This window comes from Bos grunniens, chromosome 6 (assembly GCF_055505025.1).
Source record: "Bos grunniens cultivar Pamir isolate PY7600 chromosome 6, Bosgru_T2T1.0, whole genome shotgun sequence".
NCBI lineage: Eukaryota > Metazoa > Chordata > Mammalia > Artiodactyla > Bovidae > Bos > Bos grunniens.
In genome coordinates, this window is record NC_141170.1 from 101,698,898 (window position 1) to 102,823,618 (window position 1,124,721).

General features: G+C 39.7%; 8 protein-coding genes, 2 long non-coding RNA genes, 3 other non-coding genes and 2 pseudogenes across 24 annotated transcripts; 7 read left to right on the forward strand and 8 right to left on the reverse strand.

Annotated features, from left to right (window-relative positions):
* Positions 1-22,346: 22,346 nt before the first annotated feature.
* Positions 22,347-43,367, forward strand: LOC147371106 (uncharacterized). The gene is made up of 2 exons (XR_015165827.1): positions 22,347-22,552; positions 42,853-43,367. It is a non-coding gene; the product is annotated as an uncharacterized LOC147371106 (long non-coding RNA).
* A 74,546-nt stretch (positions 43,368-117,913) lies between these two features.
* Positions 117,914-122,513, forward strand: RPL34 (ribosomal protein L34). Of its 3 annotated transcripts, none has more exons than XM_086407011.1 (5): positions 117,914-117,944; positions 118,886-118,959; positions 119,042-119,141; positions 119,425-119,528; positions 122,397-122,513. In XM_086407011.1, exons 2-5 carry the CDS (start codon positions 118,895-118,897, stop codon positions 122,479-122,481), a joined length of 354 nt encoding a protein of 117 aa, XP_086263137.1. In that variant the 5' UTR covers positions 117,914-117,944; positions 118,886-118,894; the 3' UTR covers positions 122,482-122,513. The 3 variants fall into 3 exon arrangements, with proteins under 3 accessions (XP_086263137.1, XP_086263139.1, XP_086263138.1); XM_086407013.1 differs by having other exon boundaries at positions 117,921-118,144; XM_086407012.1 differs by having other exon boundaries at positions 117,921-118,075.
* Positions 122,514-149,507: 26,994 nt separating this feature from the next.
* On the forward strand, positions 149,508-161,219 carry OSTC (oligosaccharyltransferase complex non-catalytic subunit). Its single transcript, XM_086407014.1, has 4 exons — positions 149,508-149,707; positions 154,181-154,274; positions 157,189-157,386; positions 160,645-161,219. The coding sequence occupies exons 1-4, from the start codon at positions 149,569-149,571 to the stop codon at positions 160,661-160,663; spliced, it is 450 nt and encodes a 149-aa protein (XP_086263140.1). The 5' UTR covers positions 149,508-149,568; the 3' UTR covers positions 160,664-161,219.
* Positions 161,220-220,078: 58,859 nt separating this feature from the next.
* On the reverse strand, positions 220,079-240,840 carry ETNPPL (ethanolamine-phosphate phospho-lyase). Of its 4 annotated transcripts, XM_086407015.1 has the most exons (13): positions 240,491-240,840; positions 237,716-237,834; positions 237,290-237,449; positions 234,936-235,010; positions 230,672-230,762; positions 229,508-229,624; positions 227,688-227,770; positions 226,658-226,883; positions 225,583-225,737; positions 224,879-224,968; positions 224,525-224,655; positions 222,889-222,956; positions 220,079-221,464 (listed from the first exon to the last, which is right to left on the reverse strand). In XM_086407015.1, exons 1-13 carry the CDS (start codon positions 240,544-240,546, stop codon positions 221,342-221,344), a joined length of 1,494 nt encoding a protein of 497 aa, XP_086263141.1. In that variant the 5' UTR covers positions 240,547-240,840; the 3' UTR covers positions 220,079-221,341. The 4 variants fall into 4 exon arrangements, with proteins under 4 accessions (XP_086263141.1, XP_086263143.1, XP_086263144.1 ...); XM_086407017.1 differs by lacking the exon at positions 237,716-237,834 and having other exon boundaries at positions 240,491-240,720; XM_086407018.1 differs by lacking the exons at positions 237,290-237,449; positions 237,716-237,834 and having other exon boundaries at positions 240,491-240,690.
* Positions 240,841-250,617: 9,777 nt separating this feature from the next.
* On the reverse strand, positions 250,618-250,723 carry LOC147371110 (U6 spliceosomal RNA). The gene has a single exon (XR_015166327.1). It is a non-coding gene; the product is annotated as a U6 spliceosomal RNA (small nuclear RNA).
* Positions 250,724-253,971: 3,248 nt separating this feature from the next.
* On the forward strand, positions 253,972-258,645 carry LOC147371111 (uncharacterized). Its single transcript, XR_015165828.1, has 3 exons — positions 253,972-254,094; positions 255,079-255,176; positions 257,628-258,645. It is a non-coding gene; the product is annotated as an uncharacterized LOC147371111 (long non-coding RNA).
* Positions 258,646-268,441: 9,796 nt separating this feature from the next.
* Positions 268,442-268,575, reverse strand: LOC147371112 (small nucleolar RNA SNORA70). Its single transcript, XR_015166299.1, has one exon. It is a non-coding gene; the product is annotated as a small nucleolar RNA SNORA70 (small nucleolar RNA).
* Positions 268,576-275,814: 7,239 nt separating this feature from the next.
* COL25A1 (collagen type XXV alpha 1 chain) lies at positions 275,815-779,579 on the reverse strand. Its single transcript, XM_086407020.1, has 37 exons — positions 778,693-779,579; positions 777,540-777,609; positions 519,078-519,122; positions 517,086-517,093; positions 484,782-484,799; positions 448,980-449,006; positions 448,804-448,830; positions 407,586-407,657; positions 406,738-406,845; positions 405,216-405,251; positions 387,820-387,846; positions 385,373-385,417; positions 362,683-362,736; positions 360,622-360,648; positions 357,934-357,978; positions 350,088-350,120; positions 349,646-349,681; positions 344,831-344,875; positions 330,682-330,744; positions 326,505-326,573; positions 325,492-325,536; positions 323,907-323,951; positions 322,871-322,948; positions 316,456-316,479; positions 315,785-315,829; positions 311,533-311,577; positions 309,268-309,348; positions 308,351-308,413; positions 307,670-307,720; positions 305,083-305,109; positions 295,564-295,617; positions 290,875-290,928; positions 289,438-289,464; positions 288,430-288,483; positions 283,965-284,042; positions 282,124-282,162; positions 275,815-275,986 (listed from the first exon to the last, which is right to left on the reverse strand). Exons 1-37 carry the CDS (start codon positions 778,987-778,989, stop codon positions 275,954-275,956), a joined length of 1,995 nt encoding a protein of 664 aa, XP_086263146.1. The 5' UTR covers positions 778,990-779,579; the 3' UTR covers positions 275,815-275,953.
* Positions 753,857-753,928, reverse strand: TRNAS-GGA (transfer RNA serine (anticodon GGA)). The gene has a single exon. It is a non-coding gene; the product is annotated as a tRNA-Ser (tRNA).
* Positions 754,587-755,052, forward strand: LOC147371115 (small ribosomal subunit protein eS1 pseudogene; annotated as a pseudogene).
* Positions 779,580-876,334: 96,755 nt separating the features above from the next.
* Positions 876,335-876,814, reverse strand: LOC147371116 (elongin-C pseudogene; annotated as a pseudogene).
* Positions 876,815-880,853: 4,039 nt separating this feature from the next.
* Positions 880,854-962,844, forward strand: SEC24B (SEC24 homolog B, COPII component). Of its 2 annotated transcripts, XM_086407021.1 has the most exons (24): positions 880,854-882,692; positions 897,422-898,165; positions 907,925-908,098; positions 916,634-916,738; positions 929,734-929,814; positions 932,621-932,838; positions 939,519-939,700; positions 943,264-943,366; positions 944,982-945,108; positions 946,495-946,604; positions 947,446-947,558; positions 950,327-950,445; positions 950,798-950,853; positions 951,083-951,289; positions 953,373-953,496; positions 953,927-954,085; positions 954,583-954,756; positions 955,360-955,470; positions 956,110-956,285; positions 956,884-957,021; positions 957,711-957,815; positions 958,569-958,661; positions 961,601-961,704; positions 961,945-962,844. In XM_086407021.1, the coding sequence occupies exons 1-24, from the start codon at positions 881,951-881,953 to the stop codon at positions 962,057-962,059; spliced, it is 4,380 nt and encodes a 1,459-aa protein (XP_086263147.1). In that variant the 5' UTR covers positions 880,854-881,950; the 3' UTR covers positions 962,060-962,844. The 2 variants fall into 2 exon arrangements, with proteins under 2 accessions (XP_086263147.1, XP_086263148.1); XM_086407022.1 differs by lacking the exon at positions 916,634-916,738.
* Positions 962,845-974,888: 12,044 nt separating this feature from the next.
* MCUB (mitochondrial calcium uniporter dominant negative subunit beta) lies at positions 974,889-1,070,148 on the forward strand. 5 transcript variants are annotated; one of them, XM_086407026.1, is made up of 9 exons: positions 974,889-975,091; positions 975,440-975,653; positions 1,049,874-1,049,949; positions 1,050,467-1,050,637; positions 1,054,491-1,054,595; positions 1,062,539-1,062,699; positions 1,067,625-1,067,828; positions 1,068,425-1,068,541; positions 1,069,923-1,070,148. In XM_086407026.1, the coding sequence occupies exons 4-9, from the start codon at positions 1,050,556-1,050,558 to the stop codon at positions 1,069,998-1,070,000; spliced, it is 747 nt and encodes a 248-aa protein (XP_086263152.1). In that variant the 5' UTR covers positions 974,889-975,091; positions 975,440-975,653; positions 1,049,874-1,049,949; positions 1,050,467-1,050,555; the 3' UTR covers positions 1,070,001-1,070,148. The 5 variants fall into 5 exon arrangements, with proteins under 5 accessions (XP_086263152.1, XP_086263150.1, XP_086263151.1 ...); XM_086407024.1 differs by lacking the exon at positions 975,440-975,653; XM_086407027.1 differs by lacking the exon at positions 974,889-975,091 and having other exon boundaries at positions 975,641-975,866.
* A 2,852-nt stretch (positions 1,070,149-1,073,000) lies between these two features.
* CASP6 (caspase 6) lies at positions 1,073,001-1,096,043 on the reverse strand. Of its 2 annotated transcripts, none has more exons than XM_086407030.1 (7): positions 1,096,025-1,096,043; positions 1,080,860-1,080,902; positions 1,080,190-1,080,336; positions 1,079,691-1,079,767; positions 1,077,477-1,077,652; positions 1,074,333-1,074,492; positions 1,073,001-1,073,626 (listed from the first exon to the last, which is right to left on the reverse strand). In XM_086407030.1, the coding sequence occupies exons 1-7, from the start codon at positions 1,096,026-1,096,028 to the stop codon at positions 1,073,388-1,073,390; spliced, it is 846 nt and encodes a 281-aa protein (XP_086263156.1). In that variant the 5' UTR covers positions 1,096,029-1,096,043; the 3' UTR covers positions 1,073,001-1,073,387. The 2 variants fall into 2 exon arrangements, with proteins under 2 accessions (XP_086263156.1, XP_086263155.1); XM_086407029.1 differs by lacking the exon at positions 1,096,025-1,096,043 and adding an exon at positions 1,093,806-1,094,204.
* Positions 1,096,044-1,097,949: 1,906 nt separating this feature from the next.
* PLA2G12A (phospholipase A2 group XIIA) lies at positions 1,097,950-1,112,346 on the reverse strand. The gene is made up of 4 exons (XM_086407031.1): positions 1,112,030-1,112,346; positions 1,105,108-1,105,184; positions 1,103,783-1,103,948; positions 1,097,950-1,101,223 (listed from the first exon to the last, which is right to left on the reverse strand). The coding sequence occupies exons 1-4, from the start codon at positions 1,112,223-1,112,225 to the stop codon at positions 1,101,105-1,101,107; spliced, it is 558 nt and encodes a 185-aa protein (XP_086263157.1). The 5' UTR covers positions 1,112,226-1,112,346; the 3' UTR covers positions 1,097,950-1,101,104.
* Positions 1,112,347-1,124,721: the final 12,375 nt, after the last annotated feature.

Consider the following 1,124,721-nt stretch of genomic DNA (forward strand, 5'->3'; position numbering starts at 1 on the left):
AAAAGATCACAGGGCAGGAAAGTGAAAGTGTGAGTCGCTCAGTCGTGTCCAAATCTTTTTGACCCCATGGACTGTAGCCTGCCAGGTTCTTCTGTCCATGGGATTCTCCAGGCAAGAATACTGGAGTGGGTAGCCGTCCCCTTCTCCAGGGGATCTTCTCCGACCCAGGGATGGAACTCAGGTCTCTTGCATTCAGATTCTTTACCATCTGAGCCACCTGGGAAGGCTTCACAGGACTTGGGCACAATTCCTTCCTGCAACCTATTCCTTCATAATTTATTTTTCTGCTTAGACTAGCTTTACTGTGTCCTCTTTACATCTGGATAGATTGACTGATACAATGTTGTTTCAACAACAGTATTCCACTGTGGACTTGCTTTGATTCCACTAATGTTCAATGAACTTTTCCTTCTGTTGAAACTCCTACCAGACTCTTCAAAAATACCACAGCCATGTCCCTGTGGAGACAAACCCATGAGATCTGGGCATTGAAATGGTCCTTTTAAGAACTATAAATAATTCTCTCTGATATATTGCTTTCTGGATTTGAAGAATTAACACAACAGAGAAAAGATCCCCCCAAAAAGTTCAGGTTTTGAACACTAAGTTAGTGTGACCTAAATAACAGACCGGGTTCCCGTAAGTTTTCCACAAGTGTAAGAGAGAGAGAAGTCTGGTAACAACAGAGTGTGGGGCAGGACAGCTGGTGCTTCCAGAGGTTTTGCTAAAACTGTGGCTTTCAACCTCAGCTGCACATTAGAATCATCTGGAAAAATTTTTTAAATCCCAGTGCTTGGGACCCACCCTTAGGGATTATGTTCCAATTGGTCTGGAGTGGGGCCTGGGCATCTGTATCTTTTAAAAGCTTGTCAAACTAATTCTAAGACCATGGTTGAGACCTCTACATTAATGCAAATTCAGGCCATATATATAAGCTGGTATTCTTTGGTGATCATTACCATGACTACTTGCCATGACCTGATATAGATGTGTCTCAGTTTATACAATCGAAACGTTCATACATAAGAATATACAGCCAATGATATGTTAATTGCCACTGGGAGTGACAAAGCCTCAGGTTTCCAAGGTGGCACTAGTGGTAAAGAACCCGCCTGTCAATGTAGGAGACACAAGAGATGCTAGTTCAATCCCTGCGTTGGGAAGATCCCCTGGAGAAGGAAATGGCCACCCACTCCAGCAGGTTTGCCTGGAGAATCTCGTGGACCGAAGAACCTAGCGGGCTACTGTCCATGGGGTTGCAAAGAGTTGGACATGACTGAAGCAACTTAGCACGCACACTCACATGTGTCAAAGCCAATGACAATAATCCATTCTGCAGCATCCACCATAGCCTAAGGAGCACTGCTCACCTGAGCTGCCCAGTATACTTGCTAGGAGAGTGAAGCCATATGCTGACTGGATACACTTGGTTCAGAAAAGCCTCTTCAGTAATACCTGTAGCACTTCATTTAACATAGGACTTTATAAAATAAACAGGAGGGTTAGTAAGAAGTGACCCTACCCTGTGGTATGCATTTGGTATCTCTTAGTACATAGTTGGAGAAGGCAATGGCACCCCACTCCAATACTCTTGCCTGGAAAATCCCATGGATATGGGATTTCCCATATCCATGGGATATCCCAAAAACCCAACAGGAGGGTGCTGCAGTCCCTGCCCCAGGGGCACTTTCTGACCCCTCTCCAGGGGCTGCTGACAACACCAAGCACAGCTCAGACCATCTTGCTTCTGGCCTGAGCCCAGGTGCTTGATAAAATTGCCTGGCTCTCTGTTCTCTTCTTCCCAGCCCTGCCCACCCTGTCTTCTTGTTTGGCTACACACCTGTCAATCATTCCACATACCAAGGAGGATGGGGAAATGATAGAACACTCTCAGACTCTTGTCTGCAATTGCTTACAGCTTAGTCCTTCATGCTTTCACTACACAGGCTCCAGCCACTGATATTCCTGTTTGCTATGTTAGAAATCAGTGACATGTAGCTTGTTTTTAAAAACCATTACGAAAATGTACAAGACCTAGGAAGAAAACTATATGTTTTTATTAAAAGATATAAAAGAAAATCTGGACAAAGACTTTCCTAGTGGAGAAGGCAATGGCAACCCACTCCAGTACTCTTGCCTGGAAAATCCCATGGGCGGAGGAGCCTGGTAGGCTGCAGTCCATGGGGTCGCTAAGAGTCGGACACGACTGAGCGACTTCACTTTCACTTTTCACTTTCATGCATTGGAGAAGGAAATGGCAACCCACTCCAGTGTTCTTGCCTGGAGAATCCCAGGGACGGGGGAGCCTGGTGGGCTGCCGTCTATGGGGTCGCATTGAGTCGGACACAACTGAAGCAACTTAGCAGCAGCAGTAGCAGTGGAGAAGATACAGTATTGCAAAGATTCATGGAGAAACAGACAAATAGGTTAATGAAACAGAAGTGAAAATCTACAGACTAACTCATGGGCATATGGAAAGTTCATATATGATAAATGTGACACTTCTGCCCAGTGCCAAAAAGACTGTTTACCTAAAGTGTTAGGACAATTATTTATCCAGTTGCAGAAGCGGTTGTAATTTCCATGCCTTAAGCTCAGACCAGCCATGGCAGACAAACAGAGGCCTGTCTAGGACACCTGCAAGATCACTGCGCTGGCACCAGCTTACATTGCAGAGACACCTGCTACTGAAACAGGGAGAAAGGGGTGAGATTAACCCAAGACTGGGGCTTCTGACACTGTTGTGCAAGGACTGGGCTCAGTGCGGAGAGCCTCAGAAAATTTAGAAGAGTGCTCAGAAAAAATACACACCTGACCTAGGGAACTGGTCAATTTTCCCATAGAAACATCCTTATGACATCTAGAAATGTTGGTTTAGGTTAAAGATTCCTTAATAATTATGGAAAAAAATTATAGAGACCACGGTCAGCAAATTATCACAGACAGTCAAATCTGGCCCTTCAATTTGTAAACAAGTTCATTGAATTCAGGCATGCTCACTTGTTTAAGTATTCTCTATGAGTCCCTTGGACTGCAAGGAAATCCAACCAGTCCATTCTAAAGGAGATCAGTCCTGGGTGTTCTTTGAAAGGAATGATGCTAAAGCTGAAACTCCAATATTTTGGCCACCTCATGCGAAGAGTTGACTCACTGGAAAAGACTCTGATGCTGGGAGGGATTGGGGGCAGGAGGAGAAGGGGACGACAGAGGATGAGATGGCTGGATGGCATCACTGATTTGATGGACATGAGTTTGAGTGAACTCCGGGAGTTGGTGATGGACAGGGAGGCCTGGCGTGCTGCAATTCATGGGGTCGCAAAGAGTCGGACACGACTGAGCGACTGAACTGAACTGAACTGAATGGCTGCTTTTGAACTACAACCATGGACATTGAGTAGCTGCAAGAAAGACGTTAAGGCCTGAAAGACCAAAAATATTTACTATCTGTCCCTCTGCAAGAAAAGTGTGCTGATCTCTGATATAGACCAAATCTTTCAAGGACTAACCTCATAGCAAAAAAGCAAGGAAGCTCAGTGGAAAGAGTTCTGAGCTGGAAGAAGAGAAGTGATCTGGTCTCTAGAATCAGATCTGCTTTCATTAACTAGGCCACTAGCCAAGTGAAAACCTCACTTCACCCCCTCAGGACTCAGTTTCTTCATTTCTAATAATGGCATTGCTGCTGCTGCTAAGTCACTTCAGTCGTGTCCAACTCTGTGTGACCCCATAGACGGCAGCCTACCAGGCTCCCCCATCCCTGGGATTCTCCATGCAAGAACACTGGAGTGGGTTGCCATTTCCTTCTCCAATGCATGAAAGTGAAAAATGAAAGGGAAGTTGCTCAGTCGTGTCTGACTCTTCGAGACCCCACGGACTGCAGCCCACCAGGCTCCTCCGTCCATGGGATTTGCCAGGCAAGAGTACTGGAGTGGGGTCCATCACCTTCTCCAAATAATGGCATTAGAATAAGATTATTTGGGGACTTCCCTGGTTGTCCAGTGGTTAAGACTCTGCACCCTCAATACAGGGTGTCTGGGTTCAGTCCCTGGTTGGGGAACTAGATCCCACATGCCATGCAGCCCAAAAAAAAAAGGATAAGATTCTTTTGAGATCTGAAGACTATAAAATGGTCACAATGAGTTAAAAGTGGAAATCTTTGTGAAATTTGTTGCATGCTCTTACTTGTCATTTAAAAAAATGTATCTTCTTATTGTCAAAGAACAAAACTGTTTTGTAAGATTACTGTGAAGGAAAGAAAAGAATTTAGAAGACAGAAATCCTCAAATCAGAGCACAGATGAGAAAGAAAATCGCACTTCACATTTTTCAAGGCTTTGATTTTAACTCTTCACCCACATCAGTAATCTGACTCTTTGCCATAGAGAGACAATTGCATGTATTTGCATTTTTTCCTGTGTGTGAGAATTTAATTTTTTACAACCCGCTGTGTTTTTCAGGCCCTTTAACTAATAGGCTTTTATCACCTTATGATTGCCTGATTTTCTCTTAATTGCTTTATGACAATACAATTTATTTTGATGGCTCCCACCCTGCGGTTTTACTTTCTAATGAGGACTTTATGAATGTATGTGTACAACTATGCATCTGCTTCATTTTTCAATCCTTCTTCCCTGTCTGTGGAGAGTGGAACTGGGATATGACACAGAGCCTGAAAAGCCCTTCCTGCTTCCCAAGTGGGGAGATGCCCACACATGGAGCTTCCTCTCTCCCAACAAGCCTCACCCCTGTGCACAGGTGTGGGGAGGGATTTTCAGTCACCTGCACATGGCTCTTAGAGGCGTTTACACACACACACACACTCACTCATACACACATACACGTTGTGTATGAAGGAGACAACCTGGCTTGAGGCCATTTGGAGACAATACCACCCCCCACCCCGGTCCGTAATTTGGACTTTATCTTCCCATACACAGTGTTTATTAGATTTTTAATTTGGGTAAGTGGAAGAGTTCATTGTTTTGAAACCAACCTGAATACGTTCAGAACTGATTTTCAAAACAGCCATTTTTTCCCCCTTCATAAATTCTGCAGTTAAGGTTTCTTTAACAAGCCATTTGATAAGCATAAACACATTCGGGTTCACTCAGTTGAACTCCCCATGAATAGCATCCCGCTCCTCTAGCTATTGACTGTGACCAGTTTCTGGAGTTGAAGACACACAAGGATCACTGAAATCCACGAAGCTGGGGGAGTGATGGGACAGCACGAGGGCCCACATCCCTAGTAATGCAAAGCAGGTTACCATCCACTGTTTTTGTAAAGCATCTTAATGATCTGATAATAGCTAGCATTTATTGTTGAAGGCAAAAGGAGTAGAGGGCAGCAGAGGATAGATGGTCGGATGGGATCACTGATTCAATGGACATGAACTTGAGCAAACTCCGGGACATAGTGAAGGACAGGGAGGTCTGGCGTGCTCCAGTCCATGGGATTGCAAAGAGTTGGACATAACTTAGTGACTGAAAAACAACGACAACCATATCTTGAGAGTCCACCTTGTATCTAGTACTTTATATACTGTTTCCTTACATCTTTGAGCAGATTTAATAAAATGATAGGCTTTATTCCCACTTATGAACTGCATTGACCAAGGGTCAACATATGGCAGAGCTGGTGTTGGTGACAAGTATGTTTTGATCCCCAAGCCCAGCTCTTACAAAGGTCTGTTTGGTCTTTCTTTCAAAGTAGTTTCTTTTTTATTGGCTCATCTGATTCTGTAGCAACCCTGCTGAGACAACAGGGTGGACATTCTGGTCTCCCTTTTACAGACAAAGATGGGGGAATAAGTATTATTCCCAAGCCTGTAAGGAATAGAATCAGAAAACCTAGGCTTCCAGATCCCTCATCTGGTGCTCATTCCATAAACACATTTTAAAAAATAAAAACCTGTAATCAAAGTAGAAAGTTTAGTGGGAAATGTACTTACAGACAAGTCAGAGGACTGAGCTCTCCCAAATCTTAACTCAGAAACCAACAGGTGCTGGGAGCCCCACGACCGGTAATCAGCTCTGTGGTCTCAGACAAGTGGCCTAACTTCCTTAGGTCTCCTCGTCCTCACCTGGAAAAATGATGGGGCTGAACTAGGTGGTCCCTGAGGCTCCTTCCAAATCTGGGGGCCTGTGAGTCTATGACCCACCATGGTGGAATGACCATGACCAACATGACCTGGGGATAAAAACTATCCTCTCAGATCATACCACAATGCAGAGGGAACACAAGGAATAGTTTTACCTAAATTTATAGTCAGAGTGGTGGTTGGAACCATTGGGACACACTTGGAATTCCTAATGAATTTGAGCTGTACAAATAGCTCATAGAACTCACTGAAGAAGTTTAATGTGAGGATAAAATGAGATAGCAGATGCCCTTTAGACAATGCTGCTTGAAGAGCTGAAGAATTACATCTAGTCTCAATGTGAGAAAACGGAATGGATATTTCAACTCTCTGCTTTGTCCTATTTGTATTGTCACAACATGACACTGAAGATTCCTATTCCTTTCAACTCCTTTCTGTGGATCATGTTAGAGTGTCATGCAACCTTTTCCACCACCTCTACCACAGAGGCTGGCGGAGGTTCCCGGGTGAAGATTATGGACAACTTTGGCAGCTCAGCCACAATGATAACTTTCTCAGCTTAGCCACAGTGATAACAACTACCAACTTTTAATTGAGCACTTAGTATATCCGAGTCCTTCTGCTTAGCTAACTATCTAATCCTCACAATCCTGGGAAGTCAGCAAGTTTCTTTCTTTCTTTTCTTTTAATGAGGTCACTAAGGTTTTTAACTGGAGAGTTTGAGTAACCTTCTCACCATCATACAGACCAGCAAAACCAGAATTTGAACCCTTGGAAGTTGGCCCCTGGAGCACATGCTTGTAAGTGGAGTAGGCAGCTATGGCCATCTCTAGGGAACACTGTTCACCAACCTCCAGGGAAGAGCATGAGACAAGACAGGCGTGGGGCCCCTGGTCTCAGGAACTTACCAGCTAGTGGGGAAAAAGACTGACTTGGGTCATTATAAGCAGGATGACTATGATCAAAGGGAAGCATGGGTGGGAGATTAGTGGTTTAACTGGCTTGGATTGTGTGGGAGGGGAGCAGTGAGAGCAGAAATCAGAGCAAGCTGTGTGGGAGAAGACAAAGAACACCCCACCTTCTCCAACAGGCCCACAAAGTAATGGGCAGGCGATGGGGCGATGGCGGGCAGAAGGGAGATATCTGCTAAAGGCTCGAGGCAACAGCAGTGCCCCCTGGAGGGCAGGTGGTTAGCTTGCTTGGGGCCCAGAGCGCATCACTTTGCCATCACTGAAGTCCCCAGTGATGACCCAGAGTCTGAAGGAAAACGCCAAGTAATATTTAATGGGTACAATTTCAAAAGCACTAACATTTTTGGGAAATATTAATCATCGTCATTGGCATTTATTAAGTCACCACCAGGTGCCCGGCACTGTTCTAAGCACCAGTATGTGTTAAAAACCGCCAAGTCCCAGACACCATTAAAACCCTCAGGTGGCACAGGACAGATCGAAGCACAGAGAAATGTCCCAGCCAAGTTTCCTGGCGGGTGAGTGACAGAACTGGGATTTGAATCCAAGCAGTCTGACCCACAGCCTTCCCTGTTAACTCCACTTTGGGTCAAGTTTTCATTCAGCAAGGATACCTATGTGCCTTATAGAGTAAACCTTTCTGGATAACTAAGCAATTCCTTTATTGATACTTTGAATTATGATTCTGAAACCCTATTTACAAAGCCATCGGGGCACACATGGATGAAATTGTTTCTGACTTCATTGAATGCATACATGTTCTCAGAAGCCAATAAAGTCACTCCAACTTTCACCACTCCAGTTTAGTCAGATTTAAAGGAAGCAATCATATAGTAATAGTAGGAGTCCGTTGGTGTAGAAGCAATAATATCATATCATTGCTGAAAAGAAGTGAAATGTCTGTTTCCTGTGAAAAGCAGATCCTTTAACATATCCTCAGTTTGTACATCTGCGGTTGAAGAACAGTGAAATACAATACACGATACCACATTAAAACAAAACCATAATGACCAGTGTTTGGTTCCTAGAAGAAAGTGGTGCTGTTATCAGTCAGAAATGATAAATAATGCAAAGAGAAAGCTTTGAGATTCTAACCCTTCCAGTCAAAGGCCCAGATCTGAAGCAGGAAAATGGGCCCCCTGGTTGGCCCCTCCCAGGCCGGGGGATAATGAGGCTGGCTTGCAGCCACCACTGTGGGTTCCCCCAGTCCCCAAACCCACAAGTCACCACCACAGCTTTTCTCCTGCCTCGAGGCAACCTTCAATTTCAGAAGGGCACAGAATCAAACAGAAAGCAATTAGTGTGGCAAAACCTTGAAAAGAAACCAATAGTCAGGATCTAGAGTTGTTTTTTTTTTTTTACAGAAAGCCAGGATTTCCTTATTTGCAGAGAGAAACAACAAGAACAATTAAAAGTTTCAAATCATATACAATTACTTTCAAGTTGGGTTTGGTGAAACATAAATAAATTTCATATCAGAGCTTTAGCCCCAGTCCGACGCTGTTTGTTTGTTTTAGGGAACACTGCTTTCATCTTGGAGAAGGATGTCATAAAAGCACATTTCAAAAAATTACCATTGGCACCCAGTTTCCTATTTGATTACATCTTGGCACACAGCCCTGCCAGTATTATAAAGCCCCTATCTTGGTCCCTCTGATTGGAAGATAATCAGAAGTACTACCTACCTTTCACCACTCCCACCCGCTCCGCTGGAACAATCGTAAGCTGCAGAAGCTACAAGAAATAACTGAAATTATTTAAGAGAGTCGGTACTTTCCGTTTTAGTTTACCTCAGGCAAATTCAACAGGCCCCCCTTGAAACAGCGACACTAAGAGCTCTAGCGAGTTCGAAACACCAGATAGCAATTACAAGCTGAGAACTAAATGCCGTAATTAACGAGACATACACTTTAATCTAAAACAAGTCAAAAATGTTGCTGGATAAAGAAAAAAGTAAAGTAAAACTCCATAATTATAATAAATTGGTGTACAGTGCATAGATTTCTCCACCTATCAAACAACAAAGAATATTGTGTCTTTGGGAGACTAGTCAAGTGTTTTACAATTAACATTTAACTCTGATATAGATCTCACACTTTAATAAATACACAAGTCAGTTTTACACTTGAACCTCAGAGATTTATGCATATCAATGCTGCCTACCCCATACCCATTTCAGATGGATTCTTACACGAGTTATATATCCTTTTCATAATCACCATTGGGATTAAATATCTTATGCATATTTTTTCTGGTTTCCTCTGTTCTTTGCAGATGAATTGATGGCTAAATACATTTGACATTTTTCTTATATATTCTTTTGTGCTTTCCCTGGAAATCTTTTAATTTCAACAAATTTATTTCTGAAAATCAATCCTACATGCACTGACTTTTCATCGAAAGCAACATGTATTTTTCGTCTGTGTAGAAAATACTGTCACACACCCTTGAGGGTTTGTTTTTCTTTGTCTTACTAAAATTGGTGAATACATCGAGGGGAAGATGTGAAGGAGGAGGAGAGAGAGAGAAATATAGAACCATTCTCTGATCATTTTAAGAGCTTCTGCGAGGATCAGGGCACTATGAAAAGGGGAAAATAGACTGATAGGCGAAAGGCTTTGTGATGATAAAATGAATGTGTCAAGGTTAAAGTATTCCTCTAATCCCAGGCTGCAGGAGGAAAGCCACTGCTAATAAAGTCCTTCCACGCAGTTTTATTCACCAGCTTGCTCTTTACAGATGGAGACAGGAGTGCAGTCCGGAGGCCAATTACAAATCACTCTTCTGATTCCTTTAATCCCTTTGTTTCCATTTCTGATCAAAATAACTTTTTTTAGACAGTAAAAGGAAAGAACTTATAAATAGTCTAAATCTTCAGCTTAATAGAAAGGTCTCAGCTAGAGTTGTTTCTCCCCCTCAACCTTTCCCGACTCCTGCTGACCCCTCCCACAGCTCCTTCATGATGCTGGGAAGTCAAGTCAAGTCAGTGCTGTGAACACAGTAAAGCCTGCGTTTTCCTTGTGACCGAGGAGGTGACCAAGTGACCGAAAACCTAAAAATAAGCCCTTGCTCAAATACCTCTTCAAACCTGAACAAAATTGTAGGAAACCAGCCATGACTGTTACTATCAATATCTCCAAGGATAATGGTGACAATCACTCACAACCACTCAGTTCTTATGTACCAGGCAGTGTGCTAAGCACAGTGTACTCACTCTCATAGCAGCCCTATGGGGTAAGTACTAAACAGTATTTTTCAGGGAGAACTTGCTTGAAGCTAGCTAGTTGAAGGCCATACAACCAGAACATAAGAACACAGTGGAGCACAGACTTGAGATCTTGGGCAATGCATCATAAAGCCCTAAGGTTTCAAGAGCTTGCCTTAATACCTTTCAGTTTTTCAGGGTTCCAAAGGCCTAAGCAGGATATCCCCCTGTTCTCACCAGATATACTTACCCAGACCTAGTAGGAAAGGCTCCCCACCTGATTAGCTTTTTATTAGCTGCACCAGCTTACACCTGACCTGGTGGTCTTCAACCCAGTAGTATTTACCACCCTATCAACTTACTAAATTAGTCCAAAAAGCCAATCACATCCTCCTGCGGGAATCGGGAAACATCACACCCTCTTGTTATTACAAAGCCTTCTGCATACTGCAGGCTTCCCCCGTGACTCAATGGCAAAGAATCCGCCTGCCAATGGTGGAGACGCAGGAGACGTGGGTTCAATCCCTGGATCTGGAAGATCCCCTGGAGGAGGAAACGGCAACCTGCTCCAGTATTCTTGCCTGGAAAATCCCCTGGATGTAGGGGCCTGGCAGGCTACAGTCCCTGGGGTTGCATAAGAGTCGGACACGCGTGAGCAGCTGAGCACACACGCACACCTTCATGGCCCCTTCTAGTTCACTCTGCTCCCAAGTGCAACTACAACGTGGCCCTGGTTAGCATCCGATGTCGTCCTGCCCCAGACCTGGAGAATAAGTGACTAAGGAACTGCTGTCAGTGTCGTGTGTCCAGACATCTTACACTATTTAGGCCAGAGGATCCCTCTGTCACCAACAAAGTGACCAGGAGGTGATTAGAACAGGCAAGTGACTCAAGTCCCTGAGGCAGATTCTTTACCGCCTGGGCCATCAGGGAAGCAGGTGGAACATGAAGTGGAGGCAAAAATAGTCAGGAGTGGTCCCTCCCCTTGCTGTAGCCACACTTTATGGTGCCCGCTCCCCTTACTTAGTCTTCCTAGCAGCCTTGAAAAGTACCTCATCTACTTTACAGATGAAGTTACTGAGGCTCAGAGCCATGAGGTAACTGAGTAACTGAGTTCACTCAGCGAGTGAACGCTCGAGCTGAGACTTGAACCTGGATCACGTTCTTTTCACCATGTAACTCTCCGAGTCCTGGCTCTGCTCACAACCACGTCGTCTGAGATGCACTCGAGATTCCACTCAGTTGTGAAGTCTTCAGTCACCCCTGTGGGTGAAAACGTAAGGCCCACCTGGGAGAATCATTCTCTATATTGTAGTGGTTTCTTTCTCCTGAGAAGAGCCAGGGAGGGTATCCCTCACTGTGGATCCCCCAGCATGGTGGTAGATCTCCCCAAGAGAAATGACTGTGTTTATTTGAAAACAGCATCAGGCCTCGTGGCACAGTCAGTTCAGAGCTGTTGGCTTCCGTTCAGTAGCCCCAGCTCTCATCCCATCAGGACTGGTCAGCTCTCCTGGTGGGCTTCCTCGCCTTGTGGGCACAGACCCCATCCCTGAGCAGTACCACCCGGTGGCAGGACAGGGAAGACTGCCCCTCGCTGAGTGGACACTAGGCAGCAATTCAATGTTAAAATGTGGAAGGGGTCAAGTTCTAAGATTCAGATGGGTTCAGTCTGGACAGGCAAATTCTCTCCCTCTCATAAGTTTTGGCCAATGTCTATATAACAATACTCCTTTTAATAAAATTAAATTTGGGGCTAGAGGAATTGTTTTTTTTGATGTTATATTTTTGGTGGTTGCTGTTTTATTTGTTTTAATGGGTTTTATGTATATATATATATATGTTTTTTTTTTTTTTTTTGCCTCACAGGGCCCAGCAGTTTAAGTGTCAGAATCCTAACCACTAAAGTGCCAGGGAATTCCCTAATAGGTTCTATTTTTGTTTGTTAGTTTGAAAGAGGGATTATTTGTTTCCAGTACAGGGCTGTCTTTGGGTTGAAAGGCAGCTCCAACTTTCTGAAGGTCCCAGAGCAGCATACTGATGAGTCCTTTGCATATCTTCACGTGTTGAGCCATTTTGATAAAAATGGTGTGACCTTGAGTCCATCGCCATTTTCTTAGCCCTCAATTTGCTCAGTTATTGGGTCAGATATGCTATAAGTTCAATGCCAGGGCTTCCCAGGTGGAGTTAGTAGTAAAGAACCTGCCTGCCAATGTAGGATACATAAGAGACATGGGTTCAATCCCTGGGTTGGGAAGATCCCTTGGAGGAGGGCATGGCAACCCACTCCAGTATTCTTTCCTGGAGAATTCCATGGACAGAAGAGCCTGGTGGGCTATAGTCCATGGGGTCACAAAGAGTTGGACATGACTGAAGTGACTTAAGCATGCACTCACGCAAGTTCAATGCCTGCTCCCATTGATAGTATTATTGTAATTATCTCAGGTTTATAAGGAATGCTTCTCTATAGTGTTACAATGTGGATTTACAGTATCTGATTTCTAAGTATTGGGCTTTCTGATGGTGAACTTTCGGCTTTCAGTAACTTGTCTGTTCCCTCAGGCAGAAGTTCCTCCACCCACTCCCGTTCCCCATTTCCATGGGGTAATCGACCTGCCTTACTAAATCTGAACTGACAATGCATTTACTTAATCTCTCATCTCACCCAGATTCCTGATGAAGGCAGGAATCCCTCTGGAAGGACATTCCAGTTGGCTGCCTTCTCTTGATAGCGTTAGGGAAGTTCTAAGTGTTTGGAGACCATCCAAAGCTTCATGGTGGTAGCAGGACTCACTCAACCTTTCTTGCTGCTGCTTTGGAATAACATAGGCACTGCTGGTGACTCAGCCCAGTGGCTCTGAGAAGCCAAGTCTGTGTAGCCAAAGCAAGGTCAGGTCATTTCCTCAGAACAGAGTATGCCCCAACAAGCAGAGCAGGTGAGGTAAGCGCCTCTGAAACTCCCAGACAAGAGGCACGGCCTTCTGGTTCCCTCTATCGTTTCTCTGAGTGCTTCCCTTAGTATCACTGGGAGAAACCCGGACTGTTTTATTTACACAGAATACTCCCTGGTGTTCTGAACTCTCTTTGCAGCAACCAACCCCCTCTCCCGCCCCCACACCTTTTAGACATATCCCTTCCACACTGTAGCCATTGAACTCGAACATATCATCAGTTCAGGTGAACAGTTTATACTACAAGTCCAGAGAAGCTCAAAGTCCAGGTAACATAGAGATTAGGTAAATTCCAGGCACAAAGCTGCACATTACTCAATTAGCTTGGCACCAGTTTAAAGCCTTGGGTTCCACTCAACAAACATTAACAGCCCCTTGCTGTTTCCCTCTCCCAGGGGTCCCTCCCCTCATCTCAAACCCTAGTCCTTTGTATTCACTATCCTGTCTTTATTCTTGCTGAGGTTTTTAGCCTTTCATCCAAAGTTATGTTTTGTTTCCCGGGAAAACAAGGGTACATTCTGTCTGGTCAACACATCAGTCCGCTGAGCTTCAGAGCAAACCCTTTTCTTCCTCTGGAAGACCTCATGGACCCTGACTCTGCCTTCTGAAATTGCTCACGGGCCTCTCATGTGTTGGAACAAACCTGGTTATGGAACCAGGTTCATTTGCCCGACACGCATCAAGTCAGATGCTAACATGAAGAGCAGGAATGTATTCATGAGGCAGTCAAGCAAGTCTCAGATCTGCCTCCTCAAAGGAGAGGGGCTTGGGATAGTTACAGATAGAGAAGCAGGGTGCTTTGAGGTTTGGAAAAATGGGATTGGAAGTAAGGAAAAGGTGAAGTCATCAGTGCTCTGTGGAGGCATATCTGAGTTACATGTTTCTTCATGGGACTCATATTCCAAAACTGACGGTGCTGCTATGATCCGAGGGTGGAGTTTTAGCCCTCTGACATCAAAAGGTCATCCACTGGACATTTTCACAGACCCAGACGGAGGGTCAGTGTCCTAACCAGTCTTAACTGGCTGGAACCTGACCTGGACCAGAGCTGACTCCAAGTTCCTGAAAAACAGCGTAAGCAACGGTTACTAAATTGACCCATACGTCAGAGGTATTTTCTATTCAGGGTGGTTAAAGGAGTCTTGTGACATATTGTCTAAGCTACGTGAAGCTTGGAGGGTATGCGATTGGCCAGAACAATTAAAGAGAGCTTAGTCAGTGAAGGCTGGTTACAGGATATTATTTATTAAACAAGTTACAGTTTAAGGGATCCAAATGATGACTACCCCATTTCAGGATTCAGAGCAGCCTCTTTATCTCTACTGAGCTCTGTCTCAGTCTTGATTATCCTGGATCTTCCCAGCCCACTCTGTTTACTATTTTTCTTAGCCTGTGGTCCTATGAAAAGCCCCCGGTTTCCAGCCTTATCCCCTGCATTAGCAGATAGCCCTCTGTTTCCACAGGCACGAGTTTCTGACTGCATCCAGTGGCCATATCCTGCCCTGGCATGTCCTAACAAGGCTGTGTATCTCGCAGCCTCACAGACTGAGGCCTCTGCACATCTTGGCTTCCCATCAATCTGGGTCCTCTAAGACTTTTGAAGAAGAATTAAGAATTTTACTACAGAATTCAGAGGAGAGAGACATGAAAATACGTAACTTTAACACAAAACTTAAAGAACAAGCAAACAATCCATCCATTTATTTATTCACCCCTTCGCTTACCCCTGCAAGAATCATTCATTCATTTGGTTCTATGCCAGATCCATGCCAGGCCCTGAGGAAGCAAAGGGGCCCAGTAACTCAAGTCCCGCAAAGCACACAGATGGGCTTTGGGTTCAACCATGCGGTAAGTGATCCTTTAGAGGGAAAAGCAGCATGTTTCCAGTGGGGAGAATAAGGAATTCTGTCTAAAGGGAATATTTGAAGACACATTTTAAAAAAGAAAAAAAAAAAAAAAAGCATGTTGCAACTGAATGATGGGAAAGGGAGGGGTGAAATTATACATACAATCTTTCAAAAATTTTCCTAAATGTCCACATGCATTACTCTGTAAGTTAAGAAAAAAGGCATTGTTTACAAATTAAGATTAAAGTCAACCCTTAATCAACCATTAATGTCATGGGGAGAGGCTGGGTTTTAGCCTCCTGCTCTATTATGTCTTTACATTCCTCAATAGTCTAATTCCTTTATTCATCCTCTCCTTTATCACCCATTTTCTGTCATTTCCTTTCATGTGTTTGGCTAAGTCAGTTAATATTTGCTGAGTATTCATGTGCTCCACTTTACTCCCCAGATTCTCTGAATTGGACTGGAGCAACACGACGGTGAGCAGAAGTAACATGTCCCGTCCAGGGTGAGTCACTTAAAAGCCAGGGCGCCTTTCCCTTCTGTCTCTTACCAGGTAGCCTCGGGAGCCATGTGTACGCAGAACATACCATGAGGTGATGAGAGCCTGTTTTCCTGAATTTCTGGGAAGAGGTGATTCCCCTCCAGCGGACTTTGGACTTGGTGTCTGTGAGCAACAAGTTTTCACTCTGTGGAGCCCTGTGGCTTGGGAGCGCATTCACTACCACAGCACGGTCTAGCCTAACCTGAGCAACATGAGTGACTCTATCTCCATCCACTGCCTTCTGAATATGAAGATTATTTCTGTAGACACGTTGTATGGCTTAGTGTCGTGACCAGATATAAAATTCGTCTTCCACTCTTTCCTTCTGGCTGCATTTCTTTTGCTTCTTTTCTCTGTAAATGGGTTTGAGTTGGCTGCTCCCCCAAGTCAGTCAGTCAGTCAACCAAGATGTGGATTTTAATTCACTTGTGCAAATACATGCACCCTACCCTGAAGTGCTGCTCCAGGTAAAACTGAACAAAGATATTTTAGGTCAGTTCGCTCTGCCTGTGTGAACCCAGGGTCCTTGTCTGCTGTGGACTATCACTCCTCAGCCCCAGCCCAGTGAGAAGTCTCCTGGGAAGACAACGGAATGCAGTTCAGCCTCAGGAGGAGTGCCCAAGTACGACAGCTCAAAGACGGCAGGTGACGCGGGTTAGCTCTCACACCTGTCCCCTGCCTGCTCCTGCCCATCCTGGTCCACACACCAGCTTCACACTGAAATTCCCTGGAGCTAATTGAAATGCCCTGAAGAACCTCTGTTGGAAGTGATTCCAATGCTGCATGGTTTCTCTACCGATGGTTTCTTCGTCCACATTTTTCAGTTGTATGTATGCATACATGTATGTATGCACGCATGCTAAGTCACTTCAGTCATATCTACCTCTTTGTGACCCCATGGACTGCAGTCTGCCAGGCTCCTCTGTCCATGGGATTCTCCAGATGAGAATACTGGAGGAGGTTTCCATGTCCACCTCCAGGGCATCTTCCTGATCTGGGTATCAAACCCGCATCTCTTATATCTCTGCATTGGCAGGTGGGTTCTTTACTACTGGTGCCACCTGGGAAGCCCGTAGGTATGTATGAATATATATAAACACTTTTTACAGTAAGTTTCTTTGTCATGAAAGGATAGGTTAAATCACCTCATTGACCTTGCTAAATATTTGCTGCAATGTACAGAATTTTACCAGATAATACCTATCATAACATCAGGACTAACCCTCTGAGTTTATATTAAATAAATGCTTTATTTGCCTTTGAGTAGTCATAATAAATCATATCATACAATGAAATGTGTATCACTGCTTAATAAATGAGTCATTTTTCCCATTTCACTTGTTCTTGCCCAGTTTCCAGCATGATCTGGTGCTTAAAATTCAAGTGGAGGGGAGAGAGACCTAAATTGGGAGATTGGGATTGACATATACACACTATCCTATATAAAATAGATAACTATTAATAATAAGGACCTACTGTACAGCAACAGGGAACTCTACTCCGTAATGCCTTATATGAGAATTTTTTAAAGTGGATAGATGTATATGTATAAGTGATTCACTTTGCTGTACACCTGAAGCTAACTCAAAATGTCAATCAACTATATGCCAATAAATTAATAACAAAAAAAAAACCCCTCAAGGTGAAAGTAATTCATGACTGTAAATGCATGGCCAACTATTCATGAGCTACTTCTTAAAGATATTTTCCTCCAATCAAAAATTATTTAAATCAAGGGAACTTCCCTGGTGGTGCAATGGCTAAGAATCTACCTGTCAGTGCTGGGGACACAGGTTTGATTCTTGGTCGGGGAAGATTCCACATGCCATGGAGCAACTAAGCCCATGGGCCACAACCACTGAGCCCAAGTGCCCTAGGGCCGTGCTCTGCAACGAGAAGCTACTGCAGTGAGAAGCCCTTGTGCTGCAAGGAAGAGTAACCCCTGCTCGCTGCAACTAGAGAAAGCAGGCATAACGCAGCAAAGAACCGGCACAGCCAAAATAATAAATAAGCATTAAAATTTTTTTAAATTATTTAAGTCAAGGGAAAACCCTTTGACAAGTTCTTCCCTCGTATAGTTAACTTTTGTCACAGGGCTTCTTTTTTATTCTCTTTTGGCCATTAAGTTTTCCCTTTAAAGTGCATTAGTTTCTATAGAAACAAGAATGTCACTAACGTGGGAAAAGCTTAGATATGTCCAGACAAATGTAATATACAGTAAATTCCTGCAGTGTTTCAAAATGTAGCTCCTGGTTTGGTTTGGTTTGGTTGATCAAAGGATTTCTAGAAGGTCATTGTCACTACATCTCTGATGTAAAAAAATTTATTTGACAGACTACACACTCACCTTTGGGTCTATCCCTAACCTATTTTACAGGTTGATGAAATATTTCCTGAGACCTAAAACTTTTTCTTAAATTTTGCTGCATTGCTTATTTTGAAAAACGGCAGCTGAATTAGAGGATTGTTTATTCCTAGAGCAAAATGCAATTGCAGGTATTCTAGCCTCACCTGTGTTTGTTTTATTAGCCTCCAAACATTGTTTTTAAATAGTCACTGAGATTATCTCTAAAGAGTCCCAACTCAGGGCCTGTCAGAGGTGAGTGACAAGAATACAGATGAGAGAATGCAGAGATAACTTGACCTACTATCTTTCTCTATGGCTTCTGAACAAATGAAATCGATACCGCCCATCCAATCTTCAGAGGAATTAGACTTCCCCGAAGCTTAGATCTAGGATGGCTCTGGGTCCTAAGTAAGCTCCCTTAGCTGACCTGAAGCAGAAGACCCTGTGCCATTCTAAATGATAACTTATACACAATCTGCCTTTATTGCTATTTGCTAAGCAAGATTATAATTTATTCATTTGTTTGTCAAGTATTTACCAAGTGTTTACTACTTATTAGGAACTGTTCTAGGTGTTGGCAATACAACAATGATTAAAAGAGGTTAAAATCCATAAGCCCATAGAGTTTACAATACTGCATATATATCCCTGGATAAAATAAGTAAAATGAAATATGTTGGTGACAGCTGTGGATGAGAATTAAAGAATGGACATTGTTAGAGAACGTAGCAAAGGATGTTGTAACTTTAGATAGGATGGTTAGAGTGTGCCTGTGCGTGCTCAGTCACTTCAGTTGTATCCTACTCTTTGCAACCCTGTGAACTATAGCCAGGCTCCTCTGTGCATGGGATTCTCCAGGCAAGAATACTAGAGTGGGTTGCTGTGCCCTCCTCCAGGGGATCTTCCCAACACAGGGATTGAACCTGGGTCTCCTGAACTGCAGGAAGATTCTTTACCACTGGGGAGGCCCCATGGTTAGGGTACTTATCTTTATTATGTAACATCCTTCAGGGTGAAAAGGATACCAGGGTTTGTATCCAGAAGAACTTCTGTATACGCATTTCACTGGGTTTCACAAATTCTACTACCAAGATACTTCATTATAAATTGATGGCTTTCTCTAGTTTTGATTTTTCTAATTTTTCTGTTTTTAATTCTTGTGAAGTATAGATAAAACAAAGATATTTTCAGTCTGTATGAAACTTTCAATGTGGTATAACCAATCAATTGCTCACTCATTTTACAAACTTACTGAATACCTGCTATGTGGCAGACATCATTACAACATATTGATGATGATACTTTCAGTTGCATGGAAAAATAAACGTGACTCAAAACAGCAATGTCAAACAAGGAACCTATTCTCTTGCCATCTATTTTTCTACTCTAATTTCTGTCATTTCTTCATCATCCACTACTGGTCCAATGATGGCTGCCCAGAGAAAATTTCATTGCCTCATAATGCCCAGCAAAAATTTGAAAGAATCATTGTGATTGAGCCAACTTGGGTCACATGTTCACTTGTGAGCCAGTACCGTGACCAGAGGAAGGAGCACAGTGGCTGGCTTAGCCCAGGTCACATGTGTCTCCCCTCGAACCACAGTTCGTAGTTAGCCTCTCTGGTACACATGATCTATAAATGGTAAATAGACCATACTGAGAAGAAAGGACTTGGGAATAAATGCCAAGGCCATAGTATTCACTACATCCAAATTAAAGATTTAAAGATGAATGAAACTGGCATAGTTCCTGCTTTCAAATAATTAAAAAAAAATTTTCCAAACCATTTATTCATGTTGCTCTTTTCATTCTTCTAATTCATTTTTGAATTCAATATGAGTATAGTTTGAGATAGGTAATAAGTATTTAATAAACACATAAATAAGAACATATGCACATGGTGTGTCTTCCCGTCCAGAATCCAAGGCATACGTGCAGCTAGCTCTGTGTGACCTGGCTCCCTGAAGCCTGCCTACGGGGATGTAAGAAAGCACTGGACCATCATCAGGGAAATGCACATCAAAACCACAATGAGATTATTACCTCCTGCCTGACAGAATGGCTCTGATCAAAAAAAATAACAAGTGTTGGCCAGGATGTGGAAAAAAAGGGAATTCCTGTGCTTTATGGGTGGACATGCAAATTGGTGCAGTCACTCTGGAAAACAGTGTGACGCTTCCTCAACAAATTAAAAATAGAACTACCATACCATCCATCAATTTCATTTCTGGGTATTTATTCAAAGAAAACAAAAACACTAATCAAAAAGATGTATGTACCCCCATATCCACTGCAGCATTATTTGCTATAGCCAATATATGGAAACAGCGTAGTGTCTATTAATAGATGAATGGATAAGGGTATGTATGCACTTTGTGTATTTATACACACAGACACACATTCTGAGATAGACATAGAGATATGTCTAGATATATCTCTATATAACAGAATATTATTTGGCCATAAAAAAGTGAAATCCTGCCATTTATGACAACATAAGTGAACCTCAACGGCATCATGCTCAGTGAAATCAGAGAAAGACAAAACTGTAAAATCTCACTTATATGTGGAATCTAAAAAAAAATAATAAATAACCAAACTCATAGATACAGAGAACAGATTGGTGGTTGTCAGGCAGAGTGGGGTGGGAAAAATAAGTGAAGGGGGGTCAAAAGGCAAAGCTTCTCTTTATAAAATAAATATGTCCTAGAAATGTAATGAACAGCATAGTGACTACAGGAAATAATACTGTACTGCATATTTGAAAATTGCTAGGAGAGTAGACCCTAAAATTCTCACCACAAAACAACAAAGACCTTCTGTATAACACAGGGAACTATATTCAATATCTTGTAATGACCTATAATGGAAAAGAATCTGAAAATGAATAGATAAATATTGGGACTTCTCTGGTGGTCTACTGATTAAGAATCTGTCTGCCACTGCAAGGGACGCGGGTTCAATCCCTGATCTGAAAAGATCCCACGTGCCACGGGACCACTGAGCCAATGTGCCACAGCTACTGAAACTACATGCCAGAGCTACTGAAGCACGCACGCCCTGGAGCCTGTGCTCTGCACCAAGAGAAGCCACTGACGTGAGAAGCCCGTGCACTGCAAAGAGGAGTAGACCCCGCCTGCCACAGCTAGAGAAAGCCCGCCATGCAACAGTGAAGACCCAGGGAAGCCAAAAAATAAATTAATTAATTACAAAAGAATAGATAAATATATAGAGAACATATATATGTATGTGTGTGTATAACTGAATCACTTTGCTGTATACTGAGACATTGTAAATCAACTATACCTTGATCAAGAAAACTTCACATCACAAGGAAATGAAGTTTGTAACCGTGTAAGTCCACAGACATGAACTAGACTTATTATGGTGGTCATTTCACAATGTGTACAAATATCAAATCATTATGTTGTATACATGAGGCTAATCTAAGGTTATATGTCAATTACAGCTCAATTTAAAAATAAATTAAATCTCTCCCCCCACCACCTCAAAAAAAAGCAATGCCACTTTTAAGATACCAGCTCTTCTCATCTTCTACTAAAGAAGGAAGACTCTTCTCTGGCTGGGAACATTCAATTGGGAGTTGACTCTAGAAACTACTGGATTGGTCAAAAACATTTTATGGAAAAACCCAACAGAACGTTTTGGCCAACCCAACACATAGGAGATTCTACCGGAGTCCTGAAAACTTTTTTAGAAAAATAGGAATTGGAGCTGGCCCATGAACCACATCATCACTCTGATGGTAAAGAATCTGCCTGCAACGCAGGAGAGCTGGGTTTGATCCCTGGTTGACAATATTCCCTGGAGAAGGAAATGGCTACCTACTCCAGTATTCTTGCCTGGAAAATTCTGGACAGAGGAGCCTGGGGCTACAGTCCATGGAGTCACAAAGAGTCAGACACGACTGAGCAACTAACACCCACATGAACCACCCCAGACCAGGAATAACTGAGAATTCTGTTTTGTATAGCCTTAAGTTAGCTGCCTTGGCCTTGCTGAGAAAAGGCTGATCCTCAGGGGTTGTAGTACAAACGGAGCTAGGAAAACTGAGCAGATGATGGGACCTGGGGAGTGGTGCCAAGCCAGAAACAAGCCAGCAATCACGGGCAATCACTTAAGGCAAAGAGCTAGAGACACTGTGGGAAATGGCTGCAAGCAGTGGAACTGGGGACATCAGACAGAATCCTACGGACAGTCCCAGGACAGCACGGGGGGGCTGTGTTTGTGACAGCTGCCCATTGCCAAGTGCAATGACATTGCTCTCAGTGGCCACACAGCAGATGTGGACGGAATAACTTGGATTAACCAAATTATTTGTTTTATTGTTATTTAGGGACTGGACTTCAAAACCCACGATTGGTTGCTCAACCTAGAAAAAAAAAAATTGACCTCCTGCCACTCCATAAATAATCAGCACCCGTGTGATACTAAACAGGAAATGAAAAAGCTTGGCTCATCCCTGGAGGGATGCCATGGATGTGTACTGTCAGGGCTGCTGTTACAACATGGATCGTTGACTCGTGGCCAGATGCTCTGGTTGGTTACCGTGCCCTCGGGGATAGGAAATAAGGTACAGTACCGACAGAGAGTCGACTTTTAGCACTTAACCAGCTGAACGGAATCCGCGTGGGAGGTAAACTATTGTCTCTGAGCGCTTTCAGCACTCGATCTGATACCTGCTTTATTTTTGTATCATGTTTTCCAAGTCGAACATTGTTTTAGTGTGGATCTGGTGGGAATATGTTCCCACTAAACCATGGGCCAGTTTTTCCTCCTACAGGTACATTCTTTGACTTTGATATATCAGTCAATATATTTGTCTTATACAGAACACTATTTCCATGTAACCAGCTCTTCCTTTTTAGCTCCCTTTCAAATAATAGCAGCAGTTGCTAGGTATTTAGTGTTTTCTATGTGTCAGAGCCTGTCCTAAGGTCTTTATGTGGATTATCTTATTTTAGTCTTACTAAAGCTTGAATAACCAAGTGCTCTGATCCTCATTTTTCAAATGAGGCAACTAAGTGATTTGCCCAATGACATGTCATTAAAAGATATTTGCCTTGAGATATTTGTTAACTTAAAATCTACAAATGTGGGAGTATGGAGTACTTCCTAAAAGGCTGCGTGCGTAGAATTGTTGTTTCTTTACTACTGACACCTGGAGTTTGCTTGTTTTTTTCTGAGGCAAGGAGGAGCTGTGTTGACTCACCTCCCGCATCCGCCATTCCATCACTTAACAGGTGTCATTGGTGCTCCCAAATTGTCCCATCTGAACTCTGGGCCCAGATATCCAGTGCAGAAGCTGTGCTCACACTTGATTGCAACTCTGTTCAGAATCAGTCAGCATAAAACTTGGCTGATGATTTTGACCCAGAACTTTGAGTGCCTTTGCTAATCCAGCTTTTGGCAGAGTATTCTAACTGCCCACCTGTGGAATTCCTGGCTCCTAGAAATAGTTTGGAATGTCTAGAAAGTGTAGGTTCCACAATGGATAGCGTCACGTTGTCGTATTAGAGACTCTCGTCTGTGGAACATTAAAATTCGTGAACTTTGGCTCAAATTCTCTTTACGTACTCAGGGCTAGTAACCACTGAGACCAGGCTATCCACACCCCCTTATTATTGTCCAAACATGTTTAATGTAACATTTATAATGATAAACGGACATCGATAAGGCTACACATTTACATGAAATTTTATAAAGTAAATTATTGTGTGAAATCAGGAGAATACAATCACAATATGTAGTTAAGGGGGAAAAAGTTCATATAAAGCAGTAAGTTCCAATTTTTCAAAATATGTTTATATATATATATGTGACTATGGGAGCTTAACAGGAAGTATTTGGAATACTGACTTGTATGTGCTTCTCTGCATAAACCTCCATGCGTGCACGTGCTCAGTTGCATCTGACTCTGCGACCCCACAGACTGTAGCCCGAGAGGCTCCTCTGTCCATGGGATTTCCCAGAAAGAATACTGGAGTGGGTTGCCATTCCCTTCTCGAGGGGATCTTCAGACCTAGAGATGCAATGCACTGGCTCCTGAGGCTCACGCATTGCAGACAGATTCTTTATCGCTGAGCCACCAGGGGCATACTTTTCTAAAGTATAGTGTGCATATTGTTTTCTTTTAAGCATTGCATTTATAATTTGGAACCAAAACAGCTACGAAATTCATAATTTAGAACTACCAGCCCTCCACCTTCCGGATGTTATCTTTAACATGTATGATTTGTCATCCATGACTTTTACTCTATTTTGTTTGTTGTCGCTGTGTTGTCGTAGGTATCATCAATGTTTTTAGATGTTTTGCAATTCTAAGAAACTCTTTCAATTCTAAAGAGTAAAAAAAAAACCAAAGTATAAGCCAAGAGCTTCTTTCAATGTGTTGAAACTGTTCCTGAAACAGATGAATGCTTTAGAAGCTAAGCAAGGGATTTGGCCTCTGGCCACATAACTGACTGGGAGATCCAAAAACTCTCCTGCTACAGATCGCCTAAGCCTGGGAAGAGATGGACCTGGAGTGACCAGGGGCTGTGGGGTATGGATAGGGCTGGGAAAGGATGGGTCTAGGCCATGTTTTGAATGTTAAAATGTGCTTCTCAAGCGGTGCAGTGGTAAAGAATCCGTCTGCCAATGCAGGAGACTCAAGAGATGTGGGTCCGATCCCTGCGTTGAGAAGATCCCCTGGAATAGGAAATGGCAACCCACTCCAACATTCTTGCCTGGAAAATCCATGTATAGAGGAGCCTGACAGGCTACAGTCCATAGGGTCACAAAGAGTTGGACGCGATTGAGTGACTGAGCATGCAGATCACATACACAGACAATAAAATGACTTTTATTTCTTCACATTAAATACCAGACCAGCAAGGCAGGAAGCTCCAAAAGGGTTTCCTATAAAGAGTTTCAGAACTGAAATCTTTTTAGAAAAACTATATAAGAAGTCATTGTATATTTTATAATATACTTTAAATTTCATATCAGCACATTATTAGTCTATTTGACAAATATGTTTTGAACACACACCATATGCCAGGCTCTGTGCAAAGGAGTGAACAAAACAGACAAGGTCCCTGCCCTCAAGGGGCTTATAGTTTAGGCCTATGCTGGTTAATAAATATGGTTGTTACTTGGCATGTATGGCTACTGATCACTTAATACGTGGCCAGTCCAAACAGAAATGTGCTATAAGTGTAAAACGCATACTAACATTTTATACAACAGGTATTTTAAACAACTGGTATAAAAAAAGTTATATACTCAACTTTTTATATAGACTACATGTTGAAATGATAGGAGCTTGGATATACTGGGGGAAAGAAAACATCAATATATTAACATTTACTTCATCTGTTTCTCTTTACTTTTTTTATGTGACAACTAGAAAAATGTTAATTACACATTCAACTTACGTTATATTTCTGTTGGACAACACTGACCTAGACCAAGGGTTCTCAAAATTCTCTGTGCTCATAATTATATGAGAAGCTTTAAAAATACAGATTCCCAGATTCCACCCCCCTAGAGATTCTTACTCTGTCTGGGCTGGGGCTCCTGAGCTAGCATTTCTTTTAAAAGCTCCCAGCTGAGATAATGTGCAGTTGTTCTAGGGGCTATAAGGGACAGAGGGCCTACTGGGGCTTTGCCCCAGCCATCTGGGAGATAACCACCTTGCCACCCTCTGATGGCCATCTTCCTTGCCTGTGATGGTTTTAAAATATGTCCGTAAACTGGTACCCCTCTCTTCAAGAGGTGGAACCTAATTTCCCTCTACTCTGTGAATAGAACTTAATGACAAATAGAATGTGGCCAAAGTGACCATATGTGACTTGCAACCAGGTCATAAAATGTGTTGTGGCTTCCCCCTCCCTCTTTCTCTCTCTGGCTTTCTCTCTCATCACTTATCCCAGGAGAAGCCTGCTGCCATGCTGTGAGGGCACTCAAGCAGTCCCACAGAGGCATCCACAGGGTGAAGAACAAAGGCCTTCTGCCAACAGCCAGTAGAAACTTGCCAGGTACACATGTGAGCCACCTTCAGATGACTGCAGCCCTGGCTGACATCTGGACTGTAGCCTCATGAGATGCTCTGAGCCAAAACTACCCTGCTAAGTCACTCCCCAGTTTTTGACCCACAAAGGCTGGATGAGATAATATCTCTTGCTTTAAGCGACTAAGTTTTAGAGTGATTTTAGCACAGTGATAAATACCTAACAAGTTGGGGCACTGGGCCTCTCTGCTCCTCACCACTGCCTCCCCAGGGCCATCTGCCACTGGTGAGCGGCCCCAGCAGCTCAGAGCCTATCTGTGGGAGTGTGGCAGGGCACTCCCTTCCAAGGTGAGAGCCCAGTGACCACAGACACCCTTGCTTGAGGACCTCAGCACTGGCATCAGCGATCGCACAGCAGCTTTGATGCCTCACTGGTGGTTACCCAGCAAAGCACTTGGTGAAAGTGTACCCGGACAATTTTCTGGGTCCTTGGATGTTTGCTATGGGCGTGAAATTTGGTGTGTCTCTACCCTCCTCCCGAACCTGTTTTCACTTTCTTCAGTCTCCATCCCAAAACAAAATGTACCTTTGAGAACAGGGCTGTTTAGAAACACACACACGGTGCCCATGTCTACTCCTGACCACAGTCTCCTCTCCTCCAGCTCCTTCTCACTCCCACCTGTGTTTTCAGACCCACGGTCACACTTGACCACAATAAGGACCTCTCCCCTTTCTCCACTCCCCCTTTACTGCCCCCAATAATCCCACCATCCACATCCCCTACATTTCCTGGCACAAAGACAGTCCTCAACAGGAAATAGTACACTACACACGTCTACACAGGCTTTTCTCCCTGGAGGAAGCAATAAAGAAAGAGTCTCGGTCAACTGTAGAAAGAACTATTGTAGATTCGTGGTCTTGGTCAAGAAATTCTGCTCTAGTTGGTTTGGCAATAATAACAACAGTAAAGTAATAATGCTTAGCTTCCTTTTTTGACACGATTATTTTATATTAAAATTCTTTCAACTTGAAGTTCTTTAAGATTTATAAGGTAAGAAGTTAGTTTCAACTCACTAGATCCCCCAAGTTGCTCTAAAATGAACACCTAAGTATCAACATTAATCAAATGCCTCCTGCTTTTTCGCAGTGCAAAAGTGAGACAAAGATTACTTTATTCTTAAACTTTTTTTTCTCCATGTTTTTGCCTGGCTTGAAATCAGACTCATGTTCTATAAAGGAGCGATTAAGTACAGGCTTCTATTTTAACAGGATGTATTTAAGGCAGCCACGAGTATTCTCCCTGCAAAAGTTAAAGGTCTTAATCAGAAAGAAAAATGTATTTCCCATATTGACATAGGCGTCACTTATTGTTACTGTCCATGAAAGTGTAGGATATTTCAGCTTTGCATGAATAGGCAGGTTCCAACACAAGGGCATCTGACTCCAGGCTCCTCGTGTCTGAGTCTTCCACTTTGCTGTCAGAGAGAAATTCACATTTCTGTCCCTGAACACACGCAGTTTTCAAGTGTTCTTCTATCTGGCGCCTCTCTCCTACTGTCTTCCACCCCAAACAGATAATCAGTGTATTTCAAAAGGTGCCTTGTTATAGACAGGGTAACTGCAAGCCCACCAGCTTGCATGAGGTGCTGCTAGGTGTCATTCCCTGTAATATCAGACAAAGGAGAAGTCTGCTTAATGATGTTTACCCACCTCGGCTTGTGTTTTTCTAATGTTTAAAAAGGGTTCTGTTATCATTAGACATTCCTGAACAATTGCTCTCTCGGAACATCAAGCACACTGAACGAGAGGTGAGGGTCAGTACAGAGGACGGGGACCAGAAAGCGAGGCTTCCTGGTCCAGTCCTCCCTGCTAGTTCAGCGCCATCTAGTGGGCGCTTTTAAAGCGACTTCAGTTCAGTTCAGTCGACTTCCTGCTACTGCTAAGTCACTTCAGTCGTGTCCAACTCTGTGCGACCCCATAGACGGCAGCCCACCAGGCTCCGCCGTCCCTGGGACTCTCCAGGCAAGAACACTGGAGTGGGTTGCCATCTCCTTCTCCAATGCATGAAAGTGAAAAGCGAAAGGGAAGTCGCTCAGTTGTGTCCGACTCTTAGCGACCCCATGGACTGCAGCCTATTAGGCTCCTCCATCCATGGGATTTTCCAGGCAAAAGTACTGGAGTGGGATGCCATTGCCTTATGAGATGAGAAAGCCCAGTTCAGTTCAGTTCAGTAGCTCAGGCGTGTCTGACTCTTTGCGACCCCGGGACTGCAGCAGTCAGGCTTCGCTGTCCATCACCAACTCCGGAGCTTCCTCAAACTCGTGTCCATCCAGTCGGTGATGCCATCCAGCCATCTCATCCTGTCGTCCCCTTGTCCTCCCACCTTCCATCTTTCCCAGCGTCAGGGTCTTTTCCAATGAATCAGTTCTTTGCATCAGGTGGCCAAAGTATTGGAGTATCAGCTTCAACATCAGTCCTTCCAATGAATATTCAGGTCTGATTTCCTTTAGGATGGACTGGTTGGATCTCCTTTCAGTCCAAGGGACTCTCAAGAGTCTTCTTCAACACCACAGTTCAAAAGCATCAATTCTTCAGCACTCAGCTTTCTTTATAGTCCAACTCTCACATCCATGCATGACTACTGGAAAAACCATAGCCTTGACTAGATGAACCTTTGTTGGCAAAGTAATGTCTCTGCTTTTTAATATGCTGTCTAGGTTGATCATAGAGAAAGCCCAGCGTGGTCCTAAATACTAGGAAGAAGACCTTGTACCCATCTTCACACATAACATGAAGTCACTGTTCATCTTGTGTGGTGTGCATGCGTGCGTGCTAAGTTGCTTCAGTCATGTCCAATTCTTTATGACCCCATGGACTGTAGCCCATCAGGCTCCTCTGTCCTGGGGATTCTCCAGGCAAGAATACTGGAGTGGGTTGCCATGCCCTTCTGGAGCTTCCTGACCCAAGGATCGAACCCGTGTCTCATGTCTCCTGCATTGGCAGACAGGTTCTTTACCACCAGCACCACCTGCAAAGCTGCACAATATTTAAGTGTACTATTTAACCTTACATTGTCTCTAACCTGAGATTTGGACTCCTTAATTCTCTCTTGAGTGTGGGAGGAAATGCAAATAATGCTAAGATTATAGCAAGCATTGGGCTTCCCAGGTGGCACTAGCGGTAGAGTGCCCGCCTGCCTAGTGCAGAGGCTGCAGGAGACACAGGTTCGGTCCCTGGGTCGGAAAGATCCCCTGGAGGAGGGCATGGCAACCCACTCCAGTATTCTTGCCTGGAGAATCCTGTGGACAGAGGAGCCAGGTGGGGTACAGTCTATAGGGTTGCAAAGAGTCAGACACAACTGAAGCACCCTCGCAAAGCAAGCATTGTCTGGGAAAAAAACATCCCAGAGAGCATTCCAAAGTTGAAGAAGGCTGAGCACCGAAGAATTGATGCTTTTGAACTGTGGTGTTGGAGAACACTCTTGAGAGTCCCTCGGACTGCAAGGAGATCCAACCAGTCCATTCTGAAGGAGATCAGCCCTGGGATTTCTTTGGAAGGAATGATGCTAAAGCTGAAACTCCAGTACTTTGGCCACCTCATGTGAAGAGTTGACTCATTGGAAAAGACTCTGATGCTGGGAGGGATTGGGGGCAAGAGGAGAAGGGGACGACAGAGGATGAGATGGCTGGATGGTATCACTGACTCGATGGACATGAGTCTGAGTGAACTCCAGGAGTTGGTGATGGACAGGGAGGCCTGGCGTGCTGCGATTTATGGGGTTGCAAAGAGTTGGCCACGACTGAGCGACTGATCTGATCTGATAGTTTTATTATCTTTAAAACATTATTGTAAAATAAACTTGTAAATTTCCTATATAATTGACATTTTAAACACCATGATGCTTAATAATATTATTTTCAGGGGAATATTGTAGAAAATTAAATGTTTTTTTCATGGCCCAGAGTTGTTTATTATGAACATCATTTACTATACAAAGTCCTCAGGAACAATTGTATTACATGGGACTGGTTGGCCCACACGAAATGGCCTCTATTCCTATTAAGATCCGCGTCCTCTTTCCATAGCTTTTCTTCTTTCTTACTTACATCCACAGCAATTGTTCTTGTATTGTAGCACCCTGAAAGTGAAAGAATGAAAGTTTTAGTCGTGTCCGACTCTTTGCAACCCCATGCACTGTAGTCTGCCAGGCTCCTCTGTCCATGGAATTCTCCAGGGAATAATCCTGGAGTGGGTTCCCATGCCCTTCTCCATGGGATCCTTCCAACCCAGGGATTGAACTGGAGTCTCCTGCATTGACAGGTGGATTCTTTACCCTGCTGCTCCACAGTTCTTAATTGCTTACTACTTTTAAGCTTAAAAGTAAGTATGATTACTTACTTAAGAAGTAAGTAATTATACTTAAAAAGTATAAATACTTTTTTAGGTATAAAAAGTACATAGAAGAGGTGATAAAGTCTATAAACATCACACATCTAAAAGGACAGAATGTTTTTATTAATTAACTACCTGACATTTCCACAATATTTTTTCTATTCTCTTAACTGCATGCTCTTTGACTGCCTCTTTAAATGACAATTCTGTGGGAATTCCCTGATGGTCCAGTGGTTTGGACTTGGCCCTTTCACTGATGAGGCTCAGGTTCAATCCCTGGTCTGGGAACTATGATCCCACAAACCACTGGGCATTGCCAAAGAGAAAAAGAATAAACAGCAATTTTGTTGTACAGTCAGTTCAGTCGCTCAGCCGTGTCCAGCTCTTTGCAACCCCACGAATCGCAGCACGCCAGGCCTCCCTGTCCATCACCAACTCCCAGAGTTCACTCAGACTCACGTCCATCAAGTCAGTGATGCCATCCTGCCATCTCATCCTCTGTCGTCCTCTTCTCCTGCCCCCAATCCCTCCCAGCATCAGAGTCTTTTCCAATGAGTCAACTCTTCGCATCAGGTGGCCAAAGAACTGGATTTTCAACTTTAGCATCATTCCTTCCAAAGAAATCCCAGGGCTGATCTCCTTCAGAATGGACTGGTTGGATCTCCTTGAAGTCCAAGGGACTCTCAAGAGTCTTCTCCAACACCACAGTTCAAAAGCATCAATTCTTCGGCACTCAGCTTTCTTTACAGTCCAACTCTCGAATCCATACATGACCACTGGAAAAACCATAGCCTTAACTAGACGGACCTTTGTTGGCAAAGTAATATCTCTGCTTTTTAATGTGCTATCTAGGTCGGTCATAACTTTCCTTCCAAGGAGTAAGCGTCTTTTAATTTCATGGCTGCAATCACCATCTGCAGTGATTTTGGAACCCAAAAAAATAAAGTCAGCCACTGTTTCTACTGTTTCCCCATCTATTTCCCATGAAGGGATGGGACCGGATGCCATGATCTTCGTTTTCTGAATGTTGAGCTTTAAGCCAACTTGTTCACTCTCCACTTTCACTTTCATCAAGAGACTTTTTAGTCCCTCTTCACTTTCTGCCAAAAGGATGGTGTCATCTGCATATCTGAGGTTATTGATATTTCTCCCAGAAATCTTGGTTCCAGCTTGTCCTTCTTCCAGCCCAGCATTTCTCATGATGTACTCTGCATATAAGTTAAATAAGCAGGGTAACAATATACAGCCTTGACGTACTCCTTTTCCTATTTGGAACCAGTCTGTTGTTCCATGTCCAGTTCCATGTCCATTTTGTTGTACAGTTTTTTATAAAAACAATGACGTATACGTCAGTCTTACCTGCTAGCATAGGAGCTTTTGGCATGGCAGAAATTTAGAAACAATGGAGATAAGGACGCTCCCTATGAATGAGAATGTGAAGTCTCTTCTGATGGATGAGCTTTACCATTTGAAGTGAGTAAACCGAGGAGAATATAATTTACTGTGGGAGGATCCGATTGGAGTTATTTTGGAAATGGATTTGGTCCCTTCAGTAAGCAGAAGTTACATAGCCCAATGTTAAAGAACTTGGCCACTTACAAGTGTGTGACATTGACAACAATCTCTCTGCACTTCAGTTTACTAACATCTAACTCATGAAGTTGTTGGGAGGATTAAAGGAGAAAGTAAATATAACAAATTTAACACGGGGCTTGTTTTGATGTGGTTTAGCTTTGCTTCTGAATTGTTTTGCCTTGAATATTAGCAGTACAAAAAAAACAAAACAAACAAAAAACCCAAGTGATGCGGACCCACAGTCAAGACTGGAAACTGCCAGACTGCATGTGTACCAAGAATTTAGTTACTTTCACGGGAAATGAGATTAGAGATGAGATGGGAGGAAAAAAACAGTAAAATAGTCCTTTATACAGTGAAGAAGAAATGTATTCATTTTAAACCAGACTTTACTGCCACAGAAATGATAGATTTAAAGACTTGTTCAGTCATGCTTCCGAATCTTAAAAAAAAAAAAAAAGTTTTAAAACATGATTTAGATCAACCATATTAAAAACAAGGCAAATGTATCTGGAAATTGCCAAATTTCTAGTGCCCCGAGGCTAAAGCTTTTCACTGTAAAATGTGCTTTTAAAGGGCCTTGAATGTGATCCAGCCCCAGTGTTCTGTTCTGTCTGTAGGACAGGCTTGGGTGTCAGACAGGCCCATGTCTGGGTCTGAGTTTTGCCACTCACTCTCCATGTGACTTTGGGGAAATGATTAAGCACTTCCAAAGTGGTTTACTTTTCTATAAAATAAAAATATTAATTGGCTCTGCTATATATCTTTGTTCCAGGCCTTGCATGAGAGTGAACTGCATGCTTTTAGCATGGTTCTGATACACTCTGGTACTGAGTAAAAGTTAGCTGTTGTTATCATTATTTAGTATTCTTATTCAGTCGGGACTGTGAAGATTTTATTTTGCATATTGTTTTTTCAGTTTATGGTAGTTTTATTTCCCCAAGAGCTATATTGTGTTTTTGTATTATCTTTGGGGGCCTTCTCACTTATAACTCAACAATCTGAGGTATTGATAGAGATCTAAATACTCAGAGTGCTGAGCAAAAAGTAGAATGCATGGGCTGGTGTGTATGTGTGTGTGTTCTGATTTCATGCATTCAATATAGCTTTAAAACTGTACTTCCATATGTATCATGATATATATCACTCAACACACAGCCTACTTCATAGTAGGCACTTAGTCAAAAGTAAGGCACTCTTCCATAAGCCTCATGTATTCACACCCATTACCTTTGCTCTTGGGGCTTCCCAGGTGATGCAGTGGTACGAATCTGCCTGCCAATGGAGGAGATGCAAGACTTTTCTTCAATCCCTGGGTTGAGAAGATCCCCTGGAGTAGGAAATGGCAATCCACTCCAGTAAGGTTGCCTGGAGAATCCCACAAACAGAGGAGCCTGGCAGGCTACAGTCCATGGAGTTGTAGAGTCAGACATGACTAAGCACGCGCACACACACACACACACACACACCCCTGACATGACCTTTGCTCTCATCAAGTCTTATCTGGGCTATTCCAGCAACATTCCCCTGCTTAGCCCGTCTGCTGCACAGCCATCAAAGTTATTATCCAAAAACACTTACCATTTAATGCTCTATAGGTCTATGTCTGATTTTGGAGCATTTATTGAAGGAAATTTCATCCAGCTGTTCCACAGAACCCTAAAAACAAGGTCTGCCCCTTTGTGGATTAGTTACCGTTGACCACACTACACCCTGTATCTGGAACACCCACTATGAGAAGGATAGAGGTTTTCTGAGCTTTGGGGTTTGGTCTTATAACAGGAACATGAAATATATCCTAGCCCTGTCGGGAATGAAAATACATTTCGAACTTGAAACGTCTGGACTGAAGATTTGATAAGCGTCTATGAGGTCAATAGGTTTCCATATAGTGTGCCAAATGATTGCAACAGATAACCCAGGATCAGGCGGAATCAGTGGGGGCAGCAATAAACAAATGTATGCAAGACCTTGACGGCAGAGGGAGCTTACCATAGCAGTAGTGAGTGCCAGAGTATTTCCTTCAATCCCTTGATCATCTTCAGTCTACTTCAGAACAGTTTTATAACCTAGAGACCATTACTTAATGTGTAATTTTATTTGTTACTTCCAGTGTTAAGTTGCTGTTTTAATGCATAGAAAGTGGATTTTAAAGTCAAGTTGCTTCAAACTTGAATATATTGTCAGAGAAGCATCACCTTGTACATGGTTTGATTCCTCATTTGGCTTCCCATCAAATCACTGTTATACAAAATTTTCCTGTGCAACTGAAGCTGTGTGTGTGTTTTTTAAAAATTCCCCTCATACCCACTTGAAAATCATATCCACTTAAATTTGTTGTTGCTTAGTCACTAAGTTGCGTCTGACTCTTTTGTGGCCCCGTGGACTGTAGCCCATCAGGTCCTCTTGTCAATGGGATTTTTCCAGGCAAGAATAGCGGGATGGGTTGCTGTTTCCTCCTCCAGGGACCTTCCCAAACCAGGGATCGAACCCACGTCTCCTGCATTGGCAGGACGATTCTTTACCACTGAGCCACCAGGGAAGCCCATCCAATATTATTTCCACGCTAAAGCACCTCATAAATATTAGTCCCTTTATGAAATGTGTCCTCTTTGACAATGAGCCACTTCTCAATTTTTGAGTCTTAGAATATTGTATTTATGCCACTGTTACAACACACATTATGTGCTACAACACAGTACATTATGTGGAAAATGAGTTATTAGGGGATGGGAGTCTCTCTTCCTGTCAGACTCTGGTCTCTCCGATAACCCCAGCATCTAACACATGACTGGCCGTCGGTTTATACCTATTGAACAACCTGAGAACTGACATTATGCCTCATTCTTATTTGTACTTCCAACACCAAATCAAGACCAAAAGAGGTGCTCAAACACATTTCTTGGTTGTCCAGTCACTAAGTTGTCTCTGACTCTCCACAGTCCCCTGAACTACAGTGTGCCAGGCTTCCCTGTCCTTCCCTGTCTTCACATATACTGAATGAATTCATACCAAATGTCAAGATTTCCAGCATTTAATACCAGATCCCAGAGATGCTTTAAACTTCTTTCCTGAAATTAAGGGAACAAGGAGAGACATAGATCAGAGAAAAATGAGTAGTAATTGCAGGGGACCAAGGTCTGGGGCAAAATCAGGGTCCACTGGCCACCACTTGCTGGGCCCTTTTCTCTGTGAAACCCAAGTAATGGGTCAATTCCTAGTGGAGAGAGGACAGCTCCGGGCAGTGGCTCAGTATTACTACAGGTGTCATTTTTCTGCCCACCCCAGCATCTTGGCTTTGTCTTCAGCTAGCTCTCCTCCTTGTTGCAAGATGATTCCAGAGTTTTCTGTTATGTAGGCATGACAATCTGGAAGAAGAGGACCATCTCTCCTTCATGACTCTTGGACTATAATGAAAAACTGTTCCCACGTTTCTCCTCACATCTCACTGAGTAGAATGATTATACCCAGAGGAATGAACCACCAGGACTAGCTAAACCCAGTCGCTTTTTAGTTAGGAATGGATGCCAGTAAAGAATATGTGGACATCCGAACAATAATTAGGTTTGGATTGCAAAGAGAAAAAAGAAAATTTACTGTAGGGCAGATGATTAACAGGGTCATCTTATAGCCTCTTTTGTCATTTGCTGATGGAGGATAACTGCTGGAGCAATGGGAGAGCTGCAGCCCAGAGAACTCCCCTGGCAGTCCAGTGCTTAAGAATCCACCTTCCAATGCAGGGGAGTTAGGGAACTTAAAATGGAGAAAGTCTTGTTAGGGCTTCAGAAGAAGGAGAGCAGGACTCTGACCTACTACTGCCTTGCCTGGAACCCTGCCCAGATTCTGTGCCTGCCTGCAAGCACATCAAGTCAGGTGGCACTTCAGATAAGAAAGGGAGTGGGTCTTGGAATTCTTGAGCCCCTGGAGCTCTGGCCAACCCCCCAAGGTTTAAGAAGCCTTGTGACTCACAAGGTGAAACAAATAACATTGTCATTGTAAAAAGTTTAAAAGGGAAAAAAAAAAGCTGCCTTTTTACATGCAAACTGATGATAATAACAGTTTTGGAGTTACAAGAGCTGCTGCTGCTAAGTCGCTTCAGTAGTGTCCGACTCTGTGTGACCCCATACACGGCAGCCCACTAGGTTCCGCTGTCCCCAGGATTCTCCAGGCAAGAACACTGGAGTGGGTTGCCATTTCCTTCTCCAATGCATGAAAGTGAAAAGTGAAAGTGAAAAGTGAAAGTGAAGTCGCTCAGTCGTGTCCGACTCTTAGCGACCCCATGGACTGCAGCCCACCAGGCTCCTCCATCCATGGATTGTCCAGGCAAGAGTACTGGAGTGAGGTGCCATTGCCTTCTCAGAGTTACAAGAGAGAGCCCCCCAAACTGCAATTTGAGGTCTCACCTGTCAGGTGGACAAACCACCCAGGACCCTCTCCCAGCTGGGACTCCAAGTTGCTGTAAACAAGGGTCTTTCCAGCACTGTTCAAGTCTGAGTGTAAGTTGTCCTAATTCGGTGCTGTATATGCTATTGCTTCTGTTGTTTCTACTTCTTTTCTTTTAATGACTGTATGTTGAAATCAAGTCAAATAACCTATAAAAAATGAAACCGTTTATTTTTGAATAATGAGTGGGTTCTTTTGTTAATGAATCCTTTGAAACTAAAACAAAAATAAAACTTTCAGCAAAGCAAGGGGACATGGGTTCTATCACTGATTGGAAACTAAGATCCCACACTCCCAGGGGCAACTAAGCCCACACGCCACAACTTAAGAGACTGCATGCCACAACTCTTGAGCCCACAAAGACCCGGTGCAGCCAAAAAAAAAAAAAAGAGTCTCAGCCCAAAGGGGTAGATAAGATCCTGCTGTAAAGAAATTCCAGTTTAGAAAGGCAGTATCCACATTTTAAAAATCCTATCTTAATACTCTATGGAGAAAGTAAGATGTTTTTATATTTTTATGTTTTTATATTTTATAACTATACCTGCATAGATTTTGAAATTTGCTTAGGAAAAAGATTGAAAATAGTCCAAAATGGTGGCGTGTTGGGTGGTTTGATATAGGGTGATTTTTTTTCATTTGTTTCAAAGTTTTGTTGCATGATTATATTACTTTATACTAGTAAATATAGTATTAGTATACTGATATCTTATTTTATATTTATACATATTATATCATCATCAGTTCAGTAGCTCAGTCGTGGCCGACTCTTTGCGACCCCAAGGACTGCAGCACACCAGGCTTCCTTGTCCATCACCAACTCCTGGAGCATACTCAAATGCATGCCCATCAAGTCAGTGATGCCATCCAACCATCTCATCCTCTGTCACCCCCTTCTCCTCCTGCCTTCAATCTTTTCCCAGCATCAGGGTCTTTTCCAATAAGTCAGTTCTTCACATCAGGTAGCCAAAGTATGGAGTTTCAGCTTCAGCATCAGTCCTTCCAATGAATATTCAGGACTGATTTTCTTTAGGACAGACTGGTTGGATCTCCTTGCAGTCCAAGGGACTCTCAAGAGTCTTCAACACCATAGTTCAAAAGCATCAATTCTTTGGCACTCAGCTTTCTTTATAGTCCAACTCTCATATCCATACAAGACTACTGGAAAAACAAACCATAGCTTTGACTGTATGGACCTTTGTTGGCAAAGTAATATCTCTGCTTTTTAATATGCTTCTAGGTTGATAATAGCTTTTCTTCCAAGGGCAAGCATCTTTTAAGTTCATGGCTGCAGTCACCATCTGCAGTGATTTTGGAGCCCCCAAAATTAAAATCTCTCACTGTTTTCATTGTTTCCCCATCTATTTTCCATGAAGTGATGGGACCAGATGCCATGATCTTAGTTTTCTGAATGTTGAGTCTTAACTCAACTTTTTCACTCTCCTATTTTACCTTCATCAAGAGGCTCTTTAGTTCTTCTTCGCTTTCTGCCATAAGGGTGGTGTCATCTGCATATCTGAGGTTATTGATATTTCTCCTGGCAATCTTGATTCCAGCTTGTACTTCATCCAGCCCAGCATTTCTCATGATGTACTCTGCATATAAGTTAAATAAGCAGGGTGACAATATACAGCCTTGACGTACTCCTGTCCCAATTTGGAACCAGTCTGTTGTTCCATATACAGTTCTAACTGTTGCCTCTTGACCTGCATACAGATTCATAGAGACAAAGAAATTAAAAGATTGATATAAATTTACCATAATCTCAGTCTCTCTTTGTCTCTTTATGATCTAATCCTATTGAAGAGAATACAATTGTATAATCTAGTGTCAGAATGTATTCTCAGAAGGAGGAGAAATAAAATATTTTAAAAGATTTTATTTCTAAATTACTCAAAGACTTCATACATTGCCTCTCACCACCCCCCACTAATAACAATTTGTTTCCTTCTTATGCACTTAAAAAAAAAATTAAAGCAATATCCCAATATAGAATGTGAACCAGGACTTTAAAAATGTACTTATGGCTTATTCTTGTTATGTATGACAAAAAACCCACAAAATTCTGTAAAGCAAATATCCTTCAATTAAAAAAATGAAGTGGAAAAGAATATTCTGAAACCCTATAACAGCCTTGGGTGGTGGTGCTGACTTATGGTCAATGTTTGACTAAATCTGTGACAACTGTATTTAAATGTAGCTTTTAATTGTTTGTGGAAGGCTTTATCTGGAGCAAAGAAGATGCTTCTTTCCTTTTATTTTTTCTGATTGCATTTTGTTTTCTTCTCTTTTAGTTCCAAGCCATGCATTTTCCTTTTTCTGAGCTCCTTCTCCATCGTGTCTATGTGTCAACCAAGTCAACGTCTATGGTAGGCTTCACTGTCGGATTCCTTACACTGCCATTTGTACACATTTCTCATCATTTCCTCCAAAATGCCTCTTCAAAAGTGACCAAAAGAGGTCATCTGTCAATTAAAAGGACTCTCACATCAGGAGAAAAGACCCTGACCTCCAAGACTTATTTTACCCTCTCGGGAGTAGTTACATCTTAACTGAACCAGAAAGAGATTATTTAAATCACTTTATTTGTGGCAGGTCATACCGGTAGTGGGTGAATTGCTGTTAGGTTGATTTTCCATCACATTTTTGGCAGGGGCACTTGGTTTCCTCCTGTATTAAGGAAGGAAGCTTGTGGAACTACCCTCATTTCATGCGGTGCTGGGCACACAGAGGCTGTCGGAGTTTGAAAGCAGCTGCTCGCACAGACCTAGGTGCCTCTTCGCTTGGTCTCCAGGGCACTGTTCTCTCAAAACTCTTCCTACTCTACTAGCCGCTCCTACAAAGTCTCATTTGTTGGTTCCTCTTCATGGGCCCAAGCTCTAAGCATCAGAGCACCTGAGATTTCAGTCTTGGGTTGCTTCTCTATGTATCTGCATAACATTCCCTCTCTGATTTCATCCTCTCCTGGCTTTAAACACCACCTGAAAGTAGATGCTCCCAGACTTTTTTTTTTTTTTTGGCTGCACCACTCCTGGCATATAGGATCTTAGTTTCCCAACCAGGGATCGAACCCATGGCCCCTGCAGTGGAAGCACAGAATCTAAACCACTGGACCACCAGAAAAGTCCCAAGAGCAACCAAAATTTCTATCCCTGGTCTGGACTGCTTTCTAAATTCCAGACGCCACCCCCCAACCGCCTTGGATGTCTAATAAACATCTAAAACTTCTGCTGCTGCTGCTAAGTCTCTTTAGTCATGTCCGACTCTGTGCAACCCCATAGACGGCAGCCCATGAGGCTCCCCTGTCCCCGGGATTCTCCAGGCAAGAACACTGGAGTGGGTTGCCATTTCCTTCTCCAATGCATGAAAGTGAAAAGTGAAAGTGAAGTCGCTCAGTCGTGTCTGACTCCTAGTGACCCCATGGACTGTAGCCTACCAGGCTCCTCCATCCATGGGATTTTCCAGGCAAGAGTACTGGAGTAGGGTGCCATTGCCTTCTCCATGTCTAAAACTAGACATGTCCAAACAGAACTCTTGATATTTTCCTCCCTAAATGTGCTTTACCTACAACTTTAGCCAGCTTAATAAGTGACAAATTCACAATTTCAGTTGTTCAAGCAAAAGCTTTGAGTCATCCTGAATCTTCTCTATCACAATTCAACATTCAGTCTATCATCAAATCCTATTCATCTATCTTTAATATCTACTCATAATTTGATCACTTCTTACCACCTCCACCACTGCCTTAAGTGCAAGCCACGTCATCTCTTTCCTAGATTGTCAGAATAGTTGCTTGACACTCTCTGATTTTCTTCCTTACCTTCTATAGTATTTTCTCCACAAAAGAAACCATCTCCTTAAAATGTGGATCAGATTATGCTACCTCTCTATTCATAACCCTTGAAACATCCCATCTCATTCATGAAAATAAATTCCAACATCCTTACCGTGATACCATGGTCTAGAAAGCTTTATGTGACTCATCTCTTGCTACTATTCCTTTTTTTAAAAAATTATTTTTTTTTTACAATAGGTACTTGACAGTTATCTATTTTAAATATATCAGTGTGTGCATGTCAATCCCAAACTCCCACTCTATCCCTTACTACTGTCCTTCTTCTGCTAGTCCTCTCCTCACACACCGCCTTCCGGTCAGGGTTAACTTTTCCACTAGGCAATAGGCACAGTGCTGAAGGCCCCCAGTGCATTTAGGGCAAAAACTGTTCATTTCTTTTAAAACAGAAGAAAAAAACTTAGGTTAAAGACAGTATTTTATATATAATATTAATATATTTGTCTTTATACCAACAGAGTCATAGAATATAGTTTTTAGGTGTTTTGTTTTATGAAAGAAGGAACCCACAAAGGCTAAAGTGCCTGGAAACCATGGCAACCCTAATGCGACCTGGGGGCAAGTCTAGGCTGAATCCAGGCTGAGCTAGGAAAAGTCTCACTATTTCATGCAGTGGGAAAGCTAAGGAATTTTCCCTCCTTTTTGCGTCTCCCATTGGATTCCATGTGTCACTGATCAGCGATTGTCTTCTTTCCTTGTGCGAAGCACTTTCCCAAATGAGTTCAGAACTCCACATAAACGAAGACCTGTTATCAACTAAATGGATTCCTACCTTTAGGTCTTAAGACAGGGCCACGTACACCTTCCTTCAGTACCTCCACTCACCCTCTGGGTGCGGTGAAAAACAAAAAAGGAAATGACCCTAAAGGAACTAAAGAGTGGAGATCATCAGACTTAAAGCTCAGCCTATTGATTACCTATTTAGCTATTAAAAGAAAGTATTTCTTACTATTATACATGTCCAAATTTCTTTAATTAAGAAAACAGACCTTATATATTTGACCTCAACATTTAAATGACTGCTTTTTGTCTTTTCTTTCATAAAGGTTTTTCATCCTTTTGTATCTCAATGAAGATGGAAGTTTTACCTTTAATTTTTTTCCTCCAATAATTATAGCTGTTAAATATGAGTAAGTTATAGGTTATTGCTACTGCAACTGGAAATTACCTGTAAATCTAGCCAGACCAATACTTTTACAGCGATCAGAGAAATGGCTAAAACACCTTCTCTGGCATTAACCAAGAAGAAAAATTTTGGTAGAGAGTTCTAAGAGCATTCATAAATTGGTTTTGTGAAAGTCAGTTTTATTTGTAATATGCACACATGAAAATTTACCCATGGTGCACAGTTTCAAAGCAATCCTAACTTCACCTTTAATTCCCTTTTTATTTTCTATAAAAATAAGCTCTTTCTAGAATGCATTTTACTACAGGTCTGCTGCTTCTGCTAAGTCGCTTCAGTCGTGTCCGACTCTGTGTGACCCCATAGCAGCCCACCAGGCTCCGAAATCCCTGGGATTCTCCAGGCAAGAACACTGGAGTGGGTTGCCATTTCCTTCTCCAATGCATGAAAGTGAAACGTGAAAGTGAAGTCGCTCAGTCGTGTCCAACTCTTAGCGACCCCATGGATTGCAGCCTACCAGGCTCCTCTGTCCATGGGATTTTCCATGCAAGAGTACTGGAGTGGGGTGCCATTGGTCTACTTACTTGCTTTTCCATCCATTGCAATGTTTTGAAATGAATTACAAAATATTTGAAATCTATATGGGAAAAGAATCTTTTAAAAATGGACCTGTGTGTATACATATCACTTATTCACTTTGCTGTATAGCAGAAACTGACACACATCATAAGTCAACCATGTTGTTGTTGTTGTTTAGTCGCTGTCATGTCTGACTCTTCTGCCACTCCATGAACTGCAGCCCGCCAGGCTCCTCTGTCCATGCGATTCTGCAGATAAGAATACTGGAGTGGGTTGCTATTTCCTCCTCCAGGGGATCCTCCTGACCCAGGATCTAACCAGAGTTTCCTGTGTTTGCAGGCAGATTCTTTACCATCTGAGCCACTAGGGAAGCCCCCAAATCAATTAGACTCTTACAAAAATTAAAAAAAAAAAAAAAAGATACTTGGATACCTAGCACTGAAATCTGTAGAAAACAGAATATCCATTCCTGGAGTATGCTCCTATCCAGATGCACATGAACGAGACAATCAGACCCTCAAAGCTCTTTTCACACCCTTAGGTCGATGCAGCAGTTGATAAAGTAACAGTACTGTTTCGTAGCAGCTTTACCTGTGTCCTGTTTCTAGTTCCTCCTAACTAATACCAGTTCAAAGTGGTGAAACCAGACAAGCAGTTTCTCAACTTAACCGCACAACAGAATCTTCTGAGGCGCTTTAGAAAAATGTTGAGGATCTGGCCCCGCCCTAAAGACTGATTCAGTGTATTTTGAGTATAGATGCACAGCTTGGTTATTAGGTTACCTTGTCATCAAAGCAGATTAAAAAGGAGGGGAAAAGCTTTTTCCTCTGTTTGGCTGTCTTGACAGCTAACAAATTTTTACCCCAGAAAGAAAACTGGTACCAAATTTTTTTTCTTTTTCTTTTTTCTTATTTTTAGTAAATAAAGCATGTTAACTCTCAAGAGGTGATTGGCCCCTTCTGGCGGCACAGTGGATAAGAATCTGCCTACCAGTGCTGGGGACACAGGTTTGATTCCTGGTCCGGGAAGATGCCATGTGCCATGGAGCAACTAAGCTTGTGCACCACAACCACCAAGCCTGAGCCCAACTGAGCTGCAACTACCAAGCCCAGGTGCTGCCTCTACTGAAGCCTGCATGCTCTAGAGCCTGAGGTCCACACCAAGAAAAGCCATCACCGTGAGAAGCCCGCATACCACAATGCAACGTAGCCACTGCTCACCGCAACTAGCGAAAGCCTGCATAGTAATGAAGACCCAGCGCAGCCAAAATAAATAAATAAATGAATGAAATCAATTAAAAAAAAAAAAAAGAGGCGGTTGGCCCTTTAAACAGTATAGTAATGCACAGAAAGACAGTTGGGCGGGTCTGCGTGGCCTTCGTATAAATGTCAACACCTTTAGGTCCCCAAATAAATATTTTTAACATTGTCTCATTCTGTGCTGTTTAAACATGCACTATATCGGCTTGTCTGCATTTCCCAGTGTACTAGCACGAAAGTTTCCAGCAGTTCATTCGTCATTTTTTACTAGACGTTAATTCTTCATTCTATGTATTTCCCCTCTGAAAAATTACATCCATAAACATTTACAAGCGATATTGATGAGCACAGTATTCTTGGAGGGGTGAAGACCCACGTCTTTGTTAAAGAAAACACTTCTGTTTTCACACAGATATTAGCTGAACCTGAGCTTGTGTCCCTGATTTCTTCCTAGTCCCCAACAATATAGGTTGCTGCCATTTTCCAGGAATTATCAGAATCAGTAATAGATGTGATTGTCCTGTTCATCTTGGTTCTCAGGAAGTAAATGGGGCAGAGGAAGGAAGATAGAGCTCTTTTTTGCCTCCAGCATATTCTTCTAGTCCTGCTAATGGGAAGGAGGAAAGCAGTCCCATAAGAAACTTTTCCCCCACGCCCTTTTAGGAGCCAAGGCTGGGAGTCCAGTGGGCCAACATCACCAACCCCTATCTGTGCCACCTCTGGGCAAAGCCTTAGTTCTTGAGTCTCAACAGACTGTGATAGCATAGGAAGCCTTCTTACTCTAATAAGATGGTTTTTAAGGATGGTTTAGGTTGGATGGAGAGGAAAGAGGGGAAAAATGGAGTTTAAAAAAAAAAAGAAAAACCTCTGTAAAATTTTTTTCTTATGAATCTGGATTTAAAAAATTCTACCACAGCATTTTTCTCTTTTTGGCCCTCTCTTCTCCCAAATGGTATAAAATAAGCAACAACACCCTCCTTTGTAGTCTACCTCCTCTGTGTGCAGCCCTTGGTTTGTGAGAGGAAGTTTTAACCCTCTGTGAGGTGAATGCCAGGAACCGTTCTAGGATCATTTACCAGAAGTCAGTCAGGAAGCTGACATGTGGGGCCTGTTTGTAAAGGAAGAAATACAGAGCCAGGCCATTTTCTGTCCCTGTGAGAACCCACACTGACCTTTGCTATAGAAACAGGTAGCGCTATTACTCCAATATCACACTTTCAAATGAGCAACTGAACCTCACATCTGACCACTCCCACAGCCCTCATGGCACCATAAAGAGTCCACACTGGTTTAATATAGAACCACCAACTCTTAAAAATGCTAAAGGAGCTCTCCCAATACCCCCTCTCCTTTGGGTTCCCTTGGGAGCATAGATAAGCTCAGTTGCTTTCTTATGGTCGGCCAGCGACACAGGCTTAGAACCAAGTATCTTCTTTGGTTGTCTCAGTGCTAATTCATTCCCCAAACTACTCCTTTTTCTGGGAAATAGACGTTTTAAAGTGTAAGCTACTAGAAGACAGAGACTGTGTTTTAATCTGAGTAGTAAAATGCCCAACTCAAAGCAATGGAAAATACCAACCTGGGAGACAAGAGCCCTGGAATCTTGGCTTCACTGTGATTCTTGCCCTAGCAAATTATTTGGTAAAATGAGGGCATTGGTTTATATGAAATCAAAGGTCTTTTGAGCTTATGGTTGTACACTGAAGAAATATTCATCAATGGATGTGGTCTGCCAAACACCATTCACAAGCCTTTCCATCATGGCGCCAGCTGCCTCCCCACTTTTCCTCGCCCCTGCCCAGTCACCCTGCCCTGGTTGGACAGACCCCACCCAGCCCAGAAACTGCAACTGGCCCTATTTTCATTGCCTCTTTTCAAGGCTATGTGACTTAATCACTACTGTGTGTTTGGGTTATGTTTTCTCACACTAGCGTGATCAAACACTTGTCATCTTCTACATTTACATTCAGAAATCACAGAGAGGGTGGACAGATGTAGAGAAATGGGTGTTCTTCTTGAGGGAAGGGATAAAATGGGGCTGTTGTATTTCTCCATCCGTGTGTTTGGAGCCCTTGAGAGAGCAGCGTGCTTGTTATTCAAAAGGTTACGATATTCTGAGAGAAAAAAATATCGTCAGGGTACAGTAGCTGCACTGGTTTTTGCTCCAAAGGCAGGAAATAGCTTGGCCAACCTGAAAATAAAATATGCTTCTCCTAAGCGGCTAAGCTTGTTAGACGCCCAGCCTGGTGGCAGGAACAGCGTTGCATACATAATGTGGACGCGCCAATGCTTGTTCTTTTTCCAGAGATTAAAAAAATAAAGAGGTCTTTCTCCTATTTTTTAATTTCACAAAAAGATTCCAAACTACAGAAAAAGATTTTGCGTCTATGTTTCAACCATCTTTGTTCCTCAGATTTATTGTTGTTTTTTTGTTTTTCCCAGCAGACATTACCCAACACACCCTCAAGGGAAGGAAAGCTCTCAGTCCATCAACTTTCTGATGCCTCAGGAACCTACTTTTTCCAGAGAAGAGTCTAAATGGGTCACTTCCCTCTTCTGGCCTCGCTACAAGTGCTACCCACGCTTGCCCCCCGATCCTATTTTCAGAATTGAATGGCCAACTCCATTCTGTGAGGCCTTGACTACATCCCGTCAAGGTCACGGTTGGTACTTAAAAGCAGTGGTCTTTTTTTATTTCCCCCAAAGGCTAGTTTTCATCCCTGCCTCCGCCCTTCCTCCTTTTTCCTTTACCCTCCTTCAATAGAGCTGTGTTATGAAGGGTCTGGCCACACACAGAGAATATTACAGGAATAAAACCTGGGAAAGAGCACACGGTTATGAAATATTAAACTTAAACTTCTCTTTATTTTGCTCCCCCAATTCTCCCCCCCCTCCAAGAAAACACGAACCCCGACAGATTTGCGGTCCGTGTTATCTTCAGCTGTAAAAGCCAGCTGAACCAACAGAGCAGGCTTCTCTGTTTCCTGGTGCCTAGAGCTTTCAAAAGGCGCTGCTGTGAAGGAAGAGCTGCCTCTTTGGCCCTCTGGACAGCTTTCTGAGAGGGAAGAGATTACACGAGAATCAGCCAGATAAGAACTCTGTAGCCAGAGAGCTGGATGCAAACGAAATCTATGGACCTCAGAGTTATTTCACGCCAGTCAAAGAGACGACAGGCAAGGACAGGAAATAAGAATGTTAGTGCCGGAATTCAGCACTCTGCTTTGTCAGTAGATTAAAAAAAAAAAAAAAGAAAAGAAAAAGATGAAGGAGAAAGAAAGTTCAAGGATCCCTCCATTTCTTCAGTCAGCTCCAACCTAGGAACTTTAGTGGGAGTTTGGCCTGAGGGAAGATTGCCATATCAGACATTGATTAGGCTAAAGTCAACCCATTTCAAAGTGTCACCCATTAATTTATTGACTGCTAACAGGAATTTTGCCCAAGGCCAGAACTCACAATCGATCCCATTGCCCTGAGATAGATTTCCACAAGTGGCTGGGGAAAGGGAATCTGTCTTCAGGATGTCTCTCCGAGGTTCCCTCTTTCTTTCTTTATTCCCTCTCCTGCTCTATCGCGTTGATAACAGGGCATTCAAAGGGCTTCATTAGTCCGATGATGTGCAAACAGCTGCTCATCGGATTTGTGACTGGATTGATCCTGATGCTGCCAATACAGATAGCACAGGGCAGAAATAACTATGCTTTGTTCCCTTGACATCATTCCCTTTTCTTTCTTTCTCATCTCATGTATTCATTAAATGTTCATTTAATAAAAGACAATATTCTTACACAGCATTATGATGAAAGTCTTGGTTTATGCGTGTTTCATATAAATTCAAAACGTTTTCTTTCTGAAATACGTATTTAATGTGCAGGCTACAAAAGGGAGAAAGAATATTTAATTAGTATTTTGAGGGGATGATGCCAGGTGTAGCATTCTTAACCAATAGTTAATCACTGAGACTGAAAAACTAATAGTCATTTTATGTAGCTGGGAAATGGACTAATGTTTTGCTAAGATTAAAGAGTAAGTCTTCCCTTCCCTCCAATTTTGAGGCAATTTTTAAGACCCTCTGATGCACGTAACTGAATTCAAGCTGCCCTTATAAGACCTGGAGACCCAGAGGCTAGAAACCAAATTATTTCTACCTTAGAAAAACGAACAATCAGATTGGTGAGCAAGGAAGCTTGTATAGGACAGTCTTTGCAGCATTTATTTACAGAAGCTAAAAACAATTTGAAAGCCACATAATCGCAAATCATAAAGGAGTGACCAAATAAACTATGACTTATCACACAGACACCTACACAGAACACTATAAAGCAGTGAAAAAGAATGAGGTGGAATTCATGTACTAAAAAGGACCCATCTCTAAGACATAACCATAAAAACAAAAACCATACAGAACACTTATACACTGTTGGTCAGACTATAAATTGGTCCTACCACTGTGGAAGACAGTATGGAGGTTCCTCAAAAAGTTAAAAGTAGACCTATCATTTAACTCAGCAATTCCACTTCTGGGTACATCCCTCAAAAAAATGAAAACAGGATTTTGACAAGATGTATGCACGCCCATGTTGATCACAGCACTATTCACAATAGCCAAGATACAGAAACAACCTAAATGCCCATCATCAGATAAGTGGATAGAAAAGATTTGGGATATATACACACTGACACAATGGAATAGCATTCAGCCATGAGGAAGCAGGGTATCCTTCCATCTGTGACAGCATGAATGGACCTTGAGCACATTATGCTAAGCTAAAGAAGAAAAAGACAAGTAGTGCATGATATCACTTATATACGGAATCTAGAGAAGTTAAAATTAAAAAAAAAACACAGTAAAATGCTGGATTCTAGGGGATGATGGCAAGAGGATTAGAGTGACGGAGTTTAAGGGTACAACTTGTAATGAGTAGTAGACAAATCATAGAGATCTAATGTGAGTAAAACGAATATAGTCAATAACATAACAGCTACAATTATGTCATGTGATAAATAGCCCTACATGGCAATCATATTCAACATATAAATATATCCAAGTAACGTGCTGCATACCTTATACAATGTTACATGTTAAATTTATTCAATAATAAAGACGTTTATTAAAACAACCCATTCTACTTAAAGTAAAAAACACGCTTATAAAACAATACTTCAGAGTTTCTAGGTAGAAGAAGGTCTGTAAAATGGGTAGACTGATGAAAGACCCCCTTGGGAGAGACTGGGGTAGAATTGCAACTAAGAAAGGCTAGGAAAGGGGGCTGTAGCCTTCTATGTAATATTTTCATTTTTTTTTTTTTACAAATAAATCGTATCTGTATTTATACAGTTCAAATTTAAGTCCTTTTAAACAATCACAGTATTATGAGGTTAAAACATTTATTTCTTGGGATGCTCTATTTAGCTAACCATTAATATTGCCCTGAAAACCAGCTAGTCTTCTTCCTGAGGCTTATTTACTCCTGAGGTTCTTTTCTCGCAAAGCAATGGAAGAGGGAGGGTAAACAGAGCAGAATTTGAACTAAATCTCAACATGGAACAACACACCAATTATCTCTCCTCCACCCTTTCTTGGCCCTGAGCCTGCTACTTCTCAGTGGCCACCCATCTACCCCGAAAGAAACAGAGCCCTTTGCTGTGACCCCCTTGTTCTAAGGTGAGGAGACTGGTTTGCTCAAGTTAGAATCCATTACTCTCAACGATTAATCTTGTTCTCTACAAGCTCACTTTTAGCCCTACCTTGGGAGTGAGGTGGGGGCAGAGGGTGGTCTTCTCTGCAAACCCCTCCTACCAATTTCAACAGAGAAATAGCTATTACTTTTTCAGAGCTGTTAATTTCCATTCTCTGGAGGATTGGTCTCTTTAACTGTGTTTTCAGTATTTCAGTTCTACACAAGCCAGTTTCTTCAGCTTCTCTCCTATCATTGTCTCTCCATCTTTCTCTCTACCTCTCTGTATTTCTGTCCTCTTCCAATCTCATTCCCTCTCTCACTGTTCTCTTTATCTTCTGCAAAGATGTTCTAGGAAGGAAATTTGGGGGATGATAAATTTCAGTAATAATACTAATTCTTGTAAAAAAAAATTACGACCAGAAGGTAGATTCAGTTTTAATGAAGTGCTCTTCTTTTACCTTGCTTTTATGTTGCTTCCTTTATCTCTTCATCAAGGAAACTATATTCCATCAAGCCTCAGGGTATGATAAATAACTTACAAGGATGCTCGATTGTACATTATTCTCTTGACAGGGTGGCTCACAACACTGATAGGTATTATCTACATTCTTTAAACGGTTTCCTGCAGGGGTAAACCCATGTACACCCAGAAATACAAAAGCACACGTGAGGATTAACTGTCTAGAGGTGGCTTGTTTGGCCCCGTCCTTATTTCCTTGCAAAAGGTTGCTTAAAAAATGCAACTACATTCAGAAAGGAATAATTAACTGAGAAACAGATGCCAGTGGTCTGCCTGGCTCTGGAGCCTTCCTGGATGGCCCATCTCTCGGGGTGTGCAGCCCTTCACGGGCTCCAAGAAGAAAGGCAACGTGCTGGCTCGGAGTGACATGAATGCACGTCTCCTGGCCATACTTAAAGAAACCTTTTTGCCAAAATGCTTTTCCAAAAGAGTGGGAGTTCCATAAAGTGACACTTTTCCCTTTGACCTCGAGCCTTTTGGCATTTTTGTTTACATCTGCTCAGACAGACATAGGACCAGGGCTTATCAGTCCAGCACTTGCTGACACTGCTAAACCATGAAACGAGGCTCTGGTAAAATTATGACTTTTTATACCTGACAGGCGGTGACCTGTAGAAAGCTCTGCATTCTGGCAGAAACACAAAATCAATTGAGTTTCATCTAAACCATTCTTTGGCTTTCAAGACCCTTTGATAAATCTCAGATGGAAATTCTTCAGTCCCACAGAAGCTCAGAAGGGCAACCGTACACTTTGATTCTTGATTTTATCATGTAATTGAGGTGGCATTTTTATTGATCAGTTGCTCAGTGGATCAGTGGGTTTATCAACCTGAATTTCTAGTCAAATAACTTGATAGGACTTCATTTAAAAACAATTTTACTGTCTGCAACCAGGCTCCCCCTGGGCAGTGACCATAAATTACTGAAGTCAGCATTTTACTACAAAGCCTGCACAGGAGCAGGACAAAGATCCAATCAAGTTGGGGAAGTTGGAAACCTTAACATCTACTTCCTGCACCAATTGGCTTCTTTGCTTGAGGGAAGAAGGAGGGAGTAAATTAATCCACTCTCCACACTCCAGCAAGAGATCTTTCTAAAATACAAATCTTTCTAAAGATATTTCTAAAATACAAATCCTATCACATCTATATCACACGTGCTGCTGCTCCTGCTAACTTGCTTCAGTCATGTCCAACTCTGTGCGACCCCATAGACGGCCGTCCACCAGGCTCCTCTGTCCCTGGAATTCTCCAGGCAAGAATACTGGAGTGGGTTGCCGTTTCCTTCTCCGATGCATGAAAGTGAAAAGTGAAAGTGAAGTTGCTCAGTCGTGCCCGACCCTTAGCGACCCCATGGACTGCAGCCCTCCAGGCTCCTCCGTCCATGCGATGTTCCAGGCAAGAGTACTGGAGTGAGGTGCCATTGTCTTCTCCCATATCCTGCATAAAACCCACTCTTGGTATAAAAAACAAAAGACTCATCCTAGCCTACCCCATCCTCCCAGCTCTGCCTACCTTTCTAGGCTCATCTGTTGCCCCTCACGGTGAAAGCTCTGCCACCTGAACTCTACAGCTGAAGGAAGTCACCAGCCTCCCTCTTACTTCTCGGCCCTTAAACATGACAGTCCTTCTGCTTGGAATATTCTCCCTTTACTCTTCACCTGGTTAATCCTTACTTTCCCTTCAGGACATTTTGTCACTTCCTCCAGACTCTTTGGGACTTTATGGTGTTTAACACACAATTTTGAAATTTCCTTCTGTCTTTGACATTGGATTGTAAATTGTTTGAAAATAAGGATGGTGTCTTAAACACCAGTGTTTAGCTCTATTGCAATATCTTTCATGATACTTACACATTTCTGCCCCACCAGAGTACGTATGTTGTATGGTGTCTGTCTTCCCAATCAGGGAAACTTCTGTGAGATCTTATCCAGCTCATTCATAGCATGTAGCAGGTTTGGGACACATAGGAGGCATTTTACCAATATTTGCTTAATTAATTGTGTCTTCAAAGCCTAGCACAGAGCCTGATAGGTACCCAGAATTCACTGAATCTAAGATGGCATCAACGACTTGAGTAAACTCCGGGAGTTGGTGATAGACAGGGAGGCCTGGCGTGCTGCGGTCCATGGGATCACAAAGAGTTGGACACGACTGAGCGACTGAACTGAAGGCACCCCTGATGGTGAGATGCATCATTAGGAAATGGGAAAAAAGCCTCTGAAAAAGATAACATAATGCTTGTTGCTTTCCTAATACTTAGACATTTTTCTATTTAGTACAAGAGAGTTATTTAGTCATAGATATTTATCATATCTCTCTTACATGTGTGAAAAGCAAAACATAAGCAAAAGAGATTGGTTCAGTTTTCTAAACTTGTTCATCTCCAGAGTCTAACTCTGCCAAATTACCTTTAAAATTCAGTGGTCAGTGTCCGTGACTTTTTCCAAGGTACCATCTGTGCCATCCCAAGTCTTGGCATGGCACCATTCCCTAAAAAAGCGCTCCACTGTCTTCTCTGGGGTTTTCTTTCAAGCCATAGACACCATTCTGCAAGTTTAGGGGCTAGTGCCTCATTGATCTCAGCATGTGTTAGATTTCAAATGAGCACAATTCATGCGCCTTCCTTAAACGGCCCCTGAAACACCAACTGACAAACTTAAGAAGGGACTCAGTTATTCAACTGTGCTACTAGGAATGGTAGTTAAGTGGGAATTCCCTGGCAGTCCAGTGGTAAGGACTCTGAGCTTTCACTGCTAAGGATTCCAGTTCAATCCCTGGTCAAGGAACTAATATCCCACAAGCCTCAGCATGGCAAAAAAAAAAAATTGTAGCCAAGTAGTATACTATGATGGAGAAGGCAATGGCACCCCACTACAGTACTCTTGCCTGGAAAATCCCATGGATGGAGGAGCCTGGTAGGCTGCAGTCCATGGGGTCACTAAGAGTCGGACACAACTGAACGACTTCACTTTCACTTTTCACTTTCATGCATTGGAGAAGGAAATGGCAACCCACTCCAGTGTTCTTGCCTGGAGAATCCCAGGGACGGGGGAGCCTGATGGGCTGCCATCTATGGGGTCGCACAGTCGGACACGACTGAAGCGACTTAGCAGCAGCGGCAGCAGTATACTATGATTGCTCTGACTGATGGTAATGCAATCCAACATTAATGTTGAAACATCACAATTTTAGAGTTAATAAAATATGAATAGGGACTTCCCTGGTGGTTCAGTGGTTAAGACTCTGCAGTTTCCTCTGCAGGAGGCATAGGTTTGATCCCTGGTTGGGGAACTAAGATCCCATATGCTGTGCAACACAGCCACAAAAAAAAAAAAAAAAAAGTGAATAAATATCTGGCTTAGAATTGATGCAATGTAATAGTAGATGTTTAATAAATACTGTTGAATAAGTGAGATTCATATTCAAATTCTACTCTTATTCATTGAACATATACTATGTTCAACCCCGGTGCTTGGTTCATTTGTATACATTATGTCCTTTAATTTAACAGTATATATATAATTTCCAGGTGTTATAGTCAGTTCCCACAGTGAAATATTTTATCATTCTGTCTCCAGAACACTTCATTGACCTGGAAATTACTCACATCAATATCACAATGAAAACTGATTTTCAGAGTTTTGCGATCAGAAAAGATCTTCATAATCATTAATGAAATATTGAGTTCAGTATAGTTTAATTTTCAAAGATACTCTATAATAATTCCTGAGGACTAGTGATCTATGTCATGCATATTCTTTTTAATTAAAATATTTAATTAACTTAAAGTTCCCATATGGTTTTAAAAATCAACTGTTAAATTGTAATACAAAAATTAATGTGGTTAACTCAAAGAGGGAACAAATAGTTTAAAAAGTAAAGCCTTGGTTTTGAAAAAGTCTGAAATGCTGCAAATAGTTTCAAAGGATATCTTGAAACTGTCACCAAAAAAAAAAAAAAAATCACTGAGGAAAAAAATCAAATCTCTTTAATTTAAAAATACAGGAATGCTATATGGGGTAGGAATCAGCAGACTGAGTACTGTACTCCAAAGGCTATGAAAACCTCCACCCACATCAATTTGAGAGCAAGTCTCATAAAACCAGGGGTCTATGTATGTGTGTGGGTGTGTGTTTCAACAAAAATAACCAATTAATGGATCAGTTATTCAAAGCTCATCTGATGATGAATCATTGAGCAGAGGTGTTGTCCCAAGTTATCTATTAATCCCCATTTCCTTCTAACCACAAAGCCTTGGCCCCCAAAGCTACCCAGACACAGCTATACAGTCAAATCATCCCAGCCACACCATTCTCCAGTATTATTTGAAATTTGGGTGGTTGACATCTGGGGGAGAAGTGGAGAAAAGTTCCATGGTGGGCCTGACAGTAGAGAGGCTAATTTCTAAAGGGCAGAGTAATAAAATGTCATTCACCCATACAAGCCCCTGTGGTTTTCAAAGCAGGAGCCAGGGTGTTTTCTGCCACCATCTCAGAAGGGCAATTAGTGGAGGGGGAAGGGGATGGGGAGGTCTGAAACCTTGCCAATGCTTAACTGTTCCTGCTACAAAGATCAGTTGTGAGCTCCCTTCCCTGGTCACTGGGGATAATATGGATGGTGGTCATAGTCCATATGGTGGGGGTAATGTTTTGAGGTTTCTTTGTTTGTTTGTTTTTAATATTATAGTGAGTAGCTCTCAAGCTGAGAGCCAGGCTAATTTACATAGCTGCACAAAGCCCTGCCTTTGCAATTAGTTCCCAGTTGAAATGGAAATATCCCTACTAATTATATGAGCAGGACTTTCTGACCGGCCTTGGAGATTAGAGGGATTTATTCACCTGTGGAAAGGCCAAGGTGGGAGAAGCCCACGCCTCTGGAGAAGGGAGGGATTGACGTAAGCAGGGAGAGAAAAGGGAGAGTGGAGTCCAGGCTGGGTAGGGGCTGGGAGGGGTTCCCAGGGCACCGCTGCAGGCCCTGCAGGCCTGCGTCGACGGGACACTGTCCTCGGAGTGGACATCCCAGCAGGCAGAGTAGGCACAGTGCCAAGGGCACACTATGCTTTTAGGAGCCTGTGAGATGTTTGTGTTTTTTTAATAAAGCAGAAGAAGAAATGAACTTTTATTTATTTTGTTTAATATATTGTATAAATTTATTTGGCTGTACCAGGTCTCAGCTGTGGCATGTGGGATCCAGTTCCCCGACCAGGGATCGAACCCAGGCCCCCTGCATTGGGAGCACTGGAATCTTAGCCAGTGAGCCACCAGGGACATCCCCAAAATGAACTTTTAGATTGAAGATGTTTTCATTTACAATATTCATGTATTTGTCTTTGTCCCAACATAATCATAAAATGCAATTTTTAGTTTCTTTAAAGGAAAAAGTGCCTGATGCCCACAAAAGTTGTAATGTGGTCCTGCCTGTCGCAATAGGTTAAATGATATGAAGTTGTTGCTAACACCTACATTTACACCTACAAGATGGAGAGTGGCTGGCCAATGGGTAGAAAGTTCAGTTATGCAAGGTGAGTAAGTTCTGGAGATCTGCTGTACGGTCTCCCCGAAGAGAGCAATAGTTGTACGCTTAACCACCTGTTAAGAGGGCCCGTCTCACATTCAGTGTTCTTCCCATCATAAAATTTAAAAACAAAAACCAGATTTGACCTAATACCTATCTCTCAAGGGACCTTGCTAGCGTGTAGAAAATCTCAACTCAAGCTTGGCAGGCAGAGAGGCTAGAGAAGGCAGCCCTTCCTTTCCATCCCTCCTGTCTCTTCCCTGTCCTCTCTCTGTTCCCCCAGCCCCTCTATTCTCTCTCCCTTCCTCTCTCCCCTCCAGTTTTCCTCTACTCTCTCCCCCTAATTCTAGAAATGTTCTTAAGTAACAAAAGGAAGGCTAGTCCAAAGGAAAGGCTAGTCTCTAGTCCTCGGATTCAGAGGGCAGATTCTGAGCTCCCCTGGGAGCTCAGAGCAGGGAGCCCCTGAAGCTCTCTGGGTGCTGGGGCAGGAGGCAAGGCCCAGAAAAGCATCCACACCCAAAGCTCTCTTATTCTTCCTGTACTGTTCCCCCAGGCTTTGTTCCTTGGATCTTTATATGGTGAGGAGGCTGGGGCAGAGGAGGAAAACTGATTCTGACTAGCAGCTTTTCCTTTACAATGTTTCCTACCATGAATTTGCCTTTTCCCCCTTCTAATTCCATCACTGACAACTCCTTAAAGAAACGGATGCCTGCTGGTCTAGCTCCCAAAGAGGAAGTCACCAGGTATTAAGGTACATAAGGACATGGCATAGAGAAGGAGTTCCCAACTCCTCAATTCCTGATGATCTGAGGTGGAGCTGATGTGATCATAATAAAAAATAAAGTGCACAATAAATGTAATACGTGCGAATCACCCCCAAACCATCCTCCCCCATCCCTTTCTTTCCCATCCATGGATAAATTGTCTTCCACGAAACCAGTCCCTGATGCCAAAAAGGTTGGGGACTGCTGGCACAGAGTACATTGGTTATAGCTTCCCCTGTCACCCACTGCAAATACTAATTAAACTCATTAGGGTCAAACTGAAGAGTTGGCTATCGTTGAGGATGAGGCAGTACATTATAAAATATAATAATACAAATATAAAAAAGATAGGGCCTTATTCTTAAGGAACTACTGTTTCGTGCAGAAAAGTCAGGCACAAAAATAATACAAGGAAATGAACATAAATGAGGGAAGTGCTAAGTGGAGGTTGATGGAGAAGCAGCTAGTATCCAGATGCCCCTTTGGGGCTTCCCTGGTGGCTCAGATGGTAAAGAACCTGCCTGCAATGCAGGAGACACTGGTTTGATCCCTGGGTGGGGAAGATCCCCTGGAGGAAGGCATGGCAACCCACTCCAGTATTCTTGCCTAGAGAATCCCCATGGACAGAGGAATCTGGCGGGCTACAGTCCATGGGGTCACAAAGAGTGGAACACAACTGAGCGACTAAGACTGCCACTTCCCAGATGCTCCTTGGTGCCGAAAGGAGCTTTCAGTCTACACCATGGTCTCAGATGATGGCAGGTTACCCGCTTTGGTCTGTGCCCCATTGAGAAGACTGGGTGACTTCTGTGGAAACCCAGCCCCAGGGTGGGTTGAACATTCCGACTTAGAGAAGTCCTGCGGGCCTGGAGGAAGAGGCCACCTGCAGGCCAGGTGGGACAAGGAAGGTCTGGCTGCACTCCCATCCCACACAGCTGTGAAAGGGGGAGCAGCTGGGCACCAGGATTCGGTCCAAGCTTCTCATGTATCTGGAGATGTCAAAGAACCTATAGGATGGTACTGCCATTCAGAAATTTGAGAAGAAAATAGAGGGTCATTATCTGGCCCCCTATAGAGGAGTAACCAAAACAAGAACGGCTAACTTCTTAAAATATCACATCACATGTATCTTCAGTGGAATAAGGGCTGCAGAGAAGAAAGCAGAGTCCATTTTATACCAACTGTAGTTTGGGCTTAAATGGTGAAATTTGAAGACAGAGGTGGAGCTTGGGAGTGGTAAAGCGTTAAATAACCAACCATGACTAATCGCTGAGTTTAACTTGGTGTATTTACTCTGCAAACATAACTGTCATCAGAGCATAGCCTAAAGAAGGCTCCTGAATAGGCTGCATGTCACAGCATATGACTAGAAATCCATGCTTTGTCTGCAGGTCATAATCAACTGTGTCTGTGGTGTAGCATTGGGTATGGTCAGATGACATAGGATGGTTGCTCCAAGTGAGTTCAGTTTTGATCAAAGTAGATGAAGGTGGAGCATTTTTTTTTTTTAAACTGTATTGTTGAAAGTGAATCTGTGTAGTCAAAGGCTTTTTATTTGGAAGTGGGGAGGTGTTGTTATTTTTAATTCAAAGAACCTGCTACAACAGAATACCTCTTAGGAAAGACCTGTATTCTTATTCTGGTTCTCTACTCAGCCAGCTAGATGAGGCACAATTACCCTATCTTAAAATGAGGTGCCTTCTAGACCTCTAGAGGGCTGTGATTACATTATTTGGTTACTGCGAAGAGCCTGGTAGGCATTCTCCTCTGAGAAGGTGGAAGAGCAGCTGAGAAAAAAAAAAGTAAGACACCATTAAATCTACTTATCTTTGCATGTTGGAAAGAAAAATAATGAATTAAGTAGGGATTCTGTCGATTTCTTCCCTACTCCATTTGTTACACTAATCCCAGCTTTCAAAAAAATGTGTATATATCATGTAAAAGATGACCATATAGGGGTGAGCCATGGAACACTCAAGCTTAGTGCTTCTCCACTGAGCCCACTCACTGAAGAGGGCACACAGTAGGGAGTTTTAACCCATGCGTGTGGAATTTTGAAAATGGGCTCCATATTCAAGAGAGACTTCTGTGTATAATACCTCTATTTGAGCTTGATCTGTACCAGGGTCTCTTGGCCTCGGCACAGCTGGCCTCTGGGACTGGGTGATTCTTGGTTGTAGGGGCTGTGCTGTGCATTGCAGGGCGTTTAGCAGCACCCCTGGCCGCTGCGCACCAGACGCTGGGATCAGACTGCTGCCCCTGCAGGCGCTGCCAGGTGTCCCCTGGGAGACGAACTCTCCTCCCTCAGTTAAAAATCAGGGGTCTGTACAAAATGCTGAGGGAGACTCTGACGTTTGCTTGTGATGGGTCTACACGTGCCGCTTTTCCTGTCCCCTGCCCTCAGCCATATGTTTATTCATCCATTCACACTGTTCACTAAATGACAGCTACGTGCCAGGCGCTGTATGAGGATGGTAATTATCAGTGAACAAGAAGATAAGCAGTGAACAAGAAGGAGTGGTCCTGACTGTCACAGCATTCACAATTTTGTAGGGGGACAGTGTGAAAAAAATCATAAATAATGCAAGAATACTGGAGTGGGTTGCCATGCCCTTCTGCAAGGATTGAGCCTGCATCTACTACATCTCTTGCATTGGGAGGCAGGTTCTTTACCACTAGCCCCACCTGGGAAGCCCTAAATAAAATAATACATAGTGCAAAATAGAAGTTCAAGGAGGCTATACACACAATTACAGCTGGTGCTTCTCCAACTCCTGTTACTATTACAGTGAATGGTTTAGAAAGACATAAACCAGGACTTTCCTGGGTCCAGAGGGTAAGAATCTACCTTGCAATGCAGGGGACACAGGTTGGATCCCTGGTCAGTGAACCAAGATCCCACACGCCACAGCTAGAGAGACTGTGCACCGCAGTGAAGGACCCCATGTGCTGCAACCAAGACCCAATGCAGAAAACTAAATAAGTAAATAAATATTCGTTTTTAATAAAGAAAGACATAAACTTGCAAGAGAATGGTAGAGGAGAACAATAAAACTTGTGAAAACAATGAGTTGGTTGCATGAGATGAACTTAGTGAGCTTAGAGAAAGTGGAAACTTAAGACCCACAACAAAACACACCCTTCTGACGTTTAAAAACACTGGATTTCCCTGGTGGCTCAGTGGTAAAGAATCCACCTGTCAGTGCAGGAGACATGGTTTGATCCCTGCTCTGGAAAGATCCCACGTGCCTCAGAGTAGCTGAGCCCACGTGCCACAGCTACTGAAGCCAGAGCACCCTAGTGCCCACGCTCCACAACACGAGACACCATTGCAACGAGAAGCCTGCACCTCACAGTTAGAGAACAGCCCCTTCGCCCTGAAGCTAGAGAAAAAGCCCACGCAGAAACAAAGACCCAACACAGCAAAAAAATAAGTAAAAATTTTTAAAAAGTTTATGAACTTCTTAAAACAAAACAAAGCAAAAAACACTGGGCTCAGAGAGCAAAACCCAAACTTCCATAGAGGGAAAGAAAAAGTAAAACAGATCACATGCAATGGTGTGTGAATCTGAAGGGCATCAGACTTCTCAATAGCAGCACTCAAAGCTGGAAGACAGCAGAGCAATACCTTCAAAGTTCTGAGGGAAAATTCTTCCAACCGAACACTCTATACCCAACTGAATTATTAAATAAACAATAAATAGAAGTGAGGTGTTCAAGCTATTTGAGGACTCAAATTACTTCTCATATTTTCCAGCTTTATATCACTGCATACCTATCTCAATACTCAGTGGCCTAAAACACCTCTGTCCTGTGTTTCCAAGAATTTGAACAGACCAGAGAGGGAACATTTCCTCTGCTCCTCAGTGTGAGTGATTCAGAGGGAAGGGGGAGCTAGCCAGGCATTTCTGTCTCTTTCTACACAGCCTCTCATTACAAATCCTGGTGAAAGTGGATGCTATAGTAGAGAGGATTAAGGAGGAATAGGATGTGAGGAATTAGAAAAAATATGATTTAAAGAAGTCAGGAGATAGAGATAGAACAAGGAACCAAGGTCCCTTAGGAAAAGAGGATCTAATAACTCTCATTTTTCCTCAGAGAGATACAGAACTAGGACAATACATCAAGGTGACTTGATCCAAAAGTTACTGTAGTTGGGAGTGAGATAGGAACAGTGGCTAGTCCTGGCCTGAGACAGAGATAAGAGTGATGGTACTTCTGGGCATGAAGAGGGGCACTGAATAAGTCTTGATCTACCCAACCTGAATTTACTTTGTACCCTTATCAATAGTGTGGGCATGAAGCAAAAAGATCTAGTTGCTAAGAACTGGAACAATAAGGGCTTGGCCAGAGTCTGGCTGAAATTCTCTGTGATGGGACATAATCCAAGAAAAATATCACTCTCCCTTGTGATTTCACAGACATTTAAAATATGGAAATGTGGAAAATATCATTTCCCACAAGGAAATGTCTGTGAATGAGAAAGGCTTGTCTCTACCCTCTTAGTCCAAGTCATAAGTCAGGATTTAGTCCTGCCTGTCCTGGTCATGACTTAACTTCCAGAAAGACCTAACCATGGAGATTTAGCAATTCCATACCACCCAGATCTCTGCTACCACCAGCCCAGTGGTAATTAACAAAATCAAACCCATTAGCTTCAACTTGAGATTTCTAAGCAGCCAGGGTAAGAGTTTTAACCCAGAGAGCCCTGGACTCTTGAGCTAGGAAACTTCATTGAACTTGGCAACAGGGAGTAAATCAACCTGTTCTCAAATATCACTGAACCACTTTGGGGAGAAGAAACATATCCCAGCTTTTGCTCTTCGGGGACAATCCCCAAGGCCAACAGCCCTCCACTGCAGTCAGCACACAGAACAACCAGACTGACTCCTCAAGTCACTCACATGAACTCAGGAAAACCTGATGGACAAGGAAGCAGAGGCTAGGGCGGTGAAGGGATATATGTTGGCGTTCCAGATGTTGTTACCACTGATTCACCATTTGAACATAAATAGGGCAAGAAATTATGGCAGTTACACTTGGTTTAACATGGCTTGGTTCATTTTTCTCTATTCCCTTTACATCTCTTTCTCTTCTTTTTCCCTGATCTACATTAAATTCTAAGACAGATCGTATTATCTAAAATGAGACTCTGGGGACTTGGCTGGTGGCTCAGTGTAAAGAATCTACCATTGCAGGAGACACAGTTTCAGTCCCTGATCCATGAAGATCCCACATGGCTCAGAGCAACGAAGCTCGTGCACCACAACCATTGAGCCTGTGCTCTAGAGCCCAGAAGCCACAACTACTGAAGCCAAAGCACCTTAAAGCCCACGTTCTGCAACAAGAGGAGCCCCCGAAATGAGAGGTCCACACCACGACTAAAGAGTATTCCCTGCTCTCGGAAACTAGAGAAAAAGCCTGCACAGCAATGAAGACCCAGCACCGTCAACACAAATAAATAAGCAAATAAAACGAGTCCCTGTTCCTACTCCATTTCAAGTGAAATGCATTTTTGCAATAATTATGTCAAGGGATCTATCTGAACGTGATTAGTGGCACATACTCGGGGCCCACTAGATGTTGGTTTCTAGAATCTAGTTAGATTGGTGAAATGGCTTATCGTATACAGTCCATGAGTGCTAATGGAGTTAGAGTCACGGCTAGTTGATGTCACAGCGGATGTCATATAGCATGCTTTTTTCTTTCTCAAACATCTTCTTTGAGGTATAACTTACAAACCATAAACCTCACCCATTTTAAGTGTACGATTCAATGACATCTTAGCAAATATACAGTTATGTAACCATCACCGCAATCCAGTATTAGAACATTTCTATCACTCTGTAAATAGCCCTCCTACCCATGTACATTCCCATCCAAGCCCAGACAACTGCTAATTGTGCTCAGTGGTGACCTAAATGGGAAGGAAATCCAGAAAAAGAGGGAATATAAGTACACATATAGCTGATTCATTTTGCTGTACAGCAGAAACACAACAGTGTAAGGCAACTATACTCCAATAAAAATAAATTTAAGCAAAAGATTCAAAGCTCCTAAACAACAAAGGAAGAAAAGGTTTTGCCTGACCTGGAAGGGTAGGCATGCTGAAGGAAAGCAGTTTTTCACTGAGTTAGCGATCGCCAAAGGCTCAGGCCTGGTCTCAAGGCACCAGCTGGTCTTTTGTGGGAAGGAAGAAAAACACTGTGGTGTTATTCAACGGTACCTCCAGACCAGTCCCTGGGGGAGTTGCTCCAAGTTCCTTAAACGGTGGGACCAGTAAAGCTGAAGGAGTAAGACTACCTCTTGGGGGACTAAAATATCTGTGGCCACTCAACTAAAATATCAGGTTAGACCACCCAAGATTTCCAAAGAGTGGTATTCACTCTGATTGAGAGGATGGCTCCCTCCGGCTGGGAGCAGGCCACAGGCTAGGATGGTGGTGGCAGAGAGCAGAGAGCTGACCCCCAGGCAGACAGCAGCAGTGGGAGGAGATCGCATGGTGAGCAGCCGCAGAGGGGCAGGACACGTCACAAGAGCAGGAAAGCTCTAACCACCAGCGAGGGCCGTGTGGAGAGGGAGGTGCCTAGACGATTTAGAATTCTATAACGCAATTCAGTGGAGGCTTGGGGAAAACCCAGGGCAATTTTTTATCAGTTATTGGTATAATTATTGGTATACTCTGGGCACCTCAAACATGCTTTGTGCTGTCCTGCCTCCATGTCCTGCTTTCTGGAATATTCTTTTTTGGGCTATAGTAGTACCAACTTTTCCTATTCTTCAGGTCTAATCCAGAATCTAACTCATCAGTAAGTCAATACCCATTTAAAGATCTCCAGTGGAACCCTTTTTGCACTGTTGGTGGGAATGCAAATTGATATAGCCACTATGGAGAGCAGTATGGAGATTCCTTAAAAAGCTAGGAATAAAACCACCATATGACCTAGCCTCCCACTACTAGGCATATACTCTGTGGAAACCAAAGTTGAAAAAGGCACATTAGCCCAATGTTCATTTCAGCTCTGTTTACAATAGGACGTGGAAGCAACCGAGATGTCCATCAACAGATAAATGGATGAAGAAGCTGTGGTACATATATACAATGGACTGTTACTCAGTCATAAAAAGGAACACATTTGAGTCAGTCACAATGAAGTGGATGAACCTAGAGCCTAGTATACAGAATGAAGTAAGTCAGAAAGAGAAAATTATTGTATACTAAATGTATATATATGGACTTCCCTGGTAGCTCAGATGGTAAAGTGTCTGTCTACAGTGCAGGAGACCCGGGTTCGATCCCTGGGTTGGGAAGATCCCCTGGAGAAAGAAATGGCAACCCACTCCAGTATTCATGGCTGGAAAATCCCATGGACCGAGGAGCCTGGTGGGCTACAGTCCATGGGGTCGCAAAGAGTCAGACACGACTGAGTGACATCATTAACTAATGCATGTGTGTATATATATATATATATATATATATGAAATCTAGATAGATGGTACTGATGAATCTATTTGCAAAGCAGCAATGGAGATACAGACATTGAGAACAGACTTATGGTCACACCTGGTGGTGGAGGGAGGGGAAGAAGGAAAGGGTAGCAGGTATGGAGAGAGTAACATGGAAACATACACTGCCGCGTGCAAAATTGATCGCCAACAGGAATTTGCTGTATGACTCAGGGAACTCAAACCCGGGCTTGACAATAACCTAGAGGGGTGGAATGGAGGAGGTGGAAGGGATTTCAAGTGGGAGGGGACATGGGTAAACCTATGGCTGATTCATGTTGATGTTTGGTAGAAACCAATGCAATACTGTAAAGCAATTATCCTTCAATTAAAAATAAATAAATAAATAAAATAAAGATCCTTAGTGATAGTCTATCATAATCCTCTTTTTCCTTGAGAGTACTGCACTGCACTGGTTCTAAGATATACACCCCCTCCATCCTCCCCCTTCCCCACCCACCTTTTAACACCTCTGAAATTGGGATAAATCATGAATCATGGTCTTTTCTTTCCAAGCAATTTTAGAAAATAATGGTGTATCTTATAACCAGAAGTATCTCTGTTCAATAAAATACAGTATTCTTCACACTCCCTGAGTGTTGATTTACTTATATGTTTATCGCTGCTGCTGCTAAGTCGCTTCAGTCATGTCCAACTCTGTGCGACCCCATAGACGACAGCCCATCACGCTCCTCCGTCCATGGGATTTTCCGGGCAAGAGTCTACCCTATAAAACCGCAAGCTCTTTTGGAGCAAGGATTACATCTGACTTGCTTATCCAGCATGTAGGCCAATTCTTGGCTCATCATATGTGCTTAATAATGATCAGTCAAGTGAATGAATTAACCTTAGAACAGAGTTGTATGGCTCTCAGCCAAAAAAAAAACTATTGTACACAATACTATGTATAACTGACATAATAAGCTTTTTAGACAAAATCAGCATATATTCTCACTGTAAAATTCACATGTACCCAAGGTCTTATCCGGAAACTTGAGCTGTAAATACTGGTTTTAAGTAGAACCTTCCACACAAGCAGATTCTTGAAAACAAAGTGCACTTAATATTGCACTTAATATCTGTCCAACCAGAACTGTCTAATTTTTTGCATTATACATTTCTTGGAAAATCACCTTTGAAGGGGAGATATTATTAGAAAGTATTTACGAAGCCACTCTCAGTGTAATACCTAGGCGCTTTGACAAGTACTCTATTTTTGCATATGAAAAAAAAACCAACTCATTGTCATACATTATGGCCAGCTTCTCTTGCTTAATACCATAGTTAACGCTAATCCTATGTTTATAACCTCTTAATCTATTTCCATGGAGATAATAGACATGGCCTTATCTATTCATTTGATCCTGACTTAAATAAGCAGAAAAATCAGGGGATTCACTCTATGCTAAAATAATTTAATAAAAAGCAAATATTTCAGGAAACATCATTTAGAAACATAGGAAACATAAATGGATTTCAATGCATGGTTGATCTATTTGAAAATTTTCCTCTAAATGAAAGTCCTTCTTTAAGACTGATTCAAGGCTCTGGATAAATCTCATTAAAGTCCCCAGTAGTGAGAATTTGAATACAAAATTATGCAAAATGAGAAAAATGGGTCATTTCTGCCACTGCCTCATTCTGAGGTTTTTGAACAAAATAGAATTGAGAACAAAATCATCTCAACTTCACAGTACACCATGTCTCCCTGTGGTGATCAGATGGTGGCTTTGACGCAGTTAAGATTGATGGCTGTAGAGCTGATTCTGATCTCGGACAAATCACACTGCTCTGGACCTCATCATTCCTCCTGAGAATCTGACTTGTGAAGGTTCATTTCGATTGTCATCTCCTCTGCGGATCTTTCCATACTTCCCTGGTCAAAATCAATGTCACTCTGCTTCCTCCTCTGGACCTCCCAACATTTTGTTTCTTCTTCTCTTGCAGGATGACACAGCCTTGTGATATAGATGGGTGTCCAGGCACACCACATTGCTGCACTTCAATTCATTACACTTTGAAGATACTGCATATTCCACAAAGTGAAGGTTTGTGGCAACCCTGCATCAAGCAAGTCTATTGGCTCCATTTTTCCAACAGTACTTACTTACTGTGGGTTTCTAGGTCACATTTTGGTGATTCTCAAAGTAATTCAAACTTATTAATTATAATTATATTTGTTATGGTGATCTATGGTCAATGATCTTTGATGTTACTATTGTACTTGTTTGTGGTCACCAGGAGCCAGGCCCATACAGGACAGTGAACCAATAAATGTTGTGTGTATTCTGCCTGCTACACCAACCAGCTGTTCCTCTATCTCTCTCCCTTTTCTCAGGCCTCCCTATTCCCTGAGACACAACAATTTTAAATTAGATCAATTAATATCCCTACAATGGCCTCTAAATGTTCAAATGAAAGGACCCATCTCTCACTTTAAATCAAGAGCTACAAACTTCATGAGGACGAGCAAGCAAAACAGCCTTATTGGTGATACAGAGAAAGATTTAGAGGTCTGAATAGAAGACCAAACATTACATTAAGCCAAAGCCTAACCCAGAGCAAGCTGCTAACTCTATTCAATCCTATAAAGACGGAAAGAGGTGAGAAAACTGCAGAAGAGAAGTCTGAAGCTGGCAGGGGTTGACTCATGAGGTTGAAGGAAAGAACATAAAACTGCAAGGTGAAGCAGCAAGTGACGCTGTAGAAGCTGCAGCAAGTTATCCAGAATATCTAGCTGCAGTCATTAATGAAGGTGGCTGCACGAAACAGATTGTACAACATAGACAAAACAACTTTCTGCTGAAAGAAGATGTCATCTAGGACTTTCTTAGCTAGAGAGGAGAAATCAGTGCCTGGCTTCAAAGCTTCAAAAGTCAGGCTCACCCTCTTGTTAGAGGTTAGTGCAACTGGTGACTTTAAGTTGAAGCCACTGCTCATGTACCATTCCAAAAATCATCGGGCCTTTAAGAATGATGGTAAATCTGCTCTGCCTGTGCTCTATGAATGGAACAATGAGGCCCGGATGACAGTACATCTGTTTATATCATGATTTGCTGAATATTTTAAACCCACTGTAGAGATCCACTATGCAGAAAACAATTTATATTTCTTTCAAAATATTTCAGTGACAAGGTCACCCAAGGGCTCTGATGGAGTTGTAGGTTAATGTTGTTTTCATGTCTGCTAACACAACGTCCATTCTGTATCCCATAGATCAAGGAGCAATTTTGAATTTCAAGTCTTATTTTAAAAATACATTTCATAAGGCTATAGCTGCCAAAGACAGTGATTCCTCTGAAGGACATGGGTGAAGTAAATTGAAAACCTTCTAAAAAGGATTCACCAGTCTAAATGCCATTAAGAACATTAGTGATTCATAGGAAAAAGTCAAAATAGCAATATTAACTGTTTGGAAGAAGCTGATTCCAGTCTTCATGGATGACTTGGAGGGGTACAAGATTTCAGTGAAAGAATGAACTACAGATATGGTGGAAATAGGAAGAACTCGATTTATAAGCGGAGCCTGAAGATGTGACTGAACTCCTGCAATCTCATGATAAAACGTGGATGAATGAAGAGTTGCTTCTTATAGATGAACAAAGGAAGTCGTTTCTTAAAGTGGAATCTACTCTTGGTGAAGATGCTGTGAGGATTGTTGAAATCACAACAAAGGATTTAGAATATTACATAAACTTACATAAAGCAGTGACAGGATTTGAGAGGACTGACTCCAATTTTTGAAGAAGTTCTGCTATGGGTAAAATTACATTACATGCTACAGAGAAATCATTCATGGGAGGAAGAATCAATCAATGTGGCAAACTTCATTGTTGTCCTACTTTAAGAAATTGCCACAGCCCAACCTTCAGCCACTATGACCTTGATCAGGCAGCAGCCATCAACATTGAGGCAATCCACCATCAAACATATAAGGACTCACTGAAGGCTCAGATAATGGTTGGCATTTTTTAGCAGTAAAGTATTTTTAAATTAAGACATGTACATTGCTTTCTTAGGCATATGCTATTGCATACTTAATATATTACAGTAGAGTGTAAACATAAATTTTATATACATTTGTGTGACTCACTTTCTAGAGATATTCACTTTACTGCAGCGGTCTATAACTGAACCTGCAGTATCTCTGAGGTCTGCCTGTGTATCTGTCTGCTGCAGAAAGCTGAACTCCTGGAGATTCAGGACTAATTTTATCCATCCCGGGTCTTGCTCACGGAGGCTGTTTCATAATTTTGCCGTGTCAAATTAAATGACCTTATACGATCAGCCTTTGATTATTGCTCAGTTTTATGTTCCCTAAGGTACTTTGGTTTTATTTTTATGTACTAATATTCCAGATTAGGAAAAAAAAAAAAATCCTACTCATCTCAAAGCTTCATGGGACTTTGTGTGTGACCTAGAACAAAGTTCACTCAGCTCAGAAAAATACCTCTAGCAGTTCATACCAAGTTCACATCCTGAGGTATGGTTTGCTGCGGTTTCCCTGGGCCCTGGGAGGGACAGAGCTTCCTTCAGGGTCCTGGAGGTGAAAATCGATTCTCTTTGGTTCTGAGCACAGAGGCCAATGCTCTCTATAGACAATGCAGTCGTTAGAGTGTCAGGCAGTGAGGTCTGATCCTGCCTCTAATGCTCACTTTCTGGGTAATGATGTGCAGGTCCCTTAAGTCTTTTGATCATCAGCTCATTGGTCTCTAAAACTCTATTAATAAAGTTGCCCTGTGCAATGGACTGGTATGAAAACTAATACAAAGCATTCCAAAGCATTCACAATGTTCAGTGCTAAGCGTAGTGAAAGCAGTGTGGCCAGAGAGCTCGGCCTGCGCCCGATGGACCTGGCTTTGGCCGCTCTTTCCCATACTGTTCCCAGATGACTAAGGTCTGGCTGCACATTCTACCGGGGCTCACACAGCAGTGCTCCCAGAGGGAGCTGCAGGGTCCAGCCTGGCGTGTGTGAGAGGTGAGAAAGCCCCTGAGAAAGACAGAACCCATCCACAGGGACGGTGCCCATGCCTTCCTAGAAAATGAGTTCGTGACAGTTCCCAGCTATAAGCACTGCTTTGTGTTCATCAGTGCTTCTGAGCAGCAGCTATTCATGTGATATGGAACTCTTAAAATAAAGTTCTTTTTATTTTAGCAAATTTTTGACTTCAGGCTTTCGGTCTTCCACCTACATAATGCCCAAACTGTGGGCCAATGGAAGCATTTCCTTGGAAAACCAAGGCAACCGGTGTTTGTTTGATGTTGCTGAGCCACACCAGTCGATGGCATTTTCACTTCCCAGCCAGTTGCTCTGGCATTGCTTAGATGAAGCCCAAATTAATTTCATTCTTGGTCACTTTTCATAAAATTGAAAATCTGAAAGTTCAGCCCTGCCTGACCACCTCACAAAATGGGCAGTCTTGTTCTTGACCTCATTAACAAAGGGCTGGCCTTCCAACCCACACCAACCTGGGGGAGGAAATAAACCAGACAGCCTGAGTGACGATGGAGGGGGATGAAATGACCCCTCCTCAGGACAATGCCTTTTCCTGTTTCTGGAGGCTCCTCCTATTCCCACACTGGTTTCTGTATCCGTTACTCTACCCGGATCCTCTTTCACATCAAAGTGTCTCTCCTTGGGCTTCACAAGTAGGGGCATAACCTTAGTTTTGACAGGAAGGAATTTTCATCCCAAAGGAAAAGAGAAAACCATGTGTTTGGTTGCTATAAAATTACACTTTCTTAGTTTTTCATATTATAATCATGCACACAAGAAGCATAGGCAGGCCTCTAGCAACTACAGGCCAGACATTCAGTTCCTAGAATCCTATAGTTCAGGTTGAAAGGATTAAAAAAAAAAAAAAATTAAAACTCCAGCCTTTCAGTCTTAATTAGCAATATTAAATGCCCGAGTCAGGGAAAGTTTTAGTGAAGGATATGATTTTTTTCTACTTCAAAAGGACGTTAAAGGGCATAAGCAGGACAAATTTTAAGGAAGAGAGGTTGAAGAATACCATGCATTCCATCTCAGACTTGACTACTGGGACCTTCTTGGGAGTTCTGCATTTAAATCCAGTTGTGAACTGCTACATATTAATGGTGATGGTAGAGCACTACAGCTTCTTGAAGGCTGTCGTTTGTATCATTATCAAAAGCACCTATTTACTGAATTTACTTGAGGCTTCCCACATGGCTCAGTGGTAAAGAACCTGCCTGCCAATGCAGGAGACATAGGAGACACGGGTTCGATTCCCAGGTGGGGAAGAGCCTCTGGAGGAGGGCATGGCAACCCACTTTAGTATTCTTGCCTGGAGAAGCCCATGGACAGAGGAGACTGGCAAGCTACAGTCCATAGGGTCACAAAGAGTTGGACATGACTTAGCAAGCAACTTCGCATGCACGCTGAACTTATTTACAAAACAGAAACAACCTCAGAGACTTTGAGAATGAACTTATGATTGCCTAGGGGAGAAATGGGGGAAAGGGATAGTTAGGGAGTTTGGGATCAACATGTACACACTGCTATATGTAAAATGGGTAACCAACAGGGACCTACTGTATGGCACACGGAACTCCACTCAATGTTATGTGGCAGCCTGGATGCGAGGGGAGTTTAGGGGAGAATGGATACATAAATATGTATGACTGAGTCCCTTGACTGTCCAACTGAAACTATCACAACAATGCTGATCAGCTATACTTCAATTTAAAATAAAAAGCTTACAAAAACAAAAAACCCAGGCTTAATTAAAAATGAAAAAACAAAAAGCACTTATGTAGGAACTAGCATACCTTCTGCATGGCAGATATCTGAATAAGTATATCCCTGCCTTTCTGGAGCCTCTGGTACAAAATGATGCAGATATCCTTGGGGACCCAGGGTAAAATATCAAAACCTTGGGCAGGAGAGAGCAAGTTCTATAATATATTTTTTTAATGTATTATTAATGCTCAGGGGGCAGGGTGGTTAGGAAACGTGATGCTCAACAAAGTTTTACCTGGTGGGATATGCAGAAAACAGTTCCTTGACTGTGGGGTAGGACCCTTTTAAACAGTATCCACATTTGGGGGATGGGAGGTACTGATGAAAAGACACCATAGGTTTCAAAAATATTCACTCACCAGCTCATTCAGAACTTATCAACTACTTCCTGCACGCCCAGACATGTAGCTGGCCCTGTGAAAGGTATAAAACAAGTAGACTCATCCTTGCCAAGAAGGACTTGACCACACTCAGGAGTCTATGATGGCACAATGTTAAGCCAATGTGGAAGGAACGGCATTATCCCAATGCAGATATATACAACTGGTAGTTTGAGGCAGAGTTAGAATGACTTGCAATCATTTGGAGATAGACCAGGACCTAGGCTTAGAGATGTGTGTGCAGGCTAAGTCCCTTCAGTGGTGTACGACTCTTTGTGACCCCGCAGACTGTAGCCCACTGGGCTCCTCTGTCCATGGGATTCTCCAGGCAAGGATACTGGAGTGTGTTGCCATGCCCTCCTCCAGGGAATCTTCCCAACCCAGGGATCGAACCCGTGTCTCATGTCTCCTGCCTTTGCAGGTGGGTTCTTTATCACTAGCATCAATTGGGAAGCCCAGGCTGAGAGACAGAGAAGCACAATTCCTAAAGGACTTTAAATAACCTCAAGGCAAGCTTCCTTACTGTTCTTTTCTCTTTCATACTCAAATGGAGAGGGAAAAATCAAGCCCTGTGGCTTATGAATTTCTTCTAACAATTATGAAAATGTTTTCTTTTACCAAAGGTGTGTATACTTTAGGCATTACTGTTAGGCTAGGAAAAAGGAACATTGAAAATGAATCAGCTCTTCCATGAGGACTATGCATTAATCATACTATCATCAGAAGAAAAAAGAGAGAGCGAGAAAAGAGAAGAAAAAGAGTACAAAGCAAAACAGAGGAGATTTCATTCATCAAAGCCATGGTTGTCTCTGAGAAACCCATGAATAACACTGACCCCTACACCAACAAGGAAAGGAGGGAAGATGAAAAAACTTTGGCACAGCATCTGCCAGGCCCCATGTGCTTTAATATCATTATCTTATTATACCACAGTCGCTTGCCAAGGGGTGTTAACAGCTCTCATTTCATAGAAGAGGAAACTAACGCTCAGTGAGTTTAAGTGACTCAACTAAAGTTACACGGTAAGTAGCAGGGCCCTGGATTGGAGGGCTGCGAATGCCAGAGCTCATGAATTACCCCCCAATCCCAGGCTCCCTCCACTCTATGCTCCAAGCTTCGGAGAGAAGTACATACTTGTAAGCCCCCAGCTGCGTGTGTGTTTGCTAAGTCACTTCAGTCACCATAGCCTGCCAGGCTCCTCTGTTCATGGGATTCCCCAGGCAAGAATGCTGGAGTGGGTGCCATTTCCTTCTCCGGGGGATCTTCCTGACCCAGGGACTGAACCCATGTCTCCTGTGTCTCCTGCATTGACAGACAGGCTCTTTACCATTAGCACCACTTGGGAAGCCCAAGCCCCCAGCTTGACTGCAGGACAAATACTCCTTTAACAATGGCTGCCTGTTCAGCCCCTCCAAGGATACATACATCAGAGTATTTTTCAAATACAGTTTCCCCATTTCCTTCACTCATCCAGTTTCTTTATTTCTATAATATTCTTATGAAAGCAGCCATGGTTTATATTTGAAATGCACTGTATATTGATAGCTGAAACACTTAAGAGGGACAATATTCTGTAAATCCTAATACAGTTATGAATTAGACTTGAGATACTTATGCAATATTTTGCAAAGTAAAATAATATTTAAAGAGATATGCTTTTATTTTTAACATTCTGATGCAAACCTATACTATATTCTATTTATACAGTGGTTTCCTTAAATGTTTTCTATTTTTTCCCCCATCCTGTCATTCTTATTCCCTCGGTAATCTCTATATATCTAAGGAAGAGGAAGCAAGAAGTTGTACCACCTGTGTACACTAATTTTAGTGTTAGTCCTGACGACTTTGTTACAATTCTGGTTATCTCTCAAGCAGTTACCCCTACCCCTTCCTTAGAACTGGCAACAATTTAAATTCAAATATCTTCACAACAGGCAATTTTATTTTATGTGGCACACCAGAGATGGGAGTTGGTTTGGGTGTGTTTGGTTTGGGGCTTTTTTTTTTTTTTTTTTTTAATTCCTTTCCATTTTTGGTGAGAGGTTGTGCTTCAGAAAAGTATGCTCAGTTGGCCTATATCATTGGAAAACTTTCCTGAGTTGCTCTAGCCATATGCCACAAGCCAGAACCCAGCAGATACCAGCTCCAAGAAAAAGCAGGGCGTTCTATCTCTGCGACTGATTTCATTTTTTGGATTCTCTTTCGACTCTGCCAATCAGTTCCAGATGTGATGTGCTGGTTTTTCAGATGTGAGTTACCTGTCTGTTGGGAGCCAAGGAGACCACTGGGTGTGGGCCACCCACCGCTGACAGATGGCAGTGACTTAGGTCGCTGAGGATGTTGGCTGGATCCAACTCAACTCAGAAGAGAAAGAAACCATAATACTTCTTAACAATTTCCTTTGCTCCACCCAGACGTTCTACTGAAGAAAAGAAGATTTAAGTCAAGGCTCTGCACCGTATGTGCCACATTAACATCTGGACAAGGGCTTGAGAGACTCTCCCTGGAAACTAAGAAAAGGGAAAAAATCCTCTGGGTTACAGTTGCTCCCAACTCTGCAAGGCAGAGTCCTTGAGAGGGGGTAGAGTGGACTGGGGGTAGAACTCCTGACTTGTGCGGACAGCCAGCAGCGGTTTGGCTGGTTGGTTATACAAATTAAAACTAATTTGCATTGCATCTAAAAAAAAAAGGTAAATACAAGGTACCTATTATATACACAAAGTATCACTGAAGGTCTGTAAATATATAATAAAATGTTAATATACATGACATTTTTCATGAAAAAAAAGCTAGGAAAAAGTGTCTGTATTCTGAATTTAGGTTTCTTTGAGGAAAAAAAATAAATCGAGGTATTCAAAAGTATCAGACCATGACCAATCAGACTATGTGAAGACTGATTCAGACCAGCCAAAGTGCAAAAGCACACTTAAAATTGGATTTTCTTTAAGGTTTTGTCTTTTAATTTAAAAAAGTATATGTACAGACTGAAAGGTGGGATGGGGAGGGAGATGGGGGGAGGGACATGGGTGTACCTATGGCTGATTCTTGTTGATGTATGACAGCAAACAAGAAAATTCTGTAAAGCAATTATCCTTAAATTTAAAAAATTTAAAAAAAAAAGGAAATACACACCTTTATATCTTATAGTGCCTTTTTTCCCACTGAATTACCTGTTTTTTTTTTTTTTGGTTTAGAAAATACTTTAATAGTAATATAGTGAAATTAATTAATTCCACAGGTTTTGGAGTCTTAAAGACCCAGATTCAAATGCAATTGAAATTTGGCCAGTGATTCACCATCTTGAAGCCCCAGTTTCCTTACTTGTGGAACAGAATGCCCGTCTTCCACAGCTGTGAGAACTCAGTGAGGTCACATATAACTAGCACAGAACACAGTTCCCATTAGACAGGAAGCACTCGGCAATGTCAGATACGAATACAATCATAGCTATCCCCCTCTATTCCAGCTGCTTCCACTCCGGCCAGTGTTTACATACTATCTTCTAACTCCTGACCTCTGGGTTTTTTGAGCAGCAGGCTGCCTGGGCTCCACTCCTGTCTCCTCTATTCACTGGCCCTTTGACTCAGGCCAAGGTTATTTCTCTCTTGGTACTATTTCCCTATTTTAAAGGTTTCCTCACCTTTAAAATAGGGATGTGATGTGAAAGTCGCTCAGTCGTGTCCGACTCTTTACGACCCCATGGTCTATACAGTCCACGGAATTTTCCAGGCCAGAATACTGGAGAAGGTAGCCATTCCCTTCTCCAGGGGATCTTCCCAACTCAGGGATCGAACCGAGGTGTCCCACATTGCAGGCAGATTCTTTACCAGCTGAGCCACCAGGGAAGCCCTAAAATAAGGATGCTGCTGCTAAGTTGCTAAGTTGCTTTAGTCGTGTCTGACTCTGTGCGACCCCAGAGACAGCAGCCCACCAGGCTCCCCTGTCCCTGGGATTCTCCAGGCAAGAACACTGGAGTGGGTTGCCATTTCCTTCTCCAATGCATGAAAGTGAAAAGTGAAAGTGAAGTCATTCAGTCGTGTCCAACTCTTAGCGACCCCATGGACTGCAGCCTACCAGGCTCCTCCATCCATGGGATTTTCCAGGCAAGAGTACTGGAGTGGGGTGCCATTGCCTTCTCCAAAATAGGGATAATAGTATCTAATTCCTGAGGTTATTGTGAAATAACTCAACTCTTTCCTAACTGGCAACCCAGCTCTATCCCAGTCTTGTCCTACCTGCCTATTCCATCTGGTCTCCCACTGTTCTCCTACGCACACCCAATCTCCAGGAGACTGCCGGGAGCTGGGCCTCATCCCCAGCAGCCTCTGTCCCTTTAGACGGTGTACTGGTTCCTCTTGCCATTGACTAGGGTGGGGACGTACCAATTAGATGTGAGAGCAAGCCTTTGGGGAAGAGGGAAGTATGTAAGAAAGATTTTCTTCAGTGATAAATGAAGGAAAGTTACAGGGCTCAAAATAGCCTGGAGTTAAAACTCCTCTCCAGGTCCTCCCCACCATTCTATGCAAAACAAAGAACTCTCTCACCCGAAGGGAAAAAATGGACATTAAGTTCGATGACGCCCAGCTCCCAGCTGGTCCAGCCTCTGGCCGATCTTCAGAATTCCTTGCCCCAGCCGTCTAAGAGATAACTACTCCAAACAACCTTGGAGAAGAACAGGCCCCCTTAAGACAGTAGCTTTCCACATACATGCCTGTATATACTTACTCTTTTCTTGGGTTAGTGCAGCAGCTCACTAATCTGACTGCTGCCCCTTCTCACCTCATTAAAGGTGATCTGTTCCTGTAAGATGCCGGTCTCCTTTTTCCAAACCTCGCCTTCTCTAACTCCCTTACCCTACAATAAAGACAGATAGGATGAAACAGTCTCTCTGCTCCCACGGGATAGTGTGGTATCTGCATGTGAGGCCTGGAGTTGCTGCAGCCATCTTACATTTATGAGGGGAACTAAGCCAAAGCTCTGAGGGTGACTGAGATGCACTGATACACTGAATTAGTCAACCTGTACCATGCTAGTGTGGAGAAGGAAACAGCAACCCACTCCAGTATTCTCGCCTGGGAAATTCCATGGACAGAGGAGCCTGGCAGGCTACAGTCCATGGAATTACAAGAGTCAATTTAACAACAAATAACAGCACCATGCTGGCTATAGAATTCTTGTTGTATAAGAGATTATACACATATTTAATTAAAGTATTTAATTAAATACATATTTGATTTTCTGCTACTTGAAGCCTAATAGAGACACAAGAAATCCATCCTGCAAAAAAAGCCAAGATATAATACTTAATCCCCAGAAGTGCACATACACAAATACACTGCTCATTGAATTTTCATAAACTACATCCAGGTAACCAGCACGGAAATAAAAACTCAACTTCATTCATATTTTAATAAAGAAATGAAATTAAAACTTTTTAACCTAACAAATTAACAAAGATGAAAGACTGATATTCTTTCTCTTGATCTGGATGCAAGAATGTGTATTCTCATTTTAGTTTTGGTGAGTGTATAACTGGGCAATATGTGTCACGATTTTAAACATGTTTACCTTTGGACCCAGCAATTCAACTTCCAGGAATCTATCCTAAGGAAATAATCAAACAGATGTGCAAAGAGACATATGAATCTTCATTTGCCAGTGTTTCACTGAAAATATTTGTAAGTAATCCGGGTAGCCATCAGTAGAGAATTGGTGGAATAAATTTTTGTCTATCTTTAAAAAGATGAGATCTTTATGAATGGGCATGGGAAGCTCCCCATGATGCACTATTTGATAAAGTCAGCATGTTTTTCAGATACAAAGTACAGTATGAGCCCATTTATAGTATGTAAGGAAAACAGTAGTCATCTCTGGAGGAGGAGAGCATGGCAGCATCACTTTGTACACCATTGTACTGTTTCACTTTGTGAATCAATAGGCACGTGTTACCATTTTCATCAGAAGTCACACTGGACTTGCTGAGAACAGATACTCTGCAGGGCACTGGAAAGAGCACCCCAGGATCAGGGATCGAACCCACGTCCCCTGCATTGGCAGGTGGATTCTTACCCACTGTACTCTACTTATTTTTTAATCAAAAATTTTTTTTGCTGTTGAGTTATATGAGTACTTTATCCCTTCTAACGGAGAAGGCAATGGCACCCTACTCCAGTACTCTTGCCTGGAAAATCCCATGGACGGAGGAGCCTGGTGGGCTGCAGTCCATGGGGTCGCTAAGAGTCGGACACGACTGAGCGACTTCACTTTCACTTTCTACTTTCCTGCATTGGAGAAGGAAATGGCAACCCACTCCAGTGTTCTTGCCTGGAGAATCCCAGGGACGGGGGAGCCTTGGTGGGCTGCCGTCTATGGGGTTGAACAGAGTCGGACACGACTGAAGCGACTTAGCAGCAGCAGCATCCCTTCTAAAGTTAATTTTTTAAAAATCCTATTAGCATAGAAATGTTCTTAGGAAATGGGGTTATTTATTTTTCACATTGTGAGAAAAATCAACTGGTATGAGCCAAAATTGGAAAAGTTCAAAACCTTCGGCTTACTAGAGCCTGATTCTAAGTGCCCACTGACCAAAGCAGTCTAAACAATTTACTCTTGTCACACCTAGAACAGTTATCTGCCCAACGGTGTCTCATGTTAAGAGGTAAGTTTTTACCCAAAGCATTGCAGGCATAGATGAAGTCAAATAGAGATGGGTTTCAATCACTTGCAGTGCTAAAATATTTATAATCCTTTCTATAGCCAACAGCAGCAGGCTAATTATTTACCAAGCAAGTGGAAGTGATGTCCTCAGGGATATGGCAAAATGGATACAACAATTGGGAGAAAGGCGGGTAGGTAGTTGTAGTTCAGGGAATCTCAAAAGCATCTTGGAGTGGCTCTGTTAGCCTCACATAAGAACTGGACCAATTGTACTACAAATGACATATTTGCTACTGAAAAGATCAAATGGTGCTGAGAGGGCTTCTACAGCCAGTCCTTATGTTGATTTTCTGAGCATCTCTAATGAGCCGCAGCGAGAGGAATCTATGCTCTCTGGGGTTAGAAGGTCCCCAGATGGAAAGGCTCTCTAGATTCTAGGACAGAGATCTAATGGAGGTAGGAGATTATTGGGGCTCCACAAAAGGCTTTCAATTTCCCCGCCAAAAAAAGCTTTTTATTGGTAATGATGGTGTATTTCATGGATTCTACTAATTAGAAGACCAATTAAGGCTTACTTTAAAATTTTTCAGACAACACAGTAACATCTAGACTTGAAAATGATGCTCCCTCTAATCTCACCCCTCCAAAATTAACCACAGTAGCAACATGCTTATATTCTTCCAGAACCTTTTCTATGTATGCATATATGCACATATTGCTATTGGTTATGTATCGTGATATTACATTACAATATTGTTGGTCATGCCCAGATCTTCTTGAAATGTTCATTTCATAACACAGAGGCTTTGACATGTGATGGGAAGACCAACAGCCTGGACTGAGTTTGCCCAGTATTGGAAGTTTTGATTTCCACCTCACATCAGCAATGATAATACTTTCTAAACTCTGCCAGCTGTGCTTTCTAAGTTTGTAAAACCTAACCTGTGAAACCTAGAAGTTACCCTTAACCACTTTTCAAGCCTGAAACCTAGAAGTTATCCTTAACAATATCCTCTCCCTCACCACCGTGCTCCATCCACAACTATGTCCAGCCAGTTTGATCTTCCCTGCTCACATCTCTCCATTTTCAACATCGGTACCTTGGTCCATGATGGGCTTCCCAGGTGATGCTAGTGGTAAAGACCTGTCTGCCAATACAGGAGACATAAGAGACGTGGGTTCGATCCCTGGGTCAGAAAGATCCCCTGGAGGAGGGCAAGCAACCAGTATTCTTGCCTGGAGGATCCCACGGACAGAGGAGCCTGATGGGCTACAGTCCATGGGGTTGCAAAAGAGTCGGACACAACTTATTCATAGTAACAACAACAACCTTGGTTCAAGTCATCAAAATCTCCCATCTGAACTGCTGCAATAGCTTCCTTGTTATCTTGCCCTCTTCTAATCCGTTTTCCACAAAACAGCTTGGGTAATCTTTTTAAATACATAAGCCTAATCCTAACATCCACTTATCAAGGGCTTTGCATTGCACATACAACAAAATCCTTGCACAGTGTTGCCACCAAGTCTTAGTATCAATGATCTCTGCCTCCCTGTCCAGCCTCAGCCACTCTCCTCTTATCTCCGGGGCTCCACACTCTGACTTTCAATTCCTGGAGTGTCTGTGTTCCTTCCTGGCTCAGATACATGGACCCAGTTGTTCTCTCTGCCTGGAATCTTCTGCCTCAACCCTCCCTACTTCACCTAATTAACTCTTACTCAGTCTTCAGATCCCCACTAAAACACTGCTTTGTCAAGATAAGTTTTTACTGTAACTCTGTGGGTTGTTTGGTTACAGTCGCTGTTGCTCACTGGACTATAGGTTGCATGCAGGCAGGTCTGTTTTAGTGCCTGGTTTCTGCAGAAACTAACAAAGTGCCTGCTGTGTGGCAGGAACTGAAATACTTGGCGAATCAATTTACTTCCCTATGAAGGATCTTAATTTGCTAATAATTAAAGGACTAGTTGCAAGCAAAGCTACTGGACAGGGTCCAGCTGGGGAAACGTTGACCATGTCCTCTGGTGAAAGAGCCAGAAAGTAGGTGTTATCTCTCCACCAAGGACACTAGCCAGATAACAAAGACGTGCGTCAGGGTGGGCTGGTCAGCTTGGCCATGGCTGGATGGGAAACATGAGATTACACATATCAAAAGCACTGCTGATTCCTCCTTTTTAAAGATGAAAAGATGATTTTTCAAAGGTTTTTTAAATTAACTAATTAATTTTTAATAACTAATTGACTTGGAGAAATAAACCAGACTCATCAATAATTACTTTTCCATCCTTTGGCGCCCTCTATTGACGATAAACTCAACTGCAGTGAAATTATACCAAGTTGTTTCCTAGGCGGCGGGAGAACTGTGAGGAGTGTATCTGCAGGTCTTTCTACCAATTCAGGACTTCCCTGGTGGCTCAGTGGTAAAGAATCCACCTACAGTGCAGGAGACACGGTTTCGATCCCTGGGTTGGGAAGACTCCTGGAAAAGGAAATGGCAACCTACTCCAGAATTCTTGTCTGGGAAATCCCAGGGACAGAGAAGCCTGGCTACACCGCCATGGGGTCGCAAAAGAGTTGGACACGATTTAGCGACTAAACAACTACAAATTCTGGGTGAATTTACAGTCTTTGGGAAAATCAGACTAGTCTTTCATCAAAAGTGGTGTCATGAACCTGAACTTTTTGGACACATCTTTGGGCATCTTTGGGCAACTCTGAGCAAAACTGTGATAGAATTTCCAAGTCTCAAGTAGCAGTAAAAAAAGAATCATTTTTACCTATGGAGAAAATATGCTCTACACAGAGCTGGTGGATTATCCTTTTGTTTTCTCTGCGTGGGCAAAAATCAGACTTATATTGGAAACAATGACAAATATTAAATATGACATTTATTTTACTTCTCTCAGATCTCAGCTCAAACATTATACCTGCTGCTGCTGCTAAGTCACTTCAGTCGTGTCCGACTCTGTGCGACCCCATAGACGGCAGCCCACCAGTCTCCCCTGTCCCTGGGATTCTCCAGGCAAGAACACTGGAGTGGGTTGCCATTTCCTTCTCCAATGCATGAAAGGGAAAAGTGAAAAGTTTTCAGTGGTCAGCCAAGAGAGCTCTCCTATTTTTTCCTATGAAGTGGTTAGTGAAAATAAATAGCAGAATGATGATGAATCTGTATGTTAGGATCTACAGTTCGGTTTTGAATATCTGAAGTACTGCTGAAGCAGTTTCAGAAAGCTGGGTCCAGAACAACCCCTAGAAAGAGCATGCGTCAGCCACACCGGGCATCATCTTGAGTCTGCCGTTTCCTTGTGGCTTGACTTTCTGCAGATTCTTTAACTCCTCTCACTCTCAGTCTCTTCATCTACCTACTGGAGTTAAGAGTAACATGGAAATAGTTGTCGTAAGGATTAAATAGAATAATGTATGTTGAAGGTGAAAGTGAAGTCGCTCAGTCGTGTCCGACTCTGTAAGACCCCATGGACTGTAGCCTACCAGGCTCCTCCATCTGTGGGGTTCTCCAGGCAAGAATACTGAAGTGGGTTGCCATTTCCTTCTCCAGGAGATCTTCCCGACCCAGGGATCGAACCCAGGTCTCCCGCATTGCAGGCAGACGCTAGCAAAAGCTATTCAATAGAAATATAATGCAAGCTACATGTACCATTTTAAATTTTCCAGTAGCCATGCTAAAGACAATAAAAAGAAATGAATGAGGGTCATTTTAATTTTATATTTTATTTAACCCAATATAACCCAGTTGAAATATTGCCATTTCAAATGTAATCAACATAAAAAATTGTAAACAATTTTCACTCTGTTTTTCACTATGAGGTCTTCAAAATCCAGTGTTTATCATATACCAACAGCATGTCTCAATTCCAAACACTAAATTTTCAATGATGGTTGTGAAATGTGGTTCTACCAAAGCAATAAAGTTGTCTTTAATGGAAGAATATTTTACACAGTTTGTGTTTAAATTGAAGTTTAAAAAAGTTAAGTGAAGTCTGAAATTCAGTGCCTCCACCTCTCTTGCCACATTTCCAGCTCTCACTGTCCAGGTGACTCTAACAGCTAAGGTGATGGATGACTTTATGTCAACTCGACCAGCCAGTGGATTACCCAGATTAAATACTATCATTTCTGGGTGTGTCTATGGGAGTGATTCTGGATGAGATTAGCATTTGAATCAGCTCACACCCTAAAGCAGATTGCTCTCTCCAGTGTGGGTGGACATCCTCCCATCTGTTGAGGGCCTGGATAGAACAAAAAGCCAGAAGAAGAAGAAATCCACCTCTGTCCTCCTGCCTTCCTGCTGAGCTGGGATAGCTAATATCTTTTCTTGCCTTGGGAGTGGGATTTATACCTTTGTTTCCCCCATTTCTCAGGCCTTTGTACTCGGACCGAATGACACCACCAGCTTTCCTGGGTCTCCAGCTTGCAGACGGCAGATAGTAGCACTTCTTAATCTCCATCATGGTGTGAGCCAATGCCTCATAATTTCATAATTAATAAATGAATGACAGTATAGGTTCTGTTTGTCTGGAGAACCTTGGCTAACACACTACAATACTGGACCACGCACATCTAGCACATTCTCATCGCAAGTTCTGGTGAATGCGAACTCATCTCTATTCTGGCTCTGCCACCAACTAAGTGAACTTTGTCAGATCACTGACCTCTCTGGACCTCACTTGCCTCATCTATAAAATAAGTGTGTTGAACTACATGATCTTTGAGGCCCTGTCTAACCTATGATTTTATATTTCTAAATCCTCCCCCCACATCCCTTGGGCTCACCCAGTTTCCAGAAAGGAAAGAAGAAACTTTCTGGTTCTACATTACTCAATTCTGGCACTTCCCTGGTGGCTCAGTGGTAATGAATCTGCCTTACCAATGTAGGAGATGCGGGATCTATCCCTGGCTCGGAAGATTCCCCTGCAGAAGGAGATGGGTAACGCACTCCAGTATTCTTGGCTGGGAAATCCCATGGACAGAGGAACCTGGTGGGCTACAGTCCATGGGGTTGCAAAAGAGTCGGACGTGACTTAGCGACTAAATAACAACAGAAAATTCAATTCTGTTCTACAATCTTTTATGGAGCGTCAACTATGTGCAAAGACCTAAAGACACTGACATATGGTACTAGCCCTGCCCTCTAGAAACTCACACTTGAATAGTGTAATCCACTATAACACACCTGCTGCTAAGTCGCTTCAGTCGTGTCCGACTCTGTGCGACCCCATAGACGGCAGCCCACCAGGCTCCCCCGTCCCTGGGATTCTCCAGGCAAGAACACTGGAGTGGGTTGCCATTTCCTTCTCCAATGCATGAAAGGGAAAAGTGAAAGTGAAGTCGTTCAGTTGTGTCCGACTCTTTGCGACCCCATGGACTGCAGCCCACCAGGCTCCTCCGTCCTTGGGATTTTCCAGGCAAGAGTACTGGAGTGGGGTGCCATTGCCTTCTCCAATAACACACCTAGAACAAGCTATAAACAGTTGCTGTGGTAACACATCAGACAGTGCAATAATCCCACAGAGCTCAGAAATTGATTGGTTTTTTTTTTTAATTTATTTTTTAATTGAAGGATAATTGCTTTACAGAATTGTGTTGTTTTCTGTCAAACTTCAACATAATGATTGTTTTAACTTAAAAAACTAAGTGAAAAATCTGTCAAGCCATGTGTTGGCATCATCCAAACAAAATAATTAATGCATTGGATTTTCTTCTCTTTTTTGAACCTATGTTCTAGATATGACTTGGCTGTAACCTAAATATCTGAGGAGAATACAAATGGAGCTTTCATGGCATTTGTATGTGTATGTAGTATCCTGAAATAAGCTTGATAACATCTATCTAGTTGAGGGGACATGTCCTGATCTGCTCACTATGGACGCTCCTGTGAACAGCAAGTCTCTTGCCAAGCAGACACCAACTCTGCCAAGGAGACACCGACTCAAAAGTTCACACTGACCTGCAAGTTGAAAGTCTGCATAGAGCAATTTCAGGTTAAGGCAAAACATTCAGAGCCCCCCAGTACTGGCTTAGCTGGCAGTATCTCTTTCAGCTCACCTGGTCTAAATTCTGCCCATGGGCCATAACATCATAATCCGTTTTGACCTCAGCTACTGAAACCTATCTTTGCTACTTTGACTTTTTGCAAACTGAGACCCTCGCGGGTTCCATTTGCTAATAGTGACTACAACCTTGTCCCTCCAAATTCCTGCACTGAAGGACAAAGACATGGCTATAAATTGCCCTGAACCCTGATGGACAAAGTTATTTAGTGTTCCTTGGGAATCTAAGGCATTTATTTCTGCCCCACATAGAAGCCATTCTCTGCAATGAAATGGGAAGACCTCAAAAGAAAGCATTTGATGATCTAGCTGGTAGAAACATAGAAATGATTAAAACAGAGGTAATGAATCCCTGCGTGGCTACTACCTTAATGATTAAAACATGCAGCTCATTAATTTAATCTGACAGTGAGCCCTTTTGTGGGTAGACAACTCATATGTAGCGTCTTGCTCCAGCTGGAGAGACTTGTCCCATGCCAAGACTGACTCCCCATTTCTTTTATTACTGAGAAGCCATTGGTACAATCCAAAATGATTAAAGCTGCAGAGATTGAATTGCAGACAAAGAACTTCAGATTGGATCAGGGATGGGAAAATAAAACTCCAACCAAGCATAGGACTCAAGGGACTTACGATCAAAACATTTGAGATTTTTTTTTTTTACAAGCTGGAAAATTCAACTGTCTAGTTTATAAAATGTGAGAAAAAATAACTGGCATAATCTATTAATACACTAATATTTTTTCTATGAAAGGAGTTTCTCCAGGGTGCCTAAAAAAGGACCCTCAAAATCATAAAAGTATTATACACAAAATGTCAGAAATATAAGAACACTCATGAAACAAAGATTTCTGGGTCCAGTTCTCCTTGTCCATGGATGCTTACTGTATGAGCCTAAAGAAATTTCTGAACTTGATTCTTGGGATAGTGATTAGTGGAATAACACCTGAAAGGCACACGTGCGTTCGTGCTAAGTTGCTTCAGTAGTGTCTGACTCTGCGATCCCTATGGACTGTAGCCTGCCAGGCTCCTCTGTCCATGGAATTCTTCAGGCAAGAATACTGTTGTGGGTGGCCATAAACTTCTCCAGGGATCTTCCCAACCCAGGAATAGAACCCATGTCTCTTATGTCTCCTGCATTGGCAGGCGGGTTCTTTACCACTAGCACCATCTGGGAAGCCCAGCACCTAAAACATTTAACTGTAAAGCAAAACAGACCAGAAAAATTAACGTCCCACAAAAATTACCGAAAAATAAATGAAAAAAAATCTTCAAGTCACCTCCATATAACTAACCCCAAGGAATAAAATTTTCTTATTATAACTATTCCTTTGCACAAAATAAAAACAGATAATTCAAACCTCTGCTATCATTCAAAAAAAAAAAAAAGCAAAGAAAGTCTTTTTCTATTGTTAACACTGCATCAGATTTTAAAAATCAATCATATCCACTTCTCGGTCAGCAGACCTGAGTCTTGTTCTTTTTCTTCTGAAGTTATGACTAACATGTTAAAGCAAAGTGTATCCTTAGGTGATGTTAGATTAGCCTACAAAGAACATTCCTGTCCCCTCTGTTATCCAGCTTCTTTCACTCTCCACCCGTTTCCTTGGGACCCTCTTGATCTAGCTCATGAAACAGATCAGTTGAGTGAGGGACACAAGTCTCAGGATATTTTTTGGTGCTTCTTAAAAACAAAACTGCTTTATGTTGAGATAGATCCTATTTTAACCAAATGGGAGATTCTATTTTGACATTCTGCTGTTGGACAGCCAGTTCTTTCAATGGAAAGACAATCATGACAAGTGCTATGTGAATTCTCTCATTTGATTATAGACAGGCTTTCCTTAAGTCAAAATAAGTGTATCTTCAGCAATACAAATACTCAAAGAAAAATTCATAAATGGTCTGTGTTGGAAGCAACCCACTCTGGCTGTGTGTTGACACGAGAGCTGCATTGCCTATGAAGACAAAGAGAGTGACTGAACAGTGATGCCACAAAGGTCCATCTGGTCAAAGCTATGGTTTTTCCAGTAGTCATGTACGAATGTGAGAGCTGGACCATGAAGAACTGATGGTCTTCAGCTGAGGGCTGAAGAACTGATGCTTTCCAAGTGTGGTGTTAGAGAAGACTCTTGAGAATCCCTTGAACTGCAAGATCAAGCCAGTCGATTCTCAAGGAAATCAACCCTGAATATTCATTGGAAGGACTGATGCTGTAGCTGAAGCTCCAATACTTTGGCCACCTAATGAGAAGAGCTGACTCACTGGAAAAGACTCTGATGCTGGGAAAAATTGAAGGTAGGAGGAGAAGGGAATGACAGAGGATGAGATGGTTGGATGGCATCACCAACTCAATGGACATAAATTTGAGCGCACTCCAAGAGATGGTGAAGGACAGGGAAGCCTGGCATGCTGTAGTCCATGGGGTTGCAGTCAGACTGAGTGACTGAACAGTAACAAAATACATGGGGTCTATTTCTGGTTGATAGTTCCTCTGGCTTGGCAGAATTGGCAGTAAGATATTGATGCCCAAGAGTAATGTTTAAGGCAAAATCTTGATTTTTTAAAAAAATTTATCTGAATTTATTTATTTATTGGCTATGCTGGGTCTTGGTTGCTACTCTCGGCCGTTTGCTGGTTACTCTGAGCTGGGGCTACTCTCTGGTTGCAGTGTGCAGGCGTCTCCTTGTGGAGGCTTCTCTTGTGGAGCACAGGCTTGAGGGTGTGTGGGCTCAGCTGCTGCAGCTCCCAGGCTCTGGAGCATGTGTTCCGTGGCTGTGGTGCATGGCTTAGTTGCTCCAGGACATGTGGAATCTTCCTGGACCACGGATCGAACCCACGTCCACTGCATTAGCAGGCAGATTCTTATCTACCACGCCATGAGGAAAGTCCAAAGTTTTGATATTTTAGATGAATTCTTTCATTTAAATTCCTCTTTGTGACCTGCCATTCAACAGGTTTTACAATGCATTATATCATGCTCCAACGTTAGGACTTCTAGTTTGGGGCTAGCAGAAATAGTTCAACTAATGAAAAATAATATTTTTTTCATGCTGTACTACATGGTAGTTTAAAGTATTTCAATTAAGCAAACTGTCTCATTAGAGCTCCTTGATGATGCTTTGATATGGTCAGAAATCCCAAGGATGCTACTCGGATGCAGTCTAACTATATTACAGATATGCTAAAGAAGGTTGCCATATGCCAAACATTTTAGAGCAGTCAAATGACCTACTTTAAAGGCATTTGAAGTCATCTTGTGGTGTAGACCCAGAACAAATTACCCTTGTTTAATAAGTAGCTTCCAATTTGTGTTCCAAAACGCATCTGAGTTCTCCTACTGAGGTTTATTTTAAAAATTCCATTTCTTTCTCCTATCAGAGCTTAAGATTATTTGAAAGCACATTTGTTCATAAAGTACTAGTCCTGTTGCTACTTTGCTTTTCCCTGGTTAGTCTAATGTTATAATAAGCAGTTGATGGTTTTATATCATGTTCACTACCATTTTCCCCCCAAAGATTTTAAACTCACTTGGACAGTTCTCTAGGAAACAAAAGGTTAAGTACAAAAATAAACTAAATTGGTTAAAGTATCATTGAGATACTCAAGATAAATTAAATGTTGTTACTTTAAGTTGACTATTCAAATGCTTTCAGGTAAACTGAGCATTTAAAAGGGTTTTGCTGCTGCTGCTGCTGCTAAGTCGCCTCAGTCGTGTCCGACTCTGTGCAACCCCATAGACGGCAGCCCACCAGGCTCCCCCGTCCCTGGGATTCTCCAGGTAAGAACACTGGAGTGGGTTGCCATTTCCTTCTCCAATGCATGAAAGTGAAAAGTGAAAGTGAAGTCGCTCAGTCAGATGGACTGCAGCCCACCAGGCTCCTCCGTCCTTGGGATTTTCCAGGCAAGAGTACTGGAGTGGGGTACCATTGCCTTCTTCAAAAGGGATTTTAAGACTGCTAATTTTACTGTTGAAAACAGATAAGAAATATAAAATCTTCATCTTCTTCACATAAGCAAGGAGCTCACTTGTAAACTCTTTATGTCATGTAAACAACTAACTTATTGAGTTTAAATACCTGTTAATTTTAATTTAAATATCAGACAAACCATTTGCTGGACATGATAACAAATAACACAATGATCGATATACTGAATTTTCAATTAGTTATTTTGGTTCTGTATACTAGAGCAACAGGAAAAGCATAGATTTTGAGATCTCAATTCAAATCCAATTTAATTTGCAAAAGCAATGCAATTTTACTTACTCAGGGCTGCTAATAAGCACTATGTTTATCTAGTTTGCATAAACTATTTCTTTATTACTTAGGGTAAATAGTATTAGCTGCTATAACAGGCTCCAGGATCTTATCACAAAAAAAAAGGTTCTCTTTCACACACAATGTTCAATGTCAAGTCATTTCATCATTTCATCAATGTGGCTTCAAAAGAATGGTCTCAGAGTCCTCTCTTGGATCACATAGTCAGAGGGTGGAAGTCAGAGAGACTCTGAAGAGTATTACAGCAGTTTGAGGGGAGGAGAGTCTAGCTAGAAGTAGTGTACCTCACTTCCACCCACATTTCACTGGTCAGAACCCAGTTATATGGTCATAGCTAAGTACGGGGGAGGCTGGCAGATGTAGGCTGTCTGTCTGCAAAGTAGGTAAGAAATGGATTTTGGTGAACATATAGCAAACAGCACAGTCTGTATAACTTCAGCAAGAACTTGCTAATGGGAATATAATCTCATCATTGCTCTTAAAACAAGAGTCTAAGTTGTTGCTGTTGTTGCTGTTGAGTCGCTCAGTTGAGTCCTACTCTTCGTGACCCCATGGACTCATGGAAGCAGCATATCAGGCTTTCCTGTCCTTCACCTCTCCCAGAGTCTGCTCAAACTCATGTCCATTGAGTCAGTGATTCCAACCAACCATCTCGTCTTCTGTCATCCCCCTCTCCTCCTGCCTTCAATCTTTCCCAACCTCAGGTCCTTTTCCAATGAGTCAGCTCTTCTCGTCAGGTGGCCAAAGTATTGGAGCTTCAGCATCAGTCCTTCTAATGAATATTCAGGGTTTATTTCCTTTAGGATTGACTGGTTTGATCTCCTTGCTGTCCAAGGGACTCTCAAGAGTCTTCTCAAGCACCGCAAAAGTCTAGGTAGTATACTTATAATACTATTCTAATTAAAAGGCATTAAGTAACCAGTAGCCATTTATATAACATGATGTTTGATCATCGCTGTCTCAGGTACCTGAATTCAGTTTTCCATGCAATTTTCTGAAAGTACTTTTCTGAAAGTTCTGAAAGTACTTTTCTACTCACCTGTCTGTTAAAAAAAAAAAAAAAAAAAGGTAGACATGGTAACTTTCACTTAACTTTAACCCTCAAAACTGGAGTGAGTCAAAATAATATCACCCAAATATTTTTTCCTGGCCTGTGTGACCCAGATCAGCACACCTCATGAACCAACTTGAAGCATGGGTGGATGTTTTTAAGCTGTATATTTTTGAAAGCCTGAACCTAGACAAGGCCTCAACAGAACATCCAAACAGTCTCTCAACTGATATTTCATTTGGTTTAAGTTCCTGCCAGAGATTGGATTTCATGAGCCCTTGTTAATTACTAAGCTTTCCAAACTTTCTGCCCTGACCCCCGATGCAAAAGGAAACCCCTCATTATATAACTTGTCTCTAAAGCAAAAATTAAGCAGAAAATTGAGGCAAGAACCCAGGAATTCAGGCAAAACCTCACAGCTTGATATGCATCTTTTTTAGATATCACAACCCCAGAGCAAGACAGCAAAAAATTGATAGGCGATGCAGAGAAGAGCAACTGACAGCATTGAAGCCCTGCAGGGACTGACCTAGAAAGGGAGATAAAAGGCACGGAGAGGGACTGGTTGCTCCATCTTAACACAGTCCTGAGAGGCAGGCATCGCTGAGGTCTGGCCCTGTCTAATCCCTCGATGGCTTCAAACACACAGCTCAATATTTCTACTCTGGTAACTTGCGCTTTTTCAAATAGGGAGAGCAAGAAGTGGGTTCAATTTCATCTGTGGGCTGAGGTGCATTGGAAAGGCATCCCTCTGATTATTTGTTTTTTTGCTCTGAGAGGCAATCCTCCATGAAAGCCTTCTGGGGAGATTCCTCTGGAAACAAATGAAAGTTACTTAACCTCATTGGCCTGAATTTTCTCTTCTGCAAAATGGGAGTCAGAAATACCAATGTGTAGGTTTGGATGAGGATAAAATAAGTTAACTGTATAAATTCACTGAGCAAAGGACCTCACCGATTAAAAAAACTCAAGAAATGATAACTATTGTTATAAAAAGAAAGTGTATAAAAGTGAAAGTGAAGTCACTCAGTCATGTCTGACTCTGCGACCCCATGGACTGTAGCCTACCAGGATCCTCTATCCACGGAATTTTCCAGGCAAGAGTACTGGAGTGGGTTGCCATTTCCTTCTCCAGAAGAAAGTATATACCAGCTGTCAATGACTTTCTAATAACCCTTCAAGTTGGTAAAATATTATTTGAAGCCTAAAACACTCTGTACTTAATTTAATATTATCTCCATTCGTTTTAGGCTATATTTTAGAGAATTATACAATATGAGGTTTACGGTAGTTTCAAGTTTTTTGAAAGCTCTGGGGATTCAGGAAGATGGGAAGGTTGTAACAGATGGTACCACCTAGACCCAAGTTCATCCACACAGAAGTTCAGTAGGAATTTTTGGTGAAACAGTTCTGGACTCAGGCCAGCAGGCATGGCCAAATATGTGGCAGTTGTAAGACTAGCTCACCTCCAACATATGCATCTACATCTGCTAATGAAACCTAGATCACTGAGCTCTTCTAAAAGAGTCCAGACTATTCCATAAACTCCTTTTCAAAAATACTTCAGACAGTCTCTGCTGATTTATCAGCCACTACTAATCCCTTTCCATTTATGGACAATCTGAGTGAGGCATATTTAAAATGGGAAGGAAGCCTTGAAGAACAAGGCTCATTTTGGCTTTCTATGTCTAGAGACCAAAACAAAACACAAAGCAAAACATGATTAAAGCTAATTCCTGATCATCTGTGATAACGGAGAACATGGCATAGCATGAACAAATCAAATTAACAACTCTCAGAAGCCTACATTAAAATGAAGATTTAAAAGAAAAGTATGTCTAAATGTAAGACATCATAGGAACACAAGAAGCTTAAGTTTCCTTTTACAAAAAAGCAGAAAAAAGAGAAAATCCATGGTAGGCAATGATGGGTGAACCTCCTGCTTTGTCAAGATAACTGTTGATGAGTATCTAAGTCGGCAGATTTTATTTGCACCTCCTCTGCCCTTCACTGCAAGTAGACTAGTCAGTGGGGTAAGGAATCTGAAGAGGGCAAGAGGCAAAAAGGAAAAGAAACAATTGAGCTGGGAAACCAGACATATTGATCAGTTCTTGAATAACCCATATCTGCAAGGCTATAACATTTTTGGTAATCAACATAAAAACAGTCTCAGTGCTAAGAAGAGAAGAAAGGCTGAGTAACAGTATGGAAAGCCTATAGGAAAAAGCTAAAAATATTTTGAAGGAAATCTATGAACTAGAAAACAACGTATTACCGTAAGCAATTTTGTTCAGTTCCTGTGTAAAAGACAAGATGTGTTGACTCTGGGTAAGGATGCCAGCTGTTGAGCCACTACCACTGAGAGAAGCAGAATGGCCCAGCAGTAGACCGGCTCAAGTCTGGGTTCGGTTCCAGTTCTGCAGCTTTCCAGCTGTGTAACCATGGACAAGTTAGGTACATGACTTCTCTGTGCTCTGTTCTCTGTAAAGTAGGGGTGATAATAGAACCACCTCACAGTGTTCTGAAAATGTTTAAATGAGTTAACATATCTACCATCTAGAACACTTTTTTTTCCTGCTGTGCTGGGTCTTTGCTGCTGCATGGGGTTTTCTCCAGTGGTGGAGAGAGGGGGCTTCTCTCCAATAGTTGTGGTGTGCAGGCTTCTCACTGCAGTGGCTTCTCTTGTTGCAGAGCATGGGATCTAGGGTTCATAGGCTTCAGTAGCTGCCACACATTGGCTAAGTAATCGTGACGCAGGGGCTTAGCTGCTCCATGGCATGCGGGATACTCTTAGACCAGGAGTCAAACCCATGTCTACTGCATTGGCCAGCAGACTCTTTACCACTGTGCCACCAGGGAAGCCCTAGAACAGTTCTTGACATGAATAATAGGTACCATATTGAGTATGTGCTGCTGTTCTTAATTGTTGTTGTTTAGTCTCTAAGCTGTGTCTGACTCTTTTGCAACCCCATGGACTGTAGCCCACCAGGCTCCTCTGTCTATGGGATTTCCCAGGCAAGAGTACTGGAGTGGGTTGCCATTTCCTTCTCCAGGGGAGCTTTCTGGTACAAGGATCATACCTGCGTCTTCTGCATTGCAGGTGGATTCTTTACCAATGAGCCATCAGCGAAGGCTTTCTTAATTGTTACAACTTGTTAAACATCAAACCTCTGAGAAATAATAGTTACTTTTTAAAAAATAGTAAGGTGTACTGTTGAGTTTTGTTAGCATGTGTTTATTTTTAGAGACTTTAGAGAGTGTGTTGGAAAAGACCCTGATGCTGAGAAAGATTGAAGGCAGAAGAAGGAATGAGCAACAGAGGATGAATTGGTTGGATGGCGTCCCTGACTCACTTGTCATGACCTTGAGCAAACTCTGGGGGACGGTGAGGGATAGAGAAACCTGGTGTGCTGCCGTCCATGGGGTCCCGAAGAATCGTACAGACTTGGTCACTGAACGACAACAACAGAGACTGTATGAGTTTTCTCTTGTTGCTGTAACCAATTTCCACAAATTTAAGTGACACAAATGTATTCTTTTAGAGAGCTGGAGGTCAGAAATCCAAAATGAGTCTCACTGGGCTGAAATTAGGAAATTGGCTGGACACCACCTTTCTGAGGGTTTTAAGGGAAAATCTGTTTTTCTGACTTTTCAGTTTCTAGAGGCTGCCCACATTCCTTGGCTGGTGACCCCTTCTACTGTCAAAGCTGGCAATGCCCAGTCAAGACTTTCTCAAGTTATATCACCCTAACACCGACTCTTTTACCTCTTTCTTCCACATGTCAAGACCTTTGTCATTACACTGGACTCACCTTGATAATCCAGGATAATAATCTCCCTATTTTAAACTCGGTTGATTAGCAACCTTAATTCCATCTGCAACCCTAATTCTCTTCATGTGCATACTAAGCTTCAGCCTTATCCAGCTCTTTGCAATCCAATGAACCAGAGCCCAGGAGGCTCCTCTGTCCATGGGATTCTCCAGGCAAGAATACTGGAGTGGATTGCCATACCCTCTTCCAGGAGATCTTCCCAACCTAGGGATTGAATCTTTGCCATGTAACAAAACACATTGGTAGCTTCCAAGGTTTAGGATGTAGACATTAAGAGGGGGGCGGGGCATTGCTCCACCCATCACATTGAGGGATAGCAATCTATCTTAAACACTGGGATGACTTAGATCATCAGCATGGTCAAGGGAGATGATAAAAGACCTGAGCTCAAGCTTGCATTTGATGATTAACTAGTTTTATGACCTCCATTGATTTTAAGCCACTTGAACTCTTTGGGCACGTGCAGTAAGAGTGGTGTTGCACTACCAAAGCCTGTACCCCTACCTAGCTGTTCACTTAAACCTGTAATTTGCTAACAAGGAGCACAGAGCAGTGTTTCTCTAGTGGGAAAGCAACTCGAAGATGCCTTAGTGACAGACAATGGTCATAAACTCTCTCTTTTTCTTGTGGAAAGTAGCTCATCTGCAAGCTTTGGCTGACTGCTGACCTTGAGACCAAACTCCAGTTCCAACTGGGAAACAACAAAGATCTCGCTGGCTTTCTGATCCAGTCTTTTTTGAGTTCTAATATACTTACCCAGATGGTTTTAGCCAGGGGTATGCTTCAGAAGCTCATCATTTACAGAATCTTGGAAAGCAATTCAAGTGTACCCTGCTCTTCTTCCCAGGCAAGAACAGCTGTGTAATAGCAAATCCATCAGGCTTTGGGTGGACCTCCAGGGTTGACCTATCTTTCCAAGCAAATTTGAGCCATCTCTCTCCTCTTTGTTCCTTGTGGCTATCAATGACTAAGGGCTGGGTCTCAGAGCTGTGTGGTCCACTAGGGATATATGGGGCTAATAATGCCCATTGTGCTTGGAAACTTACATTTGTATGCACCACAATAAAGGTCCTGGGTTGAATTTGCTTGTCTGTGTTAAAAGCATCAGCAGAGAGAGAGAGACTGTCTAACAGATGGTGTGGAGCAGGAAGGCAACAAAGAGTCTAAGATGAGTCACTCACCTTTACTGTTGAAGGTCTGACCTTAAAAATGTCATCAAGACAGAAACCAAGAGATGAATCACATAGTTGGTCTTTATTCCCAAGGAAGTTAAGTCTGCTCCTCCACCTTTCCTTTATCAGAATGGTTTATTAACAAAAACTCTGCAATAAAAAAAAAAAAAATGTGTTCTCTGTCATGTGAAATCATTTACTGTATTATTTAGCTTTGATTTCCTGGGACGGACATATTTGGCTGTGCTAACAATGTGTCAAGCATATACATACTTGGGCCAGTGGTGGGTCTCTGTGTTTAAATGCTTTTAATAGATGTGAATTTTGGCCTCCAGAAGCGTGAAATCTGCTTTTGTTTGGTTTGTATATTAATAACCAGAAAATCCTTCTTGTTTCTCCTTGCATTTAGAAACTGTTGACTGAATTTGACATGATGGCTGGGGCTTTCAGTGTGGAATATATCTTTACTTAGTGATGGAAAATGTTGATTGATTAATCAGACTACTTGAATATTAGGCTGAATAACTATTTCCATTTTTAATGATTAAGGTTCACTTGTCCAGAGAATACTTTTTGCTTCAACCCATGTTAAGAGAATCATTTTTAAAGTATATTGGTTGATCTTGGTTTGTTTCCTTAGAAAGGGAATCTTTTCAGTGTGTTATGGCTATATTAAGGATATTGTAGGGTATGGGAATCAGATTCTAAGCCTATTTGGACATTGCACAGCGTGGACTGAAGATTGGAATGGATATGTACTAACCTTAGAACTTGCCACTGTGGCTGTTACTTTTTATTAAAGGACTGACACTGCAATATTTTTCCTGAAAGTCATATGAAGAGGCTGATTCCAGTTAATTTATGGTTTCACTTCATTGAGGTTCACTTAAATGAGATATTATTAGAATATGGTCAATTACTACAAATAATGAGCAAAGTTAACACTGGTAAGCAGGAAGAAAACTAATGTCTTCAAAACTTGAAAGAAAAGGCTTCTTAGAACTCATTTTCTGCGTGCCACACAGGTCTGCCTGTTTCCTTCAAAACCTAATTTCAAGAGCCTCTTTACATCTCTAAGAACTCTGGCTCTGACTGTGCCTTTGCTTTGGTGACACCCTGGCAGCTTCTTTCTTTTGCTCAGAACTTGTCCCCGCAAAATGCGGAAACTCCTGATGCGTCAGTCTCTCACTCATCTCTCCGTCAGGTCTCCCTCTCTGAAGAGTTCTTCTGATCCTTAGGCCTGCTGACCAAGCTGGGGGGCTTGGCTTTGGAGCAGGACGTAATTTTGCCTCATTTTCAATCCTGTGCTCAACTTCTTTCCTTTTCTCATACAGTGGAAAGCCACCAAAGAACAGCTTAATGCATAAGGAAAAACAAATGTAGGGGGGAGGGGTTGCAGGAGAGATGGAGTGGGATGCTGGGGTTAGCAGGTGTCAGCTTTCAGGTACAGGATGCATGAACAACAAGGTCCTGCTGTACAGCACAGAGAACTATATTCAATGATAAACCATAGTAGAAAAGAATATTTAAAAAAATATATATATGTAACGGACTCACTTTAATTATAGCAGTAATTAACACAACATTATAAATCAACTATACTTCAATTAAAAAAACTAATTTAGGGAAATAATCTGCTTATAAATAACAGGTTCTCGTACATGAGGTAGCTAATTCTACACAATGTCAGGCACTCCTTCAATAAAAGCAAGAGAAATGAAAAGATCCTAGGATTTCTTTGTTATGCTTAAAAGTCTCCCAGGCTCCAATCGCCTGGTTTTTTAGAAAGGATATTTGTTCTCTCTTATAATCTAGAAATGCATGTGCCTAATTGAAATAAGATGTACTCTTTAAATGATGAAAATAAAAAGTGATCAAAATAGATTTTTGTTATCCGTTGGGCATTGGGAGTTTAAATGCAAACTGCATGGCTTGCAGTGTAGGGAATTAATTATTGGTAATTGAAGTTGTAAGCTTAATTCCCTGCTTGCTTCAATGAAAATGAATCCTTTTATTTAATATTGAAATAAGCACCACTAACCTCTTGATCTAGGACAGCACATGCATTCAGCTAGTGAGCAATAGTGAATGTTTATTGAAAAAAAAAAAAGCTTTATCTTTTAAACACTGAATTGTGATTAAAACAAAACAGAACAAAAACACTGGGGGGTAGACACATTAGCAGACAACATAATAGATGGTGCTGGGCAGACTTAATAGACACTGTTCTTATTTACCTGTTAGAAAACCCACTTTGTAGTCTAATAAATATATATATTAATACATATGTACTTTCTGACATGTCCTCAGTAAAATACTTTCATTGAAATGTATTGTCATGTTGAAGCTGAATGGCCATTTAAAATATTGAGCAAGGAAACCTCCCTGCACTATGTTTCTGCTCCAAAGGGTTCCTTTTTTCCTGAGGGAATATTATAGCCGAACATGATGTAGGCTCGGCTTTATGCCCAGTTTTTTTTTCGCTTGTTTTTTGAGGGTTTTCTGTCCATGCAGCATGTGGGATCTTAGTTCCTCAACCAGGGATCAGATCCACGTTCCCTGCATTGGAAGTGCAGAGTTCCAACCGCTGGACCACCAGGAGAGTCCTGCCCAACCTCATCTCTGATCTCTCTCTTTCTCTGGGTTCTGGCCATCCAGGAGTGCCTCTAGGCATTTATTTACATGTACTGTTACTTAGGTCTGGTACTGCTTCCCACCACCCCACCACCCCCTCACCACCTCTGTCGTCCGCTTTATCTGCTCTTTGCCTAAGGTCAAGTCTTTTCCTCCTCTCAGATCTCAGCTCAAACATTATACCTGCTGCTGCTGCTAAGTCACTTCAGTCATGTCCGACTCTGTGCGACCCCCACAGATGGCAGCCCACCAGGCTCCCCCATCCCTGGGATTCTCCAGGCAAGAATACTGTCCTCCTCTTTTCTCTTCTTATGGCAGTAAGTCGGGCTGTGTTTTGTCCCTTCTGCCAGAGGAGAGTTTCGAGAAGGCAGGGACAGTATCTGCCCTGTTCACAGTTAGAGCTCCAGAAACTAGTTCAGAGCCCTGCACACATTGAGAATCAAGAAACACGTTTGAGGGAAGGAAGGAGGGTGGGGAGAAAAAAAAACAGGAAGAAGGCTAAATGTTACTCAAGGTCAGCTGAAGAGATCCTAGGCAAAGTTTCCGTTTTATAGTCCTGAAGTATCAACAGCAGTTATAATACAATGAATGACTTTTTTTCTCATTTCTATGGGAAATGAATGGAATTAATATTTTCCAACTTTTTATTTACTATTGTATTTCATATTAAGCCCCAAGTACACCTTCCCAGAAGACAATTTATCCATATTTCAATAATTAACACACGTAACTGTGTAATAAGTAACACAAGATATTTTCTTGTTCAGAAATTAAACTTTCATGCTGTTTGACATCTTTGTTAGAGAAAAACTGGACACTGTAATTCCCTCAAATGAGATAATGTAGTTTGAATTTGCTCTCAGAGGAATCAATCGCTACCAACCTGGAGAGGTAACATGGTGAATGCCTCTGTTCTTTAAGTAACCAGCTACCCTGTGCATCAAGATTAATCATGGGTGGTGGAAAATCCCTCTGAGTCAGCTTCAAGGGCCAAAATGTGTTCGTTCAGACTGTTCAAATTTTCAAAACTAGTTTTCTCAATAGCAGAGAGTGTAAACACTTGTTCTATCTAAATATTGCTTCACGTTGTCATGGAAAGAGGATAAAGGAAACAGGAAAACCCCTAGATTGGTCTTTATCTCAATAACCTGCAACGTCTGCTTCACTGATCATTTTAAAAGAAGAAAAAGGGACCTAAATGGTTTTCTGGGTTCAGATGGTAGAATAAATTGCACATCTCATTTTTCTGCAAAATTCCACTAAAACTTGAATAAAAAAATTCTTTAAAAGGCATGAACCCACATGACAGTGAACATAAGAGAACACAAGAACAGTAAAATTTTGGAAGCTAGAAAGCAGATTGACAACAGGCAGCACTTAACACCTCTGCTTTGTGCAGAAGCTGTAAAGGGGAGGCTGAAATAGCTAGGGGGCTAAAATGAGGACTGGGTGAAAGCTGTTCCCCCAGGCTAGCTCTCTATATCTGCTCACATTGCACACGGCTATATTTTAATATGGGCTTCCCTGGTGGCTCAGACTGTAAAGAATCTGCCTGCAATGAGGAAGACCTGGGTTTGATCCCTGGGTCGGGAAGATCCCCTGGAGAAGAGAATGGCAACCCACTCCAGTACTCCTGCCTGGAGAATCCCATGGACTGAAGAGCCTGGATATAGCATTTACATTAAATTAGGTACACATAAACTACGTAGCATAATAGTGTATTCTCAGAAGTAAATGCAGAAGGCCCCTGACTGAGAGATGTTAGACATAATTGAAGGGATATTACTATCATACCAAACACAGAGAGATGTCATGACTGAATGCGGAGTGCCGGCAACTTCTATCTCTTCCCTAAGCCCGCTGCTAGGATGCCAGCAGCCTGACTATTTCCCTCTAGGCAAGAGATTGGAAGATTATTTTCCGATAAACATAACCAACCTAAGAGGAAAGACTTGAAAATATTGACATCAAGAGTTAACCGACAGACCACCCATATCGTCTGACAGTGTCATTCAAAGGAAACAAGCCTTTTGAAAGTAATCAGAGTAATCAACTATATTTCAGCCCCTCATTCTTAATCCTGAGCGTATAAGAGAGGATGACCAGATATTTGAGGAAGACCTCTACCACAGAAGACAGGGGCCGAAACCGAAGATCAAAAGCAAGTAACTTGGAGAAAATAGAGACTGTAGAAAGAGAAGAACACTTAAAACTATTAGTATCTTCTGAGAAATCAGAAGAAAAAGATTACCCCTGTGAAAACTTTTTTAAAAGGTGCTTTTACTATTTATAAGGAAAATTCAGGGTGTAAAAAGAGCTCTTGAAAATTAAAAAATAGCTGAAATGAAAAAAAATCAGTAGAAGAAATGGAAGATAAATTTGAAGATCTGAGAAAGTAGAGTAAAAAAGACGAAAGAGAAAGGAAAATAGGAGAAAAGACAAAAAAATAAAAGGAGCCAACCTGAGGGTTCAACGTTTTAATAATGGATATTTTTTCCTAGAAAAGAGCATAGAAGAAACAAAATGGAAAAATCATCAATAAAATAAATCAATAAAAATTTCTCAGAACTAAAGACATGAATTACCAGGTGGAAAGTGTCCACTGAGTGCCCCCACCAAAAAAAAAAGTACACTGGAGTAGATCTGTATTAAGGAACATCACTGAAATTTCAGAGCACTGGGAACCAAGAGAAGATCCTATAAGCTTTCAGAGAGAAAAACAGGTTATATACAAAGAATCAGGAATCACTATGACTTCAGACTTCTCGGTTGCAGTAAGACAAGGGAGAAAGACCTTCAAACTTCCCGAGTTAAAGTATTCCTAGTGTAATTCTAGATTCAGCTAAACTATCAAATACATATGAGGGAAACAAAGATGTTTTCAGATATGTGCTTAGTCACTTCAGTTGTGTCCGACTCTCTGAGACCCCATGGACCATGGCCCACCAGGCTCCTCTGTCCATGGGATTCTCCAGGCAAGAATACTGGAGTGGGTTGCCATTTCCTTCTCCAGTAATAAAGTATGAAGTGAGTGAAGTGAAGTCACTCAGTTGTGTCCGACTGTTTTGCGACCCCATGGACTGTAGCCTACCAGGCTCCTCCTTCCATGGGATTTTTCAGGCAAGAGTACTGGAGTGGGTTGCCATTTCCTTCTCCATTTCAGGTATACAAGGTCTCAAAAACTTAATTCCTACATACTATTTCTTGAGAAGATAGTGAGGATATGCTCCCTCCAAAATGAAAAAGTCAGGAAAGGGGAAGACCTATGGCACTGAAGAGTTTGTTTCTGCACCCTAATCCATCATCGAGGCTGACCTTTATGCCCTAAGGCTGTGTTTGCCAAAAAGTCACCAGCACGAAACCGGGAGGAGGAAGGCAAAGATAGCTTAGGGTCCTGCTGGGATTAGACACCCGCAAGGTAACCACAGCACCCATTCTACCCCTTGTGTCTCATGGCTTGAAAATTAAATTTGTGGTGCAGATAATTTCTACTCTTTGACAGCCATCAGAGAATTTGATTGTAAAAAGAAAAAAGCACAAGGAAAATTTGAAGAATGTCTTGTAACATTGCTAAGTTTAGAGTTGCTTTTTAAATTATACAATACCCGTTTGAATTCAACATTTAACACTAAGTAATACAAAAGTTAGTTAATTTACTTGCTTTGAATTAATGTAGTTTTAAAACTGATATGCTTTTGCTTTAAGGTCAGATCAATTCTCCTAAAAAAGATGAACCAGTTTTGTCAACATGGATAAATATTAACAGAAAATATTTTGGAGGGTTTACTATATTTATTGGAAAATTTTTAAGTATGTTGGAACAACTGGGTCTATATTTTATGAAATATAATATTTCCAATGAAAATTTAGTGTCTAAATTGAGATGTGTTATAAGTGTAAGATATATACCAGATTTCAAGTACTTAGTATAAAATTTTTTTTAACATTTCATTAATAATTTTCTTTTTGGAATACATGTTAAAATGCTAATATTCAGGGTATATTGGGTAAAATATATTATTAAAACTAATTTTACTTTTTAATTTTTTAATGTAATTACTAGAACATAAGATACATATATGGCTCATATTATATTTTCAATGGACAGCATTGATCTAGATATTAATCTTTGTTAGTTTTCAATGCTGAAATTATTTTATCTCTGCTAACTTTGTTTTTGGTATCCTTCATTGAACAGAAACACCTTAATATTGATGCAGTTAAATCATCCATTTTTCTTTTATGATTAGTAATTTTACAGTTTGATAAACTTCATATTCTTTTTCTACTAGCTCTGCCTTTTTACTTTTCTCACTTAGGTTTGTAATCCATCTAGAGTTCATCTTTATAAGGTGTTAAGTCATAAATTCTGCTTTTTCTCCCAGTGAGGACCCAGTTCTCTTAATATCATATATCAAACAAGGCATCCTTTTCCATTTTTTATGGTATATTTATCATATATCAAATTCCCATAAACACAGATTTCTGAACTCTCCATTCTGTTCATTGGTTTGCTCCTACCCCATAACCACACTGCAATATTTCCTAACAACTAATAATTTGAATCACTCCTCATTCCTATGCTGATGTCAGTTATAAACATCCCACCAAATGAGTTCCTATATTATCCCTTTGTTTGTCTTGTCAAGGATTCTGACCTTTCAAATAGTATTAACCTACACTGCCATTAGAACTCCCTTTGACCACCTTTTCTTTAAGGAGGTTGTTTTTAGTGAGTGTTTTTAGAACTGCTAATGAGTAAAAATCTGCCTATTCATTTTAGACAGAGTTATCTGGTCTCATGAGCTGAATAGACTGGATAATACATGAACCACATAACCCAGAACTCAGTAAAATAACCCTCTCAATATAAGACTTGTATGGGACTTGATCAGTAATGAATGGCCAAGAATCCTTAGGAGTATCTTCTAGACTTCCCTATTCCATGTGGTGCGGCTACCAGCTATTTGAAACTGTGGTTCCAAAGTTCAGTGGAAACAGTCTACAAAAAATGAGTATATTCAAAAATATTTCTTTCACTGATAGATCATTCTGAGGGTTGGAGCAGCTAGGGCTCATAATTCCTTATAAAGAATCTTTCACATGCTGAACATGGGAGTTTCAAATATAAATGAAATGCATTTTATTTTTACATTTATACTTTGCTTCTTTCCTGCAAAAGAATGTGAAGAAAATAAAATTAATAAAATATCAGTCTTCCCCCTAACGATTTTACCATCTAGCAAGGAAAACATATGTCAAAATTATGACCATAGGGCTTCCCTGGGAGCTCAGAGGTAAAGAGTCTGCCTGCCAATGCAGGAGACATAGGTTTGATCCCTGATCTGGGAGGATCCCACATGCCATGGAGCAACTAAATCCTCTTGTCACAATTACTGAGCTTGGAGCCACAGCTGCTGAAGCCCGAGCACCCTCGAGCCCGAGCTCCACAAGGGAAGCTGTTGCAATGAGAAGCCCGCACACCACAACCAGAGAGTTGCCCCTGCTCACCACAACTCAAGAAAGGCCCTTGCAGCAACGAAGACCCAGCACAGCCAAAAACAAATAGAAATAAACAAAAATTACTTTAAAAACTTATTGCCATAATACAGAGTAGAAGTATTATGATATAGATACATGGTGAACAAAGTAAGGGATAATTACTACATAAGGGGAAGAGATTACAACATCACATTTGAGCTGAAGATTTTTAAAATGGTGCAAATTTTAGCTTTAAAATGGAATGATCTTGGGGCCATATCTTGGTCAATGATCAAACACAGCATCACTGATAGTAGGACAAGCAGATATAATATGCCTCCTGATATGATGAGAAATACACGTCATTACCTGAGAAACAGTCTTGCTAAAAATATTTAGCATGAATCTAATCAAACCGCTAGACCTAACTTTCAGTTTACCAAAAGTATAGGAGATAGAGGAGCAACATGACTCTCAAAGAGTCAACACCATCATAAAAAAGATAATGCCCTGTTCTATATGAAAAGTGACTAAGGAAACCTAACAATCACTGCAGATGGTGACTGCAGCCATGAAATTAAAAGACGCTTACTCCTTGGAAGGAAAGTTATGACCAACCTAGATAGCATAGTCAAAAGCAGAGACATTACTCTGCCAACAAAGGTCTGTCCAGTCAAGACTGTGGTTTTTCCAGTGGTCATGTATGGATGTGAGAGTTGGACTGTGAAGAAGGCTGAGCACCAAAGAATTGATGCTTTTGAACTATGGTGTTAGAGAAGACTCTTGAGAGTCCCTTGGACTGCAAGGAGGTCCAACCAGTCCATTCTGAAGGAGATCAGCCCTGGGATTTCTTTGGAAGGACTGATGCTAAAGCTGAAACTCCAGTACTTTGGCCACCTCATGCGAAGAGTTGACTCATTGGAAAAGACTCTGATGCTGGGAGGGATTGGGGGCAGGAGGAGAAGGGGACAACAGAGGATGAGATGGCTGGATGGCATCACTGACTCGATGGACGTGAGTCTGAGTGAACTCCAGGAGTTGGAGATGGACAGGGAGGCCTGGCGTGCTGCGATTCATAGCGTTGCAAAGAGTCGGACACGACTGAGCGACTGAACTGAACTGAACTGAACTGACTGAACAATCAAATACGAGTGAACAACTTGATTTGATCTTATTAAAAAAAAAAAAACATATAAAAGATATTCCTGAAACAACTGGATTAATATGGAATTACTACTAATTTTCTGAGGCATAATAAAGGAATTGTGTTATATAGAAGTATACCCTTATTCTTAGGAGTTGTATGGTGAGTCTTAGGCAGGGAAAGTAATAATGTCAAATTTACTCTGAAAAAATATAACACAGCAAAATGTTAACAATTATTGACGCCAGGCAGGGGATATGTGAGTTTCATCTTATGGTTCTTTTAACTTTGATGTATGTGGAATTTTTTTCATAATAAAACTTAGAATAACGACCCCTTTGTGTGTTTAGTCTGCGACCCTTTGGATTGTAGCCCACCAGGCTTCTCTATCCATGGGATTTTTCAGGCAGAAATACTGGAGTGGGTTGTCATTTCCTTCTCCATGGAATCTTCCCAACCCAGGGACTGAACCTGTGTCTCCTGCACTGGCAGATGGATTCTTTATCACTGAGCTACCAGGGAAGCCTGATTCTCACCTTTGGGTGATATTAATGTTAAAAAAAATAAAGAAAGAGTAGGCGTTGAGCAAGTAGAGAAGGGAGCAGGGAGCATGACATTCTGGGTGCAAGGAAAAATTTGTGGAAAAGCACAAAGGCAATATACCTGTGTACAAAGAGACTAGAGACTTGTCCCTGAGAATGTATAAAATTCATATCTGAATCACCATGTGGATGATGAGCAAATCTCTATTGAACACCTACTGCTGTGACTGTCTTTCATATCACTTAGAGTTCTCTAGCTGCCAGTGTTAAAAATCAGTTGAAGTAAAAGATGAACAGCCAGAACTCAAGAGCAAGAATGAACACAGTTCTGGGATATAGGATTAATAAGCAATCTTCCCAAGGGGAATGGCCTGGCTCCAATCCTTTTCCTTTTTTGGGGCGACTGTACTTATGAGTCAATCCCTAGGAGAAAGAGTAAGATCTAGACCTAAGTAAATCCTCTTAACATGGGCACTAAGAGATCAGTCTCTTATTGGGTGGTATTCTTGCTCACCTAAACTCAATTCTAATGAAATCTATCTTCTATTCTCTGGACAATCCTCGACTCCTTCTCTGTTTGCTTATTAGCCAGAGTTAGCTTACAAAGAACCACAGTATAATTTTGTCTTTTTAAATTTTTAGTTAGACTCCTGGACATTTCCCCATCATATATGCATGACACAATTTCTTATGGTTCATTTTTGTCTGAATCTTTATGGTATATGTGAAATTAGGAGGCTTTTAAAAAATGTTTTTTCCTCTACATTTGGAAAGGTATAGGGGTTAAGTACCATAGGGAAAAATAAGTATATTAATGGCAATAATGCAAGATTGGAAATCGCATGGCAAGCAAGAGATAAAGCTAAAATATGAGAGAAGAACTTAGTGGTGAACTCATGGCTTGTTGAGTGAGAGAGAAGGTTAGAATAGCCAACACTGGGGATGTGATATTTGAGATACACCTTGAGGCACTGGTAGAATTCTCAAAGACAGAGGCATTTCAGGAATAAGAAAGAGCATAAACAAGAGCACGGAGCTGGGGAATGTAGGATATGACCAGGAGGGCAGGTTGTGATCGTATTAGGAAGATCTTGAATGCCACACTAAGGAATCCAAATTTAAATGTTGGTATTTGGAAATCAACTCATGGGTCTGAATGAGAGTTACATGGTTAAAAGCAATGTTTTTTTTTCTTTTTTCAAATGAGTTTTGTAGGACCTTGCAGCTCAAAGACTGGTCAAGGACAAGCAGCATGAGCTTTACCTGGGAACCCCAGCAGACTCTCAGTCCCTCTTTCCTGACCCATCGAATCTAAACCTGCAGAGTAGCAAGAGCCCCCCACGTGATCTACTTGCACATTAAACTTTGAGAAATGCAATGGAAGAGGAAAATCTGACTTGAGACCAGTTGCAGGGTTAGGCCAGAGAGAGATGGACAAAGATGAGATCAGAAGATGAACCGAAGCTAACAAGGTTGGCCAAAAAGGAGATGCCATGATGCCGTGAGCTTTTAGACTGGTGGGTGATGGCTTATTTCTGCCTCACTCACTTTCCTAATAGATTAATCCTCTTACCTTATTCATTAATGTCATTGTTTCCTTTGAATACACTTTTCTTCTATTTGTTCTTTCTATTCATTAGCAAGCACTGCTTCTAATTGTCTCATAGGCTATAAATGAAAAATTTTCCAGAGCTTAGTGTTTAAAAGATACAGATTGCAACTGCTGCTGTGCAAGATGCTGGAGTTAAAAAAAAAAGAAAGGAAAAAAATCATATAAAGAGATTAGAAGAAATGAGAAGAGTGAAAATATCTCCTTTTGTATTTCTGGGTTTTCTTCCCTTCTGTGTTTAATACGAATCAAACAGGTGTGCATTCAAAGCGTTCAAGTGTGTCTTCATCAGCTTTTAATCATCAGCTTCAAGAAAACTCGGATCTCTCTGAGAGAGGGAAAAATAAACAGCTGAGCAGTGTGACTCATTTACACTTCAAATATACTTTGAATTGGTTATTCCTCAATTAATCAAATAGCTGGTGTATCCCTAAAGTAGTATAAAGTGACACGCTGTGTGAAATCAATTTTTCTTTCCAAAATCATTAAATCCAGTAGCCTGTGAACACATCCCTGCTAATTCTGGTACCAGTCCTTTCATCCTCCATTAACTTTGGCACGCCTAACAGGCTGTCAAGAATAATTTCCCAGGATGTAAATAATTCAGAAATTAAAAATTAATAAATAATAACAGAGAACTACTGGGAAATAGGCTGGGTCAATTAGTGCGCTCTGCGTTCTGTTTCTTCACAGCAGGAGCGGGCCAGCCACATTCGTTACTTGAATCTTTCCTTCGATTCTGAGGTCTGATTTACAGCTCTTCATTACTGGATCCAGTCAGACACAATTACCTCCATCACTATCTCAGTTCCTAACTTCAAAGAAATGAACGTTTTCTTGTCTGCTTTTTTTCTCCTTGCAGCAGGCTCAGCTTGACATCCCTGGAATTTCTTCCACGCAGACTAATTAATAAGTCTTTGACTTATCATATTCGCTTCTCTTCTTTGATGTGCTACCTTAGTCAATCATCCCATTTAATTAGAATTTCAATGATAACTTTACTTATCTTGTGGCGAGATGTAAATTAAAATAATAGGATTTTAATTCTCTTCCATATGGGGTTATGACATTTCAGGAGAAAAAGTTTCAACACAAACATGATATTATGTACTCTCGATCAGGGGCAGAGAAGCAGTCTGCAAAACTGTTTTCCTCTCACTATTAATACAGAGTAAGCATAGCTGTTGAGCAAGCAATAATGGAAACGCATTGGATTTTTCAATAGAATCATTTCGAGTCCTTCACAGAGAAAAAAAAATTACTTTGATTTGCATAAATAATTGGAACAAGATACAGGTCACGTTACCAGCAAAGGCAGTGGCTATGTTTTGAAGAAAAAAGTATCTTCAGAAAGTCAAGGCTTTGATATTCCAACCCTTTTAACTCTTTTTGCCCTTGCCTGTCAATCCATGCTAATTTCCATTCTGATAAATTCTGTACTAGTTTCTTTAGACTTCTTCCCCAATATACCCAAGGAAATGAAAAGATTCTCCCAAGAACACAGCAAACAGTAGCCAAGCACAAGATATAACACTGATATGCAGAAGTGGTTAATAAGGGATGGCAGAAAGCAGCATTTCACTTCTAGAAAACAAAGTAAGACCAATACTTAGTTTCCAGTGTGTGCCAGCCTCAATGATATGTGTTATATCTGGTAATTCTCCCAGCATACCCATAATATAGGATTGCTATGCTATGCTATGCTAAGTCACTTCAGTCGTGTCCGACTCTGTGTGACCCCATAGACGGCAGCCCACCAGGCTTCCCCGCCCCTAGGATTCTCCAGGCAAGAACACTGGAGTGGGTTGCCACTATTCCTATATACAGAGCTTCCCAGGTGGTGCACTGGTAAAGAAGCCACCTGCCAATGCAGGAGATGCAAGAGATGCAGGTTCAATCCCGGGTCGGAAAGATTCCTTGGAGTAAGAAATGGCAACCACTCCAGTATTCTTGCTTGGAAAATCTCATAGAGAGAAAAGCCTGGCACGCTACAGTCCATGCAATTGCAAAGAGTTGGACATGACCAAGCACGCGTGCACACACACACACGTTCCCATATACAGATAAGGAGATGGTCTCAGTGAGGTTAACCTGGCCTTCCTAAGGTCACAAAGGTAGCATTTAAGTCTCTGAGCGTAGTATTTAAACCCCCCCATGATCTGACTTCAAACTATCTGTCTGCCAAACTCATATTCTTTCTATTCTATTACATAAACTCATCCAAAATACATCTCCAGGCATTAACCTAGTGCTGATTCTAGCATTTTACCTTATTAATATACTGTTGATGGTTGCCTTAATGTTTATAGACATTCTCTGAAGTTCAGTCATTATAGTTATAGTGATCTGAATCATCATAAATCATTTTATATATATATATATATATGCAAGTTTCAGAATAAAAAAATAAGCTGCTCTCCCATTTTATTGTGCTATTTTTCCCAGGAGTGAAATGATTAGTTTTTTGTTTGTGGCTTTAAAAAAGTTACTAACAATAGGAACATTAGTGGGAATTATTTTGTCCTTGATCTCTCAATCTTTCCCCTCCACATGCTCAATAACAATGCCTAGTAAAACAAACAGAGGTTACAATGTCCATAGAAACTTATTTCATTAGTTAGACATGAAACCACTGCATTAATGCCATTTTGAAGCTAACCTTTCAGGGATTTAATACAGTTGTTCTTTAACAATAGAACTTGGTTCATTTACTACTTAAGACATGATTATTTAAATTAAAGTTAATTGGTTTCCTTACTCTCCTTTAGGGCTTTAGGCTCAGAACATTTCTATTAGAAAAATCTAATTTGGCTCAAGTTCCTATTTCTAAATTTTAGAGTGGTTAAAATGCTCTCATATTTTAACTGTTTGTAGCAAAAATTATGTCTAAATCACAGCTCAAACTGGCAAAGCAGTTAAAGATGCAGGTGGCACAATTAACCAAAGGACTCAATAGTAGCTTGGAAGACTCAGAGCTCAGTGTAAAATGAGCGGTCGTCTCCATCAGGGCCTCTCAGAGGTGAAGAAAAGCTTGAGGCCACCTTGCCTGAGGTTCCCAAGTATCAGTTTAAAAATGAAGACATGCCAAAACAAGATAACCAAAACCATGACACATTTTAAGTGTTTACATTGGACCAACTAATGTTTTTAATACACAAAATACGGTGTAACATATTTGAGCTATTCACAAATAATCACAATGCTAAGAAAATGCATTATTCATAAAGCACTATAAGCTGTGACATCCAGTAATAGGACAAAGTACACAAGATCTACAATGAAAGTCTTTCAATCCCTTTTCTGTATCTCAATGGCTGCAAATATAACCTCATTTATAGAAAAAAAAAAAAAGTTAAGTTTTTAACTTCAAGCTCTCTGTAACAGAAAACTCAAGTTCAAATGCTCCCTCTCAGCATTCCTTGATAAGCTTCAATCTCATACATTCACTCAAAAATTATTTTGAGTTCTTGCTATGTGCCAGGCACCACTCTGGGCATTAAAAATATATCAGTCAAAAGAAAAAATAAAAAAGAAAATAAATAATGTATAAACAAACAAAACAAAAAAAAGAAAGAAACTATATCAGTCAAAAAAATTCTTTTTAGAAGGATAAAACTCCCTACTTCTTGGAGCATGCTTCTGATGGAGAAAGAAAACATATAATAAACATAATAAATAGATATATAGAATCTAGAAAATGATAAGTGCAGGAAAAAACAGAACAGGGTTGAGGGCATCTATAAGCACCAATGAGGGATAGAAATGTATGATTTCTGTGGAATAGTTAGGATAGGCCTCACTGAAAAGTGACGCAAAGAAGTAAAGGAAGTAAGAGGAAGTCATGTCCCCAGCCCCCAGTAAGACATCTGGGGGAAGAACGTTCCAAGAGAGGAATGGCCAGGGAAACAGGAACACCACGGTGACTTTGTGCAAATTAGAAAAGATGCTGCTTCCCCCACACCCCATATTACTGACTACAAGAATTGACCCGAGGAGAAAATTTGAATTATCATCTTAGCAGATACAGGGAAGAAAATCAACAAATTCAACACTCATTCCTGACATAGCAAAAAATATAATTCACTAAGAAACAATGATCAATGGCTATCTCTTTAGCACACTTAGCAGAGAAACACTAGATGCTTTTCTGCTAAAGTCAGGAATATGCAAAAAAAAAAAAAAAAAAAAACATTATCTACACTGCTATTTAATATTGTGTTTGAAGCATCAGGTAATGGAATTGGACAAAAGGCATAAGAATTAGAAAGGAAGAGGTAATATACCTTGATAATATGCCTGGCTGCTACTAAGTCGATTCAGTCGTGTCCGACTTTGTGCGACCACATAGACGGCAGCCCACCAGGCTCCCACATCCCTGGGATTCTCCAGGCAAGAACACTGGAGTCGGTTGCTATTTCCTTCTCCAATGCATGAAAGTGAAAAGTGAAAGTGAAGTCGCTCAGTCGTGTCCGACTCTTCTCGACCCCATGGACGGCAGCCTACCAGGCTCCTCCGCCCATGGGATTTTCCAGGCAAGAGTACTGGAGTGGGGTGCCATTGCCTTCTCCAGGACACCCCTCCAAAACAAGGGGTAAAATAAACAATAAAAAATGCAGAAAATCTATATCAGTAAAGCTTTAAAAATAAAGACGAATAAATGGAAAGACATTCCATGCTGTTGGATAGGATGACTGAACACCACAAAGAGGTCAATTCTCCCCAAGTTAACATGTTAATCTAATGTAATAAAAATGTCAACAAGTTTTTATCTGGACCTAAACAAGTTGATTCTAAAATCTGTATATAAGTAGATACTCAAGGCCTAAAATTATTTTAATTTTTCATATAAAATATCCTGAACTCAACAAAAAGCAACCAGTCACATGAGGTAACAAGACAACAAAACCAAGAGAAATATCAGACAATAGAAGGTTGGGAGTTTCAGATAATGGAGCTGTCAGTCACAAAACATTAAAACTAATTCTGCTAAATATACTCAAGTATTCAAGGAAAGAGAAACCAAAGATAAAAATGTCTGCATAGAATAGGAAGTATAAAAAGAGAAAAGGAAAGCTTAGAACTGAAATTAAAAGGCCATTGGAGTTATACTGAAAAGAGAGTCAATGAACTGGAAGACAGGTCAAAAGAAAACAGAACAGAGCATGGAAAAAGAAAAGGATAATAAATATTAAAGAGTGTAGGAAACTGTGGTAGCTTTAAAATAGAATCCCAAAATTGCTATCCATCAGGGCTCCCCAGGTGGTAAAGAACCCACCTGCCAATGCAGGAGACATGAGTTATGGGTTCAACCCCTGGGTCAGGAAGATCCCCGGGAGGAGGGCATGGTAACCTACTCCAGTATTCTTGCCTGGAGAATCTCATGGACAGAGGAGCCTGGAGGGCTACAGTCCATGGGGTTGCAAAGAGTTGAACACAGCTGAGTGACTAACACTTTCACTTTTTCTATCCATCAAGAGGTAAGAATATATGTCCACCCTCTTTGGATCTGGGGGCTCATAACAGCTTTGGTCAATAGAATACGGTGGAAATGATGCTATGTTGCTCTGAAGGCTAGATTATAAAAGGCCATGCAGCTTCTACAGGTTCTCTTAGACTGCTTGCTTTCTATACGCTCCCTCTAAAGACGCTCTCTCTCAGCTGCCACGTATGTGAGAATCCAAGCCCCAGAGATGTTGTGTAGAGGTGCTCTGATTGGTGGTCTCAGGCTGAGCTGGGTTTTTGAGGTATCCCGACCCAGGAATTAACTTAAAAAGTCTTCAGATGACTCTAGTCTGCAACTGTTCAAGTCACCCCCAACTGAAGCACCCCTGTCATCTTGTAGCAAAGACAAATAATTCCCACTATGCCATGCAGAAATGTTTGACCCATGGACTCCGTAAGTGTAATACAGTGATGTTATTTTATGCCACTAAGTTTGAGATGGCTTGTTATGCAGCAAACAATAACCAGAAGAAGGGCCTAGAGATACAGTGATAAGAATACACTGCAGGGACATCCCTGGTGGTCCAGTGGCTAAGACCGAGCACCCATTGCAGGGGGCCCAGGTTCAACCCTTGGTCAGGGAACTAGATCCCACAGGCCACAACTAAAAGAGATCCCACATACCCCAATGAAGACTGACAATCTCGAGTGCTGCAACTAAGACTGGATACAGCCAAATAAATAAATAGATGTTTTTTTTAAAAAAAAGTACAGGACTTGCCTGGTGGCTCAGTGGTGAGAAACCACATGTCAATGCAGGAAACATGGGTTTGATCCCTGGTCCTGGAAGATCCCACATGCCTCAGAGCAAAAAAGCCTGTGGGCCACAGCTACTGAACCTGTGCTCTAGAGCCCAGGAGCCACAACTACTGAAGCCCGCAAGCCCTAGAGCCCACGATCTGAAAGAGGCAAGGCCACTGCAGTGAAAAGCCTGCACACCTCAACTAGAGAGGGGCCCCACTTGCTGCAACTAGAGAAAAGCCCGTGCAACAACGAAGACTCAGCACAGCCAAAAATAAATACATAAATAAAACTATTTAAAAAAAAAAAAAACAGTACAATATGTAACTGGAGATATTTAGTAAGTGTACACAGAAATTAATGGACAAAAACCTAAAAGATTAATAAAAGCAAATGAGGTTCTTTGAAGTGTTTAATAACAGTGCCATGTCTCTGGCAAGTCTGATAGAGAAAAAAACGCAAATACAGATTGAAAGAGGAGAAAAGTCATGTTATAGAACTAGGTGAAGTACGATAAGGGAAAACTGTGACAGTGAGACCACTGTTCTTATCTACTGGAGTGGAGGTGGGCATGGAAAGATAGGTGAAGTCCACCAAGTTCACTGCAGTGCACTAACGGCCCCCACCTTCTGTTACGCTCAACTGCTGGGAAAGTCTTTCCAGAAATGGAATATATTCCAAGTAAATGCATTCAGTTGTTCATTCATTCAAAGACCACATTTGACTCTCTGCCCCAGACTTCATCTCAAGGACTGGTACAGAGATGAAAGGCTTTCCAAGGGATGAAAAGGGAAGGACTGGGAAGGAGAGAAGGAACTATGACAAGGTCAGGGGAGAAGCAGCTATGTGAGAGTCAGCAAAGGGAGGGGTAAAACCAGAGCCTCCCATTTGGCGTGGTGACAAATGTGAACAGGATGGAATTACAGGTCTCACAGTCTGACATAGGTCTGCATGGACAGGGAATCTGCCCTTGGTCACTCACCTGCTTTCTCACCTCAATAACTGGACTGGAAAAACTGGAAGGGAACTTGAGTGGACACTGAGATGCTCTATGCAAATCCTCTCTTCTGGACTAAGGATATTAGCTGGGTCATTGGACATTGCTCTCAGCTTCAAGAGACTGCCTCGCTCGCGGTCAGGGAGCCACCAGACCAAAGACTGGCTGATGTGGGGGTGCAGAGGCCCAGCTTCCTGCCAGTTTAGGGCAGCCACGAAGAGCCACAAAAGAGTCTGAAATGCAGTATTTGGATGCAACCTCAAAAACTACAAAATGATCTCTGTTTGTTTCCAAGGCAAACCATTCAATATCACAATAATCCAAATCTATGTCCCAACCACTAGTGCCCAAAAAGCTGAAGATGATTGGTTCTATGAAGACCTTCTAAAACTAACACCAGAAAAAAGATGTCTTTTCATCATAGGGGACTGGGATTCAAAAGTAGGAAGCCAAGCAATATCTGGAGTAACAGGCAAGTTTGGCCTTGGAGTACAAAATGAAGCAGGGCAAAGGCTAACAGAGTTTTGCCAAGAGAACACACTGGTCATAGCAAACACCCTCTTCCAACAACACAAGAGATGACTCTATACATGGACATCACCAGATGATCAATACCGAAACCAGATTGATTACATTCTTTGCAGCCAAAGACAGAGAAGCTCTATACAGTCAGCAAAAACAAAACCCAGAGCTGACTGTGGATCAGATCATGAATTTCCTATTGCAAAATTCAGACTTAAATGGAAGAAAGTAGAGAAAACCACTAGACCGTTCAGGTATGACCTAAATCAAATCCCTAACAATTATGCAGTGGAAGTGACAAGTATTTTCAAGGGATTAGATTCTATAGAGTGCCCGGAGTACTATGGATGAAGGTTTGTAACACTGCACAGGAGGCAGTGAGCAAGACCATCCCCAAGAAAAAGAAATGCAAAAATGCATAATAGTTGTCTGAGGTGGCTTTACAAATAGCTGAGAAAAGAAGAGAAGCAGAAAGCAAAAGAGAAAAGGAAAGCTATATCCATCTGAATGCCAAGTTCCGAAGAATAGCAAGGAGAGATAAGAAAATCTTCCTAGTGGTCAATGCAATGAAATAGAGGAAAACAATAGGATGGGAAAGATTAGAGATCCCTTCAGGAAAAGTAGAGATCCCAAGGTAACATTTCATGCAAAGATGGGCACAATAAAGGACAGAAATGGTATGACCCTAACAGAAGCAGAAGATATTAGGTGGCCAAAACACACAGAAGAGCTATACAAAAGAGATCTTTGTGACCCAGATAACCACAAAGGTGTGATCACTCACCTAGAGCCAGACATCCTGGAGTGTGAAGTCAAATGGGCCTTAAGAAGCACCAGTATGAACAAAGCTAGTGGAGGTGATGGAATTCCAGCTTAGCTATTTCAAATCCTAAAAGATGATGCTGTGAAAATGCTGCACTCAATATCCCAGCAAATTTGAAAAACTCAACAGTAGCCACAGGACTAGAAAAAATCAGTTTTCATTCCAATCCCAAAGAAAGGCAATGCCAAAGAATGCTCAAACTACCACACAGTTGCACTCATCCCACACACTAACAAAGTAATGCTCAAAATTCTCCAAGTGAGGCTTCAACAGTACATGAACAGAGACATTCTAGATGTTCAAGCTGGATTCAGAAAAGGCAGAGGAACCAGGGATCAAATTGCTAACATTCGTTGGCAAGAGAATTCCAGAAAAACATGTACTTCTGCTTCATTGACAAGCCTTTGACTGTGTGGGTCAAAAAACTGTGGAAAATTCTTAAAGAGATGGGAATACCAGACCACCTTACTCCCCTCCTGAGAAACCCGAATGTAGGTCAAGAAGCACCAGTTAGAACCAGACATGGAACAATGGACTGGTTCCAAATTGGCAAAGGAGTATGTCAAGGCTGTATATTGTCACCCTGCTTATTTAACTTCTGTGCATCATGTGAAATGCCAGGCTGGATGACGCACGAGCTGAAAATCAAGATTGCCTGGAGAAGTATCAATAATCTCAGATATACAGATGGCACCACCCTTACGGCAGAAAACAAAGAGGAACTAAAGAGCCTCTTGATGAAGGTGAGAGAGTGAAAAGCTGGTTTAAGACTCAACATTCAAAAAACTAAGATCATGGCATCTGGTCCTATCACTTCATGGCAAATAGATGGAGAAACAACAGAAATAGTTATAGACTTTTATTTTCTTGGGCTCCCAAATCACTGCAGATGGTGTCTGAAGCCATGAAATTAAAAGATGCTGGCTCCTTAGAAGAAAAACTATGACCAACCTAGACAGCATATTAAAAAGCAGAGACATTACTCAGCCAACAAAGGTCCATCTAGTCAAAGCTATGGTTTTTCCAGTAGTCATGTATGGATGTGAGAGTTGGACTGTGAAGAAAGCTGAGCGCTGAAGAATTGATGCTTTTGAACTGTGGTGTTGGAGAAGACTCTTGAGAGTCCCTTGGACTGCAAGCCTGTCAATCCTAAAGGAAATCAATATTGACTATTCATTCTTTCCCTGGAGAAAGAAATGGCAATCCACTCCAGCATTCTTGCCTGGAGAATCCCATGGACAGAGCAGCCTGGTAGGTTCCCAGTCCATGGGATCACAAGAGTCAGACATGACTCTGTGACTAAAACACCACCACCACCATTCATTGAAAGGACTGATGCTGAAGCTCCAATAATTTGGCCACCTGACTTGAAGAACTAACTCATATGGAAAGACCTTGATGCTGGGAAAGATTAAGGCAGGAGGAGAAGGGGACTATAGAGGATGAGATGGTTGCATGGCATCACTGACTCAGTAGACATGAGTTTGAGGAAGCTCTGGGAGTTGGTGATTGACTGGGAAACCTGGTGTACTGCAGTCCATGGGGTCGCAAAGAGTTGGACACGACTGAGGGACTGAACTGAACTGAGGAAGAGCCACACCAATTTCAGAGCTTCCTGTTCGAACAGACAAGGCCTCCATGAAGGAAAGTTACACGGCTCAAAATAGCCTTGAGTTAAAACTCCCCTCCAAGTCCTCCCCATCATTCTATGCAAAACAAAGAACTCTCTCACCCAAAGAAAAAATGGACATTAAGGTTGATTACACCCAGCTCCCAGCTGGTCCAGCCTCTGGCCGATCTCCAGAATTTCTTGCCCCAGCCGTTTAAGAGATAACTACTCCAAACAACCTTGGAGAAGAACAGGCCCCCTTAAGACAGTAACTTTCCACATACATGCCTATATATACTTTACTCTTTTCTTGGGTTAGTGCAGCAGCTCACTAATCTGACTGCTGCCCCTTCTTGCCTCATTAAAGGCGTTCTGTTTCTGTAAAGTGCCAGTCTTGTTCTTTTTCCAAACCTTGCCTTCTCTAACTCCCTTACCCTACACTCAGTAGTAACCACATTGTGGGTCCCCTGATTTTACCTTTATTTCCTTAAAGATGTATTTTTTAAAAGCATTCCCCAATACACCAGCATACAACTCTCTCTCAGTATATAAAGACCCTTTTCAGCCATCTTCCTTAGAGCCCAAGGTGCTCTTCATTTTTTTGGACGTTCTGAGCCCCTTTGACAATATAACGAAAGCAAAGGACTCTCTTCTTGGAAAAATAAACAGAGGCACTTAATGTAAACATTTTTTTTTCTTCCTCCTCATCTTTAAGGCCCAGCTCAAACTTTACAACCCATATGAAGCCTCAAGAAACTTTTTGCACATAATCCTAAAGTGAGCCACCATCTATTGAGTACTCTCTATAAGAAACTGTACTGAGTGCTTTAACTTCATAATGACTCTGATCACGAACATAATTCTTCAGGGTAGTTACTATCTTCCTTTTGGAGATTAAAGGACTCAACCAACATAACACAACTAATAATCGGCAGATATTGGATTAGAACCCTAATTTGTAAAATTTGTGCTTTGAACGAATGACAAGAAAAAAGGAACAGTTAAGGATACTAACTTCTCAAAGGTGACCTAGTGCCAAGTGTCAGAACTGGGATTTAAACTGAGGCCTAACCCCAAAATTGATGCTCTGTAAGTCCAATGTGCTCTAGCACCCGTGAGAATGGAAAAAGGTAGATCTTGTCCCACCTAGAGTAAAGTAATGCTTAAAATTCTCCAAGCCAGGCTTCAACAATATGCGAATCGTGAACTTCCAGATGTTCAAGCTGGGTTTAGAAAAGGCAGAGGAACCAGAGATCAAATGGCCAACATCTGCTGGATCAAAAAAGCAAGAGTTCCAGAAAAACATCTATTTCTGCTTTATTGACTATAACAAAGCCTTTGACTGTGTGGATCACAACAAACTGTGGAAAATCCTGCAAGAGATGGGAATACCAGACCACCTGACCTGCCTCTTGAGAAACCTATATGCAGGTCAGGAAGCAACAGTTAGAACTGGACATGGAACAACAGACTGGTTCCAAATAGGAAAAGGAGTACATCAAGGCTGCATATTGTAACCCTGCTTATTTAACTTATATGCAAAGTACATCATGAGAGACACTGGGCTGGAAGAAGCACAAGCTGGAATTAAGATGGCTGGGAGAAATATCAATAACCTCAGATATGCAGGTTCTGTGCCTCTATAGGAGGTTTTCTGAGAGACTGTGTTCTCGTATTTAAGGGCTTCCCTGGTGGCACAGAGGTTAAAGCATCTGCCTGCAAAGTGGGAGACCTGGGTTCAATCCCTGGGTTGGGAAGATCCCCTGGAGAAGGAAATGGCAACCCACTCCAGTATTATTGCCTGGAGAATCCCATGGCCATAGGAGTTTGATGGGCTACAGTCCACTGGTCGCAAAGAGTCGGAAACAACTGAGCGACTTCACTTTCTTTCACTTTCACTTTCAGATATGCAGATGACACCACCCTTATGGCAGAAAGTGAAGAACTAAAGAGACCCTTGATGAAAGTGAAAGAGGAGAGTGAAAAAGTTGGCCTAAATCTCAACATTCAGAAAACTAAGATCATGGCATCTCGTCCCATCACTTCATGGGAAACAGATGGGGAAACTGGAAACAGTGTCAGACTTTATTTTGGGGGGCTCCAAAATCACTGCAGATGGTGACTGCAGCCATGAAAAAAGTCGCTTACTCCTTGGAAGAAAAGCTATGACCAACCTAGACAGCATATTTAAAAGCAGAGACATTACTTTGCCAACAAAGGTCCATCTAGTCAAGAGTTGGACTATAAAGAAGCTGAGCACCGAAGAATTGCTGTTTTTGAACTGTGGTGTTGGAGAAGACTCTTTAGAGTCCCTTGGACTGCAAGGAGATCCAAACAGTCCATCCTAAAAGAGATCAGTCCTGGGTGTTCATTGGAAGGATTGATGTTGAAGCTGAAATTCCAAAACTTTGGCCACCTGATGCGAAGAACTGAACTCATTTGAAAAGACCCTGATGCTGGGAAAGACTGAAGGCAGGAGGAGACAGGGACGATAGAGGATGAGATGGTTGGATGGCATCACCGACTCAATGCACATGGGTTTGGGTGGACTCCGGGATTTGGTGATAGACAGGGAGGCCTGGCGTGCTGCGGTTCATGGGGTCGCAAAGAGTCGGACACAACTGAGCGACTGAACTGAACTGTCCTACCTCTGCCTTTTGCAGCTAGCTCCTTTATCATTTGTTTCTACACCGATCCCCAAATGACCTCTGTGTGTCGCTGTTGCGGTAGGCGGTAGGCTGAAACACAACCCGGCCTACGGAGGGGAGACGCGTCGCTTGACGCAAAACGTGGCGGTGTTATGAATCCCCGCGACCGAGGGGCGCTACAAGACTTCCGTACAAGATGGCGGCGTCCTTGTCACCACGCCTCTTCCAATGACTTATTTCCTGTCATGCGCGATCGTATTTGACCCTTGAACCCGCAAGGACTTCCTTCTTCCTCTTCCCAGGACGGCATCTAGAGGTATGGTTGCTTGTTTCTTCGCTTTATCGCTACTGCATTTACAATCGGCCGCCATCCGGGGAGTTGCAGGGGCCAGGATCTCTCAGGCACAGTTTGTTTACTTAGCATAGGTGTAAGAGCTTCGGAGGAAGGTTGGTGGTGAGCTGTTCCTCGGAATTTAGCTTTAGACATCCTTTGATCCCGACCTTTGCTTTGGATCAGTGAGTGGCCGGAGCTCAGCACCCCTGGCTTTGCCGCCTTCGCAGTCCAGCGTTCGGAAACAAATGAGTTGTGTTTCGGCTGCTTGAAACTGCGATATCGCGGAACGTTTTCATATGTTAGGGCCGCGTTTTAACGCCGCGCCTGTAGCTGTGCTCTGGGAGGGCCGACAAGCGGCATGTCAGGGTCATTTCAAAATGCATTAAAGTGTTTTGATTTGGAGTTTTCTGTCTTGGTTTTGGAAAGGCAGACGGCCGGTTCCGTGTCGGCTGACAGTTCCAGTGTAATGTGTGTTTTATTAATATATTATTTTGGGTAGTTACCTGGGAAATGAGAAGTACAGCTGTCCATCGGTGTTCTGAGGGATTATTGCAGTAACCCGGAGGATTCCAAAATCGCTGGTACTCGAGTCCTTCATATAAAATCCTCCCGTATACTATAAATCATCTCTAGATTGCTTATAAAACATAATACAATGTAGACGGCTATGTAAATAGCTATAAGCACACAGCGGATTCAACGTTTGCTCTTTGGAACTTGCTGAAAATTTTTTTTCCTTGAATATTTTTGCTCTGCAGTTTGTTGAATCTGCGGATACAGAATTTGCGCCTACAGAGGGCCAGCCAGTTTTAAAACATGGAATCCTTCTCATAAGATACCTTAGTGCAAGGATATCCTGTGTAAAAATATACATGGGTAATGTGTAAACTCTGTGATTGCATTTTTATTTCTTAACTATTTAGGCCTTCAGGATGGTGCAGCGTCTGACGTACCGTCGTAGGCTGTCCTACAATACAGCCTCTAACAAAACCAGGCTGTAAGTATTTCCAAAATTTAATACAGGTATTGTCATTTATTCTGCGGAATGCTGAGCTGTTGTCTACTCTCTCACTTCGTAGGTCCCGGACCCCTGGTAACAGAATTGTTTACCTTTATACCAAGAAGGTTGGGAAAGCACCAAAATCTGCATGTGGTGTGTGCCCAGGCCGACTGAGAGGCGTAAGTGAACCTTTTGCTATGAGTAACAAGGGTTGAACGTCTGAACATTAATTCCTCCATAAGGGAGTGAGGGAAGGAGAGGTCACCGGTAGGAGGCTGGGGAATTACTAAGGGTTTATGATCCAAATATGAAGAACATAGGCTTTCTTTTAAAGCCTGTAAGACAAGTAGAGTGAAATGCTCTTCGGGTAGATCGTTAATGTTTACGCTTCACACTCATCGAATATCAAGGAAAATTTCTGTTAACGCTTCACAAAATAATGTCAACATTTTCTTTATGCAGGTTCGTGCTGTGAGACCAAAAGTTCTCATGAGGTTGTCTAAAACGAAGAAACACGTCAGCCGAGCCTATGGGGGTTCCATGTGTGCTAAATGTGTCCGCGACAGGTAAGTAGCTGAAACCAGAGGGGCTGTCTTAAACAAGTGTGTGTGTTTGTGTGGCACTGCATGCTAATCGTTAGAATAGTGGAAAAATAACAAAAGTCGCATATTCTAGAATCCTTCCTTGATTGGAGATAATTGGTGCTGTACAAATTTAAAAATTATATTAATTATATAGTCCCACTTAATTTAGGTATGATGTTTGGACATCTTTATATTATGTAGAAATTAAAAAGCTGAGTCTGGTAAGGTTTGGTTGATGATGGGGAGTGGAAGGTCTTAAAGATTGTAGAAACGAAACAGCTGGGTATGGTTCTAATGTGGTTGGAGCAGAGCATTGTGGGAGATGTTAGGAAAGGTAGAAATGTCACAAGTCAGGAAGGGCCCTATAGGACAGGTTTTTGGCTTGATTCTTACAAATGGGGGGATTGGTGAGGTTTGAACAGGGCTGGGAAAACTTTGGGGTCCCAGAGACTGAATGTGCCCCAGTGTGGATAGTAAAGGCATTCAACAAAGGATGCGTGCTTGGAATGGTTTCTCTACTTTGTTAAGGCTAAGGAAATGGCACCTGCATGAACCCGAAGGTTGGACTGAGGGTAAAGGGGGTTATTGGGAGATTGTTGGGTCTTGTGGATATGCACAAGGATTGGTAGTGGCATGTGTGTGCGCTCAGTTGTGTCTGACTATTTGCAGCCCTGTAAACTGTAGCCCGTCAGGCTCCTCTTTACATGGAATTTTCCAGACAAGAATACTGGAGTGGATTGCTGTTGCTGTTGATTTCTCCAGGTAGTGGCATAGGCAGGAGTAGGGTGTATAAGGATAATACTTGCTCAGCGGTTTTATGATAAACACTGTCAGGGGACTTGGTCCAGTGGGTAAGACTCGGAGCTCCCAGTGCAGGGGCCCCAGATTCCATCCCTGGTTGGGGAGCTGAGATCCTGCTTGCCCAGCTGTGCAGCCTTTCCTGTTTTAAAAAGAAAAGCTGTCAAAAGTCCATCAGGGAGGTATCAATTTATTTACTTATTTTTTGTGGAAAATCCAAGGCTTGTTGCTTAAAGTTTCATAGCTGGTAAGAGGATTCATCCCAGGTTTTATTGACGCTCTTGCTCTTAATTAATCCCACTGGCTACATTAAATTGTCTCCAAAGACTTAAGTGGAAAGATTTGAGAGGTGTTGGTCTTTATAAGATAAATTGGTTCAGAGACATGGTTTGCTTCCAGTTTATTCAACTTGTTCTGTGAAATAATCTGGCTCAGTCCCTGTACCGAATCTAACGACACTTTGCCTTTCAGGAGTTAATTTGTAAGGGGAGGTTAGGTATGTTACATCGAAACAAATACAAGCAAAATATATATAACTTATACAGAAAAACTTAACTATGGTTGAAGTTTGGAGAAGAAATGACATTAAAGTAGCTGAGAATCTGGGGGTAGTGTTTGAGGTGGAACCTGAATGATGGGTAAGTTTCCACAAGAGGTGAAGAGGGCATTGCTGACAGGGATTGAGCATGGTTCAGTCTGACACATTGAGATTCCAGAGGGAATGAGAAATGAAACTGGAAAGGTACATTGGATGAATGGGTTGTGAATTTCAAGGTACAGGAGCTTATTACCAGTCTCTCTGGTTCTCAGGCTCTGCTGAATGTAACCCCATGAGCATATTTATTAAAAATGAAGCCCTAGCTTCTGGAGGTTTGGGTGTAGATCTGTAGCATAGCTTAAAGCATAGCATTTGCTGTGACACTGAGGGAGTCTGTTTTGCTCTGAGTAAGAAGGATATCAACTATTTCTGTAGTGTGATTTCATCTGGGACATCTGAAGGAGTCAGAAACCCCAGGGTTTTGAGGATAGCCAGGGGTACCAATGGGGCGCATGGAGGGGTGAGTTTCTGTGGGAGTTTATCTGTGGAAGTAGCTTTAACAAATGGTAATAAGGACTTGGCTATTTTGGCACCCCACTCTAGTACTCTTGCCTGGAAAATCCCGTGGATAGTGGAGCCTGGTAGGCTGCAGTCCATGGGGTCGCTAAGAGTTGGACATGACTGAGCGACTTCACTTTCACTTTTCATTTTGATACATTGGAGAAGGAAATAGCAACCCACTCCAGTGTTCTTGCCTGGAGAATCCCAGGGACGGGGGAGCCTGGTGGGCTGCCATCTATGGGGTCGCACAGAGTCGGACACAACTGAAGTGACTTAGCAGCAATAATAGTGATAAATAAAATGCTTTCCTCTCTCAACCTAGACCCTAGGCAGTGAAAGCTCAGAGTCCTAACCACTGGAACACCAGGAGATTCCCATGTGTTTCCTCTCTAAATGGAAGTTCTAAGATATGCTGACGAATGTAGTAGTTTCATTAGTCTTGAATCCCAGTGATAAAATGAGGTTGTATAAAAGCTGTCATAAGTGACAGAGTCTCCTGTGGGATGAATTTATAGTGTATCATGGCTCAGAAGGGGTGCTGCTGGCATAAAATTGAATTAACCTGTTTTAAGTTCCAATGTAGGAAGGACACGTTAGGCTGAAAAGGTCTATCCATAAAATCTCAGCTTTTAAAGTTTTAAATCTACCTGTGTAGGTTTCCTTTACCCTTCTGAGCATCTTAGCTGATATGATCAACTCAGTTCTTTCTCTCTCTCTCTCTTTTTTTTTTTTCCCCCATTTATGGAAGTTAAATTAATTTACAGTGTTTAAAAGATTGTGATTTTTTAAAATTTATTTTTAATCGAAGGATAATTGCTTTACAATGTTGTGTTGGTTTCTGCCATACAACCATGTGAATCAGCCATGAGTATACATACATCGCCTCCCTCTTGAACCCCCCACGCTATGCAGTTTTTTATGAAACTTTTTTAAACTGATATTTTCTCTTCTAGGATCAAGCGCGCTTTCCTTATTGAAGAGCAGAAGATCGTTGTGAAAGTATTGAAAGCACAAGCACAGAGTCAGAAAGCTAAATAAAAAATGAACCGTTTTTGAGTAATAAATCAAAACGCCTCGTTCTGTTCACTTCTATTGTGGTTTGTTAGTGTACAGGTTTGGTTTCTGTGGTAACTGGAGATTCCCCACACATACACTACAGTTTTTAGTTGATCACTTTTTGTGAAAATAATTGGAAGTCAGTGATTGCTGGAATTTTAGACACATTAAAATACGGACTGTAACGTATTTTCTCCTAGAGGCTATGTTATATTGTTCCTGTTAATAAACACTGTGAGTGTTAGTCACCCAGTTGTGTTGGACTCTTTGTGACCCCATGGACTGTAGCCCACAAGGCTCCTCTGGAACTCTCCAGGCAAGAATACTGGAGTGGGTAGCCATTCCCATCTCCAGGGCTGGAACCCAGGTCTCTTGCATTAATTGCGGGTTCTTTAACCCTCTAAAGATTTTAATCATAGCTCATTCTTGCGGTATTTAGACTATCAGTGGACTTCGCTGGTGACTCAGCTGGTAGAGTCTACCTGCAATGCAGGAGGCCCAGGTTCAATCCCTGGTCAGGAAGATCCCATGGAGAAGGGAATGGCAACCAACTCCAGTGTTCTTAACTGTCCACAGGGTTGCAGGGTCTGACATGACATGACTGAGCAGCTGACACTTTTAAGACTGTATCAAGTATTCTTGAAAGTGGTCTACATAAGCTCTTCCGAATTGTCTTCCAAGATCAGTTCTTACAAGGTCATTCCTTAGGACATGTCAAGCTTATTTCCCATCTCGAGAGTAGAAAGCAAGTGCTGTTTTCACAAGCCGAGAATCTAGAAGCTGGAAAAGTAAGTTCTGTAAAATTTGACCTTTTTCCATTTAGGTGTTTACTGTTACTAGCATTATGAGACTCAAGTGTCATGAGTGTTTTCTCTTGATTAAAATCAAGACCATGCCCTTTAACATTTTTGCAGAAGAGGCAAGGCAAAACTAAGGGGCCAGGTGGCACTTGAACTCAGGGCCATTATAAATTTATTAATGATACTTAATGGCATGTCCACAGCACTTAACATCTTAATTTAGTGTGGAACCCAACTATCATGTGATGGTTTCTGGCTTGAATGAGGTAAATTGAGGTGTAGGTTATATATATTACCCAGAGCCGCTTGTGTTGCTAGAATACTTGGAAGTAGCGTGGTGTGATCAGTGATGTAGGTACCCCCAATAAACACTAGCATAAGGAACGATAGCTGAAGCCCTTTATTGTCAAAGTTCAGTCTTGGGACAGTTCATCAGCCTTCCCTAAACACCCTCCAATCCCAAGAATTGTTAAACAACCAGGATAATAAAATTATGTTTAATCACTGAAATTTTTATTGGGGATATAATTGAAAAACATTGGATTCTGAAGTAGATTAAACCCTTCTCTGCCCTAGGCTGATGTGTACTGCATGGACATGTGATCCTGTAGTACTGTGTTTGATAAAAATTTAATTAAAAGATGGTGCTTTTAAAATAAATTCAATTACTTGATTGGCTTATAGAGTAAATAGGTGTTAAAAGTCTTGAGTAGCTCAGCATGAGTTCTTGTCTGTCAGGACTCTTCCCTCCCTACGAAAGACAGTTCCACTGAAGAATTTAACAGAACACAAGACATGAGGACTAGTAAGTTTCTGCAAAATAAATGGATTAACTTAGAAATTTGAGAAAGTCAAAGCATTGAAGTTTCATACTTGAGGTGACTTTTTTTGTTGTTCAGTGGCTCAGTTGTGTCCAACTCTGCGATCCCATGGACTACAGGATGCCAGGCTTCCCCATCCATTTCCTGGAGCTTGCTCAAACTCATGTCCATTGAGTCGGTGATGCCATCAAACCATCTCATCCTATGTTGTCCCCTTCTGCCTTCAATCTTTCACAGCGTCAGGGTCTTTTCCAATGAGTTGCCTCTTCACATCAGGTGCCAAAGTAGTGGAGCTTCAGCTTCAGCATCAGTCCTTCCAGTGAATATTCAGGTTTGATTTCCTTTAGGATTGACTGCTCTGGTCTTGCTGTCCAAGGGTCTACTGCAGCACCACAGTTCGAAGGCATCAGTTCTTCAGCACACAGCCTTTTTTATCCAGCTCTCACATCTGTTCGTGACTACTGGAAAAACCGTAGCTTTGACTATATGGACCTTTGTAGGCAAAGTAATACCTGGTTTTTAATACTCTGTCTAAATTTGAAATAGCTTTTCTTCCAAGGAGCAGTTGTCTCTTAATTTCATGACTGCAGTCACTGTTCACAGTGATTTTGGAGCCCAGGAAAATAAAGTCTGTCACTGTTTCCATTGTTCCCCATCTAACTTGTCATGAAGTGATGAGACCAAATGCCATGATATTTGTTTTTTGAATTGAGTTTTAAGCCAGCTTTTTCATGCTCCTTTTTCACCTTCATCAAGAAGCTCTTTAATTGCACTTTGCTTTAAGGGTGTTCAGATAGTTCAACCTTTTCTAAGTTTGAAATGTCCACTAGTCTTAAAAAAACAACTTTATAGATAATTTGGAAAGTATGGAAAAATAGAATGAAATCACCTTCAGTTTCAGTATCAGTTCAGTCACTCCGTCGTGTCTAACGTTTTGCAACCCCATGGACCTCAGCACGCCAGGCTTCCCTGTCTATCACCAACTGCTGGAGCTTGCTCAGACTCACGTCCATTGAGTCGGTGATGCCATCCAACCATCTCATCCTGTCCTCTCCTCTCGCCTTCAATCTTTCCCAGCATCAGGGTCTTTTCCCAGGGTCAGTTTCAGTATACAGATGATCATTTTTAACAGTTTGATATCTCTCCTCCCATTTTGTTTTCTAGTTATAATTTTTTAAATTTAGGGTTTTTTTTTTTGGCAGTGCTGTGCAGCTTATGGGATTTTAGTTCCCCAATCAGGGATCCTACTGGAGACCCAGTAGTGACGGTGCCAAGTCTAACCACTGGACTGCCAGGGAATTCCCAAGTTACATATCTTAAAAGTTGTGGAACTTCCCTGCTGGTCCAGTGATTAGGAATCCACCTTCCAGTGAAGGGGATGCAGGTTCAATCTCTGGTCTGGGAACCAAGATCCCACGTGCTGAGGGGCAACTAGAGAGCCCTCTGCAACTAAAGGCAGCCCACGTGCTTGCGACAGATAGCCGGCTCATGGGCAATGAAGCCAATGCTGCCAAAAAAAAAAAATATATATATATATATAAGCACTATATGTAAATATTCAACCCTTTCCCCCCGCCCCACCCACTTAACCCCTGTGAGCATATTTCTTTCAAAATAATTATTTTAATGACTATATATGCCATCAAATCTATGTAGCATAATTTCAATAGTTTCTTTCATTTGAACATTTGGGCTACTGTCAATTTTTCTCTGTTTTAACATTTGTGCACATTTTTATACAGCTTTCTATTTCATTTATGCCAATTTTTTTTTTAATTCATAAACTTGTACTGGAGTACAGTACTTCACTAGTCAACTTTAATTATTAGGGTGGCAGTGATGTTTCCTACAGTTCCTAGCTCAAGCTGCCATAACAAATTACCATACACCGGGTGACTTAAACATCAGACATTGATGTCTCACATTTCTGGAGATGGAAATCCAAATTGAAGGTGCTGGCAGATTGCTCTTGGTGAAGACCCCCGCTGTTCCCAGTAGGCCAATGGCTGTTATCTTGTGTCTTCACATGATGGACAGGGGAGAGGGAAGAAAGCTCTCTTCTGCTTTTTCTTGCGTGCGTGCTCAGCTGTGTCCCATTCTTTGGGACATTATGGACGGTAGCCCGCCAGGCTCCTCTGCCCATGAGATTCTCCAGCCAAGAATACTGGAGTGGGTTGCTGTTTCCTTTTCCGGGGGATCTTCCGGACCCAGGGATTGAACCTGCGTCTCCTGAATCTCCTGCATTGGCAGGTGGATTCTTTGGCACTGAGCCACCTGTGAACCCTTAAAACCTGGGGGAAGCACAAACACACAGTCCCCAAGACGGGATGTGAAATGTGCCTGATTGGTGACCATTTCTTCACCTGTCTTAGCCACTACGTTTTTAACCACAGACTGCACTTCATGCTCCCTTCACTAAGGCAGGTCCTCTTCACCTCATCCTCTTGCACTCTCTGGTCCAGTTCCCTCCTCCCACACCTGCACTCGCAGGACTGCAGAGTTCATCTTGTGATGTGTAGACACAGAAGAACGAAGACTGGTGTGAACATAGTATCAACTCCGTCCAAATGATCAAAATGGATTCTGCACTGTTTTGGGTTTTGATTTTGTAAAAAAAATGAAGCTTTTATTAAATCCAGTTCTGTGTGTGTGACTTAAAGTACTCTTGACAGGTTCCTAAAAAGACATGTGAATGTAGTCAGTGGTTTCTTTTTAAAGTCTAGTATTTCTCCTTCCACTGAATTGCTTATAAATTCTATTAGAAGGATTGCGATGGGGGTGGGGAGTTCTTTCACCCTTAAAAGCAGAAAGTCTCCATATGTTTAAATAAATAAATCAAGTTTATTTTCAGCAGCGTCAATGGCATACCTACAGTTTTTACACTAGTAATTTGTAACTTGGACTCCCAGAATTTTAATACTCAGGGCTCCAACAAAGTTTCGTCTAGTCAAGGCTATGGTTTTTCCTGTGGTCATGTATGGATGTAAGCGTTGGACTGTGAAGAAGGCTGAGTACCAAAGAATTGATGCTTTTGAACTGTGGTGTTGGAGAAGACTCTTGAGAGTCCCTTGGACTGCAAGGAGATACAACCAGTCCATTCTGAAGGAGATCAGCCCTGGGAGTTCTTTGGAAGGACTGATGCTAAAGCTGAAACTCCAGTACTTTGGCCACCCATGCGAAAAGTTGACTCATTGGAAAAGACTCTGATGCTGGGAGGGATTGGGGGCAAGAGGAGAAGGGGACGACAGAGGATGAGATGGCTGGGTGGCATCACTGACTCGATGGACGTGAGTCTGAGTGAACTCCGGGAGTTGGTGATGGACAGGGAGGCCTGGCGTGCTGCGATTCATGGGGTCGCAAAGAGTCAGACACAACTGAGCGACTGATCTGATCTGATCTGATCTGATGTCTAGCTTTAACTGTTAACTATCTTATCACACCAATTAAAATCATATACAGTTCCTGTGGACTAAGACTGTGAAGCAGAGCTGAACATTACGATTTTTTCTCGGAGTTCGATTACTTATTGCCAGTAAGAGTCCTATAGTTATACGATATTACCAATAGTACCACTGGAGTGTGGATCCAGCTTATTCCAGCTATGTGAGTCAGCTGTGTGCATCTCTTTCCAGCTCTGTGTTCAGTGATGTCAGTTTGGGGCCTTGAAATTGGTATGGAAGGAGTATTTACACCTGGGAAATCAGCAGGTACCACAAAATTCTTTTTCTCCTTCCAAGGAGCTTGATGTTTATATTACCAGCAAGTCACTGGATATTATTCAAATTACAGTCTATTACCACAAGTTAGGTATGATTTTGTTGGTACCAGGAGCTCTCTATAAATCTGGTACATGTTTGATTATTATTTGCCCTTAAATTTTTTTGTAATAAATTGAATCTACGAATATTCTGAAATTTGATTTTATAAATGACAATGAGTCTTTATTGAATCCAGTTCTGTGAATATGGAGAAAAACAGAATTTAAAATCTTGAAATGTTGAAAGTTTCATCTCTTTTAACAATGATAAACACTTTATTTAAAACCAAGGGTAGAAAAGTTAAGACTCCATGAGTTTCCTTTTTAAAGGATGATATCCACAATAATTCTGGATCAAAAGATAATTTCTGGTTTCCAAAATATTAGCTAGTCAATAATTTTGAGTAAGTCTTAAATGTTTCTGGTTAATTTGAAGGACTATGTAAATATTTTGCCATATATTTACATTACTTTATAACTTGTTTCAGATTTCATTCATTCATTCAACAAATATTTATGAGAAATTCAATTACGTTCCAGGAACAATGTTGCTGGGTAAACATTAAGACAATTGTCAACAAAGCAAACTCTTCCCCTGCTCTCATGGTTACATGGGGGACTTGGTTAAATGAGGATACAAATATGTTTTTAATTGCACACAATAGAATAAAAACCAAAATGAAGTACACAGCACTGTGAAACCATGTAAAAAGGAACCTCATTGGGAGTGAAGCCAGGCTTTTCAGAGGAAGTCACATTTAAACTCAGAGCAAGGATGTTAGCTGAGTGACAAGAAGGGAGAACATTCCAGATGTAAGAACCAACATGTCCAAATGCCCTAAGTCAAGAAACAATTTGTATAAAAAGCATAAAAACAATACATGCAATGCAATTCATTCTCAGTATTTAGAGCTCAGTAAATCTAATGTGTGTAAGCAAATCGTTAATCACTGAGAAGGGGCATCCGTGTTAGCACATAGCTTTAAGTCCACCTGTGTCCAGTCAAAAGCTCTGTGACATTTTTTCCTTCCTAAGTAAGACCAGTGAAGGAAAAGCTTTCCTAAACTGTTTATTTCAGTTAGGAGAAAAGACACTCCTGTGCATCAGAGGATATTTAAATTATGCTATCCCCTAGATAATTTAGGCATCAACCTGTTAAGGAGAAAAAGCATCAAAATTATTGACTCAATTCCCCTGATATTCACTCAGCTTTTATATTCCTTGGCCTGTGCAAATAGCCTCAGGGCTATGCCCTCTTTCTCTCTCTCTCTCTTTGGTTGGAAGTAAGTTTACAGCTTAACATGCCTATCGAACAAATGGTCTTAAAGAAAATCCAAATGTTTACTACATTTTACAGTAAGTTCTGTAAAGACTTTGTAAACCATATCGTGTCTGTTGCAGCCGCTCAGCTTTACCAATAGAGTGTGGAAGCAGCCGTAGTCAGTACTGAAATGAATGGTCATAGCTGTGTTCCAATAGAGTTTTATTTGCAAAACTGATGTTGGGTCACAGGTGGCCTGCAAGTTGTAGATTGTGAACCTTCCCTGCTCTAGATGACCCCTGCTTCCAGCTACAGCTGCCAGCTGACCAACTTCATGAGAAACCTCAAGCAAAAACCAGCAGAAAACTGCCTGGTTGAATCTAATCAACCCAAAGGACAGTGAGAAAAAAATAAAACAATTGTTCAAAAAAATAAAACAATTGTTCTATCACACTAAATTTTAAGGTGGTTGGTTATACAGCAATATACCACTGAAACAGTTCTATGGTCTTTAAATTTTTTTTTTTTTTGCTTGTATATTCCTTAAAGAATTTTGAAAAGCTGTACAGACCCTCACACGATTTTAGATTATCATCCAAAATTTTTCACCATAAATTTAAAATCATTTCAAAGGATATCATTTCCAACATAGTAAAGGTATGAATATTTCTTTTCAAAATTATTCTATCACTTTTTAAATATATCAGATGGAAGTTGCAGAGCAGCCTTTTTTTTTTTTTTTAAGGAATAAGCTCTTTTAACAATTGGAAGTTTTAGAGTCTTCCTTCTTGTTGACTTGTATTACCATTCCATTTCCTTTATGGAATTTTAAACCATGTTTTCATGTTGGAAGTCTTTTCCTGATTAGTAATTCCACAATTCTGTCTCTAAGAAAGAAAAAGCAAACGAGAGAGGTGTGGAGTCTTAACACCCATTTGTCCTCTGGATAAAGCAAAGCATCACTGCTTTTTCAACCCTGTTCTCTTTACTTTGCTTTCAAGGGACCCTCTCTCAAGAATGATTCATTTGACAATTTGGGGAGATAAAAGAGGTGATGATGTTAAATTAAAATGACCATCACCCCCCTACCCGACCCTGTTCTACTGGGTTGGCCAAAAATTTCATTCAGGTTTTTCTGTAACACCTCATGAAAAAATACAAAGAAACTTTTTGGCCAACCTAGTATCTGAATTCAGGTCATCCCAATGTGGGCCAGGATATCCTGCTCCGGTATCAAACATCTCCCTTGTGCGTAAGTCAGGGCAAGATACAAAGCCCTATGACCGCTGTGCTTCAGCCACTGGATGCGGCTCGAGGGTGAATGTGATAACAGGGTGCCTTCCAGGAGCTTGTAGTTTAGCTTTTTAATTTATGATTCTTGGGTAATTAGTTTAAATCAGTGGTTCAAACTGGAATGACACCTATGAGGCATTTTGTCGGGGAACTGACATTCTGTGATGTACAGGACAGCCCTGCTCAACAAACCATCCTGACTCCTACGTGACTCTCCAGTACCCAATCAGATTTTTGTGTAGGTGAGAAACCTGCTTACTATTATCTCAACCTTGGTAAACACCATTTGAATATAAACAAAAATTTTTTGCATCGTTTTAATAAATTCTAAAATTTCTGGGAATGCACTATGTCAAACCAGGGAGATTATATTTCTCTTCCAAACATTATCTGGAGAAATTTAACATTTTGGAAAAAAGAAATAGCAGTGAATAAAGTTTTAAACTTTTGCAAAGGAATCTAAGATTCACAATTTTTAGACAAAACTGTAAACGTATGGGTGAATGTATTGGTTTATATTTTTTCTTACATCTTCGATTCTGGATATTGTTTTCACAAAATCTGATTAACAATAAGTTAATTTGTGGCTTAATGTATAAGTTGATCATGTTCTGAAAAGAGCACCATGATTTCTAAGTGCTTTGCTTTCTGAGCAAGTTAGAGAATTACTCTGGGAATTAATAAGAGACTCCAAAGTGTTTTCAGTACACTGGTGTTTAGAGAGTTCTCTTTGATGGCATGAAGAACTGACATCAATTCATTCAACAAATATTAACTCTGCACTGGTTGTGTGCAGGCACTAAGCTAGTGCTTACCCTGGGAAGAGTTTCTGGAGTCTCTCATTTGTTTCCCTTACCCCTCTTTCCACTCATGCAGGTGTGTGGCTTGGAGTATTCGACAAAATTTCATAGTTTCCACTAGTGTTGTTATGTGAACTTGAGAAGCTGCTTAAATTCTCTGAGTCTCTGCTTTGTGAGCTCTTCAAGTGTTAGTTGCTCAGTTGTGTCTGATTCTTTGCGACCCCGAGGACTATAGCCCGCCAGGATGCTCTGTCAATAGAATTTCCCAGGCAAGAATACTGGAATGGGTAGCCATACCCTTCTCCAGCGGAATCTTCCTAAACCAGGGATCAGACCTGGGTCTCCTGCAATGCAGACAGATTCTTTACTGTGTGAGTCACCAATGAGTGTAAAAATACTCCACTTCCAAAAGTTATAAAGAACTTGGTATCTAGCAGGGAATTAACAGACATTAGTTCAGGGTCCCTTTCCACATCTCTTCAAAACCTAGCCTCATTTCTCTAGTAATTAGTGATGTTGATAATCTTTTCATGTATAGTGCAGGAAGCTCAGCTTGGTGCTCTGTGATGACCTAGATGGGTGAGGGTCATCCATGTAGGGATTGGGAGGGAGGTCCCAAAAGGAGGGGATATATGTATACCTATAGTTGATACTGGCTTCCCTCGTGGCTCAGACAGTAAAGAATCTGCCTGCAATGCAGGAGACTTGGGTTTGATCCCTGGATTGGGAAGATCCCATTGGAGAAGGGAATGGCTACTCATTCCAGTTTTCTTGCCTGGAGAATTCCATAGACAGAGGAGACTGGCAAGCTACAGTCCATGGGGTCCGAAAGAGGCAGACATGACTGAGCAACTAACACATATAGCTCATTCACTTTGTTGTACGGCAGAAACTAGCACAACATTGTAAAGCAACTATATGCCAATTAAAAAACAAAAACAAAAACTGATCTCAGAACACATCTGCCAATAGCCATGTGTGAACATGAGTTGGTATGTTCCCTCTAGAACTATTTACATTTTAGCTTCAAAATTTCTGTCAGTGGGTTGAAAGACTGACTTCTGCTAAAGGAATTTCAAGCAGGTGAAGCTAGTAGTTCAACCTGCTAGGAGTCAAGGACCACACAAACTATTAACTTTTAATACAAAGCTATTAACTACAAATACAAATATTAACTATTAAATACAAAGCTAACACGGTCATGGTCAAAGCAAGCTGAGATCACTAGCTCTTTACAAAGAGATGTCAGGGGCCTGAAGGAGGATTGTCATAGGAAACTTCCCTTTCTGTTCTAAAAATCTGAGCATTGCCGTGTAGACAGTCTAGATTCACGCTTACTCCTTGGAAGGAAAGTTATGACCAACCTAGATAGCATATTCAAAAGCAGAGACATTACTTTGCCAACAAAGGTTCGTCTAGTCAAGGCTATGGTTTTTCCTGTGGTCATGTACAGATGTGAGAGTTGGACTGTGAAGAAGGCTGAGCACCAAAGAATCGATGTTTTTGAAGTGTGGTGTTGGAGAAGACTCTTGAGAGTCCCTTGGACTGCAAGGAGATCCAACCAGTCCATTCTGAAGGAGATCAGCCCTGGGATTTCTTTGGAAGGACTGATGCTAAAGCTGAAACTCCAGTACTTTGGCCACCTCATGCGAAGAGTTGACTCATGGGAAAAGACTCTGATGCTGGGAGGGATTGGGGGCAAGAGGAGAAGGGGATGACAGAGGATGAGATGGCTGGATGGCATCACTGACTCGATGGACATGAGTCTGAGTGAACTCCAGGAGTTGGTGATGGACAGGGAGGCCTGGCGTGCTGCGATTCATGGGGTCGCAAAGAGTCGGACACGACTGAGCGACTGATCTGATCTGATCTGAGGAGTTTTTGTTTGTTAGTTTTGCTTAAAAAAAGAACCAGAATTTACTGTCTCAAAATACTGAAGCTAGCAAACTAAAATGAAGGTCTTGGCCGGGTTCTGCTCCCTCTGAGACTCTGCATAGAGCTCTTCCTAGTTCCTGGTTGTTGCTGGCAGTCCTTGACAGTTCTTTGCTTGTTGCCATATAAATCTACTATCTACTTCTGTCAGCCCATGGCTGTCTTCACATAGTGCCTCTAAGAATCTGCTGGGGAGATTTTTTTTGTTATTTATTTGTTTATTTTGGCCATACTGCTCAGCATGCAGGATGCAATATCTTAGTTCCATCTCAGGGATTGAACCCTCGCCCCTAGTGGTCCAAGTGCAGAGTCTTAACCACTGGGTCTCCAGGGAAGTCCCTGGGGAGATGTTTTAAATGCAGTTTCCTGAGCGCCCCCTAAGACTTCCTCAATCAGAATCTCTGAAGATCGGGCCAAGAACCTACATTTTATCAAGATCACCTAGTTGATCCTCACAGAGATGGATCTTGGACCAGCCTTTCCCAAGTTATGGTAGAAAGGACAGCTGATGCTGAATAACACAGGTTTAAATTGTGCAGGTCCACTTATTCATGGATTTTTTAAGATATAGAAACTACAGTACTATAGGGTCTGCAGTTGGTTGAATCCACCGACGCAAAACCACAGATACTGACAACTGACTGTAAGTCATGCTCAGATGCTTTACAACCCCCGGTGTTGTTCAAGGGTCAACTGTGTACAATTTGGTGTTAGGTGAATGTGGCTTTAAATCTTAAGTTCTTCATTAACCAGTTAGGTGACTTTGAACAAGTGTCTTCCTCTCTCTTAAGTCTTAGTCGCCTCACCTATAAAATGAAGATACTATAACTTCAAAGGTTCAATGAAATATCCTGTGTTATCCACACCATAGAACTCATGATGTTTTCCTGCTTCTGGTCCCAAAGCTGACTTCTCATATATTTATGGAGGAGAAACACAGTGCATGAAGATGGTCACTATGGAGTCTTTTCATTTGGAATGATTAAAGACAAGTGATAACTTTGGAAATAGACTGAAAAGGCAACCCAGAATGATTTTTTTTTCTCTCTCTTTGTAAGGAATTATACCCACACCCCGCCTGAAAGTGCCAAGCTGTATTTGATTAGTTCTGGGCAGAAGCACGTTAGGGCATCTGAAAACCACAACTGGAGACATCTATTCTGATGGGCCTAATGCTCTGGGTATTTCCTTTCAACCGAACTTGGGAGGGGGGAAGTACTTTGATATAATGTACATATGGAAATATTTTACAACATTCTTAAAAACTTAGATATTTTATTCGGTATATATAAAGCATACTTTGCTCTTCACTGTGTGCAAACATGGATAAATCAATGTCTTCCAGAGTCCCTTGTCATTTCCAAGCTAAAATTGTTTTGTTTTGTTAGATCGGTTTCAGTGCCTAAAAGGACCAAACTGACAACCCTCTTTTCTCCGGGCTTCTGGCAGACAGCAGGAGCAGCTGCTGTTCAAAAGTCCCCCAAATAGCTCACCTCTGGAAAGATCGTTTCTGGAGGTGAGAAGGCGCTTTGATTTCTCCTCCACTCTGAAATGTGTGGGCGGGGGTGGCGGCAGGGCGGTGAACCACGTACTCAGGCCTTTGGTTTTCAGGCCACTGCCACATCTCACATGTGCAACTAAATAGTGATCTGCATTCTGGTTCGCGTTCTTTTGAAAAGATTAAAGTCTCTTGCTTTAAATGCCGTTCCTAATCGTGGGGTAAAACATTCCTTGGAAAATATTCTTCATCACAAGAATTTACTAATAGTGATTACTTTCAGAGAAAAAGGATGGGGACAGGAAGGAGATGATAAGCGGGAGATGGCATTTGATTTTCATGTTTTTAATCCTTGGTACTCTGAATTTTATAACTCTGAACAGGTGATCTTATTTGGAAAAAAAACAAACAAGCAAGAATCATCTGTATGAACCTGCTAGAGGCCATTGTTGCTATTTATTCTTTAAAATTTTCTATATTGAGAATGAATTCTATTAAGTTTACTTTTCAAACCTTAACTAGAAATTTTCCCTTTTTTAGGATTTAATAATTAAAACTTGCCAGACAAATACACATTTCTGTTCTCGCTTTTATAAGTCTGTATGATTTGCAAAGCAACTAAATATAAAAGTAAATATCCTGGGTTTGCTATTTAATTCATCTGAAAATACTGCTTTCACAAGATTTTTCTTTCATCATTAAAAGAGTAAACCATTCGCATTTTAAAGATAGGCTTGACTCTGTGAGAAGCAGCCTTTTCCATCTGTGTGATATTTCATTGCACTTATTTGATCATGGCATTGAGGCAAGTTTCTTTTAAATAAGTTTGCCTTTTCATTATGCCAGTGAATATTGTTTTATAAATCTCAAAGTATTGAAAATACATTTGGGTGAAGTTAAAACTATAAAGGACTGTGATTTTTATAAAAGAGAACGTCTGCCCTGCTGTGGCCACAGAAAGGAATTACATGTGGGCAGCTGTCAGAAAAATGGTTCTTGAGTTGAATTGCAACAGCTTTGCAGGAAAGCTAAAAAAAAGGTACAGATTTACAGTTATTTTCCTTCAATAAATTTAGAGTAAAATGAGTGTGTGTATATATATATATATATACATCAGTTCAGTTCATGTTCAGTCGCTCAGTCATGTCCGACTTTTTGCGACCCCATGAATCACAGCACGCCAGGCCTCCCTGTCTATCACCGACTCCCGGAGTTCACTCAGACTCAAGTCCATTGAGTCAGTGATGCCATCCAGCCGTCTCATCCTCTGTCGTCCCCTTCTCCTCCTGCCCCCAATCCCTCCCAGCATCAGAGTCTTTTCCAATGAGTCAACTTTTCACATGAGGTGGACAAAGTACTGGAGTTTCAGCTTTAGCATCATTCCTTCCAAAGAAATCCCAGGGCTGATCTCCTTCAGAATGGACTGGTTGGATCTCCTTGCAGTCCAAGGGACTCTCAAGAGTCTTCTCCAACACCACAGTTCAAAAGCATCAATCCTTCGGTGCTCAGCCTTCTTCACAGTCCAACTCTCACATCCATACATGACCACAGGAAAAACCATAGCCTTGACTAGACGAACCTTTGTTGGCAATAACTTATATTACAAATGATGGAAGAGTACTACTATCATCACTGAGTGAGTGGGTGAAAGTTGCTCAGTCAAGTCTGACTGTTTTCGACCCCATGGACTGTAGCCCATCAGGCTCCTCTGTCCATGGAATTCTCCAGGCAAGAATACCGGAGTGGCTACAGCCATTCCCTTCTCCAGGGGATCTTCCTAAATCAGGGACGGTACTTGGGTCTCCCGCATTGCAGGCAGATTCTTTATTGTCTGAACAACCAGGGAAGCCCATACATATCTAATAAATTCTATATATTAATTAATTAATTCTTAAAAATCTGATCCCTATGTTACACAGTAATCCACTCTTCACACTGGCTGTCTCAAAGTCTTTACCTCTCTCCTCAACCCAGCACTCACTCCAGGTTGTCTAATAATATCTGAAAGTATGCAAACCACTAGGTATGAGCTTCTGGAGCTCCCTCGCCCTCTTTGGCACCTTTAAACTTTAATGTATGTAAAAGCATGGGCTTTGTAGTCAGGTAGCCAGGGCTACTTTCGAACTATGTCGAATTTAGTATGTTTTCAATCTCTATAAACCTCAGTTTCCTCACCTGGAAAAGTGGAATCAATAATGCCTATTGGATTGTTTACATACGACAGCTTGCTGCTGCTGCTGCTAAGTTTCTTCAGTCGTGTCCGACTCTGTGTGACCCCATAGACGGCAGCCTACCAGGCTCCCCCATCCCTGGGATTCTCCAGGCAAGAACACTGGAGTGGGTTGCCATTTCCTTCTCCAATGCATGAAAGTGAAAAGTGAAAGTGAAGTCGCTCAGTTGTGCCCGACCCTCAGCGACCCCATGGACTGCAGTCCACCAGGCTCCTCTGTCCATGGGATTTTCCAGGCAAGAGTACTGGAGTGGGGTGCCGTTGCCTTCTCCTATATGACAGGTTAACAGGACACTAAGTGTTGATTGACTTCCTTATGCCACTAACCTTCTTGCTGCTCTCTTTCTTTAGATGGTTCAAATCTTTCCCAAGGTAAGCTTCACCCCTGGTGGGCTCCCTCCACACACTCTCACCACGGCCCTAATATTGTTCTGTTACTTAACCCCCTCTCCTTCAGTCCCTCCCTGTCCACAATTTCCTTTGCCCCATTTTATACAAATGTACCCAAGTTCCCACCATCCTTGAAAACCCCTCTCTGCTACCATCTCCTCTCCCTTTCATACCCAGCTGTACTGGGAGGGATAGACTCTATATTGATTCACTGCTATTATTTTCACTACTATTATTTTTTTAAATTCCTATTCACTTCTTTCCTCTGCAGTCTGGCTTCTCCTGCCACCATAGTACTGAAATTAACAAATTAACTCACCAAACCTTTATCATGATACCATATTCTAGGACTGTGCCTAGTCATGGCATCAGATCCCTACTCAAGCCATCATAATATTGTACACTCAACAAAATACTCACTGGTCAAAAGTTACCAATGCCCAGTGGTCAAACCCAGTGGCTTCTGTTCAGTTTCACTCTATGTGATTTGCTGGAGACTGGCTCTCCTGAGCTTTCTCTGCTCCTTCTCTCCCTGGGCCCTTTGATCTTGCTGTATCTACTTTGTAGTAACCTCTTAATCATGCAGATGATTCCCTGGGCATCGTCTTTGGGTCTCTTCCCTCTCACTCTTTTAACTTTACTCTGTGAACCTCCTATAATTATAGCCACATTCGGAGAAGGCAATGGCAACCCACTCCAGTACTCTTGCCTGCAAAATCCCATGGATGGAGGAGCCTGGTAGGCTGCAGTCCATGGGGTCGCTAAGAGTCGGGCACGACTGAACGACTTCACTTTCACTTTTCACTTTCATGCATTGGAGAAGGAAATGGTGCAACGCACTCCAGTATTCTTGCCTGGAGAATCCCAGGGACAGAGGAGCCTGGTGGGCTGCCGTCTATGGGGTCGCACAGAGTCGGACACGACTGAAGCGACTTAGCAGCAGTAGCAGTCGGTGGATGTGTGGGGGCACTTTTCTGGGAAGAGAGCGCATAGCTTATATCAGCAAGGAAATTTGTGATCCCTCCAAACAAAAGCCCTGCCTGCTCCATTTCACATTTCAGTAGTTCATCCACTGGTATGGCTCCCACCATTACCCAGTCGCTGCTGACTTCTGGATCTCTAAACCTAGCCTCTTTCCCAACCCTACTAAGGTCCAACCCTGCTGGGTCCTCCTAGAACAGTTCTAGCAGTTCTCGCCAGCGGATGGCAGGACCTCTGCCTCCTGCCCCCTGCATCTCTCTCTGGGGCCTCTGTGTGGTCTGGGGGTGATGGGCAGGGAGTGCACCTATAACCAAAGTCCCTGAGGAAAGCACTCCGACATGGCTCCTGTGTCCATATAAGCACTGCATGACACCTGCCATTCTCCCAGGCTCCTCCTCCTGCTCCAGGAAAACCTTCCTGTTTGGTCCAGCTCTTGGACAAAGCTGCAGAGTTGCCTGGGCCATTATTACACAGTTCATTTTTACCAAGCCTCGTATCTATTTGTTGACCAAATTCAACTGATTTTATCTGTGAAAGATCCTTTTTAATCTTTCCATCACCACCAACCTCCCTGCTCTCTCCACTCCCCAGTCTGTCACACACTCATCATCTAGAGTCCCCATGAAGGTCCTGAAAGGTCTCTGTGCTTCACGTCTTTCTGCTGTTTCATCTATCTTTCAAACACACAACTATTTCAATTTAAAAAATAATCCTTCAATTTTTTTATTTTTTAAAATTAATTTAATTAATTCGTTTTAAACTAAATGATGATTGCTTTACAGTATTGTGTTGGTTTCTATCAAACAAACATGAAGCCATAGCTTCGGTGGTTTTTTAACTGCCTATGTAATAAAATCTAAATGCATCCTGAGAACCCCTCTACAATCCAGCTCCATCCTTCCCTTTTGAGTAGTATCCCCAACCAGTCTTCCTTTACTTTCTGTCGTACACAACCACTCATCTTCCTTTGTACTCTCTCACCTTTCTTTCTTGTCTCAGGCTGGTCCTTATTCCTAAAAAGCTTTTTCCTGACCCTTAAAGAATCCAGCTCCTCCTTCAATGCTCAGCTCAAATGTGAACTCCTTGGTAAGCCTGCATTTTCCTCCCTGAGATAATGACTCCCTCCAGGATTCTCAAAGCAAACCTCCAATAAGCATGCCCTTCTCAGACAGCACTGCCATTAATTGGGTATGTGTTTCTCCTTTGATTATAATGCCAGTCTCTTGGGGGCAGGAATCCGGCGCCCCTCATTGCATAGAATAGTGCTGTCTCTGCTACATGCTCCACGAATGCCTGCAGAATGAATAATGGTGAACATTATTAGGACCTGCACTATTGCTTGCCCTCATTGATTCCCACCTCTCCTAAGGAGTAGGCAGATGCTTTAAGAGTATACTCACAATTTCCACGAAATAGGTATTAAACTATAGGAAAGAAGCTATGAGATAAAAAAGAAAGGAGATAGTAAAGAATAAAAACAAACCAAATTTTGCTTCTGATTCAACTTACTTCTCTAGTTAGCAATAAAGCTGGAGTCTTAATGGGCACTTTTGAAATGTGTTCAGCTTCTTAGAAAGAGCACCCTGCCTGCAAAGTTGAGAGAAGTGGAGCAGGAGACAACATGGGTCTGGACTATTAAATGGTGGGGAAGATGGAGAGGAGAAGACAAACTAAAGAAACATTAATTAAGCACAATTGTTAAGATGACGCACTGAAGGATCAAAAGAGATAGAAGAGCCACGGGTTTGCTTGTTTGTTGATTCATTCAACTAATATTTAATGAGTCCTACTGTGGGCTTCCTTGGTGGTTCAGATGGTAATCTGTCTGCGATGTGGGAGAACTGGGTTCAGTCCTTGGGTTGGAAAGATGCCCTGCAGAAGGGAATGCAACCCATTCCAGTATTCTTGCCTGGAGAATTCCAAGGACAGAGCAGCCTGGCTGGCTACAGTCTGTGGAGTTGCAGAGTCGGACATGACTGAATAACTAACACACACACACACGCACACACTATGTGCCAGCACTGTGAGAGATCCGAGGAATTCAGTGCTGAAAAACACATTGACCCTGTTTAATGGAACCATTGCAGTGTCCCTTGGTGGAAATATTCCTCCCTTGGGACTAAACCTTGTAGACCAGCAAAGCCTAAAGTTGTAGGAAATAGGAAGCAAAAACTTTACTAGTACGTGACTAGAAGTAACAGTGAGTGGAGTCATTCCCACCTTTGACACTTGATTCTGGGACTGGTGAATCCTGGCTCTAAGAGAAGAGGCATCATACACTGATCACTGATTTACAGCACATGCTGCATCTCAGAAGACATTGTTCTAGCCCTAAAAGGTGTTGACATTAATCTGGAAGCATAACTGAGTTTTCAAAAGGCCAATTCCACCATTTCACAGAGCTGCTTCAAGGCGATGGTGCACTCCATGAGACCAGTGAATTCCGTAACATGAGCCAATCACCACAATTCATATGCTGTCAAACAGGTTTCTTGGCGAGAAGCAGTGCTGTGTGGGCTACCATGATACTGTTTAAGGCATTCCTCAAGTCCACACAATAGTGATTTTGGTAGAAGCACTGTGGGCAAGGATTGAAAAGTTGTATTCAGTGTAAACATCTATTTCAGTAAGAACTAAGTGCTACTGGAAGTGTTGCTGTGTAATTAACCTGCTACCAAGTGGGTGGCTCATCCTCCTGGAGATCCATGCCAGACTGTGGGCTCATTGTTGATTTCTGCTGTTGGCAGTTGGGGCACTCAGCAGTGGCTCTAGCCGGATCAGCCTTGATGAGTGAAGTCCATGCATAACTTCCATCCCTGCTACCATGGTCCTTTGTTTGTGGACCTGCTGGACAAGGACAGGAGTGACTGGGGAAAGAAGATGACTAATGTCCACAGGAAGGGTCATCTCATCTTCCTAAAATTTTTTCTCTACATAGATGGCTATTTGGTGGAAATCCACATGGGGTACAAATATTTTCATACTTCATGCTGATACAGAGAGGTTTATCCATATGTCTCTCTTCCAGATCTCCTCAACATCTTTCTGGTTGTATTCATTTTAGTTCCCTTTAGACATCCATTTACCAAATGATTAGCTGCTACTAATGAGTCAAAATTCCCCAAGCCAGGCTTCAACAGTACATGAACTGTGAAATTCCAGATGTTCAAGCTGGATTTAGAAAAGGCAGAGGAACCAGAGATCAAATTGCCAATATCTGTTGGATCATTGAAAAGGCAAGAGAGTTCCAGAAAAACAACTACTTTGCTTTATTGACTATGTCAAAGCCTTTGACTGTGTGGATCACAATAAACTGTGGAAAATTCTGAAAGAGATGGGAATATCAGACCACCTGACTTGCCTCCGGAGAAATCTATATGCAGGTCAAGAAGCAACAGTTAGAACTGGACACGGAACAACAGATTGGTTCCAAATTGGGAAAGGAGTCCATCAAGGCTGAATATTGTCACCTTGCTTATTTAACTTATATGCAGAGTACATCATGTGAAATGCTGGACTGGATGAAGCACAAGCTGGAATCAAGATTGCTGGGAGAAATATCAATAACCTCAGATATGCAGATGACACCACCTTTATGGCAGAAAGCGAAGAACTTAAGAGCCTCTTGATGAAAGTGAAAGAGGAGAGTGAAAAAGTTGTCTTAAGACTCAACATTCAGAAAACTAAGATTATGGCATCTGGGCCCATCATTTCATGACAAGTAGATGGGGAAACAATGGAAACAGTGAGAGACTTTATTTTTGGGGGCTCCAGAATCACCGAAGATGGTGACTGCAGCCATGAAATTAAAAGATGGCTGCTCCTTGGACAAAAAGTTATGACCAACCTAGACAGCATATTAAAAAGCAGAGACATTACTTGGCTGACAAAGGTCCATCTAGTCAAAGTTATGGCTTTTCCAGTAGTCATATATGGATGTGAGAGTTGGACCATAAAGAAAGTTGAGCATCAAAGAATTGATGCTTTTGAACTGTGGTTGGAGAAGACTTTTGAGAGTCCCTTGGACTTCAAGGAGATCAAACTAGTCAGTCCTAAAGGAAATCAGTTGGAAGAACTGATGCTAAAGCTGAAGCTCCAACACTTTGGCCACCTGATGAGAAGAACTGACTCTTTAGAATAGACTCTGATGCTGGGAAAGATTGAAGGCAGGAAGAGAAGGGGGTGACAGAGGATGAGATGGCTGGATGGCATCACCAACTCACTGGATATGAGTTTGAGCAAGCTCCAGGAGTTGGTGATGGACAGGGAAGCCTAGTGTGCTGCAGTCCATAGGGTCACAAAGAGTCAGACACAACTGAGTGACTGAACTGAACTAAGGTCAGACAATGCCAAATTGGGGGTGGCCGGTTCAGGTTTCATGGGGACTTGTTGCCCTTGACTAATAGTTTAGCCTTGAAGGAAAGTTATGACCAACCTAGATAGCATATTCAAAAGCAGAGACATTACTTTGCCAACAAAGGTCCATCTAGTCAGGGCTATGGTTTTTCCAGTAGTCATGTGTGGATGTGAGAGTTGGACTGTGAAGAAAGCTGAGCACCGAAGAATTGATGCTTTTGAACTGTGGTGTTGGAAAAGACTCTTGAGAGTCCCTTGGACTGCAAGGAGAGCCAACCAGTCCATTCTAAAGGAGATCAGCCCTAGGTGTTCTTTGGAAGGAATGATGCTAAAGCTGAAACTCCAGTACTTTGGCCACCTGATGCAGAGTTGACTCATTGGAAAAGACTCTGATGCTGGGAGGGATTGGAGGGCAAGAGGAGAAGGGGACGACAGAGGATGAGATGGCTGGATGGCATCACTGACTCGATGCACATGCGTTTGGGTGGACTCCGGGAGTTGATGATGGACAGGGAGGCCTGGCGTGCTGCAATTCATGGGGTCGCAAAGAGTTGGACACAACTGAGTGACTGAACTGAACTGAAGATCCAGTGGTGAGCCAGAAGCTATTTCTCAAAGGAAATTATTTACCTGCTAAGGATGACATAGATTTGCTCTAAAACTCTAGGGCTTTACACTGTGATTAACCTTAAGGGGCTTGTCAAAAAATTCATAAAGCATCCCTACCTGCCACAGACATCATAAATGCAATATCATAAATGATATTGGATCTGCTGAGTCATAAGGGTCAAGTGACAGAGCAGTTTAGCAAACTGGCAGACTGGACCTTTTGCATAGTCTTTGCTTGTTCTGGGTCTTACTCAAAACAAGCAGCTTATTGGACTACTCACTAAATAGACTGGAATAGTATGATTAAATGAGGTATATGTTGCCTCCAAAGGTTCCCTAAGCATTGTACAACTTGGTGGAAGGAGAAGTCAGATGCAGTAACTATCCTTTACCTTGGAAAGAATATCTCATATGTTACAAAGTACCGCGTGCATACGTGCTCAGTTATGTCCAACTCCTTGCTCCTCTGTTTGTGGGATTTTCCAGGCAAGAATACTGGAGTGGGTTGCTATTTCCTTCTCCAGAATATCTTCCTGATGCAGAGACTGAACCCAGGTCTCCTGTGTCTCCTGAATTGCAGATGGATTCTTTACCGCTGAGCCACCGGGAAAGCCCACCAGTAGCTTAGGGTGGCAAAAAAAAAAAAAAAGGAACAAGGACGGGGATTCTTTGACCCTGAGTATGTTTATTTCAAGTGTGCATTCCAAAACTAATTCCATGATCCTCACTACTTCTGGAAGGAGAACTAAAATGAGAGCACTGATGAAGAGAAGGGGCTTCCCTGGTGGCTCAGCAGTAAATGCAATGCCGGAGACACAGGTCAGGAAGATCCCCTGGAGAAGGAAATGGCAACCCACTCCAGTGTTCTTGCCAGAAAATATCCCACGGACAGAGGAGTCTGGCAGGCTGTAGTCCATGGCGTCGCAAAGAGTCCGACACAATTGAAGCAACTTAGCAGGAGCACGATGAAGAAAAATATTTCCATATGTGTTTCTGTTGTTACAATGGGCACGTACCTATGTTTTACTTACTAATTTTCAAAGTTTAAAAGAAATGACAGCAATAGTGACAAAATCTACAATTTCGTATTGCGTTGGAGAAAGTTTGTATAGGTCATGGTACATAATAGTGATTCACAGAGTGCCTGGCATAGAGTTATCACTCAGTAAACACTGCGCTGGGGAAACAAATATTCTCATGCTTGTACAAAACCCAGAAGGGAAGAGCATAGTTCAAGAGACTGTCATCTAAACTGTAAAATATCTTTGGAAATAAATCTAGGATAAAATTGTATATTATTCTCTGATTTTAAAAAAGTTACTAATTTCCTCTCTAGTGTATATTAAAAAAAAATGAAGTTGGTAGTATTAATAGGCTTGATATTATCTGGTTTGTTTAGAATTTACTTAAAAACTTATTTGTGGACTCTTCCTCTGGTGGTCCCGGGATTAAGACTCTGTTTCCACTGCTGGGGCATGGGTTAGATCCCTGGCTGGAATACTAAGCTTCTGCACGCTGTGCAGCCAAAAAAGCTCCGCCAAAGCAAAACACTTATCTGTAGGGTTTACCTTCTCTTTTGACTGGCTCAGCCATTCCTGACTTCAAGGCTTTTTATTAAAAGGTTTTACATTAAGTATGAAAATCTTGGTAGATACGTTTTATGCTCCTTTCCTCGAGTATGGATTTGATTGTGCGCAGCAAGAATTAGTCCTTTTTGCTTTTATATGTAGCTTAAAATTATAGGCACTTCTATACAAAATGTGTTTTTTTAATCCATCAACTCTGATTTTATTGAAGAACAGCAGCACTGGCGGCCGGGCAAGCAGAGGGACATTGCTCTTGCCCGGCTCGCTTCAGATGAATACATGTTTCGAGTTTGTTTCTTTCAACATTTGTCCTTCTTCATCTACATACAATAATTACCCACTGAATTAGATTCTGTTTACTTAAGGCATGCCCTAATGCCCATGCTTATATTCATTATTTGTTTCATTTTCAGTCGCAAAGTTTATGTTGTATTTAAAAAAAAACATTTTCTATAGGAAGATTACTGGTTTGGACACAGATGGTAATAGATGTACATATTTGACGCGTGAAAGATTTCTTTTTTTACCTGGCTTGTAGAACATTACAAACTCAAGTTGGAAAATATTTGAAAGTTTAAGGTGTTAAAAATAATAATGAATTGGTTCTTGGAACAAACTTTTAGCATAAAGACATGACAGTAATAATTTGATATATAGGTGAATGTGGATCACAATAAACTGTGGAAAATTCTGAAAGGGATGGGAATACCAGACCATCTGACTTCTTGAGAAATCTGTATGCATATCAGGAAGCAACAGTTAGAACTGGACATGGAACAGACTGGTTCCAAATAGGAAAAGGAGTACGTGAAGGCTGTATATTGTTACCCTGCTTATTTAACTTATATGCAGAGTACATCATGAGAAACGCTGGGCTGGAAGAAGCACAAGCTGGAATCAAGATTGCCAGGAGAAATATCAATAACAGATATCATCTGTTATTCTTATATAATATCATCATATTATCTGCATAATATCATCTGCATCAGATATGCAGATGATACCAACCTTATGGCAGAAAGTGGAGAAGAACTAAAGAGACTCTTGATGAAAGTGAAAGAGGAGAGTGAAAAAGTTGGCTTAAAACTCAACATTCAGAAAACTAAGATCATGGCATCTGGGCCCATCACTTCATGGCAAAGAGATGGGGAAACAGTGGAAACAGTGAGAGACTTTATTTTGGGGGGCTCGAAAATCACTGCAGATGGTGACTGCAGCCATGAAATTAAAAGACGCTTACTCTTTGGAAGGAAAGTTATGACCAACCTAGACAACAAAGGTCCGTCTAGTCAAGGCTATGGTTTTTCCAGTGGTCATGTATGGATGTGAGAGCTGGACTGTGAAGAAGGCTGAACGCTAAAGAATTGATGCTTTTGAACTGTGATGTTGGAAAAGACTCTTGAGAGTCCCTTGGATTGCAAGGAGATCCAACCAGTCCATTCTGAAGGAGATCAGTCCTGGGTGTTCTTTGGAAGGAATGATGCTAAAGCTGAAACTCTAGTACTTTGGCCACCTGATGCAAAGAGTTGATTCATTGGAAAAGACTCTGATGCTGGGAGGGATTGGGGGCAGGAGGAGAAGGAGACGAGAGAGGATGAGATGGCTGGATGGCATCACTGACTCAATGGACGTGAGTCTGAGTGAACTCAGGGAGTTTGTGATGGACAGGAAGGCCTGGCGTGCTGCAATTCATGGGGTCGCAAAGAGTCGGACACGACTGAGCGACTGAACTGAACTGAACTGAGATAGCATATTAAAAAGCAGAGACATTATTTTGCCAACAAAGGTCCGTCTAGTCAAGGCTATGGTTTCTCCAGTAGTCATGTATGAATGTGAGAGTTGGATTATAAAGAAAGCTGAGCACCGAAAAATTGATGCTTTTGAACTGTGGTGTTGGAGAAGACTCTTGAGAGTCCATTGGACTGCAAGGAGATCCAACCAGTCTGTCCTAAAGGAGATCAGTCCTGGGTGTTCATTGGAAGGACTGATGTTGAAGCTGAAACTCCAATACTTTGGCCACCTGAGGCGAAGAGCTGACTCATTTGAAAAGACCCTCATGCTGGGAAAGATTGAGGGCAGGAGGAGAAGGGGACAGGGGATTAAATGGTTGTATGGCATCACCGACTCGATGGACATGGGTTTGGGTAGACTCCGGCAGTTGGTGATGGACAGGGAAGCCTGGTGTGCTGCAGTTCATGGGGTCGCAAAGAGTCAGACACGACTGAGTGACTGAACTGAACTGATGTGTTCTGACTTTAGTTTTATTTTTTATTGGAAAGTTGATACTTTTTAAAACTTCTGTGCCTTATCTACAGTGTATATGGACTTATTTGGCCCCAAGATATATGAGGAAGGATAAGTATATAAACTTGTCTCATTTCAAATGTCTTAAATCTGCTTTATGTTAGGGCAATTGCCTTTAGTTCATATCCAATCACATAATATGCCTTTTGAGTTTGTTTTACTTCCCAAGCTTCAGTCTTGTCATATGTAAAGTGGTGACATTAGTAATTACCTAATAGAATTGTCATGAAGAGTAAGTAAGAACTAATGTAAATGACAATATAATATCTGCCAAGAGGTGGTTAATTAACATTAGCTTCCCTTCAGAAGATATGAAGGAAGCTTAAAAATTTTAATTTATACATTTTTTCTTATTTTTTTCAAGGCAACATATTTTTAATTGTTCCAAAGTTTTCCTTATTTATAAAACTATGGGAATTTCTGGAGAAGGAAATGGCAACCCACTCTGGTATTCTTGCCTGGAGAATCCTGTGGACAGAGGAGCCTGGTGGGCTGTTGTCCATAGGGTCGCAGAGTCGGACACGACTGAAGCGACTTAGCATGCATGCATGCATTAGAGAAGGAAGTGGCAACCCACTCCAGTATTCCTGAGTGGAGAATCCCAAAGACAGAGGAACCTGGTGGGCCACCGTCTATGGGGTCACACAGAGTCAGACACAACTGAAGCGACTTAGCAGCAGCAGAATGGGAATTTCAGAAATATTCTGTTGTATAGTCCCCAGAAAAACTTCCCATGTGTAAATGCTGGCTGTGGTGTAAACAGCTTTTATTATTGGTGTTATTAGTGGCTCTCTCATAATCTACCATTAACATACCTTCCTTAATACACACTAAGTAAGACTCTGGGGAGACTCTCACTGGTAAACAGTTAGGGCAGCAAGCCTCGTCTATATTTAGAGTTAGATGCTACTACATTTTATAAGTATTTTTATTATTATGGTATTTAAACAATTTCTCATTAATTGAGTCACTGAAAGTGCAGAACCAACGCAAGAAAGTGAAAGTGAATTCGCTCAGTAGTGTCCGACTCTTTGGTACCCCATGAACCGTAGCCTATCAGGCTCCTGAGTCCATGGGATTTTCCAGGTAAGAGTGCTGGAGTGGATTGCCATTTCCTTCTCCAGGGGATCTTCCCAACCCAGGAATCGAACCCGAGTCTCCTGCATTGCCGCAGATGCTTTACCCTCTGAGCTCATGCCATCCTGTAAAAAATCGTGGTGTCTCAAAGGTAAAGCATCTGCCTGCAATGTGGGAGACCTGGGTTCGATCCCTGGGTCCGATCCCTGGGTCAGGAAGATCCCCTGGAGAAGGAAATGGCAACCTACTGCAGTATTCTTGCCTGGAGAATCCCATGGACGGAGGAGCCTGGTGGGCTACAGTCCACAGGGTTGCAAAGAGTCGGACATGACTGAGCGACTTCACTTTCACTTTTAAGAGAGTATATAAAAAAGAAAAACTAAACAGAAAACAAAAAGACTTTTTAGGCCATCTAGTCCATCCCCAAAGACAAATTCTCCATCAATTATTTTCATTCGCTTGGATTGTAAATTTCTAGCCCAGGCTATATACGATGGTGCCTTCCACTAGGGTGGTAAATATGAAATGGAGAGAAGTGGATTAATTAGATTTTTTTTTTTTTTTTGGTAGTAGTACAACCAAAAAGATTTGTTGATACTTTGGACATGGAGGTTTCATAGAGAAACCAGGAGGATCTCAAGATTTTTGGCCTGAAAGATTTTACGAAAGCATTTACGAAAAGAGCAGAGGACACGGGTTATTTAAAATAGTATTTTGGTCACTTCAAAGTCTCCGCTTTAGGCATCTTGTGGCGATGTCTTCTTGACATTTGTGATAGCTCTAAATTAGATATATATTTTCAAATGTTATAAAATATTAACGTAGCAATTATTATTAACAGTTATTATTATTAACACCACTGCTACATCAGGAAGTAAAAGCTCAACAACCTAGGACTTTCTCAAACTCTTGAAAAACCCGCTAATAAAAAAGACAACATTTCCCAAACTTCCCCATTCATCCTCTGGCTCTGGGAACCTAGGGCGCTCCGCGTCCAATCAGCTTCCAAAATCCGCGGCATCTGTGAGTGGGAGGGGCTCAGCTAGATTCCCTTCCCTCTGCTTCTCCGGCTTGGCCACGTCTGAAGGCCTGCAGGTCCTTGAAGGTGCATAAATCGCCTGTTTATTCATTGGCAATAATTGAACTTCTTATTCAAATTTATGTTTCACAAGATTCTGTAATACATAGTTTTGGGTCACGTCACTTATCCGTTTTTATAGTTCCTTCTTTTCTTCTGGGGGTGTACACACTGCCTCCGAGCGTTGCGGACCTGCCGGTCGCTTCCCTGCGCACGCGCCGGGGAAAGGGAGGGCGGGCCTGTTTCCGGGTGTCGCGTGGGGCTGGAGGCCGAGAGCGTCCCCTGCTACCGCCAACATGGAGAGTTTGTACCGAGTCCCGTTCTTAGTGCTCGAATGCCCGAACCTGAAGCTGAAGAAGCCGCCCTGGGTGCACATGCCGTCGGCCATGACGGTGTACGCTCTGGTGGTGGTGTCTTACTTCCTCATTACCGGAGGTAACTCGGCCTGCCGGGGGCCCGAGAGGCTCGGAGAGCCGGCCCGCCCCGGGGGCGCGTCAGTTCCCTGACTTTCAGCCGGGGAAAGCATCGCCCTGCTCTCAGTCTTTTCGGAGGGTGGAGGGAAATTCTGGGGTCCTAAGTGTTCACCGCCCAAAGGTTTCTTTACCCTCACGCCCTGTCTTGTATCTTGAGAGGAGTCGTGTTCTCTATCCCGTTGCCTTCACTTTCCTGGCCTCTTAGCTAAACGATCCGAGTTGAATAGTGTGTTTTTCAAGCCCAGATTGTTGCTGCTGTTATTGCATGCCATGAGTTACTTAATAAAGGCCCTGGGAAAATCTGTTCTGGCCCATTCTATTTCCACTGTTGATCAGGAGGGTGTGGGACTTCTACCTTCTCTGTCTGTGGTCCCTGGAACTTTGGTAGACACTGAATAGTCTGGATTTGTTAGCTCAAACCTAAGGCTTGGTGTCGCTTTCTCCTCAGTCAGCAATACATATGAATGGAATCTTCCGAAACCCACGGTTTTGATAAATATTTGAGGTTGGAGATAAATTTTCAGAAGCTGTCGTATTTGAGAGAGCAGAAGTGGAGAATTTAAAGAATAAGGGGAATAGCATTACTTTTGAACACTTTTGCATTATCATCTTATCCTGTTCTTTGCAAAAGGGGCGTCGCTTTATATAGTGGTGAGTTGGCAATCCGGCTGCAGTCTTTTCATAGCCACCACCCCTTCAACATTTCCATGATTTACTCAGCACTGTGCTACTGCACTTTTGGATTTTGGGAAGTGGAGAGCTTAATTTGGAAATGATAAAATTAAAGCTGTACAGATTAAGGACAGCAAGAGCAGATGACTATTTTTAAGGGAATAGTCGGAGACATCATTTTCATAGATGTTTTGTGAGAATAATTGGCATTGAAGAGGGAAGTATTTGAAATGTGGGATTAGTTCTAGCATGAACCTTTAGGTTTACCCTTCTCCCAAATCTAGGATAATGACAGTTAATTTATGTTCAAAATAAGTTACATTTAAAATACTTTTTATGTTGCTAAGATACTGTCCAAGCATAACATTAGTATTAACATTTGCTCAGCACATTAATAGGGGCTGAACTGAATAAACAAAATTTAAAACGCATGTTGCTTTTTTAAAAAAAATCCTCATCTGCTAGAAATCTTTCCTGTAATCCTTAACCTCCCTTGGAGCCAGGGCCTTTACTGGAAACCTCACAGTTTTCATTCTGGCTCCTTTTTCCCTGTCAGTTTTTGTAATGGGGAGATTCTTTGCCCTAACTTCTGGCGGAAGTGAGAGGACCCCTTTTAGTGGCCAAGGCCATGAGCTATCTCATACGGGAGTTGGTTTTGCCACTGGAAAGGAATCACCTGAATACTGAGTGTACCTTTATAAATAACAATACTTATTGCTGAGAAATAGCAAATAATGTACTGAGTCCCTATTAAGTTCTAGGCATTAAGTACTGGAGAGAACAATGACTATAACAGATAAGGGCCCTCCCTTCATGATGCTTATCATGCCATTGGTTGAGACACATTAAATCTCATGTAAACTTTTCTCCATAACATTTTTTCCATTGCAGATTGCCACAAGTGCCTTGAAGGAAAAGAAAAAGAGATTTTGAAAAATAATCAGAGTTAGGAACATCATTTACGTTGGAGACCCTGAGGAAATGATGTGTTAGCCAAAGGCTGCAAGATTGGGGGAAGAGTATCTGGGCAGAGGGAAAAGTTTGAACAAATATGGGATTAAGAGACCAATTAGGTGGGTTTTACAGTGTACTTAGGATGGTGGCAGCGGAGATGGAGGAAGATACAATGAAAGATATCTTGGAAGCAGAATCTTGGTGATGATTGATTGGATGTAGGGGGAGAATGGCGTGAAGGAATTTTACTATTTTACTGGTATCCAGTTTGAGCACTGAGTAGGCGGAAGTGTCATTTTCTGAGAAGACTAAAGAAATAAAGTGGTTTTTTGGTGGGGAATGGTGAATCCAGAGGTCACTTTGGGATATGTAATAGTTGGACAGACCAACTATAATTAGTTGAAAATGTCAAGTATGCAGATAGGAAGTGAGAAAAGAGGTTTGTATTGAAGTTAGTCAATAACATGTTTTTGGAACTCCTCCTATAAGCCAGATATTGAAGAACAGAGACAGAATTTCTGTCCTTATGGAGCTTCGGTTCAGTTCAGTTACTCAGTTGTGTCTGACTCTTTGCGACCCATGGACTGAAGTACGCCAGGCTCCCCTGTCCATCACCACCTCCTGGACCTTACTCAGACTCAAGTCCATTGAGTCGCTGATGCCATCCAAACATCCCATTCTCTGTCGTCCCCGTCTCCTCCTGCCTCAGTCATTCCCAGCATCAGGGTCTTTTCAAATGAGTCAGTTCTTCACATCAGGTGGCCAGAGTATTGGAGTTTCAGCTTCAGCATCAGTCCTTCCAATGAATATTCAGGACTGATTTCCTTTAGGATGGATTGGTTGGATCTCCTTGCTTACATCTAATTTTAACGGTGTGAACATTTAATAGGTGTTGGCACGTTGAGGATCATTAGCATAGAAAAGCCACGTGAAGGGATTGGTTCAGTTGGGAAAAGAATGTAGAAAGAGAAGAAAATAGTGGATCAAACCCTAGGGAACTCTGATGTTTAGTGGTTTTATAGAAGCGGCTCAGCAAGAGAGATAGCAAGAAAAACATGGATAGGAGTGTCACAAAAGCCATAAGAAGCCATCCCTCCCACCCCCCAAGAAATGGATTTAGTAAACTGGATGGAGTGCTGCTAGGAAACCTCCTAAGCTGAGAACTGAAAGTGTCCTTTGAATTTGACCACAGCAAGGTCATTGGTCACCTTAGCAAGAGTAATATCAGTGGTGGCAGAAGTCAGATTGGAGTGAGTTAAGGAATGAAGGGTAAATGAGAAAGTGGAGACAGCAAGTTTACCAAATTCTTTTTGTCTTTTCCAGAAAGAAGCCTGGCTCCCTTTCCAAAAGGAAGCATAGAAATAGAATGTTAACTAGGAGGATCTGGTGTCAAGGAAAGGTTGATGTAGGGAATGGGAGGTTGATAGATAATACAGGAAAGACAGGAGCTAGCCAGAGGAACAGTCTTTGAAATGGTAAGGGTGTGGAGTCCTGATGATTGCAAAGGGGATCCCATCGTGATAGGAGGAGGGACTCTTCCTCTGGTCTAGCTGGAGGGAAGGAGGTGAAGATGGAAGCTGGTTCCAGTTTGTGGATTTGATGGTGAGGTAGCATTAGGCAATTCCTAAATGGTGGTTTTGTTATCAGAGGTGAGGGAGACCGTCTTGCTATGCTTAAAAAAAGCTAAAAATGAGGATGGTCGAAAACCGTGGAGAAGGTAAAAGAGTAGATGTTGACAGCAGGAGATTTGGAAAACAGTGTCGATGGGCAGTAACATAAGTGGTCATTAAGACATAATGAAAGATATTAATGATCATGTGCCTCCTGTATTGCCAGTCTGCTTAATGATGTGATTTTAAAATGTCTCATTTTACTTTTAAGCAAGAAAAATTCTCTAGTTATCTCTTAATTATAGAAACATATCCAAGCATATGTGTAACATTTTTCTTGAATTAGAAGTAGCCTTTAATGTTAAATTTCCTTTATTGTGGAGTCATTCTTGAGTTTGGAAACAGTTACTGAATGAATTCTGTCATAAAATATCTCTTTTTGGAGATAATTCTGATTTACAAGTCATTCTAAAAACACTGAGTTGAATTTCTGAATGGTTTATCTGAAGTATAGGAGATAAGCTGGGCCTCATTTCACTGTAATAATACATTAGAGCAGTTCTGTTTAAATATAAATGCATCTTTAGAGACAGATACTTCCTTTAACTTCAGTATCTTTCTATGAATGGGCTCCCAATCTTCTCCAGCACTCAGGCTCTAAGATTTCTCTGCTCAGTTACTCAGTGGTGTCCAACTCTTCATGACTCCCATCGACTGTACCCCTCCAGGCTCCTCTGTCCATGGGATTCTCCAGGCAAGAATACTAGAGTGGGTTGCCATTTCCTTTTCCAGGGGGTCTTCCTCACCCAGGGATCGAACCTGCGTCTCCTGCTTTGGCAGGCAGGTTCTTTACCACTAGCACCGCCTGGGAAGCCCCAAAAGGAAATATTACTTAAATACAAATGAACCTCTAGAGACAAATGGGCTTCCCTGTTGACTCGGACAGTAAAGGTTCCTCTTGCAATGCAGGAGACCCAGTTTGACCCTGGGGCAGGACGATCCCCTGGAGAAGGAAATGGCTAACCACTCCAGTATTCTTACCTGGAGAATTCCATGGACAGAGGACTCTGGCAAGCTACAGTCCATAGGGTCACAAAGAATCAAATGCAACTGAGCAACTAACACTTTCACTTTAGAGATAGACACAAACTAAATAAATTAGAAATTTAGTCTAATCTGTGTTCTTACCTTTCATTTAGGAATCATTTATGATGTTATTGTTGAACCTCCAAGTGTCGGCTCAGTGACTGATGAACACGGGCATCAGAGACCAGTCGCTTTCTTGGCCTACAGGTAAAAGATACCATTTTGAGTGATTCGATGGTGGGAAAGAAGATTGCTGGGGCATGCCTGTGTATTTAAAATTATGGCACAACCTATTGGGTCGATTTGTATTTTGACAATAGCTGTTTTAAAATGCTAAATTTAGAGATTGTAGGAAGTGGACAAGAACAAGAATAAAAGTATATTATCCGTTTATTAGAAAATATTTCACAATGATGGGCATAATCACTTATTTAAAGGAAGAGATCAGTTTAAAATACATTTATTTGTAGGCTGTTCTAGGGTCAGTAAACTGGTACGTATTTATTTGTAAATAAAGCTTTATTGGAGTTAGGTACAACCATTTACTTCTATACTATCTATGGCTGCTTTCAAGCTACTGTGGTAAGTGTGACACAAACTATATGGGTGACAAGCCTAAGATATATACTGTTTGGCCATTTAAGGAAAAATACGTGCGGCTTTGCTGGTGGTCCAGTGGTTAAGAATCTGCCTTTCACTGCAGTTTGATCCCTGGTCAGGGAAGACCTCACATACTGCGGAGCAGCTCAATGTGTGCACCTCAGCTACTTAGCCTGCACTCCAGAGCCCTTGCATCTGGTGGAGCCCCTGCGCCTAGAGCCCAGGCTCTGCAAGAGTAGCCCCCAGTCACTCCAACTAGGGCAGAAAAGCCCTCAAACAGCAGTGAAGACCCAGCACAACCCCCCCCCCCAAATTGGGCCACTGGATTATACTGTTAAATAAGAAAAATAATATTTGAGACTTGGGAGGTCCCGCTGTTTATTTTTCCTGAACAGTGTTTGTTGTGAAGTGAAGTGAAAGTCGCTCAGTCGTGTCCGACTCTTTGTGACTGTATGCTGCTGCTAAGTCACTTCAGTCGTGTCTGGCTCTGTGTGACCCCATGGACGGCAGCCCACCAGGCTCCCCCATCCCTGGGATTCTCCAGGCAAGAACATTGGAGTGGGTTGCTATTTCCTTCTCCAGTGCATGAAAATGAAAAGTGAAAGTGAAGTTGCACAGTCATATCTGACTCTTAGCAACCCCATGGACTGCAGCCTACCAGGCTTCTCCATCCATGAGATTTTCCAGGCAAGAGTACTGGAGTGGGGTGCCATTGCCTTCTCCGTGTGACTGTATGGTCCATGGAATTCTCCAGGCCATAAGACTGGAGTGGGTTGCCATTCCCTTCTCCAGGGGATCTTCCCAACCCAGGGATCGAACCCAGGTTTCCCACATTGCAGGCAGATTCTTTACCAGCTGAGCCACCAGCAAAGCCCAAGAATATTGGAGTGGGTAGCCTATCCCTTCTCCAGCGGATCTTCCCAACCCAGGAATCAAACTGGGGTCTCTTGCATCGCAGGCAGATTCTTTACCAGCTGAGCTACTAGGGAAGACCCTATACTGTTAAATAAGAAAAGTAATATTTGAGACTTGAGAGTTCCTGTTGTTTATTTCCCTTGAACAGTGTTTGTTGTATTGCCTTATAAAATCTACTTGGTAACTGTCTACCTAAAGATAGCTCTTTATTTGTGTTTGTGTGTGTTTGTGCTCACTCTCAGTGGTGTCCAACTCTTTGCAACCCCATGGACTGGAGCCCGCCAGGTTCCTCTGTCCATGGGATTCTCCAGGCAAGAATATTGGAGTGGGTTGCCATTTCCTCCTCCAGGGGATCTTCCTGACCCAGGGATTGGACTGGCATCTCCTGCATTGGCAGGCAGATTCTTAACCATTGAGCCACCAGGGAAGCCCCATATTTGTATTTACAGTTACACGAATGGTATTCCATGCAGAGAATATTCCTGGAAAGATTACCATGATTCTCTGCAGGGAAGAGGGTTCTGGGTGGCTGGACATCCTGCTGGTAGGGAGACTTTTCACAGGGTTGACATTTGAATTTGAATTTTGAAACTGCTGCATGTGTTGTTTTCAGTTAAAGCAATTAGTTTAGCAAATGTATGTATATATACACATACATACACACATGCATGCATATACTTTATTTACATGTGTCTTTGTATAAATCATATCTTTAACAGAGAAATGTGCCTTTTGGGGTCCATGAACTCTTGAGAATTTGAAAGCTTTTCACCCCTAGAAAGAGGCTTCCTGGGTGGCGCAGTTGTAAAGACTCTGCCTGCCAGTGCAGGAGATGCAGGAGACTCAGGTTCGATTCCTGGGTCAGGAAGATCCCCTGGAGGACATGGCCATGCACTCCAGTACTCTTGCCTGGGAAATTCTGTGGACAGAGGCGCTTGGCAGGCTACAGTCCACGGGGTCGCAAAGAGTGGGACACAGTTGAGCACGCACACACACTAGAACAATCATATGCACGTATATACAGGAACTGAAGAGTTTATAGGTTGCTGGAAATCTTTGTGGAGTTCATGAAGCCTTAATTAAGAAAACTTGCTTTTAAAAATTTCCCTTTGAAATAAGAGGTTTGTTAATTACTATAAAACTCAGGAAACATTTCTAACCAGTTCACAATTTGAAATTGATAGTAGACATTTAAATAACATAACTTTTAAAAGCAAAACTAAAATTCTGCGTAAAAGGTTCATGTACCTATAGTAGTTGACTTTTTAAGCTAATAATTAAAATGTGCATTTTGGTTTTACGTAGATAGTTGTGTTAGTTGAGTTTTAAAGTTTTTTTTTTGAGCATAAGCTCCATGAAGATGAAAGATTTTTCTCTTGTTTTGTTCATTGTTATATTTCCAGAGCCTAGAACAGTACTTGATGCATAATAGGCTCTCAATAAATAATTATTGGAATGAATAGCCAGAAATATGGTAAAACACTTACAAGAATAAAAAATAAACACAAAAATGTTTTAGCAGAAATAGGAATTTCAATCTGAGGAAAAAACTTTTTATTTTTCTGGAAATTTTCATTGACTGTTTTGCTGTTTTCTTCTTTTTCAGAGTAAATGGACAGTACATTATGGAAGGACTTGCATCCAGCTTCCTGTTTACAATGGGAGGTTTAGGTTTTATAATCCTGGACAGATCCAATGCACCAAACATTCCCAAACTCAATAGGTTTCTTCTTTTATTCATTGGATTCGTGTGTGTCCTATTGAGTTTTTTCATGGCTAGAGTATTCATGAGAATGAAGCTGCCGTAAGTTATTCAGTGCTTTGTATAATCAATATCTTAACTTGCAAACTAGTAAAATAATTTTGTGGATCATGTGAAATCATAGGAGATTTAATTTAACCCTCATTTAAATAGATGAACATTTTGAGAACCAAAGAAATGTGTGACTTGCTTAAGGTTAGTAGCAAAATGGAAACAAACAGATCTTCCTGTTATTTCCATGTATGTTCATGAGAAAATCCAGTTATTTTGCTGTAGCATCAGTGACCGCTGATGGAGGCTTTTCTCTAAAAGTGCTTTTTGGTTAATCTGTGACCTTGGAAGAATTCCCATAGAACTAATAATAATAGAGAGTATTTTCAAGCCATTAATTGCTGCTGCTTTCTGAATATTGATAGGAAAATCGATTAAGCCTTGGACAGAAAAGAGACTTTCATATATATATTACATTATTTAGATTCATTCAGAAAGCTTACGTTATCTTTGGGACAAAAATAAATTGGTTTGGGAATTCCTTGGCGGTCCAGTGGTTAGGACTTGGTGCTTTCACTGCAGGGCCTGTGTTTGACCCCTGCTTGGGAAACTTAAGATCCTGCAAGCCGTGTGCCGTGGCGCTGCCCCCCCCAGAAAAGAAAGAAAATGGCATTTGAAGGATAGGATAACAGAGCTGAGCTATCTCCTGCTTAGAAAAAAATTTTGAAAATTGTTTAATTCTCTGGATTACTTTCATCTTTTGTAATTATTTATGTAAACATTTGTTTTCTGCATTCTGTAGGCCAATTTCCAAGATAGTTGACTAAGATCTAACAATAGGAAATAAGAAACAGGAGTATACTCTCTGGGTTTCAGGTGTAGATAGATGTAGTCAAAACAGAACAGTAGTCTAAACAAAAGATTGCTGTTTCTGTAACTTACCAAGCAGCCAAATCTAAGGTTTAAATTTTAAAGAGGAAAGACTTTATGGTTCCCTCTCTGATGTGGTTTCTCATTTACAGCTCCTAATGCCTGGTACCTTGAGTGTGGCATGGGGAGAAGCAATGGGACAGTTTTAGAAAATAAAGGGACGCAACAGTATTGCATTTTGGCATATTTGCAGGCCCCAGAGAGATGATGAGCCAGGTCTGTGGGCCTGCACATTCCTCATGACGGGTGTGGTTACTACCACCAGCAAGGAAGGGATGTGTCATCTTGGGCATAGATTCTCTTTGATGTCCCAACATATAGAAGCAGTTAGATATGTAATAAATGAGACAGCAACAACAATACAGTAAAAAACACCAGTAACCAGGAATTTTTTCACATCAGATAAGTTGCTAGCATCTGAGAAAAAAGATGGCTGTGCTGTAAGATAACTTCCAGGGTAGCACTCCCTTTCACCAAGAATCTGATATCCTTAACAACAGGTACCCTGAGAAAACAATAGCAGTGAAAGGGTACAACCTGCTTTATATTTTCTGAGCTATGCTTTTTAAAAGACCTGGTGTCCTTCCTACTGACAGTTTTAAACATTAAAAGATGGCTTTATTTGATGCGGAAGCATAGGTCACACACTAATTACAAGGAAGAATACCGCAGCGTATAACTATATCAAGAGATAAATGTCCTGTGTTTGCATATCAGCACATGCAGATGACCGACAGCTGTCCCTAAAGAGTCCTCAGCTCTTTTGTTTCATAGCGTAAGCTAGCTGTTGAGCAGCTTCCCTCGGTGCCGACACTGGTGGTGGGCACTTCTTAGAATCTTCTTGAACCTTTTATTTCCTGTGAAGCTTAGGTCTTTTTTTTTTGTTACCGTTGTTAAGAATTATCTGACAGGTTTTATTTTATTATTGGTTTAATCTTTTTTTTATAATGGAGTATCGTTGGTTTACAGTGTTGTGTTAGTTTCAGGAGTACAACAAAGTGATCCAGTTATATACATACACCTGTCGGTTCTCTTTCAGATTAAGTACTTGTGAAGCTTAGGTCTTAAAGTATGCTTTTTGTGAAGTATCAGGCATTACCTTAGCAAATTTACGTGGAGGTCTTCAAAATCAATATATATGTTAAGAGCCTTTTTATTTTTTATTCAACCCTGGGTTGTCTCAGGGTTGTGAGATTAAAGTTCTGTATCTCTTTGCTCAGAGTGTGAATCGGCTAGGCTGGTAGAGCAGAAGGAAAGGGATAAATGAGTTCTAAGGAGATCACTTAGGCTGCATGTAGACCCAAGACCTGTAGGGAGTCAGGTGGGTCTAGGAGCTGGAAGGAGGAAAATCTCATTCCTGAGTGTCTGCGCTGTGTCAGGCACGGTGGGAGGTATCAACCCCATGATGCAGTGTTTTGCCGCCACCTAAGAGAGGAAGAAACTTGAGACTCTGAACTAATAATAGCTAATGTTTGTCAAGTGCTTACTGCTGTGAGTAGCAGTTACTATATTGGTAGATTGTCTTATATAATCCTTTAAATTCTTTGATGTAACTCCATTTTACAGATGAGGAAGCTAAGGTTTGCCCAAGCTTATCTACTCATGTTAGAAACAGGGTCAAAAGCAGAGAAGTTCTAAAGGCATCAATGAGGACAGGATGTTTTCACCCCTTTCTTAATGTGGATAGTTTTACACAGCCTTTCTATTTTCCTCTTGATCCTAATAGGTTGCAAGGATTTATTGCAAAAGGAAAAGTTTGGAGCTTTATAAAGCAGACTGTTACTACCTGAATTTAAAGGGAATTTCAGGGCCTACCTTGTCCATTTAGTAAAAGGATCTTCTATTTGAACATTGTGAAGTGTGACTTGCTCAACAGCTACAGCTGACGCCCCTGCCCACCGTCAGGACATTTCCTAAAGAAACAGGCGCAGGGTGCGAGGGCTCACTTCCCAGGCATGGACAGCTCCTGGTCCCTCCATCCTTCCCTTTGGTAATATTAGGCTTTCTGGGATATTGAAATGAGCTGCTTTCTATAAAAAGCTTTGTGACTCTTGTTGGAATTGTGAGAGTCCAAAGGAGATTGATTCTAACTCTTAGCTTTAACTTTTACATAACATTTTCTTTTCTTTCTTTTCTTATCTGGTGTCATTTAGCATATTGGTTTGTAAATTTGTCCTTTGAGGGGGAAGGATAATGGAACCAAGGCCCAGTAATGTATTATATTTTTTGAGGGGGCAAGATATGAAAGAAGAACCATAATGAGGAATCACACATTTATATTTTCAGATTGTCCTTTGATTCATCATAAAATTTGTTTGGGACACTTTGAAATGTTGCTTCCTTTTCACTCTTTGTGTTTATAAATTTTATGTTTTACAGGGGCTATCTGATGGGTTAGAGTGCCTTTTGAGAAGAAATCAGCAGGTACTGAATTTGCTCCTGTTAATGAAATTTTTAAAGGCTATACCAGTCCTCAGATATGAAATACAGAGAAGGATGAAAAGCAGCAGAAAAGAAACATCTAGTGAAAACATAGGAAGCATATTAAAGCGTGGACTAGAATGTCTTCTTGGTGTCAGAGACAAGCTTATCAGTATTTTTTCCTGCTGGCCTTCACTGACGTACCAATGATATTAAGTGACATTTTCTTCTTTTTTTTTCATTTCTTAAAATGTACTTCATTTCTATAGCTATAATATTGAATAAAGTGATTATTTTTTACAAACCCCTTAACATTTTTTGGAGGTGACTTTTCTGACCTTCAGAAATTAATGTAAAATCAGGACACGTGATCCCATAAGCTGAGAACTCTGGACAGCTGATCAGCTTTACCAATGGTGCTTTGCCTTTAAACAGAGTGTGTGACAGTACATCGTTTCAGATATATATGGAAGACTGTTTCAGGAACAATAAGATGTATGAAAGGAGCAGAAATAAATAATTTTTCTAATTAACTTTTGTGTTTTTTTTCATTGATGGTATTAATCTTCAGTCTGTAATTAATCCACTCCCATCCTGTAACTATCAAGCTACTGTTGGTAGCTTGAAGTCTCCAGGTGTAGGCAGCAGGATGTCTAATGAGGTGGCATAAATATCCATATCCCTATAAATATTCAAGCACGGGCTACGCAGTCATGTCGGTTTTAAATGTGATTGTGTTAGATGAAGTTCCCTTCAGGCATTCACTTCCAGTAATTAATACAGTGTTGAGCACATAAAAACATCTGTAGACTAGGCTGGTCTTCTCCTAATTTCTTCTAGCCAGGGCTTTTGGTTCCCCCCAGCGGGCTGGGCCTGCATGCTCAGTTGCTTAGTTGTGTCTGACTCTTTGCGACTCCATGGACTGCAGCCTGCCAGGCTTCTCTGTCCTTGGGATTTTCCAGGCAAGGATGCTGGAGTGGGTTGCCATTTCCTCCTCCAGCGATCCTCCCAACCCAGGGATCCAGCCTGCATCCCTTGTGTTTCCTGCACTGGCAGGCGGATTCTTTCCCACTGCACCGCCTGCGAATCCTGTAGGGAACAGACTTGTGGTTGTCATGGAGGTTGGGAGGAGGACGCTTCTCTGGGGTCTCAACTCTTATCCTAAGATCTTTAAGTTTACAGTAAAATTTCAGCTCAGGTGGATTTTTTCCCTTATTCCAGGACTGCTCTAAATGTAGCTGTTCATTAAAAAGATTGATTTATTTATCCAGAAAGTTTTGAGAACCTATTGTATGCCAGGGAGCACAGAGCTTATATGCTTATAAGGAAGTCAAATTATTGAAAAGTTAAAAAATGTTTATAAAATCTCAGATACTGATAAATAACAACCAACAAAAACAATGCAAGAACAGTCCATTAGTGATGAGAGGTGGGAGAGGTGGTTACTATATCCAAAGCTCTGAGAAAGGAAAACAAGACCTGTATGTATCCACCAACTTTAAAGGCTTGATTTAACTTATATTTTCTGTTTTTTTGTTTTTTGGCCTTATTTTAAAACCTAATTAAACTAGATGGACAAGGTGACACAAAGGTTTTATGATTTCCATAGGTCTTTTCCAGAGATTGAATAGTGAGAAGTTCCTGTTAAGTACCACCAGATGGCGCTGTTAAGGTTTGGGGTGTGTTTCTATGTCATAGCTTTTAAGGTTTTGTTTTTTGACTAAACACAAAGAGATGTATTTAAATAATTCTACTGGTAAAATTGCAATGTTTTATGTGAAGGAAAAAGTTGTGCCTTGTACTAGACTTTTGCTTTTGGGGACACTGCCAAAATGTTAACAGCCTGATAAAAAGCCTGCTAAGCAGTATTAACATCAGCAGAGGTTAAATAAATGAGATAGAGTAAATTAATGGCCTAGATCGGAAACAAACTAGTCTTTGATTTTATTACAGAATTCTCTAGAATGTGTATGCTACAATGGAGTTAGAAGGGCAAAATGGTTTAGTGGAGAGTAACTGGTGAAGGGATTCCCTGGTGGCTCAGCGGTAAACAGCCTGCCTGCCAATGGAGGAGACGGGTTTGATCCCTGAGTGGGGAAGATCCCCTGGAGGAGGAAGTGGCAACTCGATCTAGTATTGGTACCTGGGGAATCCCATGGACAGGGAAGCCTGGCGGGCTACAGACCATGGGGTTGCAAAAGAGTCAGATACGACTTCGCGACTGAAGAACAATTCCAGTGAGAGGTAAAGAAGATGCAGAAGTTGCCAGGAGACGCTCCATCCTGTGATACACAGCTGACAGAATTGGTGTCAGCCCAGGGGCAGCTCCAGAGGAAGGAATGCCTGCCAGAAACATGTTGGGTGGAAAGAGCTGGGCCTTTGTACCACTCACTGCCTCTTCGGATTTTGGCCTGGTGCCGTCTTGAGACTAACATGGTGGAAAGGTGAGGGAAGCCTGACAAAGCTTGGAGACTGTCAGCTGGCCCCTCCTTAAAGCTAGCCATTAGGGGGTCTGAGCAGCACATCTCTGTTTGCCACAGATTTAGAAAGAAAATACCCTCTTTATAGGATTACAATGAGGAAATCCTGCGTACCTTGCTTATAAGGGGCTTCCTTAGTGGCTCAGACAGTGAAGAATCTGCCTGCAGTGCAGGAGACCTGGGTTGGACCCAATCTCTGGCTCCAGAAGATCCCCTGGAGGAGGGCATGGCAACACTCCAGTGTTCTTGCCTGGAGAATCCCATGGACAGAGGAGCCTGGCAGGCTACAGTCCACGGGGTCGCAGAGAGTGGGACACACTGACAGACATTCACTTGCTTATAAAAGGAGGGTGGTGCTCTGCTTGTTAATGTCTTTTTGAAGTGGGAAGTGTGGAGTAACTTAGGTTCTTAGTAACTGGTATATTCCTGAAATGTAACGCTGGGAAAAAGGTTATTTCTCCACTTTGCTTATAAGAAAATGGTGATTCATTGTTGTAGAGCTTGAACTAGAACCCAGGTCTTCTGCAAAGCAGACCAGTTCTTTTCATTATATACTGTTTTCTGATACAGATCAGTCCCTGAAGGTAGTAACGAGTACACACTTATTTATATTAATAAAAGAGGTAATGCCAGATGCAGGGTTATGTTAACAAGAAAAACACAACCTTTGTTCATGTGGAATTTATTCTCCACTGACTATACACCAAGGGACCAATTCTCTTGGCCACAGGAACACAAGAGAGGAGCACCTAAGCCCAGACTTGTGGTGAGGCAAGCCTTTAATTTGTTGTGAGAACGATGGCTACTCATCTGCCTAAGTATTTCAAGGTACAAATACATTTCCCCCTAATCTCTTGTTTTTCTTTTTTGCACTATGACTTTTTTTTTTTCTTCCTTTTTTTTAAAATTTATTATTTTTTACTTTACAATATTGTATTGGTTTGCCATACATCAACATGCATCCGCCACGGATGTACACGTGTTCCCCATCCTGAACCCCCCTCCCACCTCCCTCCCCATACCATCCCTCTGGGTCGTCCCAGTGCACCAGCCCCAAGCTTCCTGTATTCTGCATTGAACCTGGACTGGCGATTCATTTCTTATATGATATTATACATGTTTTAATGCCATTCTCCCAAATCATCCCCCCCCCCGCTCCCCCGCCCACAGAGTCCAAAACACTGTCCTATACATCAGTGTCTCTTTTGCTGTCTCGCATACAGGGTTGTCGTTACCATCTTTCTAAATTCCATATATATGCGTTAGTATACTGTAGTGGTATTTTTCCTTCTGGCTTATTTCACTCTGTGTAATAGGCTCCAGTTTCATCCACCTCATTAGAACTGATTCAAATGTTCTTTTTAACGGCTGAGTAATACTCCATTGTGTATATGTACCACAGCTTTCTTATCCATTCATCTGCTGATGGACATCTAGATTGCTTCCATGTCCTGGCTATTATAAACAGTGCTGTGATGAACATTGGGGTACACGTGTCTCTTTCAATTCTGGTTTCCTCAGTGTGTATGCCCAGCAGTGGGATTGCTGGTTCGTATGGCAGTTCTATTTCCAATTTTTTAAGAAATCTCCACACTGTTCTCCATAGTGGCTGTACTAGTTTGCATTCCCACCAACAGTGTAAGAGGGTTCCCTTTTCTCCACACCCTCTCTAGCATTTATTGCTTGCAGACTTTTGGATAGCAGCCATTCTGACTGGCGTGAAATGGTACCTCATTGTGGTTTTGATTTGCATTTCTCTGATAATGAGTGATGTTGAGCATCTTTTCATGTGTTTGTTAGCCATCTGTATGTCTTCTTTGGAGAAATGTCTATTTAGTTCTTTGGCCCATTTTTTGATTGGGTCATTTATTTTTCTGGAATTGAGCTGCACGAGTTGCTTGTATATTTTTGAGATTAGTTTGTCAGTTGCTTAATTTGCTATTATTTTCTCCCATTCTGAAGGCTGTCTTTTCACCTTGCTAATAGTTTCTTTTGTTGTGCAGAAGCTTTTCATTTTAATTAGGTCCCATTTGTTTATTTTTGCTTTTATTTCCAATATTCTGGGAGGTGGGTCATAGAGGATCCTGCTGTGATGTATGTCAGAGAGTGTTTTGCCTATGTTCTCCTCTAAGATTTTTATAGTTTTTGGTCTTATGTTTAGATCTTTAATCCGTTTTGAGTTTATTTTTGTGTATGGTGTTAGAAAGTGTTCTAGTTTCATTCTTTTACAAGTGTGGTTGACCAGTTTTCCCAGCACCACTTGTTAAAGAGATTGTCTTTAATCCAATGTATATTCTTGCCTCCTTTGTCAAAGATAAGGTGTCCATAGGTGCGTGGGTTTATCTCTGGGCTTTTTATTTTGTTCCATTGATCTATATTTCTGTCTTTGTGCCAGTATCATACTGTCTTGATAACTGTGGCTTTGTAGTAGAGCCTGAAGCCAGGCAGATTGATTCCTCCAGTTCCATTCTTCTTTCTCAAGATTGCTTTGGCTATTCGAGGTTTTTTGTATTTCCATACAAATTGTGAAATTATTTGTTCTAGCTCTGTGAAAAATACCGTTGATAGCTTGATAGGGGTTGCATTGAATCTATAGATTGCTTTGCGTAGTATAGTCATTTTCACTATATTGATTCTTCCGATCCATGAACGTGGTATATTTCTCCACCTATTAGTGTCCTCTTTGATTTCTTTCACCAGTGTTTTATAGTTTTCTATATATAGGTCTTTAGTTTCTTTAGGTAGATATATTCCTAAATATTTTTTTCTTTTCGTTGCAACAGTGAATGGAATTGTTTCCTTAATTTCTCTTTCTATTTTCTCATTATTAGTGTATAGGAATGCAAGGGATGTTTGTGTGTTGAATTTATATCCTGCAACTTTACTATATTCATTGATTAGCTCTAGTAATTTTCTTGTGGAGTCTTTAGGGTTTTCTGTGTAGAGGATCATGTCATCTGCAAACAGTGAGAGTTTTACTTCTTTTCCAACTTGGATTCCTTTTATTTCTTTTTCTGCTCTTATTGCTGTGGCCAGAACTTCCAAAACTATGTTGAATAGCAGTGGTGAGAGTGGGCACCCTTGTCTTGTTCCTGACTTCAGGGGAAATGCTTTCAATTTTTCACCATTGAGGATAATGTTTGCTGTGGGTTTGTCATATATAGCTTTTATTATGTTGAGGTATGTTCCTTCTATTCCTGCTTTCTGGAGAGTTTTTTATCATAAATAGATGTTGAATTTTATCAAAGGCTTTCTCTGTATCTGTTGAGATAATCATATGGCTTTTATGTTTCAATTTGTTAATGTGTTTATCTTACATTGATTGATTTCCAGATATTGAAGAATCCTTGCATCCCTGGGATAAAGCCCACTTGGTCATGGTGTATGATCTTTTTAATGTATTGTTGGATTCTGATTGCTAGAATTTTATTAAGGATTTTTGCATCTGTGTTCATCAGTGATATTGGCCTGTAGTTTTCTTTTTTTGTGGCATCTTTGTCAGGTTTTGGTATTAGGGTGATGGTGGCCTCATAGAGTGAGTTTGGAAGTTTACCTTCCTCTGCAATTTTCTGGAAGAGTTTGGGTAGGATAGGTGTCATCTCTTCTCTAAATTTTTGGTAGAATTCAGCTGTGAAGCTGTCTGGACCTGGGCTTTTATTTGCTGGAAGGTTTCTGATTACAGTTTCAATTTCCATGCTTGTGATGGGTCTGTCAAGATTTTCTATTTCTTCCTGGTTCAGTTTTGGAAAGTTGTACTTTTCTAAGAATTTGTCCATTTCTTCCACATTGTCCATTTTATTGGCATATAATTGCTGAGAGTAGTCTCTTATGATCCTTTGTATTTCTGTGTTGTCTGTTGTGATCGCTCCATTTTCATTTCTAATTTTATTGATTTGATTTTTCTCCCTTTGTTTCTTGATGAGTCTGGCTAATGGTTTGTCAATTTTATTTATCCTTTCAAAGAGCCAGCTTTTGGCTTTGTTGATTTTTGCTATGATCTCCTTTGTTTCTTTTGCATTTATTGCACTATGACTTTTAATTGCAAGTGTGAGAAACTCACTCAAGCTGTCTTAAGCAAAGAGGGTAAATTATTCAGATGCTGGAGTGTGACGATACTCAGGGCAGGGATGCTGGGTGTTGAGAGTACCAGGGTTGAGAATATGGGACTCTGAGGATGCCACTGTTTTCTTCTGATGCATCCCGTGGGTCTGCTTCATGCTTTTCTCTCTATAAAACTGGTCACTTCTACAGACTTTCCTGGGGGTCCAGTGGTTAAGAATCCACCTTCCAAAGCAGGGGACATGGGTTCCAACCCTGATTGGGAAGCTAAGACCCCACATTCCTCCAGGCAGCTAAGCCCACACACCACCAACACACTGCACTAGAGATGCCAGCAGAGCCCCATGCACCACCATCAACTACTGGCCTGGGAGTGAGCCCTCGTGGACAGCCAGTCCCAGCTGCAGGTGACTGCAGCCACTGGGAACACCCCAGGGAGAACTGCCCCTCTAGCCTAGAAAACCTGGAGAAGTATTAATAAGCTGTTGCTCTTAGGTATTACATTTTGGGGTGGCTTTGTATGCAGCATAGATAACTGGAATGGGGGTGCGGCCTTGGCTTTGGGACTGAGTAATGGATGGACACTGCCAGGGTCTTGAGAAGGTGGAGGATGCCACCTAGAAGGGCTTCGAGAAGACCTAGGTACAGGCCTCCAGGGAATTTTGACGAGGGCTTGAAGACAGTGAGGAAAATGACCTTGGAGGCTGAAGGGAAGGCAGCAGGTTCTGCTACCTGCTGTTAACGTGGAAAATAGAAAGGGCACCTAGTGAACCCATGGATCCAAGGGAGAGACTTCCAGGCAGAAAGTAGAAAGTGTGTGCTGGCTTCTTGTAGCTTCTGTTGCAGCTAATGAAATGTGAGGAGAGAGAGGCGAACCAAAGAAAGAACTTTTCAGTTCAGTTTTTGGAGTGTAGAGAAATAGAGAAGACAGACCAATCTTTCCAGATAGCAAATGAAAGCTTGTGTTTTAAGAATGTAGTTTATCAAAGAAATGTTCCTTTTTTTTTTTTTTTTCCCTTTTTGATCATACAGCAAGGCTTGCAGGATCTTATTTCTCTGACTAGAGACCGAACCCATGCCCCTTGCAGTGGAAGTGTGGAGTCTTAACCACTGGACAGCCAGGGAAATTTTCCCTCATTTTTTTCTTTTTTAAAGAATTTCTTGTTAAATCGATGATTAAAAATGTTATGTTTTAAACACCATTGCTCTGTGTCCAAATTAAAACTGTAACTTTTAGTTGTACTGTAAATTTTCAATTTTGAAGAGTTTTTATATACATTATCCAAATTCTGACAATCCTGGTGTTAGACTTATATAGGAAGCTATTGTTAGTTCACAATATTAATAATAGCAATTTTGGGGTTCTGACTCTGTGCCTGCTGTTTGTTAAGCTTTAGACAGGTGATTTTACATCCTTATAGAGGAGGATTATGAAGGATTGTTAATTTATTATTATTAAGTATTTAGGATGAAGTCTGTTAAGCCAGAGAGGTAAATACCTAAACCAGGAAGCATCAGGGATAAAACCTCAATTCACACTTTAGTTTAATTCCAAGTCCAAAGTTTTACCTTTTTTGTGTGTGTGAGAAGAACAGGTATCAGCTTTAAACCAGAAAACATCTTCAATGTGTGGAATACTCTCACCTTAAAAAGTTCGTACTCATTGTCTCACAGTCAATATTTTATATGATCTATAGTATTGATAAATTTTTTGATGTTCCCCATTTCTTTTAGTTAGAATACACCAGTATTATAATAAGCTTCTTTATTTGTGAAAAAATGGATTGGATCAGGTGACCTCCAGAGCCCCTTTCACCTTCAATATTCCTTTCATGTCTTCTAATTTTCTGACACACGGGTTTTCTAAACAGTTATCTGCAGAGTTGCAAATGAATTCTGTTTGACCAGCAGATGGGGCTCTTGATAATCAAATAGGTAGAAGCATTTATTGAGCTCCTACCTGGTGGCTCAGACAGGAAAGAATCTGCCTTCAGTGCAGGAGACCCTGTTTTGATCTCTGGATGGGGAAGATCCCCTGGAGAAGGGAATGGCTACCCATTCCAGCATTTGGAGAATTCCATGGACAGAGGAGCCTGCTGGTCTACAGTCCATGGGTTGCAAAGAGACAGACATGACTGAACGACTAACACTTTCAAATATTCCCAGGTGGCTCAATCACTAAAGGATCTGTCTGCTGATGTAGGAAACGCAGGCTATGCAAGTTTGATCCCTGGGTCAGGAAGATCCCCTGGGGAAGGAAATGGCCACCCACTCCTGTATTCTTGCCTGGAAAATCCCTTGGACAGAGAAGCCTATAGGGCTATAGTCCAGGTGATCACAGAGAGTCAGGACTGAGCAACTGGGCATGCACCTTGTGCCAGGCCTGGGTGCAACCCTGCTATTGCTTCAGATTTATGTAACTATGTTCTTAGGCCTATTTCAAATTCTTGTTTTTACATGTGGTTAAGAACTTTCAAAGGAACACTTACTATTTTACCAAGAAGGAACTTTTCCCTTGAATAATTGATTGATTACTGAGCTGTCTCCCAATGCTAAGTGCCATGATTTGATGTCCAGAGTTAAGTGACCTTAGGAGTCCAGGACTCCTTTGTGAAGGAGCTGATATGTCTGATCTTCTGTGACTTTCAAATGTCTCCCAGGAGCTCAGGGGCTAGATACTGCAATTTATTAAGACTTTTGTGATCATAAATAGGATACCAAAGCCACTGAGAGTTCAAGCATATTTTTAATTCATACATGTATTTTTAATACAATCTTTCATCTATAAAAGGATAATAATACTAATACCATCTTTTTTTCCACCCATAGGTACCAGCTATTCAATACATAATGCTTCCAAATGGGAAGTAGAATATTCCAGATGCTGCTGAAAATTTGTATTCTCTTTGTTTCTCAAGCTCTTATGATTTTCCAAAATCAATTATTAATTGATACAGAGCCATCGTCAATTATAGAAAGCGAAAGTCACTCAGTCATGTCCTACTCTTTGTAATCCCGTGGACTATATAGTCCATGGAATTCTCTAGGCCAGAATACTGGGGTAGGTAGCTGTTTCCTTCTCCAGGGGATCTTCCCAACCCAGGAATCGAACCAGGGTCTCCTGCATTGCAGGTGGATTCTTTACCAGCTGAGCTACCAGGGAAGCAATTATAGGGTGGTGACTATATTGTTCTTTAACATTTCTAAGAGAGGTCTCAAGATAGGAGCTGCACTGTAGCTGGAAATGCCACATAAAAGTCTTCAGCAGTGAATTCTCTGGCAGTCCAGTGGTTAGAGACTCTGCACTGCCAAGGACCTGGGTTCAATACCTGGTCAGGGAACTAAAATCCCATAAGCCACCAGGGGGCAGCCAAAAAAGAGTCTGCTTCAACAATCAAATAGAAGATCCGCCAAATATTTAGATAACCTCTCAAAGGCAGGCCAGGACAAACTACTAGTTCTTCCACTCCCTAAGCTTGGCCATGAGCGGTCACAGCCCCACTTGGTGTAAGCGCCTCTTCTCTGAGGCATGCAGAGGTTGAGTAATCCACGCAGGTCTTTGCCACAGGTTTGTCCTATGTGGGTCCACATGGCTGGATGTTCTTTGCCCTGGGCCATGTCTGGTCAGCACTTTGAGAAGCAAAGACAGACCTACCAGAAAAAGCTGAATGGGTCTTTGGGGTCTAGCACGTGAAGTTATGCTGTTTCTTCCCGCTTCCCCTCTGACACCCAAAATGTCGCATAACCAGTTTGTTACTAGAATGGAACTTTAATAAAGGAACTGCCTGTCTACCAGGGAAGTTGGTTGTTTTCCTTGTCATTGGAATTTGTCTTGGAGCTCTTCCTCTGAGCATGTTAATCAGTGTTTCTGAGCAGCTGGGGAGGAAACAGGAAAGTGCTGATTCACTAGTCTTAATACAGTGCTCCATTCTCTAGGACTTTTAACCTGTTACATCCCTAACTCTTTTCTTGAGAGGACTTTCTTCTACCTTGGAAAGAGTTGTTGTTGTTCAAGCTCTTGCATGCTCAGTTGCTCAGTCATGTCCGACTCTTTGTGGCCCCTTGGACTGTAGCCTGCCAGGTTCCTCTGTCCATGGAATTTTCCAAGCAAGAATTCTGGAATGGGTTGCCATTTCCTACCCCTTGGGGATCTTTCCTACCCCTGGGGATCTTCCCAACCCAGGGATCAAGCCTGTGTCTCCTGCATTGGCAGGCAGATTCTTAACCACGGTGCCACCTGGGTAGGTATTAATATTAGCTATTTGCTAATATTTATTGAGAATGTATTGTGTGCCTGGCATTGTCCCCAGCATTCTTCATTTGTCACCTCACTGCAGTCTCACAACAATACTATGAGAGTAGTAGTGTTTGGCCCATTTTGTAGCTGAAAAAACTCAGAGAGGTCAAGTCACTTGCTAAAGATTGCACAGTAGGTGATGGACCCAGAGCCTCTGCTCTTCACCACAATGGAACATTCCAGGAATGTGTCCTTATTTGACCTCAAAGGAATAGAAAACTTTTAAATATTTATAAAACAGAATCAACTAGACTGAAGATTACTTTACTCGAGGGTCTGATCCTGTTTCTTATTTACTTTTTTCACAAAATTCTCCATGGCATAGCCCTGCATATAATATTCATAGTCACCTGCTCTATCTCTTATATTGTATCAGTTTAGCCTCATCATTTGCATCTGAGAAATGTACCCAGTACTCAGCATATAATAGGAACTTAATTTACGTTTGGGGACTGAAGTAGAAATAACTTTTGGAGACTATTTTAAAGTTTACAAAATACATGTCTCTTACTCCACTGATTATTAATGAGAGATATTTCACACGGCATTCTTTTAGCTGGAATTTAGAAAAGTATGCTTTTATGCAGTTTTTATCTGAAAGCATGTTAATTTAATTGTACATGAATTATATGTACCAGGTTATATGTATGCACCTTATTTTCTTTTTCTTTTATAGCCATGCCCAAGGCTTGCAGGATCTTAGTTTTCTGACTGGGTTTTGAACCCAGTCCACCGCAGTGAAAGCTCCAAGTCCTAACCATTGGACTGCCAGAGAATTCCCCTTACTTCCTCTTTATAATGTAGCATCTTTATTTCATTTTTTATTCAAGTATGAGAGCAAAATGAATCAAGGCATTTGTTCATGTTGGGAGTTCATGGCTTCAGCAATGAGGAGACGTATTAAGAACTTTTAAAAAAGGGAAATGAAAGCACTCTTATTTAACTGGTAGAAAATCCTATAGTAGAGGTAATTAGTTACCTTGGATTATAAGTCAAGAAACCGCAGATGTAGAACTGAGAGTGTGGGAGCACCACCTCCAGTCGGTGGGCTAAGTGCAAGCTCTGGACGCTTGTCCACTTGTACCAAGGTCGGTCTGCAGGTGGCTAAAGGGTAAAAGGGGCAGGGTTGGCCTGACCTGTGAAAAAGAACATCCCCAAAGCAGTCAGCAAGATTTCTCTTGCACTGTCCAGGATATTAGAAGCCTTTGTCCAGTAGATTTGAGTATTTACCTGTTTGGCAAGATGATTTCAATAAAGGAGACAAGTGCTTGAGCTCTCATTTGGGGGACATTTTTAGGATCACTTAATCACTGCAAAACCATCTCCATCTGACACACTCCTGACTGTACCCCTTCTATCCCTCATTCCAACCCCCAGCTTGATTTCCTAGCCAAATCTTTGCATTTCTTTTCAAATAGTATACTCCAGCACAGCTGTGTCCTGTCCAGGAAGAAAATTAGCTTCTCTACTTTCCCACCACATCCCAGGACGTGTAAGATAACAGATGTCTGTTCTCTGTGACGAGTGTCAGGGGCACTGTAAGTTAGGTTGGAATAGTATTTCAAATCTTCATAACAAGGCTGTTTCAATGAACACAGTACTAACCAGGCTCCAGGAAGTTGAACCTCCTTGGGCTTTCCCTCTGTCTCTCTTGAAGAACCAAAGCCCTCTTGGGATTTGGGATCCCTGAGTGCCTGCTCTATTTCCCTACTGGGACTTTGGACTCCTCAAGGTGGAACTGGATTGCACACACTCCACAGCATGAAGCACAGTGGTGCTATGCAAATCAGACTTTATAGTCTGCCAGGCTCCTCTGTCTGTGGGATTTCCCAGGCAAGAATACTGTAGTGAGTTGCCATTTGCTTCTCCAGGGAATCTTCTCAACCCAGGGACTGAACCAGGTCTCCTGCATGGCAGGTTGATTCTTTAACTGAGCTACCAGGAAAGCTCATGCAAATCAGAAGTGCTCAAGAATTCTTGTGTGAAGGTTTTCTTGATCTTTTCACTTTTATTATGGAAAATTTAAACACTAAAGAAGTGAAAGAGGATTGAATAGTACAATAAATCTCTCCTTACCCATTGCTGCAGTTCAGTTCAGTCGCTCAGAGTCGTGTCTGACTCTTTGGGACCCTGTGGACTGCAGCACGCCAGGCTTACCTGTCCATCACCAACTCCCAGAGCTTGCTCAAACTCAGGTCTATCAAGTCGGTGATGCCATCCAACCATCTCATCCTCTTTCAATCCCTTCTCCTCCTACCCATTCTTAGCTTCACCAAATCAGTCTCAGTGCTGGGACTTCTCTGAGAGTCCAGTGGCTAAGACTCCACACCCCCAGTGGAGAGGACTCGTGTTCCATCCTTGGTCAGGGAACTAGATCCTACATGCCTCAGCTAAAGATCCCATACCTTGAAATGAAGACTGAAGATCCCACATGCTGTGACCAAGACGTGGCGCAGCCAAATAAATAAAACCAGACACTGAAAAACAAAACACTCAGGCACAGTTTTATTTCAGAGATAATCCCCCCATCCCTCCACTCCCATACCAGGCTATTTTGAAGTCAACCCCAGATAATGTGATATATATTTATCTGTAAGCAAGTAAATCATGTTGAATGAATAAATGTATTAGAATGTAGTTATTAGGCCAGAACTAGAATATTCATTTGAGATTCCATAAATTTCAGTCACATTTAATAAATTTTTATGAGGAGTCTTTTATGAGTCTAGTTCATATTCTATCATTCTGATCCTATTTAAATGCTATGGCTGTTCTTCTCTTGACATGTTTACTCGTGACAAAAGTATTACCGCCCAACTGCAGCACTTTTGCCTCAAGCCACTTGTGTTCTCTGAAGATTTCATTTTGATTGAGTTAGACCTGAAGATTCGTCCTTTGAGACAATCTTGCCGTGACAATTCCAACAGGCTGCAGCTGAAGTGCTCCTGACACGTCTCACTCAGGCTAGAAATGTGGGGCATGTTTTTCCTTACAGCTTATGGAGGTAGTTCATCTTTTGGAAAAACATGACTCAGCTGTCAGAAGGTCCTCTTTATACAGTAGCTCAGATGTTAGCCCCATTGGGCAGCCGGTGTACAGGACCACCTGTCTTAACTTTCTAAGCTGCTGGCATTTCATTTCGGCCTTGGTCCCAGGGTTACACGGGCTCTTTGGACCTGGCAATGGCCCTTGACCAGACGTGTTCCTCGTTGCGGTGATTGTCATGCTATCCCTCTTTCAAGAGTGGGGTTGGGGAGGTAAAAGGTGCGCCACTGCTGCTGATAAATAGCATCAGTGCTGAAGGGAATTAATTATTTCATTAAAAAAACAAAACAAAAAAACACAAGTGTGAGTCTAATTCATAGAGACAGGGGCTGAAAGGCAGTCTTTCTTCCCAGAGGCAGGAGACCACAGTGGCAGAGTGTGGGGATACTCGGGTCAGTCTGGGTTTTAATCTGGCCTCCACCACCCTCTCTGTGACCTTGTGCAGCTTACGTGACTCCTCAGTGCCTCAGCTTTTTTTTTTTTTTTTAATCTGAAATAAGAAGTAATCATATTACCTCTAGCATAGTTTGCTAGGGGATTAAATTTATTTATTCAACAAATATTTAAAGAACTGTCAAGTATTCTTCAGGATGCTGATGATAGAAGAAAACAACCTAAAGAGGATAAGATCCTCGTGGAGATTAAGTCTTAGAAGGGGAGACATATCCAAACTAGTCAACATGTAATGTCAGATAGACAAGCGTTATGAAGAAAAATGAGGATATGGAGATTAAAGGTGTTCATACAGGAAAAACTCTCAACCAACACTAGATGTTACTATTTCCCCTCATCTAAGCCCAAAGGCATGGCCAACCAGGCTTCACCAAGGTGGAACCAATCCTGTTTAAAGACTCTGTGTGTGTGACTGACTGTACACCTCAAAGGAAGGGAATGGTCATTGATGTCAAATTGTGACTACGTACTTGGCCCTGTGTTCAGAACTTTCAGATCCCTCAAATAATTCTGTAAGTTGGAAATTTTAAACCCAAGTGTTAAGAAGAGAAAACTGATAAAGAGAAGAAACATCTTTGCCTACAATATGCACTTGCAAAGCCCGTGCAGTTTCTTCCATCTGATAGGTCTCAAAAGTGCTGTTTCTCTTGAAATGGTTCAAAGACACCAGAGAGCTGGAAACTGTCCGTACTGTACAGGCCATTTGGTCTGCGCCTGACACCGTCCCCTCATGAGATAAGTGGCTACAGGCAGTTCTTTATGCCCAGGTCTCCACGCCTGGAGCCCTGTAGCTCAGCTGCCCTGATCTCAACTCATAGAGCTAAGGACAGCTGTGTAGAGACTAACCAGTAGCCCATACCAAGACTAACAGAAATAAGATACATTAGATTATGGGAAATGGCATAGTCAGATGTTTTAAAATGGGAGTTGGCAGCAGCAGGAAAGACAGCTGAAGTCTAACTGTAGACAGGCAGAGGGAAGGGGAACAGTAGAGATGCCAGAGTCAGCATGACTCCATGGCCCAGACTCAGGAACTGCTGGACTGCCAGTCTCTCAGCTTACCCTGATTGTACAAGGCTCATGCTCTGGAGGCTTCCCAGGTGGCTCAGGGGTTAAGAATCTATCTGCCAAGCAGGAGATGCAGTTCCGATCCCTGAGTCAGGAAAATCCCCTGGAGAAGGAAATGGCAATGTGCTGGGAAATCCAATGGACAGAGGAGCCTGGCAGGCTACATACAGTGCATGGTGTCACAAAGGGTCAGACAAGACTGGGCATCTAGACAACAGAAACAGTAAAAGGGACTTCTGTCCTCTGTCCTTTGTACTTCAAGATAACCTATTTACTGAAGCTGAAAGAGTCCAGTGTCACTAGATTTAAGCTGACCTACCCATGACTGTGAATATTTATTTGATAGAGCTTGGACCAGGTAGGGAGGACAAAGTCCTGAGCAAAGAACATGTCATTTTTTCCATTCCCTGTGTTGTCCCAAATCAGGACAAACTCTGGGGAATCTGGCTCAGTGAGGAATACTTGAGGAATAAAAAAAAAAAAAACAAACCTTCAATGCCAAGATGTAATCGGTTTTAATACCCCAACAAAGACCTATATTTGGAGTTTGGTTCAGGAAAAATGACCTGTTTTTGCTCAGGACTTTGTCTTCCCTACCTGGTCCTGGCTCTGTCGGATAAATATTCACAAGGTGGGTAGATCAGCTTAAATCTAGTGACATTTGGCTCAGTTAACAGGAGTTATCTTAAAGCACAAAGGACAGAGGACAGAACTCCCTTTTGTTGTTGTTGTTTTTAGTCGCTCAGTTGTGTCTGACTCTTTGTGACCCCATGGACTGTATGTAGCCCGCCAGGCTCCTCTGTCCGTCGGATTTCCCAGCTAAGAATACGGGAGTGCGTTACCATTTCCTTCTCCAGGGGGACAGGCTACCCACTCCAGTATTCTCGGGCTTCCCAGCTAGTGAAGAATCCACCTGCAATGAGGGAGACTTGGGTTCCATCTCTGGGTTGGGAAGATGCCCTGGAGAAGGGAATGGCTACCCACTCCAGTATTCCGGCCTGGAGAATTCCTGTATAGTCCATGGGGTCGCAAAGAGTCTGACGTGACTGAGCGACTTTCACTTTCATAGTCCTGGAAACCCGTTCGGAGACTCATTTATTTAAAATCTTTGATTTGTTTATGGCCATGCTGAATCTTCGTTGCGGAGCTTGGGCTTTCTCTGGTTGTGGGGAGCAGGGGCGGTTCTCTAGTTGTGGTGCACGGGCGTCTCATTGCGGTGGCTGGTTGCAGGGCTAGGACTCTAGGATCTAGGCTCAGCAGTGGTGCATGGGTTTAGTTGCTCTGCAGCATATGGAATCCTCCCAGACTGGGAATTGAACCCATGTCCCCTGTATTGGTAGGTGAATTCTTAACCACTGGACCACTAGGGGAAGTCTTGGGGCTTCTTTAAAGTCGAAGCTTTGAGCGGCTCAAGGATGGCTGAAGATGTGGGGCAGTGGTCCATCAGACCTCCTAGTGCTGGTTCTCTGGGCTATGCAGGCTCTTTGCCACCAAATGACAGGTGGGAAGGGGAATAGTTCAGAGCAGGGTTGCCTACTTCAGGTCTGCAGAGCAGTAAGACAGGTTTGGGAAATGCAGGAAGTAAGTTCCAATAATTGATTCATTCACTTCATATGTGTTCAGATTAGAGCCTGCTGAGAGACATGACACAACTCACCAGGTACACCTGGGAGGGCAGTCCCGGCCCCGGGCTCTGACTTCCTCAGCAATGGAAGGAATGCCCAAACGGGCAAAGTTAATCTCTCAAGCCACAGCTCTACTAGTCTGAGTCCAAGGTGGGAAACCTAACAAATGGGCCCCTCTGATAACTTTATCTTGTGCTACTTACTCAGCCTGATATTCATCACAGAGAGGCAATTCCTGGGGATGGATCAAATGACATATAACATTTTGTAAAAGACCATGTCATTTGTAGGTGGAGGACTGTTCAGGCTAAAGGCAAGCAGGAGTTGGCTTTTGTGTTGTGTTGGGTGAGATGGAGATCATTGTATGTGAGGGAATCTACTGCAGCGATTCTGGCTGTGATGTACTTTCTTTTTTCAGCAAGCACCTTCTCTTCCTACAAAACTCATAGATCCCCACAAACTTCATCCTTCTCTGCTCGGCATACCTGTAACCCTTCATCTGTCTCTGCTCTTGTGATATTGCATTGAATTCACCCCTAAGTCTCCCTCTCCCTCTAGACTCCCATCTCCTCAAAGGCAAGGACTGGGTCTTGTTTATTCTTGCCTCCATCACACTGTGCTTGGGACTTTGTAGCTCTATAAATGGTTGATGAATGATACCGTACTTAAATGTTTATGCTCAGGCTGACAGTGAGAGTCAAACTCCTAAGAGCAGAAAACTATAATACAGCCAGTTTCTGCAGAGTTTAATGAAATCTGAATAGAAATCTTCACCAGTTGGAGTTGGGAACAAAAAACTGAGAGGCAAAAGCCAAGATCGAAGCCTGATAACTTAGCAGCATATTGAAGAAGGACACAATCTTATTTGCCTCTGTTGATGACTTCATGGCGATAAGCTTGACAAATTCCTTCTGGTGGAGAGTTTGTCCTCTCTGAGCACGAGCTGACCTCTGTGGGGAAGACTGGTCAGCGCTGGCTGTTTTGGGGTTAGGGTGAGGTCACCCAGCCAAGAAGCTTCATTGCCCTGAGAATGTACAGGGTACATACAGATGTACAGATGGTCTAATCCTCACCAAAGAGGTGCTGTGATGCCAGTAGTTGAATTCTCCTGTTCCAACAGTTGGCCATTTATAACAAACTGACTTATCTCTTTCATTCATAATTTATTCATCAAATATTTATAGTGAATGTTTATTAGTTTCCAGATATTGTTCTAGGCACTGGATAAAACAGTAAACAAAATAGAAGAAAAAAAAAAATTCCCCATCCCCATGGAGCTTACATTCTAATGTGCAAGACAGATAATAAACAAATGAATGAGATAAAGGCAGATACGAAAAGTGCTGAGGCCAAATAAAGGCTGAAAAAGGGAATATGAATTTGGGGGGGAGGGTGGTACGTACAATTTTTGATAGGATGGTCAATGAAGGCCTTCCTGAGAAGGGCAACTCTTGAGTAAGGACATGAAGGAAGTGAGGGAGGGGAGAAGAAGGAGGAAGTTTGTAGGGAGAGTAGAAAGAGCAAGGAGAAAGGCCCTATGGATAGAACGGACTAGCGAGGGCTGGGCTCCTAAGGAGGCCCAGAAGGCTGGAGTGGAGTGACAAAGAGGGGATGGAGCAGGAGAGAAGGGGCTTCCCAGGTGGCTCAGTGGGAAAGAATCTGCGTGCCAATACAGGAGGCGAAGTTTCGGTCCCTGGGTCAGGAAGATCCCCTGGAGAAGGAAATGGCAACCCATCCAGTTTTCTTGCCTGGAGAATCCCATGGACTGAGGAGGCTGGCAGGCTATAGTCCATGGGGTCACAAAGAGTCGGGCACAACTTAGCGACAGAGCACAAGCAAGGGAGAAGAGATTAGACGGTAACATAGGATCCCGTCACAGTGGGCAGAAAAGACTTCGCTTTTACTTCAGATGGAATGGGAGGCCCCTGCGGTGTTTTGAGCAGAAAGATGACTCAACTTGACCTATTTTATTTAAGATGCATGCTTATTTATTTATTCTAGAATTAAAAGAATAAAGAATGTTGGCAAGGGAAGGTCATCAGGAGATGACCACCACAAGTCTTCCACTTGGATTGAAGGGATGGGTCAAGATGAGTACTAACAGGGAGATAATGTGGCTGTATGATTTTACTTTGCCAAATGACAATCGACAGGGAGCTGAATGGTAGGTTGTTCAGGATGTGGTCTTAGCCAGCAAATCCTACATCTGTGTGTATCACTGAAGTGCGCAGCATGCTGTATGATGCAGTACCACAGGACTGGGGAGACTAAGGGACTGCATTACACCCTTAACAATGCTTTCTATTTTTAAAAATCTTTGTTTTGGGGAGATCTTAGTTCCCAGATCAGGGGCAGAACCCATGCCCTCTGCAGTGGGAGCTTGGAGTCTTAAGCACTGGACTGTCGGGGAAGTCCCCCACTTGACCTATTGTAACAGGATCAGTTTGGCTGCTGCAGTGAGAAACTCCCACAAGGGGAGCTGAAGGGAGACGGGTTGTGAGATGAGTTGCAATAACATAAGTGAGAGATGATAGTAACTCAGACAAGGCTGGGGCCTGAAGGTGGGGTTGGAAGTGAAGTATGTGGAAGGCAGAACCAAAGAACTGAGAATGAGCAGCTAGAAAAGAGGGAGGAAAAGCAGGCAAGAGGTGTGTCCAGAAGCTGAGTGGGAGAAGTATTTCAAGACAGAGAGAGTGATCCGCTAGGTCATCAGCCCCCACTAGGTCCCAGGAGATGAGGACTGAAAAATGGTCAGCAGGTTTAGCAACCTGGAGGGCCCTGGTGACCTGGAGAAGTGCAGTGTGGATGGCATGGCTGGGCATTTGTGATGAACTGGAGGAGAGGTCTTGGATTAGCAGGCACATGCAATACTTTCAAAGACTTTGGCCAGAAAGGGACAGAGGGGCTTCCCTCGAGGTCCAGTGGTTAAGAATCTGCCTTGCAATTCAGGGGACATGGGTTTGATCCCTGATCCAGGAAGATCCTCCATGCTGCAGAGCAACTAAGCTCCTTTGCCCAGCTACTGAAGCCCACCCGCTTAGAGCCCTGCTCCACAAGAGAAGTCACAGCAACGAGGAGCCCAAGCATCATCAGTGAGTAGACCCTGCTTGCTGCAACTACGAAAAGGCCACAAGCAGCAATGAAGGCCGAGTGCAGCTGAAAAAGAAAATAAAATAAATACAAATTTAAAAAAGAAATAAACACAGGAAAAACAAAAAAGGGTGGAGAGAAATGAGTATTAGCTGAAGGGACACGTGGGGTTTAAAATGTTATTTGAAGATGGGAAAATTCACAATATACTTGTATGCTGATGGGAATAATTCAATATGAAGAGGAAAGTGGATGATACAAATGATGGAAAGAACGGTAGTGCAGGGTCCTAAAGCGAGGAGAGAGAATGGTCTTAGCCAGAAGCACAGACAGTTCATCCATCCATAGGAGGCAGAGAGAAGGCAGAATGTGTGGAAGGGAGGTTATGGAAGTACTCCTCTGATGGCTTTCATTTCCCCAGCAAAGCAAGAATCAAGATCGCCTACTGCATGAGGATGGAAGAAGAGTTGGAACTTTCAGGGGTGAGGAGACAACATGAAATGGCCCTTCCCTGGCAAAAGGAGAATTCTCTACACTTTAGAAAGTTTCTAGAATGAAATAAGTTGTCAGTGGGGAGATTTACGCATAGATAACATTTACCACTGTTATCCTAGGGGGAATTCAAGCATCAGATTGAAGATGCAGTGATGGGTAAATATTCCTTTCTCAACTCTTTAATATTTATTCTTTCAGAAACTTATTTCTGGAAGGATTTTTTTTAGTATTATACATAAAATCACTGGAGTATTATATTATATATAATTATATATATAATATATATATAGTATATAGTATTATACATAAAATCATTTGTATTTTATTAAATACAAATAAAATTATTTATGCACATATATAAATACATATAAGTGTTTGTATTTATACATATACAGTCTAATTTACAGAAGACTCAGAATTCCATACCATCAAAACAAAACTCTAAAGATGAAAGAAACTGAATTTACTGAAATCTGAAAAGTTAAAATCAAAAATTCTTATCTAACAGCCTGAGGGAAATGTCTGCTATTTTATAAGCACTGAAAGTCCTCAATACTTTTGCCATAATAATATTCATACACTCTCAGCACTCAAAACACTGCTGGGAAATTGCCTCATTAACCTTTATAATACCCTTGTGGGGTCAGCAGGAATTTGATGAGATTTCCATTTTCTATGGTGGGCAAATGGTGACAGGGAGATTTGAAGAAAATTGTAGACATAGCTCAAATATAAGTAAATCTTAGGCTGAGTCCTGTGAGAGTCATCAGTTTAAGGGCATAAGAATGAATTAAAGTCTATTAATCACCTTAAGATGAACCAGTCATTTTTAACTTGGATCATAGATCTCAAAGATAGAGAGTCACGTTAAAAAAAATGATGAGAGTGAAGGAAAAGAATATTTATTGAGCACTTTCTATCTGGTTCTTTTAAACTGTCTCCAGTCGTAGGTGTTGGAGAAGCCAAGACTCATTAGAGAGAGCAGTAAGCATGAGAATAAAATGAACGCTCTGAACAGAAACAGGAGTTCTAGAGTTGCAAAAATGAGGGGAGGGAATGTGAATGAGGTGAAACAGAAGAATCTTACGTGAGGTATCTAAAGGAAGGAAAAGGCAAGACCTCTGAAAATTTCAAGTCTGGGAAAGATGGAGCTGATGGTAAATCTTATGACCTTGAACTGGAGTGTGTGTATGTTGGGGTGGTGGGGATGATCGGGGGATGGAAAGATTTGATAATCTCCTAAAAATAGCATTCGTAGTTTGATACCCAAATGACTTTCTATTCATAATAAGCAGTAGCTAATATTTATGAGGAGTTACCGTTTTCTAGGCACGCTTCTTAGCACTTCACACTTTAAATTCTTGAAATAAGAATTTAATCCTTATCACATATCTATGAGGTAAGTACTGCTATTGTGCTCATTTCATCAATTAATAAATTAAGGCGCAAAGATAAAGTAACCTGCCCAAAAGTCAGTCATTACATGGAGCATTCTGATAATCCTGTTCAGGAATTTTTTATGTACTTGCTGTGATGAGCAGTTGCACGTTAGGTCCATAATAAAAAACCTGTTGAATGGACACATGAATGGACCAGTGAATAAATGGCCTGATGGGGTTCAGTGCCAGGCTGAGACCCAGGCACTACTCAAAGTACCCAAGGTTCTAATGGAGATACTCTGCCCTCCTTTTGATAATTTTTCCTTCCTTGTCTTCCTTTGAGACTCACCTTCCAAGGGGACCCCAAGTCTCAGTTGCTTTCATTCTGTCCCTAGCTCCTTAGGTGTCTGTTTCACCCACTGTTTAAATTCTATAACCCACCAATGCTCTGAACTCTCTTTCTGATCTCTAAATTGATTAGCTAAAACTCAATACTGGTCATGCTTTAGTCCTTAACATTTGTCATTAAAATTTGCATACCAGGAACAATTCTTACTTGTCAGGAATAAATGTAGAGACCCTGGAAACCCATCTTCAGCTAGGTCTGTGCTGGGGATCCTTCTCTAATGGTGTTAAATCCACGAGGACCTACTCTTACACTCTTTGAATGAGAAAAGATTTTTCTTTTTAATTAATTAATTAATTTATTTTTGACTGTGATGTGCAGTCAAAAGCTCAATGCTGTGCTCAAGCTTTCTCTAGCAGCAGTGAGCAGGGGCTACTCTCTAGCTGCGGTATACAGACTTATTGCAGTGGCTTCTCTTATTGCAGAGCACAGGCTCTAGGGCGCTGGGTCAGTAGCTGTGGTGCACAAGCTTAGCTGGGCTTCCCTGGTGGCACAACGGGTAAAGAATCCACCTGCCAACGCAGGAGACACAGATTCCATCCCTGGGTCAGGAAGATCCCCTGGAGAAGGAAATGACAATCCACTCCAGTATTCTTGCCTGGGAAACCCCATGGACAGGGGAGCCTGGCAGGCTACAGTCCATGGGGCCACGAAAGAGTCAGACACAACTTAGCAACTAAAATAACAACAACAACTGGCTTAGTTGCCCATCCGCATATGAGATCCTCCTGGATCGGGGATAGAACCCATGTCCCCTGCATTGGCAAGTGGTTTCTTATCTGTGGCACCCCCAGGGAAGTGTAGAAAAGCTTTTAATGCATAACTTCTATATAGAAAATCTGGACGATGGGTGTGGAAACTTAGAGTTTCCATAAGTAGGAAACTTGTCAAGATGACAGCCAGAAAAACTGGTATCCATCAACACATATATCCTTATCCTTTTTATGCACATCTATGAAAATAATTGCAATGACTCGTTAATTGCCTACCATGGCCCAGCAATTCTGCCAAACACTTCAAATGTTTTTGACATATAATGCTCATGACAATCCTGAGGAACAAGAAAACAGGCTCAAGGAGTTACCTTGACTCACACAATAAATAAGTGGAGAAGCCAGGATTCTGGTGCTTTTCGGTACTTCAGCCCTGGAACCCATTTACTGTCGACTGCTAATAAAGAGAAGCGCCGTGGCCCCACCTCTCCATTGCCTCCCCGAGGAGACTTTCACAGCAAATGCTCTTCAGAAACCAGCGAAAGCTTCACTCATCTGTTGCAGTAATTACAACATTTACTTTCTGGAAACGCTTGTATGTCAAGTCCCAGAGGCCCCAGGGAAGGACATGTTCCTGTTGTGGATGTCAGGCCTTACCTCTGGGTCTGTGGCCACTTCTGGTCACTGCAGTGACCCCGAGGAAACCACAGGAATGCTTCTCTTCTCAGGCCCCCCACCCGGGGTGCTGGTGAGGATAAGAAAATAAGCATTTGCACACATTCTAGCATCTTCCTAAACTTTGAGTCTGAATCCTTTTATAAGAGATTTCTTTCTGTCTGTCCTCTCCCTTTTCTCATCTATCAGACCAGGGACTTAATAAAGGCGTGTTAGTCTCAAAATGCTCTTGAGTTGTTATCTCATTTCATTGAGAAAGTTTCTAATTTCCCTTAAGATAAGCCCCATAAGCACAGGACCTGGTGTTCCTTGGTCTTGCTGGATTCCTGGTACCTAACTTCCTGCCTAGTGTACAGTAGACAATAAAAGTTTGATGAATGAATGAATGGGTCAAACTCCACTGAACTGAAGGAAAATAGCACATGACCATAACAGCTTGGCCCGTGGGTATTTAGGAATTTTGTAAATACAGATTTCCAGTCTTTGCAGTAGATCTGCAGAAATCGAATATGTATAGCAGGAGCGTGGGGAATTTGCATTTTTAATAAAAACACCAGACACTTAGTATGAGGCACATTTTGGAAACAGCCTTGGGGTTTCCCATAAATGTGCTTCACCTGGTTCTGTGTCTCAAAGAGTACTTTTTCCCTCCCTGCCATGTAACACTCATTTAGTGAGCAACTACTACAGCATTTCTGAATCATTCCAAGTACTTTTCTTTTTCCAGTTATGTAACCTTTTTTTTCTTTTTGGCTGCACCTTGAAGAACCTCCCTGTCCAGGGACTGAACCCATGTCCCCTGCAGTGGAAGTGCAGAGTCTTGACCATTGGACCACTGGGGAACTTGTTTACATTGATTCCCAGGCTATCTTTAGATTAATTCTTCAACTTATTTGTGCATTCAACAAACACATACTAAAGTCCATCAGAAACCCACAAATATACTTAGTTGAAAGAGGAAATATTCACTGAAGTTCTATCTCTGGGTCACTGGTCAGCTCTTGTCACTGGCTTTGACAGGCAATTAATGATGGTTGCAGAGAACTTGGGGGAAGGTGAGGCAGGAAGAGATGTGGGTTGGCTCTCTGTCAATATTACAACACAGTTCTATCCTTGGCAGTGAACAGACTCTGAGGGACTGTCTGAATTCCTTTATTGGCCACAAATGTGGTTAGATAAAATATTATGTGCTGCTGAAACTTGGTAATTATTACTTTTTCGATATAGAGATTTTGGGGGCAATGGTATATAACTTAGAGTGATTTTCTCCTGCTTGTGCAGGCAGAGTTATTTAACTCTCAGATCTATTTTGTTCTTGTCACTTTGCCTATGACCTTTTCTTTAAAAGGATGGAATCCTTCTTGCTGGATGGTACTGTTCATTAAATAGAGCTGAAATGCCAGCTAGAACTGCAAGCTTGATCCTCTGCAATTTTATGTGTGTTAACGGATGTTTTTCTTCATGGATGTCAAAACCAAGTTAAATAGAATAGGTGTGTAAACAAGAAAGCGCCTTTGTGCTCAAGAGCCGAGGCTTTGGAACTGGACGCCTCTGGCGTTCTCGGGCCACCTTGGTGGCCCTGTGGAAGAATATACCCACCCTGCCTGCCTCCCACCCCTGGGGTGGCCCTGTTCTGCCTCTAAACCCCCATTTTCAGAGTTTCTCACTGGAGCTCTTGGACACCAAATAGGAAGAAAGACGGACAAACAAGCCCCACAGATATATCCCTTATTATTTTTGACTACTGTCTTACAGTCATCCTAGTTATTACTCAGTGAATCAATTAATAATCACTACTCAACTATTAGTATAGCCCGAAGTGTACCCTTCCTGCCTCCTTTCCTTCTTTCCTCACTCCCTGCCTGCATGTGTGTGTGCTAAGTCGCTTCAGTCATGTCTGACTCTTTGCAACCCCATGGACTGTAGCCTGCCAAGCTCCTCTGTCTCTGGGATCCTCCAGGCAGGAATACCAGAGTGGGTTGCCATGCCCTCCTCCAGGGGATCTTCCTGACCCAGGGATCAAATCTATGTCTCCTTCGATGCAGGTGGATTCTTTACTGCTGAGCCACTGAGGAAGTCCCTCTCCCTCCCTACCTCTGCCAACTTTTTTTTGAGCTTCTACTATGTTGGGAGCCCTGTGCCAGAGGAAACAGTGTAGATGGGAAACTCTTTCTCAAAAGTTCTCTGTGGAGCGCGTGCATCAGACTAACCTGGAGAGAAAGACTCAAGCCTGTTGAAACCTATTTAATTTCATCCCTGTGTGATGGAGCAGGGGGCCCTAACCCCTGGTGTTGGTCTGTGGCCACACAGCAGGAGGTGAGCATCAGGCAAGTGAGAAAAGCTTCATCTGTATTTACAGCTGTTCCCCATCTCTGTGCTTGAAACATCCTGAAACCATCCCCTCACCCCTTGGCTGTGGGAAAATTGTCTTCCATAAAACCTGGTGCCAAAAAGTTTGGGGACCCCTGTGATAGGGCTTTTCTAGCAAGCGTCCTGGTGGCTCTGATGCATACTAAAGTTGGAGCAGCTGGTGTAAAGGAAAGACACAGACTCTGCAACTTAGGAGTCATTTGTCCTCAGAGGAGTTTCCTCACCTGACTTTTAACTTCCTCGGCTAGAAAACTCCAGGGTCACTGTAAGGAATGTCCAAATGTGAAGTATAGTTCCCTGCACACAGCAGGTGCTGAATAGACGGTTGTTACTTAAAACATGAAGTTGCCATAAAGGATAAAAAGCTCAGTCAAGGGACTTCCCTGGTGGTCTGGTGGTTAAGACTATGTGCTTCCATTGGAGGGGGCATGGGTTTGATCCCTAGCTGGGGACCTAAGATCACATATGCCATGCAGTGTAGCTAAAAAAAAAAAAAACAAAAAAAAACTTAAAAAAGTTTAATCAACATAATTCTCATCACCTTTGTCTTTTCCTAAAATTGCCCAACTTCCTATCAATTATGTTTCTCCTCTATGTCAGTGGTTCTCAGCTTTGATGGCTCATTAGAACCCCTTGGGATGCTGGGGAATTTTTAAAATCCCCAAACCAATTGCATTAAAATTGCCAGTGCCCCAAACCAATTGCATTAAAATCTCTTAGGGATGGTACCATGGTGTCATGATTTTTTAATTTCCCAGGGGATTCCAGTGTGTATCCGGTCTATATTTCCTTCATTCTCTGTTCTTTCTTTGTGTCCAGTGACTCTTGAGACCTCTAGTTCTTTTCTGGACAGCAGCTCATGGCTATGTCACGCTACCTCTAGCGACTGAGAGGATTCTACTTTTTTTGGTTGTTTTTATCTATTTTTAAAATTTTATTCACTTAAAAATTTTTTTTTGTCTGTACCATGCAGCATGCAGGATCTTAGTTTACTAGTTCAGTTCAGTCGCTCAGTTGTGTCCGACTCTTTGCAACCCCATGAATTGCAGCACGCCAGGCCTCTCTGTCCATCACCAACTCCCGGAGTTCACTCAGACTCACGTCCATCGAGTCAGTGATGCCATCCAGCCATCTCATCCTCTGTCATCCCCTTCTCCTCCTGCCCCCAATCCCTCCCAGGATCAGGGTCTTTCCAATGAGTCAACTCTTCGCATGAGGTGGCCAAAGTACTGGAGTTTCAGCTTTAGCATCATTCCTTCCAAAGAACACTGAGGGATGATCTCCTCTAGAATGGACTGGTTGGACTTCCTTGCAGTCCAAGGGACTCTCAAGAGTCTTCTCCAACACCACAGTTCAAAAGCATCAATTCTTCGGCGCTCAGCCTTCTTCACAGTCCAACTCTCACATCCATACCTGACCACTGGAAAAACCATAGCCTTGACTAGATGGACCTTTGTTGGCAAAATAATGTCTCTGCTTTTGAATATGCTGTCTAGGTTGGTCATAACTTTCCTTCCAAGGAGTAAGCGTCTTTTAATTTCATGGCTGCAGTCACCATCTGCAGTGATTTTGGAGCCCCCCAAAATAAAGTCTGACACTGTTTCCACTGTTTCCCCATCTCTTTGCCATGAAGTGATGGGACCAGATGCCATGATCTTTGTTTTCTGAATGTTGAGCTTTAAGCCAACTTTTTCACTCTCCTCTTTCACTTTCATCAGGAGGCTTTTTAGTTCCTCTTCACTTTAACGAAGAATCAAACCCACACCCTTTGCAGTGGGAGTGTGGAGTTTCGACCACTGGACTGTCAGGGAAATCTGTTGGCTGTTTTTATTGAAAAGGGGCAGGTTCTGGTATGTATCCTGTTCATTGTGAAAATGGGTTTATTATACAAATGGGCTCCATATGGTAAGTCCTTGGTTAGGGTCACATGATGGAGCAGGTGAGACGTGTTGTTAAGCAGCCTTAAGCCTGTTTCTGCCGGAATGGGCTGGATTCCTTGAGCCATCGTGAATCTTACCTCAGAAAGACATGAATGTAACCAAAGGGTTAAACAAACAAGGGCTAAAAAGATGAATAGCAATACCTATTAAAGGACCTAGGAAAGGAAGGATCCAGGTTAACTTTAGGAGGGTTTCCTTAATGTTGACCAGGTAGGAGGGGTGATGTTACCCCTGCCAAGGAGACATTCTGCTTGGATATATATTTTTGTTAATCTCGGGGTTCAAGTCTAACATGTTTATCTATTTTTAGAATAGAAGGTCTGGACCTGGAGGTCCTAGGTCTCCTTCTTGGACTGAAAAATCTTAGTCACAGGTTTACAACAGTAGGGAAGACGGCAGAGCACTAGCATAAATATGGCATAAATCAGCACGATTGAAAAGAAAAGTTATAAAAAATGAAAACCTCCTGCCAGAAAGTTTTTTAAACCTTGTGGGATCCAAGCAAACAAACAAGATAACCAGTTTTCAATTTCCCCGCCCATATTAACTATCTAGTGTTGGTGGTTAATTGTCTAATGAAGCCAAGTAGCTTGTTGTCAGATTTCCTCAGCGTGGATTTTTGCCTGGAAAGAGGTATTGATGTATGTGCAACAGAAAGTATTGGCAGTTGCACAAACCTCTCCTTGTTCTGCCAATAGATGAACAAGGGTCAATCGGTCGTCAGGTATCGTCTTGGCCAAGAAATCTAGGGATTCCTGTAAATTAGGAAGAGGTCCAGCAGTCTTATGGGCTAGGTGCAAGATAAGTTTCAAAGGACATGTTGATGGGCAGCTCACCGCCACCATGGTAACAAGGTATACCCAAAGACATCTTCTGGGATGTTTCTGGGTAAATCTTGACTTAGTCAGGTGAACAGTAGTGATGAACGAGCCCAGTGCTTGGATTCATTTAAGGAATGAATTGAGAAAGCGGTGATTAAAGTTCCCAGTATACACTGCATGGGTGTAGAGCTCGAAACAGGAGCTATAGGTGGAGCTGAAGAGCCACCATAACAGGGACAGACACTGAGGGACGCTGGGAGGCTCTGTGGAAGGACTGGCAGATCCTTAGAGCAGTTCAGACCCAGCTTACTAGGTAAAGCTAGTAAGTGAAGGTAGTAAAGCTAGTATCCCTCACTGAAAAATGAGGGATAAAAAGAACACATTATCATGAGAGGATTAAATAAAACAATACACCTGAAATACAAAACAAAATGATTGGCGTATTTAGCAATCACTCATCTCTTAGCCATAATTGTTTTAATTTTTAAGAGACTAACTTTGGTGCCTGGTTTGTAATAGCTGCAAAAAAGATATATATATATGTGTGTGTGTGTCACAAAATATACATTTTCATTCATATATTTGTCTTAAAGGTCTAGGGTCAGAAATTTCTTTCGACCAGACAATTGCTTTCTGCAAGGCCCAACCAGCAACTAATTTGTGTACAGTTGGAAATTTTGTTCCTTCAGATGTGGAATAACTGGCTATAAAATGCACTTGTGATAAGAGGGGTTAAAACCTGTGTCCTTTTCGTCCTGCATCATCTCATTTTTACCATGATTAATTAATACTCAGAGAGCCAATCTGAGCAGGAAACTCATTGTGGTTATGTATTAGTGAACTGTTATGTGTCAACCAAGGCTTTCCTGGTGGCTCAGATGGTAAAGAATCTGCAATGCAGAATACTCGGGTTTGACCCCTGGGTTGGGAAGATCCCCTGCAGAAGGAAATGGCAACTCACTCCAATTTTCTTGCCTGGGAAATTGCATGGACAGAGGAGCCTGCTGGGCTACAGTCCATGGGGTTGCAAAAGAGTCGGACACGACTGAGAAATTTTCATACTCACTCACTCACTCATGCATCCACCAGTCACAGAGGAATGACGCAGGGAGGAGAATAGACCACTCCGTGACAGTCATTCATTGCAGAAACAGAAGACACAGCGTAAAGGCCAGTTTGCACGCATACAGAGTACATGTATCTTCACCTCTTCAGTTCCTAACTTGCCATTACACAAATTTAGATACACAGCATATTAAGGTCCCCACAGTTTACTAGTTATGAGACATTGGGCAAGTCATAACTTCTCTAAGACCCAGCTTACTAGGTAAAGCTAGTAAGTGAAGGTAGTAAAGCTAGTATCCCTCACTGAAAAATGAGGGATAAAAAGAACACATTATCATGAGAGGATTAAATAAAATAATACACGTGAAGTACAAAACAAAAGGATTGGCGTATTTAGCAATCACTCATATCTTAGCCATTATTGTTTTAATTTTTGCTATTAAAAGACTAACTTTGGTGCCGGGCTTGTAATAGCTGCAAAGAAGATATGTGTGTGTGTGTGTGTGTGTATCACAAAATACCCATTCCCCTCCCTTTCTCCCACCCACCGCCCTGGCCCAGGCATTATTTTAAAGGGATCTCAATTCAGAATGAATATTTAAAAACCTCTACCACCATTCCCTACCATTTGCAGTCTTGCAGTGCCTACCTGTAGGGGGTCAAAGGCTACAGGTTCATTTCTCTAAAGCCAAGAACAGAGTGAAAGGGGTGTGGAGGAAGCCCATTGCCAATTGGTGGCTCAGCAGAAGGCTGGTTTAGAGATAAGCATTATTGAACGGATTTCACTTTGCCCTACACCTAAGGTGATAAAACTGACAGATGTCATGATTTCCAGAAAGAGCAAGAGATAACCTCACAGTCCAGTCAACATTAGTTTTGTACAGGACAGAGTTCAAGTCCAAAGCTGCATGCAGGGGACTCCTAAATACATAATCCTCCTAGATGTTGTCATTTCACTTCTGGTTGATTCTACTAGAGATTGCCTGGGAGTGGGAAGTAAACCAGCATTTCTTGATGATCTAGCATGTGTTAAGCATAGTAGTATGTGTTGTTTGCAATGTTGTAAGAAAAGATAAATCTGTGATGTAGGTATGAACTCCAGTTTACACATGGGAAAACTAGGGCTTAGAGAGAAACTGTTACATTTTTTTAATGTAACAAAAATTAATAACTAGCAAAAGGCAGAGTTAGAATTTTAAAAATATTTCATCATGAACAATACTATAAAAATTAAGCAAATCATAGATATGCATTTTAATAAATAATTACAAGGCAGACCCTCATATAACTACCATCAGGTCAAAAAATAAAACAAATGCTTCTTGTGTATCCCTTTGAAATCAAAGCCTCTTACTTCCCTCTCAGATGTAATCACTCCATTGACTATGATGGTAATTGATTCTTTGCTGTATTTTAAATTTATCAATCTCTAAGCACTGTAGTTTTTTGAGCTTTTAACTTTATATAAATGGAAGGAAGTGTGTACTGTATGTATGTCAATTCTCCACCAAATGATTTATTGATTCAGCAATCCCAATCAAAATTCCAACAATTACTTTGATAAGCTGATTCTATAGTTTATACTGAAGTACAAAGGGTCAAGGATTGGTGAGGAAGTGCACAAGAAAAGTAAAGTAGGAGAACCTGTCCTACTAGATGAAAAGACTTGTAAGCCGTACTGATCAACACATTGTGGTTTTGTTCCAGGGATGGATAAATAGACCACTGGAGCAGAGTAGAGTCTAAAACAAACTCACATTTGTATGGACACTAGATATATGACAAGGTGATACTCTGGAGAAAGGATGGTCTTTACAATAGATGTTTCTTTGACAACTGGGTAATCTAAACCGGAAAAAAGCTCAGATAGAAAAATCAATTCTAACTGGATTAAATATTTAAATGTGAAAGGCTATAAAGCCTTTAGAAAATACATTAAAGTATATCTTCCTGACTTCAGTGTTGAGAAGGATTTTTTAAGACACAAAAGCAGAAATAAAACTAGCTTGGTTCATTCCAAAGTTCATGCTCTTTCGACTGTGTTATGCTTTAGCAGAGGAACAAATATTAATATCTTTGTCCTGTGGCATTCCTTGGTCCTGCATTTACATTCATGGAGGGTAAGGGAGAAAGAGAGACTTGATAAAAACTTGGAACAGCCTTGGAAATAAGGCTTTTCCTTAAACACAAAAATATTAAGTTTATACATATGTGATTAACATCACAAAGTAACATCTCCATTTGTGCAAAATTGTGTGGAATGGATTTAATTCTGCTTTCCAGGGGCTGAAGTTGAGTGGGGATGAGTACCAGCCTGAGGTTCAAGTTCTGGAGCTCGTCTCTGCTGAATACAGGCCTCCAGGGTCCTCATATCTGAATGCTTTGTCTTTGATTCTGGTTGGACAATGCCAAGCTTGTGTAATCATGTACCAAAGCCCAGGTGCAGTCGGGACACATGGGCTGTAGTGGACACTGCTGTGCTCTGCCCACGCCCCCTGGGACCTCACCAGGGGACATGTGTGGAAAGCATCCTGTTGCAAGGACCTGCATCTCTTCTGCTTGCTCTCAAGCCAAGTGTGGGACAGCTGCTGCTGCTGCTAAGTTGCTTCAGTCGTGTCCGACTCTGTGCGACCCCATAGACGGCAGCCCACCAGGCTCCACCGTCCCTGGGATTCTCCAGGCAAGAACACTGGAGTGGGTTGCCATTTCCTTCTCCAGTGCCGGCGGTATTGGCAAGTTGATCCTCCAGGAATAGCCATCAGCTCACGTTGCTTGGGAATTGGAAGATAAACAGATTTTAGCTTCCTTGAATATTAGCAAACTTCTGTAAACTCTGAGGCATTTTCCCACTGTCCCTCAAGCCCCCTGGGCGGGGTTGCACCCAAGTTGCCCAAAGCAGTAACCTTCTTCCTAACAGCCTGCCCTCCCTCCCTCCCCTCCCATCTCCCTGCCAGCACTCCTTGAGATAATCCACTTGCACAAAGGCTTTCCCAGGGTTTATTCCTGAGGAACCCAACCTAAGACCCGGGAGGATGTCTTGGAGATCAAGGCCCGGGCAAAAGAAAGCAGATGACTGACCTGAGAAATGTGGAACCAGGGACTGGAGGTCTGTAATCCTGAGCTGCAGTGAGAGAATATTTGCTCCCAGGCAGGAGACCTGGATTTAGCTAGGTTTTTCAGAAATGGCTGTCAGGACCGATAAGAACACACAGAGACTAAGAAAGTAGTCATGACGGGATCTCAGACAGAGAAAAGGGGAAAGCCAGAGCTGGGCTGTCCCAGGAGGACTGGGGGGCAGTAATTCAGATGGTCAGACCACTCAGCTGTGATCTCCTCCCTTTTTATATACATCCCCATCACGTGGGCATCTGGGTGCTCTTAGTAGCATCCCTGCCATGCTGCATCCTTCTGGATGCAGAAAAGCAGTTCCCAATGGCCCCTCTGCAGGTATTTCCTCAGCAACCAATGGGAAAAAGGAGGCTCAGGTGGACTCCTTGTTTGATCGTCAGGAGTGCAAGCTGAGAGAGCCGTGCTGGCACCCACGTCTACTCCTACTGTGAGAGGATATTAGTATTCCTTGGTTGCAAGTAACAGAAGCAAATAACTTAAGGACAGGGAAGCCTGGCACGCTGCAATCCCTGGGGTCACAAAGAGTCAGACACAACTTAGCGACCGAACAACAACAACTTGAACTGTAACACGGATAACAGGGGTGGGGGCGGAGGGATATGTCCAAGAGCAGGAATGCAGCCAAGCTCAGTGAGTGACTGGAAAGTGGAACTACGAGGCCCCAGGATTCACACCCTCTTCACATTTTTCTACCATTTTCTGCACAATTGCTTCACTCTGTGTACCCCTTTTTTTGTTCCTTGGTGCACAGGTATGTGACAGGTGAATATGCCTCTTTAACGTACATGTGAGTAATATTTCCTGAATTTACAAGTTATATTTCCAGCCCTATAAAAAGTTTTGGATCACTAACAGTTTCACATTTTTTTCTTTTCTTTTTTTGTGGCTTCAAATATTAAGAAATGAATGCCACAACTGTGTATGTACTCCTGATCTGATCAGTTACAGCAAGTGGACTAAGTTCACAGAGCACCCACATGGCTATTAGGGATCCACCTGTATTAAGTAAAATTCACAAAGGAGGTGGTGGGAGGTCATTAGCTAGTACATTTGACAGAGCCACCTAAAGATGTCTAGAGAGGGGGACTAGATGACCACGGGCATGTCCCTTAACCTTCCTAGGTCTCTATTTCTTCCCAAATAAAATGAGGAGTTGGGAGTAAACACTTTTGTGGTCAACTCCAGCTTCAATCTGAGCATCTATAAACTCAGAGCCCCTCCTTTTCACATTCTATGACATTCTCTAGAGACAGACAACCATTTCTGGGAACTGCGAGAGAGACATTTTACAGGAGAGCTGCCACATTTTAGGGACAATCCCTTTCCTTTCAAATTGGTTTGCATTATTTTCCTTCTGGAAATTGGAAGCAGACTAGGGAAACTATGAAGGTGGCTCAAGGGCAGGGCAGTCCAAGCAGCCTGGATGGAACCCTTCTGTCTCTTTGAACCCCTGGAAGAAAGGGAGATTGCAGACACCGTGTAGGAGGTAGGCAAATGATTAGAACCGGATGAATCCTACTTGCAGGTTAGCTTCTCCTTTCCTTGCAACATATCACACCTTCCTGCCAAGTGACAGACAGTTCATGCTCTTCTAACTGTGAACTTGACCCTAGATGACAAGAGCAGGGAGAAGTGAATAAATAAGCTTTCTTCAGTTGCACTCTCTCTCTGCTCCTCCCGGCCCTGTTAGTTATCCACTTATACGCCCCAGTGTACGTCAGATTGTTTTCCAACGCCGGTCGAGTCTGGGTCTCATCACACTTGGAGCTGCTCACACTCTGGCAAGGCTCTAAGCTTTCGTTCCCACTGTCTCCTTTGGAGAGTGAGCAGGGCACTGGAGCTCCTCCCACTTCGCCATGGCTCCCCCATCTAGCCTCTGGGTGCCACCCCAGGCTCCTCCCACTTCTAACAGCCTTTTCTGTCCCCTCTAGGCTATCATTTCAGCAAGCGGAGCCACTGCTGGCCTTCTGCATCAAAAGGTCACCCATTGCTGCGTCCCTGTATTTTCCCTAGAATTCCTGGGCCTGGAACCGTCAGAGATCCTACCCTGGAGTGAACGGTGACCATAGATCCAATTTCCAAGCCGCAAGTCGTTGCAACTGTTCTTTATAATAATAACCATACCTATGGAGAACTTCCTCTTTCCACTCCCTTCTAATTTTCTCAAACAGCACGTGTCAAATGAAGGAGAGCTTTCCTGTGGGAAGACCAGTGCCAGAGGGTTCACAGATAGCTAGAGGTGACACCTGGGCCGGGGCTACAGATAGCGCTGCATATCCTCTCCATTCTCAAGGCAGCCAGCTTTCAACTCAACTCCCCTCCCCTTAACAAGGAGCCGGTAGTCATTTTCTTCTTTGCCAGCTCCTCTTATCTCCCCACTCTCAGTGCAAACAAGGATGGAGCAGGAGGAAAGCAGACATTTGTTTTTCTTTTTAATTGGAGGATAATTGCTTTACAATGTTGTGTTGATTTCCGCCATACAACATGAATCAGTCATGTCCCCTCCCTCTTGCCTCTCCCTGCCCACCCATCCCATCCCATCCCACCCCTCTAGATTGTCACAGAGCTGGCTTAAAATTCAGCATTCAAAAAGTGAAGACCATGGCATCTGGTCCCATCACTTTATGCAAATAGATGGGGAAATAATGGAAACAGTGACAGACTTTATTTTCTTGGGCTCCAAAATTACTGTGGACACTGACTGCAGCCATGAAATTAAAAGATGCTTGCTCCTTGAAAGAAAAGCAATGACAAACCTAGACAGCGTATTCAAAAGCAGAGACATTACTTTGCCAACAAAGGTCTGTAGAGTCAAAGCTATGGGTTTCCAGTAGTCATGTACGGATGTGAGAGTTGGACAACAAAAAAGGCTGAGTGCCAAAGAACTGATGCCTTTAAACTGTAGTGTTGGAGAAGACTCCTGAGAGTCCCTTGGACTGCAAGGAGATCAAACCAGAAACCAGTCAATCCTAAAGGAAATCAACCCTGAATATTCACTGGAAAGACTTATGCTAAAGCTGAAGCTCCAATACTTGGGCCACCTGATGCGAAGAGCTGACTCACTGGGAAAGACCCTGATGCTGGGAAAGGCTGAAGGCAGGAGAAGGGGACAACAGAGGACGAGGTGGTTGATGGGATCACCGATGCAATGGACATGAGTTTGAGTAGGCTCTGGGAATTGGTGATGGACAGGGAAGCCTACCGTGCTGTGGTTCATGGGGTCTCAAAGAGTCGGACACGACTGAGCGACTGAATAACAACAACTGGGTTGAGTCCCTGTGTTTCATGGCAACTCTCCACTAGCTGTCTGTTTTACATATGGTAATATATATGTTTCAGTGCTACTCTCCATCTGTCCCTCCTTCTCCTTCCCCTGCTGTGTCCACAAGTCTGTTCTGTATGTCAGTAAAGGAGAATTTTTAACCATGTGTGAGGATACAGACTTTGGTGTGACCAGAGAAAGACAGGGAAGGGAGTTGCTCTGCAGACTCAACTATTCCACACACATCCCCATACACACACAGATACAACAGAAAAATTGATGTGTGAATTACATTGCTCTAATTATACCTTGTTAATAATTCTTCATGTAGCTCTTTCTAAAGAAAATTTTTTTCTAGATTTAGAGCTTTTACAAATAAGTTTTTCCATGGTAGCATTTCTCACTCTTTTCTTCTTTGGTTTCTAAATTGTGTAACATGTTTAGAAAGGCTTTCTGTTCTTTATGGTTATATATATTTTAAAATAAGTTAGTTTAGTTTTAAATATTTTAATCTGTTACCTAAGGGTGTTTAACCAAGTGAAAGGTCTGGACTGTGGATCTAGCTTCATTTTCCTCTTGGAGGCTGCCTCGTTCTCCCAGCCCCATTAAGAAATAAGCCACCAGTTATGAGCAGTTTAAAAACTGGACGTGGGACTTCCACGGTGGCCCAGTGGTTAAGAATCTGTCTTGCAATGCAGGGGGCAGGGGTTTGATTCCTGGTCTAGGAACTAAGGTTCCACAGGCAGCACATGGAGCAACTAAGACCCAACATAGCTAAATAAATACATATTAAAAAAAGACAATGTGTGGTATCTATCAATTCAGTTCAGTTCAGTCACTCAGTCGTGTCCGACTCTGCGACCCCATGAATCACAGCACGCCAGGCCTCCCTGTCTATCACCAACTCCCGGAGTTCACTCAGACTCACGTCCATCGAGTCAATAATGCCACCCAGCCATCTCACCCTCTGTCGTCCCCTTCTCCTCCTGCCCCCAATCCCTCCCAGCATCAGAGTCTTTTCCAATGAGTCAGCTCTTCCCATGAGGTGGCCAAGTACTGGAGTTTCAGCTTTAGCATCATTCCTTCCAAAGAAATCCCAGGGCTGATCTCCTTCAGAATGGACTGGTTGGATCTCCTTGCAGTCCAAGGGACTCTCAAGAGTCTTCTCCAACACCACAGTTCAAAAGCATCAATTCTGCCTATTATACAGAGTGAAGTAAGCCAGAAAGAAAAACACCAATACAGTATACTAACGCATATATATGGAATTTAGAAAGATGGTAACAATAACCCTGTATATGAGACAGCAAAAGAGACACTGATGTATAGAACAGTCTTATGGACTCTGTGGGAGAGGGAGAGGGTGGGAAGATTTGGGAGAATGGCATTGAAAGATGTATAATATCATGTATGAAACGAGTCGCCAGTCCAGGTTCGATGCACGATACTGGATGCTTGGGGCTGGTGCACTGGGACGACCCAGAGGGATGGTATGGGGAGGGAGGAGGGAGGAGGGTTCAGGATGGGGAACACATGTATACCTGTGGTGGATTCATTTCGATATTTGGCAAAACTAATACAATATTGTAAAGTTTAAAAATAAAATAAAATTTAAAAAAAAACAGAAAAACAAAAGCATCAATTCTTCGGCGCTCAGCTTTCTTCACAGTCCAACTCTCACATCCATGTACGACCACGGGAAAAACCATAGCCTTGACTAGACGGACCTAGTTTTGAGTTTTTACATGTACTTTGCTAGTTGTATTTTATATTATTGCTACAGAAGAGTAACAAATAGGTTTACATACATACTACACAAACTACTCAGGAAAAAAAAATTGCTCAATATGCTTAAGTATATTCATAGTTACAAAATTGTGGCTCTGGTGAGAAAGTGCAGTGAGGATACAAAAATAAAATAGCAATGTTTGATTAAAATAGTTAAAACAGCTGAAACAGAGGTTAGCATCGTTGACTAAAAAAGATGCACAATCTAAGAGTTGAGAGTTCAGTTTTATTTGGGGCAAAATGAGGATGGAAGCCCAGGAGACAGCCCCTCAGATAGCTCTGAGAGACTGCTCAAGGAAGTCATGGGGGAAGGTCAACATATTAATATGTGATTTTGTTGAAGGGGGAGTTCAGTGCAGTCAAGCGCTTATTTTACAAAACATTTTCCGCCTGTCACAAGGAGCTGATGTCACCATGAAGGGATTTACTGCTTTTCTAGATTGGAGGAAATGCAAGGGTTGGGTTCGTGAACTCAGTTCCTGAAAATATCTATCTAAAGACCTGTTCCACCAGTTTCCCTGGAGCCCTCTCCCCTGAATGCCCCTACCTCCTCTACCCTGAATGCCCCTCAGTGCGTGTTGAAGGTGGAACACCACAGGGTTCACACGCGCTTTTTGTTGTTGTTCAGTCACTGGCAAGTGCCAATTTGTAGTTGGCAGCATTTATGAAAAGTCAGCAGAAATTTTCAGCCTCTGAGAAGCTACACGTACTTTCCTCTGTGAGTAGATAAAGACAAATTAAGAAGAGTAGTGAGATACATGAATCTGGAGAAGACAAATCTTGGAGGGAGGCAATTTTGAAAGGGCTTTTTCAGGTCAAAATGTAGGTGGGTAAGGCCAATTCTGTTATTTTGGTGGGATCAAAAATGCTCAATTCTCTGCCCCAAATGGGTTTTCATACAAATGGAGAAAATTAAATTGAATTGGTAACATAAGAGGGTGAAACACCCTTACATTCTCCTTACCTGCCTATAAATATTACAAGTATAATTATAAGTAGCCTTGGGACTGGATTCCTTTTCTACAATTGATTTTACCATTTCTTTATTTAATATTTAATACACCAAATGATTTTTGGAAAAGCAGTGAGGAGCAGCAACCTTTGAACCAGTAAAGGCCACAAGGAGTAAAGGCCTTGACACCCTCATAAACGCTGAGTTCCCCAAAGTCAATCTCAAACTCCAATAAGTAAAGGAAAGCAAAGTGTTAACCTTGCAAAAGCTTCTCTAAGACCAGGACCCTAATTCTCAGCAATCTGATTAGAATTTCTGCCCCTTAAACCCTGCACCCTAGAAAACCACATTTCAAGTATCTTTATTTGATATATATATATATATAATTTATAAATAAACATATAATTTAAAAATCATGTGACTGTATTTTCCTAATTATGCCAATGCCCAGGGTGGGGGGGGGGGAACAGATATTTTGATGGTATCAGCACTAAAAATGTTCTGAGTAGCATTAAGAAGAAGGTTGTAATGAAAATATTTTTCTTGTTATTCATTTATTCATTCACCAACGAATAAATATGTTCCTGTTAGCAAATGTTGGCTTGCAAAAGTAGGAAAACAATTTAAATTAGCTTAATGAGCAAAAAGGATTTACTGGCTCATTTAACTGGAATGTCCAGAGGAAGAGCAGGCTTTAGGGTTGATTTTTTCAGTGGTTCAACGACGTGTTTCTCTTCAAGAGGTATTACTTTTATCCTCAGGCTGCCTAAGTGTCTGTATAAGTTTTAGATTCACATCCTCAAAACAGAAGAGTTCTGTTGTAGCATTCACTCTGCTGGGAACAGCTTAGGCCAGTGGTCCAGGGACTGGACCAAGGAATGGGAAATGCTGACTGACTATGCTAACAAGTGTGTGTATGTGTGAGTGTTGGACATCCATTTGGAAATCTAGCCCTGTAAAGATGAGGAAAAGAAGAAATGCGTGCTAGAGCAGCAGATGGGAAACATTTAGTGTAGAAATTGTTTGTGCTCCATTCCTTGTGTGTGTGTGCTAAGTCGCTTCAGTCATGTCCAACTCTGTGCGACCCTGTGGGTTGTAGCTCGCCAAGCTCCTCTGTCCGTGGGATTCTCCAGGCAAGAATACTGGAATAGGTTATCATGCCCTCCTCCAGAGGATCTTCCCCACCCAGTGATCGAACCAGCACCTCTTACATCTCCTGCATTGACAGATAGGTTCTTTTACCACTAGCGCCACCTGGGAAGCCTGTGCTCCACTCATTGGAGATAAAAATGCAAATTAGAGCACGGGTGCTCTCCAGGACCTCAAAGGGAGATAGTTGAGAGAAGACTTACTTCCTGAATGACTACACATCAATGTGCTTCAATACACTATTACCAAACTTTTATGCTGTTATCAGTCTCAAGAGAGAGACCAGTGTTACATTTTGCTTGACTTATGGGCACTCAGTTCAGTCGCTCAGTCGTGTCCGACCCTGCCACCCCATGGACTGCAGGCTTCCCTGTCCATCATCAGCCCCCAGAACTTGCACTCTGGAATCACAGCACTTGTCTAGTGAAAACACACCCACACACAAAATGTAAAGGAAGCGTTGGGTAAGAAGAGAAGAAACCTAGAACATCTAAGATTCTAATTCTTTTTGTTTGTATTTGTTTGTAACAAGTTTCTCATTCTGCATTGGAGAAAAGAAAATGAAACATATTCTTCCTTCCTAGATCTCCTTTATTTTAGGATATTCCCATGTATTTTAGGTGTTCATGTGACTTGTCTCTCACTTGCAAACTATCATTGTAGTAGACTGAATAATAGCCCCTAAGAGATGTCCTGTCCAAATCTCTGGAACTGTGAACATTACCTTATATCCGAAGGGACTTTGCAGATGTGACTAAGGATTTTTGAGATGGGGCGATTACCCTGGATGATCCAGCTGGGTCTGCTGTAATCACAAGGGCCCTAAGAAGAAGGAGGCAAGAAGGTCAAAGATGGAGGGGATGGGATGACAGATATAGAAGTTGGAGGGAGGCACTTTGAAGGGGGAGGAAGTGGATCAGGAGCCAAGCAATGCAGGTGGTCTCTAAAAACTGGAGAAAACAAGGAAACAGATTCTCCCCTGGAGTCTGCAGAAAGAACCAGCCCTGCCAACACCTTGCTTTTTAACCCCTTAGGATTCCTTTTGGACTTCTGACCTTCAGAACACAAAGAGAATAAATTTGTGTTTTAAGCCACTAAATTTGTGATAATTTGTTACAGCAGCAAAGGAAACTAAGATAGTACCTCTCCTCTACTTTCAAACTCACCCCTTTGCTCTCTACCTTGCAGCCACCTTAGAGAGATCTTTAGATTATATGTTTTAGGTAATATATAATGCAAACATGTTTGTTTAAATCTCTTCACAGGCTACTCCATAGTTTAGAAGATGAAGCCCAAATTCCTTTATAAATTGCCTTCATATACCTTCGCCACCCTTGCCTTTTCTCCCTCCTCCTGTCTTCCCTTTCCCTTTCTTTTCATTGGTTCTCATTCTAGACGCTGGGTGTTTGCCACGCTGTTTCTCTGTCTGGAAGGCGGTGTCACCCTTCTCCGTTTCTTTCAAGGTCTTCTGGACCATGAAAACGTCAGGACCGTCCTGGATAGAGTTGATGGCTCTTTTCAAAGTTTCCATCACACTCTCTATGCACCTTGATGATAGGTACACCTTCCTGACTGTGAGTCAGGAAAGGGGCAGGGCTCAAGTTTTAAAAGAATGATATAGCAGTTGACAGTATTCCATAAGCTGGTTAGAACCACCCAGGTCCACGATGGCAGAAGAGTGGACTTGCAGTAGACCTTGAGCCTCACTGTATGTCACTGTAATATATTAACGTATGCTACGCAGCACAGCCACAGGCGCCATGAGAGTTCTGAAGTGAAAGTGAAGTCGCTCAGTCACGTCTGACTCTTTGCGACCCCACGGACTGGGGTCTACCAGGCTTCTCCGTCCATGGGATTCTCCAGGCAAGAATACTGGAGTGGATTGCCATTTCCTTTTCCAGGGGATCTTCCTGACCCAGGGGTCGAACCCAGGTCTCCCGCATTGCAGGCAGACGCTTTAACCTCTGAGCCACCAGGGAAGCCCTAAGAGTTCTGAAACTGACCATAAAAGGCTAAAAAGTGGGTGGTGACGCAATTCCTGGAAATTCCCATCCCTTCCCCAAAACAGTCCTCCCACTCATTAGCCTAGGATATTACCCTGCTCATAAAAACTAACCACCCCCACACCTTAGGGCCTGCTCTCCCTTTCTGAGACAGAATGCATTCTGTCTATCTCTGAAGAAACCTACTTTTACTTTACAATGGCTGGCTTGCCACTCACTTGGCAGCCAGTCCCAGGGGACTCACTTGAGACCTGGGACATGACCGTCCTCTCACATCCCATTTATCCCCTGCGGCAATAGCACATATGGCCTGGTGTTGTCCTTGTGCCATTTACATCTGATGCTTCTGAAAGGCACTGATCCTAGGCAAGAAAACCAGAAGAGCTCAAGAAATATTTGCCAAAGGGATCACTTATCATGACTGTGTCACCCAACCTGCCTCTAAGACTCCAGTGAGCCATGCCATCTCTCTTTTCCTCCTCTAGTGCAGTGTAGTTGGGCTTTTCAATGGTTCCTCTGAGTTGACATTTACCAAACAGACCTACATCTTCATAGGTTTTCACCCCTCTTCAGTCATAGACTTTCAAGCCTGAGAAATGCTCTAGGAGGCACTGGAGTGGGAGGCTGGGCCAAAGGCTGTCCTTAGTTTGAGCACACACCTTGTATCTATGGAAACAAATACAGGAAGAGCAGACCTAGCATGGGAATATTTTTAGAAGAAAAGATAGATAAGAATTCCAAGTCATGGGAAATTAAACTCAACCTTTCAGTTCATTTCAGTTGCTCAGTTGTGTCTGACTCTTTGCAACCCCATGGACTGCAGCATGCCAGGCTTCCCTGTCCATCACCAACTCTCAGAGTTCACTCATACTCATGTCCATTGGGTCAGTGATGCCATCCAACCATCTCATCCTCTGTCATCCCCTTCTCCTCCTACCTTCAGTCTTTCCCAGCATCAGGGTTTTGTCCAATAAGTCAGTTCTTCACATCAGTTCAGTTCAGTTACTAAGTCATGTCTGACTCTTTGTAGCCCCATGGACCACAGCAAGCCAGGCCTTCCTGCCCATCACCAACTTCTGGAGTTTACTCAAACTCATGTCCATTGAGTCAGTGATGCCATCCAACTATCTCATCCTCTGGCATCCCCTTCTCCTCTCACCTTCAATCTCTCCCAGCATCAGAGTCTTTTCAAATGAGTCAGTTCTTTGCATCAGGTGACCAAAGTATTGGAGTTTCAGCTTCAGCATCAGTCCTTCCAATGAATATTCAGGATTGATTTTCTTCAGGATTGACTGGTTCAATCTCCTTGCAGTCCAAGGGACTCTCAAAAGTCTCCAACACTATAGTTCAAAAGCATCAATTCTTCGGCACTCAGCTTTCTTTATGGTCCAACTCTCACATCCATACATGACTACTGGAAAAAACCATAGCTTTGACTAGATGGACCTTTGTCGGCTGAGTAACATCTCCGCTTTTTAATATGCTGTCTAGCTTGGTCATAGCTTTTCTTCCAAGGAGCAAGCATCTTTTAATTTCATGGCTGCAGTCACCATCTGCAGTGATTTTGGAGCCTGAAAAATAAAATCTCTCACTGTTTCCATTGTTTCTCCATATATTTGCCATGAAGTGATGGGACCCGATGCCTTGATCTTAGTTTTCTGAATGTTGAGTTTTAAGCCAACTTTTCACTCTTCTCTTTCACTTTCATCAAGAGGCTCTTTAGTTCTTCTTTGCATTCTGCCATAAGGGTGGTGTCATCTGCATATCTGAGGTTACTGATATTTCTCCCAGCAATCTTGATTCCAGCTTGTGCTTCTTCCAGTCCAGTGTTTCTCATGATGTACACTGCATAGAAGTTAAATAAGCAGGGTGACAATATACAGCCTTGACGTACTCCTTTTCCTATTTGGAACCAGTCTGTTGTTCCATGTCCAGTTCTAACTGTTGCTTCTTGACCTGCATACAGATTTCTCAGGAGGCAGGTCAGGTGATCTGGTATTCCCATCCCTTTGAGAATTTCCCACAGTTTGTTGTGATCCACACAGTCAAAGGCTTTAGCGTAGTCACTGAAGCAGAAGTAGGTGCTTTTCTGGAACTCTCTTGCTTTTTCGATGATCCAGTGGGTATTGGCTATTTGATCTCTGATTCCTCTCCCTTTTCTAAATCCGGCTTGAACATCTGGAAATTCTCGGTTCACATACTGTTGAAGCCTTTTAGCCTTTAATGATTTCAAAGTACTTAAAAAAAAACTTACATGAGGGCGGTGATTCCTTCATTATTATTCCTCACCTTTCCCAGGATTGCCTTCCCCACTTCCGTACGTCTGCTTCCGGGGGTTACTCCTAAACAAACCATCTGCCCCCAGGTTCTTGTCTCAGAGTCTATTTTCCAGAAAACCCAAGATAAACTTCATGGTTACACATTAGTGAAAGTCAAGTCTTTGTGACTTAATCAAGGAGATGAAGCTAAGAAAATTTTCCTATCCTTTCATTTAGAAGTCTCACTGCCTATTCTAATCATCTGGCAACTTTGAGGGTACCTGTTTTTCTTTCCCCAACTGGCAGCAATTCCCTCTTGAGGGGCCATGTCTGCCTGCATTCCCAGGTTATAACACCGAGAATCAAGCCAGATCTGATAGAGCACTAATGTAGGACTATCTAATGCAAACATGTCATTAAAAAAATAAAGACTGTTTTCTATCACTCTTGAATTAGACCTGTGAAGCTTTCAAAAAGACATATGGAAGCAATCACAATGAAAGGATTTCATGCATTTTTGGAGCAAAGCTTTTTTATTCAAATTATATTTGGGTTTTGCCATATTAGAGGATTTTGGAGAAACTCTTAGGTTTTCTTTTCAGAGCTCTAGATTTCTTTCTTTTCATTTATTTATTTGGCTGCATGTGTCTTAGTTGAGGTGCGAGGGCTAAGTTACCCCGTGGCATGTGGGATCTTAGTTCTTCAACCAGAGAGGGAATCCCCATTCCCTGTGTTGGAAAGCAGATTCTTAACCACTGGACCACCAGGGAAGTCCCAGGGCCACAAATTTCTTTCTTTTTTTTTTTTTTAGACCCCAAAACTTTAATAGACCCCAGAACTTTTCATAGTTTTCAACGTGAGGCCATAACATATAGCTAATACTATATACTCACTCTGGAAAGCTAAGATAAAGTTGCAATGTTAACAGGTTCTAAGAACTGTCCCGAACATAAAATCAGTGTATGGGTTGTTCAACATCAGATTTTTTGTTGTTTCTTTTCATTTAAACGGATTTTTCAACTGTGATAGGTTGAACTATTTATACAACATTTATGAATGGGCACTGATCTGATTGTATGTTCAAAAGCCACAAAACACCACATCAAAGTCATGTCAGTTTAGCAGCAACATAACTGTAATACACAAGCTTTTCTGGTGCATCTTATTTGAATTTACAAGAAATATTTCTCTGATTAATTTTAAAACAAGGTTTGGCAGGAGCATCGCACACCCTACAAAGCCAGAGTAAATAAACGTCTTTTTCCCCCTAAACATATCTGCCCTGATTCATGAGCATATTCTCTTAGACCACAATTTATCTGTTTTTGAAGTTCACTGAATTTTTACCACTAAAACCTGCTGGCTAAGCCATGAAGCACTCAAACATTCACTCAATGCAGCATGATGGGGGGAAGGGAGGCTAAGTGGCGATGGTTTACCATTTCATACATCAAATTTCTGCCATACTGTGCCCTACCACTTGTTCCTTGTCATTAGGCTCACTCCCCTACTTGTCACAAGTTTCTGTATACTCCTGTGGTTCTCTTGGGTTTGTAGTGTTCACGCCCTGCTCAGCTTGTTACCTCTTTGACTCAGCTTTGGCTCTTAATAATGCCATTTTTAAGAAAAGGCCACTTGTGCCATTATCAAATCTTTAAACTTTTACTGACTATGCTTAAGCTTTGCCTCATACCTTCTTTTCATGTGTTTGTATACTTTGAAGGCAAAGCTGATGCAAGAGAGTGCCCTGGAATAGAATTTTTTGTTTATTTGTTTTTTATGTTTTTCTAAGAATCCTTGAAACCACTTGGTCAGGAACAACATGGAAGAAAAATGCTACATATTGTACCTTTCCTCAGGAAATTCAGTCCTAAAATGTTTTATTTAAGGATGCCTGCTCTGTAGCTAAGCCAAGTCTGACTCTTTGAGACCCCATGGACTGTAGCCTGCCAGGCTTCTCTGTCCATGGGATTTTCCAGGCAAGAATACTAGAGTGGGTTGCCCTTTCCTCATCCATATAGATTTCTTATTTGATATTTATTTAGAAATAAAGTGACTCAATTTGAAGTTTCAGTTACAATTTTGTGTTATTCACTGGAAATTTTTCCTATTGAATATGTAAATTATTCTTTTGTTTGAGGATCCTGAAGCAGTTGTTTGTAACAATAGCTTCTCACATTTTCAGAGAAAGGCCAACTCCATTTAAATTACCAACTGTAGATGTTTTTTTTTTTTATTCAAATGCATCACAGCCATCTTGACTTCTGATTTTTATAATGTTGAATGTCAGAGAAAATTCATCATCTTGCTCCTTTTAAAGCAGAAGCATAATGACCTCAATGTTTAGAATAAAAATGATTAAATTAACCCGAGCTGTCATGCATCTGACTGTGGACTCCAAGAGCTAGGAAGGCTCTGATTTTTCAGAAAATTGAACTTTGGTTCTTGACTCATACTGTAGTGTGGAGTCTCGACCTGACACTTTTTAACCTGAATGGGGGTAAGAAAACACCGAGTTCATGTGTTGCCCACAGAAACAGCTGACCCTCGCATTTCCTCCTCAAGGCTTGATTATAAACAAAGAGTGTCTCTGCCTGTTTCTGTAGAAATGGGAGATTCTCTACCCTGACCTTTCAAACACAGTTTAGGTCTGACGCTGAGCCACTTCATGCATACAAACAAAGTTCCTGGAGTAAAACACACTTTGACCACAGATCAGAAAGAAGGGGTCTTACTGGCTTTCACACTCATTTCATATATATTTGTCAAATATGAATATACTGTTACCAATCTACATAGCTTAAAAGAGTGAATTTTACTGTGTATAAATGATACTTCATATGTAATTAAACTCAAGTTAAAAAAAAGTTAATCAACACTTGGGAAACAGGTTTCGATGCAGAAAGACTGGAACAAATGGGTTTATTTCATTTAGAAAAGATAAATGTGTGAATTGTTTAATAATGTTTAATAAAATGCCAGTTTTCCCCTCCACCTTAAAGGTCACTATGCACCATTATATTTTATAAAAAGGAAAAAACTTAGATTCAACTATTTGTAGTCTAGTGGATTTCAGGAGAGTTGTAGTGGGCTTTGTCTTGCCATTCTAGAAGACACACATAGAGTGGTTATTAGTCCCCTGAAGTTCAATCTTCTTTAAGGACTCATTGCAAGGGTGATTTATGCAGATATATCTATTTGTTCTTTTAATTCTCCATAAGGTCACCATTAACGCCACAATACAGCTGCCAGAACTTACACAGGGCTGGGGAAACAGACTCTTGGAGGGCACAAACAAAACCATGTGCCCACCAGGACCCCGGAGAAAGGAGCAGTGACCCCACAAGAGACTGACCCAGACTTGCCTGTGAGTATCCAGAAGTCTCCGTGGAGGTGTGGGTCAGCAGTGGCCTGCTGCAGGGTCGGGGACATGGAGTGCAGCAGTGCATGCATGGGACCTTCTGAAGGAGGTCGCCATTATCTTCATTACCTCCACCATAGGTAGAGGTGGCCTCAGGTCAAACAACAGGGAGGGAACACAGCCCCACCCACCAACAGAAAATTGGATTAAAGATTTACTGATCATGGCCCCACCCATCAGAACAAGACCCAGTAAGCCTCTTATCCTTATCCATCAGTAGGAAGACAGAATGAAAACCACAGTCACAGAAGACTAACCAAACTGATCACATGGACCACAGCCTTATATAACTCAATGAAAGTATGAGCCATGCCCTGTAGGGCCACCAGAGACAGATGGGTCATGGTGGAGAGCTCTGACAAAATGTGGCCCACTGGAGAAGGGAATGGCAAACCGCTTCAGTATACTTGCCTTGAGAACCCCATGAACAGTATAAAAAGGCAAAAAGATAGGACACTGAAAGATGAACTCCCCAGGTGGGTAGGTGCCAAATTTGCTACTGGAGATCAGTGGAGAACTAACTCCAGAAAGAATGAAGGGATGGAGCCAAAGCAAAAACACCACCCAGTTGTGGATGTGACTGGTGATGGAAGTAAAGTCTGATGCTGTAAAGAGCAATATTGCATAGGAACCTGGAATGTTAGGTCCATGAATCAAGGCAAATTGGAAGTGGTCTAACAGGAGATGGCAAGAGTGAACATCAACATTTTAGGAATTAACTAAAATGGTCTGGAATGGGTGAATTTAACTCAGATGACCATTATATCTATTACTGTGGGCAAGAATCCCTTAGAAGAAATGGAATAGCCCTCATAGTCAATAAAAGAGTCCAAAATGCAGTACTTGGATGCAGTCTCAAAAATGAGAGAATTATCTCTGTTCATTTCCAAGGCAAACCATTCAATATCACAGTAATCCAAGTCTATGCCCCTGACCAGTAATGCTGAAGAAGCAGAAGTTGAATGCTTCTATGAATATCTACGGACCTTCTAGAACTAACAACCAAAAAAAAAAAAAAAGTCCTTTTCATTATATGGGACTGGAATGCAAAAGTAGGAAGAGAAGAGATACCTGGAGTAATAGGCAAATTTGGCCTTGGAGTACAAAATGAAGCAGGTCAAAGGTTAACAGAGTTTTGCCAAGAGAACACATTGGTCATAGCAAACACCCTCTTCCAACAACAAAAGACAAGACTCTACACAAGGACATCACCAGATTACCAGATGGTCAATATCAAAATCAGATTGATTATATTCTTTGCAGCCAAAGATGGAGAAGCTCCATACAGTCAGCAAAAACAAGACCAAGAGCTGACTGTGACTCAGATAATGAACTCCTTATTGCCAAATTTAGACTTAAATTGAAGAAAGTAGGGAAAACCACTAGAACTAGACCATTCAGGTATGACTAAATCAAATCCCTTATGATTTTACAGTTCAGTTCAATCACTCAGTCGTGTCTGACTCTTTGCAACCCCATGAATTGCAGCATGCCAGACCTCCCTGTCCATCACTAACTCCCAGAGTTCACCCAGACTCATGTGCATCGAGTCGGTGATGCCATCCAGCCATCTCATCCTCTGTTGTCCCCTTCTCCTGCCCCCAATCCCTCCCAGCATCCGGGTCTTTTCCAATGAGTCAACTCTTCAGATGAGGTGGCCAAAGTATTGGAGTTTCAGCCTCAGCATCAGTCCTTCCACTGAACACCCAGGACTGGTCTCCTTTAGGATGGACTGGTTGGATCTCCTTGCAGTCCAGGGGACTCTCAAGGGTCTTCTCCATCACCACAGTTCAGAACCATCAATTCATCAGCACTCAGCTTTCTTCACAGTCCAAATTTCACATCCATACATGACTACTGGAAAAACCATAGCCTTGACTAGACGGACCTTTATTGGCAAAGTAATATCTCTGCTTTTTAATATGCTATCTAGATTGGTCATAACTTTCCTTCCAAGGAGCAAGCGTCTTTTAATTTCATGGCTGCAATCACCATCTGGAGTGATTTTGGAGCCCAAAAAAATAGAGTCTGACACTGTTTGCACTGTTTCCCCATCTATCTGCCATGAAGTGATGGGACCAGATGCGTTGATCTTAGTTTTCTGAATGTTGAGCATTAAGCCAACTTGTTCACTCTCCTCTTTCATTTTCATCAAGAGGCTTTTTAGTTCCTCTTCACTTTCTGCCATAAGGGTGGTGTCATCTGCATATCTGAGGTTATTGATATTTCTCCCAGCAATCTCCATTCCAGCTTGTGCTTCTTCCAGCCCAGCATTTCTCATGATGTACTCTTCATATAAGTTAAATAAGCAGGGTGACAATATACAGCCTTGACGTACTCCTTTTCCTATTTGGAACCAGTCTGTTGTTCCGTGTCCAGTTCTAACTGTTGCTTCCTGACCTGCATATAGGTTTCTCAAGAGGCAGGTCAGGTGGTCTGGTATGCCCATCTCTTTCAGAATTTTCCACAGTTTATTGTGATCCACACAGTCAAAGGCTTTGGCATAGTCAATAAAGCAGAAATAGATGTTTTTCTGGAACTCTATTGCTTTTTCCATGATCCAGTGGATGTTGGCCATTTGATCTCTGTTCCTCTGCCTTTCCTAAAACCTGCTTGAACATCTGGAAGTTCACGGGTCACGTATTGCTGAAGCCTGGCTTGGAGAATTTTGAGCATTACTTTACTAGCGTATGTGATGAGTGCAATTGTGTGGTAGTTTGAGCATTCTTTGGCATTGCCTTTCTTTGGGATTGGAATGAAAAGACCTTTTCCAGTCCTGTGGCCACTGCTGAGTTTTCCAAATTTGCTGGCATATTGAGTGCAGCACTTTCACAGCATCATCTTTCAGGATTTGGAATAGCTCAACTGGAATTCCTTCACCTCCACTAGCTTTGCTTGTAGTGATGCTTTCTAAGGTTCACTTGACTTCACATTCTAGGATGTCTGGCTCTAGGTGAGTGATCACACCATCGTGATTATCTGGGTCGTGAAGATCTTTTTAGTACAGTTCTTCTGTGTATTCTTGCCACCTCTTCTTAATATCTTCTGCTTCTGTTAGGTCCATACCATTTGTGTCCTTTATTGAGCCCATCTTTGCATGAAATGTTCCCTTGGTATCTCTAATTTTCTTAAAGAGATCCCTAGTCTTTCCCATTCTGTTGTTTTCCTCTATTTCTACAGTGAAAGTGACAAATATATTCAAGGGATTAGATCTGATAGAGATTGCCTGAAGAACTATGGATGGAGGTTCATGACATTGTATAGGAGGCAGTGATCAAGACCATCCCCAAGAGAAAGAAATGCAAAAAGGCAAAATGGTTGTCTGAGGAGGCCTTACAAATAGCTGAGAAAAGAAGAGAAGCTAAAGGCAAAGGAGAAAAGGAAAAGTATATCCATTTCAATGCAGAGTTTCAATGAAGAGCAGGAGAAATAAGAAAGCCTCCGTGAACAATGCAAAGAAATAGAGGAAAACAATAGAATGGAAAGACTAGAGATCTCTTCAAGAAAATTGGAGATACAAAGGGAACTTTTCATGCAAAGATGGGCACAATAAAGGACAGAAATGGTATGGACCTAACAGAAGCAGAAGATATTAAGAAGAGGTGGCAAGAATACACAGAAAAACTATACAAAAAAGATCTTCATGACCCAGTTAACCACGATGGTGTGATCACTCACCCAGAGCCAGACATGCTGGAATGTGAAGTCAAGTGGGCCTTAGGAAGCATCACTATGAACAAAGCTAGTGGAGGTGATGGAATTCCAGCTTAGCTATTTCAAATCCTAAAAGATGATGCTGTGAAAGTGCTGCACTCAATATGCCAGCAAATTTGGAAAACTCAGCAGTGGCCACAGGACTGGAAAAGGTCAATTTTCATTCCAATCCCAAAGAAAGGCAATAGTAAAGAATGTTAAGACTACTGCACGATTGCTTCATCTCATATGCTAGTAAAGTAATGCTCAAAATTCTCCAAGCCAGGCTTCAGCAATATGTGAACCATGAAATTCCAGATGTTCAAGCTAGATTTAGAAAAGGCAGAGGAACCAGAGATCAAATTGACAACATCTGCTGGATCATCAAAAAAGCAAGAGAGTTCCAGAAAAACATCTGCTTTATTGACTATGCCAAAGCCTTTGGCTGTGTGGATCACAATAAACTGTGGAAAATTCTTCAAGAGATGGGAACACCAGACCACCTGACCTGCCCCCTGAGAAACCTGTATGCAGGTCAGGAAGCAACAGTTAGAACTGGACACGGAACAACAGACTGGTTCCAAATAGGAAAAGGAGTACGTCAAGGCTGTATATTGTCACCCTGCTTATTTAACTTATATGCAGAGTACATCTTACAAAATGCCTGGCTGGATGAAGCACAAATTGGAATCAAGATTGCCAGGAGAAATATCAATAACCTCAGATATGCAGATAACACTACCCTTATGGCAGAAAGCAAAGAAGAACTACAGAGCCTCTTGATGAAAGTGAAAGAGGAGAGTGAAAATGTTGCCTTAAAGCTCAACATTCAGAAAACTAAGATCAAGGCATCTAGTCCCATCACTTCATGGCAAATAGATGGGGAAACAATGGAAACAGTGAGAGATTTTATTTTTGGGGGGCTCCTAAATCGCTGCAGATGGTGACTGCAGGCATGAAATTAAAAGATGCTTGCTCCTTGGAAGAACAGTTATGACCAATCTAGGCAGCATATAAAAGCAGAAACATTACTTTACCAACAAAGGTCCATCTAGTCAAATTTATGGTTTTTCTAGTAGTCATGAATGAATGTGAGAGCTGGACCATAAGGAAAGCTGAGCACTGAAGAATTGATGCTTTTGAACTGCGGTGTTGGAGAAGACTCTTGAGGGTCCCTTCAACTGCAAGGAGATTGAACCAGTCAATCCTGAAGGAAATCAGTCCTGAATATTCATTGGAAGGACTGATGCTGAAGCTGAAACTTCAGTACTTCGGCCACCTGATGGGAAGAACTGATCATTTGAAAAGACCCTGATGCTGGGAGAGATTGAAGGTGGGAGGAGAAGGGGATGACAGAGGATGAGATTTTTGGATGCCATCACCGATGCGATGGACATGAGTTTGAGTAGGCTCTGGGAATTGGTGATGGACAGGGAAGCCTGCCGTGCTGCAGTCGATGGGGTTGCAAAGAGTCAGACTCGACTGAGCAACTGAACTGAATACTGTTGGGACACCTGGAGCAGTGTAGATCTGTAGGACACCTGGGAGATCTGTAGGTTGTGGGTGTCCCAAGGCAATGGAGTCAGGGCAGAGCCCCACCATGACCCTTCCCGTTTCCTTTCCATCCTGAGCTAGATTGCCTCCTTCCCAGACCACCCTACCCTGCCTTTGGACTTTAAATTCAAAACACTCCCACTCAGGGAAATCTGTTTCCTCTATTTTCTCACCAGTTTTTTCAACCTCAGTCTTTGGGGGGAAGGAATTCACAGTTGCTCAGCATCTGGGTGGGATATGTGGGTATTTTCGAGTTGACACCTCGGAGCACACTTCATTGTTTCCTGCTTAAGAGTAGATGTGTGCCTAATATGTAGAATTTTTCAATTTTTTTTGTTTGTTTTTTTATTTTTTTTTCCTGACAGCACAAGAAAACAGTTTTAAAATGCTGTTTACATGTTCAGATACCTAAGTGAAGATTATGCTTTTCTGTCTCCAAATAAAAGAAAATGTGTTAGCAGACTCACAAACAAATCTCTTCTATGCTTAAAAGAAGGATCCCCTTTGAATGGATGCTTGTGGGACCCCACCCAGACAGACTCATCAGCTTGGTGTACCCATCCCCCAACTCCTGAAAGTGAAAGTCACTCAGTCCTGTCTGATTCTCTGCGACCCCTTGGACTGTCGCCCGCCAGGCTCCTCTGTCAATGGAATTCTCCAAGTCAGGACACTGGAGTGGGTAGCTGTTTCCTTCTCCAGGGGATCTTCCAGACCCAGAGATCGAACCCAGGTCTCCTGCATTGCATGTGGATTTTTTACCTTCTGAGTCACCAGGGAAGCCCTATTTTTTCTTTCTTTAGGCTGCGCAGGCTCTAGAATGCATGGACTTCAGAAGCCCTGGGGTATGTGGGAATCTTAGTTTCCCTGATCAGGGATGGAACCTATATACCCTGCAGTGGAAGGGCTGATTCTTAACCACTGGATCATCAGGGAAGCCCCTCCTCCGATTACTCTTAAGCAATGGTTGCTGATGGCTCAGGGCTCTCCTTTCTCTGGAGAACTACCCTCTGCCCAAGGGAGTTGGCTTTCTAGAGTTGTCTGGAAACTTTGTCCCCTCTTTGTCCTGCAGCCAATGATGGCCTGATATGGAAGCCCCAAGGAGCTTCTCAGTTCTGCCTTCTTAGCGCAGCAGGCAGCGCATCAGTCTCATAATCTGTAGGTCCAGAGTTCGAACCCCAGAGGGTGCAGTTCTTTGGGGGCTTCCTTTGTAGCTCAGTTGGTAAAAAGTCTGCCTGCAATGCAGGAGACCAGGGTTCAAATCCTGGATCAGGAAGATCCTCTGGAGAAGGAAATGGCAACCCACTCCAGTATTCTTGCCTGGAGAATCCCATGAACAGAGGAGCCTAGTGGGATTGCAAACAGTCAGACATGACTGAAGAGACAGCACGTGCACACCCCTGCCTGAAGCAGGCTTAATTGCAGGTGGTCATCTGCATTCAGATCTGGTTGGGTTCCAACTAAGGATATCTTTGCTGCCTTCTTTCCAAGACCTCTTGCTTCCCCTTACTTCCTTAACCTACTACTCCTGAAAGCACCTCCAGTAATTCACTTGCACTAGAATCCCTGTCTCAGACTCTGCTCCTAGGGAACCCCACCTGGGATAACCTTCAACTAACAGAGAATGTATTAATGTGCTCTTGTTTCAGAATGAAGAACATGGGAAGACTAGTGAACTCTGTGATCCTGGGCCCTCTTCCACATTTTGTTTTCTTTGAAATGCATTCCTCAGGAGTGTGTAGTACCATGGCAGTGGAAAATGACTTTGTAAATCCGTGGATGATGGTTTAGGTAGAAGCATTTCAGGCAGGAAAGGAAAACTCATATCCAGAGTAACTGTCTCCTAGTAAAATAAGGCACTACCCCTTCCATATTTGAAGCAGGATAATTTAAGCAACACATCACCAGGCAGCTGGCTGACTCCCTGGGGAATGGGGCCATGTTGGAGGTTGCGTGTTGGCCTCTGCTGTTGGCGGACTGGGCACTCAGGAGTGGCTGCGGCCAGATTGACCTGGGTGAGCGAAAGCCCCTGTTGCTGAGTTTCCAAGTAACCTCCATCCCAGTCTCCAGGGCACTTTGTTTGTTGCCTCATTGGACGATCACAAGAGTGTTGAAGTGATTGAATCTGCCCATCACGGAAAAGCTGGTGTTTCTATAAAAGCAGTCTGTACAATTGAAATCCTTTAGAAAAGAGATATAAATAAAGGAGCAGTTCAAGGACTTTCGTGGCAGCTGAGTGATTAAGACTCAGAACTTTCACTGCAGCGGGCTGGGGTTCAGTCCCCAGTTGGGAACTAAGATTCCACAAGCTGCATGGTGTAAGAAAAAAAAAAAAAAAAAAAAACACAACAAATTGTAAATCCCAAGATAGACATCATAGGTTAAGAATTTCAGGAATATCACAGAGCAATATTTTAAGAATAGTGAAGAATAAAAGCAAATAATTGAATATACAAAAGGAATGAGGGATTAGTGTTCTCTATCTTCTTTGTTTCCCCTTTTTAATTTGTATCCCACCAAGAAGAACATAAGCTATGTGTGATGTAGCAGGGCCAGTTAAAATCAGGGAGTCCTCAGGGTCTTCTGAAGGAACAAGTGTTAGGGGCCTGTGGCTCTCTGAAAGTCATTTTGCTTTCTAAAGCTGTACTTTCTGCTTCTACAGCCCCATTTCCACTTCAAGTTATATGTTATTGTTGCAATTTTTTTCTTCCCAGGGGAGGAAAATGCACCCTGGATTTTTACTTTCCTTATTGTAACTATTTCAGTTCAGAGATGATGTTGCTATCGGTATATAAAATAGTAAGGATGTAGAAGTCAGCATTTGGTGGCCCATGTTTCATTATGTTTAGGTCAGCATTAACTAGTAGAAGTATTGTGTGTATTTGTTACTGGGTCACTTGAATGGGTTTTCCTAATTAACATTTTGGTGTGTGTCACTGGCTGATAAACTGTTTTCCTTGTGCTCGCTAAAATTAATAGTTCAAAGCCAATTCATAAAAATAACTGGTTTTAGAACATTTCATTAATAGATTTAACCATCCATGGCATTGTTTACTTGTATGCCTCTGATCCCAACATTTAAAAATGATGTAGAGGAAAAATCACTGGCCTGGGAGTCAGTGGTCTGTGTGGCAGTCCCGGCTTCAAAGACGTGGGCACCTCATCCAGCCACTCAACACCTGTGGTCTTCAGTTTATCCATCAGTCAAACTAGGAAGCCAAACCAAGGACCCACTCTAGAGGAGATACTAAAAGGATATTCTTCAAGAAAATAGGGAAAATAATTCAAAAGGGAATGAAGAAATGGAGAACAATAAAAAGCATACATATTAAACAATACATATATATATATATATGCCTAAAATTACAGATTTAAAATTCAAAATAGTAACATCAGAGGGAGATAAATAAAATAAAAATATTCTAAAGTCTTTTCATGGATCGTGCCTGTGAGCTCAGTTGCTTCAGTTGGGTTCAACTCTTTGCAACTGCATCGACTGTAGCCAGCCAGGTTCCCCTATCCATGGGGTTTTCCAGGCAAGAATACTGGAAAGAGTTACCATTTCCTCCTCCGGGGGATCTTCCTGACCCAGGGATGGAGCCTGTGTCTCCTGTGTCTCCTGCTTTGCAGGTGGATCCTTTACCACTGAGTCACTGGGGAAGCCCTTTGTGTTGATAAGGAAGAGGGTAAAAATCCCAGTCAATATTGCATATTGGTTTTTCTATATATGTTAATATATGCATTTATTTTTGGCTGAGATGAGCTGAGTCGAAGTTTTCTCTAGTTGTGGCAAGCAGGGGCTCCTCTTGCTTGCAGTGGCTTCTCTTGATGCAGAGCAGGACTCTGGGGCACACGGGCTTCAGTAATTGTGGAGCATGGGCTCATAGCTGCAGTTCCCAGGGTGTAGAGCACAGCCTCAACAGTTGTGGCTCATGGACTGTTGCTCCACTGCATGTCGGATCTTTCCTGACTAGGGATCGAACTCAATATCTCCTGCATCGGCTCACAAATTCTTTACAACTGAGCCACCAGGGAAGTCCTGCATATTGGCTCTTAATGAGTATGGGTTTAGTTTGCTAGAATTTTGTTTAGGATTTTTGCGTATATACATATATACATACTATATATAGAATAGATTATCCTGTATGTAATCTATATGTATATACATACATATATAAAATAATGGATTATGACCAAATTGGGTTGATTTCAGTTTAGTTTCACATTTGAAAATTAATCTGTATACATTACCTATGTAATTTTTTGTTTTTTGGCCAAAAATGTTTAACCTGAATTTAATCATGAGGAATTTTATATAAATTCAAACTGAGACATTCTTCTAAATGTCTAACTGGTTGAAGCATTCTAGGTGAAAAGAGACTAAACAGAAGTGACAACTAAATGCTGTGAAGAATCTTTGATAGAATTCTAAATTTGGGGGACTTCCCTGATGGTCTAGTGGTGAAGACCCTGCTTCCACCGCAGGTGGAGGGGATTTGATCCCTGGTTGGGGAACTAAGATCCCACATCTGAGATGTGCTGTACATCTCAGCCAAAAAGAATTCTGAATTAAAAAAAAACAGCTACAAAGGACACTACTGACATAATTAAAAATGTGAATATCAATTATATATTAAATATTATTATAAACTAATATTAAATGCCCCTAATGTAATAATTGACTTGTAGGAGAATGCCCTTGTTTTGGGGAAAGATAAAAGTGAAATATTCAGGGTAAATTGCCTTGATGCCAGCAATTAAATTCCCAATGGCCCAAATGGCTTAGTCAAAGCCCAAAAGTACATGTGTAGGCGCACAGACAGGAAAGTAAGTGGAGCAAAATATGAACAACTGATGAATCCCAGTGAAGGCTACATGAAATATATGAAACTTTCCTGAAAGTTTAGAAGTTTTCAAAATAAAAACTTGGGGAAAATATATAGAAAAAATTAAAATATAATAACAATATAACAAAACAAATGGCTATAGATGTGAAGGAAATTAACAGTGAATGCCAAGTGATAATATAAGGTGGCTTTAAGAAAATACATAGTTATCCTTCAATTAAAAAAATAAATTAATTTAAAAAAATACATAGTAAAAGTAATTCCTTAAACAGAAGACTGGACTCTCTGATGAGCAGTTAGTAAGAAGAGATTATGCTGTAGAAAGAGAGGCAGCTGATCTTCTGGAAGCCTCAGTAAGACACGTTTGCTCGAGATGGTGGGAGATAAACCCTATGAAGCAGAGAAGGCAATGGCACCCCACTCCAGTACTTTTGCCTAGAAAATCCCATGGACGGAGGAACCTGGTAGGCTGCAGGCTAAGAGTCAGAAACGACAGAGCGAGTTCACTTTCACTTTTCACTTTCATGCACTGGAGAAGGAAATGGCAACCCACTCCAGTGTTCTTGCCTGGAGAATCCCAGGGACAGGGAAGCCTGGTGGGCTGCCATCTATGGGGTTGCACAGAGTCGGACACAACTGAAGTGACTTAGCAGCAGCAGTAAACCCTATGAAGAATCAGGGATCTATCACTTCAGTAAAGTGAATGATGGCCCCGTGCTTGGCACACTCAGCCAGGGAAGATCTTCCCAGTGCTAGAACTTTGAAAGGTGCACCTGGTCTTCAATGTCCCATGGGGAAAAAAAAGCAAGCATATATGTGAAATCATGAGCACTGGGGAGTGGTTGCATGGCTGGTCAGGAGCCTGAAAGAATTAGAAAGTGTGTGGCAAAAGGAGGTGTTGGGAAGAGGCATATGAATGAATATATGGAATAAAAACCACAGGTTAAGATTTTCTGTGTCACATGTTCATGTCCACCAAAAAGCATCCACTAACAGAAGAAGGCTGAACAACCAAATAGACAAAATGACTTGGCCGGTTGACATCAGACACTTGGACATTAGCCACCCCCACAATAGGCATAATGGCACATGAGCAGGGTGGCCAAGGCGGCAGAGACGGAAACAGTTTCTTTCAAGGAGACAAGTACTTTCTCAGCACACAAGGAGTGTTCCCAGGAGTACTGACCTGTGCTGTAAAAGGTCTAATGGTCTTGGAATTAACCTTGGTTTCATAGAAGCAAACCACAGAGACCTTCATGCTTTCTCCTCTCTACCTGGGAATCAATCTTGGTGCAATCCAGCTCAGACCCATAGTCAATTATACATTTAGGAGACGAAACTATTTTAACAACAAGACCTTGCATTTTCACAGCATTTTATTATGGTCAACTCATAAAGGAAGCTTTTTACATTTAATTTCCCCCCCAACATCTTTCTCAGCTATCATGAAACGGCCATAGCAAAATTATTTAACTCATCTTTATAGAACAAAAACCAATGCACAGGGAATTCCCCGGCGGTCCAGTGGTTAGCACGCTGTGTTTCCACTACCACACTACCAGGGCCCAAGTAGTGTTCAATTCTTGGTTGGGCAGTTAAGATCCCACAAGTCATGAGGCACAACCCCAAAACAAAGAACGCTTCCCCCCCAAAAAACCCAACATACAAAGCTTAATAACTGTTAGGAGGGCAATTGAGAAATAATGAGAAGTCAAGGCTAAAAGTCAAATTTCTTCCAGGTCAGTACTCACACAAGCCTCCAAGTCTCATGGCACTTGCACATTTAAGGAAGAGATTCTTGAAGATCTCTCTGTGTGTCAGGGTTGATAGGCTGGATGAGAAGGAGAAGAGGATTGCTTGCAAAGTTAATTTCTCATCTAGTAGCTAAGTGACTTGCCAAGATGACAGTCTGATTAGCCAGAGCCGAGGTGAATGTGGTGCTCTGGCTACTGCTCCAGCTCCATGTTTAAGTGTTTCTGTGTCTACTCCTTGTCTGGCCTCTGCACCTGTGCCCTCATCCCCAGAGGATCACGATTAACCTAGTTCCCCAACAAGAGTCCAGATTATTCATTCCCTTCTTCACATTTGCTATGTGATTTTTCCCCAAATGGCTTTTGACTTTACCACCCAACTCTATGATTCTCCGAGAAAGAACAGTACATACTTCTCTAGTCAAAAAAAATTTTTTTTTGGTTCTTATCATCTTTTATTTTATTATAGCCATAAATATTTATAAATTAAATCATTAAAGAATTCAATATTTTAAGGCACTAAGTCTCCAAAGTTCAGGAACCTACTGTACTTTACTCTGTCATGTCAAAGATTAAAACATCAGAAGTAAAACTGTCAACTTAATAAATATTTCATTTGAAGCTTAAATTGAGTAGAATAAAGGAAGTACTTGCAGAAATCTCAAGTAAGGAATTAATAGGCTAAATGCTGAACTAATAGTCTTGACATGGTTTGATTATCATTTGGATTAATCTTATGACTCACTGACTTTATACCTCTGAGTAAATGCAAACATTTCTTTCAGAGGGTACAGCAGAGCTTTAACAGAAGGGACTATCTGCACTCATCCTCTGTAACTCCGGACATTTATCTTGTAAAACGCTCATCTCTCACGTCCTGAGCCTCTTGCTGAGCAGTGAATCTGTGCACAATCCATTTCTCTTTTGGCTGGGATTTTCTCTGGATTCCAGGCTGCTGTCTCTGAGCAATTCTGACTGTGCTTCCTTGGGCATCTGTAAGACAAGCGTACAAATTCCAGAGGGCAGCCCACTGCTAACGTGCCCAGCCTCCAGCCTCCGCAGAGCTGACCCCACAGGAATGCGGCGTGTGGGAGAACACAAAAGCAGCACAGCACAGCACAGGAGTGCTGTGTTAGGGCGTTGTTCCTCGCTAACCCCGATTACTACCTTCCACAGACACCAGAAATGTAATAGCAACCTAAAATCTGGGAGTCCAAGCCAAACTCAGAAAGGCATGCTAACTTTGCCAGCTCCGCAGTGGCATTTCTGGTGGGGGAACTCTTTTTTCAGAGTCCCTTTTCAATAAGCTCCTTTTCAATGCTTATAGGCTTCCTGGTGGTGCTAGTAGTAAAGAATCCACCTGCCAATGAAGGAGACGAAAGAGACACTGGTTCCATTTCTGGGTTGGTAAGATCCCCGGGAGGAGGGCATCGCAAGCCACTACAATATTCTTGCCAGAAGACGGACAGAAGAGCCTGGTGGGCTACAGTCCATGGGGTTGCAAAGAGTCAGACACAACTGAGGGTCTGAGCACTTTCCAAAACTTGCTAGGTTCAGACAGCCGTGATTCTGCCCCAGACTCTCTATGCGACTCTCACACAGCAGAGGGGAGCTGATCCCTAGCATTGGTTTGTGTTGCACCAAGAAACAGAAGCACCCTGTGAGCTGATCATTTGCCCTCATTCAAAGGGCCTCATGCTTTTCACTCAGGGAAAGGGCTTTTCTGACTACACTCGATGTGTAGGCGGACTCGAGGTACCGAGGGTTCCTTTATGCGTCAGAGTCATAAACAAATAACAGATTATGCAACAGAGACTCTCAAGGTTTTGCCTTTCTGTTTCCTGACCTGGGGAGCCCTTTCTTACAGCCTGGGGAGCTTAGGGAGAGAATGGGGAAGCCCTCTGCTGGCAGCACATCAAATGCAGAAACTAGGCCACTCAGCGCCAGACAGTTCCCAGGCCCTGTTGCCAGTCGAAGTTTCTACTTTAATTCAATGGACAATCGAACTCTGGCATTTTGAAGTCACACCGCCGAAGCTTTTGTTGATTAAGAAGTGGGATGTGGGACTTCGAAGCAGTATCAAGCATCACTCAGAAAAACAGGAAGGAGTTCAGGACATTTGCTATCCTCTCTCTCTATATTTTGAAGGCCCTCTTTGCAAGCCTGAAGGTTATTATGATTATTTTCAGCATGGGAATGACCCTGTAAAAATGGTTGTTTGCTTTTATAGATGTCAAGTGGCATGACACTTGCCTTGGAATTTAATTGTGCACTCAGAATTGCAACAGTAAGCCAACTGTAGCAAAGGTGGGTTTGTTCTAAAAGTCACTGTACAATTTTAAAACATTTGCATTCCTTTTTATCAAATTTCTCCAATTTTAAACTTTTCCCTTAAATATTAAGCAAGTGACTCTTACCTTGGTTCTGCAAGGAGTATTCTTAGAGATCCCACTCTCAGTTTCAGCTCCAGTGGCTTCTTCTAAACCTTCATCAAGGTAGATAAGATGGAAAAAAAACATAAAACATAAATATAAGACATTTTAAAAAATCCTTAAGAAAAACAAAAAACCCATTTTGGTAACTACAGGGATACTCTTACTAGAGAAAAATAGAGAGGTCCACGTGTTTTAAAATCACTTCTCTTCAACTTTTTTGCAGCATTTCACCATTACACGTGACTCTCAGCCTGCATTAGCTCCGTCTCATTCACATTGTTAAAAGAATTGTCCAGACCCACTGCTAAAAATGTTCAGGCTCTGAGCTGAATTTTAAGTAATAGTGACATTTGTCCCAACATGTACTCTGATCCACCTGGCCTTCAAGGGACCAGAGGAAACAGGTGTGTGAGGACTGCTGGCCAGGTTTGGGCGTCTCTTAGTCCAAAGACAGTGACCGTATTACAAATAACTTGGGGCTGCCTCTCAACTTTCCAATATTAATGATCTATTTTGTATACTGCACTGATTCCTGGCTTATCAGCCTTATCCCAACCCCAAGAGGCTGAGTGGGAGCAGAGAAGTAAAATCTTAAAAATATACCTAAAAGCTCCAACATTTGAAAGGGCTTTATGTTTTTCAGTATGGTTTTACATTGCTCCCTTACTTAGCTAATCTCAATTTATGAAAAATAAATTAACCTAATTATTTAATGTGTATGCTCGGTCACTCAATTGTGTCCAACTCTTTGTGACCCCATGGATGGTAGCCCACCAGGCTCCTCTGTCCATTGCGATTCTCCAGGCAAGTGATTGCCACTTCCTAATTCAGGGGATCTTCCCAACTTAGGGATCAAACCTGCATCTCTTGTGTCTCCTACATTGGCAGGTGAATTCTTAACCACTAGCACCACCTGGGGAGAAGACAATGGCACCCCACTCCAGTACTCTTGCCTGGAAAATCCCATGGATGGAGGAGCCTGGTGGGCTGCAGTCCATGGGGTCGCTAGGAGTCGGACACTACTGAGCGACTTCACTTTCACTTTTCACTTTCACACATTGGAGAAGGAAATGGCAACCCACTCCAGTGTTCTTGCCTGGAGAATCCCAGGGACAGGGGAGCCTGGTGGGCTGCCATCTATGGGGTCACACAGAGTTGGACACGACTGAAGCGACTTAGCAGCAGCAGCAGCACCACCACCACTTGGGAAGCCCAACCTCATTATTTAACAGAGGTCAAAAAAGATTAATTCCTATGACAGGCTATAATTCTGAATGATGAACAAATCCTCAAAAATGAAATTGCAGTAAGTGAAGCACAAAGTCAAATGAGTCAGGGAATAGCAAATAACTGTTAACCTATAGCCTATAAGTTTTATTAACAACATTTCAAGTATTTTCAGGGTATAAAGCTCAAAGACTCTTACACTGCAACATCTATGGTTTGTGGTACAATGAAGACATGCAATTATTTTTTTAAAGTGAAAATAAATGATAATATAAATTTATACAGTCATTTCCACCCTCCTTCACTTCTACCATGGACAACAAGATGCACTGTCGTGTATGACCAGGATGGAGTTGTGGGGGGCATCTTATTTAAAGATCTGTGGACAGACCTGTTAGAATACCATCAAGTTGTTCCACCATAAACTTGGCATCTTCCTCAGTGAAGCACATAGGTGGTTTTATTTTAAGGACGTTTCTGTGAGGTCCGTCGGCACTGAGAAGCACTCGCTTTTCTTTCATCCTAATTAGTGCAGGAAATACATGTGAGTGCATACAAGCAATAACTAAGATGATTTCAGAATGATGTGAACAGACAGCAATTTAGTGTATGCATGAAAGAAGTCATGTTTGTAATTGCAAGAGTCTTAAACTTTCCATATTCAGGGAGAAGAGAGGAAGTAAAAACATTCAAGAGGGTGGACATCATTCAAGCTGAGATACCAAACAGGTGAGGGGTGGTTTACTTGTAGATGATGTGCTGAGCTTCTGCTGTGGCGGGGGTCCTTTGCTGATGGTCCTTCACTAAGTCAATCCCAATAAAAAGGCCAACGCCCCTGAGGGAGATAAAGAAAGGAAACTTGACATATACTCTATCAAGCACCACATTGTCACAAAAAATTAACACAGTTGTCAAACTCAAGTTTGATTTGAGGCTGAATATGAGTCTCTTTAAAGGTAGTTGTTACTAGTTCTAATTAATCCATGATACCAATCCAGTGTCCACAGGACTCCTTAGTTTCTGAAATTAGTTTTTGTAATCCAGTTTTTTTTTTCATCACATAATTGCAAAAAAAAAAAAAAAAGGCTTAAAAACAATCTTATACTATTTAGTTTCATATTACATCAATGATGATAAATACATATATGAAAAATAGTGATGTTTCTTAGATGTCATTTAAATTATTTTTTCATAGATCATATAGAGTTACTTTAAGGTTCTTCTTTTCACCTTCTAGCTGTTGAAATTATCCTGGCTTAATTTTTTTTAAAAAAGTGTAAGTCAGGAAAGATATATACCCAAAAGTTAAAAGTGATATATCTGGGTACTGAATGAAAAACGTTTTTTCAGTGTTTTCTAGATTTGGTTTTGTGTAATTTATTTTAAATTTATAAGCTCACCAATATTCATTTGGACATACAAATAACTACAATTCCTTGATAAACATACCTGATGTCTCCTATCAAAGTATGTTTAGTCTTCTGCTTATTCAGTAACTCAGTAAGATAATTCCCTACTCTTGTGGCATTTCCTTGAAGATCTTCATTTTTTATTACATCCAGGACGGCCAAACCAACAGCAGAAGATACTGGATTTCCTCCATACTGCAGAAAAAAGATAAATGAGAAAACAGACTAGTTGAATTCATGCTGTTGCTTCATCTATGAGAAATCTGGCTCATATTTAAGCAAGTAAAGATATAATTTCAATAAAATTTTCCCTTGTGATATTAGTTTTTTAAGTTTAGAATATAGCATAATTCTATTCATTCAGGATTGAGAATATAATTCTAAATTATATATATGCTACATAACTGGTATGAAGGACTACTGGAGAATGTATAAGTTCATCCAAACCAAACACAGATATTGTGTTGGGAATTAAGGATTTCAGAGTGTGGTTTAGTTAGAAGGATGTGGATTGCAGCACTTGAATATCTGTGTGAAAAAAAAAAAAAAAGCCAAAAAATGACATTTTCTCCAAATAATTTATGTTCCTAGATTTTGATTCTGAGTTTTAGCTGCAACAAGTCCTATTACACATATTGCACAAACTATAACAGTCTTCCAAACTTGAGAATTTTACAACTTTTGGGGGCAAAATCAAGGAAATAAAATTTCCCAAAGATAGAAATTTAGTTAGTATCTCCTATGACAGCCATATAATATTTATAGTACTGAATCATCTAAACACTTCAGATGTGTTTTGAGAATTTAAGTGTGATACAAAACAAAAAAAGATCATATCATCTGTTAATGAAATATCATAACCTCTAGAGTTTACCAGGGCATCCATCTATCACTGGAACAATCAATAGGAACATTTTAGAAAGGGGAAAGATACAATAAAAAATACAAGGAGGATTGTGCCAAACAGAATAAAATATGGTTAGATCAAAGTCTGGCTTCGGTTCTGGGGTCATTAGCTGGCAACAGTGAGATTTATTCTTTATTACATTGGAAAGAAATGTAAGAACACACAGAATTTTTCCCTCTTAGCATTAAAGTGGGAGGTCAAAATTTACCGTGTTGAAATACTCCATCCCAGAGGCACTGAAGGCTTCTGCAATTTCTTTGGTTGTTACCACGCATGCCATTGGGTGCCCATTGCCCATTGGTTTTCCCATTGTGACTATGTCTGGAACGAAGTCTTCGCCAAACATTTGGAAACTCCAGAAATGTTTCCCAACTCGGCCAAAGCCTACTTGAACTTCATCAGCTATAAACACACCTCCTGCTCCACGGACATATCTGAAAAGCAAAAGGGCAGCATGATGCCTTCAGGTCACTGACAGCCCCCATATCCTCCCTTCAAGATTCGGATTATTGAGGACTTAAAAAGAATGGTGTTAACCTGAAGTCTGTAATCTTTGTTAAAAACATTTCAGTGCTCAAATCCCCAGTGACATCTATGTGATGTCATTGACTTTGAAATATAATCATGTCATTTCCAGATAAGATATAGTTTATGTTGTTTGGGTTTATGCTGCTTAAAGTAAGCTCTACTGCAGTATTTTAAGTGGCAAGAGAAAAAAGTGAACAAAAAGTAATGTTAGCAGAGTTAGTCTTCAACTTTTTACTAATCAGCAAAGCTTGGACACCAATCAATCAGAGAGGATGCCGGGTGGGTAAAGTGGGGCAGAGCCCGCAAGGACCCCCCGGCTAGACTGTGTTCAAACCCTTTATTAGCTGGGATCTTGGAAGGTGAGGAGTTCCAGGAGTCCTGGGCGGCAGGCACTCCCAAGTGGCGATTTACCATCTAGTCCCTGGTGGCTCAGCAGTAAAGAACCTGCCTGCCAGTGCAGGAGACTTGAGTTCGATCCCTGGGTTGGGAAGATCCCCTAGAGAAGGAAATGACAACCCACTCCAGGATTCTTGCCTGGGAAATCCCATGGACAGAGGAGCTTGGTGGGCTACAGTTGGTCGCAAAAAAGTTTGACATGACTCAGCTACTAAACAACAATGGGAAGTACTTCCATACTTCGCGAACAACCAGATGACCCTGCGGAACTGTCACAGTTCCTTCTGTTTGACCAAAGATGCCCAAGTACATACTCTGCCACTTTCTGGAAGTAGCCTGCTGGAGGAATTATTTGTCCGCCACAACTCTGCATGGATTCAGCAATAAAGGCAGCAATCTATACAAGAGAAGATGGGGTCAAAGTCCATTCGGTCCCCCTCCCGTACCCCCTAAAAAAAAAAAAGGACTTCTTATAGAGAGGGTGACTTAAACATGGTTGGGAATGGACCCCTGGCAAGAGGCAAATTGGCCATTTGATTAAAAAGAAAAGATGTTCATGCTGGAAAAACAAGTGATCTGAAGCATTAGTTTCTGAAATTTTAGGTTTCTTATGAAACTACCACTAGAAATGGTGGAAAAGGTGCCTTCCATCTCTCCATAATTAATTTAAATGCAGTGTTTGCAGTAGGATCAACTGAATAATACGGATATCTTGATCAGTCTTTGATACGAGCCTCTACAAAATCACCCAGGTTGCAAACATATCACTGTAATGCCTATTTATTCAACTTGTTGAATTAGGACTGCCCGAGTCTGGACTTTTCACCAGGGAGGTGAGAAGGTGACCTGTGGTCACAGACCTTAGTTACTGGGCTCTCTTTCTGGTTCTTGCCCTGAACCAGGCTTACAACTTGACCAACATAGGCAATTCACCATAGACCTGCAGAGGAAATAGTCTAGAGGCTAAGAAAGGAGAAGAAAAAAATCACTAAATTCAGAGGAAGCATGGAAATAGTATGAGATAAGAAGTCAAGCCATCAACTATACTTCAATTAAAAACAAACATACAAGGGAACCAAGGTTCTACTCTAGACTACCTCTTTTAAGATATGAAAAATGAATGGGTTAGGAAGAAAAAGAAGAAAATAGCTAAGAAAGGCAAATGACTCTCCAGTCATTAAGATAAAAATACTTGAACTGGAAAACACAAAGTCTTCATTTTTCTCTCAATTAATAAGTTTTTTAAATTGCCATATTGATGCCATAAATCAATTTAAAGGCAAAGCATATGTCAAATCACATTAAAACTTCATGTAAGTAACCCCTACGTGGGTTGAGAATTTAACATTAGGCTGAAGGCGGAAGATGGTAGAGTGAAGGGCTGAGAAAACAAAAGCTCTTCCTACTCGGTAGGATTTTGGTTTGTTTTAGAAGTGCAGACCCCGGGATGTCCCTGGCAGTCCAGTGGCTGGGACTTCACCTTCCAATACAGGGAGTGAGGGTTCTATCCCCAGGGAGGGAGCTAAGATTCCACATGCTTTTCAGCCAAACAAAACAAAATAAAACACTAAAACATGAAACAGAAGAAATATTGTAATAAATTCAATGAAGATTAAAAAAAAAAAGTGCAGACACAGATTGGAAGAGCATTTTCCTGCTTGGTCTTACCCAGGCTCAGCACCTTCAGGAAAGCTGAACCAATCCTAGGGAAAACTAAGGCTCCCAGGGTCCAGGAGCCTGCATTGATCCTGAGGCCCTGGGGCTACCCTGCCTCTTCACCTTATGTTAGCCCATGTTACTCTCATTTGGAATGTTCTGTCCATGGGCTATCACCTTTCTTAATTCTCTCCTCCTATCCCTTTGCACCAGAGTCTGCATCCCACTGGGAAGGTTAGAATCTGACCACCAGTTCTGAAACAGGTACAATAATTACATTTCCAGGATAAATAAAAATAGTCTTAGAGGCATGACTACAATAATGCATTTTTTGATATATGAACTAAGTGAAAATGTAACCAGAGAAGAACAGAAAGGATTTGCCGTCTAATCCTTTTCCACCTCTCTAGTGTATCGTGATAATTTCAATCTATTTTATGAAAGATGTTAACGTGTTTCCAAAGCTGCAAATACAAACCTTCCTTCCGCTGTTATGAGCTTCGTCAATAATTTTCTTCACTTCATCTGCATAAGCACTGGCCGGGTCTGCATGGTCTTCTCTGTATTTTCCTCTGTAAGTATCTGGAGCTGGTGCCTGAAAACATCAAAAGATATAACAGTTTCTCATGATCTTTCTCCTGGACAAATGAGCTTTTAAGAAAGGGTATTTCCCCACAAGAGCATAATAGAAAGGTGACCTATGGATTTATGTGACTCGAGGTTCTTCTGCTCTTTTTCCTTAACATTTCTGAATTCAGTGACACTTGAAATCTTTGCATTGTGAACAGGAGCTTGGATTTACTTCTAGGCCCTTGGAAGTCAAAATTGCATCCCTGATCACATAAGGGGCAATTCAAACAACAAATGTGATTATGTTATTTGAAAATTTCAATGAATGGGAACTGTACTAACTGTTCTATGTAGAAAATAGGGACCTCCCTGGTGGTCCAGTGGTTAAGACTCTGAGCTTCCAAAGCAGGAGTGTGGGTTCGATCTCTGGTAGGTGAACTAAGATCCTATGTGCTGTCTGGTGAGGCCAAGAAATATTTTTTAAAAAGAAGAAGAAAATAAACCAGCACTTACCAACTATATAGCAAATTGTAATCATTCAGAAATTCAGAGTGCTTTAGGAGTAATTTCAGATCTTAAAATTTTGAAAAAATGTATTCATGATTCTCTTAAAAACGTCCACTGATCCTTAATTAGGCCAAATGAGTTTTACTGCTTCAACAACTTGGTTTCTTTATTTTCTTTCATTTAATTATATTTATTTGACTTAATAAATTTACATAATAATTTAGCATAGAGTAATTTTAAGACAGTCATACACACCGGATGCAATTCTGAGTTTCAAATTGGCTTCAGTGATAGAAAAAGTAATTGAAGATCCAGGGGCAAGAAAAATAAAATAAGAGCTGTGAATAACAGCTGTCACTACCACTGTACTGATGTGTATGGTACTCATCAATGGATTGTAACCCACATCTTGTCATTAGCTCTCTGACTTTTAGCAAGTCATGTAACAGCTCTGTACCTTGGTTTCCTTCTCCATGGTTTCATTTCAATGCAAAGACTGGTCTGGATTATCACTGGGCACTCTTCCAATAGTAACGTTCTGATTCTTGAATTCCAAGACACTTACCACATGCACAAATTCTTTCTTGACATCTTTGCCCTTTTGAAATTTATATGGACTGATCTCAATTAAAGATGATAGGTGACCGTGGTAAGCGCTGAAACAAAAAGGAACGGTAACCAACATCATTCAAAGCAGGATGCTCTTCCAGGATGTGAAAAATAGTATTGTGTATCATCCAGGGAGAATCTCAACATTGGTGCCGGATTTAACTATATGGAATCCTATTTTTCATGGTAGGACTGGCCATTAATTTGTCCAGCTCTCCTGATTCAGGCAATAAAACACATAGAAAGCCAAGTATGTATCCTTGTAGGCAGTTTTTAGCCAGAAAAAAGCTTAATTTCTTTGGCTTGTATTAGCTCTGCTAAATTAGATTAAGTATAAAATATTATTTTCTCTAGTTTCATGAGAAATATCAGATGTATGTATTCTTTAAATGCATTTTATAGTTATATTCTAGTAAATTTTAACAAATTTATATCATAAAATGGGCTGTGTTTCTTTTTTTTTAAATTAATTTTATTTTATTTTTAAACCTTACATAATTGTATTAGTTTTGCCAAATATCAAAATGAATCCACCACAGGTATACATGTGTTCCCCATCCTGAACCCTCCTCCCTCCTCCCTCCCCATACCATCCCTCTGGGTCATCCCAGTGCACCAGCCCCAAGCATCCAGCATCGTGCATTGAACCTGGACTGGCATCTCGTTTCATACATGACATTTCACATGTTTCAATGCCATTCTCCCAAATCTTCCCACCCTCTCCCTCTCCCACAGAGTCCATAAGACTGTTCTATACATCAGTGTCTCTTTTGCTGTCTCGCATACAGGGTTATCGTTACCATCTTCCTAAATTCCATATATATGCGTTAGTATACTGTATTGGTGTTTTTACTTCTGGCTTACTTCACTCTGTATAATAGGCTCCAGTTTCATCCACCTCATTAGAACTGATTCAAATGCATTCTTTTTAATGGCTGAGTAATACTCCATTGTGTATATGTACCACAGCTTTCTTATCCATTCATCTGCTGATGGACATCTAGGTTGCTTCCATGTCCTGGCTATTATAAACAGTGCTGCGATGAACATTGGGGTACACGTGTCTCTTTCCCTTCTGGTTTCCTCAGTGTGTATGCCCAGCAGTGGGATTGCTGGATCATAAGGCAGTTCTATTTCCAGTTTTTTAAGGAATCTCCACACTGTTCTCCATAGTGGCTGTACTAGTTTGCATTCCCACCAACAGTGTAAGAGGGTTCCCTTTTCTCCACACCCTCTCCAGCACTTATTATTTGTAGACTTTTGGATCGCAGCCATTCTGACTGGTTGTGTTTCTGTTTAGGATGGTTTCTAAAGGATGTCCAATACCACATTTTGAACAAATGCAAATTGGTAAGGAATAGGAGGTTTTTTCAAAAAGAACTAAGGTTGAGAGGTGATCGAACTTAGTTCTTCCTAAGGTTGTGAAATTCCTTTCTTTCACTTAAAATCAGGTGGCTATGCTATTTCCCTGAATGTTTTTTTCTTCCAAGATATATATAATCAGGAAACTGGAAATTATAAGGGCTTCCCAGGTGGTGATGGTGGTAAAGAATCTGCCTGTTAATGCAGGAGACATAAGAGACAGGGGTTTGATCCCTGGGTTGGGAAGATCCCCTGGAGGAGGAAATGGCATCCCACTCCAGTATTCTTATCTGGAGAATCTCCATGGGGTTGCAAAGAGTCGGGCATGACTAAGTGTCTGAGCACGTGCACACACAGTAGATCAAATGTTGATATCTCTCTTTCTGTGCCAGCACATAACAGGCTCTGTCTCTCTCTGGAAATTATAAAAGGCCCATGAATAGATAAAGCAAAGAGGGAGTACTTCCTCTACCATAGATTAAAACATCCTACAAAGCGATAACAATGAAATTAGTATGGTATTGGAATAAGAACAAAGTTATGACTGGGACAGAAGCAAGCTCAGCCATACGTAAATGGCAACACAATGGCCTCTAGGTGGAGTTAATTGAGGAGCAGTTACAGACAGTAGAAGAAAATGAAGAGCATCTTTGTGATCTGAGGGATGGTGATGGGTATGTATGGGGGAAAGATTTTAACAAAACTTAGAAAACCAAACCATAGGAAGAAAATGCAAACTCTTGGATTCAATCAAAATTTTTTTGGGTAGATGGATGTCATAGACAAAGTTAAAAGGCAGGTGATAGATTGGGAAAAAATATTTGTAATGTCTCAAATAAAAGAGGCTAACTTCCAAAATGGTCTGTGTGCATAAAGAATCACTTGGGAAACTTGGTTTCTGGACTCTGCCTCTAGAGACTCTCTTTAACTGGTCTGGGGTGGGGCCTGGGCACTGACTGGCACTATAAAAAGAACATTTCCCCAGGTCTTTCTAAAACACAGTCCAGGCTGAGATCCTCTGATCCAGTCTATGCATGCAACCACAAAAACAAGGATGGGAATCCCAGTAGAAAAACTGGGTAAAGAATATAAGCAGATAATTCTCGAAAAAAAGTGGGTCAGTCGCTTAGTTGTGTCTGACTCTTTGCAACCCCATGGACTATAGCCCGCCAGGCTCCTCTGTCCATTGGATTCTCCAGGCAAGAATACTGGAGTGGGTTACCATTTCTTTTTCCAAGAGATCGTCCCAATCCAGGGATCGAACCTGGCCTCTCTCATTGCAGGCAGATTCTTTACCATCTGAGCCACCAGTGAAGCTAATTCTCAGAAGGGGAGTCACAAATGTACAATAAGCATATGAAGAGATACTCAATCTCATAATTAGAAAATTGCAAATACAAACAACATTGATATTATTTTATACTTATTAGACCAGAAACTATTAAAGGAAAAAAAGGCACAATCCTCTTAGGCTTTGCCCAGGATATGGGGAAATGGAATATTTCATGCACTGGGTAGAGTGTTTCAACCACTCTGGAGACCGACCTGACAGCATTTAGTCAAATCAATAATGTTTACAGTATCCCTATGGCCTAGCAATCCTGTTTCTGGGTGCTTATTCCTAAGAGATCCTCAGAAAGGTTCATAAGGGCACATGTCTAAGGGTGCTTACTGCAGTGCTGCCTGTGGTAGCTGGGCATAGAGAGCAGTCAGTGTCCATTCTGCGATAGGCAGCATCATGCCTGCCCTCCCCAAAGATGCCCACGTTCTAATCCTCAGAACCTGAGAATATGTTACATGGCAAAGGGGACCTTGCAGATGTGATTAAGCATCATGAAATGGAGTGATAATCCTGGAGGGGCCAATGTTATTACAAGAGTCTTTATAAGTGAAAGAAGGTGGCAGGGGGATGGTGGTCAGAGACAGGGATGTGATGGAAGCAGGGGCTGGAGTGATGGCATGGCTGGCTCTGAAGGTGGATGAAGGGGCCCAAAGCCAAGCAAGGCAGGCAGCCTCTAGAAGCTGGAGGCAAGGCAACACATTTCCCCCTAGAGTCTCTAGGACTGCAGCCCTACTGCCACCTAACTTGCAGCCCAGTGAGGCCCATTTTGGACATCTGACCTCCAGAACTGTAAGAGAATAAATTCATGTTGCTTAAACCACTGTTTGTGATAATTTGCTGCAGTCACAATAGAGAATGACTACATCAACCAACACATAAAACAAGAGAAGCCCTATAGATGGGCAAGAAATGAGGTGCATGTTCAGTTCAACCCTGTGTGTGAGATTAGTGGGGTGGGCAGGCAGAAACAATTAAAAAAAAAAATCTCAGTTAAGATAGAAGTTGTCAAATTGTAATGAATTTGGGACTTCTCTGGCAGTCCAGTAGGTAAGACTTCTGCTCCCAATGCAGGAAGTCTGGGTTTGATTTCTGGTGGGGGAACTAAGATCCTGCATGCTGTACAATGTAGCCAAAACCGCCCCCCCCCTTTTTTTTTTTAAACTTGGCTGCTTGTAGTCATTAAAATTTGCTCTAAATTACTGTCTTTTAAATCAATTACATGGATAATCACATTGCAGTGGCTCAGTAAATAGTTAATGTGTGAAAGTAAATTCTAATTCATACAAAGCCCATGAGACCATGACCACAGGACCCAAAAGAGCCTCCAGGTGCTTGGAAAGAATTAAGTGTTCTCTAGGCCAGAGTTGGCCTTGAAATCTTAAACATAATAATAAAAAAAAATCCTTGTGCCATCCAGCCTCCTCTGTACCTACTTCTGGTATTAGTGTAGATAGGATCAATGTGTTTTCATCTCGGAAGGACCTTTCTGCTGAGAAGTTTCGTGTCCAAGACTTACTGGTCAAGAGTGATCACATCTTGGTGGCCTCTGAACTGCCGAGCCAGGCGTAAGGCTAAGTCATTGGCTTCCGATCTATTAAGATAGTAGAGAGAGAGGAGCAATGTGACATAAGCTCTTTAAAAATCCTTTGAAATGCTATTTTCAAAGTTGAGGATTTCAACTACACAGAACTGCATAAATAAATAAGTTGAGGTCATCTTTTCCCCCTCAATCTTGCCCAGCCAGCCATCTCACATCATCCTAAGTTCCCCAGATGTCTTCAAAAAAGAATGAGACGCACGTGGAAACTCAGCACAAATTAAGGATATACTGCTTATTTCAAATTCTGGCCCCGTTCAGCCATATCATAGGTGACTAAGTTTGAGGAGCCCAAGAAACCTATATTAAGTGTGATCTCAATGGGAGGAATCGGAGTCTAAGGTCCCACTAACCGGAGGGCCGCTGAACCGTGTTGTGCTGACCTAATACTTGATTGGTTTCTTGTCTGGAAAATGAAGATCAGGGCTTCCCTGGTGGCTCAATGGTAAAGAATCCTCCTGCCGGTGCAGGAGACAGGGATTCAACCCCTGGCCCAGGAAGATCCCACGTGCTGCTGCTGCTGCTAAGTCGCTTCAGTCGTGTCCGACTCTGTGCGACCCCAGAGACAGCAGCCCACCAGTCTTCCCCGTCCCTGGGATTCTCCAGGCAAGAACACTGGAGTGGGTTGCCATTTCCTTCTCCATCCCGCATGTTAAGGAGCAGCTAAGCCCATGGGCCACAACTACTGAGCCCACTTGCGGCAACTACTGAAGCCCGTGTACCTGGAGCTCATGCTATGCAACAAGAGAAGCCACCAGTGAGAAGCCCACATACCACAACTTGGAGAGCAGCCCCGCTCGCTTCAACTAGAGAAAACTCCAAGCTGCAACGAAGACCCAGCATCACCAAAAATAAGTAGATCGATGGATAAACGAGACTTTAAAAAATGAAGATCGTAATCTTTCTATCTGCTGTAGAGAGTCTAGATATACTACTCAGACACAGGTGGAAAAGTAATCTTTTGTGGAATGTTTATCATGCGCCAGGTATTATACTGTTTTACTTATACCGATTCTCATAACTACTCTTCAAGGCAAGTATTGTCATCTTTTTATGGGTGAAGGCTCAGAGAGGTTAAGTAACAAGGATAAGTTCTCACAGCTACGAAGAGGTAGAGCCAGTGTTGACTGAAGCCTGGTTAACTTCCAGAATGTTCTTTGTATGAATACTATTCCAGGCTCTGTTACCTCCAGTCTTTGGTGACAGTGCTCTTTAAGGCTAATCATTCTTTGACAGCATAGGATTCTTTGGAAGGGAAAGTCAAATACTACGCTATTTAATTCACTGAAGGCAAGAATGCTTTAAAACAACAAATTAGATCCTAACATGTCTTAATTCTTTACAAAGAAAAAAAAAAAAGAACAATTTTCTGGTTATAAATTGGGTTTTAGAATACCTCATTGAAAAGAGAAGTGTGGAAGCCCCCTGGCAGTCCGATGGTTAGGACTCCGAGTTTCTACTGGAGGGGGCTGGGTTCAATCCCTGCTGGGGAACTAAGATTCCACAAGCCTCAGGCATGGCCAGAAAGAAAAGGAATCACAGAATCTCTTTTAGTTTTAGTATATATGTACATATATATCATTTAAAAAATAAGAGTCTGTGTTGTATAGACAGCTTTCCTCCTAATAGGTAAGCTTTTCACCTGTCTATAAACATGTATTTTCAAAAACATACTTTTTTTTTTTTGCTGCACTTCCCGGCTTGTGGGATCTTAGTTCCCTGACCAGGAATCAAACCCAGGCTCTCTGAAGTGGAAGCTTGAAGTCCAAACCACCGGGCTGCCAGGGAGTTCCCCCCAAAACATACTTTTTAATGTCTGCATAATATTCAACAGAATGGGATACAATCATTTGAATTTATAGAATTTAAAAGTTGTAACACATCTATTCACTTGAATTTATTCCTTCCTCCTTTGTGTTTGTGCTGGGGAAATGTTTAGGGATCCCTACTGGTGCACCTTCCCCATCTATCACCAAAGAAGCGTGGTAGTAAAAAGTCTTGAGTGACTCGCACATGTTAATCATGGGACTGCACGTTCAGGCTACATCAAGAGCCTTGGAACACAATGTAAGGTATCTTATCTACAAGGAGCTGGTGGGCCCAAGTGAAAGAACCAGGACATCAGGTCCCCCATGCAGGGTCATTAGTAAGAGTCTCAGGCAACCTGTTTAGGTATTCCTACTCCACCAGCAATCAAAATAGAAAAGACGTGTGAGAGAGGAAACAAGGAGATTCATGGGAATGGGGATGGCTGGAAAAACCTTGAAACCTACCCTGAATTTGTAAAATAGCAAACAGAGAGTCTGTCCGGCAGGGTTGCTGAGAGGCGCTTGGCATACTCAACAATGTTGTCGTGGAGGAATCGAGAATTTGTATTTAGTAGTTCCATCTGTTTCTGGGCAGCTTTGACCACTTCTGGGTGGCAGTGTCCCACTAAAATTTAAAAGACAAAAGTCCTCAAAATGAGTTACAATTCGAAATGCCTGGGAAGTGAGGCAGATTCTGAAGCAAAAAAAAAAAGAAAAGTTGATCCTGTTCCTCTCCCAGATTTTGTTCTAGCTTTTCCCAGCCTAGGACTAAGGGCCCTGTTCAGCCGAGGAACTGCAGCCACTGCAAATCCTGGGACAAATATCAATGGTGCCAAGGCTGCCTTAATCCATAAATGTATCCTTCAAGGCACAACAAAGACAGCACATTACCATGGGCAACGTTGTTGATGCAATCCAAGTACTGGTCACCTTTCTCGTCAAACATGTACTGCCGCTGGGCTCGCACTATTTTGATGGGATCCGCAGCAAAGAAAACTTTGCATGAAGGCCTAGAAATAATGAAAGGAAACACTTTGGTCTGGTAGGACTGCTCAGTGTTTGCCCTTCTCGGTCAAGGTCACGATGGGTGGAAAATTACAATTACATAAAAGAAAGGGAAAACACAACCTAGGTGACATTTTTTTTTTTTAATTTCATATTAGCCTGGAAACTTTTACCTTAACCCCCCATCCGTGACATTGCTCACATTTCTTATGCTTGTTATATTAAATTTGCCATGATCTGACAATACTTTTTAGAGGCCCATGGATCAACTCTGACAGCTCTAATTACACAAACCAAGAACTAATTTTCCTTTGGGAAATTTTGTTCAACTAGGAAAAAAAAATTTTTTTTTTGAGCCTTCCTATATATTAAGAACTGATAGCTATTACAAATATTATCTCATTTAATCCTTCCAACAATAATATAATAGGAGTTATCATCATTCTCACTTTTATAGGTGAGAAAACAGGCACAGAAAAATTAAGAAGCTTGGTTCAAGCCAATAAGAGAGAAAACCAGAATTTGGAAGCAGATTTTTGTCTTGATTGTAACTAGATTTACCACGGTGACCAAATTGAAATGTATGGAAATATTGAATCGCTATATTGTATAGTAGGAATTAACACAGTGTTGTAGGTGAATCATGCTTCAAAATAAACTCATAGAAAAAAAGAGATTACACTTCTTGGGAAGAGCTGGGAGGCAGGGAAATCAGATGAGTATAGTCAAAAGGCGCAAACTCCCATTTATAAGGTAAATAAGTACTAAGGTAAATAAGTATCATGTACAACATGATAAGGGCGTCTTACCTTTTAACATGATTGATTATAACACTGCTGTATGTTTTATACGAAAGTTGTTAAGAAAGCAAATCCTAGGGGATTTTCTATTTCTTAAATTTTGTATTAATGGGATGATGGATGTTCACCAAACTTAACTGTGATAGTCATTTCATGATGTAAGTCAAATCGTTATGCTGTGAAACTCAAACTTAATACAGTGCCGTATGTCAATTACATACCAATAAAATTGGAAGAAAAAAAAGACTGTCTTATGCCATTGCCCAAAATAGAGCTTGCTTGTCATCTAATCTCTCCCTCAAACCTACCTGTAAAGAAATGAATAGCACTAAAACCTACTACAAATAACTTAGTGTTAAATAGTGTGCAGGAGATTTTACAGATCATTTTCATGTCTTTTAATTGGTTCTTGTTCTGCAGCAAATAGATTTTCCATTCTTAAATAATACGATCCAATTATTATTCTAACCTTTTAACCCACTCTTTTGAGTCTAATAAAATGTCATCCCTATTTATGGTTACTTGGTGGCTGTCTGGAGTACAAGTTTTAGCAACATGAAAACATTACAAACATTTCTGATCTTGGCTCCATGGATGTTTAGAAACTAAACAAAATATATTATTATTATTTATATTTATTTATTTTTTTTTGGTCATGCCATGAGGAAATGTGGGATCCTAGTTCCCCAACCAGGATTGAACCCAAGCTCCCTGCATTTGAAGCAAGGAGTCCTAATCACTGGACCACTAGAAAAGCTCCCAAAATATAGTTTTATTTTGGTGGCTTTGCATGCACAGAAAACATGTTCCCATGTGCACTAGAGTAGTTTAGAGGGTAAATAGTTACGTATTAAACTGATACACAACAGTTTAGAAAGTACTGTAATTATTGTGAATAAGTAATAAAATTTTTAAAATACCTAAAATTAAGTGTCATCAGCTAAAATGAAACTAATGAGAATTTCTTATTGGTTCAAATTCAGTTGTTAGTTTATTAACTACAAGTTAAAATCCAGAAAAATTCTTCCTTATGAATGTGGGCTGAAAACTGTGGACTTGACCTTGCCTTTTTGTTAATGTACTTCCCACCTTGCCACTCAGACTTTCATAGAAGAGGAATTTAATGTGACAGAGATCACAAGGTAACTTGACACTCTTCTAGGACCAGAGCCCAGGTCTGACTTAAGTATGGGTCCTGTACGCTCACTCACCAAGTCGTTTATACTATTAATGTGAGCAAAACGAAAATAGACCCGAGAGAACCCTGCATCTTTACGTTGTAGTGCGGGCACATCTGGGGAGACCAAGGTGAGTAAGGGCATCTTACCCTTTAAAAAGTGTCCACGCTTCCCACCCCCACCCCCCGCCTCCACTGGCTAGATTAACCTTTTACTTCTTAACGAAGCGTGCAAGAAGGAAGAGTTCGCTTTCAACAAAAGTTGTCAGAATTACTTTTCATAGCCATCGTCAAAAATATTTCAGAGTTCATACTTATGGAAAACTTTCGAGTAGGTGAGCGTGGCGGAGAACTACCCTTCTACCCTTCCAGAGCCCAGCCCTGGAACGGTGTTCTTCAGTGGCTATCAACCCTCATGGTCAATTCCCCCAGCCAGCCCGCAGCCCTCAGCCTCGCCGCGGGCTGCAGAGCGCGGGGATCACCCGGGACCCGGCTGCAAGGGAGCCCCCCTGGGGCGCGGGCAGCGGCGCGTGCACGCAGGTGCGGCGGGCAAGCGGCAGGTCCCGCTCCCCGCGGGACCCCAGCCAGCCAGCTCCCGGCCCCGCTTCAGTTCTCCGCTCCCTGCGCTGGTGACCTGGTGATTCCCACTCTCTGCGCCTCTCTTCTGGGCTGGGGAGCCCTTACCCGATGTGTTTTCTCCTCAGAGCCAGGGTCTCTTGCTTGCTGTACAGCTCGCACATGGTGGCAGGGTGCCGGGCGCCCCCAGAGGTTTCCCTCTCCAGTCCCTGCGCCCGCGTCCGGAGCCCGCGGACGGCCTCAGCTGCGGCCCTTCCCTGTTTTCCCTCGTTGGGTCCCCTGGCCCTGGGCGTCGGAGGTCGAGGTCGGTGTCAACCCGCTGGGGTCATCTCCCTTTTAAGTCTTGCCCCGCCTTTGCCCTTCGCCAAGCCCCACCCTCCTCCTCCCTCCTCCGCCTGGTGCCCGCCTGGCCAGTGCCTGGGCTAGCCACTCAGTCGCCACCCCCCACCCCCGCCTCCGCTCTTGCCCCAGGCTAACTCGCTCCCTTCCCGCCCTGCTGCCCACTTCCCCTCCCCATAGTTGTTCTCCTAACTCGCCTTTTATTTTTCTAAGCCTGCCTCGCCATGGCCTTTCCTCCTTTTCTGCCTATGAATTCCCTCCTTCCCACTCTCTTTTTAAAATATTTATTTATTTATTTGGCTGCACTGAGTCTTAGTTGTGGCACGCAGGATCTGGGCCGCTTGCATCGAGAGCAGGGAGTCTTAGCCACTGGACCACTTGGGAAGACCTCCTTTCTTTTTTTCTTTCTTTTCTTCCCTCCTTTCTCCTTTCCTTTCTCCCTTTATTTGTACACATTCAAAGATAGGCACTCCCTGGAGATAACAGGACTTTTGTCTCCATTCTCCTTTTGAGCAAGTTTCAATACCAAAATCTGCTTAACAAGAGTAAGAAGTCACACACCCAAAGGGTTAATCACAGGAACTCAGTCTGTTATTTGTTGGGAGGGATAATATATACCCCGGTTTCAAACACCTGCTTTAGAGATAATTGCACTTGTAGTTTCTCTGAAACGGTACAGATTACAAAGCATTGTAACAACCCTGACTGAGGTAAGCCTGAAAGTTACCACCTTATTTAACATATGGGAACAGTTATTACAGGTCTACCTGATGGGGAACCTGAATTCATTCCTAGGTTTCTTGACTTCCTTCAGGGTTCTCTTCTCTCACTGATCAAATTTAAAGTTAAATATGTGGACAGAAGGAAACCTAATTAACTATAGCACTAAATCATAAACTATTTGAAGAAGTAGAGATCATCTGATTTATCCCCTGTGCTTTGTAGATAAGGACACGTAGGTACAGGAAAGGTAAAATCTTATTATTCAAGGTCACACAACTGCTTAGCCATAGAGTTTAGATGAGATCGTTTCATTCTTTGTGTTTTTAAGACAGCAGAGAAAGCTTATTTTACCAGTAAGAACATGCTTGATAAATGTTTGTAACTTACCTTTCTCTTGAATAAAGTTATTAATTAATATTGATTTCCTGCAGGATTAGTAGGATTATTTCATTGCCTAAAATAGGTTGAGAAATGGAGTTCTATGAGGAAAAACATGTTAAGAATTCTAGGTGTTATCAATGAAGGGGAGAAGACATTTAGGAAGCTTGCAAGAAATCCCAGTCATGTAATCTCGGTCTTGTTCACACACTTGAAAGATACTGCCAAGTGTACATCGACTCTCAAACCAGCTAGTGAAGCCACATACAGGCAGGCTCCCTCCATAAACCTCCAGTTATTTCCAGTGCTTTAAAGTATGTTCTTTAAATAAATAATCCTGAAAATAAATAAATAAATAAATAATCCTGGTCTTGAGCTCTCTTTTATTATTTATTCTGGCTGCCCTGCTGTAATGTGGGGGTCTTAGTTCCCCAACCAGGGATTAAACGGATGCAGCCTGCAGTGGAAGCTTGGAGTCTTAACCACTGGACTGCCAGGGAAGTCCCTAGGGTCTTGGGTTCTTGACCTAGTTCTTGCATAAACTAGCTGGGTTTCTTGACCTTTTGGAGGCCAAATTTCTTTAAAATGTTCAAATTTCGTATTAAAGAAAAAACCTCAATCATTCTCTAACTAAAAGCATTACAAAGCAGGGCTAAAAAGAGATCATGATTGTGAAATGTGTGTCGGGATAATTGTTAAGGTCTCAATGCTCTTGTATTCTTCGTTTTTTATTCTCTGTTTTTTTTTTTTTTAAACCAGAACTTTCAGCAGGGCTGGCTACTCCTTTCTTCTTGAAACTCTTCATTTTTTGATTTCTTGACGCGACCACACATTCCTGATTTTCTTCTCTAGCTCAACATTCTCAACATTTCAATGTTGGTATCTCTGCGCATGGGGTCCTAGGCTTTCTCTTTGTTCTGCACTCTTTCTTCAGGTAATCCAGAAATGATTCCCTTGGATTTAGAAATCATCAAATACCAAAATTACATATTCACTCAGATTTCTCTCAGTCCCAGATTCTCATCTCCTCTTTCTTTCTTCCTTCCTTCCCTTCCTTCCTTCCTTCCACCTTTTCCTTCTCTTTTTCTCGTTCTTTTACCACCACGTCCCATCCACTTCCTTTCTTGACATCTTCATTGTGACGTCTCTTAGATGCCTCCGACCAAGTTGTCTGGACCAAGAGGAATCCAAGTGGAAGCTTTGAGCCCATCCCCAAAATTATGGCCTCCAGTACACACCCCCATCACTAGGCATCTGTTTGCTCATTCGCGATATATCAAATACTCTCTATGTGCCACTGAATGTTTCAGTTGCTGGAGAAGAACAGTGAACCAGACTGAACATGTCTGCCTTGAGTGCCTGCTACTGCGGATCTGCAGTGCCCACCCAGTACAAAGCCACTAGCCACAGGCGGTTATTAAGGACTTGAACTGTTGCTAGGCTGACTTGAGATGTGCTGTCGGTGGAAAAGACACACCATATTTTGAAGACTCAGTATAAAAAGAGTAGTAAAATCTCTCATTATTTCTGATTTTGTTTGCTTATTGAAATAATATTTTGGATTTATGGGATTAAGTAAAACATATCGTGAAAATATATAGTGGTTAAGACTCAGTACTTCCATCACAGGGGGCATGGGTTCAATCCTAGGTTGGGGAATTAAGATCCTGCATGGTGCATGGCCATATATATATATATATATATTATATATATAATTTAAATATATATAATTACACATCTTCTTAATGTGACTATTAGCAAATTAAAAATTTTAAATTACCTATGTGCTTTGCATTACTTTTAATTTTGATTTTTAAAAAATTGAAGTATAGTTGAATTACAATGCTGTGTTATTTTCATTTGTACAGAAAAGTGATTCAGTGATATGTATATATATGCTTTATATATAAACATATTCTTTTTGAGATTCTTTTCCCTTATAGGTTATTACAAAATATTGACTATAGTTCCCTCTTCCCAGTTGGTTCTTGATGGTTATCTATTTTAATATATGTTGTTGTTGCCAAGTCATGTCCGACTCTTTGCCACCTATGGACTGTAGCCCATCAGGCTCCTCTGTCCATGGAATTTCCCAGGCAAGAGTACTGGAGTGGATTGCCATTTCCTTCTCCAAATTTATATATACAATAATGTATATATGTTAATCCCAAACTCCTAATTTATCCCTCTTCTCCCTTTCCCCTTTGATAACCATAAGTTTTTTTTTTTTTTTTCTGTCTGTGGGCCTGCCTATTTCTGTTATGTATACAAGTTCATTTGTATCTTTTTTTTTTCTTTTTAACATATAAGCAACATCATACGGTATTTGTCTTTCTGTCTTTGGTTTACTTCACTCAGTACGACAATCTCTAGGTTCATCCATGTTGCTGCAAATGACATTATTTCATTCTTTTTTATGGCTGAGTTATATTCTATTATATATATGTACTGCACCTCCTTTATGCATTCATTGGTCAGGGGACATTTAGGTGCTTCCTTGTCTTGATTATTGTAAACAGTGCTGCTGTAAACATTGGAGTGCGTATAGCTCTTTATGGTATATGCCCTGGAGTGGGATTGCTGGATAATGCATTACTTTTCACCTGGACAGCATTATTCTTCCTGGACTCAGTTCAGTTCAGTTCAGTTCAGTCACTCAGTTGTGTCCGACTCTTTGTGACCCCATGAATCACAGCAAGCCAGGCCTCCCTGTCCATGACTAACTCCCACAGTCTACCCAAATCCATGTCCATTGAGTCAGTGATGCCAACCAGCCATCTCATCCTCTGTTGTCCCCTTCTCCTCCTGCCCCCAGTCCTTCCCAGCATCAGGGTTTTTTCCAACGAGTCAACTTTTCCCATGAGGTGGCCAAAGTACTGGAGTTTCAGTTTCAACATCAGTCCTTCCGGTGAACACACCAGGACTTTAGAATGGACTGGTTGGATCTCCTTGCAGTCCAAGGGACTCTCAAGAGTCTTCTCCAACACCAGAGTTCAAAAGCATCAATTCTTCGGTGCTCATCTTTCTTTATAGTCCAACCCTAACATCCATATATGACCACTGGGAAAACCATAGCCTTGACTAGACGGACCTTTGTTGTCAAAGTAACGTCTCTGCTTTTGAATAGCTATCTAGGCTGGTCATAACTTTCCTTCCAAAGAGTAAGCGTCTTTTAATTTCATGGTTAGTGGAGAGTGAAAAAGTTGGCTTAAAGCTCAACATTCAGAAAACTACAATCATGGCATCTGGTCCCATCACTTCATGGGAAATAGATGGGGAAACAGTGGAAACACTGTCAGACTTTATTTTGGGGGCCTCCAAAATCACTGCAGATGGTGATTGCAGCCATGAAATTAAAAGACACTTACTTCTTGGAAGGAAAGTTATGACCAATCTAGATAGCATATTCAAAAGCAGAGACATTACTTTGCCAACAAAGGTCTGTCTAGTCAAGGCTATGGTTTTTCCAGTGGTCATGTATGGATATGAGGGATGGACTGTGAAGAAAGCTGAGCGCCAAAGAATTGATGCTTTTGAAATGTGGTGTTGGAGAAGACTCTTGAGAGTCCCTTAGACTGCAAGGAGATCTAACCAGTCCATTCTAAAGGAGATCAGTCCTGGGTGTTCTTTGGAAGGAATGATGCTAAAGCTGAAACTCCAGTACTTTGGCCACCTGATGCAAAGAGTTGACTCATTGGAAAAGACTCTGATGCTGGGAGGGATTGGGGGCACGAGAAGGGGACAACAGAGGATGAGATGGCTGGATGGCATCACTGACTCGATGGATGTGAGTCTCAGTGAACTCCGGGAGTTGGTGATGGACAGGGAGGCCTGGCGTGCTGCAATTCATGGGGTCGCAAAGAGTCGGACACGACTGAGCGACTGAACTGAACTGAATTTCATGGCTGCAGTCACCATCTGCAGTGATTTTGGAGCCCCCCAAAATAAAATCTGACACTGTTTCCACTGTTTCCCCATCTATTTCCCATGAAGTGATGGGACCAGATGCCATGATTGTAGTTTTCTGAATGTTGAGCTTTAAGCTAACTTTTTCACTCTCCTCTTTCACTTTCATCAAGAGGCTTTTTAGATGGTGTCATCTGCATATCGGATGTTACCGATATTTCTCCCGGCAATCTTGATTCCAGCTTGTGCTTCTTCCAGACCAGCGTTTCTCGTGAAGTACTCTGCATATAAGTTAAATAAGCAGGGTGACAATATACAGCCTTGACATACTCCTTTTCCTATTTGAAACCAGTCTGTTGTTCCATATCCAATTCTAACTGTTGCTTCCTGACCTGCATACAGGTTTCTCAGGAGGCAGGTCAGATGGTCTGGTATTCCCATCTCTTTCAGAATTTTCCACAGTTTTTTTGTGATCCACACAGCCAAAGGCTTTGGCATAGTCAAAGCAGAAATAGATGTTTTTCTGGAACTGTCTTGGTTTTTCGCTGATCTAGCGGATGTTGGCAATTTGATCTCTGGTTCCTCTGCCTTTTCTAAAACCAGCTTGAACATCTGGAAGTTGACGGTTCACATATTGCTGAAGCCTGGCTTGGAGAATTTTGAGCATTATTTTACTAGCGTGTGAAATGAGTGCAATTGTGTGGTAGTTTGAGCATTCTTTGGCATTGCCTTTCTTTGGGATTGGAATGAAAACGGACCTTTTCCAGTCCTGTGGCCACTGCTGAGTTTTCCAAATTTGCTGGCATATTGAGTGCAGCACTTTCACAGCATCATTTTTCAGGATTTAAAATAGCTCAACTGGAATTCCATCACCTCCACTAGCTTTGTTTGTAGTGATGCTTTCTAAGGCCCACTTGACTTCACGTTCCAGGATGTCTGGCTGTAGGTGACTGATCACACCATCGTGATTATCTGGGTCGTGAAGATCTTTTTTTGTACAGTTCTTCTGTGTATTCTTGCCACCTCTTCTTAATATCTTCTGCTTCTGTTAGGTCCATACCATTTCTGTCCTTTATGGAGCTCATCTTTGCATGAAATGTTCCCTTGGTATCTCTAATTTTCTTGAAGAGATAGCTAGTCCTTCCCATTCTGTTGTTTTCCTCTATTTCTTTGCATTGGTCGCTGAGGAAGGCTTTTTTATCTCTCCTTGCTATTCTTTGGAACTCTGCATTCAGATGGGAATATCTTTCCTTTTCTCCTTTGCTGGACTCATTAAGAAAGTAAACAAATCAACAAGATAATGCCTTAAAAAGCTTTAATTGTGGTAAATGCTTTGAAGGAAATAAACTGAAGGAAATTATCCTAAGCCAGAAGACTAGGAGCCCTGGATAATCTTATCTTTTTCTCAACTCTGTCCTCCTGTTGAATTATTTTAAGTCCTGCTGCCTCCACTTTAAAATATACCTTTAAATCTATGTGCTATCACCCGATCTACTACCACCCTGTGTAAGCCTTCTGCATTTTGCCAACTCTGTAAATATACTCTATTAACTCATTTCCTTGCTTCCGCTTCCGACCCTATGCAGTGTCCATTCCCTCCTTGAAACCCATCAGTGACTTCCAGCTTTATTCTCCAGGCTCATTTTCGACACCTTCCATCCCACCCCTACCACCCAGCACACACACACCACACCTATCTCCCTTGTCTTTAATCAAATTCATATACTATATTTGTTTCAGTTTATATTCCATAGTCAGCCTCAGAGATATCATCCTGGACTATTCTGTTTCAAACAGTTCTTAGTGAATATAAAAAACTAATATCTCTTCTGTTCCTCTGTCTTAATTCCCTCTTTGTTGGGTCTTTATCTGTTTTATTCATCAATGTACCCCAGCACTAGCCCAACCCTTGGCATATGGTGGTGGTGGTTTGGTTGCTAAGTAGTGTCCGATTCTTGTGACCCCACGGACTGTAGGCTGCCAGGTTCCTCTGTCTCTGGGATTCTCCAGGCAAGAATTCTGGAGTAGGTTGCCTTTTCCTTCTCCAGGGGATATTCCCCACCCAAGGATCAAACCCGGGTCTCCTGCATTGCAGGGAGATTCTTTACCCACTGAGCTTTGAGGGTGTATGGCAGGCTGATAAATGTTTGTTGACATACTGAAAGGAAAACCCATTTAAAGACTTACTAATCTTGTTTTGAAGATTTTAAAGTTCTTACCATCATTTAGCTCTTGGGTGTTGACTGCCAGCTTACCTCTTAACCATTTTTTTTTTAAGGAGAGAAATACTTAGACTCATTGTCTTTAATGGGAAAGCAAGTTAACATAAAACATCATTTCCCCAAATTGTTTAATTTCTTTCACACTGTAGGATATATAAAATTAACTAAGTACCACAAATGGTCTTTAAATATAAAGACAGACACATAATAGCACCAGAATAAAGATGGATAAAATCAACAGATTGCCCTATGCAATACTTTGTCAAATACCAGAGGTATTTTTGATATATTTTCTCTTGTGCTTCTCCATCCTAGGACTGTTTGGTTAGGGGTGGGTGCAGAAGTGCCTTCCTCCCTTGACGTTCACTCAGCTTGGGTCCTGACCCTATTGATTGGCTCACCCTGCTGAGTGGGTTCTGACCTGAACATCACTGATTTCTCAACCATCTAGGTTGGATCAAGCAAACCACACTGGTACATACATGCCTGAAATGAGAAAGCACAGCCCACACGAGTCTGGGACTTAAAGAATTCCACCCAGTAGTTTGCTGAGAAGAGTTTGAACAGCAGGTTTTAATGTTTTGGTCAGTGAGAAACGTGCAAAGGTGAATGCAGTGTATGTGCCCAGCAACAGAGGTTCTCCAGCTGTTGCCGGACTCAAGTTTGTGGGTCCGATGCACAGCAAGGCCAAACAATCTGACATGTCAGAGTTTGGAACAGAGAAAGGTTTACAGCAGAGCCAACAAGGAGAATGGGTCCTCAGAAACCGTGAAGTCACTGATGCTTTTCAGAGAAGGGTTTTTAATAGACAAAATTTGGAGTTAGGGCTGCAGGGTATGTGACTCTCTAATGATGGGTTAGTGGTGAGGTAACAGGAGTCTTATGCTCAGCCTGAAGTTACCATCTTCCACCAAGGGGAGGAAGAGTTTAGTTCTTGCAGAAGAACTCGGAGATATATTGTTATGGATATTCCCTGAGAAGGAATCAGGACCCTAACCCACTGGTTTTCTTGACTTCTTGTTGTTGCTCAGTCATGTCTGACTCTCCGTGATCCCGTGGACTGTAGCACACCAGGCTTCTCTGTCCTTCACCTTCTCCTGTTTGCTCAGTCTCCTGTCCATTGAGCCATGATCCTATCCAACCATGACCTTTCCCAGAATCAGGGTTTTCTTTTTCCAGTGAGTTGGCTCTTTGCATCAGGTGGCCAAAGTATTGGAGCTTCAGCTTCAGCATCAGTCCTTCCAGTGAATATTCAGGGTTGATTTCCTCTAGGATAGACTGATTGGATCTCCTTGCTTGACTGCTCCTCCCCTGTTTCTGCATTCCTTTCCTCCCCTGATTAGCACCTGTTTAATCTGCTCTGTGGAACTCAGGGAAGGTCAAGGAGGCTGAATGAACTCTATTTCCTACAAACAAGAAATGGGAGGGAGGGCCAGCATACTAAAAGGATTTGTACCTGGGAGGCCCCCACAGGGTCCTGCTTGGTTTCAAGATGAGGACACAGACATACACATGTACAGAGGGAAGACCATGGTAAGACACAGGGAGAAGATGACCATCTGCAAGCCAAGGAGCAAGGCCTCCGAAGAAACCTCTGAAGAAACTTCTAGCTTCCAGAATTGTGAGAAAATAAACTTATGTTGTCTCAGTCATTCTATGAGCTTCCCTGGTGGCCCGGTGGTAAAGAATCTGCCTGCAAGGCAGGAGTCTTGGGTTTGACCCTTGGTTTGGGAAGATCCCTTGGAGAAGGAAATGGCAACCCACTCCAGTATTCTTGCCTGGAGAATTCCATAGACAGTGGAGCCTGGTGGGCTACAGTCAGTGGGGTTGCAAAGAGCTGGACACAACTGAGTGACTAAACAGCAGCAACAACCATGCCATTCTATTGCAGGAGAATGGGACAGGAAAGAATGGTCACATTCCAGGTCAAATCCTTGTCCCAGGCAACTCCCTGGGACAGCCCACCAAGTGGGGGTTCTCGGCTTCAAGCAGGAAAGAATTCAAGAGTGAGCCACAGTATAGGGAGAGTGAGTTTATCTAAATCCACATCATATAGCAAAATGTAGTCTGCGTCAGATGCTGAAGATGAAGCTCTGATACTTTGGCCACTTGGCGTGAAGACCCGATTCATTGGATAAGACCCTGATGCTGGGAAAGACTGGAGAAGGGGGTGACAGAGGATGAGATGGTTGGACGGCATCTCTGACTCAATGGACATGAGTTTGACCAAACTCAGGGAGAAAGTGAAGGACAGGGAAGCCTGGCATGCTGGAGTGCACAGGGTGGCAAAGAATTGGACATGACTTAGGGACTGAAGAACAACAACAATAGTCTGTTTCAGAAGGTGAGAGTGGCCCCGGGGTATGGGGTCATTTAGTTGTTATGGGCTGGGTAATTTTATATGCTAACAAAAAAAGGAATATCTGTTAAACTAACTATTTTGTTATGCTAATAATTATGCTAACTATTTTGAAGAAAGGGCAGGAATCTCCAAGAATGGGGCCACCACCCACTTTTTGACCTTGTATGGTCAGCCTGGGAACTGTCATTCAGCATATGCTAATATTACAATGAGAGTACAGTGAAGTTCAAGGTCTACTGGAAGTGGAATCTTCTGCCATCTTGGCCCTAATTGGTTGTAACCAGATTTCCCCCCCACCCCTTAATAAAAATATGGAATGCTTCATGAATACTCATCCATCCTTGCTCAGGGACCATACGAATCTTCTCTGTATCATTCCAGTTTTAGTAAATGTGCTGCCGAAGTGAGCGTTTTTTTTTCCCCCTTTGAGGTAATCATATGATTTTTATTATTTGATTTATTAATAGTGGCAGGTTACACTAATAGTTTTCTAATACTGGCCCATCCTTGTATTCTTTTTTCCTCTTTTCTCTTTTCTTTTATGTTGGAGTGTAGCTGGTTAATAATGTTGCCATAGTCTTGGGTGCACAGCAAAGCGGCTGGGCTGTACATATTCACACGTATGTATCCATTCTCCCCCACTCTCTTCCCATTCAAGTTACTACATAATATTGAGCAGAGTTCCCTGTGGTGAGCACATTTTGTAACCAGTTTTTGTGGTATCCTCAAAGGCTATTCTTTTAAAGGTTCTGCCCTTGGGACTTGCCTCATGGTCTATTGGTTAAGACACTGTGCTTCCAGTGGGGGCATGGGTCCAATCCCTAGTTGGGGAAGTTCTGCATGCAGTGCTTAGTCACATAAATAAATGCATAATGGAGGACTTCCTTGGTGGTCCAGTGGTTAAGACTCCATCCCTCTAATGCAGGGGCCATGAGTTTGATCCCTGGTTGGGGAACTAAGATTCCACATGTCTGGTGGCACAACAACAAAAAGTTGTCCCCTCCCCCTTGCCGCTTGTCTCAATTCAATCTGTGGTACTTCCTTATTACAGCCTGAACAAAGTAGTATACCATAATTATTTTGGTTTTTCATGTGTGAAAACTGAAAAGCAAAGAGATTAAGTAACTTCTCCAATTAATAACTGAAAGAGTCAGGACTTGAACTTTGGTAGACTGATTCCTAAACTTTTCCTTCTGCCCACTGTGCTGTGCTCTCTGTGTAGATAAATTGATAGAGGATAACTGGATGGATGAAGTGCAAAAAACTCCTTCTTACTCCACCTGGATCATATGCAACTAAGATAATATTGGAAAGCATTTTCCAAGCACATAATCCATGTAAGGTCTTGATGTTTTCCTCTGTAGAAGCTGGCAGAGGTTGGGGGCAAGTAAGACGTCCCCAGGTCAGCAGTTGATGGTCGGGGGAGATGGGCTGAGTTCCGCAGGATGTTTATAGAACGAATATAGAGCTAGATTCTAGCTCCATCTATTGTTCTACAATCCTGCTGTTCCTGGTAGTTTTTGGAGAAGTACCTCCTTTTTGCCTCTCTTGACAGCTGCACATAAATTAATACTACAAGAAAAAAGAAAAAAAAAAAAAGAAGAAGACTCCCCTGGTGGTACAGTGGGTAGGAATCCTCCTGCCAATGCAGGGGACACGGGTTAAATCCGTGGTCTCAGAAGATTCCACATGCCACAGAGCAACTAAGCCCTGGAGCCACTACTACTGAGCCCGTGTGCCACGACTACTGAAGCCCAAGCTCCTAGATCTTGTTCTCCACCACTAAAGAAGCCACTGCAAGGAGAAACCCGTGCACTGTAGCTAGAGGGTAGCCCTTGCTCTCTGCAACTAGAGAAAGCCTGCGTGCAGCAACTAAGATCCAGCACAGCCAAAAATAAAACAAATAAATTATTTAAAAAACCCAAAACAAAGAGAAAAAAGCTCATGTGTGAAGAAACACACCTAAAACCCACAAATGTAGGTAACCTAAAATTGGACCTGTATTACAGAAGAAGTGCCAAATAGGGAATGCATTCTGTGAACGGTGAGATTTCTCCTGCATCCTCTGCTGACTGAGGTCATGAAAAGCACCATCCTTAGAAACTGAATTATTTTGCAAGGGAAAGGAAGGTCTATTTCTCAGTGTACACTGCAGGGTAACACGGGACAAGTTTGTCTACTGAAAGGAATCCCTCAGGAAGTTTGTTTAAAGTATGGATGTCTAGCAATCAACAACTTAATATCTGGTGCTTACATTATAATAAAAAAGCTAATTGTCACATGTTTACAAATATAATAAGGAATTCTTAAAAATCAATAATAGAAAAATAAACAACCAGATTAAAAAAAAAAAAAAAAAGTACAGATTCCCAAACTCCACCCCATTGCAGCATGGGACTCTGGGAACCTGTATTTTTAATGAACGTCACAGATTCTTATCAGGCAAGTGTGAGGAACATTTCAATAGGAGAAAGGCCACAGGGCCATTTCAACATGGCTGTTATTCCTAGTCTGAGATCTCATCATCTCTTGCCTGAATTATACCAGCGGCCTCTTTATTACTGCCCCAGGGCTCCTCATGGGTCCCTTCCAGTGCCTCATCCTCAGAGCAGCCAAAGAGACACCTTTAGCATGAGAGCTGCATCATTCCCCGTCCCTGCAAATACTTCATGATTTCACATTCATCTTCGGAACACAATCCGCAGTCCCAAGCAAGGGCTGCTAGCCCTGTGTCCCACAGCCTCGCTTCTTGCTTGTTCCCTCTTTTCAGCTCACCTCCAGGCGCAATGGCCCTGCTTGGAGCTGCTCTCATGATGCGCACCCTACCCTCATCTCTGCACACTCCGCTCAGATCCCAGCTTCAACCATGCTCGATGCTGGTGTCTTCAACCTCCATCAGCCTCGCTGCTCCCCACTTAGGAAGCCAACGTGGCTGTGAGTCAGCCTATCTTTTTCCAGTATTTTCACAGCATCTCATCCTTTCCCTTTGTAGCACTTGTCATGATTGTAATTAATAAATTAGGTGTGTTTAAAGCCGAATTTTTCCTCTCAGGAATTAAAGGTCCATGGGCCAGAGACAGGGTCTGATCTTACCCCACTGCATCCCTCGTGTTTTGTCCAGAGCCTGGCATATAGTAGGTACTCAAAATAATTCTAAGAGTAAATGTAAATTTAGGGACTTCCCTGGGAAGGGAACCCATTGGCATGCTGCAACCACTGAAGCCCATGTGCCCATGAACCACAGTGAAGAGTAACCCCTGCTTGTCACAATTAGAGAAAGCCCACATGTGACAACGAAGACCCAGTGGATCCAAAAAAAAGAGTACACAGGGGAGATGGGAGCGCCAGAGACCCAGGTCAGCCGCCAGCAAGCAGCCTCCCAGAAACTGGCAAGCCTTCAGAGCCGAGTGGCTGCCAAAGACTTGGTCAACGAGATTCCTTTCTTCCCTCTTTGCTGCTGATATTAAGGGATGTGGAGATGCAGCCTGGAGCAGCCAAGGTTATGAAATATATATGTTTTATTTTTTAAAATGGCAGTAAATTGGTGTCTAGTTTGAAACTATAAACTTCAAAAAAAAAAAAAATATGCTGAGGTTTTCTTGACATTCAGCTTTTGTTGCCTTGAAATTCCTCCCCAGCCCAGGTTGACCTGATGGGAAGATTCGAGGTGGGTTTTGTAGTGGGGGCAGCTGCTGCGGCCAGAACCAGAGTCATGCCTTCTCTGAAAGGGAGAACTACTGTGGAAAGGAAAATGCCTTGAGGAGCTTTCTGGATCTGAGACTGTAGGCATCAGGGAGGGTCTTGGGTCAGAGGGGTCATGAGACTGAACGGCGCTGCCTGGGAAAGTGGAGGGATTCTTGTTCCGGAGATTTGGGGTTCAAGGTGAAGAGAGCAGGGGGAAGGAGAGAGAGAGGAGGGTCATCAGTGGAAGCTGGAGCTCGGGTGTAGGAGAAAAAAGTCAAGGAAACAGTTTTTTAAAGAGCAGGGTTGTCTGGTACGCACACCTGGGGACTGCTGTGGAAATCAAGGGACTGGGGTTGAATTCCATCATGGGGTCCATGGTGGAGAGTGGGAACCAGGACTCAGCACAGGTGGAAACTGGAAGCTGAGCTGGCCAGGAGAAAACACTTCAACCCCTCCTGGGACTTCTCCCAACATGTACAAAATAGTTTATAGACACTGTTTCCTAGATTTCAAGGGGGCAGGGGAGACCCCAGCTGACATCTGGTTTGCGTCTGTGGAGAGTTCCTTTCCCAGACCTGTCGCTCATCTTCATCTTTGGCATCTCTTTTCCTTTTAGGGAAACCATGGTAGAAGGAATAGGAGTTTTGGAGACAGACTGACCTGAATTTGAGCTCTGTTTCAACTGCTTAACCCATTTGAGCCACAATTTTGTGAGCTGTAAAAAGCATCTCCCAGGACAGGATTATGAGTAGGCTTAAATTAAATGACATATCATACGTTCATGGGTTAAGAGTTTAGGTCTTGGAGTCAGATTGCTTGATACAAATGCTGGCTCTGTTGTTTGCTGGCTGTCTAATTTTTGGGTATATGATTCAATTTCCTTTTATGAAAAATAAGGCAAAAATTAGGTTGTTGGGAAGATCAAATGAGATAAAACAGTAAAGCACTTAGAATTATGCTTGGCATTACATCTTGTGTTTAATAAGTGTTAGCCATTACTGCAGTTGTTACTATTATTATATATGTAAGATGTCTGGTTTTGATAGGACATTAATTAATGACTTCTGCTCTTTAATTTGTAGGAATGGAAGACCTGAGAATTCCCGTGTTACAGACATCTCATTTTCCCGGAGGAATTAACTAAAAGAGAATCAACTGATCACATACATCAATTATGAAGGTTCGTAGAAGCTTTAATCATTTCTTTCCTCACTTTATCCTTCATAAAGATCTGTCGCTAAGGGGTTTAAGATGCTGTTGATACAGAAGTATTTTTATTTGGAAAAAAACAATGCTGTCAGTTTTAAGAAATATACTCTATGTTTTTCTTTGCTCTTCAACAAATCTCCTTGTAATTTAAATCGCCAGGCCTCATGCTTTCCTTGTGAAGGGTCTGCTCTGCCTTTGATGCTCTTTGACTTTCTTACATTTAAATTCCTACTATTGGGATTTCGCTGGTGATCCAGTGGTTATGGATCTGCCTTGCAATCCAGGAGACATGGTTCAATCCCTGATCGGGGAACTTAGGTCACAGGTGTTGCAGAATAACTAAGCCCACACAGGGCAGTTACTGAGCCTGTGTGTTCCGGGGCCCACGTGCCACACCTAGAGCGTCCGTGTATCCCAACGAAAGGTCCTGCCTGATGCTAAGATCCCGAGTGCCGCGACGAAGACCTGACAAAGCCAAACAAATAAATATTTTTTAAAAAGTAGATTCCTATTATTGCTTTAGGTTGATTGTTATCAGATTCCTTTATTTTAAATATAATTTTATTTATTTATGGCTGTGCTGGGTCTTCCCTGGTGCTCAAGGGCTTTCTCTAGTTGCAGAGAGTGAGGGCTACTCTTCGTTGCAGACTCTAGAGCATGTGGATTTCAGTAGTTGTAGCACAAAGTCTTGGTTGTTCCACAGCACGTGGAATTTTCCTGGACCAGGGATTGAATACATGTCCTCTGCACTGGCAGGCAGATTCTTATCCACTGCACCACCTGGGGAGTCCAGTTGTTACCCAAACTGCAACATTCACGTGCCAAGATTGTGAAAGCCATTCTATAACTTTATTTAGTTATTTATTTCTGGGTGTGCTGGGCCTTGTTGCTGTGCGGGCTTTCTCTGGTTGTGGTGAGTGGGGCTACTTTTCCGTGCAGTGAGGGCTTCTCATTGCGGTGGCTTCTCTTGTGGAGCATGGGCTCCCGGGCTCTCGGGCTTCAGTGACTGAGACGTATGGGTTCCTGGGCTTAGTTGCTCCATGGTATGTACGGTCTTCCTGGACCAGGGATTGAACCAATGGCTCCTGCATTGGCAGGTGGACTCTTAACACTGAGCCACCAGAAAAGCCCTGTGAAAGCCTTCTAAATAAAGGGTTTTTACAAGCACGCTTTCCAGGCCCTGTCACTGTGGAGCGGCACTCTTTAGTGCCCTGGCAGTGGTGGTCCCTCCTGGGGTAAGCATAACTAGGTGGGCAGACGGCCTGAGTTCAGGGCCTGGCTCTGAGCGTAGGTGTGTGATCTCGGTCAAAATGTGGTCTTACGTTTTCTCTTCGTCAGTTTCCTCAGGTAAAGTAAGATAGCTGATGCTGGAAGGGAGGGAGAGGAAATAGATATCTGTATAGTCCTGAGATGTGATTAATGCTCTGCAAGGGTTGGGTCTTGCGGTTAATGGCTAGGATACTTTAGTAAATTATTTCGGGCCCCAAACCAGACTCTTTCCCACCCCTGGCTTGGGAAGTCACGAAGTCTAGTAGTGCTGGAAGGCCAGGAAAGGCTCAGAGTTGGAGGTTAGTCTTAATCCCCAGCCCTGAAAGGGTACCGTCCTCCTCTATATCGCTGTCTTCATTTTGTATAAAATGGGTCTGAGGCTCCCTCCTCATTACCTGCAGTCCAGAGATCTTCTCAGACCCGTGTACTTTCTCCTGCCTGGGGCGGGATTCAGTCCCCCCTCCTGTGGGGGACTTACAGCCAGGCCATTTCATTTTCCCCAACTGGTTCTTATAGATTCTATAAGATTCAGATGATAAAATCAATGTGAAATGATTTTTAAATTGGGAAATGTTAGAAAAATACGTTATCTTATAATAAGTTGGTAATAATGCTTATAGTAATAAATACCCAGGCTTATCTGGAGCTTGTTTTTGCTTGTAGTCGTAATGCTGGTGCTCTTAGGCATCCAGTTCCCTTCCTTTTGCAATGGTGGTCACACTGAGCAAGGTTCTATATCCAAGAAAGTTTGTGAAATACGTGTTAGTTGATTTTTGCTGATTATTAGCCACAGGATATGATTTGAAACAGGAAGATAGAGATTTTTTTGCCGGGGCGGGGGTGGATAATTATGGAGAAGGAAATGGCAACCCACTCCAGTGTTCTTGCCTGGAGAATCCCAGGGACGGGGAAGCCTGGTGGGCTGCTGTCTCTGGGGTTGCACAGAATCAGACACGACTGAAGCGACTTAGCAGCAGCAAACTATCCATGTGTTTTAAATTTGGATAACCTTGAAGAGTGTAAAAGGGGTTTATTTTCAGGCATTATGTTATAGATAGTTGATTTCAAGCTCCGAAATGAGTGAAACTTTCTTTATTTCCAAACGTCTGTTCTGTTTTGGAACCCTCAATCTGCTTTCTCATTTGCACCTCAGGAAGCACAGCTGGTCATCAGTAGAGGTTGTGGGAGAAAGTGCATGCCGTTCTCCTCAATCTAGCTGCACTCTTTACTGGAATGTTTGTAAGTCTGAGCAGGACGACCAGTCTCCATGTTTGGTGGGAAACCCCATTTCAAATTCCTCTAACCTTGAGAGTCACCACTGCCCAAAGTCACCCCTTGTTTCAGGGACAAGCCCCAGGACTCTGGTCTTCTCCAGGACAGGCTTCTGTTCTGCCTGTACAGTGTCCATCAGTAATGTGGGTTTTTCTACACTTCCTTATATGAAAGGTTTTTCTATAAAAAGTCCATACGCAGACACAAACTCATTTGCAAGTAGACCAGAGCCTCCGTTCCTCTCCAGTCAGAATGTCTTCATGTGCTAAGAAAAATCTGATTCAGGGGTTGAAAATCATGACCATAAAGATTGAAGGCAGGAGGAGAAGAGGATGACAGGGGATGAGATGGTTGGATGGCATCACCAACTCAATGGACGTGAGTTTGAGCAAACTCCGGGAGATGGTGAAGGACAAGGAAGCCTGGTGTGCTGCAGTCCATGGGGTCGCAAGGAGTTGGACACGACTGAGCAACTGAAATGAACTGAACTGAACTGAATATGAAAGCACCTTTCTTCTGTTTAAGACCCATGAGTTCAAGAACTATTTAATATTTCTCTTGATTTCCCCCACAACATTTTCTTTGTGTTATCATTATTAAATTTATTGTATGCGCCCAGGGCTTTCCAGTGGTTGATGGTGTCTATATAGATTGCACATACCTTGAGGACAGAAACTTCCCTTTGCTCATCATATCTGGGAGCTTTATATGTGTTGTGTGCTAAAGTGTTTTTGACTGGAATAAAGTGTGGGGTTGGGAAAGGTAGCTTGAGAAATATTGAAAGACAGCTACTAGACAATTTTCACTTTTTGAACAATCAAATGGTTTTATATTAAAAATGGCTATCGAATCAGTCATGGTAATTTTATAAAAGATAAGGTTATTGGTTATTGTTTTAAAAAGCACAGAATTCATTTAATTTTAAAAAATCAAGGATTTATTAGTGGGAAGACCCTATATACCATGAGGCAACTAAGCCAGTGTAGGTCACAACTACCCACCTGTGCTCCAAAGCCCGTGCTCCAGAACAGTAGGAGTCACCCCATGAGAAGCCCAAGCACTGCAATTAGAGAATAGCCTGCATGCAGCAATGAAGACCCAGTGAAGCCAGAAATAAATAAGTAATAAACAAAGTAAAACCCCAAAAGAATTTATTAGCACTAAGGCAAATTTTTTTCTGCCAGTTTTCAAGTAGGTGGGCCTTTCTAGGGCAAATATTTTATTTATAGCTTATTTATTTTAACTGATCTTTGCCAGTTAGCCCTCAGATTTCTGAGTTTTATCAAATACACATCTGTCCTTGGGTTTGCTGGGAAAGCCTGCTAATGGTATAAGTAAGTTTTATTCTAAAAAAATATCCTTGCATTATTGGGATTGGGAATTTGTAGAAGCATGTAGTTTGTTATTGATACTGTTCTCTTAAAAATAAGACCTTACTTCAAATAAATGAAATAAATTTGGGGTCACTAATACAACCAGGAGGACTGGCAGCTATAACTCTTTATTATATGTGAGCTTTTAAGGAAACTGGGTCCAAGGGCATTTAAGGATACAGTTTTCTGGGCATTCAGGGTCTGCCCTCTATTGGTGAGATTATTTAAGAAGCCTTTACCCCTCAGAATTCTGTGATGGGAGGACAGAAAACCTTTTTAGCAAGTAGTGTGATTCCTGATTTCGGTTCTGGTCTTAGAGAGGAGGGGATGATCACCCTTCCAGTTCCCAGTTGTTAGAAGCATACATTTGGAGTCTTTTAGGGTTCGTAGCCCAGGAGAAGGAAATGGCAACCCACTCCAGTATTCTTGCCTAGAGAATCCCGTGGACAGAGGAGCCTGGTGGGCTGCTGTCCATAGGGTCACGCAGAGTCAGAAGCGACTTAGCATGCATGCATGCATTGGAGAAGGAAATGGCAGCCCACTCCAGTGTTCTTGCCTGGAGAATCCCAGGGACAGAGGAACCTGGTGGGCTGCCGTCTATGGGGTCGCACAGAATCGGACACGACTGAAGCGATAGCAGCAGCAGCAGCAGCAGTGTTCGTAGCTTCCTTCCTTGAATCCAGCCATAATCCTTTCCAGCATTCTTGACATGCAGAGTGAGAAATTAAGGTAGTTTTGCCAAAATGTCCCTTTGTGCCACACTATACACCCTGAACACACCTCTAACTTTAAATTGACTGCAAGGCCATTAGTTTTAGCCTCGTGGTGAGCGTGGAGAATCAGCTTCGTTTCAGATTCTGGCGCTGCTATTTTCTAGCTGTGTGAGCTTGGAGGAAATCACTTAAGATTTCTTTCAGTTTTGTAATGTGTAAACTGAGACCAATGGTTTCTGTTGTTGGTCCCTGGTGGTCCAGGGGTTAAGATCTTCTTGCCAATGCAGGGGACACAGGTTCTATCTCTGGTCCAGGAACTAAGCCCCTGCGCTGCGACTACTGAGGCCCTCTCACCCTAGAGCCTATGCTCTTCAACAGGAGAAGCCACAGCCGTAAGTCTGTGTACCGCAACTAGAGAGCAGCCCCTGTTTGCCACAACTAGAGAAAGCCCAGAATGAAACGTCAAGCAATGAAGACCCAGCACAGCCAAAAATAAACATAAAATTTAAAAAGTCATATCTAAATCCCAGGGTAATATAAACGAGATAACGTTTGTGATGACTTAGCATGCTGGTAGGCAGTGCACACTCATTAAATGACAGCTATTACTATTACCTCTTTGTGTCTTATTTTTACAGACCTTGATAGCAACTTATGTGACTATTTGTTGAGCTGAACTGATGGAGTAGAGTTTGGTCACAGAGCCCATGTGATATTGAACTAAGAACCCAGTTAGGTTTGGATGGGTTGGCAGATCCCTTAGATTCAAGCCGTTGGTCTTGAAGGACCTTGAACCAGAGTGCTTTCTTGGTTTGTTGTGAACCTATTGCTAGTATCAGAAAACAGCTCAAGTGCATGTGAGTGAGAGGCATGGCCTCTGCAGAGGAAACAACATTAGAGTTACTTACCGATTTCTTGCTGAGCTTCAGTGCTAGCTGGCTTTTAGATAAAATGCAAATGTCTTTAAGAGAACACAAGTGTGAACTGAACTGCTATATGACAGAAGAGTTTATGAGTTAACCTTTATTGAGTGTCAATAAAATTCTGCACTATTAACTTAAACAGGAAGAGACTATTTCATGACAGTCTCAGTACCCTAAGCTTGGTGTTAATCTCTTTGTCTTTGTTACTATTACAGTACATCATGTAGTGCCAGCCTTGGAACACAAAAGTTCAGTGTTCTGGCGTATGGAACTGCTCAAGAAAGACACTGGAATTCTAGCTTGTCCAGCTTTGATTACACTGTGCATACCACACAGGTGAAAATTTACCAAAATGCCTCTACTTCAGTGGTTCTTAATGCAGCTGTCTTTTGATGGTCTTTCCTCTCATTGTTCATTCCTGAGACTCATATATTTCCCCTGTCAATACTAAACTATCTTTAGTGGTGATATGCATTGTTTTTGAACTCAAGTTGTAGAGGAAAACTACCTGCAGTGTTATTTACAATTGTCAAGATATGGAGGGGCTTCCCTGGTGGCTCAGTGGTAAAGAATATGCCTCTGCCAACGCAGGAAACACGGGTTTGATCCCTGATCTGGAAAGATCCCACGGGCCTGGAGCAACTAAGCCCTTCCACCACAACTCTTAAGCCTGGGCTCTGGGACCTGGGAACCACAACTACTGAGCCCATGTGCCCTAGAGCTCATACTCTGAAACAAGAGAAGCTACTGGAGTGAAAGCCCAGTAGCCAGAGAGTAGCTCTAGCAGCTAGAGAGTAGCCCCGGCTCGATGCAACTAGAGAAAAGCCGGTGCAGCAACAAAGACCCAGCACAGCCATAAATAAATGAATACAATTTTAAGAAAGGATATGGAAACACTCTAAGTGTCTATCAACAGATGAATGAATAAAGAAGATGTGATATGTAGTAAGAAAGAAAAATATTGTGTGATCTCACTTATATGTGGACTCTAAAGAAGTTGAACTTATTAAAGTAGAGAGTAGAATGGTAGTTTCCAGGGTCTAAGGAGTAGGCAAAATGGGTGCAAAAAGTCCAAAGTTTCAGTTATGTAAGATGAATAAATTCTGGAGGTCTAGAGTACAGTTTCATGTAGAGTCTAATGACTATGGTTAATAATACTGTATCTCATCATGCACACACACCAGTGGTAACCATGTAGGGTGATGAGTATGATAATTAGCTTGATTTTGGCAGTCATTTCAAAATGTATACATATATCAAAACACCATATTATATACTTTAAATATATACAATTTTTATTTGTCAATTATATTTCAATAAAGCTGGGTTGAGGGGAGAAGAAAACTACTTATCCTTCTCATTAGCTCTCCTATCGGAGTTGGTGCTTACGTTATACAGATGCTTTTGTGACTGTAAAGGCATCACTGACATGCAAGAGAAAGCATTTAGCTTTTAACAACAAATATAGATTGGAACCTTCTAATCACTGTAATCTTTCACTAAGATAATAGATACGCAAGGCTTCTGCTCTGTAGAGAATAATAGCTAGTGCTTACTGAGTACTGACTCTGGGCCAGGCTCTGACTGAAGCCTGTGTACATATTAAGTCGCTAGTCTAGTCTAGAGTTAGTTGCTCAGTCATGTTCGACTCTTTGCGACCCCAGAGACTGTAGCCCGCCAGTCTTCTCTGTCCATGAAATTCTCTAGGCAATTCTCCAGTATTGGAGTGGGTTGCCATGCCCTCCTGTAGGGGATCTTCCCAGCCCAGGGATCTAACCCAGGTCTTTCACATTGTAGGCAGATTCTTTACCATCTGAGCCACCAGGGAAGCCTGTATTATTAACTCCCTACCTCGAGGGAGTGAAATGAATCCCATTTTACATACTAGGACACTGAAGCCCACTGACATGAGATAAATTGCCATGGTAAGGGGTCAAACAGGGATTCAAATACAGGCTTTTGACTCCAGCAACTGAGTTCTTAAACATTAAATGACTTGCCTTTTGAATGCCAAGAAAGACTTCAAACATCAATTAAGAACATTCTAGAAATAATTTACTCCTAATATAACCCCCTTAAAAGAAACTCAGAAGAAAATGATGAGACTTTAGAATAGATTATTTTCTGCCCCCAAACATCTCATGGAAATACACGTTAAAAAGGCTTTTGGAATATTGTGTGTTTTGCAGGTTTTCTCACTTATATTTCTTGGTGTAGGTCAGTGTTCTAGAAGTTAGGAGACTCTGGTTCTATGGTCTGCTAGGAAAAACTGTGTCACCAGGGCCAGTCCTCCTCTTTGAATCCTTTTCTCACATAAAATATTAATATACTGCTATTCATCTTGTATGTTGTGAGAATCAGATGTAATTGATATGATGATGGCTTAAGTACACAAAATGCTCTGTAAATTTAAAGTGATATTATTGTTGTTTACCGTCACTAGTCACATATGGAATCATGTCAGTTCAGGGTGGAAGAAATGGTGGTGGCACCAAGAACCTCCGAGAGGGCAGAGAGCTGGAACTGTACAGCGGTAGAACTTTCCAGAGCTGTCATGTTTGTCTTGCATTAAGATACTCATGGGGTCACTTATTTCTGGATAACCAGTGTTCCAGCTTCTCTGAGTCACAGCTTTTCTATTTGTAAAAGAGAGAGAATAATATTTGCTTCTCAGCATTATGTGGCAGTATGTAAAATAATAGCCGGTCACATGCTCTTTCAGGAAATCCTCAAATAGCTTAATATGTTGAAGATGATAGAAGTCAATAAATATTTAAGTATTACCATATTGAGAAGAGTTTCAAGTATTCTTACTAGTATAGCTTGAGAAAGGTATGAGATATAGATGGCATCTTTATTTTATAAAAAACATTGGTGCTATAACTACTTAAAAATTTTAGCAAATGACAATACTACAAAATCTGATAAAATTATCAGTTCCTTTGAATTTATTTATATACACAATCAAATAATTCAAATAATCTGTGAATAATGGCATGTAGTGAGCAGAATAATGAACCCCCAAAGATGTCCATGTCCTAAATCTCTGGAAAATATGAATATGTTATGCTATCCACCAAAGGAGAATTAAGATGCAGAAAAATTAAGTTTGCTAACCACCTGACTTTACAATAGGGTGAATCCTAGACTATACAGGTAGACGCATATAATCAAAAGGTCCTTAAAAGAGGAAGAGGGAGGCAGAAAAGGAAGAACCAGAAAGATGGCAGCCTCAAGAATTGGCCTGATGTTGGCTTTAAAGACAGAGGAAGGAGGCTATGAGCCAAGGGGTGCGGACAGCCACCAGAAGCTGGACAATCCAAGGATGCGTCTTTCTCTCCCTCTAGAGCCACCAAAAAGGGATGCTGACCTGCTAACACCTTGACTTTATCCCAGTGAGACCCATTTTGGATTCCAAACTATGAAACTGTAGGATAATATATTTGTGCTGTTTCAAGCCACTAAACTTTGCTAATTTATTACAGCTGCCAGAGACAAGGAACACAGGCAGTTTTGTTTCTTTCTTTCTAACACTTTTGCTTCACTTTTAATTTTCTGATTGCATTGACTGAGACTTTCAATACAATGTTTAATAGCAGTAGTGATATTAAATATCTTTATCTTGTTTTTGATTTTAAAGGAAATGTTTCTAACATTTTGCTATTAAGAAACACGTTTGTAGATTGTGGTGATTCTTTTTTTTTTTTTTGGTCACCAGGCATGGTTCGCAGGATCTTAGTTCCCCAACCAAGGATTGAACCTGGGTCCCTTCTAGTGAAGGTGCAGAGGCCTAACCATTGGGCTGCCAGGGAATTCCCAAGAAAGTGTTCTTGTTTTGTTTTTTTAAAGAACAATGTAGATTTCCATGGCAGTCCAGTGGTTAAGACTCTGCCCTTCCAATGCAGGGGATGCAGTTTCCATCCCTGGTTGGGGAACTGAGATCCTATTAACTGGCCAAAACAAAAAGTAAAAAAGAAAGATATTTGCTGTAGGTTTCTAATATATTCATGCCTATATCATTTAAGGAAACTCAGTTCTTTTCAATTTTTATCAGGAATAGCTATTGAATTTTATCAAATGCTATATTTCAGTCTCCCCATTCTTTTGTTATGTGTTTCCTCTCCCTCCCTCTTTTTTGGTATCAAGAGCATAACATAATTAGATTATTTTCCCTATCCTATATTTTTGGGAGGGGTGCTGAGTCAGGGAGGAAAGTACTCTTTTAAAATCAATGAGTCCTTTGGCCCTTAAAGTAGAAAAGGTATCTTTACTGTTGTGGAACTCTCAGAGCACTGCTAAAATGGTTAGATGAATTAAAAAAGAGGAGTGAGAGCTAATTATGACAGTGTTTTGTGGACAGTAAATTTAAAGTAGCAAATAGTGCAAAATACGTCACTAAAACCTTTAAAGATAAGTTCTCTCACCCAACATTTTGAACCCATTTTTCCATTATCCCTTGCATTTGTTTATGTTTGTTTTGACTGATACTTTATGAAAGGGAGACTGAACAGGAAACTCCACAGTTATTCAACACCATGTTTCTCAGATAGTTGATGTTTTATCTACCCATCATTTCAGCCACAGGTGGAGTCAACAGCTCTTTCTTCCACAGTCTGACAATGTCAATGTGCCTATCTGTTCAGTCTGTGACTTGATATACAGGTTCAATATAAACGTGGTTCACCTGCTTTTCTTGTTCTCCTATTCCAACCTGCCCTTCCACTTGTAAGTACAAACTCATAAATTAGCTAGAAAAGTTTGTGTCTGGTTGGCTGCCTATTGTATGCTCTGCTGAAACACGTTTTCCACATGGGACTTTATTACTCTTGGCTCTTGTCATTGCCTTGAATGATAGATTTGAGTCGACACTCAAATCAAGTTCCAATTCAAGCGAATCCGAGTACATTTTAGAGTGGAGATGTGAACGAGGATTGAGGCAAGCAATGAAGACGAGAAGGCGGAGTGGAAAAGCATGCCAGAGGGTGAGGTGTTATGGACGAGGACAGCTTTGAGGAGAGTCGCTTCTTGGAGCGGCCCCTGTGATAGGAATGCTGACTGAGCTACAAGACACAGGCATGCGGACTCCTGCATGTCTGAGCTGTGGCAGGTGTTGATTTAGATCAAGTACTATTGGAGAGCAGCATTTTCCAAAGTGTTCTCTGGAGACTATATCCTTTATCCTTTTCATGGACATTCCAGTACATATTCTTATATTTAATGATTTTTTTTTTTTTTTTGGTGGAACACCCATTACTAGATCATAAGATATTTTTAGGGAACACAACTTGATCCAAAAGAAATAAGGAATAGATCCCTTAAGTCTTTTTTGCTTTCACTATTTGGCATTGATATTTATTCGATATTGATATAAGAGAACAGAAAAGAACAGGCCTATAGAACTATGTTATCATGTCTGAGTTAATGGAATAATCATGCAATTTTTAGCAAGAATTGTACTCTCACTGTTTCATATTTTCACACTCAGTTGCTCATAATATCCTTGGATGGCTTGTTTTGTATCCCTGTGGGTTACTGCTTTCTTCCACTTATTTATTCAACAGATATTTATTGAGTGCCAACTCCCTGCCAGGCATTGTGCTGGACATTCAGAACTAAAGAGTAAACAACAGAGATTCTCTGTGGAACAGTACCATGGGAGTGCTGTGAGAAATTAAATCCAAAATGCAAAGGGAGCACAGAGGTAAGAATGTCTAAATTGAGACATGAAGAATAGATAAGAGTTGGGGAGGTGAAGTGGGGTTTTAGGTGAAGAAGGGATGAAAACGTGACAGACTGGGGCTCTGGAAGTGACAGAGAAGAGCTTGGTTGAAGAACTGAAAGACAAGGGCAGGTTGTAAAAGTACAGGAGAGAGAATGATGAGAGGTAAGGCCAGAGAATTTTTTTTTTTTAAGTTTACTTACTGTTTATTAATTGATTATAAAAGGATATAGATGAAAAGCCAGATGGAAGAGATGAATAGGACAAGGTATGTGGGACGGGCACAGAGCTTCCATGCCCTTTTTGGGTCCATCAGTCTCCCCAAATCTCCATGCATTCACCAACCTAGAGGCTCTCGGAACCCCGTACTATTAGAATTTTATGATGGTTCATTAAAGACATTAACTCAATTTCCAGCCCTTCTCTTTTCTCATAAGAATGGGGGGTTAGGCCTGAAAATTCCAAGCTGTCTAATCATGATTTGGTCTTTCTGATGATCAGTCCCCATCCAGGAGCCCACCCAGGGTCACCTCATTGAACAAAAACATTCCTATCACCCAGGAAAGATTGGTGCTTTATCCATTATGTACATTAATAAAATAGGTAAGTCTAAGTGAGTTTGTTGTTTTTGTAACTTTTGTCTCTCATTTATTCATTTGAAAATATTTACGGAAAATCTATAAAAATTGGGTTCATCTTTGGTACACCATCCAGTAGAGGAGAGAGATAAACATGTAATTATCAACAAGTTGATAAGTGTTTCAGCAGTGTTAAGTAAAAGTAATTAGTGGAGCATAGAAAATGGGAGAATTTAAAGTTGGCAGGAAGGGGTGTTTAGGATGTTGACACATGGATTGGGTCTTGAAAGAGCAATAATTCTTTTTTTGACAGAAAAGTAGGATTTACTGGTGGAGAAGGGGATGACAGAGGATGAGATGGCTGGATGGCACCACTGACTCAATGGATGTGAGTTTGAGTGAACTCCAGGAGTTGGTGATGGACAGGGAGGCCTGGTGTGCTGCAATTCATGGGGTCACAAAGAGTCGGACACGACTGAGTGACTGAACTGAACTGAACTGAACTGATGCTTAAGGAGGGGCTTCCCAGGTGGCTCAGTGGTAAAGAATCCACCTGGCAATGCAGGAGACACAGAAGTTGTGGGTTCAATCCCTGGGTCAGGACGATCCCCTGGAGTAGGAAACGGCAACCCACTCCAATATTGTTGCTTGGAAAATTCCATGGACAGAGGAACTTGGTGGGCTATAGTCCATGGGGTCACAAAGAGTCGGACATGACTGAGCACACAAAACTATGAGTAAGGAAGGGACGGCACTAAGGCTCTGCTAACTGCTGCTGCTGCTAAGTCACTTCAGTCGTGTCCGACTCTGTGTGACCCCATAGACGGCAGCCCACCAGGCTTCCCCGTCCCTGGGATTTTCCAGGCAAGAATATGGAGTGGGTTGCCATTCCCTTCTCCAATGCATGAAGTGAAAAGTGAAAGTGAAGTCGCTCAGTCGTGTCTGACTCTTCGCGACCCCATGGACTGTAGCCTACCAAGCTCCTCCATCCATGGGATTTCCCAGGCAAGAGTACTGGAGTGGGGTGCCATCGCCTTCTCCCTGCTAACTGCAGAGACTGTCATTTGTCCAGGGGTCCTGGTTAGGGATGTGTCTGACCTGTAGCCACCTGGGATGAGCTGCTTTTCTGCCACCATGATTTCAAATTCATCCATATTAAACCAGTAAATCCCCATTTCTTGGGGATGTGGATCTTTTGGTAGCTGGGGAACTTGAACTTGGTTTTGCAGAGGGCCTCAACCTCATGCTTCTTGTCCTGCAGCTTGGTGTGGATGGATATAATGTTTTGGTTAGTGGCTACTGTGCCCTGGGGCTTTCCAAAGGCACCATGCATAACCGTCTGGAGCCTAGACCAGAGATAGCATGCCAATTATAAATGTCCACCAGAAGGGTTGTCTCCAAGGTCCCTTAGGGCAGCCCATACAGGCCAAGGCTGCACACACCACCAAGGAGGCCGCTGTTTGCGGCTATTGCACACTGGGCCCCCATGGGGAAAAGAGGAAGGTCAGCTCAATTGGCTGCAAAAAATTTAAAAAAAGAGCGAGAATTCTTCAGCTGGATGCTGAGGATGGGATGGAGACAGTTTCAGGCCCAGGAAGCAGACAAAGGGATCCTCATATAGTTTAACATGGGGTGAGGGTTGCTGACCAGCAGGATATGATGCTAGGCAGAGTGGGATTGCAAAGGGCTTGCTACTTTATCCCCAAGTAAATATCTGCATGATAGTGGGGGTCCACAGAGGATTTTAAGCAAGGGAATGGCATGGTTAGTCTTCTGAATAACTGTTTTCATTGATGGTTTTGGCACATGCACTTGACGTATAATGAAGAACATTACAAAAATCTGCTGTTGGGTTCATTGTAGTTGTGCCCTAAACAGTAGCACCCTCCATGAGAAATCTCACATAAGGTATTTCTTGTCAATCAGCTTTGATTCTTTTGAGGAAGTAGTATTTTCACTTTACAGATGATGTAAACATGTTATTGACATATTTCTTTTTTTGTTATGGACACCGGGAAGCTCAGAATCATACAATTTTAACTCATATCTTTTCACTACAACTGTCTTTGTGACCTTGAACTTTGTTTAAGTCTGGTTTTCTTGATTGTTTTTAAATGTATGTATTTAATTTCTTTATAAGTGTTTGTTTAATTTACTTCAAATTCTATAGGAAGTGAAATAGATAAATTCATAAATAAGACATGGCCATATTTGCTTTCTTTAAATCTATCATTACCCTCAGAGTGACATGGAGTATGATGAGGTGGAGGGGAGTTGGTTATTAGAGGCAGGGAGGCCACTTAGAAGGTTCTTCTAAAAGTCCCCCCAAAAGAACTGGGGGAAGCCTAGACTGACACAATGGTAATGGGGACAAGGAGAAAGGAGGTGGATCTCAAAACATATTAGGGAGATAGAATTGAAGGGATTTGGTAATTAGATGCTTATGTGTGCAGCAGTGGGTGGGTAATGAGAGGCAGGTGGTGTCTAGAGGGATTCTGACATTGCCATCATGTTTGCTTAGATGGCAGGTGGGGGACAGTACATTCACTGTAATATGGAAGCTTGGAAAAGAACCAGGTGTGAAGATGAGGACGGCCTGTGGGACATCCTGGTAGACGTGTCTATAATAGTTGGTTTGGAAGTCAGAAGAAAATCTGCATTGCCAATAATAACTTGATCTTTGTGGGAGTAAATGAGCTTTCCTGGAGGAAAAAATATGGTGGAGAAGAGCAAAAGAAGCATGGAGGTCAGAATCCTGAGGATTATCATTTAATGGTCAGGAAGAGGGGAAAGAGCTGGCAAAAGAAAATGAGAATGAAAAGTAGGAGATATACTGTTGGTGGGAAAGTAAACCGGTACAACCACTATGGAGAACAGTATGGAGGCTCCTCAGAAAACTAAAAATAGAGCTACCATATGATTCAGGAATCCCACCCCTGGGCATGTGTCTGCTTAGTCGCTCAGTCGTGTCCGACTCTCTGTGACCCCATGGACTGTAGCCCACCAGGCTCTTCTGTCCATGGGGATTCTCCAGGCAAGAATACTGGAGCAGACTGCCATGCCCTCACCCAGGGGATCTTCCCAACCCAGGGATCAAACTGGGGTCTCCCACATTGCAGGTGGATGTTTGTACCATTTGAGCCACCAGGGAAGCCCCCACACAAAACTATAATTCAAAAAGATACATGCAACACAGCAGCACTATTTACAAAAACCAAGACATGGAAGCAACCTCAATGTCCACTGGTAGATGGATGGATAGACAGCATGTGGTATATAAATGATGGATATATAGCATGAGTAAGGGAATATCACTCAATCATAAAAAAGAATGAAATAAAGCCATTTGCACTGATATGGATGGACCTAGACATTATCACCCTAAGCAAAGTAAGTCAGAAAAAGACAAGTGTCATATGATATCACTTATATGTGGAATTTAAAATATGACACAAATGAAGATAACTATGAAACAGACTCACAGACACAGAGACTAGGCTTGTGGTTTCCAAGGGGGAGGGGATGCGGAAAAGAAGGATTGGGAGTTTGGGATTCGCAGATGCAAACTTACATATAGAATGGGTAAATAACAAGGTCCTACTATGTAGCACAAAGAATTATATTCAATATCCTGTAATAAACCATAATGGAAAAGAATGTATATATATATATATATATATGCATATTATTTGATCACTTTGTTATACAGCAGAAATTAATACAGCATTATAATTCAACTATACTTGAATAAATTTTTTTTTTTTAATGTAGGAGAAAACAAGAGTGAAGGGACATGATACGGGAACTAAAGGAAAGAGTGTTTAAAAGGGTGTTGATGGTACTCTTGCCTGGGGAATCCCATGGACAGAGGAACCTGGTGGGCTACCGTCCATGGGGCCACAGAGAGTCAGACACGACTGAGTGACTAACAGACAACCGTCACCTGCATCGAGCGCTATGGGTAAGGGCAAGAAAGACAAGGGCTCTTTTAGTGAGGACGCAAAAATAACTGATGCCTTAGAGAGGCATTCAGTCACTCATTATTCAATACATTGATGTGATTGCTAGGTACTACACTCGAATCCCTGATTTGATGTGGCACAGGTAAGAGTCAACTGAATACAAGGGAGTTTAATTCAAGATGAATGGTTCTGGAAGAAAAGTGAACTTGGAGGAGAGGCTCAGTATAGTTTTTACTATCTAATTAACAGAAAGTATGAGTCTTTTTTTTTGCAGAAAATCACTATAGCGGAGCACTAAGTTGAATGGTAGTGTTACAGTACTGTAGAAAAGTAGAATATAATTCTTCATGGACTGTGTTTAAATTAGAGAAGACAGACCACGGTGTTCGTGAACATCAATAAAGCTTTATAACAATACAATTCATGACCATGTTTGGATTAATATTGTAATAATTACACACTTTTTACATTATGAAAATAAGTCATAAATAGTGTAAAAATAATTATGAAGATCAACTTCTCACAAACTAGGAACCCTGAAAACAAGTTTAAAAAGCAAATAAAAACAAATCAGAAACTGAACACAAGGCAGTTATCTCCAGGCTGCAAATCAAAAACCACTTGTGTCTTTTGATTCCGTAATCTCAGCTGGAGAAATGATCATGAAATGAAACAAGAAATCAAACAGGGAGAATTCAATCTTTCAATTATTTATACTATCAAGAAAAACAGATTTGTGCCATATTTACAGTGGTAAGACACAACACATTCTTAGAATAATCAATTACATGAGACTGGCCCACACAACAGTAAGAAAAATATGCAGTGTAATGCTTGCCAAAATATTTTTTTTTTGCATTTTCTCTCATTTTGTATTTATGTGATTTTTTTTGGCAATATAAAAATAGCTGCACATAGAGATGAACTTTAAAATGTAAAAAATACAAATAAAAATATATTTTCTAAAGGAAAATCAGATACATACATCTTTTAAAAATGTTATTAAATTGCATGAAACATTTACAACAGTATAAAGAATATTCACATAAATGTCAATGATACGTAAGACATTCTTTTGTGAATCCAATTTATTAATATTTCTGAGATACATGAGAATATCCACTGCATTTTGAGAAATGTTGGTACTTTGTTATCAGTAAATCAAATGTAATAGGTCTTCTTATTCCCCAAAGGACAGTTTTGTCAATAAGCAGCATAGGATAACTTCTGCATTTAAATACATTAAAAAATGAGAAATGCCATTAAAATGTTTCAGTATTGAATTAGCAAAAACAAAATCCACTTAAAATTTAAGTTGTAAGGGTATCTCTGCTATGGCATATAGTAAATCCAGCTGATACGAAGCTATTTCAACAAAAATGGGAAAGATTAGGGACTGAAGGTCTTTATATTCTAAAATAACTTAGCAGAATTATAACTGGTCAAGTATGTTAATTCCACTAGGAATGAATTATTTTAACAGCCAGAATCACAGGTGACTGTTCTTAATCTTTATTCTTGAGAATATAAGATTAAGTTGTTGAGGTCCTGACTTTTTAGATACAGCAAGGTTTTTGTTTGTTTTGGTAAAAATTTTAAAAGTTCATTTTTGGTAATAGTAACTATTAATATAAATTCATTATCAAGAAGTAGAGAAAAACAAGATTTCAAATATCAATATCTGCATGTTCCTATGATCATTTATTAGGAGACATAAAAACATCACCCACCTTAACAAGCATTGTGTATTTCTGGGCAAGATTATATATAATGGTCAAAAAAAAAAGAATGAAATATTGTGTTAACTTTTTATGCTACAATAGAAACATTAAAAATAAAACTTTGGAAAATTAAGCATGTTTTCTAAGTGATAAAGATATGATACCAGTTATTTTTCCCATTAATTTCCATTAATTTTTCCATTAATGTCCTAATTTGATCATGCTGATTTGATCATTTCCAAACTAGCAGAGAGGTGTGTGTATATATATATACATATAGTAGACAAAGCATGTATAGATTGAACTACTGGGTGAATCAGAGTTCTTACTGTCTCATCAGAACACCATGCACAAGGTTTAAGAACAGATCATTTCTGGTAGAAATTAAAGATATTCTCATGTTTTCTATGAAATCAAATAAGAAAAACCTTTCATGACTGCTTTTCATAATGAAAATGAAAACTAGAAGAAAAATGTCAGCATATTTATGTGTCAGGTACTCTATGAATGTATGCAGGTTGTCTAATGTTGGTTTTGTCACTCAAATTATATAAGCTAAAAGATGAAAGTTGATAAAGGCATATGATACATGAAATGAACATGAAATAAGAGGATCCACAATCCAAACAAACACACATCACCTAAGGGTACGCTGTTTTGTTTTCTTTTACATTAAGAAAGACTGGTCATTGAACCATAATTATAGTGAATCCATAAACTTTAAAATTAAAATCACACACTAACAGTTTAGGAATGCTGTTAAACAGAGAAATGAAATTATCCATAGTAGAATTGCATTTTCCATAAAGAAAGAGAAATACATTAGCACCAACATAAATGGAAAACAATTTAAAAGCTAAAACACATACCAATTTGACATTCTTAAAAGATGCTTATTAGAAATAGAACCTGATCTTGACTTATTTTCAATGTGTCTCTCATGTATTTTTTCTTAATCTTCTATCCAATGAGAAATTAAAAGAAAGAAAACTTAAAGAAAGATATGTATCTGCCAACACATATATCAGCAGACACATTCATGAGTTCATTAGGCAATTACTTGAGGATTTTCTATGTTGATAACAAAATGGATGATTTAAAATATTTTAATAACAAAAGCTGAAAATTATGCAAGATGGTTAAGACCTAGTAATTCCATGGAACAAAGAGGAGGACCACAGTCCTTTGGTTTTCCCCAAAGAAATAAATATATTGAAAGTTTACAGCTTCCTTTAATCATGGAATAAAAATCAATTTTGTCAAATCAGTTATAGAGCAAAACCTCAATATACACATAGGATAGAACAGTATTCTAAAGGGCCATGTTTAAAAAATATATATATTTTTTGTACGTGAAATGTTTCTCTTTTGATGTTGAGGTATTCTCTTTTGAAGCTGTGCAAGTTTTAAATAGTGATCCATCTTGATTCCTCTTTCTGCTGGAGGAGTAGAAAGAAAGATAGACAGGAAGAAATATAGCCACCAGATTTTTCTCAAGACACTACTGTTTGTTCTCCTGAAGAGATTGTAGCTTTACCCGCTTTAGTTCATTTTTCCAAACCATTTAAGACAAATTGTTTCAGACATTGAAAAAACACCATATCCTAGCCAGCTCATACAAGAGATGGGTAGAAAATGCCCTCTTTTGTTTGAAAAATGCTAAATTGGTTTCGGAGTGTGGAATGTTACTAGAAATGTTACCAATTTGATTGATAGATTCGTTCAAACATCTTTCAATTCTCAAAAACATAATCGAAACAAAAAGAAGGCATTTTGTATAACTGAGCATTTGGTTATATAATCTGAAAGAGATCATAAGGATCTTAGGATCCCTGTCTTACAATCGTATCTTAACTGTTGTCACCAGAAGCCAATGGTGAGGTAATTTCCCTTCTGCTGGTGAAAACCTATACACGAAACCAGAAAATTACCCACAAAACCGCCCGAAATGAGAAATTGTATTGTCCAATGGGTTGAAAGAGTGACTGCTCACTGATGATGTTCCTCCTAACGTAACCCTAACGTAATAAGTCATTTCAAAACACGCTGGCAACTCTTTACTGTGCAAAGAAATGCTCCGTCTAATACAATTAGGTAACTTTTGAGCAAGTAGTTGAAAAAAATACTCTTAATGGCAACTATATTTCACAGCTTTCTGAGATCTCAGATTTGGTCTGTGCATAAGACAAACATTTAGAAATATAAAAAAGATAAAAGAAATCCAAATATAGATACAACTTAGATCTAAATAGAACTACAAGAAATAGAAATGAGTTAATACTATCAAATGTGACCAAATCTTGACTTTATCTTAACTGATAATCACTATGTATGTTATATTCATCCTACAAAAAAAGTCAAAAAGTACTGAAAAATGGCTTAACTTTGATGCTTTACAATGACTGAACTGAAAGTGGAGCTTCTTTTATATTCTCCTCAATTATTCAGAACAAGAGGGAAGTTAGCAAAAGCTCATCTGGACCATTGGTGTACCAAGTTGCAAGGCTTTGAAGACAAAAAAAAAAAAAAAATGTTCAAAATAAATGTGACAAAAGCTGAAAAAAAAGTTTCCTGAATATTCCTGGGGCTAAAAGAAAAAAGTATTAAAAAGAATGGAAAATATCGTTCTGTTTCTAGAAGTTTGTAGAAAATGTTTAGCACGGGTTGGATCTTGGATGGGAGCAAGCTCTCACATCAGCTTCTGTAGACAATGTAGGGTGAACTCTCCTACATCTTCAGGAAAGGTTGTCTCATCCACCCGCTTCCTGGGATTTGTGATTTCTTCAGCAACCCAAGCTTTGGTGAGATGTACACATGCTTTGTCTTCAGCAACAGGGACTGCCATTCCAAGAACCTCCTACCCCAAAGAAGTGCTGTACGCCTCTGTCATTTTCCAAATGCACCCATTTTAACACTTGCTGGCATTTGGTTTATTAAAAAAAAAAAGTCCACTATTCTGGGTGCCTGCCTTTTTGTAAACCTCTTTTCTGCTTGGTCACACGAGAGACAGCGCAGGAGGCTGAACCAATCCTCTATCCTTGTCTTCACTGCCAAGGGCAGCCCAAGGAAAACTGGTGTCAGCAACTAGCTCAGCCCCTGGACGTTTTAACCAAGGAGGCCACATGAGCCCACAATCCTGGAAGCTGAAGATCTGTAGCTGGGACCGCAGCGCCCGTAAAATACAAGACCATTTGTGTGTGCGCTCTCCGCCACCTTAATCACTTTTTGGCAATAAGCCACGGTGTAACCCCCTTGAGATGACAAAAGAAATAAAAGCTCCGTTGTGATCAAATGACTCATCATGCGGCATGCTAGCATCTGAAGGTGCACAGCAAGCAGGCTCGGCACACAATCATGCTCTTTAGTCAGTTTCAGTGGGTGGTGTGGGTATGAACAGCAAAGGTGAGGAGGGCTGTGATGATAAACTCTAAACTCAGTCCATATAGTACATTTTCATAGCTTTGAGTTCGTATTTGGTCACAATTTCATGTAAACTATCTCATGGCGCTTTTTTTGCCCATGCAATTAACAAGCCCAAGGTAAGAAAATAGCAAGAACAATCGATTTCTATCACTGGGTCCATATAAATACATATCTTCACATAAGATAAAGCGATACTGATCTATATTTTCTGCAGGCTTCTTACTGGTTTCACATCTTGCCCGATTTTAGATGTAAGGGAAGAAAAGATGGATATGTGTACGACAGCCAACAGGAAGAAGCAGCTACATGTAAACATATCTCAGACTTGTACAATCTGCAATCCAATTTCAACTATAAATATAAAAAGTGGACCATTATATACACAACGTCATGCTCGGAAGGTTAGATTCATCACTGCAGGAAAACAAACAACAAACAAACAAACAAAAAAGAGAAATATAGAGAATTAGTAGTTTAGGATAAAAATTCCCAATTGGCTTTATTTTAAGAAAACTGGTAGAACCCTGAATAGAAGTTGTTTTGTTGTTTTTTTTTAATCAATGAGCCAGTTGATATGTCCTATACACTAGTTTTCTAAAACTCATCAAACATTTTATCCTCGGTTCAACCCACATTTTTATTTTGCTACTGAGAAGTCTGTGGGAAGTGTTTGTCTCACTAACTATTCTGGGAAAGCAGAAAATTTGAATTTTATCACAGACACACCATAATTAAAATACATGTTCTATGCATGGCTTATGTAATCGTCTCCAAGCATTAGAACACAAGTGTAATGCACTGCTTATTTCACTGACACTCAACTGTAACACTCCGCTGTCCTTGTTCTTATTTCCTTTTCCCAGCCCTGCCCTGCTGTGAAGGGCGAGCAGGACTGACCTCTCTTGTCAAGTCTTCAAGCTGTATGACAGGTTCTACTGTGATCTAAAGATCTAGAAATGCCCAGTTCCTTGCTCTGGGTGGCAGCCATAATTACTAAGGTTGCCCTGGAGCTGAAGTTTTAAGTCTGAGAGAATACAAGAACAAAAGTCTTTGAGGTATAACTTATAGAGCAGATCTTGGTGACAAACTTGACTTTTTCGCAAACAAAAATCAGTGAGAAAAGTAGAATGTCCAGAGAAGGACGATGTTAAAGATCTCTCATCTCCCCATCACAATGGTGACTCATCCTCAGTCATCTTTCATTTCACTAATTAAAAATATTTGCTTTTTTCTCTCCAGTAAAAATAGATGCTATATTAAGTATGTGTAAGAGGCTGGGTACCCTGTGATTTTTAGCAATAAAGTTCACTTAGTGTTACACACATCATGCTAAGGCCAGAGAATGTGTACAGGAAGTATTCTTTTCTCCACACACCCACTCATCTCAAATTTCAAACATATTTTTTGAGAAACCAATGTTTTGTAAATAGTCTCCAGAATTTTAAAGATCCTTTTTTCCCCACAAGCTTTTAAAACTTAATTTAAAAAATCGGTCACCTTACTTTAGGAAGATTCTGTTGCAAGCCTGCCCTATCTGAAAAAACAAAATTTCATGAAACATTTAAAAATGTGAAGGCTATAGGTATTTTTCCTATGAAGTGGTTTTTAATCTCCGGATAAGGACAGATGATAATTTTAATAGCTTTTAAGGATTTTCTGAACCATGAGTTCTGCCTTTTACTCACTGTATGAATTACAATGTGAATTGATACATCATTATTCTCCAAATACAGATAACTGAACTATATCTAGAAAGAAAAGTAATTTAAATAAATATCAAATAGTTTTACATGAAAAAATTATTATTGAGAGCAGCATAAAAACAATAGGAAAGGAAAGGAAAGTCGCTCAGTCGTGTCCGACTCTTCGCAACCCCATGGACTGTAGCCTACCAGGCTCCCCTGTCCATGGGATTTTCCAGGCAAGAATACTGGAGTGGATTGCCATTTCCTTCTCCAGGGAATCTTCCCGACCCAGGCATCGAACCCAGGTCTCCCACATTGTAGATAGACGCTTTACCATCTGAGCCACCAGAGAGGGAATAAAAAAAAAAAAAAATAGGACTTGTTCATTAATCACAGCGCTTTCTTCTGTGGCTACAATCTGAATTTTCAGTCAAACATTTATCACTGAGTCTAGAGACTGTGTGTGTGTGCTCAGTCACATCTGACTCTTTGTGACCCCATGGACTGTAGCCCACCAGGCTCCTCTGCCTGGGATTTTCCAGGCAAGAATACTGGAGCAGGTTGCCATTTCCCGATCCAGGGGATCTTCCCAATTCAGGGTTTGAACCTGCATCACTCTAGACACTACTAAACTTAATATTAAAAAACGTGGTCCACTAAAACAGGACTAAGTAATCTCCTGGCCTTCTTTTAATAATATCACTTAAAAATTAATTTGATTTGACCAACAGCGTATTTGAGATGGCTAAGTTGACCACAGAAGAAATTTTAGAACATTTCATTTTTCTAATTGTTTTTTTTTTAATTGAAGTATTGTTGGTTTACAATGTTGTGCCAACTTCTGCTGTTACAGCAAAGTGACTCAATTTTACCCATGCGTACACTTTTAAAAAAATATTCTTTTCCATTATGGCTTATCCCAGGAGATTGGATATAGTTCTTGTGTTATATAGTAGGACCTTGTTTATCCATTCTAAATTGAATAGTTTGCCTCTACCAACCCCGTCTAATTGTTTTCTTTCTCTCTTTTTGGTGCAGGAAGATGTTGGGAGAGGATGATCACAATGGTTTGCATTTGATTGTGTTGGGGAATGTGGTAAGCAATCTTGAAGCTTTATCACTGAGTTATTCTCTTTTTTACCATTTAAAAATTTTATTGAAGTCTAATTGATTTAAGTGTTGTATATATTCTTTATATAAAGAGAGGCTAGATTTAGGAGAGCCTTAATCTTATACAGGGCATAGTATATATTCTGTGGAAAAATAAGTACCTAAAAGGGAAATTTCTGATTTTCTGAGCCACTCACATTAGCTCATAAAATGGTCTGGCCATTTTATGAACCAACAAGATGATGAATCCTTTGCTTGTTGCCATTATTTTTATGCCTCACGAAAGGGCCATGGTTTAGAAGAGGCTGAAATGATGTGAACCCAAGTTCCGAGTAGTGTCAGAGGCTGAATAAGGTAGGCCTTTCACATCTCCCTCCATGTAAAGTGTTCGGATGACTGGATTAAAAAATCATGACAGGATCAGATTACAGGGCCAAGGTTAAAGAGCAGATGGTAATTCCAGCTCAGGATGGTATTAAAAATTCTGAGAACAGGGGTTATGACGGTGAAAGGATAGTTTTCTCAGGTGAAGAAGACTATGATGACAGGCTCATCTTCCTAAGAACCAGTTGACCTCCAAAGTGAGGGAGCTAGTGGTCTGACAGGCTGAAAGTGGAGTATGGGAAGCTACTGAATAAATGACTGGGAGAGAAGGGTTTTCTTTCCCTGGCCAAGCCGATATGACAGTAGTTAAGCAAGAGAGGCAGTTTCACAGGATCTCCTCACCAATAGAGTTGATGAGATGAGAGGTAAATAAGAGTCCTGTCTCTCCATGTCTCTCTGCCTTCCTGCAGTTTTGCCCTTGAAGCCTGCCAGTCAAAAACGCCTGAAAAATGATAAACAGCAAGGTCCTAAAGTATAGCACAGGGAACTATATTCAATATTTTGCAATAAACTATAATGGGAAAGAATATGAAAAAGAATATGTGTATAACTGAATCACTGCTGTACAGAAGGAAGGAACACAATATTACACACTAAATTAACTATACTTCAATACATTTTTTAAAAAATGACTGAATAAGCCACAGTGTTAGAGGAAAAAATTCAAAATGATAAAAGTGCATGTATACTTCCCTCTGGTTCCAAATAGGAAAAGGAGTACATCAAGGCTGTATATTGTCACCCTGCTTATTTAACTTATATGCAGAGTACATCATGAGAAATGCTGGGCTGGAAGAAGCACAAGCTGGAATCAAGATTGCCGGGAGAAGTATCAATAACCTCAGATATGCATATGACACCACCCTTATGGCAGAAAGTGAAGAGGAATTAAAAAGCCTCTTGATGAAAGTGAAAGAGCAGAGTAAAAAAGTTGGCTTAAAGCTCAACATTCAGAAAACGAAGATCATGGCATCTGGTCCCATCACTTCATGGGAAATAGATGGGGAAACAGTAGCAGACTTTATTTTTGGGGCTCCAAAATCACTGCAGATGGTGACTGCAGCCATGAAATTAAAAGACACTTACTCCTTGAAAGGAAAGTTATGACCAACCTAGATAGCATATTCAAAAGCAGAGACATTACTTTGCCAACAAAGGTTGGTCTAGTCAAGGCTATGATTTTTCCAGTGGTCATGTATGGATGTGAGAGTTGGACTGTGAAGAAGCTGAGAGCTGAAGAATTGATGCTTTTGAAGTGGTGTTGTTGAACTGGTGTTGGAGAAGACTCTTGAGAATCCCTTGGACTGCAAGGAGATCCAACCAGTCCATTCTAAAGGAGATCAGTCCTGGGTGTTCTTTGGAAGGAATGATGCTAAAGCTGAAACTCCAGTACTTTGGCCACCTCATGCGAAGAGTTGACTCATTAGAAAAGAATCTGATGCTGGGAGGGATTGGGGGCAGGAGGAGAAGGGGATGACAGAGGATGAGATGGCTGGATGACATCACTGACTCGATGGACGTGAGTCTGAGTGAACTCTGGGAGTTGGTGATGGACAGGGAGGCCTGGCATGCTGCGATGCACGGGGTCATGAAGAGTCGGACATGACTGAGCAATTGAACTGAACTGAACTGAACTGATACTTCCCTCAGCTCATTGTCACATCAGTGGAATTCCTTTAACCTTAGGTAGCGTATGCACAGTGCTTTATGCTGAGGTTTGCACCGTTACAGTGTAAAGGTTTGGTATTCTCTGCACAGCACAGTACACAGATCTCTTCCCTCTGCAAAGTTCTGCCACTGCTTTCCACTGTCTACTTCTAGTTCTGTAACATACTAGGTCTGTGCCCTTGGAGGTTACTTAACTTTTCTGCATTTCATTTCCCTCACAGCGTCACTGGGGTTACTAACACCCTGTGCTGTGTGCCCAGTTGTGTCACCAGGCTCCTCCATCCATGGGATTTCCCCAGCAAGAATACTGGAGCTGGGAGCCATTTCCTCCTCCAGGGGATCTTCCTGACCCAAGGATCGAACCTGCATCTCCTGCCAATATTGGCAGGTGGATTCTTTACCACTGAGTCACATGGAAAGCCCAGTGATACCCTATAGGATTATGATAAGGATTAAAGTGATGTCACCTATATGAAAGGGCTTATCACACAGCCTTTTTACACAGGTTCTCTATGAAGAATAAGTTCCCTTCTCTACTGAATACACACACGGTGACTATGGGTGGCCAAATGCAGAGTCTAGAGCAAACTGCTATCATAAAGTATATCAACTTAAATATAACCATATTCTCCTAAATAAATCAAGGCATCTTTGAATAAAAAAATCATTCTTACATTTTCTGCTTTCTCAGCTTTGTGACTAATATTGATCGACAGGGTTCTACCGTGTATTTGCATATTTTATCTAAGTAATTGAGTACAAATAGGAAAGGAATCACAATTAAGAATAATTTGAAACAATAGGAAGAAAAGGAATTTGACACAAGCAAACCATTGTCAAGATGCACTGCCCCTTTCCATTTTGAAGAAAAGATTAAATAAGGAGAGGTCCAAATTACAGTGTTTGCTAGGTACTATTTTCACTTATCCATTTAGAAATAAATTAGCAGCAAACACTATCAAAAGGTATTCCAGAGATGGAAGCTTTTGCTTTTTAATACCCATATACATTCCAAGAATGTGAAATTAAAAAAAAAAATCTGTTCTAAATGGAAAGGGCTAGGCCAGGTGAAGAGAAAGGGAGAGTGCTTCTTTTAGAAATAACTCCGTAATGCCTACCTTTTGCCAACAGCCAGGCATGGGTAATCCATCTGGCCCCTATTTTAAAAAGAAGAATAAAAATTCCTCAGCTTCCACAAAAGTTATCATACTTCATAATTAATAAGCTCAGAGGCTTAACAATGGATTTATAGCTGTTAGGTGGCTTTAGTCATAGGCATCTTTTATCCACCCCTAATAGACTACCCAACACTAGTTAAAATGAAGGAAATTCAAATGTTTTCCAAAGTGAGTACACATTTTGCAAATAAATAAAATATACAAATATTTATCCTTAACGTTGAACAATGATTTGTAAAACCTAGTGGTCTACTTAGTTATATCTTTAGATAATAAATCTGTACTATTTCTCTTAATTTCATTAAAATGCCTTTTATAATTATCTTTATTCAATAAATGAAAATAACTTCTCTTCCTGATCACTATGTTTTATGGCTAAATGCATAATAATGATGAGTAATCAGTGATGAACCATTTCTATCTGAAGTTTATAGCTCTTCACATGGCGTATTTTTCAACTTTTCTAGATTGAAAGCAGAAAAAGTAGACCATTAAATTGATTGGAGTAAAAAATAAGTAGTGTTTATATCTTTACAGTAAAATGTTATCCAAAGTCTTTGTCAATTTTTTAATTGAAATTCTTCAGAAGCCAATTAACAAGTCCTGAATAAACAAAAATGTTGCAAAATTTATTTTCACTTAAGGTGTAAGCACTCTTCAGATACAAATGATATAAATAAGACAAGAAGAACCGACATACTATGAAGCATGCTTGTGTTTTCTCCCAGCGAAATGATCGTAAACTATTATTTATTGTCAATATCAAGCAAACAAAATAAAAGACCGGGCACATCATATGGAAATCTAACTGCAATTATTGACTGAATAAAAATTTCTTCTCTTATGCAATCTCTTAAAAGACTTGAGAAGCATAAATTTATCTTTAAAGAATCATGCTTAGTACTTAAGAATAATACGAGAACATGCAGACCAAATATAACCATCAACACAATCATACAATTTTCCTTTACACCTCAGAAAGTCAGAATATACTTTTTAAATTTTTTTTTTTTAAAAAAAACAACCTTAAAATGACTTTATTTGGGAAAAAATTGGTAATGCCAGATTGGTACAAGGAGAAGGATCACCCAGTAGAATTTTAGATTTTAGTGTAAGAAGGATTTTGAGTTCATGCCAAATGGAGGTAGGGAAGATCTTTCTACTTTAGGAAAGTGAGTTTCAAAAGGAGAGGCCATTAAATTGAAAAGGTTATGTGACAAAGAAGAGGATATGGGCTACAGACTATTATCACCTTTAGAAGCTTCAAGAAGTTTGGTTTTTGTCTCTATGGTCTCTTAACAGCATTCCCTCGAACTGGTTAAATCTTGACCATAGAAGCTTAACTTTGTAGGTTTGGCCTTATTTACAGCCTGACAGAAATTTAGTGGAAGTGGCAAAAATGCCTTTATTTCTTTTAAAGAAAAAAAGCTAACTTTAGGGGAAAAACCCAAAGTTAAAGCCTAGCTGTACCTTTACTTTTTTTTAATGTACTTTTAATGTCATCTTCAAATAGTTACTGGATAAATTGACATTCCCCAGGACACAGACATGGTGCCCATGTCAGCTGTGAGAACAACGTCAGGAGGTTAGTTCGCAGTCACTGATTGAAACACATGCTCTCTTCACTCTGCAGAGTCGCTGAAGGAGCTATTCATGCACATGCATGTGGTGTGTTTATCATGGAAAGCTTGCTCTGGAAGTACCACTTTACACTGAGAGGGATGAATGCGTAATAAACAAAGGAATGGCATGCAGGGTGGTAGGAAAGAGAAATACTGTACCAATTGGCAAGGGGCATCCAGCCCATCCAGGCCAGGCTGGCCTGGCTCCCCTTTTTCCCCCTTAACGCCACGGAATCCCTGTTTGTAAAGATTAACTCATAACGTTACTAAACAGAAGAAATCACTTGAGCACAAATCCTGCTAAAGAAATAACCACGGTAACAAAAGACTGGGAGAGGAGCAACTCTGAAGGGAAAGGCAACAGCCAGCGAGGTTGGACAAGAGACAACAGAGCTTGACGTGGTCCTATAACCAGGGCTTGTCTGGGCACCTGGACCTGCTCTGGGGAGCTTGAGGGAAGAGTCCTGGTTCCTCCTCTGATCCTGCATTCACCCCCTGGATGCACATCAATCCTTGACTGCTGAGAAACCCAAGAAGAGCTGGTGACCAGAGGCAAAGGGTGGCACACACCAGGAAAACCCGAGGGACTTTAAAGTCTATGTTAAAAGACCCCAATCAGGAGAGTGGATACATGTATGTGTATGGGTGGGTCCCTTTGCTGTCCACCTGAAAGTATCACAGCATTGTTAATCGGCTATACTCCCATAACAAAATAAAATGCTTTTTGTCTTTTGAAAACAGACCCAATCAGAACTGCGCTGGTACGGCCCCTCCAGCTTGCTCCTCTCCCAGCTCAGCCTCCGCATGGGGCACCTGGAGACGGTTGCACAAGTCAGACATACCAACGGGCACGGTGCATCTAATCCAGGAGCACCCTGTTCTCCTTTCTCCCCTTTAGGCCCCTTTTTGCCTTTCTTTCCCTTTTCCCCCTGTGGATACAAGGGTTTAAATAAAAGACAGTTTTTATTTCGGGTGGGGGGAAGTAATGGTGATTCAAAAGATGGTTTAGCCAATGAAAGTCTGGAAGGGCATTTACCACCGTTTTCTGGTTTAGATAAGGCATGACGTTATGAAAAAACAGACTTTCAGCGTGGCGATGGATTCTGGGGAGTGAAATACAAGATTTCATTAAAAAGACTCAGCAAGATGAAAGAAGAACTTAAAAGCTGACACGTCAGAAAGGAGGATCAGTGCTGACTTAGACCCAATGCCAGGGTCCTTGTGAATGAGGTGTTCCCGCCACAGCTCTGGTGAAGACGGCAGACACCAACTGTATTGAAGTCAGCCGGTGGCAGGGGAAGTTGAGAGGAATAATGGAGGCTTTCACAGCCAATCTGCAGTACCTACCAACTTTTTTCCCACCCTAATCCTATAAGAGATGAAAGTTACATGAGCCAGAGGAAAAGGAAAAAATATTTGTATCTTTTTGAAATGTATCCAACTTTCTGACATCATTTTTTGTAGCTCTCATTTAAACACAGTGTGTTAAAAAAGATCCTTCTCTTTCTTTTAACATTCTTTTTAAGGAAACTAAAAACAAATACTTCCCTGATTGTGTCAGGTAAATAAATTTTAAAAGTGCTAAGATTTCTTAGCAATGTCAGTTGGAGAAATAGACTTATTTATAAACCAAGAGATGTTTTTTAATTGCTTATTTGATGTCATGCCAGGTATTCACAATGGTAAATGGGTTTCCAGCTTACTCACAAGGTAACAAAAGCAAAAGAAAAAAAAGTTTTGTTCCAGAGGGGAAAAGCAGTTTGGATTCAGTTGAGCTAATATTAAAAATGAGGTAGGCAGGATAATTACATAGTGGGAATGTAGCCATGGGAATTAGTATTTAGGAATCAAGGTAAAGGTTGTGGAAGTTTGCATGGAATTAAGGAAAGGAGGCAAAAGGAGGCGAAGGAAGGAATGTACCTCAGCTGTTTCATATTAGCATAAATATCTGCATATTTATAGACAAGAAGCTGGTGCAGTGCAGAATACAAAATACTATGCAATACATATTTAAATGAGTATATTCATTCTGCAATCAGGATGACAGATACGGTAAATCTGAATAATTTCAGAAGCAAAACAGCATTAATATTCAAAGACATATACATAACAGATATAGATGAGATATGCATTCAAATTAATGCATTCGTTCTGACTGTGTGAGTGAAACTCCACATTGATCTCCTGTGTGCCAAAAAGATTGCATCAGAAGGCTCAGAATCAAAACCAGTTGGGTTTCTCTACTATCGGGGAAAGAGAAATTCTGTGTGGCTTAGTTGATCGCAATCAAAAACAAAGACTCGAGATGCCAGGGTGACATGAAATGAAAGCAGGTGTGATAGGAAGGACGATGGGAGGAGCTTTGGGAGTAAATTGCTCACGCATGCGAGATGAATCAACACTCTTCTTCAGCAAATAACATCTGTTCTGTGACATAAAACTGACTTAGACTTATTTGAGAGGCAGTGGGCTCCTCCTCACATAGGTGTGACCGACACCAGGTATGCTGGGTGTTACTAATTTAGGACTCCATTCCTTTGATTGGTTAATCAACTCAGATTAATCATTCAATGAAAAAGCGTTGTCATATGAATGCTGACTGTAACAGGCTCAGGGAATCATTTTTTACCAATATTTTAGTGAACCTCAAGCTTTATGGAAAACAGATACTATTGTAGAGAATAATGTGTCAGTGTTATTATTAATCAGCATAGTTTTGCAACTGTGTCTTTGTGGATATAAATACATAGGGGCTCTTGCTAATTTTTATCTCCACTGTCAAAGAATGATATACATAAAGGGCTCACATTTGGATCTAATTTCCTAAGTATAAAACTTCTAATAATGGAATCTGAAGTACAGAAATACTTTTGTATTGAGTGATTAACATTATTCTGAGGATTAAATTTGTAGCTTTAGGTTTTCACAAGTTATAATACTGGTAACTTCTTCTTTGTTTAAAAGATCATTAGAATGAATATCTTCATAATGCTAACATTATTTTGAGTGGATGAAGTTTTAGACTCATATAATCCATTAGGTAAGTATAAAATAAATGTCTATAATCTTGAAGGCACACACACACACACACACACACCTTGGGCCCAAAGCTTTTACCTCAAAACATGTATATTTCATAGTTACAATTTACAGTTCAGAATACAAGAACTTTTTTATGCCTCAGTTTCCTTGCCTATGAAATGGGGACAATGATAACGCCACCCTTAGGGGGTTGTTATGAAGATTACAAGACTCTCATATGTAAAGCTCTAGGAAAAACATAAAAACACATCAATAAATATGATGATGTTGACAACGATGATAGTGATGTTTTATATAACCACTCACATGCACTTTCCTAGGAGTGGGAAGCTAAGTATTGTTTAAAGCCCAAAGAATACACAGAAGGCTTAATATCCTTTTTGGGGCAACTCTCATTTGGCCTTGCTTTTTAACATCTATGAACTTCACTGTTAAAGAGAATTTATAGGGTTTTGAAAATAGTGTGTTAAGTAGAGCATAAATTAATCTGAGAACTCTGTGTGTGTGTGTGTGTGTTCAGTCATTCAGTCACGTCCTACTCTTTGTGACCCCATGGACTGTAGCCTGACAGGCTCCTCTGTCCAGGGGATTTTCCAGGCAAGAATACTGGAGTGAGTTGCCATTTCCTCCTCCAGGGGATCTTCCTGTCCCAGGGATCGAACCTGTGTCTCCTGCATCTCCTGCCAATACTGGAAGGCTGATTCTTTACCACTGAGCCACATGGGAAGCCCAATCTGAGAAAGAGAATTGGTTTAAATTTGAACTGTGGAAGTACAATTCAGCCACTTTAGGATTTTCATTATTCTATAGAGGTTTCTTTTTTATCCCCCTTCTTCATCTGTGTCATATATATATATATATATATATATATATAAAACTATATATAACTATTCTTCAAAGAAGAAAAAGTGGTTTAAAATAGCCATAATCCAAACTTTGTTTCCAGACATAAAACCATTTTGTCTGATATTGGCTCCTTATTTATCTTGAGATAGAACCTAAAAACCAATCTCATAAAATACACTAATATCTTCATTTAAAATGTCTGTGGTGTTTGAAGGCAACAAGTCCTGGTCCCTGTGTAATGGTCTCAGAAACAATGCTTGTCTTCCACTTTCCAACTAAAAAAATCAAGATACAGGACATATCCTGTCTCTACCGTGAATGTTGTGGAGATAAATGAGGTGCTGGCTTTATAGGCTTAGGTGAGCTCTGCCAGAAGACTGTTGCAGATTTGCGCTATTTAATATTATTAATGTAATAAATGCCTGCCCCTCTCATTTTTGACACCTCCTGGAAACTTCAGTTTTTCAACTAATTGGTGTCAGGTAGTCCAAGAAATTGTAGCCTGGTTTTTGGGGGATTATAATTCTTTTCTTTTACACTAACAGTGCCCTTATTTCTTTCAGTGTAGCCTTCTTTATTCCTCTGTGAAGACCTGGTTCATTAGATCAGACATCAGTGTCTTTTTGGAGCACAGGATGGAGAAAGATGAGATGTAAGAAAGAATCACACAGCTTGAACAGCAAAGCAGACAGAAGCAGAAAAATCAAGCAGGCACATGCTAGGTTGGAGAGGTCACCTTTTCCCCCTTTTCTCCCAGGTCACCCTTCTCGCCTCGTGGACCAGGGAAACCCTACAGGACAAAAAGCAAACCAAAAAGATCTATTGATGTAACTGTGGCAAAACCATACTGAAAGAAACAAGATTTCATGTTTCTGAAAGCAAATATAAAGAAACATGGCATGGCCCCAAATCTCAAAACTTAGACGGGTAAAGTAGTACTTGGAAATAACAGTTTCCTAACATCTCAAGTATCTATAAACAAAGGTTTCTTGCTGCTTCTCCAAAGAAATGGAGTGGAGAGAATATTAGGACCCTAGTGTGAATCATGGCACGTCCTTGGATTTGTGTGGCTGTGGGCAAATCACTCACCTCAGCATGTTAGTCCTTTGACCATAAAATGAGGTTAATATTTACTACACAACTCCCAATATGAGCATTAAACTCAAAGATGTATATAAAGTACCAGAATGATGTCTGCACACCACAGGTGCCTGATACACAATTACTACTAACACTTTTGCTCCTGCTGTTGTTCACATAATACAGGACGAGCAGTAAACATTTCAAGATGGATTGACTTTAACATTATTTTTAGAAAATTATGTTACTATAGGATATATAGAGACTTTAATGCTAAAAAGAAAAATACCGTATAACAGCTTTAAAAATAAACATAACCATTTCCCTAAGGGTAGCATGTAAAAGATGTTTCAATTTTATGCATATTTTAAAATAAGTGGTTCAGCCACAGATGTTGAGTGTCTCTAATTTGGGAAAGTATTTTGGAGTATATCAACTGTCAGTTATTAATTTTATATCAAACTAATTATGGTCTTTGCCTCCATGTCTATCTCATGCAGACACTAGCAGTAGATTTCATATTGCTGTCTACATGCACAGCAACATATGCTGTATGTGTACCTCTGTGCACAGAAAAAAATTAGAACTATTCTTGCTGTGATTGACGATGGAGACCATCAGCATCTATTATAATGGGAAGATGTTTACTGTATGTTTTACTTACATCAAGACCAGGCTCTCCATCTTTCCCCTGCCAAAGAACCACAGTAGCTACATTAGTGTTCCTACGTTTCATGAATAGGCTATTGTTCTATTTAAGGCTGCCTGGACATGCAACACTAGTATTAAAACAACTAATTCAGAAAAGTGAAAAAAATCCTCTATTGATTAGTAATGCAAATTTCTTTCACTAAATCGAGTGAAGCGACTGTTAATGTTGCAGTTAAGGGTGATGAACATGTTTTAGTATGTATCAGGTTAAATAGTGTGATATTTTGCTGAAGTTTAATTCTTGGTATCCAAGTTACTTATCTAGGAGTAAGTCAAAAGCAAAAATACCGTTTAGTTGATTTAAAAACACACAAGCACTAATAGAATATGGAAATCAAAACTACTTTACTTTGACAGCTTAATAAATGAGTGAGCAAAGAATGTGAAAACTGTTTGTTAAATACAGCTTTCATTTGTCTAGATGTGCACTTTGTCTATAAATATTGAGGGTGTGAAGCTCACAATTTAAAAACTGTTTGTAGATGAATGGTCTCCTATCCATTCACTCCTGTGGAGCAGATTTTCTGGGCAATGACCAGGGTCACACAATGGATCCACCCAAAAGTTGCTGAGAAGATGCTTGATTCCATCAATTAGATTTTGAAATCTATTTCAAAATCGGCATCTCTTTTAGCACTCAAATAATCATGGCTGACGCTTTTATTTCAGTTTATAAAAACTAGAATGTGCAAGGTATGTGGAAGCTACACAGTGGTTAAAAACCTCGAGATGACAGTAAGTATGTGCTTCTACTGAAGTCCTATCTTACCCCATTGCATCATTTACAATTATCCTAAAAAGAATATTCTGAAGCAGACCCCAGGCCCTCAATTTGAAGTGGGGGTAACTGAGAATTTTCAGAAGATAGAACACTATCAAACATTCTCTGTTCTGAAGATCACTTGTCATCACAGTGATTTAGAAAGGTCAGAAACAGCAAAACCATTGTAAATATCCATTTAGAAATAACTTTTATTAGCAAGAGCAGTTTTTGTAAGTTATCTGTGAGAATGGATAAAGTCTGAAGACAGCTGTTTTAAATAAAGCTTCCACACCCACTTCTGGTACAATGACCTCCCACGGAAAGGCCAAGTATCCGTCCAGTCAGATGGCCCCAAATCCTGCTTTCAGCTTAGCCCTGTCCATCTCATGGACAGCCTCTGATCCTCTCAGTCTTGTGAAGCACGTGGATGAGTGTACCTGAGTGTGAGAACATGGCACAAATATGACCTATCTCTGAAACACACGGTTACACTGGTGTTGAAGAGAATTAGCGGGTTGCTCTTTGCTCCTCTAATGGGATTAGTCTGCCCATGAGGGGAGAGTTAACTGAGCCAGTAACAGATCGTCTACACATGCTGGGGGAAACATCGCGAGACACAGAACTCACGGGCAGACCATACGGCCCTCGGGGTCCCGGCTCTCCCATAGCTCCTTTTTCACCCTATAATAAAAGATGAGAGTTCCGATCATACACAAACGTCTATATTCATACACTTTCTCTAATGCTTTGTGTCTAAAGCCTCTATTTGAAGCATCATTCTATCAAAATTCTAAAAAGGCAGACTCTTCCAGGGTTGCTGCCAGTGATACAGCAAAAGAAAATATTAGTGCATTTTACAGAATCACCTCTGAAAGGGCTGTAGGTCAGACTGACGCTGTCCAACTGTGCAAAAGGACTTGCCTATCTAATGTGCTGTGCTTGGGTTTCTTTGGCATTCATGTGAAATGTTTATTCATTACTAATTATTTTAAGTTACTACTCTTTCAAAAATGTAAGGATAAAATGTTTTTTTTTCCTCCTACCAAATGTCTCCTCTTCAGCAAGCCTTTCCTCCTTTACTCCCCTCCCCTCCATCCTACGTGAGTTGTATTTTACTTGAGAGTGCTCATATACCGGGAGACATACCCATGTTATAAATTGTCTATCCTCTGCTGAGTCCTTCCTTAGAATATGCACATCAGGGTATCCGGATCCTGGCTTTGTTCCCTACTGCATGCCCACAGCGTAAATAGTGTCTGGCACATCAGTAAATATTTGTAGAATTAATGAATCAAGTCAAATCAGTACAGTCGTGCATGTTTTTCTTCCTTTATGAAAAAGAGGGTTTAAAAACTTTTATGCCTTCTCTTCAATGCTTGATAATGTAGGAATTTACTGCCTTCATCGCTCTCTCCATGTACCTCTTGAAGGAGAATAGTTTACCTTGGCTTAGACAATAATCTGAACACTTATAAAAGTGCAATTGGAGGTGGTTCCAGGAATATGATATAATTGTGATAATAGAGAAATAAATGTTCTGCATTTCAAGTAGTATTTTCTTCTGCTGCCATCTCCAAAGTTTGACAGTCCATAGAATAAAAACTTGAGGAGGAATGGCGATGTTTATACAAGGGCCAAACAGAAAATGTTACCTTCTTTTATCACCACCCTTGAGGAAGTATAAAGGTGCTAAATCTTTTTCAAGGGTAAAATGACAAATTCAGCTGATAACTGTGCATACAGATCCAAGGGTTATTCTGTGTTTCTTTACTCTCTAGATTGCCATGGGGGCAAATTTCAACTCACTGTTAACAATCCTTAAATTTAGGAGTTGTTGGTGCTAATTAACACTGTCACTTAGAGGCACATATAGTATCAGATCACTGGGAATAAATACAATAAAATCTTGTTGAACTTAGTAAAAGTTCCATTTTTTTACTTCATGTTTATTACTGAAAGAACAGGAGTTGCATTCAGTAAAGTAGCCAGGCTTTGAAATGAAACAGATTTAAATTTGAATGCCAGTTCTGGCACTTACTAGTCCTGTGGCCTTGAGTAATTTTCTTAACCTTTCTGTGTCTGTTTCATTGGCTGTAAAATCAGAAGAATACATGTTCTGAAGTAATTTTTCTAAAGATGAAATGTTATTATAAACTATGAAATATATTTTGCTAAATAATATGTCCATAAATAATAACTGTCATTGTTATTGTACAGTTAAAGGTCTTGTTTTTAATGAAGGGCTTGGCAACCCAAAGAGTACTTATTCAAAATAAGTGCTGCCATCTGGCAGTGTTATTTATGATTTTTTTTACAAGGTAGTGGTGCTGACGGTGACGGTGTGTGTGTGTGTGTAGTGGGAGGTGGGGATTTAGAAGGAGAATTCACATAACTTGGAGCCTGTCTAATTTGAAGAAACTCAATGGATTAGAGTAGATCTAGTTTGAAATATCTCCATAGATTATTAAGATATACCTAGTCCCTCCTTCCTCCTCTGATTAAATACCTCAGCTTTATTGTTTTTAAAATTAATACACCGTGACTGATTTGAATAAAGCCGTCATGAAGCATTTGTCTATGGAAAACTCCATTTATAGAACTGCCCATCCCAAATAATTACTTTAAGCTAATAATGACAACTGCATCCCCCTCGCCAGTGACTGTTTCAGAAATGGACATATGACCCAATTCTGGTCACTGAGGTGTCAGGGGAAGTCGCTGGGAAGCTTGGGCAGAGGTTTTCTTGATGCTAAGGAAGATAAAGGAGAAGAGGGTCCCTGTGTTTGTTCTCTGCTGATGCCTCTCCAGAGGGGAAGTCTGGAACCACTGTAACCAGCTTGCCTGTGGTCAAAAGGCAAAGCCAGCCAGGGAAAGGGCACAGAAGCAAAGACTAGACTTCCTTCTTCGAATATTTTGCTACATAAAACTATCAATTTCTTTACTGTTTAAAGCCATTTTGAGTTGGGTTTCTGTCACTTAGAACCAAAATCATCCTAACGGTCCTCGTTTAAAAACTTTTAAGAGTGAAATATTAACACATGGTTTTGAATGCGCCACTTCTTTTCCTGGATTAATTCATTCCAAAAGAATGCTGAACCTCTCTCAAATTTAACACATTCTACAGAGTTTCTAAGTAGTTACAAGGCCAAGATGAAGAAATCAGCTGAAGGCAGGACCATCAGGTGCTCTGAGGAGCTGTATACTAAGACTGCTAGTCATGTGTACTAACACTGCTAGTCACGTGTACTCAATACTGCTAGTCAGGCATACTACTACTACTAGTCATGCATACTAATACTGCTAGTCATGTATTTGACAATTCTCAAACAGTACTGTCCATCAAACACCTATTTTCTTTTAGGCTTGTCTCATTTCATTCAGGATTTTTAATTTGCCTGTCTACACTGAGGGATTAATCTAGAATGGCCCCCTTTCTTGATTCCTGCCTCTTTAAAATTTGAAACTTTTTCAAGAGAGTCCAGATGGCACCTCAACCAATTAACTCTGAGAATCACACTCCAGTTTAGCACTTAGGGTGAGGGACACTTGGAGAGTACTGCTATCTGATCCAGTTAAGATAGTTAACACGCCGAGTAAATATAAGCATAACACTTTACACTGCACACCATTTGACTTAAACTATGCCTGCACAAATTCTTAGTCATTTCATTTGCTCCCCTGGTGCATTCCGCCCCAGCGCTGAGACCTGATACTCTTGTGACACTGCAGAGCTCTCGGAAGTAACAGCTGATTTACCAAACGGTAAACCCTCTTGAGTCCCAGGGCCTTCTGCCAATAGACTACTTGAGATTTGGTGCTCCATTTTTAGTCCACGTGCTGAATCTCTTGATACAATGCTTGAATGCATCAGCAGCGTGAGACTCTTGGCTTTTAAATATTTCTAAGTAAGATGATCTTCATAAGTCTTTGGTTTGATCTTAGGAATAAGACAGTGATAATCAGGCTCATATGATTTCTTCCTTTAGGAGTCACTTCGTTCTAGAAGCATTCTTGAGTAACACCAGCTTTCCTCATCGCTGAATCCACAGTCGGCACTATTTGTGTTCATTCTGGCATCATTACCAAGTTATTCCTTGCAGATATTTTTTTCCTCTACAATTAGATTATAAACTCTTTTAAATCATGGAATATAGCTGATTCCTTTACTGTACTGAGTAAATATATACAGTGTATTAATAAAAGGTTATAGGATCATGAATCAATTATAATAGTATTATGCAATTCACTAGAACAATTAGCAAAACAGACTTCACAAATGGGAGGAGAGCATTTCCATTTCACACTAGAGTACCCTGTGTTTTGTATATTGTAATGTGATAAATATTTACTAAATGATTTCACTTTATAGGACATGATATTATAGGACTGGAATGTATGCCAAAGAAATCTCTATATGGCTCTCTGTTTTAAAGCAAATTATCCCAGACTGATGAAACTCTTATCTAGTTTTAAAAGACCACAAACATGCACAGCAAATCATCCCAACATTTTGAAGACCTCACTATTAGGATACTTTCTTTACATCCATCCTGGATGGTGGGGAAATTGATTACACAGTTCTACTCAGACACAAAAAAACCTTCTAAGTTTTCCAAGGTGAGGAAAAGAAAAGGAGAGAAAAACAGAAAAAAAAGGGAGAGAAGTTCTAGAAAGATAACCAGCTGCTGATGCTTTAGTACATTTCTTTTTTGTGTCAGATTTATCTTCTACACTGAATTTCTTTTTCCCCCTCAAAGATATAGAGAGGTTGTAAGAGGTTTTTGTTTTAAAAAGCACTAAAATTATTTCCTTATGATTAAAGAAAGGCTATTCTTTTGCTTAAAATAAAAGAAGCATGTGTAACTGTGCAGAGAATACTTAGGTTTTGTAATTTCCCTTAAAAACAGGTTATAACTTATTCTGAATGAATACAAGAGCTTTATATAAAAGATTATCAACCAGATTATATAATCCCGGAAATTTTAGCCCTACTGACTTCAACTTTCTGGATAAAGGCCCAATGAAAATATCTTCCTTATGGGTTAAGAAGCAATGGTCTGAGCTCTTTATTTAAGCTATGAAAATATATGCATTGTTTTTGCTTTTTTTTTAAATTAAAGCAGTCATATTCTAATACTCTGTCATTCTCCCTGTGTGAGGACTTTGAGTAGAACTTAAGACGGTATCTATTTCCATTTACTATTAGATGGTCTTTTATTTCTTCTGGGAAATGAACATATCAGATCAGCTAAACAGGAAAAGCCACACTTTGTGTTTTCTTTAGGCCACAGCTCTATAACCTCAGGAGTGACTTACTCTTTCTCCTTTGGGACCTGCAGGGCCATGGGGTCCCATAGGGCCATCTGTACCCTAAAAAAAGATAAAAATAAGAAGATATGAGACATATCCCAAGGGTTGTAAGAAATGCAGTTATAATTTATCCTGGACTTTTCCTGGGTGAATATGCCTTAGAAAGTAAGATGACACATCTCCTTTCAAACTGCTTTATTCTTGATTCTTTCAGGCCAGTAGTTTTCAAGAAACTCATGCAAAAGGAATGATTTATATAACTGCATATTTCAATGAAAGGCACACACACAAAACTGTGCATCAACTTTAATTATCTATTTCCTCCCTGGCTAAATGGAACATCTTCACTTTGCCCCTAAAACCATATGAAGAAAAAGTAATTGTTCTTGCTTCACATCACCTCTTATTCACATCCATTCTCTGGCCCCACAGTTACCCCCCAACTCCTCTTGGCCACAAATGCTCTGAAGTCTTGTTTTCAGCTGCTTAAGAGGCTCGAACAGTTATAGAAGTAAAAAAAAAATTAAATAAATGAGAACAATGTTTTAACTGTTTAAACTTTCTTCAGCTCTGTTGGAAGGAGCAGGGGGCTTAGGAGGAAGGAATTCCTCTCATGGGTTCTGCTGCAGTGGCTCAGGTCTGTGAGCTTGCAAGGCATAAACCAGGCAGCCAGGTGATCTAATGGCATAATTGCCCTCTGGCCTTCTGATTCAGGATTAGGATTTTTGTGGCAGACTAGGCGATATTTGAATGAACAAAGGAACACTGAGGTCCAGTGAAAATAATAACGTCCTGAAACAGGTTTTTAGAATTGAAGAGCTTGGGAATTCCCCTATGGTCCAGTGGTTAGGACTTTGCCCTTCCATTACAGGGGGCATTGGTTCGAGGCCTAGTCAGGAAACAAGGATCCTGCAGCCGTGGGGGGTGGCAAAAATATAAAATAAAAAATAAGTAAATAAATTGAGGAGTTTGGAATTTCTTTTGATGCTTAAAAATGTAGCAAGGGGCTTCCCTGGTGGCTCAGTGGTAAAGATTTCGCCTGCCAATGCAGCAGACATGGGTTCAATCCCTGGGTTGGGAAGATTCCCACATGCCGCGGAGCAACTAAGCCCTTGCACCACAACTATTGCGCCTGCGCTCCAGAGGCCGGGAGCCATAACTACTGAGCCCCTGTGCCGCAACTACTGAAGCCCACGCACCCTGGAGCCTGCGCTCAGCAGCAAGACAAGCCACTGCAATCAGAAGACAGAGCTCTGCACCTGGAGAGCAGCCCCCACTCTCTGGAACTAGCGAAAAGCCTGGGCAGCAACAAAGACCCAGTACAGCCAAAAATAAAAATAAAATAAATAAAATTATTTTAAAATATCTAGCAAGGACCTCAGATACATTTGTTCATTTTCAGGAAGACTATGCTTAGATTTGTAATGAATTTGTTATGGCATTTACAAACATAGGAGCTATTCCAGCACAATTTTTTAAAAACAGTATTCCTATTTCTCTTTTACTCTTCTTGTTTACAATATTAGAGCCTTGTGACATGAAATAATTCAGGGTTTTAAACTCATTCTAGTGTTGCTGCATTATCATCAAGTTTGATCTCTTTCTTACTGCCTGAAGTCCAAGCTCATCCTCAGAAAACTTCTAAATATTGAAGACCTGAAGCTGAACTTTAAGAGAAGGAGCTCTGAAGAACCATAGAAAAGAGACAAAATGACAGAAGACAGATGAATCATTTCAATGCACAGAGATCTGAAAGTTAGTTCCAGGGAAGAAGTTACATTTCTAATATAGACATGAACATAAAAAAGGAAAACAAGTTAAAATGATTTCACATGATTTTGATTCCTTCAGAGGGCCTCTCACATGGAATTGCGGGATGTATCCATCGGTTATGAAAAAAATCTGTCTGGGATTCTAAGACAATGAAGTCAATCAGACTGGTCATTCTTCCCATGTTGCAAGTTATCCGGACCTGAACCCAGGCTTCAGAAGATGTTCTGGAGTGTAGGCTGTGTCTCAAACAGGCCTGCCACCCATGCTCCCTCTGCTTCTCCCTTTTTTGGCCACTCTCTTTGTCCACCTTCTCCTTCCGCTCCAGTCCCATGCACTCCTCATCGTTCGATGGGAGTCTGTCCTAAAGCATAAAATTCACAGCCACAAAACATGTTGGAGCAAGTTGAGGTGCTGACTCACCCGGGATCCTGGCTTTCCGTCTAAGCCAGATGCTCCCTGTGTGTAGCAGGGTTGGTGGGTGTGACACAAATGACAAGAACAGAGATTAGTATGAGGTACTGATGAACAAATGTAACACTTCAAACAACATAATACGCAGTCACAGGGTTCTGAGATGAAAATCACATCGCTACAAATTGTTAGTTAAAAAAACAAAACAAAGCACATGACAATAAACACCCCACAGATGATGGCATTTTAATGACATTTCCATTCAGCAAATTCTTATTTGGAAATCAAGTGAATGAGGTTTATAAAGTGGGCTTTGAAATAGTTACCAGTAACAGTCCGGGTTGCTAATTTCCATATGAAATTAAATTTTCTAAAGACTGTGCTATTCACAATATATTTCTTTAGGTTCTGGAAAAAAGATAATGGCCAGTCTCCTAGGTAAGGGCTCATTATAATAATCAAGTTATAATTTCAGAGGAGAGGAAAAGAGCTCTAGTTTTACTTGTTAAAATAGCATTTATGAAAAACAAATGCAGAATTTTAACATGTCAGGGTGACTCTGGATTTTACACAAACAATAATTGTTTCTGCGTTTTTCTTACTGTGTTCACATTAGTCACCACTAGAGGGACTTCTAGGAATGGGAAAAAGGCAGAAAAATTTCCTGAGTCCAAACAAAAATTAACTGCCCCAAACATTGTTCCTCAGCTCACTACAAACAATCAAGCATCAGAGTCTGAGTGGGAAATGCTTTAAAAATCTAATGCTGTGTTCAGGCAATGCATGCTTTTATTTCCTCATCCCTAGGCTATGTATAACGTATGACCAAAAGATGACATTTTCAATGCTTGTTTTAAGAGTAAGCACAATTACTTTTTAAATATGGCTTTTGTATCTCAAAACTCAAATGTTTATTTATAGCCCTTGAAAACGTTGATTTGATCAAGGAGTATTTAAGAAAGACAATGCACTAGTTCTATAAATTCTCTTGGCAAGGTTGCAGAACTATTTCCCCATTTTATGCTTCAGATGTAGTTAATAATATAAAATGGAAGAAAAACAATCTATTCCAGCTGCAAACTCTACCAATGATGCTACATCATACATTTGGGGGTACTTTTAGTTTTTTTATTTTACAATTCCTTCTGTACAATCCTATTGTGAATCAGATTATAACTGCAAAATTTAATTTAGCTAGAAATGATTAAAATTTTTAAAAATGTGTGTGTTTTTGTTTAGAGCTAGAAGATGTACAGCTTTTGGCTAAATGTTGCATAAAAATGGTTGACCATCCTAAATTTGAAATTAGGGCAAACTTCAAAGAAATAAAATTGAGGGTTTAAGTAAAATAGAAATCCAAATTTTTACTTTGTTTTTTTGATACTTTCTTCAGAGCCACCACTATTATAGCATTTAAAAATAAATAAGGGGATGATAAAATTTTTACACAAATAATATTATATTAATATTTACCTGGAATGTGAATTCCTGACTCACAGTTGTTACAGAGGTTTTGGATTTCACACTTGTGGCATGATTTAATTGGTGTGATTTAACCTATATTCTAATGTAAGACTTACATCATTCATTCAATAAATGAATGCATATTAAGCATCTACTATATGCCTGAAATTATGTAAGGCATTGGCTATCAAGAGGAATACTTTAGTACTTATAATACAGTACCTGTGGAAAAAGTAAAATAAGTAGTCACCAATTTTTTATGCATAAAATATGTATAGGAAATATTTTCTATTACCATTTTTATGTCATATTTTAATAATGTAATCTATAATGTTCTCTACTGATTTTTATTGCATTCACTGAATAGAAAGAATATTAAAAAGCTTGAAATTAAAAAAAAAAAGCTTGAAACTAAAGCTCACATTTAGGAATTCCCTGGAAGTTCAGTGATTAGGACTCTGTGTGTCCACTGCAGGGGGCACAGTTCAAGTCCTGGTCAGGGAACTAAGATCCTGTATGCCACACAGTGTGGCCCAAAACAAAAAACCCTATATTTAATGATCATTTAATAACTTTTTAGTTATTGCAGAAAGAAGACTAGCATAAAGAGCATAAAAGATGCAATCTTTTCATTCAAAATAAAAAAAATCTCTAAATAACTGCGAAATACTTCTTCCATACTATTTATAATTGCCACAAGAACCTCATAAGAGGGCATTTCCAACACAAACAACACACAACATTTAGACCACGATGTTACTGATTAATGTAGGAGCCATGGCACTGAACTCACGCCTTCAGCAATGGCCAACTGCATACCTGCCACTGACAAGGGGCTGTGCTTTCCAGTATCGAAGAAGAAAAAATGAAAATTGAGGGAGGATCTTACACTACACTAAACTATAAAAGCGTTTGGGAGAAATTATGAAACAATCCGTATAACATTTTCTTTAAAGGGGAGGGTGATGGGGGAAGAACTGTCAGCTGTAAAAGAGGAAGGCTGGCACGTATGTAATTGAACACTCATGGTGTTGTTTGTTATGGGGTCTTCCTCTGACACATGAGCAGACATCAGAGAAAATAAAACTGGGCTGAGCTCTGCTTGAACACAATATGTTTTCTAATTACAGAAATCTCAACTGTATGGTAGTCACCGAGTAAACCAGAGTTGTTACTTAGGGTAGAAAGAATAGTCTGAGATTTGCACCGAAATGGAAAGTTTTCTTTACTTACTGGAAGACCAAGGGGTCCTCTGTCACCCTTTTGACCTGGTTCACCCTTCAATCCTTTAACACCATTTAACCCTGGTTCACCCTAAATGCAAAAGCAAATGCCAATTTTGGTTGCTATCATGGGTGTTTCAACTGTGAGAGAAGAGAGCCAGTCTCTGACACGGTTGCAGATTCCAGTTTTAGGTAACAGCAGAGTCAGGCTAGATTTGTCTTGCACCAGTTCGAAACTAATTTAAAAAATGCAAAAAATGGACAAGCTGGAATTAAATAATTTTCTAGGAAGCAAAATTCCTTAGAAAATCTGCTCCTTATGACCAAAAAAGTATATGGCTGAGCTCCAATATTTTCAGTTTTAGTTCAAGGAAATTAGTGTTATGCTACATTGTTCTGACCAAGCAAATCAAAACAGTCAGAGTAGAGGATGCGCAAGGATGTTCAGCAGGAAAGAGCCACTCTGCTGGAATAGAAAACTGGAATATGCAGGACAGTGTTACAAACGAATATTTTAAGCCTTTAAGCATTTTGTCCAGGGGATTGTGATAAATGTAGAGGCCAATGTTTGAAGTAATGCCATTTGGTGACTCCTCATTCATGGACATTGCCAAGTCAGGTCCCTATGTGGATTAATCGATAGGATAGACAACAAATAGCCAACCCTGGAAGAGAATGTGAAGATCACAAAACTTTTATGGGTTTTACTAACCATAAATAGAGTAGAAAAAAATAGTTAATAAATTAATAAATAGAATATTCTAAATATTTAGAATAATTAGTTAAAATAAATAATAATTAATAAATAAATAGTTAGAATAAAGGAGGTTTGAAGTTAACTTAATGTGACATAAAAGTCATGAAAAGTGATAAATTCTCAACTCTGTTTTTAAAAATCTAAAAATGCAATACACTCTTTTCTATTAGCAGCAGCATGTTAGAAATAGAATTGTGACCTGTCCACTTTTCACCTTTTAAGTATAGATACTAATTTAATCATAAGATCTTGAAAGACTTGAGAAAGAAAGATGGTTTCATTTTCAAATGGCTTATACAATCTTGAGTGGTGGGGGTGGGAGAGGGGAGAGATTATGCCTGCATGGCAGGAAGGATTATTAACCTGGGCAGTATTTCTCCCCTATTTGCCTGAAGATGAAAGTCAGTGCAGTGCTTGGTAAAGAGTCGAGGGCCCCACCTAGGCCACAGTAGCACAATATTGTTAATAGGAACATTAACATTAATATTAATGATATTGTTAATAGGAACATTAACATTAATATTAACGATATTGTTAATAGTAGGAATGATATTGTTAATGTCCCCCAGGTAATTCTCCTCATCAGGAAATTCTAGGGAACAGTGAGCCAGACTCATCCATGGAACCGTGCTCTATATTTGAACTTTCAAAGGGGTCACAAAATAATATACACCTTGGCATGACTTAGTGGATTCAGGCAGTTCTGAGATAGGAAGTATGATCCTGTGACTGTCACAGAGCTAGAATCAATGTGAGATTAAAGCCAAGGCTCAGCAATCAACGTCAGTTAACTGATTGAAACTTGAGATTCATGGCTTTGCATGTGTGCGGATTTTGATTTAGCAAGTGATCTTGAGATGATGAATAGACAGGGCAGCCTTGGTAAGCTATGAATTTCTTTGGTGAGGAATCACACATTGATAGCAGTGAGCATTAATTGAGAAGGTAGCCTACTGTTCAGTTGCTCAGTCATGTTTGACTCTATGCGACCCCACGGACTGCAGCATGCCAGGCTTCCCTGTCCTTCACTATCCTCCAGAGTTTGCTCAGATTCATGTCTGTTGAGTCAGTGATGCATCCAACCATCTCATCCTCTGTCAACCCCTTCTCCTCTTGCCCTCAATCTTTCCCAGCATCAGGGTCTTTTCCAGTGAGTCAACTCTTTCCATCAGGTGGCCAAACTTTTGGAGCTTCAGCTTCAGCATCAGTCCTTTCAATGAATATTTGGAGCTGATTTCCTTTTAGATTGATTGGTTTGATCTCCTTGCAGTCCAAGGGACTCTCAAGAGTCTTCTCCAGCACCACAATTTGAAAGCATCAATTCTTTGGTGTTCAGCCTTCTTTATGGTCCAACACTCACATCCGTACATGACTACTGGAAAAACCATAGCTTTGACTGTATGGACCTTTGTCAGCAAAGTGATGTCTCTCCTTTTTAATACACTGTCTAGGTTTGTCATAGCTTTCCTTTCAAGGAGCAAAGGTCTTTGAATGTCATGGCTGTAGTCACTGTCTGCGGTGATATTGGAGCCCAAGAAAATAAAATCTGTCACTGCTTCCACTTTTTCCACTTCTATTTGCCATGAAGTGATGAGACCGGATGCCATGATTTTAGTTTTCTGAATGTTGAGTTTCAAGTCAGCTTTTTCACTCTCCTCTGAACCTCATCAAGAGGCTCTTTAGTTCTTCTTCACTTTCTGCCATTAGAATTGTATCATCTACATATCTGAGGTTCTTGATATTTCTCCTGGCAATCTTGATTCCAGCTTGTGATTCATCTAGCCTGGCATTTTGCATAATATACTCTGCAAATAAATTAAGTAATATACAGCTTTGTCATACTCCTTTCCCAATTTTGGGCCAAAAATTTCAACTCTGAACCTAAATTATAGTCCCAGATCTTTCACTTACTTAGCAGTGTAATTTAGGGAAAACAACCTAAATCTTCTGAGCCCATAGTTTAATATTTATAAAATCAAGGGGCTAGCACAGGTAATCTATATGGGGCTTTCAACCTTTTAATTCTCTGAAATCTATGATTTAAGTAACAATTGAAGTTAAGTGTAAGCAAAGTAAATAACTGCATTGTAGATATCAAAAGGATCTTGGGCATCTATTAATTTAATGGTGATGGGGTAACTGAATGACTCATAGAATTAAAAATGATCTTGGTGGCTTTGGCCTGAGTCATTACAATTAATCTGGTCCTTAGCAGTACCTTAAAATCCAAAGAGAGACCAAGAGAAGGAAATAGTATTTAGTCCAGTGTGAGAAGAGAGATCCAAGGAGGTTAGATAAGTACTAAGACAAAGCTGATAGATAATCTCTCTCTTTTGACCCCTACAACAGTGCCCTTATCTTAAACAATAATTCATGCCACTGAGACACTGTCACTCATTGGCCTTACCAGAAGGTAAAGTATTTTAAGAAGAATAAAGAGGCATGAACTTTTTCCTTTCTTGGCTGAGTCACCTACTTTACCTCAAAAAGGAAACTCAGGTTTCTGGAGTCAGAGCAATCCCTGTACCACCCCGAAAGTGGGGTGGGCCAGAGGGAATCCTCAGAAGAGACAGTGGGCTGCCTATGGGCTTTTCGACTCAGTGCCAACGTTGCATTTATGTGTTCCCCCAACCCATCTCCACTAAATGCATCAACTCACTACTGAGGAGCTGTCAAGAGTCGTGAATCTTCTTTCAAGCAGCCTCGCATGCATGCATGCATGCTAAATCGCTTCAATCATGTCCAACTCTTTGTGGCCCTATGGACTATAGCCTGCCAGGCTCCTCTGTCCACAGGATTCTCCAGGCAAGAATACTGGAGTGGGTTGCCATTCTCTTCTCCAGGGGATCTTCCCGACTCAGGGATTGAACCCAGGTCTCCTGCATCGCAGGCAGATTCTTTACCATCGGAGCCACGAGCGAAGCCCCCAAGCAGCCTTGAGGACTAGCTAAATTTTTCTGTTCAGAACAAAGCATCAAAACAGGAGTGCCACAACAGCTGACATGTAGTGGGTATTTATCAACAGCTGCACAGACCTTCTGCTAAGTGTTCTATAATCACACCTCATCCAATCATCACAACACTCCGAGGCAAGTTAACTCCTCGAGTAAAGGAAGGATTAGAGAGGGGACATAATCTGCCCAAGGTGACGCATGGCCTGTCAGTGACAAAGCTGAGATTAGAAGATGGGTCCTTATCCCAGACGCTCACTGGAAGAAGTCTGTCTCGTATTAATCCTCCAAGGTGTCTTCTTGGTCTACACGAAGGCAAAGAACACATCTTCATCCATCTTCACGATTTGACCTGCACTAATTCTGACAAGGAAGGGCTATCCTCCATTGTTCTCTTGTTAGGTCAAATGTAGAATACATGTATGTGATGTAATCTTCTCAGTATAGCACACTTCATATGCCCTACCTCATTATACACTAGTGACTTACAGGGAAATGCAAAATTAAGATGCTGGACAATCAAAGCATTTAGATGCAGTACTGCTATTATGACAAATAAGAAGTATCAACCAATACCATCTGAATATATAACTAGAGACACCATACTAAGAAAGAGCATCTGGACTAGTCTCAGAACCTCATCAGATTCACTTTTGTTTTCCTTTTGGAATGTTGATTTTGAGTATAATATTGTGATTAGTAACTTAAGAAACTGACATAGTGACAAGGAAAAAGGCAAAATGAGGACTAATTAATCTCCAGGTGATATCACTTAAATTTGTGGCAAGTCATTCCTTGTGAAATTTAAACATCTGGATACTTAAAGGCTTAAAGATTATCAACATTACTTGACAAATAAATAAGACAGGACAGGCATGCGTCTGTCATGCTTCTCCATGATTAACAATGAAATAGAATCAAACAAACAAGGGATTTGTTGGATTACCTTTGGTCCAGGAAGCCCATGGGGTCCCTGAAAACGGAAAACACAGCTTTTAATTAAGAACTGAATCACTGTTTCTCAGCAGAAGTGACTATTATATGAAGTAACAAAAGAGATGTAAAACAAGAATCTTGTTTGATCTACAGGTAGAGGCAGGCCAGTGGGTGTTAACACTCAGTGAAAGTTCCTTCCAGCTCGTGGACAGCTCTGCAATAGGAAATACATTAATAGCAATTCTTTCTGCTGAGTATCTCTGACAGGGAGAGGGGAATCTGCCAGGGTTACAAGGGAGGGAAAAAAACACCCAGAAAAAAGTGTTTGTGAACCCATACTACTTCTATTTCTCAAATTCCTATTCAAAAAAAATCTAGGTGGACTATGTGAGATACATTATGAATTTATATGAAATAGAGGTCAACCTTAAAAGACAGAAATTTGCCAAAAATACATTTGGAACTCTTAAGTATCAGTAGAGGAGGTCTTTTCAATTATTAACTCCTCTAACCTCAAGGTTTTGAAAAATCTAGAGGAGGAAGAAAGTGAGGAGACTGATAGTCAAGTTTGGAACCCTGTTGGATCATTTCTTTAATTTAAGGCTAAGAAAAGGATTCTAGGAGAGGACTGCTAAACATTGGTATTTAGAATGCATTTATTTTTACAAAGATGAATTATTCAAGGCTCAAATGTAATAACTCTTGACCAATGGAAGGAAGTCATAACACATCCATAGTCAGGGCTTTTCCCATATATTTTGTGGAAAATCTAAATATAGAGACTAATTAGCTAAGCTAAATTAACTAAATAAAGGTTACTGTGGATTGCTTTAAATTTCAAGTCATTTAAATAAACTATTTGGAGACAGGAGTATTTAAACACTTGTCAGCAAAATCGTACAAGAGGAAAAAGTTTTTTTTTTTTTAAATCAAGCAATAGATAGATTTGTTATACATGTCTACTTTGGAATAACATTTTCCTTGAATAAGTTGTGCATAAACATTTTCAGGAAGTGGTCATCTTATCAAGTATTATTTCATTTTAGAAGTGATTTTAAATTCCTTTAAACTAATTAATTTTGTAATTTGAACGGATATAGCATTTTAAATTTAATTTTCTAACAAAGTGGTGGGAGTACAGAAAAGCCAAAGGTATGCCATTTTCTTGATTCTTAAGGAACCGTTTAGGTTTATAAAAATATGGTTAATTATAACTGTTTTGTGGTATGAAATAGAAACCCAGTAGATGATTGGGATCTGGTGCTATGCTCTGTGGTTTAGACCATTCCAATGATGCTCTTTCTTGGAGCACAACTGGAGTAAAGAGAGACTGACACATTGTTTAATCTCCGGGGTTGAGGATATATGGTTTATTGAGTCACCTTCGAGATGAATGTGACCTAAGAGGCTGCCTGACTTGTTCCCAATCTGTCCCAGTCAAAAGCATTTGGAGCATTCTGCCTTCTAGTTCCAGCCTTAATACAACAGTCATTAGGTAGACATTTGCAGAATTATGCTGCCTTAATGGCTACCTTCTTCACCGAACATGAATTCTATGAGGACACAGTCATTTCTCCACTGGTCACTGAAAGATATCTGCAGTGAACACTGTATTTGCCAAAGCACGTAAAAAGGGAAAAGAAAAAGATCCAACAATATATTAACATATCATGTGTAGAAGTGAGCTTCTGTTTTCATACTGTTTTATAAATGTTCTTATTGAATGTTTCATTAAAGGGTCACAACCCTCAAAGTTGGTTCAGTTCAGTTGCTCAGTCATGTCTGACTCTTTGCGACCCCATGAATTGCAGCACACCAGGCCTCCCTGTCCATCACCAACTCCAGGAGTTCACTCAGACTCACGTCCATCGAGTCAGTGATGCCATCCAGCCATCTCATCCTCTGTCGTCAGAAACATGGAATTCCCTGGTGGTCCAGTGGTCGGGACTCTGAGCTCTCACTGTCAAGGACCCAGGTTCAGTCCTTGGTCAGGGAACTAAAATCTCAAAAGTCATGTAGGGTTCAGACCCCTCTCTCCCACCAAAGTTTGTTAAAAACATTCATTAATAGCCATAAATATTAAACTTGTTACGGTATTAATGGCCTAGAACAGTGATTGGTTAAAATGATTTTTCAGTGTTCATACTATGCGAAAGTGAAGGGTTAGTTGGTCTGTCGTGTCCAATTCTTTGCAACCCTATAGACTATAGCTGCCAGGACCTTCTGTCCATGTAATTCTCCAGGCAAGAATACTGGAGTGGGTTGCCCTTCCCTTCTCCAGGGGATCTTCCTGTTCCAGGGATCGAATGGGGGTCTCCCACACTGCAGATTCTGTGTGGTGTTAGTCACCAGAGAGGGTACAGTAGAACTTGCTGAACCTATTTCTTCAAATTTCCTATCGCAAAACTCCCCTACTGCTTTCCAACAGATATGGTTGGGACAGTGAAAGACAACACGGTAAAATCAGAACAACACCTCCTATTTTCCGCCTGGGAAGTACCAGATACAAGCTGGCTGTTTTGAGGGATGAGTTCATGCTTTCTCTGGAGGTATGCTCTTAAACAAATGATTCCATTTTGGAGAGAAGGGAAACTTACCATGGGGCCTGGTGGGCCGTGGGGACCTGGTGGGCCTGGTGGGCCTATGACCTGCATGTTAGGAAAATAAATATAGATTTGGTCACTTCATTTAGATAAGGCAGTTAGGCTTGAGTCTCAAGCTAGGGCTCTGCTCAGGCCATTAATGGTTGCAGAGGAAGGATACTGGAAGAAGTAATGTGCTTGATTCTGTACATTTGGAAATTCCTTTGTGAGAAAAAAAAACAAACTTAAAAAAAAAATACAATTGTTCTACAAAAGCCAGAATAAATCAAAAGCACATTAAAAGAAAAGGAAGCAACTGATTACCAAGAAATGCTATAATGCTACAACCACGTTCAAACTTTCAAATATTTCACTAAGCTCTGGAGAGAAAAAACAAGAAAAAAACGTAGGTTCTATGTGCACAGAGCTCGACCCACAAGCATCGTGGGAAAACCACTGATTTTCTCCTCAGGATTAGACAGTCCTCTGAAAAATTGCTTCAAACTCAGACCTCTGAGACACTTTTGTCTCTCCCTGTACAAGGTTGACAGATATTTCTTGTATAGCTTGACAGACCAAGAGGATCATGGTCTTTCTACTGTTGATAAGCCATCTGGCATGGGTTGAAGTTGGTAAATAACTGGTCCATTTCAGGGTTTTTCGGGGACCATGAACGTTGAACCACCACGGACTTACGGAAGGGCCCTGTGGACCTGGCAATCCCGAGTCTCCTTTTTCTCCTTTCATTCCATTGGCACCCTACAAATAACCATTAAGAGTGGAGCCGGTCAAGTTACTTGCAAAGTATAAGGAACAGCTGAATTTTCTCCCCAAATCCATCATCCTCTTGAAATTGTTATAATATCATGCAACATGATATGTAAGACAAGGATTTATCTTCTTGCATTTTAGTTTCAAGCTAAGCAGCAAACTTCCTCAAATCCCTAGGATTGTGGATGATTTCTGAAATAAACTATAAGGTAAATAAAAACTAAGTTATGCTTGATGGGTTAAATTATACATTGCTAAATATGTCCTATTATAACATATTTTAATGGTGGTGCTGACTTTAAATAGCAGTCTTTTAGTTTTCACTGACATTTATGCATTTCCTTGTTTTAAAAAATGATCTAGGGCAGTGAGGTTTTCTATATTTTTTTCCTGTATTTTTCTACATTTACGTCTCCAAATTCTCAGCAAATATTATGGGGAAAACCATAAAAACATCACCCCATAATACTGCACACATTAGGAGAACACTTTCTATTGTAATTTGTTTTTAATTATTCTGTACTTTTTGGTTTTAAAATTATGATTTATTTAAAAATGATTGGTTACACCTTATGTTAATGACCAACTCTATTTATTTTACTATCTTCTAGTGAAAATCAAGAAAACATAAAGGTTTATTTTGTAATTCATTTGGTTAGATGCTTTAAAACTTCTTCCAGTGCCTTAGTTAATTAGTTGTAGTAATTAACCAAAAATACCTCAAATATTAAAAATAAAAACATTATATAAATCATTGGATGAGACTGCAGCTAATAATACAACTATTTTCTGATTATTTGATTTATCTCAATATGAACACATCTTTAAGAGTATAAACATACCGGTAGTCCAGGAAGTCCAATTCCTCCTTTTTCACCTGGCATACCTGGGTCCCCCATGTCTCCCTTTGAGCCTTTGAGTCCCTACAAATGACACGGTTTGCACTTAAGAATCATACTGACCATCGATGGTTACATAGTAGGGAAAATGGAATTCCAGATCAATTTTGTCAACAAATGGACCCTATGCTGAGATGATTCTGATTTTCATTTTTAGGTAGAGTTATCTCTTACAGCAACCTTCTACATTAATCACTATAATTTCCCCTTGTAATGGAAGAGATTAAATTCTACTGCTTAGGCCATTTAAGTATGAAAAGCATAAGCATAAGTGTTGACATCATTTCTTCTGATTCCACATTTTCACCTGGTAGCTACTTCTATGTCATCAGTCCTGAAAACAACTTAATGGACTTAACGCATAACAGAACAGTACACATTTTGAACCAGGACCTAGTGTTATAGTAAGAAAGGTACAAATGAGTTTCTCCCATCTCCATTCATTATACATCCCCTATCCTTCCTTAACTGTAGGCAGAAGTTCCGGTCACCAGCTTTCAATGGTTCAGTCCACAGACTGGGAGATCACTCATTACACACTCATGTTCAATTAATGCTTAGAAATACTTCCACTTTGTATTCTTATTTTGTTCTCATGACATCTCTCTGAGGTGATCCAGGATGTGATTTTTATTCTTGTTTTACAGTGAGGAAATAGATATATGTGGATTCTGAAGGCAAACATAGGAATTTTTCAATGCTAAGGCTGAAATTAATGTACATCATTAAGCATTTTTATCCAAGGAGGCTTACTTCACTATGACCAGATGGCCCACTCTTCAGCAGAGATGATCATAGCTATTTCAGTTATGATTATAGGGCTTCCTGGTTGCAATAACCTGTCCAACTTTTCTGTACTAAAAACTACTTAAGGATAGGAAGGTTCTTTTCTTGTTACTTATACCTATTTCATAGCACCTACTTCAGAGTCATCTATTAGGAGGACGGGTGGGTACCTAAATAGATAGATGGATCTTAAAGCTAATCAGATCCTGGTTGATTTTAGGAATCTAGTAATAGCAGCAGGATAGCCAACCCAATGGACCTAGTATAGAAGATTTTGTAAAGCTTGTAGAAAAAAATCCAGCTATTGTATGTGTAGGGATGTCTATGTAGTATATCATAATATATATCAAATTACTTATAATGATTAACTGGGGAAAAACCACTGGGTTTTTAAATGCTAATGTAATCTCCGATGGATACAGTGGATCATCTAAAGTCTTTTTTTAGCTACCACATGTTAATTTAGTGTGACATTATATGATTTCAATATACAACTCATATTAAAATAACTCTTCTCTTAATTTACTTATCTAATACAATCTTCTGAGGAGTTTATTCCGCAAGCTGTATAAATAATGTCCTTGATTTCTTATGATCTTCTTGATTTTAGTCATTTCTTGAGTAAATTATGGAAGCCCAGAAAACATCAGATATCTTGAAACTAATTCTTGTGCTTAGACTCTCTAAATATTGAATATTGTCCACATTTGCCTTGTCAGATTCATTTCTTTCAGGGGTGAGCAAACCATGGCATAGGGCCAAATTCAGCTCAGAAATTGTTTTTGTACAGGCTGAATGTTTAAAATAAAATTTAAAAATTTGATAGAGAATGTATATGGTCTGTAAAACCTAAAACATTTACTCCCTGGTCCTTCATCAAAAATGTTTGCCAATCTCTGTGTTAGGGGGAAACCCTCAGAGATACTGTCATATTCTACAAAACTACAAGTGTCCTGCTTGTTTCTCTCTTCTAATGATCTAGAAAATTCGGTGTAATCTTTATTTGGGAAAATAAAACAATATCAAAATAACATGTGTAAGCAACATCTAATTTTGTAGAAACTACAGTCACAGATTTAAATCTTAAATTAATTTGTATTCACTGATAAGAATTAGATAATTCTTACTAAATTGGTAATGATCTTACAAGTCTAATAAAAATTCATATGTCATTGGTAGATTGATCAGAGTTTTTAAGACAAATCTAAGGTATCATATAACTTGCATGTTTCTACAAAGAAAAGCAATGTCCAGTTAAAACTAATTGCTTTTTAAAGTTAATGTCATCTCTAGAACAGAAGGTAAAAAAGAAAATATTATATATCAACAATGTCTTCAAACCTATAATAAAAGGTTTAAATGCTTTATATTATATATATATAATAAATGCTTTAAATGACAGTGTAAAGCTTTGAAAATTACCTGCTCTCCATCAACTCCTGGGACTCCTGGAGATCCTGGCTCTCCCTGTTAAGATAAAAATTAATGGCTAGCTTCTTCTTTATTATTGGTAGCATACTACACTAAAAATGATGCAAAAAATGATGCTAGCTGGTAACAGTACAATTTAACTTTTCAGCAAATGCATCCTAACTTGAATATGTTATTACATCATACCGCATCATTACACAAAGTGAAATAACATTTTTTGAATATTATGTATAATAATATTTGTCTGTAGCTAAATAAGATCTAGCATTTTTAAAAATTTTATCCCCTCATATGCGATTCAGGCTAAAAAAATTGCTATCATTTGATGGCAGAGCATATCCTATAGCAACAACCTATATGCCTCAATTAATTTTTTTCTCCTTAAAAAATCTGCATGATGTCTCTTATTTTCAAATTTGAGAAAAGAGCAAAACCATAGCAGTTAACTTAAGAAAAAATAACATGCAAAGCCACATACATTTATAATATTTCACCTGACATTGTTTGAACAGTGAATACAAATTCATAATGATTGTGAATGTGCTATTTCCAGATAAGCCTCACTGAAGGATATCATAAATCAGATAATATCTTAATCCACAGAAAATTACTTTGGGATCAATTCAATTTCCTATACTATGCTAGGAATGAACTAAAGTTACTATTCATATTATGATTTATTAGAACCCTTGACAAACCTCAAATACATGGATTTATTTTTCTTAACTGAAGATGTTCCATTAAAAACAAATTTAAACAACATGCTGGAGATTTATTCAAACAACAAATGTCCAGTCACCTTTCAGTCAGAAACGTACTGAACAAGCAAATTCTTTGAAAGATAAGATATTATATCAATGGGTCATTTAGGTAGATCCCATTATAAATATCTCTGATTTCCACATCATGGAAACTTTGTAAAACGAGTTCTTTGGAGTGAGTGAATGGTTTGCCTTACAGACAGATTTCCAAGGAAGCTGACTTGAGGCTGTTTTTCTAGAAAGCCTTGTTTGGTGATGTTATAAACCACAATATAAACCACAATATGAAATGGTTGGAGCTTCTTTCCCTGGTAAAAACTTTAAGAGCTGTTTGGTCATAGTGTGAAATTTGATCCTTCCAAATGTTAAAGGAAGGCATGACAAACAAATGAAAAAAAGAAAAACACTTTTTTCTTCCTTTAAATTCTAGATTTCCTGCTCTTTGTGGTAGTGGCAAAGTTTATTTTGCCACAAACAAGTCTGCTGAGGTTGGCTGCAACTGGTTAAGCCCTAGTCTCATGCAATCTGAATATCTGTCAGCACTCTGGGTTGGATAATGGTTGCTACGTTTTTCCTTCCAAACTGTGACTCACAAATGTTTAAAACAAAAATACAGTTCATGAATTATTTATCCTTCACCCACCAAATGTAGTTTGTAAAGAGTTATTTGTATAGGGCTTCCTAGGTGGAGCTAGTGGTAAAGAACCCACCTGCCAATGCAGGAGACATACGACATGGGGGTTCGACCCCTGGGTTGGGAAGATCCCCTGGAGGAGAGCATGGCAACCCACCCCAGTATTCTCTTTTTTTCTTCTTTTTTCGTTTTTTTTTTTTTTCATTTTTTTGTTATTTTATTTTCTTTTTTGTATTTTTTTCTTCAACTCCAGTATTCTTGCCTGGAGAATCCCATGAACAGAGGAACCTGGAGGGCCACAGTCCACAGGGTTGCAAAGAGTCAGACACTACTGAAGCAACTTAGCTTGCACATTTGATATATAAGAAGTCAAACAGTCCTGGTTTGATAAAGAAAGGAGAAATACTAATTGACTTGGTTCACATTCAGTCTGAGGCTCTGAGTCCTGAGCAGGAATGAGTTTTATATTTGACTCACACTGCATTTGCTGACTCCAGTTCATAGGCACATCTCACTCCAATTATCCCAGCTTTATCAAGGGGAGCTCATGGAAAGCATCAAAGACTGTATCAGCTAACCCAGGATCCCAATTACAAGATCATTGTCAGTGTATGAGGTGGGCCAGCGTACCAGCAAGGTGGGAAGGCTAACAGGTAAGAGGTAAAGGAGGATGACTAACCCCGTCCCCACCCTACTTGTCTAGACATTCATTTGGCCAATTTCTGTTGCTTTCACTTTCAGTTCCAAGTCAATCTTGACCCCAAGGCAGAGAGCACACTTCCTATATGCTTCTTACCCAATGCACTTACTCTATGTACTAATAACTGTGCCTTTACCTTCCTTTCTCCATCCTTGAACTGACAGCTCCTTGATGAAACCCTTTATTATATCCTCCTATCTTTACTAGGTAATAGTACTTATCATGGAATAGAGGTCCACCAATTAATTATTGATTGATATGATTACTAAATGAATAGCAGTTGAATTATAAAAAACAGGGGATGTAGGTTTTAACAACATAGATTTCTTGGCTAGGTAGTCCTTCTTGCCTCTTTTGGGTCAAGTCCTTTTGGGCTTCTGCAGGCCTCTGAGCTACAAAGAAGAGTCAAGTCTCAAGTTTTTTGAAGTTTGTACAGAATAAGGCACACAGTTAGCATTGAGGACAATTTTGCTTCTGGAGACTTAGTCAAGTGAGGGGATAAAGCAAGGAACTCTGACCTTGGTTGACTCTACACAGAGAAAAAAGGAATCTGCAGATTTTCTTTTAGATTTTCTAGTCTAGCTCACCAAGATATTAAAGAACAGGGACCCAATGACTTTCGCATACCATATCAAATACTGCAATGGGATTGCAGATCATGAATTTATTTTATCAAAGAAGAGATAGACTATTTTAATTTAATGACATAAACCACTCTGTATGTCATGATTGTCACCATCTCTTCAAGGAACCTCTAGATGCACATATTATTTAAGTTCTATTTCTTTAAAAAAATGTTTCTTGTCTCTAAAATAACTGAAACAACCTATATTACAAAAATTACAAACTATACTATCAATATTTTAAATAAATTGTGTAATTAAATCTGAAAGTTTAATTTATTTTTGTAAATTTAGTGAATTATATTAAATATTCAAATCTAGAAAAAAAAATAAAGAAAAGGGATTCAGGTCAACTTGTTTACCAGGAATATAGGCTGTATATTATTGGAGCATTTTTTTGTGTTATATCTCTTAGGGACCAGAATGTGGTGGAGAAATAAAAAGTAAAAAATCCCCAAACTTACATTAATGTTATACATGAAATCTGTTTGAAATTAGAGTCTATGTTTTAAATATATCTCACATAGCCAAGGACCTTAGTAATATTTTACTCTGTATTCCTTTTTCTAATAGAAAAAATAATTGTTTCTATGTGCTAGTTTTCTGTTTTTAAGTATCTTGAAACGGAAAAGTACAAAAACTGATGTGTGCATTTGCGTGTGAGTGTGATAGATTTTGCAAATAAACTGCCTTATGAGGCATAAATAAAAGATGGATTTTGACACCACTTGAATCATCTACAAAAAACCCAATGACAAAAGTCATATTTCAACATATGTAGTTCAGTCCTGAAAAGACAGAATTGCTGGCCATGTGTTAACTGATTGAGCATGGCTGAATAAGCTTTAGTTCGCAGAGAAAAAGTTAATGCTACCAATAAATTTTTGATATAATCAAGTAATTTTATTCCTTCTGTTTATAGTTGGTATGGGATTTTCCAGGCAAGAGGACTGGAGTGGGGTGCCATTGCCTTCTCCAGGTATGTTTTATTAGATGAAGTTTAAATGGCAGAACAATTAAATGTATATACAGTATGTGTTGTCAACATGACTGAAAATTGTTTTTAAAATTATCATTTGTGAATGTGTCATGCTGAAGCTTTTCTCATTCTTTTTCACAAAGGCATTGAAGATAAGGATCTTTTTTAATGTCAGAGCAAATCTTCCTTTAATCCTTCTTGATTTAAACGTTTGCCTTTTTTCCATATACCACATTAGGCGTTTCTTTACACTTACCATTTCTGTAAAACCTATTTCTCCTTTGTTGAATACTCTGTTTTTCTGAGTGTTCTCCCTCTAAACTTAATGCCATTTCTATTTCTTTCACTTCCTTCCTAATTTTTACTTTTTTCTGATTCCTCTTCCTTTAGTCCAGAACTCAGTTTCTATTTTCAGCTCTCTTAAGCAATATTGCTGATCTCAGCTCTTTCAGGATTTCATAAGACTGATTTTCAAAGACACATATGTTTAATATGGATTCTCTGCACCATATGTAGTAAATGGAAACAAATAAAACAAAGAATAACCTTTGGCCCTTGTAGTCCTTGAGGTCCAGGTGGTCCAGGGGGACCCTAAATCCAGAAAAGACAAAGTTTTAAAAGATAGCAACTATCTGTATTAAAATATATGCTTTAAATAATAAGCACACTATACACTTCCCTAATTTCTATCATAATCAAATATCCTCCAATATTGATTTGCAAAGAGGAAACATTTACTGGTTACAGAATTATAAAAACTACCTAAATATATGCAAAAAAAACCACCCCACCATATTTGGGTTAAAATAATGCTCTCAAGTTGATTTGTAAGACAATGTAAAATCATTGCTGCCCTGTTCCACATTCATCTTTCAGGGTTGAATTAACTTCCTAATATTTCCTCTGTTTCTGAAACACTTCTCCCACCCGGCACAAACACTTTAATTTCCCGAACACTAAAGAACAAAGCTGTATTACTGAGATAAGGCCAAAGACTTTTAAGAAAAATAGCAATAAATTTTTTCTTGACTTTTTTTTTTTTTTAACTAAGCAGACAAAGTGATTCAACTGGGGCAAATGTTGTAAAAGGTTATTGACATAAGAAAATATATTAACTATCAGATAAAAACAATGGTTACATTAGTACCATTATGACCGGCATGCATCAACACTGAATACAAAGTCACAAACCACAGAAATCATGCAATTGGAGTTACCGTGACTGTTAAGGTGGTAATCCTCTGTTGAGAAAATGTATTGATAAAGACAGTTACCTAATTGTGTGCCAAAGTACAGTAATACATTTCTGAAATAATCAACTTTTGGATTATGTTTTGGTAAGAACTGACAAGAAACTGAGAACATACCATCCTTTTTTTTTTTTTCCTGATATTTTATTTATTTATTTTTTTAAATTTTAATTTATTTTTAAACTTTACATAATTGTATTAGTTTTGCCAAATATCAAAATGAATCCATCACAGGTATACATGTGCTCCCCATCCTGATTGTAAAGATTTTTTTTACAAATTATTTTTAGAATTTTATTTAAAACCCTATGGATAAAGGAGAAAGAAAACGTCAAAAGTTTAATTCACTTGACTTAAATTATGAAGTAAAATAGTATGCACCTGTGGTTTGTCAGCATAACTGTGAGCTAAGAAACTCGGCTATTCATAAAAGCTCTATTTCTAGAGTACCTTGATTAGAGAAAATGAAATATCTAACTGTGTAAGTTATGCTTTTGTCTTTTAGTTTGTATCTTGTTTGTTGTATTATAATTAGCTTAAGTGTGTGTGTGTGTGTGTGTGTGACAAGACTAAGATAGGAACTGACATGGGATTCACCTTATTTCTTAAAGGGCTTGAATACTGTATCAAAATACATTCTCTCAAAGTGTGAATCTCTAAAACAGCCAATCCCTAATCCACGAAATGTTTTTGTATTAAGATTTTCTAGTCCAAGTGTTATACAAAAACTTCTGTCAGGCACTTTTTTCTTTTCTTTTCTGCACCACTTTTCTTTTTTACTGATTTAAAAAAGCTTTTTTCCTTAAAAATTATTTATTTTTGACTGAGCTTGGTCTTCACTGCGGTGCACAGGCTTTCTCTAGTTGCAGCAACCTGGGGCTACACGCTAGTGGTGGCTTCTCATTGTGGTGGCTTCTCTTGTTGCGGAGCATGGACAGTGCTCGGGCTTACTGCCTGCTGAAGGTCTGTGCCACTTTATGGGATTTTAGAGGGGAGAACATTTTCTATTAGGAGCTCTGGTCCTAGAAAAGAACACTGTCCAGTTACGCGTGACCTTGTGAATATCAGTTTGACTCCATCCCTTTGTCCTCCACTACTCCATCAGTTCAGTTCAGTTCAGTCACTCAGTTGCTCAGTTCTGTCTGACTCTTTGTGACCCCACGGACTGCAGCACGCCAGGCCTCCCTGTCCATCACCAAGCACTCCTCCATTCCATTATCTAATTCAAGGTGCTGTTTTTATTGTGTTGTAAAAAATAATTTTAACATTATCTATCTATCTCAGTTCAGACACTTGAGTTTTTAGTGATATAGTGTCATCATATCTTAGAAACAATGTATTTATGCACACGTAGAGATGGTGCAAGTTTGTATTCTATGGTAAAATCAGTCATAGTCCTTATAGCTTCAGAGAGAACAGGGTAGGAAAAAACAACCCAGTAAGGTTTGCTTCTAAGGTAAAGGGCAAAATGGCCACAAACTGGGGGCAAAGTTATAAAAAAAATCAAGGTCCAGATTTTTATACCATCATATATATGTAACATAAGACACCACTTATTTTATACTTAAAGGATTTACCTAGGCCAAGAGTTGAATTTATGGTGATGAGAAAGCTACTTCTTAGCTCCCGTATATAGATGAGTCATTTTTAAAAGGCTATTAGAAAATTACTGAGCAGAAATAATTTCCTTGCCATAGCCTTCCAACTAAAAATTCTTTTTTTTAACTAGAAAGCAAATCCAGAAAAGCTTAGAAAGGGGAGTAGTTTAAAATTTGAACTCTCTGAAGTTTTCCAATCTGTGCCATACATGTTTCATTTTCCACCTAAATGCAAAACTAGTTTGTCTTTTTCTTTTAATTTAGGGATAACAACATGTTTTATAATGAATTGCATAAATAAAAGAATATTATTATTGGAACCTCAACTATTGAACAGATGGAGCTTAAATGACTTTGTTAAATAACTATATTTGTGAGACCTAAAAATTATACAGGGTGGTTTCCACCCAGTCAACAGAAGAATAAATGACAGAAAACTAAGCCAACTTCTCAAAACCATAATGTTACTGCCATCCTGAAGAACCAGTGTGTAGACACTCAGGGACTTCGCAAATATGTTGGCTCACTTTGGATTTCTTGTATGTGGTTCCTCTAAGTTAACACAACATAAACTCAGCAGGGTTCTCTGCTGAACTTCAGTAATGATTTGAAAACCAGAATTTTGGGTAGTGATGGAGAAAGCCATGTCATTCTCTACTGAGTTGCGATGTGAAATGGAAGGCATGAGATAGAAAAGCTGTAAATTGGTTGACGGCTAGAAGGATGCTCGGTAATTTATTCTCTTAGATGCTAATGTGAATCGCTTTAAGATTAAAGGTTATTTTCTTTCATGGCTTATAATGAAGCAAGCTTAAAATCACCTCTGATTTACCCTAGAGAACAGGTTTAGTTTATATGGTGTTGAGAAATTTTAAAAGCTTCAGTTAGAGCTTTTAAGAGCTTTTAAATGAAAAGGTTTTGCTGCTAATTGTGGAAACATAACCACCTTAAAAAAAAAAAATGACTTATGACAAATGTCCATGTAAATATAGGCATACCTTGGAGATATTGCGGGTTAGGGTTTCACACCACTGAAATAAAGTGAATATTGCAATAAAGCAAGTCATACAAATTTTTGATTTCCCAGTGTAAGTAAAGTTATGTTTAAACTGTAATGCGGCCTATTAAGTGTGCAATAGCATTATGTCTAAAGAACAAAGTACATACCCTAATTGAAAAATACTTTATAGCTCAAGGATATATTGTACCACGGCCAATATTTTATAATAACCATAACCTTTAAAAATGAAAAATCAGTGTATTGTTTACCTGTAACATATGTAATATTGTACATTAATTATACTTCAATAAAAATACTTTAACACTAAAAAATGCTAACTATCATCTGAACTTTCAGAGAGTCTTAATCTTTTTGCAACCGTAACATCAAAGATCACGGATCACAAGGAATTCCCTGGTGGTCCAGTGGGCTGGGGTTTGATCCGGTCAGGGAACTAAGATCCTGCAAGCCACGTAGCAGGGCGAGGAAAAAAAATCGCAGATTACCATAATAAATATAATCAAAATCAACAAATTTGCAATATTGTGAGAATTACCAAAATGTGGCAGAAAAACATGTAGTGAGTAAATCCTGTTGGAAAAATGGAGCCAATAGACTTGCTTGGCACAGAGTTGCCATAAACTTTCAATTTGTAAAAAAAAAAAAAAGCACTATCTTCAAAGTGCAATAAAGTGAAGCACAATAAAAGAAGGTATGCCTGTAACAATTTTCAATAGAGGCAACATTAAAATTTTATATTTCTAGGGTGATATTTTATAACTATAATATGCTCTTATTTATCTAATTACTCTAGATTTTTTTTTTTTTTTTTGCAGGCCTTTTTTTAAAGAGGAGGCGATAGTGACATAGAATTTGCAAAACTGTGACTATCCATCACTGGTTAGAGAACTAGAAGAACAAGTGTCTATTACTTCCTCTCAATCTAATGGCTATTTAATTTATTTATTAAGTACTCAATCTGCTAGAGTACTATATTGGGAAAACAAAGACATAGTTTTGAAGTGAAAAAATAACAATAAGTTATTTACAAGCACAATGCTTAGTTGCCTAAATAACTCCATAAGAATAATAAATCTTAAGGTTGAGACCAACCTAGACAGTATATTAAAAAGCAGACATTATTTTGCCAACAAAGGTCCATATAGTCAAAGCTATGGTTTTTCCAGTAGTTATGTATGGATGAGAAAGTTGGACCATAAAGAAGGCTGAGTGCTAAAGAATTGATGCTTTTGAACTGTGGTGTTGGAGAAGACTCTTTAGAGTCCCTTGCACTGCAAGGAGATCAAACCAGTTAAAACTAAACGAAATCAGTCTTGAAAGTTCATTGGAAGGACTGATGCTGAAGCTGAAGCTCCAATACTTTGGCCACCTGGTGTGAAGAACTGACTCATTGGAAAAGACCCTGGTGCTGGGCAAGATTGAAGGCAGGAGGAGAATGGGGCGACAGAGGATGAGAGGGTTGGATGGCATCACCAACTTGATGATCATGAGTTTGAGAAAGCTCCAGGAATTGGTGATGGACAGGAAAGCCTGGTGTGCTGCAGTCCGTGGGGTCACAAAGAGTCAGACACAACTGAGAGACTGAACTGACTGAGTGAAGATTGAGACATAAACATGAACTAGTTGGTTGTGATGGATAGTGACTGGTTTACAGTCAAATAGAACTGAAGGTAAAAAAAGAAAGTGAGTGCACATTTCTTGTTTCATATCAAGATGTAGGTGTTAGATTTTTTTAAAAAGTACAGTGTATTCAGGCACATCAACAAAGAATATTCAGCTCCTAAAAAAAACTCTAAGCATAATATTAGATTTTATGGATCTTAGAAAAGATCCATTTAGAAACATTCTCATTTAACGATCAGATCAATAAAATATAGACATTTTGTGATTTCCCCAAAGGGACACACCTAGTTAATAATAGAGGAGAAATCAAAGCAGATTTTGGTTTTAGACTAAGGGTAGTTTGCTTCATGCCAAGCTCTTGTTCATGTAAAGGCTTTAAAACTCTTCCACAATTTTTCCATAAAATGGCCATGGCCAAAAATATTGGAGTATATCTTGAAAGATAAGAGAATGGATACCTCTTAAAGGTAGTTAAAAGAATCATGGTGCCACTGGAAGCAGTTCAAGGGAAATTGACAATATTGTTCACAAAGTTGAAAATGTGTCCCTACATTTTATAAGTAAGAACTCTGACAACATAGTAGGTAACCAAAACTTCCTGTTCTTTTCTTTCTTTATACATGCAGACAGCAACTTCTGGGGAACAGGGGAGAATTTAGAAAGCATGTTCTAGAACTTGACAGGAGCCCAGAATCTACTGCTTGAGTCTAATCCACTTGTGCTGAGGAACACTCATGCAAGCTGTTGACTGAACACACTGCCCAAGGGATGTTTCTCCAAGCAGTAAGCATGCTTTTCTTCGTGCTTTACCAGAAGAAGAAAAAGAATGAAAAATAGGCTAAGCTGAAGATAGATTCTGTAAAAACTATGTAATAAATGCTTTATTAGTTAAAAATGACAGTTGTAACAAAGGATCCATAGAAGTGTTGTAGATCTACCATAATTTGGTAATGCTAGTGAAATCATATAGAGGGAAAAAAATTCAAGGAAGTACAAAATGGAAAAACATTTAAAACAACTAATTTGACTTTCGAGCAGAGAAATGGATTGTGCATATGAACTAAGTGTAATCACTAATACAACCAATAACTTTATTTAATATTTACATTCCCAGACCTGGGTTGGACACATTGCGGGAGTCAAAATAACCATACAACAAGTTTTCTGTCAACAAGTAATTCACAATTTGGTAAGAGGCAAGACTAAAGTAAATCAGGGGATTTGGGAGAATAATTAAATGTTAAACTACTTGGTCCTGACTGCTAATATTTAAAAGGATTCAGAGGAGGAACTTGTCTGGGTGGCAAGTGAACTGTTGAAGAGGATTTAGAGATGAATGAAAGGAAAAGATGAACCAGGAAAAAAAGGAGCAATTTTTATAGATATGATAACTATGTTGTGGAGAAATAAAAAAATCTGTATAGAAAAGACAGGGTTATGGGGCTTAAACATCAGATAGAGATGCTTAGACTTGATAGAGTAGGCAAGGGGGTCACTGAGGGTTTTGAGTAGATTGGGGTCATCAAAATAGTGATAATTTAGGAAAATCAGAAGAGTAACCCTCTTGACTACCCTCTATGTGTTTTTACTTGATGGAAGAAAAAGAATTGAACAGTAGCAGTATTAAGAAGCAATGATAGAGGCCTCATGTGCCAGGCACGTTTCCAAGTATTTAGCCATGTACTTCTCACAACAGCCCTATTTATGCTTTGAGGCAGATGCTATTATTGTCCTCATTTCACAGAGAACTAAATAACTTGCTCTAGCTCATGCACTTAGTAAGCAAGAGATCTGAACCCAGGCAGCTCCAACTCCAGAGCCACAGGGCTCTTAATGGTTTTGTTAAGTTCACTTTTCAAGAAAGGAGACGAAGATTTGCAAAACCAATATACGTTAAACCAGATAAAGCTAAATATATCTGGAGGAAGAAGGAAAATAAAAGGAAGGATTGAAAAACACTAGGAAATAAAGAGGGTAAACTGGGCCAGGGAGAAGAAGCTGGGTTCAAAAGATGAGGGAAAAGGTGTGCTTTGAGAGGTAGAGCCCTCTGAGAGCTGAGGCGGGTGGAAGGTGATATTTCCACACATTCCAGGTCTCAGCGGTGTCCCTGTCTGTGTCAGGATGGGGAACAGTCACTTGCCTGCAAGGCTTCGTGGAGGTTGCCATTGTAGTCTATGATCTCGGTGGCTCCTGGATCTCCCTTTTGACCAGGTGGACCCTATGAAAAAATAAACCAAGAGAACATTAGGCTAGGATGGAGAAGGAACTGTGGCAGAAACAGAAATAGCAACACACACACTCTCTCTGACCATCAATTCTCGATTGAGGCCCAAATACATGTTAAAATAAATAAACCATGTTCAAAGTTTGTCCTTATTTCAAAGCAGGCAAACTACTTCCAACTTCCTGCCTGTGGTATGTTAAAGATATTAATTCAGATAAAAAAGAAAAAAGATTCAATATCAAAAACTGCTCCCTGAAAATTATTATTTGTAGGCTAATCTGATTTGACTGACAAAATCTTGCTGGCTTTATCCATATTTATTAAAGCAACCCCTGACATCTTTCTCCACATCCATACCACAAAGACTGCTTCCTCATTCTTTAAGAAGATAGAACATTATACTACAGGAAATGCTTGCTTTTCCAACAGGAATAGAACTCCATTAAAATTGAATCAAACAGGGAATAAATATGCATGCATATATATATTTGAATATATACATATGGAGGGAACAAATATTTTTAAGAAGTCTACCCTACTCAGTAGCTCTGCAACTGAATTTCCATTAGTTATGTCCTAATTCTCTGTGTTTTAAAAAGGTTCTGAAAATTTGGACTATTTCTTTCTTTACAATTGAGTTAATTGAAAAGTGGAAAGTTCTACTGTTAGACGGCTGTGGGTCTGCGACTGCTCATTTAGCAGAGGGAAAGTAGAGTTCTTCACTTCTTCTTGTGGAGCCTATCTTATGTGTCCAAATTTACAGACTCGGTGCTCCCAGTGACTACACTAAAAAATAGGAAGAAAGGGAGCGGTAGCAGGAATAATCACAGTGGTCTACCTCCTGTGCTATTATTGGGTATGATTAATCCAAGTGCCTTGTAAAAAGCCACATAGACACATACTTCAAATCTAGGCTCGTTGGAGGCCAAAGCTGTAGACGAGACACACTCACCCTTGGTCCCAGGGCTCCAGAGTCCCCCTTGTCTCCACGATCGCCCTTTCCCCGGTAAAAAAAGAAAAAGAACCTAGTTAGTTAGTAGTGAGGCCAAGAGTCCCCAAATATCTCAAATCCAAGGATTTAAATCCAAGTATTTACTATCATTCAGTGGCACCTTTAATATGAACTTTTGAAATGTAAAATAGCAACTTGAAATACAATAACTCCTAACATGGCAAACGCTTCTCTAAGATGCCCCTTGAAGTGAATTAAATTTCCCCCTTCAGATGACAGAGTATCTTGAAACGACAACACATACAGTAACTTGTTTATTAGGGATCTTCAAAGGCAAAGCAAGTGGCTTCTATGACACCCAAAGTTAGGCTTTTCTCTCTCAGATTGAGCCATGTTCTTGCCTTTATATGAAGAGATTTGGTGCAAGGGGGAAAAGAGCCAACCAATTAACAGGTTGTCTGTTCTCTAAGAAGAAAAAGTGTAGACAATCAGGACAAGGAAGGAAGAGAGATCAACGGGGAGCTCAGTGTTGGGAGATTTAGGAGGGAAAGGTCCCCAGCTGGGTCTCCCTCTGATGATAAGGATCTAAGGAAAACTTTTCTACTTAGGAAGTGCTCAAGAGGACAGCAGCCTGTTAGACCAGGGTGGCCAGGTTGAAGGTCAAGAGCTGGGCAAACCTGGCTCTCTCTCTTTTTTCCAGTGTAAAGTCAAGTCTTTAAATGTCCATTTATAGTGTTTTTGCCACCTCACCCCCCTCCCTGGACAGACACTAGGAATCACCTACGCCTCAAACTCCAAAATATATCACTAAGAATACTTCGGAAAGTCTCAGAAATCTCAACAGAAAATTTGGAGGAGAGATTTGAACCTGTGTAGAACTGAGAGTTCTTTCGAATAGCCTAAAATTTATAGAGCCCTTTTCCTAAACAGAATTCAAAGCATTTGTCTGTATCTTTCTCCATATCCTTATAAACTGGATAAGGACCAGTGAAGATAAGCAGTAAAAAGGATTATGATTTTTTCTATCCACAGTATGCTAGTAACATGGACCATAATAATTAAATTTGCTTGAATGCAGAATTACTAATATCTGTTTTCTGTTTTCCCCATTTCCCATGCTAGTCATTAATAGAATCTCAAATAACATGATTCTGCTAATAGTATACAGATTATTGCAGGTTCTATAAGAACATGATAAAGGAGAGAATTTCCATTGGTGGTGAAGTTTTAATGCAATGGAGGGAGTCAACTGACTTAAAAGCAAACTGTAGTTGAACATTTATCACAAAGACAGCCAGGAAATAAAAAAATATTATATTGCACATAATGTAAACTAAGTACTTAATTTTTTCCAAATAAGCTATATTTATGAAACAGGAAGTACATTTTCTCTTAAAGAATGGTCTGAAGCACAAGAACACAAAAACAAGATGAAACAAACCAGGATATCATCATAAGGGTGAAATTACTGCAATGCCAGTGTGTGAAAGAGTCTAATCCAAAACATGACTTTCCTGTGGAAAAGGTGAGAAGCACAGCTCTTGATGGCCTCATGTTATGTTAAAATGGTTACCCGGGTACTGACCTTTGACCCTTTCGGGCCTCTAGTTCCTGATTCACCTTGTTTCCCCTATTATAGAAGAATATAAAGATGGAAAAGAGAAAATAATAGAGGGAGACAACAATAGGAAAAAGAAATTAGCAGTGACTCAGAATAATGAAGAAAAATGGAAACACTTTATTTTAACTGCTTTAATAAATGGCTGTCTATAATGTAAACTGTTACAACACTGAACATAAGCATTATCAGCACATCATTAGTTCACTCCCTGGGCTCTTCACCAACCTTCACGTCATTATAATTCTAAAGTCTGACCACCCATTGGTGGATGGGAAGAGTTCTGCAGATAATTCTCAGTAGTCTCAAAAGTGTTTGCTTATAAATTTCATCAAAGAGGAAGTCATTTCCCATGTCTCTAGGATGGGTTATTAAAATAAAGTGTTACCATATCAGTTTGCAGGAAGCTTAGAGGAATAAAGTGAACAGTCAAATAAATCCTTAGTTCTCATATTTTCAAGGTGTTACTTACCATCAAGTTACCATGGAAACTAATGGTCTGGATCCACATTTTCCTCAGTAGGTTTTTGTTTGCTTGTTTATTTTTGTTTTATATATATATATTTAAATGCAGGGATTTTTTTTGTTTTTGGCCAGGCCGCTCAGCTTGTGAGATCTTAGTTCCCTGATTAGGGGTTGAACCTGTGCCCTCTGCAGTGAAAGTGCAGAGTCCTAATCACCAGACTCAGTAGGTTTTAATATGCCTTGAGTGGTAATGTGTTAGTGTGACAGTCCCTCCCCATTGACATTTTGATGTGTTATTAAATTTGTTGACTGAATAGAACGGAGTAAACTGGAAAAGTTGAATTGTAAAACCCCTTTTAGAAAATAACAAATTGGTATGCATTTCAATGAATTATTTGTGATTTTGGGCTGTTTTAATACCCCTTGAATAATTTTATTTTAGTTGCATGTTCTAAAAGTAAGTGGTATACATTTCCAAACTGAGAATGTTGTTTTCCAGTGTGAGAATAACTGACCTTTGGTCCAGGGGCTCCGGGCTCCCCTCGATCCCCTCGTCCAGGAGGCCCTGCCTCCCCACGTTCACCCTGTCACAAATCACAAAATAAGTAAATGGTGACCCATCTTCCCCCAACCGGTCCCTGTAGATTAATGAATGAAGTGAATAAAACCAAAGAAAGTAGAAAGTGACTATTTATTTACTACATACTCAGCATTGTATTAACTTCAACATGGATTATCTCATTTAATAATCGAAACAACTATACAGTGTTTGCATTTTCATCCCCATTTTTATAGACGAGGAAATGGTTTGGTAAATGCCTGTCAGACACCTACGTTGGTAAATAGAAAGACCTTTAAAGGGAATTGATAAGGGCCATCATTAAGCCTCACCACAGGCACTGGCATAGTCTTCACTCTGCAGTGACTTTTTAAGATCTACTAGGAAGAAGCATGGCAAAATGACTAAGCACCAGGTTTTGTAATTTGACATTCTCTACTTTAATCTTGGCTCTATTACTTACCAGGTCTGTGTTTTGGGGAAAATTAGTTAAGTTCTGAAAGCTTCGGTTTCCTCTATAAAATGGAGAAAATTATAGTACTGGTTTCATAATTTAAAATAAAAAGTCCTCGTCACGGTATAAGACATGCAGGTATTACAGTTTTTGCTACATTTATAGATCTGGGAACGATGATCGTGGTCACTGCCCTCTGAGGGCCAGTGCTCTAGTATGATAAGATCCACATGAACAAAATAGTTTAGGGTTAAGGAATAATGTAAAGTCATATGTGAGAGAAGAAGAAACTCCACAGGGTGTTCAACAGTCTGGACTGACTTTTTGCTGAGACCTGGGTCAAGTCCTGAAGGATGCTGCTGCTGCTGCTGCTAAGTCGCTTCAGTCGTCTCCGACTCTGTGCGACCCCATAGACGGCAGCCCACCAGGCTCCCCCGTCCCTGGGATTCTCCAGGCAAGAACACTGGAGTGGGTTGCCATTTCCTTCTCCAATGCATGAAAATGAAAAGTGAAAGTGAAGTCGCTCAGTCGTGTCCGACTCTGAGCTACCCCATGGACTGCAGCCCACCAGGCTCTTCTGTCCATGGGATTTTCCAGGCAAGAGTACTGGAGTGGGGTGCCATTGCCTTCTCCGCCTGAAGGATGGGTAGGGTATATTTTACAATTATTATTGCTTATGACTGTGCTTTTGATGAGTGCACACAACACTTTACATGCATTATCCTATTGAGTTCTCAAGACAAATGAGAAAGGTGTTAGTATCCATAGTCTACAGATGAGGAAACTGAAGCTCAGAAAGGTTAAGTAATTTTCCCAAAGCCTTTAACATGGGAGAGCTGTAGTTTAGAATGGATTGTACTCAATCTTCAATTTTTGCATAGATGTTTTGGTATGTAAATATTTTGCACATCTCTGGTCATTTTCTCAGAATAAATTCCTAGTGGGGAAATGTCTGTGTCAAAAATAAAAACACTTTAAAATCTTGCCAAATCACCCTCTAGGAAGATGGTTCTGTTTTTCCCTGAACACAGAATTGAGAGTTCAGCTTCCTGTGTGATGGGTAGAATTTGAATAATCAAACAAGTTTTGACTTCTGGTGATGGCATGTTAATGGATGAAGGAGGCACCCTCCTCACTAAAGGATAGATTCATCTTGGAAAGGGAAAGAAAGTAGGGTTGGATTTGTTATGGGTGATGGAGAGTTTTGAATTCCAAGATCTTTATCTGTATCATGCCCACTTTGGGAAGACTCTGTGGTTTTGCAGGGGAGGTGGGATAGATTAGGGCCAGGATTATGGAAGACTGAGTAAATTTCTCAGTATGAATCAAAAGGGAGTAGAAGAATGGAGAGGCTGGAACTTGACTGGAGGCAGGAGATGGAAAAAATGCTCCAGAAGGGATTTTCCAGGGATTAGAAACTGAAGTGCTTCTACTGGTATATGGAATTTACATTTATAAATGTTTGGTTATTTGCTTAATATTTTACAGATGAATTCTAAAATGGTAACTATAATCTTATTTTAGGGAAAAGCAAAAATCTTAGAAAATCATTTCTCTATAGCATATATATCATAGGTGTGAAGTCTCTATATATATATTTACCTAGAATCACTTATTAACATAATATCCCTAATTAATTGCTTATTATTCTCTGGAATTACATTTTTTTTTCCTTCCATCCCTTTCTCACACATATTACAGTGTAAGCTTCAGTAGAAACTGTTTTTGTTGCATTTAATCTCCATTCTCAATAGAAAAATGTCTGGGAAAAAATGTGTTGAATTAATGAATAAACAATATTATTCAAAGTTTTCTAAATTATTCATGATAAAGTCCTATTTCTTTAGACTGATGTAGATTTCTTGCAGGCACTGATACAGATGCTGAGAATACAGCAGCACATAAAACAGGTTTTTAGATACCATTATACATCTTCATTATGCTCTCTCTTCATTGTGTTGGGGATAAAATATGCAGTGTTAGTTTTTTTTAAATCTGAATTTATTGGTACAAATCCTGTCTACACAACTGGAAAAAGACTAGTATTTGGCTGAAAGAGATTTTTAAATAATCATGATTTTTCCATTATGATACCAATTTCATGTTAGGCAGTTTAGCCAAAAATTAACTTCAAAATATTCTTAAATGAATTTCTTATTCACATCCTTTCTGTGGAACTACAAAGCAGTTACAGTACAGTTTTTACTTTTCTTGGGAGTGCAAAGTAATATTTGTTATAAAAGTATGGGATCTGTAAAGTCAGCCCAGGTTCTTCATGGACAGTAATTAATGTTGATTTTATAGCTCTACATCTGGAATTTTTTGACTATGGAACAGTTTAAAATAAATGAACAAAAGAAAAGATATTTAGGGATGAACTCTACTCTCCAGGGGTCTGTCTGTGTTTCTTCTATTTTTCCTTGTTTCGCAAACAAGATACCACAAACAGAAATCACATTCATGCCTGGTCCTTGCTGGCACTGAGCAGGTTTCCCGCTTCTCTGCACTTATCCACAAAGCCACCTCTTTCTCTGCCTGACTCCGAGGCTGCAAGCCATACAACTGTTCTGATGTGGACACAGGATGCCTGTTATCCTCCTGATCTAGCTCACTTGATTCTAGAAAGTGCACTTTGTGTATAAATCTGTTCAGGCTAAAGCAGGCATTCCTCATATTTTGTTAATAAGCTTGTCAGCTCATTATGTGAAAAAGAACTTGCTGAGAAAAGAGCAATTTTGCGTAAATTCGACCGAGCTTCAGTCCCCCTTAGGCCATGCGTAGTTTCCATTTACTAGGATTAGAGTTATTTTCTCTTGACCAGTGGAAATGAGGACTCCTCTGTCAGAACAGACCAGGAACATATTTCTCGAGCTCTTGGAAGTCATCCTGGCTTATTTCTGGTGAAGGAAATACACATTGAGGCAAAGACTGCTACGGTTTAAAAATAAAAGAATGTAGTTTGATCTAATTTTGCTCTTTCTTTGATTCATGAGTCTGTCATGAATAAAGTTCCATCCTCAGAACGGCACCTTTTTATGTCTTTCCGGGTAGATAAAAAGGGAACCATGGCTCTGACTGTATCCACAGCAACATAACTTTTTATATGGCAGCATATAGATTTTGCTTTCAGGGCCCTCTCTCGGGTTGCCAAGTGGAAGATCATGAGATGGTTTTCATTACAGGATTTTTCTGCAGACGTTTTTCAGGATGGATCCTTTCAGGATGAAGCACTAGGAATCTATATGACATCAGTACTTGCCTTTGCAATCTAGGGAGTGATAGGAGAATAGTAATCATGTTTGATTTACAAGTATGTCTTCAAATGGGTAACGAGGAGCTGGAGTTAATGAGTTCTACCTCTCCTTCTCAGAATTGCCTCACTTTTCCATATGGCCAGAAGACTAACAGCATCACATCAATTTAGGTGCAACTGGGGGACAACTGGAACAATGAATGTATCCCACCATCCTGTTGCTTTGCCTAAGGCTTTCTGGAATTAACTTCCTATTACTCTAATTACAATAATATGCTATTACTATGAGAAGTGTTGGGAATGGGTGCTAAGCTGATTTAGTTCTCTATTAGGCAAGACTATCTGGTCACCTGAGTAACAAAATGGACTAAAAATATGCCACAAAAATTTTTCAGAAAGAAAGGAAGGGGAAAACACTCCACTTACCTTTGTTCCTGGTAACCCTGGTAAGCCTGGTTCTCCCTGAGGACCAATGAAACCTGGTTCTCCCTTTAAAAAAAATGGACAGATGAGATCACCACATGTTTGACAGTAAATATGTGAACTATTGTCCGTCCCCGGTGGGTCAGCTGATAAAGAATCCGTCTACAATGTGGGAGACCTGGGTTCAATCCCTGGGTTCTATCCTTGGGTTGGGAAGATCCCCTGGAGAAAGGAACGGCTACCCACTCCACTATTCTGGCCTGGAGAATCTGCATAGTCCATGGGGTCGCAAAGACTGAGTGACTTTCACTTTCCACTTCACTGGGATTTTACTTCTTTGATTGTATACAGCTTTTGCTGAGATCCAGATACTAACTATAAAATTAATTAGAATTGGTTTTGACCAGTGACAACACTTTGAGCAAAACTTTGGAGAAGCTCTGAAAAGTAAAAGTGACAAAGAGACCAGATAAATGTCTTTACAATTTTCTTTCTCATCTATTGTCTCGTGCTTCTTATCATTTACCAAATCAGGTCCATTATGTTGGGGTGGATGTGGTAGGCAGCCTGTAAGATGGGCCTCAATGATACCACTTGCTGGTATTCAATTCCCTTGCAAAACCCCTCTGCTTGAGTGTGCACAGGATTTACTGACTCATAGCTAATGAGCAGAATATGAAAGAAGTAATAGGATATCATTTCTGAGACTAAGTTATTAAAAGACTGTAGCTTCCATCTTGAGGGCTCTTTCTTGTCCTCTCTCAATTGAGTCAATTTACTTCGGAGAAAACAAGCTGCCATGCTGTGAGTAGCCCTACGACAGGTCCCCAAGGTGAGGACCAAGGTTGGCCAATGGCCATATGTGTGAACTTGGGAGCAGGTGCTCCATCCCATTAGAGTCTTCAGATGAGATCACAGCCCTGGCTGACAGCTGGATTGCATCCTCCTGGGAGACACTGAGCTAGAGGTACCCAGCTGAGCTACACTCAGATGCTTATTCCTCCCAAAATGTGAGTCGACTGTAGTTATAAGTCACTGCAGTTTGGGATGCTTATATGGTAGGCAGCAATGCATGAGTGATTCAGTGGGTGTGGCTAGGGAAGAGATTCAAGAATGTTCAGCATAAAAAGCAAAAAAATCTCTCCTTGCCATACCTCCAAAATCTCTTCTCTATTACCTGGAGGAAACCCAGTTGTAGTATAATAGAAAAATATATTTGGTCTTGTTCCTAGTTTCTAAAATCTTTGGAATTTCCTGAGTAGTAAGAGTAATAGTCCCTTGGACTGCAAGGAGATCAAATCAGTCAATCCTAAAGGAAATCAGTCCTGAATATCTATTGGAAGAACTGATGCTGAAGCTGAAGCTCCAATACTTTGGCCACCTGATGAGAAGAACCGACTCATTGGAAAAGACCCTGATGCTGGGAAAGATTGAGGGCAGGAGGAGAAGGCGGACAGAGAATGAGATGGTTGGATGGCATCACCAACTTGATGGACATGAGTTTGAGCAAGCTCCGGGAGATGGTGATGGACAGGGAAGCCTGGCATGCAGCAGTCCATGGGGTCGAAAAGAGTCGGACACGACTGAGTGACTGAACTGAACTGAAGAGTAAATAGGAGCATCTTTTGTTACTCGCAACAAGCTTCTTTTAAAAATACCTGTTGCTAATGGGGTGACTGTGGTGGGCCTCTAGAGAGCTTCAGGATCAGGCTGTGATAAGAAGGTTGGAACTCTCAACATTTCCCGTCCTCTTACCATCTCTCCAGAGGGGAGAGGGCTGGCGACTGAGTTAACTCAGCAGTGGGCAAAGCTTTAATCAATCATGCCAACATAACACAGGCTCCGTAAGATGACTTAGGCAATGGGGACTGGAGAGCCTCTGAGCTGATGAACATCTCCATGTGCTAGCAGGATGGCACCCCAACTCCACAGGGTCAGAGGCTCCTGCACTCAGGACCCTTCTGACTTCACCCTCTGTATCTCTCCATTTGGCTAGTGTTCCCTTTCACCTTTTGCACTACACTGTAATGGTAAGTATGCATTTCCCTGAGTTCTGTAAGTTATTGTAGCGAATTATCGAGCTTGGATAGGGGTGGGAGTGGGTGGCTGTGAGCACCCTGGAATTTGTAACCAAGTCAGATGGAAGTGCAGGTAAGGAGGGGTGGTACTTGGACTGGGGTCTGAAGTGAGGGCCGTCTTGTGGGACTGAACCCATAAACCTGTGGAATCTGAAGCTAACTCTGAGCAGTGAGTGTCATAATAGGACATGAGTTGGTGTCAGAGAATTAGAGTTGGAGAACCAGTGTTGGAAAAACACCATATATTTGGTACCAGTGAACACCTGAGACCAGTGTTCACATATAAACTGTAAAATTTTATTTTCTTCTTAACTACATGAGCTCAAATGTAAAATTCTAACTTCTTGAAATCTGTGATGATGTTTTCAAGCAAAACAAAACAAAAACATAATGACTCTGTTCCCATATTTCCTGGGATTTGTTTGCTTATTTGTTTTTCCCCATTGGATTATTTCTGCTAATGTTGTTTGATAAATTTGATTTTCTTTTAAAGTACCTATATTTCAACATTTGTTTTTTTTAGCGCTGAGCAGAAAGATGCAGAGAAGATGTTTTATATGAAATGTTAGAATGCCATCAAATATTTTTGAAATACTGAGTTTTTAAAAAATATATGTCATATAAAACCTTGGTATTGGGTAGGGAACAAAAAGATCACATTGATGAATAACTCAAATGGATTTATTTCTAGCTCTGATGCTCAGGGTACTGGTTTAAGAAAAAAAAAATGTAGGGGAACTAATGCTCTAGGTTTATTGTTTGTGAAATTTCTATAACTGTATTCTACTTGTCTCCATACCCTTACACATAGTGGAGAGGAAAAGCTGAACAAATAGCCTTGGATGGATCTCGTAATAGCCTAAAATGAGAATCAACTATATTCAGAAAAATCAATGACCACCATTCTACTTCTTGTAAAAAAAGTTTAACTTATTTGAAACAACAGCAAAAAAAGTTAAGAAACATTTATTTACATGTAAGATGTATCAATAAAATGATATATACAAGCATAAGAATTTTCCCTCTCCACCCTCAAGAAAAAAGGCTGTATTAAAGTCATGTATATTATTAGTAACCACTTTCTGTCATGAAAATATTATGAAAATATAATGCAACCACATTATATCATGAAAATATAATGCAACCACATTATATCATGAAAATATAATGCAAGTTAACAGGTAGAAAGTTTAAAGGTAAACAAGATTCATATATCTTCAAGTGGAAATAAAGATTTCACTGCTAGCAAAGCAAATGGAAGCACCATTAAAGCATACTAATAAAAGAGAAGAAAAAAGAGTAAATGCTGCAAAAATGTTTTTCTTATTCAGGCAAGGGTTTAGTTCATAAAAAGACAAAGCATGCAATTTCATAATTCACAAATAAATAAGGCTTTTGATCTCAATGGCTGAAGTGTTGTTTTTTTTTTTCCTTTTTAAAAACAGAATCTATTTAAGTTCTCCTGAGTAAAATGGATAGAAATTTCCTTCAAGCAGAATGTTCAGGGTAAAAATTTTTATTTCAAGATATAAAATTAGCAAAGGACTGGACTCTTAACAACTTTAGCACTATTAATACTGACTAGTATTAAAGACTTTGAGTATGATTAGTTATACTTTTTCCTGCCACTCTAAGAAAGCATCCGCCATCTCAATACATTCATTTCTTCCTTCAATTTACTCAAGGGAAACAATACTTAACTTTAGGACCACAGTTTTATGATTATTTAACTCCAGAGCTCTCAATTTCTTTAGAGACATTGTGTCCATCTAGTCTGTCTTGGCAGGATGGGGAGGAAATAATCATTGGTCCCTTTCCTGTCTCAGGCTTGAAAGAATTATTGAAGTAAATAAGGCATAAATATGTCTACTCATGGCCTTAAGCTGGTTGGGCTGCTTCTTACTTTCCTAGGCTTATACCAGAGGTCTCAGAGTGCCTATTCACTTACCCTTATTATTGTACAGAGTTGGAAAGTTTCATTGACATGGTTTCAGATTTCACATTGTACCTAACCTTTAAGTTGAAGCTACCACTTGTAGAGTTTGGGGTAGTATTAAGAAAGAACATCCACACTTTTATAGAAAGGCTATGAAAATCATCTTCCTTTGTCCAATTACATATCTATATGAGGCTGGTTTTCCTTCTTGTGCTTCAACCAAGACAAATTGCAACAGAAAGAAAACCGAAGCAGGTAAGAGAATCAAGCTACCTTTGATTAAGTCAGATGTTGAAGAGATTTGAAAAAAAAAAACAACATAAAACGATAATAATGTTGCTATTCCTGTTAATTTTTTGTTTGTTTTGTAAAACTCAGCTATATTTCATAAAATGTTATTTAATTAACATATAATGACCTGTTTAAATTTCTCTATTTTAATTTCTAATACAGACACATCAATATGTATAAACAAATAAAAACTCTTTAAATCTTAATTTTTGGGTGTGTAAAAGGGTTTTGAAGTTAGATCTTTGAGAACTGTTGGTACAAACATACAGAATTGAGTTAAAGCCTGACTTTGCAAGCTGGAATCCTGAGGTGCCAAATAATGTATGATTCTGGTGTCATTTGGGGGTGGCTTAGTCAAGATTTATTAGATAATGTGAACAAAGCAATCAGCACCAACTCTAGAACAAAGTAAGTGAATGATAAATGTTATTGTTGCTCTTATCTTATAGGCTCAAAAATGCCAGCTACCAATATTATTATTAGTAGTAGTAGTATTAATATTAGTAGTACTATTACAATATCTCAATAGCTAGTTGGTAATACACATGGTGACTTCTTGACTCTTTTTTTTTTTTTACTTCTTGATTCTTTACAACCTGTATAGGGTTATATTCAGTACTTCTTCAATTACTTTCAAGAAGTAACCCTAAATTTTCTCATGTGACTATGTAATCATTTTATGAGTCAATATCCATCTGCCAGAACATTTAGGATTGAAAAGCCAACCACGTGTAAGGTAGACAAATGACAGGTTTACTAAGAATGAATTTTATTCCTGTAAGAAAAGAAAAGGAGAAAATGGTCATATCTGTTAAATTTCCCTAAATAATGTAATCCTTAAAAAAAATCTTGCCTCTTTGCAAGGATTGATATAGAGTTTAAAGGTCCTAGAATCTCCTAAAATGTCTAGCAGAAAGGTTATGACAACCTATGGTTCTATAAATACTTTGATGTGATTAAAAAAATAAGCAACTGGTTATTCTACTCTAGCCATAATTCTAGTTATCCAGGATAAAGGAAGGAGACTGAGTCAAAGGAAGGTAGGGGAAAGCAGCTAAAATATGACTCAAACACAAAATGCTTTTGCAAAATCATCTTTGAAGTAAATTAGACTACACAAAAATGAGTTTTCGTAAATTTTCAGGGCAATATGCGGGAGAAGTAACTATTTCTATTGAACTGTATGATGATTCACAGAGCTGTTTTTACATATCTAATCTCATATAATCAACAGGAAATAGGATATTGCTAAATTAGAAGTTATCCACACAGATTGCCTGAATAGACAAAGTGTGGGAGAGATGCAATAGAGGAAATTGGCACCATAATGGAATTACGCTCCTATCATACTTTTAATTAAGAAACAATTAAATCCAGAGTTTTTTCCCCTTTACTTTTCTACAAGGCAATTACCTGAACTAGAAAACCCAATTATAATTTCAGTGGGCCACTGTTGGAATAACATGAGAACATGAGGCAGTGATCCTTTGCAAAGGGCAGATGTTGGCTGTCATTATTTATACAGGGAAACAGCAAGTAAAATAGCTCTACCATTCAAGTGAAAACAATAAAATGTGACCTTTTCTGAAACAATATTAATCTTTTCAGTTTATGATGTGCTAGTGCTTTTTTTAAACAAATGACAACCAAAAAATGTCTAAGAAAATGCGGGAAAGTCAGAGGCATCAAACGTTGGTTTGTTATGAACACCAGGACATCAATGAATAGTATAGGAATAAATTAAGAGCATAATTACTTCAGAGCCACTTTAATCTGCTTTACTCATATATATATGTATATACACATACATATACAGTGCTTCCCTGGTGGCTCAGGCAGTAAAGCATCTGTCTACAATGTGGGAGACCTGGGTTCGATCCCTGGGTCTGGAAGATCCCCTGGAGAAGGAAATGGCAATCCACTCCAGTACTATTGCCTGGAAAATCCCATGGACAGAGGAACCTGGTAGGCTACAGTCCATGGGGTCACAAAGGGTCAGACACGACTGAGCGACTTCACTTTCACTTTCTTTCACACACATATATATCTCAAAATGAAATTTTCCTTCATTCTCTCTACCTATTTACTCACTATCTCAAATGTGATAACATTTGAGGTTTTTACTTTTGTTATTATTGAGAATAAGATTACAAAGTAAAACAGAGTTCCGTTCATATTGCAGTTGTTGATCTCATTGGAAGTGAATCAAAAGAGTGAAGGCAACCAACTAGCAGGGAGAAAGATGGAGGAAGAGAAGAGGAGAAGAATGGAGAGGAACAAGCATCCTAAAATGTTCTATTCCTCTACCATGATCATAACGATTAAACCCAGGATAATCCACTGTTTTTCTTATTGTTTTGTCTTCACTGGTTCTGGCAATATCCCATGAGATCTACCCTCTTGGCAAACAGAAAAATATAAACAATGTAATGGCTAACTCTTAAAATAAATACAGAGCTGTGATTTAACCAAAGCCTGGAAATTAAAAAAAAATATACAACACTATTTATCAGAACCCTTAATACAATCCAACCTTTTAATTGCTAAAACATAAGTAATGGCTGGCCACCAAATTCTGCTACCCAAACCACATGCCTGTCAGTGATCAAACTGTTGTCAGAGAAACAGAAATCACAGCTCTGTGCATGCTATTGGAAATGGCATTAATGCAGCATCAAATTTCAAATAAAAAAAAATGGTTTAACTTTCCTGTCTTATCTTAGATATTTATCTTTAGTTGTTTCATGAGTTTTGTCTTTTGTTTCGCCTTAACATCAATTAATTAGCTCACCACCAATTAGTTTGAAAACTAGGTCTCAATACCCAGATGGTAACACATCTTCCTGTGTTGAGCTGGTAGAAAAGGTGAATAATGGGGTGACTGTGGTTTTGGCAAGTAAACTGGGATTTGGGCTGGGCAGAATAAATGCTATTAATTTAGGATAAAGCACAATTGGTAGGTCTAGAAATAAACTGGGAGCAGCAGTAGCAGCAAACAGAGCTCTCTGAAAATCTGACACAGGTTGCTAATTTGAATGGGAACTTTAAACAGTGGGGGTACTTAAAGATGCAGAATCCAATCTACAAAGAATAGCTATAGCTGAAATCAAAGGTGTACTTATACATGACCACATTGGGAGGGCCTAAGGATCTCACACTGAGCTTTCTAATTGTAGCTAAACCTTTCAGCAGCCACAGCACTGATCTTGTACTATAAAGCTCAATGGGCATAAGTCATAGTAACTAATATGGGGCTAAATTTCGAAAAATTATCTTCTCTTCATACCCAACAAAACTTTCCCCTGTTGACTAGTGTCAATATTAGAGTTCCTCTCTGTTTTCTTCTATAAATTGGCAGTATGTACACAGAGAAATAAAATAAACCGAAAGATAATTAAGTTATGGGAAGGTGGGATCTATTCACTCTGCAAGATAAAAGAAGATGTTGCAAAGATAAGATTTTTGACTGAAGCCACTTTTCATTCACCATCACTTTAAAAAAATTTAGACAGTCTATTGAGATAGCTTAAGCTCTATGTATTCTGGCCAAAAAACCCTCAAAAACAAAACACAAAACCCCCAAACAAAGCAAACAAAAATCATTACCAACTAATAAGGCAAAAAAATCTGGCTTTATTACAAAAGGGTAAAAAAACATGTCCCTTAAAAACATGATCTTTCTGAAATCTAACAATTTACCATTAAGTCATTAAGTCCTGGAATGCCATAATAAAATACTGACTGACTTTTCTTCAAACTCACATTTAATACATGGCAAGAAAGTAGGGTCAGCAGGTAAAGAATCTGCTTTCAATGTAGGAGACACAGGAGACACGGGTTCGATTCCTGTGTTGGGAAGATCCTCTGGAGGAGGGCATGGCAACCTACTACAATATTCTTGCCTGGAAAATCCCACGGACAGAGGAGCCCTGTGGGCTGCAGTCCAAAGAGTCGTAAAGAGTCAGACACGACTGATGGCTAAGCACAGCATGTGTACATATATACGTGTACAAGAAAGTATTTTTACCCTTCAAATGGCTATTGGGACAGTTCATTTAATACCTCTTTTGGTCAAATACAAAAAGGGTGTCCTTCATATAAGTGAGAAGAGTCAAAAAATATGTTGATGGAATTACTAGTCAAGGTAAGAATGTAGAGACAGCTTCATTCATAAATAAATGGTTTAGCAGTTGTTTCCCTATAAATTTCTAGAACCTATCATCTGTTAAATGGAATGGTGGCCAGAAAGTCCTAACTGATTAGTTCTTGCCCATAGAAAATTCTCTGGTTTTTCATTTATTACCATTTGTTTTATTTTTATGTCATTATCAATTAAGGAATAAAAGATATTATTTTTTTAACCTAATATACCAGCTTAAACCAAGTCATGCTTTCCATGATATTTATTACCCAGAACACATCCAATTTTCATTGCCCAAAAAATAGTACAACAGGGTTTGGAAAATATGTGCTGATTTGCCTGGGTGCTAAAGGCATCACCAATAATTTTGATTAATTTGTCTTGACACTGAATGCATTAACCATACAATATTCTTCTAGCTTAAGGGCTAATTAGAATTCAAGTCAGCATGATACCTACTTTTGAGGATAACAGCAAGAACATTTGTTGTAATAAGAACCTCCAGGCAGTCAGTTTTGGTAATGATTGATTTGTAAAACTATTGAGGGGGGAAAAAAGAATGAGAAAATGGAATCTGTCCCCAAAACACTTACTTCCCTGAAGGATCACATTTGAGTACAAATTAAACATTTTGGTGGCTATGATGAAAATGAAATACAATAGCAAGTTTATTTAAAACTCGCTAAGAGTCAGACACGACTGAGTGACTTCACTTTCACTTTTCACTTTCATGCATTGGAGAAGGAAATGGCAACCCACTCCAATGTCTTGCCTGGAGAATCCCAGGAACTGGGGAAGCCTGGTGGGCTGCAGTCCATGGGGTCGCTAAGAGTCAGACACGACTGAGCGACTTCACTTTCTCCTTTCAGTTTCATGCATTGGAGAAGGAAATGGCACCCACTCCAGTGTTCTTGCCTGGAGAATCCCAGGGACGGTGGAGCCTGGTTGGCTGCCGTGTATGGGGTCACACAGAGTCGGACACGACTGAAGCGACTTAGCAGCAGCAGCAGAAAACATAACTTTCTTTTTTTTTTTTTGAAAACATAACTTTCTGATTTTTCTTTTTCTTCATGGGATTGCATCATGAAAGCATACTTGTATTTATTCGAGGTTTCATTATGGCTGTGAAAAACTCTCTGATTTCTGGCTGTATGAGTTTCCTAATTGAATTCTTAAACTACTTAACTGCTCAGACACACTTTGTGCAAGCAGGAAATAATTATAAGTAACAATAACACAATGTTATCCTTCCAATCAGTATTTCTTACTTTTCTTTTAGGAATTCATTACACATCCCATGTTATTTCCAAGAACTTTGTTTATTTATTTTTAAAATGTGATTTGGTATATATGAGGAAGGAACCTCATCTCCAGTGGATTTAGAAGATACATTTTCATAGGTTAGTGAGCACTGCTTTTAATCCTAAGAATGACAAAGCAACATTTCTGCCACCTGTAAAAGTTAGTCCTTATATGAGTTAGTGTCAAGGATGAATTTATATAATGAGTTAGTTACTGTCTCCCAATCCTCAAGTTCTTGATCTGAATGTCAAATTTTCACTAATGTGGAAGCCAGAACAAAAATATCAAGCTTTGAGGGAAAACACTGTAAACATTTCTTTGCCACCTAAATGGTTTGTTTTTCTGATTTGTTGTAATTTTTACTGTATTAGGTCTCCCTACTGCATTCATTTTATTGTACCAGCTACATTTTTTTCTGAATTTACTTCCTGAATATGATGAGATAAACTGGTAGTCAATGTTGAAAGGAGAAAAGCCAGCATTAAAAATCCATATCTGTAAAAAATGCCTGGGGTTAGGCAACGCTATGAATGGGGCCTAGAGTATTTCATTATTACATGTCAGGTTTTGCTTTTGCTTTTCCTGTGAACAGTGTCAGGAAGGAGAACTCAGCACCACGTCTTACGCCCAGAAAGCTGTGCTCCTTTATTCTTTGTTCTTGGAATGTACTGGGTCAGAGGAAAAGATGAATGGTGTGATGTAAGAAAGTAGGTTATCTTACTGCTCTTAAAGGTAACATTCAACCATCACTACAGAGGAGTTTTCAGTCACATCTATGAACCTGCAGGGTATAAATGGGCCTTATGATCTCTAGGTTGAAATGACCCACAGGAGCTAAGACTCTATAGAACAGGTGCATAAACAATGTTTCCAATATTCTGAGCTGCTCCAAGAGAAAGAATTAACAATGGCTAAAATTTATATCTCATTTACTATATGTTTGGTACTATTTTAGGAGCTGTGCATATATTAATTCATTTAATCCTCACAATAACCCCTTGAGTTATGTACAATAATAATTTCCATTTTATAAGGAAACCCAGCACACAGAGATTAGGTAACTTGCCCAGTATCACGCCACAGCTTCACAACTGGTGAGGGGTAGAACCAGGATCTACATACTGGCAGTCTGGTTTTAAAGTCAAGGCTATTGATCACTGCCTGTCGTGACTTAATGACTAGGGTAACATAACCATGAAAAGGGTAAATAATGTTTCAAAATGTATGGAAAGGAAAAAAATGTTTAAAAATAGGAATTTTGAAATCTTCCCCTTTTAAGTGATATTGGAAAAGCTAGTCACAATAAGCTTTACCCATGAAAAATGTATTTAAGGGCTTATTTATAAAAATAATTTTCTAAGCTCAATTCTTATTCCAGAAGACCGATGTTTGCATGGTACATTGTGCATAATTTAATTTTCCCAGTTGAACATCTTAACACTACATGAACCATGAATGCATGAAATAGGAATTCCAAATGTCTTCCACATGGTGAGCGCATTTTCCAATACTTGTGCCGGAAGTTTGAGAGTAGTTTGAAATTAAGCAATGCCTGTTCTTAGTGACTTTTATGTATGCCAAAGGTATTAGCACTTTTCTCTGAGTGGGACTCTGAGGTGATAGATGGATGAGTCTGCTGTCTGTACTCAGGCACTTTGCTCATTTCCTGAGAGCTGTGTGCAAGGGCATGTGGATACTCATTAAGTTTCCAACCATTCCCGGAGAGCAACAGGTGGCAATCAAAGCTTCCCTGGTATGTCATGGCTGGTTTCCTCAATGTCTTGGAAATAATGGATGGCATTTGCATGCTCTCTGGAGTACCAGCAGATAGGGAGATGAGTAGCAACAGGAAGTATTTCCAAAGGGTAAACAAAAACACAGGTCTAGGAAGGTTATGACTAATGCTCTTGCTACCACGCATTCTAAATCCATACATAATAGTTTCACCTTCTAAGTATTATTACTCATTCAAACTGTGAAATCAAGGTTAACTGTCCTATGGTTAGCTACCTAGTAGAAGCAAGACATATTAAAGGAATAAAGAATATCCCAAGTTAATGAAGCTATATCATAAATTTATAAACTTTTAACTCTACATTTAAAAATATCCAATGACTACTACTATGATGTGTTTTTAAATTATCTCCTTTACAGAATTACTCATTTATATTGAGCATGTAGTACATTATAAGGCAAGCATATCGCTTACATTCTGAACTAGAGAAGATAGAGCTATTAATCCAAAATAGAACTGGTGATTTAAATTGAATACTGACAAGTTACCCAACAGCACTTGATAATTACCTAGAAAAGTATCTCTAGTGAATGACAGAAAGGTTTTTGTCAATCAATAGCTTCCTTTCACCATAGTCACCAGTCAGCTTAGAAAAACAATGGAAAATGTCAGCTATAAGATTTCAACAAAATTTGTCTGGCAACTTCCCATGACCCTAGGAATAAAAACAAAAACATTAAAGATGGCAAATCACCATCTTTCCCAATTTGAAACCTCAAAACCTCTGGACTGGTCCACTGATGACTAGAGAAATGCACTGGTATATCTTGCCTGGCGGAGGACAGAAATCAAAGGTAATGAGAAAAAACAGTAGCTTTGTTTGTTTGTTTTGGAGGGAAAAACCCCAATACCTTCACCCTTATGTACTCTCTCTTAACAAGAAAGCTCACGCTCCGGAGAAAGGACAACCGGATTTCCACACAGCACTGAGATTCCCGGCATGTGACTGATGTTGGTGGCAGAGCCCAGCTGACCTGCAGGCAAGTACTGCAGGAAATCCTGCCCTAGTCTTTCCAAAACGCTCCCCCTTTAAATGCATCCCCTCCCCCTCTTATTTAAATGCCATCAGGTTCTTTTAAAGTAGTGCTGAATATAATTTTCTTAAATTTGTTTAAAAAAATCTATGATTTTCCAAATATTAGTAAAAAGTTTTTGTGTGTGTGTGTGGGGGGGACTCCTAAAGATGTGCAATGGGGGATTACTAATCGCATATTTACAGTATGAGATCACATACAATTTATTCAGTTATTTTTGCTAAATATCAAAAGATAAGGAAATTATTTCAACTCTTTAGTAAACTGTTGTTATAGAGTGTACTTTTCAATGGAGAAGACAAAAGATTATACATTAAAAGGACCTATCCAAACATCTATAATGCTAACCTGGAAACATCAAACAAAACGCAGAACCAAAATTTCTGAGTGCCAACCTGGAATTCATAGCTTTCATATCTATTAATTATAACAAATAGCCTCATAAAATACTACATATTATACCATATGATGTCTGGGAACTCATTAATTTAATATATTTATTCTAAAATCATATTATGCATGTAAGACATTTTAAATACAATCTTCATAAAGTAGTATGTACAACTCTCTTACTGAAACTAGGAACGTTAACTTTAGAATCATCTAAAGCACTCTTGAGATTAATTTAAAATCCTATAAGATAAGAACAATGTAAAGAAAAATCTCCTTGCATTCTGTTCTCATATCAAACAGTTCTAGAATTAAAAAAGAACCTTAAAATAAGAAGCTGATTCTAAGGGAGTGACTACAGCCAAGGCAATAGAACTTTTAAGCCTTGTCAGTTGCCACATGAAAAATTTTAAACAAAAAACCCATTTCTTAACATCTTTAGATGATTTAAAAACGTGTAAAACAATGTTTTCAAACTAAGCTTTAAGCAGTTATTTAAAAAGACACATACAAATTTTATGGGAATAGTACGTGGGTCAATAAAGCTTAGTAATATGATTTGTAGTTTGCAGTGAGAACTATTGACAGGAAGTGGAGGCACAAAACACTTTGGAGGGATTATTATAATGGGTGAATCACAAAAACAGCTGCCTGGAGGTTAGATTTATGGGGATGTTAAGACTCTAATTCTGGTCAAAATCTGATAGGATTTTAAGAGTAAATTTAAATGTGAAGGGAGACATTCCTAGACTTGAAAGAATTCCTATGACTTCAAGTGAAATGATTTTTACATTTATTTAAGGGGCATAGTAGGTTATATAGTGAATATATATCCAAATAGCCATGACAAACTCAGGAATGCCTGTGCTTCATTTTCTTTTTTAATTGACGTATAGTTGATTTTCACAATGTTGTGTTAGTTTCAGGTATACAGCAAAGTGATTCAAACTCCTAATCTATCCCCCTCCTCGCTTTCCCCTTTGGTAACTATAAGTTTGTTTTCTGTCTGTAATTCTACTTCTGCTACCTGTGCTTTGTTTTTCATTTAAAAATTTAATTGGTTGAAATGGCTGGTGAGTATTTAAAGAACAGCAGTATATTTTTAGCTTTCACTTTTTTTTTTTTCATTTTTGTGACTCCCGCAATTACATTTCTACGAAGCCAAGACTGTCAGTGCGTATTTACCTTTATCCCCGGAAGTCCAGGAAGCCCAGGAAGCCCTGGTTCACCCTACGTAGATAGGAAAATCACACAGCATTATAGAACAGTATTCACTCAGGCACAGTATCTGAGAAAAACATGGCAAATGCTCCCAGTTGAATTCTTGCTGTAGGTATATATATATATATAATACATACTGTCTAGCTTCAAGACATTTGGTGAGATTATACAGTTCAGTCAACTCTTGATTCAGGGATGGGTTGACCCTTACGCAGGTTTTCCAGGAGTTTCCCTTTGGGGAATGAGCAGTTCCTTGCTCATTGTCATTACTACCAGAAGGTGAGAGAGAGAAAAGGAGAAGGAACCCGTCTGGTAAATGACTTGCTGCAGAAGCTGAAGCTATCAGCTGAAATGAGGATTACTTGCATTTGAACAATGCACCCTACTCCAGAGGTCTCTTACCTCAGATAATCAAGAGTTGGCTGTATGAACAGATGGTCACATCAAAACAATACACATGAAAAGTCTTCCTCACTTAAAAGTATAACAGTTATTTCTTTTCCATTCCTGAATGATGAGAAGATAAACGCATGGTTAAGATTATACTGAACTCCAGCCCATGTAGCTGACAATTGTTGAGTTGGGGTAGCCCTGCTTAGCCACTGAGAGCTAATGGTACCATGCAGCTGTTTCTGAATACGGGTTTGAGATTAAGTGGTACATTTTGGGTGAGCACACTGGAGTCAAGCTAAATCTTCTCATTTTCACAGGATTGTCTACATTATTTTAAGCACAAAGTATACTGACAGGAAGTTCTATTGCTTGGAAAATCTCCTGAATTCCACTAAAAAAGCATAAAAAGTTGCTAAAAATTGCTAAAATAAAAAATTGCTAAATTTCACGGGATGAAAGCCCATCCTGTGTTGGGCTGAGGTGACCAAATATTGTGGAAATAACATTTGAAGGTAAAAGGGTCACACTGTTTCAGGATTGCAAACTATGCCAACTATACCAAAAGAGACAGAAGCATCAAACTCCTTCTACTCTAAACGCTTGAACAATCCTATTTCAAGGAAAGTCTACTAACAGCAACCAGACATTTAATCTTTAATATTATTACTTTCAAACAATGGAGAACTATAATTTGCTCTGGTATGATCACAAAATGACTTCAGATACTGTTTATATGAAGCTGTATAATTAGACATAGAAAGAACAATGACTTTCCTAATGGTTTAGGTCAAAGGTGCTTCAGGAATGCAAAAGAAAAGCTATTCTTTTTGAAACTACATGAATAAAAGTTTGCCTTGTGAACAAGACTAAGATGAGATTAAGCCAGAGAAGAAAGAATAATTATTAAGAATTTGATATTCCATTCAAAGAATACTTATCCAAGCAGATTAAACTTTACACAGATACAACATTATACCTTTGATTTTCTTTTTTCTTTCCCTTTTCCCCTTCAATAAATGACTTCAGGAAGATCTAGTAAAATGAACTTATTCATATTTCATTGAAGATTCTCTTTTACAAAGAAAAAAGTATAAGACCCTTCAAAATACAGTAAGCTGCTGTATAATAAGCAAATAATAAAAGTAAGCATATTGCTGACAAGTCCATAGTTTTGTTTTGTCTTAGAGAAGCCCTGCCCCCAAACTCAAGACATCCTATTTAAGACATGTGGAAACCCTATTTAAACATATGGGTTGTAACACTGTTTTTCCAAAAGCTTTCTCACTAAGCTCTTCCCTCCCACCAAAATAAAAAGATCAATGACTAAAGTAAGATATTTACATACACATGCATACATAGACACACACCCATGTTTCTCACATGAGAAAGATGTATAAGACATTGTGGAATATTTTATAATATAGATTTAATACTTACAGAGTTTGAGCATTTAGCTGTTCCCTATGTTATATGCATATGTATGTAGGTATAAACGTTATAAATTTACTATTTAATGAACAAATATTTCAGTAATTAATATTTCATAGTCTTGGATTTTTATAAATTTGACCTTTCCAAATTTATGTTTACTTAGAAGTTCACATAATAAAAGATTATAAAACATTTAATTTGACCCTTCGAGAAACATCTCAACACTTTTAGGAAGATGTTTCTTCTTATATAAATTCTCTATCTTTATACCATCAAGGCTTATCTTTTAATTAAGAGACAGTTCTTCAGTTAATGTCTCCATTCTTGCCTATTTCTTAACTCAGAGCTTTACTGAGCTGAGTTCTTGGGCATGTACAGCCCAAGGTCAGGTCTGGGTCATAACTAAGAATTGGTTTGTTATTCCACTCAAAGACTACTTGTCCAAGTAGATTATACTTTATACTGATACATTATACTTTTGGTTTTCTTTTTTCTCTCCCTTTCATTCTTTATTCCCCATTATTGGAGACCCAGTCTACCGTTAAAGTCAGTTCTCTGCTTTCACCCCGTGTCCCCGTGACAACGCCCGGTGTTTCTCGATATACTTCTACTGTGCCGGTCCCTTTCGATGGAGCAACAAGCATTTTCACTCCTTTAAAACTAAAAAATACATATAAATTTCAAAAAGATGTGGAGAAGTTAGGTAGGCAGCAGCTACCTAACCACCAGTGCCACTGGATGTGGAGAAGGTAGGAAGGAAAAAATCATGTGATGAAACACAATGCCTATTTCATATATCTACACACTCACCTTATAATACATATACCCTAACTCACATATCAATCACAGACTCTCCTGTTGAGTTGATAAAAGAAAAAAAACTGAAATGAAATCATTCCTACATTATGGACGTTACTAAAAATCAAATTTCATACTGCCAAATACCAGAAAGGGGAGACCTAATCAATGCACTTCAATTCTGTCAGGATATCCTCTACTTTCTGAGAACATCCCCAATGCAGAAGCTTAAATATCAAAGAACCCACAACACAGTTCTACAGTGGTGAGACAAACGTTGTTGAAGAGTCCTTGAATGGCTTCTGTACTCATTCTGTTTGTCATTTTCCAAGCTAAGCAACCAGCAAGCATGGGAACACTCTACTTTTACATCAATGTTGGAGTAAGTATCGCCAAATCCAGATATTAAACAAAGGAAGTCATAAATATTTGTGGGAAACTGATATTGCATCAAAGGGTAGAATCTGGCCTAAATACTGATGAAAAAGATATTGCTCATTTCAGGGCACATTTTCATTCAGATGAGTTGTAATATTCATACACATATTCATTCACACACATATTCATTGAGATATAATCTAATTCTCTCAATATAATTTAAAACAGGTTTTAAATAAAATGCAAAGAAAAGCCAATGTTTCCATAAGTAAATCTACAAACTTTCAGAAATGAATCTAAAATGTATTTTTAAGTAATCATGATAAAGGTACAGTTTTATTAACCAATTGAAAATCAATTTGGATCTTCTACCCTGAAAATAGTGAAACCTATATGAAATTATAGCAAATTTGTTTTGTGTTTCAAAAAGACATACCAGTTTTGCAGACATTTCTTTTACCTTATCACAGATTTGGAGAGCAGCTTAAATTTAGCCTTCAATTTTTAAAGACTAAGGAACTTAAAATTAGTTCATTAGAGAAAGTCAGATGCTCTTTCACACCAAAACAGATCATGGATCTCTGTGACATCACTAATTTCAAATTTCTTACACAAAGAATCAGTAGGAAATTTTAGGCATTGGACAGAAAAATTTGCAGTGTTCTGCTGGGCTCTTCAGAAAAGTCTCATCTTTATCTAAAACTAAGCTTAATGAGTCATTTCTCTCAGATTCTTAATTTCAAGAGAAAAACCTATTTTTAAATTAGGGAAATATTAAAAGATGTGAAAGACCTTCTCAAAAAATACTTTAATCCTAAGTGTTTAAACAAAGCAATGATCCTCTCAATAACTTCAAGAATGTGGGAATAGTTTTGAATGTTATGTTTTAAGATTCCAAACTACTACAATGGGATTTATTCTTTTTCTTTATACTAATGAGGTATATTCTATGTCTCTATTCATGTTTTTTCTCTATAACATCAGTTACTGCTAGACAAAGGCAGAGTCATGATCTTAGGAGGTTTAACCTAGTGTGGAATTCACATTTACTTGTTAGCTACATCTGTTATCTGAAATCTGCACTGGGCATTGATATCCAGATGCTTAGACGATAAACTACTAACAGTTGTTTCCAGCTTCAGACTCAAATGAGAATAAACATATTCACTGCATGTCCTCTAATTTATCACTAAAGTGAGGCACAAATGATAAAAAAAAAAATTAATGTATGTGACTACAGATTGGTTAAAGTGGTTTGGCTAGTGTCTACAACTAAAGTTTAGTTCATGAACAAATCTCTTGGTACAACATAACATTCATTGCTTAGGAAGATATTATTCACATAAAGAACTATCAGCTGGGAAGTATTTGAAATGAGAGGAAAGGAATATAATCTTAAAAGAACTGTCCATCATCCCCTACTGACACAGTTTAGTAAATATTCATTTCTTCTCGTGAAAGATAGAAACATGCAGAGTATCTTTAAACATGCAAGACAAGTTGTTGGCATTCCAACCCAGATGATCCTTGTTAGTATTAAACAGCTCAGTACATGCAGACTTTAGTTCATAAAACTTCCTTTCACATGTACAGAATGTGTTTACACTTTTGCTATGGTCAGCATCAACCCTTTTAAAATGAAAAACAATAACACTGCATACAAAGCATGAAAACAGCAACATTTTCAATAATTGTTCTCATATTACACAGTGGATAGCAGATATGGTAAAATGGTGAATATAAAATAGTACTAAAACCACACTAGAATAGGGAAATTACCTTTTGCCCTGGACGACCAGATTCTCCGGGTTCTCCCTGGCCAAAGAAAACCAAAGATGGAAAAGGCAGTCTTAAAAGAACTCTCCAGAACCCTTAGACCCCTGGACACTTCCAGCCTCCTTGATGACACATGCATTTCATTCACTCTATTACTCTCTATATTACTAGACACAGGAACCTTTTTTTTTTTTTTTCTGCTTTGACTATGTCTAAAGCTTACATACAAATCCACATTTCCAGTAAAACCAATCAGAAAGGTATTGTTTAAGCCTTTATTAGACTTCCAGCAGATACTCCCTGTTGTATTTGGAAGCCAATTATTGCAGGAGAATAGAAACAGAGTTAGAACCATCCAAAATGGTAAAAGAGAAGAGAAACAAGAGACATACAAAAGTCAAAACTGTAACTCTTGGGGTACAAACACTCGTAAGCATATAGTTACCTTAATTCCTGCAGCAGACGATCCCGGGTCACCCTAAAACGAAACCCAGGAAGATTATTCTACAAGTTATGAGAAGAGGAAACACACAAACACACTGAGAGCCGTTATTGACAGGAGCGCCCAAGGGAAATGCCGTGACTAATGGGTCAAACTATGCTCCCTAAGACTTTGTATCCATATGGCTGTGAAGATGTCAATAATTTCCAAGATCAACAATATACTTTCTAAAACTACTTTGAATGCAAAATACATGAGGACTACATTCCTTGAAATAAATAGAAATACATGAATATGAATCTCTTCCCCTGATAGACTGCTATCGCTGCTGCTGCTGCTAAGTCGCTTCAGTCGTGTCCGACTCTGAGTGACCCCATAGACGGCAGCCCACCAGGCTCCCCCGTCCCTGGGATTCTCCAGGCAAGAACATTAGAGTGGGTTGCCATTTCCTTCTCCAATGCATGAAAGTGAAAAGTGAAAGTGAAGTCACTCAGTTATGTCCGACCCTCAGCGACCCCATGGACTGCAGCCTTCCAGGCTCCTCCGTCCATGGGATTTTCCAGGCAAGAGTACTGGAGTGGGGTGCCACTGCCTTCTCCGATAGAGTGCTACAGCTGTATTCTAAAGCAATACATTAGCAGATCTGGAGTTTCAGTTTTCTCCATTTCTGAAATTTATTAATGTCACTGGCTATCATTTGCTAGGAATTCCCTAACTCTTTTGGTCTTCAGAAAGTCAGGGTTCAACAGATGAAGTCAAAGGGTTAACGATGTTGAGCTGCAAAAAGCCACGGAGCTGGTCAGTTTGCTTTCCTCGTGAAGCACACCACAGTTGTGGCTGGCACGTTTTTTCTGGCCCTACACTTACTTCATTGTGACACGGTCACCGGAAATTTACAGGATGATAGATGACTTGTGGGTGACAGGGACATACAGAAGATCTGAGAGGAACTCGTGAGATAGAATCTGGTTTTCTAAAAGGCATTGTATTCCATCCGGATTTCATGGAGGGTGACTACATTCCTAAGGCAAATCTGCTCTCCATGGGCAGATAGACGCTGCCGGGAGAGAATTCAGGGGGTGCTTGGGATGTTGCTTATTTCTGAGGTGATGCCAGACAAAGGCTTTAGATTTACAAGCTCCTTCTGGTCCTCTCTTTCATGAACACGCTACAAGGAAAACAAAAGGGAGCAAATGTAGACGATGACTATTATGAAAACAGAAACAGCCACAAGGAGAGAGACACCTACTGGGGTCTCCTCGGCTGTTCTCTCTGTGCAAGTGCTCACAGAGTCCCAGGGTCTACCTCCTCGTTATGCGCATCAGTCTCTTCCAGAGAAGAGGCAAACCTCAGGCCTCTGTACATGGGGTTCTTGCTCCCTCCCTCAGTCGCTGTCTTCTCTGTTCAAGTCTTGAGTGGCTTCGCCTCAACTCCTCACCGACCAACCTAGACACTCGCCCCTCATATCCACATCTCACTCCGCACATCTCTACGTGTCCTGCACGCTCACTACCTATGGATTTGTGTGTGTTTTCTGCCGAGTCTTTCTTCGTCCCTCCATCAGGAGATCAGCCACATGTGGGCAGGCTCAGTACCTATTTTTATTCAGTGTCTAAATAAAATACGCTGGATACATATATAGTGAATGAATGAACATATCTCAGAAAGAATGGTTTCCAGCAGGTCAATAGTCAAGAATCAAAATGAAAAACACAAAAACCTTGAGGAAGGAAAAAAAAAGAGCTTAGGAAGGAGAAGGAAATAATAAAGTAGCTTATTTGAGGAAACATATGATTTTCTTTGACATTTGTAGTTGCTATTACTCAACGAAAAATTAAAATATGATGAAACATATAGAAGAGGACCCCAAATACTGTCTTACTGTAAAATGATACTGGTTTCTTTTCCCCAACATTAACACTGAATTGAGCTCTGAATGGGAAGTGAAATAAATGTGGTTAATAAAATAGCACTTATTTCTATTTCTACTAAATCAAATCTGAGAGCCATCAACACCAATGAGTCAGGGCCGCAATAGTTTGCACAATGAGACCTTTGTATTCATAAAAGCAAGTTTGACTTTGCTAAGTCCCTTTTTTTCATCTCATTTTTACCTCACAACCCTCCCAAGAGATAGGACAGATATTACTACTCTCAATAGATGAGGATATTGAAGCAACTTGAGGCTAAGTAAATTTTGGACTTCTTAAATGCTACTGCCATGTGCTTTCTTTTTTATTAGAATAAGAGAAGAATTACTGGTTTATCTCATTTTGACAATAAGGCATAATGGTTGTAGTAAACTTGTAAATAAAAGGAAGTTGCTTGTATTAACTGTAGATAAAAACTTTTTCATTCCAGTGTTTTAATAGAAAGTGAAAGTGAAAGTCGCTCAGCTGTGTCCGACTCTTTGTGACTCCACGGACTATACAGTCCATAGAATTCTCCAGGCCAGAATACTGGAGTGGGTAGCCTTTCCCTTCTCCAGGGGATCTTCCCAACCCAGGGATCGAACCCAGGTCTCCAGCATTGAAGGCAGAAAGTGACAGGATAATCCACTAGTGAGAATAAGGGCTAGATTTAGTTCTCAGAGAAAGGGAATATGAAGAAAAGGTCAGTTTCCTGAAAGGCTGATTTATTTGTGGACATTGGAGTAGTTTTGTTTGATGGATAACTATAAGTGATATTTCAATTTTCTTTTCAAAAATTAGAACTGTGAAATCTCAAGGAATTTTTATAACTTTTAGAAAGTGGCAAGGCAACTGCTGGAAGACATTTCTAAGTTAAACATTTTAAAGGATGATGCTGCAAGTAGTGAAAATAAAACAGTGTTTATAATCCTCTTTCCTCTAAAAGTAAAAATGAATACGGGATTAAAGTAGGAAAAACACCCAACTGTGTCTCTCTAAGTATACTCTTAGCTTCATAAATCCGTTGGTTTTGAAATGAAAGGGTAAATCTGCAGGGCAAATCATAAAATGAAAAATACTTTTAGAAGACACTTGACGTAAATGAATTTGATTTTGCTATTGATCATTACAAGGCCCTGATGGAAAAGAACTTGATGCTGGGAAAGACTGAAGGCAAAAGGAGAAGGGGGTGGCAGAGGATGAGATGGTTAGACAGCATCACTGACTCACTCAATGGACATGAATCTGAGCAAACCCAGGGAGACAGGGGAACTTGGTGTGTTGTAGTCCATGGAGTCACAGTTGGACATGACTTAGGGACTGAACAACAACAAATCAATTAGTCAAGTACAGAAACTTTCTGTCTTGGGCTGTGATTATTTTTAAACACAACATTGATATGTAGATAAATGAAGTGAATGTGGGGACATTTCTATCACTCATTAATTCATTCAGTAAGTACTTATTGAGCATCGGTTTTGTGCCAGCCATGCTCTGGATGCAGGGATACTAGGAGAGAGGGAGACAAAGTTTCAAACCCTGTCCTTGTTCTGTGCTTATAATACAGTTGCCCCTCGATACCCCTGGGTTCTGCATCTGTGGATTCACTCAACTTCAGATCAAAAATATTAGGGGAAAAAAAATTACAGGAAATTCCAAAAAGCAAAACTTGAATTCCTGGGTCCCCGGCAACTGTTTACATAGTATTAGGTATAATAAGTGATCTAGAGATGCTTTTTAAAGTACAGTTGACCTTTGAACAGCATGAGTTTAAACTGCAAAAGTCCATTTGTATGTGGATTTTTTTTTCAAAAACATCTATAGTAAATAATGTAGTACCACATGATCTGCAGTTGGTTGAATTTAGCAGATGCAGAACCACATATGGAGGAAATGGGGATATGAAGGAAGCATGTAGAAGGTGGGTCTTTTATAAAATTATATCCTAATTTTCGAACGTGGCTGAGTCTCAGTACCCCTAAGGCCCACATTGTTAAAGGGTCAACTGAATATGGGAGAAAGTTCATGGGTTATAGGAAAATTTTACCCCACTTTAAATAAGGGACATCCTAGGATTTTGATATCTTCGAGGATCCTGGAATCAATCCCCTTGGGATACCAATGGCCTATGGTAATCAATGGTATATATGTATAGAGCCTGCCTGCCAATGCAGGAGACCCAAGAGATGCAGGTTTGATCCCTGTTGGGAAGATCCCCTGGCAGAGGGTATGCCAACCCACTCCAGTATTCTTGCCTGGAGAATCCCATGGACAGAAGAGTCTGGTGGGCTACAGTCCACAGGGTTGCAAAGAGTCAGAGATGACCGAATGACTTAAATGCACCAACATTTACTTTCAAGTGTGGGAATAAAAGGTAAGAAATCCATTTCTACGTTAGTTGGTGAGGTTAACACTCCAAGAGCAGAATCTAACCTTCCCTCAGTAACTCCACGTATGATTAAAATCAGTCTTTGGCAGGTCATAAGTCCAGAGTGCATCGTAGCTGCTGGCCACAGAGAAAACCCAGTCCTGAGGTTTTTAACAGTCCCACAGCATTTCCAGATGACCAGTCTGAAAAGGTTTAGATTGCTTTACCATCCAAAGGCAGAGTTGGATCAAAGGGAAAAAAATTCTATTAAAGTGAATCAGCCGATGACGTAATTTACTACATCAATGGCAGAAAAGAAGCATTTTTTGATTTTACATCTCAAACTTGGTAAATGATGAATGAGTTTCACATACTGAACCCAAAGGCCGTGAGAAGAGTGTTTCTAACATGCTGGAAACAAATTATATGACAGAAGCAGGAAATGTTTAAAAAACACATCAAAAATTATATTCCAATTACAGCATTCTTGGGAATGAATGCTACAGGTCAGATTACATATTATATGTTACATATTCCTATTTACAACCCTCTGTTTAGACTCATTGAAAGTTTATAGAAATGATTTCCATTTTAACTGAAGCATTTCTTGTACCTAATTTCAATTGACTAATAAAACTTTTTGATAAAAAAGAAAAATAACCAATCTAGTTGATTTCCATTTCCATGTGGTAAGAAAGCTGACATTTATTGAGAGTTTACTATGTGTGAGTCGGTATGGTAAATGATTTGCATTAATATAAAAAATAAGAACAGTATTCCTTTGAGATGAATTTAGCCTTTACAAAGTAAAAAAGTTGCTTTAGTATTACAATGTTAAATTTTAAAAATGTGTGAAATAATTATTGGCCTACATTCAAAATATGAAGCTCTAAAAATACATCTTCTAAAGCTTAAACCTCTCTACAGAAATCCACATAGGCGTAGCTCAGACTTGGCATAGATTGTTTTCACTTGAAGAAACTGCTCTCTGTTTAGAAAATTTCCTTTCTTCAAGCAGAGGTTGGCAATTATGGCCTGGGAGGGCCAAATGCAGCTAGCCACCTGTTTTTGCGTGGCCCAAGAGCTAAGAATGGTTTTTGCATTTTAAATGGTTAAAAAAAGTCGAAAGAATATTTCATAACATGTGAAAAGCACATGAAATTAAAATTTCAATGTCCAGAAATAAAGTTTTATTGGAATAGAGCCACTCTCATCAGTATACATATTGTCTACGGTTGCTCTCATGCTACGATGACAGAGTTGAGTAGTTGTGACAGACACCATATGGCCCACAGAAACTAAAGGATTCGTTTTCTGGTCCTTTACAGGGAACGTTTGCTGACCTCTGCTTTTAAGCACAACAAGAAAGTTAAATATAACATCCATGTTTATAGATCTGGGGTTTGAAATTTTTACTTCAAAAAGTCATAGAGGTATATCATTGACCTCATTAGTATTAAAACATACTCGTGTTGTGGTGGATTGCAGTGTGACACTTGAATCTAACAGATAATAAGATGGGTTACAGCAGTGGTTCTCAATGCGGGGTAATTTTGTTCCCCAGGGGACAACTGGTAAGCTCTGGAGACAAGGTTGGTTGCTGCAACTTGGGAATGCTATTGGCATCTAGTGGGGGAGGCCAGGAACGACGCTAGACATCCGACATTTACCCCATGGAGAATTATCCAGCTCTGACTCTCAGTAGAATTGATGCTTTTGAACTGTGGTGTTGGAGAAGACTCTTGAGAGTCCCTTGGACTGCAAGGAGATCCAACCAGTCCATTCTGAAGGAGATCAGCCCTGGGATTTCTTTGGAAGGAATGATGCTAAAGCTGAAACTCCAGTACTCTGGCCACCTCATGCAAAGAGTTGACTCACTGGAAAAGACTCTGATGCTGGGAGGGATTGGGGGCAAGAGGAGAAGGGGACGACAGAGGATGAGATGGCTGGACGGCATCACTGACTCGATGGACATGAGTCTGAGTGAACTCCAGGAGTTGGTGATGGACAGGGAGGCCTGGCATGCTGTGATTCATGGGGTCGCAAAGAGTCGGACACGACTGAGCAACTGAACTGAACTGAACTGAGTGTCAGTAGTGCTGAGGTTAAGAAACCCTGGTCTGCAAGAAACTGACAGTCTATCCTAACATCTAGACTGTGTGTGTGCTCAGTTGCGTCTGACTCTTTGCAACCCCACGGACTGTAACCCACCAGATTCTTCTGCCCGTGGAATTTCCCAGGCAAGAGTACTGGAGCAGGTTGCCATTTCCTACTCAAGCAGATCTTCCCAACCCAGGGATCGAATCCCTGTCTTCTGTGTCTCCTGCATTGGCAGGCGGGTTCTTCACCACTGAGCCATCTGGTGCCAGAGAACTTCTAGACTACCCCTTGAATACAAACACAATTGCTACTCAGTGACACTATCATTAATCTATCCCTACCTACCACCCACGCCATATTTATATTAATATTTATAAGAATAAGAAAGACAAATTTCTCTTTATTTTATGGGTATGGTTTTATGACTTACAATTATCCATCTGTACAGTAATAATTTTCAAATTAGACCATTCCTATTCTCAACTATAAGCCTAAATGAATCGTTCTTTGTCTCATCAATTAGCCCAATTTACATTAAATCTGACTATTCCATTTTCATCTGGGCTTTCCAGGTGGTGTTAGTGGTAAAGAACCTGCCTGCCAATGCAGGAGATGCAAGAGATTTGGGTTTGATCCCTGGGTTGGGAAGATGCCTGGAGCAGGAAATGGCAACCCGCTCTAGTATTTTTCCTGGGAAATCCCATGGAGAGAGGAGCCTGGTCAGCTACAGTTCTTGAGGTCAAACAGTCAGACACAACTGCAGGACTGAGCACACATGTTCCACAATTCTTAACATATACCACAAACGAAGAAAAAATTTCCTTTCTATGTCAGAGACGTCTGTGGAGTAAGAAACCAAGCAAAAGCTGTGATAGCCTGGGGAAAAAAACACGAGGTAGGAAGATGAACCAAAGATCACTGCAATATAAAGGCTAATAACGGTTGAAAAATTTTTAAAAAGGACAATATGAAAGCTGACAAAATATTCGGGTTCGGTACATTTTAAGTCGAGGAAAATTTTCAAGACTGCATTAGAGGTTCTAATCAAGGGACACTAACTTTTATCAAACTCTTACATCTCATCCCAGTCCTGCAATCTTCCGTCCTAAAGCTGGGACAAATGGAGTCACTTTAGGAACTCTGTTTTTACGTCTCTGTGTATAAAAGGAGTGCTCCATTTACACATAAATAGGGGGGTGTTTTTGTCTTGAGTCATATTACTAGAAACCCAGCTACGCATTTTCTAGAATTTTTGAAGTACCATTTTACTTTTAAAATATTTAAATTTGTAGCTAGAATAATCACTTCTTATCAATTAAATATTTAAATGCTTGCTAATCTTGTAAAATTATCTCTGATCTTGTCATATTAAGCTATGATCTCTCAACTTTCTCAAAATCTCCCATTTCATGTAAATGAAATAATATTCTTGCTCATATACATGCTCTCCTATTTTTGAAAAACACTGTACCTTTTCGCCTGTGTCACCTTTGGGGCCATTCTCTCCAGCATCTCCCTAAGCGGGGGAGAAAAGAAATATATGAAAACATAGTGGTGATACTCAGCAATGAGTATCCTTATTTTGAGTTTTCCTTATTTTAAATTTCCTTTCAGAGGCACTATATATTAATAGCTGTTGTAAATGTTCAACAGAGCTAATGTACCTTACTTGACCAACTGCTTGATATCAACCCGTCCAAATAAACTTTATTACAATGAAGATGACTGAATAGTTTTAAACTACTCCATGAAATTAACAGAAAGTAATTTCTCTGACTTTTAATAGCTTATTCTGGCACTTAGAGCTGCTTTCTGCTTCCTCTGCTCAGACAGTCACTCTAACAAAGACTTTCTCCTGATTCCGTCCATATGCTTTCTGCTTTATCCCTTCTGTCTCCTTCTTTGTCCCATTCCTGATTCCTGGACTCCTGCCCTCTCCTTTCCCTTCCATCTGTGTAAATTCTACTCTGTCTTCGAGCCCCTCTCAAATCTCTAGGCTCTCAAAGTGCATGACACAGCCCTCAAAACTGTGCAGTGAATATTGACTTATCTGGGCATACATGTTTTGCATTGAGAAATAAATGTTTTAATAAAGTCAATAAATAAAATTTTTACCTTATTAGAGAATCTTCAAAACTCATAGCAAAGTAATCTGAGGAGTTCATGCTTCCTTTGTTAGTTTTGAGAGCTCCTATGCCTATTTTGTCACTGATATCTCCTTTCTACCCACAAAGCAATGTAGTAGAAAACAAGTCATTTGTGTATTATCCATGTTTTGTGTCCTAAATTCCGAATTCTTTAAGTCACACAGCATGTTCTAGTGGAAACATCACAGACTTTGGAGCCTGAGACCTAGCCCAGCTCCAGTACCTAACGGGCAAGTGAAAATCTATTTGCATCAAGTTTCTCCTGTGCAACACAGGACAAGAATATTTTACAGGGTTATAAGAAATAATTCCTGTGTCTAAAGCAACTAGGACCATGTCTGACACAACATAAGCTGTTAATGGTGGCCATTAGCAGTAACAATAAAGTTCTTGTATTCCCTAAGAATACCCTTCTGGCTCCCATAGGAGGTCCCGTTTCTATCATTTAACATTTTCCATAAAATAAGAGAGAAGCTATTGATAATGACCTCCCTGAGAGAAGAAGGAGTGTTGAGAATGGGAGATTTTAACGTTTTCTCTTCGGTTTCTCTTCTTGTTTCAAATAAGCATGAGGCTAACCTGCCCGGGAATTCTTTTATGGAGACGGGCACACCAGAGCGCCCGGGAGTCTGAGTCACTTTATCCCACGAGCCCCTGGAGCCATGCTGGCACTGCTGCTTTCCCCTCCTTACTTTCCACACAAAAGAGTCATCTGATGACTAATTAATTTCACATTAATTACCATGAACTGGTTGGATGCCAAATAAATATACTGATTATCAGTTATGAAGGATTTTTGATAGGCAGCCCATTAGCATGCTTTAAAAAATTGCTTGGAAATCCCTTTGTTAAAAAACAAAACAAATAAAACAAACTTTCTTATTAGGAAAACTGGTTCAGAGAGGTCAGGAGGCAAAGGGTTTGACTGAGCAAAGCCACCCTTCTGCTTTGCTCACCTTCCGTTTAAATCAATGTCTTTTATTTTTGTTTTACAATGGTCAAAAATACAGTTAAATTCACAAAGCTTGCTGGATCTGTAGATGTATTTCTTTTGGGGTTAGTGGTGATGATACTGATTTGTCAGAAAGATCATGCCACTTATGAAGAGCATTATGTGATACCTTGGCGATTGCCTACACAGACAACACACGTTTAAATACCGGTAAAGTACATAGCGAGAGAACATTCCCCAAAGTGGGAAGAAGGGTGTCTGTCTGAGAGAAATTAAACACACGCACTCTGCTTCTCCTTTTGTTTCTCTTTTTAGGTTTTTATGGGAATTCTTTGTGGGACAACTTTCAGTATGTTTGTTGCAGGTAAACATCTGTATCCCTTTAACCTAGTGACCTAAGAAGTAATAGAGGTACGGATGCTTAGAACAGTACTGGAATGGCATCGGCAAGCAGGCAGAACAGAAATTTTGCAGGCCTAGAGGTTTTTGAAAGCCATTTTAAAGCCTGACACAGAATGTTTACATTTGCTTTCTCCTTTCTTTAAATCTTTCTACCCAAACTTCTGAACATACATAAGAATCACCCTACTTTCTCCTTCCATTAATTAGCAGTTTGAAAGAAACAGTGGCCAGTATATCTATCTACATCTATATCTAGGCATAGCTTGTTTATTGCGCTTTGCTTTATCGCACCTCGAAGACACCGCATTTTTTACAAATTGAAGATTTGTGGCAACTATGTATCAAGCAAGACAAAAGGCACCATTTTTCTAACAGCATCATTTTTCAATTAAGATATACATACTGTTTTGGAGTTATAATGCTATTGAACTCTTAGAGGATTACGGTATAGCATAACTTTTATGTGCTCCGAGAAACCAAAAATTCATGTGCTTCATTTTATTGCAATATACACTTTATTGCTGTGATGTGGAATGGAACCTGCAATATCTCCAAGATATACTTGTATACCTGTACTTATCTATCCATCCACATATAAATACAGTTTAGTTTGGTACCTCTTGGGGGAGGAGATGAAAAACAGGCAGAATCATCTCACCTTTACTCCTTGTTCTCCAGGTTCTCCCTGCACAAAAGGACAAAGTGAGTGACACATTAAATTATAAAACACCTAATTAAGCAACATTAAACAAAATCAAATATTGAGAATACTAGTTAAATTATATGTGATATTTTCTATTTTGCTAATATATAGTGAAAGTGAAAGTGAAGTCGCTCAGTCGTGTCCGTCTCTTTGCAACCCCATGGACTGTAGCCTACTAGGCTCCTCCCTCCATGGGATTCTCCAGGCAAGAGTACTGGAGTGGGTTGCCATTTCAGTTGCTTTCTAAAAGCAAATGATGAATTTCCTGGAAAATTGAATATGGATATCAATAGCAAATATCACCTTAATTCTTTTCTTTTGAGGACTAAAGATGATCAGCAAAGCCTGGCTTTTAGGGCACTAAGGAGAGCAATGTTGAGGCAATTCTGAGATTATGACATCTTATTCCGACCAGACTCAGACTCAGTAAGGTGAGCTAGCACATCCCTTCGTGAAATCTTTCATTCAAAGCACCCCCTGGTGCATGGATTATTTCTGGGGTCTGGAGTACCAGTGTAGTTCACCAGAATATCTTGCCCTGACATGACTAAGGCCTGAACTTGGACCCTTTCACAACATCACGAATGCTCTTCAATCTCTTGTTAGCCACCATGTCTAAATCAGGTGTACTTTAGGAGTCATTAGTTTTTTCAGAAAAGATACTAGATTGAGGCAGAATCTAAGTGAGTTTAGGAGAGATGTCTTTATGCAAAAACGATGATCATGACAGTACAAAGACGAAAACGCAAAACTGTGTTCTGAAAAGAGTCTCATTTTCATTTTACCCAGGAAGAGACAGGGAACAGAATCAGAGAGTAAATCTACAGCAAATCACACACATTACAATAATACCCTTCTTAAGAAAAGCTTGAGGAAGTGTTGCAATAAGGTCACACTGTTTTAAAAATTATTTTTAAGGTGGTTATTGCATTTTTTAAAAATCCTAATGCACTCTTAAAGTCAGTTTGAAGGCAACACTCTTTTCACTCCCTGAAACTTGGCTGGACCCTTTGGCTTTTTGAATTTCTGGTTACCTTTCACTGCTTAACAACCATCCTGATGGTTGCTAGGCAACAGAAGAACAGTACTGAGAACAAGCATTAAGCATTAACTCTTATCATTTGACTTTTTAGCATGGAGCTAGAGAGGGAAGAAGACAGGAAAATGGCTGTAGTCCCAGAAGGAATATTTTCCTTCCTCTCCTGCAGGACAAAGGACAGGTCTATAAATTTTAGGTCTGTTCTAGGCGCCTGTCAATAGCAATGTGATCTGTAAAATCAGCTGACGGGCATCTGTGGGTATGGATACACAGCAGCACAGCTGATGGGATTAGACATTAGTTCTGTACTTCAAGGGATGGTCACTCATCAAAGGATTTGGGATTTGTCTGCTTATCTGGTTTAAACTAAACTGTCACCAATCTTTTTATACTTAACTGATTCATTTGTTCTTCAGAAACAAAGGAAATTTGGAATCACCCCCCAAATCTCCATTGCATTTTTTTCCTATTTAGTAACGCAGACTACATCCATTTTTCAATTTCAAACATGCCCCATTTTTCTTATGCTTTTCATTTGATTAACTTGTTGGGTTATGTAAGTTTTAGAGGCGGCCAAATCTTGAGGACAAGTCACAGTGACACTGTAAACATTTCCTTTAGTGTGTCTCCTAAAAATTACGCGAACGTTGGTAGTGTGGACATGACCTATGTTTTAATACATTCATCAAGTGGGAAAATGACAAGAGTCATATTTGAAATACAGGCTTTCTCACGTTAAATATCCCAGAAGTCAGAGTGTAGACAATCATATCCTACACTCTCTGTGTGTTTTTAATGTAATGAGAATCATGAACATCATTTGTTCTTTAGTCACAAAGTTTTATACTATAACATATTTTACTATGGACAAGAGATTCCATCCAAGTAAAACCAGTGGGATATAAAAAATTGTAACAGCTTAAAATTTCATGAAAAATCATGCCCAAATGACTCTGCTTGGTTTTCTTCGTACCGACCTTTAGCCCTGGTATTCCATTCTGTCCTACTGCTCCAGGCAACCCGGGTTCACCCTCAAAATAAAAAAAAAAGATACTACTAAGTAAAGCACACAAAGTCAACATGTTATACAGATTGTTAGAGGATATAACCAACCATCCAATAATACTCAAGAAGTACATAGTATGTGAAACTAGTTATACAAGTTAGCTTGTTTGGGCCAAAATTCTATGCACTATGGACCAGGGATATAAGAAGACTAATTTTCTTGTGTTCAGTCTTTTCTTCACTAAGAAAGCAAAAGCAAATTACCAGTGGAAATGAATATCTAGCACGGTGCTAGGTACACCAAGTGAATATTTGCTGAATGAGTAAAAGACATCTGAAAATTTAAGACTTGATGGAGAATTTTCAAGCGATTCCTCAGCTCAGGAAAACAGAGACTAAATCATTGTATTTATTAGAATTAAGGAAAATGAGCATCTCCAAACCTAAATCTTGAAGCATACACACATCTACTTAATTCCTTTAGACACATCTGACACAAAAATAAAGATGCCTTTGATTTCTCTCCCCAGTTTCATTGTAAAAATGATTAAAATAAACATTCACAGTTGTGGTTTTCATTGTCATATTGAGTGACAGACATTTGAGAAAATGATGATGGCTATTAGCTAGAAAGATTACACATTTCAGAAAGATAACGAGGTATATCAGTCTTTCTAGACTCTGAACCAACAATTGTTTTCCAAAGAAGAAGAGGAAAAATCTTTTCAAGTGCTCAGAAGCAAAGGAAAAATATTCTTCATGATGACTGCAGTTAACAATACTCTATGGTATATTTGAAAGCTGTTAAGAGAGTAGGTCTTAAAAGTTCTCACCACAAGGAAAAAAAATGTAACTATGTGAGATGATGGATGTTAACCAAACTTATTGTGGTAATCATTTCACAACATATACACATATCAAATCATTATGGTATACACTTAAAACTAATTCAATGTCATATGTCAATTGTAACTCAATAAAACTGGGAGAAGACAGAAAGCAGTGTGGCTTTTGTTATTTCCATGAAGCTTAAAAGTACAGCAACTAGAATTTCATGTAAAAACATTCCCAAGTCATTTATTATGTGCTTCAACTACTGGGCAAGTTTCTTTCCACCGAGGGTTAAAAAGCTGCTCCTTAGTTGATTTTTTTTTTCTTTTTAAGTTGACTATTTTTTAGAGCAGTTTTAGGTTCATAGCAAATTTAGTTGATTTTTTAAGAATGTTCTCTAAGCTGCCTGACTTAGGACTTTCCTGATAAGTCAGTTGGTAAAGAATCTGCCTGCAATGTAGGAGACCCTGGTTCAATACCTGGGTCAGGAAGATCCGCTGGAGAAGGGATAGGCTACCCACTCAAGTATACTCAGGCTTCCCTCGTGGCTAAGCTGGTAGAGAATCCGCCTGCAATGCGGGACACCTGGCTTCGATCCCTGGGTTGGGAAGATCCCCTGGAGAAGGGAAAGGCTACCCACTCCGGTATTCTGGCCTGGAGAATTCCATGGACTGTATAGTTCATGGGGTCACAAAGAGTCAGACATGACTGAATGACTTTCACTTTCACTTCTAAGCTGCCCGGAGGGCAGAAATTGTGACATTTTAATATCTGCGCTGTTACCTTCAAAAACACATACCCTAGTAAAATGGTAACATTTTTTAAGTGCCAGGAATTTTACATTCATTAACTCACTTAATTCTCACAAATTTCTATGAGATAAGTACTATCTTTATTTCTCTTTAACAGGTGAAGAAACTAAGGCACAGAAAGGTAAAGTAATTTTTCCAGATTTACACAACTCTGCCTTAAGAGGTTGTGCTCTTAATACAATTATGCATTGGTGAATGAATGCATCTAGAAATTGGGAGGGCTGGTGATGAATATTTCTATCCTCATTATCATTTGGTTTATACTCCTCATTAATAAATGACCTCCAGAATGTATACAAACTTGGACTAAATGTAACTTATTTAAAGATGATTTTGTACACCTACCAGATAAAACTAGGCAATGTGAAGCATATAGTGTCTTTCTAAAAGGGCAAAAAATGTTTTACGATTATACTGGCTTATTGTACTATAATTGTTAATGTCTTAACTCATGGAAGAAATTCTTCTTCCTCTATAAAGTTACATTGCAATCATTTGCATTTTCTTCGAGAAAATGGCAAACATGTTGACTTAGAATAATGATGGCCATTATAAGAAAATTTTGATATGCCCTTTGTAGGTGGCTCAGACGGTAAAGCGTCTGTCTACAATGTGAGAGACCTGGGTTCGATCCCTGGGTTGGGAAGATTGCCTGGAGAAGGAAATGGCAACCCACTCCAGTACTCTTGCCTTGAAAATCCCATGGACGGAGGAGCTTGGTGCAGGCTACTATCCATGGGGTCGCAAAGGGTCGGGCACGACTGAGCGACTTCACTCAGTTTCACTAAGGGTAAGAATAGAAGATCCCCTGGAGGAGGAGACGGCAACTTGCTTCAGTATTCTTGCCTGGAAAATTCCATGGAGGAGTCTGGTGGATCACACAGTCCATGGGGTCGCAAAGAGTCAGACACAACTGAGTGACTGAGCGCACACAAGGGTAAGAACTCCATAGGAAATGGAATACACCCCTAAAGAGGACTCTCATTTACTGTGTAACCATAAAAAGAGCTACGGAGTCTGCTTCTTCAAAGAACCTACAACAGGATGCACTAATATCATAACTCATGGTTTAATGCAAACAAGAAATGCTGCCAGGGAACAATACAAACTTTGTTTAGACTTTCAAAGAATAACTATGGTAGCCAGAATTATTTTTTTTTTAATGGTTAAGCCCCTGGAACCAGACGAAATACATGCTGAGATTTTGAAGCACGGGAGACAAATGCTTAGGTATCTGCATAACATCCTTCTTAAAATATGAACATCGAGGGACTAAAACTTGATCCTTTTTTTCCTTTGATTTTATGTTTTGTTAAAATAATCTTTTAACGTAAAAGGAAGCAAAACATTGCATCCATAATCCCATCACTCTATAACTGTTTTCATTTTGTCCTATTTCCTTCTAGTCTCTTAAATTTATGCTTACATATTTCAAGCAATTGTAAACTTATTACATAGTTTGACGTACTGATTTTTTATTATTTTATACTGCATGTTTGGTTTTACACAGTATTTGTGTCTTATAAATAGTTTATCATCTATCAAAGTCAGGTCTGATCATTTGTTTAACCTGCCCCAAATTGTTGAATACTTACATTGTTTCCAAACTTTGCTATTAAAGATAAATTAAACATCTATGTAAATATTTCTAAGTTGCTTTCCAAACAGGATCTGAGCTTTATCTGCTTTTCCAGGCACCTACTCTGTTACTTTTTCCCAACTTCATCAGCATTGTATATCATAATCTTAATTACTTTTGTGGCTATTTTAATGAGTACAAATAAGAACTTCCTAAAGTTCAGTTCTACATTTATCCCTTGTAAGGTTAAATAGGTATCCAGCAAGATTTTAAAGCTAAAAAGTGAATAAGGCTGTTTCCTGAATGAAGCAAGGCAAGATAAAAAGAAGGAAAAGTGACTCATAGCATTTTACCTTTCTAAAAAGTTATAATAAAGAAAATACACTCAAATTCAGATTAGGAGGTTATGAAACATTCTATTATTGTTCAAATTTAGCTTCCCAGGTTATGGTAAAGTAATGTTACAGATGAAACATTGTACAACTTTGAGTACCAAGGCCAAGCAGTGGGATTCTGGAAGACATTAATTCATTCAATTAACATTTAGTGAAGATTTACTACATGTTTTACTCTGAGCAGTGTTTCCTGGGATATAAAGATGAAATAGATATGACAGGTGCCTGTGCCCAGAGAGCTTATTTTTGAGTGAGAAAAGAGATATCTACATAAATAACTTAAAAGGATATCTAATTGAGATGGAACTTTTTTCTTTGAGCAAAATTTTCTTCATAAAGAGGCATAATAAATAGAAATCAAAGGAGAGTCTTAATGAAGAATAAAGCATACATCATATAGTGTATTAGTATTTTCTAGCATATGAGGACAGAATATTATTAATCTCATGCTGCTGCTGCTGCTAAGTCGCTTCAGTCATGTGCGACTCTGTGCGACCCCATAGACGGCAGCCCACCGGGCTCCCCCGTCCCTGGGATTCTCCAGGCAAGAACACTGGAGTAGGTTGCCATTTCCGTCTCCAATGCATGAAAGTGAAAAGTGAAAGTGAAGTCGTTCAGTCGTGTTCAACTCTTCACGACCCCATGGACTGCAGCCCACCAGGCTCCTCCATCCATGGGATTTTCCAGGCAAGAGTACTGGAGTGGGGTGCCATTGCCTTCTCCGTATTAATCTCATGAGTTTCCTCAAATAGTTACAGCTACATTACTTAATTGTTGTACATAATACAGTATAAAAAGTACATATACAGAGAAATATATCAGAAAAGTATAGACCAAAAAAAGAGGAATTAAGTTTTATGTGTATGTGTGTGTATGCATGTAGAGAAATAGTCTCGTGTTTATTGGATATTTTATTCATCTGTTTCTGAATGCATCTCATATTCACAAGTACTAGGGACATTATAAAGATGGTAATAAACAAAAATAGCAGCCAACATCTTAACTACAGGTAGATTGATGGATTTTTCTTTATTATACTTTAAATTCCCAGTGCATTACTCCCAAATGACAATTTGTGCATTTAAGCTAAAAATAAGTTGAACTGCCTTTTGAGAAGGATGACACTACTTTCTTTCTTTTTAAACCAGACACTCACTCAAGGCTTTTACAATTATTTCAGGTACAGCTATTCAGGGGCAATTTGAAAGAATACTTGAAGGTAGAAAGGAATGTAGTTTCCTTACAAAACTGAGTGCTAAAGAGAAACAGGTCATTTAGTAGTAATACTGCTCCCTGTCATTTCAATCACAATGGGAATTTAAAATGAGTTATTGCTTAAAAATTTTAGCACAGTATAATTTTACATTCACCTTGTCAATATATATTTGTTTCCTTTAAGTACTACATTTTCAGAAAGAACTCATCTAAACAGAAGATGAAAATAATTGCAATTGCCCCCCTTATCCTTAGGTTCGTTTTCTTTAGTTTCAATTGTTTAGTCACTAAGTCGTGTCCAACTCTTAGGGACCCCATGGACTGTAGCCTTCCAGGCTCCTCTGCCCATGGGATTTTCCAAGCAGGAATATTGGAGTGGATTGTCATTTCCTTCTTCAGGGCATCTTCCTGACCCAGGGATTGAACCAACGTTTCTTATATCACCTGCATTGGCAGGTGGGTTCTTTACCACTGAGCTACCCAAGGTTTCAGTTATCCATGGTCAACTAAGGTCTGAAAATATCAAAAGGAAAATTCTAGAAACAAACAGTTCTAAACTGGGTGCTGTTTTGAGTAGCATGCTAAAATCTGATGTCATCCTGCTCCATTGCACCTGGGACATCAATTATCCCTTTGTCCAGCATATCCTGCCAGCTAGTCACTTCGTAGCCAGGCTACATTATCAGATCGACTGTCTGAGCATCACAGTGCTTGTGCTCGAGTAATCCTTACTTTACTTAATATTCACTCAGCCATGCCCAACTCTTTGCAACCCCATGGACTGTAGCCTGCCAGGTTCCTCTGTCTATAGAATTTTCCAGTCAAGAATTCTGGAGTGGGTAGCCATCCCCTTCTCCAGATGATCTTCCTGATTCAGGGATTGATCCTCGGTTTCCCATATTGCAGGTAGATTCTTACTGTCTGAACCACCAGGGAAGCCCATTCTACTTAATAATGGCCACAAATGTGAGCAGTTCAGATAGTCTCTTATTGTATCTAATTTCTACATTAAACTTCATCATAGGCATGCACATATAGGAAAAAAACTGGTATACATAGTGCTTAGTACTCTCCTCCGTTTCAGGCATCCACTATGGGTCTTGGAACATACTCCTTGCAGATAAGAAGGCGGGGCTGCTGCCCAGAACATGCACCAGCAGCAAATGAAATGAGTGATATTGAACAAAACATGGTGTCAGTCTTAAGGCTATTCTCCTACCTCTGGAGTTGGTGTGGTTGGTGCATATGTGTAATAAAGACTAAAAATGGGCAGCACTGGTCACTGATAGCTCTTTAAAACACTGGATGGACTGGGTCTTTCCTCCTGACAGTGACACTTCACAGAAGCATCTCAGTGGCCGCTGGTGTTTCCTCTCCTGCAGGCAGTCATGGTGGGCAGGGGGGCAACCTTTTGTGAGGCTTCAGGGCTTGAGAAGCTTTGGCAGCTATTGGGTAGATAACCCTTGGTAGAGGAGGATTCTCTGAAGGCAGTGAAGTGCCCACGGGGACTTCCAGCTGGAACTATCCGGGAAAGAGTCAGGAAAATGGGGTTTCTGTTCTCCATTTCTATTTATTCTCTTTCTCTAGAGGCTTCCCTGATGGTTCAGCAGTAAAGAATCCGCCTGCAATGCAAGAGATGCAGGAGATGTGGGTTGATCCTTGGGTTGGAAAGAGTGCCTGGGGGAGGAAATGGTAACCCACTTCAGTATTCCTGCCTGGAAAAAAATCCCATGGATAGGGGAAGCTGGGCAGGCATGGAGTTGCAAAGAGTTGGGCATGACTAAGCAGGCAAGCAATTCAGCGTAGTTTAGTCTCCCACACTAGTCCCTAACGCAAGTGAAGTGAAGTCATTCAGTCGTTTCCGACTCTTTGCGACCCCGTGGACTGTAGCCTACCAGACTCCTCCATCCGTGGGATTCTTCAGGCAAGAATACTGGAGTGGTTGCCATTTCCTTCTCCAGGAGATCTTCCCAACACAGGGATCAAACCTGGGTCTCCCACATTGCACGCAGACGCTTTACCATCTGAGCCACCAGGGAAGCTCAATGCAAGTGAGGATGAACACAAACTCGGCTGAACACAGGAGGTAGAAAATGACCAACATATTTGACCTTGAAATTTCTAGAATGTATCATTTTACTGCACACAAACAAAAAGAATAAGACTCCTACCCCTAACTTTAAAGTGTCACTCATGCTCTAAATAAATTCTTTTCAGACACTTTAAAAAATGTAGCTACTAGAAAGTTCATATTTACATTTATGGCTTGTTTTTGGAGCTCGTTTTATGTTTCTATCAAACAGCATTGGTTCAAACTATAAAATTCTGTAATTATTATAAGGCATGATAAACAAATGCATTTAGAAGCAGAGGATGAGCACATCAGTATTCAAGCAAGTCAACGTACAGCGAGACTTCAGAATGGAGATGCCCACTGTGGTGTTAAAATCGATCACCAGACTCTGCCAAGTTCTGCCAAGACTCTGCCAAGGTGGAAAGCAGAGGGCAGATCTGAAGCAGAGGCTGCCGAAGGGCTGGGGGAGCCACAGTCAGGGTGGGGCTAGAGGCTGACTCTAGCAATCTCCTAACCCATCTCCTTGCCACCCACCCACCTCCAACAGTCTCCGAAAAACAAGGCAAGCTTATAAATTCCTTCCCTTCATTCTCGACAAGGCTGTTCCATCGCACTGAGTGAGGGTCCCAGCCAAGATCTGGCTTTGCTGTTTCTCTGACCTCCCTTTCTACCACTCCAGCCACACTGAACTCTTTGTTCTCAGATACTAAGCAGGAGCCACCAGGGTCTTTGCATTTGGGCTTCTCTCCTGTGGACCATCTTCCCTCTGATATCCAGGGATTGAGTCTCACCTTCCTATCCTTAGCACAACTGTTCCCTTATTACAGAGGCTGTCCAGAATTCTACCCTAATTACCACCACTCCCGATGTCCACCTATATCTGACTTTGCTTCCTCTACTGCACTAATTACCACCTAAGATAAATTTTTTTCTTTTCTGTTTCCCCTACTAGGATTGCCATATTTGGGAAATAAAAATATAAGAAACCCAGTTAAATGTTAACTTTGGATAAACAACAAAGAGAAGAATTTTTAATTAAATGTATCCTAAGTATCAAATAGACATAGCACATGAAAAATGATGGGCTGTTTGTTTATCTGAAATTCAAATTTGATCAGGCATTTTATATTTTACCTGGTGCCCCGATTGCCCACCCCCTCTCCACCACCAGAATATGAACTTGGTTTCTCTTGTTTACTCCTCTTTCCACATTGCCTTGGAACTATACCTTATGCATAATAATTGTTCAGTACATCTACATTGGAGGAATGAATGAATACAGGAGATGCAAATAATATACATTAAGTCGATATGGAAATGTGAAGCCTGTACAGGCCTGATGAGAGCTAGAGACAGCAAGTCTTCTCTGCTGGGAAATTGGAAAAGACCAACAACTCTGGTGCAAGAGACAGCTCTTTGTCTCAGCTTTGACAAAAGGCAACGGTGGGAAAAGAGACGGGGACCCAGGAAGAAGATGGGAGAGACACTGACCCAGCAGTTACACATCCACGTTCCGCAGGTCAGTCTAAAATAAAGTTGAAAAATAGAGGGACAGCCTGGGGTCAGTGAACGGCGGGAGGAGTCCCCTGAGAGGCAGGATGCTGAGAATGAGCAGAACGTCCATGGCTGCCAAGGGGAAGCACTGAGCCAGGACTCTGTCGGGGGAGAGTGGCTGCCTGGGGGACGGGAGGCTCCAACAGTTGTGCCTGTGAGTACGGGGACCCAGCCATTATAAACGTTTCCACCTATTCGGTTATCGCCCCTCTTCCATCTGCTCCTCCCCTCTCCCTGTGTGCCTCAGTGAAGGGGGAATAGCAGCTGGGACAATGCCAGATGTGTATTTATCATGTCATCTCAAGTTCCTCCAAGACCCTTCCAGAACCTACGTGTGTCATCATTTACCTTACAGACTCACTCTAACATCTGCATGTCCCTAAGCAGAAGCACTCACAAATAGGCAACATGTACATACGTGGTGGTGGTTTAGTTGCTCAGTCCTGTCTGACTCTTTGCAACCCCATGGACTGTAGCCCACCAAGCTCCTCTGTCCATGGGATTCTCCAGGCAAGAATACTGGAGTGGGTTGCCATTTCCTTCTCCAGGGGATCTTCCTGATCCAGGAATTGAACCCGGTCTCCTGCATTGCAGGCGGCTTCTTTACCAACTGAGCCACCAGGGAAGCACATTCTGTCAAATGTTTTTTATGCATAAATTGATATGATCATATGGTTTTTCTTTTTTAATCTGCTGATGTGGAAAATTGCATTGATTGATTCTCAAATACTAAACCAACCCTGAATTCCTGGTATAAATGCCATCTGGTCATGATAAGCTACTGTTTTTACATAAAATTGTTGTTAGGTATTCACAGGGGATTGATTCCAGGACTCCCAGGGATACGAAAATCCAGAGATACTCAAGTTCCACGTAGTCAGTCCTCTGTATCTGAGGGGTCCACATTGGCAGAGTTAACCAACTGCACATCAAAAACTATTATTAGATTTGATTTACTAACATTTTGCTTAGAAATTTTGCATTTATGATCATGAGAAGCTCAGTGCTTCTCATCAAATTTTGCATTATGATCATAGTATTTTTGAGGGGAGGGGCGGGTAATGTCTTGTCTACTTTTGAAATAATAACACTGCTGACCTCACATAGAAATGCTGACAAAAAAAAATTTTGCCTATAAGATGATTATCACTAGTTGAGTTTATGCTAGGTTGTTTTATTCTTGTCTGACTCTTTGCAACCCTATGAACTGTAGCCCTCCAGGCTCCTCTGTCCATAGGATTCTCCAGGCATGAATACTGGACTGGGTTGCCATGTCTTCCTCCAAGGGATTTTCCCGACCCGGGGATTGAACCCACATCTCTTATGTGTCCTGCATTGGCAGGTGGGTTCTTTTCCACTAGCACCACCTATTAATTTCAGACAAAGTAGATTTCAAAGCAAAGAACATTACCAGGAATATGGAAGATCATTTCAATGGGGTCAATTCATCAAGAGGGCATAGAAATCCTAAATTTTGATGTACCTAATAATACAGCTTCAAAATATGTAAACAAAAACTGATAGAACTGCAAAGAGAAACAGACAAATCCATGATTATGGTTGGAGTTTTCAATACCCCTCACTCAGTAATTAATAGAGCAAGTTAAATATAAAATCAATAGGACTTAGACAACTTGAACAATATTATCATTGATAATATGGGGGATCTTATTTCTTATTATCTTATATGGGGGATCCTATTTCTCTGACCATGGATCAAACCCATGCCCCCTGCAGAGGAAGCACAGAATCTTAACCACTGGACTTCCGGGGAAGTCCCGGGGCAATGTTTTAGTCGAAAGCAGCCAAGCGAGCCATTCTTGATAGATGAAGAAACACACTCAGAGAGGGAAAGTACCTTTTTCAGAAACAAAATGCTGCAAAGAGGCAGATGTGAGATTAGAACCCAGGTCTTCCAATTCCCTTCTATTTGAATTTGTGTTCTAAGGAATTTGTGTTCCTTCTATTTGAATAACTTGTCTAAAGAACTCATTCGTATTTATTGGGTTTCTTTTGTCTTTCATTTTTGCATAAAATAAGAAAGCGGCTTATTAGGAAGCCTCCAATCTAATTTAAGTTTTCTACTTCTGGTCCTGGGACACAGAGCAAATTGCCTGAGCTTCCATGGGGTTTAGCTTTTATTCTATGCAGTGTTCAGGGGCAGATTAGGTGCTTACCCTCTCTCAGGTTTAAAGGATTAAGATTTAGTTGTTCTTTTATTAGTAGCAGTTGTTGTTTTGTTGGACTAAAGATGTCAGTGGTGGCTCCGTGTTCCTCCGACATCTGATTAAACTTGCTTCAAGTCCCAATTTCACCCAGTATGGAAGCCCAGGACCTGCTCTGGGGTCCTGTGCTCAAGTTCTTGCATCTGTATGTCTTCTCTGTTTTGCTGCAGACCAGTGATTCTTCACCAGCTGCCCAGGAAATTCACTCTTCTCAGGCCTTTTGTGAGCTCAGGGTTGAACACCTGGTGCTCCTGAAAGGTGTGTCATCACAGAGCACTCAGACTGCTAATCTCACCGCCTTCCCCTCTCTTCCGCTCCCACCTCACCTTCCTGCTTCCTTCTTCCCACTTTCCTCAGCCACACTGGGAATTCAGCTTCACGCCCTCTGCTGCTGTTGCTGCTAAGTCGCTTCAGTTGTGTCCAACTCTGTGCGACCCCATAGACAGCAGCCCACCAGGTTCCCCCGTCCCTGGGATTCTCCAGGCAAGAACACTGGAGTGGGTTGCCATTTCCTTCTCCAATGCATGAAAGTGAAAAGTGAAAGTGAAGTCGCTCAGTCATGTCTGACTCTTGGCAACCCCATGGACTGCAGCCCACCAGGCTCCTCTGTCTGTGGGATTTTCCAGGCAAGAGTACTAATGTGGAGCAATTCAGTAGTTTGTAGCTCCTACTTGCATACTCAGCGCCTAATGCTTCTTTTGTTTGTTTCCTGGAGGCAGAGGCTTTGTTACTCATGGAAGAGAAACAGAAAACTCTGACCAGTTGGGTTTGGTCGTACATCAGAGAACTGACATCCCTGTAGGGGAGTGCTGTCTTATTTATCCAATCAGCAAACTCCCTCCCTAAAATGAAAATCTCTTTGTCCTCCTTGGTAATATGAATAACAGTAGAAAAGTAGATGGTTCTATCAGTCAGAAACAATGAAAATATCTTATTTCAGATAATCTACTGAAATGGGTTTAACTGCTTAACATAATACTTAAGCTAAACCTAATAACCAAACATTCATTATACTTTTAAAAAAGTACAAATATCTAAAAATGTAAATAAGAAAACTTGATAGTTGTCTTATTGTCAATAATACTACAGTAAGAAGGCAGTGGCACCCCACTCCAGTACTTTTGCCTAGAAAATCCCATGGACGGAGGAGCCTGGTGGGCTGCAGTCCATGGGGTCGCTAGAATCAAGACATGACTGAGCGACTTCACTTTCACTTTTCACTTTCATGCATTGGAGAAGGAAATGGCAACCCACTCCAGTGTTCTTGCCTGGAGAATCCCAGGGACAGGGAAGCCTGGTGGGCTGCACAGAGGTGTCCACACACGACTCCCAAGGCCCTTCCTGAAGAGTAAGAGAACTGGAAGAGATCCGGGAGGGAGACATTAGCAGGGGTCGCACAGGGTCTATGGGGTCGCACAGAGTCGGACACGACTGAAGCGACTTAGCAGCAGCAGCAAGGACTATTTCAGAAGTAAGTTTGTGGTTAACACTTTTTAATCGAGTTTTTGTACTGCTAATGCAGACAGAAATGTACAAAATATAATTTGAACAAAGAAATTCAAATGCAAAGATACAGCTAAGAATTTAGGGGTCACAGAAAACAGTTAAATTGAGTTTATTTGGGTGAAATTTACACAAATGAGAAGAATGATCTGCCTTGAGCACACCCCTAAAAGGTCTAGGGAGAAGTACACACAGATGACGCCCCCCATCCCAATCCCGCCTGCTAATGTCTCCCTTCCGTCTCTTCCAGTTCTCTTATTCTTCAGGAAGGGCCTTGGGAGTCGCGTGTGGACACCACAGCCTGCAAGCTCTGCCCACAGCTCCCTACCCTTAGCTGCTCCAGGCCACTCACAAGTAAATGGGTGCACATGCCAGCTGGTGGTTCACCCTTGGGAAAATGGATCTGAGGAAGAGGCCACTACAGACGATGGAAGCAGACTCAGCACAGCTAGGGCAGGAATTCTTGGGTCCTGGGTACCTGGGCTGTGATCTCCAAGTGGGGAGCTGAGCTCTGAGATGGCTTATCTCCTAGGCCCTGTGGACTCCTCACTCTGGGGTGGGGGACACACCATTAGAGGGACAAAGAGGAGCAGAGGAGCACTGCCTGGGTCTAAGGAAAACACTGTCTAGTATTCCCTCTTAAATAACTTATAAAAGGTGTGAAAGTTGCCAAAACCCAGCCAGGGAGCATGATGTCACAGTGTGGGGTGGGCTTCTCTTTTCTGTGATCAGAGAAATTATTCTCTGTGAGCACTCTTATGGAGAAAAACAGATTAAGAACAAAGGCTTATGTTTCAGGAAGACAAAATATCAAAATGGATGAAGGGGGTACGTGATGCAGAGGAGTTTGTTAGGACTGGGATAAGTCAGAAACAACACACTTGCTCAGCTCCAGTGTCTTACACGAATCTCTCCTAAATTAGATAATTAGTGTTTACTGCAACTTTCCACATGACTGGGGTTGCTAGAAAAGGAACCACAGTGGTAATAGCTAATTAGCATCTGGCATTCCCCTTGCTGGGAAATGAGGAGAAGGAGGGGACCTATGTGTATCCAATAACAAGGAAACTCAAAAGCGGTGTTGGATGTTTGGGGAAAGACACTCACTCTGGATGTAGATAGGAAAGAATGAAGCCCCAGGCATGATCAGCAGCTACCTTAGAACCAGGAGAGAGGGAATTAGGCTGACAGCAGCAACATGAAAGACAGACGATGAAATGGAAGAAATGGGTTCTTAGTGACGAAGCTTAGGTGTCAAGGCTGCAGGCTGTGTTAGTGCTGGATTTCCACGTTGTGAACCGAACGTCGCTCAGTCGTGTCCGACTCTTTGCGACCCCATGGACTATACAGTCCATAGAATTCTCCAGGCCAGAATACTGGAGTGGGTAGCCTTTTCCTTCTCCAGGGGATCTTCCTGACCCAGGAATTGAACCGGGGTCTCCTGTATTTCAGGCGGATTCGTTACCAACTGAGCTATGAGGGAAGCCCTGGAATTCCATGTTACAGACCAATAAATACCTTTATTTAAAAAATTGGCTCTGTTAAGTATTCTATGACTTGCAATATAACATGGCTTTGATAATATACCCACTTTTAAAGTTCAAAATCCCAGCTAATTTCTTTTTTCCTAAGTACAATTCCTAATAGTAAGTCGATGTATTACTCTTTTCACTTGGGAAAAGATGTGCCAAATTATTCATGGAAATGGTAAATGGTTATGTCTAATGGGAAAAATTGGACATAGTTTTCAAAAAAGATCAGTGAAGAATAGTAGAAAGAGACAATGGCTCTTACAAATATTCATTTACATACTCTGGAGGTTTCTGAGTCATGGAGTTCCTAATGCTCCCAAATCAAAGTGGAAAATAGTGTTTCCTTATTTAATGGTGTTTTAAATTAAACAGTTACATTCATTACTTCCTTTATTTTGTCCAATTAAACTTTGCAGTAAACATGACAATTCTCATTTGACAAATGAGGAAACTAAATTCAGAGAAGGAAAGTAACTTGTCTTAGACCATACAAATATTGAACGACAGACCTGGGATTCCCTGAATTTAAAATCCATATTCTTGACAGTTGTAGCAGACTGACTAACTTTGAAGTTGAAATCTACTACAAACACCTTGGTGACCATAGGCAAAATATCCTTTCTGTGCCTTGGTTTCCTCATTAATGCAGTGGAGATAATAATAGTATCCACTTCACAGCATTGCTGTGAGGAATAAGTGGGGTAAACTTAGGAAGCGCTTGACAGTCGATGCTGAATATATGTTAGTAAATATTACACACTGCTCTCTTCTATTGTCTGTGTTAGGCAGAGAAGACACAGCCGGTCGAGAAGGAAATTTGATCTCTCCTAAATTAACCCCACTGATGCTGTTTCATGGTTCCTCTGTGGCTCAGATGGCAGAGAATCTGCCTGCAATGTGGGAGACCCAGATTCGAGCCCTAGGTTAGGAAGATTGCCTGGAGAAAGGAAAAGCAACCCCCTCTAGTATTCTTGTCTGGAGAATCCCATGGACAGAGAAGCCTGGTGGTTGCAGAGTCAGACACAGCTGAGCCACTAACACACACATATACACATGCTGTTTCACAGTTGGATAATGGTTCCTATCCCCTTGGCAATGTCACCTGGTATGGAACAGGCGTGGGTGCATGTGTTTGTGTGTGTGCGCGTGTGTGCTCAGTCATGTCTGACTCTTTGCAACCCTATGGACTATAGCCCACCAGGCTCCTCTGTCCATGGGATTCTCCAGGCAAGAATAGTGGAGTGGGTTGCCACTTCCTCCTTCAGGGATCTTCCCCATCACATCTCAATGTCTCCTGCACTGGCAGGCAGATTTTTTACCACTGAGCCACCTGGGAACTGGGTAAAGCCACTATAATTGTCAAAATAAGTTATTTCATTGAAGCCTTATTTTTAATGCAAATCTCAAAATCAAGAGTGTCATTCAGAGATCAGATCTAATGATAAAAGAACAGGCTTTGTGATTTATATCAACTAACTATTTTAGTGGTAAGAAATTTGCAAAAAAAAAAAAAAAGAGTAGTCTAGGTCCTATAGTGGTTTATAATATGGTGTTTTAGAAACAAAATTCTAAGACCAAGGTTGTCTAACTTGATCTGGAAGTACTGCAGTGTGGTGGTATTTTCCCTTCCCTTTGCCAACTGCTGTTCACTATTTAAGCTGCACCTAAAGTCGAAAGGAGATCCAACCAGTCCATTCTGAAGATCAGCCCTGGGTGTTCTTTGGAAGGAATGATGCTAAAGCTGAAACTCCAGTACTTTGGCCACCTCATGCGAAGAGTTGACTCATTGGAAAAGACTCTGATGCTGGGAAGGATTGGGGGCAGGAGGAAAAGGGGACGACAGAGGATGAGATGGCTGGATGGCATCACTGACTCGATCGACGTGAGTCTGAGTGAACTCTGGGAGATGGTGATGGATAGGGAGGCCTGGCGTGCTGCAGTTCATGGGGTTGCAAAGAGTCGGACGCAACTGAGCGACTGAACTGACTGACTGACTGAAAGTCACCTATTCAGGGAAGCATTCCTTGCCTTTTTGCACCAGGACAGGCTGCCCTGTGCTTCTCTGCTGTAGTGCTTGCTTAACAGTATTGCCATTTAACAGATTTTTAGTGTACCTATTCATATCATGTCTCTATCCCTCTATTGGCTGAAATTCCATGAGGGCAGAGACCACTTTAATGTCAGTGCTCAGATGTGCCTTGCACTTACTAGTAAGGACTGAAAAAAGATTTGTTGAATGAAAGATTGAAGAAACTGGCAAATAATCAACGAATACATTTAACGTAAGATGTATCCCCCCCAAATCATTAGGTTATATATGTAGTTTAATTTGATTTAGTAAATAATATTTTGGTGATCCTATCTATAAAATATAGTGCCTTTTCAATTAAAATGGAATATAAGTGGACTTGAAGTCATAATTCAGTCAAAGATATTTGCCTTCTTGTTGCTTTGTTTTGCAACATCCTGTGATCAGGTTTCTTTGCTCTCATACCCAGTCCTATTGGATTTCCCCACCAATCCCATTTCCTCAATTATTTATTCTTACCTCTCCCAGTATCTTCATTTAGTAGGATGGTAACGAGTATTAAAATTTATAGCAACATGCCTAAATGAAGTCAAGGGAAAGTGTATTTTTTTTTTAAATTACCATCATTTTTTAAATTTCAAGTCAGGAAGCATTACATTACTTCTGTCAACCAACTTTTTATTCCCTTCTACAGGAACTTAAATTTAATTATATAAAGGACAGAAATATCTTTTGTTTCTCTCAATAGGTAAAATTAAGTGAAAAGTTTCTTTAAGAGTAAGCTTATATATAAAATTGCCTCTGAGTATATGCATAGAACTCAGAGGTGATGTGATTTTACTATATGAAATATCTGTAGATGAATGGCCAACAGGCAGATGAAAAGATGCTCAACATCACTAACCATCAGGGAAACACAAATCAGAACCACAGGAGATATCTCACGTGCCTGTCAGAACAGCTATCGTCAAAAAGACACAAAGTAACAATCGCTGGTGAGGATGTGGAGAAAAGGGAATCTTGTGCTCTGTTGGTGAGACTGTAAATTGGTACAGCCACTATGGAGAACAGGATGGAGGATCCTCAAAAATTTTAAAATAGAACTACCCCATGATCTAGGAATTCCACTTCAGGGAATATATCCAAAGGAAATGAACACGCTAACTTAAAAAGACACCTACATCCCATGTTCACAGCAAAATTATGTACAGTAGCCAAAACATGGAGACAGCCCTAGGGTCCATCGACGATGAGTGGGTAAAGAAGTGACGGTGTATGCATAATGCAATACTATTTAGCCATAATAAACGAGGAAATCCTGCCATTTGTGACAACATGGATGAACCCTGAGGGCATTATGCTAAGTAAAATAAGTCAGACAGAGAAAGATTAAAATATTTATGATCTCACTGTTATGTGGAATCTAAAAAAAAAAAACAACAACAAAAAAACCAAACTCATAGAAAGAGATAAGATCTGTAGTTCTCAGAGGTCGGGGTTGGAGGTTTTGGGGAAGGAAGAATTGAAGGAAGGTGACCCACCTGGGAAAGGTGACCTTCACCAAAGGTACAAACTTCCAATTTATAAGACACTGGAGATGTAAGGCACAAGACGATGCCTATAGTTACCACTGCTGTAAGATGTATATGAAAGTTGTTAAGAGAGTAATCCTGAGTGCTCACTATAAGGAGAAACATTTTTTTTCCATTTCTTTTTATTGTATCTACATGAGATGATGGATGTTAGCTAAATTTATTGTGGTAATCATTTCATTATATATGGAAGTCAAACCTTTATGCTGTATACATTATCTCAATAAAACTAGAAAAAAGAGAAATATCCTACAATAGGAAAGCAATGATGCTGCTTCAAGAAGAAAGAAAGCATCCTATTTTCATAGTTATCAGAGAAAACACAATCATGTATTATTAGAACTATGATGTACACAGTTACCAACTTTCAAAGATAGAAAAATTAATAAAAATAATTTAATTCTCTACTTTAACCAGCAAAGTAGTAAACTGCTGTAACACACTTTCCCCAAGCTATTAATTAATCTCAAATAAAAAATCAGTCACTTTATTTACACTATATATCTTTTCTTAAAGTGTAAAATTGGAAAGTTATAAATACATTTGGTAATAGATCACTGGGTAAATTTAAGCTAACTAGACAGGAAATAAACAGAACTATAATATATTCAAATCCTTCAGGAATTTAACTCAGACATTTTAATGATAAAGTCAAGGTTGCAAAAGAGAAGAGTTTTATTTAGTGGTTGCAGAAAATGAATCAGGAATAAAAAAGTATTGAGTTCATTGTATACAGCTTACTGTATAGACTTGAATAAACAGCTTGACCTTTGAAAGTCTGAGGGCTTCCATTTATCTGCTCTCTAGATATGCTTACAATAAAAATGCCATTAGAAGTATGCTGTGAGGATTAATGTCAGTGAAAAACTGTGAGACTCATGGATAAGAGATGAAAAGGAACTCTAAATACCATAGCCATAAACTAATTAAATTTTAATGTTACTTAAAAAAATCACATAGTTATCTGGGATAGATTCATGGATGATACATTAATATCAATATTTTATTTATATTGTATTTGAAGTTTTAGATATAATAAACCCTAGCAAGCATTTGAAAAATACATGAAACAAGATCATCCGATACTTATCTTTTGCTTTGGAAACAATCCGTATGATTCTGGGTCCTCAGAAAAATTCTAGCCTGCTTAGACAAAATAATTTGTTCTTAATCCTGAAACTCTAATGTTAATTTTATGGTAACAGAGATAAGGATGTGAACTAAGGGTTGCACAAAGCAGACCTGTAATGTCCCCTAATTATCCCTAGCCCTCTTCTCCTATGGCATTTGCACAGTGCTGGGCACCGCTTGCTATTCAAATACATTGTTATTATGATGATTTATTCCTAATGCAAAAATGTGGAAACAGTAGAAAAAATCAGGGTTCTAATAACATGTTAAGAGTGGAGATGTTTAAAGTTCTGAGATATACATATATATATGTATATACATACAAAAAATTACAGCCAGCCATTTATTGTGTTGAGCATTATTTAGTCTAAAAATATTTTTATCACAAAATTATTTTGAAGCCCACTTTCCAGTATATCTGAGAAGCAGAGTTTAATTGACAAACATTCAGTTATATGGGCTTCCCAGGTGGCACAGTGGTAAAGAATCTGTCTGCCAATGCTGGAGATGCAAGAGATGCAGGTTCAATCCCTGGGTCTGGAAGATCCCCTGGAGTAGGAAATGGCAACCCACTACAGTATTCTTGCCTGGAAAACTCATGGGCTGAGAGCCTGGTTGGGTTATAGTCTATGGGGTCACATAGAGTTGAGTACGATTGAGCATGTACACATGCAGAGATACATATGTGTGTGAGAGAGAGGGGGGCGGGGAATGAATCAAATAGCATAAATAAAATGTTTATAATATCTTTGAACCAACAAGATCTATTTGTGAGAATTACAAAAGTTTCTGTGCTAAATAAATTAGCCAGAGGCAAAGAAGGCAACATTTATTTCTTTTTAGGTAAGACCTAGCATTAAGTTTTCCCTAATTGCTTTGGCTATTGGAAACAAGTTCAAATTATGGAAACAACTGCTTTTAGAATTGGGAACAGAGAATGGAAAAGAGACACCTGTGACTTTTTGTGGATGCACAGTATCTCTAAGAGGCTTAGATATAAATTAGAACAGCCCCTTCCCTCACTCTACAATGAAGCCACCTTGAGCCCATACAGGAAGAAGTTTCAAAGGCTGCACATGAGCTGTAAGAGCACAGAGTGTCTGACCCCAGACAGTGCTTCTCCAAGACCCCACACGGGTGAGTGAGGTTTCAAAGAGGTGTGAGAAATGTCTTTCTCTTTTCTAAGGTACTTGTATTCCTACTATTGGGAATGGGGTGCATTGTGACTGGAGACATAGCAGGTAGCGCAGAAATATTTTACCTGTGAGTTTACACCTTCATTTTCTTCCTGGCTTCTCGTCCTGTTAGAGGGTAAGCCTAGGGCTCATTTGTTGCAATTCTTGAAGTGTTATACTATTAGTACTACAGATAGTTGACAATATTTATTGAGTACCTATTACATTATGTTCACTTTAGACATATTATCTCATTAATATTGCAAAGTCTATATTAATATTTTATACTGGAGCCTTAGAAACATTAAGTAACTCACACAGAGGAGGACAAAGACTTGAAGCTTCCTCTCGCAGACTGCAGAGACCACACACTACACTGTCTCCCGCTTTTTACAGAAGAGTGTTTAGTAGCCCTTGATAGATTATAAGGCTGCTGCTGCTGCTGCTAGAAGGGGCTAGATTGGAGTTTAATGCCATGTTACTGCTTCTGTAAGTCTGTTTTCCTAATGCAATCTGAAGAATTGGAGGACCATTACAAAAATAAGAAATATTCAGATTAACAATCAAGTTGACCAAAACTGAAAGGAAAGTAATGTAAAAAAAAAAAAATCACCATCAAGTTACTGGCCAAAGTCAATCACCTCAATCTGAATGGATGGAAAATATTTTAGTGGAAGACAAGTAAAATATTTGCTTAATACAGTCATTTTCTTTCTCTCTTATAATAGAGAAGTTTCTAAAAATTTTCTAGTTATTTGCCATGTTTCTGATAGCTTAGAAATAACATCCTTCCTTAACCAGTACTTGAAAATGATCTAAGCATCAAAAGTTCCTCTCTGGAAAAAAATGAAATTGTATCATGCAAAGAAGATATTTTCTCTAGACAGTTTAAGAACATCAAGGTGCTTAAAAAATTATTAATGTGATTCTAGGCTCTCTTTCTAGAGAAATAAATTTTAGAGAACCAAGGCAAAGTTCATAGCTCTAAGTGTAAATTATCGATATTACTCTATTTTCAACTTTGTTTTTACTGTCTAAATGACCTGCTACTTCAGTGATGTGGACTTCGGTTTTTTTGTACTTTATTGTCCTAAGATGATATAGCAAATATTATAGGTGTTAGATAATGGCTATCATTAAAAGAAATTCTATAAACAAAGTTTTAATTAAGTTATATGAATTAAAAACAAATCTTGAATTACATTTTGCTGATATCTTCATAAAAGTATGAAATCATTTAGCTTCCCTAGATTTTACAGAAAACCCTTAAAAATGCCACAAAGATGTATAACAAGACATAAAGCTGCAAATATTAACTATTTCCTTGAAATATAATTTAAACTTGGTGACTAGGACAAGAAAATGTCACATTCCTTTCTCTTGCTAAGGAAATTGCATACTTCCTTTGAAAAAAGAAAGAACACATAGTCTTCATAAGCATATATGTGACAGTTTTAAACTTGCGGACTTGTTTTGTTTCAGGGTAAAGTTTTCTATAAATTTTCATGATTATCTCAAAGATGAAACAAAGAAGTAAAAGCAAAACATTAACCTTACGTGTACAAATATTATAAACAACATTTACATTATATTTTGTCCTTTCTAAATATTATCCTCTTATGTAATTTTCAAATTCATCATAGAATGAATATGCTTTCAAATTTTTATTTATGTTTCCCTCCATGATCTACAATATTCTAAATGGAATAGTAATCCTCTGTCTTTATCAGGATCTGGGAAGCAAACAGGTATGCATTTTACTGAGTGGAGAACGGCAGTGACACGGGCATTGAACTACTGATTAGTGCCCAGTGTTTGATTTATGGACCACAGGCTGCCGTAAGATTTGGTTAAGAACACTAATTTTACTTGGGAATCAAGGAATTCTGGAAATAGAGAGTCTCTTACAACAGAGGTCAATCAAATATCCAGGATTTCACTAAAATGAGCTGAAAAAAAAGTTTAATAGCAATATCAGACATGGATATAAGGGCTTTATGCCTATTTCCTCATTTAATCCTCACAGTAACCTTATGAGGTAGGAACTGCTAGTCTCCTTTTTAAAGATGAAGAAATTGAGGCCAGAGAATTCAAGGACTTTGTCAAAATTTACATTCTCTGAGCTGCAGATCCATGTTCTTAGTCACTCCGTAGGTTTTAAATTGCCATTGTCTATGTCTCATTGGAGAAAAAAGATGGATGAGCTAGAAGAGGTCAAGAGGAGGTCTATTCTGTCTATAAGGGCTGGGCCCTTTATGATTTCAATTCAGAATGCCTGGATTTCAAGTCCTCTGGGAACACAAGCTGGGTCACAGGATCTCAAAGGGCCAGTCCAGAAGCTCTGAGGGAGGCAGGAAAGTCCCTGGCTCAGCTCCCCAGCCCCTGGCAGACTGGCCTGCAGTGACTTTGGTAACTGTTTTGTCCCACTGGCAAATATGTTGCAGGAAAAAATGCACACAGGCACACAGATATGTCTTTGTAGAGCTGTGGGTTGTTTTTTTTTTTTAACTTTTTTCCCCCTTCATTATTAATAGTACAATAAAAGCATGCTATCAGAGTTTAGCAAATCTATTTAATTCTTAATTTTGCTTAGCTGTAAAAAAAGCTTCTGAATTCACGATTCCAATAGCATCTCTCTGTAGGAATAACTTTTGTTAATGCAAGAAATAATACATATTAGTCTGCAATAACAAGAATAAACCAGAGTGCACTTTATCACAATCAATGTTAAATACCATATTTTTCCTACTCCAAATATATTTATGAGAAAGATACCACTGTATCTCATATATATCAAATAAAATGAAAAATTGTCTAAGAGTTTTTGGCTATTCAATGCATTTGTTTAAAAATTAAACTAATTTGATCATTTGCAACACAATTTTTCTATATTTCAAAAGTATATATAATATTTTTATATGCATATAAACTTATTACCAACATTACTGATTAGAACAACTTTGTGATTTTAATCCTCCTCAAATGACCAAAAGTAGTATATTCTATGGAACTCACCTTTTGTCCATTCATCCCTGGAATTCCAGGCACTCCAACAGAACCCTAAGGAGACATATGATTAAAATGAGTTGATATCATAAGCATATCATATTAATTATGTCAGCTATCACTTTATCTTACCAAAACATATCCAAGAGGGTATGTTTTACAGATCTTATCCACTGTGTTCTAACACACAATATGAACGTGAGTTTGAGTGAATTCCGGGAGATGGTGATGGACAGGGAGGCCTGGTGTGCTGCGATTCATGGGGTCGCAAAGAGTCGGACACGACTGAGTGACTGAACTAACACACAATAATGTAAACAGAATCATCAAGCTTTTCTAGAAGCCATGAAGTTAAATCTCACCATGTTTGTAAATATCTACTTAACCCTAATATGATTTTAAAGCATTTCACATCATAAATTGAGATCCAAAGCTATCAGACGGAGAAGGCAATGGCACCCCACTCCAGTACTCTTGCCTGGAAAATCCCATGGACGGAGGGGCCTGGTGGGCTGCAGTCCATGGGGTTGCTAGGAGTCGGACACGACTGAGCTTTTGACTTCACTTTCACTTTTCACTTTCATGCATTGGAGATGGAAATGGCAACCCACTCCAGTGTTCTTGCCTGGAGAATCCCAGGGACGGGGGAGCCTGGTGGGCTGCTGTCTATGGGGTCGCACAGAGTCGGACACGACAAGCGACTTAGCAGCAGCAGCAGCAAAGCTATCAGAAGGCCTCATGGCTCCAAATTTGGGTGCTTTTGAGAATTAAATAGGCTTAGTTTCATCTCAAAAAAGCTTAGCTGTTCCAGTAACTCTTGAATTTCATGAAATTAAATACCATAAAATAAAAGGTAATGAAAACAACAACCACTATAAGGGACCCATGTTGTAAAGTGAAATTTGTTGTATTGAAGCATTTCCCCGAGACTCAGGGAGTATGTTTAAACCATGTGAGGGTGAATATATCTTCCAAAGTAGACTAGACAGGATGTCGCAAATGGTGAGCATAGACTAGGAACAATACTAGTCCTATACACTGAATATTATAATATTATGTTGTCCGTGTGTATGCACAAGCACTTGGATGTGTGCACACATGAGCACTGGGGTGATTAGAATAGAAATGAAAAGTAGTTACTACCTGAGAAAATCTTACATTTAACTAGATACAGAAACATTAACAAATGTTTTCAAATAGTGATGTCATTTTCCTCCACACATCTTCCTTTGAGGCTCTGGAGAAATCATTTTTTAAATAGAAGGTGCTTATTTTTTGTTTAGCACTATAAAACAGATTTTTCTTAGTAGGTGTGTGATATTAAATTTTTTTTAAGAATAATGGAAAAGATTAAAATAGTAATTAGAAATCCAAAACTTCTCTAAAAAATAAAGTCTATTAAAAATACAGTCATTTCATGCAAAAAAAAAATTGAGATGGCAAGCTCCTTAGTGCTTTCTTGGTGATTATATTGAGTGGGTCATTAAAGGACTTCCCAAAGCCTGAGGCAGTAATTTTATCCTGGTAGCATGTGGATTAGGGTAGCTTTACAATTTCACACCATACTTAATAGAGACATTATTGCAAAGGACAAAGTGTTCCTGTACACAAGTTGTCTCACTACACACTGGCTTTTACTTGGTTCGTGGGATCATGTTTCAACAGATGCCACATGCCCAAGCTTGGGGGATAAACGTCTCTATCTTTGATGGATTCCAAAGATAAAGAATAATCACTTTTCCACCTGTTGTAATACAATTATTATTATTATTATTTTGGTTATCTGCAGGTTAAATATCCTTTTATGTCCTCCTTGTAGGGTGGGAGGTGGATGGGGAGTGGGGGTTTAGTGATGTTTTGTTCACAAAGGGCCATCTACCTGCTATTGATGCATTTACTACTGTAGAATTGATTTAATTTTAGAAGTGTTAGACTCTCTTCTCCAGAATGTAAAGGGTCAAGTCTGATGGCTCTGGATAATGTTGAAATAACAATCGGGAAGCCATTTTTTGGGTTGCTTCAGCAAAGGGAGATACTAGTGGGCCACTTGAATATAGCCACCAAGCAACAAATACATTCTTTGTTCTAGTCTGTTTAATGGTCCTTTGACAATCATATATTTGTGCAAGACCATGCATTTAATTTGCTATGTCTTATGACCCTTCAGATTTCTAAGTTTTGTCACAATATTTTACTAGTATTGGAATTAAAAAACTCAATAACCTACACATTTGGCAGACAGCTTAATAAAAGTCTGCTCTGGATTTATTGGACTTTCTATAATGGAGTCAATTAGAAATCTAATGGCTCACATTATATGATTGTATTTTTAGAAAGCAGAACGCACAAACCAGACTGCTTTGGTATGGCTCACAGTAGCTAATTCCATTCCCTTCTCAGGCCAGTCATTAGGCGATGGGGATATAATTACTTTCACAGTATTGTTTATACTCTACCTTTTGTCCTGGAGGTCCCAGAGGACCCTAAAAAAGAAAAATAATTCAATTAACAAAATATTGTAACCATTTTAAACTTAAATGACCGATTAAAGTTGTCCTATTCTGTAAGGTTCTCTTTGCTGAAATATGCTGATGTTGTGTACATCAAGGAAAACAAGAATTTTCGGTTGGAAGCACACAATGGGTCTTTTCTTCTCTCTTGTTCTCTTTTTTTTTCTTTTCTTTTTTTTTTCATTTTTCTTTTTTTTAAATTTTATTTTCTCTCTCTTGTTTTCTTTTGAAGAACGTTATACAGTAGGATCCCGATTTTTGCTTTTAAAAAAAGAATCACAATATTGTAAATCAACTATAAATTAATCAAAAAAATAACCTTTGCCCTTCCAGCGCATCTGTTTCTTCAAACACCTGCAAATCTATCACTTCAGTCGCATTTAAAAGGCTGGAGATGTTGCTTCTAGAAACACTTAAAATGCAATGCAGTTCCCAGCCCACTGACTTGTTCTATGACTTCTGCATCTGCAAAACTTCAGGAAGCAGATTTGCAAAGGAAATCATTGAATGGCATTATGAAGAAACATGTTTTGTTCTATTCTTCCTCTTATGAAATGTGGCCCATCGACCTGCACAAAAACTTGTTTCCAAACTAGGGGATGCCAAAGCCAATTGTGGCAACTAGTGTGCACCAAAAAAGGGAACAGAAGATGCTGTCAGCTGTTGCATAGACTATGACACTGGGGTGGAGGGACGGGGGAGAAGAAATATAATATTTAGGAAGATGAATGGGAATATTTACATTTAAAATGGAAATGTGGCAGTTCTGAGATTTAGAGTTCTTTGACCGCCAAGTCAATGTTGGGGATCTGTGGGCTTTATTTAGAGCAAGGCATTCTTTGAGATGGTAGAAAAGAGCACAAATAGAGCTATAATTCTGACTACTGAGGTCTATTTTTAAATAAAAATATTAAGCACGTTTTTCCCAATTCTTTCAAAAATGCTTTTAACTTCAGTGTATTTTACACTTAATGGCTAACTTATTTTCAATGTGTGACATTTCAGATAATCAGCATCTTACATTGGACTCTAACATAAAATAAAGTAAGAGAATGGTAATTAGAGGAAGAATTGGTCATGCATAATTTTTTAATTAAAAATACACTGTTTAAGAACATTCAGAGAATCTGTTCCTTGTAAATTATTTTGCAATCATCAGGAAGACTAACAATTTCCTCATATAATCAGCGTTAGGTTTTTGAAAGTGCACTGTGCAATATCACCTTTATATATTCCTTTTTTTAAAAAAATGTAGGATGTAGCTTTATTGACTCAGTGACAATAGGGGTAAGGAGATAGAATGTTCAGACATATGAAAAAATACTGGCCTACAAGCCTAGGAACTGAAAGAAAGTGAATTTTTTTTCTTTTTCCTTTTTATTACAAAAAGTTAAAAGCATGATAAAGGGTAGGAAGAGTAATATAATCTACACTTATGTATTTATCATTTATATGTTACACTTACATGTAACCATTAATGTTTTGCCATATATATTCCTTTTTGATTTACTCAACCAACCATTTTCTTAATGAACTTGTTATCTCATATATCTGCATGGTCTGACTGTCTCTTCACTTATCTTACTCCTTCAATTTAAAAATCTCTGTTTTAGATTTTGCAGAGAAAACAGTCTCTAGGAATAAATTTCCCAGCATCATGTCTCTCATCAACTCAAACCCACGTGGCTCTCCTTCCTATATCAGAGGGGGAAGATGCCCTCCTCCCACACGGCAGAGGCATCCATAGACTCTGGGATCCATCCTTGCCTCCATCCTCAGGGATCTTTCTCAATCAATTATCTCTGTAACCATATCAGAGCTTCCTGCTCTGCACGGGTTCCTTCCGCTTAGCACATAAACATGTGTAATCATTTCCTCACTTGGGTAAATTGTTTGGGAAGTGAATGTTAATGCTAAGTAAAGGCAGAATCTCGAAGCTGCAGTGATAGGAGATCTGAGAGTGAAGAAAAGACTTGGGTTTCATCATTGTCTAGGATTCCATTTTTCCAAGTGTCTCCAGAGTATTTAACTTTTTAAAATGTTGATGTTGAAAAGGAAATCATATAACAAAAAGTACATTAATTCAATGTTTAGACTGAGAATGTATATGTTCAATTCAAAAAGGTTTGTCTCCCATTTTAAACCTAACTGCCACTTGAAAGAATACTGTTCATTAAATTGGACATTTTGTACATTGACATATAACCCTAGAAGGGAAATTTTCAGATGAAAATAAGAGCAAATTTTAAATCAGATGTTTTAACTAGAGATGAACATATCTGGTATTTTCTAATTTTGTCTTTGTTGCATGATCACAGTAAGTCAGAGATTTAGAAAAACTGCTCACAGCTCTGAAATCTGTGAAATCTTATTAGTTGCATATTTTAATACAATACTTAATAAAAATCAAAGGAGGTTATAAAAATCATATTTTCTCACTGTTAGAAAACTACTGCTATTTTTGCTAAACTCCTAAAGTAAAAGAAGTTTTAAGATGTAGCGTTAATTTTGAATTGTGAATACATATCTTGTATTTTCATGACAATGTTGCCAAGGATATATCCTCAGCTACCAAAAGTATGCATATACTCCTGTGATCGTGCTGGCAGGAAAAATGGTTGCAAGCCAAAGATAGTGTCATTTATCATTAGAAGGGAACTAGGAAAAAGCAGTGTTGAATATAAGACGCAGACATGCGTTCAAGTGAGTACAGACACACACACACACACACACACACACACACACAGATAGCTATTTTGATCAGTATTTTGCTTATGTATATATTTTTTGAATATGCACTAATAATCCCATTATATATCTGTGGCATTGTGGTTATTAAATTTAAGCTTCACTTCAGTTCAGTTCAGTTGCTCAGTCGTGTCCGACTCTTTGCGACCCCATGAATCGCAGCATGCCAGGCCTCCCTGTCCATCACCAACTCCTGGAGTTCACTTAAACTTATGTCCATTGAGTCGGTGATGCCATCTAGCCATCTCATCCTCTGCTGTCCCCTTCTCCTGCCCCCAACCCCTCGCAGCATCAGGGTCTTTTCCAATGAGTCAACTCTTCTCATGAGGTGGCCAAAGTATTGGAGTTTCAGCTTTAGCATCAGTCCTTCCAATGAACACCCAGGACTGATCTCCTTTAGAATGGACTGGTTGGATCTCCTTGCAGTCCAAGGGACTCTCAAGAGGCTTCTCCAATACCACAGTTCAAAAGCATCAATTCTTTGGCGCTCAGCTTTCTTCACAGTCCAACTCTCACATCCATACATGACCACTGGAAAAATCATAGCCTTGACTAGATGGACCTTTGTTGGCAAAGTAATGTCTCTGCTTTTTAATATGCTATCTAGGTTGGTCATAACTTTCCTTCCAAGGACCAATCAATGAAAGCTTCACTGACCAAAAATTGATTTTGAAGTTAGGGTATGTTGTTACCAGTTGGTTAAGATGTCCACATCTGAGTAGTTTTGTGGCCTCTAGTATAAATACAAATTTATAAAACAGTGAGCAAATGCCATAGAACCACTGACTGACTTATCTCATCTTTCATAAACTTGCTTATATTCTTAGTCCGAATAATGATTTGGATGAAGACTCATAAATTCATTATTCACCAGTCAAGCTAGTATTTCCTATTATTCCTAAAATTAAAATTGTTCTCATGGTCTAAGTTTTCTAAAATAAATCCATTATTGTTACCCCATGTCTTAAAAGTTTGAATCAAATAGTTTTCAAAACTGAGTCAATCTTTTTAGTTCATTCTTATCAATCAATGAATTGTTCCTTTCTTACGTATTTTCTTGGTGGGCACTTGTATGTTTGCATTTACTTTGTAGACTCTTTTATTTTCTGTTATCTAGTCTCTTTTATTTTCTGTTATCATTTCTTTATCCTTATCTACAGATTGAAAATTGTGTAACATTCAGAATCTCAATATGATAAATTATATTTAAGTTCAATTCTAGAAGTGTTAAACTATATCTTAAAATATACTCACTCTGACATAAGCTCTTGGTCAGAATGTATGAGCTTTTTTCATTAAAGGATCTTGCATAGTGAACATAACAATTCATAAGGATCAAATGAGCCATTGAAAACTTCTAAGCGTGGAGTAATTGCATCACTCATCTGCATATAAATGTTGGCACCTGAGTTTTCATGTTCTTTCAGAAAAGACTATAGAGAGTGATGACAAGTTAAGCAAAAAGTTATAAACAAGCAAGAAATTATACAGTGCACTGATTCTCATTCCTGTTCCTGCCCCACTAGATTCCATTTTTAAAGATTATATAAAATATTATGTATAAAAGTGGCAGCCAAGTAAGTTAAAGGAATATTGTAGTTCCCATTTAGCGATTGCCTTTACCAAATGGTGGATTACTCGGGCTTGAGGGTGATCTTTTACTCCTCCAGATACTTAACTCGAGAACAATCTCCAGTTCACCCTCTTCTTCAGCAGCATTGCTCTGGTCTTGTTCAACCCTCATCTCTCTCACCTAAGCGAATGTCACACCCAGCTAAAAGCCACCGTGTTTTCAGTCTTCTTCAACCCTTTCTGCATAGTGATGCCTAAGGACCTTTCTTAAAATGCTTTCAGGTTCATACCTTTCCTCAGTTGAAAAAGCCATGCTTTCTCACCTCTACACCTCTGCATCATCTGGCTGTCTGTTCCCTTAATGGCCTTTTTCTCTCTGGTCTTCCCTCCTCCACCCATTTCATAATTCAGAGCTCAGGGCCACCCTTCTCAGGCTAGGTCTCCTTTTGTTTTCCAAAGTACCCTTATGACTGCACTTCTTCCCAGAATTTACCAACAGAGTTGTGATTGTTGGGTTACTTCTTTCTTCACTCTAAACTTCTCTTATCATGCACAATAGTTGGCATAGTAAATGCTCAGTTCTTTTGGGTTCATTCATGAATTCATCCACTTAGCAGTTATTTAAATACCCATTAAGTGTCAGGCAATGTTCTAGGCACTGGGGATATAGTAGTGAACAAAATAAATGAAAATGCAAGCCTTCCTGGACTTCATAGTCTAGTTAATGGAGAAAGATAGCAAATAAATAAATAAATAAAATAAGTAAAATATAAAGTTGTGTCAGGGGGTAAGTGTTAAAGCAGATAGGGGGTTTGGAACTGGGAGAAGTGTATGTGGTGGCATTTTAAATTGGGGATTTGGTGAAGGCCTAGGGATAAAGTGACACTTGGATAGAACTCTAGAAGAGGCCATCAAGACAGTCATGCATGTAGAAGAAGCAAGGATATTCCAGGCAAGGGAAGAAGAAGTACGAAGGTCAAGAGGTGGGCACATGCTCAGGGTGTTCAAATAACAGCAAGGAGGCAATAGGTGGGTGGTAGAAGGCAGGGCTGTGGAGAGGGAAGGCAGCTCACATGTGTACGGACTACAGATTGTCAGCAAAATGGTGCTTACTCATTACTTCTTGGCAAATAGATGGAGAAATAATGGAAACAGTGAAGACTTTATTTTCTTGGGCTCCAAAATCTCTGCAAATGGTGACTGCAGCCATGAAATTAAAAGATGCTTGCTCCTTGGAAGAAAAGCTATGACCAACCTGAACAGCATATTAGAAAGCAGAGACATTACTTTGCCAACAAAGGTCCATCTAGTCAATGCTATTTTTTTCAGTAGTCATGTATGTGTGAGAGTTGGACCATAAAGAAAGCTGAATGCCAAAGAATTGATGCTTTTGAACTGTGGTGTTGGAGAAGACTCTTGAGAGTCCCTTGGACTGCAAGGAAATCAAACCAATCAACCCTAAAGGAAATCAGTCCTGAATATCATTGGAAGGATGGATGCTGAAGCTGAAGCTCCACTACTTTGGCCACGTGATGCAAAGAATTGACTCATTGGAAAAGACCCTGATGCTGGAAAAGATTGAAGGCAAGAGGAGAAGGGGGTGACAGAGGATGAGATGGTTTGATGGCATCACCAACTCGATGGACATGAGTTTGAGCAAGCTCTGGGAGTTGGTGATGGACAGGGAAGCCTGGAGTGCTTCAGTCCATGGGGTTGCAAAGAATCAGACATAACTGAGCAACTGAAGTGAACTGAGGTTGATAAAAATTATAGGAATGAATAATAAATACATGGAGTAAATCAAGTTTCCCCTAATATCTTAGACAATAGTGTCTCAAGATAAGAATGACAACACAACTTAGAGAATGAATTTATGGTTGCCAGGGTGAAGGGACAGTTAGAGAGTTTGGGATGGACATGTACACACTGCTATGTTTAAAATGAGAACTAACGAGGGCTTACTGTATAGCATATGGAACTCTGCTCAGTGTTATGTGGCAGCCTGGATAGGAGGGGGGTTTGGGGGAGAATGGATACATTGTATATGTATGGCTGAGTCCCTTCACTAGTTGTGAAACTATCACAACAATGTTCATTGGCTATACCCCAATACAAAATTAAAAGTTTAAAATAAAAAGAATATAAAAACAAACAACAGAAAAAAATTACAATGACAAGATTTTTCACTCCTGTTCACCCAAGTCATTCTAATGCTACAAGCCTAATTTCATAGCCTCTAGATTACCTCTAAGTGCAAAAGTGAGTAGAGTAATTCAATTCATAGTTTCTACATTAAAACTGCAAAACAAAAATCATTTTGTCTACGTGGTCTCATTCGTTCAGAGACTGTCATGGATGTGAATGTAGGTCTAAGGTCTCTAATGCACTTCAGAAAGCCATCATGCAAAGAGTAAGTAGAATTATCAAACCATGGTAATCTTCAAAGCAGGCAGTTATGAAATGGGTATTTCTATAGCTATTATGCATTGGCTTCACTTTCCAGCTTGTAAAAATATCCTTTTTTTTAATTAAAAAGTCTTTTGTTTGAGAGATCATGGAATAGAAAAAAATTAATGAAGGTTTCCGACAGTACTGATGCTAGTAGAAATTTGATTGAGGCATTAATTACTTAAACAGGATGTAGAGTTTCTAAACGATGTGCTTTAGGATGCCTCTTGGGAGGTGTTTTAAGGCAACTTCTGGTTGCCTGCTATTCGGAGATGATGTTCTGTGTGAGCAGGGGGCGGACATAGTTCCTGCTCTGTCCCTGATGGCTAACAGTAAAACTGAAGCTCTGAAAGCTGCTGGTCATTCCTGGATGCAAGAATATACAACCAGCTTCTGTAATAAAAAACAAAGGGAACGAAAGAGAGGTGGTCCATCTGTGAAGGAGAGAAAAGCCCCAATCTATTAAGCCACTTAAAATTATTTCCTTTTTGAGTTAAGAATTGTTCCATGATTTAATAAAAGTTAGGCAAAATGAAGAAAATACTTTTTAAAGTCTGTTTCTATGGGAAAAATGATAACATGAAATCTAACTTATTGGAGTCATAAAATGTTAATATCAGACTTTTTCAAGAGTTTGCTGCAACGGACTTTAATTATAACTTTGTGAAAGCTATTAACCTGGTCACAAGATCAGAAGATACAAAAAATTGGTTTCAAAGAATAAGGGGAAATTTGAAATAAATAATAGAAGCTTGTCTTACTTAAGAGGGATTCATGTAAGATGTACTTTTACAACATTTTGTGTTCTGCTTGGATGTCTGATGAGAGAGGGTCAAGAAACATAAACTCTAGCCACTATTATATGGGAGACTGGAATATAATTCAAGTGATGTTTTACAAGATTCAGATTTCATGGCTTAAGTGTGTGGAAATGCCAAACTAGAAACTTTGGGGAAATGTTTAGAATATAAAGTGTGCTGATATGTTTTCAGTACAAAAGCCAATGATTCAGATGGACTGGGTAAGAAGGAGCACAGAATAAACAAAAAAAGAGTGGGACGGAGCTGAGCTGAGAGAGCCTCATTTTCGTTTTGAGTCCTCCATGAATTCTCTCTTCAGTCACAGCAAGTCATCCATACATTAAGACTTCACGTAAAGGTCTTCATCATCCTTTGAGGCTCAGCAACCTTCAATCACTTCCTCTTTGAACCTTCTCCGGTTCACCCAGACAGAGCCTGTTTTTGTCCTCCATGTTTCTTGAGCACATTTTAACTGGCTGAATTTTAATATATTTACATATTTATAAAATCTACTTGACTAGGAAGCAAATTCTTCAGGTCATATATTTTACATCCTCAGCACCTAGGTCAGTTCCTAGCAAATAAATCATTATTGACTGCATTGCAACAATGAATGAGTAAATATGAAAATTACAAAATTCCATTTACCAAACTTCTGCCATTGTTTTACAAGTCTAGCTATCTTCCTTCTTATCACTGGAAAGAGCTTGGTGTTTTGTTTTTTTTTTTTTTTAATAGATGGCTGTCTAAAACTTTTAGTCAAATTTAAAAAGCAAAAATCTCCCAGTATATATAATCAATATTTTGAAATAAAAATGGTTGCCTCACAGTAGTACTTAATAGAATCAAAACACTAGGGTGATTCATCCATCATTATCTATTTAGAAAATGCATGGACAAGCTCCAATACTTTGGCCAGCTGATGTGAAGAACTGACTCATTAGAAAAGACCCCGATGCTGGGAAAGATTGAAGGCAGGAGCATAAGGGGATGACACAGGGTGAGATGGTTGGTTGGTATCACCGACTCAATGGACATGAGTTTGAGCAAGCTCCGGGAGTTGGTGATGGAGAGCCTGGTGTGCTGTAGTCCATGGGGTCACAAAGAGTTGGACACGACTGAGCAACTGAACTGAACTGAAGCTCTTCTTATGGGAAGTTAGACATCATTCTATTTTTCTCCTTGAAGTCCTCAGTTTTGAGGCAGTTGTTTCTGCTCAAGTATCTGGGATTTTTTCATTTCAATAATATCACTCCATAATTTCTATTGTTTGAAGAAGTTTCTCTAAAACAGGTCTCCTTTAGAGCCTATCTATAAGATGATATGTTACTATATTTTAATTCATGAATATTTGATGAAAAAAGTTTTAAATGCAGTAATTAATTTTTTTTAAAGAATAAATTATTTTTGACTTCTCTATTTCATGTGCTGACTTTTGGAGAAAAATATTAAACCCGGATGATTCATTTGTTGGTGTTTCTCAAAATCCTGAAGCTCCAACCTCTTTAAGGGAGGTCTCTTAATGCTCAGGAAATTAAAGAAGCTATACATTTTTCTTACCACTTGATGAAACCAGGACCCAAGACAAAAAGTTGAACGTTAACTACAGCAAACAGATTTAAGACAGATCTAGGTATTTGAGAATCTATGCTCTGATTAGATCCCCAAACGGAGACTCTATCACCTCCTACCAGATATCCAGGGCCGAAATTAGCTCACTTTATCCTTTCTAAATATTTAATAAATTGTTTCTCAGTGCTATATCCAAAATGGAAATGATCCGGAAAGAAAGAAAAATTAACAGGCTTCTTCTGCCCTCTGTGATTAAGCATACTTCCCCAGTGTACCATAAAGGCAGTAAATTTATGGTTTATGAAGGCCTATCACCCGATGCTACGCTCAGGAAAAAATATTTCTAAGGAGTAACGTGTAAGTGCTTTTCCCATGTTAAATCAACAATGCTAAAAAACACTAACTGCTAAAATTTAAATATCCCACAATCAGCAGAAGGAAGACTTAAATTTAGGACCTTAATATATACTCATCTACTGTTTAGATCTGTTTTCTATCTAGACCAGTCCTGTCCAATAGAACTTTCTGGAATAACGGAAATAGTCTCTATTGCTCCACCCAGTATGGTAGCTAGTAACCACATGTGGTGACTTAGCACTTGACATGCGGCTAGTACAATTATTAAGAACTGAACTTTAAATTTAATTTTGTTTAATTGCAGTTTAAATGGCCACACATGGCTAGTGGCTACTATATTAGAAAGTGTAGATCTAGCAGATCTAGGGTGTAAAATGCATAAGACTGCAATCCAGTGAACTGGATTTGACCCTGCTTCTGCCATGGACTACTTTGTGAGCTTGGTCATGTTATTATTCATCCTGATGCTATTTCTTTATCTTTAAAGTGATTAACTAGATGATTCCTAAGATTTCTTCTAAATCATTTATGCTCTACTTAAAAAATACTCATCGAGTGTGACTAAAAATTGTGAGTTATTATTTCAATCTCCTCATGAAAATCAGTCTTTTAGTTACACTATGCCTATTCATGAACATTCATATTGCAAATTATCTATAATACATGAATGAATACACAGTGATGCAGAAGAAAAAGTGGTTTTGTAGTTGTATTTATCCTGCCTAATCCTACTCCTGGTGTGCTATGACACTGGATAAAATAAAAATCTAAATAGGATTTCCTTGCATTGGTACTTGATTTATTGAATCATCAATTCATATCATTCAGTCACTCAGTTTATTGAATACACCAAGCTCCAAACACAGTTAATATTATATGTGATGTGATAAATGTGCAGGAGGGGAGAAGACAGTTTCTAACTTAGCTTAGAGAAATGTGAATATCTATGACTGTGTGGGAAGTTTTCTCAAAGGAAGTGACCGACCAAAGCAGAAGTCTATTTGTTTAAGAGTCCATTCAGACATATGGCCTTGGTATTGCCCTTACCCTGGGCAAGGGGGTTCTTGCACTGGGGCCCATGCTTTAGAGATCTCTTTCCTGGTTGCACTCCTCCTCCTTTGGTAGCCCACTCCTTGACTTTTGACTGTCCTCTGGGTACCTGTGACCTTGGAATTCTCCACCCCAGTGACTGGAGCTCACTTCAGGGACTGTGAGTTGCCATCTTCCCAGGTCTGTTCTTCTGAGGGTGAGCCATACCACTGCTGTGCACTATAGTAACGGGGCAAAGAGGTGGGTATTTTGAAGCACGTGGGTGGAGTTTGATCCTGTGAGCATTCCAGATATCTACATGTGAGAGCTGGAGTCTAGTAGAGATTTGGATATTAGGTACATGTGAAAGAACAAGGGAGCAGGCCTTGGCCAATTTGGAAAACCAAGTATTACGGGCTCTAGAGAAAAGCACCATAGGTCAGAAGAGCTCTGTTGGTGTGGCATTTACACACCATTATTACACACCACTATTTCGTGGGCAGTTAAATTAACTGAAGATAATAAAGCTTAGAACGGTTGCTAAGGCATCGCAGCAGGCAGTGTGTATAACTGAAGTAACGCAGTTTTATCAAAAAAAATTTCACTGTTAAATCTAGTCTAATAACTAAATACCCTAAGACGATTTAGGTCATTTTGGTTATTTGTGATTTGAAGGCTTGTTTGCTCCACCAGGGCTTCCCTGGTGGCTCAGATGGTAAAGAATCTGCCTGCAATGTTGGAGACCCCAGTTTGATCCCTGGATTGGGAAGATCCCCTGGAGAAGGGAAAGACTACCCACTCTAGTATTCTTGCCTGGGGAATTCCACAGACAGAGAAGCTTGGTAGGCTACAGTCCACAGGGTCTCAAAGAGTTGGACATGACTGGGTGCCCATCACTGTCACACTTTTTCTTGCTCCACCAGATTAAAATCATGAAGGGAATCCTTCTGCTGTGTCTGACTGCTATCATCTTGCAGATTAGTAAGGCTGAGAGAGCAAAGTACAATTAAGTAATATGATAAGTTTTTATCAAATCTGTGGCATAGCAGTACATTATAACTAAATATGTTTAAAGTAAATCTTCACATATTGGTTGATACAATTTTATCTTAAATGAAGCAGAAGCAATGATTTATGCTTATGTTATTAGCTACTATGGAAATACATTGTATTCACTTGAATACAATTCATTGTATTCATTTGAATATTTAATATATTCAAATATATTAAACGTGTTTGCAGACAAAACAAAAATAAACTAAAAAAAAAACCTATGAATTTTTGGATACGATATAAATTCCACTTTAAGGAACAATAACAGAAAAAAAAATTTCTGAGTTTTAAACTCTCAGACACCACCAGGGCCCAATGAATGACACTGTAAGTACTCTTATAATTCATAAAGAGATGAATGGATACATTACGGAGTTTGCGTTTATATAGGGGGAGGGAGAGGAAGAAAGAGTTCAGTGTAGGGAAAGGGATATAGTCTAGGAAACCTTGGTTATAGATACTTTGGATAAAAAAATAATTTCCAGGGACTTCCCTGGTGGTCCAACGGCTAAGACTCTGACCTCCCAATGCAGGGGTCTCAGGTTTGATTCCTGGTCAGGGAACTAGATCCCACATGTTGCAACTAAGAGTTTACATGCTGAAACCAAGACCCAGTGCAGCCAAATAAATAAATAAATATGAAAAAAAAAAAAACCCAAAACTGGGACAAGTTGGTATACTGAATATACATCATTTATCTTTTATGTTTTTGAGAACTTCTACTTTTGTCAAAGAAAGAAACTGTAAGAATATCAAAAGGAAAGACACCTTCAAAAATACTATTTCAATACTATTCAAAGTTCTAAGAACTGAAAAGTTCTTCAGAACTGAAGGAGAGTTATGACCAACCTAGATAGCATATTCAAAAGCAGAGACATTACTTTGCCAACTAAGGTCTGTCTAGTCAAGGCTATGGTTTTTCCAGTGGTCATGTATGGATGTGAGAGTTGGACTGTGAAGAAGGCTGAGCGCTGAAGAATTGATGCTTTTGAACTGTGGTGTTGGAGAAGACTCTTGAGAGTCCCTTGGACTGCAAGGAGATCCAACCAGTCCATTCTGAAGGAGATCAGCCCTGGGTGTTCTTTGGAAGGAATGATGCTGAAGCTGAAATTCCAGTACTTTGGCCACCTCATGCGAAGAGTTGACTCACTGGAAAAGACTCTGATGCTGGGAGGGATTGGGGGCAGGAGGAGAAGGGGACGGCAGAGGATGAGATGGCTGGATGGCATCACTGACTCAATGGACGTGAGTCTGAGTGAACTCCGGGAGTTAATGATGGACAGGGAGGCCTGGTGTGCTGCGATTCATGGGGTCGCAAAGAGTGGGACACGACTGAGAGACTGAACTGAATTGTACTAAACTGAACTGAAAGAACTGAAAAATAAAGATAACTTGTCCCGGGGTTCAGAAATTTAGCATTTCCAGCTGTGGTCAGTTCTTGGTTTGATTTTTGAGTCTAGTTTTACAAGCCAGAATGATCTTCTCTTTATTTAAATAGCGTCCAGTTTATTTTAGCTCAAGATTCTGCCTTTTAAAATCTCCTCCAGAACTTCCCGGAAAACCTGAAGGCCTTATTTATGGAATAGATGCACAGGGGGGCTAAATAAATGTGGAACTGCTTGACAAGCAAGACTTCTCTTTTATTCTATCAGAGATGCTGTTAATCTGCAGATGATTATTTTTGCAATATAAAATATATAGCCTGGATTACAAAAACGAATTCCCCACCTGACAGACTCATAAACAGTTTTATAAGAGCTAATTTTAGATCATTCCTAGTATTTTTCCATTTCATCATTAGAGATACTTAAACTTTTAAAAAATTCTATAGTGCCTCTCAAGATCCTCATGTAAGCAAACACTCTCCCATGATAGAACCCAACAGATGTAGTGGGTTTAGCGTACTATGCAAAAGATGAGAGCAGTGGCATTTATTATCTTCCCTTGGTTGAACTGGTGGTGTGTTGTGAAAAGCTGATGATGTAAGAAGATGTGATACGTAAGAGAAGGCCAAAAACAATGACAGCAACAAATAAGACAAAAGGATTAAGGTGCATTATCAATCGCAGTATTTGACACACTCTAATTGATAGCTATAATCACTCTGTTAGCCCTTAGGGCTCATCGAGTGGGCTTTCTGCAAGTGAAGTTATGGCATCTGACATTTTTATCTTAACAGCAATACTTCTCACTTATGGCAAGTTTTTGTTTCATAAAGCATTTTCACATTTTTTATTATTTCACTTGCTTCTTACCATATCCCAGTGAGTGGGGTAGAATAGAAATCGTTGCCTACATTTTATAGATCAGTAAAAAGGGTCACAGACTACAGTTATACGCTCTTTAAGTTGTTTTGAGGTCAGAATTACTGGCATGATGTACTTTTCTTTCTACCAGACTTTGAGTCAAAACACACTCACTGCTCCCCATCCCCTACGCGTAATATTTGAAAGAAAAAGAAAATTTCTAAGGAAAATTTTCTCCTCATGAAAGCTGCTATTATATTTTTAGTATCTCTTCTTTGAGATAGGTTAAAATACCCAGGTGCTATTTAAGTTAACAAACATAAATAGTGATTTCTTTAAAAATAGAAATATTTCTCTTTAAGCAAATAATATATAAAAATTTGGTTTTCTGGGAAGAGGAATTAGGGGATTATGTTCCCTTACAAAAAGACTCTGAATAGGATTGCCTTAAATAGCAAAATTTCCCAGTACATTTAAGCTATGTTGATTTATGAAAATCTGATTCATATAGAACTTTACAGGAATACATCTGTTATATAAATCCATGCTCACCTGTAATTTACTCTAGAGGGAACAATTGAGTGATAATAATAATAACATACTCACACAATTCTTCATTATATATTTTAAAGTGCTTTCTCCTAATTTATTGCATTTGTCTTTGGCAACCTCATAAGGGAGGTAGAGAGGGTATTATTATCCTTTCTTTACAGATGAATAATTGAGAGGTTAAGTGACTTGCCCAAGGTCAGACAGACTATTCATTCATTTACTGCTATTTGAGTGATGTAGTTTTAACAGGGAAGTCAAGGAAGTAAGGTTCTTCCTCTTAATTTTTTTTTTTTTTTTGTAACCAGCTGTGAAGGCTATTAAAATAGAGGTGGATGATCTCACAAATATAACGCCGGATGAAAGAATCCAGACACAAAAGTTACATATTGTAGGATTCTATTACTATAAAATTCAAATGCAGGCAAAATTAATCTATTTCAGCAGAAGGTAGAAGAGGGGGATGGTGAGGAAGCAGGGCAGGTTTTCTAGGATATGAGACATTCTATTTCTTGATCTAGTTTGTGGTTAAACAATTATGTACATTGTGAAGATTCATTGAGATGTATACTTATCTACTTTTAAAAATATATATTATACAAGTTTTCTTTAAAAGGAGAATTTTACATTGTTAAGAACTGTGCAACACACTTTATAAGATCACTATATTATACACATCCTTCAAACATTTGTGATTTCAACTGAATTTGTTAGCAGCATTTTTTAAAATGAGAGTATGAACTAAATCTGAAGAGTTTAAAGAGAAAAAAAAGTTGAGAAAAAATATCCAAGGATCACCTTTATCTGAAAAGTAGCTATATGAAATGGGAAATTGGAGCAAATTAAGACAATGATATAATTCATTTAGGACTAGATGGGACATTTATACTTAATGACATTAAGCTAGGAAGAGTAGGGAATTAAGATTAAATTGTTCTTCCCAAAGTGTATCATAGAGCACATGTATGAATTTAGAGAAGATAAGATTATAATTTTTAAAACAGCCATTTTTATTTTAGAACTTTATCTATTACAGAGCTGCTTTGGACATTGGGGTAGAAAACCATTTATCACTGGCAATGATAAAAATCTGAGTTGACTCTGCATACCTGGGCTCCTGAGAATCCCAAGTAATCTTTGATATAAGAGTGTATGGGAGTAAAATGTTTTGACCATTATCCATGATAAAAATCACAGGTGCCTTCAAATGCTTAAAGATTTCCAAAGATCCTTCACCTTCTGTGATCCTATAATCCTGAGAGCTAATGCTGCACTTGTATGAAAAGTTACCACAGATGACGGATGTTTTGTTTAATTTTCACATACGCTCTTTCACTGTTGTTGCTTTTCTTTCATTTTACTTGTTTTTAAAAAAGAATCCGTCCTGCCCGATCATCCATATCAAATATCTATCTTGATCCTATAGGTCAGGAGCAGAGAATTTCCAGGCAGTGGGTCAGGTGTGGTCCCAGGATGCTTCCACTTCATCAGTGACGTTCTGAAGACAGCTCCATGACAGCTAGGACTACAGCTTGCTGAGTGTCTTCCCAGGAGGGCTGCTAAAGGCATCCTGTGTAGGGGAAGCCTTTGACCTTTAGCCTATGCACACATTTGTTTTAATTACTGGCCAACTAGCGTGTTTCTGTGCATTCACTATGACCCAGCTAACTTTTTTTTTTTTAATACATTTTATATCCTGAACATCTGCAGGCTGCATGTCACACATCGCGTGGAACGGACGTGATCAAGTTGATTGTCATCACTGTATCCAGGGCGAGTGTAAGACATCACCATCCTCTGGAATTTGGGTTATTAGACCACAGCCCTGTGTTCCCCAATATTGCTTATGTCACAAAGTAGGTCAGAGAGGCGACTCCAGAGAGAGACAGGCAGGCAGAGACAGGAAGAGGCAGGTTGAAGGAATTCTACTCTTTGGGGCTCAGCAAGCTGCCCCAAATTCTTTATCTCTGGCAAAGGATAAACAAACCTGAGGAGCTGGGACCCACATGTCTATGGGCAAGTCCAAGAGGAATCATTTAATGATCTTTTTTAATGTCAGAAATCAGGAAGGCACAACTGTTTCTGGGTGGAAGCCCAAATGATATTCACACCATAACTGCTGATGTTTTAACCATTAACTTTACTGTTTTATTATCAATTTTGGGGGTCAAAAAGGCACAACTGCTCTCTCCCTTCAACAAAAGAAAACCCCCTTGAATCTCTGTGGAAGGTTTGCTCTACTAATTCATGGGAAGTCACACCTGGTTCTTCTGATGTCTCATTTCTGTTTAACAGGCGTATCCCTGAATTTCATCTCTCTTATAGAAGTCTTCCTCAGCGTTCTTTGTCACTTGCTTCACCTGGAATCTCCCTCTTTCTTTTCTTCCCGTATCAGTTCTGCAGATGTGTTTTCATGCTCTCCTTACCATGTGATGAACGGAGTCTATCACTTTTTTTGCTTGTTTATTTTAAAGGAGTCCAGGGCCTCCCCATTGACTCAGTGGGGGAAAGATTCCACGTGCAATGCAGGAGGCACAGGAGATGCAAGTTCAATTCCTGGGTCGGGAAGATCTCCTGGAGGAGGAAATGGCATCCCACTCCAGTATTCCTGCCTGAGAAATCCCATGGACAGAGGAGCCTGGTGGGTTACAGTCCATGGGGTTGCAAAGAGTTGGACGTAACTAAGCGAGCACACGCACATACACACACACACACACACACACACATATACATTTACCATTTGAAAAAATTTGAAGTATAGTTATCTTACAATGTTGTGTTAGCTTCATGTGTACAGCAAAGTGATTCCGTTATCACTATCAGTTTTTGAGCTTTTACTAATTCTTACTCTTTTTTTGTTATAGGTTACACAATTGATACATTTGTTACACACAGTATTGAGCACAGCTTTGAGTAACTTGTCTTTCCATTCTTTTCAACATAGGAAAAGAGAAATTCAGATACTTGCCATCAAGCCTTGTTCTCCTGGTTTCCCTGGCTCACCCTTAAAAAAGAATAATGATAATTTTATTAATGCCATAAACAGCACAAACCAATGTCAATCTTTTTTTTTTTTGTCTTTTTCACAATATCCACTGGGGATTGAGAATGTAAATATATACTTCTCAGGCTAAAGAGAGGAATGCAAACATAATGAAATTTAAAGAGTACTGAAGTTCTTTCTTCAAATGCATTTTATAAACATTTTAAGATTTAATATGATGACTCTATGTTACTTACTGCAGAAATTTAATAACTATGCCAAGAAGGTTTTCTAAATAAAACTAGTAGGAGTGATTATATTGTAAAGCAGCTATGGCTTTCTCTATCTTTTGGGGTTTCATCCTGAGAAAAAGTGAGACCTTAGAAGACAGTTTTAAGATGAAACCTCTATCTCTGATGGTCCGGTGAAAGCAGTCCTAACAACCAGAAAATTATGCTGAAAGTCAACTTCATTCATAAGACAAATTTACCGCAGCTTTTGGAGAGGGGGTTGTCTCAGAAAAGGTTTAAGGTACCCTATATTCACATAAATAAATATGCAAATATAAAAATTAAATATGCCAAACATTAATGACTATGGCAGACGTTTTTCTTTTTTGGTTACCTTTATTTTCAATTTTTTCTATTTGTGGATTAATATTTTATTATTACCTTTGTACTGTGAAAACACTAATGAAGATAAGTTAAAGCAATATATTAAATAAATAGTTTAATTCAGCAATAAACCTAAAATTCTGGTCCAAAAGTCGTAAGTGTACAAATTTTTTTACCTTTTCCATTATTTCTTTAAATCGCTGACTTGCCTCTACAAAACTAAATCATTTATCTGATGTCTTGTGTTACTCTATTATTGACACTTCACCAATCTAAGTAAGTACTGAGTAAATTAGTACTTAGATCAAAGTATTGAGATGGCTAAGTTATTTCTATTCATAAGCTTCACATACAAAGGATAAAGGATATTCAAATCGTAAATGCTGTTGTTTTAACCATTAATTTCACTGTTTTATTAGCAATTACTTGCAAAGGATTAAACATTAGAATGATTTATCTCTTTTACTTTCTGTAAATTGCATACGACTTTATTGTCTCTGTTTTGGTCCTTTGGGATGTTACCAATCTCCCGTCTAGTTTTTCAAGCCAGTCTTCCACTTAAACCAAAGGTTTTGAGGTCCTCCGTGGCAGTCAGGACACATGTGATCAGGCATCTCTACCCGCAGGCTTCTTGAGGCTTACCTGAACACCAGGTCAGTCGCTGTTTCCAGGCCTCTCCTGTGGTTTGCATGGGTGCCCAGTGGGTTGAGTGTGGAGCAGAATCTTGTTGGCAGTGGCTTCTCTGACCGGTGACTTTCCTATCATCCCAGTTCCCTCAACCGACTCCACTCACCTGACCTCCACCAGCCCCTCGTCCCCAACTCCATCCCAATTCTCAGCACTTCAAAGGAAACAAAACCAGTGAGAACAACGGATCCAAAAAAGCAACTCACGGGCATGCCTGGCATTCCGCGGGGGCCATCCTTCCCTGTGTCCCCAGGCGGCCCTCTTGGGCCCGGTGGGCCCGGAGGGCCTGGCGGCCCAGCCTGACCTTGGTCACCCTGCAGTGCAGAAGGGGACAGACCAACAATAACTGTGAGAGATAAAGACCCAGGTCTTCTTTTCAACACTTTAAATTTGTATTATCTAATCCATGTTTATACTATAAAAAGAACCCGAACAACCAGAAACGTAAAGCCTGTAGGCAATTTGCCTGCCAGCAGGAAGCAAATAAATATTCATGCTGGGTGAGCTGAGTAGACACTGTTGAAATCAAAGCTCAGGAACCAGCACTCTCAGCTCTTGGAAGTAGTGTGTACGTTATCATTATATCAGAGCTGGCGGAAAACCTCTGCATAACTTTATCCATGACAATGCTGCATCGGTTATATTCACCTTGCTTAATAAAATGGCTGCATTTATAATTGGACAAATATCTACTTTTTCATAACTTATAAAATTTGACACACGAGGCTCTAGTCATGCTGAGAAATAATTTATACATTTCTAAAGCTAGAGAGCTTAGAAACTGGATCTATCGCTGGATATAATTTTTAAGCTGTTTTCCTTTTTCTTCATTTAAGAAAAAATTAGATAGACTTTCTATACCTTTTGCTTTGGGTATTTTCATATACATTTCAAACAAATGCAGCTCATGAAACATAATTTCGCTGTAGTATATTTTAAAATAAATACCCACCATCCACACCCCACCCATGAAAGATAAATAGTTAAGCAACAGTATACAGAGTAAAAATTGAATGTAAAGGAGAAATCCAACTTGAGCAAGAATAAGCACTACCTTAATCAGGCGGCGTTTAATGAGCTGCTGATCAGCAGAGAGAAACCCATGATTGATTTTAGGAAACACCATCTGATCAGTCAGGTGAGGTCAAAGGTTGGAGTTCAGAGGTGAGAGAGTTGAAGAATAGGCATCAGAAGACCCCAAGAAAGAAATAAAGATACACGCATTAGACTTATAATAACCATCCAGAAAAACAGAACTGGTACTTGTGTCTGACATTGGACCCTCTGGCTCTTCTTGAAAGAACCATAACCCTGAAATGGGGTGGTGAAACCAGATTTTTGGTTAGAAATGAATCTTTCTTTGTTTGCTGTGGGTGTTGGGTCTTTTTAAACATTGTATATAGCGAAGCAGGTAACCTCGAGTCACCTGTACTCCGAGCAGAAAGTCCAGAGACAAAGTGCCAGTTCAAATTCTGTCAGATTCATCAACCAGCATAATGTGGCATGAACGCGACTGTCACGTTATTGATGCCCGAAGTCCAGAGTATTTAGGATTATCTGATGTACTGAAAGCTTTCACAGAGCATGGTGATGCATGCCAATCAGACTACCAGGGCATGGCACAGCCTATGAGAGCTTGCCTGCCTTTCTTCGACTTCAATATCCTCCCCTCTTTCGGGGTCAAGAGTCTCCTTTTTAATATACATGTGATCTCACTGATGGAGGTGAGGTCCTGGATGCCCGATGACCTGCTGTGCGGGATGGAAGGGAGTGACTGGACTCGGCAAGCCAGTTGAGCTGTTCTTGCTCACTCTTATGCTGATTGCGGGCTCTGACCGAGCAGCCATGGGTGCCAACCACAAACCTTGACGGTGAGGATCTGATTACTGTGCAGAGCGGCAACTGTGGGGAAGCCTGGCAGACCCTATGGACAGGGCACAGCAGCAAAACAACACGACACAAAACGTCACACAGACATTCCACCGGTGGACATACAAAACAAGCACGCACCTAAAGCCACCCCATCCCGGCTGTAAGTCTTGCCTTGTTGACACACCCTAAACAAAGTCAGACACAGGGGGTCCCCAGGCCAAGCATTCCTTCAAGGGAATGGTCAACTAGAGAACTCAGGTCCACTGGGATTCCACGTATATACTCAACATTTCTGGACTCTTACATATAAAATGTTAGTACAGAATGGAGGTAACTACAGACTCTGTTACGAACACAACACTGTAATTTCCTTCTACTGGAATTCTGTTTACAACTCAGGATACACATGTATTAAATCTTTTTCTGGACAACAGTGAACAGAATTTTGCAGTCAGATCAGACGTATTCCTCCAAATAACTGCAGTATGCCTCACAAAATATAGTCTTACCACCCACATATCAAAATTTCTCTCTCCGATCTTATGATGACTCTCAGGTCTTTCCTGTCTCAGGAATGCCTGCAGAGGTGGTGGATGGAAATCTGTCTCTTATAACATGCGGATTTCGTGTCAGGGGGATTTATGGTCACACTCTGCAGTAATTGCTTCTGTCACGTAACTTTTCCAAGAGAACTTGACAGTTCACACACCCCCCTGAAGCAGAAAAGTGGTTTTGAATTCCGTAACAGAGGAGAGCAAGGGAGGGATGCTTTGAACGGCCTGAACTTTACTAGCTTGTACTAATTTGTCTTCACAGGCTTTATCAATTGGGTAGGTCTGAGAGAGAAATTTTGCCTGTGTTCGATTTCTTTTTCAATGACACGGGACACCAGAGGCTTGTATTCCAATTTTTTTCCCACACAGAATGCGTTTACCATACAAAAAGCAAACAACAACCACAATATTTGGCCTTGAGCGTCTGCAAGATTCCTTCCTAGGTTTATGCCTCACTCTCCCCACTTCCCACCCAAATCTATTTTAAGGATATTTTTGGGGAAAAGCCAGACATTTTCTAGTTTTTAAATTTTATTAGTTTGGGTATATTTTCTCCCCTATTTCCCCTTATTAGAAATCTTTTTCTCTTAAGAGAGCCAGTAAAATTATGTTTGTAGTCTGAGACAGCTCTTCAGCCCTAATGCCTTTGGTTCTCCTTCTTTAAGAGCTGGGGCTTCTGAGGAGGCAAAGTCGAGGACATCGCATCGCTTTTGCCAAATCCTTTCCAATAAGGTTATTGGGTGGCTGGGTAGTTTCAGGGTGACCCATAGCCTCTTTTTGTTCTCCTCAAGTAAAAGTTCTTTAAACATAGACTCTTCACAAATTCAGCAATGCTACGAGTTGGAAAACAGATGTGTACAATTTGCTTTTGTTTTACTATGGAATATGAGTTTAAAATGTTATTAGATGGTTACGTGCCAGCATCTTTCCATCTGTGACTCATTAGCCCTATATTACACAGTCAGAATTTTATATATAAACCTCATATTTATGTAACAAAGAACAAAAACAGATACAAACAAGAAGTCTATGAGGGATCGGAATCTTGATTAGTGGCGATAAATCATAGTGTCACTTGAAACGGGATTATCTAACAAAAATAATTTAAAATTAAAAAACCTTTTTAACAGCACACATGGTAAATCTTACAAATGTTTTGAAATTTGCATGTATAAATAAGTCACTTTTTTTACTCATATCTGAAACATGACCAGCTTGCTGTTTGATTATATTTTCTAAATGCTTACCAACAAAGCATTAAGTTTTAGAACTTAGTTTGGTTTCCAGTTGCCAGTAAGATCTAAAGAGAGAAGTGGATAGGTGATTCCCATCTCAGACAGACCCTTTTTCTCAAACAGAAAATCTCTGTTTGAGGAAGCTGGTTATATATTCCTCAATCATCTTAACTGTGGACACACTGCCAATTAGGTGCTTAAAACAACATTTAAAAGATTTCATTAGCAAGCTAGCCAAAAGGACTTCAGGAGCTTACATGCAGTGAAGTAGAAAAGAGACAGGTGGACAATTCTCATGAATTCTAACAACAAACTCACGGCCTGGGCTACAATATCCTAGGACTCTGTGTGTTTCAAACTGGGATAAAGCTTAACCAAGATCACGATGACAGTTTCCTGTGAAGAGCTTAAAGACAATAATAAATGTGGTGCCTCTTCCTTAAGACTCAATTTTAATGAATGGTAATTTTTTTTTTTTTTTTGGTTGTGGCGCTTGCAGGATCTTAGTTCCCTGACCAGGGATTGAACCCATGCCTCCTGCAGTGGAACTGTGGAGTCCCAACCACTGGATTGCCAGGGAATTCCCAATGGTAAGTAATTTGAAACATTTTGAAATAAAGCAAACGTTGACATAATATGGGGTAGAATGTAACCCTGGCACAAAACTTTAAAACAATGTTACCACTGGACAGTGGTAAAGAGCCTGATCTCACAGGGGAGACCCCCAGGTCACACAGGCACCCTGGGCTGACCCTGCTTCCTGCAGGAGGTCCTTGGAGGGCGAGTCTGAAAGCACTGGTGCCGAGTGCCTATCTGCACACCCAGGCTTCGTGTGACCACAACTGCTAGGCCGCCCTAGCTGTTCACAGAGAGGGCACTTTAGCATTACACATGCCGTTCTTCCACAGTATCATTACTTACAGGCCTTTTAAATAAATGGAATGGACATATTTCACTTGATTTTACATCTCAGAAAATTTGCCTGGTACACAGATGGTTTGAGTGGGTGTGGAAAGAAAAAATCTGTCTCCAGAAAAACATGGAGAAAGAGCCCAGGAATCAGCTGAAATACTGAAATAATTTGTACTCATTTTCACCCCCAAAGATTTTGAGTGCTTAAGAAATTGGATACACAAGAGTATAAAACTACTTTTTAAAACCCATTTTCCTGGGCATAAAGACTTAGACAACTTCATGAATCTTCCCCACATTCTGTGAAGAAGGTCACCAACCAGGACTAGGGTTCAGATTCCGTTACAGGAGGAACTCTCTCCCCCTTCATTGCCTTCTAGAAGGAAAGATGCTGGCCTGCCCCAGAGGGATGGAGGGCAAATACATACTTCATAAGAAATGCTTCTAACTACTTGGAAGCCATTAAATACAAGATGCTATTGTCATTTTTATTGTGTACTCAGTAAGGATGAGTGTTATGTGATTACATTATACTGAGAAAATTTTGTGTTTTGTCAAAAGTATGCAATAAGGCAATGATAGAGCCAGAAACTTAATCTAGGAATTCTGATTCAGACTTTGTCATCATGAAATTTACATGTTTATAATTTCTCTCTACTGGTTTTATAGTTTAAATATCAGAAAGCTGAAAAACTGACTAACATGCAGCAATATTTAAGAAGCATTTACTGAGTGCCTCCTGTGTAGTCTCCACTGTGCTAGGCCCTGGGGATTGCATGGTGAGTAAGACCCCAAGCTCATTGGGTTTAATGTGTAGTGGGGAAATAGGGAAAAATAAGTGGGCAGAAAAGATAGGAAGTGCTAACCATTATGATGGAGACATGTAGAGACTGCAAAGGAAATAAGATGTGCACCTAACAGTCAGTTGGCAGAGTCATGGAAGACTGGTGAATGAGGGCTCAGGGGTTGGCAGAGCCATAATAAAATCAAAGACAGGATGATCATTTAGGAAAATGTTACAGGCTTCCCTGGTGGCTCAGATGGGAAAGAATCCACCTGCAATGCAGGAAACCTGGATTTGATCTCTGGGTTGGGAAGATCCTCTAGAGAAGAGAATGGCAACCTACTCCAGAATTCTTCCCTGGAGAATCCTATGGACAGAGGAGCCTGGCAGGCTACAGTCCACAGGGTCACAAAGAGTCGGACACGACTGAGTGACTAAGAATGCACAGTAGTCTAGTTGAGGGGCTATGTTCTAGAACTAGAGGAGGACAAATTCATAGTTTCATGTGATTTAAGGAGGTAAGACTCACGAGACTTGTAGTTTCGCTGAGAACATGCAGAGAAGATGGAGGAGTAGAGTCCTATGTCGCTACCGTGAGCAACAGGAGGATGGTAGAGGGAATACTAGAAGGAAGCAGGTAGTTGGTTTCGAATGATGAATTCAGTTAGATGGCTGAATTTGAAGTGTTTATGGACAGCCAAGCAGCAGCAGTTGGATATGCATATAAAATATTCAGGAGAGAGGTAGGAATTCAAGTCACAGGGCTATGTGAAGTCGCTTAAAGAGGGGGTAGAGAGAATAGACCTAGGGAGGAACATTTGGAAAGACTTCAATTTAAGGGATGAACAGAGGAAGAGGCAACTACAAATAGAATTAATAAAAAGTGGTTGTAGAAACAGGAAGAATAGGAACTCTTCTAACAAAAATTCTGAACAGGCAGATGACTCAAAATGGCATACACATATACTTGACTCCACTGTTTACTGCATCATTAAATAAATGACCCATAGTAAGAGCAGGCTAACAATGGCCAATATTACTAATGATAAATGCTCACTAATAAGCACAAGGGAATGTCTGTGAGGTTGTAGATGTCTGGAGGAAAATATTAACAATTATGTTAATTATAAAGGTGGTCAAGGGGGCCTCATAGCAAATTTTTAGGAACAAATGATAAATGTTATGCTGAAAAATGAGAAACTCCGAGTATCTCCATAATGTAAATAGTATCATAATTGTTTACCCAAAGCATATCATGCATTGCAGCATAACCATTATAGTGGGTATGTGAGCAGCATAAATAAAGACAAATATTCCTATAAGTTGATAAAATGATTTCTAGCTAAGAGAGACCAGATGGGGAAATATTATAATAGAATGCAAAAATATTTAGGTAAAAGAATTACTTTAGTTTAACAGCAGGAACTCTTAGAAGGCTAAATAAGGGAAAAATTAAAAGAAAGAAATTTGCTGGTAAATCATTCCATATTGTAGTAGATGGTATAATCTGTCTGAATAGAAAAATCAGCTGTATGAAGCTAGAGAGCTAAAATAATTCTTTGAACAACCAAATAAAATGAGCATCAGAGCCTGTGAAAATCAGTATTTATAGCTGGCTGAAAAAGACTGTCTTATGATAATTATTGAAAGAGCTAGCTTTCCATAGTTAAATAAAATATTTGGCTCAGAATATTAATATTTGTTTTTTATAGGTACTCTAAATTCTATGCTATTGTTCAGTTCAGTTCAGTTCAATTCAGTTGCTCAGTCGTGTCTGACTCTTTGCGACCCCATGAATCGCAGCACGCCAGGCCACCCTGTCCATCACCAACTCCCAGAGTTCACTCAAACTCATGTCCATCGAGTCGGTGATGCCATCCAGCCATCTCATCCTCTGTAGTCCCCTTTTCCTCCTGCCCCCAATCCCTCCCAGCATCAGAGTCTTTTCCAATGAGTCAACTCTTCGCATGAGGTGGCCAAAGTATTGGAGTTTCAGCTTTAGCATCAGTCCTTCCAAAGAACACCCAGGACTGATCTCCTTTAGAATGGACTGGTTGGATCTTCTTGCAGTTCAAGGGGCTCTCAAGAGTCTTCTGCAACAGCACACTTTAAAAGCGTCAATTCTTCGGTGCTTAGCTTTCTTCATAGTCCAACTCTCACATCCATACATGACCACTAGAAAAACCATAGCCTTGACTAGATGGACCTTTGTTGGCAAAATAATGTCTCTGCTTTTCAATATGCTATCTAGGTTGGTCATAACTTTCCTTCCAAGGAGTAAGTGTCTTTTAATTTCATGGCTGCAGTCACCATCTGCAGTGATTTTGGAGCCCAAAAATATAAAGTCTGACACTGTTTCCACTGTTTCCCCATCTATTTCCCATGAAGTGATGGGACCAGATGCCATGATCTTCATTTTCTGAATGTTGAGCTTTAAGCCAACTTTTTCACTCTCCTCCTTCACTTTCATCAAGAGGCTTTTTAGTTCCTTTTCACTTTCTGCCATAAGGGTGGTGTCATCTGCATATCTGAGGTTATTGATATTTCTCCCTGCAATCTTGATTCCAGCTTGTGCTTCTTCCAGCCCAGTGTTTCTCATGATGTACTCTGCATATAAGTTAAATAAGCAGGGTGACAGTATACAGCCTTGACGTACTCCTTTTCCTATTTGGAACCAGTCTGTTGTTCCATGTCCATTTCTAACTGTTGCTTCCTGACCTGCATATAGGTTTCTCAGGAGACAGGTCAGGTGGTCTGGTATTCCCATCTCCTTCAGAATTTTCCACAGCCTGTTGTGATCCACACAGTCAGCTATTGTGTTCTACCATAAATGTTAACCTTAGTTACTCCAGGAATTATCTCTTCATATGTAAAAAGTAAGTGTGAGTTTACAAATTATTTAGAAGAGAACAGTGCAATCTCTACATTGACAAAGGCATGTCATTAAATATTATAGCTACTGAAATGCCAAGTAGGCAAAGCCAAACTGCAGAGGATCTTGTAACTAAGCAGAAAGATGGTGGATAAATTTCAACACGGGAGGGTGTAAAGGACAAGAAAAACTACCTGAACTATGCATACTGAGACAGGATTTCCTTGGTGCATATGATCTGAGAAGGAGTTTCAGGAGGTGTTGTATTTACTAAGGACATACAACTAAGAAATATCAACAAAAGACGAGACCCCCCATGAAAACAGGTAGGATTCCTGAAGAATCACTGCCTGAGCCTGAGGAAATCAGAGGTGCGTAGATGTGGGACACAGGGAGGAAAACAAAATAGCCTCACGGTATGGGAAATAGTGAAAAATTAAAATTATGTCAATTTTTAAATAAATATTTTGCTATCATTGGATCATAGCATCACCACCTCAATGAACATGAATTTGAGCAAACCCCAGGAGATACTGAAGGACAGGAGAGTCTGGTATACAAAGAGTCGGACATGCCTTAGCGACTGAACAACAACGAAGTCATTGGCTCAGTCCCGTACTGGGGCTTCTTAATAATAATGAGACAATAAATAATGATAATGATGGTAATGATCGTGGTCAACACTCAAATGATACTATGTGCCAGGCATGAGTTCTAAGAGCTTTATCAATTCGGGATCTTAGTTCCCTGATCTCACTTGTGCTCCCTGCAATGGAAGCAAAGAATTTCAATGTTAGTTTTTTAATCCTCAGAACAACCATCTGAATGATGAGGAATTAGAGGTACAGAGAGGCTATGTGTTTGGCCCAGCTAGCAATAAGTAGCAGAGCCAAGATTCACATACTGGCCATCTGCCCCAGAATCTACACTCTCAGCTACCATACTTTCCATAAATTCTTCACAGTCTCTGAATTTCATTCCCATCTATTCATTCATTTATTCAAGAAGAATTTGTACTACTACAAGAATTTATGTTTACTATAAAAAGGCAATATTTGGATATTGAGATTAGAAAGCCTTGTCCCAGGCTTCATGGAGCTTAGAGTATAATGAAGAAAGGTAGATGTTAAACAGGCAATTATAAATGTGGTTGGGATCTCTTTTCACATACATATTTATGCTCTTTTTCTCTTATATTCCTCCATTTCTTTTAATCTCTCAATAAAGCTTTTGGTTGGCCATCTGCTACTGCATCAGGAGAGGTAAGAGGAGACAGTGGAAAATAAAACCTGTTTGCCAACATTGCTAGAAACCAAAAATATCCAGGAAGATACTCCCCAAACTGGAAGAGAGAAGGAGAAGTGTGGTCCCCAAGATTAAAGGGGGCTCAGGTTTGGCTTCCCTACAGCACTTCCAGCAAGGCAGTAATACTGCAAAGAAGAAATGGCTATGTGACATGCCTAGATGCACAGGCCTATGGGAAGCCCTGAAAAAGATTTCTGTGTCTGAAGTGTGGCACAGAAACAGCAGAGTCCCCCGCGATGCCCTGGTGATGCAGCAGTGACACATGGTCTCCAAAGGCCATGCAGTTTAGCTGGGTCATGCTGCCTTCTCAGCAGCAGACTCTGTGGACCGATGGTGGAAGACCAGGTGTCTCTCAGTTCCCATCCCCAGGCTTTTTGCTGCTATAAGACCCTAGAACAGTGAATTGGTCCAAAAGGAGAAACAAAAGTGTAGAAATCCCAAGAAGACTGATCTTGATTGTTCAGCTGGCACAGGCAAACGGAGGTTTAGATTCGAAAATCAAGTTGTTATAGAAAATTGAATCATATTTCTTACTCATTGAGAGTTTGGATTGAGAATCACACCCCCGAAGCGAATATGATGACTGTTGGCAAAACAAAGGCCACAAGAAACCACAGAAAGGGGACCGAAACTGAGATGAGGTGGTCAGGGAGGACTTCCGAGGGAAGTGATGTTTAAGGTAAGACCCGGAGAACCAAGTACCCTGTGGTGGCTCTCCAAGGGCTCTGACACTTTCCTTCCAGACAGTATCATCAAGATGAATATTAGAGCCAAAGAGAAAGCATGTTTTTCTTTTCCAAAGAAATGCTGAATCTACACTTGGATTACAAAGATTAGGTAATGTTCTATGTATTTCCTTGAGACCTAGACCTTGTTCTCCACTTGGGGAAGGTTAGGACAAGGGCAATAGCGATGACCATGGGGTGTGGGATTGCTGTGGGAAGTCAGATTGATGAGCTGAAAGGGATTAACTGAAACGTCCATTCCTTCATCTAACAAACAATATGCAAAATACAGTGACAGAAGCTGTAGGGGTTTAAATCTAGTGGGGAGAGAGGTTATCACAAGATTATCAATTTAAATAGAAAATATACTGAATTATTGCTGATTGCTTTGGCCCATGCAAAGAGCCAACTCACTGGAAAAGACCCTGATGTTGGGAAAGATTGAGGGCAGGAGGAGAAGGGGGTAACAAAGGATGAGATGGTTGGATGCCATCACTAACAAAATGGACATGAGTTTGAGCTCTGGGAGATAGTGAAGGACAGGGAAGCCTGGCATGCTGCAGTCCATGGGGCCGCAAAGAGTCGGACTTGACGTGACTGAGTGATTGAACAACAACAACAAAAATGCTGATTAGAGGAGCAAGCAGTATGCTCTCTAAGCACATTCTGACTTGGGGATGGAGTGGTGCTTCTGTAAAGTTGGGATTTGAGATGGGCAAAGAAGAATGAAAAGGAAAATATATTCGAGGAGGGGTGGGGTGTGGACTTGGGGCCTCTGGAAGAAGGCATTCCAGTCTGAAGTATAGTGAGCAAAAAGGTAGAAGGTATACTTGGAAATTGCTGGTAAGTTGAGTTTAGATGGGGTGAAGCACACAGTTTTTAGGAAAAAACCTAAAAAAGCTGATATAGTATAGAAGCGGGAGGTCTTCAAAGAAGCATTAAAGGCAGACATGGTGGTAAACCATGAAGGTGTTTATACAATGAAGATGCCATGCCATACATGCATTTGAGGAGGACATGCTAAGTCACTGCAGTCATGTCTGACTCTGTGACCCCATGGACTGTAGCCTTCCAGACTTTGTCAATGGGATTCTCCCGGCAAGAATACTGGAGTGGGTTGCCATTTCCTTCAGGGGATCTTCCTGACCTGGGGATCGAACTCATGTCTCTTATGTCTCCTGCATTGGCAGGTGAGTTCTTTACCACTAGAGCCACCTAGGAAGCCAACCCTGGCCAAATTACAAAAAAAAGATTAAGAATTAAGATGTAGTTCATGATCCTTTCTCTACAATTCCAAAGGTCCCTGAAAACAAAACATTTCTTAAGTTTAACTAAAGACTTTTATAACTTTGTAGCAAACTCATTTGGTGACAAAAACTTATTTGAGCAGATGTGAGGCTATTTGTGGTCACTAATAATCCATCTTAGCATGAGCATGCATGTGCTCCACTGCAGAAACTGATGGCTTGATTACATGGTGCCGCAGGTCTCGCTCACAGTGTCAGACAATATGTGGTGGATGGAAAATAATAACTTTGTAGTGCCTAAAAACTCTAAATTCTGAAACACGCTTGACTCTGAGGGTTTCAAGAAGGGACTGTAAGCTTGTTCCCAAGTTGATGACAAAGATCCTTTGAACAGAATTAAAGATTGTAGAAAGAGTAGTAAGTTGTGAAGTTAAGGCAATGCATTTAGTTTTGAACAGTACAACTTGTTAATATAGGCTAGATTGGCAAATGTCCTGTTTAAATACATGGTAATCTGAATTACATATTGTAATTAATACAAGTTTACAGTAATCAGAAATAAATTTCCCTTTATTATTGCAATTTTATATATTAATCAGGACTAGCCTGATCATTTGTTACCTAGTGTCTTTTAACGAATTGCTTTAATGAATTAATAACCACATGGTTAGCATACATGTTTTGCAAGTAAATGCAAAAACGGACCTGAAAAAAATTTTGATCTTTTAGGAAATTAAAAAAAAAATCCAGAGATTTTGTTTAGAGCGTTAATCAAATTACAAAGCAGTACATAATAATTTGCTTAACAACTTTCCCCTTTTAAAAAAGGAAATCATGCTAAAGCAAGCTTTAATTCAACCCATCTTATTTGCATGAAATTTGCATCTGAAATACAAATTATGAATTATTTAATAAAAGATTAATAATCTTTTAATTCTCCAAGAATCTTCCCTCAAAGATAGTACAGTATCACGATAACGTACAATACAATAATATGCTGCACGATGAACAGGGAGGCCTGGCATACTGCGGTTCATGGGGTCGCAAGGAGTTGGACACGACTGAGCGACTGAACTGACTGATACTTCTACAGGGCTTCCCTTGTGGCTCAGATGGTAAAGCGCCTGCCTACAATGCAGGAGACCCAGGTCGATCCCTGGGTTGGGAAGATTCTCTGGAGAAGGAAATGGCAACCCACTCTAGTATTCTTGCCTGGAAAATCCCATGGTCAGAGGAGCCCGGTAGGCTACAGTCCATGGGGTTGCAAAGAGTTGGACACAACTGAGCGACTTCACTTCACTTCCTATACTTCTATAAAACCAAGTGTGCTTTTCACTTGAGGTTGCCAGGTCAAGAGCTTACCTCAGATTGAATATACCCTATCCACTTTCTGGAAGGAAATAGTCTATATTTGGGAGAGGAGGCACAGTAGGATTAGGAAAGAGCAGTGCCAGGCAAATAGGGGGTTCATTTGCTGATGGTACACTGAAAGGAAAATCAGCATTTGTCCTGTAAGAAAAACTCAACTTTTTTGCATTTTTCATTCTGGGAGAAAAGCATAAAGAAGTGTCCTGTTATTCCCTAGAGACTCTATTTAGTGTCTGGCTTAGTGGGTGTTTGCTAAACTTCCTTTGTATGATATTAGATTGGCTTGACTCTAAAATTCCTTGGGCGTGCTTCCTGGATGGCAGCATCTTTTCTTCTTTCTGCAGATGGGGCAGATGGCTGGAAGCCCACCTATAAAAGAGCTGGCGAGTGTTCCATGGGGCTCAGTTATAATGAGTGGACAGTCATCCTCATATTTCCCAATCCAGCTCTGAAGTTCACCCTCCTGCATAAGTAAATCTGAGCCCACAGCCAACACCTGATAGCCCCCTGGGATAATGGAACTCTTCAAAACTGACCTTAACAACAAAAGACCATGGAGTACTTGGAAGAGTTCACCAGGTAGAACTGTTACTTGGAGTAATACCACTCTAGGTACATTCCTCTACTGTTTAACTAGTCCTGTTCTCTAATATCCCCCTTTAGTCCACATCCTAAATTTTAGTGTGTTCCCAGTCTGTTCAACTACTCAAAACTAAAATAGTCTGTGTCTTGAAACATCCTTTAAATATGCAAGTTTCCATATGGACCTTAAGTACTGGATGCAACTTAGGACATTTGAATGCCCTACACAGAATATTAATCAAGGAATTGAGAAAGGAATATGTCAAGGCTGTATACTGTCACCCTGCTTATTTAACTTATATCCAGTGGCTACAATGGGAGAAGCAATATTTATATTTGATGCTATTTGTTGCACATGGGGTAAATGCAAATGGCTATAAGTACCAGGTAGATAACATAAATAAGCAAGCAGGTTTAAGGCAAGAGGAAGTGGGGAGACTTGGCTGAATAGGAGTCAAGCTGGGACTAAAAGGAAATGAGGACTCGATTGATTTTGCCTCAGGGGAAGGTCTACATAGTGCTGCTGTATCTTTACATGCTTCAGGAGAAGCGAGAAATCTCAGGTGTCATTTGTGTGTTTTTGTTTTGTGTGTGTGTAATGAATGCTTCATATTTTAAACATTTGCTACCAATTCAAAGGCCATGCCAAAGAAAGTTCATACTACCGTACAACTGTGCTCATCTCACACACTAGCAAGGTAATGCTCAAAATCCTTCAAGCTAGGCTTCAACAGTATGTGAACCAAGAACTTCCAGATGTACGAGCTGGATTTAGAAAAAGCATAGGAACCAGAGATCAAATTGCTAACATCCATTGAATCATAGAAAAATCAAAGAAATTCCAGAAAAACACATACTTCTGCTTCACTGACTATGCAAAAGCCTTTGACTGTGTGGATCACAATAAACTGTGGAAAATTCTTAAGGACATGGGAATACCAGACCACTTTACCTGCCTCCTGAGCAATTTGTGTGCAGGTCAAGAAGCAACAGTTACAGCTGAGCATGGGACAGCAGACTGGTTCAAAATTGAGAAAGGAATATGTCAAGGCTGTATACTGTCACCCTGCTTATTTTAACATAACCAGAGTACATCATAGGAAATGCTGGGCTGGATGAATCACAAGCTGGAATCAAGGTTGCTAGGAGAAATATCAACAACCTCAGATATGCAGATGATACTAGTCTAATGGCAGAAAGCAAAGAAGAACTAAAGAGCCTCTTGATGAGAGTGAAAGAGGAGAGTGAAAAAGCTGGCCTAAAACTCAACATTCAAAAAACGAAGATCATAGCATTTGGTCCCATCACTTCATGGCAAATAGATGGAAAAACAATGGAAACAGTGATAGACATCATTTTCTTGGGCTCCAAAATTACTGCAGATGGTGATTGCAGCCCCCAAATTAATAGATGATTGCTCCTTGGAAAAAAAGCTATGACAAAACTAGACAGCATATTGAAAAGCAGAGATACCACTTGGCTGACAAAGGTCTGTATAGTCAAAGCTATGGTTTTTCCAGTAGTCAAGTATGGATGTGAGAGTTGGACCATAGAGAAGGCCAAGTGCTGAAGAATTGATGCTTTTGAACTGAGGTGTTGGAGAAGACTCTTGAGAGTCCCTTGGACTGGAAAGAGATCAAACCATCAATTCAAAAGGAAATCAATGCTGAATATTCCTTGGAAGGACTAATGCTGAAGCTGAAGCTCCAATACTTTGGCCACCTGATGCAAAGAGTCAACTCAATGGAAAAGATTGAGGGCAGGAGCAGAAGGGGGAAACAGAGGATGAGATGGTTGTATGCCATCACTGACTCAATGGAGATGAATTTGAGTGAACTCTGGGAGATAGTGGAGGGCAGAGGAGCTTGGCATGCTGCAGCCCATGAGGTCACAAAGAGTCAGACACAACTTAGCGATTGAGAAACAACAATAATCAATTCAAATTTACTTTAAAACACAGGAAGCTTGGGCTGGTGCACTGGGATGACCCAGAGGGATGGTACGAGGATGGTATGGGGAGGGAGGTGGGGGGGGTTCAGGATTGGGAACACGCGTATACCAGTGGCGGATTCATGGCAAAACCAATGTATGTATGGATGTATGGCAAAACCAATACAATACTGTAAAGTAATTAGCCTCTAATTAAAATAAATAAATTTAAATTAAAAAAAAAAACACTTTATAGTCCAAACAAAAATACATTTGAAGGGTAATTTGGGCCACAGCTAAAGGTCTTTGATCTATGATTCTGAATGTTGACTTAGAAACAAGGCAAGTTTGTGAGGGCTTTGCTTCAGAAAGGAAGTGATTTGGTTAATCTCTTGCAGGAACTTTATTTATAACATTTGTCACGTGAAGAAAGGGCTACAGATTTCCACTGTATCAACTACATGCTTCAATCCAGACCACTGGTTCTTAAATTGTAAAACCTTCAGAATATGACTGTTATCCAGGACTTCCAGGAGAAAGAAGAAAACAAGGTATAATTCCTTTCTGGAAACCAAGTCCTGTACCCTATAGTGATGCATCCAGTTGGGAGGAGTTCCATGATTTAAGCTCCTCGTGAAAGAGGCCACTGTAATCTATGTGAGAGTTATGGTTTCTTTGGGAATCTCAGAATGGAATTCCCTGACTTCTGTGAAATTTAAGTCTAAATTTTATAATGATATGGCTATAGAAATCATAATATGAACTTTCTATTTTTTAGTTTTCATTTCCTGGCTATGTTGGTGATGATTTATTTCATGAAGTGCTATACATTTTAAATACTTAGTTATAACATACTATGATGCTTATTATACCTACTTTTAAAAGTCATATTTATGTGCAGCGGTAACTGAAATAGTGTACTTGAAATAAGTACACTAATATTCAAAGTCTTTTTTTAACCTCAAATTTCCTTTTATACCTTCAAGTTTCAAATGTTCAGATGATAATAAGCCAGTCAAAAATGTTAAAAATAAAGATTAACTTGTCTTTGAAAGGTACTGAAAATGAGAGCTCAAAATAAGCTGTAGCTGCAATTTCTGATGGGGTCAATTTTCTCTTTATTTAGAAGTACTTAATCTGCCATGTATCAAAGGAATTTGCCACATGTAATAGGAGCAAGTTTTTTTTTTCTCCCTATGATTACAGGAATTAATTCAAAGTGTAATATTGTCTTTTAATTTAGTAAACATTAAATGAAATGTTTGCCTTATTTGTGGGCTTCCCTGGTGGCTTAGATGGTAAAGAACCCGATTGCAATGCAGGAGACCTGGGTTTGGTCCCTGGGTCAGGAGGATCCGCTGGAGAAGGAAATGGCAACCCACTCCAGTATTCTTGCCTGGAGAATTCCCTGGACAGAGGAGCTTGGTGGGCTATACAGTCCACAGTTCGCAAAGGGTCAGACACAACTGAGCCACTAACACTTTCAGTCCTTGCCTTATTTACTGGTAAATAACAATAAAAAAGAATGAATGGTGAATAACTGTATCCTGTGTATGAAATGAGGGAATTATACATAAGTAAGACGAAGGACAAATATTTCTCCGTTGTCTTTTTTTTTTTTAAGAGCAGTCTCACAGAAGGTTTAATTTATATCCCTCAACATAAGCATTTTTCCTTCAAGGCGAAAAATAAAGTTTAATTAAACTTTATTTTTCTCCGTTGTCTTTAAAGATAAGAGTTAATAGCTCAGTTTCCAAAATAAAAACATATTTCATAGGGCTTATTTTTAACTCAATGCATTTCCAATTCCAGTACCCATAAAGAACAAAGTTTACATTTCAAAAACCAAATGGCATCTGGTATACTCAGATAAGTAACCAGTGCTACCACCTCATCAGCTGCAACTTTTATGATTACCATATGTGGCTAAAAAATTACAGATATATGCCTGTCATATCATTATTGAAACTGAATTACTTATTTACACATAAGGCACTGTCAGCTTTTCTCCTTGAGTGATGTGGAATATTAACAATTACAGTCACAAAGTAAAAAAGAATAATTTACCATTTTCCAGCTCTGGGATGAAGCTTCATAACATTACCAACAGATGAGATGAAGCTTCATAAACATTTACCCATTTGTACAACTGTCCATGCTTCTTGACTTGTGAGATGTTTGGGAAAATTATTCAATATTGGGAAAATGGCATGAAACAAATATGAATAAGAAAAAAATAATTTTCAAAGGCATTGCTAGAGTCAACTTCTGTACAAGGGATCATCAACCAATTTGTGAATTATTAGGCTCTTCATTTCCCTTCTGGGCTTCTCTGATGGCGCAGATGGTGAAGAATCTGCCTGCAATGCAGAAGACCTGGGTTCCATCTCTGGGTTGGGGAGATCTTTAGCAGAAGGGAATGGCTGCCCACTCTAGTATTCTTGCCTGGAGAATTCCATGGACAGAGGATCCTGGTGGGTTACAGTCTACGGAGTCACAAAGAGTTGGACATGACTGAATGACTAACACTTTTTTCACTTCCCTTCCACTCTCCCAATCTTTGTTGGATTTCCTTTGTAATGACTGTCTTACTAGATGGAAGGGAGGAAAAAAAAAAAAGGAAGTGAAAGTCAAACTACAGATTAATAGAGAAGAGTGGCAGTGAAGGTCAGGAGCACTAAGGCCCCACAGGATCTGGGGGAAAATAATAAGGGTAAAAAGAGCATTTGCCATTAGAACTGGAACCAGAAGAAGAATACAAGAACAGGCTTTTTTTCTGGGCCTTTAGTCAACTGAGAGTAAATTGTTAATAATGAAATCAACAGCATTTCACTTTCCTATTTAGTTTCTAATTCTCTGTCAAACAGAAAAAATACAGATATTTGGATTAAAAATAGTAAATACTGGTAGTATAAAATGCTAGTGAAGAAACTATCAATGAAAACTTTGGGAACCTAAATGACAAAATGACTTTTATTTATTTTTTTTTTCAAAATAACTTTTAAAATACTGAGCATTTGCCAAAAAAATTACCAAACCATTAAGATTATTTTTCAGGAAGTATAGAAAGTAAGAGAAGTAACAAGAGAAAACAAGGACGATGGTAAATCCTGCAAAATATATATAGACTGGTAGAATTCCACTGACTTAAGACTAGAATAGATTATTATAAGGATTGTTGGTAAAAATCTGGAAAAGAAGTTCAGTTTAAAAATATGATCTTTTTTGCCTTTTTATAAAAAGGTTATTAGATGGATGTACATGTATAACTGGATTACAGAAAGAGGTATATTATATTATTCTCATATATTAATTGAGAAATATGAACTGAAAGCAAATCAACAAGTGGATTTATAACTGGTTGAACACTTTACCTTGGTAACAAAGCTTAACTCATCCCATAGTTCTTGTTTTCAGTCTTAACTCCATTCAATAGTTATATCATGGATTAGGTTAGTCTTCTTAAAATTTAGATCTAGGAATAATTTCTCTCTCTGTGTATCTGTTTCTATAGGCTTCCCTGGTGGCTCAGATGGTAAAGAATCTGCCTGCAATACAGGAGATGCAAGAGATGCAGGTTCTATCTCTGGGTTGGGAAGATCCCTGGAAAAGAGAATGGCTCCAATATTCTTGCCTGGAGAATTCGATGGACAGAGGAGCCTGTTGGGCTACAGTCTGTGGTGTCACAAAACAGTTGACCACAACTGAGAGACTAACATTTTCATTTTTGGGGTCTTCCCTGGTGGCTCAGACGGTAAAGAATCTGCCTGCAATGCAGGAGACCTGGGTTCAATCCCTAGGCTGGAAAGATCCCCTGGAGAAGGGAATATCTCAAATCTCCAGAAAATGGAACCACAGAGAGATGTAATATTTGCTGGATGGCAGAGTCAGACTTTAAGAGAGGATCTCAGCAGGATGGAATATACTTACAATGTGGGGATAAAAGTAAAGAATTGTTTGGGTCCAATAAACAAGCCACATTGATACACAGTGAAGGAATTAAGGGCTAGTAGCAGTGGAAAAAAAACAAACAGACTTTAGAATTTAAGTTGATAATAAATGTATGTATTCATCAATACATGATATGATTGCCAATGTGTTTTAAAGCTAATCTAATTCCAGGCATATTAATACAAACAGAGGTATAAGCAAGTCGGTTCTACCCAGCTTAGGCCAGGCTACATCTGAATTAATGTGTTTAATTTTGGAGTATTACCCTTTAAGGGCAGACAGAAGCACATATAGAGAACAACCAGGAGAGAAAGATATAAAGGTGTCACATGAGGAATGGATGAAGAAGCCGGGATGTTGGAGCAGAAGAAGGTGATCTAGGAAACGAGAGCTGTTTTGAATAGGCTCAGAACTGCCTGGGGCACGTCACAGGGAGTAGTCAGGCTGATGCTCTTCTTGTTGAGAGAAGCACATCTGAACCAACAGGGCTTTAGGGGTCATTGCAATCCTGAACTTCACTCGGTGTTTCTATAAAATCCCTGATGGGTTGTCATGTGGAAGAGGAATTAGTTTAGAAGGCAGGACGAAAACTAAATGATAGGAAGCAGTGAACAGCTGACGTTAAGCCAAAAGAAGGAACAATAAATATTTGTTGAATGAATGAATGATTAAGTTACATTGTAATATTTAGAACTGTCTAGGAGTTGGACTCGACTGAAGTGACTTAGCAGCAGCAGCAGCAGCAGAATTAGAACAGTCTGCTTCTCAAGAGAGCGAGCTCGTTGCCACTAAAGGTGTTTGAACAAAACTCGGGAATCATGAGCTTAGGATACCCTATGTGAATTTTTAGTCAGTTGACTGGCTGTGAAATGAGTTTATTTTGCAGTTATAAGAGAAAATTTAATAGAGCAGCAAGTGAATTTCTCTTACTCATCTGCCTTCTCACCACCCTTTTAGAATAGGACAATCAAGATTTACCTGGAAATCCTTTCTGACATTGCCAAAATATTTTATAATTCTAATAAAAAGTCAGTTTTTAGTTTCTATACTATCCAGAAGTTAAACATACTATAAGAAAAAATGTTTCAAATGCATGCAACTCTTTTTTATAAAGGGAAATATGATCTACTTCATAGGATCCTCTTCATGCCATCTTTTTTAAATCATTTTAACCACACCCTCAGATTCTGTATTTGTTACACTCAGAGAAATCCGGTTTCAATTTATTTTTACATCAAGGAGAATATAGAGAAAAGAGGGTCAAATAATAATGACTCAAATTAGTTCTGTTCCTTAGGATTTGTCAGTATAGGTACAAAGAGCCATACCAAACAATTTATTAACTTATTTTTTTATTGGTGCTCCATAAAGGCAATTTATTCAGAAATGTTTATAAGGGGAGATGTTTCCATTAATATAACTAAACAACCAGAACAACAAAAACCCAGAAGAAATATACAGTTCCTTAAAGTATGGATGTCTCTAGAAGTATACTGATTAATATAAAGGAAATTATTTGGGTCCAATAAAAACATATGGAACTAAATTTATATTATGATTTTAAATATCTGTGAACTTTAGCTATAATATACTATTATCTTAAGTAATAAACCAACACACCATATACTGCTAAGAAAAACCTAGAGGAAATTCTGTAATTAGGGGCTGCATTTTTCCATCAAAAGAATGCCTTCAAAGAGTAAGCCTTAAGTGTCGTACTGTTTCTAATTTTAAACATATATAATTAAAGGACTAAAGTATATCTTTTAATATTATTGCATGTCATTTAATTGTTATTCTATATATAAAGGGGTAGCTTAATAAAAATTCTGTTATTTACAATTTATATTTCAATAAAATTTTGAAAGATAGCATAAATTATATTTCCATCTTGGTATAATACTATCACCTTGAACTATTTCTAATTTAGACCTTTGAACAGACTTGGTATATTAATTAAAAAATTCTTTAATACCATAGGTTGACAATTACCACTGTAAGAAGAATTCTATGTAATTTAAAAACAAATTACATGTAAATTAAATCAAAGGCAATAATGTATTCTTATTCCTAGAAGACAAATGATTTGTCATTGGCTGTATTGTTACCTGTGTCTATTTTGATGGGACTGAAACTGTCTCTTACGTCTCTTGCAGGTTCGATCCCTGGGTCAGGAAGATCCCCTAGAGGAGGGTAAGGCAACCCACTCTGTATTCTGCCTGGTGAATCCTCATGGATAGAGGAGCCAGGTGGGCTGCAGTCCATTGGGTCACAAAGAGTTGGACACGACTGAAGCAACTTAGCACATATGCACGTCCTTATAATATCAGAAGCAAAATCACCTTCATCTCTAATTTGAGTATTACAAACTCCGGTGTCAACAGGGGCTATGCATACATGTAAATAACTGAAGTGGGCAGAATACATGGCCTATCTAAAGCAGAGAGATTCCATCCAGCTTTGGCCAACTGATATTATAAAAGAATATGTACCCAGTGGTGTCAGATCCTCTAATTTTCCAAGAGGAGTCTTAAAATAAGATTTTGTGTGAAACTGCCCAACATTAAAATATTAACAAGTAATCTGGGTAAGCCAAATACAGTGTATCTACTATTGGAATCTAGTACATAGTTTGTAGCTTGTAATCTGTCTGATGAGAATTATTGATGCAAAACAAAACATTAGAGGGAAGATAGTACAAAATAGTATAGCACATTTCAAAAATAAGGAAAAATAAAGAGATTGCACTCCTCTCCACTACAACCAAAGATGTTACTCTCCACCCTAAAAAGAAATCTCATATAAGCTGTGACAACTTCTCAAACTACAACCCTATTGGCACATGCCGTTTCATTTGACACATTCTGAAAATCTTGAGTTATTATAAAAGTTACTTTATAAAATTCTAGGTAGATACCATGACTCAAACTCTGCATTCTTCTCTGACACATTTTATTAGAACTATAGGGATCCCAAGTGGAAGTAATACCAAAAGAGTAGGATAGAGTTACAGCATCAATGTTCAACATTGTACTGGTGACATAGAAAGCTTTTTCTATGTCGATTTTGTTTGACTTTTCTGCCTCAAAGTGTAAAATGAAAGATGAAGTGGTAAATCTCTACATTAATTTTCTGAACAGATCCAAAATGTCCAAATATTCCCTTCTTCCTGTTATTCCTCAAAGTTCATTTCCTTTTACAATATTATTGACTAATTATGAATGACTGCAAAACAAAGGGTTGTAAGGCTGAAAAGTAACTTTGTACTGAGCAAAAAAGGCAACAAAAATGGCTTTATAAAGTTGTACTCTAGAATTTCCCAACACTGAAAATCCTTTAGAAACTTTGCTTTGTCAAAATAGAAGTAATTTATGTTTATCTATACCAAAAAATAAAAGTGGTGTATGTAAGGGATGAAGTTTTTAATTTAAATATAGTAGTTATCTACTTGGTGGATAAAAAATAACAATATAAAGGTAAAATATTTCTTATTATCATTTTCATTATCAAAATTATTGCAATTGTCATATAGACTATAAATTTTTTAAACAAGACATAATATCAAATAAATGTAAATAATTAATAAAAATGGTTAATTTGTAGCTGGGGGCTTTTTGCCATATGCTGTATCATGCTGTGCTTAGTCACTAAGTTGTGTCTAACTCTTTCTGATCCCATGGACTGTGGCTTGCCAGTCTCCTCTGTCTGTGGGATTTCCCTGGCAAGAATACAGGAGTCGGTAGCAATTTCCTTCTCCAGGGGATCTTCCTAACCCAGGGATTGAGCCCGGGTCTCCTGCATTGCAGGCAGATTCTTTACCATCTGAGCCACCAGGGAAGCCCATGATGTATCATATGTCATGCTAATCATCAGTCATGCTGATTAAGACAAAATAGCTTCCGATTTTCAAAACATCTGATAAAACTATACTAATGATTTAAAATTTTTCCAATGTTTACCTTCTCAAAGAACAGTTCTTCAGAATAAAAATAAATTAAAAGTAAGGAAGAGCCAAGACTGAAAAATTACAAGGTGCTTCCATAACTTATGTTAAATGCAAGGAACGTGTTAGAGTCCATACTAGTAAATTCTGATGTCCTCAACCATTAAGAAATATAAAGAAATAAGGTAACTAAGAAACAGCCTGAAGAACTAAGGACAGAGGTTAGTAACGTACAGAAGATGGTGATCAAAACCAGCCCCAAGAGAAAGAAATGCAAAAAGGCAAAATGGTTGTCTGAGGAGGCCTTACAAATAGCTGAGAAAAAGAAGAGAAATGAAAGGCAAAGGAGAAAAGGAAAGATATACCCATCTGAATGCAGAATTCCAAAGAATAGCAAAGAGACAGAAGAAAGCCTTCCTAAGTGATCAATGCAAGAAGGAAAACAATAGAATGGGAAAGACTAGCGATCTCTTCAAAGACGTTAGAGATACCAAGAGAACATTTCACATGAAGATGGGCCCAACAAAGGACAGAAACAGTATGGACCTAAGGGAAGCAGAAGATACTAAGAGGTGGCAAGAATGCACAGAAGAACTGTACAAAAAAGATCATAATGACCCAGATAATCATGATGGTGTGATCTCTCACCTAGAGCCAGACATCCTGGAGTCCAAACTCAAGTAGGCCTTGGGAAGCATCACTACCAGCAAGGCTACTGGAGGTGATGACATTTTAGTTGAGCTATTTCAAATCCTAAAAGATGATGCTGTGAAAGTGCTGCACTCAATATGCCAGCAAATTTGGAAAACTCAGCAGTGGCCACAGGACTGGAAAAGGCCAGTTTTCATTCCAATCCCAAAGAAAGGCAATGCCAAAGAATGTTCACACTACCGCACAACTGCACTCATCTCTCACACTAACAAAATAATGCTCAAAATCTCCAAGCCAGGCTTCAACAGTACGTGAATTGAGAACTTCCAGATGTTTGAGCTGGATTCAGAAAAGGCAGAGGAATCAGAGATCAAATTGCCAACATCTGCTGGATCATATAAAAAGGAAGAGAATTCCAGAAAAACATCTACTTCTGCTTCATTAACTATGCTAAAGTCTTTGTGTGGATCACAATGAACTGTAGACAATTCTTAAAGAGATGGGAATACCAGACCACCTTACTTGCCTCCTGAGAAACCTCTCTGCAGGCCAAGAAGCAACAGTTAGAACTGGACGTGGAACCACAGACTGGTTCCAAATTAGGAAAGGAGTACCTCAAGGCTGTATATTGTCACTCTGCTTATTTAACTTACATGCTGAGTACATCATGTGAAATGCCAGGCTGAATGAAGCACAAGCTGGAATCAAGATTGCCGGGAGAAATATCAATAACCTCAGATATGCAAATAACACCACTCTTATGGCAGAAAGCGAAGAGGAACTGAAGAGTCTCTTGATGAAGGTGAAAGAGGAGAGTGAAAAAGCTAACTTAAAACTCAGCATTCAAAAAACAAAGATCATGGCATCTGGTCCCATCACTTCATGGCAAATAGATGGGGAAACAATGGAAACAGTGAGAGACTTTATTTTCTTGGTCTCCAAAATCACTGCAGATGGTGACTTCAGCCATAAAATTAAAAGATATTTGCTCCTTGGAAGAAAAGTTATGACCAACCTAGACAGCATATTAAAGAGCAGAGACATTACTTTGCTAACAAAGGTCCATATAGTCAAAGCTATCGTTTTTCCAGTAGTCACGTAAGGATGTGAGAGTTGAACCATAAAGAAGGCTGAGTGCTGAAGAATTGATGTCTTTGAACTGTGGTGTTGGAGAAGACTCTTGAGAGTCTCTTGGACTGCAATGAGATCCAATCAGTCAATCCTAAAGGAAATCAATCCTAAATATTCATTGGGAGGACTAATGATGAAGCTGAGGCTCCAATACTTTAGCCACCTGATGTGAAGAGCCGACTCATTAGAATAGACCCTGATGCTGGGGAAGATTGAAGGCAAGAGGAGAAGGGGACAACAGAGGACAAGATGGTTAGATGGGGTCACTGACTCAATGGACAAGAGTTTGAGCAAACTCCAGGAGATGGTCAAGGACAGGGAAGCCTGGCATGCTGCAGTCTATGGGGTTGCAAAGAGTCGGACATGATTGAGCAACTGAACAACTACAACAAAGAAACAGCAACTGAGTTCTGAATTAGATCTCGAACTTTCCTCTGATACTCAAGTCAAGGAAATTCTTTGTTCTTAAAGATGATCATAAGAAAGCTCAGTCAGTAGACCACTGCAGAGTCAGAGCCATGTTGATGTGATTATCAAGGACTGTCACTGTGATCATTTCCATCTTACTTTGCAAAGAAACATCGAGAACAGTGTTCCTTGCAGGCTAAGACATGCGCGAAGAAAAATTAAGCATGAATCTATTAAAGTTAATTTGTAATCTCTCTCAGTTCAGTTCAGTTCAGTCACTCAGTTGTGTCTGACTCTGCGACCCCATGAATCGCAGCACGCCAGGCCTCCCTGTCCATCACCAACTCCAAGAGTTCACTCAGACTCACGTCCATCAAGTCAGTGATGCCATCCAGCCATCTCATCCTCTGTCATCCTCTTCTCCTCCTGCCCCCAATCCCTCCCAGCATCAGAGTCTTTTCCAATGAGTCAACTCTTCGCATGAGGTGGCCAAAGTACTGGAGTTTCAGCTTTAGCATCATTCCCTCCAAAGAATTCCCAGGGCTGATCTCCTTCAGAATGGACTGGTTGGATCTCCTTGCAGTTCAAGGGACTCTCAAGAGTCTTCTCCAACACCACAGTTCAAAAGCATCAATTCTTTGGCACTCAGCTTTCTTCACAGTCCAACTCTCACATCCATACATGACCACTGGAAAAACCATAGCTTTGACTAGACGGACCTTTGTTGGCAAAGTAAAAATGTCTCTGCTTTTGAATATGCTATCTAGGTTGGTCATAACTTTCCTTCCAAGGAGTAAGCGTCTTTTAATTTCATGGCTGCAGTCACCATCTGCAGTGATTTTGGAGCCCCCAAAAATAAAGTCTGACACTGTTTCCACTGTTTCCCCATCTATTTCCCATGAAGTGATGGGACCAGATGCCATGATCTTCGTTTTCTGAATGTTGAATTTTAAGCCAACTTTTTCACTCTCCTCTTTCACCTTCATCAAGAGGCTTTTGAGTTCCTCTTCACTTTCTGCCATAAGGGTGGTGTCATCTGCATATCTGAGGTTATTGATATTTCTCTCAGCAATCTTGATTCCAGCTTGTGCTTCTTCCAGCCCAGCATTTCTCATGATGTACTCTGCATATAGGTTAAATAAGCAGGGTGACAATATATAGCCTTGACGTACTCCTTTCCCTATTTGGAACCAGTCTGTTGTTCCATATCCAGTTCAAACTGTTGCTTTCTGACCTTCATACAGATTTCTCAAGAGGCAGGTCAGGTGATGTGGTATTCTCATCTCTTTCAGAATTTTCCACAGTTTGTTGTGATCCACACAGTCAAAGGCTTTGGCATAGTCAATAAAGCAAAAATAGATGTTTTTCTGGAACTCTCTTGCTTTTTTGATGATCCAGCAGATGTTGGCAATTTGGTCTCTAGTACCTCTGACTTTTCTAAAACCAGCTTGAACAACTGGAAGTTCACAGTTCACATATTGCTGAAGCCTGGCTTGGAGAATTTTGAGCATTACTTTACTAGCGTGTGAGATGAGTGCAATTGTGCAGTAGTTTGAGCATTCTTTGGCATTGCCTTTCTTTGGGATTGGAATAAAAACTGACCTTTTCCAGTCCTATGGCCACTGCTGAGTTTTCCAAATTTGTTGGCATATTGAGTGCAGCACTTTCACAGCATCTTCTTCTCTTTAGATAATTCTAAAATGCCACACTGAGCACAAAAATGCTGTTTTAAAAAGCAGCTAAGGAAGAAATATTATTTACTTCCAAAAGAACTTAACAAATCACTTTCAATATTTACATGCCTTTTTTAATAGGAGTCAGAATATGAACAAGAGTGGGTTGGTTCACATTTCTATGTGTTTATAACTTGTATATATGAATAATAATCTATGCTTATGGAGAACTCTTTTCACTAAGACAGTATAGGCAGTGTAATTGTAAGTAAATATCCACATACACATATGTGTATATATCTATCTCTATACGTAGAATAATTCCTATTAATGAGAATGATATCTGTCTTAACACTTACATACAGAATAACAAACATTATAATATTTTAAGCCATTGTTGCAAAAAAGCAAGTGTTTGATATGAGAAACCACTTGTACACCTTGAAATCAACAAACTACCAAACACAGGGAACTTGTGTTTTAGAAGATTCTCCGGCGTGCTCTGTGTTTGGGCGCAGCTCCTCAGTCACGTGCTTCATTCCACACTTCCTCCTTCAGCAGTGGAAGAATCTCCCTTCAGCCATCCCGGAAATGTCACATGCTGATGGCCTCCCTTTACGATGCAGTCAAGAGCTGGGTGCGATCTTTCAAAGCTGGGCCACAATTTTAACAATCTAGATAAATAGATTAACTCAGCTTCTAAAAATAAACTGATGAAAGACCCATGCAATCAAACTATGTTTTAAAACCATTGAATGTATTCTTAATTAAAAATCTGGTGGTGTCTCTGGGTAGCTTTTTTTCTCACCTGCCAATAAACTTGGAATGTTCAGGCTGACATGTCCTTTTGAAGACATGGCGAATGAGACAGGAATTACCAGCTGTTGTCCCTTTGTACTTCCTAGGGTTATAGTTAGTTCCTTTTATTTCACATCACATCACACAGGCTTCAAGCCAGAAGAGCAGTGACTCTCTGCCATGCCGGTTTCTCCTAGTTACTCACCAGCATTTCGCTATCTTAATTCTAATGAATTCCTTTAGGACTGGAGCTAACTGTACTTCCTGTCCTGGAAAAACAGTCTGACATTCCTAGTTCTTTGATATTTTAATGCTGTATTGGAGGATGTAGATGCTACCTTATCCATCACTTAGACTTCTTCATCAACAGATTTATTCTAAACTTACAAGGTTATAAAGTATGAGAAGAAGGTCTGGAAGTTTCCTTGGTAGTGAAATATAAAAACAATAATGTTGCATTGTTATTAATTATTATTATTTGTTATGTGTAAGTCATTTAAAAGTTTACTTGTGATAATAAAAATAATAGTGGTCAACAAAGGTTCATCTGAATACCAAAGTTTTTCAAATAAAATTTAACTGACTTCTAAGGAATGACAATCAAATCTTCCTGACTTTCTCTAGTCACTTTAGAATTGTATGAGAAGTAGGACCTCACAACTGACATCTTTTTCCTACAAAGCCAGTCTTGTTTGCCACTTGTGATTTACAGTCTGTGTCTGCTACAAGGAGCTGCTGGACACATTAGTGGAGGTATGCTTATGAAAGGATGCTGCTGTCTGGCACTAAATGACTTTCCAGAGACCCCTCTCATTCAGACCTACAGGAACTGTTCTCCCTGAACATGATCTGTCAGTGAATAAGCCATTTTTCCACCCATTCTGAAGGGATGAGTCAAAAATATAGTCTTGCATTCTAGTCCCTTCTGCAAATCCTGATGCACCATTAAAAATCTGCTGTTTCATACTTTCATGATTTCTATTTGGTTAATCCACCTCATTAACATTTTGTTGCAACTATAGTTTTGCATTTAGGAGTGATAGAAAAAGAAAGGTGGTAATTGCGTTGGATTTTATTAGTGTAAATTGCTGTATTTGCTATTTGCAATATGTAAATCATAGCTACATATTATATGATTTAACAAATCTAATTAATTAACTAATCACTTGAATTCTTATGAATTCAGGTGAAAATTATTTTGTTTAAATATAAGACAAAAGAATAAAATCGTCTGTCTAGTTTTGCATTTCAGAAAAGATCAATTTTCTATCAAGGAATTCTTTAAATTATTTAGAAAATATTTCACAGAAAGCAGCACTTGCAAAATTCCAACAAGAGAAATATAAATGGGATAATATTAAATATATATATATACATCCAAAATCTTTCATTCCACTAGTTTTCAAGAAAAATGTGAAATAAAGGATATTAGCCTGAATAGATTGTAACGTATAAGTCAAGATATATAAATCATGAAAAAAGTAAAATAACTTAAAAAAATATTGCATTTGATATAAGCAATGAGTACAAGTGTAGACAAATGAAATCTTTGCCTTACTTCATAAAACATAATGAGTAGCTATTTTAGTATGAAGGTCACTGCATTAAAAAAGACTAAAAGGAAATCCAACAGTTATTTAAACCAGCTGGCATTATTCTCCAGAATTCCTTGTCAAAGGATATACTTAGGAATGAATTTGGTTTTATTTTAATACATCTATGGTCACTGATAATTCCACTGTTAATTATTAATTAAAGCTCTTAATTTTCAGTTAAGGACTCAAACCTCAGGCTTTTTCAACTACTCTATGTGTGTATGTATTGTTTAAATATAAGAGTTTTGTGAAATGTTCACTTTTACTTCCAAACATTTTGTATAAAAGCTTATCCCACTGGATGATTATATGTACTATACTTATACTTCACATTAGACAAAAATGTCAAGACTTAAAGTGATGTAAATAGAGTCTCTTCCTCAACATCTCATAATACCTCTTTTTCTTTTCCTTAATGGGCACAGTTATAAAGTCAATAACTGAGGTGTAATTTCCAACACTGAATTCCAAGGGAAATATTGTCTACTTACCAAGAATCGTTTGTAAAAATAATTTATTCCTTAAATTAACCCACATTAGGACAAATTTACAAATGCTCCTGGGCTCTTAGCGGTTTGAAGTATGACAGAACACTTAAAAAAGAACTCTGATTATAAATTATAATAAGAACGTTTGCAAATTTTAATGAGCTTGCAGTTTCCATGCCAACTTCTCCTGAATCTGGAAATCATTAAAATAATTTTCTCACAATTTATTTCTTTCCATTGTGTTATATTCATTCCCTTTTCACAGGCAATACATTCAGTACCAAATGAGTAGTGTATTCATTAGGGCTAAAGAGAAAGGCAAGGGTTAAGTAAATAAGAACATCAAATTAATATCCAGGCCTAAATGCTTTAGCAGAGCCAAAGAATCTGTTTAATCATTCAAGTCAACAAAGGTTAAGATAATAAAATAAACTTCTAAATGCTTTCCTTTTCTGGAACTTAATCTGTCTTGCTGAAGATGTTTTTAAGATGCTATCAATTTTTCATAGTCCCAGCTGTTATGAAAATTTATTTGAATACACTGGGAAGAGAAGAGAATTTGATGAAAATAGTTAGGCAGTGCTCCTGGGTGGCTTATTGAAACTGTGAGGGCTCAGGACTCATTTAAAACCAGCTGTTGGCTGATGATATTGAGACCAATAACCACTAAACCTTTTATTTATCAGGCCTTTGTGTTATTTGGCAAGGGGATGGTAGCCAACTGATTAGAAGATTAATATGTAGCCAAAAGATAACTTCATCATGTCTGTTCATTTTACTGCCTAAGTTTGACTAACAAATGTACCACAATTTCAGAACAACATAATACCCTAATTTAAAAAGACAGTATGAAACATTAAAATAGCTTCGCTTATTTTTAAGGCTGTTTTTAAGTCACTAAGACAGAGAAATGAAATTTGAGTCATTAACATCAAAGCCCAGGGCTGTGGTTCATGATGAGGGCAGAAGTCTGCATGAACTGGGCAAAAGTCCTTTTTGGTAATGAAGGAGAGAGAGGTCGGGAGTAACAGTGGGTGCAGACAACAATGTGGAAATACTGAAAAGTCTCGAGTCTTTTACGCTTGACATTCAGGTTCAGCTTCTGATCTAGAAATATAACTCAATCTCTTTTGCAAAGAGAAGCTTTGCAACAAAATCCTCGTAGAACATGTAAGCACAGCATTATGAACTACAGAAAGCAGACTTCATTCATTTGGCTACCCTGAAAAAAAAAAAATCACTAACAGCAAATTCACCAGGGTCTTGCTATTATACAATTTCCAAATTGGTGCCCCTAAGCTGAGAAGTGAAACTATCACAACAAGCTAATTAGATATTCTGACACACTTTGGATGGAAGTCAGCATTGCCCTGCCTCTCTAAGCTCCATGACAAGAGGTCTCAGGGTTTACTAAGTGGCACTCAGCCATTCCTTTGTTTCCCAGAGGGTTGACAGTGCATGAATTGTAAAGACTGTGACTGTCATGATTGCAAAGAAAAAAGACGCACTTATTTTCATGTGTGCTCCCCAACTTTTTCAAGCTGATTCATAGAGGAATGGATCCTAAAGTTGAAAAAGGTCCTACAAGTGATCTGGAGGCAGCCTAACATTATGGAAAGAGGGCAGAACTTGATTTTCATGTTTGAGTTCCAGCATTGTCTTTTGGGAGGTGTGTGTGAAAGAACTAGAATCAGTCACTTAACCTGTGTGAGCTCAGTCTACATCAGAAAAAAATATATATATCATATTAAAATCGGTGCTACTGGGACTTCTCTGGCAGTCCAATGGTTGGGACTTTGCTTTCCGGGGCAGTGGGTAGCAGGTTCAATCCTTGGTCGGGGAATTGGGATCCCACGTGCCTTGCGGCCGGAAAGTCAGGGCATAGAACAGAAGCAATGTTGTAACAGGTTCAATGGGGACTTTGAAGGTGGCCCACGTCAAAGAAAAAACAAAAAAATCTGTGCTACTAACTCACCTTTGAGAATAAATGATGGAGTACATGGAAAATGAAGTTTGTGAGTAGGTAGGTTTAGTCGCTCAGTTGTGTCTGACTCTTGAGAGCCCATGGACTGCAGCCCACCAGGCTCACAGGCAAGAATACTAGAGTGGGTTGCCATTTCCTTCTCCAGCGGATCTTCCCACCCAGAGATCGAACCTACATCTCCTGTATTGGCAGGTGATTCTCTGCCACTGAGTCACCAGGGAAGACCCCAGAATTGCTGAAATACATGTCTTCATAGCTGCTGCTGCTGCTAAGTCACTTTAGTCCTGTCCGACTCTGTGAGACCCCACAGACGGCAGCCCACCAGGTTCTGCCATCCCTGGGATTCTCCAGGCAAGAACACTGGAGTGGGTTGCCATTTCCTTCTCCAGTGCATGAAAGTGAAAAGTGAAAGTGAAGTCGCTCAGTAAGTGTCCGACTCTTCATGACCCCATGGACTGCAGCCTACCAGGCTCCTCCGTCCATGGGATTTTCCAGGCAAGAGTACTGGAGTGGGTTGCCATCATAGAGTGGCTGGCATATTTTAAGAACTCAATAAATAAATAATCCAGTCTTAGATATTTTGGTAACCCCAGCTTTTCCATATTGAGGTTGATGGCCATACCAACCACTTGATTGACAGGGAAGTAGCATGATCCACTAGGAGATGCACAAACCAGAGGCTGAGAGAGTTGGGTTTGAATCCCACTTCTATCACTTACAAATTGTGTGAACTGGACGTGTTACTTTACCCTAGATTCTTCGTGTGAAACTTTAGGAGAATAATCAGCTATGACCTGTTGAGGGTTTATTATAGATTCTTCATACATTATTTTATTTAATCCTTCTCATAACCATGAAGACAGATAGTGGCAGAATTAGAACTGATTCCTATCCAGCCTGACCCCAGCCCATGTGGATATAATCAGCTCTCTCTATTGCATTCACTTTTCCTATTTTTCTTTGCTGATAACGTACTTTGCTGAACTGTAGTAAGGCTTAGAGATGATATGTATAATTTACCTAGAAAGATGTTCTGCAAGTTGTACAACTCTAAGTGATGAGCAATTATAACTGTTTCATGAGGTATTATTTCTCAGTCCAACTTTCGTTTGGCTTAGGAAACCCCCTACGACTCCCTTATGGTGGGTCTCCAATTTCTACTTGAACACAAAGTAAATGCTTAGCTTCAACAGTCTGTAATACAGATCCCTGAGGATGAAATGAAGAAAATTGTGCATGAGTATGGTAACTGACAACATAGAAAAGCACCCTCCTGACCATACAGCCTAAAGGCCTAACTGCTGAAGTGCAATGTCTGACTGCAAAAACAAAGATTAATAGCAAATCTGTAATGACATCTCCCCAAGAATCAAGGAGGGAAGTGCAGTTCCAATGTCAGGATGCATTCATCTGTGGAAATCTAACTCTCAGTTTCTTGTAGAAGAAAACCAAATGATATCTATGGCTGTTATATTATACCTAAAACTGTAGGCTTGAAATTGGTTCAGTGCATACTGACAGAAAGCTCACGCCAAAAAGGTTAGACATTTCTTCTGCATTAAATCATATGCCATCAACAGCATTCAAAGACAGTCATCTTTCCTACCATTTACTTTTAACTTCTTGCAATCTGACTTTCACTCTCACCACTGAACAAAATGCACCTCCTTACTACCCCAGGACTCCAGAACACCAAGTCCAAAAGTTTTTTTTTTTTTTAATTGAAGGGTAATTGCTTTACAGAATTTTGTTGTTTTCTGCTAAATATCAACATGAATCAGCCATAGGTATACATATGTCCCGTCCCTCTGAATCGCCATCCCACCTCCCTCCCCATCCTACCCCTCTAGCTCCTGATTGGTGTGTGTGTGTGTGTGTTTTAAATAGGTCTCATCCCTGTGGCTTTTTTTTTTTTTATTACAAACAGTCTGATGGCCACTTTTTAAAAAGTAATTTGGCCTTATTGTTCAAACATTGTAGTGTAGTGGTTTTCCCTTTGAATGCTCAGTTTCCTGAGTCTCCTTTTCATCCTACTCGCTCAATGTGGATATTTCTAAAATGCTTCTATCTTCCTTCTGTCACCCTTCATTTTTCTCCTCCTATGGTTTCAACTGTTACTCTGTGACAGTTTTGCTATGTTACTGTTCTTTCCAGTTGCGACACCACTTCAGACTTTTAGTCTCATATTTCCAACTGTTTGCTACACTATTCCAATGGAGTAATTCATCAAGATCCCAAATTCAACATAACTAAGATTCAGCTTATCATTTATTTCCTGACTCTCTTCTGGCCAACTTTATCAAGGAATCAAGCTGGAAACCTCAGCTCTATCTTTATCTTCATCACCCTCAGCTCCAACATCCAGTTAGCTACAAGACTGCTATTAAATTTTAATCTTGATATTTTAAATTTTAATCCCTGATTACTTCTTTTCTTCTTTTTTAGAAAATTTAACATGGTCACAACTTTACCCATAATCACCGATTTTGGATGTAAATCCAGTGTGAGTCAAAATTTTCTCTCACTTTCTGCTTTAAAACTTTACTTTTGTCAAATTCTCCTCTACTAGTAATAATCCTGGTTTTCCCTTTCTGTCTGCCCAGGTTTTTGCTTGGTGCTTGTGGCAGACAAGATTGATGAGATGATGCAACTTTCCTTTCGAATTCTACTGCAAACATAGAGCTTTCTCCAATATTCTGGTCACTCTTTTGGAATTTCTGCCTTGGCTCACCAACTTAGCCACACTCCACTGCTCATTATGGTACTGAGTTCTGCTCAGTGTGGCCCTGTACTTCCAATCACACCTGATGAGCCAGTCCATGCCCTCTACTCAATTCTCCATTGAGGACTGGACATTATCCCTATAGCCCAGACTTTTGTGACCTTGACCAGATGACTGACATCATTTCCTGGTCTACTTGGTCTCCTTCCTTTCAGTCTTTTCCAATTCCTTTCCATACTTAATACTATTACCATATAGATTTTCATAAGGAATATTTGGTAATTATACTGAATAGTCTAGTGGTAATATACAATAAATGTTATACTCAAAAATCTTCAATGGTTCCTTATTGCTCACCACACAAGACATTAAAAATGTTCTGCTACTCTGCTCTGCTAAGTCACTTCAGTCGTGCAACCAACTCTGTGCGACCCCATAGATGGCGGCCCATCAGGCTCCCCCATCCCTGGGATTCTCCAGGCAAGAACACTGGAGTGGGTTGCCATTTCCTTCTCCAATGCATGAAAGTGAAAAGTGAAAGTGAAGTCGTTTAGTCCTGTCTGACTCTTAGCGACCCCATGGATTGCAGCCCACCAGGCTCCTCCGTCCATGGGACTCTCCAGGCAGGAGTACTGGAGTGGGCTATAATGTAACTTTAATAAAGGTTTTACAAACTTATATGGGTACAATTTTTCTATATTTAACTTATTTCCTTGGCAAATGGAATTTTTTCCTTAAATGAATACTGTCATTTCCTGCTTGTGCAATATTATTTGAACTATTTCTTCTTCTTGGAATGTTTATGTCTTGCTCTTCATTTAATCTTTTAATGATTACCCATTTATCAAGTCCTAGTTCAAATGCCATATTTTCTATAGTCTCCAGTGATTATTTAAAATGGAAGATGCAAACCAATACAATATTGTAAAGTTAAAAAATAAAATAAAATAAAAAATAAATAAAATAAAATAACACAAATAAAAAAAAATGGAAGATGCTTCACTGATCTAGCATGGCTTAGTATAGCTATTCAAGACATATAATCTACAACCACATAGTTTTCTTATTCAGGCACCCATGAGATCACCAGCTCCTTGAAGGCAGTAATGATGAAATTATATTTTCTTTTAACATTAAACAAATATTCATTTAGTTCTTATTGTCCTATGTGATGGAGGTATGAACAAGCCCTTATTCTCATGGAGTTTTTGTTTTAAAGAAGGGCAAGGACTGATGCTAAAGCTGAAGCTTCAATACTTTGGCCACTTGATGTGAAGAGCCGACTCCTTGGAAAAGACCCTGATGCTGGGAAAGATTGATGGCATGAGGAAAAGGAGATGACAGAGGATGAGGTGAGGATGGCATCATTGACTCAATGGACATGAGTTTGAGAAAACTCTGGGAGTGAAGGACAGGGAAACCTGGCATGTTACAGTCCATAGGGTCACGATGAGTCAGACAGAACTAAATGATTGAACAACAACGTTTTGCAGATGCCCTTCCTTAAAAAGAAGCAAGTAAATAAACAAACACAATAGGATAATCTCAGATTTACAATGAAGCTAAGAAGTTCTCCCCAAGGAGATATTTGAGAGGAAATCTCAATGATAAGAAAAACCCAATCACAAGAAGACCAGTAAAGAACAAATGGAAAGTCATCACGTTGAGAGTGTGCTGTGTTTAAAGAACACGTGGATGGAACATAGTGGGCGGAGATCAAGACAAGTCCGAGATGAGGTTATAGAGTAGGCAAGGGCAAGAGCAAAAAGGAGCCAAAGCAAAAATAACACCCAGTTGTGGATGTGACTGGTGATGGAAGTAAAATCCAATGCTATAAAGAGCAATACTGCATAGGAACCTGGAATGTTAGGTCATGAATCAAGGCAATTTGGAAGTGGTCGGTCAAACAGGAGATGGCAAGAGTGAACATCGACATTTTAGGAATCAGCGAGCTAAAATGGACTGCAATGGGTGAATTTAACTCAGATGACTATTATATCTACTCCTGTGGGCAAGAATCTCAGGAGAAATGGAGTAGCCATCATAATCAACAAAAGAGTCCAAAATGCAGCAATCTCAAAAATGACAGAATGATCTCTGTTCGCTTCTGAGACAAATCATTCAATATCACAGTAATCAAAGTCTATGCCCTGACCAGTAATGCTGAAGAAGCTGAAAATTGAATGGTGCTATGAAGACCTACAAGACCTTCTAGAACTAAAAACCAAAAAGATGTCCTTTTCATTATAGGGGACTGGAATGCAAAAGTAGGAAGTCAAGAAATATCTGGAGTAACAGGCAAATTTGGCCTTGGCGCACAGAATGAAGCAGGGCAAAGGTTAATAGAGTTTTGCCAAAAGAATGCACTGGTCATAGCAAACGCCCTCTTCCAACAACACAAGAGAAGACTCTACACATGGACATCACTAGATGGTCAATACCAAAATCAGATTGATTATATTCTTTACAGTCAAAGATGGAGAAGCTCTATACAGTCAGCAAAAACAAGACTGGGAGCTGACTGTGGCTCAGATCATGAACTCCTTATTGACAAATTCAGACTTAAATTGAAGAAAGCAGGGAAAATCACTAGATCATTCAGATATGACCTAAATCAAATCCCTTATGATTATACAGTAGAAGTGAGAAATAGATTCCAGGGATTAGATCTGATAGACAGAGTGCCTGAAGAACTATGGACAGAGGTTCGTGACATTGTACAGGAGGCAGGGATCAAGACCACCCCCAAGGAAAAGAAATGCAAAAAGGCAAAATGGTTGTCTGAGGAGGCCTTACAAATAGCTGTGAATAGAAGAGAAACAAAAAGCAAAAGAGAAAAAGAAAGATGTACCCATTTGAATGCAGAGTTCCAAAGAATAGCAAGGAGAGATAAGAAAGCCTTCCTCAGTGATCAATGCAAAGAAATAGAGGAAAACAATAGAATGGGAAAGTCTAGAGATCTCTTCAAGAAAATTAGAGATACCAAGGGAACTTTTCATCCAAAGATGGGCACAATAAAGGACAGAAATGGTATGGATCTAACAGAAGCAAAAGATATTAAGAAGAGGTGGCAAGAATACACAGAAGAACTATACAAAAAAAGAACTTCACAACCAGATAATCACAATGGTGTGATTACCAATCTAGAGCCAGACATCCTGGAATGTGAAGTCAAGTGGGCCTTAGGATGCATCAATATGAACAGAGCTAGTGGAGGTGATGGAATTCTAGCTTAGCTATTTCAAATCCTAAAAGATGATGCTGTGAAAGTGCTGCACTCAATATGCCAGCAAATTTGGAAAACACAGCAGTGGCCACAGGACTGGAAAAGGCCAGTTTTCACTCCAATCCGAAAGAAAGGCAGTGCCAAAGAATGCTCAAACTACCACACAATTGCACTCATCTCACACGTTAGTAAAATAATGCTCAAAATTCTCCAAGCCCGCCTTCAACAGTACATGAACTGTGAACTTCCAGATGTTCAATGTTGTTTTAGAAAAGGCAGAGGAACCAGAGATCAAATTGCCAACATCCGTTGGATGACTGAAAAAGCAAGAGAGTTCCAGAAAAACATCTACTTCTGCTTTACTGACTATGCCAAAGGCTTTGACTGTGTGGATCACAACAAACTGTGGAAAATTCTGAAAGAGGTGGGAATACCAGACCATCTGACCTGCCTCCTGAGAAACTTGTGTGCAGGTCAAGAAGCAACAGTTTGAACTGGACATGGAACAACAAACTGGTTACAAATAGGAAAAGGAGTGCCATCCTGTTTATTTAACTTATATACAGAGTGAGTGAGTGAAGTCGCTCAGTTGTGTCCAACTCTTTGCAACCCCACAGACTGTAGCCTACCAGGCTCCTCTGTCCATGGGATTTTCCAGGCAAGAGTACTGGAGTGGGTTGCCATTTCCTTCTCCAGAGGATATTCCCGACCCAGGGATCGAACCCAGGTCTCCCACATTGTAGGCAGACGCTTTACCATCTGAGCCACCAGGGAACATCATGAGAAATCCTGGACTGGAAGAAGCACAAGCTGGAATCAAGATTGCTAGTAGAAATATCAGTAACCTCAGATATGCAGATGACACCACCCTTATGGCAGAAAGCGAAGAACTAAAAAGCCTCTTGATCAAAGTGAAAGAGGAGAGTGAAAAAGTTGGCTTAAAGCTCAACATTCAGAAAACTAAGATTATGGCATCCGGTCCCATCACTTCATGGCAAATAGATGGGGAAACAGTGGAAACAGTAACAGACTTTATTTTGAGGGGCTCCTAAATCACCTAGATGGTAACTGCTGCCATGAAATTAAAAGATGCTTACTCCTTGGAAGGAAAGTTATGGCCAACCTAGACAACATGTTATAAAGCAGAGATATTACTTTACCAACAAAGATCCATCCAGTCAAAGCTATGTTTTTCCAGTAGTCATGTATGGATATGAGAGTTGGACTATAAAGAAAGCTGAGCACTGAAGAATTGATGCTTTTGAACTGTGGTGTCAGAGAAGACTCTTGAGAGTCCCTTGGATTCCAGTGAGATATAACCAGTCCATCCTAAAGGAAATCAGTCCTGAATATTCATTAGAAGGGCTGATGCTGATGCTGAAACTCCAATACTTTGGCCACCTGATGTGAAGAACCGATTCACTGGAAAAGACTCTGATGCCGGGAAAGACTAAGGTAGGAGGAAAAGGGGAAGACAGAAGATGAGATGCTTGGATGGCATCACCAACCTAATGGACATGAGTTTGAGTAAACTGCCAGGAGTTGGTGATGGATAAGGAGGCCTGGTGTGCTGCAGTCCATGGGGTCGCAAAGAGCTGGACATGACTGAGCGACTGAACTGAAGTGAACTGAAGGGCAAGATCTTGAAGGTCCATGGAGGCCAAGCAAAGTGGTTTGGATTTCATTCTAAGGTTTAAAACAAGGAGTAACACAATTTAATTTAAAGCATAAAATGGTTTCTGGGTGCAGTTTAGGAAATGCATTGTACAGGGTAAGAGCAGAAACAAAATCAATTGGAACAGTACAGCAGCGACGAAGAACTGAGAATAGGCTGAATCTGCTGGTATTAGAAGAGAACAAGAGAAGTGGATACATTTGTAGTCTCTATAGTGTTAAGTATGGTACCTTGAGCATAGCAGACACTCAATATATATTGATAAATACATGTCCAAGTATTTCAAGATAGCTCTACTTTCTTAATATTTATTTTATCTTCGAATTTTTCCTTCTTTGATTCACATATTATGACCTATTATATTCCTGTCTGGCATTTGGGGAGCCAAAAAAAAAAAAAAAAAGAGAGAACTTCACTTTCAAGAAAATAGCATACATCCCAGTGGAAAGTTAGATAACAAAGAATTAAAATAATGGAAAACCATATAGTTATGGAAAGAAAGAAATCACTTGGAATGACGTTTGTTCAAACTTCAAAATTCTATGATAGGATGAAAATGGAAAGGATATTTAAATACAAAGATCTACATTTTTAAAAAGAGAGCCTCTGTCAGCATCAGCTGGAATAGTGTGCTCATGAAGAATATGGGAAGTGTTGGTTTTCATTAAAATTAAAGACATTTCCAGTTCTAACTAACTTTTGATTTTCCTGGAAATATAAAATCTTCATTTTGCCATACTGATATGTGAATTTTCTAATAAGTAGCTGACACTACTTATATTATAAATGTAAGATTGCTGGATGTGTCCTGCCTTGTTTCTAAATTAGGAATCTGAGAAAAGCCAGGCCATTCCATAAGTTTTCACGTGCATATTCATATATACTTCCCAGGACATTTAAATTTTTATCCATAAAGATTCATCTTGCATTGTGAATTCAATCAAAATTGTTTCAACCCAAAGCAAGATCCAGATGAAAATGGGATCAATTTTTGCCACTTTCCAGCTAAAATGCTAAGTGGCCCCTGAATTGTGTGAAACTTGGCCCCAGTCAGTGTGAAAATTGGCTGAAATCTGTATGAAAGGCAGTCTGGGTTCCTCAAAGTAGTTCATGAACTTTGGCCACACTTGCAAGGAACCTGGTCCAAGTCTTAGTTTGTAATGCAACATGAAACCAGGTGAATTTCACATGGTTTCGGGTTTCATCCTGAAAATTTGGCCTTGCTTTATAATCAATCATCACTTTTTGGAACGATGAAAGCCAACACACCTTTTTGAAAATGAGGGCTGTGTGCACACTGATGACAGCTAAGCTGTGAACCACCCTTTCATTTCCTTTGCCAAAAGAAGATTTAGAATAGAAACAGTTTCTCTCTTACCTGGAAAGGGCAAATCGAGTGATTTTGATATTGCATGTGGACAGAAATGATACTCAGTGCATGGGAACATGCCACAAGAAAAAACTGCCACATACAGGGAAGGTGGCTACATTCTAATCATTGAAGGTTATGAGAATTTTATTCCATTCACATCCATGCCACTCATGATGTTTAATCCTTGACCATTAAGATGAAGTTTCAACTGGACATCAGACAGAAAAACTGCCATGAGAAACAGAATGCTCTGAAGCATAGTCATTATTTCTACATGAAGAAATGGCAGAAGAATAGAAAGGAAAGTAAATCATACCATAATTTTCATCTAGTTTACTAAATAGGAGGAGTAAGACTACAAACTTCTCAAGTTTTCATTGACTGTATCTTTCATGATACTGCAGTGTAAGTAAATTCCATAATTAATTTCACAGAGTGAATTTCACAAAAAAACCTACACAGTTCTGTTTTCAACCTGAAAGTTTTAAAAGTGCTTTTCCACTGTAAAAAATGACTCTCTTCAACCAGATACTCGCCTTTGTGCATAGTGACACGAGAAAATTGAGAGGTATGTCTGCACAGAGCCACTACATCATTGGAACAGTATGTCTGAACATTTGGGTAATAAGGCACAGATGTGAGGCAGAGGACTTGGCACTACCAAGGTAACAATGAAGCATTCACCACTGTGTTTTGATGGGTTAAAAAGCCATATTTGAGAAGAATAAAAGAATGCCCCTCCTCCCTGGAATGCTAAATGATATTATACCTGTTATCTGTTTAAAATTCTATAAAGAATAAGAAATTCAAATAACTATTATTCAAACTTTTGAAGAAAATATATAAAATACATTAATATTTTCATCTATAATACAACATATTTATGCAATGGCACATAAAGTTTAACTGCAAAAAAAGCCAAACTCAATAGGAATCCACATGGCCTCTATGTTACAAAACCATGCATACTAATCTGAAGGACCCAATGGCCAATGGAAGGGTGGTTGTTGTTGACTTTTAGTTGATTCTGGCCCTTAATCAGAAGGGATCATTGTTGTAGAGTGTCCTATTTACAGGCATCAAGATAATGCAACAAGATATAAACATTAGTTATAATTAAGGCTATTTCAGTTATAAGTAGTATGGTATTTTTGTTAGCCATTACTAAACCACATGACACAACATAGTTATGGGTCCAGGGCTACTTTAATTCAATGAATTTGGAGCTAAAAACTAATTTTCTGCCCAGGCAAGGAAGAGAACAACTTACCCGAGGTCCCTGATCGCCTTGTTCTCCCTGTAGAGTAGGAAAATGAGAAGATAGATAGTTTTTAGAATAAAGTCTGTAGATGATGCTCATTAAAAAGATCTAAATATAACATAGTATAAGGCAGGCCAGTATGGATTTCCTCTAACTTAATTTGTTTCTTCTATATACTTTCTTACCTTATCACCTTTTGGACCAGGAGGGCCCTGAAATAAGGAAAAAAGAAAGACAAAAAATTTTTTTAATATATTTTAAAATATAGCTTGAATAGATCAGCTAGGGTTAGTCACAGATTCATGCAAAGGACACAGATTTGTACCTGTCAATGAGGTTTCTCAAGGGATTTTAGGTTCTAAAACTATAATTATAATATGATTAGAATGCAAAAACGGTATTATATATATAAACAGGAAAGTATACATGTCATAAGCATATAAAATGCTGAATAAATTTTCACAAGCTAAACATATCTAATGCACATAGAATGTAGCTAAAGAAACCCCAAATCTCCTGTTGCGATGTTTCCCTGTTACTCCTCACCACCAATAATAATCACTATTCTGACTTCTGATAGAATAGTTTACCTGTTTTTGTACTATATATAAAGGTATTTCTTAGCTGTCATCCATTCGGTGTTTTAGCCTCTTTTGCTTCAGTTCAGTTTAGTTCAGTCGCTCAGTCGTGTCCGACTCTTTGTGACCCCATGAATTGCAGCACGCCAGGCCTCTCTGTCCATCACCAACTCCGAGAGTTCACTCACACTCACGTCCATCGAGTCAGTGATGCCATCCAGCCATGTCATCCTCTGTCATCCTCTTCTCCTCCTGCCCCCAATCCCTCCTAGCATCAGAGTCTTTTCCAATGAGTCAACTCTTCGCATGAGGTGGCCAAAGTACTGGAGTTTCAGCTTTAGCATCATTCCTTCCAAAGAAATCCCAGGGCTGATCTCCTTCAGAATGGACTGGTTGGATCTCCTTGCAGTCCAAGGGACTCTCAAGAGCCTTCTCCAACACCACAGTTTAAAGACATCAATTCTTCGGCACTCAGCTTTCTTCATAGTCCAACTCTCACATCCATACATGACCACAGGAAAAACCATAGCCTTGACTAGATGGACCTTTTTTGGCAAAGTAATGTCTCTGCTTTTCAATATGGTATCTAGCTTGGTCATAACTTTTCTTTTGCTTAGCATGTGTGAAATTCATGCAAAATTTTGTGTGTAGTTATAGATCGTTCTCACTACCTTATAATATCACTCTGTGTGAATAAACCATTATTTATTTATTTGTCCTACTATTGACATCCATTTGTTTCCAGAAGTTTTTAGGTCTTGGTTATTACAAATATGCTGCTATAAACGTCCTAGTGTATGTCTTTTGCTAAAAACTGTATACATTTCTATTGGGTGTATATCTAGGAGTAGAATTTTTACATTACAGAGAATACATATGTTCAGATTATTAGTTAGTAGATACTGTCAAATAGCATTTCACTATGGTTCTAACAATTATACTTCCATCAGCAATGTATGAGAATTTTCAGTTCCCCTGTATCATCACCAATACTTGGTATTTTCCATCTTTTTCATTTTAGACACTCTGGTGGGAGGTGTAGCGGTTTTACAGAGTGTTTTAATTTTTGTACTTCTCCAGCGATTAAGTTGAACTCTTTTTAATAAATGTATTGGCTGTTTTGTATCTTTGTATCTTCTTCCATACAGTATTTATTCATATCATTTTCTATTGAGTTGTCCTATTATTTGCTGGAGTTCATCATATATTATACATTGGATAAATAGATTAGATAGACAGATAAGAGCTCTTTACATATCTGAATATGAGTCTTTTGTCAGAAAAGAATATATTTATTACAAATATATTCTCCCACAGTGCATATTGAGTTTACATTCTCTTAAAGGTGTTTTTGATGAATAGTTCTTAAATTCAATTTAACATTTTTTATGTTTATAGTTATCTCTTTTAGTGTTCCACTTAAGAAATTTTTGCCTCTTCCAAGGTCATTTATATGATGTGAGGTCAAAGTCAAGATGCTTTTCTTCCCCATATGGCTATCAAATTAACCCAAAAGCATTCACTGAAAATGCCTCCTTTCCCCATCAAAGTACAATGTTATCTTTGTCATAAGTCAGATGATGGGTGGGTCTTTTGGAGATTTTTATTTTGTTGGCCAGTTGTCTATTATTCAGCCACATTGAGATTTTTTTACCTTTGAACAAAAATACTAGCAGGAAACATGAATTCTAGAGGCATCGATTTTTTTTTTTTTTTCCCTAGCTCTCAAAGTTTTTAAGAGCTAAAGATACAGAGAGCTGATCATTGGAAAAGACCCTGATGCTGGGGAAGACTTAGGACAGGAGGAGAAGGGGACGACAGAGGATTAGATGGTTGGATAGCATCACCGACTCAATGGACATGAAGTCTGAGCAAGCTCTAGGAGATAGTGAAGGACAGGGAAGCCTGGTGTGCTGCAGTCCATGGGGTCACAAAGCATCGAACAGGACTGAACGACTGAACAACAACAACAAAGATGAAGTCATGTCTCAGGACTCAGCCCACCTGAGGAAGTGGATCATTTCAGCTACCTTCAATCTCTCACCGTCCTCTTTAGCAGGGTTGGGAGACACACACAAGTTAAGATGGGGGTAAAGCCAAAATCCTAGCAAAGTGTCCCTCCCAAGGTCCCATGGAGACTGCTGTTTCATTTCAGGTGGGAATGTAAGAATGCTCTACCTACCAAAAGATATACTGCTAAACATGAGTTACAGAGGAGCTGTGCCAAATTTCCACTCTGCAGCACTTCTGGTAACAGCTGTAAGGTTAGCATGACATTAACAAGAACATCATGTCTTCTCTTCTGTACGTTTTGCCATCAACAAAGGACTTTCAACTGTTACTACATTTACTCTTCTCCCAATCTAATGAGGAAAGTATGATATTCCTGTTACAGATTCCAGAAATAAAACTTGAAGATTATCAAGGTTGGATCTCTTGCAAGTGAGCTGGCCAGGACCATAAGCTAGTCTTGTGTGGCTTTAAAAGCAGTGGATTAGGGTGCTAAGTGTTGGGATGCAGCTCTAGAACTCGATTCTCTGAAAACCTAATGGGTGCCTGCTTTCACTAGATGCTCTCTTGAATGCCTCCCAATTGCCTTTCATAGCGTCAAGGACAGTGAATTCAAGATCTCAAGTTCAAAATGTGGAAAAGAGGAATTTTAGAGCATCTGGGAGAGCGAGATGGGCTAAGATAATGGAAGCAACTAGACAAACCCTTTTTTTTCTTATGCCCTGTTAATTTTGCCATTAAAATGGGAACCCAAGAAAACTATGTTTCTTAACATTTTTCTTAATATTTTCGGTGAATCAAGTAGCATGTAATAAGAACAGTTTGGTGTCTCTTAAAATTAAGTTTAAGAAATGTATTGGTCATTCTTGACGCACACAAAATGCTCACTAATGCCCTACAAGTAGGATTTTGTTTTTGGTGGAGCAGAGGAAACCCAAAGAAATGAATGAGAGGATATCTAGCATCAAGTTTTAGAATTACAACGGAAATTCTGGTCTTGGTTTGATTAGGTAGCATGTTGTTTAACTAATTAGATTTTTATGTACATTCGGTGAATGCCTATAAAGAGTTTGGCAATGTTCTAAACACTGGTGGAGGATATGGTGGGACACGCTGATTTAGAAAAGCTAAACAGACTCTTCTGGAAAAGCTAAATAGCCTATTGCCAAAGTCAAACACTTCTCATACACTGGTGTTAAGAAAAACGACCCCTAAAACAGCCAGCTACTGTAAGGTCACTTACAATTACTGCCAACTCGTCTCCAGTCTCTCCCTCCCACCGCCACCAAAAGATTCTCTTTAAAGCTTAGTTTTCTTTTCGTGCAAGATTTCAGAGGCCAAGCCTCTCATTGTTTCCGTCCCCCAAATTCACTTTGTTAGCTGATATGGCAGGTCTGAGGTCAAAGCTTTTATGAAATTATTTTACAGTGGGCAACAGAAACGATTCTTTTCCCCAAAGTCCAATTACTAACACCAAAGCCACGTGTGTCCACTAGAGTCCTTTAGACAACTTGCCATGAGCGGGGATGCTTAATTCATGAACACATGAAAATTTGCATTCACAATTGAGCAATAAATACTGCTGCTTCAAAAGGGAGTGTTTCTGAGCAGACAGAATGGCGTCCTGGCACCTGCCAGCTCAAGACAGAGCCGAAGCAGGGGTCAGCCTCCATCCACAGCTGCGGTGGCTGCTCTGGACACTCCAGACCCCATTTGTGCTCCCGGGATTAACGCAGGTGTTTTCTTCTGCTCTGAGTGAAATCCCACCCTTCTTTCTAAACTGGATCCTTCACACTGCAAATATGAGTTAAATGTGCAGAAAAATGTGAGCTACCTTAGCAACATAGGTAGTATTTAAAAATTTGGAAGCCATGACCCTTTTAAATTAAAACATTAGAATTGAAAGAAGGGTTACTTTGATTATTAACTTTTAAAATTAAAGCTGGGTCATGATTTAAGTTTTGTGTTTTTTTTTTTTTTTTTTTGTCTTTAGAGTAAAACAAAACAAAATCCTCTGGTATAAACTAAAGGATAGGCAGCAATACAAATAAATGAATTATTTGAATCAGAGTATTTTATAATGGCTTTTTGCTGCTTCCACCTACACTGAGCTAACAATCTAATATTTAGTGGACAAATATGTTGCCCAGATATCAGTATCAATGGCTGGTTGGTAACTACTTGAAGGTAAAAGCCTGTTGCTAAAACAAGGTTGCGGTCAGTGGGAAGGAAATGCAGTAAAATTACTCATCACAAATAGGTGAATAGAGTCACAGCTTTATATGAGGCTTTTTTTTTTAGGATTCCTGTCCTTCCGATCTTGTCTGGTATGTTGAAGTCAGATGTTTAATAATGTCTACTTTAATAAATAAATAAGAGTATTTTAAATAATTTTATAAGTAGTTTTATATAATTAGCTCTAATTGCATAAATTTGAAGGTGTTAACAAAATCTTTCTTATTAGTGTTGTTACCTAACAGCTGGAACATTTCTTTTAGAGCATTGTTAGTGTTCTTAACTTACTACCAAAGTATTTATAAATTTCAGTGGCAAACTTCAAATTAGTTCCTATTCAAGTGACTTCAAATACAGAACTTAGAGCAACAAACCTATTTGTAACAAGACTTTAATGTGGGCCTATAATAATTTTAGTCTCCTAAATTCTATTTCTATCCAAACAACTAAGGTTTCAGCTCTTCTTCCACAGTCTATTATCTACTTCAATTAAATGATAAAACCAAATTAAAAGCACAAGAATAAGAGGCAAAATAAATGAAATTCAGGAAAATATGAATTTCAATCTACATAAAAGTAATCCAAATATATCTGAAAAAGACAGATACATTCATAGGGGTTGAATGGACCAATAAAGGCATTTCACTCACAAGAACTGTAAATTTTGTCTACTTTAAACTGGCAACAGCTAAAGAGGGAATAATTTTTACAAGACGGCAGTCATGAAAAAAATAAATAAATTCTGCTAGAGGTATGCAAATGGAAAAGAAGCAAACCCTGGAAATTCTTGGCAGCCAGAACTGCTGAAATAAGAATGATGGAATAAGAATCACAGAAAAGTGTAAATCATTTGTATTTTTGATATAAAACAATCCTTTTTCTGATGAATCTCTGCATTATTGTAGAATTGTGAGGACAAGCAAGTTTCATTTTCTAAGCCTTTATGACCAACTGTAGTGGCTCAGATGGTAAAGAATCTGCCCGCAATGCAGGAGACCGGGGTTCAATCCCTGGGTCAGGAAGATCCCCTGGAGGAGGACATGACTACCCATTCCAGCATTCTTGCTTGGAGAAGTCCATGGACAGAGGAGCCTAGCGGGGCTACAGCCGGGGGTTGTAAAGAGTCAAATATGGCTGAGTGACTAACACTTTCACTTTTTCATCAGTCAGGCAATGTGCTCTGAGTCTGGACATGTAAATATAATTATAACTAGTGAAATAGATGCTATGTTGTCTGAGTACAGAAAGGAATGAAGGTAGGAGAGCTGGAATTTAAAAGATGATATTGGAACTGGCTCTGGAAAGTTGGCTGGGATAAGGGAGACTGGGGTGGGGGGGGGGTGGGGGGAGTGGGGCTGTTCAGGCAGAAGGAATGAACATGTAGATGTGTGAGAGGCTATCTGGCCATCAGAGAAAGATGAGGAGTTCAGAGTGGTAAGATCCTATGTGGTGTGGGGAGTAGAGATAGGGAATAGCAGGAAAGAGATTTGGGAAGACTGGCTAACAATACCTAGGTCCCTGGGCTGATTTGGTCATCAATTTAACAAGGGAGTAGCAAGATCAAGTGTGCTTCATGGAACTTTGATGAGAGCATGGAATGCTTTTCTTCTTAGGAAGTTGTTGCCTTGGTCCAAGAGAGACATGGCAAAGATCTGAATTAAAATCATGACAATGAGGACACAGGGAAAGTTCTAGATTTAGGAGACACTTCTGAGGTAGAATTGACAGATCATCATGGTTGAAGAAGTCCTATTTATTTGAAGTTTGCAATTTAGTGCATTTGAAGAAAAGCACTGACCTAAGCTGGTTTAGGGCTTCCCTGGTGGCTCAGATGGTAAAAAATTTGCCTGCAATGTGGGAGACCCAGGTTCGATCCCTGGATCAGGAAGATCCCCTTGAGAAGGAAAGGCTACCCACTCCAGTATCCTTGCCTGGAGAATTCCAAGGACAGAGGAGACTGGTGGGCTTACAGTCCATGCTGTAGAGTTGGACACTACTGAACAACTAAAACTTTCACTTTTCAAGCAAGATCAACCCTGATAAACACAGCAGCTCCAGAGGGAAGTGAACCCCACAAAGTGTAAAATCTGGTTTTAGGGATGTATTTCAAATCCAAAGAGTATTGGCAGATTTGGCTGACCTAATCAAAAATAGCTGAGAGAGAGAGAGAGTTCTCTATCATGCTATGCTATGCTATGCTAAGTCACTTCAGTCGTGTCCGACTCTGTGTGACCCCATAGACGGCAGCCCACCAGGCTTCCCCGTCCCTGGGATTCTCCAGGCAAGAACACTGGAGTGGGTTGCCATTTCCTTCTCCAATGCATGAAAGTGAAAAGTGAAAGTGAAGTCGCTCAGTCGTGTCTGACCCTCAGCGACCCCATGGACTGCAGCCTTCTAGGCTCCTCCATCCATGAGATTTTCCAGGCAAGAATACTGGAGTGGGGTGCCATTGCCTTCTCCAGTTCTCTATCATACCGTTGGGTAAAAAGAACATGGATGATATACGGTAGTCATACTGTGCTGCCACCATACCGAAACCATCCTTCTTCTAGGTCAACTTATAAATAAATAAAGTATATTTCCCTTTTAAACTGTAAACTGAACATGGAATCATATATTTTAAAAGTGTTTCTGTAGTCTTTTAAGGATAAAGAAGACAGAGTCTGCTACACGGCCATTCTTTGGAAGCACAGCACAGCCTCAGTGGCTACTACATGTTTGATGTCTGTGTGCTCAGGCACCCTTGAAGACATTTCTTTATCAATATCCACAGTCTCTCAGGGATGAAGGAAACATGAAGTATCTGGTGTTCTCTTGTAGGATGGAAGCCTCATTTCTACTCATTGCAGGATTTCCATCTTCTCCCTGACTCTATCATTCACTTGGCCCACTGTACCAATGAAGATACTCAAAACCATACAGGCACGAAGAAACTGAATTTGGGACCATGGTTCTCAGCATGCATCTGAAACTGCACAAAATCATACTGCAAAGAGCATCAACAATGAAAAAATCTACCATTTACTTGAAAAATAGGGACCCTAGCTATTTGCATGTGGATAAACCTACCTTCCTTATGAATAAAGTGCACTTTCGCATAGGTTCACCTCTAATTAAAATGTGAACATGTGTTCTTCCAAGGCTATACCTCAACCTTGAACTCATACGTGTATACCATCTTCTGCTTTAACACCATAATATATTTTTAGGAACATTTCTTTCTCAAATCACCAATTTTTTTGTTTCACAGAATTCCAACTTTGCAAATAACTTCAGTTAATAATGTGCAAATATAAAGATTTTTATGGAAAACCTGATATGAAAATGTAGGAGCTCCTATGTATAAGTATAGATCAGTGTATGATTATATGTGTGCTTGTGTATAATTTATTTTTAAACGTCTCAGAAAACAGTAAAAAAGAAAAAGAAAAAAAAGTATAATTTGGGGGAATTATTTTTAAATAAAATACATAAAATAAATTATCTTGGTGATTAAAAGTTCAAGGTTTGGAGTCAAACAGATCCAGACTCAAATTCTGGTTGTCATCACCTGTGTGATCTTGCAGGTTAAATATTCTCTTTGAGCCTCAGTTTCTTCATCTGAAAAATGGGGTAAGCAATACTTACCGTTTGCTTAAATAAAACATTGTCCATGAAGGAACTTGTAGAATGCCTGATCTACTAATGGTAATAATTATGATTCACACACTCAACATTTAAAACATTTTAACCATTCTAAACATAAAAGTAAATTTCTTTTTCAGATACTTGACCTGAGGATGAAGAAAGTAAACATATTGATTTCCTAAAATCAATAAGCAATGCAGTGAGAAATGTATTAGGTAGAAGGTTGAAAACATTTGAAGACTCTGCAGGTTTAATATAGGTTACTTCAATGTTCAGGAATTATCACCAAAAACAAAATAAAACACTTAATTGTCATTTTAACCACATTACTTTGACTAAATAAGATCAAACTTTAGGCCCTAGAACTACCTAGTCATCCTAGTATACAGTAGGTGCTCAGTCAAGTCTTGTGAATTGAACACACAGAAAGATAAGAATGCCTCAAAACTTTCTGTGTTCAAAGAAACAACATACAAAAGAATTATCCAAGAACCAGATTCAATGTTGCTGCAGAAGAACTGTGTTTATTATAGTGTCGACTCTGCTAAGCTAGGGAAGGGAGTTATAGCTATAAACAGATTTATAGCTTCAGACTTTACACCTTTCATTTTGCATTGAAGATTAAAAGAGATGAAGCAGAAAAAGGGGATCAGTATATACAGAAATTTAAAATATCAAAACCAGCCCCTCTTATTGAGAAACTAATCTTTACAGCTCTTATTTCGTGGGCCTTTTCTGTAGTAAGATCGTAAGTGTAAGTTCTTTTGTGATGTCAGCTTGAGCCTTGACCAGGGACTATATGTACCCATGATCAGTTTTAAATCATGAGTAGCTGCCATAAGGAAACAATTAGTGAAGTCTAGCACTAAAAGAAAATTTAGAAAAATCAAACATTAAAAAAAGGACTCTCAAAAGCAAGGTTGATGTAGCTCAATGGAGTTAAGGGCTTATAAAACAGCAGGAACCAGGGAAGCTCACTCTGGCTTTCTTTCCTAACACAATACAAATTAAATACAGTCAAATTACTGCTCCTGCCAATCAAAACCAAGAGGTCCCTTCTTTCTAGAATCATCCCTTACATCCAAATATTCTAAGAGATTGTCAAAACTTTTTTTGTTTAACTTTGCTTTTTTTTTCTTTAACTCATTTTTAAGAGGTCAAATAAAATGAACTCCATGGTGAAAGACTTGGAATCCTAAACATTCCTTTTGTCGAAAGAAAGTATCAACTTGCTCTCTAAATGCCCACAGTAGCCCCTGTGATTTTACAGCTAATGGTGTAAACTATCCTACAATACTCTTAGTGTCCTTAATATAACTAAAATGTATTCAGAAGTAGATTCATCTTTAAACCTTGTGTTTAATTTACAATCGTCTATTTTTGCATGGTTCCTAATATACTGTCTCCAAATCATTTTGCCCAGGCTATTTAAGAAACACTGGTTTGAAGGTCACTTTGATTCTTGGCTTCACTTGTAATATCTCACAGAGCAATATTGATTTTGTGAAGGGCACCTAAACAGATCCCAGGGATGGGAGTATCATGTTCCCTTTGAGTCTAAGGAGATTCAGAGAGGGGATGGAAAAAAGAACTGTCAGATGAGGCTGGGAGAGCCTGAATGTGGTTCCTCTATGATTCCTGAGCTTCCTATATAAATTAGAAGCCCAATCTCCCTCATTCTCAGCTGATGACTAAATAGAGCAAAAGCATTTAATGGAAGCTTCTACAACTACCGTGCTCTCCATCTCCATGTTTTCCTGTATCTTCACCTCCTCTCTCCTGGGTGAAGGTAATATCAGATTTATTCCCTCCACCCTCATGCTGCTCTTCACTGTTGCTCTCACTTGTCTTTTCAACCATTACCATTAATTTCCAAAATATACAAACAGTTCATACAACTCAACAACAAAAAAGCAAATAACCCAACTGAAAAACAGGTATAAGTCCTAAAGGGGCATTTCCCCAAGGAATAAATACAAATTGCCAATAGGCACATGAAAAGATGCTCAACATCGCTAATTATTGGAGAAATGCAAATGAAAACTACAATAAGGTACCACCTCACACTGGTCAAAATGGCCATCATTAAAAACTCTACAAATAACAAATGCCAGAAAGGATGTGGAGAAAAGGGAACCCTCCTATACTGTCAGTGTGAATCTAACTTGGTGCAGTCACTATGGAGAACAGTATGGAGGTTCCTCAGACTACTAAACACAGAATTACCATATGATCCAGCAATCCCTACTGAGTATACTTGGACAAAATCATAATTGAAAAAGATACATGCACTCCTATGTTCATAGCAGCACTACTCACAACAGCCAAGGCCTGGAAACAACCAAAATGCTCATCAACAGAGGAATGGATAAAGATGTTTACATAAATACAATGGAATACTACTCGGCTATAAACAAGAACAAATTAATGCCATTTGCAGCCAAATCAATGCAACTAGAGATTGTCATACTGAGTGAAGTAAGTCAGAAAGACAAATACCACATGATATCACTTATATGTAGAATATAAAATATGACCCAAGTGAACTTATCTATGAAACAATCACAAATACAAAACACAGATTGGTGGCTCAAAGGGGAGACGACTGAGGGACAGGTGGGAAGTTGGGGTTAGAGATGTAAGCTATTACACACAGAATGGATAAACAACAAGGTCCAACTGTATAGCCCACAGAACTATGTCAGTATCCTATGAAAAACCATAATGGAAAAGAATATTTAAAAAGAATTGTATGTGTATATATATATATGTATATATATATATCTGAATCATTTTGCTGTATAGCTGAAATTAATACAACATTGTAAGTCAACTATACTTCAATAAAAAATCTTTTTAAATAAATAAAACTTAAAAACCCATTATAGTGCCCTTGTATTCTTCTTCTTGGTCTTCAAACACATTCCTGCCCTCCTCTCCTAAAGTCAAAGGGAAGAAAAGTTGCCTTTGCCCTCTATTTCACCATTCTAAGGTCCTAACTTCATATCATCTCCAACAAACTTCCCTAAATAATAGACTGGTCATAGAAAGAAAGGAAATTGAATTTGAGGGAAGAGAAAGGAGGTAGCAGAGTAGAAGTCATATTTTTACATTCTGGCCTTGGGAAAAATAAAGTAACATGAGTTGAAATACATATTGGCCTTGAGGGCATTTCTTTCCATCAGAAAGAAGAAAGCTGAGCTATGGGAAGGGAAACTGCTGAGCCAGTCATCGGAGGCCTGGAAATGAGTTACCCTGGGCTAAACCAAAACTAAATAAACCAGAGCTTTGAGAAGGAGGGTTGACAAAGCCCATAAATGTCAAGATTGCCCACATTTGTGTCTAAACCTTTTGTCTTTTCATTTTACTTCCTTCATCAGCTATCAAATATACTATTTGGCTCTAAGTATTACCTGACTTATGTCCTAAATTCTTTTCCAAGCTGCAATCCTGCATTCACAACTGCTCACCAGATGTCTAAGCCAAGATATGCCATCATCAGCTCAACATTCCCAAACCAAACTTCTCAGTTTCTACTGCAAGCCAGTCATGACTTCTGACTTCCCGCTTTTTGTTGAGGGAAGTTTTTGTTGCATTGCTACTCTGCAAGCCTAAAAACTCAAGTGTTATCTCTGATTCAGTAAATGGACTCTATTGACAAGTTCAAGATTCATTCTCCCCCAAATCCTTTGAGTCTAGCTTTCCATTTTGTTGCTAGTACCCTTGTTCCATGAAAACAAGAATTTAGTGTGTAAGCATCTTTAGTCTTCCTTTATGCGACTTCACCCTACATTCTTTTGTCAGGCTCTGTTTTCTAAGGCACATTTCTGAACATATCACTTCTCAGCTCAAAAAACATCCAGGGTTCATTTGTAATCCACAATGAAAAAGTTGTTAAGGCAATGAGCCTCCAAGGATGCAAAAGCTATTAGGTGACAGGTTGTGGAAAGCAGGCCAATACCACTGACCTGTCAATCAACCAAACATTTTATGCCTCTTGACATGATGACATAAGAAATAAATTATGCCTTTATAAGAGACTCTTCCTGAAAATCAAACCAGAACCTAATCAACCCTCTAAATAGAATTTACAGAAGATATTTAAAAGAAATACAGAAGGTAAGAGAATAAGTTAAACAGCACCATAAGAAAGTCAGATCAGTGTGTATGCCCAGCAGTGGGATTGCTGGATCATAAGGCAGTTCTATTTCCAGTTTTTTAAGGAATCTCCACACTGTTCTCCATAGTGGCTGTACTAGTTTGCATTCCCACCAACAGTGTAAGAGGGTTCCCTTTTCTCCACACCCTCTCCAGCATTTATTGCTTGTAGACTTTTGGATCGCAGCCATTCTGACTGGCGTGAAATGGTTCCTCATAGTGGTTTTGATTTGCATTTCTCTGATAATGAGTGATGTTGAGCATCTTTTCATGTGTTTGTTAGCCATCTGTATATCTTCTAGCAATCCCACTGCTGGGCATACACACTGAGGAAACCAGAAGGGAAAAGACACGTGTACCCCAATATTCATTGCAGCACTGTTTATAATAGCCAGGACATGGAAGCAACCTAGATGTCCATCAGCAGATGAATGGATAAGAAAGCTATGGTACATATACACAATGGAGTATTACTCAGCCATTAAAAAGAAAACATTTGAATCAGTTCTAATGAGGTGGATGAAACTGGAGCCTATTATACAGAGTGAAGTAAGCCAGAAAGAAAAACATTAATACAGTATACTAATGCATATATATGGAATTTAGAAAGATGGTAACAATAACCCTGTGTACGAGACAGCAAAAGAGACACTGATGTATAGAACAGTCTTATGGACTCTGTGGGAGAGGGAGAGGGAGAGGGTGGGGAGATTTGGGAGAATGGCATTGAAACATGTATAATATCATGTATGAAACGAATTGCCAGTCCAGGTTCGATGCACGATACTGGATGTTTGGGGCTGGTGCACTGGGACGGCCCAGAGGGATGGTATGGGGAGGGAGGAGGGAGGAGGGTTCAGGATGGGGAACACATGTATACCTGTGGCGGATTCATTTCGATATTTGGCAAAACTAATACAATATTGTAAAGTTTAAAAATAAAATAAAATTAAATGTATACAATTAAAAAAAAAAAAAAGAAAGTCAGATCAATCCAGAATGTGGAGCATTCTATATATAGGACAAATGTCCTGGAAAAATTGATGACATGAAAAAATAAAATGAGAAGGAAGGCGACTGTAGAATAAAAGAGATTGGAGAGCTATAGCAATTAAATTCCAAGTGTGGGTTTTGGATCTTGATTCAAACCATCTATAAAGGGATGTTTTTGAGACAACTGAGGTAGTCTGAATATGAACTGGGTATGATGACATTTAAATAATTGCTGTTTTTATTAGAGTCAATAATGAAATGACAGTTAAGTTACAGAAAGGTTATCAATTAGAGATTAATATTTCAGCATTTATACATGTAGTGATATGATATCCAGGTTTTAGTTTTAAATACACCATCAGAAAACAAAAAATAAATGAGAGGGAGAGATTCATGAAACAAGATTAGCCTTGGGTAATTCTTTTTTTCAATTTCTTTTTTTATTGAAAGATAATTGTTTTAAAGAATTTTGTTGTTTTCTGTCAAACCTCAATATTAATCAGCCATATGTGCACATATATTCCCTCCCTTTTGAAACGCCCACCCATCTCCCACCCCATCCCACCCCTCTTGGTTGATATAGAGCCCCTGTTTGAGTTTCCTGAAAAGTGGTCGCTCAGTCGTGTCCAACTCTTTGCGACCCCTTGGACTGTAGCACACCAGGCTCCTCTGTCCATGGGATTTTCCAGGCAAGAATACTGGAGTGGGTTGCCATTTCCTTCTCCAGGGGATCTTCCCAAACCAGGGATCGAAACCAGGTATCCCACACTATAGGCAGATGTTTTACCGTCTGAGCCACCAGGGAAGTCTCATGAGTTTCCTGGGCCATACAGCAAATTCCCATTGGCTATCTATTTTATATATGGTAATGAGAGTTTCCATGTTACTCTTTCCACACATCTCACCCTCTCCTCCCCTCTCCCCATGTCCATAAGTCTATTCTCTATGTCTGTTTCTCCATTGCTTCCCTGTAAATAAGTTCTTCAATACCATTTTTCTAGATTCCGTATATATGTGTTAGAATATGATATTTATGTTTCTCTTTCTGACTCACTTCACTCTGTATAATAGGTTTAGGTTCATCCACCTCATCAGGACTGACTCAAATGTGTTCCTTTTTATGGCTGAGTAATATTCCATTGTGTATATGCACCACAACTTCTTTACCCATCCGTCGATGGACATCTAGGTTGCTTCCATGTTCTAGCTATTGTAGATAGTGCTGCAATGAACAATAGGATACATGTGTCTTTTTTAGTTTTGGTTTCCCCAGGATATATGCCTAGGAGTGGGATTGCTGGGTCATATGGTGGTTTTATTACTAGTTTTTTAAAGAATCTCCATACTGTCTTTCATAGTGGCTGAATCAATTTACATTCCCACTGACAGTGCAAGAGCATTCCCTTTTCTCCACAACTTCTCCAGTATTTATTGTTTGTAGACTTTTTGGTGATGGCCATTCTGACTGGTGTGAGGTGAAATCTCATTGTAGTTTTGATTTGCATTTCTCTAATAACTAGCGATGTTGACCATCTTCTCATGTGTTTGTTAGCCATCTGTATGTCTTCTTTGGAGAAATATCTGTTTAAGTCTTTTTCCCATTTTTTGATTGGGTCGTTTATTTTTCTGGCATTGAGTTGTATGAGTTGCTTATATATTTTGAAAATTAATCCTTTGTCAGTTGTTTCATTTGCTATTATTTTCTCCTATTCTGAAGGTTTTCTTTTCACCTTGCTTATAGCTTCCTTTGATGTGCAAAAACTTTTAAGTTTAACCAGGTCCCACTTGTTTACTTTTGTTTTTATTTCCATTACTCTAGGAGGTGTGTCTTAGAGGATCTTGCTTGATTTCTCTCAACGAGTGTTCTGCTTATGTTTTCCTCTAAGAGTTTCATAGTTTCTGGTCTTATATTTAGGTCTTTAATCCACTTTGAGTTAATCTTTGTGTATGGTGTTAGGAAGTGTTCTAATTTCATTCTTTTGCATGTAGCTGTCCAGTTTCCCCAGCACTATTTATTGAAGACACTGTCTTTGCCCCATTGTATACTCTTGCCTCCTTTGTGAAAAATAAGGTACCCATAGGTGCATGGGTTTATTTCTGGACTATCTTGTTCCATTGGTCTATATTTCTGTATTTGTGCCAGGACCATACTGTCCTGATGACTGTAGCTTTGTAGTATAATCTGAAGTCAGGAAGGTTGATTCCTCCAGCTCCATTCCATTCCTCCAGCTCCATTTCTCAGGATGGTTTTGGCTATTTGGGGTCTTTTGTGTTTCATATGAATTGTGAAATTTTTTGTTCTAATTCTGTGAAAAATGCTATTGTTAATTTGATAGGGATCACATTGAATCTGTAGATGGCATTTAGTAGTATAGTCATTTTCACAATATTGATTCTTCCTACCCAGGAACATAGAATATCTCTCCATCTATTTATGTCATCTTTGATTTCTTTAATTAGTGTCTCATAATTTTCTGTGTACAATTCTTTTGTCTCCTTAGGTAATTTTATTCCTAGATACTTAATTCTTTTTGTTGCAATGGTGAATGGGATTGATTCCTTAATTTCTATTTCTGATTTTTCTCTGTTAATATATAGAAATGTAAGTGATTTCTGTGTATTGATTTTTGTATGCTGCAATTTTGCTAAATTCACTTTTTAGCTCTAGTAATTTTCTGATACTATCTTTAGAGTTTTCAATGTACAGTATCATGTCATCTGCAAACAGTGAGAGCTTTACTTCTTTTCTGATCTGGATTACTTTTATTCCTTTTTCTTTTCTGATTGCTGTAGCTAGGGCTTCCAGAACTATGTTGAATAATAGTGGTGAAAGTGGACACCCTTGTCTTGTTCCTGATCTTAGGGGGAATGCTTTCAGTTTCTCACCATTGAGAATAATGTTTGCTGTAGGCTTAACATATATGGCCTTTACTATACTGAAGTAGGTTCCTTCTATGTTCATTTTTTGAACAGTTTTAATCATAAATGGGTGCTGAATTTTGTCGGTGCATCTATTGAGATTATCATGATTTTTATCTTTCAATTTGTTAATATGGTGTATCACATTGATTGATTTTCATATATTGAAGAATCCTTGCATTCCTGGAATAAAGCCAACTTGATCAGAAACATGAGCTTTTTGATGTATTGCTGAATTCTGTTTGCTAAAATTTTTCTGAGGATTTTTGCATCTATGTTCATCAGTGATATTGGCTTGTAGTTTTCTTTTTATGTGTTGTCTTTGTCTGGTTTTGGTATCAGGTGGCCTTGTAGAATGAGTTTGAAAGTGTTCCTTCCTCTGCAATTTTTTGAAAGAGTTTTAGAAGGATAGGTATTAGCTCTTCTCTAAATGGTTGATAGAATTCTCCTGTGAAGCCATCTGGTCCTGGGCTTTTTTTTTTGGTGGGGGAAGATTTTTGATCACAGCTTCAATTTCAGTGCTTGTAGTTGGGTTGTTCATAATTTTTATTTCTTCCTGGTTCAGTCTTGGAAGATTGAACTTTTCTAAGAATCTGTCCATGTCTTCTAGGTTATCCATTTTATTGCCATATAGTTGTTCATAATAGTCTCTTATAATCCTTTCTATTTCAGCATTGTCTGTTGTAACCTCTCCTTTTTCACTTCTAATTTTTTTTCATTTGATTCTTCTCTCTCTTTTTCTTGATGATTTTGGCTAAAGGTTTGTCAGTTTTATCTTCTCAAAGAAGCATCTTTTAGTTTTATTAATCTTTACAACTGTTTCTTTCATTTCTTTTTCATCTATTTCTGCTTGGATCTTTATGATTTCTTTCCTTCTACTAATTTTGGTGTTTTGTTGTTGTTGTTCTTCTTCTTTTTCCAGTTATTTTAGGTGTAAAGTTAGGCTGTCTATTTGATGTTTTTCTTGTTTCTTGAGGTAGGATTTTATTGCTATAAACTTCCCTCTTAGAACTGCTTTTGTTGCATCCCATAGGTTTTGTGTTTTCATTGTCATTTGTTTCTAGAAATTTTTTGATTTCCCTTTTGATTTCTTGAGTAACCTGTTGGTTACTTAGAAATGTGTTGTTTAATCTCCACATGTTTGTGTTTCTTACAGTTTATTTTTCTTGTAATTGATATCTAGCCTCATAGCGTTGTGGCCAGAAAAGATGTTTGATACGATTTCAATTTTCTTAAATTTACTAAAGTTTGATTTGTGACCCAAGATGTGGTCTATCCTGGAGAATGTTCCATCTGTACTTGAGAAGAAGGTGTATTCTTCTGCATTTGGATGGAATGTCCTGAAGATATCAGTGAGGTCCATCTCATCTAATGTATCATTTAAGACTTGTGTTTCCTTATTAACTTTCTGTTTTGATGATCTGTCCATTGGTATGAGTGGGGCGTTAAAGTTTCCTACTATTATTGTGTTACTGGCAATTTCTCCTTTTATGTCTGTTAGTGTTTATCTTATGTATTGAGGTGCTCCTATGTTGGGTGCATAGATATTTATAATTGTTATGTCTTCCTCTTGGATTGATCCCTTGATCATTATGTAGTGTCCTTCTTTTCCTGTGGTCACATATGGATGTGAGAGGTGGACTGTGAAGAAGGCTGAGCGCCGAAGAATTGATGCTTTTGAACTGTGGTGTTGGAGAAGACTCTTGAGAGTCCCTTGGACTGCAAGGAGATCCAACCAGTCCATTCTGAAGGAGATCAGCCCTGGGATTTCTTTGGAAGGAATGATGCTAAAGCTGAAACTCCAGTACTTTGGCCACCTCATGTGAAGAGTTGACTCATTGGAAAAGACTCTGATGCTGGGAGGGATTGGGGGCAAAAGGAGAAGGGGATGACAGAGGATGAGATGGCTGGATGGCATCACTGACTCGATGGACGTGAGTCTGAGTGAACTCCGGGAGTTGGTGATGGACAGGGAGGCCTGGCGTGCTGCGATTCATGGGGTACCAAAGAGTCAGACACGACTGAGTGATTGATCTGATCTGATCTTTATCTCTAGTAATCTTCTTTATTCTAAGATTTATTTTGTCTAATATGAGGATTGCTATTCCAGCTTTATTTTGCTTCCCATTTGCATGGAATATATTTTTCCATCCTCTCACTTTCAGTCTATATGTGTCTTTAGGTCTGAAGTAGGTTTCTTGTAGACAGAATACATATGGGTCTTGTTTTTGTATCCATTCAGCCTGTCTGTGTCTTTTGGTTGGTCATTTAAACCATTTACATTTAAAGTTATTATTGATATATACGTTCCTATTGCCATTTTCTTAATTGTTTGGGGTTGATTTTGTAGATCTTTTTTCTTCTCTTGTATTTCTTGACTATATAAGTCCCTTTAACATTTGTTGTAAAGCTGGTTTGGTGGTACTGAATTCTCTTAACTTTTGCTTGTCTGAAAAGCTTTTTATTTCTCCATCAATTTTGAATGAGATCCTTGCCAGGTATGGTAATCTTGGTAGTAGATTTTTCCCTTTCGATACTTTAAGTGGCAGGATATACTGCCATTCCCTTCTGGCCTGAAGAGTTTCTGCTGAAAGGTCAGCTGTTAAGTTTATGGGGTTCCCTTGTATGTTACCTGTTGCTTCTCTCTCACTGTTTTTAATATTCTATCTTTGTGTTTAGTCTTTGTTAGTTCGATTAGTATGTGTCTTGGTGTGTTTCTCCTTGGATTTATCCTGTATGGGACTCTTTCTGCCTCTTGGACTGATTGACTACTTCCTTTTCCATGTTGAGGAAATTTTCAACTATAATCTCTTCAAAAATTTTCTCATACCCTTTCTTTTTCTCTTCTTTTTCTGGGATCCCTATAATTTGAATGTTGGTGCATTTGATATTGTCCCAGAGATCTCTGAGACTATCCTCAGTTCTTTTCATTCTTTTTACTTTATTCTGCTCTTCAGAAGTTATTTCCACCATTTTATCTTCCAGCTCACTGATTCATTCTTCTGCTTCAGATATTTTGCTATTGATTCCTTCCAGAGTATTTTTAATTTCAGTAATTGTGTTGTTTGTCTCTGTGTGTATATTCCTTAATTCTTCTAGGTCTTTGTTAATTGATTCTTGCATTTTCTCCATTTTGTGTTCAAGGTTTTTGATCATCTTTACTATCATTATTCTGAATTCTTTTCCAGGTAGTTTGCCTATTTCCTCTTCATTTATTTGGACTCTGTGTTTCTAGTTTGTTCCTTCATTTGTGTAATAGTTCTCTGCCTTTTCACTATTTTTTTTAACTTATTGTGTTTGAGGTCTCCTTTTCCCAGCCTTCAAGGTTGAATTCTTTCTTTCTTTTGGTTTCTGCCCTCCTAAGGCTGGTCCAGTAGTTTGTGTAAGCTTTGTATAGGGTGAGGTTTGTCCTGAGTTTCTGTTTGTTTGTTTGATTCTCCTCTGATGGGCAAGGCTGAGTGAGGTGGTGATCCTGTCTGCTGAGGATTGGGTTTGTATTTTGTTTTGTTTTGTTTAGATGAGGTGTCCTGCACAGGGTGCTACTGGTGGTTGTATTCAACTGGTCTCGTATTCAAGTGTTTTCCTTTGTGTGAGTTCTCATTATTTGATACTCCCTAGAGTTTAGCCTTGGATAATTCTTGAACCTGGGTGATGGGCCTTGGGCAGTTTATGACACTATTTTCTCTTCCTTTTAAATATGATTGAAAATTCCCCAAAGAAGTAGTTACATAATTAAAATTCAGTTGAGATGACCCTTCTGATGCCTACCATATAAAGTGTTAACTCTGTGCCCAAAGTTGTCTATTATCTGCTTCTATCTTCCCTTTTCTGCCTCATCCCCTATTCCACCCCTGCCTCCATTCCCATAACAATCCTCCCTACCAGTCAGCCTTGAATACCAGCTGTGGTCAGAATGCCCCTCGCTCTCCTCACTTTCTGTATCTTTGCTTATGCCATTCTTTCTGCTGAATAAACACCACCCACTTTCATTTTGCTTGGAATAACTACAACACACCTTTCTTGAAACCTCTTATCTGGCAACCTTCATGGCAAATAGATGGATAAACAGTGAAAACAGTGACAGACTTTATTTTGGGGGGCTCGAAAATCACTGCAGATGGTGACTGCAGCCATAAAATTAAAAGATGCTTACTCCTTGGGAGAAAAGTTATGATCAACCTAGACAGCATATTAAAAACCAGAGACATTACTTTGCCAACAAAGGTCCATCTAGTCAAAGGTATGGTTTTTCCAGTAGTCCTGTATGGATGTGAGGGTTGGACTATAAAGAAAGCTAAGCACCGAACAATTGATGCTTCTGAACTGTGGTGTTGGAGAAGACTCTTGAGAGTCCCTTGGACTACAAGGAGATCCAACCAGTCCATCCTAAAGGAAATCGATCCTGAATATTCATTGGAAGGTCAGATGTTGAAGCTGAAAGTCCAATACTTTGGCCACCTGATGTGAAGAACTGACTCATCTGAAAAGACCCTGATGTTGGGAAAGATTGAAGGCAGGAGGAGACAGGGATGACAGAGGATGAGATGGTTGGATGGCATCACCAACTCAGTGGACATGAATTTGAGTAAACTCTGGGAGTTGGTGATGGACAGGAAGGCCTGGTGTGCTGCTTTTCATGGGGTCACAAAGAGTTGGACATGACTGAGCGACTGAACTGACCTGGCAACCTCAACTATGGAGCTGCTGCAGCTGCATCACTTTAGCCATGTCCGACTCTGTGCGACCCCATAGACGGCACCCCACCAGGCTTCCCATCCCTGCCTGGGATTCTCCAGGCAAGAACACTGGAGTGGGTTGTCATTTCCTTCAATGGCACACATGCACCTATCTTACTAATTCAAATGTGCAGTCTCATACATTATGTGCAGTAAGTATCCAATAAATATATTAGCAGATTTCCTGCAACAAAGATTTGTAACAAGACATCAGGGCCAAAATTAATATTCTCTTAATACTGTGTTGACAATCAAAAAGTCACAGATCTGTATGTTCAACATGCTCTCAATGAATGCTTATGAGGATACATTTGACTTTGGCTAGAAACTATGCCTTTCAAAGTCACTACTATTTCTCATTTGTAGACTCATGACTCTAGTTCAGATGAGCTAAAACTAACAGTAAAAGGATCAAACAACTTCGCACAGTCTGCTGAAGATAAAATGAACTCTGTTCAATGAAAGGTTTTTTTTCTCACATCTCAACATGGGCAGATATTTTTGGCTCCTTTCTCCCTCCTGCCTGTGACTCCAAATTTTAGAAAGAGGATATTCTATTTTCACTCTCCCTACATTTTCAACACTGAGTCACTCCTAAAACCATGGCATTACTGCTTTGAAAAACCACAGGTGACTAAAGTTACTAACTGACCTCCTAATTGTAAACCCAGGAACAAAGTTCACATGGCTGAATTCTTCAGTTTCTTGGCAAAGTTTTCTGGGTCTTCCACTGTCTGATGGGGCTTCCTTTTCCTCGTCCTCTTCTGTACTTCTTGACTACCACTCCCCCACACCCCTGCCTTCTTCTCCTCCCCTCTATACACACTCCCTTAGCATCTCACTCATTCCCATAGTTTCAGCTGCTGCTTGTCCATCTCCTCTACACTCAGCGGTGGCTTCTCTCCAGGATGATGCCTATTGCCCACCACAGATTTCCTTTTTTTTCCCCCAATAATTTTATTTATTTGTGGGCTTCCCAGGTGGCACTAGTGGTAAAGAGCAGGCCTCCCATAAGAGACTCAGGTTGAATCTCTGAGTTGGGAAGATGCCCTGGAGGAGGAAGTGGCAACCCACTCCAATATTCTTGCCTGGAGAATCCCATGGCCTTCGTTGCTTTTCTCCAGGTGTGGCAAGCAGGGGAGACTCTCTAGTTGCAGTGTGCGAGCTTTTCATTGCAAGGGTTTCTTCTTGTTTCACCGCACAGGCTCTAGGGCATGAGGGTTTCAGTAGTTGCCACACACGGGTTCAGTACTTGCAACTCCTGGGCTCTAGCACAGGCTCAATAGTTGTGACACACGGCTGAGCTGCTCTGAGGCACGTAGGATGTTCTCAGATCAGGGATAGAATCCGTGTCTCCTGCATTGGCAGGCAGATTCTTTACCACTGAGCCACCAGGGCAGCCCCACACATTTCCTCCTGGATGCACTCTTCTCATCTCAGATCCTGATGCCCACCACTAAGACTTCCAATAGTTTTCTTCAGTGTACTCTCCATGTACTTCATTCAGAGTCCTGATGACTGAAATTTAGATTTCCATTAATGAGATAAAGAGGCTTTCCTCCAGGCAGATTTAGCCCCCACCAGCCTGGCAAATGAAGCATGAGCTGAGAAGCCTTGTGTGGGGCACAACTGGGACAAATGTAAACTGTGGCCCTGGTGTTTACTGCAAGGAGTAACATTTCTTTCGGGAACTCAAAACCTCACTATGCTTATTTACTTTTACAAGTAGGACCATAGCTCAGGTTGCCAGGTAAGAGGTTGCAAAGAATCTGTGCCATAACTATTCTAAGCCAAACGCTAATATATGATATTTATTCAACACTATCAACTGAGGATGTATCGCCATTGATTTATTTTTAATTCCATGTATTTTTTAATAAAAATTATATTTGCTGAATGTGAATTACTGTGATAGATTCTGCCTGATCTAAGATCTTAAATAATTAATACTGAATAAATGGATCACTTGAAAAAAATAAACCTGAAATGTAAAGGTTCACATTAGCTTAGCGAGGTAATGGAGTTTTCTTCAGTCATTGTTTAAACTAGGTTTAAATGTGGTCTAGTCAAAAGAAAGAAGATAGGATAAGATGTTTCTTGAGTTATCTTTCTACCTACTGTCTCACAACATTCTTCTATTTTAATCTCTCCACAATTCACAATTTATATTTTGTATGAAAATGTGATATCAATTGAAATATGACTGGAGATCCATAGAAAGAAAATAAATTTAGCTATTAAGAATTCTCATAGGATAAGAAATTCATAAAGATATATATGAGAAATTACATATGTATATATAATAAACTTGAGAACATTTATAAAGTTCATAAAGTTTGAAACACTTCAAGCTAAATTAGTTTTAATTCACTAAGAACAATATTTCTTTTTAAAGTTTGTTAAAGTTTTTATTTAATTTACAATATTAGTTTCAGGTATACGACATCCATTTGATATTTTTATAGATTATTGTTCTTGTTTGGGCACTCAGTTGTGTCTGACTCTTTTGCAACCCCATGGACTATAGCCCACCAGGCTCCTCTGTCCATGGGATTTTCCAGGCAAGAGTACTGGAGTGGGTTGTCATTTCCTTCTCCAGGGGATCTTCCTGACCCAGGGATCGAACCCAGGTGTCCTGCATTGGCAGGAGGATTCTTTGTCACTGAGCCACCAGGGAAGCCTTGCTGCTGCTGCTGCTGCTAAGTCGCTTCAGTCGTGTCTGACTCTGTGCGACCCCATAGATGGCCTCCTACCAGGCTCCCCCGTCCCTGGGATTCTCCAGGCAAGAACACTGGAGTGGGCCTACTCTACTTAAAATTACCACAAAATAAGGGCTACAGAGAAATAAAAGTTTGTTGTTTAAGCCACCCAGTCCGTAGCATTCTGCTGCAACAACTAAGCTAAGACACACATGTACTGATGCGTTGAGCTCTCAGTGGGGACTCTCTACATATCTTCTGAGCTCTTCCCATCTGCCTTTTTGCTCTCTAGCCTGACCCAAAAATTCCAACTGCCTTAACCTCCTCCAAGGTCAGAGCCCACTGTTTAGGTGCTCCTTCCCGCGCTGCAGCTGAGAAATGCTCTCCAGGCAGTATGCTCAAGCAGTCATTTGGTTCACCTTGTTTGTCTTCCTTCTCTGTGCTGCCTGTTGTCCAGGGCCTTAAAACTATTATTTTACATATTTTTTCTAGCGATTTAATTGTATAGGGAGGAGGCTAAATCTGGACCCAGTCGTTTCACCACGAACAGGAGCAGAAGTCTTACAGAGTGTTGCAAACTAAGTCTACTGTAGACTCAGGGCTCCAATATCTAGCAGGGAAAGCTGTCCCACATTTTTCATTTCAAAATATTCATGGTCACTGGGGTCCCTTTCTCTTTCAAATGAATTGCAGAACTAGCTTGCTAAATTCTCTTAAAAAGTCCTCTTGGGTCTTGGACTGGGACTGAAATAAATTTATATAGCAATATGAGATATAACTGATATCTGTACATTTTATATACCTTGCCCTTGTTTGGGATAAGTTAATATTATAAAATACTATGAAGAACGATATTTCTAACTAAAGCTTTTTGATATCTTTAGAAAGAATTAGATACACAAATGTGCACATAAATGTTTATTTCAGATAGAGAATCTATACAATAAATATATCTAACAGTGCTAATCATTTTTCATGAATTACTTAAGATTAAACTACTATCCTAAACCTCTACCTTTGGAGGCCATTATTCTACGGAATATATATCCATCATAAGAAGTATCAAGGGTAATATATCTTCATGGCTCTGTCTCAGTGTGAATGCTTATATAAGAAGGTATGTATGAAGGTGTCTGTATGTGTGTTAGTCATTCAGTCAAGCTCAACTCTGAGACCCCATGGACTGTAGCCCACCAGGCTCCTCTGTCCATGGAATTCTCTAGGCAAGAATACTGGATTGGGTTGCCATTCCCTTCTCCAGGGGATCTTCCTGACCCAGGAATTGAACCTGGGTCTCCTGCATTGCAGAAAGATTCTTTTTTTGTTTTAATTAATTAATTTATTTTAATCGGAGGCTAATTACTTTACAATATTACAGTGGTTTTTGCCAGCTATCACATGGATCAGCCACGGGTACCCATGCGTCCTCCCATCCTGAACCCCCTCCCACCTCCCTCCCCACCCCAAGCCTCTGGGTTGTCCCAGAGCACTGGCTTTGAGTGCTCTGCTTCATGCACTGAACTTGCACTGGTCATCTATTCTACACATGGTAATGTATGTGTTTCAATGCTATTCTCTCAAATCATCCCACCCTCATCTTCTCCCACAGAGTCCAAAAGTCTGTTCTTTACATCTGTGTCTCTTTTGGTGTCTTGCATATAGGGTCATCATTACCATCTTTCTAAATTCCATATATATGTGTTAATATACTGCATTGGTGTTTCTCTTTCTGACTTAACTTTACTTAGTATAATAGGCTCCAATTTCATCCACCTCATTGGATCTGACTGAAATGCATTCTTTTTTAATAGCTGAGTAATATTCCATTGTACATATGTACCACAACTTCCTTATCCATTTGTCTGTCCATGGACATCGAGGTTGCTTCCATGTCCTAGGTATCGTAAAACAGTGCTACAATGAACACTGGGGTACATGTGTCTCTTTCAATTCTGATTTCCTCAGTGTGTATGCCCAGCAGTCGTATTGCTGGGTTGAATAGCCATTCTAGTTCCAGTTTTTTAAGGAATCTCCTCACTGTTCTAGTGGCTGTACTAGCTTGCATTCTCACCAACAGTGTAAGAAGGTTCCCTTTTCTCCACCCATTCTCCAGCATTTATTGTTTGTAGACTTTTTGATGGCAGTGCAGGCAGATTCTTTACTGTCTGAGCCACCAGGGAAGTCCATGAAGGTGTTTAAATTTAATAATGACACTCATGAAAGTGTTTAGATTTAATAATAACCTTTATGTGTGCCTACTCTGTTTTAAGTGCTTCATTAAATCATGTGGTAAGTCAAACCAATCACCCTTATATGACATTGAAAAACTTGAGGAAAAAAATAACTTGGCCAAAGTCATGCGGCTGGTAAGTGGTAGACCAAGGTGTAAATCCAGGTGTCTTCCCATGGAGCTCATCCCCCTAACCTATTCAATGTATTCCATATGCTGCTTTTAAAATGGACTGTTAAAGCTGCTATTTTCAGTTCTTTCAGTCATGTCATCAAGTGAATATAAAATTAGTTTTAAATCTAAATTGTTAAATACATTTATTCAACAAAACCTTATTGTACATTTTCTATATATCAACATTGTATTAAAAATTGAGATGGAAAAATGAGTAAGTTTGGAGAATGATAACAGTTGCTATATATGCAAATCCATGTTGGATTAATTATTCATGAAAGATTATGTTATTCACCTTTATGCAGGTAGAATTAAAAGGACTACGTTTAGTAGAAACTGGAGAAGGAAATGGCAGCCCACTCCAGTATTCTTGCCTGGAAAATCCCGTGGATGGTGGAGCCTGGTAGCTACCATCCACGGGGTCGCAAAGGGGTGGACAGGACTGAGCGACTTCACTTTCACTTTCACTTTAGTAGAAAACAAAATACAAAGTTGGCAGTAAATTTTCTTCAACTAATTTCAGTAGGAAAGAATCCTAAGTTAACATTAAACTTTGAGGTAATGTTACCTCAATTCAATACACAAATGACCACGTAAAAATAAAGAAATATGGTTATAGTAAAATAAATAAGCTGTTGTGTGTACTCTTAATGGTATAAGCTATTTGGAGTACAAAGTCTTAATCTTAAGACTTTTATAATCATTCTCTTTATCAACACAATCACCACATAAAGTGTAGATAATGGGGCATGATAATACTTTATCGGTTCTAACATAGTTTATTCAGAGTAGGATACATTACTAATTGGACAGTTGTATAGTGAGTAAAAGACTCTGTACATATGTACACACATATGCACACGCATGCATACACACATGCGGGCACAGACACATGCATTTCAGATTTCTTAGAGAATGAATACATTCTCCCCCCTGCCCCCAAGTCAGACTATATGGATCTGACAAAGCCTGGACTAAAACACAAACATGAAATATAGGAATTGCTAAAGTGTTAGCTTAGAAGGAGCTTAAAGTACAATTAAAAGCATATGAGCAAAAAGTTAAATACTGTCCCCAAAGATAGTATTTTTTTTTTCAGGAATAATTCCTTACAAGGCACATGCAGCTTTATTTTTGTACATTTTAGTAAAATGTTGTGAAATGGCAATGACAATGTCAAAGCAAAAAAAACAACAAGAAGTAAAAAAGAGTTTGGGGAAAAAGGCAAAGTGACATCTTCCATTTCTTTTCAAGTGCATCTGAACCAGTACAAATGGAAGGCACACGCGTCCATGTGCAGTTGTCTAATGGTATTTGCTTGTGGTTTTTCTCTTGCATTTTTTTCTCAATGAGTAATACAGAATTACACCATGCACGCAGCTTTAGTCTTCCAAATTCCTAAGGGAATTGTATCTCCTTTATGTTCACATGCAACTCCAAAGGGGAGTTACAAGGAGGGCTTTATACTTCTACAGAGCTTATGCAAAAGAAATGCCCTTGTCATAGAAGGGGTACCTTTCATTAATGTAATGATTCCACTGTTTCATTATCCTCTACTGACTATGCTGATGGAGTTATTCAGGGTGAAGATAAGGCCAATATATTTTATAAAGTGTGCAAGACAGAATCTTGAGAAGGTTTTTGTTTTTAAAAAAACAACTAGTTTTTTAATACAAATACAAATACAATTTATATTAAATTATTATTAATGGGAGAATATTATTGCTTAAGCAATGCCATGTTGCAACCACCATGAACTACTTTCTATAGCTGTCCTGATTGTTAAAAATTAAATCCGGGCTTTGAACCCTACAAATAAATAGCTACAAAATATAATTACACATCATAAGTATAGCCCTGGGCGAGTGCTATTTGTTTATTTTCACCAAAAATTAAATATCAACATGAATCAATGACTATAATGAAAGGAAACAAAGGCATCGAAGCCCTTCCAACCACGTGGATGTTAGATATTAACAACAATAAATGTTCAGAAAGATCTCAGAGCTTAGAAACCTCAGACCAGTTTTACATGGTATAATTGATAACAGATGGTATTACTGCCTGGTGCTCTTAGAATTATGAAAAGCTGAAAGTTTTCTCTCCTCCTCAGCTTCCTTTTCCTTAAGCTCTTGTATATACCACTTGTGACTCAGTAAGATTTGTTGAACTTCGACTACATACAAGGAACTGAGTTAGATGTTATAGAGGACACTAAAGACTAAAGAAAGCGTGGATTCCGCTCCTGAGAATCATAAAAGCTAGTAATAAAAAAGAAAAGATGTTTATAAATGATTATTATAAAATAGAAAGAGGAAAAGGGAGGGAGGGAATTAACATATACTGAGTGCCTGGCACGTGGTAGACGTTGTGTTAAAAGTTGACGTTTGGCAGAAACCAACAAAATTCTGTAAAGCAGTTATCCTTCAATTAAAAAATAAATACACTAAAAAAAGAAAAAAGTTATATACATGCTTAACCCTCACACCCTCCATTGAAATAGGATTTTATCATCTCTGCTTTACAGATGGGGGAAATAAGACTCACAGCGATTGAGTAACTCTCCCAAGATCACAGAGCTTGTAAGTGGTAGAGCTAGGATGTGATTTACGATCTGTCTGGATTAACTGTCTACATTCTCTCTGTTTTAAAACATAAAGTAATATAAAAAGCTGTACAGGATAAAATGCTGTGTGGAATCAGCAAAAGGGAGAAATTATATTCAGCTAAGGGAAGTAACAACATCTTGATGGAAGAAGTAACATGTAAGTATGAAGGGTTATCCTATTTGGGTGTGTAGAATCTGAGTGTATCTAGGCACTGAGAGGGAAGCACTTCTGGAGAAAATACTGGTTTAAGAAAAGACAAATGAAGGAAAACAGACTTGAAGAGAAGAGAATTAATGGTTTGATTCAGTTTGGATGAAGTATCGTGCCCAGGAAGAAAATTAATTAAAAATCAGTGGGCTAGGGGCTTCCCTGGTGGCTCAGTGGTAAAGAATCCACCTGTCAATGCAGGAGACTAGGTTTAATCCCTGATCCGGGAAGATTCCACATGCTGTGGATCAACTAAGCCTGTGCACCACAGCTACTGAGCCTGTGCTCTACTGCCCAGAAGTCACAGCTACTGAGCCCATGCACCCTAGAGGCTGTTCTCCACAAGAAGAGCCAGTCAATGAAAAGACCACGCACTGCAGCTAGAGAGGGCTGTTCTCCACAAGAAGAGCCAATCAATGAAAAGACCACGCACTGCAGCTAGAGAGGAGTCCCCGCTCAGCACAACTAGAGAAGAGCCTGAGCAGCAATGAAAACCCAGCACAGCCAAAATAAATAAATACAATTATTTTTTTAAAAATCAGTAGGATATAGTGCTGGAAAAACAGGTCAAGTCAAAGAATTTGAATGTCAGGGAAGGAACTAGATTTTACTGCAGTCTAAATGGTAATCATACTGAGATTTAAAGTTTGTGAGTCAGAAGAATGACATAATAAGAACCATGAGAGAAAAACTTTGTCTGGAAAACATATATAAGTTGATACTGGTTGATGCTACAACTTAATTCCCACTTGATGACTCCACTACAGGGATTTGGACTCAGCTCCTTTGCAGCAGTGACAGGCCAGGCAACAGGCATGTCTGCTCAGTGTGCAGAATGGCAAGAGAGATTCAGGGTCAAGAGAAATAGAAATGGAGAGTCCTGTCAAGCAGGCAGTGAGCTAGAGGCATCGACCTGTTCAGTCAGCCATTAGCAAGGCTGCACAGAGTATACACACCATGACTTAACACCCAGGGTGCGTGGGGGCTAAGTCGCTTCCATCGTGTCTGACTCTTTGCAACTCTATGGACTGTAGCCCACCAGGCTCCCTGTCCATGGGATTCTCCAGGCAAGGATATTGGAGTGGGTTGCCATTTCCAACCCAGGGATCAAACCCCATATCTCCTTCATCTTCTGCATTGCAGGTGGATTCTTTACCGCTGAGCCAGCAGGGCAGCTTAGCAGTAGAGAGGAAAGGAAAAGGAGGACCTTGGATGACGATGATAATGGAAAAACGGTGTAGACACGTGGAGCTGGGAAAGGACTCAAGTCATCAGAACGGGGTGCCTGGATCTGGGCAGAATCCCATTATCAGGACTAAGGCATGGCACGAGGGCCACACTTGGAGCAATGGCACTGATGGTGGTTCACCTGTGTGTGTAGGAAAAAGGCTTCCTTAAATGCCTCATGTCAAAGTCCCAACAGAACCTGGGGACTAACCAGATGTGCAAACACAGAGTAGGCCTCGCAGGTATGATTAAAGCCATCCTCAGAATGGCGGGTCTGCAGAACTGACAGAATTTTGACACTCTACTTGACTATTATTATTAAAAGAACTACCAAAACAACAGAGACTGAGTGTGTCTTGTTCACTACAATTTCACAGCCTTGTACCTAATAGAGGCAAAATAGACACGAGTTATTGAACTGAATTACGTCAATACGGATTAATAAAAAATATCAGGGTGACTTTCATTTCAACAGATTAACTTTGCCCCACCCCTGAATAACTCCCACTATCTTTAGTTTGAAATATAAATGTTCATCTGTCTGTTTTCTCATTTCTTCCCCTTCTTTCTTCCTTTACTCTGTTGTCATGTTATTTTTTTTTTCTTTTTCTACCCAATTGCTTTTTTCAAGTTTCTGTGACATTATTTACTCTATTTTTTTAAAATTTTATTTTATTTTTAAACTTTACATAATTGTATTAGTTTTGCCAAATATCAAAATGAATCCGCCACAGGTATACATGTGTTCCCCATCCCGAACCCTCCTCCCTCCTCCCTCCCCATACCATCCCTCTGGGCCGTCCCAGTGCACCAGCCCCAAGCATCCAGTATCGTGCATCGAACCTGGACTGGCATCTCATTTCATACTTGATATTTTACATGTTTCAATGCCATTCTCCCAAATCTTCCCACCCTCTCCCTCTCCCATAGAGTCCATAAGACTGTTCTATATATCAGTGTCTCTTTTGCTGTCTCGTACACAGGGTTATTGTTACCATCTTTCTAAATTCCATACATATGCGCCATTATACTGTATTGGTGTTTTTCCTTCTGGCTTACTTCACTCTGTATAATAGGCTCCAGTTTCATCCACCTCACCAGAACTGATTCAAATGTTTTCTTTTTAATGGCTGAGTAATACTCCATTGTGTATATGTACCATAGCTTTCTTATCCATTCATCTGCTGATGGACATCTAGGTTGCTTCCATGTCCTGGCTATTATAAACAGTGCTGCGATGAACATTGGGGCACACGTGTCTCTTTCCCTTCTGGTTTCCTCAGTGTGTATGCCCAGCAGTGGGATCGCTGGATCATTGAAACTGTAATCAAAAATCTTCCAGCAAACAAAAGCCCCGGTCCAGACGGCTTCACACCTGAATTCTACCAAAAATTTAGAGAAGAGCTAACACCTATCCTGCTCAAACTCTTCCAGAAAATTGCAGAGGAAGGTAAACTTCCAAACTCATTCTATGAGGCCACCATCACCCTAATACCAAAACCTGACAAAGATCCCACAAAAAAAGAAAACTACAGGCCAATATCACTGATGAACATAGATGCAAAAATCCTTAACAAAATTCTAGCAATCAGAATCCAACAACACATTAAAAAGATCATACACCATGACCAAGTGGGCTTTATCCCAGGGATGCAAAGATTCTTCAATATCCGCAAGTCAATCAATGTAATACACCACATTAACAAATTGAAAAATAAAAACCATTATTTACTCTAAACCATCCCTTTTCCTCTCCAAGGATTTGATTTCCTCTGATTCAGTGGATTCACAGCAATATCCTCTTCATTCATTCCCCTGCCTCTTTTCCTATCTTAACCACAGCTGCTAGAACTGCCTTTTTTATTTTTTCTTTCTAATATCCTTTCACCATCTCATTTCCCTTGTCAAGAACCATTTTCTCACCCATTTAGGTAAATGCATAGATTCACCTCTTTTCCCTAAGGCCTATTTTCGTATTCAATTTTGTACTGTTACTGTAACAGAGTTCACTGCTATTTAGCTTTCTAGTCTTTGCAATTTTTTAACAATCGAAGTCCATCCAAGCCGTCTTCAATTTTAGAAAGACAATCAGAACTCCTTGATGATAAGATATTTCCCCTTTTTACCACTGGTCTGCAAAATAAAACCCTATTAATCTGGAAGTCCTTATTAAATAATGTGTGATAGCAAAGAAAGAGTACTGAGTTTTTCTAAGAGTTTTACATCATACAGCAATGTGAATAAGATCATGTGGCAGTGTTCAACCTATGCAAGAAAACGCTAATTGACATAAACATTTGTATATGAGTAACAAGCAGTTAATAATCATCTAGTACTTACCTGAAAAGTTCATTAATAATTCTCTAATTTAAAATCTAAAATTGGAAGTTTCTTTTGAAAAATACTATAATGATGTAGGAATAAGAAGAAGGTCAGACTTTTCCTTGGAGACGTAGCAACAAAACTCTTTGCCTATGGTGTAGAAAGACAATGTGGGGGTATCTCTTGGCTTCTTAAAGTGCCGTGATACACTTTTAAATTTCAGCTACCATGATCCCTCCATAGATGTTCCTGGTTCTGACTATTCTTGGCTTCCTGTACTGGTTTATCATCCTTCATCTGCTCATTCACTATGACTGTGCATTCAAAATTTGTTATGACCATGTTCTTTTTTTCCATGTTCTTCTTTTATAGTTATCCTCTCTAATGTCTCATTATGCTTTTCATGCTGTCTTTCTGTCCAGTTTTCTAAGTCCTTATAGCCCTATCTGAGTTTCCCTCTCTATTTCGTCTATAGAACACTGGCACTTGAGTGTTGTAGCAGATGTAGGTGCCAACACACGCCGCTGCTTCTCTCCAAGACTGTGCTAGAATGCAGGTCCCATATGTTCTTACAGCTTCCTGCATTCTTTGAACAGCTGGAGTGTGTTATACCTTCTAGGGCAGGCCAGAAGTGCCAGGGAGTTAACACCCAGGTACAGCTTTCATCAATGAAGGATGGGAAATTAGTGATTAAATGCATTAGTTTTCCTGCCCTGCAGCAGGGCAGTTCTAAGGCAAGCTCTGCACTGTTTCCCATAGGTTCTCATAGGTTGTGTGTGTACATAGTTCTCACAGGTTCACAGACACAGATACATATATAGATAAGGATATATACAGAAGGTGCGTATGTGCTCAGTCACGTCCAACTCTTTGCGATCCCAAGGACTGTAGCCCACTAGGCTCCTCTGTCCATGGAATTTTTCAGGCAAGATTACTGGTGTGGGTTCCCAGTTTCTACTCCAGGGGATCTTCCCAACTCAGAGACTGAACCTGTATCTCTAGCGTCTCCTGCGTTGGCAGGCAAATTCTTTACCACTGCACCACCTGGAAAACCTAGCATATATACAGAATAAGAAGAGATCAAAAATATATATCTCTTAGATCTAGATCTAGGATAATATTACTTTCAGGACTGTTGCAAGCATTAAATAAAATAAAGCATGCAAAGCAACTTTTACTTTGTTTTCATCTCATTATAATGTAGCAGTTTCAAATTTAGGGAAGAAACTATGACTTTCTTTCATGGGTTTTCTCCCTCTAGTAACTAGCCTGAGATTACTTAGAACATAAGAGTGAAAATTAAGAACAAAATAACGCCATTTGCAGCAACACAGATGGACCCAGAGGTTGTAATACTGAGTGAAGACAGACAGACATAGAAAGACAAACATCATACAATGTCATTACATGTGGAATCTAAAAAAGAAGGGTAAAAGTGAACTTATTTACAAAACAGGAGTCACAGATATAGAAAACAAACTTGTGTTTACCAAGGGGTAAAGGAAGGAGGGATAAATTGGGAGGCTGGAACTGACATATACACTATGTTCTTCAGCCACTCAGTCATGTCCAACTCTGCAACCCCAGGACTGCAGTATGCCAGGCTTCCCTGTTCTTCACTTCTCCCAGAGTTTGCTCAAACCCATGTCCATTGAGTCGATGATGCCATTCAACCATCTCATTCTCTGTTGCCCCCTTCTCCTGCCCTCAATCTTTCCCAACATCAGGGTCTTTTCCAATGAGTCAGCTCTTTGCATCAGGTGGCCAAAGTATTGGAGCTTCAGCTTCAGTCCTTTCAAAGAACATTCAGTGTTGATTTCATTTAGGATTGACTGGTTTGATCTTAGATCAATGGCATACTACTATACTACATACTACTATCTATAAAATATATAACTAATAAGGATCTGTCATATAGCACTGGGAACTCTGCTCAGTACTCTGTAATGGTATATGTGGGAAAATAATCTAAAAAAGACTGGATATGTGTATATGTATAACTGATTTACTTTTCTGTACACCTGAAACTAACACAATATTGTAAATCAACTATACTCCAATAAATATTTTTTAAAAAGTGAAAATTATAAATAATGAGAGTATTCATTATTGTGAATAACGAGTGAATATAAATTAATTATTTCTCAAGATATTTCTCATGAGTAGTGTGAAAAGGAATATTCTACCAGGGGGGATTTTGTTTGTTTTGTTAGATATCCTTATATTCAGAGCTCATAAAATATAAATATATTATCATGGTCTAGTAGGAGAATCAGCACATAATAGACAGTTTGTGGCATTGGCTCCACTTATTTGGGAAAATCACTTATTTAGGAAACAATCTAGGACAGAAAAAGTATTCAGCATATCGAGGGGAAAAACACGAAAAGGGAACTCAATAAATAACTATTTTATTTACAGGTATGATGGTGTTAGAGGTAAAACATTAATAATGTCATTTCCTTGTCTCTGGTTTCCTACTGACTACAATAATTGCTAATATTGAGGGTTTTTTATTGACTGTTCATTTCTGACAACTCTCTTCTTCTGTGTGTTTCATCTTTATACACATTCCTCCCCTTCCTAATATTTCCTCATTTACTTCACTATGATTTAGGGCTCAAAAGATTGTCTGTTGACTGCATTCATAATGATAAATCATATCTTCAGCAGTTAGTTTATATTGAAAATATAGGGAGTTGATATATATTTAATTATGACTGATTTTCATTGCTGTATGGCAGAAACCAACACAACATTAAAGTAATTTTCTCCCAATTAAAAATAAAATTTTTTAAAAAGTTTAAAAAAAGGAAATGTAGAACAAATTAAATATCTATCTATAATAAGTCAAAATTAGTTGATAGGATGGCAATCTAAATAATCAGTCTGTGGGGATTGACGACAATGTATTAGTAATGATGAATCAATACCTAATGCCAACCAGTTCCTACCCAACATCTACTACTAAGTCATTTTATCTTACATTAAAGCCCTGTGGCACTGTCTCAGATCTATTAAAGAGTCTTGCTTTATATGATAGTACATTGTTAAACTTGCCATCTGGCCCAACAGCTGATATGACTCACGCAATCCTGAAGAGGCCCCAAAGATTTACTCCTGGGAAATATTTGGTCTACTGGGTGGTGTCATGATTACTGGTTCATAGCTTCTTTATATGCTTTGAAAAGAATGGCAAAACCTCTAGGCTGGAAAAATCTTAAATTGAAATTAATTTGTGAGAAGAAAAAGTGTTCACTTACCTGAGGACCGGGCTGACCCTGCAGTTGAAAAGGAGAAAGAAAGGAAAATAGTTATAAAATTGCTTCTTCAGTGAGTATTTTCAGTATCAAAACTTAAACTAGTTCTGAACATGTTTTCAAAATATTTCTGAAAATAATAATACCTAACTACAGACAATTTCACTTTTTAATCAAGTTATTTCTTAATATTTTTACTCTATGCTATTTATCTAAAATCTTGATGTTATGATCTGTTATATGTAACTCCAAAATGACTCAAGAGTTTTACTATGCTCTGGAATTAAAATGGAGAAAGAAAAGGCAAAGGGTGAAATACTTCTCACATGATAATAATGAATCGGTTACATAAAGGGAGGATCTTCTAGCACATTATTATTATGAGCTACATATTCAGAGATGGCACAGAGAGAAGAAAAAAGAGGCAGCTGTTTAACTTTAGAATTCACCAACTCTTTACATTTCTCATTGTTTCAATAATATTTTAAGTCTATTAAAAAATAAACATCTATCTTTTACTCTGCATAATCCAATCTAAGGGCATTTTAAAAGAATATGAGAGGTCTTTGGCTCAATTAAAGTGCATCATAACTCCTCATACAAACAAGATTATGTAACCTCTGGTCAATCAGATTTATTTTGAATGTCACTTTCCTGTTGCTTAAACTAATAAAAATTTCAAAACAGCATAACTGCAAGTGTTTCTTACTAAAGGAAAATCACCTGTGAATAAAAGTATTGATTATACATCACCTTCTTCAAATCTCCAATTGGATTTTGTATAGATGAGATGAAAGAAAAAGTTCACACTGAATTAGGGAATCTTAAAAAGTAAATGATGTATAATCTCATTATATCACCTGTATGCCACTGAGTATTACACAAAAAAACAAGGAGCTAATACAACTCCCAGAGAAGGCTCTTTCTTTCTCTTTCAGCTTCTCTTCAGACTTGGAATTCCTCTAGGCACATGGTCTCTAACTGACTGGTGATAGAACAGATCCAAGAGCTCTGTCTAGATTTCATCTATCAAACCAGAAAGCGGAGTTATACCAAGCTACTGTGGATGTGACTCACTCCACGCCTGACTCTTTAGTGATGCAGAGGGATAAGAGAATACCAGTCATTCATTCCTTATAGTCCCAGGCAAATTTGGATGTGTTATTCCATTTATTATAACTGTCCTGCATTTTATAATGAAGAAACTGAGACTCATAGAAAAGGGAAGTCGTTCAGTCGCGTCTGACTCTTTGTGACCCCATGGACTGTAGCCCACCAGGCTCCTCCATCCACAGAATTTTCTAGGCAAGAGTACTGGAGTGGGTTGCCATTTCCTTCTCCAGGGGATCTTCCCAACCCAGGGATTGAACCTGGGTCTCCCGCATTGCGGGCAGATGCTTTATGGTCTGAACCACCAGATCACAGACTCATAGAAATAAGCTAAAAAATCACACAGCCTATAGGCGAAAAGGGCAGACTTTAAATCCAAACTGATTCCAAAGTTCAAACATTTTGCAGCAGGCCATTTTGGCTTTCACTCTGAAAGTTTAAACTCAGAGCTGTATGCAGACTTAACTGAGATCAGCATGGTCCCAGAGCACGCTTAACTTGAGTGGGCACTAAACCCCCCAGGTACTCCCAGGCTGCAACAGCCTGAATCTCTGCTTCCAGATGAAGACCTAGGGCCAGAGGGCACCCAGCCTCTTAACTGATACCTGTACAAAAACCAGGTCAGCAAAGGTTCTTGAGGGTAGCAAACAGCTCTAACATCAGCTCTAAACATGGAGAACCTATAAGTACAGGGCTGTTCATCTACATATAAATATGGATCTTCCAGATCTGCATAATGGATGAAATCACAGTACATGCTCACAAGCTCTTGCATGATCACTCTTCCTCTGGATGCTTTACGCTTTTGATCTTTCCAAACTTTTTAAGCTAATGCACACTCTGAAATGTCACCATGAACCTTTTATAGAACCTCAGAATAAATTACCTTTCTTATATGTTTTTTTTTTTTTGGTAAAGACTAAAATGTAGACATCTTTAAAATCAGAAAGAATTTCTTCAAAGGAATATATTTTAGCATCATTGCTGAGATTTTTTCATACCTATGGTTGTTTTACAAATTACAGGCTTTTCTTGTCTATCTTTAAAAGCCAGCATTTCTGCCATTACATTTAACAAATGACTTTTAGCACAATGTTTGCATAAATTGCACAAATATACATTGCATTATAAACTTTTTATGAGTGATAGTGAGAACAAATAGTAAGTGATGGTAAAGATAAAAAGTTGACTTTTATATAGGCATTGGAACATATACAGCGCCAGGGAACTCAGATTACCCTAATGTCAGATATGAATCTGAGGTGTGTTTGGTGTGTATATATGTATGTGGATATGTGCAGGGTGGAGAATGTGAAAAAGAGAGATGGAAGTGGGTTGACAGAGAGGATTCCCAGAAAAACAATGCAAACTAAACGGCAAATTTGGCAACCTCCCTAAAACATGGCTTACACAATGCAAGTCTTACAAATCATACACAAGATTCCAGGGCTGCCTGCACCAAGTCTCCTTAACTCAGTGTGATGCAACAAGCTCTTCACCTGGAGACACGTAGAATACCAGGTGTCTCCTAGTGAACACCTAGAAGAAAGCAGTCTAGCAGCTGGAATCTGGCAGTCATGGTATAAAGCCATCTGGCTAAGTGAGCAAAGTGTTGGAGGAGAGGTTTCAGAGGGTGTGGAAGTGTTAAGTTCCCCCATGGAGAGCAGAGCATAGAGAGTAGACAAGAGCCCAAGAAAAGCATCTTGGAAATATCCTTGGTGATCCAAGACACTATGTGACAAAGACTTCTTCACAGACAAATCATCCAAAGAAGTATCTCAGAATTTCTTTGTTGCTACTGAGTAGTTCACTGAGTGGCACAAGTGTTTTCATACACCAGCGGATCATTTTCAAGTCTATTCTAACTTATAGGTAGTGAATATTATTAGCAATCAAAAGTGAAAGTGAATTTCTTTTGGTTTTCTAAAATGCACTCTGAGGAGTTAAAAATTATGATGAAGGTTAGCAAATAAAACTTTTAAGTTGAATCTTTAAAAATGGCTGAAAAGGACCTTTCCCCCCCAAGCAAATCATCAAAAATGTTTCTATAAATAAAAACCCAAAAGAGTACAATCTAGCATAATCAGGAGCCATGCCAAGAGAAGTAGTTAAATCACAGAAATACTTAAGTTTAGGCCAGACATTTAAAGATGGAGAATGGAGTTGCTGATTTACTGTACGTCAACAGCTCAGTGCAATGCCCTCAAGGCTGCTAAGGCACCAGCGTGAAGAAAAAGAAACAGCAGGAAAAGCTGACTTGAAAACGTGGTAATCAGAACAGCATGGCGGAAAACAATCAGCCAGTAGCTGATGCTTGACAGAAAAGTGTTCAAAGCAAGTTAAAAGTTTCGGGAGGCAAGTAAACCAAGATGGAACACGATAAATGAGAAGACATATCGCTGGAGTATGCATTGTTACTTTAGGCAATTAAAGAGCAGTATTAACCAGTTTTTGCCAGGCTGTTATCACAGCTATGGTTGCCAGAAAGTACTAACACCCTTTTCTAAATCAACCAAGTCATTTAGATTTTTGACTGAGGCAATTAGTTTCACCACATGATACTTTTTTTATGGCTGGTGATTCTGGGTCATTCTTTTCCAAATGGGACAGATGCCATTTTTCCGTTAGCACGTGCACAGACAGGCACACAAAATTTGTACTTTCACAAACCATCTTATTTTGAAATACTGATTAGGATATCAGACCCACATACATTTTTACAGTGATAAGTTTTAAATAAAATTACTTTCAGTTACAAAAACTTGAGGATGATTGTTCATGAACCTCTAAAAGGTGTTCCCTCTGCTTCAAGGTAATCAGAAAGCACTTAACTTAGAATCTCAGCATTAAGAAACCTAAACTTGACTTCACCGTTAGTGTACTCAGATTCAGTTTATTTCACTGTCTTGAACTGAAAAAAAAAACTTTAAAATAATCATTTCTATGCTTTTGCACGTTCGAACCTTTGCAGTCTAAAAAGATCATTTGAAGATGATCATCGTAACTTCATTACCTCTTGAAAATGTTCAAATCCACATATTCAGATGTCAAGTTTATTTTTCTTTTCAGGAGAAAAAAGCACATGAAGCAAGCATGCAGGTAAAGCTTCAGATTGTCTCAGTTGGCAACAGGATTATTCTGGTGGCAGCCATTCTGAGAGTTGGAATCCTATCATAGGAACCATCAGGCTTCCCAGGAGGCACTAGCAGTTAAGAACCTGCCTGCCCATGCAGGCAGACTTAAGAGACGAGAATTCAATGTCTGGGTCGGGAAGATCCCCTGGAGCTGGGCACGGCAACCCATGCCAGTATTCTTGCCTGGAGTATACCGTGGACAGAGGAGCCTGGCAGGCTGCAGTCCCTAGGGTCGCACAGAGTCAGACACGACTGAAGCGACTGCACGCACACGCACGCACTCACATAGAACCATCTCAGTGGGATCCCTTAACCTTTCTTGAGTCGCAGTTTGACGTAAAGTCTGTGCCAGTAAGCAGAATATGTGTACTCTACATTTGCAGCACCAGGAAGCAGGAATCTTGCTCATCCTGTGAGTCTATTCACATTTAATCCCTGACACCCCAGTGCCCAAGTTACAAGGTGCTTTGGAAACAATTACTGAATTGCTGAAAGGTGAGAATTTTGGATTGGTCCTCAAATTGGTTACAGTATTTTTAGAGAACCATTAGAGAGTCGGCTATCCTTACATTTCAGAGTTGTATTTTCAAAATATAACTTCTTAATCTCTTGGCTTCTGCTCATGCAAATAAACACATCTATGTTGAAGAGGAAGTCTCTTTCCTCACTGGAATCTTCTTCAGATGCCAGAGATGGAGCTAAGGCAGAAGCCTGCAAGGGTATCAGGGGAAGTTTAGACACCTACCTGTGTGCCTTAGGACAAAAAGCATGAGACTGATATCTTGAAGAAAAACCACTCCCTAGTTTGATTAAGTCTCTGTATCTAATTAATGTGAGAATATTATATCAAATGACTTTGCAAATTATAAAATGCTATACCATTGTAGCACGGCAATTCAAAGTGGGCTATAAAACCAACACCAACAATTCATTCGACTAATTCAAATTTAGATAAAAAGTGTCTATTAATTTTAAAAACAAATTAACATGGGGATGATGAACTACAGAGAAAAACAATTGAAGAAAATAAAGCAATACAGATTACGTGCATTAAGAAATGGCTTTGCAAAAACTGCCTAATCTCGCAGTGTCTGTAAACTACTCATGCTTCCAAGGACTCTTACACGCTTGGCTGAAACAAACATTATTCATAATTTATACTGCCTGTTGCGTTACCCTGCAGGATAGATATTAATAATTCTTACCTTAGTCACAGTCACATAATATTACTTAGATAAGAGTATTTCAATTTAAGCTTTTCTTTTGAAAAATACTTAATCCTCCATGGTTTTAACTCTGGGAAAGAAAAGTCATACTCTACGCAACAGGAAAATAAATAGCTATAGACTCAAGCCTGGTGGATATGTCTTTCTTGTTCATTTGAAAGAGAAAAGAGAGAAAGTGAGAGTGAACATGGAGATGGTTTTGTTGGGTTCAATGTAAAGGAAACAAAATTCATTCACAACTTGGAAGATTTCTTCCATGATGTTTACCTTTTATAAATAAATAACATGATTTATTTAAAGATTTACTCATACTTAAGCAGATTAAGTCCTTCCCACAGTAATTTTAAAACATTATTATTTTTCTAACACTATGCTATGTTTATCTTACGATTAAATGGTCACAGTGGGAACATAAGAAAGTAAAGAATTTTATCAGCTGCATTTTTTGTCATTAAAAGTTTCACATACAGAGCATAAGAAAGATAAGGATTCCATTTATGCATTAATTTACAATATTTAAATGTATTGAATGCTTAATATTCCACTGAGGTTGATTCAGATTTTTGCTATTATAACAGTGTCTACTTATTTCTATACAAATATTTGACTATATATGATTAGTCCTTGGGACTTCCCAGGAGGTGCTAGTGGTAAAGAACCTGCCTGAAATGCAGGAGACGTAAGAGATGAGGGTTCCATTCCTGGGTGGGGAAGTTCCCCTGGAGGAGGGCATGGCAATCCACTCCAGTATTCTTGCCTGGAGAATCTCATGGGTAGAGGAGTTGGGTTGGCTACAGTCCATAGGATCCGCAAAGAGACAGACATGACTGAAGCAACTTAGCATGCACAATTAATTCCTTATGATACAACAATGATAAGGCAGTGTTATTCCAATTATACAATTCATATATTTTATTTATTCATATAAATTTTTATTTATATGAATATTCATATTTTATTTATTCATATAAATTTATTCATATAAAATGCAGATTATATATTTTCTGGGGTATAATTCTACATGCATATACATATATGTATTTATTCAGACATATATTTGTAAATATATCTATATGAAGAAAGAAGGAAGGAAATAAAGAAAGAGAAAATGAAGGAAACAAGGAAGGAGGTGAGGGAGGAGAAGATAGGAAGAGAGGAAGGAAGAGAGGAAGAATACATGAAAATGGTAGTTATTTCTTGGTGGTGGAATTATGAGTAATTCTTTCTATCCTGAGACTTTTCTGTACTTCCCAACATTTTTCTAGCCCCATGTCTTGATCATAAAAATATTGAGCATGATACCTAATTCACTGCAGAAATTTTTAAACAGAACCAAATTTTTTCCATAGTAGATTCATTCACTCAAAGATCTAGGTCAGTGATTTGAATTCCATTTTCCAACTTTCTCAATTCAGGGTGTTTTTAATTACTTGGAAGCATTTGAAAAATTCTTCAAACTATTCTTTAGAATTCAATAAGTAAGAGTTTTGAATTCACCTTCTATGTAAGCCCCGCATCATTTCTAGGAATGGAGCTGTCATAGACATAGGGGTAGGAGAGTTCTAGAGTCAAGAACCAACTACAGAAGGCCATGGTTCATGAGACTGGAGATCCCTGCTCAGTTGAATTTGTTGGGAAACTGCAGTTTTGCAGACCAAAATATTTGGGCTTGGGGATTTAGCTGTATTATTTTATAAAGCCATTTACAGGATGTATAATTTTGGATATAAATGTATATCAAACTTCTAAAACAAACTACATCTCCAAGTTTTTTCACCAACTGGCATGGAATCTGGAAGATGTAAATAAATGACAAGTTTACAAACATACATTTAATAGGATACAATAAACACATAGAATATATGTGAGTCGAGACACCTGCTCAGCTTCCACTGTTTTGAAAATACATGCTTTTTAAAGAATACAAAGGCAATTTCTACTGCCTAACAAATTTTTCTTAAATTGTATATAATGAATAATTTGGCTTCTTCCAATTTTATTACATCTTTAAAAGTATGCTATTTTGATTGTGCCAGATAATATGAGAAGCCAATTTGTAAACATCTCTCAGTCTGATTAAATTTATGTAAATGCCCAATTTTCTAAATATTGTGCAAAAAAATGGACTTCATGCTCTCTGCAGCTGCCTTACATGTTTGCATTAATAAATTAATTAAAGCAGAGTCAACTAATTGATAATACATGAGTCACATAATGCTTTTTGCTCCAGTGAGACAGAGCCCTAAAAATGGAAACCTATTTCAAAATTCAGGCGGAGAGGCTCTGCAAGCCCAGAAGCTTGTGTACTTTAGGGACCAAGGTCTTTGGGGCTGTATCATAACAACTATAACTTACTGACTTCCACAAGACACCAAGAGCTCCAAGAATGACATTTCTGTTACAATAAGCCTACAAATTAGGGGTCATTTCCATCATTTGTAGTTGAACAAACCAAGTTTCAGAGAGGCTGGGTAACATTCCCAATCACACAACTTCAAAAAAAAAGAAAAGCTATGACAAACCTAGAGCGTATTCAAAAGCAGAGACACTACTTTGCTGACAAAGGTCCATCTAGTCAAAGTTATGGTTTTTCCAGGAAGTCCCTCAGTTATGTCCGACTCTTTGAGACCCCATGGACTACAGCCAACCAGTCTCCTCCATCCAGGGGATTCTCCAGGCCAGAATACTGGAGTGGGTTGCCATTTCCTTCTCCAGAGGATTTTTCCGACCCAGGGATCAAACCCGGGTCTCCCGCGTTGTAGGCAGACGCTTTAACATCTAAGCCACCAGGGAAGTCTATGGTTTTTCCAGTAGTCATGTATGAATGTGAAAGTTGGACTATAACGAAGGCTGAGTGCCGAAGAATTGATGCTTTTGAACTGTGGTGTTGGAGAAGACTCTTGAGAGTCCCTTGGACTGCAAGGAGATCCAACCAGTCAAACCTAAAGGAAATCAACCCTGAATATTCACTGGAAGGTAAAGCTGAGTTCCAATACTTTGGCCACTGGATGTGAAGAGCTGACTCACTGGAAAAACTGTGATAGTGGAAAAGACTGAGGGCAAGAGGAGAAGGGGGAGACAGACGATAAGATGGTTGGATGGCCTCACTGACTCAACAGACATGAGTCTGAGCAAACCTCAGGAGACAGCCAAGGACAGGAAAGCCTGGCGTGTCCACAGGATCACAAAAATGTCAGACACAACTGAGCGACTGAACAACAATCCAGAGGAAGCAAGTAGCAATCATTCTTCACTCTCCTTTGAACTGGATAAAAGATATAGCTGCTCTACCTAGACATATCCATACACCAAACACTTAATATCCAGCACACACAAAACACACATTTTAAGTCCATCCATGGATTCTCTAGCAAATCTTTCATCCCAGGTTAAGAATCCTTGCGTAGACAAAAATAAACATTTTATGGGGAAGAGAGGAATAGAGTCCCCAGAAGGTAACTGAGGAGGAAGAGAATGAAAAACAATAGCAACAAACATGAGTTTTATAAAGCCAATATTGGAGAGAATTTCAAAAAGAGAATTAAATGAAGACTGCAAAGAGTTCATTGCACTTAACCCACAGGAAGTAAGAATATGAAATGTAATTGTTTGAGCAGTGAGGTGAGCAAGTTAAGGATAAGCTCCAGAAATGGCAAGCAGGTGTCATCCCAAGTGGCAACTCTAATTGTGAATGGCCACCTGGGATAATGTGTTAAGAGAGGGCTTTGAGGCCGGGTTATAGACTTTGAAAATGGCACTGGGATTAATCAGCAATGTCTATAAAAGGCAAAAAGTGGAAAGCATGTGTACCAACTCTTCATCAATCTCAGGTGACAATTCTTTTGAGTAGTTGTGTATAAAGGGAAGAAAAGAAACAGGATAGAAGGTAAAAGGCTGAAGATTAGAAGTTTTGTTCTTTTATTTGTTTTTGCAGTAGAAGGGAAGGATCTGACAATGTTTGCAAACTGACAGACAACTCTTAGCTGAGAGGAAAGAAAAGGCTTTTAGAGCACAATATATCAATATAAGAGAACACAAAAAGAGGTGGTGTCAGAGAATCAGGGCAAGGAGAAGAGACATCACTCTGAGAAGAGGAGAAAGGAAGTGAGGCTACACGCAAATAATACATTTGGGTGCTCAGGGGCAGAAAATGGAGGTGTGCTAAGCCCTAAATCTCAAAGCGCTCTGAAGTAGAAGTTGTCTGGGTGTGGGATGAAGGTGGGAAAACTGTGGTTGATAGCTCATTTATTCAATCAATCAATATTTGCAAGCCACTCCTGTGTGTTAGCATTTTTCAAATACTAGGAAAAGTAAATATGAGAAATAAAAAAGTCCATGCCAACAAAGACTCAGCTGTTTGTAGGGGGAGACAGACTGTAGGAAAATGTTTACAAATAATCCACCCAGTAGTGATAATGGTTAAGAAGAAAAATATATGAGGATAAGGAGGACAGAGTAGGAGGGCCCTGCTGTATAGGGTCATCATGGAAGGCAAGAGGAAAAGACGGAAAATGAAGAGCAAGAGGAATGCCCACTAAAGAGATAGGATCTTCCAGTCCAGGGTCTGGATGCAAGGGAGCAATAGGAAACAGGCAGGGATGCAGTCAAGGAGGTGGAAGAGCCAGGTCATGTAGAACTTTGTAAGTTGTGATAAGAACTTGGCTTTTAGTTGGGGTCAGGTAGAAAGCCATTGAGAGCAGGTTTTTTACAGAGAAGTGACATAACCTGAATTATATTTGAAAGCGACCGCATTTACTGTGGGGAAAAGACTGTAAGAAGGCAAGAGTGTAAGCATGGAGGGAAGTTAAAATCCAAATAAAAGGTAAATGATGGGATGGCCCAGGAGAGCAGTAGAGGAGACAAAATGATTAGATACTGCATATATTGGGAAGTTGCCATCATAGTCAACAAAAGAGTGTGAAATGTAGTACTTGGATATAATCTCAAAAATGATAGAATGATCTCTGTTCATTTCCAAAGCAAACCATTCAATATCACAGTAATGCAAGTCTATGCCCCGACCAGTAATGCTGAAGAAGCTGAAGCTGAACGGTTCTATGAAGATCTACAAGACCTTCTAGAACTAACAACCAGAAAAGATGTCCTTTTCATTACAGGGGACTGGAATGCAAAAGTAGGACCCAAGAAATATCTGGAGTAACATGTAAATTTGGCCTTGGAGTACAGAATGAAGCAGGGCAAAGGATAATCGAGTTCTGCCAAGAGAACGCACCGGTCATAGCAAACACACTCTTCCAAGAACACAACACAAGACTCTACTCATGGACATCACCAGATGGTCAACACTGAAATCAGATTGATTATATGCTTTGCAGACAAAGATGGAGAAGTTCTATGCAGTTAGCAAAAACAAGACCGGGAGCTGACTGTGGCACAGACCATGAAATCCTTATTGCAAAATTCAGACTTAAATTGAAGAAAGTAGGGAAAACCACTAGATCATTCAGGTATGACCTAAATCAAATCCCTTATGATTATACAGTGGAAGTGACAAATAGATTCAAGGGATTAGATCTGATAGACAGAATGCCTGAAGAACTATGGACGGAGGTTCCTGACATTATACAGGAGACAGGGATCAAGACCACCCCCAAGGAAAAGAAATGCAAAAAGGCAAAAAGGCAAAATTGTCTGAGGAGGCCTTACAAATAGCGGTGGATAGAAGAGAAGCAAAAGGCAAAAGAGAAAAAGAAAGATATACCCATTTGAATGCAAAGTTCCAAAGAATAGCAAGAATAGATAAGAAAGCCTTCCTCAGTGATCAGTGCAAAGACATAAAGGAAAACAACAGAATGGGAAAGTCTAGAGATCTCTTCAAGAAAATTAGAGATACCAAGGGAACATTTCATACAAAGATGGGCACAATAAAGGACAGAAATGGTATGGACCTAACAGAAGCAGAAGATATTAAGAAGAGGTGGCAAGATACACAGACGAACTATACAAAAAAGAACTTCACGACCCAGATAATCACGAAGGTGTGATCATTAACCTAGAGCCAAATATCCTGGACTGCAAAGTCCAGTGGGCCTTAGGAAGCATCACTACAAACAAAGGTAGTGGAGGTGATGGAATTCCAATCGAGCTATTTCAAATCCTAAAAGATGGTGCTGTGAAAGTGCTGCACCCAATATGTCAGCAAATTTGGAAAACTCGGCAATGGCCACAGGACTGGAAAAGGTCAGTTTTCATTCCAATCCCAAAGAAAGGCAGTGCCAAAGGCAGTGCCTCAAACTACCACACAATTGCACTCATCTCACACGCTAGTAAAGTAATGCTCAAAATTCTTCAAGCCAGGCTTCAACAGTACATGAACCATGAACTTCTAGATGTTCAAGCTGGATTTATAAAAGACAGAGGAACCAGAGATCAAATTGCCAACATCCGCTGGATCATCAAAAAAGGAAGAGAGTTCCAGTAAAACATCTACTTCTGCTTTATTGACTATGCCAAAGCCTTTGACTGTGTGGATCAAAACAAACTGTGGAAAATTCTTAGAGATGGGAATACCAGACCACCTGACCTGCCTCCTAAGAAATCTGTATGCAGATCAGGAAGCAACAGTTAGAAATGGAGATGAAACAACAGACTGGTTCCAAATTGAGAAAGGAGTATGTCAAGGCTGTATATTGTCACCCTGCTTATTTAACTTATATGCAGAGTACATCATGAGAAATCCTGGACTGGATGAAGCACAAGCTGGAATCAAGATTGCCGGGAGAAATATCAATAACCTCAAATACGAAGATGACACCACCCTTATGGCAGAAAGCCAAGAAGAACTAAAGAGCCTCTTGATGAAAGTGAAAGAGGAAGAGTGAAAAGTTGGCTTAAAACGCAACATTCAGAAAACTAAGATCATGGCATCTGGTCCCGTCACTTCACGGCAAATAGATGGGGAAACAGTGAAAACAGTGAAGACTTTATTTTGGGAGGCTCCAAAATCACTGCAGATGGTGACTGCAGCCATGAAATTAAAAGACTCTTGCTCCTTGGAAAAAAAAGTTATGACCAACCTAGACAGTATATTAAAAAGCAGAGACATTACTTTGCCAACAAAGGTCCATCTAGTCAAAACTATGGTTTTTACAGAAGTCATGTATGGATGTGAGAGTTGGACTGTGAAGAAAGCTGAGTGCTGGAAAATTGATGCTTTTGAACTGTGATGTTGGAGAAGACTCTTGAGAGTCCCTTGGACTGCAAGGAGATCCAACCAGTGCATCCTAAAGGAAATCAGTCCTGAATGTACATTGGAAGGACTGATGCTGAAGCTGAAATTCCAATAATTTGGCCACCTGATGCAAAGAACTGACTCATTTGAAAAGACCCTGATCCTGGGAAAGAATGAAGGCAGGAGGAGAAGGGGACAACAGAGGATGAGATGGTTGGGTGGCATCACCGACTCAATGGACATGAGTTGGAGTAAACTCTGGGAGTTGGCAATGGACAAAGAGGCCTGGTGTGCTGCAGTCCATGGGGTTGCCAAGAGTCGGACCTGAATGAGTGACTGAACTGAACTGAATATTGTGAAGCAAGTGGTATAAGATTTGTAGATCGATTGAATGCAGGGTGTGAGGAAAAAGAGGAGTCAGGAGTGACTCCCAGATTTGCCTGGAGCAACTAAAGGAATGGCGATGTCATACACTGTTGTGGAGAAGACTAAAGAGGAGCAGGGTTGGAGAATTTGGTTTTGGACATATGGTTTGTGATATCTGTGAAACAGCCATGTAGGGATGTTGAGTAGATACTTAGAAATACAAGTCCAGAGTAAAGGAGAAGTCTAGGCCGCAGATATGAATCTGGGAACCTTTGACATACAGATGATATTAAAACCATGAGATTACATGCAATCACCTAGCAAGTGAATGTAAATAAGGAAGAAAAAAGGCCCCAGGACTGAGCCTTTGAGCACAACATTTAGAGACCAAGAAGAAGTAAACGAACTAGCCAGGCTGAGGAGAGGCCAGTGAGATTGGAAGAGCACCTTGAAAGAGAGATACCCACCAAAGAGATAAGCAATGAAAGTGTTCCAACAAGAAGAGAGCAATAGGTTCTGTTAAATATGATCTAGTAACATTTGAACAGAACCCTGATCCCTGAATTTTTCATAGTGAAGATAATCAGTGACCCGAACAAGAAGGATTCAGCGGAGTGGCAGATATTAATATCTTGCTTAGTTATGGACAACTCTTCCTAGGAGTTTTGCTGTGGACAGTGGAAGCGAAATGCAACAGTGTCTAGAGGAAGATATGGAGTCAAGGAAATTTTTTTCCCCTAAGATGGATGATATTATGGCTTCATTTGTGTTAACAGAATTATTTAATGGAGAGGGAAAATCGATGATATAGAAGAGAAACAACAATTGAAGAGCAATGAACATGAGCAAGGCAGAGGGGATTGGTTCAGCTGCACAAGGAAGGAACAGTTCGTTTCTTGTAGCACGAGGAAAGACCTGAGGAAACTATCAGATTTGGTGGTGGGAGTGCATAGAATTCTATTCTGATGGCTTCTATTTTCGCAGAGAAACAACAAACAATACTTTTTAACAACATTAAGTGTGAAGGAGATGCTAGAGAATTGAGTAAGGAAAAAAATTTGAAACAGCTAAGAAAGTTAGACAGTGATTGGATCGCAGACATGGATAGCACTGTGCATCCTCAAGATTAGTGGTTGAGAGTTTAAAATGAGGCCAGTTAGCAGGGTTGTTTTCCTCCATCTGCCTTCAGCTGGGCAGGCGCAGGCGCAGAGTGGAGGGTGACTTGAATTTAAGTAGGTTTGTGGTCTCCCCAGGGTAAGACAGGGGGAGAGAGGGAGTTAGAGGTGTACACACACAAGAGCAGGAGTGTAATGATCGAACAAGACATCTAATCTGTTCAGGAGGAAAGTGAGGATATGAGAGGGCCACAGAACAGTGTTTTCCGTTTCTTTGTCAGATTAATTTTTTATTCTTTCTACATTACGTTTGTGATATACCCAGTAGACTATCTTTAATAAGTTCAATTAGTAGAATGTCTGCTGTGATCTTAATCTATCATCATAGTTTTTAACCAGTGATGTTTTAACAGTTTTTAAAACCATACTTCTAACTTTATTTTAGTTATGTTCCTATCTCCTTAGGCTTAATTGCAGGAATACAGTTTCAATAACATGTACTATAACAATAATAAAAATAATATTATCTATATTAAATATGGAACAATAGCCTGGTTCCAAATAGGAAAAGGAGTACGTCAAGGCTGTATATTGTTACCCTGCTTCTTCAACTTATATGCAGAGTCCATCATGAGAAACACTGGACTGGAAGAAACACAAGCTGGAATCAAGATTGCCGGGAGAAATATCAATAACCTCAGATATGCAGATGACACCACCCTTATGGCAGAAAGTGAAGAGGAACTAAAAAGCCTCTTGATGAAAGTGAAAGTGGAGAGTGAAAAAGTTGGCTTAAAGCTCAACATTCAGAAAACGAAGATCATGGCATCTGGTCCCATCACTTCATGGGAAATAGATGGGGAAACAGTGGAAACAGTGTCAGACTTTATTTTTGGGGGGCTCCAAAATCACTGCAGATGGTGACTGTAGCCATGAAATTAAAAGACGCTTACCCCTTGGAAGGAAAGTTATGACCAACCTAGATAGCATATTCAAAAGCAGAGACATTACTTTGCCAACAAAGGTCCGTCTAGTCAAGGCTATGGTTTTTCCTGTGGTCATGTATGGATGTGAGAGTTGGGCTGTGAAGAAAGCTGAGCGCCAAAGAATTGATGCTTTTGAACTGCGGTGTTGGAGAAGACTCTTGAGAGTCCCTTGGACTACAAGGAGATCCAACCAGTCCATTCTGAAGGAGATCAGCCCTGGGATTTCTTTGGAAGGAATGATGCTAAAGCTGAAACTCCAGTACTTTGGCCACCTCATGCGAAGAGTTGACTCATTGGAAAAGACTCTGATGCTGGGAGGGATTGGGGGCAGGAGGAGAAGGGGACAACAGAGGATGAGATGGCTGGATGGCATCACTGACTCGATGGATGTGAGTCTGAGTGAACTCCGGGAGCTGATGATGGACAGGGAGGCCTGGTGTGCTGTGATTCATGGGGTTGCACAGAGTCGGACATGACTCAGCGACTGAACTGAACTGAAAGAGTCAGACACGACTGAGCGACTGATCTGAACTGATATTCAATAGAGACTCAAAAATTATTAGAAGTATAGAGCAATTATGCAAAGTATGTTGCCTAGTGAGTGGACACTCAGTCATGTCTGACTCTTTGAGACCCCATGGACTGCAACCTGCCAGGCCCCTCTGTCCATGGGATTTCCCAGACAAGAATAGTGGAGTGGGTTGTCATTTACTTCTCCAGGGGATCTTCCTGATCCAGGGATCGAACTGCATTTCCTGTGTCTCCTACATTGCAGGCAGATTCTTCACCACTTGAGCCTGTGGGGAAGCCCGTATGTTGCCCAAAAGTCTATAGATTTCCTATAATTCACCTTTCCAGACATTGTTCGTGATAAGCTACCATAGAATTTCCATGAATCACCATTTCCTACATTTTCTGTAATAAGGCCAAAGAAACTACCAATCAAGTCACAAAACTTTAAGGATTACAGTGGCTATGTAAACAAAGTGCTGCTGAAATGCCAGAGGAAGAAATACAGCACTTGGAGGACTCAAGCAGTCCCAGCAAGATCTGACCCAACTTCAAAACTTCAATTTTGCTCCACCAAAGATAATGACATCTCATCTTGACCAAATCAAGGCTCAGTTAGACGTGGGAGTCCAAGCCCTTGGCTCAGCCACTGGAGGGATCCATGGCCCTTGAGTGCATGTGTGTGTGCTCAGTCATGTCTGACTCTTTTTGAGTCCATGGGTTGTCGCTCTCCAGGCTTCTCTGTCAATTTCTGGAAATTTTCAGGCAAGAATATTGGAGTGGGTGCCATTTCCTCCTCCAGGAGAATCTTCCTGACCCAGGTATCGAACCTACGTCTTCTGTGTCTCCTACATTGCAGACAGATTCTTTACCGACTGAGCCACCTGGGAAGCCGTGGTCCTTGTGACCTCCCTCCTACTGCTCCAGGCTCCTGACCTCCTCAGAGATTCTTGTTCCTGCTATCCACCCAGTCTGGCTGCCCTCCTGCCCACTTCACTTGTTTAAATCCCATCCAGGCTTTTAGAGCTTTCATTTCTTTCAAAGACCTGCCTGTTTTCCCCCAGCAGATAGGAACTTTATTTCTTCTGAATAGCCACAGATCATTTCCTTAATTATTTTATGGCACTGTACTCTGCCTTCAACTATGGCTCTTAGTATCTTACTTCTCCTATTAAAGGGCATGCTCTTTGAACAGCTAACACTTACGGTGCTGCGAAAGTTAGCACTGTGCCTTTTGTTTTGTGAGCATGAATAGGTACTATTGTTACCCCCATTATACAGTTGTGGAAACTGAGACAGAGTGAATGACTTGGCCAAGATCACACAGCTAGAAAGTGGCAGTACTGAAATATAAATTCAGGTCTTTCAGATTCCAGAACCTGAACTTTTTAGCTATTATTCTAACCTCCATCCTGGACAGTGGAAGGCATATAATATTTGATTTTAAAAGTTTATATTTTTATGAATTTTTATTCAATCAATCCACTAAAGGCCAAGCACCATGGTAGTACTAGAGGAACAAGGAAAAATAAGGCACAGACCCTTCAGTGGGGGAATTTGCAGTTATAAGTGACACAGAGAAATTCGTACATTGTCAAATTTCCATATTTTATTGGGTTTTTTCCTTCCCAAGCAACTGGAAGACCTTTTGACATAGGTTTAAATTGTGGAAACTAGTTAATCCTCTCTTCTTGCTGTGACAAAAATGATTGAAAAGTAAACTACCTTAATTTATTTTAATAGATACCGTTATGCAGTTAATGATGCTGGGGCTAAATTAGAGATTGTAACATCACCAAGAGTACACTGAATGCATTTCAGTTCTCCTATAACATAAATGTTCTCAGTTGCGACTGGGACTGTAACTTAGCATTTTTAGAGCCACTGGCTAAATTACCTCTATTGATGAGGCTTAGCAGGTTCTTTCTGAATGATTCTAAATAGCTGCTGAGGGCTAAAAGATAGTCTTCCCTGGGCTGTGGCCACAGCATGCCAGGAGCCTCCTGGGGAGAGAATAAAGCTCGAGTTCCCATGCATGAATGGTTCTATGTCCTGCCTGGAGCACGCTGACTGGCCATCCTTGAAATTGTATAAATGAAAGGAAGTAGGCACAGGTAGAGGCTTGTATTAATAATTGGTGTGCATGAAGCAAATTAGGCTAACCCACCAGGTCCTTCCGAAAGGGGTGGAGGGGCGGTACAAGCCTCCAGAAACAAAGTCTGCTAAAGCCATCTCTTCAAAGCTTTTGACAAACTGCAAACCTTAGCCATTTCTTTCTTTTTCCCATGGAACGGGGAGTTCGGGAAGAGGTTTTAGTTCACACACACCCACATGCACACACACCGTATAGGTGTGTGAAGCATGAACTAGGACATGAGAGTTATGTAGCACTGTCCTTATTCACAGAGGAAGTCGAGGGACCTGGTTCTGCCATTAAGTGGAGGGAGGATTTTTCACCGATGTCAGAGGCCAGGTGCGGTGCGCTTCCAGGTTCCTTTAGCCCCTGCGTCTATTCCCACGTGCACCATCGGTACTACAGTGGAATCCGGCCCCCTTATTTGTACAGTCATGTTGTGACTGCAGGCAGGCACAGTGAAGGGCAGTCCCCATCAGAAGAGAGAGCTCAAGTATTTCAACCAAACCATGATTCATTTTCAAATTTTTGAAGGAAACAATATGTTTGAAACCACTTTCTTTATGACCCTAGATAATAGAGTTTTCACCTATTTTCTGTATAGACATTTCCCAGGTTTCTAAATTCTTTTCAGCATCACCCTTTCATGAAGAGCCCACATTTGTTAAGGATAACGAGAAATATCAAACCTAACAATGTGGTAGAATCATATTTTCTTCTAACCCTTATAGGAAAAGAAAATAATTTGTAGAGGGAGGATATGGGGAGGGAGGAGGGAGGAGGGTTCAGGATGGGGAGCACGGGTATACCTGTGGTGGATTCATTTCGATGTTTGGCAAAACTAATACAATATTGTAAAGTTTAAAAATAAAATAAAATTAAAAAAAAATAATTTGTTTTTGCAGCAATATCCTTTACAACAAACATACATTTCATTCAGTCTTATGTCATTCTGTAATAAATTTTTATCATTTCATTTGCATAATAATTAACTTTGTCTAAATAAGGTTTGAATCCAAAAACCAAAAAAAAAAAAGTTTATAAATAACACCAATAATTCTAATTCTTAGATAGCAAATAGATTCTCAAGCTTTCTCTTAACCCTATTTTCATTTAAATTAAGGTAAAACAAGCAATTAGAGATCAACAAAGTTTTGAGGTTTAATTCAAGTCATTAGAAACTAATATTATTTAAAAGTAGGAAATATTTCCTTCATGGTGCTATTCTATTTTTTAACCACACAAATATTTTTAAAATGTCAATGTAAAAGCTTATGGCTGATTGAAACTGAAAGGCATCTTTACCTAAAAGTTCTTTCTTTTAAGAAACCAAAACCTCCATGTGCAGAAACAGAATGCACATGGCTACTTCATCTTAAACAGCACTCAAGAAACACATTTGATGTTGGTTTGTGTCATTATGATAAGAATACAATGAACTGTGAGAAGGGTCATTTCTGGATAATTAGTTGGCCATAGATCAACAAGAGATGGATCTTTGTAACAGATGTGACATAAGGACCTTGATGAACTGAACTTTTTAAAATAAGGAAATTTTAAAAGACATCCTCTTAGAAATAAATTACTCTAGAGAGAAAATACTGTATGCCATTATTCATAAGCCCATTTTCATCACTGCAGAATAGTTCTATGTCAGTGTGACAATGTCTTTCTTTGTGTTTGGGATCCACTTTTAGTTAATTAATTTAAAAAGTAAAGGGAAAACTTGGACTCTATCTCTGAGGTTCTCATCAACTCAAATTCTAATTATAGTATTTTATGCACTCTGAAACTTTCCCTAATTTGAAGATAAAAATCTCAGGAAAAGATTCCTTTTCTAAAAAATTCTTTTCTACTTAACAGAAAAGTTAAGGGTCAATATTTTGGTCAATTGCTACAGATGAACTATTTCTAAATTTGTTAGAAAGAAATTAAAAGCCAGTAAATGCCAAATATTAGAACGTTAATACTTCATTATGGAGGTTTTAGTATTCCATTACATATACATTTAGATGTTAGATGAGGAGCTAGTTTCACATAAGCACACACATTCATTTACTGGGCTTTACATGATGCACTTATTAGATAAAGCCAAACATGTAACTAGCTTTGGTTATAGTTTAAAAGTAAGAAGTTTGAAGATCTGCAATTTAGGATGCTATTTAGATACCATTCTTGATATGCTAAGGTATTTATTCACTAAAAGGCTAGCCAGCACAAAGTGAGACAAAGTGGGAACAAATATACAACAAAAAAAGATGTCATTTTCTAAGAGACTTATAATAATTACTTTAATAGTAAGCCACCTGCAGTAGCTACTGTCAACAAGCAAAGCAGGAAACATTTCACACCTGAAATGTTGCTGACTTCTAGCCCCAAACAAGAAACATTCTAATAAAACCATGCCCTTTGACTGCTACCAATACTCTTCCCCAAAGAAATGTTTATATTGTCTGTGGGGTGTAATCTACTGACAATATAATAAGGATATTATTAATCACTCAAAGTACTAAAGTAGGTCCCATTTTTGTAATCACTGTACTTTATGGCAATAGATTGAGTTTCTACTACTATAGAGAGAAGATTCAGGTCAATTTCCAGTAATAATTTACATAAATGAAAACTTTCTATTTAATTTACTTTAAACAGAACACAAACTTAGAAAATGATCCAGGTGCTCTATATTAGAGCTTTTAGAAAGTATCAAAAGTTACTGAAATGAATAGGAATGAAAGAAATTGCCTCATATTTAATGCTACTTTTTGATGATAAAATAAAAACTTCTCACTATGATAATAGGAGGAGTTTCCCAATCTAAATTCATTTGCCTTGTAATTTTGATTAAATATATGCATATAGGAAATTTAATATTGTAGGAAATACATAATTTCTGTAGTGAGTTTCTTATGAATTACTATACTGGGTACAAGGTCAAGCAATTTTTCATTTTGTTCAAAATGTTCCAACGATCTGAAATCGCCATCCATTTGTTTATGCCCTTCAAAGTCTCTCCTCCTAAACTCTATGAACATTACCAAACTAAAGCTAAAATAAGGAATTTTTTTCTCCTCTAAACATGGGAGCTAATGCCTATGGGAAAATAGCATTCTTAACAAATAAAGCCCAGGGGATCCAGTCAGGCGGAGGAATAAATCCTCATCTTTCACACAACTTTCAAACTGGTAAAGAACACAAGAATTCAAAAATAGTTTCTTTTCAGGTCACACCATATAAGGTACAAAGTAAGTTTGTATGAAATGGTGATGCCGTATCAACTTTCCAGACATGAAGGTCCAATGATTAGAGGCTTAACTTTAATATGCAAAGTAGAGGGTTGGATGGAGATGGAGGGGGGGCATCTGGATAAATAATCCTGCGCAACTGGAAGTGGGAGTTTAGGTCATTTCCTATGTGAGGACATAGAGGGCATCCTGGATAATGGTCAGACTACCTGAAGGGAAACCACAAGCTGATTAGTTCCACTCCAAGGGCCGGTTTTTAAAAACCAGTTCTTATTCTTTACCATTGATTAGAAGTCTAAATGAAAGGCTACATATGGTGAAAGATATATCCATCCAGCCATTACAACAGAAGCGCGATAAATTATCCAGGGTGCCTGCAGAGAACCCTCTAATCCACTCTTTCAATTTTCAGTCTCACCTATGAAAAAGTCTGAAACTGTATGCCAATTGGTTGTTAATAATGCGCTCTGGGAGGGAGCAAGTTGAAACTGTTCTCCAAACTGCAAATCAAGAGACAAAGCATGTGTGTCTACTACCGTGGAATGAAATGATATATCAGAACAAAAGACGGTGTCTGCAGTACAGGATGAAAGTATGCTTTTATGTGTCCTCTAAAATCAATGACTCCGGGCAGCAAAGCTCAGGAGTACTTATATTTCTACCCCCAGACGAGTATGCTAACATAGATGTAGCTAACGGAAGCCTCCAAAAGGAAGTTTGTGATATGAAATTTAAAATAATTGCTTTTAAATTTGTAGTTTCCAGATTGGGTTTCTGCTGAGCCTGCCAAACATTCTTCCTTTTCTGTGAGTTAGCTACACAAATATGGATCTCATTTGTTTATTGATAGGAAGACGCGGTGACTCAGCCGCTTTGTAAAGACACGTTAGTTTTCCTATTTGGACTCTCCTTCCACAGAACACTGTAAAGTGGGACCAGCCTGAAGCTGGGGGGAAGGCAGAGCACAGTGGGGCAGAGTCTAGGAAGAGCAAGCCCCTCGCCTCTCTGGTTTGGTCTGCAGCCCAGCCTGCTTTCCTGGGACCCCCTGACTCCTGCTCACCTCAGGCCCGGCCAGCTCAGGCCGCTCCATTCCTGTCCTTTTTCTCAATCTGGATGTGGGCTCCAATCAGACTTCAGCGTCATCTCCTTCCCCTCTTCATTCTTTAGTTTCTGTCCTGTGGTCTGCACTATTATTCTCCAGAACAAAGCCTGAGAATCACCCCTACTTCTCTCTCCTCCTCATCCCTTCACCTAGTCACACATCTTGCCATTTCTACTTCATCAATCCACGCTGAATCTATCCCCTTCTCTACATCTCTCCAGGCCCCTTTATTTTTCATCTGAATAATTGCAACTGCATCTTAACTATCTCTCCCCATTTGTCTTCCTCCCATCCTTTAGCAAGAGTGATCTTTCTAAAATGTCTGTCTGATCATGCTACCCAACTTCTTAAATCCTTCAGATTCTATACTTTTAGGACAATTACTTAGCATGCCATGCAAGGTCCTTTACAGTCTCTGCTTTCTGTTTACTTCCTCATCTTCTCCTAGAACTTTACATTTCAACCTTATTCAATATGCAGTTTCCCCAAATGCCTTTCTTTCTTGTATCACAAAGGCTTTGAACATGCAACCTCCTTGAAAACACTGCTGCTGCTGCTGCTGCTAAATCACTTCAGTCGTGTCCGACTCTGCGCAACCCCATAGACGGCAGCCCACCAGGCTCCCCCGTCCCTGGGATTCTCCAGGCAAGAACACTGGAGTGGGTTGTCATTTCCTTCTCCAATGCATGAAAGTGAAAAGTGAAAGTGAAGTTGCTCAGTCATGTCTGACTCTTAGTGACCCCATGGACTGTAGCCCACCAAGTTCCTCCGTCCATGGGATTGTCCAGGCAAGAGTACTGGAGTGGGGTGCCATTGCCTTCTCCAGAAAACACCACATTATTTATTAATAATATTTTTCATATTGACAACACTGTGACTTAGATTCAGAGGCATCCTGATCTCTTCCCCACCCAGATTTGGATGATTTACCCCTCTGTGATTTTCCCATTGTACCTTGACATATCCTGAGCATATTTTTCACATAATATTACTATGTTTTTGTTTTGTTTAGTTCCCACTAGACTCGAAAGTCTTTGAAGGCAGTGAGTATGTTTACTTGCTATTGTATCCCCATGATATAGAGCAGAGGGCATGGCAAATATTAGGCACACAAAATGAGTTTTATGAATGAATCAGTGAATGAATGGGCATTAAATTTTAAATAACTTTATGAACTAATTATTAATAACCCTTTAAAGTCCCTCTTGCCTCTATATCCCATGATTCCATGCTTTATTCATTTCTTATCTCACAGAAATAATTTCTATTAACACATTCTGCAAAAATACAAGCATGAGACATATGTATGTATTTTTGAGACTGAAAACATTAATGCATAAGGAAACAAGAAAAAGTTTTATTTTATTCAACCCTAAGTAAATCTTAGGGTTAAATCTTAGGATCTTCCCTGTAGCTCAGATGGTAAAGAATCTCTCTGCAATGGAGGAGCCCCGGGTTTGACGCCTGGATCGGGAGGATCCTCTGGAGAAGGGAATGGCAATCCACTTCAGTATTCTTGTCTGGAGAAACCCATAGACAGAGGAGCCTGGTGGGCTACAGTCCATGGGGTTGCAAAGAGTCCAACATGACTGAACAACTAACACTACAACACTAAGTACGTCTTAAGAAAGTATGAGGGCTGTGAAGATAAAAGGTGTCTCAAAAAGAATCATTCATAATGACTTAGAAAAAGCCCCATAAGAACATTTATGTAACCTGGAGTACTTTAGATTCCAAGGCTTGATGTCCTTTTAATTCCACCAAAGCAAGAACCAAAGTTTATTTCATAACTAAAGGAGGGAATTCTTTCTATGTTATAGTTTAGGACTCAATTCACATCAAACAAGCCACTCAGTTAACTTGGGCCAAATGTAGGTCAGCATCACAGTATATGATCAGAGATTAGGCAGGAGCCTCTCTTTGTGTAAGAAGAAATCATAGCATTTTAAGCAGCCGATTAGGAAGAATGGAGACACTGAGGTCTTCTCTGCAATCATGTGCTGCCAAAGAGTACTTAATGCTTAGCCATTCATAACGAAACAATAATGTAGCCTTAAGTCGCTCATTTGACCTTGTTCAAAATATCATATATGAATGTATATGTGTGGAATCTAGAAAAATGGTATCTTATTGATGATCTTACTTGCAAAACAGTAATAGAGACACAGACAGAGAGAACAAATGTAGGGACACCAAGAAGAGTGAGAGAATGGGATGAACTAGGAGATTGGGATTGCCATACATACACTCCTGATACTGTGTATAAAACAGATAACTAATGAAGACCTACTGTAGAGCTCAGGGAAACCTACTCAGTGCTCTGTGGTGACCTAAATGGGAAGGAAATCCAAAAAAGAGGGGATATATGTATACATATAGCTGACTTGCTTTGCTATACAGTATAAGCTAACACAACATTGTAAAGCAACTATACCGTACTTTAATAGAAATTAATTTTTTTAATGTTCATTCAAAAACGTGTCCAAGCTGCTTCTCTCACAGCACTTTATTTTAGAGTGGCTTTCTTGACTATGGCTAGTTATTGCCTCATAAATCCATAGAAGTCATATAATTACTTCCCTAATTTGTTCTGTTCATCATTACCGGTCTGTATACACAGACAGCCTTAGGAATTTAGCCACACAACTAAGTGTTTGGACATACGATAGTCAAATAGGAAGAAGTGACATGCCACCCCATTTGTTTGTAGACTGGATATTTAAAAAAAGTATGCAGATGCCCCATCAGCAACTAAAAGCAAAGACTTCAAAACTGAAGGGCTCATTTTTAAGAGTTCTGCTGGCCTGTGCCACCTGTTTCTTGTTTTTGTTTTTTATTTTTTAGCCTAAAAAGAAACACTCTTTTAGCTCTTCCTTATTTCATCCTCCAAGAATCTTTGGAATAGAAAAGATTCATCCCTAAACACTCACGTTTTTGTTTTAATTTGGGCTTCCCAGGAGGTGCTAGTGGTAAAGCCTTGCCTGTCAATGCAGGGGAAGAGCCTCAGGTTCAGTCCCTGGGTTGGGAAGATGCCCTGGAGGAGGCATGGCAACCCACTCCAGTATCCTTGCCTGGAGAATCCCACGGACAGAGGAGCCTGGCAGGTTATGGTCCATAGGGTTGCGAAGAGTCAGACATGACTGAAGTGACTTCACATAGCAGCGTGTTTCCTACCACAAGAATGGCAGTTGCTCGCTCTTAAAACCTTATAAAAGTGACTCTAAAAGTATATCATTTTTTCATAGACGCATTAGTAAAAATTAAACTTGGATGTGAGACAGTTGGGAATATGAAACAAGATAGATAACAGAACAGTTCCTAGTTGAGAAGGTCACCTTGGATCCACTGCAAGGCAATGAAGTTGGTCAGTGGGATGGGAAACAGTCAGGAGAAGAGAGGCTGGGCTTCCCTGGTGGCTCATCAGTAAAGAATCTGCCTGCCAGTGAAGAAGACACAGGTTCAATCCTTGGGTTGGGAAGATGCCCTGGCAAAGGAAATGGCAACCCATTCCAGTAATCTTGGCTCTGGGGAATCCCATGGACAGAGGAGCCTGATGGGCTATAGTCCATGGGGTCACAAAGAGTTGGACACAACTAAGCAACTAAACAACAACAACTTAATGATGCTTTCAAATCGTGGTGTTGGAAAAGACTCTTTAGAGTCCCTTGGACTGCAAGGAGATCAAATTAGTCAATCCTAAAGGAAATCAACCCTGAATATTAATTGGAAGGACTGATGTTAAAGCTGAAGCTCCAATACTTTGGCCACCTAAGGTGATGAGTCAAATCACTGGAAAAGGTCCCAATGTTAGGAAAGACTGAAGGCAATAGAAGGGGATGGCAGAGGATGAGATGGCTGGATAGCATCATTGACTCAAGGGACATGAATTTGAGCAAACTTTGGGAGATAGTGGAGGACAGAGGAGTCTGGCGTGCTGCAAAGAGTGAGCCAGGACTTAGTAATTAAATAGCAACAGGGAGAAGAAAGAGAAAACCATAACAGTGTCAGTTGGTGCTTGAAGATTTTGTAAGTGCTTGGAGATAATAAGTCTTCATTATCAATGAACGTACAAAGTAACTTGGGGAAGCTGGGGATACTAATTTGGTGTTCATACCCTGTTTTTACAAACCACACCATAAACTGCTATTTTGCTCTTTTTTTCAAAAAAATATTTTCTCTTCCTGTTTCTGTTCAAAGTTTCTAGTGATAATAGTTTTGATAAAATGTTTCTTTCTAAAATTTTACAAAGACAGAGATGACATTATTCCCCAAGTGATATACCTATATACATCTTTCTGGACATTTCTGGTTCTTTCAATTTCTCCAGGAATTATTTCCAGACAAGGCAGCAGAGATTGGCTATTCACCAACTTCGTTTAGCTTTTCGTCTGAGCCCACAGCTATATTTCTCTCTCTCCCTTGCAGTTAGGTGTGAAAATGTGACTTGACACTTGCCAAAGAAATGTGGTCAGAAATGATATAAACCATAAAATGTTGTACTTCCAGTGCTGGCCAAAAAATTCTTCCCACCTGACCGTCCAATCTCTTTCTTTATTTCTCTTATCCAATGGCTTCATGCCTATGTGCAGGGTAACATCAGAACACAGATGTGAAAGATGGTAGAGTCTTTGTGAGTCTGGATTCCTGCAAGAAGGCGTGCTCTTTATCATGTGTAAGAAATCAATGTCTATCGTGGTAAGCCACTAACATCTCCGAGTTTGTCTGTTAAAACAGCTAAAGTTATTCTAAAACAGATGGTATCCAGAAATGGACCAAAAGAAAGAATAATCTTGCAAAAATATATTGTCAATATTTTTGAATGTCTTTTCCTCCACCTTCTCCTCCTCCTCTTTCTTTTTTCACTTTAACGTCTTTATTTATTTCAGTTTGGGGATTTCTTTATCTATTATCTCTGCTACTTCCAGAATTTCAAAGTTCTGCTTAATCTGGCACTAAGTCTATGTAAACAATATCAGAGGAAGCAGTGAAACAAATTGCCACTGCACTCACATTCCCTCTTCAAACATGGCAGCTTGAACCACTCAAAACAGAAGACATGAAAAACACTGGGGAATTCTATTCTATGTAAGGATTACAGTTGTGTCTCTTTTTCTACCTTTTGTTCCAGGAGATAAGGTCTGAAAATGAACTACCCACCTGTGACAGCCTATGGTCATTCTATTATAACTCTGTTTTCAAACAGCCATTAAAAACAAATTAATTCTCCAGGTTTGCTTTGATTGCTTATCTGGTTTGTTACGGTGACTACATCTGAATTTATCAAGCCATCCCAGTATTTTGCAGGGATATTGTTTCCTACAAAATACGTGCTTTGCTTCCCTCCAACAACAGTGGCATCTTATTATTATAGAAAAAGTAATAGCAACCACACAGTCAAAAGCACACTATCTGAGCCCAAATAGAAATAAAAATATTTTTATAATTAATCAAGAATATAGCAAAAAGCAATTAAAGGAATGTTTGCTGAAAAACTCCATTACAATTTTTATGAAGTTTTCTCAACTCAAGATCCAAAGCTCATGTCTTCACCAATTTACTTCTGTTAGATGAGAATTAGATGATTTCTAAGTGTGTTTTGAATCAAGAACAGTATGAAAGATCACATACGAGATGTAAGATCTACAGGTAGCTAAGAAAAACTTAAAATAAACCTTAGATAATAGAAGATAGGATAAGATAAAGAAGATACTTGCAAAGAAGGTAGAAACACTTAAAGTTTACTTGCCTAAAAAACAACCTGTAGAAATATGGGGGTAAGGGGATGTGGGCTTTGAAGAGAAATAAACCTGGGTTCAAATTCTGATTCTGCTTCCTACTAGATGTGAGTCCTTGGGCTAGATTTACTTGACATGCCTCACCCTCTGTTTCCTCCTCTGGAAAATGGGTGGGTATAATATATCTCTAGTTTACTGGGCTGGTATGGGAATTAATATGTAAAGTGACACATATTAGGTAGTTATTATAAACTGCAGTTATGGATGTATCTGGAAAAGATTTACTGTTGACCTAAAAGTCATATTGGTTTTTTTCCAATATGAAGTAAAGATATCAGAGTTTTTCATCTAAAAGTTCTACAGAGATTTCTTTTCCTAATTCATCTACCACATTGGCAGAAATAGCACTGTAAGCTTAACTTGGCTAAAGTTTGCTTCATTCATCTGTCAACAAGATTCCGGACTTCAAATCAATTGTTGACAATTGTTGAAGGTGGACAGAACAGAACAGGTGTTGTATTTCACACCTCGGAGGGTTCTACTCTACTAACAATAACATCATATCTTTGTCAGTCAGGCACAACTATAGCACTCGATAGACTGATACAAATGAAAAAGCCAGTTAAAACAGATCTCCTGACTCTGTTCTGGCCACCGTTCTAGGACTTGTTTGATTCTGTTGCATGTGAAGCAGAATGACATCTCCTTTGGGGACAAAAGGACAGAGAGAAGGCATCTCCCACTGACTCTAAAAAGTCAAAACCAGTGCACAATTTGCCACACTTAAAAATGCTGAAGTTATTTTGTACTTTTTGATCATACTCTTTGCTTCTTATTGAAACATAAATGTGTTTTTGAGATATCCAAAATAGAAGGTATAATTTCATGCCATCTGGAATCAGATAACACAGTGGTCAGACAAATCATTCTACCAAATACATTTGTAAAATCCAAGCTAGGTACTCCAAGCACTTGCATGGATTTCTTTAGAGGAGTGTTTTAACACATATTACTTTTATAAGAAAGAATATAGAAAAAAGCACCTGATAGTCACATAAAATAAATTACATACATTATCATAAAATTGTTCCACTGCAGCTGTTTATAGCAAAGATTCCTGTGGTAGCAATATCTTTTTGTCAAAATGGATAAGGCTGAGTAAAAAGCTGAACAACTTCCTAAAGAGTATATCGATATGTGGGATCTATTTCAAGTTTTATTTTAAGTTTTAAATTATAAATGATCTTATTATGCAAGATATAGAAACTGACAGAAGTTAACACTCCAGCCACAAATAATTCTACTGTGATATTGCCAAGTTTTCCAAATATATCAAATAAATATGTTAAAGTTTCTAAATTAAATTCTATTATTAAGTGTTTTTCCCTCCTCAGTCTTACTTGAGAGTATTACTGCAGGAGGGTGATAAAAAAAAGGTGACTCTCAGTGACAAAAGAGATCTATCCGCTATTGTCCCTTGGGGAAAACCAATCTTCCATTTATTTGTTTGTTTTGATGAGGGCCCCAATGCTGTCTTTTGCACCAGTGATCACATATAACAAAGTGAACGACAAGAAAATATACATCAGGACACAAAGTTACACTTCAGTCTTTCTGTACATGTGAAATTACAGGACCACAGAAGTTCACAGTTAGATGGAAGTTGGAAGGATTTATTGGATACTTGATACAGATTCTATGCCATGCATTGTTCATCAGAAACAAGGTTATTTATTTTTCAGACTACCTTTGTGTGTTACATTTAGTTTACAGAATGGAGGCATGGCAATTATTAAAATCGCTGCAAAAACCTTGATATTTTATCCATTTTGCATTTGTTGAGATAAATATTTTGTGTTAAACAGAATTAGGGAAATAACATTTCTAAAAATAAAATTACAGAAACTTTAAAATTTCACTTTATCAAAAAGAAGTGGAAGGAAAAATATACATAAAATTAAAACGCTAAAAATAGGAGGAGTATGGTCACTGCAAGTTCCAATTGTCAATAATTGGATACTGCATCTAAAAAAATATAAAATTGATCATTCTGTTTAATCATAATAATGTCACTGTTCATCCATTTTTATTCAGATGCAAGAAATAGAACAGAAATATTTTACAAAGCCACCTAAAGCAAAATTTGATGAAAAGCAAATACTTCTTAAAAATCATATATGGGGCTTTGGAGACTTGAGGATTTCACCCATAAGGGCTCCAGGAGTATGGGGTCCCAAGTACTTACTACAAGACTGTACTTGCTTCTATAATGAGACTCCATCCTATTAGGAAAGGTAGCATAATGAATAAACATGTTTTTCTTTTTTTCATGAGCAATGGTTTTTTTTAATCTTGAGCTAGTTTTTAGTCAACATAAGAACTCACAATTATACCTTATTTCTTTGATTTGATGCAATTTGCTAAACACATTATAGACATTATAACTTCTTTAAAATGCAGCTGAGAAGCCATAGTATTAATGCATGTTATGTTAACTAGCCATTTTACAATTTTATCATGCTTTTATTACATGTAATTATTTATATCAAGAAATATGACTTGGTATTGAATCATTATGTTGTATCCCTGAAACTAATAATATTGTAAATTAACTATATTTCAATAAAAAAAGAATTACAATTTGGCCCATAGCCTGCCAAAGCCGTGTAGCAACGACCCATGTTATAATATATTCATGATTTTGAGGAAGAAAGATAATGTGGTAAGCAGAAAGTATTTAGAATCGGACATATCTAACTGAATTCAAACTTTGCAAATCCTCTTTAGCTGTACATGCATGCCTGCTAAGTCGCTTCAGTCGTGTCCTGCTCTTTGCGACCCCATGGACTGTAGCCCACCAGGCTCCTCTGTACATGGGATTCTCCAGGCAAGAATACTGGAGTGGATTGCTATGCCCTCCTCCAGGGTACCTTCCCCACCCAGGGATCCAACCCACATCTCTTATGGCCTGTGTGTTGGCAGGCAGGTTCCTTACCACCAGCACCCCCTGGGAGGCCCAACTGATAATTAACCTCCATGAGCCTCAGTTTCCTTGTTGAAAAATGGTAATGTTTAGGGATATTAATGATAATGGGAATGGTAACATCAGAGACGAAATAAACGTTATGTGAAGTGCCTAGAATATTGCCTGTACAATTTTAAAAAGTTAAATCAATTGAAATCTTTTAGAGTAGAGAGCCTGCACTAATAGAAAGCCCCCCAAAAAGCAGGAGCCACATGGCTGCCTAAATTTGTGAAGGATCAAAGAGGAAATTCTAGCATCCTGAACGTCATCATAAGGCAGAGATGAAATAGAACTACCTCTGGCCTACCTAATATGTACATCCACAAAAAGAAGCCTTGAACACTCTATTCTGGATGTAATCGCCAAGGTTTCCTTTGAGTGGTAGCAGTTTGTTTCTAGTTCAAAAGACAGAGGTTTACATATGAAGCCAAAGACCTGGGGCATGCCATCTGCCTAGCATTAAGCAAGAGCTGAAAGTCAGTTACAGAAAAAAAAGTCATTTCTAAGATGATTTATGTTCCATCCTTGAACATGGCAGGAAGACTGCAAAAGATATTTAGAAGCCAATGCTTCCTCTGAATCAAGTAAACGAGTATACTCTAAGCCCCTCTCCCTGGACCAAGCTGGCCTGTTAGGGAAGTTGCCAACGCAGAGTCTGTGAACCCTGGAGCACACTGGCTACTTGGGATGAGAAAACAAGGCCAGTGATCACTGCTACTGTAAACGTACAGCTCATAGTACGGCACTGGGGTCAGACGACAGATATCCAGGATATTACTCAAAAACACATCTAGCTCAAAGCTGACAAGATAATCTGTTCCTGTGAGTGCAAAGCAGACTGGAATGCTGCAGCTATGACCCTACTCAAGGAAAGAAAAAAGAAAGTGCAACTCTCCCAGGGCCCCAGCTCAAGCTCTTTATGCAGGCAAAACTCCAGGGGACTTCAAAGGGAGTGTTGCCTATGGAGTGAGCTTGAACCAAGCCCTCTGGGGGTATCACTTCCGTGATCATGTTGCTATCTACATTTCGTGTACTGGCAAATGTAAATATTTCAGATACAGGCTTAAACGAATGAAAGACGTGTGAAAGAGCTTGGGGGTTTGCTCGCAAAGAAACCTCAGGATTCCAGGAAAAACATTTAATATCAGGAGTTATTAATAATTCATAAGTTATTCCAAAATTACCAAGAGAATAATTGGTTTGTGATTATATTAAAAATAAAGTTTTTTTAATTGACACATACTGCACTCTAACACATCATATGATCACACAATAGTGTACTTAAAAAAATAATTTCCCAAAGTTAAGTACTAAAGGTCAGCAACATTTTTCTAATTGAAATGCAGACTAGACTTTGATATTTTAACAAAGTTTTAACATACGTGGTCCTGATTAACGCAGAAGAGCCAAAAGTCAGCAAATATACTTACAGGAGGACCTATGATCGGAGGAGAGTGGAGAGAATAAGAAAAAGAGGAGAAGTAAATTAGTGAATATGCCAAATAGTAAGATGAAATAAAACATGAGAGCATCATCATAATCATCAACATAATCCAAGAGACACAGAAGCCACTTAAGAATTCAGTGATTCTCAGTCATTTTTTGATCGTGGACCTATAAGACCACATCAGAAAAATACATTTACTTCTATATGCACACGGAATTTTATGTAAAATTTCAAGGAATATTCAGATTCCCTGAGGCCTGTTTATGAATTACTGAGAGGTTCACGTATTTTAAGCAAAGACTGTCTAATTTATATATCCAAAATTTAGATAATATGAATCAGGAGGGTCTTTAGCCTTCATGATTGTAAACAATTGATGGACAATTTTCTTGAGTTTGGTAAAATGGCTAAATCAGAAAGGTTACCATTATTTTTTTTAAGAATCTTTACCATTCAGTAGTATTTTCAATCTGTAAAAGACTAAGTCCTGATGTTTATATGTTTCTTTAAAACTGTGTATTCTCATCAAAATACAGGCAAAGTCTAAGAAAATTTCAATATTTCACACACCATATGCTCATTTAAAGCACCAGTTCTCAGTAGTCAGAAAGTTGGGAACTGATTTTTATATTTTCTGTAAAATTGCCTAAGTATAACTTTTCACTTTTTTCCCCTTAATCATCTTTCTTTCTTTTGACACAAAGATCAATTCAGTGATTATTTGGGTCCACCAATGTTTTATCATTTTTTTCCTTGAAAACAAATTTATAAAGCATCCTCTATTATAAACCTTCACAATTCATGAAGGGGATATCTATATAACTTTCCAATTATTTAAAGTGAATGAGGTTTAAAGATAACTTTTGAGAATTTCTTTAAAGGAATTAAGCAGATACTTTTTCATAAAACCGTTTTACTTTGACATAATTTTTCCAAGAGGGAGAGGATGAGACAAAAACCCAATCTGCTGTCTTATCTTTCTTGTTGTGTTAGTATTTCCACTGTTTTAACCCTTAGTAGATTGTTTTTAATGCTAATAAATACTTGTAGGTAGAAAATATTGAAAAATAATATTTCTTACTAAAATCAGACCTTTAATTACCTTCCTCTTAACTTTCAAGAAAGAACTGATACCCTGTTAAGACTTCACATTTACATTTACATTTTTGGAGTCTTAGACTTTATCAAAGTATTAGTAATACTGCGACTGAACACACTCATTTGAATATCTTGGTTTCAAAAAATAGTCTTTATTTGACTTTGCATATAGGGATTTGGCCTGAAACAAAAAAAAAAAAGAAAAACACTGAAATGGGTATCAGGACAATTGGTTGTGCTTCAAGTTCTGCTCATAAAAACAACTGCACGAGCTTTGCTAACCACCTGATCACTCTGGGCCACCATTTCCTCAACTAGAAAATGAAAACTCTGGACTGATTACTAAGGCTCCTGTCATCACTAAAATGCTATGGCTATACAAGAAGAATAAAAATTCTCAAGTTTTGAAAAGAATGAGAATAGAAGCATGGCAAAATTTTACCAGGGGATAAAATAATAATAATCTTTCCAAGACATACGTCCTGGTGTCCCAAGGCGGATGTTTGTGCAGAGAACCTGCCCTGACTGACCACCTACATGTAGATGGAAAGCAGGTGATGCTGTCACACTGTGTGTGGCTAAGAAATTCTCCACTGTACACTGAAAGGGCAGATTTAACCTAAACAAGCCAAAATGGGGTGCCAGGGGTTATTAAACTGTAATTAATAACATTTTGCAAACTTCTCCTTCCTACAGCTTGATGGAAATAAGATAAAAAAATTCTAGATGTAGCAGAGAAGATTTAAACATCACACACACACACACACATGCATAGACACAATACCCAACAAAGCAATGCAATCACTAATTAGGAGGAACAGATGTGGGACCCTAACCAGGATATGAATGACACAGGACAGCTGAAAGAGAGACTTACCAGATTCTCCTCTTCGGCCCCTCTTACCTCGTTTCCCTGGAGGACCTGAAAGACAAAGAACAATTTTTGGAATTTTTTTATTCCAAAATGGCTAGTAAATGATTTCTATATATTTTAGCACTGTTTTGACTAACATGAAAAGGACCAGCGATTTGTAAAGGCTAACTTTGTCTCTGGTATCCCAGCGTAACTATTTAGCTGCATTTAATTATAAAAGCTGTCCTAGATCTCTAACCAATGATGTGTTACTAGAAACACTAAAGATTCAGAATTTTTGTTCATCTTGCCTAGATATCATCAGTAAGAAAGGGTTTATAAGAAAATTGGTGTTGAGATTTCATGTCTCTTAGGAAAATTTCTTTTCTGAAGATTTCAGTATATTAATAATTGAAAGCACTAAGTAAAAATGATTACAGCTTCTCTTCAGTCACATTCATCAAACTTCTTTTGAAAATATTTAGTTGGCAGTTAGTTAAATGTATATACTAGTAATGTAAATAATTTTACGAATATTTCTATTTTATTAAACATTATTATTTTATTTATTATTAAATGTGAATTTTTATATATTGGAATTTCTCTAATAACACACTGACTTAAAATCAGAACGCTTTTAATTGGAAACCATTTAGGGAGTAACTATTGGTCTCATTTTTCTAAAGGGCTAGCTCATTATTGTCATTCAATAAGTGTTTAGTCTTTATGACGATCTCATTTTTAAAGTGGAGAAAAAAACTCTTTTTCTTCAGTGAGTTGCCTATGAAGACCACCAAGCTAGTATGTGTCAGACTTGTACATGTTTCTAGATATTCATGGATTTCAAGCCATTACTCTCAATTATATAATTTCTGCCCTCATTTCCTTGGTTAGGAACAGCTCTCACTGAATTATGATCCCGGCAGATAGAAGAGAATAATCAGCTCACAATGAGAATTGAGATCTTATTATATTTGCTGAGAGAAAGAAGCCAAGGAAAATACAGAACTGCCTGGTTTTGAAGAACAGGTTGCAAAGGCAGATGGATGACTTCTGAACTCTAAGTTCAAGGCACAGAAGCACAGGCCTTGCACCCACGTGGCTCTTAACTGTAATCTTGAGCCACTGACTTCCACATGGAGACGCCATCACAGGAAATTAAGACAGCAGTGGCCAGATCAGCTTCCCAGCAAGCCCTGAGACAGAGTAAGTCTGGCCATCTGTGTTTTCTAAGAGGTTTAAAAACCAATCAAACAATAAGATCAAATGAAAACATTAGGAGAAGCAGTTTTGAGGCAGAGTTCAAATTTGAACTGGCATTTGAAATTTCAGACTTCTTTCTATATTCTGGAATAAAGGCAGATTTTCATCAGACTCAAGGTATCTTTGGCCAGATGGGGAGCATAAGGAGAAACATAAAAATAGGTAAATAAACCCAGGGAATTCTAATAGGTATGAAAAATATGCATTTATATACACATTCAAAAACATACATATTCATATATATATTGACAAATTCTGATATATAATATACAATGTCCTTTGGATTAGGAATCCAAAGGAATTTTGTATATTACAAAATAAAACAAGAAGTGTTTAGCAACTACTAGGTACTTATGTTGTCTGTGATCTGCATAGTTAGGACTATAGGTCCTCATGTATTAGATGTATATCTGCTCTGAAGAAGCAAAGAAGTTGAAAAGATTAAAATAACATGCATGAAAAATCCATTAGTAGTATGTTGTAAAGATGGCACATGAGTTTATGCTCTGATTTGTTCCTTCTACTCTAAACATAGTCAATTATAAAAAGCAAAAAACATTTAGAAGTATTTGTATTTGAAAAAGACGGGCATGTCTGCAGGCCAGAAATAGACGAGAAATGCAAAGTGGAGAGCAGAGATAAAGCACGAACCTGCCTGGCCCTAGTTCTGGGGGTAGAAATGGTGCCCATGGGTTCTATCCCTGAAGAATAAATGCTCAAAACTTCTCTCATCAGAGCCAGACTCACTTTTTGAAGCTGGGGGCTTATAAATGCTGAAGAGAAGATGAAAAAAACCTAGATCTCTGGAATATAATCTCTCAACTGGAAAATGAAGTAAGCCTCTGTTGGTTTGATACCTAATTCTGTGATATTTCCAACATAAATCTGGGACAGGAGTCCTGAAATGCCATTTTAAAACAAATCTGCTCTAGAAAGCTGGGAGGTCAGGTAAAGACAAGCACAAAATGACTAGGTAAGAAGGGGTGAATACAGAGAAAAGAAAGGCAGACACACATCCAGAGAACACTGTACACCCACAGATACACTCAAAACCTCCAACTTACAAAGAGTTAGAAATCAAAGTTCCAAAACACATGAAGAAATCTAATGCTAAGAAAGGTAGCACTCAATAATCAGATCACAGATTTGTTTCATGTAAAAGTAATTAATTTTAAGAAAGCATCAAAGATTAGTATGTTAATTGTGCTTTAAGAGATAAATTAAATAACATCCATTCAAGACCAAGGGATTTTAAATATAAACAAGGAAAAAAGGAACAAGTGGATTTGAAAGAAAATCCTTTAGAAACCTTGAAAATGGTCACTGAAATCTAAATAAAAAAGATAAATCTATAAATGCTAACCTGGATATGGTTGAAAAAGGAATAGATTTGGAAGATGTAGAATGCAGCTCAGAGAGACAGATCCAGTATCTATCGATGTATCTAATTATCCACTGTGGTCTGAATGTAAATGTATCGTGCAAATTCACAGGTTGAGATTCTAACCCCCGAAGATGGTGATATTAGGAGTGAGGTCTTTTGGAGGTGTTTAAATCATGAAGCTGGAGCCCTCATGAATGGAACTTATAAAAAGACCCCATAGAGATCCCTAGTCCCTTCCATTATGTGAGGACACAGTGAAAAGTCGCCGGCTATGAATCAGGAAAAGGGCCCTCATCTGAAGGTGACCGTGCTGGCACCTTGATCTTAGACATCCCAGCCTCCAAAACATGAGAAATAAATTTCTGTTGTTTATAAGCTACCCATCTGTGGTATTTTATTATAGTAGCCCAAACAGAATAAGACTCTGTCATCTATCTAGCTATCAAGCTATCTACTTACCTATCTATCCATCCATTCATCCATCCATCTATTGTTGTTGCTGTTGTTTAGTCACTAAGTCTTGTCTGACTCTTTCATGACCCCATGGACTGTAGCCTGCCAGGCTCCTCTGTCCATGGGATTTCCCAGGCAAGAATACTGGAGTGGGTTGCCATTTCCTTCTCCAGGGGAATCTTCCTGATCCAGGGATCAAACCTGTGTCTCCTACATTGGCAGGCAGGTCCTTTACCATTTAGTCACCAGGGAAGTCTCATTTATCCATGCTAAGAGGAAAAATTTTACTTATAAGAGAACTCAAAAGAAGTGATAGGGAAGCCTTTGTTTAAGAGATAATATTTGAGACTATGCCAGAATTGAAAACGAGAGATCTAAGATAGAACTTATACTCAAGTGGCAAGTAAAAAGAAATCACACAAACACAAAGAAGGAGAAACTCAGAAATATTCTAGGATAAAGAAAAAAATGTTAAGAACTACCAGAGAGAAGATTACCATGGGAGACACTTAAATTGATACTGTCTTATCCATAACAAAGGTGCCAGAAGGGTCCAGACCTGATTTTTATGAAAAGTTTTTGGAGCCTATAATTATATCTGTTTATTGGAATTACTTTATCACTTTCTTCTTAAATATTTCTTTTAAATATTAATAGAATTTATCAAGTAAAAACAATAATTATATAAATGTCTAGTAATAATTTGAAACGAACTTTAAAAAATATTTTTAAAATATCAGATTATAAAAGAATTATCAAAGAAGCAATATATTTGAAGAAATCAAGCAACAAAGTTAAGGGGACTCCTTGGCAGTCCAGTCGTTAGGACTCAGTGTTTCCATAGTTGTGGGCCTGGGTTCTATCCTGGTTGGAGAACTAAGATACCACAATCCATGTCAGGAAAAAAAAGAACATGTTTGCCTTAAATACTTAATTTGAAGACTTACAGAAATGTACCAAATATTGTGGGAAAGTTGCTTAGTATTTTGAGAGTTGAGAAAAAAATAAAGTCTAAGGAAACTGAGGAGATATTTGGTAAGACAGATACCTATTGACTATGACAAGGTTTTCCAAAGAGTTTCATAATATTTGAGAGAAAAAATGAAGCTAAACTAAGTTATGGGAAATGAGAATCTAAGCCCTGTTGGATTTACAAAGAAAATACTAGATTTGAGAAGAGCATGTTATAATCGCTGTAAGAAACAGAAGACTGGAATGAGCACTAGACTGATCTTGTGAACTAATAAATTATACAAAACACACGTGACACATAAAGATCTTGCATACAAAGAAAATAAACAGAAGCTTTTAAGAAGTCTACCGTGCAGATCATTTGACATTACTTTTGAATTTAAGGCAAAATTAATTTAAAATGATATGCATGGAATGAACTTGACAATGGACAGCCGGCAGATCACCAGAATGAAAACATTAGAAAAGACAAATGAGAGATGCTTACCAGACCAGACCGATGCTAACAATAGTTAACAGTAGTTGAAAAAGATAATGACCATTCCTATTCCAAACTGAGTGATGAAGCGTCAGCCAGGCATGAGCCGTGAGAACAAATATAGAAGCTGGAACCTGATTCTTATTCACTGAATTTGGCCAGATCCTTGCAGCACAAATTCTGAGTGAATTTTCTCAGCAGAAAAACATGACTCTACAAAAGAAACTGGTTCAAGAACATGAATGAGAAGAGGAAAAGCAGAAGCTATCAGCAACAGAGGAAGTAAAAACCTACAGACAATTCATGAAATAAAGAATAAATTACAGAAAACAGAGGGAGGTGATAAAACCAGACTGCTCTTCATAATAAGAAAATTCATGGCAACTGATACTGTTCACGCTTCAGAAAGAGTTTTTGCTTGAAAGATGGTACAAAGGCTGTCATTCTGAGACAGAAATTAGTAAAAATGAGCCATAACGGCAATGTTGTACAGACCAGTGTTGACAACTTCAACTGCAGACAGATCAAGGTCATCAAATCACATCACAGCAAGGTGTCTTAAGCCAACCCAGTTCTTTTGGCTCACAACTAATATTGTTGGAGCCCCCTACTCCTTAGTAATGATGTATCTACCTGTGATTAGGCTATTCTCTAAGGTTAGAGATGTATCTAGAAATAAACATATGCCTGTATATGGGTCTTCCAATGGTCTTGAGGGTGGGTAGTTATTACAGGTGTCTAGAATACCCTTTTCTGGTTTATCAGATAAATTAACAAATCCTGTCAATTCTCTTATGACTTGCGTTGTTTTCTCTTCTCCACTTCTAGTTCAGTTCAGTTGCTCAGTCGTGTCCGACTCTTTGCGACCCCATGAATCGCAGCACGCCAGGCCTCCCTGTCCATCACCAACTCCCAGAGTTCACTCAGACTCACGTCCATTGAGTCGGTGATGCCATCCAGCCATCTCATCCTCTGTCGTCCCCTTCTCCTCCTGCCCCCAAAACCTCCCAGCATCAGAGTCTTTTCCAATGAGTCAACTCTTCGCATGAGGTGGCCAAAGTATTGGAGTTTCAGCTCTAGCATCAGTCCTTCCAAAGAACACCCAGGACTGATCTCATTTAGAATGGACTGGTTGGATCTCCTTGCACTCCTAGTAGCTGAACTGAAACAGACAGGTACTTTGAGGAGAGATTTTTTTTAACTGGAATTCTCTTTGTATTAAAAAATATTTTTACTGCTAATAAACATTTGCAATTAAATACACAGGAAGCATTCAAGAAAAGTTTCAGGATTCATAAATGGCTGGGTATTTTGTCTTAACCTGTGGCTTTCTATTTCAACACACATTTCTGCTGTGTGTGCTTTTCAGGGAGAAGAAAAGGTGGGTAGAAACAAAGGGAAGAAATCGACTAAAATGGATTAAAGACTTAAACATAAAAGCTGAAACTGTAAAACTCCTAGTAGAAAACACAGTGGAAAAGTTTCTTGACATTGGCCTTGCACTGATTTTTTGGATATGACACCAAAAGTACCAGCAACAAAAGCAAAAAACAAAAACAAATAAAACCAGGATTACCAAACTAAAAAATCTCAACTACAGAATGGAAGAAAATATTCTCAAGTCATGGATATGATAAGGGGTTAATATCCAAAATATGTAATGAACTCCTACAAGTCAATAGCAAAAAGCCAAAGTATCCAATTTAAAAAAATGGGCAAAGGACCTGAATAGACATTTTTGCAAAGAAGACATACAAATGGCCAACACAGATTTGAAAGGATGCTCAACATCACTAATTATCAGATAAATGCAAAGTGAAACCACAAGGAAATATTAGCTCACACCTGTTAAGATGGCTATTAGTCAAGGGGAAAAAAAAGTGTTGGAGAGAGTATAGAGAAGAGAACCCTGTTACACTACTGGTGGGGATGTAAAGTGATGCAGCCGCTACAGAAAACAGCATGGAGATTTCTCAAAAAATTAAAACTAGAACTACCATGTGATCCAGAAGTCCCATTTGTGGGTATTTATCCAAAGAAATTGAAATCAGAATCTCAAAGAGATACCTGTACTCCCACACCCATTGCAACATTTTCCACAACAGCTGAGATATGGAAACAAATGTCTATTGACAGATGAATGATGGATAAAGAAAATGCGTGGTATATATCATATATACATATGTACATATATGCAATGGAAAATTAAAGAAGGAAATTTTGGCATTTGCAGCAACATGGATAGATCAGAAGTATACTATGCTAAATGAAATAAGCCAGAAACAGAAAAACAAACACTGTACAATCTCATTTATGTGTAGAATCAAAAACAGTCAAATTCACAGAAGCAGAGAGTAGTGGTTGTTGCCAGGGGATAGAGAAAAGGAGAGATTATGGTTAAGGAGTACACAGTTTTAATTATGCCAGATAAATAAATTCTGGAGATCTACCATACAACATAGTGCCTATAGCTAATAATTCATTGCTAAAATTTGCTAAGAGGGTACAGCTCATGTTACGTTCTTACCACAGAACAATAATAAGAACGGTGAAGGGGAGATGATGGATTGTCTCTGCCTTTATGATGGTCATGGTTTCACAGATGTATACTTATTCCAAGCTCATCAGCTTCTTCACATTATATGTACAGCTTTTTACGTGTCACTCATTGACTTCAACAAAAGTTCTCTCTTTAAAAAAAGAAACGAGGCAAAGGCTCATGCTTTTAGTGACTGTGCTTAGGTCTGTTGTCATCAAAACCTGAAGATGGGGAGAATAGCAGTCATCTCGTTATAAAAATGACCTAATGGTCACTAATGGCCCGAGTCATTGCCCGAGTCATCAGGGAATTAATTCTTGACTGAATTTCCATGAAGGTGGGTAATACATGCACAAAATAATGGCTCAATAAATACTAGCTCCCTCTTTTGCTTTATTTATATTCTCTTTGTATATTTAGTCATAAAGCGATCATAATATATTTGAGTATTTGATAAAAAACACCGATTATATGTGTGAATGAAACTGTGACAGGTTAACATTACCTTCCACATATGGTAGGTATATTGTCAAAGTGGCAATTTAGTATAATAAAAAGAATATGACACAGAGAGTTAAAAGACAAAGGTTTTCAGTAACGTGTAAATTGAGCTAACTTCCAATTAACCTCTTTGATTTTGGTGTGCCAAAAAAATCTGGTAAATGGCCTTAACTTCACTACATTTATATGATTATCTTGAGGGTGAAAACTAAACGGCTTTCTATATTATGTTAACTGTCTCCTTTATTTTTCATTATTGTAGTAAAACTTATAAGCTATTTCTATGCTAATATTACTGTCACACTGTCTATAAAAATAGCGAGACTTCTAAACAATTCTACCTATGTAATAAAAAGATAAAACTTCTTAGAAGAATTTCATCTCCAGAAACATGGAGACTCTTTAAGGACATCAAAGAAAGTACCATAAAGTACTTCATGGCTGTTCCTTGATATCCACAGGGGAATCAGTTCCAGGACCCCCTTCAGATACTAAAATCTTCCAATGCTCAATTTCCTATATGAAACAGTGTAGCATTTGCATCTAACCCATGCATATTCTCCTGCATAATGTAAATCATCTCTAGATCACTTTCAGTACATAATAAATACAATTAAATGCTATGTAAATAGTCACTGGTGTGCAATAACTTCAAGTTCTGCTTTGGGGAACTTTCTAGAAAATTTTTTTCTCATTTTTTCCATCCACAGTTGGTTGAATCCACAGAACCCACAGATACAAAGGCCAACTGTACCCTTATCCTATTTCTGAAGACAGAAAAATGGAAATGTAAGGCAAAGGAAACAGCAAGCACCAGGGCTTGTGGGTAAGCAGGGAACGATTGAGTAAGAAGTAATTAGCAGATGGATAAGCCCTGCTGCTGCTGCTGCTAAGTCGCTTCAGTCGTGTCCGACTCTGTGCGACCACACAGACAGCAGCCCATCAGGCTTCCCCATCTCTGGGATTCTCCAGGCAAGACACTGGAGTGGGTTACCATTTCCTTCTCCAATGCATGAAAATGAAAAGTGAAAGTGACGTCACTCAGTCGTGTCCGGCTCCTAGCGACCCCATGGACTGCAGCCTACCAGGCTCCTCTATCCATGGGATTTTCCAGGCAAGAGTACTGGAGTGGGGTGCCATTGCCTTCTCCAAAGCCCTAGGGGCAGATAGACGCTGGGGTAAGGAGGCCTAGAGAAGAAATGAGTGCAAAGCTAGGATGCCCCTCCGTCTCAATCAGTCCCAGGAGCTGGCCTCCAACAGCTGCAAATGCCCCCAGGGAGGGAGGACCCTGTCCAGACACAGAAGAGACGGCGGATCATCCTTTCTGGACGGCCCATCCTCCCCCATCATCCAGCTACTTTCAGAAGTCTAAACCAGGTTTACCTTCAGATCTTCCGGATTAGCCTCACAAGGAGGCACAGTTGAATTTCAGGACTTCCCCAAAGTCCTCTCACCTGCTCACTTGTCTAATGCCTGAGATTCTTTCAACATAGACCAAAGCTCTGCATTCCACAATTAGAAGTAAAGGCTTAAACAGCAAATGCCTAGTAGAAGTCGAATATTAGCTAAAATGTGTTTTCTCCATACTCGTAGAATGTCTGTCCTAAAACAACCCCAGGAGGTGATTCAGCCTAAAAGTTTTCACCCTGTGCTTCGTACTGACTACCAGAGTAGCTCCAATTTGCATACTGAACTGCAACCATTTGCAAAGTTTGTTGGCTAAATGGGTTTATAAATCAGAATCCTGCAAACAAAAATGAAGGCCAGGAGCGGTGGGTGAAAACAAGCTGCAGAAGGTCCCTCACAGCTCCCTAATGGCAGACTTAGCACTCTTTGACTCACCTCGTTGTCTCTCCATTTTGAACTCGCACTGCATTTGAGTTCCAGAGAGACTGGACACAGCCAGGGCAAATGTTCCAAACTGCTTCATTTGACCAATGAAAGTGTTAGTCGCTTAGTCTTGTCGGACTCTTTGCGACCCCATGGACTGTAGCCCACCAGGCTCCTCTGTCCATGGAATTCTCTAGGCAACAATACCAGAGTGGATCACCATGCCCTTCTCCAGAGGATATGTCTGACCCAGATCAAACCTAGTTCTTCTGTATTGCAGGCTGATTCTTAACCATTTGAGCTACCAGGGAAGACACCCATTTGATCAAGAGCCTACTTCATATTCTTATAACAGGGCTACTTAGGCAGATGTGTTCTTACTTGTTACTGCCTCACGAGACTATGAGCTCTTGAGGGTTGGGATTCCCTTACATCCTTACATCTACAGCAACTGGCACAACACTTATTCCTTGACAAACCTTTACAGAAATTCAGCCCAAGGGCTACTTGATGCATGCCAATGCTATTTCACACCACGTTAATTTTTCAAAGAAATAATTTTTCTTATTCAGGAGATTTACTTCCCAAAGTATTTTTTTTTTCCAACTACAATTTTATTTTATTTTTAAACTTTACAAAATTGTATTAGTTTTGCCAAATATCAAAATGAATCGGCCACAGGTTTACTTCCCAAAGTATTTTAAATCAGCCTGTACTTCACTGTACATAACACAGGCTTGTTCATTTTAAACATATTTTATGTGTGTTTTTATTACAAATTTCCTCAAGTTTCTTATCTCTGTGGAATGTCGGCTTATAAAAGAAAGTTAATCATAATAAATAAGTAATAATTTAAGTTTACAATAACCAAGCTCCATAACTCTCACTACAGAGAATTTTCCAGATATACAGTATTTATTTTAAAAGCAATGAATTTAACTGAAAAGTTGTAAAAGTATTTCCTCTGTTTTTAAGAGACATACTATCAAATGTTTCAGGGATTCTATTCTTACAAGTTATCAGAGTAATAAAAAAATGAATAGTTTCTTAGCAAAAATAGTTCATTAATATTTTAGTTATAAACAGTAAGCAAGAAGTTGCAAAATTTTAATTTCATACCCTTACCAGGCCAAATCACAATCTTAATAGACTGTGGTGGTGGTTTAGTCACTAAGTCATAGCCAACTCTTTGAGATCCCCATGGACTGTAGCCCACCAGACTCCTCTGTCCATGGGATTTCCCAGGCGAGAATACTGGAGTGGGTTGCCATTTCCTTCTCCAGGATATCTTCCTGACTCAGGGATAGAACTGGAGTCTCCTACTTGGCAGGCAGACTTTTTTTTTTATCACTGAGCCACCTGGGAAGCCCTTTAATGGACTATGAATATCTAAAATGTACTAGCACTCTAAGATTAATAATTAAGGTCGTTTTGCCAAAATCTATAGGGGATTTAAACAAATCAAATAAAAACACCAAATCTTTAATTTTGTGAATATTCCTTTCATAAACATGCTTATTATAAAGCTTTCATACCAAGAACTTTTTGACAATTCCAAGTAAAACTTATGAAACAGAAAATATATGCCAAAAATGTCTCCAATTAATGAGGATAAAAGTGTAGGACACATGGAAGGTACAACAAGAGGAAAATGGCCAGTAAGTGTGAGTACATTAATAGTGTACACATTAGGCCACCCAAAGACAACTGGGTGAATACGTATGTGCGCCCCGGTTTAAATGTAAAATGCGGCAGGTGCATACCTTGTTTTATTGTGCTTCGTTTTGTTCTTCACAAATACTATGTTTTTTGTTTTGTTTTTACAGATTAAAGGTTTTTGGCAACCCTGTGTCCAGGAAGTCTATCAGTGTTATTTCTTTTCAAAAACATTTGCTCACTTCCTGTCTCTGGGTCACATTTTGGCAATTCTTGTAACAGTCATACTTTTTCATCATCATTATTATGTTTGCTATGGTGCTCTGTGGTCAGTGATTTTTGATGTTACTACTGTGACTCATTTTTTGAAGGCTCAGATAATAGTTATCAGTTTTTAGCAATAAAATATTTTAAAATTAAAATATATACTTTTTTAAAGCATAATGCTATTGCACACTTAATAGACTACAGTATGGTATAAACACTACTCTTATATGCACTGGGAAGCCAACAAATTTATGTGACTGGCTTTGTGCGATATTCGCTTTATTCTGGTGGTCTGGAACTGAAGCTATAATATCTCTGTGATACGCCTGTACTTCTTTGGGGTAGTAGCCAAAATTGTGAATAGCCACTAGTTTAGAAGAAAATCGGAGAAGGCAATGGCACCCCACTCCAGTACTCTTGCCTGGAAAATCCCATGGACGGAGGAGCCTGGTAGGCTGCAGTCCATGGGGTTGCGAAGAGTCGGACACGACTGAGCAATGTCACTTTCACTTTTCACTTTCATGCATTGGAGAAGGAAATGGGAACCCACTCCAGTGTTCTTGCCTGGAGAATCCCAGGGACAGGGGAGCCTGGTGGGCTGCCGTCTATGGGGTCGCACAGAGTCAGACACGACTGAAGTGACTTAGCAGCAGTAGCAGTAGAAGAAAATGGGCTAGTTATTACAGAATATACTGCTCACTAGAGGAGCCCTTAAGCAGTAAGCTATACCTTTCTGGCAGAGTATGTTTTTACTTTCTCATGAAATACACTGAGAGCAGGACTTTTGTCTTATCTAGTTCTATATTTTTCCAATTTTAAATAAAGGAAAATTTTAACAATTGTAATTAAATAAATTTAATTACAAATAAAATAAACTTAAATTAACTTAATTATTTACTTTAAACAAATCAATACAACATACATCAGAATTGTGGTGAATCTAATTCTTGACATTACTTGATTATTAGGATTGTTTTTAAAGTGGCTGAGTTGCTACTCCTTGTGGAGATAGGCCAATGGCCTTCTGAAACTTCTTGTTCCCAGTTATCTCACTGTAAGTTCAGTTCTTGCTTAGACTAGGCTTAAATGAAGCATTTCATGTTTACCCAAGAATTAACGGATATTTATACATTTTATAAGGAGAAATGAGCATATTTATGAGATAAATGGAAACTCTCACAAGAACATACTAGAAAAGTACTGCACATAAAGGGATTTCTAAATCTAGCACAATGAAATGTTTTCTGAGCTTTGTGCAGATGCTTTGCTTCCAGAAGCGGAATTCTCGCAAATGAGGAGCTATCCCTATTGCTGTTTTCAATATTTAAATAATAAATATAGTAGAATATTGAATAGAAACTGTTCAAGACTACAAATAACCGGTGTTGCAGTTCATTGACTTTAATGAGGCCTGATGTGGCACAGTTGTTATTTCTATCATTCTCCCACACATAAAGTGTTTCATTATTATGGTACTAGAATGTTTTACCCCGTGATCCTACAGGGGATTTGTCATGACAGCTTTTTAAAAAATCTCTACTTGCAGGGGAGAGGGGCTGCAAGATGTCAGAGAATAGGGATTGGGAAATGGGAAAGATGTGTTTCTTTGTGAGATTATATGCTACATAATGAATGATTGTTACCTATACAATGTCACATATTAACACGAAAAAAAGTTCAGTTCCCAAGCTTGCAAAAAAATTTAAATAAGGTCTCTAGATTCCATGTTTTGATGGAATGTGGGGTGGTAAACAGATCTTTTAAAGATTAAGAGACCAAGGGTTGAATGTAGTTTGTCATACTCTCAATGAATTAAATAATACTAATTCTTAACTTATCGAAGATTGAAACAATCTTCCTTATGGGAAATGGAAAAAAGAAAGTGGGCTAATGGAAACCGGGACTTGTTTTCACCGATGACTTTGCAATGTCATAAGCTTTCGCCAAATAGCGATGGATGATGAATATAGTAGCAGCACATACACCAATATACACATGTAAATGGCCCACAAGCCTTTAAGCTGATGCTAAATTAATTATTCATGCCTTTGCCAAAATTAGTCATAATAGGAAAAGTAATCATAACAGCACTGGCTTAACTCTGATAATTAGTGATAGAGAATGAGTAAACAAAAGTCAAGATGAAGCCACCAAGGCAGGAATAGGAGCACACCAGAGGAAAAGGGCAACGTGGAGGTCTGGACCTGATGAAACAAGCATCAAGCCCCAGTGCAGTAAAGCAATGAGAACAGGAAAGACAGAATAGGAGGCTGGCCCTGGAAGCCAGCGAACATGATGACCACATGGTGCCATAGGAAAAGAAATCCACAAAATACCTGAACATGATACAAAGGGGAATGATGGTGGTTAATATTTATGAGTGTTCATCACCCATCTGGCACTGACTGACCAAGCATTGTTCCATTTATTTATACTAATTGTATGATCACAATGCAAGTTTGCAAAGTGAGGATACAGAGAGACTAAGTGACCTGCTCAACATCACATATCTAATAAGTGGTGGGTTAGGAATTTATACCCAGAGAGTCTGATGCCCAAATTGTGAATTCTAAAACTAAAAGATGGACTCGTTTACCAAGCACAATATGGATCACTATTTTCTGATACAAACACAGAGACCTGCCATTAAGGAAAATAGGAGCTTTAAATAAACTCAGAAAGAACAGGTTCAAGAGTATTTCTGCAAGTCTGTGTTTACAATTTCAGTTTATAGGCTTATTTTTTGGCTTCTTATTTTAAATGTAAAATAATCATGAGAAATCACTGGACAAAAACTGATAAACTTTATTTTATAAAACTAGAAAGAAACTGTTCTCTCTCCAGACACTGAAAACATTTATAGTTAACCTATTGGGGTGTGATAGTACATATTTATGTATATGCTCAGTTAATATACCCTTACACAATGCATGCAATTTTTAAAAATTTTTATTGATGGTAAGAACACTTAGCATGAAACCCATCTTTTAAACAAAATTTTAAATGTATCATACAGTGTTGTTAACTATAGCATGCACACCAGTTTTACCAAATCTTTTACATGTAAGTATTTAGAATGAGATAAATAAGAAAAATATTGATCTTTTAAAAATAAGGGATAGCGTCTGTCTTGTTCACTATTTTGTTCTCAGAACCTGGACATGTTAGTTAAATGGATGACTATGTTTTTTAAAAGATGAAATAACAATAGCATTTTTGTAACATTTCTTCTGGTTAAAAACAGCACAATACAATTAAAAAAAAATAAGCCTGTTATAAATAAAACAACAGGCCCAAAGTGGAGTTACTTATGCTAGACCTACATCACTGAATCAAGACTTGATTACAGTTTTGGTCTCTCCCAGAAATGGATTCTTTAACCAGTCAGTCAGGAATAGCTTGATTAGCACCAGTTAGGTAATCTGCCTGATACACCCTTGTCATTTCCTAAAGGAAAGTAAGCCTGCAAAACCAAACCACCTTTTGGCTAGTAGAACTCACTTGTTCCTTCTCCCTTCTGCCTATAAAAGTTTCCATTTTGTGCAGTTCCTCAAGCCCCTTTCTGTCTACTAGATGAGATGTTCCCCAATTTACAAATTGTTGAATAAAGCCAGTAAAGCTCTTTGAAATGTACTAGGTTGGATTTTGTTAACAAGCCACAGAGACGTATGTTTGAACTTGACTCTGCCACATACTAGTTGTGTGACTTTAGACAGATTAACCTTTTACAACCTGCTTCTTTATCTACAAAACATAGAGAATATCTACCTCAGATGTTTTGGGTTTTTACTCTTCAGCTCTGAATTCTTATTGATCTCTCTCAAATCCATCTGTATATAAGTACTGGGGTGATTATTTTAATACATTTTCACTGTGCAATTCTCCTGATCAATAAGCTTCCATATATATGGAGGAAAATATACTGGCCCAAAAGATAAGGTTTTCCCACCAGTGAAACTGAGTAAGACCCTGCAGGGCCTTCCTGGGTACAAAAGCCCTTCTGTGGTCCACACTTCTCATTTGCAGAAAAAAGACTTTAGTCTCCTAGCCCTTTTCTGAGTTCCAAAGAACGGACCCAGTTAGTAATTAGGGAAGTAAGGGAATGAAGAAAAACAGGAAAAGCAAACAGTTCAGTGATAAAACAGTCTTGAGTTTCTTCTCAAGGGATATCCATAGCAATCTGACATGAATCTTTGAGTTGCTCTGTAGAAACCAAGACCCCCTCCCCATGGAAGATGGTGACAGCACATGCACTAGACCCCAGACTGGCTGGAACCAAGCTGATGATAAAGATTCCCAAAGCATCACCCTGATACCTTACCACCAACCCACCAGAAGAAAGTCCACAAGCTGCAACTCTAATACAAAATGTTCTTTAAAAACCTTCCCTAAGGGTACACCTATGGGCAATTCATGTCGATATATGGCAGAAACCAACACACTATTGTAAAGCAATTATCCTCCAATTAAAAATAAATTTTTAAAAACAGCAAAAAAAAAGAAAAAAGAAAGGAGGAGGAAAAGAAAACACTTTGAGATTATATTCAAACATAAAAAAGAGAAAAAGTCCAGAGTCTAGGTCTTTTGCGCATGAACTGCCCATTCTCCTTGCTTGGCAGTCTGCAATAAATGCTATACTTTCCTTCACCGCAACTCAGTGTCAGTAGAGCAGCTTTGCTGTGTGGTGAGTGAGCGAATTCAGGTTTCTGTTTGGTAACCCTGGGAAAACCCAACCCCACTATTACTCAACCCCAAGTCTCCACCCTACATAAGAGTCTCTTTTGCCCAGATCCTGGTTTCTCATCATTCCTGTCATCTTCTTACTTAAACTTTTGTCCCCTATCATATATTTTTGTTGGCCCATTGTTCTCCTCCAATCTTTCTCCCAATATGCTGCTCAGTTGCTCATCATACTGTGAACTGTAGCCCACCATGCTCCTCTGTCCATGGAATTTTTCCAGGCAAGAATACTGGAGTGGGTTGCCATTTCCTTCTTCAGGATAGAACTCATGTCTCTTGTGTCTCTTGCACTGACAGGTGGATTCTTTAGAATAGGCCCCCTAGGCATAGTCACGAATTTATTCTGTTGTGATATACATTCTGTCTTCTTACAACATCACTATCATAATCATTTTAACAGAGTTGTTAAGTAAAAACACACAATTCTTTTATCATTATTCTGGGTTTCCTAAATAACAATAGGAATGGTATTTCATCCTTCATACCATAGTTTAAGGAGGAACTGCCATTTGCCTATACAAGGAATTAATTTACTCAATGCTATGAGGTATTTGAAATGTCATGCATATGAAACGTACTCTACAGAATGTCAAATTATCTTGTTAAACTAACTGAGAACAAAATGCAGTGCAGGTTAGGATAATGATTGGCCTCTCATAGAAATGCTAATATAGGTGATCTTCACCAGAAAATCAAGTCCCACTTGGCCATTAAAAAGATACTTGAAATCTCCCAACCACCCCACAGAGTTTCATTGCCTCCTTCAAAATAAACAGAGTTGTTTCCTTACAGTTAAATCTCAGATTCATCCTGACAGGCAAATTCCCTAGAATACAAAAACATTATGAACAGATTATTATGTATAAAGCGTTTCCCCATATGATTTCATCATAATTCTGGCACTTCACTGCTGCTATTTCCATCACGTGGCAAGCAAACATTTTCCAATGCGACTGTGGAAGGGCCAGTCCAAGACATACGATTTTAACTTGGGAAAGCGGAGTTTCTTTTCTATGTGGTACATGAACCAACATAAAGTTTTTTTTAAAAAATAGCAAGTCTTTTATCTTGGTAGACACACACTCTTACAGCCTTAAGTAACAAAGAAAACATATACCTAAATTGTATTGGCTTTCTACCGCAGATCCTTTGTTCTAATCAAGATGGAAGCCTCAAGGCACACCAAGGTTTGGATGTGTGTCAGAGGCCAGTAAGTAATATGTTTAAGACCAACCTCAAATGCCAGTTATCCTTAACAGACTTATGAAAGAGCCCTGATAAAGGAGACCAGGAACTCAGGAACTACCTATCAAGGGTGAAAGTTCAAGAGTTATAACTTTAGGTTATAAGGAAGAGGGTAATTTCAAAGTAAAATTTGAGTTCTTTTATTTTACTTGCTCTCACAAGAGTTTTTCATAAAATAGAACAATTTTAAAATATGGCATTTTATAATGATACCAGGTAACATTAGAAGGGAAACCTTCAAGGAAAAGATTGACTGTAGTGAATATAGAAGGAACCATGATGCTCAGAATGGAATTGGTACTATAAAACCTATTTTATGCTCTTTAGTAAAATGACTCATATTTTTAATGTGCCAGTAAAGGAGCTCATTAGGTGTCTTTCAAAACACAAAAGATATCCTGAATAAGACAACTGTACACTATGATTAAAATGAATTTCTTACACAAAGAGCTTTATGTAAAATCTTCAATAGGATAAATTTTCATTTATAGTGATACTCTATATCTATATTTAGATGTGAACAAAATATTAGGATTTTAATCGGTTTTGTCATTTATATTCCATCTACATGCATATTTGTGAAAATATATGACTTGATCAGGTCGTACATCATTAATCATTCTCCATATTCAGCCTCCTTATTACACAATGATCATTAAGGAATTCGTAAGTTCTACCAGGAAGCTTTGAAGTTAGTTGTTAATATTCAAGGTGTAAAAGGAACCCTATAATAAAATAAATCCCTTAGATACTTGACTGAGTTTGATTGTTCTCTGATAATCTCCTGATGAGATAAAAGTGGCCATATATAAAAAAGTTGTTGACTTTTAAAATACTTTAACTCAAAGAATAGGCAAGAATGCCTCATGTTATTAGCAGCACGTATGTATGGATTCTTCCTGAAAAGATCTTGTGATCTTGTTAGACATACAAGGCCTAAAACAAAAACAAGACAATAAGCATGAAGGAGTAATATTAGCCAGCATATAACACTGTGTTGTACTGTACATGGCATTGGTTATAACACCAAAGCTCAGAGAAGAGAATCAAGAGATGCTTTTCAAAGAGGTGAAACTTTAGCTTGATTTAAAAGAGTAGTCAAAAAAAGGACAAGGCAGGATATTAGAGCAAGACATGAATGAATACAGCTAGCCATGTGCACTGCAGCTAACCATGAGACCACCTTCACAGGAATATGAATTTTTGGTTGAAACGAGGTTGGATAAGTAAGGTGAGTCTAGAATATGGAAAAATCCTCAAATGACCGGAGAAGGAGTTAGGAAATTCTCCAACAGATAATGCTGCTGCTGCTGCTAAGTCGCTTCAGTCATGTCCGACTCTGTGCGACCCCATAGACGGCAGCCCACCAGGCTCCCCATCCCTGGGATTCTCCAGGCAAGAACACTGGAGTGGGTTGCCATTTCCTTCTCCAATGCATGAAAGTGAAAAGTGAAAGTGAAGTTGTTCAGTCGTGTCTGACTCTTAGCGACCCCATGGACTGAAGCCTACCAGGCTCCTCCGTCCATGGGGTTTTCCAGGCAAGAGTACTGGAGTCCACCAACAGATAATAGGAAGCCGTTATAGACTGAGTAGCAAGATAATGACATGAAGAAAGTGGCACATACTTCGGGGAAACTAATGTGGCAGGAGTTATCAAAGCCAATTTTGAATCTCTCATAAAAGCTGTGACATAAAGTTATATAGTGGCAATAGGGACAAAAATAAGATACTAAAAGTAATTTGATAAGAAAAATCAAACATGGAGACTTAACTAGATATCAAGCATGAGTAGGAAAGATTGAAAGTCAAAACTGGCTCTTAGGATCTAAGCCTTATAGAATAAAAACTTGATGGACTATTTACATATGTTGGGTAGATAAAACAAAATGTCCTTTTATTATTAACACAGTAATCAAATGTCAATCTTGTGCCTTAGACAAGGTACCAGAATTCTGACATGTTAATATGAATGAGATTCTCTGCAGAGTCTTTATTTTTTTTCTTTCAAGATGTAACACACAAGCCTTTACAATTGAAGGTACAAGCCCTCAAACTTGGAAAACATTACTCTTGTATTTAGACACTGATAGCATTCAAGGTTTGGAGAAGGCCATGGCACCCCACTCCAGTACTCTTGCCTGGAAAATCCCAAGGATGGAGGAGCCTGGTGGGCTACAGTCCATGGGGTCGCTAAGAGTCAGACATGACTGAGCGACTTCACTTTCACTTTTCACTTTCATGCATTGGAGAAGGAAATGGCAACCCACTCCAGTGTTCTTGCCTGGAGAATCCCAGGGACGGGGAGCCTGGTGGGCTGCCATCTATGGGGTCGCACAGAGTCGGACATGACTGAAGCGACTTAGCAGCAGCAGCAGCAGCATTCAAGATCACTTTCAGAGACATAATTACAAAATTCCACCCAAGCAAAATAAGTAATTATTTGATGATGATATTACATAATCTGTAAGAAGTCACAAAACTGAGGCCAAACCTATTAGAGTTATTTGTATCTTTCTATTGGTTTCATTTAGAATCTGTGAAACCATTTCCAATATTTCTACTCACATAAAGTGAATTAATTCAGGATTTCCATCAGCAATTATTGATTTGCATTATCCCTGAAATACGGATATAGCAGGATAAGCGGTTTGAGAACCAGAGACCGCTTATGCTCTGTTGTCATGAAGTTTTGCAGAATCTTAGAATTTTATCTCTAACACCAAAAGATTGTACTAAAGCACCTTTCAGCAATATGCTTCTCTAGGAAACAAAATAATTTATTTCCTAATACCCACTCTCAAAAGTGGCAACTCTAGGTCCACCAAAGTAAAGACAAGAACATCAGTCAACTGATTCTACATCAAATAGGCAGGCATATCATTAAGCAGGTATCATAACAGCTGCCAGGTATCTTTTTCTGCCCTGAAGAGGTAGAAGGTAGAGATTGAGGCTGTATCAAATGAAATGCAAGGAGGTCAGCCAGGGCCCCCAATTCTTTGGTTCTTCAGAACTGTGGCAAGAACAAGGCAGTGGTAATGAATGAGAGCAACGTGGTCTGTTTCTTTCAGGCTCATCTAACTCTTAGGACTGATGGCTGCAGCTGAGAAATTCCACAGGGATTGTGGAGGGGAAGTGCCCAGGGCATGATGCAGGCACACAAATCCCCCTGGAGTCCTAGTCATTCTGCCTGAGTACCCACAATCATGAAGCACAGTTGTTTGATCTTGCTACACACTCTGGCTCCCTCAAAAGAAATATTCGGAAGTAAGACCATGTCCATTCAATTGGATCACAAGTTGTAATAAATCAAAGGCCAGTCTTTGTTCGGCTTTGTGAATTGCAATCTAACCAGACGAGTTCTACATTCCAGAATAAAGTAGAAACCCATCTTCTGCAGTTACCTGACAGAAACACTTTGCTGTGATGTAAAACATTGATGCAGTAACCCAAATAATGCCAAAAGACTTGTAAATACCTCTTTTTGTGTTTTATAGATGCGAGTATGTGTGTTCAAAGAATAAGTTTCTTTTCAACTTTCTTTACTTTTTTCTATTGGATGAAGACGAAAAATATTAACTTAGAAGAACACATACAAAGATAACTACGGAATAACCTATATTTTTACTTAAAGACTAGCACCAGTTTGGTCATTAGCCTAGATTTCTTGAGCCAACATTGACAAAGCCTTCTTTATGATGACAGATTAAAGTATTCACTGTATGGCAAGGTTTTTCATTTCACTGCAGCAACCAACGATGAAATGCAATATGGTCAGATTAAAGGTAGGAACATAGCTACCCTTTTGTAATAGTAATATCTTTGGTGAACGCACACATGCAATCAGTCATTTAAATCCAGAACCTCAAGCTGAGCAGAATCCCATCAAAGTATTTACATGGCCCACCTGCCCTAGGGTGATACATACATCATTTGAAACAAAGCTTAGTGACAGCTGCAGAAATGTACTCAATGAATCTAAAATAGACAGCAATCTAGAATAATCGTCCTGGCACTATCTGGACATTCATATTTAAATGAATTGCAACATTCCAAATCCAGAGCTGTTTTGCAGCTGGTATACATAAGCCCTACCTCATTGGTTGTTAGTTAGCCAGTTTTGAAGGCACCCCCCCGCCACACCCATCAACTCCCTGCCAAGTACCTCTCCTCTTAATAACCCTGGCCATGCTGGTTTTTTGTTGGAAGCCTCCAGGATCTCCATGCAAAAAAAAAAAAAAAAAAATGACCTAGCCAGCAGGATCTCTCTCAAACTCTGTTCCAGAATGAATGCTGGTATCTATTCTGATTCAAAGATAGATGGCAAAATGAGAAGGGGGCAGCAGAGGATGAGATGGTTAGATAGCATCACCGACTCAATGGACATGAATCTGAGCAAACTCTGGGAGACAGTGGAGGACAGGGGAGCCTGGTGTGCTACAGTCTATGGGGTCTCAAAGAATCAGACACAACTTAGCAACTGAATGATAACACAACAAGAACTATTCTGATTCATGGTCCCTGAACCACACTGTTTGATTGATATTTTCAATATCATCTTGCCCACCTCCATCACCTTTATAGCACCTATTAAAGTTGTACTGTGATTATTCCTATAAAAGTTGCATCTACCATTCTCAAGTACTTGAGGACAAGGAATCAGTCTAATTCATCTTTGAGCCTTAGTGCCTAAGAGAATGATTCAGTATTAATAGATGTTTGGTGAATCTATGAACAAACAAGCTACCAAAAAAACCCCATATTTCATTGTGTCACTTTGAGAGTTTAACATTTACAGATAAAGTATTCTCATACTTACACAGTATTTGTGATTGCTTGCAAGGATTTTCCTTTAGACACTATAACCTTCAAATTTTCTTTGACTTTTATGTAGAGAGGTAACAATAATGAACTGAAAATCCCAAGAGAGAAGCCTTTCGAGTTAGTTGTGCTTTTTATGTTATTCCTGCTACTTTCCAGGAGGTATGATAAGGTTTATAAGAGATATCCAATAAATAAAAAAATATGAAAAAAAATTTAAAAACCGCTTTTATCTGACTCACTATAGAAATCATTTTTAGAACTGGCATTCTTCAGATATCCATACTTTTTGATTCCTGAGTGACTCCATCATGCCCTCAGCAACCCCCTTCCCCTGTGTGAATGGGCAGCCTCATCATCTAAATACAGTATAACTCTTTGAGCTTCAGGGGAAAAATACTGAAATTTTTTTTTTATCTTTACAACACTTTAAAACACAAGTCACAGAATGTTTTTAATGCTTTGGTGCCAGATGAGAACCCACATTTTTTTTCATCACATTGGGGAACATTTAGACTATCAGGGCACGCAGTGGGAAAAAAATCTCTTTATAAAGAATATATTCTATAGCTCCTGCTGAACGCTTTTTGTTTTCTTTTCCAGGGAGTAGTTTATGTGCTATGTTTAGGCCACACATGAAAGTAATATATCCCTCATGAGACTGCCTTTGGCTTATGCTGATTTTTTGAGGCCAAGATTATGGTAATGATTTCAGGCAGAAAGAAGCAAAAATGAATAGAAGGAGAAGACGGAAGACAAGGGATTAGAGAGGTGAAAAAAATGTCCCAGTCTACTTCTATGTAATTAAAGAATGCCTTAGGACACAGAGAGGAGAGTCTGATCGCAAATAAAATCAAGACACTGGGATAATTCTTTATCAAGCAAACACTACCGTGTGTTCTTCAGCCTGATGCACCAAAGGAATGTCAGAGTCCAGCAATAACCTAAAACTGAAAGCCTGTCTTTTAAGTGTAGGTCCTACTCTACGAAATACCCAGAAGCCTCCTGCGGCACGTGCCATGGCTTTCAGAGGCTCCTCCAAGGCCAGCTGCACATATCTTCAGTGGCTTGGATACTGGCCAGTACAGTAAGCCTGTGCTGGACTTGGGAAACTAATCCCCTCTATTATTGCTTTTTCACAGGTGAGACACCTGCCCTTTTCTTTTATCATGGTCTTCCTAACGGCACATTACAGGCTCCCCACACTCAACACAGCATTTATATCATTACACTTGAATGAAAAGATGAATTCTATGAAGAAACACTAGCAATGGGTAAACAGGATATTTGGTCTAAGGGCCTAGTGACCATGCAACAGATTTATCCTCTTTGACAGACCAAAAGGGAGGGAGGGAGGAAAGGAGGAGGAAGGAAGAGAGAACTCAGTGCAAATCACAACACGTGCACTTTAAGGGTTCTATGAAACATGAAATACTCATATCTATCTCTGGCTCAATTTTCTGGGAGAGAAACAAGAGAACTGGAGTTGCCTAGGAGACATGGAAGCCTCTGGCATCTAACAATTTGAAAACTCATTGTATTTATTCATTTATAAAATAGGCATAATGTTGCTTACCTTAAATAGCTAATTTTTTTAAAGATGCAATTTTTTTAAATGAAAAAGCAAGATAACTATATAACAGGCAATTTCGAAATTTTTCATTTTTTAAAAAAATTTTTTGTTGTTGGCCATGCCACGAGGCACGGAGGTTCTTAGCTCCCCAAGCAAGGATCAAATCCACACCCCCTGCACTAGAAGCAGAGTCTTAATCACTGAACTCCAGGGAAATCCCCAGTTTAGAAAGTTTTAAAAAACAATTTAAAATAACTCTCAAGTCCCTAAAAGAACTACTGTTTTACTACAGTATATTTTCATGACTATATATTTGATATGCTTGTTTCACATACACAGAATTTTTAATTCTTTAATTTTTTCCTTTTTAAACTTAATCTCACATAATAAGCATTTCCCATATTTTATCAGTGTTCATAATCATTATCTATAATCATGTTTGTTAGGTAAATTTTTCCTTTTACAGTAATGTTTGATCCTGTCGAACATATTGGTTGCCTACACATCGGGTCTATCGTTAACAACAAATCATGATGAACCTATTTGTGCATATGGTTAGTGATGATTTGAATGTTTGTGTCCTAAAAATTCATATGTTGAAATCCTAACCTGCAAGGTGACGGTATTTGGGGAGGTGGTGCCTTCATGAATAGGACTAGTGCCTTTATAAAAGAGGCTCCAGAGGGACCCCTTACCCCTTTCACCCTGTGGGGATGGCAAGACGTTGGCAGTCTGCAGTCAGAAAGAGGGCCTTTGCCAGAACCCACCAATGCTAATGCTGTGTCCTTGGACTGCCAGTCTCCATAATTGTGAAAGATAAATTTCAGTTGTTTATAAGCTACTCAATCTATGGTGTTTTGTTACAGCAACCTGGATAGACTACGACAAGCTGTTGTTGATTTTTTTTCCTTAATAGAAATTATTTCCTTGGGAAGTAATCTCAGAAATACAACCACTGAGCTAAGAAGTCAAAGATCCTTCTTGTGGAAATTGACTAGAAACATGATACTTGAGGTCTTCACTTCTGTGCCAGCACTATATAATGCCATTAATCTTGAAATTTCTAATAGATGAAAGATGTTATTTAGAATTAACTAACATTTCTTTCTTTACTAATTGGAGTAAACATTTTTTATTTACTAGTTGTTTAACCTCAGATATGCAGATGACACCACCCTTCTGGCAGAAAGTGAAGAGGAACTAAAAAGCCTCTGGATGAAAGTGAAAGAAGAGAGTGAAAAAGTTGGCTTAAAGTTCAACATTCAGAAAACTAAGATCGTGGCACCTGGTTCCATCACTTCATGGGAAATAGATGGGGAAACAGTGGAAATAGTGTCAGACTTTATTTTTGGGGGGCTCCCAAATCACTGCAGATGGTGACTGCAGCCATGAAATTAATAGACGCTTAGTCCTTGGAAGGAAAGTTATGACCAACCTAGACAGCATATTCCAAAGCAGAGACATTACTTTGCCAGCTAAGGTCTGTCTAGTCAAGGCTATGGTTTTTCCAATGGTCATGTACGGACTTGAAAGTTGGACTGTGAAGAAGGCTGAGTGCCAAAGAATTGATGCTTTTGAACTGTGGTGTTGGGGAAGACTCTTGAGAGTCCCTTGGACTACAAGGAGATCCAACCAGTCCATTCTAAAGGAGATCAGTCCTGGGTTTTCTTTGGAAGGACTGATGCTAAAGCTGAAACTCCAAAACTTCGGCCACCTCATGTGAAGAGTTGACTCATTGGAAAAGACTCTGATGCTGGGAGGGATTGGGGGCAGGAAGAGAAGGTGACGACAAAGGATGAGATGGCTGGATGGCATCACCGACTCGATGGACAAGGGTTTGGGTGAACTCTGGGAGTCGGTGATGGATAGGGAGGCCTGGCGTGCTGCAGTTGATGGGGTCGCAAAGAGTCGGACATGACTGAATGACTGAACTGAACAGAACTGAATCTCATTTATAAACTGTTTACATCTTTTGTATGGGTGAATTTGGAAAGAGAATGAAACAATGAGAATCCTTTGTGTTATTTTCAAAATAGGTATTTGAGGTCATTATTTTCACTGAAGTATTTTTTCCAGTCTAAAGCATAACTCATATTACAAGGATCCCAGATTTTGGAACTTTGTTCTTCCTGCAATTATAAGATCAATATGGGTCTCTCGTATCTAGTGGTTAATAGTGATTTTCTAATTTCTTTCCTTCCTGAAGTCTGTAATATAGATTCACCCACATTCTCAGCTTGCAAACCCCTCTGCAAGTTTTCTGTCTTCTTTCCAAAGCCTTCTGATCACTCTGAAATGACATGCACCATGACCACTGCAGGTTCCCAACCTCACCAAGATGTCTTATTTCTCAACAGTAAGTGTTGCAATCAGCATTACAGTTGCCAAGCTATTCCTTGCCCAGATGTGCTAAATCAGTTACACGACTCTACAGGGGGCCCACATAAAAGTTTACACTCCTCCTCACCACCCCACTCAAGCTCCCAACAAGAGCTGCCCCAACTTTACTACACAGTGTAGGGTTTAATGGTTTATTCTCCTTCTCCACTGTGTTCTGGGCTGAGGCCGAGACCTGTAATCTGGTTTTATCAGGTTGGGGCTTTTCTCTGAGGACAAATTTACCATTATTCCTGGTGTTTCCAGATGGGATCACTCTACTGTTATACACACAATCTGGGCTATCTCAGAGAATCTCTGATAAATTCCGTGTGTGTGTGTGCACGTGTGTGGGTGGGTGTCAGGTAGATGGAAGAAAGCAGGGAGTGCTTTAGAACAAGAAACCAAGACCTGGACCACTCACCTTAGAATAAACAAACTCTTTATATACTTTTTAAACTCCAGAACATAATTTCTGCTGTCAATTTTCTTTGTTTTTAACTTTTAAAAAAATATTGGAGTGAACAATGTTGTGTTATTTTCAGGTGTATGGCAAAGTAATTCCGTTATACACATACATACATCTATTCTTTTTCAAATTCTTTTCCCATGTAGGTTGTCAAATAATATTGAGCAGAGTTCCCCATGTTAAACAGCAGGTCTGTATTGGTTATCCATTTTAAATATAGCACTATGTACCTGCCAATCCCAAACTCCCAATCTATTCCTCCCCACCATCCTTCCCCTTGCTAACCATAAGTTCGTTCTCTAACTCTGTGAGTCTGTTTTGTAAATAAGTTCGTTTGTATAATCTCTTTTTAGATTTCACATGTAAGTGATATCATACAGTATTTGTCTTTGACTCATCTCACTCAGTATGACAATCTCGAGGTCCATCCGTGTTGCTGTAAATCATCTCTGTTAACAACTCTCTAGGGTTTGGCAGTGGCACCCCACTCCAGTACTCTTGCCTGGAAAATCCCATGGTCAAAGGAGCCTGGTAGGCTGCAGTCCATGGGGTCGCTAAGAGTCGGACATGACTGAGCGACTTCACTTTCACTTTTCACTTTCATGCATTGGAGAAGGAGATGGCAACCCACTCCAGTGTTCTTGCCTGGAGAATCCCAGGGACGGCAGAGCCTGGTGGGCTGCCGTCTCTGGGGTCACACAGAGTCAGACACAACTGAAGCGACTTAGCAGCAGCAGGGTTTGAAAATGATCCTAGAGATAACCTCCATGATGGGCATCATGAGACTACTGAGACCTATTAGACCAAAGATTGCATAATGACAAAACCCATTTTCATCCTTTGGGCAGGCTCCTTCACCTAGTGTGTTATTTGCTCTAAAAGAATAACACAGTTGCAGCAGATCTTCTTTAGGAAGTATTCCTTGGAATTTTAGCTTCAAAACATAGCATTTCACTGTTAATGCTAGCTACTTATGGTTTAGCTATGCATCACGACAAAATATTGCAGCTTTACCTGTTTCTGTGGCCTACTGAAAATTAACTTTCTTTTATTTATTCTAGCATTACTTTACTTTATATAATTTAAGATGCTGTCATATCTTTCTTGGTTTTTTCCATCAAGGCTGAAAACACTCAATTCTTCAATATCCTCTAATAGATCAAAGCTTCAAGCCCCTTTTATTTTGCTGTTTACCCTTGGATCCTACTAATTTTTTTTACTGTTGTTTCCATGACACAATAGCCACAATTAAGAACAGTGGTTAACATACAAAAAGAAAAGCCAAAACGATGCCCTTCTGCTGAGACACTAATCATTTGACTCAGATAAAAAGATGTAATAGATTATTCAATCAGGGTCAACAGTCAGTATTTACATAGCAGGTTTTTTTTTTAATTTTATTTTATTTTTAAACTTTACAGTATTGTATTAGTTTTGCCAAATATCGAAATGAATCCACCACAGGTATACCTGTGTTCCCCATCCTGAACCCTCCTCCCTCCTCCCTCCCCATACCCTCCCTCTGGATCGTCCCAGTGCACCAGCCCCAAGCATCCAGTATCATGCATCGAACCTGGGCTGGCGACTCGTTTCATACATGATAGTATACATGTTTCAGTGCCATTCTCCCAAATCTCCCCACCCTCTCCCTCTCCCACAGAGTCCATAAGACTGATCTATACATCAGTGTCTCTTTTGCTGTCTAAGGGCTCCAGAGACTATGACCAACTCTAGCCACCACACCCCATATCCCTGCTTCACACACACAGTATTACTGGCTTTTTTGTTTCAAAGAAGAAATAGATAACTAATCTTGAAATTTTCTATGCTATCACGTAGCAAAAAATACAACATGAATATATAAAATGATACAAAATATTAAACTGGGTTAGCTAGTGTATAAAATTCAAAGTGTTCTCTCAAGCTATTTAAACTGCATCCAAGTCTAATTTACAGGCAGATGGATTCCTGATGATGTGACTTATGAGAGTAATGAAATTAACATAAGATTTAAAGGGAGCTCTGTGTATTATTCTCATTAATTATGAGGGTATGATTAAATGATTTATACTACAATAGTGCCTTCATTTAGGCGTTCAGTAGAATATAGTTCAAGAAAATCACAGATCTTTCATTTAAGAAAACCGTGTTTTATTTTTATAAATTTTTATAAAATTACTAGAGTGCCATTGACACTACTCAGGCCCTAGTAAAATACAAAGTTCTTTCTTAATAAGACTGAAAGGGGTATGCACACGACTAAAACACTGGTGATCCCAAGTCTTACGTATCTACCCAAAAAAGTTTTCTACCCATAATAGTTCCCCTTAGAAAGTACTCAAGTAAGGTGAGCCTTTTATTATATGTATCCCTAGCAAAAAAACAAAAAAGGCAAAAAGTCAAGGAAAATGTAATTTCCTACCCAAACAGTGATAGATTTTCTCAGTAACAGATACAGATAGATCCTCTAAAGGCTGGTAACACTCCTCATATGGCAACATCATCTCACAGTTTTATGATGGGAAAATAATTGTCAGATATCAATTCAAAACCCAGAAAACACCAACATTTACTGAATTTTAGTATCTATGATGGTGGTCCTAATAACCAGGACAGAATATCATTATTAATCTTGTTATTTTGTTCTTTGAAACTTAATTTTCAAGTGGTTTATAAACACTTTCTATCCTATTGTTATTAAATACTGAATTAGTAGATTAGTCATAGATATATACATTAAAATGGGAAATATTTTAGATGTACATCCTAGATGTGCATACAGTTAGGTGTACATAATAACAAATAAAGAAGAAATTTTAAGTTAGTCCATAAATTTTGGAGTAAAGTCAAGACATGACCAGAATCATGTTTGAAGGGGAAAACAGTCATAAGAGCTAATATTTTGTAATCTGAAAAGAATGAAAAAATTGACAAAAGATAAAAATCTCATTTTGTGTTAGATTTTCTCCATAAAATTGTGGTAGAGTATACATATTTTTATATTTTCCCTTAAAAATTGTCATTAACACTGAAAAGTAAATATATATATATATATTTTATTAACACTGAAAATATATATAGCCCAAAGGAAAAATAGTTAACACAATCTGTAATAAAAATATATTAAGAATTTTAATGTGTTTACATTTTCAATCTGTTTACATTTTCTGTGTATATTTTCCTTTCACCTAATTCATTTAGATTCAGTCAAATCACCAATCTGTATAATTTATGTGTTCACTTGAATGTTCATATAAATATACACATCATGTGTTTCCTGGGGTTCTGACTGACAATGCAAAACCTGAAGGTTTAAACATTCACAATACATATGTCTATAGTCTTAGCATTTAGCAGAATTTCCTAAATGGAAGAGTCACATATACATGATTTTTCAGGTGTTTTAAACCATGTAAGTAATACCTGCTTTATATAACTTTCTCTTTAAGTAGAACTTATTCTCTTGTCCCACTCACTGGACCACCTTTATTGACCTTAGTAATTGTTCATTTATTAATCAATGACCATTTATTGAGTGCTTATTATGTGCCTAACCCTGCTATTCTCAGTTCAGTTCAGTCGCTCAGTCATGTCTGACTCTTTGTGACCCCATGAATCGCAGCATGCCAGGCCTCCCTGTCCATCACCATCTCCAGGAGTTCACTCAAACTCACGTCCATCGAGTTGGTGATGCCATCCAGTCATCTCATCCTCTGTCGTCTCCTTCTCCTCCTGCCCCCAATCTCTCCCAGCATCAGAGTCTTTTACAATGAGTCAACTCTGCGCATGAGGTGGCCAAAGTACTGGAGTTTCAGCTTTAGCATCATTCCTTCCAAAGGACACCCAGGACCGATCTCCTTTAGAATGGACTGTTTGGATCTCCTTGCAGTCCAAGGGACTCTCAAGAGTCTTCTGCTGCTGCTGCTAAGTCGCTTCAGTCGTGTCCAACTTTGTGCGACCCCATAGACGGCAGCCCACCAGGCTCCACCGTCCCTGGGATTCTCCAGGCAAGAACACTGGAGTGAGTTTGCCATTACCTTCTCCAATGCATGAAAGTGAAGAGTGAAGTGAAGTCACTCAGTCGTGTCCGACTCTTATCGACCCCATGGACTGCAGGCTACCAGGCTCCTCCGTCCATGGGATTTTCCAGGCAAGAGTACTGGAGTGGGGTGCCATTGCCTTCTCCGCAAGAGTCTTCTAGAGTCTCCTAATTGAGAAAGTGACCAAAAGATTTGCATATCATTCCTAATGAGATCTATTACGTTAATAAGTAGAGTTGAGGTTCCCTGGTGGGTCAGTGGTAAAGAATCTACCTGCCAATATAGGAGAGGCATCTGGGTTGGGAAGATCCCATGGAGAAGGAAATGGCAACCTACTCTAGTATTCTTACCTGGGAAACCCTATAGACAGAGGAGATTGATGGGCTATAGTCCATGGGGGTCACAAAATAGACACAACTGAGTGACTAAACAACAATAAGTAGAGTCAGAGGATCCTGCAATGATGCTAATGCTCTGTTTAAAGTAAATCATGAGGTAAGCTAATTGCCACATACTAAGTGAACAGTTTGATAATGGAAAACCAAAATTAGGAAGCATTAAAATCACGTAAAGGAAAAAATTTAAACCAATAAATTTTTAGAACAGAAATGTAGTAGAGAGCAAAAGATGGTGGGATAGCTATATACAACAATATTTCAGCACAAGGCCAAGTCGCTGCTCCAGAGAACACAGGACAGACTGTCAGTTTGTGTAATTTCTTTCCAGATTTATAATTTCATAATTTCATTAAAAACAAAGCCAGCCTCCCACTTCTTCCTTCTTCCCCACCAGCCACCAGGGGGAAAAAGGTAGCAACACCTTTTAAACAGCTCAGTTAACACTGCTACAGCATCTGGCAGTCACAGGGCCTAAAGGCAGCCTGTGGGCCCATATTAGTATTAGACCCCGCTGAACACCAGCCTCAAGCACTTCAGCCCCAGAACAATGAGCAGCCATTGACACAGGATGTCAACTGTCTGAAGGGTAAGAATAAAGCCATTTCAACAAAAAGGCAAACTCCCTCAAGCATTTTCAAACTAGATCATCATCAATGGTGTTGAAAGCTGTACTGAGAGCAAGTGTGGAAGGATAAGACTGGAGGAGAAAGCAAAGTCTGCCATGTAAGGAAGTCATTTGTTACTCTGACGAGGGTAGTCTCTCCAACATTGTGGTAGGTGACTGAAATCTTCACATTTAGAGTAGTCTGATAGATATACACTCCACTCTTTGGCTATCACCCACCGAGAGTAATTCCGGATCACCCATAGAGGATGGGCATGGCTCGGTTGTAGCACATGGTGGTGAGGTGTTTTCTTGTCTTTTGCTCTTGGCTGATCCTGCAATATCACCATTTCTAGGGCCTGTCCAGAGAGTCTCTTGACTAGTCTGTTTCCTAAGAAGCTTTTTGCTATGTTTGAGTTTCTTGGTTAAATTAATTTTTCTAAACCCTCCAGAACGCAAAGAAACATTGGAATAATATCACACATGATTCATTTCCTAGAACATGCTGGAAGTTTTTGTTTTAACTTTAAAATAAGAATCAATGGTTGTAGTACTATTTAAAAGTAGCTTGATATTTATGATTCTCCTTTGGAGGGTTATTATAGTCTAATTAAATTAATTGTACTACTTTGAGGCATTTAAGCATAATTTAAGTAATTTTTGAGATTATCTACTTCTTATATATTGCCAGACACTCTCAAATCTGTATTTTTCTTTAGCTGAATAAAATGAAAGACATGAAGCATTTGCATCATCAGAACTGCCAAGCAGGCTTTTGTCAAAAACCCAAAAAATTAATAATGCTTTTAAAAAGTATTTATCATATAGCTGCTTTTCAGTGCTTTCTAGCATCAGATTAAAAATATACATTTATTGAAACAGATCAAGATTCAAGTGGATTATGGCAAAAAAAAAAAAAAAAAAAGACACCATTTAATCATAACCCCATTCAAATGTGTAAGTTGGGCTTATAACATGTAGAAGAGTTATTTCTAGGTGAAATGCTAAAATTTATAGAGGGAAAAACTTAACTAGCAGAATCACAAGGCAGGAGTGTAGTGTGGACTATGTTGTGTGAGAGCAGGAACACTGCAGAGTGTCTGCAACTCAGCATCACAGGCCACCTTGTGTGGAACCCCATGCTGAAATCCTGGGGGGTGTTCTTCCTGTGGGCCCTTGTCTTAAAGTCTGGCATCTCCTTGGTGTGTCCAACAGCTGCAGCTGGCTCCCAAGGACGGTTCCGAAGGTGAGTGTTGGCGGAAACTCAGCCCACAGAACTTGTGAAACTTGATTTTTGTTTCTCCCACTGCATGGTGCACCAAATGCAAAAGGCAAAAAGAAAAACATGCATGTTTTCACTGGCAAGCTTACAGAGCCTTGTGGTCAGAGGGATCTTACAATTTCTGCTGATGTTCTTGGAAACAGATTGATGATCTAGGTTACTGTGCCTTTTTTTTTTTTTTTTTCAGGAGGTGAATGAAAGAATGGTGTTAAGTAAGACAGATCACTCTGAAATATAGTTTCATAATAATCTTGAGCCTCAGACTGAACTAAAGCAAAACCTCACAATCTCTTAGATGGATTTTCTTCTACGTAAGATTTTCATTTTTTCTTGATGTCTAGACAGATTCTCCTGCTAGTCAGTTGAATGCTCTCATTGTTCTATTGGAGAATATTCCCCATTATTCACTATTAATCCACTTGAACTGTATAGGATTGTATTTAATATACACTAACTTTAGAATAACTTGAGTAATCCTTTTGAATTGACTCATACATTCATTCAACAACAGCAAAAATGTTGGTGCTTTCTGGGCTAGAAACTGTGCTAAACTGGTAGTGGGTGAAAAGCGGAAAAATAACACATTCTCTTATCCACAAGAGGATACCAGTATGTAAGGGGAGACACACAATTAATACCATACAATTATGATAAAAGCCATAAATCTTCCTTGGTGGCTCAGTTGGTAAAGAATCCGCCTGCAATGCAAAATCTGGGTTCTATTCCTGGGTTGGGAAGATCCCCTGGAGAAGGAAATGGCTACCCACTCCAGTATTCTGGCCTGGAGAATTCCATGGACTGTATAGTTCTTGGGGTTGCAAAGAGTCAGACACAACTGAGTGACTTTCACTTTCACAAGCCATAAAAATTCAAGTTCAGAGAGCTAAAATTTTTCCACAAGAAAAGAAGTTAATTCTGTCTTATTGTGGCGGTGGCTGAGAAAATCTGTCTTTCCACTGCAAAAAATAAGAAGACAAAGATTTTTATTTATTCAGAGCAGGTTTCCTCATTTTGGAGCTGACACACCAATTTTTGTGTCAGATGCTTCCAGTCTAACTGAAAAAGTTTTATTTTACATTTCGAAGAGTTGAAGTGAGTCAAAGCTAGTAGTTTTGAAATCACTTCAAATCTACTGAAATAACTAAAGTTGACAGTAGCAATGTGGAATAGGAATCAATGATACGGAATTCAAACTCAGACCACGAAAGGCATAGAAATGGGAAGTGACTCAAACGACTTGCTTTCCAGCCAGTATAAAGCTGTTTATACTCACAGAAGGTGCCTGCCTGCTTTACTCAAGAAAACCGGACTGTGCCAGGTTGTATTTGGGCATAATCATCACAAAATTGTGTTGTCATCACCACCACATTAATAACAACCAACACATTTACAGCACAAGCCACTCCACCAGGCACTGTCCTATTACAAACATTAACTCACTTAATCCTCATCTTAACTTTATATGATAGATACTATTATCCCCATTTTACAGATAAGAAAATGGAGGCATAGGGAAGTTAAGTATCTTCTTAACCACTTAGTAAGTAGCAGAGCTGGGAAATGAACCCAGGCAGTATGGCTGCATAGTATTAGCTCTTAATCACTATACTAAACTGTTTCCTTAGAGATTTTTTTAAGTATAATAAAATAAATACACTAATATAGTTTTTACCTAAGAGATTTAATCCTGATAGAAAAAAAAAATGCATGTTTATACACAAGAAGCAAGGAATAAATTACCTCCAGGACTCCATAAGTCTATGATACTCTTACGCAAACGTGTCACACTGAAAAAAAAAGATTAATTCTTTTCCCAAAAGTTCCTCTATATTTCTCACCTAATTAAACACAATTTGGGAAATTAATTTTAAATATGTTATTCCTTAAGCTTACCTTAAGGACAGTGATGAGCAGCCATATTTTTCGTGTGACTATCAAAAGATGTTAAACCCAGAGCTCCAGTGAGTAGCAGATGGGATTCCTACATGCTTTATGTTCTTTGGACATCTCAGACTCAAACTCCCTCATATTTATTACTATTTTTTCACAACTGTACTATTAAATTAAATCGCTCAAATTTTATGAATATTTCCTAACTATATCCCTCCCTTCTCATTCTCAATGAAAGTGTCTTCTTTTTAGCTTTTATCTCTCACATGAATTATTGAAATAAACCCCCTTAAATTACTGAGTTCTTATTATATGCTATTTATTGTGATAGAAGCATAGTATATTAATCTCATTTGTTCCTCATAAAAGTTCTGAGCAGAGGAGTAGTATCCACATTGAACAGAAAAGGAAAAGTTTCAGAGATTAAGTCACTTGCCCAAGGTTGCACTATGGGTGAGCAATACAGCTGGGAGAATTCAAGACCATTCTGTGTATGTTTCACATTTTCCCCAAGATTCCATCCTATTTTATGGGCAACTCCTCTGCCTCACACATATGAATTGATTAAGACCTGCTTGACGCATAACAGGAAAAATGTACAAAGCTCTTTCAGTCTACTATTCCGTAACAATTTAGCTTTCAATACTCTATCACCCACGGGAATTTTTTGCTTCATATCAAGTAACTATGCTTGGATCATCTCTTCGGAAAAAAGAAAGGAAAATCTTGAGTAAATGTCTTTAGATCTGAAAGACAGAAATTAATTCCATTTTTTTCAATTTTTTACTGTTAAAAATTTTAATAAGCATTAGTGATGAATCCAAAAATATCTATGTGTACTGTATTTTTAGGATTGATATTTTAAACAAAACAACATTGTTTCCTTAAGAAAAGAATCTCTCCCAGAATATTATTGGATGAGAAATACAATACGATGAGAGAAGGAAATTTATGAAAATGGTAGTATATAAAACAAGTTTTATAAAACACCCATTTTCTAAAACAAAACTTTCTAGAGGAAACATGTGGCTTAAAAAATCTGATATTGTAATGAAAATTTAATAGGACTTCAAAACAAAGAAGCATTCATCTGTTTTAGGATTTTTTGAGAAACAAATCCAAGTATTTGCCTAAGAAATCTAGCCTAAATTTTCTGATATTGCTAACTGTAAAATAAAAAATAAAAGAAAAAATATATTTATTTGACTTCCCAATATACATTAGATTAATTACTGCTTCTGAAAGTCAAAAAAAGTGATTGTGAAGCTAAAAAGTGAAAAACAACTTCTCAAGGAAAGTATAACAATTTGCATCACTCCATATATTCCAGACTGCTCTATTTCTTAACTACATATTCATTATAATCAAAACATAGTAATGCCAATAATTATGCTAAATTAAAATAGCTTTATGCAGTACTTTCACAAAGAGTAGGCAGGTTTCTGTAATTAGCTTCCAGAAAGATACAGAATAAGGGGACAAAAAAACCCAAAACCTAACCTTTCATCTCCCTAGTTTTTCAAGTCGGTTTCCCTTCCATCTTTTCTCTTTTCCCTCTCATCTATTCTTTTAAATTCAGCAATAGAAAAACAACTTAAATTGAAGGGAGAAAGATTACATGTACTCTTTTCTAAGAGGAAAGAACAATCCATCTACCCATATTTCAAGACTTAAGTGTCACAAACTTTCCAAAGCTTGTTCCTAATGACTCTGCCCACAAGTAGAACAGAGTTCCCTTGTTTTGTATCCTCTGAAATCATGTATATTGTCTTAGAGGCTACAACACATTACTGCATTAATTTGTTTCATCTGTTTCCACTAAAGGGCTAGAAGTTCCTTGAGGGTAAAGGACACATTTTCTTCATCTTTGATTCCTTGGCACCTGGTACAGATTTTGGAAAGGACTTAATTAACTAATATTTGCTGAAAGAATAAAAGATGTGAACGAAAAAAAGGAATACAGAATACAGAGCTCCAAGAATAGCAAGGAGACATAAGAAAGCCTTCCTCAGCGATCAGTGCAAAGACATAGAGGAAAACAATAGAATGAGAAAGACTAGAGATTTCTTCAAGGAAATTAGAGACACTAAGGAACACTTCATGCAAGTGGGCACAATAAAGGACAGAAATGGTATGGACCCAACAGAAGCAGAAGATATTAAGAAGTAGCAACAATACACAGAAGAACTGTTCAAAATAGATCTTCACAACCCAGATAACCATGATGGTGTGATCACTCACCTAGAACCAGACATCCTGGAATGCAAAGTCAAGTGGGCCTTAGGGAGCATCCTTATGGACAAAGCTACTGGAGGTAATGGAATTCCAGTTGAGCTATTTCAAATCCTAAAAGATGATGCTGTGAAAGTGCTACACTCAATATCCAAGCAAATTTAGAAAAGTCAGCAATGGCCACAGGACTGGAAATGGTCAGTTTTCATTCTAATCCCAAAGAAAGGCAAAGCCAAAGAATGCCCAAACTACTGCACAATTGCACTCATCTCATACACTAGTAAAGTAATGCTCAAAATTCTCCAAGCCAGGCTTCAACAGTGTGTGAACCACAAATTTCCAGATGTTCAAGCTGGATTTAGAAAAGGCAGAGGAACCAAAGATCAAATTGCCAACATCCGCTGGATCATAGAAAAAGCAAGAGAATTCCAGAAAAACAATCTACTGCTTTATTGACTATGCCAAAGCCTTTAACTGTGTAGATCACAACAAACAGTGGAAAATTCTTCAAGAGATGGGAATACCTGACCACCTCACCCGCCTCCTAAGAAATCTGTATGCAGGTCAAGAAGCAACAGTTAGAACTGGACATGGAACAACAGACTGGTTCCAAATACGGAAAGGAGTATGTTAAGACTATATATTATCACCTGTTTCTTTAATTTATATTCAGAGTAAGTCATGAGAAATGCTGGACTGGATGAAGCACAAGCTGGAATCAGGATTGCTGGGAGAAATATCAATAACCTCAGGTATGCAGATGACACCACACTTTGGCAGAAAGGGAAGCACTGAAGAGCCTCTTGATGAAAGTGAGAGGAGTGAAAAAGTTGGCTTAAAGCTCAACATTCAGAAAACTAAGATCATGGCAACCGGTCCCATCACTTCATGGCAAACAGATGGGGAAACAATGGAAATAGTGACAGACTTTATTTTATTGGGCTCCAAAATCACTGCAGATGGTGACTGCAGCCATGAAATTAAAAGACGCTTGCTCTTTGAAAGAAAAATTATGACCAACCTAGACAGCATATTAAAAAGCAGAGACATTACTTTGCCAACAAATGTCTGTCTAGTCAAAGCTATGGTTTTTCCAGTGGTCATGTATGGATGTGAGAGTTGGACTATAAAGAAGGCTGAGTGCCAAAGAATTGATGCTTTTGAACTGTGGTGTTGGAGAAGACTCTTGAGAGTCCCCTGGACAGCAAAGAGATCCAACCAGTCCATCCTAATGGAAATCAGTCCTGAATATTCATTGGAAGGACTGATGCTGAAGCTGAAACTCTAATACTTTGGCCACCTGATGTGAGGAACTAACTTATTTGAAAAGACCCCGATTCTGGGAAAGATTGAGGGCATGAGGAGAAGGGGACGACAGAGGATGAAATGGTTGGATGGCATCACCGACTCTATGGACATGAGTTTGAGTGAACTCCGGGAGTTGGTGATGGACAGGGAGGCCTGGCGTGCTGCAGTCCATGGGGTCGCAAAGAGTCAGACAGGACTGAGTGATTTAACTGAACTGAACAGATGCTTTTCCCTAATTAAGGCCACAGTATTAATATTTTTCTTGCAGAGTTGAAATTTAAAAACCAAAACTGTAATGAAGGAAACTACTTAAAATTACCTCTTAAAAAATCAGCAATACTAAGTATCAAAAAATCTATTTTCCACTGAAAATTCTCAAGATATCATTTTTGGTGACTGAGATTGTTGAAACATGTTTATTTTCACATCACATACTTAATCTCTCTAACACTACAGGGGAGCCTAAACTACTTTTTACATTAAATTGAATTTCTTGAGAATTTATTCTGGTATGATATTATATAAGCAACACCATATCAAGAACCACATACCAGATTTTATGCCCAGGGTTCAAGCTCATATTCCATTATGTCCTGTGGGCCCAGTATGACTTATTTATGATGCAATACCAATCTCTCACTTTGTATAAATCAGTGGTTTTCACATCTGAGCACTATTAGTTGGTGTCTAGATTGTTTTATTTCATTTCGTTTTGTTTTCTGGGACATATGCTTAGTGCTCCTCTGTTTTCTCAAACAGTGATCCTAATTAACATTTTATATATGCCTATTCTTTCTTGCATTTTGATTTTTATCCTACAATTCCAAAAGAGCTCTCTCAATAGTCAGCAATAACTTTCCAAATGGAATGACCTTTTTCTTTTTTCTACGTCCTGTCCTTAGACTTCACAGCAGCATTTGAAGCATTTGCTAAGTTTCCTCTGGCTTCTGGGGCATCAGTTATTCAGTTCTCATTCCACTTCTGACCTTTGCTTTTCAGTCACCCTTAATATCTGTGTGCCTGTTCTCCACATTTCGGTTCTTCCTTGTCTCACGCCTTCTGTATACATTCTCTCATCTTCTGTATCCTGGGCTCCGTCCCCTCGTTTAAAGCGCCAGCCCTAGGACGCATACAAGATAGAAGCCTGCACTCTTAATAGTCTTATATGTCTACACAGAGAACTTTCAGATTTCTCAAATACAAAATTTTCAAAACATAACTTATCTTGCCCTCAGATGTACCCCTTGGGTTTCATTTCTCTTAAGTGTTATACTTTCCTTCAGGTTCTAACCTTACAAACTTTGACTATTCGCTTTCTTTCTTGCCCATTCTGCAATATATCTTACACCAGTTATTTCTTCTGATTCCACTTATTTTGCCTCAATTTAGGTCTTCAATTCCATCTACCCAGATGATTATAAAATTCTAAATGAAATCCTAGCTCCCCCTCTCCAACATAATAAACATATTGCCCTTAATCTTCCTTACGGACATCTCTGACTATATACTTCCACTGCACAAAATGCCACCAAGGGATAGAATGCAAAAACTTTAGCATTCAGACCACTTTTCCAATCTCATCTTCCTCTGTTCCCTCCAGGTATTCAGCATCTCAGCAGAACCGACTTAGTAATTCTTCGTGTGTGCTCCAAGTGAATATGTTTCTCTTTGCACAGCTAGCACCAGGGACATTGCCTAGTACGTAAAAACGCTCAATAAAAAATTGTTAAGAAAATAAATGAGAACACATAAGAGTTTCCAACCCTAAAAGTAGTCCCAGTATATTTTAAAAGGATAAAGTAGAAGCTACCATAATGTTTGTTAAATGCAGAGAGTAGAGTAAGCCAAAGGGGTTATAGATGTGGAAGCCACTAAGGAAGCTCCAAGAGGACCCTGTCCTAAAAATATTATTAACTCTGCTGGAAAGCACATGAGTTTTCTAGACTTAAAGTAAAAGGGCAAATGGTAACTTGCCAAAGAAGCTCCCAGTAGTACACATTTTTTTTAAAGAAGAAATTCTGCTCTTGCTGTTCTTTATTTACTTAAAAATGGGTGTGACCTATCAGAGTCATCTGTCAAGGACTGAACAGTTGCAGCATAACAAATTTGAACCTTTCACTATGAGTAATGCATAATTACAGAGAAAGCAATGGCACGCCACTCCAGTACTCTTGCCTGGAAAATCCCATGGATAGAGGAGCCTGGTAGGCTACAGTCCATGGGGTCTCGAAGAGTCAGACATGACTGAGCGACTTCACTTTCCCTTTTCACTTTCATGCATTGGAGAAGGAAATGGCAACCCACTCCAGTGTTCTTGCCTGGAGAATCCCAGGGACGGGGGAGCCTGGTGGGCTGCCGTCTATGGGGTCGCACAGAGTCGGACACGACTGACATGACTTAGCAGCAGCAGCAGTAGAATGCATAATTAACATACGAGCCGAAGGATGCTGAATGTTCAACTCAGAAACATTCGGGTACCAAAAGGAAAATAAAGAATTTTACTTGGTAAATTAAAACATATGTTGTATGTTTGACTCTCAACATCCATAAAACTGAAGGAATAGATGCCAATTTGCCTAATAATGATAAAGTTGAAGAATAAGGTGGGGGAGGGAAATTAGCCTTTAAATGACTATACTCCAGGTAACATCTCTCCTACCTATGCTTTGAGATATGTTTTGTGATAGAATCTTTGTAATAGGATTTGAACTACATAACATTGAAATTATTAAAAAAATACTTAGAGGAGCTGTGTGGGCTCTTCTCTAATTAATTAACAATCTTGATTCTGTCTTTATTTTAAAATATAGAGCTCTTAATATTTCTAAATAAGAAAGCACTGTTATATCTTGCCCTATGCTTGACCATTGGAATTATTTCTGGACTATTAATAATTATTCATCACCCACACCTGACTATTTTAGTTAACTCTTCTAAGAAGTGTCCCCTCTAACTCATAGGAATCTAGGAAAATTGCATTTTCAAAATATCAGAATCCCTTAGTTAAAGGTGTTAGTTGAAAGTCTCTTGAAAGTACCCAAAGAATTACTGTGCTTAGTCGCTCAGTCCTGTTCAACTCTTTGCAACCACATGGACTTTAGCCTGCCGGGCGCCTCTGCCATGGGGATTCCCCAGGCAAGAATACTGGAGTGGGCTGCCCTTTCCTTCTCCAGGGGATCCTCCCAACCCAGGTTTCCCATGTTGGCTTACCGTCTAAACCAAAGTACCGCAAATATGGAGAATACAATCAGTGATTTAGCCACATGATTAAAGTCAACAACAGTCATAAATCCTGTAAAGAATAACTACTTTTGATATGATGTGATGAAAAGGGTACTTTATCTCTGTGGTCTGCCTCCCCAAAATCCATAGCCCCAATCTAATTATTAAAAACATCTGAAATATCCCAAGTGAAGAACAGTCTACAAAATACCTGATGAGTAAGTAATCTTCAAAACAGTTAAGGTCATTAAAAACAAGGAAAGTCTGAGAAACTGTCAAACTCAGAAGGAGTCCAAAGAGAGAGTATGATGACTAAATGTGATGTGGTATCATAGATGATATCTGCAATAGGAAAATGACTAGGTAAGAAGTAATGTGAGTAATACATGGACTTCAGTTTATATTACTGTTGTCAATGTTGTTCATTAATTGTAACAAATGAACCATGCTAATGTAAGATGTTACTAATAGAGAAGGCTGTGAAGCAGTGATGGGGTGTATGGAAACTCTCTGAACTATTTGTTAATTGTTTGTAAATCTAAAATCATTCTAAAAATATTCGTCCCCCCCAAAAAAAACCGATTAATTTTAAAATATCACACTAAGTTCACTGATCGGACCTTTGACACAGGAGGGCTGTATGACATGGTTCAGCTGGGAGAGGTGGGGGTGGGGGGCAGGGCAAGGAAAGGGTCTGGCAGATAGTGAACAACAGGACACCTGCTATCACCTAGCTGGTGTGGAAATGTGACTGTGAGTATGATGAGGGATGATGACGGACCTGCCTAACAATCACTCAGTGGGTGGGCAGGATGTTCCAGGGAGCTAGTGAAGACATAACATTCAAGTAATCCCAGAGCCATGGCTTAATCCTAGCCTTTAGTAATGCTGCTGTTAGTACTCATGCTTTGGCATCATTTTTTATTTTAGTAAAAAAGAAAACCCAAAACTCTTTGAGAAAAACAGCATATATAGGATGACTAATATAGGATCAACAGTCGTCAATTACGTAGACAGCAAATACCCTAGGTTTCATAAAGTCTTTCAACTGGACAGAGCAAATAAGAGGCTCAGCACCCATAACATAAATTCAAACATACTCCTCATCCCCTACCCTTCCCTCCTAACACCAAAATGGCAACAAAACCACCTAACCTATTCCTCGAAGTCTCACAACCTTCTCTCAAGTGATCCATGCAGCACACTTTCCTATAGATAGAAGTGGACTCTAACTCATCTGCACACACGAAACAGACTCTTCTCCAACATGCAAGGTCCCTGTTTCACATTGGGTGGCTCCCTGCTCTTTCTGACCACTTCAGGTTTAAGATCATTTAATCTATTACTGACTGACCTGGTGGCTACACCTCTAGGAATATATGTTACTTTTATTCTGCCTTCTTTATTCTAAAAAGCTCTCTTATTAAATACTGATATTCAATCATGAACATTAGAATTTATATTCCTCAAAAATGTATTGCCTTCTTCATACTGTGTCTTACCTGTACTTTTTTTGAAGAATTAGAATTCCCGTAATAGTTATATATTGGGTCAATAGCTGCAGTGTACTCAGATATACACTGGTCTCTGATTATTATTTAAGCCTTATTCTATATACTATTCATATCATTATGTTTTAAAAATAACATACAACTTGACTGGCATCCAAAAAGTTAGTACAGGAGTTATTTAATACTCTGAAGTTTCTGGGAGGTAATGAATAGACTCTAAGTTTCTTTTTTTTAATTGAAAATACTTTTATAAGAAACTTATTTAAATTTGAAATAATATTAAAAAAATAATCAACACACATGAAAAGGCATAGTTTATGCTGCATCTTAGTATTAGATAAGTGCTTTGCAAATTTTAATCTTACCAATTTTGCCTGATACTTGAGGATGTTAGTTTACACAGCTCAAGGCCTGTCTCAGCTGAGTCTAGTTTTTGAAAAGTATCTTACACAGTGTTCTGCACAAGTGTTCACCAAAACATTATTCTGCAGATACAAAGAGAAGATGATTTATAAACCAGAGGAAAAATCTTCAAAAAAACCTTTTAATCTTAGATACTATACTAATCATAAAAATACCTATTAAAAAGGAAAATGGGACAATGCAATATATCATGCAATTTAGGTAAAATATCAGAGGTATTTTATGTAATCCACAATTATCAAAGTTAATGCTAATACCTGTGATTCTATTTTATAGATTCTGTAACCTCATCATTCTCTAAGCTGCAAAAACAAGCAATAGGTATGCAACATTAAAAATATTTCTTCTCTAATCTCATGACAAAGACAGTTAAGTTTAAGGTCACAAATGATAGTGAAATGTAAACAAAAGTAAACTGAAGACTTTCTCAGCTTCCTGAGTCTACATTTCTAATATCTAATATCAGTAGATGACAAAAATAATTCTGAAATTAAGAACTGGAGTAATTGTGGCTTTACAATGAGGGACAGGCATAATGGCACAATTTAAGGTTCTGGTGCCAACTGTAGCCAAATAGAACTGAGGCTCAAGTCAGTGATTCTGAGATCTCGGCCACACACAAGTTGCAAAAACCAGTTCAAATGTAAAATGTTCGCCTGAAACCATAAATTCTTAAAACTTTCTAGTAGTAAGAGGACTAAGTTGTTTTCAATCCATAAATAAAATTCCTAGCCTGCTAATAAATATTTCACCATGAATATGTTCATAATGGAGAAATTATTAAACAAGATTAAAGTATATTTTTCTAATTTTACTGATCCAAAAATACAACATTCAAACTACATAAATGAGAAAACTTTGCATTGTCAAGTTCTGTTGGGAGGATCAAGATGAAAGTCATCAATGGTAAATAATTTTGCCATTTCATGAAAACACCAGTATCTTTAGTAAATTTTTTAATAGCTTATATTTAGTGTTTGTAATGTTCCAGGTACTATGCTAAGTTCCATGCTCATTATCTAGAAAGGTTACAAAATGTATGCCAATTCAGTCTTCCCTACCCACTAGAAACAGAAGTAAAGATGAATCCAATGATAAAGTCTTAAGGTACATTTTAAGAGAATTATTCACTTTTTAAAGTATCTTGTTTTAATTTTGCCATAATCCCACAAATGAGGACCAAGTATCTTTTCCCACTTCTAGATAAATTCCCTACTAGAACTTAAGATCGGATCCAGGACTAGAATCCAGTTTATTATCTAAATTGCACTAAAGACATTAAAATTAAATCTACTATAAAAACTGTGCATGCATGCGTGTTAAGTCACTTTGTGTCCAACTCTTTGCGACCCTATGGACTGCAGCCCACCAGGCTGCTTTGTCCATGGGATTCTCCAGGCAAGAATACTGGAGTGGGTTGCCACGCCCTCCTTCAGGGGATCTTCCTGACCCAGGGATTGAACCAGTATTTCTCAAGACTCTCTCATCGGCGGATGGGTTCTTTACCAGTAGTGTCACCAGGGAAGCCTGAAATACAGCAGTGACTTTTAACAGTTTTTTGTTTTTTTTTTAAGCTCTCAGAATATTCAAGGAATAGATCTGAGATATTTGTTCTTTCAGTGAACTTACTGGGTACCACTATTATCATAAGCATCATGAATGTACTGGTTGTTTAATCTGTCTGTCTCCCCCATAAATCTGTAAACTTCTAGACATCAGGGACTTTCTTCCATTCAACTTGGTCTCATGAAACTTGGGGCTTCCCTGGTGGCTCAGAGGTTAAAGCATCTGCCTGGAATGCAGGAGACCTGGGTTCGATCCCTGGGTCGGGAAGATCCCTTGGAAAAGGAAATGGCAATCCACTCCAGTACTCTCGCCTGGAGAATCCCATGGAGGGAGGAGCCTGGTAGGCTATAATCCATGGGGTCCCAAAGAGTTGGACACGACTGATCGAATTTACTTTCACTTTTCACTTTCATGAAACTAAACAATTCTTTATCAATAAAAAGTTTGAGAGGACTTAAAAGGGAGCTATGCCTTACACCTGAAGAAGACAGCTAGACAAGCACAATGGGAAACTCGGAAAGAGTAGTTCAAGAAATCCAAAACAAAGGAAGATATAAACTACTTCCAGGAAAACGAACACAGGGCAATCAAACTGGAGACATAAAAGTTACAAACAAAGGGTCATTTAATCATCCTGACAGAAAGATCAGGTCATTACTAAGAGAGAGAGAAAAAAATCAAACTGACCCCCACCTTTCCCATGAGAAAAGTCAATAATAAAAGATAACAGAGTCATGCCTATAAAAACCCAGGAAATAAGTTTTCTTCCAATGAAACAACTGCAACCCATGTTGAGCAGGTCAGTTTTATTTCTGATCATCAATTTATTCATTAGAATGCCTACCTCACAGAACGCAGGGAAGGTGCATGGCATCACCTCTTATTAATAAACCTTAGGTTTTCTTCCTTTCTACAAAGTGGAGAATTCAAAAGTGCTGAGAAGTAATTTCTCATATGTAACTGTACTGATTTTATTACTCTGTTCTTTCATTAAAAATGCAAAGGTAAACTTCACCTCCGTTCTTACATGAGTGATCATAAACAATGAAGTCAGATCTGCTTGAGACGTTTAGCGCAGTTACATATACTATGTGACTTATTTGAATATATTTTAGAATTATAATTGCTGAATAGGTAATATTTTCTATAGATTCAATTGAACTGACAAAAATATGAAGCACTATATTCTGCATGATTTCAGTTTACAAAATTCATTATATATAAATATAAAATGCTTCTATTTCAGAATAAAGTTACTCTTTAAGCAAATTTCTTTTTCTCTACATAGAGTTTAAGCTCAGATTAGTACCTTTGAGTTACAAAAGTATAAGGAGCTGATTATTCTACATAATCCCTTCTGTAACAAGCCTTTGATATTTTTTATCTATGAAAATCTAATCTGAGTCTTTATCTTCTACTGTTTCCTTGTTAACAGGTTTCTTTATTTTTCTTCTACACTCTATCTTCACATAATAATTTTTTCCCTTTGGCAAATGACTTTGCATCTTAAACACAGAGGAAGATATCTTTCATCAGTCATTTCATTACATTTATCAAAAATTCAAGAAGCTGTTAGGAAACCCTGAATGTGTTTTCAGAAAGTAAATTAAAAATATATAGTTCTAGAATTTATAGCAACCAGAACTAAACAAATTGCTTGCAAGTGCTGAAATGCAGTTATGTTATGTCTAAATGTCTTATTAAAGATAATATAAGTAAGTGCTATTTTTTAAAAAACAAAACATTCTTTACTTCTTAGGTTTCATATATTAGTACTTACTCTTGGTCAGAAAGCCAAGAAGAACATATCAGTTTTAAATTCCACTTGAAAGTTTATTTTCTGAATTAACATCATTGAGAACTGTACTGAGTCACATGACATGATATAACAATGAAGGAAACTGTCTTTTGGACTCAGCCTAGGGGCTGGCATTTTTAAAAGATGAAGGCATATCACCAAACTGAAGTCAAGGTTGCTAATAATTACAGCCGGGATTGAACACAGAGGTAATTTTTGTGAAAAAGATCTGGGGAAAGTCTTCTCTTCAGCAAAGCCTATATTTTTTATGTACAGGAATAGATTCTAAATTTGCTCAGTTTCTTCTCTTTTGGAGAAGGAAATGGCAACCCACTCCAGTGTTTTTGCCTGGAGAATTCCAGGGACAGGGGAGCCTGGTGGGCTGCCGTCTACGGGGTCGCACAGAGTCGGACACGACTGAAGTGACTTAGCAGCAGCAAAGGGCAAAATGTTAATACAAATTTGGCACAGCCCCTAGAAGACAAAGCATTGTATAAATAGTTGAATAGGAAGTGGGTGAAAGCTTTTTTTGCAGTGCTTCAGGGTAAAGCTGGGTCCATCTAAGGGCTTCTGTAATCGGGCCTACAGTCTTTCTGCTTGTTTTTAGTATTTATTTATTTACTAGGCTGTACCAGGTCTTGATGGTCACTTGAGGGATCGTCCATCTTCCTTGCAACATCTGTAATTGTTTGATGGGAGCTCTTAACTGTGGCATGTGGGATCTAGTTTTCCTACTAGGATTGAACCCAGGTCCCTGAATTGGGAGCCTGGAGTCTTAGCCACTGGGCCACCAAGGAAGAACCTAGACCACAGTCTTAATTTCTACTTTGTTTGCTTCGATTCTCCTTCCTGTAAACTCTTAACTACAGTTAGACTCATTTCCCTACTCTACTAAAAGGCTTTCAGTTTTTCTATTATTTTGCTCATGAATACTCTCCCTTTTGTCCCTTCAAATCCCATCACTCTTTAAAATGCAACTCAAACTTATTTCACTAAGGAAGTCTTCCTCAGTGCCAAGTACTTCTCTGCCCTCAAAACTCTAGAGCCATTATCTATACAATTCTCATGTGTTTCTGAGCTGTCCAATATTTTTGCTTAAAAGTTATTTTAATTTGAATTGTCTTTGTGTGTATGTCCATCCTGTACTTTAAAACATATCCACAACACTTAACAGAGTTCACAGTAGAGTGCTCAAGAGCATATATCACTTCCTGAGAGCTCTTTTAGAAGTCAGCCAAAGCATTTCCAGGACAATTCTTCCCTTTCCTGCATAATGGCTCATATGTCTGACTAATAACTCTTTGGGTGGAAAAAAAGCCCTGTGCAATACTGTTGTCCTTAACACTAGACTCACAGGGAATCCATTTTAATCTGAAATAGGCCAGGACACATCACCACTTATTTTGAAGAGTCTGCCTGCTCTGCATGAACACACAAGTGCAGGAGCAAGTTTTCCAAGATTCATTGAGATGTGAGCCCGAGCTGTAGACCTCAGATTAGAACCACGCTGAAAGAGCTGCAGAGTCTTAAAACATTTATGACATGTTGGTCAGAGGCAATGGATGACAGCCCAAGGAAACAGTAACGTGATACTGAGCTTTTCACCTTGAGGTGACTGGTTAAAACTCAGCTTGGGATCATGAAAAATTTATAGCCCTCTAAAGCAATAAAGAAAGCTATTTGTGACCCAGGGAAAGTGACCATAGGACAAGGGCCACGACCACTGGTCCACAGTGAGATCTGAGACCAAGGCATGCAGCCCAAAGAGAAGTTAAAACATATAAATGCACGTATTCTTGCAAACACATACCCCCACACACACCCAGGGGAATAAATATTGCTTTCAGCAAAGAACAGGGGCTTCCCAGGCAGATCAGTGGTAAAGAATCCACCTGCCAAGGCAGGAGACTCTGGTTTAATCCCTGGATCAGGAAATCCCCTGGAGGAGGGCATGGCAACCCACTCCAGTATTCCTGCCTGGAGAATCCCACGGACAGAGGAGCCTAGCAGGCTACAGTTCATAGGGTCATAGAGTCAGACATAACCCAGTGCACATGCACAAGATTTATTCCCTTACCCTCTTACTCTTTTAGAAGTTAACCTTGAATTTTAAGGTATTAAATCATGGGCAAAATGAAACTTCAAAATCTTGTTTCCATTGAAAGCGAAAATGTTACTCACTCATTTATGTTTAACCCATATTTTGCTACCCCATGAACTTTAGCCCACCAGGCTCCTCTGTCCATGGGATTCTCCAGGCAAGAATACTGGAGTGGGTTGCCATTTCCTTCTCCAGGAGATCTTCCTGACCCTGGGATCAAACCCAGGGGTTTCCTGGTTTCCGGGTTTCCTGCATTGCAGGCAGACTCTTTACCATCTGAGACGCCAGGGAATGTCAAGTAAAAAAAAGAAAAAAAAAAAAAAAAAAAAGAAATATATATATATAAATATGAATTTCTAACTTCATAGGTAAATAATGGCTTCCCTGGAGGCTTAGATGGTAAAGAATCTGCCTACAATGCAGCAGACCTGGGTTTGATCCCGGGTAGGGCAGATCTCCAGGAGAGGAAAAGGAAACCCACTCCAGTGTTCTCGCCTGGAGAATCCCATGGATGGAAGAGCCTGACAGTCCTTGAGGTCGCAAAGGGTTGGACACAAGTGAGTGACTAACACTTTTCATTTTAGGTAAATAACAATGTTTACAAAACAATGCTAGTTCCTCCTACATGCATAGCATTTTTTTTACGAATCCCCAAGATTTCTTGGAGGTTCCTAAGTTGTAATGAAAGAGCATATATCTTGGCATGAGAAGATTAATTTGAGTCTCTGTCCAACTGAAGTTGGAAGACCTTGAGCAACTCCATCTGTATGAACCCCAGGCTGCTTATCTACAGAACGGAGATAACAATCAACTGTGATCTCAAGAGGTTCAGAAAGTTGAAGGTTAAATTAAAACACATTAATAGAAAAAATGTTAACTCTGACTACCACTTTACAAACTAATATAAAACCCCAGTCACTTTTTTGTCTTTACTGGTGAAAGTTACACCAAACACTGGGTCAAATTTACTGCTCTGGGTCTGAACAAAGCAAGAAACCTTGGACTTAGCTGATCTTCTAAGCACATGCAGAGCATGGATTTTAAATTAAAAGAGGACTATTGGACACAACTTTAATAACGTTTTGAAAAAGACAAACTGAAACTAAAAATCACACCCCATTTCCCCCATTAGTGCAAAATGGACTTTCCAGCCCTTTTTAGGATTACAACTAAAAATCCTCTGACCTATTAACTAATTTAATCCCTCTTCTTAAAAAGTACACACAGCCAAACATGCACATACACAAACATATAGTTGTTTCCTAAGAGTCACGTTCTAAGAAAAATTGCCAGAACTAACAACTTGTTAAATAATATCTGAGGCAAAGCATATTGGGACCCAAAATTTTAATAGCATGTTTTTGCATCAATTAGTCATGTAATCTGGATGATAATACTTTGGTTACTTCAAAATTATCATCAAAAGATTTAAGGTTTTTCTCAGTCCATTGAAAATTTTAGCTGATTTCTTTTAATATTTCTCACTGCAAAAGTGTTTTTAACTTTTTAAGGGAACTGAGTTGGAAAACATCCATGACAAATCAAAGAAGCCATAATTTTTAAAGGTCGGTTCTTTAATATTATGTGTTTATTCAAATTCAGCACACTGCTTTGAAGTGCTTCAATAAATGTTTGTTGAATAAACGAAAAGATAAATGAAAGAAATAATTTGCCTTGCAGGGTTTTCTAAATCTTTCTCCTTATGCATAATATCCTTCTAGTGGGTGTCAGTGAGCTCTTCCTTTCTTCATTGACAATTGCATAAAAATACAAAGGAAGTCCATCCAAGCCACAGGCACATGTTGGATAAGAGATAATATCTAGGGTTGACTAGTCAAACAAGTCCTCATTCAGATCCTGCCAGAAGAACTGAGGTTTCATAAAGCAAACTCTTGAATTTAATTTTCCTCATTTCCATTACATTTGCTTGGCACAGACACTGGAACTCCATCAGAAGAGAACCATTAAATACATCACCATAATCCTCCTGAATATTCAAGTTCACTTTGTGCCATGATTTTTTTTAAACTTTCCTTCCTTTTTTAAAAAAAAGTTTTAAAAATGATTCCTCAAAAATAATGTGTGGCATTATATTTATTAAGTTAGGAATCTTCGATTCTTTTACTTGTCACTGCGACTTTCTTTTGGGCTTAGTTTGATTCATATTCATACCTAGTACTTGACATAAGGTTCTTATGTTTGGTAGTTGACTGTCAACTTAATCAAATCATTTACATCACACAGCATTAAGAGACTGCATTTTGGCGCTACCCTTCATGCCACATGTCTGAAAACTTTAGGATTTCAGACATTCATCAGTGGAAATGTGGACTGTTGATGATTAGTTTGAAAATCCTCCCCTGGAAGTCAAAATAAGCCTTCTTTTAAGTCATCTGATGAGTAACAAAGACTACATTTGAAAACAGGTTTTTCAACAACCACAGAAGGCAACAACCACAGGTCAAGTAGCTTAAATATATGCCAGTCTTGCCTTTGAATGACCAGCTCACCTTTCTTGCCTATTTTGTCCAGATTTTTAAAAGAAAATCATTTGCTTTATTCTTAGCCCATATAATCAGCCATCACTTGAAGTTCATATGGAAAAACATCGTCCCAAATAAAAGTTTTTAGCTTGAATATTTTTGCAACACCTGGAAATTTCAAGTAGCTGTAACAAAAGGTTATTCAAACATTCAAAGTGATGAATTAACATTTCTGATACTCTGCAAATCCTAATTCTTTAAATGATAGTGAATAGATATATACTAACACTGCTGCTGCTGCTGCTGCTAAGTTGCTTCAGTCGTGTCCGACTCTGTTCGACCGCATACACGGCAGCCCACCAGGCTCCCCCGTCCCTGGGATTCTCCAGGCAAGAATGCTGGAGTGGGTTGCCATTTCCTTCTCCAATGCATGAAAGTGAAAAGTGAAAGTGAAGTTGCTCAGTCGTGTCCGACTCTTAGCGACCCCATGGACTGGAGCCTACCAGGCTCCTCCATCCATGGGATTCTCCAGGCAAGAGTATTGGAATGGGGTGCCATTGCCTTCTCCTCAGAAATGACTCCGTGGCTCAGTGGTAAAGAATCCATCTGCCAATGCAGGAGACCTGGGTTCAGTCCCTGGGTTGGAAAAATTCCCTAGAGAAGGAAATGGCAAACCACTCCAATACTCTTGCCTGAGAAATCCCATGGACAGAGAAGCTTGGCAGGCTACAGTCCATGGGGTCGGATATAACTTAGTGACTAAACGGCAACATGCACTGATAATTCATTCCATTTCACGACTATCAAAATGCCAACTATGTACTTTCTAAAGATTCAGCATCCATTAGAACAAAATAAATGAATAATGGATACAACAAGGCTGTATATTGTCACCCTGCTTATTTAACTTATATGCGGAGCACATCAGGCAAAAAGCTAGGCTGGGTGAATCACAAGCTGGAATCAAGATTGCCGGAAAAAATAACAACAACCTCAAATATGCAGATGATACCACTCTAATGGCAGAAAGTGAAGAGGAACTAAAGAGCCTCTTGAGGAGGGAAAAAGAGGAGAGTGAAAAATCTGGCTTAAAACTCCACATAACAAAACTAAGATAGTGACATCCAGTCCCATAACTTCATGGAAAATAGAAGGGGAAAAAGTGGAAACAGTGACAGATTTTATTTTCCTGGGTTCCAAAATCACTGCAGATGGTGACCGCAGCCCTGAAATTAAGACTGTTGCTCCTTGGAAGGAAAACTATGACAGACCTAGACAGCATATTAAAAAGTAGAGACATCACTTTGCTGACAAACATCCATATAGTCAAAACTATGGCTTTTCCAGTAGTCAAGTATAGGTGTGAGAGTTGGACCATAATGAAGACTAAGACTGAAGAATTGATGCTTTCGAACTGTGGTGCTGGAGAAGATTCTTGAGAGTCCCTTGGACAGCAAGGACGTCAAAGCAGTCTAAAGGAAGTCAACCTAAAATACTCATTGGAAAGACTAATGCTGAAGCTCCAATGCTTTGGCCACCTGATACAAAGAGCTAACTCATTGGAGAAAAGACCTCAATGCAGCAGTCCACAGGGTGGCGAAGAGTCAGACATGATTTAGTGATTGAACAACTAAAGACTCAGCTTCCATTAGAACAAAACAGATGAATGATGCATTTAAAAAAAAAATACACTAGTGGGTTTTTTTAAAACCCAGAAAGTGTGAAAACTGGGGGCTGAATCGTGCTTTCTGAAACAAAAGAAACTCCTCCCATTATTCTTCGTTGGAATGGGGCATAACAATGCAAAACCAAAATGCCAGGAAACAGATATAGACTGTGGATTCTCTCTGACTTATCTTCTCAAGAGCACACAACTGGACTGCAGCACATGTGCAGCCAATATGTCCAGGCCCAAAGGCTTCATACCAAGAGATCATACAGAGACAACGCGTGAGCAGCTCATGCTTCTCTTGGGGAAGCTTGAAGGATCCTAAGCCAAAGCTTCCCAGACTGTGAAAATCAGCTGCTCTTCTGAAAAGCCTTTGAAGTATGTTTCTGAATAAGACAACAGTAAAATGAACCAAGATGGGGTTGGAGGCCAGGGTATTTGTAAAACAAGGCCTAGCTGGACTTAATAAGGTGACCCTCATACTTACCTAAGGCTTTTATCTAGAAAATGAGAAAGGAGATCAAGTTATCATATTATTCTTGGCAACCCCTGATGGGCATGTCCACATGCACAGAACTAATCATATAAAGACAGCAATATAAAAAAGTAGACATTAGCTCTTTGCCTTGCTGTTACTGTTTAGTCACTAAGTTGTGTCTGACTCTTTTGTGACCCCATGGACTGTAGTCCACCAGGCTCCTCTATCTGTGGGATTTCCCAGGCAAGAATAGTGGAGTGAGTTTCCATTTCCTTCTCCAGGGGACCTTCCCAACCCAGGGACAGAACCTGTAGCTCCTGCATTGCAACCAAATGCTTAACCACTGAGCCACCAGAGAAGCGTAGTTCTTTGTATACTCAAAGATTTACATTTACCCAGAAGTTGAAGATGAATCCATTAACTGAGCAAAGATTTAGGGAATTAAAATGGAGTAAAAGTGTTTGGACTTGGAATGAAGAGTTAGACAGCTATAGAAAATAGTTGATTGGTGACATGAGAGCAAATAGACATTGTCATTATCATGTGACATTTAATGCTTATTTTTGTCATGCACAGCAAAATAGAGTATTAAAAATTTTTGCCCTATTATTTCCTCAGCAGAGAATAGTTTGTTCTTCAAACTATTGCTCCTTGGAAGGAAAACTATGACAGACCTAGACAGCATATTAATACTACTAATACTCCTGCTTTATTATTGTTATTATTATTAAGTTCTGCTGCTGCTGCTAAGTCACTTCAGTCGTGTCCGACTCCGTGGGACCCCATAGATGGCAGCCTGGCAGGCTCCCCTGTCCCTGGGATTCTCCAGGCAAGAACACTGGAGTGGGTTGCCATTTCCTTCTCCAATGCATGAAAGTGAAAAGTGAAAGTGAAGTCACTCAGTCGTGTCCGACTCTTAGCGACCCCATGGACTGCAGCCCACCAGGCTCCTCCGTCCATGGGATTTTCCAGGCAAGAGTACTGGAGTGGGGTGCCATTGCCTTCTCTGATTATTAAGTTCTATATATCTATAATTCCATTTGCCAACTAGTTAACCAAGTTCAGCTACTCCTATTTTTAATTTTATATAAACACACCAACCAAAAAGCATGCCTGTTACAGAATGTCACTCAACAGCACAGCTCCCAGCCAAGAGCTCTTTCCACTGTCTGACTGTGGCAGAAGAGGCTGACTGGTGAACCGCGATCACTGGAAGTATATTATCTCACATAAACAACAAATTTCACTTTTTAAAATGTAAATAACACTCATTTGGATGATGGAAGAATAACATTTACCAGGCACAGAAAGCATATCAATTTCGTAGAAGTCTCTGCTTCAGTAAACTGTTTCCATTGCTCTCTGAACGCACATACATGGAGGCCTTTCCATTGTTCTAGACAGCATTTTGAGCGCCTTTATCTGTATCATATACTTCCTGAAAATTCTCGATTTATGGTGTGCTATTTTTCTTTAAAGAGAAAAGGAAGTGTTAAGTTGCTTAAGGTGATACCTAGTTTCTAAGACCCAAGCTGTCCTGCAGATAAGCAGCTATGAGCCAGAGGAAGGCCCCAGGTAATCTGATGCAGAACCTGATGGTTGAGCAAAGATGCTGTAAAATACAGGGAGACTGGGGACAAAGAGACCATATCTCTGGACAAGTGCATGTTTCTGCTTGTGATACCAGCACTTGCTTCAAGTGAGAAGCCCCATAATCCATGTGCAGGTATAACATTTTTTAATAAGATGATCAAGGAAACTGTCCTATTTAGGTAAGTAAATATTTTTCTGTGTGGTACAGGCAATTTAAGTATAATTCAAACATCCTTGATATTATGAACCATTTTCACTTTCTGAGTAATAATTAAAAACTCTTATTCTCAAAGAAAAAACAAAACTTTGATCTTTGTTAAAGTCTTGATCACTCTTCTTTATTTACATTTGTTTTCTTTACTAATTTAAATATCTGTACTGTCTGTGCCAGGTAATTTCAACTAAAAACAAGAAATATAACTCATCAAGAAGATAAAAAACAAAAGGACCCATACTTTCCAAACCACTTCAAGAATAGGACATTTATATAACCACTGTTAATCACAAAATTTGAGAGACTAGAAAACCAAATGAAATAATGTAGAGGTCATATTAACTACTGATTCTATGGATTTTGGAATCATACTGTCTTGAGTCGTTACTGTCTCTAGTACTTAGTTTTGTGATACTGGATAGGTTACTCAACCTGTGAAAACTCAGTCTCCTTATCTGTAAAATGGGTATTTTAACATAAACTACTTCAAAGCATGTGGTCCTTGTAAAGTATTAAGGGTATACAGGACTCACAACACATGCAGGAGGAATGTTAACTATTATTATTTCACACAATTTTCTATTGATCTATAAATCTTTAAAAGATGCTTTCCTTTAAGAGATTTTATGTACAGTAATAAAAATATAGTCAAGTCAAAACTTCTAAACTGAATCTTTTGCAGAATTTTATACAGAGTCAGAATATTGCTTTTTTTGGGGAAAGAAAGATTTAACAATAAATATGGAACTATTCATAGAAATCTATGTTAACATAAAGATTGTGTTAAACTGACTTGGAAAAGCCAAAATTAACCTGATATCCATCTGAAGTATTTGAATTTCTAGATAAGAGGAAAACATATTTAATGTTATATGTAGCTTTTTTTATAGAAAAGAGAAGATATGGCAAAAATACAGCATTCTATTTTTACCAAATGTTCTGTTTAACTTCCATGAAAAGTGATGCTTTGGCTATATTATGAATAGAATATTTATATATAATGTTGCAAACAAATGTTGAGAAAAAATTCAAGAAACTATGAGAACATAAAAGAAACATGCAAGATAATAAAGATCTTTAGAGAGGGGTGCAGAAATACAGAATATATAAGCACATTTATGAGGGCAAAGACTATTTACAACAAAATTTAAGGTTAAACTAGATTTAAATTATGTGCAGGCACTTTAAAGTTGATTAGGAAACGTTAAAACAGTATTGCAAGATGAGGATGCCTGCTTATTGTCCCTCTAGCATTTCTAAACCGAAAGAATGAAAATATTTATTAAAAAATCTCCTTCTTAATACCTTTACCATCAAGTTTATCTTTCCAGAGAAAAATGTTAACCTCTAATAATTAAAGCTAATCATAAATGTCCACACAAATAACTCTGAGAAGGTGTGTTTCAGAGGGTGCAAAGTTTCAGATGTGACATTGAAAAAGGATGTCACATGCTATATACTGTATAGCTATTTCTGGTCTCAGAATTCTAGAATCAGCTTTGCAGGAAAATTTAAGTGACTACTTCAGAGGAGCTTTAAATGAAAATCTAAGTGGACGATAAGGGGACTGGGAGACAATTCATAATTTCCTTTTTAAAGTATGATGAGACTATGTTGTTTACATCATGAAATACTTCTGGACAATTTGAAAATACTTCAAAGTAGAATCCAAACAGAGTCAGAAAAACCATAAATATTCAACATATTTTGTCAAATCCTATGAGTCTTAGCCATAAACATGAAAGGTAGAGGCTGAGGAGGAATGGACAGGTAAAGCCAAACTCGCAATGATTACAAAGTGAATAAAAATGCAGTAAGCAGTGAAGTTTGCTAAAAAAGCTAAAGGAAATAGTTTTTGATGCTCCAAACCTAAGTTAAACTGACCTCTTGAAAGATAAAGTTGAAAACAAATTGTTTGTAAAAGAATAGTGTGATTCACGGGTGGGGGGGGTGGTAAGAAGCTTTAAAACAGAGATTGAAGATACATAAAAATGTAAAAAGTATACAAAGGAAAAAAAAATCTTTCTCAAGGTAACCATCAGTCACTTTGTTTGCAGAAGCTAATACAACTCTGCTGCTTTCCTAGACTCACCAATCTGTTTTCTCCAAAAACAAGTCTAGGTGTTTCTTAAATTCACCTATGCTCTCCTCCAACTGCCTTTCCCAGTAATTTATTCCATACATTATCATCTCGCTCATGACATACTCTCCCCATCATGGAAAGCAGACAAGGCTACCCTTCAGGCTGACATCTGGCTCTTTCACAAAGCTGAGACCCTTTCAATGCTCTTCTTAGGTTTCCCTTTCACACACCCTGAACTGATTGAGCTACTGCTGAAAGGTTCTTCCTCATCCCCTGTGAAAACTCACAACTCACAACCAAAAGTTTAGTGAACTTCATTCTATAAATAAATAACCCATTACACATGTCCAGGCTATCATTTTTATAAAAAAGCTTAAAGAGTAACATTAAATGCTCTGTATTTCTGTTTTTGTGATATTTTGCTCCCTTTGGGAATTAACTTCTTTATAAGAAGCATTTTCCATTATACAGAGTTGCAGCATGATTATCATGCTTGCCCTATAGAAATCTATCAGTTACATTTAATTATTCTAACTCCATTTATTTCAAAGAAGTATGAAACTTCTAACTTTAAATGTATGCATGCACATATATTTATATGTAAATGTAACATATAAAACCATAAATGTATAAAAATCACTTACACAGGTAGATAAACATGTATTTGATAATCTTGTGATTTTTTTTTTCTTAAACTTTGTACAGACATAGAAAACAAACTTACAGTTGCCAAAGGGGAAAGGGAGAGGGAGAGGAACAAATAGGAGTTTGGGATTAGCAGATACAAACTACTAAATATAAAATAGATAAACAATAAGTGTCTATGGTATAGCTTAGGTATAATTGATTATGGTATAATCAATAGCCTATAATAAACCATAATGGAAAAGAATATGAAAAAGAATATATATATTATTGAATCACTTTGCTGTGTACCAGAAATGAACACAAGTTGTAAATCAACCATACATCATTTTAAAAAAATCTATTTTGTCTAATATTAAAATAGCCACTCCAGCTTTCTTTAATTTCTATTGAATTTCTGAATATATATATAGTTGAGTCTTGCAATTTATCCAAAATAATACTATCTGCATTTTAATTGGGGAGGTATTTAGACCATTTATACTTAATGTAATTATCATTGTGCTTAGTTTTAAAATCTACCCTTTTGCTAAATAAATACTTACAGGTCACATAAACACTGAACTCTCACAGTGGCTTGATAATAGCACTACCACTCAAGAAAAAAAAGATTCCTTAACACAAAGAACTTTAAGAGTCACAGACACAAACTAATGTTCTGAAACTTTCATTCTTGTCCCCAGAGAGTGCTACAAAGAAATCTAATTTCATTAACTTCAATCAACTATGTTAAATACATAAGAGACCATTATCAAATTATTTGTTTTCATAGCAAACTCATTCTATTTCTTAGCACCCAATTATACTTTTTAAGTGATGGTTTCACAATCAAATCTGCATGTCAAAATGTTAACTCTATAGACAAATTCAGCAGGACGTTCAAACTACATTCCTTTAGGCAGCATTCAGTTCAGTTCAGTTCAGTTCAGTCGCTCAGTCATGTCCAACTCTTTGCGACCCCATGAATCGCAGCACGCCAGGCCTCCCTGTCCATCTCCAACTCCCGGAGTTCACTCAGACTCACATCCATCGAGTCGGTGATGCCATCCAGCCATCTCATCCTCTGTCGTCCCCTCCTCCTCCTGCCCCCAATCCCTCCCAGCATCAGAGTCTTTTCCAATGAGTCATCTCTTCACATGAGGTGGCCGAAGTACTGGAGTTACAGCTTTAGCATCATTCCTTCCAAAGAACACCCAGGACTGATCTTCTTTAGAATGGACTGGTTGGATCTCCTTGCAGTCCAAGGGACTCTCAAGAGTCTTCTCCAACACCACAGTACAAAAGCATCAATTCTTCGGCACTCAGCTTTCTTTACAGTCCAACTCTCACATCCATACATGACCACTGTAAAAACCATAGCCTTGACTAGACGGACCTTTGTTGGCAAAGTAATGTCTCTGCTTTTGAATATGCTATCTAGGTTGGTCATAACTTTCCATCCAAGGAGTAAGCGTTACCAAATACTTTTATTTTCTGCCTTACATTATGCACTCAAAGTCTGTGCTAGTCAACAGTTCCATTATTAAAATAAAAATTAATTTATCACCTATGTTTTAGGATCATGTCTAAAGTCATACGATCAAGCCTATAAAGCACTAATATTTTATTTGTATCTGTAGCCATGTATCTACTTTCATAAAGTAGCAAACAAATTTCAAAGTAACAGTTCTTCCAGAAACCAAAAAACCCAGAATGTTGACATTAAAATACCACTTGCCATGGAAAGAAACTAGAATTCCTTGGAGAAATGTCTAAGTTCAGGTCTGGGATAGGAAATAATCAAGAGGAACCTGCAGTTTTTTGTCAAACTATGTAGAAAGGAAGTTATCAAGACCACCAGAGTTTTGTGAAAGGGCTCACAAGCCAGTTTGGATAAAACATGGGGCAATTTAAGTACTAATAAAGATAATAACTACAAAGTATTGACACATTAAATTCATGAGTTTTTAATGATATTAAAAACACAGATAGACATTGGTCAATTTGGGCAGATGCTAGGAAACCAATTCATTATTCTGAACAGTGATAAATGAAGGGAAAGAATTAGGTATGGCTCCTTCCTTTTCTATAGAAATTGTAGCTCAGAGTAACTCGAATAGATGATGATAAGAAGTTCCTCTTTCAAAAATATTTCAACTAATAAGTGAAAAAGGAATACTAAATTAGAAAAATCACTACTCTAACTACCAATTTGAAGGAAATACTGGGAACAGAGGGACACATTAAAAGACACCTTTGGGAATGCAATAATAAAGTCCAGACTGTAGGAAACTATAGGACAATTACCTAACTTCTTCACCAACAGTAATGAATGAGAGAGGCAACCTACAAATGAAAAATATGTATGAGACATATCAACGAATTTTGAAAAGCTTGGATTCTGATTCAAACAAGAGAAACACTAAGTCTATATAAAATCAAGGAAATGAAAATACTTGTGAATCTTTGGTGATATTCAGCAATTATTGCTAAGTATTATATATGATAACAGGATTGTAATTACAACAGAGTCCTAAACTCTTAGAGATAAATAATGAAATATCTGCATATAAAAGAATATTTTATTTTGAAACTTTTCAAAATAATCTTAGCATTGGGAGAAAAGAAGGTAGGAATACAGGCCGTATATGGATCATTGTTCAGGCTGGTTGAGGAAAAACTAATTTCATTAAGCTAGTCTCTATGCTTTTGCATTTGTTTGTAATTATCTATGACAAAAAATTATATTAAAAAACTCCGGTCATTTTATTCAAACTAAATGACAAAGAAATTGGAGAAATATAAATAATTTTATATTTGATAATCTCATACTGCATAACAAAAAGAAAATGGAGAGATATGAAAAGGTAAAATCAAGAACTATGAAAATGTCTCCAACTACTTGGAAATAGGCCATTTTCCTTCTTCTAAAGAGTGTAAAATACCATAGGAAGAGTTCTGGTACTTGTCCTTAAGGCTGCTTTTCTCAAGGAAATAGATGGTAAAGATATTAAATAAAACCCCAAAACTTCTTCAGCAAACTTTACTGTACCAAGCAGCAGCTTTTCATTTTAAATACACTTCAGTCTCCCCTATAAAATCTATCAATTATATTTCCATTTATTGAATATGGTTCATTCTAGAAGAAACTTCTAGAAAAAATTTCCTGTCAAAATGACCTTACTCTATAACAATCCTAAGTACCACTTTTATTCAAGAGAAGGAAAATGGCAACCCACTCCAGTATTCTTGCCTAGAGAACCCCAGGGACGGAGGAACCTGGTGGGCTGACGTCTATGGGGTCGCATGCATGTATTAGAGAAGGAAATGGCAACCCAATCCAGTGTTCCTGCCTGGAGAATCCCAGGGATGGAGGAGCCTGGTGCGCTGCCATCAGTGGGGTCGCACAGAGTCGAACACGACTGAGGTGACTTAGCAGCAGTAGCAACATACTATTTTCTAGGATGTCAGACATGATCCCCAAATGCATTTAATGAACAAACTGTTGGGGTCTTCTACATTTTAGTGTGAGTGCTACCGCTCATACAATGAAGATGAGAACACAGGGAAAGGGACATTCTTAATCTCTTTACTAAAAGAAAACAAATTTTTAACACAATTATCTTTCTTCTCCGTCTCCCCAGTTCCATCCCAGAATATCCTGTTACAGATTATTGTTACAGTGACCTATGACATATTTTTTAAATCTTGAGAAAGATGAGCAGTGATTTTCTACTTCAATTGGTCATGCCTCATCTTTTACACAAACTACACCTACTTAAAACAAAACATTGACATTTATATTTATTTTGTGAGTGCAAGGGTGTTTTCTTTACCTTAAAATTCGCCCTCCCCAAAAGGGAGATCTACGAAATTCTGAAACTATATATTTTATGAGAGGCTGGCCATAAAGACTGACATGCTTTTTCATCACAGCTACTTTATAGTATTATTCATAACACATGAATACCTTGAAGAAGCATTCAGCTATTTCAGAAGCCATAGAAAATAAATAAATAAAATTGCTACATAGGAAGAATACAAATAAAAGCATTTGTCTCTATGTCTTATCAACAATGGACAAAATATATTAAAGAATAGAAATTAAAGTTCTCATCCAAATGGAGCAGTATTTCATTTTGCATGTATAATTCCATACATGTATAATTCTCAATATTCTTTCAGAATGTAATAAGTGCTCCAGTAAAAGGTTTCTTAACTTAGTGTAAAACCTAATGATAGATACAGTACTTACCATAAGTCCCAATGAAACAATTTAGACAAAAAGTGATATTAAAGAAAATGAGGCTGTTACTAAAAACACTTGCCCCCACCTCCATGAAATTCCCAAGGAAACATTTTTTTCTGGGTTTCTTACCTTCATGAGATCTCCAAGAGGTATTTTCCACAAAGTCTATTATTTACAGATTTCACCCACCTTTCATCCTCAAAGATGACCAGACATTTTAATGTTTAGACCTCAACATAACAGTTCAGAAGTGGGTAATATGTATTACAGTTCCCCTTGAGCTAATATAAAATTTTTCACCTATTTCCATCACGAGAAGAAAACTAACGAATTGTCATATAGCAAGATAACACTTTTTACTGTTGACAAGAGAAACATGGAAATGTCTGGGGTGGGGAGAGGAAAACAGAGGAGATTAAAGTCAGTTATCCCTCCCCTTTCATCATGCAACTTCACCTAAAATGAACAGAGAGCAATACCATCCCCTATACAGAGAATAATGCTGACATCTCTAAAGTCACAGTAACAAGTATCAGAAACGGATGGGCTTTACCCAAAACCAGGTCACCAGTATGACTACTAACGACTTCTCAAAACAAAGACATACTTTAAAATAAATCCAAACTCTTTGTTCTTTCTCTCATTGTCTGTGTCTCATGGGTACACAGCGTACCTTTGAGTAGAGAAAGGGATCGATGTATAACAACATTTTTTCTTCAAATTCCTTTAACTTTGAATTCCATGTGATCAACTCTTCCCATCCTTTTGTTTTTAAAATACAAATCTAAAAAGTATCAGCATAAATGTTCAACATACTTTATAAACCTATTTATGTACATGTCCAAGTTACATGAAATCTATATCTTGTGTGAAAATACAGCTAATTGTTTAGAGCATTTGGTAGGAAACGTTTTTTAAAATTTTACCCTTTAGGTTAAAAAAATGCCTACTTTTTTCCTTGGATATAGAAATAAAATATTGTGTTTAGTTTATATTTATTTCTGTGCAGACTCTGAAACACAAAATATATACATATGCATACATTATAGAAACATTAAAATATATGCATGTGAAAGTGAAAGTCACTCAGTCACATCCAACTCTTTGCAATCCCATGGACTACACAGACCATGGAATTCTCCAGGCCAGAATACTGGAGTGGGTAGCTGTTCCCTTCTCCAGGGATCTTCCCAACCCAAGGATCAAACCCAGGTCTCCCGCATTGCAGGTGGATTCTTTACCAGCTGAGCCACCAGGGAAGCCCAAGAATACCAGAGTGGGGAGCCTATCCCTTCTCCAGGGGATCTTCCCGACCTAGGAATCGAATCAGGGTCTCCTGCATGGCAGGCATATTCTTTACCAGCTAAGCTACCAAGGAAGCCAAATGTATAAATAGAGTATTTAAAAATTCAAATAATTTTATTTCTGATGTAGATACACCTTGAATAACATGAGAAGATTCAGAGAGACTGAGTGTGTGCTATAGAGTCAAAGAACAAATAATCGCTGGGAAGAGCTTTTCTTTTAAAGTTCTGCATTAACTCCTCATCACTCAGGGTAGAAGAAAGTAGTAGCCATGGATCACCGGAAGTGTCCAAGATCACCATCTACTCACGTCTTCTGTATTTCTTGCCCTTCAGGCCACACCACATTGTCTCCCTTAAGGCAGGGGTCCCCAACCCCCGGGCCACAGACCTCTCCCCGTCTGTGGCCTGTTAGGAACTGGGCCGCACAGCAGAAGGTGAGTGGTAAGCAAGCAAAGCTTCATTTGTATTTACAGTCGCTCCCCATCCTTCACATTACCACCTGAGCTCAGGAAAACAAGTTCCGGGCTCCCACTGATTCTGTATTATGGTGAGCTGTATAATTATTTCATTATATATCACAATGTAACAATAATAGAAATAAAGTGCACAATAAATGTATTGCTCTTGAATCATCCCCAAACTATCCCCCTTGCCCCTCCCCCATCCACAGAACTGTCTTCCATGAAACCAGTCCCTTGTACAAAAAGGTTGTTGTGGACGGCTGTTTTAAGGTACAAATTGAAGGACATTCCTGGTCCTGTCATTCAGTGGTGAGCGAGCGCTGCTGAGCATGCTCAGGACACCCACCACAAAGGACAAGGCGGCTGCAAACGCTGTTCCAGGAGCACTCAGAGATTCGAGTGAGCACCCGCTCCATTTTTCCCCTTCTCTATTCTCGCCAACCTACAGCTATTTGTTACTTACTGTCTATTGACCAAAAACTATTAGTACCATCCTACTTTGGACCTTTCTACTATATTATAAATAACTCCCATTGGCACCCCACTCCAGTACTCTTGCCTGGAGAATCCCATGGATGGAGGAGCCTGGTGGGCTATAGTCCATGGGGTCGCTAAGAGTCGGACACGACTGAGCGACTTCACTTTCACTCTTCACTTTCATTCATTGGAGAAGGAAATGGCAACCCACTCCAGTGTTCTTGCCTGGAGAATCCCAGGGACGGGGGAGCCTGGTGGGCTGCCGTCTATGGGGTCGCACAGAGTTGGACATGACTGAAGCGACTTAGCAGCAGCAGTCCTCTATCCTCCATTAAGATGATGTCAAGTAAAGCATTAAAAGAGCTTTCATTGTCATTTCTTCTGATATTACCTAATGGCCATGTTTCCTAAAACAGTCTTCAATCACAAGGCTAGAGGAAACCAGGTACATCTAAAAAGGGACCACATCACTGATTTGAAATATGTCCCCTAGGGTTGATATATTCAGCTGGTATTTATTCAGGAAGCCTTTAACTTCCTGGATAAATTCTCTATCATGTTTATCATGTTTATGTTTTAGCAGTCACTTTGAAATTTCTTTACTTTTGTTTTCCATAATTCCATTTTGTGATTTACAGACTCAGTCCACTTTTTCTCACTGTCCCTGGAATGTTAATGCTTTCCAAAATTCATATCCTTTACTCTCTTCTCTGTTAGCTCTTTTTCTTGTAGGAGTTTACCTACCTCTATGGCTCAACCTCGGAGAAGGCAATGGCAACCCACTCCAGTACTCTTGCCTAGAAAATCCCATGGATGGAGAAGCCTGGTAGGCTGCAGTCCATGGGGTCACTAGGAGTCAGACATGACTGAACGACTTCACTTTCACTTCTCACTTTCATGCATTGGAGAAGGAAATGGCAATCCACTCCAGTATTCTTGCCTGGAGAATCCCAGGGACAGGGGAGCCTGGTGGGCTGCCGTCTATGGGGTCGCACAGAGTCGGACACGACTGAAGCAACTTAGCAGCAGCAGCAGCATGGCTCAACCTAAATATTTATGCCTCTCAAATCTGTAGCTTTAAGTCACATATCACTCCTAATCTCTAGGTAAATATCACCAGTTTCACATGAGCAAAGTCTCCAAATGCCTTGTTTACAATTTGCACAAAACTGGATTTTTCAGGTTATTCCTTCACTCTTCCCCATTCCTAGCCTCAAACTCATGCTTTATACTCCCTCAGTTTATCCTGTTCCTCTTCATTCTCTAATTTCAATCAAGAGTATTGGCACCACTGTCTACCAAGAAATTGGAGACAGTGGACAGTGGATAAGAGTCCATTATCCTGGACTCTTAGTGTCACCGCATCTAATAGGTTTTCAAAATCTATAGAGACTGGATAACATATATACGTTTCCCTTCCCCCTTTCCATATCTACTACCACGGGTTCAGCTTGGCCCTTCGTCTGCTCTTGTCTGCAATTGCAACTGCATCCTACCTGGTCTCCGTGACTACAATTACAATCCCATATCCCTGAAAGGTATTTCCAAGTCAGCTCCAGAGTGATCTTTCTAAACATTTAAGCAGATAACATTTATCCTTCAAGAATTCCTCATGGATAGGATCAGTTCAAAACTTCTACATGGCACACTAGGCCCTTCAGAATCTTTTCATAGTCACTGCTTCATATTTTTATTCAGCTTCTCCTTGTACATCTACACATAGGATCCTTATTCAGCCATAGTTGTGTTTCCTCAAGGTACTGTGGTATATTTTTGCAAATACTATTCATTCTATGTGGAATGTCTTTCCTTCCTCTTCTCTGCATCCAGCAGGAATTAACTGCTTTATGTTTATGCTTTCTGGCTCAGTAGCAAGCCAGCAAAGTGCCCTGTCTTGGCTTTGGAACCCTTCCCCTGGAACTTCCCTGATGGACACTGGTGGGTACAGTCCAGCGCTTCCGGACTAGATTTGGCCTCGGCCAGCTGGGTAATGGCTAGACCACCTGGAAAATTCTTCTTATTCTTTAAGTCTCAGCCCAAACATTACACTCCTTTGTGAAGCTATCCCTGATCTTCCATCCCTGATCTTCTTGGACTTTAAATACATTCCATTACACAGCTTTCGTAATGTTGTAGCCAAGTGCTTACTTTTCTCCTTCATTAGTTTATCAGCTCTTTAAAGGAAGAATGTAGTATTTATTTTAAATCAACAATGCCAAATAATGTCAGGAATATAGTAGATGTTTAATGCTTAACACATAATGATTGAAAAAAGTTTATTTTTCAATGTCATTTTTCTACAGTGAATATTACCCTAAAACTAAAGAAATGCATACTTTAATACACTGGAAGAATCTCATATTTAGTCTTTGAGACAGATTATGGTTTCCTCAGACTTCTGTTTATTCTCTCTAGTTTCTGTTTGTTTGTTTCTATCCTACTGCCTTTAATGTAATCTTTTTTTTTATTTGCACTAAATAAATATTTACTGAGTAAAGAAATGGTAAATAAATGGATTAATTTAGTAGTATAAATGAAATCATATCATTATATTTCCATTTTCTTATAAATAAACATGGGCAATAATTGTTGGATGTTACAGAAGATCCTCCAGATATTTAAATGAAGTCTGAGACTCCTCCTCATTCTGAAATGATTTATTTCTTCTCTTCTCATGGGAAGTAGATGTGATTAATGATAATGACTACTGTCTACTCTTCTTAAGAAACATTAAGGTATTATACATATATCCTTTTAAGATACATATATCCTTTACAGGTTAAAGCTTATCTGTCCATAGTAAATGTGGTGAACTGTGGGTTAGAAATCTCCTTCACCCCAAATTCCTGTTTGAAAAATATGCTTCTTTGCTCTTTCAGTTCAGTCGCTTAGTCGAGTCCAACTCTTTGCGGTCCCATGGACTGCAGCATGCCAGGCTTCCCTGTTCATCACCAAATCCCAGAGTTTACTCAGACCCATGTCTATCACGTTGGTGATGCTGTCCAACAATCTCATCCTCTGTTGCCCCCTTATCCTCCTGTCTTCAATCTTTCCCAGCATCAGACTCTTTTCTAATGAGTCAGTTCTTCGCATCAGGTGGCCAAAGTATTGGAGTTACAGCTTCAGCATCAGTCCTTCCAATGAATATTCAGGACTGATTTCCTTTAGGATGAACTGGTTGGATCTCCTTGCAGTCCAAGGGACTCTCAAGAGTTTTCTCCAACATCACGCTTTGCTCAACTTTGCTCTTTAGAATATGTGATTGTTACAAAAGATTAGAGAAAACTGCTTGAGAATCTAGTATTAAACTTTTCATAGCCTGTGGCTAAGAGCACAGGCTAAGAAGCAGCAACCTGCTTGGGTCTGGACTTCAGGCCACAACTTGTTAGTATATGTGAGATGTTGTTGGCCACCTCTCCAGCAGCCATAGTCCCCTGACCACTAATTTTCTTTGCTAACAAAGCCCCATATTGTTCACTTTTCTCTGAGGGTCTATTTGGAGGAGAAATAGAAGACAAAGGTAAAAAGGCAAAAAGATAGGACACTGAAAGATGAACTCCCCAGGTCGGTAGGTGCCCAATATGCTACTGGAGATCAGTGGAGAAATAACTCCAGAAAGAATGAAAGGATGGAGTCAAAGCAAAAACAACACCCAGTTGTGGATGTGACTGGTGATAGAAGCAAGGTCTGATGCTGTTTAGACCAATATTGCATAGGAACCTGGAATGTTAGGTCCATGAATCAAGGCAAATTGGAAGTGGTCAAACAGGAGATGGCAAGAGTGAACACTGACATTCTAGGAATCAGCGAACTAAAATGGACTGGAATGGGTGAATTTAACTCAGATGACCATTATATCTACTACTGCAGGCAGGAATCCCTTAGAAGAAATGGAGTAGCCATCACAGTCAACAAGAGTCCAAAATGCAGTACTTGGATGCAATCTCAAAAACGACAGAATGATCTCTATTTGTTCCCAAGGCAAACCATTCAATATCACAGTAATCCAAGTCTCTGCCCCAACCAGTAATGCTGAAGAAGCTGAAGTTGAACGGTTCTATGAAGACCTATAAGACCTTTTAGAACTAATACTCAAAAAAAAGATGTCCTTCTCATTATAAGGGACTAGAATGCAAAAGTACAAAGTCAAGAAATACCTGGATTAACAGGCAAATTGAGCCTTGGAATACAGAATGAAGCAGGGCAAAGGCTAATAGAGTTTTGCCAAGAGAACGCACTGGTCATAGCAAACACTCTCTTCCAACAACACAAGAGAAGACTCTACACTTCAACATCACCAGATGGTCAATACCAAAATCAGATTGATTATATTCTTTGCAGCCAAAGATGGAGAAGCTCTATACAGTCAACAAAAACAAGAGCTGACTGTGGCTCAGAACATGAATTCCTTATTACCAAATTCAGACTTAACTTGAAGAAAGTAGGGAAAACCACTAGACCATTCAGGTTTGACCTAAATCAAATCCCTTATGATTATACAGTGGAAGTGAGAAATAGATTTAAGGGACTAGATCTGATAGACAGAGTGCCTGATGAACTATAGACGGAGGTTCGTGACATTGTATAGGAGATAGGGATCAAGAGCACCCCCAAGGGAAAAAATGCAAAAAAGAAAAATGGCTGTCTGAGGAGGTCTTACAAATAGCTGTGAAAAGAATGGAAGTGAAAAGCAAAGGAGAAAAGGAAAGATATTCCCATTTGAATGCAGAGTTCCAAAGAATAGCAAGAGAGTTAAGAAAGTCTTCCTAAGTGATCAATGCAAAGAAATAGAGGAAAAGAATAGAATGGGAAAGACTAGAGATCTCTTTAAAAAAATTAGAGATACCAAGGGAACATTTCATGTAAAGATGGGCTCGATAAAGGACAGAAATGGTATGGACCTAACAGAAGCAGAAGATATTGGGAAGTGGTGGCAAGAATACACAGAAGAACTGTACAAAAAAGATCTTCACAACCCAGATAATCATACCTAGGTGTGATCACTCACCTAGAGCCAGACATCCTGGAATGTGAAGGCAAGTGGGTCTTAGGAAGCATCACTATGAACAAAGCTAGTGGAGGTGATGGAATTCCAGTTGAGCTATTTCAAATCCTGAAAGATGATGCTGTGAAAGTGCTCCTCTCAATATGCCAGCAAATTTGGAAAACTCAGCAGTGGCCACAGGACTGGAAAAGGTCAGTTTTCAACACAATCCCAAAGAAAGGCAATGCCAAAGAATGCTCAAACTACTGCACTATTGCACTCATCTCACACGCTAGCAAAGTAATGCTCAAAATTCTTTAAGCCAGGCTTCAGCAATACGTGAACCGTGAACTTCCAGATGTTCAAGCTGGTTTTCGAAAAGGCAGAGGAACCAGAGATCAAATTGCCAACATCCGCTGGATCATCAAAAAAGCAAGAGAATTCCAGAAAAACATCTATTTCTACTTTATTGACTATGCCAAAGCCTTTGACTGTGTGGATCACAATAAACTGTGGAAAATTCTGAAAGAGATGGAAATACCAGACCATCTGGCCTGCCTTTGAGAAACCTGTATGCAGGTCAGGAAGCAACAGTTAGAACCAGACATGGAACAATAGACTGGTTCCAAATAGGAAAAGGAGTACATCAAGGCTGTACATTGTCACCCTGCTTATTTAACTTATATGTAGAGAACATTATGAGAAATGCTGGGCTGGAGGAAGCACAAGCTGGAATCAAGATTGCCGGGAGAAATATCAATAACCTCAGATATGCAGATGACACCACCCTTATGGCAGAAAGTGAAGAAGAACTAAAAAGCCTCTTGATGAAAGTGATGAGGAGAGTGAAAAAGTTGGCTTAAAGCTCAACATTCAGAAAATTAAGATCATGGGATCCAGTCCCATCACTTCATGGGAAATAGATGGGGAAACAGTGGCTGACTTTGTTTTTTGGGGCTCCAAAATCACTACAGATGGTGATTGCAGTCATGAAATTAAAAGACGCTTACTCCTTGGAAGGAAAGTTATGACCAACCTAGACAGCATATTAAAAAGCAGAGACATTATTTTGTCAACAAAGGTCCATCTACTCAAAGCTATGGTTTTTCCAGTGGTCATGTATAGATGTGAGATTTGGACTACAAAGAAAGCTGAGCGCAGAAAAATTGATGCTTTTGAATTGTGGTGTTGGAGAAGACTCTCGAGAGTCCCTTGGACTGCAAGGAGATCCAACCAGTCCATCTTAAAGGAGATCAGTCCTGGGTCATTGGAAGGACTGATATTGAAGCTGAAACTCCAATACTTAGGCCACCCAATGCAAAGAGCTGACTCATTTGAAAAGCCCCTGATGCTGGGAAAGATTGAAGGCAGGAGGAGAAGGGGATGACAGAGGATGAGATGGTTGGACGGCATCACCGACTCAATGGACATGAGTTTGGGTAAACTCTGGGAGTTTGATGGACAGGGAGGCCTGGCATGCTGCGTTTCATGGGGTCACAAAGAGTCAGACACAACTGAGTGACTGAACTGGACTGGAGTGAATCTTTACTGGGAGAGGCCAGTTGTGTGGAAATTGTCTCCCTTCCTTGGTGATTGGTTTAGACTTGAGCATATAATGTGATTCCAGCCAATGAGGTGACAGTACAAGACTGCCTATAGAATATCCTGGAAGGGACTCCTCTTTCTTAAAAAGAGAGCTGAGAAAAGCGCTTCTTCCTTTTTCTTTCTCTCTGGTGACAAAGTTTTCTGCCTACGATGTCTGAAAATATAGCAGCCATTTTAAAGGATAGCTGGACAAGACAATTTGCTAAGGACAGCAAAGTAGAAAGATGAGAAGAAAACAGGTCTCTGATGATGTCACTGACTTAACCCTGGAGTAGCTCTAACTCTGGACTGATAGTTAGGTCAGCTAGTAAATGTCCCTACTGTTTTATTTTCTCTTCTTGTCATCAAAAGCATACTAACTGAAATACTGTCTGGCCTTAGGAAATGTTCTTAACTTCTGTATACTTCATTTTCCTCTTTTGGAGAAGGCAAATAAGTCAATTAATCCTCATAAGATTCTTGTGACAATTAAATAAAATTATATATGTAAAACACTGGTGAAAGTTCCTATTTATAAAAATTAAATAAGTGCTCAATAAATGATCATTATTTTTGGCACTGTTATTATTAATGAATTTAATTAAACTCTGTAGAATTTTTTTTCCCTGATGCCTTCAAAGGTTATCTAAATAGGTGAATAAATGATAAAATCCAACATTTCTATTTTAGTATGCTATCTATTAAAAAGGCAATTTTTTTTTCTCTCTCTAATATCTCTTCTCAGTCTATATTAAAATTTTAAGTAAAGTGAATATACAAATATTTCCTTATTAAAAATTAATTCTCAAAAAATAAATAAAAATTAGAGTAGTTCCAAAGAAAGTAAATTTTACATTTGATATAGCCTGAAAAATTCATATCATTACAGAGCAGAGAAAAATGAGGAAGCACATGATATAAACTACTCTATCACATTCCCACAAAGGTTTTTTTATTCTCTATGTAGTGTTATTCCTATTCTTATCCCAGATCTCTTAGAGATGGAATCTTGCCAAGAATGCAAAAGTCTGCTGAACTCTGTAGTAGTTTTACAAAATTGGCACATGTCCACAAACACTTGAAGAAGGACCACCAAATTCAGCTGAGCTTTGAACTAAAGCTCCCTCTACAACCAAGTTCAAATCTGATTGATAAGGGGAAAACCAGAGAACTCAAACAGCAGAGGTGGCATAGGAGCACTTATTCAATTTCTTTGATAAGTGAAGAACAGGAAAGGCTTCCACACAGGAGAGACAAAAAACAACCATTTTAGTAGCACTGGGGCAAATGTGAGTAATCTTCTCTTCTGATGTATTTCCCTGATCTCTTAGGGGAAAAAAAAAGTCTCTCAACAGCACAGGAAGAAAACTGCCTCTTTAACCCCCTGATGACAGAAACAAATTGTTTTGCAGCTCTGGGAAGAGATTTGTCACAAATGTGCAAACCAGATCCTGTATCCTGGACACTGTGCAGAGACGTAATATCACATTTTTAGAGAATTCCAAAGTGATCCCTTAATATCACAAGAGATTTTTTTCTAAAGCAAAGCTCTATCTTGACGGCTTAACATGTATGGATTTTTGTGTGTGTGATATCAAATGTAACTTTTAGTTTAAGTGTTGTTATTAATTTTCTGTAATTCTCAAAGTGTCCAGGGGACTTTATTTTTATAGCAGTATAGTTTCTGAAAATGCTCACTGTGGTTGTTTAATGGACATGTTTAAGGCCAAATATATTTAAAACTGAATAGCTACTTATGGTAAGTTGGGGAATATAAGGGTATGATGACTGAGCTAACCATTCTATGAATCACTCCTTTAATGCTATTTCCATACATAAAGATCTTCTTCTAGGAACCTTTCATGAGCACTTTCTATACATCAAAATAAATACAACATGCATAGTGCAAAAAGGAGGAGCTCTGAGTAATTGATAGAATTAGATCCTAGCTCTGCCAATTAGCAGATATGAAATTGAAAAAATTACTTAGTGTTTCTTAGTGTTTAGGTCCTTGATTTTAAAATGAAGACAATAAAAGAACAATCTTAAAGGGTAATCACAAGCATTAAATGAGAAAATATACTAATCTAGCAGATCTAGCAATCACAGATGATCAGTAATTGTCAATGTCCATCTATCACACACTTACAGTAAGAACAATAATGATAACAGTTCCAGGAAAAGGTCCAAATATTTTAAGAAATAAAAAGTCTTCTCTATAGAATATGTGGGTGACTTAGCGGGTTGGTGAGCTTCAAATACATCATCCAGGTACAATAGAAAAACCAGAATGAATACTTTGATAAGTACCCACAAGCAATATTTCCCTCAGTTCATTAAATATTAACTGGTCATCTACTATGTGCTGACAATACAGACATAAGTGGCATTAGTTCCTAAGATCACTGGGCTTGCCAATTAGGAGAGAGATTTATAAAGCTATAAACATGTAAAGGCAGATAATTTTGTGTAAATATAACTGCAGGGTGGACATTCAATCCAGGCTTGATGGAGAAGGCAGAATTGAAAAGCCTTCCAAAGGATATGACATCTGAGCTGAGTTTTGAAGGATAAGGAGTTATGCAGGTGTAGAAGGTGATGGAGAATGGGACTGAGAGGTGGAATGTGACTTCTGAACTAAGGGAACAGTGTGTGGAAGTCATGAAAACATAAGAAAATAGTCTATATCCTGGGAATTCAAACCGCTTCAGTAAGTCTGGAGCATAAGATTCAAACACATTTACAAAGAATAGCAACGTGATGTAGAGAAATTTCATTTTTGGCAGGTAGTAGAGTGTGAGGTTGCCAAAGATAGGCAATTGGGTATTTTCTTTATGCAAGGCATGCATAGCACTGGTAGCATATAAGTGGCAATCTGAATGCTGAAATTACTCTTGCATTTAAATTGTGTTAGTACTACATCTTCAAGACCACCCAATTTTTGGTCTTCTGAAGGAAGGAATGATTACATATTTAAGGCATAAGAAAACTGCCAGACAGTAAAGAACAACTTCAGTAAAGTATTTGTTAAGACAAGAATCAAACTTCAATCAAATTAGACAGCTAGACCAATAATTCTTAGAACACTAAGAAGTCATTAAAACTTTGTGAATATAGCTAGCCAATGAAATACTTGTAAGATGGAAACAAAATGCATCAGTCCAAAAATCAAATTCCCATGTTTAAATAAAATTCAAAATAAGGTGTAACATTTTTGTAGTGATGCAATGAACATTTTGTAGCTGCACTGAACATTGGGGCTTGTGATCTATTTAAAGTGAAGTCGCTCAGTTGTGTCCAACTCTTTGCGACCCCATGGGCTGTAGCTTACCAGGCTCCTCCATCCATGGGATTTTCCAGGCAAGAATACTGGAGTGGGTTGCCATTTCCTTCTCCAGGAGATCTTCCCGACCCAGGGATTGAACCCAGGTCTCCCACATTGTAGGCAGACGCCTTACCCTCTGAGCCACCAGGGAAGATCTGATGTTTACATAAAATTCAAAATAAGGTGTAACATTTTTGTAGTGCTTAGAATCATAAAATTATACATCAGAAGTTTTCTTTAAAATTATCCAGTAGATTTTAAGCAGCAACTGAAATACCTGCACCCTGACTTCCAGGGGATTGGCTTGAATAGAAACAAAATGGATCTCTTTATTTTTCTCCTTTGCATGTCCAAAGATTATTGTAAGTGACATGTTAGCTAAGAATTTGAGTTGGCATGAGCTACAGAAAAGTATAGCTTTTAAGACCATGTCAAGACAGCTAGGGAGCAGCCATAAATTGGCAGGTAACCCATAAGCCTGGTAATGGACTATTCCTTATGTAATATTGACCTCTGAGTATGAAATGGTAGTAGAATGGTTATGGGCATAGGAACCTGCAAGTTAGGTTATATTTAGGAAAATATATTTAGCTAGTATGAATCTCTACTGTTCTTTAACAGAAATTACTTTTATATTTGTCTGTGTGTAGATGTGTATGGGTGCATGAGTGTATTTGATCCAATAGTTGGCCACTCTACAATCGAAAAAATGAAGGAGCAGAGCAATAGTTTGTATGCTCAGGGAGACTTCAAAAGGATATAGAATTAAAGTAGAAAAGCCCACCCAGATGGTTCTGCTGGAGCTTTACCACTTCACTTAGCATTTCTTTTCTCATGCTAAACAGTATTTCAGACTGTGGGAGCTGCTGTAGGATTCATGATCTCAAAGACTTTCTTGTGTAGGAAGAAAGATAAATCCTAAGGACACTAAGGTCTATGGGGTGGGACTGGGTACAGGTAAACAGAAAGTCAAAAGGTAGGCTTATGAAGAACTCCGTCAAAAGCCAAGAAAATGAAGTGTGCAGGGCTTAATATTCTTAGTTTTTTACATTTGAACTAGATGGACAGTCGTAACATTGATTTTATATCTATTTTTTTCTGTTCTACTTTCCATCATTCATTTCCATTCCTTGGGTAATGTTGATGAAAACTGTAGAAAGGAGTGTGGAGATGTAACAGGGGTTTCAGTGGGGAAAAGGGTGAGATATTAGGCAATAAAAAGAACTGTGTAGCTTTTCTTACAAAACCCCTCTCCTGAAGCTAGAGTAGAATAGATGCATCAAGGAGTCAGTAGTTCCAGAATTCCAGCTCCTGATGCATCCATGTGAGAAGCAGCCCCAGCAGTGCTTAGATCTGCGAAAGGAGCATGAGATCTGGAGAAGCTACTGCCAAGATGATGTCTCAACAGTACACGTGAAACCCCCTCTGCTTAACATGTATCTTAGAGAAGGTGACCTTTTACCATATGATTGAAGTTGGGACAAATTCCAGTCACATATTTCAATTGTAGATTCACTGTCCAGACTTGCAACAGTGGAGATGTCACACTTTAGGACAGATGAGTAAAAGCAAAACAAAACAGAATTTCAACAGTAGAAAGGGATCACAAAAAAATTTATGACAGTGTAGACACATACCTAGTCATTCATTTGAGAGGATTGAGAACCAACTACATAGGAGGCACCATGATAATTACACTGCTGCTGCTGCTGCTGCTAAGTAGCTTCAGTCGTGTCCGACTCTGTGCGACCCAATAGATGGCAGCCCGCCAGGCTCCCCCGTCCCTGGGATTCTCCAGGCAGGAACACTGGAGTGGGTTGCCATTTCCTTCTCCAATGCATGAAAGTGAAAAGTGAAAGGGAAGTTGCTCAGTTGTGTCCAACTCATGTGTAACCCCATGGACTACAGCCTACCAGGCTCCTCCATCCATGGGATTTTCCAGGCAAGAGTACTGCAGTGGGGTGCCATCGCCTTCTCCGATAATTACATTAAGGGGATGTATAAAGATGACTTAGACATAATCAGTGCTTTCAAGGAACACATGTAACTTTAAGTTTCCAGTCCCACAGATAAAGAAGCTTAAAAGTTTCCATTCTTCCCTAACAACAAGTAAAAAAGCTTTAAACCAACTAAAAAATCAACAACTCATTCTTTCAGAGAAGTTAGGTGACATGGCACACAGCAAGCCCAAATTAGAGAGAAAGACTGGCAGAAAAAGAGAATCACAGATTTCACAACTTGAAAGTGGAAACCCACAAGCAAAAACCACCACCAGAACTAGTGCCAGGGTAGGGGAATCTAAAATATCACTGATGAATTGCTGGAGGCTCAGTGTGGACAAGTCTGAGAGTTAAAAATTCCACAAGGTCTCAATTATAAGGACACCCACAAACTTCTGTTTTATCTCTAGGAGTTCAAACATGTCCTCATAGGAATACTGAAGACAAATTCTCTCAAAGTTCTGGAACCATTCTGAAATATGGCAGAGTATTCTGTTCTTTTTTAAACGGCCACCCTCAGGCCTTTTACCAGTGGAAACAATTTTACCACTGCAAAATCTGTTGGGGTTATAGCAGAACCTAACACAGAGGGAGGAAAACACCACCTCGAGCCATTCTGTCCCACCTGAGAGGAGGGAAAAAAACAGTAAGCACTGCTGAAACTGACAGTCCATGATCAGAACTAAAGACTGAGATCTAATCATAGAACTGTAGACATTTCCTCTCTCCCAACATCTATCACATTACTAAAGGCCTAAACACCACACTTGCCTTTTCTAATATATCATGTCCATTTTCCAACAAAAAATTACAAGACATACTAAAAGGTAAAGAAAAAAAAAAAATACAGTTTGAAGACAATAAACAAGCACCAGAGTCAGAAATGGCAGAGATGGTGCCATTATCAGGGTTTTTTTGTTTTTTCTTTTTTTAAACTGTGACTAACATGCTAAAGACGTTAATGGGAAAAATACACAACATGCAAGAACAGATATAATAGAGAATGTCGGCAGAGAGATGAAAATTCTAAGAAAGAATCAAAAAGAAATGCTAGAGATCAAAATCACTGTAACAGAAATGATGAATGTCTTTGGTGGGCTGGCTCATTAGTAGATTGGACATGGCTAGGAAAAAAATCTCTGAATTTAAGAATATGACAATCGAAATTTCCAAAACTAAAAAATAAATCAAGAAAAGACTTTTAAAAAAGAACCAAATATCCAAGAACTATGTGACAATTATAAGAAGTGTAACACATGCCTAATGAGAACACTAGAAGGAAAAGAAAGAGAAAAAGGAAAGAGGCAATATTTAAAATAATGTGCTCGGTTGCAACTCTTTTGCGACCCCATGGAATGTAGGCCACCAGGCTCCTCTGTCCGTGGAATTTTCCAGGCAAGAATACTGGAGCGGGTTGCCATTTCCTCCTCCAGGGTATCCTCCCCGCCCAGGGACTGAACTCCTGTCTCTTGCATTTCCTGCACTGGCACATGATCTCTACCATTGTGTCACCTGGGGAGCCCAGTAAGGGCTAAGAATTTCCTCAAATTAATGTCAGACATCAAACCACAGGTCCAGGAAGCTCAGAGAACATCAAACTATAAATGGGGGGGGCGGAGGGGGGGAAGGACACTTAGGCATATCATATTCAAACTTGAGAAAATCACAGATTTTTTTTTTTAATCTTGAAAAAGTCAAGGGGTGAGAGTGAGGAAAACACCATACCTATTGAGCAACAAGGATAAGAATTATATCCAACTTCTCAAAAAACACTCTAAATACTTTAAGTGTTGAAAACTCTGTACCCTTTGAACCTATGCTTTAAAATTGAAACCACTAACCTAGAATTCTATACTCTGTGAAATTATCCTTTGCAAGTGATGAAGAAATAAAGACTATTTTAGAAAAAGAAATTGAGGAAATTTGTTGCCAGTAGACTTGTCATGCAAGAAATGGTAAAACAACTTCCACATAGAAAAGAAAAATGAAGTAGTTCAGAAACTGGGATCTACATAAAAAAGGAAGCATCAGAGAAGGAATAAGTGCAGGTAAAATAAAAACTTTTATTTCTCTTCTGCTTAACTGATCTAGCAGATAACAGCTTGTTTAAAATAATAATGACAATAATATAGTCAATTATGTACTGCTGCTGCTGCTGCTAAGTTGCTTCAGTCGTGTCGGACTCTATGCGACCCCATTGAAGGCAGCCCACCAGGCTCCGCCATCCCTGGGATTCTCCAGGCAAGAACACTGGAGTGGGTTGCCATTTCCTTCTCCAATGCATGAAAGTGAAAAGTGAAAGTGAAGTTGCTCAGTTGTGTCCGACTCTTCTCGACCCCATGGACTGCAGCCTACCAGGCTCCTCCATCCATGGGATTTTCCAGGCAAGAGTACTGGGGTGAGTCGCCATTGCCAGTATGTACAAATGTACATTATATATACTTACAAATTCTTTGAATTGAATGACAACAAAGAGACAAGGTATGAAAGAAAGTTATTAAGATTATTTTATAAACGTAAGATATTCACTCCATCCATGAAGTGGTATAGTGTTCTTTGAAAGACAACTGGGGTAAGTTGTAAATGTATATTGTGAACTCTAGGGAGACCATCAAAGAAAAGTGAAAAAAGAAGTGCAACTGATATGTTAAGAAAGGACAGAAAATAGAATCATATAAAAAGCTCAATTCAAACCTAAAGAGCAGAAAAATTACAGAAGACAAAAATAAGAACAAAAACAAGGGCAACAAAATAAAAAACAGTAATAAATATGGTAGATATGAATCCAGCTATGTCCGTACCCAATTTAAATTTCAATGTTATAATCACACCAATGATCATATTATAAAACAAGGCTCAACTGTTCGTTATCTATAAGCCCACTTTTAATAAAAAGACACTTAAAAGTAAGTGAATGAAGAAATAGATCTAGATATACCTTGTTGATGCTAATCAAAAGAAAGCTGGAATACCTATATTAATTTCAGAGCAGACTCCAGAGCAAGGAAAGTTATCAGGGACAAGGCAGGGCATTACACAATCATAAGGGTCAAATACTCTAAGAAGACATAACAATCCTTGGGTGTAGGCACCTAACAAAAAAGCATCAAATCACACAAGGCAAAAACTGATAGCACAACAAGGAGAAATAGATGAGGCTACTATGGTAACTGGAGCTCCAACACCTCTCTATCAGAAATGATCAGTAAGGATGTAGTTGAATTTAACAGGGCCATCAACCACCTTTTAACAATTGACGTCTATGGATGTCTACTTTATCCAACAATAGCACATTGTGCAGCTCATCACTACTCATATTCATTACACTCAGGTGATGAAGTAAGTTATCTGCAGGGAACACTGCAGACCCTCTAAGGCTGTGCAAGAGGAATCAAATATCCTTATACTTAAGCCCACTATTGAGAGGCTGTAAGACTTCTCAAAGATTCCAGTGATATATTTTTGACACCTTTCACATGCAGAGCAGATTATAATGACTGATGTGTGGGGAGTTTAATTTTTCTCTGTTAACAAGAACTTTAATAAGGAAGTCTTCCCTTCTCAAAAAATAATCAGGAGCTAGAAAAATAAGGAACCAATGTTAATGATGCCAGATTTACTGCCCCAAACCACAAACTTTTTGGTTTAATTTAAATCTAGAGATCTCTGCTTAACACAGCAAAATCACATCATTCCATTAATTGTGTCCTTCTAAATGAAAATTCATTTTTCACTATTTTCACAATCTGATCAATAAAACCAATAAATAGTTCCTAACTTATAGTAATAACATTTGTTGAATGGATGAATAAATGATTAAGATGCAATGATTAAATTATGGCAAAAACAGGGCTTGGGTAAATCAATAAGTACATGGAAATACAATTAAGTATACTGAACTTCTCCCTAACAAAATATGTATGTAGTAATATGTTTATTTGGAGACCAATGGTTAAGAAATAAAGCATCTCACAACTACAAAGAAAAAATACTCTATAGATCCTGAAATTGAAAACTGAAATTATTTCCACATTTGTGTAAAGAACCATAATATATTCTTAATTATTTTAAGCATTTGATGGGACCAGCTGTTGTTCTTGGACCTGGGCCTGGGCCCTAAAGCCACCGTGGATTACTTCTGTCTCCCTAGGATTTCAACTTCATCTTGAAATTCTGCATCTCCTGATGGTTCCTCATGGCCTCTGACACACAAATGCAAACAAACAGCAAGGTAAGTTTATACAAGTTGAGGGACAGATATATAAAATCTACATGCTGTTTCAATCCACTCTCCCGAGGCCCAGAATGTGCACCGATGACCTCACATGAAAAGTTCAGAGTATATTTGATTCATAAAGAAAAAGAAATTCACAAAATGCAAGTCTAGACACACAAGAAGTAAAATACTACATTCTCTGATCATTTTTATCATACTATTCCACACTTGAATAGTGTCAACATGAACTTTAAAACATATCAAATTAGTATTTTACTTTGTGCAAGATGATATTTTTTTTTTGCAATCTCTGCTCCCTATTTAATCAGTGTTTAATTTAATACAGTAAGACAATTATTCAGCTTCCACTCCCACTCCCAGATCCCATGTATTTCTCAGAATTTTATCCTGACTTAAATTGAAGGTTTTAATTAACATCCTAAAATGTAATGTTAAATTACACCATGTAATTATGTGGGCAAAGTACTCAGTGGAGGCTAGACATTATTAGCTATAATCATTCTCTAAAATAAAAGTCTAAAATATATGATTTTGTGAAATTTTCCATTCTGGCTACAATCTTTCCTTAATGATGCACAAATTTTTTTTTTAAATTTTATTTTATTTTTAAACTTTACATAATTGTATTAGTTTTGCCAAATATCAAAATGAATCCACCACAGGTATACACAAATTTTTTATTTTTCTGATTTACAAACAATTTTTAAAGGAATATCATATAAACTCACAAAGATAGATGTGAAAATAGAAACTGTAAAAATGGAAATGTTTTCTTTATTTTCCTTCCAGAGTTTAATCTTTTACTGATAGTGGAGAATGAATAGTTGTTATACTTTTTTTAAAGGTGTATTAATAGTTGAAAACTAATAAAGTTTGCCTTCTATGGCAAACACTTAACAATAACTGAATTATTCTAATTTCTAAAGAGGAACAATTGTATCCAAAATCAAACAAGCAAAACACAGACTTAAATAGCCAAATAGTTCAGTTCTACTAATTCATTATCTATTTTGGATAGAGAAACATTCTCTATTCTCTTCTTTGGATAGAGAAAAAGATTAAAAGTACTTATTTTATTCTCCCTTTTATTATAACTGGGAATTTCTCAATAAATACATTTAACTATGTTTGATACTTGGCTGAGTGTCCTAAAAGTGTGAAGTAGCCTATTTGTTCATCACGTTTGATTAATACTTATAGAATTTTTTAAAACAAAGAAAACCCTCATTTTTTCCCTTAGAATAACAACAGCAACAAATCAAGGAGAGGACTCTGACATGGAATTCTACCTAATAGGCCCCTACTCTGCAATCGAACCAATGTCAACAGATAGGATACTGCTTTCTTAGAGCTATCAAAGAGATGTTTAAACTTTAACTTTTGTACTCAGTCGCTAAGTCATGTCTGACTCTTTGCAACCCTATGGACTATAGGCTACCAGGCTCCTCTGTCCATGGGATTTCCCAGGCAAGAATACTGGAGTGGGTTGCCATTTCTTTCTTCCAGGGATCTTCCTGACTCAGAGAACAAAACCTGCCTCTCCTGCCTGTGTCTCCTGCATTGGCAAGAGGATTCTTTACCACTTGAACCACCTGGGAAGCCGTTAAACATCAACTTTTAATCCTACATGAATACGTGGAAAAAAGTCAGGTAGCAGATTGCTTTCCCTTAGGGAAAAATATCATGATGATATGACATTACTAACAGTTACAAGGATTTTTTTTTCAAGAGTGTTTGCTATAATCTAGGTAGTCCATTCAATATACAGATTTATCCCCAGTGAAAGAGAACCCCTCACTTTGGTGGGCTGACAAGATGAAAATTGCAAATGACGGTAGATATAAACATAGAAAGAATGGCTAACTGAACATGATTTCAATATCACATAAAAAACAACTTTTGCCATTTTTCTGGTAAGGTTATTAGGAAAGAAGTATTTTGTGACTTGAGAAGTACTACTGTAGACAACAAAACATTGCCTGCTATCAAGCCATATGCCACTGCAGCAGCTCCCGGATGGTTTGACCGGAGGGGAATTCAAGATGGAGAAAAAGAGGATACTGGCCCTAGATAGTTGAGTATCAAAGGAATAACTTCAAAAGTCCAGACTCTTAATCTTCCCATACATCAGATCAGATCAGATCAGATCAGTTGCTCAGTCGTGTCCAACTCTTTGCAACCCCATGAATCGCAGCACGCCAGGCCTCCCTGTCCATCACCAACTCCCAGAGTTCACTCAGACTCACGTCCATCGAGTCAGTGATACCATCCAGCCATCTCATCATCCTCTGTCATTCCCTTCTCCTCCTGCCCCCAATCCCTCCCAGCATCAGAGTCTTTTCCAATGAGTCAACTCTTCGCATGAGGTGGCCAAAGTATTGGAGTTTCAGCTTCAGCATCATTCCTTCCAAAGAATTCCCAGGGCTGACATCCTTCAGAATGGACTGGTTGGATCTCCTTGCAGTCCAAGGGACTCTCAAGAGTCTTCCCCAACACCACAGTTCAAAAGCATCAATTCTTCGGCGCTCAGCCTTCTTCACAGTCCAACTCTCACATCCATACATGACCACAGGAAAAACCATAGCCTTGACTAGGCGGACCTTTGTTGACAAAGTACTGTCTCTGGTTTTTAATATGCTGACTTGGTTGGCCCTAACTTTTCTTCCAAGGAGTAAGAGTCTTTTAATTTCATGGCTGCAGTCACCATCTGCAGTGATTTTGGAGCCCCCCAAAATAGTCTGACACTGTTTCTACTGTTTCCCCATCTATTTCCCATGAAGTGATGGGACCAGATGCCATGATCTTTGTTTTCTGAATGTTGAGCTTTAAGCCAACTTTTTCACTCTCCACTTTCACTTTCACCAAGAGGCTTTTGAGTTCCTCTTCACTTTCTGCCATAAGGGTGGTGTCATCTGCATATCTGAGGTTATTGATATTTCTCCCGGCAATCTTGATTCCAGCTTGTGTTTCTTCCAGTCCAGCGTTTCTCATGATGTACTCTGCATATAAGTTAAATAATAAACAGGGTGACAATATACAGCCTTGACGTACTCCTTTTCCTATTTGGAACCATTCTGTTGTTCCATGTCCAGTTCTAACTGTTGCTTCCTGACCTGCATACAAATTTCTCAAGAGGCAGATCAGGTGGTCTGGTATTCCCATCTCTTTCAGAATTTTCCACAGTTTATTGTGATCCACACAGTCAAAGGCTTTGGCATAGTCAATAAAACAGAAATAGATGTTTTTCTGGAACTCTCTTGCTTTTTCCATGATCCAGCAGATGTTGGCAATTTGATCTCTGGTTCCTCTGCCTTTTCTAAAACCATACATAGAAAGGCACTAAAATCATTAACTTGAGATGTCTGGTTTTTGTGGTTAGCAGTAATTTTTGTTATGTTTGTTTATATCTTTTTTTCTTTCCCAGCATAAGCTCCTACATATTCTGGCTCCTCGCTTACCTCTTTGGAGAAGTCCCTCAGAGCTATCTGAGAAGCTTTATCCCAGGTTGTAGTTCTCAGTAAGTTTCCTGCTGCTGCTGCTACTACTGCTAAGTTGCTTCAGTCGTGTCCAACTCTGTGCGACCCCATAGACGGCAGCCCACCAGGCTCCCCCGCCCCTGGGATTCTCCAGGCAAGAACACTGGGGTGTGTTGCCATTTCCTGCTCCAACGCAAAAAAGTGAAAAGTGAAAAGTGAAAGTGAAGTCGCTCAGTCGTGTCCGACTCTTAGTGACCCCATGGACTGCAGCCTACCAGGCTCCTCTGTCCATGGGATTTTCCAGGCAAGAGTACTGGAGTGGGGTGCCATTGCCTTCTCCGAAGGTTCCTGAATAAAACATAATTCTCAAATTTTAGGTTGTGACTTCTTTTTCCTTCAGTCAATACTGCCTGTTAATGGTCCCTCTTTTGAAGAAAACAAAAAGGTGGGAAGAGAGGCACAGTGTAATTTCAATTCCTATTCCAACACCAAGTCTTGTTCTCATTCACCAAGCTCTATTATTAACTTCTGTGTGCTTTGTTGTGCTGTAGCCTTCTTCTTAAGGAAGAAAATGTGTATGTGGAAAGTCTCACTATTTTGCTAATTTAAATGAAAAGAAGATTTAAAACTCTAGAATTTTTTCATACATCTCATGATAAAAAAGTAAAGTACACAAATGAAAAACATACTTTGTTGATAAATGTTCAAGTTCTTTCTTAAACAAGACAAACTGACTCATTAGAAGCCAATTTATTCCATTTTGTATGCACTTTTAAGTCAAGGCTATCAGGAATCAGAACATTTGCAAGCAGTGAAATTTACATCTTAAATTTATTTCTGGAAACAGGAAGGTAGAACAATATTTCCTAACCTGACATGCTCTGATTTGAGAATAGAATTCAAGCATATGTCATTATCATATCACCATGTCCTATACTAAGAATAAAAACAAAACACAGTAATGAGATTCGATAGTAATATAAACACAAACTAGTGCACATTTTAATAATATTCCAAAATATAGCAAATCTTCTTGTTTCAAGGACAAATGAAACTAAATTACACCAGATATCTGTTACAGTCTAACACAAAGTCTATTGCATTTATTCCAAATATGAGATAAGTGGTGACCTGATAACTTTCACTTTAAAAGCTATGGGATTCTAGGACTTCCCTGGAGGTGCAGTGGTTAAGAATCTGCCTTGCACAGGAACAGAGACACAGACACAGAGAACAGGCTTGAGGAAACAGTTGGAGAAGGGTGGGATGAGAGAGCAGCATTGAAATGTATACATTATACATTATTATATGTAAATAGATAGCTAGTGGGAAGTTGCTGTATCACACAAGCTCAACCCAGAGCTCTGTGACAACCTAGGTGGGTGGGACAGGGTGGAGGGTGGGAAAGAGGTCCAAGAGGGAGGGGATGTATGTATACTTATAGCTGATTCACAAAGCAATTATCCTCCAATTAAAAAAAGAAAAAAGCTTATCTTAAAAAAAGAATCCGCCTCAATACTGGGGACATGGATTTGACCCCTGGTCAGGGAACTCAGCCTGTGAGCCGCAATTACTGAGCCCACACACCACAACTAGAGAGTCTGCATCGCAACAACGCTGCATGATGCAACTAAGACCCGACACAGCCAAATAAACAAATATTTAAAAATAAATAAAAGCTATAGGATTATGCTTCATAGGATACTTCTCTCCTCCCTTTACATTCTCACTTTCAGAACTCATTTTTTCATTCATTAAACAATTAGATAAGTGTGATAAGAGAAAGGGAGGAAAAGCTTCAAAATATTGAATAAGAATCACTCATGACAAGGCAGAACATTACATTGGAACAGCATATTCTGTCCTAGCCATAAAACATTCTACAGTGCTTTGACCCATTTGAGTATTAGGACCAGTCCTTCATTCCTAAGTATGTGCTGCTTGAATCAAACATTTATAAGGTATAATGGAACCTCAACATGGTTGAGTTACAGTTAGTCAACTATTCTTTCCAGTACCCAAAGAGAGGATGAGTTATTGATGCAGAAATAAGCTCTAGTTGAAATGGTATGCTAACGTAGGAAAGTCATTGATTTTGGATCGAGACGTATGAGGCATGAAAACACAGCTCTATCATTTACTAGTTGGGTGATGTCAGGTAGGTTACTCTTTAAGCCTTAGATTCCTCATCAGTTAAAAGAAAAAAAAAAAAGGGACAGTAAAACCAATCTTGGAGGGCTAGTATGAGGACTAACTGGACTAAAACCACTTAGTAAACAGCCAATGTTAGTTCCTTTTGAGATACTGTTTGTTAATGTTATGTACCTATATACAACATGGATCTAGTTAGCAAAGGAATATTGTTGAACGTGATGATGGAGAGGTAGCCATCAACATTCGAGTGGGGAACAGAGCATATTGATCTGTACACACCCCAAACGTAAACACAATACCTGGACACCTGTATGAACAAAGGCAACACTCATACCATACGTCAGTAGTGAAGGACAGGGAAGCCTGGCATGCTGCAGTCCACGGCGTTACAGAGAGTCAGACATAACTGAGTAACTGAACAACAACAAAACTTGGTATAAAAGAAACTTAAATAGAATTGAAATTGTCAAAAACAATGAGAAATGACAAGTTTACTCCCTGAAGCCTCCTCTGGGCTTCCTCAGTGGCTCAGCAATGAGGAATCTGCCTGCAATGCAGGAGACGTGGCTTCAGTCCCTGGGTGGGGAAGATCCCCTGGAGGAGGGCATGCCAACGCACTCCAGTAATTCTTGCCTGGAGAATCTCATGGACAGAGGAACCTGGCGGGTTATAGTTCATAGGGCTGCAAAGAGTTGGACATGACTGAAGCAACATAGCACGCATGCATGCATCCTCCTCTGGTATCTAAAGAGATACTATATTCCGTTCTATAGCAACTGAGCCCCCACCTCTCCAAGGAATATTTCAGTCAATAAATCATGGTAGGGATTTAGCTTTGCAGTCAGCTCTATACCGAAGTGTGTTTGGCTTTTCTGTGCCTGAAAATGCTTGAATATCTATGGCTAAGAGTTTAGCCTTGGCCAGGGAACATCCACTCTAGCTTGAGAGTTAACCTGGCCCTAAGAAATGAGCATGATGAAGCTGTTATCTTGCAGTGTATCCCAGAGTAGGGCAGGGACTGTCTTTGACTGAGCGACTTCACTTTCACTTTTCACTTTCATTCATTGGAGAAGGAAATGGCAACCTACTCCAGTGTTCTTGCCTGGAGAATCCCAGGGACGGGGGAACCTGGTGGGATGCTGTCTATGGGGTCGCACAGAGTCGGACACGACTGAAGCAACTTAGCAGCAGCAGCAGCAGAGGGATTAAAACAACGACCCATGGTACACAGGAGGAAACCTCACAATGGTAATTTCAGGGGACTGTCTGCTATCTGATCACCAAAGACTCATTTGGAGAGGAGAGAATAGGAAAAGTTAATACCCAGGTTCTTTTCCAGTTTATCTGTCTGGAATTACTACTACTTTAAGAAATTTAAAACCATGGTAAGAAGCACATTGTGTGATAACCAATGTGAAACTGAGAAGAAGGACAGCAAGGGATTCCCAAACTAGAGAGAGTATAAAACAGATTCCAAGGCTAAGGGAGCTTGGGTCATCACCACCATCCATCTCCAAAACTCTTTTCATCTTGTAAAACTGAAACACTGTACCCATTAAACAATAACTTCACTTTCCCTTATTTAGTTGTATGTACCTTATTTTGTCTAACCTTATTTTCTAACACTTTTGTGTAATTTTCATTCAAATCCCAATTGCTGTGCTCAAATATAACAAACCTTATAAAATAACTTCTCATTTTCTAAAGACATAATATAAAAATGTTCAGAGAAGGCAATATACCACTAACATAGGTGAAATATGAGTTAAATGGTGATTATATGATGTGATGACACTGAAACCTGGGCCAAGCTGGGGTTTGATTTGTGAAATTTGTCCCGTTCCTTTGACAGATGTCAAATGTTATCTTCTCACCTACATCATGTGACAACATTTCTGCTAATAAACCACCCCATATTTCCATTCCTGCTAGACTGTCACAAGTTATGGGAGATTATATAGAGTTAGCCAAGTTTACTAAGCCTTTCAGGGAAAGTCTCTAAATTATCCTTATCTCTTACAAAGACAAAGTTGTTTAAGGATAAAAACCATGGAGTTCTGAGATATCATGGAATCATGAGATAACAGAAAATTTCTTGGCTTCACAAAGAAATTATTTATTAAACCCATATTTCCATAGAACATACACATTTATCAATAAAATCCCTCTAGACCATAGAGACTAAGATAGGATGTCATGATGAGGATGATTAAGGTTAAATCAGGAGTATTTAAATCTTAATTTTGTTTCCGCCTAGTGTTAATTTCGGAGAAGGCAATGGCACCCCACTCCAGTACTTTTGCCTAGAAAATCCCATGGACGGAGGAGCCTGGTGGGCTGCAGTCCATGGGGTTGCTAGAGTCAGACACGACTGAGCAACTTCACTTTTCACTTTCATGCATTGGAGAAGGAAATGACACCCTACTCCAGTGTTCTTGCATGGAGAATCCCAGCGACAGGGAAGCCTGGTAGGCTGCCGTCTATGGGGTTGCACAGAGTCGGACACGACTAAAGCAACTTAGCAGTGTTAATTTATATAATGTTATGAAGCTCTGTACACTATAATAAAAGGTCAACAAAAGACATACAATGTCCCTGCTTTAAAATACTTAAAATCTAGTTGAGAAAACAGAATATATACACTAAAAGAAAAAAAAAGGTAAACAATAATAAAAGATAGTCTATAGATGGATGTCAAAATAAATAGCACCAAAAAAAAAAAAAAAAAAAATACAAGAATTCGAGTCAAAAAGATAGTAACATAGGATGGAGTAACCATTCTAGTATGATTTCCAGGAAGTGGAAATTGTGCTGAATCCTGAAAGAAAAGATTATTTTTTAGGTAAAAAGATGAAAGAGAAGCAAACAAGAACATAAACTTGAGCAAAATCACAGATACAAGAAATGAAGTGTTGAGTTAAAGCACACAAATTAAGGAGAATCAGGCTTTCTTTGGTGGCCTTAACTTAGAGGAAACATGGGGGAAAGCTCTGGTAGTTTCAATGGAGTTACTATGGGGGTAAAGTAAAAGGACCTTAAAAATGAACTGAAATATTTGGACTTTATCCTGTATACCAGTGGTCATCAAATATTTTTGAACATATACCCCTTTCTTTTTGAACCTGCATTTATAATATATTTATATTTATTTATAAATTATATTAGTCAGCCACTAATTTATAATTCATATATAAAAATAGAGATTTTTAAAGAATAATATAAAAAAAGAAAAACAATTTTAAATACCTTGCTCATCACAATAGTTCCATACCATCACTATTTAATATCTCAAGGCACATTAGCTACTGGGGATGCATTGCAGCATAACAGTAGTAAATGAAAGCTCTTAACTCACTTGATCTTAGCCAAAAGGCTGAGAAGAGATGAAAGTTCACATTTCTAACAAGCTTTTGGCTTGTTTCAGATTTTTTGGCAATAATATCTGATTAGACAGTTACATTTAACCTTATAAGACAAAGAGCTCTTAAAAGGAGAAATAGAAGTTTAGTACAGCAAGGGATTCCCAAAGGACAGCAAGGGATTCTGAAGCTGGAGGAGTATAAAATGGCTGTGCCATTTTTGAAGACTTAAATGGAAAAAAAAAAGAATGAAGAAATCTCAGTAATGTTTTTGTCGATTGTTTGTTGAAAAATTATTTTGGATACACTGGGTTAAATAAAATACATTATTAAAATTAGTTTCACCTGTTTCTTTTTATTTTTTTTAATGTAGCTATGAGAAAATTTTAAATTGTGCAAGTGGATAGCACTATATTTTTATTGTACTGCTCTAGATACCAAAGTGACTGAAATGTGAAAGATGATTGAAAGCAAGATTATTCTGAATAAAGTTTTTAATATACTGTTGCATTTACTATCTGATTTAATCAGATTATCATTTCTAGGCCATATAATTTGCTTTGTTAATATCACATATTTTACTAATATTCAATGAGAATATACAAGCAAAAAAGATGAGGGGAGTCTGAGATGTACAGGGAGTTGAAAGATACAACCAACCAGGACTGTAAAATCCTTCATCTTATCATCATGATCCAGATATAACCTGTATTTGGGAGATGACGAGCAGGGTGCATATGGAAAAGCAAGACAGCACATACCAGGGCAAATCCATCACAGAAGCCAGCCCCCCTCAACTCCACCTTCATCAGGAACCCAGCCAGTACACATGAATATTGACAGTGTAAGACCAGGTATGCTGCGGTGCCTGATGACAAGCACGTGCCACTGCTGGACAATTGCCGGGAGCCAGCAATGTCAGCACAGTTGCCAATGACATCATTTAATGGAGGGCAGGGGGGCAGAGGGGTGCCTCCAGCTCTTCCCCAGCTCTTCCCCAGCTGCCATGGAGCCAGGCAGGGAAGAGGAACCAGACTGGGAGGAGCACTAGCCTTTGAAACAGATAAAGGTCACTAAGTAAGTTCATTAGAACTGGATTTGGAGACCCATGGTGCTGAAAAGTGTCAGTGAGGTTTTAAGGTTAAAAATATTAGATCTGAAAAAGGAAAAAGAATGGGGGTAGAGGAACAGGGTAAGGGCGTCCCTGGTAGCTCAGCTGGTAAAGAATACACTTGCAATGCAGAAGACCCTGGTTTGATTCCTGGGCTGGGAAGATCCCCTGGAGAAAGGATAGGCTACCCATTCCAGTATTCTTGGACGTCCCTGATGGCTCAGCTGGTAAAGAATCCACTTGCAATGCAGGAAACCCTGGCTTGATTCCATAGACTGTACAGTCCATGGGGTCACAAACAGTTGAACATGACTGAACGACTTTCACTTTCAGAGGAATGGTTAGTTCACAAATGCATCAATAAACAATGGGAGTGAGATAAACAATGGTTGGTGCTCATTCAAGCAGCAGTCAATCAGGGAGGAAAAGCCAACAGATTTTAATTAAAGTCTCTCTATATAGCTTTAGTTTCTTATTGAAATTCTGTTCCCAGATTCTCAAGAAAAGTTTTCAATGAAGCTACTTCCAACACCCTTTGGAGAACTAATTTCTTGGAACCTAATACTGCTAGATAGGCTATGATTGGTAGGTAAAGGATAGGGTCTTATCTTAGACTTGCAATTACCCACTTTCATTCCCCCACCCAACCAGGGATGTAACCTAGATCCTGGCAGTGGAAGAGCTGAGTCCTAACCACTGGACTAGCAGGCAATTCCCACTTTCATCCTTGCTATGCTATGCTAAGTCACTTCAGTCGTGTCTGACACTGTGGGACCCCATAAACAGCAGCCCACCAGGGTCCTCCGTCCACAGGATTCTCCAGGCAAGAATACTGGAGTGGGTTGCCATTTACTTTCATCCTTGACAATATGTTAAAACGTTTTAATTTAAATAAAACTTCAAAAAGTTTAGTAATTTGATTCAATAACCACATTTTGAATAAATTATATTAAAAATTTAATTTAATCATATTTTGATGTTATTAAGAAAACCTATTGAGCCAAAGTAAAGGTTTTGATATATTGGAGCGTGCTTTGGGGAGTTATGCATTATCCTCTGAAAATAAGGAATTAATGGTACAGGTGTTTTGGTTGTTTTTTTGTTTTTTGTTTTTTTTTCATTTTTAGGAGACATAAGGGTGGAAATGATAATTTTCAAGTTTTCTAATAACAATTATTTAAATCTTCTAGAATCTACCATTACTTTGTGGAAATATATAAACAGCCCATTTGTGAAAATATATTCTATTTTCATTTTTCCAATTGAAAATACTAAATAATAGTATTTAGGTCGTGAGGATTGATTCATGGTGATATGTAGTGCCATAAAAAGTAGGAATATTCGTGTTACATGTTCATTTACATTTTTCCTAATGAAATAATTGATTTGTGAACCTGACTTTTTCCTCCCCAAAATGACTATATTATGGTTTAGAAAGACAACTATTAATAAACAGCCCATTTATAATATTAATTAGTAAAGCATTTACTACCACTAGACTAGAGCTAGAGACCTTTTTTCTACACTCCTAGTTTTAAAGATAAGATATAATTCCTCTTTCTGGACATGATATTTAGTAAGAAATGTCTGTAGTGAAACTAATTTTACAATTTCAATTTTTCCAAGTATTGGAGAAATAACATATTTTGTAATAATATTAAAGAAACATTTAGTGTTGTGGGCCAAGTAACAGAAGTTAAAATTTAACTGAAACACAAGATCTTATTTTGATATTATTTTCTACTATTGTCCAATACTTTTTAGTATTCACTATGGTTAATTTGTGATTTATAGGTTTTTTTTCATAATTCTACCTAATAAATGTTTCCCCAGGAGGAAATGTTGGAGGAAGAAATATCCAAAGTACAAATTTGAAAAATACTTAGCAGAGATTCATTCATTCACCAAGAAAAAGCCTAACTTGTTGAATGTTTATCAAAATGTTCACGTAACTATCAACAGCTATTATATCAACCCATATTAGCAAAATAACCTATGGGGGCAGGAATTTTTTAACTTTTATAAAAAGTTTTTACTACAGCAATCTGTGTACAGAGTGATGACTGTCACACAGTAGGTATGCAATAAAAATATTTAAGTGAAAGAAATGGATAAACTGCTTAAATCTATTAATTCACCTTTCTCTTCCACAAACATTTATAAACATACAAAAAAACCATAGACACACTAGAGACAAAGATGAATGAGACATGGTCCTCAACCTCAAAATATTCTCAGTAAATGGAAAGAAAATAAAAACACATAATAACAGTAAACATGTGCACATGCAATTATTTCAATTTTCACAAAATTCTACGTGCACATGTGGAACACTTAGAACACACTGATCTGGGGAGGACTGTGGGGCGAGCGATGGGGGTCAGGAAATGTTTCTTGGAAGAAATGAGTATTAAATGATGGACAACTGTCAGTCAAATAAAAAACAAAGAAAACACTACCTCAGACAGAGGAAGGGGATACTCAGAAAAGATGAGTTCCATGGAACTGTGAACTAAACAAAAGGCAGAGAACTGGGAAGGAAGACAAAGGCCAGACTATAGAACTACTTATGGGTAATGGTGAATCTTTAGAAGTCTCAAGTGGAGATAATAGGTTTTTATATTAGATAATCACTCAGGTAATTATGTAAAAGATAGATTAGACTGAAGGTGAAACAATATTCCAGTCATCAAGCAGAGAACTGGGATAAAGGTTACCACTAAATCAGAAGCATCTGCCAGCTAGAGAGCATCTGATTCTCACAGAAGTTAGGACACCAATTCTCAATCTCTGAAGGCTATAAGAATCATGAAGAGGCTTGTTTCAGACCACCCATGGCCCCTCCACTCCCTCTAAGGATTTCCCCTAAGGAGTGTACCCTTATTTCCAATAAGAATCACTGACATTGTGACCCACTGTTAATGACATCTATAAGTCTGTCATAGCTCTCAGGTGTTTAAAGGAGAAAAAGGTTGAAAACCGTATATTTAGAAGGTAATAATAAAATCACCTGGACTTAGTAATTAAATCATTGCATGGGAGAGTGGACAATAAAATCTAGAATCACTGTGTGAACTGCATGCATGACAGAGCCATCAGTGAGATGACAGAGCCTCTTGAGATGCACGAGAGGGTACAAAGAAGAAGCAAGTTTCAGAGTCTGAAGTGCTTGCAGAACATTTAGGTAAAAAGGTTAAAAGTTTTAAGAAAAGTGAAGTCGCTCAGTCTTTGCAACCCCATGGACTGTAGCCCACCAGGCTCCTCTATCCATGGAATTTTCCAGGCAAGAGTCTGGAGTGGGTTGCCATTTCCTTCTTCAGGGTATCTTCCTGACTCAGGGATCAAACCCCAGTTTCCTGCATTGCAGGCAGACGCTTTACCATCTGAGCCCTCAGGGAAGCCCCAAAAGGTTAACAGAGGGAAATAAAAGTCTGAGGCCTGGGGAAGAAGTCTGAGCTGGAAACTTAAAGTCATCAAGATATAAGTGACAGATAAAATACAAGTAAAGGAATTTCTTGTAGACCAAGAAGAATTGGAGGGTCCAAATAGAAGCTGTAGAGCCCTCCTTAGGGAGTGGGAAAAGAGGAGCTCCAGAAGACAGCTGAGAAGAAACTGCAAGGAAAAAAAAAAAAAGTGATGAAGAAAAAGGAAGAGAAGAAAGAGGAGAACCACCACCGCCACCAGCAGAGTCCTATTCTGAAACCTCCAAGTGAGAAGAGTTTCAAAAAAGAGGCAGTAATCAAGAGTGCAATGCAGTAGAAAGGTTCCACTAGATAAACGCCGGGAACCCCCTGCTTTGGGCAGTAAGTCAGTTTCGTAAGCTTTGCCAGAAGAAATTCCACAAAGACACAGAGATAGGAGACACGTTATATGGGACTGAGGAGTTGGAAGTGTGGAAATGACTAAGACACAAAGAGTCTACTCTTTGAAGAAGTTAAAATACATTAATTATTTCTCTCCGCTCTGCTTCATTTTTGTGTTTACTCACTAAAAAGGATTTGTTCTCATTTTAACTGAAAAGAAATGCATAATCACGTAAAGTTGCCCCAACTGTGAAGCCAGAAAATACAAACTATTATGTCCACATTTTCAATGCAAAAATTTTAAAACCACTTATGACTCCACCTAGACTGAAAGTAATATACTCAAACTAAATCCGTTTTGATTCTTGGCATTGCCTGCTATCAACTTTGAAAAAAAGTGAGGACAGTTTAAGTCAAAACAAGGTCTGGTTTCTGCCAAACAATTGAAGCTTTGCTTAAACAGAGCTTTTTTCCTTACTCTTACTCTCTTAACTCCAAACTCAATCTGTAGCATAGTCATAAAACTGGGAGGAGAAAATAGAGAACATTATATAAAATAGAAATTGGCTTTTTTAAAGCAACAAACTTGGGACGTAGGTCAATAAAAAGTATTCAGAGGCTGTTATACGCAGTGGCTCTCTGATCCACATTTATGACACTATAAACTTGTTGGGACTCTGTATTCACATGGGTATATCTTTCCTTATCTCCTTTGCCTTTTGCTTCTCTTTTTCTCTAAGCTATTTGTAAGGCCTCCTCAGACAACCATTTTGCACTTCTTTTTCATTGGAAAAGATCCTGATGCTGGGAAAGATTGAGGGCAGGAGGGGAAGGGGGCAACAGAAGATGAAACGGTTGAATAGCATCATCGACTCAATGGACATGTGTTTGAGCAAACTCCAGAGACAGTGAAGGACAGGATAGCCTGGTGTGCTGAAGTCCAAAATCCATGGGATCGCAAAGAGCCAGACACGACTGAGCACCTGAACAACAACAGCAACAAAATAAGCTTGTTGATCACACTGACCACACTTTATGGTATTCATTCAGCTATTCATTCAACAAATATTAATAAGTATCTAGTATTGTGCCAGGGAGAAGCCTTTGTGTTAAGGATATAGCTTACGGTTGGTAGAAAAGGCACACTATTAAAAAGCAAGAATCTTAAATCTGACACATGCTAAACTTGAAGAAGTTCAGTTCAGTTCAGTTCAGTCGCTCAGTCGTGTCCGAGCTTTTAGGAAATTGAGGGGACTGAGAAAACACAGTGAGGAAATGCTTCCTGAGGAAGGGTACATGAGCTGGAATCTACAGGACACGTGTGAGTTAGCCAAGTGAAGAGGGGAAAGTCTGCAAGCAAGCGAGAGCATGGAGCATTTCAGGAGCTGAAGGAAGTTTGACTTGGCTGGAGTCTAGTGTGAGTGGAAACCTGGCAAGGCATGAAACTGGAGAGTTGGGTAGTTAGGGTCCAGATGATGTCAGCCACGTGTGGTAGGCGGCCTCTGAGAAAGCCACAGGGATCCCTGGCTTGTGTAGCCTTTGGTTCTGGAGTGTGGGCTGAATTATTGCCTCGCTCCTAATTAATAGCTTACAGGCATAGTTCAAAGATACTGCAGGTTCGGTTCCAGAACACCTCAATAAAGCAAACACGCAATAAAGCAAGTCACACAAAATTTTGGTTTCTCAACATATGTAAAGGTTATGTTTACGCTATTCTGTAGTGCATTGACTGTGTAAGAGCATTACCTCTAAAAAAACAACGTACAAATCTTCACTTAAAAATACTTTATTTCTAAAAAAAAAACTAGCCACCACCTGAGCCTTCAGTGAATTGTAATCTTGTTGCTGGTGGAGGGTTTGAAATATCGTGAGAATTATCAGAACATGACTCAGACACAAAATAAGCAAATGCTATCGGGACAATGACACTGATAAGACTTGCTTGTTGCAGGGTTGCCACAAGCCTTCAATTTGTGAAAAATAAAAGATCTTGAAACACAATACAATGAGACATGCCTGTACAGCAAAAGGGATGGGCTGTCACTTCCACGATGAGGTTATTCAAAGACTGTGGCTTCTGGTATGGGTGTTGCCTCTCCTTCTGGACAACTCATTCATCTCTCACTCTGGGAGAAGCCAAGTGACATATCACGAGGCAGTCCTTTGGAGCCCACATGTCCTCTGAGCTTCACATGAGTAAGCCCGGAAGCAAATTCTTTCCAAGTTGTGCCTTGAGATGACTGCAGTTCTGGCTGACACCTTGACTGCAGCTTTGTGAGAGACCATGAAGTTAGTACTATATATGTGTGTGTGCTCAGTCATTAAGTCACGTCTGACTCTCTGTGACTCCATGGACTTGTAGCCCACCAGGCTCCTCTGTCCATGGAATTTCCCAGGCAAGAATACTGGAGTGGGTTACCATCATCTTCTCCAAGGTATCTTCCCAACCCAGGGATCGAATCCATGTCTCCTGCATTGGCAGGTGGATTCCTTACTGCTGAGCCACCAGGAAGTCAGTATTACCCACTCCTTAACACCTGACCCAGAGAAACTGTGGGATAATAAATGTGTGTTGCTTCCAGCCGCTAAGTTTTGGAGTAGTTTGCTAATACAGCAGAAGATAGCTAATATACTATGTTTAAAAATTGGGTTGAGCATTAACCTAATGGAATGAGAATATGTTAAAGGATTTTAAGGAGAAAATATAAAACATATCTCTACTTGCAAATTTAGATATTCTATAAAACTGTCACAATAAGCCTGAAAGAATAACCTAGATCCATCCAGGAAAACAAATATTTAAACAAATAACAATTTCTTTTTCAAAGTCATATCTATTAATATTAAACTTTTATGAGGCAAAAATGAGCATTGCATGTTATACAAACAAAAAGACTTTGATGCATTTTAAGTGTTCTTATAAAATTAGATTGCTATACATTGTAAGGGATTTTTACAGATTCTTAGAATAAGATCTCCTTTGTATGGAAGATGGGGGTGGGGGCGGGCAGGGCGGGAGAGAGAATGTACTGATACAAGAACAGGTCAAGTATGTCTTTGGCTGACCAAAGAGAACAATGTAAATTCCTTACTTCATTTATAAGTCCTGACTCTGTTGTCCCAGAAGCACTCTGGAGCTACTGATAATCTGCTCAGTTGAGGGGTGGGGGGTTCCCAATAAACAAATAACAATTTCTGCTACAAAATTCTAGTCTAAAGTTCAATACCCTGTGTAAAACTTCCACCTCAATAATCACATTAATCAGTCAACAATCAACCTGATCAATTTCTTAAAAATCCCCCTTCTGGTTCACTGCTTTAATTCAGGCCTCTATCATCTCCAGTCTAGACCACTGGCATGTGGGCATGCTGAGTCACTCAGTCGTGTCTATGGACTGTAGCCCGCCAGGCTCCTCCTGGAATTTTCCTGGCAAGAATACTGGAGTGGATTGCCATTGCCTACTCCAGGGGATCTTCCTGACCCAGGGACTGAACTCACGTCTCCTGCACCTCCTGCATGACAGGCAGATTCTTTACTGAGCCACCTGGGAAGCTCTGAGACCACTGGCAATGCCCTATTTATTTCCGTACCTAGAGTCCGTTGCCTCCCAACCCATTCTCAAACTGCTGCTGCTGCTGCTAAGTCGCTTCAGTTGTGTCTAACTCTTAGCGACCCCATGGACTACAGGCTACCAGGCTCCTCCACCCATGGGATTTTCCAGGCAAAAGTACTGGAGTGGGTTGCCATTGCCTTCTCCGATTCTCAAACTACTACCCCCCAAAAAAGGTAGTCTAAAGGGATTATAAAAGGGAAGTCTAATCACATTATATTCCATCAGATTATAGGGAAAAATTTGATCTGCTCTGCCAGTCATACATACATATTAATGACATGGTGCCTGCCTCTTTTGCACCAGCTCCCAAATCACAGCTTGTCACACTACATCAAATTCAATGGGCTCTCAAAATAATCTGTAGAGTGCTTAGGATAACTTTCCATCAAAATAAAAGAGTTGAATCCCTTAATCAAGAAGTTTGTCCTCTGTGCATCTCAAAGACGGAGCATTTTCAATTGTTTTCACAACTTTCAGATATAAGCTCCAATTTAGAGAAATTTTATAAAACACTGGAAAAAAAAAAAAGGCAATTTCATTCTGTTTGATCAGTGAAAACAAACTCGTTAGGGAAGAAGTTTCAGACGCACACCTCATCAGAAAACTATTCCATTTACCAGCTTGACACCTCAGTGTAGCTCTTCACAACATAGCATCAGTCCCTGACCCACTCAGGAGACACAATTCTATAAGTATTCAGAAACACAGCAAGATTAGTACCTGAGGAACCATTAGCATTTCCAAAAGCATTATATGAATTGTTCCTGTGTGAGACATTTAATTGTAAAAAGGAAACTGGTAATTAATTCACAGTCATTTCAACTGCACGATTGTTTCAAGTAACACTGATGTCATAAAATCGTTTAGCCAAGTAACAAACTATTAAACGAAGACAAAAAATTCCAATAATCAAGAAAGGAAAGGTCACTTTCTCCTTTAAAATCCAATAATATTAAAATTTAAAATCCAAGCAATAAAACTAAAACCTTAGTTGTTATTTATCTAAATGATGTGGCCATCTTCTGAAGATTAATGAAAAATTACACATAATCATTTATTCTTAAAATTGCATTCATTGAGCAAAACTCTAATCTTTTTCATCATTCCTTTTATAACTTTTGATAAGGTCAAATATTGAAGTTCAGAGGTACCATCAAAGTAGAAAATGAAAAATATTCTTTTTAACCACTATGATATACTTCCAAATATGAAATAATCCTCCATTCTAGAGTAATGCTAATTAGTCTATGAGGTAATTCTGCAGATTGAACCCCATTTTTTAAAACCATTTGTGTGTAAGTCAAAATTAATGTTAAAAAAGCTTCTGTAGCTTATTAAGTAAACAATCAAATAAATTATTCATTAACATTCAGAAATATTAGCATCAAAAGGAAATGTTCAACTTGCTGTAAGGTCAGTTTAGAATGACTCTGAAGAAATCTTTAGAATTTTTTTTTTTTTAATTCTAATCAAGATTAGAATAACCATGATGAAGAAGTCTAGGTAACTATTAGGTAAACATATATTTTCTAACATTTTTGAGAAACTGTCATTAAGTAATATCACCTCTATAAATACTACATAACAAGAAAAATCCATTTATGTCTTCTTTGCAATTTACACTTCACTTAGATGGTTCAGAATCATAAAAGCATCTATGAAGAGAGATTTAAAAATCATTATATGACAATGTTTGTTTAATAGAAAGTGATGGCTTAAATGCTACAATATGTTTCTTGAATATCTTCACATTAAATAGTAATTGAACAAAAAGCCCCCTGGTTCTCCTCAAGGGCAAGTCCCACAAAGCTCCTCATTATTGGAATTTCCAACTTGGAAGCCAAACTAAATAACAAGGAGTAATTTGCCAATTAGAACTTCCTGCTCTTTTCTCTTTATTCCTTAAACACCATTCAGGGGCTGAACCGGTCAAACACTTTTAGCTTCAAAACAGCAACTGAAAGGATTTAATTTGTGTCTCTCCAAGGTGAAGCTGTCAAGAGGCAGTCGTGATGCAGTCCATGTCCCCCTGCAGCGATTTCCCTTCAGGACACAGAAGTAGGTTTCCACTCTTACAGAATACGGAGTTTCCTTTTCTCATTTCCCATTATTTCATTTCAATTAATGACCTCCAAATTTTATACTTGTATAACTACTGGGCTTGAGAAGCTCAAGCCAATGTGTCTCTGGAACCTGCTAATGTCTTCAGACCAAACCTGTGTTTATACCGGAAATAAAGAACTTCACAGGGGCCTGACATGGATTGGAATGAGGACCAAGAAAACTGTGTTAAATCCCGAACTGTGTGGGCCAAGACAGGATCACATTATTCTCGTATTAGTGTAGGTCATGGCGAGAGAAGGAGTAAAATAACTCAGAAATCCTTCACAACATTTGCATGCCTTCGCAGCATTTGCATTTCTTGCCTGCATTTTCCTAATTTTAATCCCAGTCGACATCTCAGCTTGTTATTCAGTTTTAAATGCCCCATGATGAACGAACTTACATGCAGACTTCTAAATTGCAAACATACTTCAGATTAACACTACATCATGAAATCTGGTCCTCTTTTTCCACCTAAGGAGTCCTGACTTAAGCACAAGGCTTCTCCATCATAGACTCGCTAGCACTAGAAAAAGAGGTTTCACTTTCCTCACTTTGAGCCTGCACATGACCCCAAGGGACTGCTCACTCCTCTGAACCCTGGGCTAGGAAAATCAGTTCAGGAGAAACTATTTTTCAAATGTCTACTTGCAGAAAGTATTGATATTTGTAATCAGGGTGTTACCCCCCGCCTTTATACTATTTTGGATTTGTACTGATAATCGATTGAAAATACAGTAGAGTATTTCTATTTGTATATCTAAAAATCAGTCTTAAAATGAGAATGTGTTACCTCTATTAATGAACCGCTTGAAAGATTACCCAGGTTAAGAGAAGTTATTTTTATCATAGCAGATAGCAGATGGTCAAGATCTCCAAGCTAAGATATGATGAAGATTCTCTTCATGGCCAAACTTAAGTCAAGCTCCTCTGATCTCTTTTTCAACTAGTCCTCAACTTCTGGGCTTCCATGTTCTTCTCTGTGTTATCCAATATTAGTGAGAATCTTATTAAGTTGGTTTAACCAGAACCTCTATGATCACCTTCAATATCTGATTGACCAGGTGATGTGTGATCCCTCAGGCCCGCCTTCAGCAAGAATCCTGTTAGTTCACTGTAACCAGAACTAGTCTTAAGCCTGAGGTTTCCTCTTAGTAATTTTCGTCTGCTGATCCCCAGCCTACTCTTTGGCTACAAGTCCCCACTTGTCCTTGTTGTATTTGGAGCTGACTCCAACTTCTCTCCCCACTGCCCCCGCTGCAAAACTCCATCACAGTGGTTCTTATAACCTATCCTAAAAGTCCCCTGAAAAAAATTTGTCTTACTGTTCTTTCACAGTATTGTGAACAATTTTTTCTTTAGCAGAGGTCAGGAGAGATTAATCCTTTTTAAAGTAATTGTTAGGACAAATTTCCTCACTTCCTACTCGGTTTATGACCAACCTAGATAGCATATTCAAAAGCAGAGACATTACTTTGCCAGCAAAGGTCCGCCTAGTCAAGGCTATGGTTTTTCCTGTGGTCATGTATGGATGTGAGAGTTGGACTGTGAAGAAGGCTGAGCGCCGAAGAATTGATGCTTTTGAACTGTGGTGTTGGAGAAGACTCTTGAGAGTCCCTTAAACTGCAAGGAGATCCAACCAGTCCATTCTGAAGGAGATCAGCCCTGGGATTTCTTTGGAAGGAATGTGCTGAAGCTGAAACTCCAGTACTTTGGCCACCTCATGCGAAGAGTTGACTCATTGGAAAAGACTCTGATGCTGGGAGGGATTGGGGGCAAGAGGAGAAGGGGACGACAGAGGATGAGATGGCTGGATGGCATCACTGACTCAATGGACGTGAGTCTGAGTGAACTCCGAGAGTTGGTGATGGACAGGGAGGCCTGGCATCCTGCAATTCATGGGGTCGCAAAGAGTCGGACACGACTGAGTGACTGATCTGATCTGATCTGAGGCAGTGTAAATTAAAGTGAAATATTGTAGAGATAAGGTATCAGGAAATATAAAGAACTTGAACTTCATACAGTGTCTTCCCATCACTGTACTACTATGGGAAAGTTTCAGTTCAAAAAAACTAGATCAACAGAAATTTATAGTCACAGAATTTAGAACTTGAGCAAATCTTAATGATTAATGAGTTAACGATCATTTAATTCTTAACCTAAGCCACAAAATTTTCGGGTAAAGAATTAAACTTACAGAAATAAGACTTAATAACAATATTTTTAAATTATAACAGAGGTTGCTTTTACTTATACATATTTCGCAATTTTAACTATCACTTAACATGGGAAAAGAGTAGCTTATTCTTACCTTCATAAAAGAACTTCAAAATCAATTTATTCAAAGGAAATATCCATTCTACCATCTTGTCACGTGCCCAAATTAGAAAAAATGAAACTTTCATTGATGCCTGTTCATCTGTCAGCACTCAGATGTGTCCTGAGTCTGCAACTTGCTCTCCCTCTCTTCCCAGGAAATCATCATATATTTCCCTGTGTCAGTCTTGCTCAGTTCCAAGGCACCCTCCATATTGTTGCAATAATGATTTCTCATCCACAGTTTCGTCTTGTCATTCTCTCACTTTCCAAGTTCTGGTGGCGCCTCGTGACCCTCCTCTGCCCCAACCATAGCATGGCGGTCAATGACTTCTTACCCTCTTGCTTTAATTTCTGACCGGTGTCCTCTGTGGTCCTTCCTCCACTCATTTTAGGGTGCAGCTGCATCCGCCTTCAACCTTTCACAAATATTCATACCTCTGTGACTTGACTTATGCTTCTCACTCTTTTTGAGTCTTCTTCCCACCCACTTCTATTCTCTCCTTTCTCTATCTTGCATATTTTCATATATTTTCACCTTTCATGTATCTTCTCTTTGAAGTCTTTCTCCAAAATCACCAGATTTCCCCGGTGGCTTGAAGGGTAAAGAATCTGCCTGCAGTGCAAGAGACCTGGGTTCGATCCCTGGGTCAGGAACATCCCATGAAGAAGGGAATGGCAACCCACTCCAGGATTCTTGCTTGGAGAATCCCATGGATAGAGGAGCCTGGCAGGCTACAATCCATGGTGTCACAAAGAGTCTGTACTGAAAGACTTTCACTTTCCAAAAACACACAATATATCAATTGATTACTCCCCCACAAGTTTCTTATCACAGCATATTTATTTGGATTATTATATCCACATTTTTGAAATAAATTTAATCTCAATCTCTCTTCCACATACACTCCAAAATTGAGACCTGCCTATTTTTGAAGCCCTATTTTCCTTACAACACAGCGCTTGTATACAGGGGGGGAAAAGTGAAAGCATCAGTCACTCAGTCATGTCCGACTCAACTCTTTGCAACCCTATGAACTGTAGTCCACCAGGCTCCTCTGTCCATGGAATTCACCAGGCAAGAATATTGGAGTGGGTTGCCATGCCCTTCTCCAGGGGATGTTCAGGGTCCAGGGATCAAACCCAGGTCTCTCACATTGCAGGCAGATTCTTTACCATTCGAGCCACCAGGGAAGCCCATCTGAGCCACCAGGGAAGACTGGTATACAGAAAGAAAGTACCCTTTTTTGTAAATGTGGAATAGAATCGCTTTGGCAATGAATCCAAATCGTCAATTGTCAATGGTCAAGAGTCATTTCAAAATGATTTCCTACTGGATCACTTGCCATCATTAAAGAAAGCTGAAAATTACTGAATAGTTTAATATATATTAAATTTTAGCAATCAAGTAATGAAATATATGGAAGGCTACACTACACTTAGATGTTCATTGATTAATATTAATTGAACCTATTGAAGTACATGTCAGAGCTATGCCCTGAGGTGATTTTAAATAGCATTAATAAAATATAATCTCTGCCCATGGGAATTTAGAATCTAAAAATATGACACTGGCAACATACACAGTTCTGACTATAAGCCATAAGAATAACATATGTCACTGAGGTTGGGAGTTGCTAAATATAAATGAGTCTACAAAACACAGAAAAGCAGACATCAATACGAACACTGAATTGAGATCATTGGGAAATACTTGGCTCAGAACTATATATTTTACTTACAGCTTCTTTCTTAAATAATTAGGATTTTTAAAAATGGATGTAATATATATATTAATGAAAAATGATGTGAAGCATATAATAACTGGCTGCTCTATGGGATTAGATGGATGATAATGTGGAAATACATAAATGATCAAGAGGCCATTTCTGGTTTTCACACATAATGAATGTTTCTGGATTGATTGTTCCTGAGAATAATTTTATATGAATGCCTAATGAACATGTAATGTAAATACATACAGTCTCTAATTTACCTAATCTACTTTCCAAAATTGGTTATTATTACTTTGAGATAAAGAAAGTAAAGCCATACAGAGGCCATTGCAATATTATGAATGATCACATTTTGATCTATTTTTTCTGTGAGTTTTCTAAAAGTTGTCTAGCCCCACTGCGATTCTTAAAATGAGAAACTATTAGGCTTCTTAAGTTTCTAAGGTCTTTGGCCGTTCTCTCCTGTCTAGTTAATCAAGTAATACCTCCTAAGGGTACTTACGAGATGAGTAAAAACTGTGGTCATAATTTCTAAACTGTCAAGAAAATGGGAATTTATACTTTGGATAAACCCCAGGGATGTTACATAGCAAGCAGTTCTATTTCAGTCTAGGGGGTAAGAAAGAAAAGGAGAAATATAGAGATGTGGTGAAAAGTTTCTTGCAGCTATCCAATTTATTTTAACAGCATGTTTCTAAAATAATTATCATTAATAGAATCAACAGTTATGTAAGACAGGAAAATTGCACCCAGAGTGAACGTGGGAGAAACAACTGTTCTATGAGAATTAAACTTGACACTGGGATCTTCATATCTAATGACAAATTTCAGTACTGAAATATATTATGCGTACATTTACATTCTTCATTATTCTGCTATCTGAATAGTTTTAGATCTCAAGATGACCTATACATCAAAATGTCACTGAATCTGTTGTGAAACTGTTTACCTTTTTGAAAAAACTGAAGTATAATTGACTTACAATAGGATACTAGTTTCAGGTGTCCAACATAGTGATTCAATATTTTTATACATTACAAATGATCATCACAATAAGTCTGGTTAAAATGTGTCAGTACATGAAGTTATTACAATATTATTGACTAACTTTTCTATGCTGCATATTACATCCCCATGACTAATTTACTTTATAACTCCAAGTTTGTACTTCTCGATCCCCTTTACCCATTTCCCTTCCCTCTCCTCTCTGACAACTACCACTTTCTTCTCTGTATCTATGATTCTATTTCTACTTTGATACATTTTTTTATTTGTTCTGCTTTTTAGATTTCACATATAAGTGAAATCATGCAACTGTTTACCCTTAATATTAAATTCCTTGACTGAAGCTTTGAAATTGCAAATTAAGTTCTCTATTCATTTATCAATTTAACAGTTCCAATTGAATCAGCTTTGCAAATGTAGGGAAAACAATGATAAGATATCAAACCCTGTTTTCCTGACTTCTCTTTTGGTTGGTTGAAAATCAATTAGGTATGATCTGCAAAGAGACAAATTTCAAACCTTTTAAAAAGGCTCTTAACTTGGTAAGTAATTTCTAAGAATGCCACAGATTTTATTATTTAACACTTAGTAAAAAAAATAATATACTGTTTTCACAGCATTGTAAATGTACATAATACCACTGAATTATATGTATTAAAATGATTAATTTATTCTTATGTAAATTTCACCTCAGTAAAAGAAATGTGAATGTTTTAGAGGTCATTTCTATGCCACTGAGATTTACCTACAAATTAACAAATGTCCTGATGAATGATGTCTCCTTAAATACAAAGAACCTTCTAGAATTACTGACCATTTCATGTCTCTTCTAGGACACACTAGACTTAGCTAGCATTCACTTCATCAACTCTCCCATAATAATATAACTGACACTGACTATTGAGTAATCATGGAAAAGTATTTTATATCCTTTAGAGTTTTAGCATTACTGTTTTACTAAAATTTGCTTGTGGAGTAGTAATTTATGTAAGATAGATATAGATTTTTTTTCCCCTCCATTAACCTGACTTTTTAAAAATTCTTAATTGTCCTGAAAAAAAAAAAAATTGAGTGACATCAGAAATTCTTCAATTAGAATCAGCTGGTTTCAAGAAGCCCTCCAGGTTATCCCTAGAAATCCTAGAACTATTTGGAAATAACATTTCACACTCTTGGAATACACAAACTATCATTGCCTGACTAACCTTTCACTTACTCCAAAGTTGGTTCATCTCTCATTGATTCTTAGAAATAGAACCTTTTATGTTTCAAAAGATACTCTGACTATATGACTAATCTTTTTATCTGATCTAATTACATCAGGCAATATAAACTAAGACTAAAGAAATAGTTGTTGCTGTTGTTCAGCTGCCTAGTCATGTCCTGCTCTTTGCGACCCCATGGACTGCAGCATGTCAGGCCTCCCTGTCTCTCACTATCTCCCAGAGTTTGCCCAAGTTCATGTTCATTGGTTGGTGATGCCGTCCAGTCATCTCATCCTCGATGCTCTCTTCTCCTTCTGTCCTCAATCTTTCCCAGCATCAGGGACTTTTCCAATGAGTTGTCTGTTCACATCAGATGACCAAAATACTGGAGCTTCAGCATCAGTCCTTCCAGTGAATATTCAGGGTTGATCTCCCTTAAGATTGACTGGTTTGATCTCCTTGCAGTCCAAGGGACTCTCAAGAGTCTTCTCCAATACCACAGTTCAAAGGCATCAATTCTTCAGTGATCAGCTTTCTTTACAGTCCAACTCTCATATCCATTCATGACTACTGGAAAAACCATAGCTTTGACTAGATAGACTTTACTTTATTTGTAAAATAATAAAGTAAATACTTTGTCAGCAAAGTAATTCTCTGTTTTTTAATATGCTGTCTAGGTTGGTCATAAGTCCAGGGGATCGCAAAGAGTCAGACATGACTGAGCGACTTCACTTTCTTCACTTTCACTTTCAATAACTATACAGAAATATCCTTAACTGCCTAGAACCAACAAGTTCCCAGTCTTTGCTGATGGCCAGTATGTGTGTGTTGGGGCATGTTGTTCAACTTTCTTCCAAGGAGTAAGTGTCTTAATTTCATGGCTGCAGTCACCATCTGCAGTGATTTTGGAGCCCAAGAAAATAAAATCTCTCACTGTTTCCATTGTTTCTCCATGTATTTGCCATAAAGTGATGGGACCAGATGTCATGATCTTAGTTTTTTAATGTTGAGTTTTAAGCCAGGTTTTACACTCTCCTCTTTCACTTTCCATGAAAGGGGACGCTTGACTAGATCTAGCCAAATATTCCCTAATGGTGTTCCTAGATGAAGCATATGTGTTTAGAAGAACTGCAAGTTCAAGTTTACCAATTCTCTATATGAACAGGTAATTTCAAGAGAAAGCATGTCTTTTTAATCAAAAGAAAGTGAGAAATTAAAATCCCAAAGTGTGTCAAGTGAAGCAAAACATGCAGGAAGCTTCTCGTCTAATTTAATTTCCCTATTCTTGAGATTTCAATCATGAGGAATATTTTCTAACACTTAGAGACTCTTTCTTTAGTGGACATGAAGAAGGGCCTGGCAAATACATTATTAACAAGCAAAGAGGAAAAAGATGATCCTATCATATTTTCTCCATATACATAGACCTTTCAGACTGCAAAGGAAGCTCTGATATTAGTCAAAGTATTTAAAGCAAGGCAGGAATGGCCAATAAATACATGAAAAGATGCTCTACATTGCTCACTATTAGAGAAATATAAATCAAAACCACAATGAGATAACACGTCACACCTGTCAGAATGGCCATCATCAAAAAATCTATAAACAATAAATGCTGGAGAGGATGTGGAGAAAAAGGAACCCTCTGCATTTCTGGTGTGAATGCAAACTGATACAGTCATTATGGAGAACGGTATGGAAATTTCTTAAAAATCTAGGAATAAATCTACCATTCAGTTCAGTTCAGTTCAGTCGCTCAGTCGTGTCCAACTCTTTGTGACCCCATGAATCGCAGCACGCCAGGCTTCCCTGTCCATCACCAACTCCTGGAGTTTACTCAAACTCATGTCCATCGAGTTGGTGATGCCATCCAGCCATCTCATCCTCTGTCGTCCCCTTCTCCTCCTGCCCCCAATCCCTCCCAGCATCAGAGTCTTTTCCAGTGAGTTAACTCTTCGCATCAGGTGGCCAAAGTATTGGAGTTTCAGCTTCAGCATCAGTCCTTCCAAAGAACACCCAGGACTGATCTCTTTTAGAATGGACTGGTTGGATCTCCTTGCAGTCCAAGGGACTCTCAAGAGTCTTCTCCAACACCACAGTTCAAAAGCATCAATTCTTCAGCGCTCAGCTTTCTTCACAGTCCAACTCTCACATCCATACATGACCACAGGAAAAACCACAGCCTTGACTAGATGGACTTTTGTTGGCAAAGTAATGCCATAAGACCCAGCAATTTCACTAGTAGGCATTACCCTGAGAAAATCACACTTCTAAAAGACACATGTACCCTGAAGTATATTGCAACACTATTTACAATAGCCAAGACATGGGAGCAACCTGGATGACATGTCAATGTCATCCATTGACAGATGAGTGGATAAAGATGCAGTACATATATACAGTGGACTATTACTCAGATATTAAAAGGAATGCATTTGAGTCAGTGATAGCGAAGTGGACAAATCCAGAGCCTGTTATACAGAGTGAAGTAAGTCAGAAAGAGAAAACAAATATCATATATTAAAGTTTATATATGGAATCTAGAAAAATGGTACTGATGAACCTATTTGCCAGAAAGGAATGGAGATACAGATGTAGAGAAGGACTTGTGGGCACAGCGGGGGAAGGAGAGAGTGAGATGAATTGAGAGAGTAAAATTGACATATATACACCACGCTGTGTAAAACAGATAGCTAGTGGAAAGTTGTCCTATGACTCAGGGAGCCCAGCCTGGCGCTCTGTGATGACCTAGAGGGGTGGGATGGGAGAGGGGAGGGAGACTCAAGAGGGAGAGTATATGTGTACAAAATTTTGACTGATTCGTGTTGTTGTAAAGCAGAAACCAACACCACATTGCAAAACAATTTTCTTCCAATTAAAAAATAAATTTAAAAAAGAATATGCTAAAATAATAAATTACTATTTACAAAAACAAAACAAGGCAGGAAAGATGTTCATGATGTTAAGTATATTCATAATATTAAATTTTCCCTTAAAAAAAACTTATTTATTTATAGGCTGCTTCATCACTGCACAGGCTTTCACTAGTTGTGAGCGGAGGCTAAGGTCCACGGGCTTCTCACCGTGGGGGCCTCTTGTTACAGACCAAGGGCTCTAGGGGCTGCAGGCTTTAGTAGTTGGGCACATGGGCTCAGCTGCTCTGAGGCACGTGGGATCTTCCCAGACCAGGGATCAAACCAATTTCCCCTGCATTGCAAGGTGAACTCCCAAAAACTGGACCACCAGGAAGCACCTGATTTTCCCATTTTAAGCAATTCTGGTCAAGGGAGCAGAAAACTAACCAAACTTCACAGTATTTAAAGATAGGAATCACTTGGCACTCTTATTTCCACTTCTCAGAAAAAATACCTCTCCTTCTGCAAGAACATGACAGAACCAAAGACAGAGAAACGGACTTAAGTTGTCTGACCTCCACTGTTATCCCTCAGGCTGTTGGGGAAAAGCAACACATACCTCCGTCTTCAATTTATCACTTCTATTTTCACAGTCATAAATTACTTCTCAGGCTTTAAAACAACAGGATTCTAAAAGGACACTAAAAGGTACTTAAATTCCAGTACCTTAGATGAGCTTAGATGTATGAGGCAATTTAAAATCTTTATAAAAACTTCCTGTTTCAAAATTACCCAAAATGGAATCCTAGAAAATCTGTGTGCCAAAATGCTACAGAAAGTTAAAATGAATGCACTAAAGTCTTGGTACCTGGTTGAAAAATCTATGAATCTTTGGCAGGTGTCTTCAGTTATATCCTGTCTTTGCTAAACAATTAATTTTGGTTGTGATAATGCTGAATGTACGTTATTACCACCTAATCTATCCTGCATTATCTTCATCAACAGACCAACAGAACAGTCTAGGTGTTCAAAGATTTGTTTCATTCAATCAGGCAGAGTGAATTTTCCTAAGAGGTTAATACATCCAAAAGGCTGATTAAGCCAGTCCCCCTTACGTCAGTATGCTAGACAACCATACATAAACAAGAAACACTTGCAAATGTTTTTGAACAAACTGAACCACGGCAAACAAAAGGCAAAAGCAAAGAGAACAAAGCAGAAATAGAGTGCTTAAGGAAAAATGATGGTTTTGGCACTGCTCCAGAAGAAAAACAAAAAATGTCTATTAGGTACACAGGCAGAGTAGGGCCATTTGTCAAAAGTCTGTAGGAACAAGCACTAAGTGGCTGTCTTACGTATCTCAAGGGGAGGAACCGAGCTGCTGCTGTCAACTGCCAGCGCTGTAGTCCCAGTCTCAGGAGCTCTAATTTGACCCTCCTGAGAAAGAATCCCAATTAGAAACACATAAAGGAAGCCTTTTAGACATGGTGCTTTGGGACAGGTCTGACCCAGTGTGTCAATGTCAACTGAGACAAAAGAACTAAAGGAACTTTCTCAAGTGCGTTGTCTGTTCTAGATAAAAGCTAAGGATCTTTGAGACCCAGTTTTTGAAGTAGGCCTCCCTGGATGAGAATGAGGACAACTAAAAAACTGAAAGCTGGCTTGCTTTTTTATTTCCATGTCTACTGGTATGCTAAATAAAAAAAGGCAGGAGAACCAAAGCAAGCTGTATGTCATATTCTAGCAAAATTAGCTAGTTAAAAATGTTTAATTCTAAATGGTCAAGCAGCAAGCTCTGAAGAGCATTCATCTGTAAGTGATTTTAAATCTGGTTTTCCATCTAAATTTGCCACTCCTGACTATTCCTTTTGGAATTGCCTCAAATCTATACTATGTTGGTATTACCTCAACTACAAAGCAAAGTGATGTGTAGAGATACAAAATCTAGGGCCTGTTTGGGGATTTAAGTGGGTAAGAGATATGGAAAAGAAAGAGGATAATTTAGGATTTCAACTGTAAATCACACAGAAACAAGAAAAGAGAATAAACAAAACAAATATTCACTCTATTTCCTCCAGTTCTTGTTACCAGTGAACCACAAACAGATCAAGGGTTCTTACTCTCACTTCAGCAAGTCTTTTATCCTCTTAAGATTACAAGCAAAAAGCTTCACATGAGTACTTTTTTCTGTACATGGCTAGACTCTCAAAGGAGTCTGCAATCCAATAAAAGTCAGGAGTCACTGCTGTAAATCTATGTGATTTTTCATGTGAATTCTAGCTACCCAGAATAACATCTGGAGACCTTTTTCACTTTCAGCCTAAGCTTGATGAAAGCAAAGGCATCTAGCAGACAAGTACACAGGATCCAGTGCAAGATCCTACACTTAAATTCAAGTTTTTAATGGATAGTCAATTGCCTTACAGATAGCTCCTGAATTTGAAGAAACTGAGATGAAAGTTCACAAAATGAATTTTGACTCAACAAAAATTACTGGGATTCTAGAATGCTCATATCTTCAAGATCAAGTCTCAACTGAAAAACTTGAGTTAAGACAACTAAAATCCAAAGAGCATACTCCAGTAAGATCATAACAATTTTCAATTAACTCGCCTTGGGAAACTCTCCTTGGCAGGTGACCTCCAGAGTACAGTGCAGAGAGTCAAGTGGTTCCATAATTTAGTCAACAAAATAACTTCTGGTGTTTCCTGTGGGGCTTCCCCAATACATTTACCTGTACTATTTCATAACTCCTCAAGGGAACCTTGAAGACAGTATGTAGAACATGTTTTAGCTCCTTAAAGAAAGATGGCAATAAATTCAAAAGCATATTAATACTCTTGCTTCTGATATATATTCTTAGCTATAACCAACTGAAGCAAAATAAAACCACTGCTGCAACTTTATTTCATATTTATTTTAAAATCACAATCTTGCCTTGTAAGAATTTTGAAGGCTATTGGTAACAAGACAACCATGTAGTATATAAAAAATACGTCTTTTGCAAGTACAGCTGCTTGTTCCTGCCCAGGAGGAGCAGACACTGACTGCTGTTGGCAAGAGAAACCAGCCTGCTGGCGCTGAGCACACAGTCCCACAGCCTCTGCCACAGAGTGGCGTGGAGTGCCGTGCCATGCCCGACACCAAAGCACACACGGGATCAAAGGCATGCACATAGCGGGCATGCCATCATCGACAGCCTAAAGCCTCTGAATACTCCTATATAAAATTACATGGATGTTGACAAACCACCTGTTGGACTAAAGAAAAAAATAAATTAAACTGCGCATCACTTTTCCCTATATGCTCCTATAAAATACATTGATTTTTTTTTCAATGCAAATATTCTATTTTAAATGTATTGCAGTATCTAGCCTATGGAAAGTCATGACAATTTAAAATAAGAAAGAAAAGAAAACAGAAAAATAGTTTTCAGTTTTAGTTTATCAAAATGCTCTAAAGCTGGCAGGGTTAGGTGGAGGGGGGGCAGGGGAATTATCCTTGTTATTTACCAATCTGTGTGCCTTCCTATTGTTGGCAATATTTTAAAGTTAATGAAAAACACAGATAAGACATTTTTTTCAGTGACACTTCTAACTCCCACTAAAAGTTTCTAGGAAATGCTATCAAGAAGCTGCATTATAATATGCTATATAGTCCTTTTTTCAAAACATGTTGAATATACAGCACAATGGTAATAAGGCAAGGTAGAAACAAACATAAAACCCATCAAACAAGATGCTTACTCAATCATTAAATTCCTATTTAAGTAAGCACAATATTCTAGTAGCAAATCTGGGCTCCAGATAAAAAGAAGAATGAGTCATGGCCCTACCATCAAAGTTATCTGTAAAGGAGACAGAGAGATGGACAATTGCTGGAATTAAATATAATCAGTGGCTTCATAGAGGTATGTACATGGTATTGTGCTTCAGTGATTTATGGAAGGTTTTACAGGGAGCAAGCTTCAGAATTTTAAAGAGAATACTTTAAGCTCTAAAGATTTAACATGATTTTTTAATAGGTAGTATCATCACCTGGTTCAAAATTCAAAAGAAACAAATGGCTATACAGTGAAAAACTCTCCTTGCCACACCTAGTTGCTCTCCCTATAAACAACCAATATTAACATGAGAGTTTCTTATAACACCAAATTCTGTTTATCTGCTTATAAAGACTTTGGCTACACTCATAAGTCTATAATAACACTCTCATAAGTCTATTATATTTTATTACATATTGATGTAATATACATTTAATTGTATGATTAAAAGCAATTCTGTAGTTGCATTCATTAACTAGATGGGAGGACACCTGTTCAGAATGAGATATATGGATATCACATCATCACAATGTACACTTTTAAACATCTTACAATTTTATTTGTTGACTATACCTCAATAGAGCTGAAAGAGAAAAAAGCAACTCTAGTAAGTGGCACAATCCATATAGACAGACTTTCAATGTTACAAAATATCAAGTAAAAATATTTATCATATGCTAAAATTTCTTATAGTACTCCAAAATAGAGATAATGAACAGAAATAAACTAAAAAAATATGATACATTCCACATGAAAAAAGAAAATGGCAAGAATGTTGTGAAAGTATTCTCTAGCATAGGAGGCTTTACTCAGTCGTTAAAAAGAATGAAATAATGCATCCAGCAACATGGATGGACCCAGAGATTGTCATACTGAGTGAAGTGGGTCAGACAGAGAAAGACCAATATCAAATGATATTGCTTGTATGTGGAATCTAAGAAGAAATGATACAAATGAACTTATTTACAAAACAGAAACAGACTCACAGACTATAGAGAATGACCTTAGGGGGAAAGGATGGGGAAAGGGATAAATAGGGAGTGTGAGATTAATATCTACATACTGGTTTATTTAAAAATGGATAACTAACAAGGACCTACTGTATAGCACAGGAAATGCTACTCAATATTATGTAACAATCTAAAAGAAAAGATATATATATATATATATATGCAAAAAATAAGTAAATAAAATAAAGAACAAATAGCTATGAAAAAATAAAGATACTGTCACAAGTTCAGTAGAATATACTACTCAACTGGCTCTTACTACAATCTAAATTTCTCTAATGCTAATAGTGGTTTTGGTGACAGGTTTTTTTTTTTTTTTTTGGTGACAGTTTTTTAAGGAAATAAAAATATAATTTATGAGTGAGTTCTCACTTTTCTTCATAATGAAGACATCATGAGAACACTAAAGTATGATGGAGAACCATCTGCTCCTACTTCTCACCATCAGCACCATCCTACTCTGCTGGGTCCTTCCCCTCATTGCACGAGCTCTCCTCAGGCTTTCTTCCAAAATCACAATGGCCAACAGTTAAGTAATTGGACAGTAAGAAGCAGGATGTGCAGTACACAATAGGTGAGTAAAAAAGAATGAGCCATGGAAAGCATTCATTGTGAAGAAAAGGATCAAAAAAAGACCTCAACCTTGGGTACTCCAAACTCACAAGACAGGTTTCTGGGCTTGGGGTTGGAATGGCTGCAGATGTGGTACATTATCAACACTGGGAACCAGTGCAGCATTTTGAAAGTGAGGTGTGGAATCCGCAGGAACAGAAGACATATTGGTAGGCTAACTGAGAAGGTCGAAAGTATGAAAGGCTGTTCTCTATGTCTGCTTCTCCACTGCTGCCCTGCAAATAAATTCTTCAGTACCATCTTTCTAGATTCTTTATATATGCCTTAGTATACAATATCACTTTTCACTTTCATGCACTGGAGAAGGAAATTGCAACCCACTCCAGTATTCTTGCCTGGAGAATCCCAGGGACAGAGGAGCCTAGTGGGCTGCCGTCTATGGGGTCGCGCAGAGTCGGACACGACTGAAATGACTTAGCAGCAGCATACGATATTTATCTTTCTCTTTCTGACTTACTTCACTCTGTATAATAGGCTCTAGGTTCATACACCTGAACAGACTTATGGACACAGGGAAAGGGGAGGAGAGGGTGAGATGTATGGAAAGAGTAACATGGAAACTTATATTACCATATGTAAAATAGATAGCAAATGGGAATTTGGAGTATGACTCAGGGAACTCAAACAGGGGCTCTGTATCAACCAAGAGGGTGAGATGGAGAGGGAGATGGGAAGGAGGTTCAAAACAGAGGGGAGATATATATATATATATATATATACACCTATGGCTGATTCATGTTGAGGTTTGACAGAAAAGAACAAAATTCTGTAAAGCAATTATCCTTCAATTAAAGAAATAAATTAAATTTTTTAAATAAATTAAACAAAACAAAACAAAAAAGTATGAAAGGAAGGCATTAGGAACAAACAGAATAATCGACATAAAAAACAAGACAATCAGAACAAAGAGATTAGTAGCACAATAGGAAATAAACTGATTACCAAAGAATAAGTAGAAAATAAAGTAAATACTGAATACCACACACTTTTGAAGAGGTCAGAGGGTAAAATAACAAAAAATTATAACTGACTAAACCAATGTCTCTTAGAATATGTAAATAAAAAACAAAAAGTCATCGTGCTTAGGTAGGAATAGAATAATAAAATGATGACTACAGTTTAAACACAAGGGCCAAGATCCTCATTGCTTTTTCCAAATTTTGTTCTAGAATAGAAATTTACATTTTTTTCTTAACTTAGGTTCAAGAGGTATCCATGAATAAGTAAATGTCTAAGTAAAAATATAATTCCATTACTCAATATAAGAGCTTCCTGAAAACTGAGCATATGTAAAAAGTTGAAGAAAAGAAAATAACAGCTCTTTGGTTCATTTTTAGAAACGCTGAATTAGTAATATGAAGTTAACAAAAATTTTATTATGTTTATAAATAGAGCAAACTGTTAGAAAATAAAACTGCCTTGGAAATTGGCCATAATTAACCCAAAGGAATAAATATTGTCATGTTTGTCACTCATTTTTAAGGATGTAGAAGCCAAACCAAATTTAAATCAAATGAAAAGAAATGCTGAGGAGACTTTCACTTATTTTATGTTTTCATCACTAAGTTTGCTTTGCTTCAATTGATTGTGGATAAGCAACCACCACCCAAAAGTTCTCTTGTGACCAGGCTCTGTCCATCTGCACAATTTAACACATTTGCTCTAATTACTGCAAGAGTGGCTTATTGTTGCTCCAACAGACAGCCAGGGAGCCAGAGGTCAGCAGGAAGAGCTATGTGACCCAACCACTGACCCCAAGGGACTGCCAGTGACCTGTTAGCCTGACCTGTAAGTGAGGAAAGAACTAAAAACTCTCATTAGGATTCACTGTTTTTCAAATTCAAAAAATACTGTTTTAAAATAAAGGTACCCCCAAATCCTTTTAACATCCTACATACTAAATAATTGAATTATTTCCCCTCATTATAATTAATAATTTCATAAATTTGAATATTGTTAGACTCTGGATATATTATACAATCAATACAAGAAATACTTATAATACTTTACATATTTCAACTTCTTTATATGGATTTCAACATGTTCTAATTCAGTGATTCTCAACCAGGGCAATTCTGCCCCCAGTGGCATTTGATAAATTCTGGAAATATTGATTCTCATGAGTGGAGGGTGGTACTGGCTTCCAGTGGATAAAGACCACAGAATCCTGCTGAACGTTTTATCATGCATAGGACAAGCCCTTCAAAACAAAGAATTATCAGGTCCAAAATGTCAAGAGAGTATACACTGTTCTCAATGATTGAAAATCATATTAGTTCTTTTTACTCGATTTTGCTTTATGACCTAATAGATCAATTCTTCTTTTCTTTATCTCAAACTATCTACATCCAGTAATATTATATCATACCTATAACAGAATACCTGGATTGACTGTTTAAGCCTCCTGAACCCTTGACACTGAGTCTGAGTTGTTAGGGAAGGGATGAGAGAATTTACATTTATACCTAGACCCTGTTGCTTTTCCAGCACTCTAAATTTTAAAGCCAAATATTATCTTCATTTTACATAATAAAGGGTTTCTTTTCCACACTTAAATTCCAAAATTTATGGTCTATTTCCTTACACAATTCAGAAAACATATATTATTCCAGTACTACATTAATATTTTAAAGTTATACTGAGGTTAGAAAAGATGTTGCAGTTCATTATAAGACTCATTTTTAGATGTGAAAAGTCAGATAAGATCACAGAACCAGTTAGTGATGTAACTAGGGATCTTATGTGAACTAGTATAAAGTATGAAGAAGTGGTTCACATCCAACCTCGCGCAATGTACTACGTACTGAACCTCTCTCTACATAGCCCTGAATCTCCTAAGTGGTATCTGCCAGTCATTCCAACACTTTTGCCCAAGGCTCTGCATATGGGGCCAGGAAAGCAATGTTGAATAAAGAACTCTGAAAGTGACTTAAGAACATATTTAAGATACTATAGAAATCGGTTCAAATTAACATAATATAAGGCAGTTGACATAAATACAGGCAATTGAAGATATAACAAGGGGAAAGCATATCAGGAAAGGCTTCCTGTAGCAGGTGAGTTTTTAATCAGATTTTGAAGGATGAACAGGAGAAAAATTAATCAGGAAGAATGGAGGGCATTTTTTTATTCAAGTACTGATACAAGTAAAAACCCCAAAATAAAATTAGCAAGTCAAATGTGGAGGACTGCAAATAGTTTCAAGTTTCTGGATCAGGAAGACCATGTTGGAGAGGAATCCGAGATGAATTTGTTGAAGTTAGCAAGGCAACAGAGAGAGGCAGGGAAAATGGTAAAAGCCTCCAAACACCAAGCTGTATGGATTCTCAGCACCTGCAATGACTATACGTCACCCTGCTTTGTTTTCTAAATGGCACTTGCTGCTCCATGAAATTATCACACTGATTGTTTTACCTGACTTTTCTCAGTCTCCCTAACTACAATGGAAGTTCAAGACACTAAGAATTTAGATTTTGCAGTGAGGAATGTCTAGAGTCAAGGAGATCACTGTAATATGAATTGGACTAATATGACAGTTATGGAAACCAGAATGGGCATGGCTAAAAAGAGCGGGATGCAAGAATCCCAGTTTACTGCACTCGGTTTACACGCCCTCATCCTTTCCTCCTACTCCCCTCCCCCCATCCAGACACTGCTTTCTGGCCAGAAGAGCCTCAGCAGTCGTGACTCCTGAGGTCCTGCAGACAGTGGCTGCCAAGCAAACGCACTGGCTCAGATGCAGTGGCCCTGGGAAGCCCTGCCTAACAGAGACTAGCAGGACCAGAATCAGGGGCAACTGCCTGGAGATTCAAACGATACAACCTGAAAGGGCTGAGAGTTAGTGCCCCTCTCCCTCAGAGAGGGAATTTTAACTAATTTTATCAGGAGAGAGCCAGTGAATAGATTCTTTTCCACTTCCTGAGAGACTGCTCTGACAGGCAGTAGCTCCTTTGTCCTCTCCGACGATGTCATATGAAACTCGGCAATCTTCAGGGAGCTTGTGTGAAGCTGTGGCCCGGTTGGAAACACACTCCTTGTACCTTCTATCCTCCCTGCCTTGCTCTACTTTTCTCCTCACTTCTGCTTCCCTGGGTTTGCACTCCCCAGTAAAGTGCTAACAAGTAAACTTCTTAGGCTGTTTCCTTGGCATCCCAGGCTAAGACAAAAGTTATCCTATCTGGTAAGTGAAATACAACCCAAGAACTTAGCTGCACTGATTTCCAGTCTCTTTGAGTAAATCCGGCAAGGTTTAGAGGTGTGTAAAAGGTTAAACTGGTGGCATCAACTTTAAGTTGCCAGTTCATCAGCCCAAAATTGTTTCCACCAGACACTGTGGTCTTTGCTGCAGCCATGTAGCAATCAAAACTCCAGAGTGCATTGTTTATGTGACTAGAGGATATGCAAGATAGGCTATGAAAGAACTGAGGGTGAGAAGGAGGTGGGCTAGAAACATGCCGAAGGGAAGCAGTGGGAAATTGAAGCAGACTAATTGCAGAAGATCAACCATTTCCCCATAGCAGGAAATTCTGCTGCGAGTGTTGCATGGCAGCCTTTGGAAGCCTAAGCAGCATAAATGGCTAAAGGTGTTTTTTGATGAATAGGCTTTACTTCCTTGGCAGGTAACCCAAATCTGACTTTGGGAACAGGAACACCTGGAAGCCAGCTCAGCTCTTGAACTGCTCCAAATTCCTCATATCGGGTTCATTATGGGAAGCCACCTGTGTCTCTGCTCATCCAATCCTACCAGTTTCTGGTTCTGATCTGTTGCAATACACCAAAGAGTCATTTCTAATTATAAAAGTAAAACAAATAATTCAGGGGGATTTCCTGACCTCTTCAGCTTAGAACCAATGTAAAACTGGTCTATGTTGATGATCACAGAACTGCAAATTGCTTCAACACTTTTGCTAAGTAATTACCTAGCCCAAGTTGTAAAACCTAAGTAATGTGGTACGAGTGGGATGGTCAGTCTTAATTAGTGAAAATTATGAACTGCAAAATCTTTCTTCAAGAAATGCTTGTGGATGAGAGTGCTGTGTATTCACCAAACCGTTTCCTTTCGTGCTTGGGCACATAATGGGATGTGAACGGAAATGATATGGACCACTCTTAGCCCTAGTGTTAGTCGCTCAGTCCTGTCCAATTCTTTGCTACCCCATGGACTGTAGCCTGTCAGGCTCCTCTGTCCATGGAATTCTCCAAGCGAGAATACTGGAGTGGGTTGCCATTCCCTTCTCCAGGGGACCTTACCACCCAGAGATTGAACCTGGCTCCTGCTTTACAGGCAAGATTCTTTACCGTCTGAGCCACCAGGTAAGTCCTTTTAGCCCTGGCTTATGCAAAAAGCCCTCTATGCAAATCCTCCAAGATTTTCCTCTTTTCTTAGCCACTGTGGAAGACAAGGTCTTGAATGAATGTTAGCACAGAGATACAACGAAAGGATCCTGGAACCCTGAATGAATGCAAGAGCAGAGACAATTCCTCCATCTCACACCTCCACACCACCCCCACATGCTGGAGTGGACCTGAGCAAGAAATACACATCTTTATGCTAAGAGACTGGATTTAGGGAGAACTGTTAGTTAAAATAGTGTTGCCTCCTCTGACTAGTTCAAGATAATTTTAATTTAGTAATCCAGACGAAGTTACAGCATTCATTTAATCATTTACTTAACAAGGGTTATTCTTCTTATTCATTCAACAGGTCTATGGGAATCATGTGTTAATGAATAATCATGCTGATCAATTTCTCTAAATAATTCAGTCATGTGTCTGTTAGTCGCCCTGTTGTGTCCGGCTCCTTGTGACCCCATGGACTATCACTCCCCAGGCTCCTCTGTCCATGGAATTCTCCAGGCAAGAATACTGGAGTGGGTAGCCATTCCCTTTTCCAGGGGATCTTCCTGACCCAGGATCAAATCCAGATCTGCATTGCAAGCGAATTCTTTACCATTTGAGTCACCAGGAAGCCCAATTCTCTCAAATGTGGGTGTTTTTTGTTCTCTTAAATATTTGAAGCATTTTCACAACTTGGTTTATGATATTATCAATATGAACTTTCAGCCCAGGCTCTATCTGAATAATCATAATTAAGCCTACTTTGATATATGACTATCTTCTCGCTGTTTTAATAATTCATTTCTTACCAAGTCTGGTTGGATGGCTTGGAGGAATGTGATCCCTGAACTCCTATTTAGGTCCCAGACCTGAACTCAGAGAGGCATCTTTCAAATGTATTATCTTCAATATACAATGACAGCCAAGTAACACCATCTGTACCTAGAACTAGATTCTCTGAGTTCAGATAACCTAAGTTCTCTTAGATTCTCTAATTTAACTTAGAGAACTAGATTCTTATTTAGAGAATTAGAATTCTCTAAATAAGAATCTAGTTCTCTAAGTTAAATGAGAATTCAAGTAGATAAATTAGCTCAAGTTTAGGCTTTAACTTCAATAGTTAATAAATTAAAAAATGGCAATTTTTTAAATATTTAAATAAAGTTCATAACTTTCAAGCAGAATATGTAGAGTTGTCACAAAGTCCCTGTGCATTAGGTTGAGTCAGAAAAAAACTTGTCAACTCTAACAACACTAAAGACCCCAAATCAGATATCAGTGTCATCTCTAATAATTTTCAACCATCAACATGAAAAAAGAAAACCAAGAAAACATGGATACAAATTAAAATTAGTACATACATATTCATTTTAAAGGTTTTTGAAGAGAATTTTGGGTTTCCCAGGTGGCAGAGTGGTAAAGAATCCACCTGCTAATGCAGGAGACACCAGAGACATAGGTTCGATCCCTGGGTCAGGAAGATCCCCTGGAGGAAGAAATGGCAACCCACTTCAGTATTTTTGCCCGGAAAATTCCTTGGACAAAGGAGCCTGGCGGGCAACAGTCCATGGAGTTGCAAAGAGTTGAGCACGACTGAGCACACACACACCACAAAGGCAGTTTTAGACATTCTACATTATTTAAAAAAGAAAAAGTCCTGCTGGTGTACCTGGTAGGAAATTACAATTCATATCAAGCACGTGCTATTTCAGTATCATTGTGCGCTAAGTCACGTCAGTCATGTCTGACTCTGAGATCCTATGGCCGGGAGCCTGCGAGGCTCTACAGTCAGAGAGATTCTCTAGGCAAGAATACTGGAGTGGCTTTCCATGCCCTCCTCCAGGGGATCTCTGACCCACGGATCGAACCCGTGTCCCTTATGTCTCCTGCATTGGCAAACAGTTCCTTTGCCATTAGTGCCACCTGAATGTAATGTAAATAATTTGTTTTTATAGGGTTTGTTTTAAGGATAGGGCTTGTACATAAATAGGTGTTCAAATAAATGTTTCCTGAGACTGAAGCATCTTCAGCATCTGAAAGCACCTGGGATTTCAACATTAAAAAATTCTGATTTCTTGAGCCCTTGCTTTAAAAAGATGACATTAAGTTTAGATTTCCATTTTTATTTTTTGAAAACCATGGAAAATGAATAAAATTAGTTCAAATTTTCTATTTAATAAGACTGATACACATGGTACTTGAATTTCAAATCAGTACAGTTCAAATCAATGTGAGTTTTCTATGAGTGTGTGACAGTATGTGTATTTTTAGTTACAATGTATAAGATGAGATGAGCTAAAGGTATTCAGTGGCATAGTCCAGAGCCCCCACTGAACAACAAATGGATTTCATTTGCCGTGTCTGTTAGATCAATTATCCCAATCTCCTTCCTTCCATGACTATTCACGCTTTAAAAACCTTAAAGCTTCTCTTTTAAGTACAGCTGGGACTCATTAGCTTCTTTCTGCCAATCTAACTATCATTCTGTCACTTTTTCTTCTTTCTCTTTATGTCCTCAATCAAATAAGTGTCATTTTCCTGCTTTCATTTTGGCTGGAAATTCAACTGAATCTGCTTTCCAACCAATCTGGTGTATAAAATTCCAATCTTCCCTATTACTTTTGGCTCACAAATAAAAACAATGAAGCCAACTTCTAGTGGTGCTCTGACTCTGCTGTTTATTTGGGTTCTGCATTCAGAGTTGGAACAGGTGCCATTTTTTCCTGGGGCCTAAACATCAAAATATTTGTGAAATGGGCTTTGCACTCTGCTGATCTGTATCAAGTCGGTTACAGTGAAGCATATTTCCAATGAAAAGATTTCCTGGAGCTGTGAGAACACAAGTCTTATTAAGGTTCTGTTTGTTGCACTACGCCATTGCTTTTGTCTTTGGAAATTAATGCCAAATAACACATTCATTAATATAAAACAAATATGTAAATTATAGTCTGTGGCTAGTGGCTTTTTTTAAGAATTCTGAATTCCTTTATTTTTTATTGCTGAGTGATATTAGACATCTTTAGTGAATTCGATATATCGGACAGTTTTCATGCTAGTTAGGATTGGGAAATCTGCGAGAAGAAATTTGTTTACAGGCAGTGGAAAAGAATCATGTAAATAACATGCCACTGAAATTGGAAAGTGAATTTTAATCAAATTTCTAGAAAATGGATATGCTAAATGAAGTCTTTGTTAGGAATTTTTTAACAAGTATGGTTTTCTTCAATTTCATGAAATGGAAGGAAAATGGAAACTTTGTCCTTTAGACAAAAGTTTGTAAGAGGGAACAAAAACCCTATAGGAATGTCTATAACATCTTAAGTAGATTTAAATAATCCTTGAAATTGAACCAGAAGTCCATTTTATAAAACTCATCTTTCTCTCTCAAGAGTCCCATTCAAGATAACATGTGTGCAAATCCTAGGCAATATATGGCTGCAAAGTGAGGCAAGGGACACATCAGGAGTTGAGCCAAGTTCTTCCTGAGTTATGCCCCATAACTCCTCTATATTTTCTATCACTAATTCCACCTACGTAGCACAAAGTAAAGCCTTTTGCCCACAGCTTATTCAATGGATGAAGAACAAGTTTGAGAACATTCAAGAAAAACAAATATTCATTGTTTCAGGGACTGCTCTTGAAATGTATCATCATAACGTTTTTAGCATTTTAAGAAAAGGGTCAGTATAATTACACTTGTAACAGTGATTAAAATGATGAGATTTTGTCTTGTCTTCTACTTTCTGAGACTAGCTTCCCCTCTTTTCTCTCTCCCTCCAAGCTTCCCTCTCCCTTTTGAGACATACTTAATGTGCATTAGCTTAGGGCCAGACACCCCATTGACAACATGGATATATAGGCTCTTACGGTCTAGTAGAAAAAGACCACCACTGATAAACTTATCAACAATTTTGGATAGATAGAGGTGGAAGGTTGATGGATTCCTGATTTCTAGAACTAGAGAAACAATTTAGTAAAGACTGTTCATCTTGCCCTCCATTCATATATTAATATATCCTTAAATCCTTACACCAATAAATCTGGGCAGAGAGAACATGGATTACAGCAACCAGTTGAACCTTTAGATTGCCATTTCTGAGGATCCTAAGAAAGAAAGATGAACTAAGAATTGAGCATCCAACTCTCCCATAATGGCTCATTAGTTCTTCTGAAGGAGTCTCTGCACCTTCTTGAAAAATTAAATGAATCATGACAGTCCCTTGACCAGAACTATTTTCAGGTGAAGTGAAATTTCAGTGATATCTCTCTAAACTCTTCCTACACATTCTTGGTTTCTTTTCTGGCTTTAAAATGCTGAAGATTTTAAGTGAATTTATTACAGAACTCTCACCATCACAGATGCAAGAAATACTACCAAATAAATACTAAAGATCAAAGCAAGTACCAGCAAGAGAGGGGAAGTTTTTGCTAGATCACTTTGCAAATGCAATGTAGTTCTCTTGCTTTGTAGTTTCTCTGTGAGTTAAAGTTCTTTCTTTAACTTACAAATAGGAAGAAATAATTATTATATCATTCCAATGCATTCTACCACATGCATCTCACACAAACATGCATATAAACAATGCTCAGTCATAAGATTCCAAATTTATATTATTATTATCATTATTATTTATAGTATGTCCTTTGCTAAACTCAAAATATACCTATGAAGTTCCAGTTCCTGTTGACATATATGACTCTCAGGAGCTGTTATATATCATATTAACGTTTCCTCGCAGGGGATGCTATTTCAAGGCTGTGCCAAAAATTTAATCTGGAACCAGACGAAACTAAACCAAGCTGTGATTCAAACTACGCCAAAATTTGACTCAGAAAGTATTACAAGCTTATAAGACAAATGAAATATTATCCATAGTAGAGAGAATCTAATATTTTTTAATTAAATTTCCTTGCATCTCTTTAGAAACTTGTGTTGAGAATTCATCAAACGGTTCCAAGTTGCCCTTCTTCATCCCCATGTCCAGAGGCTCAGCACCTCTCACCTGAGCTATTGCATGTGTCTTGGGCTACTCTTCCCAAATTCTCCCTGCTCACACTATTCTGAAAATCATCTGGCTAAAAATCTAATAATGTCTTTAAAATCCTCTACATGCTCCTCACTCTCTACAGGATACCCTTTAGTTCCCTTTACATGGCCTAAATGTCCTTATTCAAGTTCATTCCCACAGCACCTCTCCAGCCTCAGCTACTATTCCACTTCACTCACTCACTGTGTCCAGCTACACTCGATACCTCACATCTGCCTGTGTGGGCCCCTTGGTAAATCTTGTCCTGTACATACTACTTGGCTTAAATTTTCTTTCCCTCTGTTCTCAGCCTTCTCTAATTTAGCCAGGAATGATTAGCAACACTGTCACAGGAATCTGTTCACCTCTTTTACGACATTTACTCATATTTGTCTATATTCTCTTGCTGTATAAGACCATGTCTCTATTATCTTAGTGTGTGTACATATACATCTATAGCTAACTATCTATCACCTACCTGATGCTTAATATAAGCACTCAATGACAGCTAAATAAACAAATTTTCAAAATGCATATTTAGGCTGAGTTGGATCTTTTTGGTTAGGTTGATCAGATTCCACCCAGTTCTAGGGATTTTAATGAAGACTAAATAGTCCAAATTAATATATGTTAACAACTTGTTTCTATCCTAATATAATGAAACATAGCTTTCCTTTAACTAATTTGTTTGGATTTGTATTTAAAATCTTATCTAAAGTCAAATGAATATTTTTTCCTCCCAAAATGGCAAGCAACAAAAGAGACAAACTAAAGCATTTTATATTTTCGTATCACAGAGCATGTTTCCTGGTAGTATATTGTTATATTGATATTGTCAAATTAGCCCCAAGAATTCCAGAATTCAATATTTTCAATTCCATGATTTATTTTTAAAAACAATGTAATTTCATATATTCATTTATATACGTGTATTACAAAATACATGAATTAACCTCCATATTAATTGAACAAATCAATGAAATAATTTGTAAAGTAAAGGATTTGGTGTTTCCAGCTATGAACATTAGTTCAAAGGAAAATAAATGTCATAGAACTAATCTGAACAGAGGGTGTAATCCATAGCATTTTCTAAATCAATATTTTATTTTCCATTGGGAAAAAAATGCAAGTAAGGAGGAAATTAAACAGTGTCTTATATTTTTTTCTGACATTTTATTCATTAGGGAGAAGAAACAATTCCTTAATAGGAAAGATGAAAATTAGAGATAAAATTTAGTTACCTGCTAAAAACATATTGCTCTTGAAATAGGAAATCTATAGCAAGTCCTTCTAAAAAATACTCTTAATAAGCAGGTTTCATAAGCTCTTTTGTTTAGTTCAAGTGGAGAGATGAATTTACTATAGTTGAATGCAGACTACGCAATTCACACTTTTTAGGTCTTTCAATGCCCGTAACCAGTGAGAACTTTTGCTGTTGCCATAGGCTGGGATAAGGGGGTATGGGGTGATGCTGGCAAAAAGGTACAAAGTTTTGGTTGTGAAAATGAGTAATTTCTGGAACTCTAATGTACTGCATGGTGGCAACAGTAAACAATACTGTATTGTTCACTAGTAATTTGCTGAGAGGATAGATCTTAAAATTAAGCCTTTCCAACACATACACAGAGGTAATGAAAATGAAAGTAAAGAGTTTCTCCTCAAGGGATCAGAACCTGAGAAAACAGCTGCAGGCATTTGAAGGTCTAACATGTTCTGCAGGGTCACCTGAACCACCAGTGCTGGACGCCTGCGACAATGCGGGGAGTAAGCCATTTGCTTCTTGCTCACTGAGAACATTTCCTGGTACTTAAACCTCCCTGTGTTTCTCCCTCTACTCACTGTTCAGCAAACATTCATTCTGTGAGGCATGCGCTAAGGGATGGAGATTAAAAACAGTAAACAACATAGTTACAGTCTTTGCCATCATAAAGTTTATAGTCTAGCGGGGGAAGCGTATTTCAGGAAGCAAATACAATCAAATGTGATAGAAGAGAAGAGAGGAAGAATAATAAGACACTTGGCAAGGACACTATCCCAAGGGGTGGCAGGAGGGGATAGAAAGGCATGCCTGAGGTCCTAACGCCCTAGTTGGGACCTGAAGATGAATTTGGTTGATTTTAGCCTTCCTACAAATCCATGTCCTGACCACAATTGGATCCTGCTTGCCTCCTGTGGGTCTAAGTGTCCTGCCTGCAAGACCATAATCCATCTTGATTATAATCCATCTTGATTATACCACTTTGCCACAAGCCATTTCAATTCTCAACTAATGACTAGACTCCTTTTGGTACTATTAGAACACTAAAATTCAGAATCCCTCTTTGAGACCAACATTTAAAAGCTTTTTTTTCAATGCAATTCAGTTAAGTAAACAGCATCCTAGAATCTCTAAGGCTGAGAGTAGCGCTATAATCTCCTGTGGGCCTTTAAATCAGTCACCCTCCCCTTCTGTCAAGCACTCACTATACCTATGCTGAATGGGAAAATAAATCAAATCTACATCATGGAAAAGATCATGGTGGGATAAACAGTAAACATGGTTGACTAGTCAACTATAAATACAAGATACCATAAAAATACTCAAAATAAAATGTCATACTTAAGCACTTAAGATGCCTTAGAGTAAGAATATCCTAAATAGTAGCTTTCAATACAGAAGAGCTTGATCCTTAAGAAGGTACTGCTAGGAGTTGCTGGAGTTCTTAAAATTGAACATGGTAAAAACCATGCAGTGAGATGTGAGAAAATTTTTGATAAAATAAATGTCCTTCATTGAGAGTCTTATGTATCTGAAACAAAACAGGAAATATTATTTTGAGTGTATCAATAAATTGCACTAAAGAAATATATAATTTTATTGTACTTAAGGGCATGCAAAGTTACACTTTTTTTTAGTAAGACATCTACAGTGATTGTTTCTCTCTGAACCTGTTTTATGAGCCAACAGCAAGCCTGAATTGGCAAAAATACTAGTGTAAAAAAAATCAATTATAGATCTTCCTCAACACATGATGATGAAGTTACGTCCTGATAAAACCATGTTAAATTGAAAATATCAGAAGTTCAATCACCTAAGAGATTATAGCCTAGACACATTATAGCTTAGCTTCACCTACCTTAAACACACTCAGAACATTTACAGTTGGGAAAAATCATCTAAGACAATGCCTATCCTATAATAAAGTGTGAATCCTGTACTGGTAGCAAAAATTAAAATGGTTGTGTGGGTACAGAATGATTCTCCATTTATCGAAAGTTGATTACATGCCTGATGGAGAGCTGCAACTGCTGACACTGCCCAACATATCAAGAGAGTATCATACTGCATATCACTAGACCAGAAAAAATATCAAAATTCAAAAGTCCAGTTTCTACTGAATGTCCATTGCTTTTGCACCATCATAAAGTTGAAAAATTGTTAAGTTGAACCATGATTAAGTCAGGGATCATCTTTATAAAAATTCTCATAGAGTAAGAACTCTGTTACCAAAGCAACAAAACAATAATTACAGTCTGCTTAAAATAAATCATTCTAAACTCAAAATGTAATCATTGTCAGATACAATTCTCACATATACTGAATATGCTATATTGTCAAATATAAAAGCTAAATGTTGAGAGAGGTGCTGCTGCTGCTGCTAAGTCGCGTCAGTCGTGTCCAACTCTGTGCGACCCCAGAGACGGCAGCCCACCAGGCTCCCCCGTCCCTGGGATTCTCCAGGCAAGAACACTGGAGTGGGTTGCCATTTCCTTCTCCAATGCGTGAAAGTGAAGTCAGTCAGTCGTTTTCTACTCTTTGCGACCCCATGGACTGCAGCCTACCAGGCTCCTCCACCCATGGGATTTTCCAGGCAAGAGTACTGGAGTGGGTTGCCATTGCCTTCTCCAGAGAGAGAGGTGCTAGAACTTGTAAAACATAAACCTTAGGCCACCTTCTAAGTCCTGTCCATAGACTCCAAGAAAAAATTGATCACCCCTGAGTCCTTGATGTCTATGAGAAATGAATATACTTCTGTGCCTAAAAATATTAAAACCCTGTGAATCACAAGTAACAAGTGAAGCATAAGGACTAAAGTTCAGACCCATATTACATGCTCTCTTGACATTTAGTAAAACTGGGAGGGCCTCAAATGGCCTACGCTCCCCTCCCATCTTGCTCCCACAGGTCCTCTGGCCAAAATACCCTTTTATCAAGGGGCATAGGCACAGTTCTTGCTAATCCCTGAGCAGTGAGTTTCAGTTCCTTGTCAACTGATAGAATTTTTCAAGCAAGCCAATTACATCTCCCATAGGAACCAGGGCCACCACACCCTCTTCATACTCTGAAGCCTGCCTCTCACAGCCTTTGGTTATGCAAACCCTGTGTGACCCTCCATGACATGCAGTGTCCTCCTCCCCCAGCTATGAGAATACGTGTGACCAGTAAACTGCTGTCCATCTGATCTGTCCAATGTCAGGTGCTGTGAGCTCAGGCATCTCTATAACTCTTGGGCAGGAATCCTTCCTCCACCAGTATGAAAAGAAGGCAATTAAAATAGCAACTTAATTGGTTGTTCTAATGCAAAATCACAGACTTGCCTTGTTTTATACATACAAATCATTTTAGTTGCATGTTAAGCTTTATTACCAAAAAAGGATATGGAAACTTCCATGGGCTTCTACTTACGGTCAAGGTTGTGAAAAATGACATTAGATTTCTAGTACTACAAAGCACATGGTTTGTACCATTTTCAAAGCTGGTTTTTGCACAGCTAACATATTTTATTTGAAAGTTGGGATCCTGAGAATGAATCTTTACCACTCAATGATTATTCCATAAAGTAATCATTATTAGGCTTCCCTGGTGGCTCAGATGTAGCCGGACTGCAATGCAAGAGACCCGAGTTTGATCCCTGGGTCAGGAAGATCCCCTGGAGAAGGAAATGGCAAGCCACTCCAGTATTCTTGCCTGAAAAATCCCAAGAACAGAGGAGCCTGGCAGCTATAGTACATGGGGGTCACAAAGAGTCTGACACAACTGAGCAACTAACATACACAATCATTATTAACTAACTTTAGTTTATACTGGTGATAGGTTAGGGAAATCTTGTCTAACTGAGGCACAAGATTGGTGAATATACATTATCCCAATAAAGTTACTCATACAAAATACACAATTGTCATTGTATCTTAAAAACATAATTTTTTTTTATCTTCATACATTTTAAGATTAAATACTTCCCTGCTGGTACATAACATCAATCTACCCAAGTAATCAAAAATATTACTTATTTATTTATCCCAAGACATTTAATTTTTGCAAACAAATAGTCAGTCTTTCTGAGAATAAAGTGCTTCAAAATCTGTTGAATTTGTAGTCGTTCAACAGGTAGATCTAAAACCACACAAAATACCATCAGTTCAGTTCAGTTCAGTCTCTCAGTCATGTCTGACTCTTTGTGACCCCGTGAATTGCAGCACGCCAGGCCTCCCTGTCCATCACCAACTCCCGGAGTTCACCCAGACTCATGTTCATCGAGTCAGTGATGCCATCCAGCCATCTCATCCTCTGTCGTCCCCTTCTCCTCCTGCCCCCAATCCCTCCCAGCATCAGAGTCTTTTCCAGTGAGTCAACTCTTCACATCAGGTGGCCAAAGTACTGCAGTTTCAGCTTTAGCATCATTCCTTCCAAAGAAATACCAGGGCTGATCTCCTTCAGAATGGACTGGTTGGATCTCCTTGCAGTCCAAGGGAGTCTCAACAGTCTTCTCCAACACCACAGTTCAAAAGCATCAATTCTTCGGTGCTCAGCCTTCTTCAGAGTCCAACTCTCACATCCATACATGACCACAGGAAAAACCATAGCCTTGACTAGACGGACCTTTGTTGGCAAAGTAATGTCTCTGCTTTTGAATATGCTGTCTAGGTTGGTCATAACTTTCCTTCCAAGGAGTAAGCGTCTTTTAATTTCATGGCTGCAGTCACCATCTGCAGTGATTTTGGAACCCAAAAAAATAAAGTCTGACACTGTTTCCACTGTTTCACCATCTATTTGCCATGAAGTGATGGGACCAGATGCCATGATCTTAGTTTTCTGAATGTTGAGCTTTAAGCCAACTTTTTCACTCTCCACTTTCACTTTCATCAAGAGGCTTTTGAGTTCCTCTTCACTTTCTGCCATAAGGGTGGTGTCATCTGCATATCTGAGGTTATTGATATTTCTCCCGGCAATCTTGATTCCAGCTTGTGCTTCTTCCATAGCAGAGCTAAAAATTCAGACCAAATACTAATGAAGACCTACAGATGTGCATGTGTGCTAAGTTGCTTTAGCCGTGTCCAGCTCTTTTGTGATCCTATGGACTATAGCCTGCCAGGCTCCTCTGTCTATGGGATTCTCTAGACAAGAATTCTGGGGTGGGTTGCTATGCCCTCCTCCAGGGGGTCTTTCCACTTGGGGATCGAGCACACCTCTCTTAGGTTCCCTGCACTGTTGGGCAGGTTCTTTACCATTAGTGCCACCTGGGAAGGATTTGCACCTAGTAAGTTTTTCAGTTCAGTTCAGTAGCTCAGTCGTGTCTGACTCTTTGTGACCCCATGGACTGCAGCACACCAGGCTTCCCTGTCCATCTCCCAGAGCTTATTAAAACTACATCTTTATAGAGGGCCCATGGTATCAGTATTTTCTCATTTTAAATTATTTTTAAACCACATTTCATGACCTACTAAATGCCTTTTCCAATAAGCATCAATCTCTACATTAAAAATGTTGTTTGATAGAACTGCATTAGAGAACAGTATAATGGATCATGAACATTTGAAAGGTTCTACTAATTGTCATACAGCCATTCATCTATTCAACACTTACCAGACACATACCAGGGCCACCCACTGTAGCTACAAAGATAAAATACATAGCCTCTTTCCCCAAGGAGTTGACAGAGCATCTAGAGAGGGGATTTGACTCATCAGAATAGAGGACCCATTAATGATACAGAAAACATTAATGATAATTAATGTTTCTCTCAGAGACTAAAAAGGGTCAGTAAAAACAGGTTGCAATAGGGAAAAAAAGTTAAAAATGAGAAAGTTCCTATAAACAGAGGATTGAGTGAATTAAGACAGCATGAAAATGGCACAGTGGGTTGAATTGTGTCCTCCTCCCCGAAAAAGATATGTACAAGTCTGAACCCCAGTGTCGATGAATGAGACTTGTTTGGAAAAGGGGGTTTTGCAGCTATAATTAAAGAAGGGTCTTGAGATCATCCTGGATTAACCAGGTGGGCTCTAAACTCAATGACAAATGTCCTTGTGGTAAGAGGAGAAGACACAGAGGAGGAGAAACAGAGAAGGCCACGTGAAGACAGAGGAAGAGATCTGAGTTATGCTGCCATAAGCCAAGAAATGCCTGGAAATGCTGGCAGAGAAAAGGTAGGATACCCCCCAGAGTTCAGAGGAAGAATGGCCCTGAGGACGTCTGGATTTTGGACTGCTGGCCTCCAGAACCATAAGAGAATAAATCTCTGTTTTCAGCTACCAGGTTGGTGGTAGTTTATTACAACAGCCCTAGGAAATTAACACAGGTTGAGTATCTGTATATTGATTTCCTGGTCTGGGGACAAATAGCACAAACAAATACACAAACAAAATCAAGTCTCTAAATTGGGAAATAACCTTCTCCAGTATAATGACAAGAGATGGAAGGGAGAGAAGCCTGTGTTGGCCTGAATTAGGAGCCCCCGTCTGTCACTACTTCACTGTGTCACTTGGACACATTCCTCTCAGAGTTTCGGTTGCATTGCCTGTAGAGTGAGATGGAGGAAGAAAAGTTTAAAGGTAAAGATACACAGTGTAAACAAAACCTGAACAACCGCCGAGAGAACCACGCACCCATCCTAGCACTTGTGGGTTGCTGGTAAAAATCTAAACTCAAAAACAAAACGAGGATCCAGGAACCAAAGTGAGAATACAAAACTTTATTCGCACAGGTTTCTTCCTAGGACTTGCCCCCATCTGCAGACCCTACTCCTTCATTTTTAAACTGAACCTTTTAGGCCAGATGGAGTGGGCACCATCTGCTATCAATACAGCCGACACTCTCCCCAGCCAAGATGAGTCCCAGGCCAAGTTTATCTTGTGAGTTAACAGGAGGCGACAAGCCTGGCAGGACACGAATTCTCCCTGCGTGATTGATTCAGCCTGGCTGACTAGCTCCATGCTAATGAGGATGTGCCAGAGCTCACAACAAAAACATTTTTGAATAATTTAAACTTTAGAGCCCGATTTGCCAGATAATGTGACTCACTGTGTAATTATGGCCCTAGTTAAATATGCTTCTGTGGGTGCCTCTGCAGCAAACATCAGAGACTACAAACTGCCCGTTATCAAAATTAACTATATAAATAATGCAAAAGAGCAGAGATATGTTAATCTTGTGAGGAAGACAGCAAAGGTAACACTGACCTAAGCTGTCACAAACTGCTGCTTCATAAAGAACTGAGTAGTGTTTTGAACGTAGTACTCTAAAATGGGTCAGTGACTTAAATGCAAGCAAAATATCTATTTTCATCTCATATTGTAGGCTTAATATAGACTGATCTTACAATTTCTGGGGAATTAACTTTAATTTATTACCCTAATTCAGTTATCTACTTGAGTAAGTTTCTTTTTTACTATTCTGGTTGATGTTCCCTCCTTTATACATCCCCATGCCAGTGATTCAAATACAATATAACAAATTCAAATATCTGAAACATTCTTGAAAAGAGGGAATTGTCAAGTGCCTTTCTCCTGAGGAAAGGAAACTCCAAAATGTTCTTATCTGTCGTCGGTCAGAGTTTATTAACTATGGACCCACAAGCTATTTTTTAAAAACAAACATGAAATTAAGGGAAAAACAACAATAATTAGGGGGCTTCGCTGGTGGCTCAGTGGTAAAGAATCTGCCTGCCAATGCAGAAGACGTGGGATCAATCCCTGGCTTGGGAAGATCCCCTGGAGAAGGAAATGGCAATCTACTCTTGCCTGGAAAATCCCATGAACAGAGGAGCCTGGCTGGCTACGGTCCATGGGGTGGCAAAAGAGTCAGACATGACTTAGCAACTAAACAACAAAAGACAATAACTAGAACTTTCCATTTAGACGGAGCATTGTATTGTAGAAAGAGCACTTAAACCAAATGTGAAGCCAATCAATTTAGACTGACACTTCACCTTGCATTTGTTGGCTATGGTGTGCCTGTGACAAACTAAGTTTCAATTTCTTCATCTGAAAAATAGATTTCATAATACCTAGCCGACGTTTGAGCTTCAGATCTAATATAAGAGCTTACAGTTTTTCTGTAACAGCAGGCCTGAAATAGGAGAGTAGGGTATCACGCAAGCAGGCAACATCAAGGAATAAACTCATGGGAGCAATATCAGACTTCCATTTTTAAAAATAGGGGGAAACAATTGTCCAGAAACGTTTTTCCAAGCGTCGCCTGTCACTGAAGACAGGCCTCCGGGCAATTATATCTTCACTTCCTAATCTGAAGGCACAGCAAATCATCTGCCACTAATGACAGGAAGACCGTCAAGGTGACAGTCACCACCTGTGTCCCACTCTATTAAATCAACATCTCTGAGATGCCTCTGAACTGGCACACGCCGAATATCCTCTTCTGAGTCACCGACGGCCTTCCGAGCAACCTGCCCGAACCAGCCTCCCCTCCCCCCATGCCCCCCGCACCTGACGCAGCAACTGTTTGGGCAGCTCCCGCAAGGGCTGAGGATTTCAAAGCTATGCATGTCCATCCCATCCTGTGACACCACAGTCATCTGAGACACCAGATATGCATTCGTGATCCTAAACATTTGCTCCTCACTTCAATTTCTCTGAATTTCAGAAACCAGACTCCCTGTTAGAAACCTGGCAGGCTAGGGAAGAGAAAGGTAGTGTCCATGTGAGTATGCAGTCTCCATTTGTTTCACAAATTGCTTGATTTCAGATAACCAGTCACAAAAGCACTTAACCAACACCTGTCACTGATTACTTCCTGGGTTATAAACCTATATATATATACTTTTTCAGATCATCTGCACAACCAAATTTGAAGATTTTATGTTGTGTTTTTGTTAATGCAGTCTTCTCTAGAATTTGAACTCTTGGAGACGTACTAGAAAAGCTTATCAGAATGCTGTTTTATTTTTAAATAGAGGATTGGAAAGTTCTGTGTATGTTTCTTATTATTTAATCAACAATTAAAACTTAATAACAAAATGCTTCACATCTGAAATCAATTGGGATTTTCTATGAGCAATGACTGTAAAATCAGGCCATTATGAAGAGATTTGCATACTTTAATTATTGTGTTCCAAGGCTTTTGTCAAACAGATGCTGCAATGCGGTAAGCACCATGCAGTTTTGGTAAAGGGTGAACTTTCTGCTCTTAGAATATGTTGTTAAGGAATATGTTTGGTTAGAGTGAGGTCTTCACTTTAGTGAAAATGTTTAATATCTTGCTCTCAAATTTTATTTAGAGAATGGGAAATTTAGGAAGACTAAAATGCTGACAAATTGCTTGTAGATCTCAAGTTAATTAGTAAATATACGCAGTGACCATAAGATCTTAGGCAACACTGCAAAAGTGGCTTCAAAATTCAAAGCTAAATTCTGAAATAAATTTGATTTTGAAGCCCAGATAATGAGTCAAATGCAGGCTTTTAATACCCCAGCTCTGATGACCAGATATAAAGAAAAACCAGGATAGTGAAATTTAAACATACATTTTTTTCACACATTTAAATTACAGGAAGAAAGTATGTTGGGCAACTTATTTAACTTCTTTTTGTTTCAGTTTTCTTATCATATAATGGGGCTAATAGTAGTACTTACTGCATAAGATTATTATAATTACATGAATTAATACATGAAAAGTACTTACAACTGTGCTTGGCACAGTTGGCGATGGTGATGATTATCTACAGGACTTTCAGAATTCAGAAATATTTTTTTAAATCTCTTATATTAAGAAGGTCTCCACTAAGAAATTTGTAAAGCACACTTCAAATTTGTATTTTTGAAATTTAAAAGCCCTTTGAAATAATGTCATAAGGGCTGAATTCTAGAAAATAAAATCAGTTATTGCAAATTACTTAAATTTTCAAAGGAAAAAAATGGTTATTTTTTTTTAGAATTTGTAAAATACACTACTACAATAATACTTTGATACATATTTATAACATTTCTAGAGTTTTTTGTTTTCAGAAGAAAAAAGAATTGAACATATAATATCCTAATTCCTAGCACTAATGTTGTCTATGCAGTGAAGGTCCTCGGAAGGTCTGTACCAAAGGAAGAAAGTTCTATACAACAGGAAGCACTTGGAAGTAGTCTTGGAAATAAATCCTTAAAATCTTTTCACCAGCTCACCAAGTTTTGCTAGTCCCTTCTACTTTATATTAATTCTCTGATTCTTGAATATTGTATGTGTTTGAGGGTGTGGGTGAGGGACAGAATCTCTGAGAATGACAAAAATTATGGACCTTCTCCCCAAAAGGTTCACATACGTGAATGATTTTACACTCAATTTCAGGGGCTTCACAGACCAGAGTTCCATCCAGAAAACTTCCTACTTTGAATGGTGACTACTTGATTTGAAATTAAATAAATTTAATATTAATAATTCATAAAACTTACCCAAATAAGATCAAATTAATTAACATAAATTTAATTTCTATGGGAAAAGATTATATTATTACCTATATTAAAGATATTACTATCTTTTGAAAATAGAGACCAATTTCTAATTGTCCAAATAGGATACACTATACTCCTTAATTGGAGAAGGAAATGGCAACCCACTCCAGTGTTCTTGCCTGGAGAATCCCAGGGACAGGGGAGCCTGGTGGGCTGCCGTCTCTGGGGTCGCACAGAGTTGGACACGACTGAAGCGACTTGGCAGCAGCAGCAGCATACTCCTTAAAGGTAGTTTGCTATGATTTTAAATTATTTGTAAAAAGCACAGAGCAGGGGATACGGGTAGAGGGTAGGTTTCATTCAATATTAAGTAAAAGTAATCCAAAAGGGTGAGCTATATGGCATGATTATATTGATCCCAACAGCTATATATAATAATGTTTGAATAAGACAGACATCCGTTTAAAAAAAAAAAATCAATATAACTATTTGAAAGTAAAACATTTGGTAAACACGGTAAAAGTTCAGGCAACGTTTCTGGTTCATAGGTGCTCCTGGCACTTCCCAACTGTTCTACAGAGTGTTCTAAAGCGCTAAGGATGCCCAGGTAATAGCTGCAAACAAAACTCATTTAGACAGCTCTACACACAGTTCATCAAAACGTTCCTATTAAACAAAGCTTGGGCTACAGAGACTGAAAGTTCCCTCACCGTATGAGCGAGGAACTGAAATCACACACACCAGAAGGCCCCTGGAATTAGAGGCAGACTCAGAGCCTGGGGCCTACCACAGCAGGTGTTAGGATAAATTGCAAACTTGCAGCCTGAGAACTTTTTGTACTATAATATAGAAAAGGTTTCCTATTAGCCCTTCAGGCTTCAAGCTGCTTTTCTGAGAACAACAGAGGTCACAACATTAAAAAAGAAAAAGTGGAACCAGCCTAACTTTATCAGAATCCTTTTTGTCCCCACTTCACTGTTCATTATACTGCAACATTTTTACCTAGTGTCAGGAATATTTAAAACAAGGGTTGGCCTAGTTACTTTCATTATAGGCAACCACTAAAACTAGCATGTTAAAAAAGAATGAAATAATGCCATTTGCAGCAACACAAGTAGACCAAGAGATTGTCATACGGAGTGAAGTAAGTCAGAGAAAAAGAAATATCGTGTGATATCACTTACATACGGAATCTTAAAAAATGTTACAAACGAACTTATTTACAAACCAGAAACAGACTCACAGACTTAAGGAACAACTTATGCTTACCTGGTATGGGGAGACATAGTTAGGGAGTTCGGGATTGACATGTACATGCTATATTTAAATAACCAAATAGAAAAAAAAAACCTATCATATATTAAATCTTATAGGACCATTAACCTAAATGATATGGTGACTGAGAGAAGCCCCTCTCCCCTCCCATACCTATTATCATATTTCAGGATACCTTAAAATAAATTGAAATAAAACAACGAGATTGTTCACCATTCCCCAGCATCCTGATTGTACAATATCAAGTCCTTTGCTCCTATACCCACCTGCCACAAATCTAGAAAGGAGAAAAAGAGAAGAGAATGTAAAGCAAGAGTGAGGCAGAAAAACTGATGATGAAGTTTATACTCGTACCAAATGGTGAACAAAAATGAAGTTCATAGGGTTCCTTTCATCAACCACATCTCAAGTCCCAGGAGCAAAGAACAAACATTTATTTGGTAGCTGGTGGGAAAAAATGCGAAAACTTTCATTTTACAAACTCCACTTTTCTGTGCTTTTTTCTTTCTCTTTCTCCTACCCTCAAGTGATTTCAAATATAAAAGGTCATTTTAAGGACAACTCAGAGATACAGCAAGCACAGTTTTTCATCTGTACACTGGTTAACTATATGATGCATTTCAGATTCTCTAGAACATCTCAAAAACATTTGAAACTCTAAAGTGAAAAAAATGCTGTACACTTTAAAGCATTCTTTGTCTTTAGAAATAAATGCTGATCCTAAAAGCACAAAATTTCAAGGCAGGCACAACACAGAGGCCAGTACATACATTTCCCTTGCTGGATTTTAATAAGACAGCTAGAATATTCAGAATGGCTTTGTGATTTACAGTGTCCAAACCGAAATGGTAAAGACTAAATTGATATTTAAACTTAAAGTATTCATGAAGCCTATTTGCTAATACCTTTAAAACACACAGCAGCTTTTAAAAAATGACTGAGCTCCGGAAACTCCTTTAAAGGTTCTTTCACAAGTTTCCTTTGAAGCTCCCTTTGTGAAAATGCTGCTGTCGACAATTCTTCAGTTTGGAGAATACAATGTTGTTATTGTCTTGCCTTCAGAGCTAGGGAAAGTATATATTAGTCTTTCTGGCTCTAGGTTTCCATGACTGAGCAAGCATATGGCTTTGTTCCAGATGGAAGTTTTCAAGGAATTTTGCTTACAAGGAAGTCCTAAACCCCGTATTTTAATTAATATTCATATTTACTTTGTTGCTAAATGAAGCTACAGATTCTATTGGCATGGATTAACTCTCACTCTCATAAACCCAAAACCCTCTAGAGAATTCTACTCTGGGAAGAGAGTGAGATGCATTAACACTCCATTAATATCTTCCTTGGAAACATTCTTTTTAACATTTATCTCTTCATCATTTCCTGAATCTGTAATGAAATGCTTGTGCTGGCATCTAACAACAGGATCATGTCCAGAGCCTAATGAAGTGTTAGACACCAAGGTAAGAAGGAAGTCTGCTGCACTGGCTCAGAGTGGCTGGACACACAATGGTACTTTCTAGGCTATATTTAGCTCCAAAGTCATCATCAGTAGCCCTAAGACACAAGGAACAATCTGAAAGAACTTCAAGTTCCATGGCTGCCTGAACAGACCAATCAGGGTTCTATTTTCTAAGTCATAAGCCAGACACTGAGGTAACTGCCGTTTGCACATCCTTTTCTAAAGTGAGAGACTTCCTGAAAATGACATTCTGTAATCACAGAAGTTTAAACTAGAAGAAGTCTCTGAAGTCCTATAAGCAGCTTCCTGTCCTCTTCTTGAAACCCTACAATATTCCTGCCAAGTGGTCCTTGTTCAGAGATAAGGAACTCACCACCTCATGAGAAAACTCATTCCTTATTCAAATAGCTCAGACTGTTCTGCAGTTCTCTCTTTAGTTGAAATTAAATCTTTCTTCCGCAAAAGCCCATCACTTGGTCCTGATTCTGCCCTCTGGGATCCCCAGAAGAAGGTGAGTCAGTGATAACTCTTCCCTGGTATAAAATTATTTAAAAATTCAAAGATTTGTAGAGAAAAAGTATTATAAACAGTCAAGAATCTTAAGGCCAAAGAAACTAATTTTAAAGCCATTTTTCAAGGTATATATAGTGTTGCTTCTTCCCTAACTACACACATAATTATAGCTTTACTTCTCCTAAGATTATTCATATCATAAAATAGTTTAAAGACTAGGGAATATTTGCTTACAATAGTTTTTCTTGGATAAGGCAAATTTAGTCCTTGCTCTATACTATATCTACCAGCTAGTAATAGTAATCATTTTCATATATTGAGCACTTGACCATATGAACAGCACTGTGCTAAGTACATTCTACAGTAGTCATGAAGTATTATCATTACCATTTTACAAATGAGAACACCAAGACTCAGAAAGATTAAATAATTCATCCATGGTCATATAGGTACTAAATAAAGGAGCCACAGGATCAAATCCAGATGTGTCTCATACAAGATCTAAGTTTCTTCCCTCTTGCCTATGATTCAGATAAAACTAAATGTGTTCCCTGCTATGATTAGGAAACACTACAGTTTTGTTATGCATTGAGTATTTGCATCCCCCTCCAACCCTTAGAGTTCATATGAACCCCCTAACCCCCAGTGTGGCTGTATTTGGGGCTAGGGCCTCTAAGGAACTAATTAAGGTTAAATGAGGTCTTTAGGGTGGGGCCCTAATCTAATAGTATCAGTGTCCTTATAAGAAAAAGACACCAGAGAGCTCATTCTCCCTCTGTTGTCATGTGATAATACAGCAAGAAGGTGACCATCTTTGAGCCAGGAAGAAAGCTCTCAGCAGAAACCAACCCCGCCAGACCTTGATCTGAGACTTCTAGATTCTATAATGGTGAGAAAATCAATTTCTGATTTTTAAGCCACCCAGACTGTAGTATTTTGTTATGGCAGCTGAAGCAGACTAAGGTAGGGTCTTTCTGCTATTTGTCATATAGCATATTGAAAAGCAGAGATATTACTTTGCCAACAAAGGTCCGTCTAGTCAAGGCTATGGTTTTTCCAGTGGTCATGTATGGATATGAGAGTTGGACTGTGAAGAAAGCTGAGCGCCAAAGAATTGATGCTTTTGAAGTGTGGTGTTGGAGAAGACTCTTGAGAGTCCCTTGGACTGCAAGGAGATCCAACCAGTCCATTCTAAAGGAGATCAGTCCTGGGTGTTCTTTGGAAGGACTGATGCTAAAGCTGAAACTCCAGTACTGTGGCCATCTCACGCGAAGAACTGACTCATTGGAAAAGACTCTAATGCTGGGAGGGATTGGGGGCAAGAGGAGAAGGGGGCAACAGAGGATGAGATGGCTGGATGGCATCACCGACTCGATGGACATGAGTTTGAGTGAACTCCAGGAGATGGTGATGGACAGGGAGGCCTGGTGTGCTGTGATTCATGGGGTCCCAAAGAGCCGGACACGACTGAGTGACTGACCTGAACTGAACTGAACTGAATATCTGAGAGAAGAACAGCAATGAGGCATCTTTCTCACCAGAACTTTGGTTATTCTCCCAACCTTTAAGTGACGTGACCTGATGGAATGAAAGTGAACCACACTGAAGTCTTTCCCATGGCCCAGCTGCTGCCTGTGTCATTTTAGAGAAATCAATTCTTTGTGATTCAGTCTTCTTAGTAAACTGAAAGACCTCACTTCTAACACTCCATCATCTTATATGTCTGAATCAAACTTTTTAAAAAATATCTATTCATTTATTGCACGCTCCTTCCACTGTCCTCTTTTCTCGAATGCTTCTTACATCTTTGGATTTTTAAAGTAAAAACACTGAAGAAATACTTGGGAGAACTATAAAATGGTAGAAATATTCAGGGGGAAAAAGGACCTTCGGTTTTAAAGTTAATTTTGTTTGTGAATGCATGCCATACCTCATCTTTTATATTATTGCATGATGCCTACTAAAACAACCCAAAACACTTTTTAAAGCATCCCAAGAATGTTCTAGTAGATTCAGGAATTCTTGAAAATGAAAAAACAAAAAAACCTCACCAAAGACATTGAAAGCCCTTCTGGGGTAGCCCTTTCAAATGGTCCTCTCCAGAAGGGTAGCTCATTCCACAGTGTGACAAATGACGCATGGCCGCTACACCCGAGAGACAATAAAATGTAGACTTCTCCACCTGGGGATAATTCTGAGTCCCTCTAAACAAACATGGGAAGGAGAAGCATTTACATAATATGTGCCTTCTAGATGTAAATAATCTGTTCCCAGGAGCTGATTTGATTAGAGAATGTTTCTGAAAAGATCCAAGCCATGAATTTAACATTACTGTATGATTTGCTCTCTCTTATGGCCAAAACCTAGGCTCAAAACTGTGTTTATCCATCTCACAAATTCAAACTATTGATGGTCTATGGAAAGTGGTATGAGAAAATAAAGAATCAGCCAATGCAATTTTTTCATTCTTATAGCGGAAAACTCTTATGAGTATGATACTGGGAAATCACTGGTATTATCTCTATATACCAAAGAAGGCAAAGTTATAAAAATTACTTTCAAAATACTTGGATGAAAAGAGAAACAATAGAAAGAGGTTATTGTGCTGGAATAGTACCCTTTTCAATATTAACATAGAGTGGACTTCTCTGGTGGTGTGTGTGTGCTAAGCTGCTTCAGTCGTGTCTGACTCTTTGCAACCCCATGAACTGTAGCCCACCAGGCTCTTCTGTCCATGGGATTTTCCTAGGCAAGCATTTTGAAGTAGGTTGCCATTTTCTTCTCCAGGTGGTGCCGTGGATGGGACTCCACCTGCCAGTGCAGAGGACATGGGTTCAAACTCTGGTCCAGGAAGATTTCATATGCCACAGAGCAGCTAAACCCATATGCTACACCACTGAACCCAAGCTCCAGAGCCCACAAGCCACAGCTCCTGAAGCCCACGCCTCCAAGAGCCTGTGCTCCACAGAGAAGCCGCACAACGGGAAGCCTGTGCGCCACAAGGAAGAGAAGACGCCACTTACCACCACTAGAGAAAGCACTTACAAAACAGTGAGGACCCAGTGCAGACATAAATAAATACATTTTTTAAAAATACATATAAAGTTCTGTGTTTGTGTTTCTGTGTATTATAGGTTAGATATAGACATAGATGACAATCAACAAACTTTTCCATCCTTCTTCTCAAAGACTTCTCCAGGTTTCTTTACTTATATTTAGATTACTAATAAAATTAAAAAAAAAAAAACCCTGAATTTGGGATTTTAGGAGAAAAAATTTACAACGCTTCTATTTTTTTTTTTTAAGCCACACTGCACAGCCCATGAGCTCAGCAATGAAAGTGCAGTGTCCTAACCACTGGACCACCAGGAAATTCCCTAGAATGCCACCTCTGACACTTACCAGCTATAACACTTACTTCTCCATACCTCAGTTTCCTCATCTGTAAGACTTTAAAAAGAATAGTTACCTCATAGAGTTAATGGGAGAATAAAATGAGTTAATAAATACAAAATGTTCAAAACAGTACCTGGCACATTATAAGAGCTCCAGTAGTTAGCATTATGAATTCATACATTTACATCATGGCATAGCTTCAACATGAAGCTACTGTATAATTCCATATAATTATGTTTTTTTTTCTACTCTCAGTGACTGGCAGCTTCATTTGATTACAATGATATAATGTGGCAAAGCCAAGTGCAATGGAAAAATGTGATCATCTTGCTAAAATAAGCTGTACTGCTTGCCCAAGCTACAGAGATATGCCATCTTCTCTCTCATACTAGAGCAAGTAAAGTACACTAACTGGAGAAGAATGGTTTAAGGATTAAAAACATCTCTTTCTCCTTCCTACTTAAAATTGTATTTCATTAAGCAGCCCCTGAAGCAGTCTTTTCCAACTTCATAATAAAGTTTCCAACTTCATAAGTATGAAGATAGCCTCTCAACCTGAGAAAAGTCACATTATAAAAAAAACGAGCGTAATGGGAGAGCTACGAATCTGGAATAATATGCCACTAATGACAAAGCCAATGAGACAAATCAGGAAATCACAATCGATAGGGAGTAACCGCAGTGCCAACTCTAATGTGGGCCTATAGAGCCTGTGTCCGCCCCCTACCATCTCTTCTCTGGTTCACAAACACAAAGGTGACCAGCTACTCTTTTTCCTGCTTGTTTCTCAAGCCAGCTACCCTATCCTGTTCTCTCCTCGCTAACAAAAACCAAGCTAGAAATACGTGGGCATCAAGATTGGGAACAACTGGTGATACATATCTCTAAACACAATCCCTCCAGGTAAGTTTCTCATGATTCCATTTGTTCCCAGTGTCAGAGAAATGTGCAGTAAGGGGAAAGCACAAGAGAAACCATCATTTCAGCCCAGCTGAGCGGTACTAGATGAAAGTCAACCAGACAGGCAACACTGGGCAAGATAAATGAACCAAACTTCTAGGGCACCGTAGAACTTAAGAGTGGGATTGCACTCAAGTGGTCCAAGGATGAGGCCGACGGTAACTCACGGGCCATCATCAATCATAGGCTGATCTCTCATCTCAAGATGCATAAACAAAAGTCCAATTCATAAGGTACCTAAGGAGAAAGGTACTGCAAAACGAAGTAAGCAGACATCTAAACATATTTACGGGAGGAAATCTTCCATAGGACACAAGATGGCATGCCTTCCATGAAAAAGGAGAAATTCAGAAGAGAATGGGTTGTGGTTAAAAGATCAAAGGATGAACTAAATAGTAATAATAATAAATGAAGAGTGTGTGTGTGCATGTGTATGTAGACAGAAAACAACAGGTTATTTAGTTAATGAGAATCATACACAATCTTTATCCTTTATTTCCATTAATATTAAAATGTTTTTCCCACATCCAAAAATTCTCTTTTAAAACAGATTTTTTAAAAGATGCATATTACACCATATATATATTCTATCATGTATGATTCTCTTGAATTGGGTATTTAACTCTTTTATTTTCTAATTTTTTTAATTTATTTATTTTAATTGGAGGCTAATTATAATTTTAAAGCATAAGAAGCATCCCTGTACTTATATTTTTCATAAGACCTTTGATAATTTCTTTACAATAACTTTCCACAAGTAAGATTGCTGGATCAATGAATTCTTTTTTCCTTTTTAAGTTTCTTGACATATATCAATAAATTGGTTTCAAGAAGTTTATTAAAGTTTGCTCTGCTGTTAGCAAGATTTATGATTATCCATTAAGCAAATATACTTCAGCATTGTATCTACTGTTTAATCTTGAAAGTTTATATTTTAAAATTATGTTGGTTAAAATAATAACCAACATATTTACTGATTAGGTTTAGCACTTGTCCTGAATTTGTCTATTTGTCATCTTCCATCAAGTGCTTGCAATTGCCTCTGATAGCTTCTCTCTTAGAGAATTGTGAAAATATAGAAAAAAATATATGTGGTATGTATATATAATATATATTGGTCTCTGCCTCAGGCCATAGCACACACCCCTAAAGTCTCTGTGATATCCTAAGCGATAAGAGTATTAGAAGCAACTTTTGTTCTCATATTTGGTCTTTGACCCCAGTTCCTGACACAGGGCTCCTGAAACACTTTGAATTTCCTGGTTAATAGGAGTGTGTTTTGTTCCAAGGAGGCGACTCTGGGTGGGCTCCAGGATGGGAGCTTGTCACCACAAAGAACAAGACATGATTAGGAGTCTGGATTTTTCAGCCTCGCCCCCTGTTCTCTTGAGAAAGGAGGACTGAAAATGGAGGTAATGATTGCTCATGCCTAAATGAGGAAACCTCCAAAAATCTCAATCGCACGGGGTTCAGAAAGATTCCAGGCTGGTAAATCCAGATACAAGAAAGGTAATGCACTCCGACTCCAGGACTGAAGCTGTGCTCAGGACCCTCCCAGACCTCACTCTACGTACCTCCTCAACGGGCCACTCATCTGTATCCTTTATCCTGCATGTGTGTGTGCTCAGCCACTTCAGTCGTGTCCAACTCTTTGCAACCACCCCATGGACTGTAGCCCACCAGGCTCCTCTGTCCATGGGATTCTCCAGGCAAGAATACTAGAGTGAGTTGCTGTGCCCTCCTTCAGGGAATCTTCCCGACCCAGGGATTGAACCCACGTCTCCTACACCTCCCGCATTGCAGGCAGACTCTTTACCCAATGAACCACCTGGGAAACCCATCCCTTATCATATCCTTTGATAAACTGGTAAACATAAGTAAGTGTTTCTCTGAGTTTTGTGAACTGCTCCAGCAAATTAATCAAACCTAAGGAAGGGGTGGGAGAAGGCAATGGCAACCCACTCCGGTACTCTTGCCTGGAAAATCCCATGGACAGAGGAGCCTGGTAGGCTGCAGTCCATGGGGTCACTAAGAGTTGGACACTACTGAGCGACTTCACTTTCACTTTTCACTTTCATGCATTGGAGAAGGAAATGGCAACCCACTCCAGTGGTCTTGCCTGGAGAATCCCAGGGACCGGGGAGCCTGGTGGGCTGCCATCTATGGGGTCTCACAGCATTGGACACGACTGAAGTGACTTAGCAGTAGCAAGGAAGAGGTCATGGGAACCTCAGACATAACAACTGATCAGAAGCACTGAAGTACAGGCAACAACCTGCACTTGGGGTTGGCATCTGAAGCGGGGACAGTCTCAGGAGACTGAGTCCTCAGCCTCAGGAGGATAGTGTCAGAATTATGTTGCAGGAAAATCAGCTGGTTTGCAGAGAATCACTTGGTGGTGTGAGGAAAAACCCCTGACATTTGGTGACCAGAAGTGTCAGAGTGGAGAAGGCAATGGCACCCCACTGCAGTACTCTTGCCTGAAAATCCCATGGAGGGAGGAGCCTGGTGGGCTGCAGTCCATGCGGTCGCTAAGAGTCCGACACGACTGAACGACTTCACTTTCACTTTTCACTTTCCTGCATTGGAGAAGGAAATGGCAACCCACTCCAGTATTCTTGCCTGGAGAATCCCAGGGACCGCGGAGCCTGGTGGGCTGCCGTCTATGGGGTCGCACAGAGTCGGACACGACTGAGGCGACTTAGCAGCAGCAGCAGCAGTGTCAGAAGTGAAATGTTTTGTGTGATAATGAAAGAGACACACAGGAGGCAAGGACTGCAGGTTCTTTAAAACAGGTGTGGATACTTTTCTCAGTTGAAAGAGCTGTTTTCATTAAGCTTATAAACCTCAATACTGGTGGGGTTTTCTTCCTCCACCAAATATTTGTCCTTTACCTTTCATTTCATTTGTGGTATTTAAAAAATAAATGATGTTTCAAAATTTCATGTTTAAAAAAAAAATCTAACAAGGCAGGGATAAAATAAATTGAGCAGAAAGGCAATAAAGAGCAAAATTTATGCTTCATAAAATACAACCAGTAATGTGAAGGGAAAACTTCAGATGTTCTCTATTAATGCGAAAGAAAACAAATTTAAAAAAACAAGAGCGAAGATGACATGTTTGTAGGCAAAAGAATGGAGAGACAGCCAATGATTTTGGTATTTCACTAAATCGACTGGAACAGAAACAATAATAAAAGACAAATCAAAGAAAAACTTTCTTAGACTGAAACAAATCCCAGGTATTCAAACGAATGGACTCATCATGTTTCCAGCAAAATCTGTGGGAGAAAAACCAATGCTAAGAAACATATTGACAAATATTTTAATCATAAGAATAAGGAAAATATTCACTAAGCATTCAAATAGAGAAGGAAGTAAGGGAGCAAGGAAGGGAGGAAGAAAGATACATATTCACATATGTATATCCACATATACATATATACATATGTATATCCACACATATACATATGTATATATGTATATCCACGCCCTTGTAATCTAGTCAGTTCCAATGTGGAGCTCACCTGATTCTGCACCATAAACAATGCAGTCTGGTAGATGCAGGTGAGAGATTGCAGGTGTAAGTAGAACAGTAGCTTTGTCAGTGGCTTAGGGAAAGTCATGTGTGATATTAACAAACTTAATGAGTGTGTACAATGGAAATTTTTTAAAAAATGGATCTTGAAATTATCTGATCAGCTGATTCAATTTCTTCTTGGAGAAAATATGAAAGAGATGGATATAATAGGAATTGATTAGTTATTTTGTAGAGCCTATATATTCTAAACACTGCTATTTCATTACTGTTTCATAATCCATATCTTTTTTCTTTTCTTTATTAGTCCATAGATTTTAATGCTAACTAATAAAATCAGGCACACACATCAGACCTGACATTTAGAGCTGCTGAGAGGCATCTTTCATCCACCGCAACACATAAGGAAGCAAAATGGTGATTCAAAATAAGACTTGGAGAATAGCCTTAATTTTTGAGTTCAGAAATTATTTTATATCTGCTGCATAAAGCATATCACCCTTCTGGGCTAGAATGGTGTTATTGTTAAGAGAAGATGGCAAATTGCTTCAGCATTTTCCCGCAAGGTTACTAATACACACCAGATCGTTATCCCAAAGCAGAAAGTTTGCAGGAATAATATACAGAAAGCAGTATTTTAAATAAGCCACAAACCATGCTTCTTGGTTTTGTTTACATTGATTCCACACACTAGGAAAACAGTTGGTTTCATAGTAAATTCAGTGATGAAGCAACTTATGCATTTGCCCATCTGCTGCTGCTGCTGCTGCTAAGTCGCTTTAGTCATGTCCGACTGTGCGACCCCATCGACGGCAGCCCACCAGGCTCCCCCGTCCCTGGGATTCTCCAGGCAAGAGTACTGGAGTGGGGTGCCATTGCCTTCTTCAGCATTTGCCCATCAGGTCGGGGAAAAAAATCACATTCTTGTAGGAAGCCGAGAAAGACCACGCTAAAGGGAGAAGAGAATTTGTGCTATTTGAGCAGGGTGACAAATTCAAACAGCTGAGGCCATGAACCCCAAATTCTCATTTTCATACCCTTGCGTGCCTTAGAGATTTGGTACTTGTCACCCACAAGAAAGGGACACACGAAACACAGAAAGCTCAGCAGCTGCTCAGAAAGATCGAGGGCTTAGTAGGCTGCTTGCCTTTAGCCACGTTACTGAAAGCCACTCCCTGGGACCAACCACCTTTGGCTTTGAGGTCTCCCCTGCACTCCACAAGGAATACATTCTGCCTTAAGAGTATCCACTACATTTTGGGTTAACAGATCCAATATCTACCATCCCCCAAAAATGGATATTACAGCTTAAATCATTTATTGAGTGTTGATAGCAATAAGAACTATGAAAAGCACTTACGCATGCAGTAATATTCTGACTTTTAAAACATTATGCCCCAAATTGCTGAATCTCTGAATAAGATAGCACACTCGGCATCTGAGAGCCCTCTAAGAGTGAGTTTCTATTCCACCAACTGTAAGAAGGCACTAGAGGAAACACAAGATTCAGTCTCTGAGCTAAAGGAATTTACACACTGGTACCAAAGAGAAGCATCCTATAAATCACTACAATCAAAGTAGAAATGGCAACTTTTCTAAGAAAAATGAAGTGCAATAAGAATGTGCTGAGAGAGAAATTAATTTCAAAAAGGGTGACAGCAAGAGCTATATAAGTTACGTAACCATTTAAGCTGATTCTTAGAGTTGGATTAGAACTAGAGAGGGATAGCCCAGGGAAACACAGAATCTGCTTGGGATGCAGCAGTAATTTCGCTTGACTAGAACAGAGGGTATGTTGAGGAACTGTAGCACCCAATCCTGGAAAGGCAGACGTGGCCATGTGGTGGATGACCACGTATTTCAGGCCATCAGACATGAGTCAGTGCTGGTCACAGAAACAGCCACACCAACAAAGTGAGGATGAGAGCTATGCAGGCCCCCAGGAGAGGGAAGGGTGGTGCTGGTGAGGTTTAGACCCACCACCACCCAAAAATGAAGAAGGGGGATGAGAGGTGAAAAGCGGATGGATAGCCCCCACCCTCTGCAAATCCTGAGAGCAGCCGGTTAAGTCAGCCACAGGCAGAGGAGAAGACAGAAGATTTAAGTCAAGTTTGAGATTAAAGTTCTGACCTGGACTGAATTTTCAATCAATGAAAATGACCAGAAAATTATATCGTTTAAGATATCATTAAGAAATGGAAAAAGAGAATTCAACTGAAAATTAAAGGCAGTGACTGGAAACATTTTTAAAGTTTCATGGTGGGACTCCTATAAAGTTGTGACTCTTCAATAAACTAGCTGTTCACGCAAATCTTCGTATGCCAAGCACTGTGTTCTATGCTTCTGTTTATTCCAGGAAGCCTACATAGACGAATGGATACTTTTGAACTGTGGTGTTGGAGAAGACTCTTGAGAGTCCCTTGGACTGCAAGGAGGTTCAACCAGTCCATCCTAAAGGAGACCAGTTCTGGGTGTTCATTGGAAGGACTGATGTTGAAGCTTAGACTCCATTACTTTGGCCACCTGATGAAAAGAGCTGACTCATTTGAAAAGACCCTGATGCTGGGAAAGATTGAGGGCAGGAGAAGAAGGGGACGACAGAGGATGAGATGGTTGGATGGCATCATTGACTCGATGGACATGGGTTTGGGTGGACTCGGGAGTGGGTGATGGACAGGGAGGCCTGGCGTGCTGCGGTTAATGGGGTCGCAAAGAGTCGGACACAACTGAGCGACTGAACTGACTAACATAGTGTTGAGAACAGAAATGGTTAATACTTTAAATACAAAATTTAAAAAGGCCCAATGAGTAGTTAATTTGTGGCTACCACTACAGAGAGGCAAAGGATGACACACCTTAAGAAAAAGTTTGTGTCATCTGTGTCACAAGCCCTCCTGCAGTAAAACAGTCCCTCATTAGCTTACTGTTTGGGTTCAGAAAGTGAAACTGAAATTCCATCCTGAACTCTCTAGAAGTGATTACTGGGTATTTTGTTAATGAGCTCTTTATATAGGCCATTTTGGAAACATTTAGTATATGCTACAAAGAGTCCTTAAAACATAAATTCTTTTTGAAAAAAAAAGAAAAAAAGCTTTGGATTAGGAACTCGATCCTCAGGAAGCAGAGGCAGAAGTGGGGTCAGTCTGGAATACGGCAGGTAAAAGAGGAGGTGGAGGCTAAGGAAGTGGAAACAGCCCAGGAAGTATACATAATGCCTTCAAGAAATTTGACAGTGGAAAGAAGAGAGATGGTATGGTAGCTTTAAGAAGTCAGATCAAAGTTTTAGGATATAATCAACTTGATTCTTTTATATATCAAGAGGAAGAAACCACTGAAAAGGGAGAGAGGAATCAAGATATTAATTGATGAAAATAATAACTAATACCTTTCTCTTTCCTTAAAAATTAGACCCTTTTTTGTCAAACATGAAATTTCTTTTTTTTTTTAATTTTATTTCATTTTTAAACTTTACATAATTGTATTAGTTTTGCGAAATATCAAAATGAATCCGCTTAAGCACTAACTGTTAAAGTATTTCAACTATATCCAGTTAAATATCCAGACTCAACGACAAGATCTCAAACATTCATGCAAGCCAGAATAAGTTTGTTAGCTCAAAAAGATATGATAAATAAGTAAATACTTTTTAAAAGCTATCTGCACCCCCATATCCACTGAAGCATTATTCACAATAGCCAAGACATGGAAACAATCTAGGTATCCACCAGTCAAATAAAAAAAATGTGGGGTGCATATTCAATACAATGGAGTATTATTTAGCCAGAAAAAAGAAGGAAATTCTGCCATTTGAGACCACATGGATGCTTCTTGAAAGCATCTTTTGCTAAGTGAAATAAGTCATGAGAGAAAGACAAATATTCTATGATCTTACTTATATAGTGAATCTTTAAAAACAAACAAACATAAATCCAGAGAGCAGACTGTTAGTTCCCAGAAGCGGAGTGCAGATGAAATGGGTGAAGGTCGTCAAAAAGTACAAACCCTCCATTGTAAATAATTCCTGGGGGTATAATGTAGAGCATGGTGAGTATAGTTAACAAAACTGTACTGTGCATTTGAAAGTTGCTAAGACAGTAGATCTTATTAGCCTTCATCACAAGAAAAAAAATTGCAACAATGTGTGGTAATGGATGTTAACTAAATTTATTTGTTATCTATCTATATAATTATGTTGTATGCCTAAAGCTAATAAAATGGTATATGTCAATTATATCTCAGTTAAAAAATCAATGAGTTTGTTTTCCTAACTGATTCTGGGAGAAGCCTAACTTTAAAGTTCACTAATTCATTGAAATAATGTATGTTTTGCTTTCATGCCAACAACTATTCTAGATCCTGGGCATAATATAACAAAGAAGATGTCATTACTCTGGCCTTCCCTGATAGCTCAGTTGGTAAAGAATCCACCTGCAATGTGGGAGACCTGGGTTCAATCCCTGGGTCGGGAAGAACTCCTGAAGAAGGGAAAGGCTACTCACTCTAGTATTCTGGCCTGGATAATTCCATAGTCTGTATAGTCCATGGGGTTGCCAAGAGTCAGACACGACTGAGTGACTTTTTCTCTTTTTTCTCATCATTACTCCACAGAGCATATAGAGGCAGGAGAAAAGCGTATAATTAGGCAATTATATATTTAATCAAGCAATTTAATAGACCAGTATTATTACTTTGTAAACTTCTTCCTTTGATTCCTTCAATTCAGTCTATTTGAATGTTCTGTTCTTATCAAGAGTATGAGAAAAAGCAATAACCCTTATGGTAAGCTGTGTTAATGGCTTTAGTTCTTTACCACTCCCTATAACCAGGTACTTTTGAATTCCTCCAGTAGAGAGGATGAAAATATTTCTCTGCTCCTTGACTTTGGATTTATCCATGTACCAAGCTTTGACCAATAGAACCCTAATGGATATAATGTGACACCTCCCCTTTAAAACACCGATCTGCACATGTATGATTGAGCTTGCCCTCTTATACTTCTACTGTTGCTGCAAGAAAAACACGGCAGGTATAGCCCTCTGTCCCAAGAGGAGAAAGAGACATGTGGAGCAGAGCAGCCCCAGCCAGCTGCCCTAGATGAGATCTGCTGCCCAGTCTAGATCTGCTGACCTCCACAAACATAAGAACTTAATACATGCTTTTTGTTTTATGTCATAGTGTGGCTACTTGTTACATGGCATTATTGTAACAATAAGTGGCTGGTACAACTATATGTATATTTATCTTAATAGATCCTAACGTTCATCTGATAGAATAGAATGGGTGCTAAACAAACAGAAAAAACACAAAGTAGGACGCGCCTGGACACATAACGAGGTGCTCCAGTCTCAACAGTGAGAACTAAAATCCAATAATATGAGTTGCATAAATGAAACAACCAACTAGAATATCAGTTCACTTCTCATTACCAGACTTCTTATCCTAACCAAAGTGGAGTTCACGACTCAGCCCTAAGACCTTGCTAAAATTTACCATTTCCTAGTCTGTCATATTGAACAGATCATGACATACAGAAGCCAAGGAAAACAAATGAAATTCTTGTTTCACTGGGTCCCACATGCTGTGATGTTTTCAAACCCACATGCATCCACCAAGAGGCATTGAGAATGCTTGATACTGAAAATGAATCCGTAACAAGAATAGAGTACAGAACAAAAATCAACTCAACAAGTCACCCCATGTGTTTTTCATTTTCTGGTATTCTAAAAAGGAAGTCAATGTGGTATAGCATACTTGGCTCCCAACATAGAGATTTCCAGCTATTCTTTTAAATTTCATATTTACAGAGAGCTCTTTTTTCCCCTCTGTCCTGTCTCTGAAAGAGCAGCAGCAGTGAAGGAAGCAATCCACTGAGGAGTAAATGTGGTATCTTTCCTGGGGTAATTGGTTTGGGCTCATGCTCCATGTCTAATACAAAGATGTTCCCTGTGTATTGCACACAGGTTGCTGGAACTTGCTAGAGAAGATAATAGACCTTCATTACAGGGAGATGAGACCTCTGGCAAAGCACAACTGCAGTGCTGAAAGCAAACTCAATCAGACAGCCTTCTTTCCTCTTTAAACCCAAAGCAATATTTAATGAAATGAACACAATCTGATTACTTACTTAAATTCAGTTATCTAAACAATAAAAGAGAGAAATCACTCTCATAGTTAGGAATGTGTTAACATATATGTATAAATATACTATATACACTATAACATATGTATACAGTGGAAATGAGAAATAGATTTAAGGGACTAGATCTGATAGACAGAGTACCTGATGAACTATGGACAGAGGTTCGTGACATTGTACGGGAGACAGGTATCAAGACCATCCCCATGGAAAAGCAATGCAAAAAAGCAAAATGGCTGTCTGAAGAGGCCTTACAAATAGCTGTGAAAAGAAGGGAAGGGAAAAGCAAAGGAGAAAAGGAAAGATATTCCCATTTGAATGCAGAGTTTCAAAGAACAGCAAGGAGAGATAAGAAAGCCTTCTTTAGCAATCAATGCAAAGAAATAGAGGAAAACAACAGAATGGGAAAGACTAGAGATCTCTTCCAGAAAATTAGAGATACCAACGGAACATTTCATGCAAAGATGGGCTCAATAAATGACAGAAATGGTATGGACCTAACAAAAGCAGAAGATGTTAAGAAGAGGTGGCAAGAATACACAGAAGAACTGTACAAAAAAGATCTTCACGACCAAGATAATCACGATGGTGTGATCACTCACCTAGAGCCAGACATCCTGGAATGTGAAGTCCAGTGGGCCTTAGAAAGCATCGTTACGAACAAAGCTAGTGGAGGTGATGGAATTCCAGTTGAGCTCTTTCAAATCCTGAAAGATGATGCTGTGAAAGTGCTGCACTCAATAGGCCAGCAAATTTGGAAAACTCAGCAGTGGCCACAGGACTGGAAAAGGTCAGTTTTCATTCTAATCCCGAAGAAAGACAATGCCAAAGAATGCTCAAACTGCCGCACAATTGCACTCATCTCACACGCTAGTAAAGTAATGCTCAAAATTCTCCAAGCCAGGCTTCAGCAATACGTGAACCGTGACCTTCCAGTTGTTTAAGCTGGTTTTAGGAAAGGCAGGGGAACCAGAGATCAAATTGCCAACATCCGCTGGATCATCAAAAAAGCAAGAGAGTTCCAGAAAAACATCTATTTCTGCTTTATTGACTATGCCAAAGCCTTTGACTGTGTGGATCACAATAAACTGTGGAAAATTCTGAAAGATGGGAACACCAGACCACCTGACCTGCCTCTTGAGAAACCTATATGCAGGTCAGGAAGCAACAGTTAGAAATGGACATGGAACAACAGACTGGTTCCAAATAGGAAAAGGAGTACGTTAAGGCTGTACATTGTCACCCTGCTTATTTAACTTATATGCGAGTACATAATGAGAAACGATGGGCTGAAAGAAGCACAAGCTGGAATCAAGATTGCCGAGAGAAATATCAATAACCTCAGATATGCAGATGACACCACCCTTATGGCAGAAAGTGAAGAGGAACTCAAAAGCCTCTTGATGAAAGTGAAAGAGAAGAGAAAAAGTTGGTTTAAAGCTCAACATTCAGAAAACTAAGATCATGGCATCTGGTCCCATCACTTCATGGGAAATAGATGGGGAAACAGTGGAAACAGTGTCAGACTTTATTTTGGGGGGCTCCAAAATCACAGCAGATGGTGACTGCAGCCATGAAATTAAAAGACACTTACTCCTTGGAAGGAAAGTTATGACCAACCTAGACAGCATATTCAAAAGCAGAGACATTACTTTGCCAACAAAGGTCCATCTAGTCAAGGCTATGGCTTTTCCAGTAGTCATGTATGGATGTGAGAGTTGGACTGTGAAGAAAACTGAGCACCGAAGAATTGATGCTTTTGAACTGTGGTGCTGGAGAAGACTCTTGAGAGTCCCTTGGACTGCAAGGAGATCCAACCAGTCCATTCTGAAGGAGACCAGTCCTGGGTATTCTTTGGAAGGACTGATGATGAGGCTGAAACTCCAATACTTTGGCCACCTCATGCAAAGAGTTGACTCACTGGAAAAGACCCTGATGCTGGGAGGGATTGGGGGCAGGAGGAGAAGGGGACAACAGAGGGTGAGATGGCTGGATGGCATAACTGACTCCATGCACATGAGTTTGGGTGAACTCCAGGAGTTGGTGATGGACAGGGAGGCCTGGCGTGCTGCGATTCATGGGGTCGCAAAGAGTCGGACACGACTGAGCGACTGAACTGAACTGATACATACACAAAGATATGTATATGTTAAATGTGTTTGCTCTAATACAGTTGTAATCCTAGACACAAATCATGCATCCTCACTTGCATCTCTACCAGGATTCTATACAATGAGTATGACAGTACTCTCCACTTTAAATCTTTCAGAAGAAGGTGTTTTTTTAAATTTGGCCTCAGAAATATGGAGCCTATAATTTATAAAAAATTTAGTGCAGCTCACAGATAAAGTGCAGCTATTACCAAGCATTCTTCTGTGTGCGAGGAACTAAAAATAGAAAACTGTACTTCATCTTATAAATCACCTCAAAACCACTACCTCTGTAGTGGTAGTAAATTTAACAAGAAAGCTATGGTGCTCCTGCTGCTGTTGCTGCTGCTGCTAAGTCACTTCAGTTGTGTCCGACTCTGTGTGACCCCATAGACAGCAGCCCACCAGGCTCCCCCGTCCCTGGGATTCTCCAGGCAAGAACACTGGAGTGGGTTGCCATTTCCTTCTCCAAAGCATAAAGGTGAAAAGTGAAAGGGAAGTCGCTCATTCGTGTCTGACTCTTAGCGACCTCATGGGCTGCAGCTACCAGGCTCCTCCGTCCATGGGATTTTCCAGGAGAGAGTACTGGAGTGGAGTGCCATCGCCTTCTCCGATGGCGCTCCCTCACGGCACAGAAAATCAATCAACCACTGAGACATTTTGATTATCAGTGTGTAAATACTGATAGGTGCCAGAGTTATTTTACAGAGATTCATCTTTAACCTAGTTATCACGCAATGTTAAAACACAAACTTTTAGATAAATAATATGGCTATTACTTATTACTTATGGTCCATTTAAAACCTATTAACCTATGTAAAAATTTACTAATATATGCAAATCCCACAAACACATATATTTAGTCAAACTATATGCTCAAATATTAAAGTCATGTGACAATATTTTTAAATTTCACGTTAAAATCTATAAGTACTCATGCATGCTCAGTCGTGTCCAACTCTTTGCAACACATGGACTGTAGCCTGCCAGGTTCCTCTGTCCGTGGGATTTCCCAGGCAAGATTATTGGACTGAGGTGCCACTTCCTACTCCAGGGCATCTTCCCGACCCAGAGATCAAACCCACATTTCCTGCATTGGCAGGTAGATTCTTTACCAACGGCACCACCTCGGAAGTACTCGTGGGAAACACCTAAATTCAGAAGCCTATATCGTATTTTCATGAAAATAATATTATTCAGGCTGTTTCTAAGCCTCAATTCCACTTAAAATTCCAGGTCAACATCTTAAAAAAAAAAAAAAAAATTCCAGGCAAACATCTTAATTCAAAATCCTTGAAATCAACTAAAGAGTTCTAAGACTTTATACCTGACAATACACTGAGTATTATTACAGATTTAAGGTGACTGGTTCAGCAGATGAATAAGTCACTTATCCTGTCAAAATATTTTATATTTCATTAAATAATTAACATGTATCAGTGGAAGTGCACATGAATTTGAACAAATTCCAGGAGATAGTGGAGGACAGAGGAGCCTGGCGTGCTGCAGTTCACCAGGTTGCAAAGAGTCAGACATGACTTAGCCACTGAACAACAGCAGCAGCAAATCAGTGGAAGGCCTCTCTAGTACAAGCTAAAATTATTCATGATACACATGAAACTATATGCTCCCAGTGGTTATATCCAAGCAATATGCTTTCTCATTAATAAAAATCTATTTCAGAGCTTCCCTGGGGGCTCAACAGTAAAGAATCCACCTCCCAGAGCAGGAGAATGGGCTTGTTCCTTGATCAGGGAAGATTCCCACACGCCGTGGAGCAACTAATCCTGTGTACCACAACTGTTGAGCCTGTTCTGTAGAGCCCGGCAGCCACAGCTACTGAAGCCCACATATCTAGAGCCCATGCTCTGCAACAAGAGACCACCCAGGCACTACACATAGACAGTAGTCCCCACTCACCACCACTAGAGAAAAGCCCGAGCAGAAATGAAGACCCAGCGCAGTCAAAAATACATACATAAGTAAAATTACTTAAAAAAATCTATTTTAAACAAGCCCTGATCCTTGATAACAAAAATATTTTGATTTTTTTTCTTGGATTGTATATGTCTTAGAATTAATTTTTCCTTGTACTTTTACACTGTTTGCTTGTACTTTGAACCTCTTCCATTTTGTCTTACTCAGGTTGTTTAAAAAATGAGTATGGTGTCTCGCCAACACTTACCTCTTTTGTAGATTCTTTAAACCAACACAACCCTGGTCAAAAGGCCCTTTTTGGAAATAACTAACACGTCTAGTCAAGGCTATGGTTTTTCCAGTGGTCGTGTATGGATGGGAGAGTTGGACTGTGAAGAAAGCTGAGTGCCGAAGAATTGATGCTTTTGAACTGTGGTGTTGGAGAAGACTCTTGAGAGTCCTTTGGACTGCAAGGAGATCCAACCAGTCCATTCTGAAGGAGATCAGCCCTGGGATTTCTTTGGAAGGAATGATGCTAAAGCTGAAACTCCAGTCCTTTGGCCACCTCATGCGAAGAGTTGACTCATCAGAAAAGACTCTGATGCTGGGAGGGATTGGGGGCAGGAGGAGAAGGGGACGACAGAGGATGAGATGGCTGGATGGCATCACTGACTCGATGGACGTGAGTCTGAGTGAACTCCAGGAGTTGGTGATGGACAGGGAGGCCTGGCGTGCTTCGATTCATGGGGTCCCAAAGAGCCGGACACGACTGAGCAGCTGAACTGAACTGAACACTCTCTTCTCAGCTCCCTAAACAGTAAAGTCTACCTTTTTTTAACCACATCAGATTCTACTTATGCACCCAAACACACACACCAAACTTATATGTAGCTTTAATACTATGCACTTAATCAGGAGAAAAACAATGGCTAAAGCACATTGCATTTTATCTCTCTGGCAGGCTTCTAGACATCTGATTTCATTCCTTTTATGTTCCAAAGAAACTTTATTAGTACTGCAGAGAGAGTCTCCTTTTACTCTCTTAAATTCACTGACAGCCAGGTAAAACTCACTCAACAGTCATGTCCTACAGAGAAACTCTTGCAAGACTGTACAGGACATCAAGGAAATGGATGCCACCCAACAGTAAAAGCACCCTGATTGGGTTCTATTCTGGCCCTGGAGCCTTTTTAACAGACACAGCAAAGTACTGCAGATAGGTCTGTTACAACTGTGATGAGAAAATGTTTCAAAATCCATAAAATTACCACACCTGCCATCCCCATACTTAAAATCGTTTACAATCTAAATCCCTATTAATGCTACAAATGTCTAGGACGCTTCTCTGAAGACTTCTAAATAAGTACATTTGTGAAGAAGCTGTCAGATTCATGAGATGATGCAGAAACTTGAAACTAGGATAATGAAGTATAATTCTTGTTTGAACACTAAACACTTCCCTGTACAGCATGTATAAGTTGCAACTGGGAACTGAATCTACGCTGAACCAAACGTGCACCATCACTTGTACAAAGGAAATGTTTCCTGTTGGGATAATACGGAATGTTTTAAACTGCAACTGTACAGTCAGAGGGGACTAAACTATTAGCCTGAGAACTGGGTCAGATCTTTGTTTCATCTTCTATTTTCCTCCTTTATAGAACTTGACACTATTTAAAGGAATTATCTAGAATTTTAAAGAATGAAAAGGGTCTTTAAGTCAACAAGTTCTAAGAAAAAATGTTACTTTTTTTACCAAAGTTCATTATTTCACATTTAAAAGTGATAATTGGTAAAACCCAATGTATTCCTTTTATGTTTCTATCATCATATTGTATACTTCTGAGACAGAGTACTGAAAATGACATTGTAACTGTAAATGAGCTCTAATTCCAATCATATTTTCCCCTTAGGAGCAAAGTTGTAGTATAGGATTATTTTCCTGAAGAAAAATGTACCGCTCAACTATTTACAGAAATGATCATAAATGTTAGATTTTTGATAACTGTAACTCAATATATTACTCCAGGTAAATATATTCCTTATGGTGCTCATTAGGACTGTTTGCAAATACTCTGGTTTGCAAATATTCTGCTCTCCTTCCTGGCAAGTATTAAATTAAGATTGTACTTCCCATCCCTGGGGAGACAGCACAGCCATGTGACTTGATTTGGTGAATGAACTGTGAGTGCAAGTGACCAAAAGTCACTTACAACTGAAAGCTTAAGAAGTCAGTGTTTAATTTATCATGTCTCTTTTTTCCTGTATCAGAGTGACTAGCAATCTTCAGAAAAAGAGCTGTTCTATTACCCTGGATCCTAGAGTAAGAATGAACTGCAGCAAAATCCCCAGCTGACCTGTTACATGATATACACAGAGTGTCCGCAAGAAATACAACTTAGTTCTTTTAAGCCGCTGAGACTTGGGGATTGTGGATTACTGAAGAACAGCCTCAGCTAAACTAACTGATATACACCTTTATATATTAAAGCTTTCTAAAAGACATCTAAATCATTCAGTAACCGATCACTTACATGTTGGCTTATTTTGAGGCAGCAATATATTAAATGGCAACCTCATTCTGTCTAATATTTCCTTTCCATCTTGAATCTTCACACTATCTCTCCAGTGTCTCCTTTGACGCAGCAATCAGACATGCTAAAACCTTACTGCTGATGAGATACCTCCTTCAATCTTGCTATGCCTTTGAATTAACTTCTCTCTTTTCACTGTCAACATTTCTGAAAGCATAGTCTACAATCACTGCCTCCACTTCCTGTTTTACCTTACGCATTCTAACGTCCACTCCGTATACTTTAAGGGGAAAAGTTTTATCAATGAACTTATATTTATCAAATACATGGCTCTTTGTTTGGCTCCCGTTTTTCCAATTTTTCTTTCACATTCATTGTTGATTACAATCCTTGGTCCTTGCAATTCCTCCTTTTACTTCTGTGATATTATAACATTTTGGTTCTCCATTGATATGCATCTTCTCTATCTCTTGTTGATTCTCTTTTATCTATCTATGTATAAGTATTCCTGAGTGTCCATTTCAAACCTTTCATCTTTTTTCCATTCCCCCACTTAACAATATCATACACTTACACTTATACAGCTTCAACTGTCACTAATACATAGACAATTTCCAAAATTCTCTGTCTTCAACTTATTTCCTGCTTATTCGGTTACTTAGATATATACCTCTTTCTGGCCATAATACTGATGCTGCTAAGTCGCTTCAGTTGTGTCCAACTCTGTGCAACCCCATAGACTGCAGCCCACCAGGCTCCCCCGTCCCTGGGATTCTCCAGGCAAGAACACTGGAGTGGGTTGCCATTTCCTTCCCCGATGCATGAAAGTGAAAAGTCAAAGTGAAGTCGCCCAATCCAGTCCAACTCTTAGGGACCCCATGGACTGCAACCTTCCAGGATCCTCCGTCCATGGGATTTTCCAGGCAAGAGTACTGGAGTGGGGTGCCATTGCTTTCTCCAGCCATAATACTAGAACCACGAAAATAAGTATTCTTTAATATCTTTTGAAATACTTTATTTTTGCATATCTATTTCTCCTCTTTTCTTTTCCATCTCTTGTCTTTTCCTTCTCAACAAATCTCAACTGTTTAGAGTGATCTTCAGTCATGTCCTCTTACTCACCAAACACAATCAGTTTCTAAATCCTATCTTTATTAAGAAACATTTATCACAAGACTACTATGAAAAAAAGGCTACATTTTCTGTTGGTGATTACTTGGTTCAGTAATTTATCATAAAGAACACAGTAAATAAACATTATAGAGAAATTGAATCCTATTATGTTTAAAAATAACTATATGCCACAAGCAAGTAAGATTTATTCCAGCTGTGCAAGACTGGTTCAATATTCAAAAATCAATTAATGTAATCCACCATATCAACAGGCTAAAGGAAGAAAATCCCTATGATCATATCAACAGATGCAGAAAAAAATACCTGGCAAAATCCAATGCCCATTCATTATAAAATTTCCCAGAAAACTAACAGAAGAGGACTTCCTCAACTTGACAAAGAACATCTACTAAAACCAAACTTACATCAGACCTAATGCTGAGAAACTAGAAGCTTTGTCTCTAATACGAGGTCAACACAAGGATGCCCACTCTTACTACTCCCATTAAACATCATACTGAAAGTTCCAGCTAATGCAACAAGACAAGAAAAGGATATTAAAAGTATACAGATTGAGAAGAAATAAATAAAACTATTTTTTCCATAGACAGCAAGTTCTTAATGTAGAAAATCCCAAAGAACTGGAAAAAGAAAAAGAAACCTCCTAGAACTAATAAGCAATTATAGCAAGACTGCAGGATACAAAGTTAATAAACAGATACAATTGCTTTCCCATGTACCAACAATAAAAATTGGAATTTGAAACAAATACCATTTAATTTACCAAAATAAAAAATAAAATAGGTATAAATCTAATAAAATATGTAAAGATTCATGTGAGAAAAACTATAAAACTCAAATGAAAGAAATCAAAGGACAAAATTAATGAAGAGATATACCACAATCATGGATAAGAAGACTCAATATTGTTAGAATGTCAGTTCTTCCTAACTTGATCCATAGACTCAATGCAATACCAATCAAGATTCCAGCAAGTTCTTTTGTGGATACTGACAGACTGGTTTTAAAATTTAAATGGAAAGGCAATAGACTCAGAATAGCCAACACAATGTTGAAGAAGAACAAAGTTGGAGGACTGACACTACCAACTTCAAGACTTATTACAAAGCTTCAGTAATCAAGACAGTGTGGTATTGGCAATATATACATACAAATAGACAAATGAAACAGAAGAGACATCCTAGAACTAGATTCACACAAATAGAGGCAACTGATCCTTGAAAGAGGAACAAAGGCAATACAGTGTGGAGCAAAGATACTTTTCTCAACGAACGGTGCTGGTACCTCTGGATGTTCACATACAAAAGCAGAATCTAAAAGCAGACCCTGTACCTTTCACAGAAATTAACTCAAAATGGATTGCAGACCTAAATGCAAAAAGTAAAACTACAAAAGTCCTAGAAGACAACATTTGAGAAAACCATGTGACTTTAGATCTGGCAATGACCTTTCAGATACAATACCAAAACCACAATACATGAAAGAAAAAAACTGATAAACTGGACTTCATTAAAATTTAAAACTTCTGATCTCCAAAAGACATTGTTAAAAGAATGAAAAGACAAAGTCACAGACTGGGAGAAAACATTTGCAAAACACACTCCCTATCTATCTTCCTATCTATCTATCCATCCATCTGTATCTGTGTCTTTATAAGTGTGCAGACAGATAGATATATAGGTATATATCTAAACATATATTTCTTATATAGCTATATTTTTATAGATTATATATATGTATATGGAGACTGAGAGAGATAGAGGGAGACGAGAGAGAATGAATGAGTAGTGGCAACAGAGGGATAGAAATAATGAAATAATACTCTCTCCTCCTAAAATCCTAGAACGAAGGAAATTAGAGATTGAAAAGTGCTTTCCATGAGTATCCATCTTACTGACAGAAAATAGTCACACAAAAGTGTATCACACTAAAATTTCAGACAATTGTAGATAAACAAGAGCTTCATAAAACAAAGAGAGAAAAACAGGACACATATGAAGGACAGAGAATCAGTAAGGCTCTAGAGTTCTCTGATACAATAAAAGTAACTAGAAGACAAATGGAGCCATGCTTTCAATTTTTTGAGCTAAAATGATTTCCAACTTAGAATTCTTTACTAGCTAAGTACAAAATAGAGACATTTTAGAAATAAAAGGCCTGAAAAACTTACTTCGCATATACCCTTTCTCAGGAATTAATGGCTGATGTAGTCCACTCAACACAGTGATTCACCCAAGAAAGAGAATATGGAATCAAGGGAGGAGGAAGAGGAAGCAAAAGAAATTCATAGGATGATGCTAGACAATGCTTCTCAGGCCCAGAGAATACCAGTCTAGAAGGGAGCAAGACTGGGAACTCTAAGAATGTCGCCAAGAAAACAAACAAAAAGAGCCCTATAGGTTGTCTGAGGTTTTTGTTTGCTTTTTGTTTTCTTGGTTTTTTTTTTGTTTGTTTGTTTGTTTTTGTTTTTTTACCATAGTGAGATGAATTTAATCTCTTTGGCAATGTTTTAAGGTGAAGCAATGGTGAGATGAAATAGAAAGATAAAGAAAAAACAGAGCAATGTTTAATTCCAAAAGAAAATATAATCTTAAAACACTCCATGGCTCATCTCTGATCAATTTCTATATAATCATAGTACTATAACCACTGAACCGTGACTGAAGCACAAATAATAAAACAGCTCTTGAAAGGGAGGATATCTATGTATACTGAGGGCATATGTAGTTGCAGGCAGAGTACAATAAAATCATCGTTAAAAGCTAGACATCAATTTTTAAAATGCATGCTTTTTACTTTAAAAAGACTTAAAAATAGTCCCACAAGCATTTTATTTAGAAATAGAGAAATAAATAACAGAAACAATGGCTAAATAGTTTCAAGTGTTTGCTTCTGTGGAATAGAAATTAAGGGTAGAAAGAGTGTGGGGCAGAGAAAAGTTTTTTTATCATCAGCATTTAGATTTCTTAAACTATCTGCCTGCTGCTGCTACTGCTAAGTCGCTTCAGTCGTGTCCAACTCTGTGCGACCCCAGAGACGGCAGCCCACCAGGCTCCCCCGTCCCTGGGATTCTCCAGGCAAGAACACTGGAGTGGGTTGCCAGTGCCTTCTCCAATGCATGAAAGTGAAAAGTGAAGCGACCCCATGGACTGCAGCCTCCCAGGCTCCTCCATCCATGGGATTTTCCAGGCAAGAGTACTGGGGTGGGGTGCCATTTCCTTCTCCAAACTACCTGCCTATATTAGTGCAATTTAAAAATTTAAAGAAAAATATTCAGTCCCAAAGGATCCCAAAATGGATGGATCATTCCCAACTGGACTTCAGCAAAGGTTAATATTTGCATTATAAGCTGAAAGATTCTGTACCGAAGAGTGAGAGACATATCACAGCCAGAAAGCTCTTTTCCTTCACATCTTAGGAATAGTCTGGAAAAGTGACCTAATATACTTTTATTAAGACCAAAAAAGCCAAAAACAGTAAAAGCAATTAACAAAACAAACAACTATGGCAAGCAATAGAGTACTTAGAAAATAAAATAAATATTGCACTAAGGGCATATGGGGCTTCCCTGCCAGCTCAGTGGTAAAGAATCTGCCTGCAACGCAGGAGACTCGGGAGAGAAGGGTTTGATCACTGGGTCGGGAAGATCCCTTGGAGCAGAAAATGGCAACCCACTCCAGTATTCTTGCCATGGACAAGAGCAGCCTGGTGGCCTACAGTCCTTAGGGTCACAAAGTCAGACACGACGGAAGCAACTGAGCAAGGTTATATGAACAATTATGAAATTTAAAGAAACTGAAACCAGAGAGAACTTTTGTTTATAGAAAGATAGGCTGTTTATAGACACAACACAGCTACTTCTTTGATATTAAACAGAAATAGATGATATTTTCATAAGTTCAATCCAGTAAGTAAAAATATTTTCTAAAATCTTTCAAAAAAACATTTTTAAAAGTTGTTGCAATACTTATGACCAAAGAAGAAAAATATATACCTTCACCCCTAAAAACTAATATTTAGTATTCTGGTCAAATGGCTCCTTACCCTTTCTTGTAGCTAAATGGTATTTCTAATTCTACCAGGACTGACAAATTTGATTTTGTAATATAGAATTGATAAATAAGTAAATTCTTAGTATTTCTTCCAATTTTACTGTCTTAATGTGTGTGTTAAGAGTAGGGAGAAGTGTTAGGGAATTTTTTACCAAACTATGATTACTCCAATGCAAAGTACTAAGGAACACGGCAAAACTAACCAAATTTATATTCACCCTTTTAATATAAAAAATACACAATTCATTATCTTAATGATTTAGCTATGTCACAAATCTCAATTGAGTTAAGGAAATCTATCAGATGATAGACATATTCATATATTCTTGTTTAGTTGCTAAGTCATGTCCAGCTCTTGCAACCCCATGGACTGTAGCCCGCCAGGCTCCTCTGTCCATGGGATTCTCCAGGCAAGAATACTGGAGTGGGTTGCCATTTCCTGCTCCAGGGGATTCACCCAGGGATTGAACCCGTAGCTCCTGTCACATCTCCTGTGTTGCAGGCAGTTCTTTACCACTAAGCCACCAGGGAAGCCCCAGAAAGCACACTGGGTAACATTTAACTCTAAAACAACCATAGAATTGATACATCTCAAAACAGATTAAAATTTTGCCCCATATATTTCTGTGCTGGAGACTGCTGGGTTTTCCTCAATATACTTTCTCCCCTTCTTGACTTAGTATCAGCCCTTCACATTTTAGCTGAGCATATGGCTACCTAGCTAAAGACTTTATGTCCCAGGCTCTCTCAAACTAAATGTGTCCATAGGACTCAGGTTTGACCAACGGATAGTGGATCTCTTGCAAAGTCACTCAGTTATGTCCAACTCCTTATGATCCCATGGACTGCAGTCCACCAGGCTCCTCTGTCCACGGAGTTCTCCTGGCAAGAATACTAGAGTGAGTAGCCATTCCCTTCTCCAGGGGATTTTCCCAACCCAGGCATCAAACCAGGGTCTCCCACATTATGAGCAGATTCTTTACCATTTGAGCCACCAGGGAAGCCAAGTGGATAAACACTGATATATAGGGCTCTGATTGGTACACTGTCTCTTCCCCAACCTTCAACCCCCCAGCAATTGGAATATTGACATGGTAAAGAAAATAAGGATCAACTCAGACCATAAAATGAAACACTGAATTAAAAGGATCCTAGGTGTCCGATACTGTCAAGCTGCCAGACCACCCTGGCCACTTACCCAGACTTACAAAAAAAGGAAGAAAACTTCTATCCTGGTTGTCGAGATATTTTTAGATTCTCTGTTGCCTTAGAAAACCTTGTATCCTATCTAATAAAATTCCCCCTAACACTTTCCTCAAGTATACTTCAGGGATTCTTGACAACATACTTAATTTACCAAACACCTTTTTTTCCAAAAGAGTCCAATTCGGTTCCCATAATTTTACATCATTTTTTTCTTCACAGCATCTCTGATGTAATACAGTAACAATGCTTTAAATCTGGCTCAACCCCCAGACTCTGTGACCAAGGTGTTCATGTCAGGCTGCTTTCTACTCTGGAAAATAACATCTGGTTCTGTTTCGTTACTGCTGGACAAGTTACATTTCCAGTTTCTAAGGACCAAGAAAAAGATTATTTTAACCCATTTTCCAGACAAGTTTGTTTTCATTCATAACTTGTTCAATTCACCAAAAATAGACAATATACAAAGTGATTTAATAGACAGCAACTTATGGCTACCCCCTCAAGTTATCATATGGCACAAAATGGTTAACACCTTTCTACTGTACACAACGTGCCCATAATAAATAGCTTCCTCACATAATAAAGAGTATTTTCATCTATTTGGAAAGAAAAACACTACAAAACATAAACATTCTGTGACTCTCTGGTTTCTCTGGACACCCCATTTCTCTCTCCATAGAGTGGATAATTATACCTGCCACAGACTGTTTCATGCTGATGTTATGAAGATAAATGAGATAACCCATATATGAAAGCATTTTGTGGTCTTAGGAAGAATAAATGCACCTAAATCCAAGATGGTATAATTCTTCATAATGTTTTCCAGGGACTTTCTGAATAGCTCCAGAGAGGTCATTACCCACAACAAACTTTTGGCACCAAAGAACTACCTTTCTAAAAAAAAATTTCATTTCTGCACCTGACAACACTTTTCCATTAATTGGGGGTAAGTCCAGATGCTGTTCTGTTTGGTCATCTCCAGCGCTCTAAAAGGATCCAGATTTCTCACTTTAATTTCTTGCACCAATGAAATGAACAAAAAGCCTTCTAAATCACAGGGGTTTCAGTTGACAGGTTAACAGTGAGACCCATTTCAATCAACTTCAAATGCAAAGCAGACTTGGCAAGAACCAGGGAGGGGATGGGGGGAAGGAAAGCCCCGGTGGCAGTCTGACAACTCCCTCATGTCTACCGTCTAGTGTAATACATCAGTGGCCCCCAAGGACCCATCCAATCAGCTGAACTGGGCCTCAAACTCCACCAAATGGGGTTCTTTCCGTTGAAATTCCTCAGTAGTGTATAAAAATCTGCTTTCCGTACCTAATTTCTGTGCAGAACTTAGAAATAAAATTTACGATTGCAAACAAAAAAAGCCGGAATTTTACCAACACAACCCATAAATTACACCCCTTAACCTGAAATCCAACACATTAGAGACCCTAGTTAACATCCCGTTTACCCTCAGGCGAGGGTTCACCAACGGGACTTTGCTTTTCGGTGAAGAGCCCGGCATTTCTGCTGCCCCACGCTGCCTTAGGAAGTTGCCCAACAAAGAAGTCGGTGGTGAGGATGCCGGCGGCCTCGGGACCGCACTGTGTGTATGCAGTAGGGCTGAGTCAAGGCATCCCGGGTCCGATCATCAGTTAGCTCTGGGGGGCTGGAGAGGGAAACCCGGACATCTTGGCAGTCTTCCTGGAGCCCGGTTATAGTGATGTAAGGGAATAGCGGAGTCTGAGTGAATCGCGAGGATCTCTCTCGGTCCTCAGCGCAGTTCTGCTCTCACTCGTGATGGCTTGTCCCTGAGGCTTCTGTCACTGACAAAACACTTAGGATACAGCTCAGGTGCCGACTGGCACTTTTCATGGAAATTTCTCAGAACACTACTTTTCTAGTTAGTGCATAGTTTTTCCTTAGGCAAATGTTAGTGAGAAAAGAGCAGTTTATTTGTTTGACTAATGCAGAAGAAAACAGAAAAAAACAGGCTATCTATTGTTTTGAAATAAGCCCTAAGCATTGCCCCATAATGTAAGAAATGTTCCTAACTTTATTTACATCAAGTTAGTGATTACTAAGGAGAAGGCAATGGCACCCCACTCCAGTACTCTTGCCTGGAGAATCTCATGGACGGAGGAGCCTGGTAGGCTGCAGTCCATGGGGTTGCTAGAGTCGGACACGACTGAGCGGCTTCACTTTCACTTTTCATTTTCATGCATTGGAGAAGGAAATGACAACCCACTCCAGTGTTCTTGCCTGGAGAATCCCAGGGACGGGGGAGCCTGGTGGGCTGCCGTCTATGGGGTCGCACAGAGTCGGACACGACTGAAGTGACTTAGCAGCAGCAGTGATTACTATAGGGTCGCAGAGAGTCGGACCCAACTGAAGCAATTTAGCACGCACAGTGATTACTAGGGATTCCCACGTGGCCTTAGTGGTAAGGAACCCGCTCCTGCCAATGCAGGAGCCGCAGGAGACGTGGGTTTGATCCCTGGGTTGGGAAGATCCCCTGGAGGAGGGTATGGCAACCCACTCCAGTATTCTTGCCTGGAGAACCCCCTGGACAGAGGAACCTGGCAGGCTACAGTCCATGGGGTTGCACAGAGTCGGACACGTCTGAGCAACTAAACACACACGCATGCACAGTGATTACTAACCATATTCATTATTGTTCATTGAAGAGAATCTTCAGGATGTTGAAAAAGCTTAGAAACAAAAGGGAATGTTTATTTGACAATTCATCCAAATAGACCTGAAGAGTTATGTTTTGCAGAGCAATCTAACCTACACAGAGCTTCCAAGAACAGTAGTAGGCACACGCCATTAAAGAATAGCTTTCCTGGGACTTCGCTGATGGTCCAGCAGTTAAGAATCCACCTTGCAAAGCGAGAGATGTGGGTTCAATCCCTCGTCAGGGAACTAAGATCCCACATGCTGTGGGGCAACTAACCCTGAACACTACAACTCGAGAGTCCACATGCTACAAAAAAGATCCTGCATGATGCAATGGGCCGCAACTAAGATCTGACGAAGCCAAAAATACATAAATAATTTTTTTTAAGTTTTCCAACAAGACATCACGACACCTGTTGCTAAGACATTCTAAAGCTTCTTCCACAATCACTGAAAGGCCTTTCCTAGTCTTTCTAAAGCAGACACATTGTAATCACCTCTTTTCCCAGGGATCATAAACTAGGTGCCTTGTGGCTTAAAAAAGAATTATAGAGACACACATGTGTACTCTTCCCATATGTCCTCAGCCAATTAGAGTTTAACATGCAATAATGGAAAATCATATGACTAGAAGAGCTAAAATATAAGCACTGAATAACAACTCTGAAGCGAACCCTTCCATGTACCATGCATCAGTCTAGGAAAAACTGCTTTGACTGGAGCTTTTAGGCTGATGTTTATGCTTCTGAACACAGGCAACCCAGTAAACCAAAAATAATAATCACTTAGCACAGCATGTTCTTGTGGACTACCTGCATTCATTCAGCAAACATCTACCAAGGCCTCTCTCTTTGTCGCAGACACTGCTCCACACCCTAAACATAGCTGCAGCCTCTACCTCACTTGGCCCAGCAGACCTTGCAGATCCCTGCAGGCCAAAGTTTTTTTCCAAGAAAAAAAAAAATTAGTCAATAAGAAAAACTGGCATTTTTAGATCTCATTCAGGCGGTTTAAAAACAAGAATTTTTCTCAGAAGGTATCAACACAGTGATTTTAGTTAGTTTGTTGTTGTTGTTTTTTAATCCAATCTACTGTTCTGTAAAGACTATTTATTTTATCAACGACTCTACAAAGACTCATATTAGGGAGGAAAATGTTAACTCAAATATTTTTGCTTCCATTTTGGAGAGCAGCAGGTACAAATACATCATGAGTCCGCATGCTTTGCTTCAATGTACCGCATTTCCTGAATGCTCACCTGTGGGTGTGATGCTCCATCTCACATGGAACACAAGGTGCCCTGAGCATGACCATTTCCTTCTCCATCCTCTGGCTTCCCATTCAAGCCACAGACATAAACCAGACATTTCTTAACAGTTTCCTACTTCCTGCTCTTACCACTGCCCTAAGAAAATAAGTAGTGTATAATTTTAACTGAATGAAAGTTACTGTATTATTATATTATTGATCATATTCAGTGAATATGTCTTCCATTTTTATGATCAAAAATGTTAAATATGGCATTTTTTGGCAAATCTTCCTTCTCCAGATATCTGTGGTGAAAGCAAGACGACTTCTTAACATTTCAAGTAAATTTAACAGCCTCAGTGAGAGTTCTATGCAAGAAAGAAAGGCCAGAAAACAATGGGTGTAACTTGCTCCACACATACTGGGAATAAGCTAGTATCTATTTCTGTTTCCAAAAGCAGGTGAAGTTAAGCACATAATAAAACTGAATGGTAAAGACTTTATTTTGATTATACCAAACAGCTGATAGGAGATTAAATGAGAGATCCTGATTTGATGGATGACCCAGTGAACTCCTTCAGAGATAAAATCTCATCCTAATCAATAAGAGTATTTTACTCAATAAAAATAAAGGCAGCATTAAAATGTAGGAAAAATCAGAGACAACTAACTGATAAGCTCTTTCTTTCCAGATATGTAGCGGTATATTTTCATATCTGGAAAGAAAGAGCTTATCAGTTAATCTTTTCTGTGTTATTTTACATTTAATGCTGCCTTTACTTTTAATGAGTAAAAGACTCTTATTTATTTGAATGAGATTTTAAAATTTTGAGTTTCCCAGGTGGTGACAGTGGTAAAGAACCAGCCTGCCAATGAAGGAGACATAAGAGACTCAGGTTCAGATTCCCTGGAGGAGGGTATGGCAACCTACTCCAGTACTGTTGCCTGGGAAATCCCAAGGACAGAAGAGCCTGGTGGGCTATAGTCCATAGGGTCGCGAAGAGTCGAACATGACTGAAATGAATGAGCATGCAGCAATAAATTTTAATGTCTTTGGGGAAAATAATAATTCATTTACAAATCCAAAAAATACAACAGAAAAGGTCATCAGTAATGACATTAATAAATTTCCTTTGCTTTCTTTCAACAATGTTTGGTTAGTAAAACACAATCATTATCTTTGCATTAAATATGAGCATTTCTATATAATTATCTGTCTCACTAAAAAGATTATATGATGTTGCTATGTGGGAAATAGATGGGGAAACAGTGGAAACAATTTCAGACTTTATTTTTTTGGGCTCCAAAATCACTGCAGATGGTGATTGCAGCCATGAAATTAAAAGGCACTTACTCCTTGGAAGGAAAGTTATGACTAATCTAGATAGCATATTGAAAAGCAGAGACATTACTTTGCTAACAAAGGTCCGTCTAGTCAAGGCTATGGTTTTTCCTGTGGTCATGTATGGATGTGAGAGTTGGACTGTGAAGAAGGCTGAACGCCAAAGAATTGATGCTTTTGAACAGTGGTGTTGGAGAAGACTCTTGAGAGTCCCTGGGACTGCAAGGAGATCCAACCAGTCCAGATCAGCCCTGGGATTTTTTTGGAAGGAATGATGCTAAAGCTGAAACTCCAGTACTTTGGCCACCTCATGCGAAGAGTTGACTCATTGGAAAAGACTCTGATGCTGGGAGGGATTGGGGGCAGGAGGAGAAGGGGACGCCAGAGGATGAGATGGCTGGATGGCATCACGGACTTGATGGACTTGAGTCTGGGTGAACTCCGGGAGTTGGTGATGGACAGGGAGGCCTGGCGTGCTGCAATTCATGAGGTCACAAAGAGTCGGACACGACTGAGTGACTGAACTGAACTGTTTATTAACACTAAACCTTCAACAGAAACACTTGCTTTCAAGAATAACTATCAAAATATAATATTTGTGCTTTGTTATATATTAATTTTGTTATAGTTTGGTGATGAACCAATTTCAGGAAGGGAAAAGAGAGGGAGTAAGATAAAGGAGAGAAGCCTTAAAAAAATTACCTGAAAAGTTGAAAGGCCTCTAACAGCATCATCATCAAAACAAAATGCAAGTCACATAATATGGTTATTAGAAAACTCCATTTTATATTGAATAATTATAATATTTTTACTGAAATTTTAAGTTTTAATAAAAAAGGTATAGAATCTCTGAGTGCCTCTATTCTCTCCACAAAGAGATCTTTCTTTGCTTAAAAATTTTAAATTCACTTCCATTCCAAAAGAGCTCATAATCTAACCACATTCATTCTTAGGTTTCTGCTCACCCTATGAAACACTGCACAGTGCAATCTAGCTGCAACATAACATAGGTGGCATAGCAGCCCAACTCAACAGATAAAATTGCAATGACCTAATTTAGTCTCCCACTGTCTTCAGAATTTACACAGTGGGTCAATTTTTTCCCTTGCCATGGCTGGAAACTCAGACAATCATGACATTTTTGATAACTCCTAGATAATAAAAATGCCTATATTTTCTTTAAGTTGGAAAATATCTCAATCTGATAATCTATAAAGCCAGTCTCATGTTATTATTAAGATTGCCATTATCACTCCCCAGTCCAGCAATTTCACCTACCCCTAGGCAAAGCTGGGCTTCGCTGGTGGCTCAGATGGTAAAGAATCTGCCTGCAATGCGGTAAACCCAGGTTCGAGTCCTGGGTCAGGACTAGAGAAGGGATTGGCAACCCACTCCAGTATTCTTGCCTGGAGAATTCCATGGACAGAGAAGCCTGAGAGCTACAGTCCATGAGGTCGCAAAGAGTCAGACATGACTGAACGACTAACACAGACAAAGCTTTCCTGTGACCTGGGAGGCAGCTGAATGGACTTATCTAGCTCACCTCCTATCCTGCTCACCAACTCCCTATTCTGACCCTTCCGGAACCGGGTGGGGAATGGATGATCATAATTTTGGAGACAGAAGAGGTATGGGCAACAAAACATTCTTATGTAACTGTTGTTGCTGTAAACGGGCGTCCTACTCTATTAACCTGGAAGATTTTTAAAGCTTTTTCTTTTGTAGGATGACTATAGGGTTTTTCAGAAACACCTCCATTGCTAGGGGTTCCTGACACTGCCAATTACTTTTCTAATCTGGCTGGGGTTTGTTTGTTTGTTTACCTCTTTCCAAGCCCTGAGGAATCCAAGGATCCAACAAAAGCTTCTACCTGCCATGGTCTGTTTGTGCTCAGTTGCTTCATGTTCAAGTCTTTGCAGCTCCATGGACTACAGCCCACCAGGCTCCTCTGCCCAAGGAATTTCGGAGGCAAGAATACTGGAGTGGAGTGCCATTACTCCACTCCAGTGGAGTTGATTGGGATCTTCCCAATGCAGGGATCAAACCCACATCTCTTGAATCTCCTGCATTGGCAGGCGGATTCTTTACCATCAGCACTACCTGGGAAGCCCTACTATGGGCTGTTTAGCAAACCAGATAATCATGTTGAATGACATTAATACTATTTCACAGTGACATGCAGTCTGACATGAAGAATGCTTCAGTAGAAAGAATATAGGTTCTCATATCCAAAAGACCTACATTTTTAATCCCAGACCCTCTCTTCCTGACAATTTGACCTTAAAGAGATTAACTAATATCTCTGAGCCTCAGTTTCCTTGTCTATAAAAAACACACATTTTAATGTTCTTAATGAGATTCTTTAGTCATGACTCATGTGTGTGTTTGTGTGTGTGTGTGTGTGTGTGTGTGTGTTAGTTTCTCAGTTGTGTCTGACTGTTTGCAACCCCACGGACTGTAGCCCACCAGGCTTCTCTGTCCATGGAATTCTCCAGGCAAGAATACTGGAGTGGGTTGCCATTTCCTTCTCCAGAGTCATGACTCATAGGAGGGCATTAATAATTGGAAAACCAATCAATAGAATAAGGAAGAATATGTTCTGGCTATCTACTGCTGCATAACAGACTGCCTGTAAACTTAGTGACTTAAAAGAACAATTTGCTCTTTTCTCTCATCATTCTGGAAGCTTGACTGGGTGGTTCTCTAACATGGTCACAGACGATGGCTGGGACTAGAGTCATCTGAAGGCATGAGTGGGTTGGACATCCAAAATGACACACTCACCTGGCTTTCAGCTGGAGTGGCAGCAGGAGCCATACACACAGACGATCTACATGGCTCGGCATTCTCACAACAAGGAGGCTAAGTTCTAAAAGGGGACATTCCAAGAGACAACATTCTAAAAGGCCTAGAGGGAGGTTGCATGCCTTCACAGAACTTCAGACCTCATACAACCTAACTTCTGCCACATTCTACTGGTCAGGATAACACCAAGCCCAGCCCAGATTAAAGAGGAGGGGAATTAGACCCCCTTTCTTAAGATGAAGAATGAAACACTCATATCAAGAGAGAAGGAACTATTTTCAGACTGTGTGCCAAAAATGAATAGAGAATAAGGTGGAAAGCCAAAGAAAGAGAAAAAAACAGTACTCTAGAGTTCCCTACAATGAGGTGTGCAAACCCAGGCACACAAGGATAATACATTATAAGTTCTTAATTTTTTTTTTTACTTTTTTAATTCCTAAGATTTTTGTAAGGGAAATAAAATATTAGTAGTCTGATACATACTCAAAAATTTTCATTCACAGAGATGGAGGCAAGGAACCATCTGTCCTCTTCTGCAGGAATAATAAAATATAACATTCTTCACTACATATAGAAGAAAATAGAAGAAACTTTTTTACAAGTAATTATAGAGATGCATAATCCACCTCATGCGAAGAGTTGACTCATTGGAAAAGACTCTGATGCTGGGAGGGATTGGGGGCAGGAGGAGAAGGGGACAACAGAGGATGAGATGGCTGGATGGCATCACTGACTCGATGGACGTGAGTCTGAGTGAACTCCGGGAGTTGGTGATGGACAGGGAGGCCTGGCGTGCTGCGATTCACGGGGTCGCAAAGAGTCGGACACGACTGAGCGGCTGATCTGATCTGATCTGATAATAGAAAATATTTTGAGACCACTGACAAAAGGATGGATTATTTCTGCCTAGAAATGATGATGACTTCAAGTTTACTATAGGAGATTCATGTGTTGGTACACACCTAGAAAGAGAAAAATACGCAAAAAAGGTAGAGTGGATTTCTAGAATGCTGCTTGTCAGATCACGATATCTGTTGACCTGATTCCATTGTTTTGGGATGTGACTGACAGATTCTAACCTAAGATTACAGAAGTGGCCAAGTGCCTATATTTCCCCAGAATATGATGATAGATTACTTGACATTCTTTCCACCAAGGGGTGAGGGTTATGTTCCCTCCCCGTAAATCTGAGTGGGTTCTGTGACCAGTAGAATTTAGCACAAGAGATAGTGAGCCAGTTTCTAGACCCATGTCTTGATATGCTGGCATCTTCTGTTTCCCGTCTTTTGGAACACTGCTCTGGGAATCTAGCTGCCATGCCGTTGAGGAAGCGCAAACAGCCCAACAGGGAGGCCCACATGGAAAGGACCTGAGAAGGCTGGTTAACAGCCCCAGGTAAACTCCAGTCAACAGTCAGTACCAACCTGTGAGCCATGTGATGAGCCATCTTTGAAACAGGTTCTGAAGCCCTATTTGAACTACCTTGTTGATTCCATGTCAAACAAAGACAGACTCAGTCCTAAATGCATAATTGTGAGCAAATTAAATGACTGCTGCTATTTTGGAAGTGGCTTATTCCACAAAAATAGATAACCAGAACGATGTCCCAACCATAGCTGTCCCAAGTATAAGCTTGCTTATTAAATGCCTTTATTTCTTAATAAATTAAAAAGAATGAGTTTCATCTAACATGAGAACTCACCATCTTATTTTATGACAAGTAACACAACAGATGGCAACCCACTCTAGTATTCTTGCCTGGGAAATCCCACGGACAGAGGGCCCCGGTGGGCTATAGTCCATAGGGTTGCAAAGAGTTGGACACAACTTAGCAACTAAACAGCAAATGCAACAGAACTCTGCTATAACATGACATAGTCAGGGCGGTGTGCTCTACCCAACATCCTTCACACATGAAAGTAACCCTACTGTTACACACGAGAAGCTGGTATCTCAAAGTGATGACAGATTAGCCTCAAACCATTCCACCATTTTGCTTGAATTCTCTGTATAGTCAATGACACACATATGGTGAGATTGCTGATCTGTGATTAAAGGGACAATGTGTGATCAGGAAAGAGAATAAAACTTCAGATTCAGAGGGAATAAATTTGTTTCTTTAGCCTCACAAATGGTGCATTTTAACCAACCTAAATCCCAAGCAAAAAAAAAAACAACAAAATACATTAAAAATTTCATAATATCAATTACACTGTTTCATACAATAGAATTAAAATAAAATTCCATTGTAGTAAACCCAAAAATTCTAGAAGAAATATAGATAGCATGATTCCCTGACTTATAGTTAATAATACATATACTTAGTCTATAGGAAACTGGGAGTGGCCCGGAAATCAACATACATTGTTCGTGTAAAAAACCACTAAGGTCAAGAAAAGTCCTAGATTATTGACTTTGTTAGAAAAACAAATAAGCAGTAGTTTCACAATTATTAAAATGTATATGTTTTATTTCCTAACAGTCTCAGCTTGGATATAATAAAAATATGTAAAACAAGTTACATATTGGAGGAGGGCCAAGTGGAGAGAATAAAAAAAGTATCAACTTGAGATAAAACACACCACAAAAGGGAGGCAAGGACACATCTACCCTCTGCGTCAGTAAAGCTGGAGAGCATCAGAACCCGAGATGTAATACAGTCAAAGATGCCAGACAGGACGCTTACTAAGCACTCACTGAATGCCATGGGTGCCCTTGGATCTTAGCATGACTAGCCTAACAACAGTGAGGAAGATCTTGGCGGGTTCCATTCTGGTTTAATCTGGTTTTCAGGCCAGTAACAGATGCATTCCATACTTTTTGTTTTAACATGATATACAAGAAAATCTACATGTACAATCTGCCTGTGTGTCTGGAGACTTTTCCTTTAGCTTGATGCATTACCTTTTGATGAACATTTAGCTCAGCAAATTTTATTTCTGTACACTAAGGAATTTTATAGTTCTAAAAGAGCTTTTAAATCCTCTGGCAGAGATTCATTCATCTTAGTAAAACAATAGCTGGCAGATATACACAGTCTACAGGAAATCAGGGTAACAACTTGGGTCATTTTTTTTTTTAGGTGAGCTACTCAGCAAACTTTGATTTGTCCTCTAAGAAATGAAGATTTGTTTTCTTAAATGAAAGTATATGGTTTCTTTTGGTTTTATATTCTAAAAGTCAATAAACAAATTGTCAAATAAAATTTGGTCTCTACCAGCTTTTGTATTTCACAGCTGGGCTATGCAGCTCATAATAATATTTTCCACTATAATATTTCTGTAAAAATAACCCAAAACTTTAAACCAAGGAAAACAACATAGCTTATCTGAGGTTAGCCATCAGCACTCATACCCCAAATTTTCTTCCTCCCTAGAATATTGATACATGGCCTTTAATCAATAAGCTATGAATATTTAAAAGATATCATTTCAACAACTAATGAATTACATTCCATTCTTTTGCTTCGAGATCAGCAGGAAACACATTAGTAAAGTCAGATTCAAACTGACTCTTCCACATATACCAAAGAGCTGCTGGTTCTTTGTTATCTGAGAATGATTTCCACATTACATCAGGATTTGAGGGGCAGCCCTATAATATACAGTTCCAGGAGGGCAGAAGCTGCCTTTTTCTGCTTATAATTTTGCATCTCCTGCACCTGGCAGAGGTCTTGGCACACAGAATGCACATAACACTGGTTAGCTGAATGAATACAGCAAGGGACATTCCTCAAAGCCATTTTTATAAAACCCAAGTTTGTATTATCTATATTCGACCACTTGTCTAACTTTAGGAATTATTTCTAGGAGGATGTTTTTACTATATTACATGAATGAGTCAGCACATTGGCTAGTGATCACCAACAAGTTCAGATGTATTCATTTAGCAGAGCAGAGAGCTGACACTGATTATCCTGTCTGAAATGTAGCTGCCGTGCACACGCCATGCCTATCATCCCCACATTTTTTGATATTCTTTCATGCCTAATTTATCTTCGTAAAGTGAAAGTGTTAGTCAGTCAGTTGTGTCCGACTCTTTGCAACCCCATGAACTATATAGCCCACCAGGCTCCTCTGCCCATGGAATTTTCCAGACAAGAATACTGGAGTGGGTTGCCATTCCTTCTCCAGGGGATCTTCCTGACCCAGGGATTGGACTTGGATCTCCTGCATTGCAGGCAGATTCTTTACCATCTGAGCCACTTTTCTTTGTAAGTTATTATGAAAAAATGTTTTTATATTTTTAATGGCTTGGTCGTCTGTCAACTTCTAACAGAATGTAAGTACAGGCCGTCACACAGCAGGTTTAGTTTTGCTTGTTGGATGGATGGATGGATCAATGAAACAAACAAGATTCAAAGACAAAGTAAACTGAATGGACTTTCACAGAAGTGCTTAGGAAATTAAAGATAATAGATAGGCTGAATTGTGTCCTTCCAAAAGAGATGTTCAACTCCTAATCACTTATACCTGTCAATGCAATCTTACTTGGGAATGGGGTATTTGTCAACCAAGTGAAGATGAAGTCATACTAGATTAGAATGAGCCCTAATCCAAAATGACTATTGTCCTTACGAAAAAGAGAGAAGAGACACTGATACAGACAGAGGGATGACATGGGTGTAAGGACAGAGGCATTGACTGGGTGATGCTGCCACGTACCAAAGAACATCTGGGGCTCAAAGCTGAAAAAGGGAAGGAAGGATCCTTCCCTAGAAGCTTTGAGGGGAGCATGACCCTGCCAGCATCTTGGTTTCTGATTTCTAGCCTAAAGAATTGTGAGAAAATAGGTTTCTGTTGTTTTAGGTCCACAGTTTGTGGTGCTTTGTTAAGAACATCTTTTTAAACATTAAATTCTTATTTCATTAAACTTCTTTTCAATTAAATCACTAAAATGCTTTTCCCAGCCTAATAAGTTCAAAGATCACTTTTCAAATTACTTAGCTGGTAAAAATATTTGGTCTCTACTTTCAATCTTTTAAAAAGCTATTCTTAACAATTTGTTAATACAACCATACATATTAAAGAGAAGTAGAAGATACTACAGACAAACTTGGCCTACCTAATGCATCTGCCTTCATACTGATCCAAAGCAACTAAGAAAATCTGTGCTGCTGCTGCTAAGTCACTTCAGTCGTGTCCGACTCTGTGCGACCCCATAGACAGCAGCCCACCAGGCTCCCCCGTCCCTGGGATTCTCCAGGCAAGAACACTGGGTTGGGTTGCCATTGCCTTCTCCAATGCATGAAAGTGAAAAGTGAAAGTGAAGTCGCTCAGTCGTGTCCGACCCTCAGCGACCCCATGGACTACAGCCCACCAGGCTCCTCGTCCATGGGATTTTCCAGGCAGGAGTACTGGAGTGGGGTGCCATTGCCTTCTCCAAAGAAAATCTGTACTAGGAGTTTTATTTAAAAGGTAAATTCTGAGAGCAACAGGTATATTATTCTTTTTAAAAATCAGGTTTTTTTTCTTGATTTTCTAAGTTAATCTCTTAGTTTAAAATATCTAATTTTTAAGGAAGGGAGGTAGGAGAGAGATTCAAGAGGGAGGGGACATATGTACCCCTATGGTTAACTCATGTTGACGTATGACAGAAATCAAACCAATATTATAAAGCTATCATCACTCAACTAAAAAACAAATACAAAAAATCTAATTTTTACTGTGTTTGCCTAACAAATGCTTTACATAGGGTTCCCAAGATCTTAAGAAAAAGTCTAAAGTCAAAGTTCAGCTTCTCAGTGAGTCAATATTTTACTTCAGATGATAAAGTGTAACTTTTCAGACTGCAGCTGTCTAATTATTGCTACTTTTATTATTTTGATAATTTCACTACATTTGCTATTATGAATGTTTCAAAGAGGAGACCACTAACTTGGAGATATTTTGTATTTCATTAAACTTCTTCTCAATTAAATCACTAAAATGCTTTTCCCAGCCTAATAAATTCAAAGACCATTTTTCAAATTACTTAGCTGGTAAAAATATTTGGTCTCTACTTTCAATCTTTTAAAAAGCTAAAATATAACTTAAAACAGGTAAATCAGGAGGTGGTTAGCTTTATAAAAACTTTTTATATTATCATTTTACAATGGTAATCTGATTGGTAAACTTGACTTGTGTATTTTAAAACATTCTATTTGTAAACATTTAATTTGCAATTTTCAGGAATATCATTACCGTATGTAGTATGGTACAAACATGAAATGGACTCTTGGTGCAAGCCAGTCCCTTAGCCATCACCAGACCCATCATGCAGATGGGAGAGATAACATGAGCTCATGAAGAGAAAATCAAGACTGAATGAAGGTCCTCCCTGGTGGTCCAGTGGCTAAGACTCTATGCTCCCAAAGCAAGGGGCTCGGGCTCAATCACTGGTCAGGGAACTAGATCCCACATGCCTCAACTAAAGATCCTGCATGCTACAACTAAGACCCAGAGCGGCCAAATAAATAATTTTAAAGGGAAAAAAAAAGACTGAATGAGAGACTAGAGAACTAGGTTTTTGGGTTCATTTAGCCCTAGCTGATGAGGTCCTTGAATTTACTTTTATCATCAGCTTCTTCAAATCCATTAAGGAAGTTTGAAGAAATGAATTTTAACCAGTTGAATAAAATCCCCAATAATCAAACAGTATCAAGATATTGCTACCAAAGAGGGCACAAATTTTATTATATTTTTCATTAAAGTTTCTAAGAGGAAAAAAGTTAACTTACCTTCACGTTCGAATTTCACTTTTCCCAAGTCCACACAAAATCTGAACACCTGATGGATTTTGCCAATAGCACTAGCATGTCATTGCATGAGAGTGTTGGGGGTTAAGTTAGAATTTGTAATTGACATTATGGTCTTAGTAAGCCTAAAAGGTACATGAGAAAAGGAGAGAGACTGTGAGACTGCAAAGGTGATATCTAAATTTTGGCAACTGAGTTAATCAAATAGATATGGCTTATTTTGTAGCTTGTGCAGGACCCAGGCAAGACAATGTTTCATAAAAAGGAAATTCTGAGAAATAATAATAAATTTGCAATTTGAGTGTACTGGGGTTTACAGAAAGGGTAATGGAGGATTTCTTTATGTAAGTTTTACTTCTGCTTTGGAAATTATACTAGATTTTTAAGTAAATTTCTTCTGAGAACTATGAAACTTCTCCCAGTCTCTCTAATTGTGTTAATGTTACAATTATTCTATATGACCCTTTAGTTATACAATATTATCTTTTTGACTACTAAAGATATCTGTTAGGGATTTCCCTAGTGGTTCAGATGGTAAAAAAATCTACCTGTAATGCAGGAGACCCAGGTTTGATCCCTGAGTCGGGAAGATCCCCAGGAGGAGGAAATGGCAACCCATTCCAGTATTCTTGCCTGGAGAATTCCATGGGCAGAGGAGCCTGGTGGGCTACCAGTCCATGGGGTTGCAAAGAGTCAGACACAACTGAGTGACAAACACACACACCCACCCACCCACACACACACACACACATCAACAAATGAATTAAAGAACTAGAAACATAATGGATTCTTTCTTTTAGTAGACACAGGCAACTTCCATTCAAATTAATATTTTTCCCCTGAGTATAAGGAACATCTAAGTAGAAAGTTAATTTAGTAAAACATTGCAAGGAAGACAAAGGTCATTTGACTTACAGAAATAAAAGAAAATTAGTTTCAGCTGAAACATAAAAAACTTGGTGTACTAATAACAAAGAAACTGACAATGGAAATGATTTATCAATTGGATGAAAGGAAAGGAGACTTTATTATAAAGTATATTTAAGAAAAATCATACTCAGTTTTCCATTTAACTGGAACAAATTAGATAAAGTCTAGAATTTAAAAAGGATATGGGACTTATATTTATAGTCAACTGATTTTTGACACAGGAGCCAAGACCATTTAATAGAGAAAAGACCACCTTTTCAATAAATGGTGCTGGGACAACTGGATGTCCATGAGCAAAATAATTAAGTTTAACCTCTACCTCTCATCAGACACAAAAATTAATTCAAAATGACTCATAGACTTAAATGTAATAGCTAATAACTATAAAAACTCTAGAGAAAAAAAAAGCAAATCTTCATGACCTTAGATTAGGCATTCTTTTTAATTTTATATCAACATAAAAAATAGATTAATTAGACATCAAAATAAAACATCTGTGATTTCAAGAACATCATAAAATAATGAAAAGACAATCCAGAGAATGGGAGAAAATATTTGTAAATCATACATTTGATAAGCGATGTATCCAGAATGAAGAACTTCTAAAAGTCAATAATAAAAGACAAATTTTATCAAAAAGACAATTTAAAAATGAGCAAATAATTTGAAGAGACACTTCTCCAAAGCCATTATACAAATAGCCAGTAAGTGTACAGAAAGATGCTCACTACTAAAAGAACTCTGTTTCCTTCCAAGCAGTATAATCACCATTGTTGTGGAGCTCTCTCTTGTGCTTGGAACGAGGCTTTCTTGCTATACTTTCAACCATGATTGAAAGTTGGGGAAAAAAATAACATCTGGTATGGCTTGTACATAAAATGATTGTAACAATCAGTCCTCTTTATATTTCTTTGAAATGAGATTTTAGATTTTCTTTGTTTGGCCATATTTTAAGGCTAATTCCATTTGTTTCTTTGGCTATCTGACCATTAACGCCGTATTTCATTGAAACGTAAAACAAATATAATCATATAATAACTAATATTTAGCACTTAGACACACTTGAACTTTTTTGTGGACTAGATAATTAAACCTCAAAAACAGCCTTAACAGATACAATTAATATCCTAATATTAATCCTGAAGCTTTGAAATATTTAATGCAACAGGTCTCAAAGATGTCAATTCAGTTATAGGTAGGACCTGACAAGCCAGAAGCTGAGTCACGTGAAGTCACATGTAATCTGTACACTCCCACAGCCCAGGCGATCTGGCTCCACAGACTATGCCTTTGTGTACTATTCTATACTCATGTCTTCTTCTTGGAGGTATGTGTTTATCCTAAAGTTGATTTACTCATATAGATGATTGACAGTAGTATCACATATCAAGTAAGATATTTTACTGTACAGTAAAATCATTTCTCAGTTGCCAATAAAGATGAAAATAACATTCACCTTTAGGATAAATCCTATAATATGGGTTGTTCTGTTTGACAAGATGCAATTTGGAGGCTCCACAATACTTTATAGACTAGGAAACATGATTTATTATTGTACTACAGTGGAAAGTGTTACTAAATACTAAAGTTCTGTAGAATCAATCGCTACTATTTTTTTTTCTTTTTGGCTTTTGAACTAAACTTACACTTTATGGCAGCTAAGGGGCTTCATGTTATCCAAACACTGGATAATCTAAATGTTATCCAAACTCAAGACAATCCAGTCTCTGTGTAGATTTTGCCTCCACCCATTTCAAATTTTGATATAATTTGTCATTCTGCCATGTCCTTGTTCAAATTATGCAATCTGTATTTTCTCAGCTCTTAGGCCAGAAACCATGTAAGTCTCCTAACTTCAGGAAAATTTTGGATACATATTCTTACCGATTGAAATGCTTTTGAACTTTTATTGGTTTGAAACTAATATGAAGTGTGAAAGTGAAAGTGTTAGTCACTAAGTCCTGTCCAACTCTCTGCTACCATGGACTGCAGCCTGCTAGGCTCCTCTGTCCATGGAATTCTGCAGTCAAGAATACTGGAATGGGTTGCCATTCCCTCTCCAGGGGATCTTCCTGACCCAGGGATCGAACCAGGGTCCCCGCATTAGAAGCAGATTCTTTACCATCTGAGCCACCAGGGAAGACCCAAACCTAATATATATATCTCACTAATTTTCATCTTCTTCACTTTAAAAAAATTACCCTTTAAATACATATTCTGAATAAATACACCCTGAATTCATCTAGCAAAGATGACCAAATGAGTACCATATTCATGGGAGCCAATGAGATTATACTGATCTCTACAACTTAAATCTAAAATAGATTTAAGATCAAAGTAATTATCAAAAAAAAGAAAAAGTTTAAAAAATGACACCACAATGATCATTTTCCTCCTTCATAACATCCTCTACCTAATAGGTTCATAGCTAGAATACCTCCACAAGGCTCGTGATGCCTCACTAGACTTTTGCAATCTAATCGATCTCAACTATGTTAATCTAGCTATTGGTGGAATTTGACTAGCCAGTTATAAATTCAAGAAATTAATCAAGGATAAACAAATTTAAATTTGTATAAATGAATCAATATAAACTTTTCCTGGTAAGTTGTCTAGTTGGAATCGTTCAAGTAGAAAAGCAAGTAAGCTAGTCCAGTTTATTTATAGAATTACCAAATCACAATAAGATAGAACTAGAAGGTATTATACAGATAATCTGTTTTATAGGTGATAAAGTTGGGGCCACAAAGAACTTTGATTTACACATGACTAGATTTCTGGGTTCTTTTATTTCTAACTTAGTGTATTATCCAGTTTCCCACTTGTCAGAAGTGTGCATTTCAAGGCAGTCACTATAAATGGTCACAATAAGATTGAGGTTTTATGTTTGGGGGTTTTTAAGGTACAAGAAAGGCTGAAAACAAATAATTTAAGTCTTTTAATGACCAGATTTTAACCTCAGTCTCCATTCCATGTTACTGGCCTCTTCTTCCTACTCTCCTTCCCGCAACCCTTAAGCTCCTGCCCCATCACTCTGTGCCACCCACCAGAAGGAAACATAAACCTAGGTATCAGGCTTTAATTACTTTTTACCTCTCCTATGCCAGGCTTTTATTTTCACCAATTCCTGTCTATCATTCTCAATGAGATTGAGAGAATCATTGTACATCCTAGTATAAACAGCCTCTCATGACTTTGTAGAGTTTACTTTTGTGTAGCTTAGCCTGAAGAAAAAGGCTAACACTTCCTTGATGTCTAAGCTATAGCTCTAATTTTCACTTCTATCTTGAGATCACCTACCACATGACATTATAAAGTTACAAAATATCTATTTATCCTCTAATAAATCAGCTTCTTTTGCGATCCTGTTTTGAAAAGTCATATTAAAATAAAAATGGCTCTATGTTTATTGTTTCTATACTATTTTAATCCCTTGAAAAACAAGTCATGTGTATTTGTATCTGTGCTCATTAATGCAATGGAAAATCTGTATCTATTATTTGTTTCCTAATTAGAAAGCAGGCTAGAAGGTGCCATATGTCGTTTATAGCCTTACTTCTAATCTAATAAAGGAGTTCTCAGTCAATTGAGTCTTTGTATATTCTAAAAGAGAAAAATTCAGCAAAATCATACTATGAGAAGATGTCTATTTCCTGGAATACATTTAGTATGATGTCAGTGACTTGAACTGTAGTTCTTTTATTGGTTCATTATATTTTATTTTAAAGATTAACTGATCTTGCTTTTCAGTGAACCCATATTTCTGAACCTAAAGGTTCCTTGAGATTAAGCAGACATGTAGTTCACTTCAGGTACTTGTGGTTTATCTCAAATGAAGAGAAACTCAGAAGTAAGTCTACATCACAGATGTTTATGAACAAAAGCAACTCAAACTGGACACACAGACTATCCAAAAAGTTTTTCATCAAGCACCCTGTGGTTACCCCAGTGAAATACAGATAATTTTAATGTTATTTTTTAATGAAGATCTGAAAATTGAATACACTGCATGTTTTAAATATGATAATAATATTTTTACTATCATATCTATAGCACTGTCTATAAAGAGTAGAATTTTTTCATAATATACAGAAATGTGTTTTGCTATTAAGATCAAATCAAACCTAACAGGAATAACGTCACTCAGATTAAAATAACAGAAAAAAGCTCAAAAGTACATTATTAAAATCTAAATTTGGGGAACTAAATTCAAATTTCTTTAAGAACATGGAAATAATTTTCTTTTCTTTTAGTGACCAAATATAATATGATTTATTGCCAATAATACTGTTATTTCACTTTTTAGAATCACATTATTTATGAGGTTTCTACATTTATAATTTCTCTGAAAAAATATAAAATCAACAAGTATCTTACTAGTATATATAAATATTTTTCCAGAAAAATTGTATAGCTGACATATAAAACTAAGACTTAACAATGCACAAACTGAATATGAGGGTAGGTCTTTAGATCCAAAATTCCTAGGAAACAAAAGTTTCCCAACCTAGCATAGTGTCTTATCCATATCAAGGGCTAAATAATTTGGAGTGAATTACTGATAAAACCCTATAGGGGAAAAAAAGCCCATATTACTCTTTGTGTGAATAAATTATTCACTGAAAACTGAGGCAGTTTCAAATTTTCTCGAGTTTGCTTAATTTCCACTAAATCAGAGTAGAATGAAAATTTATGTGAATTTCTCTGATGAGTTCTGAAAGCCTCAACCCATAGGGATCACAGAAAACTACTAAATTTCTTTGAAATAGTAATGGATGAAATCCCAGGTAATGTTTTCAAGAATTTGCAGAAATATATCTGAACCCAGCAGGTTTCTGCTGTCCTTAAAACACATTATGTAAATGCTTCATTTCTAATACCCCAAAACACATATTCATATCTGTTATAACAAGAAATTGGGTTTAAAAGGCAATTAAAATATAAATACAAAATAACTCTTTTAAAAAACTTGTATTATTTTTAAGCAATAGTGCTTTTGAATATCAGATTGAGGGCATGCAATACTGTTAACAGTCAGGAGACTCAATGCATACCTCTGTGTAAGGGGCTCCACACCAAGGTTACTACACACCTGGCTGTCTTGGCCTTCCTTTCACGATTAACCTACCACATGCATGAACTCATGATCACATCTGAAATGCAAAGGCTTTATCACTCAATAATTATACCTTAATATTCCCTTTATGTCAGTCTTCTTCAGTGATATAAATTTTAAAGATCTTGTTTGCCAATAAAACCCTCATAGGGGCATGGTCATGGGCCAATGTTGCTGTGATATAACCCCTAAAAGAGGTGGCAGGAGGATCGAGTGAGTGCAAACTCAGCATACAGACATAAAAGCATCAAGAAACTCATAAAATTTTAAAATAAAATTAGACATAAATCATATTTTTAAAATTATATTACCACGTCTTTTCATTTAAGCACAGTGTTCCAAAAACTCTTTATTCTTCAATCTCAATTCTAATACTTCTAAACATTTGAAACAATAATATTTTTTTAAAAGTTGATATTCAGAGAAACTTGATAAACTAAAAATTCAACTATATAAGCTCTGGGCTTTACTAAGTACTTATTAGGGTTTATTTCTCAAAAATTAATATTAAGCTAATTAATAATCAACTTAATAATTACTATACAAACATCTTAATATGTTAACTTATAAATTTCATCTCTCTTTAGATTAATGCTAAATGTAGAATGTAGAAGCCTTACTTCACACACCTAGTCAACTATTTCCTCAGTGACCCAAGAGAGTTTTAAAAGGTCATATTGTCTTTGCAGCTATAAACCAGACATGTTCCCAAAGGAAGCTGTCGGTCCTGGGCTCAGGATGAAGTAAATCTACATTGCTGAGCGGAAAAGCTGTACTGCTGCCTTTCGGGTTTTGTTTTCCAGTGTTCTAAATAATTCCCTAAACAGACACTATACAAATCCACTTTATTGTTTCAATAACTCTGTCTTCTATACATCTAGAAAGAAACCTGATTAGTTTCATTAATTGCCTAAAAATGATTAGCACTAAAAACTAATTAAAAAATGGATGGTTGCATGTATATGAGCATGTAGGTACATGTATTGGAGAAGGCAACGGCACCCATTCCATTACTCTTGCCTGGAAAATCCCATGGACAGAGGAGCCTGGTGGGCTGCAGTCCATGGGGTTGCTAGAGTCGGACACAACTGAGCGACTTCACTTTCACTTTTCACTTTCCTGCATTGGAGAAGGCAATGGCAACCCACTCCAGTGTTCTTGTCTGGAGAATCCCAGGGACGGGGGAGCCTGGTGGGCTGCCGTCTATGGGGTCATGCAGAGTCGGACACGACTGAAGCGGCTTAGCAGGTACATGTATGGTGTATTCTGAGGACTAAACAGTACCACAGAAGCGGATCCTCTTGCCTTCAGCTGGTATTATACATAAACCAACTCAAAGAGACTAAGGATTGACTCTAAGAGTGAAATTTCAGTATTTTTTCCTAAATATGCTCTAAGTCCATACATGATCAGGAAGCGCTTCTTTATTTTCAGGCTAAATCTCCTCATGCTATAATTTTTAATTTTATGTCATCTATAGAAATAAAGAAATAAATTAAAATGGAAATTTATGCTGTTATAGATATTTGCACTTTTCTAATCTGTATCAGCCTATTAATCAGGCCACCATAGCAGACCTTATCTAAAAATAAACACTATTATCTTAATATATCTATTGCAACCAAGCAGGTCTCAATCTTATTCTTAAATTTTCCCATAGAAATCTGGGATACATTTTTACATGAAAACATTGGATATTATTATTACAAGTTCACCAGCAAAACTGCACTATGATGATTCTGTGTCCTAAATACTGATTTAAAAACCCTGAATCCCCAAAGTTTAGGCCTAGGGGGAATCAGTTGGTGAGAGTTTCTAATAGCTAGAAGCACCGAAACAAAGTCAGCAAAGGGTTCTGAGAGAAAGGGAATGGGGCTCATCTCTTCCATCCCCACCTTGATCTTAATTAATAGGGAAATCAAACTGTATCTTTATTTGAGTAAAGATGATTCTCTTCCTAAAACATTATAAGCTTAGTAGACTCAAAACTCCATGGAACTCAGGAAAGTGCATCTTATCTACTGTATTCATTAATTAAATCTTATTAATCAGTCTATTAAGAATTTTCCACAGTTTGTTGTGATCCACACATTCAAAGGCTTTGGCATAGTCAATAAAGCAGAAGTAGATATTTTTCTGGAACTCTCTAGCTTTTTCAATGATCCAACGCATGTTGGCAATTTGATCTCTGGTGCCTCTGCCTTTTCTAAATCCAGCTTGAACATCTGGAAGTTCACAGTTCACGTATTGCTGAAGCCTGGCTTGGAGAATTTTGAGCATTACTTTGCTAGCATGTGAGATGAGTGCAATTGTGCGGCAGTTTGAAATTCTTTGGCATTGCCTTTCTTTGGGATTGGAATGAAAACTGCCCTTTTCCAGTCCTGTGGCCACTGCTGAGTTTTCCAAATTTGCTGGCATATTGAGAGCAGCACTTTCACAGTATCATCTTTTAGGATTTGATATAGCTCAACTGGAATTCCATCACCTCCACTAGCTTTGTTCGTAGTGATGTTTCCTAAGGCCCACTTGACTTCACATTCTAGGATGTCCGGATTTAGGTAAGTGATCACAGCATTGTGGTTGTATGGATTATTAAGCTCTTTTTTCTTTTCGTATAGTTCTTTGGTGTATTCTTGCCACCTCTTCTTAATATCTTCTGCTTCTGTTAAGTCCATACCATTCCTGTCCTTTATTGAGCCCATCTTTGCATGAAATGTTCCCTTGGTATCTCTAATTTTCTTGAAGAGATCTCTAGTCTTTCCCATTCTATTTTTTTCCCTTTATTTTTTGCATTGATCATTGAGGAAGGCTTTCTTATCTCTCCTTGCTGTTCTTTTGAACTCTGCATTCAAATGGGTATATCTTTCCTTTTCTCCTTTGCCTTTCACTTCTCTTCTTTTCACAGCTATTTATAAGGCCTCCTCAGACAACCATTTTGCCTTTTTGGATTTATTTTTCTTGGGGATGGTTTTGGTCACTGCCTCCTATACAATGTCACAAACCTCTGTCCACAGTTCTTCAGGTGCACTGTCTATCAGATCTAACCCCTTGAATCTATTAGTCATTTCCACTGTATAATTGTATATCGTCACCCTGCTTATTTAATTTATATGCAGAATACATCATGAGAAATGCTGGGCTGGATGAAGCACAAGCTGGAATCAAGACTGCCAGGAGAAATATCAATAACCTCAGATATGCAGATGACACCACCCTTATGGCAGAAAGTGAAGAAGAACTAAAGGGCCTCTTGATGAAAGTGAAAGAGGAGAGTGAAACAGTTGGCTTAAAACTCAACATCCAGAAAACTAAGATCATGGCATCTGGTCCCATCACTTCATGGCAAATAAATGGGGAAACAATGCAAATAGATGGGGAAACAATGCACATAGTGATAGACTTTGTTTTGGGGCTCCAAAATCACTTCAGATGGTGACTGCAGCCATGAAATTAAAAGACACTTGCTCCTTGGAAGGAAAGCCATGAACAACCTGGATAGCATATTAAAAAGCAGAGACATTACTTTGCCAACAAAGGTCTGTCTAGTCAAAGCTTTGGTTTTTCCAGTAGTCATGTATGGATATGAGAGTTGGACTATAAAGAAAGCTGAGCACCGAAGAATTGATGCTTTTGAACTGTGGTATTAGAGAAGACTCTTGAGAGTCCCTTGGACTGAAAGGAGATCCAACCAGTCAATCCTAAAGGAAATCAGTCCTGAATATTCATTAGAAGGACTGATGCTGAAGCTGAAACTCCAATACTGTGGCCACCTGATGCAAAGAACTGACTAATTGGAAAAGACTCTGATGCTGGGAAAGATTAAAGGCGGGAGGAGAAGGGGACGACAGAGGATGAGATGGTTGGATGCCATCACCGACTCAATGGACATGAGCTTGAGTAAACTCTGGGAGTTGGTGGTGACGGTGAAGCCTGGCATGCTGCAGTCCATGGAGTTGCAAAGTGTGGGACACGACTGAACTGAACTGAACTGAATCAGGCCATTGCTTAACAAAATGTATCCAGTAGGCTCAGTAAAGGTATTAAATAATAATGTCCTCCACATTTATTACTAAATAATGCCTTTTACAGCCAAGCATAGCATATAAACTAGCTTACATCTAGTGTTGAATATAAGATGTTTATATCAATAAGGATATATGAGTATATAACTATCAATATTAATAGGAAATATACCTATATCTACTAATTTTGAAACATACATCTCAGAACTTCCATCATCCTCTTCCAAGTAAGCACCTTAAGATGTTATCTTGATATTTATTTCATTGTTTTAAACAGATTCTGAACTCCTGTTTTGGTATTTTTAATATCCTCAGCATTTTCTTTTAAAAGTGCACGTGACTTTTAGAAATAGTCACAGTTATTCTGAGCCAGGACTTATAATAACCTGATGAACCTGATGGATAATGTCATTTGTATTTAAAAAGAAAGGAGAAGGTGAAAAAAGTGATCAGACTGCTTTGGGAAGTTATCAATCAGGTTCTGAAAAAATCTGAAATACCAAAAAAAAAAAGTCACAGGAATTGCCCACATGGGGAAAACATGTATGAAAGGATATGTGGAAGACCTGTACATGGAGGTCCCTTGAGTGACTGCACTGAAAGTAATAAGACTTCATACTTCTAAGTTTGACATACAGCTCTAAATATCATATCACCTTAGAGTTTATCTCTATTTTCACATATTAGGTTTACTTAACGTGGGCTATATCTGTATTCCTTGGAGATTTTTTTGAAAACCAAATCTATTTTTGGCAAAGAATGTAATTCACTTGACTAAATAATATATAACACTCTGGTTTTCCACAAACTCAGTAGAAGAGTAGTGTACCCAACATGTTTGTTAAAAAAATACAGGTACATGAGCAACACTCCCAGAAAATCTGATTTAATGAAGCTGGAGTGGGTCCCTAGGGAATTTGCAAACTTCATAATCCCCCAGCTAATCACAGGGCAGGTGACCTTGGAATCACACTTTGAAGAACACAGCAGTCAGATCTCAAGAAGGTGAGACTTTCTAATTATATGATCATTTATCAGTAGGTGTCTGACAACTACTTCTAAAATAACCCACAAAGAACTGTTAAAAGATAAACTGAGGCACATTAAAATTTTTAAGAGTTTATTTGAACAAAACCAGATTCGAACTGAGCAACACTGGAAGTGGTCAGGAACATTCCACCAACTGGAGCTCAGGAGAGACTTAGAGAGAAAAGGCAGAAGTAAAGCAAGGAAGTTATTGACTGGCTTCAGCTTAAAGCCTAGTGGGCTATTTGTGATGGGCTGTTCTTAGGTTTTGATTTCATAACCTTGAGGCATTTATGGGCTTAGATTTTGGTTTGCTTTCATAGGCTACCCATGGCATCAGACACCTTGTTTTAATTAATTTAACAGAACTGTTTTCAGAAAAATTACCCACAGAAAAACAGCAGAGATTTATGCCAAGCACCATTCAACCCCTAAATAACCATAGTAATATGTTCAATGTTAATCAAGCCACATCTCCTATCCAAGTTCAGCTCAACTCAGTTGCTCAGTCATGTCCAACTCTTTGTGACCCCATAGCCCACAGCACGCCAGGCCTCCCTGTCCATCACCAACTCCCGGAGTTTATTCAAACTCATGTATTTTGAGTCGGTGATGCCATCCAATCATCTCATCCTCTGTCTTCCCCTTCTCCCGCCTTCAATCTTTCCCAGCATCAGGGTCTTTTCAAATGAGTCAGCTCTTCGCATTACGTGGCCAGTATTGGAGTTTCAATTTCAACATCAGTCCTTCCTTTGAATATTCAGGACTGATTTCCTTTAGGATAGACTGGTTGGATCTCCTTTCAGTCCAAGGGACTCTCAAGAGTCTTCTCCAACACCACAGTTCAATTCTTCGGCACTCAGCTTTCTTTATAGTCCAATTCTCGCATCGATACATGACTACCGGAAAAACCATAGCCCTGACTAGACAGACCTTTGTTGGCAAAGTAATGTCTCTGCTTTTTAATATGCTGTCTAGGTTGGTTATAACTTTCCTCCCAAGGAGTAAGCATCTTTTAATTTCATGGTTGCAGTCACCATCTGCAGCAAAGCACCATTCAATTGCTACTTAACATACTAATATGTTCAATAGTAATCAAGCCTTATCTCCTATCAATCCAAAGGGAAAAATCTAAAGACTTCTCTCCTTTTTTGGGCCATCAGAATGAATTCTACCAAGGCTTTTCCTACAATGTGAAAATCTGCTACAGCTTTCTAAAGATCCCTTCTTAACCAGAGACCAACTACAGTAGGAACATCATCCCTTTTTTTTTTTTTAATTTTTTAAAATTAATTAATTTATTTTAATTGGAGGCTAATTACTTTACAATATTGTAGTGATTTTTGGCCTACATTGACGTGAATCAGCCATATATAGGAACATCATCCCTTAATGTGCAGGGTCCACTGAAGTTTGTCGCATTGCAATTCCTAATAGTTCAGTAACTGAGTGAACTGTAAGGGAGACTTTTTCTATCTCTCTGTTTATGAATAGCTTATCTTGTAGTTACTTGCATTAGTCTTTAAACAAAATTTCTTTTAAAAGCCCAACTGCATAACTAACTGTCATTTTTGTATAATTATATGATAAGTTGCAGTATATGTCTAAAGAAGCAGTAAAATTTGAAAGCGAGAATGAACAAAATGTACAAGAGTAATGTTAATACCTTAAGAGAAATCCCAGGAGAAGCATCTGGCAAAAGCATAAAATAGCTTTACGTTGTGGGGTTGCCCCCCCCTTCCCTAAGAAAAATTGATTTCAAAAATAACAACATTTGAAAAATCTCTCTAACAATTTTGGAGCTATTTTGTTGTGACTCTAACTGTAGTCTATTCTTTGATTTACAATAGTTAAGTTTTATAAAGTCACCACACATGTTAAATTAGCAAATTCTGAAGCACTGTTCTTAATGGAAATAGGAAGTTAGGTTCCTGTGAGCTTTTGATTCACACCATTTTTGTCAACTCCTTTATATATAACCTATTTTATGAGTGTTTCCATTTAAAAATATCTTTTTAATAGATATTTTTGATTCATTAATGTTGAACACGTTGGCAACAGCACTAGCACTCAAGATTAAACAATGCTTGCCTAATACATAATCTGTCCACATCATGGCCTTCCTGTGCTTAGAAACACTAGATAGCACTTAGCACTATACCTGAGGCCATATGAAACGGTGAGACAACCAATAAAATACACAAAAATACCCCCCCAAAATATGGTACTAAATAGACTGAAAAAAAAAAAAAGTATTTGCTGTTCAGTAGTTGAACCAAGAAGGGCAATCATCACCTCGCTGACTTCAGTTGGACATGTGAGCTTTGGGCAACTCAGATTTTTCACCACTCTATGCATATCCATGAATAACTGCAAAAGTGCTGTGGGAACTGGCTTGAGGGTTACAAACAAATTTTTGCAAGTAGGTAAATTGTAAATATGGAATCTATGAATAATAAGAATCTACTGTACTTTCACTATCAAGGTGAATGTCTTTATCTTAGCTTTGATACACACACACAGGAATTTTCCTAAAATCCTTTTTAAGTGATATAATACTGTAATGAATTATATTATTGCACCATAGTGATGTTATTTGTAACATTCCCAATGATTTATCTTTCAGATAAATCAACAGCTGTGACATTGAATTAAAAGTTTCTGAAATAGTCTTAATTACAGATATGTGTTTACCATTGTTTAAGGACCCAGAAGTTGCCAGAAAGTTTACCACCAATATGTTAATAACCACAAACGTACTGTTTCAACTATCAAAAGGGGGAGCACTTTGGCCAATTCAAAGGTTCTATTTCAAAAGCACTTAATTTAAAAAAACTTAAAAGATGGAAAAAGTACATTCAAACAGATTACTTAAATTGGTGGCACAGAAAACAAATGGAGGTTAGGTGACATAGAAACAAATAGATTTCTACTACCAAAAATATAAACTCAAAAGTGCTGATAAAAATTAGACGTCAAACAATAAAATTATTCATGGTGAGTGAAGGTTACTCAATGTAACTACTGCTATGACTTAGGGATTGCATTTCAGTCTTCAAAAACTACTGAATACTTATAGTCAAGACCCATGTTACATGACAAACTCATCTGTACATCTTGGAATTCTACAGTTTAGAAGTTCCAAGATACAGCTTATCTACAGTTTAGAAGTTCCAAGATAGAGCTGTTTTTCATTCAACATCCTCATTTTACACATAAGACTTTAGTGACTACAAGTTCCGCTTAAGCCAGTCTCAAGCTGCATCACATTCTTGTTTGTGATGTGTGATATTATATATCAAAGAGGGCAAACTTTCACAGGGAAATCCAGGAAAGACAACTGCAAGGAGAAGGTGGCTCTTTGTACATGACATGAGGTGTGTGATCAGGGATGTGATAAAAGAAGTCTATCTGGATCGGTACTGTGACTCGGCTTGCTTTATTTTTTTATCCTATGAATTCTATCCTGATGGTTGAAACTAAATGGCATTTTCTAAGCAGATTTATTTGTGTTTACTGAAATAGATGTTTCTCTATGGCTGACTGGCAACAGGACAGAAGAAAAAGCGTGCCTTGAGATTCACAGACCTGGTTTAAACCTCAGCTCTCCCAGTTACTGTGTGTAATCTGGCAAGTCAGAAACTTGCTGAGATTGTTTCCTCAAGCGCAAAATAAGGAAATTAGATCCTTACACTAATGGTTGTGTTGTGAAAACTACACAGGCTAAAGCATAAATAGCATCTCATATAGAACTTATATATAACTACTCAACACATGACAGTTCTTTGATGTAGGATAATCAATTTCTAAGGATTCTGAAGTCATCACTTCAATATCTTGGGTTAACCAGATGTTCGTAAAAATCCAAATATGATTGCTATTGATTTCAGAAGTCACCCAGTTCTCTACACAATCAATTTGTAGAGTAAGTGGATAAAAAGAGAGAAATGTACCTTCGACTCATAAGTACAAGCATCAGAACTTTGATAATAAGCCACACCATGAGCAAGAGAACATATCAGAATCCATTGCTGACAATTTTTCTCTACCGGTCTCGGACACAAAATACTCAGAATTCATCACATTGATTGATTTTCTAACATGTCACAGAGAAAAAAATGAAACAGGTAAATATTACTATTTCAGTCAATAAAACTGCAAGATGACTTTAGATATTGGATCAGAAAATGTTGGTGCTAAGCAACACTCCTGTAATTTTGGCTGAAATTCGGACTCACTTTTTATACATATAGAATGAACAAAACTTTGTCTTCAACAAAAACACTTTCGGACTGAATTATCCTAGTAGCTGTGTCATTGTTTTAATGCCTTTGTGAAGCTATCAAGAAAGACATCAAGAACCTTAGTCCATAATAATTCCCAAACGGAAGACGCATTACTCTTTAGCATGAAAAAAGTCCATTCAATTGTTCTGCAGTTACTTCAATAGCACTTTTTTTCCTAAGTGATATACATAGGTAACCTCTGTGACAAATCACGTAATCTGGTCTAGACCAGAGAACAATACATTATAAATCAGTGTCTCATTTTGCTATTATTGCCTCCTTAAAATAGCTGTAGCAGGATCAATGTCTCAGATTCTGTTTTATTATACACGCATTCTTAAAAACATCAATGACAAAACACTAACTGACTAAGGCAGAAGAGCAGCTGGCTCCATGGCTCCATGAAAAGAACGTTCTGAAAACAGTTCAAGAATGCTTGATGCACTTCACAAAGATTCTGTTCTAAAATTTCAAAGCCACATTAAAAAGTGATAATTGCTATCTGCAGTGGAAAAGAGGAAGTCCAAAATGTTAGAATTAGACCGAACGTTAGCAACAACTATCTTCGGATACTTAATGAATTTTGCCTTCTTCCTTTCTGTCAAATATGGCTTTACCCTACATATTATGAATTGCAGGACTTTGGGCTGGTTTTATTTTTTTAAGGGAGTCACAACTCCTTAATGCTAATCAGCTGTATACAGCATTCCAATTCACTTAGCAAGACAGAGGAATGTGCTGCCTAATGAAAATATAATCACTCTCATAATTAAGTATAATAAATATATTCTCTATAATTTTACTTTGAGGCTGCTAAACCATATTCTCTTTCTCTTGTTCTTTCTTTGTTCCTCCATGTTAATTACACTGGATTTCCTTCTGTAGTACCCTGGCTGCCAGATTCATTCTAGTTCAACAAGTACAAAACTATCTCACCTCATGAACAACAGGAAATAGAGAATATTAAAAGATAGTATGTAGATATTTTTCTTTTCCTGAATATTGGGAGAAATAATATTTAAGGCTGTTTGTCAAAGGAAGCTCATTGAATGAGCATTGAACAAACACTGGAAGAAATAATTGAAACATTCACAATATAAGCTATGTGCACGATCTTTAGTAATGTGATTCATATTTTTGAGATTCAATGTATTCATCATGTAGGAGACAGGTAATGACCTATAATAACACTGATCCACTTCTCAAAGATAATAAATGGGCCATCTGACATTACTCTATAGAGCACGAAGCTCCATTACTCATGCTGCAGTGTTCTGCAGTGGGTAATTAGAAGCTTCTAGGGGCCAAAGAACACAATGTACCATACTTAATACCACTTACTAGGTACAATCCTGTTACCATTCTCCAGCTACTGAATAATTTCATGTTCTAAAGATCATAGTTATTGCTTCCAAACATAATAGTGTTCCCCAGCTTGAATAATAGAAATTCAGTAGAATATTTCTCAGTTTCAAATATTTTCTGATTTCCTACCTACCTACTCCTTACAAACTTTTCCTCAGTGTTCATTACATTGCCCCAAACTGTTTCTTGAAGCAACCTCATTCACACCTTACTGCATTACAGAAAATTTAAAAAACAAGTAGAAGCTTATACAGACAAATTTGAAAATTAATCTTAGTGTGACTAAAGTAAATATTCTTCCCACAACAAACTTCGTCTTTGCATAAATAAAGATGAAGGCAAGAACAAAAAGCCAAGCCTTGGGCAAGAATTCTCATTGTCTCCAGTCTTCCATTTTTGAGCCGTTTCTATCTTTCAAGACTGTGCCTTTCCCTTATTGAAGGTTATTCTCCAGAAGTTAACTCTGCTAGCCATGTGGTTGGCTCTCTAACACTCATTCCAACTCCAAATGTTTAAATTGAGCCAACTATGACCATGTCCTTCACCCTGCCAGCAATTAACATTAGTTTCAGGGAAGACTTAGTCTATGTCGATTTGGTTTGCTCAAAGAAGCTGGTTCCCTCTGCCCACCCTCCCACCCCAAGGAATGTGCTCTACCAGTTGCTGCCGGCAGCCATCTTAGACCACGAGAGAAACTTGTCCCAAAATAGAGACTTACTGTATTGATTTGAAGCATTTAAAGAAATCTCTACTCAGTCATCAGCTAACAATTAAGCTAACTGAGCAGAGATTTCGGTGGCAGCATCTGACAAAGAGCACAGACCTCACCAAGTTCATTCAATAAAGTCATGAAACGAACAACAAGGAACAGGCGATGCTCAGACTACGCCATACACTGTGCAGTCAGGTGTCTTGTCACCTGCTTGTGTAGCCTAGATTTTGCAGTAGAGTTCAGGGGAAATATCCTCTATATCAGGGATATTTATTACTTATTTATGGCAAAGTTATGTCTAAGTATATAACCTGCTAATCGGCACAAATTCGGCAGTTAGCTCTAGGTATAACCTTTTCTGTGTGCTTAAATATCTAACACTGATTTCTTGTATATTGATTATACTTAGTAACTATTTCATTTGTAGTCTTCATAAAATTGCTTGAAGATAAAACTTTACAGCCTATTGTCAAATAATAACAGTTCAAAAAAACACAAACTTACAAATATTTGGAATATAAAACCTTGGAGAAATTTTGCCAAACATTTCTTCACTCTTGTAATATCATTTAAATAAGTTCCAGTATGTATTATAAAACTTTGTTATACAAAAAATTTTCTAATTTAAATTTATTTATTTTAATTAGAGGAAAAAAAATTTTTTTTCAAGACTACATCTGTTGAATAAAACAAGATACACTTCAGAAACTAAGATAAATTTGTATACATAACAGCCATTTTGAACTTTCTTATTTGCCAGGCATTAGAAGCAATAGAAGCTAGCAGAGAATATTAGTCCTGAATTGGAGGAAACCCAAAGCCATTCCCCAAACATGTTTAACTTCTCCAGTTTATTTTTTTTTTAATTTATTTATTTTAATTGGAGGCTAATTACTTTACACTAGTGTAGTGGTTCTTGCCATACATTGACATGAATCAGCCCTGGGTGTACATGTGTTCTGCATCCTGAACCCCCCTCCCACCTCCCTCCTCATCTCATCCCTCAGGGTTGTCCCTCCAGTTCATTCTTAAATGCTCTCATAAAATTTATGGGTACAACCATAAATGGCCACTTCCCCCATTCAGTACTTCAGGAAATGAATAAATAATGGTCAGTCCCTAAGCCTGGCACAAAATGTAGTTGATTGTTAAATATTGTTTATATTGAAAAAGTTATCCTAATCCATGAAAGGTATTTTGACTCTGAGTCTCCTCTGAATAACTATTTTCTAGAAATACATCATTATTTATTATTTTACACTTTAAGATTTTCTTGTTTGTTTTGAGATTTAATATTTCTCTCTAATGATTTATATTTTCTAAATATCAATTTATAGACCATGTTAAAAGCTAGACATATTATATATTAGTCTTTTTATTATCTTTGTTCCTTAACAGGAATTTATATAGAAGATAATCAGACAATAGTGAGCTCTTTTTTGCTCCTCAAAAAATTTTTCTAAAACATCGAAGGAAAATTTTCTAGAAACATTGTTATAAATTATGTATAATGATCACTGAAAATGAAGGAATGGCTTCCGTTAGAAACATGTAACATTAAAGTTTATAAAGAAATATTTTGACTAGCAGCTATGTTACCAGTTGGTCAGTTGAACATGCTAAAAAGCTAAGTGACTGATCTGAATCAGTTATTACAAGAGATGTAATTTACAACAAGCCCTATTTTATTACCATGCTAGATATTATCCCAGCATTCAAGTAGCAGTACTTTGTTCTCTTTTGTGGATAACCAGAAAGGAAATATAAAAACATCTCCAATGTGATCTACACATTACAAACAATAAGTGCTGAGACATGACTGCTCAAATAAATGGCACAACCAGAAAAATGAAAAGCAAGAGTAATTCATCTGTCAGTGAAAATGAATAAAACATCTCATGCCTGAGGCATTTTGAAAAATTCTCTTTTAGAATTCAACATATTTGGGGAGAAACTGGGTTTCAACCAGATGGAACTCTTCAAATACAAAGTTTACAAGGGTATAAACCTTCAACTGAGGCAGTAAAAAGAGAAATAAAAATTATATGAGTAAACAAGGGAGTTACCCTAAGGATTATTTAAAGCCAAGATTGGAGAATTTCCACTCTTATTAATGCACAGAATGTACATTGGTAAAGGAATGGTTCAATGGCAATCTTTGAACCAACTATTCTGGAATCCATTCCATTATTGCTAAAAGAAGATATGACATCCTTAAACTTTCAGGATCATGCTTCTCAATAATATCCAACTAAAATTTACCATCCTTCAAAGGCCATTACAAGGACCACCATCTCCCAGAGACCTATTTCCAACCCTACCCTCCACCCTGGTCCAAGCAATTTTCTCCAATAATCTTTCAGTTCCACGTAGAAGTCCATATACATCTTTCTTGCAGTACACTTCCTAGTGTACCTCCTTGTATCGTCAAAGGCACAGTAGTGTCAATTATGAACAGACTCTGCAGAAAGATAGACTTGAGTTCAAACCCTGAGACTCTCACTTGAGCTAGCGGTTTCATCTCTCTATGGTTCAGTTTATTGAGCTGTAAAATAGGGAAGATAATAATAGTAGGACCTTATAAGGTCAATGTAAGAATTAAATAAGATAATACACTTGCCTGCCTCGGAGTTTAGCAGTCCATTAAGTTCAACCACTGCTACTGAACTGTGATCACTTGTACATCTTATCTCATATAAAATTATAAATCTTTTCTGAAAATTATAAATCTTTTACAACTAAAAAAATTACAAATCTTTTTAATTCCATGAAAGCACTTAATTGCTTTTCCTAATATCAATTTATTGTGTTACTTTGAATGAAGATTAATTCTTCCAGAACACTACACAATGCCTCCCACATTTATTTGTTGAATAACTGTTCACTTCCTTAGTATTCATCCCACCAGTGTTTCAGTTGAATACAAAGACAAAAGAAAGGAAGAATTTTCTGCACCTCAGGGGGTCTGTCTGCTTGTTTGCTATTAATCTATAAATTTAAAGGACTAAACTAGACAATCTCTAAGGTGTCTTTAAATCTTCACATTCTGGAAACCTGTAATATCCATGAGAGTCAAATCATTCTTGTTCTTCAGTGAAGCTACTGCTTTTTAGCTTTGCCAGAATTCTTTATCGTCCCACTTGAATGACCTCTTTCTTTCCAAAACATCATCTATAAGGTTTATATTTTCTAGAGTGCCATATTTCTTTATTTTCACCTTCTTTGTCCAGTCCCTAAAATAACAGACACCTTGTTTAAATCATCAAGATCTATTGCTAAAAATTGTATTAAGTCATATATATATATATATGTATATATACACACACACACACACACACACCAAAGAGGGTCATCTTATTTTCTAGATGGTTTCTGAACACACTGTCATTAAATCACCTGTTAGCTACTTAATGGGAGATCTTTAAAGGCAACAGGTCATGAGATATCTCAAATCTATGAAATGTTTACCTAGCAGAAAACATTTGACCTGAGAAATAAACACTACCAGTTTTAGCCTTGGTACTCCTTTAGTCCTCAAGTCCTTCTGAGTTTACAGATGGTCTTAATTAAAAAACAAGTAGTTTCTAATTTATAGCACAGGAAACATTTAGAATTTGTTGTTGAAGTAGAGTTAGTGGAACCTAGTAACCCCAATCTTACCCCCAGAAAACTACCTCCATGACTTTAATTCATTTGTACAGATTCCTGATGTGTTCATAAGTCTTTTTTATTACACATATAATACACTTCTATTGCACTTTAAAAAAACTGACATAAAGACACCATATCAAGTCTTGACTTTTTTCCACCTGTGTCCTTAAGTTGTGTCAAGCATGTAAGTGTTGCTGAATACAAAGACCAAGAGCCCTGGGTCTGGAATATTCATGGCTGATGGGCTTCATCTTTCACAGACCCCACATTCTCTAACCGTGACATCAGTGTCCTGAGCCTTTATAAAATGGAACACTGCTTGCTTTGCACATGCTTGCATGCTTGTCATCCCAGCTTTTCCTACAAAAACTCCAATAGCCGCTGTGTTTCATAGCCACGTTTCCTCACCTTTATATCATCTGTGTAACAAGCCATTTTCCACCACCAGTTTTTCTAATAGTCTATTCTGCTTGAAAGTCTTCAGCCTCATTTTTTAAAGGCAAACTCTAATCTTGGAATAATGAATGTTCTTAACCCATATGCACTCCATTTTACTCCCTGTAATAAACACACACACCAACACACAATCTGTCAAAGTTTGTCAAGAGGTGGAGCGGTGGGGTTGAAGGTCAAATTAAGAATGGTAGCTTTATGGTCTGGGAGACTAGCCAATATTAGTGTTCATAAGATGGAGCTTGGGATAGGGTTTGTGGTATAAACCCAGTAGACCAGAAGTCATATACTATATTTGAATTATTCCTCTTTGTTACTTAAAACTCACATTCTATGTAAAAGTTACCTTGATATTGACATTATTTGCATTTAGACACTCACACTTTTATAATAACAAGTGTAAGTAACCGGCATTTTTATTTCATGAAAACTTTCTTCACTCTTTTACTCCCACAGTTCGAGAAATTCTTTACACAAATGATTATTCATTGTTAACTTAGCAAACCTATTTGTATTTCTTTCATTAAACTAAAAGAAGCTTCCTCTAAGCTGTTTTTGATATCTTTAAAAACTTTAATTTTTCAATATTAACTAGCCTACTTAAAATATCACTTCAACTAATAGTTATATTCATAAACTAAATAAAATTTTGCAATGTAGGAGGGGGAAGAAAATAGAAGTAAATGGAGTGTCACCTTAATATTAGGGCTTCATCTCTTTTTGATCCCGTGAGTCTTCATGCCATCAACACACATGGAAAACATTGTGCTGTGAACTTGGAAGGAAAAGGTTTAGGAACCAACTCTGTCTCTGGGATGAAAGGGGCCTCTGGGTGCAGCTGGAACACTGCCAAAAGCTTCAAGGACCAGATAGTTGCTCTTTATTCTAAAAGGAACGGTTTTTTAAAACCTGTACCCAATTTGTTGGGTCCAAATTTAACTCTACTAAAGTGGAGAAGAGCCACAAAGATGATTAAAGGGTTGGAAAGTAATATCTATGGGGAAAGATTAAAGCAACAGAGATTATTGCGCCTGCTGAAGGGAAGACTGATGGATGATTTAATAACATTCTTAAGGTATTTGATCAGTTATCCCAGTGACCAGCTGTTCTCTATCGACAATGAGGACAGAACCAAAGGAAATAACCTTAAATTCCAATATGAAGGACTTAGGTGAGATCTAAGAGATCTCTCAGAGAGCTGGGTTGTTTAATAATGGAATGGGCTATTATCTCTAAAAGTCTTCATGTCTGACATAGATGACCCTCTCTGGAGTTGGGAGCTGTGGTGCTAATGGAAATTTAGGAAGATAAATTCTCTCGTGTCTCTTCCGTATCTATAAACCTGTGATTTTGAGTCAGATTCTCTTATGTCTATTTTAATACACATGAATTGTGTAAAAAATTACTGGAGGCAGTGAAGTTAAAAGTCAAAGTCAAAAGAGATCTGGAAGATAAAACTTCTACATAAAGGGTTTTTAGAACTTGCCCAAAGCCCCAGACTACAGTAGACCTCCTTTCTTGACTTTACAATCATGTTAAAACACTATCCTCTTTACCTATCCTGAAATAGGCGAAGGATATAAAAAGAAAAGAAACAGAAGCAAATTTGTTTCATCATAAAAATAGCCCAAACATAAGACACTGAACTCCCTAAGTCAAGGTAAATTACGCATGTGCAATGGAAAAGCATAGCGCCTACACTATGGGTTATTCTTTTTTCCAGATCTTAGTATCCATTGAAATATTAGGAAAAGCAGGATAGTAATATCTGTAAAGTTCACAGAATTATCAGAAAAAGTGCTGTGTCACCTTGTAGGCCTTCCAATGATTATATTTTTCACTTAAATGTACTCACAAGATCCCACTGTTTTCCTTCTGTTGAAGTAATTTGCAATAATTTTAGGGGACTTTACAAAGTGAATAAAAAAGGAACTGAAGCATCTGCAATTCAAGGCATTTAAGCTTTAATTCACAGACGGCAGCCCTGAGGATAATTACCAGGGCCTAGTCATTTTCTGCTACACTGAACTTGAAAGGCACGCTAACACTATTTTTTAAAAGATATCTTGAGATGCTATATTTTTAGAATTGTTATAATTCCTCACTTGAGTGATTCAATAACTGCATTACTTGCTATATGGTCCCCAAAAGAGCTTACATAACTAAACATATACAATTATAGGCACTCAAAATTAAGTGTCTTGGACAGTGGGCTGCTTTCCAGAATATTTGATAAGGGGAAATGAAACAAATCTTTTAAAATTGGCTTCCTAGGAATTCTTAAGCCTATAATAATATATTATCCAGAAATGTGTGGACCTTGAGAAAAATTTTTATGTCTTGATCTGTCCATTTTATATCCTTATATTTTATAATGTTTTTTCAAATAGCTGTAAGCTGAAAATCATTTCATAAACTACACAGTTTATGTGATCTGATTTTAAAAACTAAACCTCAAAGTTCCTCAATATGGCCCTAAAATTGAAACACACAAAACAAAATTTTAAAGTTTGGCTACTGTCATATCTTAGGAGGAGGTTAGGTGACCATATTACATATCTTACTTTTGAGAGTGAAGGGGGTTCTATTAATAATTAAACCAGAATAGCAGGCAAAACCCAGAATTGTCCTAGGCAAACTAGGAAATAGGGACACCTGTCTCCTAGACCAACATGATCCTGTTTGTTATAAGCAAAGACAGAAGCCTGAAAGGTCTCCAGGTACTTGGCACTCTGGGTTGGGACTGGTATGCAGGACATAATTAACTAGTATGAAGGTGTGGAAAGAAAGCTTATTTTGAAGGTCAAAGCATCTATTGAAGAGTCACTCCAGAGAAGTGAAATAACATTTCTGAAATAACAGAGATGTTCTACCATATGTAGAGAGCATAGTGATGGGCAAAGAAAAGGCAGAAAAAACTCAAGACAAGAAGAAATACTATCAGCAAATAGCAGGTTTCATTGGAATTCAAGAGGTGGATCCATTCATCCAGTCTGTGCAGATATTGAATGAACACGGACTAGATTAACCCTGACTGAGGGACTAGAGCAGTGGTGATTACAAAGGCAGAGCATCGGGCAAAAACACAGCAGATGATAATTAAGAAAAGTGCAGCACAAAGTAAGGATTAAATCTGAAAGAAAAATATAAAGAAGCCTTATGTAAAGAACTATATCCAAGAAGGAAGGGGGAATGCAGAGACTGGGCCTTAGCTACTGGTTTTGGGGGGTTTTTTTGTCTTGTCTTTTTTAATAGGTGATCTTCTAGTTGTGTTTTATTAAGTAATAAAAAATAGTATTCTAAAAAAGCATAAGCAATACACAAAACAAAAACACTAACAACAATAAAAGCATCCAAAGTGTCAGAAAATCATTTTTTAAGTAGGAAGATACACATTATCTCAGAGGGATATTTCAAATTCTGTAAGTCTGCTCAGAAGCAACATTATAAACAGGGCAATTATACTGATCAATGTTCAGATTTTCCTTACAATATTGCATGTAAAATTGCATATTTTATTATAAAACTAAGGCAGGAGAAGAAGGGGACAACAGAGGATGAGATGGCTGGATGGCATCACCGACTCGATGGACATGAGTTTGAGTAAACCCCGGGAGTTGGTGATGGACAGGGAGGCCTGGCATGCTGCGATTCATGGGGTCGCAAAGAGTTGGAAACGACTGAGCGACTGACCTGAGCTGCACTGAAGCACATGCGTGTGATAAACCTTTATAGACAGCATTACAGGAGAGCCAGGGAGCTACTAGTTCCAGCAGCAAGTGAGTCCTTACAGTGAAAGCTTCCGAGACAAAATCATTGTCAGTTCCATCAGTGAAATTCGGATCACCGGATATTAAAACATAAGAAAAGTACACAGTGCTCTAATTGGTGATGAGTGAGTTCCCCATCTTCCCCGGGGGCTCAATGGTAAAGTATCCACCTGCAACACAGGAGATGCACAAGACACGGGTTTGATCCCTGGGTCAGAAAGATCCCCTGGACAAGGAAACGGCAACCCACTCCAGTATTCATGCCTGGAGAATCCCACGGACAAAGGAGTCTCATGGGCTACAGTCCATAGGATGGCAAAGAGTCAGACACAACTGAAGCAATTTGGCACTCGCGCACACGTGAGTTCCCCATCATAACTCAAAGCACTCATTTCTCAGAAGTGATTTGAGATCATCCTGTATGAACTTTCTTAACATATTTATTATAATTAGTGTATCTGTATAGCCAAATCAAAATATATCTGAATACACACTCAACAAATCTTTAAATTTTATAAATATTTTAGGATTAAATTGCACTCTAATTCTTTTGCAGAGTTGACTCCACTGTGCTCATTTTTCCTCTACATATGAATCGATCCTCTTTTTCCTATTCATTCCTCCCAGCTCTCTCATTAAGCATCTTCATTAATATATGTATTCATTCTACAAACTTGTTAAGTCATCTAGGAAGAGGTCTTTGTTCTGGAGTTTGTGAGGGAATCAAAGATGAAACCACATGAGTTTTACCTTTAAGAAGCTTATATGAAAAAATCCACATAAATAGTGGAGTAAAAATACTATAATCACTGTAATCAAAAAGAAACAAAAAGAAAACCTAAATAAATGAATAGACCAAATAAACACATACATACAGAGAACAGAGTAGTGATTACCAGAAGGGACGAGAGAGGAAGGGTGAAATGGGTAAGGGGATCAACTGTACAGTGACACATGAAAGCTAAGCTTTCGGTAGTTAACACGCTGTAGTGTGTACAGACGGAGAGGGCAATGGCACCCTACTCCAGTCCTCTTGCCTGGAAAATCCATGGACGGAGGGCCTGGTAGGCTGCAGTCCCTGGGGTTGCTAAGAGTCGGACATGACTGAGCGACTTCACTTTCCCTTTTCACTTTCATGCATTGGAGAAGGCAATGGCAACCCGCTCCAGTGTTCTTGCCTGAAGAGTCCCAGGGACGGGGGAGCCTGGTGGGCTGCCGTCTCTGGGGTCGCACAGAGTCGGACACGACTGAAGCGACTTAGCAGTGTGTACAGAAGTTAAAATACAATGCGGTACAAGCGAAAGTTATAAAATGTTACAAAACCAATGTTACCTCAATTTAAAATGTTTAAGAAACAGAATAGGTGCTCTAAAGTTTCAGATGTTTGTCTGAAACATCAACCCAGCTCTCTGGTGGACAGCTGATTAGCGAGGGGTATGGGAAATAGCCACCAAGCAGCTGTACCATTTTTCAGGGATAAATCCTGATACTTAATGAAGATGAATGTAGGGCAACTAAGCAGTTAAAGCCCTTGATAAGTGCAGAGGCATTGCTTAAGTCAGCACCTGGGCAGAAATTTTCCAATTACTTTTCTGACAGCATTCTTATAAGGAAGACAGCTAGTGGCATGCAATTAACCTTCTGGTTCATGCATGTATTCAGCAACAATTACTGAATGCCCACTGGATGCTGGAAATGGTAGTAAGAACTAGGTATTTTAACCACCTTAACTAATTCATAGGCTTCCCTGGTGGCTCAGTGGAAAAAAAAAAAAAATCCACTTGCCAATGCAGGAGATGCAGAAGATGTGGGTTCAATCCTTGGGTGGGGGAAGATCCCCTGGAGAAGGAAATGGTAACTCACTTCCGTATTCTTGCCTGGAAAATCACATTGACAGAGGAGCCGTGTGGGCTACAGTTCATGAGGTCACAAAAGAGTCAGACATGACTTAGTGACTAAACAACAAACTAATTCATATACATAGTGGAAAATGTTCAGAAATACCTTCCTTACATTCAAATCCAGTCTTGCCTTTAAGAGCCCAGCTCAAATGCCAGCTCCTCTAGAAAGGTTTTCTCGAGTCTCCCAGGCCAAAGTAACAGCTCTTTTCTCTAAATTCTCACAGCATCTTGTTTGGATCTTTTTGATGGGACATGATATTATCCCCCCATTGTAATTATTTCTTCATATCACCTCTTAATAGACTACTGGCTTTTCCCTAGTGGCTCAGATGATAAAGAATCTGTCTGCAATACGGGAGACCTGGGTTTGATCCTCAGGTTTGGAAGATACCCTGGAGAAGGGAATGGCAACCTACTCCAGTATTCTTGCCTGGAAATTCCCATGGACAGAGGAGCCTGGCAGGATACAGTCCACAGGGTCCCAAAGAGTTGGAAACGATTGAGCAACTAACACACAATAAACTACAAGTAACTTGAAGCCAAGAGTCATATCATCTTAACAATCTCATCGTCTTCTTATTCCTCAGGGCATAAGGTAGTTCCTTGCACAATGAATATAATGAGCTACCTTCTGTCCACCCTGGTCCAAAACAAATTATTATATACCTGGGGGAAAAAACATTGTCTTACTCTCTATAGTCAAAAACAATCTCGAGGAATAAACAAAGATTTTATATATGTATGTGTGTGTGTGTATATATATACACATGCAACATAGGAATAACCACAGTTTTAGAGTCTATCACATTTTCAAGATTAAACTTAACCTGTGCATCTACTAAAGAAAGTGTTTATTTAAAAAAATTACCTGTAAAGCAATTATTCTCCCATTAAAAATAAATTTTAAATGATAGAAAAAAATTACCAAAGTAAATATGCATGACCTATTTAAACTTCCTAGGTGAACTGTTTTTAAGTACTTTAGAACATTAATTACACTTGAGTTTTTTAGGCTCATTAAAGCATGCCCAATAAGATTTCTACTGCCCTCTATGCACACAACATTAGTTAGCAAGAAAATTGGGTTACTGTGTGTACTTGAAATATTTTAAATTTATGCTTACTTAGAAATAACCTGTAATTCATATAGTTTGCTAATCCAGGAACATTTCCTTCAATGCCCTAATTAGTGAGAGAAAGCTTAAAATTTTGGAAATATACTGAAACACTTATGGGTTACACCAATTAAGTAAATGGAAGGTGGGAATTAAAACCCACTTTCTTTCTTGAGAATTCACCTGCAATGCTGGAGACCTGGGTTCGATCCCTGGGTTGGGAAGATACCCTGGAGAAGGGAAAGGCTACCCACTTCAGTATTCCGGCCTAGAGAATTTCATGAACTGAATAGTCCATGGGGTCACAAAGAATCGGACATGACTGACTTTCACTTCACTTCTTTCCTGAGAAGCTGTATATGGTATAATGGAAAGAATAATGGGTTGTAAGTTTTAGAGACCTGGATTCTACAACGTGTTATGTGTACATGTGCATATGTTTATATTCTATATGTGAATGTGTATATGCATGTATACACACACACACATATATATAATGTTACATTATGTTGAATATATGTCCCCCTCATTTTAACCAACCATGGATTATAAGCTACATAGAAATTATGTTGTACTCATCTTTCTATCCCCTAAAATGTCTATATAAGTGCCTTGTGCGTGGTAGTTAGTAAATAAATTTTTATTAAATTGAGCTGAATTTAAAGAAATTCCTTTAATAAGCTTGCCTGCTACTACATTTTGATCAACATGCTTGAAAATGAGACACACTGCTCAGCAGTGAGATTTTTCCAACTTTTGACAGGGCTTCCAAATCAATAGATAAATTCACTGAAATAAATTCTGGATGTCTTTTGAGAAGAAAGAAAACAGAAAAAAAAAAATTAACATTTCTTGGGCTTTACCATGCACCAAGCACTGTGCTACGTATTTATGCAGAATTCTCTTCGTTTCAAAAAGCTAATGCAAATATAAAGCCTACAAAAATCTCATTTGTTAGGGATGCCTTGGTGTCACTGGGCAAAGAAAATGCTATCTTTTTTCTACAAGGTGAAATCTGGCAGTTGAACTAATAGAAAAAAAATGTATCTTGTTTAAGTGGGGAAAACACCTCTTCTCAGTGAAAATTTTTACTTAATGGGAGCATTCTGTTACTTGGAGCAAAACAAAACAAAACAAAACAAAAACTTTGATACTTTTCAAGAATTCTGAGCTTAGCCATAATGAAAAATTATTTTGCTCATAAATAGCATCCTTGTAACATCTGAATTCATACATTTCAAGAGTAACTTCATCATATACTACAATTTAATTTAAAAATAAAACTTAAAAAAAAATAAAATAAAATAAAAATAAAACTTAAATCATCAAACCCAAAAAGTGCCATATTGCTAAAACAAACCCAGACTCTATTGAAGTTGAAAATTTGGTGCAAAGCTCACAGGCCTTGTGGTTTGGGTGACTTCCAAATTTATTTTAATTCGTTGCTCCAGAGCCATGGTTCTGCCCAAGGCGCTGTGTCTCTGAACGGGAAACAGGGTGAATATTTGTGGTTGGGAAGGCCATCCAGAGAATTCCTGTGTGCTTCCCCTTCTCTCCCCTCAACTACACTCCCTCCCAAATGAAAACTACTGCTTGCTCATTCATTCAAATAATCTTTATTAATATGTTCTAGACTATTTTTAAAAAATCTTTATACATTTTTTTTGGTTTTCCCCTAAACCAATAAAGCAGAAGTGAGAAGCTGATGAAAAATCAAAACAGCAACATCATATAAATTCCTCTCATTAAAATAATGGATAACTTCAAACTACTGACGCTTTGAGATCTGGCAATCTCAAATATATTAAACTCACAATGAATACTGCATCTGTTATACACTCTAACCAGATTTTTTTTGCTTTGAGTTTTGAATATATCCATTCTGCCCTTATATCTTTACTTAGTTAAAATGGGTATTTTACAGATTTCAAATGACAGTCCAGAAGTAATAACTGGGCTTTAGAATAGAGCAAATCAAGTTCCCACACTGTCTGCTCATCAATGCTAATCTCACCTCCTCCACAGGAATCTGAAGCCTTTCAGAAAAGAGCCATATAGAGAAACTACACAGAGATGGGAACCTGTTAGTCACTGTCCTAAGTATATGACGCATATGCAAAGTACATCATGCAAAATGCCGGTCTGGATGAGGCACAAGCTGGAATCAAGATTGCCAGAAGAAATATCAATAACCTCAGATACACAGATGACACCACCCTTATGGCAAAAAATGAAGAGGAACTAAAGAGCCTCTTGATGAAAGTGAGAGGAGAGTGAAAAAGCTGCCTTAAAATTCAACTTTCAAAAAACTAAGATCATGGCATCTGGTCCCATCACTTCATAGCAAATAGAAGGGGAAACAATGGAAACAGTGAGAGACTTTATTTTCTTGGTCTCAAAATCACTGCAGATGGTGACTGCAGCCATGAAATTAAAAGACACTTGCTCCTTGGAAGAAAAGCTATGACCAACCTAGACAGCATATTAAAAAGCAGACGTTACTTTACTGACAAAGGTCCCTCTAGTCAAAGCTGTGGTTTTTCCAGTAGTCATGTATGGATGTGAAAGTTGGACTATAAAGAAAGCAGAGCACCGAAGAATTGATGCTTTTGAACTGTGGTGCTGGAGAAGACTGTTGAGAGTCCCTTGGACTGCAAGGAGATCCAACCAGTCCATTCTGAAGGAGATCAGTCCTGAGTTCACTGGAAGGACTGATGCTGAAACTCCAATACTTTGGCCACCTGAGGCAAAGAACTCACTCCTTGGAAAACACCCTGATGCTGGGAAAGATTGAAGGTGGGAGGAGAAGGGGACGACAGCGTGTGAGATCGTTGGATGGTATCACCAACTCGATGGACATGAGTTTGAGCAAGCTCTGGGAGTTGGTGATGGACAGGGAAGTCTGGCGTGCTGCAGTCCATTGGGTCTCTAAGAGTCGGACACGACTGAGTGGCAAAACTGAACTGTCCTGTGTGTGTGTGTGTGCATGTGTGTGTTGGTGTATGTATGGTTGTTGGTATTGATCTAACTTAAGCAGGAATGCAAGAGTTTACCACATTGTTTTAAAGTGGCCTTCTGGTAAAGTAAAGTCAAAGTCAAGTCGCTCTCGTGTCCGACTCTTTGCGACCCCATGGACTGTAGCCCGCCAGGCTTCTCCATCCATGGGATTTTCCAGGCAAGAATACTGGAGTGGGTTGCCATTTCCTTCTCCAGCCTTCTGGTACTATATTTCTAATAATTAAAAAAAAAATCAAATTTGATCAACAGCTAAACTGTAAGAGTTCTTTTCTCATTCAGAAAATGTGTAACAGTTATTAATAAATTAATTTTTGCATATCAAATTCACCTTGGGTGAATGTGTACAACTGCAACTATCCTGACCATAAGCGGCTTTTGAGGCATCCTCTCAAACTGGAGTGCAGGTCCTCCAGTGGATGTCAAGGCACAAGGTACCAGAGTGACGGATATTCCTGAAGCATCCATCTCATGTGAATATTTGAGGATAGCTGAATTTTTGTGATCTCAGAAGTCTATAAATACTCCCCCAATTTTTTTCAATTTCTCAGAAGCCTCATTTCTAGACCAGTGTTTGGTTGAAATACTGTTCATGCTTATGGGGCTTTTGTGGTAGAGTGGCAAGAATACTGGGAATTAAGAGACTTAAGTTTGACCTCTGACTTACCACTGTCATTATTGGGCATCCTAGCCAAGTTCCAATCTCTAAACCTCAGTTTCTGCCTCTCTAAAACAATGGGTGTATACTAGATCATACCTAAAACCTCTTCACACTCTATGTTCTGAGATTATTTTTAATATTTTACCCTTGAGATCAGTTTAGTTCAGTTCAGTCAGTCGTGTCCGACTCTTTGCAAGCCCATGGACTGCAGCACGCCAGGCCTCCCTGTCCATTACCAGCCCCTGGAGTTTACTCAAGCTCATGTCCATTGAATCAGTGATGCCATCCAACCATCTCATCCTCTGTTGTCTCCTTCTCCCCTGGCCTTCAATGTTTCCCAGCATCAAGGTCTTTTCCAATCAGTCAGTTCTTCACATCAGGTGGCCAAAGTATTGGACTTTCAGCTTCAGCATCAGTCCTTCCAATGAATATTCAGGACTGATTTCTTTTAGGATGGACTGGTTGGATCTCCTTGCAATCCAAGGAACTCTCAAGAGTCTTCTCCAACACCACAGTTCAAAAGCATTAATTCTTTGGCACTCAGCTTTCTTTATGGTCCAGCTCTCACATCCATACATGACTATTGGAAAAACCATAGCTTTGACTAGACGGACAATTAGAGTTCAAAAAGTTAACTGATTCAGAAAAGAGTCGCTTGTGGGTCATTTTCAAATCCTTAATAAGAACTTACCTAATTTGATCTCAGGGCTTCCCCAGTGGCTCAATAGCAGAGAATTCGCCTGCTATGCAGAAGATGCAGGTTCGATCCCTGAGTTGAAAAATCCCCTGGAAGATGGCATGGAAACCCACTCCAGTACTCTTGCCTGGAGAATCCCATGGACAGAGAAGCCTGGTGGGATACAGTCCATAGGGTCGCAAAGAGATGGAAACAACTAAAGACTGAAGTGACTAAGCACTCATGTAAGTTGAACTCACTGACTGGTTTCCCAGTAGCAAATAGTATTGTCTCACCCATCTGCAAAGATAGTGCTTCCTATTAATCTATGTGCGTCATAGATCCATACTGAGATCCATACTGAGATCCATACTCTTCACAACAGCATTTTCAATCAAATGAAATCCCCATTCTAACCGCTATATAAAAGATCAATCATTGTATCATTCATAACATCTGTATAAATAAAATTTCTAGATACATCAGAGCTGTGGAAATTTCTATATTTCACATATCATGTTCCCACAGCTTGTTTTCAGACTGCACTTAAGCCGATCTGAAGATAAATTTTCACCCATAGTCTGAAATGTAATTTCACATAAAACCAGTTTACGATTCCACCTCTTTGTAGTTCATATCTTATATTTTTTTAGAGTATTAACTCATTCCATGTTTAAAACAGAAAGACAATCACTGTGCTATTAATCCATGAATGATGATAATGTATAGCTTAACATCTGGCAAGCAAAAGAAAATCACAACTATTCCTCCAAAGGTAGGGAGAGCCTCCATCAGGGAAACTTGAACTGAAGGAAAATATTTGAAGAGGAGTAAGGGGAACAAAAGGAGCAAATAGAAGAGGACATCCCTTGTGGTCCAGTGGTTAAGACTCTGCGCTTCTAATGCAGGGAGTGCGCGTTCCATTCCTGGTTGGGGAACTAAGATCCCACATGCCCAGAGCCAAAAAATCTAAAAAAAAAAAAAATTCTTTTAAGGAGCAAATAAAATTTGGTAAGGAACTAGTGTGTTTGGAGCTTTTTCCCTGGATTCATTTAGTACTCATAATAACTGCATAAGGCAGGTATCCTTCCCATTTATAAATGAGCAAATTAAGATCAAAGGCATTGTTTTCCACAGCTACTAATGTGTGGTTGGGACTCAGGCCCAGCACTTCCTCCTTCCATGAGGCCACACTGCCCCTGGATTAAAGGTTAACTGGACAGCATACACATTCTATCATGAAGTGGGCATGTGAAAGTAAAAGAAATGTTTCAGATTGAGGCTTTGAAGACTTTGCACTACAGGAAAAAACTCTGAAGGAGGAATTAGGTAAGACGAAAACCAAGATTTAACAATCGTCACCAGCAGAAAGAAGGAAAAAGAATTTCAAAAGAAGGTTAGTTGAAATGTTAAGTATTCGGAAGGTGGTTAAAGGCGAGGACAGACCACCTCCTAATGAGATCACCATTAGCCGAAGTCAAACAGCTGCAAGTCATCACTGACACCTCGGTCTCCCTTACCAAGCAGTAACAAAGCCCAGTTGAATCCTCCTTTCTGGCACTTCTTTCCCATTCTTCCTGCTCCCTTCCAGTCTCAGGCCCTTATAGTTTCACAGCTGAAAACTGCAGCAGCTTGGTCTCCTGCCTTCCAGTCTGTGTCATTTACACTTCTGAGCTTAATCTCCCTAAAAGACTGTCTGACCATATTACTCTTTGGTATAGAAATCAAAATGGTTTTCTACTAACCACACAACATTCATCCTGATAGTCTTTTCCATTACCCATAGGCATTTTAAATTTAACTGCTCCCATTACACTATACATCTTAAACTCATATGTCAATTACATCTCAATAAAACTGGGAAAAAAATTAAAATTTAAAGAGTTGAAAAAAATAAATAAATATATAACCTATTCCCCAATATAACCCTAGTCAACCTTATGAGCTCTGTGACCATTATACTAGCCATTGGACTTAGTGCAAGTCTATTTGTGCCTCAGTTTATCATCAATGAAATAGGAATAAATAATACTTGCCTCATAATTAAATGGCAACCCACTCCAGTGTTCTTGCCTGGCGAATCCCACGGACGGGGGAGCCTGGTGGGCTGCCGTCTATGGGGTCGCACAGAGTCGGACACAACTGAAGCAACTTAGCAGCAGCAGCAGCAGCCTCATAATTATTTTGAGAATAAAATGAATTTGATGCATATAAAACACTTGAAACAGTGGCTATACTGCTCAATAAGTGCTCAATAAACATTAACAATCATTATTATCATTTTAAATTATTGCTTTTACTACCTTTACAGTCAAATATTATACAACACCACAATATAAATGTAATCTGTAAATCCATAAATAATGATACAAACTATTGTTATAATTATTATCATTTTAAAAATAAAGCAACCAAGGGAGATTTCCTATAAAGACTAGGAGGTAATAAAAACCATAAAAATGTTTAGCAGCCTTATTCCAAAGTATAGTATTTCAACGTATGTTTAACTTCTTAAAGTAAAAAAGAACACTCCTCAAAGCCAAAGTCATTTCATGTTTATTATGCATTACTATTGAGGCTTTTGAACTCTGGTGTTGGAGAAGACTCTTGAGAGTCCCTTGGACTGCAAGGAGATCCAACCAGTCCATTCTGAAGGAGATCAGCCCTGGGATTTCTTTGGAAGGAATGATGCTAAAGCTGAAACTCCAGTCACTTTGGCCACCTCATGCGAAGAGTTGACTCATTGGAAAAGACTCTGATGCTGGGAGGGATTGGGGGCAGGAGGAGAAGGGGACGACAGAGGATGAGATGGCTGGATGGCATCACTGACTCAATGGACGTGAGTCTGAGTGAACTCCGGGAGTTGGTGATGGACAGGGAGGCCTGGCATGCTGCGATTCATGGGGTCGCAAAGAGTTGGACACGACTGAGCGACTGATCTGATCTGATCTGATACTATTGTTCAAGACATGGGGTTCCTCCCAAGACTGTTTAATTTAGTTCATAACTGAGATACAATGACATGAAATAAACAATGCAAGAAGATAAATTATTCGAGGCTACATCAGAGGTCAATATGTTAACACCACAGCAAAGTCTGAGGAAGAAATCACACAGCTAGGATCTGTCAGAAGTGCTTCATGCAGGAGGTGGGAAAGGGGAAAATAAGCAGTGTTCATTGAAGTATACAGGATCTGAGGATCATATGTGATTTAACCATTGAGCATGCATACAAGCTCAGTCATATCCAACTCTTTGCAACCCCATGGACTATACTCCACCAGGCTCTTCTGTCCATGGGATTCCCCAGGCAAGAACACTGGAGTGGGTTGCCATTTCCTCCTCCAGAGGATCTTTTTGACCTAAGGATTGAACCTGCATCTCCTGCATTGCAGGTAGATTCTTTACCATTGAGCTATCTGAGAAGAGTTAACAGTACTATACTATATATTTGAAAGTTGCTAAGAGAATAGATCTTAAAAGTTCTCATCACAAGAAAACAAATTTTTAAAATATTGCTCCTCACAGTATACAGTTTAGTGCTAGACATATTACAAATGCTAAGTAAATACTCCTTGAATGGAATCAGCTTTTACGTATAAAGAAATTAACAGTGTTCTCCTCTAACAGGTGACTTTGCCCACTTGAGCATCTCTGAAGCATCTCTCAAGGTGCTCTTATAGCAAATCATTGATGTAGTAATACTATTTTATTTTAATGTACAGTCATTTTATTTTATATTTTAAAATACAGTAATTTTAAATGTCCTTGGCCTATATTATTTCCCTTTTGTTTTCTCATAACAAGGAACTTTTGATTCCTGTAAGGTGAAGGTCAGCCTGATCTGGATTTCTGGCCTGTACATTTTCAGAGCACTTCTCCCATTTTCCCATACATTTACCTACTCTACTCTTAAAAGCATAGTGTAATGCAAGCTCTAAAACTCCCCCATCCTAGCCATAACCGATTAAAAAAATTATAGCATATAATACAGCATCATTCTATATATCTAAACCACAGTGGGCCAGACAGAGCCATTCTTAGTTCATTAGCAAAAGTTTCTTTTTTTAAAAGTGTCATCCAATTTGCAAAGTGCATATTCCTGCCTTCAGCGTTTATTTGTCAAAAGGGTCATAATTAAGCTCAATCTGGAAAAAATGCTGAGAAAGATATATTTATTTTTAAGTTCTTTATGCACAGTAGCATTTTATTAGAAGGAATGATTTTGGGGCAATTTGTCCATCAAAATCTTTCAGATTAAGGGCAATACTTTTTTTAGTCACAAATTATGAAATCCTTTACAATATATCAGGCAGAGATTTGCTAGAGACATATTTCAAAAGAACACAATAATCAGCCTTAAAAGTAGTAATCTTTTCACTGTATTCATTACTAACCAGTTTTTGATGACTCTGGTTTATGACATAAAGGATGGCATGCTGCTGCTGCTGCTGCTGCTAAGTCGCTTCAGTCGTGTCCAACTCTGTGCGACCCCATGGACTGCAGCCTTCCTGGCTCCTTCGTCCATGGGATTTTCCAGGCAAGAGTACTGGACTGAGTTGCCATTGCCTTCTCCGAAAGGATGGCATACTCAGGTTCAAATACTGGCAATAAGTGGGAGGGAGGTTCAGGAGCGAGGGGACATATGTACACCTATGGCTGATTCATGTTGATGTTTGGCAGAAACCAACACAATTCTGTAAAGCAATTGTCCTTCAATTAAAAAAAAAATAAATTTTAAAAAGTACTAGCAATAAGAATAATTAAAAGATTAGAAAATAAGATACAATATGAAAGAAAGAGGAAAAAAGAAACCTCATATATTGGAGGAAAACAGAAAAACGTGGGAGTAACCTAAGTAGGTGTACAAAGCTCTTAATTTCACCAAAGATAAGAAATCAGTTTATATTACAGCAAAAGAAATTAGTTTAGATATTAGAAAGACATGTCTAATTTGAGGTTTTTTGGTTCCTACAATCCAGCTACAGACTCTGTTTCAACGGAAATTGTTATAAGGTTGATGGATAGATTAATAATCTAACATTGTTTAAAACAAAGTCCTCTCTGCCTCTGGAATTTTATACTATATTCCTGCCTCATTTTCTGTCACTGAGCCATGTGTGTTCTCCCACTTACATTTTCTAAATGTTCTTCTTTCGTGCTACCTTGAGAATGTACTTTGCATAGTAATGAAAAAGCTACTACGTGCTGTGCTGTGCTTAGTCGCTCAGTCCTGTCGATTCTTTGTGACCCTATGGACCGAGCTCCTCTGTCCATGGGGATTCTCCAGGCAAGAATACTGGAGTGGGTTGCCATGCCCTCCTCCAGGGGATCTTCCCAACCCAGAGATCAAACCCAGGTCTCCCACCTTGCAGGCGGAGCCTTTATTGTCTAAGCCACCAGGGAAGTCCAAGAATACTGGAGTGTAGCCTATCCTTTCTTCGGGGGATCTTCCTGACCCAGGAATTAAACCCAGGTCTCCTGCATTGCAGGTGGATTCTTTACCAGCTGAGCTATCAGGGAAGCCCAAGAGCTACTACACTCTACCACTCGCCCCACCCCCCAAAAAAGGCATACCTGAATCATTCATACATTAAATAAACATCTGCTAAGTGTTCTCCATGGGCTATGAGAAACTCTTGAACTTTGGGCACACAACGCTGGGGGAAAAAAGTTCCTTCCTACATGTACTTTAGAATCAAACCATCTTAACATATTATAAAAAAGGATTACAAGTACAGAAAAAATTTTTAAGGACTGCATTCTATGGAATCCAGACAAAAGAACATAAGCAGGAGAACTTAAGCTCCAGGAAGAGAAGAAGGTTTAAGCAGGAGTTGAAGGCTGAGGGAGACCAAGAGTCTCCTGTGACGTCATGGGTAGAGGTTCAGAGGTTGCAAAGGAGCACACAGCATGGGAGAGCAGAAGAGAGTGCTATGTGGCTCAAGGACAGCCAGAAGGGCCCGAGATGAGGGTGGAAGGCGGATGCAGCTCCAGTAGAGGTCCGCCCTGTTCAGATATTTGGACTTGTTTCCAGAGTCACCAGACTCCACTTCAGAAAGACCACTCTGGCTACAGTGTGGAAAACAGACTGGAAGAAAGCAATAACGAAGTAGGGGAAATCAGGCTGTTACCATCACCCAAGGAAAGATATGGGTGGGCAGGACGAGAGTTGCAGCAGAAGCAGCAGAGAAGAACAGACAGATCTGAGACATCTGGGAGGACAGACATGACCCAGTGAACGAAAAATTACAAAGTCAAGAATAGTTCTCAAGAGGTTGGTTTGGACAATGAGCACCATTCACTGAGAAAGGTGCAAAGGGAGGAACAAAGTTGATTTGTATTTATTTATTATTTATTAGGGAATAATAAATTCAGTTCAATCTGCTTTGAGTTTTGAGCTGCCCAACCAGAGATCAGGCTGATCAAGTCTCTCTAAGGAGATTTCAAATGAAATTCAACAACACATGGTTTTCACCTCTGATGTTGAGAAATTAATTAATTGTATTATATTTTAAAGAGACTAACACCACTTTTGTTGAAGGAAGTAAATGTTTTCTAACTTAGAAACACAGTCTTGCTAAAAGACAGGTTAATAGGTACACTATAATTTCTAGTTAATCTACTTATAATGTCTTTTTCTAATAAAGAAAATTGAAAACAAGTCCAGGCTCAAGTCCATGAATCACACTCTTGTTCAGGCATTTTTGACATTTCCAATTTTAACCATGTCACTAAGATGGAAAAATTCATGATTTAGTAAGCTGAGCAGCACTGACTGATCATCCAGTATTTAATTAGAAAATCCTCAGGTTTTCAGGGCAAATCATGAGCTATGTCGGTTCAACTCTCTTATTCAAATCTATTAACCTATCTATTAAAATTTGAGAACTGAGACATTGAAAAATATTCAGCATGGGCTAAAACTTTGGACTAAAGATCATATCTGCAAAAAACACTAGCTGAAAGTCGAAGGAGCAGTTTAAACAGCACCACTTTCTTTAAATAAACTATGCTTTCTCTTTGGTATTTTTTATCGATTAACAGTGATATTTTAATATGTTTTCACTAAGATGACATAATTAAGGCAATAGATACCTATTTTAACATGCATTTTTTTGATGTAATAATAGTATATACTATAAATCATTTGAACTACACAAGGAATTAAAGATATTTAATTTACGAATGAATGTCAGGATTATTCTCCAATACAGCCATTGTTGTGGCCCCATGCTATACACCACCAGACTTTTTAAAATTTCACTTTCAGAATAACTGATCTGCTTTTTCTGATAATCTGCATACTAAATGGCTATTAAAAACAGGCAACATTAAGAAGATAAACACTCAGAAAATCAACCTAAAAAAATTAAAGCATTACATGATGTATCGAATTTTACTGGTATACTCGTTTTCAAAGCACAGAAACTACACAGGAGCCATTTCAGTGAATACAGCCCTTTTTCTGCAGTCCTTTCACATTAACATAAGACGGAGACTCATGCTGGAGAAGACTCTTGAGAGTCCCTTGGACTGCAAGGAGATCCAACCAGTCCATCCTAAAGGAAATTCCTGAATATTCATTGGAAGGACTGATGGTGAAGCTGAAACTCCAATACTTTGACCGCCTGATGTGAAGAGCTGACTCATTGGAAAAGACCCTGATGCTGGGAAAGACTGAAGGCAGGAGGAGAAGGGGACGACAGAGGATGAGATGGTTGGATGGCATCACCAACTCAATGGACAGGCGTTTGAGCAAACTCCGGGAGATGGTGAGGGACAGAGAGGCCTGGCATGCTGCGATTCATGGGGTCACAAAGAGCTGGACACAACTGAGCAACTAAACAACAACATATTAACATAATTCTTTTCAACAGTCCTCTTCTCCCAGGTGCTCTTTTATTCCCTATGCATCCTTCCTGATACTAACAGTACCTCCAAATATTTACTTTGCTAAAGTTTTCTTTTTTTAATAGTCTCTTATGGTAATAAGTATACATGCTTGCCTGTTGAGTCACTTCAGTCACGTCCAACTCTTTGCAACCCTATGGACTGTAGCCCACCAGGCTTCTCTGTCCATGGGATTCTCCAGGCAAGAATACTGGAGTGGTTTGCCATGCCCTCCTTCAGGCGATCTTCCCAATACAGGGACTGAACCCATGTCTCCTGTGGCTCCTGCACTGCAGGTGGATTCTTTACTGCTGAGCCACTGGGGAAGCTCCCAATAGGTATAATAGTTAAGAAGTATAAGCTTGGACTCCATAATAACTAAGAACTAAGCTCCGGGAGTTGGACAGGGAAGCCTGGCATGCTGCAGTCCATGGGGTTGCAGAGTTGGATAAGACTGAGTGACTGAACCGAACTGAACCTCCATTTTAAAAAGTACCTGATATGTGAAAGTTATTTAGCCTCCTGGGGGGCTCATTTATCCCATCTACAAAATTGGGCTAATAGGTTATTGTAAGGATTAACTGAGATATGTGAAAAATACTTAATGCTTGATACTTGGTATAAAGCGTATCAGCTAATACTTTTATTATTTTCTGGAAGGCTATGGAAGAGCAGCTAAGGAAGCTACTCTTATTCTCTAGAAATAAAGAGGCAAAGATAAATGACCTTCAGAAACATGCATAAAAATGGGATATATCAAAGAAAGAATGCTAATAACCGAGTTTATGCTTTAAGCATAACATCCAATATCCTAAAAACTCCCCATTCACCTCAAAATATACTTTATAGATTGCTTTCGTTGTTGGCACTAGGTTTGTCGAGATAAAGAAGCCAGGAAAGAATATGTTAATAATCTAGGGCGAACCTTCAAAACTAAATGGGTGCCTCCTGACCAGTCAGCACGACCTCCTCAGTACATAATGTTTACACCCATTTACTAGTAAATACCAACTTTTAGTTACATATTTTTGGGAATTCCCTTGCAGTCCAGTGGTTAGAACTTGGTGCTTTCATTGCCGTGGGCCCAGCGGTGTGCACCCCCCTCCCCAAAAGAGGTATTCTCTGAGGCGGAAAAAAAGACAAATAAATGAGTATTCACTGTAGAAGACAGGGTAAAGATTATTCTCAGCCACAGGAAAAGTGACATAAAAATATAGACACAAATCTTTTTCTGTACAGTTGAATTGCATGTTTGTTCAAGTGAAAAACAAGTAGTAATTTTGGTTATAAACTGAACCCAGGACTTTCATTGTGTCAGCCTTTTGGGAGTTCTTTGAGAGCCTTCACTATTGTATTTCAAGCTTATTCTGCATTATGTCTTAATTAGATTAAACTACATCACTTGAATCTGAGATCATCCTAAATCACATGATGGAAAAGCTAATGAACCCAAATGCTGAGCTACAGCTCTTAAAATCAGTGGGAAACATCTACAGAGTTTTTGATGGGTTTATAAAAACTGTCCTTTTAGTCACCTTTCCAAATACACTATCAGAAACCTCCATTTATCTAGCCCTACTGGTAGCAAATACAAGCCCAAGCTCTCATTCCTATGACTGACAAAATAAGAGAGCGTAATACATCTGCTTAAATCCCATATTTACCCATTATTTGAATAAAAGTTTTCCAAACACACAAAAGTTCTTTTCACATTCAAAACATTAAATGTTCTTTACTATTCAATTGTATTTATAAGGATCTAAAAATGAAAAAAAAAAAAACTCAAAGAAACTAGGAAATAAGCCAACTTTTTAAAAATATTCAATGTCCCTGATCAAGTTAAACAAAACTCCATTGTCAGTTTTCAGCATAATAGTCAAACAAAAAAATTTCACACTTCATATTTTTTTTTAAATTTAGTCAGTACAGCTTTGTATATGTCCTTTATGAATAACACAGTACAAAACTACCCAAAAGACCTTTAATCAAATTAGACTTTATCTGAGGTTTGGATTTAGCTCATATTGTCTATTTATGACATCCATTCATCAAGATTATTTTGTTAGTATGGAAAAATTGTAAGAGAGATTATCTGGGAGAAAGAAATCTAAAACTTTAAAATGCCGAATTTAAGTTACCATAAAATTTGGACTATAAGTAAATCATCATACTGACGGAAATTCATCTTTAAACATTTTTTAAAAGGTATGAATATCTGCAGTGTATTACAAACACAACACTGTTTGAACAAAGCTCAATTATTTTCACCACAGGTAATAGCATATGCATGAAGAGACTGGAGTGACCAAAGGATGTCTATCTGCAGCTATTTGAACTTTTTTCCCATTGTTTTTTCTTTTCAAGAAACTGTTACAATTAGGGTAGGTACTTATGCACATTTAATCACAAGGTTCGTATATACTTTATGTTGCAAACTACTGCTGTTGTGAGGTCCTAAGTGGTGACTACTGTCCTAATAAAGCATATGGAACATACATGAACCAAAAAGGTGACAGTGACAGTCGCTCAGTCGTATCTGACTCTTTACGACCCCATGGATGTAGCCTAGAAGGCTCCTCTGTCCATGGAATTCTCCAGGCAAGAATGCTGGAGTAGGTAGCCATTCCCTTCTCCAGGGAATCTTCCTGAGCCAGGGATCGAACCTGGGTCTCCTACACTGCAGGCAGATTCTTTACCGTCTGAGCCATGAAGGAATACTTGCATGCATAAGCCACCTCTGGAAAGATTATGCAAGAAATAGGCTACTGTGATGTCTTCTGGAGAAAAGAGCAGATTTTTAGGAAAAAAATACTTCTTTTATCTTTATATTCTTATACAATGAACCTGGGTAACTCCTTCAAAAATAAACTATTCTGAAATGAAATAAGTGGAGCCAAAGACATGCACAAATTTAATACTGTTTAAGTTTATGGAACAGAAAAAGATTAAAAGTCAGTCATGATAACCTAGTATGTATGAACCAGAAAAGGGATTTGCTAAATGGGACTACTTCCACTGCTCAGGAGGGCAAATCCATACATCCAGGCCTCAGCACAAGGCTGGCCTCAGAGCATGAGTTGGCTTAACAGAAGGTACCCAGTCTCTGAGACCTGACGGCACCCCTTGTTAAGGAGACCGCCTCCTCTTGGTTCCCTCCTTCATGGTGACTCACCATGTTGCCCCTTCACCATCCACATAAATCTGTAGAGAATTAAGGGGGAGGACCCTCTCCTGGAACCTTCCCCCAGAGGATGCAGTCTAGCCTGCTTCATGACACTCAGGCATTTAGAGCTACTTCTCCAACTCTTCCCAGTTGGTGCAGTGGTAAAGAATCCATGTGCCAATGCAGGAGACACGGGTTCAGTCCCTGGGTTGGAAAGATCCCCTGGCATAGGAAATAGCAACTAGCTCCAGTATTCTGCCTGGAAAATTCCACAGGTACAGTCCATGGAGTATCCAAAGAGTTGAACATGACTGAGCACACACACACACACACTCCACTCTTGACCTTTTTCTTAGTTTTCCCTGTTTACTATTTATACTACACAACACCAATGGTTTACGTGAGCAGGCCCTTCTTGCACAAAATTACACTAGTTCATTTACTTGGTAAATATTTACCGAGACTCTGCCATGTGTCAGGCTAAGTGTTAGGCGCTGAAAATTTTATGGAATGTAATTCTTTCAATAAAAACTAGAATTTAAAGACCAGAGGCTTCTACGACTTAGCCACCAAAATTATTCTATTCCATTTATTTAACACCTTCCTGTGTGACAGCATGATGCTAGATGCCTACTATACTTTGTTCCTAATTCTTAATGGATGTTAGCATTTCTATTTTATGAATGAGAAAACTGAGGCTGGATGGATTTCAGTCATGTGCCCAAGGTCAAACAGTTGGTAAGTTTGAGCATCAGAGCCAGTTCTATCTGGTTCCAAAGCCTACGTTCACTCACTGGCTACACCACTGCTGCCTCCGTGAAAAATAATCAAGTTTCTTGTTTGCATTAATTTAGAATATAGTGCCATTTTCTTTTCCATTTATTATTTTTACTCAAAAACACTTAAATGCAAAATTCCTAACAACATAGAAGAGCAGAAGCTAAAATGTAAATTTAATGAAGGCAAATAAAATAATGCTGGCTGTTAAAAAAAGCTGGGAGAGAAAATGCCAAATTTTATAGTGCACTACATTCTATAAAATAGAACCTAACTGAAATTGACATCACTTCCTCTGGCCTTCTTCACCCTTTGGCCTTAAATAAGTGGCTATTAAAGAGAATAGTCTTTCTTTCGCTAAAATAAATTAAGTGAATATAGCTCCTTCATTCGTGTGATGAAACACCCCCAGGAGGCCAACTATGTCAACTTCTACCCTGTCTTCACAGTCATGTGAAAATCCCATCTACCATCTTGGATTTGGTCTTTAGAGGCCTAAATTTTCAAAGACTCTGTAATTCATTGTATTAAATATTATTGAATACCAGTTACATGCTATGAACTGTGCAAAAGAGAAATTTGACCAGCACCTTTCCAGGGAATTCTTTATGTAAAAAACTTCAACCCTGGACACCACAGTTATTTTTCATACTGATGAGTTCCTTTTTACTTCAAATTTTAAGATGTGACTTAGAACCTGGGGAGAAAGCATATAATTTTTATAGTGTTCATGCTAAACTTTTTCAAAGAATCAGCAGGGGTAGGGGGAGGGAAACTAAATCCTTCCAAAATTCCACCAATGTTTTCATTGTAAAGACTTTTTCTCTGAAAGTCTTCACTTAGCATGCAGGGCATTTTTGTAAATTTTTGAAAAGTTGGGTTAAGAATCAAGAAGCCTCTTTCCAATTGTATCACAGTGAAATCATGGAGGGGGCTGAAGTTTTTCTTTAATGTGTGGAACAGTGTGCAAATGAAACACCACTTCCTACATGTCATTATTAAAATATATCACATTGTTACTCTCCTTCAGTTCAGTTCAGTTCAGTGGCTCAGTCGTGTCCAATTCTTTGCAACCCCATGAATTGCAGCATGCCAGGCCTCCCTGTCCGTCACCAACTCCTGGAGTTCACTCAGACTCACGTCCATCGAGTCAGTGATGCCATCCAGCCATCTCATCCTCTGTCGTCCCCTTCTCCTCCTGCCCCCAATCCCTCCCAGCATCAGAGTCTTTTCCAATGAGTCAACTGCATGAGGTAGCCAAAGTACTGGAGTTTCCTCTCCTTAAATGGCCAAATTTTAAGCAAGTATATACTTTGGAAATAATTTAATCCAACTCCATAATTTAAAGGATATAGAAACTAAGGTAATCATGACAGCATTATCTACGATTAGCCAAAAAATCTTTTTTGTAACCTGAGTTCATTGATAGTTGTGTTACCCAACTCTTCATAAAGCTCTTTGAAAGCAGAGATTCTCCAGCAAATGCTCACTGAGTATACACTATGAGAGATGCACTGTGTAGGGTAGACAGGCCCCCAAATAAATAACTGAGATGTGAAGAAGTATTCCTATGAGAGCAATCTATCGAAATCCTCAATAGAGGTTCTAACTATGCCTGGAAGACTTGGGGGGAGGCATGTCACCTGGATTGACATTTGAGCAGGTTTTGAAGCATAAGCAGGCAGAGATTAATAGAGAACACTGCAGGCAAAAATAAGAAAGCAAAGACACAAAGTAGAAACCAGCATATCTGAGGGAATGAAGACTATAAGCACGGTGTCAAGTGGGCTTCATCCTAAAAGCAATGGGGAGGGCTCTCCTGGTGGCTCAGTGGTAAAGAGTCCATGTGCCAGTGCTGGAGACACGGGTGCAATCCCTGACCTGAGAAGATCCCAAGGCCTTGGAGCAACTAAGACCGTGTGCCACAGCTATTGAGTCTGTGCTCAATAGAGCACAGAGTGCTCTGGGAGTGGCAGCTACTGAAGTCCATGCGCCCAAGAGCCTGTGCTCCAAAAAAAGAGCGTGGCCTTCCCACTCACTGAAACTAGAGAAAAATATCAGAGCAGCAACGAAGGCCTAGCACAACCAAAAATAAATAAAGTAAAATTATTTTAAAAGCATGGTGAGTGAATGGAGATATTTAAGCATGACATAAGACTTGCATTTTAGAAATGTCCTCACACGGCCTTTTGAAGAACCACCAGAGGTAGAGATGTAAGGGATTGGGTAATATCTGAACTAAGTTCCAGACAGAGAAGATCAAGAGACATTAGATGCCACACATTGGATTGCTTCCTTTGTAACCCCACCCAGCTCAGCAAAATACTCCAATCTCACCAGAGTCTCAATTAATACAAAAAGAAAGATTATTATAATTGTCTGAATTACTAAGTCAGTACTTTGGAAGTCACTAAGTCACCAAATTGGAAGACTAAGTCTTCCAACAAAAAGTAATGAGATTTTTAAAAAGCATGAGTTGATTGTGTAAGAAATATATCCCCAGATTTTTATTGAACTAAATGCTAATAATTGAAATTTCAAATTTACCTCAAATTTGCCAAGTACCACATAGAATCTTATATAGTCTTATGGAAGAACCAAATTGGCACTGAACTACATCAGCAAATTGGGCTGCTTAAAAATCATTAATATACAGAAAATGAATGTAACTTTTGCATTTCTTACTTGCCAGAAGATAATAATACACCAAGTTCTCAAAATAATGTGTTTTCATATGATTATTACTTCTGAATAGATGTAATTAGTTGATTGAAAGCAATTATGTTTGACCCAATGGTTTCTAATAGCATCAAAGGTACTAATGGCCACCTGTCTCGGTGTGTCAGCAATCCTATTTTAAGGAAATTATTACTCTGTGCTTAAGCAGAAGACCCATCCTAGCAATCAGAAAAAGAAAAGGTTGATACCTCCAACTTGGACAAGTGTGGCATTACCTGTGGGTCTTGGTTTTCTTCTGTGCAAATTGTGATAATAATGCCTGTCATACCTGCTGTCCAGGTTGCTGTAGAGATCAAATGAGTGTAAAAACAAAGAATTTTTAAAGGACATTTCTCCTTTACACGGTGAAACACAGGATTACCGGACACACAGACGCAAATCCTCTTTCCTCCTGATAGCACATACAATCAGTACCACTCACCTTAGAAATCAGTCATGTATCATGCGATGCTCCTTTGTATTTATATTACACAATCTCCAATCTGTCAAAGTATATTTTATTTTCCTATCAATCAGATGTTTTATTTTTTCAATTTGAAAAAAAGTTGACAATCAAAACTCAATTCAAAATCTGCTTTTCTGGTTCTTTAATTTAAAAACACCTTAATTTTCTGTGTAAAGATTATTTTCATCTCAAATTTCCAATTTTGGATATAACAGAAAGAGATGAAAAGAAAAATACACAATTTAATAAGATTCTAATAAATTAAACCGATATTATTCTTTTTAGCTTTAGACTGGTTTACAGAGGGAGAAGTCATTTCCACAGATTAATTGGAAATTAATTAATAAATTAATTAATCATTTAGTGAATTTATATAAAATTCTTTCATCTAATATTTTACATTAATATTGTTGAATATGTAGGAAATATGCCAAGTCCTAAGGGACAGAAGCAATCGCATAAAAATGCTAGAAATTATCTTTCCAATTAATGTCTATTAAAACAAATAATCTAAGAATTCAAAGAAATATACAAAGCTATCTCTTTCTTTGTAAAGCTAAATTAAGTATTTAGGACACTTGAAAGTATAAATGGAAAACCATATTCTATGTATAACTGAAAAATTATGACTAAATTCAACAATTAAAACTGGTATAATAGATATTTAAGTAGCTTGGTATAGTACATGTGGTTATGATACTTAAAATTGTCTAGAAATAATATACTGTGTATCTTATATAATACACAGATGATTAACTTTCTCTATGAAAATTTTCAGCATGCATTAACACAATAAAAACCATTGACTATATTTTACCACAAATAATTGAGACCCAGAGTTATTGATTGCTGAACTTTCCTTTGACTGTGTTTAAAATACATTAGTTTTTACATGGAAGGTACATGTATACACAATGACCCTCTTTATGGAGCCAGTGTTTTACTAAATCCCTTTTTGTCCCTCTACAAAAGGGCAGGCTTAGCCTACCGACAAAACAGCTGAAAAGAACAGCAGCAACGAGTAAATGTCCCCCTGCTGGGTCTATAAAAAGTGTCCGTTCCCGTCATGAAGAAGGCGGGCATGTAACATGGTTAGGAGCAAGTACTGGAGCTATTGTGCATTGTGTATGATCTCGAGTAGAGAAAACCATCTGTCCTTTTGCCCTGAAAAAGGACCCCCTGTGAGCCTCTTCTCATGGGCCATTACAGCTTCCGTCAACCCTAACACTGCACAGGCTTTGAACTGATGTCTGTCTGTCACAAAAGTTCATCACTGACCACTTTTCCCCAGAGGTTTCATGGGGTTTTAGGCTGAAGTGACCAACCACGACCTAACAAAAAGATTAGTGTGTCTGGACATAAAGCAAGATAGAGATATGAGGGACCCTCTTTGTAACATCCTGCCACACAGAATAGAAAACAGTGGATGTAGTCAACTACAGAATATGCAGAAGCGCCCGAGGGAGAAGAAAAGAGGATTTGGAAAGGGACTCTGTCTTCCCTTGGAAACAAGTGCTCTTTACTGCCAACAGGCATTTTCCCGAAGAGTTGTAATAATTCTGTCTCTTTATATAAGAAATATTACCAGAAATGACAATTTCATTCAACCTCAGGCAAAATGAAGAATAGAGTGCAATGTTAGGTTTCTCTCTGTAAAGTTTTATTTTAGAAGGCAATCATTGGTAGAGCTATAGAATTATAACAGGCCCTGGGGTTTGTCTACACACCACCCTGCTGCCAAAGCGGTAAACACCTTCCTACAAAACCTCTGACAGGAAGCCATGTGAGGGTCCTCTCTCAGCCTCCCTCCTCTGGGCAAATGCCCATACACTGTCCAGTGTTAACCTCAAAGACAATATCTTCTCTAGTCTTCCCTGGCTCACTCTTCTCTGCTTACACTGCTCTCACAGAACTGATAACATTTAACTATGCTTATTACACGTGTCTCTTTTTACTAGACGATAAGCCCTCAAGGATAAAGGGGCTTCCCTGGTAGCTCAGCTGGTAAAGAATCCTCCTACAAAGCAGGAGACCCAGGTTCAATTCCTGGGTCAGGAAGATCCCCTGGAGAAGGGATAAGCTACCCACTCCAGTATTCTTGGGCTTCCCTGGTGGCTCAGCTGATAAAGAATCCACCTGCAGTGCAAGAGACCTGGGTTCAATCCCTGGGTTGGGAAGATCCCCTGAAGAAGAGAAAAGCTACTCACTCCAATATTCTGGCCTGGAGAAATCCATGGACTGTATAGACCCTGAGGTCCCAAAGAGTCGGACATGACTGAGCAAATTTCACCTTCACTTTACAAAGATAAAGATTATGTCATATTATTGTATATACCTAAGACAGTGCTTGACACATAGTAGGCAATTAATAACTATTTTCACTGTCATTCTTGAAGTGTCCCCATGATAGACAGCCCACCACAGCAAAAGGAAGCCACTTTTTAAAAACTGAAATGTAGTTAATTTACAGTGTTGTGTTAGAAAGGAAGCCATTTTTAAACAAGAACGTTGTTGGGAGTGGAGTAGGTACCAAGATTTATCCCTGTTAACTTCTTCCCAGATCCAAGTTCTGCTCTGCAGTTCTAAGCAGACATGGTCCACCACACATCTGACAATAGCCACCCTGCTTCCTTAACATCACTACCATCTCTAGCTCTTGTCTTTTTCAAGCTAAGTGTTCCTATTTTCTTCTGCTGTTATTCCTTTAAGATAAATTTCAGATGTTAAAAAATATATTTTTTTGATGTCTTTCATCCTCATTGCCTTTCATCTCTCTAGAACTGCTCTCATTTGTCAGTATTTCCTTCAAAACTAAACAAAATACTACATGCATGGTTCTGTCTGTGCATCACACAGGGAAACTGCTACCTACTTGTCCCAGGCACAAGTTACAAATGCAGCCTTGTATGTTCCTCTTCACCTTCTCCTTCCGCCTGTGCTTCTGAAAGGGATGATTGAAAACTTCAGTGGGATTAGCACCTCTGTTTTCTCCATGAAAATATATTTTACCAACCAGACAGGAAACCCCTGTGTAAAGTCCGTCATCATTCACACGTTTATACTAATTTCTAAAAAGCCTCAAATAAGCAGTTGCTTCGAGTAATTAGCCTGATTGAAAGACAAGAGGCAGGAGTGGGGCAAGAGAGGGAGGAAGGAAAATCTTACTGATTTCTCCAGTTTTGAAAGAGAATTTCTTCTCAAAGTTTGTAGCAACTAATTTGGATTTTTCCTGTAATAAATATCAGAACAATGTCCCAAGAAAATCTGGCTTCCTACACTTCAATAACAAATAAGAGTCTTTATTGAAAATATTAACACATAGTTCACAGAGAAAGTTCACTTAGTAGTAAATATCAATGCCTTGGAAGTCTTTCATAGAACTGAGATCATTTCCATGTATCTGATTCTGTTAGGGGAAGCACACTGACTTAAACCGCCCACCCTGGCCAAGCCCTTTAGTAACCATTCGCGTGAGTTGTTTTATGACATGAGATCCTGGTAAGGAATACGGAACTAATAAGCCACCACCAGCCGGAAGAGTTCGGGAAAGGTCAAAAGGAGACACCGCGTGTCCGTCCACTTTCCAGAATCCCTCTCGCTAGCATCCATCTTGGCTGGGCGATGCGTGCGCCACCAGGAAAGACTCTAAATTAGAATGATTGGCCAAAGACAACCCAGAAACTAATCCCATCACCATAAAACCCGAGACTGCGAGCCACATGGCAGATCAGTTCTCCTGGGTTCCCTTACCCTACTGCTCTCCACCCGGGTGCTGTTTCCCAATAAAATCTCTTGCTTTGTCAGCACATGTGTCTCCTCGGACAATTCATTTCCAAGTGTTAGACAAGAGCCCAGTTTAGGGCCCTGGAAGGGGTCCCCTTTCCTGCAACAATTCTACTTCTTGCAGTTCAATATTAGTTTTTCTGGCCCAATTAATATATCTTATTATCATTATGTTACACCATGACTTGCATGTGAGTATTTTCTAAACTCAATATGTGCTGTTATTTTAATGAACTTGAGTTGAATCAGCACATCAATCCAGGCCACCTCTCTGCAAACACAATAATAGAACTTGATCTATTCATTTTCAAACCCATTATAGTCTACTAGTCAGACAGCATGCAACTATGGAACTTTATAAATGTACAATGATTATATCTTCTGTCTAGCATTCATATTTCATATATTTTTAAATGGTATACTGAAATAAATATTTGGCAGCTTCATCAAAGAAAAAGGCTAGATGCCTTAAACTATATATTTTTTTAAATTTAGTCCTATAGTTTCTTGAGAAATGTTTTTTATGTTCTTCCTATGAAAGCTATTTTATAAATCTGAATGGCCATTTATCAGTTCTTACAGAATTCTAAAGAACTAAATATACTATCATACATGTAAGAAATCCATTTCTTATGAAAATTTACAATATGCTATACTGAGTCCTTAGGTCTGGCTAATTATGAGAAACAGCCTTCTCTTAATGAGGTAGTTAAAATAAGAATATTTCCCCCAAGGACTACCTTTCAGTTTCAATTCTGTTCATGAAGAATTTGGTGACTTGGACAAGGGGTTCACCTCCCTTGAAGAACTCTCAACAATTGATTTTTTTTTAAGAAAGTAAACTAATCCTCCAATTTGTTACAACTGGTTTAATGTTTAAGTTTAAAATCTTTTTAAACTGTAGTTATGAGATTTTCATAGTCAAGGACCAAGGAATGCAACTGATTTAGTGTTTATCCATTAAGAAGGTAATTTTGTGATTTTTTAAAATATATATATATATATATATATACCTCTCTCATAATTAAAAGCAAACTATGAGTTCTTGAAAAGTTAAAAAAAGTGTATAAAAGCAAATAATCTAATATAAAAGATATTTTAAAAAAATATGTTTTCTAAAAAAGAGACCACTTATGAAAAAAAATCCTACAATTAAGGGTTCAAACATGAATCACTGTTGTGTCATGAAGTTGCTCAGTCGTGTCCAACTCTTTGCGAGTCTGTGTACTGTAGCCTACCAGGCTCCTCCCTCCATGGGATTCTCCAGGCTAGAGTACTGGAGTGGGTTGCCATTTCCTTCTCCAGGGAATCTTCCCAACCCAGGGATTGAACCTGGGTCTCCTGCTTTCCAGGCAGACACTTTAACCTCTGAGCCACCAAGGAAGCCCCTTAGTCAGATCTAATAAAGAAATCCCAATCTAATGATTCTAAGGGTACTGAAAGATGTGCCAGGGTCTAGCAGCTAGCAAAGGGTCTACATCATCTTATGAAGAAAACTTTTCATAGAGGTCTTCCACAAACTGACCTACACCCCCCTGCTTCAGAGCAAGCATATTCTCACAGAAGCCTTCAGAACAGAGCCAATGCAAAAACACTTTCTTCTTTGGTGATGATCCTTTTAACAGCCTAAATAATCACACTGAGATTCAAACATTTTCATTGACCTTAAACTGTTGTCTTTCACACAAGTGAACGCTCACTCTCTGGGTCTGCTTTAGGACCGAAGAAAACACACAGATATTAAACACTTCAACAGGCCTGAACAAAGAAGATGAAAATATGAGCAAATTTTAAGTATTCTCCTCTCTTTACCAAAGTGCATTACTCTACTTAAAGATATTTTAAGGTGAAAAACAACCCAAATGTTTATCCATTGACAGTCTTGTTTCAATTATACATCCATTCAGTGGAATTGTATTTAGCTGTTAAAGCAACAAAGAATGAGACAATATTGCCTGTAAAATATTCTTGCCAAAAATGCTTAACCTGAATCTTATCAATTTTAAAGGAAACACACCCTTTTGGCTCTGCGAGCAGCACCATGGCGGCTGGCAAGAACAAAAGCCTTACGGAAGGCAGAAAAAACGGAGCCAAGAAGAAAATGGTTGATCTATTTTCTAAAAAGGATTGGTAGGACATGAAAGCACGAGCTATGAGAACTATGGAAAACACTAGTCACAAGAACTCAAGAAACCAAAATTGACCTGATGGCCTCAAGGGTCATGTTTTTGAAACAAGCCTTGCTGATCTGCAGGATGATAATTGCATTCAGAAAATCCAAGAGAATTACTGAGGATGTTCAGAGGAAAAAAACTGCATGACTAACTTCTGTGGTATGGATCTTACTTATAAAAAATGTACTCTATGATCAAAAAAAACGGCAGACCATGATTGAAGCGCATGTTGATGTCAAGGCTAGTGTCGGTTATTTTCTTCATTTGTTCTGTGTTGGCTTTACTAAAAATCTCAATAATCAGAGTCAGAAGACCTCTTACACCAAACACTAGTAGAAAGACCTACTGAAAAAACCTACGACTTTTTAAGACATTGTTTAATTTTTCTTTTGTGATTAAGAATGAAACCCAGCAACTATAGATTATGAGATTGCTATGAATTGACTTTATGTCACGACCTGAAAATTGCTGTCTTGAACAAATCCCTGACATCAGCTTGCTATATTTTTAGAATTTTTCTCTTTTCCAAAAACAGGAAAGAAAACCTAGGTTCCAAATAAATGAGGTATTTTTTAAAGTTGGAAGTGTGGGAAGAACAGTTATTTTGACATTTTTAGATTGCTTTTTAATCAAACAGTAGAAATTCTAACTTTGCAAGGACGGACTAGCACTCCATATCTCAATCCACCTTTGGGATGTTTAATTGGCCTGAGTGTCCACTCTGGAAGGCGCATGGATCTGAGCTGACTGTGCCCTAAAGGGGCAACTTGGTCCCGTAATGGTCACAACTAATAATCTACTCAAAGCATATTTTTATATGCATGAAGTACAATAGCTTTCAATGGGAAAGGCCACTTCCAAGTTCTTAATGGTTATTAATCTGTTTTCCCCCCAAATACTGGATTAACAGATTATGCCCAGCTAGTTAATAAGGAACGACACTAAAGTAAAGGGGCTTCCCTGGTGGCTCAGTGGTAAAGAATCCGCCTGCCAGTGTTAGAGACTCAGGAGACATGGGTTAGATCCCAGGGGTGGGAAGATCCTCTGGAGAAGGAAATGGCAACCCACTCCAGTATTCTTGCTTGGAAAATCCCATGGACAGAGGAGCCTGGTGGGCTACAGTCCATGGGATCGCAAAAGAGTTGGAAACAATTTAGGGACTAAACAAAAACAACTAAAGTAAAGAGATTAATAGAAGGTGTTTTGTTTTAAGACTATAGCTCAATTTTGTAGTAATATAAGTCCATTTCCTAGTCACTCTAGTAACTTTCTTCCTTAAAAACACTTCTCTTCTCTGAAAACCTCTAGAACAGGGACCGTTCTTTCTAAGTTACAGTCAAATGCAATTCCATTAATATAATCATGTATTCTCACTGAGTTTCCAGAACATGTCAATATGCCATCTTGCAGGCAACAGAAAACCAACCTAATGGGAAACTGATGAGTCACACTGTTAAATTATGTTTTTGCTTCAAATATATTTTTGAAACTAGTTCACCTCTCCATGAAATCCTGTTTTTATATGAAGAATAAAGTTCATACTAAGCAATTCTTCAAATATTCAAAAATACAGTAGAATGTTGATAGGCTTCTGGCTGCATTTTAAATCCATCTTTCCAATGAATAAAAGCAACAGAAATCAAAGTTTCTGCAAAGCCTCAGGACAAAACTTCAAGAACAGTCAAGTGCTTCAGAAATGATTATTATAATCAGATTACTGGCTTCCCTGGTGGCTCAGTGGTAAAGAACTCGCCTGCCAATGCAGGAGACATAAGAGACATGGGTTCGATCCCTGGGTGGGGAAGATCCCCTAGAGGAGGTGATGGCAACCCACTCCAGTATTCATGCCTGAAGAATCCGATGGACAGAGGAGCCTGGCAGGCTACAGTCCATAGGATTCCTGAATCAGAGATGACCGAAGTGACTTAGCATGCACTCACTCTTTTGTACTTACAAAACTACAGTATTTTCCCATTTATAGCACAAAAACTAAACTTAAGCTAAAGGGTGAAAAAATGAACAGACTTTGGAAGGAATTATGAGGAGATTTCACTTAAGAATAGAATCAAGAAGAATTTTTAAATATTTTAAAATACCATTTCCTAATTCCTTTTACTATGGTTGTATTACCACCCCACTTCAAGAGTTCCCTACCATGCTAGAGAGGGCACCAAGAGAGCAACACTTTTATTCATTTTCTATGTAATTCATAATATTTGAATTACCGATTCTACTTATAGGTAATATAGGCAATCCACACAAAGGCATAAAGATATAAGATTATTCACTGTGAAGTTATTTTTTATAACTTAAAAATAATCGAAAGGCATAAAAAGAGAAAAATTGTTAATGGGGAAAGGGAGCAACATAAAGGTAAGGGAATAAGAGATACAAATTACTAGGTGTAAAATAAGCTACAAGAATATATTATACAACATGGAGAATATAGCCAATATTTTATAACCACCACAAATGGACTATAATTTTAAAAATTGTGACTCACTATACTGTACACCTGTAACCCATAAATACTATGTAGTAGATCAGTAAGTTGCTCAGTCGTGTCCAACTCTTTGCAACCCCATGGACTGAAGCCTGCCAGGCTCCTCAATCCATGGGATTCTCTAGGCAAGAACACTGGAGTGGGTTGCCATGCCCTCCTCCAGGGCATCTTCCCAACTGCAGGGACTGAACCCAGGTCTCCTGCATTGCAGGCAGGAGACCTACCTGGGCCACCAGGGCTATACTTGGAAAGAAGAATGTTTTAAGTTATCTGAATGCTGTTAGGTGGCTCTCACACTCCAATCTGAAGACAGAACACGCTAGTTTAATGAAAGCATTTATCCACCCATGAACAGGTGGCTCTTAGGCATATAATTTTATCTAAACAGAAAAGTGTTTCATGACCATAAATGTTTAAAACATGATACATTATATTCCCCATTTTGGAGATCACAATACACATATCCTACAGTAAATAAATCTGCTTACTCAGTGCATCTCTAATTTGTCTTGAAACTTGTTTGCTAACATGAAGAAGAAATGGTGTTCTAGGGAACACAGCTGGACACATTGAGATAAACAAAAGACAAGAGTACATGGATCATTGTTATAAAGACAATTCCTAAGCTGCTCATAAATAGATGAATGGTAAGCAAAAGGGAAAGACTACTAGAAAGCCATTTGGTTCTCTCCTGAGCTCTCTTAAGCTTGGGCATTTCATCACAGAATCAGAAGAAAACCATGTTGGTCAGCTCATCAAATTTCCAGATCATATGAAGCCAAGAAAAGTTGGAAATGTATTGAAAGAATCACAATCCCAGCAAGTCCTGAAAGGCTGGGATTTGGGTCTATAAAAATAGATGAAAATCTAGTGAATACAATAGAAAGTTTTGATTTGCCTCCCCACTCCCAAAAAAACCAAAACTGCAAAATCAAGAGTGAGAAAGACAGGCCTTAACAGAAGCATATGTGAAAAATACTTAGGGGTTTTCATCAATATTAAACTCAGTGTCAGTTAATAGAATTATGGAACCAGAAAGAAAAGTACTGTCATACTAGGCTGCATTTACAGTAGAGTATATAAAACTAAGGAAGTTTTCTTCTCTTTCCTCCTCACAGATGACCACCAGGCATCTGAGGCTTTATTCAAATCAATGTGCAACATTTTAAGGAAGAAGCAGACACCCTGAAATGTCTCAATAAGTCAATGGCATTTTAGAACAAAACTCTCAATAAGAAATTAGAATAGATGATTTCACATATTTGATGAGTTGTCACAAGACAGAGGTATTTGAATTCTTTTTTATGATGCAGGGCGGGATGGTATACAGAATCAAATGGTGAATGCCCAAAAGATGAATTTTAACCTAACAAACAGAAGAAGCTTTGTAATAAACTGGTCCAAAGACTGAATGGTCTATTCAAGAAATAATAATGAGTTATGATCATTTAGTCAAAATGTCACTGAGGGAATTCAAGTATCAGGTACAATGTTAAGTCTGGATAGCCTTTAAAGATCTTCACAACACTGAGATTCTAAAATACTATCAAAGACAGCATTACCGTTTGGAGACATTATCAAGAACCACATAATACATTCTATATGGAATCAGGGATACCCGTGCCAATGGGTACTGGATACTGACTCCGGAAATCCAATTTTCACTTTTCAGGATTTGGGAAGTTTATTGTTAAAACAGTCATTATTAAAATTTAAACTATATAACCTTACAATGAGATAAATTATATGAAAAACAAAACTAGTCAACACCCAAACTTAACGCTTCCTAATGTCACTTTCTTAGCTTTCAAGTGACTCTGGTGGGATATTCACATCTTGGAAATCTACAAATGCTATAACTTGGGGCTTCTTTTTTTAGAGCAGTTGTTAAATATTTGTCATCAGCATATCACTGGAAAACTCAGCAGTGGCCACAGGACTGGAAAAGGTCAGTTTTCATTCTAATCCCAAAGAAAGGCAATGCCAAAGAATGCTCAAACTACTGCACAATTGCACTCATCTCACATGCTAGTAAATTAATGTTCAAATTTCTCCAAGCCAGGCTTCAGCAATACGTGAACCGTGAACTTCCAGATGTTCAAGCTGGTTTTAGAAAAGGCAGAGAAACCAGAGATCAAATTGCCAACAATTGCCGCTGGATCACTGAAAAGCAAGAGAGTTCCAGAAAAACATTTATTTCTGCTTTATTGACTATGCCAAAGCCTTTGACTGCGTGGATCACAATAAACTGTGGAAAATTCTGAAAGAGATGGGAATACCAGACCACCTGACCTGCCTCTTGAGAAACCTGTATGCAGGTCAGAAAGCAACAGTTAGAAATGGACATGGAACACCAGACTGGTTCCAAATAGGAAAAGGAGTACATCAAGGCTGTATATTGTCACCCTGCTTATTTAATTTATATGCAGAGTACATCATGAGAAACGCTGGGCTGGAGGAAGCACAAGCTGGAATCAAGATTGTCGGGAGAAATATCAATAACCTCAGATATGCAGATGACACCACCCTTATGGCAGAAAGTGAAGAACTAAAGAGCCTCTTGATGAAAGTGAAAGAGGAGAGTGAAAAAGTTGGCTTAAAGCTCAACATTCACTTCATGGCAAATAGATGGGGAAACAGTGGAAACAGTGTCAGACTTTATTTTGGGGGGCTCCAAAATCACTGCAGATTGTGACTGCAGCCATGAAATTAAAAGACGCTTACTCTTTGGAAGGAAAGTTATGACCAACCTAGAAAGCATATTAAAAAGCAGAGACATTACTTTGCCAACAAAGGTCCATCTAGTCAAGGCTATGGTTTTTCCAGTAGTCACGTATGGTTGTGAGAGTTGGACTATAAAGAAAGCTGAGCACAGAAGAATTGATGCTTTTGAACTGTGGTGTTGGAGAAGACTCTTGAGAGTCCCTTGGACTGCAAGGAGATCCAACCAGTCCATCCTAAAGGAGATCAGTCCTGGGTGTTCACTGGAAGGACTGATGTTGAAGCTGAAACTCCAATACTTTGGCCACCTGACGCAAAGAGCTGATTCATTTGAAAAGACCCTGATGCTGGGAAAGATTGAAGGCAGGAGGAGAAGGGGACAACAGAGGATGAGATGGCTGGATGGCATCACTGACTCAATGGACATGAGTTTGGGTGGACTCCAGGAGGTGGTGATGGACAGGGAGGCCTGGTGTGCTGCGGTTCATGGGGTCGCAAAGACTCAGACACGACTGAGTGACTGAACTGAACTGAATACCTTTCATCCATGAGTATTTATTAAGCTGCCACATGTACAGCATCAGGCTGTGTAGAATAAAAGTACAAATCAAAGCAATCTTCCTTCAGGAAATAGGAAAAGAACTAGGAAGCAATGTCTAAACTTTTTTAAGTGATCTGTCTTCTTATTGTATACATTGTGGTATGTCTATACAACAGATTACTCTATAGCCTTGAAAAAGAATGATGTAAATCAGTTTGTATTGGGAAGATACACAACAAACTAGTAACAGCAGACTCCTCTGGGGGAGGCATTGTGTGCCATACAAATGTTTGTTTGTTGTCGTGTCATATGTATGTATGATTTTAATAATAATAACAACGCTATAATCAAACACAAAGAAGGAGGTCGACCTGGGGCAATACTTTCTCTCTTTTACCACAAGGAGGAGAGAAGAGAGCAACCTTGACAAAAGCAGTAGAAGCAGAGATAGAATGCTTAAAGCTCAGAGGGTCCTACACTGGCCGCCTCCAGATGAGGGGATGATACTGTTAATACGTCCTGAGTGTTCTGATCACCTTCCATCTCCTATTCTTCTAGAGGAGCCTGCTGTGGAGCTGATATTCCTGCCTTCCTTACTCACTGGGTATCCAGATGGCTCAGTGGTAAAGAATCCGCCTGCAACGCATGAGTCGCAGGAGCTGCGGGTTTGATCCCTGGGTCAGGAAGATCCCCTGGAGGAGGAAAAACCAACCCACTCCAGTAGTCTTGCCTGGAGAATCCCATGAACAGAGGAGCCTGGCGGGCTACAGTCCATGGAGTTGCACAGAATCGGACACGTCTGAGCACACAATTGCATCCTGCAATCACTGGCAGTGATTTTGACCCCTGGGGAACATCTGGCAATGTTGAACCATTTTGTGTATTCTAGAAAGGGAGTGCAACTAGCATCCAGTGAGGAGAGCCCAGGGACGCAGCTAAACATTCCACAGTGCACAGGACCAGCCCACAACAAAGAATTATCCAGCCCACAGTGTAAACAGTGACAAAGCTCAGAATCCCTGCACTCCTGTTTCCTTAAGGCCACCTGAATGGACTCTGTTCTTTAAAAGCCAAGAGTCTAGCCAAGTCCCAGAGATTCTGTCCTCACTAGAAAACATGGCCATAGAATCTGAACTGACTTTTACGAAAGCCTGCAAGTCTCCGTAAAAATAACTGCCAATGGAAAGCAACCTGCCGAAGGGTTAAAAACATTACACTTGACCTCACAACTAACTCACAGAGATAATTTATCCTGAGAAAAATCACCTAATTGGCATGTAGCCAGCATTTCTCCAAAGTATCACAACATTCATTAGAGAACTTTTCCATTTTCTAGAAGAAGTTTTTTAAAAAATCCAAGTAACTTCTTTAATAACATGTTGCTATTTTTGAATTCACGAAAAGTAAATGAACTAGAATTATGAGTTCAAATACCAATTATCATTGTAGTTTTAAACCCATTAAAATTAGATACAGTTGGCTACAGGCTATATTTTTCTAGCTTTTACTTCCCTTGTAGTCCAGTCTGCCGTTTCAACACCACTGTTCCTTTGTAAGAGTTCAGCAGCCTACTTATTTCTTTAAATAGTAAGGCATATGGCACAGGGTGTCATTCATAGTAAATGGCAATATATATTTTATTAGTTGAATAAAAAGACATTTAAAGACTACTGTACACACGATCCCTTAGTCTTTGTCAGAGTTGGTTGGAGTTAGGTAATACCAGAGGTCAGTTACTACCTATAAAATAGAAATTTTACATACTAATATACAGAATATTTAATATTTATAATTAACTCACTCCTCCATCTAGTAATAGGAGACTCTCAGAACATAAACTGCTTCTGAAGAAGGTAAATATTTCCCTACCAAAAAAGCTGGCCAATCACCATGTAGTTCAATGTGTCACCACCCACCCAGCCCCTATTCTAACACACTTTCTTCCAAGAACATATGGGAGGGCCATTATATAGCTTCAGTCCTTCTTCTGCCAAAAGTTCAGTGGGCTTAGTCAAAAGGTGGAAGCAATTGAAAGAGGCTTGAGCAAAGAAGAGTGTCTATACCCCTGGGCAGCTGAGGGCTGAGCTCTTTGAGATGGTAAGTGAACAGTGTCCATAGGTATCAGGAGAAGGGAAGAAGATCAAACAAAACAGAGACAACAGGAGAGGTAACTGGCCAAGAACAGGAAATAAATCTCAGAAAGTGAAAGTGTTAGTCTCTCAGTCATATCTGACTCTTGGCGACCCCATGGACTGTTGCCCACCAGGTTCCTCTGCCCATGGAATTTCCCAGGCAAGAATGCTGTCATTTCTTACTCCAGGGGATCTTCCCAACCCAGGGATCGAACCCAGGTCTCTTGCATTGCAGGCAGATTCTTATACCATCTGAGCCACCAAGGAAGCCCAGTATGGACTAAAGACAACTATCTGAACTGGAAACACATGAATGAATATGAAGGGAATTGGTTGGAGTGCCCAGTGAAAAGCCAAACTAGTAAATAAGATAACTGAAGTCAAAGCCAGGACGTCCAAAATAGCAGCACAGAACCCCAGAGCCAGCCACATGCTCACACCAAGCAAATGTGGTCTCTGTAGAAATAATGCCTGGGCATCGTATCCCAAAACACAAGAGCAAGGTCAGCAATTCCTCCTTTTACATTAGAAGAACTACTCACTGATACCCAAACACAGGACGCTGAGTCTTCCAAAGTGGTTTCTCCCTTAAACAAATTTTCAGCATTACCATTTTAAAGGCCACTTATGTCCAGGATACTAGTAATACAGGCATAGCAATCAACACTGCCACCAAGGGTCTAGTAAATGAAGCATTTAAAGTCAAACTGAAAGGAACTGTTCTTTACATAATTTTAGCAACAATAAGAAAACTGAGTACCACACAACCCATAAGATAAGAACAAGGATAAAGACAGAAAATAAACAACCATTACTACACTGAAGTGTAAAAAACCATTTTTTTTTTAACCTAAAAGAATTTTTTCCTGTGAAGTTGCTCTCATGTAACGTGGAGGAAAACATATGCTCCAACAGAAAACTAGTAATCTAGTTTTCTGCATAATCTAGAGCACACCTGTCCCACTTATCCGATTCTTTGGAAGCTATTGTAAAATGCTGTAAGTTGTAGATAACTAATAACAAACTCACATAATTAGACACATGGGTGAACCTAGAGACTGTCATACGGAGTAAAGTAAATTCAGAAAAAGAAAAACAGATATCATATATTAAAGCATATATGTGGAATCTAGAAAAATGGTACAGATGTACAGACACAGAGAACAAATAAACGGACACTAAGGAAGGAGATCCAACCAGTCCATTCTGAAGGAGATCAGCCCTGGGATTTCTTTGGAAGGAATGATGCTGAAGCTGAAACTCCAGTACTTTGGCCACCTCATGAGAAGAGGTGACTCATTGGAAAAGACTCTGATGCTGGGAGGGATTGGGGGCAGGAGGAGAAGGGGACGACAGAGGATGAGATGGCTGGATGGCATCACTGACTCAATGGACATGAGTCTGAGTGAACTCTGGGAGTTGGTGATGGACAGGAAGGCCTGGCGTGCTGCGATTCATGGGGTCGCAAAGAGTCGGACATGACTGGGCGACTGACTGAACTGAACTGAAGGAAGGGAAGGAGGGGTGGGTGAGATGGAAGATTAGGATTGACATATACACTACTATGTATGAAATAAATAATTAATGAGAACCTATTGTGCAGCTTAGGGGATTCTACTCAATGCTCTGTGCTAAATGGAAAGGAAACCCAAAAAAGAGGGGAATTTATGTATACATATAACTGATTCACTTAGCTGTGCAGCAGAAACTAACACCACACTGTAAAACAACTAAACTCCAATTTAAAAAACTTAGTGCATTAAAAAAATTAACTGTTGTCTATAGACATGCAAATTCTGCATGCAACTGATTTATCTCCCTTACTGAGGAAAAAGTCCAGTTCTCCCTCCATTTATATATTAGTTTCAATATTCTAGATCTATAAATGTATCTGTCTTTAAATTCTACTTTGAACTGGTTATCACGTCTTACCAGTTACTTCTTTATTGATTCAAGTAAAATCCTTAACACATGTTTATTGATTTTACCTTTTTTGGAAATTTATCTTTTAACAGTAATTTTGGGGAAGCAGTTACTTTCTGAAATTTGATAGAATACTGACATTTGCCATTGATGTTTTCTCAGTTATGTTGCTGGATTTAATCACAAGTATAATATTGCCCAGGAAACGCCTAGAGGTTTGGGGACCTAAGGATAACAAAGCTTCTGAATGGTCAATTTAGAGGCAGACTATAAGCCAGGTAAAGTGTCATCTATAGAATAGAGGCAAAATAGAGTTATATTCATGCTAGAGAAGAAGAGAGGATGGAGAGAAGAGAGGTTTGACTAGAATGGGAGCTTTTATTTGAGAACATAGAAGATCCTCTATTTTTGCAGTTTCACAGATACATGGCTCCACCCCAAAGATAACCTTGTCCATTCTATTTGCCAACAACAGCTCACTTTAGGGCAATGCTTGTTCATGGATATAGCCTGATAGAGAATCACATGTCTCTGGGTGTGTTTGCTGCGTTCATTCTTGGCTTTTAGGAGTTCAATGAACATTATTAATCTCACCACATCCTATAACTGCAAAAGCAGTGTGAACATTCAAAATGCTAGTGGTATAGCATTACAGTTAAACAAAAATGGAGACTTCAAAAACCAGAAAGTATACCTCAGACGTCTCAACTCAAGGATACTTTCTGCCTTAACTTTTGGGGGCTTCCCTGGTAGCTTAGTGGTAAAGAATCTGCCTGCCAATTCAGGAGACACGAATTTGATCCCTAATCTGTGAAGATCCCACACTCTATGGGGCAACTAAACCCGTATGCCACAACTATTGAGCCTCTGCTCCACAGCAAAAGAAGCCACTGCGATGAGAAGCCCATTCACCACAAGTAGAGAGTAATCCCCGCCCACCAAAACTAGAGAAAAGCCAATGCAGCAACAAAGACCCAGCACAGCCATAAATAGATTTAAAATTTTTTAAGTTTTTCTAAAATTAACTTTTTAGCATTCTAAAACTGGCATTAATAACATAAATTTTTACTACCAACACATAGCATTCCTTACACAGAACTTGATTGCAGAACCAAAGCAATATTCAGGACTGTATCCTCAGAAATAGTGGAAATCTAGAACATTAAATAACTATGCACAGAAGGAAACTATACATATATATATATATATATATAAAGAACATAAAGGCCCTCGCTCCTTTACGTGTGTAATTTCTCCATGCTAGAGTTCTTTTATTAAAAACTTTCAGATGCATAACATGTATAGTAATACTAAGCCACGCTGTCAAGCTCACTGCTTAAACACCTGGGAGGTTGTCAGTATGTCTCTACCATTTTGACAGTAAATTCAGGGAATACAGTTTGATTAGACTTTTTACAGCTCATGGTAGCTTTGGCTGGCATAAATGGTCTTTCCAGTCATTAGTACCAGGTCAGCCTATCTTTGCTGCTCTGTCTTCTCTCAAAAGGCAAAGTAACTACAAAGTCATTTAAAAAAGAAAAGTCATTTTTCTCTTCCAGACTTCCTGAAAGCCCATAGGGTATTAAGGAGAAAATAAACTGCTCACCAAAGTTCAGTAACATGTACAGTTGTCATTCTGTTATCTGCCCAGTAAGACACTCAAGGTGTTGCACTTGACCAAACTACTGTCCACGACTAGCTACTCAGTACAGCTAACAGCACCGCAGATGATACTGCATGTTCATTTCAATGGGAGGAAGAGTTCAGTCTTTCAAACTTATTTTTGCAGTATTTGCTACAGAATGCTTGTACCTAGATTTACACTTTCTTCCTGAAAAGTATTACACATATCCCTTCAGCGTTGGCTACAATGTTTTTAATTCCTATTATTATTTAAACACAGATGTGCAATTCACATATTCACATTACCCTGTCAATCTAAATTTTAATACATAAACATCAGTGTAACACAATAAGAATCAGATCAAAAAGACAGTCTCAAAGATCTTACAAGTATCTTTAATGACAACTTTTCCACAATATAAATTTTCTATAAATAATATAATTTGGGGATAGTTATCTTTTTTATCAGTTCAGTTCAGTCGCTCAGTCGTGTCCGACTCTTTGCGACCCCATGAATCACAGCACGCCAGGCCTCCCTGTCCATCACCATCTTTTGTATACTACTTTGCAAACCAAGTATTCACTATTAGTTTAGAAAATCAATTGCTTTAAATACATATATAAAATAGGCAATGGATTGTTCTAACTTGGTGAGGAAGCTTCATAGACATATCCAAAATTACAGAATAAGTAAAAATACATAGGGAAAAATATGAAAACACACACACACAAAACTGGCATAGAAAAACAACAATACTGCGACTTGGAAGCTTAAAAAATAAGCGACTTTAAGAAAAGGGATGAGATGATTTCCTGACACACAGTCCCACGCTCAGTAACACAATGCACTTTGACAGCTTTCCAGCGCTAATTCTATTATTACATCTCCTTTGCTAGACTACTAAAACTATTACAGGACAATATTTTATTAATAGTCCTTTCTGGATTCCATTCCTTTTAATATACAGTTTTGTTTCCATCCTTCCTTGTAAAGTTTCTAGTTATAGAATTTTGGAGAGGGTTTATGTATCAACAAACACATGGTGTGTCTAAACACAGGAGCTGGGATCACACTGGGGCTTGGACTTTGAGTAAACTATTAACAGTAACCAAAGGATTTCTAAACTTCTCTGGAGTTCTTCAGGGGCCACTATGGGGGAGTGAGGTGAGCAACGGAAAAAAAGATCAAATAAGGTTTTGGCCTCTGTCTCCTCTGACCTCCAAGGTTAATCACTGTATGTGTGGCTAACATTATATACAACTTTATATACTGGATTTCCTCATAAGATTTCATTTTTTTCTAAAGTTTCAGGCTCTTTGAGAAATGCTGGAAAACCCCTGAACCACTTGACCTCTAAGATTTGTATTAACTTTAATATGCTTTGGCCCCGAAAATCCTCAGAGAAAATGTTTAAAAAGCATAGGGATAAGGATAATTAGTGTATGTAGAGATAAACCACAAAAAAAGTTCTCAACCAAATCAAGTTGACAGATCTTCATTATGATCATTATGAACTTTTGTAGCTAACTTTCTGTAGAGAACTCTACAATAAGCCCTAGAGATACACAGATACAAACCAGAACCCCAGCCATGGAGCTTATAAATGAGATTGGTAGAAATGGACTCCCAACCCACTCCCTCAGGAAGTCGACTGCAATTACTCTGTGAAACCACGTAGTAATTAGCATTAGGATCTGCCCACAAGAGACACATGGCCCTTGACACACTTAACTCATCTGACATCCAACCAGGTTGATAACCATCCTCAGAAAGGCATCTATTTAAGATCCTTGTGTCCATTCAAACTTTGTCTGCTCTGACATCGAGCCCTACTTTTTTCAGTAGAAAGATGATTTTTAGTATTCCAAAGTTCACTGGCAAAGCCCTAGAATTTGCCAGCAATTCTATATGACTTTCAGGTCAAAAGATTGTTTTTTTTTCCGTGGTTTATGGGAATGTGTTATCTTATGATCATGTCGTGCACATTTTTAAAATGCCAGCTGGATTTTGGAGCCCTTAAGACACAAATCAATCCTGGGTGTTCACTGGAAGGACTGATGTTGAAGCTGAAACTCCAATACTTTGACCATCTGATGCGACGAGCTGACTCATTTGAAAAGACCCTGCTGCTGGGCAAGATTGAGGGCAGGCGGAGAAGGGGACGACAGAGGATGAGATGGTTGGATGGCAGCACTGACTCAATGGACATGAGTTTGGGTGGACTCCGGGAGTTGGTGATGGACAGGGAGGCCTGGTGTGCTGCAGTCCATAGGGTCGCAAAGAATTGGACACGACTGGGCAACTAAACTGAACTGAAGACATAAATTGGAGTTTCACAATTCCTAGAAAGGTAATACAAACAACTTACATTTAATAACTGTCAGAACTGACCTAAAGATACAGGAATATTGAGAAAGAACTGTGTCAAAGTTCCAGGCACATTTGACTTTAGTATATAAAGGATCAAAAATAATACCACCATTCTGGCTCTGTAATTGACTGGATGGAGAGACTCCTACAAGATTTTTCTCTCCCATTAGCTGCTGCAAGAGTAAAAGAGGATGTTGGAAACAGAGAGAATTGCTCTTACTCTCTTAACCATTGTCCAGATTTATAATAGGAACTCTAAAGTACCAAGCTTGCTATATGATGGTAAAGAGATATGATTTCAAGAGATTACAGGATATAGGTGGCTTTTTTCTCCCTTCTCACTCTCCTTACATCTGAAATATTTGAGGAAAGAAGAACACATTTTACCTTTGCCACAACCAGACCTATTTCTGCTGTTGCTGCTGCTAAGTCGCTTCAGTCATGTCCAACTGTGTGTGACCCCATAGACAGCAGCCTTCCAGGCTCCTCTCTCCCTGGGATTCTCCAGGTAAGAATACTGGAGTGGAAGTGACATATTCTGACTATATTATCATAATGCACAAGCTAGGGCGGGCTATAATTCATTCACTTAGCCTAAATGTGAAAACAATATTTAAATATGTGCTGATTACATTTAAAATATAAAAATAAAAACTTTGTGTACATAATCCAGAAGCCTAGAGCTCCTAAAATCAAAATTGTTATTGTTGTTTAGACACTAAGTACTGTCCAACTCTTCTGCAACTCCATGAACTGTAGCCCGCCAGGCTCCTTTATCTGTAGGAATTCCCAGGCAAGAATACTGGAGTGGGATGCCACTTCCTTCTCCAGGGATCTTCCTGACCCAGGAATCGAACCCTCAACTCCTGCATTGGCAGGCAGATTCTTTACCACTCAGTCACCTGGGAAGAAGCCCAAAATCAAAATTATGATTATCCAAATGAACACATAGTTTTTGGCATTTCTGGAAAATCAGACAAACCAATCAGACTAAGAGGCACAGTATGACAAAAATTAAGAACACATTCCAACTAACGTATTATGTGATGACTGAAGTTGAAATGGAGCCTCCAAACGAAATTATGTCAAAAGCATGATAGCAATTCCAAACAATTCTTGATTCTGAGAAAGTACAAAATAGAAGCACAAAATCTTCAACTGATAAGCTCAATTACATTTAGTTCATTTATTCTAGTTATTGGAATACCAGCCTCAAGTTCATATATGTGAATTTATCTACTAAATAACTAAATTTTCGACTAATACAAAAGTGCAATTTACTAGATTATTTTAAATATCTTAAAGCTGATAAGACAGCCTAGTCTTCAAATACAGATGGAAGAGGTTACTTGTTCCTTCCATTAAACTTTTTTCTTTTTTTTTTTTTTGAAATTAGACAAAGCATTTATTTAAAAATCCATGGGTTATTGGCAGAAAAATGGGAAAAGGAAACAAAGATCTAATGGGATAAATAGAAAAACAACAAAGTGATAGATTTAAACTTCATCATTATTAATAATTATACTGAGTCCATTAAACTTTTCCATAGTAAACAATTTGAGAGGTAGAAGTCTACTAGGAATTTAAGTGAGAAGCAGGTGACAGTCCCACTGGTTCAGCTCAGTTTCTCCTCCTAGTGGTCACAAAGGGAAGGTGCCTGCCCTCTGGTGGCATTTCTTCAAGGAATCCTGTTACTTAAACACGGAATATTCCTATGAAGAAATACATGATACCAGTGAAAAGTGCTCAATTTTAAGTCATAAGTGAATTTCCAATTACTTTTGCTTCCCACTTAAAGCATCTCCTCCTTTTTAAAAGTTGACCATAAAACATTTTTAAGTTGCAAGGTTGCCGAACACAATCCAAATGAAACAGTAACAATGCATGTCTAAAGCTTATCTGGGTGTGCCGCAATCATTTTTAACACAAATTCTTTAAAAAGGTGTTAAGTATCATGGTGCATTAAATCACTGCATGGAACTTGACATGTATTGGCAAACCAGGGAGGACGGGAATGATTCTGGGTTTAGCTGGGCTACTGCATCAACCCAGACTGACTCATAACATGGTTTTCATATTCTCAGCTCCCAGCAAACCACCAAGTAGCCTTTATGAAGTAGTTCATCCTCAGTTGCTCCGCCATGTCCAATTCTGCGACCCTACGGATTGTAGCCTGCCAGGCTCCTCTGTCCATGGAATCTTCCAGGCAAGAATACTGCAGTGGGGTGCCATTTCCTCCTCCATTAAATGGAAGGAGGAACTAAAAACACTTTTTCATAATAGGTTTTAGATGGTATCCACTCAAGATAACATAGATTGATGTCATTTTGATGAGTGTCTAGTGAGGCTCCCCCTGCAGAAAACAGTGTCCCCTTGAACTGTAAGAGTCCTGATTCTGGCGTGTTCCCCACTAGCCCTCCATTCACCTAATCTTGTCAATGAAGCAATGCCCTCCTTCTCCATCCCTAAACCTAATCTTGACATTCAAACATGCCAGGCAGTTGGCTTTGAACACTTACAAACCATCAGAAGCACAGGTCCTGAGAGGCTATGTGTGACCTATACATTCTTCAGCTGAGCTGGAAACAACAAACCCCTGCACAGAATGTATACCCTTCTCTTACATAACTCCCAGCTTGAGGAAAGAAAAACAGAATTACTAAAGTAAGAAGGAGAAAAGAGTATTTGAAGGATTTGCTTCTCAATGACTTTCAGACAAGAGAAACAGAAGAGAAGCTGAAAAAGAAGAGAACCTGCTTCAACAAGCAATTTGTCCTCCGCTCTTCAGGTGAGAGGGCATTTTGTCAGCTCTCACTGCTGGACCAACTAAAAGTGTTACACCCAGACGGCCGTACTCATTAGGACTGAAACCATTTAACGGGAAGGCTTGGAGGCACTCAGATGCCACATTGCATTGTTTGGCTTGAGTAGAGGAGGGGAATGCCTGCTAGTCTCATTTAAATAACATTTATGGCATTTTAATTTGCTTTCTTTCTGCAAACCGCTTCTGACTATTCTTTGCCTAACATAATTGAAAATCTATACATTATTATGCCCTGACTTGATTCACTCTTTCCATTCATTTTGTAGCCGGTAAAGAAAAATGTACAGCGTAAGTGAAAAACCATGTTAGTAGGAAATACAGTTTTATATGATAAAGCAGATTTATGTTAGCAAGGTAATTTAAAGGTCTTTTCATGTGATGGGAAAGGACGCACAATCTTAAAGTTACAGCTAACATTTTCCACGCCAAATCGAGAAGTTGCCACAAGAGGAGTCACCAGAGATTGTGGCATTCATATTTCTGAATCAGAGGTATTTCTACTTACCGACATTTAATATGACCTTGTCTCCAACCATTTTCACGCACTTGAAGGGTGTGGAAGGACCTCAGAAATTATGGGATAAACCTTTTTTATTTCTGGCTAGACTCACTGAGTAGATGACTAGATGCGCTACACTACTTCATCATAACCTGTGAATGCAGCAGAGCCAGATTCAGTGGAACTTTTCAGTACCACCAAGTAGGAAGTTTCAACTCTCATTCAGCCCAAATCTCACTGTTTTCCCAAGAAATGTAGAAAAACAGATCAACATGCTCTCTACCACAGCCTTTTATATACTAAAGGCACTTTTTGTTTCAGTTGGATAGCAGTGTAAACAGCTATCAGTGTACCTTCATCTGGCCATAAATTCTTGGAAAGACAAAAGCCAGGTGCATTTTTATCCATTGCCAAAGTTCTTATTTGTAATCAGAAGCCAGATTTTCTCATGTTATGAGTTTCTCCTACTATGAAAGTCTCTTCCCGCACGAAAAGGAAAGAAAATCCATAGTATTAACAGTATGGATGAAATTTTGGTCACGTGCTCCAAAGCACACTGTACTTTCTCTGGGTTGTACTTGTCAGGCTGGTGAATTCAAGTCATTTCAAATATCTGCCATCCTCATTGAAATGTAAGTGCCACGAGGGCAGATATCAAGTCTGCCTTGTTCATCAGCCTTTTCCCTGTGTCAAGATATTTAGCACACAACAGGCTCTTCATACCTGGAGAATTGACAAATGCCCTTCGAAATCATTCTAGTCCAACACCGCTATCTGGGAGATACGAAAATAGAGTCTGTAAAAGTCATTCTTGAAAGTGATTTCCCTGAGATTGTATAACACATGAATGGCAAAACCAGGGTTAGAACTCAGGGTTCTTTTTTTTTTTTTCCACTATATTTTTATCAAAATTTTGTTATAAGAGAATTAATATACCTTATTCAAAAATAAGATTTAAGAATAATCTATATATACTCAATCCTAAAGGAAATCAACCCTGAATATTCATTGGAATGATTGATGCTGAAGCTGAAGGTCCAATACTTTGGCCACCTGATGCAAAGAGCTGACTCTAGAAAAGACTGGTGGTGGGAAAGAGATAACGCAGGAGGAGAAGGGGATGATAGAGGACAAGATGATTGGATGGCATCACCGACTCAATGGACATGAGTTTGAGCAAGTTGTGGGAGATGGTGAAGGACAGGGAAGCCTCGTGTGCTGTAGTCCATGGGGTCACAGAGAGTCGGACATGACTGAGCAACTGAACAACTCTTTGGGACTCCCCCAAAGTTCTCTCACTTGCCAGACAAAATAGCTTCAGGATTTTTTGTTGAACTAATTTACAGATCTATAGTCCATGACCCCAATGACAAATAAGCAACCCCTTGATCAGGACAGGCTCTCTATCTGAATATACCAGGGTCTATCATTAAAACAATCCTACTGGTAGATCCTGATTGCTCCTCCAGAAATGCTGTCATGGAAGAAAGGTCACTACCAATCATCACAATTAGACCTTTGGATTCTTTATTGCCCATTCACCTTCTCTGCCCATTTCGCCACAGAGGTTCTTTTCTCTAAGACTCTGGGCAGGCACAGCTGATGAGTAAGGTACAGAAACCTTTGTTATCTAAACACCATTTGTTTATCTGTCTGGTTCCCAGTGGTCTTCATAACTGGAACATAGAAGCCTTCCCATAAATATGCCTAATCTGTACATACCTTATGTAGGACTCTAAAAACAGAACCCCAAATGGAATTCTACAGCCATCGGAAAGAGCCGATTTATTCTCTCCTATGAGGGTCAAGCTTTACAGAGGCCAAGCCACAGAAGTCACCTGAATTTCCATGGTTCAGCTACTGCTAAATCAAATATTCTGCTAAACAGAACTCTAACTTGTATGGTTTTTAACTTTTTATTTTGAGGTTTCTTTAAAGCAAATATTCAAAAAATAGACCTTCTCCTGAGCACCTGAAAAAAGTAAATGTGAATTTTGGGGAATGATGAAGTGATCTAAAATTGGGTTGTGGTGATGGCTTCCCAGCTCCATAAATTGTTTTTAATTTTTTTAATCATATTCTTAAATACTATAAAATACACTTCAATAAAGCTGTTAAAAAATAAGCATGAAAATTAGTCAAAGTACTTCTTTTTGTAAACATCTGGTATCAAAACTGCCAAGACATTCTTTATTCCCATACTCTTTTAAGCCATGGTTCTATCCACTACAATCATGATTTACCTACAAGGTCAAAACCTTTTCCTAGAATTTTGGTAAAAATAATTTAGTAGACTAATATAGTATCTGTAACATCTTCACTGATGTAGCACCAAGAGATACTGACTCCTTTGATTATCTGCATAAATGGCCTACAGATATGTTTGCTTAATTAAGCACAGCGTTCTCATCCAAAACCTGTCATTAACTAGCCATGGGGTTTTGAGTAAGTTACACATCTTCAGGTCTTAGTTTTCCCACCTATATCACATGTCCCCATGGACCAGATCAAGTAACACACAATATATTAAAAAGAATAGTAACTGATATCATCTAATGAATAGCCACTAATATGCCAGAATTTAGGTAAATTATCAACTTATAAGGAAAATAATATTAGTCCCTTTTTTTACAGATGGAAACTGGAACATAGGGAGGTTCATTAGTCTGACCAAGGTAATACAGTTATTTAGTAGCAGACCTAGGATTCCAATCCAGAGCTGTTGAGCTCCAAAACCTATACGCATCTTCAATTCCTCATCAGACTTTGTGTTTGACTCAGTCAGATGTGGGCATGAATCCTGCCCTTGCCTTTACCATGTTAAGTTAGTCATCTTCTCTGAGTCCCAGTTTCTCCACCTGTAAAATGAGATTACTAATATTTAACTCTTGGGGCTGTTGTGAAGATTAAATGCAAGATTGCTTCCCCTACAATGAAAAACGGTTTGACAATAGTTTGTTATCAAATAAACTCTCCCACAAAATTTCCTTCTTTTGTTAAAAAAAAAAAAGCTTTCAATAGACGTGCAGACATAGAGAAGGGACTTGTGGACACAGGGCGGGGAATGCGGGGGGAGTTTGGGAGGAGAAGGGGGGGTGAATAGTGAGAGGAGCACTGACATATATCCACTACCCCGTACAAAGCAGACAGCTAGTAGGCAGCCGCTGCATAGCACAGGGAGCTCAGCTTGGTGCTCTGTGATGACCTAGAGGGTGGGATGGGGGAGCTGGTGGGGAAAAGGCTCAGAAGGAGGGTCTGTATGTATACATAGAGCTGGTTCACGTTGTACAGCAGAAACTAACACACATTGTAAAGCAATTATACTCCAATTTAAAGGAAAAAAAAAAAGCTTTCAATTCTATGATTGTTTGTAGCCTACCTAGATAAACCTCACTGGTATTGAATTCTATCAAAAAGTGAACACAAATAACACAGCAGCCCTCTGCTATCAGTCCTTGGCTCTGTGATGGAGGCTGTCAACAAGAGTGTCAACTTCAAGGGGTGGGCATCTCTCCACAGGAACTGAGCTGAGGTCACAGACTTGTCTCACTCTGCCCTGCAAACAGATGTCTGGGTGACAACTCTTAGTCACTGCAAACAAAGAGGAAAGCCAAACCAGGTGGGAAGTGCTGTATCTCCTTTCTAATCCTCTTGGCTAGCCCATTCCCTAAAACAATATCTTGCTGACCATAACTCAAAATAGCTGGTTTTCCCCCAGGATACTATTTTCAACATATTGCCTTTATTTTGATGATGTCTAATTCTTCCACAAGCAGAAGACAGGGTTTTCTATAACAGCGATTTGTCAGCAAGAAAACTGTCTAATTCTGTGTATTGGACTATGCACCTTCAAAAGTTTACCTCTGAAGTAACCTGGTGAAAACTGGTGTAATGTGGAGCTCTAGTGGTGGCAAGAAAGTAAAGCAGCTATCCTAAGAGCCAACAGAAATGCCAAGGGAATCACTTACTTAATTGTTATTATGGTGAAATGGCCGTTTATTGTTAAATTATGTTTAGAAGAAAAACGGTTCCAAATGATCATCCAAGATTATCTCAGGTAAACTCTAAATGTAATGACTTTCTTCCAGATTGCAAATTAGACCTCAACAACCAACTCACATCAAACATCATGAAGCAGTTAAAACCCCTAAAAACACAGAACTCGGGGCTGTGGTTGTCACTTTTCTACTTTTTACCAAGTTCACTAAGAATCCCATTAATTAAATACTAAGCATTTTCACACCGCTAGAGAGAATATTCTATACAGAAAATGCTGCATTCTGAGTGGTATGATCAGTGAAGTCCTGTACCAACTGTCTTGGGAATTTAAATAATCCCTACAGGCTGATGAGGTTGTTGTGGGCTAATTCCTGCACTAGAAAAGTGCCTTCCTTGAATTTCTGACTTCTGAGATCTTTCCCAACTTTAAACAACGAAGAATGAAACCTACAATATAAACATTAATTCTTTGTTTTCCTGTTACCTAATTTACATGCCTTCTCAATTGAAAGGTCTTCATTTTCCAAAAATACAGCTTCATTATGGTCGATAATATAGCAAAATATAAACAGTGACATTTTTATGACATATAATCAGGAGCTGACATTTGAAATTTCTAAACATGGTACCTGGTTTAGCTGTGTCAAAACAAATTGTCATGAGGCAAAAACCTCAGAATGTGAAAAAAATATAGGAACCAGTCTTTCCATACAGTGTAAGTAACTAAGTATCATATTCCTGAACATGAAAGAAAATGTAAGAGACTTACTTTCCTATACATGATGATAAGTGAAACTAATTTGTTCAGAAATACATTAACAACATTTATCTGAAACAAAAATCTCAAGACTCATGGGAGTTTTTCATGACTTCTCTCAGCTAAAGCCACTAGATACTTTCCAATGGACATATTCCAAAGGCTTCTAAATTGTAGGTCTACAGAAGACTGACCACCAAGCCTCAGAGGTCTGTGAAGGAAGATTTAATGATTACCCAGAGATTTTGATTCATTGATGTCTTTCTCCTCCCTTCTTCTACGAATATAGAAGGAGGTCATTAATATAGTTTCCTAAAGCCACACAGAAAAATGGTAAAAATGTAACAGCCTTTTCTGAGAAGTCATTGAGAACACAGTAGTTGGTAATGAGAAGCTCAAGATAAACAACTAATTTCTTTTCAGTCCTCATTGCTATAGGATAGGAGAGAGAACCTTTCTTATAGAAAATAAAAGCAGGCAAAGAAGTGAGGGTGGTTTGCTAACATGATCGTCCATCAAGGGGAGCAAACAGAAATCTGTACTAATGCAGTATCAGCCACTAAGGAGTTCAAGTTTAATGTGTCCTGCAATCCTTCTCACTATAGATAACAAAAGCAAGTAAAACCAAAGAATAATTTTCAATCTGTGAAACTAAGAACTTTGTTTTTGGACATCATCTTGCAGGTATTTTCTTTGATGAAGATCTCTATCTTCTTTGCTTGCCCTTAGCAGACCTTGGTATGCTGCTTAAAACAATATTTGTGGCTTTATCTGCCATTCTTTTACCCAGACATGTTGATTTTATTAAAGTAAGTTGGGTCTGCATTCTTTCTTTACTATTATTACAGGTAGACTTGACAGACATAGGACCTTTGTTTTAAAATGCTCTGCTATGGAGGAAACCTTATGAAATAAGTTCCATTTTACCTGCCGGGCAATTGCATTCTGAAGGTGCTTCTCTCGCGATTCTTATTTTAGCCATATGTTCATAGGACTTCTGGAGGAAAAGAAGAGGTATTAACAATCATCAGTAGCATTGCGGAGAAATGGATTCTTTAGGGACTCTCTGGCTATATGCCTGATTTACCAGCCTGCATAACTAACGTTTACATATGTACTTGGACTCTAGTCAAAAGGTAACAGTACCCAGGCCCTAAAAAAAAGAAAACGACCATTGAGATGGTATCAAGGCTGTGGGACTTGCATAACATCTTTCTTCATTCTTCAACTACCATCACCCTCCCTCTCAGCTCAGGCATATGCAGTCATTGTACAGAATCAGTATTAACACGCTGCAGTTTTAGGTAAGCTAAGAGTTTTAAAACAACCAATATTTTACCCATAAATGTCAACTACTTATCATGCTGTGCTGCCACTACTGCCAACCAACCTCTCTGTTGGAAGAGCAAGTCCCAGAAAATCCCCTAACTGGACTCTAAAGCACTCCTGGTTTTGATGAACATAACACAGATTCCTTTCAACTCTCAACTCCAATGGCTCTGCATTCACAAACACCCGTGGCACTGCATCCTTTACCAAAAATAAATAAACAGGGCGACTATTTTTTTCTTTTAAACATTTAACATGAAAATATTCAATGTGTGAAGTAATAAAATCACATGTAGTTATTTCACTTTTAGGAGTGATTTCCAATCCTATCGCTATGTTAATGACACAAATGACCCTAACCTTCCTACACTGTATGAAGGATTTAACAGACGTTATCTCTGCAAGAAATATTCTCCACAATATTGGGAAAGATCCACACACAGCTTCAGAAACTAAAAAGAGCTTAAATGCCAACCTAGGTGCCATTCTAGCCACCTTTCCCCCTTTTAGACTTCCATATATGTTTAGCATGCAAACATTAAGAAGAGTAAGGGAAGATGATACAGAGAGGGTGGTAAGAGATGATGTGCATATACAAATATATGCTACAGTAAGCAGAGATGGTGGCCTAACACATATGTGTGCACAAGCCATACTACATCTGCATATAGTAAGGCAGAGGTTGGTCATGCACACAGACTCGCGACTGTAAGATGTTATCCACGTACAAAACACACCCAGCCTTTCACACCTGAGCCAGAAGTCGCTCCACTTTTTCTTGCACCATTGCTTTGAGCTGATCGACACAATCAGGCAGCAGACGGACGGAAGGGTCTCCTTTGGCAGACTCGAGGGCAGCGATCCTCGCCTGGAGGTCGTTGGTTTTCACCCCCAGGTACAGACAAGACATTACGGCCACCACGGACAGGAGGGTCGCCAGGGCCGCGCACGGCGACACGGGGCGGGCACAACGCTGCCCGGCTGGGCTCCGGTCCTCTGAGCCCGGCTCCCGCCCCCCTCCTTTCCCTGCTTGCTTCTTCACCAGCATTGTGGCGGGGTCGGCTGTCTCGGCTTCGCCTCCCACCCTCTAGCACTTCCAATAATCTTAAAAGAAAAAGGATGATTCCTGCAAAGTTCGTCCCGATAGCTGCACAACTAGTTGGAGGAGTCGGAGCCGGAGCGCAAGGATGGATCAGCGCCGAGAACCGCAGACCTGGACCATCCTCCGCTTTCTTCTCCCCTCCCAGCTGCGAGGGAAAAGCACCCTCAGTCCGCGGACCGGTGGCGATAAGGTAAAATCCAGAATGAAACCCACCCTCCGGTGTCCCTCCTGGCCCCTCCGAGGACGGGGACCTCCTCTGAAGAGGGCGGCCGCGCGGGGTCCAGGGGACAGCGGCAGAGGCGCTGCGAGGGGCCGCCGCTGACCCTTGCCACAGAGCACCGGACCTGTTGCGCCTCTGTTAGTTTCCCTTATTTCTACCTATTCGGTGTTTTATCTCCGTTTCCCACCTAGATTCAGTTCCAGGCAAAAAGGCTGACACAGACCGCGAGAGCGCAGTGCAAAAAGGGTGGCCAAGTGGGGAAGAGCAGAGAGGAGAAAGAAATACCCAAGGAGAAAACGCGAGTCGCGAGGCCCGAGTCGCGGCCGCCCGAAGTATCTCCGCAGCCCAGCGTGTACGAGCCTTAAATACCCTTCGGGATGCTCGTGTATGAGCGCGCGCGCGCTCCGACGAGCGGCGTCCCTCCCCCGACCCACTCTCGGCGAGCCGCCTCCAGCCCGCGGCTCCCGTGGCAGTGCGCCCCCCTTCCCGAGGCTGGCAGAGGCCCGCCTTATTAGCATAATATATTCACCTTCGCCCAGCCCGTGGGCGGGACCGGGGAGAGCCCGGGAGGGGCGGGCCGCTCGGGTGGGAGCGGAGCCGGAGGTCTTTCATTAGCATAATAGATGCAAATAACTGGAGCTGCCAAGGCGATTGGAGAGCAGCTTGGCGAACCCTCCCTCTTTCTCCGAGTAACTTCAGCGTCCCCTAAGGCCAGTTCGCCCCGCCTGGGCCGGGGGCCGAAGCAGGGTCGGCAGTTGGGGGCTGGCGATCCTGGCTTGCTCTGACTCGGCGCGGTGCCCCCATTTTATCCCGGTTAAATGTGGAGAAATGGCCTCCAGGAGAGAAGAGGGGGAAGCAGAAAGCTCTAGCTCTCTATGTCTTCCCTCGGAAGCAGTGGCAGGAGCTCCGGCGATCCCGACTTGGTGCAGAGCCTTCTTCCCTCCTCCCTCGCCTTCCCACATGCCTGGAGGCCGAGTGTCTGGCTGACGCCTGAAGTACATTTCCCCACTTCCCTTGTCTTCCCACGGCCGCACTGCCGTCTCCGACTCGGGAGGTTCTCTCTCCCCTCCCCCAGTTTCCTTCTGGCTTGCTGGGGTTGAGCCTCCTCTCCGCCCCGTGCTCCTAATCTGTACTAGGGTGCTAATGCATTTTCCTGATTCCCTGTTTTGTGGGACTAAAGAACGGAGTGTTGAGGTACACACATTTCTCAGAATTTCTGAAAGGACTGAAGAATGAGGTCAACTTTTCCTTTTACCTGTCTCTCCTCCTGCTGAGCCCTCTGGATCAAATTACAAGTTTCCAGGGGGCTTTTTGAAAGTAGGTAACAAGTAGCATTCTGTATCTAATCGACTTCAAAGAAACATTTCTACCTTTTACTCCAGAGTTCCTTCTTAGCTCCTTCTCCCCACGAGAAATATAACATCGTTTTTCATATCCTTCTTAATCAAGATTAATCGGCAAGTTGTTGCTCACTCTTGTAAACAATCAACAAAATAGTAAACTGCTATGTCATAAATGTAAACAGGTATTGCTAGGTGCAACGGCTTCCCAGAGGGCTCAGTGGGAGAGAATCTGCCTGCCAATGGGAGTCGAAGGTTCCATCCTTGGGTGGGGAAGATCCCTTGGAAAAGGAAATGGCAACACACTCCAGTATTCTTGCCTGGGAAATCCCATGGACAGAGGAGCCTAGTGGGTTACAGTCCATGAGATTGCAAAGAGTTGGACAGGACTGAATGAACAACAGCATTACTAGGCGTGAAGCAGGGTAGAGATATTTCAACAACCTTGCTGATGGAGGACACAACTTTGAAAAAATTAGGGTATAAAACCCAAATCAGAGGAAAACAGTGAATTCTGCTATAAAATCAAAAGCCTAATTCCTTACATTTGCATTACACAATGGATTACACAGTAGTTCTCATAGAGGGGCTCCAGACTGAAACATCAGTATCTTCTGAGATCTTATGCAAAATTCAGATTCTAGGTCTTCACCCACCACCTAGAGCCTCTCAGGTGGTGCTAGTGGTAAAGAACCTGCCTGCAATGCAGGAGATCTAAGAGATATGGGTTCCATCCCTGGATGGGGAAGATCCCCTGGAGGAGAAAATGGCAATCCACTCCAGTATTCTTGCTGAGAGAATCCCATGGACAGGAGGAGCTTGGCGGGCTACAGTCCATGGGGTCTCAAAGAGTCTAACACACCTGAATCGACTTACCATGCACCCACATCTACTGACTCAGAAACTACTACTATTACTAATAATCAGAAACACTGCAATCTGTGTTTTAACACATCTTCCTAATGATTTTGAGGCACACTAAAATTTGAGACCACTGGAGTAACACTTTGCAAAATATTTTCAAATATACTTTTTCATTTAAAACACATAATCATGTGATGCAAGAAAGAAATTACTGGCTCCATTTTGGATATAAGGAAACAATTTGCAAGGCACATTTAGCTGTGATTAAACATGCTTCAGTATTCTTCCCTTAGAACCCCATGAACAGTATGAAAAGGCAAAAAGATGGGACACTGAAAGATGAACTCCCCAAGTCGGTAGGTGCTCAATATGCTACTAGAGATCAGTAGAGAAATAACTCCAGAAAGAATGAAGATATGGAGCCAAGCAAAAACAGCACCCAGTTGTGGATGTGACTGGTGATGGAAGTAAAGTCTGATGATGTAAAGAGCAATATTGCATAGGAACCTGGAATGTCAGGTCGATGAATCAAGGCAAATTAGAAGTGGTCAAACAGGAGATGGCAAGAGTGAACATTGACATTTTAGGAATCAGAGAAGTAAAATGGACTGGAATGGGTGAATTTAACTCAGATGACCATTATATCTACTATTGTGGGCAATAATCCCTTAGAAGAAATGGAGTAGCCATCATAGTCAACAAAAGAGTCCAAAATGCAGTACTTGGATGCAATCTCAAAAACAACAGAATGATCTCTGTTTATTTCCAAAGCAAACCATTCAATATCACAGTAATCGAAGTCTATGTCCCAACCAGTAATGCTGAAGAAGCTGAAGATGAATGGTTCTATGAAGACCTATAAGACCTCCTAGAACTAACACCCAAAAATATGTCTTTTTCATAATAGGGGACTGGAATGCAAAAGTAGGAAGTCAAGAAACACCTGGAGTAACCAGCAAATTTGGCTTTGGAGTACAGAACAAAGCAGGGCAAAGGCTAATAGAGTTTTGCCAAGAGAATGCACTGGTCATAGCAAACACCCTTTTCCAACAACACAAGAGAAGACTCTGCACATGGACATCACCAGATGGTCAACACCGAAATCAGATTATATTCTTTGCAGCCAAAGATGGAGAACTCTATACAGTCAGCAAAAACAAGACCAGGAGCTGAATGTAGCTCAGATCATAAACTCCTTATTGACATTTACAGACTTAAATTGAAGAAAGTAGGGAAAACCACCAGACCATTCATGTATGACCTAAACCAAATCCCTTATGATTATACAGTGGAAGTGACAAATAGATTCAAAGGATTAGATCTGATAGACAGAGTGCCTGAAGAACTACGGACGGAGGTTCCTGACATTGTACAGGAGGCAGTGATCAAAACCATCCCCAAGATAAAGAAATCCAAAAAGGCAAAATGGTTGTCTGAAGAGGCCTTACAAATAGATCTGAAAAGAACAGAAGTGAAAGGCAAAGGAGAAAGGGAAAGATATACCCATTTGAATGCAGAATTCCAAATACAAGGAGAGATAAGAAAGCCTTCCTCAATGATCAATGAAAAGAAAGAGAGGAAAACAATAGAATGGGAAAGACTAGAGGTCTCTTCAAGAAAATTAGAGAAACCAAGAGTATATTTCATGCAAGATGGGCACAATAAAGGACAGAAATGGTATGAACCTAACAGAAGCAGAAGATATTTAGAAGAGGTGGCAAGAATACACAAAAGAACTATACAAAAAAGATCTTCATGACCCAGATAACCATGATGGTGTGATCATTCGCCTAGAGTCAGACATCCTGGAATATGAGTCAAGTGGGCCTTAGGAAGCATCACTATGAACAAAGCTAGTGGAGGTGATGGAATTCCAGTTGAACTATTTCAAATCAACTAAAAGTTGATGCTGTGAAAGTGCTACACCCAATATGCCAGCAAATTTGGAGAACTCAGCAGTGGCCACAGGACTGAAAAAGGTCAGTTTTCATTCTAATTCCAAAGAAAGGCAATGCCAAAGAGTGCTCAAACTACTGCACAATTGCACTCATCTCACACACTAGCAAAGTAATGCTCAAAATTCTCCAAGACAGGCTTCAACAGTACATGAACTGAAAACTTCCAGATATTCAAGCTGGTTTTAGAAAAGGCAGAGGAACCAGAGATCAAATTGCCAACATCCACTGGATCAATAAAAAAGCGAGAGAGTTCCAGAAAACATCTACTTCTGCTTTTTTGACTATGCCAAAGCCTTTGACTGTGTGGATCACCACAAACTGGAAAATCCTTCAAGAGATGGGAGGACCAGACCACCACCTGACTTGCCTCTTAAGAAATCTGTATGTAGATCCAGAAGCAACAGTTAGAACTGGACATGGAACAACAGACTGGTTCCAAATAGGAAAAGGAGTATGTCAAGGCTGTATATTGTCACCTGTTTATTTAACTTATATGCAGAGTACATCATGAGAAATTCTGGACTGGATGAAGCACAAGCTGAAATCAAGATTGCAGGGAGAAATATCAATAACCTCAGATATGCAGATAACACCACCCTTATGGCAGAAAGAAAAGAAGAACTAGAGAGCCTCTTCATGAAAGTTAAAGAGGAGAGTGAAAAAGTTGGCTTAAAGCTCAACATTCAGAAAACTAAGATCATGGCATCTGGTCCCATCACTTCATGGCAAATAGATGGGGAAACAATGGAAACAGTGAGAGACTTTATTTCCTTGGTCTCCAAAATCACTGCAGATTTTGGGGACTGCAGCCATGAAATTAAAAGACACTTACTCCTTGGAAGAAAAGTTATGATCAACTTAGAAAGCATATTAAAAACTAAAGACATTACTTTGCCAACAAAGGTCCATCTAGTCAAAGCTATGGTTTTTCCAGTGGTCATGTATGGGTGTGAGAGTTGGACTATAAAGAAAACTGAGCACAGAAGAATTGATGCTTTTAAACTGTGGTGTTGGAGAAGACTCCTGAGAGTCCCTTGGACTGCAAGGAGATCCAACCAGTTCATCCTAAAGGAGAGGAGATCAGTCCTGAATATTCATTGGAAGGACTGATGCTGAAGCTGAAAGTCCAATTCTTTGGCCACCTGATGTGAAGAAATGACTCGTTTGAAAAGACCCTGATGCTGGGAAAGATTGAAGGCCAGGGGAGAAGGAGACAACACAGGATGAGATGGTTGGATGGTATCACCGACTCAATGGACATGAGTTTGAGTGAACTCTGGGAGTTGGTGATGCACAGGGAAGCCTGTTGTGCTGCAGTCCATGGGGTCACAAAGAGTCGGACACGACTAAGCGACTGAACTGAACTGAACTGAAACATATTTCCAATAATAGCTCCCAGGGCATGAGTACAAATTTTTTAGCATGTCAACTCTTGCAGATTTCCCAGTTACCTGTTTTACCATTCCTTAAGCTTCTTTTCAGGCTTTCCTCTCCCTATTCTCTAAATGTCAGTGCTCCTCGCAACTCTGTCTTGTGCCATCTTCTCTTCTAACTTTGTACACTGTCTCCAGTCTTGCTCTCTGTTACTGCATTTGCACTGATGAGTGATAAACCCGTATTTGTAATACGCCCAAACCTTTCTCCTGAGCCATATAACCATTTCCACTTGGATGTCCTAAGCAATTACAACTTGACCTGCATCTTCCCTCCAAACCCTGCTCTTCCTCCTTTATTCAGTGAATGGAGCCGCCATTCATCCAGCATCCCCAAGCCAAAATACGCAGTAAATAACCCTTGACTTCTCCCATGTCCTCCTCTCCCTATCCACTTAAATTCCTTCAATACTTTCTATTGTCCCAAGGGTGGAAACCCTGTCTTATACATCAACACCTGATGTCTGTCATCTCACCTTCCTCTTTGTTCATCTTTCCCCTCACACCCTCCATGCCAGTTTCTCTAATGAAGGTACAGAAACAAAGAGTATGAGGAACTTTTCTTTGGGGCAAGGCACCATGCTGTTAACACTTAAACAGAAAAGCCATTTTCTGTGCTGATGGAGGCTGACAGTAGGTCACACATTTAATTAGGGTGATGTAATGTTCTTATACTATCCTTTGTGGAAATTGGCCCTGAGAAGGTATATTAACAATTCTTAAATGAACCAACAAGGACCTATTGTATAGCACAAGGAACTCTGCTCAGTGTTATGTGGCAGCCTAGATGGGAGGGAAGCTTAGAGGAACATGGATACACGTACATGTGTTGCTGAGTCCAATTGCTGTCCACTTGAAACTCTTACAACTTTGTTAATCAGCTATATTCTAATATAAAATAAAAAGTTGAAAAAAGAACTCTCACAGGCTCTCAGAACTGCCAGATCTCAGTGGAAAGGGAGAGCTGGAATTCTGTGGATTTGGAATCTTTATCCAGAGCATCAGTTTTCCTTTATTTCTTTGATGGGCATGGTATACCAGAAATGTACCAGTCATTAGCGCTAGGATTTCTAAACCTTGATTTCTCTGCATCGAGCACAGAGAATGTGTGGATCAAGAATACTCTGGGCATTTGAACCCCTGTTGTTCTGTTTGTTTTGGCTCCTGTATGAATAAGGATTCAAAAAAGTAAAAATAGCACTAAAAATGGTGGAGTCTAGCTGACCCCAATTTATCTCTTGGATAATATCAATGGCAGCTGGTTGGTGATTGGAAAAATAATGGATTTCCAAAGATGTCTACATTCCAAAGATGTCTACAGGTCTTCCAAAACCTGTAATGAGGAATGTTACCTTACTTGACAAAATGGATTGCAGGTGTGAGAAGTTAAGGATCTTGAGATGGGGAGATTTTCTTTGATTCTGTGGGTGGGCCCAATGTAACTTCAAGGGTCCTTATAAGAGAGAAACAAGATTTCAGAGTAGGAGGAGATGCAGGGGTCAGAGTGATGTGAATACTAGCTTTGAAATTGGAACTCAAAGCAAAGTCTATGGGCAGTTTCTAGAAAATGAAAAAGTCAAGAAAGAAATTCTCCCCTAGAGTGTCCAGAAGGAATATGGTTTGCCAGTCCTTTGATTTTAGGACTTTTTATTATCAGAAATATAATTAATGTTTGTATTGTTTAATTCACTGTGGTCATAATAATTGTGGTTACAACAGATAATCTGTTAGAAACTAACAGATTCAGTGTCACAAGAAATCAGTCTTTATCTATGACAGCTTCATAAGTGGTATCGTAAACAGCAGAATGCCAAGCAGGCCCCACAATAACAATCTCTTTAGATGCATTCTTGTTTTACTGACACACCCACCAGGAAAAATTGGAAAGATATGTCTTCTATCTCATGCAAAATTAGGATGCCCCCTATTAAGGCATATTAAGCAGTAAAATATGTTCTGTTTCTTTGATGCCTCCCGTTGGTGCGACTCAAAAAGAATCAACTAGTCAAGCTATTCAATCACTCTCATCTCTCCTCCTTCTGCTACAATTCCTGTTACCAATGTTGAGGCCCCAGAAAAAAGAAATAAACAAAGACTTCTGACAGAGAGACACGGTAAGAAGTTAAAGTAAGAAAAAAAGATGAATGTAAGAAAAACAAGATAAAGAGGAAAATTGAAGATAGAAGGAAAATATTTTAATGTAGTTATATGTGTTCATTTTTTTAAAAAGGCAGGGGAGGACATAATCCATTCCCATAGGCTTCTAAGAGGTTTATCAATAGTGGATATATAGCAGAGAGGTGAATTAACACACACTCCAAATTTTGATGTCTTACTTGTATTTAGAAAGATTCTCTGACCAAAATAAGGCATTGAATAATCATGTTATGTTATTTTTAGATATTATTACATGAGAGAAAAATATTTCAGTTTCTTTAGAAAATATCTTTTTTTAGCACTATTAATTTTTGAGGTTAACTTGTCCTCCAAAATCCCATTTCTCTCTGCAGAGTCAGTTTTATATGGTTTCCTATTTTGTTTTTGTTTTGTTTGTCTTTAGAGAAGAGGTAAATTTTTTCTTAAACCTTAAATTATGTGGGATTATAATCTCACTTTTGGAGAAGGCAATGGCACCCCACTCCAGTACTGTTGCCCGGAAAATCCCATGTATGGAGGAGCCTGGTAGGCTGCAGTCCATGGGGTCGCTAAGAGTCAGACAAGACTGAGCAACTTCACTTTCACTTTCCACTTTCATGCATTAGAGAAGGAAATGGCAACCCACTCCAGTGTTCTTGCCTGGAGAATCCCATGGACGGAGAAGCCTGGTAGGCTGCAGTCCATGGGGTCGCACAGAGTCGGACATGACTGAAGTGACTTAGTAGTAGTATAATCTCACTTTGGAGAAGGAAATGGCAGCCCACTCCAGTATTCTTGCCTAGAGAATCCTGTGGACAGAGGAACCTGGTGGGGTTGCCGTGCATGGGGTTGCACAGAGTCGGACATGACTGAAGCAATTTGGCATGCATGCATGCATGCATAATCTCACTTAATGGATTTTCCCCAAAATTTGCCAATTATATTGCTAATTCTAATAAGCAGCATTTCATTGAACTTACCAAATCGACCGACTTTTTGTTATAATGCTAAGTAGACAAAACATGTTTGTAGCATTGACTCAGATCACAGTTACAAGTCCAGACTTCAAGGCCAGATGGCCTAAACCCATAATCCAGCTGTACCATTTGATAGCTATGTAATTTGGGGTAAATTGCTTAACTTTTCTGTGCCTCAGTTTTCTCATCAGTTTAGTATGCCTCTATAGAGCATGCTTTTGGTATGGTTCTCAATTTTCAAAGTTGAGTGGGTCTCAGCATTGCACGCTGAAATCACCTGGACTGTCTGGAGCCTGGAGCCTTACTGTCGTTTGCATTTCTCGGCTCTAGTACCTGTTCCCTCAGGGCCTCTTCCTCTTCACTTAGCTTCTTTGTATAGTCTTTCTGTGCTTCCCTGGTGGCTCAGTAGTAAAGAATCCGCCTGCCAATGCAAGAGACACAGGCTCAGTCCTTGAATCGTGAAGATCCCCTGGAGAAGGAAATGGCAACCCACCCAGAATTCTTGCCTGGGAAATCCTATGGACAGAGGAGCTGGGTGGGCTGCAGTCCATGGGGTCACAAAAGAGCTGGGCATGTCTTAGGGACTAACCAACAAAAGTGGTCCTTTCACATGCTCTCTCCAGCAGGGTAGCTAGGCTTCTTCTCAAACAGCAGTGTCCTTTCGACCACATTTTAGGGGTTAAAGCAAGTCACATAGCTAGCATTATTTCTAGTGGGGTTTGGGGGTGAGGGGGGACTACACAAGGGCATGAATACTGGAGGCAGGATTCACTGGGGGCTGTCAATATAACCACATAAGGAAAGTATAGACGCTAGAGATATGAGGGACAATGAAAAGATGCTGAGATGAGTGGATTATAAGTTCCAATGGAAGGTTTACTGGAATTAGTTTACTCAAACCAGTGAGATGGAAAATTAGCAGGTGGCACCTGAGGAGTGGAGTATTTGATATGAGGCATGTTATAAAGTGATTGGTGATGGCAGTGTCTGGGCCGCGTTTCTCAACCCTGGTGTCACATTGGAAATGATGATGCTCAGGTCATATCCCAGGAGGCTTTGATGTAATTATGCTGGAGAAGGACTATCACTGATATCATTTAAAAACTCCCCAACCAGTTCTAATTAAGAGCTAATTCTGATTCTAATTGAGGACTACTGATCTAGAATATGACCTTGGAGGCAAATGGCTGAGGTAAGCTGTACAACAAGATTATTAGGTTAAATAAAATACAGAGACACCAAGATATTTGAACAATCATCTGCATGGGCCTTGAAATCATTTTTTTTTTTTTTTATTTGAAAGGAATAGTGATAGAGAGTGGTGAGCTGAGGGCTAAAATATTCAAGGAAAGAAAATGAAAAACTCTTCATTTCCATTTTGTGGAAAATGGATGTTAACACTGACATAAGTGGGGAAATATGCCCCCTCAAATTTATTAATACATAAAAAGTTTACAGTCTTAGAAAAATAATATATAGTATCACTTAAACAATTGAAAATTCATATGCAAAAGAATAAAACTGGATCCTCCTTCATACTGTATTATAAAAATTAGCCCAAAATAATGAAAGACTTACATCTATAAAGTCCTTGGAAGAACCAGAGGAATAAACCGTCATGATTTTGGTTTGGATAGTGATTTCTTAGATACACTAAGCAATTGCACAAACAACAAAAGAAACAACAGGCAAATTGGGCTTCATCAAAATTTAAAACTTTTGTGTCTCAATGATCAAAATGTGCAAAGTCAATCCACAAAATGGTAGAAAATACTTGCAAATCGTATATCTGATGAGGGACTTGAATTTAGAAAATACAAAAACTCTTACACCTCAATAATAAAAAGACAACCCGATTTTTAAACAGGCAAAAAAAAAAAAAAAAGCCTGAATAGACATTTTTTCCAAGAGGACACCCCAATAGGCAATAAGTATGTTACATGAAAACATACAACATCATTAACCATCAGGGAAACATGAATTAAAACTGCACCAAGATTATCACTTCACACTCACTAGGATAGCTATAATAAAAAGACCAATAGTAACAAGTGTTACCAAAGATGTGGAGAAGTTGGAACCTTCATTCACTGCTAGTGGAAATGCAAAATAGTACAGATTTTGGAAGCATCTGGCAGTTCTTCAAAAAGGTTAACATAGAGTCACCATATAAGCCAGCAATTCTACCCTTAGGTATATCTGCAGAAGAAATGAAAGCATATGTCTACAGAAAAACGTGTATGGAACTAGAACTATATCCCACATGACACAGCTAAGAGTTCACACGCCACAGCTAAAAAAAAAAAATTTTTAAGTTAAAAAAAATTTTTTTAATGAATTAAGCCATCAAAAGAAAAGATGCCATATATTGTTTCAAATTCAAAGGCAGTCTGAGTATTTAAAACTTGGTTATGTTTTGGCAGTTTCTTAAAAAGTTATAGAACTATCATGTAACACAGTAATTCTACTCTTAAGTATATACCGAAGAAAAATGAAAACATCTAGCCACACAGAAACTTGTACATGAATGTTTACTACATAGTTATAATAGCAAAAAGGAGAAGCAACCCAATTGTTCATTAACTGATGAAAGGATAAGTCATTATGTATACATGATGTATGCATAATGTACCATAAAATATTATTCAGCCATGAAAAGAAACAAAGTACGTAGATGCTATAACTTGGATGAACCTCAAAAACATTAGGCTAAGTGAAAGAAACCTAACACCAAAGGTCACATATTGTATGACTCCTTCTGTATGATACGTCCAGATTAGGCAAGTCCATAAAGGCCAAAAGCAGATTAATAGTAACCAGGAGGTGAGGGGGAGGGGAGAATGGGCAGTGATCACTCATAGGCATAGAGGTTTTCCTCCAGGGTGATGAAATAGTCTTAGAACTAGGAAGTGGTGGTGTTTACACAACAGTGTGAATAAACTAAATGACCCTGAATTGTATACTTTTAAATGGCTAATTGCACATCAGTTTTTAAAAACAGAAAAAAACTTGGTTATTAAACCACTTTCCATTAAACTAAGTATTCAACAAAATTTAAACATTAAAATCAAGATTTAGCATCTCATTCATATACCTATCTACCACAGACATGTATAAAAATTGAAAGACAATATTACAGTTAGAATTTATAGCTAAAAAGAAAAAAAAATTAACAGATTTTATTCAATTCTCCCAACAGGACATGTCTGACATGTTGTTTCAACACCCCTAAATAATCATTAAAACTAAAAGTGCTTGTTTGTGAAAAGCAATCATTTTCCTCAAGCATGTTGACATTGCAAAGAATATTTGAGGTCTCACTTTTTGAAATGTCATTTACTATAAGGAGCAAGGGATATGTAGCTCACTGCTAATATGATAGACATGTTCTTACTCTTGTCACTAATGTGTCTGATAGACATGTGTTCACATAAATTCCTAGAAGTTAGTATTAGATGAAAATCATTGCAAATGGGTAGAGTGTGGCATCAGGAGAGGTCTGGCAGTAGGCTATAGGCAAAAATCCAGGTACGTTATGTATTTTAATCACCTCATTATGTTTTTCAGACCACTCATTACATAGTCATCTATTACACATCTCACATCTGAATAGGAAATTTCTCTGACTGGTCTTACACCAAGACTGATGTGAAATACAATTTTATCAACAAGTTGGCAGCTCGTCATGTTATCATAGCAACAAGTCCAGTTCAGGGAACCTTATACAATCTCAGCTTCACAAAGTTCCTACAACGATTGACTGTTTCTTTTCAGTAACCTTTTTCTCAACTAAGTAACCTTTTTTTCAAACACTTTTGTAATGATAGCAGATGGTGAATTTATACAAATTGCAAGTTAAAATACAATGCATACAAAACTTGTCTAGAGAACAATTAGAAAAGCATCATTTACAAAAGTAAATCTGATTCAAGTGGCTAAAGAACTCAAGCCCCATATTTTGATAATTATTGATATGTAAGTCTCCAAGGTCTCCATCTTTTTTCCAATTCTATCCCACCTATGGGTCTCTTCCTCCTTCCCTCTGTCTCCTTCTACTCAGTCTGAAGGCCCGCGTGAAGAATAAAAGATGTATCTGTTCACCAGTGTGCACTCTTACACTCCCTCTGTGTTCTCAGAGCAATTCCCCATTATTTTGTTCAGCTTTTGATGTTCTTACATGCATAGCTGCTCAGTCACGTCTGACTCTTTGTGACCCTATGGACCATAGCCCACTAGGCTGCTTTGTCCATGAGATTCTCCAGGCAAGAATACTGGAGTGAGTTGCCATTTCCTCCTCCATGGGATCTTCCTGACAGAGGAATCAAATCCATGTCTCCTGCATTGGCAGGCAGATTCTTTACCGCTGAGCTCTAGGGGAAGCCCCATGATGTTCTTAATAAGATGTTTTCTATATTTATTTTACAAAAAAATTTGGAATGAATTATCATCAACTATCACTGAAAGTGGAAATCCCAAAATGGCTTTCAGATACTTGTTTTTTGGCAAATTATGTTTCAGCAAATGGGCCCCACGTAGAGTTTTTGATTTCCCTGGACTAGCTTTGCGCTTGCATTAACAAACACTTGTCAAGCCAGCACTGACTGAGTGTTGCTCTATTTAAAGCTCCATAGAAAACCACAGAGAAGGTAGGAAACCGAACAAGATGCAAGTCGTGCCATCTAAAGAATGTATCATCTTGAGGGGACATCAGACATGTGTGTAAATAATAAAAGAGTGAAGGAGGAAGGCGAAGTACAGAGAACCAACTGAGTCTGGAAGGAGCAAGCCTCGGGATTACAAACTGGAACCGAAACGTCCTGTTCCTCGAGGGCTATAAATCAAAGGTCTCAGAATGGTAGGCCACAGGCTGAATGCAGCCCATAATCATGTTTGGTTTGGCCCTCACGGCATTTTAAAAATAGGAGATTTCCCATTTAAAAAAAAATCTGGATTTCCATCTTCTGAAAACTCAGAAGATCTGGCAACTGTTTTCATTGCCAACTGGCAGCCATCAGCTGGGGCTAAGTAGACGCTGCGTCCCTGGAGAAAGATTAATTTTTCCTGCTGGCCACATTTCCCATCAGTCCCCCACCATCACCCTTCACACCCTGCACGTTCACTTTCTCAATCTAATGAAAAACGTCCTATAAATGCAGCTTTCTGCCCTTCTCCTTGCCATCAGTGAATTTTAGACCCTCAAATCCACACCCCCTACACACATACATGCACACACATTTTAACCCTATTTTTTCTCTATGAAAAATCTAGACAAGAAGGCCTCACCACCTCTGCTGTCAGTCATTTAAATAAATGTCCCTTCTGTAGATGTATGAGTTTATGATCTCTGTGTATTGATCCTGTACCCACAGAGATGAAGAAAGGGCGTATTTCAAGATCCACCATTCCTTGTTCTCCCCTTAAGAGAAAGATACCAGGCTCTCTTTGTCATAGACGACTGGGGAAGGAAAGAAGAGATGGCAGCTCACACTAAAGGATGATCAAAGGGAAGCAGAGGCTGCGTGTGAGGGTGGGGAGAGTTGAAGGCCGGCCTCACAGAGAGAGGGAGGGTCACCCTAAGGAGCTCTATTCAAGTGCACAGGAGCCTTATTGTGCTGCGTCTTTGCCAAGGATGAGCCACCCTTTCCTGAGAGAGATCTCCCACCACCTCCCTCACCTGCTGATGGCTTCCTGTGGATGTGATCCAGCTGTCATGGATGAAAAAAAGGAACCTAGTGGGGTGGTGAGGATGGCCTTCTCTTTTTGGTAAGAGCTGAGTTAAGGAAGACTTACAGGTATATTCACTGAGATTTCAAAGCATTTTTATGTCTGATGGCTAAATATAGTTGACAGGATAAAACTGAATACAGTTTGCAGTCAGACTAACCTGGCCTTGAACCCTGGCTCTGCCCCTCATCACTGTACACCTTTTCCTCTAAGTCGCAGGATAATTGTGAGAATTAAACAAGACAGTGTAGATGTAAAATGTTAAGGACAGTGTCTCATATACACCAAGTACTCAGTAACTGTTGCTGCTGCTGCTAAGTCACTTCAGTCGTGTCCAACTCTGTGCAACCCCATAGATGGCATCCCACCAGGCTCCCCCGTCCCTGGGATTCTCCAGGCAAGAGTACTGGAGTGGGGTGCCATTGCCTTCTCCATTCTTGCCTACTGGTGATCAAATTTCAAAGTTACTCTGATTTTGTCTCTGAAGTAAACTGCAAAACGATCAGACTGCCGCTAAACATATGTCTTAGGCTGCTGCTGCTGCTGCTAAGTCGCTTCAGTCGTGTCCGACTCTGTGCGACCCCATAGATGGCAGCTCACCAGGCTCCCCCATCCCTGGGATTCTCCAGACAAGAACACTGGAGTGGGTTGCCATTTCCTTCTCCAATGCATGAAAGTGAAAAGTGAAAGTGAAGTCGCTCAGTTGTGTCCGACTCTTAGCGACCCCATGGACTGCAGCCCACCAGGCTCCTCCACCCATGGGATTTTCCAGGCAAGAGTACTGGAGTAGGGTGCCATTGCCTTCTCCAAACTAAGACCTGATGCAGCCTAATTAATTAATTTTTAAATGTCTGATTTGCTTGTTACACCATGTTTTACATGTAGAAGTCAGAGCATAGTTTGAAAAACAGAAGGAAATTTACAAGTATAGGGCATGACTATGTGATAACTGATTTATAAATAAAATGGTAAGTCATGAAGTCCTGTCATTTTGTTTTCCAGCCTTCTATATAAACCTTACATAGTTGCCCGGGCCTCACGCATGGGCAAGAGAACTTTAAGCCTACTCATGGATTTGCAGGCCCTTCATTCCAAACTACTATGGGATACTCTGTTTATATATCAACAGTTTGCTTTTTCAACTCTGGCATTTCATCTTGTCTTCTAGTCTTATTTGTCCCTGTTCTTTTGAAAACCATATCTGTGACTATTCTGACTTAAGCTTGAGTCTCCTCAGATTTTCTGAATATTAATGGTGAGTCTATATTATTATTTATCATGACCTCAGGTTTTATCAAAATACTCATTGTATTCCCTTAAGTGATCATAGACTGAAGGCACTGACCACAGTACTCTCCCAATTTTTCTTCCCTTTTGAAGAAAAGGGAAGTTCTTCCCTTAGGGCTTGAGTTCCCAAGCTTCCATGAGGCCTATACTTATTGAGGATGAAAGTAAATTTTTTGTTGAAAGTTAACATGCATCCAAAAATAGAAAACTGCACAAATCAAAAGTGTCCGGCTCCATAAATGCTCACAAAGTGAACCCTGCTGGGTAACCTATGCCCAGATTAAGAAACAGGCATGACTCGCTCTGCCATTCCATAAAGAACTGAAGCCTGCTTCTTGTTAACTTTCTATAAATGGATTCAAACAGAACAGACTTGTCTTTCCCTGACTTCTTTGCTCAATGCTATGTTTCTGAGATTCCATGTAGTATCCATATTTATTCCTGTTACTGTATCCATTGGGTTGCCCAAAATTCGAGTTATATCTTATGGAAAAACTCAAACTAACTTTTTGGCCAACCCAATATTTCTATGCTTGACTATAACACAATTTATTTATCCATATTACAGTTGATGGATATTTAGGTTGGATGCAATCTTTGGCTATTACAAATAGTGTTCTATAACTTGCTTGAGTCTTTAGGTAAGTATCTATGCATTCCCATTGTGTGTGTACCTAGAAGATGATTGGTTCATACATTTTGCAAATGCTCAGCACTAAGAAATACCGCCACACCATTTTTCAAAGTAGGCACAATTGATACTCCCACCAGCTATGTATGAGAGCTCCAGGTGCTCTACACACGCCCCAATACTTGGTACTACAAAGCCCCTTGTTAGAAATATTTATTTTATTTATTTGGCTGCACTGGGTCTTAGTCGTGGTATAAGGAATCTTTATCAGTATGCAAACTCTAGCTGCTGCATGTGGGATCTGGTTCCCTGACTACGGGTGGAACCCAGGCTCACTGCATTGGGAGAATGGAGTCTTAGCCACTGGTCCACCAGGGAAGTCCTGCAGAGCCCTTTTTAATTCTTTTGAATATGTGCAATTTTCAGTTTCCCATCCCACCCTCTATGCCAGCCCTCCCAGTAGCCTCATCTTAGCAGCATCACTATAGTAATTAGTATTCACATTAAAACTAAATTCACCCTTCTAGTTCTGGTACTACTGTGTATGCACTATCAGTGAAGAAATGACATTGCACATCATATAGTCTTCTTAGGCTTCCCTAGTTTTTAATAATTTTACTAACTTAGAGCTGGTTGTTTAAACAGTACACAATATGTACATCTGATGCTAGTGCAGTTGAATAGGCAAATTTTATAAACCTTTTGTTTCAAAAATATTGCTGTATTAGGTCTTAAAATCTATAGGATCCTTTAAAATGATTAAAAATTAAAGTGGATTGGAAGGAGATAGCAATATTAGAGACTTACTGCTTTATAATAAGTATGACTTCAGTACCATAATACTAGAGATATAGAGTAAAGGATTAAAGCTTAATGCAAATGCATGATATCAAGTCCCTCTAAGATCTGCTTCTTATTAAACTAAACCAAAAGAGAACTCTCTCACATTCTTCTTCCTAAATGTAGTTCCTTTTGCTAGAAAAAAAGATCACGTCAGTACTGACGCATTCAACTTCTGTCTAAAGCATTTCTCAGTGCTAAACCCAACTTTTTCCAAAAGCAGAGGAAAGATAAGACACTTCAAAGAAAACACTTCAAGCAAGACATTTTTTATTTCCAAATCCACTTTCATCTTCATTTATTCATCTTTACTTAAATATTTGAGAACCTATTTAATACACATAGAATCGTGAGGACTAAGGTAAAGGATTACAACATGCCTGGTTTCAAATAATGCATGGCTTATAAGACATAAGTAGTAAATACTCATAAAGAAAACTTTTATTTGTAACCATTAATTTTTTTCCATGAAGAAAAACATCCTTAGCTTTCTATCTCTTCTGGATAAAGAACTTTATTGTTCACTTGAACTACTGCAAAGTAATCACAAGGTTTCTTCCAGAAACAATTTCTCCCTTGATTATGAGATTTCCATCTGCTAGTTTGTGTACCATTATGCATTTTCTTCAGAGAAGGCAATGGCACCCCACTCCAGTACTCTTGCCTGGAAAATCCCATGGACAGAGGAGCCTGGTAGGCTGCTCCATGGGGTCGTGAAGAGTTGGACACGACTGAGCGACTTCACTTTCCCTTTTCACTTTCATGCATTGGAGAAGGAAATGGCAACCCACTCCAGTGTTCTTGCCTGGAGAATCCTAGGGATGGGGGAGCCTGGTGGGCTGCTGTCTATGGGGTCGCACAGAGTTGGACATGACTGAAGCGATTTAGCAGCAGCAGCATGCCTTTTCTTGAAAATTTGGTTCGATTATGCTCCGTTTTATAAATAACCAAAGAGCAGAGTTTTGTCTCTGTGTAAATGAATCTATCTCTGACTCTCTCTGTCTCTCTCTCTTTCTTTCTCTCTCTTCTTTCTGACTATGAAAGCTAGGAAAAATAGACAGTAGTTTGAATTCCTTATATGACTTCTAATTTGAATACAAATTATAAATCTTTCACAAGGGATCAATTTTACCATTTAGAGCACAAAATATATCGCTTACCTTTAAGCAATAATTTTAAGAGCTAAATTTAGGCTTATTTCCATTTGCCATTTTTATAACTTCTGTCTTAAGTGAAAGAAAAACACATTATTCCATTGATTAAAATTAAACACCTTTCTTGCAGATATCTATAAGTCTATTAGAGTCCTGAACTATCATCTGTGGTTTTTAACTGACTTTTCCTAGACTTCATTTAACTACATATACACAAGTCACTCTATTCTCTGCGTGAGTCATGCAGTTAGGTCTATTAACACCAATGGAATTTGTATGTATGCACGCTGAGGGAGAATAAGCCCTTTAAACACCTTTTTAATGGAACAGTTTTGTTTCTTTCCATTTCTCTTCACACTCCTCTGTTTGGACTTTTTCTTACCAGTGCGTGCTTCCAAATTAATGTAGTTCTGATTTCTTTTTCAGCTCTTTTACTTGGTTCTTTATTGAACTCCAGTGTTCAAAGTAAGACTTGACTTCCCCTCTTTTATTGATCACGCCTGGAAAAAGCAGCATGACGAAATCATTATTACTGTATTAGATTTTCTGGTTTCAGAGTGAAATTCAGATGTTGCTTTCATTCCACTTCTATAGTTTCCAGCAAAAGTATTTTACCCACAGACTATTTTTTATCCTCCCAAAGACTTAACTAGCCAGAAGTCAATTAAGATAATGAATATTTACCCAGGAGGCTAAAGAGTTTTCCACCTTAACATGAAAAATAAACAGGCATGTTTTCAGACTTTCCCATTTTATAATGTTTTTATTTGTTTACACTTTAGAAAGTTTCTTTTCATTTTCTTTTTTAAGTACCTATGACATAGGACTTCATCAACATGTTCAAAATGTACAACAGTAAAGTATCAGGAAAATGAATGGTGCCACAGGAGCTGTAAATCCACAGGAAGCAAAACTACACCTCCAATGCATAGACTAACAAGCATATTTTTGTTTAGCTCTTAGAAATGTATTATTCTTTATTGTTCTTATAGTAGTTTTATCAACAGACTTTACAAGCTAGCTTTATTTTCCTTTCTCATTTGTAAAGTGATGGACTGGATAAGACCATTCTAACTAAGCACTTAACAGAGTCCCAGACATACAGCATTTATTTGACTCACATGAAATTGTCATTTTGGTAGATCAAACATAGTTGAGTAAGTGTTAGAAAATATCTAATGAAAACATTTGTTTAAAAAAGAGTGAATGAACGAATGAATTTTCTTTCAAGTCTAGAACTTAATCTTTATTCTACTTCCAAAAATTAAAAATACAGAGTAATTACTCTAAGGTGGTAAAAATGTTGGAGAAGGAAATGGCAACCCTCTCCAGTGTTCTTGCCTGGGAAATTGCATGGGCAGAGCAAACCTGGCAACCTACAGTCTCGGGAGTCACAAAGAGCCGGACATGACTGAGCACCTGGGCATGTGTACATGCATGCATATATTAAAAAATAATTTAGAAAAACTTTAATTTCATATTGAACCTATCCAAGATTTACTCTTTTAAGAAGTCCAAGTTGGAAGATGAGAAGTTAGAGTAGAAAAGGAGAACCCACCCCCCTTCTAAGTGATCTTAGTTTGACCTCCCAATATTCCTTCCTTTATCTGATTCCTCACTAATTTCCATCCACTTTCTTCTCACAGTTGACTGGCACTTTAGGTAGTATTGCCAGAATGGAATAAGAAAAATAGCATTTAAGTGCCTAAGTTTTCCTGCTGTAAGCCTCAGTGCAGCCTCATTATTTTGACATTAAATTTTGCATGAATGCAATAAAATAATTTTCACTATATTACAATGATATAAAAAGTGTAAGAGAGTAATAAAATTCATGAAAACTATGACTTTGTATTCACTGACTTTCAAGGTTGGAGAATTTTAACTCTGCAAAAACATATCTACAAAATTTTTCATTACTATATTCTCCATTATGTCTAATTTATTATGGAAATATATCTTTTCTCCAATAATTAATCAAATCAAATAATTTGGGGCACATTCTGAAGCTGTGATGTCTAGAATCCTTGCATACGAAAGTGAGCATTATGCATGATGTATGGTACTTAGTACTTACTTAATCAGGAAAGATTTTAAGTTAGTCTTGAAGTTGAAGGAGGGACACAATGAAATAATGGCCTTTCACATTAGCACCCTGATGACTCAAGACAAAAAGGAGCCCAGAAGTGGGGACCAGATCAGAAGCAAAATAATTCAAAAGGGTAGAAATAAAATAGGTAGTATTCAAAAAGAAAAACCTTCAATGGACCCATGTCTAAGAAAGTCTCTCTGTTGGTGAAAAGTGGCAACCCCCGCCCCAGGTCTGCTGAGAGTCCTCTGCGGATGAAAACCTACAGCAACCCCAAGACTACAATGCACTCAAATTCCAGCTGGAGTTCCTAGGTGCCGGCCATTGGCAGCCTCCTCCTACATAAGGGGTGCTTCCAGACCATTGCTCTAACCTGCTCAATCAAAAACCATTTTTCTGTGAGTCCCTCAGCATCTTTTTGTAACCATTTTCTTAGAACAAGCAAAGCATATTGCATAGTGCTAAGTATGGTAAATCGCTTCGGTCGTGTCCGACTCTTTGTGACCCCATGGCTCCTCTGTCCATGGAATTCTCCAGGCAAGAATACTGGAGTGGGTTGCATTTCCTTCTCCAGGGGATCTTTCCAACCCAGGGATCGAACCTGCATCCCTTGTGTCTCCTGCATTGGCAGACATGTTCTTTACCACTAGCACCACCTGTGAATTGCGATTAGGAGTATGAACTCCTAGGTTATATCTGAGTTTTAACCCCAACTTCTCCACTTATTGGGTGTGTGATCTTGTCAAATTACTTTTACTTCTTTGGCTCTCAAGTTCCTCATCTGCAAAATGTGAGAAATAATAGTACCTGTCTCATAGAGTTGCTATGAGTATTAAGTGATTTATCACATGAAAAAGAACAGTGCCAGGCACATAATAAGTACAGTATAAATGCCAGCTGTTGTTAAACAGGCTGAACTCAGTTGGGTCTCTCTCTCTCACTCTTCCTCTGTCACGCTCATATACATATACAAACACACACACACACAGTCCCTTTAAATCCAATCTAAGAACTCGTTTCTTCCTATACTTTGAATGAAATAGTGAACTGATCCTATAACTTTTCCATCATTTTCTTCATGACTCCAATCTCTGTCTTCCCCAAGAGATTATATTTGAATGATTAAGATATCCAGTTATGTGAAATCATCAACATCTCTAACTTTTGTCTACTATAGAGATTTTCCTCTATCAGTTCAAACCCCTTTCGACCTGGAAGGCTTTGTGTGGTGGACAGAGTGGGAGAGAATGGTATGTGTCATCTTTTATTCTCCCTCCTAATTTCACCTCCTTCTACTCCAGCATCCTGTCAGCATCCTTGACCTTTCCATGGTCTGCACCAGGGAAAAGGGTATTATGGGAAAGCCTGCAGTGATGGTTATTATGGTAGCTGCTGCCACTGTGATCTAACACTGGAACACTCTGAGCCTGGCTGTTGATTAGAGCTGGAACTTTCTCCAGCAGAGTGGTTTTGAAGTTTCCTCAGAAGTCTACATTTTTTAAAGGAAGGGGCCTTTTTCTCTGCTGGTCACTAATAACCCCAACTCTAATCTCCAGAGCATTTGGCAGTACACTCCAGATTCTCTCTGTTGGGATTCCATAACCCTCCAGGCAGCCTTCTTGGCAAGATGACTTTTAAGTTGGCTCTAGGCTGAGTCTATTCCTCTGTCCCCAGTCCTGATGGTTTTACTTGCTCCAAAGGAAAATTCGTGTATCCTTTCCTTGCAGTTGGTGACAGTACACGGCTCTCCCTTTTAGCCTTCCCAGTGGTGTGTCAGTATCAGCACATATGCATTGTCAACCCCAGCGGACATGGGCCAGGTTTCCAGAAGGGCTCCTTGAAGCCTCTCTCACTTGGCTTACAGTGCGAATGTGTACAACCCAAACATACCCACTCCCTTCTCCCATGGGAGAACCAGTTACTTATACCACAGTTCTTTCCCCCAGATCTTTTTCTTAGAGTTTCTTTGACCTCCATCATGTAGCCTGTCCTGAAGGCAGAATTCAGGACCTACCTCTATGCATGACTGTGACCGGGCATGTCCTGTTTTATTCTCAGTCTTTAGAGGTTCAGCCCAAACTGTGATTGGAAGTTCTCTATCTTATACGCGTCACACTTGTTTTTAACAACTGCTCACCTCCAAGCCACTCTCCACATTCTCTGAGGTCTTTGACTGCTGTATCAGTCTTCTTCTACATCCAGATGTCTCTTTCAGTAGAGGGATTTAAATTATGTGAATTTAATTATACGTGCTTGTGGAGTAAAGGGTGGGGATTCTGAGAATATAAATAATTTAAACAATGCTTGCAGTTCTATGGCTGTTCCTCTCAATGAATGTATAACCCTGTGTAAGCTTGAGCTACAATAAGATCTGCTGTTCCTTGGGACATATTCTGTTCCTGACACTCTCTTTTACTATGAGCACCTCACCTTACTGAGCATGTGTCTATGATCTAAGATATATCTTTTTCATACAATGGCCCCCTAAATATGTCAACTATTGAATATGGTTCTTAATGAAGAAACACTGATCTTTTCTAAAAATGCGGAGGAGCCTGGTAGGCTGCAGTCCATGGGGTCACTAAGAGTTGGACACAACTGAGCGACTTCACTTTCACTTTTCACTTTCATGCATTGGAGAAGGAAATGGCAACCCACTCCAGTGTTCTTGCCTGGAGAATCCCAGGGACGGCGGAGCCTGGTGGGCTGCCGTCTCTGGGGTCGCGCAGAGTCGGACACGACTGAAGCAGCTTAGCAGCAGCAGCAGCAACTTGTGTTTTAAAAAAGAGTTGTTGCTGTTGTTCAGACACTAAGTCCTGTCTGACTCTTTGCGATCCCAAGGACTACAGCACACCAGGCTCCTCTGTCCTCCACTATCTCCTGGAGTTTGCTCAAATTCGTGTCCATTGAGTGTGATGCTATCAAAAAAAAAAAAAAAATCCGTATATTTATTTTCTATGTCTGTGTCTCTATTTCTGCTTTGCAAATAAGATCATCTATATATACCATTTTTCTAGACTCCACATATATGCATTAACATGCAATATTTGTTTTTCTGACTGGGATTGATACATGTACACTATTGATCCTATATATAAAATAGATAACGAATGAGAACACACTGTATTACACAGGGAACTCAACTTAATGCACCTAAATAGAAAGGAAGTTTGAAGGGGAGGGGACATACATATTATATGTGGCTGATTCGTTCTGCTGTACAGTAGAAACTAATACAACATTGTAAAGCAACTATACTCCAATAAAAATTAATTTTAAGAAAAGAGAGGGAACACAAGAAGGTTGACTAGCTCATCCTGATTTGCTCAGGCCTTCCCTGGTTTTAGCACTAAAAGTCCCACATTCTGGGACCCATTCCCCCCAGACAGTCTCGGACAACAGGAATGGTTGATCACTCTACCAGAAGAGTTTGGGCATTAGAAGGAATAGAGAGTCTTATCATAGAAGAGTGTGAGGCTCGTCTGAGCACATGGAAGACTTGGTTCCAGCCAACTCTCCTTCTCCACATCACCCTCTCCCAGGTCACCTCCTGCCTTTCTCACTGTTTTTGCCTCGGATAGGTGGAACAGTGGTAAAGAATCCGCCTGCCAATGCAGGAGACACGGGTTCAGTCCCTGGGTTTGGAAGATCCTCTGGAGCATGAAATTGCAGCCCACTCCACTATTATTGCCTGGAAAATTCCATGGAGAGAGGAGTCTGGGGGGCTACAGTCCATACGGTTGCAAAGAGTCAGACATGACTGAACACACACACACACACCAGAAAGAAAACTAAGCCTCAACGGAGTCTTGACTTAAGCCAAAGGACTAGAAAGTTATGTTACTAATATTTTATGCAAAGTTTTTTTTAATGGATCTCTAGAACTTTTCAATGTATGTTTCTCAGTCTTTTACACCACAAGGAGGAAAAGGAAATGAAGCACAGATAGCAGCAGGGTCTACCCTTAGCCACACAATAATTATGAGGAAGATCTAGGGTTTCCTGTTCTTGGCCTGGCCTATGGAACCATTTTGTCTTAGTAAGTTACTTAACCCCATCTGGGCCTCAGTTCTGTTTTGTTTTCAAATAAACTTTAAAAAAAAGATATAATCTACTTTCTAGTCAACTCATTGAGTACTTTTTCCCAGAATCAAGTTTTGGCTGCCTTCAATGCATGTATTTTGTTCCATTAAGTCTTTAAAAAGAGGATGAGGTAATCCTTTTGAAGGGGAGAAAAATTTCTAGATGATCTAGATGAACACAGAGGGTTAATAATCCAGAAGATGAAATTGCAAAAGCCAACGTGGATTTTTATGAAATAAAGGTCAACAGGTAATTAATCCAGAGAAGTAGCTGGTAGACTACAGTGGCTGAAAGTGGGTTTTCATACTGTTTTGGGCTTCTGTCAAGTTACTCAACTGACATAAGGCTTCTTGTGAAGTACAATAACTATGCGTTGTCTTTACCTAGTCAATACTATTAAATATTAGAAAAGTTCCATAATGGACAGTGTGGATTAGAGGCACGATGAGTGGACGTGATCTCTGGAAAAAAGAAGGTGGAGCAAGACTGTGGACCCCGACTTGCTGTTATAATTGCAAGCTAATCAAACTCTTATAACTACAAGTTAACCAAACTCTTAATCAATTAGGTACTTTATTCTTCAAAATTAAAAAATGAATGTTGCCTCTCACCAGCATTAAACTTCAGAATCAGCAGGCCTAGGTTTGAACTCCAGCTCCACCTTTTCTAAATTAGGAGACCTGGGCAAGACCATTCAACCAGTTTCCATACTGGTAAAAATCAGGAACTAATACCTACATCAAAGTATTAGTTATGTGTTCAAATGATGTAGCCTGTATATAGTAAATACTGTACTGCCAAGCCTACGGTAAATTCCCAGTAAGTAGCAGCATTATATACACTCTCTTTGCTCTTCAATAGACAGAAACTGTTAGCTAACAAGTGTACCAAGACAGAATTCTTTCAGGAAGTATTTTAATACTTTGAAAAGTGTATAAGTATTGGGTAAGTTTCATTTCAATTATAAGAATCATATTAAGATTCAATCCTTGCACCTTTTAGTATCATCAGAATGTGGTGAGAAGGAAAAAAAAAAAGTTTATTTTAAAAGTTTCTAATAGCAGGTATCTGAAAACCAGCTCAGAACATCTTTTACAGAACTCTGGCCAAGGAGCATAATTTTGTCACTGAGGCCTAGGGTGCTATTTAGTGATTAGAAATCTAAAATAGAATGGATTGACACGTATGTGTACTCACTTGTCCATTCAGTTAGTATTTACTGAGTATTTACTATGGGCCAAACCCTGTCTTAGGCACTGGGAACTGAGCTCTGAAGAACACAGGAATGAGTCCTGCGCTGCAGTCTACGGGGTGGGGAGGAAAAGAAAAGCATAATTACACAAACAACTCTACACTGCAAGAAGTGTTGCTCACACCAGGACGTGCGATTCAGTCTCAGCGCGGTTGCAAAGAATGTAGTCCAGGAACTAACAGGTAATTCCAACAGGGAAGAAATACTTATCCTCAGCAACACTTCCACAAATTCCCTCTCCTTGTCACTTGACTCATTCCTTGAAGTCACAAAACATTTCAGCCCCCAGCCTGAGGCCACGGCGGCCCTTTATTTCTACTTTGTTCCCCATTTCTCACCTCCCTGGTGTCTTCTCCACTTCCCCTTTCCCCCCACCTTATATAAAAATTTCCCTGGAAGTTGTGAAAGTGGAAGAAACAAACTAACACACTCTTTAGCAGCTGAAATGGAAAAGGCCAGGATCACCCTGTGATCGAAATTTTTATTTCTACACAGAAGGAAAGCTACAGTTGTTTCATGGAAGTGTTCAATAGGAGCCCTAACTGGCCTGGTTTTAAAATGGAGAAAGTTCCCTGGGAAGGTAACATTAAAGTTGAGACTAGAAAGGGAATGGATTTAGCAAGAGAAGGAAGAAAATCAGACACTGTGAGTGAGAGAGAAAAGCACGTGGTGTTGGAGGGGGAAGGAGAAGTTAAGTAACAATGCAGATCAGTGCAGAGCAGAGAGATTCAGGAGATAAGGCTAGACAGGCAGGGAGGGGTCTGGTCATACAGGGTTTTTATCTGCAAAGCAACAGGAAGTCTTGCATGAGTATTTATTTCATTTTTTAAATAGTTTTATTTATTCATTTATTTATTTCAGGCTGTGCTGGACCTTTGCTGCTGAGCGGGCTTTTCTCTAGCTGCTGCAAGCAGAGGCTACTCCCTAGTTGCAGTGCTTGGGCTTCTCATTGTGGAGGCCTCTCATCGTGGAACACAGGCTCTGGAACGTAAGGGCTTCAGTAGTTGAGGCGTGTGGGCTCAGTAGTTGTAATTCCCGGGCTTTAGAGCATGGGCTCAATAGCTGTGGCACACAGGCTTCGTTGCTCCTCAGCATGTGGGATCTTCCCAGACCAGGGATCAAACCCGCATCTGCTCCATTGGCAGATAAATTCTTTACCACTAAGCCACCAGGGAAGCCCTGTGTCATCTTTATGAACGTAAATACTCTTTATATTTTTAGATCAAATTTTATTATTGTTTTTGGTAAATACTATTCTTTTACCTGGAGAAGGCAATGGCACCCTACTCCAGTACTCTTGCCTGGAAAATCCCATGGATGGAGGAGCCTGGTGGGCTGCAGTCCATGGGGTCGCTAAGAGTCAGACATGACTGAGTGACTTGACTTTCACTTTTCACTTTCCTGCATTGGAGAAGGAAATGGCAACCCACTCCAGTGTCCTTGCCTGGAGAATCCCAGGGACGGGGGAGCCTGGTGGGCTGCCATCTCTGGGGTGGCACAGAGTCAGACACGACTGAAGTGACTTAGCAGCAGCAGCATTCTTTTACCAGGGCTCCCCTGGTGGCTCAGATAGTAAGGAAACTGCCTACAATGCAGGAGACCCGGGTTTGATTCCTGGGATAGCAAGATCTCCTGGAGAAGGGAATGACTACCCACTCCAGAATTCTTGTCTGGAGAATTCCATGGACAGAGGAGCCTGGTGTGCTATAGTCCAGGGGGCTGCAAAGAGTCAGACATAACTGATTAACACAAACACATTCTTTTAAAGCCAAGACCTATGATATTTTACTCTGAACCGTTCTTATTCACTGCACAACATTCACCAAAGGTTTTTATTTTGGGATGAGAGTGATCTACATCCATTCTGTTTGTCTAATTCACTATTCTTTAGGAGGAAAAAAAATCATGGGAAAAATAAATGTATCCTCCATCTATGTGAACTTATCCCAGTTTGTATTGCTATAGACTCTGTGCTAAAACAAACACTTCAACTAAGGTTGTTCCAAGAAATAGAGTGTAATTGTAGCTCAACATGTAGCTCTCCTGGACTATATTGTGAAACCCAGAATGGACTCGTGTCATAGGTTAGTTTGTAAGCATTCAGACCCACCAGTTGTGGGCTTCTCATTGTGGTGGCTTCTCTTGGCTCGGTGGTAAAGAATCCACCCGCCAGTGCAGGAGACACGCGTTCCATCCCTGATCCGGGAGATCCCACATGCCACGAAGAAACTAAGCCCTTCCGCCACAGCTATGGAACCTGTGCTCTACAGCCAGGAGCCACAACTTCTGAGCCCACGTGCCGCAGCTGCTGGAGCCGGCATACCCCAGAGCCCGTACCCCACAGCAAGAGAAGCCACTGCAGTGAGAAGCCCACACATCTCAACCAGAAAATAGCCACTGCTTGCTGCAGCTAGAGAAAAGCCCGCACAGCAACAAAGACCCAGGACAGCTAATATCAATACACTATTATTAAAAAAAACAAATTCGCCATTTTTTGTCTTCCTCTATGCTTGTCACAAAGATTCCTTTTCTCTGTTCACAGTGAATGCTTGTGTTCAGCAGGAAAGAAACCAGTCTCTCGTGCTATTCTTTCCCTACACACCTGGTTGTTCAGTTTTAACAAGGTGACTGGTTTCCACCATAACTCAGCTATTTTTTCCACTTGGCTGGGCTCCCCTGGACCTTACAGTAAAAATCTATGTAACATTAACTTTCCTGCCAACACTGTGCGGGGTTTCTCGCCTACATCACGTCACTAATTTATGGGTGATTCTATGAGTAACGCAAATGGGGATTCCTCTCTCTGTTCTTTCTTTTAAATTTCTGTTCACTATATTATGAGGCAATATGGGTCAGGTCTTTTTAGTTCTGTGTTCTATCACAACCTGTATTTCACTGATTTCTAAGAACCAGTAGATTTTTGCTTCTGCTACTGGCTCCTTTCCTACTTTATTGTGTATTTGAAGTAACCATAAAGTGAAAGGCTTTTCCAGCTTCTCTTATTTATAGGATTAGAATAATGGATACCATTTACCTTTCAGACCAAAGTTCTGTCAAATATAACTAACTGGGAGGAGATGAGTCTGCATTTGCAGTCACCCTTCCAAAGGCTATAGAAAATGCAAGGGAGGCATGATCTCCACGTGGAACCACCAGGTTTCATATTTTATGTGCAGCAGTAAAGAGTCTACCCTGTCTTTACTGAAATCGTTCCCAGTTTGAGAGCAGATGGGCCATAAACACCAGGTAAATAATTACTGGCTTTAACCATACTTAATTAAATGGAGAATTTAGAAGTTAACCACAATGTCTTCCTCCCTGCCTGGACATGGAGGGAACAATATTATAGACTTCGAGGTTTGAAAGAAAAGTATTGTCCTAGACCCAGGTAAAGGGGCTCTTGTCTCGAGCTTCGCGCTGATGAGCTCTCCTCTCTAGCTCTCCTCCAGCCCTACCCTTCCCCCTGCTGCAGGGGAGGGGGATGTGCCCCTCAGAGCCTGAGCTTTCCCTCTGGACCACTTTCTGAGTTCTAGGCCCATAGAACTCCCAGCTTAAATAGTCCCCAACCTGCTTCCAAAATTCCTAGTTCGAAGGTGACCAAGGGGTAGCTATAGGCAAGCAGACGGAGCCTAGACATGTGAGTTGGGGCATTAATACATGTGCACATGGGCTTCCCAGATGGTGCTAGTGGTAAAGGATCTTCCTGCCAATGCAGGAGACACATGAGATGCGAGTGTGATCCCGGGTCAGAAAGATCTCTTGGAGGAGGGTGTGGCAACCTATGCCAGTATTATTGCCTGGAAAGTTCCATGGGGAGAGGAGCCTGGTGGGCTACAGTCCATGGGATCACAAAGAGTCGGTCACGACTGAGCGACTAAGCACACTTGTGCACATGGAGCCCCAGGTGTATGGAACAGAGTCAGTAATGGCAGAAGAATAGGACTGACTTCCTCCACACGTCCCTGCTCTGGTAGGCAAGTCCAGGTAAGGAGAAAGAACACCTCCCATTTAACAATTTGCTAGCTTGATTTATAACTGATAAATTTGTGGATATAGGATAGGTGGGCCTTATTTATTTTCTTACCCCAAACCTCACAAATGTGAGAGATGGGTTTTTAGAAGAGCATATTGACTTCAGAGAAATCACTGGCTAATGATAAATTGGCAAACTTTATATCCTTTTCTAAACACAAATCACTAAGACTGTAATACAAAAGATGGGAGAGAGGGTCCAGGGAATAAAGCTCCACCATTTAGATCAAACAGTAGGTTCAATCTCTTAAGTTATGCTCTTTGTTCATAAAGCTTGGGGAGCCAGATAGAACATTCTTCTCTCTGCCGCAAGAATTCCATCTGTAGAACAGTGGCTCCCAGGCTGCCAGCTGCTCTTCACTCCCCTGTTGTAAGAATGCAGCTGAGGTTGAAAACTTGTCACCAAGTTGGAGCCAATATCCACCTGTCCCTCTTGTCAGTCTCATTCTGCAAAGTCTTCCTGGGATTTAAAAACTGGAGCCATAAAAATGGGATTTGCCTTGACTCTTTCTAGAGCAGCAACACACATGCTGCATGCATCGTATATCCCATCGTATATCCCAGGATGACGGTGTCTCTTTAAAACTGTGATATTTAAGTAAAATAACAGTTGTGCAGGACTATGAACAGCTATTACACATATTTCGTAGAAATTGTTTTCTTATTTAAATCTTTGGTTGTGGATGCTATTTTTCTCTAGTTTTTAAAGAATTTCTTTATCCATTTTAAAATTCATTTTTTGTTGTTGTTTTGTACTTTTTGTTAGTTTGGGGTGTTATTTTTTTAAGTGAAATACCCCAAAAGAATGATGAAAGAAGAGAGATATTCACAATTATAATTTATATAAACATCCTATCAGTAAATTAAGTCTACTTCTCATAAAAATTAAATATATAATTATATATGTCATGAGCATGTTTTTCCCCTGTAGCATGAAAGTATTTTTGTATAGTGTTATTCGATCAGTCGTGTCCAACTCTTTGTGACTACATGGACTGTAGCCCACCAGTTTCTTCTGTCCATGAAATCTTCCAGGCAAGAATACTGGATTGGATAGCCATTCCTTTCTCCAGGGGATCTTCCCAACCCAGGGATTGAACCCGGGTCTCCTACATTGCAGGCAGATTCTTTATATTCTGAGCCACCAGGGAAGCCCACTTTTATATAATAGGCATATTAACACACTATTTTTGTGGTTCTTTTCAATTTTTAATTTAACATACTATTGTTTTAATATCTCATATATTTTGAAAATATATGAAGCCTTAGGGGATTTTGCTTCAATGTTTAAATTATATTTTAAAACATGTTTATCTTTTCATCAGATCATTCATAAATGGAAATGGTTATGACATGACATTTAAAAATAAACTATATGGAAGAAAAGTAGTATATAAAGATATTTTACGTAATCTCAAAACTCTTGTCTAAAATCAGAGGCAAAGTTTTTTCAGGGTCTAAAAAGTGTCACTGGTGAGTGGAGAATCGCCCAGGCCCCAGCTGTAGATCCACATGCAAGGACCCTGTGCAGTAGATCAGAACAGGGTGATATGAGCTCCATCAGGTCACTACTGGGGGACAGTGAGCAAGTATTCATACATCCTAAAATAATTCCCTTGTTTCATGATTGTCCCTGTTGCCAAAAATGTGTGTGTTTTAAAACAGCTTTGCCAAACCTGTGATCTGCTCAACCTTTTCAATGAAGAATTCAAGAAGAGGAGAGAAAGTTGACTTCTACACCTCTCAGCACTACGTAGCTGTTACTTTGGAACCAGAAGGGGTCATGAGTTAGGTGTTGTGTATGCTAAGTTTATTCATTTTGATTCTACAGATATGGATTTCCAAATGGACATCTTTTTCACATCTCTTAACAGTGCTCAAGCCACATATACTAAGACCATTGGAATAATTAAAATGCAAGAGAGGGAATTCCCTGGCGATCCAGTGGTTAATACTCCATGTTTTTATTGTGTAGGGACCTGGAAGGCATGGGTTCAATTCCTGGTTGGGGAACAAAGATCCCACAAGCTGCATGGCATGGCCAAAAAATAAAAAATAAATAAAAAATACAGGAGAAGAAGAGCCAGTAGACTGTTATTGTTGTTTAGTCACTCAGTTATGTCCAACTCTTTTGTGACCCTATGAGCTGTAGCCTTCCAGGCTCCTCCGTCCATGGAATTTCCCAGCAAGAATACTGCAGTTTCCATTTCTTTCACCAGGAGTTCTTCCTGACCCAGGGATTGAACCTTTGTCTCCTGCATTGGCAGGTGGATGCTATACTACTGAGTCACCTGGGAAGCCCCCAGTAGGCAGACTAGAGCAAGATATATTATATCTACCAACACAGAATTACTATGGTAGAGTCATGGAGAGCAGATACTTAGAGCACAGTCACTCATTCTCTCCTTCAGAGTCAAATCTTTAAAGATGGCATCCAATTGAGAGATTTGGGGTTAGCTCAAGAGAATGACTGAAAAATGATATTGATCCAATTTGGATATACATTGATCTTTGAAATTCTTTCTTAATTCTAATTTTTCAAAGAGAAAACATGTATTTCTTGATTTGAGAGGTTAAAAGTGGGTATATCTCTGAGAAAACATAACTGGGTACTTACAGACCCTCTGAACATACACTTTTTGTTCTGCTGACACTGAGGTCATAAAGTAATAAAGGAAAGGGATTGCAGTCATTGACTCCATGTGGCTCAGCTATTCCTGGAACAGAGCTTATCAGTGAGAAATTGGCTTGGAAAGTCACTTCTCAGCTCTCAATATTTCAATCAGGGAAAGTGACATAAATGTCACAATCACATTTTTCTAACTCCCTGATTTGTTTTTCCTTGTGCATACCACTGTTGCCTTTGGAAAGCAAGTAGCAACTGGAAGCCAGCTGCTGAGGGTTGGTCCGCTCAGCCCGTTCACTTACTTCACACTCCTCCTTGCCTCTCACTTTACCATCGTCTTCACCTTTAATGCCATGAAGTTCCAACATACACCAGGGAGCCAGGAAGAGCTTTGTAGTAAAGCTAAGGTTTAACAAAACCTCAAATCTCTTCAATCCCTTCCTAAATCAGAACATGTTACTCCATCTGGCAAGGACATAGCCTTTTAAATGATCAATTGTACCCAGCTTCAGTGTGAGCTCTCAGTACTGAGCATGTTAAATAGTAATAACTTCAACATTTGCTCACCATAACCTCTGTGTATGTTCAAATATCACTGGCTACTAAAATTTCACCACACGTGTACTCTTCTACCACCTCTCCTACACAGAAAGCTCATTCAAATTTAAGTCTCAGCAGCACTGGAACATGTTTATTTATAAGAGTATTTTCCAGTTTGGGTGGAGAGCCAATTTACACACTTGCAATCATTTCAATAAATAAACAGACTGTATCCTTCCTATCATAGTCTTCAGTGTGAGTCTATTATGTACAACAAGACTATTTTATTAATATTGACCATGCCACATGTGTATGCGTGTGTACATTGATAGTGACCTAGATGTAGATGCAAAGAGCTGCCATTCATCAAATGCTTACTACATGCCAGCAATGTGGGAATCACTTACTTCTTTTATTTAACAAGTATTTGTTGACCACTTCTGATGTGTCTGGTACTTGGTTTAGGTACTAACTAGGTGGGAAGTCAACAGACAAAGTCCTAATCCTCATGAAGCTTATAGTTCAGCAGAGAAGACAGGCATCTAAGGAAAACCTCATAGCAAGGTATCTAAGAGAGGATCTGCCTCCATGACAAAGTAGCCTTTCCGCTGAGACCTGAAGTACAGTTCAACAGATGAAAAGTGGGGGCAGAATGGTCCTGTCAGAGGAAAGAGTATGTGAAGAAGGAAAAAGAACTCAAAAGGAAGGAAAGAGGTAACTGATGATATTGGAGGAAGGGTTTTTTAAAGCAAACTGAGACACCTGGACTTTCCCCTGAAGGCAATGGGAAGGAGTCTAGAAACTTTAAACAGATTGGTGACACGATCAAATTTGCATTTCCTAGAGATACTCTTGCCTCGGTATGGACCACAGGTTAGAGACTGAGCGATTATTTAGAAGCCACTGCAAGTAACTAGGTTGGAGATAAAGATGATCTGGACAAAGGTGCAAAAGTGGAGAGGAGCAAGGGGAATGTATTCAAAAAATTGATGTGTTAGTTTCATCAGGACCTGGGAACAAATTGAACTGTGGGAAGGTAGGGGAGACCTGTAGGGGAGAGAGGAATCAAGGTCTCAACAATTGTCTAATGGGTGTAACTGTGCTAAAGTGTCAAACCAGATACTCCACACGGAACACAGCCAATGGTTTTTTTAATGTTGTGCCTCAACTGTCTTAGTTTTCCATTTGGAAGACAGATACTCCTAGGTCCCTACAATGAGGAAGACTCAAAGCATTTTTTAATTGATTAGCAAGTGCTATCTTCATTCCACTCATGAAGAAAAAACATATTTTATAAAAAATGATTATTTCCACTTCTCTCCTTAGATTCATCAGAAGCTTTTTGTGAGGGCATGAATAGAAATTAAGATAAAACTTCCAAAGGAGTATATTTTTCTAACATTATATCTCATCATTAAAATTGTCTTGTTATCTTCTCAGGTACTTTATATTCTAATGTTAGATTTAATTATTGTCAGGAATCACAGAAATAAGTGGTTTTGAGAATCCAACAAGCAGACTCTTAAAAAGTATTTAGTTGCTTAGTGATCATGCTTATAGTATCATGGGATTCCCTGGTGCCTCAGATGGTAAAGAGTCTGCCTGTAATGCAGGAGACCCGAGTTCAATCCCTGGGTTAGGAAGATCCCCTGGAGAAGGAAATGGCAACCCACTCCAGTACTCTTGCCTGGAAAATCCCATGGATGGAGGAGACTGGGGGGCTATAGTCCATGGGGTCGCAAAGAGTCAGACATGACTGAGCGACTTCACTTCATTTACAGTATCATAAAATCTAAAGCTGGTGAGAAACCAACAGAACTCATTTCAAAAACCAGCAAAAATCTATCCCAATAACTTCCTGTAAGCTTCTAAAACTTGAAAATTAGCCCTTAAGAACAGTAAGGGATTGTTAAGGGAAAGACTGGAAGTAACCCCACAGAGCACACTTATCGATAGGATAAAGTGCCATTCCTTCTGATTGTAGGTAGAGGTTCCTATAGGTCACATGTGGGAGTGGAGAAAATACAGTGAAAGAGTGACAGCTGGGACACTGATAACTCCATCTTTCCCAAAAATATACACAAAGTCATTGTTAAGATGGCTCAATGATGTCTGTTGCCTATGCCAGTGGTGTCATTATAAGAATCAACTTCTGTGTGAGAGCTCCCTAGGATAGAGTTCAAATCTCTGCTTACATGATAGGGAAAGATAGAGGTGGAGTGGGGCATCTGGTGAATGCTTTTTCTTATTCTACAAATAATTTCCCCCAAATAATGCAGTGCTGATTCTTTCATCACTTACAGAATGAAAACAAGAAAGAATTAAAATTTAGGACAATGTCATCCAAATGACACACACAGGAAAAACAAGCCAAGTCAAGTGATTGAAGTCTTGCTCCAAAATGGCAATATATAAAAATAGATTATCTGAGACACTGACTAAATGGGCAAAGATGGATATTATTCACAGCTGACCATGAAGAATATGACGGAATTCACAAGTTGAACTATCTAGCGGAAATGCACACAGCTACACGAGGCTATGCACTCTGATTGCCCTAGAACACCACAGAAGTGCTTTACTTTTTAACAAAAGTGGTTAACTCTTTGTTCTTATGTTACAAATGTGAAAATGTACTAGTTGGAACCAACTCACAGAAGATTGTCTCTGATGGCTTTTACGTACATAAAGAAGAGCTGGTGTCAGAGGAGCAGCGTCAAAAGAACAGAAATCACCATCCTAATCAACAAGGAGGAAAGAGGTCAGTAAATCTGCTTTCCTCAGGGAAACCACAAAACCTCTATCTCTTCCCTGGAAAAAAAAATGATGTAGAGATCATCTTTCCCAGGATGAGTACTTTAAGTCACAACCTACTATAAGCCAAGCTTCCTAAATATTATTAACAACGATGAGTGAATTCACCAAAGGCTCATAACTAGTGCTAGCAGAAAAGGTCATGATATCATCTATTTCAACAGGAGAAAGAGGAGTGGGGAGAGGAAAAGAGGGAAAGGAAAAGGGAGAAAGGAGATGGAAGGAAGGAAGAGGACAGAAGGAAGGAAGGAAGATGGGAGGGAGGAAAGAAGAAAAAGAACAAAAAATTAAAATCTACAAAATGGTAAGTAATCTATCAGTTCAGTTCAATTAAATGGCTCAGTCATGTCCGACTCTTTGCAAACCCATGGACCACAGCACTCCAGGCCTCCCTGTCCATCACCAACTCCTCGAGTTCACTCAAACTCATGTCCATTGAGTCGGTGATGCCATCCCCTTCTCTGTTGTCCCCTTCTTCTCCTGCTTTCAATCTTTCCCAACATCAGGGTCTTTTTAAATGAATCAGCTCTTCTCCTCAGGTGGCCATTAGTCCTTCCAATGACCATTCAGGACCGATCTCCTTTAGGATGGACTGGTTGGATCTCCTTGCAGTCCAAGGGACTCTCAAGAGTCTTCTCCAACACCACAGTTCAAAAGCAACAATTCTTTCAGCACTCAGCTTTCTTTATAGTCCAACTCTCACACCCATACATGACCACTGGAAAAACCATAGACTTGACTAGACAGACCTTTGTTGGCAAAGTAATGTCTCTGCTTTTGAATATGCTATCTAGGTTGGTCATAACTTTTCCAAGGAGTAAGCATCTTTTTATTTCATGGCTGCAGTCACCATCTGCAGTGATTTTAGAGCCCCCCAAAATAAAATCTGCCACTGTTTCCACTGTTTCTCCATCTATTTTCCGTGAAGTGATGGGATCGGATGCCATGATCTTTGTTTTCTGAATGTTGAGCTTTAAGCCAACTTTTCACTCTCCTCTTTCACTTTCATCAAGAGGGTCCTTAGCTCGTCTTCACTTTCTGCCATAAGGGTGGTATCATCTACATATCTGAGGTTATTGACATTTCTCCCAGCAATCTTGTTATTGACATTTCTCCCAACAATCTTGATTCCAACTTGTGCTTCTTCCAGCCCAGTGTTCCTCATGATGTACTCTGCATAGAAGTTAAATAAACAGGGTGACAATATACAGCCTTGACGTACTCCTTTTCCTATTTGGAACCAGTCTGTTGTTCCATCTCCAGTTCTAACTGCTGCTTCCTGACCTGCATGCAGATTTCTTAAGAGGCAGGTGAGGTGGCCTGGTATTCCCATCTCTTTCAGAATTTTCCAGTTTATTGTGATCCACACAGTCAAAGGCTTTGGCATAGTCAATAAAGCAGAAATAGATGTTTTTCTGGAACTCTCTTGCTTTTTCCATGATCCAGCAGATGTTGGCAATTTGTTCTCTGGTTCCTCTGCCTTTTCGAAAACCAGGTTGAACATCTGGAAGTTCATGGTTCATGCATTGCTGAAGCCTGGCTTGGAGAATTTTGAGCATTACTTTACTAGTGTGTGAGATGAGTGCAATTGTGCGGTAGTTTGAGCATTCTTTGGCATTGCCTTTCTTTGGGATTGGAATGAAAACTGACCTTTTCCAGTCCTGGGGCCACTGCTGAGTTCTCAAATTTGCTGGCATATTGAATGCAGCACTTTAACAGCATCATCTTTTAGGATTTGAAATAGTTCAACTGGAATTCCATCTCTTCCACTAGCTTTGTTCTTAGTGATGCTTCCTAAGGCCCACTTGACTTCACATTCCAGGATGTCTGGGTCTAGGTGAATTATCACACCATCGTGATTATGTGAGTCGTGAAGATCTATTTTGTACAGTTCTTCTGTGTATTCTTGCCACCTCTTCTTAATATCTTCTGCTTCTGTTAGGTCCATACCATATCTGTCCTTTATTAAGCCCATTTTTGCATGAAATATTCCCTTGGTATCTCTAATTTTTTTAAAGAGATCTCTAATCTTTCCCATTCTGTTGTTTTCCTCTATTTCTTTGCAGTGATCACTGAGGAAGGCTTTCTTATCTCTCCTTGCTATTCTTTGGAACTCTGCATACAAATGGGTATATCTTTCCTTTTCTCCTTTGCTTTTCACTCCTCTTCTTTTCACAGGTATTGATAAGGCCTCCTCAGACAGCCATTTTGCTTTTTTGCATTTCTTTATCTTGGGGATGATCTTGTTCCCTGTGTCCCGTACAGTGTCACAAACCTCTGTCGATAGTTCATCAGGCAGTCTGTTTATCAGATCTAGTCCCTTAAATCTATTTCTCACTTCCACTGTATAATCATAAGGGATTTGGTTTAGGTCATACCTAAATGGTCTAGTGGTTTTCCCTACTTTCTTCAATTTAAGTCTGAACTTGGCAATAGGGAGTTCACGATTTGAACCACAGTCAGCTCCTGGTCTTGTTTTTGCTGACTGTATAGAACTTCTCCATCTTTGGCTGCAAAGAATATAATCAACCTGATTTCAGTGTTGACCATCTGGTGATGTCCATGTGTAGAGTCTTCTCTTGTGTTGTTGGAAGAGGGTGTTTGCTATGACCAGTGCATTTTCTTGGCAAAACTCTATTAGCCTTTGCCCTGCTTCATTCTGTACTCCAAGGCCAAATTTGCCTGTTACTCCAGGTGTTTCTTGACTTCCTACTTTTGCATTCCAGCCCCCTATAATGAAAAGGACATCTTTTTGGGTGTTTATTCTAAAAGGTCTTGTAGGTCTTCATAGAACCATTCAACTTCAGCCTCTTCAGCATTTCTGGTCTGGGCATAGACTTGGATTACTGTGATACTGAATGGTTTGCCTTGGAAACGAACAGAGATCATTCTGTCATTTTTGAGACTACATTCAAGTACTGCATTTTGGACTCTTTTGTTGACAATGACGGTTACTCTATTTCTTCTAAGGGATTTGTGCCCACAGTTGTAGATATAATGTCATCTGAGTTAAATTCACCCATTCCAGTCCATTTTACTACTGTTTCCTAAAATGTCGACATTCACTCTTGCCATCTCCTGTTTGATCACTTCCAATTTGCCTTGATTCATAGACCTAACATTCCAGGTTCCTATGCAATATTGCTCTTTACAGCATCAGACCTTGCTTTCATCAGCAGTCACATCCACAACTGGGTGTTGTTTTTGCTTTGGCTCCATCTCTTCATTCTTTCTGGAGTTATTTCTCCACTGATCTCCAGTAGCATACTGGGCAACTACTGACCTGGGGAGTTCATCTTTCAGTGTCCCATCTTTTTGCCCTTTCGTACTGTTCATGGGGTTCTCAAGGAAGGAATACTGATCACAGTCTAACCAGTCTAATCACATGGACCACAGCCTTGTCCAACTCAATCAAACTATGAGCCCATGCCATGTAGGGCCACCCAAGACGGACAGGTCATGGTGGAGAGTTCTGACAAAATGTTGTCCACTGGACAAGTAATCTATAAGAGAGTGGAAGCAAATCACCTTAGTTCCTATAAGACCAAAATTTACTTTTTAAGTTTCCCCAATAGTAAGAGCAAAATCTTACATGGTACTTACTTGATGCCAGGCTTTGTTCTAAAGTTTACACATAAATGAACTCACAGATACAATTAATATGTCCACTTGACAAATGAGATTACTGAAATACAACAAGTTAAGTAACTCACCTAGAATTGCTGAACAGTGGAATCAGGATTTGAACCTAGGCAGTTCAAAGGCTTCTGGGTCCTTTTTACTATGTCTTTAATCTTTATTCTAAGCTTCCAGGAAACAGAGCTACTCAAGTGCTGGTCCATGGAATATTTGTCACTGAACCACGATGAGATGAGGCACTTGTATAGAGCGTAAGGACTAGGTCACTAGACACTGTCCAGTTCAGATGATTTTTTGTTTTGTTTTGTTTTCTTTCAGTCGGTTTCCTGGATGGAAGAAACAGTGCACCTAATTTATGGACTAGATCAAGCTGCTAATCTCACCTCTCACCAGTAACAAACAGTTCATGGATGAGTGACAGTCTTGAAATTACCCTTTGTATAGCACAATTCTAGAAGATTTCCTTCCCTGGATGCAGAAGAGGGCAGGGTAGATATTTTTGAGCAACAAAGCCATATTTAGCTTTGTCTAGTGCTTTTTGATCCTGACAACAACCCTTTGAGGTGGGTGGTGATCCACAAGCTGAAGCAGAGACTCAGGAGCTATTGAAATGTCTAAGGTCCATCTCACAACTACTAAGGGGAACAGTCAGGATTAGAACTCAGCTCTGACCAGAACCCATGCCAGGCAGGACTAAGAATAAGGAAGAGAGCAGGTCCAGGTCTCTGGATTTGTGAAGTAGGAAAATTTGCAGTTGGTTCTCTAAGCTTCCCATTCTTGCTTAAACAGCATCCTTCTACCCCTCTCTTACCCATTCACCCTCCAGAGATGTCCTCTTTTGACACATGTACTCAGAAATGTCTCCTTGAGTCCCTCTCAAATTAAGCTAGATGATTTGTTTCATCAAGCTCCTTCCTGCCTGAGCAATGATGAGTTTTCCTGTAAGTCTGATTAACATGGGCCTGATTACAAATAAGGGCAAAGAACCATGGGGTGTGAGTTTAATCCCACTGCGTTCATATTGGGAACACAATTTTACATTTAGGAAATAAGAGTGCTTCCTCCTATCCATCTCCAAGGCGCCTTCAGCAGAGAGGTTGCTTCTCTTTCCTATGCTGGTGAAGCTGTCCCACGCTGTCCCACCCTGACACTGCCTTGGGTGCCTAAGGAAGCCACCAGGTAAAGGGCAGGGGAATCACAAAATTCACAAGTTAGAAAAGCAACCTCTTTACCTAAAGAACCTTATTCCAGAGAGTTGGTCATCGAAGTCTGCATAAACTTTCGTGATAAAGAAAGACTCACTTTGAGCAGTAGAATATATTAACTCAGTACAGCTCCAGTGGTTAAAAAGGTCTTCCTTAACATTAGGCTAAAATCTGCTCTTCTGTATTGTTTCCATGGCAAGTTTTAGTTCTGTCCTTCTACAGCAACATAAAGATTTCACCCTTCCACCGCATCCCTTCACACACTGGAAAAAGTCAGGTCCTCAGAACTGTTCTCTTTTCTGAAGAAAATACTAGGCCCTTCAGCCTTCTGTCCAGTGGCATGGTTTCTGGAATGCAGTCACTCTGCTGTAGATACATTCTGGCTCTAATGAGTGGTTAAAAATATGGATTCTGAAGTCAATTGCTTGAATTTGAATCCTGGTTCTACCAGCTCTTAACTGTGTGAATGGGGCAACTGGCTTAACCTTTCTATGTCCCTTTTTATTTTTCATTGACAAAACAGGGTCATACTTTATCACGCTGCTGTGAATAGGAGGTATAATCGTGTATATAAAGCATTTAGTAAGTGCTTCAAATTTTAACACTTACCGTTACTCCAGAGCACAATGGAACGACACATTCCCTGGAAAAAAAAAGGGGGGGGAAAGGAGGAAGGAAGGGAGGGGAAAAGAGAGAAGGAGGAGAGGGAAAGACTCTATTTTCTACCATTTTTGTGGCTAGGTGTCCATGCTACTGTTCAGGCCAATAAGATAAAGCAGAAGTTTTGAATCCCTGATATTTATGTAAGGAAAACACGTTTCTCTTCATCACTTCTTCAGGCATGCAAATGGATGTGATGCCGGAGGCCATGAGATGACTATCAGGAGAAAAGCCACATGTCAAGGAGGGTAAAGAGCAAAGCTGGAGGAGCCTGGTATGTCGTAGTGTGGAGCTGCGACTCCAGCCCTGAATGCCTGCCTCCAGACTTCTTGCTACCTGAAGACCACAAACCCTCTTTGGGCTGTCACTAATGCAGACTTCCTGTTCTGTGCAGCAGAACTTATACACAAATACGTGGATAGAACCTGGCAAGCTGCCAGCCACCGCAGCAGCCCTAGGAACCCACTACTCTCTCCATCTCTCCCCCTTTCCAATTGCTACGTGGTCTGTTTCTCATGTATTTTTTTTTTTTCTGGTGAACATTTATTTATTTATATTATTTGCTCTAACTACTTGCTTCCTTGTCTAATCACTGTGTCTATTCTCTAAGCCAAACCTGCTACTCACCAGTCATTTCTACAATCTCATAACTTCAGTTTACCTACAATCCACCATGACCTTTCCAGCACATCTTTATATCATAAGCTTCAGCTTTCAGTTCCCATGCTAATATTCTTATCCTTCATGATTCCAAGTTCTGGAAAGAAAGAGATTGTCTTGTTTTGTTTAGGCCACAGGCCAAGCTACTGACTGGCCACCTGCGGGTCTGTTGTCCGGCTCCAACCCAGCCAGCTGTGGTTTGGAGGGTGGATCGGTTTAGGAATATGCAGGATACTGGCCCTCAAAGATGCTTCTTGGCAAGGAGTATGGGAAGTCTGGGATGGCAGCAACAGGGTGAACCTTTGATCTTGTTCAGAAATCTCAGTCACGTCTGCAGGCCAAATACAATTAAAATCTCATTTTTAATTATTCAAATTTCGAAAATAACAACCTAATAAACTACGGCTGGAAATTCCAGGGCTTGAGTCCTAATCCCAGTCTTTGTATTAACACACTATGTGAAAGTCTGAGGATCTCTTTGTGTCTTACTTTCTCCATCTGTAAAAATAGGGAGCACATATCTATTGCCTCTCAAGGTTGCAGAGAGGAACAATAAAATTGATTTGCAAAGTGTTTTATTGCCATAAAGTGCTATGTTGAAAATGCCCTGTATTTAAATAGCCTGATTTGTTGCAGTGGGTGATAAAGAGAGCTATTTTTAAAATACATTTTAAATAAATACATGCTTAATCTCAGTTTTCTTTCTGTTGGTTACTTTTCTGAAAGTCATTAAAATCAAGGAAGAATGGTTTTAAATGCTAATTAAAAGCTTTAATCACACTATTTTTTTTTCCTACCCAAAAGATAAAATTCCAGCCCTATAGCTTTATTTTCTTCTCTCAGATTTTGTTCACCAAACATACGGGTACAGCTATGTCTTAAATTATATACTTAAATGTGTAGAATTAAAATTAATGATAGAGAAAACAAACCTGTGGTTACCAAACGGGAAAGCAGGGAAGGGATAAATTAGGATTTGGGGATCCTAATAGTGTGTATTAACATATACACACTACTGTATATAAAATAGATGGACAACAGGGACCTACTGTGTAGCACAAGGAGCTACACTCAAAATTTTGAAATAACCTATAAGGGAAAAAAAAATCTCAAAAAGAACAGATCGGTAGATGTATAATTGAATCACTTTGCTGTACATCTGAAACTAACACAACATTGTATAACAACTATGCTCCAATTTTTTAAAAAATCAGTGGGTAGAGGCAGTACTTTTGAGAGTTGACTATGCTGATCTCTTCCCCACTCCACATCTCTTCTCGGCTCCATTTTCAGAGACGTCATGTTGACACCTCAAAATTGGCCATAGTGGGAGTATTTAGAAGACAGAAATTAGTAAATCCTGTAATTGATGTCTTTCCTTTTCTTTTTCCAGAGAGCCAGTTGTTAAACATTTCCTAGCACACCACTGGAATTGATGTACTTAGAACTGAAGCACACACTGATACAAATACACATCATTGTCGTCAACACCACCACCAAAACAGGCCTGCTGCTGCTGCTGCTGCTGCATCGCTTCAGTCGTGTCCGACTCTGTGCGACCCCATAGACGGCAGCCAACCAGGCATCCCATCCCTGGGATTCTCCAGGCAAGAACACTGGAGTGGGTTGCCATTTCCTTCTCCAATGCATGAAAGTGAAAAGTGAAAGTGAAGTCGCTCAGTCGTGTCCGACTCTAGCGACCCCATGGACTGCAGCCTACCAGGCTCCTCTGTCCATGGGATTTTCTAGGCAAAAGTACTGGAGTGGGGTGCCATTGCCTTCTCCGAAAACAGGCCTAATAAGCATCAAACATAGAGATTAATTTTTCAAAGGCTATAGTGTCTCTTCTTTTAAAAACTTTTCCGGAGGTATCCGTAGGAACACTCTGAATACTTGCTGCAAGTGGATCCAGATGGTTTCTTAACCTATAGCAATAACGTCCAAACACTGACATGCCATCAAAATCAACCAGAGGGCTTATGAGAAATCGCTGAGTGTCAACTCCTAAGATTCTGATTCAGTAGCTCTGGGATGGACCCTGTAATTCACATTTTTAACAAGTTCCCAAGTGATGTTGATGCTATTGGGTTAAAAAACAGGAAGATTAGAGAATGGCACTGATAACTATGGCTTGGACCAGTGCAAATTTAGTAAAACATACATAATGAGGATAATGTGTTTGGAAACTATGAAGAAAGCCAGTTCAGGATGCTGAATACCCAAGATGTGTCCTTTTTTCTAGGCCTGCTCACAGTGATTGAGGTTATTAGCATTTGTTCTTGATAGACCTAAAATGTTGTATTTGGAGTCAGGGTTTTCTCCGTACCAGAAGATCACTTTGTTTCACTGGGACTCAATTTCCTTACCAGTTAAAACTGAAAATTTAATTCCATGTTCAAATTTCTGTGTTAATCAGCTTTAAAATGAAAAAGAATTCATCACAAGTTTCCTCAATGAGTGAAGGACTGTTGTAAAATCACAATCGTAACAATACAACGGGAAATAAGAAAACAGGATCTTGTTCCCCAAAGATATGGACAAACAGGGCCTAGAGCAAAGCAAGTTGATTATATTTTTTGAAGCTGAAGATGGAGAAGCTCTATACATGCAGTAAAACCAACACTGGGAGCTGACTGTGGCTCAGATCATGAACTCCTTATTGCCAAATTCAGACTTAAATTGAAGAAAGTAGGGAAAACCACTAGACCATTCAGATATAATCTAAATCAAATCCCTTATGATCATATGGTGGAAGTGACAAATAGATTCAAGGGATTAGATCTGATAGACAGAGTGCCTAAAGAACTATGGACAGAGGTTCATGACATTGTACAGGAGGAAGTGATCAAGACCATCCCCAAGAAAAAGAAATGCAAAAAGGCAAAATGGTTGTCTGAGAAGACCTTACAAGTAACTGAGGAAAAGAAGAGAAGCTAAAGGCAAAAGAGAAATTGAAAGATATACCCATCTGAATGCAGAGTTCCAAAGAATAGCAAGGAGAGATAAGAAAGCCTTCCTCAGTGATCATTGCAAAGAAATAGAGGAAAACAATAGAATGGGGAAGACTAGAGATCTCTTCAAGAAAATCAGAGATTCCAAGGGAACATTTCATGCAAAGATGGGCACGATAAAGGACAGAAATGGTATGGACCCAACAGAAACAGAAGATATTAAGAAGAGGTGGCAAGAATACACAGAAGAACTGTACAAAAAAGATTTCATGACCCAGATAATCACGATGGTGTGATAATTCACCTAGAGCCAGACATCCTGGATTGCAAAGTCAAGTGGGCCTTAGGAAACATCACTATGAACAAAGCGAGTGGAGGTGACGGAATTCCAGCTGATTTATTTCAAATCCTAAAAGATGATGCTGTGAAAGTGCTGCACTCAGTATACCAGCAAATTTGGAGAACTCAGCAGTGGCCCAGGACTGGAAAAGGTCACCTTAGTTTTCATCCCAATCCCAAAGAAAAGCAATGCCAAAGAATGCTCAAACTACCACACAATTACACTCTTATCACATGCTAGCAAAGAAATGCTTAAAATTCTCCTGAATATTCATTGGAAGGACTGATGCTGAAGCTGAAACTCCAGTACTTTGGCCATCTGATGCAAAGAATTGACTCATTGGAAAAGACCCTGATTCTGGGAAAGATTGAAGGCAGGAGGAGAAGGGGACAACAGAGGATGAGATGGTTGGATGGCATCACCAATTTGATGGACATGAGTTTGAGTAAGCTCCAGGAGTTGGTGATGGACAGGGAAGCCTGGCATGCTGCAGTCCATGGGGTTGCAAAGAGTCAAGCACAACTGAGCGACTGAACCGAACAGCAAAGCCAGCTTTCAGAGACAAGTGGAGTCTGGAAGCCAGGTGGTCCTTTAGAATCCAATGCAGCTTTTATAAGTCAGTTACCTTGCCACCATCTCATCAGCAGGTTTGCGGTATGTCCATTCTAGAGTCCCAGCATTACCACGACATTGCCCATCTCTGTCTCTGCTTAACTCTATCTTAACTTCGTCTTCCACTGTCACATGGGCGTGACTCTCTCCCTTCTGTGGCTTTTGCATTTCTGTGTGACAATACCCATCGTGTACCCCCTAGCTTTGGCCACCATTTCCTGCTTGCCATCTCTATAAGCATTACTTTCAGAGACTAATAAAGGATTGAATTTATATCTGCTTTGTTCACAGCTTTACACAATGCCGAGAGTAGTAGTTGGCACATTGTAGAGTTTCAATAAATATTTTTTTAATGAATGAGTGAATGAATGAATGGCAACTTAATTTAGGCCAATTCACAGACTGGCCCACTGCTAATCTATCTATATTTGTAGCCAAGGAGGTTGCATGGTATAAAACATGACCAATTATGTGTAAAAAAGCTGAAAATCTGCTTTTCTCAGCAGAAGTCAGTGGACTGGCCCTCAAAACATGACTATTCATTTCTGTACATTGACCTATGGAAGTTCCTTACCCTGTCTGGCTCCGGCAAAGGAAAGAAAAATTGGATTGGTTAAGGGGTATTGGGGGATTGCCAGCAGTTAATATAATTACCCTTCCCAATTTTCTAGGATCACCTAAATGCTTCCACCAATTAATCACTCTGTAGAACTCTGTGGGCCAAATCTCAGAGTTATCCCACTGTGAGCAAAATTGGGATATTTATGCACTTACTTCCATCAGTTATTGATGGGATTTGGGGGTGGGGGAGAAGGAGGTATCAATTCTCTAGAATATCCAGCCCACCAACATGACCACAGAAATCCTTCAGGCCATTGGAGTTCAGCCACTGGAGTTACTATAGTGATAAGGCAGAGAAGAAATGAGCCAGCCAGTGACAGTGGTCGTTACAGACTCTCTCCCACCTTACAGTCATGACTGAGAATTTCACTGCCCTCAGAATACCAGAATTCCATCAGTAAGCATAATTCTCTTTTGTTCTTTAATTCTCTAACCCTTAACAGCTATATCCAGCAACGGTTCCATAATTCACAATCCCCTTCCACCAGAAACTATAGAAGTATAGCTACCAACTATCCATACTTTACTACTAAATCCAAAAATAGAAAATAAAGTCATTATAGTAATTGCCACACACTAATGCAATTTTCTGCTGACTTGCTCTCCACCCAAACTCCCCCACCCTCATCCTCATACACCATAAGCTTATTAAAAGAAAGGCCTCTTTGTTCCTCATTCTTAAATCCCCTAAAAGTGTACTGGGCAGGTAGTTGGCACTCAAATGTTCCTTCAATGAATTAACTAAATTGACAAGCTTAGTTTAGATCCATGGAATCACAACGTTTAGCCTCAGAATCCTCCACACACTATTCTTGCCCTTTAGTTCCAAAACAGCATGTTCACTGCATGATTGGAACAGACTACTTTGCCCAATTCAGTCATCATTTCTGATACTTGAGAACACTGCTACTTCTCTATCAAAGCTGTGTTGCATACTTTATGAATTAGGAGCTATGAAACTATGGTGCTACATTGACCACTTTTTGAAGAGAGGAAAAATACTAAAAAGACTTTTATTTCCTGAACACCCACTAGTAACACTACGAGTGTCCTTGGCACAGGAGTAACACCTCTGTTACTAAAGGCAGCGAGTACCCTATAAGGAAGAGAGCTTTTTTTTTGTTTTGTCTTTTATGTTTACAGTTCTCTATTTGTTTGTGTTCTCTCTGGTTCTCATTAAATCGTAAACTCCCCAAGAACTGATGACTTAATGTGTGTCTTCTGCTTCTTTTGTAGAGTGCACATAAAGAAACATTAACAAACCGTGACTGATGGATTGAATTGCCCTGTAAGTAGGTGGAACAACCCTAAGCAAGCATTAATAGCTAGAGTTTCTTGAGACCTGAAAGTAGTCAATGTCTAAAACAGGCTGCTTTGACCACATCTGTGCTCAGAAATGACTAAACATTTCATTTCTGCAGCCACTGAGTTTGTTTGTTTTTAAAGTCATCTCTGAAAGCCAGTACTAAACATATTGTGACGTTAATCTTTCATTTTTATGGCCCACTGGTATACAATCAACAGTAACCAACAGATGACATAAGAGTATTCATTCTCAAGGTAGGCATCAAGCTGGAAAATATAACTGATTTTTGTTAACATCTAAGTGAGGTTTTTGCACTCGAGTTCCTGAAATACCACTCTCTTTGCTTCTCAGGCCTTCTTTTGGTTCCTTTGAGTAAAATCAAAAGCGGTGTGTAGAGCACAATAAAAATTAGGAACTTCAACTATATAACTCCCGCTCTGTGATTCCATAGGGTCAGGAGCTAGGTGGAAGGATCCAATTTTCAGCGGCTCTGTTTGGTCCCTGCAGCCTGCCATGTGTTCCAGCTGGGCCCTGATGGGCGGCCGTCACTGTTTACTATGTGACAGACAGCTGTTCCCTCCCAGCTCTCCCCTCATTCTTCCACCTAGAGCCGCAGCCCCATGTGACAGGAGGCACTTCCGGAAACGGCCGCCCAACGTGAGCAGTGGTCTTTGAAAGGAAATCAATATCAGACCAGGGCTGATCATCAGAGGTTCTCCCAAGGGACAGATTAAAAAAAAGCAGGCAGAAAAGAAAATTTGCTAGTCTGTTAGACTATCAAGAAAGAAAGCTTACTATTAAAGTGTTAGTTGCTCAGTCGCGTCCAACTGTTTGCGACCTTGCCAGGCTCCCCTATGCATAGAATTCTCCAGGAAAGAATACTGGAGTGGCTTGCTGTTCCCTTCTCCAAAAAGCTTACTATATGCCACCAAAACTCTACTAGTGCTTTTTATCATATTTAGTTCTAGTTTCAGCTGTTACAGCTTTCCCTTCACCTGCAGGGCTCTTTTTGAAACAGAGATGCCAGGAGAGGGACGCTCAGTGCAGCTCAGGATTGACAGCTGCCTGCACCAGCACAAAAATCAGACCTGGGGACTGAGACGCTGTTGTGTCCAGCACGGGCCTGCCACCTGCAAACTGTCCAATCCCCGGTATCAAGTTCAGCCTTCTCCTCACCACATTTTTATTGAATATTTTAAGCATTGTTTACAAAAATAAATTGAGGTGGCCTGAAATAAAGTACACAAATACATGTGTGTTCTTATGTTATATATTCTTTAGTAGCCTGTGTATATATGTTCATGCACCATTAGAATAAAGAATAAAAAATAATGCCCATGCAGGGGGCACAGGTTTGATCTCTGGTCTGAGAAGATTCCACATGCCACGCCACAGCTACTGAAGCCCAAGTAACGCCAACTACAGAGCCTTTGTGCTACAATGACTGAAGTCTAGAGTCTATGCTCCACAAGAGACACCACTGCAATAAGAAGACCACACACCACGACAAAGCGTAGCCACAACTCACTGCAACTAGAGAAAGCCCACATGCAGCAGTGAAGACCCGCAGCAGCCAAAAATTAATGAATCATTTTAAATTTATGAAATAAAAGATTGCCTTTCTTTCTATAGATATAGATTTTTTAACACAGTATCCTAGTTTACTTTTATTTTTGTATTCTGTGCCTGGAAGACAATGATAAAAATGAAGTGGAAAGGATTGTGAAACTAAAACTACAAAAATTCACCTCTTTCGTTAGAATGGCTTATTTTATCATTTTGAATGATAAAGGGCCTGGTTGGCCGACTGTCAGACTGTAGAGGGAATGCCTGGACCTGCTGTCTCCCTTGTTCCTTCCAAATTAGCCATTTTATAATCTTCACATGCTAGGCAAATGGCTTTTAAAATGTTTTTCCGAGAAAACTGTCAAATTCAAAAGTACTGATTCATACAGATAATTGGTAATACTCGGTGTCTTTTCTGTTCAAACAGAAAGATAAGAGTAGGGAGCAGCAGCTCCAGGGCAGAAAGGAGAGAAATCCATTCAGCAGGCGAGTGAGTCTGTGTCAGCTTCAAATTTGCAATACCGTCATTGTATCATTGAGTTGCCATTTCCATTAAAGGTCCCGATTTCAGACCTTTGTAATTCACACCTAACGACATTACCAACTTAAACAGGAAGGAAATATTCATATGAAAAACTATGACATTTACTTTACCAATTTGCTTTAGAGATGAGAAAACTAATAGAAAAACAAAAAGCATAGAAGTACTTTAAAATTTCAAGAAATCTCTTTTCTGTGTCTAGTTTCTTTAACTTACTATGGACTCTTGGGTCTTTTTTTTTTTTTTTTCACCAACCCTCATGATATTAGCTCCCCACCAGGGATTGAACTCTGGGTCGAGGTAGTGAAAGTGTCCAGTCTGAATCACTGTATGGTCTGAATTCCTGGGTCACCTTTTCAATTAAATAAGGAATTCAGGTGGAGAAAAGGGAACCCTCTTACACTATTGGTGGGAATGCAAACTAGTACAGGCACTATGGAGAGCAGTGTGGAGATCCCTTAAAAAACTGGAAATAGAACTGCCTTATGACCCAGCAATCCCACTGCTGGGAATACACACCGAGGAAACCAGAATTGAAAGAGACACGTGTACCCCAATGTTCATCGCAGCACTGTTTATAATAGCCAGGACATGGAAGCAACCTAGATGTCCATCAGCAGATAAATGGATAAGAAAGCTGTGGTACATATACACAATGGAGTATTACTCGGCCATTAAAAAGAATACATTTGAATCAGTTCTAATGAGGTGGGTGAAACTGGAGCCTATTATACAGAGTGAAGTAAGCCAGAAAGAAAAACACCAATACAGTATAGTAATGCATATATATGGAATTTAGAAAGATGGTAACACTAACCCTGTATATGAGACAGCAAAAGAGACACTGATGTATTGAACAGTCTTTTGGACTCTGTAAGAGAGGGCGAGGGCAGGATGATATGGGAGAACGGCATTGAAACATGTAAAATATCATATGTGAAACGAATCAGCAGTCCAGGTTTGATGCATGATACAGGGTGCTTGGGGCTGGTGCACTGGGATAACCCAGAGGGATGGTATGGGGAGGGAGGGGGGAGGGGAGTTCAGGATGGGGAACACGTGTACACCCGTGGCAGATTCAAGTCAATGTATGGCAAAACCAATACAATATTGTAAAGTAAAATAAATCAATTAATTTAATTAAAAAATAAATAAATAAAATATTTTTTAAAGGAATTCATAAACGCAGCAATGGTCACCCAAAGGAAACAGAAAAACTCCTAGCATAACGGACCCCCAAAACATTTTTATGCTGGGGAAACCTGGTGAAAATTAAAATCTGGAGTAGCTTTGAAGAATGAAAGAAGTTGTGGGGGTTTTTTAATGGAGGAGTGTAATACTGTTGCTAACTGCTAACCCCAAACCTGGAGCAAAGCAAGTTTAAAGAATAATTGTATGGACTGTTTATGACTGTCTTAAATTATTTTTAGCACCAGCTGGTAGGATCAGCTTCCACACCCTCTAATGATGCTCCTTAATACCTTCTCAGGGCACAGCACTTGGGCAATTACCCAACTGAAAATAATCACAGTTGAGAACTTCTACCATGAGATAACATTTCTGTCATCCTTAAGAGTAAGTACTTAGAGCACCAGAGTCAGATACTCAGTATTATCTCTTCCATTACACAGATGAGGAATGAAGCTCATACTGCTAGGAGTCTCTGCTACAGACTTTGAAACTCCATTTGGCTAATCAGAGTTCACGCTCTTCCCACTAAGGGCTTCCCCGGGTGGCTCAGTGATAAAGAATCCGCCTACAACGCAGGAGCCGCAGGAGACTCAGGTGCAACCCCTGGGTTGGGGAGATCCTCTGGCGGAGAAAATGGCAACCTACTCCAGTATTCTTGCCTGGGAAATCCCATGGACAGAGGAGCCCGGCGGGTTACAGTCCATGGGGTTGAAAAGAGACAGCCACAATTGAGCACACATGCACACTCCTCCCACTGCGCTAGTCTGACTTTCAACCATGTCTCCCTGTTGAAGGGAAAGCTCTGTATACAATTTTTGTCACTAACAAGAGCAATGGATCTGCATTCCTCTGGAGTACATTGTTCTTAAATTAGAACAATTAATGGAGAAACTCTGTTTTCTTAAGACCAATAACTAAAATATAAAAGTTTACACATCAGAAATGAACGTATCAAAACAGTTGTTCATTTGGCTGTAGAAACATTTCTACTGGCAGAATGAATGTCTTGAGACACAAAATAGCTGCCAATTTTAGTAATGCTGTTCAAGTGGTAGCCCTTAAAATGAGAAATTTCCTGGTAAAGCTTCATTTGTTTAATAAAGAGATGCATACACTGAAAATTGGATTACCACCAAATCACAAATGGCATTCAAGATGACAATTACAGTGAAGCATAATTTTGATCACTTGGGGCAGAATGAAAAAGAGCACTGGGCAAGGAATGAGGATGATGTGGGATCTGATCTTGGCTTTCCACTGACTACCATAGTCAAATTTCTTAAGCTCAGTGAATCTGAAGTTCTTGTTCTATAAAATGCACTAAATAATATCTAGCTCCACTGAGCTATAAATTTCTATGATATATTCAACATAGTCACTCGCTATTTAGAAGTTTTGGTTAGAGACCACCTCTGAACAGTATTATTTTTAAAAAAATGATTTGAAGGATTCATCACTGATACTTTGATTACATCCACATGTTCCAACATTTTCCAATAATACTGCATTGCCTGAGTTAAATCGATGAGCATTTGCTCTCATGTGTAGTCTCTTGAGAGCTACCTATAAGGTAGAATGGAAACCACTTCAGAGATAATGAGCGGACTGTCAAGACTATCTGTGAAGCCCCTGTCACTGCTCTCTCTCTCCATTCCCCACATACTCACCAGTTTAATTGAAGAACATTCTATAAAACACCTGGCTTCTATTCTCCAAAAGTAACAAGACTGATGAAAAAAAAAGGTTGATGAAACTGTTGCACATTAAAGGAAAGTAAAGAGATTTGACAATTAAATACAGTATATGCACCCTGATTGGATCCTAGACTAGGGAAAAAGAAAGGATACTATCGATTTAACTGCTAAAATTTGAACAGGGACTATAGATTAGATAATAGTATAAAATCAATAATAAATTTTCTGAGTTTGTGACTGCAATTTCAATTATGTAAGAAAATTCTTTGTGCTTAGCAAAACACACTCAAGTATTTAAGGATAAAAAGGCATAATACCTCTAACACACTCTCAAATGGTTCAGAGAAAAAATATGAATATATTTTTACACAAATATCATATATAGAGTGCATATATCTATACAGACATATGTATCTATGAAGACATATATGTGTTATATGTACATATGTCTGTAGGTATAGAGAATCGTATAAAAACAAATGGGAGACTTCCCTGGTGGTCCAGTGGTTAAGAGTCCACCTATCAGTGCAGAGAACAAGGGTTTGATCCCTACTCTGGAAAGATCTCAAATACCAAGGGGCAACTGAGCCCCTGTGCAATTACAAAGCCTGCTCATGCAACTTCTAAGGGCCTCACATTCTAGAGTCATGCTCTGCAACAAGATAAGCCACTGCAGTGAGAAGCCCACACACCACAACTAGAGAGGAAAGTGTTAGTCCTTCAGTTGTTTCCACCTCTTTGCAACCCCATGGACTGTAACCCACCAGGCTCCTCTGTCCATGAGATTTTCCAGGCAAGAAATACAGGAATGGGTTGCCATTCTCTTCTCCAGGGAACTTTCCCAATCCAGGGATCAAACACTGGTCTTCTGTATTGTAGGTAGATTCTTTACTGTCTGAACCATCCAAAAAATAAAATAATTAATCTCACTTAAAATTTTATTTATTTATTTATTTTTGGCTGTGCTGGGTCTTATTGCTTTCTCTAGTTGTTGCCCTCAAGACCCAGCACAGCCAAAAATAAATAAATAATCTTTAAGATAATATTAATTTTTTAAGTGGAGCATATACAAATAGCAAATCATTCTGAAAATGAATAGAATGTTGTATATCAATTATACTTCAATTAAAAAAGAAGAGAGAAAGTTTTAAATAAATGGGACAAAATGTAAACCACTGGTAAATCTGAACAATAGGCATTTGATAGTTCCTCATACTATTCTTGTAACTTTTCTCTAAATTGGAAATTATTTTAAAACAAAGTTACCCACCCCCCAAAAAATGCTCAGAACAAACATTTTATAAAACATGTTCTTAACCACTTTATGAGTAAAGACCTATTATTTCATGTACCAAACCAAGGCATCATCCAACACATATCCTGTCTTCAGTGAGTGATATCTGTCAACCCTGTCAAGGATTCCACGAGCAATTAAAATCACAAAACAAATCTGAGTTGGGGTTCTGTTACATAGCCAGAGAAGCTTATTAACCTTATTATGATATTATCACCTCCATCCCTATGATAAGATACCAATATTTTTGCCCTAAAATCCTATCATGTAAATGTGATCAAAGTAGAGTAACAGAACAGTTGGACTTCCCTGGCCATCCAGTGGTTGAGACTCCATGCTTCTAATGGAGGGGGTGTAGTTTTGATTCCTGTTTGGGGAACTAGGATTTTGCATGCCGAGAGGCCAAATAAAGAAATAAAATAATAATCTTTCAAAGCAGGGAATTAATGTCCTATAATTAAAAAAAAAAAAAGGTAGAGTAGGGCTTCCCTGGTGGCTCAGTGGTAAAGAACCCGCCTGCCAATGCAGGAGAGATGGGTTCAATCCCTGGTCAGGGAGGATCCCACATGCCACAGAGCAACTCCGCCCATGTGCCACAGCTGCTGAGCCTGTGCGCTAGAGTCTGGGAGCCAGGACTACTAAGCCTGCATGCTGCAACCACTGAAGCCAGGCTGCTCTAGAGCCCGTGTTCTGCACAGAGAAGGCAGCACAATGAGAACCCGGGCACCAGCAGAGCATCCAAGGCTCACAGCAACTAGATAAAAGCCCACACAGCAATTCAGACCCAACACAGCCAGAAATAAATAAATAAATAAAATTTTCAACGTAGAGTAACAAATATTGTCTGTATTTCCCTCCATAGTAGGATATTGCTTTACTTATTTTTAAATTGAGGCTACTTTTTAAATTTCCTCAAATATTTTCTTTATTTATCCACTGCAGCATATATCATTGAAAAACTAAAACTCATTGGACTTAGTAAAGCATTCTCCATCTATTTTGTGAATAATTTTATGAAAAAAGTATTCAATGATTTCTATCTCTAGAAAGGACTTTACTTTTTTTTTTAAAGAAATGTGTTTGCTAGGTATAGATTTTATACTAACTTTAAAAAGTCTGGTGGTAAAAAAAAAAAAAATTAAAAGGAAGTTAAATACAATTTAGCTTGGAAAAACAACCCAAATGATTTATTTTGGAGGGCAGGAAATAAAGACAGTTGTTTCTCAATCCTGAAAATTCAGCAGTGTTTTGATCCTTAAAGAAGATGGGGAATTTAATGTGTAGCTAAGTTGAAAAAAAAGAAAAAGAAAAAACCAATATATATGATATTGATATATACATTATGATCAATATATAATACATTTTATAGACAACTGACTTAAAAAAAACTCCCCAGAACACATTTTCACATTTCTCATGAGGTTTTGGAATTTATACTGCAAAAGCATAAAGGGAATATATGTGAGTTAGGACGTCATCAAATCAATGATATAGGAATGCAGGTCATGGGGTGACTCCATCACCAGTTTTTCCAAACCCCACATTGCCTATTTAACTATGAAAACTCTCGTGCTCAGGCTCATTTTTCCTTCCTGGAGTAATATTTCAAGTCATTATACAGGATATTTTAGTATAAGATATACCTTAAAAGGAGCTGCTCCGGTGACTCAGTGGTAATGCAGGAGACACGGAAGGCACAGGTTCAGTCCTTGGGTCAAGAAGTTCCTCTGGAGAAGGAAATGGCAATCCAGCCCAGTATTCTTGTCTGGAAAGTTCCATGGACCGGAAGCTGGCAGGCTACAGTCTATGAGGCCGCAAAGAGTTGGACGTGACTGCACACACACACGTGCACAACTACTTAGCCTCTCTGCCCTCAGTTTTCACATTAATAAAGCTTGAATATTAATAATACCTGATTGATAAAGCTGTGATAAGGATTAAATGAGATAAACTTAGTGAAACACTTAGAAAGTAATTGAATATAGAACAGATAAATAACGAAGTCTTACTGCACAGCACAGAGAACAGAGAACTATATTCAATATCCTGCAATAAACCATAATGGAAAAGATATGAAAAAGATTATATATATATATGAGTGAGTCACTTTGCTATACAGTAGAAATTAACACAACACTGTAAATCAACTATACATCAATAAAATTTTTTTTAAAGAAAGTAATTGAAATCACATGTCTCATAGAGAAAGTTGTACACGCATGTTCATAGCAGCACTGTTCACAAGAGCCAAAAATGTAGAAGCATTCCAAATGTCTATGAATGGAAGAATGGGTAAATAAAATATGATATATACATGGAGTGGTATATTATTCAGTCTTAAAAAGGAAGGAGAGGAGAAGGACTTCCCTGGTGGTCTGGTGGTTAGGACTCCAAGCTTCCACCACTGCAGAGAACACAGGTTGCATCTCTGGTTGGGGAAGTAAGATCTCACCGGACTGCAGCATGGCGGAAAAAAAAAAAGAAGTAGATTCTCACTTATGCTACCATGAAGGAAAGAATCTTGAGGACATTCTGCTAAGTGAAATAAACCAGTTCCAAAAAGACACTGTCTGATTTCACTCTCTGAGGTATCAAGAGTCCTCAGACTCAGAGAAACAAAGTAGAATGATTGTCGCCAGGGGTTGGAGGGAGGGATTAGTGGGTGGCTATTATTTAATGGGTATAGAGTTTCAGTTTTGTAAGATGAAAAAGTTCTAGGGGTCGGTTGCACAACAACGTGCCTGAGCTTAGCACTTTTGAACTGTACACTTAAAAAATTTATGATGGTAAATTTTGTTATATGTATTTCACCACAATTCTTTGCTGGAAAAAAAACAGAAAAGAAAAAAATTTTTAATGTAAGATTTTATTTTACCTTAAAAAAAAACACTTGAAAAGTGTGTGGTATAAAGAGTTTATTTTCCTACTTTTAAAATTTTCTGATTGAAGACCAGGCTCATTTGTATGTTCTGCAATCCTGAATTGTTAGTCAATATAGGAACAATTCTCTGGGGTCAAATGGAAACAAGCAATTGACTTTCTTCTAGGGTAGTTGGGGGTGGGGGAGCCCTGGGTGGGGACAAGCTCGGTGAGGAAGGAAGTGCCTGGAATCAGATATCCAAGCAGGGATCAGAAGCACAAGTGGTGAGCCCTCTGTGGAGGGGCACTAAAGGCTGGCAGCCAACCAGTTAGCTGTTTATGTAAATGAAGGCGAGCTACTACAGCTCCTGGTCCTCGCTCCAGCAGAGGGTCACTGCAAACTCTCTACAGGCCATAAAAGGAGACTAAGAGGTGGTCAGCACAAGCCCAAAGAGAATAAATAATATCCATTAGACTGATGGCATGTGAACCTCCCGTCAACTGCTCTGACAGCAGGGGACCTGAGGGATGCTGAGTGATATAAAAGGACACAAAGTCGAAAGAGCACCATAAAGTAATCTAATCACCAGGGAAGGGACATAAATTTCCAGTACCTTGGAGTGAGCTTAACAAGAAATATGCTTGCCGGCATACAGACACACACAAAATTTTACTGGGGAATATGAAAGTAGTGGTAAATGAATGGAGTAAAACCTGTTCTCAGGTGAGAAAAATTAATGTTGCAAAATCTCAGATCTCCTATATTTCATTTATAAATTTAATGTAATTAGATTTAAATGTACATGTCCAGAACTATGCAGCAAAAGAATAAAGAATGGATTTAAAACTCTTAGGCAAAAATAACTAGATGATATGTTTCCAGCCTGATACTAGACAGACAGTTTAATGAAACAGACCCTAAATTCTGTGATACATCCAAGAATTTAGAATTAGTGAAGCACTTAGGTGCTCAGTACAGAACAAGTAGCTTTTTAATGAATGGCAACTTAATGGGGAAATATAATTAGATTCTTTACCTAACACCATATACTAACCTATATTTGCATTTTTCCATACAGTTTGAATCATATACTGTGAAAATGAAATCAATGTATTACATAGTTAAAAAAGCAGAAAAAGATTTTTTAAGAGCTTAAATGATTAATAAAACTTTGAAATAGTCTTCAAACTCATTTCAATTTAGAACATGAAAAATTAAAATAATGAGATACGAATGTAACCCATAAAATTGGAATTTAGAAAACGATTGCACAAGTGCCAGTGAGAGTTCAAGAAAGGGGCTTATCCATTCACTGCAGGTGAGAATGTAAACTGGTATAATCATTCAAAGGGCAATTTGACAATATTCTTCCAAAGTGTTGAAAAAAAATGTTCAGACCTTTTTCACCCACCTTTTACCTCCAGAATACAATAAGAAATAATGAGGAGATCAATATCTAGAACCATCATGACTATGTAAACTGAAAATATGAAATAAGCTTTTACTGCAAAACACCAAGAAATGTTGGATTAAAAATGAACTTATTTTTTTAAATGTTGGAGGGGGAAACAAAATAAATATGTTTATGAGCTAAAATTTTGGCAGCCCCAGAGGGGTTTATTAATATCAACAAAAGAGGGGGTTTTGTAGTGTAGGAAATGTATTCAAATAATCCAAATTTCAAGTCTTATAAAAGAGACATAGGGATAAGACTTATTCCCAAACCTTTCTTCAAACCACTCCCCAGAAGCAAATCTGCACTTGTAAAGACTTATGTATATTGTGACAAAAGGTATTTGTAGACTGATTTTTAATCCATATGGCAGCACACTATAACACTCACTTCAGATAAGATTTTCTCATTTCAACATATAAAGAGCTTTCTCATTCTTTGTTTACCAATACACAGTACTCCATTCAACAGCTGAACTATAATTATGTAACCAATCTCCTATGCACAGACATTTAGACTTTTACCAGTCTTTAACAACAACAAATAAAACTTTAATTAATAACATTGAAGGTAGGTCATTTTGCACTTACACAAGTATATCTGTAGGAAAAATTCCAAGTGGAATAACTACAGGGAAGGAAACAGCAGTTAAATACATATTATCAAAGTATCCTTCTTACATGTTACAGCAGTCTGTACACTTACTGTCTGTGTGGAAGACTACCAGCTTCCCCAAACTCATGCCAACATAGTGTTGTATGAAATTTGTGGCTATCCGCCCCATTAGGAATGCAAAAACAGTGTCAGTGGTGCTTTAATTTGAATTTTTCTCAGTGAGGTTGAGTATTGTCTCTGTTTAAGGTCCAATTATATTTTCTTTTTCATGAACTGCTCATATAATTTATTCACTTTTCAGCTGTGTTTTCTTGTTTTCTAAGTGATTTTGTGCAGATTTTATCTTAAGGAAATTAGCCCTTTGCTTACGATTTTAAAGTATTCTTTTAATTTTCATTTGCCTTCTGATTCTTTTAACAACTTTCTTGAGATAGAATTGACTTACAATAAACTGCTTATATTTAAAGTGTACTACTTGGAACTTCCCTGGTGGTCCAGTGGTTAAGATTCTGCTCTTCCAATGCAGGGGGCATGGGTTTGATCCCTGGTCAGGGAACTAAGATTGCATATGCTGTGTGGCCAAAAAAATACAAACCTAAAAAAACAAAGTGTACAACTTGAAAAGTTTTGAACACATTTATTGAGCTACAGTTGACATGTAACAAAGTATACACATTAAAGTGTACAGTTTAATAAAATTTTACCTATTTTCAGCAGTAAAGAATCTGCCTTTGAATGCAGGAGATGAAGTTTCTGTCCCTGGGTTGGGAAGATCTCCTGTGGAAATAAATGGCAATCCACTCCAGTATTCTTGCCTGGAGAATCCCATGGACAGAGGAGCCTGGTGGGTTATGGTGGGGTCACAAAGAGACATGACTGAGCATGCACAAACCACCACCATACACTTAGGAAATCATCACAGCAATCAAGACAATGGTCTATAATCCCCTCTCTCTTGTTCCTCTCAGCCTCCCATTCTATCCCTCAGACAGCAGATCTGCTCTCTGCCCATGTGGATAGGTTTACATTCTCCATAGTTTTATGTAAACGGTAACATCCAGTATATAGTCTTTTTCTTGCCTAGCTTCTTTCATTCTGCATGAGATTCATCTGTGTCATTCATGTCAATAGATAATTTTTTTATTGCTGAGTAGTATTTCACAATCATCCCCAAATCACCCCAGATGATTTACAAATGGTTTCAGAAAAGATGCATAGAAAGAATATGACAAAAGCTATATATGACAAACCCACAGCAAACATTATCCTCAATGGTGAAAAATTGAAAGCATTTCCTCTAAAGTCAGGAACAAGACAAGGGTGCCCACTTTCACCATTACTATTCAACATAGGTTTGGAAGTTTTGGCCACAGCAATCAGAGCAGAAAAAGAAATAAAAGGAATCCAAATTGGAAAAGAAGAAGTAAAACTCTCACTGTTTGCAGATGACATGATCCTTTACATAGAAAACCCTAAAGACTCCACCAGAAAATTACTAGAACTAATCAATGATTATGGTAAAGTTGCAGGATATAAAATCAACACACAGAAATCCCTTGCATTCCTATACACTAATAATGAGAAAACTGAAAGAGAAATTAAGGAAACAATTCCATTCACCATTGCAACAGAAAGAATAAAATACTTAGGAATATCTCTACCTAAAGAAACTAAAGACCTATATACAGAAAACTATAAAACACTGGTGAAAGAAATCAAAGAGGACACTAATAGATGGAGAAATATACCATGTTCATGGATTGGAAGAATCAATATAGTGAAAATGAGTATACTACCCAAAGCAATTTATAGATTCAATGCAATCCCTATCAAGCTACCAACGGTATTCTTCACAGAGCTAGAACAAATAATTTCACCATTTGTATGGAAATACAAAAAACCTCGAATAGCCAAAGCTATCTTGAGAAAGAAGAATGGAACTGGAGGAATCAACCTACCTGACTTCAGGCTCTACTACAAAGCCACAGTTATCAAGACAGTATGGTACTGGCACAAAGACAGAAATATTGATCAATGGAACAAAATAGAAAGCCCAGAGATAAATCCACGCACCTATGGACACCTTATCTTTGACAAAGGAGGCAAGAATATACAATGGATTAAAGACAAACTCTTTAACAAGTGGTGCTGGGAAAACTGGTCAACCACTTGTAAAAGAATGAAACTAGAACACTTTCTAACACCATACACCAAAATAAACTCAAAATGGATTAAAGATCTCAATGTAAGACCAGAAACTATAAAACTCCTAGAGGAGAACATAGGCAAAACACTCTCCGACATATATCACAGCAGGATCCTCTATGACCCACCTCCCAGAATATTGGAAATAAAAGCAAAAATAAACAAATGGGACCTAATTAAGCTTAAAAGCTTCTGCACAACAAAGGAAACTATTAGCAAGGTGAAAAGGCAGCCTTCAGAATGGGAGAAAATAATAGCAAATGAAGCAACGGACAAACAACTAATCTCAAAAATATACAAGCAACTCCTACAGCTCAACTCCAGAAAAATAAATGACCCAATCAAAATATGGGCCAAAGAACTAAATAGACATTTCTCCAAAGAAGACATACAGATGGCTAACAAACACATGAAAAGATGCTCAACAGCACTCATTATCAGAGAAATGCAAATCAAAACCACTATAAGGTACCATTTCACGCCAGTCAGAATGGCTGCGATCCAAAAGTCTACAAGCAATAAATGCTGGAGAGGGTGTGGAGAAAAGGGAACTCTCTTACACTGTTGGTGGGAATGCAAACTAGTACAGCCACTATGGAGAACAGTGTGGAGATCCCTTAAAAAACTGGAAATAGAACTGCCTTATGATCCAGCAATCCCACTGCTGGGCATACACACAGAGGAAACCAGAAGGGAAAGGGACATGTGTACCCCAATGTTCATCGCAGCACTGTTTATAATAGCCAGGACATGGAAGCAACCTAGATGCCCATCAGCAGATGAATGGATAAGAAAGCAGTGGTACATATACACAATGGAGTATTACTCAGCCATTAAAAAGAATACATTTGAATCAGTTCTAATGAGATGGATGAAACTGGAACCTATTATACAGAGTGAAGTAAGCCAGAAGGAAAAACATAAATACAGTATACTAATGCATATATATGGAATTTAGAAAGATGGTAACAATAACCCTGTGTACGAGACTGCAAAAAAAAAAAAAAAAAAAAAGAAAGAATATGAAAAAGTAAATGGAGCAAAATGTAAATAATTGATGAAACTGGGCAAAGAATAGACAGGAGTTCATTGAATCATTTTTTAAAAAGGAAAAAAAAGCTTTATTGAGATCAAATTCACACACTGTATAATTTACCCTTTTAAAGTGTACAATTCAACATTTTTTAGGGAATTCCCTGGAGGTCCAGTGGTTAGGTCTTTGCACTTTCACAGGCTCCAAGGATTAGAAAAAGGGCATATTTGGGAGGGTCATCATTTTGCCCAGCAGTGTCTACTCACTGCTCATTTTAAAATTGTTATTTGTTTTTTTATTATTGAGTTTTGTTCTTTATATTATATATTATATAATGTTATAATACATTCTGAATACAAATCTCTTATCACATACATGTTTTGCATATATTTTCTACTATTCCACGGTTATCTTTCCACTTTCTTGATGGTGTCCTTTGAATCACAAAAGTTTTAAATTTTAATAAAGTTAAATTTACCTACAGTTTCTTTTGTTGTTTGTGTGCTGTTTGACCTAAGGCCATGAAAATTTATTCCTATGTTTTCTTCTAAAAGTTTCATCATTTTAGCTCTTACGTTTCAGTATTCCATTCTTAGTTACCTTGTATTTTTATTGATGGTGAGAGACAAAAGTCCAATTTTTATTCTTTTCCATGCAGATATATCTAGTTGCTCTAACAACATTTGTCGAAAATACTGTTCTTTTCCCACTGAATGGTCTTGGTTCTTTTTCCACTGAACGGTCTTGGTAACCTTGGCAAAAATCCCATGACCATGAATGTAAGGGCTTATTTCTGGACCCTCAGTTCTATTTCACTAATATATATGTCTACCCTTAGGTCAGAACCATACCATCTTTATTATTATCACTTCATGATAAGTTTTGAAATCAGAAATATGAGTTCTCCAACACTGTTTCTCTTTTCCAGATTGCCTTGGGTATTCAGGTTTCCTTTCCACATGAGAATCAGCTTGTCAACTTTTGCAAAAAAAAAGCTAGGAGTCTCACAGGAATTGTCATAAATCTGTGTGAATTTAAGAACAATTTTGGAAATAATGCCATCTTGAAAATGTTGTCTTCCAATTCATGAACATAGGATGTGTTTCCATTTACTTAAATCTTCTTTCTCTCAACAACATTTAGTAATTTTCAGTATACATGACTTGCCCTTCTTCCGTTAAAAGTGTATCTAAGGATTTTATTCTTTTTCCTGCTATCATAATTGGAACTATTTCCTTAGTATCATTTTTTTTTTTTACTTTTTTATACTTTATTTCAAATTACAAAAAAAATAGATTTACTGTGGAAAATGTTTACAATCTGATGGTCTAATTTAATCAGTTATAAATAACACAGTTCATGGTCACCATATACAAGATTATTCACAAAAACTGATTGTATTTCCATACCATAGCAGTAACAAACAAGAGATTATGATAAAGACACCATTAATATAAGCATTGATAAAAATAATTAGAATTTGCTAAGAATATCTAACTGATATGGAAAATATTAAAAATCCCCAAAAGCCTAAAGATTTAAATAATGAGAAATGACATTGCTATAAATTAATAAAAATTAATTACAAAAATTAATTTGTGAATATGTCATTCTGAAATTCTGGTTGTATTTATTTGAGAGATTTAAGGAAATTATTTTAAGTTTTTATGGAAGAATAAAGGGCTAAAATAGAGTAAGTTAACTTAGAAAACATGTTGGTAGAATGTAGGGATATAGGTTTTCAAAATATTTCCTAGGATATAGAAATACAATTGATTTCTGTGTGTTGATCTTATATTCTGAAATCAATTATTTATTTAAGTATAGTAATTTAATTATAATTACATACTTACACTTAAACATGTTCCTTGCCTCCTGCAATTTCTGGTAACTCTTGGCATTCCTCACCATGTAGCCACGTCCTTCTAGCCTCTGGCTCCATCTTCACATTTCTCTTTCCTCTGTGTCTGTCTTCTCCTCTGTGTGTCTTTTATAAGGACACATGCCATTTGATTTAGGTTCTATATGGCTAATCCAGAACGATCTCCTCATCACATCTTTAAGTCTACAAAATCTTTTTCCAAATAAAGTATCAGTCATAGATTCTGAGGATAAAAAATAAACATATCTTTGGTGCGGCTACCATTCAGCCCCCTACAATTATCAAGTGATAGTGTTGAGTAAGCAGTGAGTAATATGAGATTTGGAGTCATCATTTTATAGATGTTTTTAAAGCCATGGAGCTGAATGGCATAACTTAGGAAGGACAAAAATTATCTAAGGACCGAAGCTTGGGGCCCTACATAATTTAAACATGAGAAAAAAGGTAAGAGCTCAACAAAGAAACAGGGAAATACACGCTCTGTGAGGACAGAAAGCTGTCTGTTTTGTTCCTTAACTATTTGCTATTATCTTAAACAGTGCCTGCCATTTGGAAAATACTTTAAAAAAACTCCAAACACTCCAAAGTATTGCTTTTGATTGGGTGGCCATTGAGGTAAGGAAAAAACAAAGACATGCCAATGCAGTACCCCAGAATTCCGGTGAGAAAGGCAGGTTTTCATGAAGAGGACTTTCCAGCTGTGGCGCTCCTTGTGGAGGCATCCTTGTCTCTGCCGGCCGCCCTGCTTCCCAAGGGTCCACTGCAGTCTGTGCAAGTCTTGGGAAGCAAGTAGGTGACCACAGCCTCAGTACAGCACGAAGAGCCGACTGTTTGTACAACTGAACAGTGGTCCCTGTAGGTGACTGGGCCGCTTGCTCTGCGCTATGTATACATGCTCCTGGAGCCCAATCTGTTCCCGGGCAAAGAGCATTTCCCCTGCATGGACATCCATCCCCCCGTGAAGGGTGGCCCACATTTATGCCAGGGGCTAGCCCATCTCCAAAACCCTGGTGGTGTATTACTAGAAATACATGGATGGGTCTTGAAGGAGGAAATCAAAGACATACTCATCTGGCAGGACCATACACGGTCCGCTAGTAGCTGACCCCATCTCTGCAAACCCAAAAAGTTCAGAGGCCTCGGTACACACAGTGGCTACCAGAAGTCTTTATCTTTTCTTTTTTTCTTTTTTGGCTGTGCCACTCCGCATGCAGGATCTTATCTCCCCCACCAGGGATCATACCCATGTTCCCTGCACTGGAAGCACAGAGTCCCAACCACTGGACCAGGAAATTCCCAGCTACCAGAAGTCTCAGGGAGAAACCAACCACCAGGAAGAGAGTTCACCTTTATATTAAACAAAGGTTGTGAGATTTTTAAGGTTTAAAGAAAGCAGTGGGTGGGGGGTGGCTTTTCCAGGTGAAGGTGATGTAAATACACACATCTAAATTTCTCCCTCCCAAAAGGCCTTGGAAGTATGATAAATGAGTTTTGTTCTAAACATACACGTGTGGGGAAAGCAGTAGAGGAAAAAAACAGCAACAAAATTTTGAGAGTTAGAAAGCAGATGGATGTGATAACTGAGTTAGCACCTCCAAGAGACTCAAATCCCAAGTTGGCTGCAAGTTTCGAAAGTTCAAAATCAACATAATTTGCACCACAGCCTCAAAAAGATCAGAAATTAGCAATGTTAGGAAAAATCTGAAACAGAATGTGAAGGAGCATTCCTAAAAAAGGAGGTGGAGGTAAAAGCTGTTTGAGAAACAGTAAAAATCTCAGATCACGTACTCCAGCCCAGGAAAAAGAGCAGGGGTGCCATGAGAGCAGATGGCTAGTGAATCACTGAATGCAGACACCTCTAGCCTTCTTCCCCGACACAACTCCCACCATGCTGGCAGCCAGATATTTACCCTGCAGAAAAGAAACTGAAACTCCTTTCCACAGACTCTGACCTAAGATCAAGACCTAAAGGCACTGACCTCAGAGTTTCCCCGATAAACGACCCACCCAGATACCTATTCAATGAGATTCACAGTTGAAACATCCTTCCCACACGCTCAGTGTGAATCCATTTTTAGTCTCACACTTTCTTGATTATGCCCTGGAGAAGGAAGTGGCAACCCACTCCAGTATTCTTGCCTGGAGAACTCCATGGACATAGGAGCCTAGTGGGCTACAGTCCGTGGGGTCGCAAAGAGTTAGACACGACTGAGTGACTAACACTTCTTGATTATGAGCAGAGAGCCAAGAGATGACAAGCTCAAAGAAGAAAGTCTCTGCCACAGAAAATGGAAATCAACATAAATAAAGAGTGACTTCCCTGGTTGTCCAGTGGTGAAGACTTCACCTTCCCAATGCAGGGAGCCCAAGTTCAATCCCAGGTGGGGAAAAGATCCCACATGCCACAAGGAACAGTCAGAAAAAAAGTAAAGAGAAAAAAAAAGGCAACTGTGGAGGAGAGAAGAACTAGATCCAACATAATCAGCTGTGAATTGATAACTTTGGGAGCAGAAAGATAGCAGGTAAGGATTCATTTGTGCTCATTGTAGATATTAACATTTTCTGTAATGTGGAGTTTGTTTTTTTTTTAAAGGAATGGTAGGGAAAATTTGGATTTCTCAGCAGTACTGGAAACAAAAAGAAATGAAGCAATGCCCTCAAAAAGTCTAATGAAAATTATTTCCAAACTAGGATTCTGTAACTAAACAAACTATAAATCAAGTGCAAAAGTGTCCGAATAGGTGGATTGGCCTTAATGAATCAATGGCAGTCCACTCATTCTGCTAGGAAGTAAGACCGAATATTTAGGTGTACACTCAGGTAGGCTGGTATATTTGATAATGGAAATAAGGGCCAGTTTTCTTCTGATTGCTTTACTTTGAGGAGTTCATAGTCCAGTGGGACATTTGGATACATAAACAGATAGTGTTTATATGTACTAAAATAAAATGGCTAAGTTCTATTACACAGCTATGTACAGTCTTATGGGACCCCAGCCTTTTGGCTCAGGTAAAGCTTTATAGGGTAGGTGATGTCTTAAGGAATGAATAGTGGTTACCCAGAGAAGAAGGAAGGGAAAAGCATTCAAACTAGAAAGATTGTCATTAACAAAGGCACAGAGGAATAAAACATCATAGTATGTATAGAATATAGTACATCAAGCACAAGAAAGTATGCACTACATACTTCGTGGCATCAAGTAAACCACTTGGTATTTTCATGGTCTTGGCATATCTAGTGTGCAGCTAAGTCACTTCAGTTGTGTCCAACTCTGTGCAACCCCATAGACAGCAGCCTACCAGGCTCCCCCATCCCTGGGATTCTCCAGGCAAGAACACTGGAGTGGGTTGCCATTTCCTTCTCCAATGCATGAAAGTGAAAAGTGAAAGTGAAGTCACTCAGTCGTGTCCAACCCTCAGAGACCCCGTGGACTGCAGCCTTCCAGGTTCCTCTGTCCATGGGATTTTCTAGGCAAGAGTACTGGAGTGGGGTGCCATTGACTGGAGGCTAAAGATTAAAACAGAAAGTATTCTGCAACTGTCTGTTATCCAAGTGTTGGGTTTATCATTATGAAACAGCATAGACAAGAAACAAGGTGCTGAAATCTGTATTCTGAAAGAGGTGTGAAGGAGCTGGAAAATAAGAAACAACCAAGACTGTAAGTTCTTTTGCATCTTAAATTCTCCTATGAATGGATGGCAGCACTTACTTTTCAGAATATTCTGATTGATTAACGTGTCAAAAATTATTTTTAAACTAAGATTGTATTTAACCTTGCCTAATATTGCATATGTTTAATACAGCAGCATTTATCTTTACTGATTCTTTTGCTAGTCCAATCTACAAAAATGTTTAAGTATCCACTTGTACAGACACTTTTTATAAAAGAGTTCTTGGGTGTTTGCAGCCTGGAGGGAGAGGCAGATGCTAAAGAAATTATGCACAATTAAATATACAAATGATATTTTTACATGGCACATGGCTCCTGCCATATGACACAACCAGAATGTTCAAATATTTCAATACCAATCAGGCCAGCTTCAATCTTTAAAAATATTCCTAAGTACGATAGTAATTTTTAGTGCATATTATCAAGGGCCGGGATGGGGAGGAAAAAAATTGGGTCTTTATATGTGCTCATTTTTAATGAAAATACTATTTACCTATTCATGTGAAACTCTATATATTTTTATTCAAGTTGAGTCCAGGCCTATTGGATAGACTTTGAATACTATTAAAATGAAAGGGTATACTACAAGGAAAGTATAAGAACATATAGACTCATTTTCTAAGTTTGGAAAAAAGTCTTTGACTCAAATGGAGCTTCTGTTTGATGAATTAATGGGTCACCATAAACAAACAATTGTAAGTCACAATTTAACTGAAAACCAGAAGGATAAAAATAGCAGAGACTAAACATATAATATCCTTCTTTCTTCATCATTACCTCTGGAAGGTGTGTCTTTCCTGAACTATGAATCACTGCCCAGACCTTGCAAACTTGTTCCATGAGCGGGAAGTACCAGAGCAGCAGCAATACTCTCATTGTGGCGTCCCTGCTCAGGAGCGAAAAGGTGCAGGGTCCACAGCTTGATTAACTCTCCTTCCCCATAACATGGAAACTACTGTGAAAAGAAAAATAATTCAAGTAGTTTCAAACTTTCCTTTCTATAACAACTGTAGTGACTATACTAATAAGAGCATAGCAGCCCACTCCGGTATTCTTGCCTGGAGAATCTCATGGACAGAGGAACCTGGCAAGCTACAGCCAATAGGGTTGCACAGAGTCGGACGTGACTGAGCAACTGAGCACGCATGCATACTAATATTTAATAGATGGAAGATCTTATTGCCTCTTAGCCTTCTTCAACTTGTCTGGAGTGTTGTCATAACTAGCCACACCATAGGACTTCCCTGGTGGTACAGTGGATAAAAATCCGTGTGCCAATGCAGGAGGACACAGGTTTGCTCCCTAGTCAGTGAAGATTACACATGCAGCAGAGCAACGAAAGAAAGCCCACAAGCCACAACCACTGAGCCTGTGTGCTGCAAGCCACAGCACCCTAGAGCCTGTGCTCTGCAATAAGAGAAGCCACCACGGTGAGAAGCCAGGGCTCCACAAGTAGCGAGGAAGCCTCACGCACCGCAACTAGAGCAAAGCCCACTCAGCAACGAAGACACAGCACAGCCAAAACAAGTACACAAATTATGTATCTATAGAACGAGCCACATCATACAACTTCCAACAGTTCATCATAAGAGGTAAATGGAAGTGCAGGTCATTAAAGGTACAGTTTACACTTGAGGTTTTGGCAACTGTTACTACTCTATAAGCCTACAGATAAAATGATTACATCTTGAGTTTTGAACCAGAATCAGAATTGAGGTTTTCTTTCTTTCCAGACTTAGTTTGACTGCCACAGAATTTTACCAGATTTTCAGACTAAGAATCATTATATTAACAAAATTTTTTTCAACATTGTTAAAAGTAGTGTTGTCTATAGTCTATGCATGTTCCTTATTTATGATTTTTTGCATTCCCTATAATTTCTATTTTATAGATTCCTTTTAGTTATTTTAATAAAAGTGAAAATTAAGGTTATTTAAATTAAGAAAATAAAAATTTTCTTTTTTAGCTATTCTTCTCACTACTTTCTGTATATGAAACAAATGTTTCAAATTACAATGTCTTCAAAATTACATAAAAATAAGTTACGTACCATTTATTCTCTTGTCTTCCCAATAGTACTTACTTAAACAATCACGATAACCAACTTGTGGGTGGAATTATTATTTGTACTTCTTTAAGCTCTCCTGGCTGGAGAAGGCAATGGCACCTCACTCCAGTACTCTTGCCTGGAAAATCCCATGGATGGAGGAGCCTGGTAGGCTGCAGTCCATGGGGTCGCTACAAGTTGGACACGACTGAACGACTTCACTTTCACTTTTCAATTTTCCTGCATTGGAGAAGGAAATGGCAACCCACTCCAGTGTTCTTGCCTGGAGAATCCCAGGGACGGGGGAGTCTGGGGGCTGCCATCTTTGGGGTCACACAGAGTCGGACACGACTGAAGTGACTTAGCAGCAGCAAGCTCTCCTGGCTAATTCAGTGTACAACAGCAACACCTACTGGACATTTTTGTACTTTTCAGCTAAGAAACATCTCTACCTTTCAGAGTAAGAAATCGGCTAAGGAATGCAATTTATATGGATACTACTGATGATTTTATATCCCAACATTGCTGTAGTGAGTAAATGTGTGAATGTATAGAGTTCACCTGAAATAAACAATGATAATCAACCTCACAATCTTTGAGGATTTAAAGAGAAGAGAGAAGTATGTGAAATGTGTAAAGGTACACATATAGTCTGTGCTTCAAATTTAATGTCATATTAATTATTTCCTAAAACTGACTTTATAGGAGAAGCAGAGCCAATGCCTGAATTGTTGGTAGTAAAAATCTCTCACATTCCTGTGTATCTGTAGAAAGATGCTTAACAGAGCTAATTGGTGCTGCTGTGATAAAACCTAGGCACAAAGGAGAAAATAATGTATGCTGTCCCAGGAGTTGATATGTAAATACAGTTAACAAGGGGGAAAGCTATGCTAATACCAACATTCTCATTTTCTCTTGCCTCAGGAAAGTTGGATTTGTCAGAATTCAATTAAAATCAGCATGGAAGGGAGGATTTTACACATTCATGGAGAAACATGAATACCTGCCATCCAAATGCAATAATAATAATATTGTTCTAATACTCTCACCACTTTTCTCCCCAGAATAATTGAACCTAACTGCACACAGCTCCCCTGCTAGTTTGGATCAAAGCCTAGTTGTGTGGAGGAAGCACCTCATTTCTGGCTCTACGCTCTGGGGACTTCATGCAGCTTGTTCCTAGAATCAGACACACTGGAGAGATTCTGGACCTAGATTCTGGTGCAGAGTGTGAGGGCACAAAACGGAGTCCTTTGCAAGAGGCAAAGAACAGCGGCATCCCTCGAGCACTCATCATGTAATCACTCATGAAATTAATCAGATATTTCTTGGTTAAAGTCTATATCCACAAAGCACTGATCTGGGTACTATGGACTGGATAGGAGGGGTCTGCAAGCTAAAGCCAGTGTGAAGCCTGTTTTTGCACAACCTGTGAGCTAGAGATGAATTTTGCATTTTCAAAGTTATTTGAAATAGAAAATATGTATTGGGAAAAACTCATTTTTCCCCCTCCTGTGCGTCTCCTTCACTCTCATGCTTCTACCAGACTCATAGCACTTCTGATACCAGATATGGCTGTTTTCCCCCAACCAGGCAATTCATTGACACCAGCCAATTGTCTTACAATTTAACTCAATTCTGACACTGCTACTTGGAGACAGCATCTCATTCCACAGATTAAGGGCTCACTCCCATGTGACTGTCCCTCCCTTCAGATGGACCCCAAGTTACCCAGAACTTCTGTCCAAGTTGTTGATAAGTCAGGGGTTCTCATAACCCTCTCCTGGAGGTTTTTTACTTTCCTAGAGTGGATCATACAACTCAGGAAACATTTACCAGTATTGAAGGATATGATAAAGGATGGGAAATAGATGGGGAAACAGTGGAAACAGTGTCAGACTTTATCTTTTTGGGCTCCAAAATCACTGCAGATGGTGACTGCAGCCATGAAATTAAAAGACGCTTACTCCTTGGAAGAAAAGTTATGACCAACCTAGATAGCATATTCAAAAGCAGAGACATTACTTTGTCAACAAAGGTCCATCTAGTCAAGGCTATGGTTTTTCCAGTGGTCGTGTATGGATGGGAGAGTTGGACTGTGAAGAAAGCTGAGCACCGAAGAATTGATGCTTTTGAACTGTGGTGTTGGAGAAGACTCTTGAGAGTCCCTTGGACTACAAGGAGATCCAACCAGTCCATTCTAGAGGACATCAGCCCTGGGTGTTCTTTGGAAGGAATGATGCTAAAGCTGAAACTCCAGTACTTTGGCCACCTCATGCGAAGAGTTGACTCATTGGAAAAGACTCTGATGCTGGGAGGGATTGGGGCAGGAGGAGAAGGGGACAACAGAGGATGAGATGGCTGAATGGCAACACTGACTCAATGGATGTGAGTCTGAGTAAACTCTGGGAGATGGTGATGGACAGGGAGGCCTGGCGTGCTGTGATTCATTGGGTTGCAAAGAGTCGGACACGACTGAGCGACTGAACTGAACTGAACTGAACTGAGGCGGAGTCTGGGAGGGTCCTGAGCTTAGAAGCTTCTGTTTCCTTGCAGTTGAAGTGGGTCACCCTCCCAGTGTGTGGATCTGTTCACCATTCTGAAAGCAATCTTAACCCCATATGATTGGGATTTTGTGGAGGTTTCCTCATCTAGGCATGACCAAATATTAATTCTGTGTCTAGCCCCTCTCATCTCTCTCTGAAGAAGAAGGAGAGGTTGTGAGCTGAACATTCTAAGATTCTTATCATGGCTTGGTCTTTCTGGTGACCAGTCCCCTTCCAAGAATCATCCAGGAATCCACCTAGAATCCTCTCTTTAGAAGGACTTCTCTGGCTGTCCAGTGGTTAAGACTGTGCTCCCAGTGGAGAGGGCACTAGTTTGATCCCTGGTCGAGGAACATGCAGTAGGGCACAGTTAAAAAAATAAGTAATTTATTTATTAAAAAGAGAGAGAATCACCTCACTAGAACAAAAGACACTTCCAACACCAGAAGATTATGAGGTTTTCAGAAGCCCTGTGTCAGCTGCTGCTGTTGCCGCTGCTGCTGCTAAGTCACTTCAGTGGTGCCCGACTCTGTGCAACCCCATAGATGGCAGCCCACTAGGCTCCACCGTCCCTGGGATTCTCCAGGCAAGAACACTGGAGTGGGTTGCCATTTCCTTCTCCAATGCATGAAAGTGAGAAGTGAAAGTGAAGTCACTCAGTCGTGTCTGACTTTTTGCAACCCCATGGACTGCAGCCTACCAGGCTCCTCTGCCCATGGGATTGTCTAGGCAAGAGTACTGGAGTGGGGTGCCATTGCCTTCTCCTGGACACTGCTTATTTCACTTTGTGGGTTTACAATGCAGCAGCTGTGCTTCAGGTTCTCCTGTAAAGCTAGCTGCAGAGAAATATCATGAATTAAATCAGACCCAAAAAGACCACAAATTACTTTACCAGTTACCCTCAAGTTGACAGTTTATAGTTACAGCTGAATCTTAAAGTGTTTTGCTGATCAACTGCATTTTTCTGTAGCTCTGAAGTGTCTATGGGAAGACCTAAAGTAGGTTGATGTTTTCGGTCCAGAACCAGAGTTTAAAACTTATGTCATAGAATGTAAGCCTACCTACAGTTTTATGAGAATTTTTGTTAAGCTTTCAGGGATTTGGGGCTGTATACTGTCATCCTTCCTTTTAAAGGAAGACGTTTTTTGATGATGGTGTTTCCCGTATATATACTTCCTACTGTGGGCTGCATCCACCCCGTGTTATTTATAAACTGCTGTCAAACTTTTAAAACATTTCTGCCTCTTAGCATCCTGATCTTGATTCCTTCTTCTCTCTCTCTCACGAGGGATGGAGAAATAGATGATCACAACACTTTCAGGGAAACTTGGTAGGTTTGCATGATCTAGGAGAGAGCTTGTGGGGAGAAAGGAGGTTTTGGGAGAGTAGAGAAACAGGAACCATTCTTGGCAAAACAGCTTTGCACGGGAATCGGTCCATCTGTGTGATATCTTGGTGCCAGCCTATAAGAAGAGTGGGCAGGTGGTAGAGACACTCAGGGCGGCTCGCTGGGGAAGAGTGACGGTTCCTGTAGACCGGGGCAGCAAGAGTTTGTCCTCCCTTTTCAAAATGCTGCCAAGAGACTTCTTTGTCAGTGAATGTGCCTTGGACCACTGAAAGGGACAAACAAATTTACACATATGCCTTCAGGTGGAAAGAATTAAAAAAAAAGATTTCCTCTCCCCTGTACCTAGGAGAGATCTTGCCCCATGTCTCAGTGGTAAAGAATCGGCCTGCAATGCAGGAGACTCAGGTTCGATTCCTGGGTGGGGAAGATCCCTGGAGAAGGGCATGGCAACCCACTCCAGTATTCTTTCCTGGAGAATGCCCATGGACAGAGGAACCTGGTGGGGTACAGTCCTTAGGGTCACAAAGAGTTGAACACAATTGAAGTGACTTAGCACACACACACATGTATCTGGGGGATTTGGGTTCTAGTTCTCATTTTATTGACAACTAGTTGTGTGGCCCAGAATAAAGATAATTTAGCATCTACAACTTCTAGCTATGTTTTGTGAATAAAGGGAAGATCTGAGTAAATAATCTCCCTGGGCCTAAAATTTCCTGGGCCTACAATCCATTATGTATCTGGTAGCCTCGATAGAAGCCAAAGTCTGGTGCAGCATTTCCTCTAAAGCCTCTATTGTCTGGTCCTGTCTGCAACTGGGCCAAGTCCCATAGTTTGTGGGATTAACACGAGGCACAAAATAACTGTATGTCATCAGAAACAAAGAGTTTGGAAAGGACATTTCACCTAACGAAATTAAATATCACTGCTTAAAAATAATAAAAGGCTATAGAAAGAAAATATCAACGCCATCACAAATCAACATCTGAGGAACAGCTCTAGAAAACATCTGGAAAATAGCATTGCATTAACAAACCACTAGATAAAATGTTTGATTTCCCAGTCGCTGATGTTACTAACTGCAAAAGCAGTTAAAAGGCCTTATGAGGAGTAATATCTTGGCAGTGGATGAACAGCAAAAAACCCAGCTGTTTGCACTTGCCGTGTAAAAAGTGCCAATGTTCATAGTGTAATCCCCACAGTCTGCTGAGGATCAAGCAGCCGACCACATGATGTGATGGAGTCCTGAGGGGTGGAAGTGATCAGGCCGTGGGGACTAAGGGCCGGGCATTGGCCTCTTTTTACTACAACAGCCCACTTTCAGGGCAGCTTCCTTGTGAAATGTCATTTCTTGCTATATTTTCATTCATTTGCTTTTACTAGAAATTCATCTCATGGCCTGAAAGAACTTCTATTTTCAGACAAGGGTCCCCTCTAAAGCATAACAGATGTGGGAAACGTTGTGAGACTGGTCAAAAAAGAAAAGGAAGGCCTTCCCTGGTGGTTCGTTGGTTAAGACTCTGCACTCCCTATGCAGGGGCACAGGTTTGATCCCTGGTCAAGGAACGAAGATCCCACATGATTCATGGCCTAACAAAAAAAAAGAAAAAGAAAAAGAGGCGTGGTGGCACAGTGGATAAGAAGCTGCCTGCCAATGCAGGGGACACAGGCTGGATCTCTGGCCTGGGAAGATTCCACACGTCAAGGGGCAACTAAGCCCGCGCACAGCCACTGAGCCTGTGCTCTAGAGCCTACGAGCTGTAATTCCTGAAGCCTGGGGGCCCAGAGCCCATTCTCTGCAACAAGAGAAACCACCACAAAGAGAAGCTCTTGCACCTCAATGAAGAGTAGCCCCCGCTAGCCATAACTAGAGAAAAGCCTGTGCAAAGCAACAAATACCCAGTGCAGCAAAAATAAATAGATAAATAAATAATTTTTTTAAAAAGAATATTGACAAGGCAGAGGGGATATCAGCAAGTACTGTATCAGTGGCAGACAGAAAAGCAAGGGCCCTTAGGTGAGTAGATGTGAAGAAAGAGAAGCTGATAAACACGTGAACGCAAGATAAATATGTACCCTTCAACTGCCTCACCTCAAATGAATAGAGGATCCTATTCATTCTGCTACTGAGATATTGAAACAGACTTATGTAAACTTGCAAGACAAAGGGAAAGGGAGGGAACATTTCAGACAATGTGTTTATTTGCAAAGCTTCTTAGGCACTCCTTCAAATCAGCAGTTCTTTGGAATTTAAACCTAAACCCTGGTCAACTTTGCAATCATTCAGTGATTAATTGTTAAGATTCTTCAGTATATTTGAGGAAAGCTTCAAACTGTGGGTGGGGTGGGAAAAATTCAGTTCAGTTTAGTCACTCAGTCGAGTCCAACTCTCTGCAACCCCGTGGACTGCTTCATTCCAGGCTTCCCTGTCCATCATCAACTCCTGGAGCTTGTTCAAACGCATGTCCATCGAGTCAGTGATGCCATCATATTTCAGGATATACACTCTTTAAATACTCTTTTCCATTATGGTTTATTACAGAATATTGAATATAGTTCTCTGGGCAGTACAGTAGGACTTGTTGTTTAGTTTTTTCATTGTCTTAACAACGTCTATCAGAGAAGTCCTTAACTTTTATGAAGTCAAACCACTTAATTCTCTTTTGTTGTGGTTTGTGCTCTTTGCAATCATTCCCAACTCCTCTCTCAGCCTCATTCCATCACCCAAGTTCCAATCAGGAGACAAAAACTGTGTCAGTTATTTAACCAGAAAAGTTTAATATAAAAGTTAAGTAGTAAAATGTAGGGATCTACTAAGGGAGATGGCCCTCTCTGGTGGCTCAGACAGCAACGCATCTGCCTGCAATGCAGGAGACCCGGGTTCAATCCCTGGGTTGGGAAGATCCACTGGAGAAGGGCATGGCAACTCATTCCAGAATTCTTGCCTGGAGAATTCCATGGACAAAGGAGCCTGGTCAGCTATAATGCATGGGGTTGTGAATAGTCAGACTGAGCAACTAACACACACACACACACATACACACAAATGGAGATATAAGAGGATTCTAAGGACACAGAAATAGCAACTGCAGATAGCAGCTACCATGTTTAAAATCAATGGAAAGTGAGCAAGGAAGGAAATTTCAAAATTTAGAGGCCTCCGTACCCTAGGCTTGGAGGCGTCCCTCAAGGAGACATGTGGCTGCCGCAGGAATCCTGGTGGCAATGGAACTGTTAGAGGGCATGAGCCACAGCAGCCCCCTCCAGGTGACGGAGAACGTGATGGAGGGCACAGACATGAGCTGATCCGCAGTGATCACTAATCACAGCTCAGGTCTCAGGAGATGGACTTGCTAGTTAAAACACTCCTAACAACAGAGTGAGGAAAGAGAAGGGAAAGAAACTCAGGACCAAGAATACTGAGAAGAAGCCTGACAGGTAAAAGGAAAAGATATTACAGAGGGTATTATGCTAAGTGAAATAAGTTAGAGAAAGACAACTACTCTATGATACCACTTGTACATGGAATCTAAAAAAAAAAATACAACAAACTCATGAATATAACAACTAGGAAACAGATTCACTTCATGGATATAGAGAACAAACTAGTGGTTACCAAGGGAGATGGGGGAGAAGGGAGGGGCATAATAGGGGTAGGGATTAAAAGTACAAACTATTGTTTACAAAATAAATAATATTTTATTTGTAAACAATAGAATAGACACAGAGAATACAGCCAATATTTTATTTAAAAAACTATAAACAGAGTATAGCCTTTACTAATTGTGAATCACTATGTTCTATGCTTAGAACTTCTGTGATACTGTGCATCAACCATAGCTCAAAAAAAATTACACTTAATAAAAAAGAAGGAGCCAGACAGGTAAGAAGAAAAACAGAAAAGTGGAAAGTAACAGAATCTGAAAGTTAATATCTAATGTTGCTGAGAGAACTGTTTCAATACCAGCATTTTGTATTTGCAAGTTTCCTCTGTGAAATCTTTTCTTCTAACCCATCTTCATCTAATCCTATTTAGATATCTCCTCTCTGGGTGCCTTCTCAGATCTGCCCCTTAAACACATGGTTTGGTGCTCCTTTGGCTGCCAAATACATTTACATTTATCTTTGTGATAAAACTTAAGCTCCTTAAACTATAAGATTATATTTTATTCTGCACCATATCTTCAGATGGTAGCAACGTTGTTAGCATTTCAGCATTGGTAAATCTTTTTAATCTGAATAAATTGCACTTTTCTTTGTCACAGATCACTTTTCTTATACTTCTGTCATGGAACTGGTTACCTATTATTATCTTTGTATGTTATTTCCTCTCCCCAAGAAACTATTGTGTTTAGTCGTTCAGTCATGTCCGACTCTTTTCGACCCCCTGGACTGAAGCCTACCAGGCTCCTCTGTCCATGGGGATTCTGCAGGCAAGAGTATTGGAGTGGGTTGCCATGCCCTCCTTCAGGGGACCTTCCCAATCCAGGGATTGAACCCAGGTCTCCCTCATTGTAGGTGGATTCTTTACCGACAGAGCCACCAGGGAAACCCACTAAGAAACTATTATCTCCTACTAGTCTTTGCATTCCTAGGACTGACAAGCACTGTGCATTGCACAGAGCAAGCACTTTTGAAATATTTACTGTATGAAACAATTCCAAGCCCATACAAGGTGACTAAACTGTAATAGTGATACGGGGGGATTGACTTTTGAACTGGGTCTGAAGACATTTCCTTTAATAATTTTATCCAGAGTCATGCAAGAACCTGGGAGGGGGGTGTCAGTTTAAACTCATTTGACTACAAGAAACAAAGTATCTTAAATGGAAAGGAGGGGAGATTGTTCCTATAAGGAGCAGAACTGCAGTGGAAACTGAAACGAGCTGTAATCAGGTCCTTTGTCACCTGTCCCCAGCGGGCAGGAGTGTTCTCTGTTCCTCCTCTCGGCATGTCTTCTGCTTCAGTCCGCCTGCTCACAGTTGCCTTTCATCCTTTTCCTCCTTTCTTTCCTTCCCTGATAACCATGATGGAATCACAGGCAAGGGAGGAAAAGCTGTTAAAAAGCATTCCCTAAGGTTGTCAATGGCCTCCTAGAGCTCAAACACGTATAGCTCCTTCTTTCAAGAGAGGTTCCAAACTGAGAGTATTTTATCCAGCTCCACCCAGAGTGCAGGAACTGTGATTTAACTGGTTTGCCAAGTTGCCTACTCAAGTGGTCCACTCAACTCTGCTGCTGCTGCTAAGTCGCTTCAGTCGTGTCCGACTCTCTGCAACCCCATAGATGGCAGCCCACCAGGCTCCCCCGTCCCTGGGATTCTCCAGGCAAGAACACTGAAGTGGGTTGCCATCTCCTTCTCCAATGCATGGAAGTGAAAAGTGAAAGTGAAGTCGCTCAGTCGTTTCCGACCCTCAGCGATCCCATGGACTGCAGCCTTCCAGGCTCCTCCATCCATGGGATTTTCCAGGCAAGAGTACTGGAGTGGGGTGCCATTGCCTTCTCCCCACTCCTCTCTAGGGTCTTGCAACACATCTACACATAGTCCACCAGATGGCGATGGAAGCCCACCGTCAGCTTACACCATAGCGGAAGAAAATCAAGACAAGCGGCTGTGGGGACGCTGCTTTTTAAATCTTTTTAAAAACTTAAATAGAGGAAGGATGTTGCATTTTAGTGCCTCAGATACTGGGTTTTTTAAAAAGTGCAACTATAAAAGAGAACTTTTTGAAAGATTCTTTAGTGACAAAGTATTTTTAGTAATCTGACTAGAGGATTAGATGGCTGGATGGCATCACTGACTCAATGGACCACGGGTTTGAGCAAACCTCCTGGAGACGGTGAAGTTTAGGGAAGCCTGGCATGCTGCAGCTCATGGGGTCACAAAGAGTTGGACAAGACTTAGCTACTGAACAGCAACAACAACTAGATTACGTTTTCTGGTAATTTTTAAAAATGAAACAAAATGGTACTGAACATCATCACTGCCTGGGTAAAATTTGCTAAGATATATACTTTTTAAGTTCTCAGTAATCTGCTCATTGAAGTGTCTAGGCTTGGGGAGGAGTAGAAAATGTTTTTTTTTCTCTATATGCTTGTAATCTCTCATACTTTTCCTCACTCAACTAAGGCACAGACGAGAAAATCCTCTTAATGGACATCACCAGCTACTGGAAACTGGGTCAACTAACTTTGCACGGGAATCCTGGAGTCTTCCAAGCAACCATCCCTTCTTCCTCTGTGACGGTCCTCATTTCTCATCCCACTCACTGAATTACTGGCATAATTGTGAGCTTGAGGGGAGTTTCTTAAGCATTTTGACTTTCAGAGTTCTCCTCCTTAGAATTATGTTTTAAAAGTCTACTATTTTGTGGAAATAACATTTTAATGAACCTAGAAGAATGCCTGGTGCTTCATAGTTGTTCAAGAAATAGCAACGTTCATTATTTTTGCCTCCAACTTCTACTTTATTTCGAAAGTGAACCTGTGACTTATGAAAGTCAAGTGATTTGCATCTAGTTCTTATCACTTGTGCCTCATGATCTTGCAACAGAATTATGACTTTGTCTATAGTTTATGTGTGCAGACGAACCATCAAAATTTACACATTACATGTTAGCAAAGAATACAAGAATTCGTGTATTTGCAGCCATTAAAATGTTCTTTTCTTTAGCCTCATAGGCTGATTACAACATAAAACACACACAGAGGGGTGGTACTAAGATGGCCGAGGAATAGGATGGGGAGACCACTTTCTCCCCCACAATTCATCAAAAGTTCATTTGAATGTTGAGCAACTTTCACAAAACAACTTCTGAACACTGACAGAAGACACCAGACACCCAGAAAGGCAGCCCATTCTCTTCAAAAGGAGGTAGGACAAAATATAAAAGAAAAAAAGAGAGACAAAAGTTAGGGATGGAGACCTGTCCCACGGAGGGAGTTGTGAAGGAGAAAAAGTTTCCAAACACCAGGAAACCCTCTCACCTGTGGGTCTGTGGGGAGTTTTGTAATCTCAGAGGGCAACATAACTGGGAGGGAAAAAAAAAAAAAACCCACAGAATATGCACCTAACCGCAACTCCCAGGAGAGAAGTAGCCCAGACGCTTGCATCCACCACCAGCAAGTGTGGGCTGAATAGGGAGGTGTGCGCTGCATTGCTTAGGGTAAGAACTGGGCCTGAAAGCCCTGAGGACAGTCTGAGTCTTGCTAACAGTGAGATAGCAACCAAAACAGTGGGATCGCCAGAGAGAGGAAAAAAAAAAACAGAGTGAGAGATAGAGAGAACATTCCCACGAAAAGCTCTAACCTGAGGCACAGCCTGACCAGCTCATAGAACGAAGGACTGAGTGAATACCAAAGGAGAGCTAGCCAGCCGAGGACCTGCCCATCCCACCTCTGGAGGCAGAGAGGCAGGTGGGCTACAGCCAGAACTGGAAGGCAAGGGGTAATCTCAGCCCCAGAGACAGCATCCTCCACCAAACTGTGAGCAGGCTCCCACTTGCTAACCAAGTCTTCCTGGGATCGTGGACAGTTGACATTTGCCAAGAGGGCCGCAGCCAGAGATCAGCTCCCCAGAGGAGACACACAGCACATCTGAGATGGTGCTCTCATGGCACACCCAGAAAACCCAGCAGCTGGGGCTGGGGAGGTGATTAAGACACACAGCCCACCTGGGACAGTGTGCTTGCCAAGTACCTGGTCACCTGAGCTGCTCGGACCTGGGAAGGGCACCAAACGCATGCCCAACTGAGTCTGTGCCTTTGTGGAGTACCCAAGAACCTGAACCTGAGCAGCTTAGACCTGGGAAGTGCACAAAACTCAGGGTCCACTTTGGACAGTTTCCCTGCAGAGCAACACTGGGAAAGCACACATGCCGTGAGCTGGGGCAAACCCCATGTGGTTCATATACTGTGAGCACTCCCCAAATGCACTAGCTGTATTTGTTTGCAGTGTCCCTCCCTCCCCACAGCACAACTGAACAAGTGAGGCTAAATAAGTGACTACCTTTGCCCGCTTGTGTCAGGGTGGAAATTAGACACTGAAGAGACTTGCAAACAGAGGAAGCCAAAATAAACAAAGAAGAGGGAACCACTCTGGAATGACAGGTGCAACAGATTAAACAGTAGTTAGCATTGACTAAGAATTGGAAGGGGCCTATAGACCTTGAGAAGAAGTATAAGCTGGAACAAGGAATTATCTGAAACTGAACTGACCCCACACTGCGTTCAACAGCACCAGAGAAATTCCTAGATATGTTTTTACTATTCAGTTCAGTTCAGTTCAGTTCAGTCACTCAGTCGTGTCCGACTCTTTGCAACCCCATGAATTGCAGGATGCCAGGCCTCCCTGTCCATCATCAACTCCCAGAGTTCACTCAGGCTCACGTCCATCGAGTCAGTGATGCCATCCAGCCATCTCATCCTTTGTCGTTCCCTTTTCCTCCTGCCCCCAATCCTTCCCAGCATCAGAGTCTTTTCCAATGAGTCAACTCTTCGCATGAGGTGGCCAAAGTATTGGAGTTTCAGCTTTAGCATCATTCCTTCCAAAGAACACCCAGGACTGATCTCCTTTAGAATGGACTGGTTGGATCTCCTTGCAGTCCAAGGGACTCTCAAGAGTCTTCTCCAACACCATAGTTCAAAAGCATCAATTCTTCAGCACTCAGCTGTCTTCACAGTCCAACCCTCACATCCATACATGACCATAGGAAAACCATAGCCTTGACTAGACGGACCTTTGTTGGCAAAGTAATGTCTCTGCTTTTCAATATGCTATCTAGGTTGGTCATAACTTTTCTTCCAAGGAGGAAGTGTCTTTTTATTTCATGGCTGCAATCACCATCTGCAGTGATTTTGGAGCCCAAACAAATAAAGTCTGACACTGTTTCCACTGTTTCTCCATCTATTTCCCATGAAGTGATGGGACCGGATGCCATAATCTTTGTTTTCTGAATGTTGAGTTTTATGCCAACTTTTTCACTCTCCTCTTTCACTCTCATCAAGAGGCTTTTTAGTTCCTCTTCACTTTCTGCCATAAGAGTGGTGTTATCTGCATATCTGAGGTTATTGATATTTCTCCCGGCAATCTTGATTCCAGCTTGTGCTTCTTCCAGTCCAGCGTTTCTCATGATGTACTCTGCATAGAAGTTAAATAAGCAGGGTGACAATATATAGCCTTGACATACGTCTTTTCCTATTTGGAACCAGTCTGTTGTTCTATGTCCAGTTCTAACTCTTGCTTCCTGACCTGCATACAGATTTCTCAAGAGGCAGGTCAGGTGCTCTGGTATTCCCATCTCTTTCAGAATTTTCCACAGTTTATTGTGATCCACACAGTCAAAGGCTTTGGCATGGTCAATAAAGCAGAAATAGATGTTTTTCTGGAACTCTCTTCCTTTTTCCATGATCCAGCAGATGTTGGCAATTTGATCTCTGGTTCCTCTGTCTTTCCTAAAACCGGCTTGAACACATGGAAATTCACGGTTCATGTATTGTTGAAGCCTGGCTTGGAGAATTTTGAGCATTACTTTAGTAGTGTGTGAGATGAGTGCAGTTGTGTGGTAGTTTGAGCATTCTTTGGCATTGCCTTTCTTTGGGATTGGAATGAAAACTGACCTTTTCCAGTCCTGTGGCCACTGCTGAGTTTTCCAAATTTGCTGGCACATTGAGTGCAGCACTTTCACAGCATCAACCTTCAGGATTTGAAAGAGCTCAACTGGAATTCCATCACCTCCACTAGTTTTGTTCATAGTGATGCTTTCTAAGGCCCACTTGACTTCACAATCCAGGATGTCTGGCTCTAGGTCAGTGATCACACCATCGTGATTATCTGGATTGTGAAGATCTTTTTTGTATAACTCTTCTGTGTATTCCTGCCACCTCTTCTTAATATTTTCTGAAATCTTCCCTTGGTATCTCTAATTTTCTTGAAGAGATCTCTAGGCTTTCCCATTCTATTGTTTGCTTCTATTTCTTTGCACTGATCACTGAGGAAGACTTTCTTATCTCTTCTTGCTATTCTTTGGAACTCTGCATTCAGATGCTTATATCTTTCCTTTTCTCCTTTGCTTTTTGCTTCTCTTCTTTTCACAGCTATTTGTAAGGGCTCCCCAGACAGCCATTTTGCTTTTTTGTATTTCTTTTCCATGGGGATGGTCTTGATCCCTGTCTCCTGTACAATGTCACAAACTTCATTCCATAGTTCATCAGGCACTCTTATCAGATCTAGGCCCTTAAATCTATTTCTCACTTCCACTGTATAATCATAAGGGATTTGATTTAGGTGATACTTGAATTGTCTAGTGGTTTTCCCTACTTTCTTCAATTTAAGTCTGAATTTGGCAATAAGGAGTTCATGATCTGAGTCACAGTCAGTTCCTCCTGGTCTTGTTTTTGTTACCTGTATAGAGCTTCTCCATCTTTGGCTGCGAAGAATATAATCAATCTGATTTCAGTGTTGACCATCTGGTGATGTCCATGTGGAGAGTCTTCTCTTGTGTTGTTGGAAGAGGGTGTTTGCTATGACCAGTGCATTTTCTTGGCAAAACTGTATTAGTTTGCCCTTCTTCATTCCGTATTCCAAGGCCCAATTTGCCTGTTACTTCAGGTGTTTCTTGACTTCCTACTTTCGCATTCTAGTCCCCTATAATGAAAAGGACATCTTTTTTGGGTGTTAGTTCTAAACGGTCTTGGAGGTATTTATAGAACCATTCAACTTCAGCTTCTTCAGCATTACTGGTTGGGGCATATACTTGGATTACTGTGATATTGAAGGCCAGGGGCAGCGGCCAGGAGGAGCTACCCCACGTCCAAGGTAAGAGAAACCCAAGTAAGACGGTAAGTGTTGCAAGAGGGCATCAGAGGGCAGACACACTGAAACCATAATCACAGAAAACTAGTCAATCTAATCACACCAGGACCACAACCTTATCTAACTCAATGAAACTAAGCCATGCCTGTGGGGCCACCCAAGCGGGCGGGTCATGGTGGTGAGGTCTGACAGAATGTTGTCCACTGGAGAAGGGAATGGCAAACCACTTCAGTATTCTTGCCTTGAGAACCCCATGAACAGTATGAAAAGGCAAAATGATAGGATACTGAAAGAAGAACGCCCCAGGTCAGTAGGTGTCCAATATGCTACTGGAGATCAGTGGAGAAATAACTCCAGAAAGAATGAAGGGATGAAGCCAAAGCAAAAACAATACCCAGTTGTGGATGTGACTTGTGATAGAAGCAATGTCCGATGCTGTAAAGAGCAATATTGCATAGGAACCTGGAATGTCAGGTCCATGAATCAAGGCAAATTGGAAGTGGTCAAACAGGAGATGGCAAGAGTGAATGTTGACATTCTAGGAATCAGCGAACTAAAATGGACTGGAATGGGTGAATTTAACTCAGATGACCATTATATCTACTACTGTGGGCAGGAATCCCTTAGAAGAAATGGAGTAGCCATCATGGTCAACAAAAGAGTCTGAAATGCAATACTTGGATGCAATCTCAAAAACGACAGAATGATCTCTGTTCATTTCCAAGGCAAACCATTCAATATTTTTACTATTATCATTTTTTAAATTTTTTATGTTTAAGTTCTTTATGACTACTTTAATTTTCATTTTTATAATCTATTATTACCTTCCAAAAAAAGACCCTATTTTTAAAGCAAATTTCACGTATATTTTTTATAATTTTTGTGATTGATTTTGTTTTGTATTTATAATATTGTATTTTTCAGAGTCTAACCTCTATTCTAGATTTTTAATCTTTGCTTTTTAGTATTTGTTATCAATTTTGTGCTTTTAAGAATCTGATCCTCAGTACCCATGTTTGCTTGGGGTGTGATTACTAGGTTGATTGCTCTCTCCCCTTTTGACTCTCCCTTTTCTCCCCCAGGTCACCGCTATCTCCTCCCTCCCCCTCTCTTCTCTAAACTCTGTGAATCTATCTGGGTGTTCTGGGCTGTGCAGAACACTTAGGGAACTGATCACTGGCTAGATTGGTCTCTCCCCTTTTGACTCCCCCTCTTCTCCTCTTGGTCACCTCTATCCCCTTCCTCCCTCTTCTCTTCTCTATGTAACTCCGTGAACCTCTTTGGGTGTTCCAGACTGTGGAGAATCTTTTCACCATTAACTTAGATGTTTTATCATCTGTGCTGTATGGATGGAGAAGTCTTGAGGCTACTGTAAGAATTAGACTGAAAGCCAGAGGCAGGAGGCTTAAATCCAAAACTTGAAAGCACCAGAAAACTCCTGACTCCAGGGAACATTGATCAAGGGCTCATCCAAAAGCCTCCATACCTACACTGAAACCAAGCTCCCCCCAGAGCCAACAAGTTCCAGAGCAAGACACACCATGCTAATTCTCCAGCAACACAGGAACATAGCCCTGAGCATTAAAATACAGCCTGCTCAAAGTCACACCAAACCCACAGGCACCTCAAAACACACTACTGGACATTTCCTCACTCCAGAGAGAAGAGATCCAGCTCCACCTACCAGTTCACTGATGCAAACTTCCTTAACCAGGAACCCTTGACAAGCCACTCGTCCAACCCCACCCACAGGGAGCAGGCTCCACAATAAAGAGGAACCACAGTCTTCTAGCATACAGAAAGGCCACCCCAAACACAGCAACCTAAACAAAATGAAAAGGCAGAGGAATATTCAGCAGGTAAAGGAACATGATAAATGCCCACCAAACCAAACAAAAGAGGAGGAGATAGGGAGTTTACCTGAAAAAGAATTCAGAATAATGATAGTAAAGACAATCCAACATCTTGAAAACAAAATGGAGTTACAGAGAAAGAGCCTAGAGACGAGGATTGAGAAGATGCAAGAAATGTTTAAAAAAGACCTAGAAGAAATAAAAAATAGTCAATCAATAATGAATAATGCAATAACTGAGATCAAAAGCACTCTGGAGGGAACCAACAGTAGAATAACTGAGGCAGAAGATAGGATAAGTGAGGTGGAAGATAGAATGGTGGAAATAAATGAAGCAGAGAGGGAAAAAGAAAAAAGAATTTTAAAAAATGAGGACAACCTCAGAGACCTCTGGAACAATGTTAAACACCCCAACACTCAAATCGTAGGAGAAGAAGAATCATCCCAGAAAAAGAAGACAAAAAGAAAGGCCATGAGAAAATACTTGAGGAGATAATAGTTGAAAACTTCCCTAAAATGGGGAAGGAAATAGCCACCCAAGTCCAAGAAACCCAGAGAGTCCCAAACAGGATAAACCTCTGAGGTAGAACACCCCAACACAAAACACCCCACGACACATAATAAAACACAAAGCACAAATGTTAAAAGCATCAAAGGAAAAGCAACAAATAACACACAAGGGGATTCCCATAAGGATAACAGTTGATCTTTAAATAGAAACTCTTCAGACCAGAAGAGAGTGGCAAGACATACTTAAAGTGATGAAAGAGAAAAACCTACAACGCAGATTACTATATCCAGCAAGGATCTCATTCATATATGAAGGAGAAATCAAATGCTTTACAGACAAACAAAAGCTGACAGAATTCAGCACCACCAAACCAGTTCTTCAACAAATGCTAAAGGGTCTTCTCTAGACAGGAAACACAGAAAAGGTTTATAAACTTGAACCCAAAGCAACAAAGTACATGGCAACAGGATCACACTTATCAATAATTACCTTAAATGTAAATGGGTTGAATGCCCCAACCAAAAGACAAAGACTGGTTGAATGGATGGAAAAACAAGACCCCTATATATGCTGTCTACAAGAGACCCACCTCAAAACAAGGGACACATACAGACTGAAGGTGAAGGGCTGAAAAAAGAAATTTCATGCAAATGGAGACCAAAAGAAAGCAGGAGTAGCAATACTCATATTGGGTAAAATAGACTTTGAAATAAAGGCTGTGAAAAGAGACAAAGAAAGACACTACATAATGATCAAAGGATCAATCCAAGAAGAAGATATAACAATTATAAATATATATGCACCAACATAGGAGCACTGCAATACATAAGGCAAATGCTAAGTATGAAAGGGGAAATTAACAATAACACAATAATGTGGGAGACTTTAATACCCCACCCACACCTATGGATAGATCAACTAAACAGAAAATTAGCAAGAAACATAAACTTTAAATGATGCAATGGACCAGTTAGACCTAATTGGTATCTGTAAGACACTTCACCCAAAAACAATGAATTTCACCTTTTTCTCAAGTGCACACGGAACATTCTCCAGGATAGATCACATCCTGGGCCATAAATCTAGCCTTGGTAAATTCAAAAAAATTAAAATCATTTCAAGCATCTTTTCTGACCACAATGTGGTAAGATTAGATGTCACCTACAGGGAAAAAAAACTATTAAAAATACAAACATATGGAGGCTAAACAACACACTTCTGAATAACCAACAAATCACAGAAGAAATCAACATATGCATAGAAATGAATGAAAAGGAAAACACAACAACCCAAAGCCTACGGGATTCAGTAAAAGCAGTGCTAAGGGGAAGGTTCATAGTAATACAAGCTTACCTCAAGAAACAAGAGAAAAGTCAAATAAATAACATAACTTTACACCTAAAGCAACTAGAAAAAGAAGAAATCAAGAACCCCAGAGTTAGTAGAAATAAAGACATAAAAATTACAGCAGAAATAAATGAAAAAGAAACAAAGAAGACTATAGCAAAAATCAACAAAACTAAAAGCTGGTTCTTTGAGAAGATAAATAAAATAGACAAACCATTAGCCAAACTCATCAAGAAAGACAGGGAGAAGAATCAAATCAACAAAATTAGAAATGAAAATGGAGAAATCACAATAGACAACACAGAAATACAAAGGATCATAAGAGACTACTCTCAGCAACTATATGCCAATAAAATGGACAACTTGGAAGAAATGGACAAATTCTTAGAAAAGTATGCTGCTGCTGCTGCTAAGTCGCTTCAGTCGTGTCCGACTCTGTGCAACCCCATAGACAGCAGTCCACCAGGCTCCCCCCTCCCTCTCCAGGCAAGAACACTGGAGTGGGTTGCCATTTCTTTCTCCAATGCATGAAAGTGAAAAGTGAAAGTGAAGTCGCTCTGTCGTGTCCAACTCTTAGCGACCCCATGGACTGCAGCCTTCCAGGCTCCTCCGTCCATGGGATTTTCTAGGCAAGAGTACTGGAGTGGGGTGCCATTGCCTTCTCCGTAGAAAAGTATAACCTTCCAAAACTGAACCAGAAAGAAATAGAAAATCTTAACAGACCCATCACAAGCACAGAAATCGAAACTGTAATAAAAAATCTTCCAACAAACAAAGCCCAGGACCAGATGGCTTCACAGGTGAATTCTACCAAAAATTTAGAGAAGATCTAAATGGCAACTCACTCCAGCATTCTTGCCTGGAAAACCCCATGGACGGAGGAGCCTGTAGGCTACAGTCCGTGGGGTCACAAAGAGTCAGACACGACTGAATGACTTCACTTTCACTTCCTTTCAACACCTATGCTACTCAAACTCTTCCAGAAAATTGCAGAGGAAGGTAAACTTCCAAACTCATTCTATGAGGCCACCATCACCCTAAAACGAAAACCAGACAAAGATGCCACAAAAAAAGAAAACTGCAGGCCAATATCACTGATGAACATAGATGCAAAAATCCTCAACAAAATTCTGGCAAACAGAATCCAACAACATATTAAAAAGATCAAACATCATGACCAAGTTGGGCTTTATCCCAGGGATGCAAGGATTCTTCAATATTCACAAATCAATCAATGTGATACACCACATTAACAAATTTAAAGATAAAAACCATATGATTATCTCAATAGATGCAGAGAAAGCCTTTGACAAAATTCAGCATCCATTTATAATAAAAACCCTCCAGAAAGCAGGCATAGAAGGAACATACCTCAACATAATAAAAGCCATATATGATAAACCCACAGCAAACGTTAAACATTATCCTCAACGGTGAAAAATTGAAAGCATTTCCCCTAAAGTCAGGAACAAGACAAGGGTGCCCACTCTCACCACTGCTATTCAACATAGTTTTGGAAGTTTTAGCCACAGCGTTCAAAGAAGAAAAAAGGGATAAAAGGAATCCAGATTGGAAAAGAAGAAGTAAAACTCTCACTGTTTGCAGATGACATGATCCTCTACATAGAAAACCCTAAAGACTCCACCAGAAAATTACTAGAACTAATCAATGAATATAGTAAAGTTGCAGGACATAAAATTAACACACACAGAAATCCCTTGCATTCCTATACACTAACAATGAGAAAACAGAAAGAGAAATTAAGGAAACAATTTCATTCACCATTGCAGAGAAAAGAATAAAATACTTAGGAATAAATCTACCTAAAGGGACAAAATACTTATATATATAAAACTATAAAACACTGATAAAAAATCAAAGATGACACAAATAGATGGAGAAATATACCATGTTCATGGGTCGGAAGAATCAATATGGTGAAAATGTGTATATTACCCAAAGCAATCTATAGATTCAATGCAATCCCTATCAAGCTACCAATGGTATTTTTCAGAGAACTAGAACAAATAATTTCACAATTTGTATGGAAATACAAAAAAACCTCGAATAGCCAAAGCAATCTTAAGAAAGAAGAATGGAACTGGAGGAATCAACCTGCCTGACTTCAGGCTGTATACTACAAAGCTACAGTCACCAAGACAGAACTGTCTGCTGCCGCCGCTGCTGCTGCTGCTGCTGCTGCTAAGTCATTTCAGTCGTGTCCAACTCTGTGTGACCCCATAGACGGTAGCCCACCAGGCTCCCCTGTCCCTGGGATTCTCCAGGCAAGAACACTGGAATGGGTTGCCATTTCCTTCTCCAATTCATGAAAGTGAGAAGTGAAAGTGAAGTCGCTCAGTCATGTCAGACTCCTAGCGACCCCATGGACTGCAGCCCACCAGGCTCCTCCATCCATAGGATTTTCCAGGCAAGAGTACTGGAGTGGGGTGCCATTGCCTTCTCCAACAGAACTGGCACTAAGACAGAAATATAGATCAATGGAACAAAACAGAAAGCCCAGAGATAAATCCATGCACTTATGGACACCTTATTTTTGACAAAGGAGGCAAGAATATACAATGGAGAAAAGAAAATCTCTTTAACAAGTGGTGCTGGGAAAAAATGGTCAACCACTTGTAAAAGAATGAAGCTAGAACACTTTCTAACACCATACACAACAATAAACTCAAAATGGATTAAAGATTGAAATGTAAGACCAGAAACTATAAAACTCCTAGAGGAGAACATAGGCAAAACACTCTCTGACATAAATCACAGCAAGATCCTCTATGACCCACCTCCCAGAGTAATGGAAATAAAAGCAAAAATAAACAAATGGGATATAATTAAACTTAAAAGCTTTTGCACAACAAAGGAAACTACAAGCAAGGTGAAAAGACAGCCTTCAGAATGGGAGAAAATAATAGCAAATGAAGCAACTGACAGAATTAATCTCAAAAATATACAAGCAGCTCATGCAGCTCAATTCCAGAAAAATAAACGACCCAATCAAAAAATGGGCCAAAGAACTAAACAGACATTTCTCCAAGAAGACATACAGATAGCTAACAAACACATGAAAAGATGCTCAACATCACTCATTATCAGAGAAATGCAAATCAAAACCACAATGAGGTACCATCTCACCCCGGTCAGAATGGCTGCTATCAAAAAGTCTATAAACAATAAATGCTGGAGAGGGTGCAGAGAAAAGGGAACCCTCTTACACTGTTGGCAGGAAAGCAAACTAGTACAGCCATTATGGAGAACAGTGTTGAGATTCCTCAAACAACTGGAAATAGAACTGCCATACGACCTAGCAATCCCACTGCTGGGCATACACTCCGAGGAAACCAGAATTGAAAGAGACACCTGACCCCAACATTCAACAGCACTGTTTACAAAAGGCAGGACATGGAAGCAACCTAGATGTCCATTGGCAGACGAATGGATAAGAAAGTTGGGGTAGATATACACAATGGAATATTATTCAGCTATTAAAAAGAAAGCATTTGAATCAGTTCTAATGAGGTGGATAAAACTGGAGCCTATTATACAAAGTGAAGTAAATCAGAAAGAAAAACGCCAATACAGTATATTAAAGCATATATATATGGAATTTAGAAAGATGGTAACAATGACCCTATATGTGAGACAGCAAAAGAGACACACATGTATAGAACAGTCTTTTGGACTCTGGGAGAGGGCGAGAGTGGGATGATTTGAGAGACAGCATTGAAACATGTATATTACCATATGTGAAATGGATCACCAGTCCAGGTTCCATGCATGAGACAGGGCACTCAGAGCTGGTGCACTGGGATGACCCAGAGGGATGGGATGGGGATGGAAGAGGGAGGGGGCGTTCAGGATTGGGGACACATGTACACTCGTGGCGGATTCACGTCAGTGTATGGCAAAACCAATACAATATTGTAAAGTAATTAGCCTCCAATTAAAACAAATTAATTAATTTACAAAAAATAAAAATAAAACACAGAGAAGAAATGTTAACTCAGCCCAGAGTGTGTCTCAAAGCACATATTTTCCAAACTTTAGTTGAAGGGGGAGAAACTAATAGACATCAGGACTGCAAATTTTCCCACTAGTAGTTATGGAGAAAGTATATGGATTAGATTATATGCTTCAGCTATGCAACTTAGAGCTCCACTACAGTTTCATGGAAAACAAAGAACTTTTTTTTTTCTTGTCTTGGAAAGTAGGCAGGAAAGGCCCGCTTTACTCATATATCAAACCCCACCCCCAGATCCAGGAAATAAGAACAATGGGGACTAGAAATTCTTTTTGGATTGTTTGTTCAGTCTACAACTGGGTACCATGTGATCCGGTGTCTGTGAGGCATCTTATTCAAAGATAACGGGACTAATTTTGTAAATAATAAAGATCTTTAGTATTAAAAGTGTCCTTAAAAGAAACTTATTTACAAAATTAGTCCCATTATCTTTGAATGAGATGCCTCACAGACACTGGATCACATGGTACCCAGTGTAGACTGAACAAACTTAATCCAAAAAAGGATTTAGAAGTTTCTTTAGAGGTGTATGGTGGCTTCCCTCCTAGCTCAGTCAGTAAAGAAACCGCCTGCAATGCGGGAGACCTGGGTTCGATGCCTGGGTCAGGAAAATCCCCTGGAGAAGGAAATGGCAACCCACTCCAGTATTCCTGCCTGGGAAACCCCATGGTCAGAGGAGCCTGGCAGGCTACAGTCCTTGGGGCGTTGAGGAAGGGCAGTCGCAAGAGTCGACACAACTTAGCGACTAAACCATCACCATAGAGATGTATTAATAACGAGGCCTTTCACTGGAAAAGCAAATAGGAAACCCTCCTACAACATAATCTCTTCTCTCTCTGAAGCTTCTTACAAGCTCCTTACTCATGACAGCTAAAACCTCCTCCTGCTCTTTTTTTTTAATGTTTGTTTTTTATTCTTTTATTTGACTGTGCAGGTCTTAGCTGTGGGCATGTGGGATCTAACTCCCTGACTGGGGATGGAACCCAGGCCCTCTACACTGGGACTGCGGAATCTCAGCCACTGGACCACCACGGAAGTCCGTCCTCCTGCTCTTTCAATCCCCGAGTCCCTCGGAGTTTTGCTTCTGCTTTGTTCACTACCTTTTCCGACGTTTTCCCTACGTGGTGTAAAAGTGAGAAGCCATGGGGTGAGGTGTACCTGGGCTCCAGTCACACCAAGGAGATGACTGGAGGCCTTTCGCTATTCTCTTAAAGCATGTGGCATCCCTTAGAATATGCAATCTTTTTTTCCTGAATGTTTGTCTACATTCCCTACTTTGTTATAGTTAAAAGGAGAAAATCTCCTGGGAGAAGTTCTTGTTTAAAATGACCCTTACTTATACCAAGTTTCCTGTAACTTGAACCCTATAACATCATATGTTTGCTAGAGTGTAATAAGGACTATTTGAGTCTATTACATAGCAACTGTCTTTAGGAATCTCCTTGATTTCTACTTTTCATTAGCGAAGAAGAAGGCTGTTATAAGAAAAAAAAAAAACTTTTTGAAAGAGATGGTGAACCAAGGAAGTAAAGAAACTCTCCTTCAATATAGTTTAGAGAAAAGGAAGGACCCCCACAGGAAGGACATTGTTTAGTCTGTTAGAGTTGCCATAACAAAATACCACAGACTGGTTGACTTAAAACAATAAGAATTTATTTTCTCATAGTCCTGGGGGCTAGCAGTCAGTGTTTCAGCAGGGTTCACTGGCTTGCAGATGGTGCCTGAGGGCTAACTGTCCATGGTCAGTGTTTCAGCAGGGTTCATTGGCTTGCAGATGGTGCCTTCTCTCTGTGTCCTAACAGGGTCCTTCCTCTTCTCATAAGGACACCAGCCATAATGGATTAGGACCCGTCTATGGACAATCCCATGGACAGAGGAGCCTGGTGGGCTGCAGTCCATGGGGTCACTGAGGGTTGGACACGACTGAGCGACTTCCCTTTCACTTTTCATTTACATGCATTGGAGAAGGCAATGGCAACCCACTCCAGTGTTCTTGCCTGGAGAATCCCAGGGTCGGGGGAGCCTGGTGGGCTTCCGTCTATGGGGTTGCACAGAGTTGGACATGACTGAAGCGACTTAGCAGCAGCAGCATATGACCTCACTTTGCCTTAATTACCTCTTTAAAGGTCCTATCTCCAAATACAGTCACATTCTGAGTTATTAGGGGTTGGAACTTCAACATTTGAATTATGAAAACTGAAAGTCACTCAGTCATGTCCGACTCTTTGCAACCTCAGGGACTATATAGTCCATAGAATTCTCCAGGCCAGGATACTGGAGTGGGTAGCCTTTCCTTTCTCCAGGGGATCTTCCCAACCCAAGGACTCAAGCCAGGTCTCCCAGAGTGGAGGTGGATTCTTTACCAGTTGAGCTATCAGGGAAGCCCTTTTTGAATTATGAGGGAACACAATTCAGCTCATAACAGGTTTAAATTTTACTGAAATTAGACTTGGATATGACTTTGAAGACTTCAAGGATATTAATAAAAGTTTTATAATTATTGAAAATATGAAACTAAACGAAATCCAAATGACAAATAGAATGACAGACTGTGGAATCTGGAATTGGGTGCAAGTTGCTGAACTTTTGTCCCAATGTGGGGATACCTTCAACCCTGCAAATTCTTGGACATTTTTAATAAGGCAAGATTTTTAGACATCTTGCCATCATAGTTGTTTTTTAAAGTATGTCCTCTCTAAATGAATTGAGATGAAATTTTTGAAATTTCATACCAATTTGAATTTTTTTCAATCTGGCATTTTCTGAATAGTGAATTGTCTCACACAACTGATTCTTTTTCAGCTAACTGAAGTTTATCCTTTAAAGTGGTTTAAAATTTTTAAACTAATTTTCTGTAATAAAGACACTCCTTATATTTTAACTTCAGATCAGATCAGTCACTCAGTCGTGTCCAACTCTTTGCGACCCCATGAATCGAAGCCCGCCAGGCCTCCCTGTCCATCACCAACTCCCGGAGTTCACTCAGACTCACGTCCATCGAGTCAGTGATGCCATCCAGCCATCTCATCCTCTGTCGTCCCCTTCTCCTCCTGCCCCCAATCCCTCCCAGCATCAGTTTCATTAAAAAAAAAAAAAAAAAAAAATCAGCTTTCTGGAGCAACAGTATATCAATTTTGCCTGCTTCCAGCAGATGGTACTAAAGATTGTACAAAGAAATTTTCTTCTGGGGTAGAGCTTTCCAGCTCCTTCATGTCAGAGCAGAGCTGGAAAATAAGAGTATTTTCACTTAATAAGTAAACAAGGGTTTTGCACCCAAAGGAGACTAGCAGTTGGATCACCTAAAGGCCCCTCTGATTCTGATTTGTTGCTTCTACATTCACATGTTGAAGCCGTAGCCACCACCACCCCTCATGTGATTGTATTGGAAATAGGGCCTTTGAAGAGGTGATTAAGGCTAAATGAGGTCAGAAGTTTGGAACCCTGATCTGATAGAACTGGTGCCCTTATAAGAAGAGACACAAGAGAGAGAGCTCTCCCCACAGACATGAGAAAACACAGTGAGAGGGTGGAGCCCTGCAAGCTAGGAAGACAGCTCTCACTAGAACTCTGATTTCAGACTTCCAGCTGCCAGAGCTGTGAGACAAGAAATTTCTGTTGTTTAAGCCAGTCAGGCTATGGTATTTTGTTATGGCTGCAGCTGCTGCTGCTAAGTCGCTTCAGTCGTGTCCGACTCTGTGCGACCCCATAGACGGCAGCCAACCAGGCATCCCATCCCTGGGATTCTCCAGGCAAGAACACTGGAGTGGGTTGCCATCTCCTTCTCTAATGCATGAAAGTGAAAAGTGAAAGTGAAGTCACTCAGTCGTATCCGACTCTTAGCGACCCCATGGACTGCAGCCCACCAGGCTCCTCCATCCATGGGACTTTCCAGGCAAGAGTGCTGGAGTGGGATGCCATGGCAGCCTGTGCTAATACAGTATTTTTCTAGGACAAACAATACCCAGCCAGAGGAAAAGTAATTGGCAAAATAGAAACATCGTTGAATGGGTGGCAAGATGATCAATGTCAACATCAAGCATAGTAACCCATTAGGAGGCGGTTCACTATCTTTTTTTTTTTAACATTGCAAAGGAAACTTTAGAGTCAATGAAAACACAGTACTTTGGATTGACCAAAATGCACAATGCATGCAAAACAAAAGTCATGTAGTTTGCTTGTTGACCGTGTGGTTACTGTTCAAAAAGTCCCTGCTTCTAAAGCTATACTTAGTAATCTTCTAAAATTTTAAATAAAGTTCTTAAATTGTAGCAATAAACAAAAAGATAAGATACACTTAAACAATACTGATATTTATCAAAAGATGCTTAAGAAATTTCAACTCTCAAGTCTGACAGTTATAAAAATCAATATTTTGGCTAAATTATAAATATGTTTATAATGCAATTATTTGCAATGATATGCAACTGTATAACTCTAATAATGCTAACAACTGCTATAAGATCAGAATGGGTTTTTGAAAAATACTAAAAACATAAAAATATATAACCCCATTAATTACCTATAGAACATGTTCAATTTATACCTAAATTTCAGCATTTACTGTATCACCACAGCTCTAATTTAAAAAAATCACATCTAAGGGTAAGGCAAAACCACCTAAGCATGGCATATTTGTTCATGTCTTAATTTGTTGATGTATCAAACAAATTTCAACTCTGCTAGGCAAAGAACAGAAGATAATCTGCTTTGCAATGAATTCAAAGTTCAATTGCACACAGGCAACATTCTATAGATTAAAAAAAATTACTAACTGAACTATAGGTATTAAATACTGAAAAAAGTTAACAGTTTATTATAATTTATTTTATTTAACAATCTAGGAAGTTCCTAGCTATCAGTAGTTCCAGGGCAATTTCAGGTGTAATTGGGAATTTAAGAATCTCCATGGAATGAAACTTGTAGGTGAAATACATGCATACTTTTTGGTAGCACATGTGAAGAGATTTCTCTAAAATTGACTACATTAGTTTTGTTCTCAGCAAATTGACCTGGACCACTCAACATGGCTTTAATTGTTCCTGATGTTAGATCATGTTCTTTTTTTACAATAAATTCATGACCATCGGAAGATACTAATTTGACATACATGGCATCAGGGCCCACACGACCACCATAGGTTTTCTCTTTGCCATCCATTAGATTCTTATGAAATTCTACTTTGCATCCGGAAGAACGTTAGTAGTTGCTTGCCATTCCCACAGTCCGCAGTCACCACACCTGGTCCCCAGATCTACGCCACGGCTCCCCACCTACCCCCAACTGCCTGCCACCAAGGGTTCTAGGGAAGTTGGAGGAATCATTTCTGCTGGGTCACTGGTGGGTCAGTATCTTTAAAAAGTACTACTTGTGTAGAAAGCCACGGATGTGCCAGACCTATTTAAATCTATACTTCAACATGTTATTGTTGTTCAGTTGCTCAGTCGTCTCTGACTCTTTGTGACCCCATGGACTACAGCATGCCAGGCTTCCCTGTTCTTCACCATCTCCCAGAGCTTGCTCAAACTCATGTCCATCAAGTCGGTGATGCCATCCAACCATCTCATCCTCTGTCATCCCCTTCTCCTCTTGCCTTCACTCTTTCCCAGCATCAGGGTCTTTTCCAATGAGTCAGCTCTTTGCATCAGGTGGCCAAAGTATTAGAGCTTCAGCTTCAGCATCAGTCTTTTCAGTGAATATTCAGGATTGATTTCCTTTAGGATTGACTGGTTTGATCTCCTTGCAGTCCAAAGGACTCTCAAGTGTCTTCTCCAACACTGCAATTCAAAAGCATCAATTCTTCAGCACTCAGCCTTCTTTATGGTCCAACTCTCACATTCATACATGACTACTGGTAAAACCGTAGCTTTGACCAAATGGATCTTTGTCGGCAAAGTAATGCTTATGTTTTTTAATATGCTGTCTAGGTTTGTCATAGCTTTTCTTCCAAGGAGCAAGCATCTTTTAATTTCATGGCTGCAGTCACCATCTGCAGTGATTTTGGAGCCCTAGAAAATAAAGTGTGTCATGGTTTCCATTGTTTCCCCATCTATTTGCCATGAAGTGATGTGGCTAGCTGCTATGATCTTCAGTTTTGAATGTTGAGTTTGAAGCTAGCTTTTTCACTGTCTTCTTTCATCCACATGAGTGGGTGGGAATACACAGTAGCTGCTAAAGGGCTCCCTTCGGAGGGCATTCCTTTCCTCAGTGCACTTTGAAATGTAAATGAAAAGATGCCTTTGGAAACTTGCTGCACAAAGAGTGGTTGTGGACCACAAGCATCAGTATCTCCTGGGAGCTGGCCAGAAACTCAGAACCTCAGCGCTTCCCAAGTCTACCAAATCAGAAGTTGCATTTTAACAAGATCTTCAAATGATTCATAGGCACATTGTAGTTTGAGATGCACCACTTTACATCTTATATCAACAGAAAAGAGATGAGTAAGCTTGGTTCTAAAGCTTCAAAGAAACTCACTTTTCTGTTTGGTGGAAATACATTTGTGACCTAAGAGAGTTCACCCTGGATTTGTGAGTATTGAGACTTTTGAAGAAAGGAGCTTTGGGAACCTAACCTGTTCATATGTGAAAGTTCTAAGATTCTAAAAATGGGTTGTGTATCCTTGTTTTCTGAAACAGCGTGTAGAGCATAGATTTCTTAGTAGTTGAGAGGCAAAGCTATGAATATCTGTATATAAAAGAGTGATATTCTAAAGAGTTTTCAAGTTATATAGTAGATGCTCAGTAAATGAGTGTCCGCTCTATTCAATTCCCTTCAGAATACCAGCTTAGAAAGTCTCAGATGGTAGAGATCTGTGGGCTATGTTTATAATATTCTCAGTGGAATATATAAGGTTGTTCAATTGAGCTAATTGCCTCAGGCTGCTATGCGTTTTCACTTCTACCTTCTCGATTTTCTTGCCTCTCCTGTATCTATTCTACCAACTACTGGTGTTGCTGCTGCCATTGTGCCTATATCCACAGCGTTTCCTTCCTCGGCCTCATGATTCATTCTTTCTAACCTGTTGTGGGCTGGGTGAGTGGATAGCCACAGAAATTACCGTATAGCTAAAATAACAGCCACATATTCTAAGTGAGAACTTGAGAGGATTTTCTATAAGTGCACTTTTGCACATAGGCTATGTGGTAATTATTTGCCTAATAGTCCCACTTTTTTTTTTTTTTTAATCTTTTAGAATCTTAGTTGTCTTAGACACTTCAGACTTAAATGCTAGTTAAATGACATCAACATAGGTGATCAAATGATATGAACAACAGTGAAATTATTTGTTCCTTTCATAATATGAGTCTTGGAACTCAACTTAGGATGCCCTAATAAAAAGAAGAAATGAAGATACACAGGGAACATGAAAAAAAATAAAAGTAAGTTTTAAGAAAAAGAAAAATCAAAGAAATCCATATATAAGAAAGTCAGTAGTGATATATGTAAAAGATATATATGTATACATATACATATGGGGACAGGTTACATCCTATTAATCTTTGTATCCCCAATACCTGGCCTATTAAAAATGCAATAAATCTGTAAACAGATCAGAATAAGGAGAAGAAAAAAGAAAACTGTGTCTTCATATTGGTAGAGGGACTCCTAATAGGGAATGCTACTAAAAGAGGAAGGGTGTTCTACAAAGGTCAAATGTGATTTAAAAACCAGAGGCGGTAAAAAAAAGGTGGAAGATGGAAGCCAGAGACAACAGAGAAGGAACTGGATCAGCATTTTTTTATATATATAAAAATAGATGTTCAGTTGTTCAAGGCTCCCACAACTTCTGTTACAGAGCATGAGTCCCAAATTGGGGATGACAAATAGTGGCACGTGTCAGAATTTGACATTCAGCAAAAATGTCCCTCCTGCACCTGTGGCAGAGCTCACTTTCAAAACAGCATTTTTTCCTTTTGGACACAGACCTGGTCTCAGTATTGCCCATCAAAACAAGCAGGATTGACACTCCCATACTGGGGACTCTGGCACTGTAGTCACACACCTACAAAATACCACTTTCAATGATTGGTAAAAAACTGGAGAAAAGTGCTGAAGAAAAGAACTATTATCCCCCAATGTAAAAAAAGAATGGACCAATTCAGCTTCATTTTGCTATTCAAAGCAGTGGTTCTCAAATTTTCCTGTACATCAGAATTACCAGGAGAGCTTGCTCTTGGCTCCCATCTCCAGAGTTCAGTAGGTCTGGGGTGGGACCTGAGAATTTGCATTTCAAACACTTTAAGATTCACTATTCAAAAGAATACTGGAACAAATTCTAAATATGTAAAACTGAAAATCTTTTGACAAGCAAAATAGTACGTTGTAATTAGCATAGCTTTATGAAGAAAAATGTAAATTAACCAACTATAGCTTGTAGTGAATAGAGCAAAGATTTTGATGCTAAATAGACTGTGGTTTAAGCTCTGGTTCTGCTATTTACAGATTCATGATTTTTACCAAGATTACTTAAACTTTATATAAGCCTTAGTTTCCTCTGGTAAAATGGGGATAGGAAAAATATCCCATAGAGTTACTGTGAGGACTAAACGGGGGAAATATATCTAAAGAGACTAGCACAGTGCCTGGTACCTAGTAAGCATTCATTCCATCCTTCATCCTTTTCCTCTTCTTGGCTGACAGCAGTCGTGGGCCTTGAAGCAGTAGAGTGAAATAATATATTTTCATAAAGACTGTAGAATCTGTCATGCAAAAAGACTCATAAAAATGCTAGAAAATATTACGATGAATTAGTGGACAAGTGTAAGCAGCTTAGGTGATAAAGATCGCAGGGAGGTCCAGTGGTTAAGACTCTGTGCTCCCAAAGCAGGGGGCCTGGGTTTGATTCCTAGTCGGGGAACTGAGTGAGATTCCCCATGGCTGGCCAAAAGAAGAAAAAAAAGATTGTGGGGGAGAAGTGTTAAAACAGCATTCTAATCCTCCTCTTAGAAGAGTCTCCCCTAAAGAGACAAAGTTCAACTTCATCCCCTACACCTGTGATTAAAATGGGCTTCTTACACCCCAGAGGATACATTCCAGGGGCAGAAAGCCAACTGCCTAATTATTCCCTTAAGTGGCTTTTTTTTTTTTCTGAGCCACTTTTCAAAGGACTCCTAGGAAGTGTTGAAAACTGTTATTGTACAATCTTCTTGATGAAGCAAGGTGTGACCTTTTGCTCACACAGAGGCTTAGGTTTTTGTGGAAAAGCTGCCAATGCTGTGGAAAAGCACTTGCTCATTTTGTGTAGATGAAATATAATGTATTGTTGAAAATCCTAAAACTCAGAAGTACAAACTATTACAAACAACTGTTAATTGTATATTTGATGATATACATTATTTTTAATGATTTTAGGTATAACAGTATTGTGATTATGTTATGCATTTAAAGATACATGTTTAATGCTTACCTATAAAATAGTACATCTGAGATTTGTTTCAAAATAATCTCAGGAGAGTAGAGGTTGGTGCCAGTATAGATGAAACAAGATTATCCCGAATTGACAAATGTTGACTAGTTGATGGGTATATGATAGCCCATTATACTATTTTCTCTTACATTGTATTTCATTATCTACCTAAAATGTTAAAAATTCAAGTAGTTTTTATCAATATGATACTGTTTTCTAGGACAGGATTGTCTTATATGTGTAATTTTCTCTAAAGATTCTGAAAATTTACATTTAACAAAATCATAGGTTTTAAACCTAAGAATCTGACAATGTATCTTCCACATGCAGGAACGAGTATATTTTAGCATTTGGTACTGTTTGGGTCCTTTATTAGTGTAAATGTATAAAATGGAAAGGAAAAATTTGCCAGAATTGTGGAAATGAGAATAAATTTCAAAAATAAAAACTACAAATCCAACTACTGAAACCCTATTGTAATTCATCTGGTGCATTAAAGCACCAAGTATCATTAATTCATGGCAACAATTAAAAGGGGAACTTTGCATTATTCCAGGCCTACAACTCACTTTATGGTCGGCATAATCATTCAGTAATTAGAAATATCATCTTGCTGGATTCCATTCCGAATTCGATGTTTTTGAACACTTTCATTTCTAACACAGAGTAACTGTGGCCAGAATAAGATGGCAAAACGACTTGGGTGATGTAGTCCAGGGCTTGCTTGCCAGTTAGCACGCTGGGACATGCCAGAGATTCAGAGATTTCCCTCACGAAGATACACGAAGCTGAGTTCTTGCTTTGGGTGCTACAGCTTCTCTTCTGAATACGAACAGGATGAGCCAACTCTTGGCAAAAATCTTGAGGAGGTTAAGTTTGTCTTTCAGTTTCTCTTACTCCATCTTCCCCTTTGCTCTTCCCGGTATGTAAGTCCGTGAGAAAAGTTCTCCGTTCTGACTGAGATTCTGTGTTTATCATAGACAAATGTTTCTTTTTCCTTTGCCTTGGATTATAAATGCCGAAGGACTGGGAGCTTGAATGCCTATTTCCTTTAGAATTTAATATTAAGGGGGAGAAACACCTCAAGATTAGAAAAACAAAGACAAACCCCGGGTTCCTCTTCGTAGGAAGGGTGAGTGGGGTCAGTCCGGCCAGACGTAGCCCTGGGCTCCGGATGTCACCCCGCACGCAGCGCTCGAACTCCCTCCCCACCGCCGTCCCGCGCGGGAGCCGCCCCCGCGCGCCTTCGATCCAGGTCCACCACTCTCGCCCGGGGAGGCCGCCTCCCCGAGCCCCGCCTCCGGCCTGGGTGCGCCAGGATCCGCCTGCAGGGGGCGCTGCGGCGAGCGCAGCCCGTGCCTGCGGGGAGCGACCCGGGGTGGGAGTCCCGCGGTTCCGGGCTTGGGACGGCGGCAGGGCAGGGGCCGGGCGGGGTCCCGGTGCCCGCGGCGGCCCAGCTGGGCTGTGGGGTGGAGCGCGAGCATTCCAGCCGCGGTCCCGGGTGACTCCCTCGGTGACGCCGGCCGCGTTCTTTCCTCTTCCTCTCGCCTCTCCGGCCCCGCCTTCCCTTTTCCTCCGCCCACCCCACCGAAGCCGAGCCACCGCCGCCGCCGCCGCCAGCAGCGCCGTCATGTCGGCCCCCGCCGGGTCCCCTCATCCGGCCGCCAGCGCTCGCATACCGCCCAAGCTTGGCGGAGCCGCCGCCTCAGGAGCCGCCGCGCCGGCAGGCCCGGGCCCGGGGCCGCACCAGCAGAACGGTGAGGAGGGCGGCCCGGGCGGAGCGCGGGGCCTAGTGCCGGCGGGGCAGCCTGCGCGGCGCGATCGGGCGGGGAGGTAGGGCGGGCGGTGGGAGTTGGGGGCTGCCGGGCTGGGGGCGGGGGGCGCACGGCGAGAGCCTGACTGGGGACGGGGCGAGGGGGGACGGACGCCCCGGCGCGGGGCCGACCCGGGGCATCGGGGACTCGGGCTGCTTCTGGAGTGTGGCCCCGGGCCCTAAACCTCCGGGGCGAGTTGGGGCGTAGAAAAGGGGCAGCCCAGAGACCACGTGAATCCCGGTTATCCCGCCCCGGGCGCGGGCGAGATGCCCCGAGCGACCCCTGTCGCGGAGAGACCCGGGGCCGCAGAGTGCGTGGTCCGGGGAAGGCTGCTTGTAGCCATGGAGCTGGGGAGGGTTGTGCCCTTCCTGTCTCGGGGAAAATTGCTCTGATTTTTGAGGCCCGGCGAGCACGCTGCCTGGAAGGAAACTTAAGTTAGAGCTCAAGTTTGTAGACAAAGGGTGTAAATAGGCAACACAAGTGTAACCGTAACCCTGACCCAGTTCGGCCTCGAGATCTGTCATTGCTGCTGCGGCTGCTACTCGAGCGTCTGGAGCTGGCTGGTCGTGTTTGAAAAGGAGCCGGTGTCAAATGGATTTAAACGAATACTTTTAGATCTGGGTGTTCCCCCCCGCCCCCCAGCTTCACTTTCAGAAACACAAAATGTGCCAGAGTTGGCCCCGTTTGAGGGAAGGCCTTCATACCGGCAGCAGGCAATGCAACGTGAAGGCCGCTTTCACACTAAGGTCGTGGGCTTTGGGGATGTAACAGTCTCCGCTGAAAAATGATGCTTGCAGGATATCCATTCCCTCAGTTAGTGGATGGGGCCCGGGGAGAGGGGCCCTCTCTGTATAAACGATAATGTTTCAGATGAGAACTCTCGAAACTAATTGACTGAATACTTTAGAAGAATATGTCTGGTTCTCTGTTTGTATAAGAGAACAAAGTCTGGTGGTGCTCTTCAAATGATTGTTGGACTGACCTATTTTACCCAGTCTGCTAGTGAAAACTTACTGGACTTTATAAATCAGTTCAGCGAACATTTAATTTTTACAGCTGATGCTGTTCATGCTCGCAGTTTATCGTTTATCCTGAGAACCAGAAGTTGAATTTTTTTTTTGTAAGTCAGACGTGATGGCTTAGTCTTCATAATCCTTTGGATCAGCCATAATTGTCAGTGTTACATGCACTACTTTCTCTGGTCATTGTTTACTGTATGGGTTTTGAATGTGAACAGTGTAGTACGTTTTGTTCTTCTGCCCTGAACCAACATGAAGATATTATTTGTGAGCAGTTTTCGTTCTTGTAAACTTAAACATAAATTCTTGTTTTTGTTTAGTTTTTGAAATAGCTTTGTGTGTGGAAGAACTGAAAGAAGAGATCCCCAGTCTTTTAGAATATTGTAAATCCATGTTTAATAGTGACCCGAGGATTGTGTCTTTTCTTGATTTCCTGAGTATGCATTATTGTCGTAGTGTACAATTTTTAAGGTGGCAGATATTTGCCTTAGTCTTAAAATTTTGTGAATACTCAAAAGAGTGGCAGGATATCAGTTGTAATCAAGATGTTAAATATGTAAAAGATCAGTTAATATATTTAGAAGCCAGATGTAGATATCTGATGCTTGATTTCTGCTGTTGGTAATCATTGCTTTCCTTTGATATAATTCATTTCAGCATTTGTTGCATGCTTGCAGTTGAGGACTTGAGATTAGCCTAAAAGATAAAACAAAATCCCTGCCTTTCTCCTAAATTGACATGTATTTTGGTGACATTCAAGTTGGTTATGACCTTGAGGGATTTGACAGATACAGGTAGGAGGGGAGGGAGGGCTGTTGCAGGAGCATGAACCAAAGTTGAAAAATTTAGGAACCAAGAGGCAAAAAGTGTGCTAGGTGAGAGGGAAAACCCAAGCGATTAAAGCTGAAGAGGATACTTAAAAGGGGCCAGATTACAGAAAGGTCTTGAGTGTTAAGGAATTTGGAAATGAAGATAAAGGACTAGAGTTAATTTTTGTTTGTTTTTGTGAAAATAAGTGGCTTAAGTAGATAAATAACAAGATCAAATCTGTTTTTGTTTTGCTTGTTCATCTCAGAGAAAAGTAACTTTTGTTTTTGGAATCCGAAGATAATGGTTAAGCAATTTGGGTTTGTGATTGATTCTTCAGTCCTGTATAAACTAGTTTGCCTTTTTATATCTCTGTGGAATTCCAGACATGGTGAAAAAGAAATAGATCAGAAGTATGAGTTTGAAACATCACAGAAGACAGAGTTGTAAAACTGGATTGGTACCTAGCAATCACTGACTTTAGTGTTTATCAAACATTTTTAAAAACAGATTTCTTTTCCAAGAGGAGTTTGTAGAGCCCTGCTACAGACATCCGAAAAAAGCAGAGCTGTTGTGGTTAAAATTGAGGTGGAGGTCCAGGTGTTTTTGGAGTACAGTCTGTAAGACACCTAGTTCGATTCTCTAATTAAACAGATGAAATCAAGATCCAGAAAGGTTTGGGTGGGTGTTATTCACCAGTGCCTATATAAACTTCTTGAGGGTAGCTGCCTGTCTCCTTTCATTGCTATATTATTCAGTATTTTCGAGGCCTAGAACAAGTTATAGTTTCATTTGTTAAATGAAGTCTAATACAGTCTTTCTAGTTTTAAGTCCAGATCTCTTTCTATTAACAGACTCTAAGAAGTCTCTTACTAGACACTTTGACTTTCGAAAGGGTTAGGAGGCAGAAGCCCAGACTTCATTAATATTTTTCCTTGTTTTCTGTGTTTAACTGTTAACATACTTTTCCCCATTTATTCCTCCCTCCACCCCACATACACTTATTTGAAGATACAGTTTGATTTCTTTGAGTTTGTGACATATTTCTTTTTGAACTTCCTTCCTTGGAGTTACATTTCTGTACTTCAGTTTTTCACTGAGCAGCATATGGGCAGTTTAGAATCATTGTATTTTCATAGAAAGTATTAGTTGAATATTTTTCAGCTTACACTTTGCCTTTTGAGAGTCCTTCCAAAACAGAGTCCTCAAACAAAGAAAGACTGAATGAATAATATCCTGGTAATTGCAGCATAACTCCGTTGTTGTTGTTTAGTTGCTAAGTCATGTCTAATTCTTTTTTGGGTCTGTGGACTGTAGCCTGCCAAGCTCCTCCATCCATGGGATTCTGAAGGCAAGAATACTGGAGTGGGTTGCCATTTCCTTCTCCAGGGACTCTTCCCAACCCAGGGATCGCACCCACATCTCCTGCATTGGCAGGCGGATTCTTTACCTTGAGCCACCAGGGAACCTGGCATAACTCCATAATTTCTCCCCGTTGACTTAAATTGAAAGAGGTATTTTATAAGTGGTTTTTTTTTTCGTTTGTTTGTTTTGGTGGGGGTCACTCAGATTTATCAATAAAACTGCTTTCTGATTCTTTTAGGAAGCAAATGGTGCTCGTTTTCAAATGAAAATGTGTTTTCTTCCTACCTTGTGCCTTTCCCAAGAATGATACTATCGGCAGTTTTGTCATTTCATTGTCCATAATGCAAGAAAGATGAGATAGTAATGGGAATTATCAGACTTCATTACTTTATTATTAGACTTCTTTACATAAACTGGAGAAGGTGATGGCACCCTACTCCAGTACTCTTGCCTAGAGAATCCAATGGACAGAGGAGCCTGGTGGGCTACAGTCCGTGGGGTTGCGCAGTCAGACATGATGGAGCGACTTTACTTTCACTTTTCACTTTCATGCATTGGAGAAGGAAATGGCAACCCACTCCAGTGTTCTTGCCTGGAGAATCCCAGGGACAGAGGAGCCTGGTGGGCTGCCGTCTATGGGGTCGCACAGAGTCGGACACGACTGAAGCGACTTAGCAGCAGCAGCATTACATAAACATACCTTTCACTCAGGAATACTGTTTGGTGGATTATAGGAAACTCTTCAACTTTGAGAGCACATGCAAAATTTAAAATGGTACAAGTGTACATACAGATACCAGTGTATCTGAAGTGAGTTCTTTTTGATCAGAGCAGTGTCTTTGTCTCAAGTTTCTAGTCTTTCTTTATAGCCAACCAGAAGCATCTGGTCCTCTCATGAAGACAGTGCCATGCTATAACAGAACTTTCTGCATACATAATTTCCTCCTAAACTGATTAATAGATGTTTCAAGGATCTTCTAAAATACATACACAAGTGTCTGGTATCTGGATTGTTTTTACTTTTTTGTTGTTGTGTTGCTTTAGTTACTTTCATTGTATTTTCATTCCCACCCCACACCTCCCCCTCAATTTCTGAGATAATATGTGTAATAATTTTTGTGGATCATGTTCATTGCCACTGATCCCGGTATTTCAGCTAACTTCCATCTTTTTGATTCGTCTGTAAACCCTGAAGAATTAGATGCTAAAGACGTTGAAATAGAAGGGATTTTGAGCCAATCTTCAATGGACTTTTCCTAGAAATGAGAGCATCTTCAGAGTTAACACTGTGTGTTAGAGCAGATCTTGTTATATTCAGCCCTGGGGAAGCCACTATTATTTCCAGTAGGTTAAGCATACTCAGACTTGCCAGAAAATGTAGGCTAGTGAAAAAGGTGTAGGCTCTGTTACAGCCCAGGGTTTTGTGGAGAAAATTACTTAACATCTCTGAGCTTCAGGGAATAATAATACCTTCCTCTTAGGGTTGTTGAGAAGATTACATTAAATGAGGTGCTGTTTTTTAAAGTACCTGGTGTTTAGTAAAATGAGATGCTTTGCAATTGAGGGGTTCCTTCATTTCATTTCCTTCAAAACACCAGGATATAAATTCTTCAGGCAGCAGAGACCATGTGAGTTTTCCTCATCGTATTTCCAGCAGCAGCATGCGATGGGCACTCAATGGAGTACGTGAACTTGGCTACTAACTTTCTTACACTGTCCAGCCCTCCCTGCAAAGAATCTGCTTTTGGAAGTTTTCCACCGATAGGCCACTACTTCAGCTAGCTGCTTTATGGGAAGAGGGGTTTTAAGTTTTATATGACTGCGTGCTGAAAGCTGCCAGGAAAAGGAATTGAGGAAAAGGGAGATGAAATAGGGAGGCAAGAGGGAGTAGTAAAATGCCTTGCCTAGACCATAGCCAAGTCCTAACTCACTGTTTTTCCTGGTGTTTCTGAGAAATAGGTATTGTGAAATGGGTTTGGAACCTTCACTGACTCTCATCTTCACTGCTTCCGAACTGTGTGAAATGGTATGAATTAATAACCTTTCACGTCCTTGTTTGTTTGTAAAGTGAGGGTAGTGATACTTACAGGATTTTGTGAGAATTATATAAGATCATGGATAGAAAAGCAGAGAACCTTGCAGGTAGCAGGTTTTCAGCCAGGATTGGTTTTCTTTTGGCGCCTTCACTGTTAGCAGTCATTGTGATGGCATCCAAGAGGACACCTGAGGGAGTGGCAGGAATAGTCTGCACTAGGTGCAGTGAGAGCTCATCTGAATGGCTCCAGACGCTGTCTGCCAGCCGTGACTGCTGTTAGCCTTCCATCGGGAAGAATAATCCAGGGTAATCAGATGTGATCCAGACTCCCCATTTTTTAAATCACTAGGGTTTTAATTGCAGACTTTTTAGAGGTGTATGTGTCTGTATACATTTTATGCTCATTAAAAATGTATTTTAGCAATATTATTGATACTTTATATTCAAAATATTTAGTAATTAGTACTTAACATACTGACCACCCAGCCTTGACACTGGAGCAGAATTGTGTCAGACTGTAACGTGCCTGGCATTACTCCTTTAGTTGCTGGATCGTCAGTGGGTCTGGGGCGAGGGACCAGCGTGGTGGGATGTAACAGGGAAGCAGGGGCAGGACTGTGACGTTCACCAGCTGGCTCAGCAGTGTTTTAAGAAAGATGATTGTTAAAGTACATACAGGCTGAGTATTGAATTATTTCTTGGTAGTTCAGTGAGGAATGAAATACATTTTTAGTAATTAATTATTTTTCCAAATTAGTATGAATTGTATTTCAGTAGGACAGAGGAGCTTGTAGTTTGCTGACCTTGATGTTCTTTTGAAGATAATGAAAACTTTTTAATCTGCCTTCTTAAAAAAGTTGAAATTCTGAAATTCCTGGCAGTCCCATGGTTAGTACTGTGCACTTCCTCTGCAGGGGACGCAGGTTCCATCCCTGGTTGGGAAACTAAGATCCTGCATGTTGTGTGGCATGACCAAAAAATAAGAATAAAATTTTTAAAAATGTTAAAATTTTTTAAATTTCAGGAATTTGATTCAGGAATTCAATTAATTCAATTAATTCAGTCTTTTCAATTCAGGAAAAGATTAATGAAGCAAACATTTTTATATTCAAAATGTTGCTTCTCTATGGAATGAGGGGAATGAGGAAACATTTAAGAGCCTATGATTTTTTTTGGTATAGTGACTAGATGTTCCATAAAATACTTGCTGTGTAAATTTTGATTTTCATATCGAGTTTGCATAAAGCAGGAATAGAATCAGTTTTCCTTTGGTGAGAATCTGATCTCAGGAAGGAAATTATGTCACTGAGGCAGATCTATCCTTTGGGTAGATTTTATGATAATTTTCTCTCAATAAGGATAGCAAGGGTGCTTATAGAAAATCAGAGGCTGTATCTCGCTTGTGTATAATAATATCAGTCAGGCTGATCATCTAAAACCTTTGCAGCTGTGATTAGAGCTAGGGAGATTATCTTGGATCTGGGTGGGCCTGATACACTTGCAACCATCCTTATTGGAAACTGGAGGAGTCAGCCTACAGAGAAAGTAGTAACAAGACCACAGGAGCAGAGGTTAGAATGATGTACTTTGAAGATGGAGGCAAGGGGCCACAAGCCAAGGAATGCAGGTGACCATTAGAAGCTGAACAAGGTAAGGAAATGGATTCTTTCCTCAGGCTTCAGAAAGAACCAGCTTTGCCCATGACACCTTGGCATTAGCTCAGTGAAACTGATTTTGGACTTCTGACTTCCAAACTGTAAAGTAATAAATTTGTACTATTTTAAGCCACTAAATTTGTAGTAATTTATTACACTGTACTAGGAAACTCATACATCTAATGAGAAGGAAAAAAAGCGGCAGTGTCAAAACGCTTTAGATGCAGTGAAATGCAGTAGATTTTTACTTTCCTTTTGTTTCGAGTGTTCTTATACTTGAACTACTAAAGAATAAAAAGTGTAGAATGGCAGAGAAAAAATATTCAGACTTGTAATTTGTTCTGGTAGTAGAGTATAAGTATTAAGTTTTGAATTCTTTTTCTTTATATATCATGCACATGCATGCATACTGTCGCTCAGTCTGTCTGACTCTTTGGGACCTCATGGGCCATAGCCCACCAGCCTCCTCTGTCCTTGAGATTTCCCAGGCAAGAATACTAGAGTGGGTTGCCATTTCCTTCTCCAGGGGACCAACAGGGAAGCCCTTAAATATCATGTAGTTGTGGATAATTGTGATGAGATAAGTGCCTGATACAGAAATATGGATGATTATTTACTGGGCTTATTTGTTTTTTCTTCAAAACACAGCAGTGGAATCCATGAGCCAGTCACTATCCTAAGCCTTAAGGATATGATAAAGCGGAGAGCAAAGTAGGCCCAGGTTTTTGACTCACAGAGTGTACACTTAGTAACAGTCCCACGTGGAAAGCACTGTCGCAGAGGTCCAATATACTGCAGTACAACATCAAGCGGGCAGCGACTTGTAGAATTACAGAATGTTTTCTAGAGGAAGAGCTGAGAGCTGAAGGATGAGTACGAGTTGGTCAGGTGAAGTGGGTAGAAGGGAACCTCGAAGGTTCCAGGTAGAAGGAGGAGCCTGTGTGAACAGTCAGAAGTGAACAAGCATGACTTGAGAACTCTGTGCTAAGAGAGGGTGTATGTGGAATAGAGATTTTCAGCCTTTTCACTCATGGCTGCTTTAGTGCTAAAGTTTTTGGTGACATTCTTGAAGGAGTTAAACTTAGAACACATGTATTTTAAAACAGCAAGTTCCAGGAAAAATATATTAACATAATCCTCTTCAGAGGTCTTTATAAAGCAACTTAATATTCTGCCCTAGTCAACCTCTTTGCTGGCCTTTTGACACAAAGCTGTAGCATGCAGCCTTACCTGATGCTGTGCTGTGGCTCCTTTGCTTTTCTTGCGGCAAGTTATACTTCTTTACCAGCTCAGCATTCTGTGTCACTTCATCATAACACTAGGCATTTCTAGTTGTAGCAGAGCTTTTGATACATTTTATTGATCCGAGTTGGGCAAACTCAGGTGAGGACTTGCAGTATATTAAGGTATACCTTTAGGAAATCATTGTGAAAAGGAGGAGTAGTGAGCTGTGAGTGGCAGAGGTTTCCCCAGTGGCTCAGTGGTAAACAATCTGCTTGCCGATGCAGGAGACACGGGTTCAATCCCTGGTTGGGGAAGGAAATGGCAACCCCCTCCAGTATTCTTACCTGGGAAATCCCCAAAACAGAGGAGCCTGGCATGCTGTAGACCATGGGGTCACAGAGTCGGACATAACTTGGCAACTGAGCACAAGCACACACACAGCAGGGCAGGGGTCAGATCATAAAAAGTCTTTGCATTGGTTTTATCTTTGCTCCTGAAACAAATAACCACAAACTGGTGGCTTAAAACAACATGAATTCATCTTCTGTAGGTTAGAAGTCTAACTGGGCTAAAATCCAGGTGTCATTAGGGCTGCATTCACTTCCAGAGGCTCTAGGAGAGAACCCATTTCTTTTCCTTTTCCAGCTTCCAGAGGCTGTGCACATTCCTTGGCTCTTGGCCACTCTTTCCATCTTCAGAGCCAGCAACATTGCCTTTCTCAGAGGAGTCTTCTGTGATCACATCTCCTTCTGACTCTCTTCTGCCTCCCTTTTCCACTTATAAGGACTCTCATGATTATGTGGCGCTTACCTGGATTATATATTCCCTCTTTGAAAGTCCACTGACTTAACAGCCCTAATGCTATCTGTAATGTTACCACCCATGTAACCTAGCATTTTCACTGGTTCTAGGGATTAGGACACGAATGTGGGGTGAGGGAGGGATTATCCTGTCTCCCACTATCTTACAGGCCATATTAGAGAATTTGAATTTATTCTTGATGGCAAGAGAAACCATTAGAAAGCTTTAAGCAAGGAACTAACAATCTGCTATTCTTTTTCAAAGTCCCCCCCCCCCCCCCCCGCTATTTTAGTACCTTGCCTTTCCTTAGAAATTTTAGAATCTTCTTGTTGGTATTTATTTGAAAAAAAAAAAAAAAGCCTTCATGTGTTTTTGGGATTGTATTGAATCTGAAGATCAAAATTAAGATAACTTACATCTTAATGTCAAGCCTTCCTGTCCACAAAGATGATATATCATTCCATTTATTTAAGTCCTGAATTTCTTTTGTCAGTGTTTTGTAGTTTTCTACATATAGATTCTTCACATATTTCATTAAATTTGTATTTTCAGTACTACTTTTTGTGTGAGCTGTTGTAAATAGCATTTTGGCTTTAGAATCTGAATCCTGAATTTTTTAAAATAGCGATTGCTATTCTGGTTGCTATTACTACATAATAAATTACAACAGAACTTAGGGGTTAAACAACCATTATTCTCACAGCTTGTGTTGAGCTAAGAATTTGAACAGGGCACAGCAAAGATGGCTTTTCTCTGCTCTAGGACGTCTAGGGCCAGAGCATCTGCAAAGGTTATTTTGATGGCTGGAGATTAGGATGACCTTGAAGGCTCATTTATTCACACATCTGGCACTTAGACTAGAATATATCAGACTTGTACTTCAAACCAGAGTGCCTAGCAGTGACCACTCTGTATGTTTTTGGCATCCTTAGACCATGGCAGCTGTGGAGTAAATGGGCTTCTTATGGAGTTGCTTAGGGATCCACATGCAAATAATCCCATCAAATGATACAGGTGCTCAATTATCTATGACTGAGTCTGGGAATTTATACAGCTTTGCTTCTGCCATTCTTTATTGGTGGAAGCTGTTACAAGCCTGCTCAAATTCAGGAGGAGTAGACACATCCTAGCCTTCAATCAGCAGAGTGTCAAAAGAGTTTGGTGACCATGCTTTAAAACTGCCACGGTTACTGAGGCAATTATCGGGAATATAAGTAAGTGAAAATGCTAATACTAGTGAAATTCCCATAATTTACAGAGTGTCTTTTTTTTTTTTTCTTTTTTAAAGAGAATGGGTGCATTTGTGATCTTTGCCAGGCTTATTTTTTAGTTTATACAGAAGAAATATAACTTTAATATTCACTGGCTCAGAAGGTAAAAAATCTGCCTGCCATGTAGGAAACCCAAGTTTGATCCCTGGGTTGGGATGATCCCCTGGAGTAGGAAATGACAGTCCCCTCCAGTATTCCTCCCTGGAGAATCCCATGGACAGAGGAGCCTGGTGGGCTACAGTCCATGGGGTCTCAAAGAGTCAGACACGACTGAGCAACTAAGCATTCATTATTAATATACCCTAAGAAAAAGTTAAGAATTATCTAATACATTTTAAAGTTGAAGAAAATGCACAACTTGTTAGGTCACAGTAAGACAAAATTTTTAAAAATTATTTTCTTGTCCTAGCATTGTCTTTAAATTTAAACTGATCTTTATTTTTTTTTAGTGCAAGTTTAAAAAAATTGATTTTAAATATTCAAAAAATTATTTTACTTTGAAAGGAGTTAATTCAGATATTATTTTAGTTAAATTATACTAGAATTTTTTTGGGGGGTACTCTTGGATCATTTAGATTTTGGTAAGGAATGGTATGCATTGACATATAATTAGCTATTCTTACCTTCGCACCCTCTTTCCAAAGTAAGTACCTTCCTTTTCCTTGATGGATGGAAAAGTAAATAGACTTTTTTGGTGGGTAATTTACTTCTGATAAATGTTACCAGTTCCAACATTCCTGTTATTTTTAGAAGAATGGCATTTGAGTAGCTTGGACAAGATCATGGTTATTGTCCTGTTTTCAGAGATCATTTAGCATAGATAAGCCAAATCAAATCATAGAGTGAGTAGATATTTAAACAGATTTATCTGATCTCTTGATTAGTAAATGTGTACATTGTTGGGTTTTCTCAGGCTATAATGAAGAGTGGCAAAACCATTTTTTAAGATCTGTTTTAGTAAGAGGAGAAGAACATTTTACACTTTTTTTTTTAAGGCATGTTAATGAAAGATTTATATTAAGACTTGTTTCCTTTTAAGTAAATTCTTGTAAGTGAACTATGATCATGTGAAATATCCTATAAGAAAAGTAAATTATATACCTAGTAAAATAGTGTTACCTGAGTTTTGGTTCCTTGTATACTTGGAATTACAGAAGTTTGGACTTTATTTTTTGTTTACAGCTTGATTGTGTGAGTTATCTTTGGAGAATGTATTTAAATGACTAAATGCTAAAGATTATTTAGTAGGAATTGAAAATAGAATAAGGAAATTATTCGTGTATCTTTTATGAGTACGTATTATCTATTTTATACATTATTATGGCAAGGAATACAGTGACACCTTCTTCTGTGTCAGTGAACTTGAAACAGCTTGAAATTTATATACGTATATCTTTGTGTGTGTGTGTATGTGTATATGTGTGTGTGTGTGTATTTGATTATCCTTTCATTTGGGCTTCCCTGGTTGCTCAGACAGTAAAAAATCCACCTGCAATGTGAGAGACCTGGGTTTGAACCCTGCGTTCTGAAGATCCCCTGGAGAAGGGAACAGCTACCCACTCCAGTATCCTTGTCTGGAGAATTCCATGGAGAGAGAAGCCTGGCAGGCTACAGTCCACAGGGTCGCAAAGAGTCGGACATGACCAAGCGACTTTTACTTTCACTTTTCATTTCAGAGGCTTCCCTGGTGGCTCAGGGGTTAAAGCATCTGCCTGCAATGTGGGAGACCTGGGTTCAATCCCTAGATCGGGAAGATCCCCTGACAAGGAAATGGCAATCCACTCCAGTATTTTTGCCTGGAGAATCCCATGGAGGGAGGAGCCGGGTAGGCTACAGTCCACGGGGTCGCAAAGAGTTGGACACGACTGAGCTACTTCACTTCACTTCACAGATACCTATTTCATTCCAAAAGACAAGCAAATTAGATTCCAGGATAATTCAAGTTTGCCCTTGGAACCAAAACTAGAACTCCATTGTTTGAGATAATTGACCTTCTGGGCTGAAGAAAGCTAGTAGGATTTTAGTGTAGCGAGGGCCAGCAGATCACTGTTTAAAAGCATGGACTTGAGCCAGATTATCTAAATCAAATCCCAGCCCTATTACTTTCTAAGTATGTGACTTTATTAACTTAAATTTTGTTTCATTTATCTTATTATAAAGTAGTTATGATACTCTTTATTTCAGGTTGTTATGAGGAGGAATAAAGTAGTGAATATATGTAAAACATTAGAACAGTGAGTGGCACAAAGTATAATGTTTAGACTATTAATAAAATTAAGTTATGATAACTTTAATGATACAGATAAAATAAATACATTCTATAGGGAACAAAGATAAATATGTAAAAATGAAAGTATTAAAAGCACTAGAGGAAAACATGGGTAGTTTTATAATATTGGAGTGGGGGAGGCTTTATGAAGTATGAATTAAAATTTTATCAAGCATGAAAGATTTTACTACATGATAATTGAGACACTATAGCAGGAGACAAGGTGAACAAAGTTAAGTAATCTGAAGGAAATACAGGCAGCACATAATAGTAACATATGGTTAAATTGCTTAATGTATATGAACATTTATAAATTATTAAGGGACACACAATCCTTTGGGGAGAGGGTAGATAACAAAGATACCCAAGTGGCTAAGAAACATTTGTAAGGATTCTCAGCATCACTCAAAGTTTAGTACTGCAAGATAAAATGTTTCTCTCTTATTAGATTGGCAGAGATTAAAATGGTACTCAGTGTTGGGAAGATGAGGCATTCTGAAGCATCATTGATGAGAGGTACAAATTGATAGACATTTTTGAAGGTATTTGGCAATAATGGTCAATTTTCAGTTCAGTTCAGTCGCTAAGTCGTGTCCAACTCTTTGCGACCCCATGAATCGCAGCACGCCAGGCCTCCCTGTCCATCACCAACACCCGGAGTTTACTCAAACTCATGTGCATCGAGTCGGTGATGCCATCCAGCCATCTCCTGTCGTCCCCTTTTCCTCCTGCCTCCGATCCCTCCCAGCATCAGGGTCTTTTCCAATGAGTCAGCTCTTCACATGAGGTGGCCAAAGTATTGGAGTTTCAGCTTTTAGCATCAGTCCTTCCGATAAACACCCAGGACTGATCTCCTTTAGGATGGACTGGTTGGATCTCCTTGCAGTCCAAGGGACTCAAGAGTCTTCTCCAACACCATAGTTCAAAAGCAAAAATTCTTCGGCGCTCAGCTTTCTTCACAGTCCAACTCTCACATCCATACAGGACCACTGGAAAAACCATAGCCTTGACTAGATGGACCTTTGTTGGCAAAGTAATGTCTCTGCTTTTCAATATGCTATCTAGGTTGGTCATAACTTTCCTTCCAATTTTAATTGCCCCTAAACCCTTTGAACCTCCAGTTTCAATTCTAGGAACTTATCCTGCAGATTCATCACAAAGGTAGACCTCATAAATTAGTTCACTCCCTGGAATAAATATTCATCATGGGGATTTAGTAAATAATGTTATGTTTCTACAATGAAATATTATTAGATTCTTTTAGAAGAATAATAAAGATTTATATGTGCTAACACAGATGGATATCCTTGCCGAACTGTAGTATGGTCTTTGTGGTTAAGTATATATATATATATGTGTGTATGTATATATTACATATATTGTACATATAGGTATCCAAAGAATACACAAGAAACCATTAACTAAACTACATCTGGGAAGTAGGATTTCAGCTACCAGGGAAAGAAGGGTACTTGTACTTTTCACTTTATGTTCTTCATTGTTTGAATTTTTTAAATAGTAGATATATTGTTTTATAATTTTTAAAAAAAGGGGGGGCAGTAAGAAAGGTTTGAACTTCGACTTTGGTAGGTATATTGTTATCATGATAAAATAGCCTAAAACTTACCAATTTAAAACAAAAAGTACTAATCTCATAGTTTCTTTGGGACATGAAGCAGTCTAGCTGGGAGATTCTGGATTAGGGTCTCAAGCATGAGATTGTAGTCAGCTGTCAGCTGGGGCCCTGGTTATCTTTAAGACTCTATTACTTGGTGTGAAGAGTCTGCTTCCAGACTCACTCTTGAGGTTGTGGGCAGACCTCAGTTTCTCTCTGGCTGTTGGTCATGAGAATGCGATTCCTCACTGTATGGGTTTTTCCAGAGAGCTCTTCACAGCTTGGCAACTTTGATCTTCCGCACTGAGAGATCTAAGAGTGCCAGTACCTGAGACAGGACAAGTCTTAGGAGTGATAGCATTGCCTCTGCTGTATGCTGCTGGTCACAGTCCAATATGGGCATATCGTGGGAGGGTATGAGTACCAGAGCATGGAGGTAACTGGGCACCATCGTGGAGGCTGACTACCACGGCGGGTCTGTTAGAGTACAGTCTCTCGTAACAGTTTGGGATTATGAAGAAGTAAATTAGGGCAACATTTAGATGGGAACTGTGCTTAAACATTAGTTGCCTTCTTACTAATCCCTGTCAATACGTGCTTTTCTTTTTCAGGTCCGGCACAGAATCAAATGCAGGTTCCATCTGAGTATGGATTGCCTCCTCAAAACTATATTGTTCCCTCAGGACATTACTCTCAAGGACCTGGGAAAATGACCTCATTGCCATTGCAAAGCCAGAGTGGTGATTACTACTCTGGTCTCTATACGGTACCAACCCAGAACGTGGCGACTCCTAACACAGCCAGCCAGCAAGCAGGAGCACAGCAGATGTATGGCAGGGCTCCTCCTGCCCCTCACGCTGTGGGATCCACTCCGGGATCTTTCCAAGGTGCCTCGTCCTCCGCATCGCATTTGCATACGAGTGCCTCCCAGCCGTACTCCTCTTTTGTGAATCATTACAACAGTCCAGCCACGTACTCTGCCAGTTCCTCTGTTGCTTCTCAGGGATTTCCCTCTACTTGTGGTCACTATGCTTTGTCAACTGTTTCTAATGCTGCGTATCCTAGTATTTCATATCCCTCTCTACCTGCTGGTGATCCATATGGGCAACAAATGTTTACCTCACAGAATGCTCCAGCTGTCAGGCCAATTAGAGATAATTCATTTTCTGGTCAAAACACCGCTGTCAGCCATCCGTCCCCGCTTCCACCTCCACCATCACGACAGTACCACCAGCAGCAGAGTCTTTCAGGATACAGTACTTTTTCGTGGTCAGCCCCAGGCCTTCCATCAACCCAAGACAATCTGATTCGAAACCACACCTCCCTGGCTACAGCCAGCAACCCAACAAATACCGGTAGGTTGAATAAAAAGTCCACCAAAGCATGGTTGAAAGTCAGTGCATTTCCAATCCGTTTTTATTGCATGACAGTTAAAGATGATATTGCCCATTAGAAAAATCAGAAATTAGCTTCCTTTTGCTATTTATTTGCTTTTATTTACTGTAAAATTTTGCAGCATCTCCTTGAACACTTCCCCTTCATTTGTTCACAGCTAGCCACCTGACCGTCTGCCTTGTATAGCGTGGTTCCTTGCCCCGAGGAGGATCTCAGTTGGTGTTTACTGATACGTTTTCTTGCCTCTGCTATAGTAGTCTTTAATGTGAGTTAGGAATAGGGCACAGTGGAAAAGTCCATTTGAGGATATGTTTTGTTAGCTGCTACTTTCTTTTTTATATTAGTTTGGCTTTGGGACAGTTATTCTTCCAGTCATAGCCCCAGTTCTCTGTAGAAAAAATTATGGCCTGAAATACCAAACTGGTGAGGTGAACCCTTATTTGCAACTTTCACAGGAGATATGTTTCCTATACATTAAAGCTGATGCTTTCTCAGCCCCAGATAGATAAGTTAGAATGAAGGACAGTGAAGATGGAGAAAGATGCATGAAGAATACTCTTGTAATTAGTCTTTCTCACCTTCCTAGACTAAGATATGATTAAATTTATTTGTTTAAAAAAGTTATGTACACAAGCTATATATGTAGTTTATTTAGTGTGGGTTTTGCATAAAATATACTCACTTTAATTCATCTTGTCACTTGGACCTTAACAAAATCTGCTCTTGAACTGAATGAAACAGTATGAAAAGAATGAGTACTGGAAATCTGTGATAGTTTTCTGAATAATGTCTCTAGATGGTTTATCAGAGTCTAGATAGCCACATGTCAAGGATGTTGTAGAAAAGTATCCTTCCCTAGACAGTTAGATTATTTAAAGTTAGGCCTTTAGAATCTTAGATCTGAGCTGTACATTTGAGATCACCTGTTCTTTCAGTGCTGTTATTTAGAAACACCTTGGGTTACAAGCAACTAATAGTGGTTTAAACAGAAAAGGTGTTTTTTTCCTCACATAACAAGGAGTCAACAAGTCTAGGCAGATGCTGATCCAGATGTCCTCTTTGTCTTCTCTGCCATCCTTAGTATGTTGGTTTATAGAAACAAGATAACTTATGTACCTGTCAAAATTAAAAGCAGAAAGAAGGGAGAGGAAAGACAATGGGTTCGTGGCACTGACAGGCTTCATTTTCTGTGTCATTTGCCATTGCTGTTTTAAAAGACCATGTCTAATTTAAGGGAAGGCCAGAAAATGAATAATTCGCTTTGGAGCTTCCATGGTAGAGACAGGCATGAAAAAAGGGGTTAGCATTGACTGGGTCTTAGGTAAGTCAGCTTGAAGCATCCGTCACAATTCCCAAATCTGGCTCTGCACCAGAATCCCTTGCATAGAATCCCTCAAACCCAACTGACTGAGCTAGAATAGAATAATCTCCAGGGTAGTCTTGGGAATCTGAATTTCTGACTGGCTCTTGAGTGATGTCTGGTAACAGATCCAAATTCTAGTGCTGTCCCTTTGCTTTACAAACTAGGGAAGCCTGTGGTCCTGAGTACTGGAAGAAGCTCAGTTGCTTCTGACTCTCAGTCTGCCCATCTCGGAACCAGGGCTTTCTGTCCCATAGAAACCCTGTTTTCTTTTTCCTTTCAGCAATCCTTTTACAGATCAGCTTATCTAAGATCCCTCTGACCTAAGGATTTTATGACTTTTGTGACCAAAAAAAAGAAGAAAGTCAGGTAATTCCTATCTTATTTCTGAGATGGGAATAGGACCAGATAGGATGAATTTATATTAAGATGTAGGATTGAAAAAAGTGGGGCCACTTGGCTTATGAGTAGAATACCTATTGGCAAGGGCCTACTATTGAAAAAAATATTGAATAAATAGTAAGGAGAATTACAAAATTACCTTCTATTTGAATGACTAGTAATTAGTCCATTAGGCAAAGAGAAGGGAGTGTATTTCCATTGTTTTAATTGTAATACTATATTATGAAAGCCATAATAAATATAATTTTAGAAGTTAATGTGTAAAGAAGTGGGTTTTCCCCCCCTTAGATTGGTAAGTGACTTTAATTGTAGTTCAGAAGTTGACAAATTAGATATATCTCAGGTTAATATGGCCTATTGCTTGTCATCATGTTAAAAGAAAGAGATTACTTTTAAAACTTACTTTAAAATTCGGTATTACAGAAGTTCCTAAACTTCCTCAGTTGATGTTTCTGTACTTTTTTCCAGTGCCCCACACTATATCATAGTAATAGTTCTTAAGGTTTTCTGACAGATGTTACTGATTTCTCTTGGAGAATTTAAAACATCCCTTGGAACTGCAAGTTTGTCGCAAGGGCAACTTGGGTACCTAAGTACAAGGTTTGGGAACCATAGGTATATTGATTGTAACTTTCTAGAAAGACAAGCAGTTTAATTGCTTTGGACACTTAAATTATATTGTCAAAGTAGGAATCTTATATATTAAGCATGGTTTTGTATGAAAACTAATCTTTGAGTAATTGATAAGAATGATTGCATTTATTACTTGATTATATTAGCTTCATTTTCAGGTAATATAGTTAAACTTCAGCAATTCATGAAGGGTTGAGATCCAAAAGCATAACCTGAGTTAAGTGAAGTCACTCAGTCGTGTCCGACTCTTTGCGACCCCATGGACTGTAGCCTACCATGTTCCTCTGTCCATGGGATTTTTCAGGCAAGAGTACTGGAGTGGGTTGCCATTTCCTTCTCCAAGGGATCTTCCCAACCCAGGGATCGAACCCTGGTCTCCTGCATTGTAGGCGGATGCTTTACCATCTGCACCACCTGAGTTAAGTGATTATCAAAAACACAGTGATTGATACAGGCTGTTACTTTTAGGCAGTTGAGTTCATATTCAGAAATGTGGAATAAAAGAGACATTTAAACATTATCTCATTTGCCTCTTTATTTTAGAAAAGCACATTAATATAATTTAGCACTAGAATTTCAGATTATTTTTGTTAAAAACATGGTGATATATGTTTTGAGTGCTATGTTAATTTAGGGTGAAATTTTGGCTAGTGTTTAAAAGGTATCATTAGGCCATTAAATATTTTTTTAACTGTCTCTATAGGTAAATTTCTCAAGGTTCAGAAGCTCTTTCCTAGTTTGAGGTGAAGTTGGTTGAATAATACAAGCTCAACAAGGATCACATCTTGCTGGAATATTGTAAAATAGTAGTATCTGATTAATGCTATTTTACCAAGTATAATTTTATTTTTTAAAAAAAGAAACTTTTACAAATCTACTCAAAAATAATAATAGACCTTGATAAAATCCTTGTGTAAAAATCTACAACTTACATGATACTAAGGTGTAATCACTGATATGTTAATATATGTCTGTCATCTTGAGGTGATGATGTGCCTGAGGAAGAGCAAAGTAGATACTAGGAGGTGACTCTCTGGATAAAGAAATCAAGTTGGAAATGTTAGAAAACTGCATTGGAGGTACAAACAGTACAGTTAAGAGATTATTTCCTCTTCGGGGACGTGTGTTGAGCCTGCAGAGTTGTGGGATATAACGATTGTGCCCCTCACACGCCTCCAGTTTTTCACAGGCACTCTTGAACCTTGTCTTTTCTTACCTTTGTACCTCCTGCCTGAAGATTTTCGATACTTACTCCCTTAAGCTCAGAAGATGAAACATGCATCTTTATGACCACTTCCTTCAAAACTTGGTTTTATCGGTTATTCCTTTTCTGGTGTCTCAGTTTCCCAGTTTCTGCTGGGCTGTGGCATTGGGAAGATGAGAGGAAAGGACGAGGCGAAGGAAAAACATAAGCTTGGTTCTGTCTGTAATCAGCAGCCATCAGAAGTTTTTAAGCGCGGTGGTGACTGTCAGGTTTGTGATTTAGGTCTTCCCGTGAGCAGTGCGGTAGGTGAACTGGAAGAGGAAGAACTTGGAGACAAGACTAACTAGGAAGGAGTTAGCTACAACTATCTAGATGAAGGATGCTAACACAGGTTGGGATTCGTTTAGACAGAAGACAGGTGGCAAGAGATGATTTCAAGAAGTGGTTGATAGGGTTTATGAAGGAAAAGGAATAATAGAAGTTGACTTAAAATTTTCTAGTTTGAACAGCTTGAATGGGTAGTGGTGTTATTAGTTGAGAATTTACTCTCCCTAGTTCCAACAGAGTTGTATGTACACTTACTGAGAAGCTGCTAAGAACTAACAAGGGAACTACCTTAATGCCAACAAATAAATAGATAAACGGTTTATTTTTGAATTGTGTTCTGTCGCTACATATACCATATTTCATCTGTCACATTCTCTTTATGAAAGGGGTAGTTTTCTTGTTTTTTTTTTCTGGCTTTTTTTTTTTTTTTGGTGGTCTTTAATATTTGTGGAACTTGTCTTCATTTATTTGACAGATATTTGAAAGCCAACTATGTGACAGGCATTTATTTTAGTGCTGGGAGATAAAATAGCAAATAAAAAGACTTGATGCCATACCTCATGAAGTTGTAATCTTCTTAGGAAGGCAAACATTATCCAAATAAATGCAAATAAATGTAAAATTGCTATTGTCATTTAAGTATCATGAGGCAAAGATTTATGGTGCTTGGTGAAGAGTATTCTAGGTACATCTGGCCTGTTAGTCGTGGAGCTTAGCAAAGTTTTCCTTGATATTTGATATGTGAGCTGCAATCTGAAGAATGAATTTTCCATGTATAAGATAGATTACAGATAAAACAAGTGTCTAAATGCAAAAAGGCAAAACTTCAAAACTTTTCAGAGAAAATGTGGAAGAACCTTCAAGTAGGGAAGAATTTCTGAAGGACACTACATATAATGTTATCTAGCCATAAAGAATAAGCATGATGAGTTTTACTAATTTCTAATTAAGAACTTTACTTGCCATTAACTGGGAGAAAAAAATTTATAGTATTTTATCCAAAATTACACAAATAACACATAAGATCAATAAGAAAAAGAAAAATACACAACCAAGAAAAAAACACAAACAGGCATTTCACAAACGAAAACATACTCGGTCTCATTAACAATCAGGGAAAAGCAGCTTAGAATGGGAAAACTACTTATACCTGGTGTCAGGATGAGGAAACCTTGAAAGACTGAGCACACCAGGTCATGGCAAGGATGTGGAATAAAAAAAATCTTAGACACTGTTTGTCAGAGGATCTATTGGTTCAATATTTTAGGGACATTCGGCATTAGTGGAATTGAAGGTGACCATACTCTAGAACACAGCTACCCTACTTCTGTGTCCTCTAGAGAAGTGTTCTTCTCACACTTTGTGTGTATGAGTTACCCAGGGTCCTGTTAAAATGCAGGTCTTGATTCACCAGGGCTAGTGTGGCCCTGCCTAAAGATTTTGTCAAGTTTCTGACTAAGGTGTTGGTACCCTATAGAGTACAGTTTGAATAAGGAGGCCCTAGAGCACGACTGAGCGACTTCCCTTTCACTTTTCACTTTCATGCATTGGAGAAGGAAACGGCAACCCACTCCAGTGTTCTTGCCTGGAGAATCCCAGGGACGGGGGAGCCTGGTGGGCTGCCGTCTGTGGGGTCACACAGAGTCAGACACGACTGAAGTGACTTAGCAGCAGCAGCAGCAGCAAAACACCACTTCCTGTTTTAGATGTGTAGTGCTAGTAGGATGGAGAAGGCAATGGCACCCCACTCCAGTACTCTTGCCTGGAAAATCCCATGGATGCAGGAGCCTGGTGGGCTGCAGTCTGTGGGGTCGCTAAGAGTTGGACACGACTGAGCGACTTCACTTTCACTTTTCACTTTCATGCATTGGAGAAGGAAATGGCAACCCACTCCAGTATTCTTGCCTGGAGAATCCCAGGGATGGGGGAGCCTGATGGGCTGCCATCTATGGGGTCGCACAGAGTCAGACACGACTGAAGCGACTTAGCAGCAGCAGCAGCAGTTCTAGTAGGAAATGACATTTTGGGGATTCTGAGCTAAAAAGACTATAGTCTGTTCCCTTGACCAAAGAGCTCACTTCCCACAGGCTGCCCCTGGGGCCAAGGGAGTTCTCATTCCTTGCTGCGTAGCTGCACACTTGGGAGTTGTGGCGCAGGCATTGAGAAGCTCCACCCCAGAGAAACCACACGTGTGCACCAGGGACAGGTCTGTGAGTGTTCCTGTAGTACTGCATGTGAAAATGAAAACATCAGAACCCTGATGTCCGTTTGTAGTTGAATGGATAAATCGTGTATATCCTTCCAATGGACTGCTGAATAGAGCTGCACTCATTAACACAAATGAATCCTGGAAATGCAGGATTCATGGAAGAATATATGTAATATGCTATTGTGATAAAGTTAAAAAGCAAGCAGAAATAATATTTAGAGATACTTATCTGTGTGGTAAACTATTGAATAACAAAAGCAAGGGGTTAGTGAACACAGTCAGGAGGGAGGCAAGGGAATGCCTTCTGTGAGGAGTGCACCAAGAGCGTCAGCAATATTGGAAACGCTTTCTTTTCACAGTTGGATGCTGAGTTCATGGGTATTCCTTTTATTATGATTTTATAACTATATACACATATGTAAGGCATAGACTTATTTGTATCAATTATTTTATTAAAGCGAAAAGTCTGTTACATCTAAAGAGGCTTACGTGTAATTCCCTTTAATGGAAGAGAGCACAGCAAGTTCAAGGGACTCAAAGACTATGAAGCTAGAGGAGGACCATGGACCAGGAGGAGGCTGGGATCATTCAGGGCCTGGTTGACCGCATTAAGTTTTTCAGGATAAGATGTTTTGTCTTCACCCTCGAGCACTGGCAGAATATTGAAGGACTGTAAGCAGGATGATGCCATGTATCAAGCTGGAGCCTGGAGAACACAGAGGGCCCTGTACACACCTGAACTACTTCTCTTCGACTTGGTGCTTGGGATTTTGTTCCTGAAAAATTACTTGTGGGACCATCTAGAGGCCCAGGGTGATGGAATAATTCTCCGGAGAGGATTTATATTTCCTTCTGCCAGTTTCCTCCAAGAACTGCCAGCTTGCGATCACATTCATCCCAGTCTAAGGCCCTAGTGTAGTGGACTGTGTAGATGTTCTGAATCAAAGCTGCTGGCTTTTGTAAGGCTTGGCTTCCTGGTTTATCCTGGTCCTGAGGTTATAACCCTTCAGGTACTATCCTAAACGTGAAGGTACGGGCTGCCGTAGCAGGCGCCCTATCTTGGGTGTGCTTTGGGAGACGTCTTATTTTCCACACTCTGCAGGGCCACCAAGAACGGCACATCTGGTTTACGACAGATATCCCCAGGGTGAAAGCAGCTCTGAGTGTTGGGCTTATTTCTCTTGAGTTTTCAATTTCTTACAGATTTTCCCCCGGAGATTAGTTTATGTCATGTTAGATTTTTGGTGATTTTAAGAAAATCTTTTTAAATATAGTTTTTAAAGTTATCTTCCTTAGAAGGTTTAGTCATAATTACCTACATCACCATTACCAGAGGCAGAAATATTTTCTGTATTTTTATACAGTGTCTTTTAGTTTCTCATATGAGCAAAGGTAAAATTAGTATATTTACTGTTTTCTATACCCCTTTTCTCTATCACTCGATTTTAAGTGATTATATCTTTCTTAATTTTTGCCTTGTACTGTTAAATATACTCATCACTCTTGGTACTTTGACATTTTGAATGATTTTATCTGTTATCTAATGCTAGTTGAAAACCAGAATTATTTATTATTTTTCACAGTTCTGTAGGTTGGTTGGGCAGTTCCTCTGCTTGTTTTCCTAGACTTCTGTGACTTCATTTAGCTTGACAGTTGGCTGGGCTGAAAGATCCTAGGCTTCCCTCACATGTCTGGCCGTTGCTGCCCACTGTTCACGCGAGTACTTAGGTTTTTCTCCACATTGACCAGATCCGCTTCCTTACATGACGGGGTCAGGGCAGCATTTCAAGAGCAGAAAGGTATAAGCTTCAGTGCCTCTCAAAACCTGAGGTCTTGAGCTTGTACACCATTACGTTTGCCACATTCTGCTGGTGAAAGCCAGTCGAAAGTTTAACCTCAGTTCAGGGAGTGGGAAAATAGGTTCCCACTTCTTAATGAGAGGAACTGAAAAATATTGCTGACTGTGTCTCTCACAGTGACGTTTGTCCTTACTAAAAATAATGTGGCAGTCAGTGCATTTAGACCACAGTCCGCCTTCTTTCCCCATTCCTCATATTTGTATCATTTGTACACTCTTGGGAAATATATCACATTTTGTTCTGTTACTATATATATTGTTACACTTGTTTCAGTCTTGGACCTGAGTTTGTTCATGTACATATACACATACTGGAGAAGGAAATGGCAACCCACTCCAGTGTTCTTGCCTGGAGAATCCCAGGGACGGGGGAGCCTGGTGGGCTGCCGTCTATGGGGTCGCACAGAGTCGGACACGACTGAAGCGACTTAGCAGCAGCATATACACATACACACATCGTGTGTATAATACACATATGTACCTGTCTGTACGTGTGTGTATACTGTTGTATAAGTTTAAGATGTGCCGCATAATGATATACAAATTTATTGCAAAATGACTACCATAGTAGGGTTAGTCACCTCTCCTAATTGCCTTTTTTGTGTATTTGGTGAGGACATTTAAGACAGACTGTCTTAATAACTTTCAAGTATATTATAACAGTGTTTTTAAGTATAGTCACCATTATTGTACATTAGCTCCAGAACCTACTCCTAACTGAGAGTTTGTACCCTTTGACCAGTATCTCCCTATTTTCCTTACCTCCCTGCTTCTGGTAACCAAAACTTTCTGTGAGTTTGGCATTTTAAGATTTCATATATAAATTAGACCATACACTATTTTTCTGACTTAACCTCAATTAGCATAATGGCCTCAGGGTCCATTCCCGTTGTCACATGGCAGCATTTCCTGCAATTTCTGATTGAATGATATTCCAGTGTATGTGTGTGTATTTTCTTTATTTCCACATGTTCTGTATCCATTCATGCACTGTATGTGTGTGTATATACACATACACGTATATATGCACACACATATCTCCATGTGTATATATCCAGATCCACCACATTTGTAAAGTCCATTCACCCGCCAGTGAACACCTAGGTTGTCGTTGTAGGTTTGTCCATTATCTCTTGGTTGGCTGAAGATGATCTTGCAGGTCAGGCAATTGGAGCTGTCAGAGACCGACTATGAATCACATGCGCTTTGCTCCAGAAGTCCAACCTAATGTTAATCTCAGAACCTTACGTAGCTACCTGTGAGACAGGGCATCTGACTAGAGACAGCAAATGAGACGTGGCAGTTTACAGTACAAAATGGGATCAGAGCTAGTACTGGAAACATCTGTATGATTCACAAATCACATTACTGTTGACGCAAACCACCTCTATCATCTGAGGTACACTGCTGCACAGTGCGATAGTCCGTATTAATAATAGTGATCTTTAGTAAAGATCGTTGGGGTTCATTTTGTTTAAGAAGGTTTGGAAGCTTGTGGCATGTTTTAGGAAAATTGCCGTTAAACGTTATTAAAACATTTAGTGAGTTAAGTTTTTCGTTTTTTGGGAAATCATTTCTTTGGACCTGTTATTTCCTAGATAGAGACATACCAGATAAATGTGATGCTGCGGAAGTTTCTACAAGAACTTCAGATAAACTGTGTTTTGTTGATATTTTAATGTATTTCAAGCTTATTGCCGTGGGTGAAACAGTTTCTTGTCTTCAGTTGCAGATTCCTTGTCCTGTTCTGTAATGCAAAATGTTCAGCCTCCCAAGTCCAGCCCAGTAGTGTCCACTGTTGTGTCAGGAGCCTCGTCGACTAGAATGCCTCCTGCTGCAAATCGTCCAGTGGAGCCTGTGGCCTCTGTTACACAGCCATCAGAGCTATTACAGCAGAAAGGTATTTGAGAAATACGTTATACTAGGTATAGTACATACATACGTATGTGTACATGCTAATTCAAATAGGTCATTTTAAAAAATCAAACTGAATAACCATAATTTATAGAAAATATGAAAAAACTAATTTATAGTTTCTATTCAGATGATTATGTTTTAATATATTCCAGCCTCTGTTTGATTTTATATATTGTAGAATTTTGTTAAATCTGTCATGTATTTTATATAATTGTAATCAGTTTACATAATATTTTGTATTTTGCTTTTACATGTGTTAAATTATGCAGTTCTCCATATATGTCGTATAGTTTTGTAATCGTGATGACTAATTCATTGTGTCAGTGTATTACAATTTACTAATCATCCCTCTATTATGGACCATTTCATTTCTTTTTTTTTTTTTTTATAGATTATTGTTGTTTCTTCTAGGATAAAACACCCAAGATTTCCTTATTTAGTGAATTTACATATCCTCTTTGATGACTTCTTTGCTTGTCTTTATAATTAATATAAAGTAACTTTTGACCCAGTTTTGAGAATGAGAGGATGAAAATGAAATTGTAAGCCACACTCTTGCCTTGTTGACAAACAATGTGGTTTATTTGTTTGCTTGTTTAATAGTCTGCATGTGTTAAGTGACAGGTGTTCTTTTAACCCTGTCTCCCCACACTGGCTTTTCTTTTGGCAGTATTCTTGATTGTTTTCTGTCTGGCTAAAATTGGAGATCTGTTGATGTTTCAGGTTAATATACTGTACTTCTCATTTGATGAGAGAGAACTGTTTTGGGGGATGTGTGCCTTGTGTTCCCATCATAATCATTAGTAATGTTTTAGGCACTGTATCACTGTGTGATGACAACCCGTCACCTTGAGTCTGAAGAACCCTTTTTTGTTTTGAAACTTGGGAAAAGCAACATAAATCCTTCGACTTGTCTCACTGCTCTTACCTGCTAAGTGTTCCTGTGGTCAGCAGAGGCTTAACTATCATTTGATTGGATTGTACATTATAGATTTTCTTACTCTTTTTTTTTTTTTTAAGAAAAGCCAACTGCAGCACCAAAGGGTGTGTCCATTGTTTCCCAATAAGGAATAGAATCTAGTTATTACAGCATTTACCTTCAAAGTGAGGGACTATTGGGAGAGTTTTACTTATCATGAGTAGAAGAAACTTAAGGAAATGGCAACCCACTCCAGTGTTCTTGCCTGGAGAATCCCAGGGACGGGGAAGCCTGGTGGGCTTCCGTCTATGGGGTTGCACAGAGTCGGACACGACTGTAGTGACTAAGCAGTAGCAGTAGCAGGAGCCCTAACTAAATGAGTGGTGTGTTTCCTAACCATTGGTGACCACCTTCCAGATATTACATATCTTGCTTGTTTGGGCCCTTTACATTGCCCCCACTAATTTATTTTAATCCCTTTATCAATTCTACTAGGTAGACATCCTGGTTTTACAGATGAGAAAAGTGACATTCACAGCAATTAGGTAACTTGCTCAAGATTATAAATTAGGGAATAGTAGAATGAAAGATCTTTAACACTCACCTTCCTATCTTGTGTTGTCTCTATGAGGCTGAATTATTGTTTTTGTCAGCTGTTACGCTCTTATCTTACTCAAGATAACGCTCCTTGAATAAGTAACAGAAAAGATAATACTGGAGACATTTGAATTGCAGCTTTTATTGTTCTGTTTTCTGAAGTAGAAGGTTGGCTACTGAGAGGTCTCTGCCTTTGGATAGGTTTGGAACACACCCAGGTCTGTGTGAGCTCTGGCACCAGGCGTGCTGTGCACATAGTGGTTTGTGGGCCTGATACTTGTGGCAGTTGTGTAGCCACAGCTGTGTACGGTATGCTCTGGGTCTGATACGACTTCTTGAATATTGATACTTGAAAGAGATTAGTCTTTTTCTCTTGTGAATGAACAATGTTGCCTGCTGTATAACAAAGAATGGGGCAGCCACCAAGGCACTGTAGCTGCCCGCCAGCAGTCAGCCCTGAGGGAATTCAAGACAGGCAGTGGGGCCGCCTGCTGCCTTGCCCTAAACCACCTAACCCTAAACCGCTGCAGCGGTGTGCCTGAGGGAGCTCGGAAAGGGAAAGAACTGGACGTTGGCCTCCATAGAGGCGGTGCATATCAAAGGAGTGATTTCAGTGCATCTTCCCGTATGTAGAAAAGAGCTACATCCATTAACTGGTTTTCTTTAATTAATGGTGATCTTTTGATGTTCCACCTGCCTGGTCTTTGTCTCCAAAACCTCTGTATATCCTGGCTCCTCCCTTACCCCTTCAGAACAGCCCCTCAGAGCTGTCTGAGATACCTGGCCTCCAGGCTTGAAGTCCTCAGAAAGCCAGCCAGATAAAACATAGTTCTCAAGCTTTAGGTTGTGCTTTTTTCCCAGTATTTCAGAGATAGCCTTTCTTAGTTATTCTCTCAGCAATTTTTACTGGTTTTTAGAGGAGAGACTTTTTTGCTTGCGTACCTCCTAAAATTTTTTTGAAGGAAACTAGAACTACTTGAACATTTTTAGATCGACATCTAAAATTTTTCACCAGAAGTTTAAATACTTGCAGTTATATAATTTTCAGTGTACTGCATATATTGACTTTTAAAACAAAGATGTTGTGTTTTTCGTTGTATCCACTGGGATGAAGTCTGTCATCCTTTAAAAAAAATAGTGAAATTAGCCCTTCTTTAACAATTAGAAAGTTTACATTTTTCCTTTTTCTTCTTAATATCATATCTCCTCTCTTGAATGTAGTAAAAATATATACTTAAGCTAGAAACTTTTTAACGCTCCCATCATGCTTCTCTGCTACTATATATATATGCATATGTGAATATATATGCATATGAAGTTCTAAAATTTGTGTTATTGTCTATAACCACAGGTGTCTCAGCGTTAACACTTTTTCTTCTTGATTATTCTATCAATACAGTTATTTTGAGTTTCTAGTTGGTGAAGATAATAAACATTATGAATTTTGGTGTTTTTTAAATGGAAAGTACCTTTTCATTGGAAATACATCTTTCATTGAAGTTAATGTCTTTCCCTCCTCCCCACCATAGCTTTCTGTACCTGGATTGCATATGGTTCATTATTAAAATAAGATAAATTTTAGAAAAATGTCATTTATAGTTGTTTATTTTTGTACAGATGATTACTGAGAAAATTTTGTTCATGTAAGGTAGATAGGAATGGTATTGGAAGGGTTTTATTAAAGTAATATTGTTCTTTTAGGTTTTTTAACCTTCTGAGCTTATTTTCCCGGTTGTAGATAGCTGGTAACATTATTTCATGTAGCAGTTTACAGTTTAAAAATACCTTTAGGTTTTATTGTCTCACTTGATCATCATGTGAAGCAGACATACCATATATTTCTTCTATAGAAGAGAGAAGTTGAGGTTTAGAGAGATGTTTGTTTTACTGAGTTAGCAGTTATTCAAAATACTGTAAATTTCATTATACTGAAGCCACTCAGCAGCAGTATAATATCGCATGCTTTTATCTCACAGGTAGTGTCTCTGCATAACCTAATTGGCAAAGGCAGTCCTCATTTTCAAACCAGTGAGGCACATTTTATTCTTTGTCAAATAGTCTGATTTAATTTTTAATCCAATGAAATGTGTTCCTAAAGTTTCAGGAGGTATCATAATTCCACTGAGAAATAAATTTCATCTTCTGTCTCATAAGCCAAAATTACTAAAAGCTGTCAAGTTTAAATGTCAAAGTTATTCTTTTTTATAGTAAGTTATAAAAACTAGCCTGCAGAAGGCAATGGCACCCCACTCCAAGTGTTCTTGCCTGAAGAATCCCATGGGCGGAGGAGCCTGGTAGGCTGCAGTCCATGGGGTCGCCAAGAGTTGGAGATGACTGAACGACTTCACTTTCACTGTTCACTTTCATGCATTGGAGAAGGAAATGGCAACCCACTCCAGTGTTCTTGCCTGGAGAATCCCAGGGACGGCGGAGCCTGGTGGGCTGCTGTCTATGGGGTCGCACAGAGTCGGACGCGACTGAAGAGACTTAGCAGCAGCAGCAGCAGCATAAAAACTAGACAGTGAATCAATATGCTGTTACTCATTGCCAAATTTGAAACAAAGCATTGTAATATGTACCTAATATTAGGCTATTTGTGAAGCCAGGCTTGTCTTAAAAAACATTGTATTCCTGTGGTAAAATACATGCATAGTGTCAGTCTCTCCAGTCACGTCCAGCTCTCGACCCCACGCTGTAGCCTGCCAGGCTCCTCTGTCCATGGAATTCTTCAGCCAAGAATACTGGAGCAGGTTGCCATTCCCTTCTCCAGGGTATTTGCAGGCAGATTCTTTATCTTCTGAGCCACCAGGGAAGCCCCAAATATATGTCTAGTGTTTATCAAACTCTGTTATTTGACATTTTTTTAGTATTTAAATAGGAATCATGCATAAAAGTTAAAAATAATTCCATTAATTTCATCAGACATAGTAAAAATTTGTACATGTACAAATATATATGTAGTATGTATATGTATTTTATAAAATATATATACATATATATACTATTAAGTACTAATAGATTTATTGTTGTTTAGTTGCTAAGGTGTGTATGACTGTTTTGTGACACCATGAACCTGTAGCTCGCCAGTCTCCTCTGTCCCTGGGATTTCCGAGGGAAGAATACTGGAGTGGGTTGCCATTTCCTCCTCCAGGGGTTCTTCCTGACCCAGGGATAGAATCCATGTCTCCTGCATTGGTGGGCAGATTCTTTACCACTGAGCCACCTGGAAAGCCCAGTTAATAGGTTTACCCGCTAATAAATTTTTTGTTGTTGGTTTTAAAAGAAGGTAGAAGGAAGTAAATATTGTATAAAATAGAAGGAGATATGAAATGGTTATAATTATTATAAATATTTTATGATAAAATGTGTTGTAAAGTACTTTATTGAATATCTCATAGACTTTGAGAGGAATCCAGTGTATCTTGAAAAAGACTGGTAGTCCTAGAAAATATTCTACTTGTTTTTAAAGGAACTGGCATTACTCAAAATATTGCTCAGATTGGTGGAAGGTTCTTTTTCTAATGACTTGCCCTAGGGATAAGTATTAAGAATAGTTGAAAATAATTGTTTTCATTTAAATATACACAAAAACATGTTTTGAAGTTCAATAGTGATTGTAGCGAATACTTGTGTAGTATTTACTGTATTTCAGGTTCCATTCTAAGGTTTAAAATATATTAATTCATTTAATCCTCCCAGCAACCATTTGAGATAGTCATTGCCCTGTCTTACAGACGATATAAATGAGGAACAGAGAGGTTAGTAATTTGCCCAAAGACACACGGCTAGTAAGTGGTATTTCCTGGAATTGAACTCAGAGACCCCATTTTATCCATAATGTCCTGCTGCTTTGTCTGTTTAATATTTCTTACTGTTTTTACTTTGTTCTCATCGAACTCTGAAAAGCAGTGGCTTCTTTGATAGTAGTGATTGGGTCCTGCATACGTGCAGAATCATTAAATAAATCATTATTCCCACTACCCTACTTTTCAATATTTCTGAATTAATAAAGCCAACCCTGTTGCTAATATGTTTAATTTTTAACTGAAGCATGTATGGAAAGGTAAAAGAAAGTCTGTAGATTTAAGGTGCCTTGATTAATCATTTAAAGAAGGAGGAAACTTTCTTATATTAAGATTTAGGATAAGGGAATGTGTTTCCTTTATAAGTTGAGAAAAAGCCTGTTCTTAACACAGGTGCTTTCTTAGATGGATAAAGTACAGGAAAGTAAGTACTGTGGAAAGTGATTCCCGTAAAAACCATTCTTTCGTGAGAACCCTTGCAAAGTTCTCTAGTGTATGTGCTTAGAAGACTAGGTTAGGAAAGGTAACAGTCGCTCAAAAGTCTGAGCTCTTGAATTTAAAAAAGCTAGCCTCCCCAAGGGATTTATTTTCTCTTTAGACTGGTTTTATTTATTCCCAGTGTAACTGTATCTAGGGAACAGTAGAGATGCCCTTTATTAAGCAACTCCAACTCTCTGAAGAGAATACTTTAATGACAGGTAGTTTAAAGAGAATGTCTTTTTTAAAGATATTGGGGACCTGTTAGTAACAGGTTCTTTATCATGTCATTCAGTCTGTGAAATAGTGTTCTCCCTCTTGGTTTTCTAGATTTATACCTTGAAAGCTCTGACAGTGAAATAGGAATGCGGCTTTGCTTCCTTGTGTGGTGGTGGTGGTGGTGGTGGTGGTGGTGGTGGTTGAGGCGGGAGGGCCATGTGCACTTCTACAGTGTACTGTGTGCAGTCTAGAGCAGGGCATTCAGTATGGAGTGATTGCTCTTCTGGTTGTTTTCCGTTTCCAGTTTTCTGGACTGATTGTTTTTCTTACCATTCTTCTGTGGATTAAATAGAATGTTATATTCTTGTACCATTAGTATTCCTAAACTTTTTACAAAGTTTAGTTAAACGAGCAAAGAAAGGTTAAATTCAGAGTAGATTGAGTCATAATTGGGAAAGAGCTTAAATATTGATACATTCATCTCTAGAACTTCTCAAAAGAGATTGCCTCTTTTTAGGACAGTAAAATTAAATATGTTGTGTGACATTCAGTTAATATAATATGTTGACAACCATTGACTGATCTAAAATGATATTATAATAAATAATATTACTGTTCCATCTTATTTTTAGGTTTGTTCCGTGCATTAAGTAGTTGCTCTATAAAATTTTTTTTTTTTGCTTCCAATTCAGCATTGGATATTTTCCCAGTAATACGTGAAACCTGTTTTTATTCAGTAAATCTGGAAAAAGAGGAAAATATTTGTCTTATAACACATATAGTTTTGCCCTATGCTTTGACTCCTCTGATTAGATACAAAATCAGCAGTCTACACAGTCATGAAAAAAATGGATTTTCTTCCTGTTTTTTGGCCTTACCTTAGCACAGTAGATAGAAATTTCTTGTTTTCTTCTTTCTCTTGTTTCTTATTATATACATACACATACTTGTACTTTTTAAAGTGCAGTGCTAATTGGGGTTTTGAGAAAGTATTTCATGTTTAAAAAAGTCCTTAAATTGAAGAATTTTTCTATAAAATATTTTTACTGTTAGCATGTCTAAATATAAACTTCTTAGTCTATTTAACCTAAAGTCTAATATTAGTCAAATTTTCATTTTAACTAGGCTTTTATTAGAGGAACTTGCCACTCTGAATTGGGTCTTTCAAGGTATCAAGTTTATTTTTTGTGTTGCCTGAACTTACTTTGCACTGATATTTACTTTTTCAGGTGAATTTGTTATAACTGCCATTTTATCTGTATTTAAAACATATTTCAGCAAAGCTAGCAGATTTGTCAGTGACGTCTTTAGTCATGAGGATCAAAGCTTTACTCATATACAGTTTAACTTTCTTACTATACACATGAGTTATGTTTCTCCATGCTAATTAGGAAGGTCACCTGGAAAAAAAAAAAAAAAAAACGAGCATGAGAGGACTACCACATGATTTTTTAGTGAGGCAGGGCTTCATTGTACTTCGAATATTGTGACATGTTCTTGAAAATCCACTTTATGTTTCTGGGTTATTTTTTTTCTTTTTGAAATTGAGCTCTAAGATTTTTCTTTGTAAGGATGTTTATTCTTATTTATGAAGAGTATGTATTTTTAAGTGTATATATATATACATGTTTTTAAAATTTTCCCTCTTAAAAATTTTGTGGATCTTAGTTTTTGTCCTGATTTTGCTAGAATAATTCAATAATGAACATACGCAGCCAGCTTTTTTGTTTGAAAGGGAGGTATTGTACAGTTACCAGCTGTGCCTTTTCCATAGGCTGCCTTCTCTTGCTGTATCTCCCACTGCAGACCAGTCTCCTTCACTTAATTCAGTCTCACATATAGGCAGTAGGCTGATACTGAGATGATTTGCTGTCTCTGAAAATTCACTTTAATTGTCTCACTTGTAGGACCACAGTTAATAAGCACCCCCCCTCTTTTTTTTTCTTTTGAGCATCTCCTCTGAGCAGAGAACTATGCTAGATACAGTTCTTTTCTTTAACTGTCATTCTTTTTCCGTTATGAGAACTGAGTTACCATCAGGGTGGCATTAGCAGAAGGAAGGTACTGAGGATTTGTATGTGTGTTGTATGCTGTATAAATTCATTTCAGTAGAAATGATCACTGCTCACCAAGAATACATGGTCCCAAAGGAAGTATACTACAAGGGCCCCAAGGTCAAAGGAGGTAAACATGTGTAGAGCTCAGTAAAATGTTCAGAGAATATCGGTGGAGTTTCCTAAATATTATTGATGTCAGACATGGTGTTTTGTTTTGTTTTTTTTTTACACTTAAACTAGTTCATATTAAAGCTGCTTTTACTAAACTGCTTCGCAGAGATTTCTAACAGTTTCAGTTTTGATTATCAATTAGCTAATATTAATATGCATGCTGAGGTGTTCTTTGGAATGTCAGAGTTCTTTCTCACTTTTGATGCAATGTCAAAATTTTATTTCTCATCTTTCCTGTTGGTTTGACTCTTGTGTTTGTGCTTTCCACTTTACAGGCATGCAGTATGGTGAATATGTTAATAATCAAGCTAGCTCCGCACCAACTCCCTTGTCATCAACTTCCGATGATGAGGAAGAGGAGGAGGAGGATGAGGAAGCAGGTCTGCTTTAGCTTTACCCCAGTTCTTGAACTTTTTCCTACTCAAGTTTTCTTTTTATGTCCATAGTCTTACTCGTCCTTAAAACAATGTGTCTGCAGATTTAGCTCAATAGATTGGTTTGGGTTATAGAAGGTGGGGGTCACTGGAGGTGTTTTGCTTATTTGTTTTGTGTTTCCTCTTTTGGACATCTTTACCATTTTGTAAGTAACAATGCATTTTTCATGATGACAGAGTGCTTTCTTCTTTCAGAAGTTTATTTTCTCTCATGCCACATGCTAAAGAATGAGTCCTGACTGATGCTTTTGGCTGATGATTGCTGTAGCACCCTTTTAGGAATGTTTTATTTTCTGCTTTGCATGCTACTTTGGGATAATCAAAATGAATCATGTGGGTTTTATAAAACTGATATAAAAGTTGGAGAGCGTTTCTCTGAGGTCTTTTTTTTGTGGCCCGTCTTGTCATATATTTTGAAGACCCCATATTTGTAGTTGTTTTCCTACTTCATGAAGCAGAAGTTCACATCTTGCTAGTGGAAGGAATTGTGCATGCGATGATGTGTTGCAGCCTGTTTAATATCTTTTTCTACCTTTGATAAGTATAACTGCTAAATTTTAAGTAGTTCAGTTGCTCTGTTAATTCTAATATTTTAAGACTGAATCAATAAGTGATGATCTTTCAAGTTATACATGACCATGATTCTCTGTTATCTTTATAACTGAGTGGAAGGATTTGCTCTGTAAACAGTCTGTTTAAATAGAGCTTTCTGTTTCCTTTGCATTTTTTAAACATTCAAATCCTTATGCATGATTTGTGGGGGCAGGGTGAAAGTTAAGGGTTCCAGAAGGATGGTAATTTTTTCTTCCCTTAAAAATCCAGATACCCATTTATCTTTATGAATTTTTGGTAGCTTTTTATTTTACATAATTTCAGTCTTACCGAAGAGTGGAAGAAACTACCATATATACTTTACCAAGATAAACCATTTTTGCCTCATCCTCGCTATATACATTTTTTCCTGTGTCATTTGAGTGTAAGGTGGAGATACCATGAACCTTTACCTCTACATATTTCAATTTGTATTTACTGACTGTAAGGACAGTGTCTTATGTAACACAAACATAATATAGTTATCAGGAAACCAGTCACTGTTACCTTAATATCTGTTATACAGTCCGTAGTCAGATCTTAACAGTTGTCTTAATAAGATCTTTTATAGCCGTTTCCATGGCCTAGGATCCAATCCAGGGTCATGGTGTTGAATTTAGTTGCCATTTATTTAGACTTCTTCAACCTACAACAGTCCCTTAACCTTCCTTTATTTTTCTGACTTTTGATTAAATTGAAATCACACATTTTTGGCAAGATTACCACTGAAGCAGTGTGTTCTCAGTGCCTCCTGTCAAGAGGCGCTGATTTGTTCTCATATTGATGATATTAACTTTGATGACTTGATTAAGATGGTGTCTGCCAGATTTCTCGGAGAAGGCAATGGCACCCCACTCCAGTACTCTTGCCTGGAAAATTCCATGGACGGAGGAGCCTGGTGGGCTGCAGTCCATGGAGTCACTAAAAGTCGGACATGACTGAGCGACTTCACTTTCACTTTTCACTTTCATGCATTGGAGAAGGAAATGGCAACCCACTCCAGTGTTCTTGCCTGGAGAATCCCAGGGACGGGGAAGCCTGGTGGGCTGCCGTCTATGGGGTCGCACAGAGTCGGACACGACTGAAGCGACTTAGCAGCAGCAGCAGCAGCAGCTGCCAGATTTCTCAACTGTAAAGGTACTTCTCTTTTGCCTTGAAATTAGTAAGTAATTTGTGGGGAAGTTCTTTGATACTATTATAAATATCCTGTTCTTTATTAAACTAGCATACATTAGTTTGAACATTCTTCGGAGATTTTCCAGTTCTAACATTCCTTCTTTGTTTATGAGTTCAGGTTTCACTGTGAAGAAGAGCTTTCTCTTCTCCCTTACTGATTTCTTTGGGTTTATAATGACTCATGGATTCTTGTTTTATTCAGTAGATAATAATCCATTACTGTCATTAGTTATTCTAATAGCGTTTTGTCCTCAACCTGGCCAGCAGCAGTTCCTTCAAGCTGTCTTTTAAAAATGTTCCCATGAATCTTTAAGCACTTATTTTAAGTCCGTTAAGTCCTCATTAAGATGTTCCTAGCTCATCTTGTGTTTGAGCGGCTGCATTTCCTTCAGTCCTGGTACCTGTAGTGGAGAAGGGCATTTTAGGAACCAAGATCTTAGTGTAATTGATGGCCCTTGCTGCTGATAGGCCACTGCTCCCAGGCCCTGATATTCTAATTATTTAATGCATGTGTTATTCAGATCCTACAACTGTCTCAGTTTTTAATCTTATGATCCTAATTTTACACAGTTCAAAAATGTGTTACTTTGTGTAATGTTGTCAGCCTAAATTGCCCTGTTTTTGTTCTGCTGAACAATTAGGTGCGTTGGTTGGAAATCCTGTTTCCTTCGATGGAAAAAAATCAGAAAATCAAAAAGATTTAGCATTTATGGCTTTTCTCCTGTCACCTTACATTATTTAACTAAAGCTGTGGCTTTTTGTATCATTTCTTCTAGATTCAAACCCCCATTTTGTCACTTACTAGCTTTGTGACCTTAGACAAGTTTTAAACTTAGACAAGTCTTAAACTCATTGAGTCTCAATTTACTCATCTTGTCAGTGGAGAATAATAGTAACAGTTACACATGGTTATTTTGAGGATTGAAGGTGTTCTCTGTCAAGAGCTTAGAACAGTGTCTGGCAAATGCTAAAATCTCTCTAAAAATTAATTGTCATTAATAATGTTGAGAGCATGTTCTTAGTTTTATTCTTCCCTACAATCCTGCAATGCAGAGATAATTGGCTCCATTTTGCAGATGAGTTGATTGAGATGTAAACAACGCATTTGCCTCAAACTAGGTCTCTCTGTCTGCTGAGAGGTATGAACAGCGTAGTCTTCATCTCCTCATGAGAACATGAAGCCCTGAAGTAGAGGGGACTAAAGAGCACATGCAGTGCTCACCGTGGTGTTGCTTAAGTATTGTCTTCCTCCTTTGCCTTTTTATCGTGTAGCAGGATAATAAGGGCTTCCCTTGTGGCTCAGCTGGTAAAGAATCCGCCTGTAATGCAGGAGACCTGGGTTCGATCCCTGGGTTGGGAAGATCCCCTGCAGAATGGAAAGGCTACCCACTCCAGTACTCTGGCCTGGAGAATTCCATGAACTGTATATAATCCATGGGGTCGCAAAGAGTCAACACGACTGAGTGACTTTCACTGTTCATACTAAAATAAAATAAGACTGTATTATGGACATTTTTCCTAGGATGCTGGTGTTATCTCCTTATGGTTTGTAAATAAAAATCCTGTTTTTGTTGGTTTCAAATTAAAGGGACATTCTGAGTGAGGGGAAAGAAAAAATAGAAAGGAAATTTAGCTTTAAAATGATTTTTTAAAAGTCCTGGTCAGTTACAGTATTTTTCCATATGTAAAATGGTAAAAGAAAGTGCCTCAAATTGGTGTGGAGGTTACATATAAGTAGCTCTAAGAAGTAGAGAATTTGGAGTGTTCTATTTGTTAAGTGTTTCAGTAGTGTTTTTTTCCTATAATCATTAGATTCTTGTGTGTTTAGTTCATGTGAAATTATGCTCCAATTTTGGAAAAATTTGTTAAGCAGTAGTAAAATATCAACTAACAGGTTTGGAAATCATAATATTAATATTCTTTATGCTGTGCTGTGTGTGCTTAGTCACTCAGTCATGTCCAGCTCTTTGCGACCACGTTGACAGTAGCCCGCCAGGCTCCTCCGTCCGTGGGATTCTCCAGGCAACAATACAGGAGGGGTTGCCATGCCCTCCTCCAGGGGATCTTCCAACCCAGGGATCCAACTCAGGTCTCCCGCACTGGAGGCAGATTTTTTACTGTCTGAGCTACCAGGGAAGCCTGTGTATATTCTTTATAGTTACAGTTAAAGTGACTCTCCATTTATTTTAGCTTTTCATTTATTAAAGCTTATGGTTTGCTTGACAGTGTGTCTGTCTAGGAGTCAAGTACGGGGGTATTTCTTTAAAGCTTTCATTTCTTTTCCCAAAGCTTTCAGATTTAAAAGAAAATTTTAATTTCAGTTCTGATTTTACATTAAACCATCTAATTATATCTTTAAAATTACATGCTACAAATAGGCTTCCTTTTTCAAGTTTCCTTGTTAAATGCATACTTGGAAACTGAAATAGGATTTTGTACTGGAGACAGTCTTATGTTTTGTTGGAAGCTTGTGAAAGTTCAGAATTGTTAGAGAATAAACTTAAATTTAAAGAAAGCAGATAGCAAGCTGCTCATAATGGTTATATCTTAAATTCCTCACTAAGTTTATTCAGGTCCAGATATTCTCTCCTTCAGTTGTTAGTGCTAGAGTGGACCTTTGGTGGACAAATACCGTCATACCTGTACTAGTAAGGGATACTAACTTGAAAATGGGAGTGAAAAGTAACAAGCAGTGAACTGAAATTGAGAAGTGAGATAAAGTGAAAAGGAGGCGGAGGGTAAAAAGCCAAAGCCCAGTGCCAGCCCTAGTCCCTGGAAGACACTGTCTAACATTCTGTCACCTGCTCCCCATATGCCCCGTCACCTTTCCTCTAGGGAATTTTCAGGTTGGGAAGAGGCCGGAGGACAAGAGGAAGTTCTCTCCCATAATGTGACAGCTTGATGCTTTATTTTGTAAATAATGTTAGAAGAAAAAAACTTTTTTTTTTTCATGATGAGTTTTAAGGTGCTGGTCAGTTTTTACTTGACTTTCACACAGACTAATTATTCAGTGCCAGGCACGACCTCAGAGAGAATATGTTTTTGGTTGGCTTGGTTATTTTAAAAGGTAATGCTGCATTTTGACATAGAACAAGTTAAGTCAACTCATAAAGAACAGGACAGTATTGGCCTTATTTCTAACTTCCAAAGAAAATTCCTTTTTTTTTTTTTAATAGTTCAAGTGTATCATGCAGTATTACTAACTATAATCATTATGTGCTATACATTAGATTCCCAGGTCCCTAGAAGTTTTATAACTGGAAGATTTTCTTCTTTGATCAACATCTTCCCTTTTCCTCCACCATCCTAACACCCCTTGCCAAAGAAAATCTCTAAAAGAGTTCAATCTGACTTTCTGTCTTTTTGATAATTTTATTTGTTTTTGGCTGTGCTGGGTCTTCACTGCTGCACAGGCTTTTTCTCTAGTTGCAGAGAGGAGGTCTGCTCTCCAGTTGCAGTGCACAGGCTTGTTGCGGTGGCTCCTCTTTTTGTGGATCACGGGCTCAGCAGTTGCAGCACAGGGCTTGGTAGCTGCTACTCATGAGCTCCAGAGCACGGGCTCAGTAGATGTGGCATGTGGGCTTAGTTGTTCTTCAGTATGCGGGATCTTCCCAGACCAGGGGTTGAATCCATCTCTCTTGCATTGGCAGGCTGATTCTTTTACCACTGAGGGAAGCCCCAATCTATCTTTCTCACTAACTGATGTACTACTATTTGATTATTTTAAAAAGTAAATATCTTCCAACTAAATTCAGTACATATTTAGTATATTTTTAAAATTTTAGAAATTGAGTACATATACTGGGTCTGTGAAGGAAGTAAAATGATACCAATGCCACTAAGAACAGTATTAGTTTGAGGGTCTTCAGTATTCATTGAAATCAGTCAGTTCAGTTGACAGTCATGTCTGACTCTTTGTGACCCCATGGACTGCAACATGCAAGGCTTCCCTGTCCATCACCAACTCCCAGAGCTTGTTCAGACTCATGTCCATTGAGTTGGTGATGCCATCCAACCATCTCATCTTCTGTCGTCCCCTTCTACTCTTGCCTTCAGCCTTGCCAGCATCAGGGTCTTTTCCAAGGAGTCAGTTCTTCACATCAGGTAGCCAAAGTATTGGAGTTTCAGCTTCAGCTTCAGTCCTTCCAATGAATATTCTGTACTGATTTCCTTTAGGATTGACTGGTTTGATCTTCTTGCAGTCCAAGGGACTCTTAAGAGTCTTCTCTAAAACCACAGGTCAAAAGCATCAGTTCTTCAGTCCTCAGTTTTCTTTATAGTCCAGCTCACATCCATGCACGACTCCTGGAAAAACCATAGCTTTGACTAGATGAACCTTTGTTGCCAAAGTATTGTCTGCTTTCTAGGTTGTCTAGGTTGCTGTCTAGGTTAGTCATAGCTTTTCTTCCAAGGAGCAATCGTCTTTTAATTTCATGTCTACAGTCTCCATCTGCAGTGATTTTGGAGGCCCCCAAAATAAAGTCTGTCAGTTTCCATTGTTTTCCCATCTATTTGCCATGAAGTGATGGGACCAGATGCCATAATCTTAAGTTTTCTGAATACTGAGTTTTAAGCCAACTTTTTCACTCTCCTCTTTCACTTTCATTAAGAGGCTTTTTATTTCTTCTTTGTTTTCTGCCGTAAGGGTGGTGTCATCCGCATATCTGAGGTTATTGATATTTCTCTTGGCAATCTTGATTCTAGCTTGTGCTTCATCCAGCCTGGCATTTCGCATAATGTACTCTGCATATAAGTTAAATTAGTAGGGTGACAATATTGAGCTTTGACGTACTCCTTTTCCTATTTGGAACCAGTCTGTTGTTCCATGTCCAGTTCTAACTGTTGCTTCCTGATCTGCATGCAGGTTTCTCAGGAGGCAGGTAAGATGGTCTGGTATTCCCATCTCTTGAAGAATAGTCCCCAGTTTGCTGTCATCCACACAGTCAAAGGCTTTGGTGTAGTCAATAAAGCAGAAGTAGATGTTTTGCTGAAACTCCTTGCTTTTTCGATGATCCAGTGGATGTTGGCAATTTGATCTCTAGTTCCTCTGCCTTTTCTAAATCCAGCTTGAACATCTGGAAATTTTCAGTACATGTACTGTTGTACTATTGAAGCCTGGCTTGGAGAATTTTGAGTATTACTTTGCTAGTGTGTGAGTTTAGTGAAATTGTGTAGTAGTTTGAACATTCTTTGGCATTGCCTTTGTTTGGAACTGGAATGAAAATTGACCTTTTCCAGTCCTGTAGCCACTGCTGAGTTTTCCAAGTTTGCTGGCATATTGAGTGCAGCACTTTAACAGCATCATCTTTTAGGATTTGAAATAGCTCAACTGAAATTCAGTCACTTCCACTAGCTTTGTTTGTAGTGATGCTTCCCAAGGACCATTTGACTTCTCATTCTGGGATGTCTGACTCTAGGTGGGTGATCATATCATCATGGTTATCTGGGTCATGAAGATCTTTTTGTATAGTTACTCTGTATTTTTGCCACCTCTTCTTAATATCTTCTCCTTCTGTTAGGTTGATACTATTTCTGTCCTTTATTGTGTCCATTTTTACATGAAATATTCCCTTGCTGTCTCTAATTTTCTTGAAGAGATCTCTAGTCTTTCCCATTCTATTGTTTTCCTCTATTTCTTTGCATTGATCACTGAGGAAGGCTTTCTTATCTCTCCTTGCTATTCTTTGGAACTCTGCATTCAAATGGGTATATCTTTCCTCTTCTCCTTTGCCTTTAGCTTCTCTTCTTTTCTCAGCTATTTGCAAGGCCTCACCAGTCACTTGCCTTTTTGCATTTCTTTTTCTTGGGGATGGTGTTGATCACTGCCTCCTGTACAATGTCACGAGCCTCTGTCCAAAGTTCTTCAGGGACTTTGTCTGTCAGATCTAATCCCTTGAATCTATTTCTCACTTCCACTGTATATATAATTGTAAGGGATTTGATTTAGGTCATACCTGAATGGTCTAGTGGTTTTCCCTACTTTTTTCAATTTAAGTCTGAATTTTGCAATAAGGAGTTCATGGTCTGAGCCACAGTCAGCTCCTGGTCTTGTTTTTGCTGACTGTATAGAGCTTCTCCATCTTTGGCTGCAAAGAATATAATCAATCTGATTTTGGTCTTGACTGAACTGGGATAATAAAACCAGTTATTTTATTGTTTCTCTGAAAAATGTTTTGAGTTCTGAACAACCAAATTATAAACAGATTAACAATGCTCCATATGTGAGCTTGATGGAAAACCCAAGAAGCTCACAGTCTGATTTGGAATATAGAATGGAATTACAGTCAGTCCTGTGTTAATCGTGGTGCTTTATAGGATTACATAGGAGAATCTAGAACCAAAGGTAGGGTGGAGATGACTGAGAGGGTTCTGGAGGGCAGACAGGGAAACCTGAACTGAATCTGAAAGAACTTGGAATTGAGCAAGTGAGGGACCTCGGGAGAGGCAGAGACACTTTTTTGAAACAAAGCAAGAAGCATGAGAGATAGTGGCATATTTGGGGAACTTTAGCGAGTTTGGACCTATTGTTTGCAGAGGGGAAGTGGTAAGAAGATTTGGAATGAAGGTGAGTAGGCTGGATAAGATCTTTAATAACCTCACATTTCCTCGTAAGTAGTTTGAGTTTTATCTTTAAGGTAGAGGTGAAGGAATTTACATGGGAAAATAACGTAACCAATTTGTATTTTAGAAATGCAAGTTGATTTTCATTAACAGAAGAAATTGATTAGCGCTAGAGGCTTTTTGAAATAAGGAATAAGCTAGTGAGAAATAAGACTAAGGTAGCAGAAATTTGGAGGAGGGAAGCATATTAGCAGAGTATTCCCGAAAGAAGGGAACCATTTTTACAAATCAAAAGAAACTTGGTTAGCAGTGATAAATGTGAAGTTTGGGTTGAGGCTTGAGAATAAATGCTTGGCTTTATCAATCAGGAGGTTTTGTCTTGTTCTTTCTTTTCCTCTCTTTTGTAGCGGTTTTAGGATAGGAAGAGGGAAGAGAAAAGATGAAGAATGTTTTCTCAGTCTTTGGCTAGTAACTATTTAGTTTATATCTGTTATAGCTCTTTAATCTTAACATTACCCCTGTGGAGTTATAAAATCTGTTGTTACAAATAATAAATCACTCAGAAATGTTAGGAGTCTTGTCTATTTTCTCTCAGGCTTCACTTATAGCTCAGTTGGTAAAGAATCTGCCTGCAGTGTGGGAGACCTGGGTTCGATTCCTGGGGTGGGAAGATCCTCTGGAGAAGGAAATGGCAACCTACTCCAGTATTCTTGCCTGGAGACTCCCATGGACAGAGGAGGCTGGTGGGCTGCAGTCCACGGGGTCGTGAGAGCCGGACACGCCTGAGCAACTAAACTCCACCGCCCGTTTTCTCTCACCTGCTAAGTGGCAGAGGTGGGATTTGGCTTACACTTTTTCTGTGTTTTATACATGTTATGAGGAAATGCAATTTCAAATTGCCTCGTTCATTTCAAGTTGAAAAATATTAATAAGTGCATTTGACTTTGTTGACCCAAGCAGAGAGAGTGGCTTAAGTCTTTTTTAGAAGGCTTTAGTGTACCGTGGTTTGTTTTCCCCCAACTTCACAGATTCTGAGCTATTTACTTGACCTTACTTCTGATTCAGCTCCTGCTCTTTTTCAGCTTCTTGTCTTCTCTCAACCCGTGACATAGAGCCAGTAAAAGAATGAGGAAAAATGTTCCCTGAGTGTTACATCCATTGGATCTCAGAATATTTATTATCAGTAGCTGTACTGTGAAGTCACTGAGGCAGACTTGATGTAACGTTTAAGAGTGGCTACAAGTGCCAGAACTTCTCATTCAGCTAAAACTAGTTTGGATGCAGAAAGCAGTATTTTACTTGGTATCATGGTTCCAAATATCAATATAGTAGCGTGGCTGCCTCTGTGTACTCGCAGTATGATAGGGCAGCATACTGTGATTACTCTGCAGTACAGTGTATGCTTACAGTACAGCTTGGAAAGTGCAGGAATTTGTCCCAGCCCCTTTTCCTTTAGCAGCCGTAAGTTCGCTTTCTATGGCTGTGAGTCTGTATTTTGTATGTAAATTCATTTGTATTATTTTTTAGATTCTCTGCATAAGTGATACCATACAGTGTTTGTCTGACTTCACTAACTACAATTTTCCCTAGGTCCATCCATGTTGTTGCAAATGGTGATACTTCATTCTGTTTTTAATGGCTGCTTAGTACTCTAACATATATTTATATATCACACCTCCTTAAGCCAATTGTCTGTTGATGGGCACTTGGGTTGTCTTCATGTCTTGGCTGTTGTAAATAGTACTGCTATGAACACTGGGGTGCACGTATCTTTTCTAATTAGAGTTTTTGTTTTTCTCTGGGTGTATACCCCCAGCAGTAGGATTGCTGGATCATGTGATAGCTTTGTTAGTACTTTTTTAAGGAACCCCCATACTGGTGTCCATAGTGGTTGTACCAGTTTACATTCCCATCTACAGTGAATGAAGGTTCTCTCTCCACACCCTCCATAGCATTTCTTATTGGTAGAGTTTCTGATGATGGCCATTCTGATCAGTGTGTGGTGATACCTCGTAGTTTTGATTGGCATTTTTCTAATTAGTAATGTTGAGCATCTTTTCATGTGCTTATTGGCCATTTGTTTATTTTTTTTTGTAATAAATGTCTGTTTAGATCCTTTGCTCATTTTAATTTGATTGTCTTTTTATTGTTGAGTTTTTTTATTTAAGAGCTTATTTAACAGTTCTGTAAATATTTTATTTACAGAACTTTATGTAAGAGTTCTGTAAATATTTTGGATATTAGTGAGTCACTCAGTTGTGTCTGAGTCTGTGACCCCATGGACTGTAGCCTGCTTTGTTCCTCTGTCCATGGAACTCTCCAGGCCAGCATACTGGAGTGGGTAGCAGTTTCCTTCTCCAGGGGATCTTCCCAACCCAGGGATCAAACCCAGGTCTCCCGCATTGCATGGTGTATTCTTTACCATCTGAGCCACCAGGGAAGCCCAAGAATACTGGAATGGGTAGCCTATCCCTTTTCTAGGGGATCTTCCTGACCCAGGAATTGAACTGGGGTCTCCTGCATTGCAGGAGGGTTCTTTACCAGCTGAGCTACCAGGGAAGCCCAAGTTTGGATATTAGATCTTTATTAATCAGATATATGATTTGATATTATCTCATTCTGGGGTTATCTCTTAACTTGCTTGATAATATCATTGGAACACAAGTTTTTAACTTCATGAAGTCCATTATATCTATTTTCTTTCTTCTGTTGCTTGTGCCTTTGATGTCATATCTAAAAATCTATTGCTTAATCCAAGGTCGTGAAGATTTACTCCCATATTTTAAGAGTTTTAGCAGTTAGGTCTGTGATAGTTAATTTTAATGTAAGGTGTAAGAAAGGGATCTAAACTCTGTCTTCATTTCTTCATCTCCTCCTCCTCTCAGCCCTTGGCAACCACCAATCTACTTTCTATCTCTGTGGATTTACTCTTCTGGGTATTTCATATAAATCATACATGTGACCTTTTGTGTCTGGCTTCTTTCATTTAACATGTTTTCAAGGGTCATTCATATTGTGGCCTGTATCTGTACTTAATTCCTTTCTATTGCTGAATAATATCCCATTGTATAGATACACTGCATATAGTCCATTTTGTTTATCCATTCATCTCCTGGTGAATATTTGGGTTTTGGTTTATTGTTTTTTAATCCTGTTACTTCAAGACTTTTGACCTTACATATCAGCATGCTGCTTTAGATATAAATTCACAAATACAAGGAACAAAAAGGAAGAGCCTATACTTCCCACTCTTAATTAAGAGTAATGACAAAAATATGCAACAATTTTCTAATTACCACAAGAAAGCACTTTGTATTAGTGTCTTTTGCCTGTTATTTATTTTATAGGCTTCATGTTTTGTAAGTTGCTTAATATCCACTGCCTCATTTAAGCATCACAAGAACATTAACAAGCACACATAGGGCATTTAAAAAATTATTCTTGTTTTTCAGGAGAGAGTATTACTGATGGTTGTCACTTACCCAAAGTTGTGTAGCACTTAAGTGGCAAAGTCTAATGTAACTATAATCTTTTGCCTCTAAATCATGTTATTTACTAATAACAAAATGTTCCTACACAAAGAATTTTAGCTATTATGCTCTGAGTCAGTACACTGAATTCTTGCCGTTAACCTAAATTATTCAATGAAAGATATTGTGCATACTTATTCTTTTTATATCACAATTGAAAATTAACCTAAAATATAGTTTTAACCCCAGTTATAATATTGGTATTAAGAGCTAGGGATCATCTCTGTAACTCAGGATTTTGTTTTCTGGTGAAAAAAAGCCAACACGAGAGGGGCCATATGCATTTTCAGTTTTATTCAGTAGTATATACTTTAGTGTATCTATGTTAACTATAGGCTTTCAATAAAGTATTTGTTGAGTGAATAACTGAGAGGATTTATATTGTATTCTACTATCTGTGTGACATTACTAAATATTATCATATATTGCCACTGAACATTCCAATTAATCTTACAAGTTTTGAATGAACACAGTAATAAAAGTTTTCATAGTCTAACACATATTTAATAGAGTACCACTTATTTTTGTTATCTTATTAAAATCACAGATATTATTTAATCTTTATTGAGCAGATGAATAAGCCAAGACATAGAAAAGCTTAGTAACATGCTAGGTGGCAACCCAAGCCAGAGATTCCTCTTATGTGGGTTTCATACAGCTGTACTGAGTTATAAAAGTCATTAAAATTTAATTATCTTAAAATAACCTGATATTGATAAGATGTATTTAATAGCTTGCGATTTGGTAGAGCCTATCTTTGAGGTGTGATTATATTAACATTTCTATCATTCTAAATTGATATTTGTGTTTTACTACTTCTAAAGTTATATATTGTTAAGATGCCTTCATGTGTGTCTGATTAAATTTTATTCTACTCATGAGCTCCATATTCTTCCTACTTTGATCCTCTGTTCTTATCAGAAATTTATATATGGTTTTTTAAATGTCATTAAACATCAGTCATCTCATGCTGTTTAGATCAGGAATTTTCCTAGATCAGCAAAACATCTTTTTTCAAAATTGCCAAAGCTTTGAGATACATGGTCATTTTAAACTTAGCAGATATTTTGCTTCTCCTTTCAGGTGTTGACAGCTCTTCTACGACAAGCAGTGCTTCTCCAATGCCCAACAGTTACGATGCCCTAGAAGGAGGCAGCTATCCAGGTAAGTTGTTTTGTGCGTAGTTGAAGTTTATTTGAAAAGTTACTGACCATCAATTACTTTCAAACATGAACACTTACTGTACATAATTAGCAGGCTATATTTTTAACAGAGAAAGGAAACATTTTCCTGTTATTTTCAGCCTTAATTTCATGGTGTAATTGTCATGTAACAACTATGGATGCTGTCTCTGGGAGGCCTAAGGAAATTTAGTATTTGATTTTTGTTACCATGCTCTTTATCTTTTTCCTCTTCCTAGAAGACTTAATACTGAATAATTTTTCTCTTCTTTCCCTTCTTTTTTATGCTAGTAACTCCTTTAAATTTATATTTCTGTTCTCATGCCTAGGTCCTTGAATTTCTTCCAACTAGCCTCTGAGTATAAAGTCTTTGACTCTTTCCTCCCGCTATGGCTCCTGCCTGCCTCCACCAGTAAATAGATTAACCAATTTGAGGGTAGGTTTTGGAGGCATTACTTTTAACCATGTCTGGAAATAATGTAGGAGATAATGTAGGAAATAATGTAGGTCATCATGTAGGAGCAGGAGTGGTGGATAGTGTTAAAAAATCTAAAATTTGACTTCTATAATGGATAGTTCTTTCATTCTAGCGTCTTGTACTGTTATTTTCCTAATGTGCCTGTCTCCTAACACCAACAGCCTGACAACCACACCTGACCGTCTGCCTTATCTTTTTAATGATTCCAAATTTAGGACTAACAAAACAACTTTTTGTGCTCTTCTCTTTCTTAGCACATTGGTAATTATCCAGGATGAAGCTTAATTGAAATTGGAATGTGCTGGACTTCACACACTGTCTTGCTATCACTGTCGTATGAATCAGTAGAAAACTTCAATTTTCTCAGCTTAATATAGAGTTCCCTTTTAATATTTCAAGAATACTTAAATGAGCTACTCAGTCTTTGTGGTTAAGGGCTTTTTCTCCTGGGAATCTGTGGATCTGTGTGTATGTGTATGGGTGAGAAGTTGTGGACCATTCCAGAAGCAATCCCCATTATCAGAATATTCTAGAAGAGTCACTTCATTCACTAAAAGATGAAAACTATAACTATAGTATTTCATGAGCATCAGGTTAACCCGAAGTAAAACATCCAATGTAGTGGAGTTAAAAGATGGTGGCCTTAGAGTTAGACCTTGCTGTGTTTGTCTGTATTCATGTAATCAGCACATCTTAATCTTTTTATGGACTGTGCCTTGGCAGTAAGTGAATGACCCTGGGCAAGTTTCCTAGCTATGTGTACTACACCAAAATTAAGGAAAGAATCTGTCAGAGTAAGATTAAGTGAAATAAGTCTGTATGTCAGGTACTAGATAGGTCTTAGGGACTGTAGAGATGTATGAAACATTGTCCCTTTCCTAAATAAGGTGAAAAGCATTGGACTCTCATATTTAGGACTCCAGTTCTTCATTTCTTAAGCTGATGACTCTTGCTATGTTAAGAGATCCTTCTATTAATACTTCTGTTCCTATCACCGTCAGGAGAGACAAGCAGGAAATCTAAGGAAATGACATGACGTTGATGCTTTTGTCCTTTTAAGAATGTCCAGGAAGGTCTCTTCAAAAATGAGAGCTAATAGAGTCAGTAGAAGGATGGGATTCCTCAGTAAACTTTGAAAAAATAAATTTATTAAAGTCAGATGCTTTTAAGAATTTTTTTGCAGAATCTGATTGCTAGTGAAGAATATAATTTTTATATGAAATATAGATTAAAATACATATATTTTATTTTTTAATAAAACTTTTCATTTAGTTTTGGAGTATAGCTGATTAACAATGTTGTGATAGTTTCAGGCGGACAGGGAAGGGACTCAGCCATATATATACAGGTACGCATTCTCCCCCTAACTCCCCTCTTGTCCAGGCTGTCACATAACATTAAACAGAGTTCCATGTGCTGTTCAGTAGGTCCTTTTAAATATAGCAGTGTAAAATACACATATATTTTAGATTTAACTTTAAAAATAAGACTAATAGTATAACAAAATGTTAATAATGGTTTTGTGCAGTTGATGTTACTCTTATATATGATAATTAAATTTTCTACAGTTATTTTTCCCCTACAGTTTTCATCAAGTTTTAGTTTCTGTTTTAAATTTAAATGAAGGAAAAGCATTCATTCATTAAATCTCATTTGGCCTCTGTTATATACTAGACATTGTTTTAGGAGCCACACACTATTCTAGACATTGTCTTTCATAGTTTCACAGTTTCACCTCTGAAAATAAAGCAGACTTCCGGGGGACTGTGGAGATAGGCCACTTCTTCCATGGGTCTTTTTTTTTTTTTTTAAATAAATGTCAAGGTCAGATAAAAAAGCAAGTTGGAGAAGAGAGTAATTGACACTCTTTTTATTGCTTTGCTTTGTTTTCTGCTTCTTAGCCCCATTTCTGCTGAGAGAATAAAGGGAAAAAAATAACTTTTCGTATATATAAATATATATTTATATTATAACATATTCTATATTGTATTTATTATATACATTTAATATGTTATCTGTTAGGAATATCAACTGCAGTATGTGTCAGTGAAATGATACAAGATGGAGTTTCCCTGTAATATATTTGTTAAAAAAAATAAAGATGGAGTAGGAACATGTGAAACAAGATTAGCAAAATATTTAAAGCTAAGTAATGGATATATGGGTTTATTATTTTGTTCCATTCTTGTATACAGTCACAATTTCTCATAATAAAAAGTTTTAATAAAAGAAAGTGTCAAAGTAGTGGCTCACCCAGGCGTCTTTGTGGAGTGCTGCTTTTCAGTGAACACCATGCTTTTTCCTTTGTTAGATGTGCTTTCCTCATCAGCAAGTAGTCCTGCTCCTGACCCCGCTCCTGACCCTGCTCCAGCGCCAGCTCCAGCTGCTCCTCAGCCTTCAAAAATGCCTAAGCCATTTGGGTATGGTTATCCGACTCTTCAGCCTGGGTATCAGAATGCCACAGCACCACTTAATTCTGGAGGACCACCCAGTAGCCCAGTGTATTCTGGATTCCAGCAGTATGCTCAAGTATGTATTTAGTCATATAAAGTTATATAAAAATTGTGGAACTTAGCAATTCTGACAAGTCCCTGGTGATTCTAATGGATCATAAGTGCTAATATAGATAAGCCTAGATTAAACATGCACAGACTTTGATTCCAGTTTGTATGTGCGTGTTTATGTGTGTATGTATACAGAGAAGAAGATAAAACTGATTTTTCTTTTTTGCCTTGTACTTTTATTTTTCAGAGCCTCTGTAATATGCAGATATTCATTCTATGATCAGGAAATTAAATCTTATTTTAAATTTTGTATTACTAAGCTGGCTTTCTCCAAAACTGACATGATATAAATGTAGTTTGGGATTTTGGTTTCAGCACTTAACTTGAAGAAGTCTCTGTGACATATAACTAAAATTGGTAAAAGCTTCAACAAATGGCTCATTAATACATTTGTTCATTATTTTTGACTTGACCTTTCATGGAGTTACCTCTTAAGTACCATAGCAGTTTATTAAAAGAACAATAAGTGTTTTGCATTTATACTTGTTGAGAGAAAGTAAAATATAAGGAAACAGTTTAAATGACAAAAGCATTCTACTTATAATAAAAAACTGCTCTCAGTAGACTAACTTTACAGAGATTTCATCTTATGGTGAACTGATGAAAATTAGAGAAGAAAAAAAAACCATTTCTTCCTGGAATTTAATTTTAGAATTAAAGTACTGAAGGAAGAAGGAAACTGGGAAAGGCACTGGAGAAATATGGTTGGTTAGTTCAGGTTTCCCTGCCTTCCATTTTGTTAGATTTTCTTTAGGGCTGTATTGGTCCAAATGGAATTCCATTTCAGGATAAGTGAACAATAATGATTTAAGTACATAGCAAGGATGTGCATTTAAATTCTTATCTGTCTACTTAAAAAAAGATTATAGATTTTAATCTAATATTAACATTAACAAGGTAATTTTAAAAGAAGCCATTTATTTTTCAAGTCCTATTTAGAATAAGAGTATTTTACTTTAAATAGCTTTCTGTAGTAAAATTGAAAAGTGAAAGTGAAAGTCACTCAGTCATGTCCGACTCTTTGCGACCCCATGGTCTATACATTCCATGGAATTCTCCAGGCCAGAATACTGGAGTGGGTAGCCTTTTCCTTCTCCAAGGGGGTCTTCCAAACCCAGGGATCGAACCCAGGTCTCCCACATGGCAGGCAGATTCTTTACCAGCTGAGCCACAAGGAGTAAAATTGAAATGACTCTAAATATTTGCATTTAGTACAACCCAGTGGGAGGGCCCTGAATCTTAAGGGCTTTCTTGGTATTCATTTATTTGAGATGACCTATACTAAGTAGAGGGAAACCCCAGTGGTTGCCCTTTGAGGACGAAAAAAACTTAAAATTAGTTTTTCAGAGTTGAAAAACAGAAAAAGTTGATGTTTTAAAAAGAAGGGAATCCCCTCAGTCCAGTGTTTAAGACTTGGTGCTTTCACTGCCTTGGGTTCAGGTTCAGTCACTGGTTGGGGAAATAAGATCCCACAAGCCACGTGGTATGGCCCCCAAAAAAACCCTAAAAATTAAAAAATAAATTAATTGTAAAAGAAAAATTAGAAAAAGATTTTAGGGCTTCCCTGGTGGCTCTGTGGTTGAGAATCTGCCTTGCAATGCAAGGGACGCCAGTTCAGTCCCTTGTCCAGGAATATCCCATATGCCAAGGAGCAACTAAGCCCGTATGTTACAGCTGCTGAACCTGGGTGCTGAGAGCCTGTGCTCCAAAACAGGAGAAGCCCCCGCAGTGAGAAGCCCTTATACCACCACTGGAGAGTAGCCACCGCTCACCACAACTAGAGAAAGCCTGTGTGCAGCAGCAAAGACCCACCACAGCCAAAACATTTTTTTAAATCTTTAAAAATATATATTTTAGTGAATATTTAAAAAAAAAACCCAGATACAGATACTGTATGGCTTTTTTTTTTTTTTTTTAATTAAAAAGCGGTGCATGAGCAGTTGTAGGATAATGCAGATAAACAGAAACGAAGAAAATAAATACCAGCCAGTATTCCCACCATCAAGATATAAACAGTAACACTTGCAGTTTGTCCTTCCAGGTTTCTTGCTATATGCATCTACGGGAGAAAGCCAGTAAAGGAGCTGGGCATCTAAATGACTTATTTACACAGACAAGTTGATAAATATGAGCATCATTTTACATTTTTTAAAAAAATCCTTGAACAGCATGAGAGGGAACCTGTCCACATTATTTCATACCTTTCATCTAATAGCTGCGTAATGTTTTATAATCGCCCAGCCTACTGCTATTGGTCATAACTGAGCATCAAAATCAACGTGTACAAGTGTGCACAGACCGTTGTGCGTTTGTCTCATTATTTCCTTAGATGAAATTTCTTCAGGTAAGATTAGCCAATCACAGCTGCTAATACCTAGAATTTCTCCCTGCTTATTCATTCAGTGAAAACTGAGTTTCTTCTATGTGACAGCCCTACTCTAGGCACTGAGGCTACTTGAGGAAGCCAAGTGAACAAAACCGAGTTCCTTCTCTCAAGAAACTTGGTGGGAAGGCCGGACCAATAGGACAATAAGTAAATCCATACATTAACAAGCTGATTTCAAACAATGACAAATGCTGTGAAACAAGATGAATTGAAGAAATTGCAGGGCTTGGGTATATAAACAGGAAAGCCCTCACTGTAGAAGTTAAGTTTAGTTAATATCTGAATGACAGGAAAAGCCAGACAAGGATAAATATGAGGGTAGAGAATTTCAGGCTGCAGAAACATATATACAGAAACGTAAGGCAGAGGCCTGGAGAATCCCAGGGATGGGGAAGCCTGGTGGGCTCCCGTCTATGGGGTTGCACAGAGTCGGACACACTGAAGTGACTTAGCAGCGAGGCAGAGGCAACTTTGACGTATTTCAGAACTGAAGTCCCAGTGTGGCTGTAGCTCAGATGGCAAAGGGAAGAATAATAGTAATGATATCACAGAGTTTGGGAAAGACCATAGTCAGAAACTTGAGTTTTACACCAGTGCAGAGGAAAGACATAGGAGATTTTATGGAATGGAATGAAATCTGGTTTATGTATTTAGAGAATCATTTGGCTACTAAGTGAAGAACGGATTAGGGATGGGAGTATTTGAAAATATAAAAATGGAAACAGGGAGACAGATGGAAGCTTTGCATTATCCCAGAAATAGATGATTCTGCTTTGTTCTAAGGTGGTATTGGCAGAGGGAGTAAAAAGTGGATGGATAAGGGATGTCTTTTGACTGATGTGGTGGGTGAGAGAAAGGAAGCATTAAGGATAACTCTTAGGTTTTTGGCAGGACAGCTGGATAGAGGGTAGTGTATTTATTTAGATGGAAGACAGAGGAATAGTTCTGGAAATGGGAATCAAGTTTTCCAGATTAATTTAAAATGCCCAGTAGACATCCAAGTGGAGATATCTAGCAGACGGTAGTTTTTGGTGCTCAGATATGAAGAAATAATGGACCAATTAATATTCCTAGCAAAAGTGTCTATGACTGCACTTCTCAGTATGCCAAGAATTATTTTTTTATAAGCAAAACTGTTTTACTATTTTCATAATTATTAGTTGTGTTTCTTTACTGAAATCCTTGTTCATATTCTTTCACCATTATTCTGTTCAGGTCCTTCTGGTTTGTAAAAGCTGTCTGTAATAAGTACATTAACCTTTTTTTGTCTAATTTATATTATAATTTTTTCCCCCAGCTTGACATTTGTTTTCAATTTTAATGTTTTTTTTAATACATTAGAGAAATGTTTATATAGTCATATTATAATTTTTTTTTTGTTTTTACCTTTGTATCCTTTAAAAGTCTTTCAATATCAAGATAGGAAAAATTCCCTCTGTGTTTTTTTTAGTTCTTTGGTGACTTTACTTTTGCATCTTTTAAGGTTTTATTTTGGTATATAAATATAAATCTCATTCTCTCCAAAATAGTTCTAATTTCACTGATATTAAATAATCTGTTCTTTCTTATTGATTAAATATTCTACCTTTATTTTATATCCTAAATTCTTAAATTTAAATTCTAAATTCTTATCCTAAACTTGGGTCTGTTTGGGGTTTTCTATTATACACTGTTACTAATTCATATAATCATTTTTCTCCCCTCCTTTACAGCTCTGATGTAAACTCAGTGAATCCCTTTTATTATGCAGGGCTTTTTTCCTTTTGCTTAGCTTCAGCAGCTTCAGTTACTATCAACAATTTGCTCTACTTGTTTTACCTATCCTCAGCACACATGTACTCATGCACATGCACACACATGCACACGTACACACACACACACACACACACACACACACACACCCTTTTCTTGCACAGGGTCTTAAAGCTAACCCTGGGCAGGGCAAAGTAGGGAGATGAAAAAGATAATTTCTTGCAAACTGTAATACCACTATTAGAGCCAACAAAATTAACAATAATTTCTAAATGTTGTTTAAAATTGAGTCAGCTTTCAGAGTTGCCTGGTAGTTTCCAGATTGCTATTCTGTAGTTGGTTTGTTCAAATCAAGACTCACTAATTGTATTAGCGTTATGTCTCTTAATTCTCTTGTTAACTCTAACACACAACTCTGCCCCTATTTTTTGTGCCTTTGATCTTTTGGAAAAAACTAAGTCTCTTGATCTATAGACTGTCCCACATTCTGAATTTGACTAATTGCTTCTTGTGGTATCATTTGACTTGTTCCTCTGTTTCATTTTCTGTGGACTAGAAATTAGATCCAATGGCTTGATTAAATTCAGTATATTACTTCATTTATTTATTTTGTAAGCCAAAATATATATTCTGATTCTGTGTACAACATAATAATACATGATTGTCTCACTTTAGTGGTGCTAAGATAGATTAGTGGGTTCCTTTGGTGACAGCCTTGTCCTTTCATTGTGAAGTTCCTCGTTAAGCTTTCACTCATCTCTTGGTATCTGTTTGTCATCTATTCCAGATGACCATTACCTGTATCATTTATTCCCATATGGGTTATAAAATAGTGATTTTCCTGACTTTATCATTCTGTACTGATTAGCTGGAATTCCTCAGTATGTTCACATAATGGAGTGTTTGATAACTGTACAAAAGAATGTGGAGAATCTCTATATACAGATGTAGAGTTACTGCTAGCACTTTTTTTTAGGTGAAAAGGTCACATTTAGAGCAGTGTATATATTAGTTTATATTGTATTATTAAGAAGAGACAATGGAAGGTAAGACCAAAAGCTAATAGTTAGCTTAGGGAGAGGGATCAGGAGTGAAACAAGATATTTCTGAATTATTGTAAAGTTTTGACATTAAAACTATGTAAATTTTACTCAAAAAAGCATAAAATGAATGAAAGATAGAAAGCAATCCTTGAAAATTAAAATCAAAAAGAAGTGAACCAGTTTATCAAGTTGAATACATTCTGATATAGAAAAAAGTATTGTTTTAACAAATCTTAAAACTCAGTATTTTGTATGTTCTGAATAGAAAATAAGGACAAAAGAACTACAAAGAAATCTTTAAATAACCTTGCACTTATAATAATATTAGTGTTGTTATATTGGAACTATCTTAGGATGTTGTAGGATAAAACAAATAAGTAAGGCTGTTATCAGAGCTTCCCAGGTGGCTCAGTGATAAAGAACCCACCTGCCGACACAGAAGACAGAGTTCGATCCCTGGGTTGGCAATCTCCCTTGGAGGAGGAAATGGCAACTCACTCCGGTATTCTTGCCTGGAATATTCCAGGACAGGAGCCTGGCAGGTGCAGAGTTGGACTTGACTGAGCACATATGCATAATGCTGTTACCATTAGAATACAAGATTTTCAGCAAAAGAGAAGAGCGATAAAGGCATAAAATCAAAAAAATTAAAATGCCATTACCTAAATTTGAATTGGAAATGTCAGTGTGAACTCATTATTTTTTTTTTCTTCTATGATTTCTATCTCTATTGTAGAAGTCTGGAAGTAATAACAACACAATAACAATGTTATCTAGATTATGGTCTCTAGATACCATCCCAATTTAAAAGGAACCAGGAATCTTTGTTGGATAAATGGCTAATTTCAGTTCTGAAGAAGTGATACAGAATGTCATGCCAGAAAACAAGGAAACTAACAGAGACAACGGGTTCATATCAAAAGGACACTGAAATCAGCTGCAGGGGCTGTCACTGACAGAAGACTGGGTAGTGTGGGCTTCAGAGTGAATAGTAACTACAGTTCATTAAGTCACACTGAGTTAATAAGAGCCATGACATCATAATAATACTAAAAATATAAAAGAAACAAAAACTAAGCAAGCAGAACTCATGGAACATCATTATCATTCCTATGGCAGCAACACATTCTGAAAATTGAAAAACTTTAAGCATTTATCCTGCCTTTCCAGTATGCAAGGTATTCAGAGAAACCAAATTCTTGATGTTGAAAAGCATTGTCGAAATATTGTTGTTAAGTTTAACCATTCACATAAGGTTTAAATTTTTTCAGTATTTTTGCTTTGAGTTTTTTAAAGAGTGCTTTAAACTGAGCTGCCCAATTAGGTTTTTCTACTTTACAAAGCTAGATTCAAATTTTATCTTTTTGCTTTCCTGTATGTTAATTTCCTACACATAGTATAATAAATTGTATTCTTGTTTGATACATTGTTCTTCTGTGTTGTTGCAAATTGCCCTTTCTGCAGTATCCTGGTATGAACCAGCTGTCCTCCAGTCTGGGAGGATTGAGTCTTCAGAGTTCTTCACAGCCAGAAAGCTTGAGACCTGTCAACCTTACTCAGGAGAGGAATATTTTACCCATGACTCCTGTTTGGGCTCCTGTACCCAACTTGAATTTAGACCTCAAGAAATTAAACTGTAGCCCAGAGTAAGTATTTATAATCTTTAGTAAGTAAAAACCTTGTCAAAAACATTGCATGACTTTCAAACATAGTAAAAATATTATGGTATTAATTCCTTGATTGGAAGTTTTGTTAATGTGAACTCTTGTAATTTAGTTTGTGTAGAAATTCTAGATGTAAAATTTAGTTTAAGTCATCAGTTCCTGTCCTCTTTGTTGCTGTCGAGTCTCATTCCTTGTCTCATTCCCTATTATCTAATGCTAGGGAAAGTTTTTTCTGTTTTAGTGAAGGGTTTTAGAAACCCAAATCTAACCATATTTTTCTTAAATTTCTTTCTCCTCACTTTTTACCAGTAGTAACTTCTTTTAAAGTAATCTTCCTTTTAAATTAGGTGAAATCTTAATTTAATGCAATTTCAATCTCTGCTTGAAAAGGATACAGATTAGATAAGTAGTTTTATTTCTAAATTTTCTTTTCCCACTTAGTGTTGAATGAGAAGACCCTTGCCCCAATGTGTATTTATCCATTTATTTAGCCTGAATATTGATTTGGATTTTCTTTATTGAGTATTTCCTCACCTCACAGAGAAGTTGGCAGTCTCCATCTGATGGCCACAAGCCAGTGGTGTATAAGCTCTGTTACTCACTTGCAGTGCCCCCCAAACCAAAAGTCCTCTGTTAGTGTCTGCTTTCTGTTTTTCTGTCTCCTAAGTCTAGAATGTTTCTCTCTACCCAGACATCGTCCTGCTTCTGGAATCTCTCCTTATAAACTCTGCTTCACAGACAACACTGTCTTCCTTGCATTAGAATAGTGTTCTTTAGAGGCAACACCGGAGAAGGCAGTGCACCCCACTCCAGTACTCTCGCCTGGAAAATCCCATGGACGGAGGAGCCTGATGGGCTGCAGTCCGTGAGGTTGCTAAGAGTTGGACATGACCGAGCGACTTCACTTTCAGTTTTCATTTCCATGCATTGGAGAAGGAAATGGCAACCCACTCCAGTGTTCTTGCCTGGAGAATCCCAGGAATGGGGGAGCCTGGTGGGCTGCCGTCTATGGGGTCGCACAGAGTCGGACACGACTGAAGCGACTTAGCAGCAGCAGCAGCAGAGGCAACATATATATATGTATTTTTAAGGCAATAGTTTTCCAGCTTAAAAAATAAAAAAGCTATATGTATTTTTAAGGCCCTAGTTTTCTAGCTTAAAAAAAAAAAGCTAACAAGTTCCTCTCTTTTTAACCAAAGTCTTATATAGATTTCTAATAGAGGAAACAGAATATGGGGGTGCTTTGAGGGTTCCACCTCTTCCACCATCCCCTACACCAGCCCCCAATCAGTGCCTAAGGCAGTGCCAAGACCATTTCCTAAAAAACGTAAAACCATTGATTCCAGATTGAAAGTTAGCTGCCCAAACTATGTGTAAGTTGCTATCAGGTCAATAAGTATGTGAATTATGGCCCTGTACTATGAATGGTTAGGCACCCCCTCCAAGTAGGTAAATACAGTATATGTTTATGTGTAAGAGATCACATAGATAGGGAATAGTTCTATGTTTCTACTCAATTATGTGTAAAATACATAAAATACCTTGTACCTAAATAGCAGAGTATTAGGCTTTAGAGCATTGGAGAAGGCAGTGGCACCCCACTCCAGTACTCCTGCCTGGAAAATCCCATGGACGGAGGAGCCTGGTAGGCTGCAGCCCATGGGGTCGCTAAGAGTCGGACACGACAGAGCGACTTCACTTTCACTTTTCACTTTCATGCATTGGAGAAGGAAATGGCAACCCACTCGTGTTCTTGCCTGGAGAATCCCAGGGACGGGGGAGCCTGGTGGGCTGCCGTCTATGGGGTCACACAGAGTCGGACACGACTGAAGCGACTTAGCAGTAGCAGCAGCAGACTTTAGAGCATAGATTTAGAGTTTGACAGACCTAGATACTTATTGTGGTTCCACTGATAAGTATCCATGAAGCTGTGCCAATACTCTGTGTCTCAAATCTGTGTTGTCAACTGTATAACAGAAATAGTAATTGTGTCTGCATATTAAGATGAGTCATTCAGCATTTCAGTCAGTTCAGTTCGGTCACTCAGTCATGTCCGACTCTTTGTGACCCCATGGACTGCAGCATGACAGGCTTTCCTGTCCATCACCAACTCCTGGAGCTTGCTCAAACTCATGTCCATCATGTGAGTGATGCCATCCAACCGTCTTTCCCTCTGTCGTTCCTTCTCCTCCCGCCTTCAGTCTTTCCCAGCATCAGGGACTTTTCCAGGGAGTCAGTTCTTCGCATCAGGTGGCCAAAGTATTGAAGCTTCAGCTTCAGTCCTTCCAATGAACACCCAGGACTGATCTCCTTTAGGATGGACTGGTTGGATCTCCTTGCAGTCCAAGGGACTCTACAAGAGTCTTCTCTAACACCACAGTTCAAAAGCATCAATTCTTCAGCACTCAGCTTTCTTTATAGTCCAACTCTCACATCCATACATGACCACTGGGACTGAATGCTTTCTAAATTAGGTGCCAGACACTGTTTTTAGGTGCTGGGAATGAAGCGGTAAACCAAAGTTCTCAGTCTCATGCAGCCTGTATCCTATTAGGGAAGACACACTGTGAATAATCAAACCAATGGGTACGCAACGTAATCTCGGAATAACTCTGAAGTAGGGAATAGTAAGGATTGAGGTTGATTATTTTTAATTGAGGAGTCAGGATAGGTTTTCCCAAGGAGTTAACATTTGAATAGAGATCTGAATGAAATGAGAGAGCAAAATGTGACTCTGGAAAGAGGGCGCCAAGCTGCATGAACAGCAAATGCAGTGGTCCTGAAGCAGAAACCAGCTTGGTGTGTTCGGGGAACTCACCAGTGTGGAGTCAACCCATATCTGGATTATCTCAACATACTGTCAACCACTCTTCTTAAAATTCCTGTCACCATTTCCAGCACCTCTGCTTTGTATCTCTGGTTGCTCCTTTATTGGTTCTGTGTCTGCTGATCTCAAGTTGTGAGCACTAGTCTGTGAGAGGAATAGTGCTAGGGTGACACAGTGAACAAAAGGTCGCTGATAGAGAAGATAAAGTGCACAGCTAAAGCAGGTCAGACTACCTGATGCCATAGAGGCATAAGTAGACCTCAGAGCACAGAGGAAGAAGTCTTTCCTTCTGACTTGTGAGCAGGGTGAGGGTGGTTTCACAGGAAGCTAGAACTCTGATGAGGCTTAGAAAAAGGAGGCGTTCAACAGGTGAAGGACGCACAGTAGATCAGGAGCCGCATCCTTAAGATGCAAAGGTACCTTTTCAGTCATGTTTTCTGCCCCCTGCTGTTCATGCCCTGATGGTCATACTAGAGTTACTGTGTTTTCCTGAGTGTGTTATACTTTTTCACCATGAAAATGTTGAGTCCTTAATTTGGATCTTTTGACATATAAATTACATATATACCTGTTAAGTCATCAGGACCCTCATAGTTCTGTAGTATGTCCAGTGATTTTCACGTATCCTCTTGACTGTCTAGCTGTCTGCAAGTATCCACATCAGTATTAGTATTTTTCCTGATAGCTAACATAGTCCCTGTTGTTTCTGTCTTTACAGTTCATTTCGGTGTACTTTAACAAATATTCCACAGACACAGGCGTTACTGAATAAAGCTAAGCTTCCTTTAGGATTGTTGTTACATCCCTTCAGAGACCTAACGGTAAAGTAACATATTTTAAGGTATTTGTGGGTGTTGACCTCTGTACTTAATGTGCAAGATGTTTGGATTGTATATTTTCTTAGAATTTTTATTTTGTTTTATTGAAAGTAGAATTAATTATTTCAGTTTCGATACAACAAACATTTTCTATCACCTGCTGATAGGAGCAAAAACGTAGAGGCAGATAATTGCGGTGCAGGATGACTAATACCTGTAACTAATCAGCATCTGTGACGTAGTTAAGTAACGAGCACAGTACTGGAGGGGTTTCCTCTGGGTACAGTAGCGGGTGTTTTCTACAACAATGAGATCTGAGCTGGGTTTGGAAAGAGTAGTAGTTTTAGTGGTACTGTGGAATGGCCATAGGTGACAAACTTCAGCAGTTATTTTTAAACATAAAGGAAACACCACCAGCGGCGCACAGTTAGGGAGGAAAACCATACAGTTGTTCCCAACTGTATTAATCAAGTAACCTTTGTAATAATAAAGTCTAAATTCTTGAAGCCTATTGAATTAAAATGTTATTTTTTAAAGTTTCCATAGTCTATTTGATATAATACCTAGCATGCTGGATTTTTTATACATATTCTGGTATTTCATGCAAGCATATTGTATTTAAACTAAAATTCCTAAACTTCAGAAAAAACATTTAATCAGATACATTTTATTTATACTTTATAAGTTGTGTTTCACCCTCATACTTCTTTATAACTACGGTTTTTTTACCCTCTATTGCTAATGAGTTTCTTTTGCTCTCATTCAACCAAAAAATATTTTTTGATTACCTGTCACGCTGAGTGCTGAGGATACAAAGGTCATTAAGCTTCCTTGTGGAGTTTTCTTTCCTCAAGTGAATAGAAAATAAAATAATTATAATATATGATAAGTACCTTCATTATATTCATTCAGTAAGTACTATTTGACCAGCTGTAATAAAATTGCAGCCTTTATTTCTAAACCAACATAGGTAATTTCCCAGATTCTGGAAGTGTATACACTAAATTGGCAGCAGTGACTTCCTTGGGAATGTAGAATTCTGGGTAATTTTTAATTTTCTCATTTTCAGTTAAATATATTTCCTGATATTTTCACAAATAACATGTAGTTACTTATGTATAAAGTTCCTGTCCCACACTAAGCCTTGAGAGATGTACTGTCTTTAAGGCACATTGTCCTTGGTTTCTGCTGACCCGTGGTCCCCATCCAGGCTGTATGGCTGCCTAACGAGCAGGGCCTTGGAGTCTGGTACCAGGTGCAGTCAGGCGGCAAAGACAGACATTTTATACACTGCGAGTTTCTCACACTTGCTTCTTATCAGTGTAGCTGATAAGCTGAGGTTATTATATTATCTTGGCCAACCAGACTTGCTTCTCTGCCAGTAACTTTCATTACATTTGATTTGGCTTTATTTTACTGTTATTTTACAGTTTGTGTTAGAAGAGGGAGAAACTTGATAGCTGCTTATGTTGCTCAGTGCACCACTGGAATTTATTAAAATACTTCAGTTTCAAAACACAAATGTGTTTTCTGTTCTGCATAGGGAGCAGAGCAGTATGTGGTCCATTTTTCCTCTGGGGTGTTTTTTCTGCTACAACATCTTTATTCTTTTTCCTAGCAATTGCCAGTGATAACATCCAATACCATTGTGAGGTGCCGATCTTGTCGAACATATATCAACCCTTTTGTATCCTTCATTGATCAACGTAGATGGAAATGCAATTTGTGCTATAGAGTTAATGATGGTGAGTTTCATATTCTTTTTTAATATTTGTTTCATTTATTTGTCTGTTCCAGGTCTTAGTTGAGGATGTATAGTTGTGGCATGTGGAATCTTTAGTTAACAGCAGGTGAGCTCTAGATCTCAGACTAGGGATCAAAGCTGGGCCACCTACATTGGGAGCAGAGTCTTAGCCATTGGACTATCAGGGAAGTCCCTCAGATTCTTAAAATAACGTGTCTTATATTATTTTAGACATTTTGACATTGTTGCTATTATCTGGTGTCTCCTCACTGTTTATAAACTTTCATGACACTTTTAATGAATAGAATGCAGGCTAGGGACACTTCATTTTTGGCTGGCCAAGGGGATAATGCGGACTGCGACAGGGAGGGGAGAAGGTAAAAAGAATTCATAGATTATTTTTGAAGAAGTGAAGTGCAGCAGTGCAGCTCCGATAGATGAGAGCATGCGCACTAATCATGCTTGACCCTGACAAGTTTAGGTTGTCTTCTTTCTGTACATGTGGTCCATTCAGCTCAGTGTAGATCTCTGCTGGTGTGTGTGGACACACGTGTGCATGTGCATCTGCTGTCCCCTTCAGGGACATGTCTTAGATCCTCTTACGATGATTGCTTTCAAATCTGTGTTTCTGATTTCTTTGCCATGTCATGTGACATAATAAATAGGACATAAGCCTAAGAAGCAAGGCTACTTGTGTCCTGGTTTTCTCATCTAATTTCAGAAGATAAGTTTTCTTGTCCTCCTGATTTGTTTTTTTAAAGAAGGTTTAGGGGATTAGTTTTTACCATTCAGTTCAGTTCAGTTCAGTTACTCAGTCGTGTCCAGCTGTTTGCGACCCCATGAATTGCAGCACACCAGGCCTCCCTGTCCATCACCAACTCCTGGAGTTCACTCAGACTCACGTCCATTGAGTCGGTGATGCCATCCAACCACCTCTGTCATCCCCTTCTCCTCCTGCCCCCAATCCCTCCCAGCATCAGAGTCTTTTCCAATGAGTCAACTCTTCGCATGAGGTGGCCAAAGTACTGGAGTTTCAGCTTTAGCATCATTCCTTCCAAAGACATCCCAGGGCTGATCTCCTTCAGAATGGACTGGTTGGATCTCCTTGTAGTCCAAGGGACTCTCAAGAGTCTTCTCCAACACCACAGTTCAAAAGCATCAATTCTTCGGCGCTCAGCTTTCTTCACAGTCCAACTCTCACATCCATACATGACCACAGGAAAAACCATAGCCTTAACTAGACGGACCTTTGTTGGCAACCATTAGATCTTCACAAAGCTTTTATAAACTTCATAAATATTAATGATAGAGGTGTTTATTTCTAGGCATATATATGTGTTTAGAAATTGTGCTACTAACTTTGTACTGGATTCCTAATCTTTTCTAGTTCCTGAAGAATTTATGTATAATCCCCTTACCCGATCCTATGGAGAGCCTCATAAACGGCCAGAAGTTCAGAATTCAACAGTGGAGTTCATTGCTTCTTCAGATTATATGGTAACTATTCAGTGTTAAAATTAGTCCTGCAGTGCAGTTGTATTGGTCATTTGGTAGTTTACTCTTAAGTGAATTCTTGTCTAAATTTTTAAATTGTCCATTGTATGATTTTTTTGAAATAGTGCTGAAACCTTGTACTTAACAAATAGATAACTCTTTGTATCTTTGTAAAGATTGCTTGATCTCCTAAAAGAACGCAGTTACATCACTAAGAAATGTTTCCTAATAAATGTTTCCTAATAAATATGTTTCCTACTTATCTACAATTTGTTGCCATTTTGATTTCATTACTTGCTTGTAATGAATATAAATATTCTTTTTACCATTTAGTATTTAAGATCCTTCAACAGAAAAACTCATGTTTTTGTCAAAAATTGCTTTTAAGAACTTGCTTTACACCTAGCACTTAACCCCTGGGATTCAACTGCCATCAGGTGACCCAATGGTACTAATGATTGTCAGGTTTAAAAATATAAATGTTTAAAGTAAAATATTTTTAGGAGTAGGGAGAGGGTTTAAAGGTTAATATTTAATAATAAATATGTTTACTTTTCCTTGGAAAGATATCTCGGCTATTACTCTATCAGGAAGACATTTAGCCCATCTGCTTAACCATTACTGTGTAATTACTGCCAAATCATGTTTAATCCATGAACAAATTTAAAAGATAAAAATCAAAGGAATGCCATTTTCATTACCTAAGATCTTATAAAACATTGATTCTATTTGTGTAGATACATATATATATATATTACAATCAGTAAATATCCAGTACTAGTTGTGATATGAAAAGAATGACTTATACCTACTAAATATGTTACATTATTTCTATTCCTTTCAGCTCCGTCCACCTCAACCTGCAGTTTACTTGTTTGTTTTAGATGTGTCTCATAATGCAGTAGAAGCTGGATATTTGACAATTTTGTGCCAGTCACTGTTAGAAAATCTAGACAAGTAAGAATTTTTTTTACTCATTGTGTGTGTGTGTGTGTGTGTGTGTGTGTATAAATGTATAAAATGTGAAGTGTGTTTATTAGCAGTTTATGGGGTTGGCTTTTATTAAGTTTGATTTCATTTATCACTAAAAGAGTACATCCTATCTACTTTAGAATAAAGATCTACGTATATTATTTGGATTTATAACTTTGTATCTGAATCTTAAAACCATAATAGTTTTAATACTTAGGAATTTAGATTTTATCTCTAACTATCCCTCTGACTTAGCAAGTCTGTGCACTTAGATCCAGACAACTCAACCTAGCCAGGGTATCAAGGATCTGGATGAGAGAAATCGAGCTGTAATTTATGCCTGAGCAAGAAGTTTTTCATAAGATAGTTTCAGATGTGCTAATGAGAAAATGAGCCAGATAAAGGGAAAGAGGGAATTGATAGTGTGCTGAATATTTTAAGAAGCCAGAAACTGAACTGGCATATTAGTAAGAAGCTTTATGGTGAAAGGGGAAACAAAGTATAGGATAAGGTGATTAAACTTATTAGTCTATCTACCAGTATTAGTCACGAAGGAGACCCTTAACTAACTTAAAAAGTGGATGTTCCAGGTCTCTGGGAAACAAAGTTGTTTGTACCTCTCTTTTTCTACTCCAACACCCATGAGAAGTATGACTTCAGGTTGTTTGTAATAGTAGCTTCCTACTGCAGGGGTTCTGGACTTGTGTAGAGGTGTAGGGGTGAATATATATTGAATATATATTCTATATATAGTGTATATATTGAATATATTATATATATTGTGTATATATAATATATGTATTCAATATATATTGAAATATATTTCAGTATTCAAAATACATGAATATTTTGTCAGAAGTACTTGGTAATTCCAAAAGGTTCTTGTCTCCCCTTTTCCGTTTGAGTTTGAGTTTGAGAGTCCTTCTTCTGTTGAGTGCTAGCTGTAGTCGCTATAATTGCATATCACTGATCTTGGCCTGTGAATAAACTGATAACATTGAAATATTCAAGATTAAAAACATCCAGAGATATTAAATGATTTGCTTTAAGTTTCTGTTAGTAACTTAGTGATTTCATATTTCTGTCCTTGATTGAAGCATTTGCCCTTTTTAAGTCACAAGTGCTTAATTCAGACATGACTTTAGCAGTGAGTAGCAAAGGAAGACGCTCTGCAAAGAAATAGCTGTTAAGACTGAAGAGTTAGCTTGCTGGGAAGGTATTTGATGATATAGCACTAGAAATAGGAGCCAGTGCAATGCAAGAGACGAGGGCTCAATCCCCAGGTTGGGAAGATCCCCTGCAGAAGGAAGTGGCAACCTACTCCAGTATTCTTGCCTGGAGAATTCTATGGACAGAGGAGCCTGGTGAACTACATACAGTCCATGGAGTTGCAAACGGTCAGACACGACTGAGACAAACACATTCACTTTTTACTTTCAGCAGAGATAAGTGATTATTTGCAAATTAAATGGTCTATGGAAAGCCAAAAAGATAATATTGGGAATGAAAAACAGTTTTTAAAATGTATATGTTTGATTAAAGTGGAAATTAAAAGTATCAGAAAAGTAAAAAAGTAAAGGTGATAGGCTAGCAATAAGATATTATCATGCTTCTGGAAAGGGCTGTGTATGTAACTTTGAGAAAGGAAATTTGATGCTGGAGCGGTTCTAGCTCAGCTTTGTATTTTGGCCTAGAGGTACGTAGTCTCCATTGCGACTGATAACAAATGACTCTAATAATCAGTGACCCTAGAAATCTCAAAGAAGTGAAGAAATTAGTCTGTAGAAACAAGATAAACCTTGACCAGTATTACTAAGCTAAACACCTACATAATTTGTTGTTTTCTGTTCTCTGAAATGCCTTTTTAAAAAATTGGAATATAATTGCTTTACAGTGTTGTGTTAGTTTCTGCTTTACAGTGTCATGAATCAGCCTCTGAGTAGCCTGATTGATCCTTCATAATAATAATAGTGCTGCTTGCTTTGATGCACACTGTTTCGGCATCCTGTAATATTAAAAAATATCTTTAAAGACATTGCTAAAACAATAAATTACATAAAAAATCGTAATAAATTACATTTAAAAATTATAGCAGTTAACATGATGGTACTTAGAAATATACTGATACTTTTGTAAGACATGGCATCTATCTTATTAATAAGGATAGCTTGCCAGGCTTTTTTTTTGACAGACTTTAAATGGTTATTTATTCTTTGCTGTATTATTGACTTGAATACTGACAGAAAATTTGAATACTTGAATACTCACAGAATATTTTTAAAAGAGTGGTCATAGATAAAATGTCTTGATGTTTCTGAATGTGGTTTTTATTTAAAATTTTACATGTTAAAATCTTTTCTTGAATAGTACTCATTTTGTCAATCTGTTCTTAAAATACTGAAACAACATACATGATTTTTGTAATATTGAAACTGAAAATATGAGCAATTTTTACTTAAAGGAGTTTGTTTCAGAGGAAAGTTATCAAGAAATCTTTGTTTTTTAAGCATATCATTTTAAGTTTTGATTTATTATTTGAAGATAGTTCTGTTATCAGAGGCATGAACTCTGAACATGTCTGGTTTCATCTTAAAATGGAATGCTTTATATTTACTCTTTTCTGATATGCGTTGGTTTAGATAGGGGTAACTATTCTGTCCTCTATATAAAAACATAAACAATTATTCTTAGTATTTTTAAAAAGAATATGTCCCTTAGCAGTTTGAATTTAAAATGATTATTTTTATCTTTAGGCTCCCTGGAGATTCACGAACAAGAATAGGATTCGTGACCTTTGATAGCACTATTCATTTCTACAATTTGCAAGAAGGATTATCACAGCCTCAAATGTTGATTGTATCTGATATAGATGGTAAGCAGTGAATAAAACAAAACTCTATTAATAAAACAGAATTTTGGAATTCAGGGTACTTTATTTTACAACATATCTTGTCATAATGCTGTACAGATAATTTAGCTCATTAGATATTTGTTTTAAAATAATTGCTTTCCTGGAAAGTACTTGAGTCAAAGTTTTTTACACCTACGTATGTGTACTTACACATGCTCACACACACACATGTATGATATGTACAGAGGATATATATTAAAGCAGTATTGTGCATACCCTTTACATGTTTGGACTTAGAAAACTAAGAATTTTTAAATTCGAAATTCTTTTGAGTTTATTTATATTTTGGTTAAAATATATGTTTTCCCCATAGATGTTTTTCTACCTACTCCGGATAGCTTACTTGTGAATCTATATGAAAGTAAAGAGGTGAGATTGAATTTTTTTTTTAAAGTATTAAAGTATTTCTGTTACTTCATCTGATTGTAATGTTGAACATGTGTTTCCTTGGTATATATTAACATTGCAGTAAACAATGTAGGTAGCATATCTGTTGACTACTCACTTTACAGTCCTCCAAAATGTAGTGGCATATACTGTACTCTGGAATATTGCCCTTCCTTCTCAGTAATTCAGCTTTCAATCTTTGTTTCCCCAGCTTATAAAAGACTTATTGAATGCGTTACCCAATATGTTCACCAATACAAGAGAAACACACAGTGCTCTGGGTCCTGCTCTCCAGGCTGCCTTTAAATTAATGTCTCCAACAGGGGGCCGTGTGTCTCTATTTCAGACACAGTTACCTTCCTTGGGGGCAGGGCTTCTGCAGTCCAGAGAAGATCCTAATCAGAGATCAAGCACAAAGGTATTTTATATTAGTTCCTCTCTCATATTCAAGATCATGGCTTCTACCTCTATTGACTTAATTATTTGAGTCTATTTTTCTAATTCTTTGATAGTGAAAAAAAAAAACAACTGGTAAGAGAGTTTAATTCAAATTACCATTTTGTTGTTGTGTTGCAGTGTGTTCTTTTTAATACTTTGTTTATGAGTCATAGAAATTTAGAAATTATCTACTATAAGCCTTTTTTTACAGATGAGGAAACAGATTCAACAGTCTTGCCAAAAGTTAAATAAATATTTAATGGTAAAGATGTGACTTGGATTTTCTGACTCTAGTGTTCTTTTCTATTTCACAATTGATAAAACTTACTAAATCTGAGATATAATTTAATATGCACATATTAATAAACTTTTAATGAAGGTAATACAAATCACTGTATAAAACTTGGAACATGGAAACATATAGATGATCGGTTATCTTACTGTCAAGATAATAGTAGTTAAATAAATACAAGTAAGCGCAGTTGGGCATCATACATGTATACTATATTTTTTTGTTGACTTTTTTCACTGAAGTGAGCATTCACTCATAGTGAGCATTTTTGGAGGTCCCTAAAAATTCTACTTAAAAAAGGTTTTTTAGTAAATGAGAAAAACATGATTTCGTTAATTGTTTTCTTGCTGTTTAAGAGTGAAATGAGGCTGAATGTTCCTAAGGTTTTACAGTGAAGACTTGGTCAGGGTATTTTAACCCCAATTTCAAATACTCGTTTTTGTTCTGTAAATAAGTTTTGTCTGACCTCAACTTATATATATGAAAATGTCCATTGCAACTAGTTATGAGTATGAATTAAAGTTTTAATAGTGTTGTAAATCTTTAGCCACATATTCAGTTTTTCCCTAAGATAAATTCCTAGAAGTGAAATTATTGGATCGATGAGTATAAACTGTATTTAAAATTATTATTTTATTTTACTTACTGGGATTTTTAATCAACCTGTACTCTTAAGGACTCTGATCTTCTGGGCACCATTAAGGATTGCTACTTTTTTATTCTTTACCAATTTGCTAAAGAAGAATAGCACTGTGTTTTACTTTTGAATAGCACCGTATTTTACTTTTTATGAAATTATGTTTTTAAATTGCTTTTGAGAAAGAAGCTAATTTTAAAATAAACTGGGGACAAGTATATTTTTTAACTCATCAACAAGTACAGCTAGCTTTATCCACTGCGTTGATCCATCGTAATCCATTATGGAACACTGAACAAAAGCAAAGTGTTTACTGATTTCTTTGATACAGTTTTGGGTTTTTTGTTCTCATGTAACTTTTAGAAGTATTGTCTATCTGCCTGAGACTCAAGAATTTAAGTGTCTGTTCTGTTTTAAACTCTAATATAATAATCATACACTATAATTGAAACATTTTGTTGTGCAATGTAGTGAAATAATTAAGAACTTGGAGCCCGGCTCTTGCATTCTTAACTCTTCTCTAGTGCCATCTCCTCAGCTTAAGTGTCCTGATACCAACTGGAAGGATTTTGCTTAATCTGTTAGTCTCTCCTGTTATTGTGTAACAATATATATATAATAATTGGTAACAGCACTCATTCTGGAGCCAGACTGCCTGGATATTCCAGCATCTACCACTCAATAACTATGTAATTAGTCATTTGTTTGCCTCAGTTTCCTCATCTGTAAAATGTTGTTAACTCTGTGAAATATATATTATTATGAGGATTAAATAATTTAATTATATAAGACATCTATGCTGCCCTGCTGCTGCTGAGTCGCTTCAGTCATGTCTGACTCTGTGTGACCCCATAGACGGCAGCCCATCAGGCTCCCCCATCCCTGGGATTCTCCAGGCAAGAACACTGGAGTGGGTTGCCATTTCCTTCTCCAATGCTGCCCTATATGTGCTTTTATAAATGTTAGTGATTATTCTCATAGGAAATCTATGCCAACTACCTAGACATAAAAAAAAAAAAAAAAAATCCATAGTTTGATAGGGGGACAGACAATATTCTCTTCCTGATTGTAACAGACAGAAATATATGATAATTCAAGATTTTCTAGCTCTTACTTTATGACCTGTTGACTTAGGTTGTACAACATCTTGGCCCTGCAACTGATTTTTATAAGAAACTCGCTTTAGATTGCTCAGGGCAGCAGACTGCCGTGGATCTGTTCCTTTTAAGTTCCCAGTATTCTGATCTCGCTTCTCTAGGTAAGGACATAACATTGTATTTATCTGTTTTTACATAAACATTTTTAGCATATAATTAAATGTAAATTCTTTACTAAGAGTTCTCAGTTGTTTGGGAGGAAGACCTGTGAATTAGATAATGTCTATGAAAATTACCACTAAACTTTAAAAAAAAAAAAACCCTAACCCTATACAAATGTAAAATGTCAATCTGGGTTGTTGTTTTTATTTAAATACAATTCTTTTACCATTCTGCTCAACAGTAAACTTAATATATATTATGTTTTATAAATATATCTTTCTCAGATTTATATATTATCCCCATTTTTGACCACTGTATGTTTTTTTTCATTATAACTTAGACTTCTTCATAATACAGAATCTGTACTGCTGTTGGACAAATAAATGTTATCGTTTCAGTAGCTAATACTTTTCCTTTTTCTCTCTAAAGCTTGCATGTCCAAGTATTCTGCAGGGTGCATCTATTATTACCCATCTTTCCACTATACTCACAATCCCTCGCAAGCAGAAAAGTTACAAAAAGATCTAAAACGGTATCTCACAAGAAAAATTGGATTTGAAGCTGTTATGAGAATAAGGTGTACTAAAGGTATGAAATTACAAAAATTATGCTTTATATTATATACTTTTTTCAAAATTAAAAAGCATTCACATATTGACAACCTGTGACCACCTTTCATTATCATAAAAAAGATTTTCTACTTGATCCAACTAGCTGTACTGTTTTAAATAATATTATTAAATATTCATTGTTCAATTTTTTAAGTAATTTGAATAAGTAGGTAGAGGAAATGCTTTGCCTTATTAGGAGGAAGTCAAGAGAAAGCCCATATTGGAGGTGATTTCAGATGAATTTGAGGAATAGGGAGGATCTTAAGTGAGAATTGTCAAATTAATGAATGACCTTTGCCTTCCTCATCAAACAGCCTTCAGTTTAGGTTATCTCTGTTTTATGTGAAAAGTATTGCTCCCCAGTTATCCTTTTGATTCAAAATCAGAGATATTTTTTATTTAAAAAGTAGCTTTAACCTGAGGTAAAGACACTAGTGCTACCTCATCTTTTATAACAAGTTTTCTTTTCCCTAGGTCTTTCCATGCACACTTTTCATGGAAATTTCTTTGTCCGTTCCACTGATTTGTTATCCCTCGCCAACATCAATCCCGATGCTGGATTTGCAGTACAACTCTCTATTGAAGAAAGTTTGACAGATACTTCCTTAGTGTGCTTTCAAACAGCCCTATTATATACATCTAGCAAAGGTAATGTTAACAGAACTGAAATGTAACCTGCCCCAGTAATTCTCCCCTCTTTTCACCTACCGGGAGACTGGGGATAGTGAACACCAATGGGAAATAATGGAATTTGTGTTCATCAAATATACGTTCCGTTCTTTTTTTTAATACTCATTTTTGAATCTTCAGAGAGTACCTTTTTTGACTTGTGGAAGACTTGTACTCCCAAAATCATATTAGCATAATAACTCAAACTAAATCTGTCTGGGTTATCCTGAGCGTTATTTCTTTATCCATAACATGAGAAATTCTCCATGGCACTTAAGGTCTACATGGTCTGTTTTCTGACATCATACCTTGTAACATATAATTTAGAATGAGTAACGCTAAGATAAAAACCAGAACCTAGTGTTCAAAATATAGTGTGTGTTCATAGTCTATGTTCAGGTTTAGAGAATGTTTAATTTTCTTTAAAACATGTTCGTTGTAAAACTTTGGTTTTGCCATTTCAAAATTCTGTTGGTAATTTCATACCATCAAACAATAACTTGAATAATATTTTGACCTATTTGCTTCTTTATTTCTTGGCCTAATGTATTTTGCAATGATGTGGATTCATCCTTTGACTAGGTGAGCGGAGAATCAGAGTGCACACTCTTTGCTTGCCAGTGGTCAGTTCGTTAGCAGATGTATACGCGGGAGTGGATGTACAAGCTGCCATCTGCCTCCTGGCAAACATGGGTAAGTAAAAAAGTGAAGCAACGGGTGAAATATGTTTTTCTGTACTAAAATCTGAAGCCTGGGCGTTGTTTTACCCTAGAAATTCCTCATTTAAAAAGTATTTATATTTTACATTTTCATTTACAACAGTGCGAATTGGGCTGTTCTCATTCTTACGAATTCTTTAGTTTAAAAATCATGTGTGGGATTCATAATCATTAATAACTGGTAGCATCTCAAGTGTTTTTCAAATGGGGACTTCATGAACAAACTGTGGTACATCCATATGATGGAATACAACTCAGCAATAAAAAGGAATGAACTGTTGATATGTGAACAGACGTGGATGACTCTCAAAGGCGTTATGCTAAGTGAAAGAAGCTAAACTCAAAACGCTACATACAAAGGATTCATTCATTCAACATTCTGGAAAAGTGAAAATTATAAGAAAGAAGAATAGCTCACTGATGATCAGGGTTGGTGGCAGGAGGAGGATTTTTACTACAAAGGGGCAGCCACACTCAAGGGAACAACTGAAATGTATATTTCTAATCTAAAAATGAACTTTCTGTTTCTTAAGTACTGCATGTAAATTTTCTCTCTCACAGTATTCACTGGCATCTAATGGTTAAAAACTTTATCATTTTGGTTGCTTTATAGCTGTGGATCGATCAATTTCCTCAAGTCTATCGGATGCAAGAGATGCCTTAGTGAATGCTGTGGTGGATTCCTTATCTGCGTATGGCTCAACTGTCTCAAATGTACAGCACTCGGGGTTGATAGCACCCAGCTCCCTCAAGTTATTTCCTCTCTATGTTTTGGCCCTTCTCAAACAGGTAGCTCTCTATACATTGTTAGATTTAATAGTCTTTTGAAATTTTCAATATATAGGTTTCCAAACCTAGTTTTTCTGGTGGGTGGTAGGGGATTAAATACTTGATTAGACAGTTGCAGCATTGGACGAGTCATAAGCAGGAAGAGATGAATGGAAAATGAAGGTATGCAAATACATGATGACCCTCGTGAAACTGTATGCTCTCACTCTAGCGTGTGGGAGCAGTGTGAATAATGGTGTGCATATAGCACACTCCTAGTGTGTGCTCCTGGAAAGAGACTCTAAGGAAAGGGCCTGCTGTTCACTGAGCATCTTCCCAAGCCTCAGGCACCGCAATACGTGTTATATACATATCATCGTATTTAATCCTTACAGCTGCCTAGAGGTATTATTTTCCCCTTTTTTCTTACGATGTCAGTATACCTTTGAGAAGCTAAGTAACTTGCTCACGTATCTACCAATTCTGAGCTGAAAACTGAATCCAGGCCTATCTGGTGTGAAGGCTGTGCTTTTCCCATGGCTGATGGTATATATCTGTTTTAATATTTGTCCACCATATTTATGTTTTACTGAAAAATGTATATTGTTTCTCCATGTAGAAAGCATTTAGAACCGGCACAAGCACACGCCTGGATGATCGTGTATACGCCATGTGTCAGATAAAGTGTCAGCCACTTGTTCATCTAATGAAAATGATTCATCCCAACCTGTACAGGATAGACAGATTGACAGATGAGGTATGGTTTTTTTTTTTCCATTGTGTTTGAAATTTTGTAATTTAAATTTATTTGGGTGTCTTGATTCTGCATCTAAGATAGTAATGTATTGTTAACAATTTCTTCCATCTGTTTTCCCCCTGTGACAATAATACATTAAATACAGATGTTAACTACGGATTTGATTAGACAACAGGACTATTAGATAGTATCATGGTTATGGCATTTTCAAAAATAGTTTCATATGGGAAGTGATTCACTTCATGAATTTGGTTACATTTACTACAAAACTGCATTATAGAAGGGTATTTCCATTTGTATTTTGAAGATACTGACAGTTTCTGATGTGATCAGAGTGGAACTTTGACTATATTATTGTAAAATAATCTGGTATGCAACAGTATTTTTAGTATGCAAATATGTAATGTCTTTTTTCCTACTCTTTGGAATCAAAAAGTCCTTTGTAGCAGATATCGTAGTTGTACTTGTAATATATCCTGACCCCAGAAGGGAAGGAAATGGGCAGATCTTTTTACCTAGTCAAGTTTTTATCTTTTAAATTTGAATACCTTTGTTCAAAGGTCAACTGTAGTTTTTACATATTACAAAATTATCAAGTATTTTTCAGTATCAGAGCTAGTGGCCCTTAGCTTCCAGCCTGGGATAATAGTAATGGAAGGTCATTCACATTCTGTCTTTTTTCTTTTCAGGGGGCAATACACGTTAATGACAGGGTTGTACCTCAGCCACCTCTTCAAAAATTGTCTGCAGAAAAACTGACACGAGAAGGTGCTTTCCTTATGGACTGTGGCTCTGTAAGTACCCTTTAGTGACAAAGCTCCTTTTGCAGCTGGCAAAAGGAGAAACACAGGATCCAGCTCTGTTACCACAGATCAGGCCATGAAAGGTGGATTGGGAACTCAGGGACAATAAATTGGAACTGGCTCAGGAGATCAATTTATTTAAGAGAAGTAAAGAGATAAATTCCTTACTTCAAGGAATTTTTCGTCTAGAATCATAAAATTTTAAGGGACCTCAAGAATTTTTCTAGTTCAACTTGATCTATTGTCTGAAATGCCATTAATAATGAGGATTTCATGAGATGTCATTGGACAGGGTGGTGGTGAAGGGTGTCAGAATAGGCAGGGTGGCTTCATGAATGACACCTTGTGACCAGGAAAAGAAGTCCAGTAGCCACAGTACGGGGTGGGGCAGTGGTAGGGGGCAGGGGACATTAGTACAGAGACAGTGATTGAAATAATGGAAACAGTGGGTAGGAAATACAGTAAGTCATATACCTTGGTTGAAGCATTGGGGGAAGAGTAAGGAAAATGGTAAATGTATTTTATGAGAAGCTTGAAATTGAAGCAGAAAAGATATGAGCCACTCTGGATTCCTGAATGCAGGTTCCAAACATGCAGGTTCCAGGTTTCCTGTTTACTTTCATGTTTGTTCCTACTTGATTTGAGCTAGTGTACTGTGCCTCTTGTATGCTTGATGATTTTGAGAAGATTAGCTGTAATGAGTTTCCAATTAGGGAGTGTTACTGTGGTTTGTTTTGTTTTTAGGTTTTTTACATTTGGATTGGAAAGAGCTGTGACAATAACTTTATAGAGGATGTGCTTGGGTATCCTGATTTTGCATCAATACCACAGAAAATGGTCAGTGGATTCATATAGTTTTAACTTTTTGTGTACTTGTTTAATTTTTCTTTTTTCAGATATAATGCACATAAGAGTCACCATTTTAATCATTTTAAAATGTACAATGCATTTGTTTTTATTATATTCACAATGTTTACAACCATTTCCAGTATATAATTTCAGAGCATTTACATCACCTCAGAAAGAAACCTGTATCTCCCAACCTTTCTGTTTTCCCTGGGCAGCCACTAACCTACTTTCTATCTGTGTGAATTTGCCTGTTCTGGACAATTCGTATATATGGAATCACACAGTGCAAGGCCTTTTGAGTTTGGCTTCTTCTCACCATGATTTCAACATCCATGTTGTAATGTGTATCAGTACTTCCTCCTTTTTTATGACTAAAAGTCCATTGTATGAATATATCACATTTTGTTTATCCAGTCGTCTCTTCTTGGACATTTAGGTTATCTCTACTCTGGTGCTATTGTGAGAAGTGCTTCCATGAGCAGTTTGTGTACAAATGTTTGTGTGAACATGTTTTCAAGTTCTCCTGGATATGTAACTAGAAGTAGAATTGCTGGGTCATACGGTAAACTTTTTAAGCAACTCCAAACTATTTTCCTGGAGAAGGCAATGGCAACCCACTCCAGTACTCTTGCCTGGAAAATCCCATGGATGGAGGAGCCTGGTAGGCTGCAGTCCATGGGGTTGCTAAGGGTCGGATGCGACTGAGCGATTTCACTTTCACTTTTCACTTTCACGCATTGGAGAAGGAAATGGCAACCCACTCCAGTGTTCTTGCCTGGAGAATCCCAGGGATGGGGGAGCCTGGTGGGCTGCCGTCTAAGGGGTCGCACAGAGTCGGACATGACTAAAGTGACTTGGCATAGCATAGCAAACTATTTTCCAACAACTTTAATTTGTCTAATTTAAATTATTTTGCTGATAATAAACATAATTTTTTCAGTAAGCCTGTACTGTATGTATGTTGATACCAAAGAAATATGATTCCGAAAGCAGTTCTCTATGCTACTTAATGGAAAAGGCTTACCTTATTCTTGGATGTTGTAAATATGCCCTTTCTCCTAAAATTAATATAAGTCAATGTAATTCTTAACCACGTTTGCTATTTATTTTTTAAAATTTGCCACATTAATCCAGAGTTTATTTCTAAGACTCAACAAAGAAGAAAAATGAGAAAATGATTTGAACAGGTAATTCATAGGTAGAAATTATAGTAGTGGCCATATGGATCAATGTTCAGCTTCATTTATAATTAAGAAAACAAAATAAACTATTAATAACAGCATAGTATTTCTTTCATTTATCAGATTTTGCTCCCTGGTAAAAATTTTTTTAAATCTGATTATAGGCAATAATGCAGAGGGGATAGGTCAGCAGGCCTATTGATTGGACTGTATACATTTACACAGTCTTTAGGAGGGCCATTTGACAATATCTGTTGAAATTAAAATCACACCAGTGTATGACACAGTAAATTATTTACTCCTAAGAATGTATCCTGTAGATATACTCATGGAAGTATTCATATGTACACATATACTTAAGAGGATATCGTGCTTGTATGCCAAGTCTCTTCAGTCATGTCCAACTCTTTGCGACCTTTGGACTGTAGCCCAAGCTTCTCTGTCCATGGGATTATTCAGGCAAGAATACAGGAGAGCGTTGCCATGCCCTCCTTCAGGGGGATCTTTCCGACCCAGGGACTGAACCCGCATCTCCTGCGGCTCTTACATGGCTGGTGGATTCTTTATCACTGAGCCACCAGGGAAGCCCCAATTAAATCTCTGAATCTATTAAGAAGAATACAATCTGAAAAAGAAAACAATGTGCATAATATCCATTTGTATTTCAAAATGTGTTTCTATATATAATAGTGGCTATAGTATATATCAGAGAAGGCAATGGCACCCCACTCCAGTACTCTTGCCTGGAAAATCCCACGGATGGAGGAGCCTGGTGGGCTGCAGTCCATGGGGTCGCTAAGTGTCGGACACAACTGAGCGACTTCACTTTCACTTTTCACTTGTTTCATTGGAGAAGGAAATGGCAACCCACTCCAGTGTTCTTGCCTGGAGAATCCCAGGGACGGGGGAGCCTGGTGGGCTGCCGTCTATGGGGTCACACAGAGTCAGACACGACTGAAGCGACTTAGCAGCATATTATATATATTTAGAAAATATATGAAAGAATGTACATAAAAACATGTTTTTCTTGTACTTTTTAAATGCTGATATAAATTTAAATATAATTAACCCAAACTTTTCTGTTTAAATTTTTGTATACTATGTACTTTGGAAAAAACTCATTGCACACATAGAAGAATATACTTTTTCTTCACTGCAGGTGGATTCTTTACTGTCTGAGCCACCAGGGAAGCCCTCAGATATACATACACGCACACATATATATAAAAGAATAGATTTTTTAGGTCCTTTAAAAAATAGTCTTGCTATGGTTTTTAAATATAACTAAACATTCACACTATTCTTTTAAATTTCTTGCCCTTCAATATTAAGGACAAAGGAAACATAAAATTCTGTAAGAATGTCTGTTATTAGAATAATGTTTATAATTGTTTATAAGTGAAATTGAAGCTTAATGATAGCCCCCCTGATCTGAATATTTCCTTTGGAAGAAACAAAAAGTATAACACAATATGAGTAACATACTAATTGTGTGTGTTTTATTGACTTGTCTGGAAAAACTATAATATTCAGGTAAAATGTCAGTGGCATGCTTATCATTAAATATGTCTTATTAGTCAGAAAAACAGATTTATCAACAATGTAATAAATTTCTTGTGTTTGGTTGCTGCTGTTGGGGCTGGAATCGAGTGCTGGCGTTTGGTGGTGGTGGTGATTGTGATTGAGTTCTAATACTGCCTAAGTCTGTGAGAAAGAAAATGACTTCCTAATTGCATTTTTTGCCAGACACATCTTCCAGAGCTAGACACACTTTCATCAGAGAGAGCCAGATCCTTTATAACCTGGCTTAGAGACAGCAGACCATTAAGCCCAGTTCTTCATGTGGTAAAGTAAGTACTTCTGTAACTTAATTATGAAATTGTCTTATCCTGTCCAATCCATGTGAAATTGTTTGTCTTCAAATCAAATTTTAAATAATAATATCAGAACACATTGTAGTGGTAGAAGGCTGTTACTTGATTAACATCCCCTATCCTTTTTCGTAAAAGTCCCCACATATTTTTTCTAATGTATAAGTATTCTTTTTAATAATATGCATTTTTAGATAAATATTCCTTTTTCGTTTTCAGAGATGAGAGTCCTGCCAAAACCGAATTTTTTCAACATTTGATTGAAGACCGGACAGAAGCCGCCTTCTCTTACTATGAATTTTTGCTTCATGTTCAGCAGCAGATTTGTAAGTGAAGTGAAATAAAGTTGAATAAGAAGAAAGAGATCTATAACCTAGGTAAAGCATAATCTGTCAGAGAAGCACTTAGGAAATTTGAAATGAAGGCACTTGTTACAAGAGGCAGTACGTAGCGTAGCGCCTTGTCTGAGGCTTTGGCAAAAGGTAAAGAGGAAGAAGGAACTTGACAGATTTTCTTCACCCTAAGTTTGACGCTGATGATGCTGTTTCACCAAGTATATTCTGAGTTGGTTTCCACACATTTCCAGAGTGCAGCAGTACAGTTCTCTGTTCATTGCACGCTGGCAAACTTCTGTAGCTATGTGGGATGGTATGTCAATGAAAAATTAGATAAATTCTTTTTTCTTATAATTAATATAACACTTCTGGACTTGAACTTTGACAGGAGATGCCAAAAGGCAGTGGTACCGTGTTATTTGTTTATATGAATTACTTTTTAACAAGGAATGATTCATATTCATTAAATGAATTCAATATTTTCCCTGTAAAAACAATAGAATTTCAGTACATGAACTATAGAAAAAAAAATATATATAATGTATATAAATGTTACATTTGTAAAGAAAATGTAAAAATGTAACTACAGAATATGAATTGCTTAAACTGTGCTGCATTGTTGGATGACAACTCTTTTTGTCGCAGTTAGAGAATGAGGTTGACTAATGCATATTATGAATTGAGTCCACAAAAGAAACACAAAACTCTTTGTAATTCTGTTAAATCTTTTATGTGGATTTATTTATGATCAGCCTACTAATTAAAAATATTTTGCTTGACAATATGGCTTTGTGTTTTGTGTGTTTATGGTTGGGGGAGAATTGGTGGTATTCTTACATCTAGGATGTATTGGATTTATTGCTCGAGGAAATGCAATGATACTGTTTCATTAATTTTGTGGACATTACCAAGTACTTACTCTGTTTGTATTCGAAAACAAACCCTACTTTCAAAATATATATGACTGTTAACTAATCAAAACCTTAATTTGTCTTTCTTGGTTAAATTAGGCATTCTTTTTCCTTGCACATTCATAGCAAAATTTTTATAACATGTGACTATCCTATTTAATTGACTTTTAAGATTACCATCTGGAACTTTGAGAGCGATTTTTAAAAAAATCTTGTTTACTAACATTTATTTACTATAAAACTGTTAATGATCCATTAGGTTGTAGAATAAAATTTTATTATAAACACTGTAAAAGTCCTACTGATGAACTTTGGAAGGGAAAAGGCTCTTGATGTGTGTGTTGAGTGGTTTTGCGCTTGTTGGGTCTCTTTTCTTTGGATAAAAATAAAAGTACTCTCTCCCATTCCCTGCTGGAAATGAGAGGTTAAATGACTCACCCTAAATGACATTACTAATTAGTGACAGAGCTGATAGTAGAAGTCAGATGTTCTACCCACCCACCACCTACTCCGAGCCCAGCCCACCCCCAGCGCTGTATGTGTCCCCGTGCCCTGCGGCCTCCAGCAGGAGAGAATCCTGTTGAATCAGGAGAAACTGCAGTGTTCCAAGGGCAGCTATATACTGTAATTACACAATACGGAGTATTGTGTTTCTAAATATTTTTGTCTTTGGCTAGTTTGTTCCTCATTTAATAGGTATTTATTAGCACTTAATACTTGCTAGATATTGGTTTATGCTCAAAACACAGAAAATCCTGATTTCACAGTGCTTACACTCCGGAGTGAGTGTGTGGACTGGGGAAAAGAGCACATTTGTATGTCAGGTGTGGGAAATGCAATGGGGAAAATAAGGCAGAAAAAGTATCAAGAATGCTGGTTTTGACAGCAACTAGGGAGGCCCTTCTGAAAAGGTGACCATTGAAGAGAGCCATGTGGCTGTCTGGAAGGAGAGGCATCCAGGGGGTGAATCTTTGTGGTAGGTAAATGTGGAAGTTAGCCTTTGGTCACTGTGGTTTTCCCTATTTAAGAAGCACTTGGAGTCATCAGTTGAGAAAGGGTAAAGAGTGTTAGAATCCAAGAAATAGTCGCCTAGGAAGAGTAAGAGATGGGTTGACCAGTGGCTTGTAGTAGGGTTGTCAGGCAGCATGAACTTCAGCCAGTTAGCATGCCTTTTCCTTCTAGCCACATTTACTGCTTGGTGGAAAGTTGGATTTAAGTTAGAACAGAAGAGCAGGGGAACTGTGGATGTATACAAGGAAGCTCCTCTGTCATTGAGGTGAAAGGGATGCAAAGCGAGTGATAGATAAGAGCTCGGTAGTGGCAGTAGATAGAGAAGGGCTTAGTAGTGTGAAGGTCCTGTTGAGGTCAGAGAGCTGTCCGAGGGTGGAGACCAGAGGGAATGAACTGGAAAGACAGGAAGTGGCGGTCAGGATATGGGATGCTTGAAATTGAGGTTTGGGGAAGTTTAATCTAGATGTCTACAAATGCGCGGAGAGATGCCTACCTGGGGTTTGAGATCAAAAAGAGCCACCTTGAAAAGCCTTGTCCTCTAAAGGCAGCCAGACTTCAGTCAGAGAATGAAGATTGACATCAGTGGGAACATAGGTGAGGAGGTGAGGAGGTTGATCCTAATGGCCTGTAGACAGATTATCTATCATCCTCACTCCCTCCTATGGGACAAGTCTCTGGCCATTTGTTTTCTGAGGAGGGGAGTGATGAGAGAAAGGGGCATGCTCACCAGGAGTTCTCTGAGCCCCGTTTCACCAAATTGAAACTGTCATTAAAGTTAACAGTTTAGGGGTATCCCAGGTGATGTGAACGTCTGCTAATCTGCTATTCAAACCATTGATTCATAGGAACATACAATTTGATTTATAGTTTACACACTACTCTTAAGGAATATATCCTAGCACAAATTGAGTGCATTGATGGAAAAAGAATTCTATTTTTCATTTATACATTAATGTATATTTGTGTGCTAAAAACTATTTGAAATCTGTTTATAGATAGGAATCTGTTGTAGTCAACCTGTGAGGCTATGAAATGCATATATTATTAATAGCAAAGTGTTAAAGAAAACCATGACTCCTCTGTTCAAAGTAACTTTTGAAGACACTGAAAATACTTTTAAAGGCCAAAAAAGATGAAAATTAACGAGACTGAAAGCAGCACTGCAGGTATTATTTAGGTGGAATCTCTACTGAAGACATGGTGGAATAATTACTGAAGACAGTTTAAAATTTAAAAAACAAAAAACAAATCTTTGGCACATGAAACAAAGACCTCCTGAAAAATAAAAATGATAGATACTTCATGAATCACTCACCTTTTATCTCTAAATTCAGAGATGGGATCTGTGTCAAACAGAAAACTGGGCATCCTCCTCCTCTGCCTTCTTAGGATCCCTCCGAGAGGCAGAGAAGTGAGCCATGATTAGGGGACACAGAGGCTTTTAACCCATTGCCTTCTCATGCATCTTGAGTTGAGCCAAAAATGAAAGCCCTTTCTTTAGTTCCCATTAGTTAACAAGGCACAGTTTTGTAGATTTTCATTTCAATTTTGGGGCTGAAAAGCATTGCTTACCAACAACCCACGAAATGAGTTTGCTGAAGATTGCTAAGTTTGTAGTCAAGTGAAAATCAGTTTTTATTAGAGATTACTCCTAAGAAACCTGGTTCCTGTGCAAGTTTGTCATTTTGCAAAAACTCCCCAAAGTGCACGTATGCAGATTCTGGGTTGCAGCCTCCTTAGAAGCTTCTTGGGTAGAATCTGGAACACACCCTCACATGTGCAGAGGACAAGGAGAGGCGGAAGGAAGAGGCTGCTCCAGATGGGTGGGTGGCAGTTTTCATAAACAAAAACACGGCTTGTCTTGGGTGGCCGTAGTCACGCATCCAGTCCTCAAGACCACACTTCTATTTCAAGGCTAGATCCTTGGAACAGCTTCTGGCAGTAGGGCAGGCAAGCAGGATCCAAGGACTTGGGAGTGAGTGGGTGTGAGAGTTTCCAGCTTTTGGGTCAATGGCCTGTCAGACAATTGACAGAAACTACCCTATAGTCAGTGACGGGCCAGTTTTTTATGACTGCATCATCACTGCTCAGAGATGTTCATGGTTTTTACTGCTGTTTTTGCTTTTCAGGTACATATTATTTTAGCTTATTAGCCAACTAATTTGTTGATTATTGGATTAGTGTGTAGTGACGCATATGCTTAGATTTACACTATAATTTTCTAAAACTAGATTTTAAAATGCATTTTGGGTAGACATAAAATGATTATACTGTCATTGTTAAAACAGAAATATATGTAACCTGCACTTCTGCCTTGCTTGTAAACTGTACTGATGATGTAGCTGGTACATATGTACGAATTTAAGTAATTTGTAAATAGAATTAAGGTAAGTGCAAAATAATTACTGGGTTCTTTTAAAGGTAGTAGGCAATGACTTTATAATATTAACTCATGTTCTCTTTAGAAATAATAAACAATTATCATGTTTCTCTCAGTTCTTTATTACATAGAAATTTACTTTAAATCAGGGTATTATTTAGTCTTTTTAGTACTCTCAACTACATATTAACCTTTCTTACAATGGAGGAATTTCAGAATGACCCTTGGAAAAGCTGTGAAACATTGTACCAGTTTGGAAAGCTGGTACCAGTTTAGAAAGTACCAGTTTGGAAATTTTAATGAAAATTTTACAGAAACTTTTTCTGTATTTCAGTTTCAAATTCTGCTCCTTTGGGACTTAATGTTTTATGATTTGCATAGTAACAATAGGAAAGGCCTGTTAGTATGTGCTTCCTATTGAAACCTGAGTAATTCTACTAGAATGAAAGGTACCTTCTATTATCGGAAACTGATAAGTAATTTTTAGAGTTAAGAATAACAGGGAGACAGAAGGATGAAAGAATTCGATGTTTAAGCAAGAAAGATCAAAGCTTAAAGCCGTCAAAGGGCATTGAACAGAGGGGTGATGTGATCTGACCCCAAAAGGTGACATCTAGCCAGCCTACCATCGGAGGCTGAAGAAGGGAAGGGTGGACACGGTGAACAAACAGCCCCCAAGCCTGGTTTAGATGGGGCGTGTTTGGATTAAGAGAACGTGAAATTTGGAGATTGACCTTGGCAGCTTGGATGAATTTTTACTTGATCATTCTTTTGTTACACTGCTGGGTTCCATTTGCTAATACTTCATTTAGGATCTTTTATTTACTTTAGAAGACTGGTCTGTGACTTGCTTTTACAGTGTGTACTTTAGTTTTGATATCCGCATTATGCTAGTTTTGTTAAATGAATTGGATAGCTTCCCATCTGTTTTGAGGTTTTGGAACAGTTTGTAAAGAAGTTAGCTAAAGTCTAGGTATGTAAGATAGGTATTATTTATTCTGGAACTTTTGGTTGAAATTGCTCAGTAATCTCTGGGCTTGGGGCATTTTTCCAGGTGTATTATTAACCACTGTTACAATCTGTGACCGTTGATCTCTTCAGGTTCTCTTTGTTGAGCCAAGGTTAGTTTTTATAGTTTTAACTTGATTGATACAAGCAAGTATCTGGGGCTAGTTTTTATATCCTTTCTGTTACGTTTATGTATTCCTTCTTTCTCTTAATCATTCTTGTTTCAGGTTTGTCGGTCTTGGTGCCTTTAAAAAAAGAACCTACTTTTGGTTTTATTGACTCACTATTTCTGAGAGAGGTTGCTTTGGAACAGACAGGAAGTTTGATTCGTTTTCTGATTTTACCTTTATCGTTTTCTTCCCACTACATCCTCTAGGTTTATTTTTGCTGCTCTTTTTATAGCTTCTTAGATTGTAAGCTTACTTTCAGACTTCCCTGTTTTCTAATAAATGCATTTAAGACTATACATTTTCCTGAATAGTGAAGATCTTAATGTCAAGTGCTTTCATTGCTGTGTAGTTTAAAAATAGCTCTCAACTTCTACTTATTTTCCACTTAATCTATGAATATTTATAAGTTTGTTATTCAAATTACAGTGGTAATGATGCTTTCTCTTTTTGTTAATTTCTAATTTCATAAACAGAGCTTATATGTTTGCAAGTTAAAAAAAATTTTTTTTGAGATTTCCTCTGAGGCCTCAATTATGGTCATTACATTGTGACTCTTCCATATGAGCTTGAAAATAATATGTATTCTTATTGGGCACAAAGTCCTTTGTGACTCTTAATTGTTGAAAGCCAAAGCCTTGGGCCTGGAGGCAGAATAGGGAAGAGGAGTATTCTCAGGTCACTACTAGAATTCCATCAGTGTGGAGGCCTCCAAATGACGTACTTGAGGGGACCTAGTCTCAGGGATCTGCCAGTCTGCTCTGCAAGCCAGTGCTGTGAGCATCTGCAGAGGATGTGGTGAAGCTGCTCCGTTCAGAGGATTTTACAAGACCAGGTGACATAAATACAAAACTTTCTGTGGAAATTAACTTTCCTTCCACCTTGACCGAAGCTAACTCCTTTGCCAGTGGCTGGCAAGCGGTCCCATCAATAGATAATCCAATATTATTATTGGTCAACTTATCTGTGAAGAACTGAGTTCTCAAACAGTAGTTTGAGGATGTAAGTGAATAAACTGCAAAGACAGATGGTATGAAAGTCAGTGGGTGAAATTTGGGTCCTGCCTTCATTAGAAGTTAAAGCATGAAGTGGATGTTCACATCTTCATTCAGCGTGTCACACCAGGCTAAAAGTAGGACATGTCCAGGGCACCAAATACATCACAAAATTCAGCCATTGAGATAACATTTTAATGTAATATTTTTAAAATCACAATTAATGGAAAAAATCCATGAACAGAGTATCAAATGTTAAAGAAAGAAAGGATTTGACTCTGCAGCTGATTCACCTCACACGCTGACCCCAGCTATATCTATGAGAAGGTCAGTGGTTAAGTGATGTCAGAAGAGACAGGCAATGTAAGGTCAAGGTTATCTTGGGGTCTTGGAGTGGAAAACATGGTACCATAGCTACATGGTTCTAGGCTTGAATTCTGACTGTGTGTGTGCTTAGTCACTCAGTTGTGTCCAACCCTTTGTGACCGTATGGACTGTAGCCTGCCAGGCTTCTCTGTCCATGGGGATTCTCCAGGCAAGAATACTGGAGTGGGTTGCCAAGCCATTCTCGAGGGGATCTTCCCAAACCAGAGATCGAACCCAGGTCTCCTGCACTGTAGGCGGATTCTTTACCAGCTGAGCCACAAGGGAAGCCTGAATTCTGACTGTATGACTTTAAATAAGTTACTTAACCTATTAGCTACTTTCTTCGCCTGTAATAGGGATCTAATAACAGGTATCCCATAAGGCTTTTATAATGACTAAACAAGATAACACAAAATGCTTATGCCTGACTCACAGAGGCAGATCCAAGTTTTGTGGAGCCTGAGGTTATATAATTTGGGAGAACTTCTTTTAAGAAAAATACTAAAAAATTAGCAATGCAAAGTTGGCATGGTAATGAATACTTAAGAGTGTATGAATGCTTAAGTGTAATGAATACTTAAGAGTGTATAAGATAAATAACAAACTTTTTAAAAGAACAACCCCCGCCACAATAATTTTTTAAAAATTAGTTGCCGCTCACATTACTGTAACACCCTTTTTTCCCATGACAGTTTTTTGGTTATGTTTCCTATAATTGCCTTTTCCTAGGGCAGCAATTCTATAATGTTTTCTATAGAGAGAATAGAAAAGATCATCTTCTCTAGCATGTTGTTTTCTCATCATTTTAGTTTAGAAAAGTGTCCCTGAACTTTATAACTCAGCACTGATAATGTCACGTCAATTCTTGAAGTGTTTTTCATATGTGAGCTGTAATATTTGAAGAATATTCCACAGGCCGGTGTCTGGGCATTCATGTCGCATGTTGCTTCTTTTTACTGGCCACACAGTAACTAGTAACTTGGGGAGCCGGCAAAGTGAGAGAGCTCTGGACGCTGCAGATAGACAGGCTCCAGGGCTGCCCTGTCCACACAATGGCTCATGTGCACAACACACTTCACCACCATGTGCGGGAATCTGGGTGAGACTGAACGATTACTCACAGCTAGTTCATTAACACTACTGACACATTACAACCTCTTCGCACTTGAATCTTAGTTTTCCCTTTTCAGAAAAAAAAAAAAAACAAAACCTGTATTGCTATCATTTATATATCATAAATTTCACTCAAAAGTGTACAGATGATTATTAGCAAATATTTAAAGACTTAAACAACAATAACCACAATCCAACTTAGGTCATTTCCAGCACCCCCAAAATATTCCTCATGCTCATTTATTTGCCTCACTCCCAATTCTACCTTCAGCTCCAGGCAACTACTAATCTACTTTGCATCTCCATGAATTTTCCCCTTCTGGACATCTTATATAAATAGAATCACCTTGTGGCTTTAAAGGTCCTTCCTGTACCTGTCTTACCCTTCGTTAGTTCTGAGGTCTCTGGTCCTCACCCTCCAGCACTTGCAGGGCACTTCCTTCTCTGAATATTGTTATCCATAGCACCCAAACCTTTCCTCCGTGGCATCTGTCTTAAGTTCTTGCAATTTATCTTCCTGCCCTTTAGCAGTTTCATCTGTTCCTCACTGATTGAGTGTCTAATTTAAAGCAAGTCTTGTGCTAGGCACTCTGACGCAGCACCTGCCCTGCTGCTGCTGCTGCTGCTAAGTCGCTTCAGTCGTGTCCGACTCTGTGCGACCCCATAGACAGCAGCCCACCAGGCTCCCCCATCCCTGGGATTCTCCAGGCAAGAACACTGGAGTGGGTTGCCATTTCCTTCTCCAATGCATGAAAGTGAAAAGTGAAAGGGAAGTCGCTCAGTCGTGTCCGACTCTTCGTGACCCCATGGACTGCAGCCCACCAGGCTCTTCCATCCATGGGACTTTCCAGGCAAGAGTACTGGAGTGGGGTGCCATCGCCTTCTCTGCAGCACCTGCCCCCTGCATTTCTAATCTAGCTGGAGAGTTAACTCATAGTTAACTATGAGTGTAACTAAATAGTGTGACAAGTTCTATAAACTATGCAGGCGCTAAGTGCTATGGAATGATTTGGAGTAATAACATGTTTTGAGGACTTAAAAGTCAGTCAGTCAGTCATGTCTAACTCTTTGCAAGACCATGGACTGTAGCCCGCCAAGCTCCTCTGTCCATGGAATTCTCCAGGCAAGAATACTGGAGTGGGTAGCCATTGCCTTCTCCAGGGGATCTTCTCAACCCAGGGACTGAACCCACATCTCTTGGGTCTCTTGTGTCTCCTGCATTGCAGGCAGATTTCTTTGCCACTGAGCCACCAGGGGATCCCTTTTGAGGACTTAGGTGTCAGCAAACTTGATTTAGCTTAAACTTCAGGGGTCTTCACTTGCATAAACCCTTCCCAAGTCCCCTGTGGGGGGCAAGCCCTAGTGATGCATTCACTTGGTGATGTGTTTCTTAATATTTGTAAAATATTTTAACTGGAAAAAGACCACTGTCACTTTCCTATCCAATCACCCTTCTGTCGTATGTTCCCTTGTGCCAGGTGGCTGAGTGGCCATGGCCATTTTCAAAATCCAACAAAAACTGAGTTGAAAATACATTTAGTTTGGGTTTAGTGGGATAGTTGTATGTGGCTCACCATCATTTCCAAATATTATTAAATATCATGAGCCATGCCCTTGTAGGCATGACTTCCAAGAATACTGTCCCCTACTGTTGTGACAGAAGTGCAGGACCAGAGAGTGCACTGAATTATGAACGTTCCCTGCAGTGCCACGTGACCAGTGTGTGTGGCTAGTAAAAAAGAAATGATGCTTTGGAAACAGTGGACTCAGAAGCTAGTCTGCGAACTATGCTTCCAACTGTTAATAGCTCAGGTATGAAAAACACTGGATAGAAACTTTTCCAAATTAAAAAACAATCATAAGAACTTTCATGACATTACCAATAGTGAATTGTAATGCTTAAAGACTTTTCTAAACTATTAATGATATGTAAAAACAAATTAATGTGCTAGAGAGAAGACGATTATCTTTTCTATTTTCTCCAGAGAAAATATTACAAAATTGTTGTCCCATAAAAAGGCAACTGAAGGGAATGTAGCCCCAAAAAACCTGTAGAAAAAAGAGTATTATAGTGATATAGCAGCAGAGTCTGTGCTCAAAATGAACATTTTCTCCTCTTCTCCATTTCCCTCCAAATAAAATTCTTTTTTTCTCCCCATCCCCAGCTCTACTGAGGTATAATTAACTGACAAATAAAAAGTGTATATATTAACTTGAACAAAGTGATGGTTTGATATCTGTATACATTGTGAATAATAACCACAATCAAATTGATTAACACATTCATCACCTCATAAAGTTGTTTTTTTTTGGTGTGGTTAGTCCAGTTAGGGAGAAGGCAGTGGCAACTCACTCCAGTACTCTTGCCTGGAAAATCCCATGGACCGAAGAGCTTGGTAGGCTGCAGTCCATGGGGTCACTAAGAGTCAGACACGACTGAAGCGACACAGCAACAGCAAGCAAGGAAGTCCAGTTAAGAACTGCTAAGTCACTTCAGTCGTGTCCGACTCTGTGCGACCGCATAGATGGCAGCTCACCAGACTCCCCCGTCCCTGGGATTCTCCAGGCAAGAACACTGGAGTGGGTTGCCAGTTCCTTCTCCAATGCATGAAAGTGAAAAGTGAAAGTGAAGTCACTCAGTCGTGTCTGACTCTTTGAGACCCCATGGACTGCAGCCTACCAGGTTCCTCCATCCATGGGATTTTCCAGGCAAGAGTACTGGAGTGGGGCGCCATTGCCTTCTCCAAGTTAAGAACTACTCTTAGCAAAATTTCAACTACTACTAACTATAGTCACCGCACTGTACATTAGATCATCAGAACTTATTCATATTATAACTGAAAGTAAGTTTTGACCAACATCTCCCCATTTTCCCCATCTCCCAGTCCCTGGAAACTACTGTTCTACTCTGGTTCTGTGGATTTAACTTTTTTAGGTTCCATATATTAGTGAGATCATATAGTATTTGTCTTTCTCTGACATTTCATTTAGCATAATGTTCTCTCCGTTTATCTATATTGTCCATATGGCAGAATTTCCTTCTATTTTATAGGTGACTTATATCCCATTATGAATTTATGTATGTCATCTATATATAATTTTCTTTGGTCATCCCTTGGACCTGTTGAATTGTTTCCATATCTAGGCTACTGGAGAAAAGGGAACCCTTGTACACTGCTGGTGGGAATGTAAATCGGTACAGCCATTATGGAAATCAGTATGAGTTTCCTCAAAAAATTAAAATAGAATTACCACAGATCCAGCAATCCCATTACTAGATAAATATCCAAAAGAAATGAAATAAGTATCTCAAAAACATATCTGCACTTGCTCATTTATTGCAACATTATTCACAGTAGACAAGCTAAATCTCTCATTGGGAGTACTAGCAAATTTCCTTCTAGGACTCAGGTAAAGTAAATTACTTCCCATGCGGACTTATTGTTTAATGTGTCACTCTCAGTGAAGAGCAATGGTATTTTGAAATGCAGATGCTCATTAACACATATGAATAAGCCTTGACTGATGACAGTTTTTGCTATCATAGAAACTTACCTTTTTTTTCAGTAAAGAAAGGAGATAGTCATCAGGTGAGATTTGCCACTTGTTGGATTGTTTGCCAACTAATTCATTATTCAAGCCTCTTGCAGATTTAGCACATAAAAATGGGGCATGCCCAGTTAAATCTGAATTACAGAAAAGTAATAAATAATTTAGTATAAGTACGTCCCAAATATTCTAGGAAAAAAGAATGTGTGACCCATGCAATACTTGGGCCATGTTTATACTAAAAAAGGGCTTCCTCATAGCTCGATTGGTAAAGAATCCGCCTACAATGCAGGAAACCTGGATTTGATTCCTGGGTGGGGAAGATCCACTGGAGAAGGGATAGACTACCCACTCCAGTATTCTTGGGCTTCTCTGTGGTTCAGCTGGTAAAGAATCCGCCTGCAATGCAGTAAACCTGGGTTCGATCCCTGGTTTGGGAAAAGCCCCTAGAGAAGGAAAAGGCTACCCACTCCAGTAAACTGGCCTAGAGAACTGCATGGAGTGTATAGTCCATAGGGTCGCAAAGAGTCGGACACCACTGAGCGAATTTCATTATACTAAAAAAAATTATGTTGTGTATCGGAGAATCATATTTAACTGGGCATCCTGTGTTTTGAAAGTTGGACTAGGCTCCTTTTAGATGGTTTGTGTTTGTTTTTACAAACAAAATGTCTCCAAGTCAAACATGAGATCTCCCAATCACAGGGAAGACTAAGAACTTTCACCTCCTTCAGTTAAACCCGTGCTTCAAAGAAGAAGCCACTTGGGCTGTAGGAAAGACTGTCCCAAAGAGCTCTGGGTGGGTCACCATTTTAGTGAACCGCAAACCTCTGGGGCCTGGGACGACCGCAGCCCAACGCCTTAAGCCAACTGAGAGGTGGCGCCTCGGTGGCCCTGCTTGTCTTCCTCCTCTCTGCTCAGTCCACGAGGGAAACTTCCACAGAGCCCCCGCCTCTCCCCAGATGGCCGTGGCTCTTCTCCGCTCACCCCGCCTCGCGGGCTGGAATGGAGCAGACGGCCCCTAGGGCACCGAGGACCCAGATTTACTCGCGAGTTTTGAAATCAGCCCGCAAGGTGCAAGGGGGCCGGCCGCCTTCATTCCAGAAAGGGCTTACGCGGCAAGGAGGCCGGCCCAGCATCCGCGCTCCCCCTCGAAACCCGAGATGCGGAGGGCGGCTCCCTCGCGCTTCATTTCCACCCCTCCCTCACCAGCTTTTCAAATTTTGGTCGGAGGAGAGAAAACAGCCTCGCGCCGGGGTGCGCGCGAAGACGAGGCGAGGGGAGACGGACACACCCTCCGGTCAGCCCTCCCCGCGCTGCGCGGCGCCAGGAGGCGGGGGCCTGGCGAGGCTGCGCCGACGGATAACGTCGGCTCCCAGCGGCACGGCGCCGACGATGGCCCGTTGACTGGAGCGGGAGTGCTGCGCCCGGCGGGATGATGCTTCGGAGGGGCCCCTGGCCCTGGCGCGCGCGGCTGCTGCCGACCCCCGGAACCCAAGGCCGTGCGCACCCGCGGCCGCCGATGCCCCAGGTAAGCCCAAGCCCGGGGCGAGGCAGGCGACCGAAAAACTTTGCGTGGGGCAAGTTCGGCGGGCGCGAAAGCCCGGCGGAGGGACATTCCCTGCGTTTTGCTGGCCCCTCCACCCGGCTCCGCGCGCGGGAGGACCCCCCGGCAAGTGGTCGCCCGGGCTGCGGACGCGGGCCGGGTGTCCACAACCGGAGTCACCCCCGGGAGCCCAGGGCGGCGGGGACGTGCGCCGGCGCATCACCTCGGTTAAGTTGGGATGCAGGGACCGTGAGGCTGCGGCCCGGAGGTGGGGGGCAGCACAGATACCCCGGGAGGCAGTTTGTCCGCGTCTAGACTGCTGTCTGGAATAAGTTTTCAGAGCCGTTCTGCTGTCGGCTGGATCATCGGTGCCGAAGGGAGCTAAGGAAACGGTAGGGCGAGCTGGAGTACTGCCCCGAGTGAGCACTGTGGTAGGAAAGCGAAATGTCCATCCTGAAAACCAGCAGCACCTCCCTTTCGAAGAGGAAAGAAAGACTCGCGTTTTGTTCCGAGACTCGAGAGACGGGTGAATCATGAGTGTGTGCTGGTGAGTAACAGTTGGCCTGACACGGTTGTATATGGTCTGTGTGGAACCGTCGCTTGGAGGAGGAGGGGCGAATGGATGTGCCCTAAAAGAGGCAAGGAAGACGGGGAGACAGTGCTGGTAGTAACTGGGATTGCGGCGGAGCGGATAGGAGCTCAGGTGCCCTAACTCCGAGCCTCATGAGGAAAGACAGACTTTTTAAATCGAGCCTTCCAGGTGTGTGCGGTTGGGGAGCGCGTGGTTTGAGTTTGAGATCCTAACAGCGCCTCCCCACCTCATAAATCAGTTTCAGATTGTTAACGAGAAAAAGATGTGTTTTTTCCCTTCGGTTGTGCACTGTAAAAGAAAAGCGAAAAGTGATGCCGTAACCATTTTCTTGTCACTTTCACTTCCTGTTCATTTTTTTCTTTTTTCTTTTCCTCTCCAAGTCTCTCAGGGCTTAGAATGATGAAAAAAAAAAAATCTTTAAATGCATTTTTAAATGCCTTCCCTGAAAGTTTGAAAGAGAATGAGGAAGGACATTTTGTTCCTTATAACTAGGAAAGGGGCAAACTTCTTAAGATGTGAAATGGTAGTCTTGATTGGAGAGAGGCTTTTTTTCATTTTGTGAAATTTGTGTCTTAGTATAAATGTTGTACTTTACAGTCAAAAATATACCAAATAGTAAAGCAACCCAGTACAAGGACCGCCCCCCCTTCATTATATACCATTTAAATTTAAATAACTGAGTCAGTTTTCTGTTAAATCCATTTAACATTTTGAGTAGAATGTTTATGGGTCCTCAGACTGGCTGCTGTCTCTCAGATTGTCAACTCTAAGCGTTTTTCTCCATGTTTCCCACCTGATGCTATCCAAGGAGTGCCATTGCATTCCCCAGCAGGAATTGGGTGTTCTTTTAAAGAGGTCGAAAATGATACCGTGGGGCTTACTTGGCTTAATTATAGGAGAACTCTGGTTAGCACTTTGCCTCTGTGTAATCATCTGAAGAAGCCTTATGTTTGTTTCTAATTTGCAGATTTTTAAGTCTTCACTGTGCTGTTAAGTCAATTTGCTGAACTTTAGAAATGGAAATGCTTCCATCGTTTTACTTGTCTAATTGAAGACCCCCAAAGAATAAAGAGAAGTTTTGGGTGTACTTCTTTATATGCTCTTCGAAATGTTACCTTGAAGAAACTGACAGAAATATCTTGGCTTCCTGGAGTTTTAGTTAGGGCTACTAAACCATTTTCTGTAAATCAAATTAACTGATTGTGAAGGACATATTTCATTCTAAGATCTCACTGATTTGTGATTGCCCCATTTGATATGAAAAGTCCTGTGACTAAAGACAAGCATTATTTCTCTTTATATCTTGTTGTAAACATTCAGATCCCTAGAGCCTCTGAAAGCAGCAGGAAAAAAAAAAAGTGATGTATGTGACCTGACAGCTCATAAAATCCTAGCTTGCAAGGACTTGTCATTAATAGTATCTCAAGTAAGCATTCCCAATTATATTTGGCCTTTTCTGAAAGTATGAATGTGCCTTACAGGAGCATTTGGTGACTAGAAAAATAGTTTATATGTTTCACATGGTAGGTGAGTAATTGCAAGTATTTGGGGGGTAGAAAGAAAGTTTGTCAACATGAGTATGTTTAGTATAGCTGAATTGCTTTTTAAAGGACACATTTAGTCTGAGGCATAAGAGAGCCAGAGCATGCCGTGTTGCCTTTGGCTGGGCATGGCCTAGCATCCACAGTCATGTTCCGGGGGTTGGGGGGAATGGGAGGGTGTCCCACATCTCTGCTTGTCTCCTGCGCTGGCCGAGTGGTTGTTGGGGCAGCCCACGGCTCCTGCTGGCCTTTCTGTTTTCTTCGAGGACACAGCTTCGAGTGATCATGCTGCCTAATGAATTAATCACTAAACAGAAAGTGCCTGCCTTATTGTGCCTTCCTTAATTTGGGTCTTCTGTTACTTAGCTGAAGAGATTCCCTGATGTGATTTCAAGCCACCAGCACTGTATGTGGGTCTCTACATAAGCTACGTTTAAAATTTTAAAAATCAAGTGTACTTTGCAGAGGAGTTAAGTATTGCCTATGCTTCCCCCCCCCCACCCCTAGAAACAAAGCATAAACATGTTTCAACTCAGTTGTGTCCAACTCTTTGTAGACCCCATGGATTGTAGCCCACTAGGCTCCTCTGTCCATGGAATTCTCAAGGCAAGAATACTGGAGTGGATAGCCATTCCCTTCTCCAGGGAATCTTCCCGATCCAGGGATCAAACCCTGGTCTGCAGTATTACAGGCAGATTCTTTACCATCTGAGGCACCAGGGAAGCCTTTAATGCCACCAGCAAATGTCAATTTAGAAGTTGTTTTCATCTTTAATAAACGTGTCATTCTTTTGATACTTTCCTCTGATTCTCTGTCACGTGTTTGTAATTGGCAAGTTATAGTGTATAATCCTGATTTCAGAGCTGTCTCCTGGTGACTGTACTTACACTGTGGAAAAGACATGGATGCTTTGGTCTCAAAGTAATTCTAGACCAATTTGCCTATTAAATGTTAAACATTGCTATTTTCCCCACGCTTAGGTATTAGTGCTGGGTTTTATTATTTTTTTTATTTTACTGTTTATTGCAAGGTAACAGGATTCTGTTTTACAGCAAGTTCTAAGTTGAAAAATCATTTTGTAGCTTGACAGATAAATATTCAATATTTGTTGAATGCGGTCCTTATGAAACTGCAGTAGAAAACCAGAGGCTAAATATTGGTTGATCAGTAGCTGTGTCAACGAAATGTGTTTACTTCATAGAATAAAAATGAGCAGCTAATTTCGTTGGTGTTAAGCAGTTGGAGCATTTGACGGTCAACCCAGCCCTGCCGCCACTTAGCTCCTGACCTTAGCCAAGTCATTCAGCCTACATGAGCCTGTTTCACTCCCTTTTCAAAACAAGATTTGTCTAAGTGGTCTCAAAAGCCTTTTTCATCTCTCAAATTGCCATTTTATTATTTTTACCGCGGGTTGTAAATACACTGTTGAGTAAAATATTGTCAGTGTCAGAATGTCTTAGTGGTTGCAAATCCTCTTTTATGATCTTAGGCAGTCAGTAAAGTGGCAGTTTTAACTAATGATTTTAATAACTGTTTTCCCCTTTAAAAAGAAACTGGAATTTATTTGACACGGAGTGAGCATGGCATAGTAGTATTAGGAATTATGATTTGTCGTGTTCTAATACTTAATTCTGTCATTGCTAGTGATTTCATCTGTGAAATGTTGTTTTTCAAGAGAATCTAGCTTTAGAACCATAAGCCCATTATATAATAGACATCTTGGCCTAACCTACAGGCTATAAACCAATAGATATTAATAATAAAATAGCATTATCTGTGCTGTATTCGAGAAGTATTTGATTTTTGATCCCATTTAACTTACCACGGTATTAATTTTCCTGGTTTTTAAAACAAATGCCAGCTGTTTTTTCTGAACTACGTGCTTAGACTGCATGGTGTGGGATCCACCACCCAAATATTTTACTCAACTTTCTTCACTGGCATACCTTTTAAGAAACAGCACTGTAAAATGTGGTGGTCAGTTAAGAGGCGCCTTTTCCAAGGACCTAGGGAAGATCCTACTGTCTAGCCTTAGTCTTAGAATTGGGTTTCCCCTGAGCTGATTTGGGGTTTATTATGCACTCAGTGAAGTATATAGCCAGGGGTGTTCACGCTATGCTCTGGCTGCCAGAAAGCCTTGAGTCAGATTTTCAATCCACCTTCTGCGGCTGCTGTTGCTAAGTCGCTTCAGTCGTATCCGACTCTGTGCAACCCCATAGATTGCAGCCCACCAGGCTCCCCCGTCCCTGGGATTCTCCAGGCAAGAACACTGGAGTGGGTTGCCATTTCCTTCTCCAACGCATGACAGTGAAAAGTGAAAGTGAAGTCACTCAGTTGTGTCCGACTCTTATCGACCCCATGGACTGCAGCCTACCAGGCTCCTCCGTCCATGGGATTTTCCAGGCAAGAGTACTGGAGTGGGGTGCCATTGCCTTCTCCAATCCACCTTCTAACAGATGTTAAAGATCTTATGACGTGCCTGCCTTTTATGTATTTACCATACTCATTTACTATACTCAGAGAGGTTTCATCATCTCTGCCTTCATTTTTCCTTCCATTCATATCTTAACCCATTTTTCTATAATTAACTTTTAATGGGGAAAAGTGGTACATAAAGAAGGCTTTATTAAATTTTAAAAATCAGCTCTTTGGTGTTTTAAACAAATATGTTCAAAGGCTTCGCTGATGGCTCAGTGGGTGAAGAATCCACCTGCATTGCAGGAGACGTAGACAGTCCCTGGATTTGACCCCACAGGTTTGATCCCTAGGATGGGAAGATTCCCCTGGGGAAGAAAATGGCAATCCACTCAGTATTCTTGCTTGGAAAATCTCATGGACTGAGAAGCCTGGTGGGCTACAGTCCAAAGGGTTGCCAAGAGTCAGACCCGACTGAGCGACTGAGCACAGCACCGTTGATGACAGAAGCATGGCAGATCAGTCTGCTGTGCAGTCTCCTTGGTGCTTCACCCATAGAAAGTGCACCACACATATTGATTGTATTGTATTGAGTTGCCTTAAGGATCTACTTTTGATGCCATGGTTCTCTTTTTTGTTTTGAAACATAATTGACAAGTGTGATTGTCTCTTAAAGGCAATGGTACTGAGGTTGTTGACTCTCGTCTCACCTTTTTGCTTCTTACTGCCCTTACCTGTCCTAAATCTTCCTAGCTCCTTCTTACCTCCACTGGGTAAGCCTCACCTGGGTAAAAAATAGAGTTTGGGTCAACTCTTTATTCTGAGTTTCCTTTTTAACTCATAAATGGTGCCATTTGATTTTACATCGTTTTTACCTTCGTTTACAGGAACAGAAAGCGTGCAGTCCAGGCATTTGTTCAGCAGCTTTTTGGGGGACAATTAGAGCTCTATCTAGGATTCATCAGCTCGATGCTGATGGGAAGTGATGTGTGAAACCTGCACTGTCAACAGAGTCCATTGAAGAGACTTCTCTAAATAGATTTGAGGGCAGGAAATAGGGAACAGTGGAAAGAGAGGCAAGAAATGGAGCAAGAGTTGAAATCGCAATAGCCTGTGCGCAGAATCAAGAAGTGGCATGAAACATTGAACCTCATATCAGGAAACTGACAGATGCACAGTTTATTGTGGCAAACTTAAGGGCAGAAAAAGTCTTCAAGATTGACCAGGGTCACAATGAGTCTGGCTTTTCTACCCTAGGTTCTTATTACCTGATTGAGTAAGGTGGTTTGGTGTATAAAACTGCTGTGGATACAGGTGGTAATTTTAGTATATTTAACTCCACTGGGAACTCTCAGTTATTTTGTTGTTGTAGGAGTGTTTTTATACTGAATGTGCTGCTTAAATTACATTTCTGAGACTAAAGGATGAATTCTCTTATCTTAAAGCCCTTAGGTATGACAGTAAAAATAAATGCCCTTAGCCTGATTGGAGGAAAGAAGTTATACATTTTCTTGACAAATCCTTGTTATTTTTCTGACTGCATGTTTATTTGTGTGTGTGTGTTCATGTGTGGCTGTCTCTTTGTGTCAGATATTTTGTTTGTTTTGGTATGAGTTTCACTGGTAGCTCAGTTCAGTTGCTTAGTCACGTTTGACTCTCTGCGACCCTATGGACTGCAACACGCCAGGCCTCCCTGTCTATCACCAACTCCTGGAGTTTACTCAGATTTATGTCCATTGAGTTGGTGATGCCATCCAACCATCTCATCCTCTGTCGTTCACTTCTCCTCCTGCCTTCAATCTTTCCTAGCATCAGAGTCTTTTCCAATGGAGGCCAAAGTATTGGAGTTTCAGCTTCAGCATCAGTCCTTCCAGTGAATATTCAGGACTGATTTTCTTTAGGATGGACTGATTGGATCTCCTTGTAGTCCAGGGGACTCTCAAGAGTCTTCTCCAACAGCACAGTTCAAAAGCATCAATTCTTTGGCACTCAGCTTTCTTTATAGTCCAACTCTCACATCCATACATGAGTACTGGAAAAACCATAGCTTTGACTAGATGGACTTTTGTTGGCAAAGAAATGTCTCTGCTTTTTAATATGCTGTCTAGGTTGGATATAACTTTTCTTCCAAGGAGCAGGTGTCTTTTAATTTCATGGCTGCAGTCACCATCTGCAGTGATTTTGGAGCCCCCCCAAAATAAAGACAGCCACTGTTTCCACTGTTTCCCCATCTATTTGCCATGAAGTGATGGGATCAGATGCCATGATCTTAGTTTTCTGAATGTTGAGTTTTAAGCCAACTTTTTCACTCTCCTTTCACTTTCACCAAGAGGCTCTTTAGTTCTTCTTTGCTTTCTGCCATAAGGGAATCTGTAGAAAATCTGCAATCATCTGCATATCTGAGGTTATTGATATTTTTCCCAGCAGTCTTGATTCCAGCTTGTGCTTCATCCAGCCCAGCATTTCTTATGATGTATTTTGCATATAAGTTACACAAGCAGGGTGACAATATACAGCCTTAACATACTCCTTTCCCGATTTGGAACCAGTCTGTTGTTTCATGTCCAGTTCTAACTGTTGCTTCCTGACCTGCATACAGATTTCTCAGGAGGAAAGTAAGGTGGTCTGGTATTCTCATCTCTTTAAGAATTTTCTACAGTTTGTTGTGATTCACACAGTCAAAGGCTTTCGCATAGTCAATAAAGCAGAAGTAGATGTTTTTCTGGAACTCTCTTGCTTTTTCGATGATCCAATGGATGTTGGCAATTTGATCAATGGCTCCTCTACCTTTTTGAAATCCAGCTTGAACACTAGTAGATGAATGGGATATTTGAAGAGGGGATTTTTAAAAGCTGTTGATGAAAACTGCTTTTTCAGCCAGTAATGTAGCTGAAATACAAGTGTGCATTTTTATTAGAGAGACTGACAGTAATGTGACCATAAACCTGAAATTTTGTTTTAGAAACTGTGTGCAAACAGAACAGCCTAGTGCTGGCTGTCTAAGCCCTTGCTTGAGGATGTTTGTCATGGCGTTTTACAGTCTGATGACTCATTTCTGTAACTCTGCTTTGGGAATGTTTCAGAGAATGTACCATGTATCAGTTTTCATTTTTTCAGGCGAATGTATGGTTTACTTTGTAATATTTATTTACTATGTAATATGTAATATGTATTTACTATGTAAATACGCTTTTGTGGGTTTGCTGTTAGTGAAACCAAGGTAAGCAAGCTTTGAACATAAGCTACAGTTGACCCAGAAATCATGTGTTTTCATCTCTCCAGTCCCAGTTTCTACTGCACGCTCTGCAAGGCCCACATCAGCCACAAGGGACTCCTACCTCTTCTTGTCGCTTGTCCCTGTGGCCTTTATGACGTTCCTCTGGCAACGTTGCCCCTGATCACTCTCTCTTTCACCTTTTTGAAGTCTCATCCTCCAAGGCTGAGTTCCAGTACCCGCCCACCCTACCCCAGTCTTTATGCAGTCTCTGTAGGTCTCTGCCAGCAGAATTAATTACACTTCCTTTTCACTCCCATAGTACCTGCTGTACTGGAGAAGGGAATGGCAAACCACTTCAGTGTTCTTGCCTTGAGAACCCCATGAACAGTATGAAAAGACTTCACTCTAACCTGCATTAGCATTAGTTGGGTTCATATGATTTTCCCATGTGGATTCTCTCAGCCCTTTGTGGTCAGAACTGTTTCTCCTGATCTCTGGCTTCTGCCCTGTCACAGTAGGTACATAATAAATGCTTATTGGGTAGAGGAATGAAGGGCTGAATGATAAAGAACTCAATATTATGTAGGTTACCTTCATGGTACATTCTCTCCAGATCTGACCTTCTCAATTTCCTCTTCCCCACTGACTCCAGCCAGGGAGACACCTAAAGTATTCTTACCTACCTCTTGAGATTTGACCCTTGAATGTTGAAGATTGTTTTAAGGTTAATCAAAATAATCTTCATATATCATATTTATATTAAAGCTGTGGTTTTCAAGTAGATTTTGGTTCATTGTTTTGTTTCAGATATGCTTTCATGTTAGGCTTTTTAAAGGAAAGTCAACATGCTTTAATGAAACATAAATTTTGTCAGGATAGCCTGGCGTGTGTTTTCTTGGCTGTTCTGTAAGTGTGGTGGTGATTTTGGGTGATTCCTTACATTAGGGAAGGCAGCGCTTTTCTCTACTGATGAGGATGTTCGTAAATGGAATTCTTAGCACATTAAATCATATTGGTTTTTGTTTTGTGACATGCTATTTTGTGATTGCCCAAAATTATTAGTGTTGATACTAAAAGCTTTGGAGAAGAAAATGGCAACCCACTCTAGTATTCTTGCCTGGAAAATTCCATGGACAGAGGAACCTGGAGGGCTACAGTCCACGGGGTTGCAAAGAGTCAGCCACGACTGAGCACATCAGCACTAAAAACTTAATCATTAAAACTTCAATAATTTAAAATGATAATCCCCTTAAAATCCATTATGAAGTGGGAGTTGTGGTTCGTGCTAGGTCTGAAAGCTTGCAAAAAAGATCCTTAAAAATTACATGGAAGACAACGTAGCTATACATAAAAGAGATACATGTTTATTCACCATTTGGCTTACGAGAGTCAAATATCAGAGACAGTAAATACTGGAAGAATTCAGAGAAGAAACAGCATTAGAAATTGAAGAGATGAAAAGAGGTGAGATTTCAACTAAGCTCTGAGAGCAGGGGGTGAGGAAGAGGTTAGCAGACACATCTAGAGTAGGAAGAAGGGGTATAAGCACAGAGAGTTGGACTCTCAGAGGAACTGGGGGTCTAGTAGGCCCTCTGATCAGGTGGCAGGAAGCTTTCTCTGTGAAGTATGGTCCTTGATTTGACTTGGACTAGAGTTTTAGATGCCTATGTTAAAACCTTGTAGAAATTATGTTTATTAAATTAAAGTGTATCACAAACTGATATCCTGTAGTTGGACATTGATTCCTAAGGTGTTAATAGATGATATAGAAGAAACAAATTGCCTGCTCTTTTAAGTCTGAAGAATTCTGGGCTAAGCCATACCAAGTTAGACGTGTTCCTTCGCTACACACCTTTGCTGTTGGGCATCAGAACAATCTGAGAGTGGGAAGGAAGTTGATCACAGCCCTCTGTTACTCCATAGCATTCCTAATAGCTTCTCTCAGAAGAGTGGTCTGTAGGACACAATTTGGGGAACACTGCACTAAAAAATTAGATTGGGGATGGAATATGTTGGAAAAAACAGGTGAAATCCTCCTAGGTCCTAGCCTGCTTCCTCTGGCATCACTGTCTTGGCACTCTGGCTCTAGTGTATTGGACCATTCTGAAATGTGATGTTCTTCAGCCTTCTTTGCAGCCAGCACATGACTAAGTTCTGGATAGCCCACATGGCATAAATGTGTAATTTCTGGTCTACATCCTTAATTGGGAGACTGATTTCTGTTCTTTGTTCTACGTTTTTCTCCCTCCCATGGGCTGGAATGTGGATGTGGAAGGGATGGGCCAGCTGGACCCTGTGGAGGCACATCACCCTCTAGGTGATGGTGGAACAACTAGATAGAAGGAACCTGGATCCCTGGAAGGCATTAATGTCCTCTTTGCCTCCACTGCCTACCTACCAGAAAAGGAAACATTTCTGGAGCCCCATGTGCTTTTCAGTCTGTTTGTTACAATAGCTTAGCTTGTGCCTTATCTTGTCCAGTGGAAGGGCAGCCCGGCTGGAAGTCTCTGAATGGAGAGATTAAAGCAGAAGAGAGAGACAAATGGGGAGACGAGCCAGAGAAGTTATGAGGCGGATGCTGTTGGAGGCTCTCAGAAAGCAGTACTCCAGATGCCCAAAGCATCGTTGCCAGTGAAACCTGAAGTTGAAAAACAATATACGGATGGAATATGTTTTATAGACTGTAACAGTTTACCTTGTGCTGCCTTCATCCGCTATGCAGCCGCTCCATTCCTGGTTAAAAGTCTTCCTTTGGCTTCATCATTTTCATAAAACCTGTCGTGATTACTAGATGGAAATCACCTTTCCTCCTTTTTTTGAAATTGAGATATATTTGATCTATAACATTACATTAGTTTTAGGTGTATAACATAATATGATATTTGTATGTATTACGAAAAGATCATCACAGTAAGTCCAGTTAACATCCATCACCATGCATAGTTACAAGTGTTTCTTCACATAATGAGAATTTTTAGGGCTTACTGTTAACAACTTTCAAATACACAATGCAGCATTATTAACTGTAGTCACCATGCTGTGCATCACATGCCCAGGACTTATTTATTATATAGCTAGAAGTTTGTACCTTTTGGTCTCCTTCATTCATTTTACCCACCCCTCAAAGAGCAGTACTTCCTTCTTTTTATGGCCAAATAATATTCCATTGCAGTGTCATTATCCATTCATCCACTGATGGACAGTAAGCTTATTTCCATGTCTTGGCTACTGTAAATAATGCTGCAGTGAGCATAGAGGTGTAGATAACTTTTCTAATTGGTGTTTTCAAATTGCTGGATCATAGGGTAGTTCTATTTTTAATTTTTTGAGGGCCCACCATACTGTTTTCTGTATTGACCGCACCAATTTATGTGCCCACTGACAGTGCACAAGGGTTCCCTTTTCCTTACATCCTCTCCAATACTTATTTCTTGTCTTTTTGAATGGAGTCATTCTAATAGGCGAGGCTTCCCTGGTGGCACAGTGATAAAGAATCCCCCTACCAATGCAGGAGACTCAAGAGATCCGGGTTCAATCCCTGGGTTGGGAAGATCCTCTGGTGTAGGAAATGGCAACCCATTCCAGTATTCTTGCCTAAAAAATTCTAGGGACAGAGGAGCCTGGTGGGCTATAGCCCATGGGATTGCCAAGAGTTGAACATGATTGAGCATGCATGCATGCAGGCACCATTCTAACAGGTTGAGGTGATTCTTTGTTGTAGTTTTGATTTCCATTTCTCTAATGATTAGTGATGTTGAGCACCTTTTCATGTCCATATTAGCCATCTGTATATCTTCTTTGGGAAAATGTATATTCAGATCCTCTGCCCATTTTTTCCCTATCTTTCCTTCCTGTGTCTGCCTAGTTGACTCATTTTACTACTCATTAGGGCTTTTTGTGTATATATCTTACCAGCATGAGTACTCATTTTCTATGTACACTAATAACTCCTGAAGAGTAAGTAGCATATCTTTTATATCCTTGGTAACATGTATATACATATATATGTTTGTTTATCTTTGGTTTTCTTATTCTGCTAGTTCGGGTGCTTGTAATGGTGCTAAATGAATGAGGCATAAGAAGATAACTGCCATTGTCTTTATGAGAAATGATGTTGGCCTGTACCAGCTGTTGGTAAACTTGTAAAGGTCCAGATGGTAAGTATTTTAGTCTTTGCAGCCTGTGATGTCACAGCTACTCAGTGTTGCCATTGCAGTACAAAAGCTGTGTAATAGGGCATGGCCATGTTCCAATAAACTTTATTTACAAAAATGGCAATAGGCCAGATTTGGCCCATAGACCATAATTTGCCAGTCCCTAATCGGTAGCCCCCATTTTTGGCAGTAGTCATAGATATGCTATTCTAGGCGATGAATCTGGATTTAGCAACCCAGTATATGTATAATGGGATGAGACCAGTGACTTCATTAGTAAGGAACAACCACAAAGTCCTGGTCACTGTACATGGAGCTAAAATAACAGGAACTGGTAGAACGGACAAACAAGAGGAAGAATATGGAAACATGTAGGAATTCCAGCAGTTTTCCGTGATTAGGCTGGTACCTAACCATGAAGCCATGTGTCTGGCACTTGAGAGCAGGGAAAGAATCCATGGCTGGGACTAAGATGATGAGCTGCCATCTGAAGCCAAAGGAAGAATCACAGTTCTGGGGTGAGTTCTCATTCCTGTGGGAGATGTGGCAGATGGGTGAGAAGGTGAAGATGTGGCTGAGTGATGTTCAAGAGGCAGTGCCCTGGCTCAGGGTTTATTCCAGTAGGTTATTTCCCTTTGGGATTATTAAACCATGGACGCCACTTATTTTTTGTCTGAACCCAGTGTTAGAGTTTGCAGTCATTATGTATGTTTCTCCTCACTTTTCCTTTCGCAGAAGGTTTGATGCAGGATACAGGAAGCTTGGGGCTGGTGCGCTGGGATGACACAGAGGGATGGTACGGGGAGGGAGGTGGGAGGGAGGTTCAGGATGGGGAGCACGTGTACACCCGTGGCGGATTCATGTTGATGTATGGCAAAACCAATACAATATTGTACAGTAATTAGCCTCCAATTAAAATAAATAAATTTATATTTTAAAAAACCCAACAAATTACAAAAAAAAAAAGGAATTTTCTGTTACCTAAGCTGTTCTGCTGAAACAAAAGACCCAACAGTCCATGAACTTCTGTATGCTTTAAGTCACTCTTCCCTCTCTCAGGAAATGCATCTGCAGTAAGCTTTGCAGGTCAGCAGTAACTGCTCCATGTAGTTGCTCAGGGACCCTAACCTGACCAGTCCCTCTGCCGTCTTCAGAATGTGGCTTCCAAACTCAAAAGAGCGTGGAAGGGTTTTTTCAAGGCGTTACAGGCTGGGCCTGGCAATGCCACATAATGCTGGTGCTCATGTTCCATTGAATATTTCATTGAATGGTCAGATGCCACCCTGAGCTGCCAGGGGGGCTGAGAGATGTGCTGGGTGGGAACCACATTCCAGCAAACACATGAAAAGCGTGGAAAAAGGGAGATCGAATTTTAGTGGACGTTTAGCTTTTTGGCTGCAGTCCCCCTTGGCCAGAAACAGGACAGTTTTGCTTTTTGTGGGCACTGAATTGTCAAGGCTCTATTCTGCCTTGTTTGTATGGTATTCTTCAGCAGCAGAGATTTTCAGAGAAACTTTATTTCCCCCTGGAAAACTTAAAAAGGAAATGCTGGAAATGGAGCATTTTTAATTTGGGTTAGAGCAGGAACATTTGACACCTGGTCGGCTTCATATAAGCTGCCCTCAGGGCTGCAAGTCAATAGGAAAGGGTGTGGTCTCACTTATACTTGTTAAACTAAGGAAAAGAGAAAAGTAAATTCTAATGGTTCAATTAGGATTTGAAGCCAAGTTTGTGCAGTGACACCTGATGAGGAAAAGAGGTGACGATGCTGACAATGTAAGTCTCGGGGAAGGACTTACTGTAGAGGAATTATGGTCATTAATAGATAAAGGAGCTGTAGTGAAAGTTATGAAGTATCCTGCATATCTAATATTTGAGTTTAGTGGCACTTTGTAGGCTAACCTATTATAAATATGGTCTAAAACAGGGAAATCTTAAATAGATGCGTGTGTGTGTTAATCAGTCATGTCCGACTCTTTGTGACCTCATGGACTATAAGCCACTAGGCTCCTCTGTCCATGGAATTCTCCAGGCAGGAATACTGGAGTGGGTTGCCATTTCCTTCTCCAGGGGATCTTCCCAACCCAGGGATTGAACCTGGGTCTCCAGCATTGGGGGCAGACTCTTTACTGACTGAGCCACCAGGGAAATAGATGCTTAGGATGGTTGAAAGATGGCAACTGAGTCTTAGAGTAAAATGTATCTTAGTATATAACATAATGGCTTCCCAGGTGGCTCAGTAGTAAAGAATTGGCCTGCCAAGTTGGAGATGGAGGTTCGATCCCTGGGTCAGGAAGATTCCCTAGAGGAGGGCATGGCAACCCACTCCAGTATTATTGCCCGGAGAATCCTAGGGACAGAGGAGCCTGGAGGGACTGCAGTCCATGGGGTCACAGAGTCGGACATAACTTAGCGACTAAACAACAACAACAATATAACATAATACTGAGACTAATCTACCATAGGTCAGGACATATTCAAAAAGAGTTATTCATAGGACCTTGTATAATGTCTCCTCACCACATTATTTACTGAATCACATCTTTGTAATCACAGACTTTTAAATTTTAATTTGTCAGGTTTAGTGATACCATTGCTAAGTCACTTCAGTTGTGTCCGACTCTGTGCGACCCCAGAGACGGCAGCCCACCAGGCTCCCCCGTCCCCGGGATTCTCCAGGCAAGAACACTGGAGTGGGTTGCCATTTCCTTCTCCAATGCATGAAAGTGAAAAGTGAAAGGGAAGTCGCTCAGTCGTGTCCGACTCTTAGCAACTCCATGGACTGCAGCCCACCAGGCTCTTCCATCCATGGGATTCTCCAGGCAAGAGTGCTGGAGTGGGATGCCATTGCCCAGTGATACCACTGTGGAAAGTAAAGTGTTAGTTGCTTAGTCGTGTCTGGCTCTTTGAGACCCCATGGACTGTAGCCCTCGGGGCTCCTCTGTTCATGGAATTCTCCAGGCAAGAATGCTGGAATGGGTTCACATTTCCTTCTCCAGGGGATCTTCCTGACCTAGGGATCGAACCTGGGTCTTCTGCAGTGGCATGCAGTTTCTTTACCATCTGAGCACCAGCGAAGCCCAATAGCACTATTGATCAACCTTAAATGCAAAACTTTGACTTTGGAATATTAGAAATGTTTTACTTTCTCATTGCTTTTCATGCATTTCAACACAGTTATTTATATAATGAAGGACAAGATTTTCATAGATTCCTATACATTCCTTGAACTTGGACAATATATTGTCCATGAAACAGTAAATGAGACTTTAATGAAAGAGTTGTTCAAAGGGCTATTTTGGGAGCCAGAGAATTTATGCCTTTGAACTCTGGTGTTGGAGAAGACTCGAGAGAGTCCCTTGGACTGCAAGGAGATCAAACCAGTCAATCCTAAAGGAAGTCAACCCTGAATTTTCATCGGAAGGACTGATGATAAAGCTGAAGCTCCAGTACTTTGGCCACTATTGGAAAAGACCCTGATGGAAAGACCCTGGAAAGCTTGAAGGCAGGAGGAGAAGGGGATGACAGAGGATGAGATGGTTGGATGATATCACCAACTAGATGGACATGAGTTTGAGCAAGCTCCTGGAGATGGTGATGGTCAGGGAAGCCTGATATGCTGCAGTCCATGGGGTTGCAAAGAGTCAGACATGACTGAACAACTAAGCATAGCACACAGCACATTGCTTTAAGAATAGTAGGGGAAAAAAACAATTTAGCAGTGCTAGAAGAAAGCAGTCTCTCTGTTGATGGGGGAGAAGGAAGCATACGATCAGTAAATCCTACTTGATAGTTGTGTGCAAAGATCTGGGCGTTTCAGTTGACCCGCAAGCCACCTTTGAGCACTGAATTTCCAGAATGCTAGTGTGGCTCCTAACTCATTGAAGGGAGATGCAGAGTGTTAATCACAAGCAATAGTCCTGTTACACTGCACCAGGCTGTCAGACCATAGGAGAAATTATGTTTTGTTACTGGGGCAGGGCTTTGGAAGGGATGCTGCCAAGCTGGTGGGAGGGAGGTGCATCCAGAAGGTGGTTAAGATGATAAGGATTTATATCAGAGATGATTAAAGGGACTAGATGTGCTTAATCTGGTGAAAAGAAGGTAAAGCAGAAGCAAAATCTTTGTTTTCAAACATTGGAGAAGGTATGTGAAAGATTTGTCATTCTGTGTTGCTTCAGAGCAAGGAAATCACTCCTAAGATTGGGCAGAAATGGTGGGCAGCGTTCAGCTTAGTTTAAGAAATCACATATATTCTGCCTGTTCACTGCTTTTAATTGAAGTGTAGTTGATTTACAATCTTATGTTTGAGATGATTTGGTATTTTTATATACTCCATTCAGAGTTATTATAAAATGTTGGGAATATAAAATATATTCCCTGTACTGTACATCTTTATATCTTATTTTAGACCTATTAGCTTATACCTCTCAGTCCCCTTCACTTACCTTGCCCCTCCCCTAACCCCTCTCCTCACTGGTAACCACTAGTCTGTTTTCTGTATCTGTGAGCCTGTTTTTGTTATATTCATTGTTTTATTTTTTGGATTCCACATATAAATGAAAAGACAGTATTTGTTTTTCTCTGACTCATTTCGCTAAACATAATACTCTCCAGGTCCATCCATTTTGTTACAAATGGAAAGTTTTCTTTCTTTTTTATGGCTGAGTAATGGTCCATTATATATTTATGTGCTGCATCTTCTTCACCCATTCATCTGTTGATACACTCTGAGGTTGCTTCCGTATCTTAGCAACTATAAATAATGCTGCTGTGAGCATTGGAGTGCATATGTTTTCAAACTAGTGTTTTCATTTTCTTCTGATTTATACCAGGAAGTGGAATTGCTAGATTATGTAATAGTTCTGCTTTTAACTTTTTTTGAGATCCTCCATACTGTTCTCCATAGTGGCTATTCCAATTTACATTTCTACCAACAGTGTACTAGGGTTCCCTTTTTCCATATTCTCACCTGCATTTATTTTTGTTGTCTTTTTGATAATAGTCATTCTGACAGGGGCAAGATGATACAGCTCATTGTGGTTTTGATTTTCGTTTCCGTGATTAGTGATGTTGTTGAGCATCTTTTCATGTGCCTGTTGGCCATTTGTATGTCTTCCCTGGAAATATGTCCATTCGGGTCTTCTGTCCATTTTTAAATCAGATTGCTTTTTTTAATATTGAGTTGTAGGAGCTCTTTGTATAGTTGGGATATTAGTGCCTAATCAAACATCATTTTCAAATATATTCTCTCGCAGTAGGATGTCTTTTTGTTTCCGTTGATGCGTGATGTCTGATTAGATCCCACTTGTTCATTTTTGTTTTTGTTTTCCTTTCCCAAGGAGACAAAGTCAAAAAATATTGCTGGGACTTATGTCAAAGAATGTACTGTATATGTTTTCTTCTGGGATTTTTGTGGTTTCTGGTCTTAGACCTTTAATCCATTTTGAGGTTATTTTTGTTTATGGAGTGAGAAAATGTTCTAATTTCCTTGTTTTACACGTGCCTGTTTTCTCAGCATCTCCTATTGAAGAGACTGGGTAGACTGCTCTTTGAATTATCAGACAAACCTCAAGCGGAAGCTAGAGAGCACTGGAGGAGCCTCTGGTGCTGCAGGAGCCTGCTCAGTGCGAACACCGGGAACTGGAAGCAAAACTCCTTTTCCTCCGACAGTGCCTCTTCAGCACCTCCCGCTCACAGAACTTGAGGGCCAACCATCAAAGGAAAAACAGTGAAAGAACTCAGGTTCATGTTCACAGAGCAGTGAAAGAGGGTGAATCTGGAGCTTATAGGCGTGAGCGTCTGGCCATCACAGGCGGGGCAAGGCAACGCCTGTGCAGTGCTTGAAGTGCTTGCAGTGCGGCCGCACTCGTCGGGCAGGCCAAGGTGCGCTGGGAGACAGGCCAGGCTGCGGTTGGCGCGGGTAAAGCAGTGGTCGCTTTGATTACAGTGCGATCGCCTAGACCAGGAATCGGGGAACTTAACTGTTTTAGGAACAGAGAGTGCGATCCAAATGGGAGCAGGTAAGGCAGAGAGAGATTAAAAAAAAAAGTATGAGACGTGTAAGTGCAGGGGGCAGTTAGACTGAGTAGATAGGACGGCAAGGGGTGAACGGTGGAGAAACCTAGAAGTAGGCTGAAGTGGGGGTGGTTAAAACCTGAGTGGGGTCCAGGTCAAAATGGGAGGTCAGCTGAGGTGAACTCTGAGGTTCCTTTCATATCTATTATTCTGTGTCTCTCAGGTCCACAGCCTCTGATATTCGTCACAGAGTCAGAAACTACTGTAGCCTGAGGGTTGATAAACCCAAACATTTAGCTAAATATTAGTCCAGTGCTGTATATCCCTTGCTGACCACCCCTGCCATCGGCCTTCCCCACCAAGAAGCTTCGTATTGCTGATAGTGTATTAACTACTTAGCTGAGGTGGTTTGTGTTTTGACTTTTTATGTAAATGATATTAATCTTTCTGTGAAGGCTTGGGTTTATGTTTGCTGTGAGGTTTTGCTGGAAGTGACCCGGGTGTGCTGTTGACAACTGGTGTCCACTGAAGCTTTAGGCGGGGATGCTCTTCTAACAGGCTGTAACAGTTTTTCACATGCAAAATTCACTTTATAATGAATCTAGGCAGTTTCATTTAATTAGTTATTCTACTTAGTGGGATTGTGCCTCCATTTAATTAGCGAAGTCTGAATTTGTGGCAGTGACTAAGCTTTGTAATCAACAGTTGTTTTGATGCCTTGCAGTTATGTGGAAACATCCAAGTGTAACCTCTCTTGCAGAGTAATTATATCACCTGAATGTATCTTTGGAACAGAATTAGGATGAAATATGTTATTATTTTTAATTATCCTGCTTACTGAAAGCTGTTAGATCTTAGAAAAGGTTTCATAGGCACAGCAGTGATTGTTAAAACTACCAGTATTATATTTTAGCATAGTAATGGTCTTGGTTTTGAAATTTTAGGAACCGCTTTTGTGGTCTCAGCTAGTCAGCTTGCTTTCTCTGGAAATTTCCTTGCTCTTAAATACATGGTTATAACAGAATTGGTCATCTTAGTAGAACAAGGCTTTCACTTAGTTGGTCACCTGACTGAGGAAAGTGGCTTGCGTGCAGGATTACCATCTCTGCTGCTGCTCCTTTGAATATGGAGTTACACACTTGGAGCTGCTCGGTAATGATCGTTTTCTATCATGTGTACCTGGAAGCAGTGCAGAGCATTTTGTAGTGATAAAGCAGAATGACACTGACATGCAGAGAAAAGGAGGAATGAAACATGGATCAAGAGGACTTCCTAATCTCAGTGTGACACTCCAGTCCCTAGTTCTAGTCCATTCCCAAGGCTCGGCTGAATCCTTAATTTAGGCCACATGAGAGACTGCAGCCATGAAATTAAAAGACTTAATTTAAGAAAAGCTATGACCAACCTAAACAGAATGCTAAAAAGCAGAGACATTACTTTGCCAACAAAGGTCTGTCTAGTCAAAGCTATGGTATTTCCAGTAGTCATGCATGGATGTGAGAGTTGGACCATAAAGATGGCTGAGCATCGAAGAATTGTTGATTTTAAACTGTGGTGTTGGAGAAGACTCTTGAGAGTCCCTTGGACTGCAAGGAGATCCAACCAGTCTATCCTAAAGGAAGTCAGTCCTGAATTCACTGGAAGGACTCATGCTGACGCTGAAACTCCAATACTTTGGCCACCTGACTCAAAGAACTGACTCATTGGAAAAGACCCTGATGCAGGAGGAGGAGGGGATGAGAGAGGGTGAGATGGTTGGATTGTATTACCGACTCAATGGACATGAGTTTGAGCAAGCTTCGGGGAGTTGGTGATAGACAGGGAAGCCTGGTGTGCTGCAGTTCATCGGGTTGCAAAGAGTCGGACGTGACTGGGTGAGTGAACTGAATAAATGTATGAAAAACAGTAAATGTAGAAGTGTTAGTCACTCACTTGTGTCCAACTCTTTGGAACCCCATAGATTGTAGCCCACCAGGCTCCTCTGTACATGGAATTCTCCAGGCAAGAATACTGGAGTGGTTTGCCATTCCCTTCTGCAGGGCATTTTCCAGACCCAGGGATTGAACCCAGGTCTCCTGTGTTGCAAGCACATTCTTTACCATTTAAGCTTCCAGAGAAGCCCCCAAAAATGATAGTCAAAAAATACAAAAACAAGAAATAGCAGAGAAAAACAGATACTCAAAGCGTAAAACATGTCATGATGCTGGAACTCTTCTGTACTGTTAGTGTGTGCAGTGATTGTATAATTTAGTCCCAACAGGAAACAGATGGCTCAGTTAGATAAGGCTAATTAGAGGAGGATTTATACATAGAGGGCTGTTCACAGCATTTGGGGTACAGGGGAACCACGAGGGCTGGTGCAGTAATCCTGGGATGGTGGTGGTGGAGGTTGGGGTGAGGTGGCCCTGAATTGAAGGGCCCAGCCAGATAGTCACTCAGAAATTATTTTCTTATTGGACCTTTAAGTATTAACATTCATTAAAGCTGAAATTGCAAAATTCTCAATGTTACTGGTCCAGCTTAAGACTTACTGTGTTTTATTAACTCATTTTTAATGAAGAAGCTGGCTTCCCTGGTGGTTTAGATGGTAAAGATGCAATGCAGGAGACCCATTTTGATCCTTGGATTGGGGAGATCCCCTGGAGAAGGGCATGGCAACCCACTCCAGTGTTCTTGCCTGGAGAATTCCATGGACAGAGGAGCCTGGCAATCTATAAGTCCATGGGGTTGCAAAGAGTCAGACAGGACTGAGTGACTAACACTTTCCTTCTAAGTCAAGCCTCTAGGTATCGTTTTCCCTCTTTGACACTAGTGGCAGTGGAAGTCAGCACTGCTTTCGTTCGATGCATACTGTACGTGACACTGGCTCAGGGCAGGGCAGGGCGCTGGTGTCGGCTCTCTCCCTGCCTTAACTCACAGACGTTCCTTGAAGTCCTATGGGATGGTGCCCAGATTACCCACCATTCATCATCGAAGGTAGCAACTTAGGTGCTTAGAAATTCACAGTGTGGGGGTTGATTTCTGGTTCTCTTCAATAGCATATTTTATTTGTTGGATTGATTAAACCTCACATTTAAATAAACCTCACATTTAAATAAAAGCGGGGCTACCATGTAGAGTTATGTAGGCTCTGTATTATTCAAGGGAACACGTCTGAGTGGTGACATTTTATCATAGACATTGTGATGTCAGTTATGATGCTTTTCTGATAAATGGTCATAAATGTATCTGAGCAAGGGGAAGAGAGTTTTAAATTAATTCATAGGTAACTATGGGTCAGTGCAGAACTTCTCACCACTGCCACATAGAAGAGATTTATGTATTGTTGTTATTCAGTCACTCAGTCGTGTCTGACTCTTTGCAACCCCACGGACTGCAGCACGCCAGGCTTCCCTGGCCTTCACCATCTCCCAGAGCTTGCTCAAACTCATCTCCATAGAGTCGGTAAAGCCATCCAACCATCTCATCCTCTGTCGTCCCCTTCTACTCCTCCTGCCTTCAATCTTTCCCAGCATCAGGGTCTTTTCTATGTATTATATTCAACTTTAAATTCATCCAGAGGTTGAGTCAAAACAAAAATATTTGAAGCCTGACTGAAAATGACAATTAGATGGAAGGAGAAATAACCAAATCCCTGTAACAGAACAAAAAACTTTTGGAAAATTACTTTTACAACAACCTTGAAACAAAAGTTTATGGAACTCAGAGTATTCTCTTAAAAGAGTTCTAGGTTTTAATAAGAAACAGTGACTAAATGACTAGTTATAAAACCATATTTTAAGTGTTCCATCATTATTGAGATCATAACATTTTTTGAAGACCTTGTTATTGTTGGTTAGTCATTAAGTTGTGTCCTACTCTTTTGTGACCCCAAGGACTATAGCCTACAAGGATCCCCTGTCCATGGGATTTCCCAGGCAAGAATACTGAGTGGGTAGCCATTTCCTTATCCAGGGGATCTTCCCAAGCCAGGTATCAAACCCGAGTCTCCTACATTGCAGTCAGATTGTTTGCCACTGAGCCACCAGAGAAACCCCTTTCTAAGACCTGGGCACATATGAAAACACACAGAAGCCTATGCTGGAAGCTTTATAAATGAATTAATTTCCAAAGTATTTATTTCTTTTCTCAGACATTTTAAGTAGTAATTTTGCTGCCTTTGTTGTACTGGAAAAATTATCACAGTAGAATTGAAAACTTGTTAACTATTTCAGTTGATATATTTGAAATAATTAGAAGCAAAATCCTAAATGGTTAATAGCTATGATATCTAAAAATCAGAAACTTGAAAGAGCTACATCCAGTACCTAAGGGACAGATATTAAAAGGTTCATTTGTTTGTCACGTAAGAAGTTAGTTTTTTTTTTTTTTTAATCAGTAATCTTCAGTTTATATTCATAGAAGCCAAACCACAACTTTCACCTTAATGTCCCAGCTGAAGGGCCAGGTAGAATTGTGACTGAACTGGCAAGAATACATCTTACAGAATATATCACCTGTTTCTCATAGGCATAGAACTTTCAAGTACCTGGAGCTTCAATAAGTGTCTTCCTTCCTGCTGCAAACATGGATGCCATGCTGGATAGCTTAGGTTTCACCCCCACCCCGCATTTGCTTTAGGTGAAAGCAGTAAAGAGAACCCTTCAGTTAGGCGTCTTGGGCAAAGTTATACAAATAACCTTCATTTCAGTCACCTTCATTCCTATAGGAATATGGAAATTGAGATGTAGACAGACTTTCTTTTATGGAATTGTCTTTTCAGTGGTCTTAAGATTAATCCCTGGGTGAATGTTAATCACTTTTCTCATGGTATTTTTCTTTCTTTCAGTTCTGCTGATCAGGGATCATGTTCATTTCGTATCCCCAGGGCCTGGAGTAGTACCTAGCACATTACAGGTGTGCAGTGCCCTTGGCACTTTTTCCGCATGCTAGCAAGGTTATGCTCAAAATCCTTCAAGCTAGGCTTCAGCAGTATGTGAACTGAGAACTTCCAGATGTACAAGCTGGGTTTCAAAGAGGCAGAGGAACTAGAGATCAAATTACCAACATTCGTTGGATCATAGAGAAAGCAAGGACATTTCAGAAAAACATCTACTTCTGCTTCATTGACTATGCTAAAGCCTTTGTCTGTGTGGATCACAACAAACTGTGCAATGTTCTTTAAGAGACCACCTTACCTGTCTCCTAAGAAACCTGTATGCGGGTCAAGAATCAACAGTTAGAACAAGACATGGAACAACTGACTGGTTCCAAATTGGGAAAGGAGTACGTCAAGGCTGTATATTGTCACCCTGCTTATTTAACTTCTATGCAGAGTACATCATATGAAATCCCGGACTGGATGAATCACAAGCTGGAGTCAAGATTGCTGGGAGAAATATCAACAACCTCAAATATACAGATGATACCACTCTAATGGCTGACAGTGAAAAGGAACTAAAGACTGTCTTGATGAGAGTGAAAAAGCTAGCTTGAAACTCAACATTCAAAAAAACTAAAATTATGTCATTTGGTCCCATCATTTCATGGCAAATAGAAGGGGAAAAACACACAAGCAGTGACAGATTTTCCTTTATTGGGCTCTAAAATCACTGCAGATGATGACTGCAGCCATGAAATGAAAAGATGCTTATCCCTTGGAAGGAAAGCTATGACAAACCTAGTCAGTGTATTAAAAAGCAGAGACATCACTTTGCCAACAAAGGTCCATATAGTCAAGGCTATGTTTTTTCCAATAGTCATGTATGGATGTGAAAATTGGACCGTAAAGAAGGCTGAGTGCTGAAGAATTGATGCTTTCAAGCTGTGGTGCTGGAGAAGACTCTTGAGAGTCCCTTGGACTGCAAGGAGAACAAACTAGTCAATCCTAAAGGGAATCAACCCTGAATGTTCCTTGATAAGACTGATGCTGAAGCTGAAGCTCCAATTCTTTGGCCACCTGATGGGAAGAGCCGACTCATTGGAAAAGCCCAAGGCTGGGAAAGATTGAAGGCAAAAGAAGGGGGCGGCAGAAGAAGAGATGGTTGGATAGCATCGCAGACTCAATAGACATGAATTTGAACAAACTCTGGGAGATAGTGGAGGATAGAGGAGCCTGCTGAGCCACAGTCTGTGAGGTCACAGAGTCAGATATGACTTAGCAACTGAATAACAGCAACAATATGTTACTTTGCTGTCTGACTTTTGTCTATCTGCCTAATCATGTAGGAATCCTACTATTTCTTAGACACAGAGCTGCGTTATCATAGGACTATTTTGTGTTTCTTCACTCTAGTTGATACGGGTGCAAAAAAATTACAATTGACGATTTATCTGGTAGTAAGCTCCCTACATTGTTTCTTTTCTTTTTTTTTTTTTTTAACTAGGAAGACGTTCACCTCAAGAGACAAATTTTCATCAGTTATCTTTTTGTTTTTGTCATTTAGCAAGGAGGGAATATCCTTTTTTGTAACAGGTTTTTAAATTGAAGTATAGTTGATTTACATTATTGTGCCAGTCTCTGCTATACAGCAAATAGAGTCAGTTCAGTTCAATTCAGTTCAGTCGCTCAGTCGTGTCCGACTCTTTGCGACCCCATGAATCACAGCACGCCAGGCCTCCCTGTCCATCACCAACTCCCGGAGTTCACTCAGACTCCTGTCCATCGAGTCAGTGATGCCATCCAGCCATCTCATCCTCTGTTGTCCCCTTCTCCTCCTGCCCCAATCCCTCCCAGCATCAGAGTCTTTCCCAATGAGTCAACTCTTCACATGAGGTGGCCAAAGCGTTGGAGTTTCAGCTTCAGCATCAGTCCCCATATATACATTATTTTTTATATTCTTTTCCATTATGGTTTAATCATAGGATATTGAACGTAGTTCCCTGTGCTATACATGATGACCTTTTTGTTTATCCATTCTAAATGTAGTAATAATTTGCACCTACCAACCTCAGATTCTCAGTCCATCCCTCTCCCTCCCCACATCCCCCTTGGCAACCACAAATCTGTTCTCTATGTTTATGGGTCTGTTTCTGTTTTGTGGACAGGTTCATTTGCGCCATATTTTAGATTCCATATAAAAGTGATAGCATATGGTATTTTTTTCTCTTTCTGGTTTACTTCACTTCGTATGATAATCTCTATTTGCATCCATTTTGCTGCAAATGGCATTATTTCATTCTTTCTTATGGCTGAGGAACATGCCATTGTATGCATGCACCACTTGCTGCATTCATCTGCTGATGGACATCTCGGTTGTCTCCATGTCTTGGCTATTGTGAATAGTGCTACTATGAGCATAGGGGTGCGTGTATATTTTTGAACCATAGTTCTGTCCAGGTATAATCCCACGAGGGGATTGCTGGATCATATGGTAGCTCTGTTTTTAGTTTTCTGCGGAACCTCCATGCTGTTTCCCATAGTGGCTGCACCAACTTACCTTCCCACCAACAGGGTAGGAGGGTTCGAGGAAGGAACATTCTTAAATTTTTTTCTACTAGAAGGCTGCTAGAATTATGCTAAGAGTAATATCATAAGTCTGCTTTCTCTTAGTTCTTAGGGTAAGTTAGTAACTTTCTGATCCCCAGTTTCTCCATCTTTGGGTATGTCTGTGAATACAGGTATGTTTGGAAGTATTCTGCTAACAGAAAGGTGCTTGCAATGTTGTCATTGGTCTGTACCTGACTTCCTTTTGCTTTTGTTTGCTTATAGTTTGCATCCTTTCTAATCTAGTTTTTAAATATTGTTTGATCAGAATAGTGAAAAGTACATCTAATGTGGTCTCATCTTATCTATCTGTTCTATGAGATTTTAAAATTGAATTTCTTGGAAAGGCTGTTTAAAAAAAAAAGGGTAAACAAAAAAACCCAATTTTTAAAACTTAGTTTTTATTTTTATTGTGTTTGTATGTGCAGTCATTAGAAGTCAGATAGTTATACAAGTTGCTGTGAAAAACATTACTTCCTAAAAGCAGACACTTAGACTTTTTAACTCATAAGTTTCATTTACCATCATGGCTGTGAAATCATTCACAAATGCTTGTATTGCTCTCCTTGGATATTTCAGTTTGAGGCATTTCCTGTTGACTTCTGTGGAAGATGAGAATTCAGCTGTCCACAGTTATACGTGGCTCAGTGTTCAGGGCTTACTTTTCCTTTTCTGTCCAGGATTTGTCTTGTCTGAAGTTACCAATTGCTGGTCTAAATGCATGTGTGCACACACACTTGTGCTGAATTTTCTTCCTACTCCTGAGTAATTCAGTCTCAGACCTCCCTTTGGTTGGGTGAATCTCCTCTCATTGTGTGGATGCTCATTAGAGGTGCTTCCAGTTGTACCTTCCTGCGGAGCTCTTTCTGAGACTTCTGCCTGCAGCTGCCCTCCTGATCGTCCCTTGCTGTCTTCCTCTTGCATGTTGGAGAGCTTTCTTGGTTTGTTCAGTCAATTTGGTAGAGCAGCTCTTCCAGTGGATTTGTACATATGTGAATGATAAATGTGTTAAAGACTTTACATTGAGTAGTTTGCTTGCATTGGCTGTATGTTAAACTCTGGATCCAGAGCACTTTCCTTGAAATTTTGGAGGCATTTCTCCATTATATTTTAGCTTCCAGTGTGTTAAATCCACTGTCATTCTGCTTCTTGGTTCTTAGTATGCAATCTTTTTTTTTTTTTTTTAACCTTTGGAAACTTATGGGGCCTTTTCTTTGCCCTAAAAGAAATTTCACGTTCAGAAATTTCATAAAGATGGGCCTGTGGCGGATAGCTTCATCATTGTGCTGTCAACTGTTCATTTCCCTTCAGTTCAGCTGCTCAGTCATGTCCGATTCTTTACGATCCCATGGACTGCAGCACCCAAGACTTCCCTGTCCATCACCAACTCCGAGAGTTTGCTCAGACTCATGTTGAGTCGGTGATGCCAGCCAACCACCTCATCCTCTGTCATCCCCTTTTCCTCCTTCCTTCAATCTTTCCCAGCATTAGGGTCTTTTCTAATGAGTCAGTTCTTTCCCTCAGGTGGCCAGAGTATTGGAGCTTCAGCTTCAGTCCTTCCAATGAATATTCAGGACTGATTTCCTTTAGGATTGACTGATTTGATCTCCTTGCAGCCCAAGGGACTCTCAAGAGTCTTCTCCAGGGGAATTCCCTGGTGGTCCAATGGTTGAGACTCTGTGCTTCCAATGCAGGGGGTGTAGGTTTGATCCCTGGTTAGGGAACTAGGATCCCACATGCTGGGAGGCATAAAAATGAAAAAAAAAAAAAACAAAAAAAAAGTCTTTTCCAAAAAGCATCAATTGTTAGGCCCTTTGAATCTGGAAATTGTATCCTTGAGCTCAGGGAGTTTTTTAATTGGTAGGTTCTCAGATTCTGGGTGCTGCTTCAGCTTGTAGTGTAGAAAGATGTTCTAGGGTGTTCTAGGTTGTATTTTTGTTGCCATAACCTTGGACCTAGCTTTTTCTCCAAAGAATCCGGGTTTCTTTCGGTTCAGTTCAGTTCAGTCGCTCAGTTGTGTCTCTCTTTGCGACCCCATGGACTGCAGCATGCCAGGCCTCCCTGTGCATCAGCAACTCCTGGAATCTACCCAAACTCATGTCCATTGAGTCAGTGATGCCATCCAACCATCTCATCCTTTGTTGTTCCCTTCTCCTCCTGCCCTCAATCTTTCCCAGCATCAGGGTCTTTTCAAATGAGTCAGCTCTTTGCATCAGGTGGCCAAAGTGTTGGAGCTTCAGCTTCAACATCAGTCCTTCCAATGAACACCCAGGACTGATCTGCTTCAGGATGGACTGGTTGGATCTCCTTGCAGTCCAAGGGACTCTCAAGAGTCTTCTCCAACACCACAGTTCAAAAGCATCAATTCTTTGGCACTCAGCTTTTATGCAGTCCAACTCTTACCTCCATACATGACCACTGGAAAAACCATACCCTTGACTAGATGGACGTTTGTTTGCAAAGTAATGTCTCTGCTTTTGAATATGCTGTGTAGGTTGGTCATAACTTTCCTTCCAAGGAGTAAGCGTCTTTTAATTTCATGGCTGCAGTCACCATCTGCAGTGATTTTGGAGCCCCCCAAAATAAAGTCAGCCATTGTTTCCCCATCTATTTACCATGAAGTGATGGGACCAGATGCCATGATCTTAGTTTTCTGAATGTTGACCTGTAAGCCAGCTTTTTCACTCTCCTCTTTCACTTTCATCAAGAGGCTTTTTAGTTCCCCTTCACTTTCTGCCATAAGGGTGGTGTCATCTGCATATCTGAGGTTATTAATATTTCTCCCGGCAATCTTGATTCCAACTTGTGCTTCATTCAGCCCAGCGTTTCTCATGATGTACTCTGCATATTGAGTTAAATAAGCAGGGTGACAGTATACAGCCTTGACATACTCCTTTTCCTATTTGGAACCAGTTTGTTGTTCCATGTCCTTTGGTGGCTAATGGTAATTTAAACACCAAGATCTGGTGGCTATGTGTCTTCCTTCCTGCCAATTGAAGACCAAGCTAGTAAGAAAAATAATAAGTGAGTGTATGTATATTATTCCTGTATATTTTATAAGTATTTTATATAACACACAACACACACACACACATACACACACATACCGTAAGTTCATATTTGATACCAACAATTGCAGTCTAACACCAGAAGTTGCATATTTAACAGTGAGGAAACTTTCTGCCTCATTTCAGTTTATTTAATCATTTGTTCAAGCCTTGAATACACATAAAAATAGAAGTTCTAAAATAAGCATTCTGTGCCACTGCTTAGAAAATCTAATCCCTAGAGTTCAGTATCTGTTTATAGTTCTTTTTTAGGTAAAATATACATCCAGTAAAATACACACATCCTCTGTGCACAACTTATGAGTTTTGACAGGACACAGATCTGTGTAACCTGTCCCTCTATAAAGCTGAGAATATTTTCGTCACAGCTGAAAGTTCCCTTAGGCTTTTTCCTCCATTAGTCATGAGAAGAATATAAAAGCAGTAATGTCCACATGGAGATACTGGAAGTAAGAGAGCCAGAAAAAACATTAAGGTATGTTCTGTGTTACACATTCAGTCTGTTTTAGACACTTACTTGGGAGATTCCACTCATTATTTAATGTTTGCTTTATTATTTGCAGACAGCAGACTAATGTTTCCTTCAATGCTGAAACGTGTCAGTCTCGCTTCAGTGCCAGAGCATGTGGCTCTGTATATGTGTGCAAGTATAAATACACACATCTTATTTCATATTGAAAATTCAGTATGAAAAATTTCATACCAAAAATTCATATCAGCATTTTCCTACATAGTTAAGAAAAATAGGTGCTTTCCCTAAAGATTGGGGCAGTGTGCAGGGAATCACTAGAGTTATATGACACACTCAAATCCAGCCTTTTGTTGAAAAAGACTTGAGAAAAGTACCAAACTCTCTTAATTTCCAGTTTTCTCATGAAGTTGGGTAAAGCAGCTGTTGGAACTTGAAGAGTCATCTGCTGCAGCCCTCTTGCCTTTCAAGTACATGTAAGGCAGAGGCTGAATGATTATCTAGGGTCACTTCTGATGGCAACCCTCTCCAATAAGCTTGCCTGGAAGATCCCACGGACGGAGGAGCCTGGCAGGTACAGTCCGTGGGGTTGCCAAGAGTCGGACATGACTGAGCGACTTCACCTTCCCTTTCCCTGGGCTTTCTGGGAAGTGTGTCCCATTCCTTTCTGTGTTCTCGTGTAATAATAATCAGGTAAAGTGTCCAAAGTATGAAATGATAGTTTTTAGTAGAATTTATTTAGAACACCAAGGTGAAACTTCTTATTCAGAATGATGGAAAAGACTTCTGGTGAACAGACCCTGTAATTGAGAGACCTTGGTTCAGATTGTTAGTGTACTATACACTTAAATCTCCTACTTTGCATCTGGTCATAAAGTGAGCTAGTGATACCACAGTAGCAGTTTTAGCCATTTTAAATTTTTCTGTAATTTGTCATCTTCAGTAAATATATTTTCTGGATCATTTAGTCCAGTTATTCCCTGGCATTTTACCAGAGAGATGCAGTTAGGGAGGCAGAACTTAAGTCTGCCTAATCTTCCCTGGCATTGCCTGTCTGCCTTTTGAACAGTGTAGTCAGTGCAGGGGTGATGTCAGCCCTCCGGAAGTACTTGTCAACTTATCCCCAGATGCAGTTACTGGCCAAGTGTTGCTTGTCTCACTGGAGGAGAAAAAGCCTGAGGGAAGAGATGTAGCCTTCTTCCATTTTCATTTGATGACGCCTGCTGCCACTTCTAAATTCAGCAGATAGTTGAGAATTTCTGCAACAGGGCACTTAACATGGCATGCAGCCTGTGTGAATTTTGGGCACTCAGTAAATATCTGCCTAAAAATCACTTCATGGATTCTCTGCAGGTTGTGTGAGTATGGTTCTGTTGTGAGGGTTACAGTGGGGACCAGTTTGTGTGTGTGCTTCAGGAAGGCCACAGCAGTTTACCTGCCGGCCTATTTGCCTGAGATTTCTCAGCTTTCTGGGAGCACCGTGAGGGGCACCATGGGGCATATATCAGGTTACTAGACTCTGGCATTAAAGAGAGGGAGGGAAAGGCAGCTGTCTCGCTAGTCCCTGGAGAGAATGCCTTACAAAGACATGGCAGCTCAGCCTGCAGTGGGGATGGAAGGGGCGACCAGAAGTGTCCCAGGCTGGGACAGAGAAACACTGGGGAGGACCTGTGAGCCAGGGTGTTCCGGGTGAGCTTAAACTTGGGAACACTGGGCCAGCTTCTCTTTTACTTACAGTCTGGGGCCTTGATTTTTCATATTGGCAGTGAGGCTTGATTAAAAAGAAAAGAATTTGTCTGAGAACTTAAAGCTAAGACTTCTTTCATTTAACTCCTTTTAAAGTACATATATGCAGTTGTCTTGCCATAGTCAAATGGTGAATGTTGTTTTGTTCTCTAAATTGGCATCAAAAGAAATAAATTGTGAATATATTTCAATATGCCAATTTATGTCCAGCTATTCAGAATATAGTCAGTCAGCGATTCTATGTTAGCCAAATGTTGTGTCAGAATAAATAGGGTGGACATTTATCATCTCTGAACAGTGCTTAAATTTTAACTTTTGGATAAAAAGGATTGAATATCCATGACATTTAATATATTTAAAAAAATCCAATCGGCTGTCACTTCATTTGGAGGAAAAAAGGTGAAAGTGGAGAAGGGTAGAAGGTATTCTTAATAGGGCTTCCCTGGTGGCTCAGACGGTAAAGAATCTGCCTGCAATGCGGGAGATCCTTGGGTACTTCATTTGCAGAAAAGTGAAAGTGGAAGAATAGAATTGGATATCATGGCTTACAGTAGAATTCGAAGCCTTACTTAATTAAGTACTGAGCTTTACTGGGATTGAATATCAAGTCAAGTGAAACCTGTAATACATCATTTTCACTGAGGACTCCCTTCCACCCCTCCCAGAGTTGTGTGATTCTCATGGACCTCACTGTATATCTTGTATGAGAGAGACAGTCTCAGAAGCTATGGCCAACACCAGAACTACTGGAAACAACTTTTCAGTTTTTACTTCCTTTTTTGATCTTAAATATTTTTAGCCCCAAAGTCTGTGTTTAGAGTATCTGAAGTCTTTACAGCACTGTTGAGGCAAAGGAGAAGGGAAAAGGGAAAGATACCCAACTGAATGCAGAGTTACAGAGAATAGCAAGGAGGGATAAGAAACCCTTAAGTGAATAATGCAAAGAAATGGAGGAAAACAATAGAATGGAAAAGACTATAGATCTCTTTTAAGAAAATTTGAGATAACAAGGGAACATTTCATGCAAAGATAGGCACAATAAAGGACAAAAATGGCAAGGACCTAACAGAAGCAGAATAGGTTAAGAAAAGGTGGCACAGAACTGTACAAAAAAGCTCTTAATGACCCAGATAACCACAGTGGTGGGTCACTCACCTAGAACCAGACATCCTGAAGTGTGAAGTCAAGTGGGCCTTAGGATGCATTACTACCAACAAAGCTAGTGGAGGTGATGGAATTCCAGCTGAGCTATTTCAAATCCTAAAAGGTGATGCTGTTAACGTGTTGCACTTATTATGCCAACAAATTTGGAAAACTCAGCAGTGGCCACAGGATCGGAAAAGGTCAGTTTTCATTCTAATTCCAAAGAAAGGCAATGCCAAAGAATGTTCAAACTACTGTATAACTGCACACATGCTAGCAAGATTATGCTCAAAATCCATCAAGACAGGCTTCAGCAGTATGTGAACTGAGAGCTTCCAGATGTACAAGCTGGATTTTGAAAAGGCAGAAGAACCAGAGATCAAATTGCCAACATATGCTGGATCATTGAAAAAAACAAGGGAATTCCAGAAAAAATCTACTTCTGCTTCATTGACTATGCTAAAGCCTTTGACTGTGTGGATCACAACAAACTGTGGAATATTCTTCAAGAGATGGAAATACCAGACCACCTTACCTGCCTCCTAAGAAATCTGTATGCAGGACAAGAAACAACAGTTAGAACTGGACATGGAACAATGGAATAATTCAAAATTGGGAAAGGAATACATTAAGTGTGTATATTGTCACCCTGCTTGTTTAACTTATATGCAGAGTACATCATTGAAAATGCTGGGCTGGATGAAGCACAAGCTGGAAGCAAGATTTCTGGAGAAATATCAACAACCCCAGATAGGCAGATGATAGACACCATTTTAATGGCAGAAAGTGAAGAGAAACTAAAGAGCCTCTTGATGAAGGTGAAAGAGGAGAGTGAAAAAGCTGACTTACAACTCAGCATTGAAAAAATGAAGATCATGGAATCCAGTCCCATCACTTCATGGCAAATAGATGGGGAAAAAGTGGAAACAGTGTCAGATTTCATTTTCTTGGGCTTCAAAATCAATGCAGATGGTGACTGCAACCACGGGAATTAAAAGACACTTGGTCGCTGGAAGAATAGCTATAGCAAACCTAGACAGTGTATTGAAAGCAGAGATATCACTTGCTTTGCCAACAAAGGTTCATACAGTCCAAGCTATAGTTTTGCCAGTAGTCATGTATGGTTGTACAAGTTGAACCATGAAGAAGACTGAGTGCCAAAGAATTGATGCTTTTGAACTGTGGTGTTGGAGAAGATTCTTCAGAGTCCCTTGGACTTCAAGGAAATCAAACCAATGAATCCTAAAGGAAATCAACCCTGAATATTCATTGGAAGGACTATTGCTGAAGCTGAAGCTCCACTATTTTGTCCACCTGATGGGAAGAGCCAACTCCTTGGAAAAGACCCCCGTGCTGGGAAAGATTTTAAGGCCAAGAGGAGAAGGGGGCGAAAGAGGATGAGATGGTTGGATGGCATCACCAATTCAATGGATATGAGTTTGAGCAAACTCCGAGAAGTAGTGAAGGACAGGGAAGCCTGGCATGCTGCAGTCCGTAGTGTCACAAAGAGTCAGACATGACTTAGTGACTGAACAACAAATTGAGCAAAGACTGTCTAGAAGGTCCTTGGAGGTGACTCTGCCTTAGACTGTTCTTCTCTACAGGATCCTATGAGAGGTCTCAAGTTGTCAAAAACCTTGGTTTTATCCGTTCCCTGGGCTGGTCCAGTTCCAGTAAGAAGTGAGCTGTACTGACCTCTTATTAAAGCCATGGAACATGACTTGGTAGTTAGAAATGCTGTATGTCAGATGTGCGACAGTGTAGTATTGAGGTACCTTGGAGGTACCAGCCAATCAAGAGGTTGCTCTTTGGACAAAGGCTTAAGGGCTATATTGTCCAGGTTGTGATAAACAATTCATTTCCACTATAGGAAATGCACCTTTTTAATGATTAAATAGCAAATGTACTTTATTGTGATTCAAGAGCCCTGGGTTCCTCTCGGCCTTAGCACCATCTTCTGAGAAACTTCTGCACCTTGAGAGGGAAGTGGAGAAAGAAGTGAATGTGCAAGCCGAAGATCAAAAGAAGAAAGATTCTACTTAAAAAAAAAAAAAAAAAGAAGAAGAAGAAAGATGAGGCCCAAGTAAACTTGTGCACCCATGGAAGCCACAGGAGCAGAAACAAGGGGAGCCAGAGGCCAGGGACACTGATACAAATTGTTGGACTATATTCCTGCTGTTTAGAATTTGTCTCAGTGGATCTAGGACATCTGTGGCCATTGTGATCACCTCAGCCACCTTTGAGAGACCCACCTTGCTCTTTCAAAATGGTTCCATTTGGTCCTTTGCCCTGGACCTGTGACATTCTGGACTAGGTCTCAGTTGCAGCTGTATGTAGCATATGTATGATAAATCATCTCTTGTTGCCTTAGCTGAAGGGGAAACAAGAAAAAAGACCTGGGTTCTAGTTGTAATTTTGCCACTACTTTTATGACCTTTGGCATGTGCATTCTCAGTTGTGTCTGACTCATTGTGACCCCACGAACTGTAGCCTGCCAGACTTCTCTGTCCATGGGTTCTCCAGGGAAGAATATCGGAGTAAGCTGCCATTTCGTATTTCAGGGGATCTTCCTGACCCAGGGATCAATCCTGCATCTTCTTCCTTGGCAGGTGGGTTCTTTACCACTGAGCCACCAGGGAAGCCCACCTGTATGATTTTAGCAGTCCTGTTACCTTTTGGGGTCCTAATGCCCTTGTCTGAAAAAGAAGGGATGGAATTCAGATGGCTGGAGTCTGAGCCTTCACAGTTCAGACGCAGCATTTGCCTTGCCTCTAATAAGAGCTTGATGCTTGTAATAAATTCCAACTCTCATCCAGATGCCAAGAGTAGCCTACATTTCCCTCCTTCTGCTCTTTTGGTGCTTATGGTAATAAAATGGTTGACTCATAGATTAAAAGCTGTTTTAAAGATCAGTCCAGCACAGTCATCCATCTGATGCTTGGGGAAGCCCACAGTGACTTCAGAGCGATCAGCTCTTTGGGTCTGAAACACTGCACTAGATGCTTAGACTTCCCTGGGGCCCTCCCAGCTAGTGGTTAGAGTAGATCTGAGAGGGGATTGGAAAAATCCTGGTTCCTGAACTTAGCTTGGAGAACAAGGACTACTTAGAATGGGGTAGAATTGAGACCCATGGCCCTTCCATGGGGAATCTTGGAGGGGTTGAGACATATTTTTAATAAATTGTTTAATTCCATGATCCTATATGACACTCTTACCTTTGAGGAGGGTTTTTCTGTGAGATTTAATCTAAAATATATTGAGGGAATCTCTTTTGCTTCCTAGTGGGTATTCCTTTTCTAACTTGCTTGCTTGCTCTTAGGTTTGTTAACCTGGACTGTTAAGAACTATAAAAGGTTTGAGACACTAGCTTACTGGTGTAGTTATGTGACGCGCGTGCGTGTGTGTGTGTGTGTGTGTGTGTGTGAAGATGGGGCATCTGGGTCAGGAAAAAGAGTTCTTTATTGACACAACCAGATCCACAATCAGAGTACCATTGCTCTGCTGGTCCCCCATAACTAGACCCACAGGCAGCACATGAGAGCTCATGGAATTTCTCTAAGTAGGTGGAAGGTTTCACCCCACTGATTTGAGACAGAGAACACTATTTTCTTCATTTAGAGGCAGTTCCTCCCCTCCCCTCCTCCCCCTAAAAGAGAGAGGAAGACCTTTGCTCCTTTGAGATAGATGAAAGGGTCCTGGGTTCTGACTCTAAACTTCTATTAATAGAATGTAAATACGTCTTTGTGAGGGCAGGTTAAGCATTCCTGTCTGCACATTCTTATGACCAGGAGATGTCTCAAAGTCCTCGGCTTCTGTAAGAACCTAGAGAGATAGGGATAGCTGTCTGGAGATAGCTCTCCAGTCTTCCTGGCAGTTTGGGAGCTCAGCCAGTGGACCTAGTCTGGAATGTCACCATTTGGCTTCTTGTGGAGATAAAAGAAGTTTTATCATCCCTTTCAGAAGAGAGCAATTAACTAGACTGATTGCTATAGATCGAATCCTCAGGGTATGTGAAAAGTAAAATGGTTCTAAGGATGAGAGCAAGCGTTCGTTATCTTTATATTGTGTGTATTTCTGTGTCTCAGGGAGCTGGGGCCTTTTACAGGAGCACTGAGAAATCCAGGGATATTTTATTTCCCCACATCCACTGATGATGCTTACATGATTCTGGCATTCCTTTTTTGCTTTTTAAATAGAAACTTAAAAGAGAAGTAAAAGGAGTAATTCAATTGCTTCTGTATCATATGAGTGGAGATTTCTGGAAATTAGGGCCAAATCTCACTGTGATTCAAATAGAATCCACAGTCTAGGCATGTATTTCTTTTTCTCTGGAAAAAGGGCGGATGTTTGAAGACTATTTCTTTTTACTGGTTTTGCTCTTGCTGGAGAAAATGAAGCAGATGGCAAACTGGGGCATTTTAAATTCCACTGCTGGCTAAAACTATAAGGACATAAAGCCCTCTGATTATGCTACATTGATCAAATGATTAAAATGAAAAAACTCATTTTGTAACAGAATTCTCATCTTCCGTACTAGACTTACGATGTGAAAATTTTAGAATAAAATGACTGTCATTTAAAAGAGACTGCTTGTTAATTTGTCTCATTAATTTTGTCGGTCTCATGGTATCTTAGCATTCCAGGCCTCCATGACAAAATACCACTGACTGGGCGGTCTGAACAATAGTCGTTTATTTCTCAGAGTCCTTGAGACTGGAAGTCCAAGATTAAGGTGCTGAAAGATTTGGTTCCGGGTGAGAATCCTCTTCTTGGCTAGCCAACGGCTGCCTTCTTACATGGCAGAGAAAGTTCTAGTGTCTCTTCCTCTTCTAAGGGCACTGGTCCCATCATGGGGGCTCCACCCTCAAGATTTCATCTAAACCTAAAGAAAAGAAAGAAAATGAAGTCGCTCAGTTGTGTCCGACTCTTCGCGACCCTATGGATTGTAGCCTACCAGCTCCCCTGTCCATGGGATTTTCCAGGCAAGAATACTGGACTGGGTTGCCATTTCCTTCTCCAGGGGATCTTCCCGACTCAGGGATGGAACCTGGGTCTCCCGCATTGTAGGCAGATGCTTTTACCGTCTGAGCCATCAGGGAGAATCATCTAAATCTAATTGCTTCCCAAAGTACCACCACCTTTAGGGTTAGGGCCTCAACATACGAATCTGGGAGCAGGGGAACACAATTAGTTTTTAACAAGATTTGAGAGTGACTTGCAGTAAAAAATGGCAGGTTCAACAAATACATAATGGTTTCCTTCCTGTAACACTAAGAAAGGAAGAATACGGGAATAAAAGATACAAACCCACAAGGATAAAGAAATGAAGCAACAAAATACTGGAGCCAGAAAGAGGAATTAAAAAAATAAGAAGGCTGTATTAGTTATCTGTCATTATATAGCAAAATATGTCAAAAGTTAGTGGCTTAAAGGTACACACTTTTTTCTGTGGGTCAGGAGTCCAGGCACGTTTCAGGGTCTCTCAGGGTGAAGTTGGGTGTCTGCTGGAGCTGAGTCACCTTGGGGCTTCCAAGCTTACTCCCTGGCTGTTGGCAGAGTTCAGTTCCTCACAGGGGAATGGGCTGCAGGCTTCATGTCTCGCTGTCTCTTGGCCAGAGGTCACCCTCAGTTCCTTGCCCTGTGGCCTCTCTCAGGGACCTTCATAAAAGTGTGCAAGCTAAGGGACTGTGCAGTAGACAGAGTCAGTCTTTTGAAACCTAATCATAGAAGTAACTAGCTCAGTCAGTAAAGAATCTGCCTACAATGCAGGAGACCCGGGTTTTATTCCTGGGTTGGGAAGATCCCCTGGAGAAGGAAATGGCAACCCACTCCAGTCTTCTTGCCTGCAGAATCCCATGGACAGAGGAGCCTGGTAGGTTCCCAGTCCATGGGGTCACAAGAGTTGAACATGACTTAGTGACTAAACCACCACCACTTTTGCTGTGTTGCATTCATTAGAAGCACATCACTGGGTCCCTCTCACACTCAAGAGGAAGGAAATATGCAGGGCTGGGGATGCCCAGGAATGGGATCTCAGACGGTTGTCTTTGTCTTTTTAATTGAAATATTTATTGAGATATTTGCAGATTCACAGGGAGTTGTTAAGAAATCATACAGAGAGATCTGGTGTGCGCTGCACCCCGTCTCCCCGAAGGTGTCATTTTGTAAAAGTAGTATAATAGCACAGCCAGGATGTCGTTACTGTTGTTCAGTCGTCACTCGTGTCCGTGTCCGACTCTTTGCAACCCCATGGACTGCAGCACGCCAGCCTTCTCTGTCCTTCACCAACTCCCAGAACTTGCTCAAACTCATGCCCATTGAGTTGGTGATGCCATCCAACCATCTCATCCTCTGTCGTCCCCTTCTCCTGCCTTCAGTCTTTCCCAGCACCAGGGTCTTTTCCCATGAGTCAGCTCTTTGCATCAGGTGGCCAAAGTATTGGAGCATCAGTCCTTCCAATGAATATTCAGGACTGATTTCCTTCAGGATTGACTGGTTTGATCTCCTTGCAGTCCAAGGGACTCTCAAGTCTTGTTATATCTTAACAGTGATACAATCTACCAGTCTTATTCACATTTCCCCGTTTTCCTTGTCCTCATTTGTGTGTTTAGTTCCATACAAGTTTGTATGGTTTTGTTTCACGTGGAGGTTTGTACATTCTCCCCCTCAGGGTGGGATTCCTCATGTTGGAGGACCATATTGAAAACCGTGTACCACTGTCCACCTGATGATTCACATCCTTCCAACGTGCAAACATAACTTCACCTCCAGCCAAGGCCCCAAAAGTGTCATCCCGTCCCAGCATCAGTTCAGAGTCCAGGATCGTGTGGTCTGGGTCAGGCCAGGCCTTTAAGAATAGCTCCATGAGCACAGTGCCTCTCCCTCCGCAGACCCATGAAGTTAAAGAGACAGGTTATTGGCCCCAACTTTTGTTGCTGAGCCGATGACACCTCGCTGGCGTGAAGCAGCAGCTGGACCTGGACCTGCTCCATCTCCCCCTGGGTGCTCCTTAGTGTCTCTGGCTCCCAGGCCAGTCGTGTGTGTTTCCCCCTCTGAGGGAGGGCTCCGGCTTCTGCAGAGAACCCTTGTCACCAAGGTCAGAGCAGCAGGAAATGATACAGGTTTTGAGAATGATACAGATTTCACAGGCTCCAGGTTGTGCTGTGGTTTTTAGCTTTTCTCTCCCCAACTTGCCTCCATCTTCCTTGACTGCCTGCTTGCTCTGTGGATCTTAATACTGGAGTGGGTAGCCTTTCCCTTCTCCAGGGTATCTTCCCAACCCAGGGATCAAACCCAGGTCTCCCGCATTGCAGGCAGATTCTTTAGCAGCTGAGACACACACACACACACACACACACACACTCACACACACACTCACACACACACTCACACACACACACAGTGGTTTGCTTCTTTGGTTGAACTCCAACTGATAGTCATTCCAGAAAGCTTATCTTTAGGCTATGGCAGGAAAGGCAACCCTCAACCAGACTTAAGTCAATGCTGCAACCTCCTGTGTTCCAGATGGAGAATCCTGGGAGATATTTAAAATGCTTCTCATGGGTCCTGGCAGAATCCATCCCCTATTGTCTCTAGCAGTGAGTTCAGTAATGCTCATAGTTTCAGCTTTTCTTCCTTCCCTGTCTCATACCTCCCCTCTCTCACTCCTGCTTCATAGGATCCCCTCCAAAATAAATGAATACATCCACATCCTTGTCATAGGCTCTGCTTCAGAGAAACCCAAACAAATTCTCATAGAATAATTGACTTTTTTGGTTACTATGTTTATTAAATTATTGCATTTTTACCTAACCAAATGGCAACTGAGGAAACAGCCTAGCAACAAATTAAAATTAGCAAAGACACAGAAACACTAGGCCGGAGTCAAGTAGGAATGGTAGAAGTAAAATAATCATATGGCCTGACTGAGGGTATGATTTTTCTAGTAAATGTCGTTAGTCTTTAAATAGTTACATTGTCTAAAATGTACTTAATTTTTTTCCATGCGCTCTTTCTTGCTTATGAGTTGCATGCAGCAAAGAAAATTATCAACTGAATAAGTTTCTTAAAGGATGTGCTTACTACCCTCCCTAAACCGGTGTCTGATATGCCAGCCATCCCGGTTGATTTCAAGTCCATTATTGATCTCTTTCTGTGTTGTGCTCTTCTTCCTGAAATTAACAAGGGCTTTTAGGTTATCAGTGGAGTTTGCCCATAATTGTGTTTTGGGGTCATGTTGCTTCTGCCTGAGAGCTTACAATCGTAATAACGGGTCATGGTGATGATGTTGGACTGACTGAGTGCTCAGGTACTTTACACACCTGCTCAGCTTTAATGCTTATGCAAACCCCAAGAGGTAGCACTGTGGTCCCATTGTGTAGGTGAGCACACTTGAGATTCAGAGAAGTTAATGCACCCAGATCACAGAGCTACTGAGTGACAGGTTAGATGCTCATCCCCGTCTGCCTGTCTTAGCTCTGCCTTTAAATATGTCATCCTTTCTCATCAGATAGTGTCTGAGGCCTTTGGAGACTGACATGATGTCCCCGAGGACAGTGTTACAGGCACCGCCTCCTCCACTTTTTGTGCACAGGCCCTGCAAATGCCAGGCAGATGCCTTGACAGCCTCTAACCCTAAGGTCAGCTTGAATTCTGGAACGCCATAGCAGGGGTTTACAGTGACTCCTTCCGGCTCACCAGCCTCAGTGACAGGATAGGAGTGAGGCCTGCCCTTATCTCTGACTGATTTCTGTCTTATCACACATTGTGGGCAGGAAATAGTTCATCACTGGAAGTACTAATTATAAGCTATTGCATCACAATTACCTTCCTTCTAACCTTATTATTCAAGGTTATATCATAGGGGGATTTTAGTTGGTCCTATTCACTGATACAATTTATTGTACCCGTGCCCTAAAGGGCTACTTACGAAGAAACTCCAAATAACTTATTCGATGTAAAAGAGAATGAGGTTAAGAAAAAGGAATGTTTGTTGAGAGCTTCCTCAAATGCCAGGTATTGTAATCTCACACATGCTCACATTAATGTTCTGTTTTTATTGTAACTGATTCTGTGCATCAGTGATTTGATGGCAATACCTGTGTTTTTTCTGTTTATTATTGATAAAGAGATAGGGAGTTGAGTAAGAATAAAGAGCAATTAACCAAAAATCAGGCCTTTGGACAGGTGCATAGCATAGTAAGTTTAGCTTATTTCTTCTATTTGATTGTAATAACAATGTTCATTAGAGTATTTTTGGTCATGTTTGAACTAGATATGCTTTTAAAATTGGTTTCAAAATTTTACCTTAGTATGGGATACTTTTCATATAAACAGAATACCATAATTCACATTGTATGGTGATATAATAAATATTTTTAAACAAACAAAGTAAAGAACATTTCTTATATTAATCAGTTCAGTCGCTCAGTCATGTCTGACTCTGCATCCCCATGGCCTACAGCATGGCAGGCCTCTCTGTCCATCACCAACTCCTGGAGTTTCTCAAACTCATGTCCATCAAGTTGGTGATGCCATCCAACCACCTCATCCTCTGTGTCCTCTTCTTCTCATGCCTTCAATTTTTCCGAGCATTAGGGTTTTTCCAGTGAATCAGTTCTTCACATCAGGTAGCCCAAGTAATGGTGTTTCAGCTTCAGCATTAGTCCTTCCAATGAACACTCAAGACTGATTTCCTTCACAATGGACTGGTTGGATCTCCTTGCAGTCCAAGGGAATCTCAAGAGTCTTCTCCAACACCACAGTTCAAAAGCATCAATTCTTCGGTGCTCAGCTCTTTATATAGTCCAACTCTCACATCCATACATGACTATTGGAAAAACCATAGATGGACCTTTGTCAGCAAGGTAATGTCTCTGCTTTTTAATATGCTGTCTAGGTTAGTCATAACTTTTCTTTCAAGGAGCAAGTGTCTTTTAATGTCATGGTTGCAGTCACCATCTGCAGTGATTTTGGAGCCCAAGAAAATAAAGTCTGTCACTGTCCATTGTTTCCCCATCTATTTGCTATGAAGTGATGGGATCAGATGCTGTGATCTTCATTTTTTGAATGTTAAGTTTTAAGCCAGCTTTTTCACTCTCCTCTTTCACTTTCATCAAGAGGCTGTTTAGTTCTTCACTTTCTGCCATAAGGGTGGTGTCATCTGCATATCTGAGGTTATTGATAGTTCTCCCAGCAATCTTGATTCCAGCTTGTGCTTCATCCAGCCCAGCATTTCACATGATGTACTCTGCACATATGTTAAATAAGCAGAGTGACAATATACAACCTTGACATACTGCTTCCCCAATTTGGAACCAGTTTGTTGTCCCATGTCTGGTTCTAACTATTGCTTCTTGACCTGCATACAGATTTCTCAGGAGGCAGGTAAGGTGGTCTGATATTCCCATCTCTTTAAGAATTTTCTGCAGTCAAACATTTTGGCGTAGTCAGTAAAGCAGAAGTAGATGTTTTTCTGGAACTCTCTTGCTTTTTCCATGATCCAGTGGATGTTGGCAATTTGATCTCTGATTCCTCTGCCTTTTCTAAATCCAGCTTGAATATCTGGAAGTTCTCAGTTCACGTACTGTTGGAGCCTCGCTTGGAGAATTTTGAGCATTACTTTGCTAGCGTGTGAGATGAGTGCAATTGTGTGATAGTTTGAATATTTCTTTGGCATTGCCTTTCTTTGGAATTGGAATGAAAACTGCCCTTTTCCAATCCTGTGGCCACTGCTGAGTTTTCCAAATTTGCTGGCATATTGAGTGCAGCACTTTCACAGCATTATCTTTTCGGATTTGAAATAGCTCAACTGGAATTCCATCACCTCCACTAGCTTTGTTCATAGTGATGCTTCCTAAGGCCCACTTGACTTCACATTCCAGGTGTCTGGCTCTAGTGTGAGTGATCACACCATCAATTATATTAATAACATGTATTTATGATGCTTGATGAATTCACAGACCCGCTTCCTCTGTGCTTTTAAGCACCTCCAGGTGGTAAAGAGGCAACTTGATCCCCACTTACAGGTGGTGAGACTGAGGCTAAGAGGGACTAGATAACTTGCCTAAGAAGCCACAGTGTTGACATCTTCTAGCTGAAAGAGTAAACCTCACCAGTTTGGTTGAATTTTTTCTTTGATTTTCCATAACTATTAATAGACTGGATTGGTTGGAAAGAAAGAATGTGTTGAAGAGGAAAGATTGAGACTAGAAAGAGTGTTGATTCTGAATTATACAATCAAAGGCTCGGAGTCTGGGTGGTACAAAGAGATTGTATACTGCATCATCTTTATCCTACATGTTTGAGAGAAGTTAGTGATTACTCCAGTTATTTCTAACATGCCCTGCAGAAATGTTGCACCAGAGATGAAATGAAGGCTTTCTTAACACTGTGAAATGCTTAGAAGACAGAGTATGTTATTCTGAGTATTGAATTATAATACCCTGAGAGAAAGGAACACAGTATTCTACGGTAGCTGCACACAGAAGAAATGAAGCAAATTTTATCCATCAAGAGTTTATAGAAAATACTCTAATAAAATAAGGGACAGAGTACATAAAATGGAGCAGGATCATTTTGTGCTTGTTTCTGCTTAATGCCAAGTCACAAAATTACAATATCACCACCAGAATTATTACCCAACAATAATTAAATCACAGTGAAATGATTCTGGTGTACTTGCATCTCTGTAGTTGATCCATAGAAAATATGAACATAGTGTGTGGATTTTGTGGCACTATTAATAGACGTATATGTTTCTGAATTACAAAAGGAATATGTGCTTATTGTAAACAACTTAAAAAATCATTCTCCATGTTCCCTCTTCCTTCCCACACCCAGTGGCAACAAATAATAATAAATGTTTGTTTATTTTAAGGTGGGATAAGGAATATAAAAGCTAGTGTTTTTGAAACTTGAGATGAAATGTGTAAAATAATGAAGTTATTTATTGGCAAAATATTTCAATGGATGGAAACTAAAAAAGTTAAAACCTACTAGGAAAGATCTTAAAGGAACTTTAGGATTCTAGAAAGTAATTGTGTGACTTCAGGGCTGTTTTATTTTTAACAGAAATGTCAGTATGATTTAAGAGTGAGGACCATCTGAGGCATTTAAAACACCAATTATTTCATTTTATTAAAGCATGCTCTAATTACTTGAAGATTTTGCCACGTATGTGTCTCTGTGGATGAACTCAGAGCACTCTGATCTATCAGACTTTATCACGCAGCATTACAACTGTTAATTTACTCATCTGTCTCACAGTATAGGGATTATATTTTGCTTACCAGTGTATTTCCAGGGTCTGGTAAACCTTATATAGCAAATATAATCACTCATTAAATGGTTTGGGATGAAGGGGAAGGAGGATGCAGGATAAAAGCACCTCGTCGTTCTGAATAGAATACAGTTTTTCCAGTGGGAGTAGTCAGAAATAGCTTCATGTAGATTATCTGGCCTAGTCATTTCCTTCGTGGTCTTTTCAGAATGCATTGGTCCTCAGTGTTACAGCTCAGAAGGGATTCAGTCTTTTTCTCTTCTGTTGTCATTTCAATTACAAATGCGTGTCCTAGATTAGGGTTGATGTTAGCCTGTGTCCTACCTTCTGAGGTAGCACCCCAAATGTAGTATAGATAGATGTCTGAGACTCTGCCAATACTGCCTCATCAGCCCTGATTACTCTTAGCACTGGATCCTTCCTACTTCACTAATTCTACAATTCTCCCCTATCCCAAATGTCTTCTAGAAATTTCTTACAGGAAATATATAAAAATTTAAGATTTTTCTAGCAGAGAAAATTTACAAGCAAAAATTTTTATCACAGTTTTCTTATCCTTTTAAAAAGAAGCTATGTTGAAGAAGAGTACAAAGGCTTTTTAAAGAAGAGATTTAGTTAACATTCAAAAATTTAATATTCAGAATCATGGCTCTAGTACATAAGTGATATCATATCAGTTGCCACATGAATAATTATAATTCTGAATACTCAGATTTATGATAAGTCCTTTTAAATCCAGCAAGTTTTGAAAGTAATAATATTAAAGACACTGTGGCCTGGTGACCTTGAAGTCAGACGAGCCTGCATGTGAATGAACTTGGACCTTATGACTTGGGCCCTGCAAGCTACTTAATCCTTGGAGTCCTATTAGGGAAACAGGAAGAACACCTACCTTATGAGATTTAGTTGAATACTGAATCATGCTAACACAGACAAGTGCTGCTATTAATATATAGATTTTCAGCACATGGTAGCTCCTTTCTCAACAGTAATGTTAGAGCAGTACAGCATATTTGTATTGTTCATACTTGGACTGCAAGGAGATCAACCAGTCCATTTTAAAGGAGATAAGTCCTGGGTGTTCTTTGGAAGGACTGATGCTAAAGCTGAAACTCCAAAACTTTGGCCACCTCATGCGAAGAGTTGACTCATTGGAAAAGACCCTGACGCTGGGAGGAATTGGGGGCAGGAGGAGAAGGGGGCGACAGAGGATGAGATGGCTGGATGGCATCACCGACTCAATGGACATGAGTCTGAGTGAACTCCGGGAGTTGGTGATGGACAGGGAGGCCTGGCGTGCTGTGATTCATGGGGTCGCAAGGAGTTGGACACAACTGAGCGACTGAACTGAACTGATACCTTTCCTGTATTAATCATGATTAATCTTGGTGGAAAAAACAGAATCCAACTCTTTCTTAAATGAAGAAATCTATTGAAAGAACATTTTAGTAGCTTCTGGAAGGAATAGCTGGATAGATACCTGTCTTCTGGAGGGAGGGGAACCAGAGCAAGTCCTTGAACTTTGCAGCAGGGAGTCATCTGTCTCTCCAGGGCTCCCCCATGAGATGTTTCAGCCACCTCTGTCACTTCCTGCCTGTTCAGATTTTCACATTCCCAGGAGAAGGTGGAGGCCCGACTCAGGTCTTACAGCCCTGCTCAGCCAAGAAAGCCAGAGAGAGTCTGGCCACTGGGAATCACTCTAGACAGGACAGCTGCCTAACTGTGTCTCCTCTGTGTAACATTTGAAGTATTTTTGAATTTTTTCCATTTTAATTTGTAAAATGTAAGCTCTTGAGGTAAGAAGCCAAACTGTGTACGTATTTGTCTACTCATTTATTCATTTAACAAACTTCTGTGTGTACTTACCCTGAGCCAGTCCCTGTGCCTGATTTAACAAATGACGAAGGATTTATTTCTCCTAAGACATCGGAGAAGGCAATGGCACCCCACTCCAGTACTCTTGCCTGGCAGATCCTATGGACGGAGGAGCCTGGTGGGCTGCAGTCCATGGGGTCGCACAGAATCAGACATGACTGAAGCAACTTAGCAGCAGCAGCAGCAGCAGCAGCCTAAGACATACGCTTACCGGCAGTCTGACTGTTTTGCAGTTTACTTCAGAGACATAATCAGAGTAACTTTGAAATTTGATCACCAGTAGGCACCCAATATAATCTGTTCTTCACTTCCCCCTACCATCCAGCAGTTTCAGTTTCCTTGTGAAAACACTGCATCTCTTTTCTTAGGAAATGATGGTTTTATTTATTGACATTCGTGTTTTCTGAATTTATTTGTAGTATTAATTGTTGTAATTATTTATGATTTTCACAAGGACAGAATGTCAAAGATGATGGTAATATAGAAATCATCTTGTCCCATCCCATCTTTTTCAGATGAATAAATTGTGGCCCCAAGTGGTTAGGTGCTTGTCAAAGTCATTCATTTTGTCCCACAGTCAGGATTGGTGCTCTAGCTGTTGTTACTCATTTCAATCCATTTCAGAAATCCAATATTTCCTCCATGTATGAAAATGTTCAAATAGTTTGGGATAAAGATATGTGGGACAGAAATGAGAGACTTTTGAAATAGGAAGGTATAGCAGATGCTGAATTTCTCTGGGAAAATGCTTATACTATACCTGCCTGTTTGGAGAAGGAAATGGCAACCCACTCCAGTATTCTTGCCTAGAGAATCCTTGGACGGAGGAGCCTGGTGGGCTGCTGTCCATAGGGTCGCACAGAGTCGGACACAACTGCATCGACTTAGCATGCATGCATGCATTGGAAAAGGAAATGGCAACCCACTCCAGTATTTTTGACTGGAGAATCCCAGGGACAGAAGAGCCTGGTGGGCTGCTGTCTATGTGGTCGCACAGAGTTGGACACGACTGAAGCGACTTAGCAGCAGCAGCAGCACATCTACCTATTATTATTAAATGCTCACCTTTTTTAAACTTGTACAAACTTTGATCTTAATATCTTATCTTTTCTTTAAGAAATCATGACTATAATGTATAAGTGACGTATGTTACTTACCAATCAAGTGCATAGTTACCAGTTCAGCTATTTGGACTTCATTATGCTTTCAAGGTAGTGTTTGAGTGCTTTGCCTAATTTGTTTTCATTTTGTAGGCTCGGGTTTGGGTTTCAAAGAAACAGCTGAAATTCTAAAAGGGTGGATGCTGTTTTCTACAGCTTTTGGAAGTTACAGCTAGGTTTTAAGATGAAGTTAAATGGGAGCTGGCAGAAATGTTAGGAATTCACTGTTAATTATTTGTGTTTCTAAGAAGAATTCTATTTTGAGGATGCCTGGATAGCAGTCATACTTGCAGGACTGAACTGAATAAGTTGAGGTATATTTGCTGTGTTTTATTATATTATGATTAAAACAGGCTCGTTTTTTCAACCATCACACAACAAGTTGTGGATATTTGTTAAACACTGAAGCATAGAGATGAGAAAAGGAAGAATCGTGGGGATTAATATGTAAAAAACAACATTGGTATTACATGTTAGAGTAATGGATAAATGATTCCATTATACACTTTTGCTAGGGATATCAGTTTTTGTTGTTGTTGTTTAATTTCTAATAAAATTAACATAGCTCAAGATGCACCACAGCTTTCAATTCTTTTGACCATTATTATCATTGTTTCTAAAGTTCAGTTCAGTTCAGTTGCTCAGTTGTGTCCAACTCTTTGTGGCCCCATGAATTGCAGCATGCCAGGCCTCCCTGTCCATCACCAACTCCTGGAGTTCACTCAGACTCATGTCCATAGAGTTGGTGATGCCATCCAGCCATCTCATCCTGTCGTCCCCTTCTCCTCCTGCCCCCCATCCTTCCCAGCATCAGAGTCTTTTGCAATGAGTCAGCTCTTCACATGAGGTGGCCAAAGTTTTGGAGTTTCAGCTTCAGCATCAGTCCTTCCAAAGAACACCTAGGACTGATCTCCTTTAGAATGGACTGGTTGGGTCTCCTTGCAGTCCAAGGGACTCTCAAGAGTCTTCTCCAAAACCACAGTTCAAAAGCATCAATTCTTCAGTGCTCAGCTTTCTTCACCATCCAACTCTCACATCCATACATGACCACTGGAAAAATCATAGCCTTGACTAGATGGACCTTTGTTGGCAAAGTAATGTCTCTGCTTTTGAATGTGTTATCTAGGTTGGTCATAACTTTCCTTCCAAGGAGTAAGCGTCTTTTAATTTCATGGCTGCAGTCACCATCTACAGTGATTTTGGAGCCCAAAAAAACAAAGTCTGACACTGTTTCCACTGTTTCCTCATCTATTTTCCATGAAGTGATGGGACCAGATGCCATGATCTTAGTTTTCTGAATGTTGAGCGTTAAGCCAACTTTTTCACTCTCCTCTTTCACTTTCATCAACAGGCTTTTTAGTTCGTCTTAACTTTCTGCCATAAGGGTGGTGTCTTCTGCATATCTGAGGTTATTGATATTTCTCCCGGCAATCTTGATTCTAGCTTGTGCTTCTTCCAGCCCAGTGTTTCTCATGATGTACTCTGCACAGAAGTTAAATAAGCAGGGCGACAATATACAGCCTTGATGTACTCCTTTTCCTATTTGGAACCAGTCTGTTGTTCCATGTCCAGTTCGAACTGTTGCTTCCTGACCTGCATATAGGTTTCTCAAGAGGCAGGTCAGGTGGTTGGTATTCCCATCTCTTTCAGAATTTTCCACAGTTTATTGTGATCCACACAGTCAAAAGCTTTGGCATAGTCAATAAAGCAGAAATAGATGTTTTTCTGGAACTCTCTTGCTTTTTCCATGATCCAGCAGATGTTGGCAATTTGATCTCTGGTTCCTCTGCCTTTTCGAAAACCAGCTTGAACATCTGGGCATTCACAGTTCATGTATTGCTGAAGCCTGGCTTGGAGAATTAGGCTTTTGAAATTTAAAAAAATTTCCTCAAAAGATACTAGTTTTATCCCCAAGTAGATCTTAATCCTTCCAGTTTTTCTGTGACCATTGGAAGATGACCTATGTTTACTGGCATGTATCTGGAAGCATTTTGGAAGAAATAACAAAAGAAGTTTAATTTTTTATTGAAATATTTAGTGTAACCAAAAACATCTATAGGTATTGAGGAAGAATTAAATTAATCTCAGTAATTATTTGAGTATAAGTTGATGTGCTGCATGATTTAGGAGAATCAAAGGGCTCAGGTTTTGCCTCTTCAAATGGAATCCATTAAGTAATTTAGGAAGTGAATAGCTTTTGATGAGGTTCGGGACGCAGGACCCCAAAATATGACTTCTTGACAAGAGAACACAAGAGTCAAGGTCCCTGTTCTCTTGAACTTTTAGTGGGGATAGGCCAGTGAAAAGTGAATCCCTAACTGATTTAATTGCAGGTCAAGAGAAGAACTGGGAAGGAATTAAAACAAGGAAAGATGAGAGACAAGGAGTCCTGCGCAAGGAATAGCCTTGAACAGCATGATGGGAAGTCCACTTGAGGAGGCAGCGTTTGAGTGAGAGCTGAATGACGCATGTCAGCGATGCACAGACTAGATGGAGGGCTGTTCCAGGCAGAGTAAGTAGTGTGTGCAAAGTCCCGGGGCAAGAACGAAATGGATGAATTTCAGGAGGAAGCCTGTATGCCTAGAGAGCCTAGAGCAAAGAGAAGTCAGAAAGGGAGACAGAGGCCAGGCATGGGAAGACGTCAGATTTTATTCTAAGTGCAATGGGTGGTCTACTGAGCTCTTAGCAAGGGTGTGACAAGATTTAATTTATACTTTTAGAAGATCATTTTGGCTCTTGTATAGATAACAGATTGAAGAGGGCAGGAGTAGCCATAGAGATGTGCTGGTGGCTTGGAAAATGTTGACAACAGTGGAAAAAGGGAAGAATTCGATCAATTTTGGGGTTTGTTTTGGAACTAGAGCAGATAGCACTTGGTGAGGGATTGTATGTATGAAAAGAAAGGGCAGTGAAGACGACTTCTTTAATTTTGAATAGCTGAGTGGATGGTAGTAGATTTACTGAGATGGGAAGAGTCAGCAGGGGCTGATGTGGGAGAGAGAATCATTTATCCCCTTCTCCTAAATTGGGGTTTTCTTGAGGGAGACGATGAGGACTAGAAGGTTAAGACCCTGAGCTTGGGTCCTGTGGACAGGACCAGGAGTCGAATTCAAACAGCCCTGCTCCTATCTTTACACCCTTGTTTGGCTTCATGGCTAGAATTTTAAGGATGGAGTCAAGGAGGGGAGGGCACTTAGGGCTAGGGAACTGTGGGCCACAAAGTGTGAAGCCTTGGAGCAGCAATTTGGGATTTGTCACTGGAGAAGAGTTCTTCGTGGGTCCTGGTTGGTTAGGGTCTCAGAGAAACCTAGATCTAATTTCCTTCTTAATCTCCCTCAATTAAAATCTAGTCCATCCTCTTGAGAACTTTTAAGACCTGAATCTAGAGTATTTGTCCAGGCTGGATGGTTTACTCGAAATTTGATTTGGGAAAGTGAAGTAGCTCAGTCGTGTCTGACTCTTTGCGACCCCATGGACTGTAGCCTACCAGGCTCCTTCCTCCATGGGGTTCTCCAGGCAAGAATACTGGACTGGGTTGCCATTTCCTTCTCCAGGGGTTCTTCCCGACCCAGGGATCGAACCGGGGTCTCCCGCATTGCAGGCAGATGCTTTTAACCTCTGAGAAACATGGCTTTTTTTTTTTCTTTCTTTTTTCTTTTATCAGATTAAAAAAGAACCCTCTAAAGGTTTTCTTCTGAGGGGTTATTTTTAGCTACACAAGTTGTCCTCTTTTCCCCCTGAATTATATGAACTGCCTTCCTTGGACTCTTCTGTTATATGAGCTAACTTGTTATTTGTATGGTTCCTGAGCTTCTTCATTTCACAGATTTTGGAGCATTTAGAATTCCTTTTAATTCTTTATGCAGTAGTTTGCTCTCTCCCTTCATCTTCTGTGCCTAAATATTCAATCTCTGGGTGAGGTAGGTGGCATCGCAGATGTGACCAAGCTAGCGTATTTTGCCATACAGGAAATTCTTTCAGAGGAAGCAAGCAATAAATAATTTCTGCTCAGGAAACGACTGAGTCCGCATCCAGCCTCTGTCATTCTGTTTAGTGTAGCATTTACCACCACACCATACACAGACGGTTGACCTGCGACTTTCTGATGATAAAGAGCGTATTTCTGATTTATGAGGATTACTCCGTCTCTTATGCTTTAGGACTTAGGAATTTGTTTTTCAGCTATCACACTTCCTCTCCCCGCTCTCCCAACACTGGATAGCTAGATAGGGAATGCGGTACTCCTTCAATTCACTTGAAGTCTTTCTAACTCTGAAAATAAGTTTCAAATAGAATGAATTTGAGAGCCTTTGGCTTGTTTACTAACTATAGTGGTAAATATTGAATCTCACAACATATGCTTATGCTTTTCCTTTAAAAAAGGGGGTGGGGCAAAGTGGATGAGAAAAAAGAGAAAGTACGATGGCAGTGGTGCGTGCATGCTCAGTCTCTGTGACCCTGTGGTCTGTAGCCCACCAGGCTCCTCTGTCCATTGGATTCTCCAGGCAAGAATACTGGAGGGGGTTACCATTTCCTCCTCCAGGGGATCTTCCTGAGCCAGGGATGGAACCTACACCTCCTGTGTCTCCTGCGTTGGCAGGCAGGTTCTTCACCACTGAGCCATTTGAGAAGCTGCTGACACTCGGTAGCAGTTAATAGTTTATTATCCACCCACTTCCAGCCTCCACTTCTTTGCTGTGTGATCTTGGGATTGGACCTGTAAACCTTGCCTTCTTGCCAGCTGGTGCGTTGTCGGCAGAGGGACTAGAGAGACGCTGCGAGCTGTATAATCGTGGCACTCAGCGGGCTGTCCTCTTGCTCTCTGTGCATCTCAAGCCCCACCATTGCCTGCCTCACCTACACCCTGCTTGCACCACTGGCCTTCTTACATACTTGCCGCAGGCCCCAGCGAGCGACCCGTCTTATCAAAGGGGTGGTAGACGCCCCACTGCTGGTTTCCCTGGTAACTGATGAGCCAACCTGATGCCAGTTCCCTGCCAGTGGAAGTGCGGAGTCCTAACCACTGGATAGCCAGGGAACTCTCTACGTGTAATTGTTTTTAAGTGTACTCAGTGATGGTTACTAAGTGTTGACAAGAAGACAGTCTTGCAAACCCAGCTCTTTATCTAGAAATTCAATTGATGAAATAATGTATAATTAACACACAATTACATATAAACAGCAGCTTCTAAAATACTTAATTTAGATGGAATTAAGCACAGTAAAAGTGCTGTCTCCTACAGGAGAGTTCCAGGGTGGTCCAGTCCCTGGGCTGTGGGCTTCCTTCCTCATGTGTCTATTTTATACATTCCTCCTGTGTAGGAATGGATTTGGATGTATAAGGGTTTCACAATTAAAAAGAAATATTTGAAATGACTTGTCTACTTATTAATTATACCCTTGAACAGGTCCTGGAAGAAGGTGTGGGATTTGCCCAAGGGAACATAGGTAGAGTGAGTCAGTGAGAGAACCAACAGGAAAAAAGCCCTAGGGAGCTGACGCCTCTACATGAATTTCCTGTTTCACCATGCTCTGTCTCCTTGATACATTAATTTCTGAGAGAATTCTTTTTATTTTCCATTCTTTCCTTTACAAGTCTTTTAACCTTATATTGTATGTACATAAACTCTAACTGCCTCTTGGGAAATTCAAAATTCAACAAATAGAAGTCTAACGAGCTTTTACTATTATACTGAAATAACAACTTGGTGTTGTTAAAAATGATGCTGTTTTGACCTATCCTAGAGCAACACTAAACTGGAGTCTATGTATTAAACACTTTATTTCATCTTTTCCGGCATCAAACCCACTAGTTCTCTGCTCTCCATTCCTCACTGTGCGAGTGCCTGCTTCTCATCTCTTGGCTCTGCTGACCCTCCACTAAGTACTTTCCCCTGGGCCTTTCTTCTTTACACGTCTGCCTGTCTTGCACTAGTAATCTGCCCCATGCCCCTTAACAACCAATTACCTGCTTTTTTTTCCAAGGTTCGGTTGTCTTCACAGCCAGAGGGCTGCTTGCTTGAGGGTGAAGTGTTCAGTCCCTACTGTGGTCCTAGACTCATATACATTCTGTCTTTATGTGTTGGGCTAATTGTCTGTTGGTTTACATATAATGGTTTCACTGAATCCCCTTAAAAATAAGCATCTTTTCTATATTTAATTTGAAAGAGCTCAACTGGAATTCTATCACCTCCACTAGCTTTGTTCGTAGTGACGCTTCCTAAGGCCCACTTGACTTCACATTCCAGGACGTCTGGCTCTAGGTGAGTGATCACACCATCATGATTATCTGTGTCCTGAAGATCTTTTTTGTGCAGTTCTTCTGTGTATTCTTGCCACCTCCTCTTAATATCTTATGCTTCTGTTAGGTCCATACCATTTCTGTCCTTTATCGAGCCCATCTTGGCATGAAATGTTCCCTTGGTATCTCTAATTTTCTTGAAGAGATCTCTAGTCTTTGCCATTCTGTTGTTTTCCTCTATTTCTTTGCACTGATCACTGAGGAAGGCTTTCTTATCTCTTCTTGCTATTCTTTGAAACTCTGCATTCAAATGGATATCTTTCCTTTTCTCCTTTGCTTTTCGCTTCTCTTCTTTTTACACGTAATTGTAAGGCCTCTGCAGACAGCCATTTTGCTTTTTTGCATTTCTTTTTCTTGGGGATGGTCTTGCTCCCTGCCTCCAGTACAGTGCCACAAACCTCCATCTATCGTTCATCAAGCACTCTGTCTATCAGATCTAGTTCCTTAAATCTATTTGTTACTTCCACTGTATAATCAAAAGGGATTTGATTTAGATCATACCTAAATGGTTTTCCCTACTTTCTTCAATTTAAGTCTGAATTTGGCAACAAGGAGTTCATGATCTGAGCCACCATCAGCTCCTGGTCTTGTTTTTGCTGACTGTATAGAGCTTCTCCATCTTTGGCTGCAAAGGATATAATCAATATTTTGGTGTTGGCCATCTGATGATGTCCATGTGTAGAGTCTTCTCTTGTATTGTTGGAAGAGGGTGTTTGCTGTGACCAGTGCATTCTCTTGGTAAAACTCTATTAGCCTTTTCCCTGCTTCATTCTGTACTCCAAGGCCAAATTTGCCTGTTACTCCAGGTGTTTCTTGACTTCCTACTTTTGTATTCTAGTCCCCTATAATGAAAAGGATCTTTTTTGGGTGTTAATTCTAAAAGATCTTGTAGGTCTTCATAGAACCATTCAACTTCAGCTTCTTCAGCATTACAGGTCTGGGCATAGACTTGAATTACTGTGATATTGAAGGTTTGCCTTTGAAATGAACAGAGATCATTCTGTTGTATTTAGGATTGCACCCAAGTACTGTGTTTCAGACTCTCTTGTTGACTATGATGACTACTCTATTTCTTCTAAAGAATTCTTGCCCACTGTCGTAGATATAATGGCCATCTGAGTTAAATTCACCCATTCCAGTCCATTTCAGTTTGCTGATTCCTAAAATGTTGATGTCCTATTTGACTACTTCCTATTTTTCTTGATTCGTGGACCTAACATTCCAGGTTCCTATGCACTATTGCTCTTTACAGCATCAGACCTTTCTTCCATCACCAGTCACATCCACAACTGGGTGTTGTTTTTGCTTTGGCTCCATCTCTTCATTCTTTCTGGAGTTATTTCTTCACTGATCTCCAGTAGCATAATGGGCACCTACCGACCTGGGGAGTTCATCTTTCAGTGTCCTATCTTTTTGCCTTTTCATACTGTTCATTGGGTTCTCAAGGCAAGAATACTGAAGTGGTTTGCCATTCCTTTCTCCAGTGAGGTGATGGAATTCCAGTTGAGCTATTTTAAATCCTAAAAGATGATGCTGTGAAAGTGCTGCACTCAGTATGCCAGCAAATTTGCAAAACTCAGCAGTGGCCACAGGACTGGAAAAGGTCAGTTTTCATTCCAATCCCAAAGAAAGGCAATGTCAAAGAATGCTCAATCTACCACACAATTACACTCATCTCACATGCTAGTAAAGTAATGCTCAAAATTCTCCAAGCCAGGCTTCAGCAATACATGAACCGTGAACTTCCAGATGTTCAAGCTGGTTTTTGAAAAGGCAGAGGAACCAGATATCAAATTGCCAACATCTGCTGGATCATGGAAAAAGCAAGAGAGTTCCAGAAAAACATCTATTTCTGCTTTATTGACTATGCCAAAGCCTTTGACTGTGTGGATCACAATAAACTGTGGAAAATTCTGAAAAAGATGGGAATATCAGAGCATCTTACCTGCCTCCTGAGAAATTGTATGCAGGTCAGGAAGCAACAGTTCGAACTGGACATGGAACAACAGACTGGTTCCAAATAAGAAAAGGAGTACGTCAGGGCTGTACATTGTCACCCTGCTTATTTAACTTCTATGCAGAGTACATCATGAGAAACGCTGGGCTGGATGAAGCACAAGTTGGAATCAAGATTGCCGGGAGAAATATCAATAACCTCAGATATGCAGATGACACCACCCTCATGGCAGAAAGTGAAGAAAAACTAAAGAGCCTGTTGATGAAAGTGAAAGAGGAGAGTGAAAAAGTTGGCTTAACGCTCAACATTCAGAAAACTAAGATCATGGCATCTGGTCCCATCACTTCATGGCAAATAGATGGGGAAACAGTGGCTGTCTTTATTATTTTGGGCTCCAAAATCACTGCAGATGGTGACTGCAGCCATGAAATTAAGACGCTTACTCCTTGGAAAAAAAGTTATGACCAACCTAGACAGGATATTAAAAAGCAGAGACATTACTTTGCCAACAAAGGTCCATCTAGTCACGTTTCCAGTAGTTATGTATGGATGTGAGAGTTGGATGGTGAAGAAAGCTGAGCACCGAAGAATTGATGCTTTTGAACTGTGATGTTGGAGAAGACTCTTGAGAGTCCCTTGGACTGCAAGGAGATCCAACCAGTCCATCCTAAAGGAGATCAGTCCTGGGTGTTCACTGGAAGGAGTGATGTTGAAGCTGAAACTCTAATACTTTGGCCACCTGATGCGAAGAACTGACTCATTTGGAAATCCCTGATGCTGAGAAAGACTGAAGGCAGGAGGAGAAGGGAACGACAGAGGATGATATGGTTGGCATCACACTGACCCAGTGGAGATGAGTTTGGGTGAACTCCGGGAGTTGGTGATAGACAGGGAGGCCTGGCGTGCTGTGGTCCATGGGGTCACAAAGAGTCGGACACGACTGAGCGACTGAACTGAACTGAGCTATATTTAATTTGACCTTTGTGTCAGTTTCCTTTGAGTTTTCTTTCTTTCCTAAAATAAATTGCTGGATGCCAGTAGACCTAAAAGAGCATCTTGCCATTAGATTTGTTCTGCCATATAGTTATTTCCAGGGGTGACTTACTGTGTGGTGATAGTATTTTTAGTTGGTTTTTATTTTTTATTCCCTTTGAGTCTTCTGTCATTGCCAGTTTCTGTTTCAGCACCATCTTGATAGGTGTCAGGGTGTGGTGGCCAAGTGAATGTCAGGCCCTGAGGCTGAGACTACAAACTGATGACTGTGAGACTGTGATGGAGGCAGTAGGATGTGAGGTTAGAAAGTAGTCGAGCTTTAAGAGGCGGACAGAAGATAGAAATATATCCATTGTGTTTTAGGAAGGAATCCAAAATGAGATATATAATTACAGATTCATAACATTATAAATGACAGACGCGAAGACATGCCTTTTAAAGTTTAAGGCATCCTGGTTTTAAGCTGATGTCTTTTGTTTTGCTTTTATTAAAATAGAACATGATATTTTACGAGAAATTAAAAAAAAACAAACCTCTAAGTATGCCTGCAGTGGGATAGATTGAAAGCGTTTTGTGTGTTAGTTTGCAGAACTTGAGTGGAGTTGCCAACTGTGCTACCCCCGGGGGCCCTCAGCCTTCTATCATCCCAGACATCCAGGCATCAAAGCCAGGAAGACAACTTGATTAGCTCCATCTGGTCAGGCCTTTCATATCTTGATTCTCTTCCTTTGAGATAATTCTGGATAATAATTAGCTTAGATAAGGAGCAAACAATTGGTAAATGTTCTTATCTGAAAGGCACCTCCCATAGAAATTTTTTCTTCCTAAATGATTTCTTTGTCTGGGCTCTATTATACTTTATTTGTTCTCTCTGTTATACTCCCTCTCATTATCCCTGTATTAAATCTATTATTGTAAGGAATTACAAATGTCATTTTGAGAGTCTAGTTCAGATTTAGCTGATAATCTTGGAGAATAACATGCATATAGAAAATGCCCTGTGCCTAAGTTTAATGCATTTTCAGAGTGAACATACCTATGTTATTAAAACCCAGATAAATAAACAATATTATCAACACCCTGCTGCTGCTGCTGCTGCTGCTAAGTCGCTTCAGTCGTGTCCGACTCTGTGCAACCCCATAGACGGCAGCCAACCAGGCTGCCCCGTCCCTGGGATTCTCCAGGCAAGAACACTGGAGTGGGTTGCCATTTCCTTCTCCAATAAATACATATAAATATACATAAATATATACATATATGTATAAGACATACTAGACCAGACCAAACAGTATCTAAAGAAATATCTTTAGTTTGGGAAAATTACATAATAATTACATTGACTTGGTAAAATATTATGACTGCATTTTTGCAGTTGTTTTTTGGCCATGTTATTTTGCATATCTTGTAAAGGTGGTAAGAACTCACCACTTGATAGTTTTGAACAGCCAAATGTTAGGAACCAAGTCTGTTGCTTTTTCTTATCCAGCTTCTGTCTTAAATCTTTTTACAGTAAATTACACGATCTAATGATATCTGTGGGATACACTCATGCAGTCCCTGAAAGAAGCAGTAATAATGGAGTTTACACTTGTGGCTGTGGGAAGGGCAGAGGTAGGACCACACTGATGCTGAAAGCCTGCTGCTGAGACTAGTGTCGCATGGAGTGCTTTTGTAGCGGCGTAATTAAAGTCCTCCTAAAAAGGCTTCTATTTGGAAGTACTCGGATTTTATTTTTTCAGTGTATCACTGTCGCCTTTCAGCTCAGAAATTTGAATAAACTGCTGCTCTCTGATTTATATTCGTTATACAAACCAGGCTAGTTCCTGCTACTGACCATTATACACCAGTATCTCTTCTTCACCTCGCATGGAAAAGTTGTTTCCTTTGCAAATGAGCTAGACTTCTTTTTAGGCCGTATTTTCTACTTTCTTGATACTTGTCATTTTCTTAATATATTTAGAATATAAGGTTGGAGCACAAAAAACTGCTACTGCTACTTTAAAGGGATGAAAACAGTGAATTTTTTTAAAACTTAATTTTTTTTCCTTCAGTCACACTCTCTGACTTATTTTTAGTGAAATGCCATGTAGTGGAGTTATTGTGATATACACACTCTACTAGACTTTAATACTGAAAATACTTGGCCGTTTGTTAACATTCAAGAAAAGCAATAGTATTCAAATTTGACTGTATAGGTCAGTTTATTTTACAAATAGCTGATGCTGTCCTGGAAACGTGAGGCCCTGACTGGTTAGTAACTGACAGACTCCTCAAGATGGGTCATAGATGGGATGTAAATTGAAAGAAGCAGCTGATTTTGTGTTAATCAATCTTCAAATAATTAAACTCTGCGTGTGTGGTGGGCTTGTGTAAGATTTTCAGAATGATCTTAAATAATATCCTGCTAAGAAATGGTTGTCATACGATAAATACGATAGTTTCTCTTTTAAGCTTTACTAACATATGTCAGAAGAATAATGGTAGTGTTCGAGTTCCTAAGTAAGAACTTGTAAAGAGTACGAGTTTTTGTGCTTTTTAAAAAAATTTTGTAATTAAAAATTTTTTAATTCTTTAAGTAACCATAGTTTCCCAGTGATGTGCAAAAAAGTTTTTTTTAATGTTTGACTTCTTGTTAATAGGTCACTTCTCTACATAACTGGCAATCTTGGTGTTTCACTAAGCCTATTACTCTTAGCATTGTTTTACTTTGAAACAATCGCCAACTGTAGAAAAGTTGTACAAACACTTTGTATCTGAACTAATTGAGAATAAGTTGTTGACATAATGCCATTTCCTCTCAAACTCAAGAACATTCTCCAACTTAACGATAAATGACCATCAAAATCACAAAATTAACCTTGCTGCTGCTAAGTCGCTTCAGTCGTGTCCGACTCTGTGCGACCCCATAGACAAAAGCACTATCTAATTCTTAAACCCCATGCAAATTTTGCCAGTTTTCCCAGTAATGTTTTCTGTTGTGAAAAGTTCAGAATCACAGTTGAGTTTAGTTATCTCCAGTATGAAACAGTATCACATTTTTTCCCTTGACTCGTGATGGTTTTGACTCTTCTGAAGATTACAGTTGTTCTGTAGAGTGTCTCTCTTTGGGCATGTCTGTTGTTTCCGTCTGGTTTGACTCAGATTATACAGCTTTGTCAGGAATATCACAGAAGTATTACATGTGTTCTCTCTCACTGCATGACATCAGTTTGCCCTGTGACTGATAATGTGCATTTTGATCGCTTAATTGAGGTCAGACTTCTCTTTTTTGCAGTCACTATTTTCCCTTTGGTATTAATGCCTTTGTTTGGAGGCATATTAAAACTATGTAAATATCTTGTTCTTTATCATTTGTTTACTTCAGTATATCAGAGTGGGCTCATAGTTTCCTATTCAATGGATTATAATCTTTTACAATCATTTAATGCCCAGATCATTCCAGATTTGATCATTGAGACTCCTTTTAAGCTGACTGATGCAAAGAAAGTAGGGAAAACCACTAGACCATTCAGGTATCACCTAAATCAAATCCCTTATGATTATACAGTGGAACTGAGAAATAGATTTAAGGGCCTAGATCTGATAGAGTGTCTGATGAACTATGGACTGAGGTTCGTGACATTGTACAGGAGACAGGGATCAAGACCATCCCCATGGAAAAGAAATGCAAAAAAGCAAAATGGCTGTCTGGGGAGGCCTTACACATAGCCGTGAAAAGAAGAGAAGTGAAAAGCAAAGGAGAAAAGGAAAGATATAAGCATCTGAATGCAGAGTCCAAAGAATAGCAAGAAGAGATAAGAAAGCCTTCCTCAGTGATCAATGCAAAGAAATAGAGGAAAACAACAGAATGGGAAAGACTAGAGATCTCTTCCAGAAAATAAGAGATACCAAGGGAACATTTCATGCAAAGATGGGCTCGATAAAGGACAGAAATGGTATGGACCTAACAGAAGCAGAAGATATTAAGAGATGGCAAGAATACACAGAAGAACTGTACAAAAAAGATCTTCACAACCAAGATAATCACGATGGTGTGATCACTGACCTAGAGCCAGACATCCTGGAATGTGAAGTCAAGCGGGCCTTAGATAGCATCACTACGAACAAAGCTAGTGGAGGTGATGGAATTCCAGTTGAGCTATTTCAAATCCTGAAAGATGATGCTGTGAAATTGCTGCACTCAATATGCCAGCAAATCTGGAAAACTCAGCAGTGGCCACAGGACTGGAAAAGGTCAGTTTTCATTCCAATCCCAAAGAAAGGAAATGCCAAAGAATGCTCAAACTACCGCACAATTGAACTCATCTCACACGCTAGTAAAGTAATGCTCAAAATTCTCCAAGCCAGGCTTCAGCAGTACATGAACCGTGAACTTCCAGATGTTCAAGCTGGTTTTCGAAAAGGCAGAGGAACCAGAGATCAAATTGCCAACATCTGCTGGATCATGGAAAAAGCAAGAGAGTTCCAGAAAAACATCTATTTCTGTTTTATTGACTATGCCAAACCCTTTGACTGTGTGCATCAGAATAAACTGTGGAAAATTCTGAAAGAGATGGGAATACCAACCACCTGACCTGCCTCTTGAGAAACCTATATGCAGGTCAGGAAGCAACAGTTAGAACTGGACATGGAACAACAGACTGGTTCCAAATAGGAAAAGGAGTACATCAAGGCTGTATATTGTCACCCTGCTTATTTAACTTCTATGCACAGTACATCATGAGAAACGCTGGACTGGAAGAAGCACAAGCTGGAATCAAGATTGCCGGGAGAAATTTCAATAACCTCAGATATGCAGATGACACCACCCTTATGGCAGAAAGTGAAGAGGAACTAAAAAGCCTCTTGATGAGAATGAAAGAGGAGAGTGGAAAAGTTGGCTTAAAGCTTAACATTCAGAAAACGAAGATCATGGCATCCGGTCCCATCACTTCATGGGAAATAGATGGGGAAACAGTGGAAACAATGTCAGTCTTTATTTTTGGGGGCTCCAAAATCACTGCAGATGGTGACTGCAGCCATGAAATTAAAAGATGCTTACTCCTTGGAAGAAAAGTTATGACCAACCTAGATAGCATATTCAAAAGCAAGGACATTACTTTGCCAACAGAGGTCCATCTAGTCAAGGCTATGGTTTTCCCAGTGGTCATGTGTGGATGCGAGAGTTGTACTGTGAAGAAAGCTAAGCACCAAAGAATTGATGCTTTTGAACTGTGGTGTTGGAGAAGACTCCTGAGAGTCCCTTGTTCTGCAAGGAGATCCAACCAGTCCATTCTAAAGGAGATCAGTCCTAGGTGTTCTTTGGAAGGAATGATGCTAAAGCTGAAACTCCAGTACTTTGGCCACCTCATGCGAAGAGTTGACTCGTTGGGAAAGACTCTGATGCTGGGAGGGATTGGGGGCAGGAGGAGAAGGGGGCGACAGAGGATGAGATGGCTGGATGGCATCACTGACTTGATGGATGTGAGTCTGAGTGAACTCTGGGAATTGGTGATGGACAGGGAGGCCTGGCGTGCTGTGATTCATGGGGTTGCAAAGAGTCGGACACAACTGAGCAACTGAACTGAACTGATGCATCCTTTTAATATGTCGCCCATCATTCATTGAGCATTTCCTTGCTTTCCAAGCTCATCTTGTCCTTTTCATGCCCCAGCCCTGGAATTAGCCATTTCTCCAAGGAGCTCTGGTTCCTTTTGGATAAGAATGGTATTTAAAAGCCAAGATCTTGATGGCATGTTTTCATTATTGAGAGTGGTACTGTCCCTTTCAAAAAATATTGTATATATTTTTATTTATAGAAGAATATATAAAACTTAAATCTTTTACATTTATATATACATACACATTCAGTCTTTTTTGAAGTTTTATATGTATTTTGTTGGTTTTATTTATATTTTTAGATGTTAAAAACCATGAATTCATACCAGTACTTCCAAATTCATTCCAGTACTATAGGGTTTATTCCAGTTTTCTCCCTTTCCATGGTGTAGCTCCCTTCTTTGACAGAATAAATCTGACTTCTGTTATTCTTGATACTAATATATTTCCTCATTTGGTCAGTTTTCTGGTATGTGACAGCCTTTCCTTGCATGGATGCCTTCCTCACCCGATGGGCTCCAGCATCTTGTTCTGAGCCTTCTTCCCATGCAGATGCCTTCTTCACCCCATTCAGGCTCTGCTACTCCACACTAACCCCCTTTTCACCGTGTGGACACCCTCCTCACCATGCTTAGGCTCCGATACCCCCATGCCAGCTGCCCCTCTGTGTGCATGCCCTCCAGCCACACTTGGATTCAGACTCCCAACCTCACCTCAGGCCCCTCCTCTCCCCATGAGAACCCTTCTCAGAAATAATCTTTAAATGAGTCCCAAGCATAAAAATGAAATTAGACCTCTGTCTGACACACTTCGGGGAAACTGTGGAATCCCAGAAGCAGAAAGATGAAAGAAAATCTTTCAGAAAATCTTAAATTTATAGAAGATGTGTTTATAGAGGTCAGAAGGCAAAGGAATAGCTTCAAAGTTCTGAGAGGAAGTAACCATCTGGAATTTTATATCCAGTAAACTATACTTTTCAACAGCATTAAGTTTGAGAGATTAAAAGATTCTTATTGAAAGTTCTCAGGAAGCATGAAATTGAACACATAAGTGAACAGGATGTAAGAAGAAATGGAGAGCAAAATAGTTGGATAACTTACAGGTGACTCCAAGAAACAGCCACTGTGTAAAACAACGTCAGACGCCGTTTAGTCAGTGAAAGAGAGTTGTGTCCGACTCTTTGTGACCCCATGGACTATATAGTCCATGAGTTCTCGAGGCCAGAATACTGGATGGGTAGCCTTTCCCTTCTCCAGGGGATCTTCCCAGCCCAGGGACTGAACCCAGGTCTATTTGGGGGAGGGTTCTAAAAAATAAGGTCAAAATAATTTGTTCCTAATTGTGATTGGTACTAAGATCCTGTTGTTCAGCCATAGGATAGAGAAATTTACACTCTAAGCCAAGTAAGCATATCTGAGAATGTAAAGGACAAACACTAAAAGGACACAGAGAAAAAAAACCCGAATACTTCAAACCAACAGAGAAAGATAACGGAGTCTAAAGGAACAGATTATTAGAAGATAAAAAAGAAGGAAGCAAAAGACAATCACTGTAAGCAGAAAGCACAAAATAAGATGACAGATATCCAAATTTACCTGATATAGCAACAAATATAAACAGATTAAATTCAACAGGAGAATGACAGAAGTTGAATTTATAACATAGACGAAGGGTTTACTACTCTACATAGGCTCTCAGTGAAAGCACTGACCAAAGCTCTAGTGAGCAAAATTTAACATGAAAGGAATAAGGATGCAGAAGAAATGTTGAACGAGGAAATGGGTAAAAGACAAGCATCGGAAAGAATGGAACTCGATAATTTTAAACCATATTTTACGTACCACCTACGGTGCAGTTTTGTGGAATGTGTGAAGCAAGCAGATGAACTCCGCGGTTATATAACTGTTTTGCTTTGAAGCTCATCCTTGGGTTCGTTAGTTTTCTACCTGTGGTGCATCATGATTTTCTGCAGAACCTCACACTGAGTTCCAGGCTTTCATGATTTCTTTTTTGCTTCCCTGGACAAAAGCAAAAATCAAACTGCTGTATAGCAACTTTCTTTTGATGAACTCTTCTGACTTGTCTCTAGATTTATATTTTAAATCTGCCCAACAAAAATTACATTTTGTTGCACACACTAGGCATTCATCTTAATTAATGTTCCAGTCTCTTTCACATGCTACATGAATAATCACTGTTAAAATTAATTTTTCTTTTTGATCTGGGCAGACTAAGAAGCGTAGTTAATACATAGCAAGATTGAAACAGAAAAGATACAGGCATAATGCATACAGTACTTTATTCGTAACCAATAATAACTTTCACCTATTGACTGTAGAGTCTCAGCCAGGCCCGTTTACATCCCTGTAAACACTTGGCGTTTAAGCCAGTCATCCTTTGTTCCCTGGACTGACCTCAGCAGGACCCCTGAAATTATATTTTTGTGTGTGTCTTTATGTGTGTTTCTTCCTCTCTCCCTGCTTCCCTTCTTCTCCTTTCCTTCCTCTCCTCCTTTCCTTCCTTTCTCTCCTTCTTTCCTTCTTTCTTCCTTTAACAAGGAAATGGCTTTTGAGAGCAAAATTCTAAAGAAGGATTACAACAGAGAGAGAAGAAATACTAGACTAATTTGCTTGTCCCACTCTAGTCTGTTGCAAAACATATCGAAACATTAGACTATATTGGTGGAAAAATAAATTACAAGTAATAAATTGGTTTCAACATTATTGTGTGAATGCAATTAAGGTTTGTAATAGAAGTAGCAAATATTTTATTCCTCTGGTTCAGTTCACTTACACCTGGGAGCCTTCTGTACAAGGGTTTCAATAGTGTGGAGCCGGCATTAACTGTTGTTTCTGTCCTCCCAGGACCCCCTTCTTTAGTCTTCATCTGAAGACAGAACCCACTGCTCCACACAGATGTGGGCACAGCAGGTGATAACCTGAGCCAGGATCCCTTTTCCCACAGGATGACAGTGCAGTGAAGCAATTTAAAAAGGAGGGCGGGGTCGGGGTGGGGGGCTCCTGATAGCTTTTCTGTGCTCACTCATTAGCTGTGTGACTTCAGACAGATTACTTAATCTCCTTGTGTTCCAATACTCTGATAATTAAAATCTGAGAAGTAACCTGCACATGGATGTTTATAGCAGCCTTATTCTTAATTGCCATAACTTGAAGCATTCAACTAAGTTAATCAATAAACTGTGATACATCCAGACAAAGCAATATTAAAGCACTAAAAAGAAATGAGCAATACAGACAGTAATATTGTGTTAGCAAGTTCCATGATTATAAGAAACTAGATCTTAGTTAGTCCTACCACAAAAAAGAAATAATTATGAGATATGATAGCGCTGCCAACTGTCATGACAGTGGCAGTTATATTACAATATATAAATGCATCAAATCAACATCTGAACACCTTAAATTTACAGAATGTTATTTGTGAAACATATTTCAATAAAAATTTAAAAGAACGAAGAAATGAGCTATCAAGCTATGAAAGGACATTGAACCATCTTAAGTGCGTATTACTAAGTGAAAGAAGCCAATCTGAAAAGGCTACATACTATATAATTCCAACTACATGACATTCTGAAAAAGGCAAAACTATGGAGACAGTAAAAGGATCTTTGGCGGCCAGGGGCTAGGGAGGAAGGAGTGAGTGTGAGAGGCAGTGATTAAGGGGGGGTTAAAGCTTTGCGATGTGTAAGATGAAGAGTATCTGAGGAGGGACTGGCCTTTGTAAGGGGTGATCCCCTGACTTCAGTAGGAGGGACGGGTGCAGTGGGGGGCTCAGATGAAGTTCTGTAGGCTTTATAGAGGGAACATGAGAGCTGACGTGCAAGGCGGGTACACCAGGCAGGGCTTCCTAGGCAGGAGGGGAATGAGTGCGCAGACCAGGAAGCATGAACAGCGTTCCTTACTTGAGAAACACCCTTGGCATGTCTGAAGTAGAGGGTTGGGATGGGCAGAGCTGGTGTTGGTAAGGGGAGGTGGGAGAAGCTGATGAGAATCAGCTCATGGAAAGTGTACTTTGGAATGGTTTCCCTTTGCAGCAGAGAACAAATAGAGGTTTTTAAATCTTGAGCTAGTTTGACTTTATGTAATTTTAGAAAAGTAGCGATCTTCACCTGGAATGGATTGGTGGGAGAGACTGGTTAGGAAGCCATCACGGTGACCTGGGGAGACAGTGAGGATCTGAACTGGGGCAGTGGAGGGGGGAGGGGAGGGTGGAGCGGGGGCGCCACGAAGAAGCGGAGCTGCTGGTCTACCAGCTGACTTTATGGAATATCAACTGTTTGAGTAACACTCAGGCCTCTAGTTCTAATGACTGGTAATTAGTGGTGAGTCCATCAAGGAGAAAACTGGGTCCATGGAGGAAGGAGAGAGAGCTCAGTTGAGGAGCTGCTGAGCTTGTGGAACCCGTGGGCTGTCTTGGTGAATATGTCTGGTGAGCCTGTCTGGGGATGCACCTCCAGAGGGAAACTTCTCCTTCCAGGGATGCCCAACTGGGTCTGTTATTGTTTGATTCTGAACTTTATGCAAGTTTGCTTGTTTGGATTCAGATTAATTATTTCATGGTTATACTGAGTAAAACAACATGAAAAAAAGAAAATATTACTCCCAAAGTTTGATAATATGATATCAGGATCCTAAAACTATTACTACTTTATGATTCAGTCATTCTGCTGTCTACCCTAAAGGAAAAAATCCTAACAAAGATTTACGTGCAAAGATGTTTTGAATCAGTTTAGTTGTAATGGTGAGAACAAACAGTATACTTAGAAAATAAACTAGAAGGTATATAACTGTGGTGTGTGCATGCTAAGTTGCTTCAGTCGTGTCTGACTCTTTGTGACCCTATGGACTGTAGCCCACCAGGCTCCTCTGTCCATGGGATTCTCCAGGCAAGAATACTGGAGTGGGTTGCCATTTCCTCCTCCAGGGGATCTTCCTGACTCTGGGATCAAACCTACGTCTCTTATGTTTCCGGCATTGGCAAGCAGGTTCTTTATCACTAGTGCCACCGGAAAAGTGAGACTCTAGATAATGACCTTATTGGTGACTTTTATTTTCTTCTTTTTGAGAGTTTGTGATTTATAGATTTTCTAAAATGAGCATGCATTATACTCTCTGACATGGAAAAAAATTTGTAGAAATGTATAAAATGTCCAACAATAGGTAAATAGTAAATTCTGCTATACCTATAGGATATGTAGTTATGGAGCTATTTATTTTGTTTATGAAAAGTATTTAATGAAGAAAATACTTATAAAACACTAATGATCAGCTCTATGATTATATGAAGATATATATCTCTGGAAAGGCTGGCATAGGCTAGGGGTGGTGGGATTGTGGGTGCTCATTTTCTCTATTTCCAAGTTTCCACAGTGATTTTTATTATATTTCTTTTCATCTTTTTTTTTTTTTAATTTTCTGGTTTCTGTAGGGCTTTTTGCTTCTTTCTTCTGCTTTTCTTGAGAAAGTTTGTTATTTTTTCCTTTTCTACCACTGGAGAAACTACAGATTGTGTATGAATGGTTTCCTTTAAGTGTTTAACATACTCAGTTATAAGTTTCCTAACAAAGTCTTGATTTCTCACTATTTTTGCCCTTCTTCTGATGTGATGAGGATCTTTACCTGTTGTAAGAATCCACAAAAGATAGCATGCCACATCTTGTTTAGCTTTCCACTCATTTTAACACACAAAAAAAAATGGTTTAAAATTTCTTACCGTAAGTAGTTTGTTTATTAACGTTTTTTACAGCTTTGGTTCTGTATTAGTTTCTTAGGGCTTCCATAACAGAGTTCCTCAGATTTTAAACAACAGATTCATTTTCTCACGATTCTGAAAGCCAGGATTCCAGGGTAAAAGTGTCTGCAGGGTTGGTTTCTTCTGAGGCTTTCCTCCTTGGCTTGCAAACGGCCACCTTCTGTTCGTGTTCCCATAGGGTCTTCCTCTGCGTGTGCGTGTCTGTGTCCAGAGCTCTCCTTGTAAAGACGCCAGTGATGCTGGATCAGGGTCCACACTCATGACCTCATTTTAACTTAATTATCTCTTTCAAATACAGTCCTACTCTGAGGTCCTGGGGGTTAAGACGTCAACATATGAGTTTGGTGGGGAAGGGAGGACACGTTTCAGCCCATAACTGTATTCTCCTGCCTGGGTTTAAGTTCCCTTCTCTCTAGGAAGTTCTTTAGCAAAGATGTGTGGGAAAGAGACTATGTACATCTCTGTACATCTGAAAATCTCTTCACTTCCTTCAACCTTAAGTAGCGTTCCTAAATATAATGTTTTAGGTTGATCGTTATTTTCCCTTAGCACCATGAGAATCTGTATACATCCATGTATCATGTATTTATTGAGTCCCTATACTGTGTCAGGTACTGTATAGGTGCTGGGAATACACTAGTGAACCAGGGAGTATTCAACTCTAGAGGGAGGAAAAAGCATTTGTGCAGTTGTGTGAACATACGTTTCATTTCTCTTGGGTAAACTGGGAGGAGTGGGAATGCCTGGGTCACATGGAAGTGTGTGTTTAATCTTATATGAAACTGCTGAAAGTTTTCCAGAATGGTTGTACTGAAGGGGATGACAGAGGATGAGATGGTTGGATGGCATCACCGACTCAATGGACATGAGTTTTAGTAAACTCCAGGAGTTGGTGATGGATAGGGAAGCCTGGTGTGGTACAGTCCATAGGGTCGCAAAGAGCTGGACACGACTGAGCAACTGAATTGAACTGTACCATTTTACGTTCAATGTATGAGATTGATTGCTTTTTAGAGTTTTAAAGTTTCTATATCGTTCTGTTTTGTACCTGAGTGAAGTATTGTCTAATTCACTAATTCTCTTTTCTGTTGACTTTATCTAGTCTAGAATTTATCTAGTTCATTAAACTGGGTTTTTTACATGTATATAGATTTTTTTCCGTTTAGAAATCTTAGTTGATCCAACTTACTAATATTTGTTTTATTTCTACAAGTTTAATATCCATAGTTTCTTATTAGTTTTCTGGAAGCTAATTCTCCTGTTTATCTCTTTGAAGACTCTATGATTTGTATTAAAGTCAGTTTTGGATGACTCTCTTTACTTTCTCTAAATGGAATTAATCTTCTTAGTAAACTTGGTTCCTTCTTAGCATTTAATTTCTCATATAGTAAAATTCTGGGTACAGACTCTAAGTAGAAGTTTATTTTTCATTCTGACCTCACCCCTTTCTGACTAGTAATTTTATATTGCCTCCAACTAGGCTTTTGTAGCCAGAGCTCAGAAATGGTTCTTAAATTGCCACCTAAAGGTCCCTGACCAGGTTACAGTGATATTGGATGTATCACAGATTAGGTCATCAGATCACTGGGAATCTTGACTCAATCTTGTCATGGGCTACTTTAGTCTTTCCTACCCCCAAAGAGTCAAGTTCTCAGTTACTCCTATTCTGGACTATTAAAACACAATTTTGGGGAAAAGATAAAAATATGACTCTCATACAGTTATAAGAATGAATATGCATTAAAAAATTTATTCTACTCTTATGATATGAAGGAACCAGGCACATGTTTTATCCAGTTAAAAGGAAAAGTCAAACCATCACAAATTTATATGGAGGAAAGAATGTTAAGGTGAACTGCAGGTAGAGATAAAACTGGTGTTTGGGTTGGGGTGGGGAACTCATAGATTACTACCAGATTGGACAAAATTTGTATACCTACCAATTACCTACAGTTTACAAATAGTTCCAAAATGGCTTCAAACCAGCAAACAGGGTTGGAATGTGATAACTTGAAAAAGCGGGCCGTATATTCTTCACAATAGCCAAGGCATGGAAACAACCAAACAACCTAAATGTCCACTGAAAGACAAATGGATAAAGATGTGGTACGTATATGCAATGGAGCACTACTCAGCCATTCCAGAGAAGACATACAGATGGCCAAGAGGCACATGAAAAGTGCTCAACATTGCCAATTATTAGAGAAATGCAAATCAAAACTACAATGAGATACCACCTATTACTAGTCAGAATGGCCACCATCAAAAAAGCTGCAAACAGTAAATGCTGGAGAGGATGTAGAAAAGTCACTCCTACAGTGTTGGTGGGAATGTAAGTTGGTGCATCCACTATGGAGAACGGTATGGAGGTTACTCAGAAGACTAAAAATAGAATTACCATATAAGCCAGCATTCCCACTTCTGGGAATATATCCAGACAAAACTATAGTTCAAAATGGTACATGCACCCTGTGTCCACAGCAGCAGTATTCACAACAGCCAAGACACAGAAACGACCCAGATGCCCATCAATCAATGAATGGATAAAGAAGACGTGGCACAAATATATACTGGAAAATTCTCAGCCACAAAAGGAACAAAATAATGCCATTTGCAGCAGCATGGCTGCAACTAGAGATTACCATACTAAGCATAAGCAAGCCAGAAGGAGAAAGACAAATACCATATGATATCATATGTGGAATCTAAAATATGACACAATGAACCCATCTACGAAACAAAGTCCCCAGGTCGCGCTAGTGGTAAAGAACCTGCCTGCTAATTGCAGGAGATGTAAGAGATGTGGGTTCAATCCCTGGGTCAGGAAGACCCCCTGGAGGAGGAAACAGCAACCCACTTCAGTATTCTTGCCTGGAAGATCCTATGGGCAGAGAAGCCTGGCAGGCTATAGTCTGTAGGGTCCCAAAGAGTCATACATGACTGAAGCAACTTAGCCCATGAAACAGACTCACAGACATAGAGGACAGACCGGTGGTTGCCAGTCGGGGGGAGCGGGGTGGGGGGAATGGAGTTGGGGGCTGGGGTTAGCAGATGTAAGCTTTTATATACAGGATGGATAAACAAGGTCCTACTGGATAGCATGGAGAACAATATTCAATATCCTGTGATAAACCACAATGGAAAAGAGTATGATAAAGAATATATAATATATATCTTATGTACATATATATATAACTGAATCACTTTGCTGTACAACAGAAATTAACACATTGTAAATCAACTGCACTTCAATAAAAATATATTGATTGAAAAAAGAAACTAAAATCATTAATACTCCCTTCCCCAAGGAAAGTGTCGTATAAACAGTGCATCATTTTCCATTGAAACCCTTTTCCTATGAATAGAGAACCTTAGTGGACTCCCTACTTGCTTGAGTCTTGCTTATCACATTGTTTTGCTCTTGGTGTTGCTACAAGGGGAACGTGTATTCTTTTTGAACATGGAGCAGAGGTGTTGCTTAAGTATTTATACTGTCTTGAGTGGGAAGTACATCTTGTTTTACTTAATAATAAAGATACATAATCTAAAATATGTTAAAACTCTCAAAGCAATCTGATCTTGTTAATTGGCCCAACATGTGATCATAATACATTTCCTTTCCACTAACACCTGCCTCCCTTTTACTTTGAAACTCAAACAGATCTTTCTCATGTTAGTGCTGTTTTCCTTTTCTTACTAAAGCCCTGGCTCTTTTTCTCTTCTTTTTTTCTACTAGCAAACTTACCCTTTTCTTTCTCTCACAACCCATTTCTTCCTGAAACTTCCTCTGCATGTCAGAGATCATGGCAGTTAGTGTATCTTGAAGCTGGGATTCCAACTTGGTTCTGATGGCAAAGCCATCACACTCAACCATCATGACCCTGCAGAAGGACTTAGAGCTGGGCATGGAGGGAAAGACAGGGTCTGTTAGGCAGAAGGGAATAAAGAAGGCATTTCAATATGTCAGTGGCACACAGCTTATCTGGCTGGGGCCCAAGTTCCTGCTGAAAGAGAATAATAAGCGATGGAGCTGTAGAGGGGAGGGGGCCTGTACTGCTCAGGTGAGGCTCACAGACTGTACTGACCCTTGCTCGATACTTTGTGTTGTTTAATCTTTATATTGACTCCACAAGACCCACAAGATATGGGTATCCCCACCTAAGGCTTCAGAGAACAAAAGCACAGTCCTATGACTTATCTGTAATCTCCTGCCATCAGAGAATACCAGTCTTTTCAACTATGGGGTCACTGTGCTTTCTATCAGTACTTTATATAAGCTATTGAAGTCTTCAGGGTTTTAAGTGAAGTGGTTAGGATTGTATTTAGGAAAAAGATGCGATGAAAGAGAAGCTTGAGTCTTCTTTTGACCTGATACTGAATATCATTTCAAGGCAGTAGCCCTTGTCCAGCACTAAAATTGGGATTTCAAAATGATTCTATGCTGAAATTTAGAAGTAGTGACCTGAAAGCCACAGAGGGTCTTCTAGAACCCAGCTACTCTGAAGTATGGTCTTCACGCCTATAACTTGAGTATAATCCTGGGCTTATTAAAAATGCAATTTCTCATCCACGCACCTATGGACACCTTATCTTTGACAAAGGAGGCAAGATATACGATGGAGAAAAGACAATCTCTTTAACAAGTGGTGCTGGGAAAACTGGTCAACCACTTGTAAAAGAATGAAACTAGAACACTTTCTAACACCATACACAAAAATAAACTCAAGGTGGATTAAAGATCTAAACGTAAGACCAGAAACTATAAAACTCCTAGAGGAGAACATAGGCAAAACACTCTCCAACATAAATCACAGCAGGATCCACTATGACCCACCTCCAAGAATATTGGAAATAAAAGCAAAAATAAACAAATGGGACCTAATTAAACTTAAAAGCTTTTGCACAACAAAGGAAACTAAAAGCAAGGTGAAAAGACAGCCTTCAGAATGGGAGAAAATAATAGCAAATGAAGCAACTGACAAACAACTAATCTCAAAAATATACAAGCAACTCCTATAGCTGAATTCCAGAAAAATAAATGGCCCAATCAAAAAATGGGCCAAAGAACTAAATAGACATTTCTCCAAAGAAGACATACGGATGGCTGACAAACACATGAAAAGATTCTCAACATCACTCATTATCAGAGAAATGCAGATCAAAACCACAATGAGGTACCATCTCACTCTGGTCAGAATGGCTGCCATCCAAAAGTCTACAGTCAGTCAGTGCTGGAGAGGGTGTGGAGAAAAGGGAACCCTCTTACACTGTTGGTGGGAATGCAAACTAGTACAGCCACTATGGAGAACAGCGTGGAGATTCCTTAAAAAGCTGGAAATAGAACTGCCTTATGACCCAGCAATCCCACTGCTGGGCATACACACCAAGGAAACCAGAAATGAAAGAGACACGTGTACCCCAATGTTCATCGCAGCACTGTTTATAATAGCCAGGACATGAAAGCAACCTCAATGTCTATCAGCAGACAAATGGATAAGAAAGCTTTGGTACATATACACAGTGGAATATTACTCAGCCATTAAAAAGAATACATTTGAATCAGTTCTAATGAGGTGAATGAGACTGGAGCCTATTGTACAGAGTGAAGTAAGCCAGAAAGAAAAACACCAATACAGTATACTAACACATATATATGGAATCTAGAAAGATGGTAATGATAACCCTGTATGCGAGACAGCAAAAGAGACACAGATGTATAGAACAGTCTTTTGGACTCTGTGGGAGAGGGTGAGGGTGGGATGATTTGGGAGAATGGCATTGAAACATGTGTATTATCATATGTGAAACGGTTCAGGTTCAGTGCATGAGACAGGGTGCTCAGGGCTGGTGCACTGGGATGACCCAGAGGGATGGGATGGGGAGGGATGTGGGAGGGGGGTTCAGGATGGGGAACACATGTACACCCATGGTGGACTCATTTCAATGTATGGCAAAACCAATGCAATATTGTAAAGTAATTAGTCTCCAGTTAAATAAATTTATATTAAAAAAATGCAAAATCTCATACCCCTACCTCAGACTTAACTAGATCAAAAATCTCTGGGAGTGGAGTCCAGGAAGCTGTGCTTTTAACAAGCCCTGTTTATTTAGCAATGGACAATATTATGGTATCCAGATGATTATTCGGTATGCAGAAGCTTGAGAAAGCTTTGATATTTTCCCCTGGGCACTTTACCTGCTTTCAGCATTTCCTGGTTGTCTAATGACTGCCTCTAAAATGATTTCTTCAATAGTAGTACAGAAACTTCATCAGCACATTAAACAATAAGTACTTTATGAGCAATGTATCATCATTGGCATCTAGGAACCTGACTTATAAACTGTCTTTAGCATTAAATTTAACTCTAGCATAAAATTTAACTTGCACGTGAAGGTGGCAGCATATGGAAAAACATTTGGGAGGCTATACACCAAAACTGTGAAAGAGGAAGTTATTCATGACACTTGTTAAGGAATGTGGGGTAGACTTTATTCAGGGGGACTGCCATGGGAAAAGTGGGGATTTGTGTCCAAGGAGCAAAGTTGGGCACACGTTGCGGGGAGGTGGTGGATGGGAAATTACTAACAGGATAGGGTAATTTTTTGCTAACTTGACCTGGCAGGATTCTTGTTGAAGACAGACTGGGGTGATCAGATAATACCTGGGGAATGGTGGAGGACCAGATACTGAGGGCTGTGTGGCGGGGGAAGGGGGTGGCTAAGCTAACTTGACAGTATTCTTGCTTAATTCCCAGAGGACATGCACAGGTTGGGATTTAGTCAGGCTCAGAGGATCCCAACTCAAGTTTGTCCAGGAGCGAGTCTTCGTCATCTCTACTGTGATTATCTTTGGGGAAAGTTGGGGGTCTGTGAAGAAGTAAAGGGAGGGGCTTTAACTTTTACCACCTACATTTAAAAAACATTTTATAGGAGGGTAGTTGCTACCTTCCCCTACCTTTTATATTATACTCTTATACATGGATAATCATTTATATCATTACAGGTTTTGTGTGTGAAACTGTGTGGAAACCTGAAATTCTATCAATCAAATCTTTATAGTACACTGGTGCCATCTGATGGTAAGCTTTCTTATCACTTCCGTGATTTCCCCAGGCTAATTTTTCATCTTTCTAAATTAAGTGAGAAATGTGAGTTTTGAGCAAAACAGACTTTTCTTGTGTTGCCCCTTCCACTCTTCCCCCATCAGAGTTCAGTTTCTGCCTTCTCTGCTCCCATAAGATCTGATGTCTTTTGGCAAACTCCCATCCCAGTAATCAAAGGAGTTAGAGATGACTTGGAAGTAGTTTCTGCCCTCAGTACATTTTTACCTGGCAAGACTCTAAGCAGATAATTATAACAAAGTGTGGTACACACTTAATAAAATGTTAATAGAATGGTGGGGGGAATATGTTAACTAGTATAATGAAAGCACTATAGGAGTGATACAAATTATTACAGGAATTCAGAGGGTTATGAATTCCATATTTAGGTATACCTTCTAGAGTTTTTGTTCATAATGGTTAGTAATAATTTTAAAGTTATTTTAAAAAGTACATTTTATCCATCCTCTATTATCAACTTTTTTTTTCCTAACAGAAATCACAGTTAGTTATAAACATGGCCTTCCCTTGATAACACTTACTCTGCCGTCCAGAAAAGAGCGCTGTCAATTTGTAGTCAAGCCAATGTTATCAACTGTGGGTTCATTCCTTCAGGACCTACAAAATGAAGACAAAGGTATCAGAACAGCTGCCATCTTCACAGCAGGTATATATATATATATTTCCAGCTTTGTCTTTTTTTCTTCTTTTGAACCTTTGTTTTGTTTCTTTACTTTCTACAAAATTATTATATAATAAATGGTTGGTCTTTACTGAGTCCTTCATTTTTGAACATGAGTGATGTAAAAAAAATGAACTCTAATGGATAAAAAAGAAATGGAAGTTTAATTCATGTTTTGGTTATTTATTTCATAAACTTAGCCCCCAGATTTTTCTCTGAGAAAATTTTAATGACATAGTAATTATCATCTAGTTTTCTGTAAGAAATGTGAATAATTAGAAAATGAAATGCAGGCTCCATGATTGAAATAGACAGTGAATAATACACAAATAGTTCATTGATCTTTGTTATAAAGCAGTTTTAGAGTGTTTTTTGACAGAATTAATAGGCAGAATTAATTCTCAGGAAACTAGTATGATACCAGCAGAGGTAGTTAATCAGATAGACTTTTAAATAAATGTAGCATATAGCTTTTATATTTGTATGATCTAAGGACATAAAAGCAGGCCCTACGGCCCCTAAAAGAGAATAAAGAATTCTTACCCCAGCCCGATATACCAGGCTACTATAAATATAAATAAATGAATAAATTTGCACTGTTATTTTATTGTAGTATTTACATTCTTAGAATAAGCTTTTTTTAAAGTTAATGATCACTATGACAGTTTTGGAAAGGAAATTAACTTGGTTCTGTCCAAGTTCAGAACCAATTAAGGGATAGATATAAAAGTTGGAAGAGTAGAGATTAACAACTAATTTACTTAACAAGCATTGAGCAGCTAACAGATGTGACCTGAAACAAATAGACTGCCAGATATTTCTCCAGCAAAGATGGCTTTATTGCAGAGAGTGGAGAACTGCAGTTCAGTGTCTGCAGCCACTCGCATGAGTCACGTGTGAGGATTTGCAAGACGAGGGAAGGAGGACGCTTCTGAAGAAGGAAAGGAAGCGGGGAGGACAGCAGCAAACAGAGGGTCCCTGGCTTTTCACTGGCTGGGTCCTTGGTAAAGAGGAGGCGCCCTCTTCCTGCTGGGCAGTGCCCACAGGGTGTGAGAGCTCCCCCTTCTGGTCTCCAGACTCTATTTAATTGAAGTTCCTGTGTATTAATCCTATATGCCAGGCCTTGTTCTAGATGCTAGAGACAGCAAAGAACAATAGAGATTAAACTCCTGTTCTTATGGAACTAACATTTTACAAGGAGAAAGAAACAAAATAAATAATTTATAAATTATATAAACTTTAAATTTGTATATTAGATAATAAGTGTTCCAGTGAAAAGGCAGAGTCATGGGGAGGTGGGAGTGTGTGCGTTTGGGGGAGGTACTCACTAAGGTCACATTTGAGTGAAGACCTGGAAGAGATATGACAGGGATGGGAGAAGAGCTTTCCAGACAGAGACCCTCAGGTGGGAGCTAACTCCACCCTCAGCCGTAAAGGGAGGGAGCTGGATACAGGTAGGAGGGGTAGGGCAGACTAGGGAAAGCCTCCATTGTAGGTTGTTGGAAGGACTTTGGATTCAACTGGAAGGGGAGTTTCTTCCTGGTAAAACCAAGGTCAGAGAAATGAGGATTTAGCCCTGTGGCCACAATGGCCTAATACTTCATCCTTGACTGGACGTGTTCCTGCCAGTCGCAGGAACACCGAATCCCCGGGGCCTTCCCTACGGGGCAAGGCCTGCCTTCCTCAGAAGAGGCAGAATTCAGAAGGGCACCAAACACAGTGCTCACATGGAGTGTGCGCCAGAAAAGCACCAGCATTCTTAGAGTACAGGTGCTCTTTGGACTGAGTGAAAACACTTCCTTGGGGTTCATGTCAGTACTTGCCCAAGAATAGGTGAAAAATTCATCACTGTATCATGAGCTCCTTAAAAGTGTTTCATATCCGTCTCTAGCTGATCCTGTATTAGTATAAAGGAGAATGTAGTACTTCAACTGAGAAATCATACTCGGCTGATTTCTTTTTATTATACTATTTTAAGGAGCAGGTTTGAAGTCATTTAAATGTAAATTTTTAAATGACACTTGCAAATCAGATAAAATGGATTTGGTGTGTTGCTGATCTTTTTTTTTTTTTTTTTTAAGAGGCTCTGTGGGTGGAATTTGCCGGCATTTAATTTGGGCTTGAAAAGAGTGTTCTAAGCTTGTCACAGTTTTGCCCATAACGTGGGTGGAGTTATTTGGCAATTCCTGGGAAGATGATCTCACCCCAGCTGATGAACAGGAACCCAAACAGCCATATTCTAGGAACAGACCCAGGTGCAGACTTGACTTGCTGCCTTCTGGAACAAAAGAACTGCTGAGAACCAGACAGGAGGCAGGCATCCGGGTTCTTCCTGATTTTACTAGCAGTGTTACTCTTACCATGCGTATTAGTGTAGCTGAAACCTCTCTGGTTGAATGCAGCCAAGCAGATACCAGGCCAGGCGAGAATATACGTCTTGGACTTTATATCAGGTAATCATGTATAGACTATTCTGAAAGAATAATGATAGAGAAACCCCTCCCAGCACTTTTTTTTGCTTATTATTCAATGAGTTTGAATCTTAACCCCTGGGTTACATTAAACTTCAAAAATATAAGAACAGCTAGGCTAGATAGGAAGCTGTGCAAAGCACACTGATGTTGAAATTTTCCTAGAGATTTTTTTTTCTGAAATGTTCCTAGGATATTTGAAATCACTGTTAGAATCTCTCCTGCCTCTCTCCAGCCTTTAAACATGCCACACAGGTGCATGCTTGCTCCTGCCACAGTTTTGCCTCTTTTCATCTTTCCTAAGCTAGAAAGGGAGGCAGCCCTGTGTGGTCGTGGTTTGAGGTGGTTTAAACAATACAACTCACTCACCTTTAGTAATTAAAAATAAAAGTGTTAGTCACTCAGTCGCATCTGACTCTTTGCGACCCCGTGGACTGTAGCCCACCAGGCTTCTCCGTCCGTGGCATTCTCCAGGCAAGAATACTGGAATGTGTTGTGTTTCCTTCTCCAGGGGATCTTCCCAACCCAGGAACTGAACCTGTGTCTCCCTCTCTGCAGGCAGATTCTTTACTGTCTAAGCCACCAGGGAAAGCAAAAGTTACTCAGTTGTGTCTGACTCTTGTGACTCCATGGCCTGTATAGTCCGTGGAATTCTCCAGGCCAGAATACTGGAGTGGGTAGCATTTCCCTTCTCCCAGGGGTCTTCCCAACCCAGGGATCGAACCCAGGTCTTCCACATTGCAGGTGGATTCTTTACCAGTTGAGCCACAAAGGAAGTTCGAAAAAAATAAGAGAAAGGTGGGCTTTTTTAAAATGTTAACTACCTGTGTTCCTCCACCATGAAGTCAGGGGCTTGGCCATAAGCCACAGAGATGGACACTGGCTGAGCTGAGGAGAGTGTCAGCAGGCTTTCTAATTGGAACTGACAGAAAACCAGGCTCAGAAGACGGCAGGAGCCACAGAAGGCCGTGGGTGAAGAAGTTAGCCTGGGAATGGTTGGCGGGCTTTGCTGCTGGCACCCCGTCCCCCAGCCTCCACCTCTGCCTCCAATGGCCTTGCTGCGATGAGTCCCTGCCTCCCTCCCCGGAATCTGTGCATGACTGTCTGTAGGAACTGTCCAGTCTCACCAGGAGCGTCAGTCTGGACCCCAGCCCTGCTGACAGAGAGGGGGTGATGGGGGGTCTGCTTGTTCGTCTTGGTCCAGGGTAACGGGCAGTATTGGGAGCATTACTCCCAGTGGGAACAGTATTGGGTATTGGGGAGCTTCTGCCCACCCAAAAAGGCAAATGTCCACTGCTGTATTATAAAGACCTGTTGAAAAATGGTTCTTATTATTCTAAAACAAGGACATATTTTTGTATTTTCAGATGGCACTGAAATTGCAGCTTCAACCTTGATGGAAATTTTGCTAAAGAATGATTTTAAACTTGTTATTGATAAAATAACATATGATGTACAGTGCCCTAAGAAAGGTAAGAAGCACAGCTGTGAACTATCTTCACATTTCCCTGTTGCTGTGGGCCTTTTTTCAGGGAGCAGGCTTATCCTGAGAATCTTTTTAATTAACCAAATGACCAAGAACGCTTTGGAGAACCAGTATTTAAGCTTTTCTAGCGAGGGTAGAAGTGATCGGTAGAAGTTGGGTGTCAGGGCTTAATGTAGTCTCACATACTCTTTTTAGACTTTTAAGACTTTGTTCTAGGATCTTGAATGCTTAATCTGACATTATTGGGTTAAGAAGAAGTGGACCTGAAAATCAGGAACTCGGGTGTATACTGTTGTACAGTTTTTAGCTCTTTTTTTTTTTTTTTAAGTAGGCTTTATTTTTTAAAGGGCAGTTTCAAGTTCATAGCAAGATTGAGCAGATAGTACAGAGGTCCTGTATACTAATGTACCCATTCCCCGCAGACTCCCCTACTGTAAACACCAGAATGGAACATTTCTTTTTGTCATGAACCTACATCGAAACATCGTTATCAGTCCAAGTCCATACTTTACATTATGGTTTGCTCTTGGTGTTGTATGTAAAACATACACCAAGTTTTAAGGCTATATTTTATTACTGAACTGTAGTTGCTTTACAGTGTTTCAGAGTTCCACACAGTGATTCAGTTGTGTGTGTGTGTGTGTGTATATGACTGAGATTCTTGTCCGTTATAGATTATTACAAGATACTGAATGTAGTTCCCTGTTGCTTTATTGTTGTTTTCCAGTCCCTAAGTTGTGTCCATCTCTTTGAGACCCCATGAACTGCAGCATGCCAGGCTTCCCTGACCGCCACTATCTCACAGATAGGATGAGATGGCTGGATGGCATCACTCACTCAGTGGACACACGTTTGAGCAAATCCTGGCAGATAGTGTTTATTTTGTATGTAGTAGTATGTATATGTCAATTCCAGATTTCCAATTTATCTCTGGCTTGTTTTATGGGTTTTGATAAATGTATAATGACATGGATTCACCATTCCATTGTCATTTCACACAGAATAGTTCCACTGCCCCCAAAATCCTCTGTGCTCCTCCTTCATCTCTACCTAACCCCTAACTTCTGGCAGCCGCTAATCTTTTTCCTGTCTCCATAGTTTTGCCTTTCCAGAATGTTGTATAGTTGAAATGGTACAATATGTAGCTTTTTTTCAGACTGGCTTCTTTCACTGAGTAGTATGCATTTACGTTTTCTCGTCTTTTCATGGCTTTACAGTTCATTTCTTGTGAGCGCTATTATTCCATTGTCTGGATGTATCATAGGTTATGTATCTGTCCACCTACTGAGGGACATCTTGGAGGTTTCCAAGTCTTGACCATTACAAATAAAATGGCTACAAATGTGTATGCAGGTTTTTATGTGGACATAATTTTTCAGTTTTTTTGGGTAAATGCCAAGGGGCATGATTGCCCGTATAATGCATATATTTCGTTGTGTAAGAAACTCTTCCAAACAAGCTGCACCATTTTGTATTCCCATCAGCAGTGAATGAGAGTTACTGTTGCTCTACATCTTTGCCAGCATTTAGTGTTGCCAGTGTCTTGGATTTTGGCCTTTCTTAAGGTGTGAAGTAGCAGCATTTCCTTGTTTCAGTCTGCACTTGCCTGGTAACTATTTCACATGTTTACTTACTATCTATATATCTTGTTTCGTGTGGTGTCTCTTCAAGCCTTTGACCGGCTTTTTAAGCATGTTGTTAATTTTTAAGGTTTCTTTGTATATTTTGGGTAACAATTCATTATCAGATCTCTATTGTGCAGGTATTTCTCCCACTGTTTTTCATTTGGTTGTCACGGTCTTTTGCAGAGAAGGGGTTTTGTTTTAATGAATCTGAGTTTATCAGTTATCTCTTTTGTGGACTGTGCTTTGGCTGTTGTATCTAAAAGTCATGGCCAAACCTGTTCTTGCACGTTGCCTACTTTTCCCATCATGGGCCTTACCATATTAATCACATCTGTCTTGATTTCCTGGTCTGATAATTCCAAAATCCCTACCATATCAGATTCTGATGCTTGCCTTGTTTCTTTTTTTTTTTTCTTAAAAATCAAATTTATTCTTTTTTTTTTTTTTTTTAGTCAGTGTAATTTTATTGGCAGCAGTTCTTCCCCAAACGAAAGCCAAACTTAAGGATTACAAATCACAAAAGTTTTTCAACAATTTGCATGTTGGGCTGTCAGGTTGCTCACCCTTAGTACTTGGTCATTTTCCATCCAGCTCTAGGATTTTCTCAGGTTGAGAAATACTTCTTTGTCATCAGTTAGGCTGACGGGTCTGGAGCAGGACAAAAATCTCTAGAGATTCAAATGTCCACATGTTCAAGAATTCTTTTTTTTTTTTTTTCACCTTTGCCAATAGGTTATTTTTATTTTTTATTTTTTTATATTTTTTTAATGTAATATTAATTTAATATTTGAAATCAGGCAATGTAATTCTCCACATTAACAAAACAAAGGGGGAAAAACATGATCATCACAAGAGATTCAAAAAGTGGTTTAGACAAAATGTAATACCAATTCATGACAAAAACTCTCAGGAAACTAACAATAGAAGGGAATTTCCTCAGTCAGGTAAAGTACTTTTAAGAAAAATCTGTATGACATAATAATTTTTTTTTTTTTCCCAAATCTTCCCACCCTCTCCCTCTCCCACAGAGTCCATAAGACTGTTCTATACATCAGTGTCTCTTTTGCTGTCTCGTATACAGGGTTATCGTTACCATCTTTCTAAATTCCATATATATGCGTTAGTATACTGTATTGGTGTTTAAAAAGCCATTAAAAAGAATGCATTTGAATCAGTTCTAATGAGGTGGATGAAACGAGCCTATTATACAGAGTGAAGTAAGCCAGAAGGAAAAACATCAAATTTATTCTTAAACCATCTAAAATCTAAGGAATATAATAATCCAATCAATTACAGTGAACAATTGCTTTAGAATTATAAAATGTTCTTCTATATCCTTAAATTTTAATGAAAATTAACCTTCATTATTAAACAAAAAAGTTTTTTTTTTAATATGAATGTTTACTTGAGATAATTACAGATTCATCTATTCAATATTACTCTCAATAGCTTTTGGGGGGACTTCATAAAGTGTCACAGTTGCAGTTGGATAAATGAGTACAGTGATATCTATTCAGTGATCTATTACATTTTTCTAAGTATTAAATTTAAAGCTTCTTATTTTCATTTAATTGCTCATGCATCAGTTTAACAGTTCAGACAAAATTTCCAATTTATCACTCACAAATTGAAAGTAAATAGCTTAGTGGGAGTTTGAGAAAAATAAAATTCTTCAGAAATAGTAGTTTCTAAAGACTTTAAAGTTCATAATTAAATGGACTGAGTTATGATATTAACAAGATGTACACAGGAAATTTAAAATATCACACAAGCAGAAAGTTGAAAGGAGCTTTGAGATCTCATTAAAGTTCTTAAAATATATATTGAAATTATTTATTACCAGTCTCTTGTTGTCAACTTTACATTTATTTTACCAATTATCTGAGCACCCACTTGCAGAGTAAAGCTCTGCGTCCTTGATTCCCTTACAGTGAATTGTTCCTGTTTTAATACTCAATTGGTTTTGACTTTTTGAAAAGTGTATTTTATATTCACTGTGTGTAAAAGTCGCTCAGCTGTGTCCGACTCTTTGTGACCCCATGGACTATAGCCTGTCAGGTTCCTCTGTCCATGGAATTCTCCAGGCAAGAATATTGGAGTGGGTGAAGTGAAGTGAAAGTTCTCAGTCATGTCCGGCTCTTTGTGACCCCATGGACTATACAGTCCAAGGGATTCTCCAGGCCAGAATACTGGAGTGGGTAGCCATTCCCTTCTCCAGGGGATCTTTCCAATCCAGGGATCGAACCCACGTCTCTCTCATTGCAGGAGGATTCTTTACCAGCTGACCACAAGGGAAGCCCAAGAATATTGGAATGGGTTGTCATACTCTCCTCCAGAAGATCTTCCTGACCCAGGGATCAAACCCACGTGTCTTATGTCTCCTGCACTGTAGGCAGATTCTTTACCATTGAGCCACCAGCTCTTCCATTCTCCAGGGGATCTTTCCAATCCAGGGATCAAACCCAGGTCTCCTACATTGCAGGCTGATTCTTTACTCTCTGAGCCACTGGGTCATTGCTGCTGCTGCTAAGTCGCTTCAGTCATGCCCGACTCTGTGTGACCCCATAGACGGCAGCCCACCAGGCTCCGCCGTCCCTGGGATTCTCCAGGCGAGAACACTGGAGTGGGTTGCCATTTCCTTCTCCAATGCATGAAAGTGAAAAGTGAAAGTCAGGTTGCTCAGTCGTGTCCGACTCTTAGTGACACCATGGACTGCGGCCCACCAGGCTCCTCCGCCCATGGGATTTTCCAGGCAAGAGTACTGGAGTGGGGTGCCATTGCCTTCTCCACTGCCTTGTTTCTTTAGATGGTTTTTTTCTTGCCTTTTACCTGCTTTGTAATTTTTTGGTGAAAGCTGGACATGATACTATTGAAAATAGAAGCTGAAGCAAGTAGGTCTCTATTGTGAGGTACTACGTGAGTCTGACCAGGAGTTCAGCTGTTTGCTATAGCTGTAGGTATCAGAGGCTTCAGTTTCTTCTAGTGACCCTGTTTTCTCTCCCCTGTTATGTTCAAGTTTCTCCAGAAATTCTTACTTGAATAGAGTCTGTGTCTTGCACAGAACTGGAGCCCTATTGATGTAATGTTAAGGTATTGGGGAGGAGAAGCAGTGTGTAATCTTATGATTAAGTCTCAGGGTTTTTACTGGGCCAGGATTACTGTGCTGTGACCTTCAGAAGAGTTTTTCTTTTTTTTTTCTCTTTCCAATATGAGACAGGAAGGTTAGAGGGGCCTGGAGTTGGCTAATTGCCCTTCCTCCAGGCCAAATTAGGCTCTGGTAGAGCACAGTGATGGAGAAGGCAATGGCACCCCACTCCAGTACTCTTGCCTGGAAAATCCCATGGACGGAGGAGCCTGGTAGGTTGCAGTCAATGGGGTTGCTAAGAGTCGGACACGACTGAGCGACTTCACTTTCACTTTTCACTTTCATGCATTGGAGAAGGCAATGGCAACCCACTCCAGTGTTCTTGCCTGGAGAATCCCAGGGACGGGGGAGCCTGGTGGGCTTCTGTCTATGGGCTCGCACAGAGTCGGACACGACTGAAGCGACTTAGCAGCATAGCACAGTGCATCCTTGAACAGCACAGGTTAGAACTGTGTGGGTCCACTGACATGCAGGTCTGTTTGAGTGAGCACTGCAGTACCACGTGGTCCACAGTTGGTTGAGTCCATAGAATCATGGACACAGAGGGCCAGCTATGAAGTTACATGTGGATTTTTGACTACGTGGGGAGTCGGTGCTCCTAACCCCAACGTTATTTGAGGGTCAACTGGTTATTTCCTAGGTATAGAGAAAGTAATGCTCAGGTCTATTTCAGAATGGTTAATTTTCTACTGTCTCTGCTGGAAGCAGATCTCTGACCTTCACTGTGAGAAGCTGATGGGACTGCTGGAGATAAAACTCATCAATGTGAGTGTGTTTATTTCTCAAACTAGTCAGCACTGAGCCTCCAGCATTTCAACAGTTGTAGTTTAGTGTTCCTACCTGTATTGGCTCCAGAGGATTCTGCTCTTAGTTAACTGTGATTGTGGACTGCTGAGGGTAGGGTGAATAGTGAGTCTGTGCCTTAATAAACAGATGATGAGACAAGTAAATCAACATGTAAGGGAGGGCCCATGTTTATAATTAGAATGCCAGGTTCTGACTGGTAAATATGGGAGGGCTGCTGTAGTTGAAAAACCATTATATTGCAGCCAAATTCAGGCAAGAATCATCAACAGATACCAAGGGGATTGAGAGGAGTGGGAGGAGGTGATTTAGATAAAATAAAGAACAGTGAAGAACTACAAAAACAATTGAAAAACAAGTAATAAAATGGCGATAAGTACATACTTATCAATAATTACTTTAAATGTCAATGGACTGACTACGCCAATCGAAAGACATAGGGCAGCTGTTTGGATTAAAAAAGACAAGAACTTTTTGTATGTGGCCAACAAGAGACTCACTTGAGAGCTAAAGACACATAGAGACTGAAAGTAAGGGATGGAAAAGGTGTTTCATGCAAATGAAAAACGAGCGAAAGACCTCAGTAGCCATTTCTCCAAAGAAGACATACAGGTGGCAGCAGGCACATGAACAGACGCTCAGCGTCACTAGTTATCAGAGAAATGCAGATCCAGACAATGCAGTATCACTTCACACCTGCTAAGAGTGACTGTCATCAAAAAGTCTACAAATAACAAATGCTGGCCAGGACGCAGAGAAAAGGGAACCCTTGTGCACTGTAGGTAGGAATGTAAATCAGTGCAGGCATTTGGGAAACAGTGTGGAGGTCCCTCAAAAAGCTAAAAATAGGACTAGCACTAGCATATGCCCCAGCGATTCCACGCCGGGTATGTATATGGAAAAAATGAAAGCGTGAACTGGAGAAGATACATGCGCCCCAGTGTTCATAGCAGGGCTGGTTACAGTAGCCAAGATATGGAAGCAGCCCAAGTGTCCACCAACAGATGCGTGTGTGTGTATTGGAATACTGCTGTATATACTCAGACCTCAGTAGACATTTTGGAATGTCTGCTCAGCCATAAAAATGAATGAATATTGCTCAGCCATAAAAAAAAAAAGAATGAAATTCTGCCATCTGCTGCACCATGAATGGACCTAGAGAGTATTATGCTTAGTCAGACAAAGACACATACTATATGATATCATTTATATGTGAAATCTAAAAAATAAAGCAAATTATATAGCAAAACAGAAGCAGACTCACAGATATAGAAAACAAACTAGTGGGAACCAGTGGGGAGAAATAAAGGCGGGGGAGGCAAGACAGGGGTAGGGGATTAAGAAATACAAACTACTATGTATAAAATAAGCAAGAATACAGCACAGAAAATTACAGCCATTATTTTCTAATAACTTAATGGAGTGTAATATGTAAAAATACAGAATCACTATGCTGTACACCTGAAACTAATATAATATTATGTCAACTATATATATATGGCGGTAAAAAAAAAAAAAGAGGAAATGCTGACAAAAATGGGAGTAAGTCATAAGGACACAGGAGCCAGCTGGAGGGTCTCCCACTAACCATATCTGGTACAATTTGAACATCCTTGGCTCCCATGCTTGTGACTTGCCTGCCCCTTTTTATTTTAAATATTTTCTTTCTTTCTCATGTAACTAGATGATTCAGGCTGATCTTGTACTCCAGCACTGATACCAGCCTTTTCGCTGAAGATACCTCCAAGAAAAATATTTCTAAAAATGTAAAAAAGAAAAAATGTAAATAATTAAAAAAATCAGAAACTGCGGTTCCCCTCAGATCTATATCTTATTGAAAATAACTTACACTTGAATTGCTTTTCAAATGCATACTGTACCGTGGTTTACATGTTTGTACACCAGCTTCCCTCCCCAGTGGACCCTAAAATGATTTTGGATAGAGAGCTGAGGGTTAAGAAGGATCTTAGGTTAACTCAGGTATAAAAGTGAACCTGTAAACTGATGTGTGACAAACTCAGGTGAGGTATTTACCTGGGTTCTGGTACATGGATACTCCTTTTTCCTGTATTACTCTTCCTTTTCTTTTTAAAAAAAAAACAGAAAGAAACAGTGCTGGTCATATTACAAAAGAAAAAAAGACAAAAACATAATGTATTTTAAACCTACTGTCTGGTTATTATTATTCCAGAAAGAGATGAATGTCATCACCTGAGACAGAAATAAAGGCCGATATCAAATGCCCCTCAGGGAGTGGGGAGCACCCAGACAGGCAGCCATGGGGGCGCAGATTTGGTTCCCTGAGGAAAAGATGTGGTGGCTGCCTCACGTTTCCTCTGTGTCTTCTTTTCTCAGAAAACCTGAGCAGCGAGCAGGCTACTGAGATGGAAAACATGAAATCTTTGGTTTACAGACTGTTCACCGCCTTGCATTTAGAAGAGTTTCAGAAGAAGAGAGAGCACCATCTGCTGGAGAAAATCGACCACCTGAAGGGACAGCTGCAGCCCCTCGAACAGGTTTGGAAGCATCTCAGTTGAGTCTGTTTGTAAATAATCATCGTTTGGTCACAAAGTCGTGTCTGACTCTTCAGCAACCCAATAGACTGTAGGCCGCCAGGCACCTCTGCCCATGAGATTTTAATACTCAGTATTGGTATAACTGCTCCATCTGAGCGTTTTTCTGAATGCTTCACATAGGTTTATTTTCTCCTTTAATCCTCGCAGCGAACCTGTGAATTCGGTATTATCAGCCTCATTCTTTGCATGAGGAAACTCAGACAGCAAAGGTACATAGCTACTATTTGGAAGAGAACTTGAGCTCTGGCAGTCTGACTCTGCTGCCATCTTAGACTCTCTGCTGTGCGTTCTGTCTGTGGATGGGCCAGTGTCTCAGTGAGTGTGTATAAGATCAACTGCGATACACTAGCTGGAGCACTACCATTTTTTTTTTTAAGACAATGGGCCCTCCACTCCCACTCTGCTCAACTGAATTGCAATTGGAAAGTTAGCAGTGGCTTCCTAACATCTGAAGTTAATCAGTGGTGGAAGGAAAACAAAACCACAAACTTTTCTAGGGAGGAGGGGCAGGAGTCTGTTTTAAGGGAAAAATGCATTTTTTTAAACCTCGTGTTCCTATTTGTGATTTTTAAAAATGGGTAGGTATATGTGTATCTTTGTGTATGAATAAAGAGTTTCTAGAGATAGAAAAAATATTGTTTTATTGAAGTATAGGTGATTTACAGTATTATATTCTCTTGTACAGCAAAGTGATTCACACATTCTTTTTTACATTCTTTTCTATTATAGTTTGTCATAGGATATAGAGCTATGAAGGGACAGGCTACCCACTCCAGTATTCTTGGGCTTTCCTTGTGGCTCAGCTGGTAAAGAATCCACCTGCAATGCAGGAGACCTGGGTTCAGTCCCTGGGTTGGGAAGATCCCCTGGAGGGTAGGGTACGGCAACCTACTCCAGTATTCTTGCCTGGAGAATCCCCATGGACAGAGGAGCCTGGCAGGCCACAGTCCATGGGGTCACAGAGTCGGACACGACTGAGCAGCTAAGCACACCCACATTTTCATTTTTTCTTTACTTAAAGTTGATAATACATTGCACTTGTGTTAAGATTAAAAAATCTAAAAAAATGGCTAATAGAAAGCTTTCCTTCTACTGTCCTCTCAGCACCATATCCCTGAACTGTGAATCATTTCAGACTTTATCTGTGTACAAATACATGATTTTGTTCCCTTTTCCAGTAAAGAGTATATGCTGTTGTACACTACTCTCACCTTTTTTCACTGATGGTATATCCAGGAAAGATCTCCACATTGTACCTAGATAGTTTTTGTTTTTTTACGCTTAAGAATGAACCTATAACGAATCATGTGTGTGCAAGTATTACCTGTAGGATACACAGAAGTGAAATTGCTGGGTCAAAGAAAGTAGACATAATTTTAGCTAGGTTTAGAAGGTGACTTCTGGGCTTTTCATTGTATACCCTTCTGTTTATTTTTTCCATGACCAGGTATTACCATTATAATTTAAAAAATGGTTGACTAATGAATTGATTTGGAAATAAGTGATCACTCATGAACGTACATGTTTTATAAATTCTGGTTTTTCACAAATCTTACCTCTTTAATGCAGATGTGTATTACTTTCATTCCTTTGCTTTTTTTTTTTTAAATTGGTGCACTGTAAACAACTAACACTGAAACCATACTCACAGAAAACTAGTCAATCTAATCACACTAGGACCACAGCCTTGTCTAACTCAATGAGACTAAGCCATGCCCGTGGGGCAACCCAAGATGGGCGGGTCATGGTGGAGAGGTCTGACAGAATGTGGTCCACCGGAGAAGGGAATGGCAAACCACTTCAGTATTCTTGCCTTGAGAACCCCATGAACAGTATGAAAAGGCAAAATGATAGGACACTGAAAGAGGAACTCCCCAGGTCAGTAAGTGCCCAATATGCTACTGGAGATCAGTGGAGAAATAACTCCAGAAAGAATGAAGGGATGGAGCCAAAGCAAAAAGAATACCCAGCTGTGGACGTGACTGGTGAGAGAAGCAAGGTCCGATGCTGTAAAGAGCATTATTGCATAGGAACCTGGAATGTCAGGTCCATGAATCAAGTCAAATTGGAAGTGGTCAAAAAAGAGATGTCAAGAGTGATTGTCAATATTCTACAAATCAGCGAACTAAAACGGACTGGAATGGGTGAATTTAACTCAGATGACCATTATATCTACTACTGTGGGCAAGAATCCCTCAGAAGAAATGGAGTAGCCATCATGGTCAACAAGAGAGTCCGAAATGCAGTACTTGGATGCAATCTCAAAAACGACAGAATGATCTGTGTTTGTTTCTCAGGCAAACCATTCAATATCACAGTAATCCAAGTCTATGCCCCAACCAGTAACACTGAAGAAGCTAAAGTTGAACGGTTCTATGAAGACCTACAAGACCTTTTAGAACTAACAGCCAAAAAAGATCTCCTTTTCACTATAGGGGACTGGAATGCAAAAGTAGGAAGTCAAGAAACACCTGGAGTAACAGGCAAGTTTGGCCTTGGAGTACGGAATGAAGCAGGGCAAAGACTAATAGAGTTTTGCCAAGAAAATGCACTGGTCATAACAAACACCCTCTTCCAACAACACAAGAGAAGACTCTATACATGGACGTCACCAGATGGTCAACACCAAAATCAGATTGATGATATTCTTTGCAGCCAAAGATGGAGAAGCTCTATACAGTCAACAAAAACGAGACCAGGAGCTGACTGTGGCTCAGACCATGAACTCCTTATTGCCAAATTCAGACTTAAATTGAAGAAAGTAGGGAAAACCACTAGACCATTCAGGTATGACCTAAATCAAATCCCTTATGATTATACAGTGGAAGTGAGAAACAGATTTAAGGGCCTAGATCTGATAGATAGAGTGCCTGATGAGCTATGGAATGAGGTTTGTGACATTGTACAGGAGACAGGGATCAAGACCATCCCCATGGAAAAGAAATGCAAAAAATCAAAATGGCTGTCTGGGGAGGCCTTCCAAATAGCTGTGAAAAGAAGAGAAGCGAAAAGCAAAGGAGAAAAGGAAAGATACAAGCATCTGTATGCAGAGTTCCAAAGAATAGCAAGAAGAGATAAGAAAGCCTTCTTCAGCGATCAATGCAAAGAAATAGAGGAAAACATCAGAATGGGAAAGACTAGAGATCTCTTCAAGAAAATCAGAGATACCAAGGGAACATTTCATGCAAAAATGGGCTCGATAAAGGACAGAAATGGTATGGACCTAACAGAAGCAGAAGATATTAAGAAGAGGTGGCAATAATACACAGAAGAACTGTACAAAAAAGATCTTCATGACCCAGATAATCATGATGGTGTGATCACTGACCTAGAGCCAGACATCCTGGAATGTGAAGTCAAGTGGGCCTTAGAAAGCATCACTAGGAACAAAGCTAGTGGAGGTGATGGAATTCCAGTTGAGCTATTTCAAATCCTGAAAGATGATGCTGTGAAAGTGCTGCACTCAATATGCCAGCAAATTTAGAAAACTCAGCAGTGGCCACAGGACTGGAAAAGGTCAGTTTTCATTCCAATTCCAAAGAAAGGCAATGCCAAAGAGTGTTCAAACTACCGCACAATTGCACTCATCTGACACGCTAGTAAAGTAATGCTCAAAATTCTCCAAGCCAGGCTTCAGCAGTATGTGAACCGTGAACTTCCTGATGTTCAAGCTGGTTTTAGAAAAGGCAGAGGAACCAGAGATCAAATTGCCAACATCCAGCGGATCATGGAAAAAGCAAGAGAGTTCCAGAAAAACATCTATTTCTGTTTTATTGACAATGCCAAAGCCTTTGACTGTGTGGATCACAATAAACTGTGGAAAATTCTGAAAGAGATGGGAATACCAGACCACCTGACCTGCCTCTTGAGAAATCTGTATGCAGGTCAGGAAGCAACAGTTAGAACTGGACATGGAACAACAGACTGGTTCCAGATAGGAAAAGGAGTACATCAAGGCTGTATCTTGTCACCCTGCTTATTTAACTTATGTGCAGAGTACATCATGAGAAACGCTGGACTGGAAGAAACACAAGCTGGAATCGAGATTGCTGGGAGAAATATCAATAACCTCAGATATGCAGATGACACCACGGCAGAAAGTGAAGAGGAGCTAAAAAGCCTCTTGATGAAAGTGAAAGTGGAGAGTGAAAAAGTTGGCTTAAAGCTCAACATTCAGAAAACGAAGATCATGGCATTCGGTCCCATCACTTCATGGGAAATAGATGGAGAAACAGTGGAAACAGTGTCAGACTTTATTTTTTTGGGCTCCAAAATCACTGCAGATGGTGACTGCAGCCATGAAATTAAAAGATGCTTACTCCTTGGAAGGAAAGTTATGACCAACCTAGATAGCCTATTCAAAAGCAGAGACATTACTTTGCCAACAAAGGTCCATCTAGTCAAGGCTATGGTTTTTCCAGTGGTCATGTATGGATGTGGACTGTGAAGAAGGCTGAGCGCTGAAGAATTGATGCTTTTGAACTGTGGTATTGGAGAAGACTCTTGAGAGTCCCTGGGACTGCAAGGATATCCAACCAGTCCATTCTGAAGGAGATCAGTCCTCGTGTTCTTTGGAAGGAATGATGCTAAAGCTGAAACTCCAGTACTTTGGCCACCTCATGCGAAGAGTTGACTCATTGGAAAAGACTCTGTTGCTGGGGGGATTGGGGGCAGGAGGAGAAGGGGACGACAGAGGATGAGATGGCTGGATGGCATCACTGACTCGATGGACGTGAGTCTGAGTGAACTCTGGGAGTTGGTGATGGACAGGAAGGCCTGGCGTGCTGCGATTCATGGGGCCACAGAGTCGGACACGACTGAGCAACGGAACTGAAACAACTAACAGTCATTTGTTTTTCCCTCAGATGAAAGCTAGAATCGAAGCTCGCTCAGAAGCCAAAATCAGTGGACTCCTGTGGGCTGGATTAGCGATGCTGTCTGTTCAGGGCGGAGCAATGGCCTGGCTCACCTGGTGGGTGTACTCCTGGGATATCATGGAACCAGTTACATACTTCATCACATTTGCAAATTCCATGGTCTTTTTTGCGTACTTTATAGTCACTCGACAGGTAAGTAGAGTGTTTAGAAAATGGTTAAGTTATAACGTCTTTTGTAAATAATTCCTCACTCAAGTAATGAGCAAAAAAATCCTTCTTACTTATTGAATTACTGCTACCTGGGTTCTTTTCAGCTGTTAAATTTTGTTTTTCCAGATGGAGATTTATATTAGCATAGAGAAAGTGTGTATAACCTCTAATAGTGAAAATATAGTGCAAGTTAAACTCCTCCTTTGAGATACACACATCAAATTTGTGTACTCTGCGTCCTGTTTATAAATGAATTTATATTTCAAACCACCCAGAAACTTTAGCTTTGTCTTGTGATTGTTTTGCCAAAAGTATCCATTTTCCATTTCCTCTCTTCTATCCCTGCATGTGTGATTTCTCTTCTCTGCTTGCTTGCTTTTGAAAGGAACAGCTGATCTCGAGTGAGACTAAATGTTTCACTTGCGTTGCCTTATGCTGGCTCTGATGGCTACAAATATGATGGCAAATATTGTACTGATGTGCCTTCCTCTGCTTTGTTGTTGCTAAGACAAGTGTCTTTCTTGCTGAGGTATTATGTTCATTTAAAGCATGTTCTGTTTTGCTTTGCCTTTTTTTAGGATTATACTTACTCAGCTGTAAAGAGTAGGCAGTTTCTTCACTTCTTCCATAAGAGATCAAAGCAACAGCATTTTGATGTGGAACAGTACAACAAGCTAAAAGATGACCTTGCTAAGGTACCTCATTGCAAATATGACATCTTACAGCCAGTCTTATTTGGGAGCCAGAATTTAGGGTCAGGGAAGCATCCTCAGTGGCTCACTCACACAGGTTAAATCTTGGTCCTATATAGGCTTCTCTGAATTTTGGTTTGTTCAGTGAAACAGCTGACATGTCCTGATACTAATTTCCTACAGTTTTTTGGTCATCTGTATTCTACATGGGGATAGCTTTAAATGTAAATAGGAAAAGTCTTAAATGACTCTGAGATAATAACAGTTTTCAATAGAAATCTATTTCTAAGTGAAGATGTGTTTTTAAAGAAAGAAGTCCAATATCAAGCTCAGTTGCAAATTTTGAACCCATTAAGAACATAAGACTTTTAGGAAGGTGAGCACTCTGATAACACAATTTTAAACTCTAAATACTTTCCAGGTTTCTTCTTCTTAAAAACAGAAGCCATATGGCATTCCTCCTTTCATCTTTTCCTTCTTTCAGATGAGAAAACAGAGGTGTATACCCTGTTGCAAAGTGGGGAAACCAGGGTATGAAGCCAAAAGTTTGGCTCTGGAGCGGTACTCTGGAGCACTTCCATATAATCTGATTCCTAGGCAGCTGTTATCTCTGGCCTCTCAGCAGACCCATTAGTTTTTTAATTTTTCTTAGCAATTTTATAACAAAGTTTTAGAAAAAAATGTCTTCTACTGTTCAATACATAATCATTTAATAGCCAGTGATCAATCATATCTTTTGTTACCTGTATCTTCTAAACTACCCATCCCTCAAATTTTTAAAAAAGGAAAGATATAACAGGAATTTATAGTCCAAAAATTGGAGATAAAGAGGCTTTAAAAATACATTTACATTCCATATAATCATTCCTTAGGAAAAATGTAATGATGCTTTTTGGGATACTTACATTTAAATGATCCAATCCAAGAAGGCTGAAGAATGTTCTCCTAACTAGTTTCCAGCACTGGGCATTGAAGATTTAGATCTTTAAGGTAATAAAGTTGAGAAAAAGGGGAAGCTAATAGGTCAGATTAATGGAGTTTTTGTTGTTGTTGTTTTGTTGCTGCTATTGTTTTTCATGAGCTAGAAAAACCACTATAGAGGGGAAAATGAACATAATAAGAACTATAAGGAAGTACTATAAACTCATAGTTTATTTACTATATATAATATAGTATAGTGTATATATATATAGTATATAAAGCATATACTATAAACTCATACTATAAAACTCTTTTACAAAAGCATCCACATAAATTGAAATATGGTGGGCAGTTGCCACTTGTCGTTTCGGTCTGTGTGTTGGCCTCAGGAGATGTTAGAGTTATGAACTTCCTTGCAGCAGTGGTCCTCTCTGATCAGTGCCCCTCCTCTTCCCTTGGACAGGCCACTGAAGCCCTGAGACATGTGCGCCGCTCTCTCTATTTGCGGATGCAAGTAGAGGAACTCGATGAAAGGAAGTAATCTTACATTTTTATTAATCTTACATTTTTAATGTCAGTGAATTTTTCCATGATGTGTTTATTTTGCAACTGGAACTTTTTGAATCCCACAGTTCATTTGCATTTGACTGTTTCAATCTCTTGTTAATTAAAAAACAATGCTTGCAAAACACAGGTATTCTATGATGCTCTCATTTGAGATTTTCGGTTTGTGGATTTTCACGGCTTGTTGAGGTTTACTGCTGGAAGGATCTGGGCTGCACCCATCAAAATCAACGCTGCTGCTGTTACAGGTCATCATTTAAGCAGCTCTGTCAGCCTGTCCCGTGTTCCTTCCCGTGCGGACGTGAAACGGTCAGTGTGCCTGGGTTCCCTTTCTTAGGCTTCATTTAAAATCATCTGGTCATTAATTTCTTTTTAATTCACAGTAGTTGGAAAATTTTTATCATTTGATAGTTAAAATTATTATAAAATATCATTTGAAATGTTTCATCTTAATATTTACTCAAGTTACTCTTTATCATTTGTTGTCAAGTATTGTTCTAGACACTTTACATATAATTATTTGTAATCCTATAATCCTATGAGGTTGCTGTTTTTAGTCCCAATAAGGAAACTAAGCTTTAGCATGGTTAATTTGCCCAGGTGTACATAGCCAGAAAAGATTTAAGCACCTACTCAGAGTAGATGATAAATCTTTATAAATGTACAACTCATGGTGTTCAATCCATTACCTAGGATGTCACCTTTTCAGTGATTGACTACGGGACAGAAAGGGTAATGATGATACCCTGATACTGAGATTTGCTTTAAGAAAAAGAACACTGTTTTAAGGGTATACCTTTCAGTCAAATCAGATTCAAACTTCAAACACCTTAATTAGAGCAACACCCAGTGATCAGGGTGCTAGTCTGTATCAGTATCTCTGAAACCTGCAGAGTCTGGATTAGCAGTATGTTAAGTGTTTTATTAACAAGCTAAGAATATGCACTTATGACAAGCACTTAGGACATGTTCTGCCTTTGAGGAACCCTGTTCCCAGGAAGGGCCAAGACCATCAATACAATGAAAGTTAAGAGAAACCAGTTGGGCAAGGTGGGCCTTACCTCTTGGGAGTGCCGTTTGCTGTACTGAATTCACTGATGCTTCCATCCCCAGCATCAAGAAGAATGCCTGGCCCCTGTGACATACCCGAGAGAGACAGGTGTCTGGCATTTTCAGGTTTAGAGCTAGGAGAAAGCTGGGACCAGGAAAGAGAAAGGATGGCTTCTGAATTCTCAAACAGTCTAAAGGAAAACCTGGGAAGAGGTGTAGACTAGAGCAGGGGTTGGCAAACTAATACCTTTACTTGTTTTTGTAAACAAAATTTTATTGGAACACAAGTATGAACGCTGATGCACCGTCTATGGCTAGTCTCACAATATGGCATCAAGGTTTGATTGCAGCAGACAGTGTGGCCTGCAAAGCCAAACACAGTTCATCTCTGGCTCTGTACAGAAAAATTTTACTGACCTCTGAAAAAGGATGTGAAAAACAATTATCAAAGAATACTTCTGTGTCTTTAGAGCTTCAGAAAATTTGTCATGTGAAAAATGAATGAATTCTTAGTAAAGCTAGCTCCCTTTGATTAGTGTCATTCCACTTTACAAAGTAAAATAGTCTTTACTTTTAAAATAGAGTTTAATTCTTCAAAGAAGGAGCTGCACATAGGTCACACTGTACTTTTTTCTGACAGGTGAAACTGATATCTGAGCACCGGGGATGACAGCTCAGTGATCAGAGGCAGGACGTTCTGCCCTTTTTTGGTCCTTAAACTGTAGTTTCTCAAATGGGAGATGTCATGTATGTTAAAACGTTCTTGATGAGAGATCATTTATTAACACACACAGAGTATGATCTTTCTACTCAAGTTCCAAGTTAAACAGACTGAAACCAAAACTAAAGGATTCCAAAGAAATTGCATGTTAATTTTATTACGAAAGGGTTGTCTTATCCTGAGACAACTGTTATAAACAAAATTCAGCTGTGTCCTTATTGTTTCTACAGCTCAGATTTGATGGCATTTTGGTGCCCAGATACATTGGTACCAGTGCCACTGCATCTGAACAAGAGGATTTTATTCAAATAAACCCTCTGACTGATCACTGAAGGAAAAAAAAAAGTGTGTGTATGCATGTGGTGGGTGGCAGCGGTTGAGCTTTTCAATAACATCAGCTAACTTCTCTTAGGTAACCAGAGCTATATAATCTTTGCCTAGAGGGCTGGCCTGTGCTCACTGGATGAGCTGAGGAGAGTTTCTGTAGTCATTCACCCTTGCAAGGAGAGCCATGGAGACAGCAGCACCTGCAGGTCAGAAGTTAAACTGTTCAACTGACAGTGAAAGCCCTGCCATGACCACAGGAAAGGGGATAAATGCCCCACTGACCTTGGCATGTAGTTGGCACATGTTTTGAACTATACCTGAAACAGCACAAACTACTGCTGAACCAGCAGGTCCCAAGTTTGTTATCAAAACCCAGACTGTTAACCATCTTCAGCCTCTGGCAGATGATTAACAAAGCATATTACTCAAATTTTACATATCATATTAGTAAGAGCTGAATCTTAAAAATAACATCTGGGACTCCCCAGGCAGTCCAGTTGTTAAGACTCTGCACTTCCATGCAGGGGGCATGGGTTCAGTCCCTCATCTGGGAACTAAGATCCCGCACAGCACTGCCAAAAAAAAAAAAAAAAAAAGTCACATCTGTTATTCCATAAATACGATGACGGTCTGTGAATGGGACTACCAGACAGGGCATAGGAACTCACCATGCAAGACACTGACAGAATCACACTTTACAAGTCTGTGGCCTCTACTGACTAGGAATTAACTGCTTTCTATTTCTTCTTCAAAATGCCATATAATAGTTCTTGAAGGCTTTTTTTTAAAACAGTCTTATACAAAAAAGTGGTAATTCATATGTAGATTAATTTTTATGACCAAGTAAAACAAGCCATCTATAAATTATTCAAGTAAGAATGGAAATTAGAAAATTTTAATTAAAAAATTTCAAATATTAAAGGAAAACAAGTTCTTAGATTTCAAAAGCCCTTAAAAACATTATGAAGTTTTATAAAAAAGTCGCAAAATACAAGTTAAATCAGCCAGAGATTGAGTAAACTTGCAATTTACTACAAAAGTCTAGTATTACAAATGCTTGTGGATTTTTCTCTATAGGAATTCCCTGAGGATTTCATTTCTCCATATATCAAAACCCCTTCACCATGTCCAATATGAACTATTTTAAGTTATTACAGCTTAAAACATTTAAAATTGCTACACCATTTAAATTGCTTCAACCAAGTGATACTCCTTTATATGAAAAGAGAGAATCTATTTTGAATACATAAAACAAAATAGCACCTATCATTTAGATTTTGGAGAGAAGTGCAGCTTTTTAGTTAGCATTGAGGCAAAGCAGGGAACCTGCTTCTTTCCAATCGCATTTGGGTCTCTGCAGAAGTCAACTCGGCGCTGAGAAACCTTCCTGTTCACCAGGGTGAGGAGCTCTGTGAACTCCAAAGAGGAGCCGAATTTCCCCAGCATCTCACACAAATCTTGAATATACCATGAACCATTCACAGTTTCCCGATGAGAATAATAACCTGAAAAAGACAAGAGAAGCCACTGAAGTTTCCTTGTTACCTACTGTGACAGAAAATCACTTTTCAAGTCCGAGTTCTCAAAAATCATTGGGCGAGACTAACATGTGTCCATGATATAGTTTAAAATGTTTTCTCTGCTGACTCTTCTCATGTGGAAAAAAAAGATTAATTCCACACAGTTCTATAAAAATGGTGTTGATGCTATGTAATTTTCTCCACTTCCTAAAAATTCCCTAGCAGTGAACTAGGCAATGATTTTTGAGACCAGTGATGAGAAAAAAGAAAAACATAAAATTACTACAATAGAGAACTGTCATCAAAATATTTTTCAGGGACTTCCCTGATGGTCCAGTGGTTTAGATGCCACACTTAAAAAAATTTTTTTCAACAATGTTTTCCACAAGTGTTAACCATAAAAATGGTATCGCCATCACTGACACATTCTGCTGCTAAGATATTCAATATAATTAAGCCTTAGAGCTTTATTTAACATATAGTAGTTTTCAGGAAGGATTTTTCTATAAGATACTTTATAGTTTTAAATGTCACTATGATCACATGGCCCAAGATGTCCATTAAGCTTGTGAGCTTCACAACCAGATCTCATGTCCCATTAGAAAGACCTCACCTAAATCAAGCTGAGATGAAACGTACAGAAACTTAGCCAAGAAAGCCAATTATACATTTGTATTAAACACCCACATACCTTCTGCCACAGAGTAGCACATGAGGAAGTCGGCTCCAGCAGGAAGTGTATAAACCGAGGCCGCGTCCACCTGGGTTAGGTTGGCATCTGGCGTGTCTGTCCTGTGATCGACTACATCCAGAGGGATGACCGGCACGTCATGCTGGCTGCCCCGACACGCCTGCGGGACACGGAGGAAAATCCCCTCCTCAGTTACCGGTTCTCACCCGTGCTTCACGCTCACAGTCAATGCGTCGTTCAGTACGCCTTTACAGCCACATCAACAGAATCCACTTCACAGGCATTTCACAAACAGTGCATTCAGGTTTAGAGCAGGCCAAAGCTGACAGTTCTTTTTTTCCTACTTAAGTTTTCTCATAGTTGATGATTTAAAAAACTGGCATCCTCAACTAGACACCAAATTACGTTGATTGAAAGGTATACTGTAGTGGGGAAAGCATCTGTGGTTTTAAAGTTTCTTACGCATTACGCACACCACAGCACCAAGAGCCACCCCTTCTTTTAGAAAATTACAGTTCGTCCCTAAGTGTTTCTGTGTGATCAGGTAATATATTCCCAGCTTGGGTTTTCCTTGCCAAGCTGCTTTTAAGGGTCAAAATGATACCACCTGACCTGAGAGTCTTTATCAATGTGCCTCCTGCCTTCTGCTCCTACTTTAAAGTGAGGGCTCAAATTCTTACTAATTCTGACTCATACTAAGGCTAACATTAAATGACTATTCTGGGCTTTTTGTCCCCACTCCGTTTATTTATTTATTTTTTGGTGGGGTCCTTCTCCCTGGGAGTTTGGTCTTCTTTCAGTCAGTAGGTCCCACCCCCATTTATATACTGAAGGCTTCAATATAAAACATATAACCTCCAGTATTTCAAATGTAACTGTATATGGTGATATGGTCTTTAAAGAGGTAATTAAAGTAAAATGAGGACTATTGGTGGGCCCTAACCCCCTATGACTGGTGTCCTTATAAAAAGAGGCCAGGGCACAGACAGCACACAGAAAAGCCCATGTGAAGACAAAAGAGACAAGAATCAACCTCCCATCCAAGGAGAGAGGCCTCAGAGGCAATCAACCCTGCTGACACCTTGATCTCAGGCTTCTAACTGCAAGAAAATAAACGTCCGTTGTCTAAGCCACCCAGTCTTTGTACAGGCAGACCTCGGAGATACTGCAGCTTCAGTGCCAGACCACTGCTACAACATCGCGAATGTTGCTACAGAGTGAGTCACATGAATTTTTTTGTTTCCTAGTGCATATAAAAGTTATGTTTATACTATACTGTAGCCTATTAAAGTGTGCAGTAGCATTAATTCTAAAAAAAAGTACAGACCTTAATTAAATACTCTATTGCTAAAAAAATGCTATCACCTGAATCTTCAGCTAGCCATAATCTTTTTACAATAGTAATGTCAAAATCACAAATCATGACAATTTAAAAAGTGTGAAATATAAGTTACCCAAATGGGACACAAAGGGAGCAAATGCTGTTGGAACAATGGCATCAACACAGGGTTGCCACAGACCTTCAGTTTGTTTTAAAAAAGCGAGGTATGCCTGTATGCTGTTCTGGCAGCCCTCATAAACTCAGCACAGTGCTCTAACAAGATTCTGCTGTAGTATTATAAATGCATCCATCAATTCTGAAATGGCTGAAGAATTATAAGCTTTAAAAGAAACATTCTGATGGATTTCAGAGTTACAAGATAAACAGAAGATTCCTAATACCCTATTTTTACAGGAAGATTTTAATCTTATTTTGTATTATCAGGCTTATTTTCAGACATTTTCTACTGTCTTCCTAAATGGAATGTAGAACATGTGGAACTCAGTGCCATCACTTGTCAAATCAACTGCAGTAAGCGTAAGAGCCGGCCTTTACTGGCTGGGGTGTGCCACTTCCTAGGCACTGTTCAAAGCGTTTTTCATCTTAGCCACATCATCTTATCCTCTCAATCACCCTATGAGGCAGTGCGCCTGTAATGAAGAATCTGAGGCATAGAGAAATAAAATAACTTGGCAAAACACTTTCCTTGATTTAGTGCCTTGACAGTGCTGGCTACCCTCTTTTTCATGAACAATCACCTATCATTCTTGTGATTTTTCTCCTATTCTTCTGAGTCATCCTCCTCGTTGTCTTCTCTCTGCCCATTCCTCATCAGTATCCCTCAGTTCTGTTCTCCACTTGCTTTTGGTAGCACCACGCAGCTCGTGGGGTCTTAGTTTTCCAACAGGGACTGAAGCCGGGGCCCTGGCAGTGATAGCACTGAGTGCTGTCAATGGACCACACAGGAATTCCCTCTCTATATGCCTTCTTCAGGGGATCCTTGACACGGAGAAGCTCATCTACTCCATGCCTCCCAGAGCCATCTATCCGCTCATTACTGCCCCAATGTACTTCTCTAACCCGGGCCGCCTGTCTCAAGTTTCGACCTGCATTTCCAACACGTCTCACAGATGCCCCAGTGCTGCAGTCCAAATGAGAAACCAGGGAGTATCCTCGACTTCTTTTTTTTAAGTAGCCCCCTACTCCCTCTCTCAAAGAATGGTGGGATGTGAAAGGTGGCCGTGTCCTTCATGAAGCCTGGCAACATCAAGAATTCTCATTTTTCCCCAGAAATCCTTACTGGGGTAACAAAGGGGATGTTATTCAGCCCCCCCCACCTCCACAAATATTTTTATTCTTACTACAAGTTGGGCAGCGGCTAGCCACATCTTGGCTTACGGGAAAATGTGAAAGGACTAGAAGTCTAGCTGGAACTAGAAGTCTTCATGCCCTCCTTCTCCTCACTGGCTGGCACGTTCTCTAGCCCCCAGACTACACCTGGTCTGAACAGGCGGCGCCCCACTGCACTGGTCCATCAGCAGACACCTTCAGAGGCCCTACCTTGACACCGGGCTGGGCCAGGGAGTCATTTCCAAGTAATATTTGTTATTTTGAGTCATTTCCAAGTAATAAAGATTCTGAGCATCTTTATGTTAAAGAACTACCACTAAAGCTGAAGCTGCAACTCTGATTGGCTAGGATTCAAAAAGGGCCTTTTCTGATTACTGGAGAAAGTTAACTTCCAAAATCAGCTTTAGTTCTTTCTAATCACATGTACAGAACCATGGCCTTTATAATTAAGATTATAACATAATCAGTCTTACCTGAATGATAAATATCTTGGGTTTTCCAACCAGGCTCTGACACTTGTCTCCTTTGAACAAGCCTGTTAACGTCTGAATTTCAATTTTGGCATCATATGCATAGATGTGGTTGCCTTCACCGTGACTCAGGAAAACACACAAAAAGCAATCTGCATCTACGTGGCTAGCAGTTGATGCTAAAAAGGACCCCAAAAGTTATTTAGAAATGAAAATAAGGTACTTATTATCTACATATAAAATTTTAATTTACTAATATTAGAATAAAGTTTCAGATAATTGAGGGAAAATTTTACTATGTCTAATGAAACAACTTATTTAATTAAGCAACGATTTATACAATACAGTATCTGACTTTTAAACATCCAAATTATTACAGTTCAAAGAAATAAGAGTTTGAACAGGTTTTTGTTAGCTTTTTTAAAACAGAATAATGACATGGAAAACCTAAAAGGATTATTATGGGGAACCCCTAAGAAGTTTCTCTGAATCAGCAGCGACCTTCTTAGGGCAGACTGGAAAGGCACAGGAACTCCCCCGTAACACTGCCCTCCGTGTCGCTGCACCTCGGAGCGAGGCAGCGCCGCCACTGCTCTGTCTACAGTGCTGGGGCCTCCCCAAGAGTGAAGGCACGAGGCGGATGCCCTCCAACATGAGGAGCGAGCAAAGTAGGAAAGCTGGTGAGCAGCCAGGTGAAATTATTTACAGAAGAACCCTGGTATGAGGGTCCTCAAAAAATTAAAAACAGAGCTACCATATCCTACATTTCCACTTCTGGGTATATATCCAAAGACAGCGAAAACGCTAACTTGTAAAGATATACGAGCCCTTATATTCTCTGCAGCATTATTGCAACAGCCAAGATACAGAAACAACCTACATGTCCACTAACGGATGAATGGACAAAGTGTGGTCTGTGCATACACAGTGGATGAGCATTCAGTCATTAAGAAAAGGAAAATGTGCAATTTGCAACAACACGGATGAACCCTGAGGGCATTATGCTAAGTGACCCAAGTCAGAGAAGGACGTGATCACGTCACTATATGTGGGAACTAAAAACCCAGCAAGCCAGCAAGCAAAACCAAGTTCAAAGTTGCAGGGAGCAGACTGGTGGCAGCTGGGGCAGGGGAAAGGAGACGTGTGAGGCAAAATGGTGAAGGGGTCAAAAGGTATCAACTTGCAGTTACAAAATACGTAAGTCCTGGGGATGTTAATATACAGCATGGTGACTACAGTTAGCAGTACTGTACTGCATATTTGAAAGCTGCTAAGAGAATAAATCTTAAAAGTCACGAGAAAAGAGTTTGTAACTATGAATGGTGACAGACGGTAACTAGACTTAGGATGGCAATCATTCCCCAATGTACACAAATGCGGCCCCATGGCCTGCAGCACACCAGGCTTCTCTGTATGTCAATTATACCTCAATTTAAAAAAAAAGTTCTGAAGAAAGTTTAATGATGCAATTGTTCTAATAGTCCATTGACAAATTACTTAAAAACCTATGGCATGTGGTGATTATTATACACATTAAGTTGTTAATTTACCTACTGCATGCTGCTGCTGCTGCTGCTGCTGCTAAGTCACGTCCGACTCTGTGCGACCCCATAGATGGCAGCCCACCAGGCTCCTCCATCCCTGGGATTCTCCAGGCAAGAACACTGGAGTGGATTGCCATTTCCTTCTCCAGTGCACACATGCATGTTAAGTCGCTTCAGCCATGTCCGACTCTGCGACCCTATGGACAGCAGCCCTCCCGGCTCCTCTGTCGGATTCTCTAGGCAAGAGTACTGGAGTGGGTTGCCATTTCCTTCTCTAACCTACTGCATAGTGATGTAGAAATTATGAGATAATGTATGTAAATCAGCAGTATTTTGAAGTCAGTAAAAAACGGGTATGGAAGGAGTCAGTTAAAAAATGACTGCCCAGCATCTGTAGTATGTGCATCTTAGGCTTTTAATTGCCAAATGAAAAGATCATTACATTCATTTCCAGAGTGGTCTATAACTTGGTAGGCATTTAGAGACTTTGCAAAGGTCTCTAAATCTGCTGAGTAATGTATAATCAGAGAGGCACAACCAAAACCTGTAACCCATGCTAAATTAATTGACAAGACTTTTTCACAACAGTTAATTATTTGGACCTGTCTCCATACAAGGATAATTAAAAACTACTCAGTTGCATCAAAGGAAGATGAATAGGAAAACTACTTACCCTCATGAATTTTGAGCAATAGTTCTTCTGCTCTAAGATCATCAAAACATTTTACTTCAAATCCTAGATCTGAAAACCTGGAGATTAAATTGGATACTAGCTTATGAGCTATTCAAAACTGTCATATACTCCTGATTATTTGAGGAATTTATACACATTTTTATGACATATAAATTGACTTTTCTTTAGGGAGAAAGAAAAATCAAATATGACAGTGATGGTTTTCCTCGATTACCCATGGCAGAAAGGGATTTATTCATGGTAACTGATTTAAGTTAGAATACTGCCATCTACTATGCAGATATATTTATAAGAATGCGAAGACTGTTAACATTTAATAGAACAGGATTAGGGGGAAAATTCAGGCAAGTTCTTAGGGGAGGCTGAGCCCAAGTGAGGTTCATCCTCAAATACTCTTGGCTCTGTTATTTCTACAGTGCGGACAAGTAGTTATCGCTTAAATATCTGACCACCTGGGTGTTAAATAAAACAGTACCACCTGCGCCTCAGATTGTCTCTGTCAGCACTGGTGCCAGGCCTGTTCGGCAGGGTTAAGTGCCAGAAGAACCTCTCATGATTGAAGATTAATGCAATTCCTCTCCTCTTGTGGTCCATTTTGTACTTTTCAGTTGGATCAAATATTTCTCTGTTTAGGAAAAGTTTAAAAAACAATCACTCTAGGTCATATTAAATAATAAGCTCCTCCAAGCCCGAGGTCAACCCACAGAACAGACAGAGGCCTGCTGCGTCCTCCTCCACCAGGCTGACAGGCCACTGCTGTGCCTGGGGCAGGCCTCCCAGCCGCACTGGTCAGGGAAGTCCTGAAACATCTCTGTACCGACTGGCAAACGGCAGCCATCCTGAGCAAACCCCTCCCACGCCCCCAATTCCTCTGCTTGGGTGTCTTTCCCCCAGGGCTCCAGAGACCGGGACCAAAGACAGTGGTCTGGCCCAGGCCATCCCAGTTGTTCAACATCTTGAGCCTCAGTCTAGGTCCCTTCAGAACCAGGGGCAGCAACCAACCCGCACACCTACAAGCCAGCCCTCCAGATGCTAAACCTGACATTCTCTGCTTTTCAGCGCCCATGTCCCTTTCTTACTTTGATTTCTGTAGGCCAATGATGGCCACTAAATGAAAAGACCTTAGTGAGTAAACAGAACATTATTACCTCCTAGGGAAGGCATCTATTTCGGTCATGTTTTGTTCTTCACCTATTAAAAGAAAGTAGGGTTTTGTTAATATACTTTTTGATTTATGGTCATAAAACACATTAGGAACTCCCAGCTACCTTGATACCTATCCGCTAAGCTCCTTCTGTCTTGGTTGGTTTAAAAGTCAAAAGATGTGAGAAGGGGGTAAGGGAGAAGGAAGGGAAAGTGCTGTTAATAATAAATGAACTGTACGTGCCACAACTAGAGAAGCCTGCACACCACAACTACAGAAAGCCCACGCACTTCAAGGAAGACCCAGCGCAGCCAAAATAAATAAATGAACCGTAAATGCACGGCTCAGTTCTTTCTCACCTCCAACTCTTACATGCAAAATAAAAAAAGATCATAAACAGAAATGGAAAACTACTACTCACATTCATTTGCTGCACACTATGCCAAAAGTAACAAATGTAGCTCTGTGATTATGAAGCTCAAATGAAATATGAAATTGGTTTATTTTGCAGCAAATGTTTTTTGCAAATATTCTCTCAAACGGAGGAGTGAAGTCAAGCAAGAGAACTGAACACAGTGTGGTTGACACTGGATTACCCTACTGCCTGGAAGCGGCAGATGTTTTGGTGGAGGAAGGAAAGGGCAAAGACTCAGATTCTGATCTCCTGCATGACACATGCGCTTGTTATGATTCTATAATGGGGACCCTCTTCTCCTAACCCCAAATTAGACTTTCCCACCCACAAGACAACCTCTCATTGAATCCCTCTCCTCCCAGGAACAGTGCTATGCAACAGAGCCTTCTGCAGTGACAGAATGCCCTATACCTGAGCTGTCTCTGGGGCAGCCAATGACCACATGTGCTTTTGAGCCCTTGAACTTTGCCTAGTGCAACTGAGGAACTCAATTTTTAATTAACTTCAACTAATTTAAATTTATATAACATGTGGCCAGTGGCTTCTCTACTGGACAGCAATAGTGAGTCTAACATCTTCTATCAGAAGAGTCCATATGTTCATGAATCTGCTTTTACCTGATAAACAGCTTGAGAGGGGACAGAAGGTGACGACTACACAAATACTAATAATGTAGCAAGATGCCCCTTTCAGTTGAGGTCTCTGAAAGAAGATGGACGGACCCTAAGGCTAAACTCCTACCCATCATCTCCCCACCAAAAGGGTAGTGTTCCCCTCACTCCTTGGAGTCTCCCCCCGACCCCCCCCACCCCCACACACACATCTGATGGTTCTAACCTCATGTCTCCTCACTGACAAAAATCCACCTAGGCAGAGAGGATGAGGAGAGGGAGAATTCAACTCCAGGGCCCTTTACCAGTCACTCTCAGCCTGCTCCTCCTGGACTGCATCCAGCATTCAAACCAGCCAAGACCCCAGAGAGGCATCACCCTTCCCCTGTCCAATAGACCCCAATCAGTTTTCCTTAACCTTCCGCATCAATCCCTGGCCTGGGTGATAAAATGCAGATTCCTGGTCCCTAACCTAGATTTACAGAATCAGAATCCTGGGAGATGTGCCAAGGTGATTTTCACTCGCACCAAAGATTAGGAGTCAGAAGCAGCCTCTCTAATGCATCCTCGCCACTCTCCCAAGGCTTCCGTGCTACCCTCATCCTGCTGTACGGCGGATCCTGCAAATTCTACACCTTGTACTGCAGACACTTCCTACCAAGCTCTCCTCTATCAGGGGACCTCCCTACCATGCAGCTGCTTACTGGGGGATCTCCTATTTCACACAATGCTCTACTGAAGACACGCCCTACCCCCACACAATGTTCTAGAAGGGGTCCCAACCACTCCACACACTGCTCTACTACGGTCACGTGGTACCTCATACCCTGTCCCACCAGGAGACTTCTCCACACACTGACCCTGGGGATTATTAATACTTCCTGCTGGACACTGTCCCACCAGAGACATTCCACACACTTCTACTAGAACTCTTCCTGCCCTGTGCACTGGATACTGGGGACACGTCCTCCTCCCAAACTCCTCTATCCAGAATACTCCCTCCGTCACACACTGCGCTCCTGCCAGGACGCTCCCTACTCCACACACTGCCGAACAGCCGATGCTTCCTAATCAGATGCACTGCACTCGGGGTGCTGACCCAGTCAACACACAGCTCGAGGGGGCACTTCCGGTTCCACCCTCGGCTGGGCGCAGCACACCTCCTCCTACCAGGATTACTTCTGACACCACACGCTGTTCTCCCCGGGACACTTACAATCTGCTGTACCCGGAATACTTCCTAGTCCACACGATGATGTGCTGGCATACTTCGCAGCTCACACACTGCTGAAGGGAACGCAGCCAGCGCCACACCCTGCTCTACAACAGGAACTGTGAATCCACACGCGGTCTAGCCTGGGGACTTCGTCCTCCACACACTGACCTACCAAGGTACCACCTATATATACCCTGCTGTATCCGGGACACACCCTACTCCACACACTACTTTGCCAGGGTACGACCCATCACACTGCTGTACTCTGGATACAACCTCTCCTTCCTCTACAAATACTTTGCCCAGAATCCTCTCTGCTCCACACACTGCTCTGTGGACGGTTATTTCCTTCTCTGCACACTTTGCACCAGTGACTTCCTACTCCACTCAGCGCTCACCCGAGGAGACATCCTCCCTTCTTATGCCACAAGCTGCCAGAGATGTCCGACTCCACACACACTCCACAAGAGATGTCTCCGACTCCACGCTCTGCTCTACACCTGGGATCTCCCTACTCCACCGTGTTCTCCGTGGTTACCTACTCCACACACAGCTCTATGTGACATATGTCCTCTACCACCACAGTGCTCCACCAAGGGTAGTTCCTTCACTGTTCCTTAGGCCTCTTTAACTAGAGATCTCCTCCTCAACAGCGCTATACAGGGCACCCTTCCCTGCTGCGCTCAGCGCGGATACTCCCTACCCCAGACACTGCCCCACTGAATGTACGTCCTGCTCTTCCCACGCCACACACCGCCACATCCAGAATACATCCCGCTGCACACGCTGCTGTGCCAGGGAGAACTTCCTGCTCCACACTGCTCCACGGGCTGCATTTCCTACCAAGACTCCCCTCTGCTCAGGGATGCTGCCCTTCTGAACACACAACTCTTCTAGGCTGACTTCCCACTCTACATACCAAGCTACCCAACATCCCTCCGAGCCCGTAAACTCCTCCACCCAGAATAGTCCCTACAACACAATGATACAAGAGGATACTTTCTCGTCCACACACTGCTCCCGGGGACACTTTCCACTCCACACAGTGCTCTACTGGGGCTACTTCCTAGTCACACACTGTTCTAACTGGGATTCCTTCTACCCCACAGATTGCCCTCCCAGAAGACCTCTTATTCTACACACTGTCTACTGGGGTTCCTTCCTGCTCCCCACACCGCTCTACTAAGCAATATGCAGGGTTTCCTCTCCTTCCATTTTCAAAAGCATTCCATGATCTACTTTTTTTTCCCTACCTCCTTTTAATACCCTTCAGTTCAGTTCAGTTCAGTCGCTCAGTCATGTCCGACTCTTTGCGACCCCATGAATCGCAGCATGCCAGGCCTCCCTGTCCATCACCAACTCCCGGAGTTCACTCAGACTCACGTCCATCGAGTCAGTGATGCCATCCAGCCATCTCATCCTCTGTTGTCCCCTTCTCCTCCTGTCCCTAATCCCTCCCAGCATCAGAGTCTTTCCCAATGAGTCAACTCTTCGCATGAGGTGGCCAAAGTACTGGAGTTTCAGCTTTAGCATCATTCCTTCCAAAGAAATCCCAGGGCTGATCTCCTTCAGAAAGGACTGGTTTGATGTCCTTGCAGTCCAAGGGACTCTTCAAGAGTCTTCTCCAACACCACAGTTCAAAAGCATCAATTCCTCAGCGCTCAGCCTTCTTCACAGTCCAACTCTCACATCCATACATGACCATAGGAAAAACCATAGCCTTGACTAGGCAGACCTTTGTTGGCAAAGTAATGTCTCTACTTTTGAATATGCTATCTAGGTTGGTCATAACTTTCCTTCCAAGGAGTAAGCGTCTTTTAATTTCATGGCTGCAGTCACCATCTGCAGTGATTTTGGAGCCCAAACAAATAAAGTCTGACACTGTTTCCACTGTTTCCCCCATCTATTTCCCATGAAGTGATGGGACCGGATGCCATGATCTTCGTTTTCTTAACGTTGAGCTTTAAGCCAACTTTTTCACTCTCCACTTTCACTTTCATCAAGAGGCTTTTGAGTTCCTCTTCACTTTCTGCCATAAGGGTGGTGTCATCTGCATATCTGAGGTTATTGATATTTCTCCCGGCAATCTTGATTCCAGCTTGTGTTTCTTCTAGTCCAGTGTTTCTCATGAGGTACTCTGCATATAAGTTAAATAAGCAGGTGACAATATACAACCTTGACGTACTCCTTTTCCTATTTGGAACCAGTCTGTTGTTCCATGTCCAGTTCTAACTGTTGCTTCCTGACCTGCATACAGATTTCTCAAGAGGCAGGTCAGGTGGTCTGGTATTCCCATCTCTTTCAGAATTTTCCACAGTTTATTGTGATCCACACAGTCAAAGGCTTTGACATAGTCCATAAAGCAGAAATAGATGTTTTTCTGGAACTCTCTCGCTTTTTCCATGATCCAGCGGATGTTGGCAATTTGATCTCTGGTTCCTCTGCTTTTTCTAAAACCAGCTTGAACATCAGGAAGTTCACGGTTCACGTATTGCTGAAGCCTGGCTTGGAGAATTTTGAGCAGTACTTTACTAGCATGTGAGATGAGTGCAATTGTGCGGTAGTTGGAGCATTCTTTGGCATTGCCTTACTTCCTTATCATTAAAACAATCACATAAGAAAGAAATAGAATCATTCAAACTAAACACATTAAATCTATATCTAAAATTCAATCTCATCTCAAGAAACAAGAAAAATCTCCATCTGACCTTACACCTAAAGCAACTAGAGAAAGAACATCAATAACACCACCACCACCACCAAAGTTTAGTAGAAGGAATGAATGATAGCAGAAATAAATGAAATAGAAATGAAGAAAACAATAGCAAAAATCAATAAAACTAAAAGTTGGTTCTTTAAGAAGATAAACAAAATTGATAGGCCTTTAGCCAGAATCATTAAGGAAAAAAGGAGAGGATTCAAATCAACAAATTTAGAAATGAAAAAGGAGAAATTAACAACTAATAATGCAGAAATACAAAGCATCATAAGAGACTATTATAAGCAACTATATGATAATAAAATAGACAACCTGGAAGAAATGGACAAATTCTTGGAAAGGTACAACTTTTCAAGACTGGACCAAGAAGAATTAGAAAATACAAACAGACCAATCACAAGTAAGGAAATTGAAATTATAATGAAAAATCTTTCAACAAACAAAAGGCCAGGACCAGACGGCTTCACAGGCAAATTCTGTCACACATTTAGAGAAGAGATAACACCTATCTTTCTTAAACTCTTCCCAAAAATTGCAGAGGAAGGAACATTCCCAAACTCATTCTACAAGGCCACTGTCACCCTGATACCAAAATCAGACAAATAAATTACCAAAAAAAAAAATTAAAGATCAATACCACTGATGAACAAAGACACAAAATCCTCAACAAAATACTAGCAAAAAGAGTCCAGCAACACATTAAAAGGCCCATACACCGTGATAAAGTGGGATTTATCCCAGGGGTGTAAGGATTCTTCAATATATTCAAATAAATATGATACACCATATTAAATAAAAACCATATTATCATCTCAATAGATGCAGAAAACGTTTTTGACAAAATTTAACACCCATGTATGATAAAAACTCTTCAGAAAGTGGGCATAGAGGGGATCTACCTCAATATAATAATAGCCATATACAATAGGCCCACAGCAAACATCATTCTTAATGGTGAAAAACTGAAAGCATTTCCTCTAAGATCAGGAATGAGACAAAGATGTTCACTCTCACTATTATTATTCAGCATGGCTTTGGAAGTTGGTGGCTCAGACAGTAAAGAATCTGCCTGCAATTCAGGAGACCTGAATTCAACCCCTGGGTTGGGAAGATTCTCCTGGAGAAGGGAATGGCTACCCACTCCAGTATTCTTGCCTGGAAAATTCCGTGGACAATTATACAATCCACAGGGCTGCAAAGAGTTGGACATGACTAAGTGATTAACACTTTCACTTGGAAGTCCTAGCCATGGCAATCAGAGAAGAAAAAGAAATAAAAGGAATACAATTGTAAAAGCAGAAGTAAAACTGTCCCTGTTTGCAGATGACATGATACTATGCATAGAAAATCCTAAAGATGCTACCAGAAAACTACTGGAGCTCATCAATGAATTTGATAAAGTTGCACGACACAAAATTAATGCACAGAAGTCTACTGCCTTTCTATACACTGACAATGAAAGATCAGAAAGAGAAATCAAGGAAACAATCCCATTTACCACCATAACCAAAATAATAAAACACCTAGGAATAAACCTACCCAAAGAGGCAAAAGACCTGTACTCAGAAAACTATAAAACACTAATCAAAGACATAAAGATGACACAAACAGGTGGAGAAATACACCATATTCTTGGATGGGTCAATATGACTTTATTACCCAAAGCAATCTACAGATGCAATGCAATCTCTATCAAATTATCAGTGACATTTTTCACAGAATTAAAACAAAAAATTTTACAATTTGTATGGAAATACAAAAGATCCTGAAAGCAACTGTCAAATTGCTGAAAGCAAATAGTCAAAGCAATTGTGAACAGGAAAAATGAAGCTGGAGGAATCGGGCGCCTCAACTTCAGACTATACTACAAAGCTGCAGTAATCAAAACAGTATGGTATTGACATAAAAACAGAAATATGGATCAGTGGTACAGGACAGAAAGCCCAGAGATATATCCACTCACCTATGGTCACCTAATCTATGACAAAGGAAGCTAGAATATACAATGGAGAAAAAGTCTCTTCAAGAAGTGGTGCTGGGAAAACTGGACAGCTACACGGAAAAGAATGAAATTAGAACAGTACTTAACACCGTACAAAAAAATAAACTAAAAATGGATCAAAGACCTAATTTAAGACAGGGCACTATAAAACTCCTAGAGGAAAACATAAGAAAAACATTCACTGACATAAAACACAGCAAGATCTTTTGACCCACTTCTTAAGAGTAATGAAAACCAAAAATAAACAAATGGGGCCTAATTAAACTCAAAAGCTTTTGCACAGCAAAGGAAACCATAAACAAGATGAAGAGACAACTCTCAGAATGGGAGACAATGACTGCAAAGGAAGCAACGGATAAAGGCTTCATCTCCAAAATATACAAACAGCTCATGCAGCTCAATATAAAAAATAAAAAACAGGGACTTTGCTGGCGGTCCAGGGGCTAAGACTCCAAGCTCCCAATGCAGGAGGCCAGGGTACAATCCCTGGTTAGGGAACTAGATCCCACAAGCCACAACTAAGAATTCAAGGGCACAACTAAATATCTTACATGCTGCAACACAGATCAAAGATCCCCTGTGCTGCAACCAAGACCCAGCCCAGCCAAACAAATAAATAAATGTTAAAAAATACAAATAACCCTATCAAAAAAGGGGAGGAAGACCTAAATAGACATTGCTCCAAAGAAGACATACAGATGGCCAACAAACCCATGAAAAGATACTCGAAATTGCTAATTATTATAGAAAAGCAAATTAAAACTATGAGGTATCACTGCACACCAGTCAGAATGCTAATGCTAATGCTAAGTCACTTCAGTCGTGTCCGACTCCGTGCGACCCCATAGACGGCAGCCCACCAGGCTCCGCCGTCCCTGGGATTCTCCAGGCAAGAACACTGGAGTGGGTTGCTGTTTCCTTCTCCAATGCATGAAAGAGAAAAGTGAAAGTGAAGTCGCTCAGTCGTGTCCGACTCTTAGCGACCCCATGGAATGCAGCCTACCAGGCTCCTCTGTCCATGGATTTTCCAGGCAAGAGTACTGGAGTGGGGTGCCATTGCCTTCTCCGCCAGTCAGAATGGACATCATCAAAAAATCTACAAACGATAAATGCTGGAGAGGATGTGGAGAAAAGGGAACCCACTTGCACGGTTGGGAATGTAAATTGCTACAGCTATTATGGAGAATGGTATGGAGATTCCTTTAAAAAGGTAGGAATAAAACTACCACATGATCCAGCAACTCCCACTACTGGGCATATACCCTGAGGAAACCAGAATTGAAAAAGACACATGTGCCCCAATGTTCACTGCAGGGCTATTTACAAAAGACAGGACATGCAAACAGCCTAAGTGTCCACTGACAGATGAGTGGACAAAGATGATGTGGCACAAACATACAATGATGGCATATTACTCAGACATAAGAAGGAATGAAATGAGGTCATCTGTAGAGACTTGGATGGACCCATAGTCTTTCCTACAGTCAAGTAAGTCACAAAGAGAAAAACAAATATCGTATATTACTGGATGTATGTGGAAATCTAGAAAAATGGTAAATGAACCTAGTTCCAGGAGAGGAAAGAGAGGCAGCTGTAGAGAATGGACATCTGGACACAGAGGGAGAAGGCGAGGGTAGGATGAACTGGAAAATCATGATTGACATATATACACTACCACATGTGAAACGATAGCGTAGTGGGAACCTACCATGACAGCACGGAGAACCAGCTCAGGGCTTTGTAATGACCCAGATAGATGGCACAGAGCAGTGGGCGGTGGGAAGGAGGCCCGTGAGGGAGGGTCTATATGTATACATGTAGCTGATTCACATCTTTGAACAGCAGAAACTAACACACATTGTAAAGGAATTACACTCCAATTAAAAAAAAAATCTGTATCTGAAAGCCAATCACTTCCTTCCCCCTCCAAGAATGTGCATGGGTTGCAAAGCACAGAGTCTCTTCTGAGAATCCCAGAGGAGCGGCAGACCCAGCAGCTCCCCTCCCCCAGCTTCTGCACCTTGTTGGTAGTGAGCCTAAGGCAGCCTGAAGTGTCCCCAGCAGAGGTTATGCCAAGTGGCTGGTCACCAAACTAACTCCAGTCCTTGAGAGTGAAAGCACTGGAGATGTACACGCTATTGGGTCTCTAAGGCTTCTTTTTCATAGTCTCAGGAAGGAGCATCACAGTTCTCCTGGGCTGATGTAATTTAAGCTGTGCGTTTGAGTCATCTCAAATATTGCCATCAGCTTACAGATTTAGGGAAGACAGCTAGTATTAAGTAGTTCACGATTAATTTGTTTAAAATGACATTCAGTTTCAAAGTTAACAGGACAGTCTCACTGAGGTATTTTTTTAAAGTTTTTTTTGTTGTTGTCACTGTTAACACAATAGACGTAGAAAGAAACTGGGCTCTGAAAACTTAATTCTGAACCTCACAGGCTCTAACCTTCACTCTGCTATAACCAGGCGCCCCGTAACCTACAATATCAACACTGACCTGGTCCAGCTGCCAGTCTGTTCTAGCAGTTTGCTGAATCGGAATAGAAAGCTATGGAGACAGACATTAGAACAGAAGTTCCGAAACTTCCTCGGAGCTGATCAATTTTACCCAGCTTCAGAGAACAGACATTATTGAGGCAGGAGACAGTTGGGCTCTAGAACAGACATTTACAACAGACATTTACAGACCTTTGATCACAATTCCTGGGGGCAGAAAAGATAGGCTCCAGGCCAGACACTACCAGCCCTCTGCTGACATTTCCTGAGGGCTTTGGGCTTTGTATTTATGACCAGACTGCGGTCTACATTTCAAGATCTGCTCTTAGATATAAAAAAACAGGAATACAGTGGATAACCAGACCTTATGGGTTATCCACTGGGTACCTTCTGGCAGGAACAAAGAGGGGCTAAACTCTCTTAGAAGATCAAGAGGTCATACATTTCCCATTCTTAGGGCAAAGGAGACACTACACATGTCCAAAAGGCTTCAAGGGGCCAAAAGAGGCAGGCAATGTCAGACCATGGTAAGTCTTGCTATTCCCCCCACCATATGCCTCTGCAATGAAATCCATCTTGACTGAGGGGTGCATGCACACCCAGGGGAGGGTCCTGAGACAAACTGACTGCGGGGTGGAGAGTAGGAGATACAGAGGTGTCAAAACAAGACAACTGGCCAAAGGTAAACAAAGGCCAGGAGTCGCTCAGTCGTGTCTGACTCTGCAACCCCATGGACTGTAGCCCACCAGGCTCCTCTGTCCATGGGATTCTCCAGGCAACAATACTGGAGTGGGTTACCATGCCCTTGTCCAGGGGATCTTCCCAACCCAGGGATCAAACCCTCATTGCAGGTAGCTTCTTTACCGTCTTAGCCACCAGCACTGTCCTATATAAATGACTTAACCATCTCGCAAAGAGTCAGCCACAACTGAGAGACTGAACTGAAACTTCTTTTTCCTGTGCTCCTCATTAGAGAGGACACACCCGCACCCTTTCTCTGCAGGTGTGCGTCTCTGGCTTTAGTCTCTCTGGGTTCGCTGCCATTTGTCATTGTGCTATGTCTCTAATCATAAACTTTGTACCTGCATTTACAGCTTTTGCCTCTGTAGAAAATGCATTTTTCACTGGGGGCAAGAGTCAGGGGAAAACAGGTTCTAGCCTCTAGCCCTTACTGGTCTGGAAGCTGGGATTCCTGGTTTTTATCGAGGCTACCCAGATTCAACTCCTGGGCAGGGAATTACAATCTCGCTTCATGCCAAAGCTCACTGCTGCCACTGCGAGATCATTATGATTCTGTCACAGTCATTTTAAACTGTATGTGCCCAACAGGCCAACTTTCAAGAAGGGTGCACTGTATCACTATACTGCATAATGCGAAGAGCCGACTCACTGGAAAAGACCCTGATGCTGGGAAAGACTGAGCGCAGGAGAAGGAGAAGATAGAGGATGAGATGGTTGCATGGCATCACTGACTCAATAGACATGAATTTGAGCAAGCTCCAGGGATGGTGAAGGACAGGGAAGCCTGGCATGCTGCAGTCCATGGGGTTGCAAAGAGTCAGACACAACTTAGCGACTGAATGACATACTGCATGAATACAAATAAACTGGTTTTGTTGACATGGAGAAAATAAATCTTAGTGAGGGAGATACTCTGTATAAGATTTATAAATTCCTTTTCATCTGCAATTATTCTCAGAAATGGGTCAACCAGACTCTTCACCTCTCCTCCCTTCTCCTTGTCTCTAATTTATGCAATTTTCCTCTCCATCATAATGTAACCATCTCTTTGCCCAAACTCGCTTTTTACAAAGCCAATCAATCATTCTTTTTCCTCCACACCTTAACCTGAGAATGCCTCCAGCTACCATTTGTTGATGGCTTGGCACATGAGATAACTTTATCTCACTCTGCTCCATAGGCCCTTTGAGACAGAGAAAGTGCAAGGGGCTTATCTAAGGTTGGTGCCTTGGAATTGGTACTGAAAGGCCCGATTCTGCCTGCAGATTCCAAAGTCCATATGCTAGCTGTTAACATGGTAAAACCACTCCCACCAGGGAGAGACCAGAAACCTTTCTAAACCAAGTGCTCACTTCTCCAAACTTCTTCAGTATCTACTGTTGTCATCTTCATTCACTGCAGTATCTGTGACAATCTACCCATATTCCTTATCAAAGTTAGTTGTCACTCAGTCGTGTCTGACACTTTGCGACCCCGTGGACTATAGCCTACCAGGCTCCTCTGCCCATGGGATTCTCCAGGCAAGAATACTGGAGTGGGGTGCCATTTCCTTCTCCAGGGGATCTTCCCGACCAGGGATCGAACCCAGGTCTCCCACATTGCAGGCAGAAGCTTTAATCTCTGAGCCACCAGGGAAGCCAAAGACTGGTTTAATGATCCTACCTTCAGTGACTCGTGTCAGGCCTGGAATACACAGGAAAAAGAGTAATGTGGACAAAGAAAGGGGAGCAAGTAGGAAAAGGAAGGAAACCATTACAAGAATGGTGGGGGATGTAGCAAAGAACAGAAAGCTCTGAAACGAAGGCACTCTATGTGGAATGACCGCCGGCGAGTCAAATCACTCTCCACCTTCCTCCCCTGACCCCGCCCCGCCCTTTTTAAAAACTATGGCCAGGCTCAGAGTTTCTAAACCTTATCAGTAATATAAGTGACAGGGAAGAACGTCCTAAAGCATGTGTTTAGAAGCTGATTATTTTGTAGAGAAAAGTTGTTTGCTGTTTTAGTCGCTGTGTCCGACTCTTTGAGACCCCCATGGACCTCAGCCTGCCAGGCTCCTCTGTCCGTGGGATTCTCCAGGCAAGAATACTGGGGTGGGTGGCTGTGCCCCCCTCCAGGGGATCTGCCCGATCCAGGGATCCGACTCAAGTCTCCTGCTTTAGCAGGCGGATTCTTTACCATCTGAGCCATCAGGGAAACCCCCCGAGAAAAGTTACCGTGGCTTTAAGTTAAGCTCACAAATAACTGCAGGTTTCCCGGATGCAGGAGAACCATGGGGGCTGTGCAGCTCCCAAGGCCTGACTTTCAACTCCAGTTTCCGTGCGGGCAAGCCCGGGGCTTCTCTCTGTCCCGGCGCCCCCGCGGGCTGCTCACGCTCCACTGTTACTATAGCCAACCACTTATTTTTAAGTAGAAGTGAAAAAAATAAGGCCCAACAAGACCCAAAAGTTAACTTTTCTTATGACCAGGCGCAGTTAAAGTTCAAATAACCACGACAGCTAGACAGAGATCAGCGCCCGGAGGACAAAAGCGGCCGGGGAACTCCCCAGCGCCGGGCGCCGCCACCAGGGACCGCAAGGAGGCGGCGGCTAGGTCCCGGAGTTGTTTTTCCTGAGCCCAGAAGCCTAGCTGCGCCCACCCGACCCGAGCGCTTCCCTCCAAGACCCTCAACTTCTCCTGGCCACCGAGCAAAGCGGGGGGAATCCGCGTCCCCACTCGCGCCCGCGCGCCCCTCTCAGCACCCGCCACCTACCTGGACCGCGAGCCCGGCGAGGCGGAGGCTCCGAGCTCATCGTAGCGGAGAGCTTAGCGCCGACGCCCGGACCGCCTCCGCTTCCTGAAGCCTGGCCGCTGCCCCCGCCCCTTCCTCCGCCCCCGCCGCCCCGGCTCCCTGCCTTCCAGCGGTGGAGGCGGGGTTTGGGGGGGTCCGCTGGTGCCCTTTCCTTCGCTCCGAGATCGCCGGGGCCGGAGCGCCCGGGCAAGGCAGAGGATGCGGTCTCGCCCGCCTGGCGCCTGGGGAGCCGAAGCCGGCCCCCGGGAGATGTCAGCAACGATTCCGAAGACAACCCGCGGTACTGGGGTGGGAAGCTGCAGGCAATTACAGATCACCTGCGGCGAGCCCCGTGTCGCTCGAGCTCCGCCCCCCGTCTCTGCTACCCCAGCGTCTTAAAGGTGTGCGCTGCAGTGTTTTCCTTTTCCCTAGTAGTCGTTTTCCCAGTGCCGGTGACTTGTTAGGAGGATTTTAAAACGCTCTTTGTATAGCGGATTCGGGACAAAGTAAACTAGAGGCAACTCCAGAATTTTCAAGTCTGACTTTCATATGTAGTGTTAATTATGGCAAGGAATCATGCAGAAATTCGGAGACCCGACTTTGGGCTCTGTAGATTATGACTTTTACTGAGCTAGAGCATGTTTGCTGCATTTAATTGAGCTCCTCTTCGAGTGGCTGGTTATTCTGTAAATTTGCTTCAACGAGTAACTCCTGAGACTGAAGAAAACGTGGCCTTATCTTTTCCAACTTCTCATGGTCTCGTCATTTAAAAAGTAACCAGTGGCAGACGGGGGGAAATGTGTAAGACACAACTTCCAATATTAGCCTGAGATCCGATTTCTAGAAATGGGATTTCCCAGGTGGCGCTCAGTCGGTAAAGAATCTGCCTGCAATGCAGGAAACCTGGGTTCGATCCCTGGATGGGGAAGAACCCCTGGAGAAGGAAATGGCAACCCACTTTAGTATTCTTGCCTGGAAAATCCCATGGACAGAGGAGCTTGGCAGGCTACAGTCCATGGGCTCTCAAGAGTCCGACACGACTTAGTGACTAAACCATCACCATAGGAGGCGCTAGTGGTAAAGAACTGGCCTGCCAGTGCTGGATGCCAGAGACAAGGTTCAATTCCTGGGTCAGGAAGATCCCCTGGAGGAGCTCATGGTAACTCACTCCAGTATTCCTGCCTGGAGAATCCCATGGCCAGAGGAGCCTGGCAGGCTATGGTCCATAGGGTCGCAAAAAGTCAGACATGACTGAAGCAACTTAGCATTCACGCTTCTATAAATATCACCCTTTTATATGAGAGAGAAAACTAAAATCTAACTTCCTACATGTGCTGTGGTTCAAAAAAGCACACAGAATATGAAATCAAAGGATTTTACTGACCCCATGCCATTTCAGTTCAGTTCAGTCGCTCAGTCGTGTCTGACTCTTTGCGACCCCATGAACCGCAGCACGCCTTGCCTCCCTGTCCATCACCAACTCCCAGAGTCCACCCAAACCCATGTCCATAGAGTCGGTGATGCCATCCAACCATCTCATGCTCTGTGGTCCCCTTCTCCTCCTGCCCTCAATCTTTCCCAGCATCAGGGTCTTTTCCCAATGAATCAGCTCTTCGCATCACGTGGCCAAAGTATTGGGAGTTTCAGCTTCAACATCAGTCCTTCCAATGAACACTCAGGACTGATCTCCTTTATGATGGACTGGTTGGATCTCCTTGCAGTCCAAGGGATTCTCAAGAGTCTTCTCTAACACCGCAGTTCAAAAGCATCAATTCTTCAGCACTCAGCTTTCTTCACAGTCCAACTCTCACATCCATACATGACCACTGGAAAAACCATAGCCTTGACTAGGTGGACCTTTGTTGGCAAAGTAACATCTCTGCTTTTTAATATGCTGTCTAGGTTGGTCATAACTTTCCTTCCATGCCATTTACTGTTCATTTTATTGTAGGTATAAAATATTTCTGAAATCACTTTGTTCCTAGTGCAGTGAAGACATGGAGTATCAGTATGTCCCTCATAAGCTGGTTGAGACAATTGAGTTAAATTACTGTATTCAGAACAGTGCCTGGCTTGTGAAAAGCTCAGTACATTTTTATTGCCACCATCTTAAGCATATTGAAAGTAGACTTGGCCTTCTTTTGGTTTGACTATTACCAGGAAGTTGCTTAGGATGTAGAAGGTACTCAATAAATATTTACCCATTGAATGAGATTCATAATTTCAGCATTTGTACTCTGGACTTTACCCAATTTGAATGAGTTATCTGACCACCAGAGCTTCCTGTTCTTCAGCCTACTTTTCATGGTCTCCTCTACTTGAGCCCTAAAAATACTCCTTATATAGAAGTGGAACTCCAATTGGCTAACCTTCCATTTACCTGAAAGGAACAGATGAAAGCAATTAAATTTTCCCCCCAGATGTTTGTTATCTCAGAATACTGTATTGCCTTTAGAGCATATGGGGTGATATATTTTAAAGATTTATTTACCTTAGGAAATGTAAGTATAAAGTATTAGGATAGCCATTTCAAAATTGTAAGTGCTAAATTTTAGCCTTTTAAAGCAATAGCTATCCCCTCACCCTAACCCCATGAAAAAGGGTGTCTGTGATTAGGAAATAGGCTGCCAAGGTTCTAATCCTTGCTCCATCAGTTTATTGGCTGTGAGGCTTTGGACAATTAAGGCAGTTTAACCACTCGCAGCTTCACAGTCTTCTCTTTAAAATGGGGACCAAATTAATTCAATAGTTAAGACAGAAACTGCCAAACTCCTAGAATAGTACCCAGCCCACAATAAGCTTTTGGTCAGTGTTATTTTTAGCTGCTGAAGATTATCTAGACAGTTCTCAAACTATGGCCTCCGAACCAGCAGTGTCCACATCATCTGGGAACGTACTAGAAATGCAAACTCTTGGGACCTGTATAGACATTATGGATGAGAAACTGCAGGTGGGGTCCAGGAGTATATTTTAACAAGCCCTCCAGTGACTCTGCAGCATGCTCTCATTTGAGACATAGACGGATTAGAATTCTACTGAGCAATCTGGTCCTTCTCAAAGAATGAAAAAAAAGAACTCATAGCATATCCATATTATTAAAATAATTAAGATATACTAAAGACCAAAAGTTACCTGACAGGATGGCTTGATTCTTGCCATTATAATAGTCACTTTTATGGAATTTACTGAAACTGAAGCTCTTAGTCAACTGTTACCTATCCAAGGAATGAAATATATGGGCTAAAGTTAAATTCAGAGAGAATTCTAAAACTTAAAACGTGGCCTTTCTTTTTTCAGTGTTTATCCCCACTAAACCTTGTTTTTTCCTATATCGAATTTTTATAATTCTGATTCCAACATTTGAGAGCCAACAAAGACAAGCATTGTTAAGCAGTCAGCAAGGAGACTGAAGGATGTTTTGGAAACCAAATTAAGCCTGAGACCAAACCAAGCATAACATCACTGCAGCCTGAATGCAAAGATGACACTGTTGGTCTAGTTTCAGGTATTTTGATTGGTAACTCTTCATTTAGTTCTGTTTCATATACTGGTTGAACCAGCACTCTGAGGAAAAACAGCAAACTAAGGGGGCTGTTTCAAGCATCAGAGCCAGGTGTTCTGCAAGACCTGGATGCACTGCAGGTAGTGTCTGTGAACTGTGGCCAGTGCAACGTTATCTGTGTGGAAGGGTCCTTACCTAATCGGTCTCATTCTACTCCCTAAAGTTAATAAAGCCAGTCTACAAAAGAGAGTTGTTTTTACAGAAAGACTCCATTATCTTCACTTTGTTAGATGTTATTCCTGTTTTGTACATAAAATAATGATCATTTTGACCTGACAATCTTGTGCTTCTATCCATACTGACAGAAATAGCACATTTTTACTTTAGGGAGAAGTAGTTATAAGCTAACAAAACAACCTTTTAATTAGTCCTACTAGTCTAGACTATTCTGGGGAGTCACTGAAGAAAGCCTGCTCAAGAAGATGGGTTTAATTTGCTTTTGCCCTCGTCTTTTAATTGTCTTCATTGCAACTTCTTTGTACCTCGGTTTCTCCAACTATGAAATGAGTACAGCCATATCTGTCCCTGGAAGAGGTGAGTCAAAAGACTTTAAAAAGACAGGCATTGTTTGACGGCAATATAGTTTTATTATTTTAAAATATCAATATATGTCATGCAAAGACCTGCTAAAAGCTAGGTTTTTGGCATGTGATTTTGTTTTTTCATTAATGTGTTCTGTAGATAAGGAAAATACCATCCTTAAAACTTAAATATATGCCCTGTTGTACAGAATTCAAGTGAAGACAGCTTAATATATATACACATAAGTAATTACAGATATGTACATTGGTTAGTATACATATATTTCCTAGCTCTGTTTGGTGGGAGGGTCTCGAAGCAGTGACACCCTAGTAGAAACAAGCTATCCACTGTCCAGATCTTGGTTTCTACATGCCATTGGAAACCATTCTTCAATCAAAGTAACCTTTGAAAAGATGCTGATTCTAGGGCTGGGGCGGGGAATATAGAAGATGAGCCTGAAGCAACTTTCCTACTTTCTGGCTAGAAAGTATGGAGATGCTCAAAAGTTAAAAGGAGGGTGCAGGTCAAACACATACAGAGTCAACCTGACCTAATTCCCAACAGCCAAGCTGAAAGGATTTGTATCTATTACCCAGAATACAAAAGAAATAAGCATGAATCCATACTAATACAAATAATTGAATAATAAGTGGGTGAGGGGGAGATTAACAAGAATTTCAAGTAGTATATCTAGATATAATCCCCTATCAAAATGTGGAATGTAATCTTGCCCATCCCCCACCTACCACAGCCAGGACTTGGTGACTGGTTTCCAAAGAACAGAAGCATAGGAAGGGAAAAATAGTAACTTCAGAGTGGAGAAAACTAACAACTACTACCTTAACCAAATGTCTAGAGTTAACCTAACGAGCTGGTAACAATCAACTACCAGTATGATTTGATGAGAAGAACTGGTCAACTCTTGGTTTTCTTCCTAAAAATCTATAACCCTAGTCCAAACACAAGGAAAGACTAACCCAAATTGAGGGACATTCTACAGGACACCCGACTGGTACTTCTCAAAACTGTCAAGGAAAACAAGGAAAGACAGAGGAACCATCACAGACTAGAGGCTAATTAGACATGATGACTAACCGCAGTGTGGTGTCCTAGAGTGGATCCTGGAAAAGAAAAATGCCATTAGTGGAAAAACTAGTGCAAGTCAAATAAAGTCTGCTGCTGCTACGTCACTTCAGTCGTGTCCAACTCTGCGCGACCCCATAGACGGCAGCCCATTGGGTTCCCTGTCCCTGGGATTCTCCAGGCAAGAACACTGGAGTGGGTTGCCATTTCCGTCTCCAATGCAGAAAAGTGAAAAGTGAAAGTGAAGTCACTCAGTCGTGTCCAACCCTCAGCGACCTCATGGACTGCAGCCTTCCAGGCTCCTCCATCCATGGGATTTTCCAGGCAAGAGTACTGGAGTGGGGTGCCATTGCCTTCTTCAAATAAAGTCTAGAGTTGCATTAATAGAACCAACCAATGTTGGCGCCTTAGTTAACATCAGGGATAAAGTGTATATGAGAAGCCTCTATACTATCTTTGCAACTTTTTGGTAAACCTAAAATTATTCCTAGACAAGTTTTTAAAAATCTGAACATAAAAGCTGCTTCTACTGATATCTGTACATTTATGATAATGAATTAAATATTTTACAAAGACATTCTGACTTTGTCCTCTTGAGAAAGCCAAGGTTGCCAAGAAAATCCATGAATCTATTTTAAGTTTAAAGCTACCCGGTCAAATATTGCTGACTGGAGTCTAGTTTGCTTACTTAGCCCTGAGGCACACACTTGCTTTGTTTAACAGAGGACATCTGTTAGCAGAAGAGCGCCATCATCTCAGTTGGGGGAGTATCAAGTTCTTAGCAATGACATATATTCCAAGTTAGGAAATGTGGTCTTTTTCCAAAACATATTTTAGTTCTTCTCAATGATTTAAAAAGATTTAGTGATTTAAAAAGAACCATTTCCCCTGGTATTGTCTTTCTCTGACTTTCCAAGCGGTTTATCTTAATAACTTTGGCCATAGGTTACCCAGAAGACATACACAGCTTGCGCTAGGGAAAGTCAACAGCCAGTGGTAAGCAAAGAATGGTAGAGAGACACAGCTGAAGTTCCCAAGGGGCTGAAGAGATTTTTTTCAGAGGCAGCTAAAGTTCTGGGATTTGCTCTTAAATATGCATTAATAATTTTCAGCACAAATTGAGCTCTATAAAAGACAGTTTTTTGTATCTTGTTTTCCATCTCTTTTGATTCCAAAGTTAAAGACTTAAAAAAAAAAAAACCCAACAATATCAAGAACAATTTTGTTAAGGCCAGTATTAGTAAAAGGTTTACAGTATTTTAAAAAATATCCCCAAATCTATTATGAAAAGCAAGTACTAAGGAGTAAATACCAAAGCATAATAGATTATATTGCTCTGATGTGTATTAAACAACTCGTCATTTTGTCTTACTGAATCCATCTTTTCTCCAATAGGCAAATTATAGCAAAATACGGCATTTGTCGTGAGTGGTTCATAAAATGGGAATGGCTACGCTTCTGAATTTTGTTCATGTCATCTTGTAGGCACATTATATTAATACCTAGACATACTAGTTTTGCTTCCTAAGAGGTCCCAGCAGATGGTTCCAATTTTACAAGAGAAACAGACATGCCCTTGTCCTTGTGACTGTCCCATCATTCATGGAAATGTGGCTTATTCACTATGTTTCAGTGGGCTATGGAAAAACTGTATAGTATGTGTTAATTGAAAGAGCAAAAATAAAAGTCAGATCCTTCTGGGCATCTATGTATATTTTAAATTTTACAGAAAACAAACATACTTCTAAGTGAAGACTTCACCTATTTCCAAATAAGATGATGTTGAACATACCTTATCGTGAATTTCACGTTTGACCTTATTTTTTGGTAAATACAGTTGTGAAAACTGAGTCATACTCTTTCTTTAAAAAATGCCCCCCTTACCACGCACCGCGTTCTGTGACCGGTCACGGCAATGCGGCACACTAAGGCAGCAACGTCTGGGAAGATAACCTGCATTTGTCTCTGTAGCTTGAAGCTTTAATGTCAAAGTAAGGTCTTAAAATAATCCTTTCACAAAAATAAGGCAACTTCAGGCTGTAAAAACATTAGCTCTTTGTCAAGGGTTATGTTCTTCTGTCCTCATCTGCTGTCACCACTTGTCAGCATCTTCTTCAAAGATCGGTTTTTTCTTCGTAGCCACACCTACATGCAGCTCGTTGGCTGTCCAAGTACGGCTTACAGCCTAAGTGTATGACGCTGTCAAACAAGAGCTCCACGGTGGTTTCACAGGCTGCAAAGTAAGAAAGTGCCATCACTGTTGGGCAACTGCAAAGCATCACTTACTCGTCACATATATTACACGTTTCAGCCCAGTGTCAGGCACGGCCTTGGTGGGCGCTTAAATCTATTTTAGGTGAACATCTTCCCAAGCGCTCGCAAACTAGTCACATAAACGTACATACAAAGACTTTTCATTTCAGCCTCTTCACCGGTATGTTTTCTTTGCATGCAACTATTCAACCCAACTTTTTGTACCAGACAATGAGTCTCTCTCAGTAGCACTGATAAGCTCATCTCTGTTAGTTTCCCTGGTATCTGAAAAATACCATTAACAGAGAAGCCTGATGACACTCTTCAGTTTGCTCTTTAAGGAGTGACTTTTAGGTGCAGAAAAAAGTGAAGGTTAAAAATGGAGAAACCTCAAAACATTTAATTATAAGCCAATAGCTTTTAATGGTCACACATTTAAGAGGCTTAAAGTAAATGGACCTCAGTCTCTCTCTTGGACCAATATCCAAATGTGGCTAGGGAGGGGAGACACAGGAATCGAAGGTGTTTTTCCTCTGGTGGGAATTCTTAATTTTTTGAAAGACTGTAAGAAAAGACAATAGATTTAACTTTTCTTATGCTAAGAAACCTAGAACACCCAGGTAAGATGATCTATTTTTTAACATTTTTTAAAAAATTTTCTTGGCTGCCCTGGGTCTTCATTTTTGTTCACCGGCTTTCTTGAGTCTCAGGGAATGGGGGCTACGCTTTGTGGTGGTGCATGGCCTTTGCTCACTGCAGTGACTTCTCTTGTAGCCCAGAATGGGCTCTAGGGCAAGCGGGTTTCAGCAGTCGTGGCTCGCGGGCTCTAGAACACAGGCTCTAGCTGTGGCACGTGGGCTTCATTGCTCCATGGCATGTGGGATCTTCCCAGACCAGGGACCGAACCTGTGTCTCCTGGATTGGCAGGCGGATTCTTATCCACCGCACCACCAGGGAAGTCCAAGATTATCTTAATATACTTACAGAGACGTGGCACAGAGTGATTTTTAGTTATTCAAATACTTCTAGTTTCCAACATTCAGGTTAAGAAAGAAACTTTTCATTACAAATTCTTGGCATTTTCAAAGTTTCCAAAAGACTGCGCCATTAAGGAATACAACTAACTGCAGAAGTGTAAAGGTTATGATTATTAAATAGGAAATTACAAGGAAATCGGTTTCATCATTTAACATTAGTATATCCTTTGGTCAGAAAGCAGAAATGACATGTATCTGTGCTTCAGCTGGACAACTAGTTTACCTTAGCCAAAAGCATTTAAAGGGATCCAGAGAGAGTGAGTTCAAGCTTCACTTGGAACAGAGATTTCCTCCTTCTTATTACTTTCTAGTTATTACTAATAATAGGATTTCAAAATCCAAGACACCTGTGAGACTTGGGGAATACTGGAGTAGACAGATGTATGTAACTTGGGACAAGTTACTTCTTTCTGAACCTCAGTTTCCTTCCTTTAGAAAGGGGCATAATGCCAACTAGTACTTTGGGTTTCTGTGAACATCAATGAAAACATGTCTCAAGTATCTAGCACAGTATCTTATGGAAAGTGCTTAAAAATGGCAATTTCCTTTCCTGCCTCTTATTGCCCTTCCTCTTGTTATTTCAGTGTATGGTATATTCTTTGGCTTGTCAATAGGGGAAAAAAAAATCTTGTTAACTACTGGTATTTGTACAGCAATGTGTATTTCTACAAATAGCTCATTTTACCCTTATGATAACTCTACAAGATGGGTATTATCATTCTCATTCTATAAATGAGGATACTGAAACACCCAGTCATCTTTGCTGACTCTGCAATAACCATCACCATGAATAGGACTCCATGCTGAGCCCCATGAGTCCACTTAGCAAATCACTGAGCCTGGGGGTGGGTTTTGAGAACCTTCCCAACACAGAGACAGAGTTAAGATGCAAATCTTTGGAACTTCCTACTCCAAATCCACTGTGCTATACTGGGAACTTCACTGGATCCAGAGTTTCGAACTTCAGACTCTGGATAATTAGGACTGTACTACAGGGCACAAGATCTTGGATGAATTCTTCACCGCCTCACACACCCTGCTCCCAAGGTTCCCTACCACTTTTTGCTTCGTGACTGTAAATCATTTTAGATGAAAAAATCATCTCGGGAAATTGATAGAACTGTGTCACAACAGATAAGGTAATACAGAGTGAGAGATTTCTGTCAGTAAATCTGATACTGCTGCTGCCGCTAAGTCGCTTCAGTCGTGTCCGACTCTGTGCGACCCCATAGACGGCAGCCCACCAGGCTCCCCCGTCCCTGGGATTCTCCAGGCAAGAACACTGGAGTGGGTTGCCATTTCCTTCTCCAATGCATGAAAGTGAAAAGTGAAAGGGAAGTCGCTCAGTCATGTCCGACTCTTCGTGACCCCATGGACTGCAGCCCACCAGGCTCCTCCGTCCATGGGGTTTTCCAGGCAAGAGTACTGGAGTGGGGTGCTACTGCCTTCTCTGAATCTGATACTAACACATGCTCACCCCCATGGCATGAAATCAGCCTTACCCTGCACGTGCTGAGCCAGCCCCAGTGTTTTCTGCACATCTCTGCAAATCTTGGACAGGCAAGACTGAAACGCCTCATCACAGTCGTTTTTGCTTTTGCCGCAGGTCTCATAGCACCGGTCATGTTGGTTGCAGCACTTTGTCAGGGAAGGGATGCCGATGTTAAGCTGAAAGCGATATTTGGATGGATTATTGTTGATGAAATTCAACCTTTCTCTGAAGTAGTACATTCAAAGAGACTTAGAAATCAAAGACAATACTGTTGTATAGATAATTTTCAAAATTTGTTTCTGCCTCCAAATGTTCTTCAGGTTAAATCTCTCTCCATTACTCTCACTTGCACCCCCCAGGTTACTGCATCCTCTCCCTCGAAACCGTGCCCCAAAGCTCCCTATTTTGCCATCTTAGAGTATCTGCAGTCATCTGCTGATAGCAAACAATTTCCAAGACATAAAACATAATTTTAAAAACAAAAAGATAAAGATAGGAACTTTAGAAGATTTTTTTCAGGGGCTACATAAGTATGACTTTTGGCCATTCCAAAGTATTTTGTACCTCCTCCCTTAATACAGTGTTAGTGTTACTCAGTCGTATCCTACTCTTTGTGACCCCATGGACTGTAGCCCGTCAGGCTCCACTGTCCATGAGGTTCTCCAGGCAAGAATACTAGAGTGGATAGCCATGCCCTCCTCCAGGGGATCTTCTGACCCAGAGATTGAACCTGGGTCTCCTGCCTTGCAGGCAGATTCTCAATACAATGTCCTTTTTATGAAATGTCACTGATAACGTCTAAGCTCCTACAACTGAATTTTTTTTTTTTTGGTTTTTATGTTTAATCTTTAAGTGTTCGCCAATTCCCTAAAGATATTATTATTCCTTTTATTTAAAGTAATTTTATATGCAAAACCTTTGTGTCCAGGAATCACTTTCATAAAACATTTTCTTCCCATAACATTGGCTCAGATTCAGCCTCCCTTATAACAAACACACAGCTATCCCACTCAGTCTGGTTTCAACCCAGACAATCCTATGCTTTCCTATACTTTTTCATCCTAAGTAGTGTTACTTCTATACTCCAAACTTTTCAATCATATTTGTGACATAAAGGAAATATCATTTAAATGGTATTAACATCTACAGGATTAGAAAAAACAAAACATGACTTTTACATTATTTAGTTTCACTAGAACTTACTGTGTTTTATCTATAGAAGATCACTATTATAACAAAGAAAATTATTTCTGAACCTGAGAACACACTGATGGTTTATCAAGTGTTACAAAGACTACCAATCATAAAAACTTACAAATAAAGAATAATATTTACATGAACACCAAACAGTGGGGAGCCACATCCATTCGGTGGGGAGGGTTTATATCCATAACGTGGGAAAGGCTTAGATCCTATAAAATACAAATGTTATAAAAATTAATTCTCAAATATGTTAGAAAATACACAGTTTACAATATGCTGGACTAGCCTTGGAAATATTTACTGTTTGATGCTGACATAAGTGAATATGTGTTAAATTGGATGAGCCTTAAAAATGCTGATTTGTCTACCAAATTATTTTTACTTCTCAAGCAAAATATGTACAAATGTATAGATGTACACATAGATGGCAGTTCATAAAGTGTTCTGACAGTTTATTTGTAATTCTACACCATACACACATAGAAATCCTTATTCTGGACTTCTATTCCAGAGCTTACAGGCTAGACTGGGTCCATATGTATGAAACATAAATCCAACCTATTTTCCTGCACGTTCTAATGCTTATATTTTTAGGTTAAAATCTACAGGGCAAGAACTGTATCTTACGAACCTCAGTCACTGCTCCATTGCACACAAACCTCCATAACTACTGTGTGTGTGTTAGTTGCTCAGTCGTCTGGGATTCTTTGAGACCCCAGAGACTGTAGTCTGTCAGGCTCCTCTGTCCATGGGATTTCCCAGGCAAGAATACTGGAGTGGGTTGCCATTTCCTCCTCCAGGGGATCTTCCCAACCCAGGGACAGAACTGGCATCTCCTGAATTGCAGGCCTATTCTTTACCATTGAGAAACAACCTGAATGTCTATCAACAGATGAATGGATAAAGATGTGGTACGTAAATACAATGGCATTTTCCACAGCCATAAAAAAGGATGAAATAATGCCATTTGCAGCAACATGGATGGCCCTAGAGACTATCATACTAAGTGAAGTAAGATAGAGAAAGACATATCACTTCTGCTGCTGCTGCTGCTGCTGCTAAGTCGCTTCAGTCGTGTCCGACTCTGTACGACCCCATAGACGGCAGCCCACCAGGCTCCCCAGTCCCTGGGATTCTCCAGGCAAGAACACTGGAGTGGGTTGCCATTTCCTTCTCCAATGCATGAAAGTGAAAAGTGAAAGTGAAGTCACTCAGTTGTATCTGACCCTCAGCGATCCCATGGACTGCAGCCTTCCAGGCTCCTCCATCCATGGGGTTTTCCAGGCAAGAGTACTGGAGTGGGGTGCCATTGTCTTCTCCGATATCACTTATATCTGAAATCTAAAAGAATGGTACAAATCAACCTATTCCAAAACAGAAATACTTACAGACTTAGAAAACACACTTATGGTTACCAAATGGAAAAGGTGTAGGGGGAGGGATACACTAGGTGGTTGGGATTTACATATACATACTACTATATAAAATAATCAACCCACACCTATGGTACAACACAGGGAACTCCACTCAATACTGTGTAATAATCTATATGGGAAAAGAATCTGAAAAAGAATAGATATATGTACCTGTATAACTAAACATGGATGTGAGAGTTGGACCATAAAGGCTGAGCACCGAAGAACTGACACTTTCAAACTGTGGTGCTAGAGAAGACTTGAGAGTCCCTTGGACTGCAAGGAGATCCAGTCAGTTCTAAAGGAAATCAACCCTGAATATTCATTGGAAGGACTGGTGCTGAAGCTGAAGCTCCAATACTTTGGTCACCTGATGCAAAGAGCTGACTCACTGGAAAAGACCCTGACTGACTCAATGCACATGAGTTCGGGGAATCTCAGGGAGACAGTGATGGACAGAGAAGCCTGCAGACTGCAGTTCATGCGGTGGCAAAGAGCCAGACACGACTTAGCGACTGAACAACAATAACTAAATAGCTCTGCTATATACCTGAAACTAACACAACACTGTAAAGCAACTATACGCAAATATAAAATTTTTAAAATTTTAAATAAATAGAGAAGAGTTTAAGAAAAAGAAAAAAAGGTTAATTCGATATGGATACCAAGATTACAACTGTATTAATACTATTTTAAATGTTGTTATAAATGGTATTAGAAGCTGCTGAACATTAAAAGTACTTAGCACTTCTACTGGGTGCCAGTTTTTACTAAGTGCTAGGAATTAAACTGTGTTTCCCCACACCCAAATTTATATGCTGCAGCCCTATCAATGCATTTGGTGATAGGTTCTTTGGGAGGTAATTATGTTTAGATGAGGTCACAAGGGTAGGGGCCTCCTGACGGGATTGGTACCCTTTTAAGAAGAGGCCCAGAGAACTTACTTTCCTGCACTCCCCGCCCCCACCATGCATGAAGGCCGAGGTCTGCAAGCCAGGAAGAGGGCCCTCACCATAGAGAAGGGTTGGCTCAACCTTGATCTCGGACTTTTTAGCCTTCAGAACTGTAAGAAATAATCTCCTGTGGTTTACATCACCCAGTCTGTGGTATTTCATTACATCAACTTGAGTAGACTAATACACAGCGCAAGTAAAAACTCAACAGCAGAAGAAACAACATGAGTCAAACCAAAAATCCATAGTGTGTTGTGGTCACTGTCTCCTAAAATACATAAGCAGAAATTACAAAGTATAATTTCTCAGCATTTGTGTACAGAAAGCTAAAGGGAAAATGGGCTATGAATAAGAGTTTTAAAAACAAACCAAACCCACTTCGCACAACTACACGCAAATACTATTCACTGACCTCATTTTTTAACTCAACAACTGCTCTTATCTTAATGCTTTCCATTTTATCATCTGCATGGGCAGCTGAAATCTAAAGATCCACCTGGACTAAGACAAAGATAGTTCTTTTCTACATATGTTTCTTAATTTGGTTTAAATATTTTCAACAGACCAATGTCTTTCACCTGAAAGACACTGAAGCAGATGAGAGGCATAAGGGGAAGGCTACTGGGTCTCAGAAAGCTCTTACTACTGCATTTTGCAGGAAGCACAGTACAGAACTCCAACCTGTTTTCTCAAACACTTGAGAATTTAAATTTCTGATTATTAATCTCCAAAAAGCCCTAATGCCACTTTTTCCCCCTAGTATACTCACTCTCCTATTTTCCTCAATCTCCAATACTTCCTGGGGAAATGGCAACCCACTGCAGTATTCTTCCTAGGAAACCCCTATGGACAGAGGAGCCTGGTGGCCTACAGTCCACGGGGTTGAAAAAGAAATCGGACATCACTGACCGACTAAACAACAACAACCAACATTTTCATTCCCACCTTCTCACTCAGCACATCACCTCTATTCCTACTTCACTGAGAAAACCAAGGAATGAGAAGAGAACGTGCACATTACCCCAACCGGCATGTGCGCCCGTATCCTACACCTTTGCTGCAATTAACAGAGAAACGCCATCACTGCTCCTGGCCAATCAATTTATGTACTAGAACTCACTCCTCTCATTTACCAAAGGCTGTAACTCCAGTAATTCTCTTTTCTCTTTTCCTCATTAGTGTTTTTACTCTCTACTAGTCATTCTCAAAAGCATACAAATATGCTATTATTTTCCTAATGAATCACAAAACTATCTTTTCCATGATATCCCCCCTTTCAGTTAACATCAACTCCATCCTCACAATTACTCAAGACTAACAACTCTGGAATCCTTTTTTACTCTACTCACACCCTCCTTCTAAGCTATTAGTAAACCTTTTAAGCTCTTCCTTCAAAATATATCCAAAATCCAACCACTTCTCACCACTTTTATTCCTACCAACCAGAACAAAAGGACCACCATTTTGGTCTGAATTCCTGCACTTGCCACTCTACCTCCATTCTTGCTCCCTGCCCTCCATTTCCCTTGATTCTTTTTATTCTCAGTACAACAGCCAAAGGGATCCTGTTAAGACATCAATCACTGAATAAATTAATGGCTTACTCATAATTAAAAACACTTTACAAGCCAATTTTTATTTTCTATATTTCAAAGGAAATTGGAAATTTTTTTTCCCCTCAATCCTCTCTGCTGTCAAGGAGAAAAAAGTTAAAAAAAAATAGTGGCCATTAAGTTTTCTCCCCTAAGTTACTTTATTTCACTCTCAATAAAGCCTTGTTCCCACCCCAGGGAGGATGGCCAGGGGGAGAAAGTCTTCATACAGCTTCTCCTTCCACAGAGCAAAGATAGATGAATGCAACAAATCTGTGCCCTTTAATTCAACACCTCTTCTGTCATTAAGTTGTTTTTTTTTTTTTTTTTAAAGGCTCCCTTGAGTTCTTTATTGCTGCTGCTGCTGCTAAATCGCTTCAGTCCGACTCTGTGCGATCCCATGGACAGCAGCCCACCAGGCTCCTCTGTCCACGGGATTCTTCAGGCAAGAACGCTGCAGTGGGCTGCCATGTCCTTTATTGCTACATCCCTTAATTACCATGCTCCTCCAGTTTTGAGATTTGTCTGTTTCTATTTGGTTCTGATAAGGTCACTCAACACTTCAAAATATAGGAAAGGTTGAAACACTGTTCCAGGGAGACTTCTCAAGTAACAGCAATTAAAGAACAATTTTCATTATGTCAAAATTATTAATTTGGTGATTTGGAACCTATGAGTCCTATAAGAGCAGACAGTACTTACTAAGACACAAAAAGATTTTCACTGAAACATACCATTTCCTAAATTCTCAAGTTCATTTGTGTTTTTTATGCTGGAAACTTTGCTCTAAAGGGTAAATTTAGTGAGGCTGTGGAAGAGGTGTAAGTAAAAGGTAAGATTAAAACAATATTTTTAATAAGAATAGTATCCATGGATCCTAGAGATTGTCACACTGAGTGAAGTCAGACAGATAAGGAGAATCAGACACCCCTTATACGTGAAATCTAAAAAGAAATTATACAAATGAACTTATTTACAAAACAGAAATGGATTCACAGACTTAGAGAACAATATATGGTTGCTGAGGGAAAGGGCAGGGTGAAGGAATAGTTAGGGAGTTTGGGATAGTCATATACACATCGCTATGTTTAAAATGTCTAACCAACAAGGTCCTGCTATACAGCGTAGGGAACTCTGCTCAGTGTTATGTGGCAGCCAGGATGGGAGGGGAGTTTGGGGGAGAATGGATACATGTACATGTATGGCTGAGTCCCTTTACTGTCCACCTCAATCTATGGCAACATTGTTAATCAGCTATACTCCAATACACAACAAGTTAAAAGAAAAAGAATAGCATCCGTTTAACTTCAGAGACATTTTAAATGTAATAAAATAAACTCTAGAACCCTTACTCATAATCAGTTTATGAAGACTGATCCTTCCAACTTTTCCTCTCTCAGTAAATGGCAGCTACATCCTTCCTTTGGCTCAGGCCAAAACCTACAGAGTCATCCTTGCCTGGCCCTTCAATTCTGGTGCTTTATGCTGGTTGTTGCCTCTGCCTGGATTGTCCTTTCCCTAGCTCATCACGGTGTCACCTTCACCATTTCAGACTTCTTCTAAAGTAGTATCTCATTAGTGAGGCCTTCCATGAACCCCTTTAAAAGAGTAAACTAACCGCCTCCCAGCACCACCACCGTTGGCTCCTTGCTGCACTATTCTGGAAGTGCTGGCACACTTCAGACCCCCACACACTGCAGACCTGGCTGATTTTACTTAGTCTTCAGTTTACTGTCTCTCTGAACCAGAATGTAAGCGCCATGGACACGGATTCTGTAGGTTTTATTTCCCATTTCCCCATTTTTCTGTCGGTTTTGTTCACTGCCAAATCTCCAGTTGGTGGAACACCTGCCATAAACCAGGCACTCAAATATTTGTTTAATGAATGGGGATGACTAAGTAAAACGGTGACGTCTGTCTCCAGAAAAGCAACCATTTGATCTTCAAGCTACTCTCTCATTCCTCCTAACAAGCTCTAAAAGGACAAAAACACCTTTCCTGATCGAATACTGGTAGTAGCATTCAGGCATCCATTTAAGAAGGAATATTTAACAGTTCATCGCTTACAACATATAATTCATTCTTTACCTGCATTAACAGAAAAGCAGAAATTATGACTGCATGTTACATCATGCTTTCACATGACAGTCCCTTTAAATTCACCTATGTTCAGTTTTACCACTAAAGTCACCGAGTTGCCTTTTACTTTGAGCTGCCAAACATGATATTAACTAGGCCCCACACTTGTCCACATATATGGGAAACATGGTCTCCCAATTACTCTTAGCATTCTGAATTTCAAAAAAGAAGCCCAAGTACCTCATCTGAACTCTTATAGCATTTAGGCATTCAAAAAAGTCAAGGGCTTCAAAAGAAAGATCTCTGCCTGAAATACCAAGGTATCACCAACAATGACACCAAACAAGTCCTCAGATTCAAACAGAATTCAAGCTTAAAAATATGAAAAAATAAATCAAAAGAATAATATTAATAGCAACCAACAATGAGAAGGCAGGTCACTGACATCTAAGGAAAGAAAATTCCCGTCAAGTATTGATAGAATCGTTCTAGAAGAGTCAATCGGAACTCTTTCTCAATAATAAAGTACACCAAAGTCTGTACAAAGGTCGCAATTTATTTTCTGTAGCTTTAAAACTTAAACCAATTCTTGAAAAAGTTATCATAAAACAGCATGACTTGAAAATTCTCCGTATGTTTTGCATAGTCAGCTAATTTAAAGGCTCTAAAATCAGTCTGTTTCACTCCATCCCCATGAAGCGTATGTCACTAAGTTCTTAGGCAATCGTCATCATGCAATTGCAAAAAATATATATATATATATATATTTCAGATGCAATGAAACAGAATGGAGAGTACTCTCAGGAGACCTCTCACATTCTAAAAGCAATGGTGTGAACTTATCAGCAGGTTGCTCAATCACAAGAACGGCAAGATCCCAGCGGTGCTTAGGTTTTTCCAAACCAGGGCCAGAAAGACATCGACAAGGTTCGCTGGGCATCTCACACCTCCACGACCCCAGTCCCCCCAACAGCCCCGAAAGCATGGGCCCCGCAGGGCCTGGAGTCCCCCTCACCGTCACTGCACTTATACTGGCAGAGCCCGTCCTCGCCTCCCAGGAGGTCCAAGGCGGCGTTCAGATACATGTCAATCTTGTGAACGCCGTTCCGGATGGTCTTCAGGGTGGCCCTCCAGTCCGTGGTCTGGGCTTGCTCCTGGCACCTCCCACCGGCGGTCAGGAAGAGGACCAGGAGGACTGCGAGCAGGGCCATCCGCGCAGCGCCAGGCCGCGCCCGGTCCACCCGACGGAGACCTCGGGGCGCCGCAAGCAGCGGCGCGGGTCCGGGACTAGGCAACGGCGGCCGGCTCCATGCCCACGCCCCCCGCCCGGCTGGAAGGCGGAGCTCGCCGCGCGCAACAAGCCCTCCCGCCGGGAGACGTGCCGCGGCAGAAACGCCGGGCGATGCGCACGCGCGGACCCGGGCCGGCCGCTGCGCTGTGCGCCTGCGCGGAGCGTAGTGCGTCAGAGGCGCGGGGCAGGTGGGAACGCAGAGGGGCCCAGGGTCCCTGCCCGCTCGCCTGTGTGGTGCTCCCGATTGGCCGGGGAGGCAGTACCACCTGGTGCTCGTTAGTACTACCTTAGGGGTTGGTTGTACTAACTAAATACCGTGCCGGGCCCTATATCCCAGACAGGCTGATTAAGTTCATCCCGGCGTCAGTGGGCATTGTTATATTTTGAAAGCTCTTCAAATTGAAGGGTGTTAGCGAGGTGGTGAACCCCCGTGACCTCCTCTGACTTGGGGGCGTGCGGCCCAGCTATCGCGAACCGAGAGACAAGCTATTCAACGTGTAGAAAACGTCGGAGAAACAAGCCCCCCGTGGTCCCTTGCAGAGAGCGTTGGGAGGGAACCAGCTGAATCTGGGGTTTGAAACCGTGATTCTGCGTGATTCATGGGATGAGAGTTCAGATTCGCAACTCCAGGTCTTGGGTCCTCACCGGTCTTCTTGGACTGCGGTGGCCGCGGTTGGCGGATGGGGACTGGAACATGTTAACCCAGGCCCTGTGGTGCCTGGCTGACAAATGTAGATGCTGGTTGAGAAATTTTAGAAGAAAATGGTTTGATAATAAAAACCATGAGTTTTCTTCTGTAATAGGGAAGAAGCCATACTGTAAACTTAAAAGCATTAAAAACACACGCACACACACAGTTTTCCTACTGAAGATGATATGTTGTAGCTTCATGGCTCCAGTGACGTTTCCCTGTATTTTTAATCCCAGCGTAGTGCAGAATCCTGAAATAACAATTGCAGTAGTTTTTACCAGAGCTATAAATACCTAGTTATTTTAGTATCCTGGCAGTTTCCAAGAACTTTACAATAAGATCCAGGGTAATACTGCAAGTGTTGAAAATGGATGTGACCTTTCTATAAGAATTACACCAATAATTCTAGTTTGGCGTTTTGTGTTTGTTAAGCTTCGTGAGTTTATAATAAATGTGCAATGCAGAGCTCATAAGAATTTTGTGTCTTTATTTAGAGCTTACTCTGTGCCAGGCATTTCACAGACTTGCTCTCTTACACTCAATGCTTTTCAGGAATACAGCCTTTGGACAAATTAGAACCAGAAAAGAGCGTCCCTCCCCGGCTGACCTATGAGCCTACCCCCAGGCTAGGTTACTGGGGAGCAGCCAGGCTTAAGTCTGCCTTCAGATGTTCAGCAAGGAACCTCAGGGCTGTGATCAACTCGAACCACAGTGGAGGAAGAGGAGAAACGTGCTCGAGGGGTATTAACCTTTGTACATTAGGGGAGTTGAAGTGCCTACAGAGAAGTCATGTGATAGGATCCAGTCAAATCAAGGCCTCTTTCTCACCAGTTGCTGAATGAGAGCAAACAGTCCTAACCACTGGACCTCCAGCAAATTCCCAAGACCTCTTTCTGCCATCACAAGATGCCAAAGATTTTTTTTTTTCTTAATTTTTGGACAGCACATTTCAACAGCTGGGAAAAGGAAACGCAGAGTTCTTCTTTTTTTGGTCTGCTTTCTGGAGCTTTGGGTTTCTCATCTCTACAGTGGATGTTGTCCTACAGTACCTCTGAGGTCCCACCTAGCTCCCTTGACCAGGCTTGGTTCTTTCAGAGAAACTCGGTGGTATGGGAATAAGTCTTTTAAAGAAAAGACAAAATATAGCAATGTTACCTGGTTCCAGCCCTGTTATAGATGCCCCAAGTTTCTCCTTATACCTTTTCTGTATATGTATTCCTGGTAATCTCACTTAATTTCTTATACTCTAAATGCAGCCTCAGGTTTCCCAGGGGGCTCAGTGGTAAAAAAATTCACCTACCAACGCAGGAGACATGGGTTCAGTCCCTGAGTTAGGACGATCCCTTGGAGAAGGAAATGGCAAGGTATTCTTGCCTGGGAAATCCCGTGGACGGAGAAACCTGGTGGGCTATAGTCCATGAGATTGCAAAAGACACGACTTGGCAACTAAACCATAACAAATACAGCCCCAGCTCTGCAAATTCAGATTTTGTCCTCTTTGTCTCAGCTTTCCTTAGGGGTTTAATCCTCAAACTCCATTTCCTCTGGCTGATAGAGATCTCTTTTTTCCTCAAACAAATCTTCTTTTCTACTATGTTCTTCATGGAAATCACTCTATTTTCCCAGAAAATAAGATTTTAAGTTTTATTTTCACCTTGTATTCATAGTCAATCATTAGATACTTGTTCTGCTGTAGTGATTCCAAGATTTACTTTTTCCTCTCAATTCCTGCTGTCATATACGACGGTATGGCATTGATCACCTGATCAGCTACATAATCAGGGCTGATCATGCAGGGCTTAGCACAATATAAAAATCCAGGTCTCCTTGTTCAAAAATTATTAAGAATTTCAGGGTGTTAATGGGAGATACAGTCTGGAACCCTTCTGAGTCCAGGGTCTTGTGCAAATGCACAGGATGCTTGCTCATGAAGCCAGGCCTGATTGATAATATCATATAACTCTTAGATGACCCACTTCCATCTTTTCTTCTAACTAGTTAGCTTCAGTTCAGTCGCTCAATCGTGTCCGACTCTTTGCGACCCCATAGTTAGCTTAGAATGTTTAAAAAGAGCATCCTTTACAGGACACTTTCATCTAATCAGGAAAGCCTGTATTTATTGTGACAGATACTATTGGTTGGAAGCCCATGGCTTCCAGATCTTTCCTGCTAGCAAATGGCTAGTTTTATCTATATACACTTTGCCTGTGGATTGGGCAGGAGCTGAAGCCAGGAAGCCAGTTAAGACATAGTAAACTAGGTAAGATATTATTATGGCTTGGCCCAAGGGAGAAGAAGTGGAAGTATGAAAAGTGGTCACATTCTAGATATAACTTGATGGTAGAGCCAACAGGATTTATTGATGGATTGACTATAGTAAAAAGGGAAAGAGAAAACTCAAGGATGACAATAAAGTTTTGACTTAAACAATTGGAAGGATAGAGAGTTCTTACTAACTAAAATGGAGAGGATCCCAGAAATAAAAGATTTCAGGGAAAAATTAGAAAATTATTTTCAGACCATGTTTGAGAAGAATATTCTGAATTCACAGTTCAGAATGGAGTAAGAGCTGGAACTAAATTTGGAAAATGTCAGCATAGAAATAGCTTTTAAAGCCATGGAACTAGATGAGATCCTCTAAAAAGTGAATGCATAAAGAGAAGCAGAATAGGGTCTAAGATGTTGGAGATCAAGTAACTAAGAATTGGTAGAAGAGACCAGGAAGAAACAGCCAAATGCAGCAGGAGAGTGCTACATTCCAGTGTATCTAAAAAAGACAGAAGCATCGGTTCAACTGGTGTGGAGGAAGATGAAGACAGAATACTGATCATGGGATTTAATAACATGGAAGTTACTGGTGAATTTTATGAGCACCTCTGTAGGGTACTAGGGTCAAAATACAGTTGTAGTCCAAGGAAGAAAAGATAGGAAGAGGGACTAGGGAAACCAATTATGGTGAAAACTATCAAAGCTAATTCTGAAAATATAGAATATTCTACTTTTGTGCTGATTCTTGTCTGAATGATTAAATGCCTTGGAATGGGAACTTCTGGGCAGCTGCAACTACGTCATTTTTTAGAGAGAACTTCCCAGTACAGTTATAAGTAAGATCAGTCAGATACCCTTCGAAAAACCCCTTATGGTCTCTTCACTGGACATGGACATCATGGTACATGATGGTATTAATGAAGTAAGAATGCAAAATGTATTGGGTTTAATGTAACATATTAACTCAGAATGCTTGAAAACTAGAATATTATGCAATCCTTTGACTTGTGTGAAATTAAAAAAAAAATGAATGAAATGCTAATAATCATGGGAAGTTTCTGTTTTTAGTCTTTCCCAGTGTCTCATTAAATGGCTTCAGCAGTGTTATCATGATAAAGATAAATGCCATGTAGTGAAACAATTCCAGCCATAATGATCAATTTTGACCCAATGCAAAGGCTGGAAGGTTAGTTTCTAAAAGAGGCTCAAATTAAGGGGGAATAAGTGCTAGGTGGGGCTTCCCTGATGGCTCGATCGTAAAGAATCTGCCCGCAATACAAAAGACCTGGGTTTGATCCCTGGGTCAGTAAGATCCCCTTGAGAAGAGAATGGCAACCCACATCAGTACTCTTGCCTGGAGAATCCCATGGACAGAGGAACCTGGAGGGCTACAGTTAATGGGGTTGCAAAGAAATAGACACGACTGAGCGACTAGGCAATGGCACCCCACTCCAGGACTCTAGCCTGGAAAATCCCATGGACGGAGCAGCCTGGTGGGCTGCAGTCCATGGGGTCGCTAAGAGTCGGACATGACTGAGGGACTTCACTTTCACTTTTCACTTTCATGCATTGGAGAAGGAAATGGCAACCCACTCCAGTTGTTCTTGCCTGGAGAATCCCAGGGACAGGGGAGCCTGGTGGGCTGCCATTTATGGGGTCACACAGAGTTGGACGAGACTGAAGCGACTTAGCAGCAGCAGCAGAGCGACTAACACTTTCTCTTTCAAGTGCTAGGTTCTAGCCTCTGCCTTAAAAAAAATTAATGGTTTGATAGCTTTCAAGCTGGAAATGAAGTGAAGGACAAGAAATGGCTGCATCAGATCTGTGAACAAGGTCTGCTTCCATAATCTTAATATGTTGAAGGTAATGACTCTTTGCTTGGGAAGGTCTACCATCAGACCTTTGGGCTTCTGTACCAAAATACCATAGACTAGGTGACTTACAAACAACAAAAGTTTATTTCTCATAGTTGTGGAGGCTGGAAGTTCAAGATCAGGGTGCCAGAATGGTGGGGTTCTGGAGAAAGCCCTTTTCAGGGTTGTGGACTGCTGGCTTTCCACCGTGTCCTCACATGGTGGAAGAGGTGTGGGACCTCTGGGGTCTCTTTTATAAGGATACTAATCTCATTCGAGAGGGTTCCAACCTTATGACCTAGACACCTCTGAAAGATCCCACTTCCTGATACCATTATTTAACTTATATGCAGAGTACATCATGAAAAACGCTGGGCTGGAAGAAGCACAAGCTGGAATCAAGATTGCCGGGAGAAATATCAATAACCTCAGATATGCAGATGACACCACCCTTATGGTAAAAAGTGAAGAAGAACTGAAGAGCCTCTTGATAAAAGTGAAAGTGGAGAGTGAAAAAGTTGGCTTAAAGCTCAACATTCAGAAAACGAAGATCATGGCATCTGGTCCCATCACTTCATGGAAAATAGATGGGCAAACAGTAGAAACAGTGGCTGACTTTATTTTTCTGAGCTCCAAAATCACTGCAGATGGTGATTGCAGCCATGAAATTAAAAGATGCTTACTCCTTGGAAGGAAAGTTATGATCAACCTAGATAGCATATTCAAAAGAAGAGACATTACTTTGCCAACAAAGGTTCATCTAGTCAAGGCTATGGTTTTTCCAGTGGTCATGTATGGATGTGAGAGTTGAACTAAAAAGAAAGCTGAGCACCAAAGAATTGATGCTTTTGAACTGTAGTGTTGGAGAAGACTCGTGAGAGTCCCTTGGATTGCAAGGAGATCCAACCAGTCCATCCTAAAGGAGATCAGTCCTGAGTGTTCATTGGAAGGACTGATGCTGAGGCTGAAACTCCAATACTTTGGCCACCTGATGTGAGGAACTGACTCATTTGAAAAGACCCTGATGCTGGGAAAAATTGAGGGCAGGAGAAGGGGACAACAGAGGATGAGATGGTTGGATGGCATCACCACCATCCAATGGACTCAATGGACATGAATTTGGGTAGACTCTGGCAGTTGGTTATGGACAGGGAATCCTGGTGTGCTGTGGTTCATGCAGTCGCAAAGAGTCAGAAAGGACTGAGTGACTGTACTGAACTGATACCATCACAATGGGTATTAGAATTTCAACATATAAGTATGGAGGGTCAATGTAAAACAAAAAAACAGCCAGTTATTTTCCCAATAAAACAGGTTTATTCTGGAGCAGCAAAGAATTACAATTCAAGACATGCCATTGTTCTGAACCACATCCAAGTCCACACTGCAAACAAAGGAAAGGAAAGTCTTTTATAGAGGATATCGGGAAGTTGGGAGGGGCCTGTTATAAATGAAAAGGCCATTGGAGAAAACTCTGAGCTTGATGTATACTGGCTTTTCACTGGCCAATTTGTGACACTCTCTCATTGGCTGAGTTGTTACCAGACAAGAAGAAAATCTTTTTTCCTTTTGCTGGTGGTAGTAAAGTAGTGTCACTTCCTCCTGAAAATGCAAAGTAGTTTCTTCCTGTTGGGATCTGTACCACTGATTGATATATAGAGGGCATATGCATGAGAGCTTCCCTTTCTGATCACCCAACTGCATTTTAGTGAGGTTTCCCTTTATTAATTTTCACAGTGGAGCACAAATTTTCAGACCATAGTAATCAGGGAGAGAGATTTTCAAGTGACCTTTGTGGCTAGAATGTAAGATTACTTGGCACACAAAGAGGAAGCACTGGAGAAGATGGAAAGAAATCCACTTAAGTGAAATTGCAGGTTTTAGACCATCAGGATAAATTCAGGTGTGTGATTTCTCTCAGTAGGGTTTCTGACTACTTTCAAACCTCTGACTGATTTTGAATTTTTTATTTCCTACTTTATATTTTCCTACTATTTATCTTTGCCAGACTCCCATAGACAGCACAGCTTCCAGATATTCCTGACTAAACCTACTTCTATTCCTCTCTTCCCTTTATTTCTGCAATCATTGTCAACACCGATCACCTCATTATCCAAGAGAAAACTTGGGAATTACCCTAGACTCCTATCCCTCTCCCTAGTGCCATATGTCTTCTGTCCCCATATATCATCTGTTTTGCTCCTTAACATATCTAGAATTAGTTCCATTCTCTTTATAGGGGCCCTGCTTTGGTTTCTCCATTCATCATTTTTCATTTGGATTATTCCAATGATCTCTTAACTGTCTTCCCTATCTCATCTCACTCCCTCCAATATATCTTCCGCAATGCCTCCAGCATGAACTTTCCAAAGTCTTTCATTGGTGCCAACTCTTTGACACAGGCCCTCCCTGACGTGACCTTTTCTTTGTCTCCAGCTCCTCAGCTGCACCCTGGGCTCCAGTCATGCTGAACTGCTCTCCATCCCTTTGGTGTTGAGTTTGGTTCCTCAAGTCACAGGGCTTTTGTGTTCATATCTGCCTGGAAAGTTTTTCCATAATTCAGATTAAACTCATCTCTGGGGAAGTCTTCTTGGACTCTTAAAGCTGATTTATGATTCTCTGATGAGGTTTCTTACCATTGTACCAGTCAAGTGCAGCTTTGTAATTTATTTTCCCATCTGCGTTATAAGCTGGTGAGTTCTGCTGCTGCTAAGTCGTGTCCGACTCTGTGCGACCCCATAGACGGCAGCCCACCAGGCTCCTCAGGGTTAAATGTGGTGACAGCAGAGCTCCACATCTTGTGACCTCTGTTTGTTGACCACCTTCAGGGAAGATCATGCTAACTCCCAGAAGCAGTGATGGCAAAGGGTCAATCAGTAGCGTCCAATGCCCAGCCTCTGCAGTAGGAGCTAGGCGTAGAGCCTGGGACTCAAGCTAGCGGCAGTGGGAATCTCTGATGAGCAGTCCTACAATGGTCTTTGTTGCCTCCAACTTTCTGGCTTTTTTGGAGATTCTGTGAACTGCACAATATATTTGAATAAATCTTTTTTTTTTTTTTTTTCATTTAAGCAATTGATTATGTTCTTTGCAGCCAAAGATGGAGAAGCTCTATACAGTCAACAAAAACAAGACCGGGAGCTGACTGTGGCTCAGATCATGAACTCCTTATTACCAAATTCAGACTTAAATTGAAGAAAGTAGGGAAAACCACTAGACCATTCAGGTATCACCTAAATCAAATCCCTTATGATTATACAGTGGAAGTGAGAAACAGATTTAAGGGCCTAGATCTGATAGATAGAGTGCCTGATGAACTATGGAATGAGGTTCGTGACATTGAACAGGAGACAGGGATCAAGACCATCCCCATGGAAAACAAATGCAAAAAAGCAAAATGGTTGTCTGGGGAGGCCTTACAAATAGCTGTGAAAAGAAGAGAAGCGAAAAGCAAAGGAGCAAAGGAAAGATATAAGCATCTGAATGCAGAGTTCCAAAGAATAGCAAGAAGAGATAAGAAAGCCTTCTTCAGCGATCAATGCAAAGAAATAGAGGAAAACAACAGAATGAGAAAGACTAGAGATCTCTTCAAGAAAATTAGAGATACCAAGGGAACATTTCATGCAAAGATGGGCTCGATAAAGGACAGAAATGGTATGGACCTAACAGAAGCAGAAGATATTAAGAAGAGGTAGCAAGAATACACAGAAGAACTGTACAAAAGAGATCTTCACGACCCAGATAATCACGATGGTGTGATCACTGACCTAGAGCCAGATATCCTGGAATGTGAAGTCAAGTGGGCCTTAGAAAGCATCACTACGAACAAAGCTAGTGGAGGTGATGGAATTCCAGTTGAGCTGTTCCAAATCCTGAAAGATGATGCTGTGAAAGTGCTGCACTTGATATGCCAGCAAATTTGGAAAACTCAGCAGTGGCCACGGACTGGAAAAGGTCAGTTTTCATTCCAATCCCAAAGAAAGGCAATGCCAAAGAATGCTCAAACTACCGCACAATTGCACTCATCTCACATGCTAGTAAAGTAATGCTCAAAATTCTCCAAGCCAGGCTTCAGCAATACACGAACCGTGAACTTCCTGATGTTCAGGCTGGTTTTAGAAAAGGCAGAGGAACCAGAGATCAAATTGCCAACATCCGCTGGATCATGGAAAAAGCAAGAGAATTCCAGAAAAACATCTATTTTTGCTTTATTGACCATGCCAAAGCCTTTGACTGTGTGGATCACAATAAACTGTGGAAAATTCTGAAAGAGATGGGAATACCAGACCACCTGACCTGCCTCTTGAGAAATCTGTATGCAGGTCAGGAAGCAACAGTTAGAAGTGGACATGGAACAACAGACTGGTTCCAAATAGGAAAAGGAGTACGTCAAGGCTGTATATTGTCACCCTGCTTATTTAACTTCTATGCACAGTGCATCATGAGAAACGCTGGACTGGAAGAAGCACAAGCTGGAATCAAGATTGCCGGGAGAAATTTCAATAACCTCAGATATGCAGATGACACCACCCTTATGGCAGAAAGTGAAGAGGAACTAAAAAGCCTCTTGATGTAAGTGAAAGAGGAGAGTGAAAAAGTTGGCTTAAAGCTCAACATTCAGAAAACGAAGATCATGGCATCTGGTCCCATCACTTCATGGGAAATAGATGGGGAAACAGTGGAAACAGTGTCAGACTTTATTTTTCTGGGCTCCAAAATCACTGCAGATGGTGACTGCAGCCATGAAATTAAAAGACGCTTACTCCTTGGAAGAAAAGTTATGACCAACCTAGATAGCATATTGAAAAGCAGAGACATTACTTTGCCAACAAAGGTCCGTCTAGTCAAGGCTATGGTTTTTCCTGTGGTCATGTATGGATGTGAGAGTTGGACTGTGAAGAAGGCTGAGTGCCAAAGAATTGATGCTTTTGAACTGTGGTGTTGTAGAAGATTCTTGAGAGTCCCTTGGACTGCAAGGAGATCCACCCAGTCCATTCTGAAGGAGATCAGCCCTGGGATTTCTTTGGAAGGAATGATGCTAAAGCTGAGACTGCAATACTTTGGCCACCTCATGCGAAGAGTTGACTCATTGGAAAAGACTCTGATGCTGGGAGGGATTGGGGGCAGGAGGAGCAGGGAATGACGGAGGATGAGATGGCTGGATGGCATCACTGACTCGATGGACGTGAGTCTGAGTGAACTCCGGGAGTTGGTGATGGACAGGGAGGCCTGGCGTGCTGCGGTTCATGGGGTAGCGAAGAGTCGGACACGACTGAGCGACTTAACTGAACTGAACTGATTGGCTTCTGTGGTGTGCAACCAGGAGCCCTCACACAAACCTTCAAACTGGCTGCTGCTGCTGCTAAGTCGCTTCAGTCATGTCCGACTCTGTGCGACCCCATAGACGGCAGCCCACCAGGCTTCCCCGTTCCCGGGATTCTCCAGGCAAGAACCTTCAAACTGGGAGAGCCGTCAAATCAGGTTATCCCACTACTGCTGTTCCCAGTCTCTACCACATGGGGTCACTATGGAGAAGGTGGCTCCTCTCCTTGCCCCACTCTGGTCCACTCTTGTGTGCGGTCTCCGGTCACTGTGAGGACTGGTCCATCGAGTTGCCACGGTGCTGCTCCTTCCTGGGTCAGCTGAGGGTACCCGTATGTGGAGTTTCCCAGCTTGTAGCCCTTAGTACTCTTCTCTTTTTGCTCATAAACAGATACCTGCTAAAGGGGTATGTGCTCCAAGTTGGCTGAGCTGTTGTCAGGAAGGGAGAAAATCTTTCTTCCCTCTGCTGGTGGTAGTAAAGTACTGGTGTCACTTCCTGCTGGAAATGCAAAGTACCCTCTTCCTGTTGGGATCTGTACTATTGATTGATATATGGAATGGTATGTGCGTGAGGGCTTCACCTTCTGATCCACAAAATGGTGGTTTTAAAACACGCCACAAATTCTTTGACACCCCTCCTGTCAAGAGATGGGTTATGTTTCTTCACCTTGACCTGGTCGGGTCTTTGTGATGGAAGCTAATCTAAGCTAAGCTTTCTAGGCTAGGTTTAGAAAGCCAGTGCAGGTTCTGCAGGTTCTCTTGAGACACTTGTCAACTGCTATGTAAGAAGTCTGGTGACCCCAAGTCACCTGGTTGAGAGCTCATATGGAAAGACCACATAGAGAGAGATGCCTGAGAACCCCAACTGCTGAGTCTCCCCGCCCAGCCACCCAATACCAGCCATGAGTGAAGAAGGCTTCGAGATTATCCTTGTCCCAGCCCCGTGTGATGCCAGCTGTATGAGAGGATGGAGGAGCTTCCTAGCCAGTCCGGTCAACCCCAGGATGCAGGAGCAAAATCATAAACAATTGTTAGGTAATCACTGCTTTGGGGGCCTTTCTTTCACAGCTGTAAGTAACCAGATGCTCTCTTGCATTCAATGACAAAAGGAATTAAAAATGAGCAGCATGGGAGGGAAGGAGGAATTACTGCTTCATGGGGCAGTTTCAGTTTGGGAAGGCAAAAGATTTCTGGAGATGGCTGCATAAAAAATGTGAATATGCTTAATGCCACTGAACTGCACAGTTCAAAATGGTTAAAATGGTAAAAACAAACAAACAAAAAACTTTATTTTACTAAAAGTTTTAAAAGGAAAAAAAATCTGGGCAATAACTGATTTTGGAATAAATGTAGAAATGGACATTCATATTATTATTATTAATACAACTGGAAGCTATCCAGAACTGGTTCTGGCTCTCAGGTTTTAAAGGTAATATTTATGTGAAAAAAATACACCTCTGTCTTCAGGATGTTGATAGCTGCCCTTAAAAAGAAAATAATAGTAAAAGCAGCGAGCACTGTTCATGGACAAAGTGCTAGGGATGCTGATAAGAAGACAAAGTCTCCTGTGTCTTGCAGTGTAGTGGGGGCTGTGGGGTGGTGGGTGGTGGGTGTTTGGGGAGGGGGTAGATAACTGAAAACAGAATGTGTTGGGTGATGACAAGCGCTGTGGTGAGATTAAAGGAGGCTCACGTGATAGAGAGCAACTGCATGCCCAGTGTACGCTGAGGCCACAGGGGATTTACTAAGGTGGGAAGGATGGGTTGAAGAATAGGGATAGAGTTTGGGGTTGGCCTTTCTTTGAAAATGCTATCAGGCACCCAGGAGACATGTTAAGTGCTCGGTGAGATGCACAGTCCGGACTTTAGGAAAGGCCAGGGCTGGAAATACGGATTTGTGTGGTGCTGGACTGTGGTGGGATTTAAGGAGGACTTGTGAAATAGGGAACAGAAAGTTTGAATACTTAAAGAAACAGAAAAGTGGGACAAGAGCTGTGCGGTCCATTATAGTCCTGTGACAAGTATTATGGCAACGGTTTTTCTGTAACATGTAGCTTCATTTTCTCAAAATTCCAGTTTCCTTTTTAAAAGTGGGAAATGAGGCACAAAAAAGATAGTAAATTGCCCAGGGCCAAGCCATGAGCAGGTGTTAGAGTTGGGGTTTGAACCGGGCTTATGGGAATCCAATGTCCTTCCACTTGCTAAACCTTGGTACAGTCAATACAACACTCCCAGGCTTCCCTGGTGTCCAGGGGTTAAGAATCCACCTTGCAATGCAAGGGACAC

Excerpts from the sequence above, each read along its gene's own strand:
- ETNPPL (XM_086407015.1), bottom strand. The coding sequence starts at position 240,546 with ATGTGCGAGCTGTACAGCAAGCAAGAGACCCTGGCTCTGAGGAGAAAA. Across the intron at positions 237,450-237,715 it reads CATCAACAACGTTGCCCATG|TGGGACACTGCCACCCAGAA; the intron begins GTAATGTGCTGT and ends TTTAAATTTTAG. Across the intron at positions 227,771-229,507 it reads CTCATAACAGCGGAAGGAAG|ATTGCTGCCTTTATTGCTGA; the intron begins GTTTGTATTTGC and ends TCTCTTGTATAG.
- SEC24B (XM_086407021.1), top strand. The coding sequence starts at position 881,951 with ATGCCGAAGGACTGGGAGCTTGAATGCCTATTTCCTTTAGAATTTAAT. Across the intron at positions 898,166-907,924 it reads CAGCAACCCAACAAATACCG|TTGCAGATTCCTTGTCCTGT; the intron begins GTAGGTTGAATA and ends TCTTGTCTTCAG. Across the intron at positions 908,099-916,633 it reads AGAGCTATTACAGCAGAAAG|GCATGCAGTATGGTGAATAT; the intron begins GTATTTGAGAAA and ends TCCACTTTACAG.
- MCUB (XM_086407024.1), top strand. The coding sequence starts at position 974,996 with ATGATGCTTCGGAGGGGCCCCTGGCCCTGGCGCGCGCGGCTGCTGCCG. Across the intron at positions 975,092-1,049,873 it reads CGCGGCCGCCGATGCCCCAG|GTTTTGTGTGTGAAACTGTG; the intron begins GTAAGCCCAAGC and ends ATATCATTACAG. Across the intron at positions 1,049,950-1,050,466 it reads TACACTGGTGCCATCTGATG|AAATCACAGTTAGTTATAAA; the intron begins GTAAGCTTTCTT and ends TTTTCCTAACAG.
- COL25A1 (XM_086407020.1), bottom strand. The coding sequence starts at position 778,989 with ATGCTGGTGAAGAAGCAAGCAGGGAAAGGAGGGGGGCGGGAGCCGGGC. Across the intron at positions 326,574-330,681 it reads CAGGGTTACCAGGAACAAAG|GGTGAACGTGGGGAGGCAGG; the intron begins GTAAGTGGAGTG and ends GATTTGTGACAG. Across the intron at positions 315,830-316,455 it reads TTACCACCTTAACAGTCACG|GGTCCCCCTGGACCACCTGG; the intron begins GTAACTCCAATT and ends TTCTGGATTTAG.
- PLA2G12A (XM_086407031.1), bottom strand. The coding sequence starts at position 1,112,225 with ATGGCCCTGCTCGCAGTCCTCCTGGTCCTCTTCCTGACCGCCGGTGGG. Across the intron at positions 1,105,185-1,112,029 it reads CCAGTATAAGTGCAGTGACG|GATCTAAGCCTTTCCCACGT; the intron begins GTGAGGGGGACT and ends TGTATTTTATAG. Across the intron at positions 1,101,224-1,103,782 it reads GCTGGCTCAGCACGTGCAGG|CCTGTGAAACCACCGTGGAG; the intron begins GTAAGGCTGATT and ends CTTACTTTGCAG.
- RPL34 (XM_086407011.1), top strand. The coding sequence starts at position 118,895 with ATGGTGCAGCGTCTGACGTACCGTCGTAGGCTGTCCTACAATACAGCC. Across the intron at positions 118,960-119,041 it reads GCCTCTAACAAAACCAGGCT|GTCCCGGACCCCTGGTAACA; the intron begins GTAAGTATTTCC and ends CTCACTTCGTAG. Across the intron at positions 119,529-122,396 it reads GCTAAATGTGTCCGCGACAG|GATCAAGCGCGCTTTCCTTA; the intron begins GTAAGTAGCTGA and ends TTTCTCTTCTAG.
- CASP6 (XM_086407029.1), bottom strand. The coding sequence starts at position 1,093,845 with ATGAGCTCGGAGCCTCCGCCTCGCCGGGCTCGCGGTCCAG. Across the intron at positions 1,077,653-1,079,690 it reads ATTGCTCAAAATTCATGAGG|CATCAACTGCTAGCCACGTA; the intron begins GTAAGTAGTTTT and ends GGTCCTTTTTAG. Across the intron at positions 1,074,493-1,077,476 it reads CCAAGATATTTATCATTCAG|GCGTGTCGGGGCAGCCAGCA; the intron begins GTAAGACTGATT and ends CGTGTCCCGCAG.
- OSTC (XM_086407014.1), top strand. The coding sequence starts at position 149,569 with ATGGAGAGTTTGTACCGAGTCCCGTTCTTAGTGCTCGAATGCCCGAAC. Across the intron at positions 149,708-154,180 it reads TTACTTCCTCATTACCGGAG|GAATCATTTATGATGTTATT; the intron begins GTAACTCGGCCT and ends CCTTTCATTTAG. Across the intron at positions 154,275-157,188 it reads GTCGCTTTCTTGGCCTACAG|AGTAAATGGACAGTACATTA; the intron begins GTAAAAGATACC and ends CTTCTTTTTCAG.